Source organism: Prinia subflava, chromosome Z, assembly GCF_021018805.1.
Source record: "Prinia subflava isolate CZ2003 ecotype Zambia chromosome Z, Cam_Psub_1.2, whole genome shotgun sequence".
In the NCBI taxonomy this organism is placed as follows: domain Eukaryota; kingdom Metazoa; phylum Chordata; class Aves; order Passeriformes; family Cisticolidae; genus Prinia; species Prinia subflava.
Window position 1 is genome coordinate 91,902,032 of NC_086283.1, and position 1,153,433 is coordinate 93,055,464.

At 38.2% G+C, this 1,153,433-nt stretch overlaps 10 protein-coding genes and 1 long non-coding RNA gene across 21 annotated transcripts; 4 read left to right on the top strand and 7 right to left on the bottom strand.

The window, feature by feature from the left end:
- Positions 1-3,847: 3,847 nt before the first annotated feature.
- On the bottom strand, positions 3,848-9,763 carry PLK2 (polo like kinase 2). Its single transcript, XM_063423044.1, has 14 exons — positions 9,449-9,763; positions 8,942-9,049; positions 8,660-8,776; positions 8,340-8,469; positions 7,944-8,031; positions 7,573-7,668; positions 7,156-7,354; positions 6,921-7,068; positions 6,409-6,506; positions 5,644-5,767; positions 5,161-5,401; positions 4,931-5,060; positions 4,734-4,844; positions 3,848-4,613 (listed from the first exon to the last, which is right to left on the bottom strand). Exons 1-14 carry the CDS (start codon positions 9,659-9,661, stop codon positions 4,422-4,424), a joined length of 1,995 nt encoding a protein of 664 aa, XP_063279114.1. The 5' UTR covers positions 9,662-9,763; the 3' UTR covers positions 3,848-4,421.
- Positions 9,764-66,558: 56,795 nt separating this feature from the next.
- On the top strand, positions 66,559-188,450 carry RAB3C (RAB3C, member RAS oncogene family). Of its 2 annotated transcripts, none has more exons than XM_063422276.1 (5): positions 66,559-66,621; positions 76,535-76,762; positions 126,846-126,964; positions 176,945-177,069; positions 188,023-188,450. In XM_063422276.1, the coding sequence occupies exons 1-5, from the start codon at positions 66,559-66,561 to the stop codon at positions 188,208-188,210; spliced, it is 723 nt and encodes a 240-aa protein (XP_063278346.1). In that variant the 3' UTR covers positions 188,211-188,450. The 2 variants fall into 2 exon arrangements, with proteins under 2 accessions (XP_063278346.1, XP_063278347.1); XM_063422277.1 differs by having other exon boundaries at positions 66,559-66,582.
- A 34,051-nt stretch (positions 188,451-222,501) lies between these two features.
- On the bottom strand, positions 222,502-758,242 carry PDE4D (phosphodiesterase 4D). 4 transcript variants are annotated; one of them, XM_063421935.1, is made up of 17 exons: positions 758,002-758,242; positions 669,725-669,845; positions 601,914-602,149; positions 319,470-319,661; positions 305,625-305,661; positions 303,372-303,445; positions 302,551-302,600; positions 269,762-269,874; positions 239,750-239,843; positions 235,943-236,115; positions 234,861-234,959; positions 234,609-234,773; positions 232,851-232,950; positions 229,031-229,185; positions 228,386-228,508; positions 227,756-227,938; positions 222,502-227,200 (listed from the first exon to the last, which is right to left on the bottom strand). In XM_063421935.1, exons 2-17 carry the CDS (start codon positions 669,764-669,766, stop codon positions 226,787-226,789), a joined length of 2,250 nt encoding a protein of 749 aa, XP_063278005.1. In that variant the 5' UTR covers positions 669,767-669,845; positions 758,002-758,242; the 3' UTR covers positions 222,502-226,786. The 4 variants fall into 4 exon arrangements, with proteins under 4 accessions (XP_063278005.1, XP_063278004.1, XP_063278006.1 ...); XM_063421934.1 differs by lacking the exons at positions 601,914-602,149; positions 669,725-669,845; positions 758,002-758,242 and adding an exon at positions 573,700-574,096; XM_063421936.1 differs by lacking the exons at positions 601,914-602,149; positions 669,725-669,845; positions 758,002-758,242 and adding an exon at positions 532,202-532,582.
- Positions 758,243-788,259: 30,017 nt separating this feature from the next.
- On the bottom strand, positions 788,260-807,959 carry DEPDC1B (DEP domain containing 1B). Its single transcript, XM_063421939.1, has 11 exons — positions 807,861-807,959; positions 807,164-807,429; positions 803,220-803,355; positions 800,914-801,041; positions 798,025-798,155; positions 796,929-796,976; positions 796,373-796,513; positions 792,507-792,673; positions 790,867-791,043; positions 790,019-790,204; positions 788,260-789,701 (listed from the first exon to the last, which is right to left on the bottom strand). The coding sequence occupies exons 1-11, from the start codon at positions 807,906-807,908 to the stop codon at positions 789,540-789,542; spliced, it is 1,590 nt and encodes a 529-aa protein (XP_063278009.1). The 5' UTR covers positions 807,909-807,959; the 3' UTR covers positions 788,260-789,539.
- Positions 807,960-811,482: 3,523 nt separating this feature from the next.
- ELOVL7 (ELOVL fatty acid elongase 7) lies at positions 811,483-843,246 on the bottom strand. Of its 2 annotated transcripts, none has more exons than XM_063421943.1 (8): positions 843,084-843,246; positions 823,583-823,671; positions 821,441-821,631; positions 819,290-819,370; positions 818,707-818,763; positions 816,904-817,009; positions 813,887-814,023; positions 811,483-812,624 (listed from the first exon to the last, which is right to left on the bottom strand). In XM_063421943.1, exons 2-8 carry the CDS (start codon positions 823,644-823,646, stop codon positions 812,421-812,423), a joined length of 840 nt encoding a protein of 279 aa, XP_063278013.1. In that variant the 5' UTR covers positions 823,647-823,671; positions 843,084-843,246; the 3' UTR covers positions 811,483-812,420. The 2 variants fall into 2 exon arrangements, with proteins under 2 accessions (XP_063278013.1, XP_063278014.1); XM_063421944.1 differs by lacking the exon at positions 843,084-843,246 and adding an exon at positions 842,231-842,353.
- Positions 842,441-858,135, top strand: LOC134563723 (uncharacterized). 2 transcript variants are annotated; one of them, XR_010083411.1, is made up of 4 exons: positions 842,441-842,607; positions 846,452-846,557; positions 856,572-856,797; positions 857,911-858,135. It is a non-coding gene; the product is annotated as an uncharacterized LOC134563723 (long non-coding RNA). The 2 variants fall into 2 exon arrangements; XR_010083412.1 differs by having other exon boundaries at positions 856,711-856,797.
- Positions 858,136-867,263: 9,128 nt separating this feature from the next.
- Positions 867,264-896,920, bottom strand: ERCC8 (ERCC excision repair 8, CSA ubiquitin ligase complex subunit). 3 transcript variants are annotated; one of them, XM_063421940.1, is made up of 12 exons: positions 896,763-896,920; positions 894,818-894,913; positions 894,566-894,667; positions 886,305-886,428; positions 884,637-884,718; positions 883,928-883,996; positions 881,274-881,340; positions 879,911-880,014; positions 878,751-878,875; positions 876,891-877,088; positions 869,331-869,417; positions 867,264-867,629 (listed from the first exon to the last, which is right to left on the bottom strand). In XM_063421940.1, exons 1-12 carry the CDS (start codon positions 896,837-896,839, stop codon positions 867,561-867,563), a joined length of 1,200 nt encoding a protein of 399 aa, XP_063278010.1. In that variant the 5' UTR covers positions 896,840-896,920; the 3' UTR covers positions 867,264-867,560. The 3 variants fall into 3 exon arrangements, with proteins under 3 accessions (XP_063278010.1, XP_063278011.1, XP_063278012.1); XM_063421941.1 differs by lacking the exon at positions 883,928-883,996; XM_063421942.1 differs by lacking the exons at positions 894,818-894,913; positions 896,763-896,920 and having other exon boundaries at positions 886,270-886,428.
- A 16-nt stretch (positions 896,921-896,936) lies between these two features.
- On the top strand, positions 896,937-958,184 carry NDUFAF2 (NADH:ubiquinone oxidoreductase complex assembly factor 2). Its single transcript, XM_063421945.1, has 4 exons — positions 896,937-897,247; positions 933,684-933,773; positions 943,059-943,099; positions 957,828-958,184. The coding sequence occupies exons 1-4, from the start codon at positions 897,121-897,123 to the stop codon at positions 958,083-958,085; spliced, it is 516 nt and encodes a 171-aa protein (XP_063278015.1). The 5' UTR covers positions 896,937-897,120; the 3' UTR covers positions 958,086-958,184.
- A 2,010-nt stretch (positions 958,185-960,194) lies between these two features.
- Positions 960,195-961,698, bottom strand: SMIM15 (small integral membrane protein 15). 3 transcript variants are annotated; one of them, XM_063423033.1, is made up of 3 exons: positions 961,583-961,698; positions 961,416-961,471; positions 960,195-960,712 (listed from the first exon to the last, which is right to left on the bottom strand). In XM_063423033.1, exon 3 carries the CDS (start codon positions 960,683-960,685, stop codon positions 960,461-960,463), a length of 225 nt encoding a protein of 74 aa, XP_063279103.1. In that variant the 5' UTR covers positions 960,686-960,712; positions 961,416-961,471; positions 961,583-961,698; the 3' UTR covers positions 960,195-960,460. The 3 variants fall into 3 exon arrangements, with proteins under 3 accessions (XP_063279103.1, XP_063279104.1, XP_063279105.1); XM_063423034.1 differs by having other exon boundaries at positions 961,109-961,471; positions 961,583-961,675; XM_063423035.1 differs by lacking the exon at positions 961,416-961,471 and having other exon boundaries at positions 961,583-961,694.
- A 72,419-nt stretch (positions 961,699-1,034,117) lies between these two features.
- LOC134564555 (uncharacterized) lies at positions 1,034,118-1,039,313 on the bottom strand. Its single transcript, XM_063423447.1, has 4 exons — positions 1,039,251-1,039,313; positions 1,038,766-1,039,117; positions 1,038,518-1,038,672; positions 1,034,118-1,036,529 (listed from the first exon to the last, which is right to left on the bottom strand). The coding sequence occupies exons 1-4, from the start codon at positions 1,039,311-1,039,313 to the stop codon at positions 1,036,464-1,036,466; spliced, it is 636 nt and encodes a 211-aa protein (XP_063279517.1). The 3' UTR covers positions 1,034,118-1,036,463.
- ZSWIM6 (zinc finger SWIM-type containing 6) lies at positions 1,039,274-1,147,180 on the top strand. The gene is made up of 14 exons (XM_063422801.1): positions 1,039,274-1,039,822; positions 1,100,151-1,100,507; positions 1,109,207-1,109,355; positions 1,109,878-1,110,028; positions 1,125,161-1,125,340; positions 1,126,855-1,127,031; positions 1,127,326-1,127,472; positions 1,130,338-1,130,484; positions 1,132,671-1,132,931; positions 1,136,691-1,136,826; positions 1,140,011-1,140,168; positions 1,140,682-1,140,845; positions 1,142,644-1,142,725; positions 1,144,579-1,147,180. The coding sequence occupies exons 1-14, from the start codon at positions 1,039,312-1,039,314 to the stop codon at positions 1,145,439-1,145,441; spliced, it is 3,483 nt and encodes a 1,160-aa protein (XP_063278871.1). The 5' UTR covers positions 1,039,274-1,039,311; the 3' UTR covers positions 1,145,442-1,147,180.
- The last annotated feature ends 6,253 nt before the right edge of the window (positions 1,147,181-1,153,433 follow it).

A 1,153,433-nucleotide genomic window follows, 5' to 3' on the forward strand; every position in this document is an offset into this window, starting at 1 on the left:
GAATGAGACAAAACAAAAGTCCACCTCTGCCTAAGATTGTCAGTGTATGGAGAGGCACCCATGCACCCATCCACTCACTTGTGGATAATGCTTGATTCACCTTTTCCTTTATGTGACTTCTGAAACCATCAGCAGAAAATGGGCAGTCATTTTCATGATCATTCAATATATGTAAGGAAGGCAGAGCATGGATTAGTCTTCATTTCTGGCCTGCCACAAAAGACATCAGCCTACAAACTGCCAAAGTGCTGGGGGAGTTCATTTTAGGTCTTCCACTCAGAATCCTTAGTGGAGGTAACTGTAAAATACCTTTTTGCTTTTTTACTTCTGAAGAAGTGTTTAGTAACTTTCCCTGGGCCAGTTTGGTACTAATAGTGCCTCATGTCGATTTCATTAACCCTTTTATGTTTATATCAGGAAGATTAAGGCTTTTCTTCCAACAGTAAGCAGCAAAGGGCATCAAAAATGTCAATCAGGATAATATCTTACTCCTGTTCAGGTCACATCTATTTGTTATGGACAACAGAAAATATTTTTTTTTTTACCCATGATTTCACAAAAGAGAAGAAAAAGTGCAATGGTTTCAAGTGTAGCCAGTAAAAGAGAATCTTTCAAATCAATTGTGTTCTCATACCTAAACTAATTTATATGGATAAATCCCAGAGGCTAAATCTTTACTTTCTCTTATCCTAATTTCCAAACACCATGATGATCCATGATATTTGTTTCCAAATATACATATATATTTAAATGTATGTTTAAATGGAGTTTAACCTCTTAATTTGTATGTCCTAGTCTAACATTATGGCAATTCAATCAAAGATATTTCTGCCACTATTGATGTTCATAAGAGATAAAGATTATAAAACCAGACCAAACTGAAAAAAGAGATGGCCTATGCCATGCATTATTCTGGTTGATTTCTTTGGTACGTATCTAGTTGGGAGTTCATAATTATCTATAAAAACCTACATTTTTAAAAAATTCAAATTTGCATTTAGAATGCATTTAATCAGGCACAAAACTACCTGCTATTGATGGGCAGCTGAAGGATCATTCTCTGATTATGACTATTTTCATAAGTAATGAAATAGCTTTAAAGTAACAGAATATTTTTTCTAGCTTCCTAAGTAACCTGGAGAATGTTGGGAACTTTATTCAATATTGCAAAGCAACATATGCCCAAACTGTTTTCTTTTTTCTCATATGTGTTTTATATAGCAACCTAATTAAATGGAATAATTTCAGATCTCTGAAAAGGATTACAGAATGCCCTGGAATACTTGAGTTACTACTGGTGTGAGTGTGGGTAATACATTTTGTTAATGTGGAAACATGACCTGTTTGAGTCATTTTCTTAACTTGTTTGCTACCAGCATATTAGTGCACTCAATCATACAAGTAGGTATGTATACTTTCAAAAATATATTTTCAAGCTTCATAAAGATGTTTTGGTAAGAGTACAACAAGTTTTGTTTTCTTGTCAATATTATTCCATTGTGTCCAGCATTCATACCTGACAAACCTTTGTGCTTTCACCTAGTCTTTTCATCCTCTCATTTCCTTTTAAGTATATATAGTCCCAAAGTAGATTTTATGCTGTGTTTTCTCTTGGTTTCAATATAAGACAATAGATAATAGAACAATTGCTGAACCAGTATAAAAGGCAGACCACATCTTTCAAGAGAAGGTAAGACATTTGTTATAGTGCAGAATTACAAGAGGGAGTTATGTGTTTAAGTAAAGAAAGCCAAGATCCTGCAGTATCTTATTTAAGACAGGATCGAACCTGAGAAAGTATTTCAGAACCTTTGTTCCTGATGCAAGTTCTTATACTAAGAGTTTTCAAATAGTTTTCCCTCCTTAGGCTCATAGACTAGGACAAAGGTACCTTGAAAAGCATATTTCTCCTTAACCTGACCTAAACATCTCTCGTTTTGAAGTATGAAAATAAAAAGTGAGGTAATGATACAGAGCAGAAGCTGTACTGAGCAGACAGATACATAAGGATTTAGCAACCATTGAACATAAACACTGTATACAAATAGCTGATTCACTTAACTTATTTTAACGAGGTGTATTTCAACCATCCACAAACAACTAGCATCCTGGAGCCTTAACAGACACTTTAAAAAGCTGGTTTATTTGCTTACACAAGCCTGAATTACAGCCATACAAGCATGATTTTGGTACCCAAAGAAGTCATAGCAACTTAATAGACTCGCACTTCCTCTAGCACAGTTGAAAAATAAGGTTTTTTCTATGTGAAGTACTACAGCTCTAGTAAATTTTGTGTTTGAAATTCACAAACTGTATACTGGTATCAGAAACAAAAAGGGAGATTTTACTTTGTTAGGGAAAAGAACACAATAGTAGCTCTATGTGTGCAGCAGAATTGTGTAAGTCATGGCTTCTCAGGAATAAAATCAGCCGTTATCCCTTGAAAAAAAGTAGACAGCTGGGAAGCTGAATTCTGCTCACTATAGCAAGTATATATTTAACTTCACTTAACTGCCTAGAGTTACGTTAATGAATCCATCTGAAGAACTCAATTGGTTCTTCCTGTCTAGACTTGAGAAGTAAATAAATATTACCTAATGCATGGTATTCAATACAGCAAACCCAATCACATTCATACACAGCTGCTGCAAGATGAAGCAGGCCAGCGATAAGTACTCTGCTCACTATTTCAGATTGACATCTGTACTTTGTTTAGTCTGTGCTTTATTACTCTGCCTTTCCTTACATTCAGCCACTGTGATTGATACACTGACAGTAATTGATGTCTTTCAGAAAAGGCTTCATTCACTTATGGGAACAATAGGTCAAGTAATCACGTAATTGAAGCAAGTAATTGAACTGCTTGCTGTTGCATCAGAACAGTTGCTTGAAGACAGCTCTGTGTTTATACAAGTCCAGTCTATGCAATATCTAAGAGAAATAAGCCTAGTCCACAAGTGAGACAATTTCCCCTGCCTGGAGTCCTTGATTTCTCCATAATTGCACCTATTTGTATGGTTTCCACTGGCAAATGGTACTGCCTTCAGTTTTGGAAAGCCATTACTTATGTAAGTGGATGTTTACAAGCAGTAGGATTGCAGAAAGCAGCAGATCATCCCTATGTTAGTCTCAGCTGTTTTGAACTGCTTTACAGAAAACTTAGTGTTTTAACTTAGTGTCATAAATTGTAATTTAACTTTAAACAATCACCAGTGTTTAAACTACTACCTTATGTACATAATACGTAAGACATCAGTTGGGCAGAGCAAACCAAAGATTGACACTCAGTCACCCTTTAGTTTTTTCACCTTTTTGATTTTACTTTACGGGGCTAACCATTTAATCAAGGATAAAAAGTAACAAAATAAAGTGCAGTAGAGGGGAAGTGATAGGTATGGTCAATTAATTCTGCTGTTGAGGTATCAGGATACTCATGCTCTTGATAAGAACAAGGCTTCAGAGCAGGCAGAGGAACTTACACAGCTCCTTTCCTTATCCTTCAGTCCCCTACATACTATCCAGAGGAGTTCTTTTCAGTCAGTCTAAAATGTCAGGTTTGGGATGTATCTCAAAGTGATCCATACTTTTGTTTTAAGCCCTTAGTTACACATTGTTAGTCTGTAGGCTCCATCAGCAGTTGTTTTAGGATTGCAGCTATAGTTAACAATAGCCATGCTGGTGTTTGTGACTGCAAGTGGGCATAGCTATTACACAGACAAGCCTGCCTGCCCTTCATATCCAGACCTGTTGCAGACTTTTTAAAAATAGCATATAGAAAGCAAATCTGCAAGATTTTTTGTAATGCAAAGTAAAGCATGCTCAGTTATACTGGAGAAAGAGAATGATGTTTCAGATTTCCATTCTTTATTGCCAACAGATTTATATTTAAAATGCCAAAGTCCAAAAAAAAAAAGTAATAAATACTTCACTTTAGGCTGTAATAAATTAAAAAAATCAACAAGGAATGCACTTTGCCAGCCACAAGTGTGGGTATTTTTGAAAAATAAGGAAAAAAACAGTATGGCCATAGTTCACAGTTAAGCAACCAGAAGCTGCTTGTTACAATTATCCCCAACAACGGAGCTCTCCCTTCCCTCCCCTTCCAGATGTGTATTCACAGTTTAACTCCATCAGAGATGCTCTCTTACAGAGCAAACAGACACTCTCTGCTCCGAGTTCAAGTCAAATATATCTTTAACACACATGAAGCAAGGAAAACTATGATCCGAAGAACTCCTTGTCACAACATTTTAGTCCAGCAAGTAGGCTTAGGCTTCTAATAGATGTGTGCCCAGCACACTTGGACAGTCCAGTTTTCGTACCACCACACATCCATCATCAACATACTAGTTGCTCCACCATCTCCACTGTAGATTCACAGTGAACAAGAGAGTCCATTTGGTTTAACAGAGTCAGTTCCTTCAGTTACATCGCTGCAGCAGCATGTTCAGAGCATATTCCATTCTGTGTTTTAATTCCAATGAACATCCCGAAACCAGAAGAGTTGTCAGACGAAACGTTGTGGATATCCTGTCTTCATTTATGTAGGTAAGGAGATATTCCTCACTCTGATTGCAAATTATGACTTTTGTGTGATCATGGTAGAAGTTCACCTGTAAAAGAGAAGTCAATTGTTGTTTGTCTACTTTCTCCTCTCAGTTTCTGAGACTTAGCTAGTTTTATTGCAATGAAGTATTTCAAGACATTTTCTCTGGTGATGCTACCATACTTACTTGAAACGTGCCATCATTGAAGAGCATCATTAACGCTTTATCAGACTTGAGCCACTGTAAGAGGTAAAGCCTGGGCCTGCGTACATCTGTTAGGCTGGGCAAGTCTCCTCCCTGGGAAAGGGAACAGACTGTGTTAAGTACTTAGTTCACATTTAGTGTATTCTAACAGCTCAGGACCCTGAAGGTGTTGAACTTACATCCATGAGGTTCTCCTCCATATAGTGAGAGAAATACTTCAGTACAGTTACTTGGCTAATGAACTGTTCAGGAGCCTCTGTGGCTGCAAAGACAGAGCATTGGCCTAGCTCAGCATAGTAGTGCACTGTCCTGAAAGAGAAAAAAAGAAAATAAGAAGGTTAGTGATGAGAAACAAATATTTCATGTTAAAACTGCCTTAGTGAGTTGCTGGCTTTGTAATGGTTCTTACTTTTTGTCTGGCAGAAGGCTCATATGTGCCCCATTGTTGAAGAGGACACCAACAGTGTGATCTGACAGCTGGTACCCAAAGCCGTACTTGTTGGAATAGTCCACCCATTTTGTAACCCACTGGAAGGATGCTGTCAGCTGCTCTTTGGGATTGCCCTCTGCTTCTGGCATGTTCTCCAGACATCCTCTCAATACTCTTGCAACTGTATCAGCAACGCTTCCCATGGTACTGTCTTCCAAACCTGAAAAGGAAGGATTATTAGACTGTCAAGAGCAAATAGAAGATTTTCATTCTATACCTTTTAGCTACCTAGATTTTAAGAAATCTAGCCTTAATGACTTTCTAATTAAAATTTTTAAAAAATATTGGCTTTTACAGCATCAAAAGTAAGAGGATAAAAGCAGATATTTGTTTCAGTCTTTTAAGATATGACAAAAATAAAGGTGGGATTCAGACTCAGAGGTCACATTCTGCTGCACTTACATTCACTGCTACTGCTGCAGCTTCCCAAAGTTCCTCTGACTATCATCCTAATGGAGTCTCCAATCTGCTTAGTTTCTGGCAATGCTCCCGGCTTCACCACTGTCGTGATAAGAGGCTGAATCTCCTAGAAGAGATGTCAGACATGTAAACATCCAACATAACACAAGCCAAGGCTTATACACAAGTTTTGCATAGCTCTCCTGTTTCTCAACAAATGATAAATTCTAGGCAAACTGGTATTCATGTACAAAGATTACAAAGTACAAAGAGCTGCTGCTAGACTGAGCTTAGAGCAGCACACCAGGTCTTTCTATTCTTTAGATCTTCAATTTGCATCTCACAGACTATTAACCAGTTCTCTGCTCTCCTGCCCTAGCAAGGGAGCAGCTGTGTGCCCATCTGAACACCAAATAGTAAAAGATAGATTTCAGCAAATCATTTGAAGAAGCCCTAGTTAATCATGAACTGAAGCCCTGTATTTGGAATATTGAGAAATAGCACCTGGCAGACAAGTTAACGCACAGGCAACAATGGAGTCTAGGTAGATACTGTAATTACTCAAAAGCCAAAATTTATAGTCTCCCTACAAAGGCTACCATACCTTTGTGATGCTTGTTTAAACCCTCTTAAAGCAACTGTGCTAATCATTTAAGCTTGATTATGCTGTGTACAGCCCCAGTTCTGATATCCAAGTCAAATATAATTTAATTATAGCTACTCCACCCAACTGTTACTGGATTTGAATTGAACTGCACTTGCATATACCTCGTCTGTCTTGTGTTTAGGGGCCTGCTGGGTTATCGATGTCTTCTTCAAATCATGCCTGAGCTTGTAGATTTCTTCATCTTCTTTAGCTAGCCTGTCTGCAATACAGGAAAAAATATTTAACTCTGAATCTGGAAGTGCTACTGAATTATAGAAAGCACAACTTAGCTGCAGAAAACACAGTCTCTCTCTCCAGCAGCTTCTTCTAAGCCTGCCATAGTCTCCCACAGAAATAATGCCATTATACTCAAATCATTTAAGAGACTAAATTTCACTAGACATTACAAACTAACAGTTCACCAATACAGATATGGATGCTGTAAGAAGCATTCACATATGTAAGCTGGCATAGGTGGGCAGGCTATCATCTATTCTTATCAAGAAAAATGTCAAAACTAACCCAGGAAAGCTCTGAGACACAGATATGGTGTTCTGTTGCTATCTCACAGATGTACACTAATATCAAACTGATGCAATAGAGGTAAGTGGACTGTATCTAGGCTTGAACTTACTATGTGTGTCGAAGTATCTGGCCTTATCCTTTTTACCCCCAAAGAGTGCAGCAGCTGCTTTTTTGAAGAAATTTTTAGCAGGACTTGACAAATGGAAATCAGGGACGGTGTGACAACAGCTTGCAGAAAGTCTGTCAGGTGTAAAGCCCTGTGGAAATGCAACACAAAAGATTTTTAGACCATGAAGTGCATTTTTGTGTGCTTTTTCACCATACTGATAGCAGACAGTACAAACCTGTAAGAAGAACTCATGTCGAATTATTTCATCTAAACTGGGCCGATCTTCAGGGTTTTTTGACAACATGCTAGCTATTAAGTGTTTTGCAGGTGCCAGGAGAGATGAAGGCAGGCTGTATCTTGCTTCCCTTATACATCTGTATGTTTCTTTAAGATTTGTAGTCTCAAACGGGGGTCTTCCCAACAGCATTGTATACCTGTTTAAAGGCAAAGGCAAACTCTTATTATATACACCCACCGCACTTGTGCCTACAACTACAAAAAAAGAACTCCATCTCTGAAAAAAGGATCTCTGCATTTGAGCTACAGATGTACGAAAGGCTATAAATGGATGCAGTACTGCATTCCCTTTGAACTCTCAAAAGCCTAAGCCAGTGATAGATATATTCCATTTCAAAGGCAGGGAAGTACTTACATTACACAGCCTAAGGCCCATATATCAGATTCACAGCCGTGCCCTTGTTTGTTGAGGACTTCTGGAGAGAGGTAATTTGGTGTGCCACATATTGTTCTGAAAAATCAAAGACACCACAGAACTGGTTAGTATTTCAAAAAGAAAGAAGAAGGAGCTATTTTTCATAGGACAGGTTTTTCTCTCAAGTTCAAACAAGAATTTGAGACATCTAAAGAGGAGCTGTAGGAGCTTTGATAGCACAGATGTTTTATGATTTTGTCTTCATGATACTGGAGGGGCCGTAACCAGCTTTTGCCATGGAACACAACTTCTCATTTTCACATTAATTGAGTTTCATTTACTACTAGACTATAAATTTTTGATGCTCCTACCTCCTCCTGTGCTCCAGTGGTTCCAGCCGAGCTGCCAAGCCAAAGTCACCCAGCTTCAGTTCCATGTTCTCATTGATGAAGAAGTTACCTGGCAGACAAAGAAATTCCAGTTGGTCCATCTCTGCCAAGGTAGGAATGCATTTGCCACAGGTGCTGACTCATACTTTGTTCAGAGCCAGAAGCTAGGCAAGATTTTTTTTTTTTTTTTTTTTTTTTTTTTTTTTTTTTTTTTAGGTAGGAATGCTTAATGTCATCCCTTAAGCACTATGAGTTTCCACTGTAAAGACAGACTAAGCTGCTTCTACTAAACAAACTATCGCCATACAAGGATAAAGTGGTACAATGCTGACAGGACTGGAGGAGTGTGTTTTGAGGTCGGCAGTCTGGAGAACTTACCTAGTTTAAGATCCCTGTGTAAGATTTCCTGCTCATGGAGATACTTGAGCCCTGACACAATTTGCCTGAGGTAGTATCGTACTTCTGGTTCTGTCAATACCTTCCTCGCTTTTAAGATGTGAGCCATTGACTGCAGAGGAAAAACAAACGCGCAAGTGTCACTGGCAATTCGTGCAAAAGATTCACATTAAACAAAAGTAAATGAGTATGTAGAGAAACAACAACTAAAGCCACAAAAAATACCTTTTACGCATCACACACATAATTTAGTTGCAGATTCCAGGTAAGTAAATACTGGATTTCGCCCAGCTGATGCTCACCCTTCTACTGCAGTATTCCAGAAGAATGTAAATATTCTCTCTGTCTTCAAAGTAGTGGTAAAACTGCACAATATGTCTATGATTAAGCATTCTGTGCAGCTCAATCTCTTTATCAATCTGAAAAGACAAGATAGTGGGAAAAAAGAAAGCTGTTGTTAGCCTTACTTCCACAAGGTTGAGCAGACAGCTCTACCAGAACCATTTCAGGAAAAGGGGTAGGCAATCCAGCACACAAAGAATTAGAGAAGGAAAAAAAAATCAAAACCATTCATGCATACATACCTTCTCCCTTTGATGAGGTTTTGCTACTCTGCTGTGAGGAATGATTTTCGCAGCATAAACTTTATTTGTTGTCAAATCTGTCATCTCGTAACACTTGGCAAAACCACCCTAGAGAGACATAGGAGAAAAAGGCAATTAGAGCAGGTATAAATGCGGTCCCGCACTTAGTCATTCACCAGCTCATGTATTAGTCAAGAAGCGCAACTTCCTTGGCAAAGGGCAATTTTCTAAGGACAGTCCCGGGTTCATCGTCTGTCGGAAGGCTCGCACTCCCCACTCCCCGCATGAACACCTCAGTGATTCCCGCGGGCTCGCCCGAGCCCAAGGCACGATTCCGGGGCGCTGGGAGCCGCCGCGCCCGGCGCGGGCAGGTCGTGCGGGCAGCGCGGCGCACTCCGCGCTCCGCGGAACGCAGGGGCAGCGCCCGCCGGCCGCGCCGCGCTCCGCCGAGACGGGCGGCCAGCCGGGCGCACCGCGGGAGGGCACGGGGCTCGCCGCGGCCATTACCTTTCCGAGCACCTTGCCGCGGCAGTAGCGCTTCCCTGTCGTGGGGTCGGTTATAATCCGGGAGACCTCGGCCGCGGGGTGGCCGTGCTGGTGCGGCGGCTCCTCCGCCTTCTTCCTGCGCGACTCGCCGCCGGCCGCTCTGCCCGCCGCCGCCTCGCAGCATTTGGCACCGCCGCCGCCCGGTGGGTGGGCGATAGTCCGTAGCAGCTCCATCACCGCGCCCCGCCGGCTCCGTGCTGCCTGCCCTCCTCGCTCCTGCTTTCCCTGCTCTACCCCTTCCACCCGCTCTGCTCGCAACGCCGAGCAGCGCCCCGGCTCTCCCCTTATAGAGCGGGAGCGGCTCCGCCCCGACGCTGCGGGGCGGTCCCATCGGAACGCGCCCCGCCCGCCCGGCTCGGCCCGCCCCGGGAGGGCCCGAGCAGCGCCGGGCCGCGCAGCGCTGTGCCGTTCTGCCCTCCCTTGCCGGGCGGTGTGCGGGGAGGAGAGCGGAGCGGCGGGGCGAACGGGGGCTGAACCCGCTGGAGCGGCGGAGGGTGCTCCGGCCGCCACCGTCCCGTGTGGGCGCTCCGAGAGAGCTGCAGTGTAAGATGTGTTCTCCTCGCTCGGGGATTGCAGCGTGCGGGGCAGTGCCGGGTGGCGATGGACGAGCCGAGCTGTGGCCTGCAGGAGCAGCCCCTGGTGCTACACCTGAGGAGGGAAGGAGTTTGTCCCGCCTATGCCAAAGCCGCTGCACCACAGCAGGGAGACGGCGCCAGCACGGAGCTGAGGCCCATGGACTTGCTCAGATGGCACAAATCACTGGCGTGAATGCCCCACTCCGAGGGGCTCCCGTGTCCCTCCCTTCGTAAGGAGAGCCCGTGCCCAGGGACACCTCCCACAGCTGTCTGACAAAGTCAGGGCTAAAATCTATTCGTAAGCAGCAAATGTATCAAGAAGGCACCTGAAGGCAGTTGTGGTATAGGGCCTCTGTGCAGACAATTGCTAAAAAGAGAGGCATGGTCTGGGAGAAAAATACTGAAATGTGAAACAGTTTTGCATTTCTCCATTCTGAAGATGCAAAGATGCCAAAATTCATAATTTCTTAGTGTGTTACACACTTCTGAAGTAGTATTTTCTTGTTGGCAGACAAAATAATTCTATCTGCTTTCATTGCTGGTAAAAATCAAAGACTAATTGATTTACTAGGAGTGACTCTAAGAGCATGTAACTGTGCAAGTTATTTCAGTGTCAGTCCCTAAAAATATCTCATTTCACATCTTAACAGAATAAACTATTTTAGAGTGTCAACACCAGGATACGTGCCTTAACAGAATACACAAATGCCCCCCAGCCAAAACCAGAAAAACTGTAGAACAACAATATTTGTTTATTTGTTTCTCTTCTTAGGTATTTATTAGGGTAGCAGTGCTCAAGTGTTAAATATACTGGATTGTATACACACTTCTTCTGCCTATCTGCGTTTTTTTAATGGGCATGTGCTGCTGCATTCAGGTGCCTTCCTAATTCACCATGCAAAACCTAGTCAAGTCACATTAGTATTATTAGTCATTAACCATAAGGGTAGAGGTAAAAATAAAAAGAGAAAAAAAAATTTGTTCAGTCCTGTGCCACCTCAGCCCTTTGTGTTACAGGCATTGACTTCCTAGACAAATATTTTTACCCTCACATAACCTTACTTTTCTCCAAATTTCGCGTTTCTGCAAAATAAGTTACGAATAATTAACGTGATTTCTCTATGCTTTGTTTAGTGTCAGTGCATTGCTCTGGTCTGCTGGGCTGAAAGGCTTTTGGGGAAAGGGGAAATAGGCAGAATAGAAGTACACGCTTTCCCTCCTCTGGAAAGAAATGGTACTGCACATGGTAAAATGCAAACGTAAGAAAAACAAGCTTTGTCCGGTAAAGCTTTAGGGAAGATTATTAAGCTTGACTTTAAGAGGACACAAGCACATGGTTAAAAGCTAAGTACACGGAATGTTTGATAAGCAGAACTCGCACTATTTGTTCTCACCTACTTTACTGAAACGAAGTATTTAAGCCGTGTTCCCTCTAAGTTGCAAAAGGCCATGAGGCTGCCGGGCTGTCCCATGCAGCAGTTACTCAAAGACTCATTCTCCCACTTTTGCACAGGGAGCATTTACCTAACACTTATCTCACGGTGCCAAATTTACCATACATTTTATTGTGAGGTTTTACAAAGCAAACTTGCTTTCCTCTAAAGGGGATCTCTTGGATAAAATAACATTACAGTAAAATGTATGAAACCAACCTTTTTCTATCTTGCAAGGGAAAGCCATCCTAACCTTTGCTCTGTAATCTCCAACTCTTTCTTCCAAATTAAATTAGCAAAATGCTGAAATATACCTGCACCCTCACAAGGAGCTCATTTGCGAGCTGGCTGAGATAGCTGCAGCTCTGTAGCCAAATCAGTATACAGCATTAGTTTCCCTGCCAAGAAACAGGGCAAACCTAGCCCAAAATCAGGCCTCAGGCATTCCTTCTGTCTCTGTCTCTAGAAAAAAAATGCAATCACTTATTCCTACAGCTCCGTTTTGACACAAATATACAGCTGTTCATAAAAGCCATTATTACCGAGGATCTGGGAAGACTGGGTGTGCATAAATCCCTGGTTCAGATGAGGAATGGGAATTTGACAGAGTTAGAAGCTGTCTGATTAGAGGCTTGTGGGAAGAAAGCTTTGTCAGGAACTGCTTATTCTCACTCTAACATTATGAAAGTGAGGTGTTCAGAGACTTAAATTTCCAAAAAGAAGTACATTAAATCCTGGATGCCCAACTCCAGTTATGGAGCTTTGTCACTGTGTTCATGAGCATGAGTTTGCCAGGGAAACAAAAGCTTTATATGAAATCAGGACCAACACCATATACGTGGCTTCCAGACTGACTCTCAACTGAACTTTCTGAATACTTCGTGCCACTAATATGATTTTCCCTATCCAGTATGCCAGTCTAAGTCAATTCAGTAAACACACAATTCATACTGGACTCGGGTGGCAGCCCGCACTGGTTTGGCAGGCAGCCCCGACCTTTACCTGGCTGGCCCCATCATTTGATTCCTGCTGTTAGGTAGCTGATAGCTCTCCTGCCTCAGGTGAGCTTTGGTACAGCTGTGTTCTTCATTTAGCTGGTCATGGAGTGCCCTCAGGTGTTGAAGAGAGGTTATGGCAGTCTGTCCTTAAAGAAGTGTATTCTGCTTAAAGATGGGACAAACGAATGAGTTCCATGAATAGCGTCCTCACTGGAATACATATCAAGATATACAAATAACTTACTTCTCGAACATCACCCTGTAGCAAACGTGTTATTAAAATTGGGGCTTTTACATAAAGTTCTTCACGATGTTTGTGGCTTGTCTTGAGTCTATTGCTAACCTTACTTCACTTTAGTCTTTATTGATTGACTAAGTCTAATTTAGATTCTTGGTTTATTACTGTCTCAGTTTTGGGCAAAATTGAGAGAAAACTTCCCAACTGGTTTTTTTTAGAAAGCAGATTCAGACCCCTCTCTTCTGCTGGTTCAGGAAAGATTTCTTTGGAGAAAAGTGGAAAAAAATGTTCATCCAATAATAAAGTACTTACAAACATGAAAAAGTTAATAATATTAAACAATGGAACTTTTATTTGTTCTGAAGAGATGGCAAATTCAGACAGTCCTTGTCATGGGGTGCAGCTCAGCTCTCTCAATCTCTCCTCAGTCCCTCCTGCTCTGGAAAATGCCACGTGCCAGCCCTGGTGGCCCAGAGATGTGAGCTCCCGGTGTTTTTATGGGTTTTCAGCTCCAAAAAAAGCCACAGTCCAGGGAAGTTCTCTGTCTCAGCTAGCTAATAACTAACTAAAAGCAGAGGAGAGCCCTCTCCCCTCAGTCCGTGAGAGAGAACGCGGGGAGCGAGCGCAGGGCGTGCGCACAAACCGCGCGCTGCTTCTGCCCCCGCGCTCTCGGAACCAGCCTGGGAGGTGCAGAGCTCAATACCCAGCATAAACAGCACAGACAGCTGGGATACAGGAATCATAAAGTCTCCCTGGAACAGTTACCTAAATTATCCTTGAGTTTCAGTTTGACACCAGTCTTTTCTCACCACCCCATGTGGGTCTATATGTTCTCTGTTTTTGTTTCCCACACTTCTCCTGTTCTCCAGGGCACTAGCTTTTGTGTTTCCTGTAAAGTTTCATTTCTAGGGCTCTTAGTATAGGCATCCTTAACAAATAAATTATAAAACACACGAAAGCTGGACTAGGTATAGAATTAAGCATTTGCTCTGATGCTGCCATGCAGTTTCAGCATGTCACTTCCCTTGAAGGATTTTATTGTCACAGGTTGTTCTTACACACAGGTATGATGCTGCTTGCTCTCCTTAAATCATTGCAGAGCTAGTGCAAAGCACTTGCTTCTGCTATAATTCATGTATTTTAATTTTCTTTGTTTGAAGCTTGGCAATGTTTCCCAAGACCTGAATTCTTCTGCAGTTTTGTTGGAAGTGATCTACTAATTAAAAATCAGGCAGACTACCAAGAGCTTCAGGCAATCTTATGTTTTCCCAGAAAGATCTCCCAAGAAAAGAGGAGGGTGTTTAGGGCAGCAGTCACACAGGCTATGCTAGCTTTTAGTTCCTCCTGGGGTGGTGCCCACGTCTGTTCCCTCCCTGCCTGCTCAGTGTAAGTTCTCTGGGGCTGGCAGGAAGACAGGCTTGCAGTTGGGGTAGTTATAAGATCCTGTATTTGGTCCCCAAAGACACAAAACTCTATTTTTTTTAATTTAATGCATACTTACATGGTCAAGATTAATGGATGGCTCTGCAAGGTGTTCCCCCAGTATATATGAGAGAGTATGAAAACAATATAGCTCCGGCTAAGTTTCAATGTCAAAGGAAGACAATGTCAAAGACACTTATCTTCCTCCTCACCCTCACTACTCTCTCATTCTTCTCCTCTGCTGCCTGGGTTGAATAATGTCACACAGCTTTATTTCAGCCCCTGCCCTCATAAAGTGCATTAACACCTTCACACAGCCTCTGCTTCTAAAAGTGAAGTCAGACCACAGGTTTGCACATGGTGTTACTTTTCTCATTTTGTTTTTTTCACAGCTTGACTTGTTTTTCTTGCATATGCCAGATGAAACAAAGATTATACTAACCTCAAAGTTGAGTACTGCAAAAGTAAACATTTAAAAGCTTTTGCCTTTAAAGGTTTTAAAAGAGAATACTGTCAGACATCGTTTCTACAATGAAATCCTCCAGGGCCACTATTTGCCACCTTTAAATGAACAGAGGAGAAACAAGAGTGCAAACTGTATTAACTATCCATAAGAAACTGTTAAACCTAATGACCACAAACACATGCAAATATAGTTTCCTGTAGGAATCACAGTCATTCTGGCATTTTCTGCAATGTGAATGCTCCTAAGTGCTTACTTAGTTAAAGAGAATCTGTTTACAAGACATTCAGGGAGACATCCTGACACTGTGGCTACTTGGTCAGCTATCAGCGTCTCTTTTCAGAAGCTGCCACAGCTTCTGGTGAGTTTTGGTATCATTTAAGGTGCTTGAAACTTTGTGAGTCCAGGACTTGAGACACTGTATGGTGGTGATGGAGTTGTTATGGCCAGAGTTAGCCTGCCTCCTGTAAAAATGACTGCTAGGCCCATTATGCAACTGCATCGATCATGCAAAAGGAACAAAGATCTGTGTGATGGTAAAGCTTCATGCCCAGTATTAGAGACACTAAGCTTCAAACCTGATGAACAATTGGAGTAGTGTTTTGTGTCCTAAAGGAACTGTCTAGAATCTTTTGTGTTGGCTTTTTTTTTTTTTTTTTAATTTAGCCCTTCTCAATGCCCAAATATCTTACACATAAAACCTCCTTGTTAAAGGAAATAATGCCAAAGGGTAGTCAAAATCCTCTAAACAGTACAAAGAGGTCAGTACTTGTTTCCCTTCCTGATCTGCCTTCCTCTTTCCAGTTTCAGTCTTCAACTATTGCTGGATACAGTACAGGAGAGTTGCTTACCAATTAGGCTAAGTGTTTATTTTTTTTCTGTGTATAGAATAGCAGCTTCCTGAATCCTAAGGGCAGAATTCAGTGTTACTAGAGCTCAGGTGACACAGACAACACAGGAACAGGGCTATGAGATACATGATGTAAGAGTCTATGTCATAGGTTATCTGTCTTATGACACTCTCTTCTATCCAGAACAACCACACCTGGTTTTTATGCACATGCTGCCAGTAACTAGACATGTACAGGCCACTTCTGACTGTGTGTTATAAACATGAAGCACAAGAGAGGAGAACATTTATGAGATTGTAAATTTTGTTGTCTTATTTTCTGTAATTAACTGGGATTGTAGAACAAAACAGATACAAAGTATCAAATCTTCTGGCAAACAGAAATGCGTCATTATCCTAATCCTCAACAGTTGGACCTAATGTTCAAACAGAGCAAGACAGTGATGCATGTCTTAATAATGCTTGGATATAGAGAAACTGGGAAATTAGAGGTGAAGGTAGGAGTGTTGAGGGTCTACAGAAAAATCAGTTACTGTATAATTAGATATAATCCAGCTCTACCTATTAGCACTGCAGGTACAAGAGGAGCTCATTAAGCAATCCTGAATAGAGCAGAATAGAGTCTGCTCAGGAAGAAAAAGTGGCTGAAAGCTGCCCTTGTCAAAGGCAAGCGAAGCAACCAACTCATCTGTGAAAGAAGGGCATCCTGTCCTCTCTTTCTCATTTGGACTTTATTAAAATAAATTAACAATTATTATCTTTCATAGATTTCTTCTATACACTGTTCTAAGATAAAAACAATAAGATTTAAAAAGCATGTAGTAAGGAGACTTAACATCATATGTTACAAAGTTTTGACATGACAGAGGCATGCATTCAGAGATTCTGTGGAGATGAGAACCACACTTTTCAATAGGCTCTTTTCTGTCTTAGAAGCTTTTCTCTGTTTCTTACCTTGTGTTATATATTGATATCTTCATTTTTTTTCCAAGTAAAAGTACTTTTTGCGTTTATGTAAATATTTAAAAGAGGATGGTAGTAAATATACTTTATTGGAGTTACACTGCTCCTGATAGGTGATCTGAAGAACTGAAGCATGTTGTTCGTAAAGTCAGCATACCACGTGAAAATAGATCACACACTGATCAACAGCCTCTAAGGAAAGTTAAGACATCTAGGAAACAGAGACACACAAAGTCTGGTCTGCTGGCCTCTTTTAGAATAGAAATGAGAGCAGCTGATACTTAAGACAGAATGGATAAAAGAAAAGATGAACAAAAAGGATGCCCTAAATAGCTAGATGTGAAAGTGAATATCCCCACAAGATTTTTTCAGCAACTCACTTTGATCCTTTCATTCCAGCATGCTTTTCTGATTAAAGCTATTGTTAACATCAGCCACCCAGGGAAGGTAGGTAGGCCAATGCCATACTTTCCTTTTCCTGAGTTTAGCTGTATGGTCCACCACTGACTGAAGACCTCAGGCAGTTATTGGACATCTGCTTTTTAAACTAGGAAAGTCAGAACCTTGAATAAAGCTACTTATCAATGGAAGAAAACCCTACAGGTGATCATATTTGACAAAAGCAAACAAAGCCAGAACTATGAAAGAACCTGCTGGCAAATATTGCCCTCTGAGCATGGGGTATCTGTTTGAGTGTTGTCACTGTCCTGACAGAGTAGACACACACTGGGGAGTAAAAAAAATCTGTATACCTTCCAGCACCACAGCAGATGCTTTTCTGCACATCTGTGCCTGGAGGAGGCAGTTAGGATGGCCCAAGGGGAACACAGAAATTCAGTACCACAGCTACAGACTGACACAACCATTTTGTCCAACACAGGGAACATTTGGGGAAAATTATAGTGCTATCAGATCTTTAGTTCTGTTTCAAATTGACATTTTATGCTGGTTTGGGTTGTGGGTTCTCAGTTGGCCTTTATTGTTCTGTATGACTTGACATGGGGCAGGTTTTAAGTTTTGAAAGCAGTTATTATTGGCACAGATCAACCATAGCAAATTTATCGTGTAACACATACACCACACTTTCATGTCTGAAGTGCATAGTAATGCCCTAGAGGAAATGGAAAATAATGCAGAAAGATAAAAGTCAACAGAACTTACAACAAGGTAAAAACAAGAATACAAGTAGTTATTGCAGCTCTGCAATGCAAAGAGAAGCTTTGGCATCTGGCAAAGGATGAGCCTTTGGAAAGGAAGTAAAACATTGCAAATACAAGTTTAGAAACAGGATGTGATAGCTCAGCCTACAACATGGATTATTGGATTTTTGAGATGGGTCTGAGCTAATTTTAACTCTCATTTCAAGTAAAGCAGATCACTTCCTTCAGTGAATGTATAGCAGTGACCTTCACAGTGAACTGTGAGGTTTCTCCTATCAAAGTCTGCATTTAGCTTCAAAAGTTTCTGCTTCTATTTTTGACTTTCAGAAGGGCTGGTATGCTAAAAGAATATCTCTCTTTTTAGATATATCAGCTCAAGTTTATGAAAAATATTGCGTCTCCCTTGTCTGGTTTATATATTTAGATTCTCATGGCAGAGATTCTGCCACTAGAAGCTTCCTAATTTTTCTTAGTTATCTCATTACTGTTAGCATTACATGACAGATTTAAGACTCATAGAATCAGCCAACTCCTGACTTGAAGAGGCATGAACAGTTTTCACTTATTTGTCAAGTCGTGACAGAGAGTCATGGTTAGCATTCCAAATAATACATGATTGATAATTGAGATGTAAAAAGGAATTCGTCTAATACACTTGCATTAAACACACCTATTTTTAAAAAATCAGAATTTTGTTTTACTCCCCTTGGGCTCCTGGTGATGGTGCTTTTGATTAGATTTATGGTAGTTAAGGAAACGTGGCTGCTTCTAGAAGAGCAGTCCTGGTTTAGAGAGGCAGAGAAGGAGCAGTCGTAAGAAACTCTGGTTCCTTTTCTTTCAGTTCACACTTGTAAGTGCTTTGCAAGAAAGCAGGAAAAGGTCATCTAAGTGGAAAACAATGTGGTGAGTGTTGTTTTTTAAGTACCTTAGAGTGCTTTAAAAATTGCATTTGTGGTTGGAACAAATGTTTTCAAACCCCACGCAGCCCTGCAGGCTTGAGGAGGAGCGGCTTGGGAGTTCAGCAACAATGGACCTGGGGGTGCTGTGCCAGCAGCTGAACATGAGGCAGCAGTGCCCAGGGGGCCAAGAAGGCCAAGGGCATCCTGGCCTGGATCAGCAGTGGTGTGGCCAGCAGGGCCAGGGCAGGGATTGTCCCCTATGCTGGGTTGGCACTGGTGAGGCCACAGCTCGAGTGCTGTGTGCAGGGCTGGGCCCTCAAAAAGTGCTGGACTCTGTCCACAGGACAGCAAGGCTCATGAAGCATCTAGAGATCATGTGTTATGAGAAACACCGGAAGGAGCCGGGGGTGTTTATCCTGGAGAGGTGGAGGCTCAGAGGAATCCGCATTGCCCTCTACAAGTGCCTGAAAGAAGATTGCTAGTAAGGTGGAGTCCAGTCTCTTCACCTATGCCTGCAATGAGAGGACAAGAGCAAATGGCCTTAAACTGAGATAGAGGATATTTAGGTTAGATATTAGAAACAATATTTTCACTGTTAGGGTGGTCTGACAATTGGACTGAATGATCTTGAATGTCTCTTCCAACACTGATGACTCAATTCAGAGTTATCCCGATTTCAGTAAGACTAGTCCCCAAGCATGTCTTTGCACAGAAACAAACAAAGCAGTTAAACTACTTTGCAAGTTTCTCTGACCAGGAAGTGCAAATACCCCAATTTGTAAGAATTAAGAACTGCAGACTTTGTTGGACTTCATTAGACCAAGACTTGTCTCTCTCATGTAAATTCAATGCCCCTTCCCTTCCCTTCCCTTCCCTTCCCTTCCCTTCCCTTCCCTTCCCTTCCCTTCCCTTCCCTTCCCTTCCCTTCCCTTCCCTTCCCTTCCCTTCCCTTCCCTTCCCTTCCCTTCCCTTCCCTTCCCTTCCCTTCCCTTCCCTTCCCTTCCCTTCCCTTCCCTTCCCTGAACTTCCCTGAACTTCCCTGAACTTCCCTGAACTTCCCTTCCCTTCCCTGAACTTCCCTTCCCTTCCCTGAACTTCCCTTCCCTGAACTTCCCTGAACTTCCCTGAACTTCCCTGAACTTCCCTGAACTTCCCTGAACTTCCCTTCCCTGAACTTCCCTTCCCTGAACTTCCCTTCCCTTCCCTGAACTTCCCTGAACTTCCCTGAACTTCCCTTCCCTGAACTTCCCTTCCCTGAACTTCCCTGAACTTCCCTTCCCTGAACTTCCCTGAACTTCCCTGAACTTCCCTTCCCTGAACTTCCCTGAACTTCCCTGAACTTCCCTTCCCTGAACTTCCCTTCCCTGAACTTCCCTGAACTTCCCTTCCCTTCCCTGAACTTCCCTTCCCTTCCCTGAACTTCCCTGAACTTCCCTGAACTTCCCTTCCCTGAACTTCCCTTCCCTGAACTTCCCTTCCCTGAACTTCCCTGAACTTCCCTTCCCTGAACTTCCCTGAACTTCCCTGAACTTCCCTTCCCTGAACTTCCCTGAACTTCCCTGAACTTCCCTTCCCTGAACTTCCCTGAACTTCCCTGAACTTCCCTTCCCTGAACTTCCCTGAACTTCCCTTCCGTGAACTTCCCTTCCCTGAACTTCCCTTCCCTGAACTTCCCTGAACTTCCCTGAACTTCCCTGAACTTCCCTTCCCTGAACTTCCCTGAACTTCCCTTCCCTGAACTTCCCTTCCCTGAACTTCCCTGAACTTCCCTTCCCTGAACTTCCCTGAACTTCCCTGAACTTCCCTGAACTTCCCTTCCCTGAACTTCCCTGAACTTCCCTGAACTTCCCTTCCCTGAACTTCCCTTCCCTGAACTTCCCTGGACTGAACTTCCCTGGACTGAACTTCCCTGAACTTCCCTTGTCCTTTTCTTCTGTTTTATTTTCTCTTAGTCACTGCGTCTCTCTCATGATTTTTGGTTGGGTATCCTCTGCTTCGCTGATTTCTCAGGTTAAATGGCCTCCATGAGTCAGCCTCTCGGGCAGCTCTCAAATCATCCTCTACAGCCTAAACCTTTCCCAACAGCCTTGGGCTCTCTCCTTCTTACATTGATTCAATCTGTTCACTTTGCCCTCGGACAAAGTTTGAAAAGCACCACCATCTCTTACTGGAGATAAAGTAGCACTCAGAGAGTCTTGAGGAAAAGGTCAAAACTGACTTTTCAAACATCAGAAAACAGAACATGTGGAAGCAAACAGCAAATCAAGCTTATGGTCAGAGAAAGGGAGACTAACAAATAGTATAGCCAGTGGAAAGAACAAAATAATGCAATATATACAGAAGAGAGACTGTATCAGAAGCTGCTTTGCAAGAACATGATGCTAAAGACTAAGCTAGATGCATTTTAAGTTTGGGATCAAATTGGTGATCAGTCATCTTGCCTGAAGTAACTCCTAACTGCTTTCTCCCTCACTGCTTTTTGAGGAGCAATATTTTCAACAGTCCTACTGTTATACTGTATCAACCAGTGGATTTAGAAGACGAATATTATGATAAGAGAGGGGGCACACTTCAGTGAGCAGCAACAGGCTCAGGAACTGGCAAACCCTTTGTTGTGTGAACCCTAAATATGCAGCTGCTTTCTCTGTGGGCATCATCCTGTTCCTCATGAAACAGCCATTTTATCAAGGGAGCAGAGAAGTGCCTGTAAGGGAGTTGAGACTCTCCAGATACCAGTTATGACAATGCTCACCAGCTGCATTTTCTCTCAACATTTTTGATTTGTCAGTGTTTAAATTAGTTACAGGGATAATAAAATCTGTTACCTGCTTTATGATCCTAGGAGAAATTATGAACAGGTCCTTTCTGAGGGACTGCAAAAGACAGTTCCTTTCACAAGGGAAAATTCTAAGGTGCTTATCTATAGTTTCATTTTGTTGTATGTATGCTTTGTGACTTAAACCAGTATTTTCCTTTCAAACTATCGAAAAATCTTTGCACATTCAGAGTTGTGCTGACCAATCTGCTCAGGACATCTGAGTTACATTGCACCAGGGCCAGAGAGTGTGTGGAGTGCAACTGGGACACAGCTTCCCAGACATGGAGGCTATAAAATAATTAATCATGAAACTTCTCACTGTTTGGAGTTAACATTGGCTGAGTTCATTTGCTGAGCAGTGGAAGGATAGGACAGATCTTCTTGCTGGGTGCAAAATATTCTCTTTTTTTGCCACTAAATAGGACCCTGTTTCAAACAGTATGAGTCAGGAATAATGAATGATTTATGCTGTTTCCACAGCTGTGTTGAGCTCTAGACCAGGTAAACTTCTGGTCTTTTCTTCAGGCATTGCTTCTGCCAGGTCCCCAGGTATGACCCTTCCTGCAAATGAACTGATGTACACTGGCACCCTTGGGCTGGTGCCCCACAGCTCCATTCCCTCATCGTTCAACAGGCTGTGGTCAGCAACTCCCAAGAGCCTGCTTAAGACACACTAAAAAATGCTTTTGCCAAAAAAAAGATATGAAATGTGTAAGGAAACAGAAGAAATAAATAGTAGATTCTGCTTGTGGTTTTTAAAGGTAAATAGTTGTAATTTTTACTCCCATCCTTTTAGCATATGAAAATCTCCAAAAGAGTAATTCCCACTCCTCAAGATAGTGATTCATACTGATGTTTCTGCAGGTTCCCTCCTAACAATAAATAATCTCCCATGTTGGACTTAAGGGCTTTAAAATCAGCTGATCTGCCATATCTTTTAAGTGTTTCCTAAGAGGAATGTATGACACTTCACCTCCAGCTCTGTGTATGAAGCTTGGAAATTCTAATTCCCAAGAAGTCCTACATTCATCATAAATACATCCAGCTACCATTTAAAAGCTCAACATTAACATTACCCTTAACATGTAACAAAAAAGCCATTAAAGCGTGCCACAAAACTACATTTGCATAAACTCATCCAGGCACAAGAATTTAATCTACGCTGAGTCCCAAAGAACATACAAATTCTTTTGAAAGCCATAACTGCATATGTGAGCCAATATTTCCTCTCCCACCAACGTGATGAAAATACTACTTTATTTTTTTCCCTGGGAATAAGTACATGGGACAGAGCTACTAATAATTTTCTAAAAACTGTCTTGTTATTAATTCCAAAGACATGTTGAGTACCTCTGTTAGCCCGACCTCCCCTTCTCCAGCTCATTAGAAAGCAAGTTACTTTAAAGGTGAGAAGACTAGAAATCTCTCTTTTTCAGCACTTTCCTCTGAGCAAGAGAGCCAGACTTCATTCTCTCTCTCTGACTTCAAGAAGCAATATAGGAAGGTAGGAGACTTAAGCAAAGCTTAAGTATTTTCAGATGCCTATTTGCAAAATGGAGCCCAGTGTTTCTCCATGCTGTGAAGTACAGATACATGAACAGTCCAGGACTGGAGGAAGGCCTTACGGCATCCTCAAAATGAAAAAACATATTCATATGATAGTGTGGTGGTTCTTCTTCTCCCCCAGACCACTCTGTGATGTCAGGACTGCTTGTGAGGCCTTCCCTCACTAATAGCTCCTGGACAGGTAGCTCCCCTTGGGCTCATCAGAAGCTGTCTATTCCCAGGAACTTCTGTTGCCTAAGGAGCTCCTGTTTTCCAACAGATAGGCTTGGAATGTTATTTTTGTCTGAATGTTAGCCTGAGTGGGACACTTTTACTGTCATTTGACTTCTGAGCATAATTTTTGTCTTGGATTGCAGCCAGAACACAGATTGACTGATGATTAAAGCCTGCAATCTCACAACCTGGTAGGCAGTGGTACTGACTGAGGCACCTTGAACTCTCCTGGGCCACAGAGGACTGTAGCCAGAAACCTCGTCTTTCTGGGATGCCTCTCAGCTTACCAGCTCTCAGTGCTGTGACACTCAGAGGACTGTTGCCTGCTCTGACACCTCCCCAGTCCTCAAAGCTCAACCCTTGCCTGTTGAGAAATGCACAGGCATTTTAAGCATTTCACTAAACTCGATGGGAATTTTTGGTAGGTATCTTTGTACATATAGATATACACATACATATCTGTCTCTGTGTCCATGCATCTATGAATTGATTTAAATGCCAGATGGTAAGTCTAGTATGATTATCATGATCTAAGATTTTATCATTACTGTTATGCTTATAGTAAATCCTGTTGAATCTTTTCATAAATGTTAAATTAGTCAATGATTAAGTGCTGCTAAATCCCTAGTTCACCCTCAGCGTTTGCATCCCTAGTCTCTGTGAAAATTGTTATAAACTGATTCTGTTAATATTTTCCCTTGTGTTCATCATCTGTGAAGCAATACAGTGAACCTTTCTGTAGAACTTTGTCACAGTTCTTAAATATTTATTAAGCCTCCCTCTGCTGACACCTTTGCCAGTGATTCTTTAAGCTACTTAGATCACTCATTCGTGACTAACAGTAGTCAAACTATCATCTTGAACTCTCTGAATTCAGATCCATTTCAAGGCACCTTTTATTCTAACTTTTTCTCAGTTCTAGCCCTATACATTCATGTGAAAGATTGCACAGAGAGGCAGAACAAGTTGTGCTCCCCTCTAAAGCAGGTAGTTGCCTTACAGCTACTTGGTTGGCAGGTCTGAGGAATGAAGGTATATTCCTACTCTCAACAAGTGGCTCATTCTTGTGTAATTAATAGCCCCACTGCCCATGGGTCAGATACATCTCTAATTGTAGTGCTTCTAGAGAGTTACCATGTTATCATTTCTTTACATGAATTATGTAAACTGCAACTGACTATTGCCAAAGCAACATAATCATTTACTGTATTTTCTTAGTCAGTAATGATTATGTGGATGAGGGAATACTAAAGAAAGTTTTTACAATCATCAGTATTAAAAGGTGTAGCTTGGTGTTACAGCTGTCCTTTCAGCTCCTGATTGACCACACTTAAGTTTCTTAATACACAAAATATAGTAGCAGGGATAACTTCTGGTTCTGTTTGGAATATCTGTCTGTCTGAACATATTGGTGCTCCAATAGATCTCATGTGGTTTTAAGATATACCAGGAGAAAAAAATACATGCAAGATATAGAAGACCTGACATAATATTTGAATATTGGCATCAGGAAGATATTAAACAGATGGAGAGGGACAGTGGATTAAGAGACCCCATGTCTTAAGTCTCCATGTGAAACTGGAGTAAGTGGCATTAAAACTGATTACCTTTTAATCTGGCCCAAAACAATCACAGCATTCACAACAACTATTCCTACATTTAATGACCTTAACAGCTTTTTTTCACCTGTGCTCTCAAGCACTTTGGAAAACATTGACTAACATAAAGCTGCAATATTCATGCAACATCCCCTGTTTGTCCAAACAGAGCAGTTTTAATGCATATTATTAAACAGGTGTTATTTGCAAAGATAATCACAGTTTGACGTGTGCAGTCCTGTTTATTGAGGTGGATTATAAATGAGAATGAGGACTGGAGCATAACCATCTGCTTTTGGGTGTCCAGTTTTGGTGAGCTAGTGGATGCAATGTTTTGCCTCATACAAATATTAATCAAAGCTCCAGTACCCTGATGTGTTGTTGGTTTTTTCCTTGTTTCTTTGTGTTTTGATCAAAAACTTAGCAGCAAAAGCTATGTCATTTTAGAGAAAATTCTACTTATTGCAGCATGACAGACCAACTGAGAAGTACCTCTTTCCCTGAGAGGATGAGCTCAGTGATTCCCATTTGCTAGGACCTTCTGGGACATGCCACCATCATCTTTCCCTCCCTGAAGCAGCCAGCACAGAGGCAGTCGAGATAGCACAGCTGTGAAGGAAATTTTCTGCTACATCAGTGACAGGAGGGTAAAGTAAGGCTAAAGTAAACACCCTTTCTGTTATGAGAAAGCTAAGGTAGAAGGGAGACTATTTTTAGCAGGCAAACATTTGGACACTGAACCTGTTGTTAGGAGATATACACTAATATTCATAGTACAACGATCCTTATCAGGCTTCACATCGTTTAAGATCTGCATTTTAAAATAACATTTTCCAGCTCTTTTACTCAGCTCTTTCCTTCCCAATTTTACCTGTTATCAATTACAATTGGAAGTGATAAAATCCCAACAGGACAAAGAACACTTTCCAGTCAACCACCATCCTGGTCACAACATTCGCCCTGTATTGCATGGCTGTTAGTGATGTCCAGCAGATTGCTGCTCCACAGAAATAAGAAACAAAGCAGGCTCAGACATGATCAATGTCTTATCACTGAAGACTACAGCTTGCTTTGTTAAGAAAGAAGGAATATACATACCTTTCTGATGTAATTTGCAGTAAGAAAAGGCAGTTTAGGTGATGCTCCAGAAATACAGTACAACACAGTTCATATCTGTTCTCTCTGTACAGACTCACAGAAGGGGCAAGGTTGGCAGGGACTACTGCAGGTCATCTGGTCCAGCCTCCCTTCTCAAATGGGGTCCCCTAGAGAACATGGCTCAGAAATGTGTCCAGATGGCTTTTGAATATGTACAGGGAAGGAGACTCCACAGCCTCTTGGGGTAATCTGTCCCAGTGCTCAGTCAGCCTCACAGTAAAGAAGGGCTCCCTCAAGTTCACATTAACTATTCCTGACCACCTTCTTGTCTCACCTGTTTTTAGGGATGGCTGCTAGGATGAACAATTCCATCACTTTCCAGAGACTGAGGTGAGACTGACTGACCAGTAGTACCCTGGGTCCTCCATCTTGACATCTTCTAATATTGGGGTGATATTTTCTTTTTTGTAGTCTTCAGGCACCTCTCCTGACTGCTATGACCTTTCAATAATGATTGAGAGTGGTCTAGCAATGACACCCCTGAATGCATTCCATTAGGGCCCATGGACTTGTAAATGTCAAGACTAAATGCCTAACCCATCCTCATCAACCAAATGAGGTTTCCTCCTCTTGCTCCTAACTGTCTGCCTGGTCTCCTGAGGCATAGATTACCAAGGGCTGGCCTTGGCAATGAAGACTGAAAGAAGGAATTCAGTATCTCAGCCTTCTCTGCAACCTCTGTTGAGAGGGACCATGTTCCATTACATTTCCAGTCCACATTTTCCCTGGTATTCCTTCTGTCGTTGTTGGGTTGGTAAGGGAACCTGGAGCACCAATTATACTCTCCCACATTTCCATTTGAAGGCAACTACACAGAAAGAAACAGATGGGCTGAATATATTAATAAATGGCTCAGTGGTTGGTGTCACTGGAAAAAAATGGGGTTTTCAACAATGGTGTGGGCTATGCAACACCATGCATGGTGCTTTTCAGACTGAACTCACTTTCCTCACTAAGAGAGAATCTTTGCTCGGGAACTAGCAGGTGTCACTGGCAGAGCTTTAAACCAGGTGTGATGGGGGAGGGGGACAATATCAGACTTGATCCTGGCAATCTTTGGGATGATATGGAAAGGTTAGAGAGAAAGGGTGCTAGTGAGTTTCCTGTGTCAGTGACTGAAATGTTCTGGCCACACTGGAAGACACTTATGGACATGAGCCAAAGACTCCCAAGGGAACAGAAGCCAAAAGAGAAAGATCAGGGAAACATACCAAAGGGATTAAAAGATGTTCCTCTAGGGAGGTGACAAGGCTGTCAGCCCAGCTGAGGTTGAGAAGCCCAGCTGAGGTGCAGTTGCCAATGCAAGCTGGAAGACAGCATGTTGCTATAAAGCCATGATCTTCTTGCCATTACTGAAAACTGAGGGGATGTGTCGCATGACTAGAGTGACTATCAATGAGTTCAGGCTGTTCAGAATAAATAGGAGAGGAAAGAGAGTTTCAGAGACTGAATAGTTCATGCTTTAAGCACTGATACAAAGTTTTGCTCATTAAAACAAAAACTGTATAAAGAAATTACAACCAAAGAAGCCTCCCTGAAGATACCTGACTGGGACTTTGGACTGAAAGTCAAACTGCTGAGATTAGATAAAGGCAAAACTCATTCTTCAAACAAACAAATAAACAAGGAAAAGAATGTGACCCAAACTCAGCAGCCATGCTGAGAATCATCTTTGGCTTGCTTTGGGATGGGGAGGCCATGGCCTACAGACCCATTTGCTGGGAGCAGGTTTGCACAGATTTCCTGCTCCCCAAACCAAGGTGGGAGGAGGAAGTTTGGGTATGTTGTAACCTCTGCTCAGGGGCTGTGAGCACATCCTCCCTTTCACAAACTGGCTATGGAACCCCAGCCCTGGGTAGGCCATATCCACAGGACATTCACATGAGAGGCAGCTGAGGGGGTGCCTAATCCATACATGGTCCCCCAAAGTGCCCCCCAGAGTGATTTCTGAGGCCTTGCACCACAGGACTGCACACAATGCAACAAACCCAGAGTCTGTGGTAAGAGACAATGGCAAACTCCCTCATCCCCTAGGGAGGTGCCTGGATTTTCCTACCAGGCCTGAGCATATATTAACCCATCAGATTCTATGCTTTTTGAGGGAGACTTTCACCACCAAGACCACGTGGAGAGGATTAATGGGGCATCATTTGGATTCCTGGGGTCGTGATATTTTCCTTACTCTGTCTCTGTCAACCTCCTTCTGTTATCCCAACCCCCTGCCCCCCCTTTCCTATTTCTTTCTCTCTCTCGTATTTACTATCAAATAAAATCCATACTATTGTCCCTGGTGTATGGTCTCATTTGCACCTTAATTCTGGCAGAGGCATTTCTAAGAACTTTAATAACCAGATCCTGACAGGGAGGCAGAAGGGTTGCACTCTACAAGAGTGGGACTGAGCATGGAAAGTTGTGTCTGTAGAACAGCCATGAGCAGACTGAAAGCCTATGGTAAGGATCAGAGACAAAGATTAAAAAGGGAACCTTGTGGTCAGCCTCCACTAAGGGAGCATCTAGATGAAGCCTTCCTGCTTCAGGGACAGGAGTTATGTTCACAGGCCTTTGTGAACTGCTTCAACTACCTCTGGAAAAGAAGAAATGTGAGCTGTAGACAACCCAGGGGACTGCTGGAATGCCTGGAGCACAACTTCTTGACCCAGGTAATAAACAGCTCTACTAGAGGGGTTGCCTTTCTGGACCTGGTGATCACCAGTGCCAGTGAGCCCAACTGGGGACATCAAGATTGGAGGCAGCCTGGGCTGCAGCGATCATGAACTGGTGGAGTCTGCAGTCCTGAGAAATATGGGTCAGGTAAGGTGTAAAATTAGGTCCCTGAACCTTAGGAAAGCAGGCTTCGAGCTTTCCAGGGAGATAGTCACTGCGATCTGCTGGGAAACTGCCCTCAGACACGAGGGAGGTGAACAGTACTTAGAGGGCCCAGGCTTATATAGGGGAAAAGGGGGCGGAACTAACAGGAACAACCAATCACTGAGAGGTGTGGGTGGGAAAAAGGAGTACACTGACCAATAGAAAGACACAAAGGTAAACAGACAGGAGCACAAGCCAATGGGATTACAAAGAGCAGGGAAACTGCTGGAAACCTGACCATATGAGGTCAACCAGGGGTGTGATGGCCAACGGGCCAACAGGGGCGTGTGGGAGTGGGGTTGACTGGCAACCTGTCAATAAAACAGACGGTCCATAGGAGAGGTTAAGGTCTAGGGGATGTTCTTCCAAGGCATAGCCCCAGGAAGTCCCCTGCTGGACCCACAGGCCTCCACAGAAATGGGAAGGTATTGTAGCCATATTTAAAAAGAGTTCCATCAAAAGCAGGGTGTCCAGCAGGGCGAAGGAGGGAATTCTGCCCCTCTGCTGTGGTGAGACCCCACTAGTGCTGTGTCCAGTTCTGGGATCCCTAGCACAGGAAGGACATGGACCTGTTGGGGCGAGTCCAGAGGAGGGCCTGAAAGAAAATCAGAGGGATGGAACAACTCTCCTGTGAGGAAAGACTGAGAGCTGTAGCTGTTAGCCTGGAAAAGAGAAAGCTTCAGCATGATCCTATTGTAACATTCCAGTACTTAAAGGGAACCTACAAGGAAGATGAAGAATGGTGTTTTACAAGGGCATGTAGAGACAGGACAAGGGGGAACAACTTTAAACTGAAAGAGGTCAGCCTAGATTGGATATTAGAAAGATACTGTTTACTGCAAGGGTGGTGATGGACTGGAGCAGTTTGCTGACAGAAGTTGTGGATATCCCATCCTTGGGAGTGTTCAGACAAGGATGGATGGGATTTTCACCATCCGTCTAGTGGAAGATATCTCTGCCCATAGCAGGATTGTTGGAACTAGATGTTCTTTAAGGTTCCTTCTAACCCAAACTACTCTATAATTCTACTTAAAGAAACCTTACTTGTGATCCTTGATATTCTTCGCCAGATTTAATTCCAGATGGATCTTGGTCTTCTTCATTGCATTTTCTGCATCCTTGGTCAGTTGCTACACGACACTGGAGGTCTTAGGAGGCAGCTCAGGTAGGTGCTACTCCTGGGCTTGCTAAGCTCACCTGTGTTTTTCTACTGATTGCCTGCTGAAACATACAGACCTGTCTTTTGCAACTGCAGCTTTTAATAAAATAAGTTTATTTAGTAAGGGATAAATAGCTTTGATTAAATATAGAGCTGATATAATGTTTAACAATAGCATAGGCCTACCCACCTGCATGCCTCCAATATGATAATTCTATATCGTGCCTAATAAGAGCATCTTAATGTTTTGTCAATTAGCACAATTAATGATTTTCAATTAGCAACTTCGTAATTATTACATGTATGCAAAGTAGGGATATAGAGAAAGAGAGCTGGTGAGCAGTTAGTTGGAAGGTGGTGTATGCTATAGAAAGAGGGTAGGGTTTTTTTGGGGGGGAATTTTTTAGCAATGTACTAGCTAAAGGGAGATTGGGTTACAGCTATGATAAAAACTTTGAAGAAGAAAAGAAGGATTGTAACATTTTCCTCAGGCAAGTGAACCTTGGAGAAAAAAAGAAAAAGACTTCTGGTTACATCTAAATCCTAGTCTAACAATTGCTAAAGTGCTTTGTTTCTCAGAATGTGCTAATACATGGTTTTTTTCTTCTTTTGACGCAGAAGTGACTCATAATCTTGAAGACGAGATGATGTTTGTGTTCAAGGTATTAGTGTGTACCCTGCATGGGAATAAACATGGTAAAATAAGCTTTCTTTCAATTTGTCTTCCTTATAGACTATGTGTAATGAAGGAAGCACAGAGAGAAAGATACATGCTGTATCAGTGGCTGTTCCAGAATAACTTGATTGTTTTTACTGTTCCAGCCCAAGTACATAAGTTGATTATGCTGATAATACTAAGAAAAATCAAAGATACAATGAGATTGTATTTACCATATTTCTGGGTATAAGACTTTCTAGCATCTAAATGAGATTGTGGGAAGCCGACTTTTTTAACTACCAGCAGCACCTAGCAAGGAGGGTTATATGTCTCAAAACTGGTTTATCTGTTGCCTTCTTCCCAAGCCTAGTTGCCAGAAGCCAAAAACTTAGTAGCAGTCTGAATGGTATTTACAACCAACAACACTCTCTGTTCTCAAGGATGAGCCTAGAGGTTTGAAATTGATGAATTTTGCTGCGAGGGAAATACAAATATAGCTTTGAGCTTAAACAATTCTGGTTTTATACTTGCATCAATATTGCCATGTTGGCTGTTGCAGAATAGGTCTAGTGCAGGTGGGTCAGTGTGCAGCTGCAGTGTGGGCTGCAGATTGAGCTCTGGGTGTCAGGAGCCTGAGCAAAAGGTAGTGAGCTGACCTTTTGTACTGCAAAGGTACTGACCCTTTGCAGAACAAAGGGCACGAGGACTCGTGGCACCAGGCAGGTGACTGGACACTCAGAGGCACAGCAGGAGCCTATGACCCCACATTGTCACACACTTAGACTGTGAGGGCATAAAAGCTTAGGGTCTCCTTTGTTCTGGGCTCCTCCTGGAAATGCCAGCTTGGGATGTTATGTTGTTGTTGCACCATGGTTAAAATACTTTAAAGATCCAGACATATGAGACTCTGCTATGAGAAAGCTGGGGTTGAGTGACAGAACTTTGTCTGATGGTGTGAGAGCAGGGTGTGTAGGGAGCTAAAGTGGCTCCTGGATGGTCAGATAGGAAAGTTTCCTTAGCATGGCAATAGCATTCAGAGAGTTTTCTCAGACTGGCTGGGAGGTACAAAACCAGTGTCTCTTTTTCATACTGTGCAGTATCATGATTTATTGTCTCTGCATGATGATGTTGAATCCAAGAGTTTGGTTTTTTTTGTTTGGGTGGGGTTTTTTTGTTTGGTTGGTTTTTTTTAAGGGTATATTGTGGCAGGGGAGTAGTTGGGTACAGAATCATAAAGCAATTTGTGTTGGAAGGAACCTTTAAAGGTTGTCTAGTCCAACCCCCTTGGAATGAGCAGAGACATCTTCAAATAGATCATGTTGCTCAGAGCCTAGTCCGTCCTGATCCTTAACATTGCCAGGCATCTAACACCTTCCCGGGAAATGTACCATTGAGGGTGTTTCATCATCCTCATGATGAAAAATATCTTCCTAATATCCTAGTCTGAATCTACCTTCTTTAGTTCAAAACTATTACAGTCTGTCCTATCACAACAGGCTTTACTAGAAAGTGAGTCTTTCTTAGCAGCCAGCCCCCTGTAGGTGATGAGAGACTTTAAAGGGTTTCGCTCAAGCCTTTTCTTTTTCAAGATGAATAATCCCAACACTCCCAGCCTTTCCTACTAGGAGAAATGCTTCTTCCCTCTGATCATCTTTATGGCCTTCTCTGGACTTGCTGCAACAGGTCCACATCCTTCCTGTGCTGGGACCCCAGAGCTGATGCAGCCCTGCAGGTGGGATCTGAGCAGAGGGGAAGAATCCCATTCCGCCCCTGCTGCCCACACTGCTCTGGATGCAATCTAAGATATAGCTGACTTTCTGTGCTGTGAGCACACATTTCTGGGTCATATCCAGTTTTTCATCTACCCTTTTCTGCAGGGCTGCTCTCCATCCCTTCTTCTCCCAGTCTGTATTGATACCAGGGGTTGCCTTGACCCTGGTTCAGTGCCTTGCACTTGACCTTGCTCAATATAAATTAGTTCACATGGGCCTAGTTCTCAAGCTTGCTCATGTCTTTCTGGATGGCAGGAACAGCCAGTTTAACACAAATGACTTTGTTTAAGATAGCTTTCACTCATGTGAGGAGTCTTGGTTTGCTCGGTGCTTCAGAAGATATCTCCATGCTGCAGACATTGATTCACTGCCTTTGCACCAGCTCATCTTATCAGGGAAGAAACAGCATTGCATTGAGGTTTGTGTTTCAGTTGGAATGCTACATTCCTGCCTCTTACCCTGTTCAGGGCTCCTTCACTCTATTGTTGCAGGTTGTTTCTCTGAGATGGTAGTCATAGTGTGAATTTTCAGTGCTCTCATAGCATGGTAACAGAGGGAGATCGTATTTCTCCCATGTGAACAATTAATTAAAGCATGAATATTGATACTTCTAGGCTATAAACACTAAATTTATGTTTTGAACTGCATATTGTGCTGTCCTGAGCAGTTTGAGCATTTTGTGGTATTTTAATATTAAAAAACCGTCAAACTCAATCCTCAAACCCCAAAAACCAACACCAAAGATAGAGATACTCTGTTAATTCTTTGTTCTTTTTGATGCAAAGGCAAGACTAAATGTCACGTACCAAACTGTAGAAAGGAAGTGTGTAGCAAAATAAGAGCATAAATCTGTATCTCACAAGTGCCAGGCAAGGACTTTGTCTTTCTATTACTCCTTCTGTGAATTAGACAACTTACATTATAAATAATTAACAGAACAATGTATTTTATTAATTTATGTTGTAGTTGAAGCTAGGCAAGAAAGACATGGATATATTCAAAATTTTCCCTGATTTTCTGATACAAGTTCTCCTTCAGCAACTTACTCTTATTTTAATTAGACTTAGTGAAACCAGTCTCCAAACTGAGCAATTTCTTCTATCAAAGTATGTAATATACAATAGTTCAGGCATAACTAGAATGTCAGATGTTGCTGTTATTGTGCCAGTCTTAGATTGTGATACTTGTGGTATCTGCACAAGTTATGAAAGCAGCACATAACCTACAGCTGATTTTTTTTTTCAGTAAGCCTTAAATGATTTAAATGTATGGATCACAAGCTGGGAGAGGACTCACCACATGCAACTTTTAAGTGTCTTCACTGGCTGGAAATCTTACTCAGAACTCTCTCTTTTGCACAACTGAACATTTGGAGTACAGTCAGATCTGCTGTTCAGGTAGGGTATGGTGCCCTGTTTGTGTTACACATGGTGCATGGGGATGAAGAAAGTAAATGCTTTGGGGAATTGTCAGAGAATGCTGATTTTTAGTACAAAACTACCAGATGGAGGCAGAGAGGGGAGCACTTGCCTCACAGATCACTTGCTGAAAGTGGCCAACACCTGAAGCAGCAGTTAGCAGGAGAGCATAAGGAGAAGAGAGGTTTTGAAGCTGCATTACAGAGCAGAAATGTAATCAAAGAAGGTCAGTGTCTAGCAAAAGTAACACTTGTACCACTCAGTTGTGTAGAGGTTTTTGTTGTTGTTGTTGTTGTCATAATACAATGAATTCTCTCAATAGGATTTTAGAGCTTGTGAGCATTCAGGGTCCTGTGGATGTGAGTTTACACTCCCATTGTGTTATAGAGGAGTGTTTGGCATTGGTTTTTGCTGTTCTGAGCACTTCCTCAGAAAAACAACAGTTGTATGACTGAGGACCACTTGGACAGGTTTGAGAGTGAAATGGAAATTTGTGAAATAATGAATATTTTCTCAAGAGGAGAGAATGAATATGTGCAGAAACCATCAAGGATCCAGTGACAGAAGGTGGGCCCCTTCCCACTTGACCATGACAGGCTCTGTGCCACATCTGGCCAGCCTTGTCCATTTCATGGTTCTTCTGGGGGAGCTAATTGTAAAGAAGGTCTTCATGCCATTTCAGGCAGCTGATGTTCTAGATTGAAATGGGTTGAGGAGTAGCTTTCATACCTGGCAGCATTTGTCAGATATCTTATTTCCAGCTGACCTCTGAAAAAGTCACATATAAATAATCCACTGTTTCACACTGGATCCATACCTACACCATGATTTGGTATTTTTGCCCTGTGTAGGTGAAATTCACTCAATTTGGGGCTTTTAGGGTCAAATTCTGTGAGGTAGGCCAATGTTTACTTCAAAAAAGGCAGCTAAGCCTGAAGGAAAGGAAGAGGGATTATCCAAACAAACTTTGTATATAGTTAAAGCATGCTGTTTGCATGCAATAAACAAATCAAGGGTGAGAAGAAAGAACCAATAAATGAATCTGGAAACTTAGTTTTCACTATGATGCCATTATTTTGTTAGCTAGTTTAGTATTTTGCCAGACTTCTACAGTGCATGAAAATATAGGTCCCAGATCAAACGATGTTGAAACCTTGTGTCCATAGTGGTCCCACCTCCCCTGCCAGATATGGAACAGAAGACCTCCCAACACAGAGCTCTTTGGTTGGGAAAACCACACTACCTGGATGCTCATCATTAGGTAGGAAATAAAGGCTTTTTCATCTGATTGTTACAGAAGATGAGGTGTATGTTAGTCATGCATTGTTTCATTTAGCAGAATTAGTAGGTGCCTTACTTAAACTTGTATTAATTAAAGAAATAGGTAAATCATCAGGAAAGAGTTGCTAAAGATCTCGAAGTCTAATCTATTTCAAAATATGGTGTTAATTGGAAAATTAAAGAGTAGATTACATGAGCTTCTGGAACCCTTTCAAATGCTACAATTCTCCCGCATGCCCCTTTTTAGGAACTGCAACACTTGGTACTTTAGAAGCCCTTCAATAGCAACAGATCTCTTAAAAACACTGTAACCTTTCCTGGCCCTTGGGTCCCTCCCAGCTCCTGTTTCTAACATTTCTCAGCACACTTGCCAAATACCAGCCCTTCACAGGCATTTTCAGTGCCAGACTTGAAAAAGAAGGCTAGATCTTCTTTCATAATGCATGGTGAATCAGTTACCTCCCCACATCATACAGGTGCAATCATCAGTGGTATCTCTATTGTTAGTCCTTTTCTAATGGCTGGAATTCATTGTTTATCCTGCCCTTCCTCCTAAAACATCCTGGGTGCAAACACCAAATCTGCTTCCTGACATTACACACTTGGGCTATATACTTAGCAGGCTGATCTGCAGCTCTCAAGAAGGAAGTGTCTTATTTTCTCCTTAAAGATATTTTAGAATTGTTGCAAGTATTCATATCTGAGCTTGATTTGAAAGGAAAAGCTTTTTGAAAGGGAAACTCAGCCCAGAAGAATTGGTAGATTTGCTTCTGATGCAGAGCTCTGTGGCTAAGTTGTTTATTCACAAGCAGCTTCCAAGTCTCTGATTACTTTGAAATCATTGGCAACTATGAAACACAATTAGGATATATGAAATATTCAGGTCTTTTATTTCCATTGGGAAATTTTCTTTTTTAACTAAACCCAGCAATGACCCAGATTCCTCATCAGATTTATGTTTGCTTTTGTTGCCTGAGAGCTGGAATAACAACTACAACAGTTTGGTGCAGATCATGAGCCCTTTGCCCTGATTCTAGATGTTTAAAAAAATTCCAACCCCTTGCAGGAGCACTTTTATGAATAGTGGGCAGGACAACTGTGCCAATTACATTCTTTGGTTTTGCTTGGCATATGGAAAAGAGCCAGTGATATTAAAATGGGCTTCCATTAATTCACCCTGAATTAAACTTTGCATATTCCCCAGACTTCCCTACATTTACAACTGCAGATGGTAGGTGTTTGTTTGCTACTGAAAGACATAAATAAGATTTAATCTCCTCCTCTTGTGGAAACATTGGACCAAAGAATATTAGTTGCTTTTGTTGGATAGAAATTTCAATAGAGCATTTGAAGACAGTCCCAACTTTGTTTTTCTCAGTTTTTAATAAGGATACAAAGTGACTCAGATTTAAAATTATGACAAGGGCAGTTCTGTTCATATTCTATGTTAAAATGTGATGTACAGTTTGACCTCTATCTTGGATCATGTACTTCAGCTGTGTGGCTCCAATTGTTCCTTTTGTGTGTGCCTTCCTTTAAGGTAAGGGAAAAATGGAGTGAGTTTGTTAAAGCTTTAAAAATCTTGACAGCGATGAAGACCCACTTCAATAAGCAGATCTTTCCAAGCTTTCTGTTCATAGGCAAAAAAATGTAATTTTAGCTGAAAGTTATAATGCTAAAAAATAAAACAATAGAACAAAATGGGGTTAGGAAGGAAATAATAGAAAAAAAAAGTGTCTGACTTTTACCAAAAGCAAATATAAAATTATATTTTTTCCACCCTTGTCTACTAGTATGAGACAAATTAAATAGGCATCCACTATAACTTCATTTTCGGGTTCTAGAAAAATTATGTGTAGCATGGAAATCACAAAAAATAGGATTTTAGCCTAAAGGTGAGGGACTGAAAGGATGGCAAATTACTCTTGTCTTTCACAGCATCTTTCACTCCACGACAAGAGCAATCCTGGTTGAACACTGCACCCTGAGGGCCCTTCCCTTCCAGTCTCAACTGGCGAGTCACCCTTTGGAGGAATACAGACATCCTTTTGCATGGTCTGTCTAGGGTGAGAACACCATAAATATCTCCTAACGGTGGAAAGAAGGTTGAAAGGAGCAAGCTGTGGCGTGTTTTTAGTGTGAGTGTGTCCAGGGTGCCATCTGTAGGGCACATTTCAAACTTGTGCTTTATGGGACAGCTGCAGTGGGTAACCCTGAACTGGGATCTGTTGTGATGAGGAAGACAATGCCTGACACCAAGACTATTCTTTTCATGTTACTGTCCATCCTGTTCACAGACAGGTGTTGCTAATGCTTCATTAGCCTTTCTATTAGAGCTTTTCTTGTGGTCAGAAGTTTGCTGCACCTATCATCCCCAGTCCTGTTTCCAGTGAACGCAGAGAAGTATTTCTAATTTTAAAGCTTTTCAAATATTTTAAGAATTTTGTATTGTCTTCCACTCTCGTCTTGGTTAAATGAATCTATATTTTTTTGGTTTTCCTCACACGATTTCTATACCCCTGCCAGTATTTGCTGTCTGTACCCCTCTGGATCAATTTAAAGATGCAACGTCAATTTCCCTGTAACTAGACTCTTACAGGACATGATTTTCCTTGCATTTGCAATGAAAACCCAGAGTGACTGGCTGTAACAGTGCACTTAGCAACCATTAGCCATTTAAAATCCCAGAAATAGGTATAGGATTATTATATCCCCTATAGTCTGCCAATTACTGTCATTCCTTCTAAGAGCCATGCTAGTAATTTAGTTTCTATAAATGACGCTGCTAATTCAGCAGCCATCCAGAAAAAAAGGACAGAAAAATGTCTCTGCTGAAATGACAAAAGTGTCACAACAAGCAGCTACCAGATTAGAAAATGAGAATTTATTTAAATATGTATATACATGTAAAGTCCATCATGTCATTTTGATTGTGCTTTTTGGAAAGAAATTGCATTTATGAATAAGAGAATTTTACTGAAATGTTTGGGATTTAACATCATGGCTACCATAATACCTTATTCATCTGTTAAGCATATACTGATTTTTAACTAATACTGCATTCAAAGGGTTTCTTTCTCTTTTTAAGAAGAAAAGAGCAGTCCTGGACTAGGATGATGAAAGCATTTGATCAGAAACAAGTAATAATGGTTAAAATTCACTTGCCCTTTTGTAGTGGGTTGACCCTGGCTGGATGCCAGGCACCCACCAAAGCCTATCACTCCCCTCTGCAGCTGAGCAGGGGAGAGAAGATATAACAAAAGGTTCATCATTTGGGATAAGGTCGGGGAGAGATCACTCACCAAATACTGTCACAGGCAAAACAGGCTAGAATTTGAGATATTGATTTACCTTATTACTAACAAAATTGGACCAGGATAATTAGAATAAAATAAGACCTTAAAAACACTTCCTCCCACCCCTCCCTCCCTTCCAGCTCTATTCCCATCCAGTGGCTCAAGGAGACAAGGAATGGGGGTTGTGGTCAGTTCATCACACATTGTCCCTGTCTCTGCTCAGGGAAAAGGAGTCCTTACCCTGCTGCAACATGGGGTCCCTCCCACCAGAGACTTCTCCATGAATTTCTTCAGTGTGAATCCTTCCCATGGACAGCAGTTCTCCACAAACTGCTGCAATGTGGGTCATTCTTCCACAGGGTGCACACCTTCAGGCACAGCCTGCTCTGGCATGTGTCCCCTGTTAACAAGTTACCAAGTTCCTACTAGGAACTGTTGTCCAGTATGGGCTCCTCTCTCTGTGGGTCTGCCAGGACTCTTTCAGCACAGGCCTCCCACAGGGTCACAGCCCCCTCTCAGGCACCCACCTGCCCTGGCCTGGGTCTCTCCATGGCTGCAGGTGGATCTCTGCATCCCCAGGGACCTCCCTGGGCTGCAGGGCACAGCTGCCTCACCATGGGCTGCACCTCGGGCTGCAGGGGAACCCCAGCTCTGCCCTGGAGCTCCTCCTGTCCCTCCTTCTGCACTGGCCTGGGTGTCTGCAGGGCTGCTCCTCTCACATATTCTGAGTCTGCTCTTCTCTGGCCACAATTACGTCTGTGCAATAACATTTTTTTTTTAAATTCTTAAATATGTAATCACAGGGGCATTGCTACCATTTCTGATAGGCCCAGACTTGTCCTGGAGCCAGCTGGCTTTGAATCAGGAGGAAATGGAGGAACCTTCTCACAGAAGCCACCCCTGTAGCCCCCCACAACCAAAACCTCAACATACAAACTCAATACACCTTTCAATTAAAAAGGTTTTTGAAAATGAGGGAACATTTCAAACAAGGCTAGCAGAGCCAGTTGCTGTTTTCTTGTTGCTTATGGTTTCTTCATAAACTTTTTGGGTAACTTCTTCAAAGGCTGCCCCAGAGCAACTGTCAAGTAAGATTGTCATGTGTGAAAGGTTGAGCTTATGTCTTATCTTAATGTCAATAATAATGGCAAGAGATGAGTTCTATTTCTACACTTTGACCTACAAGACATTTACATCAGAGTTGTTGACTTTTGTATCTTAGAATGATGAGTCTTATGGCTGTCTCAAAGTGAAATAAATGCCCTTCACTTCATATGGCAGAGTCTACCATCTAGTAATGACATCCTGCAGCCTTTCTCAGACAGATGGTTTATCTGTTTTGTGTCCCCTCTGTTTTCATTTTCTTCCTCTCTTCCTACTGCTGATCTCACATCTCAAACAATACTAGCCATTTTCTTATGATTTTTTAGTCCAGAGGAAGTCATCTAGTCTCTTCAGTCCTAGAAATATGGATCAGAAAATTCTGCCTAGTGATGACAATTTAGCCCTAATTAACTTCTGCTTGACCTGCTGGGTGTAATGTGGAAAGTCAACCAGTGCTGATGCCTTTTTTCAGCCACTTGGAATTCTCTGTATCCTGTTAGCTCCTTAAATGTTTAATTGTTCTTTCTGTTAATCTTGCTGACTTCAGCTTCAAACTTCTCACATCTTGCTTTTCTCTGCTATACTGAAATAAAGTGCCACTATCAGCTGTCTTTAGCAATGTCTGCAGAGTGCAAGTAAAGCATTCTAACACTGTTTCTCGCAAGCTAACTCAATCAGGAATCTGTCAACTGTTAAAAGAAAAAAAACTTTTTTTTTTGACCTTTCTGAAAAGAAAAGTCTTCTAACTCTGTGTGACTGAGGGATGCTAAGGACACAGGAAGAATTTGTAAGAGAGATGCATGGACCTTCCATAGTGCTCTGTCATATGTGGAATAGCATCAATATCCTATGATTCAGTATGCTTTTACCGTTTTTTATTAAGGCAGCATAAGTGATGATAGACAAAGCATGATCTTAAAATGCCTGATGGTTTAATACCTTAAAAGTCTGAGTTGTGAGTTATAAGGAGAGCAGCAGCCACTAGAGGCCCTTCACGTCTAGGAGACTGGCTGAGGCAAGACACCATAAAGTATCCCTCTGGTTAGATTTAGTACACCTAGGGGGGAAATTATAAACCAATTAGTTGAGAGGGAACATACAGACTGTCAGTATTAGGTGCCTATGAGAGGATTTGTTCTGTTCTCAGCTGGTGTGTTACTCAAAAAACACCCTTGAAATCAAAGTCCCTTCACTCAGACATAGATTTTCATTCCCTTTTCTTCATCTGATTTTCTCAGCTGCTTGAATTGAAATACAGGAGCTGATCTTCTATACTGCTTCTGGGGTTAGTGCCGAAGGCACCTTGTCTAAAAAGCAGAAGGGCACCCTGGGACCCAGGTGGCAGAAGCATCAACAGGGCACATAGGCCACGCTGCTGTATGTATGTGTCTCCCCAGTTCAAACAGACAAAAGTAAATTAGGTTAGATCTGCCTCAAAAGAGGAATCAGAACTGCAAATATTTATTAGTGCTTAGATGGAAGTGTAACATTAATTTCATGGCTTTTTCTGATGTCTTCCCAGGAAAGAGGATTCACAGTGATTTACAATTATTTATGTTACTACTTTGCCAGAGCTCCAGTAGGAATTTGTAGATTTTTATGTGCTTGATGCTTTTCAAATAACAACTCATATTGTCAGCATATGACACTGGTCCAGCTCTCCACTCTAGAAAGCAGGTCTTGGGATACACTGATACATTGAGAAAAGTGGTTTCTAGAAGAAAAATGATCCTTTGCCTTGTAAAAAGTCTAATATATTCTGCAGATCTGCTTCCTGAAGGTCAGTAGTGATGCCTGGCCCATTGCCTCTTTCACAATACCACACAGGACAATTAGGAAAACCTGGTGCTGTCAACTGTGGGGTTTTTAAATGTGTTTGTCTCTATGGCAATTATTTATCACTACTGTTGTCTTTGGTGTTATAATAGCCACATAAAAATTAAAATAATAGGATCTCAATTGGAGGATTAATAACATTTCAAAGTTGTAGTTAAGTGAGAAGGGAGTTCTTTCAACCAACTCACACCTTGCTCAGGATCAAAATTACCCTTTGAAATGGTCTAGCAAAACTTTGAAAGGCTGATAAGATCAGAAGAGTTCTTGAGCTACTCAGACAAACAATAAGGAGCAGAAGAGTTATGTGTTGTTTGGAATGTTGTAACATATGAATGATAAAGTCAGTCCTCACTGTTCTAGCACCACAAAAGAAAGCAGATCTGTGTGAAAGAAGGACACTAAGTTTCAGAAGGACAAGAAACACATTATTCAGTAACACTCTAAGAAGTTGTAATGAATCAAGGATCCTGTCTGGGGTGTACAGACTGTGAGCTGTAAACAGAGTGATTAATATGGAGAGCCTCTTAGAGATTACCAGCTTTAGAGCTTTATAACAAACAAACTGTTCTGTGATCAGGATGTGCCAAACACTGTGTTTTTCATTAGCCTATATTCTTTGTTTACACTTTTCAAAAGAGTGTACTTTAAAGAAAGTGTTTTCTTGTATTTGCCTATTAATGTGATGCACCAGATGCTGGCTGATTAGAAGGAAGATAAAATGTTTACTACTTTTGCAGCCACAAAATGGACTATGACTTGCCGAGACGTACTGACTGAAGAGAAAGCAGAATGTCAGTGAAAATGTATAACTGTGGGGAGAAAAGAAAAGCAGAGAAAAGGCTTTTGATACTTTAAAAGTAATTGCACAAGAAAAAAACATGGTGGAGGATATCTATCAGTGTTTTGATTTCACTGCAATATACATTTATGCAGTGCAGTTCTACCCTAATTTTTTTTTTTCCCTTTATTATGCTTCTCTTTGCATATATAAATTTGCAAAAGGGGAGGGAAAACATTTGTGGAATATTTGAGCTGCTCTCCAGTTTTTTTCCCAGATTACCATGGCAGGGCATAGTTGGAGGGAGGGCAGGAAAGAGCTGCAGAGCTACCAGCACTCCCGCGTCAGCCTTGCCGGTCAGCACCAAGCCCCGGGCCACTCGTGGAGGAGCTGGGGTACGTCATTGTTAATGATCAGATCTGGCAAACTTGTCTGTGTGTGAAACTTGTTGTGAGCTGAGAAGTGTTGGTGCCTGGAGGGGAGTCAGCAGGTCCACACAGAGTTCCTGAGGTTCATACCTTAATGAAGGCGGGGGCAGCTCTTGTGTTTTTTCTTTGCTTTATCAGGCTGTGACCTTTTGAGGGACATTTTCCTGGAAAATCACGTCGATGTGGCCTGATGAAAATTCAAGCCCCTAGGTGATGGAGTGGACTATTCATTCTTTCTGTTTCATTATGAAATCCATTCGTGTCCTGTCTCTGCTGTGATTTTCCACTGCAGGCAGACATGGTGCTGTGAAAGAAAGACGGAGATAATTTTCTCCATCCCTTTCCATCTAGGTCCTTATCCCTGCCCTGAGTGTTTCTCTGTAAGTCCAAGCTATGGAAGAATAAGCACAGGATTAAGGATGTTTAAAGTCTTGGCCAAATTTCCGTTTTTCCTTTGGACTTTTTTCAACACAAGTTGAGGTGTGGCGTGTTAATGTTGGGCAGAATGTTGTTGACAAGGTCTCTTAGAAGAGAGGTGACAATATCTCATCTAACACTTGCACAAAATAATTTTTACCTGGTCATCATTGTGGACAAGAGAAAAGGATCAAGATTCACTTTCTGTAAATAAAAGTCTTTTGGAGGATCCAGTATATTAATAGATTTTGTTTTTCTAAATCAGTTTGTACAAATGTATATATTTAGGAATATTTGCAATACCAAATTGCAAGGAATGAGTATCAGAAAACATTATTAATAATACATGTTGTGTACCCCAAAAAAGGCAAAATTAAGGCTGTCTATACAATATCATTCAATATCTTTGTATAGCTCTATTTATGATAATCTTCTCTGTTTCAGATGGCATGTATATTTTCCACTTCTTTTGCATAAGATGGGTGTAGGCAGCACTCAGTCAATGATCTTCCAAGTAGTATTTATAGCCCACAGGTCAGTCTACCCTGAAGACAATATAATGAATTTTCTTCAGTAGTTCTTGTCAAATTACATGAACCTGATAAACTTACTAAAAAACAAAACAAAACAAAAACCAAACCAAACCAAATCAAACCAAAAAACACCACCACAAAAAAAATCCCACAAAACCACCAAAAAAAACCCTGGCAGAATTTAGCCATTCCATTCCCACTTCGCAGCTGGTAGGGCAAAGACTCAGATAAGAGAACAGTCACTTTTGGTTGAATGGTTGGTTGGGTAGTTGGTTGGATTTTGGGGTTTTTTAAATTACTAATCTCAGATCTCTTATATGTAGCCTTATATGTAGCCTTCTGTAAAGAAAAGTAGCACTGTTCAATTCCTGTGGCCTAGATGGTTTCCTTTAGTCAGTGCTGCTGAGCAGGTTCTGTACGCCTGAACTTAATGATAACTCTGTTATTAGATAACATTCATTTTTGACAACATCACAGTGTTACTGGAGTGTCATTATGGTTTTCAGACTGCATGGAATAACGACATGACTCTCGATATGATGGTGAAAATGAGAGCAATCTTTATTCTTCTAAACTCTTCTTTTATAGAGGAGTTTGGTACAATGAACATGATGGTCATTCAGAGCCTACACCCTTTTGTAAACATTTCACTTCCCAAGGTTTGTTTTTGGTTTCCTCCTTAAGATTTCCAAGGCCACTTTCTCAGGCCTGTGTGAAGGTAGTATGTGGATGATTTCACACAGACACTGCTGCTGCCTGATGCCTAATTTCAGACCACTGTCAGCACCCATACTGGGGGACACAAAATTTTTATGTATTTCAAAAAGAAAGTGTAACATTATTTTGAGATACTGTCTCCACACAGAAACTGAAAAATTTAGCAGAATTTCACAAAAATTAGAAGCTGCTGACAGCTGTCCTAAAATGTGGGTGTCTGGCAATACCAGCGTAAGCTGTCAGTCCATTTCCTGTAAGTGCAGAACTTGCTGTGAAGCAGTAAGAGTATCTTAACTTTGCATATTGCTCTTTTACTTTTTTTTTTTCTGTTTGAATATTTGTTGTAAATAAAATAAATACTAGAAAAGGAGAAAAAAATCAAGAGTGTGATCAAAAAATTGATCACTCTTTTAGCATAGTCTTGCTAGACCCTTTCTGGGTAAGTTATGCTAGAAATGTTATGTTAGAAAACATGCTGCCTGCTGTGAAATCCATGGTTGTTAAGAAGGAAAGAATAGAAAGGTTTTTATCTACAAGCTCCCAGTCCTTATCTCTTCAAATTCCTGCCACTGCTAGAACTGAACTTTGAGAACTCATGTCAGACTCTTCAAGTATGTTGACATCTGAACTTTAAGGTATTTCTTTTAAAAGCAATTTTCCCTAATATTCTTTCCCCAAGAGCTCAAATTTACATAAATTAACAATTACTGAGAATGGCTTCATACACAACTATATTCTTACATTCAGTAACAATATGATGCCTACTCTTTGTTGATAAAGCTATCATTTAACCAAGCAGTCTTTTGGGCAACATATTTAATGAACAGTTAAAACCCCCACCAAACCCCAGACCATTGTGCAAAGTCCCTAACGATTAACAATAGCTGTTAAATAAATGAAGGTCTGTTTGTTGTTGCCAGGATGCAAGCTGGAAAACAAAACCAGGCAGTGCTCTGAAAAACTGTAGGAAATGAGTTAGGTTTAAATTCTTTGTGATCAAATGAATATAAGAATCTTTTTAGACTATCTTTTAAATGTCTAAGTCTTTTGGCTCGCTAAAATGATAGACTCTGAAGTGTCCATGGTTTTCTATTGTAAAAAAAAAAAAATCCTTATTTTGTATTAAAATTATTGATCAGGAAAAAGAAAAAGAGATTAGCCATACAGAAAAGAGAAAAGAGCTGGTCATCTTTGCCTTTCAAATTTTTTATATTTCAGGACACTTCAGCATTGTTTAACAGACGGTCAAACTGACTTACAGGGAGTGAAAGTCTGCTGTTAATTAAACCTTTTTAAAGAGACTCTCTTTTCCAAGAATTGTTGAGATACACTTCAGGTTGAAAAACAGGCACTAAGTGTTTTCCTGGTAAGTATATTTTGAGCTAGAATGAGATTCATGTCCTGTTGCACAACGGTTGCATTGAGCTATTTTGGCTGAGTGTTTCCGAGAAAATGGTGTACATACTATTTTGCCTGTTCCTCTGTAATTGACTTCCTGGATTTTCTTGCAGTGAGAAATGATTCAGAAGTTTTACTGTGTTACACACCTTTGGATACTGTGGCTAATTCAGGCACAAGCCCAGGAGCCTGACAGTCTTACAAAGGGCACCAAGGAGAGGCAGAATCAAAGACTCAGATCTGAGGGTCAGCCAGGGGGGAACTGAAGTTGTGTCAGGCCTGTGGTCAGAGGAAAGTGAAGGGAAGAAAAGTGATAAATATGGAGAGTAGAGAACTGTCTGTGTAGAAGGGCGAACTGCAAGGGCAAGAATCAGTGTTTAAATTAGGAGAGTAGATCAGTAAGTGAAAAAGAATAAAGATAGCATGGACTAGGCAAGATTGGCATTTTTAAAGCTATTAAATGAATTGTGATGAGGAAATCAGAATGAAAAAAAAGTTTAATAAAAGGTGCACTAACCTTCTCTTAAGGCACAAAAGATGGTAGGAAGAGGAGTTCGTCAGAACTCAGCAGAACTAAAAAGAAAATAACAGGCATCAGTGTATGAAGAATGAGTGTATAAAGAACATATGAAGATACTGGATGAATGTGGTCAGCCATGAGAAATAAAGGACTGACAGCAGTCAGTGCAATGTCGATTGAATTAGTGATTTAATTCAGTGCTTTACAAAAACTTAACAGAAAACTTAATTAAAACACCTCAGAAAAGTGCAGTGTTAAATGAAAAGAAGTCATCTTCATATCTGTGAAGAAATGATGATGATGGGAAGGGGACCTGCTTGGATGAAAGCGTATGTGAATACGTGGGTGTGTGAAAAACACTCTCTTCCAAAAGACTGTTATGCCACGCCAAACTTCAGTTCTTTGTTAGTGATTGATCCAGGAGATTGAGTAACCTTTTAACAAGTATTGTACTGGCAAAACTCCCTGTGCACATTTAACTTCCAGTAAGATATTTATAAACCCAGAAAACATTTTCTAATGCATTTGAGAAAAATCAATTTCCTAACTGAGATTCACTAAAACAGTAATTACTCACAAAAGAGAAGTGAGACACCACATCAACTGCAAGAGGGAAATAGAAGGGTGCTTAGGTATTAGATTGCTGCTAAACTTGCCAGTTAAAACATATGAAGAAAAGCAGAAACCCAGCCAGTATAGCCTTGGATGATATGTTAATGTATTTTCCCAGTTTGGCGTTTAATGCCACTGATTTTCCATGACCATCAAATTTCTGTGTTGAGATTCTTTTTTGATCCCATTTAGCTACAGCAACATAACTGTTGGAAAGGAGAACTAATAAACACTCCCAAACTGGTCACAGGGCATAGACATGCACAAAACTCCAAGAACTCTTGAGAAAATATTATGTTGTGAAACATCTGTGAATAATAACTTCAGGTGAAATGTTAATGAGTCAAGGAGTTCAAAGATGCAAGAGGCACAGATGCCCACTCCCTTTTATTTCCACCTGGCTGCAAAGTGTGGGATGGAGGAAGGGTTGCTAGTTAGACCTTTTCATCACCAAACTTGGTAAAAACTGTAGTAGGAAAGTAAAGTTAGAAAGCTGCCTCAGTGTGTATTTAAAATGTGATATGGTGTCACAATACTAATATTGATCTTTTCATAAACTCGTAACAAAGAACTCTGAATAAAAAATAGGAAAATATTCTAAAGTAAATACTGGAGTATATTCTGAAGAAGAGAGCAACATGAGTATTTGAAAGTAACATATGGCAACAGAAGGGTGTAAATAACACTATGATCTTAATTGTCATGAGACCTGAGTATTTTGAGGGTATATTTTCAAGATAAAAACATCTGTTGTGTAGCTAAAATGCAGTGAATCCTAGCTGAGACATTAAAATTGTGATGGAGATTGGGCTTTGGTTTAGCCAGTGTTTAATTTGAAACAATGTAAACAAGTTGGATACTGAGATTGAGTCAAATATAATGAGAGTTTGTGAGAAGTGTTTATTTTCCTTTCTGTGCATTTGGGGATTTCTGTACAGAAGCTAACTCGTATAAAGCCACAGAATGAGTTAGATATGAATCCCTTGTGAAATAAATCTATGTGGTTTCAAAGAGAAAACAATATGAACAACATAAATTCTGTAAAATTATTCTGTAGTGCTGATTAGAAATAAAAGAAAACAAGCCCTGAGTCCATTTAAAAAGAGGTTGTTCAGCAGCAAAAACATGCAGAGCTCATGGAAACTAGTGGAAAAAATATTGACTTTTATAGGCCTGAGATTAGTTCAGCCACCTACCTGAAGTAATTCTTGAACCAGTTCAAAAGCAGAATGCCATATGCTTTTTAACTCTCCTTGTTAAGAGAATAATCTCTGCATAACAAGCAAACCAAGGGAACTGAGGCATATGAGAAGTCAAGGGACCAATTTATGCCAAAGGCATCTTATCTTCATAGCCATTGACACTGATGATTAAGATTCTCACAAATCTTGTCCAAAAAGTATTTCTAGCCTTCTGTCTAGAGTCTCTGACCAAAGAGAAGGATCAAGTGGCATGAGGAAGCAGTGCAAATTATTTTTAATGTCTAAAACAGCTTAGTTGAAAAGTGGAAAGTCATTTCCTCATTTAAGAATGTGACACTAGCTCAGGAGCTAGTGGTGCTCATGGACAGAGCTCTAAACTAGCTTGGAAGGGGAAAGGGACAAACCCAGGCTCACCAGTGATGAACAATGGGATGGTGTGCCAAAGCTTGAGGAAATGAGCAGTAATGGTAACCCTCAATTTGCTTCACTGTGTTTTGGCTACGAAGTACCACCTGTGGAAATGTTTCTACACTAATGCATGCAAGAGAGGAACAAAGAAGAGGAGCTTGAGGCTTTGGCCCACTCCCAAAGGTCTGACATAAGTGAAAGCTGGTGGGATGGGTCCTGTGACTGGAGTGCCCTGTTGGATGGTTGCAGGCTCTTCAGGAGGGACAGGGAGGGCAGAAGCACAGAGGTGGCACGGTGTGTAATGGAAGGGGTAGAATGTGTGGATCTCACAGGTGAGAGTGGCATTGTTGAGAACCTCTGGGGAGGAATCAAGGTGTAAACAATTAATCTGGGTGTCGTTGAGGGTGTCTACTATAGACTTCCTGGCCAGGACAATGGCACTGGTGAATTATTTTTTGAGGAAATAAGAGATGCTTTCATGTTAAAGGCCCTTGTCCTTTTGGGGGAATTCAACTTGCCAGAAATAAACTAGGAGTGTCACACAGCTGGTACAACCCGAGCCAACAGGTTCCAAAAAAATAGATGATAACTTTGTTTATGGAACAAGTTCTAGGGGAGCTGACTCAAAAAGATGCTGTCCTTGATCTGTTTCTTGTCAACAGGGTGGATTTGTGAACAAAGGGTTGATAGGGACCATCTTGTCCACAGCAACGACAAAGTGATTAAAATCTCTGTTGGCATGAGGAGAAGTGTCAGCAAAACCTCTGCTCTGGAGATGAGGAGAGCACACTTCAGGCTGTTCAGGGAATTAATAAGTAAAGTCCTCCTGGGAAGAGGAGTTTCTGCAGGCGCAGGGATCTGTCAGCTCTGCTCACTTTTTAAACATCACCTCCTTAGTGCAGAGGAGCAGGGAATTCCCAAATATCAGAAGTGAAGCAGGTGAGGCAGAAGGCCACCTTTGCTGAGCAGGGATGTTCTCCTGGAAGTAAAGCAATAAAGGAACGTGTCTGCCCCATGGAAGCAAGGTCAGGTGACATGGAAATAATACGGAGATGCTGCTCACCTCTATAGGGAGAAAATTCATGCAGCCAAAACTAGAGTTAAATGGCAAAAGGCAGTGTAAAAATCATTACAGGATGAGGATGGTCTCCTCACAAACAGGGGCATGGACAAGGCAGAGGTGTTTGACACATTCTTTGCCTCTTTCTTCAACGTGGATGAAAGAGCAATGGGGTCTCAGTGCCCTGAGCTGGAGGACCATATACTGTGAGAATGATCAGCTCTGAGCTGACCCTGAAATTGTGCAAGATCTGCTGCTCTGGCTGGATCTGTACAAATCTGTGGGGTCTGATGGCATTAATCCATGAATCCTTGAAGACCTAGCTGATATCATTGCTAAACCTCTCCTGGCAATTTTTGCATGGTTTTGGGATCCAGAGAGGGTCCAGCTGACTGAAAGCTCACAATGCGACCTTGTCCCAGTTTTCAAGAAGGGCAAGAAAGAAGGCCCTAGAAACTACAGTTCTGTCAGTCTCAGTTCAGTGCCCTGTAAAATCATGGAAAAAATCGTCCTGGGAGGTATTGAAAGACAAGTCACTGGTCACAGCCAGTATGGCTTCATGAGAGGAAAGTTCTGCTCACCAAATCTTATTTCCTTTTCTGACAATCCACTTAGTTGATGAAAAGAAGCCAGTTCATGTGATCTTTCTGCATTTCACTAAAGCTTTTAATACTGTCTCTCACAGTGTTCTGTTCTGCTCTGCATTGAGGTGGCCTCACCTGGATTACGGGGGGAAGTTTTGGATACCACAGTATGAGAAAGACATTAAACTGTTAGAGAATGCCCAAAGGAGAGGCAGACACTGATCTCTGTGTGACCAGAGACAGGACTGAGGGAATGGCCTGGAGTTGTGTCAGGGGAGGTTTAGGCTGGATTCAGGAAAAGGTTCTTCACCCAGAGGGTGGCTGGGCACTGGAACAGGCTCTCCAGGGCGGTGGTCACAGCAGCAGCCTGGCAGAGTTCAAGAGGCATTTGGACAATGCTCTCAAGCTTACTGAGTGTGAATGTTGGGGTGATCTGTGCAGGGCCAGGAGCTGGAATAGATTATTCTTGTGGGTCCGTTCCAACTCAGCTTATTCCGTGATGCTGTGATTCTAGGAGACATCCACCAGCTCTCTGGGCAACCTGTTCCACTGTTTCATCACTAGATAGCCAAGATGTTATGGTGTAGCCTATATAAACTAAACATTCACTCAGCCTATACAGGCAAGATTCTTTGGGTGAAAATGCGTAAACAAAGCAAACTGTCAAACTGGGTTCTGAAAGTTAGTGTTAATACAACATTTGAACATCACGTTCAGGGTTCTAGAAAGAAGAAACTGGAAGAGGTCATCATTGAAGAATAGTAAGATTAAAATACTCATGGGTTTTGTTTTTTTTTTTTTCTCCAGTTATCTCAGATTCTGGAGGAAAAATCTTCATCAGAGAACATTTTGTAGTGCCATAAATTATATTTGTTAACACAAGCCAAGAGCTTACTTAACTGCTTAATATTTTCTGGTTCACTGCTCCAACTCCTTTCCCTTGGGCCGTTATGAGAGAGTCTGCTAAAGGAGACTGCATTAGAGATTGAGTTCCAGCCATCCAAGGCACACAAGAGATAAATAGATTTGCTGGACATAATTACATATAAGATAAGTCAATTCTGATTGCATGGGGTGAATGATAGCTGGATATATTAATGACCATGTTTGCTAATTTGCTGGGAATCAAGGTAATGCATATAAAGAAAAATATTTACTAGTGTTCAAGAATACTAATATTAAGCTGTGTTTTCATTTCCTCTGGTTGAGAACATTTAAAGAAGCAGCAAACATGATCCAGCACGGTTTAATTCCATTTTTTATGAGATCTGTGCTGTTGATACTGTTTCCTCAGAGAAAGTCCTTGAGAAGGGACTTGCCAGCTTTTCCAGCATCCATTTGAAAGTATACACAAATATTTTCTGTTAGCAAATGCAGAAAGAGATAGTGGAGAAAAAGGAATAAGAAGAGCCTGTGAGCTATCTGAAAGAGCTGTATCATGATATTAGCCAGCTCAGATGTGACATCAGCCTTTACCACAGCTCTGGGAAGAAGCAGGCAGAAAGGAGATGTGGAGGGGAAAGACCATGTTTTAAAGTATCCTAAAGTAACTAAATTTTCCTGCAGTCTCCCCATGAGGCCTCAATAACCTCCTGTCTCTCTTTCCCCAAAACAACTAGGTTTTATGTGACTAAAACACACTGATACCACTCACATGTTTATCATAGTGTAATGGCTTAGTTTTGACCCAAAATGAGCATGTCTTTTTCTTAGTCACCTATAATTATAATCTTAGTCAAAGTAATTCTAGGAGAAAGGAAACAGACTTTTTTGTGTACCCAGTTGTCCTGTCTTTAAGTGAAGTCAGTTTAAATGATACATAGTTAATTGTATTATCCTTGTTTTACCAAAAATTTCAGAAAAAAAAAAACTGTACGATGCCTATATATATATTTTGGAATATATAGTTGGTCTTATGCTAATACTAATCAACATTTTACTAACCTAGCATAATCATTAATTCATTACCTTAAAACAGACATCTTCTATGTTTTTTTCTTATGTGTGCAAGGGAAGATTTCTAATATTCTCTATAGATTAATCTTCTTGTCTTCAAGCAGTTGAGATTGTACTAGATACACAATACACCTATATTATTATCATATAAGAAAATGAACTATAAACAGCTAAATGTTATGAATCCTCTTTTCTACCTCTGAATTTAGCACAGATATTACAACCTTTTGCACCCCAAACACAGCACAGCTACTAGTATTGTATAACACAGAGCTGCCAACTCTGACTTCTGTCACTTGAACTGCAGTAGTCAGCTACTGTCACAGTGCACACTCCTGGGATGCAGCGGGGGCCACGACACTTCCCCCTGGGCTCCTGAGTGTCCTCAGGGCTCACCAGGAAAATCAGGGCATAAAGAACAGGACAGGCTCCACTTGCCACTCTGAAGATCGATTTTATTAGCAGAAACACAAAACAAACTTAACTCAGAGGAAGGGCAAAGGCGAAGACCTGAAACACACAAGATGGGGGGTTTTAAGGGACTGCTTAGGGGTGGAGTTTAGGGCAGGGATCCAATAGTGAAAGAGGTTCATGGCAGGGATTATGATACAGAAACCAATAAGGAAACACAGAGAGGGGAGCAACCTAAACAACCAATAGGGCGTTGGGGATTAGGGGATTGATAGTGTTATAAATGCCAATACAGTAGTCCAATTAGAAATATAATTTTTGGTTTATTAAAAAGGATGAAATTACAGAATTTCGGCAAATCCCCCCCCAGTGGAGTTATGTTGACAATACACCCGGGATTGTGAACGGGTGAACTGGGACGCAGTATCTGGCACACTGCCGTCCCCCCTGAGTTCACAAATTGACCTTGTTCGGGGCTTAGATTCTATACACTTTATTCTGCCTCTGGCACAAAATTTCCCCATAGTCCTTTTGTTTTCAGGGCTGGTTATTCGAATTCATAGTCGTCTCCGGCTTAGCTGCAAAGAGTTTCCTCTTCTGTTGGAAGGTGTCAATTTCTGGTTTCCCGTGAGTGAATGGACACCAAAGTTTATAAATGGAAATAGTTCTTCTCCAGAGATTTGGACGATGATGGCGCTCTGATGATTCTGCCCATGCTCTGATGGCTGTGCCACCCATGGGGGAAGCACTGATTGCTTATCTTAATGTGTCCTTCTTTCTGATGCCAAAGAGAAGGCCAGGGTTTCCTGTAAATCCTTTTTCTCTTTTTCTAAATGGAAATTCCAGGGTGGTGCCTGCTTCTCTCTCAGTGAATTCCAAGGCAGACTGAAACTAAGGTTATTTTCTCATATAACATATATACAGTGGTTTTTATAATTTCTAACATACAATAACCCATAAGAACATGAATTAACATCCCATATTTTTCACAATAGGGAACAGTCTGGAATATGGGACAGGGCAGGGAGGGATTGACAAGTGAGTGACTGGGTACAATCTGGGCAGAACCAACAGTACAGAAAAGGGTGGGAGGGTGTCATAGGTTGACACAGTTTGGTTTTTAGTTGAAGTGGATGTAGTTTCCTGTTAGGACCTGGGGATTGTTTTCCTGACAAGCACCTAGAGTCCATTTTTTGAATATTGACATATTGTTGGACCATTGAGGAAGCTAGATGCGACTTTGAGGAATACCGATATAAAATTCTAGGTGAGCCCAAGTCGCTCTTTCCTTCTGGCCTCGAAGGAGGTAAGAGGGAGTCACGGTCTCTTCCTGAGGGGGTGCCGGGCCGGCCCGAGGCCTGCTGGGGCCTGGGCCCCTCACGGGAGGCTCCCTTGGCCCGGTGACTCCTGGGCCAGGGGAGGGGATGAGAATATGTCCCCGGCCAGATCGGGTTTCTGGCAGCTGTAAAAACATCTTGCTGCTTCCCCCTGCTGAGGAGGGAGCCGGCCGAGGCCTGCCCGTGGCCCTGGGCCCTTCCCCCAGCAGGGAGAGGGGAGCCTGTGCCCCCAGTGTCAGCTCCGGGCTGAAAGGACCCCCATGAAATCCCAGGGGTGGGCAAGAGACATCTATAGGCATTTATGAATCCTGACTGCCCGGCCGCCCGGAGCTCTGCTTACCCTTGAAATCTGACATCATAAGCCACAGCTGAGGGAGAGAGCACTTTAGCAATCTAAAGCCTCCAGAATTCCAACCCTTTCCCTAAGAGAGAGAAGAAAGAACACAGAAAGGGAGAGACTGCATTATAAAGTCAGTGAAAAGATTGATAAAGATTATTGGAAAGAGGGATTGAGGAGTTTGCCATTTTTGGCTGGACATTTCTTGTGAAAACCATGGAGAATGGACTATTCCCTGTAAAATGAATGCTGTTTGGGGGAATGCGTGGCTCTAGTGGAGAGTTGTGGATTGATAAGCCCTTTGCTCCTAGGGAAAAGGAGATCTCTAATTTTTGCGATGAAGCTGATGGTAGAGATGGAAAAAGAGAATCTTTACTTAATACTAGAAAAGGCATCCTTAAATGGTACCCTAAATAGGCAGGTGTAGCCCATATGCAGTGCTGGGAAAGCTGCTAATGGGAGGGACTTCACAAAGGCAAGGATGTCTGTCTTTGTGAGAGTTGAGACCTACAAGAAAACAGTGGGGAAAATTCATGGGATATCAAGAGACACTCCTCTCCCAAAGTGATAGAAGATTAGGTTTAAATGGTGAAACTGACTGAAAATCATAGTTTTGTCTCTCTGTGTTAGTTGTGGGAAAGTGAATAGTTTGTGGGGAAGGAGAAGCGTTTTGAAGGGTTCAAATTTCCTTTTTTTCCTTTTTTTGTCCCTTTTGTTAGTGTGTGTTAATGAAACTATCTTTGTAACCTTTAAGTTGGGCCTGTTTTGTCTTTTTCCTCCCAAAGTCTATCTTACAGAAAGGAAAGAGTAAATACAAAAAACTATAACAGATTTGGTGTTTCCGCCTGGTTCTGAATCAAACCAGGACAGGGGGGTACAGAGCAAACCATTTTGAAGGACTACAAAAACGTACATTAAGAAAAACACACACCACTACAACCTATGAAATATAAATATAATTTAAAACCTCTACTGTGTCTATTCAAAACAATGTATATGCGGCCTGTATGCCATTCTGGTTAGCACAGAGAAAAATCTCCCATACTGAATATGCCTTTAGAGCTTAATTGTGACTGTACTCAGTGCTTTAACCAAGTAATGACTGAAGGTGATTATCAAGGAGAGATGTCCTGGAAGATTAATGAGGAAAGCCTAGACACCAAGGCTGAAGTTTACCCTATAGACCAAAGCTGTTGAAGGAAAACAGTCACTCGTTCTTCCTTTGCCAACTGTGCTCTAGTACTAGATAAGTTTTATTGCTGAACACACTCAACAGGACTGCCTACACTGCCCGGAGCCTGAAATATTGGTATAGACTACATGGTAAAACCCTGGGGTGCAGAGCCAGGGACTTTGGGAAAGTGGACTACCTCAGGTAGCTGAACTAGTCTGAAGTGGTTTTGCAGGAGCAAAGAAAAGCATGTGCTGGGTAACTAGATTTGTTCTTTCATGGGAAAGTGTTATGAGGCATGGGGCACTAGTGTAAGCATTTGGATTTGAACCTGAGATGGTTTTACTTATGTTGTGCAACACTTATGAACTGTTTGTTGTCAGCTTCAACTGGTATTTTTTTGTTCCAGAAAGCATTCAAGATTCTTCTAAGGAATAATCCTGCAGTCATGAAAAGTTTGTAAGAGCTTTTCTCTCTTCTGAAAATATGTGTAAAGTGCTCACCAGTGTCTGAGAAAGAAAGTTGCTTTCCTTTTTTCCTTATTATTCCTCCCCCCTCTCACCCATATACACAAAGACAATCCACTTCTGCCTGAAGTCATTGCAGAAAATCAGTTTCCCCTGTTTGTCCACTTCTACATGAATTTCCAGTGCCTCAGTTGCTCATTATGTTGAAGTATGTGTTTTCTCAGTCTTGTTTTTATTCAGTCTGGGCCAGGGTACTGTCCTGAGCTGTGGAGGCAGCTCAGAAAGGTTTACTGAAATTCTTCCCTAGACCTCCCCCTCTTTTGGTAAATTTTGTTGCTGCAAATCAAATTTACTAAAGGATAGGAGTAGGTACCATCTCTGTGATAAATCTTGACTCTAAAACCAGAAAAGCCAGCTTATTGGATGCTTTTTGGCATGGCAGATCTGCCACATACATGCAGTGTTTTGAGCGATACACCTGCTTTTCCTCTGTATAATAGGAGCTCCTGTTGGCTCTAACCTCCCCTTACTGATGCATTGCTTTTAGAAAGCAACGTTATTTTTGCTCCCTGTGTAAAACCTACTGTTCATGCAGTGAAACTATTCCCATTTGAGAAGCACATACTGCAAAAATCATTAAGTACCCATGCCAGAATTCACATGGATGTAGGTCTCAGGCAGAATAATAGGCTCAGCCTTTTCATTATTTCCAGTAGAAAGGAAATCAGCAGCGGGTTTAAAGATACATGGAAAACCAGTTTTCTGCTTAGTAACACTCCAAGCTTTTTGATACTAGACTTTTAAAATAAAATGTAAGATACATGGCTTTTTTGGTCATATTTCTTTAGGTTAAAAAAAAAAAAAAAAATATATATATATATATATATATATATATATATATATATATATATATATAAAGGCCATCTGGGTTGAATAGATGACTTCTTTCTCCAGCTCTGTTCAGAGGAAGCCCTTGCACTGTCTTCTTGCATGCTATTAGAGCTCAGAGCAATGGTGTCAAAAGACCAGTGCATGAAAGCATGTGTTTTTCCCATGAATGCACTTTTCCTTCCTCTTTACTGATGTCTGGCACTGCACACTGACCATTCTAAAAATACATTTTTGAGCAGTAGAGCTCTGATGTAGCGCTTTGTCTGCCTGTCCATAACCAGAGTGTTTGTTGCTACTGTTGGTTAACTGACCTTGTCATATATTTAAGTAGTTGTCATAGGGCTAGAATGATCTGGTACACTGGATTGTTGCCGTGTGTTATATGATATGAGAGTTCATGCCTGTTAATTGTTTTTCCCTGCCCCCCTGAAAAGGTAAGTCCTCACTTTTCCCCAGACCCCCAGAACTTTCTCTGTCCCCTCCCCAGAGCGCTGTCCATCAGTGAAAAGGGTTTCTCCCCTCAGAGGAATTCCAGAAGAGAGCCTCGGGTGAATGGCAGATTTAAAAGACGGCCTTCACCTTTTGGTGGGTATTGGCTATCCAGGTGTCCTTCTTCCCTTGAGACACTCCCTCCCCTGCCTGGTTGGTGGGTTTCCTGCCCTTTCCCTTCTCCCCTCCCCCTGATAAAACCAACAGGAACGGCATGACCCGGGGTCTGTGGGGGCTGTTTGACTGGTTCAAAGCCTGTGCTGGGGCTCAAATAAAGTCTGGACTAAGAAAACCCCTCCACAGTCCAGCTTCTCCTTCGTCTTGTCCAGTTTCTCGGCAAGCAAACACCAGGGAGAGAGAGTGCTCTCCTTTTCCCGGCTCTGCCTCTACAGCCCCGTGCTGGGTCTGGACAAGTCAGGACCAACTCGTGGTCCAGGTGTAGCTGCCCTCAGCCACTGAGCCAAGAGAGGCATCTCTGCAGAGCAGCTGCAGCAGCTGTTCTCTGGGTATCAGCTGGGACTCGGCAGCACGAAGGAGTCCCGTTCTGTATTGCAGACCAGCAATTCTGCACTGGATGAGTACCAAGAAGTTGACATTACAACATTCCTTATGTTTTTGCTTTACAAGGTTGACGGGTCGGTAATTATGAAGGCAATCATAGTGGCAAAATAGTCTATCATGCACAAACCTGTATTTCATATTCCTGAAACTAGAGCCATATGACCTTGTTTTGTGTTTTTAACAAGATGAGAAGATACTGTACTAAAATCTGAGGAAGCAGGTACTGCCTAAAGTAAATCCTTCCTTCTGAGTGTACCTAAAACAAGAACATAAAGAGTGATTCTTAAGTTAGAGGAAATTGTAAACACAAACCATGAGACCCTGATAAAAGCTAACCACAATATCTCAGTGAAAATTTTTGAGCAGTGTATAGCATAGAGACTTGTGTTTTCCTTCTGCTTTGCAGAGCAAGTAGCTAAACTTTGATAAATATTAAAAAATATAATATTCTCTAGAACTTTGAATTTTCTTGAAGTAATGCTTTTACTTGTAGTTATTTGAACAGGCAAAATGCTGTCTGCAGAGCTATACCAGTGAATGCTAGAGAATCCAAAGCAAGATTAAAATCTATTGCCAGCACAGCATTAATTGTCATTTCTCTGCATTTCATTACAGTTACCAGAAATATGAGCAGAAGCTTCTCAGAGAATAGAGTTCCAAATGAATAATTAATTTCTCTTCTTCATCATATAGACATATGCTTCTTTAGGAGTAATTGTCCACTTATTTTTCTGTTCTTATTTGTACATATCTCACTTGATGGATCATGATATGCAGTTTTCAAAGAATACAATCTAATTAATTCTGTCATATTTTTTCTACCAACTTTTTCCTAACATTCCTGTCAGAGAAGCAACTATAGTGAGATAACAATATTATGTTATTTTATGAGAAAAGAAGCAGAGACCAAGGGACTTTCTTAAGCCAACAATGAGTGAGTGGGAAAGGCAGAATCCAAACCTACTTTCAAGCAAATTTCTGACTGTGCTTATACTTCCATAACAAGCAGTGTGGCATTTTGATTGCACTTGTGAGAATGTATGCAGATTAGACTTCAATTAGGCAGGTTAAAAATGAGAAACATGGAAGCTGACTGTAGTGAGAGCTTCTCTCTATTGTGGCAGGGTAAGAGATCCTTCCCTGAGGACTGTCTGTTACCCCTCCTTGCTAGAAAATGCTACTGCAGAGGAATAGCTAATGAAATTACTTGTGACCCACCATCGACTCTGGTTGGAAACTGGCCTGCTCCACGAAATGTCTTAAAATGACACAATGGTTTCTGCAGTGAATATCTTACTGTGCACGCCACGGCCAGAATTTGGCTCATTACCTTATGCAGAAGTCACGATGACAGAACTGGGTTCATTTGCAAACATCAATCCAACATATCCTGTCTTTATATACCTGCCTTTATGCTCTCATTTTCTGCTCGATTTGCAAGTTCCAGAGCACATGGGACAGGCTATGCAAACAGACTGATTAATTCCCTTCCTGATTAATTCCTCCGCACCCTCAGCCCTGCATACCAAATGAGCATGCCCATAGAAGTGCCAGGCATAGTGAGATAAACCAAGATACTCTGGCTGAACGTTCCCTTAGGTTCAGATGTTCATGTTCAATTCTCATTTTGCTGAGGTGTGTACAATTTTTCTATGAGTAAAAGCAAGAGAAGGAAACAGACATCCAAAATATGAACGTACCAAATAGATTAGGAGGCAGCTGCAGATATTTGAGTCAGGATGTGAAATGAAACAATGGAAATGCTTCTCTTTAATGGAAATAATGGTGACCTAATGCTAGAGGCTACTGCCAGCTCCCTAGAATGATAATGTACTGCATGTATAACAAGGAAGACAGGGAACTTGGAAGCATTTAACTTGGAAATAAGGAGTAAAATGCAGATAGACAATATGTCATTAATCATGTATGGAATCTGCCAACAACTCAACATCTCTACTCTGGTGAACAAATTACTACCTGCCTTTAAAGACTCCAAATGATTATGAAGTTGATCTGACATTAAAGGCTGAGTTGGAGCTCCTTCCTTGGTTTTGATTTTCAGCTTAAGCTATCAGATGTAAGAGGAGGTGGATGCCTCTAACTGAAAACTAATGAGATCTACAGGGGATCAGCATCTCACAGAATTACATCCTCACATTTGACCTTCAGAGGCTTATTCTTAATATCCCTGATGAAAGAGGACTGATGTCTGAGTAGGTCTGATGACTGGTGTTTTAAGTACCTATGCAGAATAGAAAATCAAGCCATGATTCTTTTTCTTGTTGAGTCATGCATAGCTAAGGGACCCAAAAATAGCTATTAGGTTGTTTCCTGCCACAACAGCCTCTTCTAACACAGCTGCAGAGTATTCATGGGAAGTACTTGATAAAATCACCATGATATCATTAGCAGCAACTGTGTTTCTGTCTTGAAATGCTTATCAGAGGAGCAAAAGCTAGAAAAAATAAATTATATTAGAGCTAGATGTGAATATATTTGTTTCTTCATTTTTATATTTCTGGCTGAAAAATATACAAGCTGACTATATATAGTTTATTCAACTGTTTTTTCTCTTCACCTTTTTTTTACTTAAGTCTATAGTTACTATAACAGAAACTTTCAAAATAAAATCTAATGGATTGTAGAATTCATGAACTGTTGCTATTTCTGTAAGTTTCATTAATTACTGGGAGCTTTATGCTAACATACTGAGGGAAGACAAGTCAGGTGCAAAGTAACATAGCATCCACACATCTCACAGACTGAGTATATCTGATAAAACTGGTCAGATTCTTTCTTTAACCAATCAAACTCTCATAAAGAGTAGAAAAACAAATCAGGCTGCTTGGTTTGAGAGCCTAAACCCCATTGCTTATAGCTGCTACTTCCCTTGACCATTCTGCAAAACCTTAAACATATTAATTCATTACACCGCATTTGCTACTATGCAGTTTTAACAACCCTTTTGGCAGTGCAGAAATTATTTGACAGGACAAACTGTGTGAAAATTCCTACAAGAGCAGTAGTCCCAGAACCCCTCTCTCTAAGTCATCTGATTGATTTATCTGTTGTTAGCACTGAGCCATCAATGCCACTCAGTGACAATTCAGATTGGTGATGTGGCATATCATAGACCTGACAATACTATTTTGTTGGCCATGTTTAAGATTTTCTCTGCTTTATAGAAATAGTTGTATGGTTTTTTCTGCTGTCAGAGCTTCCTCTTGTCTAGGCCAGATCTTGTGAATAATGGCATAGAAATGCATGCACAGTACAAGAACCATTCTTCTAACATATAGAAAGTTTATATTGATGACGTTTCAGCATGAATAGAAGTCCTGTGAAAACGTTACAGAAGCAATATATTTGGTATGTAATTTAAATGCATTTTTTAATTTGACTATGCATGCACTGCTAGTAAATATCTCTACAGGTATATGTACAATTCCAAGCATGGACTTTAGTTCCATAATTTCTGTAGTCTTTAACCATGATCTGCCCATCATGATGAATATACATTACTCTGAACTCCTCTTGAACGGTTTGCAGACTCAAAGTGTCAAGTCCCTTTTTCATTAAACACCTGAGCAGATATTTTTAAGATATTTGAAGCTGGAGTTGGTACCAAAATCTGTGCCAGAAGACATGTTACTGCCACTTTCAGCTCCAGGTGGCATTTTCTCCCTTGCCTGGACACTGGAAATGCAGAGGTGTAGTGGTGTGAAGGCTCACATTAGGTGGTGGTGAGTCAAGAGTTAGATATTTCTGTTCTTCAGCCCTGGGACACACAACTTAGGGAGTGGCCTTCAAAGGGAAGAGTCTGAAATGCCTGTTTGATCTCCACAGACCTGAGTGACCTTACTGCAGACAAAGTGCAAATCACAAATTCGTCCTTTTCTACACAGCAATTAAACCATTGCATGTAGACTACGAGGATGCATGAAATGTCATGGTGTATGTGGTGCTGTCACCCAGTAGCCATGGCAACAATAGTGCAAAGACAGATTAACCCAATGCTCTTTTCCATCAACAGCAAAACTGTGGTGATTTATGTTGGTCCTTTATCCACAAGATGAGAAGCTGCATTTCAGCTCTATGTTACAGTTCTAGTGGTTGCAAAGTTTAATAATGAATAGACCAACAGTATCTTCTGTTTGGAGAAACAGATGAAGAAGAAAAAAAAAATCCCTGACAGAACTGTTTGCATGTCTTTCATTGTAATGCAGGCCTGTCAAGTCTCATGTGATGAGCATCAGACTTGTTCTTTTAGGAACTGCTTTCTCATTCCCTACTGTGGCGTCTCCAGTTCATGCATCAGCAGTGTGCTGTCATGCGGCCTGACGTGTGAGTCTGGTCTGTTGGGATTTTAAGGATTTGCAGAATCTGCCAAGGTCACAAACCCAAGTATCTATACAGCAGTGAAGAATCTTCATCTGCTGCAAATACAACATGGTTTACCCCATGACAAGATTCTATTTGCTTCATCTGTCTTCTAGCCTGACAAGAGCTCCCCAAAGATTTTTTTTAATGGCTGTGTATTGGAGATCTGTGCTTGAGACAGATCTTGTCTCAGTGCCAAATCCACTATCAATTTCTGCCTTAATTTCAGAACTGCATTTTGTTAATTTATGTCTGCCTTCTTGATGAAATAATGTTTAAAACTGGAAGGAAAATTCCTGAGAACTCTAATCACCATTTGCTTGCTCTCAACATTTCCTGTTTACCTAGTCAAAAGGTTTCATACTTTTTTTTAAAGAAATATCTAAAGAAGACATACCTCAACATTAACATTTTACAATCATAAGTGAGATTTGAAAATGTGACACAGTGAGTGAGGGTGAATGACCTTTATTGCTTTGTGAAATTCTTGTGACTCCCTTTTTTTTTCTGTTCTTTGCATCCAAAGTCCAATCCGAGGATAAGTCAAATAGCATGCTGGAGTAAAAGAAATACTGTTTTCTAAAAGATCAGGGGAAAAAAGAAAGCTGTTTAACCTTATGGAAGAGAACATGATAGAAAACATTGTCAAGTGATACTGATCTTTCGTTATGGTTAGAAGTGTGTACCTAGTAAGAACCTTTATTTTCTTAAATGAGACATTTAAAGGATTTGTATGTTGATCTAAGAATTACAAGAAAGGAACTGTGATCATTAGTTAACTGTCTTTGCCTTATTATTCTACATAATAAGTCAGATTTCTTCTACTTCTGAATCTTACTTACTTGCTAATATTACAGCATGGCCTACACTTTAAAAGTTATGGAAGAACAGAGACTATTGGCTCCCAATATGTGCACTGAACTAGTGAAGTTAACACATTGCATCTGTGTTATCTTTACTTATGCAGACCTCTAGTGCAAAATTGTGAAACAGCTTTGTTAATGTCTCCAACATTTCAGAGTTCATGCATTCAAAACAACCCACTTGGTTACAAACCATCTCCCTCCTGGTGCCTTTATTATTACAAGTTTTCCCACATTTCATATGCAACTCTGAAAGTTATTGTTTATCTTCTGTGTTCTGTAGAATAGTGTCTCGGGCAAAACCCCAACTGTGTTACAAAGATTAAAACATGTCCTAAAATCACACTATTCTACGTCTACATAAGTCAGATTGACTGCATGAACTATCTTATATGCAGCATGTTCATTCTGGGTTAGCTTTTGTGATGAATTATGTCATTTGAATTACTTTTTGCCATAAGCTAAGGAAAACTAATACTTCTCTTACTTTCTTTAGTTTCTTTAGCAAATAATAACCAGCTTGTTCTGTGAATCCCATTTGGTATGGGGAAAAAAAGTAATTCCTGTGAGGGTAGGAAACACAAATGAAAAGGAGGTAGTATAATCAGTACACCTGAAAATCTCAGTTGATACTTGTGAGTACTCCTCTGGTGTTTCTACTATGCCTGGTTAAAAGAATAAGGTATTTTACTAAACTGGATCCCCTGGATGTTGGCACTTGGTGAAAATACCTAGTTCACAGAAATTGTATTTAAAAGGGAGCTTCATGTACACCGTGCTTCAAAAATGTTAATATATTGTGATGCAGTGATTACTAATCAACAGAAACTGTTGACCCATGAACACAGTACTCTGTGGACAAGAGTATTCAGGAGTATCACCACAGCAGGCCACTGGACTACCACGCTTCAGGTACAAAAGCTGGCTTGTGTCTAGCACTATACTGTTTCATTCTGATCCAATTCTCTCTGATACCATCTTCAAAAGCCTCTGACAAAGACAAAAAGATGAGCTTTCTGTCAGACAACAAAAAGGCAAAAATGGAGTAATAAAAATATACCCCAGTATCATCTCTTCAACCAACACAAAACACAAAATGTCAAGGCCAGGCTGGATGGAGCTCTGAACAGCCTGTTCTAGTGGGCAGGATCCCTGCTCAGTGCAGGGAAGTTAGAACCCTTCTGACACAAACCACTCTATGATTCTACAAAATTACTGTTATTTGTGTATTTTTATGCATTTCAAAATTAAAGAAAGAAAAAAAAGTATTGTTTTTGCATATATCTGTTTACTTTAACACTTACATTGAAGAAAATAAACACCATGCTTTACAAAAGGACATATGATAATGAAGCAGTAACACAGCTTTATGGTCTATTAGTAGTTGCCAGTGTGGAGTTTTTAGGTGAGAGACTGCTTCAAGACTTCAGTGCTAAGATAAATGCAAATAAATTTGAAAGCTGTGGAGGATCTTTGTCTTGGGATAAATTTGGGAATCTGCATCATTTAAGTCTTAGATTTCTAATGTATCTGCTGTAAATCTACTTTAGAAGTTTAATATAATAGTAAGCCCATAATATCTATTTTCTAAATTCCCTAATCAAAAACTTCTCTGAATACTTAAATCTACTGTTTTAAATATCTATTCAGCTAGGATTAAAAGTGACATTTCAGAATGAGAAATGTTTTATGAAAAACTGTAATTTAATATATATTCAGGATTATGAGATATATATATAATACTTTCTAAACCCAAGACCCCATGAAACCAAGCTTTCATAGGAGACAGAAGCTCTCAGATTTTTCCCTAACTGCAATTAATAATACATATAATGTGCCCTGTTTTCAGAGGGAAATGCATTGTTACTCATGATTTTTGGCAGGTATTAACCAAAAATCAATAGTAAGACTAAACTGCATGCATTAAGAAAACCCAAAAGTGACTCTTAGCAGGTGGATCTGAAATGCGGAGCAAATTCAAGATACCTACAATGGCAGAAAGAGCAACATTCTGTGTTTCATGCAGGAAAGAAAGGTGAGCTCCAAAAAATGCACAATGTCTTTGAAAAATACTTACTTCCTGTCTTTGTATTACAATGGAGTAGGTATAAACAGCAGCAAATGAAATTAAAAACTTGCAAAGCTGGAATGAAATTTCTTCTGGCATACACTTTGATCCATATTCATGTGTCTGTGACACAATTTGTTCATGTCACAGCTCCTATGGGTGCCTCACTTCATGCCATGTATACCACACATGTAAAATGGATGACCCACAGGGCAAACTGCTGTTTCTGTGCTGCCTCAGACACCACTGCTGCTTTCCCTTTTCTTTGCCTGGGGTTCGTTTAGCTCTCAGACTTTGGGAAGACATCCCCACAGTCACCCATGGCTCATCTTCACCCTTTCATTAGAACAGTACTTGCCAAATCTTAAATCGGGCTCCGACACCCTTTAAACATTTTTCTACCCTCTATGGATCTGTCTTTTGGGCCCAAGGTAAATATAGACTCTGCATTAGAGAATGGGGTAATACAGAGTGCTGAGACAGATTTTAAAACTTTTTGAATGATTAAGCACCACCTCATAATGACATCAGTACGGACATCAAAAAGGCTGCCACCATCCAGAAGCGATGTCCCCGTGTCTGGGCAAGATTAGGGTCATGGCACAAACGGAGCTGCCCAACCCTATCTGTCAGGGATGGAGCAAAAGCCAAGCAAGGGAAGACCAAGCAGGACAGCGGGATGGATGAGGAAACAGCCAGGGACTGTCACTCTGCACAGCAGGGACACTGACCAGCAGTCCTCAAGCTGAAGGGCGCTCGGCCCCCAGCCCCAACGACGGCTGTGGGCTACGGGGAGCGGCCGTGAGAGCAGGACCAGCCCCAATACTGGAGCCGGATAACGGGGCAGGAATGGGATAACGGGGCAGGAATGGGATAACGGGGCGGGAATGGGATAACGGGGCAGGAATGGGATAACGGGGCGGGAATGGGATAATGGGGTGGGAATGGGATAACGGGGTGGGAATGTGATAACGGGGCGGGAATGGGATAACGGGGCGGGAGCGGCATAACGGGGCAGGAGTGGGATAACGGGGTGAGAGCGGGATAAGGGGGCGGGAATGGGATAACGGGGCGGGAGCGGCATAACGGGGTAGGAATGGGATAACGGGGTAGGAATGGGATAACGGGGCGGGAGCGGGATGACGGGGCGGGAGCGGCCCCGCGGTGCAGAGCTGGCGGCGCGTCCCCCCCTGCCCGCAGAGGGCGCTGTGCAGCGCCGCGCCCGGCCCGGGTGAGCCGCTCCGCTCCACCGCGCGGCTCCGCAGCCCCCCGAGGGCCGCCCGCGCTCCTCGGACGGCGCAGCTCCTCCCGGCTGCGGGCGGCAGGGCCGGGCGGGCAGCGCATCTGCCGATCCCCGCTTTTCGCCTCAGCACGGGCACAGCGCGCCGCGCCCCCGCCCCACCACGGCGCCCCCTCTCCCCGGCCCCGCCGCCCGCTGCGGCCCCGAGCCGGGATCGCGGAGCTCCGCGCTCGCCCCGCCCCGCCCGCTCGCGGCCCGGCGCAGAGCATCCCGGGAGCTGTAGTCCCTTCTCCAGGCCGAGGGCGGGGGACACGGGCAGCAGGACTACGACTCCCGGGAGGGCACGGCAGCGAGGGCGGGGCGGCCCGGGGGCGGAGCGGGGACAGCTCCAGTGCTGATCTCGACGCGGGTTTGCCGGCAGAGCCCGGGCGGGCGGCGGCGGCTGTCGGCGTGCGGGAGCGAGCGGCAGCGGGCGGGCGGCGGGGCCGCGCCCGGCGATGAGGCACGAAGCGCCCATGCAGGTCTGTGCTCGGGCCGGAGCCGAGCCAGGGGTGCGGCGGGCGCGGTGCGGCTGAGAGCCGGGACGGGGCGGGAGCCCGTCCGCCCGGGCCGCCGGGCCGGCTCTGCTGCTGCGGCAGAGGGTGAGGACAGCCCTCGTGGAGGGGCCCGGGGCGTGTGCGAGGGGCCGTGTCCCCGCAGGGAGGGCCCGTCGCGGGGCAGCCGGGCCGCGGGTGGGTTTCGAGTCGCACTCGGGCACATCGAAGGGTGTTTTTCCGATGGTGCTCCTGGAGGGACGGTGGCAGCTCTCCTGGGAGTGGGTGGCTGCTGTCAGGTGTTGGATGCTGGGCTGTACCGAGGTCCCGCCGAGGTGCGCAGGAAGTTGGCAGGATGCCTCCAGCTGTGTGGGCATGGAGCACCCGGACCGGGCAGAGAGAGAGGTGAAAAGCACCCGGGGGCCCCTTTTCAGCAGTTTTTATGTAGGGAAAGAAACCCCCAGCGCTGGATCAGCAGATCCTAGACAGATACAAGTCACGTAATGCAGTTTTTAGCAGTTTCTGGCTTGTGGTCTCAAAGCATTTTTTTGCTGGTGAACTGTATTCAATTATTAATTGTGGCCTGTTTTGTAATCCCCCACAGGAGCTCTGGAGCCTCCAGACTATACATTTGAATATATGACTCTTTTTCAGTAGAAAAGTGGATTGGTAACAATCATTTTATGATCAAGTGCAAAGAGCACTTTGGCAGTCTATTGTGATTTAAGTTATGAACTGCAGCCCTGTTAGCTAATGTTTTTCATGCTGGATATCTACTCTGGCAGTAATAAAATTTCAGGCTATAGGAAGACCTGCCACCTTTTGCCTGCTACATGTATGTGTCAGAAATGTTTATGTGATATTTTCCATTTATTCACATGTTTATTGGTCTACTGAAGACACATTTAGTATGTATTGGTTTTGGAGAACATTAAAGGAAGTTTTGCTAGTAAAGGGTGACAACTGTAAATTAGTCTCTACTGTATTTGACATTTTTGACAGGTTGTTGAATTCACCAGCGTTCTTAAATAGTTGTGGAAACAAAATAGTTGTACAACATTAAAACAGAATCTAAAGAAAGGAGAGTTCAGATATTAAAAAAAAAAAGAGAATACTTTACACAACAAGCACAGAACAGCTTCTTGGGTTTTATCCAGATTGTCAGAACAAATGAAATTATTGTTGAACATGATTTAGTAAAAGTCAGCAGAAACGCAGCCTCAGAATAAAGAAAGACAGCAGAAAGCTATAAAATCCACCCAAAATCCGTTTTTCAAGTCTTCTGACATTGTCAAACTATCTATTTTTAAGCGTATCACATTCAAAATTATAATAATACACATTGGGATTTTTCCAAAATATGAAAATGCAGTCTGGCACACAGAGTTTGATTTTCAGTTGTAGTTTCTGCAGAGGTTTGTTTTTTTTTTTTTTCTTCTACTTACATTATTCCCAGCATACCCATATATTATTCCTATTACTGATTCCAGTAAAACAATTTTTCTGTTGTGGATTCTTCTTTTGAAGAACCCTTTGTTTTCCAACATTAGGCTTATATGTTGAACCTTATAGGTTGAACCTTGTTCAAACAGGATTTAGACTGGCTGAACTAATTGCTATATTTTTTTTTAGCTATGTGATTTTCTATTACATGAACCAAATGTAGTTCTTTGCACACAACAGTTTGTAGTAGTGTTACAGGGCTACCATCTCTGAACTGTAGAGCAGGAGAAAGAGTGATCAAGCGTATGTCTTTTGATCACATCAAAAACAACTCAGAGGAAAGTGTAAGCATTTTCTTTTTTTACACTTCCATCAAGCAATAATTTAAAAGAAAACTAAAATGTTAAAATAGTTTATCAGGATGAAAAAAAAGACCTGAGAACTGTTGCCAACTTTATATGTTTGTGAGTTCTTTGTTCCAATCTCAAGCCCATATCGTTTCTCTGAAGATAGGAAGGACCAATGCTTACCAGAAAAATAGTCCTTCCAGGAAAGAGTTGCCTAGTGTACAAATTTGCTGCTCTCATCTGCTGCATGTAACTGAATCTAGATCAGAGTTTGTGGCTCTTTTTCATTTTTCAGCCATTCTTCCAAAGAACAGATACAAGTCTTAGGAGTGCTTATGGCCATGGAGGGGTTTCTAGTTCAAAAGCAATGAACTTTCTTTTCTGTGAAACATTGAATTCCATATGGTTTCTGCATATTCTTTTAAGAATTGGTCTGAATAATTTGAGATATCTATGTATCATTCTCAGTAATGTCCCTAAGGCTTTCATGACACTTTCAAAAGTGCAGGTTCAGTGGGAAATTCTCAGGGATTCATGCACCAATTCACTCACTTTTAGTTTCACTCCTTGTCTGATTGTAGCACGCAGATCTTCCACATACCTGCAGTTTGCCAAAATACAAAAAGAACTGTTGTTTGGATAACCTGGTTTTAGTGTTTATTAGACCATATGGACATTAATGGTGGGAGATAGCAGAAAATGCTAGCTCTCCAGAGACACTCCCTTCAACTTGTCAGGACATCAGATCATTTCAGAGCTGGCTGAGGGGAGAAAAAATTAGGAAGTGGGAGATAATTTGTAAATTATCTCCTTTGCCAAGGAAAGAAATGAAAACAATTTTTCATTTCCATTTCCATTAGTTTTTCATATCCTGTTTTCACTGGCAATAGATATGTCTAGACAAGGTACGTTTATAGCAGATATATCCAAACACAATGGTGAAGGGCAATAGCAAGCCAAAATCCTGCTTACAAATATTTAAGAAGTTATTATAAAATTACGATGAAAAAAAGCCAATCAAAGCTTTTAGATATAGGATTTTGCATGAAAATCCAGCTCCTCTCACTGAGCAAAATTATTAGATATGTCAGTGTTAGTTCGTAGTAGAAGCACTGGAGTAGAAGAGCCTGCCAAGCCACCAAGTCCACAGAGAAACTTATACACACCTTTTAGTTAACTGATCTAGCTGCATCTGGAGTCTCTAGTCATCCTTCCAACACTCCCGGTTTTTGGAAGTGTACCGTGGAAGCTTGTTCCCTTGCTGGTTAGATACTTACTAACCTCCAGCTCAGAGGCACTCAGGGCTAGTTTATAATATTGATAACATCCAGTGTCTGCTCCAGAATACATCACTCTAAATAGTTCTCATTACATCATGACCAGATTACTATCCATAGAAACAAGCTCATGTTTTGTTTACTGTTTTTTCATTTGGTTTGATTTCTTTTTTATTTCTACTATAAAGTAAGCTGTTCTTTCTTCTAATCTGCCTGTTAACCTTTCTGGGTGTTTTCCCATTTGAACTTGGCTTTCATAAACACACTTGATCAGAATTGTCACTAATGCTGTCTCACCAGTGCCTTAACAGTGGCATTAGTATTTCACTTAGTCTCTTAGCCTGATGAAGCTTCTCTGGCAAATAAAAAGGTACACAGTCTTTCCTAGTCTCATGGCCCTGAGTGCTATACTAAATAGAGTAAATAGCAGAAGGCTTTAGCCATCTCATTTTCATTCTTTCATATTACCTGGTAAATCAAAATTTATTTCTTCTGAAGTACCTTGGCTAACACAGCCTTTTATTTATTTTTTTCCCTTTTCTTTTCATAGCTGCACTATTTTGGTGACTTCCTAACATCCTGTGTTATACTAACTCACTTAGGACTGTATCTCTGGTTTTGCCACTATTTGAAAAAGGGTTTTTTTTACATGCTACCTAGAGTGGGAATTAGAAATATGCTTCCTAAGCTACCCTTTTCATAGACAAAGTAAATTTATGTTAAAGAAAGAGAAGTGAGGGATAATTCGCTAGCTCAGCACAAGAATCCAGGAGTTAGAGCCTTGCCAAGGCTGTTTTTTACTGACTTTACGTTCTCCTGTCCTGGGCAGCTCCTGGCAGTGCGGCCACATTCACACGAGTTTTGCTGATATGAAGCAAGTGGAGCTTCTCTGAGGTGTTTTAGACCTAACATCTCAGTATCTTCTTGGTATTCCCCAACTTCACCTTTCAGTGTTCTGCTTAAAAAAACCTTTGCATTTCTAACTACATGTTTTTATTTGGGCTGTGGTACATTTACACATATACTTGATTCTGACCTCATAATACCTTGAAGCAGATAAGCTTTTCCTAAAGCTGCCAAGTACATTAGTTTGCAAGCTGTGCTCTGCAGATGGCTGACAATCAGTAAATTCCAAATAAGTGCCCAGTGCATTGTCTATTGAAGCCTGCTAATTCTTACTAATTGGTTTAAAAAATGATAAAGATTTATGAGAATTGGATGTGGTCTGCATCTGTGGATATCGATGTATTTGTTGCGATCACAGCAAAAATGCAAGAATGTAAGCAGCTTGCCCAAGAGGTAGAAAAAAAGAAACAAAAGTCATAAGACGCTTCAGAAAGAGCTAAGATTAAAATCCAGTCCCTAGATTAGTCTGATATTTCATCTCAAAAGTAATTAATTTCTTCATGACTGGGTTATTTTTCACAGTCTTCTTATACATAAGGATTTTGGTAACATTTTAACTAGTCTGATGATGTAAGTTGATCTATACATGAAAGACAACTTTGTGCAGTGAGTGTCATGTACTTATACATTCTACATACAGTTTGGTAAGTTACAGTCATTGAATTTTTCCATTGTATTCCATTGTTTCAATATCCATTGATTATGTTGGACTAATTGTATTTTACAAAAGATAGAATGGTCACCTCGCAAAAGGTTGTGTATGCAGAAATCTCTGTTTTTACTAAAATATCAACTAAAGTCAGCTGCTGTATTGAAAGAAATAGAAACATCTATATTTCTATCTTGTATACAGGGAAGAACCATTTTTCTTTCCACTGCAACTATATATGTACAAACACTGGTCTGTCTGTGCTGTTTGACTCTAACCTGACTGAAGTGACCTATTAAAAAGGACTTCTGTTACCCCACTGTCAGGGGCAGGCTGTAACAAAGCCTGTAGACAAAAAGAGAGTGTTGCATTTTGAAACAATTTTAAATTTGCTAATCATTCTCGATCCTCACTGTACATAGAAGAAAGACATTTTTTCTGGATTTGCTGTCCATTGTTTCCTTTAAAACATGACAGTTATTAGAGTTTTTAAAAGAAAACAACATTTTTGCTAAAGGTGTGAAAGAATGAATCTCAGTGTTTTCAATGTCAGGTTTTATTGCCTTTTGAACCATGTTTTCCAGGCAAATCACCCCACACTAAGCATGTGGAGTGGGGTGCATATATAAGTGCAAACTAAAGTTGTGTGCAGGCCAGGGAGGTCATAGCATCCTGTGCTGCTAAAGTAAGAAAGCTGTTCAAATTGATTCTGCCAAAGAATGAGGCCTGCCAGGGCATAAAGGGTAACATAGCAAACAAATCATGTTTTGTTATGATTGTGAAGGTGGCAGGTAAACATAGTTTTTCTGATACTTGTTCTCAACCCTGCTTTATTTTCACCTCTTCTTTTGGGATCAAGGAAACAGCTGAACATGAGATTTAGAAAGCACCAGAGTACGAACAGAAAACTCTGCTTAATGATTAAACTTGTCTCTGCCCTTAAATAATCCATGTTTAAGGAGTTTAGAGATGTGCTGTAAGCAGGTAAGCATACAAAGCTATCCTTTATTTGTCCTTTCATAATATTCAAACTGGCAACATAACTCCTGGCTTTGATAAGGATCAAGCATGTGAGATCTCCTGTCTGTAGGTTTTCTGTTTCTTGTCTTGAGCTTAAACTTCTGGGTCTACTCTCCAGTCTGTCCTAAGTCCTCTAGCAAATGTCTCGAGACTGCTTTTGGTGCTAATGAAAGTAGTCCTGTGCATTTTCTCTTCAATTTTACTAAATAAGGGCAAAATTGTACTGATGAGAAAACTCTGTGTGTTTTGTTGACAGTGATGCTCATTTAATATATCCATTTAACCTTTGAGAATAGAACTTTGTAAAAGTAAAGGTATGCATTTTACTTTCTTGGAAACAGAATATTATAATATCAGTAAGGTATATTTGGTTCACATCCATGTAGTGTTTAATTACAGGTGCCAACACAGCATTGCTAGTGATTGCTTCCAGCATAATTTCCAAAGGTGGAACATAGCATCATCACAATCTTCTTCATATTTTACAAATGCCTCCAATAGTAGGGACAAATATGTCAGGAGTGAACTGACATATTAATACTTTGGGAAGTGGATTCCATACTTAATTTTTAAGTCAGCAGTTTGCATTTAAGAAAGAGAAGCACTACAGACTTACTCAAAAAGTTCAAGAGGACCAAGCATCTATGTTTCCCATATAGTTGGCAGAAATACAGATATTCCTTTAGGGTATCATTTCGATTGTGAGCGTAATGTGGATTGTGCTTGGAATAATTTGTCTGTTTGCTTTCTACAGAAGGAGTAAGTTTGGGAAGTAATGGCAAAGTCTTAGCAACTGCAAAGAGTTTGATGTTTCTTTACACTGTTGGAGGCTCATTTGGATTTTGGATAGGAGAAAGGATCACTATCAGTAGTTTTGGGAGACTGCCTTGCTAGGATAATGTTAGTCTCTCCAAAGAGTTTCAATTATTACCTCACTAATCCTCTTGGAGAAATTAGTCCTTTCCTACGTCTTTCCTATGCCTTTTGCATCCTGTAATAAGCAAACAAACTCCTGCCCCTGAAATAAAACTAGCTTCAATTCTATGTTCAACATTCCTGTAATTCTGCCTATGATACTGCAAGTAATGACTCCATAAGTTTATGACACATTCAAGGTATTAGGGTTTTTTTTTTTTTTTAGAAATGTTAAGGAAACAGCTGCATGAGTAATGCATATAACCACACTAATTTAGAGGAGCACTGAAATTTTTGTGGGCAAAGTCTGTATTTAAAACTATCCACAGGAAACACATTATTACTCAGGAAGGCTACACAATGTACATGGTTTAGCAAGACTATTATTAGAATCCAGGTCTCCTGATTTCTCTGCTCACTGAATCATACTGTTTCTGAAGTGTTAGGCATTAAAGTACATGGGGATGAGTTGGAAGCTTCATAGGATTCAGGGCAGCAAATGGATGAAAGTTTAAACCTCTTTTTGTAAACCTTAAGCTGGTTGAAGAAGCTATGTGAAAGGCTTCCTAGGAGATAAAATCAGGAAAGCATATGATAGTTCTTTTTGCTACAGGGGGTAACGACTGCTTTCAGCTGCAGCACAACAGAGGGGAGCCAGAAGGGCCGTGGAACAGCTGTAGCAGCACATAGTGGTCCCACATATGGCACCCACAGGCACTGCAGTCTTTGGTCTGATAGACCTCACTGCCTTCTTGTTGCAAACTCCACACAACATCAGCATGTCCTGTGTTATACTGCTTTATAGTGACTTAAGAGTAGACTCCTTTAATCAAGATTTATTTTCCTTTTTCTTGTGTTCTAAGCAAAATATCCCCAAATAGTTATACAAGATGGGACAGTAATGGAAGTTTCTGTCTTTTCTGTAGAAATAATTAAGCTGAAAGATAAGTAATGTGTATGCTTGACAATATTCAAGTTTTTATTCTAAAACTTCTTTGTTGCATACCTGTGGAAGAAGTGAATAAATATTAAGGCAAATGCAAACACTCAAGTTGCAAGTGTGTGGGTACCCAATACTACATTTAATGGAGAAGGTAATTCTGAAATCGAATTCTGAAATCAAACACTCCCTACTATGTAATTTATGAAATATAAATCTAACACTGAATTTTCTATTAAAAACTTGCTACTTCCAATGTCTTCTTTTTGTCCCCACTCCTATATACTTCTTCAGTCGCCCAAGGAAGCTGGCATAATGTTTTTGATGCTATGAGATAGCAGAATTATCTAAAACAATTATACAGTAACTACAATTTTGCTGAGAGCGTGGGTTAGTGCACAGCTGCCACCCTTGTTCCAGTTTTCCTTTCTACTTGCCCAAATGCATTCTGAGATGCCTAAATGAGAAAGCTTTTACATGAGCTGCTTTTTTGTAAGCCCTTATGTTTGGTTATGGTGTCTGTCCATCTCAAATCAGCATGCAAAAGTGTTGTTCTTAGAATAATCATATTCAAAAAACTTCCATAAGCTCTCAAAATACTTGATAACTTTTCTAATTTTTCTTAAAAACTCAGCTAAAACACTGTAAGTTCTTCATTTTTGCCATTTGCTTTTGAGTAACCTAGGTAGAACTTTGGTCAGGCTTTCACTCCAACCTCTAAAATTTCATGAAATCCTAAGGTGTACTTCTTACAAATGGAATCCATGATCTTTGAAGTCCCTAGAGCAATATAGGTTGCTCTTTAACAGTGTTCAGTAATCTGTGCTTATTCAGGTGTTTTAAATGGATTAAAAGCTGTATTTTAGGGACTCAAATTTCAAAATGTTGATGTCATCCAGCACGACCTTGATACAGTTGGGAGACAGGGAACCGCAAACCTCAGCAAGGCCAAGGTCCTGCACCTGCACCGGGGCAATCCCAGACACAGCCCCAGGCTGGGCAGAGAAGGGATTGAGAGCAGCCCTGTGGGGAAGGGCTTGGGGGTGGTGGCTGATGAGAAACTCACCATGAGCACACAGTGAGTGCTCACAGCCCAGAAAGCCACGGGAATCCTGGGCTGCATCCAAAGCAGCAGCACTGGGCAGCAGTGAGAGAGGGGTTCTGCCCCTCTGCTCTGCTCTGCTCTGCTCTGCTCTGCTCTGCTCTGCTCTGCTGAGAGCCCTCCTGGGGCACTGCATCCAGCTCTGGGGTCCCCAGCACGATGCCAAGGAGTTGTTGGAGCAGTCCAGAGGAGGGCAGGAGGTTGATGAGAGGTCTGGAGCACCATCCCTGTGAGGACAGGCTGGGCAAGGTGGGCTGTGCAGCCTGGAGAGGAGAAGGTGGTGGGGGGACCTCTTGGACACCTTCTGGCATCTGAAGGGGCCTAGGGAAGCTGGAGAGGACAGGAACTGAACTGGAACTGTTCTCTGGTAGGAACTGGAGTGACAGGGCAAGGAGGAATGGGCACACACTGAAAGAGGGGAAATTTAGATTAGTTTTTAGGAAAAAAATGTTTAGTGTGAGGTGGTGAGACACTGGCACAGGCTGCCCAGAGACGCTGTAGATGCCCCAGCCATGGTGGTATTCAAAGCCAAGTTAGATAAGGCCTTAAGCAACCTGGTCTAGTAGGAGGTGTCCCTGGCAGCAGGATTGGGACTAGATGATCTTTAACATCACTTCCAAACCTTAATATTCTATTACTCTAATTTCCACTTATGTTGCATTAAGATTGCAAATTCAAAAAACTACAGAATATACCAGTACTGGGAAAAAAAATAAAGACTTTATTTCAGAGGTGTATATACTCACTATTTAATGGTATGAGAACTAAAAGCTGGAAAGGACAAATGCTTTGAGTAAGTTTATAGGCATGGCAAAGGATAGCAACTTATTTACAGTAAAATAAATGGATCAAGAACTTTATTAGATGTAAAACCTTCTAAGTTTCTGTTTGGAAATATATCTCCTGTGTCAAAATAAAGCACTGATCTCTTATTTCTCTTTTATACAAATGAAGTGTCATTGCATTTTCACCATCATCACATTTCCCGAAAACAACTATTTTTAGTATAGTTTAGTATAGTATAGATATATTCAAGATCTGGAGTTTTAGAATTATTATTTTTTGTTTTGGTACCAGTCACCAGTCACCAGTCACCAGTCATTTTTACATCCTCTATTGCTACCAGAACTACTACTAGATACAAAAATCACAAAACATAATTAGATCTCTGTGAGTTTCTTGAAGTTCACATTGAAGCGTACACATGACTAATCTTTCAAGAAGATATTCTTCTTGTGCTTCATGGATACCTGGTATGAAAAACGCCAATAAAATCTAAATGTTTCCATTTTTTATGATAAAAGAGACAATAAGATTTTTCTTTTTTATTTTGAATTACAGATGGCATCCGTTCAAGATTCCAGATATGGCCAGAAAGAAACATCTGACCAGAACTTTGATTACATGTTCAAACTGCTCATTATCGGCAACAGCAGTGTTGGAAAAACCTCCTTTTTGTTCCGATATGCTGATGATTCCTTTACATCTGCATTCGTAAGCACGGTTGGGATCGATTTCAAAGTAAAAACGGTTTTCAAAAATGAAAAAAGAATTAAGCTACAGATTTGGGTAAGCTAAAAAATAATTCTGTGAATTCAGCAAACTGTAGTAGTTTTGATAACATTTACAAAACTTCCGATTTTCAATGAGTGTCATAACTTTATATATTTAGAAAGAGAGCATAGGAATGAAATAGCAGTTAATTATTTCTTGCCTAGTTTATCTGCCTTGGCTATTAGAGTGTGAACAGTATTTTTAAGATATTGAAGTACAATTCTTTATCATTAATTTAATTCCTTTTGGAAATAATACAGCTTGACACATATCTGTGCAGTGAGCTATAAATGTCTGTGCAATAAGTAGACTATTGAAAGTGATACATAGTAATTCAAAGTACCTTGAAATACCAGTTTTAGGGTCTGGTGTCTTCCCTTTAAAAATTATGAATGCATATAGGTGCTATAATAGTGGATGCATAACAGAAGGCATAATTTTTTGCTCTGTCATCCTGATCACCTGAAACATCTTCCATTTTCTGCTGAGGAAGGAAACTTGTGCGAAGAGACAGTGTTGCCCAGGCTTGCAAATCCCCTCATTCCTTGCTTATACCTTAGAGACAGTAGAAAGATGCCTGGTGGAGAAAAATGAGATGCCAGGGAATAGGTTTCCTTTTCCACAAGCTCTCATCAAAAATAAATGATAGCTACAACTTATTCCAAATGATAGCCATAATTGATTTCTATGATATTAGAATCATAAAATCCTGGGTTTGGAAGGACCCCACTCCTGGCCCTGCACAGGACCAACACAATAATCACTCCACGTGTCTGACAGTCCTGTCAAAAACTTCCTGAATTCTGGCAGACTTGGTGCCATGACCACTTCCCTGGGGAGCCTTTTCCAACACCCAACCACCCTCTGGGTGGAAAACCTTTTCTTAATACTCAGCATAAAGCTCCTGTAGCACAGCTTCATGCCATTCCCTTGGGCCCTGTCACTGGTCCTGGAGAGGAGATCAGTGCCTGCCCCTCTTCCTCTCCCAAAGAAGTTGTAACTGCAGTGAGGTCTCTCCTCAGTCTCCTCCACTCTGAACAGACCAAGTGATCTCAGCTGCTCCTCATACAGTTCCCTCATGGCCTCTCACCACCCTTGTGTCCTTTCTTTGGATGCTTTATAATACCTTTGTGTCTTTTTTGTGTTATGGTGCCCAAAACCACACATGGGACCTCAGATGAAGCTGCCCAATGCATGATGCCTCGGAGTGGCTACCTAGAACAGAGGCCAGACATGATTAGGAGAGTAAAAGCAGGTATTTATTAAAGGTCTTCAATAGGTATGTACACCTTGGGTAAACAGAAACCTTTGAGAGGCTACATCCAAGCTGGACAATGGTCATGAGTTTTTCAGACAGATAGAAGTTTGGTCCATTTACATAGTAGGGGTTAATCCTCCAATTACAGCTTCAGGTAATGAAGTCATATAACTGCAGTTTGCTCCCCGTCCCCCGCTCACTTTTTGTTTATACTTTTGGGTCCTGATACAGTAAGGTGTCCTTGAGCTTCAGGCCTAGGGAAACTGTCTTGTCTGACCAAAATGTGAAGACAGTAACTAACACTCTGTTAGAGTTTTAGAGTTATGCACTAAAGCAGTACAGAATTGTAAAAGTATGAAAGCTAAAATCCTAAGGCACTATTCCCCCCAAATTCCTCTAGGCCAGAGGAACAGAGAGCAAAGCAGGACAATCCCTTCCCTTACCAGGCTGTGCCTGATAAACCCCAGGACACAGCTGGATTCAGGACAGATTCACTGATACTCACATACCCTCATTCTTGAGTGATAGGGTGATACTAAAAGGAGAGGGAAGAAGAGCAAGACCTTTACTAATGCAGAGCTAAAGCTTCAGGTCTTCCTGGAGTGCTTGAGGGCTTTGAGTAGTATTTTCTTTGTGAGACATTTGTAAGAGCCTAAACCCCAGGTTGTTGTTTTTTTTTTTTAATGAATGCAAATAATTTAAAATTTGTTTAATGATGGGCAGCCATTAAGTCTCAGAAAAGCTTGGTTCAAATCTGACCAGTTCATCTAACATGATTTAAACAGCACATAAATTGAATATTTTCTTAATATAGTACAATGGAGAATTTCCCAGGGTTCTCTACGCTCTCTATGTCATTAGGCTTCAGCCCTTGGTATCTGAATTTGTTGCTCTATCCCCTCTAGGAATGAGAACACAGGCTTTTTGCCCCTCAACCTTTTTAAGCTTAGGTTCTCACTATTGTCATTAGTACAACAGTTGTGCATATTAGGTAATGATATATCTCATGAATATAATGTGATATTTATATATATTTATATATATAACACTTCAATAATATGCTGGTTTGATTTTAGTAGTTTAATGCTGGAGATTGCATTGATGTAACCTAATTTTTTTATAATGGAACAATAAAATTGTGTTCATATTACAGTTTTCACTGTAATAAACACAATTCTTTTAATCACCAAGTAACCATTACAATAGCTTTGTCATGTGATTAGTTTGACACTAATTTATTTTTTGCCTCTCCATGTCACAAATATATGCTTAGCTCAAAGTTTTCCAGTGATCTAGATGTGTTCAGGTCTATCACTGGCACAGATGGGATGTAGCAGCTGTATTCTTCCCAGCTGTATTCTTCCCAGCTGTATTCTTCTAGCAAAATGTATTTTGCTTGTTGTTCTTTGCATGGCATTAACCTCAGAGTCCAAACAGGCTCTGATAATTCTTGCCTGAAAAAACTTGCAACCAAAGTGATTGAAACAAACCCAAGGGGTCTGTGTTCCTTAGGAAAGAGGAACCAGGCTCAGAGCATAGCAGAGACCTTCCTGCTTTGTGAAGAGTCATGTGCCAGGATGCAGGGTTAGAGACAAGGCTTCAGATCACATTTTCATAGGAAAGGGTTTTATCCCAGCCAGCACTGCATCTTTATGTGTTGGTGTTTTTTTTGTTGTTGTCTGTATGTTTGATTTTTTTCATTAGATTTCTAATGCCAGTTCTTAAAAGGCCCTGTCAATCCCAAATTAGCTCAAATTGCAACAGCTCACTTATAGCTGTCTGTGCTTTTTACATGGAATGTTCTGTGTTGGAGCACTGTGTTGCAGTTAATCTTGCTAGTAAATCCTTTGATTTTTGCATCTCTGAGGCCTTCAATAAAATCAGTAAGGGATCTCAGAAAGCTATTCTAATGCACAAAATCTGAAATAGAGTGCTATTACCCTGTCTTCTAAGTTATTTCCACCACAGAATTGTTCTTAATAGGCATTGGCTATATATCTAACTTGTGTTTATATTATATTATACTTTGTTATTTTTATTGGTTATGCAAATAACTTTCTAAAATGAATAGTGCTCTTGCAAAATCTATTTCCATTTAATTTATTAATTTATTCTTTTATTCATTTATTAAAGACAATTTATATTTGATAGAATATAAAATCAAATGAATCATAGTGAGTGTGATTTGATGATAAATCTGAATAGAAACATGAGGTTATAATACTTGCATGAAGTTGTAACACTTCCCTCAAAATCAGTGACAAACTATTTGGTGGCATCATGTGATAGCTGATCAGCATACATGAAATAAAATATTATTGAAAATCTCACAGTTTTGTAAACTCAGAATACTGGAAATGCAACTTTAAAATGTGTTTTGAATGACAAAAATCAGAACTGAATTACTTTACCATGTACTTAAATGAAGAAATACATGAAATGATGCTTCTCTGCTATTCTTGATTGACAACAAAATGCAGAAGTATGTAAATAGTAATGCTGCTGAGTCACTGAAGTTCCCTATCTAGACACACAATCAATCCAATCAAATTTTTCCTGCTACAATTTTGTACATATTCTTCTAGGGTAATGTTCCTGTTTAATAGTGCTTTCAACATACTTAGTGTTCAGCTTGAAGCCTGTTGGAGCTTGTAGATTCAGTCAGAATAAGATTCCCATGAGCTTACCAGTGAAGGTTACAAGTTGGTTTAAAGTCAGCATGGGCACTCAAGGAAGCAGAATCATTATTTAATAATAGAATTCACAGTGTATTATCACAGATGAGCTAGAAGGATTATCAGATTGAAGTAGGTACTGTTTACATACCGGGATGCCCTGCAACTCTTTTCTTTCTTTGAGGTTTTTTTCTTGCTTGGAGGCAATACTGTCTTATTCTTGAACTGTCCTCTTTCATTTTTCAAGTCAGGGAGGATGGGGTTCTATCTAGTCCTTGCTATAATATCATTTTCAAATGGCCAGAAGGAGTCTGCTGGGAGCACTGTAACATTTGCTTCTTTTCCTTCTGAGCCAGACATCTTTCCACAGTATTTACCACTGGAGTTGAAAAAAAGTTCAGAGTTCAAATGCTGCATTGGTTAGGGGTAAGCACATTATCACTGTCTAAATGCAATATCTTTCTGGACTTATGGGAATCTTTTGTTTCATTTTGAGATGCCCTTCAAAAGGTAAATGTTATCCAGTTGTAGTTGGATATAGTTTGCCTGAACTATTTCATTTCTCCTCTTTTGCTTATTTCTACACAATATAAATCATTGAAACTGAAAGTTTTGGGGTAGGATCCTATTATATAATTTCATATGGTGCTTCTTACACATTCATTGAGAGTACTTCCACTTATATGCAAATAATATTTGGAATACTTTATTTCTCAGAAATACTTGTGAAATTTATTAATCATTATTTTTGCTTCATTTTTTAATCTTTATTTTTCATAGCATCTGGAATTTTCAACATAAAAATTTGAAAATTTGTACAGTCAAATGAGAGTCTATTATAGTACAGAGAGAACTATTCAAATCTATCAGAGAAGCACCAGGAGTTTTTAATCTCTGTATAGCTTTAAAGGAGTTTTAGTTAATTTCAGAAGTTGTGTATTTCCTGAATTTAGGGGATTATTAGTGCTCTCTTTACCTTAACCTGTTCATTCTGTATTCTGTTTCCTGTACTTGTTTTTCTGTTTATATTAAAGTTGCACCCATGGATCCAATTCATTTACAATTTTCCATCATCTTAGGTAGGTAGCCAAGAAATAAATCGTTGAATTCACTTCCAACTATTCACGTGGTAACAGTAGGAAGGGGAGATACTACTTACCTAAGAGGAGACAAGACAGTTTGTCTTTTCTCTAAACTTTTCTACATACTGGTAATTTAAATAATCTATATGATATATAAAAATACAAATAACTAGTATAGTTTAATTGTTAAAGGCATCAGAGCAGAGGGGAAATATAAGCAGAGATTGGAAAGATAATATGTGTGCTGTTATTTGAAGTTTGACTGCCAATGCTTATACTATGAGGCAGGATGTGAGAGAAAGCACCAAGAATATGAGTGAAAATGGGCCCAAGAGTTTATGAATTGGGGCACCAAACACAGCATGGAAAATGAGATACTACATGTGATGATTGGTATTATTTCTTTGCACATCACAAAACACTACAAAGTCACACTTGAGAAGTGCTAAAAGATGTTATACTACAGCCCTTTGCTGGAAAACCCAGATCTTTACTCATGAAATTTTTTTTTGCAAGAAATTCTGCCTTGGCAAGTATTCAGTGTGTAAAAATATAGATGCATCCATCATAAACAATACACATCTTGTAAAACTAACTGCATTTCCACCTGTATGGAACCAGGGTTCAACCTTCAGTACCAAAGATCTTGGCAATGTAAAAGGTGTGTGCAGTTCAGATTTCAGTGCAAAGAGCACATGCTGTACACTTCCTAAGACAGGCCAAGTTGGCCAGTGATTGTATTTTTAGAATTCATATGCTATTTATTTAAAATGCAGCACTGGCTGTTCAAATATTTAGGAGATATTACAATTTTATCACTATTAAAAAGTGCCTGTCTTGTGGGTTTTAATTCCTGTCTTTAAAGCCTACTCAAAAAAGGATGGTGACAAAAAAGGATGGTTCATCACCCTGTCTAGGCAGCCCTGTGTCCTCAAGCTGCATGCTTGCTCTAAAATGCACACCAAAATGATTGCAAGTTCCTGGCTTCAAATAGTTTGTAGAGGAAATGTGAGGTAAATGTCAGTTCTGCAACTGCAACCAGCATTAAGTTCCACTGTTTTTCTCAATATCCCTGCAGTTTTTTGAAAGGCTTCTGTAGAGTCTTGGGTCAAGGATTTCACTGTTTTTGAAGTCCTGTGCTTTACAGAACCCTCCAATGTTTACTTCACATTTCTGGACACTAAATCTTCTTTGAAAAACACTCCATTTAGCAAAATGATACATCTGTATTCAAAGGCATATATTATTTGAAAAGTTGTCATTTAGCGTAATAGAGATTCCAAATAAGGCTTATCTCACTGTTTAAGTTGAAGCTTATGTGGGAATTTTTAAAGAGAAACTTAGCTAGTGTAAAATCCTTTCCAGAACACTTCTATATGGTGTGTCTTAGGCAGTTTTCTTCATTGGACTCTAGGGAAATGCATCCTGCCATGTTTTAGGCCAACAAATCATCAGACTGCCACACTTCAAGTAATTGCAGGTCCCCCTCACCTCTGACCAGACTGCCTTCTGGTATAACATTTTTTCAGCTGCCTTTGCCTTGCACATAATGATCTGCAAATCACCAGCTTTGACTGTCAGGAAGCATCTAACAGTAGAACTGTCACGAACCAGCACTTGCACACATGCAACTATTATATAAATGTTACATAGGCTCCCTAAAAGCTGGTGATGAGAAAACAAAAGAGAAGATAGGAGAGTATTTCATACATGTGTATCTGAATATCAAGATTTTTGTTTTTATTTTTTTTCAAGAGAGGAGTCAGGATGGGAAGGAAGTAATGAAAGAAATGACTTAGGTGTGACAAGGATCTGGATCAAAAGCAGTTACATTGGACTAAATTTGAAAAACAAGCTATTTTAATTGCTCAAGCTCAACAGAATTCATAGAAATTTGACAGTATACTTTAAACTGTCAATGTAACTTATACTTACTAAGTTATCTTTTTAATAAGCAAAACTAAACCTATTTCTAAAATGAAATTAATGTTGACAGCATTCCTAAAAGGGAAATCAGCTGTGCTGCAACGTCCCATGAACCACTTTAGCAGCAAATTTATAACATCTATAAAGTTGCATTCAGTCTACAAAGAAGAAAAAAAGAAACCCATACAGGCTCTTTGCTGAATTTTAATAAGGTTCATGTTGTAGATTAGAGCAAAATGTTGTACTCTTGCTGTGCAGTTGTTGCTTTGAAATCACAGGACCAGAGCCTTGGACAGGAGCCATAATGTAAATACCATGAAAATGGCAATGTAGAGATAATATTTAAAGCTCACTTTTGCCCTCTCCTGCTGCTCAGTGCAAGCTGTTTCCCTGTGCTATCTTAGAACATCTTGAAGTCGTTCTGAAATTATGCTGGGTTGAAAGGGACTCAAGTGACTGAGGGAGGATATGGGGGTCACACAAAAGGAACTAGTTTCTATTTAATGCTAGTCAATTATTTGCATTTTGCTAGTCAATTACTGCATTTTGTTCAGGAAGTAAGCTTAGGTGCATTTTGTAAGAGCACAAAGCCATGAGGGTCTCTGTGACACATGAGGATGTTTCAAATAGCTTACATATATAATCGGCAATGCATGCAGATTTTACATATGAAATTAAGATATCAAACAAACAGAGAATTTAGGTCTGTATTTACATTGCTATTTCTTGGTCAGATAAGAAAAAACAGTTAGTTTATTGGTTACACTTTTTTTTCTTTTAGAGAAACTACTTTTTCCACTTCTTTTCAGTGTAGTTGAAGGCTAATCTTCTTCAATCTTCCCTGAATAAACATATTGTTATTTTACAATCATCTTTGTATATTCTGGTTTAACCTACATTATTTCATTACTCAGTCTTCATAAAAAAATTCTTTCCCCAGTTTTTACCTGTTATAACTTTATTTATTCAATAATTGCAGTCTGAGAAATACAGAGTATTTTACGTCACTGAATTCAGTCAATTCAGACGGAAGTTGTCAATGGTGTAATTTGCTGACTTGTTTACTCTAAAATTAGTGTGGTATCTATCTATCTATGATGGTAGCTATAAATAGAGAGAAAGTTCTTACTTTTCTGGCATCAGCTTATTAGCTATGTGTATTTATAAAATGAAAAAGGAATTTAGGTCTGCCACAGGAAATCAATTTTTCTCTTGTGACAGCAAGAATGATACTCAGTGGGCATTGTTGCCCCTTATAAATTAGACACTATTTACTTTGATTTCTATAATGGTCCGTGGCTCTGTGGGGGTCCCTGAGCACCTTGGGGATCGACCCTTCCCCCGGATCTCTGCTGCTCTCAGCTGCTGCTTCTCAGGGTGCAGAGATGACACAGAGGCCAGACGGGTCTGGGTGAGGCTGAGGGAGTCATTGAAGGTGTGCCAGAGCCCAGGACCCTGAGCAGGGTCAGGCAGTGGGGTTATGAGGGGCTGGGGCAGAACAGACAACCCATGAGGGCACAGCTAGGGAGGGGTCCAAGGAGGGGTTTACATCTTACAAACTGATCAGGGGGAACAGGGGAGGGGAATGATACACAGGGACAAACAGGGCATGGAGTAACTAAAGACTGATAGGGAAGGTTCTGGGCAGAGGGGTAGGAATACAGGGGAGTGACATCTGGGAAAGGGGGAGGTTAGGGAGAAGACAGGCACCTGGGGGCCAATAGGAGAGTCTCTGAGGAGTGGCTGGCTAATAAGTGAGAGGGATTGACATAAAACTGATTGAATAGCAATTAGAGTATGAGTCAAAATATCATACAAGCTGAAACAAATAAAGACAGGCACCATTACAGGGAAGACATACAGCAAATCCTAAAGCATAATCATAATTTCAAGCAAACCCCTTATAATTGCTAAGTCACACATAAAACAGAAGGCTAGCAAAGAACCTAAAGCAAAAGCACAATGCAACAGATTTCTTTGGAATAATGCCCACTCTGAATTAATATGTAGAAAACTCTCATAGGGGTTTCTGGTTTTCCATTATAGATGGTTTGGTTTGTGACACTGACTACCAAGGCCTGTATTTGTTCATCTTAATGAAGCATTCCAGAATGAGCTGAGGTAAATAAAAAACATCTGGAAATGTAATGTCTCAGAATTCTATATTCACCTAAAATTAGGACACATACTTTCTGCAATGTCCTGAAATATTTTGGAACTGTTTATTTCTTATCTCTTCTCCAAAAGTTATTCAAATTCTGGTCATCTTACAAGACTTCCTAACAGCAATCAGTGCAATTATTCAGGTGCAATTTCTTTGGGGAATTCTGTGATTAGGATTTCTATATTTTAGTGGATATGATCACACAAGATACAGCATCGTGTATGCTAACAGTGATGCTATATCTAAAATACTAGGAACTGAAAAAGTGAGAGCTGGAGTGTGAGAGCATCTCAGCTGGCTAGGTGTAAATGTAAGATTTTTCAACTGTATGAATAAAAGGAATCAAGGTAATTTCCTGGAGAACAGTGACTTCAGTACTGGAAAGAAGAGTGGGTGAGGAACTAATGACAAGCTGTTTTGACAGGAGAGGACATCAAACTTAAAATGCATTGTATAAAGTTAGTAAACTTAATACATAGTAGGTATATGCTAATAATGATTGCAAATGTTGGGAAGCTGGAATGTGTTACCAGTATAGAAGAGGATCAGTATATCATACATTAAAAAAACCCCCAAAAACCAAAAACCAAAAACCTACTAGCTTTCAAGTGTCAGGTAAAAGAATTGGAATTTAATTCAATGATATCAAATTAGACTCTTCAAGAACAAGAAAGTACTTTTAAAAGTACAAGTTATTTAGTTAACAAACACTGAATAAAGATGTGATCTGGGTATATGAGAGAACAAAGGGATTCCTACAAACCATCCAATGAAAACCAGTTAATGTTGCTTTTATATGTGACTGTGAAGTATTTCCAGAGGAAATGGGACTATTTCATTATCTACTGCACTTGAGATACTTCATATGGAGAAAGAAGTTCAAACTGACAATAGGTAAAGAAAAATCCCTATTGTACTACATAGAGGAACTAAAGGAAACAGAAGGAGACAAATAATGTAATTTTTTTTTACTCCAGAAAACGAAGGCAAGGCTAGTACTTTAGTTTTTTATAAAGCTTATGGTTTGTTTTTTTTTTTTTTCCACAAACACAATTAATTTTGTCCAGAATCCAAAATCCTCCATTGAGAAACAGTTTAGATATGAAAAAAAATGTGTAGGCATGCTCATTATTTAATGACATGATGTCAGTGTGCTAAAGAAACCTGTAACAAGTGAACAGGACATGCACTGATCATCTGTATAACAGACAGAGGCATTCATGGTCCGACTTAGAAAGCTTTTGTGAATTTGGGCTGACAAGTGGCACTCGGACCTTTCTGAATGCTCACGATTGCTACTTCCCCAGTGGTATGCTTATATGATACTTTGAATATGGTGGTAGTCTTGTATAGAGTACCTAAAGGATTCTGGTATTTGTCTTGCTTCTCTTGCTTCATGAGACAACATTTTTCTGCTGTTATTTAGACCGGCTCCCTTTCAGAATGTCCATCTCTCTTCATTGCTTAAAGAAACTAGCAATGCATTCTTTTCATAGCACTCTGCTTCTGGCAGTTTAATTTACTGAGGGGTTCAGAATAGTGTCAGTAACTAGCTGCATCCAATAAGGTAGAGCTGGTGCCATGTAGCAGAATCACAAAAGAAGCAAAAGTGATTAGTAGGAAATCAGTCTGGTCTTTGGAAATGACGTGTCTGGTAGACAAAGAAGCTCACTAACCAGCTGCTTGTGAGTGTGAATATGTCTTTTGCTGTGATACAGGTGATATAGACTCTATCGAGGCAGAAAGACATTAAAATGATCATATAATGGCAAAGTGGGTTATGGTGGCTTTGGCTGGGAAATGGAAATGCTGGGATAGCCAGTATTGTGCTAATTAGAGAAGAGACAAAACAAAAACAAAGATGTGATGGAAGCATATATGAGGATTCCTGTGAAAATGAATGTCAAACCTGAAGCAAGATTATAATTAGCAGACTGAAGGATGAAAAGACCTTACAGAAAAGTCAGTTAGTCCAGGACAAATGCCTCTATGCTGAAGATTGTGTATGCCATTATGATTGTGCAGAAACAGGAACCTTAAAGCTAAGTGGAAGCAGCAGTGATAGAAGTCATTTGTACATAACACTCTTAATTGGACCTCAGCTCTGGAGATTAAATTTACATATATTTAGAGCTTTTTTTTTTCCTTGCCCTAATTGGAAGGCTAAGGCACTCTGAAGAAATACCCTGTTTTAAACCAGCCATCATAATATCCAGTCTGCATGAGAAGAATGAGCCCGTGATTTTAAATAAGTAGAAAGAAGAAAACCTGGAATTCTTCATAAATTTTGTCAGTCTCATACACACAGATAAGCAATGGCAGTTCTTGGTAAAATTTACGTGAATTAAGAGAATCTGGGCAAACTCATGTTAAGAGATTCTCACTGAGAGTATTTATAGATGCAGAAACTACTTCTAGCTCAGGAAACTTGAGAGCTGAGTGCTTGGAGATTGGAGGCATATTAAAAAGGACTATCCTATATGTCCACCTTGTTGCAATTTTCCCTAAATATTTAATAAACACTATTAGAGAGGATACCAACTAGCTATAATGTTTTACATTTGACCCAGCAAGATTGGCCATCCATACAGGTGTATTATCTACAAAACTAATCAGTTCTTTGCCTTCCCCCAGGAAAAGGTCCCCTGCTTTTTATGAAGTTGTATTTCCTAGCTAGACAAGTGCAAGATAATTCAGTTGTGGTCATTTTAGTGCTCAGGCCTCTGTTATATACAAATCAGTCTTAATCCTTTGAAAACGAGATCCAGGGAAATAGGAAATTTGCCTGCCTGTCCCTTACATAAGGATTTTAAGAGCTGTGTGGTAGTAGTTTTCACAAGTGATCAGAGAAGAGGTTGAAGGTAAGGCAAGACAGGACTGCAGTCTTATTTCACTGTGGTGAAGGATACAGAATCAGGAACTGGATGCATTCCAGGAAATCTTCTGGTTATCCTTGCGCTTTGATTCCCATTTTTAAATATTGCTGAGGTAGATTTTTTATTCTGTAGTGTCTGATAGGTTACATAGTAGCTTTCTTTTGCTAAATTATAATTTTTTTTCTTCTTTTGATGTGTCAGGAATCACAGACTATTCCTATCCGAATTCCTTTAGAAATTCCTTGCTCCAATGCAGGGATTCTAGCCATTCCTGTTTGGGCCAGTGGTGTCCTGTAGGACAATCAGACAGGGTCTGTGGAGGGAACGCAGATATGAAATACATTTTTGCACATGTGAGTAAGGAAGGAGAATGAGGGAAAAGTAGTGGTTTACGTAATTATTCCAGCTAGGACCCAAATAGCTGGTGTATTTCTAGCCTAGTGTATTTGGCTAGAAATAAAAACTCTTGTGGGGCATCTTGGAAAAATAAGTTGAGTACCTTTGACTTGGAAAGCCCTATTTTCCCTGTGCAAACATAGGAGGAGTACTGTCTCCCACCCGACTTACAATGACCACTCTCTCTTGAGCTCTTAATTTTTTTCTTCTTCTTCTTTTGTATAAACTGTGGGGTTCACTGTGACCACTACACAGCCCTAGGGGTTCACAGACCACTATCACAGGACCTAGTCCTGTGATATTTTTCATTTTGTGTTGCCAGTTAGGAAATGAAATAACATTGCATGAATTTCCTTCTCTGGGTATAAAATAATAAAATAATTTATACACCTTCTTTAAGAGTGGGAGATATTCAGGCAAGACTGAGTTCAGTGTGGATTAGGAGACTGTTGTACTTTAAATATATTCTGGCAAGATGCTAGGGGCTGTCCCTGTAGATAATGATGAACCTTCATACATTCATCTTAAACAATTTTGTCAGTTCAATCACTGTGTAAAGCACTGTTGCCAGCACATAGCATGCCACCACACTGTGGGTCTCAAACGTGAAGCAGTGACACGGGTACAGCATGACAGTCCTTGCATTTTTAAAGTTGAGGAGTTTACTTGGCCTTTGGTTTTTTACCTGATTTACTTACATGTAACACAGTGAGAGCATGCAGAGTACCCAGTGGTTTGCCCTCATTTACAGACCAGTGCAGATAAATTGCTGAATGCAAAAGTAAATTTGTTTTTTCCCCTTGTGTACGTAAGGTCTTAGAAAATGGGATTCTGTATGCCAGAAGAACTCACTTTCTTACAGATGCTTTTTTCTGATCATGTCGAAGAAAGACTGAGTTAGTGAGTTGCCCAAATGTAACTTTCAACAGACCAAAATTAGTATATGTCTCTTGGGAGAACTCAGGTTTTCAAAAGTAGCACTGACTTTCTACTATGGTATTTCTCTCGGAAGCATACAGTTAAATCCAGTGATACTGGAATATCTTCTTTAGTGTAGTTATACACATGGGCTGTTTAGAATGGAATTTTAAGCGCTGGAAGTTTCTTTTCTTTCACAAATTTTTATCCACATAAAATGTCCATTAGTGTATTTTCAATTGTTTTGTGTCAGTGAATATAACTACAAACCTAAGTAATACAGTGTATTCTTTTCTGAATGTCATATGGATTTTGTCAGTACAAAGGTTTTAAATGTAGTTGACTCTTTATAGTTTTTGATCACATATAGCCCTTAATAATAGATAAAATCTTCCTCTATGGCAGTCATTTCCAAGACTGAGAGAACTACTGTTGGATCACAGGATTCATCCCCTTGGTAACCCAAATTGTATCTCAAGGCTGCCAGACTTTTAGCATTTTGGAGATTAATAGGCTCTGTTTTCTGTTTCGGAAAGGGATTTTATAGTTGGCCTTTGAGTAGTATAGGGAGAAAAAAAATAGATTTAATAGCTTTTAATGTCCTTGGAAGTCTTAATTCAAGTGATTGACTATACTTCATTTAGAACCAAATCACCTGTAAATCTAACTTAGCTATTAGTGCTGTTACTATTGTGATTAAGTCAACAGCCTACTTATATCAAAGTCAGCTTCTCAGTATTACATCAGAAAAATTTTCTCTTATACAACTAAATTGTTTCCTTGACCTTTAATGAGACTTCCACTCAAATTTCTAAATCTGGTAAATTTATGGACAGAATTTCCAAACCTGATGATGTTCACATCTGAGTAATTCAACCAAAAAAGCCTTCAGGAAAGTATACAGTAGCAACTTCTCATTTAATCTGTGCTGAAGTTGTAAGTAACTCTTACTCAAAAGGACAGGTTTTCAGTTGGTGCACAGTTGGTTCTCAGTGTTCCCCAAAGTGAAAAGAGCCAAGCTGACAAACAGGCTTCATTAGATGGAGACACAGGTGTAAGATTAGAAAGCAGGGGAAAGAGAGGTAATGTAGAAGTGCAATCAGAAACTTAAGGTCTTAATAAGCTAAAATTTAGGTATCTGTCTGAAGTTACTAGTCTACCAAGGCTCTATGACTGGTAGCCAGAAATATCTATCTTCAGAAGAAGCTTTATTATGTGCTAAAATGCATCTCTAAAATAAAAGTTCCATCTAAAATTTCCCACTCTGGAAATAAATGTTCTATTAAACAGAGAAAGAAGAGGGCATATATATATATGCTTATATGTAAAAATAGGTGCTTATATTTTTGATGTCTGAATCACACCTTTATCACCTAAAAAAAAAAAAAAAAAAAAAAGGGAGGCCTTTGACAACAAGAACAGCCAATGGATGATAGATTAATCAGTTTAGTCATGGCTTTTCAGAATTTTTGTAAAAATCAGTGTGCTGTAAATTGATGACCACCAGAGCACTTTGGGCAGATTATGAATAACACAAATGATATTAAGGAGACAGACATGAACCAGTGAATTAGTGTTATGCATGTAGAAGCCTCCTTTAGCTGGATGCCATTGCTGAGATGATGCCAATAGTTAATAATATTCGGGCATTTACCAGGTGCCTTTATTCACATTCTAAATTTCACTGCCTGATGAAAAAACTTTTTTTCAGAAGTAATCCTAGGATGGATGGTAATAATTATCAGTCAGGAAAGTTTAGAGCTCGAGGATTTGAATATATTAATTTTGTTAGCTTTGTTAATTTTTCAGAAATTGTTCCAGAAAAAGCATTGCCTTCAAGGCAGAAATTTCAAGTGAAACGATAAATCCTAATCCCACTGTGTATGTATAGATGCTTGCATCCATTTTAGGGAAAAAAACAGAGGTATATTGATTATTTGATCTGATAGCTTTATGGAGACCAAATGATTGCATGGATTTTATTTTAGTCATGGATGTTTATTGGAAAACCTTTGCAGCAGAATCCAAAATATTGGCAGAAATCTATACTTTTTGGTCCAGGAAATGGTGCTGATGCTGTATTTCTACAAATACACATCAGTTTATTTTGGTGTGAAGTTATATTTTCCAGTCCTTTGAAGATAGGTCATAATGCCTGTTTCAAGCTGATAGGTTTAAAGTCTTCTGTAGACAACTTATTTTTTTCCAAAGGTGTTTATAGAGTCATGGGGTATTTTGGGTTGAGTGTTTGGGAAGAGACATTAAAGATCATCTACTTTCAACACCTCTGCTGTGGCAAGGGACACCTTCAACAAGGCCAGGTTGCTCAAAGCTCCATCCAGCCTGGTTTTGTTTTGAACACTTTCAGGGATGACACATCCACAGCTTTTCTGGGCAACCTGTTCCAGTACCTCACCTTCCTATTTCCAAAGTAAAGAATTTCTTTCATGTATCTAATCTAAATCTGCCCTTTTTCAGTTTAAAGCCATTCTGCCTAGTCCTGTCAGTACATGACCTTGTAAACACTTCCTTTCCAGCCTTCCTATAGACTCCCCTTTACATACTGGGAGGTGCAATATGGTCATCCCAAGGCCTTCTTTTCTCCAGGCTGAACAATCCCAGCTCTCTCAGCATTTCCTCAAGAACAGGTGCTCAAGATTCCTGATTATTTTCCCTCATCTATACTTGCTTCAACAGATCCAAATCCATGTGGGTGGCCCCAGATGGGACTTGCTGGTCACACTTTTTTAGATACAGTCCAGGACACGTTTGGCTCTCTGGGCTGTGAGTGCCCATGGCTGGGTCATGTTCAGCCTCCCATCCACCAGCACTCCCAAGTCCTTCTCCTCAGGGCTGCTCTTAATCCATTCACTGCCCAGCCTGTTTTGTTGGGATTGCCCTGGCCCATGTGCAGGACTTTGCACGTTGCCTTATTGAACTTCATGAGATTCCCATGGAACATCCTGCCAAGCCTGTCCAGGTGCCTCTGGATGGCATCCCATCCTTCAGGTGTGTCAAAAGCACACTCAGCTTGGTGTTCTCTGCAGAGAGTCCACTTCATCCCGATGCCCATGCCACCATTTGTGATTAATCCTTCCTTTGGAGAAAGAGGGTGTACTTCTTTAAACTGGATATTTTATAAGCATTTCTGGGCATGATTTTTCATAAGCAAAAGCTACTTTATAATTAGTGACACAATGCCTTATAAACAACTTGTTGAGGTGCTTGTATGATTTTTTAAGTCTCTTAGAATTTTTGGTTGGTAATTTTTTATAAAGCTTTTAAAAGTCGTCTTCTTTTCCCAAAATGTTCTACAAATGTGTATGTTTTCATGTTTGGAAAAGGACAACATAGACCCTAATGGGACATGGACCAGGCAGCAAAAGGTCTCCTGGGGCAATACATTAGATCAGGAAAGAACTTTAGAACAAACTGGCAAGAATTTCTTTGTTTTCTCTTGTTATTTATGGGGGCAGGAATCTGTGCTTCATAATCATAGCTTACGAAAAAGATATGTAATTAGTTTTCTCAGTAGCGAGTCCTGCTCACCAATCCATTTTCTCATTTGTTTATCTTTGTTAGAGAACACTGTGTAATGCTTGCTGCCATTCCTCTTACTGTTAATTATCTGGACTCTAATTTAATTGTCCTTTGTAGTGTTCTGCATTAGAAATCCTAAATAGTTTATTTCCTAAAAGCCAGGCATTTCCCTTGAACCCAAGCCAAGATTTTGCAGCATATGACTAAAGTAAATGAGCTGCATGTGATACTAATCATCTTGGTTTTGTCTCTTTCAGTCTCTTAACAGGCTTTGGCACAAATCTGTACTTTTCCATGTCTTTTCAAAATTATTTCTGGGTTCTTCAAAGAGGGGAATCATAAGTAATTTTTGTGATTTGGCTTCCATGCCAGTATGTTGCTTATGTGCATGAAAATAGCATGCTTGCCTCTACCATGCACAAGAACCTGTTCAGAAGAAACTCAGTTCTTTGTCTTTTTGCTCCTTCCTATTGTCAGGAGCTTCCAGAATTGAAATCACTTGCAAGTGAAAATGTTAATTTTCAGCTTAAGATCTCAGTTCTGCATCTTCTATGAGAGTGATTCCTGCTCACACAAATAAGACTATTGCAAAATAGTTAGCTTGGGCAAATAAAGAGTGAAAGACAGGACTATATTATTTACCCCCTAAAGAGGCGTCCACATTTAAAATCATTCAGCTTCAAATGCTACCATCAGTTTATCTCATGGCTAAATATATCTCTCTCTAGCAGCAACTAATTCCTACTGGCAGCTGCCTGTTCTCAAATCACATTTTGTACCCATGTGCCTGTAACACATGTAGTTAATTATGACAAAGGACTTGGAAATGTTATTAGAGTCCAACCACTCAGAAACCCTCATTAACTGTGTGCAGGGCTACCTGTGATTGGCTACATTGGACACTGAACATCATCTGTGTACTGTTGAGTCTGCATAGAGAAAAAATCATGATAATTAACTTGTAGAAAGGAAGCATCTACATTTTACTCTGATAAGGAGAATAATGCCTAAGGATCTTTAAAAATAGGAGAAAAATTCATATTGATATGAATGTCTAATTTGTGGTGGAATATCTGAAGCACTGATGTTAGATGAGTACATATGTTGCTTTCTTCTTGTTACAAAAAAATACCCTGTCATAAAAAAATAATATTATTTGTGAGGAATGTTAATATTCTTTGGGTTCCCTACAGAGTTTTTGAGGAAGGAAGGAGGAGGAATAACATTAAGTGAAGGGTGCACTTACAGGCTTAAGAAACCTCCTGCTTTTTACAGCTGAATGTCATGTCTTCAGGACTTGTTAGTCTTCTTGTTTGTATACACATCACCTACTCTTGTAGCGTAGGCTGAGGTGAGACCTTCTTTTCCACAAAAAGAGGTAAAAACACTGGAATAGCAGCTAGGGTAGGATTACTTAAGAGAGAGAAAATAAATTTAGGGTAAGAAGCTTATTATGAATTTTTTCCCCTCTTAAAATATCCTTAAATATTGAAGTGTCTCCTCTCTTGTTACTATTTCTGTCAATGAATGTAACTTCATGTTACACTGGATAAGGAGAGATTGTCCTTGTGGTTGCTGAGAATGTGCTTTTGGCAATAATGTGAACAGTGGTGTCTTCCCCACAACATTGACAAACAACAGAAGAGTGTCCAAAATTTGCATCAGGATTACAGAGCAAAGCTGTAATTCTTCAGTTTCCTCTTGCTTCTTGAGATTTCTTGTTTCTTACAGTAAGCTCTCAGAACATCTGTGAAGAAATCAGCATATATGGCTTCATACATGCTTGCAAATAAATTTATTAAAAGCTGCAGCACAAAATTACAGTTTTATCTGATTTTTGCCTTACTTTAAAATGGGCTTTTAATTGCAATATTCATAACTTAATAACTTTGCAGTGTTATTCTCTAATGTTATTTAAAAATAAGGAATTCAGTGGTCAGGGTGTACTTAGCTTAACAAAAAAGTTGGATAACTTTTACTTAAAGTAGCATTTCTCCCCAGATCTTTGCTGTAGAGAAGTGCTAAATGACAATCCTAACAGTAAAACTGGATTAAGTAGAAGTTAGGAGTAGAAAAACAGTGTGTAGGTTTTCTGCTAGCTTGTTGCATAGGGATAAATATAATTCTTGTCTCTTAAAATGACAGCTTGATATCACAGCATATTAAGGGACTATTTAAATAGTAAATATTTTCTAGTAAAATTCCCAAAGATTTCCCATAGAACAGAAGTCTCTTAACTTTCCATGCTTAAAAAAAAAAAAAGTGTGTGCCAGTTCTGAAAAAGGGCAGTTAGTAAACTGGAAAATCTCGTTCTTTCTAGAAAACAATAATTTTGCATTCATGTGTTTTGCCTTGTTTTCATTTGTTTCTTTCCCTTCTGGCTTTCAAGGCTTCTTAGTGTGTGATTCAATTTAGTTTGGCACTTCACTGTAAGCTAAGCATGATTGTTGTTCCTCATGTTTTTCCTTCTTAAAGGCCAAATTCCACAGTGGTAGGAATTAACTGGAACTAATCATCCCCCTTGGATGGATACTAGGAGTAGCTGATTTAGTGTGCTCCATTTTCACTAATTAGCTCGTTATGTTCTTCCTCCTATCATTGTTCATTGGATCTCTGCATTTGCAGTGACTGGATCTTAAATAGGAAACTCAACAAAGAAAAAATGGTCACAGCTAGTAATTTTATAATTATCTTAATTTTTAAGCGCAGCTTTGTTTGGTTTTTCTGTAAAGCTTCTCTGTCATTGGAGTATGGAATGATGGCTTGTGTAAGCTGTGTACAGCTTACACAATGTAAATGTAATGTACACAGGTACATTTTTGTGCTCACTGTCTTCAAGGAGGCAGCAAATGGAGCAAACCTGGTGTGCAGATGCTTCAGTGGTACTGGTGCCCCAGGACCATGGTGCACCATGGTGCTGGGGCATGGTTTCATGGTGTTTTGAGCTTGGGACAGCAATGTGCAGAGATTTGTGCAAGGCTGCTGACAGCTGGGAAATAGTTACTTTCATCATCTGAAATAGCAATATCAAGGGATAGTGTTTCTGAGTATGGTGCTGGATGAGCCTCATCTAGTATGGGTTGCCTTTCAGTGGTTAAGAAAGTCTTTTAGGTTCAAATGGAATTGTATTCCTTAGATATCTTCAAGTCATTATATATTTTTAACAGCTAAAATTAATTGTATCTGTTGGTTAACTTAAGTTAGTCTATACAAAGCACATATATACACATACGTGTTGTGTGATCGTTAATAATATACATACTATATTCACCCTTCATATTGCTGTGAAATTTATAGAATTCTGTAGCACTTGAGACTCTTAGCAGGAGCACAGGCCTCTTAATTAAACTGCACACATGATATTGTGTTTTCCCTGCCCTCTCATCTTCCCCATGGATTACATACTGGAGCAAGTTCAGTAGAGGGTCTCCAGACTGCCCAGGAAGCTGGAGCTCCTACACTGTAAGAAGAAACTGAATGATTTGATATAGCTGGAGTGTGGTGGGTTTCTGAAGGACCTCAGAGCATCCTTCCCATACCTGTAAGTAAGCGTCAGGCTGTATGTCACAGAATCATAGAATTGTTAAGGTTGGAAAAGACCTTTACAATCATTGAGTCCAGACAGGAGGAAATATATCTTTCTGTATAAGGAAAGGTGTTTCTCCACAACAGCAACAGTAAAGCAGTGAAAGAGATTGCTCTGAGAGCTTGTGCAATCCTATTTTTTGAGGTTTTTCAATATCCAGTTGAATACAGCTCTAAGCAACCTGATCTGTTCTTAGATATGACCCTGCATAGAGGTGCATAGAGGTGGGTAAAATGATCTTCCAAGGAGCCTTCCAATCTGAAATAGTTTATGGTCCTACAATTAACCACAGAAGAGAACTTAATAAATGATCAGTCTGCAGCTGTGATTTACTGCAAAATATTTGCTGCACTAGGAATTGAAATTCTTGTGGCCCTTGGAATTTTGTAATAAATTTGTGTAAAATTGGAAGGCTAATTACAGGTAGTATCTTTACACTTGACTGAAGATTTATAAGAACTACTTTATATAGTTCTGTTGATTGAGGAAGAAATTAATTATGTGTGATCATGATGCTAGGTAGTAACAATATCCCAAGAAATACCTTTGTCTTGGTTCTAGCTTTGCTATACAGACAGTTTTCCTGTGGATAAAATAGAGGTATGCCAGCAGATTGGTCTCTTGATTTCTTATGCACTGTGTCCTGTAAAGTCAAGGTATTTTTGTGCTGCTAGTCAAATCAAAATCAGTATGTGGAGAGGAGTAAGCTGTATTTCTTTTACTGTCTGATGGGTCCAATTAGGTTTGCAGTGACATGATACACAAAGAGAGATTAAATTTTGCTTTCTGTGGCTATGCTCCTGCATATACTTCTGACATCTGTGGAATACGTATGCTAGAGATGAGTCTTATGAATCTTTGGGGGTGTTATAAGTGAGATGTACTACACCTCTAAACAACTTTACAGTAAACTAAAATCTGTATTATCAACAGAGGCTTCATCAGTTGATTCTAAACTGCAGTAGAACACTAGTTTTTCAAAAGATTACATACAGCTAACAAAATAAAATTGATAAAATAAAACTAATATTATCAATGTGAGCTTCATCCATTGATTTACACTAACAAGACATTAGTACCACTTCCATTTCTTCTCTGCATATTAAGTGCATATTAAAAAGGAATAGTCTAATTTTCAGCTGTCATGGTTATGTGTACAGGGAGCAGTAATAACAGTGGTGTGCCTAATCATGTGAAAAACTGAAGTGTGTTCAGCAAAGTGTGGGTGCAAAGTGTTCAACAAAATGTGCCCTGAATTTAGCAAATTAAGCAGACTGAAAACCACAATTTGGCCATAACAGTACAGAATTTCTAGCTACTGTTTGAAGTGTGACTCAGCATATTGCAGGAATTCTTCTACATACCCACCAGTGTCTGAGGTTCCTGAGTGTAGATCACAGGTTTGTTGCCAAGCTGCCCGTATGAACAGTGTAATATCCAGAGTCAGCCCACTTAGTTACAGGTTGTCCTGGGAAAGGCTCTGCTGTGTGCTTCAGTACTGAAGAGCTTGTCTCCACCCACACTTCTTGTCTCACTCTTTTCCTTATGAGGTGAAAGGAGGATCCAGGAAGCACTTTCAGTGTTCAAAGAGGATAGAGTAATAATCTGAGGGGATGGCATGTGGTACTCTGCCAGCCGATAGAAGGAGAGAAAGGAGCTTGTGATAGGAGAACAGATAAAACAGAAGAGGGAAAGAGCTGTAGGAGCCAAAATTTATTGGCCAAATTTGTAATATTCAGAGGTGTGTTCTATATGATGTATGTCATACAGAGGCACTCAACTCCTCTTAGCAAGCAACTCAGTCTTATTTATTTGAAAATCAGATAAATATCTAAACACCTTCTCAGATCACCATGTCACTCACGCTGAGACACTTCGATTTCATTGTGTTGGTAAGCAATATCAGAATAAAATAACAGAAGGACACAAGCCTTAGACACAAGGATCTGTCAGATAAGGCTCATTAGCTGTCAAGTCAGAAAGCTTGGTTCTGTGTCCCACTTTTTCACTTCCTTTAGAGAAGTAGCTATGCACCTACTTGTTTGTCCTGTGTGTAAGACTTTCTTTAGCAATGATCCTCCAACTGTCTGCTTGATGCAAGTAGGTAGGTAGGTCTTTTAACCAAACCTTTTGAACCGACTTGTCCTTACAGAGTAGAGAAGGACATTTTTTGTTGTATTTTAATTAATCAAGTTTGGATTTGGGGTTTAATGCTTGGGAGAATCTTAGTGGAAGACAGCAAAAATTCATTCTCTACTCAAAGTGAAATATGGATGATATTTTATAAAGCTGGTAATGTTCTTTTGTACAGGAGCTAAAGAATTAAGAAAAATATCAACTGGGTGGTATATTGGTCCATTTCATCAAAATTTGAACCAGAAATGTTTTTATTTTCACATGGTTTCTGTCTGTAGGTTCCTTTCTAAATTCAACATTTCTGTAATGTGAGATGGAAAGCCTTCTAACATGTTTGGCACATACCTACAAATTTAATCATATGCTATTTATAGCATTTTTATTGCATCTAGAGTGCATATATGCACATTGCATACAGAGTGCAGGCAATGGCGGTTGCACAGAATCCGTGGGAACACTGTCCCCTGCATCTCTCCCCAGCAATAGTCCTGATGTTGCTTCTTCCATCACCTGACATAAACATGAGAATTGAAATAATTTTTCTCTTCTCATATTCATTTAAATTAAGAGGTTGAATCTATTTCACACATTTCAAAAATATTTTGAGAAGGTGCTTGTGCAACTGCATCAATCGTGATTGATATTTTAAAACCTAATTCCTCTTTACAGTACTTATGTTGGTTATGTGTTTAAAGGAAAAGGATTTGGTAAGATGAACAGTAGGATATTCAAATACTTCAGAAGTCAGGCATTCAACACAAGAGTTGTAAATGCGCAGGCAATAGCAGAGAATGTTAAAACCACCTGCCCTGGCTGATGAAGACCTCCTTCTCTGCTGACATTCCACTTACTTTCCTTTCTTGCTCCTTATTTAAAACATGGATTATCTGTAGACTTATTTCAGTTTAGGGTATTTTTTTTAAGGCATTCTTGTTGTCTTTTGTACTGGCCTATGTAGATGAAAGTGCCATTATTTAATATTTACAACCAAAAATATTCTTTCATATAAAATATCTTCCAAACCTCTCCGAGTGTGTCAGAAAACCTTTCTGAGGTAACATGTATAGAGCAAGGAGCAATTGGTGCAATCAGACAAAATTATATTCTAAATCTCTGATTGCATGATTGGCCCAGAAATAAAGAATGCTTTAATTCTTGAAAAAAATAGTAATTCTGATTAAAAGGCCATTTTTTTTCTTCACAATACCTGAATAATATTTGATTTGAAAGCAACTAAAAATGGGGTTTGTCTTCCCTTTCTTTCCACAGTATAAAGGATTATTTGGATTAAAAGTATTCAGCTTTCTTACCTCACTTTTTTTTTACTCTAGATGTTTTTCTATATTAACTTTATATTGGTGCAGAACCATTATTTTTTCTTTCAGTGAAAATTTTAAAATGTTTTCCCTTTACTAGTAGATGAAAAAAACGCTTTTCATCAAGGCAGCATTATTCATGCTGATTCATCTATGCGAGTCAATTTTGAGGCAGAGGTATTTACTAATGATAATGCTGCTAAAAAGGTCTTTTGGGGACAGAGGACAAATCCCCCATTTTATTGAATTGGTTCAGATACCAAACATTTCCATTCTGTACAAGCTCTGTTCGTAAATAGGTGGAATGCATTCTGGATACTTAGAGAAATTTATGTTCCTAATTCACCATGAGCAGAAATATGCCCTAGGCTACATTACATCTAACTCCTTGACAGATGCTATCTGCTTTTCAAACAGTGGAGGTATATTCTAAGTGACCTCCACCCTCTGACTGGCAAACATTATTCCATGAGGCATCACTGCTGAAAAAAATGACTCAAAAAATGATTTGAATTCTTAAATAATTGTCGGTGTAATTCTGGCCCCCACTCTTAGAATCACAGAGTCATAAAATCACTTAGGTTGGAAAAAATCATGGAGATAACTCCACTGCCAAGTCCACCATTTAACCCCATGGGCCACATCTATGTGTTCTTTAAATATCCTCAGATGTATTGATTCAACTTGCTCCACGGGCAATCTGTTCCAATTTTGACAACCCTTTTATGAAGATTTTTTTTTTCCTATTATCCAGTCTAAACCTCCACAGCACAACTTGAGGCCATTTTCTCTCCTGTAACTAGTTAATCTGGGAGAGTGACCCCCACCTGTCTACCACCTTCTTTCAGGCAGCTGTGGAGAGTCATATAGCCACCCCTGAGCCTCCTTTTCTCCAGGATGAACACCCCCAGCTCCCTCAGCTGCTGCTCCCAGCCCTGGTGCTGCAGACCCTTCCCCACTGCCCTGCCCTTCTCTGGACTCACTGCAGCCCCTCAGGGTCTGTCCTGCACTGAGGGCCCAGCCCTGCACACAGCACTCGAGCTGTGGCCTCACCAGTGCCAGCACAGGGGACAATCCCTGCCCTGGCCCTGCTGGCCACACCACTGCTGAGCCAGGCCAGGATGCCCTTGGCCTTCTTGGCCCCCTGGGCACTGCTGCCTCATGTTCAGCTGCTGGCACAGCACCCCCAGGTCCTTTCCAGCCCCTCTGCCCCAGCCTGTGGCCCTGCCTGGGGCTGTTGTGAGCCAAGGGCAGGACCTGGCACTGGGCCCTGTTGAACCTCACCCCATTGGCCTCAGCCATGGTCCAGCCTGTGCAGAGTAGTGCCTGAAATTATTAATCTTTTGCATCTCCTATTTCTGAGCTTGTTTGTTCTTTTTGGTCTGGTGGTGTTTTTTTTCCTTAGATTTTGGAATTTTCTTGGTGAGTTTTCTGTTCTTTGTTTTGATTTGGTATTTTTTGTTGGTTTTCGTTTTTGTGGTAGGAGGTTTCTTTTATGTGTTTGATTTTTGTTTGTTTAGTTTGGAGGGGTTCTTTTGCTTGGATTTGGGTTGTTGTTTTTGGTTTTTGTTTTGTGGTTTTATTGGTTTTGGGGTTTTTTTCCCAGAGGTAGTGATAAAGTTCTGCTTTCCTTAAGTAGTCATTTTGTAATTAGGATATAACTGAAGACACAAACATAGCTGAGAGAACCATGCCATTGTTCATATAGAAGCCATCTTTCCCCACATATATTCCATAATGCCTCATTTTTTTCAAAGCAATGACATTTCTTTCCCGCAAAAAAGCAGTTCAAGGGTATGTGTGGAAGGACTTAAAAGAGTACAGGAACAATTGCATTCCAACCAGATTAAATGTAATGTGTTTATGAGGAACTATTTTCACTATTGTTCAGATCTGCTCATCAGTAATTAAAAACTGAGGAAAATCCTAATCTTTTAATTAGTAAATGAATATATTACAGAACTGAATACTAACTTTGCATGTGCAGATGGCCATCTCGACTGTGAACTGATATGCTTTTGTTTAATGGAAAAATACAGAATAGCTCTACTAGAATATAAATGTCTCTGTGGACAGTGAGATTACAATAGTTATCTTTCTGGAATAGAGGAAGGTAAAACTAATTATTCATATCCTATGAGTGGCTGAGATGAACAGGAAGCAGCAGATCATGAAAATACTTCTGATACCCAGGACTGAAAATCTCAAAGATCTTTTGATGTTTTTGTTTGCCTTACACTGCAGACCCACAAAGTGAACAAGAGCCCAAGTTTGGATTTCCTGACTTGGTGTAGAGCCCAATAGGTCTCACACTGGTGGGTTTGACTCTGCTGACAGAAGTGCCAGGACCTTCTTCCTGGGCAGCAGAGAGAAGGAAGGGTTTTCTCTCACAGCCATGGCTTCCTGCAGGATGCCGTGGGAGGAGGATTGTATCAGCTGGGTTATAGCTAGAAGATTAGGAAGGAAAATATTTCAGGGGAAATAGCATCACTGTTCTTCTGAGACAGCAAATCTGATTCAAAACACAAAGTAACTACTGAGTTTTAGTGAATCATAGGTTCTTATTGACATATTTGTATCAGATTTTCCATATTCTGTTTTGTCTGTCATGTGTTCCCTTAGGTCCTAGGTGGAAAATACTTTGTCTTACTAAAGAACCCGCCAGTAGATACTTTCATTCCTATGTTAAATTTAGGTTTCTCTTCTTTAGAGCACATCAACTGATCTTAGACCAGTTCTTAAAAGCCTGCATTTTAGCAATGCAGTATTTATTATATTTCTTCACTTCTTACAGTCCTACAGGGCAGGAACAACGAGAATCTAGGTTTATAAAATACTTTTTATCTCTATACTTCTATAATTTCAGAATTATAATGTTGCAACTCCTAAGTGATACATGAAACAAGATCATAACTAAGGAGTGTAATTCTCACAATTAACTGTATTTAGTAGTTGAAGTAACAGAGTTTTTTAGCTGGGACAAATCACATGAGAGTCATGACAGAGGCTTTTCTTCATAATGAGGTCTTTACTGACTTAGCTGTTTTACATATTATGGACTGAAGTGTTGCTTCTCTATGCTACTTCCTGACTGCCATAGCTTTAACTTATTGTGAACCCATTATGTATAATACTATCTGGACATTTTCTGTCCACCAATTTTGCAATAACATCATGACACATGCAACTCATGCTGCATAGATGAGTTTATCAGCAAGACATATGCCTAAAGTCAGTGGAAATTTTGCCTTTATTTCTGTGGATCAAACTTCTCTGCAGACTTTCTGCTGCCAGCTGTCCCAACAAACCAGGAGCTTCTTTGCCTTTAATCTTTTGCATATGATAGTCCAGAGGTCCTTTTGTATGATTCGTTAATATGGGCATTCTTTTTCCATAAGGAAGCCAGTATTTGGACCTTAAGAGGAAACAGCATCATTCTTTGAAGTGAATGTAATAATAGGATATGGTGTTCTCTTTATAGAGCATCCTTGTTTTATTACAGTAATAAAAAGAAGCTCTCAGATGAATAATTTTTCAACAATTTGTGGAACATGAAAGCTGTATGCCATTTAAAGACTCTCCATCAGGCTTTAACTCAGCTGTAATGTTTTCAGATAGCTTCAGCTGGCATCCTAAGCAGCTGACAGTCTAGCAAATCCCTGGTCTGTACCCCTGATGTACCCCTGTACTCCTGATGATTTCCCTGCTAATGTATAAGGGAATCTCAGCTGCTTTCTATTGTCATTCAGTCACCTGATAGTCTTTTCAGATTTTGTTTTGTTGCCCCTGTCTTTGGCTCTCTCCTGATCTGTATATTGGCTTCCGCAGTGTGTTCTCTGGCTGACTTCATAGCCTTCCTTCTGTCATGCCTGGTTCAAGCTGGGGAACCTCCATTATTCTGTGGCATTCCACTTGTTTTATCTGTCTTCAAGCTGTATCTTGCCTTGGAGCATGTGTTTATTTCTTCTTGTGCACCTAGCCAGACCTTTCATAACTCTTTTGCTTGACCTCTAGGTTTTCTTTCTGATCTGGCTACACTTTTACTCCTGGTTTTTCTTCCTGCAACCTCTATTCAAATTGAAGGAAAATGCCACTCAAAGTTCCCCATCCTCAAGTGCTAGCTGAATTTGAGTTTTCAGCTAGCCTCCAAGTCCCAACTCAAACAGTAACTGAGTATGAAAATCAGAGGATGTTGGTGTTTAAAAGTTTATCAAATTCTTGTGAAGAAGGAGAGTTTACATTCATATATCTATGAATTGATTAGATATTTGTGAGATATTCTTCAGGCCTTTGTATTCTCATAGCAGCAAGCCCATAAGTGCTTAAAACTTCTTGTACAGCTTTGTTTTTCAGGCCCAGTAGGACCTGTGCAAAACAGTCTTTTAATATGGATAAGCTCTCCAGCATTTTCAGTACACTTCAGAGCTTATTTTAGACCAACTGCTAATGGAACATCTAATTCTGTTGCATTGGGGAAATGCTTCAGGCACTATGGATTTCTGAGAATACAATGCTCTGTGTACAGCACTGAGTATTGAATCACAGTCACGACCACACCACTGCATATAGAAAGCCCTGATCTTGTATAAACGTTCACGGCATCAAATTTGCTTGGTAAATGTTTGAGATCCTGTTGCAAGCAACAGCTTTGTATCGTAATTTACCCAAGTTACTCAAATCTTAAATTAAATCAATAATATCTATCATTCTGCAAGTTATGTACAATAATTTCTATAAAGGTACATTCCAGGTAATTGAGTAAATCCGATTTTATACTTCTCTGTGTTCTCTTATATTTGAGGAAGCATAAGTGTCATTAGCAAATAACTCAGAAGTTCCTAAAATATAGCCAAAAAAGACAAAATTTCTAGCAGTTCCTCTGATAAATTCATGTATTTTTCATGTATTTTTCTTTCGGTGTATTATAGCTTGATGTTTTTTAAACAACAACAAACACCCTGATAAACAAAAAAAACAAACAAATGAACAAAAATCCCAAAAATCTCAAAGCAAAAAAATAAAAAGCTTCACGTGCATATTATTATCTTAATATTCCTTATAAAAATGTTTCATTAATAAAAAGAAATACGGAACTTTGATATTTTAGTTAAATAGCCATACCATTAAAGCTGAAAATTGTGTTGATGCATTTTTCATGAAATTGAAACAATTTTCAGATTTTTACCTATGAGCTTTTGAGGAAGTGCTGAATTGGAATAAATCACCCATATTTAAAGGAGACTGTTTCCTTACGGGAGAGAGTAATTTCCTCTCCCTTAGCAGGAAGCTAAAGGTAGATACCTTGCAGCATGAAGAAATCAGTCCTTGTCTCTGCTCAGCCTATGAGCTCAGGATATAGAAATATTAATTTCTTCCTGGAAGGTGCTCTTTGTTTTTCTTGTCAGACGAATTTCTCAAGACAGATAATGTGGGAATATTGGTACAGATAGCTGTAATTTCTCTAATGTCTGTCCTATCATATATGCCTACTTTAATGGATATGAAAGGTTATTTCTTTAGATGTCTGGTGTTTAAATAATTTCGTTAGTGATTTACACAACACACAGTAAATAAGTGATACTTGACAATTACAAATATATAGTTGGACCTTGGTAATGCAAATGTTAATGCAAATGTTGTTATACAGGTCCCCCTTTACAAAAATTCATTAGGAAAGTAAAGAATTAAAATAAATGTGTGCATTTCTGCTAGAATTCACATTAATTTGATCTGTTCTTCGAGGAATTAAAATATCCCAAAGGAATAAAAGATGCAAAGGAGTTGATGTTGCTTCAGTCTGACATCATTAAAATTATTCTGGAGGTACTGTAAGCCTAATTCTACAGCCCTTACAAAACAATCCATCTGTTGCAGCAGGCTGGAGGAGAATCTTGCTATAAATCCATATAAATATAAAACCTTGCACTAACTCATGACAAGAAGTAAATTAAAAATGTAGAGAGAGAAAATTTTAAGTGAGATAGTCTGCCTGTGCCATGTTTATAAACATAAATAATTAAAATTCGCCACCTCTGAGTGCCTAGGGCCCCTACAAAGAGCAAAATAGTGAATTTGCAACTTAAAAAACAGAGGTAAGTATTCTTTTTTAATCCTGTTTGTTGTAGCAGACTTGGTCAGTGCTTCTTAGACGTATGTTGGCTGTATGGTTTAAATCACAGAATTTTCATTAAATGGGAAATAAATCTCTCAGTAACTGTTAGAAGAACTATAAAGACAAGGAACAAAATGCCCATTTAATGTAAGTGATCAAAACCTTCATGCTAAGAATTCAGAATGTCAGCCTTGAGGGTCATGAAAAAAACCAAGAACCAAGCTAATGTTAGCTACTTAGCTCTGGTTAGAAACATTTGCTCATTCTGTGGGTTTGAAGTGCAATTCCCATGTAAAGAGTGGAATTAAAATCACATCAATTAATATGTTACCATATTTAGTTTTTCACACAGTTCTCTTCCTCAAGGAACAGTGTGGATCTATTTGTAGTAGTTTAGAAAGAAATCTGTCGATCAAATGAATCATAATAGTTGTCTTATGGTAGTTTACATATATGTAGGAAAAAGTAACCTTCTTTATTTTAGTTCATTTATGGACACTACAAAATAGTGACTTACAGACCTCTTTAGCTCAGGCTAAACTTTCAATGCAACACATGGTGTATTAGTGAAGTAAATACCTACCACATGCCAGAAAACAATACAAATCCAACAAAAATAATAAGAAAAAGAACAGGTTTAAGAGTTTACCTTTCATATAGGTTTTGGATTTTTTTTATCCCTAGTGTTAAAAATCAAATAGGTATTTTATGAGCTACTCATATTTCTCTAAATCACAAAGAGGTTCAGCTCAGAAGTTAGTCTATTTAAAGAATAAATTGTGAATTTCAATGCTTATCCAGAACTGGCAGCTCAACTGTCCTGTTACAACACAGAAGTTCTGGTAAATGAAGTCCTTATAAACAATTAAAATATTGGTCTTCTTTAAGTTGTGGGGAGAGTGTTTTGTTTGTTGTTTGTTTTTGTTTGGGGATTTTTTGTAAGCTAGTGGCACTGTCAAATAGTCAAGATCTACTCTGCTTTTTTTTTTTCCTGATTAAATTAGGGACTGGCTCCTTCTGTTTTTATTCTAAATTTAAATAACCATGGTACAGTAGCACATGTCAGCTGCGGGGAAAACATTGAGAATTTAATAAAGTGATTATGAAAGAACTCTGTGCAAAGTTCAGTGGCTATTCACCAACATATAGGTGATGGGACATGCTATTGGGTTTTTGCTGTTGATCTGCAGCAGAGGTTTATCACTAGTTTAGTGTTTGTATTTATAAGACTTTATTGCACAACTCGTAACATAGAAACATAGAATCCTTGAAAAGTCATCTGGTCCAACCTTTCATGGAACCTTCCATCCTCTTCATGGAAAAGAGAGCCTAGATTTGGTAAAAAGAAAGTATTAATTTGTTAAAAATAAATTGAAGGATTGGAAGTGCAAAGGAATTTTATTATAGTTATTATTTTTAATTTTTCCCTAGATTCCCAGAATTCTCTGTAGTATATATAAAATAGTATCAGTATTGGCAACAGATGTTTTAAAAAGCAGGTGTCACCAAAATATAGCTCAGATATCTCTTTCTATAACTCAGTAAAATGCATTAAAACGTTGCTAGATTTAAGTAGCTTCTATGTTTTTTATCTGTCTCTTGAATAACCAGCTTATTCCTAATCTGTGGGAATCAAATTCAGTGCTCACTGCTGCCAGGAGTCAGAGCCACTGTTCTCTTCTACCTTCAAAAAGTCTGGCCTGTAGGTTCTGGAGATGAGCCTTGTGTTTATCTGCAGAAGATATAAGTCTTGTTCAATGTCTGTCTGCATTCCTAAGGCCAGGGACAAGAGAGGGCGTTCACTAGGTGAGGAGAGTTAGGAGATAAGAACAATTTCCTGAAATGTGGGAACAGTCTTCATCTGTTCCAGGCTTTGATCTCTTTTATGTCCTGCCTGGATCAGAGCTGTATCTGTGAGGTTACCATATAAAAATGGTACTGACACCATAACCACCACAGAACTGAGGATTTCGTGAGAAAAGTGGAGTAGCTGTAGTGTTTTGTGCTGAACTCAATACTTTCAGCACAAAAAGCTGTTAAGGGAAACTCCTTGGGGTTTAATTACCTGTGTTCCTAGTTTGGAATTTCCAGATATATTTACAGTAACAAGAGGGATGCTTGACCTAGGCAGTAGCTGCAAGTTTTACACAGGTGTAATTACAATACATAATAATGATGTATCATTTACATCATTAACAGAACTATTAAAAATGGCAAAGTGGGCACATACGTTGTTAGCCAAGCAAGAAAGGTGTGGATTGTATACATGACATTTGAATTCTCCATCATGCATGTCCACACAACAGTGGTACAACTGAAGAGATACTTGATAGTCCCTGGGTTTTAGGAGAGAGGTCACAGTCATGTATTTAGGTGATGCATCTAAAAAAATAAAAAAAGATAGTAGCAAATACTGAAGTATTAACAACTAAATTACCACAAAACACATGAACATCTATTTGAATATCCAAATAGATATTAGCTACACCCACAGGTCTTATTAATGTGGGGAATTTCTTCAAATAAGGCCATCTTTTTTGTGTTCAGCTTGTGTAGTTCAAATGACCTTATGTACATTAATGTAATTTATAGATTGCTTCTGGCAGCTTTCAGCGGGGGTTGTAAAGAGCCTGCAGCTCACAATTAGAGGACTTTCAGAGCACCACTTCATATGACTCATGTTGCACACCTTTTCACAGAAAATGTGAATGACAATTATAGAATTGCTCTGTATTGCAGTAATTGCCATCCTGTGCTTCCTGTTTTCCAGGGGCGTGCCCAGCTCTGGCTCTCAGCAGTTCAGTGTGATGCTGACCAGAGGTGGTGAGGGGGCACTTCACAGCAGGTGATTATGGGAGGTCAATGCCTAACCCTGAGCAATACAGCAGAAGGGCATAGCAAAAAACTGAGGTGGGGTAGGGCTAAAGGCAGACCTAAGGAAGCTGCCTCATGCACAGTGCACAGACACAGAGAGGAATGAGATGAAAATAGAGTTATGCATACGTGAGGGAGTGGGTGAAGTGCCACAGCTGGTAAACAGAGGCTGGTTGTGCTCTGGTGATGTGGAGTGCACGGCTCTTCCCTCTCAGTGCAGTGGTGTGTGGAGAACAGCCAGAGCAGAGCATCCAGCTGACAAATGTCACACGTGAGCAGTGGCTGCCAGCTGGGACAACAGCTACTGAAAATGAAGGGTAACTTCCAGCAGACCTGAAGGCCTGAGATGCTGCACTGGAGCTGAGCCAGAAAGCATCAACAGCAAGATGTTTACAGATTCCCCTTCTGCCAGTAGGTCTTGAATTCACTCTGCAACACATCCTCATTACTGTGGCTGGCAATTACTTTCTGAAAATACCAATTTTCATGCAAAATTTTCATATTTCAGCAACTTTGGTAAATAGTTCTTTTGATTTTAATTGAAACACATGAGAATCCCCCTAAAAATATGCAGCATTTATGATCCTTGTCCTTGCTTAAGAAAAGAGCTATTTGAATATGATAGAATTTTAATTGGAAAAGATGTTCATGATTTTATCAATCATGATTAATTCTTAAAAACATGGAACTGTAACATAATCTAATGTTGATCTAAATTTTTGGTAAAGTTATAGATTGAATTGATATAGAGTGCATTTTTATATACTCAGTGTTAGAGGACATTATCTATGCTGTTGTGTCCTGAGATCCAATTTATAAGTTTTTCTGTATGCTATGTAAAATACAAAACACAGGGTAATACAAGATACTTATTAGAAAAAGTTATCTATATTTGCAGAAATAAACACTTTAAACTGTATTTTTAATAAAATCCAGTCCTTAGCCCTATGTCAATTAATTTTTAATGATACTAGAAATTTTTTTTGTGTACTAATGAAATACCCCTTACAGATCTCTGAGGGTTAATGTAAGTACTACAATAGAGTGGGGCATCCTTTTTTTTTTTTTCTGCAGTCAGGCATTGTGTTGCAATTGCTTTCTTTATGAGGAATGATACTATACAGGAGATTTTACTGGTTTAGGGGCAAATGAATGCTACACTAAGGATATAGTCACTTCTCAGAAAGCAAGTTGGAAGGGAAGGGAAGGGAAGGGAAAAACTGGCACAGTTATAAGAGGTCTTGGATTTAATATTCTGTCTCACTCTACATGGATAATTCATTCAAGATATTCTGTGTTTCAAACACCCCACCTGGGAGGCATGCAGTTTGCCTATTTCTTTATTCTGTACAGATGCACAGGTTATAAATGCACAAAGGAGTTTTAAGAGTCAAAGAGAAGACAGGGGAAAACACATCATGCTTAAAATGCAAAGTATAGGAATTGTCTTGAGCACTGAGAAAGAAAAAATTGCAGCCTAAAGAGATTTTTCTAGCATTAGTCTTCATCATTTTGTTATACAAATTAGAGAATTAAAATATGAACAAACAAACCAAGCTCGAAATAGTTCTGTAATTTCTAAATTGAGTGGGGTTTTAATAAGAAACCTCAATGGAGTATGAATGATCCCAGGTCATCAGTCAGGACCCAAGTTCATTTGTGGTCACCAGTGCGTTGTTATCTCAGACTCTTGCTCACACTTCCTGCCACTCTTCAGTCAGTTCAGACTTCTCGAGTCCCAATCATGCTGCCTGGATCCTGGAGTGATGGTCAGCACAGAAGAGAAATATCTGTTTGGGTGTCATGGGTTGAAAGTATATCACCCATCTTAAACACTAATAGAAATCTGCCCTATATGCTTTCATTGGTAAGATCTAGTCTAAATTATCCTATAAAATCAAATTGACATTTTTGTGCGTGAATCTGTATACATTTGTTTTTGTATAATTATATATAAAAGATTTGTTAATAAATACATTTGTGGTACATATTATTGAAATGGATTTAATGGGTTATTTTCAGCAGTGTTTCCAAAGATTTGTTAATTCACAAGGTGTTCTGATAAAATATAGGGTGACTGATGTTCCAGTTTTTCTATTTTAGATATGCATGTGGCAAGTCTAATAAAAGATTTAGGACAGAGAGCCATTTTTGTGCTTGGTAATTTTGCTTCAAATTCTGTTAAATTGGTCTGTGAAGTCTTCACAGAACTTCACTTCATACACCCAAGATCTTTCTTGGGTGTATGAAGTTAGTAAATTGAGTGTATTTTGTTTGAATTTTTGATTTAAAATATTAATTAGTTATTGATTGAATCTACTATTTCTATATATTACATAATAAAATACATGATGTACTTTGTTCTGAAACATCCATGCTGGAACCACTTGACCTGTTCATTCTTCTTGAACATCTAATGATGTCTTATGAAGTTGTCCTCATTCACAATTTTGAGGACTAAGTAGTTAAGTACTCACGAACTCCTATACATTAGAGAACTTTGGTTTCATAATTTTGGAGAACATATACTTCCTGCAACGTCCAGTAATTTTGGTGGTACCTGGCATTCAAGAAAATGTAACATGAAACCAAAATATTGTAGTGTATCCATCTAAGACAAAATTATGTGCCATAAAGATCACATTTTCATCACACGGAAGATTAAAGGGGAAAAAATCAAATGCTCCTCATATTCATTTGTTGCCTCTGCTCATCAGTAAGTGTGACTGTGAAACCCAAAGCATTTAGGTTTAGGAAAATTAATAACTTCTGTTTGAGCTGTGTGCTGTGGGCTGAAACACAGACCCCTGGGATCCTATATGGAGTATGGAGCCCCCTAATAAACAACCCTGGCAAATTAACTTCAAAGGAGCAATCTCTGAGCATGCTTACATGTGAAATGAGCAGACTTTTATTCCCCGTTTCAGTGTAGTAGAAACTATGTATTAGGAAAAAGCCCTACCCTCCTTTCTGGGATCAGTTCTCACTTTGATCTTTATTCAAGTCTCTCCTTTGGCTGTCAGTCTGCCTTTTCAATCACAGAAGCATTTTGTCAGCTGATGGATTATAATTCAGTTATGTCTGCACAATGAAATAATATGTCCCACAATTTAATCAAATCAGGGTAGAAGAAATCTCCAGTTTTTATCTAGGATCAAAGAACACATGGTTTAATGTCTAATAATGCAATTTCCAGTTAATATGCTGGTCAGTGCTATATTCAGTGAACAGATTACTGGGCTGTCTATTCAAGTTGCAGCAAAGACTGAGTTTGCATCAAGGGAAAATACAAGCCCACCCAAAAAGGTGTCTTTTGCAGTGAAAGAAGCCTGGAGAGGCATTGTTAATGAACCTGGATTATGTTCTCTGCTGTGTACTTAAAAGCTGCTCTGTGAGGGGATTTATTGACATGCCTTTTCAAATAATTTAGTCTAATCTGTATTTGAAAAAGATTAATTTAATTTGCTATCATTTACATTTAACTTTATATTTGATCATCTTTGATAAATAATATATAAATCCAAAATAATCCATTGTCTTGGTATACTTGCAGTTCCGATTCACACTCCTGAATTTAGCTCACCTGTTAGGCAACTCCCCTCTTTGTTTATAATAAGTGAAATGTAAATGTATAAAGGAACATGTATAAAGAAATATAATTCAGATATATAAAGAAATATAATATACTTTATACAAATGTATAAAGTATATTTCCTTCTCCTCGCGCTTTGAGGAGATCAGTAAGAATTCTGGGACTATAGGCATAAATATATCATGCGAAAAATTTGCTTTCTTTTTCCCTAACATAAAAGCATAATACATACGGCAAGTTTATAAAAACCCCACACTTCTTTGTATCACTATAGGAATAGTGGAACATGTATGATTTGTATTCTATACCTATGATCATATTGTACACATATATACTTATGAATTGCTGTATGTACACAGGAACACTCACCTTTAGGGCTATATCGTTTACAAATTAGGAACTACTACTACTACTACTACTTTAAAGCCACTATTATGTGAGCATTATAAGAGTTATTCCTGGGAAGGAATGGGATGCAGATGTAGTAGAATAGGGTTGCTTTCAGGAAGCTGTCTCTTAATTTTACTGATTTTTTAAATTGTAGAACAAATATCACAGTATATAAATTAAAGCAGAATTCTTGTAATCAGACATTGACTACTGCAATGTAGTCAGTGGTGCACTGCAGGCAGCAAAGCCCTTTGAAAGTTATTTACAGTCAATTTGCTTTTAGACTGTTCTTTGACTGTATATAAGCCTAGTGTCTGGTTTTGAAGTAGCTAGTGCTTTAATGTAGCTCTGATTATAATTATACTTGATACAGATTTCACAGCTGGTCATTTTTCTGCTTCCATTAGACAGTAATTTCCTATTCCTTTATGGTGCATTAAGACAGAATAATTCTGATTTCTGAAAGAACACCTGTCGTTCAAGAATCACAGCTGAAGAATAACACTAATTATAGTTCATCATATATGATCTAAATCCTACCTCTAGAAATTATTTATACCAGCACATTTAGTTTATTGAAATATTTGCATTCAAAACCCCAAATAAACTATGGCAATAATTCTGCCTGATAATAAATATAAGAATTATAGAGTATTTAGGAAGGAATTGTGCATTTCACTCAGGCCTCCTATCCTGACAAGTCTAAATCTCTTCATTGTTTTGATTTGCTGTTTGATTTGAACTCTTGTGATGACATTGCAGTTTCAGGATCAATGAGATTCTACCCCTTTACTTACATAAGCATAAATGATATAAGGTTTTGGATTTCTCTAAAAGGTAAATTAATTTACCAGTAAGGACCCAGTTTTTCTGTCCTTAAATATGCCTTTTGTTACCAAAAATAATATTAAGAATGGATGTGATGTAACTATATATCCACAAAAACAAGGTGACTTTTTTCTCTGATTGTATTCTGCGTGAAAATTTCATGTAAATTGATCCCATAATTAACTGTTTCACTTGCTTAAAAGATAAGGCAAAGGAAGATAAAATTAACACTGTGAAATTAAAAACACTGTGAGTTCCTCAGAAAACTGAGATCTTTATCTGCTTGGATCTGTCATTTTTGGGTGACACATTAGAAGTGAGTCATCAAAATAATTACATAAATTCTCATGTGTAAAGTGGTGGGACATCTCAGGCCTTTGTGGTTGTTATGCTTTATAAGCCTGTAAATGTGAACCTGTAAATGTGAAATCAGACTGGGATAACTAGATTTTCCATATCCAACAATGTCTTTCAGGAAGTGTTTTTATGATTCTGCTACTCCCTGGATTTCTGCAGCCTATGACCTACTTCTAGAGGGAGTTATTGTAAGGTTTTGGCCAGTAATTCCTTGATGCACTTTGATCCAATTACCTGCTGTAATGAAATTTTTCACACAAACATAAATTTTAGCAAGAGTTGATTTGAGTAGTCCCGCAATTTCCAGTAAAATAACCTTACATCAAAATTCCCAAGTGCTCGTATTAGTTCTTCAGTTAATTTAGCAGTAAAATAACGAACCTTTTATATGATCTTTCTCTTTCTAAAGGGTCTTATTATTTACTGTCTGTGAGTCACAGCAAACTGTTATTCATATGTAAAAGATTAAAATGTTCATCAGTTATAAATGATAAAGAATTATCAGCTTCATAATTCTTTCTGAAATTCTAAATGAAAAATATTAGTGTTACAAATTTTGTTAAGCCTCAGCTCTGTTTCTTTACCTATATCTAAAAAATATGATTTTTTTAGAAGTCCAAGGAGTAATGTTTGCTCATCTAATATTTGATTCTAGAATGTAATTACTGTTCTAGTCATCATCCAGCAAAGCACCTGAATCTTGAATTCCTCATAAAAATTACTTCTCAATGATCATTAAGATTTCTGGAAATGTCTCTTTATCAAGTTCATCAGCCTACCTATGCATTTATAAAGTTTGTGACATAGTTGTTTGTTTAGAATCAGTCTATTCTCTTGCCAGGCTTCATGGACACTTCTAAAACTTCAAAGGCTGTTATTCTTTGAAGTGTAGAGGTCTTGCTGCTTGTTTGCCTGGTGCTTTTTGAAATATAAAGATAAGAGGAAAACTTCCTTGTTACTAACCTTTAGGTTATTAACCTTATTTACCTTTGATACCATTCCTTTTCTTCACTTATTGCTCTGTTTATTGAAAAAAAAAGCTTGAATAATACTTCTTTCTCTCCTAGAGATGAGGTCCATACCCTCAAACCTGTCAGTGTTTAAGAGTTATTTGGATCATGCTCAGAAAAACATGCTGTAGATTTTGGTGAGCCCTGAAGTTGTCGGACAGTTGGAGTCTCTTCCAACTGAAATTTTCATGGGACAATCCCTTCCAAATGAAATGCCCTTTGCCTTTGCCATTCCCATCACCATTGTTACTCTCTTTGCCATTGCCTTTGCCTTGCCTTCACCTTCACCTTCACCTTTGACTTTGTCCTTTCTCTTTCCATTTCCATGTTCTTCCCCCTTTCCCTTTCCTTTCCTTCCATTCCTAGGTTTGGCAGTTATGCCTTCTGGTAAGATTGTGTTTTTTTTTCAAAAGTTTGATTTTAAAATTACAGAGTTATTAAATTTCTAAATATACTTATGCATATGCTAGGCACACAGCTCTCAAATAGTCTGACCTAAAAGAAGAAGAGAGGCCAAGGGCCAAATTAAACAGCAATTTAGATGATATCTGATTTAATTATGCCACTTTATGCCAGAATTCCCTACAAAGAGAATGCAAATATAAGAGCACTCTACTTGAAATAATGCAAGATTTATAGGTTAATCACACCTGACATATTTAACTTTTTTTTTACAACTTGCTCTTTAATAATTTAGGATTTTAAACCTTAACAAAATAACAGACATGACTGGTGGGTGCACAATAAACAGTGTCAGCTGCTGACGTGTTTTCGTGCTAAATAACTGTGTTTTTTTTAGATTAACCTGTGCTCTCTTCAATTACATGTCTCTCATCAAATACTTGGACAACAGAGAAGTGTTCTAAGTATGACCTTTCAATATGCAGCCATAGTTTAGAGGTATTTATTGACAAGCCAGAGAACAAAATGTCCTTTTGTTTTGCATGAAAATAATAAATTTTTGGACAAAACACCACCCTCACATCATGCTGGTTCTATTTGGCATCTTAAAACTTCCTTTCCTTAGTGAAGAGATTTCAGGAGTGCTTATAGTGTATCTAAAAATTCCATCTTGCTTCAATTTTGGTGACTTCAATCCGATTTAGTGTTTCCCCAAACTAATAGATAAATCTTATCTGTAGATACTTCTAGCAGCATTTTTACAACAAAAGTATTTTTATGTCACCGGGAATGTGTCCTTGTAATTCTTCCACAAGGAAACTAAAATAATTAAGGGTAAGAAAAAGTGTTCTCCAACATCTTGCAGGATTTGGTAATTAAAGATTGGCTTTGAAAGAACTAGAGTAGTCATTCTAAGTCTAAAAGACTTGGAGCCAGATTCTTGGTCTTTTTTGAATCACCTTTGTGTCAGTATCTGTCTGAAAGCCATTGTTGGCTCCTGTGCAGTAAAAATGTATAACAAACTGTTGGAAAACAAAGGAGTTAAAGTGGAAGAGAGAGACTAGTGGAGAGTGTCCTGAAAACACACCTCTCAATAGTTCTGTGTCAGTGGAGGCAACAGTCCCAGGAAATCTATAAGGGGACTGTGTTGCTGGAGGAGAGAGAAGGGTACAGTCTGTGCTTTTGGTACATCACTGGTGAAACTGGTATTTTTCTCCAGAAAATACCAAGTGCTTTATCAGCTGAGCCTTAAAACATAAAATACCTGCCTAAGATGCGATAAACAAAGAACTTCCAGAATTTCTTTTGGTATTTTTTATGTCTTCCCTGGCAAACAAGGGTGCCACAGACATAGGAAGAGCGTACAGAAGTTACCTATAAATCCTCCTACAAGGAATCTTCCAGGCAGCTCTAAAGCAGCATTTTTTTGCCAAGGTAGAAAGAAACTGTTGCAGCACTGACCACACTGTAGCCCAGTACATTTTTTTCCGGCAAGTATTCTGAAGCACAAAGCTCTGCTTTTTAGCAGCCCTCATACAAGTTCTGGATGGGACTGGACTTCTGCCATGCCCGAACCCTTCCAGAAATATTGCATTTATAGTTTCTTACTTAAAGTAGGTAAAATGTAGGTTCTGTGTTGCAAGTTGTCTTCTTTCTTTTTTAGAGATTTTAAATTGTAAAAAATGTATGGGAAAGGTACATGTTCATAGTAATTCCAGTGAGCCTTTAAATATGTTTTTTAAACCTAATATTCTGACTAGAATTGCATTAATTTACTCCTGGGTAGGTTTGGGAAGTTATTAATATTTAATAAGAATGTTTCTGTAATTTGTTCCAAATGAGAGAAACTTAACTGCAGATGTCAACACAGAGGTTTATCACAAGAAAAGGTAAAGATAAGGAGAGAGTTTCTGGCAAAAGTGCTTGGTTTATGGTTTTAAAATGTTCTTTTTACTATGAGGTCATTTTTCTTTTAGAGTTGGAGTGTTATAAGACTGTGCTTCCAAAAAAGAGACATAACAAAATGTGCTAAGCTCACCGTTGAAAAGAGTTATTTTCATAGCTCTCAACAGCCAAGAGGTACTGTTAGCTAATCACTGGACAAAGATTTGCATAATATTGTAATATGATGACACTATTATGCAAATTTTTTCAGTGCAATGAGCCTCTAACATAGAACTGTTATCAAAATGTCTGGTCAAACTTTTTTCTACCATGGATCTCAATTCATCCTGAATAATAAGGGTAAGTTAATTAAATATGAGTAATGAATATTAATAGAGAAAGCTGTTAGAGATGCAGAATAAGAATGAATAACTAGGGGAAGAGAAAGATGAAAGGTTATTATTTAGTGAATGAAATGTTCTAGAGAGAAGCAGTTAATCAAAAAGATTTATAAGTGTATAATCAAAGTACAGAAATGGGAAGAGGAGTGTACTCTGGCATTCCAGTATCCCTCAGAATTGTTCTTTGTTTGTATGACAGTAGTCAACTTGACTCTCTGTTAACTTCTAACATAGATCAGTGGTTTTTTCCACTCACTGCTAAATGAAAGGCATCTGTGCCTCTGTATATTTCATCTGTGGATGAAACAGCTCTGCTTCTTCTTTTCCTAATGGGAATGGGCATAGGTCTCATTAGGAATGACCTTTCCAAACTATACCCGTGCCATTGTAAGTGGGATGGCCACTGTTTAGCGTCCAAATTACCAAGTACACTCCTGGAGCTTAAGGACACTTTCACTCAAGTCTGAAGGTTGTCTGTAGTTGAGTTTGAGATTTCTAAGGTTACTGTTCCTTCTAATGTTATCATAGATCTTATATTTCTTCCTCTTTTCATTGAAATCTAGGTTGTTCTGATCCTCTCAAGGTTTTCTGGAATTCAGTGCGATTTCAGCATTCTGAAATGATTTTGGTTTTAGTAAAAATTTTATTGATAATACATTAATTTTGGTTTATATTAAAAGGTTGGGGGTTTTTTTCATTATGCACCAGGACACTTTTTTGATCTCTGAATATAAAATTAAAAAGAAGAAGAAAACCCATTGCTGTTCTTGTACAGTCTCAGGACTGGGAGCAGGAACTCTGAAAAACAAAAAATAACAAAACTAAGAATACCAATTTTTTCCCATGTGCTGGTTTCCATATGGTAATAACTGCCTGTAAAACAAAGATACTTGTCACAGCTTTGCTGGTTTTGATTGTATAGAACTATTTTTTCAGAATGGGTCTCTGTTCATTTATTTTTGTGAAAAACGTGAGAAAATTTTTACAGGCTGATTTACAAGTATTTCAAAATAGTACAAATAGGAAGTTATTATCTCATTTTTTCTGTAGATGTAGTGACAAGCTGCACTCTAATATTCATTTACCTTTTAATGTGATTCCTAAAATATATTTGCAATACTACATGAAGTGAAAATCAGATATTATAAATTCATTATTTCGACTGTGACGTTTTGGTAGCACTATATAATCCTTGATTTTGTAACACTTTTCAAAAAACAGAAAAAAAAATCTTGAAACAAAACTTGAGCCTTTCCAGAAAAGTTATGTTTAAGACTTAACATGAAGTTTGGTTAAAGTATAAAGGAGCACTTTAATTTGTTTTACTTTTGAGAATAATGCCAAGTTCTACTGATCCCGAGATGGTGAAGAAGGACAAGAGGAACTGATCCTCACATCCAGCAAATATAGGACAGATAACAGTCAAACTGAAAGCAGGACCAGGAGAAAGCTGCAGCCTGTGGTGGGAAAAGAGGGGGGCAGGCACTGAAATAGCAGCAGGGCTCAAAAACTGAGGCCAGAACCGATGGCAACTGAGGTCAAGTTCCACTGGACTAGAAAGGAGACAGTGCTTTCCTAAATTTTGTGTTTTAGGAAAGTATGATATCTGAACTGCAGAGAGTGCATATACTGTTTGAGTCTTGAAAATATAGGAGAGAGAAGAAAGAACAGGAAAGGAGAAAGGCAGAATTTTTTAAATTGTATTAATTTCAGGCACAATGAGCAGCTCCACAGATGGAGTGAGAGAAAGTTAATCTGGTGGCAGTATACTTTTCCAGTGCCAGCCTGGACCTTTTTAGGAGCCAGTCTCTCAGTGCAGGCTCTGCTCTGCCTTTGTCCTGCCAGGACAGCCCACCCAGGCCCCTTTTTGCTGGCCACGTTTGGAATAGTGCCTCTCCTACATGCTGTGACCCCAGGTATTTCCAGCTAGCCCTACCATGTTCCTGCAATGCTCCTGTTTGAGGAAGGAGCCATCAGCTCTGATTTTGAAGTGAGTTCTAAGGACTAGCACATAAGGTTAGCGTGCATGTATTGGCAAGCTCCATTGCTGGCTTTTCAAGCTTCAAATGCCTATATATGTGTATATATACATACACAAACACATGTATGCATTCACAGATACACTCATATATTTATACACCTGTAAATATATATATATGTATATATAAATGAATATATAAATGAATATAAAAGACACTTCCAGGGAAACCAAAGCCATGAGAAAAGATCTGCTGACAGGAAATAGATACATAAGCAAAGACTGAATTGGCAATACTCTGTATTACATCTTTTGTGCATACATTAACTAAAATAAATGTTCTGAACTGTGTTATTCTTTCCTTGTTAGTGCTCAACTGTCAGTGCTTCTATGGACCTAACACTTTCTGTTGTAAGTGCTGTTTGTTGAGAAACAGTGCTCCCGGGATAATCAGCTCCTCCTGCTCTGGCAGCTTTTCTCCCTGTCCTCTTTCTCTGTGCCCTGCCCAGTTTCTTCTGATATAAACCCACAGCTGCTTTTCCTGGCTGGTTAGCAGTAGGCTTCCGGAAGATTTTCTCCTCATCTGGAGAGGATTTTTGCAGAGGTCATCTCTTGTCTCTCCTTGAATAACTTTTTTTAGTTTGTTTTTTGTTGTTGTTTGGTTGAGGGTTTTTTGTTTGTTTGTTTGTTTGTTTTCTTAGTTCTGAGAGGGGTGAATTTTTTTGGGGGGAGGATTTTTTTTTGCTAGTTGGGGTGGGGGGGTATGTTTTGTCCTACTTTTATTTTTATCCTTTTTTTCCTGAAATACCTGAGGAGAGATCCAAAAAATTAGAGAAATACTGAGTATCTTTGATTCAATATACAAGTAATCTTTGGATAGCAACAGCAGGAAAGGAAAATGAAGTCATGATGGAGCTGAGGTTCTTGATTGCTTGGCCAGGATTTTTTTACCTTAACGAAAACTTTGGCCTGCAGAATGAGGATTCACTCATCCCACATTTCTAATTTTATCTTTCTATTGGCCTGTGAGAGTCAGGGTCCAAGAGTTACCTCCAAGTGATGTGGATGTGAAGCAGAGGTATAAACACCATCCGAGAAATCCTCCTCTGCTCCTGCCAGGTTTATGGTACATAGAAGAAGCTGCATTATGATATGAGTAAAATTTGTAATGAGGAAATGGATCTAAAAAAGATATTTGTATGTTTGGCATACAGAGCAGAAATGCAGAGGTACAGAGTCACTCAAGCATGCTAAAAAATTGTGTTTTGCAGGCTGAACTCTCATGACAGGCTCATTAAAAGTTCTTGCTGCCAAATGCTGTTGTTTTCACCTTAAGAACTGTCTATGTTAATAATGAGCAACTCCACTTGCAAGTCATTTGGATAAAGTATTGTTCCTGTTCGTGGTGCAGTGCTAGGCGAGGATGAGAGGGAGGGCACCAGCAGATGAATTCAAGTGTCTGATTTAACCTATTGAGAAAATGCTGGTGTAGCTTAAGCTGGTGTGGCACATTCTTGATGAAGTCTAGCTTGGCAGGACTTGACAGCAGGAGAGGTTTATTTCTGTTGAGTTAGGTAACTGTGCTTTGCAAGTAAGATATGAAATAGTATCTCCAGGATTACTATCAGAACCTTGAATTGGATTTTGAGACTTTCCAGCCCACTAAACTCTTCATGTGAAACACATGATTCCTCTTGAGTCAGCTAGCTTCCTGTCCTCAAGTGTTTTTACTTTCACAAATGGCTATTACATGATATCTCTCCATTCCTCTGGGAACATTGTTGTCAGCAGCTGGTGCATTCCCCATACACTGAAGCCTCTAATGATATTGCAGTTCCACAGTAACAATTAGAATCTGTAGGTAATTTTCCATAACATTATTAAAGAGAGGAACACAGGACAAACGCCGATTCATGCAGTTACTATACAAACAACTAACATATCTTTGCTTAGTGTTTTATTGTATGTCCAATTTCACAGTTATATGTTTAACTCAAGTAAAGTGCCAAGGTAATATAGAATTATTTGTTTACCTACCATTTGATACATATATGATCAGGAAGAATGAGAATTGGCCAAAAACATACCAGATTGCTATCTTCATCAAGAGGTAGAACCAGATATTTTGCATTCAATCTACCCTGCCATACTTCTCTTGGTACCAATCAACCTCTACCATACTTCTTTCCATGTTTACAGATGTACGTGCCCTCTTCAAGACCTTTACTGATAAAAAAATTTTACCTCCTTTTAGCTATTGGATCACTTGCAAAAAGAAATTAATTTTTCTAATATGAAATCATACAAATCAGGATCTGGAGCATGAAAATATTTGCAGATGACTAATTTCTACTATCTGTGAAAAAAAATCAGTTAAGAAAAGAAGCCCAAGAAAGCATACTAGAGTCATCAAAACAGAACAAAGAAATCTCTGTGAGCATTAGAGTCTTCCAAATACTCAAGACTGTGGACTATTAGCTAGTGTGCTGTATACAATATTCAGAAAATGGACAATTTCTGAAGTACTGTGTCTACTAAACCTTACAATAATGTGATTTAAGAATTAACTTCTGATGCCTACTAAAAAAGATTCACAAGGATAGGATCAGCTAACCAGAAGGTGATGGGATAGTGTAGCTTTATTAAAAATTGAATTTATGAAACTGAATGTAATATTTGAAAATATTTCTTGTAGCTGCTGAGATTTGTGTGTATATATGTGTGTGTTTTCTAAGATTTGCTAGATACCTCTTTTTGTTCTTTATGTGTGGTAGTTTTCATGAAGTATTCCCTCACCTTCATTTATTACCTTCTGCATTTCCAGTCATTTAATGAACAATCATCTGTTCTTACCAGACAACATTAACGACATGAATGACAAAGTCCCCAACATGATCTATGTGCCTTATTTTCTGTTCATCAAAGATGAAAATGAACTACCTTGCTTAAAATGCCAGTCAATAATAGCCCAAATTTTATTTTTCCTTGGGCTTATTTTATTTATTTTGCTTAGAAGTAAACATCAGTCAGTGCAAATACAGCAATTATATTTTACAATTTAAATCTAAGAAGACAGTCATCAGATTAATCTGTGGTCTTGCCAAATAGACCAAGATAACATAGCAGCAGACAGTAGCCCTACCTGAATTGGAAAAGGCTTTCTTCAAGTACAAGTGTATAATAGTACCTGAGGATACAATCATAGTGGTGTATAACTATAAATATGATAAAATATGTAAATCGGTTCTTTTTTGCTTAGTTCTTCCATAAGAATAGAAGCTGATAAACAGAAAGACCATGTACATGGTTGTATTATCAGCTTCAAATAAACAAAATAAGTGTAATAAAATATAATATTTAATATTAAAGTAGATGATTTTTCTAGTGTGCTATCTCTCCTGTCAAATGGTATTTAAATTGCTTAATGGTTGTATGGAAGGACCTATCCTTAGGGCACTTATGAAGCCATTCTTGTCTGAATACGAAGAACATGCTTATGAATGTGTGGAACACAAAAGTTTTGACACATTGCTTATTTATATTTGGGTTCATTTCTTACATGATCATAAACTCTTTACTGCATAAATTTTGCATTAGGCCTATTAAAATTTTAATTGCTTCCTCACAGCGAGTATAAAATAATATCAAGAGGAATATGATTATCTATATTTGGAAATAATGTATTCTCCTTTATTAATGGTCATCCATCTATGTCATGTATACTGAAATATGGCTTTAGAAAATCTTTTTTAATCATCCTATTAGCATAGCATTAGCTGTGACTTTAGAATTATAAATCAGAATTTGAGAACAACTCCAAATACCTGGTTTCTTCCCAGACTGACACAAATCCAACGCTTGGGTCTAGACAAACATCTTCTGTCCCAAAGTCAGTCAGTGTTTGGATCTTTATCTGCAGCTGCCTAGCCCTTTGTATAAAATCATTTAAGAACTTTTATCTTGATTTTTTTGTGCATTAAACTAATTTATATTTTTCATTATTTATTTTATAATCAAGAGTTCCTAAGCCCACCCTACATGGCTTTACACTGCACAGAAGATAATTGGTTTATTGGACAGAAAGCATCATTGACTAGTGGTTTTATTGCTACGTTTTTTCACTCTTATCTGCTGGTGGGCTTCAGTGGAAACCACCCAGAACAGGATAAGATTGTCTTCAGTAGAAGTGACCTCCAGCTTGTCATACTGTCATGCACACTAATCAAACGTGTCTCTAACTAAAAACCAAGCAGATAGACACTGATAAAATTTTTTGAAAATCCTATCTCTTCTGTACAGGTTGAATGCTTGCTTTGGGCCATATTTTGCTTCTTTACCTCCCAAATATCTTTATTTGTCTAATAACAAACCAAATAAATGAAACCAACAACAACAAAAACCCCCACAAACCCAAAGACCAAATCAACAAAAAAAAAGTGGAAGTAAAGCTGTTTTCATAAATGAAATATGCACAGACTTAGTGCACATCTTAAAACCTTGATTTTCAGGAACATCAGAAAATCTGGGAGCAGCAATCCAAGCTCCAGGCCACAGCTGCTGGAGGCTCAGCCAATTCAAAGCATAGGCAAAAAAAGTTTAGCTCTGTCTGGCCTTTCCCACAAAGACATAACCTCATTTCATGTGAGACCTGCTAAAGTCTAACTATTACTTTAGCTTTCCATCTTGAATCACTGAAACTGTTTCAAAGCAGAAGCTACAGGATAATCCAGGATGAACAGGACTCATACATTCTACCTAATGTTGTTAGTTTCAGTAATGACAGTTGGATATTTTTTCAATCTAAAAATGTTTTCTGTGCATGTAGAATCTCCTTTTCTTATTTTATTAGTTTATGAAATGAATAATAAATATGTAGGAATGGAAGCTCACCTAATCTATTTTTCTTTTGTTCACAAGGGAGTGCTTCTAACCTAGAAATTTTTTCAGGAAACAGACCAAATATGTTTCTTACTGGTTAGTCGTCTTTTTTTGTAAGAAGGTAAATGACACAGATTTAGCTGGTTATTAAAGTAATCTATTTCCTAGCCGTTAAAAAATTGGAAATAATTATATTAATTTTCAAAATTTGTTAAAATTAAATATGCACAGATGATCCGTTAATTACAGAATTGCAGTGACATATGTCTCTTGTAATGCTATTAACATTAATGGCTTAAAAATATTAAATAGGTATGCTGGAACATGAAAATTTTACATTTCCTGTATTTCAGTTACTGCTGTTGTGTCTCAATTTTAGTCAGACATAGGTGGTTGTAGCATAGAGTCAGAGAATACGTAGTGCTGGAAAGGACCCCTGGAGATCATCCAAACTCCTGCCAGTGCGGGGTCACCCAGAGCAGGTGACACAGGAACACATCCAGGTGGGTGTTGAGGGTGTCCAGAGAGGGAGACTCCACAATCTTCCTGAGCAGCCTGCTCCAGTACTACTCTCAATGTAAAGAAGTTCTTCCTAAAGCTGAGGTGGAACTTTTTGTGTTGTAGTTTATGGCCATTGTTCCTTGCCCTGTCACTGGGCACCACTGAAAAGTGTCTGGTACCATCTCTTGGCACCTCTTGTGAAATATTTTTATTATATTTATAAAAGCATTAATGAGATCTGCCGTCAGCCTTCTTTTCCTAGACTAAACACTATGCTAGAAATTGAATTGAATATATATTAAAAGTTAATTTCTACTCTGAAAAGCTTTCAAAGGAAATAAGGAAAGCAAGGAGTAGGAGATACGGCTTACATTTCTACATTTTTTGCTTTAAAGACAGTTGATTAAGATAATGGAGAAAACTGGGTTAAGGTAAGGGACTGATAGTAAATTCTTTTTTGCCAGATATCCTTGTTTTAAGAGCACTGCCATACGGGGTTTTTTTGTTTGTTGGCTTTTTTTGTCAGCAAAAAGATGTACTGGTGCTAGTTGACATGAGCACCGGTGGATTAAAATTACAAGAACAGAACAATTAGAATTGCCCTTTTGTTCAAGATGTTTCCTGGCTTCAGGAACCATCTTGTTCTTGTAATGAAGGTCCTAAGGATGCTATTTTGTTCCAGCATTTTAACCAGATTTTACTCCTGTCATCCTGGGAAGGTACAAGGCAGGAGCAGAAGAGAAAGCTCTTACCCCGCTCTCAGAGTGAACAAAATGAATCACTAATGACTCAGGATATATGGGCTGACTGGGGGCCATGCCTTTCTGTTGCTCTGCACTCTTCCCTCATGACAAAATTGATATGTCCCTCCTGTTATGATCCAATGCAGAGTTCTCTTATTTGTGCTTACAATAACTCTTTTCAGAGATTTTTTAATACCAAAGAAAAAAGAAAAAAAAAAAAAAAAAAGGTTGTCAATATATATGCAATGTAAAAATTTTGTTTGTTATTGTTTCAGGACACAGCAGGCCAGGAGAGGTACAGAACAATTACCACAGCTTACTACCGGGGTGCAATGGGCTTCATTTTAATGTATGACATCACAAATGAAGACTCTTTCAATGCAGTGCAGGATTGGTAAGTAAAAACTGGAATTTATATTAAATGAATACTCAGAGAGTATGTGTGATATCACTTATCTGCTGTGACAGTGTAAATTGTTTTGGAAAACTTATTTCCAAATAAAATGTTAAAGTATTCCTATACTTGAATATATGGTAGTTTGTTTTAGTCAGGAAAGACAATGAATATTTAAAAATGTTTTACATATAATTAATTGTAACCATTGTGTTTTCTGTAATTTCAGTTCATGTACGTTATTCATACTACTAAAACCAGAAACATGCTAATGTGAAGACTTAACTGCTAAGATACCAGAAAGTGTTCCCATACTTTATAGAAAAAAATGAGATACCTCAAAAAATGTTTGAGGGTCATTTTTTAATTTAGTTTTTTTCTATAGCTGGATATACATTGTTCTGTCAGTCCTGAGAATCAAGTGTTAAAATGAGCAAACTTTATCAGAATAGCAGAACCCCTAGAATGGCTGGAATTTGTATTACCTGGTGTTATGTGAAGGTCCAGATGTCTCCATAAAAGTGATGATATCATTTTAATCACACATGGGTCAGTCAGCATCCAGATAATCCAAGGCTTTTTTAAGTAAAGCCAATATAAAAGGAAAGCCAGAGTTTTCCTCAGTGATTTTTTTCCCCTTTAAGAGTTATTTTAATATCCAAGAGGCCTCCAGCAGTTTGCTGGACAATATGAATAACATTTGTCATGTGTGCTCCACATGCTCTCTTGCATGTAATTCCCACGGGACAACTGAGTCTGAAAGAGGATTTTGTTCGGAGTTTGATTTGTTCAGTATATTTCTTTAAAATTTAAGATATGTTCTAGTGTGTACTTCTTTCAGGACAGACAAGGTCAAAAGCATTTTTGCTTAAAACTTAAAAAGTAGTGATGTTGTGATGCCTGTTTTTAACAGAAATTGTTACAAACCATTAAGCTATCCAAGAAAAAAAATTTTCTCTCTTTCATACTCTTCTACTTCTTACTGCGGTAGAAGGTGTCACAGAACCCGTGGAGTACTTTCCCTCTCAACACCTGGAGTTTTTCTCAGTCTGTATGAGATTGAAGAATAATTGAAAATAATTGAAAACCTTAGCTTTACTCTGCTGCAGTGAAATAGGATCTTGAGTTGCCTGACATTTCACATGTAAGCACCAGAGAAGTAGTCATTCACAGTACTCCAGGGGAAAGAGGCAACTCCAGGCTGTGTCCCATCAAGTTATATGCCTCTACACCAAACTGCTCTTATCAGCAACTTCTTCCATTTTTGAGAGAATCCATAAGCTTCCATGTGTAGTATAGACTGGATAACTATCTCTGGACAATTGAATATGTCTGAGTGGAGTCTCTGTTTCATAGTCCAAGAGGAAAGAACCTTTGCTCCCTGTGAGTTGTTATGACAAAGGGATGTTTTGCAGATGTTGTACAAGCTGGAAACATGGTGTAAGTACTTGCTGTTACACATTTGTGAGTACTGCTCTGCTCCACACCATGAGACAGAATCCCCTACCTAAGAGGAGGTAGCTGAAAGTGATAATTCATAGATGCTGCTGCAAAAGTTTAACAAAACCAGGGAATCAAGGAGTACACAAATCTCCCAGCTGAACCTGCAGATGTGACTGCCAATGGCACTGCTTCCTGCCCCTGCCAGATGAAGCACTTTCTTGCTTTCCCCTGCTTTTCATTGTCCATGGGCTGATACTATTCTAGCACTGGGTTGACAATGTCTTGTTTAGGACCAGCTGTGATCTGAAAATTTCATTGTCCCACCTCCAGGCAAACCAGATGGCACGCCATGTATTATCTCTCTTCCTCTAACACAACAACTTCTTTTATAGCAAGAGTAAATATGAGTACTTATTGTTAATTTTCCCACCTGTTTGTTTTCCAGTCTCCTAGACCTTTTATGTTTGTCACTCTTTGTCTCCTGGTAAAAAGTAACCAGGCTTCATGCTAATTAAAAAGAAAATTCACCTTAAAATGAAGCAAGAAAATATTTAAAAGCTATGGAGTTCTTAAATAGATTCATTATGAAATATGATTTTTCAAACGTTTTTATCTAGAAGTTTCACAAAGAGTTGACAGCTCTTATAGAAATTTGGTGGAAATAAGGGATTGCAGTATTATGTGTCGAGAGCTACTGAGAAGTCATCTGCATGATGAAAGGAATGACAGATATGCTGAGTGCCTCACTTGTCAGGATGAGACATAGATTTGCCTGTTATTTGTATTTTTAATGTTTTAAGCCCAGTTGCTGTTCTGCTGTTCTTCCTTTTTTTCATTACTGCCATTTCACAGCTCATAATTAATTTTGATCATCTCTGGCTTCAATTTTGATAGTAATTGCACAGCTTGCTTCTGAATGTGAGAAAAGTTAAAGAAAACTGGCAATTACCAATGCTGCAGAAAAGCACGCATGGCTATGTGCAGGTATCTGTGTCTTTCTGAAAGTTATGGGAGAATAGAGCAGGAGCTGTTAAGTCCTTTTGGGTCTGAAAGTGCTTTTCTCTGTGATATTTGTGCCTCTCAAAGCTATTTCATATACATACACAACAGGTCAAATACAAGTTCAAATCACATCACGTCAGCTTCAAGACTTGATCTAGAAACTGCACTGCAGTCAGGACAATGAATCTAAAGGTACCTTTGAGGTTGAGATAAAGGAATTTGGTATAAAATATTTGATGGGGTTTATATGAAAAGATATCTTTCCAGCCTGAATTATGACTGACATTTCTGCTTTTTAACTATAGATATAGATAAATAATAGTTACATCTCTAGATGTCATATCTAAGTCAGCATAAATCTATTCACTTGTAAAAAATTGTATAGCCAATGTTACTATAAACATTTTATATTAATAAAGCAATATCTATAATGTTATTTAAATATATTAGCACCTGTATATGTAATATGTAGCCAAGAATTCAGAGAGAGTGGATTTTTGCTGAGTCTATCTGCTAGCAAAAAACGCAAATCAAACATGCTTTGACTCAGCAGGTCTCCTATGGAACTCTCCCCAGGATCTGAAGCTGCCTTTACTAAGAGGCTTTTTCTTTCAGCAATGCAGTTAATGCTGCAAGATGTGTAACTTGAAATAGCTTGATGTGCTTTGGTCATGCCATCTTAAAAAGATGAAGATTTTGGGAATGTATCTATTTCCTTTAAAGAAAAATTTAAAGGGGCATCATTTTCTGCTTGCCTAAGTTTTAAAGTAGAAAAAGGGTATAACCAAATAACCAAAATTTCCCATGTAGCTAAATTCTTAAGACCACATCCACATGTTTCAAGAAAGTGGCCTAGTGGAATCTATTTTCTTTAGAAATCCATTCTAATTAAATTTGAAGGGGAAATAGGTGAATGTTGAGGGTTGCTCAATGCCACCTCAATGAGTATTTTTTAGTTCAGCTGTCACAGTGCTTGCATTATTTCCTGTTTTGTACTACCACCTGTAGCATCTACATTTGTTAACCTTTTCCTGCTATACGTTTAACTAGGAGGTGATATCACCTATCGCCTTTTTCATCTTAGTGTTTAGGTCTGCATAAGTTGGGGCCTTTTTGGCAGGGTCCCTTATGGTGGAAAGGAGAGGGTGAAGGCTTTGTACTGGTACCAACTCAATATGCTGAGTTCTATAGAAGTTCCAGGGAAATAAATGTCTCTGAGTTGAAGTTAAACCTGTTTTTACATATTTTTTTCTAGACATCTAATGACTGAATTGGAAGAAATTGAAATATCCTTATACTCAGCATGCTTCTAATGCAATATCTTATCTACCTCAGAAACAGCAGGTATCTAAAACATGATCTAAAAGGCTGAAGTTTTCTGTTCCAGGTTGTAACCCTAGATGTGAAACTTCTCTAGGTCTGAAGGATGGATAGGAATACAGCACATGTATTTACAGTTTTTTACACTCACTCTAAGTTGGTCCTCTACACCTGAAAATGTTGTCCCAACTACAAATGTTTGTCCAGCAATATCTTTATCATTTTATCACTGAAGACACTGTTGTAGAGGGCTCCCTTGTGCATGAGTTCAAAATTGGAGAATTTCACATTGCTGAAATCTCAGATTCAGGGATGCTTCCTCAGGAAACACATAAGGCTGAAGGAGTCTAAGAGGATTTAAGCTATTGATGATCTGTGCTTTGTAAACTTGTCAAGGTGTACAAAATCAGTTTTTTCCTGCATTTTTGTCTGAGGTCTGTGGGAGCAGGGATGAAAGTATGCTAGGAAACACTTTCATTACCCTCACCCTCTAAAAAATATAACATTTGTGAAAATTATAGGAAGGATATTTTTTAATCATCCTTTTGGAAAGATTATGGTTACACATCTTAAAAAATCCTGAGGGTCTTCTATGAAAGCTACTTCTCTTTCCTTTTCTTCTTTGCTTTTTCTAAGGTGTCATTTTAACTGCCTCCTCCTCCCTTGCTGCAGACTTCTCAAGCTCATGATTTTTGATAATAAATCAGCTGTCAGAAAATACCATTTCTTGAGGAGACAGAGCCTCAGTTCCCAGCAGACATTTTGTGATTTTAAGAACTTCATCACACTCTGTTTACTTCTGTATTTAGACAGAAATTATTTGCAGAATTTAGTGCCAACCAATATACTCAGAACAGCATGAAAACTAATTTAATTTCAAATTAAAAACAGAATTAAATACTGATTTTGCATTCTTCATCTGTGCCCATAAGACGTGGGAGGTAGTTATTGGAAAGTGGGTCTAGGCAATGACTAGACAACTAGAATCTCGTAATACCAGAGCACATCCTGAGCTGTGCAATATTACTTTAGCCATTACTAGAAATATATGAGGGGCATGGGGGGCTGGATGTTCTTGTCATTCTGCAACAACATAGTGGAAAAATTTTTTCCATATTTTTGAACTTTTTCTGTCCATTCAACACTTCAACTGACCTAAAAGCTGCCAGCTACAGCTACAGTGCACTAGAAATTGGGCATTTATTTATTCTATTATGTCTTGTAATGGGAGATATGATGGCATCTTTTTCATATTTGTAGAGGGAAAGGAAAAAAAGAAATTGGAAAGGACGAAAGCATATTATGGGCAACTGTAAGAAGTCCTCAAAGCAAACTAAGCCATTAAGTTAATGTCAGCAGTGCTGCACACATTTCTAAAGGGCATATGTTCATACCTTCGTGCTTCCATCTAAAATTTTAGTTCAATATTCATACTTAACACAGGTTTGATATACAGACATCTACTTTTCTTTTACCTCTTGATACTGATTCTATCATTTAAGAAAAACCCGTTATCTGCTGTATACCAGGGAACAAATCTGGAAAGTGCCTGTAGGCAAATGTAGCCTCCACCTCTCTGTGCCGAAGCGCGTGACCCGCCACGCAGCAGCCGACGGGCGCAGAGGGCAGACACGTGCCGTGTGTGTCACGCGTGTCCTCGGGAGCCCTGTCCCCGGGGACATGGCCTGGACACGGCAGCACTGTGCCCGCTGGTGACCTGCACACGGGCTGAGTGCCTGCCTGGGGCTGGCAGCAACCTCGGCACAGCCGCACAGCCGAGAGCCAGCTGGAGAAACGCTCGGATGGAGCGGACTGGTGTTACAGGCATGCACAGCTGATATTGTGTTACACAACCACACACGTATATATAAACACTTAATAACTCGTGCTTGATTTTAACATATATTTAGGCAAAGTCTCTTCATTTGCTTTTGACATATTCGTAGCTTTCAGCCACTGAGGAACAAGGAGTTGCATGCTAGTGGATAATTTCATGTCATTCTCCTACTTAAAACAAAAGGCATGCAAATTATATGCTGTGAAAAAACAAAGAGTGAAATTTATCACAGTTGGATGTTATCCTTTCATTTCTTTCTAAGCCTTTCATTTCTACAGTGGATAAGGGGAGAGTGAAATGGTGTTATTTGTGGACTTAAATATAAGGAATAAAAATGTGTTTTGCAATTTGAAGTACAGTAGTTGTAATTTGTCTTGGTCTGGAAAGACAGGTGTCTGACAGGGGAAACTGGAGTTTCCCTTGGAATGGAGAATGTAAAAACCCCCTCTCTCCAAATTATTAAAATTTTGCAATTAGGAGCATTCAGGGAAAAATATGGGAATAGGAATAACAGTTGTTTACTAGGAATATAAAAAAAAATACAAATGCAGTAGCACTAAAAACAAACAAGCAAACAAACAAAAGTCCTAGAAAACCCTGACAGAGTCAGAGATACGACCTGACACCCTGCTGTCAGGGTTGGAAGCAGTCCAGATGAGTCCTCCTGGAGTAACAGATGTTGTTCTGTGAAGTAGAGATGATCCTGTAGAAAAAAGGGTCCAGTGCTGGTGAGATGGGTCCAGTCTTCCTCCAAGGATTCAGTGGAAAAACAGCTGAATTAGTGTTTGGGATTGCAGGTTTTATGCCAGTGGAAAGGCTTTGGCTCCTCCCACTGGGTGGAGCATCTCACAATGGAATGAGGTGATGTTCTCAGTCATGTGAGAGGCCTTAAGTGGCCCATTCACAGGTGATGTCCCTTGGAGGAGGATGGGTGCAGGAAGAGGATGGGTGCAGGAGGAGAGAAGAACAACACCTCCCAACAGGTTTCAACAGATGAAAATAGAATACACATTATTGGTTACATTTTTCAACCCAAGATACAATTACATGAAATTTAAAATTTTCTTTTTTAATGCTTACTATTGAAAATTTACTTTTGTTATGCACAAAATAACTCTAAAATTCTTTTCACTTTTTATCTTCACTTGTACTATAAGAAGGATGAAGACCAGTGGCAAACTGGAAGTTTTTTCTGAAAAGGAAATTTTCCAATTTAAAAATATTATTTCAAAAATTGTGAAAAAGCTATTCTTCATGGAATAAATATGTTTTAAAACTCTGTATTCCAGATCAGTTTGCTTAGCCATTATTTAGCCATAGTTTGCTACAGAGCCCCTGTTGTAGGAAATTGCATACATGAAACAGTTCTCTGAGGTTACATCTTTTCCCTCAAAAGTCTGTATTCAAACTTTTTTTCACAAGTGCTAAATTGGTGCTAGCTCAAACTGCCTACATACTTTCCAGTTTTAAGACCCACTCCAATGTCTCCCACAGTGTTTCTCCCAACATATCAAAAAAATAGCATCCCCACATTTCAAACTGAAGTATAGTGCTATAACCCTGAATATTTGAGGAGCAATATACACTGCAACTGAATTTTTCCAAAAGAGAAAAGAAGCATATATTTAGTACGGAAAAGAGATAAAATCTTGCAAATAGATAATTTGGGGTTTTTTATGGTTCTGTAATTTTCAGAAGATCACTCATGATAGCCCAACAAAAAACATTGTGTCATCCAAAATATTTCATAAAGTCATAGAATCATAGAATATATTTAGTTGGAAGAGACCCCCTCGGGATCATCAAGTTCAGCTCCTGGCCTTGTGCAGGACACCCCAAAAATAAAACCCTGTGCCTGACAGCATATTCCAAACACTTAAATTCTGTCAGGCTTGATGCTGTGACCGCTTCCCTGGGGATCCTGTTCCAAAGCCTCTGCGTGAAGAACCCGTTCCTGATAAACTACACTTCCCCTGACTAAGTTTCATGATGTTTCCTTGGGTCCTGTTACAGGTGACAGTGGTGAAGAGATCAGTGTCTGCCCCTCTGCTTCCTCTCATGAGGCTGTTGTAGACCACAATGAGGTTGTCCCGCAGTCTCCTGCAGGCTGAACAGACCAAGTGACCTCAGCTGCTCCTCATACGGCTTCATTTCCAGACTTTCACCATCCTCTTGTCCCTCCTTTGGATGTTCTCTCATAGCTTAGTGTCTGTCTTGTATTGTGGCTCCCAGCCCTGGCGGTGAGGCCGCCCCAGCTCAGAGCAGAGGGGACAGTCCCCTCCCTTGCCCGCCTGGCCATGCTGTCCCTGCTGTCCCCAGGACATGCTTGGCCCTCCTGGCTGCCAGGGCACTGCTGGCCCAAAGTTTTGTACATGCCATAAAGTATTACCCTCTCTTATCACTGGCCTTGCCAATGCACGGCTGTAGGAGAACTCTCCACATAAAAGACACACGTATACCTGTTTTTCTAAAGGCTTTTCTTGATAACATTTCACGTTAAGAATAAACATCACTGTAGTCTGAACTACTTGCTTCAGCAAAAGATATTTATATTTTTCTTCCTACTAAACCCTGAATTTAAATATGCATGTTACAAACTGGAATTTCTGCAAATCTTTATCAAAATGTTTTTTGTTTGAAATTAGTAAACCTTTGACTTAAAAGTACAAACCTCATGAGAAAATGTTTTCTGTGAGTTTACTGTCCAAGAACTAATTCATGCATTATAACTGTTAATCAGGAAAGACAAATGTTAAAATTTCATGGCATTTTTCATTCTTTCCTATCTTTATGCCCTTAAACCATAGAATGAAATACATTGGTGGAATGGAAATTTTTTGTATGTGGTCCTTGGTCTTATTGGCTCTTACTCACACTTACTCCTTTCATTCTTTTTGTTGTGGGACTAAGAGCTTTGGTTTTACACCACTCCCTTGAACCTCCTTCACTGTAGATGTGACATTTTCTTAGATTCTAGGATGTCCATCCAGCTGTCCTCAGCTGCATCAAACACTACTACTGCTTCCAGTGGGAAGTCTAATAAGAAAGAGGAAACTGACAGAGTTAACTCACGGTGTACTGTATCTTTTTTTTCCCTCTAAAGTGAGCTCAGGCATTAAGTCAGTAAGTCACTAACAGCACACACCCAAATCCTTCTCAGTCACCAACTGGTGAGTGCAGCTCCTCAGTAGAGCTTGTCTCAACTACATGCTTCAGGATTAAGTCACTCTTGACTTCCACTGGACCTAATTGGCTTAAAAAGCTTCTTATATATCTGTACCTATATGTATCCCAGCTGACATCCTAGTTGGTTAGGGCAGCTGTTGGCCATAACTAGACATGAGCTATCACCACCACATTGCAGCCTCCTTGTTAGCACCAGCTGCAGACTGACAGCTACATCCTGAGTGGGGCTGCATCTTCTATCGTGAGCGTGGCTGCACCTTCTTTACAGCTGCCACTCCTGCAGATAAGGGCTGAAGTTCTGGGGATTGATCTCTTCTTGTTATACTTGGTCTGTGGTAAGGAAGGTTGCAGCACTGCTTTTCTAAGATCCTTTTCCTCAGCCACAGATACGTGGTGGTCTGTCTGATATGAAATGACCAGAATCTTTTATCTACAAAACAAACATATGTTATCTATGACAAACTAGCAAATTATGCCTCACTCCTACCTACATGTGGCAAGAGGAGAGCTCTGGTTTAACTATCCCCATGAACTTGCTTTGTTGGACTGGAAATTTCACAGTGGAGATTTATTGTGCAGTTCAGGAGGTAATGTAAATACTCAGCTACTCAGAGACCTGTTTAATAAAGGAGGTGTCTTCCAATCCGTAGCACATCCTGCTCTTTTTTGGTGAGGGTTACACTGAGGTGGATAAAAGCAAACCAGTTGATTAGATAAGTATCTGAATGCTACTGTGCTGAACTTCTATCCATTAATTAGGTTATGCCAAGGTACTTTTAATGAGATTTTCAGCTTTGTCTGGTTTTTCCTATGATAATGATTTTATTTTTTCAAAAGGTTAAAGCGGAAAATACCTCTGACAGGCTAGTTGGAGCTGCTGGAGTTTATCAGAAAAATAAACAAACTTAGGGATGGTAAAATATAACAGTATGCTAAATAAGTTATATGAAAAGCTAAGTCTAATATTTAACAAGTCTGTCCATTTTATAGTTACACATTGCCAGTAGTAAAAGAAACAAACCTTAGTATATTCTAATCAACTCACAATATTTATTTTTGTTAGTAATAAAAGCCCTACAATCTTGTGGCAATAATAGTTTTTATTGGCTGAGCAGTAACTTGTACACTTTTCTTATCTCCTTATAACTAACTGTATGTTGACAGAGTTACACAGTTGCTCAGCATTCCCAAATGAAAACTCTGTTTCCAGCCAACAACACGGGTCCAATCAGTGACTTAGTAATGTCACTGAGCAGTTTCCGCTCTCATCTGACGCTACAGATTATTCACTTTTCTCAGTACTCTGATATTCTGAATCTGTTACTCTTCAGAGGAATATCATGATCCCTGTACCACAGTCTCAGCAAAGCTTGAGATTTGCTGATGGAGCTGTTCCTTTGGGGTTTCAACTTTGCAGATATCTTCTGTGGGTTGGGACATCTCAGTAGCATTAAGAGTGCAGTTTCATTTGTGCAATCTGGATGATTTTTTGTTCAGAATCTCAAAAAAAAAACCCAAAAAACCAGAGTGTGTGAGTCAGTTGTAAAGCAGTGTACAACTTTGTGAGCAGTATGAAGTTTAACTGAGGCCTTCTCCCTCATGAACTTTCTCACCTCTGTTCCCCCCTCCCCTCCTTTCCTCTGCACATGATTTCAAGATGCCCACAAGCCTTAGCAGTTGTGCAAGTATATTAGCTATGTGAGATATAGTCTATATGTGGGGAAGTACAACAAGTTTTATTGACTTGATCTCCTTGGTCAAAAAGTGCCATTATTATTCTTGTATTGCAATGTAAACTGCAAAGTGACACAGCAATGCAACCTGCTGGTAGTGGTTGTTTTGAAAGCATGTCCAAATGCTAGTTAGGTGATTTAGGTTGTCTTTCATCAGAAGATTGCAAGGCATTGACCATTAAACTAAGGTATTTGTAGTGAATGCTTAAAAATTACTTGTTTTTAAGTCGAGTTTTTCCTAATCTCATTTGTTATGCTCTCTTATGCTAATCATGAAGTTCTTAATTAAGAAAATATTAAGAGAATACATTTTATTTATTGTAATAATTTTTAATTTTAACTACAGTTACAATTCTACGACTTTACAACTTTAATTTTAACTACAGTTTAGTGCCATCACCATTCTGCCAAGGATCCTTCTTTGTCCTCTTACTGTGAGGTGACAGCATGTTAAAGACAAAGAAACAATTCTGATTTGGTAGATTTATGAATATAAAGCCATTACAAAATAAGGAAAAGGAAGGGGAAACAAGATTTTCATAACAAATTAAAGTTTCTACTTCCACTTGATGCTTGCTCGTATTTTCCACAATAAAAGAGGCATTACATTCTCTTTAAGTAGGACAAAAAAACCTGCCTGCTATTTAGGCCAAGATATTGGATGTTTATTAAATCACAGAATCACAGAATTAGTAGGTTGGAAGAGACCTTCAAGATTATCAAGTCCAACCCGTGCCCCAACACCTCAACTAAAACCATGACACCAAGTGCCACATCCAATCTTTTTTTAAACACATCCAGGGATGGCAACCCCACCACCTCCCCAGGCAGGCCATTCCAGTATTTTATTACTCTCTCTGTGAAAAACTTCATAATATCCAACCTATATTTCCCCTGACGCAGCTTGAGACTGTGTCCTCTTGTTCTGTCAGTTGTTGCCTGGAGAAAGAGACCAACCCCATCTGACTACAACCACCTTTCAGGAGATTGTAGAGAGTGATAAGGTCACCTCTGAGTCTCCTTTTCTCCAGGCTAAACAACCCCAGCTCCCTCAGCCGTTCCTCACAGGGTTTGTGTTCCCAGCCCGTCATCAGCCTTGTTGCCTCCTCTGGATGCGCTCAAGCATCTCAATGTCCTTCCTAAACTGAGGGGACACAGCTGGACACAGCACTCCATGTTCTTCCTGAACTGAGGGGCCAGAGCTGGACACAGCACTCAAGGTGTGGCCTCAGCAGTGCCCAGTACAGGGGAAGAATGACCTCCCTGCTCCTGCTGGCCACACCATTCCTGATCCAGGCCAGGATGCTCTTGGCCTTCTTGGCCACAAGGCCCAGCCTGGCTCATGTTCAGCTGCTGTCACAGCACCCCCAGGTCCCTTTCTGCCTGGGCACTGTCCAGTCACACCATCCCCAGCCTGTAACACTGCAGGGGGTTTTGTGGCCAAAATGCAGGACTTGACACATGGACTTATTAAATTTCATGCCATTGTACTCTACCCATCCATCCAACCATTCCAGGTCTCTCTGCAGAGCCCTCCTCCCTTCCAACAGTTCAACACATGCTCCCAGCTCAGTGTCATCTGCAAATTTACTGATGAAAAACTCAATGCCCTCATCCATGTCACCAATAAAAATATTGAACAGAGCTGACCCCAGCACAGACCCCTGAGGGACACCCCTGGTGCCTGGCTGCCAGCTGGGTGCAGCACCATCCCCACCACTCTCTGTGCCCAGCCATGCAGCCAGTTCCTGACCCAGCACAGAGTGCTCCTGTCCAAGCCACGGGCTGCCAGCTTTTCCAGGAGTGTGCTGTGGGAGACAGTGTCAAAGGCCTTGCAGAAGTCCAAATAGAAAAAACATCCACAGCCTTCCCTGCATCCACCAGGCGGGTCACTTGGTCACTTGGTCATAAATATGTTTTAGCAGAAAACATCCTTTAAAAACACTAAGTTTATCCAGATATTGTGAGATATATTTGAAGAACAGCAATAAAAACTTCACCTTTAAGGTCACAAACTGGTGTTAAAACTCCCCACAGGGACCAGAGGAGGAACTATCTTTCTGCTTTAATCCCTCTCTGTTGCTTGTCACCAAGCAACTGAGGACCACTGAAAATGTTTTAGCTGCCTTTGGCAAATAATGCAGCACCACAGAAACCTGCGACCAAGCTGAGATGTCCCAGGGGGAGTCTGGGATAACAGTGTTTTCAATACATAAATTAAATTTCCTCACGGATACTTGGTTATCATGGTGCAATGCTCAGTTCTGCATACAAAGTATTCCTGCAAAGTTATGCAGTTGCCCCTGAGATTAGACCCAGCACATGTTGCTTCAGCAATTTAGGACTGACCATCTCAAGGAGTCAGGCACTGACAGCTCAGTGATAACTTGTTTGAAGTATTCAATCTCTACATCACTGTTTCAGCAGGAGAGTGACAGCTATAATTTTATTTGTGTTGGGGCTATGGTTTTATTTAAATTGGGGAGTGGGAAGTGGAAGGCAATGGTCTGTGCACAGCTGTGGGAAACAACAAGGAAACGTGGAAAAGCAGATACTACTGCAAGGCAAATTAGACTCTGCCAAAGACAGTAGTGAGTTTATCCTTTCTTCTTTCTTGATACCATTGTGATTTTAAATAATCAAACTAAAAGTTGGTTCCCACATGAAAATATGAGAGAAGTTGTACTTGTCCAGTGTTCACAGCAGGGAAGGCTTTCCTAAGCTTTTCCCTTCCCTCTGCTTATAGCAAACATGCTCTGCCATGAGTTCACATCATGAAGAACTCCAAGGAGAAGAATAAATCATTGTTTTGTATCTTCATTTGCCTTTTCCCACTCATATGATACATCTCTATTTACAGTGCTTTGTACTCAGCAAGTGAAAAAAAAAGTTATATCAATTAAAAAACAATCCATACAGAACAGCTCCCTTGGAAAACCATAGTACTGACAAAACTGATTTCCAGCCCAGTTTGGCAGACAAATCTGCATGATATCTTCAGTTTTTCTATATCTGCATGATATCTCCAGTTGTTTGTATTTTTTTTTTTTTTAATGAGCCATTTAGATGATGCCTGGAACAGGCTTACCTAGAGACAGAGGCCAAAGTTAAAAAAGATAAAAGGAGATATATTGAATGAAGGGCCTTCAGGTACATTAAGGGCAGACAAAGCCTTCCCAAGGGGCTACACCTGAACTGGACAGTAATCACTAGTTTTTCAGACAGATAAGTTTGGTCTATTTGCATACCAAGGGTTAATTCTCCAACTACAGCTTCAGGTAATGAAGTTGTTTACCCCCATTCGATTCCTCCCCCGCTACGATTCACTTTTGTTTATTTCTTCAGGGCCTGAGGCAGAGAGTGTCCTTGTTTCTCAGGCTTACAAGGGTTGTTTTGTCTGTCCAAAATGCGAAGAGTTCTTACTAACACTCTATATGGAGTTCAGAGTTGTACACTAATGCAGTACAGCATCTGAAAAACATAAAAGCTAAAATCTTAAGGCATGAAGAAGAACACTAAGCAAGAAAATGAATATCTGTCACCACCTCATCTGTCATGAGTGGTTGTTTTTTCCTATTGTTCCTGGAGGGGAAAAACTCTGTAACAAATCCATATTAAATTGAACACATTAAATTCTTACTTAGATGTATGTGTACATTAGCAGAGGTAAAGTGTACTAAAGAAAGCAAAAATAAATGAAAAGCATGAAGTAAATTCTGCTTCAAAACAATTCTGAAGAAAGAACAAGACTAGCAGTTTCTTTTGCTGGTCAGTGAGAGGAGCCTGTGTATTACAACTCACTTCTTACAAGCAAGGAAGTAGCAGAACTGACTGTTACAGCCTCTGGGAGAAAGGGAGAGAACAACATACGAGCAGAATGGATGGGAATGCAAACCTTCCATTGATGTAATATTTAGCATTAGTCCTTTCAGTATAACAGAGCTGAGTGCTACAGCCTCTGGGAGAAAGGGAGAGAACAAAATATGAACCAGACAGAATGGACAGCAATGCAAGCCTTTCTTTGATGTAATATTTAGTATCAGTCTTTTTGGTTTTGCTTGCTTGGAGACAATCAGCAAACACATCATTTAGACTCAATGACAAGAAAGTTGCACCTGCAATTAGAAAAAAAAAAAGAAATACATATATTAAAATTATTTATGTAAGCTGTGGTAAAGTTGAGAGAAATGATAAATATTTAACTTATTATATATATAACATATATATCTATGTTATGTAGACATATACAATATAGAGCTTTTGTATTATATTTTTAGATGCAAAATTTGCAATTAGCTGTTTTACCCTCTCTCCTTATTTAGTACATCCTTTTTGATCTACGTATTTTCTGAGCTTTTAAACTATAAATGCTCAATACTTTGCTTAGAAGTTAAAGTTGTAATTCCAAGCAGATTTAAAGATTTTCCTTCACAGATCAAGGAAAAACAGTATTGGTAGTTCATCTAAAATACAAATGCTTATTCAGTTTTTATAATCTTCTCAGAGTTGTGTTGTCTATGCATATTTGAGTGCGTAGATAGAGAAGTAACTAAGAATGATTACAAAACGTTGCCTCTAGCAACTCATACAATATCTGTTAAGAGAGATTTATATTCTGAAATTCACGGGTGTTTAAAATTACTTTCCAGTCTCCATGGAAACTCTGCTAAGTTAGTTACTGCAGTCACAGTTTAGGTATATAAACAAAAGCAAGGGTATGATGTCTGGAGGGAAAGTGTGCATTTATCTGAGGTTGTTAAAGGGCTTTTCATAGTGTCTACCATAGTAAACCAGCCTTTCAATCCAGTGGGTTATTAAAAATCCAAAACCTTATCTTTTTCTCACATTTAACTTAAGGCTTTATACTTTAAATGGTTAATTAGGTGTCTTCAATTTGCTTTCCCATAAGAGAGAACTCAAGACTCACTCATATTTTTAAGAAGTTTGGGTTATATTGCAAGCTGTTTTATGAGACTATCTAAACTTGCACTAAAGCTGAGTTTGTTTTAATTCCAGTTCCATTCTCTCTTTCCCAATAAAGTCATACAAGGAAATCTATTTAGAGCTTACAAGAGCTGTCCTCTCAGCTTTATTTGAAGTATCCCAGAAGGCAAAAGAGAAGTGTGGAAGAGAGTTACAAAACTGTGATTCTCTTTAAGATTCTAAAAAGTGATGCTGATCTACTCAGCAAACAGGGACTGCAGACAGAGAAAGTGAATGGTCTGAGGCCCTGTCTCCTTTTTGGAGAAGATGGAAAAATCCCAAATAAACAGAAGGGAAGTTTTTAAAGAAAGCATCTGAAAAAAGGAATAGGTCCTCTAGGTCAGCCAAGGAGAAGCAAAGACATTTTTCCAGAGTGGTAGTTATGTTGAAGAGTAAGGGTTTTTATGTAGAGAGGAACTGGAATGCAATCAGACATCCTTCTGAGCTTTTCTCAAGCCAGGTTCTGCAGCAGGTAAAGTGCAGAAACTCTTGCTGAGGGCCACAGTAATTGCAGTGGAATGAGGATCACACATCTGCGGGAAGTATTGCTGGGACCTGTGGGAAGCAGAAAATGCCATTAATCAGAGGGAGTTGAGTGAGAGCTGTGCGGAATGAGGCAGTTTGAGCCCCCACTGTGACTGGGATGAAGCAGGTGGGCTCACACACTAAAATCACTGAGGAATGGTTGCTGGAAGCATGTCTTTGGCATTTCAGTTATTGATCTTAATTTAATTCATACATCCCCTCATGCTGATTTCCCTCATTAGTCTCTACTGCATCAATTTAAAAATAATTTTTCACTGTTTTCTGGATATCTTCCAGATCCTCTGTTTTTGATGGTGTTAGTTTTTCACCTGAGTCCAGAACACCACCCTCTTCTTGAGAAGCATCTTCCAAAAAGGGGGTTTATCCCTTCCTTACTTAATTGGTGAACGACTTTATGGAAAGGGGCAAAGGAGGAAGGAAAAAGGCTTTTGCTAGGAAGAAGAATGCTGAAGACTGTGAACACTTACTTCGTAAAATAGATTTGTAAAATATATTTAAACAAGTCTTGAATTGTTCTGGTTTCACTTAGAGTCTGCCACAGCCTACTCGTGAGCACCCATATTGCTGGAAAGTTTCTGCCACAGATTTTTGGCATTTCAGTCTGGGGTTTTATAATAACAAATTGCTGAAGTTTAATTTTCTAACTGCAAAGCTGATCTTGAAAACAATGCAACAAAAGACCAAACTAGAGTATTTCAATATTGATCTGGTATAATCATATCACAAAGCAGAAGCAGATAATGACAGTCCTTTCTCCACAAAATTGTTTCCTGAGCTCTGACTACTAGTAGGCACTTTCAAAGCACTCTCAACTCCAAACAAAAGAGAGCTGCGTTATCCCAGAAGTGCAGGAATGGCTTGGAAAAGCATTCCTGCTATCCCCACCTGTATGGACAGCTGCCTGCTGTGAGAACACTGTTAGCTCTTCTTCCTGGGCAATAATAACCCACACTGCTCTGAAGGAACAGTTTCAAGTACAAGTGTTCATCCCATGAGTTACTGAAAGGTGGTGAACACAAAGGCTTGTCTTGAATAGTGTGTAGCTTAGTGCAGTTTATATTTCCATGAGGTGTGCAAAGTGAGGACAGATGGACACAATCTCAAACCAGTTGTCCTATACCAAGGAAATGTTTAAGTTTGCTTTTATGGCTTCCAGACTAAAGCTTCCTCATCTGGAGCTGCCTGATTCCCTAGGCACAGACAGAGATTGCTAGCTTCTCATGCAGTTCAGACAGACAGAAAGAACTGAGGCAGTGTTTTGAAGTGTAAAGTTGCACTGTATGCACATGTTGGATTAAGATGCTATTGTAGCACCCCATGGATTGCACAGATCCCCGTCACAACTTTATTTCCTGCAGGCAATTTTTGCCTTTATGAAACCAAAAATCTTCTGGTGTGCAGCATTCTCACCAATACACAGTATATTGAAACCAGTTTTTTATCCTGAAACCAGGATTTATTTAATAAATATTTTGTAGAAAATGAATAAAAATTAAGCTTTACAAGCTGTAAGATATGTCAAAGTGAACTAAATGTAGACTGATTCTTGTTCAGTAGAATACTCAGATGATTACCCTATTCTGTAATGTATATATGTGTATAGCATGTTTCTATATTTTCTATGCTTATTCACCTTTTTCATTGTCAAGCAGAGTGAACACTGATGTCTTCTAGAATTGGACTGACTTGGACTAAAATCTTGCTTTCAATTTTGCAAAAAAGAATAATTTTCTTGCAGTAAAAGCCATAAAGATATGAATGGCATGATAAAGTAACTATTTTGATATTTGGATATATCTAAGTTTTTTATTAGGGATTACTTATATTACAATTAACTAAAAACTCACAGAAAAGTGGCACTGCTTTCTTATGTGGTAATATTTCAACAGAAGAAAAAATTCAGTATGTTCTGCATGAGAATCCAGGGAAGGGAAAAACTTAATAACAAAAATGTTCAGATTAACTTTTCAGCATTATTAAGTCAATCATTCAATACAGATTTCATAACCTTCATTCTTTATTGTATTGGTTTTTGGAGTCTTTTGTTTATGCTGAAGGCATTGTTGCAATTTCAAAGCTGGCTTAATTGAAAACTATTCATTATATTGGTTGCTCTTCTTTGATTATTTTTTTGTTTCACAGTCTTGGCCAGTTCCATACACATAAAAACCTGGTGCAGGGAAAGCTAAAGTTCTCCACACTTAAAAATCAGGTCTTAAATATCTTTTGCCTTTACTTTTTCAGCTATATCTAAGGCCATCAATGATGGAATCAGCAAATCCTTTTTTAGCATTTCCTTTGATTGGCATTTCATGATTTATTATTTTAAATTTAATTCTGAATTCATAAAAAAATCCTCAGGAAACTAACAAAATGAAAGGAGAGAATTTCTGTAAAGAATGTGTACATACCTTACCATGAAGTATGTAATTTGCTTCTGAGCCCAAGCAATGAGGTCTATTGGCAATGTCCTCTGGTTTTGTTTAGCATCTAAAGCTGGGGGGGAAAGGGGTGAGGGCAAGCAAAAGAAATGAAAAAATTGAGATGGAATCTTTGCTGTTACATCAGTTGACTATTTTCTTGTGTGTTTGTTTTTGTTTTTGTTTTTGTGTTTTTCTGTTTTTCTGTTTTTTGGATTTTTTTATTTGGTGGTGGGGGTTTGTTTTGTTTTGGTTTGGTTTTGGTTTTTTGGGTTTTTTTAGTAATTTCTGTCCACATAAGGGTGTAAACCAGGATATTTGGTGGATGGAGATTGTTTGGTTGGGCTCTGGCTTTTGGGACGATGGCCATATAATAAAGAAGAAAAAAGCCTGACTGCAAAATAAGAGACCCAAATGAGTGGGGGATGGCATGTGCATTTAGAGTGAGAATAGTGAGAACTTTATTTAAGAAGGATGGGAAAAACATAGTAAAAATCACTCTTTTGAAGAAAGAAAATTAAGAAATAAAGTTGTTCTAGTGGGCTTTCATCAGGCCAGCGGCACTACCTGTTCTCATTCCAGACACTCCCCAGTTTGTGAAACTCTCATGTCCCCATGGATATCTGACAAGCAGTGCACATTTTGTGCATTTATGCACCTTTTGCTCACTGTGATGCAAAAGAGCAATGCTGCTCAGCCTGCAGGCCAGGGACAATTTAAAGCCAGAGCAAGCTGTCATATTTAGAAGCCACCAGAGTTTTTCTCCTCAGCCAGAGCAATGCCAGGATTGGCCAAGCTTTCTGGACTGGCAGCATCCTTGATGCCACCACTAGAAGCTTAGACCTCCGTGGAATGAGTCTTAATAAATCAAGATGTAGATGAAGTCCAGGAAAATTATAAAGAAAAATGTAATGTGTAATGTTCAGAGAAAAAAAAAAAAAGTCAAAATAAATGCCTCCCACAGATAGAAAACTGTAGACATGAAAAGGAAAGATAAAATGCAGGGGAGCTGAGCCTGTTTCTTTCTCCAGACATTTATTTTTTTGTTTCATGTATTAATTCATTGCAGCAGCAGCAAATATTCATTTATTTAACCACAATGTGTAATCCTGTGTCTGTAACTTAGCCAACAGGTAGTAAACATATTATAAACTGGTAGCACAACAAATACTGGAGATTGCATTGTGCAAAACACATCCAAGCATTTGGTGTCTTACACACATTAAAGAGAGAGATACTGGGTTTTAAAGCATCTAGAGAAACTGCACCCAGAATGTTACTTTTCATGGTAATCAAATGGCCGTATTCCTTTCACAAGCTTAAAACTTAGGTCATTTGTAGATCAGCATCAGTACTGTTCAGATTTTTTGGCTATACCTCACTGTTGTGAATGAGTGTGATGTGAATGATGCAAGAAATGCATCCAGAGTGCTTCACTGTTACTTTGAAATATGTATAACTGTTAAAGGAGTACTAGGCAAATTAGCAGTGGAACACCATTTTTTCACTATTCAGAAGTGAAGAAATAATTTGGTTTTGTTTCTTCCACTTAAGTAATTCTGCTTTTGATTCTGTGCAGTATCACTTTTCCCTAATATATTTCAACATAATTTTTGATGTTGCTGATCTGTACTAAGCTATGAGCAAAAGGAAAAGAAATACTCTAGGGGAGAATGGATTCAGAAGCACTAAAACAAATTCTGTTTTACATAAAATGTATACACCATTGACAGATGTTCTAGGAAAGAAAGTGTTAATCTTCAGTGAGACAGATTTAATTAGAGTAATAGAAGCATATGAGAATGAGAGCTCTAAAATATAATACTTGTGCTTATATGTCAATATATAAAAGGGAAAGCAAACAATTGAACTTTGGAACATTATGAACTGCAAGGAGATTGTAGCCTAATTGTTGACACTTTTTCCATATGAATGATTTTTATGATGGATTTTCAAACCCTTTTGTAAGAGTGTCAATAATTATCTGGTCTGAACCCAGGACACACTGAAGAAGGACAAAGAAAGAAATGCTTTGATAACAACCTTAAACTGTGCTCTGCCAGATATGTGCCCAGTGTTTTAAAGACAGGCAGGTCCTTGTACACGGATAGGGAGCACATGCTATTAGACCAGCAGCTGGATACATCACTGGGCTGGAAGAGTTCTAATTTTGCGGCCAAACTGAAAAAAAAATAAAAATTAGCCTGTCTGAGAATCTTTATACCTCCAAAAGAATATTTGTTACTCAAGTAAGGTCTGAAGGGAAGAGGGGGGAGGCATTGGTGTGAAATGTCAGAGTGAAATAAATATTTTGTTCTCTCTTAAAACTGGAAACATTTTTTGGTGAAAAGGATTGTGCAGCTTGCAAAGGACTCCATTTTGTTTTGTTTCCAGTGGCTGAGGTTCAGGAATACCTTTTTTGCATTTTAAATTTCAGACTTTTACCTTGACAACCAAAAATACCCCTTAAAAAAAAAGCATGTAATACCACAATCTCAAGAGAAAATATTTAGAAAAAATGCTGAAGTTCATGATCTTTTTAAAGAGACTGCGCAAAAATATAACTGGTAATATATTTCCTAGCAAGAAACATACCCCATCACAAACAAATCCATCTCTTCTCCCTGGAAATTATTGAAAAATGTATGGCTTCAGAAAATATGATACATACAATGACATTAACAATGACTCTTAAGATTATGTTATCATTAGATATGACGATATGAAGTAAATTTATGCAGTTTGCATTGTTTCCTTCACTCAACAGGTTGAGTTAAATTTAAATTGGTGAGTTCTTTTGCTTTGCTCTCTTTCTGCTCTTGGCCTTCCTTAGAAAACTTGGGCTTTCCATGATGCCAAGAAATATAGAATAAATACACCCAAAATAATTTGGACCAGACAATTGATATACACACCAGGCAGGCAATCTGACTGCTTCTGGGGTTCAGTGTCATGTCCCTGTGTGATGCTGCATTGCACTGTACTGTTTATACATCTAGATGATCTAGGAGGTTCCCTAAATTAGTAACCATGATTCTGTACACATGTGCTCCATCTGTATTTGTTAATTTATCAACCCTACAATAATAATCCTTTTCCTGTTTTCCTATATCCTGAAATTTAATAGAATATGATGAGAAAGGTAGATTGATTTAGTTACTGTTACCCCTCTGCTAATAATGCACTGCATTCAAGGGCTTCACAGATCTGACTGCCAGTTGTATTAGGCTTCATGCAAAAATGCCATGCAAAATGTCAGTTCTCACAAAAATAAAACAAACCTCTGGAGCTAAGATGGTGGAAGAAAAAATAAAGCTAAACATCTTAACTTATCTCAGGAACTCTATCTGTAGTTTAAAGTTTTGTAATGGGAAATAGCTGTTTCTGTAAACATTTATTTTACCTATATTGATTAAGCAGGTATTTGAAAGAAGATAATATATTGACCAAAATGTTTTTTAGTATTATATACATTAGAAACAAATTCCTGTTGAGATGATGCTATCCTTCTTCATTTTTGCTTCTCTGTTCTCAACTATTTTTCTCACTTCAAAGGCTTAAAGGTATAGAGGAAACAAAGTAATGTATTTAATCAGTAAATAAAGATTCAGTGTTGATAGGAAGACTTTTTTCTATAAACTTTGCATACATAGTTCCACCTTAAATCCATACAGCAGTTGGAAATAGGTCAACACTGAGCATCTTGTTGTTTGATGGAAGAATTCAAACCTGTTTCCAAGGTAACCAATCCCATCCTCTACAAATCTCTGTTGTGCTTCTACCTGTTTTGTGAAGCTGAATGCCTTTTTTGTTTCCAGAGGTATAGCCTGAACTTGAAAACACACATGTAGGCACACACCACATGCTGCTTTGTTTCCACTGTGATGAAGGAGACAACAAAAGTAAATAGAAGCTGGTTAATATTTAAACTGGTAATGCAGGTGTCTCAGTAGCACATTCACAGAGCTTTTGTAAGTGGTGCCAAGCAGCCCTTGAGCAAACAGCTTTTACAGGAATGGCAGATTAATTTTGGATGAATTTCTGGGTACCTGGGCTTCAGGTCATTATTGCTTCCTTTGTTCTCTGCTCTCTACACTGAGTAGGAGGGATGCTCTATTCTGTGGAGAGTAATGACACTGGGTTTTAAATCAATGGAGGTGTCAATAGAGGCAAATGATGTTCAGTAATACCATTTAATGGATAAACTGCCGTGTGTTGGCTAGTGCCTCCACACATCTGCATGTAAAGACAGGACACTTATTTTAGCAATTTTTCTTTGCACATTTCAAGTGCATCTACACACATTAAATCATTTTCTGCCGAAGTTCAGAAGGATCATTTTTTGTCTTAAAGTTATGTCTTCTTTTGAGACAGTAAGTCTTTGAGAGGGTTGGAACACAAAATACGTGGCAGTAGAACATAAAAGTGTACAGAATAAATGAGAAGTGTCAGACACTAAAAAGCTTCCTGCAAAAATGTCTTCTGGAAAACATTGTGAACATGATACATGACTGAGGACATTCTGAATATTCTCACTATTTTAAAAAAAATTCAACTTTAATTTTGATTGCCTTATTTATTTACATATTGACCACACAAGCAGTTTAGAGCTTCCTAAATGGATGACAGAGTAAGATGCAAGATAAAATCTGCTCCTGCTCTGATCAATAGGAGATGTATCAACTCTACAGCCGAGTTTTAGTGGAGGATTTAATAATGATATAGAATATTGTTGGTCTACTAATCTACTAATCATATCATGTACTAGTATTAATCAAAGAATGTCTGTCTTCAGTTATTGCTAATACCCTTCCCTGAAGCGATACACACTTTTGGTTTAGCTTTCGGAAATTTAATTTGTTATCTGAAATGTGACCAATTGTATCACCTAGATAAATAGGCTTAGACTCCCTATGACAGAGTGTCTCAAATGAAGGAAACAAGCAATTCACTAAATTCAATTCCACAACTACATGAGTGAATACACTATTCTTCTATGCCTTACATTGAGTTTGTAACACCAAGGATGATCTTTAGCTTCAGTTTGAGTGTCCTGGTTCCAGCTAGGACAAGGGTAAATTTTTTTGCAGTAGCCAGAAGGGATACAGCTGAGACATGGGATGTATTTGCTACAAGTTCAGGTCATTGCTGGGGGAGTCTTTTCCAAGGAGAATGTATTCCCTCTGGTCAAGAAAACACAGTGGAGGTAGCTGACCAGTATTGTTTATTAATGGTTGGGTTTTTTCCCAAGGGAATTTGTTTCTTTTCCTATACCCTCTGTCACTAGTATTGTTGTTCGTGTTCACTTTCTCATCTCATTTCTGTTTCCAGTAAATTGCTTTTATCTCACCCTGTAACCTTTGCCTTTCGTGTCCCCAGTCCCCAACTCCATCCCACTGCAACAGGAAGCAGGAGGTGAAGGGATGCAAGAGCCAGTGATGTGCAGCTCTGGAGAGTCTCACTGAGGGCACTGAACCTAAACCACAGCAGGGAGGAAGTTATGATTACTTTTCTATTAACAGAATTAGGAACAGAAAGCCACACCCATACGTTAACATCAAGACCTGATATTGCTCTGGGTCACGCTAATGAAGGTGGCCTTCAGAAGCATTTACCTCTGTAATGGAAGAGCAGAGTTTCACTGCAAGGTGCACAGTTCAAGGAGAAGCAGTAAAGTTAATTCATGTTCATTTTATAAAAAATCACATTTATCTGCCTCTTCTGCAAAATGTCTTTTACCAATCAGCATGAAACATAACTGCCTTTTTCATCAGGAATGCAAAATGTGACATTTTTCATAGGCATATTTATTTTAAATTATTTCTTTTGCAGTTTTATTTAATAAGAGTTGTTATACCCATATAACCAATGACTCTTTCCGTCGTGTATAATATCCTTACACATTCTAGCCACAGGACAGGTTGTGTTATTTTGAAAACTACTTATTATCTTGGTCAGACAGAAAAATGTATTTTATGTACAGTAAATTCCTCCTTTAGAGAATTTTTAAAGTTTACCAATAAACATTTCTGTTGGTAAGTAATCTGATCATTATTGGATATGGGTTTTTTTTTCACTTTTGATCTCTATTTATATTTCTAGTCCAAAGTTAATTTTTTCATTGCTCATATTTAGCATCTTCAAACTCTTAAAAGTCTATTTACTTCCTGTAGGTGTTGCATATTAGTCAACATTGACTGGGGTCTTTGACCCTTCAGATCTATGTAAATTTAGATGATTAAGCAATATAATGTGCTGGGTTTTTTAATAATAGAATCAATTTCTCTTAACTTTGAATCTTTCTTAATTTAGGTTTTAGTCCAAGACTGTCACCAAGTCTCGATGATAATCAGATAAGAGGAGTAAAAACCTGGGAGGGTTTATAGTGATTGTATAGTGGATTGAACTTCTGTCTTTGTTTTGACTGAGGATTGAACTGTGCCTTTGGTTTGACTGAGGAGGGCCCAAAGCACATGGATTACACTGGATGTCTAGGCTTTCAGAGGCTGAAGTTAAAAGTACTGAATACTAGCCTTGACATATTTTGTTTTGGATTTAGGTTTGCTCACAGCTCCACTTAAGAAAGCGGTAGACATTCAGGATGAAAATATCCATCTGAGGCTGCCTTTTTTTTTTAGGTTTTTTTTGGGGTTTTGGGTTTTATTTTGTGTGTCTCTATGTGCATGTATGTGTGTCTGTGTCTGACTGGAGTTTTTTTAAATGTCTTAGTGTATTCTCTACTGTTACTTCATCTACAATAATTTTTACATTCAGATTATAATCTAAGATTATAATCCTTTATTATTTTCCCAAAACTCTAATCCTTTGCTCTATCTTGTTTCTGTCCTCTATAATCTCCTAATTTGTCTCCAAATTTTGACATTAAAATGTAACAAAATGCTAAGTAGAATGAATAATCCATGTTTTTTATAATACCTTTTAATTCTGTCAGGCATCAGATTTGTTTTGTCACTTTGTAACCCACACTCAGGTTTTGGTCACTGCAACCCCAGTCTCCTTTTCTTTAGAAACAACATCTAATCAGTTACCTAAAGTTCATATTTATGCATTTTCTCTCTTTTCCAGAAGGTAGCACCTTGCACTCACTTGAATTAAATTCCACCTCACTGATTTCAAATTGCTCCATCAGTCTAACAAAACCCCTTAGAATTCTGATCCTGTCCACTGAAATTCTTGCAGGTACTTCCCTCCAGCATAGTCTCTACAGAATTAATCAGTGTATTTTCTATTTTGTCATCCAGATCATTAATACAAGAAATGGAACTGACACCCCATTTTCAGAGTACCTTTCTAGATTCAGTGAATCATTTCTGGCTAATCTAAGAGCAAGTTTTAAACTTTAAATTTAATCTACATTTTTTAAATTTTTTTTTTTCAGAATCTTCTCTGTATGTTTACTTTGCTGCTATGGAGAAAATTCATTTTACATATTAATCTCGCTAAAATCAAGAAGTATCTCAGTCATTTCCTCCCCTGTACCTTCCAGGTTATTTAGGCAATTAGAGAAGGCAACAAAATTGGCCTGGACAGTCTTTGTTATTGATACAGCAATGTCAGTAGCACTCTTCAGGTGTTTCATATTTCCAGGCATTAAATGGAATTATTTGCCTGTAATTCATCAGATTTTGCTTTTAACCATTTTTATTAATTTAATTATTATTTTAATTATTATTTTTATCATGATTGCTATGCATTCCTGTATTTAAATTCTTGGGTGCATACTCTAGGAGTGCTCAAAGGCAATAGCTAATAATTTAGAGATCACTTCAACAAGTTCCTTAATGCCTTAAAAAGAATCATGCTCTGTTACATGTCTGTAAATATCCTGGACATTCATTAATATCTTTGCTGTTTTGACATGCATTTCTCTCCTGTTATTGATCTTTTATTATGCATGGAAGCTAGTCTTTATTTTAAAGAATAAATAAAGTATCAACTGCAATATATGGAACATTTGGACTTCATCAGGCTATCAGTACAGATGAGTTTTTGCCTATTTCTTTTATATATATATATATATATATATATATATATATATATATATATATATTTAATATTTCCAAAGCTACTCATAAGTTTGTTCCATGAAAAACACCTTCCTGTTTATCACCAATCATTTGAGGGTAATTATTGTATGGATATATCCTACTTTTTGGCTATTCTGGAAAAAAAATTGAGGAGCTAAGCACTTTTATTATCGTATACTAAGATCCCCATGATGCGCTTTCTAAATTAGGGACAATTTTATGTCTTTAGAGACACAAATGCCAAATCTGTGCTGCACCTAATTTCCCAACTAACAACTGTTCACCTGAAAGACTAAGAATTGCATCATCTGGTATTTTGTGAAACAATGTGCAATTTTTACTTTAAAAATATTCCATACACTAAATCTTAGACTTATAGGATAGTTTGGGTTGGAAGAAACCTTCAAGATTATCTAGTTGACACCCTCCTCTGTGGACAGGAATGTCTTCCACTGGATCAGGTTGTTTAGAGCTCCATCCAGCCTGCCCATCCCTTTCCAGGGATGGAACATTCACAACTTCTCTGGGTGCCTCACCACCCTTCCAGTAAAAAACTTCTTCCTAATATCTTATATAAACCCTCTTTCTTTCTGTTTGAGGCCATTCCCCTGTGTCCTGTCCCCACATGCTCTTGGAACAAGTTCCTCTCCATCTTCTTTGTAAGCTCCTATTGGAAGGCCAGAATTAGAACATCCCGAAGCTGCCTCCTTTCTAGGCTGTACGAACTCATCTCTCAGTCCTTCCTCACAGGAGAGGTGATCTGTCTCTCTACAGCAATTTAGTGCCCTCCCCTGGATTTGATCCAGCATTTCCATGTCCTCCCTGTGTTGTGACCCCAGAGCTGGTGCAGCCCTGCAGATGGGGTCTGAGCAGAGCAGAGGGGCAGAATCCCCTCCCTGCCCTGCTGCCCACGGGGCTCTGGATGGAGCCCAGGACACGTTTGGCTCTCTGGGCTGTGAGTGCCATGGCCGGGGCATGTCCAGCCCCTCACCCAGCAGCACCCCCAAGTCCTCCTGGGCAGGGCTGCTCTGGGTCTGCTCATCCCCAGCCTGTGTTGATGGTGGGTGCAGTACTTTGTGTTTGATCTTGTTAAACTACATGGGCCCACTTCTTCACCTTGTCCAGGACCCTCTGGATGACATCCTATTCTTCAGATGTGTCAACAGCACTTCTCAGCTTGGGGTTAGCTGCAAATCTGCTGAGGGTGCACTTGATCCCTGTGTCTATGCCACTGATGAAGGTATTAAATAACTTTGGTCCGAATTCAGACCCCTGAGGGCACCACTTGTCACCGAAGTCCATTGACTCTGACCCTCTGGATGAGACCATCCTACCAATTTTTTATCCATCTAACAGTCTGCTCCTCAAATCCATCCAATTTACAGGGACATATTTTTTATTAGCAGATACTCTTCATAGGAAAATATGAATGGGTTAAAATGTATTGATAAAAATGAATCTTGACTGAGACTAGACAAAATAGTCATACTTTGTACCTGAATTCTTGGCACAATTTAAACCTTTGAGATTAGTGATTTCAAAGGCTCTTGCCAAGGTATATCATAAAACAATAATGTGTGATGGATTTGGGCAGGACACGCAGCAAAGCCTGGACTAGTTTGTATTGCTCACTTTTCTGAGCAATACTCTTTAGGTTTGCAAAAATTCACGATTTATCAAAGACAATTTGATCAAATTGCTAGAAGAATTTTACATAATAGTAATGACAGACTTGACATCGTTGCCACATCTCTCATCGTCCTACTATCAGTTTTGCCTTTACAAGTTTATCTGTCTAGCAATGTTATAATCTAAACAGAAATACCCTAAAAATTTTTGGAAAAGGCCTACAAATGTTATATCAAAATATCAATTTCAAAATATATTAGTCCTCCTACAGACGATCTCTTTTATTTATTCATTTGTCTGTTCCCTAAATCAAGTGAGGAAGGCAGGAAGCAGTCATGGCTGAGCAAGAACCTGCTCCTCAGACTGAGGAATGGGAAGGAAATGTACAGCCAGTGGAAGCAGGGACAGGTGACAAGGGCAGGGTACAGGGATATGGTTCAGATGTGTTGGGAGGGGACAGGGAAAGCTGAGCTGCAGCTGGAACAAAACTTGACAAAGAATGTGAGAATAACAAGAAGGGATTTTATGAGTATCTAGGTCAGAGGAGAAAAGCCAAAGAAACTGTACTTCTTCTGATAAACAAGAAGAGAACTGGTTACATATATGGAAGAGGCTGAGAGAGTCGGTGAGTTCTTCACAGCAGTCCTCACTGGCAGTCAGGCGTCCCATGTCTCTCCAGTCCCTGAACCGGGGAGTGAAGTCCCTCTCTTCTAAGAGGGACTCTGTCTTTTGCTTACTCTAAGCAAAAGACAGCTTTGGTTCCAGTTGATAAAACTGAATGACTGCAAGGACACAGGCCTCACATCCCGGAGTTCCGAGGCAACCCTGATGATCTTGCTGATGTTGTTGCAGAGCCACTCTCCCTCATACTTGAAAAGTCACAGCAATCAAGGAATGTCCCTGGGGACCAGAAAAGGGGGGAAAAAATAAAAAATGAAGAATAAAAAATCCAGGGAACTACAGAGCACTGAGCCTCAACTCTGTGCCTGGGAAGATCATAAAGCAGACCCTCATAAAAACAATTTTAAGGAACATACAGAACAGTGCAGAGATCTGAGACAGCCAACTTCACTTCACTGAAGGAAATTTGAGCCTGACAGATTTGGGGGCCCTCTATGATGCAGTGACTGCAATGATTAGCAGTGAAGACTGACAGATGTTATCCACCTAGCCTTCCATAAATCCTTTGACACAGGCACATACAACATCCTGATCTCCAAACTGAAAGGATAAGGATCTGAAGGGTGACTTATTTCACAGATAAGGAACTGGCTGGTTGGACAGAGCCAGAGAGTTGCAGCTTTGGCTCTGTGTGGTGGCCGGTTATGGGAGGTATCCCTCAGGGCTGTCTTGGGACCAGGACCCTTTAATGTCTTTATCAATGACACAGACAGCGGGATCAGTAAGTTTTCAGGTTACAGAAGCTGAACAGTGCAGGTAGCACAGAGGGACAGGCTGCCATCCAGACAAATGGGCCCACAGGGACCTCAAACACTTCAACAAGGCAAGTGCAAGCTGCTGCACCCAGGTTAGGGTGCAACCCCAGACATGAGTAGAGAGTGGAGAAGAACTGATTGACAGCAGCCCTGAGAAGGACTTTGGGATTCATGTGGCTAAAAAGCTGGACATATCAGAAATATCCATTTGCAGCCTAGAAACTAATTTTATCCTGGGCTGCATCTAGAGCAATGTGGCCGTCAGGACAAGGACCCCTCTGCTCTGCTCTGCTCTGGTGAGACTCCACTTTGAATGCTGAATCCACCTCTGGAGCCCTCAATATAGGAAAACCATGGATCTGTTGGAACAGCCCAGGGGAGGACCACAAAGATGTTCAGTGGCTGAAGCATCTCTTCTATGAGGATGGGCTGAGAGCTGGGCTTGGTGATCCTCAGGAAGAGAAGGCTTTAGTGAGACCTTTCAGCAACTTTCCAGTACATAAAGGAAGCTTATAAAAAAACAGGAGAGCAACTTTTTACATGGGCATGTAGTGACTAGACAAGGGGATATGAACCTAGAATAAAAGAGGCAAGATTTAGATATTAGGTGGAAATACTGTTCCATGAACATGGTGAGACATTGGAACTGGTTGTTCAGGGAGGTTGTGGATGTCCCATTCCTAGAAGTGCTGGATCAGGTTTTGAGCAACCTGATGTAGTGACAGGTGTTCCTGCCCATGGCAGAGCAGTTGCAACTAAAATATTTTTTAGGCCCCTTCCAACCCTTCCAACCATTCTATGATATCCTGGTTCTTTGCATAATTAGTAGAATAATTTGTATTATTCAAACTGAAAAACATGGAGATCTGACCATATTGGTCATTTTTATACAAAAATCAAATACTAAAATTGCCAGCATCCAAAGAGAATGATACAAGTGGTGTAATTGTGATTATCTAAAGACATAAGTAGAGAGACACTGATATACAAAGGTGTTAATTTTATTGAGTGAGTGTATTTAAAAAAAACAGAAATTTTGGATTGCCTTGAATAGCCTGAAGTCAAGCCTAGTAAGGTAGGGTACAAACTGGTATGTTTAAAATGCACAATATTTTTATAAATATTTATATAGGGAAAGGTTGTTGAGCTGAAAAAACCCAAAACATACTTTGTCTACTTACACAGCAATTAGATTCTAATCCAAGGGAGGACCTTCTCCCACTATATATTTGTTTTTGTTGTAAAGCACCCCAATAGAGCAAGTCCCTGCAGGATGTATTTTTCTATGTTTCTCTGGTCCCATAGTTACCTATGAAAAATGGCTAAAGAAGGCACTGACTAACCTTGTGAGTTGTTCAAACTCTCCTTCCTAACATCTTCAGAGAACAGCATGTTTCTGCCATGACTGGATTCAAAGGCTATTAAACATCCTTTTCTATTAATCTACAGTTATTGCCAAAATTGTCCCTTCCATGTTTTGGGTTTTTGTAAGTAGTTCTTACAAAACTATAGGAGAGACTATAGGCTATAGGAGAGTTGAAAACATCCCTGTAATCCATATTTGTCAGAAAATCTTGGTTTTCTTAATTAGGTACCCAAGTAGACATCCCCACTTTTTGTGTGGCAATTGGTATCAGATTTAATGGGGAAATTAACAGCTGAGCATGAATAAAAATACTCATTCCATGTAAAATGTGGAAGTCTAGAAAAAAAATTTAAATACTTTTTTTTTTTTTGAGGCCTACTAATTTCTAGGTCTTATATTCTTTTCTTGGATAAAATTATTGGGTTTTGGCTTCCATCTGCTAGATTTAAATATTATTTTTCGTTATTTCCATCCATCAGTTACAACAAGCTTAATTAAGAATTTTGGTTTGTGCTCATGTGCCCTAAACTGGACACAATTTTGGCTTGCAGCTAAGACACCTGAAACCCTAGAGCAGTCTTTCATCCTAGTAACAGGCAGCTGCATTCTATTCAGTCATTCATTACACTGTAAAGCAACAGAATAATTTTTTTGGTACATTTTGAAAACTTGAAACATAGCTTAACAGTTTTCAGAATGAATATGGCATGCTTCTGTCAGTGAAGCTGATAAATTCTGATAAAAAACGATAAACTTATTTTAACCAAAAGTAAATGCAAACCTAGCAATCATTTGTTATAGGTACATAGGACATTTACAGTTCACAGGACACAAAAATTCCAAGTTCCATGTCATACAATGTGCTTTTTCTCAAGCCTTGTTTGTATTTCAAGGGTGATTTTATTTATAATTTTTTGTGCCAGAGGGTCTGGAACTGACCATCTTGTTCCAAGCAAGTTTCTGCTTGCTTATGTATTATGTAAAAGTTTATGTATTGGAATTACTGTGCTTTTACAATGTAAATATCTCAGTTTTGGCAAGATGGAGCCTATTCTATGTATTTAAAGACAAAGAAACAGCCAAAACAAACACTACCCCACCTCCAAATATGAAGATTTGACCTCCAATAAAATGCAAGGAGTTCTTTGCATAAGGATTTCTTTTGGGAATAGGTTGAGTTTATGACATTTGGGAAATTTTAGAAAAAAATAATATCTCCTACTTAATTTCTATTGTCACCTCAGCTTTGAGCACATTTTTTGTGTGTAAAGAAACTGCATCAAAGATACATGAGGTACTCTCCTACAAAAATGAAAAAATAAATAAACCAATGGAAACATCTAAAAGGGCACTGCCAAAACCCCCATGAAATTGGCTAATGACCTTGGGCAAGAGGTTTTTTTAGTCTTCTCAACTGTGTGATGCAGGCAGCCAGCATCTTGCTTGGTTATTTAACTGTTGCAGCATATTGAACACATTTTTTTGTTAGGCACCTTGCAATGATACTTGAGGTTTTTCCTAAGTGATTGTAGTTCCTTTAGACTTCATTAGGGCAGATTAGGAGTATGGATTATCCTTTCTAATGTGCATGTTTTAAAATTATAGACATTAAATCTTAGTAACCATTATTCTGTCCATTTGTTTCTATTCCTTCACTCATGCAGAAATGTCTCAGTCATTTTCCATCCTGACTATCTAACAGGGATTTCTCATTTTACATAGTGTTCTCATTTTACATAGTTTTTCACAATGTTATTTTTACTCTTTCACAGTAAAATAGGAAACATTGCTGCTCTTTTTTCACCAAATTATATGTTGTTTTTCTTTTTGTCTTGTGTTTCCTATCCAGCTCTTATTCAGTAATGACATTTTAGGGCTTGTACTTCACTGATTTACTTGGGTTTACGTCACAAACATCTCCAATAGCCTGAGATGTTACTTACCTGCATCATCTATCTTTTGCTGCGCTTCCTTTATATTGTTGCTATATACAATTCAACAACACAGCAGTTCAACCAGCTCGTAGCCTACAATTCATCCTCAGTTAAATTTATATATTGCTGTGGGTGAAAATACCTGAGGAAATATGTATTGTATTTAGTCTCTCACACTAAACCTCTGGCAGTGAAAGGAGCTAGGTGATTGGGGCTTCATGTGCCCAAATCCTTGAACTTCTTTTAAAAGTTTCAGAATTTTAGCAGTTCAAAGAAACTGTGTCAACCATGTAGTTCGCAACTAATTGGAAAACAATTACTTAACTTGATTAATTTCTTTAGAGTACTTCAACTGCATATACATTTTCCATTATGATTTTCGTACAAAAGAAATTTTGTTCTACTTGCCCCTGTAGAACTGGACATAGCATCCATAAAAATACAGTAAATATCAAGAATTTACATCCTGCTTTTGTTTTATTACCAACACTTTAGAATGCTATAAATTGTGTATGTGTATGTGTATTTTATGATGACTACATAAGCACCCTACATAGCTTATATGCAGCCTTTAGCACAGCTGTTTCTCTGTGATGCAGAGATTTGTTCCCTGTTCAGGTGTAATAACTATTTCATTTACAAATACTCATGAAGTGTCCTGTTTCCATGAACACAATAGAAACAAACAAGAGCCAGACTTCCAGACTTCTTTGTGTGCATCACTATATGAAATTCTCCCATCTTCCTCCTGCATCTATATCTGGTTCTGTTACCTCTCGTTCCTATTTGCCCCCAAGAATGAAACAGCTACAAACCAATAGTACATTCTATCCCCATGTGCTTTGCTCTAACCTGCAGTCTGGCTTAGTCCTTGGCCTTTTCTTCCGTGTTTGCAGCTCTCTTTGTCATTGTCAACTCTGATGGAGTATGTGACACACCATTACGTTAATCACTGCACATTAGTACAAAAAAAACTTAGAAAAAAACTCCTGCCTAAAAGAGTCTGAGTGAAGCATGAGCACAAGCATACAGAAAAAACACAGGATGCCAGTGAAACAGTGAGAATTAGTGTAATAAATTCAGTTCTAGCATGCCAACTGGCTATTCATTGAAGAGGGACATGACTACACAGGTTATTTATCAGCATAGATTTAAAGGAGGATAATATAATGCTGCTTTTCCTACAAAAGACAGATTGGGAAAATATGTGGAGGTTACTATTAGAATAATGAAATGTGTTGCCAATCCAGGCTTCTGACTCATGTCAGAAGTGAGGTTTGGAGGCATCTTGAAATGTAAGAAATGTGAGGGGTTTTGTACAGAAATATTCCAACCAGTAGCAGTTATCTGGGGTTTCAGAGAAAGAACAAAATTTTTCTTCCGTGTGTTTTCTTTTTGTACTTAAAGATTGAAACAGATCATGTAAAGATTATTTCAAAGTCAAATATGTGGATGTTCAATGTCCAAATATCACACACTATGCTGAAGACCCTCAGGAAGCTGTGAAAATGAGAGGCTTTCAGTTCTTCTCATGGCTTGTGGGCAAGAGTAAACAGAGGGATGATTTACTGTTTGAATACATTTAATGTATATGTGAGAGGTCAAGCAGAGCATGGCTCTAATCATTATATGATATTCTAATTGATATCATAAGATATCAAAGATAGATTAGTAAATCCATATTGAGACAATTGAAGAACCAAGGTAGTTTAGCAGAACTCAACACCAAAGTATGCTCAGGATAGCATGGCTCCAAATTCTAGATGTCCTTTCTCTGAAAATGTCATCAGCTTTGAAGTATTGCAGCACAATATACATTGCAACGAAACCAAACCCTGTTAGGACACTACAGATAAAATCTGTCAGTGATTTACATAGTAATACTTCAGATTACCAACAGAAATACTTCCCCTTATCCCGAGACTGAAAATTTATGTTGTGTCTGCTTTTCTTTCTTTCTTTTGTTTCACAATGCCTCTCTGATCAAAGGTGTTAGACCTCCTGCCCCTCACAATGATGCCTAGGGACTACCTATGCCACTGTCCTCCCTGCCATGAATTTGCAGGAAGCAGTAAGACCCTGCTGCATACAGGTTTAGAGCCCGGGTATCCTGATGCTTTCACACTGACACTTTACAGGGCAAGAAACACTGACTGTTTTACCATTAGTATTTTAGCTAAAGATCTGCACACAAGGAATGAGTGTGCAGCATACCTAAGGTGTAATTTGGGATAAAAGCTGTTTGTACCATCTTTCAGGATCAGGATAGAGGGCATTGTCCTCAGTTTCCTTTTACTAGTGTAGTAGACAGTCTCTCTTCTCTCAGCCTTTTTGCCTTTATACCTGCATTACAAAGTATTACGTATTCTTTTTAAAACCCTGAACAAAGGTGAGGGATAGAGGCCTGTAGGGATCAATTGTGCATTACCTATTGTTTCTCTGCATGAGGTTTTTTTAACATAAGTCATTTATTTGATTGCTAGGTATGCTTAAAGTGGTTGGCTAGAAAGCTTTGAACTTCAGTGAAGTAAAAGAAGCAAGCTGTTCATTTAATCAGCACATTTAATTCATCCTGCTTTGCATGCTGTGCCACACTGTCTTCTTTCCATATAAGGATTCTGTGGTATCTTCCTGCAGCACCCCTGCCTCTCTTCTGCAAGCAGCCAAAGATGGCTTTGTGCATATTGCTTATACATATGCTATAGGCCCAACTCCTTTTTGGTGTGCAAGGTAGCACCTACCTCCTTCTTGTATATCTCTTCAGGTGAGTTGTTTATATTCAAGGTTGCTTCTTTTTTTCTTTTTTCTTCACACTGACTGGGAGCATTTATCTTGCTTTTAAATATTTATCTTTACACTGTGTGACTAAGTGGGAAGTGAATCAGCAAACTGAGTTTTGGTTATATTAAGAATTTATATAATTTTTAGGTGTCTTGTACCTTTAGAGATTTCATTTTGTACTGGTAATAATACTGGTAATTCATCTGATTTTTCTTTAAGCAGCCATTGTTTAGAGTGCAGTGAGGAATTTTGAATGCTTTGCAAAAATATTAGAAAAACCTTCAAAGAAAAACTGAGGGGAGGGAGGAAATATTTTCTAATTTAGCAATCATATTATATTACGAAAAAATAAAGCATTTTTGTTCCATGATGTAGTAAAATTAAGGCTATCAATTCTTTCTCTCAGACTCACTCATTCACACAATACATAAATATGTAACATGCAGTCTAAATAAATGAATAGAACCTTTTGTGTCACTTTCAGTAGTCTTTTGATTTTTTTTTCTTAATATGGTTTACCTTCATAGTCAAAATTGTTTAAGTGCAGTGAGGCGCTTCAGAGCCTTCGGAAATTATCTACCACAAATGTTAGAAAAGGTACTTGATTATCACTTAGTATCTCTTCATGCATAACCCTTTTTATTACTCAACTGAATGGCTTTCAGATAATTCATAATTTGCTTCAGTCACATCCTCTCTTCTCTTCTAAGTCCTTCCCCTGCCAGATGTCCAGAGAAAGAAGATAAAATTTGTTTATGGCATGACTGATCAATTCAGCACTGCTGTGACAAATAGGAAAGGAGGATACAGGTTTAAACCTTGTGCAAGTTGTCTTTTCTTTTTCCAGTCGGAAGACTGAAGCTATCAATGTTCACCTGGAGGTCAGGGGTCTGCCATGAGAAGCACTAGGTTCATGAGACCAGCTCTTTTTCTCTGAGTGTACTCTGCATGTCCCCCAGGGGGTCTGTGGCTCTCAAGAAAAGAGAGTAGTTCGATTGCATTGCAACTGAAGTAGTAGTTCAGTTGCATTCTGCTTGCCCTCCCAAACCTCCCACATCTGTGCTTCAGGTTGGCCTTGGGTTGCATCGATTCATTTATATGGACTGTCTGTCTGAAAGAGGTAGTCATCATTTGTGTCTTTGAACACAAGCCTTGACACGACTGTACTCTCTGCTTGAAATTTCTTCTCTTTTTTTATTGTGTTTTTAAAAATGTTTGTATTAAAAGAGCGCCACTGATCTTCTCTTCACCCCTTGATGTGTCCCACTGGCAATTCCCCAGTCTGTAAATCCACAATCCATTGTACAAAAGCCTACTCATGGAGGGTACCTTGTGTCTGTGAGCAGAGCTATCAACTAAGTCCTTATTTTAGAGGACAATCTGGAGGTGACCTTTCAGCTGCCTTGGTTAAATCTTGAAATCTACCCTCACACCTCAGTAAAATTTTGCAGAGCCAGGAACTAACCACTTCAACTTTCAACCCCATGGTTACAAGGTTAAATGAGCTCAGTGGCACACATTAAGAAGACAGTGAGGACTAGCGAAAGTTTCTGAGGTGTAAATATTTTATGCCCAATGATTTCTTCCTCTAATCCCAGCAGATGCTGTTTATACATAAAAAGGCATGTGTGAATGAGCCAGGTTTTCTGTAACCTCCCATTCATCTGTGAACAACAGAGACCTCACTTTCAAATGTTGCTATGCAGATTTTAGCTTCATTGAAATACAGGAATTTCTCTGGATTAGATCAGCCAAATCCTCTCTTTGTTGTGGGACCTGGTGGTTAATACCATCAGGCTTTTCAGATTTGTTGCTCTTCCCTTTCAATCTTTCTTAGCTCTGCTGGTCAGTGTAGAAAAACACAGGGTTATTCCCCCAGACACCCTCACTGTGGTTGAGGCACCATTTTGGGCAAAGGGACCGAGGGATGAGCAGAGGCTGGCTGGCAGGAGGTGCTAACCCTTCACAGCTCTGCCATGCACACAGAGGTGGACTCGGCTGACCTTGGAGTCTGCCACAAAACAAACCCTGAATTTTTCCTCCTTCCTCTTCTCCCTACCTTATAAAGACCTGGTGACCGACTCATTCATTCACAATCACCTATTTGAAATTTCAGACTTTCTTTTCTAACCATGCATAGAAAATATTTTATTCTTTTGATCATTACTTCACTCTGCTCCATAATACAGAGCAATTCTACTGAATGAACTTTTGATTTTCTGATGTTTGTCCTTATAATCTTTCCATATAAAGATTACCATCTACCCAAACACCTGTTCAATGAACATGGTGTGTCCTCAGACAGGGGTGTTTACCCAATGAAGTCAGTGACAAAGTCCCAATAAAACAACATTGAACTGTTCTTTCTTTTTTACCAGAAAGAAGCTGTAACCTTTGAAATATGTTAGTGAACATAGTTCAATCAGTATGCTTTAAAGACCTCATAGGCAAAGCAAGACAAACTTTAATTTTTGAAAGTTCAACATGAGCCCTAGGAGAGGGCTCTAGGTTTTTGAAATGCCACCGTGTTCAGTTTTCAAGAGTATTAAAAAGTTTTACATCTAATCTCTGTGTTTCACTAGAATGTTGTATTTATGCCTGCACGTGTTGCTGTTAACTTCTGCAATACTCAGGATTTGCTTTTAAATCTGATTTTTGGGGTCAAGGAAAAACACTATATTTTTGTTTACATAATTGTGATGGAGAAGAATATTCAAATATATACTAGCTAGGGCTTGAGAGGCAAAGAGATACATACATTTATACCCACATGTATCTATAACCACAGTCTTTTGATTTGTGAATCACATAGCAACACTACTGACATTCTGAATGAATACACAACCCTTTCCCCCCTTTAAAAAAAATCTTACTTTATTTTTAATCCTAGAAATAAGTGGGAAGTCTAATGCCTCCCTCCATCTTCTGTGAGTCAGCAGGAATAAACCTGCAGTTTACTTGCTGGCAGTGTGAGTCAGCAAGACAATCCTGCCACCCTGTGCCAGACGGGATGTAGACAGGCAAATGGGTTTTACTGTTGTCTTTGGCCACTGGCAGCCCTCACAGAATGAATGTTGAACAGCAGTACCCCAAAATCTAAATGTGGTCAAACAAATTAAAAATTTACATTCATGACCTCGAAGAAAATAAAAAAAAACCCTACCAACACGCCCCGAACACCAATACAATTGTGTAATTCAAACTCAAATAGTTAACCAGTTAGCATCAGTTAACAGGGATATTAAGATAGTTGCTATTTTGCCAATCTAGTTCCAGATCTCTGTGACAAAAGTCAGAAGCTCACATATTCAACTGAAAACGAGGCCACATTTCAAAGTTTCAGACCTTAAATCCCATGTGTTTGCAAGTCTATAGCCACACAGGGAAATTACTTCCAAAGAAGTATGGTTGCATGGAGACAGTGGGAGAATCAAAATTTAATACCTCAGTTTAGTTCTGAATGTTTCCATTGCTCTGCTTTCAGAGGATAACAGGTTAAACAACCTTAAAGACAAAATGCTGCTAGGATTTATATCAATTTTGTGTAAAATAATATTAACAGAAGGAAGAGATTCTTGATGTTTCAGTAAAACAATGCTGTCTCTCTCATCAAGAAGAAGTAAAATAATTCACATGATTGCCCTGATACTTGCAGCCTTCATGAATCCTTAACAAGGATAGGTGATGATAATTTACCACAGGAGACTTCAATAACCTGATAAGATTTTTCAGTGATTACAGTTAGGTATGATTTGTTTCAGCTCCATCTCTAATACTTAAACAAAAGCATTTCAGGACTCAATTTATGTGTGTATAAGACTGAGCTGTTCATGAAAGAATTCATGCAAAATACCAAATGACAAATATAACCCAAAATTATCTAAGACAACTGGACACAAGAGAAGTAATAACAGAGTTCATTTAAACTTGAAAAAATTTGAAAGCTAAAACAATAGAAGAAATGAAATCCAAAGAAGTAAATTTGATAAGTGAGAGAAACTCGGAAGTCATTCTTCATGAAACAGGTAGAAAGGGATTAAGAGCAACAAATGTGCAATGCATTTCATAATAAAAATGTGACAGTAAAATGTCAAGGTCAGCTCAGAGTTCCAGAGAGTTGTTTAATCAGAAGTTCTTTAAAATAGAGATGTCATGTTGGCAGATACTTACTTTCCATATATATTGTAAATATGAATCTGGATCTGCAATTTAAAAGAAAAAAAAAAAAAAACACAAAAAAAACCCCACCACAACCAAAAAACAAAAAACCACAACCCTTTGTGATCCAGCTCAATGATTGCTACAAAACTCTCAATATCAGTACAAAACAAAAGAACTTGACCATGCCTTTAAGAATTTCACTTCTCCTAAGATGCCACTGTTGGGCAGGTGCTCTTTGGGCTGGAGATGAAAGGCGAGTGGGTAATCCCAGGTACAAGAGCATCTTTGGCAGGCAGTGCAGTCCAGGGTTAGGGCACTCTTGTAGGAGCAGCAAAGAGGAAAATATTAGATATGAGAATCTAGGACCAGAAGAACTTGTTCAGCATCAGTATTTCTTGTTTAACTATATATTTTTTTTAATTATCAAAAGCACATCACTGTAAGAAAGAAAAACAGAGAATGAGAACACATCAGTATCTGTTTCCTTATATATGTATTCATACATATAAGAATACAAAATGGTAAGCAAAAAAATTTTTAAGTGACCACAAATTGCTCATTTACTTGAAAGTGCAATATACTCAAGCAGATGCTGTAGTTGTTTTAGTAAATCTCTTCATAACTCCCTTGTTTTATAGCTCTGTTTTTTAAACATGAGAGTTAGGATCAGCTGGATTGATTAGGGTCATTACTTGGAATTCCAGCGACAGCCTGGGCAATCAACATGAATCGGTGATAAACAGAATCATTTATGTGGAAGCATCTGGAACATGAAAACAAGGGGATAATCAAAAGATGTGCAAGTGCAGTCTGTATTTTGCCTTTTATTGTTTCCATGAATATTATTTTCCTATAAAGACTTTTTTCTATCTCTTTTCAAACCTCTGGTTTTTTTGGATTGTTTTCACTGTGCATGTGTGCTTGCAGCTTTGAAGGATGATAATTTAATGGTGGGTTTCTCAGTGGGGAGAAAATTAAAATGTACAGTCTTTTGTCTGTGTGGCGAGTTGTTAAATCACTTCCCACAATATGACACAGCTTGTGGCATTATACATGACATAAAAACTCTTCATTAACATGTGTCCTACTGTGAAAAATGTGTTATATTAGTTGGTCTGCCCATAAGTAAACCTTGTTGTAAGAGAGGATTTTGAACTCCTGTGAATAAGAATTATATATTTAGATGTACTTTATATGATTTTATCTTGACAAAAAATACAAGGAAGTTGCTTGGAAAATCTCTTTGCCCTTAGTGTCTAACACACTATTTTTATCTATTATTCACTGTTTTTGTAAATATCCATTCTATTTTTCTAAGCAATAAAGCCTGGAAAACCAGTATATACGACACACCAGAAAAGGAAGAAATGCTATTGACTCACAAGGAATTTACTTTTATGAATTCTGCACACCTTGAGCCAAAGCCCACAGTGCCTTGGATTAGGTCATGAACTCCCCCTCAAATTCTCAGTTATCTGTCTCCATGGGAAAAGAGTCTCCAGTGTGTGCAGTGTCAGGTGTGCTGTATGTGGTGACCTTACTCTGCCTAGGGCTGAGGTGTGCTAGTTGTGCAGGTACAGGAAAATACCCCACCTGGAGGGCTTTTTCTCTAAAGAAAGGACCATCAGAACTCAAGCACAGGAGGTACTGGTGATGAGGGATACAGAGTACAGTGCTAACATACAGCAAAGCCTTATTTATTTTTATTAATGCAGTAATTCCATACTGGGCCCTTGTTACACTGGTATTGGAAAGAAGGTTCAAGGTGTAATTGACAGCTGTGGCAAAAAATAGTTTGAAAAGGTTGTGACAAAGATGCAAAAACTGAGGACACCCACAATCTGATTAACACAAATTGAATATGCTCTGTAGGCTTCTGGTCCTTCATTGTAACTCCAACTAAAGAGATGTACATAACAATTAGAGTTTAAACTTAATGTCTTTTGCCAACAATATATTAATTTGATATCATAGACCATTATCCAATGGATTTACATTTTAATGTCAGAAAATAATTTTCAGACAGTAACAGACACTTGGTACTCTTATTTGAAATACGCTGTACAGAAAAGGCACCAGAGCTAATACACAGACTCTTCCAAAAACTATTTGTATATTACATGAAAATGGAAATATAACTCAATAAAGTACTCAGCAGAGAACTGTGTTTGGGAAGGCACTTCCATGGGCAGAGTAGGAATAGCTGGAGATGGTAGACTAGAAAGACAGTTCTGGTTGATGAACATCTAAAATGCCTTACCTCTCATCTAAATTAACACATAGAATTGTGTAATTATTAATGCTGTGTCAGTTCTTATTGCATTCTACTAAATGCAGACCCAGAGTGGACATCACTGTGTAAGCACACACTTCCTCATTACAATTATAGAATGGATAATGGAACAAAAGCATATCACCAAGAATAAGTAAGAAAAATATCATAAACGCACAAAGAATGTCAGCTTTTCAATCTTTAGCTGTTATCCCTGCTTTCTATATTATTTTTTGGTTTTAGGTAACTAAACTTTTTGCAAAATGTTGTGTTTCCTTTCACAAGGTTATAAAAATGCACATATTAAAGATCAGCTGAGTTTTATCTTCAAAAGTCCTGGATTAATTTTGAATATCTTTACAGCCTGTCAAAACTGGAAGTTAACACATGGTTTTCTAAAACGAAGTTATGGCCACAGAAGCTTGTAGCAAAGGGTTTTTTCATTAAAGCAGATGCAATTCTTACCAAAGAAACGCAAACATGTGATGCTCTGGGTAATGTGCATTTTGACTAGCTTTCTGCCTGATAATGAACCTGAAATTTGTTAGTGTCGCACCTGTCAGGCAGCTTCTGCATCATCCGTCTATCTTCCTCCAAGGAAAGGTTAAATGTGTAGCCTTTCTTTGCACAGTGTGTAGTCTTTGGATCTGCACAAGGAAGATAAAGCCTGTCAGAAAAAGTGGTGAATAATTGGCATTGTTCTGGTTTCTTCAGCATCAGTGTCTTTTTTCACAATCATAACACATTTTTCTTCATTTGACCTTCAGTCCAGACAGAAAGCACAGTAAACTGACACATCAAATACAGTCAGTCTTGGGCAATATTCATGTATCCTGCTCTGTTGCAAGCATGGAAGGGTTGGTGTATCCCATTTTTGCTATTATTTGTGTAAAGGAAACTCTCCTGTCCGGCCATCCAGGAGGCACACCTGCACTCCTGGGCTGGGACCAAAGCCTCTTCACAGAGGGTGGGTCCAGTGACCTGCAGTGCCCTGTTTGACTCCCTACACACCCCACACTCGCACAGTCAGACAAGGTTTCCTCCTTGGCTCTCCTACCTTTCCCATGACAGAGTCTCAGACATCCACAGCAGAGTCTCAGACATCTGTATTCTTCAAACAATTCATGGTGCAGTAACAAATTAACAGCTCTAGCTGGTGCCTTTGAGGGGGGACCTCTAATAAAGACATGCTGGGCTTTTATACCCTCAGAGTTTCTGGGGTCGTCAGTTCCTGCTGTATCTGGTTATTTGGTCACCTGTCTGACACCACAGGTGCCCAGGCCTTTTGTTATGCAAAGAGTTGCTCAGGTTTGCTTTTTTGGAGCTCCTGCCACCCAGAGAACATCCTGCAGCTCAAATTGCCCTGCTCACAGAGCTACCCACACTAAATGTATCCTTAGCACATCCATTCCCCCCAAACCCTTTTCCTCTTGCTGTTTTGTGATACTAAGGGTGGAGTAGACTTATCTTTCTCATTTTTGTCCCCCTTAAATTGCCCTTCTCCATTGTTTTTCAGTACTTCTGTGTTCCTGGGATGTCTCTGCCTATTATCTATCATATGCTTGTAAGCACTTGCAGTCAGTGGGTGCTAGTGCCATCACTGAAAATAAACATCACAAATTTATCATTCTGGATACAAGTGAAGATTCTAGAATGTCCCCTGGATTTTAAATTCTCCTTGAGAATGACTGAGTTTCAGTCTCACCATTCTGGTCACATGTTCATCTACATCAGCTTTTTATTTTGATAGCTATTTCCTTTATCCATTGCTTTCCATGGTTATCAGTAATGGCTTCAGTAATTATTAAGGGGTTCATAATTGCAGGAGATAAAACTATTTGTATTAGTCACAATCATGGAGATTTTATGGCCTTCAGGTAGAGCAAAAAGATGAAACAAATAGAAAAATTTCAAAAGTTGCAAATATCCAGATTTTCCTTGTCAGTAGAGGAGAAAAGATCCTGAGCTCTTTCTTAAAGATAATTCTATTTTTGTGTATGGCTCCATCTATTCATCAGTTCAATTAAAATCTGGCAAATGTTAGCATATTCTTTTTATGATTACTGACATTATCACTAATAATTTCTAGTATATTCCTGCAATGTCAATAACTGGCCACAAGAAGTCTAGTATTCAAGTACACCAGGACCCTTTGTTTTGTTTTTGTTAAGACTGCTTCAATTTTTTTACCTTAGTATTCTCTTCAAAATCCCAATTAGAAAGCTGAGTTGGGGTTTTGGTTGGTAGGTTTATATATTTTGAATGGCTTGTCTCCCACTAACACTAGATTATTTACTGGAGAACAGATGAAAATCCTGAGGCCACCTGTCTCCCTGCCCTGCCTGCAGCAAGGTCTAAGCACCCAGTGCAGAGCAGCTGGTACAGAGGCAGATTCCAAATGGCCATGAAGACTGAGCATTGCAGTCATTTATTGTGCGTACAGAATCACCCCACATATGCCTCATTTTCATCATATCCAAAATATAAGAGTGAGAGAGAGAAGCTATAGGTAAACTCCTATGATGCTGGGACATTCTTAAGGCCCACAACCTCTCAATATTTCTGGGAATAATAAGAGTTTAGGAGACACAGAGGGCATGGGAAGAAGAATGGAGCTTATGATGTACATTGAAATGTAGAAAATACTTGCTTGTATGAAGGAGACCTCAGACTCACTCTGTGGAAAAGCTGGCTTGAATGGGAAGTGTGTGAATGCTCCTCACAGACAAGCAGGTTGAGAAAGGATTTGTGGCATGGTCCCATCTTCTGAAAAGATGTGAATGACAGAGCTTCCCCTTACCATCCCAGTCTGTATAAGGGACTGGAGAGGGCAGCAGTGTGTCTTCCCACATCACAGGATGGACACTGGGGGAAAAGGAAAGAGACCCATCCTTGCCTCAGTTACAGAAGGAAAATGATGTCTCCTGACAAAGCTGGAGAGCAACCCTTCCTGCTCAGGGAGGCATGGGCACTTGACACACTCTTTAGCAAATAAAGGCAGGAAGTTCAACTGTGAACACTGAACACTTTTGGAAACTCCTCCAAACTCACAGTTGCTTCTCTGATACTGCCTCTCACCAAATAAATTAACTGAGAAAGAACAGATAACCTGGGCTCCACCTCAGATCCCACCACTACACTGTGATGTCTAATAATTCAGCTAAGGGACTTTGCAGTCACCATGCTGTAGACAAAGATAGGAGAGTTTTAGGATTAATCACTGGACTCAACATAACAGTAATTTGAAAAGAAAACAGTTTGCTAGAAATTTCTTTAATTTGCTTTTGGTTTGTGTGAAGTTTTTTGCCTAGGTTTGAGGGGTTTTTTCCCTTATTTTTCCTGGCAAGATAATGCAACTCAGTTCATTGAGTCCCTTTCATAAATCAAAGCTTTAGAACTGCAAGAAGTACATCTTTTGTGAATGTGCTGGAATAAACATTATACATATCTCTCTCTGGAGCATTTTCTTTAAGGTGTTTCTCTTGCTGTCTGTGCATTTGACTTACTACATAATTAAACTAAAAAGCCTGTAAAAACCACCCTCTCTATGGTAGGCAAACATCCTTGGAGGACTTGGTCCAACGAGTGGTAAATACATTGAGGCTATCTCTAAAAGCTCATATGCCTGGTATATTTACTCTGTGTTTTTACTGAATATATTTGCTTGCCTTCCATGTAGTCTGTGGGTGAAAATACACTAGAGACTATTCCAGGTTATATGAATATTTGTCCTGCACGTAGATGAGTTAGTAAAAAATGAACACCTGAAGAAATATTCAGGGTAAACTCAAGGTATGGCAGCAGTGGGTACAACCTGAAATACATTGAGTGCAGCAAACAGTAGGTTTGCCTTCTGTAGCAGTTTCTCCAGGAAGCAATGCTCTGTTACCCAAGCACAGCCAAGTTAAGCCTGAACTCAGGGGAAAATATATCCTGCTGGATCTGATTAAGAGGGGAGAGACTGCTGCAGCTCCAACGTCAGGTCCAACCAGGAGTGAGGCTGAAGTTCTATTCCCAGCAGGCCATATGCACATAACTCACAAAGGTACAACACATATGTATGCATATACATGCACATGGCAGACAAAAACACCCAGGACTACCCAGAGTGCTCCCACAAACACCAAGAGCATCATCATCCTCACACTGCTCCCCTCTGAAACAGCGCAGCGTCAAAGTCCACTCATGAGAATGTGTATCTGTGCAGATATACATATTGTGGCTCCCTCCATCAGCTGGGCTCGTAACCTCAATCTTCCCAGTAGCTGTCCCTGGATCCCAGCCTCCTCAGTTTCTGGCACCTGGGCATAAGCCTCCAGTGTTGACTTGCAGTGATGTGTTTCATGCTCGACACTGGGGCCGGGACTTTCTTGGAACAACCCTGGAAGTACCTGGATGTGGTTTCCAGCTCCTTTTCTGAGTCTTAATTCAGTAACCTGCTTTATTTAGTACACTTCTGTTCCACCAGGCTAGTGGACATAGCCTTTGGGTAATCTGATGTTTCCTGCAATAGGCCTGAGAGCAGCTAGGGCCAGGATATTATCTGGGCTCTCTCTCCTGCCATAATTTCTACTTTTGCATGCACAGGTAAGCTTTTATCTCCTAATCTAATTCGAACTGTCTAGTTTCCACTACATTAACATCAGAGCAGCTCCCCCATATTGCTCTGTGCTATCTACCACGGCTTCCAGCATCTCAGCTGCCTCAGCCAGATGGGGCTGTGTTCCTGAGTCCCACTCTGTCACCCTGTGCAGCATTTCTGCAGGCCCCGTGCTATTGCTGCCTGGGGGGTTATTTGGAGATCTCACTGCTTTAAGATAAGACAATAGCATTGCTTTTATTTGCATTCAGCAAGTGCTCTTGTCTGACAAGGGGTTGGTGGAACTGCAGTACAGGGAGAACAAGCGTCGTGTTGATCATAGAAAGTAATGGATCATTGCAGTCCTCCATTAATCTGCCCCTCTGGAGTCTATACATCACAAAAATTCAAGCATGATGCAGATTTCCTTCCTACCACAAAACTAGAAAGGGAAAGATTTACAGGGTAAATTACCATTGACATATACCAGTTCAATGAGACTGAACAAGAACTGTCCTTTTAGCTTACTGTAAACTTTATCTTTGCCTTGTCTTGTCTTCAGTCTTCCTGAGGCTCAAGTTCTTTCCAAGGACAACTGTTTGTGTTTTGGATTAATCAGAAGCCTCAGTCATTTGAAAGGTCATATATGCAAGGAACAGAAAAATCTCTTTTTATTCAAGAGACCTATGTGTTGGCTTTGGTGGAGAGTTGTGGGAATCAAAACCTACAGAAGCCGATAGTGAAACTATGTTTCTAAAAGAAAGCATAACAGTGATAAGCTTATTATATCCTTCGAATCAGGCTTCTTCTGGGGAGGTATTGGGTGTAAATACATTTGGATAATCTTCAGTCAGTTGTATTTTTGTGCTACAGTCTTTTTCAAAATGTAAGCCTTTGGGTTTGTTTGCAAGGTCAAGATCTATTCCTATTACTCAAAAAAATATAACTAGAGGATAAGAATGAAGCAAGACAGATTAAAAATGTCTATGAATAAAATAAGTTGCTTTGGTAATGAGAAGAATTTGAATGCACAGATTTGTAGTTGTAGAATAAAAAAATCACATCTGGCTGCAGTAAAATGATGGGACCTTACATTTTTAATGAAAGAAACTCTGTAAAGCTCTGGAGGCAGTCTGCAAAACATGGCTGAATGAATGCACTTTAGAGTTGTATGATGATATTTCTTCAGGCTATATTTCTTCACCAGTTTATTCTATTTCAGCTTTACAGATGACGCAATTAATTCTTTCTGTAAAGCTTAATATCTTTAATGTATATTTTGCTTTTGTATTGTATTTGATTTCCTGCTGACATAAAGGGAATAAATTGGTCCCAACTACTAATTGTTCAGAGCTAAGCTCTTTTAGAGTACCTAATGGACTAGTATTTGCAAAGTTGCTGTGGTGACAAATGTAGTTCTGGTTATAAAACACAATAATAATAATTTTACTTTGCTGAACCACTCAGCATGATTCCAAGAGGACATTTCTGCCAAAGTGAATACAGGTTGTCCTTTTATTCTGAGAAATGTTATCTTTAGTAAAATATAATTGTATGGGGAAGTAGGACTTCTCTTTGATCACAGTACCTTACACCTACTCAAATCATTATTAAAACAGATTTAAAGTAGCACAGTGTCCACTTGAAGAAAAGATCAGGTCAGGCCCAAGGGAACAATCCGTAGCATAAAATGTCTGGGACTTGCCTCAGCATCTTTTTGGTCATTGTGATAAAGTGAAACATTCCTAAAGGCAGTGATCCTTCCCTTTGCATTTCACTGCAAACCCATCAGATACAGCCTAGAGGTTCATTGACTCATTCAGGGAACCTGTAGGCAGTGGCATTGGACACAGGGTCACAAGGATAGCTGTAGCAGCTTTTGCCCCTGGCCATCCCTCTGGTTTTGCAGTAAGCAAAGCCAGCTGGGGAGATTTGATCCATTTTCTGTCCTTCACTAGAATCAGTTGTCAGACTAGATCATGATCTTTTTTTCTGAAGGTAAGAGTTTGCAGATGGGTCTCAATATGTAGATATGATGATTGTGTTATGAGAAGGGGTCTCTAATGAAACTACCCATGCAGTGCCCACGCAGAGTAGTTTCCAAGATATTTAGGTGACAGATTTTTGAAGCTATTTCATCTTTTGTCAAAGAGACTTTGAGAGAAACAGTCCATGATATGCCACAGGATCCCTTTCCAGGGCATCCTCACATATATGTGTAGTTATAGAAGTTAGTTTCTATTCTATTGCCATTTTCCTTAGCACCTGTATTGTCCAAGGAAGGAGGGAGGGAGGAAATGGTGTAGGACAGGCTGGCAGAAAGGGATAGGCTCTCTGTCTTTTCTGTCTCCATTGAACATATGGAGACAGAAGAGATATCCATATCCCACCAAAAACTTAGAGCCTAGAGCCAGACATAGTCACAAGTCCAAGAGAAACCATAAGTGCTTGAAATAAGTTTCCTGCATCCTGTGTTGCCTTCAAGGGCAGGTGTTGCTCCCTGTCAGAAGACAGTAACCAGCAGCATTACTCTTGGCTGAACCTGGAGCCGTGTGTGGAGCTTTGCTTCTACAGAGCAGAATGGTGGCAGGCAACAACTGAGAGGTGCCACAAGTATGGTTCTAAGTCACCCATTATCTGCTCACATTCAAAGAGAGCATTGTCAGCTCTTTCACCACCAGCACTCATGGTCCCTAAGGTGCTTCAAGGCCTCACATTCTTCCATTCAGCTGCAGTCATGGTTAAGGCTTATAATTTAAATGGAAGGTAAATCAGAGTTCGAACTCAGTCCCTGCCCTTGGCTTGATGCACAATGTAAGTGTTGCTGGGCCAAAGACTTGCAGAAAAATGTGCTGGAGAGAAACAACAGAAGGAAGACAGACTAGCTCTGAAATTTTTGAAGTTTTGCTGCTAAATTTACATCCTGATATTAAAAGTAAAAGATAAGAAATTAATACATTGCTGATTTTATTTCAGAGCTCTGTTTTCAGATTATAAGGTTTATATTAAAATGTGAAAATGGGAGAAAGTATCATTTCTTTCTAAAAGTGTAATAAGAATGTTGATGGCAGGAGAAAATATTATTTTAGCAAGCAAAAGTAAAACCTGTGTTGATACTATCTCTGTAATAGTAATGCCTGACAGAAAATCCTTAATTTATGTGAAATCTGTAATGAAACAGGATCATATTACCCTAGTTGTCAAAATCAGTATTGTCTCTTTCATCTTTTTGCAACTCTGTTTGAAATTGACTTAAGGGGAATTTGCTTTCCTTTGACTTCTGTCTTTCCCTTTCTCTTTTAAGGTCAACTCAAATCAAAACATACTCTTGGGATAATGCCCAGGTTATTTTGGTTGGCAACAAATGTGACATGGAGGATGAACGGGTGATCTTCACTGAGAGGGGAAAACATTTAGCAGAGCAACTTGGTAAGAAAAGACACTACAAAAACTTTCTGATTGCTTGTGAGAATGCACAAACTAATTTCATTAATTGCTGCAGCTTGTAAATTTGTATATACATGTTCATTGAAAGGGGATAGTCACACAATGCTTCCCTTTTATTTCTACATTTTTGATATGGATCAAGGAAACAAATCTAAAAACTCAAGCACTGTACCCTAAAAAATAATAATAATAAAAAAAAAAGATAAGAAAATTATAAAAGAAGGAGAAATTGCAGAAAAAGCTTACTAGGCCTTTGTGCAACTTGAGTAGATTTGGGTTATGATTAGCAATACCAATAATCTGAAACAGAAGTATGCTGCTGTCCAACTCAGCTCCCACTGCTAACAGTTCATCTGCTGATCTACTGTACATTCCCAGAACTGTAGGTATGAACTTGTCTCATGAACTCTTCCTCTGGGAAGCAAATTCTGTACACACAGAAAATTGCCAAGCTATGAGCACCTTTGTTGTTTTTATTTCTACACAACTGTGTCATCCTTTCATGCCATGAAATGTTTTTTGAAGTTACACAGGCCAAACTTAAATGGAGACTCTCCAGAGGATCATTGTAATACTACTATCCAGCCTCTTTTTTCCTTCAGATTTCTTATCTCTGGAGAGTAAGTTCAGCAGGTGTGTAAATCAAACTGTGGCATTGTTAGAGGTCAATTTATCTACAGGCAATCATAAATTATGGGCATGGATTTGTTATTATTTTTAAAATTATGTGTAGTAAAAGCTCAGCCTGCTCAAAATATGTGTAACCAAGATCTTCTTGTCACTAGTCCTATATAGGTAGGTAGATGAAAAGGTTTTTTAAGAGGGGATCTAATCTCATGCTGGTGGTTCTTAAGTTATGTATATTCATAGGTCAGTTATTTTATTTTTTTAAAAAAAAATTTTTTCTGCTTGTACAATTACTTTTCCTGGTAAACAATTTCATCAATATAACATAACTTCCTATTGCAGGTGTTGCAGATGTGTAAAAGTACTCCATGAAAGCATACATTAAAGATTACTATAAGTTAGTCTTTGAAAGATAACAGGAAATATTTAATAGAAGGTTAGAGCCAGAAAACTTTCCAATATTTGTGAAGAATTGAGTTTCTCAAACTGCAACAAAACCATTAACAGAGGATACTTATCTTTGCAGAAATAGCTGCCATATTTTTATATATATTTTTCTATATCTATTCTTCCCATTTCTCTTCTCTTCCCATTTACTCGTTATACTAAGAGACAGGAAATTGAATTAATTGGACAAATAGATCCCAAAAATCTACCTGTATTCTTTTACCACAAATTTCAACAGGGTGCTGAAACATTTAGCAACAACCATAAATTTTCACTAGAGAGTTTGAAGATTTTTTTTTAAGTCATATAAAAACCCTGAATTTTTATTCTTTGAACCATATTCCTATTAAAAATGCTGTGAATTGACAAGGCATTCACAAGGTCATGAATTTATCAAGACAAGAAGGAAGTTTACACGTTGTGCAGTCAAGAATCCTCAGATGTAATAACTAATGCTTGAAAAAAAGAAAAAAAGGATAATGAGATAGATATCAAAACTCATATTTCACGCTTTGAAGCAAATTCTAACTCCTGGGGTTTAAAATTCAATCTCTATGGAAGAAGATTATCCTCTATTTCCATATTTATCTACTCAGGGGGTTTCTTTTCTCATATATATACCCTGTGGCTATCTCAAGGGCAGATTATTGTGTTAGATAACTTGTGTCTCTGATCCAGTAATTTACTGTAGTCAGACTGCACTGCAAATACACACAAATATTTACATGTTTCCTGTACAGCTGCAATAATTTCTTAAATCTGCCCAGAGACTGATGAGGTGGTGTCAGGAGCAGTTTCCCTTAACTGCAGAAAGTGCACTGGCCTTGCTGGCTGGTTTGGAGGGTACCCATTGTCTTACACATGGGACTGTCTTTTGTTTTCCTGGCAGCAAGTTGATAACATCTCTTACAGACAAGTTTTAAAAATAACAATATAGATTTTTCTGTCCAGCCAGACATTTTAAAACTGTAGGCCCTTTGAACTCAGTGTTGATCAGACAAACACAAGCAAATACAATCATGAGTGCTGTACAAAAACTTCACTGTGACAACCTCTGTTCCCAAGTGTGGTTTTATTTTCAGGCCTTGTTTGTTTGAAGTCACTGAGAAAATGAACACATGACCTCTCTGGGGTGAATATCCAAAAGGTCAAAAGGAGCACTGGGCATTTAACCCTCTGGGAAGCACAGTGTTCTGTTGAGAACAGTGTTACTGGAAAAAGTTACTTCCTTTTGGCTCCTGACCTCTCTGAAATGTGTGGCCTTAAAGTTTACTAACAAGGTGTAATCATTAATTTCTTTAAATGTCTGTGCTGTCTTATTTCTCAAGGGGTTTAAATGAACCAGCAATAGGTCTCATTACTCTTGGAGGAGGTCTGCTGAACTGGTCAAGTATCCTGTGGTACCTCTGCATACCTTTCTTCTGGCACAACCCAAAGTTCACAAAAGAATGAAGGAATAGTTAGGAACCCAGACCAAACCTTGAAGGAAAATTGCAGAATGCTTATTAGGTCTTGTTTGAAGATTTTCTTAAAATAATTTTAATATTGTTAATAACACGACTGGCAATACCACCATGGATCACAGCTACAAGCAGTGTATAATAGGTGTTTTGTGGAAGATGTGAACTGACAAACATCCAGTGATACTTCCTCTGACCATAGTAAATTATACTTGTGGGTCTCATGAATTGAAGGCAATACATTTATATTCAATAAGCCTTTCATATTTTTCTTCTGTGGATTCATACAATGATATCTTTGAAGCCATATAGAATCGTACCACCCACAACATCTTTTAAATATGTACAGTTTATCTGATGTCTACTTCTTTGAATTGGCCCCCTGATAGTTTTATTTTATTTTTCTTCACTGTTATATTTTTACAAACAGTGTACAATTGTTACCTATTACTGCTTGTACCCCTCAGAGAGTTCTCTCATATTTCTTTTTTCTCCATATGGCAATTCCCAGAATATTTAATTGTTCCAGGCACAAAGACACAAAGACATACATTAGTCATTCCTGATCGTATTCAGTACTTTTTGAAAATGTTTTTTTTTCAGAAATCAGTTTAACAGAATGCTATTGTGTTAAATGACCAGAAATGGTCAAATTTGAGATCAAATACAGTCACATAACTTTTTCTCATATAAATATCCTTCCAAGAATGTGTAGAAAAGTGACAAACCAGCCAACAGAGAGACGTAATTAATGCAAGGTTAGTATTGATTTAGTAATCACACACAGCAAACACATTTAAAGAAGTTTATTCACTGATCATTACCAAAAAAAAGGGTATGGAATATAATTATGATATTTTTTGTCTACATGGATATTTGCTCTGGGCAGTACCTGGATTGGCTATGGAGTGAATAGAAATATAGTCAGCACTCACATACTTTAAAGCAATTTAGTAAAACAGAGTTGGAACTTCTTGCAAGAAAAATGCACTCTTGCCAGCTGAATTACTCACACAGTTTTCTGAGATATTGCTCTTGTGCCTTTCAAAAAAACTCACACATTCATAAAAGTTTGGTGTCAATTGTTAGAAGAGAAACAAAAGGAGTGACTCACAGGTAGCTTGGTTTTTCTATTCACAGTCTATATGATATATTGATATTGTTATCTACATTCCAGCTAATGATGAGCAGGTAGAGGTGTGCACAGACCCTTGAATAGAGTGAATAACTGCACAGGCAAATGGATACTTGCATATGCAGCTTGATATACAGCTTTCCCACTTATTTGGGACAATCTGCTGTGCCTGCTAATTAGATGCATCATTTTTTAATGTATTCTTTGGTTTCTCAGGTTCTTCTTATGCTTTGCCATATAGGATCAACCATGGCTTGGGGCATTCATCATGTCTAAGTCTGTCCTAGGTTGCACTCACTTGTTTTCTAAATTTATGCTGGCATGCTATTTGTCCTAGAGGCCAACATCCAATGTCAGAAAACAAAATGAAACTGGCCCTTTCTGGGTGAGGTCTCACATTCTCTTCTGCAAGGGGCAGCAGAAACCAGCCCTCACACTGTATTCAGAGAAGGCAAAGGCCTCTGAATATTATGTGTGCCACAGTCAGCAGTGCCTGTGACTTCAGTGCACCTCCACAGCCTCCACTCAGAGAGATAGTCATTTTACCCCTCAGATGTAACTACACACCTTATCTCCATATTTTCTCTTCATATTTGGGTGACCTCTTTCTTTCTTTTCTTTCAGTTTTCCTTCTTTTCTTTCACTTTTCCTTCCTTCCTTCCTTCCTTCCTTCCTTCCTTCCTTCCTTCCTTCCTTCCTTCCTTCCTTCCTTCCTTCCTTCCTTCCTTCCTTCTTCCTTTCTTCCTTTCTTTCTTTCTTTCTTTCTTTCTTTCTTTCTTTCTTTCTTTCTTTCTTTCTTTCTTTCTTTCTTTCTTTCTTTCTTTCTTTCTTTCTTTCTTTCTTTCTTTCTTTCTTTCTTTCTTTCTTTCTTTCTTTCTTTCTTTCTTTCTTTCTTTCTTTCTTTCTTTCTTTCTTTCTTTCTTTCTTTCTTTCTTTCTTTCTTTCTTTCTTTCTTTCTTTCTTTCTTTCTTTCTTTCTTTCTTTCTTTCTTTCTTTCTTTCTTTCTTTCTTTCTTTCTTTCTCCTTCTTTTCTTTCTTTCTCCTTTCTTCTTTCTTTCTCCTTCCTCTCTTTCTTTCTCCTCCTTCCCTCCCTCCCTCCTTTTCCTTCCCTTCCCTCCTTTTCCTTCCCCTTCCTTTTCCTTCCCCTTCCTCCTTTTCCTTTTCCTTTTCCCTTTCCTTTTCCCTTTTCCCTTTTCCTTTTTGTTCCCCTTCCTCAGTTTCCTTTTTTCTTTCTCTTTTCCTACTTATTTTTCTTTTTCCTACTCCTTTTTCTTTTCCTATTTCTTTTTCTTACTTCTTTTTCTTTTCCTACTTCTTTTTCTCTCTCCCTCTCTCGATTATCAGCGCTTTGAAAATAATTTCCACCAAAACCAAGAAGAAAAATTCTTACTTCAAATACAGTCATTCTTCCTTGACTATTTGCTTTTTATTTGGTTCTTGGCTCATATATTTTTGTAGATAATGACTTTGCCAGGGAGACAGCAGAGACACGATTGAGCTGTGATTGCATTTTGTCAAATTAAAGCATTTAGCATGCCAGTCAGGGTGAAAGTGGGGCATTTGTCAGTGTTGTTGCCAGGGCTCACAGAGGGCGCAATTGTTTGTGGTGTGACGCAGCCTGCGAGAGCAGAGCTGCTGCTCAGGTGGAGCAGGAACACGACTGTTTCTGGATCCTTCCAGGGCTGGGGCACTGGGCAGCAGGTCCCCAGCATCAGCACTGGGGTGCACCCTCACCTGCCTCTGGCTATGAGGCCTGGGGGTAACACACACATCAGGCACCTGTGGGCATGCAGGAGATACTAGGCAGCTGTGAGTTTAGGCACTGAACTGAAGAGGCATCTTTAGTGCTGTATTTTTGGCATGTAAATCAGGAACCCAGTGGGAACTGACACCTCAACACACAGTTTGCTAAAACAGCAAGTTCTGTTTTGCCTCTGTGGCTGACTGGAGGCTGTGGTGCCCAAGGCAGGGTCACCCACAGCTTAGAGAGCACAGACATATGGCTGCATCTAACTTTGCATTAAAAATGGAAATAATTGGGTTGTGCTGCAATATGCCTGTTCAAACTTCAATCCTTCACTGTTTTTTAGCTCTTTTTGATGGGCAAGTGTTAGTTCCAGGGGAAAGAAACAGACTGACAGCACTGACAAATACCAGTCTTCTGTTTAGTTAGAACTCAGACAGGGTATTGGCAGAGCAATTACAGGCTCCCCTCCCCAGGACGTTTTTTAATGGGGGGAAAGCCAACCTGCCATTGCTTTCACATACTGAGAGCTGCTTTACTGCAAAGTTATTTAAAACAATGAGGAGCAATGGTTTGCTCAACCCATGTCTTCTGTAAACACACAAAAAATCTTTGCCAGAAATATAATTTATTGCCCAAATGCACTCATTTGAAAGGTATCTGAAAGCCAGAAGAATCAAAATCAATACAACTGGAATTTATATAAAACCTTCTGTTATGAAAGACTGGAAAATGAGATGTTAGCTGGAGCATGACCAGTAACTGCTCCTTGGGTCTGTCCATTCTGCCACAGCTGATAGTCCCCCCTTCAGCTTTGTTTTGGTTAATAAATTCAGCCATCCTAAAGACTGGATAAATATCTTAGCATTTTTGTTAATAATTTTATCTTCATTTTAATTCTCAATCTTGAATGGTGATGAACCACAGCTCTTCACTGAAATAATATTAGCAGAGTCCTATTCTGAGGCTTGATGTAGTTTTAATAATTTTCTTATTGTAGTCCAGCACTTGGGGTTGTTAGTACAGCAGAGATCCCATCCTGCTGATCTAGGGAGCAAAGCCCAGTAAACCAGAACTGCTGCCATAACAGATAGTTGTTGATGCAGGAGATACTTTGAAGAACAGCAGTGGTCTCCATCTACTTTCAGCCCAGTTTCCTAGGAGAGATGACCTTTGCAGTCATGCCACGTGTGTCCTTTCTCTCTTTGACTAAAATATATTGACAGTTCTGAGGAAATGGACATCTGAGCAGAGGAGAAAGGTCTTGCAGTTTGCCTTGACTGACAGCCTGTAATGTGAATACAAAACTTATTAGATACTATTCATAGCAGGCAAGAAGGTAAGTGCCTGGCAGTGCCCCTTCAGAACTGCCCACAGGATGCAATTCCAATAGAATAAGGCCCTATTAACTCTTCTCTTTATATACAATGATACTGTTAAATTATTAATTCTCATGAGTCCCTGGAGTTTGCCTTTTACATCCCACTCTTAGGAAGGGAGCAGCTTCCTGCAGCCATTTCTTGCTTTGATGCTGCAGTCTCTCTTTACTCCTCACAGGTCTGGACTGAACAAGACGTGACAAAAGCAGCACTAAGGACCACAAGTTCAAGCTTGTTTCATGAAAGTTTAGAAGGATAGGTATTGAGGGAACATACCCTTGTGGACATCTGTATAATATAACATCAGGGGTGATAAATTAAATTGTCTTTTTTGTCAACAAACACTCTGAAACCAAAAATGCCTTCTTGATCAGCTGGTGAAAAATCAGCATACTTGTCTGTATTGGCTGTGGAAATGTGCTTAAAATTTGCTGTCTAGCCTGTGCTCTTGATATCACATTTTTTCAGGATGATGAGAGGGTGCAGAATATTCTCTTTGCATATGACTCTGCTTTCTGGACTTTTTTCCTTCCCAGTGTTTTGAAAGCAGACATAAATAAGTGTTAATGTGCTACAGAGACAGCACACATGTGAGGCAGAGAGGGTACAAAGGCACTAATTCTGTCTGATTGTATGAATGAGATTAGCCATCTAACTACTCTATGTGCATTGTAGATCACCAGGTGGACAACAGCACTGTGCTAGTAGCTCTGCTTCTGTAGGAGCTGGCAAAAGCTTGCCAGCTTTCTTTGAGTCACTAATAGGGAAAGAGGAAAAGAATCAGCAAAGGAAAACACAATTAAACACAAAATAAGCATTTAAAATATGGTGTTGCATGTTCAACACACTCTATACACATGTTCAGACAACACTTTGATGTTTTGGATTTTCTGGGTTTCAGCTCTGTTGTGCCTTACCTACCCACTCACCTCTTGGGCTTCTCATGTCTTTGCAGTAATCCCCTCTGCCTGGCCTCATCCACATCAGCAGTACAGATCATCACAGATGGTGGGAACAGGGTGTTCTTTGAGCTCTGCTTCCCTGGGCATCACCAGATAGCTGCCTTGCTTCTCTCTTACACCCTCATGGAAAATACTTTCCATTAATAATGAGCAGTGGGAAAAAACCCTGAAGAAAGTATTAAAAGTCATATAACTTGGGCTGTCATACACAGGGATTAATGAAGCTTAGGGTATCTAAGAGCCATTAGTAGAATAATTGGAAGATGAGTCAGGAGAGAAGGAGGTGACATGGGGAAAAAAGATCTGCAAAATATTCCATAACAGAATGAAAACAACAGAGTTCTAGTTGATTCCAGGCACAATTCTAGCTGATTCCAGGCACAATCTGCTAGGAAAATTTCTATATAGCTCCTTGAAACTGTTGCACAGACAGAGTTTTGGTTAAACAAACAAACCAGCCAAAAGAACGAATCTAATTTTTTGGGATATCTTGCACAAGGTAACACTCACATGAGAAATTGAATTCCTTGCCCAAGACAGTCAGTTTCTGTTTGGGTGGCTACAGGAGCGTCTTTTGCAAGGGTCTTTGTAATGGTGCATTTGGCTGCCTCTCATCTGATTCTGAACTCCTGCTGAATCTTTGTAATCCAGCTGGTCCTACTTCCTCAGAACATACCACGATGCTTTGATGCAGTGATTATCAGAACTGCACAAAGCTTTTCTAAACTGTCTTAATTGTCTCCACAAGGCCCTTCTGTGTTGCCATTTCTGCAGCTGTGACAACAGTTTCCACAGACCATCTACAAGTGTCTTACCTGTGTGCAACTGCATCTGTTTTATGGCAGGAACTGCCTGGAAGGAGCTCACATGTCTGCCCCATTCTCCTCTTGGGAAAATGGATGTTTACTTGCACATTTAAGCATATAAACAGCACCTGTCATAGGCCTATACACAGAAAGAGCTGTCTGGGCTAATTTCCAAGACTGTCCAAAATTCCCACCTGTACAGTTCTAGTAAAGAATAAAGCACTAGTTTTGTTGTGGAGGCAATTGGGTGCTCAGCCACTTTCTCTCAGATCTGTCCATTTTCTCATCTATGCAGCAAAGCCCAGCCTAGAAGGTCCAGGGAATTAATGTCTAAGGTGATATAATACCATCATAACCTGATATCCGAATACACCACTGCTATGACTGCAATTTCCTTCTTATAGCAAAATCACATCTGAAATTCCACAGAAATCACCACAGGTGAATTTTATTTGAATCAATTATTTTGTGCTTGAGACTCTGTAACCCTCCATTTGACACAAAGAATGGGTGCCTTGCAAGGTTTTCATTATGTTCTTATGCAAAACATCCATCAGAGTTTTGCTGCTTTTCAGCCAAATGTGGAATGAAAAAGTTTTCATGGCAATGTATTCTCCTACTGGTGAGCTTACCCTTAACACTTCTTCCTGATAGTGACAGAAGCTGTATGACCAAACAAATCCCCGCACAACATTTGTAGCTCTAATTATCTAAACTCTCTATGAACATTAGCTTTCGCTGGTGCTTAGCTCCTACACATTTAAACATTTTAGTGCTTCATGACACTTCAGTCCAGCACCTTACATAAATTAGGAATACGAAAAGAAAATCAGAGCAGAGCTGAGTTTGTACATTGCTTATTACTTCTTGCTGGGTTATCTTGGCAAGCTAAATATAATTACCTGCAGTAATTCTAGGGTAGAACTCAAATTGCAAAAGCTTCCTGGAAAACAGTTTTAGGACTGAATGTGGAGATTACATTCTGTTTGGATGGCGTACTGAATACATAATACTAATGTTACCAAAGTATTTGCATTTAACTTTCATGTGGCCTTTCAAAACAGAACAAAACACAACCTTAAAAAACCCCAAACCAAACCACCAGACCCACAAAGATCTGTTTTCTTTCCTTCTGCTTAGAGTTTCAAGTAATTGAAGTTTTCTGACAGGGAATTTTCTCATAATTAAAGACAGTGGTAATTGCACATTAATATTCAGATTTAATAAGAAGGAATCAAAATAATTATGCAAAGGCTAAGCCAGACTGCAAAGGCTTCTGTAAAACTACCAGTGAATCAGATGTGTGGTAATATTGAATGCATAGGTAGTGGAAAGACAGGAATGGAAGAAAATTGTGAATTATCAGGGACCAGGTGAGCAATGTCATAACTGGGGAACAATGTGGGAAAATGCCTCGAACACAATCAATTAAAGAACAGAAATGCTTTGCAAAGGAAACAAGCACGTGGGAATACCCAGCACTGGCAGAAGCCCTCTAGGTTGCAGGCTGACTGCCAAGCTGCAAACCTGGCCTAGATGAATGAGACACATGTGGGAGGTGAGATGTGATACAAATGGGGGCAGAGAATTTAAGAAAACTGTCTCTGGTGAGCTTAAAAGGCTGCCTCTGCTCCATAAAAACTTCCAGTGTCTCTTAAGGGACAAAGATAGCTCTGGTTTTTGCTTTCAGGGTAATCACTGGGAATGAGTAGATAAAAAGTTCTTCAATAAATTAATTGTTTTCTTCTTTATGTTATGTTTGGGTTTTTGTTTGTGGCTGGGTATTTTTTGGGGGGTGGGTGGGTTTGTTTGTTTTGTTTTGTTTCAATTAGTTCTGTTGAGATGTTGGGAATCCCTTTGGTCCCATGGACTCACATCTAACTTTAGTAAATATCAAATTGCAAAAATCTTTTTTTGTCTTGCTTGGTTTTTTACCTGTACTTTTCCATGCATTATTTTGTATTTTGGCACCACCTTAATAATACAATGGAAATGGCTGTTTCCAACTGAATAATGCTCAGAGGAATGTAATAGTTAGAGACAGAGCAGCAGATTACTAGTTCCCAATGGCTGGGGGCATTTAGGGCATTCCTAAAATAATATTCTGAAACAGGTATTAATTTTTAGATTAACTGTGTTAAAGTACAGTTTTTCTAAGGGATTATATCTGGAGTGGTCCTGACTTTATCCAGCATTGCATAAAGCCAGTAGCACTAGTGTACTTAATCTGATTGTGTTACAATTTTAACTGATCTCCTTTCATATGTGCTCTCACGTGTTTCTTTTCTAAGTGTCTCTTGCTCAAAAGAAGTTTGTGTATTTATAGGAGATACTGAAATACGCCTAGAATATAAACATGTTTTTTATTTTCTTAGGATTTGAATTTTTTGAAACAAGTGCCAAGGAAAACATTAACGTCAAGCAGACGTTTGAGCGACTTGTGGATATCATCTGTGACAAGATGTCAGAAAGTCTGGAGGCGAATCCCACCATTGCTGCCAGCAACCAGAACACACAGCTAAAGGACACCCCTCCTCCACAGCAGCCCAATTGCAGCTGCTAATGCAGCTAGCAGCAAAAGCAGCTCCAGTGTGTTCTATTGCCAACAGAGTATTTATGAATGGTCTATATGCCTTTATTTATACTGTGTTATTAATTTATTTGGGAGAAGTCTTGTTTTACATCATCAGCTGTTTGGATATGCATATGGGGATAGAGCAGTTTTTAATCTGGAAGGATGATCCATATTTTAGCACCTGGCTTTTGCATGCAGGGTGTATATTGATTTCTCTTTTCTTTTTACTGTTTTACGTCACACTTCAGCTGGTGCCATGTCCTCAGATCATGTTGGCCTATAATTATCTCTCACTTCATCAGTGTCAAGCTATATAGTTAAATCTTTAGGGTAGTGGTGAGGATGTTTTGAGTTAGCTTCCTGATGCCACTTGTATATTTTCCTGACTGAAAATAAATTTAGAAGTATTCCTGTAGTGAGCCAATCCCTCATTCTGCCCAGATCACTTGTACAAAGGACACTTCCTGCAGCACACTGCCTTGGCAAATCTACTCTCACTATGTTACATGTCCTGACTGACTGAAAACTGCAGAAATTAGAAGGAAGTTAGATCCTGGGCCCAAAGCCATCATAATTCCCTGTGAATTTCCAACTAGATGTGGATATTTAGTCAGACTCTCAGAGATGAGGTACTTCATCCTGTTTGGATAGCTAGTGTATTTACTTTTACATAGAAGTTGCATGTGTATCTAATAATTTCCTAAAACTGGACCTAATTTCTCATCCCATCGTTATGGAGATCCCAGTGTTACCTACCCTGTAGTAGAAGGCTCATTAGCCCTTTCCTTTTCTGCCTGCATGAGACATTAACCACACAGTCCTATGTTATGTCTGACAGAGCCAAATCCATTGTGTTTGGTTGTTCATAGCCAAAAGCTGCATTGCCACATTGCTGTCAAACCTGTGTCCTTCAGTTTTCAGGAATTTCACCTCCCATTCAGTCACTGAGACAGCTACACAGGGGCTTAAAATGTCTGTATTTTACTCAGACCTATTGTAGAAATGATGATGTGTCAGTGAACTGAAGTTTTACCTCATTTTTTCCCATTTATTTTGGCAAGAGAATTGGGATTTTTGAAACTTAAGGAGTAATAAAAATTGTCACCATTTCTAATCTTAGGCTGAGTACATTGAAAAGATCAGCAAAAAACTGTGGAGATAGCAAAATAAAGTACACAAATTCGTTTATGAGAAAGTGTTAAAAAAGTCATATTTTATAGTTTTTGCTTCTCATATAAATAAACACAAAATAGTTATATTTTTCAGTTTTATTGGTGGAAGTTTCTTGTATCTGTGTCCTGAAGTACTTTTTACAACTGCTTTACTTCCATCACAGTGACCTTTTTTTAAAGTAAACAGCATAATTGAAGAATCACCAATTATTTTATTTTTCCAATCAGACAGAACTTAAGACAAGGATGACATTTTTTAAACTGTCAGCAATGGGAAAAAAACTGAAAAATAAAAGGAAGTAACACTTAGTACACTGAATGACTCACAACTGCAAAGAAATCCTTCTTTACAGTTTATGGTTTTTGAAGGTAATTTATATAACTCATGATATACATTAAGAGATAATGGCCACTTAAAAAAATTGATTAAATAATCTCAATATACTTTGACAAAGTAAAAGTTACTTCCAAACAAGACATCTGTAAAATGGATAAGCCTGGAGGTTTTTACCTGGGCTGTCTAACTTAAATGAATCAATGCTGTCTTCAGTCTGGGTTTTTAAACCAAGTCTGTCCTTTTAGCTAGTTTACTTAAGCACTTTTTCCCCTAGCAAACCTGGAGGCTGATTTACCTCCATGAAGAGAAAGCACCCTCCTTTTTAGAGTGGAGGACCAACCAAGTGAAAGAGGTATGTGCTATCCACACCATGATCCTGTCTCTCTCCAGGTGCTTTTTTCCTCCCTCATTTAAGACAGCATGTTGCTACATGTGCTGAGACACTTTCACTAGTACATTTTCACCCACTAGGTGCCAGCTGGTTGGAAAAAACAGAAGCAGTGCAAAGTTGAGCAAGCTTCATTTGAGATGGCTGCTGAGCAGTTTTCCATGCTTCTCTTGTTATGTCAGTGATTCTGCTTCAGAGGGAGCAGGAAAGCCTTGAGACAGAATTCAGCTTCACCTCTCAACTTCTTTAGACAAATCTTAGGTTGTATTATTAGTCTGAACCATCTCAGGCAAGGAGGGGAGAGGCGTAATTACGTTGTCAAGGATCTTAGGAATGTCCTGAATTATGCAGCTTGGCTGTGCAAGGGCAAGTATTCTTCCAGATTTTCTCTGAGATGGTTGATGTGAAATGGTCATCTCCTGTGCACAGTGCAATAAGGAAAAATAGAGTTCAAGGTGTCCCTTACTGCAACCACATTTTGTATTCCATTGCAATGAATTTAAGACCCTCCCTGCCTGGCTATGACCATCTAGACTCTAATCAGTGGTAGAAATACATTGTTAGCATATATCTTTCTAATTGAGTGGCAGATAAATAGTTCTTTACATAAATGGGATTGATTAATTAATTGCTTTTCATTTTGCATCAAGAGTCTGGGCAGAAGAGTAACAGCAAAATGTAAGGAGAACTCCTGCTTCAAGTTTCTGAGGCAACTAACCTGCTAGGCCTCCACACATATTTGTCCTTCTGCATGAGATGGTGTGGCTGGAGGAGGCAGCTGTCATAGCAGTGTTGTTCCTTAGAGTTCTAAAAATGTGTTAAAAGGAAGAAGCTCATCTGAAATATAGCAGCAGAATGAGTCGGTGTCTAAAATCTCCTTGAAACTTTGTACTAGCACTCAGACATTGTCATGGAGTTCATAGTTAGATTAATTTTTAAAATGTTCAAATAAAACCCTTGGGGGTTTTCAAGATTAGACTGTCTAAAACCCTGGGAAAACTACTCAGCCATCTCAGTTGACACTGTTTTGAGCAGAAGGTTGGAAAGGAATGACCTGCTGTGGTCCCATCAAACCAAATTTATCCTATCATGACTTTCTCTGAAATTGAAAATGTATGGAAGTTCAAGCAGGCTTTTTCTTTTCAATCTGGATTACCTACTGTCAGAAAAGTAGGCTTTGATTTTCCATCACAGGTTGGCTTTGCAGTCCTATGCTTCATGGAAGTATTGAGTTTTCTGATATAAAGTTTGTCACATTTAGATCATGAGCATCAAGATCTCAGTACCTCTGTCAACTAGAACTTGCCTTTTGTAGAGAAACAGTAATGACAGAAAAGCTTTTGAGAAGTAACTTACTATGCCTTCCCCAAATATTCCAAGACTTCTGAAGGGATTAACAATGTTATAATTTTCATTCCATCTAAAATTATGCCTTGGCCTCCAATGGGATAGAATATCCAATAGCAGCCTTTGTCAATCTGGTTCATCTCCTCTTGACTTTATACAACTGCAATTTTCTTAAATTCAGGAGATCCTAGTATTAGATCCCAGTGTAGACTGAAGAACCTGTCACAACTTGATGATGGGCCTAAATTTAAACAATCAATGCCTTCTTCACATATATCCAGTAGTGACTGATTTTGAGTTCCTGGAGGAGACAAGTGGGTTGTGGTTATATCCCTGATCTATCCCTGTGTGTGGCACAATTCCTTCAAGTGCCAGGCTACAAAGCACCATATTTTGTGATGGAAGAGGCAAGGGCTCAGATGAAACCTGGGATAGCAGAAACAAAACTGCTTTCAGCCTCATCACAAATGTTAGTACAAAAGTTCTAGCACACCTTGCATTAATTGGGTGTCACTTAGAAAATGTCACAGCAAATCGTCAGTCCAGACATAGATACTGCCTTCAGCTGAGGTTTATCCACTTGATGAGATACAGAATTTGATACACAGAGTATGTTAAATTTCTGAGAGATGAGATGCCTTTGGGCAGAGTCCTGAGCTCCATAGTGCCAGCTGAAGCTGAACTAATACTACACAATCATTTTTCCAAGTTATGATCTAGAAAAAAGCTCATAGCAGCAGGCTAATTCTGTGCGTGGACAAAGCACCAGCCTTATCATGCTCTGACAATGTGTTGCTTGCTGCACCTTCAAGCTACTGGTCAGAAAATACCTGGGAGCACCCAGGAGCATGGGGATTGACCAGTTCCTGCGGTGCCTCTGGCACCAACCTGCCAAACAGCTACCAGCCCTGCTGGGTTCAACATTTAGATGCATGTTTTTGATTCCTTTAAGAGTTCATGTTCACAAGTTGCAAGTGCAACTGACTTAATACTGTGTCTGTTATTTTTGGTGGTGATAGTTTACTTAGACTTGTTCATTTGGTGTTTTAAACAAGTATGAGCTAGCCTAATTTTATGTCAAAAAATAGTCTTTCTCTCTCAACAGCTATGTAAGTGACTGTTACCTGGAATTGTTTGTTCCTTTGTGCTTATACTTAATGCAATGCCAAGAGAAATTACCTGAGCCACTACATCTATGTGGCCTTTTCCAGACCACCAGTCTGAAAGATTAAATTTTCTTCCCAGTCTGCTCAGCTCTCTATATTCAGCTGTGCCACCCGCATCTTCTTCATTTTAGAAATAAAGTGCTGTTTCATAATGTGCAAAATTTTCTGGAGTCTAATCCTAACTTTGAGAATGCTTTAAATTTGCCATTTTTAGGGGAAAAAATAGCAAAATTTCTAAATGTGGTGGTTATGCATTTGTTTCTTTGGAGTAGACGAATGATGTGGCAATTGCATTCCAAGAGAAACTCCCCTACAAACTCCACCCCTCCCAAGCTACTCTTTTCTATATTTGTTCTTTGAGAAGTAAGTTTTATTATTTACATTTTTACAGGCATCAACTGAATTTCAGTGCTGATCACAGACTGATTCCTCCTTGGCCTGTTTCACACAGAATCACAATGTATGAGCCTAGTTCTTCTTTAGTGTAACAGATTTATCAATGTGAGACCGTGAGTTTGAAACCTCATAGATACATCCTCAGGGGGTTTAGCAACATATCTTCACGTATGCCAACAGGTGCATAAATTGTGTCAATTTACACCATTTACCCACACGTTCTGATTCCAGATTCTCCAAGGCTGATCTCTTGTCCAGTCTCATTTAAAAAGGCAACATATTTCAATTATTTGAATGAAGTCTACCAGTTTTATTTAGGGGTAAATGTCATTCACCTTTGCAAATTAAGCTTTTTTATTATCTTTTGTTTATCCATGAGTGTTCAGTGAAGCAGAATTTGCGACTACACACATATTATATGCACATATATACAGTAGTACATCTTTAATACCCATTAATTTCCCATTGTTACATATATATATTCAGTGCCACCTTTCCCAAACCTATCCTTAGTTGTCATTACCACTGTAAATAAAATGTGTTACATTTGGAGACCATGGGTGTATTAACTGTGGTTCCAAGAGAGGAAGATAGCTTGTCATTTGTACAATAAGGCACTTGGAATCATGATCTGGGGGGAAGTAAAAGTTCTGATTTTCCCATAACTTCACGTTCACCAATAACACGCAAAAATGAAAGTTAGATAGAGATTGTTTACCACTTCTGATGATAAATTTCCTCGAGTAATTCTGACATGTACCTGCAACTAGTGATATATGAAATGTTTGTGCTGTAACTCCTGTTTGGTATTTTGTCAGTAATGTCAGATGTGTTGTGACTCAGTTGGACTGTCACAATGTGTAACCTATATACTAGCGTTCGTGTATTTCAAATGTCTTACATGTTGCATGAAAAAGATGTTATAAAAATAGATATTTTTTCTATTTTTGAATACCTCAAGACTGAGGAATCATGGGCCAATAAGTGCAATATTTAATTATTTACTCGGTGTATATAAATTTGTGTGAAAGGGAGAAGCATCATGTGTGTGTGATAAGCTGTTGATGATGCCTGTGTGGCTTAAGATTTCTAGAAAATGTACACGTCTTGTAGAAATATTCTATAGTAAACACTTTATCAGTGTAGTGTAAGAATATTCATAAGTAACTTAAACTATTTTTCATATATAAGACTATGGTTAAAGATATCTGTATGTTTATTGCAAGTGCATGTCAATTTTACTTTTAGAGTTCTGAGTGTCCTTTTTTGAGAATTTTCATGTTACACCAACACCAGTGGGACAGGCCTTCCATCAGAAAATGCTTAAAACCATTTATGAACTGTCTGCCTATATTTTTTAAAGCACGTTCTCTAGAAGCATTAAAACAACCTCTTAGAGCTCAGCATTTATGCTGAGTTAATGATGTATTTTCAAAGAGTCAATTACATGCTCTGCCTGTATTGCATAATATCATATAATATCATATTTTCTTTAATCTGATACAGTTAACTCATAATACTTGCTTGAAATAATAAATAGGGGTATTCTTGCAGATGACTTGTCAGTCTTCAGTGGGTTCCCTGGTTTAACATGTTTGCCAACAGCTCCAAGGTCACAGTCAGCAGCACAGCAGAGTGGAAGGTGACCTTAACTGGTCACTTTTGACAATTAAGTTTCTTGCCTTCTCTATATACTAAAGATGAAAGGTACCTCCTTAAAGATACTGATTCTTCACAATGTGTAAATGTGTAAAGATAAACATTCTTCACTCCATTTTTATGTGGCCTTCAAAGTTCAGCAATTCCAATATTAGGTGTAAAGTTGAGGTACAAATGGAAACAAAATGCAAGCCAGAATTCAACCATGAAATTAAGAGGAAACATCCAATAATTTATTTATTCCTGCTTCCTTGCATAGTTCTAATGGTTCTCTAAGAACATGAGCAGGGCCATCAGTACTCAGCAACACCCTTGGGTACATTTGGGAGCTTGGACCCTGAATCCCTGATCTGCTGTGGGTTCCCAGCTGTGCCCAGAGAGCCTGCAGAAAAACTCATTCTGTTACTTCTTGCTAAATCTCCGGTTTCAAAGGCATGTGTCCTCCACATTGAGAGTTTACTAAACAGAGACAGGCCACCCAGTCTGGGCCCTGGGGAGGAATTGGGGAATTGGTTTTGCCAGACAATTTTCCTAGAAAACTGTATTCATTAGTTCCATACTAAAAGGTACACAAGTAGATTTTTAGCTTGATCTGATGCATTTCTGTGACAATGTACAAGGCTGAATAAGTTATGGTTGTTTGTTGTGTTGTTTTTATTTCATTTGCTTGATCTGGAAAAGAATTAAATTCTAAGGCCTACTGGAAGCCAGTATCATGGGTTTCCTTCTTGATGTCATCAAGTACGTTCTCTGAGAAAGCAAAGTAGCCAAATTGCATTAAGTAGCACATGACAGTACTTGCAATGACCTCAAAAGTCCTTAAAATTTTTTTTTGTACCTAATGCCATTAAAAATTCTGCAAAATTATATAGACCAGAGCGAAATGAAAATGTATGTAGATAGAAATCTGGGATTGCTTAATATGAAAAGGAAATTTTTTGCATCATTGTTGCTGAGCAACAAAGTAAGAGTCAGAATATGAGGCACCACTACAATGGAAATATACAGCCTGTTCCAGGACTCCCTAAATTTTTATTGTTAAGTGACCTGACAGTTCAAGGGCTGGCAGATAATTCTACCTAGCTTTTTTAATAATTCCTCATAGGCATGTGATTACATGCATGAAAATAAATGCTTACCTTGATAACACACAGCTGTTCTGGTTCTCTCAAACCAACTTGTCTGCTGAACTGTTTGTGAAGAAAAATTGAAGTAGGTGTTTAGGATACCTTTGTGAGGGGGTGAGACTCAGTCTGTGCCTTCTCCCCTGACTCTTACTGCAATATAGCTACTGTGGTTTTAAAAATATATTAGCTAAAATGCTGCTGGGTAATAAATTTTGTGAATCTTCTCCATAAATCCGTGGAAGCTCTTGTCTGAATGGTCAGCACAAGTTTTATCCACATGGAGAGTTTTAATTCTGTGCAGACGTAGCGACCATGTGTATTCCATTGGATATTCTGTTTGTGTGTGACTTCTGTATTCCAAGTGGATTTTGTTTGTTTAATTTTTATGCCGAAAGTTCTTTTTTTTTCCTTTTGCAATTACAATAAATATTCAAGAGACTATATTCATGAATATCTCAGTTGTGGTGACATGATCTTACACCCCACCCCTCTCTCCTCATTTATTTCCTTTTACTTACTAAAACTGGAAAAAAATAACTTCATTTTGATTAAATGATCAACAGATACCACATCTGCAAAAATTAATTTCACTAATATCCTCTCAGTAGCACTGGTGACTGCAGCTCTGCATGAATTCCACAGAATTCACTGGAGACTTTGCCCTAAAAGTCTGAAGGAGAAAGATTTTTTAGATATTTTCCTAGCAAAAGCACACTGCCTCTAAGCTGACCCTTTAAAATAGGGCAAAGTTTTTTCTTTTGATTTTTCACTATCTAAACTGCTAAACAGTATATATGCTTTCTGGCTGCTGTTATTAGCTGATCATTTAATCTTTGTTCAAATGCACCATCTCAGTTGTGGTGGGTGGTTATTTCACACAAATTATGATGTATCACTGTCCAATTATTGCTTTTTCCAACACTTACACATACTTGTGCTACTCTGAACCCTACTGTGACTCCTGAATTTCTTTTCCCTCCACAAAAATCCTAATCTTCAATCAATCTGTTGACCAGGTTGCACCATCCCCTGTCCCCCCACCTCCTGCCACCAGGTGTCTACCTACAAACTCCTTTAGCACATCACTTATCACTGCTCTACTGTGCTCCAGCCAAGTCCCCCTATTTTTTTCTAGTATATTTACATCTCATCTGCAAAATATCTCATGATAATTGGTTAATTTTCTCTCAACACTGAGTACTTCCTTGCAAAATATCTCATGATAATTGGTTAATTTTCTCTCAACACTGAGTGCTTCCTTGCTTACTGTTTGTGATCCTATATCTCTAGAGAGGTTTTTGCTGAAAGGTCTATTTGTGCAGCCCTCACTCATGGAGCATCTCTTTGTAGCATGGGCTCTTGTCATCAAATCATATCTGAGAAGGAAACTCCTTCATTCCTTCCAGATACTGACAACTCTGTCTTTCCCATCTACTTCCCTCATTCCATTGCTCTCTGAGATTAACCCCAATGTACTTGCTCTGTGTATTAGGGAGAGTGGAAGACAAGAAAATGAGGTATAAGGGGAAGGATAGCAGGGAAAAAACAAATGATTCCTGATGGATACCTTGGAACAAGAAAATTTTCAAATTGATTTTATTTTGAACATGCTGAAACTTTTAAAGAATGAGACTAGGGAAAAATCACAGATGGGTATATGAGAACAATGATCTACCAGGATAAAACTTCTCTAGGCAATAAGTATTTATTGCTCAAGGAAAACAATTTTTACCCTATTTCCAGTCAGAAAGCTGAAGACAAAATCTTTCTAACCATTAAAAAAAGGAAAAGACATAGGAAAGGGGAAATGTGAAGGGACACAGAAAAGATTCCCAGCTTTGCATAAAAAGGTCAAACAGACAGAATATCCCAGTGAAGTAAGCTTGGGTGACTTAGCAATGTGAGCCACCAAAACTGAGAAAGACAAACTCACAAACTCAAGCTTACACCCAACTGAGGGGACTCAGCAAGGTAATGGAAAACTGAGGGTTAGCTGTTTTTTTGTATAGATCTGTGCAACTCTTGAGTTGCAAAGTGAAAAACAGAGGTGGCTTCAAAAATCTGAAGTGCTTTTCTACATCTGTGTATCTGTTGGCACTAATGCAAGATCCTGAAGAAATTAACTGTAAGACAGAAGATTTACAGCTTAACTGTCTCATGTAAGAAAGGGATGTGCTTTAAACCACGGTGAACACAGGTCATCAGTAGCAGTCACAGGCAGTAGGAGGCTGGCATGAGGTCCTGCTCTCCCTTATATCCCAGGCAGAGGGTCTTCCACTGGCTCTGGTCCTAATGCTCCTCTGGGGTTGCAGAAGCTGGAGGTGCTGAAGGAGTGGCAGGATGAAAAGGTACTCCAGCCCTGGCCAAGCTTTAGAGTGAATCCAGGCAGTTCTGCAACCCACCACAGTGTGGGGGAAAATGAGACCAGAGACCATTCTACCTGTGGGAAAATGGTGTGGAAGGTCCACAGCAATCCAAACCCTAACAACCTAACACAGTTGTCAGGAAGATGAAAAATATTACCCTCTTCCCTACAGCTGCCCCTGGGGAGGCTATCTGGGGCCCTCAAAAGCAGCGTAGTGGTTTCCTAAGGAGATACAGCCTTTTCCTCATGTTCAAGCACATGTGAAGAGTGACCTTGCACTGCCAAATTATCACCTCTGTTGAGGCACTGCAGCTAACCCAAAACAACTTGGCCAGGTGCAGACAATCAGCATGCCCACAGCAAAGCAGCCTCCCTCCGGGGTCCCTGCAGGCTCTTCTGAGGCCCCAGGAAATGCACACTGTCTTGTTTCAAACCAATGCCTGTGGCTAGAAAATAAGCTTATGAATAGCTGTAGAACATCTGGAGATGTCACACAGAATATCTGCCTCTAACCAGACTCCAGAGATTTTAAAGTTTAGATAAGGTTCTAGGAATAAAATCTCTGCCCTACTTTTCTTTCAAGATTTGCCCTAAGAGATATATCATCATTTTCACTGTTTTCTTTAATACTTATCCAAGCAGGAGAAGGCTTAGCCCCTGTGCAGGCCAGCAGCACAATGCACACAGCCCAGCCAGCCGTGCCCTGCAGCCATCAGCTCAGGCAGCCTCTGCTCAGGGCCTCAGGTGGAACCTGCCTTCGGGCCATCTCTTTTATTTCTGCTGGGGAACAACACCATCAGTCCTGTGGAAAATAAAACCCACTGCAAACTGAAGTGTTTCTCTTCAGTAATTAACAATAGGGAGATGAGTTTTCTGGTGTCTTTTCTGAATGAGAGCACATAACCATCCACATGCCACCTGGCACAGCAGAAAAACACCAAGGTTTTATTCTATACTGCCAACATGGAGCAAATGTTGCTTTGTGTCTGTGCAGGTTAAAAATATCTTCACTAACATTACTGAGAAGCTGGTTAAATATCTTCCTTTTATCTTGCAGGGAATGGGGATCATCTACCAGGATGGAGGTACTTGGTGTCCATGTCAAGTTTACAGGAGGTCATTCAACCTTGAGCACACACAGGATTTCAGATACAGTCATGCATTCATTTCACGAGTCCTTTGGTCAATAGTCTGGTTGCTATCTGCTTTTATTATATGAATGCTTTCTGTACCACTAGGGGACATAAGTATCTGGTCCTGGGATAAACATTTCTATCTGGAACTTGTCTAATTCCTCTTCTACATGTGACTCCCAGGTTTCTTCTACTAATTATTTTCCTGAAATGTAATGATAGAGATTCCCAAACCATAGGAGAAGGGATTTCTTCCTGTTTCCTTAGCAGATAATATTTTCATTATTACATTTCTGAGGAAGCCAGAAAGACATTTTATTAGTCTGTTAAATCTTCTCTCTTGCCTTACCAATTTTGGCTAAAGATAATCCATGTCTGCACAGTCCCATAACACACAAATCACTAACTTAGAGTGACAGTGCCTGGCAGCTGCTAACAAAGAAAAAGGGAGAAATCACAGAACTACATTTTGGAGATGTCTTGGCAACACACATCCCTCCTGCACTGGGCTCATTGGTGGATTGGTTAAGAAGCCTTAGTGTCTCAGTGCTAAGCAGACTCTTTCTTCTCCATTCACCACTTATACTCCAAAGAGAAACAGACTTTTTTGGCTGGGATTCTGGGCAGTGAGGTTTTGGTTTTGTTTTTGTTTGTTTTGGGTTTTTTGTTTTGTTTTTGGTTTTGTTTTGTTTGGTTGGTTTTTCTTTTCTTCTTTTTTTTTTTTTTTAAATGAGGTCACATAACCCGAAGAACAATTCATTGTACCAGGAGAGCTGTGGATGAGTGTTAAGCTCAAATAATGTGCCACAGCATATATGCATGATGATCATGACAGACAGAGAAAAGGAGCTGGGTCTGGATGGTTTTGGTGCCCACAGATATCATCCAAAGCTACTTTCAAGTATGAGGAATGGAAACCATGATTTTGTGGACAGCCACCCTTCTGGCTGTCTGTTTGCTTTCAGCCACCCTTCATGATCCAGGCATGAGGCTTCTGAATACTGCATTTTCTCAAAGTTGCTGCTTCAGTAAACAGTGGGGAATCACACAGCTAATGGTCTTACAGTGTTAAAAGGAGTTGTGGGGAAAGGGAAAAAGGAGGTTATGTCTGTAAGAGTTGCACAAAGTCTTGGTGTATGGCAATACTTTTCAAGAATAGGAATAAAGTTATTAAATGAACAAGGACCTAGTCCTTTTGTCCATTTCAGCAGTCCAAGGGTTTTTGGCTGGTCAGAGCCCTGATACAAGCACTTTGTAAATCTTACTGTGGGTCCTACTGCCATGCATACCTAGGTACAGAGATCCCAGGGGATAGTCAATAAAACTTGCTGCCGGAGCCTCACTCTGCTGTGATCCAGTCCAGTGATCCACTGCTGTGATCCATGGCCAGTTTTCAAACTAGCTGTGTTATTTCAGCATAACTTTGAACTGCCTGGTAATGACAGGCTCGTCTAAAAACCTTGTTTTTCTTCATTCTTTTCTCTTGTCTTTGCACTGAAATGAAAATCAAATGCCAGAAATATCTTTGAACTCACCACCTTTTCTGGTCTCCCAACAAGAACCTTCCTTTGTGTTATTCCAACACCCCATACAGATGCTACAGGCTAAAATCTCCCCCAGCTGCCTTCCAGTCCCCCTTCCCTCTGCCCCTTGGGAAGGAGCAGTGGGTGCCTCTCTGTGCACTCATGATTGCATTTGATAGCCCTCTAATGTGTGTGTGCTGCAACAGCAGCGTGCTGTGCAGTGCAGCTGCTCCCCACCACCTGGCAGAGCCCGTCCTCTCACCTGTCCCCTGCCCCACAGCAGAGAATTTGGCCTGGGGAGCAATCTTTTGTCATTTCAGCTTTCATGGGAAGCAGTTTCACTTTTTAAGCCTCAGGCTGCTGCTAGCCTGGTAAACAGATTGAGCCACCCCGTCTTGTGAATCCACTTTCACCATTGCCTTTATCTCTGTAGTTGAATGTCAAGCTTGAGAACTAAGCCTGGGTGCACTTTCTGGCTCTGCATTACCCCACTCGTTCCCCACTAAGCCCAGGACAGGCAGGATGCAAAACAGTCTTGGTACAAGAGGAACTGATCCCTAAGAGCTGCTCTCCTAATCAGGACAAGAGCTAAAGTGAGGGCTCAGAGAGCTTGCAATGCACACTGCTGCTCCAGTGGCTGTGTACTGTCACTTTGACTGCCCTGGTCACCCCTGGTGCCAGCAGCTGAACATGAGGCAGCAGTGCCCAGGTGGCCAAGAAGGCCAAGGGCATCCTGGCCTGGCTCAGCAGTGGTGTGGCCAGCAGGGCCAGGGCAGGGATTGTCCCCTGTGCTGGCACTGGTGAGGCCACAGCTCGAGTGCTGTGTGCAGGGCTGGGCCCTCAGTGCAGGACAGACCCTGAGGGGCTGCAGTGAGTCCAGAGAAGGGCAGGGCAGTGGGGAAGGGTCTGCAGCACCAGGGCTGGGAGCAGCAGCTGAGGGAGCTGGGGGTGTTCATCCTGGAGAAAAGGAGGTGACTCCATTGCTGTATATAAGTACATGAAAGGAGGTTTTAGCAAGGTGGGGGTCAATCTCTTCTCACAAGCAACATGCAACATGACAAGAGGAAACGGCCTCAGGTTGTGCTGGGAAGGTTTAAATTGAGCAGTAGGAAAGATTTCGTCACTGAAAGGATGGTTAGGCATTGGAACAGGCTGCTCAGGGAAGTGGTGGAAGCACCAGCTCTGGAAGTCTGCAAAGACATGTAGATATGGCACTTGAGGACATGGTTTAGTGGTGGACTTATCTTTCCCAGCCTAACTGATGCTCTGTGGTTCCTGTGCCATACCTCACCACAGCCGTGTGCTGGAGGACAGGCTGTACAGACAGCATCATCACGATAGCAGGGACAGCGCAACTCTGCAGACAGAAGGGGCCGTGCCTGATGCGTGAGCGGGTTCCGATCCCGGCGGGAGCGCTCCCGGCGCGGCGGCAGCAGAGGGAGCGCCGGAGCCGCGCACGCAGCCGGGCCGGGCTGCCCAGCCCCGTCTGGACTGGGAAAGCCTCTCCTTGGGTCGCTGCCTGCCGCTTGCCTTTCCCTACACGTGTGCCTAGCTTTTCCTGCTCAGAAAGAGAGGTGGGAGGGCTGTGTTAGCGACGCCAGAAATGAGTGGCCTCGCTTGGCCACGATGTGGCGACAAGGCTTTTTTCTTAGCTCGCTGCGGTCTGATGGATCCCTGGCAGCTATCCTTATCCACTTTCAACCTTCGCGGATCCAAGCGTGCAAAAGATTTCTGCTCCACTCCAGCCCTCTCGGTTTATTTTTTTTTTTCTTTTCCCCATGCGAACCCCATCCTGCTCCCCCTACACCACACATTTTGGCGGCAGCTGCTAACACTTTTCAACTCTGCATTTAATTAAAGACTTCAATACTGTCATTCTTGTAATTTCCCAAACGATGAGTCTGACTCCGGGAAAGCTGTGAAACAGGCGCCTAAAAACCATATAAGGTGTTGGCTTCATCCCTTCTATTGTCTGGTACACAGAGTTCCTTGTCTGTACTCCAAGGGTGTCTGAGATGTGTGTTTAGCGTGTTACGAGTTGCTGCTTAGGTGAAGCACAGAAGGAGCAAGAAGGAGAAATACTTCATACTGCTAGCTCTCAAGAGAAAGAAAAGAAACCTCTAAAAAATAAAAAATCAGAGGTGGTCTCCTTCTATCCTTTCTGGGCACTCTGGTCTGCATCTCCCTGTTTCAGCTCAGCACCACAGAGCTGCCTCTGCTCATGACAGCTCCCACATTGTCAGCCTTTCTGCAAGCACCAAGGGCTAGAAACTCCCTGGAGAAGGAGTGCCAGGAGATCTTTAATCAGTTCTTACCAGCTCTGAGGCAATAGATTATAGCTCCATTGCCAGAAACAACTTGGCACTGATAAGTTTGGAGGCTTACTCAAAATTCTGCATTTTTTCCTGCAAAAGGTTAATTGTGTGTTTGCCAGCACTTCCAGATGGGTTCAAAGGGCCAGCCTAACAGGCTTTCCTGTTCAGGGCCTGTAATTCAGCCAGCATTTGGCCACACACACCCTGTTGTGGCCTGGGCAGGAGGAGGAAGGCAGAAGGAGTTTCTCACCCACAGCAGCTACAGAGAGGAGGATACACACAGGTTTAATGTGGGCCCCACAATGCACATTTTACTGTCTGTGTGAGCACAGGTTTCAGGTCTCTCCCTAATCTCTTTTGTCCCCACCTTGTGATCCCCGGATAGGAGCAGGGCAGAGCTGGTTCCAGTGGTGAAACATGAAACACCTTTTGCCCCTTCCTTGCAACTTAGTGCATCTCATTTTCTAGTGGAAAAAGTATCCTGACATAACATGGGAAGAGGATTCAGCAAGATAGCGAGGCAAGGAAATTCTACTCAGTGTATAGGTTTAGCACACTATGAACTACCTTTGCTTTGCCATATGGCAGGCATGAGGTACACAAAGGTACAGTCTACTAAAATTATGTATTTTACTGCTAGTTCACGTGATGTTACTGCAGTTCACGGTTTCTGAAGTTTCTTTTAAAGCCCTCCGTGCCAGGGTTTTAAACTATAAACTATAACACTAGCCCCTCAAAATGCTCAAAAAAATGTTGACATTTTCCCAAACATCTATTATGCAGGTAAGTTCCTAAACCTCAATGTAAAGGCTACCACACAGACCCAGCAATGAAAGAGCAGGAACACCGAAAGTGTTTCTTATTAACTCATTGCCCAGGAGAAGTGGGCCTGCTGCTGATTTGTGCTCCTCCACCTGGGCAGTACCCTGCATGGGGATGTAGAGAGATTAGGGACAGGCTGGCCCTACTCTTCATTGAGCACAGACTGGGGACACACTGGGGACACTGGGGACACCATAAAAGGCCTCCTCACCCTTTTATGAACCCCAGATATGGAGGCCACCAGGTCTGGAGCATCTGGGCAGGCATTTACATTAAACAGAGGTTTACAGCTTTGAGATAGAGCAGAGCTGGCTGCAAAATCTCAACTCACCACCTTCTAAAATATTGGGTGCTCCTGCCCCATTCCTGTATGGGAGAAGTGCCTGATCCTCTGCTCTCATCCCCTGTACCTAAAATGTGATCTTGAGCAGCCAGAAGGCAAAGTGAGAAGACACTCAGTCCAGACAGATGATGCACAATTCTCCTGCCCTCACTGGCTGGCCATGCAGGTTTCCCAGCCCCAGTCTCATGGTGCCAGCAGGAAAGGGGGCTAAGAACACAAAGGCTCCCTTCCTGTGGTACCAGGTGCTGTACCCTGCTAACCTCTCTTGCATACAATGCAGAAATATCTCTTAACCGAGCCACATATGAACCATGAATCCTGGTGTTGCCTTCCCGAGCCACCCCCTCTGGAAAGATGCCAATCTGATTTCTGAGGGTTTTAAAGGAGGAATATGTGCTCTTGCCCTTTGTGACTAAGTGGAAGAGAACGGTGGCTGAGGGAAAGGCCACTGCCAATACTGCTACCCAAAAAATTGTTCATGGAATGGGGGTGGAGGGCAGAATTTATGTTCCATGCAAAACCTACTAAAGCTATGGGTTTCTCCCTCCAAGTCTTCCCCATCACTTCTCATTTAAAGGTGCAACTCCTTCTGTAATCCCTTTTTCCCAAGGGAGGCATCCTGGTGCAGCATACACCCCTCAGACAGCTCTGCTGTGCAGAGTCTGTGTTCTCAGATCACAGCATTCTGCCTTGATATGTCTCCAGAAAGCAATTAGGAGAAATACTTCATCTCTAATTTATATAGCAATGGCAGTGATCATTGCTCACAAGAGCATGAAGCACTAAAAACAGGAAAATAAAAACCCAGAAATGGAGGCAGAGCAACTAATTTGAGGCATGGGTTGGCTCTGCAGTGGCTTTTCTTGTGAAGGGTTGCTGTGACCTGCCAAGGGACTTGCCATGCCCACATTCCCTCTCTTATGCCCACATTCCCTCTCTTATGCCCCTACTTTGTCTTGGCTGCCATTTGCTCCCTCTACAAGGCTTTGTCTCCGAATATCTCTGAATGTCTCTGAATGGTGTGTCTGAGAGAGAAAGCACTGTTATTATAAAAATCACACTTTCCTAGCAGGCCAAGAGAACTAGTAGCCTGGAAGAACTCATCCCTTCGCCCAACAGACCCTGGCTCTTGCACCTCCTACAGGTTCCACCCTCTCACTTTGTCAGTTTGACCTGACTGGGGAGGCCCCAGAGCAGAGCAGGGTCCAGAATGTCAGACAGGGATAGGTGCTTGCAAATGTAAGAGCATGGCAGAGGCTGCAAATTCAGAGACATCTGGCATGGTGGTGGGATGGGGTGGTGGGTTTTTGATAAGTTGTTTGGTTATTCTCCCGATGTTTTGTCCCTGTTATCCCCTCAATGCTGGGTGTGTTTGATTTTACCCCAGGTTTTCCCCCTCCCCTGGCCTCTCGTCCATCACTCCCCAGATCCACTCGTTACCTCATTTACATGATGTCAATCCTCCCTCGTCCCTTCCCTTAGTTCTGGAGAAATCCCTATCAATCCCAAACCCCACCCTGGAACTCCTCCTCGGTGTCCCGTTGGTCCCTGACCCTTCCCAGGCCCCTTGCCTTCCCCACTGGGTGTCAGAGCGGGGTACCTCCTCTCCCCTCCCCGCTGTGTCCCTGGCTGGTTGGAAGCTGTGCCCACCCCTCTTATCACCCAGGGTAAAAGTTAGTGTGGGATGTTGTTCATCTCTGTTGCACCACCCTTCGGAGATTCAGGGTTTCTGGGAGAGCCTTCTGCAGTTCTTGGTTCAAAGCTCCACGCCGAGGATGCACAGGATGCAGAGAGCAGAGGGCAGCTCTGCTCTGCACCTTCCTCGCACTGCTGCGGGCCGAGAGCCGCCACTCCTCACCACGGGGCGGGGGCAGAGCTGGCTGCAGTTCCCCGGCCCATAGCATCAATCTGGAAGGGAATAAAGCTGTTTGTTAAGCAGCTGGGTGGAGGAAATGGCATATAAGATTTAGGAAGTACCAGTTTCAGGAGAGATTTTGAAAATTTGCAGATAATGAGTGAAAAGTAAAAACAGTAAGAAAAGCTGAAACAGAGAACACAGATACAATTTCAGACCATGAAAGCATCTTATCTTTCCTACCAAGAAGTTCTGCTATTCCTTCTTTATGAGCAAGAGAAGACGCTGCCCTGGTGCCCTTCTCCAGGGGAAGCAGAGCTTTGTAGGATGGGGAGACCAGGATGATCAGAGATAAATAAACATTGTGTGTCCTGTAGCCATTCACATCCATGTTCTGCAGCTGTATTTGGTGAGTTAAGCCTGCTGGTAGCCCCTGCAGCAGACCAGCCCCAGGGATAGCCCCAGTGCTCTGATGGGGTCAGTTGTTCTCCTGCTGCTTGCCCCAATGCTGGGTGAAGACCACTTTTGGTGCAGAAATGTAGAGGCCATTAGGGACTGCACAGAACACTGCAACATGGTCCAGTGGTCCCAGGAATATGGAGAGCCATAAAAATATGCTGGATTTGGTAACCAGATCTGCAATGGAATAGACAGGAATGCCTTTGTTGATAACCAGAGGGTACTGATACAGTCATAGAAAGTCCTCAGTCAGCAGTGCCTCGCAGCAAAATCCTGAATGGAGTGGAGCCTTACAGAGTGAGAGACATTTCTTGTCATATTAGTGGAAAATCTCTTCCCTGGACTCATGGGTTTTACTGTTAGCTCTCCCAAATTCTCTTAACATTAAATCACACACTGACATATGGAGGAAAAAGAAATGTTTTGGACTTTCCATAGAATGCAGAATCAGAATGGTTTGAGTTGGAAGGGACCTTAATGATTACCTAGTGTCAACCCCCCCACTAGACCAGGGTGCTTAAAACCCCATCCAATCTGGTCATGAGTATTTCCACAGATGGAGAAGCTAATGATAGTTCTTGTGCTGGATCCTCCTGGTTCCTTCTCTATGCCCAAGCCCCCCCTCCCCACTCTGCCCTCTCACCCCTGCCCTCTCCCCTTCCACTTCCAGCAGTTAGAATTTCAAGTGACAATTGTCTAATGAAAACAAGGCTATGAATCTCCAAATAAAAAGAATTTTAAGTATCTTCTTGCAATCTTATAAATATTCTACTGTCTTTCTTCAGTACCCAGGCTGAAGCTTCTTTCCCAATTTGTGTTTTAGGCTTTTGGAGATTAAAAATTTACCTGTATTATAGTCACTTAGTGGCTCAAAAATTCCACTGTTTTCAGGTCTGGAACAGGAGGAACTCCACAGTGAGAATATGTTTTCACTGTCAAGTTACTGTGATAACTATCTCTGGAGCAAGTTCACAATGTGTCACATTTTCACCCTTCAGCAATGCAGAGGAGCTTTCCAGAAGAGTCAGCTTTTGTTAAGATCTTCTCCTCTGGCCCATCAAAAACTTTTCATAGGGCCACAGTGGAAACAGAAAATTTATCATATAATTTAATAATAGAACTTAATATGATTTAATGAAATATTTGTTGAATGCCAAGCACTTCCCAATTTTTTACATTCCCACATGATTTTTTTTTCTCCAGCTGATTTTTTCTAAATAGTTTTGGATCAGCAGAGCAACAGAAATTAAAGTCTGCTGTTACAACATTCTATCAAAAGTTCCCCTATTCCTGCAAAAAGGTCAGAATTTACACAAAAAGGAGAGAAAAGCAGCAGCGTGTATAAATAGATGTGTTCAACAAGTAACAGCAATTAACAGAGTACAGCACACATGAGAGTGCTGAGTAAATGTGTGAAGCCTGATTCACCTTTTAAACAGTGTTAAACATGAGTATCTCAATAAAACATCAAAATTATCTACTGCAATGTTACCAGTTCACAGTGGGTTATTTTCAAAAAGGGCATTTTAGTGCTGCTGCATGAAGAATGAATCCAGCCTGTGCAGGCCAGTGGGTGAGAGGTGCTTGCTTCAGAACGTGGTGGTGACACAATGGAAACCACAAAATCCTCACTTATTTAAATTTGGAGAGGAGAGGAGAGGAGAGGAGAGGAGAGGAGAGGAGAGGAGAGGAGAGGAGAGGAGAGGAGAGGAGAGGAGAGGAGAGGAGAGGAGAGGAGAGGAGAGGAGAGGAGAGGAGAGGAGAGGAGAGGAGAGGAGAGGAGAGGAGAGGAGAGGAGAGGAGAGGAGAGGAGAGGAGAGGAGAGGAGAGGAGAGGAGAGGAGAGGAGAGGAGAGGAGAGGAGAGGAGAGGAGAGGAGAGGAGAGGAGAGGAGAGGAGAGGAGAGGAGAGGAGAGGAGAGGAGAGGAGAGGAGAGGAGAGGAGAGGAGAGGAGAGGAGAGGAGAGGAGAGGAGAGGAGAGGAGAGATCAGAAGCTGAGCTCTGAAGAAGCGCTGTCAAGTCTGTGCAAATCCAAAGAGGGACAGAGAGAGAAACAATTGCAAGTGTGTTTGTTGTAATCAGGTTCATTTTAGCTTGGTTTAAAGGGGGAGGAGGATTTCAGTAACAGTAAGGAATGACTGCAAGAAATAATTTGTTTACTTAATACTCCTGTACCTATTCACTCTTCAGCTGCTCTTGTGTTTACTAGGACATTAGTATCAAGTCAGCAGCTTTCCAGACAGGTGTCCATGTATGATAATTTCAGAAAAAGTTGGTGGACTCATATCATGTCTCTGGTCAACCAGAAGCAATGACATTGGTATTACTTTTCAAAGGTTTGTTTGCTGCATCAGTTATCCTCTATGCCATAGAGTATCCTTGCCCCATCCTTGCACTTCTTTCCCAAAGCATTACCTGTATATGCTTGTGGCCCTCTTGCACTCCAATAAGCCTTTCTAAGAGCCTGCACTGTCACTGTGCTGTTACTCAGTTCAAGGTCCTCAAAGATCCCTCTCTTTCCCACACAGAAATGCTCTGTCAGATTTAGGGGGAGCATTGACCATGCTCATATATTCTTTATACAAATAAAGCCAGCTCCAGTGGGCTGCTAAGCAGCACTGTGACAGCTGCACTGGCTGATTCCTCACTCAGCATGGAAACCTGGACAACCTCTAATGTAGAGACTTGAGGTGGCACTTCCTTGTTTTCTGCAGCACCCTCGTGCCCTTGCTCAGACACCCAGGGGCTTTCCAGTCCTACCAGCTCAGACAGAGGTGCTGCATATAAATGAATTTTACTTTTGAAGATGATGATTAGTAAAAGAATGAATTATATTGCAGCTGGGAAGCCTGTCAGTCCAGCTCTGACAAAAATTGCCCTCTTGAGAAAGATTTCTCTTCAGAAGAGGCAATTTCTCCAGAAGAGAGATAAAGCAGTTTGGAATAAAAGCTTGAAAGGAAAGTATCCAACTACTTGAGTATAATACTGGAAGATTTTCTATTTTTAGTCAAATTGCTTTGAGTAACTACATGTAAGTAATTGAGGGGGGAGTGGGGAATTTTGGCTCATCTTAGGTTAATGGCAACAAGCCTTCAAAGAACTCCTGCCTCCACATTCAGTATCTACAGTGCTTGCTGCACTAGGACTGACAGCTTTCTTCCCCACCAGATCACGTCACTGGCTCTCACCCATGGATTCACATGTTGCCTGGTTCATATGTGACATGCTAACTAGAGACCTTCTTTAAAACAGGCATTTGTGAGTCACTTGCTGTTCAGCTGTGCTATCAAAAAACCACAGTTTGAATGCATAAGGGCATGAAATAAACAATCTTAAAACACTGAATAATTTTCTCTGACATTATCATTCTCAAATTGAAATGCTGCTGTTCCTGGAGCAGTGCAACCTGATTTTATCACCACAAGCACATCCAAACACAGGTCAGGGCTATTTTATATTCCTCAGCATGACAACTTTGACCAGTACCTCTGGAAGCACGAATCACATCTCAAGACAACGTGTCCAGCTTACCACTGCTGACTGCCAGGCTGGAAAACCTCACGTTTTCCTACTTCAGGAGCTGCTGAAAGGTGGATATATCAACACAGAAAAAAAAGGGAAGAACAAAAATACCTCTCATGCCCAGAAATGTGCATATTTTTGGCTTTCAGCTTGTTTTCATGTTAAAGCATTCTCAGCACTTAGAGAAAACAATTTCTTTCATAAATGAATTTGTGGCCGTTAGCTTCCTGAAAGAAAACTTAAATCAGTAATCCATGGAAGGCATTTAAAACTCTCCACGTTTCTAAGCCTGCAAAGCTTCAGGTAGAAGAAAATAACATCCTTTAGGCATGTAAGTGCACATGCACCGTGACGTCTACACAGCAAGATTTTTACTTTCAATGGACTAAATTGCACTGTGACCAGGTGGCACTGCCATTCCTTAATGCAACATGTGATGCTGGCTGCGTTGGAGGTGACTCAATAGAGGCAATGAGCTGAAATTACAGCACGCACACCCTGGTTCCTGTTGTTCTCATTAGGAGCCTAAATTCTCAATGTACATTTGTGATTCCAGTTATAGGAGAGCTAGATGCAGTTCACACCTGCGTGGGAGATACAGGAAGAACACTGCTCTGATTACGTCTTGCTGTTAAGCAGGGTTTTGAACAGCTTACGAGTTTGTGCTGATTCTTGGAAAGAGTCATACTTATTTTTGAAGAGAGCAAAGCCACTGCACACACGGTGGTTTACAGTGGTCCTGCCAGGTGACAGGACAGATTCAGACCTAACCATGGCTCCTCTTGAGTGTGGCAAAGATGTCAGCTTCGTCTCCCTGTTCTGTTCCAAGCATCTTAAATTGATGAGTGGAGCACGGGGGTTGTGGCCAAGCCAGAGACTTCAAGCTTTTGCAAGTTATCTAGAAAAATGTACACGTCAAACCAAAATATCTTCTTGCTTATGCTTGTTCACAGCATCAAGTCATGAAAGAAGCAGGAACTTAAGGTTTTGTGTTAACCTCATCCCTTTGTGTATTCTCCATCTGTTCAGAGCTTTCAAGTGCTTTAAGAGAAAGCTGTGAAATAAATAGCCTCCGGCAGAGTTTTTGCTTTCATGCCAGGATACCTCCTGTGTGGCTGAATTAAAAGCCTGGATCAAGATGTAATACTGCTATGGGAAGTGAAGTCTGAGCCTGTTGTGAAAAAAGGGTTTGCAAAGTTGGTCAGTGGATATCAGTACTGAGGGGCTTGGGGAATAATCTTTTTTCCACAGCAGAAGGAAGCTGGGTCTGGCTAGCACCAAGTGGCCTGAACACGAACAACCCAAGGCAAAACTGTGCCATGATCAGATGATAGCCATATGCTGTGGAAAAATGGGGAAGGGAGGTGCTGCAATTCTGCTGGGACAGGCTGGTCCACACTGCTTTAGTGGGAATCACACACACTTACCTGAGAGCTGTGCATGATCTGTGCAGGAAAACGAGATTGTGCCTGTTTGCCTTGCCCTGCCACTGCTGCTTCTATGCAGATACCCATAACCATCAGATGTCACAATGAGAAAGCAGGAAACAGGGCTTTGTAGAAAAACACTACTTTGTTTTTCATACCTATAAAAAGACATGCGCTCATTACCTTTGTTTCATTTCCCCTTTTTTTTTTGCATGCTACATACACCTGTTCAGAAGCTGGAGGTGAGAGAAGAGGATGGGAGGTTTGGCATTAAGGTGTCACCAGCCTCTCAGGGGATTCATCAAAGTCAGGAGCAGCAGGTGACTCACAGGCAGTGTCTGTGCTGTTGTACACGCCTGGTTCAGGTAATGTTGGCAAATGCTCATTGGATTTTGTGTGTCTCATGCAAGTGATTTGGGGGATCTGTCAAGGCTGAATCTGGGTTTGGCTTGGTTGGAGTAGAGCCTGCACATGGTGCAGCTGCCTGAAATGTCCTAAAGCATGTGTCCTACTTGCACTTCTGAATGCTGCACCCAGGGCACTGAAGGGCACAGCGAGCATTGTCCTAGGAGGAACAGCCATGCTCACACAGCTGTGTCTCACAGATACACCCTCAAAGAGCTTGTTCAGTGGCTTGTGCTGCACAATTCCCATCCTAATACTTGGGCTCTGATCTAGGTCAGCCAGCTTGTTATGGTGGTAGCTGAATAAGACTGTGGCAAGAACCCTGTGCATTGCAGTCACTGCTTTTCTACATCTCTGAAAGACAATGGAATATCTTTTCTTTCCCCCACCCTCTATCTCTTCTGCTTTCTTCTCCAAAGTGGCAGACAGAATCCTCTCAGGAACAGACAGGACTCCCCAAGGAGTGCCTTTCTCTGTATCAGGTGTGAGTTATGAGTGTTGTGGGGACCTGGTGCAGTGATCTCTGCCAGCTCAGCAGCTGCCTGTTCATTTCAGAAGCAAAGAACAGCATGCTGTTTTCAATCTGTCTCTAATTAAATACTGGAAAGATGACCAGGACTTGCACTGAGGCACCCAGACACAATGGCTACTTCCACATTTCCCCATGTTCCAGGTACTACCCAGTCTGCAGAGGAAATTCCTTTGGTTGGGAGATCCCTCTATGGGATAGGGCAAAGCCCTGGGCTTTCTCCAGGAGCCAGGAGAAAGAAGACAGTTTACACAGCAGTACCCTTCAATTTTTAATTACTCTTCTATTGCCTTGCAGGACCCCTCCCCTTGGAACACAGACTAAAGCTCCTGTCAGAGCCTGATGCCCTGTGTCCAGGCCAGCCACTGCCCTCAGACGTTGTTCTGTGCTGGAAACATTCCTGTGAAGAGCTCTCTGAGCTATTCAGTGCCCTGCCTACATTTTGGTGCCAATGACCTGCGTTACCTGCTCAGACCCAGCCAATGGACCCCTTTGCCAGGCTGCCAGGTGAGCCTGGATTGATTTCCTGCAGACAAAACTTCCCTCTAGAAGAAGAACAAACCACTCACCTTAGTCACTCTTGCAGACCTGGTTCTGGGGACCCTGGCACAGCACTCCCACTTAGACAGCCCACAGTGAGGCATCCTGTGGGCATCAACACTTTTCCCACTCAGCCCCCTTCCGGTTTGGCTATCTCTCCAAGTGCAGTATGAGAAGAGGTAGAATCAAACAGGGCTTCATAACACAGTCCAAATCCTACAACCATAGATTTAACAGATGTCCTTGCAGTTAGTACTAACTTTCTGCCCTGTCTCTTCCAGCCAAATGCAAATAGCTTCATTGCAGGCAGATGTTCTTTACATAGATGCAGCTCAAAATATGAGCTTGAGGTCAAGTTGCATCCTTTTTCAGTTGTATCACCAGGCACTGAGAATGAGCTTTTAAATTTTTTTACACTTCTGGGCTTCCTTGATCCATCCCACAATTGTACCTGGGCACTTGAGTTTGTTTAACTTTTCTACTGTGCTGACATCTGCCAAGTCCAGCTTTTTACCTTCTTTTTTTGGTGGTTGTTTGTGTCACATTTCTCCCAGCAGAGAAAAAGTCTGCTGGGTGGTTCAGTGCAAGATGTCTTCCTTGGTCTGATGGACCACAGCCTCCTGCTCACTGAGCAGCAGAGAGCCTGTGTGCATGCACAGTGACCCTCCCACTCCACCCTGAGCAAAGATGTGGATGGAATCAGTGTGAATGCAGCTGCTCCTACCTAGCAGGGTGGCAGTATGTGATGACAGCACACCTTTCACACTGGGCTGGCTGGTAGTCTCTCTGATGAGCTTCATCTCCACTGTTTGTGAAGATGTGCAGAGACACAGGAAGGGAGCAGGCACCAAACATTGGTTGCTTCAGTGCAGATTTCTGTGTCTTTGCACAACTCCACTTTCAGCGTGATGCTGGGCTTTGTGTGCCAACGGCTGAGCCATGGGAAACATTCCCTGTGGGTGACTTTCCTCTGGGAGAAGTTCCTTCCCAAGGGGTACGGGAAGCAGGTCAGAGATCCCTCATGCTCTGTGTGCTTTGAGTCATAGGAAGGAACCAAGCACTTCCTGCCATCTGGAGTGGGACAGCGTATGCCTTGAAGAGAAAATGGGGCCAAAACCCTTTTGATTAAAAGCTGCAAGGGTTTATTTTTAATGCAGAATCAAAGATACTCTTTATGGCTGAAAAGACCTGTTGTTAAATGGTGTTCACCAGGAAGGAACATCTGAGGAGGTCCTCTCTGGAAACTCAGAGCCAAGAGAGGAATGTTTGTCTGTCACATACCAGTATCACTCACTTGAGGTAGCCATTCCAAATATGATATGGTAAAGGTGAGTTGTTCCATCCTGTCAATATCAAAGAGAGCAGAACAACAACCTTCACAGTGCTTAACCAAGTAAGCTGAAAGTGTGAGAGCATCGAGATGATTGCATATGAAGTACAAAGAAAGAAACCTCATGGGACCAGGGAAAAACAACAGTGAATGCTCCAGCCTAAGAGCAAAGGACCCATTCAGCAAAATTGTGTTCAGCAAAATTGTGAGAGCAGGGAGTTGCTGAGAGGAGAGATGTGAGAAGTGATAATGAAATGTGGTGAATATGATGAGCTGCACTTAAAATACAATTGAAAAGTGGCTTAATACTGTAAAGCTGTGAAAGAAGTGGATTTGGAGGGTGGTCAGACTGGGGCTGTAACCCCTCTGACTCTGCAACCTCTTCCAGCTCCTCTCCTCCTCTTGGAGGCTGAGAATCACTCTGGGAAATTTGTTTTGTTGCAGCCTAGCTACTGGAAGAGGAGGAGATTTTTAATCCATTTTTCAGTGCGTGGCAGGAAAAGGAGGTGACAGAGTTGTGGATGGTTGAGCTAGGAAGAGGAATATGCTGCTAAAACAGCCACAGTGGCAGCCCTTTGCCCTCTGTTCATAGCACAGGACTGACAGGACAAAAAAGGGACTCTGTTATTAAAAGTACCCCAGCTAATAGGTATTATTTGAGCCATAGTGGATTGGGGTAAACATGGCTTTGGGCAGCAATGCTGGCAGTAAGTCCCTGGAGAAGGGTAGGACAGGGGTGCCAGTCTCTTTACCACCATTGTTACTACAAGTTCCAGGCTTGGATGGGATTCCCACTGATCTTCCAAGAAAATTACTGAGTATTGCAGGTGTACAGAGTTGAACACAGGCAGATTTCATGTTTTGACTCAGAGTTTTTAAGATGGCCCTATCAAATTGTACTGCCAATAAATTTGTCGTTAAGAAAACCCACAGGTAAACAGTGACAGAATTCTGCACTTTTGTTCTGTTTTCATCAGAGAGACAGCTCTGCTTTCTCTCATCATTTAGATTTAAAAAAAAAAAAAAAAACAACGGAGAAAAGGAAAAAGAAAAAGAAAAAAAAGGAAAAAATAAATAAATAAAAAGAGGAGGCAGTATTTTATCATCCACTGTAGCCTACACAGCCAGCCTCTGTGACTACTTGGCCATCTCACTTTTTCTGTAGCTAGGGTGAACCCTGAACCAGTGGCAGTGTGAACTTCCTCTATTTTTCTAACTGAGAGTCAAATTTAAAGTCTATTTTAATAATTGAAATGCCACTACCTTTTTGATCACTGAGACTTTCCTGGCTACCCCAATGTGGAGTATGTGACACGCTTTTAAAGTGCAGGCAGGGTTTGCCCTCTTGCATGATTTCCCCACGGCTCTGTTACTGTGAGCCATCTTCAGGAATGCCTGAGCTGTGCTCCTCATGTGTCATACAGGATCCTCTGAGCTTGTACGTGCCTCTGTGAGTGTGTGTGCTTGTTACTAATCGTGCTTAGCTCATAACTGTCTTCAGTCTTGCTTCTAAGCCATGTGCATTTTGCTGCTCCACTCAGAGCTGGGGGATGGTGCCTCAGGGCTGTGCTCATCCCCCAGCCCTCTGCCCCGTGCAGCAGGGCTGGAGCTGTGGGACCAGCCACATCAGAGCACAGCTCCCCACTGCAGCCTCTTCTGCTGGCAAAGGTCAGGTCAGTCAGAGCCCGCAGGACTTGCATCGCATCTGTCAATAAACATTCACAGGTTCCCTCTTGCTGAGGTTTATGCAGGGGATGTCCCTTCTCATAGGCAGTCTGACCAGATGTTCACTCCTGATTACTGCTGGAATTGCTCTAGGGCAGACCCACTAATTGGCTATGGAGGGCTCCTGTTTTCTGCAGAGCATAACTGCTGCACTAGAGGAGCATATTCATCTATACATTCACAAAGAATTTCATCTTTTTAACCAGTTTCTATATCTATCTATATCCATATCTATCTATCTCTATCTCTCTCTCTCTCTATCTCTATCTCTGTCTCTCTCTATCTATCTCTATCTCTCTCTCTCTATCTATCTCTATCTCTATCTCTATCTCTATCTCTATCTCTATCTCTATCTCTATCTCTATCTCTATCTCTATCTCTATCTCTATCTCTATCTCTATCTCTATCTCTATCTCTATCTCTATCTCTATCTCTATCTCTATCTCTATCTATCTCTATCTCTATCTCTATCTCTATCTCTATCTCTATCTCTATCTCTATCTCTATCATCTGTATCTATATCTAGGTGCATATGTATCTATGTGCTTTTTCAGACCAGGCACAGATTAGAAACACAATAATCTTCCCTAAGGAACAAGTTTCAAAAGCTCACTTACCTATTAGTGATTTCTGTATTGTAAAAGCTTTCCAGAAAGCCCCAGCTTGCAGACATGCACAACCACCTCTACTGAACTAAAGCTTGTTAACTGATGTCAAACAACCAACCCACCATCTTGATGTGGATAATTGCCCAAAGTAATCGGACATTCATTTCCCTCAGTATTGAAGGAAGTTGCTACTTTGTCTTGTTGAAAAGAGATGATAAGTTGTAGAGCGACTAAAATAGGATCCTGATCTGCCATGCCAGTGTTCACCACAGCTGTTTTCCAGGGCCTGACTTACTCCTCACAACTATCCTGTAGAAGTTCCTCCAAGGACTCTTTTCCTCCTTGTGCCAGGAATGTGACAGCAAAAGGTTCCTCTCTCACCTGTAAGGATGCTGTGGCCCAAATCCCTCAACGCTTGCTGGATGTGTAGCTTCCCTGCTACCCTAAAGGTGTTCCCAGCATCCCTTTATCCACCATTTCCCTCTGTGCTCAGATACTCACTGTAACATAATTCCTCAGCCAGGTTTATGCCCTCGTGTACTCCCCTGCATCAGCCATTCCTGAGACATCTCTGAGAATAAGCAGCAGAGCCAGGTACCTTTGCAGAGTGAGGCCAGGACCTGGATAGTCCTTATTCTACTGCAACCTGCCTCATGAAAAACTCAGGCCTTTTCAGCTGTCACTTCAGAGATTCTCAGAAACCTCAAGCTTCCCTCTCCTCCAAAAAGCATGACTGTGCTGCTGTGCCAGCCGTGCTGCAGATGTCAGAGTTGTGTTCCCTGTTGTGTGTTTGTTCTCTCCTCCTGGAGAGCCTTCATGTCACCTTCCCTCCACCTTGTGTGGAGCCTTCACCTTCTGTCACCTGCTGCTGTCAGCTGCAGCGAGAGGCACAGATCTCTGTTCACTCCCCTTGTGCAGGGGGGTCCTTCCCAGGGCCCTGGGGCAGGAGCAGCTGTGGGGAGCTGCAGACATGCCCTTTGGCTGTGACAGCCCCGCTTCCCCACTGTATTAATTATTAATGAAGCTGAACATGAGAGCAGTTCATCTGAAGCGGCACAAAGAAGAAAGGAATGATTCATACCTGCCCTTGCTAATGCTTTCAGATTTGCTGGATTTCCAGTGGCCCAAAATTAAATCCCCATTCCCTCCCTTTTTCTTTCTAAATCAGGTATAAAGCTCTATCCAGCTAGAGGAAATTTCAATTTATCAAAGGCAGAGTGATTTCTATATGACACCATCAAGTCACATACAAAACAGTCCAATAGCGATACCTGGAAATGCAACATGGGGTTTTGGATAGGAAGCTTACTTCAAAGGGCTTTCTGATCTATTTTTCACAATAACATGCTGTTCTGCACTGAAATGAATGTGTAGAGATTAGCATGTGCCCAAAGCAGCGTTTTCCTCCCACTATGAGGGTAAAAAATCCCGTTGCATCAGTCAGTGGCCGGCTAAGCTGCTCCTCTGCAGTGCTGTGGCAGCAGCAGAGCAGCAGGACTGCAGCCCAGGGCTGTGGCACAGCCTGCAGCACCCCTGCATGGAGGGTCCCTGCATGGGGCACCACCTGCCCCAGAGAGCAGTGGGAATGCACTGCCTGCTGCCGGGTGAAAGGGGAGGGGGTCACTGGGAATTCCTCCTGAGTCCTGGGCAGCAGAGGAAAGTTTGGGTACCACTGTGAGGATACTGTTTACTAAAGGGAGCCAAATTCTAATGTCTGCTGCCCGGGGAAATAAACACCATTAGTGATGCCAGGGAGAGCTGCAGCTAAGGGAAAGCTGCAGGACTCTGCAGAAATCATCAGAAAAATGTTCAAATCTGTCTAAAAAGAGCCTCCAAGTTTTTAGGTTGGCTGTGGGGAACAACAGCATGGGTATTCCAAAACATTACCCTGGCTTCCATGCCACATCCCCCACACTCATCCTCACAAGAGAGTGCCATTGCTCTTGGCTGTGATCCCCACCACTCTCCAAGCACAAAGCCCTGAGGATTCTGCAGCACATCAAAACTGTGAGAGAAAAATCCCACACCAGCCCATAGAGTTTCTCCAGCCTGGAAGCTTGTGCGAGCTGGTCAGCAGCAGAGGAGCCCCAGGACTGCTGCAGCAGCCATCCCACAGGGAAGCAGTGCAGAGGGCTCCCACTCCTCCTGGCTGGTGCAGCACTGGAACCAGCAAACCTGGCAGACCAGAGGGTCTCAGACTTGTTGCCAACTTACTCAGACACAAAGGCTGAATGGTTCTGCAAAAATATATTTTTAAAGGGAGTTCCTACTAGTCTCTCTGGACAGCAGCAGGCCTGGGAGAAGCACCAGAATATGGTGCTTAATGTTTATGGAGGGAATTCTGGTGAGGAAAAAATGGACAATGATATGAAATATTTTTAATGAAGCATGAACTTGAGAGTTATTTTACTTAGCTGCAGGGAAAAGACACCAAACTATAACTAGTTCAGTTAGAAGTCATGCTGCTGAAGGCTTTTTCAGCTTGGACAGAATAATGAACAAGTTGAATACTAATGATGTTCATTATTACTAATTACTGACTGTGGAGGAGTGTGCTAGGAGACAGCCTGTGTCCCGCTGGGGACACTGTCTGTGGGTCACATCTGCCCTGACCTTGCAGTGCTGTTGAGGGCTGCAGATCTGAGGCTCCAAATGGTGCAGCACCCCATTCTCATTTGGGAAAACAAGATTTAAAGGCCTTTGGAATCTGCAGAGGGAGCCAGCTGCTGCTGGCTGGCCCAAGTGAGGAGGCAGCCATGGCAACCCACAGGAGCTCAGCAGGTTCTCTCTGGGGTGTCTGCTCTTGAGAGCACCTGTGAGAATTTTGGGAGTGCATTTCAGCCTCAGGGAGCTGGCAGTTTTCAGGGATACCCACTCCTCCAATGACTCCAGAGCAGCTGACACCTGCATGCTGCCCTGAGGGGCCAAGCTGTGGCCCTGGCTGCACCACTCCGTGGGCAAGGAGCAGCTGCTCAGCCCAGAACACCCGTGCTCAACCTTCCCCAGAGCAGCAGAGGCTGTGCCTGAGCCACTCCTTGAGCAAGGGCTTTTTTCTTGCTTTCCTCATGTTTCTCCTCTCTGCCCTCACTTCACCAGCCATCCACTGCTTCTCAGTGGCCTGTGTGCCACTGCACAGGAGAACTTCAGGGGACACAGCTGTGGGTTGTATCCCCTTTAAGAATGTCAAAACCCTGAACCAGGTTGCAATAATCTCTATTTCAAACATTTTTTTTGTCCTTTTCCCCCCATAGATTTCCTTAAATCATTTCCTCCTTCTCTCTCCTCACTTGGGTGTTTCCCTCGTACTCCACTTCAAGGCAGCCCCAGACAAATCACTTTTGTTAGGTGTCAGTGAGATCTTGTCTTGGTTTAACCCCGGCCATCAACCAAGCTCTACACAGCTGCTTCCCCACAAATGGGGCTGGGAGGGAACCAGAAGGGTAAAAGATGGAGAACTCATGGGTTGAGATGCAGACAGTTTAATAGGGAAAGCAAAAGCTGTGCATGCAAGGAAAGGAAAATAAGGAATTAATTCATTGCTTGCCATGGGCAGACAGGAATTCAGCCATCTCCAAGGAAGCAGGGCCCAAACACACACAACAGTGACTTGGGAAGACAAACTCCATCACTTCAAATATCCCCTTTTAGAAGATCCTGAGGATTTTAAGCTAACTTTAACTATCTCTGCCTATCCCCATGCAATGATGGCTTACTGGCATTTGCTACAAGCTGTGTCCTACACATGTATGAAACATGCCACTACATGCTGCAAAACCTCTATTTTGTTTTCAAGGGTTCTTCAGATAAACAAAAAATGGTCTCTGCTGCAAATAAGAGGTGCTGACATTGTAGGCATCTGAACTCAATGGATATTAGAGAATGATGGGGTTACAACTAGAAGTAACATGAATGATGAGTTTCTGATCTCAGTATTTGCTGTCTACCCAACCCATCAGCACTATATAATTAACACTATCCCATCCTGTCTTCTCCCTCTTGCTTTCACTAAGGGCTGTTTACTCAGGTGTGATATGTCCCATGCTAAGGGCTTGTTTATCTGAGATAGCCATCCCACAATTTTAGTCTTTAAAGCTGAGATTAACATTGTATTGAACAATTTTTAAATTTATATATACTCAACTAAACAAAGAGTTTTTACTATCACCGCAGTAAGGCAGTAAGTTCTTCAAAGAACTCAAAATATTTGCTTTGCAAAAAGACAAAATAGGTACAGCTTTGTACTCAGGGAACTGAGACAAAAATCAAACTCCATTCTCCTAATGCACATATTCAATGGAACATCTTTGATGAGATTAATTTAGTTGGAGAGTATTTCTCCCTGCTCGGGTTTTGCTCCCAATTTCTCACTCTAATTTCTGTTTAGACTTCCTATCCTCATGTATGACTTTTGTAGATTTCTCAACCAGTTTGACAGGAAGAAGCTAGAGATTTTCTTTATTCTTCAGACTAAACTAAATTAAACTAACTTTTATAGGCTTTTATAACATCTTTGAACTTTTTTTTTTTTTTTCCTGGAAAAACCTAAGCAAAATTAATCACAGCTGGAGACAAATTGGACTGATCATTCCAGTAAACACTACGTGTGCTAGTAGCTGTGACTTTCATTTTCCATGTTGCAGAGAGATTAAGCAAACAAAGCTGCAGCTATTCAGACTATTTGTCTCATTAGGAAATAGGAGAGTCATTTGTTCATAAATACCTTAAACAGCAGCAGCTGTCTGCCCTGAAACGGGGGACACATTTTGGTTTTGCTCTGAAACTTCTCTGTTCTGATGCATCATTTCCATGTGCTGAGGCTGATGAGGATGTGGCAGAGGATGCAGGAAGGAAGCCTTGAGCTGCTGCTGCCAGCCTCAGGCTACTGGTACCCGATCTGCTTACTGAAAAGGTTCTAGTACTGTCAACAATAACTTGGGACTCCTTCCTCCTTATAATAATAACCATGATGTATGCAAGCCATTTTCCTATTAGGGCTGCTGGAAACATGCAAGGAGGAGCCTGACAGGAGAGACAGACATCTAATTTATTCACCCACTGCAGCATCCTTCGTCTTCCCCACACAACACCTATCAGCATTTTCTGACACAAAGGTGTGAATAAAAAGGAGTCCTAAGAATTCATTCTCCTTGCAAACTAACCTCTAAACCCAAAGAAGGATCTAAGAGACTTAAGGAAAAAAATTCCCATAGACTTTTTTTTTTTTCCAACCAGGAACTATTTTCAGTTAAGCAGAGTCCCACAAAGCCTCACACTGGTCCTGAAAGCCAGGCACTTAAAAGGTGCCTAAAAACCACTTTAAGATTTGGATTCGAGCTAAGACTCGTATTTCTTCCTCAAGAAAACAATACAATTTATGAATTTTATTTTTAAGAGCAATTTCCTTTTATCATCTATTTGGAACAGAGATTTTGACAATGTTTAACTGTGATACACTTTTTAAATTTGGTTTGGTTGTTTCTTTCTGGTATCCCAGCATATTGCTCTTCCAGACAATCTCTAGACATCCAGTTTCTTTAAAGCCATTGAAGCCAGTGGTAAAATTTCCTTAAAACCAAGAGTGTATGTTTTTCCATTATAACCATACATCACACCTTTGTGGATAAGGTTCCTTAAGATATACCATATTTTTGATGGTCTTTTCTGGCTAACTTTTTTTATTATTATTATCTATGTGAAACAGTGTTCTGACAAAATACAGTAATCAAATTATTCTGGAAACATGTTTTCTCCTAATCTGTCAAAGCTATGGGATGCATGTGTAAAAAGCTAACTTAAAAAAAATCAAATACAGTAACTAGGCAGAATCAACACATGCTTTTATTTCCATTGCATATAAAATTTCATATGAAGGTATTGATGTACAGTACTAACCCATAGGCTGTAAGAGAGGCTAAGAAACCAGTGAAAGAATAGCCATGTGCAATGTTCACATAAGTTGTCACTCTCAAGACATCCCCAAAGAAAATACCGAATTAAAACAGTAACAAGAAATTGTTCAGGATTTCTGTGGTTGTAGTGTCCCTTTTAGACCATATAAAACAAAAGCATTCGAATTCCTTTGGGCCAGGGCTGCTAAAATCTACAGTTTGTGTCAAAAAGGAGATTCTGTTTTTTTCTTGGAAAAGAATCTCTCCTTTCACAAATAAGTTGCAAGGGCTGGGCATCACTGAAATGGAGAAGAGATATTTACCTCACTCTGCCAAATTCAGTGATACCAGCTCTGATTTATCTGGAGCAGTGTGACAAGCCAAGCAAGAGCTGCTCAGTCCAACCTGCAAACCTAATAGCAGTGTTATTGAAACATCTAACAGTTTACTGCTCCTCTGGAGAGCTAGTGCACTATGCTACACACACCTGCACAAAGCTTTAGCTACAACTATATAAAATAAACTTTGGCTACTTGTAACACTAATATTGGAAAGCATTTCCAAGACTGAAGTTGTATATCCTACTATGGATTCTGCTTATACAGTGATCATTTGTGCTACTAAAGAAGAGACATTACAGACAATTGTAAAAGTGTATGAGTTACACCCTCTTAATTCTGATCATTCCATTTCACAATATGCATTAAAATCAAATGTTTATTAGAGATGCTTTCCAAAGCTGTTTCAGTGCATTTCAGCACTGAAATGCAGCATCAATTATTTATCTTTTTTTTAGGAACAAAAAATGGCTGCAATAATCCCCAATTACAGGCTGTAAAAAGGTATTCAGAGACAATACAATTACATTACCAGAAGTCTGCAAATGCTTGAACTTCCAGCAGGGTCAAGAATGAAAATTTATTGTAGTATTACACATATTAGCTCGTAAGAGTATCCCCCATCAGTTAGCAACTAAAAATATGGTAGAAATGCTCAGCCCCAGCCCCAAGGCTACCTTACTTTGAAATGCAGCTAAACAAGAAAATATTGTTTAAAGTTAAGGCACAGCCCTGGGACCAAAGACCTGCAGCTTTTTAAATCGATATATCTTTATGTATTTTATACTTCTCTTGAATCTTCCATAAACGAGCTCTGTGGTGACACTGAATATATTACAGGAGAAGAAATGTACAAGGAATATGTATACACAATAGTCATTCTCTCACCAAGAGTTTCCAGATACAGCAACACCACCCTGACAAGGATGATGTTATAATAAGAACTGATAATTTACAATTAACATTACAGTATGTACATTACAATAAATACATGGTTGTAAACAGAGACAAACAAGACTGTATTACAGGTAAGGTCATTTGGTGAGAAAAATGCATGGCACAAAAAATAAATAATGCGTTTGAAAAGAACTGTCAAAGCTTTCTATAAAATCCATTTCATTCAAGTTTTTAAACTTCTGAATGCTATTTGTTCTATCTATATTCTTCCATTATCCTTTTTGAATGACACAAAACAATTTAAGAATTTAAATACAGCATTACTGCGTACAGCAACTTGCAAGCTAAAGTGAACTGTTATAAACAGGGTGATTTTTCTTTTTTCCTCCCACTCGATATCCACCACTGCATTTTTTTTATGGCAAAAATATTCACAACACATAAAGCCACTTGTAAATTGTATTTTTAAAAGCAGTGTACAATGCTAAAACACACTTTGGCAAAAGAGGAAAAAAAAAAGATTGTACAGTGCATTATATCCCCAACTCTAAGAAATGGTATTATTTTCTATGATTTGATTGTCCACATGTACAGGTGTATATCTCACAATATGGTTTTATGTTTTACTTTCAATTAGTGCAGAAACAAAACCTTCCAGGTCCTACTGGTTATTCTGGAATTTATATTGCTTTTCCACTACTGAGGTTCCAGGCACTCTTGGGGGCTGAAAGGACTTTTAGATGTATCAGGTTCAGCAAGAAATGATGAAAAATAAATTAAAAAAAAAAAAAAGTAAAAGCACAAAAACCCCATGAGTTATCTTCATTCTTTTACTCCTTCTGCATCTTCTATGCTAAGGCCCTGTGAGGGCTAATGGTAAAGAAACTCACGATCTTGATACAGAAGAATGCAAAAATTACTTAAAAGTTGAACCAAATAGTTTATTAGCCAAATAGTTTTAAACAGGTTTTTATTCTACATCTCTGGTAATTTAAAAGTACCTGCATTCATATCTGCCAATTTGCTAAAAAAAAAAAAAAACCAAAGGGAAAATAATGGCTTCTGCTATCACCTTTTGTTAAGAAGCTATCTTGATATTGTGATTTTAATGGAATTTTACAGCATGGGAGTCTGCTAGCCTCCCTAGGAAAATATTTCCCATCTTCTACACTCAAAACTACAAATCTAATGAAGCGGAGGAGATAAAATCTCTTCTTCCACATGACCAAATTACAAGACTGAAAAATGACAAATATGAACTCATACCTTCCTTTAGCTTGCCAGTTTACAGAAGCTTTCAGTACCAATCAAACTGAAAGGTAGGATTCCCTTAGCACACACTGGACAAAGGATGAAAAGATCAAAGATTGAAATAATATGGAGAAAATTACAACTCTGATGATGCACTGCTCACTTACATAACATAAAAATTACAAGACTGGCCTGGCTCTTCTTGCAACAAAGACATGAAAAAAAAATCATTATTTTTATGTTGTACACCTCTCAGATTAGCAAATGGTTTAACTAGATAGCTACCCAGATTAGAAGTTCCTGGGAGCCATAAATTGGAAATAATATACTAATCCTTTTTTGCACCAGAACAAATATTTCATACATTGTATTAATCTTTTCTGCTTTAGCAGTCTATAGCTCCCAGACAAAAGCAGTCTGGAAATCTGTTTTTCAGAGGAACAAATTTTATTTAGAATAGCAAAAGAGGTGCTTTTGTACTGATGACAATTCATTACTCATTTACAGGCTCTGGTCTTGCAAATCCTAGTGTTAGTGGTCCCAGCTGGTATCACAGGGCCCACTTCTTGTAGTAAGACAGAGTTGGCAGGATCAGGCCACTATGAGGGCAAAAAGCACTATATAAGTCCACTAACACGTCTAGGAAAACTGTGAAAAAAACCCCAAATAAACAAAAAAGCTATCATACTGAAAAAGTTTTATGTAACACAAGGAATATTCATGGAACTCGCTAATATATAAAATAATAGACATTTACAGCTCAGTATTACCATGACATTCTAAGGTGCCAAAAAAAGTGGAAAGAAAGAGAATTAAAGAAGAACCCCTAGAATTACTATCCAGTGTAGAACAGATTTGTAGTGAAAATTTGTAAGTTACTCTTTGGAAAAAAAATAACCAGTGGCAGATGAAAGTGGGGGGATTAAATATAATACCTCAATATATTTAATAAAAAGTAAGCTCTAAAAAAGATCTCTCTTTCACATATTATACAAAATGGAGAGGTTAGTGCAACCCATTGGGTCACTTTTTTTTCAGTAATGTCTCAGAAGATTAGAAATTAGAGAATTATGCAATTTTCACAGCTTATCTTCATGTTGGTAACAGAACCCATTTGTCCCATCATTTTTGTGAATTTGTTTTCCAGTAGGAACCTCAACGTTTTTTCTCTCTGTTTCCTCCACAGATGAACATTATGCAATGTCTTACAATAAATACAACACAATGAATTCAAGAGCTATCAAAGCACACCAACATTCGTTTGGCAGGTGATACTCTTCTGAAAGCATTTGCTTTATTTAATGGAATCTGCCAAATAGAGACCTTATTAAAATGTAATTTGTGGGTGTTCTCCCCCTGCTTTCTGATGCCATGGAGGTGAAAATTCTGGTTACAATATTCCTGAGTGCCAAACTGAGTCATCAACTTCAGTTTTGATCAACAATCATCCTGGCAGATAACACCAAGTTCTGACCACGGTTGTAGCATGAGACATATACTTTGGAAATCATTACCTACATTTAAAAAAAAAATAAAAATAACAAATCCAAAATAAAACTGAAATTTCCCCAGCCCGACCTCCCCCCTCAAAAAAAAAAAGATTTAAAAAAAAAAAAAAAAAAAAAAGAGAGAAAAAAGAGAAAGGGGAAAGAAAGGGAGAGAGGAGGGAGAGAGCAAGAGAGGAGACTGTTTTCATCGTTATGTGTCAGGAGAAGGTTCTTCTACCACACAAGGCTCTGCTGTTTGGTTCTCCTCCTCTTCCACTTCTTCCCCTACTTGTTCATCAAGAGGAATTTCAGTGGATTCTGAATCCTGGGTACAAAGAGTCTTGGAGTCACTGAAGCTGGTGTCTTCCTCTACTTGACTTCCACTGTCCTTTTCGGTGTCTGACTCACCGTCTTCCTCCAGTGTTAATTCAAACTGGAACTTTTCAGTTTGACCCTGCTTTCCCTCTTCCTTTTCTTCAGGTGCAGGAGAGGGACTCCGAGGGATTGTGCTCTGGTACCATTCTCGGTTGTCCTCCAGTGTATCCAGGATATCCTGGGCATCCGGGTGAACGAGATCCGCCCATGTCTCCCACAAAGGATGAACAATGTAATCTATAAAACCCACCTGTTTCAAATTATACAAGAGTATGGTTATCCACAGAGAAATGAATTAGTCATGCAGAGTATGAAAAATATAATGCTAGGAAGGGACACAAGGCACATTACCCTTAAAGGTGGCTGAACGGAAACCATACCAGTTTATATAATAGATAAAGTCTTTTACATTTCAAAAGTCTGATTCGGGATATTGGATAAGGGCAGGGAAACGATTTGTTTTCAGTTGAGCTGCTCATTCCAAACAACTCCACCACATCTAGTGAGCCAAGTACCTGCTTTATATTCTGTTTTTGATGGAAACCCAGATCAGCTGTACAATAATCTCTTTTGGCATGTATGCTGCTTTTCAGTCCAGGGCAGTGATGGAATCCCTTCAGCAAACACACTGCCATCCACTATGTTTTCACAGTAAAAGTCTCAGTTTGCCTCACTTACTACTGAAGAGCTGAATTAATTAACTCAGAGGAAGAAAAGGAAAAAGTGCATACAGAAATTATTCAAAATACGACTGTGTGTCATCCTTTTCTTCTAAAAGGTTCAACTCTCTTATCCAATCAATTACCTGTGATTTTTCTACAGATGCATTGTGCTTGTCACACATGGGACTGATCTCCATCCCCCTCTCTCTCTCCCGGTCTCCCTGGCGGAAGAACTCCTCCATTATTCTGTCTGTCCACTGGCGGTAGAGATGGAGCGGCTTGGTCGGGTTGCTCAGATCTGCACAGTGCACCATGTTCTGAAGAACCTGGAACACATTGGGCATCTGTGGTGTTATTACACTGAAGAAAAGCAGCTCCTTTTTTATTTACATTGCCAGTGACTGTAAAACAAAATCTTGCAAATACATGTAATGCAATATTCAATCCAAACAGCCAAACTTATGTGCTTCTGTGCTTTTCACCCTTGCAGTAATAGCCATGAATTATCTGGCTTTTGCTGCTTCTGCCACTATAAAGGTCACAAAATCCTTGTGAGAAAGGGAATCATTTTTTGATATTTTGAAGGGAATTTAGTCCCAAACTACCCTAGTACTTTGTTAGTCTTCCAGAGAGTCACTTAGACCAGGGAGGAAACAGAGGGAAGCAGCAAATCATTATTTGAGAGAGGCAGCTTTAATCCCTGCTGGAGAATGGGGAGGACATTGTTATTAAGTATATAATACAAGTGATCATTTTTAGATGCATTCCCTTACCTGAATCCTGTCTGAATAGTTATCAAGAAGCAGGACACCAGAACTGGTCACTTTTTTAGTTTCAACCATTGTTTTTAAATCAGCCAGTAGATTCATATGCTTAGACATATCTGTTGCAAGTACCTAGAAAAAAAATAAGACTATGTAAATGATTCTATGGAGTGGTTTTTTTGTTTGTTTTATTTTTAAATAAATGAATATATAAATCAACAGTTTTGGAAAGAAACCATAGTTTCTATGTCTGAATACATGATACAAGTATAAGTCCTGTAGGTTCATAATATTACTAGGTTCATATTAGTTATTTTAAGAATATGAAAAAATCATTGTTTAGCACTGTTCAGAATGAACTGATCAGCCCAAATTCATTATTAATTCAGTAGCAATTTTCTAACTGTGATGGTAGAATGGCATACATGTCAGTACAAAACCAGCTTGAAATACAATTGTATACCTTCAAGAAATGCATAGAAAGTTAAAAAAACTTAAAAGAACCCACTATTCATGTTTAGGTAAGACATGACAAAACTTCAAATTTTCACTTCATTGTTTGCAGGCCTGATGACATGCAATTTATCACAAAACGCTCCCGTGCTTTATTATTCAATGTGCTGGCTCTATGGAAGTCAGAGTCTCAAAACTCACAATGTCAATGACCATTTTCCTCAGTGATTGTCTCTGTTTTTTGGTCAAATTCTGGAAAATGTCACAATTTTCTTCTTGTAGCAGCTTGAAACCCACAGCTAAGTGATGATTCTCCAGTACTGATGAGTCATTGTACATCAAGGCGAGTTCAGAATCTGCAATAACAATTGCAGGGCAGAACGTTACTAAAGCCTGTGCTTCTATCAAATCCCTTAAGATCTTTTTCAAATTCACTACATGCATAAAAAGACTTACAGATAAACTTTTAGTAACAGCCCTGAAAGTTACAGAATTATTGACTGAATACCTTACTAGTCAAGCTAAAATTTGTTGAGCAAAACAAAGAAAAGGCAAACAAAGATGCAATGATGCATCTACACGTGCCTGGAGTGGCAAGCTAGAAAAAATACAAGAAAGGTAATTTTCAGAATAAATTTTCATATCTGCATGCGGTAGCTTAGAAAATATTACATGCGTAATATAGGCATCAACACACCTAAACTAAAACACACTGATGTGTTGTCTCCTCATGCCTCTCTCCATCACAACACCTAAAATTCTGTTGTTAGTCAAGTTTCAGCTTTCTGGCACTTTGACCTGGGAATACTCAGCTGAGGCTTTTCTGCAGGTCTGCTGCAGAGCACATGCTTCTTGGTTTTCAGATCATGTCTTCCTGCAGTTATCTAAGACGCTCAGATGCCTGGTGAAGCAGGCTCACAGGCATCAGTCAGTGACAGCAGAGGCTGGTTGGGTGTCACAGCTATGCCTCTGTCTTTCCCATGGAATGTCATGTGGTGGGAGGCTGCAGGCAGTGGCCTTGCCTGCTGCCTTGTGTTTGTGGTCAGCCTCTGATGCTGTCTGTAATGCTGCCCTGAGCAATGGAATTATTCTTACCCCAGTCACCCCCCATGGCTGTGAGAACAGCACACATTTTCCCAGCCATGCCTGAGCTAAGGCACACCTGTAGGGTCAGCTTAGACCTGCTGAACAGGCAGCTCTGAAAAATCAAAGCAGTTACAAAACTTTTTGCAGTGTTAGCTTTAACCCATGAATACTGCACAGTTAGTTTGCATATGCTTTAAGATACAACTTTTTAAATAAGTCTGTCACAAAAAAATCAAATACTTTTTATGCAATCATACTTTTCATGTATATTAACTTCCATTTATTACAGCTGTTCTAGCCTAAGTCTAAGCATACATTATTCTATTCCACTCTTTGTCCTCTTTTCTTCTTTTACAGCAGCTATGTTTTAAAATGCCTCTGGTTCAATGGGAGGCCTCTAAAAGCTTTGATCTTCAAATCTTCAGGTTTCATTAAGCTCATTATCTATTCTCCTGCTGTCTTCCTCTCCTGTCTTGAATAAATCGATCTGTTGAATCAGGAAAGTCTTCCTCTGCCTTTCCTTATCCCAAAGGCAGCAAAACCGTAACAGCAGAAGTAGAAAGAAAGCAAGTTTGTAAAATGATCTCTCTTTTGTCTTTCACAAAACATATACAAAGCTTGGATACTTGTTTTCCTTATGCAGAAAACAGGCACTAGTTTATTTGCCTTTCAAACAGCCTTCTGGTTTGCTGCAACAGCAAAACATTCCACATTGCCAAAATACTTTAGAAGAGAGCTGGAGCTACAGACACAGCTAAAACACACTCAACATCAAAATGGATGTAAAAATGGAAGAAAGTTCTCCTTGGTAACCTCCGTAACACATTATAAGATTCAAGGGTATTTTTCTGAAAGAACAGAGTTATAGTGGTAAAATAAGCATCTCCTCTGATGCTAACATACTTCATATTTGTTTGTTCTTTAATAGCATTCAAGAGGGATCAGTTTAGTTGACAACTCTGTAATAGACTTTAAATAGGAAAATAATAGCCAGAAAAATAACAAGATTAATGATAAAAAATAAGATGAAAATATGGCAAATATGTACATACTTTAAGTAACTGTCTTTTTTTTTTTTTATGCATTCTTATATTTAGTGAAATCTTAATAAAATGTTTGGTTCACTGGAAAAACAAAATTAGAAGGAAGTGAATTATCTTCTAGAGGTTAGGAAAAATTTGGATTTGAGAAACATTAGATGACCTCTTTCTGTCTCTGTCCCTGCAGTTTATTCTATGTACACAGAACAATTTAAAAGAAACAAAATCTTTCTTGCTTCCTTCAGCCTTGCAACAGGAGTTTCAATTAGTGTTTTTATTTGACTGACACATAAGCCTTCTTTATCAAAAGCTGAATTGGGAAAAACAACATATATTTTCTAAGCTGGTAATTATCAGCTTGAGTATGACTCTTACATTAGCTGAATTTCAATCTATCTTACTGGAAGTAAAAGCTTTATGCACCACTACTCATCCCTTCAACTAAGTCAACCCTCTTAAACCTAAACAATTCATTGATTTCCTCAGAGAACCTTGGAGCCACCAATACAACCTGGTACTCAATTTCTGACCCAACAAACAAACAAAAAAAAGCTTTACTTACATATGCACCCTCTTAAGAATTCTGGTATTATACACCCTTTTTTGCACAAAGCTTGTTCACTCTCTGCCTGTACTACACGTCTGAACTGTGCTGGTCCTCAGTAAAGCACAAAAAATCCAGAGTCAATCTTAATCCTCTTCCATACAGATGAGTCATCAAATTCAGTTTCATTATAGAGTGGCCTTTAGGCCATTGAGACAAACAAAACTAGATGCAGGCTACACTGAAGTGCATGTCTTATTTGAATATACAGCAGCAATGGGTCAGAGGGGGAGCTCCCTTCTTCAGACTCCACTGCTGATTTGGGGTCATTCTATTTTAACACTTGTGAAATAAATTCACCCATATGCAGAAGTGACAGTATCTATAAATGCAACCAGATGGGTCAAATACACCAACCCTAGGTGTGTTTCTGCTGCTTTTTCTTCTTTTGTGCTTGGATTATTAGTATTACTTAAACTTTGTACTCCTGGGTCAGTTATCATAAAAGGAGAAGTTGTGAGAGAGCAGAGGAAGCATAGTGTGATGGAATTTTTATTGATGTACAAAGTGCTACAGATTGATAATAGTGGCATAAGTCAATGAAATCCAAGCAGGTTGCCACTGGGTCATCAAACCACTGAGCAAATATGTCATGGTCAGGTTCAATAATGTTAACAGTGTTTTTCTTTCAGGAGATGAAGAAGGAAGGGAGAGAGGTTCAGCAAAGCTGCAGACAACAGCCTTGAGGAATGCAGAAGTACACTGGGTTTCAAATTTGGAGATGATATTAGGGTCAGGAAAAAACCAAACAGCTTTATCATAGCTGCAGAAACAGGGTGAGGAAATTCAGTCTACAAGGCATGCAAGATCAAAAGCCAAGTACAGGATCCAGGCAGAAATTGTCCTGACTCTGTTTGCTAAAAAAACACTTGCTTTTTTGCTTTCTGAATTTCTATCCTTGGTCATGTCACATGTTTCCAATACCAACACATAAATTCTTGTCTTGCCTGGTTTTTTTTTTTTTTCTTTTTTAATCTTCCTTCATTCTTTTCCTAAAATGTTATCTATTCAATGTAAATTAACTGTATTTCCAGGAGAGACAACGTTCAATACATTGAAACAATGGCAGGTTTATAGTTCAATACCTTCATAATTCTTGCTATGCAAATTACTTCTAAAGTACCATATAGTATGCAAATTATTTCTAAAGTTACAAAAAATGCAAAGTAAAATATAAACATCTATCTATTTACTGAGAAAAGTTAGAGACAGAAGCAAAGAAGGAATGAACTGTGTGTTTTTTAGGTGCTATGTGCAGACCTCACAGAAAAACGCTAAGCATCAAACTTACTTGTATTGATCAGAAACTGGTTTGAAACACCAGGATGATCTACATCGTGTATTGCACTGGCAAAAATTGCTGCAAGGATCTCCAAATCAGTGAACACTGCCTAGAATATAATGAAACAGAAATTACAATCACCAACAAGTGAAACAGTGTTTTCAGTAAAAAGGACTCAACTTTGAATGTAGATGTGAACAAGCAAAACACATTTGAAATATACCATGACCTCTAGAGACTTTACACACAAGCTATCAAACTCTTTGTAAAATTATCAATTATATAGAATTTCATAAACATTTCAAGTTTGGAAAGAGTAAAGTGATTTGTATTTCATACAGAGAGCATCACTAAATTCTGTCCCAACTGAAGTATTTTCAGCTTCCATCTGTAAATAAATCCACCTTTATTAGACAATTAAGTACAGGTTTCTAACTTATAGCACAAATTGAAGTTAAATATTTCAGCTTGACTCCTATGTGTTGTCCTGTACTTGAAAGATGCACATCTCCTATATACTGCTAAAGGAAATAGTGACAGACTACAAAACATCTCACTTAGCATTTACTGATTTTCCATTTGTATGACATTATTGGGAAGACAGGAAAAGAGCTCTGCAATGGACTTGGAATGTCACTGAGCCCGTAGTCCTGTTGTCAGCATGATGCACCCACATGATGCAAATGCTTTCAAAATTGATCAAGGACAGCTCAGAAGTGCAGAGACCAGCAGTGGCACTGGGCAGGTATTGCCATTTCACTGGCTAAAGCTGATCTGGAAAAAAACCCACAAATTTTACTGATGACTAGTTCAGCTGTGTGGTGAAGCCAGTGGTGTTTTAAGAGCATTATCTGATCTTTCTTCTTGAGAGCAAGAAAATCTTTCTCAGGAGTTTTCCAAGCCTTTGAGGATCCAAACCTGCCAACACTCTCAAAAGTCCACTTATAACCCTCTTTTCAAGAAGAAGGTAAAACATGAATTCAGTAACATGAAATGTTGACCATTACAGGAAAGAGTCAAACTGCAGCCCTTCTTAAAAATGAAGGTAAATCCTTTTGAACTAATAAAATTTCTACTGTTTCCTTTACCTGATTTTTTTCTAACCATTTTCTGGGATATATCAACACCAACATTTGCTATGTTGAGACCTGAACTGTGCTTAAAAGAGGGAAAATCTCCAACTTTCACATCTTTCTACTTCAGAGTTTTAAGAACTTTCAAGAAGATAATTACTACAAAAAGAACAGATTATATTTTTTCCCAAATAATTTTGAAATATTTATGGGAGGGGGAAGGGAGGGGGGCAAAAAAAGAGAGAGTCCAGTGAAAATTTAGTACATGGTCCAATCTGTCTTAGAAATAAATACAAAAGTAGTCTTCCCAGAGCAGAATAAATTTTCCTAAGAAATTTCACTTAGAGTAGTTAGGTAGAGTCCCACACAGGAAATTACTACAGAAAAGGATGTAGCATAAATAACAAGATGGTGGAAACAAGATAGGCATTGTGTTATAGTGAAAAAGATTATGACTGCAAAAATCTGGATGATTTAAGTTGAAAAGATGTGATATTTTCTGCACAGTATTTACATAACTTGTGTAACTTTGATCCTCACAAAATACCTTTAAAATAACAGAATTCATTAAAGAAATGCTAAAATTCCTTTTAAAAATATTGCAGAAACTAAGATCTTTAATATTTAGTTTAGAAGATTCTCAGTGCATCCCCTTCTCTCACAGCTACCACCTGTTTTCTTCAGTGTAATTTACCTCTAAGGCTGGGGTTGATAGCAGGACATGGGTTGACTGAACCACGTCTGCAGCATGTATGTTATTGTGGTATGCCACATCTGCATGGTAATGGTCTTCCAGGGTCATCAGGTAAGTTATTAAGGTATCTACTGGAATCTTAAAAGTTTTTAGCAAGTCCCGCTCCTGTAAAAGCAAAGGAAAAACTGTTAGATTTCAAAGCACAGAAGTCTCCAAGATAAGAAAAAAAGCAGCATGATTTCTTGTACTTGCCTGAAAAATAGTGTGCATGATGACAGTCAGAGGTCTGTTTCCAGATAACTCTGCTACTCTGAAAACCTGAAGGCCCCACTTGTTCAAATCCTCAAGTTCCTAGAGTAGAATCAAGCAACAAACAGGTTGAAAACTAACACAAAAAATCCTACAATTTTTGAGAGAAGCAATTATAAATAGAGGACTCACTTAAACCTGGTCACTGTGCAAGACACATGCTAAATTTTTCAAGAGCTAAACTCTACAAGGGCTAAACTCTAAACTCTGCAGCTGCTACTAATCTCGCAGTAACAGAATTTACATCTGATATTACCATTTCTCATATTTTACTTGTCTAAGCAGGAAAGACTGCCTCTTAAGTGGGTTGCTCCAGAGGGAAAAATTCTACAGTATCTTGAATGAGTTTAACTGACACACTTTGTCATCTCATTGTCCATTGACAACGAAGTTCAGTGAGGAGAAAACCTCCAGAGAGGCTGCAATTCTGCTGCTTTCTCCCTGGTTCTCAGAAACACTCTTCAATAAGATTCCTGAAAATGTTAGCATAGGCATATTTTAAAATGCAAAACTCGTTCAAATATCCCTTTATTCCAATTTTCTGTTATTACCAAGTAGTTAGCTGCTGGTGCAAAAAATAGTAAGAAATTTCATTAAAAATAAGAGAAAGGATGTACATAAAATTATACAGCTAAAATTAGGAAGCATAGCTCTAATGCTACATATCCTTGTGCATTTTTAAAAAATAAGTTTGCTATCTATACATTTTCATTCTTGTGACATTATAGAATATGTTTACACTTCAATCTTCAGATACTATTTATGAATAGGCAGCTTGTTTAGTGCATACACAAATGCTAATTTACATTTCATCTCCAGATGAAACTGTCCTCATGCTGAAATTAACCCTTATGGTCTGATTGTGATTTTACTTGCTATTCTTCCACTCCAACAAATTTGGATTATTTCAAGTGATAACAATGCTTGGTCCTGCAGCTTGAAATCAATGTGTATAAGCAGAGGATGGAATAATACTAAAAAGTCTCCACTCTGTTTATATAAATTCAAGGATATATATTCTCTACCTTAGCAAGGACATCTTCTTGGTCTGTTTTAACTCCAAACCTGGGAATACTGGAATTAGTTAGGCTGGAGCTGTGCATGAGTTTTTTGACTCCACTGATCTGGGACATTGGCCTCTTCTTTTTCTCTTTCTCTTTTTGTGTTGGAGAAGGGATTTCAACTTCATGTTGCTTGTCTTCAAAAGAATGAACAAAAAGAGAATAATTTATAAAAGAATTATAAATATTATAAAATTCATTGTTGAGTTCACCTTATGGACTTATAAACACTTAAAAAATCTTCTTTTAAGATTTTGCAATAGATTCTTTCCATCAAGATTACTAAACCCATGAAAAGATAAATATAGACCTATACTTCAGTACAAGCAGATCTCTTTTTCTCAAATTGCCTCATTATTTCTGAATTGGCTTTAAAAGCAACTTGTGACTGTCTGATTACCACTTCTGCCATATCCCTAGTGCTGTAGAAAGGGTCAATCATCTCAGTATAAAAACGTTATTACAACCGCACAAGAATACATTTTGCAAGAAAAAATAACTTTGTTTCTTTTATTCAGGAGAAATATACTCTGAAATTTTATTTCAAAAACCGTCCGTGTGTGTCCTCATGTAAACCTTTAGAAAACTTTTCCAGGACTAGAAGGATTTAATACTTGTGGTCCTGTCTCATAAGACTGTACAACTTGGAAAGTCTTTTTGCCAGCCACACCTAGCAGCACTTTGGATTGCTGGCAGTTCATGCCCCCAGTGCAGCGCTTCTGCTCCTCCCAACCAGAGTCAATAAAAATGATAAAACAAGTGTTTTGTTAACCTCTGAATTTTGCTGTGGGCTTTTGCCTCCCCAGCAGTATCAGCAGTATCACTTAATAAAATTTATCAACGTATGTGCCAGCGAAACTTTAGAAGATAATTAAACTGAGAGTAAAGTATATTTAGGCAACTGCCACATGACTGCTGCAAAAAAAGTATGGGGTTGTGGAGCACTGCAAACATCTGCCCCAAAGAAACCCAAGGAAGTGCAATGAAGGGCTTTTCTGACAAACTAGGACCATGAATTATTTTTTGTTCCTTTCATTCATACTGTATTTCAATCTAGAGTTTAATGACTCCCTTCAAATTATCTCTTTTTTTGTTGGAATGTACCTCTACCTTTTCTAGACTTCAAAGAATATATCAGGAAGACCACAAAAATCCAGAAAAGATGTTTTTAACACAGGAGATGAGGCAAAACAGCTAAAAAACCACCAGTTTAAAGAAAAAGTAAAGAAAGTAAAAAAATGTGGGATTTTTATATGTGTACTTTTTTCTTTCTGAAATATTCATTTCCAATACAGACACTGAAACCAGATGAGGTTAGCAAGTCCATTTCTAATTACCAGCTTGTTATAGGTTTGCTTGTTTACTTTATTTTCTCCTATTTTTAAATTACCCTTTAGCAGATACATTTAATGGACACCTCAAATTCCAAACAAATCACAATGAAGAAGAGACTTTGGAAATGTCACCAGGTTGTTGCCTGCAGCACCGAGTCCCTCGACTGCCCCATCATCCTTGACCACTCTCCTTGCAAGGAGAAAAAGGGGAGGCAGAGCAGGGCAGCCCGTGCCTGGTGCAAAGAGATGAGGAGCTGTGACTTGTGCTTTGATGTTTATGGTTTCAGTCATGTGCACAAAGTTTAGACCCATCAAACAGAGGTTCGTGAGCTGAGCTGTCAGACTAACTCAAGTGAAAGGAAGTGTCTGTCTGAATGACTTTAGATCTCCAGAGAAACTCCGTGGGACTGCCTCTGCTTTGGTAACACTGAGCACACAGGGCTGTGCCCATCTGAACACCCAGAAAAGACAGTTTGCCATTCTGACCCTGTTTATGCTATGCTCAATGACAGGTTCTCAGACATTTCCCATTCACAGAAAACAGGTTAATGACGCTGAAAAAGAAAAACATTTTATATCTTTGTACACAATATAAGAGCCTTATGTCTTATACACAGATTATATTTCTTGTCATTATAAATAACTTCAAACACTCATGCAGCCCTAAAGGAAAACAGTTTGGGTTTGGTTTGGTTTTTTTAAATAGGAAGAACAGAAAACCTTGTTTTCTCATAACACCTTTCTAACTTACAAATATGAGAAAGTTTGAAAATATTGAGGAGGTATGTATTAAAAAAATATATCAGATAATAAACTCATTAAGTATTTCTAGGGAGAGAAAGTTCTCTTTATATAGATGTTCAGAACCAATATATTTAGACTGCACAGTCTGAAAATATTTAAGCAGTGTATCTGTAGATGAGGTGTTTTCACTACTGTGCTGCTCTTATACCTACAATTTTAAGTATCTGTTTTTTCATGCAGACAGAAAACAATACCTATGGTTCAGTAAATTAACAGTGATTGCATTTCTAGCCCTCTTTCTGCTCGAGACTGAGATCTCATGCGAAAGGCTGACGGATGCATTTCTTTACCCTGTCAACGTAAGTTTTAAGCTTTCAAGAGAAAGCAGGCAGAAGCTAGCATCTCAGTCTCCACAGCCTAAGTGGGTCATCCTTTCAGGCAACTGCACACTGTGGTTTTCAGGGCATCTGAAGCTGGGCAGTGCCACTTGTCCATGACAGAGCCTTGTCTCTCTCACTGTCTGAATCCCTGCTGTGCTACAGCAGTTGGCACACTGCTGCAACCATGGGCCAGCTGAACAGACACATTTGGGATTGTTACATGGGCACTTTTATCCATTTCGGAGGGTGACAGGACAAACTGTGCATTACAGAAAACTCCCTTCTTTCAAAAAAGCCACAAAAAGCACCAGCTATGGTATCTCCCACAGAATAAGGTGGATCCTAACATGCATGACTGTCACTTTTTAAAGTACTTCTTATCCTAATTTAGATGTGTTTGTGCCTCTCATTACATTGTGTTCATGAATCAATGGTATTTTGCTCAAAATATGCTTTGAGATTTGTATAGTATCTTTATGTTCAAAATCAATAAATAATATGGAAGGAAGTTTTCTGCATTTTCAGGAACTTTAGGGAAAAAAAAAGCCACGGTGAAGGAACCTTCAAAGAATATTCTTTGTAATACAGTGTTGGGCTTTTGTTAATGCTCACAGCCCAGCATGCCAATATCTTGAGCTGTGAAAATCTTTGTGGAAAAAGGCAATTCAGATGTTTATTTAGTCACATGCACCTAACTGTGCATGTGCAGGCAGGGAACACCAGGATATGTTAACTGCATGCTGTGAGATTTTATGAGGTTATGTGTGCTTATGTGCTTCTAGCACACTGAAACCTCTGCAGTAATTCCAGTAGGAAAATATAGTGGCAGTATTCTCTTTAATATATAAAAATACATATAATTACCACTCTGAGATTAGCCCTGTTGGTTTGTGCATGGTACTAATAAAGCCAGGGTTGTAGGTTTGAGCCCTGTATGGGCTGTTCACTCAAGGGCTGGACTTGATGATCCTTGTGAGTCCCTTCCAACTCAGAATATTCTCTGAATCTCTGTGATTCTCTATAATTCATTATAATAATTTCTTAATATATTAGCAATATAGTAGTTGCATTACGTACATGAATATTTATCTGTAATTACACACACAGGGAAATCACACACACAAATTAATTGAGCTGTGAGGAAATGGATCTAACCCGATCTCTCAGTACAAATGCTGACAACAATATGCTAAATGCACAGTTTCTGAAAGAAGAAATTAACATGGAAAGCCACTTGCATTTAGGCTCTAACACAGCCCAGAGAGGTATAAAAAACCCCAAGATGCAAAAAAGTTAACTCTTCATAACCTTACCTAAGAAAGTGTTTGATATATATTCTGAGACCTGATTGCCTGACCTGCTCATTTCGGAGAGGTGGGTTAGCTCACGGTTGAGCATTCTTTTAAACTGGAAAAGAAAGTAGAAAAGTGTAAAGTGAGTTACAATACAGCAAGATATATTTAGTCAGAATAAGAAAATGCAGTCACTTTATAACTGGTGGAAGAACATGGCATTAAGAATATGTACTCAAGTAAGACAACTGTGAAATCACAGTACCTTGGATCACATGCATCAAGGATATACCCAACCAACTTTTTCATGGATTGGACAATGTAACTCTTAACCTTCCAAAATGCACCACAAAGACAATGACTAAGGTACAGTGTCCTACCAGTAACTGAAAACTCTAAGGCATTTGCACACACACAGGTTACAATACTGTCTTTCCAATTTTTCGATTTTAATTTGGAAAGTAAATACAAAAGTATTTATGTAGGAGCTGTTGTCTACTAGTTTTCTCACAAGATTTGTAAATTAATCTACTTTTGCATTTTTTGCAATTCATTACACATTTTTAAGTCTCTTACCTCGCATCATTAATCTATTCAAAATTATTTGATAACATTGCTCCAGACAATCTAAACATATTATTGATATCATAAAAACCAATATGAAAAGAGGTAGATTTTGTTGTCTCTGACCTAAAATTATTTTATCCAACCAGACTTGACCATTCCACTATTTCAGAAAACTGCAAGCCTACCCAAGAAACTTTGGGGTAGAAAATACCCATCTGTGGAAAAACCTTTTATTTCCCTTTTAGTTAGCAATTCACTCCAGGCACTCTAAAGGATAGAAGCAGATACTAATATTCCATGAAATGTATAATTAATTAGGTACACATCACTGAGTCTTTCTTGATTCCTTCCAGACTCCAGGGTGAAATGATATCCTGTGGTATTATGCTTGACAGGTTAATTGCATAATACAGCTCTCACTGTCTTAGACACATTTTCATTGACTATAGCTCTGCCTTGATATCACCAACAAACAGGAGGCATCAATACTTACTAACAATTCAAGCTACTCTTGCCAATGAAAATTAGCATGCATCTGTCACTGTTGAATTTTGCCTACTATTGTGCCATCCCTTTGTTTTGTTGTTAGATTTCTCAGTCATCTTTTCTCTTAACAAATGCAAATGATTTGTTCCACTTTCAGAATCACTTTTTACCTTGTTCACACATTCATGACTATCTATTATATCAAGGAATAGCTAGCCTTAGATTATATATACGTAAAGATTCCTTTATGTTGAAAACTGGTAATTTATAATTTATTCTTCTTCAAAGGAGATAAACCACTGTAGTAAATATTAACCATCCTATTTCCATTCCACTGGAATCATCAAAGCTATTTCTTCAAAATGGCCTTGCATAGTGAAAGGGGTTATTTTCTGCACAATATCTTTGTAAGCCACCAATTACCATATTACTCACAATGTGCCAAACAAAATTACCTTTAATAAAACAATCTAACCATTAGCCACTGCGTTCTCCTGCCATCTTGATGTGTGATCATCTCAGGAAGTTCCAGAGCTACAAAGACTGAATCTTACTTTAGTCACAAGCCAAAGGCTCAGCTTTGATCTCAGATATATCCATGTGCTAGGAAGTGCTCAACACATGTCTGAAAATTAGAACCATTCTGCAAACACAGCTACACATACTATGAGAACTACAGAGCTATGCATTCTAAACAAAACCAATCTCAATCTCTTCAGCAATGTCTAATGTTTGTCACAAATGTCAAATGTTGAAAAATCAAGTTCACCAAATAATAAAATGACTGGTCCAAAAATCCCAAGATCATTTAAAAAACTGTCTTTAAACTTTTATACACTTAACACACTTAAGTCATGCTTACACACTTTTTCTTCTGTTCCCACAAAAGGTGAGAAACTGTAAGATATAAGACAGAAACTGAAGATATCATGGAATAACTCAGCTCCAGATCCAGACACATCCAGAGACTGCAGCTTCAAATTAAATATTGTGTATAGGAATCTTAATAAAATGTCAGGAGTTGACAAAACCACATTAACTTCCATACATGTCATCAGTTTATCCATTACTACTTCAATTTTCCCTCTTCCTTAATTTAAATAGCTAGTGGATCCTAACTAACTTCAATAGATCCTCATCTGCCTGCTTTTTTCCTAGTAAACCCTTCTACATAATGCCCAACTTGGTGATGCTGGTTTTGCTGCAGAAAAACACTAATTGTGTCATGTTCCACAGTTAGGAAAAAAGGCCATCTAGCCAGCACTGGCACGTACCTTCAGGAAGTGTTCTTAAAAGTTTCCCAGCTTTGAAAGAGGAACATATCAGTGTTTGCAGCTACCTGGCACAAGAAGTAGGAAGGATTTCCGCCCCCCACCCCCCCATATAATAAATTTAACTGCAGGGTGTAAGTAGAGAGGTTTGTTATTGCATACTGGGAATCATATGGAACTCATGGAGCATATGTTCTCTAAGAATTTTCAGCTCAGTGTTTGTTGTATGAATATCTACAACAAATGGAAGGTACATAAGAGTCTTTTCTCATGCTATGTCCCTCACCAATCTGCTGCAAATCCTCATCTTCCCACCTCCAATCACCCCACAAGTGAGCAGAACATGAAAAGTCAACCATCTGCACGAGAACTGCAGAATAGCCTGTGTTACTGCCGAACAAGGGTGTAAAGTAAAACAAGTCCCTCAGCCTCTGCAAGGCCCTCCTGCTGAGAGCAAATTCAATTGGAGATGCCTTTGGCTTTGAAGAACTGTAGCTGCACGATTTCCTCATGCTCTTTCACATGTTGCTGACGCCACAGGACCAAGCCTTTAATTGACATTTATTTTGAAAACTTCTGGACTAAGCAGGAGTTTAGAGAACTGTTTTGATTTTCTAATTATCTGACAAAGCCTTACAAATGCCATTACCATTGAATCAGATGAAGCTGAAGACCATATGCAGACAGCAGTTTCTCATGCAGAACAATAATGCTCTTTGAGAACATTAAAGAAATAAAACATGAGAGACAAATAGCAATCAAGATATTCAGGCATTTTTTGTTGGTTATACTCTGTTTCACTGTATCTGTATGTTGCTCAAACACCTTATGTTTAATAACTTGCCTTTTAAGAAATAAAATCCTTTTTATAAGAAAAAAAATCAAAACAGCAAAAGCAAATTTAACCCCATTTCCCCCCCAATTTTACCTATTTCTCAAAGATTTAATTTGGGCCCAAGTGCATCCATACATAATTACTGTTTCAAAGATCCACATATTTATATAGCTCTGCACAATTACTTTATAACAAAATTTTACCCCTCACATGGCTCCACAAGCTCTTATTGCCAACCAGAGAAGCTGGTTACATCCATGAGCCAGCACTGTTTTACTTATCCAAGAAATACTAAGTGCTTGAGACTTGGCTAGAATCCACAATCTCATCATTTGGCCTTCTGGAAGTAACAAAACTTTGCATGTTATGTTCAAAACAAGTCAAACAGTACATAAATCCACCATGTTCCTAACAGCAGTAAATATTAAATATGATATTTTGATTAGGAACTTTAAAAATCTGAATGCCATATACTTTCCAAATTCAAGAAAATAAATCATAAAGATCAAAACTCTTGTTATTAATTAACATTTAAACCATACACTTTAATTATGATGTTGTGAGCTCAGCATGGGGAGGAAACAGAGGTTTTCGGCTGATCTGTGCATATATTGTATTCTTTCTCACAAAGAAAGATTTTCACACATCCCATTGTTAGATTGGAAAAATGACACATACATCCCTTTGGAATACCACAGTCCTTGACTATAGCCTTAGAAAATCCCCCTGGAAATGAACTGGCTATAAAATATCCATTAAGGCAATTACACAGTTCATCACTGCCACATACCGATGTCAGAGCAATGGAGCTTTTCTGAAGAAAATCCTGAAAATATTTCCTTATGCAGAATTTTTAAAATTGCATTTGTTTCTATTTATTTTAGATTTTAATCTCCGCTGCAGGAGAGAATGGGGGGCATAAGAAGATACAGAGTTCTCAACAGAAATACAAGCAGAGCATTCAAATAACATTAAAAATGTCCCTAAAGTGAAAAAAGTAGATGTGCACCTTTATCTCCCTTTATAAACCTAAGAAATCTACTGTAGCAAAAACTGCAATATGTGCGAATAAAGGTACATATGTTAATGATAATGAAATGAGAACCATTCCCTAAATTGTGCTAACTTCCCAAGAAGAGCCTCGTAGTTTACATCTTTCTGGGCTGAAGCCTAATGTGTGCACATCTCTATATTACTGCTGTCCACCTATGATAAACATACACGGAGGGGCATTTTTGAAAAATAAGATACTTTTCTGATGTCAGCAAAGATACACAGAAAAACACAGACAAAGCTTTGGAGCAATCATGTTTCCAGATGGCAACCAGAGTATTGATACATTTTTGGGGAAGAATTTGAAGGTATGTTAGAAACACCAACCTCAAGATTCAAATAGGGTTGATTCATGGCCATGAACAAGTTTGGGGCACATTGCTTTATATATAGGGGTTATTGTTTACACTTTAGAAGATTTTACAAATTTTGTGTGAAGTTCCTGACTCTAACTGGGAGTTTATGTAAAGAAGCAGCCAGCAGCTTGCTGTGTCAAGAGGAAGCACACAGAACCACTCTTGCTGTAGGCTCCCTGCAGCAGCAGGGTCTCTTCCATGCAGGCTTTCTCTTCCAGCACAGAAACCTGCTGCATCCCAGGGACTGTAAAGAGGCTGCCTCCACCACAGCCTTTGGCACTAAAACGGAAGGTCAGGCTAGAGACAGAAGGATGTCCATGGGCCAAAAAGCCCAGTCCTGCCTGGCCTTCAGTTCGAGCACTATCAAGTCCCAAGTCCAGTGGAGGGTGCAATAAAAATGCTCAGGAGTGACAGGGGACTCTTATCACACTGGCTCCCAAACCCGCATGGCAAAGATCCCAGTTTCAGCCTTTCTGAAAGGTAGTATTTTTTCTAGGTAATATTTCTAAGAGCTTACATGAATAGAATACATCCATCCACTCAATTAATACTTGGAACATTCAACTTATATAACTATATTTTGTTTCCAAAATATCTACCAATGTTATTTTAAAAATATGCTTGTATCTCAAAATGAATAAACTACGTTACATTACAACATTTGAAAAGCTTCTATTCTACAATAAAACAAAGAAGGAATTTGGAAGTCAGCCTTACAAATTAACATAAGGCTTCTGTCTATACTGCTTATCTATGCAAAGCTATCTTTGATTTTAGCAGCATTCTGGATACATAAACAGCATTCTTAATAGCTAAAGGTTTCGGTTGGAAGCCCATGGGTTTAATTAACATCAAGGCCAGGCACTGTTATTTATAATAAGCAACAGAAAGGCAGATATCTCTAAGGCTGTCATTGTGATAGTGGTGCTCATTTGTTTCAGGAAAAGGTACTCAACAAAAAACAGGGTAAACATTCCCATTTTCCAAAATATAATTCACAGGAGATAAAATACAGCCTGAAGCACACAGAAATATGTGTAGGGATAGAAACATATAGAATGATATATCTGATATTATATACAATGTAATATCTGATTATATCTGAAATATCTGAAGATATTTCAATCTTCAGAATTTCATGAGTACTCTACGTAATTGTTTTGAATGTCAGAAAAAACAGAACATCTTTTCTTCTTCTCAATTTTTTTCTCTCTGTAGTAAAAGCACTGTAATAAAATTGTGCTCAAGCATGACAGCTTCTTAACTAAAATCATTGTAGACAGTATAGGACACTCTCTATACAAAGGACATTTTTTCCCCATGTGTGCTCAATTACAGCTACCATTGTCTCTGCAAAACTTCAATTAGAAAAGTCTATCAATTCTAAAGGCGAAACAGTAAAAGTAAACTTCCCTGATTTTTTAATTGGTGATTGAATTTTTCTGTTTTAGCAAGGAGGAACATAGCAGCAGCTGCCTAGGAATGCAGGAAATACTTTCTAGTAAATTACAATAAATTACTTTTAGCTGAAATGCAAAGTAATTTCAGCTTCTTGTTTTGGTAAACAAGAAAGGAATCTACCTAGCTAGCATAATGGGATGAAATTTCTTCACAGATGGCTGATCAAAATCCTTGATAATATATTGCAACAATTCAGCATTAGCTGAGAATATTCTTAATAGGACATAATCAGGCTTTGCATTTCTATTTTAAAAGACATATCTATTGTAAAAGTAGATATTAATAAAAGAAAGCATAAGAGATTCAATTGTACAAATATAATGCTTGTATCATTTTTAGTCATTTAATTCAACATATGCATTATTTAGTTCAGGAGAAATCAGAATTTCTTTAAAGAAGGATGATTTGGTACACTTATATGTCAAGCACAGGATGAACTTCATTTTTTGCACACTCAATAACAATCACAAAATATAAAAGCAGTAGCATTTTTCATAAGCACAAATGTAATTTTTTAGGGATAAACCAAAGCTCAAATGTGATTTCCTATTGAGTGGATTTCAGTTCTATGTCCTGACAGGCATACTGATTTAACTCCTTGAAGCAAAACTTTTCCATAAAAGAGATAAAGCTTATTTAATTCCATTTTCTAGCAGTATTGCCATTTCAATCTAGTTCACACTTCACCACATAACAATATAGATCTGTACTAGAAGATAGCAGTTTCCATTGTTTTAATCAATACACACACAGAGGCTACCAAAAATGCTGTTGAAGCACAGTGTTCATAATTTCACCTTTCTTCAGCTATTAAACCCAGTATGAGTCATGAATTCACCCGTTATCCTCAGCTTCTTTACTCATGCTGTCTTCTATTGTATAGTATCTCTGTTTTGAGGTATTTGGAGTGCTTTAAATCTTTTAGTGGCTAGAAATACAGTTTTGTAGCAATCTTTTTCTGAAAGAACACAAAACTGTTCTGTATTTCTTTGGCTTTAGACTTAGTCTAATCATTCACTGAAGCAATATTATTTTAAAAGTCTCAGCACAGTTTCTAAGACTATACTGTGCAGTTCAGTCTTCTTGCTGAACAAAGGCTTGTTGTCTGATTTTTTACTTCAAATTATTCATAATCATATCACCCACAAATCCTCACATTATCAAGTGATCATGCAATCATGCACCATAAATCAAAGTTCTTAAAAGGTAAAAGAAAATCCTACCTTTATGTAGCCCCAAGAAACTGAGAGTAAATAGTTTGCCTCAGGCATTTTTGATTTTTTCTATACTACCAATCTAAGCTAATCAGTTCTTTGCTATCTGGCACTGCAAAAGACTAAAGATTCTTTCTTTCCTCTCCTAATTCTTTTTGCTGGTCTTCAGGTTCTCAGCAACTGTGTGCTCAGGAGGCATACTGAAACGAAATCCAACCGAGTGGTCTTCCGACTGTATACATGCCATTTGTGAGACTCCAAGCACTCAGAGGCAACGCTGAAGACACATATTGTACGAGCTGAAGAAATTTCTGAAGAGCTAGGGATATGCATATTTCCTGAACACCAGGATTTAATGAATAATGTATGTCAAGATGCTCAGCTGCTCAAAGATTTGCTCTATCAACAGCTACCAAATAAGGACCTGAGGAGGAAGACACAGACAGTGGCAGCGATCCCTCCCATAGAGCCATACTAGCAGCCAATAGTGTGTCACCCTAAAAGATATAAATCCGCAGGGCTGGTGTCATGATGTACTGTAATTTCCCATTGGCTGATGCTGGGGACTCTCCTGGGCATGGGTTATTTCTTTTTGTTTCTTCTTTTTTTTTTTCCCCTTTCCTCCCAACAGCAAATGCCCTTTACTAATGGCATCCCTGCCTGCAGCATTCACATGTCATTCAAAAATAATTGGGCTAAGGTCTTGTCACTCCTGCAGCATTTACCAGTTTTCAATGGACACACCATCCAAGCAGCAAAAATTAGTATTGTGTATATATATCTGTCTGGATTGCCTGGTGGGTTTAATTTTTCATGTGGAAGAAAAATATATTTTGAGGTGTTCCTTATGGGGAAAAGCCCCAGCATAAATAGATCTCATTTCTTGAGCAGTTTGTGATGTACTTTAACAAGGAAATTCTTTTGGCTTTTATGCCATCTACATTAAAAATCTGATCTACCTCAGACTATTGGGTCAGGCTGCTACTTTCTAATTTTTTTTTTATTTATTTAAAGAGATAAAACCATTACTATTAAGCTAATGCATGTCATGTGTCTTGCAATTCCCAGTAAATGTTAAGCTTCCATGGAGATGTAAGAAGTGAGATAATAAAAGTCCTCAAATTCTCACTGTATTTATTCAACTTTTGCTCTTTTTGCCTCAGCAGATTATTATAATCAATTACAGCTATACATCATTGAAAAAAAAGAAGGGATTAATTGAAAGTGGAGTGTGTCAGTGAGCTGACTCAAGCATTAAATAAAAGATCCCACCATCTGCCACTCAGAGACCCAAACTTGAAAGGAGGAATACATTATGGCCACGGCAGGGGGGTTGGAACTAGATGATCTTTAAAGTCCCTTCCAACCCAAGCCATTCTATGGTTCTGTGATTATCTTGTTGCACTACTTCAGCAAATTTCTTAAGTCCTTAAGACTTAAGAAATGAATAAAGTCCTTGTTTCATCAAAAGAAAGGGAGAGGTACCTTACAGGACGATGGGCAAATGCCTAAGGACAAGCTGAATGAGGTGCAGCATTCAGCCTCATCCTACAGTGCTGACTCACTGGAAAATGCTGACTGAGAACGGTCATAAGAGAGGTTTTGGCTGAAGGAGTCAGCAAAACTAAGTGCTTCAAAAAGAATTGAACCTGTAAAAATCAATAGGGCAAAATATGATATCAACAAATCTCTTCCTCACAGGAGAGAAATCTAAAGCAATGTGAAAACTGGATATAATCAACAGATCATCAGTAAAGTATTTTTCATGTGGAAGGCACACTGTTTGCCGTTAAACAGACAATATAAAACATTTCTGACACATTTTTAATATTCAGTTATACTTGGTTTGGATCTATGAAGCTAGATGTCTATAAAACAATTAAGTTTTGAAAACAGACCTGGGGTTACTAGACACTCAGCAAGACATCAAAGAATGCTTAAAAAAGGTACTTGTAGAAAATGTTTCTCCTGATTCTTCCAGCTCAGCTTCATAATGCTGAAAATAAAGCTTCTCTACATCTGTGTTTCATTGTCTTCTGATCACCCACAAGAGAGCACTGCTGCCACGTACCCAGCAGCAACACAGGGCTGGAAATATGATGCTTTTCTTCAGGAGGCAATTTCAAGCATGACTTAGAAAATGTTAAAATAAGTTTTGGCTACGTTAGGAATGAAGCATGTATATATGAAATTTTAGTTGCAATAGATAGTATGAGAAGATGTGAGAAAGTCAAGTTTTAAATCTTTTCTCTTACTTTGTTACCAAAGGCTGTTTCCTCATGAAATATTAACAAAAGAACTTGATTCAGATAAGGAATATTTAAAATGGCTAGTATGTAAATTACACCAGCTGTTTGGCATGTATTAAAAAAAGCCAATTTTTTTTCTTTTCCACTAATGTATGAGACAAAGATACATCCAAAAGAACTACAGTTGGTTGAATTTACTGAAGCATGGTTATTACTAGGACATTTTTATATAGAAACATAAAAAATATTTCCCTTCAATGTAAATATACGTTACATCAATTTACTCTAGCTGCATATTAACTATACTGGTATAGGAAATTACACTTGATACACACTGCTTGTTACTGACTTGCATTATTTTTTCAAGACTCATAGTCTCAACCTCATAAAATTAATGATTGCTGTACTAGAATTTAATTGTATGACATCATTTAGAAAGCATGCCCCCTGACTTTGGCTACATGTAGTATGACCTTAGATGTGGATAGTCAGGAAATTCACATCAGCTCTGATTAACAGGAATGGTTTTGGCTGATTTTCCTCCTGAATTCCCAGGCTGCAGTAAGTGAGTAACTAGCTTTAGAGGAGGTTAAGGTGGACAGACGAGTGCATGGCAAATAGCTGCCACAAAATGAACACCTAGAGGAATTCAAGATAAGAAAAACAAAATTTAGAGATTTTTGGTTTTACACAAATGTACATCCATGAAGATAAAACGTGGGGGAAGAAGAACATAATGACACATTCTACCATTGTTCCAATCAAGTAAAGCATATGGAAATGGGAAAAGTGTAATTTGAAATTTTAGTAAGTGAGTAATAAAATAATTTGGGGGAAAAAAAGGGAAGTTTTTAATGAGAACTGTTACCTGTTTTGAAAGAATCAAGACAACGACCTTGAAAGATAGAAAGACGATGAAGTCCCTTAATACCCTTAACAAATGTAAGCTATTATTTAATCAATGACTCTGGACAACTTTCTCTAAGGAAGTCATAAAAAGAGCTGGCAGAGATCCCAGTAGCTGCAATGTTCAGTTTTAGCACACTTTAATAGACTTTAAAAATGTTAATTTGTACTAATTAAAATTTGCAAGCAGGATGGACGGGTAAGTTCAGGCCACTTCATAAAACCCCAATCCTGGGTATAATGACAGTAAAGCTGATATATACATATTCATTCCATGGTTTTGCTTGATACAGAACCAGGACGTAAGAGTAATTAATGCTAGTCAGTATCATTTATGTATCTGAACATGTAATATGCTTGTACTGCCACAGCGCATTTGATTTATTACTGTAAAATATTCTGCAACACTACTCCCAATGTTGGGAGAAGGCATATTGGATGGGTTGAGAATCTGATTATAGACTCATTTCTAACCATCATAAACAGGCTGTCTTCATCTAACGGGACTGTTTTAAATAAAGTTTTGCAAGACTTGAAACTGTTTTATTGTACCAAATTTCTTTGTTGGTGATCTGAAATTAAGTCACTACCATGAAGACTGCCAGTGTGGAAACTTTCTGAGAACAGAAACAACTGGGGGGAGGAATGGTTCGTGAGATAAACTGTGAGGATGTGAAAGTCACCACCAGCAGCCTTACTTGTTTAGAATGTTGACATAATTCATGCAAACTACAGTTCAGGGAATTTAACTGCAAAGACACCAGCAACAAGGAACACAGTTCATGACTAGGCAAACTATACTGAAGAAAGCAGGAATCCTGAAAAGTTTGTGAAGTCACTACAGGGCATTTCACAGTGATACTGTCACCGCCAAAAATCCGTGTCTTCTGTGACTGAATAAAAAGAGAGGCTCCAAGCCTCTTATTCTGGCAACATTGGTAATGGAACAGTGTACACAGCTTTAGTGTGTCTTTTCCTTATTGCTATTAGGTACATTGTGTAGGAAAAAAACTTGCAAATATTATTCATGTGTCAGAGAAAATTTTCTGTAATAAAAAAAACCCTCATTCTATTTAACTTACGAGTCCACAGCTACTATGGAGAATCATGACATTAGGAAAACAAATACCTGATTCTGTAGCACCAAGGAAGCAACAAGAAGCAATGGAAGGCAGCTGAAACTGCTTCAAACCAACTGAGCTGAAGCCCACACACACTACAAACAAGACTTAGGGAAAGTCAGTGGTACCCTGGTGCAGCAGAAAGAACACTGCCAGCAGGTCACAGGGGGTGATCCTGCCCCTCTACTCAGGCCCTCATCTGGAGTGCTGTGACCAGTTCTGGGATTCCCAGGACAAGAGAGACATGGAGCTCCTGGAACAAGTCCAGGAAAGCAAACAAAGATGATTTGGGCACTGGAGCATCTCTTTTACAATGAAAGGCTGAGGGAGCTGAGCATGTTCAGCTTCAACAAGAAAAGACTGAGAGGGCACCTCATCAGTGTATACAATATCAGCAGGGAGGGTGCCAAGAGGATGGACCAGGCTCCCTGCAGTGCTTCCAAGAAATAGGGCAAGAGACAATGGGCAGAAACTGATGCACAGAGAGTTCCCCCTGAATATGCAGAAGAACCTATGTGGGTGACTGTGCACTGGAACAGATTGCCAGAGAGGCTATGTAATCTCCTCCACTGGACACATTCAAGCACCTTCTGGACCCAACCCCATGCAATGTGCTCCAGGGCAGTCCTGCTTGAGCAAGAAGGTGGGACCAGAGGACCCACTGGGGTCACTACCAACCTTATTCTCTAATTCTCTGATTCAGTTGCAGTACTTTCATGAACTGTCATATGGGAGACTTATCACCTTGGTCCTTCCTATTACAGATAAGTGATGGGTAATACAAAAATGTACCTAGCTTTGAGGGAAAAACAGGGCTCTCACATGCAACCTCTTGGATTGACTGGAAAATTGCACTAAGAATATTTTGAGAGATGCCTGAGCATCAATTCTGAGTACAAGTGTGCTGGATGTAGTTCATACTGTCTACTAAGGAGCAAAAAGTAAAGCTTAGAGGTAGACATCTAAGCATATCATCAATTTTAGTTTTAAAGGTTGTATGTATTACGAACAGGTAGCTTGAAGAAATCTCACAAGCCAAATGAAGACCCTGTGAAAACACAAAAAAAACAAGGCCTATGACAAGTGTTCAGAACTAGATAATCTTTAGGGTCCCTTCCAACCCAAATGTTTCTATGTTTCTATGAATTTTAGACCGACCTTCACACACCAGAGAAGAGCAATAATCACCCATGTCAAATCCAGCTCCTACTCATCACAAATGCAGCACTGTTTCCACAGCATTAGCCAGTTCCATCTATGAGTTGTGTTGATATGTACACCACCACAAAGCTTCCCCACAAACTGGAGAGTCTACTCAGCACTGGAAGACCACAGCAGAAAAAACCAATGGTCATTTCACCCAGCAAGCAAAAGCATGTGGGTGGACTCAGCCAAAACCCACAGCCAGACTAGAGGAAGCAGCAGGACAGCCAGAGACAAGAAAACTATGCTTTCTGAAGTTTTTCTTAAGAATTTTTAAAAGTTTTTCTTAAGTTTCTTCAGTTGCTTAAATCAATAATCCTCACCAAAATTCTATGGGCTCTGCATAGGACTCCCTGGCCAGGACAGAAACTGTAGGATTTAGGTAAAAAGTCACAAACAAACCATCAGTAATTCTACAAACGTGAGAAGTTGTTTCAACTGCAGCAGCCAGCTGCCACACACTAAGTGAGCTGCAGGGCCAGAGACAAAATTTGGTCTCATGCTAATATCAGAAAGAGATGAACTTCACTGGTGGCTGAGAACTGATGACCACAAGTGGAACATGTCTCCAGTTCTTTTAAAGGAGCCTCAGTTTTAACTGTGCTAACTGTAGCACGCCTATACTGCTTTAAAAAGGTTTTCTTGGAAGCCTTCTGCCTGTCAGAATTACATTTGTTAGAAATTATGGAATAGTCTACACTATATAATTTTATGGATATTTTCTATTTGGAATATATAATTCTTTTGCCTAAAATACAAGAATTTTATGTCACTGAACAGATTGAGATGGTGATGTTCTTCTGAACTATTTTAGGGGAAATATGTAGTAAAAATGAGGAGCTAAGGTGTTTAATAAAAAGTTAGGTTCCCTTATTATTTTAAATTAAAAAAGAAAAAAGATTAATACATTTGGCTAAAACACATAATTCAGTGTTTGTATTGACTGCCCTCTAGTGATAGTAAAAGCATTAGAGCATTAGCTATGAATATGTAGGAACATTAAGCTTTCTTCAGATCACAAATGTCACTATGTGATTCACTAATTTTCAGCCATACCTGAGGAAGGTCTTTACAGGTATTCTCTACAGCTTCACCATTTGCAATAGACACTCATAAGCAATTGCACAGGCAAAAGAAACTACACCCTATTTCAACTCTCATTTTTGTGGACCATTGTTCACCCTTTAAGACACAATATATATTAAACATTCTCTTGAAAGTTTTCCCCATAATGACAGGGTACATACGTATGTAATAGTCCCTAAAGAACACCCCATGGTAAATAGAGTTTAATTTCAACAAATATTAAGCTTTTTAAAATATTCTGCTATGTATTTATTTTCCCCTGAATCTGATCCTATCAAAACTATATAAATTACAAAGAAGTTACTGTTAAAAGCTGATTTAGATCAGACAAAAGTCGACCAGGGTGTGACAACAGCTGCAGTTATGATAACAGATTTGAGCAGGCAGAAAGCAGTAATGAATAGTTCAGGTGGTTGCTGCTCTGACAGAATATTGGCAACTGACAGATCAATGACGCTAAAACTGCAGAATCATATGAAAACCTTATTTCTATTCGTATATGTAGATGCACCCCACATGTAGATTAGCACCCCATAAGTACTTACCACAGCACACCCACAAAAGAAGTTTATACCCCCATTATGCATTTTTGCAGATAGCTATAGCTAGGAAATGTGCAAAGAGGTGTAGTGCTTAACTCTGAGAGTTGCCATGGTACACTTATCCTAAGACTGATACAGTTATACCAGCACAAACTAAGCTTTACAGGGATTCCTATTTCATACAGAAAGCTGGTTTGCTTTCTAAGAACAAACCTCAGATTTTAAAAAGTATTGCTGGATTAATCTTCTCCTGTAACATGGCTTACTTATTTTAATGATGTATTCCTACTGTAGACCTCGCCAAAGTCAAGCTTTAAGAATTCATCAGAAATACTGCTGGATGGTTGTGATTTCATGCTAAAAGAAAACTAGCTTTCCATACATCTTTGTACAGCTGTGAAAAAAAATCCACATACAAAAGCAGAGATTTGTGGAATAAGAAGTGATTACTAACACTGCAACAAGCTCAATATCAAGCTCTGATAAACATGCCTTAGCAAATGTCCATAAATCACACACTGCAGATACCAACATTTTGAAAGCAAACTGCAAGTTGTTTCATGCAATTTTGTTGGTTCACACTTGAGTTTTTATTAAACTATGGGTGTTCTACTTCTTATTAATGTGCATGTGATAGCATCATTGTTCTTTCAAGGAAGGTTATTCACTAACTAGTACTCATTTCAATGTGCCCTTAATATTTTTCATTTGATTATTTATTTAGGTGCTAGAAATATGCTCTATAGCTATAGAGATTCACAAAATAGTAAACATCTATTCATCTGAGAAACAGCTAGTCTCATCCATTACACCCTTGTCTCATGCATACAGGTAAACAAAAAAAAAAATCATGCTTGTTTTTCTGTGTAAGTGAGCATTTCACCTGAATACCTCTTGGTCAAATCAACCAAACAACCACAAAACCCAAGTGGTTTCCAGTCCCACAGTCAGGTTTGCTGTGAAGCTGGGCTTATGGGTCCACGTGAGGGAGATGGAGACATGATAACATAACCAGGCTAAAGGCAGCGCTGTAGTTTCCTGAATAGCACACTTATTGCCTGATTTAAATCCCTCTTACAAGAGGTCTCAGTACTTGCATGAGGCAGCTTGTGGTGTACCCATGTTTCCTGACTCCTCACCTTGATACCAATGATTTGCCTCTCATCCCACACACAGAAACCGAGTGCCTTTTGGGTCTCTGCCTCCTGGCGTGGCGGTGCCAGTGCACGCTGGGTGCTGCTGCCTTGAGGAACAGCTCCTCTGCTCCACGGCCTGGTGCTCACTTCACCATCAGCTGTGGGTGTCTGCACACACAGCCAGGGACTGGGGCTTCACACCAGGCTGTGCTGGGGGATGTTGAGCAAGGGCTGATAAGAGCAAGAGACAGTGAACACTCCTCACTATCCCAAGTCACCATGTCCCCTTCTGAGATTGTTCCGACCTGCAGCATCACTCCATCCCAAGAGCATTTTGCTCCTTCCTACTCCACAGCACAGATTTTTGTGAGACAGAGGTATTAAGTCATTCTGGTGCTACAAGGCTCACACCTCACCAGCTCAGAGTCCACAGGCTACAGGCAGAAGCCCTTCCAAATACAGGAGGATTTGCACCAGGTTTTAGCTAAGAGAGCTACGACTCACACAACCCCTACATCTGTCAGTTCCCAACACAGCCATTATAAAAGTAAAAACTGGTTTGCAGGAGCCCTCTCACCTGCATGAATTTCTCTTCTTTTTGTGAAACTACTCTAACACCAGAGCAAGCACCACGACTATCTCAAGTCACACATATTTATGGGTATAAACTTTTGCATTTCTCATTAACATTGTAGGAATGGATTTTAGGGGAGAGGCACCTTTTTAGTCATCCTCCAGGGGTCCTTTTTCAATATTTTTATATTATTCACAGGTGATTGTTCAAACTTACTGTAGAAAATGCTTTTATACTAATTTTTCTACAAGAACGTGTTGCTCCTGAGAAACCTCAGTTTGATAATGAATCCATATTTACAAGTAAACTGTTTGATATCAATATTTCCTTTTAAAATACTCAAATGTGGCTTGTATTTAGCAGCTTCCACTATGTACACCATACAGGAATCCCCTTTTGCAAACACTGCCTTTACGCATGAATTATAATCAGTTAATATTTTGTACTTAACAATCATTAAAATTACATTCATAAAAAAATTAATTAATATACTTTAGCTTTGATAATTTAGTTCACTTACGAACTTGCATAGCACAGAAAAGCATTAAAGAAAATTTCATTTAAAATGAAAAACCTCTGTTTAATCAATGAAAACCCATAAATGATCACTTCTTTTCTGAACACTAAACTAATGAATCTGGCCATTCACACGAAATTTGAAGTGAAAAGTAGATTAAGAAACATAAAAGTAACATCGCATACTGAAAACTGATTAGGCACCACTAACTGAAATACAACATTAGATTGAGGTATATTCTCTGACGGACTTGCAATATGGATACAAAGTACACAGACATTATTCAAGTAAAAGATTATCTATTAATCTTTCATTATTAATATGTATTTTAACAAGAAACTGTGCATTTTTAAGATTTCAGTCCTCTTAAATAGATACTCTTACATCTCTATAAAAATCATCCCTAATTTGAAAAGCATCCTAAAATCAAGCAAAACTACTAAGGGCTAAATAGGTATGGCATCATCATCTTTGGCTCACATTTTCATTTGTTAAAAAATACAACCTGGGAAGTTTTTTTGCTTCTTTGCCCATTTACAATATTTGGAGCAGCTCAAAAAGCTCCAAGCAGCACACAAAACACGAGAAAGACCTCGGCAGATACAGAAAGGCATCAGCCTGTCCAGTTACATGCAGAAGGCCACTTTTGCCCTGACAAGGATAGAAATGCTAAAAATGCTTGCAGTCTGCCTCAAAGATCTTTCTGCAGTCTTCTGAAGAAGCTACTGTGTAACAGCCGATTCTATCAAGTCTTTATCAAAGTGACAACAGTGACAAATAAAACCAGCTTTGGGCTCCATTCCCAGCCTGATGCAATAAATTTAAAGACTCTCACTAGCTTCAGCTAGTTGAATTCACACGAAGTGTTCCAATGTTCCAGGCAACAGGCAGGATGCCCTTGTACATGAATCCTGCCCACCTGTGTCCAATGCCATCTTTCGTTCAATCAATCTCCAAACCAGAGAATAAAAAGGGTGTAATGAGTGCAGTTCATCTGTGCAGGACTGTAAAGTTAGGAGGTTAGGTCTCATCTAAGCCAAATTCCATTCATAATGAGATGCAATATTTGATAACTTCAGTGAATATTTAATTCATTTTCATATGAATTTCACAAGATTGATGCACCTATACTGTTAATTACTGCTTAATTTATGGTTACACATGTAAGAATCATAATCCTAGCTTTAAAAAAGAAAACGTTTCTCATATTTAGATTGTTTTCCCTGTGCATTAGGTGGTGACAATTCACAATATTAACCAATCCAGTGTAGGCACAACACATACTTTTCATAACTAAAAGGAGGATTTGCCTTGGCTGTTGTCTAGTGAACATAGTCATAGTGAATATTAGTCACCTCCTATTAAAATATTACTATGAGTTACTAATACTAGTTAAAGTCCCAGGTCTTGATTAGAAAAATTTCTGGGAGAAAAAGGACTACAAAGCAAAGCAGAGCTATTTGTCTATGTCTAAAAACAGACTTCTAAAAGACACCTGGTAGTCAAGAAGTACACAGCAAAATGGATCTTAGCCCTTCCAGTGCTGCTACCTATGAGTCCATCAGCAACAATCAGCAGACACAGGACAGGTCAGTGTGACTTCCATCATTCTACAAAATTATCTGCAAATCCAAAGGTAAGACATCACTGCTGGGCAGGATGTGGGGGTGAAAAGCTGCAGGACAGACAGATTTGTAAACAGCATGCTATTTCACAACTGCCAAGACTCTGTAGAAGGAAACAAAGAAGGAAAACAAAAACAAACTCCACAAAACTCTTCCCTCAAGAGTAATTGAGGTACAGTTTCATACTTGGCCACACTGTTGAAATGACAGGCTGAAATAAGAAGTAAAACTCAACATTTGTCCTCTCATTCTGCCTCTGATCAGTGTGGCAGCTTTAGTTTTCTACAACTGAGACATTTTTCAAGCTCTGATAAGAATTTCAAGAACAAACCAAAACTGACTGTGTACATCAGCAAGCTTTTATTTGTACCACATCTATACAATCTAAAAGACACAAGAGCACAAGAATGGGATCTAGCTGAAAAGACAAAACACCACAACATAGTTATGAAACTCTTTTCCTTCCTGTAGATTTATTTTATCCCAACAGCACAGTTTCATTTTTTATTATCATTCCTACAACCTATCTATCTTTCAAAGGGCTGGGAAAAAAAATCAAATTAGATGTGTATTCCTGACCACAAAAGAATTGTTTTAGTCTCCAAATGCCAAGATTTGTTTATGCACAAAATTTTAGAGCACTTTATCATCTTGTATTTAAAATTTAGCTGTTGCATTTTTAAAATAGATCTATGTACTGAAAGCTGTGCTAGAAATGTTGAGCTCTGACTACATATCAAAACCCTCTTCATCCTGAAACCTTTTCAGCAAAAACCAAAAAGAGCTGCAGAAAATCCAGCCCAGCTAGAAAAAGCACATCAGTTTTTGCTTATGATAAGAAAGGAGGGGGGGAAAACTACCAAATTTTGAAATGCACTCTTACCAGGGTCCAATATTCAGGCACGCAAAACTTTGGCCATGCTTCAGAGTACAGGAAAAATAGTGATTTTACTGAAAAATCTGGGTGTTGGGCTTTAAAGTTTCTGTAGCCAAACAGATATTCAGTGATTTGTCAAAAAATTCATCACATTAACACTTCTAGGACTAAACATGCTTATAATTTTTCCAGCTAAGACTTCCATTGCAAGTAAATTTTTTTTCATTTAAAGGCACTCTTACAGATTTAATCTCATGTTTTGGTTTTTTAAAGCTGTTTTCTTGAAAGCAGTGTATAACAGAAAAACTCTGACATACACACAGAACAGCTCTGTAAAAGCACCAAGGATACTTTCTGGCTTCTTGCTGAGACCCAACAGCCTACACTGACTACAAAGTGCCGCCCTCATCTCTGCTTGTTGCTTTGGCTGCGGCACAGGTCAGGTTTACACTTTTTTCCCCCCTTTTCTGCTGGTTTAGGGCAGGCCCAGGCAGCTCCCACCACGGTGCCCGGGTCAGCAGGAGCAGGAGGCTGCTCCTCTGCCGAGGAGATCAGCAAGCAGCAGAGGGCAGAAGGGCAGAGGAGTCCCAGAGCTCTCCCTGCAACACCAAACACAAGGTCTGCTCCCACACACAGTGCAAGAAATGCATCTGGATTGCACTGCAGAAGTACTTTTAAGCTCCAGTTCTCACTAGCAGCAGAAGCTGAGCAGGGGTGAGCTAAGGCTAAGAAGGAGGAATCCCAGATAACTACAGGTTAAACACTGCATTTTGCAAGGTCTCAAGTACCTGTCTGTTCCCCTGGTTCTGAGATGCTGCTATTGAACGCCAAAGAACTGAGCAGTTTAATTCAAGTAACAAGAGCTCAGTGAAGAAACATCCTTACAAACATGCTCATAATTACCATACAAATATAATTATTTTATAGCATGTTTTGTTCATCTCAGCTACCAAACTGAAAACACTGTTTCATGTGTACTTGTAGAGGAGGTCCCTTTGTGCTTGGGGAAAGCACGGCCAAAACCAAAGTGTTGGAGACTCTCATGCTACCCATGCATCCTTTTTAACCTCTCAGGGTGTCTCCACTGTATAGGAGGTAACAAAGTCACCAATGTCACTGTTGTGGCCATAAAGCTGAGCAACAATAGCCAAGAATCACACCACTGCTGACATACTCAGCAACACCAACCACCTGTAAAGCCAGCAGTAGTACACCCACATAATCATTTGCAGAAGCTAAAAATACAAATTCAAATGTTCCTTGTATTTGTTGTTACTTATCAAGATGCCAGTAAAGTTTGGCAAACACATCAACTACCCAAAACATTATTACATATGTAAAAAAAAAATAAAAAAAATCTGTTTTCTAGTCTGTCTTGGCAATTTTTTCATTAAAACTTGAATACTCAAAGATGGTCAGGTCCACAACATCTATGCCGTAGCCTACTTTTTATTTATTCCTGTTCCATAGACTCTTGTCTACTCTGTTAGTGAAAGAGCTCTATCCTGCTATTTTTTTTTCTTACACTAAGCTCTACCGTGCCTTCTATTCATTGAAACTGCACTACTTTTTCCATGTGCCAGGGATGAAGTTCATAGAAATACTGCTAAAGAGCATCATAAACTAAATGAAACCTAGGATGTTTATCCTTCCTTTGTTGTTCAGCTCTGAAAATAATCAACTGCTTCCTTGTGTCAGCAAGCACACGTGAATCATATCCTCACTTATTAAAATTTGCTCTTCATTTTGATGACCCTTTGAAGTACCAAACTGGGGGGCAATATATAATGAAAATTGTTTCCACATAAAATGATTCTTCCATTAATATTTTACAATGCTCAATATAAACCACTACATTGGGAAAGAGTAGGACAAAATATCTGACAACTTCATATCTAGTCCTTACAACTGAAATAACTTTTAAAGTACCAATTGGTGCAGGGGTTCTGAATCTATTGATGGTTATCAATATAGAACAAGAGAACCGTATTTTATTATAGAATTCTACCTACACAGTTTGAAGTCCTCTTAGACTTTGATTTATGGTAACTAAAGCATCATTATTGCTATTAATTTTACTCTTGGGCATTAGAAAAAAGATATCTCTGCTATAACTGCTAATTCTGGATCACAAAAACTATGTTTATGAAAATACTAGTATCTCAGCTGGCAGTGTGAGGTTGTTTGTAATCCTGGGTAAAACTACTGCATTAAAGCTGTATGGTCAACCTTGAACACAAATCAGATAGCTTGGTTTAAACACAGTAATGCCTACTTTTACAGGTCCTCTAAATCATTTAAACAAATTCAATTAAAAACAACACATCTTTACATGCATCAAAAAATACTCCTGGACTTACACATCTGGGGAATATGATTGATGTAGTGGAATGGTTAGGAGGTTGCAGTTAACCATCTGTATTTCCTGTAAGGCTTGGCTGTTTATTCCAGAATAAAATTAACATTTACTTCATTTTGCATAAACAAGCAGCCTTTCTTATTGCAATTCTGAGTGGAAGGTTTAGTTGAAGGTATTGTCTTGCTGTGGGATCTTACATAAGTATTCAACCAGCTCATTTTCATCAGCTGGCCATATATTAGTGTGCTATAACTTAATAAAAGCAGCAAGCTGTTTAGATTTTGTTTCTAGAGAATCTTGGAAACAGGCCCGACACAACAGCTTGGTTCAGTGTTGCTCCACTGCTGGTGACTGGAGATGGTGCTATTGCCTGTGCAGCTCCTTTCCAACACCTGGAGCAGGCAGACAGAGAGAACAAGAGGCAGAACCTGAACTTGCCCTGGCACAGCAGTGTCTCCCTCACTGTAGATCCAGCAGCCCCCCTCGCAGCACATCGTGCCCACCAGGCACATAACAGGGCAGGCACAGGGCAGGTTCACCTCTGCCCTGCTCAGAGGTGAACAAGATCAAGAGGCAGGTGCTGGCCACTGCCCTGCTCGCATGGTTTCAAGGCAGGGTGAGTAGCATCACTTTCCATCACACCTTAGCTTGCCTAGATTCAGTTTTGCAGCTCATATGGAAATCAATTGTGAGTCAACTAGCACTGGGATAAATTTCTGCTGATATAAGTTTTATTAAAACAAACAAAAAATCACAGACCAGAAAATATCCATCTACAATATACTTAATCCTACAGTGAGTCTTCTAAACATGGAAAGTTTCAGCAGGTGATACCAACCCCCCTACTAATACAACTGAAACAGGAGAACAGTGTCTTAGCACAGAGTCTTTATAAGACAAAGTCTGAAGTGACATTTCCACAAATACCACATTTGCTGTACCAAAGCTTCATATAATAGTTGAAGCCGCCTCTCACTGGAAACACAAAATTGATTAAAAAAAGAAGAACGTCCACTTCTTTCCTAAATTCTTCATATGCTGCAGTCAAACATTGACTAAAGCAACACCCTACCAGAAATACAATGACAGCATTCTTGGCTCCAAATACTGTCACAAGGAGCCACAAGTATTTAGATATTTGTCATACCTTTCAGTTTTCATGAATACCACGTTATTACTAAAAAGGAAGTTATTAGATACTCATACCCATGAAGAACCTTTCCAAGTAAGAGTTTTGGAAAAAAATATTTTTTTGTAAATGCCAAAAAATTGCATAATGATGTCTGCATTTTAACTAAATAATTCAACTCCTGGTGAAATTTTATAATTTAAAAACCTGTTACTATGATGGTTGAAAATAATGTTTTTTTCCCACATTAAACCCTAATTATCTACTCCGTAACATGTCTATATTTTTCTGTCCCATTATGCTAAGGGAAAGAATCTTTCATAGTGCAGTATTTCTTATAATTAAAGAGGCTACAAAAAAGGTCTGTTTGTATATTGGCATGGACCGTTTGTTTATGTTTATGGAAAAAATTATCAAGTTACTAAGGACTGGGAAGCTCTGCAATCTCAGAAGCAGCTAAAAAGCTGAAAAGTTTTAAATAATAGCAACCCTCAGAGAGGCATAATGCCTCTTTTACACACCTCTTACATCCATGAGCTTTCAAAAAGCAGTGAATGAGAGATGTAAAACCCCATTTTCCCCCTAAAGTTAAACATGCAAACTGAATTTGTGAGATTAAGAGTTCCTACCTTGTTTTTGAGCCTTGAAATACCAATGTTCTTTCTATCAACTGCTATGTCTATGAACTCCAGGCTTCTTTCCACCGGTGCAGAACTGGATAGCCTGTGCTGGATAATTCTGTTGGAGAAGAGCTCCCAAAAAAGTGGAAGGAGCTGACCCCACCACAGATTTAAGATGTTCTGATATCACAGTTGCCTGCTTGTCATGGCCCAAGGTGGCCAGTCATTGTCATCATGTATGCACACAAACAGTAAGGACTGCTCACAGCTCAGTTGCCTTGTGCCTCATTCTCCACATTTACTTCACTATCCTAGCAGAAAAAACTATGTTTCGTAATTTTTCTCATTTGGCAGCAACCCCACAACCCCTATGGAGGCAGCAGGATTTGTACAGAAGAGATTCAGCCACAGCTGAAGTGGCACCACTACTCTGCCCACTTGTTTCTGAGAAGATAAATGATAAGGTGGGGCTGGTGCAAACATCTGCAGGAAAGCAAGTTTTACTTTTTATCTTGCTGCAGCACATCCTTGTACAATACAGCACGGGAAGCGCTATCTCCTTTTATTTTTTACATATACATATATCTACACCTCACTCATCACTCCAGTTACCTGAGAGCAAGTCTGCTGCTTTTCAGAAACACGAGAACAAGTAAAGTTGTGTACAGGCAACTGCACTCAAGCCCAGAGGTCTAAAAACCCTTTCAGACTGTCTTCAGTGAATGGAAAGTGAGCAGTCTTCCTAGAAAACAGGTCCTTCCTTAACTCCACAATACTCTTGCCCTTTTCTTTTGTTATGAAGTACAACAAAACTGGGGAAGACACAAGGGTATATATTAATTAAAATTCAGGCTTGCCACTTATCAATATACCTTTACTTTGTCGCTGTATAAACTGAAATCTTTCATGAGTAAAAAAATTTCTGACACTGCACTGAACAAGCAGTTTCTTGATAACAGCTGCCCCTTAACTATAATCTTTATCACAAGCAGTGCTCTAAAGAGCTAACCAAATCCTCAGAATTTCTTAGAGAGATTTGAGAATTTAAGACCCAATTAAACTATCATGTCAGCCAGCAAAATGCAATGGCATCGTCAGACATTATATAAGAGTACTGTTACACAACAAACCCTACATTTACTCATGAAGACAAAAAATTTCTTTTCTACTGCTATTTCCAGTACCAATTTTTTATGTGCAGTAGCTAAACCAAGTGAATGATGTTTAAATCCTAAGTGGATATGACATATTATCTTGTCTCTTAACTGCAAACAGGTCAATCTAACCAGTGGCAGAGACAGAGGAGACAATTTTACTCTGGCTGAGCTTCCACGTTTGGAAAAACCATTGCAAAAAAATTATGCTTTTACATACAAAAGGTAATTTCTGAAGACAGGCTCCTTACTGTGCCATGAACCTGACCCCAAAGCTGAAAGCAGGAACACAAAAAAGACAACGCTAAAATCTATTCTGTTAACAAAAGACTGAGTCACGCTGATTAGTTCTAGACACAGCCTATCTAGGAGAATATAAAAGTACTCACCACCACAGCACTTAAACTGTTTCACAGAACAAGACAAAGATAAAACAGATGGATTGACTAAACCAGAAGTCAGTCTCTCTGTCACCGGCTGCATTAATTCTGGGCCTGGGTAAACTCAGAGCGTTACTGTCGGCCTGGGGTAACACAATAATGCCTCTCCGTTCAGTGAGGGCTTTTGTCAAGAGCTGCCAAGGGGCTCTGGCCCTGCTTTTTTCACCCCGGCAAGGGTCATGCTGGAATGCTTTCCTGGGAAAACACACTGAAGGTAACACAGCACCTCTGTTTGAAGGATTTGAGGGTTCACACACGGTCCATTATTTGACCTAAGTAATAAATTTACCCTCACTCTTTCCCCAGATATTATGTTAGTTAGCTCCCCATTGCCTGTGTGAGCTTTTGAGTGCTGAAAAGATGAAAGGAAAAATACTTTTTAGCAGCAAGAAAATGCGATTACAAAGCAGCTCAAATTAGCAGAGGAGGAAATGTTAAAAAAAATAAGTAACTGAAAAGAGTTCAGGTTGCCTTCAAGTATCATTTTGGTTTACATTAAATATTTATACTTTTTTTTAATAAGGTCTTTAAAAATTACTCTATTTTAAAAATAAGATTACTGTTTGAATGTACAAGGTGGGTGACAAGTCCAGGACTATAAATATAAGCCCTGTGTTGCATTAGGGTAGTCTTGGGATGTTATCTGGTTGATAAAATAGATGATCTGGGTATTTTCAAATCACCGACCAAAAAATCTCAAAAAAAATTTTAAGAAGTAACTAGCACTAGTAACTGTCTGTAAATAGACTTCCACTCTAATCTGTAAGCATTTGCACATACTGGTATACAAGCTGGACAATTATAAGTCTATACTTAAAGAGTAGATTTGTATTTAACATGGTCCAGTTAAATGAAATCAAAACTTTCTCGGCTCTGTTACCTAAAGAGATGCCTGGAGAAGGGTATTCATTTGCATTTATAGTGGGAAAGAAGTACCCCATAAATGACATCTTCTAAACTCTTGCTCTTTACCATTATTAGCAAATTCTACAAAAAACATCATCTGCAGGAACACTAAAGCTGAAACCAAAATGACTCAGTTTGGAACTTTTCCCATGTCTAAGTTCAGATACTTAGACACATAAGAGCACCAAACAAGAGATTCTTGCAAAATCAGGATTACAGAAGTGAAAATACATTTTTGCAAACAAGTTTCAGTATACATACTCCTCCAGGTTTGACTAATCTACAAATAATGCTATCTAACAGAGAGCAGTTGCTACATCTTTATTACTGGAACTTTTAATTTGTGTATTGTCTATCACAGAATAACTCTCAAATCCATACACTAGGTAATGCCAAACTGCATTATTGGAAGAAGACAATTCTGCTCCCAGGAAATTTAGAATCTATTAAATTTTACTTTAACCTTATTTAGCAGGAAAAAAAAAAGAAAGTTATTAAAAAGAAAAAAAAGCAAAACCTCATCACTCTGCAACTTGGAAATTTTAAAGTATCATTTGCTTGTAGATGTGTATCAATGTGTAGCTTTATCTAAAGTTAGAAATCACAATCAACAAGCTAGTAGCCTCCTAAACCCCCTGTTTTTCAGGACATATTATTCACAATTCAGTTTAGCAAAAAGTGATATGGGTTAGGACCTGTGGAAATCTGAACAGTTAAATAGTGACATCTAATTATGCCTTGGGATCTTATCTTTAATGACCCAGAATTGTAAACTATTTCCTAAAATTATTTTTTATCTATTCAAGAAAACGTTACTCAGAAAAACACAACAATACCAGAGTCTGCCGACATTAGGTAATATTAAGAGTACATGATACAGAAAACGAGAAACAGTTCTCCAAAAATGATAGACATTTTAGTTAGTTTTCCAAATTTAAGGTGCTTTCTATATGTCTGCTTTGGAGCCTTTTCTTTAAAGGGTTTCCAGAGGAGAACGAAGATGACAAACTTCCCGCACTTTTAAAAAGCTGCGTTTCTCTTGCTAGTACCCAATTTCAGAAGTCAGCAATTTAAGTAAACACCAAGTCCTGTACGATTCATAACAACACAGCGACAGGTGACAATACAGCTGCATACCATGTCCTTTCAAAATCACATTCCTTTACAAACCATGCCTATGGGTGCATCAGAGATCTATCCACCAGTTACTTCTCATGCAATGGCTGCAGGCTTCTGCAAATCTTTGTACCACGGGGATGGCTGGGAAATGGGAAACCATCTGAATTTTACAGTCACACTGATGTAATGTGGGCAGCCAAGCATCACAGCAGGCTTCCTACAAAACACACCTACAGCCTGTTTTCAGAGTTTTGGAGTAACTCTTAGTCCCACAACCTGCTGGGGCTCATTCAGAGGTTGTGGATAGCACCCGGTCACTACTGCTTTTATCAATTTTAAGCAGGGAGAAGAAGGATCTTCTTATGTATCTGCATCATTCCACTTTCTGTCATCTCAAGCCATGAGCTGGCATGTCATAGACTACTGCTAATTGAACATGAGGGGTATCTAAACAAAATAAATACCTCTAGACTGGAATATGCTAATGCCAGTCCTACACAAGCATTAAAACAGTAAAGGGATTCCAAACTGATGAAGCCAACAGTTCAGGCTGTCAACTCACTGCTCAGAGAAGGACTGGAGCTAAGACTCACTTCCTGGATCACTCCAAGCATTCAGGGCATGAAATACTGCTCCCATCCTGTTTTTTACCTCTACTATGGCAGCCTACAATGGGCAAAAGTTCTTACCTAGTGCAGAGTTCAATTCTAATGCCACCCCTTATGTCTTGCATGTGTTCACATAAATAAGGAAAACTAATACTGATGAAAATGCTATTGCATACAAAATAAAGAGAAGAAAAATAAGTAAGGGAAGTAGCTAGAAGTCCAGGGGAAAAACCTACACCAACAATCAGTCAGTCTTGTGGATTGGTTCTTTAGAAAGCCAGGCGAAAGGAAAGAGATAAACACAGTGACAAACTATGTTCTTCCGTACCATCAAAATTCCTTTTCTTGACTTTCTCATCTGATTTTACAGGACCCGCTCTTCAGATAGAGGACAGAGTACTTTTTCATGTTCACTACTGTACTGAAGTCTGTGTTCTCAGCCTGGAGCAAAGCTTTTCTCCTTCAGTTTCTCAGTAAGCTAAAATAGTTTAATTTACCTATATGCCTCACTGAGAGGTCAAAGTTTGCAGTTATATTAAAATAGGAGGTAATGTATAAATGCTGGGTATGTTTCAATAATCAGAATTGAAAGTATGCTTTAGAACAACCTGCTGCACCCCTGAAATGAAAACCCTCCAGCACTAATTTTTCTCACACTCGTATGGGTTTGCTGGTTTATATTCAAGATTGTTCACATGCTGGTTAGCGGCACAGATTAAGCTTTGTTGCTGTTTTTGTTTGGGGTTTTTTAAAATATCTTACTAACCAAAACAAAAACCTCCCAAAGAAGCACTGAAAGACGAGACAAATTTGTATACAGGGAGTTAGATTTCCAAAAAGAGAGTGAAAATGCTTACTTATTCAAACAAATACAAATAAAACATAGTGTCAAACTCAGCAGGACTTCTGAGTTTACTTATCTGGCAAATCAGTTGTCAAATTTTATTTTTAAAATGTCCTCTTTTTGTAAAAATATGAAAATACTTGGCAAAACTTAAAAAAACATTTATTTACAATAATTTTACCTCATTCTGAAAACAGCTTACCCTCACTGTTCATCAAATACACTGCATATCTTACCTATTATAGAGAGTTAAGAAATAAATATTTGAAGAAAATGAAGCATTTTGTGAAAGAATGGTTACACAGACACCACAAATCAGGAAATCAACAGGTGTTCGAACTTGCTAGCAAGGAAAGACCAGGTTGCATGGGTCGGCCTGATCTCCCTGCCTTTGGAAACAAAGTCTCAGATTCATACAGTGCTGAACCAGCCTTGGAAACTCTTGACTTTAACTTACATATGCATACACAATAACAAGAGTTATTGTAACAAGATCTTTCAGCTGCAATAAAAGTTGAAAATGCAACTCTGAGAATAGCGTAATACCAGGCAGGTAAGTCTTCAAATAGAGATCCAATTGGTGCTAGGAGTCTCTTAAAGCCAAGAAAAGCACAGGGACTATTACACTGCAGGATTAAACAGCACAAGTGTAATAATATCTGACATGCAGGCACACTTCAACAGAAACTTAAAAACAGTCAATAACAAATAGCAGATACTTGGTAAAAGCAGTCAAAGCATGACTTACGAAGGCATAAGCTGAGTCAAAACAACTATTTTCCAAGTTAAAATATTAATTACAGCTGAAATGGGTAAAAGATGCTAAAATATCATCAGCTGGTTTTGCAGACATAAGAGTAGGAAAACTATCCTGTTTAATCAAAGTTTTCTTCTCATTTCTAATGGTACATGTTGCTGTTCAAGTAGGCAGTTGATGAAAAACACAAAAAATAAATTTTGAAGTAACACAGCATATTTACTAATTCACCTTAAAAAACAAAACAAAACAAAAAAACCCTCCAGAAATGTACCTGCATACTCCTTGCAAATCAAAATCAGGAAAGAAAGTTTACTTATGAATGAAGGATGCAGAAACTCAATTTCAAAATGCAAACCCAAAGCCCATACAGACCATAGCAGATCCCGGCAGAGTTCCCAGATAATGCAAATCCTCAGCTCCCAGGATGTGAAGGAAGTGCGCTCTCTGTTGCAGAAGCGCACCTCTGGAGGTAGGTGTCTGTTGTGATGGCACTTTGGTTGAGAGCGTGTTCTTTCATAACAACTAGCGTTATGAGAGCAGCCATCATCATTGTTTACAAACAGAATCCACCATACAGCTCCTCTGGGCTTAAGAACTATCTCTATCACCTGTCATGCTACTTTCTACACCGTTTCTAGGAAAGAGCCCTAATTCCGTATGGGATTCTGTGAAAAGAAGGAGAAACTGAGGAGATTATTGCGAGCAGCCCTGAACAATCTCGTTTTTGTTTTTAAACTGGCACGCACAAGAAAACAGCGTAGCTTTACAAGACCTGCATCACTTTCACAACTCGCGCTGAAATTTAAAAGAATGGTCTACAAAACCACAGCAGAAGCCGCTCCCGCTCCCAAACCCGCGTTTGAGCACTGCTTGCCCGCGCTAGACTTGTCCGCCCGGGGCCGCTCCAGCGCCCCGGCCCCTCCGGCTGCCCCCGCCCCTGCACAGCCGCGGCCGCCGCGACCCCCGCCCGGCGCACGGGGAGCGGGGCGGCGCGGCGGAGCCCGCGGGCCCCTACCTTGTTCGAGGCCATTTCACTGACGGAGTGCCTGGTCTGCAGGGTCTCCAGCTGGTCCAGGCACCAGTCCAGCTCCTCCATGGTCTCGCTAGCCAGCTTTTGGTAGGCCTCCTCTGCGAAAAGACAGGGAAAGGCGCGCTCAGTGGGCAAGAGTTTCACGGGGCTCACGGGGAGCGCCAGCGCGCCCATCCCCCGCCGCCCGGGGTGCCCGGTGAGCCCGCTGAGCCCGGTGAGCCCGCTGAGCCCGGGGTGCCCGCTGAGCCCGCTGAGCCCGGTGAGCCCGGGGTGCCCGCTGAGCCCGGTGAGCCCGGGGTGCCCGCTGAGCCCGGTGAGCCCGGGGTGCCCGCTGAGCCCGGGGTGCCCGGTGAGCCCGGGGTGCCCGCTGAGCCCGGGGTGCCCGCTGAGCCCGGGGTGCCCGCTGAGCCCGGGGTGCCCGCTGAGCCCGGGGTGCCCGCTGAGCCCGGGGTGCCCGCTGAGCCCGGTGGCCGGGCGCGGCTCCCTCATTCTGCCGGCGCGGCCAGCGGCTCTGCCCCTCCGCCGGGCAGCGCTCTGCCGAGACACCGGGGCAAGCACCCCCAGTCCCGCCGGCTGGCCCCTCGCCCGGGCTCGCCGCCCGCCCCGGGGCCGCTGCCGCCCGCAGCGCCGCCCCCTCGGGGGAGGCGTCCGGCTCCGCTCCGCTCCCGGCACCGCGGCGGGGCATGCACGGAGCGGGGCACGGCTGCGGAGGGCACCCACAGCCCGCCGAGCCGCCATTCCCGTCCTTCTCTCACCTACCCACCGCGGCACCATAGGGAATTAACGGGTCAGCCTTTATAGAGCCTGGGGAAAGGTGTAAGAGCACATGTGAGTGCTCCGAGCAGGGCTGGCCCGCCGCAGCGCCAGCTGTCAGAGGAGTGCTCAAATAACTGCAGTCGTGTTTGTTCTAAGCCAAAGCCTGTGCGTGGGGGTCTGTGTGTGCTAGAGCAGGCACAAAGTATTGCATGTTGGCTGAAAGCACAAAGGAACCGATGAAAAAGTTTTGGAGCTGGACATAGGAACACAAAATGGGAAATAAACCAAATAATGGTGTGGGAAAACCATGGTTTAACCAAAATTGCTACTCTGTGGGAACTAACTGTCTCACGGAAGTTTCAGTTACAAACAGGAAGACATATCTTTCTTCAATAACTCCTCAATAACAGGAAATCTGTCAGTATGCAAATAATTTAAGAAAAATAATCTTATACACAGAGTGCAAGCATCACCTACGAAGCCTGGCTATTTTTTATTCTAATATAGATCTGAAGGCAAGAATGCTTCTCCACATTGAACTCAGAACTGAGTGAGTTTCAGCCCAGGTATCCTGTCTTGCAAGCTGTGTATCTGAAACATCAAGTTTTGAAACTGCAGGCATGGACATACCCAGATTAGCTACATGCAAACATTATGCCAAGGTAGGGAAATGTTTCTTCGGTGGGCTTGTTATGGACATTTATAACATCTCCCTTGACTTGTTTCACATCAAATCAACCTTATTTTCAAAATATCAGACAAGAAAAAATCAGGAAAACAAATTAACTAAAATGACTTTTCAAAAAAAAAAACCCACCCCAGCATGGACTACAGCTCAGCAAACATCCCAGCAAATAGCTCAGTGCCTTACTGTATGATATCCTGGATACTAGATATGCATCTTTTTGTTTCTGAGCACATGCTCAGAAACTTCAAGTTCCCTCACAACTTTTAAACTTCACATACTTGTAGCTATTGCAGAAACACCCCCCAATTTTGAATAAAGTTCACTTTCATCTGAAAACATGTAACACAAGAAGAAGTTTGAGATTAATTGGCAGAACGATTTCATGAAAATTTTGCAGTGCTTGCCACTTCAGTAAACACATTAACCAACATTCAACAAAAAACATTCCCATTAAACTGTAAACCCTGTCATTCAGATGCGTATTTACTACAAATGCTGTCTCATTCAAAGGAATTCCCTGGCCAATAAAGTCAAGATTTCCAGCCTGTTTATCTATTGAAAGAGAATCCATGATGGTCTATAATACAACCCACATCAGAGATCACTAGTTCTTGAACACAGTAAAACAAATTTGTATGTTGTTACTTGCCTGCTAGCCTAAATCCTGCCCAACAGCAAGTCCTCAAAATCAGATACTGGGAACCACATTTTTCTTAACAAGATCTTCCTTCTTAACCTCCCCTCTAATATTTAAAAGAGTATGTGAATAAGGTTTTTTTCCAAGTATGAAAAAAACAAAATAAGCTCAAGGGATACAATATTCAGGTAAAATTAATAAAATTTTCAGGTTGCTATTTATTTAGCAAGAATATATACATTCCCAATGGCACCTTACATTCAGGGAACTTTATCTGCTGTTCACCCTCCCAGTACATCTCAGAAAGCAGAACCCATCACTCACAGGCACCTCGCCCTGGGGATGCTCCTCACAATCTCCTACTTCAGACTGCCGTGTTCAGGAGCTTGTGGCTGCCGTGGGGACCCGGCTGACCACTCAGACTAAACAAAATTCTGATGGCCAATGCTAGGCTTAGGACTTGCTGGACTTGGCACCTCCTGACGATTCTTAGAACTTAGAGCTGTCAGACCAATCTTAAATGGAAATAAAAGGTTTTCTAAATGATGGCAAAGTACCCATCAAACAAGCACACCTGCAGTTCTGAAGGGCAGAACAACCATAGGAAAGCTTTTTTCTGAACAGTACCAAAGCTCTAAATTTGGCCCACACTTTTGTTGTTATACAATGTGGTGGAAAATGTTGAGGTTAACAGCTTTTCAAGTATAACACGCCGGTGCCACTAAGCTAAGAATAAAAGAATAATTATCAGCTGTGCAGCCTTGAGAGCCTCACAACACTGTTTCTAATTTCTCTGTTACCTCTAAGATAGCACCCTGTAATTAGATCCAGGACTGATCTACTACCGGGTTTTTTGTTTTAGATACAAGATCAAGATTTCCCACCCCGATGATGAAGTCCTAAACCAGATTAATTTCTGTATAGGAGAGGTATCTTGAAATGTCAAAGGTTCTTTTTATGTCTCATTAGACTTTAATATGAGGAAGAGAACATTTTAACACCAGCTGCTTTGAGAATTTGCAAGTTATTTTGTATATGCTTTTAGAAAAAAAGGAAGTGACAGCAAGTGCTCTCTTTTCAGTTTACAGATTACAAGCAATTCCAATATATGTAGCTTTCAGTATAGTACATAGGAAAAAAAAACCAAAACCAACAAATGAAAGGCTAGCAGAAAGAAAAAGCTCTACCATAATCATTTGGCACTGCACAGTTATTTTTTTAAAGAGTGTTCTGTCTGTGTTTATAAAAGACTTGATTCTTAGCATGGTACCTAACACATCACCATAGATGGCTGCACTTTAATTCACATTGTTATTTGGGAACAATTTCCGTTCAGAAAATTTTGAAGGGAAAAAATTACTATATGGCAATGTAGAATGTCGACTTTATATAATGGTTTGTCATGATTTTCATACATGTTGTTCTGCTATTCCTGGAGAACAATAACAATATTACATTTTTCTACTCAACTAGAAAAGCTCTCAAGTGTATTTGTACTAATCCTTGCAGTATCTTCATTATTGGAATAAGTACAAGAGACTATCATCTAAGTGATGCAAGGAGGCTGGAAAAGAGTTGACTCAGCAAGTACACAGCAAAGGGCTTTGACCACTTGCCTTAAAATGGGAGTGTCTTGGAGGCAAGACAAGAACTCTGCTGAGCAGTGATGTGATCCAGATAGTCTTGGCATGTCTACTGTCTTTTGGAGCTGCAGGCTGCTGGAAGAAGCCCTGAAAACCTCCAAGCTGTTCTAAATGAACTGAAGATCTAACCAGGAAAGGAAGTCAAAGAAGGTCTACAACTCCTGATAAACAATGCTAAAACCAAACTGGTAACAACAGATGAAAAGAAAGCTGAGGTACTCAAGGAATTTTTGTCACAATCTTCATTTCTCTCTTTGCACACCTCTTGAGAGGATGGACAGATGGATGGGGACTGGGATAAAAAAGTTCATTGTAAGGGAAGATCAGGTTTGTGACCATCTAAGGAACCCTATCATAGATAAGTCTGTGGGACCCAAGGAGACACATCCCAGAGTCCTCAGCTAAATGGCTGGTGTAGTTACCAAGCCACTGTCCATGATATTTGAAAGGTCATGGCAGTCAGGTGAGAAGTCCTTTGTGACTGGAAAAGGGGAAACATTGTGCCCATCTTTAAACTAGAGAGAGGTGGATTTGAGGGCTGGACTCTAAGATGGAAGAGAAATTGGTTGGATGGTCATATCCAGAGGGTTGTGGTCAAGGACTCAGAGTCCCAATGGACATCAGTGACAAGTGATGCCCTCAGGGGTCTGTACTGGGACCAGAGTTATTTATTATCTTCATCAGTGACATAGACAGAGGAATCAAGTGCACCCTCAGCAGATTTGCAGGGCACCCCAAGCTGAGAGGTACTACTGACACATCTGAAGGATGGGATGCAGTCATTTTTATTCTGAAAGAGTTTTTTATTTCTCACATGTAACAATATCTCTATGTACTAAGACTCTAGGTCAAGGGCAAAGGCATGAAAGTATGTGTTTATACTGTTATGAAACCAGGTAACAGGAACACTGCAGATCTCTAGGAAGAAGCTATTGGGATCTTGAAACAGGCCTATAGTTAAGTGAATAAAACATTTCTGATTCCTTTAAGTAAACAACTGCATCATTAGGCTCTCACTATGTGGTTTGGTTTCTCTGTGTGGGACTGCTAAACTTGTGCTGGCTTTTTTTTCCAGTTCCATTTTATGTATTTCTTGGGAAAAAGAGTCTGGAACAAAGTTACTCAAACTGATATAATTTGCCCCACAGTCTAGAAGAATTTCTGTATGAAGTGTTTGCAAATTCATCTAAATAAACAGTCTTTAGATGACATAGTAAGGAAGAATATCAAAAAACTGTCTTCAGTTGAAGCCAAGCAGGAAGACATGCATTCAGTAGAGACAGTATATTTAAATTTACTGCCTCAGTGACAAAGCACACCAAAATTTTGCAGTGTGAATGTTTAAATCCACTCTTTGCTATTGTCAAATACTCAGCAAGGCCAAATGAATGTTCTTTTGTTTCCACTCATCCCTACCCAGTGCTTCTTTCCCCTCTGACCAATTTGGCAATATACTAACACATTCCTTACTCCACTGCTTGTAAGAATTTGCCAGAAGGACCACTGTCACTTACTCCCTGGTGAAAAGAGGTAAGCCTTTTCATCAAGCAATCAAATCTGCCCAAAATGAAGAAAAAGAAGGAAGCTCTTGATTTTCAAGAAGCTCAAGTAGCACAATGTCCTTGTAATGTATTTTTATTGCTTTCTTTTCATAAACAAACTGCATTTTGAAAAAAGGTCTGTTTATTTTTTTAATCTCTTTTTGTCCTAAGAGTTGTGAAAAAATTATGTCAATTCCATTCTCTGGTGGACAAGGTGTTCAATAATGGATTCACTGCTCAAGTTGCTTTCTTATGGTATTTTTTGTATCATAGAAAAAATATTTCTTCTAGTAGAGAGGATGTATACTCAAATCAGTTTCCTCTGTAGCTGTATGCAAGAAGGATGCTGCTGTTGGTTCAACATAATGAGAGACATGAAAGATTTTCAAAGTGGAACAAAATCAGAGGCAACAGGTATGAACTAAACTACACGATGTTCCCTCCAAACATTGCAAAAGTTTTACTGTGAGAGTGACTGAACACTGGCACAGGTTGTTCTGTGGAGTCTCTCTACTTGTAAATCTTCAAAAGCCATCAGGACAAATATAGGCAACCTGCTTTAGCTGGCGCTGGCTGAGCAGTGGGATTGGACTATGTGGCCTGCTGAAGTCCATTCCAGCTTCAGCCTCTCTGTGGTTAAATTAGCAATTGAAAAAAATAAAAGCCATTTTTGTAAAAAAGTGCGTGGCTCAAATGGCCATGCTGTCACGTTTGCAGTTCTGTAATAGTGTTTGTCTCTGATAGAAGGGATCAAAGGTTGTTACATTGTTCCCATCAGGGTTTTGTTGAAGAGCTCATTTCATATACATTATGGATGTTATGATGAAAACAAGAAATACAAATCACTAAATGTAAATGTGTAAAATTTCACTATTAAAAAGACCAAGCCACAGGGTTTTTTCCTGCTTTCTTAGGACATATAATCAGAACATGAAAGAACAGCTCAAGTCTTTGTTAAAAAGAGCCCATTAGAAATCACCAGCTTTGCTTTTAAGCAGATTACTATTATTTTTGCCTGACATGTCAATAGCTCTAAAACTTAGAAACTCTAAGTTTGTTCTGTAACAAAATGTTTATTATCAACTGGAACTTGCTTAGACCAAGCTGAGATGTGAAAATCAGGAGTTCCTTCTGGTAAAGAATTGTATTATATCTGTTTGGTTTTTTGAATGTCCTTCAGAAACTTTACAAATACATATTCAGATATCACTGTGGAATAAAATAAAACTAAAGTTATCTGTAACTACCAAACCAAAAAAAGTCTGTTTCCTTAAGCTTTTGTGTCGTTGACTTAACTGCTGAACTTCCTAACATGCAATGGTGCACACTGGCTCACAGTATATTAAAAAAAATGTAAATGCCAAAGTTTGAAAAAAAAGCTTAGTCTGTCTTTGCCAAAAAACCTGAGTAGAATTCCTGGTGTTTGATAAAGTGGGAAAACTGAATGAAAGAGTTAAGGCATTCACTTTAGCTGTTATTCATATAAATCCCCTGGTGTCTATAAGAAATGTGCTCAAACTGCATGTTGTGGGGGTTGGTTTGTTTGTTTGTTTGTTTGAAGACAGTGTTAATAGCCTCTTCTATAAATTCATAATTTTTGCATGGTTTATACTAAATAAATACAATAAATCACTGCCTTGCTATCAGATTTAGCTGGCAGTGGTCAGTGATTTCAAAGGGTAGCTGTTCGTAACACACCTATTTCCTAAGGGAAGCACTCTAAAATGTCCAGCTGTTTCTGGTGCTAATTCTAATTTGAAACAGAGATGCATGACTACTAAGACAAACTAACTTAACGTTGATGTTGAACTTAACACTCTTGATGGCAAGAGTGAGCAGATTGGAGAGAGGCTTTATCTCAGAACCTCAGATCTTGCAGGAGAGAGGAAAGTTCTCAGCCTTGTTCTAGCTCTGTAGCAGGAAGAATCCTTTCTTTCCAACAAAGCAAAAGGAGAAATGCAAAACACACAACTTTAATCATCTTCATTCCTGAAAGCAGAAGAGAGGGCAGTAGCATGAATAGAGTTTTCTTCTTTCCTTTTGTGAAACTACTCTTCCCTCCACACAAAATTAGCTGGGTTGTATTTACAGAGCACAGAGAGGTTATATTTTTGCACTTTTCCCTAAACTAAGAACAGAGGCTACTGGTAAACATCTCTTTTAGCTTCTATATTTATCTAGTTTTTAAAGCTTTGTTCCCAGGTCAAGTGGTGTCTGAATCAGCCTTTGGGTTAGCAGCACTCTCCTTATCACTGGACTCTCATGCCCTACTAAAGACAATGGAAAAATGTGAAATTCTTGTCTGAATGGATACTCTTGATGGAGTATCCAGTGGATATTCCCAGTGAATATGTGCTGAATCAGACCTTGCTGTACAAAATGTACCAGTCATCTCCTCCATCTCTTGTAAAATTACATACTTCTCCATGACAGTGCTGAAGAAGTGAATAATCCTTTTGTCTACAAGTTATAAGACTAAGATGGTGGATAAACTCTGGTTTTAGTTAGCTAATTCTAATGGAACTACTATCTAACTATTGTCATAAATATTTTTATAATCTCTGTTTTAACATAACTGCTTATAGATATATTCAAAATATTATTCTAGTACTACTTCAGAGATGTAGTCAAGATTAGATGGTAGAAATCCATCAAAACTCTGGGTAGGTTGCAATGAAGGGTTCAGCAAGTTTTCCCTGGAACTTCCATGTCCTGTTTTTTTTGGACATAGACTGCTGATCTATCTTATCATGACAAACTGAATAAGCTTCTTTTGTAATGGAAGGGATGCCATGAGTTTGGGTTGCCCTCACTGGAAGGATTTTGAATTTGCTTCTTTCAAGAAGAATGTCACTCATTCATCCCATTGTACATCTTCTTAATCTGTTCTTTCCCTGTCTTTATCAGTCCTATTTAAAATTATTTACAAGTTTATGCAATACCTGATTTCAAACTATCACTTTCCTCTTTCATGTTGTTCAGTCTCTCTTTCCTCAAAAAACCCTGGAAGTAGTGAATTTTTGCACAAGTTCAAAGATGAACTGCAGTCTGTAAAATATAAAAGACACATAATATAGTTTAAAAATTATATGTATCTTATTTTCCAGTACCTGCCTTTTAACTGATGACTGATGACATTTAAAATGCCTGTGCACGATGCCTGTGCATCTTGTAATGATGACATTAAAATGCCAGAAAATTTAGGGGGACCTGCTCAATTTGGTCAGACTCAAGAATGAGACACTGAATTTTCTAAAAGGGTAAATGTTGTAAACTGGAGAATAGACAGTATATTATATGTTGTAAACTGGAGAATAGACAGTATATTATAAAACTTTTCAACAGGAAAAAAATAGCAGCTTAAACATCAGCTCCAATGAATTTCTTATGCATAAGTCCCACAGACTGCAACAAACGAGGACTTCACTGAAGAATCACTCCACAGAGTTGTCAGGAGTGATAAAAGGAGTGATGAATAAAGATTGTAAAATGACAGAGGCGGTTGTGTTTTCTTTTTTGAGCTCTTAAGGTATGGCCTCACCAGGGCCCAGCACAGGGGACAATCCCTGCCCTGGCCCTGCTGGCCACACCACTGCTGAGCCAGGCCAGGATGCCCTTGGCCTTCTTGGCCCCCTGGGCACTGCTGCCTCATGTTCAGCTGCTGGCACAGCACCCCCAGGTCCTTTCCAGCCCCTCTGCCCCAGCCTGTGGCCCTGCCTGGGGCTGTTGTGAGCCAAGGGCAGGAGCCAGCCCTGGGCCTTGTTGAACCTCATACTGTCAGTGTCAGCCCACCTCCCCAAATCCCTCTGTAAAGTCTTCCAATACTACCACGCAACATGATGTGGCTCCCAAACTTACCAAGCATACACTCAATCCCCTAATTCAGATAATCAATAAAGATACTGAACAGGATTGGGCACAATTCTGAGTCCTGAGAAACACCACTAGTGACCAGAATTAATATAAAATTTGATTATTTTAAAAGAACTGTGTACTCATTAGAAACAAACACATAGAAAGCTAGAACAAGTAGCTGAACATTCTGTCATCAGAAACATTATATCAGGCTTTGATTATTAGGTAAACTCTCTTAACCTCTGTGACACAACTATTGTAGGACTCTAGATTGCTTCTTAATGGGTTTCACAACCTGTTTTAACCTTAAATACGGAAGTGTGTTCTGATTTAAATTCCATTTGGTCCAGTGTAAAGGTCACTCTTTCTTAAAGGCAAGGAGAGTTTTTGTACCTAGAAGTATAGTTTTAATGCCTTATCCTCTAAAACACAGTACATCCCTGCAAAGGAAATAATAGAAAAATAAACAGCTGCATCTTAGCCAACAGGTAGACATCAGATTTTAAAAGCAGCACACTGATTTACTGTAGGTGAGGATGTGGCATGTAGCTTACATTTGTTTATACAAATGAGTTCAAACTCAGAAGTAAGAAGATAAATCTGTAAAATTAGTCCAGCAAACAGGGAAAGCCATGTGTTCCAGTGAGTTTGGATAAGTGGTCAAGGTAATGAAATGTGAAAGGCAAAAATAAGTGTTTTACATAATCTACAAAGTTACCTCATCTTAAATGAGGCACAAATCTTAAAACAGTTCATTGTCAACACGGCATTTGTTTCTCAAAGAGAAATAACAGTCCCTGAGCTTGGTTGAGTGCTGGTGGCCCTGCTTTCCAGGCACAGGAGGCTGGTGAACTGCAGCTTGGGCAGCCCTGGTGTGTCTAGCATGAGACACATGGATGTCTCAGGATGAGACCATGCTGGTGTCCTGTGTTCTGGAGCTCATGGCAGGAAGGTATGTGCTGTGTACAAAAACAGACAGTCTGATGTCCTCCTCTGGGATGGTTCAGTGAAGTGAACCACATGCACCTTTCAATCATCAAAGGTGTATTTTTTCACCTCCTGCTAGAGATGCTTCCTAGAATCGTGGAGCAGTTCAAGTTGGAGGTGATCTTTTAAAGGTTGTCTGGTCCAAACCTCTTGCAATGAACACAGACATATTCAACTGGATCAGGTTGTTTAGAGCCCTGTCCATCCTGAATAATCCCCACAGAAATTCTGTCCTGTAAAATTCTGAGGACAACTCTTTACTTCTTCTGGGATTCAGATGGTCTTTGCTTTGACTGCAGATAGGTAAAGAACTAAGTGGTTTAAAGTCTTTGGATTTTTCCTTGAGGATGAGGAGAAATGCACCTTCAATCTCTTTCATCCCTTCTAGCTGAAGGAGAAAAATATCAGAGCACAGTCTAAAGGAGTATGTATAGATAAAGAGTAGGAGAAGCACATAAAAAGCGTTCGGAGAAAAGAAAACAGGACAGATTCAACCAAGCAAAGAGCTCTAATGTCTCTATATGTTACAGATGACAAATCTGAACTAGCAGAAACCTTCTTGTGAGAACACTGCTACAGTTTAATAAATAGCATGTATACAAGGATATAACAATTCTTTTACCAATCCACAGAGAGCTCCACAACTACTCTTGCCATCTATCTCCATGTGCCAAGAAAGAGGTTTTTAGATTTAATAGAAAGCCACAAGAATCACTGGCAGAATATGACAGTCATTAGAAAAAAAATGGAAAGAAAAAAAAATTCTTTATATTTCAAAGAGAACTGTGTCCATAGCTAGAAATGGCAATCCCTTTCTCAAGTGCTGCATGTAGCTTACTTAGTAAATATGTAAGGAGACAGCCCAAAAGCAGCTCAGCTTGACACTGCAGATTAATGAAATGCTTTGAACAACAGGCAATATGCACACCCAAATTACATACTGCAATAAAATATTGGAGCTGCTCCACACAGTAGAAGCCAATTATTCTTGGCAAGCTTCCTCATGCTTTCCAGCTCCCCATCCTTAACATGTGGAGTATTGTCACATGGAAAGGAATCAGCCAAAAATTCTATAATTCCTTACAGATTAAGATCAAGTGGAAGAAATACTTAGTGTTTTACAGTAAGATTTCACATAAGACTAGCATTCATCTGCTCACAGGTGTTATCAGTAAAGCTTTTTGTATGCAATAACTGAAAATTCAGTTTAATAAACTTATGATGTCTATCAGACTAATGACTCATCATTTTACTACAGAGAAATAAAGTGAGGTAGTGGGAAATATGAATTACATTAAATGAAAAAGCAAATCTAATTCTTTGTACATTTCTACAGAAGTTTGGTCACTAGTTGGTTTAAGACTGATTATTATGCATACTATGGTAGTGCTAAAGAAGTTAAAAAACTGAACTTCAAGTGTCTACTGATACTTACTGAAGAACATTGTATTAAGACACAGTCTTATGCAATCTAAAGTATTTGGATTCCACCAGAGAGACACAGAGGGGGAAAATAAATAATGAGATCTATACCATATACCTTGTTCATCCACAACTGTGACAAGAAGTCAGATCTCTGAAGTTCAGCTCAGGATTCCACCTAGGAATCACACTTATCTAGAAGTAATGTGATTAAGAATGGTTCTCAGGTACCCTGTTACCTCCAAAATCTTCTAATTTTTCTTCCTAAAACAAGAATAATTTTGGGGCACTATTTGAATTGCATCACCAGTTACACAAGAATAATTTTGGGGCAAAATATGACTTGCAGCTAAAGCTAATATAGAAGGGCTGTTAAGCTCCCAAAGAAAATAACAGGCATCTCTAACTTAAGCATTCCCTTACACTGCACCACCAAGGGCTGTGATACTTGAATGACAGTCTTCAGTGTACCCAAAAAAGCAAATAGATGGGGGTAAGAGCACACTACTCAACAGTGAAGGACAAGGCCAAAACAAAAGTGTTTTGTGGAACCAGGGATTGTATTTACCTGCTCCATCACAAATGTATCTCCTACCTACTGAAACTGGTCTAAATTATGTAACTGGAAATAGAAACTTTTATCATCCTTCAATGAATTCCCAAATGATTCAGTCCTAATACATAGCTAAAGCACATTCCATTCAATTAGTAGCTCATATTTGAAATGATTTGGGAAATTTACAGACAACTGTTACCCAAAAGGAAAAGGTTATCCTGGTGAGTCAGTACCACTGTATCTGACATAATTGTTCCCACAGATGAGTGCAGCAAGAGGGTATGTCCTTAGATCCCCACACTTGGTGATGTCCTGAAAAAGACTAAGGTTGATTTTCCCTTCACTCGTATTTTCTCTCCAACTTTGAGATAAATAAAAGCAGCTTTGTCTTATTCATGACTTAAAATAATTTGGATTACTTCTGTTTACTATTTCAGATGCAAATAATTCAGCTAGTATCTTTAACAGCTCTAAGTTGCTCCCAAAATTTGGTTTATGTTTCTTACTTTGTATTCTTTCTGCTTTTTAGATAGACATTGGTTTATGCTCCCTACATATAAACTACAAAAAATCTCACTGCACCACTCTACTTGAGAGATACCTATTGAGAAGCACTTCACAATCCGCCCAGATTAGCATTTTCAATCACTATAAATAGACTGGTGTGAGGACACTCTATTAAAGTCTCTAATATGCATAAACATTCAGAACCACTCACCCAAATTCATGACTTCTGCACCAACAAATGGCACAAAGATACTCAGTGGTAAGATGTTATGAAGAAAAACCCTGGGCTCCACATTATCATTTAAAGATTTGAGACCAGAAAGTTATTTATCACTGTGGATCTGCACACATAAATTCATTCTGCCCTGTCATGTCTTTCTGACTCGGGACCACAAAAGCACAGAATAAGCTCAGCTGGAAAGGACCCACAAGGATCATCAAGTCCCACTACTGACCCTGCACAGCACCATCCACATGCCCAAGAGCATTATCTGTATAAGCCTCCTTTACTTATACATTGATTACAAATCTCCATGGACATCCATGAATAGTGTGTAGACAAGTTTAACATTAATAGCCCCTTTGCCTCCATTATGAATATTCTTTAAAAGGATTTTAACTTCCATTACATAACCTTTTTTTTAATGAAATTCTGAAATATAAATTCTCACGGAGAAAGTATAAACTATTCTTCAAGTTCCCGAATTCCAGCCAGGTGATGCTCAAATAAAGGTTTTCACAGAAGGCTATTTTTATTTGTTAGTGATACTATAATTAACAGAGATAAAATATAAAGCAAATGTACTTTTCTGATTTCACATGGTACTTCCTTCATTGTGTGAAAGATTCCTAACAGAGCAGTGCATAGTGCAATATAATTAAAATTTAGAATCCCAGGACAACTATTACAACACTAATGAGGTAAATAATAATGTCAGCCAACGTCCTGTGGTAAGCAGGGTGAAACAGTATGGGAAAATAGATGTCAATAGACTTCAAAGAGAATGCCAGGTTCAAATGTAAACAAATCTAGAGCAGTAGTAATAAAATTAAAATCAGTGCAGTGATGTCATCTTGCAATGATGTCAGGCCTGAAGGAAACAAGGTACAGACAGAAAAGTGAGATGTTTTTATCCAAAGGCCACAAGAAAGGACTTTGTCTTTCCAATAAAATAAAATAAAATAAAATAAAATAAAATAAAATAAAATGCAGTACACAGGGCAGGATGCTTATTATTTTTTAAGCTATTATTCTATAAGCAGCAATGTATTAATTTTTTTCTTCCTCTTTGTCTGTTGGAACTCACTGACATGAAAGGGATGTTTTTGGTACAGTTAATGTAGCTCCATGCACATAATGTCAATGAAACAAAAGGATGTTATTGATTTTATTGTTTCTCTCCAGTTGTGTTTTTGATGTACAGATAAAGTACCTGGGAAAAGCAGTTTATTCTTTTATCACCAAGTTAAACGCAAGCATGACTTTTAAAAAACTCTCTATAGCAACCTTCATGAATGCCTAATGTTTTTTTATTGTTGAACATTTCCTGAACTATTTAATTATTTCACTGAATGTACTTATACAACCTGCATACTTTGCTTTCATTTCATACCCCATTTTGCTATTATTTCACTTATTGGAAATTATGAAAAACTCATAATGATTTACAAGGAATTCCTGTATTTAACTGTCAGAAGTCACAAATAAACATTAAACATGCAGTTTTATACTTAGAGTTTCCTTGAATTCAAAGCCAGAGCTATTTAATAACAGCACACCCCGATCCATTATTATCTTTAAACAAAGTCACCAAAGAACTTTAAATTGTGCACCTGGCTAACAATGAGGCATGGCCTTTCTAATTTTTCCCAAAATATTGCCCAAAAGTCCCTAGATTTTATTGTTTATATTGATTAAGTGTAACTTACTTTATGCTTTAAAGCCTATTGCTTTTTCTTTTCATGTTGTTAGCATCGATTTGCAGAACCTAATAGTTCAGGCTTGCACAGGCAAATCTAGAAAATAAATAGCTCCTCTTATGAGCTATTACATGTGTTAACCTGATCAGTGGGAGACCTGTAAAGATCAATGCAATTCCAGTAAAAGCAACAAAAGCATCATTAAGGTACAAAGAAACATGTTTATTAGATACTTCTTAGAAACAATTTCAGGGCTTGAGTAAGACTATACCCAGCAGGTGCCTCATGGCAGCAGGATCTGGCAACTGGCGTGACCCAAGTCATAACTTCCACCAAGAAAATAGATAACAAAATAGTTTTAAAACATTGTGAAAGCATGAATACAGACCTTATTTCCCTAACTTAATCAGTCTCTGTATGTTCACACAATTCATAACACCCCTCTTATGGCTACTTCTCTTCTAATATGCCAAAAAATAGCTGTTTGCGTTAGGGTTTAAATACTTTACAAGCTGTCTTCTGATCTCATTCCTGACTCAGCCCTGAGATATTACTTATCTGGTCCCTTCACCTTTCAACTGTGACATTTCCATTGGAGTTTCACACATGTAGGATCTTGTCTGTATGTCAGCAAAGCTACACCATTCCCATTGAAATTATGCCCCTATGTTCCAATTGCTGTGATGTACCTAAAACTGCTGAAATGAAATGAAATCTGCTGCTGTTTTGCGTCGACTGCCTCTCATGACAAATAATGCCATCAAACTGGGTTTTTCCCCTCATAACTCCATCATTTCTTTCTTCTGAATCTACCCATCTATAGCCTTCTTCCTTTACATTCTGATGATAATAGAAACCTCTTTAAGAAGCAGACCAGCAGCTATAGTCTGCTGGTACAAGCTCTTACCAAGGTCTGCAGCTCCTTACTGGTGCAGTGGTACTGACAATGAAAAAGAGACTTCTCTTGTTTTTAAATCACTGATGCCAACAATCAAGAACATCACAGTGTGGACTCAAATATCTTCGTAAATACTGAAAAAAATCCCATTTTAAAAAGTTGATTAGCAGCAACTAGTAAATTCTTCCAACATGACAATATTTTCTGTTTTTCAGACATTAGCTGGAACGAGTTGGTCCTGGCCCTGTAAAGTACAATTAGGTAACAAAAATATGTCAGCCTAATTCCTTAGTATTTTGACTTTTTCACACAGAAGGTCCAGCTAACTTCACTGCCTCTCTAACTGTCTTCCTACCTCTGATTGTGTAACAGAGGATAAATAGTCAATATCCAGATTTAAAATTAAATCTTCTAGGACACTCATGTTAAGTGTTAATCCTGTTCTAGATTTAAAAATCTGCACAGGACAGAAATGGTGGAGGGCAAAATGTACAGAAAATATATGTGTGTATTGCCCTGGTTTTTCTGAGTTTTTTTAAAGCCTTCTACTTGTTCATAAGATGGAGTCAGTTCTTTAGTTTCTCTGCAATATTAAGGGTCAGTTTTTCACTTTCTCACACTTTGGAGCATAAATAACCTTTCTTGTTTTTGTTCAGTGTCTTTTGTTTACATATTTCTAGCCTGAAAATAATGTTGGTTGACAGCTGGTCTGGCCAGTGGGGTGAAGGGGTAGTAACCCCAGCAGCCAATCCACAACCAGACCCACAAATGTATAAAAATGGAAGAAATAAACACGCTCTGGCTCTTTTTGGGGAGCAGCTTTTCACTGCAGACCTCTTCCCTCCATGCTGTTGTTTGTGTGCTGCTTTCACATATGCGCTCATTACCTTCCAAAGTTTACTATATCAACAACATTCTTTTAGTGTTTTGTTTTTGGTTTTTTGTTTTGTTTTGTGTTTTGTTTTTTGTTTTGTTTTGTTTTAACAAGTAAATCTATACGAGTTAATCCTTTTAGCAAAACTAAGAGTGTTTTCTAAGAATCTTATTCGGAAGGGTAGCAAAACACTATTGTGCTGTTGTCTTTCAAAACACCATTGATATCAGAGGTGTTGCAGCATGAGAATATCCAGGATGCTTGCGAGAGTCACCATTTGCAAGACATCTGCTGTGCCAACTTCCCTGAAGGCCACTGTGCCCTGGGCTCTGTGCAGAGGGGCAAACCCTTCACTGTGCAGCTTGGGCTGGAGACAGTGGGCTGGCAACGACTGCCAGAAAGGACTGATACATGGTAATATACACCAGTGCTGGGTGACTGCTCCTGGGAAACCATCAGACTTTCTGTGACTTTATTACAGTATGTGTTTTCTAGTTAAGTTGATAAGGCCGCACTATATGTACTAATTGTGTATTAATAATGTAAATTTTACTACGTTAAGTGAAGCAAACACAACCACTTCCATTCCTTGTAGATCTTACACCTTCATGATATCAATAAAAATTAAGTCCTTCATTATGATATTTTAACCAAATTTATCAGAAAGGTGAATGATTAAAAACTAATAATGAATATTTATAATAATGACAACTACTAGATAAATAATCTAACTAATGACAACAGCTAACTAATTCAATAACTTGCATGGTAAATGTTACAGTTCAAGGTAGAGTCAGTCAACTTTTTTCAAGGACAGCTCAATTACAATAAAGCTACTGTAACAATTAATATAGATTGAAATAGTTCTGATACAGTCTAAGGATTTTATATGGTAAATGAAATAAGGTAATTAATAAGAAAGAAATAAAGGACTACAGGTAATACCACTTGCATTGTCCTTAGCCAAGTTATTTCATGGAGCACAGCATTCTAAATGCAGATGAAGGGATTGGAAAATCACTTTGGAGAAATACCAAAGTATCACTGTAAATTCTCTTTCTCTTTTTAATGTAGAACTCTCTTATTTCCAAGATATTTTATGGATTACTGGGCAAATAGGTGTGATATTAATACACTGTATCAGATACATGATATAGAGGCTTAGGCCGAAGAAAGCTATAGAACTAACTAGGAAAATTACAAACTGAGAGTGTTTCAAAACGGTTGATGTGCACTCAGCAAACAGGGACATTCTCATTTCAGGGCAACCACTGCTCTCTGGGAAATTAGTTTAAAAGTGTTTCATTTAAGTGAATTCATGTCCACATCCATAAGGCTATAGAAAGCTGGCCAATTTAAGCATCATTCAGTTATAATCCAGTTATAGAGTGCCACAGCTAGACAGGCACAAACTGTCTCTTTCAGCTACATTTTCTAGACTATCTCATAAAGTATCTGCTTTTAAATCTGAGAATGGGAACAGTTTCACATTGCTAGCAGGGCCATTTTCAGAGATCACAGTGACATGTCCAAAGTCAACAGAGGGAAAGGTACACAGCGTTAGAAGATGCTCTAAGGTGATTGCCGACTTCTAGATGGAGGAGGAAATGAGGGTTTTTTTGATCACGTTATTGTTCTAGACAAGGGAAATTTGCCTCTTTCCTGGCACTATTTCTGTATAACACCATAATTAATGGCTCTACAGTGGTCTTGAAGAACAGAATTCTCTCTCATTGCACAGACTCCCAAGATCTTTAGAAATGTACACCTGTCCCCACATATGCTTTATGTGCAGTGTATAACTAAAGACTAAACCAGAAAAAATGTCATCCAACTGATGCTATCTTACTTGAAGCTGAATTTTTCAGCAATATTAAGGAGTAGGGACACTAGAAGTATCAAACATTGAAAAAGGAATAAAACCATAAGTAAGATTAAATGGGACAGATACAAATTTGATATGGTTGAATAAAAGATGCTGAGATTTACTTGCAAATTTAAAAGCACATCTGACATCTGATTTTGACTTGACGCTTTATAGAGTGTCATATCATCATTACTGATGATTTTTATGACTTTATATAGGCATATTGAAAAATTAGAGTAGTTAATTAGTTAATTCAGTAATTAATATTCAAGAAAATATAAAATTATTTCTACATTGTATGCAAGTGCATCAGTTACTACCATAGTGTATTTTGAAGGTGATTCCAATTAAGAGACTTTGTTTTCTTCTCCATCAGAAACATAAATTTACAGGAGTATCTAAATCTTCTCCCTCCAGATCTTACAGATCCAACTATGAAAGGCTAAGGGGATTGAGATTGTTCAGCCTGGAAAGAGAAGGCTTCAGAGTGATCCTATTGTGGTTGCTGTTTACATAAAGGCATCTTACAAGAGAGCTAGAGAGGTGCATTTTAAATGGGCAAGTATAGCTTTACACAGAAAGGAGAGAGGTTTGCATCAGACGTCAGAAAGAAACTTTACTGTGAGGGTGGTGGTGAACCACTGAAACAGGTTGCCCAGAAAAGTGGATGCCCCGTTCCTGAAAGAGTTCAGGGCCTGGCTGGATAAGGCTGTAAGCATCCTGGCCGAGCCGAGCTTTCTCTGCCTGTGGCAGAGGGATTGAAAGAAGACGGTCTTTAAGGTGCCTTCCACCAGATCATCCCGTGGTTCCACAGACAGGACCCCGCAGATCGGAAACACGTCGGAGCTGGGCTGTGTGACACAGCTCTGGCTGTGCTCTGCTGGGAATGTCACCGGGCACTGCCCGGGTCAGCCGGGGAGGAGAAGCGGGGCGGGCGCTCCGAGCGCCCCGTCCCCGCTGCGCAGCCCCCGCCGGAGCCATCGCCCGTGGCCCCGCAGCCCGGGACGCGCCCTCCGGCCCGCCCAGCCCTGTCCCAGCGCCGCGTTTTCCCCACACGGGTCACCCGGCCCGGGCCGGCTCTCATCCCCGCCACTGTGCCGGGGGAGCGCCGCCGAGAGCCAGGGAAAAGCGGTTTTCCTAAAGACATTGATGGTTTGAGCAAAGTGGCTTCCAGCCCAAGTGTCTAAAACATTCACCCCGAGGGACCGCGTCTTTCCCCTTCGACGGCAGCGTCGAGTCACAGCCAGCACCTCTGTTTTGGATGGCATCCCACCTAACTGCAGCAGCAGGAGGGGATGAGAAGCACCTGGCGTTGCAGGGGTGTTATGGCACCATGAGTGATTGATGGTGTTTGACAACTGACATTCCTTCGGTAGTATTTAAGCTATAGGGATGCAAAGCTTGAATGCTCAACATGATGCTGTGAAAACCGTGTGGCAAGAACAGGCATTGGAAGTGTGTGTGGCACCTGGGAGGTCAAGGCCACTGACACACAGGCAGGATGTTGCATCAAACGGCAGGCACTGTGTTGTAGAAAACAAAAGGGAAAAAGAACTTCTGAGAATTTATGAGATAAAACACATTCCAAACCTGAGCTGGTGTGAAAACCTCGTGGGAGAGGAGGACAGTTTGTCAGGATAGTTTGTCAGACTGGCTTGATGATATCAAGTCTTACAGGATTTACACTGAAATCTGCAGCATCCGTGTAGTGTGTGAGGCTGGTGTGCGCCTCATAATGTGACCCAGCTGATGGTCAGTTATCACCTGTTACTGTAAATGCCCCAAAATGTCCCTTCCTACAAGCTTTCCTGTCCTGCCCAAACCTTTACTATGTATCCATGCCCGCATGTGTGGTCCACATCTCCCCAACTTATTCTATATCTACAAAATCCAACAAACTCAATTTTATAAAATTACCTCAGTTCATGCTCTTGAATATAAAGCAAAAATACCCTTTGAATGAAATGTATTAGCATCATTTAAACCCCAGGTTTTTTTACATACTAATACCAATTCCTGGATTGTTTCTGATTTTACATTCAGATGCACTTTAACAAACAGTTTGCAACTGATGTACTGTGAACATAATGAATCATTAGCACTCCTACCCACCCAAAAGTGAGAGCCAAATGTTAAGTCCTAGCAAAAACACTTGAAACTCCATTACTTTTCAAAATAATTACAGCTGTTGGTCCTGTGTATGGCTTCAGCCCACAAAGTGGGAAGTGGCACTTTGATGGATTTGCAGAGGCAAAACTTAACAGACTGGCAGAGCTGTAGACACACCTGCTGCTTCTGAGGTTCTTGCATTGTTTCACTGTAATATCTGCACTTCAAAAATATTGTTGTTACTTCTGTTTTAAAAAGCTTTTCTTCAAGTGGTTGGTTATGCATGGACAATGAAATAGAAAAAGCATATAGAAATTATACATGTTCATTTTCTGCTAAGTAAGTACATCACTCAGATGCATTTTTTTTCAATCACAGGAAGTGAGTAATTTCCACGGAAAACAATAGGACTCAAAAAAGTTGAATTAGAAGAGAAAGGAGTGGCGATCTAGCAACATTTTCTTAATCTGATAGTCATGTATTATTCTTGGTTGGCAGCTGTCTCTTACAATAATGAAGACCATGTAAGGGAGGAAGTAGAAAAACAGAACCTGTCCTGTATCTACGCTCTTCAAAACAGTGATTCTTCTTCAGAAGGTCAGATGTGTTATAAAATTGTCCTGCTGCATCAACAGGATTAAGCTACAGCTGGCCTTTGCTTAAAAAAGACTGAAAAAACTGTCAAAAATGGTTTGAGGCAACCAGGCTTAATCCACTTACAGACAGCTCCCTAAGCCATGACTAAATTCCTTAATTTTTAAAATTGGGCTGTTATTGTCGTCACTCTTCCAGACACAACAATAAAGGTGCAAATACAGACCAGCCATCACCTTTTTCAATGAAAACAACTGCAATACTACCAAATGGTGAGAACTGCTATCATTTATACCACCAGTGTAGCAAGGTGAAAATTCAGAGAAAGAGAAGCGGAAAAAATTGCGTCAAGTCTTGGCCAGACCCTAAAAAACTTAATCAAATTCTACTCACTGAGGTTGTTACTTCAATTCCAGACTGGACAATCAAACCAAGAGCAGTAACTGAGAAATGTGTGAAATGAAACCCATATTTTCACTCATTAAAATATGATTTAAAAAATGGTTAAGATTCATGCATAATGGTCAATGACAGAACCTTAGAAAACAATTTTGCCTGAATTCTGTTTATGTTGAATGCAGTAGTTTTAAGTGAACTGTCAGCTGAACTGTCAACTTTGAATGTGGAGCCCATTCATACTGCCTGTGATGAACTCAAGACTCTGGCTCTGGGAACATAGTGTATTTGTCTTTGTTTGTGTGTAGGTGTCAAAAGAAATTCAGAAGTTATTGGGAGGTTTGAGTCTAAGCTTACAAAAAAAATCTGATTGTGTAACTCCTTCAAATGAGATAAGACTTTTATTTGTCTAGGTTGTTGAATCCATTTAAGATCCTCAGTATAGCAGCAAAGACTCAGAAAACAGTCCTTACACCATATGAAGTGCTTTGTCTGTGCACTTACAGGAGTAAATAAAATTTTAAAATGTACTCATCTTATTAGTATATTTAAAAAAATAAACTTGTAATGATGTTGAGTCCAATATGAAAGTAGTAGAACATTGAACTGGCAGGTAACTACCTTTACAAGGTAAATATGTACCGTGTTTCAGGATGGGATAACAATATATGGAAAATTGAAAGTAAAACAATTTTAAAATTAGAAGCCAGGTTATATTTTTTCCCCAGAATTGGTAGCCAGAGGATATTTATTTCTTCAAATGTAATTTTCAGCTGAATGTCTCTGATAAATCCACCTAACAGACTCATGCACAATGACAACCACTGATCCATGTTCTTTGCCTTAGGAGTAGCCTTGAAATTCCATTCCCATTTACAGCAGTGATGGACTACAGCCTGTTGTGCTAACGTTTCCACTTCATGGCAGAGCCTGACATTTATTCTCAGCTACACATTTCCAAAGTGTTAGTAACATTGAAGCCATGTTTTCATATTACAGGAGTTTCTGTAACGGTGAGAAGCAAAAATTGAAGCCTTGTAATATGGCCATATAGAAATAGTGGCCATGTTAGTACCATGAATAACCTTCTTTTCATGGAGAAACCCTTTACAGAAGAATACAATAACCAGAACCCCTTCCCCCCTCCCCTGCCCCTTTAAGGACAGTTTCTGCTTCCAGCCTCAGCTAACAGAACAGACTGTATGAAGAGAACAAAGTCAAGAACAACACTATTTTCTGAGTCCTGTTCTTCTGCTAAACAATTTCACAACTAAACATTAGATGTGGGGAACAATCTTTTCTATGAAATAGTTCATGCTTTAGTTTACTGTGCAGAGACTAAATCCTTAGTTAATGACTAGTAACAGTCCATCCTCCTGCAACACAACCAGCAACACAACACAGAGACGTCTGAGAACTTCTAGAAGCAACCTTGTGAAAAGGAAAGTGGCTAGTATGGAATTTATATATGTGATAACTTTTATTTAAAGCTAGGTTGCTACTGATGCTGGGGATTTGATCATAGGTAAACCAGCTTTAATGTGTTAGCCATGAATCTGTAAGGGTGTGGGTTCTAGCCTGGGGATTTACTAACACTGAGCATTTATTCTGATGGATGAAAGTCACACTGTACTTCTTTACTTCTGTTGGTGCCTGCTCACTAAATAAAATGAGCTGAGAGGTATTTGTATGTCTTGTAGTCCTCCTTGTTTGCAAGGCTACCTGAGAATGTACTAGAGAAGCTCTTTCCCTGCACTGAAATATTAATACTAGCTCCCAAATAAACTTGTCCAAGCACTGCCAGATAAGGAGCTAATCAGTAACTCAGACAGTAAAATGGTAATCTGCCTTTTCCATCAACTTGCTGAAAAAATGTAAAAAAATTACGTTAATTATATTTTATTAGGAGAAAGATGAATTTTTATGGTATATCGACTGATGGAGTTATTACTTTGAAAGAACTATATTTGTTAAGATAATTTTTATTATATTTTGAATAGAATAGAATTATAAAATTTATAGAATTTATAAAATTCTATGGAATTTTAGTCTTTAGAATACTTATGTAAAGCTTTTGTACATTTTGCAAAGGTAATGGGGCCTTAGTAGATGTTTTATAATCCAGCTCTGTTGGACTGAGCTGTGATTTGAAATAATGTTTTCAGAACTGACCTCTCACAGAAACCATCAAAGCATACAGTTTTCAAAAATAAATCCATATGAGTAAACTTATGTGTACTATGAAGTAGAATTATCTATTTATTTTAACAATCAATCTTCAAAGAAATTCTTGGAAAATATGTACAATTTTTATAACCCTTCTTTTATAAAGAAGACTAACATCTTTTTTGGAGAAAAGAGTTTTCAAAGTAGAACTGGCAAATATTTCAGCACAGCAGGCCTTACCACAAACATATTATTTGTTGAAGAAACACTTACTCCTTTGAGCATCAACTCTGTGTTTAGGTGGGTATGTTTAGACAATGGTGTTTGTGGAACAGAATTGTGCCCTTCTTTTTTTGGAGTGTGCTCTGAGGCTACAAGGAGCCTTTTTCTTCCTAACCTCTTCTCACACCATGGCTTGTCACTGCATGGTATCATACAGCCACCTCTGCCTCCTAAGGGAGAGATAACCCAAACAAAAAACCCAAGCCAAGGGAGCATAAATCTGCAAGGAGGGTGGAACTCCACTAGAACACGGAAAAGTGTTGTAGAAGACTAATGGTGTTGCAGTTTCAGATTTAACTCAGCAGAGCATAAACTCGCTGATTTCATCACGAGAATCGACAGAAGCAAAAAGATTTTGGTTTCATAATATAATACAGGGAATGTCTGTGGCTGATAGGTAACATGCTTACATACATTTCCAAGCAGCAGAAAGATGTGACAACTACATGGTTTAATCACTTGACTGTTGTTTTCCTGTGTGAAAGGAATATGTGTAGTAACTAAGACAGCTACTTGCTCTTTGAAAATGCCACCTCAAACTGCAAAAACATTTATTGCTGTAGGACTAGCACTTCTCTGCTCACCTCCTTTATGTGATAGGTTTTCAGAGTTGAAGACTGAATGAGGAATGACTGGATTCAAACAAATAGATGAGACTGTGATGAGATTCATGACATGAAATTTGATGAGATTTAAATTCTCTTTAGCTTATAACTGATATGCAAAAAATGTTTTGATATTCAGCCGCAAACCCAGGAAAAAAAAAAAAAAAAAAAGGAAGGGAGGAAGACACTACAGAAAATATGTATTTCTGTTGCTGAAATGCTGAAATAGATCATTCATACAGAACTCTTTCTGTTTAGGAAACAGAAAGGTCAGAGAAAGGGCAGGATACAAAACACAATTTGGGGGTCAGGTATCATTTGGTATTGCTGGTATTAGCTGAAATCCAGTTCAGAAGAATGAACCTACACAACATCCTGATTTTCTTTTTCCCTTTAAAAAGCAGAGTTCAAACCCAGTGATATGAATAATAAAACCAAACACATCTACAGTAATGATAAAAACAATATGAAAGACTCTTCCCCAAACAAATACTCTTTTCTTTCCCATTAGTTGCCCAGTGTTATCTGTTGGACCTTCCCAAACCTTGCTGATAACATTTAGTTAGCTCAGCTTTCCAGGTTTTCAGACTCTTGTTTGATTTTCTCCTTCATTTCTATGGCACAGTCTTCTTCCTAGGCTTTTTATTCTAGTCATCTTCGTACTTCTTAAATTAAAGACAAATTAATCAATAGCTCTTACACTATGTGCACTAAGCAAGCTATTAGCATACGACTTATTCGGTACAAGGGGAATTTGTAAATGCTTGTTAATCCAATAGTCACTTCTGTAATATGCTCCTGATTTAATTCACCTTTTTTTAGCATAGTAGTAAGTTACATTGGGGCAAAGTTCACTTGGCTATAATCCTACCTTACTCATTATAAATAAGAAAAGAAACTTTTTATTTCTACCATAATATGCTATGATTTAAGAGATAGATCCTAAATTTTTTGTATCTCATCTACATTTTTTATTTGACTTAATATTCATCCAAATTCAAATCTAATTTAAATGTTAAACATAAATATCATTGTAGAAATTAATTTAAAATACTGTGTGCAGTGAATAATTAATCAGGTTTACAATTTTATGCTAGCATTTTAATGCAAATATTTGGGAATAATTTTTAATATTTCATAATAACTAAAACTATATGCATGTGACCACAGCTACTTCATTAACTCAGAATATCATCATAATGGGAGTAAAATCAAGACTTTCCTAGCACAAAAAAAGTTTGCCTCTACTCAAAATAGATATGAATCTTCTTAAGGTGAACTGATTAAGGACTATGACAAAAGCACATACATTTTGCAATTCTATTAACAGAAAGCAAGGGTCACTGAGCTATGAAAACCTGTCTGGGAAGTATGGTTTGGGTTTGGTTAGGAAATTTTAAAGTCAGATCCTGGCACATTTAACATTTCAAGTGAAAGTTCTCCAATAAGAACTACTGGCTCTTTCACTGCCTCCCATCATTCCTCCCAAAGCCCCAAAGCCAAAATTGGTAAAATTTTCACTGCAGCTCCTCCCTGACAAGTTTCTGGTAGAGAATACTTTAGAATATTGTGGTACTATGCTAGGCTGCCCAGTACTGGTGTCTCTCATGGATAGTGACACCAAAGTAAAGTCCATTGGATAACGCAGGATTTTGCATAGGCAATGTGGGGGTTTAGGGCCTCTCCAGAGCACGTGGATCCCCTGAGACACCTGCCTGCCTCCCCTGACTATAAAGAATGCATGTGGCTGTTTGGAGGGATTTGTTACCAAGAGAGCCCAATGGAAGCATGGAGCACAGGGACATGTCTGAATACATGGCTGTATTCCAGTCAGATGCTTCCATTTGCTGACCAGTTCCCACCACCAAATATTTTCCGAGTTGAGTTACCTAGTAGTGAGAAAAGAGGGGGTTTTGCATGAATATATTGTGACTTCTGGCCTGAGAGCAGAAGAATGAATTGTAGGCGATGCTTATTCTTAAAATTTTTAATCCTAGTTCCTGAGAAAGTGCAGTAGGCACAAGTGGATGTTCCTACCACCAGACTTGAAATTACACCTTTCGGTTGAAGAGGAGTCATTCTGCAAAATATAAAGCAAAGTACATGAGGCCAGAGAGACAAAATACAGAAAAGGGTGGCATTTTTGTAGCTGGTCTCCACGGTTGTCTGACCATGGCTTCTGGTTGCTCTGACTCACTGCTGTGTTCAGGCTCCTTAATCAGGAATCTGCATATAATAAAAGCAGAACTTATGCACTTTAACCAGTGATTTAAATGTAGCCCTTAATTTTTAAATGGATACTCAGGAAAGTGAGGGATACTCAGGCTTAAATAGGCCAGATTCTCAGTAAGCTATTAAAGGAAAAAAATTATCTATCTTCAAATACTTATTTTAAACTGGACAGGTGATAATGTGTCCCTGATTAGAGATGTCAGATACTGGATGAAGATGTGAAAGGAAGGTGCATTCAGACTGCATCCAACAGTCATATCAGAAATGTCATCTGCTTCAGTTTTATTTTCTCTATTCATCAGACAAAGCACAGCATTTGTAAAAGTAATGAGAAAAATTACACAGGCAAGAGTCCTATTTTTCTTTCTGATTCTTCTCAAATCTATCCTGAGAACCAAACCAGAGAGAACAACTCTTTTCAGTTGTTCTGCTGCTGTTGTGATTTCAATAAATACAGCCTGGGGTCCTGTACAGTTCTACTCTACCAGTGCCTGTAAGTGACACAGGCTGAAAGGATAGGAAGCACGTGAAGCTTTTCACCGTGTCCCTCTTTCCAGTGAAGTGGATAATTTGGGTGAAATGATGATGTAAGGACTTTTACTGGTGCAGCAAAACATGAGACCAATTTGAAACTAAGAAGCAAAGATTTATGTAGGGTTGCATACCAGATCATTGGTGTGGAGCTTGATAATGCCTCTCATGTTTTCTTATTAAATGGATCTCTAGTCTAACTCCAAAATGTGTAAGTCTGTAACAAATCAAGGCTCTACTGCTCTTCAGTCTTATGAAAAAGTAATCTTAAGTGTTAAATGAAGATAACAAGCAGAGATCAGCCCTATGATGCATTCTAGTCTCTATACACTTTAATAACCACCACATATTTCTACTGAAACAGATTGCTGAAAAATTGAATTCATACACAAGAGCCAAGTGTTGTCATCTACACACTGCAAAACATCTACTTTTATTTTCCAATTTTTTGATTCAAGTGATTAGTTTTAATTACATGGGTATTCTTGCCAGGAATATTGTGAACTATGACTTATATTTCTTTGTTTAACTTTCTATTTTATGAAAGCTTACATATTTTCTTATCAGGTATCAGTGTTGAAGAGCGCTATTCAAATATAGAGAGTATTCTATTTTGTATGCTGGCTTTATTCACTTCCTTGGATGTGAGATGAGACATGAACAGGTTATCTGCTAAAAAAGCATGTTAGTCCTCTTCCTGCTGTTCTGCCTTAAGCAGGTTAATCACTGTTTTACAAACCCACTGACCCTAAAAGAGCCCTATGTATAGATTTCATTTGAAGTCTTTCTGTCTTGCAACATTAATTAAAACTCTACAAATCCAGATGAAAACACTCAGCAAGCCTTCCCAACTGTAGCCTGTTAATAACAACCTCTTCCCTAAACAAATGGGGCTGAACTGGAGACAATGCTTTTTGAAAAGGAAAACTAGTTTACTAAATGACTCCATTTAAGCAGGTTTGAGGTTTTTTTAAATGTAAGTGAAAGCACATGAAAATGCTGCGCCAGCTATGACATTGTGAATTTTTTCTGAATACAAGCAAATATGGCTTGCATTTATAATATCAAATGCTCATAAACTCTGCATGTACAAAGGGTAAAGCTGCTAATCCAGCCCCAAAGATGAGGACGTGACTGTGAAAGTCTGGGTTGGGAGTAGACTCCAGGCTGTCTGATGCCTTACCTGTTACCTGCATACCCTACCTCCTATGGGTCATGGGATGTATGAATGAATTTCAGTCTGAATGTAATTTGTGCCCTGTATCTCACAAAGCAATATAATTTTGTTTGTGTTGTGGCTAACAAGCCTGTAAGTGAGATAACTCTCTGTTTGGTTGTCATGACCTAGATAAGGCCTTTTAATGATTAACTGAAAAGAGCACCTGATGCAAACATGGCTGTTTTCCAAAACTGTCCTATTTACAAAAAATATTATTGACTGTTTAAGAAAACCATGTACAGGTCACTTTAAAGTGCTTTTCACAGTAATGATGGAGAACTGGTTCAACTCCACTAGAGTTGTTCAACTCCACTAAAGCTGACGATTATCAATCCTATATTCAAAACACTTGTTGGAAAAGATTGTGAGCTTGTTTTGCAAAAATGAGATGGCTGAAACTAGCTAAAACAATGGACATCTGCACTGCCACTTGGCTACTGAAATTGATGGATCAGATGGAGGGATTTCAATGGAAGCTAAATCTAAATATGCTCTGGACTGCAAAATACAAATATGTTTCTTTTTCTCTACCATTAGAATTCATAGGATCATTAAATGATTTGGGTTGGAAGAGACTTTAAAAATCATCTAGTTGCAACACCTTCCACTAGACCAGGTTGCTGAGAGCCCCTGCTCAAACACTTCCAGGGATGAGGCATTCAGAACTTCTCTGTTCCTAGGCCTCACCATCCTCCGAATTTCTCCCTATTGTCTACTGTAAATCTGCCATTCTTCAGCTTGAAGACATTTCCCCTTGTCCTATCCTGACAAACCCTTGTAAAGAGTCCCTCTTCAGCTTTCCTGTAGTCCCCTTTATGTACTTGAAGGCTACAATAAGATCACCCTGAACAGAACAAAGCAACTCTCCCAGCCTGTCTCCACAGGAGAGGAGCTCCAGCCCTCTCTGATCATCTCTGACCGTGGCTTCCCCTGCACTGGAGCAAGAGGGGGGTCCCAGATCTGGATGCAGTACTCCAGGTGAGGTTCCATGCAGTGACTTCAGACAGGCCTTGGACACTGTCCCTCACAACACCATCACAAACAAACTCTGGAAGTGTGGACTGGATGAGTGGACAGAGTTGTAGCATAAAACTGGCAAATTTAGTCCCTGAGTCACAGATAGTTTCATTTTTTTGAGAACAAAATATTTGTATTTCACCGGTTGTGTTAAGAGAATTATTGCCAATTTTAAATGAAACACCAAAAAATATGATTCATAGTGAGAGAAACCTTTCTTTTGGTTGAAGTACAGAACACCAAGCATGAGAGAACTATTCAGGAAACCCAGTTATCCAGGCTGGTCTCAGTAATGGGAGATGGCTCTTGTAGGAAATTCATATCCCTTTGAAGTAAGGAGTAAGTTTTCATCCCTGCTCATTCACACTGCCTATAGTTAAAACTGATATTTACATCCTAAAGTTTAAGTAAGTTTGAAAAGTGCCATCAAAAAAAATCTGTTGTTACATGAAAATCTCCCATGTCCTACCCCCTAATTTGTTTTCAAAAGGAACACTTAGCATGCTATAGCACAGTTGTCTGATAATGAACATGATATTGTTTGCCATTGATGTTCATTAGCTTCTTTCAACACAGTTTCTGAAAGGGATTCATGAGGATATACTGAATAGAAAAGACTTTATTTTGTTCACAACTTCTACATATTTACATTGAAAAATCACCATAAATTTTAAGGCCACTATGGTGGGTGCTGCTTCTAAGTATTTGAACATGTAATTCCTGTTCTGCTTCACTTTTCAATGTCATAGTTTCTTACTTTTTTCCTAAGGTATGCTGCCACAGATTTATGTCTTATGGTGAATTCTTAAAATAACAAATGAGAGAATTTTGCTCCTGTGTTTTTAGTTACCTGGCTTTATGAGATTGTTTTTCATGTTTCCCTTGTTGGTTCCCCATATCTTCTGCAGTAGTTCCCTTCTGTGATTGTCCCTTTCCTCACAGAGAATCTTCCCAGAGACACATCTTCCAGGAAGTTTAGCAACATAAAATATCTATCTTAAGAGTCTTTTTTCTGGTTTATCATCAGTATAGCTTATAGTGCCCTCCAGTCACTTAGCTTGCTACCTTGCCAATAAGATCTTGCTGAGATTGCAAGCCGAGCCATCTGGAGGACATGATGAGGCTCTGCCCTAGCTGGTCTATTGTTCTGGATACTCCATGACATGAATTCTGAGAACAGCAAAACCAGGAGGATTTCTCAGCAGGAAGGATCTGTATAAGCTACATTTTGAGCATTCCTCACAAGAATTCAAAAAACTTATTAGCATCTGAAAGGGGTTCAATTATTCTCTGAAATGCAGCAGAATTGTTTTTAACATATCTTCCTTCTTAACATACTGCTGTTAAGACATTTTACTAGGATTCTCTATGCCCCAAGAACAAACCTATGCATATTTCTGCACCTATGCCATGAAATTTGTTGCCATGGAAATATCAAAACCAGCTTATAACTAAGAACGGGCAAACCTTTTCATGCAAAATAGTATCCAGCCTCAATTTCCATTCAATAGTCAAAATGAATGGTAGCCATTTTTATGCTTTATAGTGGCTTAATATCTTTGTTATATCATTAAAGTCTTTCAACCACTTATATCCACTGCACACAGGCTCCAGATCATTCAGTTCAATGCATAATTTGGGCATAGTAATTCCAGCAGAATCTCTGAGAAACCAGACTAAAGTAAATTAGATTAAATTGTCCTTACTATTCTTTGCCTTTTCTTTCTGCCTTTGAATCTATTGGCAAAGAAGAATTTTCTAGATTAATTGGAGAGATGACTGCAGTACCTCCTTTCTAAACTTTAAAATTTCAGATGGTTTGTGGCTGACATGTAGAGTACACTCTGAGAATTAACTGAATGGAAAACTTCAGATCAGGGAGAATCTAAAAAGAGCAACAGCATCTTCCAATAGAGAATGTCTTGGGTCCTGCTGTCTGAGCATCTTCTCCTGCTGGAGGAAAGAAGTTGTCCCCAGGCAAATAGCTGCAGGACATCATGTAAGGTAGTATTCACAGGCACACACATCTTCTCTTCTGGATATCATATTTTCTTTTACTGTCAGGAATTTCATTGTGTTATAGGCTTTCTTTAGTTAGTCCCTTGCAGGTAAAGAAATAGTCCTATATTTGAGTATCTCTGTCTCCAGTTAGCATACTCCTGGATTATTCTGCTATGAGACAAATCACAAAATCAAAAATAGATATAATATCCATAACTTAAATGGTTCATAGGGTGCAATTTGAAACCAATGCCCCAAATTGCCTCTTCAATAAATGTATTAACAAAGGATCATGAATATAATTGGTCTACATATATAAATATATCTTCTTTCTATTATTTAATTAACATGATGCCTTTCTGCTTATAAAAGAGATTTAAGCTCTTAGCTTTCTGTCCCCTGATGACCCCTACACACAAATGTTCATATTGTATGAGTTCCTAGGAGAATAAAACTGTACAGAACTGCCAAGACTGGATCCCTTTAAGGTGAGATATTAGCTGAAAAAACCCATTGATTTTAACTTATTCCAGAGTCTAAAGGCAGAAACTATTGAACTTTGAAAAGCCACATTGCTCCTCAAAATTGCTGAAGTACCATTTTTTCTTAGAGATACAAATGTGTAATTCTATTTAAAAGATGAGGCATTTTGAAAATATGGAAAACTGCATTTCTGGTTGTGGTTTACATAATAATTGGCCTGTTTTGTAAGTATCAGTATGCTTTCATCAAAAAGAAAAACAAATGTTCTTTCATTCTGACAGAATACGATAGAGAAACTAACTACCTGGAAAAGTACACAGTGTAAGTTGAGAATTAACACAATATAGAAAATATGGGCTCCAATAAAGTGTATTTTCATAAAGATGTCCAAGGCTAAGTTGTCATCAAAATAACCAAAAGTAGTGTGGGCCAAAATTTTCCAAAATATTAATGTAAGTTACACTGCTAGACTTGTTTTTAAGTTGATGTTCCCTTAGAAATAACACTATCTATTAAAAGGATTTTTTTCTCATACAAATGTTATAAAAATAGGATTTACAATTGTAAATCAGACAATTCAGTTTTGAACATTTCTCCTCATAGCTTAAGCACATTTAAAATGAAGAATTTGTGTCTGTGTAGCTATAGAACTCTATGTCCCAAAACCAAAGATGAATGGATTCCTCATATCAGTTTCTTCTGCTAGATATCCTTGCAAAATGTTACTAATGAAAGTATTCACGACACAGTCACACACTGGTACATAAGGAAAGGGAATTGGGAAAGAACTTAAATTTAAACTGGAATAATAAAATAGAAAACAGAAGTTTACGGGATAGAACACTAAAAGTCACCAATCTGAGTCACTATCTGACTCAAAAACTCAAAACCTCTTTAATAAAACAGATATAAGTATATAGAGGGTATGTGTTTTTTATTATAACATGCATTTTTAAGTTTAGATGTTTTAAAAAAAAATTATTCTTACCTGTTATAGTTGCTTTGTTAATAGATGGCTGGCTACACATTGGTGATCTTCTATTAAAAAGGAAATGAAAAAAAAGTTTAAGCCTAATAAAGTCACTGATGACTGAATCCTTGAAAATGTAACAGAAAATGTATTACCTGGGAAGTTATTTGGGAACTCTAGGACAGGAATATTTTAGGAACTTACAGGTTTATTAAAAGCCTGCCTAATCACATCTAGAGCTTATACATAGTTTGAAATGTGAATTATAAACACATGCAAAGACATTATTTTATTTCGAATGCTAATTATCTCTGTGTCTCAAGATTCATGCTTTGGGTGAGGGAAATGACTTCACTACATTTGCAAGTGTAACTAACATTAACGTTAGCTGTGATGCTGTAGCATGACTGGAGTGAGATCATATTTATAATGCCTAATTTACAGTTATAGAAGGGTATCACTACTTTGGATGAGTGGGGTTATAGATTCAGATCATACAAGTGGATCTCAGTGAGTGCAGCTGTCTGCTCATTGTTTCATTTGCAAGACTCAGACTGTGCCTGAATTATCCTCTTTGAACAATCTTAGACATATGACTACTTTATCCAAAATCATATACGGTGTAAAAACCTACTCCAAGTTTATGCAAAGAGAATAATCTCAAGATCAACTAGAAGGCCAGGGGGCTGTTGTCTCAGATATCAACTACAATACCTTTAGGGCATTAATAAACTTATTCCTTGATCAGGTTTGGTGGCACAGACTGAAATCTACAATATCTATTTGTCTTCTTAGCTCACATTAAAAAAGTATCACTGTGGCCAAAAAATGACACTCACTTGCTGGGTGCCCGGTCTTGTAAATTGGTTAATGCAGCAAAGTTATTCCGGACAGTACGCAGGCTGGCCAGAACCTGGAACAAAAAAAGTGGTTTCAATATAAACTTCTGCACAAGTGAGACTGAGCTATATCTGCTCCACTGAGCTGAAAGAAATGCAAAGCACGTTTCAAAACCACTGTAAAAGGTTTCCTGGGCTGGTTAGTCTGGAACTATTTGGCTATTGTTTAACAATAATATGTCTGTAATACAAAGGCAGTAGTTTATATCTATTTTTTTTTGTTTCCCTCATAAATAACCCATTATCTGTTTGAAGGCAGGCTGACTTGCTGGGAAGGAAAGTTTTTTGCATATTTCTACTTATTTCTTTAAAACAACAGTAAAAGTATTTGAGTTTGGAAGATAACAGCCCGTTCAACCCTAATACTTCACGCATAAGAAATAATTGCAGAATCTTCATTTGCAGTTAAGTCCCCATAAACTCTAAAGGACAATGGGAATGAAATTGTCTAAACTGCCATTAAAAATAAAAAAGTAAAAATGTCTCCTCTAAGAAGCACAGATGATTTGGGGACTTAGAGCAGAATGCCAGAGGAAGAGGAAGTCATCCTCTGAGAATGTGGGAAAAGTCTGCAGGCTCTTGCAAGCTTTATGCATTTGGGAAGACAACACAGATGAAATAATTCCTTTCTGGGCTTAATTTCATGCAAGATAGCAGACAATGAATGTAGTGGAGAGGAGTGTCTTCTTGTTATCAGTACCATAGACACTCTCTTCTAAATCCAGTTGGGTAGCATGCAAAAAATTTTGTGCCATGTGAGGGTAAAAAGATGAACCTCTCTGTCAAGGGTAGTTCAGCTGATGTCAGAAAGGAACCACGAGTTTATTGGAGCTAGGCTGGAAATGGGAGAAAGCAGCAACACTGATCACTGGCATGTCTTTGTCTTTGAAAAGATGACCACTTTTCTTTTCAGCCCAAACTGGGCTGGGTTCCTGGTGAACCCATCTGAAGAATAACAAAAGCAGCGATGAGAAGCTGGGTTTCTGAGATTTGAGTTGAGGAGTGCACAACCCTCCTTTCATAGCACCTTAAATGTGTACAGGAGGTAGGAAGGAGTTAGGACACTGAAGAAAAAGCAATAAATTAATGAAAACTTGTAAAAGATAGTATTTAAGAGCTAGCAGAGACTAGCGATGTCCAAACTATTGGAGGTAATTTCCAAATAAGTTAAGATAGTGAAAAATACATTTGGTTAAGTAAACAGTATTAATTTAATTATGTTTTTCTTTCTAAAATCAGGAAGAAAACTGAATTATTTTTAACTCAGCATGGATTAAAACCAATTATATATGTCATCAAATTTGGAGATTTCAGAGTACTTTTATAAAAGGCTCTTGACTAATCTTTCCTCTGCTAGTAAAAGATGATAGTTTTATTCATATTAAGGATGTGGTTAAGTCTTATAAATACTGCATCTGTTTGCAATATAATTAAATATATAATAAACTATTAAATTAATATTCTTTTAACAGCTTATTATTTGACCAAAGCAACCTGCATAGTGTGGCTGAAGCTGCCACTTTATTCTTATTTGAGACTGCTGTGTGACTCAGCCTTTCTCTTGCCATTCACTCTCAATCACATATGACTTCATAATTATGGTAATTTGACTATAATTCCTATCTGTTTTGGAGTAAAACCCATCATCATGGATTCAAGGAATAGCAGTGTTAACTTTTCATGCTTTATAAGGCAGCTCTATTGTGAAAAATTGTGACTTTTTTTTCTGAATTATAAAGAATTTTGAGTTGGTGTTTTATAAAACAGAATCTGAATAGAAAATCACACCTGGTTTTGTAAAGGAATATAAGTGTCCTGGGTAAAATTTGCCTCATGTATAAAAATCTTATTGTATTTAATGCATACAAGATGTGCAAATGGAGAAATTGTAATTAGAAAAATAACAGAATAACAGGAATCAGGAATCAGGAATGTCTTAATCATGACTGCCTGCTATAGTATTTGAAAAAAGATCAAAGGTGTTTATCGTGCTGTTGCACTTCAACTTTTCAGATAAAAAGCATTAAGAAAAAGGGGTAGAATTAACAGAGTAGGAGGTTTATGACTTTCTGTTCAAACACTCTTTTTGTTTCAAGCAAACACACATAATATCAACAACAGAAAACAACTGGTTTGGTGATTTTGTCTTTAAATTACAAGGCCATGTGAGAAATACAGCAAAGCTGTGCCTACCTGAGCAAATGGTGTCACAATCAAGTCATCTCCGTGTCTGAAAAAAATAAGCAGGGTTGTGAGTTAGGCATCACCAAAATTTGCTGTTTTAACAGAAAGAAAATCGGGTTTTACAATGCAGTATAGGTAACTTCAGTTTTATTCTTCTTCAGTCACACTTTATTATTGCTCCACACATCTTTGAAAAGCAAGTATCAACTTAGTTATTGCCCAACTGCCTGACAAGTCTGTGGAAGGTTGACAGACCAGGCACTTTCTGTGCTGTGGGTTGGGCAGGTGACTGACCATCCAGGATTAATCTACAGATATGTCATCCCAAAGGATGGAGGTGAACGTCCCAAAAGTGGCTCCATTAAGGGTTGTCACCAGGCTTGTGAGGACAGAACAGGTGGATGGCTGGGCAGCACATCACAGATGAATAGAAACCTGCTAAAACTTCTAAACTGACTGAGACTTCTGTAGTTATGGGGCCTGTGACCAAGGGTGTGCTGTCACTGTGGCAACCTCACCTCCATGGGGGGATGCAGGGACAAGGTGCCCGGGTGACACACTGTAGGGCAAAAGGCAGAGAGAGAGGGCAGGATTCCTTTTCTTCAGCAGAAAAAACTGCTACTTGAAATGGTTGTCAAAAACTACAGTCCCGTAAAAAACAGTAGACTGAAGGGCATAAAAGTAGTATCTGCAGCTTTGAGGGTATAGAGTCAAAATATAGGGACAGGGAAAATTTGGCATTTTTAGTTATCCTATCGAGTATATGGCAGCAATCAAGGCGAAAGTAAATTTTCCAAAGACAAAAATAGATTATGTTTTCAATTCTCTTCTACTTCTCTGCAGTGAATTTGTCATGATAAGTTACAAGTTGCAACTTCTAATAGAAACTACCATTGATTTGGTGCTATTTTAATGTTATTTAAGTTTAAGCATAAAATACAAGTTTTGAACATTGTATTTTAAGTCCATGAAAATCTAATTAGGAAAAGACTGATAAATGGAGAAATGTGACTACTTGTGTTTTACTTGCTACAACATTATTCTTATAATCTATATACTGTCCACAAGAAAACTATGGTTTGCAGATATTGCAAAAACCTAATTAAAAAGCAGCATGTGCAACCTGTACCACTGTACAATCAGTCTGTAAGGATGAAACAAAACTCCCCAATATAAAAGATCATCAGAATGTCTAATAACTGTGTAACGAATTTTATTATCTTCTCTTTCATTCCTTTTGTAATAGAAGAATAGATTTTTAAACACCCTGTGGAAGAAATCTGCACTTTGAATAGTCTTTGCAGGAGTGGTTGGAACAGAGTGTTGCTTCAGGTGAAACCACAGGCCCAGACTGGATGGAAAGAACCTAAGGTTGACTCTTAGAACAAACCAGAAGAAAAGTACTCCATAAGAAGAACTTGGATGTTTTAATTTCTCAGGGAAGCCAAATCCAATTGAGTATAATAGACAACATTAATCAGTCCAGAGCATTAACAAGAGAGTTAATGATCAGCTGGGTTTAGTACCTCTTTATGTTTTCATTGGGTCAGGAAAACATAGGAAAATGCCCTACACTACAATTTTAGATAAGGGTTGCTTAATGAATTCCACAAAAGCTTTAGCAGAGGATAAGCCAGATCCTTTTTTTCCGTTTTTTTTTATCCTGTTCTCCACTGAAAGAGAGTGTGACTATGCTACTTCACTTCCAGGAAAATTATGCTCTTTGTCTTCGAGTTCTGAGAAATGGCATTATCTCATATGGGAGAGCTGGCTTAAATGTTTCTCAATAGTCCTTTAACTTCTTATCTTTTTTTAAAGGATATTTTTATTATTTGCATAGAGCTACTCCATTTTTTGCTTCTGTTTTAAGACCTAAAGGGGGCCCAGCTCAAAACACAAACCCATTTTTAGTGATTTAGTCAAATTTTCACATTTGGGAACTATGAAAGGGCAGAATTCTGAAGATGAAAGTGTTTACAGGTAGCAGCAGCCCTAGACAAAGAACAAAAATATTCAGTAATTTCTACAGGTTAATAGAAACAGTGTAGACATGGACATAGTTTTTTCTAGCAATGTCCGTGGCAAACACCCTGAATGCCCAATGTATGACACAAATGCACAAAATATTCACCAGTGCCTCAAAGTACCAGACAACTCCTGAAATATAGTCACTAACAGTTGCATTCAGACTGGCAAAAAATATGAAAATAAGGTTGTCCTCCTCAATATCTCCTGTGGGATTCTTTTCTGTAAATGGTGCTTCCTCTTCTTTCCATTTAGCCCCTGTTTGCCACTGCTTGGATGCTGAGGCACTCAGAAAAGGCAACAACTACAGGTTCTTGGCTTTCTGCCCTGGAGGATCTTTTTTCTTTTATGTAAAATAACATGATGCCACTTTTCTCATTTTCAAACTTGATTTTACTTGATTTGTTTCTGGACTGCATTTCACTGAAGAACACTGATATCATACTGTATCTAGTTTGTTATTCTTGAGAAGAGGCATGATTAAGTAACAATTTAATGTGCTGAAATCAAGCCAGGATCTAATCTTCACTTTTCAAATCTCCCTTGTGTCAAGAGCAACAATTCCAGATAGTATCATTATTTTGGTGAATTTGATACTGAAAGTACAGATATTCATAAGTTTCACAAAATAGTTTAGCACTCACCAGACCTCTTGAACTGCAATGCAGTCATAAAGGGGGTGAGCAATTTTTGTTACACATTGGGTCAGAAAAGCTGGACAAGGTGAGAGTGTTTAAAATGGAGCAGACATATCCAAAGAAGCTGTGGCAATTTTTGTGCAGAAGAGTAAGAATATATGGTTCAAAATGCCATTGATACACACTGTACTACAGTGAGACAAACACCACAATGTATGAGTGTCCTCCTGTTTCTAGATGACATCGAAGCTGGCATGATGACATGGGTGATTCTTTCTGGATTCTAGATACAGAAGCAGCAAGAGGGAATGTAAATACTGCAATAACTCACAAGCTTCTAAATATAGACAGAGGTATTAGCCTTTAAAGTTAGAAGAAATTCTTCATATCAGTGTTAGACTTTCCTCATTTGTATGCCTGGCATACTGCTTCACATCTTCATTTTTCAAAGGAAATACAGGTTTGAAAACAGAATATTTTTCATGTAGCCTCAAAATTTAAAATGATCAGCTTTCTACCACCAAAGAACATTGCTAAAACATGCACTTGCCTACATGAGATGAATGACTGCTACATAAAAAACAAGCTAAATTTTCTTTAGAAGAACAAAGACTACATACCACTTTGCAAGATAGTAGCCACAGTAAAGTGGTGAAGCCTAGACTGCAAATTTCTGTATTTTTCTCCCTAATGTTTCCTATATGACACTTGAACTCACACCACATAACTTATGCTGATCCCACCCTGAAGAAGAGATGAAAGTGCTGCATTAAGTCAGAAGTTAGTTGAACATCTTCAGTACAGAAGTTCTGCTTCCTTTCCTCAGGATTGGCATCAATTTGTCTCTTCTATCCCAATCACAGAACAGTAATTAACTTTTCCCCTATTAATAAGGAACTTAGAGATGCATGGACAGACAGAGAAGCAGGCAGGAAGATTAACAAAAGGATAAGACTGAGTAACAGGGTGACTGAGTAACCTTTACTTCATAATTAAACTGTCATAATTTAACATAACATCTAATAGGAGAAGTAACTAGAGATATATTCTGCAGACCTATCAGGATACAGTTAAGGAAGGGTGGATGTTTTTTATGGAGGTCAGAAAAAACTCACAATATCCATTAAGGAGAGGAAATCCCAGGCCTTGAAGACCACGAGGAGAGTGAAGGACTTGCCACTGTGGAGTTTCACAGGGAAGGTTCTCAAGGTTTGTTTTTCTAAAGGCCATAGTAAACACAGATTAAGACTTTCTAGGTCTTTCTAGACTGTCATGTGAATACGAACTGAGTGATCTTGAAGACATGCATTGAAGTTGTGAGATACAAACAGGATAAACAGGAGCTCTGCCTTATTTAAATACAGGGGAGAAAACATACAACACATATTTACACTGGTTTGACAAAAATATACCAGTTTAAAGTATGATCTCATTGGTTTGCAACACTCATCCACTTGAATCAAAACCTTACTTTTATCCTCAGAAGTACTGGCTGAGGATGCTGTCATTTAAGGATTTAAGGATGCCATCAATTTAAGGAGGCCTTAAATTCAGCTGGCATAATCCCTGTTGGATTCTCTGGCTAAAAATTTTGGACAAAGACCATTTTAAAGAATAAAGCTGCCAACTGAATTGAAAAGTCCAAGAGGACAGTGGCGGTCTGGAATCCCTGAATGAAGCTCCACATCAGGAGCTAAGGTTTTCATCATACTGTCATTTGAATTTATTTCATTTTTAAAGAATTGTATTTGGCCCTTTTTTTTTTTTTAAGAACATAACAAGCATGAAAGTATGGAAAAATCTGTCTATAATGTCTATATAAAAAGTAAAAAATAAGAAAGAAAATTAATACTAAGGTAGTCTTCTGCTTCTGTCAGAAAATGACAGTTGCCTTTTGCAGTGTAAACATCTAAATATGAATTAAATTTGGCATCCACTCATTTCTGTATACAAGGCTGAATCAGACTTACTGTCCAACTGAGTGTCTCAGCTTAGATGAGACATTTGTGTTTTGTTTCCATATACGCTGGAGCACAGTTATAACAATATACAAAACCACAAATTAAACACAGAGAATAAACTGTTAGAGTACCCTTACTGCCAGGATTTTCTTTTCTGTCCCAATAACATTTCATAGTTGAAGCCGAATATGCACACACAAAACATATGAATTAGGTATGCTGAAGTATTCACATTGCTCAGACTCACATTTTAGCAGAAATGAAAGGTGATCCTAGATTGCACCCTGATAGGGCAGTGGAAACACCATGTAATGGCACTAGCCAGCAGAAGCTGTGCCTTGAGCACAGTGAGCAGCAGTGGCTGCCTGCTCCATGCAGCTTGATCTTCATCATCCTCATCCTCATCCTCATCCTCTCATCCTCATCCTCATCCCCATCCTCATCCTCATCCTCATCCTCATCCTCATCCTCATCCTCATCCTCATCCTCATCCTCATCCTCATCCTCATCCTCATCCTCATCATTTGGAAAATACAAATGGGCTGGTTTGCAAAACTGATTTTGTGAAGTCAGAAGTCACAGTGCTCCAAGTCAGCTTATTCTTCAGGAATAGTGCTTAAGTCATGTCATCTCAATTTTTAAAGACTTTGAGAATAATTTTCCAGTCCTGTGATAGCTTAGGCCTTGCTCAAAAAGCCAAGACTAAATGAGTGTAAGTGGTAGCTCCTAATGTTTTGTCCACATTAAGAGATGGGGTTACAGGTTTCTCTAGATAGCCAGTGGGTTATTAGTGATTTGCATGTCTTTGAAAGGGTAAGCACAATCTGGGGGATGATCAGGCTTCTCAGACAGGGGATAGAGACTATGGCACTGTGAGCAGGCTGGGATTTAGGGCTGAGAGAACAAGCAATTAAAATTGGTATTGGAGCCATGAGCCATAGAGGAGGGGGTTGTTTTCCCCAGAGCATTTATTTATTTCTGCGAAAATGTACATAAGAGGACTGTTAAAAAGAGCTACTTGAAACCACAGAAATTAAGCCCTGAATGAAGCTGACTCTCATCAACTATTGTTGGAGTGTTTCAGAACACCACAATTTTCTATAACACTGTGCAGTTATGCCCTCCTGATACATCTGTCTAATTCAGCAACACAGCTAGCCCTAATTAGTAAAAAAGTATTGCTGTAATATTGGAGTTCAGTATAGTGAATTTAATTGAGTTTAACCAGATGAAGGATTGGCTCAGAAAAGCCACAGCATCTGAGAAGTCCATTATCCCAGCCAAAAGAAATGCTGGTTATAGTAATTCTCCTTGGGCTGTCTAACTAAGCAAGTGAGATGTAGCCAGACAGACTAAAGGGAGAAAAAAAAAATTCTCAACATAAATGTGACTAGTAAAACTTCAGATATAAGTTTTTCCGAAGACCCCAACTGACTTCATAGGGAACACAAATCAAGTTACTCCACTATGATGTTGATGAAGAAAATAATTCTTGTCTGCCTTACAATCAGAGATCCAAAAAAACCTCAAAACAAATGTGGATTATTATGTTTGACTAATACATATATGTTATGTACTAAAATACCTGGAGTTTTCTAGATAAAGCTTATATTTTATATAAGAAAATAGTTTAATTTTTCATTTCAGTTTCAGTATCTGAGGTACTGAAGACACACTTCATTATGCTTGAAAGAAGCCTTTGAATTCTGCCAGTCTACCCTATTGCAGTCATCAGGGTTAGGTTACCCAAACTGCAATCTTAATTCGAGCTGAAATGCAATAGCACCCCAAGTGAGAAGCTCTCTCAAGACTTGGAGAGACAAAAGGACCACATCTGTTACAGACTGGGGAACTAGAAAAGAACAGCATTAGCAATTCTAAATCAGTATTTTGAGGTTTAATCCAGGGACTATCAGGTACGTACTATCTGACTCTGTGTGCATCTCACAGTGCATCAATAGCTCCCTTTCACAATGCCTCTGCTTTTGGCCAGAAAATAAATTTTAAAAAAATTGCTAGGTGACAAGGGCTATTTTTGGTCTCGGTGACAGTGGTCTGAACCATGACCCATCAAATCCAGAAGCTTCATTCAGAATTGCTGGATGAGCTGGAATCAGAATTGGCCGATTGTCTCAAAAAACCAGGAAGTATAACTATTTTTTCCCATCCTACATAATGTGCTATAGGAACATTACTAGGCTTCTTCCATCAACCAAGAAAGTCTCCTAACACCTTTGGAAGAGCTTGAGGACCACCAGGACCTCTTATGTCAGTCCCAGCTGCTTTGCTCAGAAGCTGATACCTTTTCCAAAGACTGTATTCACACATCTGACTTGTGTAATCTGCCTGAGGAAATCATGTAGGTAGTGATGTAGTGAACCATCACAGTAGGATACCAGGATAATGATATGTAACATTAAAAAAACCAAAGACAACTCAAGAAAACATTTGTATCATATTGCTCTAGTCATTCACCAAGTTTCAATGCTTTAATCCTGTCATAACACAGCAGACCATTTATATTACAGGAGAATGGTGGGCAACTGAGCAATGGGCCTGTATGAAGTCTGACAATTGCTCAGTCCTGAAGGGAAACAGAGCATGGTCTTGCCAGAGTGTTTTGCTGCTGCAGGTGGTTTGCCTTCTAAAATCAGAAGGTAGTCTGCCTGGGAATCACTGAGGCAATGGCAAGGGAAAAGAAGCTACAGCAATGTGGGGCTTCTCTTTGAAGGAGAGGCTGGATTAAGCTGGAGGAGCTAGAACTTTGATTGAGAAAAATACTGGACTCAATCAGAGGCATCTAGGCCAACTCAGCAGTGCCACTGTTGGACTGTTCACACAAAATTATCATTTTGTCAAGGCTGGAAAACAAACAGACATCAGAGACTACTGAGTAGTCCTGTTTTCTTCTCAGGTTCAAGAAAATTAGTGACTGGGTTTGCATACATGACTGAAAGCAATCAAGTCAGTGCCACTCAATGAGATACTATTTGTGAGATTTGATTGCATTAACTGACACATATAAACTCTTATCTTGTTGCAAATTAAAATAAAATGTGTTGCCTGGAACTACTTTAAATCATCAGGTATTTGGTTTCTCGCTTGCCCCTGTCTCACATGCTTAAGTGTTTAAAACTGATATGGATGTGTTACTTCTGAGGAATAAGACTACGTGACTTTCCATGTGAGGTTCCTCCTGATGCAGGCTGAAAGATTCCCTCTTTAAAAGAAATAGCAGAGCTGCTGAGAACAAGACACTCATGGAGTGGAACCCAGCCTGAGAGTGCTGCCTATCAGCCAGCCACAGGTAGTTTGAAAGTTTATAAAAAAATGGTCCCTTAACCAAATTCAAGGGTCCCTAAATGTATGTAAGAAGAAACAAGCTGACCTTAAGAAAAGCACATCAGACTTTCAAACTGTACACTTCCAGGGATTGAACTCTACAGCTAACAGCATTAGTGCCATTAAAAGGATTCAGAACATTCGGTTTGTGGCCTGAAGGGTGGAATGACACCTAATGCTCTTCTGAGTTTTGGAATAAATTTGACCTGTGTACGTAGGTGACCACTGAGTCAGAGAAACAGTCCAAAAGGGATCTCCCCCCAAACATTCAAGTCCTTTTTACAAAGTTGCCTTTCTTCACACTGCTCCCCTCCTTCACTGTTGTAGGCACACAAAATGCACATGTCCACCCTCCCTTCTTCTGCAGGTTATTGTTGCATGCTCAGGGAGTAGTGGTGTTGTGATACATCTGAAATACCAGCAAAGAATTGGTTTTGATACCATATTTTTGAGAACATTTCACTTGTGACTGAAAAGGTATAGGAATTAAGTCTGTCTTGGTTGTAACTTCACTAGTAACTTATTATTTTCCTTCAAACATCCATTATTTTCAGAAGAGCTAGGAAAAGATGCCTAAAACATTACAAGGGTTTAAAGGGGAAGTGATTGTTTAAGAACTGAGAGCTATGTTTGGAAAACTGTAAGGTTTTAGCAATCTCACACAAAACCCATTATGATTCTGTATTGATTGAAATAAATAAAATACATTTCCATTTCATCAACAAAAATTCTTGCCTGAATAAAAAGCAGATAAAGTCTTCTCAATGCAAAATTGCTTTCTTTTTGTTTTCCAACATAACCAATTTCCTGATCTATAAAAAAAGTTAACACAAATTTATTATTCATCTTTAAGCTAGCTATACTCTAAGCTGAGTTCTTTGTTTTTAATTCTACCTGTAAAATGTGTCAAACAACCAGAAAGGACAGAATCTCTGTGGGGGTTTTGTTTATTTGTTCTTTGTTTTGTTTTGTTTATGACTAAAGAAATATTTTAAATTACTTTCAAATGACTTAGATTAATTTAAGCTGTAACCTGGAACTTCATTTAAGGATCTTAAAAACAAAAAAGCAAAACATAATGAAGCAAAATATCTGTCTGTTTTTCCTAAAGTGATATAGGTACACTTCTTCCTATGAACAAATAAATGTCTCAAGCAATTTAATGTATTTTTTAAATTAAAGATTGTTTCTAAACAGTATCACATATAGAAAATGTTTCTTAAAACATCTTTTTAAACTAGGCTGGACTTTTAAGTTTAACTGTCCATTTTCAGCCATTCTGTCCATAACTGTCCATTCAGTAATACCCATGATATAGTAGTATCAGAGATTCCTAGAAAATAATATGATACATCAAAAGGAATTTCAGCTGTAATTTTTCTGGAGCAAAGACAATTGTTTTTATTTTGTCAAACTGAAGTGCAGTTATTCCTCTCAGTAAATGCATGTCTTGTCTGCTGTCCTAGAATCCTGGGCAGCACCTTTCATGAAAAAGGTGGGTTTTTTCTCCATAACTTCAGATTGATAATCATAATATTGTATTAATAAAACCAGGCCTTACTGGCTCAGAAAAAAAAAGAATAAGCTTGTCTTAGAGGATGAGAAAATATATCTCTGTATATAACTGTATTTATAGGGAAACTGTCCTGGAGTAAACTTCATCCTCTTGATATTTCTTTTATCACAGACAGTAGCAGAAGGGTGCTGCTGTCTTCAGAAGTTACTGACAGAGTAGCCGTAGGTTTTCTAGCTCAGGAAATGGGTGTATGGTGGCCATTTAGGACCAGTGACCCTGCAGTTCCCCACAGTCAGTGTTCCATATCTGAGTTCTGCTCCTTTAACACATGCAAGTTTTAACAGAAATCAGCAAATTTTGTATAATAATACTAGTTGGAACTTATAGTGATAGGTTGATGGAGAAAACGATGCTAAGATTCTCTAAAGAAGGCTATAGAACTCCCCCAGCAGCTTTTTTGTGAGTGAGGTTCAGTTGGCCAAGTCCTGAGATCAGGATGCTGTGTCTGAGCTGCGTTCCGAGAGCTTGTGGAAAGGGGAGAACATGAGAGGTCAGAAGAGGCCTTACACTCAGAAGACACGAGCTTGGACAGACTTGTCTGCTAAGAATGTCTTGGTCCTCTGGTCTAGACTGCTACCTTCTGGTCTGATATTTCAGAACAGCAGGGGAATTACACATGTTTTCACCCTTCAGAGTGGCATAAAATGTGGGAAATGTGGGCTGTGATGCACCAGTGGGCAGTTCATTGGCTTTTTTTTTTTTTTTTTTTTTTTTTTTTTTTTTTTTTTTTTTTCGTTTTTCTAGGAACCTATTTTTTTAACCTGATTAGAGACCTGGACTTTGCTAAAACAGAAATTCTCTACTAATTTGATCTCCTGCTCCATTAACCAGGGCAGTGATCCCTTAACAAGAAGGGCATAAAAATTGTTATCTTTTCTACTTCTTCCTGCATTTCTAAGTTCTGGGCAGCCACAGCAGTTCAAACAAGTCAGCATTAAGCAATCAGGCCACCTCAGCAAGACATATACACATCTTTCTGCTTCACTAATGTCTTCAAATATAGACAGGCCTGACAATTTTCAAATAATGATTTTGCACATCTTTCATCTATATATTACTCCCTTTCTCCTCTGTGTTGCTGTTGGAATATGTTTTGGTTTTTGTTGTCCATTCTTTATTCTCCTTCCCTTTAAACTTTTTTTCCTGTCTTTCATGACAGATCCTGAAAGATAATTCTTTGTATTGCCTCACTGCCCCTCACTGCCTCACTCAGTTACTTGTTCTTCTCTTGCACATCCTTATCTCTGCTGGAGATCCCACAGAGAGGCTTCACAACACACCTGTGCTCATCCTCCTTGACCCTTGCATCTTCCTGTCTAAACTGTTCACCTTTCCAGTTCACAAACCTTAGCAGTTTTTCCTAATCTCTATATATAATCTCTATGTCCTGCTTTTGTTATTCTCAAAGACTGTGTTACTTCTTCCCAGGGAATAATTGAAATCCAAGGGATAATTGAAACAATGTTACTGACCCCCATTCCATTTTATGACCTTTTCCTTTCTCACACTCAGGTGCTTTTTCTGCCCAACTGCATCCCTAATTGTCCCACCAACCTTCTCTCATCAAAGCAGCCTTGCACTCATCCTACCTTTTCATTCTTTTCCATAACTAATTCATCAAAATATACTTTGGATTCTCTGATTTTAAAAACTTTCCACCTGTCCCTTTTCTGCTCTTGTTTCTTTACTTTCCATCTCAACTCCCTGAATGAAACTCCCTCTGCTTTCTCTGTGAGGTTTACTATTTTGAGCATAGTGACTTGCATTGCATCTTCTCCTGGGGATAGTATCTGACTGTATTAGTCTCTTGGCTATCATCCTATACTTCAGCTTTATAGGTTGTTTGTAGCAGAGCCCATCTTTTCATTTTGGGTTTGCAAACAACTGAGCACAACTCGTTCCCTTCCTTCTCTGGAGCTGCATACATAATAAATAATGACACAATGAATTCAGCACTTTAGCACTGCCATCCACTGGCTGTCTCAACATGAAATTCCACATTTGACTAAAATTTTCAAGTATTGCTTTGGTTGCTACTGACTGGAATGTATTATTGTAAGTTCAGTATTTCAGAGTAGTGGAAATGCCAGAATTCTTTATATTTTATCCCTTTCAAATACAAGACATATGTCTTTTGCTTTGTCTTTTTCTTTAAAAAGTGAAATATGGCGGACAGCTGAAGAATCAGGGGATTTATACTAAACTGCTATGTACAACTAATCGACTTCCATTAGCTGAATGATGTGCACATTTTGTAATGTAATTGCTCATTTTTTAAAAATAGACAATACTTAAGCATGTATAGATGCAAAAGGGAAGTTTGAGACTAACCTAAAATTTGTGTACTTCTCTTGTCAACCCTTTAATCTTCATCCTTATTTAGCAAGGTCCTGAATCAGAGTTGTTTCTTTGTTTTAATAATATTCAGTGTGTTTCCTTTCTGTAAGCACATTCAGTTTATGGTTGAACACATACATAAGGACTTTTGTGACTTTTAGTTTTTAATCCTTGCTACTTTATCTTTCCCCTCTTTTATTCCCTTTGTTTATTTTCACTTAATTTCGGTGATACAGCCGAGCTTATTTTAATCAGGCATATTGATAAATGATTAATATTCCATGGTGAGAACAACTTGCCTTTCCCATTTCCTAATGTGCTCCTGTCCTAAACAGTGGCAGGAATATTTACTTTCTTAGTACAAAAGTCCATCTCTGACAAGGACTGTGAAAATGTACCGAGATGTGAGGTCAAGCAAATTTTATATGCAAACGTACTTCTAGAAAAATTTGAAAAGAAGAATAGAGAGGGGAAAAAAGGGGAAAAACATGTGTTTTTTCAGTAATTATATTGTTTATCCAATTTACTGCTATGTGCTGAAATATTATCCAAAATTCTAGGAAATGAAGTGGATTATGAGTTCAAGGATGGAGCACTAATTGAATTTTTCATTGAAATGACTCATCCAAGCAATTCAGTCAGCTGGATTGTCCTCCTGAATGTAAAAATCTTTACAAATGTTATCCTGGTACAGGTACCATACTAAAAGCTTGAATCTTCTCCCTCTTAAAAAAAGGATATCTGTCAGATTTGCTGGGAGGGGGATACTATTCCCAAGAAAAATGCATTTTTTTATAACAAAGCAGCTGAATTGCTCTTTTTCTAACCCATTTTGTCTCAACAAAACTTGGTCACACTTGGCAAAAAGCTTACTGAGTGTTTCAATCTACAGATCTTAACTGAGTCATAGACCTTACACCAACCCTCTCTAAAGGCAGGATTTTTTTTACCTTGACTCTACATAGAAAAAGAGCTATAATTAAACAAAATAACAGTTATAAAAATTATATAAGGTGAAGAAAAAAAAAGAGTATTCATTTATGATTTCAAGTTAGATATCAGCTCTAATTTCACTCATTATTGTAAAAACCCTTATTCTTTTTTGTGCCTACTCTTAGTTTTTGAAGGCAATAGCTGTTGGTCTTTGCCTCATTAAAAAACACATTCTCTGTGGTATTCTGACAAGCCTGATCCTTTATTTTAGATATATATTTGAACAATAAATACCATCTGGCCATGAAATTTGGAGCCATTGTGGCAAAAATAAAACCCCAACCAAATAAAAAAGAGATAATAATTTCTCCTACTTAAAAGTGACTAAAAGATTGAACATTTAAATATTTTTATCCTCTTACAAATAAACGAGATTTGCATCTGACTTCCACTGCACATGGAACCTGGGGTCCACACATACTTGAAAAGCATGACTCACTAGCAGAAAATACACACTTCACATAATAGTGAGAGAGGGCAGAAGAAGCTTAAAAAGATCTTTTGTTAGAATTTTTTCTTCTAGTGAAGAGGGTATTTGAAATAACTTTTTCTCTCTCAAATATCTTATTTTCTACCAATCTTTTCTCTAAAACCCTAAACGACTCCAGTTGTAAATGAAAGGAATTTATTTCTTAAAACCGTGAAGAAGTATAAATTACATTTGTATTGTTTCTCTTAAAAATAACTTAAGAGCCAGAAAATAATTCTCCTTGGTGTTTTAGTACCCCATTATTAACTATCATTATTATTCTGTCAAAGCTAATAGAGTGCATAAACATGTCAAGCACACCCTCATGATATCCTTCAAAAAGCTGCAGGAACAAGTATGATCTTCATTAAAAAAATAAACAAACAATTTTCCATTACTTCACTACCGTAAGTGATTACAGTCTGATTTTTAAATTAAAAAAAAAATATTGTGGCTGCAAAAATCTTGATATTGGACAAATTTTGGACTAGAAGTATTTTATTAGGTACTTACATGTCACTGGCAATGGAGGAATTCCTGGACATGGACTTTGGAGACAGATCATAATCACTGTCTGACCGGTAAAGGAAAGACTCCCTACGTTGGCTGTGGACAAAATTTGCTTGAAGAATTAGCCCTGACCCCGGGCTTGTCATGGGGTCCAAGGGACTTCGTCCTGATGATGTACCATTGTCTACATCGAAACTGCAAAAAGAAAAGAAAATTCATGTTACTGACCTGAGAATTTTAAAATTCAATGAACACACTTCTGACAAATTATCATAGCTAATTTCTTCTTAATAGTAATGAAGAAATGGACCTGGTCACCTCCACTGCTACAAAAAACACGAGTCACACAAGGGAGATACTTCAAAATTACTGACAAACAAAAAAACCCCATACCCAAATCCAAAGGAAAAGAAAACTGGCAGAGAAAAATCCCATGCTATTAGAAATAAAGGAAGCTTTATGCTTCTCTGCATGTAGAGTATCCATGAGATCTACACCAGGGGAAACGTGATGTTTCATTATTTACTTTTCCAGGTCCCATCTCTCCTGAGCTGGACACCAATTATCCTGTCTCCCACTGTTAAGGTAGCCGAGGGCATTTTTTCTTACAGAGTACCCAATCCTAATACTTTGTTACTACAAAAAATATTTCCAGTTCATACTTTATCTTGTAAACAAGGTGCTGGGGTGGCATTAGGCACATGTGTGTGCTCCAGCACATCTGCCTGCATTAGATTTGCTGTTCTACAAAGAGCTTGAAGCAGTGAATCCTTTGTTAATGGCCAAGCAGCAGAACTTCTGTAGCCTTTTGTGTCTTTGAACCACACAGTTCAGCACTTTTGGTTGTTGCATTTGGTATGAAGAGTGGTAAAGAGGCTTGTCATTCCTAGAGAACACTTTTCTCAGAGAGGCTGAAGGATGAGTGAACAGAAAGAAAGAGAAGGAGAGAGTAGATGCTGTTTTACAGAGATGGTAATGTTTCCACAAAGGGCTTTAAAAATCAGTGCAGAAACCTCGAATGGGAGTCTGCAAACAAGTAAACACTGGTACAGGGTGGGTGGAGCTGAGAGGATGTGTTCATGGCAACCTGTGACGCCTGACAGACCAACAGCTGCATTTGTTACTGTATGGGAGCTTTTTGCAGCATGTGGCTTCCTGGTTAGATGTCTTGTGGTATGCAGTCTGAGAGGTTACAAATGTGTGGATTAGCAAGACAACGTGTCTAGGCTCATTTGCCATTCTAATGGGGAAAAAATAACACTGCTAAAGCATTTAAGAATGAGAGATGAACACAGGACCTTTCACATGATTTCTTAAACGTAGAAAAGTGCTAGCATCGTACTATGGATTTTTGGTGAACCCATATAAAGTACTAATTTTTAAATGGTGTTCATTTGAAGGACACCCACAGGTTTCCAGTTACAGCTAATGACAGCAGAAAAGATGCAGTGCAAGTCAGCTGTTGATTAGACTTCGGCCTAACAGCAGGGTGAGAGCTGGTACATGTTACTCTGTACCAGCTTGTTTTATCTCCCATTGACCTGAGGTTTCAATGAGGTTGCCACTTCAATACTTTGCTGAAATGACAGCATTCCAGTGACTCTTTTCCTTTGTTAAATGAGCTAATCAAAGAAACATATATTGCTTATTTTGACACAGCTGCACACTGCCTGGCAGAGGACAGATTTTTGCTTTGTGATTTATTTCATTGTTTATTTTTTCCTTTGCACGTATTTATGGAACTGCAAGCCTACTGCCACATTCAGACTATGCTATTTTCTTTGTATTCACCACTTACAGTTTGAAGGTAGAAAAGCAGAAGTAGATGGCTTGTTTATTTCTCTTTAAAAAAAATAAATGCAGAAAATATTTTAAAACTTCAGGAGAGCAGAGTAATTTACTTCTCTTTTCGCTGTACTTTTCGAAACAGTTACCTGTCAGTAAATCCGAGCACATACACTATTTATGTAGGAAAGCACCCCCCACATCCCAGTGGGCAGTTCTGTATAAGGAAAGATGTTTCAATTTACCTCTAGACATATTAGGAACTTCAGCTAGAACTTTTCTTTCTTCTCTCACAACAATTGGCTCAAGGACAAGACAGAAGCACGTGTTGGACTTTCTAGAAGCTCTTCAAAAGCTGTCCCTGTTACCATTGGCAGTGTGCCAATGAAGCCCTCCTCAGTCATTAAGTAGATAAGTGAAAGAATAAAGGTACTCAAGGCATTTTTGGGATGTGGTAACAGGGATATGGACTTTGCTCCTTATACTGTGCATGGGTGTTTTTGGTGGTTGTTTGTTTGTTTGTTTTGCTTTGTTTTGGTTTATTTTTTGTTTTTTGTGTTTTTTTGGTTTTTGTTTTTTTGTTGTTGTTGTTGTTGGGTTTGTTTTGTTTTTTGTATTATTTTCATTCTTTTATTACAACCTTTTTGCTGTTTCAAAACATATTTGACCATGCTGTCTTGCTATTACTGAGCCATTTCTCCACAAGGCTGGACCCTTGGAGGTATTGGGTACCCCCAATATTCTGCCCAGGACTAATTTAATTTGATTAAGGATGGATACTTTTCCTGTATCTTTAAATGTCCTGCTGCTCTATCAATCTCAAACTAAGAAAGTTTAAACCATGAGAGTTCAAATTAGACTCTACCACTGTTGCAGCCATGAGGCCTGGTAGGCCTCTCTGGCGGTCAGTCGCTTAAGGGCAGAAATGCCTGGTCATGGTGACTAGGCCAAAATAACCCTTCTCCCATGCTTGGACCCTCTCTTATCTCCCTGTAAGACAATAGGTCACTTTCTACCCCGACTCATACTATTGGACCCCTTCTCAAAACCTCGGTACCTATAAAAACCCCACTTTTCCCCCAGCTCAGTAGAAGAGCTGTCCCTGAAACCCTTCACGGAGGATGCCAATAAAGATTCATCTGTGGAACTTCATACTTCATAGCTTCTCCTCTCTCTCCCTGCGTCTGCCAAGGCGCTTAGCAAGCTTCTGAGCTGAGAATCACTGCAAAGAGCTGAATATCACTGATAACTTAGCTTGCTAAGTATTGCCTGTGCCTGGGAGCTTCTCCTGGGTTTCTTTGGGCAGGAGGTATTTAAGTGTACCCCCTATCCAGGAACAACCAAGGCAGCTGAGATCCGACTGAAGCTATCAGGAGAAAACAAAATACCACCAGCCTTCTAGGGGATCTCGGACTGTGCAGAGCTCCTCTTTGCCTTTCATTTTTATTATTTGCTGCATCTTTGTGATGACTGTGAGATCTGCCCACAAAGAATATTTGAGAATGTATGGGAAAGGTCAAGATACTCTGAAAGCTACAGTAAAATATCCTTTGTATCTTGTAGTGTCATTCATTCATAACCACAGTACCATTTTTACTAACATGACTACTATTACTTGTTGTCAATCAATATCTTTTTTGCTTGAATTCCTAAATATAGGAGCACAAAATAATCACAATACTAATGAAGGGTTTAGCTCAACATATCCAATTTTTCTAACATTTATATTTCATTGCCTGAATAACTTTTTTCCCCCTTTAAACAGCTTCAAGAAAACAAAGACTTCTAATCAATACATGGTCTGTATATTTTGTTTTTCTATTGAGGGCAGGAGGACAGATAATTCCTGAAATTTTAGGTAAAACAGAAGACTTTTCTCAGTAAGACTAATTTCTGCAATGGCAATATCATTTCAAATGTACATAAGCTTGCCTGAAAACCTTAAAACAAAAAAAGTTAAAATATGGATATAAATAAAGAAAGAAGAATGTAAGTCCCTCTCACAGGATGAGGATTTTGAATGAAGAGTTAATACTAAACTGTTTTCTTTAACAGCGGACTTAAATATTCAACCGAATCAAAAGTATTTAGATTAAATGAATATGGTTTTATTTGCAGTTTTGTTTTATTTTCTTCATCCCCCTTTTGTGAGCATCATATGACTGTTATATTACCAGTCTTATTTCTTCCAGTCAGAAACAAAGATAGGTTTCTACGAATGATTTCACTGTCAGATTGTAACATAACCGATTTTTAGAATTTAGAAGTCTATTAGGTAGAACTGCAGTTTCACCAGCTGAGAGAGGCCCTTTGGTTTGCATCACCAGGTAACCGCAAGCTTGTGCCAGACATTGCTGCCGCAACAGAAATTTTATCCTGTTGTACTGCGTGGTGACCACTAGATGGGTCTAAAAAGTAAAAAACAGGATCCAAATATATCAGCTGGATTTGCCTCGTGCTGTTCCAAGAAAAAGTCTTTTCTGAAAATATGCATCAAGAAAAGAATTGTTCAGTTCTACAGTCAAAGGGAAATGTGAATACAGAACAGTTTCTTCAGAAACCTGTGTTTATATTAAAAAGTTTCTGAAATGTTACAGTAAAGCGTCTTATTCAGATCTTTCTGAGACATTTGCCAACAATTTCAGATACAAAAGCTTGTAGAACTCTAAATCAAAAGAAGAGTTATTACAATGAAAGTCATATAAATTTTTGCTTTGTCTGAATCACAAGTCTTATTTTTAAGAATTTGTACTTCTGACTACACTGTATCAAAAGAAGAGAGAATCAGAATGAAGAATTTAACATTTTCACACCAGTTCTTTGCTCTTTGTTTTTGGATACACTGAAAAAGATCAAAAGTTTAAGACAAAAATAGGATAGGCTCTTTGATTTGCCTGAACAGAATTGCAAAAAAGTCTGCCATACTTGCTTCATATTTATCTTTTCACTCCAAATAGGTTTTAAGCAACAGCAAGAATATGCTGTGAATTAGAAAGAACAGAGAAACATGACAACATCTTCATGGAAGTTGTTCCTAAAGAGGACAGAAACTCTTTTGCCTTCATTTCACAGGCAGTAAGTGGCAATTTAAAGACAGCATTTTACAGCATTGCTCTGCAGCCAGCTCTGGGCACTTTGCATAATGCATGCAAACCGGACCTGCCTTTGGTGACAGGAGCATTTGGCACAGACATCACAGAATTTTATGTGCTCAAAGAGCTTTGCTGAAACTCTGGAGAAGCAAAAGCCCTGAAAAGTCAATACTAATTCAGCAACTTTTGTGTCTGCATTTTGACAAAATGCTTTAAGGCATTAGTGGACAGTGTTTGTCTTTAGAGCCTGCCTTATTCAGTGTCCAATGTTGACAAAGCTGACATGAGATGAAATTCAGAGGTTTTTTCCTTGTTTGGCTATTCATCTTTTCTGCACTTCTTGCCCACTTTCTGTCATCCAGGCTGTATACTAAGATGGGAACAAAACTGAGTGATTTGTAAACATTCGTGGCTGATCTTCCCTGTGCTCCTAATACAACAAATAACACCACTAAGCAAACTTTAGGAAGATTGTTGGAGACTTGCTTCAGACAATACTAGGACTCTGTGGCAAGAACAGGAGAGGTTCTGGATCCTGAATCTTAGGACCACTTCTTCATTATTAATGATTACACAGCTTCTTTGCATATTAAAAGAAAGTGTAGACTTCCTTTTGAGTTCCTAAAATATGGTTTCCTACTCTCTGCTAAAAGAAAAAATGTGGAGGCCTGTATATAAAACATAGACTTTAGTTACATAAGGAATAATGGCATCATAATCACTATATCCAAGAGTTTGTTATTAAGGCTGCAAGGAAAATCTTAGAGTTGGTTTTCCTTAGTACTGAAAATTCAGCACTAATCCTGCAACATTTGGTGGGGGTTATTTTCTTTAATTTTTGTGTGGTTTTTATTTTTAGAGAAATATGCAATAGTAGGAGAGAGAAAGAAATTAATTTCACCCTAAAATGAAGAACTTACTAGACTTTTTAAGAATGCAAATTGTGCTCCTGCTATTCCCCTTTAAGTGTCTTCCCACTTTCATCTTATCTTGGGAACTACAGGGCTGGAGAGCCAAATTAATTGAGCCTCTTGGGGACATCTTATCTTTTAAGGCCATCTTTAGCATTACAGAGGGACAGGCAAGTTCTAGAGGAGCATTTTTTTCCTCCATCAAAGGAGTCCATTGTCCTAGTGTCAAGCAATCTCTCCAGCCATCTGTGCTATGACCTATATACACATCTCGATGTCCTCACTTCCAAGAAGCCATGTCCTGTTTTTTCACCTGGTAGCACAATCCCAATATCACACAAAATAGATGCATTTGGTATAGCAGCTGTAATTCACAGAAATTATCACAGAAGACCTGCCCTGCAGCAACTCCCTTTGAGCAGGATCTAATTTAGAGTAAAAGCAAGGTAATGAAACTATAAGGTTCCAAGGAAAGAGTAAACTATTTATTGTTTGTGCCCTAGGACAGGAGCCTATCTCTGGTGAAGGAGGCTTTAGCAATTGGAGAAGGGAAGGATTAGATACTTCTGCCTTCAAAAGCAGAATCTGTATTTATTGCTTGGATTGCTTCAATTTAAATAAGCAATGGGTCACCACAGATGATGGCATGCATCATGAATATGGAGGATTGTAGAGAAAGGCCACAGTGTGCCTGTATCTAAGATTGCTTGGTAGGTCTTTGTGATTTCACTTGGGCCTTTTTATTGCTTATTAATAAACTAAGCTTTAAATTCTGACAACTGCTCTCTTGAGTGTCCATTTTCTTTAGTCATAGGCATAGTTATCCCTATGTGAGAGGTGAAACTTGAGAATTTTCTGTATCATAAAGAAATAAGTTGTCATTAATCTGCTCCTGCCACAGGTTCCCAGGATTTTAGATGTTGAATAGGCTAACCTGCAGCATCAGAAAAAAAAACCCAAGTAAAATTAAATCAATGCATTTATATAATTGAAGAGCAGGCTAATTCTTTTTTTGAGACCATTCAAAATGCTTCCTTACTGGCAGTGTCTACCCAGTGATGCAGAAGAGTCCACATTTAGTTTTGTCCTTTCTTTCTGCATTTTCTCCCAAGAGTAGTTAAAAAAAAAAAACAAACCCAACAACAACACCCCCCAAAAAACCCCACCCCCCCCCAAAAAAACCAAACCAAACCAAAAAAATCCTCTCCAAACACTCAGTAAAATGTGGTAAGAAAAAGAAATATTTATATTGATATTTTAGAAGGAATATAATACATACTCTCTCCATTTGAAGGAAAAGATGATTATATATAAACCAGTATTTTTATTTTCTGTCTAGCAAAGTTGAGAAAAATTTTTACCTTCCTTTACTTAAAATATTTCCTGTCGTTTGTAACAAAATGGTATTAAAAGGAACACGTGATCTAAATCTGAATTTTCATGTACCACTGTAGAATTCTGTATCTGGTTTTGGCTTTGAGTTTCCAGTTCAGCAATTCAGTAAGCAAACCCTATGATTAACTCCATATTTAGAAGTGGTGTGGATAGATTTTCCAGTATCAAAATTCCAAGCAAAAGAATAAAATGTGGCATTTTGTGATTGTTTTTTTAGCAATAGGACTTGGCTTTTGTTCTTGGCATAACTGTTTTTAGAAACATTTGAGTGTAGAAAGCTTAATATTAGGTTTAAAATGACTAGACTTAGTATTATAAGCCCAGGAAACAGACAAATAGAAGATGTGTAGCACAAGAAAAAACAATGAAGCAGACTGGTTTGTAAGAACGGGTGAACTCAAACATGTTAATAAGGGAACTCCGACTATCTATTTATCTTCTGTGTTAGGTTTTCTCTAGCAAGCATCTCAGGAAATACAATCTCTCAAAACAAATTGCTTCATGTTTTGGTATGAAGTTTCCAAGCGAGGAGTTTCCTGTGATGACTATTCACTTTCCTTGGTGCTTCAGCTTTGAACACTTTCCTGGTACTCAACTGAGGTTGTGCTTTCCACAATGTCACCTCATTATTCTTGATTATACCTCAGAGGTCTATCCCTTTGGCATGAAACACTTTTTTAAGGCACCTATTAAATCAAATTGCTTGTTGTGCTCAGCCATACTGGGATTTCCTTTGTTATTCCTTTTATTTTCTCCTCAGAGAGAATATCATCCCTCACCTGGCAAGTTTCATTCTCTAAACTTGGTCTTTGGAGTGAACTTCTTCCTACTAATGTGATGTTCAAGTAGAATTCCAGATTCCAGATCCTATCACATGGATTTGATGTTTTAATATCTTTTAGAAGCTGAAATAGTCTTATTTTAGTATAACAATTCAAACAAGAACCACAACAAAAATTAATGAAAAATAATTTTCAAAAAATTCATGTGTTTACTGGATTTACGTCACTTTGTATGGTTCTTCTGATCTAACAGACCTAATGGGACTGATACTCCTTCTTTTAGATAACAGAAAAAGCCAATAAGATTTTGATGTAACTCTTTTTTCCTATTGCTTCTGCTAAAATCTTCAGCAGCTTGAGACCTGAATGAGAAACTCTGAAGAAAGTGTTGAAGAATTAGAAGTATTTTGGACAATCTGAGAAAAAGAATGTTGAAAACCAGAACCACTTGATCCAGACATGAGAAAGACTAGGCACCTGGGGTGCTCCAAGTACCCCACAAGCCTGCTGCTCCCTGCCACCCCCATATGCCATTGCTCAAGTACACTTCAGCTGCATTTCTAGGAGTGCAGTCTCAGTTGGACTGATGGCTCTCCATTCTGTCACTGTCATTATTTGATAGCAGTCTCTCTGTCACCATTCATGTAAATCATACTATAATCCTATGGATTTATGATTCTATGATCCCCAGGGATGGAGCGTCCTCAACTTTCCTTGGCAACCTGTTCCAGCGCCTCACAACCCTCACAGTAAAGAATTTTTTTCCTAATGTCTAATCCAAACCTACCTTCTTTCACTTTGAAGCCATTTCCCTTTGTCCTGTCACTATATGCTCTTGTGAATGGTCTCTCTCCATCCTTCCTGTAAATCCCCTTAATTAAACAGGTCACCCCAAAGCCCTCTCTTTTCCAGGCTGTACAAGCCTAACTCTGTTAGTGTCTCCTCACAGGAGAGGTGCTCTATCCCTCTGAACACCTTTGTGTCCTCCTCTGGGCTCACTCCAGCAGGTCCCTGTCCTTCTGTGCTGGACCCCAGAGCTGGTGCAGCCCTGCAGGTGGGCTCTGAGCAGAGCAGAGCAGAGGGGCAGAATCCCCTCCCTGCCCTGCTGCCCACGGGGCTTTGGCTGCAGCCCAGGACACGTTTGGCTCTCTGGGCTGTGAGTGCCCATGGCTGGGGCAGGTCCAGCCTCCCAACTCCTGCTCCCTGGAGCTGCTGTTGATCTCTTCATCTCCTCGGGTATTGCCCTGATTCAAGTCCAGCACCTTGGTCTTACTAAACTTCATAAGATTCCCATGTACCCACTCGTGTGCCTGTTTAGGTTCCTCTGGATGGCATGAATACTGAGTTACCTTCAAATCTGTTTTAAAAATCACTTCACCTAATTTCTTCAAGAAGTCCAAGAAAAATTGGGTTTTTTTCCAGGGTGAGTTTTGATCTTAGTCCAACTTCTTTTTCTGCACCTCTGCTTTCTGAGCAGTATTTGGATGCTGGGATACTAAACCAACTTGCACTAAATGTGACAATATGGCATGAATTTACTGTAATAGACAATGCCATTAATTTTCTCTTATTTTAAATGTGGTAGAATAAAATTTCAAAGTATATCAAAATGTTTATTTATCAATTCATAAAAATATGGAAATCATCCACCAAGCATATTCTCTAATTCTAGTTAAAATGCAGTTTTCCTAAGATATTAGCAGAACATACCTGGGAACAAAAATTATGCCAGAGAAGGAAAATTCAAGACACTGAAAGAGCTCAGCCTCCTCTTTCTGTAAATGCAGTTGGATGCCATTATCAAAAGCAATAAATTGCTTATGTATTCTTTATGAATTTCTGATGTGATAAAGCAAACATATAGGAAATAGTGGTAGTTTCTCAGACCCATAACATTTAAATCAATACCCTACAGTACTGAAGAAAACACTGGGTCCATAAAATACATAAAAAAAAATCCAACGGATAACACTAATATGCATTATGAAGCTTCCATCATGTACAGACCCAGTGGTGATAAACTCTAGGTCACAGAAGATATGGTTACACTACCCTGTGATTAGTGGCAAAGACTTTTTGAAAAGAGTACCTGTGACAGAAAGTGGCAGGACTAATTCATGGTCACTCCATGCTACTCTCCCATACCAGAAAATACAACATAAAATGATACAGTCATAGACTGGTTTGGTTCGGAATGGGCCGATCTCGTTTCGAGTCACCTGTGACGAAAAGGAATGCACCTTTTGGTGAGTCAGGCTCTTAAATCTCCATCCAGCTGGCCTTGAACACCTCCAGGGATGGGGCATTTGCAACATTCCTGGGCAACCTGTTCCAGAGGCTCATCATCCTTACAATGAGGAATGTCTTTCTAACATGTAGTCTAAGCTTACCCTTCTTCATCTTAAAGCCATTACCTTGTCTCTTGTTAATACATTCTTGTATAAAATGTCTCTCTTCAGTGTTCTTGTGGGCCCCCTTCAGGTACTGGAAGGTGTTCCAATGTCTCCCTGGTGTTCTAAGTCTCCCTTCTCTTCTGGAGGCTGAACAAGCTCAGTTCTCTCAGCCTGTCCCCCCAGAAGAGGTGCTCCAGCCCTCTGATCATCCTTGTGGCCTCCCCTGGACTGCTTCAAACAGGCCCAGGTTCTTCTCAGAAGGAGATCCAGTGAGCCAGGAGGTGTGTTCATTATGACAAGGGAATCTGCAATCCTCAGCATCACTCAGCTCATAGTTATTAAATCTTTGCACAACTGGCCTTAAGCAACCTTTTCTTCAAAATTTATGCATTGAAGAAAATGGATGAGGGCTGTGGACAGAAAGCTCCAAAGAGAAGAAAGTGTAAAGCACAAACTATAGGGACCTTGCACATAGAAGATGATTTGTTCCTCCAGTGCAATGTGCACACATAAATATAAGCATGAAATCAAGGCCAGCTTCAGAGGATGGTGGACAGGAGACAGCTGGATAAGAAACTAAGTTGTTTCTTTAGGTACTGCTCTAGGTTCCCCACAACAATGAAAGCTCTAAGTAAAGAATATATAATTATATTTGACAGGAAACTTTTTTTTTCCCCCTTCACACGATTGTAGCATTCCTCTTATGGCAATAAGCAATTGCAGGCAATAAATTATATGTGAATTCTACTACCACAAGAATTTGTGTTGGGATGTGTTAACAGCAATTATAACTGAAAGCAAGCTATAGATTTTATATATATTATATAATAATATAAATTAGATAGATATAATATATAAATCCTTATTTATATATTATAAGGGGTGAAAACTCAAGGTATTAAGACCTTCAGAGTTCTAAAATTTTTCTACTTTAGCTTAGCAAAATTGTTTCATCCCTTCCACTTCAGTTCATTTCAGTTCTTTAAATTCTAATTACTTGAAATTTTTTAGATTTTCATTTTTGTGTGGTTTTTGTTTTAGTTTTGTTTTTGTTTAACTTCTATTTTTTAATCTTTAATTATTTTTATTTTATACTGTATTTTTGTATTTAGTTTATCACATGTGCTGATTTTTTTTTGTTGCTTCCCCTTTCCTAGACTTCTACTGTATGTCTCAAGGTGTATGTAGTGATTTGAGTTCTGGAAGTTCTTTGCCACATCCAAGCAACACCCTTTAAAGGGAAACAAGTTCAGGAGCTAACCTTGGAAGGTTGCTGGGATGAATTATTTTGTGTATTTGCACTCACACTTGTGTTAGACCCTGACCACATTCACTGAATGCATGTAATGTCAAAGATAATTCAAGTCACTTGTCCAAAGCAAATGATGATCTACAGTAATGAATCATTTGGGTCTTGTTTTTCCTGAATGTTAGGATATTATTTTAATGTTGAATATATTATTAAAATGCCTAATAACAGTACCTGGGAGGGCTGCCTGGTGTTCCCCATTATACAACTGTGTTTTCTTGTTAAATTACTAAATTCTGTGCTACAATTTTCTTTCCAAGTTTTTATAGGAGAAAGAAAGTCAACTGTTGATAGAGAGTGGCATGGAATATATCTTTTCATATTTAAGACATTCTGGAAATTGTTTTGTTATAATCTAGTGACTCATATTTTGATGCATGAAGTAGGGTTTAGCCAAGCATCTGCAAAATGCTGTGTCTTTTTACTGATTCTGTGAACCTCTTCATAAATTCCAACAAGTAATAAGTACAGGCCAAGACTAAGTCTGTCACCTCGTGTCAGCATTATCGAAAATACTGATGTGCTACTGTAATATTTTTTTTAATCTGTCTTTCTCAGAGCCTCAGAGAGCTTTGAGGAAGAAGCCCCTGTTAGTGGGGTATTTGTATCTTTCACTGTAGAAGATAGGTGCTGATCAAAAGGCTACCAAGAAGTGAGAGTGATTTTATTATCAGGAACTGGAAATAATATGTGCTCAAGCTGCAAAGCATCTGATAATGAACCTGTCACACCAACTTTATCATGCATCACTAGTTAAACGTTTTTCATTCTTGAGGTGTCCACATGCTCAAGCCATCAACACTCACAAACAAATTAACTCAGAACCTCTGAGGGCTACTGCCACGATGTATCAACGGTCCATCAGATCCACTATTCTCTCTCTAGCACTGTTAAAGTGAATGCCAATGGAAAAGAGTAAGAAGAAGCAAGTGGAAGTGCTACATCTCCCTAGTAATCCAGCCCCTCATCATTTGTTCACCGTTCCATTGAAACAATGCTCTGAATACAAGAGTCATCCCATGCCAAGGAGATCAGAAAACCAAAGTCCTAGACACTGCATTTTGAATGTTTGAGCCAGGTAATGCTTTTACTAAAATCTCTGTGGTTTAATACCTATTAAGTAAGGATGGTAACAATACCTTCTATCACAAGGGTGATATGAAAATTAATTTAATCATCTGTAAGAATAGTGGTAAGCAGCATAGAAAAGCTAATGAAAGTGTTAGAGTAGTTTTTATAATACATATGAACAGCAGATGGTCAATAAAGCATATGACCATATAATGAGAAGCAAGAAAATGATAAAATACCTCATGAATTGAGTTTCATTTGTTTTGGGTACTCAGTGAAGTAAAAATAACACAGAACCACATAGGTAAAGTATAAAATTGTTCATGCGTGGGACTAAACCAAAGTTCCAAAGCCAAATGCTTGACTTTTCAGTCATATTAACATGGATGTCAGGTTATTGTGTATATATTTGAGCACACGTTGAAGACCCTTGCACTTAGTGCTGCTTATCTCCAGTTTTCTATTTCAGCCTGCTGAATAGTCAATGGCAGACCATCAGAAATCTCAGGCTTCAAATGCAGTGTTGCAGGTCTGCCTTCTAAAAGTACACAGATGAAGAACAAGCTTCATTTTGGTTATAATGCATGTTTGATTAACTTCATCTTCTGCTCATCCTCAAGATCATTGGAACACCTCATTCACAACCTCATTTTTATTAAATACTGATATAATATAAGCATGTTTTTGTAACAATCTCCTGTGCTCCTATACTGTCTGTTTCTACCAGTCACTGTATGATTGAGCACATGACTGTTGGATTCTGAAAGCAAACATTACAAAGCAAGACCTACTGAGCTATAAACATAGTGCTTTAACTATTAGCAAAATAAAATAAATGTTTTGAGGTGTAAAGTTATCCATACATATTGTGCATCTCTCATTTGGTAAAATAGCTAAATGAACTGAACTCCAAGAATGCTCAAGGACTATTAAAAAATTAACATGAAATGAGAGAAAAACCTCTAACACTGGTTGCTTCAGTCTTCAGATGCCACACACAGTGCTAAGCTAAGCATGCCTCATCAAAGAAGTGAGTCTTTCTCTGTGCAGGAATGTAGTAACAGAAATGCCAGTTTACATTGCTTGTAGCAAGGCATTTTTTTCCAGTATTAAACAAACCTGCAAGCTGATTATATGTAATTAGCTGAAAGAGAAGCTGGAAAAAAAAACTTTTTTAATAAATGTGAATAACCTGGCAAGCCAGAGCTGTTACAAATCACTGCATATTGTGAAACAAAATCTTCTGTGGAATTCTTACAGAGCAAAACCAAATAATTTTATTAAAATTTACAAGTCAGCCTTGCCCCATGTAGAAATATATATCTGTAGATCTATCAAGGCCAGCTAAAAATTTCTCATGAGTTATAGAGTTATCTGTAAGCACAAACCAGTTCCATAGAATAAGATTTGTGCTCAAATTTGCACTAGAACTTTGGGAGGGGAGATGATTGCTTTCCACTGTTCTTGTCCATCAGCCATCCTCCCTGCTGTAACAGCTCATCTGCTGCCATTCTCCATTTGGCAAAATGTGCTGCCTTTTCTCATTCTTTCCACAAGCCCTTCCCCAAACACCAAAAGAGTACATATTTAAACTAATAAAATTATTGCAAAGTCTGGACAAATCATAACAACTGAACTATAGAGTTTCTTAGGACAAAATCATTAACGTGACATATCTTTACAATGGGAAAAAAACCCACAAATGCATAAGGGCATTTTTTGTATAAAGAAATTTCCTGTTACCAGGGAAAATTGTGCATGATTTACTTGATGTAGTGCAAAAAGGAGTTGTAGGGCAACTTGGTACCAAAAGCCTATTTTCTTGATCCTGATGTCATTACTAAAATTGGCATAGGACATGCCATAATTGCTGGCTCCAAGGAGTAGATTATATCACTCGGGAAACATTACAAAATGCACAATCCAAGAGAGCCAGGAGAAAGCCCACTATCTCTCATCAGTCCCTACAGATGAAAAAATGTCACTGTAACATTGTTGCTTTTGGAATAGTCTTCAGCTATTTTCCCCTGACGTCTTGTTATTTCATTCTCCGGAGTGTTCCCGGGAGAATGGACAATTTTGCCAAGTAAAAGCTGCTTTTGAGGCAGCGCTTTCCAGCAGAGCTCAGCGGTGTCCTCCCTGTAGGAGCTGTAGGTGCACCATCCACCACCGTGTCCAGCCCTTCACCTGGTGTAAAATTCTTTGGCTCTCTAGGGGAAACCTTGAGCAGAGTGGAGGAGGCGCCCAGGCAGCTGAAGGAGGGACAAACCATCAGGATATCCTTTGTTACATTTACTTCTTTTGTGGGAATAAAGTAGGATGAGAGGACAGAACACCTGTTGTCTCACCAGATGAGTCATCCTGACTGAATCATTTTATCCCCTTCTGTGCTTACATTTCCCTACCTGCAAAACGTGAACTTTGTAAAGTGCCAAGAGTTATGATCCTTAAAATCAACCAAAACAAAACAAAACAAATAAAAAGCTTTGTGCTACCTAAAATTAATACTAATTAATTTTAGTAGGAGGAGTTTAAATTTAGAAGTAGGAGTTTAGGAGTAGTAATAGGAGCAGTAGAAATATCATCAAAACTGTTTTTTAAGGGTGTATCAAAAGCAGACATAGCTGAGAAAATAAGAAATTTAAAAAATTTACTGGCTTTCATCATAGAAAACATGTGAAGGAATAGGAAGAATAGAAGACTAGCTTATTTATTTATTTTGGGATATGGGCTTTTCAAGGTCCTCTCCATAAAAAGGGAGTGGAAGAAGACTTTAAACCAAGTATTTCTGTAATATTTCCATGTAAAAGAAGGGAATAATGGAGAAAAAAATACAAGGGAAAAAAAAGACAGTGAAACAAATGACCAGCAAACAAACAAATAACATTCACCAAACATTTATTATAAAATTTTATGAAAAATGTTTCAAAAAAAAGAAGAAAATCTTTTTCATTTCAGGAGAGAAGCTGATTATATTTTTATAAAATGTGGTTTTATTTTTTTGCCCCCAACATGCTGTACTTCTATAAGCTACAGAAAACCACTTTGAATTCTCCTTTCACACAGAATTAAATGGCTTGTTTGGTTTTGATTTTGGTTTGGTGGGGTTTTTCTGTTGTTTTGGTTTTTTTGTTTTGTTTTGTTTTGTTTTTGATTTTTTTTTTCTTCAGAATAATAACAGAAAGGACTAAATAAATTAAGTTAAAGGGGAAAAAAAAGTTAAATCGACAATTAATGCACATGATGAAACATTACTGAGGTATAATGGAGAAAAACTTGTCAGTGGCTAAATATGTGCATAGAGTACCCTACTACACAGCCCTGCCAGGACATGGGCATCTCCTCCTGGGAATCTTGTAGTTCTGCATTAAGGAAGCCTCATCAGTACATATTTTCCCACAATATTCTTTTTTTTCCCATCCCAGCCATGGCTTTTTACCCACAAAGTAGAATCTGCCTATCCATGAGAAAAACAGGCTGCTAAAAAAGGTTGCCGGTTTGTGTATTTTTCTCTTTGAATTTTTTCTGTGATTGTTAAAAGGTACGGAAATGAAAACAGAAACTAATTTATATCTGACTTCTCTAATGCATGAATGAAGTAGCATTAAGTAAACACAGGTTTTGCTAATGAACTTCAGTGTCAACATAAAAGAGTAATTTAGTAAGCATAATTTTTCAGACTATTTATGGGTTTATACAATTTTAGGGATAACATGTATGAGAAATTAAATGTTCGATTGAAACAAAATAAATTCCTCAAGGAGTATTTAAAGTAGAGAGGGAAGGCAGAGAATTGTTGCTTATATTTCAAATATAAAAGTTCATATCATTCTATGGCACCTGAGAAAGTGAAATAAACAATTATGGGAGTATCTGTATCATTTAAATTGTCAAGAACTATTACATTATGCAGTAATGTTTGTGATTGTCCTTATATTCCATCCTTTATGGGAAGCTGGATTTAATTTATTTTCCAAGCACCTGCAATAAAAAAATATTAGAAGACCTGATTCTGCAAAGCTAAATTTCAGGAAATAGGCCCTTTAATTCACCATCAATGAATACAATGTCTCGGGCCAATTTAACATCAAATGAACTAGAAAGTGACTCTGAAACCAGATGCTGGTTCTGAGCCACACAGAGATAGCAAGGTCAAAGAGGTTCAGAAGTCTGCTCTAAAAGTCATTATTCACCAGGATTTTTAAGGCAAAATCCTTGACAAGATTCATACACTTGAAAAAGAGGAGCAGCAGGCGAAAGGGGAATGGACTGGACATGCGTATAGAAGGGAGAAGAAACAACAATGGATCCTTCCTCTGCAAGCCCATCCCTTTTAGGAAACATCCATCTGCAGAAAATGAAATTCTGCTCATCAATACTTCCTATTAAAGATTTTATTTCAAGAGTCTCTTTTGAGGATTTTTTGAAAATAACTGGAAAGTTCTTGAAAACTAACTCTTTCTTCATTCTGTGATTCTGGATTTCCAATTGCCAACAAGTTTTTAAACTAAAATAAAATCTTATTTTGAAGCAAAAGCCCAAATTTTACCATGCTCAATACCTCAAATAGAAAAAAGGAGAAATGGAGAAGGCAGAGAGAGCAGCTGGCCTATCTGAATGTTAAAAAAAGATGCAGTGTTTTGCTTTCAGTTACAATGAATCATACAGAACTATTTCTAGTACCAGGAACCAATAAGAATGTAACTACTGGTTAGGAAATCAATCACTTTTAGGTGATGAAGCAAAACATTCTAAAGAGCTACTTGAAACTGAAAAATGCAAGCTCCCCATCCATCTAGTGATACCTATCATGTAATGATACCTATATCATACTAATGGCATGAATACAAAGCAATATGTTACTTTTGAAACAAATAATTGTATGAAAGTTATAAATGCACAATATCAGTAACAAAGTCATATGGTCATCTTTCTAAGGTGGGGAGAAACCGTGGGGGAGGGAAGTGTTTCTGTGGTGGAAAAACTGTTTGGACAAGATGAAAAGCTGTGATGGCTTTACAAAATGTCATTTCCTAGTTATTCATTTCCAGCCTGTTTCAAGAATGGATATACCAAGGAGAAAAAATACATTGCTTCACAGCTGTGAACATCCTGCTTGCCAAAAATGCAAATGTAATTACTATCTGTGAATCAAAGAAAAACTGTGGCACTGCTGATAAATGTGAGTAAGGCCCAAACCCTGGCATGTTCACCTCATCCCTGGAAGTCTTCGGGGCTGTGCTGGATGGGGCTGCCAGTAACCTGACCTAGCTAAGGGAAGGTGTCTCTGCCCATGACAAGGACGTTGCTGATAGATGATCCTTAAGGTCTCCTACAACACAAACCATTCTAAGGTTCTATGGCTTTCTGGAAATGCTGTATCTCTATGGCTGAAATTCAGATTGACTGGGAAGGGCTCTCTGTGCATGTTTGTAACAGCAAGAATATCAGCTGTGAACTGACTGATACCAGGATCACTGTTGTAAGAGAAAAAATCCTTCTAATAGGCAATTGTGGTATTTGAGTTGTCACAAATGTTAAGAGTTTATGGAGGCTGATGCCACCACTGGGAGTTCAAAAAGTAGTTGCTGATGTTTTCCTCGCTCACGTCTCTGACCCTTACAGAATAGAAAACAGCAAGTCACTAATCATAGTGTTACCAAGCATAAAAACAGTGCCTGTGCCAATATCAACTGAGTCATTTAATGTTTTCTCAAATATCCTGGACTATACATGGCACAAAACCTAAACAGTCATTTTGGTCATACTGAAACCTAGGCAAGCATAGATCTTTCCTTAACAGCATGGAGCTCAGAGCAGATGGCACTGGGGTGACTATCATGTCTTGACTAATGTCAAAAGAGACATTAAAACAAAAACAAAACCAGAGATTAACTTGGCCAGTGTTCCCTAGAGGATAAATCAAAAAAAAGAGCATTTGCAGACTAGGCTGAAAAGGGCACAGCTTCAATATCACTGAGCCAGCCAGCATCATTTTCCAGCTCATTAAATGAAGGGCATCGGAACAGTTTGCTTGAGAACCGACACAGAATAGGTTGAATTTCTGAAAAGTAAGTAATTATGCAATGGTAGTGCCTATCACTGATGATCAGAAAACTTAAACTAAGGGATCCCATTGTCTTTGATTCATGTATTCTTTTCTCATGCCTTTCAAAAAAAATCTGACTTTTAAAAGACCCCTTATGCTGTGCATATTTTCCCTTGAATACTGTAATTTTCCCCACATGCACACCCTGTGTCAATTACTCCTTGATTCCTTACAGTTTTCCTCTGTGTGGGGGTAAAATTGAAAGATTACTATCACCAGGATTTCCTGTAATAACAGGTAACAGCCTGGTACAGTTTTACTGCCTTTGGGTTCCAAATCACAGATCTCTTTCTATTGTGAAATACATTTTGAACTGTCAGCAACTTAAGACAGATAATTCCATCAAATCAGGAATTCAGTATACTAAAGAGAGGGAGAAAGTAACAATCTAGCCACCTCTTTGGACATCGACTGTCTTCCAGAGCTAATAGAGTAGTTGTAGAAATGGGCACTGCAGATTGAGCAGTAATACTGAAACTTTGGAGGTGTTGGGATACTTAGAGTGCAGGTTTTGGTGTATCGTGAGCTGGATACAAGGAAACATTGCATTTCAAATTTTAGAAGTCTGTTTTCTAAAGCACAAGAAAAGAACTGAGAATTATGAAAGGATATAAAGACAGAGCCAAAATGTTGGTTCTCCAAGACACAAACCAAAGAATAGCCAGAGTGACTTGAGCAGAATGTTGTTTCCCTTATCACAGGAAAGGCACACATCTATTATCTCATTATCTTATTCATGCAGAGGTTTATACAGCAGAATAAAGGCAGAAAAGAAGCCGGGGAAACATCATTGTTGTTCAGTCTGGACAGAAACTAATGACAACAGTTCCTGACACACACCCAATTCTCTTTTCAGCTCTGATCTGTTGACAGAACACAATCAGGACTAGTTTGACTTTTTCAGAATCTCTGAAAAATTAAATTGTGAAACAGTAGGTATTAAAGGGTAAATAAACCTAAAGAAATTTAGAAAAGTTTGGAACAAGAAATAGAATATGAGCCAGGAATGAAAAGCTATCAAAACCCAATTGCCTAGCACTGAAATAAACATTTCCTTTATTTAGAGTGTAGATTTTTTTCCCATTTAAATAAATAGTTGTTCCCAAGTAAACAAGATTCCAGGATTGAGCAGAGTATATTTGAAACTGCAACCTGTATTACATGAATAGTTTCATGTCCGGGTGATTGAATGACTGGCAAGAGATAAATAAAGTAGTAGGAAATCAAATTATTTTAGTTTTTATATTTCAGTTTCAGAATTCACGACTATTTTAAGACTAAAGTAATGTAAAATTGAGGATGACATAAAGAAAACCTTAAACTCATTTGGAAGCATTAACAACATCTCTGTAAATGTTCCTTTTAACCTAGCTGCCCACTGCAAATTGGTTTCAAGCCACGCTTTACAGAATCATGCTCAAATGAAAAGGTGTTTGTACATTTAGTAGCTTTCACATCTGACATCCACATAATTCACATTTCACACTGAAAATGATTTGAAGAAAATTTGTGCCACAAAGAACGTGAGTGGGAAAAAGGTATTCAGTCTCCAGCTTCAGCAAAGGATCCCTTTCCAAAGGATCAGCAGGGTCTGAGTTCCAGTTACAGCCAATAAGAACATATGGTGGGTTCTTTCCCCTTTCTACCACTGAACTTCTCAGGTAACTCTGTGTGTTTGGTAGCCAAAACAAGTATGCAAGGAGTGCAACAAGGGACTAATATGGCCACTGCCACTAAAAACCTCTGCTGATGAGTATAACTAGATCATCTGCCAGCTGAGGGACCTATGTTACTGCTGTTCTTTCATGACCTGGCATTTTCATTTGTCATAGACAACTATGGTCCATCTTAACCTTACTGGTCTGTCAGAGGAAGTTTAAATACAAGTCTCACACTCTTACTGCAAGAGCAGGCCTGCTGACTTAAATGTTCATCTTTGCTTCATCATATTTCTAGCCACAAAACAGTGCTATACCTGCCAATAATTTATTTTAATGCAGTTTCAGATTTAACAGATGAAAAGTAATTAAACATTGCACACAGGAATTGGACAAAATCTATCCAGCACCTGTGAAATGGCATTTCAGTCTATCAAATGTCCTTCCTCTGTATTTCCTTTTTCCTGTGTACACCTCAACACCACCAGATAAAAGCATTATCACATCATCTTTATGCAAAGCAAGCAAAGTAAATATACATATGAAACAAGAATAGGAAGTAAATATACCCCCCAAAAAATCTCTTTTTTAAAAAAAGGTCCAAACATCACTTGGCAAAACTTGAAAAAACTTCTTTGTAGGTCACACAGGGAAAATTAACAGCACAGGTTTGTACAGATGTCTAAACTTGAATGTCAGACTCCTCAGAAGTCCCTGGGGAGAGAGCTCAGAGGAAATCTGGGAGCACCTGTCTGTATTAGGAAGTAATTTTTGATTTTAAGAAAAGCCTTCTGGATGTATACAAATTCACGTGCTGGCTATGCAAGCGTAGGTGAAAGGATTGTCTGAAAATGGTAAGATTTTAAAAACAACAGATCTTTTACTCACCTTTTAATTTTGTGAAATTTGCAATATTTTCTATAGCCTCTAAAACTTTAATTTTTAAATGTGAGAGCTGAGAATGTTGTGTGACTATTAGACTTGCAGATATAAAATTTCCTCAAGCTATGCCAAGGGAGAACACAATAAAGGATTGATTGAAAGAAAGATATTTATGAAAGGAAAATATTTGACTGGAACAGAAGTTAGAATTCGGAAAAGAAAAAAGATATTTATACAGAGTTTAATTCAGACACCTATATTCATTTCACTTATGGAAATGTGATGCATTTCACTTGGTCCTATAGAACATAAGTGCAGGCTTTATCACACTGTGTTTTCTCACATTAAATATGAAGATATACAACTTGTGAGAGGTAAATAAAATTTTTGTTCACTGGACACACCTGGAAAATACACAGATACAAGCAAGGAAACTGTAAGCTATACCGTATAATATAGATGATATATTTTAAATATATATGCACATATCCACAAAAGGACTTTTGACCAACTTTACGGACATCACACATCTAAATTGCAAATATACTGAAAGGATTAAACTGATTCAAACATATCTGTATTCATGATACAACAGTGAGGGTGTCAAACAGTATAGGAGATGTTGAACTAGGAAGGATGGAAACTGCAGTAAAGAAATTGCTCAGTTTTAGACATAAAAATACCTATTTCATAACTGGAAGTTTTGAAGGCTAAAATTGAAACCAATATTTTTTTCATTAAGTGTAGTTAACAATATGAAAGAAACAGTTTTCTGGTACTCTTGCAAAGTAAATTTTAATGGCATTCAAATGGCAAAGGCTATTTCTAACTCAGTTGGAAAAGAAACTGGGACAGAAAACGTGCAAATGGGAGGAGGTAAAGATAAACTAGTTACAGTGTCAGAACCCAATTACAAGGCATATGTAGAGGGCTAGGACAAGAGAAAAATATATGCTGGTTAAGTCAAGGAATGATGACATATCAAATCAAAGCACAGCTCACAATCCTAAAACTACTAAATGTGGAAACATCTGAGACAATAAAGATGATTATGGATATGAAGCTCTGAGAAGAAGATGATCTTATATAACTGATCTCATGTAGGAGATGCTTCAGGGCAGCAGCAGCGCCACCCAAGGAGCTTTCACAGTGACTGGCTGTTCACTTCTCAACATACACCTCTTGGAAAGAACTTCCTAGAAGCACTTGCTGCCATCTGCCCTGATGTGTGTGGGGTGGATGCTGGCAGCAGCTATGAGGAGTGGAATTAGTCACAGGGGTTCCACCAGCAGCCTGTCACGGTGCCACAGGGCTCACCAGCCCTGAGCTGCCTGGTGCAGCCCTGATTTCATGTATGAGATGTTTTGCTTGGTGAAATTTCTTTCCCAGGCAGTTTGCTGTACACAAAAAGAAATGTTTTGCTGTATCTATGTCATTCATTCTTTTTGAAGGAGGGACTTCTTGATGGCTCTCTGGCTTGACCAATGTGGTTGAAGAGGTGTTAACTTTGCCCATCCAATCATATTGGTCTCTGTAAATTGTATATAAAGAAGTCACATTCTGAATAAACCTCCTTTCTAGCCTTCTGAGAATTCACAGAGTCACCGTGGTTCATTTCATGTCCCACAGCAACAGTCTTGTACTGTAGGAATATAGCTTTGGTGTCCTTCTCTTGAAACTTGTGGGTACACACTATAGAGATATTTTTTCAGTAGGGTATTATATAATTACATATGGGAAGTTCTTCAAAATTTAGATAATAACTAATATGACCAGTTAAACTATATTTGAAAATCAAAAATTGAAACTTAAAACAAAAAAAGGACACAAGAATTCACAATTATTAAAAGAAATTTAAAGGATAAATTTCAAAACTACTGATAGGTTTTTTTATAAAAATAAATTCCCCTTTTTCGAGTCTAAGCTGATTTTTCATTCAAATAGTTTATTTTAATTGTGATTTTAAAATACTGAAGTAAAACAAAGCACAAGGAAGCTCACAAATGAAATTTTTTGATTGGTCTGTGCTGATTTATTTTGAGAAGCCTGACAAAGAAAAAGACAGTTATTAATGTTTCTGAAGCAATCTTTTTTTTTCTTTTTTTTCTTTTTTTTTTTTTTTTTTTTTTTTTTTTTTTTTTTTTTTGTGCTTAACACTTTGATAGAAGGAGAAAAGTATTTCTTAAATAACTATAGAGAAAACTTTTTAAATTAGTGTGTGAGGTTTTGAGTGTATTAGTATTTGAGTGTATTTATAAAGGCACAAAAAAAGTGCTGTTATAAAACTGGCAAATGAAATAAAGGAGCAAAAATTTTATACCATGAGTTCTTCTCTGTGCCTCTCAAATCCTTGAAAATGAGGTCAGATGAACAAATCTGTTTCTCCCATTTAGCTTCTGGAACTGTTTTGTCTTTTTATACAATATATATCTGAAAAGCTTTCATGATTTTTGATGAAAGAAAAAATATTTAAAAGATTATATAATGTCATACTGTGCACCTATCTAAGTCATGAATGTCCCCATCTCCACAGTGTCAGCAATGATATCAACTGAAGTGCAGAAATCTACTTCTAGTTGTGTAATGCAAGCTAAGAAACATGCTCTAGTGCATATTAGTCTGGATTAGAAACCACCACAGCTGAAGTCTGATGGGAATCACAATAATGAGATTAAGTCATTTGTGCTGTCATTGGAATGATGACATCACTGCTTAGTGATTTCATGGCTGTGCATTGACCTCACTTTGACTGCAAGGTTCATCCAATACTATATTTAGCCTAAGTAGTTGGTTCATTCTTGCTATTGTGTTCTAATACTTCCTATTCAATACTGGACTTCCCTTATTTTATGTGGCTATTCCCCTTATATTATAAGATAATAGTAAAACTACTAGATATTAAAGCATGTATTCAGCATGAGCTAAGTTAGTTCCATCAGCAAGAATTAATCTGGCTATATATGCACACTGCAGGTGTCCACATACAAGTTAGATTTCATGTATATTTTATGCTGAGTGGTGCTTAGGCTGATAAAATCAGTGACATCAAGAGTACCTTGTCTTCTGAGGCAGACATCTAAAATATGTCACAGACAAGTCATACCCTGAGAGCAAGTATTTCTCTCCACGAAGAGGTTACTAGATCAGGCAGAATAAAAACCTGTCTAGATGAGCTGAATCCCACCTGTTATGCCTCTGTAATTGTGCTTCTCAGAACACAAGGTAGGAAGAAAGACAACCTCTGAACAGGGAATTAAGTGCAAACAACTGCTTCTGACATGGTGTAATGGAAGGCAAGGGAGAAGACCTCCATCATGGTATCTCAGCATTGATTCAGGTTGGGACTACCTTCTATCCTCACTTGAACCAGCTCTAAATGGGCTTTTGGTCATTCAAGCTGAGCTGCCAAGTGAAATCCCACGAAACTTGCTGTTCTCTCCCTCATTTTACACTAGAGACAGACACTGGAATGCCATATCTTAGATTAGAACAGAGCTTTGTCCACAAGCTGATAACATACCAGATGTGCTCAGGGAGAAGGTGTGAGAAGTGAGCTGTAAAGACAAGGTTATATTTGCAGGAACACTGAAAGCACGTTGTTAATATCCTCAAGTGAGTGGCAGAGGACTAAATTGTGAGGTTGTGTGTGGTGAAAAAAGAATTTTACATGAGTTTATCTAGATGTAGCTTGAAAGAAAGTATCTCAGAGGAAGAGCCTTTCCTTGCTGGAATCACACGTTGCCATTTGTTCTTTGGCATAGTTTGCAATGTTTGTTTGTTTAAAAAACCCACACTTGTTATTTCAAGACAGGAGTTCTTATCACATTAATGTTAAAGTAACTGGATTTTATGTTGGCAAGCCTAATATTTCTTCTCTACAAAAATATAGAGATGAAAACATGCCAAAAAAATGACTAAAAAGCCCCAGCAAAAACTATTTAAAATCATTAGCTCAACTTGAAATGACAAAAAAAGCTAACAGAAACAAATGTTCTGAAAAAAAATTACCTCAGTGTGAGAACTTTGGTGTGCTCACAGTGTTGAACTCTGGTCTTTGTATTTCAAGGACATAGTGATTTTTGAAAAAATACAATTAATGGGAGCTAAAAGGATCAAGGGATTGGTCAGTAGCCTGTTAAGGAAAATATAAGAAAGCTACAACTTTTCCATTTCTACAAGAAAAGGCCGAGGAGGTTATATCTGAATATTACAGAATCATGAAGCTGTTGAATAAGTGAATGCAGACTCTTTCATTAAATGCTGCAATTACAGAACTAATTTTAGAGCCCAGTAAAGAAAGTGCCTTTCCTACTTAGGCAGAAAGGTTGTCAGAAGGCTACAGGGGAAGACAGTTTATTGCCAGATTCAGAAAAGAGATTAGTCAAATCTATAGGCAAACAGGTACACAGACAATCTGCAAGTGAGGCCAGGATGAACCCTGTAACATCCCTAATACAACCAGTAAATGCTGGGCAACATGATGGACTGCAGAAACTGGACAGGGACTCAGGTATTCCTGGTGCTACAGGTGATGACAAAACACTGGATTAGGAAAACTATTGGCCAGGCCCATTAGGACATGTCCTATTCTGTTAGAAAATAGACTACTTGATCATTTAAAAATCCACCACTACTTGGTTGACAAAACTGCATTTTCTCCCTTTCATTTTGTAAAAATGTCACTTTTTAACATATCACTCTGGAAAACAGTGTCATGCTGACCGTAAAGATTTCTTCATTAGCACTGAACAATAAATAATAGCATATACCACTCTGATTTTGTATGGTTGTCTAGATTTAAGGCCCATACTGCTTACAAAAGCCTACTTTTCTCAATGAAGTCACCTATGAAGCCCACTATCTATAGCCTGTAGGCTCTCCTCAACATTCAGAAATCCCACATTTTACATATGATAGTTGTACTTTGATCCTGCCTATGTGTTTTGATGGTGTGCACCTTGCATTGACCTTTCCCAGTGCACCCTATTCACTACCTGCAGCTACTGAAAGTGCAATTGGATACTACATGAAGTCCCAACTCTCTTTTATTTAAGAGCAGTTTTGTAAGATATGGCAACAAGGGACAAGTAATATCACCAACAATGCCTCACACAGATGGTTGTAATACTGCAGAGGAAAAGAAATTCACTCAACACAGAAAAATAAACAACCTTAACCCTTTAGCAACCAAGTGATACGAATGCTGTTGATATTGTTCACAGTTACATTTATCTATGTTTATGTTCTCTGCCCTGTAGACAATGATTCCTCCAAGGAATACCCTGGTTTTGGTGTTCTCACCAGCACATGGATTCCCATCCTGGAAGTCAGCAGCTAACTTTAAATACAGGTCTGCTAATAAAAACCTAGATGTATATGACTCATTGAGTGTTATTTATTGAATATATTCATCATCTTTGTAATGGCAGTAGGCTTGCTATCACCAAGGGATTAACCAAGGAACTGAATTGTTTTGGGGTGGCCAGTTCTTAAGAAGTGTGATGTAGCCACAGCTCCCTCCTGTCAGACAGGGCTACCAAAAGACTGGGTCACTCTTACTGCAGAGCTCCACTTCACTATCTTTAAGTCAGGAAACTGGTGCAGCTACCTGAGGTCAGCATAGCTGAGTGACAGGTCATTTGTTTGTTCTAGCTCTTCTGCCCCAGAAACAATGCTATTCACTGATGTCAAGCCACAAGAATTTTACTGACTCCATTCAATAAAATTTTATTTGGCATCCCTCTTGTGATCCGTATATAAAGTGTTAGAGAAAGTCCATACAAGGGATCAATTTTGTCACACTTATCTATAAATATGTCATGGACTGAGAAATCCATATTTGACAAAAACTTTCAGTAATTTCCAATATACTGAACTTCACTGTATTGCAGACAAGCAATATCACCCAATTCTAGAGCTAAGTAAGGACAGATGCATTGTTTCACATAATGCCACAGACTGAATTGTTGAAGATCTTTGCTCTCGGGGTCACCAGACAGGCTGTGCCCTTTTCAGATCAATCAGCCCTAAGTTCCAAAACCCAGAAAACCTGAAGTGATCAACGTTACAAAAACTAAATAAAACCCACTAATGCCAACTCACAAAATAAACAGGTAGCTATCTCTAGTCACATCATGCATAAAGGATGGTTGAAAAAAGCTGACAATACTCGAGAGGCTTGTAGCTCTTTTGGCTAGCTATGTATCTCATGAAAAACAAAGGCAATTCTAAAATCTTATCAGCTGCACCATTTCCAGCCAGTAGGTTCTGTCTAACAACCAAGGCTGCTTGACTGGTCATCAAGCAAGCATTCTCAGCTTCTCATTTAAACTTCAAAAATTTTAATTCAGTTCTTCTAAATAGACAGGGTTTTATGCATTCAAACTTTTCTTTCATTACAAAAGGAAAAAGTCAACAGAAATGTGATATTTTAAGTGGAACACTACTGCTTTACTGTTCAGAGGCAAATAGTCAAGAAAATGTAATCATATTCTCATTTGGCTCAGCCAAAGTTGCACTTACTGTGATTTCCTTAATTCCTTGTTATTTCTTCTCTGGAATGAAAAGACACATTAACTGTCTTACTTGAATACCATCATTTATCTAGATTATTCTAGATTATTCTCCAGAAGCTTTATGGTATAAAACCATACTTCACAATCACACCCTGAATTCAGGAATGAGTGGGAGAATTGAGCATCATTAATGTAACAGGTAATAACCCTTATATAAGTCCATTTCTTGTTCTGTATAAATACCAACCTTCTGCTTTTACTTCAGTCACCATAACATCAGGATAAATTTTCCAAGGCACAGTGGAAAGAGGTTTGCCTACAGACCCTACCATCACACTAAACAGCAGTTATCCTCAACCCAAGCAGCTTTAAAGGCTTAAAGCACAGCCCAGGATCACCTGCATCTGCTTAAAGTCAGCTGCACTACCCATAGTACCACCAGTGGAGATACCCTTTTATTTCTTTCTAATATTGTACTGAAAAGAATATCACACATGCAGTTACACTGAACTGACTGTACCTTTTGTACAAAGAAGGAGTCTGATTTCAGGGCACCAAGAGCAGAGGTTTCTCTGTCTTATCTTTATATCTCTTCCATACTGTCAATGATCTCTGTGTGTTGGGAGCCCAGTTTCTGATCTTCATGAGAAATGGCAGAGGAAATCCTGGGATAATTTTACTCAACCTTTGTTACAGGCATATCCATACTTTAAGACAGTCCTGTCACTCAAGTCCCTGTGTTCTTGAGACCCATCTTCTCCTTCCTCTGAGTTACCCCTGCTCCTCCTACATAGAGTGGGATCCCTATGTCAACAGATTCAGAATGGAGAAATATCCTCTTCCTTTCTTCTAGCCTGAATACAGTGCTTGTGATTTAATCCTGATTTAATTTGCCCCTAAGCATTAATATTGTGGCAAGACTATGGTGTTGCTATTCTCTCCTGGAGGAGTGCAGGAAGGTGCTGACCCAGGGACGGGTACATACCCACAGATTCAGGCAATAATGCTTGCAAAGTGAAGTCAAGCAGATGGTTTGGAAACTGGTCCTGCTCACTTTGAAGGCTGCAGTGTGGGTAGGGTGGGCTCCCTGGAGGCAGCCAGGAGCTGAGCGTGGTGTGGGCAGCCAGCAGCTCCCTGCCATTCCCTTTCATCTCCGCACTCCGTTTTCCCTCCGGTTGGGACAGGGCCTGCCTGGCTTTGCTCCACACCGCCAGAGAACAGCATGTACCCTCTCCAGTAGCCTTCAAGTGTCTCCCCAAGAGCCACCTCTCAGCTCAGGTCATGTTCCCAAACAGCAGGGTAGTGGAGGACTCCCAGTTTACAACCAGCAGAACAGGTATTCTCAGATATCAGATTAGTGCTATACCTAAAGGCAACAGCAACAAAAGAGAGGCAGGAAGATTTGAGACAGAATGCTTGGTGTTCAAATTAGCCTGCAACTATCAGTTACAAGGATTTTTACTTTTTCTTTTAAACTATTTCTTTTCCTCAGAGAATTAATGGAGGTAGTCAACAACCCCCCCCCAAAAAAAAAAAAAAAAAAAGGCATACTTAATCAGAGGTACTGATTTATTTGCTCAGTTGTACGTAATAGCTAAGGTATGTATGTTTTAGCTCACTTCCTTGGAGACACCCTGCAGAGTGTAGCACTTTAGCAGTATTTAGTATTTACCAACACAGTACTGCATTTTAATGAAGATATAGAGACACTACTTACTGCATTTATTTCAGCAAAACTCTGCCTTAGCACTTTCTGAGAACAACCAGGACTACTCTTTAGACTGAGTAGTGTACTTGTTTAATATTCTTTTACTACAAAATGGTTTCAGTAAAAGATAACTGGAAGAAATTACTAACTGCTTTAACAGTAATACTGATATGGCTTTAACTCAGAGCCAAAACGATTTGAAACACAAAGGTTTTATTGGGCTAATATTCAATTAATTGGATGTCTTTCCTCACAGAGAACTGTATTTACTTACTAGTCTATCCGCCAGTAGCACATCAGCCATTTATATATTAAAAAAGCTATATTTTAAAATACATCTTTTACACCTGTAAAATATAAATCTGAACAATTAGTCTATTATGTGTGTATTATAATTATGGTGGTTTGATTTAGAGAGAAGAAAAAAATGTGGGACACATTAAGAGAGCAAATGGAATTTATTTCTCATTCTTATTAGAAAGATGTCCTGTCAGTGCCTATAAAGTTTTAAAAAGCATAAAGTGATGTTTAAAAAGCATAAAGAAAAAGAATTATTCAAAAGAAAAGGCTTTGCTGACTAACAACTGCAAAAATCTACAAGAAAAACAAATCTCACAGACTACCTCTCCTCCTCCAAGCCTCAGGGAGAAGGGGAAATGCATGAAGCATAACACAGCACAGTTACACATGCTGCAACAAAGTCTGCTGCTTCCCAGGACACATCTCTACCAGTCAGTCTATTTATGAAGCAAAACTACATATAAGCATCCCAAAACAGCTCACACAAACAGTAACTTCATTTTACTCTTCAGCCTCCAGAAATGCAAGCTTTTTGTTATGACTTCTCTTACTGAAATAAGTCTACTGAAGATTTTTAGAACGTATGTCTAACAGTAAGGATTGAACCTGACTGCTGAATGGGTAAAATCTATGTAATCTGTCACAAAAAGTAGGAAAAGGATTCTCTTGTAAAAATTATACACACTGTATTTTACAACAAAAAGCTACATAATTTTGCTTCTTACTAATAATCGTGCAACTCAACAGCTGAACATTTTCAATAGCCATGCTAAATCTGTCAAATCAAAATTAATGCCTGTGACTTCGTTGGGACATATCTCAGTGTCACAATAGGAAGGAGAGCCTGAAAGAAACGAGCGAGCCACATTACCACATTGCGTCGGCAGTCCGTAAGGAGCTGGTAGATCGAGATCTTGGCTTCATAACAATGCTCATTTTGAAAAATTCCTTCAGTATTACCAGCAGTCAGACATCAGTTGTCCTTAAAAAGCTCATTCTCAAAGTACTCCATTTCAAAGCATTTTTAAAAATCCTCTGCTTTTTAACACCCTCCAAATCCGTTTTGTGTAAAAATCCAGGCTGTGGAGGAAGAATTCTAACGTGCTGCAACTCCTTCCTTTTTCATGCTGAGTTTACTCTAGCACTGTGCTGTTCGGAAATGACAGTGCTTTTCTCTTCTGTCTTGTATTGCCCTGGGAGGAACTAGTCTATTTTGAACCTATTCTCCCTTCAGGTCACATGAGAATGAAGGCAGCTGAAAAGAGTGCCTATCTCTTTCTTGCAGTTTGATAACAACAGGTTTAAAGGTCAATAACATTAAAAAAAAAAAAAAAAAGAAAAGAAAAAAAAAAAGCGAGAGAGAGAGAGAGAGAGAGAGAGAGAGAAAGAAACAATACTTCTGGATAATAAATGAAAGGAAACGATGAATGTAAGTTACAGGAACATTTCTGAGTTTGCACAGTAATTCCACTTACAGACATACTAGATAAATTAGTCTCTGTGGAGTAAAGAAAGGAACAAAGAATTTTTCATTCCAAATCAACTAAAACCCTTACCCAGGAATGTAATTCTTCCCTATCTATTTCTCCTAACACTTGTTTATATACTGTGAATAAGTGCTATTGTGTAACTTCACAAACCAGAAAGTATTCCCTCTCTGAAAGACATTCAGAACACTGTAGGGAAGTTAGGTAAAAATTAAATTCCTTGTTGACTGTTAAAGTCAAACACACATACAGATAGTGATTGTTATTAATCACTAAAGGACAAAATACCTTAACTGAAGAACTGTAACTACATCCTTTTTGTGGCACTGCATATATTTTTTCCTGTTATAATAATTACATTAACAGTTTATGCATTATAAAAAAAAAGCGTTTAAAATTTCTGGACCAAAAATTATCATAAAATCTTTGAGAATTAATTCCTATGTTGATATATTTGGCAATTTCAGCATTAAAACAGGGGAAATGCAGCAAACAAAATAGGAATTATAGTTTAATTTATAAATTTTTGAAACTACTCCGAACTCTCTTAGAATTGATTTTAAACTGAAAGAACAAATTTATTGCTAGACAAGTGCTTACATGCTTAATAGCCATTCCTTTACAGCCTCTTACAAGTGTTGCAGTACATTATTTTTAGTGGTAGTGCATCTAGGTTAATAATGAAAACAAGCACTGAAGATTGCATTTATATAATTTATTTAGACTTGGCAAATAGAAGGAAGATATGATAAATAGATTACACAACAAAAGATAAAAAAAATAATCAAATTGGAATGTGTGGAAGGCTCTCTACAATCTTTGCACCTTATTTTATAACAGTACAATAAAATGCATTACCAACTACTCTGTATATCACCAGGAAAGATCCTAACTGCCCTGGAGGCTTTTGCCAGTGATCTGCATATGAAGTGTTCCACAACAGCAGAAGGAATGTTAATAATGTTTCTCACTCTGCATTCTGTTCTTCACATTTTCCATGTTTTCTGGGACTTACCTCCCAAATATCACTTACTGACTTGCAAAGGAGCTTTTGTGGGGGTCCTATGGAATCACAAAAGTTATCTCCAATGAATAGAAAAGGCATCTGTGGTAAATTTAGCTCAAAAGGTCATACAGTCATAGGACCTTTAATAACAGTTGTGTCTGTCACTGTGCAGGTCACACATCTATAGAAGTGCACATAAATCAGGCACCATGTTGTGAAACTTTTTTATTCCTTTAACAGACAGACTAGGTCATGGGAAAAAAAATCAGATAAAATTGAGATCCTCAACAGTTGCAGAATACCTGGCCATTTTAAAGATGTGGGTTTTTTTTTAATTTTCCTTGATTATTTATTATTTATAAATATAAACATTATTTCAATTTTATGTAGGAAAACAAACTTAAGCAAAACAGGGCTTTTGACTAAGTTTTTTGTAATACCATACTGAAATGGAATATTCAAAGACTATTTCGGCTTTGTCACAAAGTAAATCTCTCAGGATGGCCTGTTTTTAATAGTTATCAGACAAGATGCTGCCTCTTATAGTTACTAGAAATATAACTAGAAATATTAACATATTTAGATACTAAGCAGTGCTTTACAATACAAATACACTCTAGTTGCAGGTACTCAAATATTTGAGTCACTCTTTTTCAATGGCAATTCAGAAAGAAGTTCTCATGGGGTTGTACTTCTCCATCTCATTAACCAAATACCAACACCCACTGCCAACCTGCTTTCTTTGTTAGTCTCCATCCTCAGCTCTTTAGAAGTAAACTCCTGTTCTCCAAGTACCTTCTACCTTCAACTATGATAAAATATATATTAAGCAACCATGCTTCAAGCAGCCAAATCAGGGACTGTCTTCAGGGAGCAACCTTGGAATCATAGGCTTCCCACAAAAAAAAAAGAGTCTACCAGTAGGAAGGAGAGCTTACTCCTCTAGGGAATGTTCCTTTTATCTGAAATTCATCAGCTGACTTTGTCAAAGTAAAACAAAGGAGCCTCTTCATATTTGTTATGATAAAGGTCAACTTTTTCTAGAGAGGTTTCTAGAGAACCCATTAGAACAACTTTGACAATTAACAATAGCTTCTAATCCGTTCATCAAATCTGTTGTGTTACAGTTAACATCAAAGGCAGATTTGTCTAAGTTTCACGTAAAGATAGGAACATGCTAATTCACTGTGCTCATAGAAGATGGTATAGCATTTGTTTTTGTATTTGGACTTATTTTTTTTTTGTATTTGTACATTTATTTTTGTATTTGGTATGAGGTCAAGTATAAAAACTCTCAATTTCTCATAATTTGAGGAATTAAAAGAAAAAACAATTAAGAAAAACTAAGAGGAGAAATAGAGATATGGCCATTTTTAAACAGCTGATTTGTGCATGTAATCTTGTAATTTAAAAAAATCAACCTAAAAAACTCATATTTTTTTCCTTTTTGGAATCTTTTTAGTTTTTGCAGTCCTTTTTAAGGTCTAAGGAAAAAGATGCAGAAATAAAACAGCATTAAATGAAAATGTGTTGGATTCAGCCCACTTTGAGCACACTTAACATCTTAGTTACTTATCTTCAAATTAGTAACTAATTGAATTAAAGAGTGCTACAGTGCAAAGAATTAATATTGAATATTAAAATGAATAATTTAACTATTAAAATAATTTGAATATTAAAATGATTTGCCAAAAGCATGGCTGAGGGAGTGAGGTACAGGACTGACTGTTCTGTTCCATGCTTGGGAACTTGTCTTTCATGAGGTTATGGAAAACTTGCTTAAACATCTCAAGTTTTGTCTTCCTAGATTGTAAACCAGGGACAACACACATAATGCTTTTGAAAAAAGCACTTGGACATCAAATTGATGAAAAAAGACATGTGGTAGGTGTTGGGTTATTATTGCTGCTCCATGAAAGCTGAAGAAATGGATTCACAACCTCAAGACTTCAGACATAAATAATGACTGGGCTCTTAAAAGTGTTGTTTGGAATACACACAACCAAATGAAAGATATAAAAAAAATCTGCTGCCTTTTGATATGCAATCTTAGTTTTCCTCTGAGTCTTTTTTTGAGCAATATAACTAAAATATCTTTAAAAACTGGGCTCATTCACTCAGTACTATTCCTGTTATTTCCTAGTTACTGTTGCATCTGGTCTTACAGCTTTCTTCACACATACTTTCCACATTTATATGAACATACTTTCCACATTTATATGAAATATAGTTTTCAATAAATAAAGAAAATGCATTTAAACTTGAAATCAACCTTTCCAATCTGCTGGAGCACACGTTCTACTGCAGGAAACATTTTTTCACAAACTAAGCACCACACCAATTAGTTTAGTAAAACTCTTGAGTTGCACAGTTCATTCTAGTTCATCCACAGAACTAGATTATCCTCTTATTGTTCTGTACTGCACAACAAGCTGAAGGACAGAAAAGATTAAAAAAATGTTCTTATATTAACTGCATGAGTGGGTCTGAGAACTAGTAATGCAGGTGTAGGTTCAGGAGACATATCTTTCAAAAACAAGTATTAAGTCAGAGAATTGGAGGAACAAATTTTTGTGACCCAGCTGCAGATTTAGCCACTGCTTAACATAGCAAGTTATTTTAGAAACATTTTTTGAAGGGTTAGAATTCCAGAAAACTAAACTTTGTCATTCATGCTTAGATAACAACATATTACCTTTTGACTGGAGTTCTTCAGCAAAGGAGAAAAAGTTACACATAACTGCTTAAGTAAGAGAACTAAACTGTGCGATGATAACTAGAACATAGAATTCATAAGAATGAAAAAAGGCAAACCAAAGGGCACAGCAGAAACGTGATGTGTGTCAGTGGTGTTTCCTCTGTGTATCCACTTACATCTAGCTGCCTGGATTGAGCTACCCAGCTTATAAATAAATATGGTTTATTAGCTAAGTGCTTGCAGTGTAAATAAAGTTACTATGTGCTCTGCAAAGGCCTCACACAGAATCAAATGTGCAGAACTCCTCACAGAATGCATGGCAGAGAGGGTTCTCTGTGAGAATACTCAATTCTAATATGATGCCTTGTCTGAAGGTGCTCAGTCTCAGTTTCCCCTGAAGCTGCCAGGAGCTGCTGCCTGAGCTGTGCCATGAGCAGCAAAGGAGGTGTGTGTCACAGAGAGGCCTTGCTCCCTTGCAAAGCAAGGTCAGATTATTGGTGCATGTCAGGCTGAAAATGTGTCTTTCTGCCTTTATTCCTGCCTACTTTTAATTTGATTTAATCAGTTACGCAATTAGAGGTTAGCAGCCTCAGTACTAACTGACCATTGCTGATCTGCAATCTGCATAGATTCCATTGCAGAAATTAAAATAGAATCTGAGCTAAGTTTCATTTCTAGACACTCAAAAGAGAAAAGAAATAGAGCTAATTTTTGGGAGTAGGAGGATACTTTTTTCTGATAAACTTTATAGTCTAGGCAAACAGTGTCATCATTATGCTGTGAACTATGGTTACATCTATCATTAAGACTGGAATATATTATGTCTGCTAATGTTGCATTAACATTGTACACCAGTGAATAGACTAAAATTAAATACTGCCTGATTGGGAGACTTTGGACTTCAGCTGAGCTAAGGCTGCCTAGTGTGTCAGGCTGTTTTTCTCTTTATTTTTTACACAAAATAATACCCCCAAATTGAACCATGAGTATATCTACATATATATATATATGAACACATAGACATATAAAAATATGGGTTATATTATAAAAACATAGTCTTTTTGTCAGATATAAATGGGCTTACTGCAGTAATACAGCACTAATTACACGGTTAAAGGAAAAATTTATCAGTGTTTCCATCAGACCTTCTGTTTTTGAACTATTTGCTCCACGCAAACTCAGACCACAATTTCTTAGCTAAATAGTTGTTTAAAAAATAAACATTGATGGCTCATACTAAACTCAGTAGGGAGTTAGCAGTAGCTATAGTTTCCAAGAGTAATTTGCCAGCTTTTTCAGGCTAAAAAAAAGTATACCAACTTTTTTTTTTTGTTGTTTTCTAATGAAGCAGTGGCTGCTGAGATGGGCAAGAGAGAACTGTATTTCTGTTACAAAAATTGCATAACTAGGGCTGATCCTGGACAAAATTACTCTCAAGTGTCAGGCTTTTTATCTGAGAATCATTATCTTTTTTAAGACATGTCCTCTTTCATCATCATCTTCTTCAGAAGAACAGAATAGTGTGAGATTAAAAACAGAAGATTGGAAGACTCTTAGGAATATGACCATTCCAACACTATGCATGTATTTCAAGAGTACACACAGACCACCATTTCAAGAAAACAAAACTTGTATGTGCAACCTGAAGATTTATACCTATATTTTAAGTGTATTAGCTGGTTTTATCCAGTAAAGCATGGGGTTTGTTTGTTTGTGTTTTTTTTTAAATACTGACTTGTCTAAAACAGAAATCAAACATTAATAGAGAAGCTGCCCAACACAAGCATGCACACTCTAAAGCACATTTTCTGTAATATTTGGTCTTTTTTAGAATCAAATTTTACTGTCAGAAAGTCATCCCGGGTGCAAATCTGAGGTGAGGTAACTACATTAATGAAACAGAAGAGTTCTCTACAAAACAATAGAGAGGATTTCTCCATGTCCTTCACTGGAAACCTGGCATCCAGAGGTATAGGACCATCACCTGAATGAGTCAGACATGGATAAGACTCTTGTTTGGTAGAATGACATCATTCATACTTCTAAGTCCTTCAGAAAAATGTCAGGAACTAAAATCAAATTTAAATTATTCATTATGTTACAAAGTCTTTCTTGAAGAGGAAATATGCCTTTGTGTTTCAAAAAATTTGTAGAAAATTTGCTACTCATGTTTCACATCTGTTTGTTTTTGAGGTATGGAAAACTGCAAAGATTTAATCTGGCTCTTAAGAGGTGAAAAAATTTAAAAAAAAAATTATATGAACACTCAAAAGTACAAAATGTATTCGATTTTTAGTAAAAGTTGCAAACCTAAAACTAATTGAAGGAAAAAAACTATGTAGTTTTAAAAGTTGCAAATTACTGGACAGTTTCTATGAGAACAAATGAAGGTTACATTGAGAGTACATTACTTGTCATGAATTATTCACTGAGTTAAACAAGGCACACTAAGAAAGGAGTTTTCTCACTAGCCTTGAGGATTGGTTGCTCATTTAAACTGGTCAGCTAGGCTCCTGCTAGAGACAGCTCTGATAGGCACTTCCTGGGGTAGTCTGTTTCCATGATTCAGACATCTATTTTAAGACAGACAGAACTGCTCCTCTCAGCCGCCTATCTTTGTGGACTATGGCTTCCTGCCTATTTTAGGTTAGAAACCCAGGTTCTGGGCAATTCAAGATGTCTTGATAAATCCCATGGTACCAGGATAAAACCTACAAGTTCATATAACGTGGGGGTTACAGACTTTTTGCCTCTCTACTCTGTCACTTGTAGTAGTTGACCTGAATGTAGATAGAATTTTTTTTTCCTTTTATAGAAATGTAAACTCGACATATTTCCACATTTGGCCTCACATCTTATTATATTTGGATTGTGTGAGAGTGAGATGAACAATGCCAAGACATCACTGCCCCAATCCATATTTAATGTAGTAAAAAAAAAAAAAAAAGCTGCACTTCTGACCTGTCCCCCCCTCTTTCTCAGAGGAGGAAAAGCAAAGTGATCAAAAGGAATACCTGTGTATATAGTACAACAGTTATGCCTACCACTGAAAATTTATGTATGATCTACTTGTCCTGAATATTCAGACATCTGGAGGGAGAGATACAGTATGATTTGATATTCGTTGATTCCAAATGTCTTCTCAGTTTAGGACTAATTTTTTAGTCCTAAATAAATATCTTTATTCTATATTTATATGTCTCAATTCCTCCTTATTAAACAACGTACCAGGCACAAGAAAACCGTGTTGCACTATAAATCCCAAAGAAACCCTCAGCAACACTGGCTGTAAATATCACCAGAGATGACAATAGCCAGAAACTTCATGTTCTTGTGGAAATATAGATTGCCTACATTGGATGCAAGCATTTCAGTATTGCCAGTGCATTGCCATGGACAATGTGCATCTTTCCCCTTTACCCCTCTACAAATAGAAAATACTTTGTGTGTCATCAAACATGTCATGGCTTTTATATGAATTTTTAAATCCATATATGAATATTACATATGGATTAATTATATGGATGTTATAGCCTATTATATCAGTATAATTAGCCTATTACATGGATATCTACAGAGGAATATTTGTAAGTAGACCTGAACATATTTCCTGTAGGACAGCAATCCAGAGACTAGTACATTTTTACTTGATACCTATCTAGTGTTTTACTTTTACATACTCTAATGGTAACCTTCTAATATAGAAAATCTATATACTTGATTTTCTTTATGGTATCCTTCTTCAGTATTTGATTAGCAAGGCTATGTCTATTTTTGACATTGAATTCAAACCAGCTAACTTCTAGATATATGCTGCTATGCTAAATGCAGAAAGAGAGAATTTCTAACTAAAATAAGACAAAAGACATCAAATCTTCCCCTTTCTTTATTTAGGGTGTCCTTTTTATAATTAAATGGTGTTCAACTTTACAGTATATTCCCTTTTAAAAAAAGAAAAAAATCATAGAAAGATAGAATGGCTTGGGTTAGAAGGGATCTTAAATATCACCTAGTTCAAACCCTTCTGCCGTTGGCAGGGACACCTTCCACTACTCAGAGCCCCACCAAACCTAGCCATCAACAAAGCCAGGAAAAGGGCATTTGAAACTTCTCTGAACAACCTGTTCCAGTGCCTCACTACCGTCTGAATAAATAATTTCTTTCTAATATTTAATCTATCTCCTTTTTTTTTTTAATCTTAAAACCATTCTTCCTTGTTCTAGCACTATCTGCCCCTGTAAAAAGCTTTTCTCCCTCTTTTTTCTAAGTCACTTTTAGTATTAGAAGGCTGAAATGTGGTCTTCCTGGAGTCTTCTCTCCAGGTTCAACAACCCCAACAATCTCCGCTCTCTTTATAGACAGAAACTCCAGTCTGCTCATTATCTCTGTGGCCTCCTCTGGACTTTCTCCAAGAGCAGGTCCTCCCTGTGCTGTGACCCCAGAGCTGATGCAGCCCGGCAGGTGGGGTCTGAGCAGAGCAGAGCAGAGGGGCAGAATCCCCTCCCTGCCCTGCTCCCCACGGGGCTTTGGCTGCAGCCCAGGACACGTTTGGCTCTCTGGGCTGCAAGGGTCCAGTGCTGGGTCCAGTCCATCTTTTCAGCCATGAGAACCTCCAAGTCCTTCTTGGCAGGGCTGCTCTCAATAACTTCTCCTCCCAGTTCTGTACTCACATCTGGGATTGCTTTGGGTGTGGTGCAGCACCTGTACTTGGATGTTTTTACCATCCCTAGCTTCTCATGGTCTCTGTTCTCTAGCTTGTCCTGGTGCCCCTGGATGGCATCCCATTTTCTGCAGTGTCACCTGCTCTGCTCAGCCTCCTGTCACCTGCAGATGCACTGGGGCTGCCCTCTCAGCACAGTGCCACTGCCTCTGTCACTGACAGGGACACTGAGGAGCCTCAGTGTGCAGACAGCCCTGAGGGACACTGAGGCACAGAGCCACTGACTGCAACTCTGTGGCTGCATCCATCTCCCCCTTTCCTTAGTTTACCCTTAAATCCAACTCCAAATCTCCAGTTTGGGGGTTATGATCCCATGCTGAGCTGTGTTTAAAGCTTTCAGAAGCCCAGGCAGATTACACCAGCTGGTCTTCCCTTTTTGAGCTCTGAGTCACTCCATCACAGGAGGGCCCAGATGTTGGTCAGGCCCTTTGTGTCCTTATTGAAGCCACGGCTATCGTGGTTCACCTCCTCGTCTTGCATATGTCTGAACATTGCTTTCATGAGGATCTGTTCCATAAATATAGAGAAAAGAAATCTAAATTGCAGCAGACCTTATTTGAAGAAATGTATATACATCATGTCTCACAGAATGTGTTCACTACTGCTTGAAACCATATGGACTATATTTCAGTGTGTTTGCACAAAACCTTCAAAACCTAGAGACAGGCTTTTTAAACTACTCTCAGCATTTTACATGTAATTTTGAAGGGTGGTTACATGTCCAAGAGGAGGTTAAAATATAAAACAGATGGGCAAAAAGACACTTCTGAATTTTTTTTTTAATTATCACTTGAGATTACCTATGAAAGCACTGAAAAAAAAATCTCTATGATTGTGTGAAAGCTTATATGAAGATTAGTTTATAGAAAAATTCAGAAAAAATCTACAAATGTTGTAACAGTGTTTTTTTATTTTATAATAACTTATTATATTAAAAATTCAGGAAACTGTTTTGTATTTTATATTACAAACATTGCTGAAGCAAACTACTGACATTAAATGTTGCCTGCAATAATATCTTTTAATTTACATGCTCATACCCACATATTTCATAACCTATAATTTAATTTGAACTAGCATTCCAAATACACTGGCATGTTTACAAATCACAGCAAGATGCACATTACTGTCTCTGGAACATGAAGCTGTAAAACACTGGAATTTATTTTTGCTGTTTAAGCAATTTTGTACTTGTAAATAAAGTCAGTCTTGCAAAGCCAATCCAGCTGATCATCATCCAGATAAAGTGACATTTAAGAAGAGAGAAGCTGGCAGAGACTTTTTTCCCCTTTTGCTTCTATCCATTGTGTTCTGTTATTCTGGACAAGAACACAAATAAATTATTCACTTTTGCCTTTTACAACTTAAAAAAAAAGTCTTGGCATCTAAAACCTTTCTCAGCTGGGATGCCATTTTTGCAAAGGCAAAGATGAGCTACTAGGCTGCTTTGCCTAAAAAGTTCTCCATCTAATACATATTGCACTGACTGAAGGAGAAAAACTAGGGTTTCTTCAATGTTTATTTTAAACTGTTTATAACAGCGTTGATAAATTTAATAATGTTATGAATATTTGGAGCTTAGTTATCCCATCTCTTTTCTCCAAAGTCCTCCAAACAGTGTGTTGGAAGTTCTCCTGGTTTGCATCTGCACTGTGTTTTCCTTCTAGCACAGCAGCTTTCCCCTCAAGCACTCTGTTGCTTACTTTCTTTATGATCCTTGGCCAGATGGTTTAAAAAAGTCTTAATTTTAGAGGAAATTCTGTGTGGAGATCTTTATTCGGAAAAAGCTTACACAGAACCACTTATAGCAACCACTAATTCTGGCAATATTCTTTCCCAGAAAGACATCTAAGGAAAATAAAGACTCAAAAACTTTCCTAATAATTAACAAATTTTCAACTACCTGGAGCAACAGAAAAGTATTATTTTAAGTCAAATAAATGAGAAAAGCCCATTTGAAAACCATGACTATTAGAACTATGATAGCATTTTTTGGCTTAGCAGTTCATGAAAGGTTCATGTCCTCTTGTCTGAGGATGTGCATGGATTTGGTTTTTTTTAGTATAGAAGCAGCAGGATCTGTGGCTGAGTTGCCTGACACAGACACGTGCCAGGCTGCACATCACTGGAGCTCAGAGGTCTCAGGGAAGAGGCTGAGCTCTCAGGAATGCAAGGTGCCTTCAGATCTATTCACTCACAGCCTTGATAGGGATGACCACAAATTTCTGAAGTATAGGCCAGTAGGTATTTGTGCTAAATATCAGTTCTTAACTCCTAAAATAATAAGGACGTTAGAGAAGGATTAGTTTTGTTTTCAAAATAAAACAGGCTGAGTTCTGTCCTTTTAGGATCTGAATGAAGGTTTTACAAATATGTAGATACTGGCAACTAAAACTGTTGTGCTAAAATAAGTGACAGTTCAAATATGTTAATGTTCTAAGTTCTTAATCAATGAAAGGCATTCATAGAGATGGCAGATTTGCAGAAAAACATGTCTCTCAAAAGGTGGTTTGACGGTGCTAGAATAAAACAAACCTACAGGAAAACAAAACAAAAGTGCACTCAAGAAGAAAGAGATGCTGAAAAGGGAACAAGTAAGAGATCTGTGGAGAGCAAAAAGAAAGAAATATCATCTATAGAAGAGAAGGTGGCCAGTGGGATGGTAAGGAAAATATAAGATTGAAAATAACAATGATTCTGTGATTCTATTAATTTTAGTGTCCAGCAAAATAACAACTTTCAATTCCCTGTCTTGTCCTTTGCATGTCAGACAGAGGGACGATATACAGCAAAGCTGCTCTTGTTTTTGACCTTCCTCCATTGCTTCAGAAAGATGATTCTAGGTTGTAGAACTTGTCTATTTTCATTCATGTGGTTTCTAGGATGATGTCCAGTGCAGGAAATAAAGTATACTACAGTAATGAGAATCCATGGATTTAAAAAAATAAATAAAAAAAAAAATTAAAATTGATTGAGGTAGCTTTGGAGATGAATTGCATTCTCAATAGATGAAAAAATTCTACATGAAAAACCTCATTTTGTGGGTCTAAGACTTTTCTCTTTAACCTCTGTCAAACCCTTCTGGCTTGGTTTTGCTTTGTTTTTTGGAGAATGCCATCTTCAATAGGCCTCCTTCAGCTCTGTAAACCCCTTATGGCTAAGGAGTTTTCAGAGCATTAGAGAAAAGAATAAAAAAGATGCATTGGCGTTTAGGAATAATATGAGTAATTTCCCTGACAAAAAGTCCACTTCAACTCTCATCAACAAACAAAACCTTAATCAAGACAAGCCACTGAACATCAGAATAGTTAAATCAATTTTCAAACCATCTTTAGGCCTCTCCAACAATAGTCATCCTTTCCTCCTTTATGTATCCCAGGTTTGGTCTATATTTAGTTTGAACATGAAACTTATTTAATCTTTTGTCTCTTGCAGTATGTAATGAAATTAATACCTTGAATCTTTCTCTCCTGTAGAGATATATCCACAGATATATGGAACTGATAAAACTTCAGTAATTCCAGTTTGTGGTGTAGACATGAATATCTGGTTTAAATATGAATATGCATGACAGCACCACACTCAAAGTTATCCCATTTCAACTCTTTTAAGAGAGGCCCTTTTGATAAGGTGGAGCAGGTACAGCCTGTTGCTCTTCCCTTGGTAGCTATATCAGTCAAAAAAGTAATAATTTGTCCCTAAAATGGAAAACATGACGGATGCTGCAAAAAAGTACTACTAATACTATCACTGCTACACAAAAGGTAATGTTAAAATAACAATTTCCAATAATTCTTGACTTGCTTTTCTTCAATTTAGACTTCAGATCCCACTTCTGCTCCTACGGTTTGTTTTCTTACTCATGTCTGAAATCAGTCTGGGATCTGCTTTAGGCTCAGCTGATGGGCCACTATTCCTCAACAACTAAGCTTTGCTACAGCAAACATGGCTATTAAGTACACAAAATGGTATTTAACTGCTCAATATATTTAGTTTACGTGACAGATTTTAGGTACACACACTGATTTTTACTCTGTTACAATTGATTTATAAATTGAAGTTGATGATTGCTAATAACACTTTCTTACCTCATTTTGCATTGTAACTTCAGCAAACACTAATTCTAACCACTCAGCAAGCTGATGGCTTATTTACACCATTAGAGAAAAAAAGCACAGCAGTAATATATCATGATACTCCTTTTTAAAGTCAGTTTGCAGAAAGACTAAGATAGAAGCCTCACAAAACAAACAGCCCCTTATGTTTAAAAAACAAAACATACAACTGTCAAGAACAAAATATAAAATAAATAATGGAGAATGAACCAAAGCATCTGCAGCTTTTATAAGCAGGTTTATATTTGAATGACCCTCTTCACAGCTGTATTTTTTCATGTGTTCCACTGTCACTTCTGTCTCTCAATATATAAAAGTTAGAAATGTAACTAGAGTGGATTATCTATGGTCAAGTATTATCCCTTTGAATTTTGTGCTAAATTATTCCATAAATCTCTTGCACATATTTCCTTAATATCAATCAATTTGAATTATTCACCCTCATATGTCACTTTCTTGACAATCATCTCAACAGGATAGGTTCGGTTCAGTTAACTTCATTTCCTGTGGCTACTGGAAAATATCTGTCCCTGTAATTTACTGGTGTAAGTAGCAAGAAGCTGAATTACTTCAGAAATTTTTTCCCTGACCACTATTTTAAGTTTTTTTACTATTTTATATATAAAAAATTCTCACAAAACATGCAAATCTCAAAGTTGAACCAAATTAAATAGACATCAAAGAAATTAAATTCTTTTTCCTATACTTTTGTATAACACACCAGTGGACCCTAACTGCAGTGTGCTACAGAGCATGCCTCATAAATTTGAGTGCATATCAAATTACAGGTGAAATGTATTCTTGTTTCTATAGTGCATGTGGCTTCTGTTTAATAAGTTCAGGAATATTCAACATTGATCAATATCTTAGAGTTTCACTGTATTGTCTATTTTAACTAGGCCTCCAAATATTTTTTGTTTGTTTATTTTTGAGGGGAAAAAAATACAGGTTTTGTTTTGAACAAAATACAGAAAGGAACAACAACAAAAATACTTGACCTCTTATCAGCAAATTCTAAATTTTATACCATTTCAAAATGATTGAAGATTAAATGTAAAATTTCAAGGTGATGTTTTACACAAACTAAATTTTACAGTATTGACTAATTCACTTTACAGCAGTTCCAAGAGGGAGGAGCTGAAGCAGTACTGGTTTACTCTCTATTACTCCAAAGTGTGCAGACCTATGGACATATGTGGAGCAGGAATGTTGTTTTGGTCCTGTGAGCTGATATTCTAGGAAGTTTCAGTGCCTGAAAGCCACTTGGGTGGCCTGGATAGTACAGCAAGTAAGTTTGTAAATTAAATTTCCAGCAGCATTGCTTAAATGGTATTCCCTTAATTATAAAATTCTTTAGAGAGCTTTTAAATTTTTGCAATATTTTTGGTTAAATTTACTTGACAGAGTATCAGGTATCTTGCAACGTCTGAATATTTGCCAACAAGAATCACAAACAAAATTTTTTAAAATGACAATAAATTCACCACAGTAGAGTAGGTTCCAAAATTAAGTAAAATAAATGCCTCTGAAAGTACAGTGGCTGTGAGAGATACAGAAAGGATAAAAAATTATGTAAAATTTTATGAGTATTGTTTGAGGCTGGAAACAGGAAATTTCTGTGTGCTGCCTGCCTAGCACTGGCCTGCCGTGTTTGTCTATGCTAGGGGTGTGCCATAACATTTTTCCCTGAAAAGTGTAATGAAGCTTTTATATGACTCTGACATCTGCATCCAGTTTCTACTGGTTACTGGCAACTTGAGATGGTTCTGACTTCTGCCTGGCCATTACACATATTACTAGCTATTTATTAGATAAATACTCACAATCAGTTAATCTATATTACTGGAAAGGGAACCCATATCATGTTCTCTAGATCTCAGTGAGGTGTAACCATGAAGGTAACTCACCAGGGCAGATTGTCACCTCCAGGAACTCCTGTTTCTAAAGAGCTCCAAATATTGTTTTGCTACAGATGGACATTACAGATCAAATGGCTCAAGGCAGCTGGGAAACAACTTCAGCCCTTCAATACAGAGAAATGAAACAAAATTGTGCTGCAGCAGTGTGATGTAGTTTTTGCTATCAAGTGAATAGACGGAGGTCTTTCTGTCATACCCTGTCTCTCTTATTGTATAATATTCCCCCCTTAATAGCTCTTTTCTCCTTTCCACTCTTTGCTCTGTAGTTTCCTGTCATGTTGCCAAATAAAACCTGTATATCAAATCTATAGAAGTCAATTCTGTAACTCCTCTGAATTTCCTGTTCTTAACCATTTCTTAATTTGCAACTCTGAGTTCACAAGTGTTACAATGCTATGGTAAAACCTGACATTTGTGGATGAAAAATAAAATCAGATTTTGATCAGATAAAATTAAAATTTAAGTTAAAGTTGTGCTGACAAAGCCTAAGGAAATCACCAGATTATTGGAAATACAGAAAATAAAGACAACAATTTCTCTATCTTCTTGTGAAGCATGAAAAGATTTTTTTTACAGATATCATATCAACCAAGTGTTAATCTACCTGCAAATTAAGTTATCTAATTTCTGTAAATGAAATCATTGTGTTAGTACATATTCTTACAGATACAAGAAACAGAAAGAAGGTGACTACAGCAAGCAATTCATTAGCCAGAAATAAATTCCCAAAACATGGCAGAAATTCTGCAATTACTTCAATTAATCAATAGGATAACAGCTATTACTAAAATAAATATTTAGATTATACACAAAAATATTAAATACAGATTAATTGAAGACGAAAAATATATTGAGAAAAATCCCCATTCCTTAAGGATGTAGAATCACAATGTCTTTCTAATATGACATTCACACTTTACTTTCCTAGAAGATACAGTATAAATGCAAAAATAATGCTGCCACCCAAAATTAGGATAAGCACTGTAGTACTTCAAGAGCAGATGCCCAAGAAAACTTTATATTGTTACCACAAAGAGTTTTATATTGTTTTACATTATTACCATAACTTGTAAAGCAGCTATTTTGAAGTGACTCTGTAAACCCAAAGACCTGGCATGAACAAGCTCATGTCTTACTGAAACAATATGTACTTGGAAGCAGTTTTATCCTTTTATAGTAACAGAATGTATGACATTTAATGGTGAATTAATTGTTCCAGGATTAAATAAATATATTGCACCAAAAGGAAATGTTATTTAAACCATTTAGAAGCATCATGTGAGAAAATATTTACAATAAATTGTTGATATAATCCATCTATTTCTCTTTATCAAAGTTAAGAACCTGGTCAACTGCAGCTCAATCAGATAGTTCTACATTGCAATAAATCATTTTCACTTCATCCTCTGACTGCTTTTTATCCTTCTTCATTTAAACTTACATTAGCTACTGTAAACTATAATCAGAACAACATATTAATTCAAAATAAATGGTCCAAATTATAAAATATCTTCTTGGCCAAAGACCAATTGTTTCTTCGAAATGATGAAGAGAATCCAAATCCATCAAATCTTTCTCTTGGTGGAAAGAGCAAGCACAGCTTTTCCAGGACTGTCTGCTCCTTTCCCTACTTCCCCAAGCAGTCGCATTTAGACAGCTGGGAAATCTGCATCTTGAAAGGATGTCAAGGAGAAGAGGCTGGAGAGTTCTGCATGACAACATTAGTCTGGGTGGATTCCTTAAACTGGTGTCTCTCTACTTTGAACCCCAGAAGAAAAGCAGGGAATCACAATGACCGCTCTGGGTCACACATCCACTCTGTGCAGTCAAAATTAGAGTTTTAGATAACTAAATTTTTCAGGGTGCAGATGTCAAAGTCACACTATTCTGCCTTGCTACCCTCTGAAATGATTTTTCCAGTCTCACAAAGTATTTTCCTTAAGGTTTATGGAGTCCACGTTTTAGATGAAAATCTCAACTGCATCTCAAGAAAGCTCCTGGCTTTGATATACCCTTTAGGGTTTATCAAACCCCAAAGGGTTTTGATATACCCTTTAAGATTCAGTTGTTTGAGGGAAAAGGAAAAAAGAGAGACTTTTTAAAAAACTCTTGTGGTTTTCCAAGATATAACTAAAACCTGTTGGAATTGCTTGTACTGTAGTATGTGCAAGCAGAAAACAATACAATCCTGTAGAAAACTGTGATCAATCTATTTCAACGAGTAGAAAGGCTGCAAACCCTTCTTAGTCTGAATGCCACCCTGGACCACCTGAGCCCTGAAGTGAGAACCTTTCCAGAAGAGTATTTTGGCCCCTCATAATCCGTCCCAGGGAGCAGGAGGGGTTAGCATTACTGATATGGCCCTGCCACAGAATCACAGAAGTCACAAGGTTGGAAAAGACCTTGGAGATCATCAGCTCCAGCCTATGATCTAAAACTGCCTTGCCAACTAAACCATGGCACTGAGTGCCACATCCAGTCTTATTTTAAACACCTCCAGGGGCGGTGACTCCACCCCTTCCCTGGGCAGCCCAGTCCAATGCCTCTCAACAACTCTTCCTATAAAGAATTTTTTTTCTAATGTCTAGCCTAAAATTCCCCTGGCACAGCTGAAGACTGTGTCCTCTGTCCTGTTTCTGGTGGCCAGGGAGAAGAGGCTGACCACCACCTGGCTGCAGCCTCCTTGCCATGCCATGCCATCTAGTCCCAGTTCACCAGCTGAAAACATTTCTGGGTTGTTTATTCACCCTGCAGTTCCAATCATGGAAAGATCAGGGCCCTCACATTGTACTCACTAAAATCAGAGCAGCTAGTAACTTTTTGTTAGCATGAGGCTACCTAAAAAAGAGGTTTTACACCAGATTTTTAGAAAAACATACAGTTTGTGACTTTCAGCATTTCTAAGGCAGTCATATCATTGTATGATTAGATGTTTAACAGGCACTACCTGTATTACTACATATTTATATTTAAATATTACTCGAATTTTTAGATTAATATATGGTGCATTTAGTAATCCAGACTGAAAATTACGTACAGTATAAATAAAACTTTATATTTTAATCGTAGTCTAATAGCAGTAGTCAAGCATGAAGAACTGTTACAGAAAAACTTAAATCTTTTGTGTATTATCTGTTCCTCTGTATGTGAGGACAAAATTTTGTAAGTAACATGAAACAAATTTTTAATGACATAATACTACATTATGTTATTAGCTGAACCTATAAATTAATATACCACCTGTGTTAAATACTTTTATTCTTATTTGTAAACAATAAACTCTATTTTGGCATTAATATGTGCTTCTATTTGTCTAGAATTCTGTCTAGAATTCCTTTTGTCTCTGTGGTGCCAAGCAGAGTTTATTGTAAAACAGAACCACATGTATTTTTATGCCAAAATGAGATAAGCCTCAAATATGTCATGTTCCATTTTCCAATTTACACTTTATTGTGTCATGTGGGAGAGAGCTTAAACGAAGACTGTGGCCAAGAGAAGACATGGAACAAACACCATTTGCCACTTACATGCTCATTAAGACTGCATGACTACCTCATTAAGGGAATCATCTGGATGCTAGGATCAATGTTAAGAAACAACATCCCGGTTTTTTTTTTTTCTCTCCTTTTTTCTCCCCTCTTTTTTCTTCACTCTCTTTGAAACATAAACATTTCTTCACAAATCAACATTTTCTTTCAGAAGGTTCACAAGATTAACTACATATGCTAGACTAGTGTAAATTTATTCCTGATTCTCAGGTGCCAACGGCACTTCTCCTGAGGAACCCATCACTTCTAGATATTGCATGGCAATTTCATTGGAGTGTTTTTCTTATATGATGCTTAAAAGATATTTCATTTTCTCCTTTGCCACCAGTAGAAACTTTAATCAGTGGATTTTACTTCCACTGTTTTAAATACATAACCCAGTTTCTAAATTATCGATTTTCTGATCATTCAGTCCCTGCTTTAACAGCATGCAAATGATGTTGAAACAGTTGACTTGGGCTCCAGTGCGTGATATAAACCAGTGAACTTTGTTGTTTAAAATAACCGGTTTCTCTGAGTTTCCAGGTTTATGCTTGCATGACCATATTTACATTTCTTTTTTATGTCACGAGGAAGAACAAGTAGTAAAGAAAAGTTATGCAATTGGGTGGTTACGTAGAAGTTTAAGTATACTTCACATACTTAGAAAAACCAACTAAAATTAAAAATGCATCCACACCTATTAGTACATAAGAAGTAAGGTAAAAAATGCATCTGTTTCGTAGTGCCACATGGTGTTTTTGTCTTCCACCAGGGCTGTCTGAGCAGCAGATTCTGCTCCATCTGCAATGATCACTTCCTTGCAGCTGCTGATTGAGTTGGATTCACAGAGTAACTCACAGCATCTATCAATTAATGCACATGGCTCTTCTGCTGGAGTTATACATTTATTTGTTTGTTATATTTGCCCCTTTGCTTCACCTATATCTGTTATAACAAAAAAAGTGAGGCCTCCCATCCTCCACCTGAAGACAATTATATCCCCTCTAAATAGTTTGGGGTTTTTTTTCCATTTCAAGTTTCTTTATTAGCTAAACAACTTCAAATAGTGTTAGCAGGAGTTTATCTGATCCCAGTGTTTGTTCAACTGTGTCATTTACTTTTACAACTGCAACAGAAATTTGTACCAAAGCCTGTGAACACTGTCTCTGAAGAGCCAAGTATTGACTGGAAATGATGCAAAGGTAAAACAAATAAAGGAAAACCAAGTTCACGTGGACAAACAATAAAGTAAGTGCTGTGTATTCACTTTCTTCCTGGAAAATTTCTGATAGTCTGTACACTTCAGTATAGGATACACCCACACATGTGTTTGTATGTGTACAGACTGTTTATATACTACACACGTATATAATTATCAAATGTATGGGTATGTTGATGGGAAACATCTGTCTCCTCCTACTGCTAAAACCCCCCATTACTTCAGCTGCATGCAATATTACATATTTCCTGAAGAACTTTCTAGCCTTTTAACAAGTCAGAAATCCTGAAGAAGAGATATTATTTAAAAAAAAAACCCAAAAAAACCCCAAGAAAACCCTGAATAACATTTTGTATTTCCTTATCTTAAAATACAAATGTTCTTCCCATAGAAAATTATGTAAAACTATTTTCTACAAGGTTGGGTTGGGTTTTTTTCTTTTAAAAATGCAAAATTTCCAGCGAGATTGAAATTCTACCTACTGAAATGATCCCTGTTGCCTTTACACAATACTGTATCCTTGTAAATGTCTCTGAGAAAAGAGAACAAGTAGAGATTAAGAAAAAAGTACACAGTAATGGAAGTAAGACTACCCAGGGTTAAGAACACAGAACATCTAGCCTGACCAGTACAGACATCACCAGGAATGGGAGGTTGTTGCTCACCACTTAAAACCAGTTAACCAGCAAGTCTGTTATCTACATCAGAAATGAGATAGAGGGGAATAAAAGAAGTTCCATAAGGGGTTTGTTTTTCCATGAAAATAGTAATATTATAATTTCACACCATTTGTCCTCATCAGAAGCTCTGCATTTGCTTCCAGTCATTCTGCATCAGAAAGAGCATTGTGATAGGAGGAGGTTTTAAGAGACTGACAACATGAATTATATGGCCACAAAATTTTCCCATGTGAAAAGTTTAGTTAGAAAGCTGATGAAAAAGAGTGGCCTACAAATGTACAAAACATCAAATCCTTGGGTCACAATACTTCTACTATAGGGAAAATTAGACACCAGGATGAAGAAAATTTTGTACTTTTCATAGGGTTCATCTGTGAAAGTGAGTGTAAAAATATACTGCAAAAGAGAATTTTTTAATTGTATAATGATCAACGTTTAGTGTGAATAAGCAAAATACTCTGACATTCTAGGCTAAGTAATACACACAGTAAGGAGAGCTCTGGCATACTCATACACAGGCAACTACTGAAGATGTTGAGGAGATTATCCCTCAAGGGAGATTATACTGTAACCACCAAGTTTCTTACTGTTCCTATTCAAATATTTGCTGCTGACTGCTGGCAGAGACCAAGAGCTGGATTAGCTTGTGAGGACCACCCATGTGCTGCAGTATAACTGCCCCTACTGCTAAGGGCATCAGACTGGTAGTTGTGCCAGACCCCTTCAGGTGGGCAGGAACCTCTTTTTTTCACTCTTATTTTCCTTTATTGCTCCATGAAGAAAGGTGCTTTAGCACGTTAAATTACCTTTCAACATATTAGAGGAGTTTTCAATTAACACTCAGAAATTCCTCTCGTAGAGAAAATTGAAACACAAAATGACCTGGAGATTATTAGGTTTCTAGGGCACAGAAATAAATTATATTTACTAGTTCTAACAGGAAATGTCAGTTTTCCATTAAAAAAAATCTATTCAGATGCACAATGGAAAAAACCTAATTCTAGAATGCCATAAAATAAAAATTAATATGTTACCTTTGTACTACTTTTCTTATTTAACGAGGTATCTAGAAATTAATTACAACATTTGGACATGGTACATGCAGAACTTGCGTCAGCTTGTTCCTGATGTATTCAGTATCAGATTGGATGATAGGTCTATTTATAGTGCTCCCAGAATTTGTGATACATCAGGGAATTACAAGCCAGTTACTTCTGACATTTGCATAAATATTCATGGGCATCTACAATTTGTAAATCAAACTGAATGTTTCCTGGTGTTTATGGTTAGTGCAATCTTTTTCTGCATCCCAAGAGATGCTAGAGTCTGTGCCTAGCCCCCTCTCAAAGTCTGCTTTGTGTGGGGACATTTTAGCCACAAATTGCAAAGCCCAGCCATATATTTATTGTAAACTGTAGCAACACTAGTCATCATAGTTTACCTCACTGTGTACAAAGAAATGTTTCCTGTGGTTATTCATAGATCTGGCTTTGGCTGTCAGAACATAATTAAGCATAAACACGAGAAAAATTGTTAACAAAATACCTATAGATATACTTCTGTTTCCTGTTTATTTCACACTAATTAAATCACTTCCAAGACTGCAGCAAGTACCACAAAATCACACAGAATAAGCACTCAGTTAACACTGGTCTGAAGCAGCAATAAGAAACACTGACAGATGCAACCTGTCCCACTGTGATAGATTCATTTAACCTATCTGTGTCGTGATCAGCTATGTCAAATAAATTTTAATCAAAAGCTGAAACTTATGAACATCTTACTTCTCTGCAGTTTCTTCTTGCTTTTGAGACCTAAGGACTTGGAGCTTGACTTTCTGATCTGTTAGGAGATAGTATTGAGACTCCACACTTATTCACTATCAGGGAGTCTGTAGGCGGTTTTGACAAGGAGGTAAGTCTGCAGCAACACAAAGAGCTAAGTGTGATTCACTTGCACCTGCTCTCTCATTGCTACTTAATCTGACTTGCAATGTGCCTTGCTATTTTGCCACTTTTCCCAAGACTTCAAGTAAACATTGCCAAATGTCTGAATTGAGTCGATATCTTGGCACGTAAATTTGTCTAAAATAAGTCTAAGTGAGGTTCAAAACATCCCTTTAGTGGTGACATGGCATTCTATGAATTACAGAATATGAACAGCTAAATATGAAATCAAATGTCTGATTCATCTGGTCCACTAGAAAAGTTCACACTTATGCATTCAAATATTTTATTTCCCAGAAAATGTTGAAAGGCTGGTCAAACAGAACCAAAATATTACCAGTGAGCTGGGACTGTAAAGCCTAATAAATAAAATAATAAACTTTAATCTTGTTTCTATTTCCATATCATCACAAAGCCTGTAATAACAAAAGGTTCTAATATTGCACTATTGTCACTAAGAGAGCTTTGACATAATTAACAAATCCACTTAGAGAAGGGATTCCTGAAAAGTGCTGTTTAAGAGAGATATACCACTTTCCAGTCCAGTTCCCAAGAGTTTAGTGTCTTGGAGTACAATTATCTGGCAGGAGGGAATCTGCCTCCTTATGTACGAATGCCGTGAGCAGCTGGCGGCAGAAGTGGTGTTGGCAGTAGCTTCAGCCACATGACTGCTCCTGAGTCCAGGGAAATATGCCAGATGGCAGCCAAAGAGGAAAAACAGAAAGAAAGCAGAACAAAAGAAAATCACATCACCCAACAAAGAACCTCTCTTTCTTTTCCAGATGAAGGTATAAGGGTCATGATTACTGTTTCAGGAAGTGTATCTCCCCAGCTAACTGAATGAAGATGTAGTTCTGATAATGCAATAACTGAGCAAACTTGCTAATCATTTGATTATTCAATTTAATGTATATTATTGACCATGCCATTTCTCTATGGCACCCATTTTCCTTTGGAGTTTACCATCTCTACAAAACTGTCTCCACAGAAAGGTTTTACTCGGCAGATAGTCTCTGTGCTTTTCACAAATGGTGAAATAACTCACAGTCAGGCAGATCCTGATGCCTCTGGAGAATCTTCTAAGTGGTCCTGAGGACCTGTCAGTGGGAGGTCAGTTTAGTGTCTAGCAGCATTGAGTGTCATATAACACGTTCTTATTCATACATCTCAGTTATGTGCAGGCAATTTTGATAGGTGCTTTACTTCCTCTTCATCTGTGTGTGACAGGATGTAAAAATCAAGAAAAAAGCTCCTAAAGCTTCTATCTCCATTCCTCAGAGGTTTCAGGAGTCTTTAAAGCATCACTGTGCTGCTGTTAGGACATAGTTTTCACAGTCACATCTAGTGCTATTTTCCTGAGCAAATATAAAAGCAACAGGAAAACCATATCCCTATTTGCATTTCAGTAAGGGAGTTGTGCTTCAATTTAGAGAGACTCAAGGCATTAAAATGAAAGAAAAAAAAAAAGCAGAGGGAAAACCAAAAGGAAAAGAGGTGAAGTTATCTTTGTGTTCTGGAAACAAAATAAATGTATACACTTTCTTTTGTATTGGAGTAGAAGAATGTTCATCTTCCTGAGAACAGAGTGGGTACACACCCTAACAAAACTAAACAACCCTCCTCCTCCAGCCTGCAAGAAGTTATATAAATTGTGAAATGTTTTGCTGCTCTCCTGAGTTTCCTCTCTGCAAAGTACCCACTCCTGGCCTTGGTTTTACATCTAATGCTGAATATTTGTATCTCTCATGTGGAGTGAATCAGAAGTATATCTACCAGCTCTTTTAGTCTACTTCTTTGTTTTTATTCTGTTTAATTTGCAGAAGTTTTAAGACTGTTTATTCGATGGGATGGGTGGAGTAAGAAGAGCTCTAAGTGACTGCATTGCATTCCAGATCTTCCTAGAAAAATTACATTGTTTAAAGGCATATTTTTCCCCTGCTCTGGGAAAACTTGCATCAGCCTGGGCCTTCTGTTATCTTCTGAAAGCACTTCCTCATGAATGCTCAAGAAGAAAGAAAGTTCACTATTTTGCTATAAGGGATTCTTAATTTGCCTGTAAGGGGGATCAATGTATCACAGAATCTCACAGAAATTAAGTATGTAAATTAAAATATGATGGTCTAATTAATCAATAGAGTAACTCACAAAAGAAACATTCTGGTTTTTTCCCAAAATATAAGAAAATAAAAATTTAAATTATGCCAAACTTTGCAGTTTAAGTGGTCTGTGGAGCAACGTTCATCACGGAATGCGCAGACAGCACTATCAGATACACAGTTTTAGTAACCGAAGTCCCTTGACATCAAATGGTGGAGTAACGTGAGCAGAACTGTCAGCTGACATAAACAAGGTTATTAAATTACATAGGCACTGAGTACTGTAAAATTTTGTAGTAGATTTCTAAATTTAACCTACAGTGTGAATGGAGCCATGGCAGTGACATGGCAATATATATATTAAGGATTTTTATTTCTCCTCTGGGACACCCACAGTTAAATTAAACAGTAGGAAAGAATATGGCTCAAATTCAGTAATACAACTGTGATGCTTTTAAGAAAAATATCTTCAACTTCATCCTAGCTCTTAAAAAGGCTCCTGAAAAACAAACATGTAAGACTATAGGGTAACAAAAAATTAATTCACACCTCTGGACTTTCAATAAAGGTCCCTTGTTTTTTTAGTTTAATTTACAATTTTAAGATTATTTTCACTTCACTATATTGAAAAAATAGAAAATGTGCAATATGTACATCATAATGATAATAATCAGATCCTATATTAATATGTTACATGAAATGTTTCTCTTTGCCTTTAAAGCATTTAGATAGAAATAGATACATTGACATAAGTTTGTAAAAGAAATATAAGCAGCTTACTTAAAGTAAAAAGTCCCTTACAATAAGATTTCTTAAGGGAATCTGAACTGAACTCTATGATCTAAATTTGAACAGATACTGTCTTTTTATTTTCTATTCTAATATCTTTAACTGTTATTATTCTTTTTGCCATAAGCCTAGCTCCCTCTGTACGAACAGATCAACTTTTACAAAAGAAAATACTGGGGGAAGTTGGACAGTTCTTTTTAACAATATTCACCTATACAGTGACCCTATCAGTAACCCTACATAAAGCATTTATCCACATTTTGTATTTTACATGTATACAAATCAATTTGAAAGTTGTATTGATTAATAAGGTATTATTAAGATGATATGTAGCAAGTTTTCCAATTATATGTAAATGGGAGGATTGTAAGAATTTTTACTTGAAAATATACATGAATCTGTTATAAATAAATTTAAGGAAGTTTAAGAACAAATATTGGTTCAATTGCCAAAAGCAATGTGCCAAATAGTAGAAATCAAGCATTGTTGCTGCTATTTTTAAACAATGATTTAGGAAAAAAAGACAATCTGTATGTTTTTCTCATTTGCTATACTTACCTTCAAAAATGTTTAACAAAAAATAATTAACAAATATGATTTTATGGCAAATGTGTCACAACTATAAATATTAATTCAGGTTTGATATTCTAGATCTGTGTGTTAAATTTTTAATTAAATATGCTAACTGGTAAGAATTACTGAGAATACTTAAAATTATTATTTTCATAAGAACACTGACACAAACATTAATCTACCTTTCCTCCCAACTTAGTGTGCCAAAAATATTCAAAGTTATTATTTACTTGAAAAGTGCAGTTTCATACAGTTCCATGATCACTTGTTCAGCTTTTTTTCTTATACAGAAACAATACCTGTTTTTCTGATATACCATGTTCATCAAAACCTTTACAAGCCCAAGAGAGTCACAGTTAATACAAGTAATTTTCAAATTTTTTATAGACTATAATCCTCTAGAAGAATAAAAAAGATCCACAGTTGCAACTATTACCACTGTCAATAGCACCGTAAGCCACCGGAAGAGGTACCTGTAGGACTTCAAAAAGCGAAATCTCATCTTATTTCTTGGAGATGGACGAGGCATATAGGCTCCAAAAGGATCCCACAGAAAGGCCATGGGAAAAGCTAATTCTAAAACTGCTTAATAAGTATATCCCTGAGGGGACACAGGACAGTAGTGCTGGAAGTGCCCCGCACTAATCATGAAACCCTCGTAACTGTGTGAGGGTACGTCCTTTTCCTACGGTATGCTTTGGCAGGGATGTGGCTGGCTGAGAGCACAGGCTAAAGGGATAACTGGGATTTCCTGCTGCGTGAGGCTTGCCCTTTGCATAAACATCTCCTATATTCAGGGCTCTTATCGCACTATTCAAGTGAGAACTCTCATGGTAAACCCTTAGATAGTTACAGCAGCCACTGAAGAGCACAGGACTATGGAGCTAAGGGAGACCAGAAATAGCCAATGCTCTGATTATTCACTGCTGCCCAGACAAACCCCTCAAATGTCTTAACAGTCTGTTGAAAGTATTTTAATATGGGTTATACTTGAACAATCTGCTCCAACTGGCATCAGGCAGCTAAGAGTATGGAGAGGAAAAAAAACCCAAATGAACAAAAAAACCTCCAAATTAAAATCTACTACATCTCTCAATGTGTGCCCCCAGAACAGCAAGGAGCTGGTAAACAGGGAGTAAAACTACTGCTGGAAACATGAGCACAAAACCCTCAACTGCCTCTTTGTTTAATTCTTAACTCTTTTCAAGTGTGTCTTCCGTCCTCACAGTTTCTTAAGAGAATCAATTTATAACATTAAGCAGCTTTCCTGAGAGGGCTTAATGATCTACAAGAGATCAGCCACTCTAAGAAAGTACGTCTCAGCCTGGTAGATAATTTTCAGGCCTCTTTGCAGCTTTTCTCCATGACATTACTCCTGCGCTGGAGTTGCCACCAGTGACGTTGAGAATTGAACTCAGCTCCTTCCCACCTGAGGTCATTCCAGTTCAGTGTCTTTTTGTTGTTTGTTTGGCTGGCTGGGTTTGCATTCCTTTTTGTTTTATTATTTTTTTTTTTTTCAAGCCTCAACTCTTGCCTGCCATTGTTTCAGCCTGCCTTTAGTAGTGCTAAAAGCAAGTGGCTCTCAGTGGCTATGACCTCTCAACACTGCTAGGCAGAGCATTCTACCCTTCCAGTGATCTTGAAACAAAATAAATTCGGATATTTTTATTCATAAGGAATGTGATCAAGAAGCAACTGAGTAACCAGAGCAAGGTTAAAGATAAAAATTTAGAATTACTCAGCGCTTTAGCAGAAAAGTTCAGAGGCTTAGAAAAACTGATTTCTAGGGATACATTATGACTATCCTTCCATTATCTGATAAAATGTACTGTTTTCATGGTAAAGTGTACTAGGACTAAGTACGCTCTTCAGAAAAATTGTAAATGTACTGGTTATATTTTTCTCCTCGAAGGAACCATTTTTCTCCTTTTACACTGACAAATGTGCTACAGCATCAACAGACAATATCTTCACATTGTAAGTTTTTTAATATGTGGGATTCACATGTGAAAGCCTCAAGAAGGCCAAAAGTAATATTTTATTTGAGCAGTTAAAAGTATAGACTATATAATTAAATTAAAATAACGTAGCAAGTAATTTTCAAAGGAATGGGATTGAAATCTTTCCAACAGTGGTTAGTAAGGTGCCTTTTAAGTATCATAAGCTATGGTCTTTCAAAATCATGATATCATTAAAGTCTGACTGATTAATAGATCACTTTAAGCATGCCTGAATAATACTGAATGGGAACACTGCCAAGATCAATATTTCTCTTCTGGCAAATAAAGCCAGGGTAGGCTGCATTTTTATAGTTGTATCCTGAGTATCTTAATATAGGCAGGCATTTTTCCTTTTCACATTCTGTTTCTAAGAGGGATTTTGTACAACACATTAATGCAGCAGCAACATTTGCCTTTTATTTCTTTTAATTAAGAAAACTGAACCAAATAATCTGAACACACATATTGTGAGCTCTCTTTCCTCCTTGGTGCCTTTCCTTCACTGTGGCACTAAATCTTCTAATGAAGGCAACCACAATAAGGTCATAGAAATAAGCTGCTTACAAGATTACTAAAGACTAAATTTATACCTTGATATCAAAACCACTTATTGTCACTGTGTAGTGGCATGCAGTAAATCACTGTACCAAAACATGTCACAGTGCTTACAGAAATTCAAAGAAATGAAGGAGCAAATAAGTCTGTAATACACTTTGACTTTTACAGAGAAATCGCTAGAGTCTTCCAGCCATTTCCCTTCTCTTTCAGACCAAAACATTTCAAGAAACGCTCAAATAACATAAAATGATTTAGCATCAAGGTGCTGCTTTTTAGAACTGTTGTTCTTTTTAAAAAAAAATAGCTCAATAGTATGGGTAAACAAATTCATAGCTTTATGTAGAAGAGGTACAATCAATCATCGCAATCAGTGATAATCCAGACTTCTTATAGAAATGAATGCTGTAATAAACATTATGGTGCCACATCTTTGACATTCTATGCAGTTTTGTCATTACCAATTTTGCTCTACATTTTGTGACAGATAGTGAGATATCAGCCCCACACTCCTAGCTGGCTAATGGTACCCCTGTAGCTTTAGGTTTACAGGATCCACAAAAGGTGAATTTTTAGAAACATTTTCACTATTTTCCCATATATGTCAACTACTACTTCATATAGCAAAGTTTCATATAAATAAATAGCAAAAGAATATTTAACATAATTAAAATTTGAAACTTAAAGTAATAATGAATGCATAAACCCACTAGACTTTGTTTTGGTCAGTTGAAGCTGGGAAATGTAAAACCTCCTGGAAGTAACTAGGTCTGGTCATAAGCATAAATACCCTCACAGATGTGGTATACTTTCCTATTTTGAGAGATGTAGATGTAGGAGCAGAAGAAAAAAACTATGAGGATACTTTCAAGCTGAGGGCTTTCCTACATCCACCCTTTGTGGCTCCTGCATGGTCCTGCTCCTTCTCTGGGCAGCCTTCCCAAAGCCTGTATCCTCTGTGTGGTTCTATTGCATGCAGTGTTGTCCTTTGAGAAAAAGGATATTACAGATCCTTTGAGAAAAAGGATATTACAGTTCCTACTGTGACAACAGCAATGACACAGCTGAGTTTGGATCTACTGGTCAAACTAAAGGAACTGCATGGACCGTTGAAGCTAGGATGGGTGACACAGGAAGAGTATAGAGAAATACGATTTTTTTAGGATGGGGTCAGAAAGACCATCACAAAGCTGGAGCAGAACTTGGCAAGGAACACAAAGAATACCGAGAAGGGCTTCTATGGATATATTCACCAGAAAAGGAAGGTCAAAGCAGGAGTAATGGCCCCTGTTGAGCAAGGCTGTAAAACTGGTAACAAGGATGAGGAAAAGGCCGAGGCACTCAGCAATATTTTTCCTTTGGGCTTCTGTGATAGCCTCTCTTCCCACACTTCTCAAGTGGATAGAGAGTAGTATGGGGACTGGGGGAACACAGTCCCTTCCACTGTAAGTAAAGATCAGATTTGTGACCACCTGAAGAACCTGGATGCACATAAGTCAAAGGGAACCAGTGAGATGCATCCCAAAGCCCTGAGGGAAATGGCTGAGAGGTGCCAGGACACTCTCCATGATGTTTGAAAAGTTATGGCAGTCAAGAGAAGTCCCAGGAGACTGCAAAAGGAGAAACACTGTACTCATATTCTAAAAGGGTAGAAAGGAGGTCTCTGAAAGTATAAACCTGTCAGCCAGCACAGGAAGGGCATGGACCTGTTGGAGCAAGTCCAGAGAAGGTCACAAGGATAAGAGAAATGGAACAAGTCTACTGTGAGGAAAGACTTGGATAACTGTCTTTGTTCAGCTTGGAAAAGAGAAGGCTTTGGAGTGACCTTAAATTACCTGAAGGGAAGACACCATTCACAAGAGCATGTAGTGGCAGGACAAGGGGGATTTTTTCAAACTGAAACAGAGTAGGTTTAGATTAGGTATTACAGAATGTGCTTTGCTGTGAGGGTGGTGAGGCACTGGCACAGGCTGCCCAGAGAAGCTGTGGGAGCCCCATCCCTGGAAGTGCTCAGAGACAGACTGGATGGAGTTCTGACTAACCTGGTCTAGTGGAACCTGGTCTAGTCTCCCTTGCCATGGCGGGGTAGTCTGAACTAGATGATATTTAAAGTGCCTTCCAATCCCAATCATTCTATGTTTCTATGGTTCTATGATATAAACTCTGTCACGTTGTTTAAAAAATTCTTATTCATCAGCAACTGGAAACTCGGAAAGAGTTCAAACTGAGGTCATTACAAAAGGCAGGATGGTTTACATTAGCATACAGCATTTTACAGATGCTTCTCTCAGAGTTATTCATCCTGTTTTCAAACACTGTCTTATGGTTTAGTTAGACACCTCCAAACAAAATGCCACTGAATTTTGTATAGCTACAATCAAATATTTACCCACTATTTCAAAGATATATCTTGCACAATTCAAATTATAAATAATTAAATAATAATCATGTAAATTTTGTTAAGGACTAGATATTTTCCCAGCTTTTATCCTTCCTGTCTTGCTATCAAGACAAATAAAACACAACCTTCAAAACCAGAATTAGGAGGGGAAAATTTGAATATAGGATAAACCTACATTCTGATTTTCCCCAGTAGAATGATAGTGTTTAGTTTCACATAGAGATACCTCAATAAAAGTTTATGCTGGAAAGCTAAAACTATGTAAGGACTAAAATTAAATAAAATTATTTTCTACATTTCATCTAGTTTCTTGACAACTTCAAGCTTATTTTAAAAAAACTTTTCTAACTTCCATTTTTTATTTTATTCTTGTTCAGGTTATTATAATTCATAACAGAGATATTTTCCCCTGTAATAAGTATTCTGAAATTCAAAGTATTCCTTTTTTAACTGACAAAAAGGGTTACACTAAACAAAAAAACCCCTACCCAAATCTAACTGAGCTGTAGACTGAAAACCTGAACTTTCAATCCCCTCAAAAGGCAAGCACATTTTATTCAGTCTTTTATTTTTTCCATCACTCTGATCTATTTTAACACTTCAAGGAGTCTGAATATATATTATTTTGGATACCAGCTTGGCCCTATTAAAGTGTGCAATGCAAAATAAATCACAAGTTATTTCATTCAGGATGAAGTATCAAGAAAAAGGCATGTTTTCTCTATATTTTGTTAAGTTTAATAGTTTATCCAAGACTAGTATCTCTTTGCACTGATTATGATTACTTTTCATCCTTTCTTAGCTTTAGTGCTTAATCCTGCAGTCCTTGGCTCAAATATTTCTGTAGGTCTTTTCTATTGAACAATGGTTTGTAGTTGTGACACTACTCTTGTGATTGGAGCATCCATAAGAATGCTCTGCTAAGAATTTTTTTGTGATTCATAGAGTCAGCATGTATAGTTTCTTACTTATCTAGCCTACTAAAATTGTGTACTTCTTACCGTTTTAAGTGTACTTCTAAACATCTCTCAGATTGCTATAAAACAATTGCACTAAAGGGTTAAAAATTATCTGGAATAACATACAAATATGCATACACAAGCACACTTGCACATACATACACTTGTATGCATACACACAACACACTGTTACCCATATTCATTTTTTAACTGGGAAACATATAATAATTCTGAAAACATGATAAAATATCTGAGCTTTGCTTTTTCAGTAACTTTTATAATAATGTATTTTTTGCCATTGCCAATTTTACACATATGATCTGATTTGAGATGCATGTTATAAAGGGTTTTTGTCTCATCAGTCATTAATTATTTGTGTTCTCTCATATATTTATTGTGTGAAAATCATTGTAAATAGTGATGATTAATTTAAAGTGAGAGGAAGTTTGATGCTTTTGTCATTGTCACCAGAGTAATTTGATAAAGCTTTTGCTCAGAAAGTAAAATGGCTGTGCCCGTGCTGGAAGCAAATCACATAAACAGATAAGTGTATGAAGTATTAAAACAGCGTGAAATTCTTTCCTACAGATTAAAGTACTAATATGAGAGAGCAAGATGAGAGATGTCAAAAATGCACCGGCCTAAACAGATAGCTCTTCCATTAGTCATGCATGCAGACACTACCTACCATCGGTGACAGATATCTTCAGGAAGGGAATATCAGAATGAAAACCAGGAGTGACCTAAGCTCAGAAAAAAAGTTAATAATGAAGGTGCTAAGCCATGCAGCAATGTTAAAACTATTGAATGTATAGCAGAGTTTTTATGAATTTGCACGAACAACTTTTACTGAACAAGGTTTTTGTCTGAGTTTCTCTGAAAACTCCTGCAGCCTGTGGGAACACGTTATCCTTGGTACACACTGTTAAAGCTATCTATGGACATTATGCACTGTGCACTGTGCACTGATATTCAGCTTATAGAGCTGTAAGCTACAGAATTCTGTAAAAACACAATTGAAAGTATTTTTTAAAAGCAGTAGGCAGATTAACTGTGTTATAGAAAGGCTGTTATTCCTGGTAACTTTCCAATACATTTTATTTTATTTATTAAATCTATATTTACCAAAATATATGTTTTATATAAGAAATGTGTGCTGCAGTCATTAAATCACTGCTGAAATCAAAGCTTTTCTATTTATCTGTTCTTTCAAAGGATGCTGATAAACTTCAAGGACAAATGGCGTCTCTGGAACTACTGAGGAACCTAATTTTAGTACAAATGAAATTGAAGAGCTTGTGCAAACGATTACCCGGCACCTTTGACTCATGTTTGGAGCTGGCTTATTGAAAGGGGATTTCACAGATAAACAAAATGTATATTCAGAAAATTACCTAGGAAGTCTTTCAGTTTTTCCTTTGATTCCTCGAAGATCTGGCAGAGAATTATAGTCATTCCTTGCCCTGAACACCTAAGATCTTATGCTTTTATTGGGATTTCAAAAAATCTTTGGCAGGAACGTATTCTACTTCTAGGTGACTGCAACAGAAGTGGCATCAGAGTCACTTAGATCAGAGCTAATTTGAGAAGTGCCTTAGGACAAGGGCAAAAAATGGGACAGCTCTGGACGGTGCTGAAATGCAAAAGAAATAAGCTTAGTTTATAGTCTACTTTTCAATTTACTGAATTTGCTGTTAGCACATATAAGAAATCCTGTTTGTATCATGTGTAATATTAAGTGATCTTTTTAAAAGGTAGAAATAAAGATCCTAGTTCAATGCCTGAGCAGCAGAAGATAGAATTAGCTGCCAGCAAGACTTGAGAAATCTGAGTCTCAAGTCTGTGCAACTCAGCCCTGTTTGTTTGTGTGACAGTGAAAAAGCATGGATCAACTCTCCTGCTGCTCAGATAGGTACATCCATCCCTCTTTTAAAGATGATGAACATTTATAAGTTCTTAAACAGGAATGTTTGTCTTACACTTCAAAGTCTTATTCAGAAGAAAGGAAGAATTAGAGGAAAGGCATTAGGGCTGCCCAGGATACACTGTTCAGAGAATCAGCAAACCATGGTGTACTTTTAGTCTCCAAGAAAATATGTCTTGTGAAAACCAGCAGAGTGAATTGGTAGTCAACAAGGCAGACAAAAATACAGGAAAATACCAGAAGTGGTGCCTTCAAGGAAAAGGTGGAGATAACTCCATACATATCTACATACCTAAATATTGATTCAAAATTCAAACTTCCCCAGTATTATTAAAGGTTTTAAGAAACAAATTGACTTAGCCAGCATTCTTAACCAACATATTTTATATTTAAAGAGAACTTTTAAATAAAGTGTTCAAGAGAACACTTTAGGTATCTATATTGTCTGTTTCAACAATTTATTAAAATGAAAATTATCCATCCATAAATAAGTGTTTTCTCATGCACTGAAAATGGAAGTTGAAGAAACTTACATGTTTTAGCTTAAAAGAATATCACTACCTGAACTAGGACCAGAATCTTACTGAACACATGATTCTAATGTATAATAATGTCATAATTTATAGTAATGTAAATGTAATAAACTTAATTTTGAAACAAGAAATTACACTGTAGGTAGGAAAAAATCTTACATTTAGTTTTTAATGATTTTTCATTATATTTATTCACATTCAATTTCTTCTTGAGTATATGTAAATTAAGATAACTATATTTATAACTCATTCCTTTAGCTCTACTGGCATTTAATTGCACAGTCCTAACACAAGAATTACTATATTAGATGATGGGAGCATCTTATTCAGATTTTATATTGAAAGTACTATCATAAAGTTCCTTGCATAAATTATGAGAATTAACTGAGGAAAAGGATGAAAGAGGTAATGTTTGGCATTGCAAGCTACCCTAAAACCTGAACAAATGTGAAAGTAATATTAGAACTTTCTTTCTGCAGGTGACTGAAGAAAATTCATTAGTAAGAATTTACTGAAATATTCTTGATAAAAATTAAAAAGAAAAAAATGCAAAACTATAGCGTAATAGTTTTGGCCAGTTCATGTTGAGAGCACATCAAAACTAGATAAAAGGCCATAAAGATAATGAGTGACTTGGTGTAGGATCACCTGCTCCAGGTGACCCTGCTTGAGCAGGGGGTTGGACTAAAGGATTTCCAGAGGTGCCTTCCAGCCTGAGAGATCCTGTGATGCTGTGAAGCCATCCCACTTTTGATAGGTTTTGACATCGTGAAAGCGATGGGATTTCAGAAGTGCTCTAACACGCTTGCAAAGCATTTCTCCCTCTGTGGAAACATGCTTTCATGCCCTCTGGTGTTCAATAAAATAAAAAACGTTACTCTCAGAAAGATTACTTCTAAAACAGTAGCACATCCATAACCAGGTAATTTTCCTCCTTTGGAGTGGTTTGTTCAGCCAGCTGCCAGCAGATGTGTCTGTGTGGTGAGCTCAGCTGATCTTTAGTCTGTGATGACTGCTCTCACCAGCTGCCTCTTGGCCGCAGTAGCTCCGACACCTCTCACACAGGCACAGATCACATCTTCAGAGAGTTGTCCCAAACTAGAGGAAGTTCCTTCCCTGGATTCTTAAGGGCTCAAAACCCTCAGAAAATGGGGGTTAGACAACATTTAGAAGGGAAGCATAATTCCTAGTACTTAAAAATGTTAGCTGTGTAAAATTCAAAGTGCTTAACATATTATTCAGTCTCACTACTATATGATTGTAAGGTAGGAACAGCAACAAATAAACCAATTTAAAGATGATTGCAGCAGCAAGGCTGACTTACGCCTCTTTTCTTAGTAGCTAGGGTTGAAATACATTTTTTTCTTAAAAATGAAAACACAGCAACCAGCTGTACTTTACTTACTTGAATATATATTCATATATATTAATATTTCAATATTTGAAATTGTGAGGAGTATTGCCACCATCTCCAATACACAACTCCCATACCGAAATGCACGCCCTGCATAAATCATAAATTAGAATTTAATTCATCATCTTGGGAATAAGTCCACCAGTAACAGTTTGTGCTCATTAAAAAAGGATCAAATCCTGGGTGCATGAAAAGCCAAAACCATACATTTTTGAGTTATGACATGGTGTTTGGTGGTGTCTTGGTCAGGGGCAGTTTTTTGTCACTGGCCACTTGATGTCCTCATGCATACAGCACCCCTGGCCCATGGGAAGGGGCACACTGCCACCTTCCAGCTCCACCAAGAAACTCCATTATTTCAACAAGAAAACCCCAACCAGCTCCTAAGAAATTCACTTACCATGAAAAAATGAATCTAAATCTCAAACCTGTTCACTACTAATAACCCTCCATCCTGTCTATTACTAAAGAGATGAATGGAAACTGAAGATTAATTCTAAACAACAACAAAAAAAATTTTAGACGCAGATTCTTAAATGGAGACAGTGAAAACTTCTTTTCTGCTCAGACCCTGACAGAACTGAAAGAAAATGCTGATTTCCTTCTATCCCAAAATTTTTTAAAATGATTCTTTTGATAATGAAAATAGGAAAGGAATTCTCACCATTTACCATGATATGAGATTGCAAGACACAGACTGCCTGTAGATAATTCAGATACAGCTGTTCATCCATGATTATTTTCTTTCACATGAACACGTCAATAATAGATTTATATAAAGTTTTCTACCCCAAAGAATGAGACCAGAAAGTTGGAACAGAAGTAGAACAAAGATTCAAACAGACTTTTTTATTCTTTTCGGAAAGAAAATATGAAAAACTATCAATGAGAACGCATGGGAAAAAAATTGCAGTAGACATTCCCCAAAGAGATAAATGTAGGGACAGTACCTTTGAATAATTTTTATAAAAAGATTATTTACCAAGTTTTTTTCTCACATTATATTTCAGGTTATAAACTCAGATTGGATTTTTTTGCACTATGCTGTCCTTTAATTATTTGTACAGCAAAATGTGACTTTTTAGTAAATATATTTGTTTCTTAGTTTCACACAGAAATTTATAGAAAATGTGTGTGTGTATGTGTAGAAGTAGAAAAAAGTCTTTGTTTAGAGGCAGAATAGCAATTTTTTTCATGAGAAGCCAAGGCCCAAGAGAAGAGTAAGGTACCAGTCCTGGAGTCAGGTGCATCTAGCTGAAAGTTTGAGTATGCAGAAGATTTAATTAAAGCCACAGGAAATGAGAAGAAAAAAGTTTCACACAGAATTATGTGGTACTCTGAGAAAATAAGGAAAGATGGAAAACTATTAGAAGGACTGTAATCAGGTTGGAGTTGGCAGACAAGGAAGGGACAGGAAGCACAGAGATGACAGAGGAAATATGACTGAAGAAACCTCTGGTTTCAAATTCAAATAAGTTTCTGGGGGAGCAAGGAGGTAATTTCTAGTCTAAAATATTTTTGCCTCTTTTTTCCTTTACGATTCATTATAGAAACTGTTTCTTTACTATATATGTGTTTTGGTGAGAGAAGAACTATGTATTTTAACCATTTTCAGCCAAAATTTTTTTACCCCTTATAACAAAGTTTTGGTGAAAGCCCATACAAAGATCTAAGCTTTTCCCTCAGACTTGAAATATTTTACGTGACTTCGGTTGCATACCTTGTGCTAGGCTTTTATATTTACATTAACTAGTACAGAAATTTTATTCATGCTTAAAATGGAAATTTGCAACAAAATTACTAGCACTTTTAAGAGCACAAGTACAAGGAAAATAGAGATCTGAAAGTTTCTAGCAGTGATTATCAACTTGGTTTCATAACAGGATCTTTTTCTCTGTTTTTTTTTTTTTTTCTCTATAGTATAAGGTATATACTATATATATCTTATATATATTTTCTCTAAAGTATAAGGTATAAGTCAGCACTTCTGTTGCTCAATATTCTCAAATTATGGAAGTTATGATTATATATTTTATTGCAAGGTTAGATTTGAAAAAAAAAAGAAGTTGAGTATTGTTCCGCTTTGCAAAATTGGTTGCCAGTACACTCAAACATTTTTATCAGCTTCACAGTTCTGGAGAACAGACAATATTTAGTTGAATGAATAAAGACATTTAGAAAATTAGTTCAGTGATATTTCTGTAAACTGACAGTTGACTGCAACAGATGAAGCTGAGTCAGCAGTCAATCATGGCTGAAACCAGGAAATGCAGCTGTGGAGTAAATTGATTTCATGTCTATTATGCTGGTAAGAAATCTTCAAGACATTTTACCATTTCTGATCAAATTTTAACTCAATATACTTCATTTAGTATCACTTAATATTTTATCTGCTTTACAATACAGACTTTGCTGATGACATTTCTCGTTTTCTTATTTTGTCAATATTTTTCCTCATTAGAAGTCCAGATATTTAAAATATTTTCAGCTGTAAACTTTTCTGAATGGATTTGCTTTAAGAACCGGTTAAAACATATCTGTTAAATTGGAGGTAAGTTAAAAATTTTCATAAAATATGAGTTTTTTGCTGTCTGTAGGGCTGCCTTTCCAAGACAGATTGATTTGATGTGTCTGTCCACACTGTGCATGCACTTTCTTTTTCTGGTAAAAATCCCAAACCTAACAATTTTTCATAATGTTAGTATTTTGGCAGTGTAATAGAATATCCTGCCCATCTGACATCAGATAGCCAGTGTCATCACCAGAATAGGTGTAGGCTGCCTGGCTCACCTCATATTATCATCATCTAGTCACTTGACAACTAAAGACACTACTGAATGCATTCAATCTCATGAACTCTCCTGAGATTTCCTCCCTAAAGTTCCATCTTGACTCAAAATTATTGCACAGCCATGTTGGTATAGCCATTATTTGACAAGAATAATGTTTTTCAGCTAACTTCAAAGTGAAATTCAAAATAGAACCCTGTTAATTAAGTCTTAATGCTGCAAAAAGTTTCTCTTACTGCATCCTGCCAAAAAGCAACATATTCTTCACAGGGAGGTTCATCTTGATTTGAGGGCAACAATAACTTTTGAAGTACATAATGTGTCTAGTATTTAAATAAGATAAACTAATTGTGTAATCACCTTTTAAAATTACCTTTTAAATAGGATCATTTGATTTAAAAGATAATTTATAATTTAGTGAAACTGTTTTCAAGAGCAGCTGTTAGGAGAGCAGAAAGAGTGCCCTGGATTTTCAAATTCAAAGTGTACTCGTGCTTTTCTATGTGATTCATTTGCTATGGTCTGATAACTATGACTATATTAAGCCTTCTATTTCAACAAAAATATTACAGTCCCTGTCAGCAAAGCTTTGTATGTAAATCCAATAATGCACATTATTTTTTTAACGTAATTGCCTCCACTCATGAATAATTACATTTAACAATTTAATTACATGTTCATGAAGACCCAGAATGTAAAACATTTAATTAAAAAAAATCAAACCAGGACAAGAAAAAAATTGCTTTGTTTTACCAGGATTCCAATTCAATAACATTTAGGAGTCAGGTTTGATACAGTATCTCAGAATGTTAGCAATTGGGTTCTGTGAAGGGAACAGAACATTAGAGACACTTGATGTTGGAAGTGTAATTTCAGTTTTTTTAATTCAAAATCTTTTGCATGGCTTTGTTTTAGAGCCTTGGGATTATGCAGCCTGCTGTGTAGTAGACCACTTTTCACTTAATAAGAGGAGCTATATAGCACTCACATATTACATTGGCCACTTAGTTTTAAATTATTGCTGTATTTGTTACAAAACTGCCCATCATATGACAGAATGAAGAAAGTGGTAATTCTCTACTCTTCTGGTGATTGTGTTGGGAAATTTAGTGGGCAAAATGGAGATTTCCTTTTTCCATGTCTACAATATACTCACACATCTTGGCACTGTCTCAGCAAGCCTGGATTCAAAAGTATTTAAGAGAATTGTATTAGCCAAACTCCTCCTTGTCCTTTAAGGTCTCTTATCCGTTACTGGGGATAAATACAAAGAACTCTTCTTTTCTACTAGCCTTTTTCTTTTAATCTAGTCCTGACTGTTTATTCAATTAATTTTATTAATCCAGTTAATATATGTTAAATTTTTCTGTTAGCTTATATTACTTAAAAAGCATTCACCTGTCTTTATTTCAAGCAGCTAGGATGCAGAGGATTTGTGTTAAAAGAGCACACTGAGAATTAGAATGTATATGTACACAATTATCAATATTTTCAATACCTACTCTTGAAGAAAAAACAGGCTAAATGAAAATATCTATGACTATGGAAAATACCTTTGTCTTCCTTCTACTTTGTACATTGTGCTACAATTTTTAAGGAAAATACCTCAGACACCTTTTACCCTCTGGAGTCAACCTCATCCACTAAGATGGAGCTGCAGAGGGGAAAGTAAGGATGGACAGATAAGACAAGAAGAGAGGAATGTCTCATAGCTATGTATTAAATAAAATGGGAAATTATATAAACTGAAGGTTGACCTAATTTTTAAGGAAATTGAAGAAATAAGAAGAAAAAGTCATAGCAGTTATATTTTCTTCCTATTATGGCTACCTGAGTTAGCTTTGCTAATGTGCTGAATCCATAAACACAGATGAAGGTAAAGAAAGCTTTTCTATGAACAAGTAAAGAAGCTTACTATAAGTCTTTAAGGCATTCAACCATGTACATAAAATAAGGGGTAAAATTTTGATCTTACTTTTTCTCTATTCAGTATCCATTTACAGAAAGAAAGCAATATGAGCCCCTCATCAATCAGTTCCCATTGTGAAGAAAAAAACCTGCTGTACAGTACTCAATATTGCAGCAATGAACCACAGTCACACACTAGGTGAAGGGATCTCAGATACTCATCTCTCACAGTCTCCTGTTGGAAAGAAGGTTACCACCAATACTGAAAATTACAGACATGACTTCATCTACTAGAGTCTGAGAAATTTCCACAGCTGAAGATCTTACAGCATCCCGAGGTATTAGATGGAACATTGCACTACCCTCAAAGCTGGAAAAAAAACCAAACCCCACTGTATTTCAAAACCAGATACAAAGCCCCAAAATCAATTTGTGACCATTGCCCTGCTTAGCACACTGTTCACTCTGAGGAACAGATTGCTGTGTCACTGTTTGCAATTATCCTTCACTAGCTGTTATTAGCTTGTTACTACTAGCTTCAGACTCTTAGATCCCTCCCTAGTTTCTCTTTTCTGCATGAATAAACTTGAACATCTCTTTAATCATCCTTGCAAGCTCCCTTACTGGATCTCTGATGGCTTCTCCAAATCCCTCTTAATTGGAGTCCCAGAACTACAGGAAGTATTTCAGTAACTCACAATTTATGATGAAAATAACTGCTTTCATTGATCTGCTGGCCACAGATCTCCTAATGCATCTCAGTATGCAGCTTGTTTTTCTCATGGTGAAAGTGTGCTATTAGCTCATATTCAACCACATGTCCATCAAAATCTCCAGGTGCTTTTCAGTAGAATTGCCAGCTAGCTATTTACTCCCTGCCTGGGTTATTGTGACCAGGCTTTTGTCCTTATTGAACTTCATAAGGTTAGGCCAATTCTCCTGTCACTCACATCACATGAATTGCTGACATTTTTCATGTTATTCACTTGCCTTTTGCCCCACAAATCAAAATGCCTCCTGGATGTGCTTTGCTTGTTTTGGAATACATATAGTCTTACCTTCATTTCATTCTTTAAGCCCTAAAAGCTATTTATCAAGCAAGTGGAGATAGAATTAAAATACTGAATATTTTAAAGTTATGAATTATTTAGTGCTGTATTTTGTGCTATTTCTAAATTATTTTGAATTTAAAAGACTGAATGAAAAAGCTCAAGTGAACATGAGACTAATAACCAAGTAGTTATTTGAACCAATTTTCCTGCATTGTTAAAGTCAGATAAAAAGCTGTTCAATTCTTCAAAAACATACACATGTATTGGCAGCAATTCATATTCCACATGTGCACTTAAACCAGCGACTCTTAAATATGGATAATTATTTTTCATTCTTAAAAATGGAACTTCTATCTTCAAGGATAATTCTGGGTTCTCCCAACTTTCCTCTTTTAGTAAATAGGATCTCAGGAGCTTGAATAGTCGCACAGCCTCATTTCAATCTCAAAATGGACCCTTTTTGCAGCAGTCGCTATGGACACACAGAGCAAATGCAGCAAGCCCTCATTTCATAAAACGGAAATTACGGGATATTTTTCAATAGAATTTAAAGAAATGTTGACTTCTCATCCGGTATTCTACATTGTTTCTGGTAACTCAAGAAACTATACTAGACAGCTTTACTTGTTCCTATTGCAAATGATGGAGGATGAAAAAAATATGTTGTTTCAACATGAAAAGAATTTGCCTCACTTACTTTCAGTCATTTAGAAGTTAGTTTAATGTGAAATATTTTCACTAGTCTCTGTATAGTAATGAATAAAGAAAGGCGTCTTGAAAATGTGATTAATTTCATTTACCTCAAAAGTCAGTTCTGGACAAAACTTTAGAAGTGCTCTTCTCTTTTCAATACACAAAAAAGAAATTTGCTTTGCTTTTAAATGACTGGCTTGGGAGTTGAATGACAATCCAGGTGATTATTGTTAGGATGTAGCTGTATTAATTTAATTTCCTTTGCTTGCTCAGTCCTTTTCTTCAAGCTTCTAATCTTAAAAATACTTTTTTTTTTTTTTTTAAAGAAATTACTTAAGGACTACACAAAAAGGATAGAAATTTAATTTGTAGTTATTACTATCAAAGCTTATTTTCATTCTTAACCCATACTTTCAAACTTTTTTGTTCATTGTGGAATATTGTATTGCTGAGTATGTATTGTACACTTGTCTTGCTACTCAGGAAATCAAACACATAGTGTACATTTCTTACTGTAAGCACCTTTTTCACACAATTAGTTACTCAGTGGTTGGAGGATAATCTTTCCCATTTTCCAAACAATCACCTTGTTGGCCAGTTTACCACCCATTTTTAAATTCTTGGTACACCTGGTTCTGTCATGCCTTGCAAATGAGGGAATAGGAGTGGGGAATTGGATTTTTTGGTTCTTTGCCAGGTGTGGGAAGAGAGGGGAATTGGCCTAGGAAGTGTCAGGCTTTGTCCAAGCTCTAAAATGCTACAGCATCATGGGAGAGACCAGTACAGTACTAGAGAATTATCATGGACCTATCTCAGGTGAACTGTCATAAAGTTTGCTTTTTCTCATAGAGACAGCATATTCTGCTGTGATAAATGAGCACACTATGTCCCATTACAGCTGTCATCTTGAGGAAAGCACATTTAGTGACAGTCTTGGCATTGCCTTGTGTTTGATATTTCCTTTGGGAGATTCTATTTTGTGATAAAGAATCCACATTCCTAATAATCTTATTTTGTGAAGCTGAATGCTTCTCCATACAACCTTGAAAATGCTCTTTTCAGCAGTTCAGATCCAGCTTCCCTTTGATAAGCAACATTTCTTCACCAGATGTTTTATTTCAGAGAGCTGCCATATCAGACGTTTCAGCAATAATCAGTACTAAGAATGCATTTACTTTCTCATCAGTAAAACAATAGCTTATCTCAAAGTTCAACAACGGTATTTCTTATCACTGCTTATTATGAGTCACTGTAATACCCAGGAACCTTCAAAGTGAGCTAGGGCTCAGGGTTATTAGCTGTGAACTGAGAACATTCCAGCCACACACAGGTTCCTACATTCAAATAATTCCAGCGGGCCAATCAATTAATCAATATCAGAAGGAAAGAATTATCTAAATGTATTAAAGTGGAAATTTGTTTTCACTCTTTTATTTTTTCCAGGAAAATACGGCCTTTTATAAAGCATTTTCATCTGCACCCTGACATTCAACAGAAAATCTTTGAGTTCCCAAATGTTTCTGATTAAACTGAGCATGATTCAAAATTGTCTATTTCTGCAATATCTCATAAGCAGAAAATAAAATTATATAAATATATAACTGATTGCTTTCCCGGGCCAAAAAGATGTATTAATGGTCCTCTCTAATAACAGCAACATTTTAAGAAACACTGTTAACATGTATCAGAATGGTAGTGTCATCTGAGTGATGTTTAAGTGACAAGAAAAAGCATTTAGTTAAAATGTTTGAAGAGACGCTGAAGTCATTATGCCATATTCTATCTTGAGATTGTTGTAGGGCTTAATCACAACAGCACTAGAGCAGATGCAAATGAAGGATGAGTGTGAGCTGTTGCTTAATACAGAGCACTATATTTGTTGTGTGGAAAAATCTTGGAGAAAATTTGGAGTTGTTTAATGAACCAGAAAAGCAAAAAGAACTCTCTTTCTTCAAATTATCACTGAACAGCCACCTGCAATAGTTTACTGATGAAAGAGAGAAAAAAAAAATCTACCAGCAGAAGAGAGCAAACTGATCAGAAGTGATTGCAAATACAAGTAATTATATGACTTGGGGTGGGGTTTTTTGGGGGGTTTTTGGGGGTTTTCTTGGAAGGCAACTTAGCAAAATCTTAGCTGTAAGGAGCAGCAAAGAAAATTAATTTCCATTTTAGGAATACTTTAGACTGTCAAAGCAACATAAAGCAGATTGCAAAGAACTCCAGCAAGAAACAAGTGAAACAAAACTCAAATTAGTGAACTTTATCTAGTTCCATACTGAGAAAGCCATGGCAGAATGAGCAAGTAGGAATGAAATAGCATGAAAGGTAGATCAATATCTTTCCTTAAAATATACTAATAAATAATAAGAATTTAGCAGCACTACTAGTCCTTAGCAGGCAGCAGTGAAAGATGAATTCCTCATACCTAGGTATCTAACCCAAACTAATTTTTTTCCTAAAACAGTAAATAACTGAAGTCTTCCTATTGTCTTAATATTTCTACCTAAGACACCAAGCACATTTGTCTCTGGAATCAGGCATTTGCAAACTCAAAGAAGGACAGGGGAAAAGCAAATATGTGTAGTGTCCAAACTTCTGTTTTGCATCTATGCAATTCCTCAAGGGTTAATGGCTGATATGCAGCACCACCAAGTCATGAACTTGCTCCAGAATGCAAGCATCTGCTTTAAATTTTCCTGATTTTGGTGATTTGTCTCAGTCATAAAGCTATTTAAATGTGGATTTCCATTACTAAATAATAATAATGATAATGATAATGATGATGATGATGATGATGATGATGATGATAAAAATAATAATAATAATAATATAACAATAATAATAATAATAATAATTTTTCCTCATCTATTTGCCAACAATTGTTACTGGTTCTCACTTACTTCTTAGAAGGTATTTGTCAGCTGATAAATCCAATAAGCTTTTCTAATAGGTATTTGATGTTGCTTTTTGAAACTTTAAGGAAAATATGCAATTTTACTACTTGTTTACATAAACCATACATCTTATAATTTATCAGGATGCATATAAAGTTGAGTGGACATCTTCCTAACATGTTTGATTCTTAGCAGGGAATATACATTATAAATGTATTATTTGAGATCAATGTTATGATGGATATTTGCCAGACAAATTATAACACAGACTAGGAGTATTAACAGTAGAAACAAAACAAAACAAACAAAGAAGGCACCATATCATACAAAGATCTTTTCCTCGTGAAGGAAGCTACAGCTATAAAACTCAGTATTGGAACATGTAAAAAAAAAATCTTTGCTGAGTTTTTGTTTAAGGGGAGGTAACGGGACAAATTCAAACCTACTGCCCAGCTGTCAACCAATTTTTGAAAGCTTGCATCACCTTTGGCCCAATTATTTCTCTAGAAAATTTAGATTTATACTATACTGGGCCAGTTACTGAAGCACCCTGATCTAATTAGTAGAAATATCTAGAAATTAACTTCTTTTGGAATTTCTTGAAAGTTTTTCAGTTACGTTAAAGTAACTTAATGCATCTGCACTACCTCCTTAAATGCCCATATGCCCAAAGGAATGTTTGTAGCTGAAAAACTACTACTATCTTTTATACAACACCAGGGTGAACTTCAGGGGTGTGTGAGCTTTGGGTCTGGCTGAGACAGAGCTAGTTCTCACCACAGCAGCCCTCAGAGTGCTGTGCTTTGCAGTGGTACCTAGGGAGGTGTTGATAGCACACCTGTGTTTTGGCAGTGCTGGCACTCCCAACGTGCCCTCCTGGCATCGGTGGGCTGGGGATGGACAAAATCAAGGAGGGGGCACAGCTGACCAAAGGGTTATTTTATATCATATAGGATTTGCATTGCAGTGAAAGCTAAGAGAAAGGACAAAGAAAAGGGACTATTTACTCTTCATATTTGTCTCCTGAAGAAACCTCTATGCTTACTGAAGCCCTGCATTCCAAGTGGCTGAATATTGTCTGCTGGTGGGAAATAGAGAGCAAAATACATTTTTTCCTTTGCTTCCACACAGCCTTTGCATTTACTTTATCAAACTGCTTTTATTTTGACCTACAAGGTTGTGCATCTTATTTTTGTCCCCACTGTCCTTCTGAGGTGGGTGCTTGGTGGGCACCTGGCATCGAGTTTCGGTCAGCTCATCACAACATGTTAGCAAAAGTTACAGGTGTTGCAGACCACAGGCAGAATCCCCACGGCTGGCACACAGCAGCTCTCCCATCAGGAAGAAGGCTCCATGTTGACTGATAACTGCTGTCACTCAATATGCTTAGTGTTGCCCATTGATCCCACATTTAAACTTCCCTTTGCACATTCCTACAGCCCATCTCAGTAAACAAAGCTCAGTCAGCAGCCCAGTGATAACTGTGATGGCTTGTTCATCCCATTCTCCCTCAAACACTTTCTGTACAACCCATTATCAGCCTGTTCTGCCTCACACATTTGAAAACAAAGAGGGGTGAGGGAATGAGGGGTTTTAATGGCTTTGTCTTAGTGTACACTGGCTAATTACCACACTGCTGTTAGGAGACCTGATTACAAGTATATTAGGAAATAGGTATGCTTCCATTGCTGCTTTTTGAATTATGGTTTTGCATTATTTTTGTAGATTATAAATAAAAGGCTAAACTTCCATGTTGTTCCTCTTTGTTAACCAACTTTTAATATTCTAGAATATTTCTTCATAGTAAGGGAATAGAAGTGACTAAATAGAATTTTTAAAAGTATTAAATTAATTCTGATGATTGTGACTTGTAAATAATTTGTAGTAATGTCCTCTTATGGCAAATAAATAAATAAACATGAAAATATAAATACATATTGCTTTTTTGACCCATGGAAATTCAATGAAAACATCCTTTGATGAAGATTTCCATACCTTAGCTACACATTAGATGGAAAGGTGTCTTCCTTGCTCTGTTATAGGACTGCTCCCTGATCCTGACCAGTGCTTTGTCATTGGTCTGAAGAAGATACTGAGCAGCTGTTGCCCAGCCATATTCTTCACAATCTTTCTCAAACTTTCCAGCTGTCCCTCTCTTCTAAGCTGAAAATCCCTAGTCTTTGTTCAGTTTCTTAGATGTTCTTGCTATTCATCATGTTTGCTATCTTTTTCTGTAGGTTTTTCAACTCCTTTTTTTCTTTTAAATCAAGAGAAATTAAAGCAGCTAGCATCAAAAACTTGGCCATAACACAGCTATAAATAATAGCATAAAGTTTCCCTTTCTGTTCCTTACATTTTTCATTATAACTACAGATATAATTTTCTTCTTTGGCTGCTAAACTATGCTGACAGAGTGTTTTCAGGGAGCTATTATTTTATTTTTTTTTTTTGCCACATATCTTAACGTCATATTTATCAGTTTTTATTTAAACCTGTTGTTCTGTTAAATATTCAGCACACTGAGCTCCTTTCCCAGCTTTTTTCTGTTGGTATATTTGAGATGGAGTATCACCACCACGTTTATTATTCACCACAATCTAAGAGTCCTCTCCTAATAACCCTCTGCAGCTCTGCCCACCTATTTACACAGTCTGTTTCTTCTTTCTAAACACTTTATGCATTTCCACACTTAAATTCATCTTGATTTGTTATCAGCCATGACATTAAGCCTTTTATCCTTCCTCAGATTGTCATCAAATTTATTCCTGTTTCAGCACTTAATTTAAGATCTCCACAAAAGTTCATTTAATTCACCCTACTTTACATTAAATGTTTGCTATTTTCTGAAAATACATTTAAATTTAAACATGGATACTCAGTTTACATAAATTTAATCCAAACCACCATAACTGCTTTGCTTACAAGACTCTCAGGGAATAGTAACCTAAACGTTCCCATAGTTTTCCTCAATACTATTCTAGTTATCCTACTGAAGAGCATTACATTGGTTGGTCATAATTTGCCCTGGTCCAAAAAGCCAATCAGGGCTTCTTTTCAATTTAATTTTCTGCTAGGTGATAAATCATTAACTAACTTTCTCATTAAGAACACTCAATAAGGCTCAAATACCCAACTACACTTAAAAAGTTTTCATGCTTCTTCAAAGCCAGACTATTGTGTAACTTTTTAGACTATGACAAGACACAGGCTAAATGTTTTAGCTTTAAATTCTGACAAATATATTATATCACCTAAAAGATAGAAATAGTAGTAGGTACTACTGCCTCACTAAACTGTGCAGTAAGTTAATACCCAGGGACAAATCCAGACATGGGTGGAGTTCAGAAATTGATTCACAAATAGATCAAAAATCTGTTTAATTGTTATAAGCAGAAGAGCTGGCCAAGAGCACTGACTGAGAGTTTATTTGATTTTACTTTCTGTACGTCTGTCCAAGCTGTCCATTTCTTGAGACTGTAAGTGAGCAACCTTATTCTTCTGACTGCAAAAGGCAAGAGTTTTTACCAAAGCTAAATGAAATGAGGTAGCACAGCCCTGTGCCTCAGCCATCAGGATGACTGCTGTACTTCAGAAAGGCCTTCCCTCAACCTTTAAGGATGGAGCTTTGTTTATCCTCATTATTTCTCTTGACCTATCTCACTGCATAACAATAAAGAATTGCCCGGTTATTTAGTAAATTTCTTAAATGTGTTCAGTTAAACCTACTAGGAAGTGGAGCTGTCAATAGTCTAAAACTGGTAGTGACAGAACTGCTTTTCTCTTAGGACAGAAACAGCATTTGACATTCTCACTGGTAGAATGACAGCACTCAGATTTCAGAACTTTTTCTGGAACATCTCCATGTGTCTAAACCCACCATCAAGATGTACTTGCCTGCAGTACAGTGTTACTTAAGCCAGATGATTTAGGAAATATTAGTACTTTGTTTCAGAACATTTCTTTCGGTGAAGAGAAAGTTTGAAATCAGACTCTACTTTCAAGCTAAATTAATATAAAGAAAATTTACTCCGTTGGTCTTACTCTGTTCCCCTCACCCTCAAGCACTGCTATTGACTATGAACTATTTAATTACTGATCAGCAAACTACATTCTAAATACAACGAGCCGTGCACTCTTCAATAATATCTCTCCAGTACTTATTACCACAACCAGAAAACCTAACTATTAATTTCTAAACTACTTTGATACTCTGGGAGTCATGGTAATTCCTGAAAACAAACACTGCCATCATTTCTTTGCTGGACTAATTCTACCTTTGTTCAGATTGCTCCCAAACCAGGTAAGCACCATCCAGGGCAATAGAGGATGAGGTAGAAAAAGAAATGAGAATTTTACCATAAGGAATTGTAAGTCAGTTGAGGATCTTTCTCAGTTTGCCACTATAGCTTTTTGATCACATGATAACCTATTAAAGCAGCATCTTCTTCAAATGCTCCAGAAGTTTCCTTTCAGAAATAATCTACCCGATGGAGAGTTACAACAGGGAAAACTGAAAGAATATGACACAGTCTTCATATGATGAAGCGACATACTTTAGAATTGCACCAAAATAAAAAGCAGTTTTCAGAGATCATTTCTGACAAAATAGAGTACTAAAATGTTGCAATGCAAGACCTCCTTATGAAATGAAGTCGCTCGCATCAAATGAGAACAGGACAGAAATAAATTAAACAGCAATTCAGCTCCCTGGTTTGTGTCTGCTTGCACCACAGATTAAGAAGCACTAATAATAGGGTTTAATACTCGAGTTTTGTATCAATATATGACTAGCCAAGTGCTCATTAAGTTGTCACTTCCAGCTCTACCAGGCCACCAAAGCACTGCATTAACCATGTGTATGATATATTGTATTCCAAAGAAAAATATTTTCTCTCTACCTGTCGGATATAATTGCACCCTGGGGTTTGTGGTTTTGGATTTTTTAAGTAGAAAAAACAGGTCTCTCTTCTTGGAACAGGATGAGATTTGCAACACAGTTCACCATACATTGTGACTCACTGTTTGTTTCATTCTGTTTCTATGGATATGAAGTTGTAACTAAAACTTTGCCATTAGTCTAAGTCCTAATCACTCTGTCACTGGAATTTAAACATTTAATGGATATCATCACAAAATGGCAACTGGGTTGGTGATTTAACAAAACCCCCTATTTGTACTCAGGGACAGAACAATATCAGAAACAATCTTTTTGCTTTAAGTGGCAGTAATGCAATTCTGAAATTTCATCCCATTCCAGACCATAATACTAATGCAGAAATTTCAAGGGACACAAAATTTTGAAAGGCTTGCATGTAGCATGTAGGTTAATTGAAATGTATTTGATAGTAGAAATCCAAAATGTTTCTCCTATTTGCTTGTTTTCGAATTTGTATAGAGAAGCCTGATGACATAAAAATCTAAAATCAAAATTCTCTTTTGAAGCAAACTTTTGACACGTGTCCTAAAGACAATATGGAATTATCAGTTTGAAAATCTTCAAGGAATTTGGTGTTATGATTTCTGTTAAAAAGTTTTAATTTTCAAGACACATTGGGAAACATTCAGCTAGCACTACTGAAATAGAGCCATGATGAAATGCTTGTCTTACTTTTGGTAACAGCCATGAAAACAAGCATTACATCATTTCAAAATGCATGTATTAGTGTGTATGCCTATGTAGAAGGATTACATGTGCACATATAAGCGATAGTTTATTTCTCTAAAAAGAGACCCAAACTTATCAAAATAATTCATAGTTCTAACTTCACAACCTCAATATATCTACCTCTCACTGCCTGAGTCCCTGGTTATGAAAGATACAATTATTTCCCCAAGCCTTGATGATATTTTGCACTGATGACAAAAACAAAGTCAGCTAGGAGATATCTTGCATTTCAAGCAACACAGAGTGTGATCTTTGAGAAAAACTCTTGTATCTCATATACTCACTGAAAGCAAGAATAAACAAATGCAACCTAATGGAAAACAATACCCATAAAAGTTCTATCCACACTCTGCACTTTTTTCTATTAGCCATAAAAAGTCTTGTTGAAAAATCCTCACTCGGATAGACTAATTTGGTATGTTTGGAGGTAGAAGCATTCTCAAGGACCCAGTCATCTTAGATGTTGCATGGTCTACTTCAAGTTCTGGCTCCAAAGCTACAATAAATATTTTCATTTCCAGTATATAAATATTCCCATTTGCCTTAATCCTTTTAAATTGTTTGAGTTCTACTCTCTTACAAGCTCCTTAATAGGACTTGGCATGACAAAACTAATAATTATATTTTGCTTAGAAATTCTTCACCTACAATCTTTACAAGTCCTGCCTCAAACTAAAGTACTGAAAAATGTGACCTATATAAGTTTTTTATATATTTTAAATTGATTGTACATAGAACCTCTTCTCCCAGAAAGAGTCAGAAAGTAGTCCCAACTGTAAAAAGTACAATACTGCATTGTTGTTTATGAGTTTTCTAAAGAAGGTGAAACAACAAGTAAAAAACAATGAAAGTGTGGAATATCTTCAATTACTAGTATTATTTTGTTTTTAAACTGATTTGGGTTTGAGCTGTCACAAAAGGAAGGAGAAGAATGGGTAGTTACCCAATGCATCAACCTCTTACAAAAAATGGAGACCAAAGTATTACATCAACTATAAAAAAAGGTTAAAATCTTAACTAGAACAGTTATTAAAAAAGAGACATCATCTTTCTGAAAGGCAGTAGTGCAGTAGCCTCCAGATTAGTGTGACACCTTAGAAAGGCCATGGAAATGGAGACTGACAGATTTATCATATATTCAGCAGATGCTGGCACCAGCCTCCATATTCTTCAAAGAAAGCTGAGACTGGAATATGTTTCCCACTCTCAATGTAATGTAACAGAAGAAATTTCTCTGGCTTACAGGCAAAATATGAATTACTGGTTGTAAAATCAAGTTATGCATTTGTACAAGTTCACCTGTATTTCACTGTTGGTTTGTTTGTTCTCCCCAGTATATCAGCAGCTCTGATGAAGGTATATTGATATGTACTCAGCAAACACAGAAGTCTACATGGTGGGGAATCCTCTACAGTCCAGAGAAATATACCCTTCTAATACCAAAATCAAAACTCAAGATTTAGCATAGCCTGTTACTATCTTAGGATAAGGAAATAAAATCTTATGAAAAATTATATATTATTGATTTTTCAAATCATAAACAATTAAGAAAAAAATAGATTTTGTAGCAAAATCATGGTGCTTTCGAAGTATTGCATTTAAACAGTACTCAAAATTTTCTTATTAGTTTGGTTACATTTTTAACAGTATTTTTTTAAATTAACATCAGAAATGTTGTGGAAAAGCACCTTTTTTTTTCCAACTGAAGAAAGGTTTTCATTGAGGTTTTCCAGTAGATTTTTCATGCTCCTAGTCAAAATTTGTATTTTTGTTTAAAATCTACATGTAACCTGGTAATTTCAATAAAATATACTATGAAATATATAAACACAAGAAGGATTTTGGAGTATTAACATTGATTTCAACTGAAATTACTTTTGGTAAGGCAGTTGGTATAAAAGTTCCTTTTTTTCTTAAGGAAACTTTTTCATTAGAATCTCACTTTTTTTTACTCAAAAAAGCCTCTACTAAAACACTAATCTGATATCACCATTTCTCTCATCTGACATGAAAGTTTACATCCTTTTTTTTTTTTTTTTCCAGTAGGACAAAATCAATGGAGATTCAAGCAATCACTTCTTTCACAAAAAAAAGTTTCAGTAACTTTTTCAATTCCATCAATAAACAAAGTTTCTCTTCATGTCACATTTTGATAAAATTGGATGGAAATTCTGCCACAATGAACAATGTGAAAAAGGCTGTTTCAGCGATTTTCACCATAATATGTAATGAATATATTCTAGAGAAAAATATAGAAAATAGCTAATGTCTTACATAATGCACATAATATCTGACAAATTGGATTAAAAAATAACTTGTCACTAGTCAAATTCCTAGTATAGGTTTTGCTTGAAAGACAAGAGCCTTAGTTACCCATATTTAAATATTAAGCTACCTTTCAGCCCTGAGAAACTTTCTAATTATTGGTAACTGCACATACCAACAGCACAAATATCACTTTCTGTTGCTACAGTTTTTTCTGTTACCTGGTATTGTACCTTTTCCTTTTGTCTTTATTCTTGTGTTCCATGATTCAATGCTGAACACACAAAACACAGTGGAATGGTTTTTATAACACAGCCCCTCTCCCCCTCTCTCCACACACAAGCACAGAAGGTTTAAAGGCAGCAAGCTGTAGACAATGCAAACACTTTGCTGAAGAATAACAAAGTCTCATACCGCCTGCTCTGCTGTTTAATATCAATTGGCTTGTTAATAGCATAAGGTGATCCATGAGTGCAAGCATTCTGGAATCTAGCCACTTTCCCTAGAGCCGGGTGATCACAGCTAGGTGGTAAACTCATTTTATCCCAACAGAAGCAGCACAAGACTCACAGCCCAAAGGATGCATTCCTGGGAAAACTGGAAACAAAATGTACATGAACATGAACATAACCAACGCCATGGAAGTATGCTGCTCCAAAGGAGCCAAGCAGCCCTGTGCCTGGAAAGCAAATGCTCCTCATCTCAGCTGCATCTGTCACCTCATGGATGCAGGAAGTTGGCTCTTTATTTCCACCCAGTCATACTCCAACCAATTACTGATTAAGCAGATAAAGCAGAAAGTCTCTCAAGAACAGATTCCCTCACCTGTTGGCACTAACCCTAATATTTTTTTGCTGTTGTTGGGTTTTTGGGTTTTGTTTTGTTTTTTTGGGGAGACAGACCGTAACATTGTTTAATCAGTTAAGACTATTATCTGAAAAAAGCCACAGACTGAATTCACTTTGAAGCGGCAGGTGGGCCAGAAGAGTTGTTTTTGCATATATCAGAAGATCAAAAAGGGAAAAGGAAGATCTACCCCCTGGTAGACTTGGAAAGGTCAAATAACTTTTAAAATCTACAATGTGAACTCAGACTGATTAGATTTGCTCTACAAATTATCTTATAATTTTATCTCTATGAATACAAAATGAATATGATAAAATGTATTATATATTTTATGACGTTTTATATTATGAGGTATGTTTCTTGTCAATTAGCGAAGCATTCTTCACTAATAGAAAGTAATAAAATGTAAATAACCCTGTCTAAGAACCTACTCTGTCTCTGAAAAACAGCAACATACAAAGTAGTTTTCTCATATCTATATTTTATATAATTAAACCACTCAAAATTATCTGCAGAATTGCCTTTATTTATTAAACTACATCTACTTGGCCTCCACTGTCTCAGTCTCTGTGCAATGCTCTTACAGGTCCCAACTAAAAAAAAAAAAGTAGTACTACAATGCTACTTTCACACACAATGAAATTATGAAGTGCATTTTATACTATAGCATGAAAATCCGAGGCATAGAAAGATATTTATGCTCAGCACAGAAAAAAAAACTATGATGGAAAATTGGAAAGCTGGGAGTATTTATTGTTACCATATATAAGTATTATAAGCACCTCAACCTATCTGTCTGGTATTAACCGTCTTGACTTCCCAGTATTAAATCAAAGAAGGCTGCAAAGGTGGAAACCTGACAGGAAATAAGATAGAAAGAAAGATAAGGCACCTTGAGAGAACAATGGACAGGGGACTGCTCCCAAAAGGGGAATACCCTATGCCGGGCTCCAGAGGGGGTGACAACATTTACCTTTCCCAGGCTGCAATTCACTAGAGAAGGAAAAAGAAGCAAGTGACAAGGATGTGCCCAGTGAAAGCAGACAAGTAGCAGAGGTGTCCAACAGAATGGGAAGCAGGGTGCCTTGCCTTGGAACCGCTAAAATGAAGTGGAATCAGGGGTTCAAAAGTTCAGACACGTCAGAGGGGTGCTCTGGTCTGCAACCACAACGCAGCTGCTCCCTGTGCTGCCACCCTCAGTGCCTTGCTGGAAACAGAAACAATTTGTCATGGACCCTTGGCAGTGTCAGAGGCCTCACAGGACTTTGCTAGATGATGAAAAAAACAGGCAAAAGGTGGAAAGTCATCTATACTGTGTGCCTTCCTTGTATCAAACAGATAAATGTAATGCATAAGACTTTCAACAGGTTGTTCTTAACTCTATTTATGTCCTGAAACTGTTTTGTCTGTATAACTGGAGTATAATTTTGAATGCAGAGCTATTACAAGATTGAATTCAATGTAGATAAACTTTCTATTGCATTAACACACACTCTAAGGAATGAGGAGTCCATCCTCTTGGAAAGATGAAAATATGACTGATGTGAGCTGAAAATCTGCACTAGTCTTTTAAATGTGGCATTAGTATAAGGCTAAATCTGATTCTACTTAGGATATAAAAATACAACAGTTAAAAACTCCTTCACAACCTACTCCAGCTTTGTACAACAGAATGCTAAAATAAAAAAATATATCTAACCTATGCCTCAAGTAGCCATTCCCCAAAATGCAAATATAGTTTTGATGAAGAAAAAAAACCACCCAAGCCAAAAAGCAAGCAACTTGAATATACTGCCTATTAGCTCTTTAGTTAAGAAAGAAAAAGGAGAAAAGGGTAAGGAAAGCAGGCAAATTTAAAAATTGTTTTTAAAAAATTATCAAGATCAAAGGAAAATCAGAGGGTTTTTCTTCAGTTGTGGTTTGTTTATTGGGTTCTTGTTTGGTAAGGTTTTTTGTTTGTTTGTTTATATTTGGGGTTTATTTAAGTGCAGCTAAAGGTGGTTGTAAACCAGCATTTTTATATATGGAACAGTTTCTTCCTTGTTAATGAAGTGGAATAGTTTCTTTTCAGCATGGGTACATAAGCACAACTAGAAATACTTCTTCTAGATACAAAATTGATTTAATTTGTGCATTGAAGATTCTTCACCAAAGAAGGAATTAAAGTGAGCACAACAGCACTTTAGGAGCCATGCAGTGTCAGGAAATTCTCCATTGCAATGCTGATTGCCTGCACCCTAGCCACCAGGCTGCCCTCAGCAGCACTGGACTGGAAGAACTGGGAGGTTCCAATCTTCTTCACAGTCATCTGTCTTTGGAGGCCATGCAAATTTACTGGGAAACTTACAGCAAACAATGTCTTCCCATCTCATGGTCTGTGGTCACATGTGGACTGGAATATTACATCAATTGCAAAACACTTTCTGCAAATCTGAACATTGGACATGACTATTTTTATTTTATTTCGGTAGATTCAAAATATGAAACTATTATAATTTTGAAGTCACACTAATACCAGGTATGCTCCATGGAACTTGTCTTGTACCTGAGAGCTCTTTTGTTCCTCAGTGAAGGATGAGTTTTTGAAAAGATATTGAACACATCTTCAGCTTTAACACCTTTGTAAAGTATGTAGCCAGAAAAAGTGAACTTACTTTGACATAATGTTTCCAATATAATGTGTGTGCTGGTAATTAGACCATATTCAAATTAGTCTCAAGGGAAATTGCAGTTGAACAGTTTAGCATTGGGTTATATCAAGGCATTGTGAGATTGCGACTTTTATAGAATTTTGGCAGAAAAATTAAAACCACTTAATATTGATATCTGAAGAGCAATCTAAATTTTCCCATGACAATGTGGTCTACAGTATGTTACAATACTCAAATATTCTCTAAAATCAACATTTATGTGAAAAAATCTTCAGTTTTTCAATCTGATATATTTAGGTTGATGTAAAAGAAATCCATCTGAGATTTTGCTGTGTGGATGGATATTAATATTTGGATTGCCACACAGTTTAATTCAAATATCTCAAAGCACTTGAAAAAAATTAAATTAAACTTAATCACAGTTTGTGTCCATAATATAATATGAAGATAAATATTACTCAAACATCTTCCTATTTACTTGCCTTATGAAAAGTTTGTTAACATATTTTTGAATTTTGATTTAACAACAGCTACATTTTCATTATTCTTTATTCATATGCCCAAGTCTCAGTGAAATTTGGAATACTAACCTTGTATCTTTTAAGAAATTACATTCATTTTGACATATGGTATATTTGTGTTACTATTTTATGTACCAAATATAAACAATGTTTGCAAAACTTTTAAAAGTTAGTTTAGTTTGTGTTTGACACCAGGAAATAGCTTGGTATTAAAAAATAATTAGCAAAACCTTACTTTGCTGTATGAGAGAAATTACATAAGATTTTGTCTTCTATTACTCCTATTACTACTGCTAAATTGCAGAGTTTTGACTAGAAGGCCTCAGCCAATGTCATGAGCTTCACTAGACTAGAGAATATTTTAAGGAAAAGTGAGGTGTTCCTCACATTCACAGACTAAATATATGAGAAGGTTTTTCTTCATCTGTATAGTGTCAGTTTCTATCTATTGGCTAGACCTCTTTCCTTGTGAAAAGAATTTTTTCTCTGAAATACGACTGGCAAAGAATTGACAGATTTCATGAAAATGGTTTGACAACATGTGACAAATTTTTCTGAGGAAGATGTTGTCTGTCCAGAATACAATTATAATTAAGAACCTTCCTTTATAGATTAACAGACTGGACAAAGGTCCTCTTCCTGTAACTGTTGTGACAATTTTCTCATCATATATGTTTATTTGTCTACATAACTATTTAAAATATTACTGTTGAACATTCTCTGACTGCTGAATATGTACAATTATTTAACTGTAAATGGAAGGGCAAAAGAAATATGGGAATAAAGGTGTTATTTCAACACTTATCTTCTTGATTGATGAATATTTGATTGTCTCTCCCATTTTTTAGAGAATGAATTTCCTAAAAAATGTACTGCTAATTTACTTAAAATGATGACTGTTGCTTGAATTGTCCAGAACTATTTGCATGGGTTTTTCATTAAGGGCTAATTGGTAGTAATCTGAGAAATTATGCAATATGTCCCACATAGTGCCAGCCAAAACAAATACACAAGCAAAAATTCATAACATATGGCCTATATAATAAAGTTGTGAATAAGACCCAGCTCTTGCTTACACCACTGCACAGACTGAATAGACATATTGTGAGTCTGTTACATATGGGGATAACAAAAATGGTTTTATATAGTCTATATCAAATACACAGTGGAAAACTTCAACTGAGTGAGGCAAATATTCAATAACAGCATATATTTGGCTTCAATTTTTAATGTTCAAATTTGTCTTACAAAGATGGATCTGGTTTTAAAATATGCTCTTTTAACTCTGCCAATACACTTTTGCTATTGAAATATAGGGCTATATGTTGCTGCCCTTGAAGACTCTTTTTTTTTTTTAATTGACTCCTACACACTTTTGCTTCCCTTCATCTCATGAAATAATGCACAGAATCTTAAATGAAGACCTTCTATTCTCTACCTCACATATCATTAAGCCATTAGAATAGCTGCAGGGGGTACATTCAGCCCGGCACCCCATGCAACACTGGCCCAGAAGCCTGCCCTTTACTTGGCTTGCATCTCAACAATAAAACCAAAAAGGTTTGAAAATTTGAATTTCAGTTATCTCATTGCAAGGAAATCATACTCTTTTCACACAAAAATTATTTAAGGACATAAAATAGCTGATGAATAGATGCAATTAAAAAATCAGGAGTCCTTATTAAATTCAGTCTGCAAGCATAGATAGTGTCACTGTATATAATGTTACTCATTAAAAGACATTAATGACATACTGCAGTAGTTACATAGCAGAAAAATTCTGTGTATTCATCTCACCAAATGAACACCTTCCTTGAACCTTGGCTGCTACGACTATATTTAGAATATCAAGTTAGTATTGCCAATGTTGTTTACTGAATAGGCAAAAAAGACATTTTTGAAATGGTAGGTGCTGTTAATATGCATTACTTCTATGGCATATTAACTACAAATTTGTCTATTTAGGATTAAATATTTCCTTAAAAACTGTCAGTTTATAAAGAAGTTTATGACATCTGTTTAGTTTTCAACTTTCTTCTTTTTTAATTAATAAGTTCATGAATAAAGTGAAGAACTGTGCTGTTGTACTTTACACTGACATTATGAAGGGTTTCAGATTCCCATAGAAAAACTGTAAGGTGTAGATATGTCTGCTTGATGTAAATTAACCCTCACATTCCATGACATTTTAAAATTTATGGTATAGATCTAATAGCATTCTTTATCTTTTCCCATAATGATATAATCAGACTGTCTAAAACCTTCCGATAGAACAAAACAAAATGAAACAAAACTCGCAGTGATATTGTCCACATGGCTGTCCCACCCCACAAAAATCACACATGAGAGAAAGAGCAGAAGAATGTGCCTTCAACTTAATGTAACTCCTGGAAAAAATCCCTTCCTGGAGGCAAAGGATTCTATATTGTGTAGGAAAAAGGAGAAAGTTTTGCCCTAAAAACAGGGTGATCAAGTATAATTATGGGATATGGCTTGATATACATTCTAACAAGCTGAGTTCTTGCTCTGAGAAATTTTCACAGTACCTTGTTTGCAGCACAGTTTAACAGGATCTATCACTCTAAATAGTTAAGGGTTTGTTTAGAAATCAAGACTTAAATATCTTTTCCTTGTGTTTGAAAATATAATAACTCTTAAGACTCTGAGTGTTAAGGGATCCTTTTTGCCCCTCTTGTGGAAATGCTGAACATTAATTTTTAAGTGTTTTTGGTGAGTGATGTGACCAAAAAGATGCCATGAAAAACCTCCACAAAATAAAACAATCAGATTGCTGGTTTGCAAATTTAATATCCAAAATAAAGAGCATATATTCTTTGCCATTGAGCTTCCTATGTCTGACAATAGAAGAGTTGCTACAATTTTAGATGTTCAGGTTACTGTAAAAATAAATGCAACAGACCCAGATATGATACTGTTAAACACTCCAGAAAAATTAACAAGGGAATAAACTTTTTTACTAGGCAGGACTCACAATGTTCTATAGTCTGTGGGACAGAGTTGCTTTTTAAAAGGGAAAAAAAAAAAAAGTAAGAGGATTCTCCACAAAAAACTGTGAAGATAAAATAAGAAACTGTCCTGTTAGTCTCATTGAATATATAAGGCTAAGATCCTTTGTAAAGCTCCCAATTAAACATCTGCAGACTATCAGTTCATGTGTGCAATCAAAATTACCTTTACTAAATAATCATAATTTAATCCTTTATAAAACTAGAATGTCAAAGTTTGCAACACATTAAGAAACTCAGTGCTTTTCTTTTGATACAGAATTTTAAATGTGTTGTAGTAGATGAAGCAAATTGAAAAGGTGAGAATATTTACAGGTATGAAAGTACTGCATAAACCAAAGTCTGTATACAAAAAAAATCCCCTTTTTCCCACAGAGATCTTATAAGTACTGCCTTCAGCTTAGTCACTATTATGATAGCTGTAACAGTACTTTGTGCTGCACCAACCATGTTGAGTATTGGAATTTTTCCTTGATACCACCATCCCAATTCCTGATCTCTGCTACAAAAAAACTTCAGGAACTGCAGAGAAAATTACATGCTGATTTGCAACTGAAATGAACAGAGAATCTCCTTTCACACACAGGGACACAGCTTCTGCATTGCTGCATAGGTATGCTATTATGATTTTCTTTTTTTATAATAAAAAGACAGTGTTATTTCTCTTTCAGGAAGTGCTGGGTAAGGTTTCCTTTCCCCTTTTCAAAGTGTTTTAAATAATTAGTATTTAGTCATCTTCTCTTCCAATAGAATGGATACATTTGTTTGTATTCTACGTCTATTATGGATAAGTTCTGATTTCTATCATGATAAAACGCAAGCCACAACCACCTCATAGAAAATATTTCTTTACAAAATGGTTTCATTGTATGAAATGAGTCATAATGCTTCCTGGGGTGGGATGCAGAGCAAGAGTTAAGGAGAACAACATAGTCACTAAATATCTGCAAATATTACTTTACACTACTTCCAAAACTGATGAGCATGTGTTGAAGATCAACATAAAAGTGAGAAGAAAAATTAAAACCAAGCCATTATCTCATTTATTGTAAATAAATGTTGGTGCATAATAATTTACAGCAAAGTAAATAACCATCATCACAAAGCTCTTGAAGCTTTGTACGAAAGGCTGGTTTTCCTTTCACGACCTTAAATTTGAAGTCCATTTAAACTTCTCATTTGAATTGCTAAAGATTACCAATTAAAGGCTGCCTACTCCTGTGTTAGCAGAGACTTAAACTAGTGGACAAAATGGAATAAATCTGCTCTGTAGTGTTGATGTTAATTAGTAAATTATAAATATAAATGCTAAGGTGACCCTTGTCAACACTTTAATGTTTTCTACGGCTTGAGGTTAAACCTGAGACCAGCACCAGATGACACATGATGATCTTAAGTATAACTGCAGCAGGTAAAATGTCAGGGAGAAAAATCAGGAACATTGCTTAGTAAGCCCTGAGAGAAAAGTAGGCAAGTTATTTTCAGAGCTGGAGTTGGGCAAGTTATAAAGATCACAATCCTTTTGTTTTATCTAAGTGTCACTGTAGATTCAATTGTGGATAACTGACAGATTTTACCCCCTCAGGATGGTGCCAGCATAATCAGTCAGACTCTAATGCCACTCTTAAAATTGTCATATGATCCCGTTAACTTTATATGTTTGACACAGCTGAACATTATGTTGCTTGTTAGAACATACTGAGAACTGCTCTGTCTTCAAGACTGACTCTGAATTTTACTTGAATGTGAATATGTGGATAGAACAAACCTTCATTCTGATGAAAGAGATACTCAGAGATATACTCTGTGGTCACAGCAGGACAGAACTCTCTTAGAGTATTTTTATCTAATCAGACAAACTTGGTCACCTTTTTTTTCCCCCCAGAAATCATAGAGAAGATTCTTTATATTTTTGTTCTTTCAATACAATAAAGCATGGATGAAATTAAAATTTTGCGGATGTTACTGGTTAATTAATACCTCAATTTCAATGGAGTTTTAAAAGCACTTTAGTAACTGATTTCAGTTGATGTTGCTGTGAACAGTCCTTTAGGGAGGTTTAGCCACTATTGTGCTCAAAGCCTTTGTGTGCTTCCAGTTGAGGAAGTAGCCATTTGGAAAAGAATTCTGCAGAAAGAAATAGTGTGAGCAGAGCAGTTTGAAAACACCAAAATGAGACTCATGAATCACAGGGAACTGATTTTAAGGCTGAGGAACACAGTACAGAGAGAATTCCTCTTTGTAACAAACCGTGTAACAGAGTCAGTTGCAATGGAGGCTTTTGGATGCCATAATAATGTTAAATGAGACCTCAGAATTGCATGAGCACAGAGTGAATTTGTACTCTGGGTGCAGTCACTGTACATCATAGTTCCATTTCAGAAGAAGACATGATCTCATCCAAATATAGTATCAGAATAGGACGGAATTTTCTGTTGAGAATCCCAGCAACTAAAAACTACCAGAGCCACAACAGTTTCTGTCTGACTGGAAAGTCATTTCCATGCCAAATTCTTGAAGAAAAGAAGGCTAATATATAGAAGAAAGAGTAAAATTTTGCAGGATGGCATCATGATATTGTGTAGTGGTGTACAATTTATGTGTACAACACATAAGTAGGATCTCAAAATATGTTTTTTCGCTTTTTAGAAAACTAAAAAAGTGTTTTTTCACTTTTTAGAAGGACAGTTTTTTGGTTTGTTTTCTGGAAGCCACCAGTGAATGACAAGACTGGGAACAACAAACAGAACCCAAAGGATATCTGGAATAGGGGAGAAAATGGAGAATAAAGGCATGCTGATAAAACAAGGCAGGTTGTGATGAGTTAAAGGGCACAGAGAAAGACAATAAAACCCATGTCCACCCAACAATGCTGAAAGTTTCCTGTGCATCTCTGATGACAGGGTGCAGACTGATATGCTGGACTGTGTTTATTTGTTCCAGGTCCAAAATGAAAGAAAGTAAAAGCACAAAACTTGTAGAAGAGTCAGGAAACAGGCTGCTTTTCAGGCCTCAAAAAAGTAAGTGACTTAGAAAAAATTACTGCAGGATTACTGCCCTCAGATCAGTCATAAATCCAAAACTAAATGGAAAAACACAGGTCCTGTAATTTCCCTCTAGATACCTTGCATTTTCTATATGCAAGAGGGTCACTGTACCAAAGTCATCTAGCTCTGTAGTGCAGACTTATTTGTATTAGGACTATGCAGGAGTCTGAGCAAACTATATGTTAGTAATATCAAATGCATTCCAAATATGGAAAGTATGCAATAATCTAATAGTTATCTGATGTTATCTTAAACATGTGAGAGTACTTGCCTCAAACTCAGATAAGAACAAAGATTCTGAGCTTATCTTAGCTGTAGCAACACAAACCAGGTACATTTCCATTTCTGCTGTCATCATGTGTAGCACACACTACCCGTGATTTCTACTCTTTTATTCACCCCTTGGTACCAAAATGACAATTTGCTATTCCTATCCTTATGACTTCACAGCTTTAATTCCTGTAACAGCCTGTTAGAAGATACATTATTTGGTCTTTTGAAGAACACATTCTTAGTGCTTAATTCTGTGTCTGTACTACAATGCAACAAGTATGGGGATGACTAAGAAAATGCACTCAAAACCCAATAAAAGCCCACTGTATGCTAGACAACAAAGATTTCATAAAAAAACCAAAATCCCTCAAGCTTTTAAGGCAATGAGATTCAGCTACTAAATACATGATTTACATACAGTTTTCCTCTAGCAGAAAGAACAGCTGCATATTAAATTGGTTTGACAAAACATGTTAGGAAAACATCAGCAGAAGTGGCTAGAATGTAAAACACCAATATTTAAACCCAAAAAGGATTAGTTTAAAAAAATTAAAAACTAGAAACAACTCCAAAGCAAGGCTGCATTCTATTTCAGCTTGCTGTGTTTATAAGAACACAATTATGTTTGCACCAATTGTCAGCACTGTCACTTGTACATGCATGAGGTACTATAAGATACTATGTGTATACCTAAGATATTACCTAAATAGTACAATTTGCACAGTTGAACAGTCCCTGCAGAAATTATTAAAAGATCTTGTTTGAAATATGTCTGTTTCTTTATTTTGCATCGTACAAAAGAAACTCATGCTACCTTCCAAACCCCAATTCCTTTTCTCTTAAGACACCCCTTCTGAGTGGTTCTATTATTTGTGCCTTGAGGATGGCAATACAGAGATCACAGTAGGCAGTTCTTAATGGGCTGCTTGTCAAAAAACTCACAAAAGTCAAATTCAACTTAATTTTCTGTCAGACAACTACAGTATTATGTAATCTGCTAGCACCAGAAAATAAGAGGTTGCCATGCCCATGTGTCATGGCTGATTTTTATCATATCACAGAATTTACTCCTCTCCCTCAAAGGGTGTTTTAAATTACAAGAATTTTAGAGTTGTGTGTAACACAAGTGTGTTTTATACATATTTATCTATATACAAAAATATATATTTACCCTCTCCCTTTACATACAATGCATTAGTCTGAAGGAAAATACTGTGGAACAAAGTGTTGGAAGCCTTACAGGATTTGTTTATTTAAGTGTTTGTTGGGGTCTTTTTTCTTGGCAGAATCACAGAGCAAGAGTTTAAAAAATTCCCTTTGAAAGATAGTTTCTATTCCATGACAACTCAGAACAAGATCTACTATTTTAGTGTTTTGAGCAGCAAAATCTAGAAACAATTTGCATGAATTTTTAAACTCCTTATAATGCAGCCTTAGTGAATGTTCTAATTTCCCTATTCAGCTAATCACTTGCTATGCTAAAACCCTCATATTGCACTCTACAGGTTGATTCAGTAACATAGTCCTAACCAAACCATTTTTTGCTTCAAGTGTCTTATCTCCTGTACATCTGAATGATAACATCTATTATGAAAAGTTTTAAAAATATGTCTTTATTGTAATATTAGCCATTTTTCTCCCTGATATTCTCAAAACAAATACAGAAGTTTTCAAGATCTCAGTATAGAGGTACAACGCAGACTCTCCAAGAAGTCACTAAATAACATGTGAAATGTGAAAAAACCCAGCATGTATGGCTTTTGATTTGTTGTTCTTGTTGTTCCTCTAAACTTATTTTATTTTATTTTAATTAGAGGAATATCTGATTTTTACAGCTAAATTAAATAATTTAATTACGTACAATAGACAGAAGTTTGCATTTAAAATATTCATTACAATCTCCTATTTTCAATAACCTGCAAACTTTTAAGTCAATATTTTTCTATGTCTAAATTTTAAGTGTTAAAAAGTTGAAATAAAGATTATTTAAAATGCGGGAAATGCTAAAGTACTGCTTCTATTCTTTTAACTTTTAATCAAGATGGAGGTCTTTACCCATCATTTCAAAAATTGCAGTAAGTACTGTTTAGTCTTTTGCCTTCTTAGCCTTTGAATCTTTCTTCAGGTAGATTTTTTGAGCTGTTTTAATTTTCGCTTTCCAAATTATCTAGCTCAAAAATAATTTATTTAACTATTCATTTAACTTTTTACCACATGTATATGTATGTGTGTTTGTATATCTGTATGGGTGTATGTATTCACAAACATAGTGAAATTTAATGTGGGCAGTGTATAATTAGCCAAACTAAATTCATACAAGATTAAAATTAATAATTATTTTTCAGATATGTCAGGAAAAGCTTTAGTGTGTGGCAAGCACAAGATCTTGAGTTTTACAGTGGAACATGCATAAATTCCTAAGCCAGTATGAGTCCTGGAGCATTCACCAGTTTGACACTGGTGCTACAAAGGTCAGGTGGATAGAGCAGACTCATCTCTGCTGGCATGTCAGCTTCCCATGGCCATGTCCAGGACCCCTGGAATCCCCTTAGCACCCCTAAAACTCTGATTTGGAGGATGAGTCCAGAGGACATCAGCACTTCAAATGTCTTTGGTTAGGCCCTGAAAAGCACTGGTGTGTGAGATTCATGTTTCTGCTGTAAAAACATACACTTGTGTCATTTTTCCTTGTAATTATACTCAGTCTCCTCCTCTGCTGTTTCTCCTTTTCCTCTCCTTGGCCTTCTAACTAAAAGTTATCAGCCCTAGCCTTTCTAAGGGTGCATCCTGCATTGCTGTAACTGTAACTACAAAGGAAGCTATCAGTAATGTCATAAATAGCTTCAATTCAGCACAGACAATCATATTTTGGAGAAGTTCAGAAGGCCATCCATTCTACTGCTTCACCAAATGGTTGTGAGACAAACTAAAATCACAGTTATAGGCATTTTCTCCGATTTTTCACTTTTTGTTATTGCCTTGTAATTGCCTTGTTTTCCTTCAAGGAAGCAAGATCAAATTGTGCTTCAGTAAGAGCCTCATTACTGCTTCAGGTGCCTTGTGTAACACCTTTTCCAAAAGGGCATTTTCTTCCATCTTTGATATGAGCCAAACAGCTTTCAAACATAGAGATTTCTGCCATGAAAAGTCTCCTGATATGAATCTGAGCCTTACAGGAAATAGAAAAGCCTTTACAGTAATAGTGTGATCCTGGATCCTGGAGAGGAGGGAGTGCTGCCTGCAGTTCACCTGGGCAGCCTGGCAGTGCCAGTATTTCGTGAACAGTTCCTCTAAATGGGTTCTCTCACTGTTCCATTCCACACAAACTAATCCTCTGTAATGGGTGCATTGCTTCAATTAAAAAAGAAAAAAATAGATAAGCATGTAAACCAAAGTAAATTCTTACCAAATAGACCTTCATTTTTGTTGTCTTGATTTTTACCTCTTTCACTGAACTTCGAGAAGGCAGAGAGGAATGTTAGGAAGGAAAAGACAGAGAGTACTTACCTAGAAAAAAGAACATTAAGAAAGAAAACATTAGAACATGGAAGCTTACAATTTTTACTTATATCAGTAGCATGTAAAAATATTTACAGAAGCCCTAGGAAAAAATATTGTTTCTCCTTAGAGAATAATGCCATTTTTCTATGTTATTGCACAAATAATGTGGAGCTGGCACATAAATATAAATATACAACACTATCTTTCTTTGGATGTTCAAAAATCTTTGGGAAACGTTTTAAGAATCTTTTTTAAAAAAATACTTAAAATTTAATACAGCACTTATTTTTGACAGCTTCTCTACGAAAATATTTATATCTTTCTGTGGACAATATAATAGAAAATTTTATTTCAATTACCAGCTTCATTAGCTACAATCATTAGCTTCCAGTATATATTTTCATGCAGTTGAATTTAAAATTAGTTGTACTTTAGTATTATTGAATATAACGGTATTTACTAATATCAAAACATGCAAGTAAACCTTGAGTTCTCATATCTTCATAGAAAAAGTAGTTTTTCAGTCACTTTACATACAGATAGATCAAACTTTAGATAGGTTAAAAGTGAAATATTGAAGGTATTTTAAGATCACTAAAGTTTCTTTGCTATTTAATTTCGTCAAAAATGCCACAAATTGGAAAAGAAAATATTATAAAAATTACTTCTTATAGGAAGAACTATGTGAGAGGATAAAAAAATGCTCTGCATTTCAAATACAACTAGGCCACCAGTATTTTTACCTCAGTGCTCAGTAGAGTGTTTCTCTCTAGAAATTATTGCAAATTGTGCTAATCATAATCAGTAAAGAATTAGTGTTTTGGACAATATCATCTTCAGTAGTCTAAAAACATGCATGCTGTCATCTCAGTTGCAGAGAAACTCCTGGCCAAGTAAAGCTCTCCACAAGTAAAAACTTAAGAACAAAGAAAAAAATTCCTATTATTCAGTACTACTGAATTTGTAACCTATCAGACTTTCAGCAGAAGTACTGTGAAAAGACAATTAATGGATGTCTGAAAGCTCAGTCCAGAAGTGACATTGAAGAGTCTCATGAGGAATACAAGGCTCTAAAAGTGAATTTGACACACCTTAGAAGCTGTTGCTACTGTAAAACACTGCTCTCTATCTTTTCCTAGTCATCATGTTCCTGCCGTGTTTTTGATTCTCTTTCTCTCAGCAAATACCACCTCACCCTAACACCTGGACTCTGCAGACCTCATGACTGACCTCCCCTGGGTATTGCCAACCAGACACAATTAATGAGACTCCAAGCACAATGCAATCTAGATGTCAATCAATGACTGGGGAAATGGGGAGACTATCAGAGGGGAAAAGTTATTTGTTAGAGAACCATGAAATTGTCATGACAGCAATTGTGTGTGTATGATACATTCCTACAAATGCTGATATTATATTTTATTAAAAACACTGGGGGTATTCCTATACTTAATAGTTTTGCTTAATGATTTAGAAATGGAAATTAATAACAAAATCCTGCAAGAAAAGTGTGACAAAAAGCCTTTTATTAGACTTAAATTACAACTATTACAAAACTGAAGTTTATGTTGGACATAACTCTTAGGGAAAAAAACCAGCAGTCAAAATATTTTCTGGAACGGGTACAGCATTCAGCAGAAACAGGCTGAAAAAGACCTTAAGCGGCTGAAGGGATTAATATTATTAATTAAATTTCTCAGTACATGAAGACTAAAAATATTTATAGTCAGGAGAACCTGATAACTGACACTTCCATATCTGACATCTGTAGGTTGTCTGACATTTTCAATGTTTGCCAAAACAGGTTTTAAGACAACCCTTTTGCTCTCATAACATCTATTCTTTTGCCCTTAGGGGACAGCAGAAACAAGAAGATTATAAGAAAATACCTGTGACAAATGCTGCAAGGAATATTTTCAAATTAAGGCCAAAAGAAAGATCAGCAGCAGGAGGAAAACAAAAACAAAACCAAAAACAAAACCAAAACCAAAAACAAAAACAAAAACAAACAAACAAAAAACCACACAAAAAATCTTCATTTTAAAGGTTTGGGGGTTTTGTTTGTTTGTTTGTTTGTTTGTTTGTTTGTTTGTTTAAACATTTTTGGACAGTATCTTGTACTGGTGTAGAGTACAGCTAACTTAGCCAAGCAGTGCAAATATATTTAGATACTTCTTCAGGCCCAGAGAATCAAAACATGATGCACACCCCTGTATGCTATCTTAAAACAGCATCATCTATCTCCCTCTTTCCTCATGCTTGTTTCAGTGATAAAAGAGCTGCAAGCAGTTCCTAAAAAAGGAAAGAAGATTTTATATGTCATACAACCAGCAAAGGGGTTAGAGTAACTGGTTTAGCTTTAATTTAGCTAAGGAGGCTATAACAGTTATGTATACACCTGGAACATTCACATTCGATTTTCAAATAGTCAGAACTTCAAAGGATAGCAGCTTCTGACAAAGAGATGTAGGTTTGCTTGTTGAACTACAGCAGCAACAATTCATGTCCTGCTGTGTGCTGGGCGGTATCAAAGCTTCTGCTAGCAGACCTAAGTGCAGGAAAGACCGGAAAGCTGTGTTGTGTAATTGTATTAGACAGAATCAAGCCCAAGTTAATGTGTTCCCTTTCTCAGTGGGGCTTATTAGCCCAAGTTAATGTGTTAACTTCCTCAGTGGGGCTTATTAGATTGTCTGCTAGCCTGGCTCTCATCTCAGGCACTTCAGACTATTAATGGAGCCATCACAGAACTTTTCCATTGGCAGTAGGAAACTGGTGAGAGTCGAATGGAGGAATGTCTTGTTGAATGGAGACAAGTGGTGAGCAATGGTAAGTGAACAGGGTCTGGATAGCAGGGATAAGGGGAGAGAGATATAATTACTGTACTCAACTACCCATGGGAAATATACAGAGAGGTAAAATTGAAGTCTTCTCAGCCATTTGTGGAGATTAAAGGAAAAACAGTCACAGTTTGCACCAAGTAGTATTTAGATTACTACAAGGAAACACAAGAAAGGAATAACCTTCACAGTTATGATGAGTAAGAACAGAAACCAGCTGCCCTAAACTTTCATGGAATCTCCATTCTCTTAAATGCTCAAAGCTTCAATGATGAAGCCCCTGGAAAATTTGATCAAACTTCAATGTTACCCCCGTGGACAGTAGAAGATTGGATGAAATAGCTAAGAGAGAACTTGCCAAATTAATTGGTTTTATGATTCAGTGATTTTAACTCTGTAGTTACAACTAATAATAACACAGTTTTATAAAAAAAGACTAGAAATGAGGAGGCCAAGGCATTCTTCATACCTTTGCCTTTCCTTGATGTGATGCTATGCATACATCAGCTGTAGGCATCACTCCATGCCCTCCACACAGCAGAACAGAATTTTATTTTCTGTATTTAAAACGAAGAGATTCCTTATTACCATCACTTTTGTGCAGCCCATATGCTCTGCAAACAATTCTATACAGTTAGGCTACAAATGCCTCCTTAGAACACATAAGTATTGGTAAAAATTTCCTGTTTCATAAAGTAACATGTTATAAAACAGTTTTGAAATGCAGGAAAATGAATTGGAGATCTCCTAAGAAGCAGACAGAGTTATCAGTGTCCTAGCGGTACCTCTTAGACGTGCAAATCGATACTTTTTGAGCTTTTTTAATCTAATCCATACGAGATTTGTTTTTTTAAACACCCAGGACAATTTTGAAATGTATGTAAACTTTTCTTTTTGTAGCTTGTACTTGTGGATTCTGGGCTAGATTCTTTCATAACAGGGACTCGTTGAAAGAATGTCATGGAAATGACATATAGGAACAAACGCAGAGTATAATATTAACAACAATGAAATGCTGTTACACTGAATTAGTTTTAAAAAATATTAAAAGTGTTATTTCATAATGTTTGTCTACCATTATTTATTTTGCCAGTCAGGCATGCCCCCTAATGCTATATGAGAAGGACACATCCAGGAAGTACTTGGCAGTCAGTATTTCTGTGTTGATATTGAATGTATCTGCAGATGGAGGATGGAAAGGATGAGTGTCTGTTATCATTTAGATGAAATTCTCTGATAGTTTAAATATTGCAGCTGAAATCATCGTAAAGCCCAAAATTATACACAACTTTAGGAAGATGTTCCATCTTTGTAAATCTATTTTCTTTACATGCAAAAGCATGTACATTTATAATGTTCAAATGTTGGCATTGAAGGATAGATTCTCAGTGGTGCTGTTGCAGAACTAATTAAAGCCACAGCTGGAGGAAGAATTACAAAGACAAGAAGAAATCTGGAGCAATTTTAGTTCCTCCCCCCAAATATATTCAAATCCTCTCAGCCTTTTTTGTAGAAACCAGATGAAGAAGTATAATTTGCTTCTCACTAGACTGCAGAATAAAAATGCTTGAATAATGAGTATTTGAAAACTGGCTGCTATATGGCACTGTTACAACACACAGAGCATTAGCTCTCCTTCTACTCTTTCATTTGTTCTTCTTAGTAAAGATCAAAGATGTCCACCCTGAAAAAAATGTTTCTCAAATGCTGATGGCAGACATTAGGCAGAGAAAGTCATCTTTGCATCCTTCTGCTTTTAGTTTATAATGGCATAACACTGACAGATAGAGGAACTGACAACAGAAGAGGCATGCACGAGTTAAAGTTGTATGAGTACTCATCAGGAAAAGAAATGTTATTTACTGTCTACAGCAGTATTTTTACCACACAATACTGTTTTCTTTCCTTCTCCCAAACACTTTCTGTCTTTTGCATACTTTTCTGCATTTAGTTTTGTGTAAAACCACTTCTTTCAGGTCCCTTCAGGTCCCGCAGGAATCCTGTGTGACTGTGTGGAGTGACTGAGAATTGCAGTTCTGGCTGCATCTGATAATCCTGCTTGCTGCAACACCTCTGATGCAAGGGACACTAGGCCTTCTAGGAAAGCCTGTTTCCCATGCCTACCAGATAAGATAAAGCAGTGATAAGGTTTCACCTATGAATACATAATATACACACTTATTTATTTGATCCTTAATTATGGTCATACTTTAATGTGCTCCCACTTCAGCATTATGTAGGCTTCTAAATCACATAATCGAAAATCATGATGGCTAGAGAAGAAAATGTTTCAAAGAGATTAATTAAATCATAGAGAATCATAAAGAATTAAATCATAGAGAATTTATAGCATTAAATTGCCTTCTATCTACTATTGCTCTGCCGCCTTCACCCCTGCAATTCCCTCCTTCACAACTTTCTGTATATTTAAAGAGTGGGTGTAGTAGTTGTAATTCCAATAGTCTTCAAACATTTCAATGAAAACATACCTCTGAAAATAAATACATGTAGCTGATAATCTAATCTCATAGTTATTTTTTTTTAAAGATTATCTATTACTTTGTGCACAACTATATGACTATTCTAGCAGTAAGATGCAACAAATATGAAATTTTTGATATATTTTTCAGGACTTCATTCCTAAGAAAAGAACATGTGGTACACTATATTTTAAGGTTTTCAAGAGTTGCCATGGCAACAACAATCCTGTGTTACTCTCAGAAGTTAGGAAAAATGGTCAATGATATCACCGACATACAATCAAGATAACAGAAACAGCATTGTATTTGTTAAAGGGAAAGAACACAAAAAGGTTCTATACATCAGAAGGTATGGAAGATTACGCTAGTACATCCTCATCCGTAGATGCCATATTTTCCAATTAGTAGTTAATTTGATCTTTTTCTCAATAATATTTACAGAGGCAGGATAAGGAAGTTTTGCATGAGAATCTGCTGTTGTATTGCCCATAACCAGTGAGACAGTCCTTCCCAGAAATATGTTAAGAAGGGCCAAGCAGGTGAATGCAATGCTGGAAACACTTCAGAAATAGAAGACGCTTACAGAACTGCTTCCCACACGTCCTAGCTGAACCAACAAGGATCCATGCTATCTAGGACCAGATCAAATCTAAGAGCTAGTAATTCAAAGTTGTCCTACAATACAGGGGAAACCAGTTCTCTGTTTAGCAAATGTTACACGGACAAACTCTCCAAAAGCTGTGGCCATAACATGTATTCTGGGTTCTAACATACCAGCTCTGCAGTAAGAATTCCTATCTGTGGCAGGTCAATTCCTCCACTGCCTGGAGGAGCCTTAAAAAAGCAGGGATAGTCTATAGTCAGATAGTGACAGGACGAGGGATAACAGTTTTAAATTGGAAAAAGGCAGGTTTAAATTAGATGTTAGCAAGAAATTCTCTACTCAGAGATTGCGGAAGCACTGGAGCACGCTGTCCAGGAAGGCTGTGGATGTCCTATCCCTGGAAGTGTTCAAGGTCAGTTTAGATGGGACCCGGAACAACTTTATCTAGTGGGTGACATTCCTAATCATGGCACAGAGTTTGGAACCAGATGATTTTTAAAGTCCCTTCCAACTGAAACCATTCTATGATTCTATGATTCTAATTCTCATTTATATGCACTCTAATTTCAAACTGCTAGAGACTCCAGAAACACTTACATATTGTAGGGTACTGTACTATGAAGAGTCATTAATATAAAAACTGATGAGCATTCTTTAGGATAATTATGAATATAATGAAGCACCATAAATTCTTCTTATAATCTTCATAGCATCATTATAATTTTTTTTCTGGGCAACTATAAAAAAATATAAGGAGAAAAGTACCTTAATTCCAGTGAAGTTTGTGACTGTAAGCCAGGAGATCTGGTTGCTTTTCTTTATAACCAGTGAGCTTGCATAATCTGGGGCAAATTGCTTCACTTTCTTGTCCTTTAATTTGTACGTTATATTTCTAGAAGCTGCCACTTCGTTATGTAAGAATGGGGATTCTGGCCATTTAAATAAAATCCTTTACTGAAAGTTACATACAGTTTTTTTCTATTAAGTGTCAATAATTAGGATACCAATACCAATCCATCTCATGTAATGTCTCATGTATCTTGATATTAAAGCACCCAGAAGACAAATACATTTAGGATCTACGATCTGTAATATCCTTCACTACATTTCAATAAAGTTTTTAACCTTTCTGCAGATCTACCCTCACTACCCACACATGTTAATTCCAGTCTAAAATGTGTTTTAAAGATTCAACAGATCACACATTTTCTTCATCCTAAATTTCTTAAGGAAAATCCAGGAGCTAGCAATCACCTGCATTCAATATGAGTTTTACTTAATCCTTTATATACTGTGTCTACTTTCAGTACACGTACAGAGAACTTAGAATAGTGGAATTGAAGGGAGCTCTGGAGATCCCTGCTACAAACAGGAAAAATCCAGTGATGCTTTTAAGAAAGAAATGTGGCAAGTTGTTGGAAAGCAGTCAAATTTTTAGTATTTCTTCACTCTCATTGGAGATTCCATAAAATTTCTATGGATTACTTGTCACAAATAGCAAATCAATCTATTTCTCCCTCAATGCTTCAAAAGATACTTCCAAACATCCAATGAAACACAGAGCTGTGCTCCTGCTGCTGCTTCCATCTTTTATACACCTATAAACTCCATTTAGCTCTCGCCCACATCCAGCAGAGCAAGTGGAAAGACGCAAAACTCCAAGAAGTCTAACCTTGAATTTTAGTGTTTGTTGGAAAAGCCATGATCCTGAAACTACAAGTTTTGGCTGGACCACCTCTGTCTGGATATACACCTGTATAGTAGAATCTTAGAATAGTGAGCAGAATGGTTCAGGTTGGAAGGGACCCTTGAAGGCCATCCAATGCAATCCCCTCAGCTGTGAGCAAGGACATCTTCTCAAGGTTACTCAGAGACCTGTCCAGCTTTATATTCCATGTTTCCAGGGAAAGGATATCCATCTCTCCAGGAAACCTGTCACATTGTTTCACTACCCTCATCTCCCAAAATTTGTTTTTTGCGTCTAGGTTGAATCATACCTCTTTCAGTGCTGTCTTTCCTTTCCAAGTTCTCAACTATAAACCAAATATGATTTGCTTCAGTCCTCTGCTTTTCTGAACACTTGGGAAAAAACAGTGCTTCCAAATTGCAAAATCAAGCAGGCTGTCCTTGAAAATACTTCATAATACAATTTTCTATGAAATGGACATTTATTTTATTTTCATTGGTATTATTGGTATTATTATATTTGGCAGTACATACACACTACCTACATCTACCACATCTGCCATGTGTTTTTCTGATATAACTGCTGCAATTCCAGACATAACTGAATACACACATTAAAAATAACTGAATTTACACATGAAAAATACAGTTTCATTTTAAAACTATTGTATCAAAACAACTAATTGGAGACAATTTTGTCTAAAAGTGAAGTTTCAGAGAAAAGGATGTTCAGCTTAATTTGCAAGAAGTTGTTGAGCATAAATTTCATTCCTCTGAATTGACGTCTAATGGAAGAATAGCAAAGTCAGAACAGAGTCTTAGCAGAGTTTTGTGAATCACTAATTGTGGAAATTCAGAACAGAATATAGATTCAAATTTACACGAGTTTATTATACATTCTTCTTTTTACATTGACTCTCAGGTTACCTTTACATTGCAGAAAATTAAAAGCATAATGTGGTCCTTACCAGAACACCCTCAGAAGATAACTTCCAAATTGCTTTCATCATTCCCAGTACCAGTGATGCCAGATTGCCTCAAAAGCTGTAATTTGTTTAGCTAGCTTTTGACATCTGTGAAGGTCACATTTCTCCACAATTATTTTCAACTTAAGGCTGACCATTATAAGTTTGCACTATCATGAGCAATGATTACTAAAATTGAGTCATTTCTAGGATATTTTTCCTGATTTTTTTTTTCCGAGTAATAAACATAAATGTTTATTTCCTATTAACTTTTATTCAAGTTCACAACCAAATCAGCTGAGACTTTTTGAAAGTGTTTGGAGTGATTTGGGATTGATTGAGAAAATCCTTCTCTTGCTACAGAAATTTTAGGCTTTTTTTTCTTATTTTCCTGCATGCTTTGCTAAACAATCTTTAAGACAGATGCCACCTGTGCCCCGAGCAGCAGAGTGCCTGTTGCCAAGGAAACAACACCATTCTCTTGCATTCTCTTCTTTTCCCTCCCCCTCTCCTCATTCACATGCCTCAGCATTAAGGACAAATATAAAAAGGCTTCCTGATTGCTAACATATGAAAAAATAACACCTTCAAATACTTGCATAAAAGAACACCATTCAAACAACATAAAAAAAATTCTGAAGTCCTGTTAGCAAAACTGCAACTTACAAAATTGTGATTTTCCATGAAAACTATACTTTGCCATAAATATATCCTATAGATATATCCTACAGATAATAGGGTATTTTTAAGTGTTGCACTCCTACTACCAGCTGTAGAATGCAGACTTTTGATCCTGCCCAGCCATACACACAGAAATAAAAATACTCTGAAGATGAGTTGCAGAGGATGCTCTGAAGAAAAATGTTCTTTAGTATAACTGCCTGTGGCCCCGCGGAACTCAAACTGATTACAATGGAATGCAACTACAGGTAGAAAGATTTTTCTTACCTGTCCAATCAAGATTTAGTAGTCAATTACTTGCAACAACAACAAATCTAAGTCCAAATCTAAACAGTAAAGTTGGATCAAAGTAAACTCTGTATTCTTATCATGATGGGTATGCCACAAGTTTTGTTTCCCAAAAGCCAACTCGTATTTCTCTGAGCACTAAACAAGAGGTGAAGCAACCTGATCTGCAGATGTCTAACTCCATTTTCCTAGAGCCAGAGGAATACACCTGCACACCATCATCTCACAGCATGTTTTTTAGGAAACAAAAACAGTTCCCAAACATTACAAAAAACAAAAACAGAAAAAAACATGATCCCAGGTTCCATTTAGTCATTAACACAAAGCCACAGAGTAAAAAAATAAATGCACAAAAGGACCCAGAAATGGATATCATTACTCGGCCTCTAGAGAAATCATAGCTGTACTATTCCCGACTGCAACAATAACTGCATCCATTTCTGGCTCCAGCAGATAGGGCAGGAATTGCAACCAGACAATAAATGTTGTTTTCAAACTTTTCAATGCCATTAGGAAATAGCAGACAGAGATGCTGCCAGGGCTGTGGGTGCACCAAGCAGCTATGCCTGTTCTTCCCAGGCTTGCTCCCTCTCCCTCTCAGGAACTGGTCCAGTCCTGTCACTCACAGCCCTTCCCACATGTGAAACCTCACAACCAAATGGCTTCAATGGCTGAAAGTGCAACCCAGAACAGCATCCTGCTCCTCACCACTGCTGATCAGGAACATGGAAGAGAACAGTCTTTTACTGTGAGGAAATCTCTCCCAAAACTGTCCTGCAAAACCTTTTCATTTTCTCAGTTTAAAAATGAACAAAAGCACTGCAACTATTATTAATAATTTAGTAGGAAACAGATCTCATTTATTGATGGGCCACATATTGTGCTCAGGTATTTTGTACCTGTAGGTGAGGATACCTTCACTAACAAAGGAGAGCATCCCAAATAAGAAAATGCTGCAGTCAGGAAGGGTCCTACACTAGTCCTCTGTTGCAACAGAGTCACAGTGCTTATACTTAATGCTTTAAAACCAGTATTATTTATTCTGATAATTTCAACTTTGGAAGAAGTTTGTAATGGCAAGTTAATTTAGGATTTCTTCCAGAAATCTAGAACAAAATTAGTTTCTCAAACAGAATTTAATCGAGATGATCTTCTTAACCATATTTTGCCTACTGGATCTCCTGGCATACTGTGTGATCTCCAGTGACAGCAGCAATAAATCCATTGGTGTGTTCAGATGGCCAATAGTACTTTAAAAAAAATGAGTCCTCTTTACACATGACTTTGTATGGTTAACTCCACCAATAAACCTGATAACGAATTATTTGGATACTCCTTGCATAAGTTTCGAAATATTTTTATACAAACTGAATATTGTGCAGATTGATTGTGTTTTGGGTTTATATATTTCATTCTAAAGCACCCTAGATGAGTTAAATACATTATAGTGTATTTAAAGTGCATTTACACTTAAGGTTTTGTAGGTCCTTCCATTATAAGGCCCTATATATACAATTAGAAAGGGATTTTAATCTCCTTTACTTTGAAACAAAATTAATTTACAGAGGGAAATAACCAAACTATAAGCTTAAGTTAGTTCTTAAAATCCTTAACAAAAGGCCAAAGAAACTATTATTTCTGTAAGTATATTCATATGAAAAATAATACTAATATTTTAAAGAACAGTAAAATCAGAAAGCATATCTGAGCCTATATTTTAGCATGCCTAACACAACAAAAACAACATATGCCAGTAAAATTAATAAGTACAATACCAGAGTATTTCCATTAAATAATTTTATCAGTTATATATCTAATTTATTCTATAGGGTGAAAATATCTATGACTAGAAGTAATATTTCCATATAGTTCCAAAACCATTAGCTTATAATCCTGTCAAAAGCATTTTTGGCTTTTCTGGCAATATTTTTCTCAGTCACAGAATATAAAAATAATGCGCTAATGACCAAATAACTATGCCCAAGCACAAATTTTATTTACTTGCTACTTTTTCTCTTCAATTAAAGGAAAATTTATTTTTTCTCCTTAATGTTAACAGTGTCAACAGCCTTTCATCACAAACCATAGATTGTCACAGCAGGAAATAATACAATCAGATCCAAGTAACAAAGCTATCTTCTCTTTTTCTTTCTTACATATTCCAGTCCTACCAGGAGGTGATGTCGAGAAGTTGAAAAGAATAAGAATAATTCTGAGTGTACTGTGAACTACGACATTGAGCCAAATTATCTGCTTCTAGATGAACGAAACTCCCACCGAAAACACATCAATAGATGATTTAGTCTTTTATGATAACAGAATTTATTCTTATAATGTAAAACTATGCCTGATTTCTAATGCAGTATATCACAAAATGTGTCAGAGTTAGAGAACAGTGACACGAGCATATTCTACAAAAGAACAACAGGGCTTCCGTAATGCAGCACATCTTGAAGCATTGAAAATTTTAGCTCTGCCACACTTCGGCTGATGGATTGATACAGCTCAGAGGGATGCACAGATAGGGTCCTAACACCTAATGTGACTCAAAGAGCCTTGGGGATGATTCCAGGGCATTCTAACATTTTCTTAAGGGGTTTTTTTGGGAAATGGTGGGAAAAGTAGTCATTTCCTTAGCACAAAAACTGCATACATATTGAAGAAAGTGTATCTTACTAGTATAGTAGCAACTTTTTGAATGTTTTCAGGTCATCAAATCTTTCAAGACTTTTTTTTCTTAGATTAATCAACAGCACTGTGTTGCTAGTACAGCTTTTACTTGTTGTTTTTATTTTTCAAAATAAGATCCTTAAAGTTTACCAATATACTGGAGACTATCAATACACAAGACAATCAGTACTTAAATTATTTAATGTATACTTAATGATGAATTGTGTTTTTCTACCTTGCCTTCACAATAGTTTTCACTCTTCATAATGAATGCATAGTCAGAGTAATGCCTGAATGAATTTTATTTTTTTTATCTTTAGACAGCTATTACAAGATCTCACACTTGCCTTGGCATTACTCATGTGTACCATAAGGTGTAAGGTGGAAAAAAAGATAGTGACTAACATACAGGTTGCACTTGAAGAAACACAAATTGCATTAGAAATTGTGATGCTAAAACTGACTACTGTGATCAAATTTTCTAATTTTGGTTTGGGTTTTTTTTCCAAAACAAGATGAATTCTGCTCTGCCTGCTAGACTAATGAAAGAACAACGCTATTAATTTAATCCATTTATTTTCTTAATATTGATAGGCTGACAGCTTTCATCTCATATGGTATAAAGTGGATTGCTAAGATGATTCACCTAACTATCTTGTAAAAACAGTCTTAATTCTCTTGGATCTTTACTCCTCTTTGCATTCTTTCACTTTATGAAGTTTCTACGCTGATTAGTTTCAAGCTTATATTCTCTATACTCAAATGTTCCTTGGCAGGATTCATGTACAATTGTTTGAAATAAGTATTTGTCTTCCTCAATCAAAATGTTTCAGCTTGAATGTAAGCTTTGTAATAAAGATGGGTGAGAGTTCTCAGGGCATGTGAAAACTTAAATGTTTTTGCATAAGGTGTCCCTTTGTTAATAGATATTAGACTCAAAAGTATTCAGTACCTTCTGCATATCTGAATACATTTCTTGAGTTCAGAGCACTGCTGTCTCCCTGTTCCAGACATTACATAACCCTAAAATTATAGAAAAATTCAGGGAATTCTCAAATAGTACTTAAAAAAGGATAAACTATTATTTCACAAATTAAAGGTGAATGACTTTATTTCAATATTTAATCCTTCCTTTTCCTTTATAAGAGCATAAATCTTTGCTCTTCTTCATCAGTTATGAAACCTGCAGGATTTACAAAATCCATACTGAAAAAGAGTCAGGATCAGAGTTTCAGCCTTTCAACTCCATGCATTACCAAGGATATAGCCTATTCCTTCCTTCAGAGATAAAACTTTTCACCTTAGCTTTCTTTTTTGCCTTGGTACAGTCCTTGATTTCTCAGTCTGATGGGTTAAAAAAATGTAAAGATACTTTTTTACAAAACAGGAAGTCTAATAATTCTGGCAAACTCTGAAGGGAAGAGACCTCATCAGGGCATTTAGCAATATCTATTATTCTAACAGTACCAGATAATGTCCACCAGCCAAATAAAGAATTTATTTTTCCATCAATATTCATCCTGGAAGGGCTGCTGGAAGAAGAGCATAAAATTAAATATCTTTGCTTCTTGATTGCCTCTCACAAATACATTATGGTATACATACTATGCATACTTATGCATAGCATCAACTCAAATACAAATATTTTCAGAAAATATATTATCAGGGAAAGAAAATAAATATTTAGCATATAAATCAGCGGGATTTTGAAACAGAAAATAATTGGAATTGACTTATGTCTTGATCTTCAGATATAAAATATTTTTTTTCTTTCTCAGAGATCATGTCCATTACCAGCTACCAAGGGTAGTTGGATGTCTCAAAATTTGTTTCTCAAAGAGAAATTTTCTGTTTAAAGTACAGACTTGACTAGGCATCATGACAAGACTAATATGAACCCATGTTGCTATGAAGTAATTTGCAAGGAGAAATTGTGTTGGTACTGTTTAACACTTGATTTTAAATTAGAAGCACACAACATTAACATATTGTAAAAAAAAAGAATTAATTCAGCCTAGTAAAAAAACTTCTTGAAATCTTCACTGAAATCTCCATTGAAATCTTGCAAAGACTACAAGTTCCACCTATATCTTTTAGACAATCATCCATGTCATTTATTCATTAGTTGTCTAGGAACAAATTGCTTGACCTGACTCAGCTTGCACGCCTGTAAAAGAGAGGTAAAATTTCATAGAAAAATCTGTTTGACCAGGCTGTATTGTCATCCGTAGTTAACCAGGCGGAACAGAGCGGCATCCCACAGCAGGGGGAGCTCCGAGACAGGCTGTGCCAGGGGAGAGGAAGGCGGGAGACAGCAATCCGATGGTGAAACAAAAGTCACAAAGCCTTTTCTAAACTTGTGTGAAAGAGAAACGGAAGAGAATTCACCGAGGGCATCTCAAAACACGATCCCAAACGCAAGACATCTTATGGATCAGAATTTTTAGCATATAGCATGAAACTATCAGATAGCTCTTAGAACTATGTCCTCAGGTGGGGAGGATGTGAAAGGAAAGTCAGTGACAAACATGAAAAGCATTTTGACACATTCTCTAAAAGAATAGTTTCAGAACAGCAAGCTCTGAATTTATCAGTGATTTCTTCTAACAACAACAAAAGCACATGAAGAACAAGTATCTTCACTTTCCCCACATGCTTAACAAATTCTTTATATCTCAGAAAGCTACACTAGATTTTGTCGGTATCTTCATGATGATTTCCCCCTTCTTTAATTTCAAATTTGAACATTTATTTTCAGGACTCTTCTACCTTTTTTTTCTTAACTATTTTTAAACTGGTTTTTGTTTAGGTTTTTTTCTCACAATTACTGTCTTACTCATTAACCTTAGCCTTAGGGACCACTAACTAACTAACTAACTGACTGACTGACTGACTGACTAACTCGCTCACTCACTCACTCACTCACTCACTCACTCAATCATTCACCAAACAAACAAACAAACAAATCTGCAGGTTTAGCTGTTTAAACAATTATGTTGATAAATTTGAAATGCAATAAGGTTCTCGGAATTTTTCTGCTGAAACCAAATATTTTATGAATTTCCTAAGTGAGAATGGTAATTTTTTTCAGAAGATTTCAGAAGAGGCCACAGGACTCTGTTTATCTGCAATATTAGTAACCTGATTGCAGAGCTAAAAGAAATATAGGGCAAATAAGAAACTGTATGCATCACAGTGCCCTAAGGGGGAAAAAAAAAAAAGTTCTGTATAGATGCAAACAAAAAAAGTAAAGATAATAAAAGGAAAAAATTAAAAGTCATATGCCTGAAATACTATCATTGTACCTTTTGAAATCAGCAAGTAGTCACTGGCAAAGATTCATCTGCATGAGTACTGGTTTTGTTTTCTTTTTTTAATAATGTATACTGCACACTATTTAATTACAGAGAGAAAAATATCCCAAACAGGGACATGAAAAATGAAGAAATTCAAAAAACTGTAGTAATAAAAGGCTTTTTGATTTATGAGTCAAAGCAAAAGAAAACCTGACACAATGAAATTCAATTATCAGTTGTTTCCCATGTTAACTAGGTAATCATTTACACATTTCAAGGAAATAAGTAAAATGTACAAAATTGATAAATATTTCAAGATAATTTTATGAACAGCAACAGCGATTATGACATTGTGAACACATGAGTAAGAGGGAAATGACACAGAGAATCTATTTATTAAACTTTCTTATCCTGGAAGTGTCATTTCCTTGCCTCAATAGCTGTGGAAACAGGGAAATGGCCACTAATTTTTAGGCTGTAAAGAGTACTCTGAGAAGTGAGGGAAGTCCTCACATGGACTCTGCAGTAAATCAGCTGGCATTTGGAAGCTTATCTAGCTATACCTCTCCTGGCAGTAAAATGCTAATGCTAAAATCTTAGTTCTAAAAATATTTAGCTTCTTTTGAAATACACTACTGCACCTGACTTTATATTAACCTCACAGCAGGAAAACACACAGACCAATTAAAACACTTCTTGACTATCTTTTATGATTGTATTGCATTAGAAGGTATATTATGGCCTTTGCTGTTGTTTCTCTAGGACAAAGTAAGACTCAGATTACAGCCACTGTACTTTCAATCATTCTGAAAATTTTATTTAACTTGTAATCAGAGACATTGAGTGGTCCCATAAGTCTAGTCCTGATGGTTTTTCCAACTTGAGAATGTACAGGACTTCCATACAAAAAATTACGGCTTTGCAGCTGATGCTTAAAAGCTTTATTTCATCACTGAAGATTCTCCTGCCTAAACGTCCAATGACTAAGCCAGGATGTCAGGTATCCTGCTAGGTCTTTCTTATATTCATCTTACTCACTTTGGGAAACTACAGCTGTGTTGAGCTGCTAAGAGCAGTTCTGCCACTGAGAGATAAGCTACCAATTTTAAAATAGAGTTTACAGAGCCTGAAAGAGACATGACACAAACCCTGGGCCTAATTTACATAACACATTTATTTCCTTCCTGAGAAATCATACTAAAAAGCTGTTGATAAAATTAACAAAATGCAGATCCTGCCTGTGCTGACCTGCAAAGTGTTGAAAAGAGTGAAAGGAAAAGAAAGTGGTTCTTTCCTTAACTCTGGTACAGAATTGTGATTAGAAACTAAATTTCCTTAGTATCTCCTCATCTTCCTTCCCGCATCCTATCCCATTTTCAAGATGTAAATTTCTTATTAGGAATAGAAAAGTAAATTTTCTTTAAACAGTAAAAATGAAACAAAACACAACAAAAATTATGAATCTATCACATGTAAAAAAAGACTGAACAAAAAAACCATTATGAATCAATGACATCAATTTTCTAAATTGTAATTTATATTCCAGTAATTTCTACAGGCCCCTGTGAGTTACTGTACTTAATACTCTCTACAAACATATAAGAATTATGTTCTATCAAAACTACTAAAATTTAAAGGGGAAAAACACAGAAGGCAACTGGACAGCTAGACAAGGGCATCAGTAATCAAAATCTGATTAGCTCATTTGTTTCATATTTTAGCTATTTAAATAATAAAAGATAATTAGAACCAATGAAATAACTTCTCATTTCAAGTTTTTCACATCAGAAAAAAAATACAAATAGTCACAAAGAGCTACTAAAACTCAAATACTTTATTTCTGTGCTGGAGATCAGAATATTCTGAAATTAAAACCTGGTAATGAAACGTGTTGAGGCTTGTCACAGAGGTCACAGAGGTAAAGATATCAGATGACTGGGTGAAATCTATTCCCCCTGTTACATATGGGTGAAAAAATCCTGGAAAACCAAGATAAATAAAACAGCATAAAAATGCCATGATATACAGAAGAGACAGCACACAAGCAAGAGAGAGAAATTGCCACTTTAAAGACTGCATGAACACCTTTTTAGAACATCAAAAGTAAACTTAAAAAGGAAAATACACAAGTAACACAAAGTATATCATCAGTTACTCAAGAAATTTATGCCTTTTTAACAGGTTTCAGAGTGCACTTGAAATAACTTCTTGATTTTATTGGTGTTGGTTTCAAGTTTTAGGCTATTTTTCATCAGCAATGCCCCACTTAGTTGGATTGCACCAGTGGTTTGGGGTCTTAAATAAAAGTAAGTGGACACTAGGATGAAAAACGTTTTAATTCATAAGGCAATCTATCACAAGGAAATAAAATGGGCAGACAAATTGCTACAAGTCTAAATCGAGAGCAAGAGACTGAATAATTGCATAATCTTTCAGCTCTGTCATTACAGATTCTGCAGAGTTGCTATAGTTAGGCTTGCACAAATATTTTTAAAACTTTTTTCACACCCAAACAATTTGGTACACCTTTGCACTAAAATAAAATCTAATGAATGTAAAGTCTTTGTTAATTGGTGCAGTACACAGCAGTAAGTGAATGCAGAGTTATATTATTTTTGATCCAAGATAAGTTCAAACATTCATCACTTTAGAACCTGGCTCTATGAGCTGACTAACATGAGGCGGTTCCAGATTTCCCTAGGTTTTCTTCTCACAGTTTATCTCACTCTTCTGGGATTTACTGTGTTCAAAATCGACAATAGTTTTCCATGTTTGGCCATGCAAGTATTTTTCTGTTTTGTTCAGTTCCAGTGAAGAGACTTGAAATATATTTTCATATACTTAGCCCAGAATCAAAGAGAGTACCTCTAATACAAGGGTTTGAATGTGACAGACAGGTAATTCTGAAGCTAGTTGCCCTTTCAGATCACAGCTACTGCATACCTGAGCCTGCCAGATGCTACTGTGTGCTGGAGACTGCTGCCCCGGGCACAGGGGATTGGTGGGAAGGGCAAGGATCCACGGATGCTGCGGGAGGAGCACATTTCAGTGGGGAAACTGACACTTGGCAGCCTAGTAACAGAAATGCCCGAGATACACTGCTGCTACCTTCTCACAGAACAGCATGGCTTTCAGATGAAGGCCAAACCTGGTCCACATTGTTTCATTACTTATCTCTGTTGTTTTAACAATACAAGGTTATAATTCTTTTCTGCAGAACTGAAACTGCAACAGAAGAACTGTTCAGAGTAAAACCTAAAATGTCTTCAACCTGACAGCTACATTTTCACAAATTGGTTTTGAGAAATGGTTTCAGTTCATAACAGTTCAGAGTAAATATGTATCACAGAGTGTAAACCAAATTTGGTAAATTTTTCTTGGTATCTTGAGAATATTTGTCAGCTATGTTGAATAACACTTAAATAGATCTGTCTTGCACATATTAGTATCATAAGAAGTTTAACAGTTTATTAGTAATATTTTGAAATTCTGCTTCAGTACACTGAAAAATATTAACTCTTTTCTGAGTAATTGACAAGTCTTCATAACTTTAAAATGCCATGCTCATTCTCTAGCCAAATGAAACAATGTTTTTTCTGGCTACACCTTCTTACAAAAGAAGTAGGTAAATACCTGCTGAGTTAACTATAAAATATATTGATCACATGGCTATCCCCAAACAAAAGAGCAAATTCACACACACATATAAAACCAGTATTTAGTGAACCTGTCCCTTTATTTTCATAATGAACAGTATCAACATCTGAAATCCTAGTTTAGAGAATATTTTATTGGCCATGTTATATAGCCTAGAAGTTGTTCATAACCTGCAGCACCCCGGGTACACATAAAATATGTACATGAAATCTCTTCATCACTGGCATTGAAAGTTTTATAGCTTGTCATTACTGATACTTTGAGGAAGCTATGCCCCAAAAGAAAACCAGACAAAAAATACAATTCATAATTTTTGTAGAAGCTTGTTAATAATTCTCCCAGCTGCAGTAACTACTTCAAAGTCTGTTGAAAAACTCTAAACCACTGTTTGACAGTTTTCAAAATAATAATAGGATATTCTCTTTTCCCATTTAATATAAATATAATAGAAATATTGTCCTATTTAGGTATCAAACCATTTAAAAATAGAGGCCAAATAATGAGAGTGGACATACTTGGTAGAGAATCACCAAAGTGAAATCTACCCCAATGTGTTTGTGTCTGTCACATCACATCCTGAAATAATATTTAGGTAAGTGATTTTTTTCATGAAGTGCAGAATACCAGTGAGAGCACAGGGTATTAGAGCTGGGAGACAATGCCAACATGGAAAAGGAGAGGGACTCAGCCTAACTCAAATACAAAAAGTAGATCACTAACCAAGACTCTAAAGGATAAGGTTTTAATAAGCAGCCAAAATAGCTTTAAATTTTGCCAAATAATTATAAGTTTCTCTGGCAAGACAATCAATCAGATAAAGGTTGAAATTGAAAGTTGTAGTTTTCATCTATCCTGAGTTTAGCAAAACTTTAGGTAGTGCCCTTTGTGACTTACACAGGAATGAAACAGATATGCCTGTGTTAGATTCGACTGATATTTGACAGAAGCAGATATCATGGACAAAAGTAAATAAGGAAAAAAGTGTCAAATAGTAACACCACATCTTGAATAAAGTCCTTTAGAGTGCGTCATGTTTCCATTACTGTCTTGAAGTAAAACATGAAGTGACTAAGCATTGATTTTATAAGTAGAAAAGGGATGAAAAACATTTAAGACAGGGAAATCAACAGGCAATTGATGTTGGTAACCTGGACACTGAGAACAGCACTGTGAAAAACACACTGATTGATTATTCACCTTGGTCTCTGAGTTGAGACAAGAAATTTACATAATTTGGAGCCAGGGTAATTTGGCCTAGATGCCATTTTAAAGATAATGATGCCCAAAACCTGAAACACATTTCCTGCTTATTGGATACCATACACTACAGGTCTATTAGGTTACTTAAAATCTTTGCCAAGTTTCTGGATGTATGTGATCCTGCATCAAACTGTTACATAATGATCTCTTCAGTTACCTTCCATTCTGATAGAAGTAATAACATCCATTCAATTCAATCTTCAAAATTATTTTTTGGGCAGTAAGTATGAAAACAAATTTCAGAATAATGGATGAATATATTAAATATTAAAGGAACACATGTAAATTGGGTGATAAATTCAGTAAATTATGGAGATAATCAGAAGTTATAAAAGAGTAAATATATGTGCTTTTTTCAAATTTCAAATGACAATTGTCAATATTTAGCAACCTGAAGGGCCTCCCACTGTTACTAGCATCTTTATTTTTCTGTATTAACACACACTTTAGCTGCTGAACAGAACAGCAAAAACAAACTTAGTCTCTATCTCCAAGTCCTTCGACTCCAAGGAAAAGAAACTGACATAGGCAGACCCCATTAAATTAATACAACCAAGAAAACAAATTAAGATAATGGCATGGTGTTGGTCAGCATGGCAGGGAGCAGGCATAACCCATCAAAAGCCACATAATAGTTTAGATTTTCTGTATGTTGTGGTACTGAGACAGGCATAAAGACTTACCTAAGAACCTGTGCAATATTTATCAACAGATTAGATAAGCTAGTTTATTGAACTTAAACAGGCTTGGTTTACATTCAGCAGTCATGGGATAGAGATGAAAAAAAAAAAAAAAAGAGAAGCAGATAGGCAAATTAATTTTTCATTTCCATTTGACTGCTTCTGAAAACTAATACCTTTTTTTGGACTCTCTTCAGACTGTTCTCATGGAAAATTAAAATACTGACTGCCAAGCAAGGCACTGGAGATTTTGATTCTCCCCTCCAGTTCAGGTACATAACTTCCTGTATCAAAATCAATAGGCATTAGACACTTAAATGCACAGCACTATGGCCAGAATAAATTATGCTGAGAAAAAGGTCACAGATCATAGGTTTGTTAGCAGGCTGGATATTGAGAGAGTTGTCCTTTTGCCACCTTCTTTTTGTCCTTTATTGCAGATATTCGTGATACATAAATTTTTCTTGTGTTTTAGTACTGCTTAATAAGTGATCTCGTGATAATTTTAGATTTGGCCTAAATTTTCAAAAGAGAATAGGCCGACAAGTATTACTGTGTGGATACCACTTCAAAATTCATGATTATACATTCAGACTGGAAAATAAAAAGTCGTATAGAGTGAGGAGGAATGTGAAATTGTGAGAAACTCAAATATACACAAAAAACAAGAATATGAAAAAAGCTTACTTTCATGTTCTCTTTTTCTGTAGAAATAATGAAATTAAAAATTATTTGAAATACTCATTTGACCTTTGCAATTCTTGCTAAAAAAATATTCTCAAAGAAGTTCTGGTGAAGCTGTAAGATAAAGTAATAGCCTAAAATGTAATGGAGCTGAAAAGTATCATAACAAACAGGTGAAGGACTAAATTTAAATTGAAATGTGCTTATGTGACTTCTTTGTAAATCACAGTGCCAGAAGTAATGTTTTTCTTTTTTCTTTCTTTTTCCCCTCCCAAATAGATGGATTCAAATGTAGATTAAATTACCTATAATTCTTTATGATTGCAATTGATTTGTAGACTATATATGCATAAACAAGATTAATATGTTATATTTATGTAATTTTTTAAAGATAGCAGAATCTGGAGGAAACAATAAAGAGGTTTTCTAAACTCACAATTTTGCTAGTAAAATACAAATACAAAGAAAGAGAAAAGTTTCATTCCTAATCCTTTTCCAGAAAATTTAAAAAGAAATACAAATTCATTTAAAAATAGAGAAGTCTGTAAAACATAACAGAACAATATGAGGAAACCCCCCTGGCACCAATTTACTCAGTCTAGGACTATAAAAGGTGCAGAGAACCCAAGCACACATCCGCATGTGGTTTCCCTTGGCATTATTTACTTCAGGAAATGTTCCTGCCTGCTTTATAAAGTCTGGCCAATGTTCATGCAGAGCACTGGGATGCAGGATTATGATGAAATTCTTAATGTGGTAAGAGGCACAAAAAGTACAAAAAAGGGATATTTGCTCTGCAGCCTTCATATTGTTCTCCAGACAGACAAAAAGAAGGAAAATTTAGTCCTGATAAACAGACTACGACAAAATATAGCATTTGCTCTGTAGAACCATTATGATGCCCATGTTTAAACAAGGACATCCAATTTAAGCATGTCACCAATGGGTTAAAAGTATGGAGTATTTTTAACAATTCTTTGTCTCTCCAAACACTTTATCTCAAACATTTTTTAAATCCTCGGCTGTAGGAGATCAATGAGAAAGTTGACATTTGCCTCAACAGGATATGATGTTTTACCTCAGATCTTCATAGAAAAATATAATTATTTATTACTATAAAATCACAATTTTAAATAACTAAAGCATTTTCCTGTAGAAGATCACCAATCATATACAGTTCCACCATATATATGTTTGAAAGCATAAGGGTTGTCAAGTTTCTGAGACAAAGCTTAAGACAGAGAACAGCAGAACTGAACTTCAGGGACATACAGCTCACAAACTCTATTTAAAAAGCCTCTATTCCATCAACGTAGCTCAAATTTCTTTTCAGGATTCATTTGAAATGTCAGCTGTTCCCAAGTAAGAAACAAACATTTCTACACAAACTATGAGAAACTAAAAGGGGCCTTTTCAAGCAACAGACTATGGATGCTTTCGACATTTTGCAGCTGTCATTTCAAGACCTCACATTCTTGGGTTATTAGGTAATTGCCTCCACATCAGCTATTTTCTCCTCCAGTGTAAAGGTGACTTCCATGCAAAACAGGTCATCTACTCCGATTATTTTAAAATCAGAAATGATTGCTCTCAGGGCTTTTCTTCTTTAACTAATGAAAAAGCACCATAACTTCACTTATCTTAAACAACATTTTATTGAAGCAAACTTCATCATTTATTGTCATTATAGTCTGAGGGACTTCTTGTTTTTCTTCTGATGCCTGAATTTTAGGATTTTCTCCATAAGCATATTTTCCTGTTATTAAAATTACTTCACAAAGAGGGCATCTTTACTTCCATTTCTTTCTTGTCTTAGAGACAGAATTTCAAAATTAATGCAATGTACTTTATATAATTTTCAAGATTTATGACCTTTAATGCTGTTTCTGAATTTTTTTGGGGAAAAAAAGCCATTTTCTCCAGAAAAAAATGGTATAATATATTGAAGTTCTGCAGGTACGATTAAAGTAATTACCTTAATAAAGATTAGTGTGTTCCCCTTCAGGCTTCTTATTTCTACTCACCAAGCTTGTCTCTTACCTCACATTACTTTGCAGATCTTTCATTTACTCTTGAATACCTAACCCCTTCTTTGTGCTGAGTTTCAGATATAATTTACTTTTAAAATTATTCCTTTCCAATTTAAAAAGTAATTTTCCTTGAAGAATGGTGGTTAGACAAGTACAAGAATTTCATAAGAAAATACCTTATCAACAGTAGTTCCAGTTTCTAACAGACCTAGATGTCAAAAATGCATCTTTATTGTTATCTTCAAGCTTCATAGAAAGGCAGAGTAGTATTAATCAGCACATTTTTCAACAAAGCTGCAGCATTTCTGCAAATTTGGTAAGAATTTCATTGTTCATCCTATCACTAAACAGTCTGACAAGACCTTGAATTTCTTTCTGAAATGTCAGCTAAAAAAATAACTGCCAGAATCTCAACTTTTAGTGACACAGCCCGTTCCCAGCTTCTCTAGGGACATTTGAAAATGCAATGCAGTGCTGAGCCCATTTCATGTCTGTAGCAGCCCATTGCAGCAGGCCGTCAATAGTTACAGTGGGGATCCAGGGAGGCAAGGGAGTTCCCCAGGCTGACAAGAAAAGAACCAGCTACTAGGGAAGCACAGACTTCATCCTTGAACAGACAGCACATCATCTCCTGAAGGCTGCATCCACTCATATGACAGTGGGGTGTTGAGACGGCTCTATAGGAACAGTGACCCTTTTAAACAGCAAATTTACTACTACTAGCTCCTCATGAGCAGCAGCAATTTCATCATTCTAGGGCACAAAGTGCTACTTACCAGCTAGAACATATTACAATTTTTGATCTGGAATGACTAACCTCATCTGCATTACTCAGGAGCCTCAAGCATCAACCCAAAAGAAAAGACAAGGATTTTTGGGGTTAAAATCTAGCAGTACTATAAAAAAACTTAGGAAATATATATATATATATATATATATATGATCCCTCAAGGCTAAAATACAGTTGATTAAAATTAGTGAGTGCCTGTTGTTTCTTTACAAAAAAAAAAAATTAAGGAACTGCTACACACTACAGAATTAACTAGAGAAGTTCCTCTTTCCTCGTCTCCTTCACTGCTCAACTTTTTACCACTGAAAGAAGAAGCCTGAAAAGGGAACACAGGAAACAAAGCAGCAACACAGTCTGTATAAACTTAGCATATGGTTTACCACTAACTCACTCTTCCCAGCTTCTCTCAGAAACTGAACACCCAATCTAATTTTTGCTACAAATATTTTTGCTCCCATACCAGACTGATAAAAATTATACTTTAGTTAACTAATACATTAAAATCAGTATTTTGCTAGAATCAGCAAGAAAGTTTTCACAGAGTACATTTTCTTCCAAAAATTAGAATATTTAGGCATGGCAAATTGGTAACATGTAGACACTGAGATCTCCTTCCCCTGTGAGACCAGAAAAAATGCTGCTGTATGAACCAATTACCTGGCTGTGATGCTAGCCCACTGCACAAGAACTTCTGCCAAGTCTTCAGCTCCAGCTACTGTGCAATCATTTTTCAAATGCCCAGGCTCAGTTATTTATTCAGGACAGCTCATTTAAACAGCTAAATAATTGGTGGAGTCAGACCACATTTGGCCTCCAGCATTCCTTGGATGTCTGACCTCTAGAAGTGTACAAAAAATTTATTACAAAATGTACAAGTCTGGAGTGGGACTGCAGTGGCTATTTGCCTTGACAAGTTCTCTGTCAATGCCAGTTCAGGGGTGCTGTCAAAGTCAGAAAGACATTTACCCCATTTTTTTTAACAGATGAGCAGTAACACAGCCACAACAGTTTGTAAAACATTCAATATGTCATAATAACATTTCCATAAAATGCTTACTCAAACTATTTAGTGGCATCTTAACACAATGAACTTTTTTTTAGATGTCTTTCCATTAAATAGTTTGTAGAGCCATTTTCTTACTAGTAATCTCCCATTGCAGTTATGAAACAATACTTAATTTACTTCTGCTGTGCTTTCCTACAAAATATTTTTATTTTTTAAGTACAGTTTTTCAACATCTCCCTTTCATGCACATTCTTCTTAATGTATGCTTTTAAAGAAGATTTATCACTTAGTGTATGCAAAACAACACAGAAATTGCTCAAAATGTCATTTTCAGAGTAACAGTAGAACCATACAGGTAATGTAATTAATTTTTACACACATTCACAGACACAGAGGAGTACAGAGCCATGATGGGAGAAGTAATATGCCAATAGACCAGTCACAGAAAGAGTCCCCACCTGCCCCCTCCCTGGGGAATTGATGGGAGAGGCTCCCCACTGCACCTTACAGACAGAAGGGTTACTGCCATGGGGCATGGGACAAGTCGTGGGGTATCAGAAAAGCGCACTTTGGGCCTGAATGAGACTTAGCCTGAGATGTCCTGGAGAGGAAGCAAAAGTAGGGGAAAAGGCAGATAAGGTGGTTTGCAGAGGAGCAAGTATGGTAAAATAGAGGGATAAAGGGTTAAAGCAGGTGGTTGGTTCCCTTGACTGACTATGCCCTGAGCCCAATCCGTAGAGTCTGTTCTGTCTGCTTATTAAACTGCACATTAAACTGCACTCTGTTCTTAGGAAAGGGGCTATCCATTCTATGCCAAAGCAACCGGGGCCAGACAGCTTACAGATATATACAGCAACTGGACAAGGTCCCTGTGCATTTGTCAGTGAGCATCAAGACAAGCTAGCCAGTGAGCAGTCTGAGTGGCCTGCCTCCGAGTGAGGCACCTGGAGAAGGCAGCTACCAGAGGGTCCAGGTTATGGCTGATCTGCATGTGTGAATGTCTGAGGGGAAGGCAGCAGGGCTGGATCGGGTTGGGTATCAAAGACTGATCTCTCATGAAGAGATCCAAAGTGTATATGGGTTCCACATGCACACTGGCAGAAATGAGGAAACAAGGGACCAGCTGCTGGGCACATAACTACTGGAACTTCAGCCCAGCTCCTGGAGGGGCTGTCAACGATTGTGTGCCCCAACAACAGACCTTCATCCTGATCAGCCAGACGAGGACATGAGATGCAAACAGAGCTGTTTGGGCTTGCCTTGAATGCCAAGTGGTTCTATCTCTGCTGATACGTGTGGCCATGACCATGATCATGTGCTTATCAGAGCTGCACCCCACTGAGTGTCCATGGGGAGGGCACGCTCACGTTGCCTTCAGACTGACAACACTGACCTGCACCTCACTTCTGCTAGGCCTGGATGAAGATACAAAATCCAAGATACTTTGCAAAATTGTATGCATTGTTACACTGTAAACCTTTAAAGAAAAAAACCAAAAAAAGTTACATCCCATATAGCTGGAAGGACAATTCAAAAGAGAAACTCTACATTGTTTCAAGAAGGAAAAACAGGACAAGTGGAGAATAGAAATCCTTGATGCAATCAACATTCATGTTGGAAACTTTCGTATCCATGACTAACAGTAAATAAGTATGAATTATTTACTCTTTCTTTGTTTTCAGTGCTATAGAAGAAAGAAGAAAAAGGATTCTGTTCAATCAGATCTTTGGTGGATGGTTTCATTTGAGCTGTGGAGGAGTTTTCAGTAATTAATAGCCAGCTGCACAGCCTGATATAATGCCAGATGGGTCCTGCGTCATTAAGCATTACTGAAACAAGTTGCTGTTTATCAGGTAATGGTCCAGGAAAATAAATCCTTGGAAAAGCAAAACAGTTTTCTTAAGAGCCAAAGATGTATTTAAGGTTTAACCTGGTGGTCATTATTTAATTCCATTTAGAAAAAAGTAAGCTCATAAAATGCTTCTTCTTGTGCAAATTGTCCACATACAGAATCTAGTACTAATCTGCATTTACGATTCAAAGTAAGTTCTTTTGACAAAATGATAACACTGTTGATCATTAGAATTCCCCAATATTTAAGATGTTACTTTCTAGTAACATCTTAAAAAATCCATTTATAGATTTGCCTAAAATTATTCACCCAGCCAGAAATTTTTATATTGGGTATAAATCCCAAGACTGTTCATTATTGACAACTTCATATTGTAGTTTTGTAAAATGAGATTTTTTAGCTCCTGTGAGATAATGGGGCACCTACTGTCAGTCATACCCACACCCCTCAAACATGATCTCCACAGGCACCTCCCTCAATTTTGGCAGTGCTTAGCTCTGAACTTTGAAGATAGACTAGTAGAAAGAGTAATCCCAACTGCAAAAAAGTTGATTTGAAAAGTATATGTATTATGTTTTCTACTATTGAAAGACTAGAAATGCTGGATAGTTAGTTTCTGAATACTGCAAATTACTTACTCCACGTTAATGGACAGTACTTCATATTCCAAATCCCTATCTCTAGAACAGATCTGACAATATTTTGTCAGTGTTGTTACAGCACAGGTTTAAATCTTTCTAAAGCACATCACTTCTACAATGGGAAGAGTTTATGAAGAAATAGGCCTTTTCAAATCTGGTGCAGATTTTAAATTGTTTATTTTGAACAAGAAGTGCTGGGTTGTCAACTGAACAAGAGATACTGGGTAACTGCCAAGGCAGTGAAGGGATAAGGTGTTCTGTACTGAAGCTACATTGTGCTTTTGTGCATTTGGATTGAGTAACTCACATGCATAGGAATGCCAACTTTCCAGTCACCATAAGGGGCAAATTACCAAAATTGTAACATTTTCTAACTTTTTTCTTTCAAATCCTCTTGTTTTTAACAAGATAAGGTTTGTTTTCATGGAAGCTCATAAACCACAGTTTCACTCTTTGCTACAAAGGTGACTTATATATGATGCTAAATTTATTCAAACAGCTGCATGTGGAATCTTGCCTTAGTACATTCTGTAAACTTCAATGAGAGGAAACAGGGAGTCTATTAAAAATCCTCTTTGCAACTTCTCAATTTGCATGTGCATAACAAGCTCATGAGAATGTAACTGGTGATTTCCACATTCCCCATCATTAAGTTTTTGAACGCTTGAGATTTACAAGGCACAGCTGGTTTGGTACAGCCAGGAAAAGTATTTTAAACACTTTTAAATAATTTTGTAAATGTAAATATTTCAGCTGAATCTGACTAGCAGCATTATGTCTCACTATACAGAGGTACATGGAGTAAGGACAGATAATTTTTCATAGACATTGTCTTCAAAAGTGGGTATAAAACTTCTGGCCTTGTATTTCTATTCCTGGCTCTAAAGAAAAATAAACCCAACAAAAAATGTTTTCTCTATAACATAAATGACAAGAGAGAAAAAAAATTAACTGTAAAAATAAAATTTCTACAGCAAGAACATTTAAAACAGTGAGAAAAATGTCCAAACCACTAATAGTCATCTTTGCTATCAGGTACTATATTTCCATCTGAACACAGATAAATAGAAGGCAAGGAATTGCATGACACTCAGAAATTGTTACAAGCTTAAAGGCTGACAAACAATTGCTATCAGCCTCAAAGGTGGTTTCTTTTTTACATATGATAAAACAACTTCTTTAAAAAAAAGAACATGAACAAGGTTTTCTTCACTGAGAAACTGATTATAACAGTACCCAGTATTTCCTGACTAAGTTTCATAAATCTAAATTTCAGTGAGTAACCAGTTCAGAACAAAATATTATACTACATTCCAAGTGAAAATGGAGGATGTTCTTCATACAACAGGTTGTTGTTACTTGAGGGATTTCCTGCCAAAGGAAGTTGAAGATGAAAAGGTTCTCAAAGTTTCCAGAGGACACTGGACAAAAGCTTAGGAAATTCTTGAGCTGAAAATAATTGGATGCTGGGAGAGTAGTTGTGGAAGTTGTGGAAAGTATCATATTGCACTTTCTCCTGTGAACATCAGCTCAAAAGCCTGAATGCCAACCTAGAGGTACCATGGGTTTCACCCATTACATCCATTCCTAGGTAGAGTTCACAGTATAACTGACCATAAACAATAGGCTTGAACTAAAACAGTTATATCTGGACAAGATGATGTAGTATGAGCTACAGAATTAGAAAGCAGAAGTTAACCTTCAGGACCCCACAAACATTTTGTCCTTGTTGTGCACTTCTCTCTACCTTTGAATTCTACCCCATTCATGACCCTGAATCTGGATTAAACTCGTTGAGGCAGAGGCTACTCTTACTGTGAATTCCAACAATGTCAGCTATCAAAACAAAAATCATAATCTTAATTATAATCTTTACACTCAACTGTAATAATAACAAATAACATATTTTATTAAAACAAATACTACATGTGAAACTGCTTCCTGTGCTTCAATTTATCCCCCTGTAAATTTGGTAAACAGAAAGGAATGTTACTAACTACCTTTCCAAAATAAACTTTGATTTTCTTATGGGAAACAAAATATTAAATTTAAAAAAACCATAAAAATTAAATATCCTAGAAGATACAGAAATAAAATAAATAGGGAAATAAAAAAACAAACTGCAGTTCTCTCATGCAAGAAGTATTTTTAATAATAAGATACCCATGCAAACATAAAAATATATTTAAAATATGATATTTCTTATTTCTTTCTAGAGTAGTGTTCATTATACAACCAGGCCACTATTACACAAAAGTGAGAGAAGAACCTTAGAATTGGAGATCCAAATTCTAGGCTTCTTAAGACAAGAGAAAACTGTTTTCCAGCTTCTGGGAAAAGGATTATGCATGTTACTTCCCACCTTTTCCCCTACTCCTGTCCCCCTGCTTCCTCCTCATCCCATCCTCCCCCTACAGGAGCAGCTTCTAACTCCTAGGTTAGAAAGGTAGAGAAAGGTATGCATTCTACCATTTTCAGGATTGGGGAAGATTTGAGGAGATGGGGGAGATGGAAAGTGACATTCCCATAGTTCAAATAGAAACTAAAACCTACTTTCGCCATTTAGGTTAGAAGCTATATTGTATCTTTCTAGCTCCAACCATGAGTCAGAGAAAATCACTGTGTTATCAAGGGAGATTTGGGAAATATTCAGAATTCACATTTATCTACATTCTTCTCACATGAACTGTCACAGAAGACACTTTGATAGCCTGGAACCTTCTGTGCTCCTTTTCAAGTCTAAGTCTAATGTGACTTGTGCAACAGCATCATATTCAAGAATTGGTGTCAAACATCATGCAAGCTGCCAAGACGAAGACAGAATTGAACAAAGCTGTGCTTTTCCAGTATTTGGAAGAGCTCTATTAACCTCTGACACATATTCCTTCCTGTAAAGCACCCTATAAAGTCCAGTACTTCACATCTGCAAATCCCATATTGCATATAGTGGTAGTCATACCTGCTATAAAAAATCATGAAAATTAAGATACTAGATTGTCATTACAGACGTTTTACTAGTTCCTCCAAAGGAAGGGACTGAAATAAAGATAGACCTTGATGATTCTGCAATTCTAAGTATAAAATAAACTTAAAACCAGACATGGCTTTAGTGTTCTTATGACTGAGAAACAAACAGGGTTCATAATGGAGCATGTAAAGATTAAAATTTCAAGTATTCTGTCATGGGGTTCTCTTAATCCTTTCAACAATCACACTTTGTATAGCTCTTATGTTCTAATTTAGTGGGACAATAAATAAGAATTAAGAGAAAATCACAGTAGATGAAATTGTGCCCTTTAGTATGTTGCAAAATATTGATACCCTTGAGATTTATAGGCCTTCTCATTCCCTTCAAATTTTACATTAATGTGTTTTTCTTGCTTATAAACTTAGCCTGTATCTTTTGAAGAAAACCATGATGCACAAAGGTACTTTACAGTGGAAAGAAGTAGACTGAAGATCAATGAGTCTCATCTCTTAATGGTAGTTACAAAAATTTGGGTGAGAAAGACTGTCTTTCCATTATATATAAAGTGGTAGGTAAAAAGACCTTAAAGTGAAAAATGAGGCATAGCACTTCTTTTCTCTAAAAGCTTTTCTGCTTTTCTGAAAATTTCAAGAAATCCATGTTTGACCAAAACAAATCTCAATAAAACCAAAACATCATTAATCCTTCTTTCTCTGTTTAACAATATCATATATCACCTCTTCTGGCTGAGCTGGAGGCAGAAGCATTCCTGCCATGTTAAGAAAAAGAGCTATACCATTTTCTCAGGAATAAAAATTCTAGCCATTAAATCCTACCTATATCCCCAAAATAGTTTCAGCCTTCCTAAAAGTGCCACAGAAAAATGAGGTGTTTCAATTTAGTTTATTTGGATGCATTTTTTTGTTTAACTGTTCTTTATTTCAAAGTGAGAATAAAAGGTGTTACTTCAAAATTAAGCAAAAGACCTTTGTCTCTCAAAACTGCTATATAATGCACTATTTAGAATGATCACCATCAAGCTTGATAGTCTACGGAGTTTGATTTAATTACTCCCTCAAATTAAATTCTGATCCATAAGAAACCTTGGTTTATTGCCTAATAATATGTCCCTTAAATTAAAATATAAACTTGGAGGATACCAAGGCTTCTTATCTATTGACTCCCATTTAAAAAAAAATGTGTTTCCAAAAAGAAGTCTGGGTGAAATGTGATATGACAACTTTTTAAATTATCTTAATAGATAAGGTTTAGTGAAAATTCAAATATTTTTGTTGGCATAAGACTCTAAGATTTGTGAAAAACTTCCCAAAGAACTTAAGCCACAGAGTGAGACTGGATATAAAATTTTGTTAAGAATAATTAGGATATGAAAACAGAGGCCACTGTCTAATTTATATATCTAGTTAAATATTTAATTTTTATGATTCATGTACAGGGCAGACTCAACAAAAAAAATTTAATATCAATATTTAATCTATTAGAATAATACCAGCTCTGAAATACTAATATTAGATTAATACCAGCTCTCTTCTTTTCTGAAAATAAGAAAATAACATACTTTAGGAACCCTGCTGAAACACTGATTCACAGAGAAATAGCCAGTAGTTTCAGAATGCTATCAAAAACTGTTACTGATACCATCTCTACACTTTTAATTGGTATTGTTAACAACATGTAATTTTAGGCTAGTTAATATCTCGTGAAAGCATAGCTTCAAAACTATTCAGAATGCTAAAAGCCAGAAAAGAGTTTGACCTCCAAGAGCTGCCATCCTTTTACAGAGGACATTATCATGAGTAATAAGCACACTGCAGCTTTGATGAGTGTGAGCCTCAGGTCTTCCACCATACACGGTTCACTGAGTGGAGTACTGGGCTGTGGGGAAATTTGGCTTTTTCCTTGCCACAGCATAACAGCTAAGGACTTTAGGGAATCCCTGAGAACAGAGCAGCTCAGTCAATATGCTATTTCTCATACACAGGGAGGGGGCCACTTCCAGGCAGAAACCCTAATGGGACTCAGTGTCCTGTTTAAGACAATAAAATGCTGTTTGACACAACACCTTTTGTTTCTTATTCCTAAAAGGCAAAATGTTTATCCTCAGGAATTTAGTTTCACATTGAAAAATATACAAACAATGAACTTGCTAATTTTGGTGATAGCTAAAAATAACATAGTTTTCGACTATAATATTAAATTTAAAGCTATCTAGACACAGTTTTCAAATTCACAACCTGGAGCTGGGAACACACACAATAATGCCTTGACTTTGACAAATATTTAGCAAGCTCAGCTTTCTTTGACTCAGGTCTATACACTCTAAAATTAGAATTATTTCACTGGTTCCAAAAATCAATCTCTTGTGCCAGCAAGTAATTTTTTTCAATGTTAGTTTAATTTAAAAAAAAATCCCTGAATTTTCAGGGATTATAATTATAATTGCATTTTGTGGGATAGGGATGTGGATTACTTTAAATGTCTGCTTTTTAACCAAAATTTTTTATTCAAGCATGTTGATTTCATTAGATCAGGATTCAGATACAAAAGAAATTGCAGTGAAAGGAAAAAGTGAGAGAACCCCACCCCACACATCAGAGTAAAAAGAGGATACTAATTTTAAAACTGAAACCATTCTTTTTCATTTTCCTCTACCTGTCTCAGTATGTTGTTCTGTGCTCAGCAGTGTGAGTGGTTTGAAAGCCATGACCATGGTATCCCAGGCTGAGAATAAGAGATGATTGGTCCTTCAATAGTAACACATACTAATTTAAAGAGAAAGAATTAAATGTCAAAGAAATATAAACATTTATTTAAACCTGGCGAACAATTGCTAGAGAAAAAGAGCAAAAGAAAGAGGAAGGAAACTGAGAACAATAACCCTACCTGATGTTTAATAATTTTGTAATTATAAAACAAAATTCACTCAAAAAATCTCAGTGTGAAGTCTTGGTCCTGTAGAATCAAGCCTTAAAAGAAAATCAGTTCACTAATTACTGTACAATTTTCAAAGATATTTAAGTAGGTCATTTGAGAACCATGTCACAAGTTTTCATTGCTGCTATTAGAATGGAAAGAACATTTTAAAATGTCGAATAATATCTTACAGAATAAAAATAAAAACAGGTATGCAGGGTGCTTTGCTCCTATAATCATGGCAATTTCTTATATATCTTTTGAAAATATTTTCCTGAACAGAAATCTATCAGACACAGCAACTACCTTGTAATACTTCTGCAAATTCACACTGGCACAATTTTCAAATTACCCACATTCTCTAGTTTTAAAGGCTATCTAGAGCATCACTATCTCACCTAATTCTTTTCATAACCTAATCAAGCTTTTCTCTAAGTGTACTCTGAGTTTTTGGGTTTCCACTTCAAATTTGAACTCTATTTAATATTCAGTCAGAATAGATTCACAACTACTAGAAAGCAGATAATCATTTTCTCTGAAAGATTTTACTTATCCTTACATTCCTAGTAGCAATGCATATTTTATCCTGTTAGCAGATCCATAAGATTATTCTGTAATAATATGATCAGTAATATTACATTACTTTGGTTTGAGTTTTTGTTTGTTCCGTCCTGACTGTGATGAGAACACAGGTGCTTTTTTACCAAAAATTTGGTAGAGAAATCTGCACATGATCTTTTTCCTAGTAAGATGTGAATGTCAAAATAAAAGTGCTTAATGATGGCACAGTAGAAGTAAAGTCCAATTACATTAAAACAGGTGTCTGATGTGTTGCAAACTGAAAGATATCATTATTACTAGAGAAAAAGGAGAAGAGCAGTCACATGCGTCCTTAAGAGTGATACCAGTAACATTGGTGAGAATAATAGCTGCTGACATCTCAATGAAATTAGCTACAGCAGAGCTGGATTATGAGGCACTGAAATAGTACTCTGAGAACTCAGAACTGACCTATTAATCACATACAGAGCTAAAAAGCCCTACTGGGTACTAAAAGCTCGCCAGTGAGAATACGATTCACTAGAAGCTTTCTGATATTTATAGTCACAGTCTATACAAAGAAGTAGGGTATGTGAGAGAAAAAAATCATGCAGTAAGTATTCTGAAACTTCTGCTGAAGATATTTCATCTTGACTGAGTGGGGGAAAAAAACACACCAAGAAAATAAGGTGAGATGTTTTCTCATTTACCATTTTTCAGAAAATGTTTCCTCAAGAATCTACTCCCTTAAAAAGATTAAGGAGAGAAAACGCTTTATTAGCAGCAGTCATGTTTTCCATCCTGTATGTTATTGGTATCAGTGTTCTATAATGCTTGCAGCAAGATGCACAGCAAGAACTATATAGAAAAACATATCATAGGTACTAATGTAAGGATTTAATAGGAACAAAAAGTAACTGACAATATAATCATAAAACTACTGCACATAATAGTGAAACGTGAAATGTAATGCATATAACCACCAAATGTACCAAGCATTACTGAAGAAATAAAAAGAATCCATTCTTACATATGACTCAAATTACATGCCTGAAATGTTATCTGAAGCTGTTGAACAAGCACCTTACAAACATCATCTTTTAAAACATCTATCCTTTCTGTCTAGTGAGAAAAAGCAAAAACAGTGTAACATATTGTCAAATACTCAAGCTAAATCAAAATAGAAATTATTTCTATAATTGAATGAGATAGAAAAAACATAGTATGCTTGTCACTTAATTTCAGATATTATGTTACAATAGAATATGCACAGAGGAACTAAAGTTATATAAAATTTCATCCAAATAATTCATGAATAATATACAAGAAAATTAAGTTGTCAATAAAAGATACACATTATTAGCAGTTTAGCTTGTTAGTAAAAAAACCTTTTAATATATTACTTTAGGTAACTTAGTTTATTAGAAAATATAAGAATTCAGAAATTATGGAAAAGTATGCATTTTTTCTGGGCATACAATATATACAGAAAATCTTCAGCAGAAATAATAGAATTATCAGATTTTGACACATGGATGATAGGTATACTGTATACTTTTTATTTAATAGATTTTTATCTTGAGACTTCTTTAGAGATATTTCATATCAGATCAGGTTGAAAATACTTGAATTACACAACATAGTGAAAGCCATCATCAAAGTTATGTTCAATTATAGAAAGCAGTTGTGCTCAGCCATGTTAGATTTTTTGATCCACATGAGGTGTGAGCCCTAAGTATTAAAGGATTGTAAAATAATCTAACAAGGAAAAAGAAAAAGAAGTTTGCAAATAATAGTGCTGAAGTAAGTAGATTTTTGATTTGGTTATCTCGTTAAAAACCCCTTAATAATCAATTTGGATTATTCATAAATTATTTTTAATCTGTTTTTCTCACTGAGATGAAAAACCTATTGAGATAAGAAGCTGCGCTAGGGGCATCGTAACTTATTAAACAGCTCTGCCATGAAACAATAGGATCTACATTTAATTGCTTCTGCTGTTTGCTGATTGCCCTATTCACCTTGATTCAGAATCACTATGGGAGCATTCTATGTAAAATGTAATGTCTCAGCAAAAAGAACTGCAATAAACACCCATAAGATTACTATGTGGTGTAATACTCAGAGCATTCTACAAGTCTCTGGAATGTGAGAAAACAAACTCTGCATTCTTGCTGTTATTTTTGGTGGATGAGGATACCATCAGAACCATAAACTCTCATTTGAGCTTGGCAGACTGCTCCAGCACAGAACCACCTTTATCCAATGAACTACCTTTTTACACATTGAAATTATTAATGCCATTTAAATCAAGAGCATTCTTGGTATTGAGGGAAACCAAAGACTGGTTTTCAAATAATACCTTGGTGACAAAGTTTCTACTGTTATAAATTCCAATTTTAAAGGTTTCAATTACTTTTAAATTTTCTTCATGGACCTATTGTTACACCAAGAATCTACTTTGTTCAGAGTTAGATCAATATTCTTCCTTTTCATAACTTTAAAAGAAGTAACTGATCACAAGCCTGTAGTAATTCATTTTTGAAAAGGTAAATAATTAATACATTACTTAAAAAATAGTTAAAATACAATGACAACCCAAATGCATATCAGATATAATTCAAACTACACTTAAATATTAAGTTTACACATTTTACATATCCCTTACACTTATTTATACGAGCAGTTGCAGCACTAAAGCAATTCTACCAGATCCCTGTTATTCCAAAAATTTAGTCTTCAAAAACAGTAGGTAAAAAAATGCAAACAAAGAAAGATAATGCAAACAAAATCCCCAACCAAACAACCAACCAATGAATTAAAAAAAAAAAACTTAAATTAATTCATTTACCAGAATGGATTTTCTAGCGGCCCTGCTGTCATAGGCTCCACATTGTAGAAACCTCTTCATGGTTATTTTTAACATGCAACAGTCAATTATTTTTGTGCCTTTCTCCAATATGCTATTGAAAGTCTGTTCCAGTGGCCAATTAAACCCCATTGACTTCTTCTATTTTGCCAACATAGCCCTAACAGAGAAGTATTAGAAAATCCAATGGTCTACAATTAAATCTGCCAAACCATGTTGGTTAAACCTGACCTTAAAACTCTGCAAGAGTAGAGGACCCATAGGAAAAACATTTCTTTTACCATCTCAAGAAAATCTTTATCAAGGGTTACTTTTCTAAAATTTTGTTGAGTTCTTCTTAATAAGAATTCTCTAAGATTCTGCCATCTCCTGTCACTGCAGACATGTATTTAGAATACAAAAATTATACAATATTTGTCATTCAATTTCACAGTGCTCGAAGAATTCTGATATTGAGTAGAAGAAAACCTACGTATAATAACTAGATATATCACTGAACATATTTGCACAACATTTTTTAATTTCCCTGTCCTGACGTCTAATGCAAAGAAAAGGAATTCATTAATATCATATATTGTTTTCTCCTGAAAAGGAAACTGTGTTGATTCATAACAGAAAGTCTTACTTGAAAATCCTTGACTGTAGCTACCTAAATGTCATGGCAGTCAGGTGAAATCCCAAGTGACTGGATAAAGGAAAGCACTGCATCCATTTTTTAAAAGGGTGAAAAGAGGACTCTAGAAACTGCTGACCTGTCAGCTTCACCTCAGTTCTTTGGACGATCATGGAGCAATCCTCCTAGGAACTGTGCTAACTATTCTTGGAGGACCTGGAGGTGATTCAAGACAGCCAGCATGGTTTCACCAAGGGTAACCTGCCTGAATAACCTGGTAGCCTTGCATGATGAAATGACTACATCAGTAACCAAAGGAAGGGGTACGGATGTCCTGGACTTCTGTAAAGTCTTTGACATCGTATCCCACGACATCTTTCCCTCCAAATTGGAGAGGGATAAATTTGATGGATAGATTGTAGTGGATGAGAAATTGGCTGGATTTTGCATGCAGAGAGTAGTAGTAACCAGTTCAATGTCTGGATGGAGATCAGTGATGAGTGATGTCCCCCATGGATCTATACTGGGACCAGGACTGATTATTATCTTCATCAATTACATAGTAGGTAATTACATCAATTACAAGTTTGCAGGTGACTCCAAGATGAGTCCAATGGGGCCATGGACACACCTGAAGGATTTAATACCAGCTAGAGGGACTTGGACAAGCTCAAGAAGTGAATTAATGTGTATTTTATGAGGTTGAACAAGGCCAGGTGCAAAGTGCTGAATCTAGGCTGGGGCAACAATCAACATCAACACAGGCTAGGGGATAGAGGGATTAAGAGAAGCCCTGCCAAGAAGGACTTGGGGGCGCTGGTGAGAGGCTGGACATGACCCAGCCATGGGCACTCACAGTCCAGAGAGCCAGACCTGTCCTGGGCTGCATCCAAAGCAGAATTTCCAGGGTGACTTTATCATGGTTTTCCAGTACTGAGAGGGAGATTATAAGAAAGATGGGGACAGACCTTTTAACAGAGTGGTAGAACAAGAGCTAATGGTTTTAAGCTGAAAGAAGGTAGAGTCAGTCTAGAACTAAGGGAGAAATTTTTTGCCATGAGCGTAGTGAAATATTGGAACAGGTTGCCTAGAGAGGTGGTGGATGTCTTTTTCCTGGCAGCATTTAAGGTCAGGCTGGAAAGGGGCTCTGAGTAACTTGATCTAGTTGAAGATGTCCCTGCTTATTGCAGAGGGGGTTGGACTAGATGACCTTCAAAGGTCCCCTCCAACCCAAACCACCCTCTGATTCTATGTGATCCCCCAAGAGATTCAGAACACTAAAAAAGGTCTTCCTTACTTTTTTAAGTCATCCAAGCACATTTGTGCTTTTTTCAAAGTATTGCCTAAATATTAACAATAGTGCAAAACTTATCCAGGATGCCAAAACCTCTTTTGACATCAGAAATCTGATACATCTTAAAGACTGTATTACTCACTGCTGGTACGACAAATCTCATTCCAAATGTATTGATGTCCTCAGCTTACATTCCTGAAATGTAAAACTGAGGCATCTTGTGTACTCAGCATTTTAGAGCACTTCAAGCACTGATGAACTGCTAGAGAAGAAGAGTAGGTTTTTATGAAATTTAGGAATGCTTCTATCTCATTCTGTGTTTTCTGTAACTGACAGTTAAAATTGAGCACCTTTTCAATAAGGAAAATATTACATTATTATTGTTCTGAGAGGTTCTGGTGGTTTCCCAATCCTGTCTCTTACCTACACTACTGATAATGTGGAAGGATAACACAACTGGACTAGCCTGCCATTCTGTAAGGCCATTCCTCTTCAATAGTTTTGAGCCAGCTAAAGCACTTAAGATCAGTATGAGGAGTCCTTGAAAACATACACATTATGATGTTAACATGTGTAGCTATCAGAGATATGGACTAATCATCACTGTAGACTCCATTCTGTCTGTGTTTCTGTCCTGAACATGTCTACATGGGTAATGCTTGGACCCTACTATTTGTCACCCATGTGTAATAAAAGACTTCACTGCATCACTGTCACAGTACACCTGAATTGCAAGAGTACATTGCTGCATGAAGAACATGAAGCTTAGTCCTCTCCCTCTCCAGTGATGCACCAACACAAGCTCAGTTTGAGGGTACAGGAGTCAGGACGCACTGAACTGACAGGCACTGAACATCTCTACAAGAGCTTTGCCTGGCCATTGCCAGGACTCTAAAGTCATTTCTGTAGGGATAGCACAAACAGAAGGTGTTTTCTGACCAAGACTCTTTTATAAAAAACCTTAAGTTTTAAAAATGTATCATCTAAGGTTTGGTTGAAATCAGGTGACAGGTTCCAAAGCTATAAAAGGGAAGAAACAGATATATATGATCATGTAGGCCTCATTTAAGAAATAAGGGGGAAAAAAACCCCATTTATAAATACTTACATATATCTAGAAATACTTATATATATATATATGAGAGTTTCAAAGCACTTCTTCCTGCCCAGCATTCTGTATCTGTTCATTTGACTAAAATCCAGTAAAATACCTGTGAATATATGGAAACTAAATGCCACTTCAGGAAAGCAGTGAACTTAAACTCACAGTCGTAAGTATGTTTGTGTATTTTACATTTTCCAAGTATCAAGATCTTCATTAAAAGTACTAGATAAATAGATAAGCATTTTGGGGGTGGGTTTTGGTTTGGTTTTTTTGTTGCTCTTTTGTTGTTGTTGCTGTTGTTGTTTTGTTTGTATCGGGGGATGGCAAAAAATGAAGCATTCCAATGAAAGCTGTAAAGACAGAGACTGAAAATTTGCAGGTATGCTTGTTTTCACTGGTGATTTTATTATTTATTTATTCTTAATACAGATGCCACCATCTGTATGATCAGATCTTTTCTATATACAAAACTAAAGGCAGATTCTGATACATTATACTGTATTCTGTTCCAGGAAGTATTTTCATTTTGCCTCTCAGAATTTTTTTCATTTTGCCTCTCAGAACAAATGAAACAACAGCCTGAGCATCTGATCTTCTAGTAGGATTGTGCACAGCCATGGCTCAAAAATATTCATTATGCAAAAACCCCTTAAAACTTTTGTTCATAGTCACTTTGCAGGGGATAAGCAATGCTCTAAATCATCTCTGAAATCCTTCTTCTACTTCATGGAACAAACAAGTGAGCCTCTATCTGGTACAATCCCTACCTTATTATGACTTAATCTCTGATTCCTGCTTGGTTGCCATAAATAGGCATATATTAGCTCAGCTGCAGCTCAGAATGCATACCTTTTTGTGACTGTGGCATTCCCAGTGGCAGTTACTTCACCACAAGCCACATCTCCTTGCAAAATGAAATCCTACAGAAAGAAATATGATTAGGCTTTGAGGATTATACAGTGTATAGAGATTCCACTCTTGCTGAAGATATGGTATAGTACATAGCTCATCAATGTGTTCTTCAACGATTTACCATAACAGCATTTAAAATTTGAAAATACTTATTATACATATAACCAACACAGCACCTTAACTCTATTTTTATACAGATGTAGTGTCTAACATCCCAAACTAAAGCCTCCAATAAAAATCTGCCAAATGTTGGAAAGGGTAATTTCAGTATTTGTGGGCTGGATATTCAAAATACTGTTGAATTAGAAAGGCGAACATGAAACCAAAAACACAGCAGTACTTCCCTTGTCTGGGCAATTTCTAGGATTGTACCTTCACAGAACAGGTTACTCTGCCACACACATTCCCTGAGGAAGACCACTGTCTATGCCAATTATGCAAAAAGATGGAAAATTCTGTGGAGGAACTGCATTCTGTCTGCTGTACTTTTATCCTGAAGAGCATTCCCAAGACATTTAAAGTGAAAAGTCCAAACAGTAACAAAGAAGAAGTTGATTTGTAACCTTCCCCAAATCTCCAAGATTTTGGTGTTAAAGACAAAAAAAAAAAAAAATACTCTCTCAGCTTTTGAGATAACCAGTAAGAAATATGGAAGGGCTGAAGTAAATAAATAAGTGGATGTAGAGCTGGGTATGTCTCAGCCTGTACATGAAATCATGCTTTTCTGTATGATACTATCCTAACATTCAAGCAATTTATCTCCTACACTTCTCCCAGGTGTTAATTTCTTCACACCTCAAAATTCTAAGTAACTTTTGGGGAAAATAATCATTTTTATTTCACCTTGTGTGTTGAATTTATTTGAAAACAAGAAGGTAAGATGCTACAAAGATGACATGATGTATGCCAGATGAAAAAGTTGTCACACATTAGAATACACACAGAAGCCAAATATAGAAAATGAAATTGTGTGGCTAATTTTGAATGTCTGTAAAAATTCAGACCCACTGTTTAAAAATCAAAAAATTGAGGAAAGGCAAAACACAGAAGCCAAATAGCAGTTAAAGGCCATGTTTGTTAGGACAGTTATGCCATGAATCTATTGCATGAAATGATACTTTATAATGGGCACGGAAAAAAGCAAGTGACAGATTTCAAGGGAGTTGCTGGGAACTTTCAGATCCCCCATAAATTGAAAAGCATTGGACAAAATACCTCTATCTGAGTCTAAGGATTAAATAAAGTATTTGAAGTTGAAAGATTAAGTTGTTCTTTAGATGCTTAGATATAAATAAGTTGATGACTGGATGCAATCAAATGCAAAGCTCAATATATTTACTTCTTACATTGCTACTATTGTAGTAAATAAACGTGGTAGTGGAAGATGGTATGATTTGTATGTTGTTATTTCACCAAATGCAACTTTCTAAAATTGCATTTTTTTTGTCCTGAATATATACATTTTACTTTAGTTGAGAGCTGATTTCCATACATTTCTGAATGTATCTAGATGCTGAATGTGACATGATATTTGTTCCTCTGAAGTTGAGAGTAGGTATGGATGACATGCCTCACTCCTTTTTTGATTATTACACTCTGCTAAAGACACATTAGCCCAAGAAGTAACAGTGGAAGATGACATTCTTAAATTCACAGACCTTGAAAACAAAATTTCAAAAATGGTCTAAGTTGCATAAAATCTCAGACCTGGTGAATGGATTGAGAGCAGCTTTGGGGAAAGAGGCTTTGGGGTATTTGTGAATGAAAAGTTCAGTGTGACTCAGCCATGGGCACTCCCAGCCCAGAGAGCCAAACGTGTCCTGAGCTGCATCCAGAGCCCCGTGGGCAGCAGGGGAGGGAGGGGATTCTGCCCCTCTGCTCTGCTCTGCTCAGACCCCACCTTCAGGGCTGCATTCAGTTTTGGGGTTCTGAGCATCAGAAGGACATGGACCTGTTGGAGTGGATCTAGAGGAGGGCCACAAAAATTATCAGATGGATAGAACACCCTTCCCACAAAGAAAGGCTGAGAAAGCTGGGGCTGTCCACCTTGGAGGAAAGAAGGCTCTGGGGAGATCTTATAGCACTTTCCAGTACCTGAAGGGGACGTACAGAAGAGCCAGAGAGTGACTTTTTACAAGGGCACAGGCAAGGAGGAATGGCTTTAAACTGAAAAGGAAGAGGTTTAGGTTAGTTAGCTATTAAGAAGAAATTTCTTACTGTGAGAGTGGTGAGGCACTGTAACAGGCTGCCCAGAGTTTGTGGACTCCCCATCCCTAGAGGAGTTCAAGACAAAACTAGATGAATCTTTGAGCAACCTGGTAAAGTTCCTGCCCATGGCATGAAGGTTGAAGCTAGATGAATCCTTAAGGTCCTTTCAACTCAAATCATTCTATGACTCTGTGATCTTTTGCAACAAGATAATTTTTTATTGGTCAATATTGAGTAAAACAAACAAACAAAAAACCAAAAAAAAACCAACAACAACAAAAAACCACCAGCAACTGAAGTCCAGATCCATCAAACTAAAGCTTCTTAAAATAGCAGTCAAAAATGCAGCCAACTTGCTATTTTTAATATATTTCAAGTATTTGTTTGTAGTCTAAATGAAAATCATTGCAATCAATCATATGATAACTAAAATCAACTCACTTCCCTGAGGGCATTCCTTGCTCCCTGAAGGCATCATTTGCCTACAAAGAACATGACTGGATACTGTAGAGGGATAGGCTGTCACAGATACAAAGGCAAACAAAACCAACTTTTGAAACATTTTTTCCCTAGTATCCATATGCACGTATCACTGGGCTTTATATGCCTCTAAGCTTGATGCTTCTTCTATTACCAGAAAGGTTATTTCACCATGAAGGGCTTGCTCTGTTCTAGATCTCCAAGGTATACACATTTGTTGGTGGCTAAAGCTAAGAATCTGGTCAGGGTTATACAAAAATCATTACATAAGGAGCTAGATTTCACTGCAAATGGAAAGAGTTAAAGTCATCTCTTTTCATCTCTTTAAGAATTATCTGTTTTCATGAAGGGAGCAAGCCATCATCTGTCATACCAAAGTAAACAAATTAAAATAAGACAGTACGAAATAATGCAATCTGAACTGATTGCTTCAGACAATTTAAAACATGAAGCCATGCCACTTCAGGAAAAAAAATTAAATCTACTACAATTCTTGCAATGTTACTGAGTAAAGTCATTCAGTAACATTAAAATTTGTGACATAAGTAGAATAGAGATCATCTTTTTGGGAGATTAACTAAGCCAAATAGAACTAAAAGAAACAGATTCCTTCACATAACTGAATTTGAGACTTGGGTATACTCAATTTCATTTTAGCTTTCCAGAGGTTGAATATCTTTAATATGGGAATTGTTTTATTCGGTTCACAATAGAAGAAGAGTTACTGCCTAAATAATGCAAAATACAAATTTTCATAACATTTTTCATTACACATTTTTAAAAGGAGTAATGAATTCTCTAGGTAATCTAGGAATATCAATTTAGGTAGTTGTAAAATTAGGAAAATAAATAGCCTTTCTTTCTCTTAATATTTTTACATTCTTCATAGTATAAATGTATCAGACACAAAACTTGTTTTTTAAGAAAAATTATTCATTCCTTTTTCAGATGCTGTGCTTGATGTTATCCAGTCCTTTGAAGTCTTTTATTTCATGCCTTCTATTTTGCTAATTCCATGGAGTGAGTCACAGAGGGAAAATTATTCTGTTTATTAACATCTACTGACAAGGAGCTTTTACTGGAAATATTGTTGTATTTTGTAATGGTTAAAATAACAATTATCTTAAATCATTCTGCTATGATCAAAGGGTTAAGTGAGTCACAAAAAATATCTATCATCATGTACTCAGTCTAGGTTTCAGCAGGAAATACTGAATTAATATTAGGAAAAAAATTGTCTTTAGGTATAGTGTGTCCCTGAAACCTAAATAATTCTGTTTTAATGAGATGAAAGTATGATAAGCTGTAAATTATAATTGTTGATCAACCTTCTGCATTTTTGTCAGCTTTCAATATTTTCTATTGTTATCTCCCCCTCTCTCTAGTCCTCTCCCTGCCCACAAATACTGTGTTGAAAATAGCAAACAAAATAGCCTGTCTTCACTCACAGACCTGGACAACTCTTTGGCTGTCTATGAATGTCAAATGCATGGACTTCAAGTAAACCTCCTAATTTACCACTTTATTTAACATTATTTCTTTTTCCAGTTCGAGATTAATTCCTTAAATGAACTACTTTGTGAATAAAGACCACACCCACTAAACTCAAGCCACAATGTTTAGAAACAATATAAGCACCCACTAACCTACTTACAAAATACTTTATAAATGAAAGAGCATAAATAAGTAATCAGTTGTACTTAATGTAATACTAATTGAAATGGGTTTAAAGTTTGTTCTTAATTATTAAATTATAACTAGTAGGCAGTGGTGCAGGGTAGATTTTGCTGCATGAAATTGCAGTATGGATTAACTCTTGCCAAAGAAAAGGCAACTGTAGGTAGTTTAGAGCGAAAAAACTGTGGAAGAACTTCATGAGCACTCAACAGGTGTTTCATGAGTAGAAGAAGGTTCAGTTTAGTTTCTACTATTGTGACTTGATTTTCCAAGAAGATATAAATCAGGATGATATTAAGTGACAGCAAAACTTTCTGCAAGTTTATAGGATGCTTCAAAAATAAACTTTAACTTAGCCTGAAAATGACTGGTTAAAATATTATATTTTCCTGCTTATAATGAGACACAGTGTGTCAAAGTGTGTTCAAACCAAACTGACAAAAAAATTAGTACCTCAAAAGGATCAAGCTAGGCAAAACAGCTTCATTTGCAGATTATATGCTGAGGACAGAAGATCAGAAAACACGGCTTGGCACGATTCACATTTCAAATATAAAAAAGTTTCGTTTGAGTCAGTTGTGGTAATATTAATATAACAGTAATCTGAAAATGCAGGTTATGTGATCTCATTATTCTTGAAAAATAGATTAGAATCCCAACAGCATACTCATTTATCTAGGACATCCAAAATGAGAAATCAGAGTTTATATTAGCTCATATGGTTAAATTATCTAGCCTGAGCTGAAATTTTGCGTGCAAAAGTGCCATAACTATTGCATGGAAGACTATAGAGCATTTCCGTGGTAAGGGGTGTAATTTACAATTTACATACACACATACAGATACATATCTGACCCATCAGGGGTGCTGGCAGGTTTAGCTGAGTATGGTATCTGGAGTACTTTCAACCTTTCACATGCAAACATTACAGTAAGTTAAATAACTGCTAATATTTAAAAAAAAACCAACAAAAACCAAAAAAACCAACAAAACAAACCCCAAAAAAACAAAAAAACCACAAACAAACAAACAAAAAACCCAGAAAACAAAAAACAAAAAAACACCACAACCCACCAAGAAATTAATCCTTGCCCTGCTTCCAAAGAGCAGAAACTATTTTATCTCTTATCTGATATTCAGCATGCTGAATGTCAGTTAGATGCTACTAGGCAGATAAGGTGTAATAAATACAAAGGAAAAGGCTTAAGATACCTTAAAATTAAACTATTGTTTCAGTCAGTAACCTACTACATCTCACTACTTTCCTTCTAAGTTCAGAAATAGACTTTGACTATGCCCAGAGAAAAATTACAACTGTGATTGAGTATAAGAAAACCAGGATTTAGGTGACCTTTCACATTTAGCAGTACTGTCAAAATCTACTGTTCAGAGACCAAAAATCTTTGCTTTTAAAAAGACTGCTTCTTAGTTTACAAAACCAGTATTTTTTTCCCAAATTCAGGTTCAAATCCAAATTTCCATAGGATGAACTGAGATATTCCTCCAGTGTTTTTATTTTAAACATAAAATATATGAAAGCTGATTAAATACTGTATTAAAATGCAGTTAGGAAAGAAGCCTTTTTCCTTTCCCCACTATAAAATATAAATAATAAAATTCTTCCAGAAAAAGCAGATGAATAAATACTGCATGAAACAGTTCAGTTAGGAGTGAAGAGTTATGCCACGAGAAGGGCATAGCACCACTCAGATTCAGTTCCCCATGATAACTTCATGAGCTGAGGTGACTCATCACATCCTAAGAACATAACAAAAAGTTGATTTCAGGAATTAGCATAATATCTTCATTTTCCATCAGTTCTCTTTACAGTTACCCATTTCACTTTTATAAAGTGGAATAACTTGCATAATAATGGAAAGCCAAACCAATTTTGGCTGGCTGAAAATCATGTGGCATTCCGTAAGAGGCAAAAATAAAAAAAATTGGCATCATTATTTTAGAATACTGGCAAAAACAGAAGGCTGAAGTTTATTAACAATTACGTTAGTTCAGGGATTTACTAATCACAGAATCATTTATCTTGGAAAAGACCTCGAAGATCATGGACTGCATTCTTAAGCTGACCACCTTGTCAACTAGACCATAGAACTAATTGTCATGTCCAATAATTTCTTGAACACCTCAGGGATGGTGGGTTCACCATCTCCCTATGCCCATTCTAAAGCTTAACAACACATTCAGTGAAGATATTCTTCCTGATGTCCCAGTTGAACCTCCTAAGGCTACATCTTTCCTCGGAGAAGAGGTCAATGCCCACCTGGCTGCAATCTCCTTTCGGTCAGTTGTGGAGAGTGACAAGGTCTCCCCTGAGCCTCCTTTTCTCCAGGATGAACACCCCCAGCTCCCTCAGCTGCTGCTCCCAGCCCTGGTGCTGCAGACCCTTCCCCACTGCCCTGCCCTTCTCTGGACTCACTGCAGCCCCTCAGGGTCTGTCCTGCACTGAGGGCCCAGCCCTGCACACAGCACTCAAGCTGTGGCCTCACCAGTGCCAGCACAGGGGACAATCCCTGCCCTGGCCCTGCTGGCCACACCACTGCTGAGCCAGGCCAGGATGCCCTTGGCCTTCTTGGCCCCCTGGGCACTGCTGCCTCATGTTCAGCTGCTGGCACAGCACCCCCAGGTCCTTTCCAGCCCCTCTGCCCCAGCCTGTGGCCCTGCCTGGGGCTGTTGTGAGCCAAGGGCAGGAGCCAGCCCTGGGCCTTGTTGAACCTCACCCCATTGGCCTCAGCCATGATCCAGCCTGTGCAGATCCCTCTGCAGAGCCTGCCTGCCCCACAGCACATCAACACTCCCATCCAAATTGGGATCATCTGTGAATTTACTGAGGTGCAGTCAACACCCACATTCAGATCATCAACAAAAAAACTGAACAGGACTGGTCCCAATCCTGAGCTCAGGGAAATGTCACTCGTGACTGTCACCAACCAGACGTAGCTCCATTCACAGCCTTTGGGTCCAGCCATCCCGACAGTTTTTAACCCAGAAATTTGTCCATTGAATGTCCTGCCATTTCCAGGAGAATGCTGTCGGAAACAGTGTTGCTGTGGGAAAGGCTTCCCTGTAGGCCAGGGAGGCCACATGCACAGCCTTCCCCTCATCAGCTGGGCCCATCACCTGCTCATAAAAGGCAATCAGATCGATCACGCAGAACCTGCCTTTCCAAACCCACGCTGGCTGGGCCTGATCCTCTGTCCTGCAAGTGCCACATAATGGCACTCCAGATGATCTGTTCCATGACCTTCCCCAGCACCAAGGTCAGGCTGACAGGCCCAGATCCTCCTTCCAGCTCTCCTTGTGCACAGCCATCGAATTGGCCAACCTGCAGCCATCCATGACCTCCCCTGTTAGATAGCTAATGATAAATCCTGCTAATCATGGATAAATGACGATTCTAAGAAGTTTTTAAAAAACAGATAATAATGAAATTAATATGAGGCAAAGGGTAACGTATTTGCACTGTTTTTCATTTAAGTATATAGAGCAATAATAATCAAGTAAATATAGGGGATTAAAAAGGAGCCGAGAGAGGGGTTCTTTTTCTTTTATTCACTGCCTTGATAAGCAAACTAAATTTTATTCAATTTTAATAGGCTGAAATTCAATAGAAAAGGATGAAAAGTTATAGGTTACATTTATGATTCTGAAGTTAAGGTATTAACCTGTGGATTAATGTCAAATCTTTGCCAGTTTAAAGGCAGACATTCTTTTTTCACTTCTTTTTCCTTACGGTAAAGCCAAAAGGCATACATATTAGTTGTTTATTCAATTAAGCAAGTTAAAATTGAATACCATCTTTATTTGGTTTGTCTTCACAAATGCAGATAGAATGCAATGGAAAGGAAAGGCATGTTACATAACTCAGCAGTAAATGTTTCCAAAATAATTTTCAGTGTGAATGGCTGTAGGCTGCATACTGTTGGTATATAATTAATGCTGTATAGTGTGTAAGGTGGTAAGTTGCTATAAAATGCTACTCCTCCAATTATCACCACAAATATGTCAGTATTTCCAGGCCTAACTGTATCCTCACCCAGGACATCACTTGCTCCAACCACTGCACCTCTTTAATGTATTTTATATTTGCTCCTCTGTAATCAAAACTCTTAAACCGTTTCAGACAAAAACCTTTTTAGCTTTCTCCAATCACAGTTTTGTAAGCTGTTTAGAGTCTACTCACATTATGCTACATTTATTTGTCTGATATAGTTGTGGTCCCAGTCATATTGCCCAGGAACATATACATTACATATAGCTGCTTTGTGCCAGTAGCTCATTCCTACCTATTGCTAACATTATCAGGAGTTTCAGATACTGGAATTTCCACTGCATTTACTAAAGGTTATTGCCTCCAGATCAAACCCTGCTCTATAGAACATCACTTTTTTGGCTGTTCTTTCCCTAAATCCAAATAGAAGGCCTAACACAAAAGACATATCCACTCCCTTGACTTGTTATACAAAGTTAAATCCTGGATATTTAAAACAACAAATTGTATTTCAGAAAGGTTCACATTTTTATTGCTCACAACTCTTCCTCCCCATATTCCATGCAAGACAAGCAGGAACTGGCACAAAGGCATAATGCATGTCTCTAAAGTACAGAAAATACCTTTAATATCAATTATCTAGTTCTAAAATATTTGGTTCTGCATGCTCATAGATGTTACAAACATCACAAAGCATATGACACAGGACACCTTTGATGTGTTGCATCAGCATTGAAGAAACATTATTAAAGATGATCAACCAGTATTTGTATTAATAAACACAAAACTATTTGTATCCCATGAAAGATATTCTTTATCTTCACTGTCATCCTTTAAAGGACATCTGAAAATAGCACGAGATACTATACATACATATATATATATATATATATGTACAGAACACTTCATCACAATTCCTATTCCCACTAGAAGAGGACAGCATACCTTACAGGCATGGTGTGGATTTTTGAAAGTTCAGAATGAAAAGAAAAGCAGTGACTGGCAACCTAATATCCTGACACTCAAAAATGCCCCTTACAGATCTACTGTAGCATGAATAAGCAAACTTGCCTATTCTTCGAGAGCTGAGATGAACAACAGAATGCTAAAAACATTTGCATTCTAAATTAAGGCCTGTGATTAGGTAATCAGAAATGCATGCAGAAACCATGGTATGGTTTCCATTCAGTTAAAATAGCAAATCTAGAACATACAATTATCTTCCTATGTCTTCCCATCAAATACTTCTGCTGGGCTTCCCCAGACAATGGGCTGACATGCTGTGACAGACAGCAAGGGCTGGCAAGGAGCAGACAGGGCAGCATTCAGAGAAGATATTTAAAAAACAGACAGTTCGTTCCAAATGTCTTTCAGCAGACTTCACTGTTCATGTTCGAAAAATGCTTAGTCAGGACACCAAAACATTTCTTCTAAAGGAATGCTTACAACATTTCTCCAAGTTAACAAAAACAGAAGCAAGCCATATTCTTAGAAGACGATGGAAGCGGTTTCCCCGCCAGGTGCGGGCACACCTGCAGTGTCCTTTCCACCACACTCTGCTAAAAAAAAAAGAGCCAACACCGCCAGAAAGGGAGCTGAAACACATCCGCGACCTCGCTGTTACTTTGGGGCGGGGGGTGCGGTTTGAAGCTGGCTCTCAGAGCGCTTCCCAGCCGCTGCCTCACGGCCGGGCGGCTCCCGGCGCACCCCAGCGCGCCAGCGGAGCCGCTACGGCAGCGGCGCGTGCCCGCTGCCCGCCCGCTCGGCGCGCGGGCGCCGCCCCCCCCCCGCGGTGACGCGCGGCGCGCGGGCGCTGCCATTGGCGGCGCGCGGGCGGTGACGGCGGCGCGGCCCCGCGCGGCCCCCGCGTGTCCCGGCCCGGCCCGCGGCCCCGGCTCGCCCGCCCGGCCCTCAGCGCCCGCAGCGCCCGTGCGCCCCGGCGGCTCCCCAAAGGCGCTCGCTTCCAGGGCTCTGAGAGACTTAGCGTGCGCCCAAAGGGCAAAAGTTTTATGGGGAAGTATTTTTGCCTTAGCTAATAATCTTCGTTAAGCGCTAACCAAGACACTAAATCCAGCATCAGGAGGAAGACATGACGCAACAGCCACTGGTAGAATTTATAAGCGAGTTGACTGCACTGTATTGCAAGGCAAGTAGAAAGATTTTTCAGTCAGGAAGAACTATAGATGCCTGTGATTCCAAGAGGAAACAGATGTTTTAATGATGATAAAGGGATTTTAATGCTATATGATTGTCTTTCAAACGGCCACGTTTGAGAACCTGCCAGACAAAAACGTTTAACAGCATTTACGCATATCTTTAATAAACGATTACTCAGTTACCAAACGAAGGAGCACTTTTTTTCGAGTCACTTGAAAGTATATAAATAAATAAGTTCCAGGGGAAAATATGAGAAACATAGGGGGAAAACATGCCTTCGTTATTTTCTTCAGGCTAAGAAAGAAATGTGAAGAACTGTTCCTTTGATACAGGAAGAAAATGTATCACCTTGCTCAGAATACTTATGTAAGAAAACATGACCATAACGATACAATTTCTGTGACTTGCCTATTTTGCAGATAGAAGAAGGGCTAAACTCACATCACTTCATCACTACTATCTCTGCCGGATTTTCATTTCTGAGGACTCATAGTCCTCACTTGACATTTATTTAGGTAAAAGCATAGCATCTGGTAGTTGTCACAGTATTTTGCAAACAAGCATTTTGAGTTTAACAGTCTATAATGTGTATTGATTACTCACCATATCCATGAATGCCTCCTAAAGGGGAAATTATTCACATGCATCATGTTCACAGGTCTTCCAACATTAGTATTTTCCTTGTCAGACTGACTTATCTGTTATGGTATTCATAGATGCATGCCAGAACAACTGCATGAGCAGTCAACAGCAGGGATTATTGCAAGAATTACTGTAATCCACAAAAATAAAAATTCCCAGGATCCAGTGAAAGACTTCTCACAGGGTTTTCTAGGTACACGTCCATCCATTTATGCATCACTTGCTATTTTAAAAAAAAATTAAACTAATCAGTATACAGAAACTGTTCTGACAATGCCAACAGTTTGCCTTGATAAAAATCCAAGTGCTTTGACTGTGAATTAAAGCATCTTCATATGCAGCATTTTGGACAGTTGGAAAAGGTTAGTTAAAAGATAGTTTCTTGCCATCTGTGCCAAATCAGTGTTTAGGGAGAGATGTGTAACTTCAGATTGCTTTGCCATGTTCAGAAATGAATACTGCTTTTTCTTCTTTCTTAGACACATATTCATCAATGATCAATTTAACGCAGTTTTCCTTTCTTACGAGCCTGGGGAACAGGAGGATGTTTAATAGCCTTGTACAACAACCCCAAACTTCTTTCTGAATTTGATACTGTGACTTTGTTTCTTCAGCTAAGAAAGAAGGAAGGAAGTATGTTTTTTCCACTCCATAGGACAGGACTACAGTTAGATACCATCAAGGGATATGATCATGTCATGATCAAATTCATTTTCGCTGTTTAACCCCGTAAGAAGGCTGCCTGCTCCCTTTAAGTGAAATGACTAAGCTATTGACTCTCACTGCAGAGTCTAGTTCTGTTTTGATATTATACTGTATATAAACCCACGTGCATCAATTTGTACGTTGCAAAACGAAAGCAAAGCTATAAGTCCCGTGTTACCTAAGCATTCTTTCTCTGCTGTCCTTTTTTCCCAATTCAGCTCCCAGACAGTAGTTATCACTCCTTACGCTCTGGCAAACATCCTCGGGAAGATCTTAAGCCCAGGCTACAGAGACGGCATCTATTTTGAAGCAATGCAGAGTCAACAGGCTCACACTTCCCTTTCCCGGACCAGAATTTCCAGCCTGCCCTCGGGCTGCTGGTGTCCTCGCCCAGCAGCAGCAGCAGCCGCGGCAGCCCCGGACAGTGTCGGGCTGCGTGGCACTGGTCCTGCAGCAGACTGGGCTCGGCTGCGGAGAGGGCTCTGCCTGGCAGAGGCTGTGCTGGCGTCAAGGGGGCCCTCTAGGTGGGTTCTCCCGGCACCGCGCAACCTGCCCTGCCGCTCCCAGCCGCCCGGGATGGAGGGCAAGGACGGGGCACTAGAGAAGAGCCTTCCTTAGGATGGCCCGTGCCTCCAGGGAGACAGAAAGCACTGAAAATTTTTTATGGAAGTGCAAAAATCTGCAGGAAAAGAGACGCGCAGGAAGCAGAGTTCACCATGCTGATCTGTACAGAGATGTAAAAGATTTCTGGACTTTTATACTTCAGCATACCCAGGGCATACATTGTTTGCTTGCCATTCTTCTAAATGGTTTACACTGTGCTAAGGCTTCTTAAACTTCTAACGGCCCCTTGCCCTTTTGGACAGGAAATCCTGCAGTATGGAAGCCAGCTGCAACTTCAATGACATTAAAATGTGTGATAAGCCTTTGTATTTGATTAGGGTGTGGGTGAACTTGGGAGTAACATGATAAGCTATTGCACGTCACATTTGTATAGATCCTATTTCCTTAAGATCAGTTCTGTTGCTTGTCACAACCCTATTCTACAATACCCCAAATTAGCCCTAGTAGAGTTGATGCCACTCTGAAGAAAGAATAAAATATTAAAGTACTTGAAATGTCACAGTGTATTGACAGTGAAATGGCATTTATTTCAATTCACTATTAAAAAGGGAGCCTATACTGCCACACACATTTTTATATTACTGAATATTTGTATATTACTGATATTACTACTTACTTCAAGACTTACAGCATAAAAGTACAACAGATTACAAAATTTAAAGGGGCTCTATCGTCACTTATGTTCTACTACTCTATAGGGAATTTTTTTTGTCATTTAAGTACGACCATGATAGAAAGCTTAATCTAAGAGTTAGAAATAACAAGGATGAAAATTAGCATTTTTCACTAATATGCTACAAAACAAAATAAAGATAAATATTTAGTATGACTTTAAAGGGACCGAGTAAGCTGTTACAACTATGTTATGTTTCATGCTTTATGTAAAAACACCCCTACACCACACCTCCCAATTAATTTGGCATTTCATACCAGAGACATTTGAAGAGAATATAAACAAAACTCTAAAAGCTGCAACATCATGTGATTAATCTGAATATGAAAGAAACTCATACCTATTCCAGTTGTCTACTGCTTTCTCTAAGCTGGATAAACTTATTATGAAATATTAACTGTAGCAAATGCTACACAAATCTGCACTATCATTACTATTTCATACTACACTTATCTCACTGCATACTTGCCCGATCACTCACAGGCACTGACATTTTCAACACTAGGCTTACATAATGACTTGTACTATCTTGAGAAATAGCTTCTCAGCACTGACCTGTCACTTACCACATTTAAAATCTGTAAATGAGTCTATCCTGCATATGTGTTACAGTTTCTCTGTTTTTCTTTAGTGTTAAGTTCAGCACAAAGCATAGGACCCATTGACTCAGCTAATTTCATTCAGAAGCAGAGTTGCAGAAGGAGTGTGGGCGTATATAAAGTTACTATACAGTACTACAAACCAGTTAACTCACCAGCAAAGCGGAATACACAATATATGGGCTTTCCAGAGCAGGGATAAACTAAAGCAGGAGAATTTACCCAGTAAATTAGGTTGTCTGGTGAAAGTCTTCCTGCTCAAACCCATAATAACTTACCAACCATTCTGCATTTAAAAACAAAACAAAGAAAAAAACAAAAACAAAAACAACAAGCAATAAAAACAAACAAAATCGGAAGCAGATTTTAATGGAAGCTGGTTTTAATGTGATTCCTTAGTGACACCAGAAGAGTGATCTAGAGTGAGGCTAGAATTTAGGCTGTACAACAGTGCAGTCCATCTTCCTCATTCAAGCAGAATCTCAACTAGGCATGGAGAAGTTGGAGGGAGAATGACATAGACAGAAACAGAAGTCTACAAGTGATTATGACTCTGCCCTGATTGGAGGAACCCTAGATTCCAGTCCTTACATAAAGTATTCTTGAGTATTTTCCACTAAAATTAATCAGGACAAAGAATGTTTGTAGCAAGAACCAGGTTATCTGGAAGCACTTCTCACTTCCAGTAATAGTTGCATTCGATTATAGAGTGAGAATCTCTCCTCTTTCTCTCTCTTAATAGACGTGGGAATCTTTCAGTTCTTGTTGCCCAATGAAATATCTAAAGAGAGTGGATTAAAGAATATGTCCTATAAACCTTATTTTTAATCAGCCTATTAACACTGCAAAATTGCAAACACCTTTCCATTCTGTTTTCTCAGGGAAGGAGAGCCAGAGAGGATTATTTGTATCTCCATTTCCATGTAGTCTTCCTCCCACAGCACTCAACTTTTCAATTACTAGCCATACCAGAAAATTCACTTAAAAATTGACTAAGGTCTACATCTGTTGAACTGAAGTCCTCTAGAATGTTTTCTTTGCTCCTCTCATAGATGCAAATGAACTAGCAGACACCAAAGGAAGAGTTCACCTTGTGACATTTCCTGCATTTCCATTATCCTGCATAGAATGGTTGGCTTGGAAGGCACCCTTAAAGGTCATTTAGTCCAAACCCCCTGCAATGACAGGGACATCTGCAACTAGATCAGGTTTTTTAGAGCCCTGTCCAACCTGACCCTGAATGTTTCCAGGGATGGGTCATCTACCAGCTCCCTGGGGAATCTGTTCCAGTATTTCACATTGCAAAAAATTTCTTTCCTACACCTATTCTGAATCAACTCTCTTTTATTTTAAAATCTTGTATCCCATGTCCTATCACTGCATATCTTTCTAAATGATCACAGTACTAGGAGAGATAAGAACTGTTCTACCAGTGTTAGATTTTTAATATAAAACTCAGCAAAACCAAGGAAAATATATAATACAGACATACATACCCTGAGAAGAAAACTGCACTAGGGGCATACAGGATTAACATTTGTATGCTTAGATTGAGTCCAAATTTTCCAAAGAGATCAGTTTAATTTACTGCATCTTTTGATTTTTACAAAATGGGTGCAAACAAAAGTAATTGGATCAAATATTTTGAATGAAATACAGTAGTACACAGGGCAATACATGTAACTGGAAAGATAATTTTTAAAGCAATGCTAAAAAGCAGTCTCCTTATATGAGTTTACAGGAATTTCATCAGTGTCATTATTAAATAATAACAGTCAACAATGGCAGATTTTTTAAGACTATGAAAGATGAGCTAGTGACTTAAACCAAGAGACTCTGGACAAGTATCAATAAAAAACCTTATCAAATCTTTAATTCCATAAAAAGTTTCAAAATGCTCTCCAAGTAATGAATGGTGGAGGAGCCTGAAATATGCTGCCACTAAAAAGGAAAGTTTCTGCAAATTAACTCCAGTGCATGCAAGAAATGCATTGTTAACACAAATGAGCGGTGCAGAAGGTAATTTCAAGCTCTGGCAAGAAGGCTGAAATAAAAATTCTTATTAAAAAAAGAAGAACCAGTTTTGCATCCATTTTTAAGGGAAAAAAAGGCAAAGAGATTATTTAAAATAGAAGGAAAGTACTGAAAAAAATTAGCTGTCACCTAAATCGTAATATGTACTCATCTGCAATATTATGGAAATATGACACATGGATGTGAAAAATCTTCACATTTGGGATTGATTTCTATATTTTGAGTGTTAGGATGCCATCATTATTTATAAACTTTCCATGAAGACCACCTAGATTGGTGGTAAAATATCAGTGTGGTTGATCAACTGGCAAGAAATGTATCCGACTGCACTTAGATGAAGGAAATCATCCAAATGATAGGCCTTTAGTCATATAACTTTTTAGGTCCCCCCAAGCTGTCTTTAGTAACAATAGCATAGAAAGTAAAGGCACAAATTCATCACATCAAAGTCATCATCAGAGTGATCAAATAAACCCAGTGAGCTCCTTAAAACGCTTTAGACTTCTTTGCTCACAAACAAATGTTATATTAGTGTATGTCAAGAAATGAACCAGGATTTTGTCCTGCGTTCTTCCTCTGCCATTTGCGCTGCAAGAAAATTAGCTTGTTATTGGAGAGCTCTCTATCCTTCTGGAGTGAGGAAACTAGGTCTTCAAAAAGAAAAACATGTGCAACTTAGAAGCACTTCCTACCAGAAGTCCAGATAATAGTAGTTTGTCTCTATTCTTCCTGTACAGTCGTTACATCCCTACAGACCTTCCACCCTCAGACATTTTCATGACAAATCACAAGACAAGCCACATGCATTTGGTGTCATGCTATAGAAACATCATCCCAGTGGGCTCTGACAGAGTCTCACATGATTTCAGACACTTTGAACTGGAAAATGACAGAAAATTTGCTTCCTGTACCCAGAGAGGTCTAAACGAGCATTATGCAGTGGGGAAATAACCCACACCACATAACTTGCCCCGAGGGCTTGAGAGCTTAGAGTCATAATTATCTCATTGAAATGACTACTAAAAGAGAAAACTTCAAAAAACATATCGTTCACTTTTGAACAACAATCATGAATTAGGTAATGTTGCTAAGAGCTCGCGGCTATCCCTAAAGAACAAAAAGAGCTTAGTTATCAAGTATATTTTTGTTCTGAAAATGATGTGCTGAACTATAAATGTAATTTGAGAAGAACATTCTCCATCCAAGCCCCAGCCCTTTTTGAAGTCCAAAGAATTTTCAGGTCAAAAACTTTGAAAAATGAATATTTTATGTGTCTTCTATTAAATTCCTAGCTTGTTCTGTGTCTCTTTCTTTTCCCTTCAATTAGAGCAAGAGATTTTTTTCAGGTAATCTCATTTTAAAATGTAAATTCTTCTTAGGTGTATAAAACCAGTTATTTTTCCTCGTCTCATTTGGTAAGCATCAGTTGTTGTTACACTTTTGTTGTGCCATTTATGTCTTATAACTGATATTAAAAGATCTTTAAGGCTCCATAAATTTAAACTGGCATAGAAGGAATGGTATGGAAAAGAATGCCAGGGCATCTCAGGAAGATTAAACTATCTTTTGATCTCATTTGAAGAGAAGTTATCTTGCTGTCCTGAATACCCCTGATTGGTGATACCTGAAGAAAAAGGAATGTCCTTCATAGCAACATACCTCCCTAGATTAAGCACCACTGTTTTTGCTCAAACTTGTATCTTATTATAGCATAAGAAAGGGCTCAGATGCCTTAAAGATCATTCCAGAAATATAATCAGAAACTTTACATCTATGCAAAAGAAATGTAAATAAGAGGTGCAGATTATAGTGCTCTCTTTTCTCATTGTACCCTTTTTCCTACCCACCAACTGAACAATGAATCTTCTTTGCCTTAAAAAAAGGAAGAAAAGTATTCTAGTTGGCTGGCAGAATACAGACTTAACACATAAAAATGAGTGACAGTTTAGACTTGTGTTTATCAAGTTATTTTGCCTCCTATGTCCTAGCTGTCTTATTTTTGGGCAGAAGCAGAGCTTGAGCTTGAGCTCTCTGTAAGAAGTCATGTAACTGCTGTGGAATATGGGCCTGGTAACACTCTCTCAGTTTGGATGTATGTCTGCTGAGAAACAGCAGGTGACTTCCAGTAACCACAAATTCTAAAATTTTATATCAGTGAAAGTATTAGATATGACTGAAATTCCCAAAGACAGTTTGGCAGCTGTTATTCAAGAAAGCAAACTGTTTTCACAACTGTAAAATGCAAACAATGAGAATATGGTGACAGTTTTTTAATTATATAGTATTAGCAAACTGAAGTCAGATTAAATACACTTACAGCAAATAGTCATGGAGAGATAATGTTCTATAATATGGAGATTATTTTTCTATAATATGGAGATTATTGTGCATTATGTTGGTCAACTGCATTTCCAACAGAACACAATTCAGAGTACTTGAATCTTAAATGACAAGGTAGGATGGAATTTTACTTGGTAGTACTTTTTGTTTGATTTTTTTACCGTATCTGTTAATGTTGGCATTACATTCACTACTCTGTTGCACATTAGCTTATTGAAGATGTCTTCTTCCTGTATTACCAAGCATCATATGTTGTTCTGAACACAAATATATTTTGTAAAAGGAATGATAACTACCTGAATTGAACAATTCAGTTATGATTTACCACAAGAAATGATAAAAAATTACTTTTCTTGACAATTCTTATGGTATCTTACTTGGACATACTTTTTTGACACTTTCCTATCTAGGTAGTTTTTTTTCTGGGATGGGGAAGGAAAAGCAGCAGAATGGGCACTTGTAAACCACAAGACAATGCTTTGAGATATTTTTTGCTGAAATGTCATTTCTTCCAATGTATCGTATATTTCTGTCAACTATGTTTTTCTGTGTCAAATGTTCAATCACCTAAATTTCAATTATGATTTATATTATGGTTTAGATATTTGAATAATCTTCTTAATAATCTCAAAAAAGCTTCTTGAAGATGTAACTTTTAGATGACCCATTAGAATCATTAATGACCCGTTAAAATAATTCTGTTTTGTCTAGAGCCATTTATTCATCACAATTTTGCTTGTTATTTTTCAGATGGAAATAGTTATACCCCAATTCTTTTCCTTTAAAGAAATGAAAATGATTATTTTTTATGTGAGGATTTCTAGAACTTCTTCAGATACCTTAATGAATTTTACATATTTTATTATTATTTTCATAATAAATAACCTAGATTTTTCAGCTTTCTATCAAGTTAGAACCTTTGATATAACCTTTCTGAGAAAAAACCAAAGATTACCCACATGACTATAATTTCTTTTTGAAGTTAGAATACGAAGTTGGATATTTGAGAGGTAATATACACTAATGAATGAAAATCTTTTTTATTTGATGTGATTTGCCTTCGTTTATTGCTCTTCATTTTATTTATAAGCAAATAATTTCTGCCTGTTTGTAACTTAGTCATCAATAAATGTATTATGTCAAAACCTTCAGGCCTTGCAAAATGAAACCATTTCAACACTGAGATTATGTCATAAAAACGGTTAGCAATTATGGAAGTAATATAAGTAGTGTTGAGTCACTGAACTTGCCTTTCAGTTGTGGTCAGCCTATGCTCATTGCCATCAATATGCTTTCTATTTTCTTTCATACTTTCAAAAGATTTCAGGACGTCAAACATGTAAGCTTTACATTCCCTCCTACTGCACTACTGCAAATTCCTGTAATCTGATTCTTCTCCATAGTGGTAGTTCTGTAACACTGAGTCATATGAAAATGTCACTGGTGCACTGCATGAATAAAAGTACTAAGTGAAATATTTGAACTCTAGTAGCATTTTACTTAGGAAATAACATTGCCTTCTTACAGTCCTTTCTTTTCTTCTGCTACTACCTCCTAATCTACCTTAAAATTCTTTACTTATACTCATGTTTTCTATTTTAAATAGCAATTTCTCAAGCACCATTATAACAAAGATCACCTCTATGAGTCTACCTACTATTTTGTCTGCAAAATAAGGTTTCTGAAAACAAATTAATTTCATAAACACATAACAATTGTATCAATGCAACAATTTTATATTTGTTTTAATGACTAGTAACTCTTCAAAAGTCTTCAAAACTTTTTCTTTTTCTTTCTTAAATGCAAAAGGCTGTGTACCTGTCTAGATCACTCCTGATATCTTAAAATATAAGTTACATGTTTAATATTTTCTGCTCCTGGTTTTATAATCTTATTAACAATCCCTACGACAAGAGTGAGATATCCTGTACCAGTTCTCTCAAAGTTCTTGAACAAAGATCATCCAGTCCCCTTAACTTAAGAGCATTATTGCCTGAGATTTGTTTCCAGATAAATTCTAGTAATTTAGATTTAAATACTTTTTTCCTAATGTCTTTCATGTCTGTCTTGATTATTAAAATAATTTTCCTTAATAACACTATGCACCTTCTGCTTTCTGTTCATTCATTGAATATTGATAAAGAAATGGATTACATTTATCTTGTCAGACTATTCAGCCCTCACCAATTTTAACAGATTTTTCGCGAAATCCTGGTACTGATTTCAGGAAATATATACCCAACGCACTTCTTTTTTTCCTATGTGGAACATCTTCCTTCTTATGTTCAGCATTATTTTCAGTTCATCAAACTGAAAATAATGCTGTGGATGTACAGATACCAGAGAGCTAATTTCTGCAAGCTGACACTTTTTATTTTATAATTGCCTTTCCCATATGTCTCTAGAACCAGTTCAACAGCCTCCAGAGGTCTGCAGGTCACTTTTCAAGCAGAAGTATATAATGCTGTCTACCCAACTTCACACACATGTACTAATAAGTAATTCTTTAGACAGGAATTATAATGATAATTACCTTTTGAACACAGGTACTTATTTTCCTTTTTGTCAAATGTAGCCAAAACATGAATTTGTGATTGTGTATTCTATCTCTGGCAATTTTTAGCATTAAGTGACAGCTTGTATTCTGACAAAGATACATATATTTGTAACTTGAATTAGAGTACAAGAGCTAAAACTCATAATTGAAAAGACATGGAAGCCAGAGTCTACTTCACAAGGAAAAACTGTTTAAGAATTACCACATAGTTTAAATTGCTGAGTGCCCAAAGGAAAGTTAATTCAGATAACAGTTTTGTTTCCCAGCTACATATAATACAAAAAAACCCTAGACTTTTTATAATATCAGGAGATTCTCACTGTCCCAGGAACAGTATACAGAGAAGTTGCTCTAATAGATATTGCTGAATGAAGAATTGTTTGTACATATGTAGCTGGGATGTAGCTATGACAAGTACTTAATCGTAGAATAGTAGCTAAATAGAACCACAGATGCTTAGAGTTATTAAGAAACATAGAAAATACAAGATCTTTATCTCAAACAGTTTACACCAGTCATAAAATAAGTGGAAAACAGAGGGAAATTATTAGTCATTACATAGAGAAGTGGACTAAAACATTCTTAACAGAAGCAGAATAATAAGCTGATTATAAAGTACTTAATGAGATTTATAAGATTAATATGGGCCAATATTCCCTGTATACAAAGCCATTCTTAGTTTCTTTTTAATTTATTATTTAAAGGAGTACAATAAAGAGCAAACATGTGACAATCTAAGTAGTAAACCTCTCTGATTTTCAGGATGAAGTACAAATTTGCATGAGATTATAGCAGCCTTTTCTAAAGTTTGAAGTCCAAGTCCAAGTCCTACAACATTTACATCACTAAAATGGATGCCATCCACGGTGTTAACCACTAACTGAGCCTTTGTGAACAAAGAGAGAAGTTCTGAAGCCTCGCCAATTATTTCCTCAAATATATTTGGGAGAAATGGAAGTCTTCCCTCACAATATACCTCAGCCTGTTAAAAGTATAAAGCTTAGAAACTGCTGCTTTAGGAAGCACACAAAAAATAAAAACAGGCCTTCTTTTTCCCATATGCTCCCAAAGTTTTTGAAGAACAGACTCCTAAACTGAGTATCTCTGAAACAGAAAACAACTTCAGCTGCTTTAGACAGCTCAGCTACAGACTCATCTCTTGTCAGTATACTGAAATATTCTTCAGAGAAATCTCTCAATTTTGCAAATTATTTAAGTCACATGAGATGGTGAAATGCGATAGGACCTATACACTTTAAGTCAGACGTGTATTTCATGTCTTTGCAGGATCAGTTGAATCTAGGCCTAGTTCCCCACTATCCTGAGAACCAATGGCAAGGCATTGCACTATATCCTATATTTATGTACTACATTTTAGATCTAGTCAAGGGAAGTTAAGAATTAAATTATTACTGCAAACATAAGACATCTATTTAACATTTGATTTTCTTTTACTTGCATTTGATGGCTGAAAAAAGGAACATACCACTGGTACAAAGGCAGACATTGAAAAGTCCAGTCAGAACATTAGGTCTCTAAAGTCATGCCCTCTGGTCAATAGCTAGTAACACTTGGGATATTTTGAAAGCTCTCATGCCATAGATTGGTTTTACAGTACTTTGCCAACATAACCCATGAGAAACATGGAAACCTTTTAGCATTATGGAAAGCTAAGGAGGCATTGGTTGAACTATAAACACTTGTCATGCTATGTTTGGGCTGTAGTAACCACACTGCTTTTGCTATTTATTCAAAAATACAGATATTAAAACGATGTCTTAGTAATAAATATCAAGTATGTCTACAATGTAGACAAAATCTAAGATATTAGAAGAAAAGATTCATCAAGAAAACAGATACATTTTAAAGGCTTTTTCCACGAAATATACATTTTCCAGGCTTACTTTTAATTAAAGTTACTAGAATGCTATTATTTCCTTTATATCCTATTATATCCTAGTCTGATAAGTAGCCATAATTCCTCTAAAATCAAGTACTAAAAGGTCTTACTTATGTGTACTTTCACATGAAATTCTCCAATAAAGTTGAATATTGGATAAATTCACTAAAACAGAGAAGAAAGAGACCATGTTTTCAAAGTCTGTTTTGCTGATGTTCCCTATTTTCAGAACTGGGTAGGTAATTTTTGGTAATTAAATGGAATAAAAAATACCATCTGAATAAAACTCAATTCCTGAGAAAATGATCCTCATAACATGTATTTTTTGGAGTGTTCTGAGAAGACTCTGGTTTTTCCTCTCTATAGCTTGAAAGCTTGTGTGTATAAAGAAACAGAACAGATGTTATTAGTCACACAGGCCACACGCTGATTTTTCTGAGTAAATGACACTGTCCTTAAAGTTGGATATGTTTACATTCTCAAATATTCTCCCTCAGTTAATGCAGGTAGCTGAGGACAGCACCATCTCACTACTCCCTACAAAATGATAGTGAAGTTATATATATAATTTCTTACTGCCCTCAGGATTTGCATGTTAAAATAACAAAACACTAGTCCACTAGTCCATGCCGAAGGTATTTATTTTGTGAATTAGGCAGATAACTCATTGTAGAAGGGATCTTTAGAACACAACATATCAGACAGAAGCATGATATGCTTCCTATTGCATATTCTAAGGTAAAACTGAGAAGCTACTGAATTACTTCTCCAAGAAACAGTGGTTTACATTACCAAGTAAATAAACCTGTGATCAAAATGTAATATATCATTACAACTAAAGCCTGACACCAGCATCTGATTATTTTATGTCTGCTCATAATGTTGTGTCAGGTACTAACTTTAAGCTTGTTCCAATACTGAAAAACAGAGAAAATTGTTGCTTTATTCTTTTCTTCAGTTTATTAATATACTACACTGACAGTTCATCCAGAAGACAATAACTCTCTAGAAAACATTCTGTGGAGAAAAGAATTCATTAATTTCTTATCTGGCACTTGACAGGGGTCAAACAGATCTTTTATATTATTTTATAGATCTCTGTTATTATGACCACAATTTTACTACTTGTAACATCAGAAAATGTTCAGTTTTCTCAAGCAAGATTGAGTGGCAAAATGTTTGGCAAAAATGGTTCTAAATACTCACTTAAATCCATGTTTAAACTCTAGAAATAAAACTCAAACTACTTGAAAAATGAAGAGGGTTTTTTTTCTGGCTGTTGTTTGATCATTTGAAAGGCCATGGTGCAATACTTTCTTACTAAAAAAATGAATAGAAGTTTTGATTTCCCAAAAGAAAAGGTGAAAGCCCAACTAATATTTTTCAAAATTAGGAGTAACAGAACTACCTAAATTAAGACTGAATATTTGAAACTATCCTCTAAAGGGCTGGACATAGAGCAGCTCCACTGAATGAATAGGAATTTGGAAAGTTCAGCTGTTGAAAAATCAGGCTAATTGACTATGCTAGTAACCCAGGTTTGATTTTACTATGAACCCCAGGTTTGATTTTTTTTCATTAGAACATACCACATTAAATTAGCACAGAAATCATACCCAACATAAAATTGCCCGTTGCTACTTCAAGAATGAGATATCTTTTGCAATGGTGACATCTGTATAGAAAGGAATATAACTAAACCCAAGATCATCTGCTCCTCTTCTCAGTCCCGTCCTTAGAAAGCTGTACAGAAATGGACATGAAATTCCCAATTCCATTATTTGAGCAGTAGGTACCTCTGTTTGCTTATGCTTTAGAAAGGTCACAACTGAACTTAGTTTTATATTATTTCTTATATGGAACAAAAATTTGAAAATGTCTAAAAATATCTTTAGATTCACAAGCAATAAACTTCACAGGAAATTTTCAAACTTATTTTACAATTACTCTTGTAGCAATGTCTATTTAAAATTAGTCATGTAGTCATTGTAGCATAAGCACATAGCATAAAATCCACTAATTTTTCCCTGATGCCAAGTAACAAAGTTATGTTGAACTGAAGAAGAAGATTTCTAAATGGAAAGCTGTAATAGACCCAGATGGAATTTCTGATGGTAAATCAAGTGACAAGACATCTTGGCATGTAGATTTTCTATAATTAATCCAGGATGTTTAGGATTTTTACTTGCAACCACTAGTGCAACTTATCTTGACACAAAAGCATGTTTCAAATAATTTTACATAAATTTATTAGAAGGTAAAAGACAGAAATTGAAATTCAATGAAACATCATTTCACAATTCATCCACTGGTTGAAACATCCTTATACATTCTGTTCTAGGATGTTTCATATGCTTATGGATATCTTCTGAATCCTTAATTTACAGTTCAATTTAATTTTCATTCTGTCTTTCTACATTTCTCTGTGCTAATATTTCAGCAGTACACTGATACCTTCTACACATTAGGAATCATGTGTATCATGCTCTTATACCATATAAGCCATTATTAAGGCTTTTATTAAAAGGCTTAATATTATTAAGGCTTTTATTAAAAGTTATGCAAATATGCTGTCAAAAAGTATGACAGTTTCAATATAATTTTATTTTAGTATTGTACAATACCCCATCTATTCTACACAAATAAATCACTCCCAGAGAGCACATTTTCAGTCTCATTTAGATCTCTTACATCATTTTGCGAAGATTAATTATTCTTCATAATGTGTTTTAAAGATGTAAGGCTATCTGTGACTGCCAAATATAATTAATCTAGTTAATACACCAACAGTGCATGTAATACTGTTCAATAATAAATTCCTTTGTGATATTTATATGAGTTTGATGGCCAATTGCAATTAGCCAGTAGAATGCACTATTTTTAAACTGTGACAAGCTTCCTGGAAGATCATTTCATCACCCTTCATGAATATTTTAAAGATTCTATATGTAATATGAGAAAATGGAAAATATCTGAACATGTTAGGAATCAGTATTTAAGTAGCATTTTACTAACTAAAGACTTACTACACAGTCAGCAAGATTTTCATGTAAAAAAAATTACTATTGAAAATATCTTTAAACCATCAGCTCCTAACACATTTCTTAACAGAGCTGAAGACTGTAGAGAAGAGCAATTCTTTATTTTCAGAAAGTAAACATGGAACTGGGATGGCACATGCATATACAAGGAAGATCCTATGACAGGTAGTGGTTTTTATTACCTGAGAAGTCAATATCATACACCTCAAATTATTTGATAAAAATTCAGGATCATTTGATAAAATATATTTGGGTTTGGACAAAGAAGTTTTGTGGAAACAAGCTTCTTTATCTGCTCTAAAGGTACTGGGATGTTTTAAACATTGGTTATGGAATCCTGTTACACTGACCCTGGTGAAGCATTTAGACGGGCTGGGCCCTCTTCTTTATAGCAATAAAAAGACAGCTGTCATAAGATGCAGCATGTCTTGTACACTCATGTCTAAGCTACAAAGATTGCAGCAGTATTGAAACAAGATGTATTCAGTCACATCTAAAATCATCATAATGCAAATATTCATTATAAAATATATCAATACGTAAGATTTTTTAAAAATCTAAAGACGTAAACAAATCTTGTAAAGTTTGAGGCATGTTCTTAAGGAAGGCTTAAGGATATGTTTTTCATGTGCATTCTAGATAAGCATATATTCATTTTTTCTAGGAAAGATACTTTTTACAGAGATTCTGTAATATTTTCATTATTCATAAAAAGCTTTTTTCCCACTCAATTCATTTTAATTCCAACACAAATGCAATAAAAATAAAAATACAGATAAATTTTAATTAATAGAATTATTAAATTGTCATATAAGAACTCTCCCTCCTCCCTCCAGCACTAAATCTCTATATTTTTCCTTAGAAAGTCTCAAAAGTTCTAGAAAAAAGACTTTTTATTTGAGTTTTGTGAGTGTTCGTACCACAAAAATTTCGCAAGTGTATAACATTTCTGTATGAATCTCAAGGCAAGATCTGGAGGACACAGATTAAGCATTCTCTATAGTCATAGTCCATCTGTATACATTCAGTAAAAGTTGTGCAACTTTCAGGTCTCTGGGGAATTTATAGGCACACACAAAGACAGGCCAAAATAGCTGAAAATACTATAGCACAACCATGTTCAAAACCACGCCTGGACTGTCTGGTAATTAGCTCACAAGCATATTGAAAAGAAAGCTCCTAAATAATCACACATTTATTCCAGAAAAGCAATGATCTGAAACAGCCAATATTTAAAATAAATAATAAACACAAAGACTTCCAAAAGTAGAAGCCCTTACCCACGATACAGAAAAGATTCTGGCACAATTGAGCAAAACATGTAAGAAGGTACTGTAAGCTGTATGCTGAAGCTTGTGGCATGTCTGTAAAAAATGGAAATATAAATTGGCTGTCCTTCTTTTGAAGAAAAGTAAATAAATTCTCAGGCAGATCAGTCAGTTCTGGTTTACTGTTGGTTTTTGTTTGTTTTGTCTAGGGTTTGTTTTGTGTGTGTGTGTGTGTGGTTTGTTTGGTTACTTTGTTTTCAATGTAGAGAGACAAGCAATGCTTCACTGATCAACATTTATACTGAGCTGAAGGTCAGACTGTCAGCATTTCTGCAAGCCCATATATCTGAATTAATAATTGTCTTTCAGGTACTGGTGAGCTACAAAATCATTGCAATGCCATTTAGAATCATGGAGGCATGAAACAGATCAGGTTGGAATGGACTTCTGAAGATCACCTTGTCCAAAATTTCCTGGGAAAGAGATCTTGTATTTGGTACAAAAAATAAAAAGAGTGTTACAAAGCACAGTGGAGGAGTTGGAAACACACACACAAAAAAATTCTTATTGTTATTATTATTGTCTTCTGGAACTGTCTGTTGGATATACAAAGTATTTCAGTTCTTACATTTTAAACCTGGGAGAGATCAGTATAGGCAGTTTTAGGAAGAAACTGAAGTCAGCAAGGTCTTGCTCACAATTTTTTTCAGTTATCTCAGTAAAATGTAGTTTAAACTTTTCAGTTGCTTGCTTGGCTTTTGGTTTTGAAGAGGGTTGCTTTTGTTTTGTGGGGCTTTTTGAGTGATTCATTTTAAAGTATCTTTATATAAGATATACTAACTTATATAACTGACTATCTATCTAACTTGGTACAGTGATGGAAGTTTGTCTTAGCTTTCCCTACCAGATTAGAAAGCATATAAATATCAAATATTTTAGTGCCATGTTTTCTCACGTAGCCTTTCAACATTTAATATCTAATAATTATTTTAAACATTATCCAATAATGTCTGTTATAGGACATGGTGTGGTTTTGTCCAGCGGTGTCTGCTCAAAGCTCTGGTGCAGGTAAATTGCAGTATTTGGGTAATAACTTCAGTTCCTTTCAACACCACCACCACTATCAACAACAACAATAACTTCTCAAGAACAAGAATAATTTCTGTCATAAAGGTTTACCAATAAAAATATTCTGGCAGGAGTACCTTACTAGCTTTAAATATAAAGCTGTTTGTCTTTAGCCCTTTGATAAGTCCTGTCAAATAGCCGTCCTGTAGATGGCATGAAAATATTCTCCATACTTCCAAATCATTCTTTGAAACATCTGTGGACTGCATTTTTTAAAGTAATGGTAGAACTGGTATCAAGAGCTGGTATCAAGAGCAATGTTCTGGTCACCAAGTAACCTCAGACACAAAGATTCAAACTGTGAGTTTGTCTAGCTCTGCTCTTTTCATCAATACAGACAGAGGAGGAAGATACACCTAGAGGAGCTTCCTTAGCTACCAACAGCGCTGTCACCTGCGGCACTGCTGGCCTCAGCATGGGCTGAGTTCACACTGCAAAAACAAGAACAGCCCATGAGCAGCCAGGCTCTGGAGCCACAGCCTCTCTGTGGCTCTCTTCCAGACCTCTCCAGCTAGTTCTCTCTAAGACAAAATCAGGATCACTGAAGTAGTTCATCTTGAAGATGAGTTCAAGCAGGTGATACAGACCAGAATGCATAAAGTTTGGTTTCCTTTGACCTGGACAATCCTCCACTGCTACCCTAGAATTTTTTATCCCCAAATACCACTAAAGGCCTTCATGCAAAAGCCCAAGCCACACAGGGTAAAAGCAGCACTTCAGTGGGCTGCAATTTTACCCTGTGTTACCATTTATTATTTACAACACTTTCAATTGAATGCATAAGATTAATTATTATCTTGCTGTCTTAACTCTATCATGTAGGATCCAGAGAGAATTCAGAGCCAAATGCTTTGTAAGGTGCTGAGCAGCATGGGCCACTCTGTGTTATTTAATTTATACATCATACCAAATAACTGATGCATTTTTCAGGATAAATAGAAGATTTCTTCAATGTTTGTCAAGTTAATCGTGTGAGGACAGTCTGACCAGACATCTGTGAAATGGCCTTAGGTCTCAATACAAAATGCACTCAGAATCTCAGGCAGAAGGTCTTGATAACTTGGGATAAAACTTTTTCAAACAAAGACAGAGAAAACTAACTCCCCTAATTTTGTTGGAGAGATTTCTCTCCAACAAAATTTTAATATAATAAAATTAGCAAATGGAAATAATTTCAATAATTTCAATATTTCAATCACTGATTTGATATTTTTTGTTTGTATTTTTCTATTTTTTCACATAAAGAAATGTTCATCTCCTTTAAAGTTCACAGCTATTTTTACTAATCAAGATACACTGTACTGGTGTATATTTGAAGTAATTCCACAGTTCGGTAGACATTTATTTTCACACTATTTTTATGATGCTAAAATATTAAATGCCACCATTTTTAAATATGATGCCATCTTTTGTCAAAGTTTCTGGAAAACCTCTTTTCCCTTGAAAGTAAAATTCTACTACAATACAATAATCAGCACTTTTGAGTGGTTTTTTAATTACAGTTGTTTTTTATATAAAATAATTACTATGCTATAGATACTTAAATATAATAAGTGGTGGATATGGATTTCAACTAGCATGCAAATAATTGAAAGTACAGCATGAGACTTCTTTGTATCTTTCAAGACTCTGTAACTGAGATTCAGCCTTGAGGGTGTTTAGAGGACTCTGAGTTTGGGGTTGATTTGGGTTTTTTGTTTAGTTTGTTCTTTTGAAATGATTAGGAGAAGGAGAAGAAGAAGGACAAGGAAAATCATAGCTGGCAAAGCAAAAAATTTAATCAAATTTCCTATTTCATTATTGACAAAACAATCTGACAAAATAAACATTTTTAATCATCTTTTTCCTTCAGCTGTGAAGAATAAGCTACTACTTCTTACAGCCAGTTTAACTTTTCAGCATACTGCTTTTAAATGCTTGGTCAGGAATTAGGAAAACTGTTTAACTTTCTACAAGTTTTGACAGCAGATGGAATAGTAATGAAAATACTCTTTTTAAATAATGTGGTTAGGTTTTTTGATTTGTTTTTGATTTGGGCCTTGGAGTGGTTTTTTTAAAATTTTTATTTCTTGTGGCATAGAAAGACTACTATAATCTTTAGTACTATGTCTTGCCACTTCAGGGGGGTTTTTTTGGCATTGCATCAGTCTACCGGGATGTCAATAACATGTTGCCAAAGCTTGAACAAGACTCTTAGTGTTACATCAGGTTTAGTAAGTGATATTTTTTTAAAAATGGCTCTTTGTACATTGTTTCATAAATAAGCCTGTTCTGGTTTTAAACTTGGGGAAAAGACAAACTTACTTGAAATGTCTGACAACAATGGTAATACTGTTTTCTGAAGCAAAAGTCCCCAGTACAACATTTTTAATCCAACTGCACCTAGGACATGTGTTGTAAAAATTTTTGCACTAACATTTCCTGGCATGAAATAGTTGATTTCTTGGACTATGTAAAAGACTCATTTTAGGTCCTAAGGTAAGCAGCTTTCAATAGTACTAACTTACACTGAGGGCTGAAAATCCATTTCCAGTTATGCTTACAGATTTCACCACATTTTATTCATTTTGCTGTCACTGCTTCATATTTTTCATCAACTGATACCCCAGACATAAAATTTTGCAAGTTTGGAAGTACTTTTTTCATGATGTACATTAGAGGGAATACTAATATTAAATCATATTATTTGAAATACTGCATTTTAATCCTTCTGATTCAGAGATTCTCTTTCTCATGCCTTCAGGCAATTGCTTATCTCTGTTTGCTGTCGCAGTAGAAGTAATAGTTACAAGATACATTAAATTCTGTAATGACATCCTTCATACTTCAATAAACAAATTAATACTAGATTTACAAAGACAGGGGTATGTATTCTTTCCTGTCTGAAAAGAACTAAGTATATTTCTTGCTGTTTTTTAATGTAAAGGTATATTACTAAAGTACGTACATTCCTAAAGTTTTCTGGGGCAAGAAGAGAGTAAAATAGACTAAAATTTATGAGAAATTGTTAAGATAATAATTAGAAAGCTATACAAAATGGCAAAATAAAGGTAATAGGAAAATTAAATATAAAACAAAAGGATTTCAACCACAGCCTATTACTGTACTAGCTTAGGAAAAACACTCAAGAGAAATTTGCCTCAAGCACATTATACAAATTCATTATCACTTCAGTGTTGTAGATTAACTGGTCTTCCTCTCATTGATGTCTGTAATGTTTTTCTGTCTTTACCCTCTGATGCCTTTTGCTGTAAAATTGTTTTAGCTGGTGCTGTTCTTCAGTGAACCTTGACTGTGCCTGCTAGCCAAACAGATTCCAAGTAAAAAATAAGATTAAATAATTAAAGGCTGCATAATTATAAATCTATACAGAGAGCAAGAACAAAAGTCAGCTGCCCGGTTATAAAGCTGAAGTTTTTTTGATTTTCCTATATTCCCATCTTGCTGATTAATATCTGTGCTGTGCAGAGGTGATATAACTCTGCTGGAGACAGCTTCTGTCTCTACTGTGGCCACTCTCTGGAGCTGGGGGCTAGGTGTGAGCACTGCTCAGGAAGTGTTAAATCATCATACCCCTGATTAAACTGATTAAACCTGTCTGCTATAGCTTGGTCAGATGATGAGTTGCCAGTGCTGTACCTGCTGTGACAACTCGCACATTGGCTTCCAGATTTGCCCACAAATTCTGCTGCTGTTGCCTTGTTGATGCACAAAAACCTTGGGTTTTAGAAAGTTTGAGAGTATGGTTATTTTGGGAGGCTGCCAAATGTTTCTGAGGAAGATAGTCAGCAGAAGGAAAATGGTACTTCAAGCAGTATAATTAAGCTAGCACTGAGCAGAAGTCATCAGAAAGAGGAACTTCTCTATCCAGAGCAGTTTCACACTGCTGAATTTTAAGAAATCTTGGGTGGTTTTTTTGCAAATATTGGAGACACGAGAAACTTATTTTGTTTTGTAACTCTTTGTATAACACTGTGGCTAATTCAGAAGCAAAAAAAAATTAAAACCAGAGAACAGAAAACGTTGACCTATAGGTTTTATAGAAAAACCTACTATAGAGAATTTACAGTTTTCAGCTGGAGAGTGGGAAGAAACAGCAAGATGCTGATTGCAATTTTTTGCTCATTTTAATACCTATGGTGTTTTGATTTTTACAATTCTACATTCTGAATTATAATCCAGACTAAGGTGATGAGAGCAGAAGGAAGGGGATAAAGAAAAAGTATGTTAAGCATTAAAGGAGATAGAAGAGGATATTTTGCTTTGATCTCATTATCTATAAAATGAAAATTGGACCTGTTGTCCTGCAGATCATGAAATGCTAAACAGACTGAGGAAGTGCTAAATCAGACTGCATGCTTAGGTTGTGTTTCCAGGAATCCTAGTTATCCCCTGTTAAAGGAATCAGCAGTGTTGTGGGAAATGCGTGTTGAATCTCAATACTGCAATAATGCAAGCAGAGGAAGAACTTGTACTTCATCTTCCTATATCACATTTTTAAACATTTCCATATTGGAAAGCATGGGGAAATGGCTGTGCACTGTCACTTTATAAATTTACAAAGTTTGGGTTTGTTCCAGATATACAAAGGAAATATTAAAATTCCTTCTCCCCAAGAGCCAATTCTCATTTTCCAGTCAGATCTGGCTATCCAGGGCACTACTTTTGCCCAGTGAAAGCACAGATTATTTTCTATTAGCTGTCCCTCAGAGATGCATATTGTTCTCATTTTCTTTTTCCCCTTATCTAGACAAACTTTTTCTCTCCTCATTGCTAAGGATATCAGGCACCCTTAGCAGGCATGTACAATACTTGCAATACTGTAGCATACTGTTTTCAAGGCAGTACAGTATTAAATATGCCCACCAACAATTTATTGTGTACATTATATTTCATATAAAGTATTTTGGAACATAATGTTGACTAGTTAATGACAGTTTCTTTAGGAAGAAATCTGTAGAAACTCCTTTGCTGCATTTTATGTCCCTGACAATGTCTAATGCTCCCCTTATTTCAGTAAGGTCTAGCACAGTATCACACCTGCTTCAGCATGGTCCCCAAACTGAAAAAACAAAGAGATCTTTGATATTAGTACATCTCACCACTGAACTGTACATTAGTGCTTGTCATCTTACTTGAGTGACCTCACTGTTAAATTCAGTATTGGATAACTGAGGATCTCAGAATCATTTAGGTTGGAAAAGACTTAAGATCATCAAGACTGATGGTTAACCCAGCGTTGTCAAATCCATCACTAAACCATGTCCCCAAGGGCCACATCCACACGGTTTTGAACACTTCCAGGGATACTTATTTCACCACTTTCCTGGGCAGCCTGGACCAACACCTGACCACATTTCAGTGAAGAAATTTTTCCCTAAAATCCAATTTAAGCCTTCCCTGGTGGAATTCAAGGCCATGTAGTCTTGTTTTATCTCTTGTTACCTGAGAGAGGAGGCTGGCTCCACCCGTCTACAAACTCCTTCCAGGCAGTTATAGAGACCCATAAGGCCTCATCTGAGCCTCCTTTAATCGGGGCTAAACACCCCCAGCTCCCTCAGCTGCTGCTCCCAGCCCTGGTGCTGCAGACCCTTCCCCACTGCCCTGCCCTTCTCTGGACTCACTGCAGCCCCTCAGGGTCTGTCCTGCACTGAGGGCCCAGCCCTGCACACAGCACTCGAGCTGTGGCCTCACCAGTGCCAGCACAGGGGACAATCCCTGCCCTGGCCCTGCTGGCCACACCACTGCTGAGCCAGGCCAGGATGCCCTTGGCCTTCTTGGCCCCCTGGGCACTGCTGCCTCATGTTCAGCTGCTGGCACAGCACCCCCAGGGCCTTTCCAGCCCCTTTGTTGTAAGTCTGTTGGTCAGTTGACCCTTGCTGGATGTCAGGTACCCACCTGTCACTCACTTGTGCCATTGGACAGGCATGTGAAATTATAACAAAAGGCTCATGGTTTGAGATAAGGACAGGGAGGCATCACCAACTATCACCACAGACAAAAGAATTCCAGCTTCAGGATATTAATTGAATTTATTAACATTCAAATTCAGAAAAGGATAATGAGAAGTAAAATTAATCTTCAAAATATCTTCCCCAGCCTTAACCTCCTTCCTGAGGTCTATCTACCTCCTCACCCCACAGCAGCACAGTGAGATGAGGAAAGAAGATTACTCTCAATTCATCACAGGTTATTTCTGCTGCTGCTCAGGGAGAGGAGTCCTTCCCTTGCTCCAATATGGGGTCATTCCCAAAGGAGAATTCTACCCAAACTTCTCCAGCATGATTCCTTCCCATGGGGTACAGTTCTTCATGGGTATCTACCTGCTCCAGTGTGGGTTTCCGTCCTTCATGGAGCACCTCCCGCCCTCCTTCTGCACTGACCTTGGTGTCTGCAGAGTTGTTCCTCTCACATATTCTCACTCTTCTCTGAGAGTGATTACAACTGCATAATAATTTTTTTTCTTCTTATATATGCTGTCACAGAGGTGCTTGCTACTACCATCTCTGATTAGTTTGGCCTTGGCTAGTGCTGGGTCTGTCTTGGAGCCAGCTGTCATCAGCTGGGGAATGGGGGAAGCCTCCCACAGCTTCTCACAGAACCCACTCCTGTAGATTCCCCACCACTCCTCCCACCCCCCTTCCAAAACCTGGCTATGCAAACCCAATGCAGCCTGTGGCCCTGCCTGGGGCTGTTGTAACCCATGGGCAGACCCAGCACTGGGCCCTGTTGAACCTCACCCCATTGGCCTCAGCCATGATCCAGCCTGTGCAGATCCCCCTGCAGAGCCTGCCTGCCCCACAGCAGATCAGCACTCCTGCTTAACTTGGTTTAGCCTGCAAATGGAATGAGGTGGTACAGATGCTCTTGCCCAGATGATCAATAAACAGAGCTGACCCTGATACTGAGCCCTTGGAAGCTGCACTGGGGATGGACTGCCAGCTGGATGCAGCTCCATTCCCCTCCACTCTCTGGGCTCAGCCATCCACAGAGGTTTCCAGCCTATGTGGATACACACAGCACACACATACAAGCCACGAGCTGCCATTTTCTCCTGGTGAATGCAATGGGAGACAGTGTTGAAGGCTTTACTGGAGTCCAGGCACAAAACATCCACAGCCTTTCCCTCACCAACGGAGTGGGTCACCCTGTCACAGAAGGTCAAACAGGACCTGTCTCTCACAAACCCCTTCCGGAGAAGCCTGGTCCCCTGGTGGCCCTTCACGTGATGAGATGAGCTGCTCTATGACCTTCCCTGGTACTGAGGTCAGAGAGGCACAGAGATGTGCAGAAGTCAAGACTCATTTTCTGTACTCCAACTTTTTCCAAAACACAGAAATTTCATTCTCTCCAAGCACTTGTGTGTTTGATTGTCATTATGCAAAGAAGACAGTGAAGATCATAACACTATTGTGGGAAGGATTTGCTAACAGAAACGTATGAGGGTTTGGAATTGCCTTTTAAAGGAAATGCAGGCTTAAGGAGAGGTCAGCAGTAGATGTATTCATTTTTTTTTCCATAAAAGGTAACTAAATGGTTGTCTTATGAAATATACACATACAGTCTAATTTTAATTTCAATAAATATAGATACTGAGAAAAAAACATAGCTGTTTCTAATTGTTTTGAAAGATATTGTTTTCAACTTCAGGTTCTAACAAGAAGAAAATTGCTAAATTGAAAAGGTTCCTACTGATAATTCATTTTCATGCTTATAATCCCTAAGAATTTAACTCCCTTTTTGTTTGTGCAGTGCCATGGGCTTTCATGGCTTAAAGCAATATAGCTTATAATTAGCTAAGCTATGTCAGATACATGAAAAACCTCCAAGGCTGGCCTGAATAGAATAACTATACTGATATGTTCCTCATTAATATGGCAACAAAGTGGTAGTTTTGACTTCATTTTTGAGTCTGCAGAGTTCCAGATTTCTTATTTATAGCAAGCACTGCAAGGAGGTATGATACATGCTGGAATGGATTTCAAGACAACAGCAAGCTAAGGTTTTGTCAAGGACATTAAAAAAGAAGGACACTCAAAAACCAAGGCAGCAATTTAAGAAAAGAAAATAAAAGCCATGGCTATATTCCAAACCCACTTTCTTATTACTGATAGGTTTGAAAGATGTTAATGGCAACTACCAGAGATTATTGAATGTGGCCTGTAACCCACAACTATAAAAAGCTAATTCCAAAGAGTGTTTCAAATACTTTTGGTCTCAGAAATAAGAACAATTAACATAAGGCAAGTAACAGAGGTGAGGAACTGTGAGTTTCTTACCACTATCTCTGGCACAGTGAATAATTGATTACAGAGCTGATAGCACTTTTCTTTGACACTACTGAGAAAATTAACTTCTGGCTAGTCAGGTCAAAGTCATGACCTGGGCCATGCAGTCCAGCATTAAGTCACACTCCCAACCCACACTTTTTTTTTCCATTCAATCTGTCATTGAAAATAGTCACACTAAGAAATTCACCAAGACCTGGAGGATAAGTTACAAAATTTAATCTTTTAGTTTGCAGTGATACGAATCAGTTTCACTATGAAAATTCACTCCAAGTTTCAGAAAGAAAATTCTACCTCTACTTTTTTTTTTTTCCATGATAGACTTGATATTAAAATTCACAGTCTACAATGAAATAAATAATACACACCGAAAATAAACATTAATTTCTACATTATATAAAATGAATGTGCATGTGTTTAAATTGAGATAAAATATATATCCAAGACAAGAGACATCTTAGAAGTGAAAATATATTTTTGTATTACATATAAAAAACAAAATCATAAATATATAAAATATTTTTTAAATTGCAGTACATCCTGCATAGAGAGATTTCTCCAAATAATTTGAAAACATGGCTGCCAAATATTTGAAGTGCTGCTAACTAACAAATGTAATGTAACCAGCACAACCTGTTGCTCACATTTTGTCTTGAAATCCATTCAGATATAAAGCTTCATAGAAACTTTAAAGTAGCAATATTTTCATTGGAAGAACTTAGGATATTTTTGTTTGATGTTCCTATTCAGTAGTTTTCTGATATACTATTTGCATTTGCCTGCTATGAAATAATTTTGAAAGTCACAGGGGTTTTTTCCATAGAATTTACAAGATAAAACTATTGTTATAGTATATAAAATCTCTAAGGTGGTTGTTTTAAAAGTAAGATCTTAAGATAAAAGTTACTCCATAATTTATGCACACATGGATTAGCCACCTAATTTCACAAAATTTCCATGAAAGGTTTATCTAGTAAAGGAATAAGAATTAATATACTGTATCTCACATAAGAAAGTGGAAAACAGAGTTAAAAGTTCTAAGAATTCACCTTTATAAGTAATCAAATTGCCCTCATTCAGAAAAGAATATCTAAGAATTTTTTACATGAACTATTGCTGTGAAAACTGCAAAAAGTTCCCTTTTTGTAGTAATATTGGGTAAATAATGTCTGTCTTTCAGAACCCACTTTTTCCTAATGAATTTAGTATACATCAAGCAAGAAAACAATATTAGTCTGTAATTACTTATATCTTTTATTGTCACACTGTAAGACACAAAGACTAAGGCATTCACATAGAATGTGATTAGGGGAAAAAAGAGAAGGAAAACAGAAAATAGAAAAGCTTAGCTCCAACAGTGAGTTAGGGATATTTGAAGCAGGTGATCTTTGCACACTCTCATGTCAAACAGCATAAGGTGGTAATGAGATTATCTCACGCAGCTCTGCTGCTGTTTATCTTTGAGACAGACACACAGAATACACCTGAATGACGCTTGATCAATAAAGATGAGTTTTCATCAATAAGGCTGACACAGACCACAGAGTGGGTTCTTCCCTTAGATTCACCCTCAATCCAAAAACAAATCTCCTACGCATCTGCCAAAAATGTATTCCAAGCCATGCCCCTGGGAAAAGATTTGTCTTCTCCCCTTGCTCTGGTATGGTCACTCATGTCACTCTTTGCTTTACTCAGAATTTTTTGTGTGGCTCTCTGCATGCTGTGGTCTCCCTGACTTTTTCTCTCAGGCTCTCCCCTGTGCCACTCATCTTTAGCTATTCTCTGCAATGGTACAGTCTGTTCTCCAGAGCTTCATCTATTCAGTGTGGAGTGGTTAGAGCAAGGTGAAGGGGCAGCCTTCATTCCTGCATCCTGTGTGCAGAACTTTACACAAAGAGGCAGGAAACCACAACCAACAAAACAAATTATGCAAGACATCACACTTCCCTTAAAGAACAAAACTCTCTTCTTTATAACCCATGTTATCGAATTATAAGTACTGAAATATTAGACAACTTTTCAAACGTCTACTAGCAATATTGTTGAGAAAAACAATGACATCTAGTGACAAGACAGAAAATCACAACTCTGTCTTCCCCACGCAGGGTAAAATGAATATACATTCACCCCTACACTTGTGGCCACAATGTACTCCCTGCAGCTTCAAGATGAACTCCTTTTTATGTTAAAGGTCAGCACAAAAGAAAAACCAAACAAGACTTAAATTGTTCTGCTTGCTTGAATCTGTATCCAATGGCATTTAAATATACATTTTAATTTTGCAGAGCCAATGTCCCCCAGACTCTAAGTTCTTACACTCTTGCATGTTCAGAAAACTGTACATTATAACTTGCACTTGACAAACTCTTTTGTAAAACTAGCAAAAGTTAATGTACTATTTATATTCTTCCATACTGTTCCCAATATGGATGCTACGCTAAGACAGTCAAGAATTTATATTATTCTGCCCACAACATAGAGAATAAGACAAAAACTTCATGGTAGCACTGTAGTTATAGATTGAAATACATGAGTTCAGCAACATTAGTCTCTGTAATTTTTTCTAAACAGTTGGGGTTTTCTTTCTCCAGAAGGCCTAACTTGCCTTGTAGTGTCCAAGACAGTGAATTAATTTCTGGGAAATAAAATTTGTACTCGCATTTCTGGATGTCTGTTCTTCATAACATCATTAGTATACAGTGGATTTTTTTCAGCTTTTACTTTACTAACTTGGCAACATAAAATTGCATAAAACAACATCTGTACTATTTAGCAGTTCACATTATGTTCTATTAATTATGTGTTACAAAAAGGTACCAAACATCACATCATTGTAATGCAGGTGTCTTGACTGTAGCATTCTGGACTCCTTTCTAAGTGTCCTTGATGAAATATTTGTTATAGAAACCTATAGTTCTTATTTTCACACTATCTACATTATACAGTGTGTTCTATAGTTCATATTTGGGTTCTTCCTTTTTTCCTAAAAAAATTTAAAATTAACTTAGGAGGCTGTTTCAATAATGATACAGTAATTTAACTATTTCCTTTTTAGAGAAAAAAATGCACATAATATACCAGGCCATTTCAGTTCAGGAAATACTGGAGCATACTTCTGTACTATGTCTTTTTTATCTCAATAGCTCATATAAAAATCTGAATTCCATTGCTTAATTATGAAATTTAGACATATTTGCGTGTTCTGAAGAGTAACACAAACGAAGATGTACTCAAATTTTGTGCTGACCTTAGATAATTTTTCTCCTGTTATTTATGTATGTAAAGAACACTGTTGGAAATTCCTAAAAACAGACATTCTGATATAAAATATTTATTTATATGAATGCTTTTTCCCATTAAAAGAAGTGGGCAAAGATGTTTTACTTTTTGAGTCTGCACCAAGTTTTAAATAGAGCACCTCTACAGGGATTAAAGAAATAGGTAAACACATTTCATTTTAATCTCATGCTGACTCTAAGAGAGGCACCAGAGAGCTCTGGAAAAAGCAATCAAGCCATCTACATCAGTAAATTCTTACTATTAATCATAATTGTCAAAATAAGAATTCTAGTTTAAAGACTTCTCCATCCACTCAAATTCCTTCTGCCTAAACAACCAACATTTAAGTATTAATAAATTAATAAATTATTAACAAAATAGATTGCATAATTTAGAAACAAAAAGTATTGCTTCTAATTACCCTGGAAAATCTGAACCACCAACTTAGCTGAAGTTTATGATCATGATAAAATAATATATTATTAAAACCAACTCTAGTTTGCCTAACAAGAAATAAATTTTATTAAAGCTGGGATATTTACAAGAAATTATACTATATGCTCCACCTCTTTTTCCACATTAGAAATACAGTGTGGAATCTGTAATTGTAGCTGCAGAGGATGAAAGGGCTTATTTAGTTAACTGGTCCATATGGTTGTTCAGGGTGACAACAGTTACATACAACCCATTTTGTATATTTGACCAAACTTTACATTTCAGAAAAAAGGCATAATTTTTCACTCATTTCAGAGTTCTTTCTCTATACGAGCCATGTTATGGTGCTGTTGTTTAAGGAACATAGGCATGTTCTCTTTCTGTAAAACACCTCATCAAAACCAACAAATCAGATAAAATGCCCAAAGTTCAAGGTTGTATCTATATTTGTGTTTCAGCGTGGCTCCAGAATGCATTGTGAAACTAGCCCACCTTTACCACTTGGTTATACATAGCAGACAAGTCCTGTAGTACACAAACAAAGAAAGTGAAAGCAGAAGGTAGGTACCAGGTCTGTGCACACAGTGCTCTGTGGTCAGTGGGACACAAATAGAAATAAACTCAAGTATGGGCAATGTAGGCACTGGTTTATCAGCACTGACCACTTGAAGCTGCAGTAACCTCCTTTATATAAATCACCTTATATATTCATAGATCCTATTTGCAGTTAAATTACAGCCTAAGAGGTCTTTACGATATTATAATCCCTCTGAGCAAACTCCTGAAAAACACTGTGGGTATCTAAAGCTGCACTGTAGAAATCATAAATTAATGTCTGTTTCACACTATCACTGAGACTAACTTCTTAGTAGAAGAGTCCCTAATACCTATGATGCACAAAGTGAATTTTCCAATCTTCGTCTACACTGCTCTAGGAACACCCAGAGGGATCTGGATATAGTCTTCTCCCAATCTCCAGGGAGAGCAGGTCATGATTTGAGGACACAGGCATGAAAAAGAAAAATTGACATATGATTCTAGACATGAATTTCTAACATGGAAGAACAGAAGTCCAGAAATCTTCTCCAGAGTAAATTTGGGAGGGTACAAAAAAAAGAAAAGTGAGCTTGCGCCACAGAAGAGCAGTAGAGGCCAGCTCAGTGATTCACATCTTCAACATATATAAAATATCTGTACAGTTAATGCAAGTTCCTGAACGTGTTGCTGCTTCCTAAGGCACCACATGTATAGACAGATATGTACCAGTTCCAAATAAAGATGAAAAATGTCATCTTCAGTCTTGCACCTTGCAAATTTTCTTATTTAGTTTCTCTATTTTTGATTATGAAGTAAAAACATAACTTCTAACAATACAGCAATTGTTTAGCATGATTTTTTAAGCAGCTGATGTACCTACATATAGTTCAGAAAATGGTTCATTAGAATTATTGGAATATAAAAATGCTCCTGCCCTGTGTGTTTCAGCTGTCGCTCATGACTGCTAGTACGATTGTTCATCAAGACCACAGAAATGTAATCATTATACAAGATTTTTGTGTATCATTTTGATCGTGAGGTATTTCATAATACAATTGTATCTTTGCTTAAGATCACAAATACTCATAGAAATTTTAAAACTACATATATTTATCAATTTGCAACTACCCAGGGATAAAATGGTTTATAGAATCTTTTATGCAAATGTATAACTTAACCATGCAAATTAAACATTAGTAGTCTTAAATGTTATATTTTTCTTTAAATGCTTACAATTTTCTTTAGATATAGAACTTTCTATAGTTTGCTGAATCACATCTCTAGAGCTCAGAATACCAATTTCTGCACAACCTGAACCCCAACTTTTTGCTGAACAACACATGACCATTGAGCAAATAGTTCGCATTCTCTCCCAGTTTTGTTCCTTAAAACTCTTTGTATATAAGCTTCAAGAAATTTAGAGGAAGTCCTTGTATATTTACTGATTTCTTGCTATATATCTTGATGCAGGTCTGCACTTTTGTTTTAAACAGCAGAATTCAAGGTAACTCATCCGACTTTAGATTCGCAGTAAAATAAGAGCAATCGGCCAATCTCATGGCTAGCTCAAAACACTGCAGCTAAATCACTCACAGGTTTTTGTGCTTGAGTTCTAAACGTGGAAAAGTACTATGAATATTGCCTTAGTTTGCACTCTTCTGAAACAGCGTGTGTCAGAGAAGAGGACAAGAGCATACTTGTTAATGTATTCCTACAGATCTCATGCAAAATCCAGGGAACACAGCAGAAAGATTTAATTAGACGTGACAGTAATTTCTGATGAGTTAAAAATCTCAAGGCATTCAAAGATTTTGTATGTCCTCACTGGACATATGAATTCACAGGAGGGCACAACGCAAACACCCACCAGACTATGTACTTCTTCAGAAATGGTACTGAACGTAAAAAGCAAATAAATAGAAAGAGACATTAAATATCTATGCATAGATGCATGTACGTATTGTCATCCTAAAAATGCCAGTGGATCACAATATTTTATTCACAAACTTTGCACTGGCAAAAGGCTCCAACCAAAACATATCCCTAGACTTGTGACTTATACTCCATTCTTCATGAATAGTCACAGATACTTTAAAAATATTATAATATCTGCTTTGTTTTCCATTTTTCCCCTCTTAATTTTGGAAAATCACAACTTTTAAGGTCTAAAAAGACCTGCAAAATTCTGCTGCTTACCCTGTATTCAATATTTTGGAATCACTTGCAACAGAAGAATATGTTGAAAAAGGCTTTAACCTCAGAATTAAACAGAATTAAATTCAATCAAAACAGCTGTATTTTTAAGCAGGTTATTAAAAAGATTAGGCGTTTATATTTTTTATGCAGTTTTATGTTCTAATTTCAGATAATTCTACCCTGATATTCTAACTCTTCATAGTATCTCAGGTCAAAAAATTGCAAATATTTAGCAATAAGTAACTCATATATTCATAGATCCAATTTTTCAATTCCATGTGTTGTCTGCCTTTAAGAGGGTAAGAAAACCGACAACACAGCACAAAATTTTCTTGACCAACTTTGCAAAAGATCAGTCAATAATCAAAGTAAAACAATACTTTGGTCCTCAAAGACACAGTCATATGACATATAACAGAGAGAGGGCAAACATGATTAATCTCACTCTTTAAAGTAGTTTCAAAACACTAAATCATGAGGCATTCTTTTGTTTTCAGTTCTTGCAGAGAGGAGGGGAAAAAACCCAAGAAGAGCACAGGAGAAATTTATTGATGTGCACAAATTTCTAAGCTGCGAATTTCTTGCTTGAGCTGAGGCACAGGTTACTGGAACAGATCCAGTTGTGTAAAACAGTCTCTAAACTGTTGTATGCTCAAGTATGAATAAAAAACCCCAAACCAACAAAAAACAAACAAACAAACAAACAGAAAATGCCCACCAAAAACCAACCAAACAAACAAATAAAAAAAATACCAAAACCAGAAACTGAAAAAACAAAACCCAAAAGCCCCCAAAACAAAACCCAAGTCAATCTTATGACCAAGTACTTCTACTTCTGCATGTGGTTGATCCATACTCTAGTAGAGCTGCTCTTAATTATTTTGTGTTGCTATATATAAATGTTTCAATTCCTTTGCATCTGCAGGCAAAATAAATCAGTACTGCACAGCAACAAAGATGCCTGAGCGCTTTTTAGGTACAGAAAGGTTTCAATTCCTGTTCACACTAGAGGTAAGAATGCAATTTGATACAAAATGTCTGTTATTGCACCAGGAAATGCAAGACATTAATTTGTTTCACTCTATGTTGTGTTTGTTGTGAGCTACTTCTGCACTGAAAAATGCAGTGTAAAGATCCAAATCCAACGGAGCTATATTACGTGTTTATGAAATAGCAGTGAAGCTGCTGCACTAGGTGTTGTAATGCTCTGCCCAGTAACCTGGTTACAATAGTAACTGGCTTTTCTTTTTTCTTATCTATAACACAAATGCTCCACTTTTGCCAACCTAGGAATTTTGTGGTTCCAGCAAACATGCCCATCTGTGCATGATGTGTATAACAAAGCTGGAAAGATGTGTGTGTGCTCTTTGTATTTTAGACTTCCCTTATCCCAGTCATGATATAGAGCTAGAACAGCCAAAACACAATCAGAAGAAGGTGGCAGCAAAGATTTTAGTCCATAGTAAAACTCCAAACAACAGACATATATATTTTGAGTTCAGTCAAAAAAAAAAAAAAAAAAAAAGAAAAGAAAAAAGAGAGAGAGAGAGAGAGAAGTAAAGAAAATGGAGGTTATACAGATCATGATTTGCTCTAATAATAGAAAAAAAATTTTTAAAAGCCAGAGCACTTAAGGATTCCTCATAAGATTATCTTCCAACATATCCTGTTTTCTGAGTCTTAGCAGACTGAATGTGTGCCTGCTACCTAATGCTGTGGAAACTTCCACCTATATGATGGAAGTCTAAAAGCTATTTCACAGGGAAATTATATGAAGTGCTTAGTACAGATTACTGAATACAGAAAACAAAAGTAGCATTACGATTTTTTAAAAAATACTAAAGAAGAGAGGAAAAAAGAAAGAAAAAGAACATGATAATTTCTTAGTCATCCTAGTTCTTGAGAATCTCAAAGTAAAATTGGAGGCTCTAGGCCTGCACAGAATTTTACATGAGCCTGGAATCACTATTGAGATGCTGACAGTATTCATATGCTCAGGAGCACTGAAACTTTATCATTGCTTCATTATTTTAAGTATAAAACAATTATAATTTTTAGTGCTGTGTAGTTACAGGATTTTTTGTTGGGTTAAGTTGGTTTGTGAGGTCACAGAAATAGTGTGTGTCAGCAGGGAGTGGCCACTCTACCTACACAAATATGCCAAGAAAATTCACTTCTAAGCCACAGGTTATCTCTCCTTCCACTTGTGTATCATTCTACAGAACAGAACAGAAATACCCCTAAAACGTGGTGTGGGTTTACAAGACAGTGTTGATAATATCAAATATCCTCAAATGTAAATTTTTGAAGTAGATTATTTGTTCCACTTTATGTTATAGTATCAAGTTGGCTAAGCATTCAAAACTATTAATAATTCAAGCTGTAAATAAACTTTTCTTGTGGCAGATACAAAGGAAAACATGAGAATACTACCCTGCTTTTGTACCAGCCCAAGTGTTGTGTTCTTTGTTGTTACCTGGTCAACAGACATCTTTGTGTGCTCTCCTTTTTTTTTTTTCTCCTTCTTGTTTTACAGCTTAAATTTTCTAATTTCAAAAAAAACTTGAGACTGTTTGCATTCTTCCTGTTATGAAGCAACATAAGAATAATCCAGAAATTGAATTGGAACATTAGGACCCTACAAGGATTACCAGAAAATAAGCTATTTTAGCCAAATGACTCATATTAATTTCATTACATCAAAAGGACTTCAAAATTCTTTCCAAAATACATCTTTTGTTTAATGTAATTCTATTCGGATGACAGAAATCATAGCAAAATTAACCAAAAAGCACAAGCACATATTTTCTGTATCAACTTCTGAAAGTTTAGTTGTTGGGGTTTTTGCTTTGAAACATTATAATTAATGCTTAAATATAAGAAAAAACAGAGTTTCACAAAGCACGCTGAGCTTTACAACACCAAGAGACACAATTGTGAAAGTCTGCCAACAAACTGACAACCTAACTGTGCAATGTATGAGATATTACACAACAAAAAAAGAACTATGAATTTAGTATAGCTAAAGAACTAATTCAAGATCATTAAACTTTCACTGCTTTCTTATGAGTTATAAAAACTAGAAAATATGCCATAAAAATAATGCAAATATTCAGATGGAAAATTATATATCCCAGGAGTTATTTTTCCTCAGTTTAATTTATCAAGGGCTTTATAGAGTATCCATTTATTTTTCTCCTTATTTATAAAATAAGGACTTCCAAGTAGCCTGAGGCTGGCTGCCTACCTACTAAATTTGCAGCACAATAAATAGGAGCTGAGAGAGTATGACCTATCCACAGACATGATCCTCCTATCACTCCTGCATTACATGTCCTCTTTTAAACACTAGGATCTCGTGCAGGACGTTGTCTCTCACTGTCCCTTTGGTTCTCCATATATGCAACTAAGGATGCAACAAACCAAAGCAAATTATAAGAGAATAATTGCTGAATATTTTATGGGCTGGATGAGCAGACAGTGAAGCAGACTGAAAACTGGTGGAATGACTGGATCCAAAGGGTGATGATCAGTAGTATGAAGCCTAGTTGAGGCCAACAGCTAGTTCTGTACCCTAGGCATCAGCACTGCATCCAACTTTGCTCAATATCTTCACTAATATTCTGGCTGATGAGGCAGAGCATAGCCTCAAGAAGTTTACCAATGACTCAAAACTGGAAGGTGTGCAGAGGCTTATTCTTCCATCTGAAAGAATCTCAAAAGGCTGGAGGAGTAGGCTGACAGGAAGTTGCACAAGGAATTGAGCAATACAGCAATAGCTGCTGGGGGCTATCCTGTTGGAAAGCAGCTTTCTTTCAAAGGCCCAGGGGGTCCAGGAGAACAGAAAGTTGAATGTAAGCCAGCACTGTGCCCTTATAACAAAGAGGGTTCACGGCCTTGATCTACACTAGGAAGAGAGCTGCCATCTGACTGAGAGATGTGATCCTTCCCCTCTGCTCAGCACTGATGAAGCCACGCTTGGAGTATTGTGTCCAGTACAAGAGAAATACATAACTCTTAAAAAGAGTTCATGAAAGGACCACTAATACATCTCTCACACGAAGGAAGACTGGCAAAGCTGAGACTGTTAAGCCTAAAGAAGCCAAGAGAAGGGTGTGAGCTGTCATATCAATCTAGGCAAATATCTGCAGGCACGTTACAAAGAAGATGGAGTCAGGCTCCTCCCAGCAGTACTGAGGGACAGGATCAGAGGCAAGGGGTACTAAAAGACGAGCGAATATCAGGAAACATTTTCTTCTTGCTGTGATGGGGAGTACAGGCACAGGTTGCCTTGAGAGGTTGTGGAGGCACCATCCTTGGACATCCTCCAGAGCGCTCTGGAGGTTGTGCTGGGCAACCTGTTCTAGGTGGCCCTGCTTGAGAGGAAGGCTGGATTAGATGACCTGCAGAGGTCCCTTGCAGCCTCAACAATTCTGTGGGGCTATATAAAAATATAATGAACAAATAAGTTTAATTTACATTTAATAGAGAATAATTCATCTTTCTTGTTTAAATATATCAATAAATTATTATATGATTTTAAATGCCTTTTTTACAAAACTTATATGTTTGTCAAAGAGATTCTCTTTTTGGACGTCTTTTTACTACTAAGTTTAAATAAGTGGCTCAAAAAACATTATTTGTTTAAAAAAATTAAAATTTTAAAAGTTGTCACATGAAATGATTATAAATCATGTATGTTCTCTTTAAATCCCACTAAAAAAAAAAGGTTGTTTTTCAACTCATTTGTGTCCTGTAAACTACTTTAAGCACTAATTGTATACTTTATTCATCTTTCTCTGCAATCATTTTTTTTCCTAGAATATAATTTCTCTGTGGTCCTTTTAGCATTTCTAGACTAACACAGTAACCCTTCTGGTATTTGTGTAACAGCTGAAAAATAGTCTCAAATTGGACAAGGGTAAATAAATTGCTTTTATTATTTTGCTTACTAATGATAGTTATTTCCATTCTCCAGAAAAAGCAAATACAATCTGTCTGTTATATACAGAAAGTGTTAATCTCTTTTTCTTTTTCAACTATGAAATACAGAATCAACAAATTTTCATTAGAAAGCATCTGCACTTAAAATTTTGAAAGGTTTTTAAAAAGTACTTCACTTATAAATCTTATCCATATACACACTTCTATTTGGCAAAAGTTGAGTCCTGTAACATCTAAAGAACAAGGGATGGACAGAAGAAGAAAGGTCACAGTGTCATTTCACAACTTATGGTATGTTTGCTACATTTAACTGTTCTGCCTCAGACAAATTACTGCCTAGACCAACAGGAAATTGCTTTATTTCAGCTTTAGCATTTCTGTATGAGCTGCTTTTTAGTATCTTCAAGACAAGTAGTTCAATGAATATTGTAAATTACCAAGGCACATTATCTTTCATTCAATATTACAGTAGAATGATTACTTTAATGACAATAAGGGACTAAAATATATATATACAGTAATGGATTTGTTTCAAGTCTTTGTTCTGCAAATAATAGGCACTAATTACCTTATGAAAAGAAATACAAGTCACAATTAAACTTTCTTTAAAGATTGTAATTATAATCTACATTATTTCATGACTCACTTTTTCTAACATAGTGGTGGAATACTGCTGCTCAGAAATTCTGAGATTACCTCTATATAATATTTTGTTTTCTTTTTGCTGCAGTGCTCATAGAAAGCCACATGAGTCAGCTTCATAGGTAAATCTATTTTGAGGAGGTAGGACTTCACAGGCAAGCTGAACTGGGCTCTTCCAAAACCTGAGAAGTTTCTCTTACTCACCTACATAATTACCTACCTAATTCTAATTGTCTAAAAGCAATGGATTACTTTTTCTCTCTCTAATTGGTCTTATAATATCATTGTCTTACACTGCTCCTAACACTGTGTTCTATTACTATTATTAATGCATTGTAATACTACTACTAGCAAACTACCACTCCAAACATTGCTCAATCTAACATCCTTTATAAATGAATTCTTTTACTCTTTAAAGTCACTATACTTGTCCTTTACAGCCCCAGAATAATTAGCAGAGAACATACTTATATTTATAACAGAGACTTGCACTCTCTGAAACATATGTTTCAATTCCTTGTTGCAGCTTCTTCCATATTTATATTGTAAATTTGACAACTTCATATTGGGAATTATTTGCACTGGTAGTCCAAATGACGAATTGAGCTTTGCCATAAGCTTCCATTCTCAATCACAGAACTCTAGGGTAAGTTTATGATGTTATATTTCAAGCTATCTGGCAAGCCAGAATGTATAATTGAAGTTGTAGCAATGCTAGGGCTCAGGCCAGGAAAGTAGAGGCAGCATAGTAATTCACAAAACTGAAACACTGACAAGTCTTCCTGGAGTTACAAGTTTTTATGAGTTTATTGCTCTGTGGTGTTTGCTCATATGCTCATTTTTACTATGCAATAGATAAGAAACAAGGCAATATGGCTTTTTCTTCTTAGTAAAATAAGTCAGTTCTCACATTAACCAAGGCTTTGCACTCAGTGCGAGTGATGAGTTTTAAAACACACAATACCTAGACTTTACCACCTTAAACCACTCTTTTTCCTTTTTTTTCCCTTTCTTTTGTTCTGCTTTACTGCTGGAAACACACTCTTCATGAGTGAAGTAATATAACTTGGGAAGACTTCAGGCCTCCTGTGTGAAGTGCAATGAGAATCATTGCAACCCTCATCTTCCTTCAGCTCTCATTAGAACTTTAGGAAAAAACTCCCATTTTGGCATTCTTACTTAGGACTCAGCAAACTTACAAAAAACCCTCCAAATCTGCTCTGTTCAAGCACATTTCTCAGCAGAGTAAAAAGGAGCAAGTGAGGCTGATCCCCATCACATTTTTATCCCTCAAACTGGTGTAGAGTGTCTGTGCAAGCAGCTACTGCCAGAGGGAGCCAGGGAAGAAACTGCAGAGGAGGACCAAACAGTAAATGCAGACCAGCTTCCAAAATGCTCCACAAAGCACAACAGTGGTTTTTCAGGTTTTTCACAGGTGCTGAGTTTGTGGCTAAATAGTGGTGTTTGTGGTGTATAGCTTTATTGTTTCATTATGTGTAAAAGAGACAATAGAGTACTGGAATGTGGGGCATCAACGACAAACACATGGAAAACAGGCAACATACTGTAAATTCACATGGTGATGTGCTCCACTATAACAAGAGCTGGAGTCGTAACAGCTCATCAATTGTTAATTTTTAATCAATTGTTAATTCAGACATTCTGAGTTTCCAATAAATTTTTCAGGATCTCTCAATCCAGAATATCCTAATTGACATAACCAATATAGATTAAAGAGGATATGCACCACCTATTGCTGCTTTATGTTGCTTTGTCTTAAAACTGATTTGCAGTAAACATATGCGTTTTATATACATATAAAGATAAAGCTCCATGAATCTATAAGTCAGCTAGATACATTTCAAACTCTTGTTTTAATTTTTTTGATTGATGTATTTAGCCCATACTCTAATCAAGCTATAGACAGTCAGATGAAGAGTGTTAATTCATTACAAAAAATGCAAAATATGCACAAAAGAAGATAAGAAGAAACATAATTGATAAAATTATATCATTTAATAAAGGGTAGATATAACTACATGAACATACAAAGCCGTCTGAAATATTTCCAGAGGAAAACAGAAAGTCAGTGAAGTCAGTTATAAAGTAAAATTTTAACCACATTTTATGCCTTCTGCAGTAATTAAATGTTGTATTATAGCACTGTCCCAAAATGTCCTCTATAGTGAAAAAACATGTGATAGCTTTTCAATAAAATGAATATAATAAACAAATAATCAATGATCACAAAAAATCTCTACTCTTCTTTAATCAGCTTAAATACTGAGAAATCTCTGGGAAATTATTTTTTACCTGACAGCAGGCCACTACCCCTCCGCTGATCGTTTGAATAAAAGAGCCATTTTTTCATCTTACACATTTCTGATGCATGTCACACACATGCCAATTTAACGCACCATGGGAAACAGCAGAAGATTTTACATTATTCCACAAAAAAAGGGAAAAAAGACAGCACAGTCCACACCTGAACCAATTACTTCTTAAACATTCTTACTTCAACTATTCAACAAAAACAATTTCTTTAACAAATGCAATATAATATGCCTATATCCTAAAAATACTGAAAATCTTCTGCTTTGTTATTATTTAATGACAATAAATCCACCTAGGCAAGAGGGACAGCATGGCATTTTCATTTACTTTCTACAAAACCAAAGAAGGCTAGTTTGAGCTAGCTAAAATATGCCCAAATCTCTACTAGTAAGCTTTACCAGTGTTGTATAGTCCCACCCAGCCCCAGCTCTTACTAAATTCTTGGTCTTAAACACAAAGAAATTTATATATACCCTTTTAGGATAGAAATCAATCCAAATAAAAGTAATAAATGAGACCAACCAAGTTATCGAAGAGTAAAGTATTTAAAGCAGAAGTTATCAAGCTGTTTGAGTTCTTGTTAAAGTTTGCTAGTGATTATTTTCCTCATCTCAGTTTGGCCAGTGTTGTTATAAGTAACAAAGAATGTTAAGATACTATGCTGCTTCTATTGAAATCAGGTGTAAAATCTTTAAAAAGATTTTCCCATGGGATGAGTAATGATAGTAATTCAACAGAATTTGAGGCTGATGAAATACTGTCTAGCACGCAGATAAACAATATTCAGGATATATGAAAATGACAGCCAATTCAGATGAGCAAGAGAAGTCTTCACAGGGACTGCTATTAATTACTGAAAAGCATTAAAAGGAAAGAAAGGGTTTCCTGCCTTTGATTCAGTCAATTTCCACACTCATTTACTGGGGAATAATTTCAGTCACACATGATACCGCTGAATTCATATTAACAGTTCTAAAAATATCTTTTCTATTTGGGAACCCTCCAGGTAGCATAGGCTGGATACAGACAAACAAACTCCCCAGTCACACTTACACATGGACACAACCTCGCTGGGCTGGATTATAAATTGACCTAGCTGAGTTTTTGACTCTCTGACATAGGCCACTGACAGGTGCTCACAGAAAATGTGAAAATAGAACTTCAAAACATAATGGCATTTCTCTCAATATTTCCTGTGAGAATATGGAAACCTGAATTTGTGGCTGAATACACATCATCATTGCATTGAATAACTCTCAACAGGCTTTTATCCTTGAATTTTACCTAAACATTTTTTATCTTGTGTATACTTTGACAGTCACATAAATACCTTTATTATGCTGAGAAAAAATAACTTATTTGAAACCTGCTCCCTGATGACTACTGAGTGACCTGTTTCTTACATGGCAAGTAGTGAGGGATTTTTCAAATTTCCTCATTGTCTCATATCTTTGTATATTTTCATAGGAACCCAAGCTCTTTTCCAAACTGAAGCACCTTAGTCTATCTGACCAATCTTCACTTTTTTTCACTATTTCTTTTTTAATAACACCTAACAAACTAAGGATCTCTTAAGACTCCTGCTTAGCCCCAAGTAGATACTTTCAGACAACTACCCACAATGATTGTTAGAACTCAGGTCTGTTATTTAAGATCCATTGTTAGCTATGCATAGCTAAAGTTGTTGTCTTCCCTCTTGTGTTCTTGTATTTATTGCCAATGAGCTTTCTTCAATGTGTTTCTTTGCATGGAATCACTATTGCTTGATAGTCTTGACTCTGGGAGCTTTAAAGTGTACATTAAAAAACCCCCTATTTTGAAATCCATATATATAAAAAGAACTAGATCATGTTACTTACATTTTCTAACTCATTAAACAAACAAACCACCCAAAACCAAAAGAAACTCCAAAGAAACAAAAGCATAAAATTCAACATACACCTTCTCCCCTACAAAAAAAAAAACCCCAAACCCATCACATCACCTGACTAGTTTTGAAGCATCCTTTTCTTCTATGATAGCCCACTGCTCTAAAAGGTTTGGTTTGTTTTGTTTTTATTCAAAAAAGTTTCTGGAGTTTGTTCAGTACAGAATTAAGGCATTCTTGCTAGAAATTCTCTAGATTCTCTCCACCCCCCCCCCAAAAAAATCTTCCTTCTCTCTCCAAAAACAATTCTATCAAAAATACAGCATCATGTTTGCCTCCATTTGATCTTTAGGTAATGTCACTGATGTCACTGATAGATGGAATTAATAGTTTTATGTATTTGAATTATTTTCGAAATAATGAATGGAAAAACATCTGGACACATAAACTTACTAATTTTACTTTTTTTTTTTTTAGAGCAGAGATTGTCTCTGTCTGAAGCAAACGTTAAATTCCTCACTGGCAAACAAAAGTTCTCCTGCAAAATACAGCCTATTATTTTTTAGTGCTCTGTAATAGAAGAAAAATTGGTTTGTTTTTTTGCTCTTGCTTTAACTTTTTTGAACACTCTTCCTATCTCTCAATCATTTATCAGGTTATATTTCAAATGTTTCGCACATAAACACTGAACTCATTTCAAAAGGAACTACAGAGTGGGCTAGAAAAAGTCCATTATCAACCTGAAACCAGAAAACCTGAAACAAGCTCTTATGAACTGAAGGTATATAACTTTTAAGTGTTACACAATACACTTGATTCCAACGTATGTCAGAATTTACACAACTTTAGAAATACTAATTCTGGCCTTATTACTTGGAATTGATCCAGTATAAAGTACAATGTAATTAATTTTTAGCTATGTAGAGACATATGCAGGGACCTAGACCTTAAGCCAGTCCTCTATTCTTTTCTACAGACTTTGATGGACTGACAAATGGCACTTGAGGAAAACTATTCTTTTTGTCCAGACAAATATTATTAAGAGTCTTTGACTACAAAAATAAAAGTTTACTTAGAAACTGCACATTATCAGACAACATTAGCTTCTATTCTACAACAGTTTAAACAGAAGGACCTAGTCTTTGAAAATAACTTGTGCAATAACAAAAAGTTTAAGTTTATTCTTTGCACCACAAATGTATTCATTTTTTTCTCTCTCTTTTTTTTTTTTCTTTCAGGGGGTGGGGGGAGGGGATACTTGGCATAAAAATAGCTAATTTTAATTAAATTCTATAGGATTCACTTGTCTTTCATTGAGACTATTCTATTATTTTCAATAAATATTTTAAATTATAGATATTGAAGAGTTAACAGACTAAGACTGTTAGTTCTTACTTTAGCAATGGGCATAATTTGCCAAAGTTTCCCAAGTATGAAACCTATCAGTTTTTCAAACATATTGATATTATGAATGTTGAAGTTCTCTTTTTCCTTGAAAAGACACTGCTGATTAACTGAACTGAAATAGTCCTATTTTACCTCCACCTTAATTTGCTTCTTATTTTTTTCTGTGACATTGTACTGAAATGTAGGAGAACTAATCACACTTTAAAAACCCCCACATAGTTAATGGGTTTACCAACGTTGTGTTCTGCTCAATACATATTCTGTTCTGAGCTATCAAACACTTCAGCAGGGGAGAGCTAGGGCAAGATGCAAATGAACAGGGATATTTCACGTCAGTTTCCAGGCAACACAGGAAAGTAATGGCTGTGCAGCATGCTGGTCTTTGTTCCAAAAGGTGCTAGAACTCATTATTTATTATGCAGTTTAAATATAAGCATTTGCTTCTTCCACCTCATGTATTCCAATCTTTCTCTTTTTTCTTTTTTTTGTTTCCTTTTTTTTTTTTTTTTTTTTTTTCTGTCTGTCCTCAGTAACCATTTACTACTAAAATAATACTGAAATCAAATGATAATCCAGAGAAGGGCCACAAGGATGGTCAGAGGCATGGGTCACCTCTCCTGGGAGGAAAGGCTGAGAGAACTGAGTTTGCTCACACGGGAAAAGAGAAGGCCTGGGCTGACCTAATTGCAGCCTCCCAGTACCTGCAGTGAGCTTACAAGGAAGGTGGAGAGAGACTTTTTACATTGGAGTGTAGTGAGAGGGCATGGGGCAATGGCTTCAAACTGAAAGTGAGAAAATTTAGATTAGTATTAGGAAGAAATTCTTCTCTGGGAAGGTGGTGAGGCACTGGAGCAGGCTGCCCAGAGAAGCTGTGGAGGTGTTCAGTGTGGTCCCGTGGAAGCTGTCCCTGCCCATGGCAGGGCATAGGAGCTTGGTGATCTTTAGAGACCCTTCCAGTGCAAGACATTCCACGGCTGTGATGGACACAGAACCTTGCCAGTTCTGAACTTGCTCCTCTTTTGATTCAAGTGGACTAAAAAATAGAGAGGAGGTAGACTTCTGGCAGAGGGCATTTAGTAGCTCAAACATCAGCTGTTTCAGAGAAGATTTAATTTAGAGGTGCTTACTTTAATCTTATTGAACAGTAATAGGGATACTCATCCTAAGTTAAAGTAGCCTGAATTTTTTTGTTGAAAATTACTTCCAAAAGAAGTAATAAAAGTAAATCCAAAGCATTTGTTATAAAGAAGTTTGTTTAAAAGGAATAATTTCATTACAGATCAGTTAAAATTAATCTTTTGTTTGTTTGTTTGTTTACTTTCTAGGGTGTTCCCGTTCACTCTTGTAGTTCCATTACTGGAAAACCAGAATTTTTTAAGTCTTTAACAAATCTCTACTGTTGCAACTCTTTTGCAAATTTACCTATGTTGCTATTCAAAATAGTAGCATATTTACTTTTAACCAATTGCAATGGTTTTCAGTAACTACACATCTGAAATGTGTATTTCTGTAGTGACATACGTTACTCAAGTACCTGAATGTAATAATGCAAAAAATTCTGCTAAAAGTAAACAAGTAGAGCTTCTATTTCCTCTCCCTAAATAGATCTGTGATGTAGATATAGCGTATATTTTAAATTTAGGGTTATAAGATAACAGTGATTACATGAGACAAATTACTCCTCAAGCAGCTATAACTCTGGTCTTAGCTGTGGAAGAAGATTTGCTCAGAGCCACAGACAAGGTATCAACCTTCTGGGCAGCGACTCTTCACTGCAAAGTGATCTCCAGCCCCAGTGGATCAAACTGGCAGCAGGCTGCCACTGACAACACCACCCACACCCTTCCCCTGCGTGTTCAGACCTGCTCCTCCACATCCACGGCCTCCTCCTACCAAAAGCAGTGCAGCTCAGAACAGTAAAGGCTCACAGCTCCAGTGGTTATGCTTTGTTCAGTGACTGAGAAGAATCAGCTTGCAAGGAGATCGATTACTTTGCCATCTTTCTGTTAATTCCATACATTCATTCTCCCACACAAGTAAAGCATAATTTCTACATTGGCCATCTAAGCTGGTCGGAAACAACAATAGATAGGTTTTGTTTTCTGAACTAAGTTGTTTTTATAACTGTTTGATCAGTTTTTAAATGGATGGGTTATTATGATGAACAAAAAAAAGAATCAAAGCTTTACTATATACTCATACAACTTTAATATGTAGCAAAATACTTGCAGGTTAAGACTCACTTCAACAAACTCAACAAGACAATTTCCTTTGATTACTCTTTGAGATGTAAATAAATGACTTGTGCTCTCTGTCTTTCCTTTTATGTATATAACTGTTATATTTTCCCTTGTCTTTCATTCCTGTTTTGACTTTTTTTTAAAAAAAAAAGTTTATTTTATGATTGCATGCCTGTCTTTCTGAATTGGCAGCAATAAATGTTCAAGCCTTTGGGTATTTTATTTAAGACTCAGAGAAATGTAATCTATATTTAAAAAAAAAATATTTACATTTCTGTTGGTCTTAGGTTCTGGACAAAGCTTATTTACAAAACAATAGTCTTGGTAAAAGTAATTTAATTTGATTTCTTTTGGCAAAACTATCATAGTATTTTACCCACTAGTTCTTCCACATATTTCACAGTAGGGAAATGGTCAGCATGACATTATTTTTCTATTTTTTTTCTAGCAAGTGCAACAGCAAAGAGAATTTCAATTACATTCAATTTCCAATAGCTAATTCAAGTTTGCTATGTTTAAATTGTTTTATAATGGATTTTTAATTCATTCTTTTTCTTCCATTTTTTTATCTCTGGAAAAAATCTCTGCAGTTATTAGTAGTAAATATTACAGTACAAACGGAACATTTGCATTGCTCCAGCTTGAATTTTATAATTAATAAAGATGGTTTTGCTACTAAACAAATTGTCCTAGTTTGCCCTGGAAGAAAAATATTTTATGCTCCTAATGTCAGTATAATTACTATTAGAATAGGAAGTTTTTCTTTTACCTTCTTCCCCAGTTTCTGTTTTTTTCAGAGTTGTATGAACTCTGTTGAATGATTTCTTTAAGCAATTTCAGTGAATGTTCTGCAAAATTCAAGTGCCTACAAGTGCAGAAATAGCACACATGAAGGTCTCAGGAAGTTTATAACCCTTACAATATTCAAGAGGCATCAGAATGCAAAGAAATTATTCATTTTGCCATAGGGCTTTCAAACTCTTATCTACAGAACAAATCACCACCTAGATAGACATTTCATGGAAAGCAAAGCCATGAATAAAAACTTTGGTTTAATTACCGGAGTTGCGAGTATGGAAATACATTCAAACAAGAGATAGAATGTAAAATTAAAATTAATTAAACCCCCAGAGAATATAAAAAGATACTTGGATGTTACATTTCTACATTATAACTCTTCATTATTTAATTTGTATGTCTATTTTCTGAAGGTATTTTTTTTTGGTATACCCTGTCTTTTTAAAATGCAAAACTCAAAAAAAGAAGAGTTTTAGATTTCAGCAAGGTCCCATAGCCTTTCTAGTTAAATCACTAATAGGTAACCTTTATAGAAATAAGACAAGATCAGCCAAGATCTTTTCTGGAAAAGATTCTCTTTTTGATGCCAAATGATTTAGATTACTTTCAAGTAAAAGAAGTTATACTGAAAATGAAATATTTAAACTTTCTGACTCAATAACCAGCTGAACTCCTAAAAATACAATCCCACAAATACAAAAAAAAAAAAATGGTGTAGTTTCTGCATTTTTGCATGTTCACCCATCTGGACTATATTGATACATGTCTAATGTACTTAGTCAGATATTATGTGGCTCCAGTATCCCAACATTGCCTTCTAAATCCCTCCTAATGTAAGTATGGGAGACATACACAGTTCAGCCAAGCCTACAGGAAAGTAATGAGGAAAACATAAAATTATGTATTTTTTATTATTATTTAAAAATTAACCAAAGACCAAACCTGCAATCAGAAAATGCCTACAGGAAAGCTTATAAAGATTTTAAGACAGGCTCTTAAGTGTTAAAAATGCTAAAACTGTTTGTCCAAGCAGTCATAATCAGCACACTTAATGACAGACATGCTCTTTAACCGTGATCACAACCATCTTTTCCATCAGAACAGTAGTACTTTGCTTGAGCAGAACAAATGTATTTTCTGAATAAAGAGGCAAAAAGGCCTCAAAATGAGGGTTTGCCCCTCAGTTTTTAAAGACATGGGAAACTGTAACGCAAAAGACATTGGAAACTCTAATGTACAAAAGGGAACATACACACTGTATTTAAGGAGCCACTATTTTGTAAATGTCTGACCTTTTCTCCTTCACGGAGGATGTCTGCACCTTTATCAAAGCAGGTAAACTTTTGCATTGACTGCTCTTCCTGTAAATCAGGCACAACTGAGCTTTGGACTGCATTGCCAAGGCTAGTGTGGCTCACATAAACTGCTAAGTCTGACGACAACCAAGATAAATTTGTTCCGATGTGTTTGTCACGCTCAACTACATTAATGTTTCAGATTTTTGCTACAGGTCACTGGGTACTCTAACAATTATATGTCAAGAACCCCTAAAGCTTGTATTGCTTTAGTTTCTGCTAAAGTTAAAAAGTTCAAAACTGTTTTCTTAGATTCCTACAATACCTGGAAAGTTGACACCATAAAAAACTATAAATGAGTATTTCATATTCAAAAGATGAAAACTGAACATTTTCTTAACCTGTAGTCAACTATAGCATTTCATACTTATCAATACTTTTTCCAATATTTTCCAAAACACTCCTGAGATAAATAATACAATATGTCAAGTATTTGGAAATTAAGGCAATATATTATAAACAACTTTGTTAATTCACAAGTATAACTGATGACACCATTAGGTTTGAAATCCTGGAATATTTTGACTCAGTCATACAAGATAATTAATAATTAATAATTAGGTGTTATGACTTAACACTCTATTGAAATAAATAAATGGAGAAGAAGTAGGTTTTACAGAAATGCTTCCTAATCCTCACCCAAAGATTTTACCCTGAAAAATGAGCTGTAAGTTACCAGCATAAGCCATGTTGTAATAGTCTTTTTATAGAAAAGCTGGACTTCTCTTCTTGTAGTGACAAGCAGTAAATTATTATCCTGAAATTGTTTTTGTGGTAGTATTTTTATTTTTAAAACAATTTAAATTAATTTTGAGCCATATTACATTTTGGTCTAAACATGATACTGATTATTTTTATTAGTCATTGCGTGAAAATGCAATGATATTCAAAGACCTTCATTTTAGGGACAACAAAACTCCTGAAAAGGTAAAATAACTTCAAATTAATAACAAAATCCATCATGTTACTTGCAATTTGGTAACTATATCACAATGAGTATGAAAGCAATTAAGATTTCTAGAGAACTGCTGATAAATTAGTTATTACAGCACACAGAACAGGGCCTTGCTACAGAAAGAGTCATCACTTCTTACTCATTTGACGGGATTATAATGGGCAAATAACAATTGGGTTTAACATCTTCACAGGAATTAAAATAGTCTGGAATGAGACAGTCATTGATACTACTGTATGTGGCCTGCATTGCAACCTGTTTGTCAACATACTGAGGCCTTCTTAGTCTTCTAGAATTCAAAAGTGAGTCAGACAATTTTATTGGCTTGCAATCAAATGACTTTCATACACACCCAAGCATTACAATTCTTGTTGTTCTCCAGTCTTCCTATGCTACAAATCTTAACGTTGCTGACAAGCCTCTACTGCTAGGTGTTAGAGTTTTGTGTCATACTCTCACTCAGGCTACTTCATCTGTACTCAAATGCCCCAAAACCAGCTACCTTTGTACCTCCAACTGTTCATCTTGAATTCCGTGTCTAAGACTACTGTTTCTCATGACGCCTTTATTTTACCATCTGCAAAATAGAATATTTTTAAACAGACTACTTTGCAAAAGTCACACTTAAACAGTAAGCATCTCTGTAAGTTATTACATAATTAGGTATGCAGAAGTATTAGTTACCTTTGCAAAATCTATATAAAGAGCTAAGCCTACTCCAAGGCTTAAACATCCCTAAGAGGATTAAATTACATTTCATGTAACTATTTTGTTTTACAAATGAAGACTGCATCCATTAGTAACTACATCATCTTTTTATTGAAGAGCTTCTTTCACATAATATACACAAAATTCTGGAAAAGCCGTATTCTTTTCTGTAGGCTTCCTGAACTTTCCAGCCAAGTTTTCTAAACTTCAGTTCTTGCATAAGCTAACGTATGACACCCTACAGGTTGTAAAGAAACAACTGCCTCTGTAATATTAGGTGATTTCCATTTTGAAGTAATTCTTTTTTGTCTTCTTTAAAATTCCTTTTGTGACAACTAAAGCATACCATCCTGCTACAGAAAGGGTGTGGATGGAAACAGCAGCTACTGAACAGCTGAAGTTCATAGCACAAGATTATATGAAGAAAACATTACCAAGCAATTTTTACAGGCCAAGGTCACTGCATGTTTTTACCTGCCCTTGCCTTTTTAACAATGATGTTTCATCATGTGCATTCAAATAATTGATAACATTTTTATATGGCTTTTAAATATGAATAAATTTCTTTTGTTTATTTTTGATCGGTGATGATCTTTGCACTTTGGACATGCAAGTAGCAGCTTGTAGCAAAGACACAACACACAAAATATTTTTTATTTTGTAAGGCATTTCTAGAATAGTTTTTTATTTAAATGTAGCATGCAGTATGGAGAACTATATAGATGAGAATATATGGAGAATGAAAGAGAGAGGCTTCCTTCCTTGGAATCAGCTAAGATTTTACTTTTGATCTCCTGCCTCATGTAAAAAAAAGGCCTCACCAGAAATGGAGCTACTCCTGCCCAGTATATCCACAAGATTTGCAACAGATGCTCCACAGTCTGAAGGGGTTGTGAAAACATCTTGTGATGCTACCTATTCATAATCTAGCTTAATTTACAAATTATTAGTTAATTATTACATATTCACATCTCTTAACAATTCGTTGGATATTAAGGTTATACTGTTTTTGTTTCACAGTTTGAAACAGATTTTATTAAAAAACAATTATACTTTTATTGATCTATTCACAAAAATCCATAAGGCATGTAGTTTAAATTCATCAACACAGAGTCCATCTTCTACCTTGTAATATAATCTTTGAAAGAAGCATACTGTCATCTTCTGGAAAGCCTTGTAATTAAAAAACCCCACAACTGTTATGTGAGCGGCAGGACAGTGTAATGGCTGATCATTTGAACTACAGAGAAAAATGGAGATACAACAACTTATCAAAAAACAATCTTGACAAAGATTCTGTAGAGAAGATTTATAACTCTGAAGGATAAACTTTCAATTTTCTGTGTTATATATGTTTTTGAATAAAAATACTGACAATGTGTGTTCTTACATTCATGTGTGAAGTACATTCATTCAGTGTTGATGGTTTACAAGCCAGATTAAAAGATTCCCACACCAGTCGTAAAAAAAAATTAACAATTGTCTGAACAAAATCAAGTTTAAAATTATTACCAAATAAATAACAAAAAGAATTACTTTTTTCTCACAGAAGGACTTCCATGTCATGAAATATTGGATATCGTGCTTCTGAATGGTTGATATGATGCTGACCTTCTTACTTGCACACTATTATGAGGAGACAGCTGTGCATGTGACAGTGTTCCAAGACAAGGCTTCCAAATTGGAGCAAAACCCCACAAAAGACTTCAGAAAGATATTTTGATAATGTAAATTAGAAGATTAGAAACTAATTGGCAGATATGGCCACTGAGTATACAGTGAATTTATTAAAAGACATTCTAAAAGACATTCTAAAAGACACTGAAATAAGACATTCCTTACTCAGCAATTTCTTGGAGGTCACGTGGATGAGAAATTCTGGAGTATTTGAAATTAAATATTTCAATTACAATAAGTTGGTATTTTCCAATTTTTGTAGTTTTGTATTTTATTAGAAAATTCCTCACAAACTCTATCTGGAATCTGTCTTTTTCTGTTGAAATGACTTTTCACACACTGAAGCACTCAGTCCAAACTCAACATGGTTCAGTGTTAGTGTTACATTTCAAATTGCTTACAGTGGTCACATTTAATGGGATTTAATCTTTCTCATCGTCCACTCCCCTCCGCACAACATGTGTTTTTTCTCCTGGCAAGTTATTGGTGGTGAAAGGCCAGAAGTTTGAAATTGTCACTGCTGCTATGGTATTGCTACAACCACCAGGTAGCACCACCAAAGAGCTGTGTGGCCCTGGCTGCAACAACTCCTTCTCTGATACATCTACATCTACCTCTACAACTACATCTACATCATCATCTAGATCATCATCTACGTCTACATCTACATCTACGTCTACACCTACATCCACATCATCTTCATCATCATCATCATCATCTACATCATCTACATCTACATTTACATCATCTGCATCACCTACATCATCTACATCTGCCTTGCACAGCCCCTGCAGACAGACATAGTCACTGCTGTGGCAGTGTGCTCCCCCCAGCACCAGCCCCAGCTGAAGCCACAATCCCCACTGGGGCTGTGGTGGCTGCACCCAGCTCACCCTGGGCTTTGGGGCCTGGACAAACCCTGCAGCCCAGGGCTGTCTGCCCCAGGGACCTGCACACCTTGCTGCTGGGCAGCCGTGGCTGTAAGCCAGAACCAGCGGGCAGCCCAGGGCTGTCCTGCAGGGCTGCACTCCAGGATCTCCTCCTGAGCAGGAATGTCTGTCCAGGGGACACCTCGAGGGGCAGGGATTCCTTGCAGCAGCACATTCCCAGTGAGTGATTAACTGCGTGCTAGGCTTTGGCACCTCAGCTGAGTGACACAAAGGCTTGATTGTGCACGTGTAATCCTTCAGACATAAACCACTGCCCAAGTCTGGGCTGCTGGGGTTGGATCCAGCCCCACCCAAACTCCTCACTGAGAAGTTTAGAAAGCAAGGGGGCCCTGTCTGAAACTCAATGAATGGCTCAGTGAATGAGCCTCCCTGACAGCTTTGTCCTACCCTGGCCTCTATGCTCTAAATAGTTGAGTGCACCTTGCCATCAAAAGGTGTTAAAACACAGCAACACCTACTGCTGAAATCTGCTGTATCAACAAAACATATTGCGTCTTCTCTCTTGCAAGTGAGGTGCATCACTCCATGCTTAACACACTCACGGGAGAACCACATGGAAGGATCCACACAGCAACTACTAGCCACAAAATGTGAAAAATATTTAAGTACACAATGATTCTTAAAATGGTCATCTTGTAGCTAGCATAGCTAACTTAGCTCTCTAATGTTGCATTCCTTGGAAACCAGTGAAACATACAGTTGTTTAGAAGTTTCAACTACTTCTGTTGTTGTCACAGTGCCTCTCAGGACAAAGTCCCAAGCCTGCCCGGGCTAGCTCAGACACCGCAGGCCGAGCCCATTCTGTGGGTCTTGGCTCCTACGAGCTGTCGCTGAAGGCAGCAACGACAGGTCCAGACAACAGCGGAGGAATGAAGGGAGGGGTCAGCAGAGTAAATTCAAGAAGGTTATTGGAGAACAGAGACAACCCAATTCACCATCTAGGGACTGCTCTGACTAAGCCCAAGCTGTCTGGGACAGCCCCTTTTATAAGGGGGGTACAGTGGGCGGTGAGAGGGCACCAACCAATTGGGTTCAGCCTGGGCGGGGTTAGACAGGTGACTGACACATGCAGGAACCAATCACAGCAGGGAGGGAGGAGCCTCCTCTGGGCCCAGCCTATCACTGGACACCTCTCATGGAACTTTCTAGTCCTGAGGCGGGGCCTCGAGGTGACAGACAGGCGTCAGAGAAGGAGGGGAAAGGATTGACAACTGTCACTTATGGGGTTTCTAGGAGCAAACCATCCAGGGGGTGAGGCAGGGGGTACACAGAACAAACCATTGAACAATAAACATACATAAAAGGCAACTAAACAAAACATGCGCCACTACAGCTGGTAAATTATTTCTTATGTAGGGAATATAGTTAATTGTACAATCATTTCTTAGGAATTTTAATGAATATTTTTAGTGATCTTACTGGATTTCTACATTTAATTATGTGGTCTATTCTATTCCCCATGACAGCATGCTTTTACACATCTAATTATTATTATTATTATTATTATTATTATTATTATTATATTCTGTAATTTACCACATTCTACGATTGTAATTAACACCTTTGGACAATTTAATCTCTATCGTGCAAATAAGCATAACAATGAGGAGGTCCAAGAGGCATATTTTAAAATAATTTATATTTTAATGTTTATGACTGCACTTACGAACATGCAGCAGATTTTAAGGATTTGTATTAAGACTGGACAGACAATAGCTAACTTGTCTGATTCAGTGAACCACCTTATCCCCAAAAGAAAATAAAAATGCTATCTGGGATTGTGTGTGTCCTGTGTAACACAAAATTATATTTATAATAAGGGTCAAATAAAATAATTATTAACATATATCTGGAGGACTTACAACATTAAAATTCACATCAGAAATGCATAATTTAATATGGAAATATATATTTTTCAGATGAAGATGAAAAATTACAGAATTTATTTTGAATAAAAGTTATTAGCTGCCTTATTCTATTTTAGGGAGGGAAAATTAATGTATAGACAAATATTCTTAAAACACTTCGTAGAGATCCATTATCTAGCACACTCTTGCTTATTCTGGAGACTGTCAGGTTCAGCAGATGCAGATTTATGACAGAAGCCCAGTAAAGCATAAACCACAAAAAAGCCCACACATGTATACAAAATCCATAGTTCATGCATTTAATCACTTTATTCACAATTATTTAGTTGTGCTTTTTAATTAGCCAAAAAGCTATCAAAGGATTATCTCGGAGGTAAATCAGTGCATTAAGGAACACCAAGAAAGTTCCTGGACATTCCAGCTAAAGTTAGTCTGGCCCATAATATATTTAACTATATGTCATTCATTTTTATATTTTATGACACTTTAAAGCATTCCAACTTTATTTGAACTATAAAAGTCTGTTAGTAGTAGCCTACAATAACTTTACTCCACTATCAGGGCTGAACACCTGTTAAGCACTTGTCACAGTGAGACTCTAACTGATAAGTTCTATATTATAAGAATATTTAAGGAGTGTTGATAAATTTGGTACATTGAAGAATACCAAAGAGATGTGATCACTAAGAAAAATACTATCAAAGAAGAAAAGGGGGTTATAATTAACATACCACAACATGACCATGAGTGTTTCTTTATTAAAAATTAAAAAAAATTAAACACAATATATATATCCTTCTTGTCTTACATTTCACCCTGTGCTTGTACATTTTACTTTTTTCCCATTAATTCTGTATGTATCCTTTTTTAAACAACAGAATGCAAAGGTTTAGTGAAACTAAACCATTGAAAATAACAGATAGGAGATACTGAGCATTTTACTAGAACAGGAATATACAACTATAAGAAGAAAAGTTTTCTGCTAATATGAAGTGTTAGCCACTAATACTCATGTCTTGTTTCATAAAAGAGAAAGAAGATAAGAGAACCTGCTGTATTTTGAGGGTTTGGGAGATGAAAACTCAAGATAAAACAGATTTACTAAGTTTCCTATATAGTACAATATAGTATTATACAATATATGGTATAATATAGTATACTACATAGGATAGCGACAGAAGTTTTACAAGATTATTCCCTAAAACTCTGCAATGAGAACAGACAACAATATTACCAAGATTCTCTAGTGACCAAGATCAAACATTAGGAGTGTATGAATGAAGGGACAGGTCTGGCAGCAACCCACCACAACTGAGGAGCCACTGCAGGTACAGCCTAAGGAACCTGACCTAGATAAAGAACAGTTCTAAGCCTGCACATTTCTCCTGGATTAGGACAGAAATCAGCCTCCTGCAAATGTTTCACTTCTCTGAATAAAGTGGAAGTCTGATAGTGCCTGCCCAATGACAGAGTAAAACCTGTTGGTTCCACTTAACAGTTGCTCCTCAAAGGACTAGTAGCTTGATAGGCAGAGACAATGAGACTCTTCTCCCAATCCTCCTTCTCACTTAAATGGAAATTTATCTATTGTTGGAATAACCACTTGCAAATTTTAAGTTCAGTTTTCTCCTGGATGACCAATGGAAAAAGTTATGTGCAGTACTAAATGAAACAGAAGAATAAAATACTAAAAAGGTCATGAGATACAGAAGAAATGTCACAAGATAAAAAAAATGGAGTAATGCCTACAGCTTCAAAAGAAGATGAAGCTTTTCAAGAATGTATGAAAGAAAAAGCTGGCTCATTGTTAGACTGTACTAAAAAAATTGTAATATCTATTCCCACAACAAACAAATCTAGAGATACGAATTACTACAAGAAAAAAAAAAGGAAATAAACTTCTGAATATTTTATAACACACTGGAAACCTTAAGGTTATGTGTATGGAACTCAAGAAATCTTAAAGACCAATGTACAGACGACTCGATACTCCAGATGGAGGGAATGGCTAACTTTGCAATACAAATTTGAGCTGTCATAAAATTTTGAAAATGTGTCAAGCTGCAGAAAAAATAGGCAGGATACTATTGTATGGGTCAAGGACAAATAATCTTCTAGGAAACCACAAATAAAATAGTAATTCACTCATGCAAAGTGAAAAATAAAACAGCAAGTTTGCAAAATGCAGTCAGAGTAATGCAATAAAGAGCAATGTGGAAGACTGCTTGAGTTTAACAGGCCTGTGTTACACAGTAAGCTAAAAAAACTTGTAGCAAAACCTACCGAAACCTTTTGCACATTTTCAAAAAACTTTCTGGAAAACAGATAATACCACATTGCAAGAGTACAATACTTAAAACCTTTACAGTCATGTATAATTGCTTACAATACAATTAGAGAAAGACATAATAAAAATTCTGGGGTGCAATAGCACCTTAGCAAAGCAGTTTTAGGTTTTTAGGTTGGTACTAAACAAGAGTAGAACATCAGAAACTCTGTTTCACCTCTGCTAATTTTTTCAGATTTTATCCCAAATTCTGTCTAACACAGGACATGCCATTAGTGAGAAAATAGAATGGTCCAGGCATAGTACTTCAGTAACTAAAACTTATGAAGAAATTCCAATTTTACAAAGCAAGCAGGTCATAAGCAAGGAAAAAAGCTCAATCAAAATTTTTGAGATACATTTTATTTTGAAAGAAAAAGAGAGATGCAACAAGTATTTTTATGACAGCTCCTGTACTACCAAATCTAGTCAGCCAAATCTGTCATTTTTTCTCTTTCACTCTGCCTTTCCTTGCTCAGTTATCTGTCCCTGTACAATAAAAACTTAGAATTTAGTCTTTGATTGCTCACTTTCTGATCTTTCTAAAGCGGTTTTCAATTTCCTTACCCAGTACCACGACCTCCCTTTAACACAGCTCTTATTTGAGAAAATAGCTCGTTGCCATTTCTTTCTTTATGGAAAGATTAACTTTTTCCTCATCTGTCTTTCTTCAGGTCTGAGCTGTGGAGAATTAGTATTATTTCTCTGTGGTAAATAAATTTGTCAGTAGTTAATACCATTGCTCATCGTTCTTAGCTTACCACAAACCATTCTGTAAAATATTAGAGAGCATCATGTTCTCAAAGCTTATTCTTTTCCTCTGCCCCACTAATCTAGGCATCCATACAAGAATGCACCTCCTTATGTGACAGAATTTCAAGAGTGGATATGTGGATTGAGTTACCTTATAAAAGATGGTATGTCTCTGTGAAAATATTGGGAATTAAATTATTTCCTGGGAAAGATTTATGCATTTTTATGATGTTAGGTCTTATAATGTTATGCATCCAGTCCACCTTTACATTCTAAGTGGTTCACATATTTTTCTAGAAAAGGAGTGTGATAACTCAGTCTAAAAATTCTGAAAAAGAACTGGATAGAGTCCATTCTAGTATGTCAGGTGTTACCTTGACTAAAATTTTATGGAATACTGGTGATCTGATTTAGAAAGTGTAAATAAAGAAAAAAAAGGAAGCAGTAGAAGAAACTGATATTTTTTTGAATTGAATAAGTAAGATTATATAGGCACATATGCACTTTATCATCATAGAATTAGAGAATATGCTGAGTTGGAATAGATCCAGCAGGAGCATCGAGTCCAATTCCTGGCCTTACACAGGACACCCCAGGAGTCACACCACGTGCCTGAGACTGTTTTCCAAACAGGGTTTTGACTCTGTCAGGCTTGGTGCTGTGACCACTGCACTGAGGAGCCTGTTCCAGTGCCCAATCACACTCAGAGTAAGAAATGCTTTCCTGATATCCAACCTACACATCCCCTGGCTCAGCTTCATGCCATTTCCCTGAGTTCCGTAACTGGTCACAAGGGTGAAGGGATCTTTACCTGCCCCTCCGTTTTCTCTCACAAGGAAGTTCTAAATTGCAATGAGATCTTCCCTTTGTCACCTCCAGACTGAACAAATCAAGTGACCTGAGCCACCATGATCATCACTTCCCCTCCAGACCCTTCAGCATTCTTCCTCTGGATGCTTTCTAATAGCTTATTGTCTTTTTCTTTTATTGTGGCACCCAAACCTGCCCCCAGCCCTGGCGGTGAGGCCGCCCCAGCTCAGAGCAGAGGGGACAGTCCCCTCCCTTGCCCGCCTGGCCATGCTGTCCCTGCTGTCCCCAGGACACGCTTGGCCCTCCTGGCTGCCAGGGCACTGCTGGCTCCTGTTCAACTTGCCATGGGCCAGGAGCCCAGGAGACCAGGAGTCCATGGCCCTGCTCTGCAGCCTCTCATTGCCCAGTCTACACACTGCCAGCATGGCCCTGCCTCAGGTGCAGAATCCAGCACTTGCCCTTGTTAAACTGCATCCTGTTTGATGCACCTCATTAACTTGATGGCAAACATCTTACTCAAGCAATCTCCTCTTCTTAAACTCCATATGAAGCCTCATCTCCATGCTGGACAACCCCAACTCTCCAAGCCGTGGCTCATACAAGTGTCCCATCCTTCTGATCACTTTTTTGCCCCTTCTCTGAACCTGCTTCAACAGGTCCATGCAATTCCTCTGCTGAGGACCCCAGAATTGTATGCAGTACTCCAGGTGGGGTCTCAGCAGCATGGAGTAAAGGGATAGAACCTTCTACAATCTGATGACCATGTTGCTTTGGATGCAGCCCAGTACACATTTGGTTTTGTGAACTAGTTATTCACTTACTATCTTGGCTAGTTATCTGCTATGATGTTTCTTCCTTTTGAAATTACTTCCATATGCCAAAGTGTAATTATTTTTGTTCCTGAAAAGCATCGGCTGAGTGAAGGACAGGAAAACACAGGTATTAAAAATCTTTTAGGAAAATTTATACTGAAAGTAGGAAGAATACAGTAGTGATAAAAAGTGCATTGATTTAGCGTGGTACAGCTTCATTCTGGTTTCATGGTTGAAATGCACTGAACCAGGTTGTGTAGAATCACATCAAATATGTTGCTCTTTTGCAATCTACCTATAGCTAACACTAGATGTTTTGTTGTTTTTTGTAATTAGCAGTAAAAGTGCATGAAAAGATATTGTGCAATAAAAATAAAGACAAACTTGGTTTTATGGGTACATTTATGACAGTTACATTCCTGAAACTTAATATGGCACGCCTTGTCCATATCTATCTAAACTATTTCTAAGGCATCTCTGATTTTCATATATGAATGCCAAAGTCATTGTAAAATATTTACAATGGGTGGGGACAAAGACTGGCTAAATTCAGCTGAAAGTACTCCGTTTAACTGAGAACTGTCATTTTTACTGTCAGTAATTGTATTAAATGCTTAGGTTTGGGGGTACATGTTTTAAAAAACATCTAAAGACATAAAGCCCAGAACATCAGGAAGTACTGAATGAACCCCACAAGAGCTGGAGAGGGAACAGTTATCAAAGGGGAACACTCACACCAGACCTGTGAATAACAAATCCACTTTATATGACTTAGAAGAGAGGCATATATGACTAGTTACTGTCTCTGAACACACACAGAAATCACAAAAGCAGCAAATACACTGTCCAAAGTTATATACAACACAGAAGAAAACAACTTGATTTGGCTGATCATTTTGTATTCACTGAGAAGTATTAAGACACCAAAGTCAAAAAAAACCAAGAACATGTGTTTCATGACTTCATCCTTTCAATTAAACAGATATAATTTAGTTGTTATGTTCCACTGACCTTACTATCCTGCTCCAAATATTTATGTTTCTTGCTTTTCCTCCCTTTACAGAAAGGATTTTTTCATAGAAAATGAAGGAAAGCTGACTTTACAAGCATATTAACTAAGAGTGTATGATATAAAGTATCTAAACATCCTTCCACAGATCTTTGGACTGTGTGTGAGAGAGATCACACACGCTGGATGTCCACACAGATGGGAACTGACAGTCTCCTTCCCAGATCTGAAGGCCCTCTCTCCTCACAAATCACAGCACGTGTGATTCCACGCTCCAGATCTGTCCTGCCAAAAGGCACTGAGGTAATCAGCACATTTAAAAAGCCTTAGGAAGAGCAAACCAAGACAACCCAGAAACTGGTTTTGTCAAGCACATACCAGAGGACTTAATTTACCTTGCCCATGTCCAGCTGTAATATGTGCTGCAGTGTCACTATGTTGGTGAGATCTTAAAGCATTATAAATACTTTTACAGTAATACAACATAAGACAGATTTGTGAGGAAATGGAATTTGGGTTTGGGTAGAGTTTGTTTGAAATCCTGGCCACAAAACTTTCAAACACTTGTAGCTGCTATGTTTTTTTCCTACAGACTGTAGACTGAAATTCTTTACAGACCGAGAGGAATCCAGGCTAAAAGTTCAAGATAACTAGTTTTAATTTCAGTTTTAGGCAGAACTAACATTCTCTGAAACTGTAAGATATTCAGAAATTTCTCCAACAAAAATGAAGACATTATGCACCTCTGCCACTTAAACCCTTCTATTTCCACTCTAAAGGCCGTACTTCCTCCTCTCTAAAATCCTAGAAGTAGCAATTTATCTTTCAAGTTCTTGAATGAATTCAGGGGTACAGCTAGAGAAGAATAATGAAAAGGAATTAGAGAAGGACTTGTAATATGGCTAAAAGTGATAACCCAGTTATTACTGTGAAAAGATAATGGTCACATGACTAAGAAAATGCATTTTGGTGTCAAAAGTTCTACAACCCAAGCCATTACAGAGGGCGAGCTTTATGATAAAAAAAGGGGAGAAATGCATTGCCAGAACGATTCATGAAACTCCCACTCACTTCCTGACTGTATGTGAATGCTGTTTCAGAACCTTGAAATCAGGGAGCTAAGTACAATCTAAATTAGGGGGTTTTGGCACTCTGGATCTGTGGAGGCTGTTTGGCATCACTACAACACACAGCAGTATCTTTAGTGTCATACACTGATTTCCTGTGCTACCTACATACACAACTTTCTAATCATCAGAAAAAATAGGAAAACTAACAAAAATAGTGACATTTTGCAAAGTCAGAATGGCTTACCAGCTTACTGGCAGATTGAATAAGGTCATGTTATTAAAATTTGTAATACCTGTATGAACAGTGCACTAAACAAAAAAGATTTATACATGAATTCAACATCTTTTCTTGAATTACAAAACTGATTACATTAGAAACACAAGAAAAATAAAGCAGAGGTGGTTATTACTACAGTGGGCCAAACTAACCCCAGAGTGGATCCTTCAGGATCATTTTGAATTGGGGTTACAACTATTTCATTTTCAGATGCACTGTTTTCCTACAAATTGTCTAAATTATATGCATATGGAGTTAAAACCACTCTAGTGCCTTTGTAGCCAAAGTGTACAGAAACCACAGGTCTGTCACATAGCATCTCAGTTTGCTGACTAGATAACCCAGTGAGGTCACAGTAACTACACCCTTGATGGTCTTTGGCAACAAAAATTTTTAAGCCCTTCATATGCCTGTAAGTCTGATCACTTAAGTGTGTTATTGATGTTGTCACTTCAGAAATACTGTTCTTTGTAGATTCTCAGGTAATTCAATGTAACTTGCTGCTTGACCCTGTACTTCGCTACTTGCTGGAAAAAACCATCATTACTCTGATCAGCCCATCTCATAAATCATAACAATGAAGTATTGATTTCAGGTCTAATGTTTCACATATTTGGGAAGGCCTCAAGTGTTTTATACACTCATCATAGTGAAAAAGGCATTTATACAAGCTTCTGAAGCTCACTAGATAAAATGTATTTAAACAAAATTTCACTTTTTAATATTATGCAAGCCTATGCCCTTTTATGTTGCCCAAACATGTTTGTTAACTTCATATCTGTCCCCTTTCCATGTCTGTCACATTGGACTGCTTACACATGCATAATCACACATGATAATTTCCCCCTCTAAACTTTCAGAATTTTTTCATCTTACATTGTGAGCCAGATCTGCCTGAATTACTTTTTTAACCAGCACATTCTTATGTATAGAATGTTTTATAAATAAATTAACAAAGAACAGCAGTTGGGATTTATGCATAATTGTTAAAGAAACATGAAATATCCTGATTTCATTCAGTTTTCTATTTTACACATGCAATATCTGAAAAGGTACATTGGTTTCAAAAAAGTATTCCTAAATTATAAAGGCACATGCTTTTTGTTATGCTTTTCAGGAGTAAAAATATTATGTTTATACAAGAAGTACTTTAACAACATAAATACATACATAGTAAAGATTTAAGCACAGCAGTGTACAATATGCAATGCACATACCAATCACATAGATATAGTGTAGATCTAATTTCAGATAAATGAAAATAAGCTTCTAGAGCATATTCATTTGCTGCTTAGAATGCATGACTTATTTTCTTTTGAAAACAGTTGACTTAGTTTCTTTGCACATATTCCATCGTCCTCCTTTCTTTATATTACATTTTTGTTAGAGGAATAATGAAGGAGGGGAGGGAAGAACCCACAAGCAAAAAACCCAGACATCTCAGGACCATCAAAGCAAACATGAATATGTTTTTGAGTTACAGTAATCTCATATACAACACCTTTTGAAAGAATAATTTTAAAAGTAATGAAATAATACTGCTGTTTTTACAGGAGATAGATGTAAAAAAATTAGTGTCTTTTTTAGATTTGATCACAAACAAATCTAAGTGATCAAGTTACCACAGAAATACTACTAGTGAATCATTTACCAAGGGCTTCCCTTACAACCTTTCCTGTTTATTCTAGCTACTGCTTTAATAAAAATCACTATTTCACATGAAATATCCATTCCTATCATTCTTCTTTATCATGCCCTCCTTAATTTGAGCACTGTTAAAAGACAAATAAACTTATATTATTCTGCTAGGTGGCTGAGGGGTCCAAAATTGTCCATAAAAAAATAAAATATTACCAACAGACACATTAAAGAAAATAATTGCCAAGTCACTCCAGCCAGAACAGCACAGAATGAAAGTACTTCTTTTATTTTGTAAGGAGAGGAAAGAATGGAGTTGTTACCTAAGAAATCAGAGGAAATTTGGCAGCCTTTGTACAAGACTGTCAAATATATTGTATATATTTTCTTGCTTCCTATGAATTACTGTTTTAAACTTCTGGACTGCAATTAAGTTTAGTTACAAATTAGAACTGTCTCTTTCAACCAGAGAGACTAATGCAGAGATCAATCCAAGAAATAGAAGCACAAACATGAAAGAGATAAATAGTCCATGAAAAAAATTAAATTATTATTTTATCTCAGTGCTTACCAGGTATGTGCCACAGTGAAACGACGCTGTTTTGGTATGTTGCTGTTTAAAAACATCCTTCTCAATAGCCTTGGAGAGTTTCGAGGAGAAATAACTGGACACAGCCGGGGAGAAGCAGGTGAAGATTTTCGAGTTGTCCTGGACTTTTCGTGTTGCAACAGGTTTTCCCTCAGGGTCTTCACAAGATCTTCATTTAGCCATGGATTTTGACTGTGTGTATTATCCACTTCAGGAACAGGCAAATTGTCTGGACTTGTCTGCTGAGCCATGCTTCTCAAGTAACTTTGTTATTAAGGTCTAATACAATCAAGCGTTTGCTTAGCTGCCTAAAATATTTCCGTTTTAAATCAGTTCCCAAGAACTGTTCAGAGACCTTGTACCAGTTCAGCCTATTCTGTTTTCAACATGGTGTTGCCTGCCCTTAACGTCTGTCTATAGATAATGATCTACAAAGGAAAAAGCAAGCTAACTCCTCCACAGAAACCGATTAAACATTACCACTCCTTTCACAGCCCTGCTGCCAAAGATCACTTCTGAGCTATCATAGCAAGTGAGCACAAGAGGAAGAAATTGCTTTAGCACAACCTTTATCAGCCCTGTAAAGCTGCCTGTTAAACTATCGTAACTAATGTGCTGCAGCTGCTTGAGTGACTTCTGGTTATGTACATAAAAAGTGCTGGAGGAGGGCTTAAACATCAGATGTGTGCTCCTTTTGTTTGATTATTCTTTCCTTTGCTTATTCCTGAAGCTTCAGGGAGGTGGAGAGGAAGGGGGACTGCCGAATAACTCTTCTGTTTTTTCAAGGATCTACCACATTCATCTTTCAAGGATATTCCATGTTCCAGGAAAAAAAATCAAGATTCCAAAAGATTACCTCTTAAGCTACAAAATGCTATCATTAGTGAAAAAGGGCTTAGTTTCTGCCTTCACCTCCCTGCCCTCGAGTCAGTTTATCACAACCAGTTTTCAAATTAGTTTAGGAAAGTCAGATACTTGCTACCTTATATTTTTCAGAAAAACAAACCTAATGTTTAAGAGATGCACATCAAATAAGACTATGACAGTTAGTAGTATGTGTACAATGACATATTCTTATTTTAGTATTTTCATCAGAATACTACCGCTGCTTGAATTAAGGAAATGCCTTTTTTCTATTCAGAGATGATGGGGGTATAAAATATCAAGCTATTCAAAGAGAACTTACAGAAGATAAAAAGGCAAAACTACTTACATTAACATGCTGCATTCATACAGCTAATAAATTTCCTATTTATTTTCATGTAATTATGCAAATAAGATATTAGTGCAATTTTATGATACAACAACACCTTTGTCAATCAAATCTGAGCCTTATACATTTTTCAGTTTTAATCAAATAACTAACTTCATTTCTTACAAAAGACAAAGATTTTATAAATATTGTAAACTGTGTTGATAATTCAGTAGTAGCAGATGAACTCTAATAACAGGAGGCAGGTGAAAATTTGCCTAAAGTTTTGTTTTACAGCAACAGTAACAACAACAGCCATACTTCCTGTTCATCCTAGAGGAACAAAGAAGCAACATTTTGTGTAGTGATTTCTGTGTGAGGGATTTCTTTTTAAAATCAGAACACTGGTTTCATATAGTTTTCATTGTTGCAGTATATTTTTCCTCTTACACTTTGCCTTAGAATCCAGCTATCCTTTGTGAATAAGCATTTCCTTTGAAGCACACACAGTGTCTTGGCTTTCGGTAAGATGAAGGGCGTTTACAATTGCATGGCCAGGTGTGAAAGGCAAATACTGCTCCCTGTTTTGCAGCAAAATCAGAAATCCTGCAAAAGCAGCTTTCTCTCACAATGGAGAGGAATCACCTTTGCACTTAGCACTGAAGCCACAGTTCCTGACGAGGATTATAAAGAGAACATCATGATGCTGACAGGAGTAGATCAGAACCACAGGGGAAAGGTTAGCTTACATTAAGAATGACATTGCTATCAGGTGTCAGCCCCATTATGTAGACAAGTTTTAACTGTACTGCGTCATAGTGAAATTTGATAACAATGTACTTGCAAATTTAACTCAGCATTGAACAGCACTACAGAATGCCGAAATCACCGTGCATTATGTTTTTGTATATTTCTGTAAGACTTTACAGAAAATTTAATCATTATGTAAAAATTAACACTGACCAAATATAGAATAAAGACCAGATATTATTAACACCACACACACACGCGCGCACACACACACACACACAAAAAAAAAAAAAAAAAAAAAAAAAAAAAAAAAAAAAAAAAGCAGCTGTTTCATTAAGAATAAAATTAAAACTGGAAATAAAGTGTTATTTCACTGAGAGAAAAAGAATTTGATTACATCATAACTAACACATTACCACAATAACTGCTTCTACACCTTCTTGATTGGAAGAGTAGCACACACAGAACTGGTATTCAACAAGTAGACAAAATAAAAGCATGATATATTAAAATGTTCGTAATTGTGAGGAACAAACATACCACCCTCTACTATTTTTTCTTATTTCGTACAAAACACTAATTGTAAGTACTTCTTTTAAATAATGCCGTCAGTATAACAAGAGTTATGTTCTTTTACGCTATGAAATACTGCCATCTGATGTCTATTCCAAAGAACAGTCTTCAGACAACTGCAGTGGCTTTAGAAAACTAGTCAAACTGAACCACTGAAGATCTACAATCAGTGACATCATTAAGACCCTTAACATTTATCATAGTGGGCCTAGGATCATATTTTAAGGTGTTCCATGTTTTACAGGTAATTTTGGAAGAGGAAAGCATTAGTCCACAGATCAGCAGTTTTATTACCCTTGTTCTTAAACTAAGTCAACAAGGGCTGTTGACACCTTGGATTACAGGTATTGAGTGGGTTTGTTACATTTTCAAAGAGGTAAGATATCATGTATATAGAACAACAGGATAAATCCTTTTAACAGAAAAAGTGAACTAAGTCACTATTTGCATGAATAGCTAATGAAAATGCTTTTCCTGACTGTGTTAGTAGGTTAAATTTATGAACATAGATGATCCCTCTTCCAGGTACCTCATTTTGGCATATGCCTGCCCATCTTCTACCTCCTTGTCCTCAAAAGAAAAAGAAAAGCTATGAAAAGTCCCAAGCATGCTCATAAATTTTAATTAAAACCCATGGACTGATTTTGTTATAGACTAGAAATATGAACAGTCTTCACTGTAATTAAAAGCAGAGATCTAACTTCCAGCAATATCAAATAAGCTGTATGTGACTTCAACAAAATGCTTAGCTTAAGAGTCAGGATTGGGGAAAGATAAAGCAGGAAAAAAAGGCAGTAGCATGAGGTGTTTATGCAAGTATTAGAATAAAGACTTAAAAGAAAACTGTTCCATAAAGAAAAAATGGCATTTCCAGTTTAATATGTTAAGAAAAAGACAACTAAGATCTTCTTTTTCTATAAAGATTAATTGAGGAACAGCCCTACTGTATTATACTGTATTATAATAAAACCCCCTCATTTTCTTACAAAGGTCACCAAAATTATTAGTAAAACTTTGAAAATCTTCCCCAAGTTAAAAACAGAGTATGTGTTTTTCACATACATTAAGAAAGCGTAGGGTGCAAAACTTCTCTAGAGGTTTTAATCAAGATTACAAGAGAAAAAAATATTTTTACACGCTTTCATTCTGGTGAGTTAATTTTCTGGGCTCTTTCCCATTGCAATGAAATCATAAAAATTTCTATTAAATTCAAAACAACAAAAAATTTCTAGTCCTTTTGAAATAAGAACATTTGAGAGCTGATACATAACTTATTTCCAAAATTTAATACTGACAGTGCTTTAAGCATGTTGTATGTCCTATTTAAAAGCACTGACAGTTAAATCAAATTTTGCAGATTTTGTATAGTCACATCTCATAAGAAAAAAGTTATATCAATAATTCAGTAATTCTGCCTGCTCTGCATTTAACTGAATAATTATAAAACTCAAGACAAAAGTATAGAACTAGAATCAGGGAAATTTGTTACAAAAAATATAGAAGTACCAGTAGCTTTTATTGTCTTCCAGTGGCCACCTAAAGATGCATAAAATGCATAATAAAAACCATAAAAATGCAATTAAAGTGTTCAGTTCTTGTACTTTTTACAAACTTTCTTAAGAAATATGTACTTTATGATCAATGTACTTTAAAAAAATACAGGCTTAAAGTGCTTATTTTTCTGTTAATTACAAAGACTTTCTGAGCTGCAGCATATAGAAAGAATAAGTTAATTGGTTCTGCAGAGTACTGTGCAAGATTAAACAAGTATTTGATCTCACATAAAAGACACTAAACTAGGATTTTAAAGTACTTTCTTTGTTACAGCTACTTTGAACACAAAGTGTGATAAACTTACTTTAATATTTTTAACTGCTAATCAATATATAAAATCTATTATGTGACCATGTCTATTTTAAACTACCTTGAACAGAGTTTTTCTTATTAGAGAATAAATGCAGTCACTTGGAAGAAACAGAATTGTTTTTACTTCTTACTTGGGACCAAGTAGAGAATTTCAGACACATAGGAATGCAAGCCAAAACCAGCCCTCCAATGGGTTACTTCTTTGAAAGCACACAGATCAGTATCACAGGATCGTAAAAGTTGATCATGACCTCCCCTGATCCAGCCCTCTCTCCTGCTCAGAGCAGGAGCAGCTGTAAGGCCAGACCACACTGGGGCACTAGAGCACCTGAGAGTGGTGCAGAAGTGGAGAAAAGAGAAGAAAAAGTCAGATGTGGTTGTGAAGCCTGGCTGGTATGCCACGGTTTAATTTCCCAGAGCAAATAACATCATACTGAAGGTATGAGGTGACTGAAGAGGATTGTTCCAGATGAAGTAGAAAATGAAAATCTTGGATGGCAATATGACTCTTATGTGGAAAGAGATGTTAATAAATAAATTTTGGAGCATAGTAGTGAGGAAGAAAAGGATAAAAGAAGAAATTACCAGGTGATAGAAGTCTGAATAAAATGTTATGTGTCAGCAAAGTTAAATACCTGCCAATTGTCACACTCTCAAAGAGCTGGGACAGTATTTATGGATTTGCCAAGTGAAGGATAATGTTTATCAGACTGTTTTCCTGGCAGTTACGTGCATGGCCTGCTGAGGAGACCACAGGCACCATGCAGCTGCCAACAGGTATGAAGGGGATTGGTTGCACTTGGCACAGAAATGGCAGGCATCCACCAAGAGATAAAACCTTTACTAGACCAAGGCACAGGAAACACATGCACCTCTTTCAAAGGTGAAAGGAAATTCAAAGGAAATTCTAGGCTGCTGTATTCACTTTCTGACTTTGATCTGAGTACATTTTTAACATCCTAATAGAACTACGTTATCTAAAATAGCATTAAACAACCTTTCAAAATAATAATCAGCTGCACATAAGTTTATATTTTCAGAAGAGGAGCAGAATACGCATGGAGCTGGGTATGCTATGTTTACCAGTATAATAAATACAATTTTCTATCAAAATTATAGAGCACTTCCATTCTTGAGAAGTTTCTAATTAAAAAATTCAGAATATCAGCTCAAATTCACTGTGCAAGTAAGTAAAATGTGATTTCATCAATAATTTCTTCTTTTTTTCCAGGTTTGCAACTATTGTCATGATTACACACAAAAAACCAAACAAATAAATAAACAAAACAAAAAAAACCCACCACATTTCATGGGGTAAGATTAAGGGAAATTAATGTACTTCTACACAACTACATCAAAGAACAGGCAGGAGTGTTAGGCAGCATTTCTGCCACTGCAGTGCACAAATATATCTGACAACTATTAGTTAATTCCAAGGAAAGGATTTGGCCCACATGAGCAGAAAACAACTACAAGCATAAATTGCTTTGAAGAGCAGTCCTGAGGAGAAGGGAAAAGAGAGGTCAGTGTAGAGGACACAGCACAGAAGGAACCACACTGAGTCAAATCCCCTAGTCTGTGTTTCATAGGGATATAGACTTCATTTAAAAGCACAGCAGCTAAACAAGTTGTTGGTTGTAATCCTAGATCTCTTAAGGGTAGACTCATGACAGATACTGTTAGAACCTTCAGAAAACTCTTTAGCTTAACCATGGAAGCATAATTTTGCCTATTGATAGCAGTGAATGCATCAGGGCTTTGTAAAAATCTAAGGATTATAAAGTATCATAAGTACTTGGCAAAAAGTACATTGACGTTCCAGATTCCTAAACTTTAGAGTTTATTTCTCAAGTTAACACAAGCAATATGTTTTACCAAACCAGACTTAACCCAGGCTTTCCAAGCATGGTGGTTAAGCCAGAATGTAATGCACAAATAAACAAGTACATTTCTCTGAGGTCAGACACATGCACAGAGAGTTTACTTTATAAGAAATCTACACCATCTGTTATATTTCAAATATTTTGTTATTTTGATAATGCACTAAAAGCTGAGAAGAATTCAAAGAAATATTTATAAAATTAGAGATTAGAAGAAAAGAAAATAACACAAAAAGTCTGTAGTAAGACTGCATAACCAATTCATTTGTCTGGAGATGAGCTACTACTTCATGGCAAAAAAATAAGTGCATTAAAAGAGGAATCATAGCTACTTAACAGGGTTTAATATCACAGAATACGTCAGAGTGTGGACATTGCTTTTTTAGACTGTTGAACTTATAAATACTTCAGTTCAAACCTGAATACTTCAGTTCAAACCATAAGATGGTTTTTAGAAGTCTGAAGTTTCTGAAATTTTGAGTAGAAAATAATATGAAACATTAAAAATAACTATTCATACAATTCACTTGGAGTTATTTCTGTATCTTTTCTATAGATGTTAAGCTGGTCACTTTGCAGATGTGAAAGAATTGGAACATAAACAACACAAAGGATGTTCTTCTACAATGTTATTCAGAATTGGCACATTGAAAGAGCTTCAAGGAGAACAAGTTCCTTCCCTACAAGGAAAAGCTTGAGATTGTGGTAGTTTAAATGCATAAGACTTATTCCTTTATAGAATTTCCCAGAAAGTATGATTCTCAGAAACCTCTCTGGGATCAACAGTAGGTATATGTGTGCTTGCCAATTCTATAATGTGTCTTTCTTAATCTTAAGTAGGACTTAAGTAGTCCTACCTTCATAAATCTGTTATTCAAAATGAATTCTATCTTGCAGACTTCTACTCTGCAGTTTTAAATACTGTTACTTTTTTCTAAATGTACCTGGGAAGAAACTTCCAAACTTCTTTTGGTTGCGTATGCTTTATAAATTTTTTGTATAGTAAGAAATCTGTTTTCTATGAGACTAGAGCATGATGCACAGTATAGAAAGTTAGTACATAAATAAAGTTTTAAAGAAAAATGGAAACAAAGTGGACATTTTAGTGTATCTATCTAGAGATATCTCAAATAATTTATTGACGTATATTATAGGGTAATCATAATTAAGGAAAAAGGTATAGGTAGATATAAAATATATTCATTTAAATCTGAAATATATAGAGAGAAAATATGTTTAAACCTGAAAATATATTTAAATCTTCAGATTTAATCTGCTATCAGATACTCCAAAGGGCTGCAGTAGTCTGTCAGGTAAAGAAAACTAGTATATTTAGGCAACAAATATAATTAACAGAGCTCTAACATCACCTGATAGACTGGCCAAAATTATTACTATAGAGAGTTTTTTATCTCTATTGACTTCAAATGGGGACAGGAACAATCTTTAAAATTAGAACAATGAAATAAGAAGTCATCTGTCCTCTGTCTATTCCTCTGTCACCCTCTACAGGAAAAATCCTAAACTGGAGTGAGTTCTTAAAGGCAGAATTAAACAAATCTCTACCACCACTTCACCACTGATTTAAAGGACACCTGTATTTTCAGAGAGGTTAAATGCTGCAAATATTCTTGTCAGATTTAACTGTAATCAAAATGTCTCTCTCTTCATTTATAAAACTCAAAGCGAGAACAATTGGCAGATCTTTACAGAATATGTTTAATATTTGTGTCACATTAACACTCCTGGATTACTGACTGAAACCAAATCATACTAACTTGACAAAAAGTAAATTAAAGAGTTAGTCGCAGAATCCAAAATTCTAAGCTGAATTTTAAGTTTTACTTTCTGTGCTTACATAGAATATTCTATTTAATGTTAGCAAAGAACATACATAAAGCTCACTAAAGTTCACATTTACCAGCAAGGTGAAAAGGAACTAAGGATTCAACGGATTTCTTTTCATATGAATGTAAAACATGAAACCTATTAACTGAAAGAGATGATCCAAAGGAGAAATCATAAAGCAGCTCAGTGTTTATTTAGTTTTACAATTAATTGCTGTTCATTTCTTATTTTCATGATGTATGGGGGTTTATTATATTTGAGATAATTAGATGTCATCCTAAGATAACCATTAAGAATAAATATTGAGTCTATTTATACCTTGACCCTCTGAGGCCCTGGAATCTGAGGAACAGGGAAATGAGGATGTGGAGGAAGGCTCTTCCGGGATGGAGGGATCAGCCAGGGCAGGGCAGATCCCAGGCCTACCCTTTGCATCACAACCTCCTCAAAAATCAAGAGAAGAGGGGTAGTAGTCCCTTTTTCAGAGGAATGGAGGGCCCGATATGTCAACCAGACCCAACCCACAGAGAGGTGCATTATCACTGAGGCCCAGGTAAGGCACATCACAAAAAAACTTCCTAGCCTGGTACATCCCATGGATTAATAAAAATAAAAACAGTACTACTGTTTCCTAGGTGAGCAGTGATGAGGTCCCAACAGAAAGGCTGTGGACAGTCAAGACAGAACATAGCCCAGACAGAACTGGTCAGGGGATGTGGAGCACATGCTGTATTCTGTCCTGACACTTGCTCTGAATGACAAGAATAATAAGAAACAGGATAATCATGCAGGTGATTATCTGGCTTTGAGGCAGGTGTTACCAGAAAAAAAAAAAGGGGGGGTTGCTCATGGTTAGTTTATATAATAGCAAGCCTGCTGGTAAAAAATGGGGCTGTCTCAAAGGTGGTAAAGGATCTTAGCTGACAAGCTAGCAGGGCTTTTTGAGAGAACCTTAAACCAGATTAGAATTTGGAATTAGAATGGAATATTAGATTAGAATTTGGAATTAGAATGGAATATTGCCAGTCTCAAAGAGATGAGGTGTGGGAAGGGGAGAGCTATAGTGACCACCTCAGCAGTAAAAGGAGGCTCAAGCAAGCACAAACAGTGAAAGACCTAATTACAAGGCAGGACTAATGAGCTATCCCTTTGCAACCCTACTGGGATATTGACATATCAAATATAAACCAACACTTGCAGTATGGGAAACAAACAGGATGAATTATAGATCTGTGTGCAGTCACAGGAGTTTGAGCTCATTGTGATCAAAGGTGATCCTGCTCATCTACTCAGCCCTGCTGAGGCCTCACCTGGAGCGCTGTGTCCAGTTCTGGGCTCCTCAGGACAAGAGAGACATGGAGCTCCTGGAGCTGCTCCAGCCAAGGGAAGGAAATATGATTAATGGACTGGAGCATCTCTCTTACAAGGAAAAGCTCAGAGAGCTTGGACATGTTCAACCTCAAGAAGAGATGACTGAGATGGAAACTTGTCAATGTATACAGTATGTGACAGGAGGGTGTGAAGAGGACGGACCAGGCTGTTCTTGGTGGTGCCCAACAACTGGACAAGATTCAACAGGCAGAAACTGATACACAGAAATTCCACCTAGACATGAGAAAAAAATTCTTTACTGTGCAGATGGCCTACTGAAACAGGTTGTCTGGAGAGATTGTGGAGTCTCCAGAGATATTCAAGAACTGTCTGAACACAATCCTGCACCACATGCTCTAGGATGGCCCTGCTTCAGTGGAGAGGTTGTATCAGATTGGCCATTTCCAACTTTTACTGTTTGTAATTCTGTCACTCTAAAATCAAAAGGAAAATAATCCACTGAGAAAAAGGTAAATTCTTCCTGAGGTTATATTATTTTCATTTCTAAGAGAATGGTATATATCAGAAAACAGGCAAAGTGATTAACTGGAAAGCGTGGAACCTGAACATTTTGTAAATGGTATTCAATAAGGGCTGAATATGGTCCTGGTTTTGGCTGGGATAGAGTTAATTTTCTTTCTAGTAGCTGTATGGTGCTCTGTTTTTGTATTCAATATGAGACTAATGTTGATAACACACTAATGGCTTTAATTGTTGCTAAGTAATGTTTATTCTAAGTCAAAGACTTCCCTACTTGTCATGCCCAGCCAACAAGAAAGCTGGAGACACACGAGAAGTGGTGAGGGGACACAGCCAGGTCAGCTGACCCTAACTGGCCAAGGGGTAATAGGATATGACATCATGCTTAATACATAAAAAAACCAGGAAATCTGGCTGGAGGCCACTGCTTAGAAAGTGTCTGGGCATCAGTCAGGGAGTGATGAGCAATTGCACTGGGCATCACTTGTTTTGTGTGTTCCAACTCTTTTATGATTATTATAAACATTATTATTCACTTCCTTTTCTGTGCCATCAAATTGTCTTTATCTCAATTCATGAATTTTCTCTCACCGTTACACTTCCAATTCTCTCCTCCATCCTGGAATGGAGTGAGCAAGAAGCTGTGGGATGCTCAGTTGCCAGCTGGCATTAAACCACAGCAGTGCTATTTCGATTTTCTGTGCTGCAGCTGCCATTTTCCCTCTTAATTTTTCTCTTCTTAGCTAGAAATCATAACCTGCAGTACAGATGAGGGGAGGCACAGCTGCAAGTCCCACAGTATGAAACAAGAGAAAGGCTGGACTTGATTAAAAATGTGATCCAGGTTTTAAAGTGGAGGAAGCAAAGCAGAAATTAAAAATAGCACGTTTTGTTCAATGTATCTTGAGTAAGAGTCAAAGAGTCAAGGGAAGAAAACACCTTGTTTACCAAATAAAATGAAATTATAGAAGAGAGTAGAATTACACACAAGAGTTGGCAAGATCATCCCAAACTCAAGGAAAGTGTAGATCCTTAATCAAATGTAATTAATTCAAGTAGCTCTGTAATATAACCAGTGAAACTTCGTCTCAGTTGGACCATATCTGCTTGTAATCACTGGTCAGCAGAAAAAGTCTGATTCACACTTTCCACCTGAAGGGGCAAAGTTTCAAGCAGAGTTAAACATGCTGCCCCTGTCATTCTACGTAATATTGGAAGCATGGGACATCTTCAGCCAGCAGTTATTTTTCTCTCAGGGTCTAATAATCAGTGCATAGAACTTAATTTTTTTAAAGTTATGTAACTGGAAGCATCAAGGGTATAATTTCTTGTGCACACTGTGACAGGAGGATGGGAGAAATGACAGGTCAGCTGTGTGAGAGGCAAAGTGGTGGGCACCAGGCTGAAAGTGTAAAATCTGCTTCTAGCTGAGTGCGCTGTAAATAAACACTGTATGGCAAACACGGTCACTGCAGAGGCAAGCTGAGCAAGTATGTAGGGCTCATAGGAACCCAGAGAGGAAGAAAAAACACAGTACCTGAAACCTCCCTAACACCCATTGGTAATGTTATCTTGACCTTTTTTTAAAATCTTGCTTTGCACTGGATTTAGCAAGAACGTACTCCTTTGCACTTTCCACAACAGTTTGACTGTTCTTTAGCAGTGAAATTACTAATAGTTTTTTAACCATTAATAAAAGTTTTCTTTCTTTGTTCAAACACATTTAGTCTTACACACTGACAAATCTGAATTTCTATTTTTAACCTACATCTCCAGGCTGCTGAAAAATCTGAGTTTTCTGCATCTGCAACAGAGAGCTGCAGCTGTGACAACACCAGACTGGGGGTGGTTGATAAATGGAAGGCAAGGCTGCTATTTGGGACACAAAAGTATTTTAATGTCAGGATTTTCAAGGAGTTCAACAATGATTAAGTGCAAAATATTGTAGCTGGGATGGGATAACCCCATGCAGTAGGTACAGGCACTTTTCTGTCTAGCCAAGGAGAAGCCACCCAGAAAAAAACAGAGGTTTCTGGTAGACAAGAACTTATTTAGTAAGCTAACAAGCTTCCACAATGTGTCCTTGCAGTAATGAAGGCGACATATTCATCTGTATTCACAAAATTCCTCTCAGCAGACTGAAGGAAGGGATTTTCACCATCTTAAGACGACATGGAGAATAGCATGCTAACTTTTGGGCTTCTAAGTACAAGAAAGACACTGACACAGTGAAACAAATCCAGAAAATTACTCAAAGCTGAGACTAAGAAAAGCAAGTTGGTTCATCTGTAAGAAAAGTGTACTAAGCTGGGACCTCAGGACTGTCTGCAACTGCTTAATAGGAAAGTGTAGAGAAGGAGTGAGACTTACAGCAGAAATGCACAGATATAGGATAAATGGCAGTAGATACAAGTTGGAATGTGATATATTCTGACTGAATGTTTAAAAAAGAATTCCCGTGAGGGTGGCTGAACATTGGAACAGGCTGTCCCAACAGGCTGTAGAAGCTCTACCCATGGAGATACTCAAAACCCAAGTAAGCAGTGCCAGAGCAGCATGCTCTAGCAGGAGGCTGGCTAGAGATTTCAGGAACAAATGAGACTCTCTCTGAGTCTACATGCTGCCTTATCACTATTATGGACCAGACAATTTTTAAAAATTAATACAGGTCTTCATAATTAGGTTTAGCCCACGATAATACACTGCAAATATATCAGAAAAACAGAATGCAAGCAAATATAGGAGATGCAAACTCATCTACAAGATTATATCTAAGGAAAGGGGATACACTAAATATTTTGTTCTGTTTCCTGATTTGGGGACTGGACATGACATGAAGTTCATGGGGATGAAATTCAGAGATGAACAATTCAGTTCTTTATGTAACAAACAGGTGATCTCTGGAAGCCTTTGTGAAGAGTGGCTATGGATAACAAAAGTTTGTATGAGCCAAAGCACATTAAACAAGTTCATGGAAGAGAAATCCATGTCATGATGTAAATTCAATAGGCTCCATGAAAATGTCTTAAGTAGGCTTATCATATGTCCTTGTCCTGTTCTTACAATTTTTCTTAAAAGACCTTTTCTTAGAAGCTTGCCTATGGAGTAAATCACAGTCAAAAAAGAAATCCCAGACTTGGTGAACCATTTCCCTGTCCACAAATAACTGTTCTAAGGAAGAAAGATACAGTGCTCACCTTTTAATAGTTAAAAGACATGGTAATACAGAAGAGGGAAAAGCTAGCAAAAAAGACTTTCTGAAATGGAAACTGCACAGATTTGAAGACAAGAAATTTGAGTTTTAAATTCTTGTGGAGTGGAAAAAAGAGGAGGAACAAATGTATTCCATAATATGTTTAGGAACAATAGAAAAAAGCTTGGTTGAACAATAAATACAGATGTTTTAAAATAATAGTGTTCTGCACATTACAGCAAAGGGAAAAAATGAGGTTACCAAAAGAAAACAAAAAATAACTAAAGACATCAAAATAAGCATAAGTTTTGCTTGTGGATCACAAAGTGAGAGTGAGGAACTTAGAAACATGCCTAAAGAAAGTGGAGAATTTGCAGAATGCAGGTTTCACAAAAAGTCTTTATTGTAAGCTTGAAAGATTAGATATGCTGAAGTATCAGGAGAGTAAAAGGAACATAAGAATGTAAGAATATGCAGATTTTTATATAAAATTATAAAGAATTGATGAAAATTTATAGTGATGACTCCCAACAGTTATTTTTGCAAATGCCATTTCTCACAAATTTGCTAGTTTTTAGTCATCTTTGATTGTGAATGGACTTGGAGTAGATTTATAAGTGAAACTGGATCTATATTTTATATGAAGTGAAGTTATTTCAGGGGAGAAAACAATTCTATCTCCACTTGCATAAAACATGATTGTTGGGCTAAAAAATAACAGTGAATGTAATCATTCTCAAGAAAACACAGAGACTTTTAGAGACTTCCAATGACAAAGATACAATCTTTTTAAAGTATCACTTCAAGATTAAACATTTTAAAAATCCATTTCCCTCCCAGAACTGCCGTATTAAGAACACTGCACAGCACAAAAGAATTTTCACCTTCAAAATATTCAAGAGGACTGCTTTAAGAATACAGAAACATTGTAATAAAGTCTCTCAAATACACTTCTTACAATGTTGTCTCAGATTCTTACGTACTTCTTATCTTCAACTGTTGTAAGTGTATGCTAATCCAAATCCTATTCTTCTGTCACAGGGGGAGTGAGTATTCAGTTAGTTTGTCTCAGACTACAATTATTAAAATTCCATTTCTTGCTTCTATTAATGGGGCACATACTACAGTAAAAACGTCTTTCCTAACCTTTTTCAACAAGTTCCAACGTTTTCATACTTAAAGGAGCCAATAAGTAGATAAAAGAAATAATTCTCTTTGCATATGACAAAGACTGCCTTTCATAAATACCCCTTTATATTTTAAAATAAAATTTTAATACTTCAAAGGACTTAAAATACATATAGTTAGGTTATCTTTACAGGATATGAAAACTCACACAGAGATAAGGAGACAGCCTTCACAGTGTTAAAACATGTCTTAAGAAGTCCTTTTATTAGTACTGATGAAAGAACTTTTAACACTCTCATTAACTGAAAGAAAAATAACAAGCAAGCTGCTATTCTTAAAACAACTATGAAACAATTCCACAGAAGGCAGGCTTCATAAGTGTAATTTCTGTATATTCTTTGTCAGTAATTAGGTAAGTAGCCTGTAGTTGATGCATCTCTTCTCTTTATCAGCACCAGGAAAAAAAAATATAAATTTTGTCAGGCACCAGTGTAAAAATATGGCTCTCCATAACTCTGTACTGCAATCATTTGTTTTTAAAAGGTTACTGTCATTGCAAAAGGAATAATAGTCAAATACGGAGTTACAAACACACAAAACAACAACAACCAAAACCAACAATGACGACAACAACAAAAGAAAAAGAAAAAGAAAAAGAAAAAAAAAAAGAAAAAAAAGAAAAAAAGAAAAAAAGAAAAAAAAAGAAACCCAACACACACCAGTTCCTGAGCTCCTGAAGCCCGAGAGAAGTCTCACAGATGGAAGGTACAGATGAAAAATAAGAGTGGCCTGAAGCTGTGCAGCCAAAACTTGGGAGTGACAGATCTGACAAGTCACCAAGTCCTGTACACAGTCTTGCATTTTTCCTGAGACTCTACAGACTGTGACCACCACATGCATAAAATGAAAATAGCATGCCTCATCTTTACATATAATCTTATGTTGCATTACGAAGAAAGAAAAAATACCAGAGATCTTGATTACTGCATTTTCCTCAGCCGTCTATGCTATCTTCGCATTCGCAATAACTTAAGGAAAAACCCCTGCGTGCAGCAGCATTTACTCCCGTCTAACAGCAGAGGGGGCCGCTTCCCTAGGAAAAGATCCGGGTTTGCCTCGGCAAAATCAAATTTAGCGTCTTTACTACTACTGCCAGTGAAATGGAAAACGTGGAAAAACACTTGCAAGCGTATTATCGAAGAAAGTTACTGTGTATTGAAAATAAAAAGTTAATTTAACTCCTCACAAGCTCTGATTTACTGAGAAAACCCATCCTAATCTTATCTAAATTGTTTGCATTTTATAAAAAACAGGTGAAGAACAAAAGTCACAGCAATAAAAAGAAGGAAAAAGATATTACAACACACAGTTACCACTATCTACCCAGGATAAACATGGATTTTCTTTCCAGAAAAAGGATTGATTCATTCACATTTGGGTCATGTTCTTAATTTGTTGCTTCAAGAAAATCAAAAATAAATAAGACCATGACCCCATATTTTTAAATTAGTTCAGTGGCACTTTAATGATTAAATCAGCTGACCATCTGATCCCACCAAGGAACCATAGAAAGCTTTCTTTCAAGTTCTTCCCACTGAAAATGTGACAGATTTTGTTCAAATAAAAAAGTATTTTGCTTCAATGATATCAAAAGCTGTTCTTGGGTATCTCTTTGATCTTTCTCATTTGATAACACAACCTCTTTCTGGACACTGCTTGAAGTTATAACTGTAGTTCCCTCTCCTAAGCTGGCATATAATTTTCTCTTCAATCCTCACAGAAGAATACAGTGTCTCCCACAATGGCAGTCAAAAGGCCACATTTCCAAACCAGCCCCAGCAGCCAGTTTTCAAAATCAAAACCAAATAAATTACACAGATACTTGTGATTTTGGCACACCACTAAAGACCAACCAGTCATCCATATTGTTAAAATTAGATAAACTATGATACTAATTTTAGAGGCAAAGCTCCATCAGTAAATATAAATGCATGTTTGCACAGGGTGGTTAGGCAGTTAAAAGGGGGCTAGGAAGGGATCTGTTCACACATCAAGCACATCCAGCTCTCAGGATATGAAGCAACAACTAGATCTTAGGAAAGCTATTAATTTTTTATATGGGCATCTCTTAGTCATTTCTTACATAAAATAATAAACATTTTCACAGAAATGGAAAAGCAAACAAACAAATAAACCCAAAACCAAACAACAGAAATCCAGGCAACCTAATGCATTTGGGTATCTAAAATATATGTTTTTGCTGTAGATATGAAATAAGGGCTAAACCAAATTAAGAAAAAAAGAGGAGGAGGAGAGGTTCAATGGCCAAATGACAGAATAATTGCTTTAAAATATATTTTTCAAGTACCAGAGAACTGAACCTTTCCTTATAGGTGTCAACTCTTCAGCAGAATATTATTTGTCATGGATGCTCAGAACAAATTTATTTTAAAGTTGCTACAATGTGGGAACCTGGATTGTTCTCTGCTAAAATTAGCTCCAGACAAAATTTTTTCCCTAGAACAAAGTAGTGAGAAAAGTATAGAGAAAAATTACACAAAACTCAGGTGTTCAAAATGTTACTCCATTGTAGATTAAGATGGTCACTTTTTGAAACGGGGTCTCCTTGCTTCTCAAGCCATGTAATTTTTACCTTTTCCTTTGAATCAGCCTTATAATAAATCAGGTGAGAAAGACATGTCAGTTGAAATTATTCCCACCAAATACTCTACAGAATCCCAATTAATTTCTACTGAATTAAATACAGAAAATAGTACATTCTATATCATCTGGAGCAAAGGAGGCAGCTGGAAGGTAGATTTATTAAACCTGCTCTGAAATAATAGGCAAGGATTCGAGATTCCACAGGAGTAATTAAACAGGTATCCCTCTCTTGAAACTTAACTTTATAAGACAAATTAGGCAGAGAGGATTAAACTTACATAACTACATATTTCTAAATAAGTCTCTACACTTTGTTTTGGCAATTATGGGAACCTGGGATTTTAGTTTTTTCTAGGAATATTTTACATAAATCAAATTTTCCACTTTGAGATGAAGAACAGTTTTATTAATAAAAATATAAACAAATAATTTAACTTAAAAAAAATCAATTAACATTATCTGAAACCATCAGCTAGAATGAAAAAGGTCTTAGGTTAAAATGTTAAATATCATGCTATCAAAAATACCTCAATATGTTTAGTCTGATTATGTTAATGTCCTAAGGAGAAAGTGAATTTTTTTCATAATGAGCTTGGAAGAAATTGACCAATTAGAAGAAGAAACTGTAAAGATTAAGAAAGTCAAAGCAACGGTATTTATTGATTGTAAATTCTGTAAGGCAGCCAGGTAAGGGAGAAAAATTGTATTTGCAGCTTCACTAAGTAGGCTTAGTGAGAACTTAGCAATCAAAAGACACACATGGAATAGAATATTTATGGATGATGCAACTTCATTTAAAAGATTCATTTTGAGAACATACTGCTTCAGACACCGAAACCAATCAACCGCGAGAGCCCAATCTGTACCTAAGCAGGCTCTCTTACGCCTGCTGCTCCTTGAGCTTCCTTTCCAGCCTAGAAAAGGGTAGTCTGGGTTATTAATAAGGTATGGAGTCAGGACTATAGACTTTCTACTCCTACCACTGGCTTACATTAGAATTATATTAGTACTTTTCTCTAATTCTTAAAAAACAAAATTTTGATAATGATGCACTCCTTAAACTTGCATATAGTCTGAACTAGCATGAATATCTGCAGAGCTATTGCAGACAGTTTAGACATGAGATCACAGACCTGATTTTTGCAAGTTAGATTTTAGTTTGAATTGTTATCTTGAAATGAGATACTAACTCTAACAAAATTCTTATGATGTAAAAAATGTACAATACAGCAGTTGCATTAACAAATGTTGATTAAGAACTTAGATCTTAAAATAACAGTTACATCTTGAAGAAATATTGAAATATTATCAAAGCTCGGTATAAAAAAGCATACAATTACTTATGCTGCAAATATTCTAAGAAAGTGATTGACTGCATCCTCTTTTACCAAGAACCAGCTTTCCTGGGTATTTTCTCTAGTTGGAACTTCAGGAATTGATCAAAAGTTATATTAAATGAAATAGTTTACTGGTTAAATATTCTATTCTAAGGATTTTCATTGTATGTCAATTATGACTTTCTGGAGTAATAGCATTATACTTCCTGAGCCAGTTTAAAAGTGTATTCTCCATTCTCTACTTTTACTTCTTCAGGAGAGCTGCTAACTCCTGTTTGCTGGAGCCTGCCTCTTTGCTGGCTTGAAATGAAATGGCACAAAGCATTCCACAGTCATATTTCTTCTTGAAGTGGCCTGCACAAACAAGAAAACAACTCCATGTACCTTGCTACTTAAAATTTCTTTAAACCCAAGGCAGAAAATCATATCAGTTTACTAGTAGGAGAAGATACAGATGCTGCCTTGCTGCTCATTTTCCTACAGTATGATAGTGAGTTTGGATCTGCTTCTGCTTATGACTGCAGAAAATATGTGTGTAATTGACTAGTATTTAACTAATTTTAGATAGGATATAGGGATATTTAATTCTTTTCAAGATTAAACACTTTTTTTAAAGGACTCTTAAATTCTTTCATTCACTTTGTTTTGTAGTTGATATTTAAATAAGAGTTTCCTTGAGGAAACTTGTGTTTACACCTATGATTACACAAGTATAGCTTTTTATGACAATTAATAACTATAAGAAATATTTTTAGAGTATTCAGGATAAAAGGTACTCAACTTACATATGCAAAATATTACTATGCCCAGTGTTCCCATTGTTCCCAAGGTAGTCCTGCAATGCTGAACAGATGCAAAAACAAATATTTCAATTGGATGCCTAAAGCAGACAAGATTTCTCTTGAAAAATCTGCCATCTGTCTTACACTACTGTGGCCATAATCTTCACCAGCTGTCTGATGATGAAATTTAAATTCAGAGTATATATTAATGCAAAAATAATACTTTAGAGTTTCGGATATACAGACATAAACAGAAATAAAGATATGTACAATGATTTGGATGTACAGACATATGTAAGTACCAAAAAAAATTCTAATATAGGGTGAACTTTAATTCAAAGATGAGATACTTTGCACATGTAAATATGGGTCAGCAATCTTTAAACTATTAAAATGTTAATAACAGAGGCAGGCATTCTTATTGCCCATATATGCCCCTGTCCACACCACAGGTTGTAAGCTACTGTTGCGGCAAAACTATCATTAAAATGTACAAAGACAATAAACAACAGAAAGTGAAACATACAAAATTAATGTAAGAGAATATTATTCTGTCTTTATCCCTGGCAACTGAAGCTCATATACTTTTTAATAATGTGAAAAGTTATCTAAAATTTGGCAGTACCTTCAAGTAATCATTTTCATGAAAAGCATTACAAACTTGTTTTTCATTGATCTGGAAGAATAATTACTGTCAACAAAAAATGAAAAAACACAGTCTGGGGAAATGTGATGGTGGTTTTGCTACAATATATCTGTGAGGGTTCTACTTATATATAGTAATGACAAATTATCATTTCAATTTGTTCTGTCAGGTTCCTTTCAAACAAATGGCAGGCTGAACACCAGGGATTACAATCAAAACTTTAGTAAAATTGATCGTACAAAGAAAAGTAGTAATGACCCACTTCTTTTTTCAGCCAGCTGTATTGTCCCAAAACCACAAAAGTTTCACCAGAAGAACAGCAAAAATTAGAAAATTGTACTGTTCCAACCATTTCAATATCTTTACCTCAATTCCACAAAAACAAGTAATCTGAGCCCACACTTTGAATTAAAAAATGTTTGGTTTTGGTAATGTGTCTTGATTATGTTTCTTCAATGATAAGACATTATATAGGCCTAACTAGATTACCATTATTATAATGCTGAAATATTATAGCTCTAAGTGAAGAAAACATGAAAATATTATATAGCCATTATAGAAAAAAATTGTAGCACAACAAATACTATTCACTACAATTCTGTCTTCCTCAAAGATTTCAGTCCCTTTTGTATAACTGTAGTCTTAACTTCTTGATATCTGACTTTGAATTTTATAATTTAAAACCTGGGTTTAATTTTACTGTGTTCTAGATCACCCTGTATGATTCTTCTGATATTTCATCTTCATCACTACTTCAGTGTTTTCTTAATCTCGTGTAAAAACTATTTGTCAGAGGTTTGTTTACTCTCCAAACCCTGTTTACTCAATAATAAAGTGATAGAGACACTACCAGAAATTAGCTGAAATTAGTTTTTTACATTGTCAGGTAGGTCTTACTCAGTGTTACACTGATTCTTCACTAGTTTAAATTTACTAAATCAGAATATTATATAGATATAAGTAAAACAGCTCAAGCAATGGGAAGAATAAAATGGGAGGAAATTGTTAGCCACCTTTATGGTCTCATTTTAAAATAATTTAAATATATAAATATGAAAAGAAAAACAAAGAGGGTGAGTATATAATCGAGTAAAAATCAAGATATGGTGAATACCCCACAGAAGACAGTTAAAGAAACAACTCACACATGAGCATTTCTTCAAAGAAATTAATCATCAACAAAGGTTTGCAAGGTAGTATTCTTCAATCCTTTGAATAATCCAGCATCACCTTCACTGTCCATTCTAAAGTATCTGATCCTCTGAGTACTAAGATTTCTAAATTGCACTACAATAAAAATATTATTTTAAATTAATCTGAACTACAATTTATAATTTGTATTATCATTCCTACCAGATAGTATTCTGTCTACCTTTCCCTTCTCTAGGGAAACACAAGATGTCGAGTGCTTAAGGAAAAATGAGTCATACTGTCTGTCTTCTACAGAGCTACACATATGAGTTTATTGTGAAAAATATTAGAATTCGGTGTTCTTTAGACTTCTACAATTACAAATACATTGTATCATCACTTTTCCACAGACCCTTAATATTAAATTCTGGAAATTTCCTACTACCTACATGATGGTACCTAAGGTACCAGACAAAGTAAAATTTTGGTGCAAACTATAGAAGGCCCAGGCAAAAACCACAGCTGTATCTGATTTCACTGTTCAGTATTTCACAGTTTTAGGTAATTGAGTGTTATGGGATGGCTAGATCGACATGTGAGTCACAGGGCTTTCATTAACCTTTCCATTTACAGAAGGTGCTAGAACAGAATTTAAGCTAACTGGCTAGTTAGAGAAGTAACCTCTGCCTCCATAGGCGTCTTCCTCTGCATTTGGAAACATAGAAATGTTTTCTCAGATTTACAGAATTTGGGTTTTCTTTAAATAGTAACGTGGTAGGTAAATTGATTTTATAAAAAAGCAAAGCAATGAAAGGTGTACTTCTAGGTTAGGTACTTCTTCTCCAGTCTTCAGACAGCAAACCTTCTCCCTGTACTAAACAGAACACCTCACAGTAGATATGACTGTATCATTTGGCAAAATGACCAGCAAAACAGGGTAAGTGTGGACTTCCCTGCAAACACACAACTGCAACTAGCTCGCAACATTTTATAAAAAACATATCTTAGAACCAAACAAAGCAAAAAAGTACACATTGGCTATCATAATATGTTTAGATTTTGGGAAAGGGCAACTCTTTTTAAAAACTGTTCATCATCTCAGAAACTTTATCCTTTAATTAAGAGCACTTCAAATAACACAGCTAGATGGGGAGGTTTTTGGTTAACTCTGTGTTAAGTAGCAAGGAAGTGAAGAGTGACCAGAGCTGACTATCAAAGAAAATAAAACACATTCATAGATTGCAAAACTATTCATTTACCTGCATTTTTAAAGGAGTTCTGTGTTTCTTGTGAAACTGGGAGAAAACACTGAGGAACAAATTATCATCACTGTATTCAAATGGGACTGGGACTTACAGTTTCATTTCTTATATGCAGAGCCATATATAAATCAAGTAACAGGTAACTTGGCACATAATAATATATAATAACTGAGTAATAGCTTGACAGAATTTGTGTTTGATAGCCATTCTCTGGGTAGATCTCTTTTATAGTCTCTAAGGTGAGGCTTAACACATAGACTTCACCCATATTTCTGTTTCCAGTTTCAGTTTCCAGTTCATTTGTAGGAATTATCACTGCAGCTTTAGAAAGTAAGAAAGATTTCCCTCTTTCTTGCTCGTCATATTGTATGCAAACTCAGAGCAGGAATAGAGAAAATCCCAATATATCCCAAATTTACAAGAAGTTAATTTTACAACTGTATTTATCAAACCTGTTATTTATACAGCAACAGCAAGAATAAATTATATATATGGAATTTGAGATTGATTCCCTAAGGAAAACTTTGGTTTCAGTAGACTGCTTATTTAGTGAAAGTGTAGAACATTTACATCTGTTAAACCCAATTCTCTATAAAGTGGTTACTGATTTATCGTATTTCAATTTCTTAATGATACATTTTCTCATGTGCATATATAATCTCCATTTTAATAAAGGTCTCACAGTCATAATGAATGTATATTTCTTGGTCTCAAGATATTTTATATTTAATCTATTATTACTAAGTCTGTAATTTTCATTATGTTCTATGCATAGAGTGTCCCTGCTTCATACATAGACAATGAAAGAAGTGCAATTACACTTAATATTAATACAGAATAACTGTTTGTACAGACATTTAACTTACATTTACAACTTCTCTGTTGCTGCTCTTTTTATATACTTTCAATAAATCACCAGAATCACATACACACATGACCGTTCAGATAACACGTATACATATACCAATATTAAATATTCACATAAATATAAGAACACATGAATAAGATATATTAAAAATATTCTTGCCAAGCCTATCTACCCAAATATTATATATTTCAAGATTCACTCTGCTGAAAATTATCTCAAGGATAAATACTTGTCCAACAGCCCAAATTTCTGATCTTTTAAATTTTTTTTTTATTTGGGAGAATGCAGTATTTCTAGTGGTTAAGCATATTTCATGTGCAGAACAAAGCCTATATGAACAGTACTATATAGAATTACCATTATATAAACGATGCCATTTATAGAAAGCCTAAATGTCTGTTATTTACCCATTGCATAGAAATATATTAACTAACAAGCTAATATATAAGGTTTTTATTGCCACTATCCCAGTTTTCAAATTGTTTTCAACCCTAGCCTGACAGAAAATATGGAGTATCTTATTCTTCAGTTTCAGTTTTTCCTCAACTATCATCTCCTCACATATCTAGTGAGAAATTATTTTGTGTTAACTCTAAAAGAAACTTTTGTAAAAATTCATCTACACAGAACTAGAATATTATTTTGCACATCCTTCCATTTTAGCTGGCAATCTTCATGCAAGTAATTTTTGAATCTTCAAAATGGGAGTTTTGTGAGGACTTTATGAATAATTGAAGTACTGTGCAGGCTATAGCCTCTGCACAGTGTGCTAGAAAAATCTAGGTTTGTAATCCTACTTCACTGTACATGAGTTACTTACAGTTCTTTCCCTAGTCAAGTGTAGGGAAATACCTTTTTCATATCACTGAATTAAAAGAAAAAAAATTGAAAGAAACAGAGAAAAAAATTAGGTCTAATTGTTGCACAAATATCCAATACTTCTCAAAGTACTCCTGATAAATCAAGTTCACAAACTTCCTCTGATTACAAGGATATTAATGTCAGCCAAGAAGGTCTAAAAGTGATGGTTTTGACAAAATAAGTAGAGAGTTTGCCACAATGTGATAAAATGTAGTAGTGTAGGAGTCTCATTCGCAAACAGTTGAGTGAGATAGTTGAGGACAATCATACCCACGTGTTAGTGAAACAACAGACCTCCCTGGCAAAATAAACGTAGAGTTTCACTGGAATATTGAATGGGCTATGAAAACATCTGGAGCTACATTTCTCTTTTATTGATAGACAAATTCTAGACATGCTGTGAGACATCCCTCAGGGGTTTTTTTCACATTTCACTTACAAATGGATAATAACATAAGCACCATTTCATATTTATCTAAAATCATGCTATAGAATTCCTACTGATATATGTCATAAATGAAAAATATTTTTAAAAATGTATAGTAAATAAAAGATATCAAGTACTAGAGCATAAATATGGTTTTGAGCCTATAGAATTCCCAAAATAAATTCATATGATGCACTCATCATTTAGCTTCTCTAAATATGGTTGAGGTTAGATGGTGCAAGGGTGATCCAGCCTGGAAGAGACTGAAGGGAGACCTCATTGCAGTCTGCAGCTTCCTCCTGAGGGGAAACAGATGGACAGGCACTGATCTCTTCTCTGTGGTGACCAGTGAAAGGATGGAAGGAATGGCCTGAAGCTGTGGCAGGGAGGTTTGGGTTGGATATCAGGAAAAGGTTCCTCACCCAGAGGGTGGCTCAGCACTGAACAGGCTCCTCAGGGCAGTGGTCACAGCATCAAGCTTGACACAGTTCAAGTGTTTGGACAATGCTCTCAAGCACATGGTGTCACTCCTGGCCCTGCTCAGGTGTCCTATGCAGGGCCGGGAGTTGAAGCAAAGGATCCTTTTGGGTCCCTTCCAAGTCAGGCTATTCTATTATTCTATGAACTAAAAAAACCTGAATGTAGGTGTATGAATACGTTCTATAACAAATACTTTTTCAGTACTTCTATGCAAGGCAATAGGTGCACACTGAAATGAAAAACCCTTTTTCCAGATCTCAGATGAAACTTTTCCTATTTATCTGCAAAGGTACTAGCATCCAGCCTCTTATTAATTTATATCTACTTTTTTCACACAGAACACTGCTGCAAAGAAAATTACCTAACCTCCTGTTCTGTCTTTTCCCCCTTTCTATAGCATCAAATAGAAGCAGCTCCTTTCAAGGCTGGTCATTAACTATTCCCTCCATATCTACATCTTACTCTGTTTTACATCTGTGAAAACTCCCACTTCCAAATCAACTCAGGATACCAACTCGCAATTAGCACTTGTCAAGTTTTCAAACAAGTTGAAAATGTTCTTTTCTTGCAGCTAGTGAGAAATCCACCAGAGAGTAATTTGCTCAACTAACCTATTACTCACCACTGGAGTGACTGCTTTTCCTTGATATTTGCAAAAATATTGATAATATTCTATATTAACATGGTTTAAACTTATTAAGCCTGGCCAGTCAAACAATTCAGCATGGGATCAATTTAATTTAATTGCAAACCATACATCTTGCCATACATTGAGCCTATTCAGTTGACAGGTAATATCCACTATTAGCACTTCATAGAAAATAATCCTTCAATATCAAAAGGAAGGGATGACATCTGAAACAGAAAAAATATTAAAGTATTTTGAAACAAAAGCTATTTAAAATTAGAATCTGCACCACTTACAGTACACTTAAATTTTATTGGTGTTAAATTTTAATATTCTCCCAGAGGTAGGTCCATTAAATTCCTTCTAAGTAATGAAAAAAAAAAAGGGGATTTTATCTGACTCCACCACCTTCCTCCCACTCAGATACCCTTCTGCTTTTCCCAAGAGGCCAAAGTGCTCACAGATCATACAGAAGTTCATAAAATTCAGAAGCATTTACACAATCACTGGAAGCAGAAATGGAAGTTCATATAATTTAAAAGCTGTACAGTGCAAGCACTGGAGAAATGCTTTCCTTCTGAGAATGAACATAATCAGAAGGTGATGCTTTTTTGGCATCATCAATATCAATATCATCAGTATCAATATATTGGTATTTTTCAATTACATTGATATATGTAAATACTAAAAAACTGGTTTTTTTATACTAAACCAATATTCCAAAACACTGCAGCTAAGATGTTTGTCTCCATATTTTTAAGACAAGAAGGTTTATCTATGGAAGGAAATCTTTTTGTGACACCTTGGAATTCTGATCTGAGCTGTTTCCTCTAAGTACTGTCTCTTTTCCTTGCATCTGCAATCTCCTTCCATATACCTAAATTCTAGAATCTTTTGACTTATTACAGGACAGTTTGATCTTTGGAATGACTCATCATTCCATCTGAGGTTTCAACACTACCAAAACTAAGGCAATAGTAGCCTAATAACAGAGGATATAAATAACCACTTTCTTTTATTGAGTCAGTTTTGAAAGTTATACACATTTTCTGGCTTCTAAAATTTTAATATTGTGTCTCAATAAAAAAATGCTTCATATCACTTTGAATAACCAGCTACATTCTATTCATGTAAAATTAAATTTATGCAATATATAAGGTGCCAGAAATTAGGATTTTTTTCTAAGACAATTGAGAAAAGTTTATGTTAGTTTCAAAATGTAACACCTAATAATGTAAAAGGCACAAAATAGATCTTACATATTTTAATTTCCACTTATGTAAAATTTTTATTAATCAAAACACAAATTTAAATGGTTTTCATCAACTATATGTTTATTATACTACCTGTCCTAATAGAGCAAATAAATTATATATTTAGACTATATAAATATTATTAATCTTAATTTAAGTAGGCTGAATATATTTTCTTATCCACCATAGTTTATCCTAGTTGCTGTGGCGTGAACTCTGGAACTAATGGCAAAAAAACAGAGTTCATGACCTTCAGAAGAAGAGATAGGCACTTCAAGAGGTGAAGTAGCCAATAACATCGTGAGCCAATATGGGGAGAAAGTTAGAAAGGCAAAAGCCCAACACCTAATCTGGCTACTGCAGTAAAAGACGACAAAAAATGTTTCTAAAAAAACATCAGCAGCAAGAAGATGACCAAGGAGAACTTCCAGCCTCGATTGGTGACAAAGGGTGAGGAAAAGGCTGAGGCACTTAATGCCCACTTTGCCTCAGTCTTTATAACTAAGAATTGGTTCTTTGGGTACCCACCCACCCTCTGAGCTGGAAGACAGGGAATGAAGCCCTTATAACCCAGGTGGAAATGGTCAGCCACCTCCTAGACCACTTTGACCTGCACAAGTCTGTGGGACAGATGGGATCCACCCTGGGGTCCTGAGGTCAGCAGGAGTGCTCACCAGGCCACATTCAGGCATTTACATCCTGCTCAGCTGGGCAGGTCACCGCTGAATGGATGTTGGCAAATCTGATGCCCCTCTACAAGAAGGGTCAGAAGGAGGACCCAGGGAACTACAGACTGATCTCAGTCCAGGGAAAGTCATGGACCAGATCATTCTGAATGTTACCCTATAGCAAGTACAATAGACAATCAAGGGGATCAGGAACAGCCAGCATGAGTTCCATGCCAGGAAAGGCAGGTGCTGCTTGACCAACCTGATCTCCTTCTACAACAAGGAGACCTGCTGAATGGATGAGGGAGGAGTTGTGGATGTTGTCTGCCAGGCTGTCAGCAAAGCCTTTGACACCATTTCCTGTAGTACCCTTCTTAAGAAACCAGCTGCTCAAAACTTGGATGGGTTACTCTTTCCTGGCCTAAAAACTACCTGAATGGCCAGGATCAGAGAGTGGAGGTGAACAGACCTATGCCCAGTTGGCAGCCAGCCACCATTGGTGCTCCAAAGGCGTCAGTATCAGGGACAGTCCTGTTTAATGTCTTTATTGATCATCTGAACAAGGGGGAACAAGTGCGCCCTCAGTCACTCTGCAGATGACACCAGGTTGGGCAGGATTGTTGATGCATATGACACCAGAGGGCAGGAGGATCTGCAGAAGGATCTGGACAGGCTGGATCAATGGGTCAAGGCAAATGGTGTCAGGTTCAACAAGGCCCAGTGTCAGTCCTGCTCTTGGGTCACAGCAATGCCACATGCAGCACTCCAGGTTTGGGGCAGCATAGCTGGAAACCTGCCTGGTGGAAAAGGACCTGGGGGTGCTGTGCCAGCAGCTGAACATGAGGCAGCAGTGCCCAGGGGGCCAAGAAGGCCAAGGGCATCCTGGCCTGGATCAGCAGTGGTGTGGCCAGCAGGGCCAGGGCAGGGATTGTCCCCTGTGCTGGCACTGGTGAGGCCACAGCTCGAGTGCTGTGTGCAGGGCTGGGCCCTCAGTGCAGGACAGACCCTGAGGGGCTGCAGTGAGTCCAGAGAAGGGCAAAGGAGCTGAGAAAAGGTCTCCACAGGAGACAAGGACAAAAGACACAAGTCCTGTGAGGATCAGCTGAAGGAGCTGGGTTTGTTTAGCCTGGATTAAAGGAGGCTCAGGGGTGACCTTATCACTCTCTACAACTGCATGAAAGGAGCTCATGGCCAGGTGGGGGTTGGCCTCTCCTCCTGGGTAGCAAGTGAAAGGACAAGAGAAAATGGTTTGGATATTAGTAGATAATTCTTCATCAAAAGGGTTGTCAAGCATTGTAACAGGCTCCCCAGGGATGTGGCTGAGTCACCATCTCTAGAGATTTTTAAAAGACATGTAGATGTGTCCCTTGGGAACATGGTTTAGTGGTAGACTTGGCAGTGCTGGATTAGGAGTTGGACTCAACAATCTTAAAGGCCTTTTCCAATCTAAACAAATCTATGATAAAGATGCAACACTAAAAATTCTCTGGACTTAATTCAGTTCCTTTCAAAATGACCAAAATAACATAATCACTGCAGCAGATTTTATTAATGTGGATTTTAGGAATTACTGAGAAAGCAGTTATTTAACTACAGTTTTCAGAAACACATTTTAAAGAACATTTAGAACAGTATTATAGAAATGAAATTATCTTCTTTACAATACATAAAATTAAACTTAGGGCAAACCAAATTTAATTATTTATAAATGAACAAAAGAGACACTAAGTATGTTGAGGAAGATATAATCACAAGTGAAATTAAAGTTGAAAGATCCATCTGGAAAAGTAAGTCTTTTGAAAGCAACTTATTTTTTAATCTCTGGTAACATCCTTGATGTTAATACAATCCATGTCATAAACTAAAATAGCTATGTAAGTCCTAGAACAAAGTACTTTCTTAGACACAAGGAAACTGGTATATGTTTAATACACAATTTGTTAATCATCATTATTCCCTAGAATAAAAGTTAGGAAAGCAAAATTTAACTTTTCCAAACTATTCAATATCAGTCAGTGTGTTTTGTATGTTTTAATTTCTGCAATTTTACACATATATCATTTTAAGAATTTTGAAAACAGAACATTAACAATAGCTTAGCCTGTCTTTAAGCATATTTTTTCATGCTGAGGCATGTACACTGACAAACACATTGGATATTTTTACAGAGTGTTCATATATGGGTTAAGATCAGCTGGACATATATCCTTTCTTACAGGCAAGAAACTACACAAGTGGAGATCAGATACTGAAGAACTTAGGTCTGTTTTATTGAACTTTTAGCATTTATGAAACCAGCAGAAAGCACAGGATGTCTTGGCATCTTTGTTTATTTTTTCCACTGAAAATAGAGTGTTCTACGCTAGAAGTCACCACTCACTTTAAACTTACTTTGGCAAACATATTCCAGGGGGTTTTAAATAATTGCTTGCTAAGTTTTTAATACATTCAACTCTTCAGAACATGAAATTCATATTGAGATATCCATTATGAATTTTCATTGATTATTTTAATTTAAATTTGTGGGATTTTTCTCCATCCAAAGTAATTTTTTTTTTTCTCTGAGCTGAAAATTAGGGTAAACCTAGAGAATTAAAAATGAGGGAATAAATTTAAATAATTTAATAAATTAAATAAAAATTCACACTTCAGTACATTTGAGCTAGAGTAAGAATGGGGGTAAATTGCTGCTAGAATTGGTACTTGATACCCTGAATTTAAAACGTGCTCAGTCCATCATATCATGTTGTTAATGACTGTAAACCCTGCTGTCAAAGAGCAGCATCTTGGAAAAGCATTCCATTTCTTACCTGAATAAAACCACACGGTTAAAAAATGTTAGAACCTTTTCAGTTGTATATAGCATAACACCCTTTTGATTCTCCTTTTTTTTTTTTTTTTTTTTTTTTTTTTTTTTTTTTTTCTGAGAAGGCCAAAGAAGTGATGAATGTCAAAGCTCATATTAAGCCAAAAGTCCTTTAGTTCTAACAGAAGCAGGTTTTTTTCTCAGAAATAAGCTTGTAAAGACAGCAATGCTGTGGGACATCTTCGCCTTATCATCTCCCTGTTGAAAAGTCTAAAGGAACAAAGTTTACTGAAATTCAGACTTCAAATAATTTATTGCACATAGCTCTTGGAAGGGAAAGAAGACATGGAAGCAGAAGGTTTCTTTTTCACTATCTTTTCTTTTTCACTATCTAATAATGAATTACCTTAAACTGAATGCAAAGTATATAAAGCAAGAATTAAAGTGATTAAGTTCTGTAATTTGAAATAAATTGACATCTATTTAAGTGTATTTTTTCAACTCATATCCAATTTATGCATCCTTAAAAATTTTTGAATATCATGTATTTTGAGGACAGAAAATGTATGTATGTTTGAATCTGCACATTTCTCTAATTTTCTGTACAAGTTTAATTTCCTAGTTCTTACAGTTTTGTTATCACCATCTCAAACTAAGTTTTTTCTCTTACTGTGCTTCAAATTACACATCATGTTTCCTTACTCTTACTGAAAGCAGCTATAAATTTAACAAAAGATGGGTTCTTTAAATAGAGATAGAATCAACTACTTTAATTTGCATTTTGGGCACCAAGGTTTTCTGAAACAGTACAAAAAATATTTGCCATATCTGAAAATTTTCTTATTCCTTGATCCAGTCATTAATTTTTCAACCACATTTATTCTCATTAAAAGTTAAATAGGTCTAAAAAGATTTAATGTACATTCTGGACAGGTGTATAGAGGACTTTTACAGTAAAAATTTTGCTGATATAATTTTTCTTCTCAGTGTGATCTATGTAAGGATTAGTCAGTTGTTTCCATTCATTGGATTATGCTATATTGCTGCATTATTTAATAGACATAAGGATTTCACAATGAATAATTTAATTATTTGCTTTATATTTCACCCCAAGAAAAGAGGCACTTCAAGTTACTTCCTTAGTTTGTTTCTTTTGAGTTTGCATTTCTCAATGAAAAATCAAGAAAAACCTGTATTGTATTTTTGTACTACTCTGCATTTATACTACAATAACACTTCTACCACTATAGCATCAATAGCCTGTTACTTCAATGGGACTATCAAATCCCAAGCTTTTCTTCTAGCTTTTTATAGACTAGCAAATGTTGTATCAAAAGTTTTAGCAATTTAATAGGGCTTCCTACAGACTCTATACTACATGTTACTTGATGTAAATAAAGCTGTTTTGATTATAGTAATTTTTCATGATTCACAGTCTCAAAGTATTTGATATCTATTCTGGAATTTGCAAGAACACACAACTGGTGGAAACTGTAGAACTTCAGCATTAGGTAGCAGTTTTGATGAAGAGCATCAAAACCCATTTATGATAAGACTACTTCCATGCTGTTGGAAAAAAAAATCAATCACCAAACTAGGATAAACATACAGAGGCACATCTTGCAAAACACTTTATATATGCTTCTGCTCTATGCACATCCAGCATAGTGCTGAAGGCTTGGAACAGTTTTGCATATGTTGTATAATGAAAGGTATGGATTAAAAATGGAAAGGGTGTAGAAGAAAGGAGCTACCAGATTAGACCACCAAAAATATGGGAAAAAGAAAGAAAGAGAGAAAAAGAGAAAGAGAGAGAGAGAGAAAGATAGAGAGCAAAAGAAAAAATAAGAGAGAGAAAGAAAGAAAGCGAGAAAGAAAGCAAGAAAGAAAGCAAAAAAGCAAGAAAGCAAGGAAGCAAAAAAGCAAGGAAGCAAGGAAGCAAGAAAGCAAGAAAGTAAATATCTGCAACAGGTACAGCTGATTCTGTGATCAGCTCTCTTTCAGCTATGAAATCTCTCTCATCTTTAGCATTCTAAGCCAATAAATTGCTGATATTTATGCCATCCAGTTTTAAAATTTCTATATAAAAGGTCTGCTACACCTTTAAAAAAATGTTACTTTGAAATATTGTATAACCTTTCCAAAAGAAAAATACAGTGTTCATATAAAATCCTCCTTAATTCAAGGAAATCTGATAGTCTTCAGATCAACATGGGAAGCTAGTTTATTTTTACTTTCCTAAGGACATGTAGAGTTTCTAATAGTATAAGCTTGGAGGAAAACTACTTTGCTCAGAACAATCTCCTGCCATACTCCATAACTGCTGTGTTGGCTATGCTAGGAAAATTTATATTTTCCAGCTGAACACCTTTCCCGTTACTGTTAGTAACTGTTAGTTACAGTCATTAAACATGACTATAAATTTATTTATCTCCTAAGGAAAGACAAGAAATCACTGCAGAGATAGATTGACGAAGCTAGTAAGAACACTGGCCAAAAAATAGTGAGACTTGCTAGGCAATTTTAGCGAAGATTTAGTGGTAGACTGTTTTCTCAAATCAATTTCTGCCTCTTCCAATATCTTTGTTTCTTAGTGTGCTCAGAGTGGTACTAGTGGTTAATAAGTTCCTTTAGCGTTTTTGTAAGTCGCACTAAAGGAAAATAGAAATTCAGGTAAGCACCTGAGTAATTTGTATTTTATGCTATTCAGTATTCCTTGCTCACTGATGAAAATAAAATAGATCTTCAGCGAAATTTTTGTAATGTTAAATATCCCGGTGACATTTCTCTGCTCACATATGGGAAATATATCAAAATACCTATCTTAACTGTAAGCTGTTTTTATTCTCAGCCAAGCACAGACTATGCCTAAAAATTCCTAGAACATTGCTGCATTGAGAAATGGATTTGCTGATAATCTAAGGTTTGTAAGTAGAAACAGGGAAATTAAAAGAACACCAGTTCCTGGAGCACATATGTACATCCAACTGCCCTTTATATCATTATCCTGTCATTGGATAGGACACTGCTAATGTTTTATTTTATGTTATCTCAAGTGTTTGAGAGAGACAGAGAGAGAAATAGAAGGAGCAAGTGCACACCCACAAGCGCATTCACAAAAAAGCACCTCAAATCTGTGGTATTTTTTATTTGATATTATAACAGTGAAAACTGTTCAATAGAATGTTTATCCTCATTCCATATACTTTCTCACTAGTAGCATGTTTTTTCACTTCTATAAAAAGTCCCTTCACTGTTTCTTGAGAATCTAACTTTGCCTTGTAATACTTGATGCTATTTCATTTCCTAAGTGGAGAGAAAAAATAAGTAAAAAAACAGAGGAAGTTTATGAGTTTAACCTGAAATTATGAGTTTAGAGGTAATAATTGAAAACATAGATAAACAACTTATTACCTTTCCAAAACAGTAAAGGTTATTTGAATGGCAGCTGCTCTGACTCTCACTACTTTTAATGATCATCTGATATAAACAAGCACATATGTGACCACATGCCAAACCACAGGTCTGAAAAACTGTACTGATAACTGTGATGTTCAGCCAATGGTTTCTCTGTTTCAGAATCAGACATGAGATTTTCATCCCTCTGCAATAACATATTTTAGAAGAGTAGAAATACACCTTTGCCTCATGAGCTCTGTATTTAATATTAAATTATTATTAATTAAACCCCTCTAAGTTTAAATTTACACAGCTGGACAATTCTCTGTGACTGAATGTGTTTTGGTTGTCTTTGCACATGTGCATTCAAATATACATCCAAATAATTCTTGGATGTTTGGAGGTTTTCATTACCTCCCCTCATACATGACCAAGCACTTATTTTACATTACTACTTCTTCATGTGACTGACACTCTAAAACTTTGGTTTAGGAGGAATAACTAAGCTGAGCTCTTATTACTTGTATTTTGAATTTTCTAGTGACTTTAAGGCCTCTAGTGACTTTAAGACCTTAAGTGCATTAATCGACCTTTAAGATGGTAGATTTATGCACTTCTTTTCCCTCTAGACTTTCCCTTGGTGTGTGAGATGAGAAATTTTCTACACTGTACAGTCCAGAACACTGTACTTTTTTCCCAGAGAGGCCAAATTTTGAAAGATCATTTGGAAGAGGTTATAATAGCAATGGTAAAAAGAAAGAAAGTAATTGGAGGTTTCAAGGAGCCGTTTGTAATCTCCAATTTTCATGGCATTGGGTCATGCAATAACTGAAACCTTAGAATATTGAAAGTAACAGAAAGTCAAGTGCAGCAGTCAGAGGCATACATTCAAGTATTGCACCAGGGATTTTTGAATGAGGTTTGCATTGTTTTAATTTCTGAAAACAGAAGGGTGGCCCAGAGAAAACCATTCCCATCATGCTTACTTTTCCTGTCTGGACCTGTATACGGCCTTAAATCATCCTGGCCAAGGCAGGAGGGGCAAGAGTGGAAATATTCATAAAATCTCTGAGAGATATTAAAGTCCTCAACAAAGTGTCTGACTGGAAATCATGGTGATATTTTCCTGTCTTTATTCCTCCTGAGTATTCTTGCAGCTGAACTCTCTCCCTGAAATCAGAGAGAAAATATGTTACAGATCCAGACCAGGAGAGAGTGAAGGCATAGTCTATGCAATCTCCCAAAGGAATCAGTCATTCCTAGAGTTGTGTATGTAATAAATGGCACTTGAAAACAACACTAAGAGCACTAGACTTCCCAGTAGACCTGTGAAATTGCTATTACGCATTTCTGAGACTGCACCGAGGGAATTATGCTATCTCCCTGATCAGAGAATGGATACAAAGAAGACGGAGCGAGTCTCTTGGAAGTGCACAGTGATATGATGTGAAGCAAAGGACCCAAGTCAGAATATAGCAAATTCTGACTAGATACTGGAAAAGTGTTTTACCATGAAGTGGCCAAATCCTGCAACAATTTGTCCAGAGAGACTGTAGTACCTTTTTTCCTGGGAGTGTTCAAGATGAACTGAACACATCACTGGATAATCTGTTCTGAACAGATCTTCTTTGAGCAATGGTTGGATCAAATGACTTACAGGGGTCCTTTCCACCATAAATCATTCCATGATTCCATTATTATATGGTGGTATATATCCACGTTTCCTCTCTGTCCTTTTCATTTATTTGCATGTACTAAGTTAACTGAGTGGGCACATTTGTCTTATTTATCATCAGTGTGGGGTTATTTTTATTTACTGGATACTGATACTAAACCATACTTTGCAACTTTGGCACAAATACTGTCATGTAACACTGTAATACAAACCTATTTAAAATAGCTGTAAGTAGCCAGGCACGTATGTGCAATGGCAGCCACATTACTAAGCTAAAGGTTTAGTTTGACATCTCCACAGGAGACACAGGAACACACATTAGGAACACACAGGAGACAGGACAGACACCTCTGGAAAGAATTTGGGGAATGAACTACAGTGAGACATGTCCTAGTTACTAATAACAGACAGCTATTGCTCCCTTCCTGTAACCCTTGCTGTATGAAACTTAAGGCCTTAAAGCATCAAGGAAGAGATCCAGGATCAAAATAAATATTAACAGAATTTAAAATCTTATCTATACATTTTCATTCCTATTAGCTAATGTTATTGTCACCTTGCCACATTTAAATATGCAATCTAAGCATGCATTACTAAATCTAATTTCTAATTGCTGAATCTAGTTTTTTTAGATTACCAGAAGAGCTTTGGATTTGATCCTGAAATAGTGGCAGAACCACTCTATTACCAAAAAACCCTTCTCATTCTAAGAAATAACCTGTGTTCTTGTTCATGAAAATAAACTCAAAGCTCATCTTTTCTAGATCTGCTGAATACCTTATACTGACAATGGCAAGGGAACATTGACATTCTTCACATTGGCAAGGACCAACCTACTTTCAAACCATCCTATCAATTGACATTGAGTCGTGTTTGTCCAACACGTTCTTCATGAAACGCTTGCCTTTCAGCACAAAAAACTCATTCTTGGAACTTGTCCATTGAGGCAAACTATTTAGCAGTCAAATGGTATTGCCTTGCTCTCCTGTATGTTCCCAGCTTCCTCTCACATTAATAGTTTTAACATTAATCTCACAGGTTTTCCTGCTAGTTCCAAAGCCTTCTATAAAGGAAGGCTACAATGTAGTTAAAATTATGTTACTCTGTCTAAGATGACTTTTAAAGAAACCTACTAAGGTTCTTTTAGTGTTTTACACAAAATTTCCATCTAAATTACTCTTTGGCTGTGCACCTGGTGTCTCCACATGTTTAGAGCACCAGCTGAGCACCACTGACCTGACACCATGACCTTGTGTGTTCAATAGACATCTTCACTAATACTCAAATAATATTGTTATATTAAAATCTATTTAAAATATGGTAATACATTAAATAGTTACGTTAATAATTTTAAGGTAGAACTTCATATGGCTACATCTTTAAGAAAAGGTGTTTAAATCCTGATTATTCTCGGTTTGATTATGTTTGATTGTCCTGTTAAATTATCAGGTGCATATTCACTAAATTTAGAAATCTGAACCATTCATTCTCAGCAGCAGTCATATTAAAATATATTTGAATATGTGAATTTTAAAAGCTCATATTTTTCCAAGTTCCAACAGCGTGAAAATTAATGCTACTCATATAGGTCACACAACTCTAACAATCAGAAAATGTAAGCCTTTCACAACATGAAAATAACACTCTTAATAATCACTTATTTAAAATATTGACAACATAGCTTTCTTATTTAATTTATGTCTATGGAAAATTATACAGAACAGTAATCCAACAATGTTTACTAAGCTGTAAAATTTATTTGTATCTTTGAGGAAGGGCTGCCATATGCCAATTATCTTAACATCTTGGGTGCCAGTACTACGTAGTAGTAAACAAAGCAGTAATACCCTGCCAGACAAGTAAACAACAAAATTCTAAATTGGAAACTGCTACTAAATTCTGAGAATGTTATTTATGGGCCTGTAAGTTGGAAAATACTCTTCTCCCTTTTTCTTGTGTGGAAAGAGCTAGGACATAAAACATCAAGAGGAGCTTTCCAAACCGAGCAGGAGGAAGGAATGTGGCTCATGATGGAAATAGGTGTCCATTTTATTGGAGAAACAAACAGATTTGCAAAGATTCCATTATTTTTCCAGGGGCTCTATATGCAGCTACAAAGCTCAAGAGTTTATTCATCTAAATTATTAGAGTGGTATACAATATCCCAGACTTCAGAAAGTTGAGAAATGAATGCATAAACCTCCTTTCTTCTCCTAATAGAGAATAAAGCCTCAAGGCAACTGAAATATTACATTCCATTCAATTTTGAGTGTTACTGTTGTTTATTAACTATTATTGAGTGGTATAAGGACAGGATTTACACTTCAAGAAAAATAATCTTCATATCTTCATATAGAAGCAACAGAGCAATCTTCATATGTAAGCAATGCAGTAATGAATGCTACTTGGTCAGACCAGGTCTCATTAATGAAATAGAAAGAGAGCATGTAGATTTTTTTGACAGTAGATAATTTTAATTGTCACTTATGAAAGTAGTTTTTTAAACAGACAGCAATAGGGAGCAAACACAAGGATTACTGGATTGTAAAACCTAGTGTTGTCTCACCATTGTGTAGATGTTTATGTTTAAACACTGATGAAAAGTTGTTTTTGTGAAAAAGCTCAGACCAAAAACAACACCTGAGATAAATTTACAGAAGACCTATTGTAAAATAATAATTGTCTGGAAAACCTGACAACAAGAAACTACGAGACTAAAGTTTATTTTAAGGATACCACATCCTGGGAAATTCCATGACGAGTGGTTAAGACTGATGGCACTTGTTCGCTAATTTTTCCAGCCTGAAATTTCAGCAATGAAAAACAGAATATAAAAAGATGATATGGCAAGATGATTTAATTGACATATGACTAATTGCCTTTAAAAATTCTAAGGTGGGTTTTTTTTTAAACAAGTAACCTGTGTATATAGACCATGCAATAGTGCTAGTTATGTGGGAAGAGGTACCTGAAATATTTGAAGATAACCAGGATAGCTTCATTTATTACACAGAATATTTTGTATTACTGACTGGAAAATTATTTCAGCTGAAGTATTTATTTTCCAAATCCAGTACTGTTATTTATTATTACATAGTAGTAGTACCTTTTACTCTATGATCTTAAAATCCACTTTAGTGTGAACCTGTAGTTACCCAAAAGAGAAAATATTATCAGAAAGAGATTAAATGACTTGCACAAGACACAGTAAACAACTGGTGAAACCCCCCCAATCACAGATAATCTCAGTTGTCTTCCTGACCATCTTTTGATTTTTATACAGCTCTTGTGTACAAAAGCACTTACCTTCTCATTTAAAAATGCAGAAATAATCTTGACTTTTAAGCAAAATACATTAGTCGATGATCCTGATACATCCTTCTGTGTAATGAAATGCTACTGTGTTCCTTGAAGGAACTACAGCACTGTTCCAAATAAGTTGAGTGCAAAGTTGGTGATGGTCAAGAAGAGAAAGAGAAAGCATTGGAATGATTACAAGCAGTGCCTAATATCACAAACTACGAGAACATAGTGATTTTTAACTAATTTGGTTTAGAATCTTTGCTAGTTGATTTTGCCTTTTAAATGTTAATTCACTTCAGTTTGAACAACAAAGCTGTACAAGTCAGTTCTATCTCAAATTTTAACATAAGTAATTTCTCCTTCTCATTTCTTTTGAAAAATGGAACAGTTACATGTTTTTAAGTCCTCTACCAAATTTATAAGAGAAAATACTTCAAAGTTGTATATTTGGCTTATTAAGTGTCCTTTATGGTTTTCATTGAGGTTTTCAGAATCATGGTGTGTTTCAAGTGAAACAAAATTAATTCTGAGAAAACAATTACATAGATTTAATTTTTTCACATTTGATACATCAGTGTATAATACTACCCCTCTCTTCTGATGCATTTTCCATACTTTTATACACAATTTTCTCCCGTTCTAGACAGTTTTATACACCACATTCAGAGTAATTTGAGGTCTTCTGAAATACAAGCTTGTCACCTTACACCATAAGAAATCCATAGGAATCCATTCAGAAATGTTCTTTTGAAAACATTTCAAAGAAGAGAGAAATAAAAAAAAAGTTTAATTACAAAAAGGGAACTGCAATACTTCTAAAAGAACAGGTGCCTTTCACAAAAATATTGGGGAGTTTTGCAAGTCACTGCTTTTACAAGAATACTAAGATACTTTTCTTTGATTGTTATGCAAAAAAGGGGAAAAAAAGGTAGCAGTTGATTGAAACCTTGGAATAAGAGTCCTGGAAAGACCATCCTTTTTCTGATATTTCTTGAATATATTTGTAAAACAATATGTCACAGTTCACTTTGTGTTTCCATACTACAGTTGTTTGCTTCATTCAAAATGTTTTACTGTGAGATTTTATTCTAAGAAAGTCATTTAATGGTGAATTATATTGAACTTCTTTACTCTGCTTTGCTTTACTACTTCCAAAAGGGAAGCTCATCTGAAACATTTTTACTAATTCCATAAATTTAAAATAAAATCCACTGCCCTCAGTTAAATAGCTTGTCTTGTCAAAACACCATTTTTGTGCTAATAAATAGAATGAAGATTTAACAAACAAAAATACTTTTCATATTGAATTTTAATTCCTGTTTAAATAGGTGTCATATGCATTGTAATTTAAAATAGTCCTGAAATCCTAATAAAATAAATAGTATGTGTACTCTCCCTTTCCACCTTGACTTAGTATCCCCTCAATAACTAATCACTTATAAAATAATGCTGAATATATTCAAGTAAACCCTTATGATTTTATAAAAATGAAACTTTTTTGCAATGAGAAAACAGAAATTCAGCACTCAGTCCTAAAGGTCAAAAATACTAGACCCCTGGAGGCTTTTTATATAAAAGAAACAGCAATGTATTGAAAAAAAGCTTAAAACTGAATATTTGTTAAATTTTGAAGCTTATTATTTTTTCTTTCAAATCTTACATGGTGAAAAATTTAACGTCATTAACTTCAGACAGGCATGAGTTCACACAAGTGATACAAATGTGTAGCAACAGAACGGCTGCATGAAAACTGAAGATATTAAAAGACATATTTAAAGATTACTTATGAAAATACAGTTCTAATTGACAATTGCGGAATCTCTTTTTATTTCTTAATTATATATGAAGTGGGAATGAAGTTACTGTTAGGTAGAAATAGAGCTAACACTGCCAGAGAATATTCAAGTATGTCTTTTCCAGATTTATGCCAAGGCTCCATAATAAAGAATGCGGTGTGCACCACAGAAACACACAAAGCAATCTTCGTTCAGAAAGGATTCTATTATTTATTCATCAAGCATATCACGTTATAAAAATCTGATTATCCAGGAAATCAAACATATACAGAGTACGTCAGTATCAAGTATCGTCCCTCTGCCCACCATTCTCTCCATAGATCCTTTATTCACAATGTCTGCTTAAAATTCAAGTGCAAGCGTGTCTTTCTACTAAAAGGAAGTGGTTCCAGCTACTAAAAATGAAGTCCGAATAATAAATTGATTCTTCAGATATAACATCTTTCTTGTTTTGACGGAGAATTTGATTTTAAAACAGATGCCTGTTACAGCCATCAAGGGTAAAATAGGCATTGGTGAGCTACACACTGAAAAATAAATCCACAGCTCATTTAAAGGGGAACAATAGACTAGTAGATGACGGAGTCCTCCCTCTGGCTAAGAAACCATTAGCCTATTTCTCAACTAAGCCCATTCAAACTAACAGGACCCTAACCCTGGAATTGCCAGGCTGTCTCCCACCCCCCCGAGCTCTCATTATTTTAACTTTGTGAGAACACCGCACGGATCCTTGCCGCTCGGCAGCAGCGCCGGAGGCTCCCCGGGCAGCCGGGGCGGCCGCGGAGGGCGCCGGGCGCGGGGGAAGCGCGGCCCCGCCGCCCGCCCCGCTCGGGGCTCCGCCGCCGTCCCGCTGCCGCCCACGTGTTCCGCGCCGCTCTCCCACCCACAGGCGGGCGGGCGCGGGACGGCGCTGGCCGTGCCCCGGTCACGCCCGCTTCAGGCGAGCCCCGACCGGGGGTTCCTTGCAGCGTCCCAGCCCGGGGTTCCCCGGCACGGCAGCGCAGCCCGAGCCCACCTCCCGCTCGCAGCCTCCGCGACTGCAGGGTGCCCCTTCCTCATCCTTGCCGCCGGGGAAAGGGAGGGCGGTGGGACGGGGTCCCGCGGTGCCCACCCCTCAGCGGCCGCCGCTGAACCCGCCCCGCGGCCGGGAGCGGCGCCCTCCGCCTCATCCCCCACTCGCGCGGCCGGAGCGCTGGGCCAAGCCCTCTCCTACCGTCTGAGCCCCTGGAAGGAGGAGGGCCACGACATCCGCGATTTTTTCAAGCCGGGCCGGTGGCCGGTCTCCACGGCGTAGGAGGCGCGGTCCACGGCTTGGCAGTAGAGGTATCGCTCCGTGTCGGAGTAGCCGCGGTGCCTGACGCGAGCCCCGGCCAGGCAGCGGCCCCGCGAGACGGGAGACGGCGGCGGCTGCCCGGGGTGCTGCTGGTGCTGGAGGAACTGGTGCTGCCGCAGCTGCGGTGGGTAGTGCTGATCTTGCCGCCACAGATGCTTGGGGGCTTTGAGACCCCCGCTGGCGTCGCTGCCGCCGTCGCCGCCGCTGCCGCCGGGCATCGCGGACAAGCTGCTGCTGCTCTCTGCCTCCATGCTGCCGGCGGTCGGGCCGCGCCGGGCGGGCGGGCGGGCAGGGGCGGTGGCTGCCGCCTCCCTGCGGGCAGCGGAGAGAAACTGTGCTGAAAAGTTGGACAGCTCCTGTCGCGCCACCCCTCGCCCGAGTGTGGGAGCGGCTGGGGCAGCCGCGCCGCCGGGTCTTGACTGCTCCGCGGGAGGGGAGGCGGGGAGAGGGGGAGGAGGAGGAGGAGGAGAGGAGGGGCTGGCATCCCGCTCGGAAATATTTAAAGCCAGGCTGGAGCCCGGGCCGGGCAGAGCGGACCCGACGGGGGGCTGTGGCCAGGGAGCGGGGAGGGCTGCGGTGTGCGGGGGATGCCGGCAGGGCGCGGGTGGGAGCGGGACCGGCAGCGGATGCGGAGCGGTTCGGTGCCGCTGGTGCTGCAGCCCGCCTCTCCCGAGGCGCGCCTCTCCCTTCCTGAGGCCGGGGCTGCTGGCCGGACAGACTCCCTCCAGAGGGACTCTCACTGCCGGGCGGCGGCAGGTGGCAAAGTTGCTCACGCCCCTGTTCACCGAGAACTTTGAGGTGGGTTAAAAATGGGTTCTCACTCCTTGAACTCCCCCTCCCGCCACCTCTTATTCCCTATATCATGTTTCCCGTCCACATCAGGTTCAGAAATTGTGTTTGCCAACTTGAAACCTTCCCCTGGTCTTGTCTTTGCCGATGAGTAAGCTCCCTCCCCTCCCCTCCCCACAAGGAGTAAGACTGGCTGCAAATCAAGGCGAGGAAGGTTTAATTATAGCGGTGCTGAGCTTACTGCTAGAGAGAAGCTTTTATATGACATACCACTAGCTTCAGGACTTTGTAACTGCCGCGGGAAAAAATATTTAAAGTTAAAATCTACGGAATAGGAACCTCATACTAAAGAATTTTTAATTAGTTTTAAAATTCAAATTCTTTTGGGCTCATGCACAAGCAATAAGTCACTGTAGAAGGGAATTGCATTTTATGAGGTTTTTTTTGGTTGGTTGGTCTGCTTTGTGGGTTTGGTTTTTGTGTGTGTGTGTGTGTGTTTTGTTTGGTTTTGGTTGCTGGTTTTTGGTTTGTTTTTTTTGGTTTTGGTTTTTGGGGTTTTTTTAAGCCTTGGTATTTGTCCTGTGTTGTAATAGTCTAAAATCTAGCAGTTGTTTTTCAGGACGAAATTATAATCTTCATCCTCCTGATACAATATGGAAAGGACAAATGCGAGTGTTTGTTTGAAAACCATTAATGTGAATTTGTTTTGTCCTTCTATTATGTTTGCCAGAGTATCAGTACTAAGCAAGAAAGCGTAGCAAAAATGTCTCTCCTACAATATCTTTACAAAAACATACGTTTTCCTCTAATCAGTGTTCATCTGCTCATTAGACTTTTCTGATTAGCTTCATGCTCAACTTCTACTTCCTCAGTCATAAAATTGGTCTTGCCAATCCTCCTCCCTTTCCATCACAGATCTGCAATCATTTTAATCCTCATAAAATTCTTTCTGAGCTTAATTTCTTACTAATGCACTTACACCAACTCTTTAATGTGTTGATGTATTTTTTCCATTCTCCATCTTGAAAGTCAGCCTTCCTTTCCAAACAGTGCTCCTAAAATTAAGAGTCACTGTCCAAACACATACATACAGGATTTTGCTGGACGAAATCCTAGTCTGTGTTTCTTTGAGCCGTGAGTTCCTAGATAATCCTGGCAATCATGCACCATCCTTTCAGATCTTCTCTCCTGCCCTAAAAACTGTTACTTGCAGCAAAAATCCCCCTGAAAATAATAAATTGAAATAAATATTATAAGTACTAGAAAAGAGCCAAAGTAGTACTTCCATTAAAGGAAACTGGAGCTCATATTTATGAAGTTCTGATTCTCCTGCTATTTATCCAGACATCTAAGACTACTTCCAAGCCAAACATCTTAGATGCTACCATTTTCCCAGCTGTGTCAGGCTGTGGCAATTTTGACAGCTTCTACAGGAAACAAAAATGGGACAAGGAAAAGAGGAAGACTCAAGTCAGACAACAGGAGAGAATTATATCCAAATGTAATAATGGGGATAATTGCATCATGGAATATAGGCATACAGGATGCAGTTCTGTGAAAAACTCAGAGAAATAACTTTTTATCCTTGTGAACCTCCAGTGGGATACTTCAAGGGGACTGTATTTCACAATTGCTAGTTCCCTCTGCCTTAAAATTACATGAAACTTCTGCGTCCAATTGCGCTACAATTGCACAGAATCACAGAACTGACATTTAGAAGGGCCTTCGTAAGACTGTCCAATCTAACCTCAAGATCACAAAGGGGTTATCATCAATACTCGATCACATCAGCCACAGCTTTCTCTGAATCTCAAAACCCTTCAACAGAAATTCACCACCCTCTGTGGATGACCTTCTATGGTGCTTCACCACATCCCTAATGAAGACAATTTTCCTGATGTTCAGTCTGAACCTCCCAATCAGGAGCCCTTGCCCTTCGTTAAACAGCATGCCACCACTGACAAGACCTTAAATTTGCTGTATTTTGCAACTAGTCTTCCCACAGCTGCAGGCTGCCTTTAGATTGCCTTTTACCTCCTCCACATCAGACTCAGCAATCTCTGTCCCCTCAAGCACTCATCACTGATCATGTGCCCTTGGCTGTCCTGGTAGCCTCTTCTGGATTCCCTGCATTCCCATTCATCCTCTACCTAGAGTCACTTTGGCACATAGCTTGCTTTATTTATGATGAATAGTGCAGAGTTCAGCTGTTACCCACCCTACTGTCCACTAGAGCTCCCAGATCCTTTCCAGTGGGGCCATGATCCAGTCAGTCACTTGCCAACCCATGCTTCAGGTTATTCTGTCTGGGTGCCAAATGCTGCAGTTCTACATGGGCTCTTGTATCAGCCCCTTCTGCTGATGTACTGTTTACCACCTGCCAGCCAGATGCTGAAAGACCATTCTCTACACTTCAGTCCTACCTAACACTCTGTTCATCCAGTTGAGACTCTCTCAGTTTCAAAATGAAAATGTTTTGAGGGATTATTTCAAAACCCTGACTAAACTGAAGGTGGGTTACACCCACTGTTCTGTGTCCCAACCCATATTTCATAATGGAACACAATCAGGTCAAACACATTATTTGCCCCTGGTAAATCTAAATGCTGAGTAGTCCTCACTACCTTCCTGCTTTTACAGGTCTTGAAATAGATTTAGCAGTGTGCTTGGAGCTTTCCAGCAACATGTGGGATCAGTAAGTCTATAGTACTTCCATTATTCATCTTGCCTTTCTTAAGAGTGGGTGTAACAGACCTTTTCCCGGCTGACAGGGACTTCCTTAACCACCATTCCTTTCTACAGATAAAAAACAGCAGACTCGTGGATGCCTTTTGGTTTGACACTGGCATTGCATTTTAGCAATGAACTTATATTTGAGTTCATAAGGCACTTTTGGTATTTCCCATTTAATCTCACATTTTCAGAGTTTGCATAAAGTTTTAGACATGAAGTTCGATTCAACAGATAATCAAAGAATATTAGCATTTAAGATATAAAAATATAGTCTCTGAGAAACACAGAAAATACAGCAAGAAGTACAACCTCCTGTACAATAAAATGCCAATACTTGCACAAGTGGAAATTGAAGTACTGCATTGGAATTAAATGTGAAATCTACATGAATTAATTCTTTTCTGACTATTTTTTGTTTGGTTTTTGTTGTTGTTTTGTTTTGTTGTTTGTTTTGTTGATTGGGGCTTTTTTCTTTTTCTTCTTCTATTTGTGGTAGATTGTGTCTGTATTTTTTTCTTGTGTAGAAATTTTACATGCCAATGAAACTTCATAAAAGTCTCTTTTTAATAACAGCATTGGTGTATTCCTTTTGAATACCCATTTTACAGTATTAAAAATAATGTAGTTTTGAATTTGCAAAGTGTTTTTCAAAAACTTATCTAAAAGATACAAATAGAATGTTACTAGTATTTCGCTCAAATAGAATCTGAACCATAGGGTACAAGATATGGCACAGTAAAAAGGCCATAGATAAAGTATATGTCTAAAAGTACAAAGATGTTCAGACACTCTTAAATATCTGACTTTCATTTCACCTACCATTTTTTTTAATTTAAATTTTTAAAATAACATTTATATGATCTGATTCTTATTACACCAGTGTGGTAAGACAACTCAAGAACATTTACACAAAATATTTATACTGCCCCACAAAATACAATATAAATGGAAGCTAGGAGCTTTATCTAAAAATCAAACAGACAAATAAAAAAGAAGTATATAATGCCATTTTTGTCAATATTTCCTATATGAAGTCAAGACAAATTTTTTCTTACCTGCCTAGCTTATTTCACAAAGAATCCTCAAAAGTACTAAGTATGGTGACAACTCAATAGCAATAGAACAGTCTACATTTGAGAGTTGTAACTGAAAATTATTTAGAAGAATACTTTTTTTCCATTTTCCTAGAACATGCCTGAGCCTCATCACAAGAAACTGGAAACTCTTTGGTGAGCTGAGGCTCAAATATAAGAAGTACTTCTCCAGCCACACCCAGCTTGAGAGCTTTGCCTTATCAGAACTTTCTGTGTGCATGATACCAAAATGCACAAAGACTCATAAAACGAGATGTAACATTTTACCTCATAAGAGAATGCCATTTTAAGTTATTCTTAACCTTTCAAATATTTTTTAGAAGCATGTCCTTGCTTTCAAGAAGTACTTAGAATAACGGAAAGAATTGCTCTCAAGAAATAACAATTCTGTTTGCTTTTGTAGCTTTGTTTACAAAGGTTTTGATAATATTTTCAAGGCTCTCTTCAGCTGATGGTGCTAGTATTCACAGTGCACTAGATAAACTGCTGTATCACTTACTCCTTCAGAACAGCACTGCAATTCTTAACAGACATTTGTGAAAGTGCTGCACTAAAGATAACTAGCTCTGACATACAGGAAACAATGGGGATCCCCCCTATTTTTTACCTTCATTTTCTAGCATAATATTGACATGAAGTCCTTACAAAACACTGTCTTGTATTTTTGGCCAGAATATAAGACAAATATATTACCTAGGTGCACTAGAAAAAAAATGAGATAAACACATATCATTGAAGGAGATAACAATATAATAAGGAGATAACCAGTGTAAGTGGATTAGAAAGGAAATTATTCAGCTCTTTAATTAAGAAAGTAACAATATCTACCCACTTCATGTCAAAGATGATTTTTTAATAGTTTACAGACCTTGTAAACAGTGGTAAAGTGAGAGGAAATAATTTGCATCATCTCTACAACAAAAGAAACAGTGATAACACCTGGACATAGATGACAATAAATTTTGTTCAGTAGAATTCACCACTGACTTCTGCATTGATATTAGTCCTGTTATAATTCAGTGCAATGGCACTTAAGAAACTGTGCCATATTTTACATATACAGATTCACTGAGGTCTTTTAAGTCCAATAAGATTGAATTTCAGATACGGTGAAGAGTCACTAGCTGTTCATATAAATTTTTGTATCACATCTGACTCATAAGACAGAAACATATTCCTGCTGCTAGCAATGTAAAAAGGAATTCAGCAGATCATCATTCTATAACTCAACAGAAAGCATGAATTATTAAAAGGGAAAAAAAATAACTGCTTTTGAAAGTAGAGGACTGAATAAATATAGAATATTTTATTAGTTTTGTGACTTCAAATTCTAGAAAAAGAAAATATTACAATAAAATACCCATATAGGTATCACACAAACTATTTGTAGAATGTTTTTTACATGACACAAACTTCTTTGCCATTGTGAACAAGGGGCATTTAGATTAAGACCACTGTACCTGTTTCAATGTGTATTCTGAAATCCTTTGCAGAATGAAATTAACAATCAATAGTCTTTTTTTGTTGAATGCCTTTTGTTCATAATGTAATGACTCCATAATCTAATTCTACTGAAATTACTGTTAATATGGTAAAAAGGATATTGATGTACAATTAATAAATATGTATCAATATGCAGGTGTGATTCTAATCACCTATTAGGAAGGCTGTTTTTCCAGTTTGTGAAAGATATTCCTGTAGGTAGCTCCATGGGGATTTATTTTTTATATAATTTTAAGTGAGTTTTGAAAAAAATCCCAAAACTGCAGTCTGATAAGCTATTTTATCTGGTGTCTTTTTTACATAAGGATAATTAAATTGCTTAATTTATTACCCTACAGATTACATTGTTGAGTGGTTTTTTTACTTTTCCTGTGTTCATTCACAACAGATTCAAAGATCAGCTTAGAATCAGTGATAGAGACACCAAGTTAATTTATAGTATAAAGCAAAACAGAAATCATATCCATTTAAGTATTTGTTACAATACAAAGTACTGGATAGCTTTCAAAATCTGAATATAAACCCAAAGCTAACAATTTCATGTGTGCACAAAATTTCTATTTCTTATGGAGTTTATGCATGCCAGGAGGATGTTTCCTTGAATTTATTGACATTTCAATTGTAAAAGCATAGCTTTTCTGTATAAAATGTATTCTTGCTTTGTATATTAAAGCAGTAAGATCAGATCTGTGGAATACATTCATCACAACACAGCCGCAGAGAAATATCCTGACATACTGTCTTGGGTTATGTAACCAAAAAATGTGTATTCTGTTTCATCTGTTGAAACCTGTTGGGGAGATGTTTTTTTTCCTTTATCTCTTGTAACTCCAGGGGTGGGGGGGTGGATGCCTTCTGTTAATGGGCCAACTGTTAAAACCAGGGGAGCAATGTTCCTTATCTCTTCCACGACCCATCCTCCCTCAAGGGGAATATCTACTGTTAATGGACCATGAAGGCTCACCACATGACTGATAAAATGAAATCATCCCATTGTGAGATGCTCCACCCAGTGGGAGGAGCCAAGCATTCCTACCTGGATAAAACCTGAGATCAGAACAGCAGAGCAGCCTGTTTTCCACTGGATTCTGAGAGGAAGACTGGACTCATCTCACTGCTACTTCAGGATCATCTCTATTCCAACAGAACCACATCTGTCACTCCAGGAGGACTTGTTTGGACTGCTTCCAACACCCTGAACAGGGTGTCAGGTTGTATTCCTGACTCCGTCAGGGTTTTCTAGGACTTTTGTTTGTTTCCTTGCTTGTTTGGTGGGGTTTTGTTGTTGTTGTTTGCTTGTGGGTTTTTTGTTTGTTTGTTTTTTGTTGTTGTTTTTTTTACTATTACTACATTTGCATTTTTAATATTCCTAGTAAAGAACTGTTACTCCTATTCCCATATTTTTGCCTGAAAGCTCCTAATTGCAAAATGGTAATAATTTGGAGGGAGGGGCTTTTTACATTCTCCATTCCAAGGGAAACACCAGTTTTCCCTGGCAGATAACTGTCTTTCCAAACCAAGACACATACAAAGCCCATCTTCTCCTTTTATCCATGTAGTTCAAAATATGACAAGTATGTAAGAACAGAGAACTCGATAGTGCAGCTACATGGACAGACAAAGCTAAAGCCTGGGCTTTGACACCCCCAGGCTGGTGCAGAACTCTAGTGATGGAAAGCTGAGCTGACTGAGATGAAAGGCATTTTGCACCCACTAAGTTCACAACGTCATGTAACCTCCCACTTGGAGCAGTGAGAAAAGGCTCACTCTATTTCAGAAGTGCGCTAAAAAACACAAGCTCAATTCTCCCTAGCACTATATAATTACTGAATGTAAAAGAGGACAGATCTTAACATTTACTTGACTGCCTTGATTTGCAGCTGGAGAAGGAAAAAACAGCAGCAGTTACTACTTTACCAGTTGGATAGCACGAGAGCGAGAGGAGGGATTTGGCACAGTTAGAGCTCTTCCCATTGCCTCTTCTCCACTGCACCACAGCAGCAGATTAAACAAAGCATAAACCCTGAGACAGCCTCTGTGGAGTTTCCTTTTTGTGTGGCAATAGTGGATGGTGCTACGTTGACTGAAACTTTTTTTCCAAAGTAGTTCCCAGATAATACAGCTACTCTTTTCCATCCATTGATCAGGAAAAACATCACTAATGGAGCGCTTAACCCGTGTTGAACAAGGTTTGAAGTATAAAGATACTTCTGGAGTTTCTTTTACATTCTATCAGTAGAATTACTGATCTGCTCACTTCAAACAGAGGACCACCGGTGGCATCCAAAATACTTTTTAAGTCTATTCTTGCATGGAACATAATGCTTTTGAACTGAAATATAGATTTCAGGGGCCCATGCGTATTTAGTTTCTGTAAGACATTACTGCACAGCTTGAAAACCTCTTGGTTTTACTCTGATTTCTGACAAACACAAAAGCCTATCAGTTTAAAAAAAAGATCTCTTCAATCTAGTTTCACTCATTTCTTGGCAAAAAACCCCCATAAAACCATGCTGAAATAACAAACACTAGGACAAAATTTTAAAAAACCCAAAAGCTGGAACGCTCCAGGCAAAATTCAAGGCAGGTGGGTTTAGTATAATTTAAAGTGTTAACCGATTGCTTTTTAAAGCTGCTAGAAAATTCAAATTCTAACTGGTAAAGACTGAGCTTTTGAATAAGCTATTTATTCAGGAGTAGGCAGTATATTTCTAAGGGTCCTTTATATTACCCAAGTCATATGTGAAGTTTACTACTCATTGTCTTAATTTTGTGTTTCACAATTTCTGATCAAAGTTTGGGTTACTATATATATTTAAATAGCAGACATAAGGAAGCTGTCCTTATATCTGCTATTCAAATTCGCTTAAAGATACTAAAAAACTAAACAAATAAAAAAAAATAGAGGCTACTACATGTTTCATCAATTCAACTGAACCAATATTTCTGGTAGGGTTAATGTTGAAACAATTATTTTTTAATTAGATACTTATCTCTCTTCACCTCTTTAATCTCATTCAGTTTCAACAGTTTAATAGTCTCCAGCTTTATCAAGCAAGATAGAAAGAGAAAGTAAAAATGTTTGTAAAATATCTTTAAAGTAGTCACCTTGCAGGAATACCAATACATGTATTTTGGCTGACTGTTCTCAGGTACTAAGAAGGCAAATCAGTGGAAAGGTTCCTGCAAATAGATTCCAGTTAATTACACTCAAGCCACCCTAAAAATATATATTATCTTATTTTGTTTCTATTTCTAAATAAAGCAGTATATCCTATAACCATCTCTAGAATAAATATTAGAGTTTACTTTCTTCTTGGAAACAGCATTCAGAATAAAATTACATTCAGATGTATTATATATTTCTGTTACTGGACTTACTTAATGTGTACCTAATCTTAACTTTGTCAGATATAGACCAAAATTTTAAAATACAATCCATTGAAACTAATTAAAGTGTAAAAATTTACAACAGAGGAGAAACTTCATATTTTTAATTATATATTCAAGAATAAGGACTGATCAGTTTTTAAAAATAAATTATTCTTACGCAAACAAGTCATATAGACATAATTTATCTTAACAAATTACATTTCCGTAAAAACATTTCTTATTACTTGCTTTTAGTGAATCAAAACTGTTAAGAGTTTGAATAAAAAAATGTAATTTTGAATACTGCTGGATTACTTGTTATTTAAATAAAGGGTAGAGGAGAAGTAGCATCCATTAATGTATGTGAGTGTAAAGATTGTCAGTTTTATTTCTCTTCTGTAATTTTCCAAAGTAAAGGTCTTTATTGAAGGATGCTAACCTCAAAACTAAAAAGAGGTTTAAAGCATTATTTATCAAAATTGTAATTTGTTACTTGTTCACCTTATACTTGCTGAAAATACTGATATTAATGGCTTTATTTTCTCAGCTTAGGTCATATTGGCTTGGTAGTCCTCCAGCTAAAACCACTAGGAGGTTTTTCTGCTGTCTTCATTGAAACTTGGATTGTTCAGCTCATATTTGAGCTACAAGTGAACATTATTTAAATTGCAGTACTTGCCTAAAGCCTATATAATATATCAGGTTTAGTTATGCTCTGAAAATATGAAATTCATTGGCTGAAAATTCTGTCACATTTGTCAAATTAATCACTTGCAGAAGAAGAGTACTGCCCTCCAGAGACAAATGTGAAAGATCTCATAGGCAACTGTTTGCACAGTAAAATGCCATGTTTTTCAAATTACTTCTTTTACGGAAGAGGTGGAATGCTTTTATCTGATCTTACCACTTCAGCTAGCACCCACCCATTCCCGTTCCCTTCACCTCCTTCTTTCCTCTCACCAGCATTTTCAAGTGGAGAGAAATAAAGATTGAATTAATAAAACATACTTTTCAGTCCAAAAAAAAAAAGAAAAACCAACCCAGACATTTAAGCTTCTACTTGATATTTGCAGAATTTATAAACCCTATAGGGATGCTAGCCAGGTTGTCACTATCCAAGGCAGCAATCACAGAAAGAGAAACTCTGAAACCATTCCCAGCTGTGACTCTCCTGGGTCAGTGTTAACTGAAGCACTGTTGCCCTGCTTCTCTTCTAGCTCATCATCAGCTTTACAGAGGCAATAGTAGCCTTAGAAATTATTGCCTCTTTTAGAGCACTGTGACTACACGCTGCTTGTACTGACATGGCCCAGTGCAATCAGAATGTGTTAATTTTGTACTCAAACAGGGATTAAGATGGGGTCAAGGATACTGGAAACTATCAGTGCCCAGCTGCTGTTGTTACAATGCGATTAACACCTCAGAATTAAAGGGGAACTCTCGGAAAATTTTATCTTTCCCTTTTTATTGCTCTTGGTTTGGAGATTATACATCTCAATGTATCTTTAATAGGGAACTCTTTAAAGAAAGAATGCTTACATATTCAGTATTGCAAGGGTATCCATGAGCAAAACAGCACCTTTCCATGCTCATAAGCTGTTGCTAATGAATACTTTCCCAAAAGTGTGTAATATATGTCCTTGTAGGAAGCAATGAATACTGCAATATTTACCTACAGAACAAATTAAGTACCGGTTTATTTTCTTGCAGTGTGAAATTACAAAAAATTATTTCATTAAGACTTGGTGTCAGATACAAGCAAACACCTCATACATCAGGGAATTAGAATTTTGAGTGCCACTGATCACTCAGGTGATGAAATCATCATTTTAAATCTTATTCATGATGAATAGCTAATATTCACTTAATGTTGAAGGAAAAACCACCACCAGCTCAACATTCATGATTTCTCTGACTGAGAGATAGTGCTCAGTAAGAAATTGTAATCCACTTACTGCTTTTATTACTGAAATAATTGCTGACAGTAAATGCTGTCATAGAACAGGTAGTGTTGGGCAATTTCAGTTGAAATGACTGAGAGAAAAAAAATCCAACTTTAACTTCTAAGTTAATTTTATATTCTTAGCTCATTCTCTTTCACCTCTCTATTGGTATTAAAAATATTCCCACTGTTTTCCAAAGCATTTCATACTCTTCAATGTGTTGTGGCATACCATCCTAATTCTTAGTTAAGCACATCGTATAATTGATACATTTGTTTTATGTAACTATGTAGCTATTAAATATCATACTGGTCTTGATCTTTCATATGGAAAATGCTACAGAAGGAGAAATTATATTAATTTAAACAATTTCAACAATATAATTTACTAATTCTCATCACAGTTCCCTGGTACTCCCCGTTACTTCAGTCATACACCATGCACATTTTATTAGCCATGATAAGATGTATGAGAATGGTAGCATAGCTTTTCCAGGAGATTTCTTTGCTTCTCTTCATCTTGCTTCTTGGCAAATGTCTTACTGCAGTCAAGCTTGGCATACAAATTTGATTTTCTGTGTTTTGTAGAGTAAGAAGTTTTCCCCAAATATCTTCAAATTTTTTTCTGGAGTACAGGCTATTTAACTAATAATCTTTCTAAGCTATCTATAGTATTTCAAGTAATTTTAATTTTTAATTAAACAGAGGAGGTAACAATTACTGAATTCCCTGTGCTAAAGCTGCTAGTCCTATCACCTGGAGTCAAATGAATGATCAATAAAAAGTTGTTTTGTTTTGGTTTGGTTTTTAATTGGATTTCTAAATAAGCTACAAACCAAAAGAGAGAACACTTTTTTTTCCCCCTCATTGTAATGCTAATAGCATCTAATGAATTGGTGAAAAAGAAGGTAACTATTACTATTGCTGTATTAGAGGACTGTATTACTTCTGTTATCCAGCACTATCATCAAGGCTCCTTGGAAAACATTCTTTGAGGCTTTGCAATTTTTTTATTTAAGTGACCATGCTGACACTGAGACTGAAGAGTGAAAATTTATTGTCAGTTGAAGTGTAGCTATTCAAAGGTCTAAATTAAGATTAAAAAGTTTGAGGCTGGGATGTCTCTGACTTCAATTACTTTTAGCTACACTACTATCAATGATATTTAAGCTTAAAAGCCGAAACCTCAAATCCTTTTTGAAAATTACAGCAACTACAATTTATTTCAGTTTTCTTTAATACATACTCTCTGACATTACAGTCCTTGTCATCTCAGGCTACTTCTGCTCTGTATTTAAATTTTCTGTACTTAAAATAACATGAACAATTTTGTCTTTATTTCCTGGATTTTTTCAACACAGTTCAAGATCTTTTTCTTGTCTTTACTTGGACTTTGACAGACTGCTCTCACTAATATTTTTAACATGTTTTTATTGCTGAAGATTTTTGTTTGGGGGTTTTATTTTCAAAATTCAAGGTGTATCAAAGCTAGGCAAAACAACACAACATTGAACTCACTGTCCTCAAATAAAGGGGAAACTTACACCTAGAAACTCCTAGAAATTCCTCACCTTTCTCGCAAATTGAAGATTTCATGTCTGTCAAGAGATGTTATGTAAGGGCAAGCACATATCAAAGGAAAAATGGTTCTTAAATTCAGACTGTAACTGAAATACTACTTACATTTGAATTGGGATTTGGGATGGTCAGATTCTATTCAGGACAGTAATGGAGATCCCGAAAACCGCAACAGACACGATTTGATTATGCACTAAGGCATTTGGCAAGAAGAAAAATCCTCTGAGATCAGGGCACAGAACTATAGAAAACTTTCTAATACAAATTCAATATTAACTAACATTGAAAGACATATAACTCTCAAGTGTATTAATCTGTAGGGATGAAGCTGTTTTTCAGGTTGGGAACTTCTATTTTATTTTGTGTAAATCTTCTCTCAAGTACATGTAACCTTTGTTTAACCAGGAAACAACAAGCAATCATCTAAAATGTAAGCATTTGAATGAAGAGCTTAATGATTTTTAAACTACAGAAAACCTAGCTTTTCTTGGTTTATGTTGTTATCTTAATATTAGGGATTTAAAGGCTTTTTTTAGTATCTCCTTGATTTTTTGTGTGATTTTCTCCTCTACTACATTAAAAATATCACAGTTCTATTGCATTTTTAAATGATTGCTACTCACTTTAAGGTAGCATGTATTTTTTGCTTAACAGACAAAATCTTAAGGTTCTTTTTTTCCCTCTATTTTCAATTAAGGCTAAATTTGCAGAACTATCTCCAGAGGAAACCCCAGATTACTGATGTCTTTACATTAATCTCCTACACAGGTTTTAGCACCTCTGTGTAGGCCGCATCCTGTCACCACTTCATTAAAAAGGATTTTGCCACCATCCCTTCATGCAGAAGAATCAGGCTTTGCAAGAATGTTCTAAATCAAGAAATTTTAGCATCAAACATAAACATGACAAAAGCATAGTTAATGCCAGAATTTACACCAATTAATCTGTGAATCAAAAAGCACAATTATATACTCACATTCAATGCAGAAGAGCAATTGCTACTGATTCATGCATACATAATAAATGAAGCATCTCAACAGCAATATTTTGGGCTAAGAATTTTTTTGTATGTTTTACTTTTGCAATTATAAAATATGATTAGGCTTTTGACTGTGGGAAATAACTAGCATGACATCAAACTTTACTACTGTTTTTTGAATATCTTGCTGCAGTTTTCTCTCTCTCTATGTATCAAGTGGTGCTATTCACATATGAAGTTATGTTACCTACGAAAAACCTGACAATTCATTTCCCACAATTGTACAAAGCATTAAATAATTTTGTTAACATAAAACATCTTAGAAACCATGGTACTCAAAATAGCATAAGTTACTGATACGCATTTTGTGAGTTACTGTATGCAGTCTACTCAAGGTACTCCATCACTCATGCCTGTGTCCAGTGGTAATAACTTCAAAACATATTGAACTCAGGTCTTCTGTCAAAGATAAGGAACAGGTAAAAATGGCACAGAACATGAATCTTGCATTGTGGCAGGCTAAGAAAAGCATAATATGTGTGATTAATAGATGTTTTGGGAGTTTATGGGGACTAAAATAAACATCTGTAGGAATGGAAACATCTGTAGGAGAAGGGAGATAGGTGCTGAAACAGATTAACAGAAAGAAACTAAGCAAGGAGGTACTGCAGTATGACTGCAGTCAGACACAACTCCCTCAAACTTTTCAGACAAAGTTGTCATAAAAATCTAATTGCTTGTATATAGAACTAGATAAAAGCAGATGAAAAGCCACACTTCTGATTTGTCTCAATTGAATGTCTCAAATTCTACTGTTCAATGAAATTCTGGTCTTACACAGCTATCAAAAATTATCTTTATTTTCTGTTAAGGATATGCAGAATGTCTGACATGTTTGATCTGATAAGGCCATACAGTAGCATAATGAAATCTTTTACTGTAAGGGCTGTGAGGTTCTATATCCATCTAATCACACTTTTCTCAACAATCAAGCTGTTGTATTTAACTGACCTGTCACCTATTTCAGAAAAAAGAAAAGAGTTACCTTTGAATTAAAGAAAATTATAGTTGAAAAAGGATGTGGCAAGAGAGAACAGAATAAAACTATTACCTATCCATTACCTGAGATTGCACAGAAACTTATTTTATTGAAAGTAATAGCAGTCAACCAACTCTATCACATTGAGTAGGCATTCTGTACTCAGAAGTTAAAGCAACAGACCAAAGAAAAGCATCCCATACAATTTATTCACTTCTTGGAAACAGTTAAAACCAGAATTATAGCCTTTTATTGCTTGCCTCTTCTATTTTCTTACCTATAACAACAGGAAAAAACTATCTGTCAATATATTTTTTCAAGATAGTTTTGAAATCCTTCCTTTTAATCTCCACTTTATAGACTCTATGTCTTTTAAAGGAAAGGATTTTATGGAAATATAAACTATAGTGATTTTCCTGAAGAGATCTGATTAATTTTCTTTTCAGAGACCTAATCTCCAGTCTTTATCTGAAGTGAAAGGGAAAGGAGAAGATAATATGGAGCCTTAGACTAGAAACAGAAAAATAAAGTTAGTAGCTGAACGAATTTAAAAACTATTCTCAGAGAGTACACCTAGTGTAAAATATGTATGTGGAAATCACTTTCTGTACTGGATGATTTCAATGTGTCATTTTGATTACAAATGTGAAGAAAACTTCTGTTTTCAGAAGATCCCATTTTATTCCCTTGTGTTCCAAACTGGAATATTATTCATTTTCTGCTCTATGAATTTTCCACTTAAATTTTTAATGGGAATCAAAGAATTTATAAATAAATTCAAGTAAGTTCAAATCTGACTTTCTCCGTTTAAGCTTTATACTTAATAAGAGATTATATTATTTAAATTGAAGGAAATGCTCGACAGTGAAAAGAAAATTAAATTTCATCGGTAAAAATACAAAATTATGTTTTTCTCTAAATAAAATTTTTCAAAAATTGTTATGTAATGAAATAACATTTTGGTAAAAAATTCTCATTATGCATATTATTTTTCCATTGCCACAATATGTAATCGTACAAGTGAAATGCCTTATCACACCATCTAAATTATTCCCTATATACTTGGATGTTATATTTTACACTATTTAAACATCAATCTTGAAAGCTGTTAGATGTTCAAATTCCAAAGTGACATTTGGAATCTGCTTTAACTGCATCGTTTGCTAGTAATGTGAACTGTTACTGGAAATATGTGAAAAATATATAAATCATAAAATGAATTAGGGCCTTGCTATGCACATGCCTGTGTTTTAGTTAAGCTATGCTTACCAATAGTCTGAACATGGGTGAAATTTCTGCAGAATCAAGCTGAAGGAATGCATATTGTTAACAGATGGACATGGTCTAGAAAAAGAAAAACTCTTACAATGCATTTTGTGAAAGGATGGCAACACAGACAGACCAAGAGATCTAGACAGCATCCTGTAACCTGCACTGGCCATAAGCAAATATCTGACAAAAGAAAGAACTGGACAGCCATAATTCATACACTTATAAAGGCACATAACCTCCTAAAACCAACCATTTTCATCTCAGTGATTTTTTTTAGCTGAGGATAGTCTAAGTAAAATAACATCCAATTTTATCATGAACTGTGTTTACTAATTACTATGTTATGTGATCAGATGCTTCTCTCCACACAATTGCACTGAAATCAGAAATGTAAGAAATGCTGACAAGCTCTTGATTCCCTACATAGCCCAGACTCTTTCTTTGCCTGTGCAACTCCTTGTCACTCATTAATTTAGAGAAGGAATCACAATTGACAATAAAACCTGTAAATCAGTCTTAACAGAGATCATACAGTAACAACTCTGCATGCAGATCTATAGAAAGATGTAAATGCTCATAATTAATGCTTCTGATTTGGTTTTCTCTCTCATGTGCTTTGGCTGCTCAGAGCCATTTCTCATACAATTACACCAGGGGCCTCTGAGCTGCTCTGTGCTCTCCCTCAACAATCAACCACATCCTTCTGGGCCAAGGCAGCTTGGATGAAATTGTCCTAAAGGCTGGATTCACGCATAACTGCAGGCTGGATCATCCTTTTGAAGTGATTTCTTTTTTTCCCTTAGCTTTATGTGCCTTTGACTGCCCAATTTCTTGTTTGTATTAAAACCTTGCTGCTGTGAAGGTGATTGAAATGTCAATCAAGACAGCCCAACACATCTTCACTAGTGAAACTAATCTAAAAGAATAATTTCCAAAATGAAAAAATCCTTGTGTAGAGGATTCCTCTGTCTGAATAAGCTTTCTGATTTCTTTTGTCATGTCTAAATTGATGTAAATATGACCTAGTGAAGAAATATATAGTAAGATATTATTGTGTTATGCATTAATTTTCACATTGCACTGTCATTGGTGAATCACTATGTTTAATTTCACACAATTTTGAACAGTGTGTGCATTTGGGTTTGATTGACTGCCTGAGGAAGTATTTTAACAAAATAACTACTTTGCTGATTAACTATCCAAAAAACCCAGACAATACCTGAAAATTACAAATCTTTTAAGAAATGTTAATAGAATGACCACTTAAGGTACAGAAAGTAAAGCTGTGTTAATGAGTCCCAGCCTTCCACTACCTCATTGAAACTTTAACCCCTTAGAAGAAGTCTTTTATTTTCCAGATATCCCTAGGAATTGTAGCTGTAGACCTTGGCAGTACTAACCACCTAAGCAGATGGTTTAAGTTCAATAGACTAAGAAGAATCATCAAGAGAAATCATTTAAAGGGGTCATTTAGTAAATGAACTGTCTCTTTAAAAAATTAAATAAACTATGAATCAAGAAAACGGCCTCTCCTGTTCTGTTCAATAGAAAGAAAATTATGCCAGAGAAAAAACAAAACTACAGAGTGTGGTCATATTAAAAATCCCACCTTTTATGGAATTCATACAGGAATTTAATAGAAATTGAATAATAAAATAACACTTTAATCTAAAAATACTATATAATCAGCCATTGACTCACTTTTCTCTAGTATGATGGATAAACTGTGATTAAGGGCTTAGAAACAATAGAAGGATGCCAAATTGGCTGAACAGACAACCTCTGACAGAGATAAAAAAGAAGTGCAGGTGGTAGAAAAAGAAACAAAGGTATCCCCTGGCTTTACAGGCATGGCACCAGTAAAGCCAAAGCTCATCTCAAGATGTACCTGGCAACTGAGATGAAGTGCAGCAAAAAGCTACATCAAAGACAAAAATAAGTAAAAGGTAAACATGGGTCTGCTGCTGAATGGAGCAGGAAAGCAAGTGACCAATGATGTGGAAAATGCTGAAGTACCCAAACCCTTCTTTTCCTTGTTTTACTGGCAAGGTCTGCTCTCAATCCTCCCAGGTAAACTTGTCCAAAAGCAAAGTTTTGAGAAGGAGAAGATACCACCCTCTGTGGGCAAAGATCAAAAGCAAAGTTCTGAGAAGAAGATACTACCCACTGTGGGGAAAGATCAAGTTAGGTTTAAGTTCCTGGAACCACATAGTATTGTTTTAGATTTTTTCAGATTATCTATTGTTTGAAAGGAACTGTTTCAAAGTACATATTTTAAATAATTATACTTTCTTTCCTAAACTAGAAAATACACACATGCACACATAGACTAATTATCCACAATTTACAGTAATATCTATTTCCATTCTATGCTATATAAATAATTCCATAAAACTGAAAAATTAGACATGTTGCCATTGTTGAATAAAAGAGCAAGAGTTGATCAAAATTCCCATTTTTAAAAAGGATTTCAGAATAATTAATGCTGGACTGTACACAGTATCTGTCCTCCATGTCATCCACCAGGGCATCAGACCTAAATAATTCATTTTATGCTAGACATAAGTTTTAAAAAATCCTTTTATTTGGAAGATGAGGGGCTGGAGGTAACCATGTCATCTGAAGTTATCCTCAACTACTAAGAAATACTATTATGCAAATGTTGCATATGCAGGATCTGCCATCTTCACAGCTTTCTTACACATCTTAAGCACCAGGTCAATGCAACTCTTGACCAACAGAATCATTTTTATATTATGTTTTCCAAAATTATTCCAGGATTCATATAGCACCACAGAAATTGTGGACACTGGTCACCAGAAGAGAAGTCTCTCTTAAAAGCCGAAGCTTAGATTCCATGAACATTAAAGCTTCTAGCATCCACTTAACCTCAAAAAACTTCCACTAATTTTTCCCACTGAGAAATGTGCACTTATATGCTGACTCAGTTTTGGTTTCTACAATAATTAAATATGGTTTTCTTCACAACAGACACTGCAGTCAGGGTTTCACGTGACTGAGTCAGTATGATAGAAAAACAGATTCAGTATAAATCTGGATGTATAACAAGAGTAATGTGCTTAATTCCTACTACTAACAATTTGAAACCTTCCAAGACCTGATCATTAAAATTCTCCTTGACATAGCAAGTTTAGTTTAAAGGTTGACATCAATAACAGAATCACAGAATTAGTAGGTTGGAAGAGACATCCAAGATCATCGAGTCCAACCCATGCCCTAACACCTCAACTAACCCATGGCACCGAATGCCACATCCAATCTTTTCTTAAAAACATCCAGGGATGGTGACTCCACCACCTCCCCAGGCACCGCATTCCAGTACTTTATCACCCTTTATGTAAAAAACATTTTCCTAATATCCAACCTATATTTCCCTGGCACAGCTTAAGAGTTTATCGTCTCATTCTGTCAGTTGCTGCCTGGAGAAAGAGACCAACCCCACCTGACTGCAGCCACCTTTCAGGAGATTGTAGAGAGTGATAAGGTCACCTCTGAGTCTCCTTTTCTCCAGACTAAACAACCCCAGCTCCCTCAGCCGTTCTTCACAGGGTTTGTGTTCCCAGCCCCTAATTAGCCTTGTTGCCTGCCCTGGACATGCTCCAGTCCCTCCATGTTCTTCCTGAACTGAGGGGCCAGAGCTGGACACAGCACTCAAGGTGTGGCCTCACCAGTGCTGACTGAGTACGAGGGAAGAATGACCTCCCTGCTCCTGCTGGCCACACCATTCCTGATCCAGGCCAGGAGCCCTTGGCCTTCTTGGCCACAAGGCCCAGCCTGGCTCATGTTCAGCTGCTGTCACAGCACCCCCAGGTCCCTTTCTGCCTGGGCACTGTCCAGTCACACCATCCCCAGCCTGTAACACTGCAGGGGGTTTTGTGGCCAAAATGCAGGACTTGACACATGGACTTATTAAATTTCATGCCATTGTACTCTACCCATCCATCCAACCATTCCAGGTCTCTCTGCAGAGCCCTCCTCCCTTCCAACAGATCAACACACGCTCCCAGCTCAGTGTCATCTGCAAATTTACTGATGAAAGACTCAATCCCCTCATCCATGTCACCAATAAAAATATTGAACAGAGCTGACCCCAGCACAGACCCCTGAGGGACACCCCTGGTGCCTGGCTGCCAGCTGGGTGCAGCACCATCACCACCCCTGTCTGTGCCCAGCCATGCAGCCAGTTCCTGACCCAGCACAGAGGGCTCCTGTCCAAGCCATGGGCTGCCAGCTTTTCCAGGAGTGTGCTGAGGGAGACAGTGTCAAAGGCCTTGCTGAAGGCCAAATAGAAAAAACATCCACAGCCTTCCCTGCATCCCCAGGGTCACCTGGTCATAAAAGGAGACCAGGCTGGTCAAACACCACCAACCCCTCCTAAACCCGTGCTGGCTGGGGCTGATACCCTGGCCATCCTGTAAGTGCTGTGTGGTGGCACTCAGTATAAACTGCTCCATCACCTTACTGGGTACTGAGGTCAGGCTAACTGGCCTGTAATTACCAGGATCCTCCTTCCCACCCTTATTGTGAATGGGGGTCACACTGGCCAGCTTCCAGTCCTCTGGAACCTCACCAGTGAGCCAGGATTGTTGGTAAATGATGGAGAGTGGCTTTGCAAGCTCATCTGCCAGCTCTCATCACCCTGGGACGGATCCCAGCTGGGCCCATAGATTTACAAACATACAAGCAGCTCAGCAGTTCTGACTGCCTCCTCCTGGATAACAGGGGCACCGTTCTGTTCCCTGACACTGCCTACCAGCCCAGGAAAGAGTTGTCCTGAGGACAAGCCATCCTCCCACTAAAGACTGAGGCCAAGAAGGTGTTAGGCACTTCTGCCTTCTCCTCATCTGCAGTTATTAAGTTCCTTCCTGCATCCAGTAGAGAACAAATGTTGGTCTTACCCTTCCTTTTGCCATTAATATATGTGTAAAAGCATTTTTTATTATTTTTTACAGAAGTTACCAATTTAAGTTCAAACTGAGCTTTGGCTTCCCTAATTTTTTCCTACATGCCCTAGCAGCCCCCTTAAATACTTCCTGCAAGACCTGACCCTTCTTCCAAAGATGATACATCCTCCATTTATTTCTAAGTTCCTTCAAAACCTCATTGCCCATCCAGGCTGGACGTTTGCCTCATGGACTCATCTTTGGGCACACAGGAACAGTTCCTGTGCCCTCAAGATCTCTGTTTTGAAGCACACCCACCTTTCCTGGACTCCTTTGTTTTTAAGGGCTGCTTCCCAAGGAACTCTCTGAATAAGTCTCCTAAATAGGCAAAGTCTGCCCTCTGGAAGTCCAATGTCAGAGTCTTATTGATGCTTCTCCTGGTTTCACCAAACATTGAGAACTCTATAACTGCATGATCACTGTGCCCCAAGCAGCCTCCAACCACCACACCTCCCACCAGCCCATCTCTATTGGCAAACAACAGATCTAACATAGTCCCTCCCCTGGTGGGCTCACCCACCAGCTGTGACAAGAACTTGTCCTCCACACACTCTAAGAACCTCCTGCGCTGCCTTTTTTCTGCTGTATTAAGTTCCCAGCAGATGTCTGGTAGGTTGAGATCACCTACAAGAACAAGGGCTGGTGATCCTGAACCATTCTCCAGCTGCTTACAGGATAAGTTGTCCAGCTCTTCTTCCTGGCTGGGTGGACAATAACAGACTCCCGGGAGGATGTCAGCCTTGTTGGCCTTCCCCTGAATTCTCACCCATGGGCATTCAACCCATCATCATTGGTTTCAATTGCCATGGTACCAAACCCCTCCCTAATTTAAAGAGCCACCCCTCCACCTCTTCTCTCCTCCCTGTCTCTCCTGAGGAGCTTGTAGCCACCCAGGGCAGTGCTCCAGCTGTGTGAGTCGTCCCACCACGTTTCCCTGATGGTGACTGCATCACAGCTTGGCTGTGGTACCACGGCCTCAGCTCTTGTTTGTTACCCATGCTGCCTACACTGGTACACATGCACCTGAGCTGGGCTGCTGATTTCACCCCTCACTCAGGCTTACCACCCTTGGGCCTGCTTCCAGACAGCCCAGCTGCATCCCCTTCCCCTTCCAAACCTAGTTTAAAGCCTTATTAATGAGTTCTGCCAGTTCATGAGCTAAAATCCTTCTGCCCTTAATAGGGAGATGGAGCCCACCCAGTTCCAGCAGGCCAGGTGCCAAAAAAGATCAAAGAACCCCAAATTCTACCAATGACACCAACCCTTGAGCCACTTGTTGATAATGGGGACTCTTCTGTTCTCCTATAATATGGAAGGCATTTTTTTTCCCAAGTTCTATCCTCAGCTAACAGGTAGAATAAAGCGGACACAAAAGCAGGAGTTAAAAACTCTCAGATTCTCTTCCCCGTTTCATTCCTGGCTAGTTCCTTAGCCTTGGCCAGTTGCACTCCTCCTACGTATGCAAGCTTTCTATGCACAAAATGAAAATAACACTATATTTTCACTAATTGGAAAGGTTATCCAAAGGAATCGTAAAGATTTTCTCATGTTTATAATGCTTTTAAAATAAAGAAATATGATATAAAAACATTAAGGATTATTGTGTTGCTCTATTATTCTTTACTAGCAGGTGACTCAGTAACACATTGTTGAAGAGAGCTTAGATTCATGAGAAGCTTTCTGAGAAAAGTTACTACTTGGCAGGCTCAAGGTCATAATTCTGAATTTAAAAATAAATGAAGTAACAGATTTTCCCTTTTTTCCTCTCTATTTTTCTTTCAGAAATATCTAAACCATAGTTCCCACTTATTTTCAGTACATACACTATTCTACTGAGTTGCAAATAAATAAACCTGAAGAGCAGCTTTACTCAGATTTTATTTTTGTTTTGTGTTACTCAGCTAAGGTCAAATCTTATTGTTTTTATGATCTTTCTCTAACACTTATTTCCTTAAAACAATAATAAAAAATTAGTAGCCTAACTGTTCTTTTACAAATAGCTTGCTGGTATAGTAAGTGAATAGCAGCAAAAATATGGCTCAGGATTCACATATTTCAGTTTCTAACATTTGAAAAAACTCTTCTTGCCCTGAATATAGAGGACAAAATCTGGTCTTTGAGATATTCCATGGGCATGAAAAAGACAATGAGCAAGCAAGTGGTAGACATGAAGATATATTTAGCTTCAAACCAGATTCTGATTCTGTATTACCGTATTATCAAACTAACAGTGATGATGCTAATAACAATTTGCTAATGTTTTTTTTCAAAAACAGATATTAAAAATTTCAGTTAATCTTTAAAGGGCCTGGGGATCATTTTAAATCAAGTTTTTATCTGATTTCCAATATAGAGAGTGTTGATTGCCTCTTTAGTGGATAATAAAACACAGAAGTTTTAAGCAGTATAGTGACTATCTAATCCACAGAACTTAAATTAAGGAAAAACATAAATTAGGATAGAAAGAACATTGCAAAAAAGATACTTCAGAAATTAGCTGTCATGTAAGTTGTTCTTGTAGCTCCCTAGAGTTTCATAAACACACTAATATGCACAGTCTGAGTTGTACATAAGCAATACGAAAGCAATTTAAAATAGATTTTGTGTTGTACAATTATAATAATCTCTCCCAAATGATGTTTGAACAAAGACTAAGATAAATAGTAAGAAGAGACAGTATCCATACCAAATCACAGATAACTAAATTAAACACCAGATTATTTTATATATATTTGTTAAGAAAGCCTTTCTAAGCACCTTTTGATTCCAAAACAACTTTTTGTTTTCAAATGCTGTTTTTAATGAAATCTTCACATGCTTGATGTACTCTTATTTCTGGGGTTTGCATGCAATGAACATGATGTTTTCAATCAGATTTTGCTAGTCATGTGTTACAAGGACACTAGTATCACAGCAACAGCTTGGGTAGTCCTTTTTCACTGAAAAAGATATTCTTTAAGGCAAAACAGAGAAATACTTCAGCCCCTGACACCTTGGATCTGTACCATGGAAAGGGAAGGTGCATGCGCCATGGCAATTCACAGTGTTCAGTAGGGGCCGTGTCCTATCCCACCTTCTCATAACCATCTCTTCTTCGGAGTAAGACAATGCAGAGATTGTTTCCAGACAAAGGTGAATGAATAGACTTTCATCATATTTCACAGAGCTTCAGACAAATCAATACCGTCACTACAGAGAGATTTGATCAATTATCCTAAATCATAAGCCCAAGTGTTTGAAAGAAGAAATCAAATACATGGTATCCCACATGCAACATGACATAAATATTTGCTGGGGTGTTGAATCAGGGTGGGGGCTGTGGCTATTGTTCAAATACAGAGGTAAGTAAACTCTTGAAATAGTTGTTATAAAGCAGGTAAGATAAAGACCTTAAATATCCTCAAATAAATAGCTTTTTATGCATAACAGTCCCGCAATATTTTAATACCAGCTACTTTGGAGAAAGCAAAAACATTCTACTGTCAATCATTTCTCATCTGTGCATCCCATATTAAATGCCATTATAGCTGCTGCTTACACCAAAGCCATTGGTAAATTTACTTAGAGTTATTTGAGGAAAACTGGCCAAAACATGCACCACACCCCAAACAGCCAAGCTATCCCAGCTTATGGCAAAATATCTCATTAAATATTCTATATATACAGGTTATTGCTTATAAAATAAAAATTAAAATTAAACTATAAATAAAAAATAAAAAATAAAAATAATAAAAATACAGTTAAAAATGAAATTTAAAATGAAAATAAAATTAAACAAAACCTTACAACTACAACTACAACTACAACTACAACTACAACTACAACTACAACTACAACTACAACTACAACTACAATTAAAAACAAAAATAAAAATAAAAATAAAAATAAAAATAAAAATAAAAATAAAAATAAAAATAAAAATAAAAATAAAAATAAAAATAAAAATAAAAATAAAAATAAAAATAAAAATAAAAATAAAAGAAGAAGTGACATATAAGACAATAAGCAATTGTCTGCCTGTTTCTAATCTTTCCTGTAGAAGGCCCGGCAATTATTACATTTAATAATTGTTAGGATGATACCAGGTGCAGGATCAGCCTTGTTTTTCAAGCACTTGTTCTCGTACCATAATAAGCATTTTTGCATGTGATACTTCAGTAGAGGACATAAATTCTTCATCTTAACAATGATCTTTATTAGGGTCTCAGACTAACTTGGATGAAAAAATAAGAATCTGGCTCCATGTATGTGTGGAACGAAATTAGAAGGGTGAAAGAAATGGCAGGGCATTGTGATGTCTCAGAGTCAGAAGGGTAGGAGTTTACAAAGTATGAAAGATTAAGTAAAACATCACTGAAAGTTTGCTTTCCAACTTTCAATCTATGCTGCAGTTTGGATTTTGTTTAGTTTTTTTAAATATAATCTTTGTTTTAATTCCTCTACAAAGCTAACACACAACCAGAAACAATCTCGGGACAGAATAAAGAGAGGGAAAAAGGAAGACAAAAGGAGAATGAAAATAAAAATGTATGTATACACATGTATACGTACATACATATGTTCATGTCCAGGAATAGAAGATATACTTTATGTTGAAAACTACACCCACTGTCATTGTTTTTAATTTTGTACATTCCAGTCATTTAAATCAAAACAAAAGGGCTTTATAATGCTATTTTTTGAAACTTCTAGTATATTCTCCCAAAAACATACATTTATAATTTAGAATGTTTTCAATGGAAGAATTATTCTGCTTTGGAATGAGTTTCTATGACCCAAATGCTCTTCTACCGTAATTTACCTACTGAAGACAGAGAATCCTCCCACCCACACTTTGATTCCCTTCCCTCAACTGCACATTTCAAAGGCAAGGGAGGTAAGCTGCATTTTCACAGACATAATAGGACCCCTAAGTTTATGTGCTTTCATGCAGATGAGAAGACAGATAAAAGGATAGCTTTCTCCAGCTGTTTCACTGGCATAATAAGCATGTAAATGGGAAATTCATAGCTGCTTGAGAGAGAGCTAACAACCAAAAAACAGCACTAAACATCTAGAGAAATTTAATTTCCTGAACAATATTCTTCCTGTATCACTGTAATTGCTCTTTAGCTAAGAAAAAATCATAAAACCTGAAGATTTTATATTACGAAGTAAGATCAAAATTACTATTGCTTTTGCTGTTGTGTTTAGATTTAGTTTATTTGTTTAAACAGCCTGGCAGTTCCACTCAAGAACCTGTCTGCTGTTTCCCTGTCACTCTCAGAATAAACCTTGTTTTGTCCAGCTTCAAAACACATTCCTACCAACCACAGGAATAAATGGTAGAGACAGGGCACAAAGCTATCTCTTACTGCTGAGGAGAGATGCATACCCACAGAGAAGGCTCTCAAAGAAGCAATTATTCTCTGAGTACAGCAGATAGCTATGCATAGTAACCACAATGTTTCAGATTTGTTGTTTGAGTAACCTTTGAACTGTCTTTCTCTGCTGTATTTGAATTCAGCCTAGAAAATAATGCAGTCACCAGAAATTTATAATCACTTAGCCACTTTCATCAGGCAATATTTTTCATTCTTCTTTCTGATCTTTCTGATTTATCAGATCAGGATCACACCTTTTTTTTTTTTTTTTTTTTTTTTTTTTTTTTTTTTTTTTTTTTTTTTCCAGTCAGTGTTACTAGAAGCATTACACTTATTTTCCTTCTGTATCTCAGACAATCTTCTCTCCAGACTCCACGGATAAAACAAAAAATCAAGACACCAATCTATCTTCAAAACTTCACTAAATTTCATTACACTCAACTCTCCAAATAATATTTTAATTTGTAAACAATCTAAATGTTTACAATGTTTTTATGGATGTAGTCAGTATTTCTATGAGCATATTTCAAGAATGGGTCTAACTTCTTAAAAAAATAAAGGTATCTAGGAGGAAATAAAATATAGGAAGTTGTTTTAAATTCAATGTTAATATTAGCTGGCTTTTTGACTAAGCACCTTAATACTTACAGGTTTACCCATGAACTACAAGTCCTACATTCTTTTCTTCAGAACGTTAGTCAGAATTCTCTCAGAAAATTCTGTATTCTCTCAGAACATACCTTCTGAAATTCTTACGAATTGCATTTTAGCTCTTGGTGTGCTTATGTTACCTTGTCCTCATATATTACATGTCACCAATCAGCTGTACCGCCTTCACCATTGCAAGCAAAACTTTCATACTAAACACTTTATATTTTGGAAAATAAGCACAGAATATAGTGTGTTATCAGAAAGTTTACTTTAGAAAACATTTATTATATAAAAAGTCACTGATGTAATGTAGAAAAACATTGTAGTGTAGAAATCACTAAACTCAAATAATTTCGAACCATTTATGGTACAAATAATGTAGATATACAAGAGCAGGCAAAATCCCTTCAGGATGTTTTGAAACTAGTTTTGAAATTGTATAATTGAAAAAAAATTCTGTGTATAAAAAACTCCTTTTATCTTCTACCTCCTCCTCCTCCCCTTCATCATCATAAATGGTTAATCAAGCTCCCAGAAACCTTCTTTCAGAATATGAAGTATTAATAATGTTCAGAAAACAATTTTTTTAAAGTTTGTTCAGAAAACAATTTTTTCAGAGTTTGTTTTACTAGCTATGACCAAAAGCTTTGCAAGCAGCATTAACAAGTGTCAGGCAGAAATTTGCAGACATTTTATTCAACTTTTTCATTTGGTGGCTTTAGAAAGGAAATAGACTTTTTTTCCTGGAAGCAGCATGTGCAGCACTGTAGCTGCCACGGGGAATGTTGAATAAATAACAAATTGCTGGATCTTACCTGCTGGACTCAGCAGCTGTAATGGCAATCAAAGGAGGTATCCTCAGGGGGAGAGTGGTGGGCCTTGGGATAGTCTCGGAATCATTCTTTCTATCCCAGTCTGCCTGCTCTAACTGCCTGAAAGCCAGGGGGGGCAGCTGGATGTTACGGGACGATAATCTCCGTACCAGGTAGGGCTCCATGCCCTGGGAAGGCTCCTCATCCTCAGCGCTGTGATGCAGAGCTTCTTCCGAGACCTGCGAGGAGGGCAAGAAAATATCCACCGTGTGAGAAAATACTCATAATGTTAACTTGATAACACTTTCATTTCCTTTCTGTAACTTAGTTTATAATAAATACTATTTATCAGAAACGTTACAGAGAAAGTTACATCAGTATAGAGAAAGTTAAAAGGAATGATGAAATATAGTAAAATTTTTCAAGGATTTAAACAATCTGTGGTTTTGAAAGTAAAGGTAAGGTATTTTTATCTTGAGATTAGCATAGTGCTATCTAAAATATTTATTCATACCTCTATAGGGAACAAAAGTTTTGCATTAGACTAATTTCTTTCCCACAATATGTATGCTTCCCTGGAAGTTATCTACCCTCTGAAAGAGTTGAGGATCCAAAGACTGATAATAAAATAAATAAATAAATAAATAAATAAATAAATAAATAAATAAATAAATAAATAAACAATCAGAGATTTTAAATTATGCACCTCTTGACTAAAAACGGGAGAAATTTCATTAAATATTTTCTCAGGTGTCCCAGCTCCCATCTTTCTTTCTTACTCACTGGAACTTCATGCTAATAGTAAGAGCTGAGCATTTAAAGCAACCACCATAGATCTTAGAAGCCTCTGAAGGTGAAGCCCTAATAAAATCTTCTGTTAAAACATTAATAAACATTATTTTTCAATTTAATAATCTAAAGCTATGGTAATATTATCTGGGTCAAAGAAGAATGGCAGATGATTCAATAAAAAGCCCTCCAGCTGTTAATGATTTAAAGGGGGAAAAAATTGGTCTGAAAGTTTCTGCAACTTTTAACAAACAGCTCATCATTGTGAGAGAACACTCTCAAAAAGTTTACTTAGTGGGGAGAGCTTGATAGAGGGTGGCTCCTGTGAGAAGAATCCAGAAGCTGTTGCCATGTCTGGCAGAGGCAATACCAACCAGCCACAAGATGGACACGCTGCCCAGCTCATCCATAGTGCTAGCACTGCTGAGATGACTTATTTCAGAAAGGGAAAAAGCCCTTGAGCAATGGCAGCCTGAGAGCAGAATGAGAACATGTGAGAGGAGCAGCCCTGCAGACACCCAGGTCAGTGCAGAAGGAGGGACAGGAGGAGCTCCAGGGCAGAGCTGGGGTTCCCCTGCAGCCCGAGGTGCAGCCCATGGTGAGGCAGCTGTGCCCTGCAGCCCAGGGAGGTCCCTGGGGATGCAGAGATCCACCTGCAGCCATGGAGAGACCCAGGACAGGGCAGGTGGATGCTTGAAGAGAAGCTGTGACTCCATTGGAAGCCCCTTCTGGAGCAGCTTTGCTGTCAGGAATTGTGACCCCCACGATGAACCTGTGCTGGAGCAGCCTGTTGATGAAGGACAGCTCCTTGTGGGAAGGACTTATCCTGGAGGAGAACTGTGGCCTGTGGGAAGGACTCAGGTTGTGGAGAACCTGTTCCAATGGGAGGCATCACAAGGTGGAGCAGCAGGGGAAGTGTGTGAGAAGTACTCCACTGGTAGTGGAGAAAGGAGCGGAAACAATATGAACTGCTTGCAGCCCCTATTCCCCATCCTCCTGCTCCATTTGGTGAGGAGCAGTTAGAGAATTCTGGAGTGAAGCTGAGGCCAGGAAAAAGGGAGGGGTGGTTGGAAGGTGTTTAAAGATTTAATTTTATTTTTCTCACTAACCGGTTCTGGTTTGACTGGTAATACATTGAACTTCCTTGGATCAAATCAGTCTTTTCTGTCATGGTAACTGGTGGGTGGCTTCTTCCTAGCCTTATCTCAGCCCCTAAGCTTCTCATCCGACTTTGTCTCCCCTGTCCAGCTGAGAAGGAGAGTGATAGAGTGGCTTTGTGAGCACTTGGCATCTCACCAAGGTCAACCCACCACAGTAGCTCTAATGACAGCTCCACTTGTACTTGCAGCTTTAGCAGTTGCTGTAAGCAAATGGTTTCCAATTTTTAATCATTAAATCTTAATTAATAATTTAGCTATTTTTCTTAATTCAGCTGCAATACAATTTAAGAAAACAAATATTATAAAGCGGTATGCATTAATGCAAATACTCTGAAGGAAGTCAACAGTAAAATCAATCACTGTAAAAAAATGACAAGAATTAATGTTTTATAGTCATCCAGGGAGAAGTTTAACTTCATGCTTGTATTTTCAGTGTGTGCATAGTGTATATTTAAGACAGCTGAATAAATTAAAAACAATAATTAAATTAATTATAGCTCTGCAAGAAATGAAAAATGCTGATATCAAAGCTAAAAATAGTCTATCACATGATGGGTTTTGATACATTTCACCAGTTGGGGTTTTTTGGGACAAGTCCAAACACCATAAAAATCCTTGAATTGGAGCCACATACAGTCAGAACTAGATGGCTGAATTGAGAAAGTGAGCTCACTGCACAGCTTCTTCAATTCCTATTCAAAAATTAGAGAGGTAGAGGAATATGATCTAAATAAAGCCAGAAAGAAATGGAAAAATTCCAACACAAATATGAAAGCCAAGGTTTGGAGAAATGAAATAATAGGCACGTGATGTTTATTTCAGTGACACTGAAAATTAAATCAGTTTGTGGAAAAACTGGCCACCTATTCAAGCACAAATACTCAGGCATCTAAACCAGGAAATGTTCATCATAATGATTTCATCTATCTCAGGAAACAGAAGACAAACTTGCTTTGGTAGATTTGCCTAAATTTTCAGCATAGTTTTAAGAAGCATTATATATATTAACAGAATTTTAGGCAATTTATACCAATATTCCATCATGAAATTATTGAGCCAGGATAGCAAAAGCCATTGCTGTCATTACCACAAATCCACTCACTAAGAATGAAAACCTAACTTTGGAATGGCAGGCGTGTCATCTGCTACATAAAATTTTCCAAGATCATGATTGCTGATAAAAAGAAAACAAGAAATAGTTCTGATCCTGATATTTTCTTATCTCTGAGAATGTTCCTGTAAAGTGTCTGTTCATGAAATCAGCTAAATGGAACATATTAGGCTTTCTTTTTTACCTTAAAGGTCTGGAAGACTCTCTGTTAATCCCTGCCCTGTAACCAATTAACTGAATTCTAGAACATGGCAATCTTTCAGATACCAATTAACTTCCTTCAACACTTTTTGTCCGGAGCAGACTCTGGGCTGGGACATTTAAAATGTCTGTTTCCTTTTTTTCATTTTTTTTTTCCTGGATGGTTAACTTAATGCTCAAGGGATCGTTTGCTAGCCTTCTAATTAGCAGGCATGTTTCTTAGTTCTTATCAGTAATTGCTCATTAGTAGGCATAGATTTTTGTGCAAAAATAAGCCACTGTAACCTAACGAACAAAAGTCAGCCACATATCACAAGTTTGCCAGAAAATAAAAAAAGCCTGAGAGAACTCAAAAAGTAAAGAGTCCTGACACTGAAATGCAGACTGGTTCTTTTGACACTTCTCTGCAGAGTGCTTGACACACTTAACAAGATTATCTATTTCTAACCTTCCCTAGTGTTTGGTTAAAAATATTTTTTAAAAGCATCACAGTATACATTTCTAACAAAGTGTGTAGTGGCAGTTCTTGAATCATCCCTAGCCAATCCATCCTAGCACAGCTTCCCATTCTTTCCAATTGAAGCTCAGTCTTGTGACATGGATCAAATTACTTCTGATATCCTAACGTTTTTCCTTTCTCTTCCAAGAACAAATAGGCAAATATAAAAGTGCTTAAAAAACCCAGTGGTGCAATCATTCTTCTAACAACTCTGACATACCAGCACAATGTTCTTTAAAAGAATACTAGTTTGGGGGTAAAAAGGACACAGCGCCTTGTGTTCCTGCATTTCAATGTCATGTCCAATAGCAGAATTGAATCATAAGTTATCTGAAAAACAGGCTAAAGTAATCACCTCAGTTTGTTTACCTGCAGCCCAGAGGCATGCTGAGTACCAAAGAGCCAGAGGCTCATTTTGGAGGTTTGACACCATTTCTCCTATTGAATAACAGGGTTGTTACATCCCACCTACAGAACAACTTCTTGACTCAGCTCTGTGACTCAAGTCTGGTTTGAGTCAGAAAATAACAATCTCTAATAATTCTACCTACATCTGCACAAAATAATTCTCTCATTTACAACAGAATGTTTTGATGAAAACACCTAAATATTAATTTTATATTTTTACTTAGAATAAGAAATAATTATTTTGTGCTTTATTACAAGATGACATAGCATTATTTACGATTATCTTAAGTGTTCAAACAGTATTCAAACAAAGAATAGTTGCTGGCTTGATAGTACTATCTGGACTTTCTTTCCTGCCGCCCTCTGACTGTTAATGGCACTGGTAATGCTTTCACCATTACCATGCCTTAGCTTCTATATCTGGAGAACTGATACAATTCCCATTGAGCTGTGTGTTTGTGATCCACAAACACTATTTGTAAGCATAGCTATTTTAGATCTAGACTAAATACACTACTCTTCTTTCAAGCAATGCTCTACTTTCCATTCCTACATTCTCTTCACTTTTTCCTCACCAATAACTATTTAAATACTTTGAAAACATAACTCACGGAAACTATCAAACCAGTAAATGTTCTTGCTCTTGGATTCCCTAATTTTTATTAAAAAGTAAATGAGAATATATTATTCACAGACCATTTCAATGATGCATTTCACTGTGACTAGATTTATTGCTATTCATTACTTGCAGTATGGAAAAGGAGAAAACAATGATGATTCATACTCCTAAAATCACAGTTAAATAAAATTAACTTTTATCCTGTCAGGCAATTTTTTCCCTTTTTTTTTTTTTTTTTGCATGATGCAAATATTTTTAGTGCTAAAAGCCTCTATGTGTGTTCAGAATAACTTTGCTATATCTTTCTTCCAGTTATTTTCAAATAATTACACCATTAAAAATGTGATTATGCATCTCAGCAAAAATAAGGTACTCATTTACATTTAAAAATTAAAAAAATGTTCGTAATAATATAGTTAATCAGATTGAAATAGTGCAATTGTTCATAGTACATGGAATATCCATGTTTATTCCTGTTAGTTGTTTAGAAAGATGAAAAATATATACCTGAGGCAAATAAAAAGGAAATACTTTGCAGGTCGTCAATATGTACAGTTTCCTAAGGAAAAAAATATTGTTTTAACTCAACATAATAAATTATTTTTGCAGAAAAATTCTAAAAAAGACAGTAAAGGGTCCTTTATCTCCTTTAAGAATGATGAATCCTGGAAGCACAGGAAGTCTGAAAGAACTGGAAAAACACCTGTTCTAAGAGAACAAATCAAAGGACTCAAATTCCAGTAGAAGAGTGGACCTACCAATACCACAAAATGAAATAAATCATATTACTATACAGATGCAAGAATAATCCAGTGAGATTTACTTTATAGGAAACATCTCCTCAAACAAACTACTGTCATTTTACTAGTATATACAACAGAACTTTGTAATGCACCAACATGAATTGATGACAAAAATAATACTGAACCTACAGGTCTGTCTCTGAGGCAGAGACCCTTGCAATTTCCTACCAGACTTTCAGGTTCCCAGACTCATCTGCATGAGGTTATTCTTAACTTAGCAGGAAAATGAAGTGTAACTCAGTAAATGCTCCTTGATCCTGAGATGCATTCTTAATAATCATAGAATCATTTAGTTTGGGAAAGATTTGTCAGATCGTTGAGTCCAGTTGCGAAACTAACATTACCAGGTCCAACAGTAAGCCATGTCTCTAAGCACCCCATCTGCACATCTACATCTTCTAAATACCTCCGGGGATTATGACTCAACCACTTTCCTGAGCAATCTGATCCAATGCTTGACAACACTTTCAGTAAAGAAATTTTTCCTAATGTCCAGTCTAAACCTCCTGTGGCTCATCTTGAGGCTGTTCCTCTTGTCCTGTCATTTGTTTTTTGGAACAGGGTAGGTCTGTCTCGGAGGTTAAGTAGGTCTAACCATCCCAAGGGTCTAAAATCCAAGGCTCCAGCCTCAGGACTTTGTGTACACTTCCAACATCTTCAGCCCAGGTGCTGATATATCAGACAGTTTTCTTAGTCTTGCACTTCTTTAATCAGAAAATTCCCCACAAGCTTTTCTCTTTTCTTTTTTATCTCCAGCTACTATTCTTCTGACAGCATATTTTTTGAAAATTGTCTGCAGATAGAGACATACTCAGCAATGAAAACATCATGCCAAAAGCAAGGAAAAAAATAACTGAAGAAAGTTATTCAAAGTCACGTCAATGATATAGTTTTGAATTTCAGATCTGTTTATATAGGAGATTATGCCAAGAGTACTGCATCCTCTGCTGCACGTATAATGAAAAACCTGCAGATATACAGACCTAGATTTTGTGGGCTTCAGTAAGGTAGAAATACTCTCACTTCAACTTCATAATGTGTTGTCAGTTGTGTAGGAGGATCTCATTCAGTAATAATCTCAAATCCTATGGAATTCATAACTAAGCGACATACTTGTCAGAATGTTCCAAAAATGCTAGTATAAGAATTAGCCTCTTAGTAGTACTTGAAAAATCAAGAAACAAAGGCTCACCCATACTTGCCTTAATTGTAATTGTTGTTATTGAAAAATGAGTTTGTTAGGTATTATCTGGAGTTCTGTGGAGTGTACTCAGGTATACTTGCCTCTGCACGGGAAGGAGGTTGAGCAGCACATGTGCAAAAAAGTAAAGTTCCTAACATGGAAAAAAGCTTCTTCCATCCCATTACCCAAAGAAAAGGGTTATAAGGCATCACATATGTCAAATCTTTCAGGATAAGTGAAAGCCTTGAAACAGATACTTTACTTATTGCTGTAAATGCATCTTTGTGACAGGAACATACAAGAAGAAGCTGACAAAATATTCATGTTAATATTTTTCTTTCAGATCCTGAAACAAGTGACAGATATATATTTTTTTCTGATATTGCCAGAAATACTGGGATGAAATCTTTCACTGATCTCATCCAACTTCTGGAAATGAAACCATTAGTTTGTAAATTTTTTCCAATAAATATGACCCAATAAAATAGGATAATAACATTACAAGCCCATTACAAAATGCTGGGACCCCCTGGTAGTAGAGCTTTATTTTAAGACATAGCCACAGCAAAGTAGTGTACAGAGGTCATTTATTTCCTTAAAGGGAAATCCATACTTTTTAATGTAAGTCCACTTGCAACTCTGAGTATAAAGCTTTGCCCAGGAATTTTACCTCCTATTTTTCCACTCTAAGAATCAGAGTTACCTAGAAGGTCATATGGTTACTTAGGCATACACACTAAAATACAGATTTGGCCTCTGTGTATTTCCAGTACATATTTTGAATTTTTTTATATTAGATATTGCCTCAACTGGCATTGCTGAACTGAGCTCCATGCATTTTAATCCAACCATTAATAAATACACCCTCTGCCTGCTCTGCCCTGCCTGTCCCTCCTGAACAGCCTGTAGCCATCCAGCAGGGCACTCCAGCCAAGGGACTCGTCCCACCAGCTTTCTCTTATGCCAGTTATGTCAGATATTTGGGACTGGGCCAAAGCTTATATTTACTCATGTATACAAAGCTTATGTCCTCAGAAATGAAATTAAAATGCATTGACCTCAATATCACTGAAGTAGGTTTTGTGGGGTTTTTTTCTACACACACTGCCCTTGTTAATTTTTATCATCCTTTGACCACACAAATACTGGGTGACTGAGTTTTTCACAACATTCATACATCTGGAAACTTTACAATTTCCCTGTTGCCATAACTAATGGATAACTTTTTGCAAAAATTTTGCATTACCAGCATAAGAAATTAGCATGTTCTAGGGAAGTCTAGATAAAGAAAAAATAGGTACAAAAATGTTCCTTCCAGCAAGAAAGTATAAATGAGGCTAGTTCCATGATTATTGATTACATGCAAGACAAGCTTAGGAAACCTAGCTGCTGGGACAAAATGAGCATTACATGAGGAAAAATACAGACTCATTGCTGTAAATGAGTTTTACCAAAATTTATTTTGCAACTTACCTGAGAAAATCTTTGTCAAGCCGAAGGAAAAAAAGCATGTAACTCACCAGTACCATGCATCCACAATGCTATTTTTTAATGTTCTGAGACTACAGGTTTTTCGAATGCTGTTTTCTGGATTAACCTGTCTCCTTATCCTCTCTTTGTGAGTGGAGCTGAATAGCAAAATAATCTTCCTAACTCGTAGGGAAAATAAATTTTGGAGAAATAGGAATGATATTAAAATATCTCATCCTAAAGAAGCTATAGAAAAGAGTAATATTTGAAAATTGCATAACAGAACAAATTACCACTTTGAATAGAAATCTCTAGCAGCACCAAGAGAGAAAAACAATAATTTCTGATTTAGATGTTATCCAGCTAAGCCATATCTACTCTTGCTTTTATGATGTTCTAGAAACTTGTAAATTTAAATACCTTTTCATAAAGTTTTAGAATTTTATAAAATTCACCAGATTTTAAAAACTAAGAAACAAAAAATTTTAGGCAAGCAGATGAATATCTAGCCTTAACTCACTTGAAAGGTTTCATTTTCTTAAAGAAAAAACTATCAGAGTTAGTTGAATAAAATAAAATAAAATAAGGCAAACAAAACAACAGAATATAATCCTCTTCTGGGATAACTCAATTATTCCTTGTTGTACTTAAACAAGTATTCCTGAAAGATGTTGTACTGCTCTTGGGTAGAGGTAATTTTCTCCCCAGTGGCTGGCATGGGGCTGTGTTTTGGATTTGTGCTGAACACAGGGTTGGTAATACAGAGATGTTTTTGTTATTGCTGAGCAGGGCTCACACAGAGCCAAGCTGCTCGTACTGCCACGGTGGTGAGGGGACAGGGGGTGCCTGGGGGGTTGGGAGGAGACACAGCCAGGACAGGAGACCACGCTGACCAAAGGGATATTCCAGACCATGGGACATCATGCTCAGCATATAAAGATGGGGGAAGAAGGAGGAAAGGGGGGATATTTGGAGAGATGGAGTTTGTCTTCCCAAGTCACTGCTGTGTGTGTTTGGGCCCTGCTCTGCTGGAGAATGGCTGAACTCCTGCCTGCCCATGGCAAGCAGTGAATTCATTCCTGGTTTTGCTTTGCTTGTGTGTGAGGCTTTGCTGTTCCCTATTAAGCTGTCTTTAATATCAACCCATGAGTTTTCCAGCTTTCACCCTTCCATTTCCTTTTCCATCCTGATGGTGAGGGAGTGAGCAAGAGGCTGCACTGTACTTGTTTGCTGGCTGGGGCTACACGGTGACAGACACTAAACCACAAGTAGAGACATTTGACCAAATCTTCTACCAAAATTTTATTTTTCAAGTTTTCCAAGGTATTATTTTAATATGATCTTTTTACAGTCAGGGATCAGAGCTGCCTTAAAGCATTTCCAGCTATGGTTTAAAGGGGAAAACAACTTCATGCTTCTTGTTGGGATAGACTTCTTGCATTTCAAGCTGTTTCTAAGCAACTTTATAAGCAGGGCAATACTGAACTTGACTATATACAATTTTGGAGGCATGACTGTTACTTTAATAGAATGTTAATGTGCAGTTCACTTTATAGGAAACAGTAAAATATAAAGGGGCTTGTATTTTACACTAAAAAGGAATACATTACAAAAGCTTCTGAAATCTTCATAATGTACTTTGAAATTGCAGCCCAAGGTGCAGAACTCATATCCTTTTAGTTCACCAAGATTAAACTACTTGAATGAATATGAATAAGACGTTATTATTTATTTGTTATTGTTGGCTTAAATGTTACTAGGGTGTCCTGTTTGCCCAATAGAAAGCAGTCCGCACCAGAAAGTTTATATTCAGAACAAATAAATATTTGCCTCTCTATTCAGAATAAATAAATATATCCAGTTTTAACTCTTTAACTAAAAAAAAAGAGCAGCACAGCTTCTTACCTTGGGAGAGATGGCCATATATTCCATATTAGTTCTACACTTACCCCAGTATCCTATCTGATGGCACTTTGAAAGAGATAGTTAGGGAAACTGTGGTAGGAAAAGACAAAGACTAAAAGTGATCCTCCTCCATTTTGCTAATATTCCTTCATTAAAATCAAGTTTAAGATATTCTTACATAGAGGTTTCATTTGGGCTGTTACATTCAGGATTAGAAAATCATAGTTAATTCCATTAATTTATGTATTTTTTCCAACCTATTTATACAACTTCCTCTTAACACTTTGCAATTTTTATTTCTACATTTACTGAAAATAATACTCCCCTTGGCTTTTAAATGCATGCCAGTTATTACTTTGTTCTCTATGCCTTTCTGGATAATTCCTAATATTCTATTTGACTTTTCACTTCTGGCTATTGAGGTGATTTTTGCAGATGAACACTCACAATGTCCAACTCTATTCTTAGTTGAAATAGGTCATTAAAAAAACTTCTACATACTTATGTAATTTCATATTCCCCATGTACATTTTTGTTACCTGTCAACAAAGGGGGTAAAGCATAGAGTGTGTTGAAGTGTCTTAAAATCATAGAACTACCAAATTATTTGGGTTGAAAGAAAACTTAAAGATCATCTCATTACAAACCCCCTGCCACGGGCAGGAGAACCACCATTAGACCAGGTTACTCAGATCCCATCATGCCTGATATTAAGATTCAAAATCATTGGAATTGTTAACTTCAGGAATTTAAAATTTTTTTCCAGAAAATTAAGAACTAGCTTTGATTTTCAAAGCCATGTTTTTGCCCATTACCTTGCAAACAGGTATCTGTTAAGTTCCCGAGTAAGGATAATTGAGAACAGTCCCTGAAAAAGAATCGTCATTTGCACCTATTGATTAAGACTAATTTTTAAAAGGAAGAAAACTACAAAGTGAGGAAGATGTTCTATTTTATTTCCTCAGGTCAATAGGGAAATAGAATTTCTATAGTTTTATATAGGGAATACTTTGAATAATATTGTTGCAGGAAGACAGGGAAATAAATTGCAATTAATGGTGATTTATGAAAAATATTGTCATTTCTTGCCATCAAAAGCTGTCAATTTGCTGAAACATGAACTAGTAAGACCATCCTGCTCAAGTCTGATGTTTATATTCTATTGAGTAGCAATAATCAGAAACTTCTTGTTGCACATAATTGTAAAAACATAACTTGACAAATGCAAGTAAAATAAAGTGCACACAACAGAAGTCACAATTTTAGGATGGTCCTTTTGTGTTTGTACATCATTATTTCATAGAAAAAAGGCCTACACAAACTACTGTGTCAATAAAAGTATATGGAGAGTTCTGCTAAAGACATATTTGATAATTAACAAGGCACTGCTGTATCTAAATACTCAAAACAAAGAACACAGGAAAATTAACAAGGAAAGAAGGAGAATGAATAAAAATCTTGAAGTAAATCACACTGAGAAGCAGAAAGCCAAACAACCATCCAAATATACTCTTTTGTGAATAAACACAACTATGAATTTATTACTATAACCTTCTTTTCTTCAAAAGGCTTATCTTCTTGAAAATCAAAACACAGTTTAAATACAGTTAAATTCTGGCACTTACATCTACACAGAAAAACCTCAATAGAAGAATTATTTAAACTCAGGTCACTTGAATTGCCGAGGTATGGGTAGAAATTGAAATGATATTAGCATTTCAGACTGTAATCTTGTAGAGGGGTCAGATAGGGCTGCTACCTCTCTGTGTTCATGTCTCACCAGGTCACTACTATTGCTTGAGTTAATTCAATCACAGTTCAAGGTAAAAACTTGATATAAACCAGTTCCATAACAAGGACATCATGCTGGCATTTTATGTAATATTACACAAGTACACTCTTTTCTAAGAACACTTTTGCCATCAGAGTTGAGTAGGAAAATTGTTTTGTATACTGTCTCACTGTTCCATCTCAGAAATCTTCTTATTCCATGACATATGAAAAGAAAGTTATTTCAACATTTTCATAAAAACCATGGTTCAAGATGTATGTTTTCTCTAACTTTTCTCCTCAGAGCCAAATAGTCCAGGACACCACAGTCTCCTGGAAATCAAATCAACCAAGCCACCTAATCTCTGATCTTCGAAGAATTCTGTGGTCATCGAGTTCAAGCTCTGCTCAAGCAAGGTCAGAGAGTAGTTTGTCAGGACAGTGTCAAGTCAGGTTCTGGACTTATCATAGGCTACTGCTCAGTCTTTCTGGACAACCTGGCCCAGTGTTTGACCATCTCTCAATAAGAAAATAATAATAAGAAGAAAATTATTATTATTAATAATATTTTAATATAATATAAATAATATTAACTATTATTTTAAAGTACATAGTCAATAAATAAATAAAATTTAAAACATTAAAAAGTTGTGTTGTTGTGTTCAGATAAAATTTCACGTGTTTTAATAGTTAATATATGCCCTTTGCTTTTTGCCTTGTCACTGAGCACTAAGAAGCTGGTTCCATTATGCCTCCCCAAGAGGCATTTATACACATTGATAACCCCACCCTTCTTTTCTCCAGGCTAAACAGTTCCAGCCCTCAGCCTTCTCCTGTATGTCACATGCTCAGTTTCTTTAATCATAGTCATGATTCTTTGCTGTGCTCATTTAATGATTCATGATTTTCTTGCAGGGGGGCACCCAGAACATAACACAGCACTCCAGATATGCTTCCAGTAGGGCTGAGTAGAGGAAAAGGGTAGCTCTGCTTGACAAATTAGACATACTTTTACTAATGCCGTCCAGAATCCTCTTAGCCTTTTTTGTTACAAAGTCATACTACAGCCTCGTGCTGAGCTCGTTCAGCAGGGTGCCCAAGTACTTTTCTGCCCATCTTCTTCCAGATGGCAATCTCCAGTGTGTACTTTGAGTAGTCTGGTGTTTTTCCTCTTGTTTGTGATCTGGTCCCATGACCCATTCAGCAGCAGACCCACATTTTCTCTAGTCTTCCTCTCTCTGCTGATGTACATCTAGAAACTTTTCCTGTTGCCCTTTATATCTTTCTCCAGATTCAACTGAACATGAATTTGGCTTTCGTAAACCCATCCTTGTATGCTCAAACTGTATTTCTGTATTTTACCTGAGTCACCTGCCCCTGCCTTCCTTTCTTGTATCCTTCCTTTTAATGTTTGAGGTTTATCAGGAGTTCAGGAGTTCATTATGTGCAGGCTTCCTCCAACAGCTACTTGGTTTTCCCTTTGTTGGCATGTACTGTTCTTGAGTTTAGAGAAGGTGATCCATGAAACTTAGCCAGGTCTCCTGGTCCCCTCCTCTCACCAGGGCTGTTTCCCATTTCTAGGAAATGCCTTAACAGGCCAAAGCCTACTGTCTAGGAGTTGTGACCTTGTTATTTCTCTTTTCTCTCCTCCCATGGTCCTGAACTCCACACATCCCACAGCCTTTGCAGCCAGAGTTGTTGCCCACATTCAACTCCTCTACAGGTCTCCTTGCTTAAGTATCAGGTCTACTTGAGAGCTTCTCCTTGTTGGTGCCTTGATTACTTGCATCAGAAGTTGTCATCAAAGCATTCCAGAAGTCTCCTATGTTGCATGTGCCTTGTTATAGGGTCCTTCCACAGGATCTTGGTCCTCTTAGTCCTTTTACAGGACTAAGACCTGGAAATATGAGTTCCAGTTCATCTTTGATTCACTACCTCTTCTTGACATCTGAAGAAGACTCCTGCCACAACACCACTGATATTGGTCTGACACTAAACCCATAAGTTTTCAGCTGGTTCATCACCTCACGATATGCAGAGCTCCTTTCCTTTTTTCCTGCTGCTCTCATAAATGAAAGGCAGCTTTCTTCCTCATTTTCTTTCTTAAAGAGCCACTATTGATCCATCACAGCACTCCAGTCATAAAACACAAGAGCTTCACTCTCCAGCTCAGAAGATTTCTCCAGCTCCTCTCAGAGGATTTCACTAAAGTATTGGCTGTACTGGGGTAGGTCTTTCTCAATTTCTCCTATTGAAACAGATCATTGCCTACAACTAATTACTTCTGAGGTGGGTGGGAAGAGACTTGCACTTCATCTACATAGATAAGTTACAGACTAGTTCTTGTTCGAATTAAATATAAATGAGAATAGCACAATGCATGTGGAGAGAAAAGCTAGGAATTGAATTATTCTAATGAGAAATCCAGTTTTGTATCCAGGGTAATCTTCAGTAAATGACTCATCAGGTCTCGTCTACATTTGTATGGGAAGTTTCAGTCTTCAAAAATTGTTTTCTTTTCTAACGATAAAAGTAAATTAAAAATCCCACCACACACATATTATGGGATGTTGAAGATGCAAGCTGATACTGTCAGTGTCTACAATAATGAAAGAGGGTGTCATAGTGCAGGACATGCTCTGATGCAGAGTGAGTTATTGAACTAGCCTGCAATGACCCAGAAAGAGAGAGGTAGTCTCCAAATTGTTGGATAAAGTAACAGCAACTACAGCAAGGCTCATTAAAGGTGATGTTTCAGCAGCTGTTCCCTGCAGTAGTAATTTCTACAAAGAAAAACATTACTTATTTCTTTTATTTTTTACTAGAATTCCACGATGAAGAAAGCTATACTGCTCTAAAGAATCAGTTTTCAAGGAGAAGAAAGCAACACTGATAATCTGCTTAATTTGTCCTAAAGTGGTGTAAAATGCTTTGAATATTTGACATACTGAGTTTCAGTATGAAGAAACCCACAACATTTAGCTCATATTAGAATGCACTGTAGGATCTGATCGTCCAGAATGTTTGCTAAGGGGGAGGTGTGATAGAGGAACACAGTGATACAGGAAGTGTTTCACTGAGTATTATTATGGTGAGCAAATCCAGACAGTTCCTTCTGCTATGGCAGCATAAAAAACATGGCATGGTCACAAAACTGCAACTTTCATTGCAGTCCAGACAAGACTGGATGGAATGAGTTGGACCAGTGTACCCATTTGTAGGCACCAATAAGCCCTGCCCCTGCCTTGATACAAAGCAGCTTTTAAGGGTCAAAACACGGAGGGGAAATAAAGAAGAAGAAGCAAATATGATACATAATAGCTTGAGTTTCATGCAGCTGGGGGATGGCAGTATGTTATGAAAGTTGTCTGACTCATGGTGGGGAATCTTTCATTTCCAGCACCTCTTTACTGCCTTCAAACCTGCACAGCCACTGAAAAACTGGGAAAGGTACGAGGTAGAAGAGAAGAAAAGGAATTTCTCAAAGTGACCCATAATCATGTATCAGAGCAGAACCTCAGAAATCCTCAAAAGAAAGAAAAGGTTCAGCTTTCACACATAAGACTAAGTAATTCAGCTCAATATGACACCAAGTAATACTGCTGCTGCACCACATATCAAGGTCCTAAATTTTATCACCATTTTAGGTTATAATACTTTAATATTTTATATTAGACTACAAAAATGCTTCTCTACCTCTTGGTATCCACTGGCAAAAGTATCGCACTTTTAAAAGATCAATTATAGTTATTTTCTTAATAATCTCATTCATTTCTTTGGGGTTGCATAAAAATTCTACTAGCTCATCTCCTTAGGCGCTCATGTGTATGTCATGCTTCTTTTTGTTTCTACTTCATATTTTCTTCTGAGAACCCTTAAAACTGAATCATCCTGTGCCTGCTGAAAATGTGCACAATTTTTCTTTACTACAAATCTCTTTCATCACATTATTTCTTGTTCTGGTGCTCTGAATTCTGAAAGCAATGTAACAGATGACTCACCAACAGCTATCAGTCATTGTCATCTATTCACTTATTGAGTTATGAGATTCTTAATTAAAAATTTACATTTTACCTTACATTTAATCTTAATTCATATTTTGAACTATTTCTAATTGGTTTTTTTCTGGTTTTGTTATTAACTGCAAAAGTTTAGTGACACGTAAAATCACTGATGTCAAAAGTTATTACTGTTTATGTACAAAAGCCAAATTATTCACCAGCACGCATATTTTGAATGCAGTCAGGATTCAGTACTCACAAAATACCGATATCACTAGGTGATCGTGCCATTTCTTCTGTATTTATGTTCATCTTTTGGCTTTTCTTATGGATAACTGTCCGTTTTCTTTTAAAAGAGCTGCACTGTACAAGCACTTATATTTTTGTTAATTTGTTGAATATTGCTCTTTATATGCAAATAAAACCCCCATAAACTTGAATTTCCCAGTCTTGATTTAATAGCATATAAAAGAATACACAAACATCTTCAGGCCCTTGTCCCTCTGTTCCTTATCTTGTGAAAAAATCAGACATTCCTTCTCCACCTGCACAGCTTTAGAGAAAGGCCAGATTTTTCTTTCCAGTTCCCATAGTAAATATTCTTGTGCGAGTAAGCCTTATACACCCAAAATTATTTTGTCTCATATCAGTGCATCCCTAAAATTAGCAAAATTACAGCTTATTGACTTTGTTTGAAATTTCTGACATTCTAGAAAATTATTTCTTTTCAATATTATCTTTTGTGAAAATTTTCTCTCTTTATCATTTCACTCCCTCAAGGTTATGCAATTTATGATTTATGAATTTACATACTTGCTCTTTGCTTGATTTCAAATGAACTACTGCAACATTATTTCTAGTAAGAGAATTAAATATCAAAATCTTTTTTTTCTTGTGCAATAATGTCAACACATTATGGACTTAATCTTTTCTGAAATACTTTTAATAATTATTTGATTTGTTTTAAGTAGCCAAATTAATTTTGTTTAACTATTTAAGTGTACCTTTTAGATCTTCACCTATTTTGCAACCTCTTATCATCAGACTGCTTCCATAAAAATGATGACAACATGGGAATTCACAAAGTATCTCCAAATGCTGAATTGATAATTGCAATTATAATAAACATTTCTTGTTCTATATTCAATAGCATTTTTATGTTACTGTGGATGTTTTCATGGAGAAGAGGTTGAAACTTGGGGATTTTTTAGTTTAAATCTTTCTTAAGAAGAAGACACAGCAAGGTTACTGATTTTTAATTTAAAACATTTATCCCTTAAATCTTTTCCAAACTCTGCCAGTTCTTATCATTAGTCTAACTGTGTGTACTTTCATCACTTTTGATGTACTTTAAAACACTAGCAGTAATAACTTATGGTAGAAAAATCTTTAAAAACAAATAATTTATTCCTGGCACTGCTGTTACTGGTTTTTCTATAAGACCCGTGTCTCACAGGAGAAAAGAAAATTGAGTTTTAAACGTACTAGCAAAAAAGATTTACCTTTAACAAGACATAATGCTGGATCCTGCTCTTGGGTCACAGCAATGCCACATGCAGCACTCCAGGTTTGGGGTAGCATAGCTGGAAACCTGCCTGGTGGAAAAGGTGGAAAAGGACCTGGGGGTGCTGTGACAGCAGCTGAACATGAGGCAGCAGTGCCCAGGGGGCCAAGAAGGCCAAGGGCATCCTGGCCTGGATCAGCAGTGGTGTGGCCAGCAGGGCCAGGGCAGGGACTGTCCCCTGTGCTGGCACTGGTGAGGCCACAGCTCGAGTGCTGTGTGCAGGGCTGGGCCCTCAGTGCAGGACAGACCCTGAGGGGCTGCAGTGAGTCCAGAGAAGGGCAGGGCAGTGGGGAAGGGTCTGCAGCACCAGGGCTGGGAGCAGCAGCTGAGAGAGCTGGGGGTGTTCATCCTGGAGAAAAGGAGGCTCAGGGGAGACCTTACCACTCTCCACAACTGCCTGAAAGGAGGCAGTGGCCAGATGGAGGTTGGTCTTTTCTCCAAAGTAAGAAGCAATAGGACAAGAGGAAATGGCCTCAAGTTGTACCAGAGAAGTTTTAGATTGGATATTAGGTAAAATTTCTTCATGAAAAGGGATTGTCAAGCATTAGAGCAGGCTGCTCAAGGAAGCAGTAGAGTCACAATCAATGGAGGTATTTAAAAGACATATAAATGTGGTACTTAGGGACATGGGTTAGAGCTGAACTTGGTAGTGTTTACAGTTTGACTTAATGATCTCAAAGAGCTTTTGCAACCACAATGATTTTATATTTGTCTCTTCTTTAATCATATCTTGAAGCATAACTCTGGCAGGTCTGTCATTTTTCATTCCTCACAGTAACAGTAGTACATTAAGAGTCAATTCAGTTAGAACAGAAAGAAACCAAGAGGAAGTTTATGCTCAAATAATAGCAAGGTATTTTTTCTCATCTCATCTGGGAATTGGTGAGGGAAATTATTTAAATTAAAGATCAGTTGAAAAACACTGAGACATAAAATATAATTTTCTATTGCATGGCCTAAGAGTTTGACTGTAACTGCTCATATATTTGTAAGTTCTCCCTCACTGGTGATTATGAATTGTATAGAATTCATATATTTACATATACACACAGAGAAACAAAAAAAGCAAAAGCAAAAGCAAACATGTTGCAAATGTCATCTATTTAAAGAAAAATCTATACTACATTTATCAAATATATAAATTATTGTAATTTGCACTTTAGACCAGAATTACAGCTAACTGATTCAGACTTGGTTAGTGGTCGGTAAAACAAAAACTGTCAGAAGCAGGTATTAAAAAAACCCTTGTAAAACTGAGAGCAGAGGAAACCTGATCCCTATAAAGTCTTACCTAACCCTATTAAAAAAATTGTTAAACACAGAAACATAAACCTTCTCAAGTTTTCTTTTGTTCTATTTCTTCAGCAATAATTGTTATATTTTCAGATATTAGTCCAGATACTATAAAATATATATCTATATTATCTAAAAATATGTCTATATAAAAATCAAAACAATAAAAATAATCCAAGTATGTAAAATTTGGGGTTACAACAGTATATTGTGGCAATTAATTATGGATTACGTTCATCTATTTAATACCAAATTCCTATTGTTTGTCGGTTTTTTTGATCCAGGCTGTGTTTGTTTTTCTTTTGTAATGCAAGTCTGAGTTCTCCAATAATGTTTAGGACATGAGGTAATCAACAGTTCGAATGTTAGATCCTGGTCAAGGTCTCAGCAAATCTCACCAGTTTGAATCACTGATTCACATAACAATAATATTTTTAAATAGGGGTGTATAGCCACAAGGGAATTACTAGCCCAAGATAAATCCTGTGTTTCTAACTACTTTTAAATTTAGACTGATTTCTAAAAGCTATGAATTCATTTTTAAAGTATTCTATTTTTACAGGGATCATGAGCAATGTTAAAGTTGTAGACTGGCTCACTGGATTGCCCTGGCATGGAACCCAAGCTGGAAACATTCCTGAAGGGTCTGCTGGCCTGCCAAATTTCCAGGAGGAGTTTTGACAGTTACCATGCTCTATATGTGTTTTTGTGATACTCTTGACACCTTTGCCAAACTATCTGGAGAACAAGTTTTATGAGGAGCACCTCAGGGAGCTGGGGTTGCTTAGCCAGGAGAAAAGGAAGCTCAGAGGAAATCTAATTGCTCTCTACAACTACCTGAAGGGAGGATGGTATACTGAGGTGTTGATCTGTATTTTATCCCAGGTAACAAGCAATAGAATGAGAGTAAATTGCCTGAATGTGCACCTAGGGAGGTTTAGATTGAATATTAGAAAAAAAATCTGCATTGAGAAGGTGGTGGAACAAGCTGACCAGGCAAGTGGGGGAATCATTGTCCCTGGCAGCATTCAGAAAATGTGTAGATGTAGTGCTTAGGGACATGGTTTAGCCTTAATGATTCTGTGATTCTATTTCACCAGAAAAAATTACCTTGCTGCACTCTGAGTGTAAAGCACCAAGTAGTGTTTTTGGGAAAGCTCATTCATGAATTAACACTCAATTTGTGGTGTCATCTACAATAAGAGAGAAATATGTTAATCAGTATTGCCCCAGTTGCTTTTCTTAGATGTTCCTGTAATTATACGAGCCCTCTAACTCTCTAAGTACTTCAGTAAACTTAAGATAATGAAATACTGGAGGAAAATAGACTTTAAAAGCAAGCATCACTTCAGAGGAAATAAAATGCCTTGGGAAAAAAATCAGATACTTCCACCTAAGGGGTCTCCTGTTGTGAAGATAGGACCACGGGAGTTAATAACTGTATAAAACCCCTTAATGCTAACTACATAATTTAGTAAGTATTCCAACATTAATGAACTGAAACAAAATGTCTTTTTATGGAATAACTATGTCAGTCTACTGATATATCACAGGTTTCTTATAAATTCCCATGAAGTTCATAAATAAAAAATAGAAATTCACACAGAAAATGATAGTCATGCTAAAACAATAACAATAGACTGTTGTCTAATCAAACACAAAACTCCCTGGGTGCTGAACATTTACTTTGTATCTGTGCATAAAAGTTTATTTGGCTTGTCAAATCAGTCTCTGCTGTGAGGGCTCCCATACAGAACTGTAGATCATTAGGAAAACTAACACCACAAGAAGTTAACATCTATGTTTTCATTTTCAGTCTCAAGATCTTCAATTTTGAGGCTTGAGACAGGTACACTATGTCTTACTGAAAATATTTGGCTCTGTGTAATCTGGTTTTGCTCATGTATGGGATAGTAAGCTTCCCGTACCTTCTCAATGTTAAACTATTTCTAAATGAATGATCAGTAATTTTATTACTTGCTATTTTTATGACAAGAACAAGATTTTCAGTGAGAATTTATAGATTACGATGACTGACAGAAGGTAACCTCTGCAAATAAAGGGGCTTTGGGGTGAAAAAAAATCACCATGCATAGAATACATATCTTAGCTCCATAAGAAAGCAATGTCTTAGCTCCATAAGAAAGCATTATAGAAAACATATCACTTTGGTCAAATTAATGGATGAATACAAATAAGAGTTTAATTTCTGCCCTGTGCATATTTTCCCTTATTGTTTAGTTCCATCATGCAAAGAACTTCATGGCATCAAGGGGGAATCAGAATTCACCTCAGTTCTTGCCTGCATAGTGTCTGTAGCACTTTCCATGTACCATGGGAACTACTGAATTGGTGCTGGAGGGTAGGCATAGATCACAACAAACAGACACATTTTGCACAGTAACTTTTCCCCTCCGTTCCTGCATGGGATAATAAGGTTCTCATATGTTCTTGATAACACAATTACCCGCCAAGCTGCTCAAAGCAGCACTAGGCTATCACAAACTGTATTGGTATCATCTTGGAGTCATATGATGCTGTTCAAATACTGCAGTCCAACAAAAAAGAAATTATTAAAAATGTCTGAGATCCAGAGAGAACAACTAAGGTAGTATATCAGTACTTGTACTCTTAAACAAAAGTTGCTCCTGCAAGCACCTCTTATTGCTAGCAAACTGAAGCAGGTGAAAGGGCTAGAAGGTCCTCCGAGGAGCAGTTCAGGTTTTGGAGTTTGTCTGCTTGGAGTGAAGCAGGCTGAGGGGTGACCTCATGGCTCTCTGCAGCTTCCTGTGAAGGAGAGGTAGAGAGGGAGGTGCTGATCTCCTCTCCCTGGTGTCCAGTGATGGGAAACACAGGAATGGTTCAAAGCTGAGGCAGGGGAGCATTAGACCAGACATTAGAAAGCATTTATTTACCAAGAGGGCATTATAACCCAGGAACAGGCTTCCTAGAGAGTATCTCAGCCTGTCAGTGTTTAAGAGGCGTTTGGACAAGTGCTAAGGGCATGTTGCCCTTGGCAACATGTTGTAGCTTTTGGCCAGCCCTGAAGGGATCAGACAATTGGACTGGATGATCATTGATCATTGTAAGTCATGCCCAATTGAACTATTCCTATTCTATGGTGTTCTAATACAGGGACCAGATCTAAGGGTCCGCCTTTGCTGCTTAAGTCTGTGTGCCACAAGGAATTGTGTCAAAGGTAAGTTTATATTGCCAGAGAATTTTTTTTTTTTGGTAAGTGAGTGAGTGAGTGAGTGGTTTTTTTTATGAAATGAAGAATAAATCCTTTTACTAATCAACAGGACATGTCGGTTTTTGATTAATTACCTTTTGGGGAAAAAAAAAAGTTTGTATGAAAAGCCTAAGAATGAGGGGACAAAAATCCAAAGCTGGGAACAGGGTTCTGCAACACCAAGATACAAAGTCCTTTTCTATGTAGATGAACAAAAAACCTGTGGAAAAAATAAACCAGCAATTTCTGCTGGCATAGCTTTGCTTCACATTTCCTCAAAAAGACCTGTTAAACATGAAGCAACTACTGATGAAACAAAGTGGTTTTATCTCCATTTTCTGGAACATACTAAAAGTTCAGGAAAAAAATTGAAGTAATTATAAAATTGATGCAAAAAACTCAAGTATTTTATAATGAAAATATGAAAGGGTTGTACTTAGCTTCTGTGCAAAACAAAAGTGTAGAAACAAGCAGCAGAAAAGATACTAATTTTTAGTTACTCCTGTTTTATCAGTATTGGCAAAACTAGACCCTTATTTACTAAATACTGCCACTCAGATATAATACACAAACCAGAAATAATCTACATGCCACTAGAAACTATATCATTGTCATTTTACAGGACATTGTGTCATCATGAAGTAAAATACTTATTTTCAGTGTATGTTTTCAGGTGAGAGGAAACTTTAGTTTTATGTCTTTCCTATCCTGTGGCACCCAAACCTGTCCCCAGCCCTGGCGGTGAGGCCACCCCAGCTCAGAGCAGAGGGGACAGTCCCCTCCCTTGCCCGCCTGGCCATGCTGTCCCTGCTGCCCCCAGGACACGCTTGGCCCTCCTGGCTGCCAGGGCACTGCTGGCTCCTGTTCAACTTGCCATGGGCCAGGAGCCCAGGGCCCTTTCCATGGCCCTGCTCTGCAGCCTCTCATTGCCCAGTCTGTCTGTGCAGATCCAGGGCTGCCTATCCCAGGTGCAGATCTAAGTATTTACCCTTAAGCTATGTATGAATGAGTCACTTGGGACCTCTTCTTTATATGAGCTATACCTTGTATGAATTCTTTTTGCTGAACTACCAGACTGCTACTGAATGTTGTGACAAGATTATGAAATGTATGATACATCCTTCTGGGTAATAACATAATTTGGCAACCACAAATGAATCATTAGTAGCTGTTTAAAACCACAGTCCTCCACCTGGCTCATGTTCTTTGGGGAGCAGTTCAATCCACACCCAATCCCAATTAAGTCTTGCAGAGATGGTAAGTGACTGCTCACTTCTTCATCTAAAATTTCAGCACTGGGCTATTTTAACCTCTCCTTCTATTCTTCATAACTACTCAAGTTATAACAAGAAGTAGACACTGTAGCTAAGTTTATTAGCCAGCATTTGTACAGCTTTAGGACATTGCTAGCATGTGAGTGTGAAGAATTCCTGAAAATAAGATTTCAGATAAGCTTGACATGGATTCCACACGATTTCAGCATTTTTCAGGATATAGCCCAGTAAAGAGGCAATGTATGTCTTAAGACTAGAGCAACCAAAATACCTGAACTCACCACTGACACCCAGTGATTTTTGTCAATCTTTACAGAACTTTTGTGCATCTTTAAAAATCTTCTGTCTTTCATCTACCTTTTCCTGCTTCCAAAGTTTTTACTAATTATCACTTGTATAATGTTGGATTTTTATCCTGAAGTTTTAACATTTGCAGCAAATATGTACATGCAAGTTAGATGCAAAAACGAAACCTTACATTTGTATTTTCCTATCCCAAAGTTTTATTTTAATTCCTGCAGGCAACATTACAGGTGAAAAGAGAACTCAAGTGGCACAACTTTTATAATGCGAGTTTCTTCAAAATATTATTTTCAAGGTCATTCATAAAATGGTACTGAACTTCAGCTTCCTAATAAAATCTGTCTGAGCAGGTGCAGTGACAGATTGATTCAATTTTTGTTTAGTATATCCTGCACAATTACTGTCAAACACAAAATTAAACACACTACACTTACAATTTTAATTAATTTATTTATTCATTCACTAAATAATTAAAAATGTGATCAGGTTTTTAATTAAAATATGACTATTCTGACTAAAACATTGCAAATTGCCACTTGAAGAATAAGAAAGTTGAAGGCCATGATTATTTTTCTAATGCTAGGAATGGCATAAATTAAAATAATATATCACACAGGAGGATTTGTATCTGTTTAAAAAGTTTAACAATCTAGAAAGTACAGCAATAAAAAAGAAAAAAAAAATCCCCAAATTAGTTTCATAATATGGGAAATAGAGACCCATTTTTAATTGTTCCATCAACTAATAGTAAACTATGTGTTTAATATCTCTCCAAAGAAATCTTTTAGAACCAGTGTGTCAAGTAACGCAATTTTCTTATAAGGTATGAATGGAGTGCTTTGGTCAGGAATTGTTCTGATTTTTTTCATTCTAACAAGACCACCATCTTCCACTCAAGAGCAGAAGGCATGCTGGCCTGTCTGAAGGCCAGGGGAAGTCACACTTGAATCCCTGCAAATAAGTTCCATGGACACCTACTTACAAGTTTAAGTCAACCTGATGCTCAAATTTCTATCAGGCTCTGAGTAATGCATTAAAAAGAAACAGCAGACAGCTGCCACAAAGCACAGATTGGGGACTAAGTTAGAAAGATTACCTACTTTCATTTCCACTGAGTACAGATTTTCTTTGCCAAATGCTAGTAAAATACAAAGCAAGGTGTATGTCCCTGGTTCTATAGAGTACGGACCGAAAATAATTGGTTTGTGTCTTCACAGAAAATGCATACCCTTTTTGGCTGCTCTGCCAAGTTAGTAGACATTTCTGCCAGTTCATTTTCTACGTATGTCTTTCTAATCCTTCTTTTCAACTGTACACACCAAAAATGAATGGTAAATACTTGAAGCAAAGCCCACTGTTCCTTATGCAGGGAACCCAGAGCAGAGGGAGATAAAACAATCTTATCAGGAGTGTAATGCTTATCAGGATGCCCTCAGACTCCATTGTTGTGAACACGTATTTTCTTCTTACACAAAGATCATGTACTCTACCCTCCCAAAAAATAGTAACATCCACAAAATAACACATCCGAGCATACATACTTACATCCTGTACACATAAGGCCGAATTCACACTGGTTTGAAGATTGATTTTAATTGCTCCTCTTGTTATGACTTAATTTACAAAAGTGTATTTACTGCCCTTTACCTTCCTATGCTTCCTCTATTTAAGATGACATAACACTGAAATTTTCTTCTCTTCCATTACAGAAGCTAGAAAGACAATAGCATTATATAAAGCAATCGTAAAAAAAAAAAAAAATCAAAAACCAACAATAAAACACAACATTTAAAAAAAAAAAATAAGCCAATGCTTTTGCAGTATGAGAAGTGCATAGCTGTACAAGGAAAAAAATATACTCACCTAACCCAAAGACTTCAGAAGCAATATTTACAGAACTTAGCCTTTGTTCTAGACTAGCTTTTAGACCAGTATACTTAGGACTGTGTGTATAATCAAGGGTAGATCAAAGTACTAGATGAAGCACTATGAAGAAAAGTAAAGTAGTTGAAAAGTGGAGCTCGTTCCACTATGTGGCATCAAATCCTGAAAGAACTAAGAGCAGTCCAAGGCAACTGGACTATCAGTGTAACAGAACCAAGTGGAAACTAGGTTTAATGGATACTTTAATGGATAAATCATGTCCAAGGTAGCAGTGAAACTTTAGGTAGACCAAATAAACATTAATTCAGGTAAAGAAAAATTCCATAGAAAGATAAAATAATTAAGCTAGAGGGACAAATTAATTTCTAGACCTATCCCCCTGAAATAAAGTGAGCTAAGAAAAATCTCAGTTTATTCTGTTATTTCAAAGATAATCAATACCAGCTGAAGCTGAAGCTACCCAAGAGCCCTCAGTTGGTCAGAAAATGTGCTAAGAATGCCATGGTTGTGTGTTTATTCCCTATTTGGGCCATTTACTTTCAAGGTGAATTGATGATTCCTGTGGGTCCATTCCAACTCAGAATATTCTGCTACTCTACAATGCCCATGACAAAACCTATAAGTTTATGCTCTCTTTCCAAATTATATCCATGTAGGAAGAACTCCCTTCAAAATTCCCATTCCCAATTCCTAACTGATGGAAAAGGTAGACAGATTTCACATCCCCCAATATTCATAACAATTCTTTAGACTTGGGGGACTCCTTTTTTTTATCCTTCCCCTGTTAAAATAAATCCAAAGAAGCATAACCTCTGCTTCTTCAGAGAACATGCTCTTTTCCAGCAGAAGGGTCTACAATATGTATTTTGTCACATTCCATGGCTATGAAAACAGTTGAATTTGGCTTCTGTACTCTCTTCAAACAAATGAGTATTAGAAATGGATGCAATTTAGATTCCAATCTATCTAATACAGTTTTATTATATGAATTTGCTTTTATTTTACTTACTGCAGAAAATGGGATGGGAGGAGGGGCAGTGCTGGGGAGGATATTGTTCATCTGAGTTTTAGAATTACTTTTTTATGTCTCTGTGAAACAATGTGGTGTGAGCTCACTACTGGCCCTCAGATAATACGCACTGATGCAACACCATACTGTAATGTAACAAGCTGTGGAAGATACTCTTTGTATTTCCTATTATGCAGAGGGGAAATTGGACCTCCAGTTTGTAGAACTGGAAAAAAGCATCTAACCAAAGTTATCACTCCTCCCCTTATGACATCCAATCCTCCTGCTGAAAATCCTCAATATCTTCTCTTCATTCTAAGGCTGTGAAATGCATTCTGTTGGAATCATAGCTAGCAAATTTTCTTTAGTAGCATCCATGCTAAGTAATTCCATCAAGTTTATGTTGTATTTATATGTATATATATCTCTGGGTATGTAACAACAATTCTAGTGGGAATGGCATCTGGGCAAAATGGTACGTGAATGTAGAATTTAGAACTTAGCTCATAACAATTTCTGTCATTGAACTAGCATCTGTACAGGAAATTCCTAGCAGAACATTCAGTTTTTATGTGATGAGCTCTAGTCTTCTATCTGTAGTGGCCAGCCAAAACTAACACCTTCAGCTGATGGATCACAAGCTTATGATTTTATAAAACATTTCATGTTCATAAAATTTTAATTTGGAAAGATCGTAGATCAACATACATGAACAACCTGTGCATACTTCATCTGTTTGATATACCTATTATATTAAATGAGGCAATCTGATTTGTAACACTTATTATATATTAGCTTTTCATTCCTGCTCCGACCAATTTATGTTCTCTTTGAAGTCACCTTTAACTTCTATATTCCCCTTTCCCTTCCCAACCTGTATAACCGACATAAACTAATTATGTATTTTCCTGATATTGTTATGTCTCAGTTTCATAGTTGAATATAATACTATTTAAAATCCCATTAAGTTGTATGGATCTCTGTCTATCATCATGGTAGAAACGAGCAACAAGGGAGCAAAAATTGCAACTATGCTCTTAAAAGAGTATATGTGTGGCAAAGGCTTCTGGAATTTGTAGAGAGACTTAGTGGAGTAGAATCATGTATTTATGAACAACTTCAATATGCAGATTTTTCTCCTTGCCTATGTAGTAAAAAAAATGTTTAGAAACATGAAAGCTAAGATCATAGTAATGATAGAAATAATGTTTTCAAGTACTGAAAATACTTCATTTCCAATACCAAACATTTTCAATATTAAATAAATCTTGCCTAATAGATCAATTTCTGAAACAGCCAAAGCAAGGACTCAAAATGAACCAACTCTTTTCCTTTCATGGAGCACTAGATTGATACAAATGAATACTGCTTCACAATTAACTCTCTTATCAAGAATTTAGGTCTTTAGATGGTAAATTTATGAAAATTACAGAATATACACTGATGGCCAAAGTTGTCAATGTCAATGAGGTCTTTTTCAAATACAATAATAACAAAACAAAACCAAAGGATAATATAGATCTGTTACTAAATGAGTGGGGAAGAGCCCTGGTAACAGAGGACACAGAGAAGGCAGAGTTACTGAATGTCTTATTTTCAACAGTCTTCATTGGCAACGAAGATGCCCTAAGATGTTGACCTGGGTCTCTTTGACTCACAAATCCAGGATAAAGGAATATTGGAAGGAAGGCTTTCCCTTGGTCAAGAATGATAGATTCTGAGAACATCTGGGCAAACCTGAGACTGTGAAGTCCATGGGCCCTGACAGGATGCATCCATGAGTGCCGAGAGAGCTGGCCCACACCACAGCGAGGCCAGTCACTATTTCACCTTTGAAAGGTTGTGGAGATCAGGAGAGGTTCCTGAGGCCTGGAAGAAAGCAATTATCACCCCAAAAGAACAAGAAGGAGGACAGAGGGGCCTAATTTCAGTCAGCCTCACTTCAGTCCCTGGAAGTTCCTGTAGATGACAAGGTGGTCAGGAATAGTCAGCATGCACTCACTGCAGATAAATCATGTTTGACCAACCTGATTATTTTTATGACATAACTCCCTGGATGGAGGAGAGGAGAGCAATGGAACCTCGACTTCAGCAAGGCTTTTGACACTGTCTTTTAGAACATTCTTGTAGGACAACTCAAGAGGTGTGGCCTGGATTGAGTGGACAGTGAGGTGGATTGAGAACTGGCTGAATGGCAGAACCCAGAGGGTTTTAATCACTGGCACAGGGTCTAGTTGGAGGCCTGTCCCTGGTGGTGCTCCTTAGGGTTCAGCACAGGGCCCAGTATTGTTTAACTTATTCACCAGTGACTTGGGTGAAGGGACAGCAAGTTTGCTGAGGATGAAGAGCTGGGAGCAATGGCTGGTAACCCGGAGAGCTGTGCAGCCCTTCAGAAGGACCTCAGGAGGCTGGAAAGGAACCACCTGAAATTCAGCAAAGGCAAGTTCAGCAAAGTTCCTGGCCCTGGGGAGGAACAACCCCAAGCACCAGCACAGCCTTGGGCTGACCTGCTGGGGAGCAGCTCTGAGGAGAAGGACCTGGGGGTCCTGGTGGACAGCAAGCTGTCCATGAGCCAGCAGTGTGTCCTGGGGGCCAAGAAGGCCAATGGGATCCTGGGGACATTAGGAAGAGCTGTAACAGCAGGGGGAGGGAGGTGATGCTGCCTCTCTCCTCAGTCCTGGTGAGGCCTCACCTGCAGTGCTGTGTCCAGTTCTGGGCTCCTCAGGACAAGAGAGACATGGAGCTCCTGGAGCAGATCCAGTGACAAACAACAAAGATGATCAGGGCACTTAAGCATCTCTTTTGCAGGGAAAGCCCGAGAGAGCTGGGCCTGTTTTGCCTTGGGAAGAGCCTGAGAGGGGAGGTGATCAATGTCTATCATTATCTGGTGGGAGAGTGTCAAGAGGATGGACCAGGCTCTTCTCAGTGGTGCTGAGCAACAGGAGAAGAAGCAATGCGCAGAAACTGAGACACAGAAGTTCCACCTGAATGTGAGGAAGAACTTCTTCACTGTGTAGATGACTAGGCACTGGAACAGATTTCCCAGAGAGGCTGTGGATTCTTCCCTACTGGAGTCACTCATGAACCATGTAGATGCAATCCTGTGCATGTGCTCTAGGATGGCCCTGCTTGACAAGGGAGACTGGCCCAGATGGTCAGTCAGTGTGTGGTACCCTCCAACCTTACCCATGCTGGGATTCTGTGATGTAGATGAATTCCTTACTCTGGACATGTCTATTTCAGCATAGCAGCACCACTGTATACAAAAATGTAGCAAAAATTACAAAATAACTTTCTACAGATAGAAATACATCAAAGACTATCTAAAATCCCAGATCATTTATCCCTGAGAATCACGCAAAACTTACATTTCTATTCTTTCCATCCAAATTTAAACACTTCACTGTATTTTATTACCTGATTTACAGAAAGAAATTGCTTCAAAATAGATTAGTTCATGTTTATCAAGTGAATGAGATGTCTACTTGTTGTTGTTTTGGTTTTTATTGCTGACAAATTAATTTTCATGAGAAATAAACATAATTCTATCATACCAATTAGTGTATCATTTGAGCAGGTGCACTGAGACCAGGATTTATGCCACATTTGCACACACAGAAAGAAGTCAGCAGTCTGCAAATCATTAATCTAACAAGCAAAACATTGATGCTAACTATGTACACTTTGCTTTTGCACAACTATCTGACCAAAAAAAGCTAAACATGAAAAATAATATAGCTTCCCTAAAATTAATATAATTTCCCTAAGTTCCCTGATGCAACCCAAACAATTTAGGCAGTCAAAAGTACTCTAACCGACAAGGAATAAACATATTTCAGTAAGGGTTCCTGGGTATTTAATATATACTTGATGCACTAAAAATATCCCTCATCGAAAACTTTCTTCTTATCCTATATGAATTACTTGAAAATTGTTTTTAAATATATTTAATATGTTTTTATTATACATTTACAATTAACTCTAAAAGATCTTTCCATGTTTAGCAAGAGACAAAATTTGGTCTCTTGCTGTCTGAGAACATGACAAAATGAAGATTAACAAAAAATACTTAATAATAAATTTTTAAGACAAACACAATGAACAACACAAAGGTTCATTACAGTGATGTATTTCAAAAGCCCTGTCATCACTTCCCCATATTAATTAATGAAAAATTATCAATTAAAAATACCCACAATTGTCTATTTCATATAATCTTTATTATATATAAATACTTTATATGTAGTCTTTTTATAAACATATTAATATAATCTTTATAAAAAGTTAATACCACAAAAGCTTTAGCATTGTTGGTTAGAATCAACAAGATTCATTGAGAAGCTTCTCTTTTCAGATAGCAAAGTTCACATATACCTGAAACAGAAAGGGGAAAAAAGGCATCCCAAAATCTGAAATGATGAAATGGACTCCTTCCTTGAGAAATTCTATGACAGACTATTTATGTTTGTTCAGCCTTCCTTCAATTGCAGAATATGTTGAGTTTATAGTAGTTGCTTTTAAGGTTCAGCCTAAGGCAGGTAGGCAGTTTAGTGACAAATTGGATGACAGAGCTGGCTACATATCTTAGAAATTTAAACACTTAGACAGGCATCCAAAGAAGAAATAGCTGCCAACAGTTAAAAGTATTATTTCTCTTTACATCCTGTTTGCTGAGTTTGCTACTCACAAGACTGACATATCAGCAGAAGGGAATTTGTGTTGGCACACAAGTTGCTTCAATGCAGAATTCAGGCTTTAAGCCATGGTTCATTATAAACTGATGGTCCTTGGAATTAATAATTTAACTTTTATAAAATTAATCCTTGTGCTGGGCATGAAGCTTGTCACAGAGATGTGCCAAGGGCTCCAAAGGTGATAGGAGCCAACAGGTGAACACAACTGAAATATTTCAATGGAGTTAAGGCATGTTCTTCTAAGAAGGTTACATAGCCAACAGCACAGCTGAAGTGCCTCTACACCAGTGGGCACAATGGACAACAAAGAGGAGGAGCTGGAAGCCACTGTGCTGCTGAAAGGATGAGAACTAGTTGTCATCTCTGAAAACTGGTGGGATGGATCCCATGATGAGTGTGGCTGTGGATGGCTACAGGCTGTTCAGAAGGGTCAGGCTCTCTGTGGATTGCCCTCTACATAAGAAATGAATGGAATGGGAAGGGCTCTGAGGAACAGCCACAAAGAGGGCAAAAGTTCGTGGGTGAGAATCAGAGACTGAGGTAACAAAGGGAACCTTGTGGATGTTTCTGTTAGAGGCTACCTGATCCAGGGGAGCCTGTTGGCAGCATCACCTTCTTGCTCAGCCACAGGAGGCACTGAGCTCACCAGATCCCATCCTGGGGGCACTTCCACCCCCAACAGCTGCTGGAAAAGGAACAGAGTGAGCTGTAGGCAGTCCAGGGGCTGCTGGAATGCACAGAGGAGAACTTCCTAAGCCAGGTAATGGACAGCCCTGGCACAGGGGATCTGTTACTGGACCTGATGGTCACCAGAGCAAGGGAGCTCATGGGTGATGTCAGGGATGGAGGCAGCCAGGGCTGCACTGAACATCACTGGTGGAAGTCTGCAGTCCTGAGGAATATGGCACGGGTGAAGAATACAGTCAGGACTCTGAATTTTAGGAAAACAAACTTCAGCTGCTCAAGGAATTAGTCAGTAGGATGACATGGGTAATAGCCTCAGGGACAAGGGAGCAGAACTAAGCTGGCAGATCTTTCAAGACATTTTCCAAAAAACACATCAGCTCTTGACTCACAGTAAGAAACCAGGAAAGGAAGGGAAGAAACTGGTATGCACGAGTCAGGACCTGCTGGTTAAACTAAGGGGCAGGAAATCACAAGACAGGACAGGTAACCTGGGAAGAGTATAGGAATGCTGCCTGGTTGTGTAGGGATGGGGTCAGCAAGACCAAGGCACAGCTGGGGCTGAGGTTAATGAGGGACAAGAGAACAAGGAAAGCTTCTACAAGTATGTCAGCAAGAAAAGGCAGGTCAAAAAAGCTCACCCTTCTAATGAACATGGCTGGCAAATTGGTAAAAATAAAGGATGAGAAAGCTGAGGTACTGACAATATCTCTTCCCACACCTCTTGAGTGGGTGAACCTCAAGGTGGGCATGGGCGAGGCAAGGTCTCTCCCAGCATAAGATCGGGTTCATGACTCCTGGGGAACCCAAATGTCTTTAGGGCCTGATGAGATGGACCACCGAGTCCTCAGGGAAATGTCTGATGTAGCTTCCAAGCCGTTCTCTGTGATATTTGTGAAATCATGGCAGTTAGGTGAAGTCCACAGGTGACTGGAAAAAGGGAAACATTTCACCCATCTTTAAAAAGAGTGAAAAGAATACCCTGAGAACCACTGACCTGTCAGCCTATCCTCTCTGCTTGGGAAGATCTGGGATCAGATCCTCCTAGAAGCTGTGACAAGGAGAACAAGGAGGTGATTTGAGACACCAGCACAGCTTCACCAAGGGGAAGTCCTACCTGACCAACCCAGATGTGTTCTGTGATGGACTGGCCAAATCAGGGGACAAGGGAAGGGTTACAAATGTCATTTACCTGGACTTCTGTAAACTCTTGGACACAGTCTACCCCGACATCCTTTTCTCTAAGTGAGAGAGAGAGGGACTTCATTAATTGGTGCTGTAAAATCCTATAACTAGGAATATGTTGGCAAGTGGCCTAGTTGAAATAATTTGGGGCAAAAAAAGCAGAGAGAGAAAACAGTAACAAGATTTTCATGAAATTCCATGCTTACAAATTTCCTTAGAATAGATCCTATTTTTCAAGTCACTCAGTAAACAAAATTACATGCTGAGTAATTGTGAAGATATATTGGATCAATGCTCAATCCAGACACAATTCACAGTCAAAATTTGTATTTGTAACCTGAACCGTGGGTATAGTGATGACAAAGCACAGTAAATCCCTTTTCGGAAATGTTAAAATTTTAATATCCTTAAAGATAATAGTTTTATTTGATTGTAAATAAATGTCCTAAGTATCTGTTGTTTCCTACTAACACAGACTTGGGGATCTGTCTCATTTTACATAGGCATAAAAATGACTATGTTCTTTCAGAACACAGAATGAATCCTTACAAGATAAGTTGTCTCATTCTGTACTGAAACCAGAACTCTGAAATGGAGGTAAATATTATTTTTCTTATAATTTTAATTTTCTCCATGAAGTACTTGAAAGAAATGAAAAATTAATTTGTACAGTGTGATAAGGCAATTCAAGTGTAAGATTCCAGTCAGGCCTTGCAGACCAGATGGCTATTAATTTTCTGGCAATGATGTTGATTGGAAGCCAGGATGTAAACTTCTTATTTTAATCAACTTTAGGCAACTGAGGGTGTTTTCTAATCACAGAAGCAGCTGCACACTGGAAGCACCTCAGTATCAATATTACCTTGTACAGTACATATTAGCCAGGACAAGTACACCTACAAATAATAATCTTAAATAAAGTTTTAAACCACTGGTCACTACTTTAAAGAGTCCAAAAATGAAAATTTTGGGTTTAATGAATGTGTTACTCTTCATTCTCCATTTCTGCAACAAAATTTTTAAAAAACACAAAAATAATCTTGACATTGGTTCAGCCCAACACAAGAAGAACAACTGAAATCTCATGTCATTCCTATAAAGCAAGTAAGTAAGAATTTAATAAGGTTCTCTTTTGGGTATATTTTTAACAGAGTATATACATAGAATATTATTTGTGTTAAAACTAAAATTTTGTTTATTTTTTTAAATTAATAAAAAGTAGAGGATTTTTCTTGCAATAAAAAATAATGTTATAGTAGCAAATTAGGAACTATTTATAGAATAAGAAAAACTAAGAGTGTGTTTCAAAAGCTCGAAATAGGTTTTTACATTTACTCAAATAGACATAATTCCAAAGGATATTAATTGAAAGAAATTAATTATTTGAACAACTTTGCTTACCCCTTATTTTTATCCTAGAAAGCCTGGAAAACCAGAAAGATTCTAGATTGCCTAGCTGGATTATCTTCTTTGGCAAATTTTGCAAATTACTATGGTAATTAATGTATTATGGGACAAATATTTATCATGCTTGCAAAAATGATCACTATTATTGGAAGATGTACTTAGTTTATCCTCATAATATTGTTGTCACAGGCCAAAGATTTTTTTTTCCTTCCTGGTCTGTTATTTTATATTTTTGTTACAATAGTACAAAGAATTCCTCATTCCTAACAGCTCTAAAGAAAAAAACCTGAATATCACAACATACAGAAGATAATGGTTTTGTAAGCATTACTGAATATATTCCATATTTACTCCACAAAGGGCATTTTTAATGCACATTATCTTATGAAAAACCTGATGTGTTGATGAGGTATTGATGCTTCTTGGACTAGACTTCAAACAAACACCAGGCTGCAAGAACAGAATGAAGTGACTATTTTTCTCTCCTTTCCTTTTCCTCTTCACATCCATGGACCTGGATATGAAATATGCTAGATCCAGCTTTAAGCCTACCCAGGTGCAAGAGGAATAAGGACAAAATGGAGAGGGTCCAACAGAGGGACGGCCACTGGTGTGGTCAGGAGCTGGAGCAAATGGCATTCAAAGGGGAGGCTGAGGCAGGTGGGCTGGTTTGGTCTGGAGAAGAGACGGCTCAGGCATGGGGAAACTCACTTCAGATTTCCACAACCTTGAGAGCGATTGCAGGAAGAGGTAAACTGTTTCTTCCCAGGAGTGCCCAGCAAAAGATCAGAGACACCAATAATAAATTGCACCAAGGGATAACTTTTTGGGCGAAAAAGGGAGAAACTTCCCTGCAGGATGTCCACCACTCGCTAGAGCTATGAATAGGGATTAAGGCATTTTTAAAGTTTTGAATTTCAAAACTCATAGGGAAATCCAGGAAGGTTAGAAATGCCTATAACTTCTGATTTCCTCTTCAAATAACTCATTATTTTTTAATCAATGAACTGCAACAAGTCCTCCTCCAAATCGTAATTTTGAAAGAAAAGCCTAGCTTTGACTTTTAAAGTGTTTCCCATTTGATTTCCTTGTCTTAAAGTTCTGCTTGTATTTTTTTCCCAATGTACATAGAAAAACCTGAGTTCAATGACCTGAATTATCAGAAAAAAATTTATCAGCTTATGGATATTTGGGACACTTTCATCACTATTATTTTATGCAATTCCTGAGATATTTTCTTTTTGAGCTATTTTAAACTGAAAGTCTCAGTGAAGTTTTTCTGTAATAAGCAATTACCTTTAGAAGAGAATTACATACTATTATTCTAGAAAAGAACATTTATGATTAACTACTGAACTGGTACTTACCATTTCTTTCATCTCACTGAATAGTGCAAGAGTCAAGATCATTAAATTAAACATTAGACCTTTTCGCTAAGGTTCGGGTATTATCACAGATACCAGCTACTAATAACTCTTGACCAGACTGATGAAAAATAATGTAAATAGCACACTGGAGCTGCTAAACTGTCTATCACAGCTCTTGGAACCAGCCGTTATTCAGATGTACTGAACTGAAGTCTGTCTGGCAATCATTTCTGACACTTTTAGTGTTACAGAAAAGAGGTAATATTGTGTCCACATGCTTCACATTAAAACATTAAGACTTTAATAGCTCTCTGTTCCATGACATATTAACTATATAATTGCCATTTTCCTTTCCCCATTTAATATTTTTCTGACACTCTCCTACATTCCTTATTATCAGAAAATAAGATACATGGCAACAGGATATTGAAATTTTGTCCTGATCATTGTCTAGAATCACTTTATTTCTGACTAGATGCTTCACTTACTGACTCTGTTAGGACTTTTTACTCTAATTGTTTGCAATTCACTTCATATTGCCCTTCTTCACTATCAGATTTTTTAAAACCTAACTTGAATACAGTTATTTGTTAACAAAGCTGCAGTAAGTGTTCATAAGACAACTAACTGCCAAATAATTATGTCAAATTTCCTTCTTTTTTGTTAACAAATGTCAGGTCTACTGTGGTGCAACATTTATAATTCTGTAATATCATTAGAATATTATTCTAACCAAGGGACAACATCAAAGATATTGATCGAAACGTACAAATTCATGTCTGTGATAATGGAATCATATTTTTGTGTGTTTACACAATTTTTATAGTTTAACAGTGACAGTTTAAAAAAGTAATATGCTTTGAAGACTTTTTTCCTATGTTAAGTTTTTATTTACCTTCTCCAGTGTTCTTCTGGTTTGTAGGTCAGATCAATTTTATTTCCTTTTTTAAACATGGCATTACAAAATATCTGGACTGCAGATTAATTAATGCATGTTCTATAAGAACAAGCATTAACATGAGTTTTTTTGTAGTATTATAAGGAGGACTACTTTTATTTTATAGAATTTGTTCATAGTGGATAACTAAAGAAAAAAGGCACTAACCAATCATCCTTTCAAAATAGTGACATAGGCTATGCACTGGAAAGAATACCAAACTAATTGAGGTGTGCTTGAGTAAAGAAGTTTTCTAGCAGTTAAAGTACTGAAGGTAAGAAAGATAAATGTTTAAAGGACTCGATTTTGGCAAGATATTCCTGCCCCTGTGGAAAGCCTATGTGAATGGATATCACATAGATGCTCATGTACACAAAAGCTGGACCACTGAAAAATGTTGAAATAACCAACAGGTGAATTAGACTGCCAGGATTAAAGCATCTCAGGTGGATCTGGACTGGCAACATAACACTGAATTATTTTTAGGCTGGTGAGCCCATGATACTTTGGGCCGTCAGGAAAGAGATGCAGCATGGGGGCTCGTGGCTGAGAGGTGAACTTAGCCATGGACACTGCTGCACAGGGTACTCATGAATGAAAAACACAGGCTGCAATTAAGCAAGTCAAGCAGCTCTTGCTTAAAGCCCCTCTTGTATGGAGAATGATGGCTGAAATGTAAATACAGGGATGACTTGCAGCATCCATCTAGCAAAATCAAACAATGCAGTGGACTGTTAAAAACTACATTGAGAGCAGTGGGAGGTGAGATCTCCAAATGCTGGGATACGCACTGAGTAAAAGCCACTGGGCTACTCAACTCTTGGGGACTGGTCAGAGAGCTGGCCCTGCCCAATCAAAACTTTCATGCACCATAGTAAGGGACAAAGTTCCCACAGTGCACTTACAAAGTAGTGTGAGAAAGCCACCATGGTTATTCCTGACTCAGACAGGCAAATCCGTTTGTGGAACTGCTTTTAGTCAAGGACATGGATGGATTTCATAGGTAGTGTAGAAGGATGAGGAAATCCATTGGGTACCACAAAGGGATTTGATTTTGGATGAGAATAGCAAACTGATTACATTGTATTCTGTTAATTACTATAAAATATTATATATTATCACTTCTCTTGGAGCTACAAGCATCCTTTTCCACCACTACGGATGGGGGCATCTGAGCTCACCTCACTTTTGGCCAACACAGGTATACTGTAAAAATCACCCAGATAAATGAAAGATGAACTTTGGTGAACTGGACTAGCACATGGTGATGGAAGCAGAATTGGCTTCTCCATGCAATAATCTAGCACTGTACACAATTTTTCCTGAAAGACAGCTAAAGCAGTTGGAACCCAAACTCACTCAATGAAAGGAACTCAATGGATATTTTATAGGGCCAAGCCATAGAAATACAGAGTGCCTTTTCATTGTAGTAGCTGATACTACTACTACTGAGTTTTGAGATTAATATGAGAATAGTGTTGATAATACTATTCTCATATTAATACAAGAAGCTGGGTGGCAGTGTGGCCAAGGAAGCTGACATGAACTGGCCAAGAGATATTCCATACCACAGGACATCATGCCTAGTATATTAACTGGGGGGAGTTGGCCAGGAGAAGCCAATCACTGCTGGTGGATGGGCTGGGCATCAGTCAGCAGGTGGTGAGGCCTTGTGTTGTATATCACATGTTTATCTGGGGTTTTATTCCTCTCTCTTTGCTACCCCCCTTTTCACTACTGCTAGTAGTATATACTAATTTATTTCAATTACTAACCTGTTCTTTTGCCAACCCACAGGTCCTATATTTTTCTAATTCTCCTCCCTGTGGTACTGGAGTATGGCAAGAAGAGAGCTAACAGCTGCGTGGCACATAGTTGTCAGCTAGAGTTAAAACATGAGGTCAACCATAAACAGTAAATAATCTTGTACAGGCCTGTCCAGTAACAAAAAATTATCCAGTGAGATATTTAAAATAGGTTTGTAAGAACTACCAATAAATACTCCTATGTTGCCTAACTGAAGAACAGAAAACAAATTATTTTAAAGTTATATTTTTCATATGTTTTTGAAATGTTTGGGTTTGTGTGTAATATTAAAAAAGAAAGTGAAAAAAATTCAGAAATTCTTAAAGCTTTTCAAAGATTTTTTTCATGCTTTCCCCTCTGAAATTCTCACATGGAGGAAGCAACAGAAGAATTAGCAGTCCACTAAAGCACTCAACATCAGTGAAGTATGTAGTGATGGATTTAGTCTCTATGGATGCTGCAGAAGATGGAAAAAGGACCAACAAAAAAGGAACATTTCTGAGACCTCCTGGTCATTTATTTTTCTTTGCTGAACTAAGAGAAACCTCTAGCATCATTTCAAGCTACTCCAGAAGAAATTATGCAAATTAAATCAGCTGTACTAGTCTACTGTTTTATTGACATCCTATATATGCAAGAAAGACAGATTTGGCAGAAAATACAGAAATGCAATCTCCCCTCCATTGCTATTAGCACCACTTCAAGAAAACAAATAGTTTTGTTCTGATAAAGAAGTCATCATACTAATCAGACTCTTGATAGCAGCAGGATTCCTCTAAAAGTACTACACAGGTTATTTGATGTGATGCAATTCACATCACATACACAATATTGATGGCATTATCCTACTTTTATTCCTTTACTAATAACATATGTAGCAATTTTTCATTTTTATATTTCTATGGTGACTAATCCAGGGAAAGACACAATAGGCACACTTGCAATATTCAGTACGCATATTCTGACGTCTAGTGTGCTATATAGTGTGTGCATTCCTCCAGTGTTTAGGGCATCTAAATGTTATTAATAAGGCTACTTGCATACACACACCTATGAAAAAGAGAAATGAAATAAGCATAAAAATTGCTTTTACAAGTATGTTAGCTGCTACAAGTAAAATTCCATTATTATAGCATATGTATTGTCCCTAATTTATGTTTTTCTTTTTATGGAAACCTGGTGTTCAAGAACACTGTGATACCATCCAGCATTTGATACCACTGCTCTTCTATTTTTTTTTTTTTCATTATACTTGACTCAATTAAAGATGCTCTCAAATTGCAAGGAAACAAAGAAAACACAAAACAAAAAAACATTCAAGTTTCCCAATATTACTTTTTGTTCTGGAGAAAAAAAATAGCATATTTCCATTGCTAGAGGAATTTGTATAAAACCTGTTATTGTTTATATAGATTCAGGGTAACTATGTTCAAGGAAGGGAAATTGAAGTGGGTAGTGTAATATATTCCAAACAGAATCTGGATTCATCTTCCCAGATGGCAACATGCTTCCAAAAAAAAATTATCTTCCAATTTCTTTGCAAAGTAGAAGACACATCATCTTCTCATCATAATTATGAATTCTGCTACACAGAAGTTATACAGCAGACACTTAATCCACAACAGTGAGTTCTGCTTGGTTTAGACACACACACGTTCATTTGAAGGCAACGCTGAAGCTCCACCCTGACTGGATTCATGCTAGTAAACTGGAGATGAAATCTCTATCCAGTAATGTTCCAAGAATATCAAATGTTATTAGACTTGTCTTAGCAATTTCTAGTCACATAGACTGTGCTTGTAAAAGAAATAAATTGCTCTCTGTGAAAACTATCTTTTCTAGTGGTGATACGGAAGAGAAACTTTATTCCCTCATCTCCTCACTCTGTTCCACGTATTAAGGGCTATATTGAACTGGTTTTCAGCACTTGACAAAAAGCTTAAGTTTTTCAGGCTTCATCAAGCATGAAAGCAGCATTCCAGTGCAAGCCTTGCCATTTTGTGCTCCCATTGAATAACATAACATAGTATTGAAATTTCTACAAAATGCTACTTACAAAGAGTTTGGGAGCTAAAAAATGTTAAAATGTAACTTCATTTTAAGAAAAATTCTTCTGTAATTTAAAATTTATTGTACTCTATCTAATGGCATACATTGACAATAATTTCTTTTCTTGTCCTGGAGAGGCTCAGTATACATAAATAACACACACACGCACATCACAGTCCATTAAATGCTGCAATTATCTTTCTGTCATTTCTATCAAAATCTCCTAGGACAAGGATTGACATTTTTATATAAGTTATGCAACCATTGAGGAACAGGGTTTTGTCATTGGTGGAACGTCCAGGAAGAATTCGGCTGCATTGGGAAAACTTATCCCGGAATATTTTTGGGCTCAAAGACTGGCTGTCTGCCTTTCCCTTCTTACTCCTTGCTGTGACAGGATCAGTGGATCCACCTGTAGCTTTCATTCTAACACACCAATTGGTCAAAACATTTTTGAAAAAATTTGCTGTATGCATCACTATCTTCTAATATGGGATTGGTTTTCTTCTTCTTCTTTGTCTTTGAGAACAAGTGGTAAACATCCTAGAACTAAATTGTGTTTTCATGATAAGCACATCGATATAGTCCATTCAGCCCTGTTTCCCTGTTATTATCCCACATAGCTATCCCAAATGCAGCTAAGAGCTAGCTGCATTTTCCCCCTGCTCAGTGCTGAGGCAGTGTGACCTGAAACAGCAACTGAGATATTTCAGGAATTTGCCATGCTCTGCTCTCCTCCTCTTTGTGCCCACTGGCACTTCACCTTCCAAGTGCTGTCCCAAGCAGTACCTACCTACCACTTACAGGGTGAAGCAGGGTAGGAATTATCACAAGTCTTAAGAGAAAAGAAAGATACTCAAGTACATCCTCCTATACAAAATTCTGCTTGGTGACTTCAGGCCATCTAAAGAGTATCAAGGGGTGAGGTACACACACACCCAGAGCCTCTTACCCACTCCACTGTTTTCTTAAACAAATGAATAGTTAAAGTCACACTTGTGATCCCTATGAAAAAAAAGGTTGGAGAGCACCTCTACAGGTTATCTATTATGATATCTTTATCCCATCATGGCTGGCATCAAAGCTAGGTCTGATGGTTCAAGTGGAACTGGGGCACACCCCCTCTCTGGATATCCTCCGGACTCTATGCACAGCTCTTGCAAATGGTGGACCACCCCCACAGCAAGAATTTCTCTCTTTTGCCCCAGAAGCTATCCCTTGGTGCAATTTACTATTGCTGCTTTTTAATGTTTCACTGGGCACCCCTGTGGAGAAACAGTCTACCTCACCTCTACAATAACCCTCTAGACTGTGGTAGTCTGATGGGTGTTTGTTCCATGCCTGAGCCTTTTCTCTATGCCAAGCCAGCCCATCTACCTCAGCCTCCCCTTTGAATGTCATTTACTCCAGCTCCTGGCCACACCAGTGGCCTTTCCTCTGCTGGACTCTATTTTGTCTTTATTCCTCTTGCACTGGGTAAGCTTAAAGCTGGATCCATATTAAATTCAGAAATTGTATTCAAGAACATAATTTCCTATTCTTACCGTACATTTATTCTAATGTCATAACAAAACACATTGTCACAATATTAAAACAGCTTTTTTAGACTAACATCAAATTAGCAAAGTTGCAGCAGCAGCTACTAACACTGATGCACTCTGATCTCAGTAATAGATACAAGAAACCAAACTGTAGTGACCCTGAATTATTGTATTCCATTAAACCTAAACCCCAAGTATTATATTATCCTGGGCAATAACTTTGAAATGCAATGGGCAAACAGTGGTTTGGTGAGTTTAGCACTATTCATTTCATTCTAACTGTGCTTAAAAAAGCCAGTGCCTATTCCCTATATAAGTGGTCATAAATAGAAGAAAAATACGAAAAAGAGATTTAGCTATCAGTTAGATACTAAACAAAAAGCAAAAGACCAGCATGTAAATAAAGAATTATAAAAGTATCTTTGAAAAACAAATCCCAAGAGTAATTATATTCAGGTCAAATTAAAACTAATGTTTTAAGAAATAAAACCTCACACATTCATCAAAAATTAGTTTTAGACTGCAGTCCATAAAATGCAAGATTTCACTGCAGTGTCTGTTTGTAAAGGGGGTTTACTGCTCTTATTTGGCTTCATATTTCTTGATGTATCACCTAAAAAATCTCAGGGTAAATGTGGCACTTGGTGGTCTAGTTGACAAGGTGGTGATTGGCTAAAGGTTGGACTTGATGACCTTAGAAGTCTTTTCCAGCTTGAATTATTTGGTTGATTCTGTGAAAGGGGTCCTCAAACTCTGGAACCTAATCATAAAATAATTTTATGTATATAATTCTTGTACACATTGTGTATCCTTTCCTCTTCCTATTTGTTACTCTTGTTCATTGTGTTATGCTAAATTACAAACTCTCTAAAACAGTGCTTGCCTGGTTACAGTTCTCCTACCTAAGTAGTGCATATGTCAGATTAAGTACAGAATATGTAAATAGTGGTTAATTGTGTCATGAATGTTTTTGAATATTAAGCCTGTGTTGGGCTGCTTGTTTTTAAAGATTTCTAGTCTAACAAATATCTATCAAATACTAAAAATGGCATGGAAGAAAATCACTAGGCGTTGAAATTACTGAATCTGGCTCAACCACCATGTCAATGTGTATGGAAAATCACCAAGTGTCACTATGCAGACTGCTGATTATTGAGCTGAAGTCAGAGAAGGGATAAGTACCAGACATCAGAACAAAGAGAACTCTAAAGTTGTAGAAAATCACACTGACATAAAACTGGGGAGTACAGAATCTATTTCTCTGAGTTTAGGCAAAGATTTGATAAAGGAACAAAATAAACTTAACATTCACAATCAAGAATGCTCCACAGTAGCATAAATGCTACGTTAAGCTTAAGGTGAAAAACTGGAGACTGATACCACACAGCTTTTTCAAGGACCATTAGGATGTACAACACATAGGAAAATATAAAACTGAGTTGCAAATTGTGCTGAATTAGGATACAGTGCCTGAAGAGTCAGATAATACACCATGTGTAAGGCTGCTACACTTTGATTTATTGCACATTTTTCTTTTTTTTAGCCTTTATCCAAAAATTGAATACATCTACTGAAATAGATGCTGTAGCCAGAACAATAGTACTGCTGTGCAAAGCAGTGCAGTGATCCAATGAACATCAGATGCTCCTGTCAAGCAGAAAATGTGCAGTTAGATGAGAAACTGCCACACTGCCCTTTTTGCTCTTCCTAGCAAAATGAGAAGGAAGAGCTTCATGACTGCCATAACACATCTTGGCATAGAGCTGTTAATGACAATTTGAGGGGGAAAAAATGGAAAAACAAACAACAAAAAAAAGAGTATGTCTCTTACGATAAACTATAAAAAGGAAGCACAGTAATTCCAATATAATGACATCAACTGCATTTTTATGTCTGTTTATAGAAAACAAAGTTTTCTTTGCTCGCTTTGTTCACCCATAAACTCTTGACCTGTGCATTTCTCCTCCTCAGAGATAGCTCCAAGCAATTCCGGTTTGAGCATGGAGAACCAGTTGCTCACCTCTCCTTTGCCTATCACTTCTGAATACTTTGTAGCCATTTACCTCAGCACCCCAATCATACAATTCCTCCGACTGAGTTGCTGTGGTAGTAATCAGCTCACAGTTTTTCACCTGAGCAGAATCTTCCAGCTCCTCCTGTTTGTTCCCCATGCTGCGTGCCCTGGTATAGATGCATTCGGCTGGACTGTTGGCCCCATGCCCTTTCTAGAGGAACTTACCTTAATTCCCTCAAGGGAGTTCACACTGGCTTCCCTGCTGCTTCCTAATACCTCAACAGCCTTTTGCTCTTCTTGAGCTCTTAGAACATTATTCTTTTTCCATATTAAATCTAGTTGAATTCTCTGTCCAGACAGTATATTGCGCAGGACATTCTTGCTCACAGTTCGACACTTGAGCTCTACCAGCTGTAAACAGGTCCAATTTCTCAAAAGTGTGCAAAGATCACAGAGGTCAAGACTTGGAGCATGACACCGGCTATTAAGACAGCCATTCACCTGTTCAATCCATCTCCTTTTTCTCAAATCCCCTTCTCTGGCTGGGAGGCTAGAGGAGGACAAGAGAAAAGGGATTGTTCTAAAGGACTTGATATTTCTGGTTAACTTCATTCCAGCATTGTTCAATCCTGCTTAGAAAAAAAGGAATGAGTCAGCAGGCTCAGCAGCCTTTCTGTTACACCATGGATGCAACCTCTTGGCAGGAAGCAAACCCCGAAAGATACTGTAGGGACAAATGGCCACTTCTTGCTGTGTCCCTCTCAGCAAGGAGTCTCCAGTTGCTAACATCTATGTGTGTTTCTGGTTCTGTGGGTGGGTGGTTGGCCTTTCCTGGGTCTTTCCCAGTACTCTCTCTTTGTTCTGCAGACTTGGGGGAAAAAGAATCTCACTCAGTTAGTTAGGAATTACATTAAACTTTACTTTTGCTAAATTCTAGTATTATTTACCACACCAGGGGTAAAACTTATCTCGAAAACTGAACTGTATATGACTTAGATAAATCATTCACACATTTGAAATCAATAACTAAAAAGTAAGACCAGTAAGATAATTAATAATCTCCCAATTCTCTGCATTGAGAAACAAATCTAAGATCCAGAACTCAAATATCTTGCCATACAGAATATGTCATTTCATATCCTCCCACTGGGGCCAATGAAAAGAGTTTCATCTCCTTTCAATCTAATCAGAATTTTAACCCAATACTCAAAACAAATTAATTGTCCATGTAAAACAAAAATTAACCAAACTCACTTAATATTTTGAAGACAGAAGGCCAAAGAGAAGAGAAACAAATTCCTAGGAGTTGGAAATTCCTTATTCCCCATATTTTTTTCAGGAAGAACAGTATACACAGGAGGTTTGACTAGCAAGTCCTTTTAAAACCTTGCTGCAATGGTTTACATGAGGGATATGTACATACAGGGCAAATGTGGGAAGGTGGGAAATGATATACAGAGTCAGTGTCTATGAATATTTCAGGAATTGTTTTAAAAAGAATTTTTGTTTCTAGCCATGCACTGCAGTGATGCAGGTATTGGATCTTCCAATATTAGGAATAGGATGTGGAGTGAGGCATATCACAATCACAAAAGAATCTCCCAAACAAAAAGATAGGACAAAAAAAAATCTATGCACATAAATGATTTCATCTTGTGAAGTAATCCTGTTTGGTTTTTTCTACACTGATTTGAAAGAATAATTTAAAAATTTGGAGGAATTTCACTATAATATTCCATGCTATGGGGATGTACAGTCCAACAGATTTCAGACCCAGACTTTGGCCTGCTGAAAGCACTTTAGCAAGGAATTTAACTTGCTATTTTATTTCATAATACTCAAGACAGATGGTTCTACTTCATGAGGAAGAACTCCACTTCCAATGAGCATGTCTTTTAGTCTATAACTTGATCTTGTCAAGTCTTGCTTAGCCTCCTTACCACTTCTCCACTGAAAAAAGAGCATTTTATATCCTTAGCACCTTGTAGAAAAAGCATATTGTAGTAACAATTCTAAACTTAATTTGACAAAAAAAATCTCTACATATGCATTCTGTATACTAACCTTATTTTAGAAATTAACATTTAAAGGTAAACAAAGACGTAGTACCAGCAGTAGTGTGCCAAGTGATACGAACCTGGTGGTCTGTATAGCAAAATCTGGAGCTATATTTATAATAAGGAAATAAAAATCACAAGTTTGTTTTTAAAGAATTTTTAAATAAACTTCTGCTAACACAGATTGTGTTGTTCTTATTTACAAGCAGGTCTTTTTGCATTACTCTAATCAACTTCTATGCCTCAGAAAATTTGTCTTGGTGAAAAGTTCCTGGTGCTGTCATGATTAACTGTAAAAATAATAAAAAACAAAACATGTATAAATCAGGAGCCAGGAATTACTTTAAGCAAAGGGTTACAGAGGCACTCAGAGCAAGGCCGAACAGAAGGCATTTGAAGACACACACTGAAACACCTTCTTTCCGGAATATACAGAATTATCTATTGAAATTGCTAGGGGGAAAGTGTCTGACAGAGTTTTAAATCTGAACTAAAGTTCTTATTTCAAAAATAAACAGAAATTGAATGAAAGAAATGTTTTTGCAGGGCATTATTTTCATACAAATTGTACAGGTTGCATTCTTAATGTAGTACTAGTTCCAAGCAAAGAAATTATTTATTTGACTTCTTACTGTGCAATCACACAGAACTTCATAGGTCTATCTGCATTACTGAACTCTGTAAACTAGGGACTTAATTTTTAAATGTTCATCTACATTTACTCCTTGATTTGTCAGACTGCAAGAAATAAAAGTAAATGTCAATTAATAGACATAGACATGGTTCCTTCATACCCAGTCAAAATCAGTGAAAGCCAATGAACTGGATCATATTTGACAGTATCTTTTGTATAAAAAGTAAATGTAAAAATTGTAGGGAGGAATCATCAAATGAAGATGGCATGAGTAAGATTCAAAGTAGACAAAGGAACAGAAGTCTCCCTACAGTTGGCTGAACCCTGGAACCCTGCTGACACTACTGCAGATTGTAAATTTTTATGTGTGTTCAAGAAGAGACTAAGAATATCACTCAAAAATGGATAATGCTGTGAAGCTTCCTAATGAAAGTTTAGGAGAGATGATATTGGCTAAACGACCCTATGTTCTCTCCTGACACAACTATTCTTACATCAACATGCTTTAAACCAACCAGGTTTTGGTAACACATGACCACAGTTGATAGTAATCTTTAGATTCTGGTCTTTTGAGATCACTTTTTTGTCTTTATTAACTCTATGCAATGATAACTCATCTCCCTCTCAGAACTTATTTATACAATTGGGTATCAAACACAATTCTTCACAGTTTTAAAAATCATTATTCTAAAATCTACCTCTGCAAAACTCACCTATTCTGGCCAAAGACCCAAAACAGCATCTCTTGCAGGCAAGTGAAGATTTGTCAAAAAACTATCAAGGCTGAAGGAGGCATTACACATAATGGTTCTGATGGGCAGGAAGCCCATTCAAGAGTGCTAGACCTCATGCTGAAATGAAAGCAGATCTCAGTCCTCTTGAACACTAGGGATTAATGCCACTTGTTACTTCAAAAGTGCTCCTAAAATCCTCACAAAGTGCCTCTTCCAGTGCACTTACTGAATGCCTTCAGCACTAAACACATTTGGTAATAAACTTCTCTTCAGTATATTTTGTTGATAATTTAAAAATTGTTCCAAATGTCCTGTCTTTTAAATTGTATCAACTGACTCCAGACTGCAAATTCATCAACGTGGAAAGGAGAGGGAAAAAGATAAACCCCTCATCCAAAAGCAGAAAAAAAATCAAACTTGAAGACCATAATTATCCATCTCAGAGATATTTTTCTCTGTGTGGCTTCCTAAAAAGAAGCAGATCTTGAAGTTAAAAGCTTTAACTTGAAATATTTTATCAAAAGTCAACAACAGAAATATGAACATACCATAAGTCTTTTAAAACTGACATGTCTGCTTTTATGAGGGATGCCATTAATAGTTATTTTATTTTAGACAAAAAATCCTGAAGAACTCTACAATTGTGACATATTAAGCAAGAAAATAGTGCACACACAGGGAAAGGCAATACTGGAGGAACATTTGTAGCTGGAGTGAAACCACTGTATGGTGCAGAGTCCATTAATGAAATATAATACACATACTAGTTATATACACTGAGCTAGGTGTTGATATTTTGAATATTTTGAGTATAAAAAGCTATTTTAATTTCACATTAAAATGTGAATAAACTTCCTATAAAGTTTTATTGTCGCTGAAAGTAATTTTAAGACTTTCTGGACCAAAAATTACTTCAAAGATGGAAAGATATAGGGACTGGGGACATTGTCATTATCATTTTCTGGGGGAGTTTTTTTGGTTGGTTGGTTGGTTGGTTGGTTGGTTGGTTTTGTGGGGATTTTTGTTTGTTTGTGGGTTTTTTCTGATTGGTTGATTGGTTGGTGGGTTGCTTTGAGGTTTTTTTGGGGAAATGAAGCTGAGATGGGGCTTTTATGTTCATTTTTATCCTAAGTGGCAGAAAAATGTTGAATAACTCAGCAGGCAGAAACATGAAAAATCTGGGAGAGAAAACACATTAGAAAATAAATCCCTTTTCCTAAAGAGAAAGATTTTATTACACTGTCCTGCTTTCACTTGAAACGTGTGCCAAATATATCTTTCTTGAAACAGAGACATATCTTCTAATTCTACCAAAGATATTTGAACTACCTTGAATGCTTCACACAATGCAGTCTAAGGCTGCATAAAATCTTTCATTGCATCATTTCATAACAAACACTACTGAAAGGAGCTGTCATATAAAAGCAAATACAAATCCCAGTAATCATGTATTAGATTTTCAAAAGTAAATCACCAAATTTCACTAAAAGCAAGAGTGAATAGCCTAAAAGCCAGAGGATGTGCATTTTTATCTCTTTCATAAACTAAATTCTTATTTTAAATTTATTAGATTAAGAATATTATTTTTTTCAGAATGAAGATACAAGATCACATTATTTTCCTAGTTTCAAGACACTTCCTCACCTAAGACTTGATTGTATTTGAACAGCTGCATTATACAAACGCAAACATATTTGGCTGCTGCATTTTTCTCCACATCTACAACCTGAATGTGCAGACTTTGCTAGTAAACCAAATGTTCAAGTAGGAAAAAAAAAAAAAAAAAAAAAAAAAAAAATTCTGATGCTGTCTTATTATCACTTATTTTCCTCTTCCTCCTGTCTTGATACACTTATTTTCCTCTTCTTTCCTCCATTCCCAGTAGCTTCTCAGTCACTTGAAAATAAAGGCCCAAGTGGAAAGAACATAAGTTTAAGGAAGTGGATAGGAAAGACAGGTTAACACAGATGTCAGGATCAAGTTGTTGGTATTCGTTGTCCGAATGATTAAATGGAACTTCAGTCTAGAAGCGAGGTTCTTTACCTATTTAACAGAGGAAGGAGCGCACTCCCATTTTAGAAATTCTGAATTGCCCTGGAAGTCTCCTAATCAGAGGAAAGCACAGTTCCCAGTCTGGGACCTGAGCAGAGTACACCTGGTATGATTGACAATGAACCTCTTCATATCCCAAAAGTGACAGTGTTCCGAGAAATTCTTTTTGGACACCTGAAAGTTCTTGTTATCTGGAAGCCACAAGAAAAATTCTATCATTTAGAAAATCTACTTCACCAGAAGGTGTAGCTAGCTTGTCGGGCTGGCAAATGGAACTTTATTAAGAAGCCTATCAGCTTCATGTTCTATATACCTGGAAGGCCTAACTGTCATCCACTAACCACAACCTATAAAATGTTCCTTCTTTTATCTTGCTGCTAAAAATTCTATTAATCTGATTCTGCCACTGAATTAAGCCTTCCACTACCACTGCAGCCACATAATGCCTCTTATGAAATAATCAATATTATTTGTTCCAACTCACCTAGTTAGAAGTCTGCTTTGAAATCTCACTTTCCTGATATCTTATAACTGAATATCTAAATTTCTTTATAGCAATTACTTTTATTTTAATTTTGGTACTGATATTCCCTTCAGTTTAAGCAAGATCTTCTTTCTTCCTGGCTCCCAGACTTTATTTATCCATTTCTATCCCTGCTAATGTCTTCACAAAGAGAATTCAGTGGCATGACATCATGTTACTAGTCCACATCATATTTCTCCCAATACGAACAAACCTTTAACTAACTCAAGTAATGAGAAATGTATAATTTATTCAGTTGGATTGTTTCCCATTATACAATACAACAGTATTCATTTCAGTAGTAGAAAGAGCTTGACTCATGTATTCTAGAATCCCATTTTATTTTTCACAGCAGCCTCATGTTGTTAACATTTAGTCAATCTGTACTCTGCTAAGAGACTGAGGTCTGTCTTTTCTTCTGTACTTTGAAGTTAGTAAGCCTTCAACTTATAGCAGAATATTTGTAATTATATCCCCTATGTGCATGACTTTTTTTTCAAGTTATTACATTTCTTTATATTTCAGCTAGACCAATAACCCAGTAACATCTTAACAGTAAATAGTCACAAACTTCCATTTATAGATGATGCCTCATGACTTAAAATAAATCAAGTTGACCAAAACACAAAGGAAATCTTTGTGTAACCTCCCAATAAAATTGTAGATATCACTTCAATAAAACCTGCTGCCTGCCCTTTAGACAATTCTTTGTCCAGCCTTCGGTTCCTATTGTGCCCTCTAAGCTAACTAATCAATACATTTGGGATGTTATATCAAATGTTCCAATAAAGTATGACTAAATTAAAGTTGTTGCATTTTCTTATCTAGAAAATAACATATAAATATAAAAAAGTAAAATAATTATCTTAAAATATCCTATTGCAAAACAGTGATGCATTTTAAAATTATTCCGGTTTAAACTCATACATTTTTAATTATACTTTAAAGCATGCTCTCTGAACTTTTGGACACCATAGTGACCCCACCCTAAATGACAGTAAGCAAGTAATAAAATTTTTAAAGCCATAATTCATAAGGGAAAAAACATTTCAGGAACAGCTGACAAAAATATCTCTTTCTAAAAAAGAAAAATACATTCATTTTGGGCGAAACTATTTCTCAGATATGACAAAAAGGAAGAACATGATAAGAAATTAGAGATATTATTCTGCATTTTTATACACTTCAAACTATCTTAAATTATTCTGTAGAGACTTTTCACTGCTTTTTGTATGGGTTCCAGTACATCACAACACTCTTTGCATGCTACTACTACGTATTTGCCTATTTGAACATGTTTGTATGCATAGTTAACTTGTAAATAGCTAGGTTTATCTCAGTGCTAGGGACTCATAGTTATCTAGCTGCTTAGGAATTTTACTTCAAGTCAGTAATGGATACCTTTAACACAAATTCAATTTAGACATTGCTTTATAGGAAGTTTTATGTTATCTGTATAATTTGATAATGGTACATTTCTAGAAAAATAAATTTCTTCTCCGATATGGATAAATTGTGTTTGAAATACAATTTGCTTTCAAGTTACAATATAAATTTACACATATATATATATGTGTAATATAAATCACACATATTTAGTTTCCATTTTTATCACACACAGGTGTTCCAAATGTTTTGTAAGCTCTTGATATTGTTTTAGAGAAGGCAGTCTAAGAGAACCAGTTATATTACCACACAAATTTCAAGCAGTCAGGTTTTAAACAGTGTCTTATATTTCAGGTAGATAGAAAGGTCACGGCTCTCTGACAGCTGTCAGGGAGATATTTAATTAAATTCCACTGGCCAGTCTGAGCCTTATACTGAGTTAGAGATTAATACACAATTTTAATTGGAGAATGGCCAGTTCTTCTTTTGATTGAAAGGTACTCCAGTGGACTTTTAAATTCAAAACGTGACCACATTAATAGATTTCCTAGAGAAGACTTCTTTAGACCTTTATAGAGTCACATTCATGAGAAGACAGAGTAAGACTCAAGAGTTAACCACGGCATATATATTAAATTATACTGTTTCACAGTAGTATTTGTTTAACAAAATTACAACAGCTAAATTATATAATCAACTGCAATACATGCAGTGCACACAGCAGGCTTAAATCCATGCTGTTTGATGCATGATTTAACATCAGTGAACAAAATGTCAGAATCAAACTACAAATTTAAATACTGTCTTTAGTAACCTTTTTCAAACTGCAAGAGGTTTAAGAGTTACAGACTGTCTCTTTCTTGCACAAGCAATAACATCCTCATACTTTTCACAGCAGTGAAAGGAGAGAGATTAATAGTTCCATCTACTCAGTTGAGCATAGGGTACACAAAAATCTAACTGTTGCTACAGTTTCTCAGACCACTATAAGTGTACCACTCTACTGATGAATAGTATTTGCTATCACTTCCAAACTCCACATTAACTTCATAACAAAATAAAGGTAAATATCAGTAGCTTTCATCTGCAAGACAGCTGAAATGCCCTCCTGTGTCAACATTAGGCCTTGATTGTTTTCAGACTGCATTACCTGTCACGTTTAATAACAGCTGGTCAAGCAGGAAAAGCTGCAACATGCTCAATTTAGCCCTGTCATATCAGCAGTTTATCCTAAGGTCTGAGCAAGTGTAGGACACAAGGGAGGACTGATCCAAAACCAAATTTCCAAATGGCTTCCACAAAAGGTTCCTTTCTGCAGATGTTAAAAACTGAAAAATGGAAAACTTGCTCTTAAGAGGACAGAATTAGGGCCATAACATTGCTACAATCATCCTATATTCTTCCTCTGATTAAAAATTAAAAAATAAAAAGAAACATGAGTTATGGCATCATAACCACTGATTTTGCATATTTTTAAACTTGATATCCCTTAGTTTCCAAGCAGTAAAAACATTTTACTCTAAGTATCTTCAACAAAACTCCCATAAGTTATGTCCTTAAAAAAAAAAAAAAAATATATATATATTTATTTTATTTGTTTTCCTCTGGAATAACCAGCGTAAAAATGGTGTTATGATGCTAAAATATAAGACCTCATCTGTACTGTGGAATCACTTCAAATCCTAGACTTTTCCCTTTCCCAGTTTCCATACTTCTTTATGCCATCAGTCTTACTGGTCATACACAGATCTTTGAACACAGAAGTGTTATATTTTAAAAATATAAGCTTCAACAGCATAAAGAAAAGATTGTAACTGTGGGCATGCGTGCAGAGGTTTCTGCTGTTGAGCAGCAATAAAATCCACACTGCTTGTGTCTACTTCTAAAGTTTTCTGCAGCTCGCTTAAAACACAGATTTACTGCTGGAGCTCTGAGTCTCCCAGAGCATGGGCGATCACACATACAGTGCTGTACAGACTGGAAAAGTGGATGTAACTCAACATGTTGGCTGGAAAATTTCCTAAGAATGTTGTTTTCACCTGAGAATCTGGCAATTAACAGCTAACATTCAATTCCTCACAGATAATAAATAAATGTGCTTACAAATATAATCTATTTTACACCCATTGTAGAGCCGTTTCATATGATAACATTACAAATTCATTTTTTATAGGCATTCACTATTTTCAAAAAATTATAAAAAATCCCTGTGTACTGTGGGGAGAGGAGGAGGAGGAAGAAAAAGTGGAGGAGGTTGATGGTTTACCATTTGGATAGGGGTGAGAGAAAAAAATGTACAAAATCTGGACGAATTTTGTAGTGCCATATTGCAGAGCTCAAGGTAGACAAATTTCTTATCTCTGTCCAGACAAGCACTCCATATACTGATAAAATTTTCACCTGTTCTGAAACTGGCACTGTACAAACTCAGTCACATAACTAAAAATATTGTTCTTTCACAAAATTTAAGACTTCTCTAGCAGTAGTATACATGCTTAAAAAAAAAAACTTCTTAGAAAATCTTATGTATCTATTTATGTATCCCTAAAAATGTCGAGGCATACTTCTCTAAAAAAATTACACAGCAAGAGAATCATGCCACATTTTTACTTCAGGAGAGAAATAAGATAAAATAGCCATAACTCCAGAAGTTCTGAGCTTGTAAAGGATTTTTTAAATATTATATATATAATATTAATATATAAATATATATTATATTATTATATATTCTTTTTCATATATTTAGACTATTTGTTTCATATTTATGTTCCAGTAAGAAATCCCTACTTTTAAACATTTTTTCCCACTCTTCTGCCTATCAAATGCTATACTATGTCATGTATCTTAACTTTTCTGGCTTCACTGAAGACACAGGTTCCTAGATTCTGTACTTTGAAAAACTTGCACACTTCAGTGCTTCACAAATAGAGAGAAAAGATTAGAAAGACAGTTTCTTGTTTGAGTCTTTCCATGCTCCTGTTTACTAATGCAGCCAACAAATTAAAGTCTTTCCTACACAATTATCCTGTTGGGCAGTCCTGTAACCTCTGAGCACCAACCAAAGAACAGGTGCCTTCAAATACATCTGCTACTGCTACTGTGATGTCCATAATTTCAGTTTATCCTCTAAAGAAAGCATGCTTTACAGTTCCTTGTTGATGTTATTAATTAACTTTACCACCTATAAAATAGATTCTTACATTAGAAATATATTTTAATAATGCTGGATATCTGTGATAGACTGCTGTAAGGGAAGATATCATTTTGATGAGATTTGTGTAAGCAGGTTTTGTTACACATAATTCTAACACCCCAACTTTTCACCTTCATGCCAACAAAGGTAAATTGAGCAATTTTTGCCCTTGATAATTTCTCCTCTGAAAACACCTCTGTAACACGAGTGGTTATTTCAAAGCTCCAGAAGGAGCCACTCAGAGCAGGGGCCCACGTGCTATCACGGACAGTAAAAGGCAGAATAGAGTGCTAATGTTTGATGCAGTTGCTGGTATCTTTGAAAAACGCAGTCTGAAGTATACACCACTGTATTGGAAATAAGAGTATCTTAGGAAATTGTTGTTCACTATTGGATAATTCAAGAGTTGCTACACTGCTATACCAGTACTCTTTTATTTTCCTTGGTTCTTGTTCCTGTAAGTAAGGAGAGAATATTGAACACTGAAACAACCACAGTAGCTTCTGTAGCTTTTATTTCTCTAGGTTCTCCAGACTGAAAAAGATCCAAAGACTGCAATGTAAATTCTCCATGTAAAGGAACAGTATTGGTTTTGGTTCATCAATTGTCCTCAAACTAGCTCATGTAAAACTCCACCTGCAGTGCTGCATCCAGCTCTGGGGTCCCCAGCACAGGAAGGTCACCAGCCTGCTGAAGAGAGTCTAGACGAGCAATACCAAGATGATCAAGGGGTGGAGCACCTCCATACAAGGTGTATGAGAGAATTGGGATTGTTCAGACTGGAAAAGAGAAAGCTTTGGAGCAACTTTAATGCAGCCTTACAGTACCAGAGCCTAGAAGGAAGATGGAGAGACATTTTTTACAAAGGCATTGACATGACAAGGGGGGATGATAAGAAGGGGGTAGATTTCAAGTAAATTTAGAGTAGATGTTAGAACGAAATTTGTTATTATGAGGCTGATGAGGCACTAGAACACAGCACCTAGAGAAGCTGTGGATGCCCCATCCACAGATCAAGGCCAGGCTGGATGGGGTTTTGAGCCCTGGTCTAGTGGCAGGTGTTCTGGCTTATGGCAGGAGACTGGAAGTAGAAGATACTTAAGGTCCTTTCCAACCCAAACAATTCTATGAAAATATTGTCAGTGTGTCATTAACAAATCTGTTATCCCCAGCTGAGAAGATAGTTTTACTTATGTCTCTGGTCTCAAATCTCCATTTAAAAATTTAACTTCCACCAACATTATCCCTTTCTTTTTGCCTCAGAGATGAGGCTGCTAGGGGAAAATACAATGTGTGCACAGCATTTATACATGGTTGTCTGTTCTGTATCTTCTTTTAGTGACTGAATGTTGTCCCACCACTCATTCTTTAACAGACACTGCTCTTGACTTAAAGCCAGTATGCAGGATCTCCTTATAGGTAAAGCATAATGAAAAAGCTAAGAAACCAAAGCTAAGTGTGAAAGGGACACCATCCTTATATCCTAAGGTAACACATATCATAAGGTACCTTACCAGACCCATGGTAAAACTAATAAATTGATTTTCAACATATTTTAAATTGCACTCTACCAAGCTCTGAGGATTCTTTTGCAAAGCTTCAAGGAATATTGCTAAGCAAATACATGTTTTTCTTGAGGGAATAGTTTTTGTTCCAGAGGAAAGAATATTGTTCAGCTCTGTGAAAGCAGTACTTTGATATGCTTAACCATAGGATACTTAACTGCACTATGGTTTTTCTTGTATTTTCCTTAGTGATGCAGTGACACATGAATTCCATCATATTAATTCTTTCAGTTTATGCACCACAGCTAGTTTGCAATATTTTGATAGACGGAATAATATTCTCTCCCAAATTCACTACTCTTATGCTGGTTTCTCCATTATACCTCTATTCATTGATTCAACCCTAGAACAATACAGTGGAATTATATATTTTTTTAAGTTACTTTGCATTTGTCATTTAGAAGGATTATTTATGGAGAAACATGGCCAGAAGAGACGTTAAAGTTTAAAATGGAATCACAAAGAGAAACTAGAAGAGTAGAAGGAATTGTTATGCATTGAGCAACAGAAAAAGAACATATGATTAAGTAAAGGAAAAAACGAACAGAGACCTAGTAACACTGTGAACACTGGAGGGAAGAAGGGGAAGGCATGATTAGGGTATAAACATCCAATATATTTATTTCTTAATTTGCATCTCATTTTATCTTGATTACTCTGGTGAGTCATGAAGTCCATTGGGCAGCAACTCAACAACTTACGGCACTATGGTCAGCACAAGCTAATTAATTAGTATATCTTTAATTCTAATTAGACATTTTTAGAGGAAAAGAAAGTCAATTTTTGTGGAGGCCTGTGGGTCCAGTAGGGGACTTCCTGGGGCTATGCCTGGGAAGAACATCCCCTAGACCTTAACCTCTCCTATGGACCGTCTGTTTTATTGACAGGTCATCAGTCAACCCCACTGCCACACGCCCCTGTTGGCCCGTTGGCCATCACACCCCTGATTGACCTCATATGGTCAGGTTTCCAGCAGTTTCCCTGCTCTTTGTAATCCCATTGGCTTGTACCCCTGTCCATTTACCTTTGTGTCTTCCTATTGGTCAGTGTACTTCTTTTTCCCAATCACCTCTTGGTGATTGGCTGTTCCTCTTGGCTCCGCCCCCTTGTGCCCCTATATAAGCTCAGGCCCTCTAACTACCTGTGTCTTTGCCTCTGGATCCCTTCTGTGTGTGGCTGCAGTAAACCCTACTGGAATTCTACACCAAGGCCCTTCCCATCCTCCGTTGTCACCAAATTAGCTCTGGTGTGTGTGAGTGTGTGATTGCTGTGTGTCTGCCCACACGCCTTCCTCTGGGAGACGCTTTTGGGAGGTTGCAGCGAGGCACCACTGGCTAGCACTGCAACAAATTTTTCTTTCTCGTTTCTATATGCAGACAATTTTCTTCAAATGTAAAATCCTATAGTTGAAGTAAGGAAGTGAGGGTTTGAGGCATATCCAGCCACAAGTGAATACCCAGCTTGCAATTGAAATCAAAAACAAAACACGGCTTTCCCAAGGAATTATGCAAGCCACACTCTATTCACTGTGCAGCACACAAGACTGATTATATTGCTGTGACAATATATAAGATTTAGATATTCCAATCTCTGCCTCTGCTGCTGCTACTAACTCACATAGGAACATAGTGTTGTGGATTACTTAATGTAAAAAAAAAAAAAACCAGGAAGTAAAGAAATAATAAGGTACAGTCTCATTAGGAAATCAGAAAAAAAGCAGGAATTTCCTTTCTCCAAAATGAATTCTGTGAAGACTGTAGGCAACTCTCAAGAATTCCCCATAATTAGCTGTTGGAAAGCAAGTTGCAAGACAACAGTGTTTAACTAAACTTGGGACAAGTTTCAGACAAAGTTATTGAAATAAATTACAGAATTTTAATTGTTTTAATTTCTGTTCATCCGCAGAGGACTCTCAAACTGCTGACTAGTAGTTGAGTAGATCACATCTGTTGTCTGTTATTTTAACTACTTTAATTAAATCTTTGTACTGAAGTGCAGATGAAGAGGAAGACACAATCATGAAAATAGCAGATGCTTGTAAAATAACAGCAGTTCTGATCAGATTTCTGATGCATTTCTGATTAAGAAAGTATAAATGGTTAACTGGGACTGCTTCACGACACACAGTACTGTGCAACCAAAGAAGCCAGAGAGTAGTTTGGAAAACATGAAGCATTTTCAATAGAGATATTTATGGCTTCTATAATGAGGCTCGAAAGTTTTTAAAGTGTTCCAATTTTTTTTTTTTAATCTGCTAGTATTGTGTTTACCAGTCCAGGTAGTAACATAGCAGTTTTTATTTGATCAAGATAAAGTACAAAGAGACTATAAAAGACTGCTATTTTTATATATTTTTATGAACTGAGATTTTTCACTCTGAGGTGACCAAAAAGGCACAGGATGGAGAAGAGCTATAAGAGTAATTAAATGGATAAGTGACAAGTATCCTTTTTGTCTCACCTTTATATAAGTTTACTTTTTCTAAGATGCAAGTGAGGATGCAAGAAAGAAAAAAAATGTTAGATAACATACTGAGAGAGATGCCAGAACAGCCTGCAAAGCAACATGGATGAAGGTCTGGGTACAGCTGTAAAACCACGCTGCTTTTGTGATCATGTATCTCCTCTCACAGGTTTTATATTAGAAAACCTTTTCCAAAACCTCGTTCAAAAATATTACTTTTCAATGCTGTATCTAATTTTATTTTTCAATGTAGTTTCTCATTTTTCTTTTTTAAAACAACCCCTTCCTGTAAAAAGAAGCTGCTGTTTCAAAAGAGGAACAGAGAAATTCTAATTTTCTCTCTCAAGAGAGGATCATTAAGTAGGAATATTTGCACTGAGGCAATTGTTTTATTTTGATAAGAGCATAGCAAAACCGTTGAGACTTGATTTTTTAATCTCTGAATTGTGACACTAAGCTGATTTCTAATGAAGAGAATAATAAGTGAAAATTATTTCTAGAGGAATTTTCAAAGGCATCAAGAAAAAGTCTAGCAGCTTATCTCTGAAGCAAAGACAACAAAAACAAGGCCAAAGTAGATACTTGTAGAGATATAATAATTTAATCTGAGTTTTCCTTCACTGTTTGTCTGAATTTCCCTTCCCATCCAAATTCAGTCATTCTTATTGTATTATTGAGAGACTGTTCTTACTAAGCAAAATCTAGGTCTTGACATGTGTCATGTAATGCAGATTTTGATTCCTGCTAAAATATCAGTGATATGCATTGTTCTGCTCCAGAAAGAGATGGAAGTTTGCTATTAATTGTCACTATTAATGAAGAACACTCAGAGAAAAGGATGTAGATAAGAGTGTCATAGCCTTTGTCTAGGTTTCAAATTACATAGAAAACTGTAGTTCATTTACCTAATGGAGGAATTGGACATTATTGCCTTTAAGTGTTTTCAAAAGTTCACTTATGTTTTGAAATCAATTTTCTCAAGGCATTGTAATTTAAAATGTATAAGAAGCATAATGTGTATTAAAAATATCCCCCTTCTCACACAAAATTGGATGATTTTTTTCAATCTTTTAACCAAAAATATTATGCTAATTCATTTTTTAAAATCATCTTGCAATCAGTTATAGTTTGTACTTATTTAAAGACCATGCAAATTACCTGTGTTTCTTTGATACTAAGTTGTTTCTTTGATATTGCTGCACTAGCTTTTTAAGATGACCCTTAATTTTTTATTATTACATTTTACAGCAAAATTTCCAGATGAGGTGTTGCAATGTCCTAATCTGTAATCTCTGGTAAAAGAGCTAACAGAATTTGGCTTAATTTGCACATTGTAACAGACTAATTATTTTGGACATTGCACCATAGCCTTCATTGTTTTCTGGATCTTAAATAGGAAAGGAAGATGGGTGGTAAGATCCTAACAGAGACCCAGAAAATGTTTCAAAAAAGCAAGAAAAAAACATGAAAAAGATAAGCATGTGTCAAAAACATAAATGAATGCTAACGTCTAGGAACCCAAAGCAAGAGAAAAGCCTGGAAGTTATACCAAAGAATTCCTTGTGTTCAGGAGGGCCACAAATCATGATGAAAATCTTTCAGATTCAAAGGTTTCCCTTCTTTTATATACTTATAAAGAAAAGATGAAGTAATAACTAATTAGGTATCTAGGCAAGTTATCCTGACTTTAAAAAAAAGGCAGGGGTGAGGGAGAGGGAATGAGAACAGAAGCACAGTAGCAGAATAAAAAATAAATCCGAAAAATCAAAATCAAATCATTTTCTAGAACACATGATCTGAGATATGAGATATGAGTAACTTGCCCTAGAGCAAGTTTGAGCCTCCTTTATTTTTCCAGCTTAGAACTGACAGAGCAGAGGCAGTAAATCATAGCCTTTTGGAGGTTTCAAAATACAAAATACAAAAATACATCTTTGTTAGGACTGCCTCAAAGTGTGGGACAATACTTATTGGTTCTATGAAGAGACAAAGAGAGGAGTCGGGAAATTTCTACTTATTTTTCATATTTAAATGTAAAAATTGTAAATAGCAGAAATTGAATATGGAAGGACAAACTGCAAATTTTTTTTCCTTTTACCCATCTCTTTACAGAGACATGAAACAAGTACCTAATAGGCATCATCTGGTCTTTTGGGAACATTGTTTAAGATCTATCCCCAAATATTCAGCTGCTGACCAAAAAGTTTAATCAAAAATCTGGAAACAGGTTTTTCTCCACTTTAAAAATCAAGATATTTACATGAATCCAGTTCCAGTTCTGAAGAAAGCACTTTATGGGGACTTTTGCTGCGCAGACTTGGCTAGAGATAGTGCTGCTTGTCTCTTTCTGTTAACTGTGTCCTCAAACTGTATTGATCATAGAATCAAAGGATTCAATGAAAAGCAGAAATTCCCCAGATCTTCAACATAGTCTTTGTTAGCTGAGTTTTAGGTACAAATTATAATCAAGTTTGAAAAGGAGAGAGAAAGAAAAGAAAACCTCAAGCCACCAGATGCATCTGCTAAGGGGCTACAGATTTTGCAGCTTCACTGTCCATAGGCAGTTTATAGTGTTCCTACTGAGGTCCTATGTAAGGTAACAGACTTCAAGGTCAGTGAGAGAAGCCTCATATTTCACTGAAAAGGAAGTTTGATATTAACTTTTCAGAACTGGATTTGATTTTTTTGGAACTTTTATTCATTTAAGGAAATCTAATCATGTTCTTTCTTCATTAAGGGCTTCCTAATGGACATATGCTTTCTGCCTTTCTAGGCTCGATATATATGTCTATTCATATGTACATACATGTATGCATATATGTCTCTACACATAAAAGATAAGATATACTGCTGTCACAAGGGAAAAAATGTACAACATGAAGGAAAAAAATCTCATTTTTTTATGTATAATCACAGCAGTTTCTGAAGCCATTGCTAAAGAAATTAAATAGAAATTGCAAAACTTCAATAGCAAGGCCACCATCTAAGGGTTGAAGGGCAGTGTTAATTCTGGAATATACTGCTCTTTTCAACCTACTCAAGTTTTAATACTACTCAGCTCTTCATTGTTTTTAATTGCTCATGACTTCTGTTGCTGTCAGTGGCCAAATCTGTTTTTTCATAACAACTAGTCTAAAGGCATTTCCAGTTTCAACAAAAAACATCTAGAAAATTATTCTGCCATTACCACAGTATTTGTTCCTCTGAAAACATCATCCATGTGACTCCTACTTACCACTCTTTAGAATTCGACATCTATCATACTTTCAAAGTCCTGAAATTTTATCTTTCTATTGAAAATATTTAATATTTATATTATAAATATCTCAAGGGCCTTGTCATGCAGGAGAACCTGAACATGCAATATCCATTGCACTCTGACAGATGCCTAGATATTGACAATAACTACCTGCAATTTAAAATGACAAGTGAAAGACAAATAAGAACAGAATTTACATTTAAAAAGTAATTACACAATATGGCATTTCCCTCCATATGTAGTGTGCATGTGCATCATTTACATGCTCATTCTTGTGTATCCCTTACACTGTCGCATCAGTCAGTCTTCTCCTAGGCACCATTTCAAAATTTAGTCTGAGAGAGGAAATCAAAAGATGCAGTGTTTGCAAACTGAAGAGCCAAAAAGACTATTTTCATATTTAAAGAGTGTCTAGAAACTCAGTCATGGATTAGTATATTGTAATTAAGTAAGTGGGAAGAAAAAGTAGGGAGATCATTAAATCTTTAATATCACTCTGTTTTAATTATATTATCCACCTCCTTCATGCCTTTCCTTTACTCCTCCCTGACCACCAGCTGCCTTCAGTGTGAAGTGCAGTGTATACAGTCCTGATCTTTATTGTCTTTTCCTCCTTATTTGGCTATTCCAGGACTCAGTAACCTACCCATATTTTCCTTTTCTAACCTTTTAACATCTATTTCATTTAAGTTTACACTCTTTAGGTTAAACATATTTTCTTATAGTAATAGAGCCAGATCTTCAGGAGTTTTCAATGTTATTTTCACCACTGTAGTAAATTATTCCAAAGGCAGGAGCAGTTTCCATCAAACAGTAAAAACAAAATGGTTGTATCCGGTGTTAGATTTGGGATAATTACTGTGAGTAAAGCACAGAAGTAGGTGTAATCCTGAAACAAACCGTTGACACTTCCCAGTCCTTCCCATGAAAAAGGGTCTGAACGATACACTGTGCCTCTTTGGGACAGCCTGAAATAAAGCACTGGGTGGAAAAATTGAGAGCACAAATGTATTACTGAGAAGGTATAACCTCCCAGCAGACAATCATTGTTGCAGATGGGCAGAACTGGGACAAGGGATGCCAATGACACATATGTGCAAGAACTCCAAAAAGTAGAGACCTAGGTGTAACTGAGGGGTTTGCTGGCATAGCTGAGCTATAAAGTTCTCTGTCAGACCCTCTGGAACCATCAAGAGATTTTTTTTCCTGTTGATGTAATTTGGATTAAATAAATATCATTGCCACAGAGATTATTTTTTAAATCTGCAGAACAGTGGATGACATTTGAGTTACAGATTACGATTTTTATGTCTGTTAGTACACGAGTGGGAGTCTTTTCATGTTCCAAGATGGTGCAGTTATGCCTCAAAATTCTAAGTACTGCCCAGGCCCCAGATAAGGAGGGTTTCTAAAAAAAGTCTATACCTTAATTAGGAATGTAGGCATGAGATGAACTTGGAGAAGAGTCAAGAGAAGAAAAGAGAGATTTATGACAAAAGCATGTCTATTAATCTGAGAAATATCAGAGTCAGAAAGAAGAAAAGTATGGAGAATAGAATGTGGGATCTGAACAGAACAGCACAGCTGGAAACATTAGTCAGAACTTCCATGTAGACTGTAGAGGGAAGACCAAAATTAAGAAATCCAGAATGACTGGGAGGAAATGAGCATGTGCAGTATCTTTAACAGGAATAAACTAGTGTGTTCCTGCCATAGTACCTTTCTTCTCTTTCCAAAAGATAATTCCACATGTAAAAGGATATTATCAAGTGCACACATGTGAATACAGTAAATTAACATAAAATAATAAATTTAATAGGGTTTAAATCCAGCTATTGTTTCTCAGACTGGACTCTCACAATAGGCATTAAGTACTAGCCCCTGTAGAATGAATGTTTGAAAAAAAACTATGAAAGCTGCTCCAGACATTGCTTACTTTCTCTTCAGAAATTCTCTGCACATAAGCTGCTGCTTTACATAAGGAGACATGCTCCCTAAAATGTCCAGTTTGCCAGTCAACTGGTGATATTAAGAGAGAAATAACAGCACTGTATGAATTTCAATTTGCCCTTTGGCAATATCCCACCTTTGCCTTTTCTTTGTCTTGTTTCATTTGCAAATGCTGTATCACAGATAGAGAGGTGGGGAAAGGCAAAGAATATGTAATGCAATTGCTTCCCATTAATTAAGAATGGTTAGTCCAAGCAATCTCCCTCCAAGTATCCTTCTATCAGATAACAAATGGACCTCACCATTGATGATGAGAGAAAAATCAATTTATTTGTAACTAATGCAATTTTATTATGAAAAATGCTTCTGGAACACTGCAAGATTGTCTGTTGACAAATTGCTTACTTAGAGTTATTGACCTAAAGCAAGAATTTCTGTCTGACGGAACTGCTCTGTTCCAGAAAAGGGACTGGAACTGAATTTGCAATTCCTTCACACTCTCAGTGGAGAACTACATCACTCTACTTTTTGGTATTGATTGTTTTACCCTATTGCTGACTAAATATTCTAGCTGGTGAGCAGAGGATTTGTCTGGGGTAGGTAGACAGGATGACATTCCCTCTCCCTGCAGGAGGAGTGGCAGACAAAAAGCCCTTGGCCCATGTCTTCTCTGAGATTTATAGTCTAAAGAGAAATTAACATAGAAATACAAGAAGTGTTTAACTTCTCTTTACTCCCCCCCCCCCCCCCTCCACGTCATAGGCAAAGGTTATGACATTCTAGCTCTAAGAACTTTGGATGAGAACAGGTCTGTGAGTCAGCTGTTTGCAAATAGCTCTCTGCCCTCCTTTGCACTTCTCTATGGGTGCCTGCTTTGCATTTGCATGATTTGTCACCACCACCACCTCCCCCCACTCACAATTTCTGCATGCAGCTAAACTCAGAATCTTTCCTGCAACCTGTCTTTGGAGAGCATTTTATTTTGAGGTCCACCATTTTTTGTCCGCAGTGGTCAAAACTTTCCTTTTAAAGTTTTGATCACAGAATGTCAGCCACTTTGTCTCCTATTAGTGATCTGTAGTTTATCCCAAAGCCATCATTGTTGAAAATATGCTTTTTATATTTATGAATTCAAAAGTCTTGCACTTCTAGGCTTTTACAGGTAATAATAAATTGAAAGGCAGACAAAATACCCTTAAAGTTCTAATTTTGCTTTCTGCCCCTGCTCCTTTTCGTTTGTTGTTGTTGAAGCTCTTGAAATGCCACAGTTTAAGCAGACCCAGTTGCTAAATATATCCTCTTTCTTGATTCATTTTCTTGCAATATAGCTACTTTCAGATTTCACAAGGATTGACTCACTTCTGACACAGTGTTCCAAGATAAAATCCCACACCGTGTGACAGTCAGCCTTCATTCTTGATACTAGCATGCCCATCACCTGAAAATACTCCTACTTCCTTTAGCTGATCAAATATGTTCCAACATAGTCCCACAGAAATCTAGTTATTACAATACTTTGTTGAAAAGTTATGTAATATAGATGGTGTACTATTTGTCAGTAAAGCTATGCCAGTTTCATTGAAGATGAGCTGGAAGTCTGATTTTGAAAGTATACCAATAAATATATTTCATCATGGTTTTTGATAAAGAAAATATTACATTCACATATGCAAAGCTGTAGAAATAGTATGTGGAAATACCTTGCCTTGCTTATGTGGTTATGAAAATAACATGAAGCCCTTCTGAAACACTAAAAATATCAAGTTCATTGTTTTTTTATAGTAAGTATTCAAGAAAAGATCTCATTCTATGGTTGATCAGTACTAACTAAAACTACTACTAACTTCCATTTTTACTAGAAGTAACTTCGTGGTGGGGAGGGGGTGGAAATGAAGGAGAAAAATAAATTACAGGGAGGGAGAGAGGGAAGGAGACAGGGAGAGACAAAGACTTTGCTGTCTTTTCAGAAGTACTAGATGGTAAGTCACAGAGTTATAAGCATTGGACCACCATTAGAATATTCTAAGTTGAAAGTGCTAGGAAAGGAGGAACAAGAAAGAAAGGAGGAAATTATTTAAGAGGAAAAGTTATAAAAGAAGTAAAGAGCTACATAAGGATACCTAAGGAAAAGTATTAGACAAATAGTACACATAGACTGAAAAGACACAGATGCTGACATTCTCACTGAATGCTGTGAGCAACACTGAAATAAAGAAATTACCATTATATAAACCTTTTTCACAAACACAGTTAAATACAATTCCATAGGCTACCAACAAAAGAATGAATAGAAATACTGTGCAAACCATCAGGGAGAGAGCAAAGGTCTAGCAGGATGAGACATATTGTGCCATTTGAGCATAGTTCAGGTAATGGAATTTAAAAATCTATTAGAAGAAGTACAGTTAATAAATATTAACCACATATTTTTAATTACAAGATTACTTGCAAATTATTTTAACAGTACTAAACATATAGTCAAAAAAGAATGGAAATTTTTAAATATTTTCTATCAGCAGTTTTTATTATGCTACACTGCTAAAGTTAGCTTCAGTTAGTTCATGATGCACAGTGAGTTCTATATTTGGTGAAAATTCCCAAATGTTCACACATATCTGCAGGTTCATCTTCTATATTAAGTAAATTATGTTCACTGACATCTGAAACCACTGAACCAACACCTTGATCCCCATGCTCCCTTAATGGATAAAAAGCTTTCTTGGCAGATATGTGACAACATCCCATTAAATAAAAATAAAAGTTATATTCCAGTCTTTCTTTTTAAGATTATTCGTTCAGTTAATGGCATTTTCACTTATTCACCAGTTGGTCTTTTCATGAAAGTACCTGGTCTGGCAGACCAGGGATGACTTTGACAATGAAAATTCAAATTGACAGGCATGTGGAACAATGGAAGATTTGATATGTGATATGAAATCTTCGGCTGTGCTCAAGAAGTTTAATGAGGCTTCTTGAAAATCACTTTTGTTCAACTAGTTCAAATAGCTTCACTATTCCCTTACAAGCAGTAGTCAAAAATTACTTATGTAACATAATACCACATAGCTTTAAAACAATTTCTCATAGATTATGTATTTTGTAATTTCAACATACAGTAGAAAATATTCTATGTACCCAGTTCAAAGAAAGAATAGTTGCAGGTGATTCTAATTGAGTTCACAGAGCAAGATATGCTGCTAGGATTACCACTAAAATAAGTTTATTTTGCAGGTTAAAAAATATCTTTCGTAGTCTGTAATGTCCAAACCTCTTTGTTTCAGAAGTACTCTTGGATACAGAGAGACATATATACATAGGACAAAACACATGACAAAGACCAAAAAATAAGCAAAATTCAGCCTTATCCAAATCTATGCTTATATAATTAGCTTATTTTCTCATTAATCTCCTGGAACATTTCACAGTCAATATTTTGTATCAAATCAAGTGCAGTCCCTGACATCAGTGCAGGGGTATACATTCACAACTGAGTACAATGTAGACATTACATACTCTTACATTTCAATGAATGCTCAAGAAAAACTAACTTCTAACAATTTTTTTAAACATGAACTGTGGAAACAAATATTTCAATAACAAAAGATACATGAAAAATGTCACTCAAACCATGCTACTATTCAGTAATCTTATATCTGGGTGTTGAAGACACACACATATGTATTTAGACTACAGATATAAAAACAGGGTACAAGTAACAATGGTTTTATCATTCCGTCTCAGAAAAGGGCATTTGAAAGGCTAATACAACACAGAACTAATGTTGAACAATATTAATATTAAATTAAAAAGCGTGAAAAAGAAAACCTTCTACTTACACTCTTGCTCTTCCCATGCAGACTACAGGTATTCTTATTCATGGTGATTAGTACTAAATCAGGAGTGTTTTGCAAATCAGAGGTGAGACTTTATCCCTCGATCATCCAAATAGCTTCTATACTGAAAGAAATTAATTTATATAATTAAAACTAAGGCCTTCCAATTTGTTTAACATTCAGGATAAGACACTTCATCAGTGTGTAAAAGCTGCACACATTCTAAGATCCACCAGAGCAAATGTTTCCTGTATCACTAGATCATTCAACACATAGTCACCCTGAACCATACAGCAAGCATATCTGTGAACAGATCATGCTTTCCAGTCAATAACAAATGCATATCAACTCAAAAAAACTGCAAAAGATTACAGGCTTCTGATTATGGGCTTTTTGCCACAATTATATTTAACTAGACATTGGCAGTATGGTTTGTATTAATGAAATAAGGCTTATTGGATAATTTTATCCAGTTTCTCAGTCTAGTGGCATCTTTTAACTTATATGCTATTCAGATCTCAACATATGCTAAAAATTCAGAGAAAGAAGGTCATCTAGAGTAATTTTCAAATCCAGGAGCCTAAGAATGCTTAAACCAGCAGTGGGATACTTTCATATAGTTGTCAGAATTTGACAAATTTGCCATTGTATTAAAACAATAACTAAGCAAAAACCCCTAGCAACTGATGATGGCATGCCATCACAGCTTTGAAAAGAAGCATTTGTCAGCCTCTGGCTATCTGCATTGCAATAATCACAGAAGAGTGGAATTAAAGGGAAATTCAGATGATCTGAGATCAGGCAGTTAAAAGATTTATATTCTCATTTGAGCCAGATACATCTCTGCACACATTTTTTTCCTTTGCTCAGCCGGCCAAAGAGGAGATAAAGTGTAATTTCTGACCAACAGAGATGCTACAGTAAAGTCTGCTAATATAACATCATTTATATCAGCAAAAATCAGTATCTGCAAGAGTATCCTCACAATATTTGATCAACAGACACAAAGGTAAATAAATCATTGTTCAGTCTATTCCAGCAATACACACAAGAGAGAGATACACTTAGCTAATTAAACTAGTTGATGCATTTGGCAAAATTCATAGAAGTTTAATAAAATACTTAGAACTATGTGTGAAATCAAGGTACAAGTTTATGGCTTTAACTGAAGAAAGCAGTACTTGCATATTAAATGGGGGTCTAATATTTCTTTTACATTTTATGAATTTCTGTCTCAAACACTTTCAAGTATGTTTCTATGTACAACCATAATACATCAGTCCATATCACAGCCAGAAAACAGGATAATAGAGCTCTTAAAGGAGAAAAATGCAAGTTATTCAGTAGTAGGCTGAAGTCTGGAGAGGTAACTTCTTGTTCTGAGTACATTTAATTGAAGAGACTGAAGAACATTCCCTAATTCCCATTTTTCTGTGGGTGCAGTACCTATATACTTACACAATTTCCACATAACACTGCAAGAAAAAAACTTCACTGAACTAGCCCAGAGGTACTTCCAGCAGCCAGACTGGTGCCATTTATTGGAACAGAGACATGAGTCATACAGACAGATGTCCGTCTTCCAGACCTTACAAGCTTTCCAAGTTTTCATTAAAGTATTATGGATTTTATTCCTGTTGAACATGAGATGTCCAAAATATTAGTCGAAGAAATAGTGCAAACAGAAGATATTAATTTTGGACTACAAGCAGAACAATACATATAAACTTTTATTTCATCACCTTAGTCATTAGACCTAAAGAATAACTTATATAAAAATCATAAGCACAACAAAGACTAACAAAAAAGCTATTGACTTCAAATTGAAGATTTTTCTGATATTGCTTATTTTCTAAACTATAGAGGACAATGAAAATTTAAATGCTTCTACCACGATGGTTCAATTTTGGTTTTTTCTGAGTAGGTGATTAAGAGATGACAAAATCAATATAAACAACTTGCCCTTATGATCTGTTTCTAGCTCTAGTTTTCACTACTCTTTCAAGATATTTTCAGGGTGCAAAGTTCCATTGAGTGAAGTGGCACATTCATACAGAGCAAAATATTATCACTTTGGGTTCTAAGAAGTTTAGGAAAAAAATACTAGAGAAATATCATAAGAGGAGGAATAAAAAGCAACAAAAAATTGTGACAGACTGCTTGAGCAGACTCCAGGGTAAATCAGGAGATTTATGTTCTTGTGACATCTGGGATTTTGTTGTTGTTGATTTGTTTGTATACATGTCTGTCTCTTTACTCAAAAACCATATTTTCTTTACAGAGAGTTATAGAACACTGCAAAATAGGAGCTGCTACACAGTTCTGTGGACTTATGCTCTTCCTTCTTGTTAGATAACCACCCACTGCTTTAATAGTATTTATTTTTTAAAAAAACTCCCTAAAATTTGCACAGGAACGCATTAAACTAGCTGGGAAATTCTTATGCCATTTTATCACACATAACCTTGAACAATCTGTCTTGTGTGCAACAACTGTCCATTCACCCTCTAATTGGAATTTAGCAACCAGAAACTAAGATGAAGACTTCCATCAGGAACTGGCACTCTGCATGCCTGTATCTTGTGTCTTCTCACTTGTACACGATGTTTAAGTTGGCTTATCTTAGGTATCTATCTAAAACCTGAGCAAAGGTGTTTCAATGCATCAGTGTAGAATGAAGTGATTTTGGGGAGCTGCTGGAAGCTGGCAAGATTGTGATTAGTAATACTACATCTGACTCTAGGGTCACCTGTGCCCACATTAGAGCTGTGTTTAACAAAATTCTACTCTAGACTTAAGAGTTTTCTCCTCCTTTCTGATTGACAACCATGAAAATGTTTTACTTAATCACTTGGAAATATCTATGATCTAGAAAGATTTTCAATGGTGATTTGGGTCGCCAATCACTGCCTAAAATCTTTCTATAAAAGTTGCGACAAAGATATGAGATAAAGCTTAGTAATCCCTGTTGCCACACGACATCCATTTACATGAGTGAGATGAAGAACTCATACTGATCATCTCCGACTTGTCTCTATTTCTGAGCAGTTCTGGGCTGGTAAGGCACCAAATTGCTTTCAGTTGAATAGATAGGAAAAAAAAATACATTATCATACAGGACAGAGAGCTCTTGAATGATCTTCTGTCTCTCCAATCTGCTGTAAGAAAACTGCCATTTCTCTGAAAAAATGTGTTGTTTACAGACTTTTATCTCAGAACCAAGAAAAGCATGCTCACTTTACAACTGAAGATAACGATCTAAAAGGCCCGAGCTTATATCAGCAGTGCATGACTCATTCAGTATCCAGGACCACTTTTGGAACACTTTAATTTGTCTTGTGTAATATTAGTTTGACTTCTCTCCCTACCACAAGCATATACAAAAGAAAATAAAAGGAATTTTAAAAAGCCAAAACAAAAGAGCAGAGACACTCCAGTGAATCTGCTAAGCTTCATTGGAGAAATTTTCCAAAACAACAGGCTGTGAAAGACCTAGACAACTGGAACAGATGTGAAAGAAAGGCAAAAGCTTCATCAGTACATGCTTTAGTCATGACTGAGTAGGAAAAAGCAGCTTCTATAGATAGGCTGAGAGATGAGAAATCTATTATTAAGAGAGAACTGTGCAAATAAATACTTGAATATTCAGAGCCAAATATATTCCTATTATCATGCCACTGGTCTCCTACTTCTTTAAATATCTTCTAAATCTTAACCCAGAAATCAGTCAAACTTGCTTAGAGTAGCTTTTGCCTCCTTTATGTCAACAATATATTTTATATAAAATTTGCTTCTCATTGTATTTTTCATTTATATGAAATGAAATTTCATATATTATTGTTCATTTTTCAAAACAATTCAATATTCAAAAAGCATCTACACTACCTTTAAAAAAAGCTATAATTGGTATGAGTGTGAACATTCCACTTTATACTTGGCTAAATGCAGAGCAAGCAAGACTATGAATGTCATACCAAAGAAGTAATTGCTATATGCTATATTTTAAATATATGCTATATTTTAAAAAATATAAAAACCTTGTTTGTATCATTTCTACTTTCCTTATATCCTCCAAATTTAAAAACACTACTATAAAAGCCAGAGTTTCAAAATTATATGGAAGCTACATGGAGAAATATACTACATACAATATTAACATCTCTGAAGAGTGCATAAAAATGGCCTTTAAACTTGTCAACTAGACTGAATTAAATCATAACTGTTTAGTATGTTAGTGGGGTTTTTCTAATTTCCTATTCTACAATAACCTCTTCTGTAGGCATGAATGATACATAAACAGTATCTCTTCACTGGAGAAAATGGTAATTTTGACATTGATCCACGTAACATCAACATTTAAATTCAGCAGAACAGACATAAACTCTACCACACTTGCAGGAGCATTTTTAATTTTTCAAAGCAAAAGAGTATTTGCCATTATCTGTTTTAAGAATAACACAAAATAATTTTACTGTTGGCCTTTGATTGTTAAGTACTATACTCTTTCAGTGATATGATGTAAATTCCCAATATATTGTTGAGCAAAATTGGGTTAACACTGGAGAATTACATTCCCATCACTTTTCTCCTACATTTGAAAAGACATATTGCTGTATGGATACAACACGAGTATCAATGCCAGACAATTTGGAGGACTTGTTACTAGAAATATCATTAATCACAGGTATGTATTAGATAATGTACTACCCAGCAGGATGCTGGATTTTTAATAAAAATGATGGAATAAAATTAATGTAGCAGGTTATAAAGCACTGAGGAATGTAAAGATACTGCTATATTTTCTATTTCTTTCCTTGAATAATATCATAAAGCCTCATTTTTTGGAGACAGGGAATATTATTTTAGCAGAATGACCTCTAAAGAGACACTTCAGTTCACTTAATGCATTTTGGTTTTATTTTTTTTAAAGTAACTTCCATTCATCTCAGAATAAGTGTGGAGCAGTTACAGCAAAGAATTACTTAGAACAGATAGTCCGTGACACAAAAGCTGGAGAAATTAGTTTCTGAATCTGGGCATGGGATATGAAAAAGCAATTTGGGATCAGAGTACTTCCACTAAATGTATTTTCCTTATAAGTGTATATTTGATAACTTTGTTTATAACCTTATAGACCAATTAATAGTATTTTATCCTTCACTTCTGTGTTAATACTGAGGACTCAGTTGCTGAGTTGGTCTGATTCAGTCCTAGAGATTGTATCAAGACTGAACAAAACAACAGATTTTGCCCAAAGTACATGCAGTCCTATTATATGTACAAGGTTAACTTCTCTCACAAACATTTTGACTGTAACACACGCAAGAGAACAGTCTGTGTGTCCTGACACTACACACGGCACAACAGCACTGACGAGGTCAGGCACTGCTAGTCCCAGGTTTATGCCTATTGGGTAATGACTATTCCAAGACATTGCATCCTTTTTAATGGAGGAATTGGCTTAAAATAGCCTCAAGTCCTCCAGTGTGCCTATTGTCCTAGCACTGAATGGATGATACATTTGTTCAACAAAAATGGGTATCCTACCAGACAACTGACCAGAACATCCTACACTGTTAAACATGCAGGCAGCCTTGGCACATGTGCACCAGCATACCAATCTCTGCTTCACATTCTGCTGGTTTCCACACACTTCCTTATATTTCAGTCTCTTCCTTGACCTCTGAGCATCAAACTAGCATATTCTGTTTGCTGTTGGTTAAAGACTGTTAACTGTTTGCTTTTGGTTAAAGACCCTTTTCTAGACAGTGATGTTCATTCCAAGTCCATCATGCAACTTCAAGCTTACAGGGCTCCTACCGAGTCCATCAATTCACATTTCATTTTAGATTTCATCTGCTATTTTATCACATTCTTCAGTTTTGCGATTTTGCACAGTTATATTCAAAGCCATGAATAGCTTGGTATTACCAATTTTTTTTTTCCCAAACCCTATTTAACATATAGAACAGCACAAAGCTCTGCTTCCTGGTAAACTCATATTTCAGAGTTAGTAATTAATCTGTTTAATGTGTGGGTTTCTGTAGAAGTGTTCTGTTGATAGTCCTTGCCCATTTTACCCGTTTATTTAACAATTTCTTCCACCATTACCTAAATCTGGGGCAAGTTTTGATGTCTCTTACAAGAAAAAAGCCTATCATAAAAGACTTTACAAATTCTCCTACTACATATTTGTTAAATTTTCCTTTTATTTTATGTATGTCCTTCCAACCTCTCTAGCTGACTTCATGATCTGGAGGAGGTTTCTTAAAAGATTACTATATCTTTATACCTTTCTTTCTATTGCCCTTTTTTGGTCTTTCACATTAGATTTTTATATGTAATATTTCAAATTTTATAATGTTTTGTATTTTCTTCCTTTGGGTAAAACTTCACATTTTTGAAGGATGCCTTTGCAGAGACTGTCTTTATGCTATTTTTTTCTCCATGACAGGTTTCTTTCACTTCCCCAAAAATTGCAAACTATATATTCATACCCTCTCAGGTTTTTTTCTTGGACTTCTACAGATTTTACATACACACAAAAAATATTTTATAGAACCATGTCATTTTTCTCCTTCTCTGTGTCTAATATTCCTGTCAGTGTTTTCTGTCCTTTCCAATTTCCTATTTGACAAAAATTTTCTAGCTGCACTTTTCTTTAGAGATACAAAAATTACCTAGGGAAATCCATCATTTTGAAATGTGCTGTTTCAGAATTATCTCCCTGTTCAAAATCTTGAATTTAAAACCTCAGGTAAAACTCCACCTCAAAGGGTTTAAAATCTTAGTACAATCTCTTGATTTGATATGTTGCCTACTTCCTTTGAGGTTCAGATAAAGCCTATTGCTCTAAGTAGAATTATTCTGTTCTAAAGACCTAGTTCTTGATTTTCTCATCCACAAGATGAAATGCTGTCCCTCTGCTTCTTCTTGCATTTTTTGCATGCAATATGGAAAGCACTTGAGAGAATACCACTGCAGAGTTGGAATATTACTTATACAAGGTTTGAAATCTTTTTCTGAAACTGTTCACGCTTTCCCCATATCTTCATATACTCATTTGAATAAAGGATAGCAATAACATCATTTCAGAATAATACAACCATCTTTTCCTTTCTTTCTATAACTACAACTCTTAAAATTTACTGTTTCAGTTCTAGCACACAAAATTCATATTTGATACCTTAAAAACCAAATATTTTTAAAAATCAACATGTGCTATCCAGTTTTAAAATGTTTTGACCACTATAAGGCACCAGTAATTGCTTTCTGCCTTCAGCCCATTCACATTATGATCTTACAGAGCAATTCAGTGGCTGTATAATGAATGAGTTTTGTTCCTTTTGTGGGCAGCACTTACTTTCACCTGTGCCTTGAAGCACTATAATTTCTTCACACTTTGTGCTTTTCTAAAACCCATCATAATTTTCCTCCTTCTGTTCACATTTGCTACTGCATATATTTCCTATTTTTCATAGTTTGAGTTTATTAAAAAATAATCCCTTTGCCCTAGGCTGCTCAAATTTATGCTATTATCTTTTCAGGGCATTTTCGGAGAAACTGGTTGAGACTGAAGTGGTAGCAAGCATTAGAACTCTGAATTTGGCTTTGTATCAAAACATATAACACACTGCATACAAATGACTGTTTAAAGAGAGCTGTGTGATCCAAGTGACAAACCCTTGAAACTTGCTATGCAAGGCTAACAGTTGTGCCATTTAAGACAGAGGTTTGCAAGTAAGATTCTTCATGCAGGTGAGGGCTGGGAACAGATGAAGAGATTTCTCAAAAGCTGGAAGTAAAACCTTTAAGTGTGATAATTTTCTATCTCATATTTGGATAGAACTTTGCTACAGAAGAGGTGGAGTAAAATCAGGGCTGACAAATCTAAGTTGAGGGAACAATGTCAGCTATGATTTTAATACTTTTTTGTCTAATAGTGAAGAAGATAGTTAGGAGATTTTGTAGACTAGAAAAATCTAGTCTACATGTTTGCTCCAAATAAACCTCCTGCTTTATATTCCTGTCACATACCAAAGACTGTCAAGGTCAAATTGTTAATCTCTGATTCCTGAACTCGAAACATAAATATATTAATAACAAGGATCGTGGCTTTCATAAAACAAGACACAGGTATATCTTTTGGTAATATTACATAATTTACTTAAATTACGATAAAAAAAGAGAAGCAAATTACTCTGAAATTACTTCAGGTAATTTCTGACTGAAATTGAGCTGTTCTTATGTCTGACAAACCTGAATTTGAAAGGTTATTAATATATGTTAGTAGACTGAGAAGGGATATAAAATACAATTTTGTCATTCTTCCTTTGGCTGGTTTTAATTGAAGAAGATTGGAGCTCAAAATCAATTTGTTGAAATATTGAACCTGTTGTTCAATATTTTTAAAAATCTACATTATTTTAATAGAAATACTAGATTTTTATTACAAAACAAGTTTAATTTTCTGCTTATCATATTTACAGTCTGTTAATGGAAGGCAACTTCCTTATGGAAAAGGAGGTAATGTGATCAAAACCAGAATAATCTTCACAGGGTAGCTAAAATACAGCTTTCTGAATACACAAGCAATTAATTTGTTGTTGCCGAAAATTTTTAAAGTATTCAGATTAAAAGTATTTGGATGAAGTACAGAAGAAAGGGAAAGAACTTTTAAAAACAAACAAACAAACAAACAAAAAACCCCCAAACACACCCCCAAACTAGTGCAAAAGAGAAATCCAAGTTTTCTCTATGTCCAAGGCCTAGTCTAGCATTTTCGATTTTCCTAGCTTTTTATCTCCAACTGCACAGCAGCTTTCAGAAATACAGCTGGTACTAGTTTCATAATGTCAGAACTTTTATCATCCCAGCAGTGTAGGTAAGATCTCTTTTATATCACAACAACTTTAGGACAAGAATTTGATTTTAGATACAGCAAAGATAAATATAAAACCTTATCTCTACACACTCAAGAAAGGCTAAGAAAACTTTTATTGATCAAATTTTTCTCCCTGTTCTGACAGAAGAAACAAAGCAATTGAGAAACTCCAAAAAAAAGTCCTCAAGAAGAGAGGACTGAGGTTTTCTTTTTCAAGATCTTCAGGAGGGAGAGGCAGGGTGGAAGAGGTGGAGGGGTGGCATTGTTTGTGATGGAAGTGTTAGAATGTCTGGCACACTTAGCAATAACATAGTTGGTAATGGGACTATTGAGAGCCTCTGGATAAGAATCAAGGGATATGGAGGTATGTTTTTCTCTATGCATATTTTTGTAAACCCTGTTGAATGGTTTGTTCCCATTTTTCCCTTCACATGTAAGGTTTTACCCCGGGTTTTCTCCTCCCTCTCCCGGGTGTCATTCATCCCTACACCCACCTGTTACATCATCTACATGATATCAATCCTCCCTAATTCCTACTCCTTCTTCTGGAGAATTCCCTGTCAGTCCTAAACCCCTCCCCTGGGATTCCCCCTACTCCACAAAGTCCCCTTGGTCCATGTGAACCTTTCCACCCCCTTTGTCTTTCCCATTGGTTGTTATATTTTGAGTCAGTCCTTAATCCCCTCCCCATTGTATGCCTGATTGGTTAAAGAATTGTGTCCGCTACCTGTTCCTCTCCTGTTTAAAAGACTGTGAAAATTTTTGGGGTTGTTTAGTCTCTGCTCGCCCTGGGCATGAACTCCTCTGAGGAGCCCTCAAGAGACCCTTCCCTGTTGACCCAGACGCTGAACCCCGGCTGCCGTGGGGAGCACAGAGAGAGCCCCGCTGTGCCCCGTGGGGAGCGCAGAGAGCCCCGCTGTGCCCCGTGGGGAGCGCAGAGAGCCCCGCTGTGCCCCGTGGGGAGCGCAGAGAGCCCCGCTGTGCCCCGTGGGGAGCAGAGAGAGCCCCGCTGTGCCCCGTGGGGAGCGCAGAGAGCCCCGCTGTGCCCCGTGGGGAGCAGAGAGAGCCCCGCTGTGCCCCGTGGGGAGCGCAGAGAGCCCCGCTGTGCTCCGTGGGGAGCACAGAGAGCCCCGCTGTGCCCCGTGGGGAGAGCAGAGAGCCCCGCTGTGCCCCGTGGGGAGCGCAGAGAACCCCGCTCAGCTCCGCCAGGTCAGAGCCGGGTCAGAGCCGCACCGGGGCTGCCACTCCTGGTGCGTGCTGGGGAGTGAGAGCTGGCTGGGTTTCTCTGGCGTGATGCGTCAAAGGGGCATACAATAATTCTGGATGTCATCACGGGAATCTACTATAGACCTGCTGGCCAGGACAGTGACACTGATGAATTATTCTTTGACGAAATAAGGGAGCCTTCCAGGTCAACCGCCTTGTCCTTATGAGGGATTTCAGCTTTCCAGAATTTTAACTGGGAGCATAACACAGCTGGTGCAGCCTGAGCTGGATGATTCCTAAGGACCTGGATGACAACTTTATGGAACAAGTTCTAACAAAAAGTGACCTGGAAAGACACTGTCCTTGATCTGCTGCGTGTCAACAAGGTGGATCTCATGAGCAAAGGAGAGACTGGGGCCATCTTGGCCACGGCAACCAACAAAAAGATTGGATTTAAAGTCTCTGTTGACAGAAGGAAAAGTGCCAGCAAAACCTCAGCTCTGGACATGAGGAAAGCAGACTTCGGGCTGCTCAGGAAATATTTAATAAGTCTTCCTGGAAAGAAGTTTCTGCAGGTCTGGGGATCTGTCAGTGCTGATCACTTTTTAAACATCACCTCCTTAGTGCAGAGGAGCAAGGAATTCCCAAATGTCAGAAGTGAAGCAGGTGAGGCAGAAGGCCACATTTGCTGAGCAGGGATGTTCTCCTGGAAATAAGGCAATAAAGGAACATGTCTGCTCAGTGGAAGCAAGGTCAGATGACATGGAAATAATACAGAGATTCTGCTTACCACTATAGGGAGAAAATGCATGCAGCCAAAGCTCAGCTGGAGTTGACCTGCCAGAACTGTGGACAACAATAAAACAGGGGTTTTTTTCAAATATATTAATGGCAAAAGGCAGTGTAAAAATAGCATCAACCTATTATAGGATAAGGATGCTCACCTCCCAAACAGGGGCATGGACGAGGCAGAGGTGTTTGACACATTCTTAGCCTCTTCTTCAACATTGATGGCATACCAAGGGGGTCTCAGTGCCCTGAGCTGGAGGACTGTGACTGTGAGAATGATCAACTCCCAGCTGACCCTGAAAGTGTGCAGTATTGGCTGCTCCAGCTGGATCCCTGCAAATCTATGGGCCCTCATGGGATTCCTCTGAGAATCCTCAAAAGAGCTGGGTGATGTGTTTGCAATGCCTCTCTCAATAGATTTTGGATGGACTTGAGACTCCTGAGAGGTCCCAACTGATTGGAAGCTGGCAAGCACTGTCCCAATTTTCAAGAAAGGCAGGAAGGAGGACCCCAGAAGCTACAGGCCTGACAGTGTCAGTTCAGTTCCTGGTAAATTGATAGAAAAAAATATTCTGGGAAGTTTTGAAAAAAAACCTGAAGGGCAATGCAGTCACTGGTAACAGCACAGCTTCATGAGAGGAAAGTCCTGCTTATTGAACCTAAGACAGAGTGCCTCATTTAGCCAATCAACAACACTAGTAGATGTGAACTTTTTGGACTTCAGCAAAGTTTTTGATACCGTCTCTTACAGTATCTGTCTCTTACTGTCTCTTACTGTCTCTTCCTGGACAAAATGCCCAGCCCGCAGCTGGATAGGGTTATGCAGTGGGCAAGCAACTGGCTCCCACGTGGGGCACAAAGGGTTACACGAGTGAGGTGACATCAGACTGGTGACCTGTCAGTAGGGGTGTTCCACAGGGCTCCGTCCTTGGCCCACTTCACTTCAGCATCTCCGTAAACTACTTTGACATGGAAGAATACTAAGTTCGATGATGACACCAAATTGAGAGAAGCTGTTGACTCCCTCAAGGGCAAAAAGGCCCTGCAGAGACACCTCAACAAATTAGAAGGCTGAACAATCATGAACCATATGAAGTTTAAAAAGGGCAGGCACTGGATTCTGCATCTGCAATGGCAACCCTGAGTGTATGGACAGACTGGGAAGGGAGATGCTGGAATGCAGCACTGCGGAAAGAGCCCTGGGGGTCAATGCAAAGTTAAACATGAGGCAGCCAGGAAGGACATACATGTCCTGGGGTCAGGGTGCATGCCTGGCATCAGGCACAGCATCTCCAGCCAGGCAAGGGAGGGGATTGTCCTGCTCTGCTCTGAGCTGGGGCAGCCTCATCTCAGTGCTAGGGGCAGGTTTGGGTGCCACAGTATATGAAGTAAGTTAAATTGCTAGAGAGTGTCCAAAGGAGGTCAAAAAAGATGGTGAAGGTCTGGAAGTGAAGCAGCTGAGGTCACTGGGTGTGTTCAGCCTGGACTAGAGGAGACTGAAGGGAGACCTCACTGTGTTCTTCAGTATCCTCACAAACAAAAGGAGAGGGGCAGGTACTTCATTCCCATGATCAGAGACAGGACTCAAGGAAATGGCATGAAGCTGAGTCAGGAGAGATTTAAGTTGGCTATCAGGAAAAGGTGGTTGAGCACTGGAACAGGCCCCTCGGGGGAGTGTTCACAGCACCCAGCTTGTCTGAGTTCAAACAGCGTTTGGACAATGCTCTCAGGCATATAGTGTGATTGTTGGGGTGTCTTGCACAGAGCTAAGAATTGGGATCAATGATCCTGATGGGTGCATTCCAACTCACCATGATCTATGATTCAATGACTCTAAGAATATGGTTTTTAATTTTTAGAAAGAAGCTGACATCCAGAACGTGTATATCCATTGGCTTACTGCACAAGAACCTGCTCACCAGTCCATAATCATAGGATGATTACTATATTGATCCCAGTAGGCAAGATACCAGTTAAATCCTCCTTACAGAAATTCAGACGTAAAAAGCATTAACTGCCAAATTCTTCACTGATGCCTGTGTATGGCAAAATGAGCCAGTGGCAATTTTACAAACAGAGGGAGACTTGTGAAATCTAGGTACTCCACAGGTACAAACAGGGAACATAAGATGGGGACCCACACTTCATATGGGCCTTTATATGGACCCTGTTACACAAGGAGCAAGACTGGCATTTACATATTGGGGGCTTAAAGTTCTTACTCAGACTTGACAGTAGAGATACTGCTAAGTTTTTTCAGTGTAACAATAAAGAAAATGTTAGGAAAAATTAAACAAAACAGAAAAAAATTGCATAATGTGGTCATAACAAACTCAGTAAAACTACTTTTAAGTGCACCTGGATGAGCTGTCAATATTTCTGTAAGTTTATTCTTTTGAACTGAATATGTTCCCATCTGAACTGTGGCTATAGCAATTACCATGATAATCATAAGGCCCACTGGGCCAGGACCTTACTGGTTGGTTAAACCTGCAGCACTACAGGTCTGGCAAACAAACAACCTGCCATTTATTGTGTCCTTGACATTTTAGAAGTGTGAGTTTTTACCAGATTAGAGAAATGGCATGAATTTATACTAGTAAATTCTTGAGGATTAGGACAAATCTGAAATACTGCAGAAATGTACATAAGAAGTGCAAGCATATTTGTGGTATAATTTCCAACTCTAATGTCATTTTATGTCTGAATAATTAAATAATAGGAAATTACATCATCAAGTCTACATCAGGCACAGAGCCACACTTGTTTTGCAATTCTAGTAATCTGTGTCTTTAGAAAGTAAACAAGTATAATTGTACATATTTGACATTCTTCATTAGATGTAATCTGCTCAGTGCTGGATGAAATCAGCCTGTTAAAATTGGAAAATTGAACTTTAAATCTGTACATTTAGGTTTTTTTATTAACGTCTACAATATACTTTAGTGCTCAAGAAATAGTATTTTGGGATTTAGTGAGGATTATTTTCATTCTTCCACCAATCAAAATAATAAGATTTTTTAAAATTTCTTTAGATTTCCCCTTAAACATCAAGCTTTTCTTCAAAGATTGTGTTACAAACCACTGTTATGGTAATCATTATATGAACAATGCACAAAAAATTCTACTTCTTTGAACTGTCTTCATGTCCAGAAATACATCACCATCTTACAAAACCAATTCTGATTGCCTATTCTTTTCATTATCTAGAATTATATTGCTAGTCCAGGCAGTGTAACAAAGATCTGCAGTTGTTTTATACTCAATTGGATTGCAAAGTTAAGCACTGAAAAACATAGTTTTAATCAAAACTAGTTTTCAATCCTACTGCTTTCTATTTTGAGAGCTCAGTCTGGGAACCAATCTGTGAGGTCTGTTATATTTTTACATGTTTTCATATATAGGAATACACACATATATTTGCCTGTGCAAAAATACACACATTTTGCTATATTTATGATGAGTGGGAGACAGAATTCTGAAATGCAAACACAGCTCTCATTCTATTTAATTAGATTATGACTAAGATAATTTGTGTGACGATGACTTCATGAAGCACTGAAAGAGAGGCCATAAAAATCAGCAGTACTTGCATCCAGAAGGGATTTAATTCACAGCTCAAGCAAAACACATGAAGGTGAGAAAGCATCTGATACCATCTCATCCAGAAGAAAATGTTTTCCCAGCTGGATAAGAGAATCTGAATTGATCAGAACTTCTGAATGGATAATTTTGCATACATAGATTCAAAATCCTTGGAACAAAGGATTGCTCAGAATCCATTCAGTATGCCACTTCTGTCACAAACTACACAGTTTAAGTGGCATACTGAATGGATTTTAACAAAATATGGACACAAAAATATTCATAATATATCCATTTCTTCCTAGGTCAAAGGTATAAAAATTATCAAAATGGCACTTCTCCAGTATAGGAACTGTTAAACAGGAACACTGGGGTACACTTTAACTCTAGCATGTACAATAAATGTAAAAAAAACCCTCAGCAGTCATACAAAGGAGAGGTTGCAACCAAAGATGAACATTCCCTAAATGCTGTAATTTATGGATGGATTTTAAAATATGGGCATACTTAAATTCAAGAAAAGTATTCTTTAAAAATATCATAAATATTTCTGACCTTTAAATCTGAAGTGTAAGAATATGTATATATTGGTATGGAAAAACCAAATTACACAGAAAATCTCACAATAAGTTGATTTCAGCATTGTCATGTATGTTTAAAATACAGATGATAACTTCTCCCATATATAAATATCATATGTCCATTCCTACTTAGTACTCTGTCTTTCTGCTCCCTGCAAAATCATTTTACACTGCAGCATACCTATGTTATGCTTGACATTTTGGGGACAATAAAAATAGCTTCATTTATTTTAATGTTAAAATTCAGTAAATCTACTGTTAGTATGTCCCTTTGCTGCTGTTCTCATATTGTTACTCTGCCACAGCTTAACTTTTCCTAAATTTGCATTATAAGAAATTTCATCTTTTAGCTTTCTAACTGCATTGAAGTCTGGAGACTAGCTTCTTCTAGTTCATTGGTTTTGTTTTGTTATTCTTTGGCTTTCTCTTCTTTTCATTAGCTTCAAGTAGCTATCCTCGATTTCCACATTCTCAACTAAATCCCACTACTTGGTGCTCATCTGAGCTGTGTTTTCACTTTCTATACAAAGAAACTGTAACAAAATTATCAAAAATCTGACAGACCATCTTGTAGTACACATCCCACAAAAGGTTCCTGGGAAATGCATCCTACTGCAGCATTCACTGCATTGATTTAGTCTGCTCACAGAAAGCACTGTCTACCTGTCCTTTCTAATCCGGGGGTGCACCATGCAACATCAACACAATAGTGACCCTGATTGTTTTTCCTTCTATTATTGTCCATGGGATTTCAGCAGATCCAATTCCCTCTGCACTCTGAATTCCATTTCAAGAATACATATATTTGAATAATACAGCAGCATAAGTCTTTCTTTTTATATAGTCTTTCTTTTATATGTTCTTTCTTTTATACTATTATTCTGGTCAAGCCATCCCACAAATCTCTGTTGTGTCAATTAAGTTGTAATGTTAATTGTGATTTAGTACTTTTGTCCCTCCTTCCTCATTTCTCATTTTTTCTATATTAGCATCCAGGCTGATCAAAATAAAAAAATTAATAGGCAAAGACAGACAATAATAGGATGTGTGAAAAAGACCTTAATGGTAAAGATTTCACAAATTTTCATTTAAGAACTGAATATTTTTAACATTTTTATCCACTGACTTGTTCAATTTCACTTTGTTCCATAGTAAACTTCTGTCTGGGACCTTTCAAAGCTTCCTTTTCACATCTAGAGTACATCTGTGTAACAGGATAAGCTCCTAGAACTGCTAAACTTTAAGGACACCTAACAGCTTCAAAATTCAAAATTAAACTTCTTCACTGTTCTTGTATAAGCACAACTGAATGACAGTAGAAACACCTATACTTGTACCTATGTGTGCCTGAAGAGCAATATGCTTTGAAGTCTGTTCTTTGAAGAGCAATATGGATTAATTGACTATTTTTGAGAAATTAGAAACAAACAGAGAAGAGGGTTGTTGAATCTTCTCTAGTATTCACAGGTTGGAGTCAGGTAGCCATAGCAATTCTCTGCTGGGACTAAAAATATACAAAAATTCCAAGACAGCTCTGCTGTGTACAGTGCATGATTAACAAAGAAAACAAAACAAAACCATTTTTTATTAATTTGTCCATGTCCTCTCTTACTGGATCTTCAGGGATTTTGTAGCATAGGAGTTAGAAATATCAGATAAAAAGTGCAGCAAATGCTACTACAGGTAGAACAATGGGTGGTGAAAAATTAGGAAAATAGCTTGTGATTTAGTACATCAGGGAAAAGCAGGAAAAAGGTATTTCCTTCTTGTCTCTCAAAAATTATTACAACATCTGGAATACAAACTGATATGCTTATGCAAAATTCCTATTCTCAGAAATGGTAATAACATTTTAATAACGGATTTGATGGTACATTTAGTGACAAAATGTGGGAAACTATTCTTATAAATATCCAATTTTCTATTTTCAAACTATGACTGTGGCATTTGCAAGGAGGATATAGCCAAAAATTCACAAATTATATCACTAGAGAAAGAAAAGCTTTATAATAGCATCAGGGTGGGTGAGATGAGAGATCCCTTTCATGTAGCTCACCAGAAAAAAGAAAAACTCAGTACCCTCCCTTAGAGATCTACCTTCCAACTACAAAACTATTTGCTACATCCATATCTTTTTCTAACCCTGTGCTTTGCTATTTTGTCCTGCCATTCCTTAAAAGCACCAGCCCTTTATTTATTTAGCAGTCAAAGTAATATGTCAGCTTCCAAACCCCATCTTTTACTTAGTCCACTCTGCAGGCAGACTTTAAGGGCAGTGGCCTCCACTGATTAAGTGCCTACAGAAAAAAAGTTGTTGGTTCTTTGTCCCCTTGCTGAGTAGAAAGGTAGCTGCTGTACCCATGGCACTAAGCAGTTACTGTTCAGCACAGAAATCCCAGTGGAGATGACTTAGATCCATTAATCCTCTATGTGTTTTCAGGCATCTCTAAATATTTTATTCATTTTTGTTTCTTCTCTCACACAAGATGGGCTCAGATGAGTTTCTCCCCAAGATGTTTGTGTTAAAGTTGAGAATATATGTCCTTTTTCCAAGTCCATATCCTACTCTTTAAATATCTGATGATAGCAGATCTGAAAATATTAAAAAGATGCATGATACATGATGTGAGAGTAAAAGTAAATATCAGATTTGTAAGTTTGAAAATCTGAAAAAATCCCCATTACAAACACAATCCAAAAACCCAAAACGGACTACACACATCCCTCTTCCCAAAATAAACAATGAGCTCAGGCCCTGCAGATGCTCCTTTAAACATGAAATGCAACTGAAATGTTTAGACTTGCTTCCTTTACTTCCTTTACTTCCTTTACTCCCTTTACTTCCTTTACTTCCTTTACTTCCTTTACTTCCTTTTTTTTTTTCCCCTTGCTCCTATGTTATACTTCCTTCGATTTATTTTACAAAAGATATTTGAGCTTCAAATCATAATTGTTGTCACCATACAGTTCATCTAATCAAGCTGTATCTTGCCCCATTGCATACAAAATTTTTCATTTGAGCATTGATAATTGATCTGGAAACAGTACTAACATCACAGACAGGGAGTTATGGCCAAAGTTCAGGCAAGGTGTAAAGCCAGAAATTATCCACAAATGGATGTTTAGGAATGTCAATCTCATTGAGAAAGGAAGACCAAACCATGAAAATGCAGATGTATATCTTCGGAGATTACTTTCTGGCTCATTGTACAGTACAGCTTAACCATCACTGCTCTGTCTTTATCCTAATTGAGAAAAACACAGGTTGTGTCCAATCCATAGCCAGCTGTGGTCCTCACATTGACTCTTTGAAGAAGATCAAAGTCATTAATTTAAATAGAAGTATTTAAAAACTGGTACTTCATCTGTTTTCAAATGATTAATAATAACTAAGCTTTTAAATCAAGATTTACAAATGTTATCTTGAAAAGGAGCTTAGCTAAGCTAAGGAATCAAAAGCATCAATACAGAAGTTGCTCAAAATGTCCAACTTGCTTTAATTAAATTAATTCACTTTTGTTTGTACACAAGGCCTTTGCCTGGCAAGCTATCTGTCACCACAAGAAGGAAATGCCAGCCAAAATTACTTTCTCAGGGACACACAGAGGCAGGGATTTTACTGATTGCCACCATCGTGAGGCTGGACAACCAACCATTTCACCCTACATGTGAGATGGCATTAAAGGTTCTTGGCATTAAGGGACCATGAGAAGAGAAAAGCAGAGAGAAAGCCAAGCTCTGGGAAGGGTGTTTATGGCAGGGACAGACATACACTCTTGGAGTATATGGAAACTGTTTTGCAAACCAGAGCTCTTAGTGCAGCAGACAGGAAGAATTCACAAAACCCTAGAAGAGGAAGTAGTGGCCATCTAAACTTTACTAATCTCAGACAAAGTAAAATAAATACCCATCAGTACTGTGAAAGCTGTGCCAGTTGCTTCATTTTTGCCTTGAAAGGAGGAGAGTGCTCTTAGGGTGGCATTGTGCCACAATTGTTACCAGCTAATGTGGTAACCATAAGGGTGGTAAGATTTCATTCTACCTCACTGAAACACAGAGTCTGATATTACCTGTATCCTGCATATTAGAGTAAAGGAAGGGACCAAAAATGACAATTAGAAATAGAGTTGGCATGAAAATTTTCCATAAGGGGACTTATCCACAATTTTTTTTTTTTTAATCGTGGCTATAACTAAACAAGCAGAAAAACTGGTCAAAATTATGAGATTAAAAGTCTATGTAACACAATCTATTTGTTTTTCACCGTTAAACACCAGAAGCCCATGAAGGAGCAATAAAATAGATGATGTTATCTGTGCATAATCTCCGAGACTCCAGCAACTTCCAGGTCAGGAACAACATAAGCCAGAGTAATGTCCTGGTATTCAAAACATCTCTGATACATTTGTTTATCCTAAATTAAGTCACCTGAAGTTTGAGTACACTATATCAGCTGTAAAACTACAGATATTTTCATGTTTTTCAAATAAATACATTTTCATTTCAAATAAGATAATAGATTAGGTCCCTTTTTACATTCCAAGGTATAAGTGGGTTTTTTTCTACAGTGTATGTAACTTTACAATGCTCAGAAGAACAAAACATAAATCCATTTCAATTTCTAGATAATAAAGATAACTGCTATATTTAATTTGCAAATGCTTTGTCTGTGTTGAAGAAGAAAATAAAATTATCCTGGCTTTATTTTAATACAGCAATGTATTGGCTATTTTTACAGCAGATTTTCCATTTATATCAGAAACTGCCTAGAAAACTGCCTAGGAAAAAAGTGCAAAAATAAACATGTAAGCCTATATCACCCTTATCAAAAATTTATTTCTTGAAGCAGAACTGAAATAATTTTTTTCTATTTCTTCTTAAGGGCTAAAATGAAATAGGATAAGAAGAGTAATTGAATATCTTGGTTAAAAAGGAAAAATAAGTGGTAAAATAAATGTTACATGATTTTTTTCCTTTGGATTCAAATAATCACTACTCTCTTCTATACAATTTAGATAAATAAGTGTCATGCTACATTGTAAGCTATTTGAATCTAAAGAGATTCAATCTAATCTAAATCTAAATTGCAAAAATGTTCTCTCTCTTGGTAAGACATGGTCTGGATAATATAGAAGAGGTAGTAAGAGAGGTAAAAATACTGGCAAGGGTAAGTTATTACATTTGTCTGGCAGAAATGCTCTTGGAATAAATCATGTATTTTTCTCCCTTGAAAAAGGTGTCTATTTGCTCAATGAAGAGTGAAGAGGAGAATGCACTGAGGATTTGATATTTGTCTTTAAGAAACTTAATATTCCTCATGAGACAGAATCCTCATGATTCTGTCTTTGATCTTCTTTCTTCACAAGAATTTTCTCATGATTGAAACAAAGAGATAAAATCAGCAATGTGCTACCTTGTGAATAGGAAAAGACCCAGACTCATTTACTGCAAAAGTCTTAACCAGATGTCTAACAATACGGAACAGGAAAGCCTATCTCTCAGCTTGGTGCATTTCAAATGACCATGACAAAAACAAGCCAGCAATTCAGGAATTAATACTCAAATTTTTAAACATGTTTTGTAACTCTAAAAACAGACAGATCAAAGCCAGAAAATAAAAGATGACAATACAGAGTTAACAAGTTTAAATGAAACCCTTATGCTGACAGAAACAGGCAAAACACACCTGAAAGATGATACAAAATAAACAGGTATTGATGTCTTAGAAGACCAACATTGTAGACAACGTGTAGATCACCTTGTGATCCAATTAAGACAACAGACAAAAGAAAAACGCAAACTACACAAAACATTGTAACTGCTGAAGCATAGAAGATAATCTTTCTAAAGTAGCATGTCACACAAAGTCTTCATTCTGCTCCACCTGTTTTGTTGACCAATTTAAGTATAAAGCAGTAAGATAAATACTTCGTTTGGATAATAAATGCCAAAAATCACATTTTTATTAAAAAAACGCCCAACAGTGTCTAAGTGTTAATATAAGACATGACCACTCGTGTCCCACAGAAGAAAAAGGCTAATAGGAGTGTCATGTATGGCTCATTATGTTTTTAGTTGATCTTCTCATGGCCTTACTAAATGTCAGCAAGCAAACAAGAACTTCCAAAGCAAACAGCTTTTTCTTTACCTCAAAGAGAGAAAATACAGCACAGCTGAAATCCTTACAAGCCTTAGAGGTTCTTTTATTAAAAGATGGTTTTATGCAATCTGTAAAAAAAAATTCAAAATTCTTTCAATTTCAGCCCTATGCACTTAATTGGAAAGTCTTTGAAGACTATAAAAATTTTATACACATGAAATTTTCTAAAAGCATCCCAATATATTCTCCCTTTCTGTATTTCTAATTTAAAACAGCTTACATCACTACAGAATTTAAAGTTATCATTTTGATCAAACTCAATTACCTGCATAATCAAAATGATTGCATAGATTTGTCATTTAAATGACAAGATTCACTCTTAAAATATCAAAGTTTGATTAAAATGTTACCACATTAAAGACTTCATGACAATCTTAACAACTAATACTGGTTTTACAGCACTCAAATTCTGTAAAAAGGCTATGTTTCTCAGTCATCCAAATTTGTTTTGCTTCTGTGTTTGGACCTTAAATGCTGTGCCACTTTCAGTCTTCTCTAATCCATTTGATTGACTCCTCGAGTCTTGTCATGTCAGGTCATTTTGCCCAAGTATTTTCTAATTTTTCATTATCCTTGAACTTAAGTCTCCATAATTCAAAACAGCACTCCACTAACTCACTTGCAAATTGAAAGACAAATTGAGTAGGAAGATTGGCCTTGTTACAAATACAATCTTAGAAGAATATAATATGGTCTGCATCTAGATCATTCTTCAAGTACTTTCACACAAAGCAACCCTGTATTACATGAGGCCTGGAAAGCAAGTATTTTCCACTTTGGAGTAAAGATAAATGCAAGACACCTAATCTGAAAGTTTAGGTCTCCTTGCTTCTGTGAACCAAACTATATGAAGTTATATAACAAATCCAGTTTAAGCAAAATAAATCCTTATGATATTTCGTAAGACAGAGCCCTAAATGATGAGGTATTTGTTATAAATACTTTTTTCAGATATTGGTCCAAACATGGAATTTTATACCGTTGTTTTATTTCAACAGACCTATGGCATTTTGAATGATGAAACATGAACAGGACCTCAGTTTCACACTTTTGCCATCTAAAACCAATAGTTGTTCAGATGCAATAAAAGATCCATATTCTTTTGTAACATTGTATTATGACAGGATTATAGGCTCTACTTGAAATGCAGTTAGATTCTCTACACAAGTCAGCAACTCCTTAAAAAAGCATAAAGTTCAGAAATTATATTATGGACCTTTGGATAAGCACAAAATCATTACTCTTCTATTCTAATCTCCTGTTTTGCCTGATTACATATCTGCTTAGTAAGTTTGCATGGTCTGTTTGATGTTGTAAGTAGTAAAACATGCTTGTGCAGAAAAGTAAATATGCAGCAATATTTTTCCTACCAGCAGAAAAGTTGAAGAGGGTTTGATGTTGAAATCGCTCATCTATATAAGCATCTGGAAAGATGTAGAAGCTCAAGAAGTGGGAAGGAACAGAAAAGGCTTCATGGGTGAAGTTAGAATGAGGAGAAAGTGACAGGGACTTCCACACATCCATACTGCAGAACAGGTGGCCTTTGGCTATGGAGTTTCCATTACAGACCAAGTAAAATAAAACCTCAGAGTCTGTGACCCAAACCAGGAGCAGTCATTCTTCTTGTTGTGAGTGTTGCGTCTTCTTTTTTCATTAATATGTTTTCCAATAAAAAACACTCAAGCCAGGATTGCAAATTATCTATAGGAGGACCATAAGGAAAATGTATTTCTGCAGCTCTGTGATTTAATTTAGCTTTGAGAGGTTCAAACTGAAAGCTTCAAACCGCACAAAAATATGATCTCATGTGGAAAAACAAAAAAACCAGGCAGCTTCTCACAACCCTTCTTGGCATTTTTACAGCCACTTTCAGCAGTAAGAACAGGACAGACAAGTGTACATACAGAAATACATCACGAATTGTCCTACTTTGTAAACCACAAGACATAGGGTATGTCACGAACAGTCTCACGGGGAATCTCAGAGAACAATGATGTGGTCACACAGAGAATAGCTACAGGTTATTTTTTAAAACCTCAGACCCAGACTGCCATTGCATCCTTTAAAGAATGTAATGTTTGCATTCATTTTTGTTCATCTGCTTCAAGAAACATGGAATACCAACTCTAAAATTGCCTAAGAGGCTACTGAGTTTTCAGCTGAGAAAACTAAGAATCAGTGTATTGACAAAGCATCAAGTAAAGAACAGCTTAAACTTAAACAGAACATGAATTTTTAAGGCATTGACAGATTTTTTTAAAACTATTTTTGGATATAAATATGTAATAGCAGCTGTGCAGGTGTTCATTCTCTGTATTTAAGTCGCTCTCCTGAGAAACTGACAAAGAAAGGCCTGCAACATTTTCAGATTAATACAGTTTCTAAAATGATAGGATGATTGCTTGCCACACTACAATAAAATAATGCACATGCAGTTCACCAGACATAGCCAAACCACTTAGATACCACCTCAGAGCTACAAAACTACTTTAAGACAGTTGTCCTTTATACAGGCTATAGCTCACAGTTATGAAATGTTGTGCCTATTTTCTTCCTTTCTTCAAAGATACTAATACGATAATTAAATTCAGAATGTTCACTAAGATAGATATAAAAAACTCTCACATTATTCAAATAAATTAGAAATCCTTCCTGAAATCATAGAGGGTCCCCCCAAAAAGATAAATCAGTAGGTTAATTATTAATAAACTCTGTTGTGCATTACCATGAATTCTTGAGACTAGAAAGACACTGCTTGTATTACTACCATTAAAGCCTGAGAAAAAAATAATATTTGAGAGATTCTGAATTAAAAAATAAATAAATATAACAAATCAACACCAGTAATATCAACTAAATTGATGGAAATACCTTAGTATATTTAGTATACAAATAACTCACAGACAGAATGTGGTTGGAATTAGCTGCTTTTCATTCTAGAGAACAGCCTATAGATGGGAAGCATATACAGCTACAGTTTTAAGTTTAAAAAAAAAAAAAAAAAAAGGAAATCCTTTGGCCTCCCTAATGTCTAATTTTACCCCCTTTAAGCTCCAGTCTGTACCCACAGATCTGAGCCCTTACTCATTATTGTGTTATCACTGATAATATGGTTCTTGTGCATGCAATTCCTCGATAAAGAAGCCAATTGTGTGGTTTGATATTGTAACATTAATGGTAGTTTCAGCTCAGAAAAATGAGTACTCATAGGCAAAATAGGAATATATGTACCACATTGGATTTTAAGTAAGTAAAATCATCAAATGCTCCACATACTAACAGAGTGAATCCATGCATTTTCAGGGAAACTAAGGGAATTTTGTATAATAAATAGATTTAATCTTAATGTTCCTACTACTTGAGTGAAATTTTTTCCAATAACAAATACTGCTTCAAAAAATTGAAAAGAAGATCTAAAACAGCAACACACAAAACAGGAAGGTGGAGGATAGACAACCTCTAATCTAATATAGACTAGAGCACTATTCCCAGGCCATATTTTATAACAATTCTAAAAGAAAAATTAAAAGTAAAATAACAAGCTTTTTTATTTGAAATATCTTCATCCATGATTACCCATACTTTGCAGGCAGCTTTACTTGCAGATTCAAAAGAAAAATACTGTATGAACTATTTAATTTTGTTTATGAATTAGGAATAACTAAATGCCTCACTGCTTTTCTATTAAAGCACATTTGTATTAGGCTGAAGCAGTTACCACAAAAATACCACCAGCTCTAATAAAAATAAAACAAATTTTAACGACTGCACCATGCATGTGAAAGAGTAAAGGAAATTAAGCTCAGTCTCTACTTCCTAAATACTGATTGTGTCATTTAAAGTTTTCATCATTTTTTAAGGCATATGTAGGAACAGTTTTCATAGAATCATAAGTTGGTTTGTGTTAGAAGAGACCATTAAAGGTCATTGAGCTCAATCCCCCTGCCATGGGCAGGGACATCTTCAATTAGATCAGGTTGCTCAGAGCCCAGTCCAATCTGATCATGAAGGAGCCCAAGGATGAGGTGTTCACCACCTCTTTGGACAAGCTGTTACAGAGTTTCACCATTCTCACTGTAAAATCTTCTTCTGATTTGCCTAAAGAAAACTGTTTTTTACAGTTGCTGGAGCTTGCATTTGGTGGTGAAAGGTGCAGAACTATAATAATTGCCCTCTTTATTTTCTGGTGTGCTACACAAGCTGGCAAATGTATCGTACTTAAATGTGAGTCAGTAAACAATATTCTAATTGGTGATAGTTGAGATTCTTCACAGTATATAACGCGTAAGTCACCAGACCTGTGGGAAGGTGAGATCACTTAACCTAAAAATCAATTAGTACTTGGACATATAAAAAAACACCACACAGTTTAGCACAATTTGTTCTTTCTGTTCAAGAGAGCCTCAGACTGGACCAGCAGGAATACTACAGATTTGAGGAATTTCACTCCTGTCTTGTATGAGAGTTTGCACAGACCTGCCTAATCAATCATTTCCAAGAGCACTAGCTGAAATCATCCACTACCTTGAGTATCAATTTCAACCCCAGAAAGGGTGAAAAGAAGGTTTATTCAGGTCAGTTATGCATAGACTATATAATTTAACTGTACTCACAACATTACAAACCGAATTTGCAATCCTCTGCTGTAGTATCTGTTGGGATACCTAAGTGGTACTTGAAGCAATCTTCTCATATTAGGGAGAATTGGAAAGAAGTGACTCCCTGAATCTAAATAGGTACTCATCAGCAAGTCACCATCCTTTTTAGGCAGAAAAATGTATTTAAATTTAAGCTGACCACTTAAGTGCAAAGCACTGATGTGATGAAGTGTGCCTGAGCTGACTACTAATTTCTTCCTTTGTCATTACTTATATTTTAACCTTACTAACATCTGCTCACCACACTTGAATAACATCAGGATGTTATTTATAAATTATTTAGAAATGTGTTGAGGAATCTAACCTCAACACAGAAGGATCCAACTGACATTAGATAGGTTCAACCTACAAGTGAAAAATACAATAATATTGAGTAACCACTGGGATATTTAAGGGGCATAATAGGTTAATCTTAGTTGAAGGTTTTATTTCAGGTTGGATGACTGGGTCCAGTGCAAGACTTACTGTGGACTACTAGAGCTTGTGTTGTGAGGGTGGGATTGTATGTCCTTAATGGTCCCTTCTAGCCTTTATAAGTATGTTGTTTATACACAATGCTATTGCAAATACATAATGTACATGCCTTTAGCTTCTAATCATTGTATAACTGCAGCTGTTTCTCAGTAAATGCAAATACTCAATTCCAGACCAACTCTTTGCAATAAATAACTGTATCTTCTGTAGCCTCATTAATCCAGTAAATGGGCTTAAAAAGGCAGTAAGGTTTGTAAGTTGCCAATGACTGTTATGAAATCCACTCACTTAGAGCTCTGAGCAAAATTTTTATTAAGAGACCAGCAGGAATGAACTAAAACATTCCTCTGGAAAGCTATACATACTGCCAAGGACAGTAACTTCACATGTTCTTATGTACAAACAGTGGAATTAGGGGAACCAGCTACCACCTAACACCTGAAGAGGTTCTCTTGGTGAGACAGAAGGCTATGGCTTGCATCAATTCTAGGACAACAGAAGGCAGTACTAGAAGAAAAGATGCAACTTTCAACAGATTGGAGATAACATCTCAAACAATTCTGTCTGGAATAGTCCAACCAAGCATCTCACTAGAATATTAGCACTTTTACTTACAGCCCCAGGTTCACTTCCTTTACTGAAGTATCTCTTGACCTTTCAGTCCATTATCTAGATATTGACTGAGGTCTGATTCAGGTCATGCAAACAAATAACATCTATGCAGGCAAGTTAGCTGAGCTAGGAAGGAGCACAGTGAAAGGAAGTACTCTTCTTAATTGTACCTTTCTAATGCAATTATGCTGCTTTAGAAGATTAACGATTGAGGAAGTTACAAAATGCTTATCATGTTAGTGCTGATTTTTCTTACATACCCAACTGCAGGCAGTATCTCATTAAAAGCAACAGAGCTGAATCAGATCTTGGCCATGAGTTCAGGATGGCTTAGCAACTACTACAACTGTAAAATTTGAAGGAAGCTTGTTTTGTTGCAGCTGGATTTTAGAAAACTTAATTAGGTCCCTGGTATTTTTGTGTTTTAGAGGGCATGCAACAGAAGGTCAGATTTTTCTCTGTATTTCAGTTTATGAGTGTGTAGCACAAACACAAACTTACTACCTTGTTAAGTTTGTAAATTGTCTCAGTTAAGTTATTTTGATGCAAGCTGCTTTAGGTTTCCTTTTCAGAACAACTGGTCCTTCACTAAAATATAACAATACAGGATATTTTACAATAATTAGTTATATATATTCGTCTGCTAAATGACATTAGTAGAACTATTATAATCAGCTGTGCTAATTTTCAAAATTACAGTAGAACTTAAGGCTTCTCATTTCCTTGGAATTACTGAACTAGACAGTTTCAGAAGTTGCAATGAAAATGTTAAAGTAGAACAACATAATTAAGCATACAGAACATACTAAAGTTTACATTAGTAAGGGGTTTACACATACAAGGTGTTAAATAAATAAATAAATCTATTTCCTATTTCCCCTCTGCGCTTCCTTTTGTCCTTTTATTTCACCTGTTGAATAGGGGTGCACAAACTACAACTAATGCCAAAAGTTCCTTGAACTATTTCTGACTCAACTGTCTGTGATCAAATAATTTAGTCATCACATGTAAGCAAAAGTACAGATAATTTAAATGGAAATGTTGTCAGAATGCAACTAGAAGTGCTTCACCTACAGACATATTCAGCATTCAGTCTGAGTCATAAATCCTATGAAAATAAAATACAATTTCTCTTACAAAAAATCTTGCTTTATATTAATTTCTTTTAACTGACATACAAAGCACTTCTTTACCAAAAGGTATCAATACAAACTGGTTATCTGCACAAACAAGATAATCAAAGATTTCATTATGTTCTTCAATAACAGAAACTTCTGTAGAACTATAAATTGAAAAATAGAACCTTAGTTTTCAGCAACCTAACAGAGTGCCATGAAGGAAAGAAAGGGAAAAGTTCTCTTTATGTAGCTCAAAGGTTGCTATTTTGCATGTATGGCAGTTATAACACTAAATGTCATAAAGAATAATGTAAATGAAATTTTAATCTTAGAAGGCAATTTAACTACTTCAACTACCTTTCCATTTGTAATTCAGCTGACTATGAAACAAGTATGGCCTGTAGATATACAGCTGGTACTAGTGATCTCTAATGAAGACAGTTATGGGAAATATCAATTTTACAATCTGGCTCCTATGATTCCTCTCGTGTAATTTGCTTCATGTCAAATTACTATCAAATTTTAATTTCTGTTCTATTGGCAATGTATTTTTCCTTATGGCTGAGTCTTCCATATTTAAAAGAAATCATAAAACGTGCTTTTCTATCCCCTGTTGAAAGGGTTGTGTAATCTCTTGGAATATCATCATCTGTAGAGAAGGTTTGAAACTCAATCAAAATTCAAATTAAGTCTAGACAATGCAGCTACAACTGCTACTCATGAAAAAAAGGCAAAGCCAAGTTCAGCCAGAAGTGAAAATATTTGAGTTTTAATTTAATTTGTAATTATTTTCATTGCATTCACAAATAGCATAGTAAACCAGTAGTGAATAAAGCCAAATGCAAATACACCTGTTCAGTTATCAGAACCAGTTTATAGTTCAAAGGAAAAAATGTGGGATTGGAAAAAATAGTATTATCTTTCCAATTCCTTGCATTCCCCATTACATTTCTAAAGTCTTAATAAACAATTACAAGGGAAGACAGAAATCTAAATCTCTTTGTGCTAGCAAGAGCAGAGATTGCTGCCACAGTACGTTACAATGACAGCTGGAAATAACAGGACTTTTCTATTACTAAAGGTTTATTTCCAGTTTTATGTCATTTTTACAGAGTCTCAACAATTTAACTTCATTCAAAGTTTGTAAGATTGCTAATAAATGCCAAAACCTTTTTTTCCCTTTTTTAAATAATGGGGAAAATTTAAATATGAACACCAGTGATAACATTAGTTTCTCACAAAAATTCATGCTATGATTACAGAAGGGTTCCATTTAATTTTTCATTCATGTTTTTAGGCAAGGGCAAGAATCTGTGAGCAGAATAGGTTTAGCATAATCATGCCTATGATATGTCTTATTCCTAAGGTGACTTGAAAAACATGAGCAGAGTTAGGCTAAGATATGCTGAAGAAAGAAAAGGCTTTTTGTTGACAAAATTATTCCCTTTTATTAGCAGATCTGACCCAACTCACTTGCTGTTGACAGTATTTGTAACCCCTTATTTTAGGTTTTCAAAATATCTGACTTTTTCAAAACCTTTCATTTTATAATATAGCACAATTACACCAAAATAGGGATGGGGGAAAAAAAACCAACAAAACAAAACCAACCTTTTAATGTTTAAACTGAGAAAAGCAAAAACACACATCACTATTATTTCCATGGAATGAACAACTTCATTTTTAAGGTGTTCTATAATATTCCTCACAAGGACTAGGAATTAATTGGCAATAAGTTTTACATTACAAATTTCTGATTTTCTATTTAATATGTATGGTTATACTTGTAATTTAAGAAGAATACAGGATTTCCACACCATCACGTTGCACATGTCCATCTGAGGGGTGTAACTGTGAAGTAAGGTGCTGATAGAGTCACGTAGCTCTTCCAGTGAGCCATAAAAAGTACCTGAGGGTGGAGGTGGCAGACACTTTGGTTCTCATAGCAGAGGAGCTTTAAAGACATCTTCTCCCTGCCCCTCCAGCTCTGTGTCACTGGGGTTTGTCTCATCACTGCAGTATCAACACAACACAACCATCATGACTACATGTCAAACCAGAGCCTTTCTCACCCCACAGGTGTTTTGTAGGGGTCTGTTTTACCCCAGTTCATTGCAGTACAGTGGCTTGCAGCCTGGTCTCCCGAGGCAGCTGACAGTAAATTTCTGCCTAGGGAAAAGCTGGCTGAGTTGGGATCTAGCCCTCACCTCACTTTATTGCTTCTGCCAGCATTAAGTAACTGTGGATGAGATTATTGTCTTAACCTTCTCCAGCTGCATAGGACTTGATGCCTAATTTGTGCTTCAGAGGCAGACATTTGAAAGGCAGTATGTTTTTTGACTGCCCAATGGGTTATGCTTACAAACAGAAGAGCTGAGTTATATTTAAAAACAGGGTCTAATCAACCCCTCCCTTGCAACATTGGTCCCATAAAACTGAGTATAGTTAGACAAGGATTTTGGTGGGTTTCCAATAAAATTGAATACATCAAAATTTTGCTTTATACCCTACATATTCTCTGTCTCATAAAATGAAACTTGAATACCATTCCCTTTCTTCAGTGTGGAGTAAAAATAAAGCTGCAAAGTTATATCTTCTGACAATTTTAAAATCCAACCACATTCCAGGTACGTCCTGGTCCAGAAGTAAAAACTGTATTTTTTAACCTACCTCCATTTATGTAAACAAAGTCTTTTTTCACACACCATTATTCAGGATGCTATTTTCAAGAGGCTATGAATCATGACACCACACTTGGAAATTACTGCAGTGACCTTAAAGAACACTAACATTTTAGAAAGTATTTTATTACAGCTGTGTAATAAATATTTACAAAAGACCAAGAGATCTTCTGATGGCTTTTTTTATACCACAATCTTAATGCTATTGAATGTTATTACATCTCTTAAATAAATTTCCCTTTTAGAAAAGTGTTACCTTGAAATTCCAATTTATCTGTCCATTGTTAAGTAAAGACTTCATCGGACCATGAGTCTTGTTAGCACAGATCAGGATAAAAGACTGAACCTTAACATCAAAGACATTCAAAGAATTGCTAGGTGCAAAAATTACATAGTGGGAGCTTTGAAAACTTCAAGGGCATCTGTATTTCATTGGTTTCTATGGGTTTTGCAGGAATAAGTACTTTTTGAAGTTCCAGGAACTGCCCAGCTCAGTCTCTATAGGTGTCTGTGGGACTTTTGATAAAGAAACTTGTCTCCTGGGGAAGTAGTTACTTCTAAAAAATGGGCATAGGGTATTTTCAGTTTTGAAGCAAATGTCCAGATGCATGAGATCCAGACTGTTTTGATATAACTCAGTAGTCATAGAATATCAGAGATCATTTATTGAGCTATTTATTGCTTGAGCTTTTCTATGCATCAAAAACAAAAACAGGCTGGCAATTAAATTAGTTTTCAAAAATGCTGATCCACATTTACCATTTGACAAATGCATAAAGAAGACATATAAGAGGAACATTTTCTTTTAAATCAAAGTCTATGTCTTACTGAAAACCAGAATGTACTGGACAATTTACTTGAACTACATTATGAAAAACTCCAATGTTATCAAAGTAGCACTTGTATAAAAATTTGGTAGACCATACTGGGGGAAACTGACCCATTTATCTTTTTTGGAGTTACTTTGCTTTTCCATGCCTTGTGTACTTAAAGAAAGATTAAATTGCTTGCGTGCAATAACCACAGAGAAGCAGAAAACATTTAATAAAACATAAAATAAATCTGAGAGTTATCTAGAAAACATGTTTTGGTTTTACCTTAACTTTGTGTTCTGGTTTACTTGAGTTAAATAATTTTTTTCTTTTAAATGTTAACATGATAAGCTATAGACATGATAGTGCTGATTTAATGATCTAATATTTTATCTGCTGACAGACTAAAAATGAAAGATGGTTTTCAGTATTTCTTGTTTACACAGTCTAGTAAAAATAATACAGTATTTGCTCTTTATGAGTCACTTCAGTGTTTAAAACATAATGAAATGCAGAGGTGCCAATGATGACCCTTCTGCAGCTTTCAAAGCGTTCGAATGAACAGCAGCAGAGACATACACCTCTTAAGACAGGTACCAATAAGACTAGAAACTGAAAAACATGTCTCAAAACTAGTGCTTGCATTACTTGTAACATGCGAAGTTGAAAATGCCAGCAACTTAGTGTTGGGGGTTAGATTTGGGTTTTTTTTACTTGTAGAATTTTTTTTTTTCCCGTAAGTTGCTAGTGAACTAACTACTGGGTCCTTATGAGTACTTAAGCAAAACAAAAGTGGCCAGAGGAGAGGAGGGTAGCACCTGGCTACACCTCTTTTGGTCTCTGTGAGTTTTCTCTGTAGGGGGAAGATACCGAGAGTTTTGGGGGCAGGAGATGGACGGGGTTGGGGGCAGCCGCGCTCTCTCGGCATCGGAGGGAGCACGGCCAAGCTGGTGCTGACTGTGGAGAGAATTCACTGCCATCACTGGAGCCCAGTCCTAGGAATTGCAATAAATATGGTATATTAATTCGTGTTTTGGTGCATGTAAACTGTAAATATGTTCTGTAAAATAAAAATTGAAGCAGGCCAGGCACGAAACCAGCTAATCTCAAGTCGGGCGACAGCCTGGAACTGCTATTCAGAGAAGGACAGTGCCTTGCTGGGAATTGGGACTCTGCTATTGACATCAGAATGAAAGGCAAGTCAAGATCGAAATCAGCCCTCCCGGGGCAGCAGAACTGTGAACTGCTCAGTTATCACCAGAGGTACTATCAGGGGACCCTCTCCATTCAGAAATTCGTGCCCTATTCATACAACGGAGGAAAGGAATTAACACCCATTGCTGTGCAGGGAAGCCCCATTCGGCTGGACTGACAGAGGAGATGAATTTGAAAAAGCTACCTTGAACACAAAGAACTGTGGAGAAATCCTCTGCCGCAGGCCAAAGAAAGTGTATAAAACCAGAACCCTGAAACACCAATTTGTGAACGAGGGGGTTACAGTGCACTAGGGGCTGTGACTGGTTCACCCAGCAATAATCCTGGGTATCGGCGCTGTACTGCCGATTGCTGCTTTTGCCTAAATTTCTGTCTTGTAATTCTTTAATTAATAAAATTATATTTTATTAGCTGGAATAAAATTGGCATTTATAACAGGACCTACCGCCATCTCCTCATGTGTCCGGGAATCCTGAGCTGGCCTTCTCCTGCGCTGCTGGAGCGGGGCCGGCCCTGTCCCTCGTTCGGCCCTGCTCTGGGTCTCTTTGCAATTCTGCAGCCCGGCACGCCCTGCTCTGCTGGGGTGTCCCGCAGTTCCACCTGCCACTGACAGAGCTCCCGGTACATCTCATCCCCCCGCCCGGCATTCCGGCTCATCCCTGCCCTTCCAGCTGGGTGCTCCTCGGAGTGCTGCAGGGGCACCGGGCTCAGGCTGCCCCGGGGTTCTGTGAGGCGAAGCCTCTCCTCCATCCCGCCCGTCTAGGCCGAGAAGGCCCTCACGGGTTCCTGGTTCTGTTTGCTGTTAATGCCATAGTTGTTGTTGCTTTTTGCCTTGTTACACATACTAGTAAAGAACTGTTATTCCTATGCTCATACCCTTGCCTGAGAGCCCCTTAATTTCAGAACTGTAATAATTCAGAGGGAAGGGGTTTGTATTCTCCATTCCAAGGGAGGCTCCTGCCCTCCCTGGCAGACACCTGTCTTTCCAAACCAAGACACTCGGTATTATTATTAAATTTGTACATTAATTTCGTGCTTTGTACCTGCCTCAAAGGCAAAAATACTACCCAGTTATTCTTAAAATACAATTGGTGCAAGAAGGAAATAAAATGTAATACAACTGTAGTGTAATATATTGAAAGACGGAAGTGCACAATTTACGAACAAAAAGAGAAGGAAACAAAGAGGCAAAATACAAAATTTAAAAAAAAAAAAGAAACCCACAAAACTCAAAAATTATGTAGGGACTTATTAGTGAAAAACTCAAACAATTTCTTCCCCTATTGCTAGCATGTTAACTCTTTTTTGTTTTAACAGTTTACCTTACAAACTTGCAGATCAAAAACCTCAAAAATTTTTGTTAATAATTCCATCAAATAATTACTAAACCATTCCAAGACTTTAACAATATTTGATAGTAAAGCAAATCCTGAATATCTGGCATTGCCAAATTGCAAATCTATGTAATTTAATTTAAAATAGTTTAATTAATTAATTAATATCTGAGGACTTTTCATAGTTCTTGAAGACAACCACTGGCAAAAATACCATTTTGTCTGCATAACTGTGACTCCTAAGTAAAATCATTATATTTAAATGCAAGTTAATTTTCACTGGATTTAGTGAATTGATTCACAAATGTGGCATTAGAAAGAGAATGGGAAAAAGGAAATTGAATTCCACAATGAGTGCACTGACATTACCATGATCATCTCAATAACCTACAATGTCTGGGGTATTTATCTCCGTGCAACAAGAATAGCAAGAGTGCCTTTTGTTCACATTTTTTTTCTCATGGCTTGTTTGGACCCTGAATTCCCATTACAGACAGCAAAGCTCCCAAGACTGATTTATGAATTAGAAATGTCTACACCTCAAAATTTGATAGACATTAAGAAAAAGTCTTTTTTAGTTTTGCATAATTCAGACCTGCAAAGAAATCACCAGCAACAACAGTGAATGGCCCACTGGTTTCTTCAAGACTATTCCCTCAATATTTAACATAAATAAGGTTTAAAATAAATGAAATATAAATAGTTGAACATCTTTTCAAGACTGCAGAAGGTTATGACAAACAAAATTGAATCCATCTATTTTAATTAGAAAGATAAAGAGCTGATATTGGGACACCTTTAAAAGCACAGGAGGCAGTGTAATTAAATACACTAAGTGAAAACACCATGGCCACCTTTGGAGGGCTCCTAGAAAACCTCTCTTTCAAATGGAAATATAGGTATATCTGCCTGTGCTGGGGGACAGCAGCAGAAGCTAACAAATTCTCTTCCAACTCAGCGACTGCAGCAGAATTCTGTGAGCCAGTGAGATCCTGGGCAGATAAGTGCTCACTGCAGTGGAAGTTCCCAACACATTAAGTACAGCCCAACAAATTCAGACAGCAAAATGAACAGTGTTCAACCTTAATACACAGGAGTTTTATTTTCACCTTCCTGTCACACACAATTGCAGAACCTCTCAAGAGAATAGTGCAAGCACTCAGTTATAGCAAGCAAAGGTCTGCTTCCAAGACTACCAAAGGAATCAAGGACAATACATTGAAGTTTATCCTGTTTCTCCCTTGTTCATGACATAACTGCAAAAAAATACAACATGCAATCTGAATTAATGTTTTTAGCATCTACAAGATAATATCAGTCACAGTACTATAGAATATGCTGAGTTAGAAGGGGCCTAAAAGGATCATCCCTGGTTCAACTCCTGACCCTGCACTATACCCCAAGAGTCACTTCTTGTGCCTGAGAGCATTGTCCAAAAACATCTTGAACTCTTTCAGGCTTGGTGCTGTGGCCACTTCCCTGGGGAGCCTCTTCCAGTGCCCAGTTCTTCCCCAAGAGGGTCTTGGGGAAGAACCTTTTTCTGATATCAAACCTAAACTTCCCCTGGCACAACTTCAGTCCATTCCCTTGGGTCCCATGACTGGTTACCCTAGAGAGGAGATCAGAGCCTGCCCCTCTGCTTCCTCTTGGGAGGACATTGAAGACAACAATGATGTCTCCCCTCAGTCTCCTCCAGGCTGAACAAATCAAACAACCTCAGCTGCTCCGCCTAAAACTTCCCTTCCTGACCCTTCACCATCTTTATCGACCTCCTTTGGATGCACTCTAACACTTTAACATCTTTCTTATAGTGTGCTGCCCAAAACTGCCCCCAGCACTTGAGGTAAGGTGTATACAAACAACCCATTCCAGTTCTTTAATCTATCTTTAAGGAAGGTGGCTTAGCTAGGCACAGGCATCCTTGTTGCAGTTTTCAGAGGTAAGAAGGAGTTTTCTTGCTCCTTGTAGGAGTTATTTTTAAAGTTCAGACTGATCCTCTGCACATACACTGATTTTGGCAACAGTCTTTAACTCTTGTGTTCTAATCATACATATATGGTACTTGTTCTTTGAGATTCGACAAGTGTAGATAGAAATTAGAGACCATACTTCTCCTTTCTATAAGTTCCAAATGATTCACCTTTTGGTGAAAAGGCAGATAAGTATGTTAATTGAGTAAAGATGTAATTGAATTATGCTGACATAATGATCTGGTACAATTCCATAATTTCTGAGCATTGCATATTCCAGTGCTTGTGTTTACTCACTTCCCACTCTGCTGCCTACACCTGACGGCACTTTCTAGTTCACATGCAACCAGCACTTAACCCTTAATTGCATGCAGCATTCCTTTTTCTTTTTTTAAATATCTCACTGCAATACTCACAGCAAAGGCCTGCCATGCAGGCTGCCAGCTGAGCAGGGCTGCACAGGAACAGGCTGGGTTTGCATGCTTAGTTAGAGCCTCCTTGTTACAGTCCAAGCATTATCCGTAACTCACAGACTGTTCAAACAGCCTTGGCTCTCATTCCAGCCCTCTGATGAGCAGGACATAGAAGTGAGTCAGCTGTCCTTTGGGAGGCTGAACGCCCTGGATATGCTGTTCTTTGGATGGTGATTCACATCATCTGACATTTAATCACTGAGACCAAGCTCTGACCCAGCTAGTTACTATGTCTCTTCCATTTCAGCACAAAATCCAAGAGTCTGATCTGTCTGGCCATGCAGCAAAGAGAGCAGAGCAGTGTAAGCACAAGAGGGAGCAGTTATAACTAAAATACCTTAAACACCATCTAAACCAGTCTAAAACTGTCTCAGAAAAGAGTGCAAGTGGTGATGAAGCAGAGTATCTAAGAGCATAAATAACACCTACCATAATTTTGAAGGTGGCAGCCAAAACTCCCCACTTACCTGCCACTGTTCTAAAAGGTTTGACCTTTCATTTCACCATTATTTTCTCAGCAGGAACTTCATGGCTTTATGCTTTGAAACACTTAGGACTGAAACAGCAACAGAATAGATAAATAAATTGCATCTAAATCAGAATGTACGAAGTCTTCCAGACATACTATAGTGCCCTGGATGGATAGGCTAAGAGGAATCCTGCATTCAGAGTCCAAAAATCTATTCAAGGCTAAATCTGAAGAACCACTTACACCACAGGCAAATGCTGTTGCTCCAGGGTTGCAAGAAATATAGCTAAGTAGGAGTAATCATTTTTAATGTCCATTATAAAAAAAAACTTGCAAGAAGTATGAGAGGAGTTCCCTGGTTTGGATCAACAAAAAGAACTATTTTTGAGGGTGATGCATTTGGTGATATTTGGTTATTTTTCATTTTAAGGATAAAAATAAATATGTACTATTAAGTACCTAGCTCAGTACAATCTGTCACTCTCCACAGAGCCTTTGTGGCCTTGCTGCACCAATCAATTACAGTTCCTACCACTGAGGATTTGCTCCTGGAAACCTGCATTATGTGGTCCTCCTGCTAAATGCTTTGAAAAAGAGGTGTAGGATATTTTGTGGGGATGTGTTGTTGTTGTTGTTTTGGGGGTTTTTGTTTTGTTGGTTTGGTTGGTTCATTGATTGGTTGGTTTTTTATGAAGTATGTGCTTGGCTGCTCTGATTTATCTGTGGTGTGACATTTGGGGAACAGCCGCAGTTCAGCTGTTAGCAGCTTTCTGCAACACTCACCACACTGTCCCCTTTGATGATACATGCTGCTAAATTTGACTGCAGATAAACCTAGAATGTTTAAAGAGCCTTTTTGGTGAGGGAAAGGCTCCATAGTTTTAAGCACAGGATGGATGGAGCTGCCAACAGCTCCATCAGTATTTATTTCATCTGAAGGAAAGCAGAGCTCCTTTTTTCTGACAGGTAAACTCCAGATTTCTTTGGCAAAATGCATACTCCATGCTTTTCCAGAGTATCCAGTGTTGTATATCTACATATATTTGTGGTTCTTTGAGGTGCCTCCAGAAGCCCTTTTGCCAAAAATTACAAAGCAAGATGAGTTTTCTTGTTCTGAGAATGCCAACTACACATAACAGATGCTCATTCTGTCCAAGGTCCTGCTCAGAGTCTATGCAAAACATGACATCAAAGATTCAGGTTGGCTGCAGTATTGTCCCATATACAAAATCAGTGAAAAGAAAGGTGCAGTTTTGCACACAGAGGATGCAAAAGCAATACTCCTTAGTTGTTCCTTAAATAGCTACAAAAAACTTAAAAAGAGACATTTATTAGACTTTCTTTCAGTACTGAGATTTGCAAAACAGAAATGTAAAACTATCAATTCATTTCAAGCCTGAAAGTAGTTCTGTGTTGGCAATTATATTTTGTAACCATTGAATTGTGTCACAGTAAAGTAACTAATACATTTTAATGCAACATCATATTGCATCATCTTTTCCTGAGCCGTTGCACTGACAAGAAACTTCTCTGAAATTTGTGGGTGATTACCCTTTCTATTTCTATGCAACAGGAAAATATGTGGAAGATTAGGTAGCCAGATGTGGTGAACCGAAAAGCGATGTATTTATTTAAGGGGAGCCAAAAGGAACACAGACACTTCACAGTTATGAAGCACAACCAGTACATTTCTGATGCCTTGTCCTGGACTTTGAGGACTCACATATGTACTTCTATCCTCTAGTACAAGTCTTTATAAGAACTGAATTTTAAACACACATATTCAATATCATGCAGATCACAACAGCTTCATTACATCTGTGGTAAGAGAATTGTCTGATTATCTCATATCAGTTCTCCTTTCACAGTTAAAAAACCACAATATGCTAATATAACCTACCTTTGCTTTCTGTACATTTAAGCTGTGTGATGCAAGGGAAAGTCCTGGAAGAAGAGCCTGCAATATCACAGAACACTCTACTTAGACATGGTTTGGGGATTTTTTGGTGGGAGTTTTTGATGGGATTTTTTTGATTACAATCCGCTGTAGCAAGGTACATTGCTCATTAAAAAGTGTTTCCAGATGTTCCCTTCATCCTTGCCCTTTAAGAAAGAATTCTATATTCTTTTTTGGATTAGGATGGTAGAGGATGTGTGCTCAGGGTCACTTCTGACATAACGAAGGCCACACAGCTGATTAGCACGCTTGCTGCACTACACCCACGCTCTGCCAGTGTCTGTCTGCTACATAACAGCCTGGAGTGCCTTGGAGCAGCAGGGAGCTGCCAGAGAAAAATCACCAGAGAGGCCTCATGGGTGGCCAAAAGGAAAAGATAACTTGAAAATAGACAACTGAGAAGTATAGAGTAGTTCAAGACTAGACTAAATTTCAATTTCCACCTAGCAGAAATGAAGGCTTATATGTAAAGGGGCACACGTCCTGCAGAGATAATTTCTGGAGTGTTTTAAAGCTTCCCAGTAAATACAAACACTGAAATCTGTAATCTTTTGTTATATTGCTACAGTTTCAATAGATCTGAAAATTGCAAATAGCAAAGACAACAAACTACACACTTTAGCTTCTGCTACATGAAGTTAAAGTGAATACATTGGAAATAATCCATGATCTTACAATCACACTCTCAGTTCACATGAGAGGCGTCTTTTCTGTCAAATGTGCATATTCTGAGCTGAATCATCACCATAGTAAAGTTTTTATATCCCATTCTGCCAAGATACAAGGTTGAATGACTCAAGGAAGAACATTTTGTTGTGGATTGCTCCACTAGCTGTAAGCGAGAAAAAAATGAACTGAATGCTATAGATTCTAGTGAAAAATCTAAAACTCATTCAGGGAATGGAATGTTTGTGGATATTTTTATAGCAAAACATCCAGTGGGTTTTGAATAAAATAAGCAAAAATTCCCACATAAAGTAGTTCAGTAGCTCTGCTATTGAACAAATGCATTAAAAATTACTTGATAAGACAAGGTATGTAGACACAAGCTGAAAGCATTTTTAACATTTGCTTTCCATTCATCCAGCATACAATACCATCTGTCAGACATGAACATTACACAGACTTTATACAGATACCTATAGAAGATGTGAGAGTCTGCCTCTAATGCGTCCCTACTTTTAACTCTTTCTTGAATCTACCAGTCAAGGAGTAGTGAAGTGACACATACACAACAACAAAACCCAAGACTAACATTAGTCATGGACGGAAAGTAGAAACTCATATCAGCTGACAAGAGACACTTGAACATTTTGAAGATTTTTCTGAACTCTGAAGAAAATGTCAATGTAAAGTAGAAAACACTTGCAAATGCAGTCTAAGGTTCCTGAATTTGAATGCTTTCAGATCTGAGTAACACAGTGACAGCCAAAGAGAAAAAATCCAGGCAGAAGAGAACCAGAAAGAACAAACAAGTCCATTTATAGAAAGACTTCAAATCTTCAAGGCACTGACATTAAGATGCATGGCCCTCACCACCATGATGAAGAGAAATCTTTCAGTAAACAGGAAGTTTTAGTGAACAGCAAGAATTTCAGTAGGATCAGTATTATCTGTGAATTCATACCAAATGCAGTCATTCAGGTTAAAGAAATGGGAGATATCCTTTGATACTATCTGAGACATGGATTTCAGTGGTAAAATACAAATACGTGAAGGTCCCATAGCATTTTAATAAACTAAACTACCTAGTGTTTTTTGGTGGTTTGTTTGCTTTTTTTAATTAGTCACTGTCATTGCTTCAGCTTCTCAGATAATGAGTTTTTCAGGGACTAGACAGGAATCATTATGTGTGATGTATCTCCTTGATGCTGAAGGCTTAGGGACATGATAAGACAGAGGCATCCTGGTGTTAGACATCTCACCTCTCTGTGACCACAGAGAGGATGAAGCAGGTCTAGTTGCCAGCTGCCTGTCTCCCCAGGTGTTAAACACTGCCTGCTTCTAATACTTCACTCACTTCCACCTTAAACTCATTAAAACATGATTTCTGACAACCTGAAAAAATTAGACTGCATCATGGTCTACTTACACTGAGGTGGCATACAAGTAAATCAGATAGCAGCTATTTACCTTTGTTTTCTTTAATTTTTTTAATGGTCCAACTACCTTGTTAATTGTTATTTTTAAAACTGGTATTTAAAAATTCAAATTTAAATAGTTTGCAAAAAATACTTTCAAAAGTACCATGAAATGAGACCTTGAGCCAGTAAAAAGACTCCTTAACAGTAAGTGTTATCTCTCCTTCCAGCTTCCTGGAGACACACAGAAGCAGAGCTAGCTTTCCTATCCAAACACAAAATACTGAGTTCATAACACAAATTTTTTTGTCTTCATGACAAGATAACAGCTGCAGCACTATTATAATGCTTTGTCACTTCAGTCACCAACTTCAGATTGCAAGGCCTTTCCCTTCTACCCTGCAGAAAATCTGTGTTTATTTCCACCCCCACTCTGTACTAAAAGCATGTAGAATGACAGCCAGAGTTTTCTAGATTCCTTTTCTTAAAGGAGGGAAAGGTGGAGGAGAGAAGTGGTTCTCCACTCCCCCCAAAAAAATCCCTGAACTGGCTTTGATTTAAAATGCCATTTATGTATGGTGCCATTTAAAACAATTCAGGAGGACTTTTTTTTTTCTTTTTTCTTTTTTTTTTTTTTTTTTCCCCATAATACTGCTACTCCCGTACAAAGCAAGTGGCTCTTAGATAGAGGCTGATAGAGCATTCCCAGAGGAAACCAAGTGCATCAGACAAGTTGGCACCTGACTTGGGGCCTGGGGGAAAGGAGTTCTGGTTGCTCCTTCATGCACCCGTAGACACAAGGGGTTGCATAACCGCAGCTCCATCTGGTGTTAAGAGACTGACTCATGCTGGCAGTGATTGTCAGAAATGGGTCCCCTCGAGCACTGGCTTTTTGTTTTTTTTTTTCTTTTTAACTTGTCACTTCGGAAGGGAGGAAATGTGGTTAACTAGTAATTTAGGCAGCATCAAGTACTTGAAAATGTGTCTCAAAAAACCTTGTAAAATTGTTACAGTTGTTAGTATTGTCAGACTGTCCCAAGAAGTCCTTACTAATAAGGTAGAGCATTACCAAACAAAACATATACCCCAAATCATCTGGTGAAAGACACTGTCCTGAGGGGTACATTTTATGTAATAAAAGCCTTTCTTGAAAATATGTCTCGTTCTCACACTCTTATTCCACAAGTCTCCATCACATTTTTAAGGCAAAGATGAAACAGTCAAGGACAGCTCTATACAAGCTGCTTGACTGAGTCTGAAAGGCACTGCTGAGCAGTAACAAACAACATTGCATCCCAGAATCCAGAGGGAATTGGCTGATGTAGTTGCCAAGCACTTTCCATGATATTTGACAAATCATGGCAGTCAGGTGAAGTCCCCGGAGACTGGGGAAATGGAAACATTGCATCCATCTTTTGAAAGCAGTACCCTGGGAACTACTGATCTGTCAGCCTCCCCTCTGTGCCTGAGCAGATCATGGAACAGAACAGCCTCTCAGAGGCTGTGCTAACAAGGACAGGGAGGAGATTTGGGACAGCCAGGATGGCTTCACCAGGGCAAGTCCTGGCCAGTCCAGTGGCCTTCTACGATGCAGTGTCTGCATGAGACAAGGGAAGGGCTACAGATATCATTTATCTTGACTTTTGTTAGGTCTTGGACATGATCCCCCATATCATCCTTCTCTCTAAGTTGGGGGGAGATGGTTTCAAAGAATGGACTATTCAGTGGATGAGAAATTGGCTGGATGGTCACACCCAGAGGGTAGAGGTAACCAGCCCAATGCCTGGGTGGATGTCAGTGACAAGTGGTGCCATCAGGGGCTTGTAACAGGGGTTGGGACCAGTGTTATTTAATTTCTTCATTAATGATGTAGAGCGGTTGAGTACACATTTTGCAAGTTTTCAGATGACCCCAAGCTGCTGACACCCCTGAAGGACAGGGTGCCATCCAGAAGGACCTTAACAAGCTCAAGAAGGAGGCCCATGTGAACCTCAGGAGCTTTAATGGGGCCAGGTGCAAGATGCTGCACCTAGGTCAGAGAAACTCTGATATCAGCACAGGCTGGGGGATGAACTGATCAAGAGCAGGCTTACCAAAAATGTATCAGGGTACTGGTGGATGAAAAACTGGACCTGGCCCATCAGTGTGCACTCACAGGGGACCAGTGGGAAAGATGGGGACATGGAGATAGACTTTTTAATGGGGTCTGTTGTGATATGACAAGGGGTAATGGACTTAAACTAAAAGAAGGTAGATTCTATAGATATATATAGAAGAAAATTTTTATAGTGAGGAAAGTGAAAGGGTGGAACAGGTTGTCCAGAAATATGGGGGTTGCCCCACCACAGGGTCAGGGAATTCAAAGTCAAGGGTCATTCAAGGTCAGGCTGAAAGGAGCTGTAAGCAACGTTACCTAGGTTAAGAAGTCCCTGTCCATTTCAGGAAAATTGGACAAGATGATCTTTAAAGTCTTTCTCAATCCAAAGCATTCTATGATTCTATGATCAGGAGAAGTAGGCCAGTCTCCCAAAATAGGCTGGTGTTTCAAAAACATAACACAGTAGGAGTGGTATGAAATTGAGGTGTTCATGTTGTAAAGAAACATGAACATGTCTGAATTCACAGGAAAAAGTGCTTAAAAATGTCAGTATCCTAGTTATAATGTTTAGTAATCTGAACAGGACCAACACAATAGCAGCAAAATAAAAAAACACATTTAAAAAAGCAAACCCACTATCAGATGGAGAGTTGGTAAGTATGAACTGTGAAACTTGTGCAAGGCCATTTGGTAAAAATTAGGGTCTGTGTGCTACTATTGCCTGTTGTCTCAACTTGTGGTGTGTATTTATTATTGTTGTACAATTTAAAATGGACCTTGAAGCAGACACCAAGAATGGCACTTGCTAGCATAAATTACACACTGCAACCTCTGGATGTACCTACCTGTCCCTGAGTTGGTTTTTACCATCTAACACAACTTCTCAATGGTTTTGTCAGTGGAAGAGATGGGTTATAGGGCACTCGCAATTCAGGCCAATAAAGGTAGCTCAGACCACCTTCGTCAAGTTTAATCTTGCCCGACTGACCGCCTAAAGAAATAAAAGACGGAGTTTTACAATCCCTTCATTCAGAGGCAGACTTTGTGAACAGTACAGGAAGCAAGATGACGAGCAACACTGCAGGAGTGTCTTCAGGTAGATCTAAAGGCCTGCATTTGTATTCCTGAAACCTCTCAGCGTACAGACATAGTCACTAGAACCCTAACTTTGACAGGACATAGGGCTGCATGGAGCAGCCTTTAATATTCTTGGTGGATTCTGCCATACTACATCACAGAAACAATTATAGATCTTTTCAGTATTTTCAAGGCTGGAGATAGCCCAGGAAAACAGATTCTGTGTTTCTGTGTTTCTGTGTTTCCTTCAACTCTCTCCCTACCCTTTTTCTTTTTTTTTTTTTTTTTTCTTTTTTTTTTTCTTTGAACAGGAATGGCAGGAGGGTGGAGGCAAAGGAGAGAGAGGGGGAAATCACAAATACCTTTCTGTCTGATTCAGTATTGATTATGAATATGCTTTATTCCGATTAAGTTTCTTAATGAAGAAATCATCTAAGAAGAGGTACCATTTGTTTCACCAAAGAAGACAAATTAAAATGCTGGGCACCTGGATGCAAAAGATCCACGCTACTTATTTTCCTTACAAGACGTTAAACTGTCACCATTAAAAATGATCAAAGATTAAAAGTATGCAGTTTTCCAATTGTTGTTTGTGGCTGCCCTGGGATAGCTTCTCATCTTCAATCTTTTAGGAAACCATTACTCATCTCAATGCCTGAATGTCTTTGAAGTTATAAAGAACAAGGTGCTTATAAAACCATGAGAAAAATTAAGACACAAAAGCACAATGCAATTGTGTAGTTCTGTCTCATTTTCAATTAATTTTGCATTATTTAATAATGTCTGTCTCAAAATACTGATTTGTTTCAATTGCTGTGATCATGAAAATCCATAAAGATATTTTCCTTGCTATTTTGGTCAGGAGACAGGCAACAATTCTTTTTTTTATTTTCCAATTCCAAAATTTGTTATTCTTTTCCAAGATGTTTTCTAACACAGGTATTTATTCTGCAGCCACACAGTGGAAAATTCTCACTCTGCAACCAACCAGTCAGTTTGAAAATAGCTTGCAAATAGTGTAGAACAAGGTAACAAGAAGGAATGCTCTTTAACAGTAACCTGTACAATTGTAGCTGTATATTCCTGATCAATTGGATTTCTTTTCAAAGTTGCAGCGTTTTCTAATTTCAGACACCTTAGTGCTTCCTCCATTTTCTTAGCAGAGACTGGCTGAATGATTACTTCCTTTCACTGAGGAAAAATGAGTCTGAATTGGTGCCATTCTCTTCTTCACTGGCATTTTCAAAAATTGAGATACTTCACCTTGACGTATTTAAAATCATTTCACAAGAAGGCTGAATTGCTAGAGCTAATTTTCGGAAGCCTATATGATATATTATGCATCTTGTCTGCAAAATTAATATTTATTCTGCTGATTACGTCAGTTCTTCAAATGTTAGCTGGCTGGAAACCAAGAGGATTTCTGCCCCCGTCCCCATCCCTGTGGTCACCTGCTTCCTCCCCTCCCCAACACCAGTACCTTTGGAAACAGGCACCATTTTTGGATGTGACAAGTCATTTCCAGATACATGCTATGGTTAATAAAAAGTTAGTTCCATTCTTCTTATTGTCCTGCTATGTAAGTTTTTTAAAGGAGTGCACACTTTGCAATTTTTATATCGTAACAGTTCGAAGTATTTATAGCCAAAATGATGCTGCATTGCAGTAGTTATAAAAAAGTGTCATCTTTCTTTTAATTTTGTAAATTTGTAAACAATACATTTTTCTGCATGCTTTGAAAATACGTAACCTAATATAGATATCAACCCAGAATGCTTACTTTGAATGTATTAAAATATACAAGTTAATCAAAAACAAAAAGCTGAAATAAGAGCAAGTGGCTGGTGTATTCATCATGGTGAATATTCAGAAACAGTAGCACTGATTTTATAGAAGTCAAGAGAGCACTTGACACAGCACATTTTCAATCAGTATTCATAGGAAATATTTAATACTCTTGATCTAATGGATACAGAAAGATTACCGTGCTTCAGCCCCACTGAGCAAGAAAATAAGGCTTGCAATCACCCAGCTAGCAAGTCCACATTTGAAGCATGAAAAAATTAATAAAGAGGCAGGGTAAAAAAAGGATGCCAGAAAAGATAGAAGCATTGATTTTAAACAAGTGTTGAAAGTCATCTCAATAATACTAAACACACATAAGCAGTGTTCCAGGCAAGTCCTGGATTGCTGAATCAACTCATTTTAAGTCAGTTATTTTATAATACAGCAGAAAAGTCACAATTTACATGAAATTATTAGTTAGCACATGTCAACTAAACTAGAGAGACAGAAATTTTCATATAAACTGTGAACTCTTTTAGGAAGAAAAGGAGCATTAACCTGCCTTTGTTATTTTACATTAACAAGGCTAATCTTGCTACTTCAGGCATCTCAATGAAGTGAGAAATGTTGGCCCCTTCTTCCCATCTTACGAGACTGACTTTAATACATTGTTGAATAAATATCATTACATTAAATATATATCAGTGCCATCTCCCACCACCACTTTGCTACCTTACCTACCTTGGTTTTATCCCATGTGCCTTATGGTCCATTGTGTAGAAGTACAACAGCCACTATTTTAACACTCTGTAATGTCTAATTTCTTGCATCTGTTACAGGCTGGCTGTTAAAAGAATGTCCAACAGGTTGCAGTAAGCTGACGTCAAGCTGAGGGCCCCACATGGTGAGCTTTGATTATGTTACCTAAGTAGTATCCCTCAGAGTTTTTACAGAATCACAAAATTATTTAAGTTGGAAAATACATCTACAATCAAGTCTAAACTTCCACTGATTGCCACCATGTCAATTAAACCATGGCACTAAGAGCCACATCCAGTCATTGCTTGAATACCTCCATGAATGGTCACTCCACCACCTTCCTGCGCAGCATCTTCCAATGCTTAACAACTCTTTCTGTGAAGAAATTCTTCTTCATGTCCAACCTGAACCTCCCCTGGTGCAGCTTGAGGTGATTTTCTCTTGTCCTGTCACTGGTTACCTGGGAGAAGAGAGCAACCCCACCTGGCCACAGCCTCCTTTCAGGCAGTTGTAGGGAGTGACAAGGTCTCCCCTGAGCCTCCTTTTCTCCAGGATGAACACCCCCAGCTGCCTCAGCTGCTGCTCCCAGCCCTGGTGCTGCAGACCCTTCCCCACTGCCCTGCCCTTCTCTGGACTCACTGCAGCCCCTCAGGGTCTGTCCTGCACTGAGGGCCCAGCCCTGCACACAGCACTCGAGCTGTGGCCTCACCAGTGCCAGCACAGGGGACAATCCCTGCCCTGGCCCTGCTGGCCACACCACTGCTGATCCAGGCCAGGATGCCCTTGGCCTTCTTGGCCCCCTGGGCACTGCTGCCTCATGTTCAGCTGCTGGCACAGCACCCCCAGGTCCTTTCCAGCCCCTCCCGTGGCCCTGCCTGGGGCTGTTGTAACTGAAGTGATGGACCCAACACTGGCTTGTTGAACTTCATACCCTTGATCTCAGGCTGAGTGATTCAGCAGATGAATAGACTACCAGAATTTCCTTCTTAAGCTTTGGTTAAAGCATTCAGTCAAAACTGAAAGTGCATGAAGATACATAATGATTAATCCTATGTTCTCCCCCTTTTACCACTTTTGCCTACTTTTAGGTCCTCTAGAGGAAGAAAAAAAAGATTAATCTGCAGGCACTAGAAATCATTAGAAGACTTCTTGTTTCTCTGCTACCAATTTCTATGGAAAAAAAAAAGCATGGTCTTTATTCTTAAAGTCAGGTAAGTATTACCAGCACAAAATCTCATGAATGTTGACTTAGAGTATGTGTTAAGTAAGTAACTTCACTTAAGTAGCTTCTCTACAGCAAGGCATACATATAGTTACAAAATAGAGTCAGTAAACAGCAGTAATTATTGTCACATCTTAAGGAGAAAAGAATTTGATGCTACTTATGAAGTGTTGCTTCACAGTACAGTAAAACTACTACTTTAGATTAGAAATGCATGCTTAAAATTTGTCTCCTTCTATTTGAGTGGTTCTCAGACAAATAGACTTGCTAGTCATTTGTAAGGTTTCCTCCTGGTTTCAGCAGTTACCAAGCCTGCTGGCACAGAAACCCTTACTCCAGCTAGGAGCAAACTGGGGCAGAGCCTGCATCTGCAGCAGAAAGTCATCATCACAAACCACAGCCACATGCAAGCTCCTTATTCTCCCCTGGGAAATCTATGGCCTAGAGCTGACTTGTTTGTTTGACATATGTCAGGTTAGATAAGAGGAACATCAGTAGACTTAACCCTCCAGTGCTGAGGACTGGACTAAAAATTCAGGGCTGCTTTACCATGACATTAGCTAGCAGCTGCCTGAAGAAAATTGTCATATTCATATGCAGGAGAAATTAAAAACGAAAATAATCCGTGATTTTCATTTAGCTTAACCATCCTTAGAAGTACAATAACAAGTATTTCCTTTAAATAACAATTTAGTTAAAGTATGTAAATATCATAAATATTAAACCTGTTTAGACATAAAAAGTGATAGCAAGACAGCTAAAAAAATTAATGATAAATGTTACTCTGTATAAATAAACAAGTTGTACTCCTACATCTTTATTCCTCGTGCTATTATATTGTCATTCTGTTTTGGGGAGAAGTGGGGTGTTAGGGGTTTTGCAGAAGTAGGTGGATAAATGGTCATATAATAAAAAAATTGTTATATGTCACTTGGCTTCAGGTTGTAATTCTGCATAGTTTTTCACATCTCTTATGCTATCAAATAAAAGCTGTTTGGTGGCCTTTGGGAAATGTGTGGAATACCTTCATCCAGTTCATCATCCTCTGGTTTTATAGTTGACACAAATTAGCTAGCAGGCAAAAAGGCCAACTTGTTTTCATTCAAGACCACTGAAGGCAAAGGACTGAACAGAATCATAAATCTCTTTAAAATCTGTTATTTGTCAAAGACTGGGGATGGAGGGTGGGGATGAGGGAGACAGGTTGTGTTTTTGTGTGTGTGTGGTAAGATTTAGAAGCGATGTAAAAAAAGGAGAGCTTGGAAACCAGTCCCTGAATTTACATTTCCTTCCTTATGAGTTTAGCCATCTGAATTCTTTGAGCTAAAGGTGATCATCAAAATCCCCAAAGCTTAGATATTCCATGCTACTTGTCCAGACAAACCTCAAAGCTACAAAGAGAAAGAAGGTTAGATGAAAAATGAGAGCGTACACAGGTTACTACATGCATGGATTTTGAAACCAATTTTTAAGCTAGCTACTAACAAATTCATAAGGAATAAAACAGACCTGTAGGTATTCATTACAAGGACTTCTGCCCTTAGCAAGAATTTTATTGATTTTCAAGTAAATATTCCCATAAAGCTGATATTATAGGAACTATTTTAGGACACATGGAAAACAATTACACAGTGCCACGGATGATATGCTGCAGGCATACTGCTATGGCAGCATATCTCAGAAATTGCTGTTATCATACCTGTTTGGAACACAAATATTTTCTTCAAGCTGTTAACCCAAGTGTATCTTAGCTGTTTTCTTGCAAGTTTTGGGAAGAAATATGTAATTCTAATTACATGAAGCAACTGGGAAGTCATTCTGCAACCCACAAAACACATTTTACTCTTAAAAATATATATATTTGTTGTTTATTTTATTGGAAAACCCTCTATTCTCCTGAAGATAGTACCTTACTGAAACATATTGTGAAGTGAAAGGATATTCACAACATATTAAGGACTAGTTAATAGTGCCTGCAAAACAACAGTCCTTTACTCGTCAAGAGGTGGAGACAGCTTTATATTTAGAATTGGAAAAATTGACTCATTTATGATTTTCCTTGTTTGGCCTTTTCTGGAATGAACCCAAAACAAATCAGTTATTTAGAATACAAACTCGTAGCTTAATTTGCAATGCATATCTCTCTCTATATCTAAGCTGGGAGTCAATGTCAGAGAAAGCATTGTTCTGTACATGTCCTCTTGTACTCCTCTGTAAACATCTGCTTCAGGCCACTGTCAATTATAGGGTACAGCAGTCAGCAGGGTTTTAGGGTGACTGAGGCTTTCATGGTTAACAGGTAGCACCACTGACACAGGAGAAAAGAAGGAAAGGACAAATGAGCAAAAAGCAATATAAGAGAGAAACAGCAGGAAAAAAATAATATTGATTGTTTTTATTCCTGGAGTTCTTCACAGATTCCACAAAATCACCTTTCATAATCCATTGAACTACTAAAAACTGAACGTACACTTGCACCACTAAAACTGGAGAACATTTAAGAAAGATTTTTCCTTCTCCAGAAGCTGACATTATCATTACCTAGGTGAAACTTCATAAAATATTTACAATTTAAAGCTGAAATTTTTTTACCCTGTCACAAATAAATTCTATAATTTCAAACTAAGAGGATAAACAGAGAGTTTAAAAATATAACTTCACTATCTTCATCTGGATTAGCTTCCCTTATATTACATTCATGCAACAGCAAACAAGGTACCTTATACAGAATTATGTTTGTTTTTTTGCTTACACCTTTGTCAGCTATGAAATTATGCTATCAAATGTCATTTGTAACATCAAGTTACATCATTCTTCATCAAATGGAAGAATGATGAAAGAGAGGTCCAAAAAATGCATGTCCAAGTGCAGATACATCTAGGAATAGTTAATTAGCCTGTATTAGCCCACAGTGCTTGTATCCATATGTGCACATCTCGTGGCTCTTACATGTAAAGCCTCGATCCTTCACAACCATTCACACTAGAACAGAAGTATTTGATGTCATCTTTAATGACTGAGAAGCACCTAACAGAGGATTTTCACATGTCCTAGGTACTCATGTTCCTCTGACCACTGACCTTCAGGACCATGCCAGGAAGAATGAGAACCACAAGAGCATTGGGGCAAGGCAGAAAGATTGAAGAAAATCAGATGCCCAGCAAGTAGTTTAGGAGCCATTCAGTATTGCACCATGCTTATGTCAAATCTGAAGTAATTGTGAAGAAAACACAAGAAGGTAGCCACCCCAACTGAGAGAGTCCTTACCCTACGGTTTGTGTTCTGCCTAATGTTTTGTTGCAACCTGATAGTGCTGATTTTTGATTGATTAACAACTTTTTAGCTTATTTCTCCTCTACTTATTAAACAGAGTTCCCTGGACCTATTACCACTCTAATGTTTCAAAGCAAAACAATATTTCTTAAAGAAGAAGTTACAGGAACAAACTGTTCCATGCAAATAAGATTACATGTGTGAAAACAGTGTAGTAAAAAACCTACCTCCACAATTTCTTCAGTTGGACTGAGTTTTAAAAACAGTAATAATTCAACATCAGAAAAAAAAAGCTTTTCCTGCTAATCTAGTAATCTTAAGAGTGACAATTCAAATCAATTTCACCAAGAGTTCAGCATGAAATGTAGCAGAGTCCTGTGCTGATAGGTCCTGGTTAGTATCTTCAATGTAATATAGAGGTGACAGCTAGAAACCCAGTACTAAAGATAAAGAGTTGTTCTATTTAAAAAGTTTATTTATTCGTTTAAACTTTTTACTGCAATGACTCTGAATCTGTGTCTGATTTTGTCAAGTTGAGCAGCTGAAGATAACCTGTGTGGGACAGACTTGCCCCAGACCATCTTCCGTGTTCTTTTCTCAAAATCCAATATACACCAGCACCTTAGAAGCTCAAATATTTAATGAAATCTGAGCCAAGACTTCAGGGAAATAAATAAGTTAATTCCTCTGGCAGTTCAATAGCTTCTATCTTCTCTTATAGAAAAGACATAAGCCTTCCCTACACACATGATCTGGTTAAGATATCCCTTGTGCACCTACTTTTCAGTGTGAGCTGGTACTGATATCCATTTCTATGAAGAGTGTATTGAGAGTAGAACAGTTTAAAATCATCCATCCAACTAAAATATTTTTAATAAAATAAGTAGGGATTAATAAATTCATCTTTCCAGCAAAAAAAATTCAGGAGTTTTTGCACTTAAAACGCAGTCTGATTTTAGAAAAGTATCTGAATAACTTTACTTTAAAAATAAAATAAAATAAAATAAAATAAAATAAAATAAAATAAAATAAAATAAAATAAAATAAAATAAAATACTAAATAGATAAATAAATAATTTATTATTTTTAAAATTCCCAGAAATAGACAATGGGATGTACTTGAAGTTTCTCTGCTCTCATTCAAAATACAGCCTTTATGACATCTTAAGTGATAAAAGTCCTCAATGAAAGGCAGCAACTAAAGACTATTCATGAAACACAGTGAAAATCCACTAATGTCTGTGTTGACATATTTCATGGCGCATTTCAGACCTCACAGTGATTTTACCTAGAAATACATGTTGTTCTACTGAATGAAAACAAGTACCAGATATAAGGATAAAAATGCAGTCCTTTCCAAGATAAACTCAAAAGTAAACAGCTTTCTGTATATTTTCTGAATAAATATATCTATATATATGTCAAAGCCATGGTACATCAACCAGCAGAACTGAGTACAGCTATGCTTTCACTGTTCTATGATTTCTTTTATATTTTTAAAACAAATTAATCTGAACATTATTTGACTCTTCTAATTCAACATTCTTAATGGATGATGTTTTCAATTTATAAATTAAATTCTTTAAGCTTCAGATCTGTAATGAAGCCACACTCTGAAGTGTCTCTCTGGCCTCACATTACAAAGATTTTCCACAAAAGAGCATCACCTTGGAAAGAAATATCACAAACTTTTATCCTTCCCATACTTGCACTGAGCTGAACAGTAATTTCTCCAAAAGCCTGTATTGTCATATGAAACTGCTGATATTTCATACTCGAATAATGAGCACAGGATTTTGATATTCAACCCAAATGGTACTTCAGTGGGCAAAGGTCTTAGTCCTAACTAGTGCAAGTTGAACATTAACTTCAGTTCAAGCAGTTGTATCTAGCACATAGAATTCATGAGTAATCCAGCAAAAATGTGTGAGTGAAATTTCTATTAATCCATTTGCTTCCTGAGTATTACAAATATTCTCTCCTCCTTGCTACAAAATCATCACAGTGCTATGTCCAGACAGGAGGTAGGGAGAAAAGAGACAGATACAGGTTTTAAAATAACTTTTGTCTCTAGAATTCCTTTGGAAAAACTCTTTTCTATATATATTATTGGTTGGTTTTTATCCACTTCCTCTTCCATCAGTGACAATTCTTACAATAGTTCCTTCTTGCACAAATTTAAACAAAAAAACAATCCAGCGTGTCTCTGTCTTTGCATGTTAATAATGTGAAGACAATAGCCATAGATGACACTGAAGTGAAAAACATAATTATCTGAAAGTTAACTAATACAGCAGTGGAGGTTATGCAAGACAACATGTCATATATTAAGTAGTGGCAATGCTCAGTATTCATTGTTGAATGCAAATTAGTGTATTTCAATAAGATTCCCTAGAAGAGATACAAACAAGTGGAGACTGACATATTACCATATGTGTTACAGTTAACAATAGTCTTAAATATTTATTGCCTCTGCAGTCCTAAGTTCAACTTCCAACTTCCAGAGAGTCTTAGCTCGCTGAGCCATTCAAAGCACACAGCTTGTGCATACAGCAGAAATTGTAGGTAGAGGATTTGAGGGAAAAAATGTCCTATCCCAAGTCATCATGGTAATTTAAAAAGCAAAGAATAAAGCTATGCCTAGAATTGTTTGAGAAATGGGACTATTCCCAATGTCTCTAATGTAACAAAGTAATTTTTATTGAAATGAAATGTAAGTGTTTTTCACTCTTCCTGTGGAAAATAAAAGGGGAAAATCATAAAAAAGAGCAAGGGAAGAAGGCACTGTCATCTAAACACACAATATAAGGGGATGGGAAGATATTCTATTTAATATTAGTTATACTCTCAGCAGCACGTCCAACTTTTTCCTTTCAGTAGATGAGTCTCAACACTAACCTTTGCTGCTGCCACTGTTGTACCAGCTTTATAGAGGATAAGGGGGAAGATTGATTTCTGTGCTATCCACAGGCAGGGTACATGGAGGTTAGATCAAAGCCAAATTTAAGAAAGCAGCACAGGTATCCAAGAAAATGGGTGAAGGGTTGAAGTGATAAACAAGTTTCTAACAGTTAAAAAATAATCTAAAATTACAGCTCAGATTTGAGAAACTTCTTTAAAGTCATCCACAGTAAATAGCCACAGATTTTAGTCCAGGGTATCTCAGAGCACTTCTAGCCCTGCATTATGGAAAAGGCCAAATTAACTTACTGTCAGCATGACTCCCACACAGAGAAAAATACTTAGAAGCAGAAGTAAGGCAGCAGTAAATATTTAAGAGAATATCAAAATAATTATTTGTTCTAAGCATGGATATGAAATCAAAAGTCTTTTATTTTTGATTTCTATAGCACCTCCAGAATGATTGTGAAATTTATCTTACAAAAGTCTATTAATTCTGGTTGATTTAAGGAAGTTATTGCAATACTGAATACCAATCACATGATATACACAATTTTTATATCTAGGGTTAGATAGCAAAAACTGCAAAATTTCTGTAAGATGGAGACATGAGATATTTATTCCTAACGGCCCCTCGGATGGCCCCAACACAGAAATCCAAAAACCTGTGATCTATGGAACCAGGTTTGTTCTGTCTTGCCTATAAGGATAGAGAGAGAGAGAAAGAGGAATGCAGTAGAATTTTCCTGAAGGGATTGAAGTCCATTCATTAAAAAAATAGAAAATGGACCCAGGAAAATGGAGCAGGAGAAAGGAAATTCCAGAGACTGGGGAGGTCAAAGAAGAATGTTGTATTTTAGAAATGTTCCACACACCATGAAAGACCTGAAAATTTGAAAGGATCCAATTCAAAGTCCAAAGGGTACGCAGAAATTCAAACCAGATTTCTATAGCTATAAGGAAAGGCAGACATATATGTCATTGATTTATCAAGTTTTAAATGAACCTAAAATATCTTAAATGAATCACTCTTCTTCAGTGCAAAGTCTTTATTTCATTTAACAGTCTACTGCGCCTGAAAAACACAAAACAGAACAATCTCAGTGGGATCAGCTATCCTCACAGAGGAATATTTCAGGAATAGCACAATTCTCACAGCCACTGGTCCCACTTCAGTAAGGGGTATAGCAGACTCCACTTATAGAGGACAAGGTGTAAGTGGCCAGTGTAGATTTCATAGCTATAGGGCTGATCCAAAATCCAAGGCAGTTTAAAACTCCAGGCATGCAGCTGGCAGACCTACTGGCACCCTGTCAAAGTACCACTGGGAGATTTTGAGCAAAACAGCAAGAGAGCACAAACACTGTTTTAATTTGAACATGGTCTAACTGACAGCACATGGGCCAACCCATCCTGCTGAAAAAAACATCCTTCAGCTCAGACTTTTCTCTGATCAGTAAGGAGGAAGTGGTGCCCAGTAATGTGTGTTACCACCAGTGTTAACCACTCCCAAACCTACACATGGCTACCTGCTCAGAAGCCAAACAGCCTGACACAGAGTAGTGGAAGGAGAAAGTTAAAGGATCTCCCTATCACTGTGGCAATGTGAAACTGGAGAGCAGAAAACCAGTGACTCCATTGCTTTGACTTGTCAGTCCTGCACAAGACACTGGAAGGTGAAATTAATCCCAATAAAATACTTTGGAAATGGGAAGGGATTTTTTTCCTTTGTTTTACTTTATAAATGACTTGGGAAACAGTACCAGCACTGTGAAGTGTCACTGAACACTTTTTTGGAAAAAAATTAAGAGGAAAATAAGAACAGATGAAATGCAAGGAAATCATGCTCATTCTGCTTTGACAAATTAGAGATGTGATGGCAAGGGCTTGACAAAATCACCATTACTTATCAAGCTGGTATCAGGCTTGCACTGGAAATTGCAGTATTTCTCCTACAGAAAGAAAACTTGGATGAGATCTGGTTTAATGCTTCCTGAGCTCAAACAGACTTTTCTACTGCTGAAAACCCCTTGTAATGCCTGGGAAATAGACTCTATTTGTCATATAGCCTGAGAACAAGCATATGGGAGTGAATAAATTGTGCTAACATTCCCTTTCTGCCCAAAATGTAATAGGAAAATGACCTTGAGTCATAAAAAATAGCTATGAAGATCACAGACGTAAACCTATCTGGTTGAATTACCTGGACCACTGCTAATGCTGTTGCATCTTACCAAGGGCTTATCATGTGCAAAACAGGTTTTGTATTAGATTTGGAACTTTCTGCAAGAAAGCTTCCATATAGAATGAAATAGGCAAATAGGCATCTGAAAGCTTCCAAACTTGGTGGTGTTATTATCCACCCACCAAGTAAAATTGCTAACAAAAGAAAAGAAAATATATAATACTTAGCAACATCCTAGACAGTTTCCATAATTTTACATATCATGGGATGAATCTGGCTTTGTGAATTACTGTTGTCATGGCAGCAATGTCACAGTCCCAAAGGGAAATAAATCCTCCTAACAAGTTGTGACAAACCAGCATAACAAAGAACAAAATTACTTCAATCTTGCTCAAGGATTATTGATTTATTATTTGAAACTCAGAACTGGTTACTGAAAAATCACTGCTCTCTCTTTTTTTGGGAGTGTCTTCAAGAGCAAGCTAGCAGATAACTAAGATTTTCTTTACTGGATATTTTCTTCTCTATTTCCACACAGCATAAAATTCAATCTTAAAAAGAAGAAAAAGAAAAAAAGCTAAAAATAGGCATTTAGTTTATTTATCTCTGGCTGATCTGAACAAACACAGCATATTCTGGAAGAACTGGAAAGGAGCAAAACATTTCTTTTAAAACTGTCCAATATTAAATTGAATTTCTCATCACTGCCAGTGGAAGATCTGCTTGCAGAAGGAGATGGGTAAGACAAAGCTTATAACAGATGTGTTTTTACATGAAAAATTGATCTGTATGGTTCTGACCCAAAGAGAAAACATGTCTGATTCAGGAAATTCTACATCTGTTTCAGCATAGAGACATCTTGGAGTGCGTTGGAAGTTAGAAGAACATTATCAGGAAGTATTATCTATGCTTGTTTTAGCTCTGCATCCATCTCAGACACCCTTCCACCAAAACAGACATGGGAAACTAAGATTCAGATTTCAGGAATTTTCCTTTTCCCAGCAATTACCTCCATATGCACAGCCACAAAAATGCAAGACATAGTCCAAAGGTGATCGAAAGAGACTTCAAGGCACGGGGACAGTTTCTGAGGGAATCAGAACCTCAGGTTATTCCTATTTCTGTTCTTCCAAGTGCAGGTGACAACATAGATAGAAAACAGGTGGACTCAGTCTACTAATGAATGACCTTGTGACCAGTGTAACCACCAAAATTTGGTGTTCTTTGATAATGGGATGGCCTAGGTGGCACCAGACTTGCTGAGTTCAGAAAGGATTCACCTGTCTCAAAAACGAAAAATCATCTTTGGCCAAGACTTGTTTCTAGGGCTTTAAATGAGATATGATGGGAGAGGAGGAGATCATTGGGTTTAGAAGTGATAAGTCATGGTATGACAGGCCATCCACTCATACCAGTGAGCTGGAGACAGCAAGAGATGCCCTGAGTCTGGAGAGGCTATGCACGTCCAGAGGAAAACACCTGAAACACAGCACCAAGGAATTCCAGACACTCCAGACAGAAAGTCATGATGCACTCAGTTAGGGGAATAACCAGGAGGAACTAGAGACTTGCCAGCAGCGTTCTGATCTTATTGACATCACAGAGACTCATGGAGTGTCAGAATGGAAAGGTATGAGCTCTTTAGGAGGGACAGGCAGGGGAGATGAGAAGGTGGTGATGCCCTCTATAGTAACAGAGTGCATAAATGCAACTGGGGATAGATGAGGAGCTGAATGAGAGCTTTTGGGTGACGATTAAAGGGAGAGCAGGGACAAGGGATTCTACAGTAGGTCTCTAGGGCTGTCTGAACAGAAGGGTTAAGCTGATGAGGTCATCTACACAGAGAGGAGTGGCTCATATTCACATGTCCTGGTTCTCATGGAGAACTTCAATCACTCCAATATCTGTTGGAGGGACAACGCAGCTGGGCATAGACAATCCAAGGAGTTCTTGGAACATGGTGATAACAATTTCCTCTGCAAAGTGATAGAGGAGCCAGTGAGGAGAGGTGTTGGGATGGACCCTTTTTAACCAACAAGGAGGGGCTGGTGGGGAATGTGAAGCTCAAGCACAGCCTGAACTGGGGTGACCATGAAATGGTGGTGTTTGAGATCCTTAGGGCAGTGAGGAGGACACACAGCTCATTACCCTGGACTCCAGGAGAGCAGACTTTGGTCTCTTCAAGGGTCTCCCTGGTAGAGTGCCATGGGATAGTGTCCTGGAAGAAAGAGGAATCCAAGAGAGCTGGATAATATTCAAGGATTTTCTCCTCCAGGCTCAGAAGCAATGCATCTCTACAAAGAAGAAATCAGGGAAGAAGTCCAGGAAGCATGCATGGATGAACAAGGAGCTCCTGGACAAACAGGAGGGAAAAGTTGGGACCTTTCCTGAAAGAAGGGACAGGTATCCTGGGACAAATACAGAAAAATAGCCCAAATATCAGAAAGATTGTTAGAAAAGCTAAAGCTCTGGCAGAAGTAAACCTGGCCAAGGATATCAAGAGGAACAAAAATAGTTTCTTTTTCTTTGGGTGTATTAATGATAGAAGAAAGACTTGGGAAAATGTGTTCCTCTCAGAAAGGGTGTAGGAGGCCTGGGTACACAGGACATGGAGAATGCCAAGGTAGTCCATAATTTTTTGCCTCAGTGTTTTACTAGCAAGTGTTCCAGCCACACTGCTCAAGCTGCAGAAGTTGAAACCAGGGATTGGGAGATGAAGAACGTCTAAGGAACCTGAAAGTAAAAAAGTGCAAGGAGATACATCTGTGGGTCCTGAGGGAACTGGCCAAAGAGGAGGCTAAGCCACTCCGTCATACTTTAGAAGTCATGGGAGCTTGGTGAAGTTCCCATGGACTGGAAAAGGGGAAACATAACCCCCATTTTTACTAGGGAGATAGGGAAGAGTCAGGGCCAGTCAGTCTCACCTCAGTGCCTGGCAGGATCTAGGATCAGATCTTTCTGGATACTATTCTAAGGTGCATGGGAAATACTAAGGTGGTTGGCGACAACCAACATGATTTAAGTGAAGGCAAGTCATGCATGACAAAATTGGCTTTCTGTGATGGGGTTACAGCAGTAATGGAAGAGGGAAGTGCAACAAATGTCATCTACCTGGACTTGTGAAAGGATTTGACAGAGTTCTGCATGACATTATTGCCTTTAAATTAAAGAAACACAGATTTGATGGGTGGATGAAAATTTGGGTGGATGGTCACACTCAAAGAGTTGCAGTCAACAGCTCTCTGTCCAGCTGGAGGCCAGTGACATGTATCACTCCCCAGGGGTCAGTATTAGGACCAGCTCTTTTCATCATCTTTGCCAGCAATTTGGACAGTAGGATTAAGTTCAACTTCAGCAAATTGGCAATGACAGCAGGCTGTGAGGTGCAGTTGACACACTGGAGGGAAGGGATCCCACTGACAGGCTTGAGGGATGAGACTGTGCAAACCTCATAAAGTTTAACAAGAGCAAGGGTAAGATCCTGCACCTGGGTTGGGGCAATCCTGAGCATACATATGGTCTGGGCAGAGAATGGGTAGACACTAAGCCTGGCAGACTTGGTGTTTGAGGATGAAAAGCTCAGGATGAGTTGACAATGTGCACTTGCAGCCCAGGAACCAACTGCATCCTGGGCTGCATCAAAAACAGCACAGCCAGCAGGGCAAGGCAGGGGATTCTCCCCCTCTCTTCTGCTCTGGTGAGACCCTACCCAAAGTGCTGTGTCCAGCACTGGGGTCCCCCACAAAAGAAAGGCATAGACCTGTTGGAATGACTAAAGAGAAGAGCCACTAAGTTGATCATAGGGCTGGAGCACATTCCTAAGACTGAGAGGCTTGGGTTGTTCACACTGAGGAAGAGAAGGCTTCAGGTGCTTTATGGCACCTTCCAGTGTTTCAACAGGGCTTACAGAAAGGCTGGAGAAGGGCATGTAGGGATAAGACATGGGAGAAGCTGAAGGAGGGTAGGACTGGATTAGGTTAGATATCAGGAAGAAATTCTTAGCTATAAGGATGTTGAAGTACAGGAACAGGCTGTCCAGAAAGGCAGGGGATTCCTTATCCCTGGAGGTGTTCAGGACTGGGCTGAATGGGGCTCTAAGTAACCTGACCTCATGAAAGGTTCCCAGCCCATGGCAGGGATTTTGGAGCTAGATGATCTTAAGGTCTCTTCCAACCCCAAAATATTTTATGATCCTATGATACAAGGAAAGATGGGCCTTTGACCTTTGCCCCTGCTGATATTTCAACAAGGTTCCAGTTTGAATTCCTTGCTGAAGTTATACTTTATTTCTCTAGATTAGCCCATCTGGGGTGAATCATACTTCTCTTCTAAATGGCCTTCTGTGGTGCAATATAATCCTCTCTGACACTGACATGCTAAATTAAGGAATGGTCATCTCAAGGTAGAGGTCATGTAAAGATGTAATCTAATAACTAAAAGCACAATAATTCAAACATCCAGGAAAACATGGTTTAATATGGAATTGATTCAATATTAAAGACTTAGATTATTCTGAAGCTGAAACAGAATATCCTCAAATAATAAACATGTTGAATATTGAAATTACCTGTATAGTGAAAAGCCTTTATTTTCCCAATTGCACTCCTAATTTAATTTACTTTGATGATCTCTCATTCCCCTCAAAAGCCATGCTGACTACCAAAATTTTATTTCTTTTGGCAATTAAGAAATGTTAATTCCATTATAGCTGAGGCCAAATATAATTATTTTAAAATTAATTGCTTATTATTCCAAATTGAAAAAGTAATTAGCAGTGGTAAAATAATAATATTATGCTTGTAAAGATATCAAAACAATTTTTTTTTCTAATTCATTGATTCACAACTATACAGGAACCTTTTATTCACTGCCCTTGGGTAATGCCTAACAATATCTAAGATAATTCTTGTAGCATCATGCCACTAGTCTGGCAGGTCTTCTGGCTAAGGTCAATAAAAGTCTATCTACATCAGATAGGGATGTCCTGTGATGATCTCTTCCTGCTCAAGCCCAGCTCTGCCACAGCTCCTTCTTCCTTGGGTGACTCATTTGCCCCAGGCTTGGAGTGCTTCTGGTTCAAAGATGAAATGGAGCCCAGCAACTATTCTATCAGATATACCTGCCCCACATTAGCAGAATAGCTGTTTTGAAAGGCTAAATCAGAGATACAACCTCAGCTGATGTTTTAGGCTTCTCTTCAATACTGCCAAAAAGGGAGACTCCTCAGAGTTTAGCTACAAGACTTAGCAAACCATGTGCTCAGCTGACACTGAGTAAGACTCAGCCATTTAAGTCCCTATTTAAGCCTCCATTTCACTCAAATTCCTGTTCTGACCACACAGGATTGCTAACAGAGGAAGGGACTTCTTTATTCCTTCCCCAGCCCGTGGACTGTAACTGAACAGTCTCTCTCTGAGTCCCCCTAGGCTACAGCAGACAGAAAGTCCCAGTGCCTTTTCTTCCTGACTTCCTCATCAAGTCGCTGGACTGCCCAAATCTTCAGAATTTTACCATGACTTGTCACACCCTCCAGGTGACATAGCAAGCAGCTATGATGAAGCAAGCAGACTTTTAAAAGCAATCATTTTGAGAGATATCTCAGCTTTGGTCCCATTCATCTGTGGCAGGTTTTTTTATTGATACATGAGTCAGAGACTCGAATGTGCAACAGAGAAAGCAAACAGCTGTTGAGCGTATTTGGAGGAGGGAGGAAGCAGGGAGAAGAAAGGATGGCAGAGACAGGAGCCATCTTAATTGCAGAATGAGACAAAAAGCATGAAATCTATGAAACGAAGAAAATTAGAGCAGATGATTAGAGCACTCAGCAGAGTGAACATTCTGGGAAAAAGGGACTGATGCCTCATGAGCAATTGATAGCAATGGACTGAGAGATAAGACTGAAGTAAAAGGAAAGGGTCTATTGTGTGCAAAAAAAGGTCCAAGTGATAATCCTCAGCTATTAATTTATGTGAAGTTTTACATTCCTCATTTAGTGATGAGCATGATTTTCTTTAACACAGAAACAAGGAAATGAACCCTATAGAATTCTATATGATCTTTGTCTCTCGGAACTTAATCTTGCTTGTGCACTCCCACTTTTGTTGTTTTCTAAGTGCTCTATGAGCTATCATACATTTAAATTCAATATTTTATCCTGTTTCGGTCCAAAAGCAACAGATCCCAAGTCTCATAGGAAGGATCTGAGGATGCTGGCAGCAGTGATGTGGCACACATTACTAAAAATTCAGGAAGTTTGGGCGGAGATTAGAAAAGGGCCTAAAAGATTTCCTCCCTGGAGAACAGGAGGGGACAGGCAACAGCATAGATAAATTTTTTAACTTAATGAAGAATAAATGTGTAAAAGAACTCAAGCTAACAAGAAAGAAAGAGCAGGAAGGAGAAGGATATTAAAATAACCAATCTGCACAAGTACAGCTGAAGTGTCAGTACTTTTCATTTGATTTCCAATCTCTTTGTGACAAAGTTTAACTTTGAGAATACTAAAATATGATAGTGGTGCCAGCCTAGACAACACATCAGCCTGACATCTCTATGTTTGTTTTTATCAATATCATGTTTCTATAACTCAGTCTCTGGGGTACTATTCCTGATTACCTCCAAATTGTTAAAATCTGAAAAGGTTATTGAACTGTACCCTGCATATAACAGCAGAAGCTATACTTCACTGAGTATTCTGAGGCTTAATGAGTGTTCTTAATGAGCTTTCAAAGATCAAAACAAAGTAACTACCTCATCAGCACACAGGAAAAGTGAAATTAAAGTAGGGAATCAGTACGTGTGTGGGTGATTGTTCATATGCAACAATTTCGTCTGCCGTTTCTCTACATGTTCTTTACTGTTCTATAATGAAACAATTTCAGACCAGACATTTAAGGTTACTTCTGCAGCTACATTTTAAAACTACCGGTTTAAAACTCTAAAGAGCCATGTCCATCATTTCCAATTTCAATTAAATATAAAAAATATTTATAGAAACAGTTACTGCTTCTACCATTACACTATGGCAAATTGAATCATCTGCTAGATATACTCCAGTTGATCAAAAGAATTAGTCAATCACTTGGAAATAAGGGAGTGAGAGACTCACAGGCCTGGCAGTCCGGCTTAACAATATTATCCTAATTTTGCATAATTTTCTTCTGGAAAGAAAGAGTGCTAATTATTTTCTGGAATTTTTAAATGTGACAACTACTCTAAAATATCATGTCTAAAGGGTTTTTTTTTCCTTTCAGAATCTTGCATAGGAGTGGTTCCATATTTACTTCTTCACCATTGATTTCCCTGCATTTGTTGCATACTGCCACCAAGATACTTCAATATCAAGAACCACCATACTTTTCCAAACTGGATACTGTCATGCCTCAATTTCCTTGCTTCTTTAGAATGCACCTCGAATCTTCAGCCGAAGATGATGAATTTCACTACAAAACCCTCTTACTAGTTACAAATTAACTCTACCCTTTTCTTTTGTGCATGCGGCTAAGCCTTTTCCTGCTTTGGAACCAGGCTTAACAGCCATTTTTGACTTTCTTCTGCTCTTCATCAAAATGCTTTAAAACTGCTGCCAACCCAGGTTCTAAATGTCTGGATGTGTTTGCTGCTGTACATAAAATTTCCTGGTTATCCATGTGGCCTTTGGTAGTGCTTGTCTGACACAGATGCTTGGTTGCTTTGCACAGAGGACGTCCCACCTGGGGTCCTTGTAAGTTTTAATCCAGACTGGTTGAAATTGCTGGCAGTACATCACACAACTGTATCAAAAAAAAAGAACCTGAAGGAAAAAATACTTTTTTATTGTCATCACTGAAACAACCAGGAATGCACACCTGTGCAGAATAGAGACAAAAACAGCTTCCACCCAGAGGCCTAAGAAGTATGAGCTGTTAGAGGGAAATTTCTCTAGGTATTAACTAAACTTGTTAAAAAATTTTTCAAGGAGGTATTTCATCAAGGAAAAATGACTGTGTGGAAATTTCTTCATTTCAAAGTAGGTTTGCTTCAGAAAGGCATTTTCAGAGCTAAAATACATTTTGATGTAGCTGAAGAATTGCTTTGACCTTTTTAGAAAATGAACATTTTTATCTGCCATTCAATAGAACTCATATTGTTATAGTTTTAGAGAACATAGAATTATCATTAAAATGGAAACAAAACATTTCATGTCACCTGAAAGGAGTTTCCAGAGTTTGTTTCACTGAGAACACTGAAACACATTGTTTTCATTAGATTTGGTGACAGACATGACCTTTTCCTGACTGTGGATTTGCAGATAAAAATGAAGATCCCACAAAGTTCAAGTCTTTATTGTGCCAAAATACACCAAAGAGGGAAGCTGCAAATATTATGCCCAATACCAGTACTGCAAGCATTAAGGATTCCCCCTTGCTTTCCAGAGGATGCAGAAAGAAACAGAATCTAATGGTGGTTTATCAAGCCCCGGCATATGTGAGAAGGGGGATCCTAAGTACGTGCTTCTCACTTGCCTTAATTGCCACAGAGGGGTGGCCACAGGTCAAACTGGAGACAGGAGAGTAACTCTGGCTCAGAATTCATGAAACAACTATGATTCACATGAATTATTGAAGTAAAATGCCGTAACATTTGCTTACCCATATACAAGACTATTGTTTAAGTTACATTTCTCTTACAGGACCTCACTTTTGCACTATTTAAGGTTTCTGGAAAATAATGGTTAACTTGAGTTTAACTCCTTCAGCAGTAAACGTGCAAAAAGCATGGGAATATGTAAACTGAGTCTGAAACAGTGTGATTTAATATATGAGTTTGCAGTAGTTTCTAGGTATTTGTTTTCAAGACTTTGTTTTGCCAGAAACATTCCTGGAATTTAAGAGACAAGGATGCTAGCCTATGCATACCTACTCCAAATAAGGAAATTTAGTGACAGAGAGAGAAGGATTTTTAGTGTACAAAGAACCTTGGCCTAAAATAAAATGTAAGTTAAATCCTGGTGAAATCCATTCTTCCCTATTTTGCTGGTAGAAAGAAAACAGGCAGGTTAAAGGAATGGAAAATTCCTAAACATAAAATAAAGTATCCAGCCAATAAAAGTATTTTATAAAGGTGAAGATTGTAAGAAAATTAGGAAGGTATAGATGAATCTTGGTAAGCAGGAGCTTTAATTCTCAGCAAAGCCAAAAGGAAGCTAGCACTCAAGAAGGAGCCAAAGCAACAAGGAATAAAGCCACCAGGAAAAACCTTTGTGGAAAAAAAGACAACTTGCAAGAAAGCCCACGGAGCCAAACCCCGGGACCTGTTGAACACTCAGAGATAACTGTGACCAGAAATGGCCAGGAGATTATTCCATGGGCTGCTCAAATCCTGTAGTCAAACTGAGCTTGTGTACCTGGTTTCAAAGCAATACTCCAAACAGCCTTAATAATAACTGCACTGATTCCAGCAGCACAAAACAGAGTCATACTGGACTTCTATACCTACACAAAGTACTGCCTATTCCCCTTGCACTTTCTGAAGAAAAGGGCATTTGATTTACAGATATACCAGGATAAAATATAGTTACTTGCTTCCTTTGATGTGTTCTCAAAAGGATAAAAAGAATACAAATGCAGAGTAGGAGAGAAAGGAAACAAGGTGTATATGTTTAAATCACTGGAAGGTTTGGGTGATGTTTAATATTTACAGCCAAGCAGATTGCAGTATCACACTACTTACTGCTTATGGACTCTCATAAATACTTCTGGTTTGATTACACAGCCTTTGATTCTGAATGCTTTTTCAACTCCTGGGCAGCTAGATGATCGCTTTTCTTCCTGCATCAGATTGGAAAAATGATGGGCATCTGGACACCTTTACAAGGCAGTAAAAGATGTTCAGTGTTAAGTTGTCCTAGGATAGAGGCTGTGCCAGAGCTTTGACAACAGGTAGCTGCTGCACATGCTTGCAGAACAGAGCCTAAGTTAGTAAAATTCACCTGACGTTTGCCAACAGGGACATGTTACTGTGCTCCAGTGTTTCAGGTGCTCTCAAAGGGTCAGCTCCTCTCCTGTTAGGGTGGAACACATGGAGCACATTCCTGTAATGGAACACTTTAAACACATCATTAAGCTTTGGAGAACTACAGCTTGTGTTCCACGTTTATCATGGGTCTGGTCTCATCACAGAAAAGAAAGGAAACTGCCTTGCTTGTCTGTTCTGAAATAAGGCATCAACTAATGTTTTTGCCAGAAAATAAATAAACAGTAAAAACCAATCCTTAGAAGAGAGGAACTGCAGGTCAGGATGATACTGAGCACTGAAGTGTGGGAATATAGCAATGAGAATACTGTACTCCCAGAACTGCACAGTGAGGGGGAAGGAGGAAGTTGAACAGCTGCTTTGCTTTAAGACATATATTTATCCAGTTTGTTGAATTTTGCAGCTCCTTACTACCCTGTAGACCCTGAGGGGGTGGATGGAAGAATGTCATGACCAGTTTCACGAAATTCATAACCTTTCTGAGAGATAGACAATGATGTTCTGAGAAATGGTCTGCATCTCTGCTGAACTCTGACTAATGGGACAAGAGCTAATATCAGCTCATGCGAAGGGGTCAAGCAATACAGATCCAGGCAAAATTTACCCGACAACCAGGGGAACAAAAAGCTCAGAAAGTGACTGTTATGAAATCAAACTGCAATTCTGCATTGATAAGGACAGCAAAATGCCTTTTTTTCAGCCCCTGTAGAAAATCAAATTCGGTATCTGCAGCTTTGACTGCAGAACTCTGCATTAGGCCATTCCAGGCCAAGAGAACTCTGAACCTGAAGCCTCAAAACCACAAGCACATTAAAGTAGGAATTTTCATTATTTCATTCTTATACATATAGGGAATGTCATTTCACATACATCGTCCAAATTAAAACAGAATCTTGTTTTTATCCACCAAAATTGGGTGGTGTTATACCAATAACAAACCTGTTCACAGTGATACCTTTAAGTGTTACTACTAAACATTAGCTTTTGAGAAGACACTGTTTAAATTTAAAAAAAAAGAAAGGGGTGTTTATGCAAGTTCTTAAATGGGGAATGTGAGAGACCATAATTTAAAATGATGTTTTGATGTCTTTATGTACACACGTATATTATCAAGGTCTGTGTTTTTTTTAAAATGAACTAATGTTTACTTTTACAAATCTTGCAACTAAGATTACTCCAACTAAGCAACTTTCTTTGGGCATTTGCTTTTACATACACTTCTAAATAAAGCAGTCCTCTGCCCTGCATCTCCCTTGATTCTTATCACATGCCTGAAAATGCCATATACAGTCTGCACTGGACTTTCCAGACAGGAAAGTACAAAATCCCTAATTATGACATGTCTTAAAGGATCCAAACTAGTCTTTAGCAAAGTAGAAAAAAAATAAACATCAGATAATATCAGACTGACAAAACGTCTAAAATCTGTTTCTGGCCCATTTTACAATGAAAAAAGGACTACTGACAAAAGCAAGAATGACACGAGACTATAAACTTCGTAATATCTAAGATTAGAAGTTAAGATTTCTTCTTTTCTACATTTCTACATTGCACCAAAAGGTATTCGTTCTTATTTCTTTCATTAAACTCTGTGGTCCCCCTGTGAGTATCAAGTTTTGTCAGGAATTTATCTCTACCATTGAATTTCAAAATGGAAAATCACCTTTACTCCACCTTTACCATAGAGCAGTAGGGAACATTTTGGGTGCAATAGCGGTTTCATGCCCTGCAATACCTGGGACAAATTGAGGACCTTCACTCTTGGTGTGAAGGAAAGGGGAGAAATCAGTCTGAGCTCTAATGCCATATGGTGTTCTTGCTTATTTTCCCAAGTACTGGCCTATGATGCCCATACAAAAATACAAAGGCACCCAAATACTTTCACTGGACAGCCTCAAAAGGCCTGCAATATACAATCAGTGATTATTATATAAATGAAAATTTGTTTTTCTTATTTCAGGCAAATTTAACTATGATGTACTCAATTTGGCTTCTTAACTAGCACTAATAAAATATTTATAGGGACAGGACACCTAAAGAAGATTAGTTGCTTTCAAATCATAAAACAACCTTAAAGGAAGCAAACCTTATAAGTAAACAACCTTATTTTTGTTGATTATTTCATTTATTGTAGAACTCTTCCATTCAGAAAGATAAAATATTTCCTCGATTCATTTTTACTCTAAATAGTGGTTTAATTTTTAATTTTCTACTGAAATATAAGATTATGCTTTATTGGCTGGAAGATATGGTCTATCAATATGTGAAATTTGTCATATTTGGCCATAAACAGCCTGAGCATATTCTCTGAAGAAAATACCAATTTAAAGTTACTTTGAGGAAAAAAAAGATTAGGTGTAATTTTGCCAGCCTTTTGTTATAAATGATTTTGTTATTGGTATTTTCACTCCATCTTAACATATGGTAATGCATGTGAAGGATAGCATATGGAAGTAAATTAATATTTTCAAATTTTCTCTGCAGAATGCCAAGTTTACTTGAACTATTCTTATTCATATCTGATATATTAAAAATCAGTGAGCAATGCTAGCTAAGCCAGACACACTTGAAGATGAATTATTAATAAACTTCAGGGATTTTTCTGTGAAAGATGCATAACAAAAACTTTGGACTGTCAGGAAGAGAAATATCTTCAATTTAAGGGCACTTGTCCTATTTAGCTTCTTGCATGTCTTTTCCCAACATACATAATGACTGTCATAATAAAAACACATTTGAAATTTAGCTAGGCACTTACTTGTGTAAATACACAACTAATAAGTTTTTCAAAGGAAACAGGAGCATAAATCCCCTGGGTGGTTTTAGTCTTCAGATACCTTGAAGTGTACAAAAGATGGCCTAAAACTTTCTTCTGTGGGTCCCCATGTTTAAACATATGAAATCATCCTTCAGTACTTAGCTAAAGCCAAATTTAGGAAACTTGCCCCATTAAGAAAATAAATCAGCATGAAACATTAGTGTACTTGAACAGCTTTATATATCAGGCTGTCTTGTTTAGCCCTAAATGGCACCATCTTGGCAGGCATGCCCACTCACAATAAAATTTTCTGGATGAAGCATAGCTAAACCAAGAAATGCAAAGTCAGGGAACACAGACTGTAAACAGTAAGTTGCAAGTTCCCACTGCTCAAACATCCTTATCTTCATTTTTGGTCAACAAAATCCACAGCTATGTTTTAGTGCAAATGTCACCTTTTCTTTGAAAGTGTTGAAACTGACAACTGAGTCATCTTTACTAGCTTATGAGTCATATTTGATTTCTACTGTGCAATTAATTTGAGACAATTTTTGTTTTCATTTTCTGCTTCCTTTAATTTTCTCATACCGGAAGTCAAAAACAGGGGGGAAAGGGGATTTTTTTTTATTTTAGAGGTATATTTAAAGGAGTTACTGTCTCTCAGCTTCATTACAATTATGCATGCGGCTTGACATCCGAATTGCATTTCCAATGTCCTTTTGGCCTCTTGGAAAGGCATACTCAGTTTCTTACTTACTGACTGTTTTCTGAAGCTTTTCTCTGTAATCAGCTACTGCTCAGAGGCTAAAAATCCCTGATTCTTTGTACTGTGTCTTTCATCTTCTTAAATACTCTCACTAAGTTCAAATTTACTGGTTTGGATATTCTCTACTACTAGTTTTACATTGCTTTTTCAAAGCTTATTTGGACCATTACTGACATATTCTCATGGCTCTCTCTGCAGCACTGCCTTGATTTCTCACTTTTGGCTATTTACCACAATTACTTGTACATGGCCTTTAAGGACAGCATCAGAAGAAGCCCTGCATACATATCTATAACATGTTTACAATATGTGTTAAACATACAGTTTAGTATGTGTGTATACTCACACTATTGCACTCCCTTCTCAGAAAGAGCCTATTGCTCACCTTCCTGGACTTACTGTCATTTTCACTGCATTTTACAGAAGCCCAAAACCCCCATTCAGTTCTCAGTCAACAGAAGAATCACCTCGAAATCCAGATTTCCAACTGAAATATATCTGTCTCTTTTTCCATATGAAACAGCATTAGCTTTGTCCAGCTTTAACCCCACTCTTCAGGCTGTCATACAGGAGCTGCCTTCAAGGCCAGGTTGCAGGATGAAAATAGGACATTTACCAAAGAAGTATTTTAGACATGCTCTTTCAAAGAACACATTATTAAAGTGTAAGTTTAAATATGTAGGCAGTTCTTGTAAAGAAGGGGAAAATACGAATTATTCTATCAAACAACTTATTTGAGCGTTTTTCCTTCTCAGTGCATTTTAGCAGAAGGCAGTAGTGGCAAAAAATAATTAATCCTGAGACCACTTGAGTGACTTTGGAAGCTACTTCATAAGAAGTGAGGTGATCATGCATAGATGAATAAATATCTAGAATTCCCAGAGTAGCACAGTTCATGGCTTCACCAGATGACCCCGTTCAACCCCACTCAATGTATTTATCAGGGCCTGCAAGGCTTGCCTCTATAGGCAAAGCCTACTTTTGACAATTTTGAGGACAAGCTCTCAAAAGAGGTATCCACCATCCCATCTTAACCTTAAGTTTAGCTCATTTAAATGTTATAAAATTTTCTTACAAATAGTGTCACTTTTGTTGTAGTGATTAATACCAAGTAATCTGAAAAAACAGAAATATTCTTCTTTAACAAGTTTCTCCTAAGCCAACAGTTCCTTTGTTTTTCAGAAATATCCCACTAATAGAAAAAGACAAATATGATCTTCTTTCTCTGTGGCATATCTGTTTTACCCAAAGCATCAAGCATAGGTGGTGAGCGGGAGTCTTATCTGGACCCTGGAGAAAATTCTGACTCACATTCTTTATTGAAACCAACACAAATAAAATGGCAAAAACTCCAAAAGAATACAGTCAGATTCAACACTGTTGCCTATAGCAAAAGATATTTAAGATACATTTATGTATATTTAAAAGAATATAATACTGAGAATCAGTTCTCAAGAACACTCTGTATACAAACCTAAAATTAATTTCAGCCTTGATGGAATCTGTCATCCATAGGCAAACATTTCCATAATTCTCAGTTCTGCTAGATCCTGGTTTCATTTCTACAGGTGGTTTTGTTGCTAAATAAATACTAGCCAAGATAGCTTCACACTGCAAGAGGACTCACAGAAAGCTGTAAGAGTTGCAGTGCAGCACAATATTACACAGCTCTTTATTGCATCCTGTAGGTTGTGACCCTTCAAAGAATTTAATAAATATAGTTTGAGACCTACTGCTGGCACAGGTGAAAGAAACATACTTTCCTGAATATTTAAAGGGGAGGGCTGGAAGGGGTTATGAAAGAAGAGGAAGAACTAATGATTCAAATTATAATCACAGCCTGAAACATTACTGCTTGTTAATAGTGTTATCCTAGTCGTATCGTTCAGCAAATTTACTTCATTACTCCAATCCTATCAAATATCTTATTAGGTCATGGGGACTAAATTTTATTTCCTTTGCTGCTATTTGAGACTTGACAAAAACTTCAAATATCTTTGAAAGGACAATTTGAAAACATTCAACAAAAATTGCAAGGAAATACTCAGAGAGTCAATAAGATGGCCTGGTTGAGCTCCAGGGAATGGACTACCCACATAGGAAGAAAAGCTGAGGGAATGGTCAGCCAATGTTACCCAGTAACAAAAGAAGTGGCAAGGGATAAGAACTGAAATACAGATGGCTGCCTCTGAACATTAGATGGGTGACAGAGCGCAGGCACAAGTTGCCCAGAGAATCTTTGGAGTTCCTTCCTTGCACATACTTGGTTAAATGCCATTTCATGGTCCTTTGGACTGGCTCTAGGAGGCCCTGCCTGAGCCTGTGGTTGCACACGGTGACCTCCAGAGAACCCTCCCAGACTCAGTCACTCCCTGTGTGCTACGGGGCATCCCCAGTGCACATCACAGGTGTGTCCTTCTCCCATGACAGCCCTCAGAGAAGCTGAGTCAAGGCTCTTCTTGGCACCAAGGGAGTCAGCTGGATTCCCCACTGCACAGTCCCACTGCCCTGTGCCAGGCCCTTGTGTTCACAGTCACTGGCCTCTCACCATGGTTCTAACCTGAGGTTAAACCATCCCCACCAGGCCTCAAAAAGAGGACAAGGTCCTCTGAATCAAGGTCTTTCCAGCTTTGTAGTATCTGCTGTTCTGAACAGAGCCTGAACCCTGTAACATCTCTGGGAATTGTCTACCATGGCACTGCCCTCTCTGCTTTTACCGTGGATTTTAGTCCAGAGCCCTGGTGGACACGCACAAGGCAAGGATGTGGTCCTAAACCAGGAGTGCTGGGTTTGGGGAGAGCATTGGTTGGGTAGAGCTGTAGTTCCTCACAGCAGCTGTCCCAAAACTCTGAGCACCAGTGGCACCTCTGCCTTCCTTAACCCCTCATGGAGGTACCCTGTGCTCTCCCAAGTCATGCTGGCTCTTCAGGGGTGTGGAACAGTAGAGGAGGTGGAGACAGCCCTCAGGGCTGGTTGATGACTTTTCAGCTTTCAAGGATACCCTTGAGAGGCCTTTACCTCCCATCTCCCACTGCCCTCGTGGGCTTTCTTTGCATTTTGCATCTGGTGCCAGAAAAGATCAGGCAGGCACTTTGCATCTTTTGGCAGGACGTGGAGGGGGTGGCAGGGGGGCTCCGGGGCAGAGCAGCCCGGTTGCCACAGCCAGTCCCAGCAGCAGCACCCTGTAAGGGGGGCTGTTCACCAGCACAGACCTTCCAGAGAAATCATGGGTACTACTCTACTGAGGGTAAAGTCAGCCCAAATACATCTAAGCACAAAAACTATCCTACCTATTATTGTGATAGCAGTACAGCAAGCTCTCTGAGACTCTTTGGCAGCAAGAGAAGTGGACTAACATAAAAGAAATAAATCCTGCAAAACTTTCTGGCAAAACACAGCTAGGGCACAGACAGTTCCAAACCTTTATAGATTAACTCATAAACTTTAGGAGAGACTACCTGATGATACGAGGCATCCTTGAAGAACATTGATTTCCTCCCAGCTATTGAGTTATTTTCATGACAAAGACGTCTGGAAAGATCATGGTGCTCAGTTTCTGTTTGATTTTCTATTTTACACTATAGCAGATTCCAAATGCCTGTAACATTTAATGTAAATACATAAAAAATACTCTATTTACATTATCTGCTACTGTACAAGAGATTTATCCCATGTGTTTCTACATCTAGATCCCCATTCCATTGCATTGACAAAGAGTTAGACAAAGGGCACATTGAGATTAACCTGAAAGTTAGAAATGCCAGCATCTGTGCAATACACAAATATTCAGTAAAGGAAGAACGTAAGTAAAGAGCAAACTAGGATAGGCAGTGCTTACACTCCACCATAGGTAAATATCCAAGTATTTACTGCTCCAGTCTTCTCAATTTGTCAATGTGTATTTTTACTATGGAAATACATACGAAGACCTGAAGGGCTTTTATCTTTTTGTCAACAAATAGCAAGTCTGCTCCTTCCACAAGTACATGCCTTAATGAAAATAACATTTAATCTACAAACTGTTTGGGGACAAACTTGGATACAGGTTCTTTTTCTTTCCTGTTTTCCCCGGTTTCTGCTGCCTTAATCAAGATCCCCTGTTATTTGTTGTAGACTACCTTGATTATTTTGTAGATATAGTTCTGTATTTGTGATAACTGAGTGAGCCTCAAGACAATTCTCTCATTCCAAATTTTCTTTTAGAAGAATTTCCAAACTTTCTTGTTTTCACAGTTTGAGAGCTTTTTGTGTTCCTGATGTGAAAGAAGGACCTATTTTTTAGAGAAAAATCTCCTGAAATAAGTCATTTTCCCTCCAAAGAAAGTCTGGTCTAAGCAAACAGACTATGACAGACACTTTCACATGCTGAACTTAATTTGGAAAAATATCTTGATAATAAAAAAAAAATATACCAAAAGAAACTAAGGTACTCAGAGATGTTAAGGGAGGTATCTGACTGGACATAGAGCTGGCCAGCCCAGTCTAGGTAACCAAAGGGATTGGGCTAATGACCTCCAGAAAAGCCACTCAGCTATGACTACTCTGTGGTTCTCTCTATTGTAATTAAAAGCAAACAGGAGATTGTTAGGTACAAAATATAATAGTAAGAATGTATAATTTTGGGTTTTATATGCAATTTAAAGTGTCATAAGCACTAGTCAGTTGTTCAACAAAACATAAATTCTCTTAAGGAGCTGAAAGAACCCTATGCATTTTATATATTTCAGTAGCTTTGACATTTATTTCAACAGAAAGATTCGTTCCTGACTTTGTTTTGGAAAGGAAAAGTTTGATCTAGGGAACTGTCTTCATAAATCTATCTTCATTTAACCAGACTATCTATACAGTTTCCTTTCATCATTCACACAGTATTGAACCAGGAAAAAGAAAATATAGTTTTGTATTTTTCTCAGTGTTTTAAAACAAAACTAATGCAAGTATCATAATAGTGGTATTTAATATTTCAAGCATTTATATGTAATCATTTACAAATAAAAGAATGGCTACGAGCAATTAAACCCATAAACTTCAATTTAAAACTTCCATTTCCTCTGAAAACCTTGTGTAAAGCTTTTTAAAATTCTTTTCAATTCACAGCTACATTTTTATTGGTGTTTGTCTAAAAAATCCTTTAAAAAATCTGCAAATATTTACATTTAAAATTATAATTTACTCTTTAAAATATGAAGGTGAAAAATTTCTGCTGTACAGGATCTGCCTAGTATGTATCAGCAACATATTTCCCAAGAAACAGAATCAAAACCAGATGAATATGGAGCAGAGGGGAATGCTAAGCCTGATTTGGAAAGAATCCTTTAGAAATTCCGGGTCCAGATGGTCAGCTGCATCTCAAGCCAGGCTAATGCTGGTACACAGATCTGCTTTGTCAGACAACAGCAAACACATGCCTGTCCTGGTTCAGGGGTGAGCTCCCACTACAGAAGGCAGCAAGACAGCAAACACTGCCACAGCCACAGCTGTATTGCAGCTCACTGTGAAGCTGCTGCCAGCTTCCCCAGCCCCGCTGTGACCATGAGGCTCCCCCTCCCCACTGCTCTTTGAAGAGACTGACGCCTTGTCGTCCTTGTGGGTACAACCACACAAGGCTCGTGCCATAAGGACCCTCCAGCTGCACTTCTTAGACAAAAATTCCTTTGCTCTTCTTCTCATGCAAATATTTTCAGCCACTGGTAAATTTTGCCAAGCTTCACTTGCTTGGAGTAAAATTTCCCTTAACAGATGTGTACTTCAAACTGAATATGTGGGATACAGGTTAGCTGAAGAATTCAGTTAATATGAAGAAAGGAATAAAAAAAATCATAAGTGAAGCATGTAGGAATATGTTTTAACTACCTCTGCCAATATTCCTAAATAATAAAAGGTTCTCCCCAGAGACTTCACCATGCTGAACAATAATACACCAGAAAATCTGCAAATAAACTCAGAATTCCAGTGTCCATAGATGGGACTGTACCAAACCAGCAAATGCAGATGAAACTGCTGATCATATCTGCTTTTTTTTTCCCTTCATGAATCATCTGCACAGGAGTAACTGGCAGTAGGAGTCCTAAGATTTTGCTACAGTCTCATGCTTTACCTGCATTTTGCTTTCAAAGATTTAAATTGAAATTGGCATGGACCGGCTGCACAATATGTCAAAATCCAATGCTAGTATATATTTCTTCAAATCTAGTTCCATGTAAAATCTTGTCACGTAACTGGTTCAATTTAAACATTTAGAATTATCAAGTTAATTTCATGAATGGATTAATATTACAAATTACTTTAGCATTATGCTACTTTTAAAATAGACTATTTGCAATTTGATTATTTATATGGTTTTATATAAGTTCTTTCACTGAATTTTATTAGTAAAAGTGTAATTGAATTCCAAAATTAGTTTGACAGTGCATGACTTAGAAATCTGAATGATGAGAAAATGAGTTTAAGTAGCAACTTGGCAAAAAAGAAGAAGAAGAAAACCTATAAATTACTATAAATTGTCATTCTGCCATAATTACGTAGTATGGCTTCCAAATGGGTTGTCCTTAAATTCAGTCACTAGTGAATATCTGATCATCACAGAGCACAGCTTACTTTAAAACATTTTCAGTGAATGTCAGCAAGAATTTGCACATAAATTGGTACCTGTAATATCTGGTTCTTCAATAGTAGGGTTCTGATTTGGGTTAAGATTTTTCTTGCCCAGTGATATATATGTGTGTTGTATGTTTGTGTGTATGTATTTATATTTTTAGAGTCTGTCTGGTCATGGATTAACTCTCTCAAACAACATAATTTCAGATCTCCTAAGGAATCACCAATCTGAATTTTTAGATTTTTATTTAATGCACATAACAAACAATTCTCTGAAGCAGAATGATAATATTTTTTCCCACATGAGAGAACAACTTTATCAAAACTAAAGTAACTATTTAATATTGAACAGTTAGACATATAATGGTGTAAATCAAATCAACAACAGACTAAGAAAATACAAAGTGCTGAAAAAATTCCTGAACATTAGGTTATCATGGGTTATTCCTGTGATGAATGGAAAAAAAACATGCAGACTTTGACATAAACATACTGCAACGTAGAAAAGCAAAAAAAGCATTCTTCAAACTTCACTGTGAGTATCCGAAATGCATTACTAACCCAAAACAGCAAAGAACTACATTAGTACCTAATTCAAAATAGGCAACTCTACTGAAAGCCATTTGCTTAACTTCTTGTTTAAAATATTTTGTTTCCTTTTTTGCTATCTTTATATGTTGTAAACACAAACAGCATGTGAGTTCATATTCAGCTCCCCGTGCAAAGTCTCAATCCAGCATTTAACTCAGTTTTCTCAAGTCTTTTTACCCAAAACTCCCAAAGCAAACTTGCAGCAAGGCAGCTGAAGCAGAGAGGGGGTTGTTCTGGGACCACACCTCCGGGAACTCTCAGGCTAGCTGCAGCCCATGCCCAAAGCCCTGACATACCAATTTTGTACAATGCATGCCGTGGGTTCCTCTGGTAGTGTGCATCCTGCACACGCCACCCCTGCTCTGGAGAGAGCATTTCCTCTTACCTGTGGGGTTTTCTTCACAGACATGCCCTTGGTTGGACAACTAGAGGGCTCTTGGCTGGGGAGGACCTGCCTTTCCAAGCAAGAAAAGAGCAGCTGACCAGGAAGCAGGCTGAGAAGTTACCCAGACAAAAGATAATAAACAAGCTGAGAGTAAACACACTGGACAGACCTGAACTCCCAAAAGCTAAATAAAGTGTGGCTGGACTACTGATCCACTACAGGAGCTACAAACGTGTTTCCTGGCACTGTGCTAGCTCTGCCAGCTAGCGTGGTCTGGAAGGTAAGACATGGTGGAACCTGTTGCCAGTAGGAAGAGCAGACAAGTTTTCACTGTGTCTGTCTCCTCCAGCTCTTAATGTCCTAGGCTGTTGATTGACCTTTAAGTACCCTCATCACCAGAATCTAGAGCATCCTGGATGTATCAGATTTCATACTACTCAAATTTCGCATGCAAGAGATTTTCTGCATGGAAGCATAATTTCAACATCATTTTACATACTTTTCACAAGGGAGGTGGGTATGAGGAGTGGAGAGAGAGATAAATAAACAAATGAAGCCTGAACTGGTTTAGGACCACAAGACACGGAGCTGCATAACATGGATGAGTGCATGGTCCTAAGTTCATAGGGAAATTCATACCTGAGTTGTTAAGGATTCTAACCTTGCAGTCCTGCCAACAGATCTCAGTTTAAAAAAGAAAAAAAGTCACAAGAGCAGAACAGACTTTGCTTTCTATCAGCAAAATACAGTTATAACTCTTAGTGGTCCACTTGCATCAAACGATGACCATGAAAGAGCAAATTCCAGAAAGAGTAAGTATGGGTTTTTTCCCAGAACAGGCCGACCTAACACTAATCCAACTGACATGCTATATTGCTCAGTGTCTCTGAAAGCAGGAACTGCAATGAGCCATGAAACCCTCCTAAGTTTGAAAAGCATCCTTAATGAAGACAGGAATTTTTAAAGTAATGTTCGAAATAGTTTAGACAGATCGAGAGTATTTAAACCTAGGGATTACATCAAAAATCTTAGAATATTAGGGAAGTACTTAGAATGATTTTATCACATGTTAATAACAGAGTTTGAAGGTGATATTTTGCTCTTAGTTTCAATGAGACTCACTAAGAGACAGAATTAAGAATCAGTAGCTGGAGCTAGAGGAAATAATATCCAAAAGTAATCAATTCTTCCTTTGTTGAAAGAGCACATTCAGAAAGAAGATAATGTAAGAAAAATCAGGTCTTTTATCCATAAACATCATCTTCAAATTTCTCACTCTCAACCATTGCAAAAGTAGATATTTCTTGGATTATTTTCTACCTTTTACCCTATTCATTTCCTACCCTACCAAGTATGCCAACAAATGTTGCTAACCTATAGGAGACTCTTTTTTTCCCTTTCTAATCTTGTTGAATTTTCGTTGCACTCCAAACCTGGACATAGGAAGTTGTATTCATCCTATTGCAGTGATGTAACTCTTTTCTAGTGCTACATTTTCCCTGGATTTTAAAAGTAATATTTCATTATTTCTCTTGCACAGAAAAATTACTGGACTGCTGATCAGCCTTTTTTGGGAACACCAGTATTATGACTATCTCTTCCCATAGGTTACCATACATATTAGTATTCCTACAGTTATGCACACAAAAGCAATTCAATCTGAATATCTGAATAAAGGGCCTTAGTGTTATTTCTATGAGAAGGCCTCAGGAAATTACTGTAATGACCACAATTTGTGTTTTCAGACTTTGTTTTGTCATTGGGAGTAGCTGTCTTCATGCAAAATAAACTTGAACAGATTATTCAGAGCAACAGATGTTTTTTCAAAGGAGAGATTTATGTTTAAATAAAAATACCCTGCAATGTCAATTAACAGGGCATTAGGTACATATTCCTATAACTTTTAATTTTAATTAAACTCAAAGCATACTGATATCTGGTGTTTTCAGGTCTCAGCTAATTGTTTCATTTACTGTGTACACACACGCTGTGCTATATCCACTAACTGGGAATCTATTATAAAAAAAGGTTAGTGATTAACAATTTCCCCTCTCTTAGTAATTAAATATCTTGATAGGAACCATCCATATGGAGATAACAGAGGCAAATAGCAGACTGTATGTTCCTGCAGATCAAGAGCTGCACACTTCTAGAAATTTCATATACAAGAAGGCTGGAGCAAGGCCAGTCATTTTAATGGTCAAAAAGAGGTGGATGTACAAATACATTTCTGTCGAACACTGCGTTTCACCACAAGTGCCTGGGACATCACAGATCTCACCATCTGTTTACATGGATGAACCACAGATGTTCAAACCTCCACATGAGCTGAGTCCAGAAGCTGCATACAGTGTTCAGATTCTGAAAAGTGCAGATATTAAAAAACTCAGCCCTTGATTTAATTTTTAAGAGATTTTTCAAATATAATTTGTATTTTATAGATTTTCTTTGTGTAAGTAATGTAAGTCTAATTACCACACTAATTTTATATCAATGTATGTGTGCACTGAGTGTAAAGAAAGTAGGAAATATATTCTCATACAAATATATCTTCTTTTCTGTATCAATTTACTCATGAAGCCAGAAAGAAGACATGGAAGGATAGGAATCAGTGCAGACTCCCTGGCTATAAATTAATGAAACCACAAACCTTGACATCAGTGTTCAGAGCTCAAAGGGTTAGGGAGAAAATCCCTAGATAATAAGATAAGGAATAGACAAACTACATTTGAACAGCTTTACTGTTAGATATTGATTTTAGAGAAAAATTTAAAAAATTTTTATGCAGGTTGAATGAAATTTTATATTCAAGGTTTTAAAACATATAAAGCAGGCAAGCAAAATCAGCATTAAAAAAATCCACTTTTAATCATGCATGTAAATTGTTGTACATGTATCACCACACACTATCTCTTGTTTGGGGGTAAATCATCATGAATTATCACATGTAGTACTTTAAATGGTGTAAAAAGAAATATATTAAGGCACTTTAAAAAGAGGCCTATGTGTTCAAATATTTCTAAGATAAAATAAAAAAAAACACTGACATTTTTAATTGCATTTGCAAAATGTGGCACCTTAGGGGAAATATAGTTATCATTGAATATTCATTGAGTCACATATAGAGAATCTTCATAGCAAGATCAGCTGTATTGCTTTCCTCTGCTGTGTCAGACATTTACTGCAGTCAAATGCAATTTTTCTTAACTAACCAGAAGAGATTTGGGAGACCTGTTGAGGATAACTACAACCTCAGACAAACATAGATTCGATTAATCACACTTCACAGCATGCACATCCCTTATGTTCTCAAAATTCTGATTTACCAGTGAAACAGAGTATAAAACAGCTTTCAAGCTTTGTCAGGTCAATTTATACAGCAGAGTCCCTTTATTCCATCTATATCCTTTTCTGTCACAGGCCATAAAACCAGCTTCCACCTTCTTCCACTTCAGTTCCTATCTTACCCTCAGACACATCAAATACAATTTTTGTTATCCACACTATAATAAAAAAATTTATACACAGCTGATTTCATACATATAATATACATAATACACAAAAAGCTACTTTTCTCCCTTTAGTTTTTCAAATCCATTACTAAACTAAAATAATTTCATTTTATATTTTGGCAAACTACAAAATATATACTTACAGTCCTTTCTGAAAACCCTATGACCATGACAATTCAAGAAGAATTTTGTTTGTTTTGTCAGAACTGGAGACATAAATGATATCGTATTTAGAATATGATACATCAAGAAAGTTAAAAGACTGTCTACAGGCTGAAAATCAGATGCCAGGCTACAGCAAGGTTGAGCTTTGGTAGCTCTCTGAATCATCATGACAGGTAAAACTTGCTAGCAAATTATTTAATGCAAAAGACACTGTCATTTTTCATGCAGAGAACAGCAAGTTCCAGCGGGCCCTGGGTGAACAGCATGTTCTCTGCACACAAGCCAGGAGCTATGCTGCTTGGGCAGAATGTTTGTGTTACTGCCTGAAAATGTAAATACGTCTGTATTCTACTTTGGGTAACAATACTTCCATTCAAGCAGAGCAAGCGGGGACACAGGAGCAGAGAATTACTTTTTCAGATGCACAGAACTCAAATCTTGACACAACAAAACCAAAGCAATTCTGTCCTTGATCCTGAGAATTCAAATACCTGCAAATAATAAGGGTTTTCCACATCAATACAAATGTAAATTCTCACCTACTATGAACATCCACACATTCATCTTTGAGGTGTATTTTATTATCAGTAAGTTCACTGCATAACTATTATACAGAAAGTGATTACAAAGACAAAACTAGAGAAGCAAGCAAAGAGCTGGTTCATTAATATGACTAAGAGACTTTTTATTTTTCCCTCTGGACCAAATTGCATGACCTACTTTATTTAGTACTATAAACTAACATTTTTAAGATACTGGTTGGAGTAGCTAATTTTCATTTCAGTATTCCCATTGGTTTCTTCCAAGTGTGATAGGAACTCTCTTGTTTTTCCTTCTAGTTTTCTTTCTTTCCTCTCTCTCTCTGCCCTCCACATTCCTCACTTTTCAGTCTGTGGTATGATCTATCAGAACATACAGACATCAAAGACGAATGTTTATGCTGTTTTAAGAGGATACAAGGCATTATTGTACTGACATGATTACACTTTCTTGTTTGTTTCCAAGACCGTTTAAATGCTAAATGATCATCCAAGGAAGAGGGCAAAACATTTTCCAGTAGAAAAAGAAAAGAAAAAAAAATATATCTTTTTAAACCTTATTTATTTATTTTTCAAGCTCTGGAATAATCTTTATAGAGGGCATAGTTAATTTAGAAATTCTAAGAGACCACTGTAAATGAGAGAAGAAAAAGTTCAGTATACATTTGGCTAGCTAAAATTCTTTATCTTTTCCTGTGAATGCAAAATTTCTATTTATAAATTCTATAATGTTTTGTATAACATATTGTAACATAGAACCATGTCAATTCAGTCGTATAAATTCATTCTTTTTTAAACAAAAAGTATTTTATATCTGTAAAATTGAGTTGTGCAGAAATATTTGTTTCAAAGACAAGCAGTGCCACACACAAAGTCACTTAATATTTTTAAACAAAATTACATAGCTATAGCAATAGCAACAGAAGGATCTGTCTGATTCTCTCATAACTTTGACCAGTGCTTAATTCCCAAGGCTGCCATGAATTATTGAATATGGGCTAACTGTTGCTCACATGGACACCTGCATTCACAATGAAAACACTGGATCTTCAAGGTTAAGGGGGTTTTTCTTTATTTTTATGAGTTCTTTCAAATTAGATAAAGTATTTCCTCACATCAGCCTTAACTTCAAGGAGACTAAGACACATGAATTTCACTTGCTTCAGCCAAACACTAATGCAAACAACAAAGAAGGACACAAGGCAGGTAATATGTAAAAGCTATAACTTCTGCTCTCTTCCTTTTGAAGTTGAGCTCCCTTGCGTTTATAAAGAAGAGCCTCTGGCATGTTTTAAGGAAGGCTGCAATTCTGAGACTCTCTTCTAAACACTTGAGAAAACCTTTCCAAAGAGTTCTAAAATTCTATCTAACCTTCCTAAAGTAGACATAAAATATTGCAAGAATTATTTAACTTAAGAGAAGACAAAAAAGTGTCTTTTAAGTAGCATCAGGGGCCCTGAGCTATGAATTATTGGAGTCTCTAGACAAGAAGCAGTAAAATGTTCAGTGCAAGTTAATTCTGGCCTAATTAGCTTTGGCACAGTGCAGCTATGCTTCTTGTATCAAACAGGTGTCCTAATGTGGACCTTCACTGCCTCAGGCCTTTGCTACAGATACATATAATACAACATCATATTGCAAATATATTGCAGAATTTCATTCCTTCTTTAGCTGTCAGCCTGCTCTGACTTGCCCAAGGTTATGTTTAAGTTGTGCACATACCCATGCAGTGCCTACCACCCTGTTTAGCTTATAATCTCATAAGAGCAAGGACTTCCTTTCACTACTTGTTTGAACAGCATCCAGCACAATAGGACTTTGATCCAGCCTGAAGGCACTTCTTGTGATATGTTAGATCACATATAGAATATCACATATAGAATTCTGTCGCAATGCAGTTTCAGCAGGAAACACAGTATTAACAGAATTGTTAGCAGTCCGTGTGCTCAGCTACAGCATGTTGCTCAGGATCACAGCAAACATAGCATCATAAGAAACTCACTTAAACTGGTAAAGTTTTTTCCACAGTCTCTCCTTTTTTGTTGAGAATGGAAGTAAAATAGCAAAGTTCAGAGCTAAATAACCTGACTATATAAAAAAATTATCCTGGCACAAATAACTTTTATTCATATGAGACAGGACAAGTCACGTGGCCGTTCAGACCACAATATCACATTCTACAAGTTTAATGTCTCACCAGCTTAATTCCTTGTGCTTCACATACATCAGAGGAACTCTGCTGAGACCCAGTTACATGTTAAGATAAAGTTAAGATAACTTTGGATTCTTATTTCTTATTTCATAAATATCATAGCAACTTATAATTTATAATATAGTTTGTTATCTCATTTAATGCATATTATCTCAGTCAAACTGATTTCACTGTTCTTTAGGTTTAAATTTACCAAAAGGAATCTACTTGCTTTATCTCACTATTATGGTAAAGCTGGCAAAAGTTACCTCAAATAATATCTGTGCAAGCCAACACCTTGTTAAACTTCATAAAGCTATTTAGAGGAGCTAAGCTATTCACTTTGTTGATCCACATCTAACAAAAATATTTGAGACAGAATCACCAGAGTGTTCACTTTCAATTTGTGATAGTCACTTTAATCTTGCCAGAATCTGGGCATTACAATGCAAGACATGCAAGCAGCAATATTGTTAAAATTACTTTTCTATTTTCTATTTCAGGGTCAAAAAATAATTTCTTTGTTAGCAAAAAAAAAGCTTAGATCTAGAGAAGTTTTACAAGGACATTTTATATACCCCTGAGCAATAATATGTATTAGAAAGAAAAAGGTAGCTGTCTGAAGAATATTTACTATTTCAAATTATTTAGACATACAATTCCATTTGAAAAGCTAAGATGTCAAAGAATGAAAACCAATAAGAAAGAGCATAGGCTTATATCTTGCTAGCAGAACATCTGTGCTTCTTGGTATAACCCAAGCTATTAACCAGCAAACACTAGCTTTATTACACCACACAGCAAAGTGTGGTGACATTTCCAGGGGGAAAAATAGCAACCTGTAAAGTCCTTTACATGTACATGTGTTTACAGCAATGAATATGGTCTTATAGCATTTATGAGAGAAGTGTAGAGTGTTATCTTTGCAGCTTTCTAATTTCTGATTTCAATCTGTTGCTCCATTGTTTTAAACCTGAGTTGTGTAGAGGTAACACTTGGCAGTCTCAGGAAACCAATAAGGGTGTTACTGTGATAACTCCATCTGATTAAACCACACAACCTCTACAGCATTTCCCAGAGGTTTCTAGTTCACTGTGGGTAGAATTTGTTTTTAAAAGTCTCAACTCTAACATTTTTCTTGTCATGAAAATATGTCTCTACAAATTTAGGAAAACATCAAAGCACTTAAAAATTGGGGGGGGTGAGGGCAGGATGTAGGGAATGGAACAGGGGAGGGTATTAAACCTTGCAGTTGTATAACAAACTAGTTGTTAACACTATCCTGCCTTTTACTGAAGTCTGTTCTTGTTTAGAGGAGATGTCGGGGGAGGATATGAAAGGAGCGGGGTTTCTTTATCATATTACAAGCTCAGAATTGTGTGAATTTCTTCATTAGTTCTGCCACAATTGCTAGTATACAGTACACTTGAAAATGTGAGACATGCCACGTCCTAATTAGGCACAAATGAGGTGTAGTGCAACACCACTATATTTTATTATAGAATAACTATATTTTATTATAGAATAACTATATTTTATTATAGAATAACAAAGGCTGTGGAACCAAACACTCTATTTCAGAACGTGCATGAACCCCAAATGCACTGACCACATGTAACTGAAGCTGTTTCAAACCTAGCAAGAGAAGAGCTGCAAAGTTTGCTTACCTGATCTTAAACAGCACAGAATCTCAAACGTTAGCTGCCAGTGAACCACTTCCTAAACACAAGCATTCTTGTTTACGGTACGTAATTAACAGAGTAGAAAAAGTCAAAATTACTCACAGAGTCCTGGCGATGCAATAGCAAACTATCTAAGACAGGAAATTCCAGTGCAATATTATAAAACAAGTAGAAATAAACATGCATAAAGTCAGGAACTGACAGGCCTCTGGATTACTGCAACTGTAGTAATCATGCTCATGCATGCTGGGCTATAATTTATGAAATGGAGCCCAGGAAACAACCAATCGCTCAGCGTCTCCTAACAAGTCAAACTGGCTATGGAAAGCTGGAAGTGCTGCACAGAACAATGAAGATGAGCTATCCCACATATTAATCTGCTTATCTAGGATTGCCTTCTGTGTAGAGAGAGGGAAGCATGTAAAAAAAAGAGGAAAAAAAAAAAGAAAAAAATCACAGTATCATTGTTAAAAGAGCAGAATAAATTCCAGTCAACATGAAAATCCTCCATTGCATTCAGATGGCTAGTACTGTAGTCAAACATATGCTGCATCTGCTAAAACATTTCAGAAGACCACGATCCTTTCACAATACTGACAGAAAGCTATAAAAATTGGATTTATATTTCTTATGCAATTGTTTCACTGTTCTGCTGCTCTTAATTTAATGTTACATCTAAATGTGAAACATCCTTCCCTACAATCTGATTAGAGTAAGATTATTCTTTTTACAGATGGCAGGTGGCTTCAGTGCATTAACAATCCATCCTTCCATCTGCATGGTCCTAGGATTTAAGATTTAAAAGACCATCATTTACAAGAAAGAGACACAATAGAATGTGTCTTCAATTAATAAGCAAGAAAAAACCCAACATTTTAAACAATACGAACAGACCAGAAATTGCATATGGATTCAAAGTTGCTCTCCCTGAGAAATTCTACAGTTTTAAAATCTGGGTTTGACCAATTTGAAACTGTCATTACTTTGATTTTTTTCTGGTAAATTACTGTAATGAAGTGCTTTAAGTCAAGAGAAAATAATTCCATTTTTAAATTAATATTAAATATTTAATATTTAATAAACATTGAACTATTTATTATTATAGTTTATTTTATAAACTAGTGTATAATGAAATGTATACTTTCATCTAATGAAAAATACAGAGAAATCTGCCACGATAAAAATTTGGACCTTACTGGATTAGTGTAGTGGTTTTGGTTCACTAATTATCTTTTTATAAATATGTCCACTGAATTCTCTGTGTTGATAAAATGTCCATTACTGAAAAAAAGTAAGAAATCATCCTTAATACATAAAAAGGTACAGTTTTTGAAATGAATTGTTGGCCTGTTTATACAGAAATCCCAGTGATACTGTATGAAAACATGGATAACCTGGGGTGAGTTAGCATGAATTTGACAAGAAGGAAATCATGTAAGTTTGGTTTGTCCATCCTTAAATCCTTTTTACATAGAGCTATTCTTCATATTCCTTTCTTTTTCTTCTTCCTCTTGCAATTCATGCCATAGTAATTTCTGAAATCTCCTGGGCAAAATGCATCTCATAAAACAGACTCCTGTGTTTGCTGTCATGGTACCATATTTGACAGAATCTACAGATATTTTGCAGTTTTAGATTCTTTCCCAGAAGACAGCTGGTAGCTGCAGATGACCATCTGAACCACTTTGCCCTGCTGGGCACCGTAACTTGAATTAGAGAGACAAAAGCTTTTAGTCTCATGAATCATGTCTTTTTGTATACCTAGGCAAGATCCTCCCCAGGTTTACAGTCTACTGTAGTAATCATGAAGTTTTTCAACATTGCATCATTTTAAATATGACTTGATGAACACTTACAATGCAAAAAGAAAAAAAAAACAGTATGCTGAAAGTGAACAATTTGTAACAGACATTGAAAGTGCTATTCAGTTGTGTTGTTTCTACTAATTAGAAAAAATTCTCGGTGTTCCACAAATTCTTAAGCAACACATAAAAGGAATAACTGTGTTCCAAGATTCTACAATTCCACCAGGACTAAGGAGCAGCCACCTCCAAACAACATCTGTAAACCAAAGGGCAAAGTTGAATTAATAGCATACAAATAATAATAAATAAAAATGTTTTAAAGGGATAATCTTATACAATTTAACCTACCAATTCGAAAATATTCTAGTCACATCTATGGGATGCATACAAAATCTTCAGTTATCTATATTCGTAGGAAACCTTGCCACCAGCTCATATTCTATTTGACAAACAAAACTATTTCACAGATTTGGAACCTGAGTTAGTTATCTTTGCAAATCCTGTCTCTGATCTGAAAAAGAAAACCCTACAATTTTAAATTTCAGATCCCTGTTTTCCAAACATAAGGAAAATAAAGCAAATAACAACTGGTTTCTTTCAATGATGACTGAGGAATAACCTCCTCCAAAGACAACGTTTGCTAATGATAGAGGTAAGCAAATATACATACACACATGCTAAATGCTTTTTCTCAGATTAGTTCAAGTAATGGTCTGCCTTTCCCCTGAAACAGGCTTCAGAATTGTCCCTTCTATCCCACCTTACATTGACTTCATAAAAGACTTTGGTCAGGAGGAAAATGCCTCCCCTATATCCGTGTCAAAAACATCCTTTTTGCACCTTCTGTTTCTATTAGTAACTTTCCCAAATAAACCACAAATGTGTTAGCTGTAAGTCTTTCAGCAAAGAAACCTACCACAACTCCCAGATATATCTTCTTCAAAGAGTGACAGTCTCTCATTTTGCTTCCCAAGGTCACAAAAAATACCATCCACTTCCACCATTTTCACCAGTGCAGGATTTTACATGTAACCTGACAGCCACATTCAGTGTTCTGAAAACAAAATCCACTGAGTAGCACAAGAAATTGGTACCATTCCCTTATTTGCTGTATAACTGTGGACTGTATCACACTGCCAGTTTACTGTAGTTCAATTTAAAATCAAATGACTTAACTGAAATAATATCTGCACTTGAGAAAAGTCTTCACTGAGTAACTGGATTGTCTGAGGTAAAGTAATACAGTTAATCCTTCAGTACTTAAGATAACATATCCTTTTTTTCTTGTTAAATTATTCATCTCCATAATAGGAGTTTTCTGCATGTAATTCATTCTTTCTGTTCTTGGCTGCCTTTCAGAACTCCCTGATTTATTGTGTTTCTGAGTCTGCCACACTGATATCAACTTCACATCAACTAATAAAGTCAGCACCCTTAAAAGTAATGCATTCCTCTGCCAGTTACAGTTTTATTAAAATGGTTCATCCACAAATGATTTTTCTTTGCCAATGTTTGAAATTATTTTGTTAGCTGAAAACTTCTTTAAACACTATAGCTCACAGCTTAAAAGGAAAACATCGAGCAGGAACTTCAGCACTTATCTGCCTGGAGGTTAATCTTTCTGGCAAACTGAAGGGGAATCCCATTTTCACATTAAAGAGTCTGGGCACAGTAGACTGATCTGGCTAGAGGAGGAAAGCACAGCCTAGATATGAGTGAGGCAGCTTGGTAGCTACAGCTGTCTATATGGAAAAATGCTGATGGGAGGCCCTTCATTCCTCATCTCTCCCTAGCTAGCTTGGGACATGTGAAAAAGGGCTACTTTTGTCAGTGGCAATTTGGTTGTCCAAAAAAAAGAACGCACGATTAATTTAAAATGCTGTGTTTGACTGGGTTTAACTTTTTCCGTAATAACTGGCATGTGTTTACATGTGGGATTTTTTCTGGCAAAAGTGATGATAAGACAGACATTCATCAGCTATTGCTGAGCAGGGCCCACACAGCATCAAAATGTTTCTGCTTCACCCACTGCACCAGCCAGGAGCCTGGGGGCCCCCAGGAGGGACAGCTGGGAGGGCTGACCTCCACTGACCCACGGGATATCCCATTCCATATGGCATTGTGCTCAGCATATAAAGCTGGGGAAAGAAGGAGGAAGGGGAAGGATGATTGGAGTGATGGTGTTTGTTTTCCCAAATCTCTTCTTCAGGTGATGGGGCCCCACTCCTCTGGAGATGGCTGAATGCCTGTCTGCCCTTGGGAAGTATCTTTCCCTGTTACACTGCCTTTATGTCAATCCACAAGTTTTCTCACTTTTCTCTTCTGATTTTCTGCCCCATCCTAGAGAGGGGTGAGTGACCAAGCTTAGTTGCCAGATGCTGCTAAACCATAACAATTACATTCCCACATATATAAATTTTCTTAACTCACTTTTGACCCCATTGTGGATTTTGCTGATCATCCTTTAGATTTCACACACATTTTTTCCTGAAGTTCCAAAAGTGTCTTGTTGATGACAAGGTATTTGCAAGCTTAAACAACTGCAGATTTACTTGCTCTCACAAAATGCATTTGTGCTTGGCTTTCCTAGGGTTACCTGCAATCCATGAAGTCCATATGGAAGTAATTGTTACCAGTTTCTCTCTGTGGGCTAACTGTATAAGCTACAAAATCACCTCTTGCAATGCACACATAAAAGATATGGACAGACAGGCATATTGCTATCACATCCTGCTCTAGAAACAGCAAAATTCTACATGCTAGAGCATATTAATAACTGCAGATATGAACAATGGAAGTAGAGAACTACAGGCAGGCTACAGGAGAAATTGTGACTGTTTATTCATCTGATTAATCAGCAGGTATAATCTGCTAGTGAATATTACATGAAGAATAAGTTTGGTCTGATACTGTTTGGGAACAAACACTGCATTTTCAATGAGTTCAGGTATAAGCAAGCATACAGTAGTTTACTAAACAAGTTGTTCATGTCTCCAGATGATTTTATTTGATACAGCAGCAATGCCAACAAGCACCAGATCGTAAAATAATTTTGTACTCTTTATGGTAGTTTTGTGAAGGAAATCATTTGAACTGCACACAAAGAAACATGGAAAATATGCAAGGAATGGAACATATGATCCATGAATACACATCCTACGTCAGAAACAGAAGGACTTCATCCAGCATGTAACTCTATAAAGATTTAGTAAGACACTGTGTAAAAGAATGTGGAACTCCTGCTTACAGTAAACAAGAACAGCATTTAGTTCAGGTTACTTTATGTGTCTACAAAAAACAAGCTGAAGAAGCACTGCACACATAACAGAGTTTTTTGGGAAAATAAATAAATTAATTAATGAAAATATACATAAATTCATTTAGGAACCCAGGTGTTCATCTGTCCTTCTGGTTCACATGCACATGAAAAAGCTCAACCAGTGCTAAAGTTCCCACTAGATGCACATTTAATTGGCAAACTCAACATGAAAACAATATAAGCAATTTTGAGTTCTGCATAAAGTGAGAACAGAGTTATACAGTTTATCTGTATTATTAGCACACCTTAAGCCTGCATAAAATATTGCATTTTGCTCAGAATGGAGAAACTTTAAGACCCCAAAGAACTTCTAAGTCAACTTGGTATTTAGTAAATATTCTTATTTCAGTAATAGTGATCTTGTTAATAGAACAGTTGCACCAAGTCAGACTGACTAATTCAGCTCAGTGTCCCTGATTTGAAAGTGAGCTACACATGGAGTACTTAATGGAAGACAGATAAAAAAGAAAACAAATAAGTTTTATTGAAAAAATCCTTTTTCTTTTAATAAAGCCTAGATATAGAACAAATTTCACATACAAACACACACACTCTATACCACACCTATTAAAAAATATAGGAATGTGGAAATCCTCTCAGTTTAACATATGTTGAGGGAGACACAATATTAAGCAACTTTTCCCATGATCACTGACTCTGGAATTGAATTCCATCTTCTAACTCTTACTCCAAAATTTAAGCCACAAGATACCCATCTCCATCCCTAAGTACTGCAGCAAGTTACAGCTTAAAAACTACCTATGAGGCCGTGAGGTTGTATAAACTGCTTCTGTAGGACTGAGCATCCTGCATGTGTGGATCAGCTTCATGCTTTCAAAGTTGTATTATCCATATCCCAGAGCAGCAATGATGAAAGACTGTTAAATCTCATTTGTCTGCTGGAAAGCAGTCACATTTAGACAAATGAAAGGCTGGAGGCAAGGGAAATCAGTTCACTCACAAAGGCTGGTACATGAAGGGAGAAAAGTAATAAAATTATTCCAGAAAGAGAAGAAGGTATGGGGACAACATTGGAAGTCTCATTAGCTACAGACATGCAGACTTGTACAGATCTTGTACAGAAGCTTGATTCAAGGGACAGGCTCACAGAAGCCTAATATTTTCACTTAAGACATATTCTTGCTCCCACAAAAGTAAGAAATAAAGAGATGGAAGAGAAACTCCATAATCCAGAGAATTAATTTTCTCCATAGTAACTAGTAACATCTGGTCAGGAATGAAGAAACTGTCTCCAAGAGACTAAGAGAGCAGGTTCTTTAAAAGAATGATAAACCTTATGCTCAGACATATGCCAGATAAGCTAAGAAAGCAGCTAACTGAAGTTCAGAACAAAGCAGAACAAATCTGTTTGCCACCCTGTTGACAAACGTTGTGAACGTTTGTGGGTTCTTCTGGGTGGGGAAGCCCTACAAGCTTCTATTTTATTACTCCCAGAAAAATAGAATTGTTCTAGAACTTGTTTGCAGTGACAACCAATCCAGGCACTAGAAAGTTTAAAAATGATAGCTGCACAGTTACACACAAATGGATGCATTCGAGTCCCAGAAGGAAGGAAGTTTGAAGTCCTTTGAGTAGGGATTGCAACGGTGTTAGAAACTAGCTAGAAAACTGTAAAATTTGGCCTTTCCAGCTTTTGAGACTAGATTTCAGAAGCTGTAGTATTTTGTACAGGATTTTTGGAGGATGCTTTTCCTGATAGGAGGAAAGTGATTTGTATGCAGGTTTTTTTATACTTAAAAAAAACCCCACTGTGCATTACATCTGCCACTCTAAAACTTCCCTGATGGTTAGGAAGATCTGATAGTTGCTGGGCTATACAGCAGAGTAAGCACTGAAGAAGCACCGTTACCATTTAAAGATACTACTGACAAGGTTAGGAACTTGGTAGCCTGTTGGCATGGGTGGATCACTGAGGCCAGGCACTGGCACCCAAGAAGTGAGAATGAATACTGAAGAATGAACCCTGCCATTATCTCTCTCCTTATCTTAAGCTGGGAATATCAGGTTTTTCTTTCATTACTTCCAGCTGGGTGAAGTAGGAATATTTGAACTACTTGTTGTGTGCTGATCTCCTATAAATAGAGCCAGGTACAAAAATTGGGGAAGATTAAACCAGCATGTTTTCTGCCTAGTGCAATTCCCAGAGGTGGTGTGAGTCAGAAGAAGCATGCAGAGTGATATTAGCAGCAGAGAAAAAAATAAATACTTTCTGAGACCCCCACCAAATCACTGGGAGAGAGAAGGGAGAAGTGCAAGGCTGTCAGGAAGAAAGTAAAGTTACAAGTCAAGAGAGAAGAGAAGGGGTAAAAAAACAGTCTACACTTTACCTTTTTTGGGAGCCTCACAAGTTCAATGGTAGCGACAAATTTGTAAGGGGCTGGACTATTGCCCCAGTCCTTCTTTTCACCCCCTCTGGCACTCTCAGATATGCTCAGTAAAGCAGCAGCTGTCACTCTGGCAGCAGCAATGTGAACCCAGCTCACTGAGTTCATACATGCAGTTATTTTAGCACATTGTCTTTTTCTTTCTTCTCTAAAAAACCCCTGGCAATTAAATCCTTCGGATAGCTCAGCTAGATCTGAATAAGAGTTGAGTGAGTAGAGAAAAAAAGCCCTAAACAAAACAGTTCTCTCAGTCCTGGTATTCTTTTTCTAAAACAAATGTTATGAGCAAGGATGTAAGAGATTTAAGAGGAAGGATTTTCTCTCTGGTGAGAAATTATTAGGCAATCAAGTTGTAAGCAGAGAAAGTCACAACACTGGTTGCAAAACACTAACTGAAAATAATTGTCTTAAGAACATGAAATAGTTTTTAAGAACTACCAGTGTCATCTTTAAACCACAACCAAATTTTATAAGCCTGTGACAGGCAAAACTATGCTGGCTCTTCCCTTCAACATTTCTTCTCTCTTGCTCTGCTCATAAAAAGAAATAGCCTGCAAGCTGAGTTATGGTTTAAAGCGTAACTCAGTTCTGCTCAATTCATCCTTCTTTAAAGTTATCACAGAATATTCCCTGTCCAGACATAGATCATGCACAGCCTTTTCTGGAGGTTTTTAACTCATGTAGAGTTGAAAAGATTGCAGAGAACACTTGAACATTCTGTGTCCTCTTATCCTTATCCCAAAGAGTGGCAATGTCTTTCTGTCTTCATAAGTTTCAGTAAATTTGTAAATATTATCACCTTGAGTGCTGTGTGTGGTTCTGGGTCCTACAATTTAAGGACATTAAAGTACTCAAATGCATCCTGAGGAGAGCAAGAAGACTGGTGAAAGGGCTGGAAAAAATGTCTTAAAAGAAGAAGTCCTGAAGTCTTTGGGCTTGCCTAGTTTAGATTCAAGGAGACTGAGGGATGACCTCATGCTGTCTACTCTTCCTGAGAAGAGGAACCTGAGACACAGGTGATGGTCTCTTCTCCCTGGTGCCCTGGGAGAGAGTGTGAGGTCTCCCACTTTGGAGATATTCAAAAATATCTGTATACCCTCCTGAGTGGTTTTCTGGGGTGATCCTGGGCTGTACTAGTTGATCTCCAGTCTTCTCTTTGTACCTTGCTGATTCTGTGATGTGTGAGAATGCTTCAAAGTTGAGCCAGGACAGGTTTAGCCTGAAATTCTAGCAAGAATTTCATTAGCAAGAGATTGATCAAATCCTGGAATAGGCTTCTTGAAGAGTTAGCTGATGCCCCCAGCCTGTCAGTGTTTAAGAGGCATTTAGATACCCTTAAAAATATGCTGCAACTTTTGGTCAACCCTGAAGTGGTCAGACAGTGGGACTGGATGATTGTTCACAAAATGACAGAGTCATTTATATTGAAAAAGGCCTCTGCAATCATCCAGTCCCACTGAACACCACCACACTGTCAACTAGACCATGCCACTGAGTGTCCCACACAGTCTTTCTTTAAACACCTCTAGGGGCAGTGACTCCACCACCTTCCTGGGCAGTGCATTCCAATGCTTAACCACCCTTTCCGTGAAGACATTCTTCCTCATGTCCAACCTGAACATTCCCTGGCACAGCTTATAGCTATGTCCTCTCTTCCTGTCATTGGTGGCCTGGGAGAAGAGAGTAACCCCCATATGGCCACAATCTCCTTTCAGGCAGTTGTAGAGAGTCGTAAAGTCTCCCCTGAGCCTCCTTTTCTCCAGGATGAACACCCCCAGCTCCCTCAGCTGCTCCTCACAGGACTCTCTGCAGATCCTTCCACAGCTCTCTTGCCCTTCTCTAGACTCACTCCAGTATCTCACTGTCCTTCCTGAACTGAGGGGCCCAGAACAGGGCTCAAAGTGTGGCTTGACCAGTGTCAACTGGCCATTTTACAACTACAGCAGTAAAATTTCTTCCCTAGTCCTGTTTGTCACACTATTGCTGATCCAAGCCAGGACACCACTGGCCTTCTTGGCCACTTGGACACACACTGGCTCATGTTCAGCTGTCAGAAAGGATCTCCAGGCCATTCTGCTGGGCAGTTTTCCTGCCACTCTTCCTCCTGCCTGTAGTGCTGCCTGGCATTGCTGTGGCTAAAGAATTGAACTTGTCACTTGGTCTTGTTGAACCTCACACTGTACATCTTGCCCTATTGATCCCACTTCTCCAACCCCTGTGTACAGAGCCTTCCTACTCTTCAGCCGATCGATACTCTGCCGTATTTGGTGCTGTGCATGAAGTTACTCATTTACTCAATCCTTTCACCATCCAGATCATCAATAAAGACATTGAACAGGGCTGGGAACAACACTAAACCCTAGGGGACATCACTAGTCACTCTAGAGCTGTAGGTTCCTTCCAACTGAAACAACTGAAATTGGGTCTGTTATATTCTGCGGAAGGTAAAGGCTTTGAAATTGCTTCGGACTGAAACTTCATTGGTTTCCCTAGCAGTGGACAGCTATGGGTAAGGATGGCCACACATGTCAAATTAAGGTTCAAAGAATTTGGGATGCTGTCTCATACGGGCAAGTAGAAAATACAAATAAAATAGCGAACAGGTGAAAAACATCTCTCCAGAATGCATTTGAGCACTTCAGCAAGTGGTGGATCAGCAATGCACCAAGACAAAACATCATGGATTGTAATAACTCCCAATTAATTATTTTCTTCCATTATGTTGTTGTTACATTTTAAATCCACCTAAGCCTTCTGCAGTTACCAGAACTTGCTAGAAAGAAGTCCACAGCCTAACTAGAGCCTATTAAAACCCACGTCTTTTAGCTCCAAATGCAATACCTCACCCAAAGGGCAGTTGATGATTCCCAGTTTTTCTATTTGAAGATATACCAAATAATTGTTTCTTATTCTTATTCTTATTCTTATTCTTATTCTTATTCTTATTCTTATTCTTATTCTTATTCTTATTCTCTCTATTACATCATAGACATCAATTCTACTCCTCCACCATCTATTTTCCTGACGACTGCTGGTCTCTTTATTCATTTCTCATGTGGAAGCCCTCCCAGTAGTCTCTATATGACTACACTACCAACTTCTATACTGGCATAACAATATTCTTTTCATAGTAAATTGCTGTATATCTTATACTGAAGAGAAAATGCCCTATCAAACATTTCTCTACTTGTACTCTTTGTAGAACTGAAAGAGATTCTCATCCACCCTCCCCTTATATCAGAATGGGATGGCCAAAACCAGGACATATCTTCTTCTATAGTAATAAATAGCAGAAAAGCCTCTTACCATACAGTATCTGTCAGAATTTTTGATTTACCAAAGAACCAGCAATTTGAATCACAGACAGAAGGACTTTTATTTCTAACTGAAGGTCACTTGCAGAAATTCCTTGTATTTCTCTTTTTAAGCTTGGAATAAGTAATTTACAAACTACATCATTACTGTTAAGGTTGCTGAGTCTGATCTTCTTGGTAGATGGTTTTCAGCACTTTTATTATTTTTCCCTCTTAGTGTAAGTTGCTCTGGCAGGCAAGGCAGCAGTCTTAATAGTTGTCTTCCTTGTGCTATCAGTTTCTCAACCATCCTTGTGATAAACTTCTTTTTTAGACATTATTAAATTCATCAAAGGTTGTTAAGTTCATGGACTCAGTGCTGTTCATTTTTAGAGAGAGTGTACTAGCTAATCCTGAAAAACTATTCTATTCTCTGATATTCTCTCTGTCACTGTTGGAACTGAAATCTGTTCTTCCCACTTGAGAGACAGAATAATGACTAGTTTTGTTTTATTGTCACATACAATGAAAACTTGACCTTTGCATTTGAGCACAGGTTGAGTGGGAGAAATTAGTCTTCAGGGCATCTGTGTAATCAGCTCCTAAATGAAATATGAAGCTTTAGCAGTAAGGAAGACCATTGTTTAAGTCTGGTACTAAACCTTTAACCCTGTTTCTCATAGCACAATAAGCTATTTGACAACAGACACTGAAAGTATCTGACCAGTCTGACCTTTATAGAGTTGGATGAGTGCAAAAATTACTCGTTCAGACTGTAATTTGAACTTGAAGAGCAAACAAGTTGAGGGATGTGATGAAAACCCTTTCAAATTCACATAACTAGCACAAGGCATTCAATTCAATTTAAGAGCATAAATTCATATATAATAATTAAAAAATTCTAAGCTGTTTGTAACAATCAACTGCCACTTAAAACAGTCATTTGGCCTTTAAGGCCATATAGCTGGCTGACCTGTTTAAGTGGTGTCTCTCCATTGCAAATTCTCTCTTCTTGGTATATATATGTAATCAATTTCTCTTCCTTAAAAAAAATTATGACAGATTTGGAATAGCAACCATTTTCTTTGGTACATCTTTTAGCTTCATGTGATAGAAGTTCTTAAGAAAAATTCCCATGACATTATTGCTCATTATCTTCTACCAGATCTCTGAAACAAAGATCAAACATCCTAGAAGACAAAGTGTTCCAATTTAGTGTTTCCCTGCAGTGGTTACTTGGACCTGGAGAATAGGAAAAAAATCTCAATTTTCATAAGTTATCACAATACAAAGAGTATTCTGAACTTTTAAAAAATTTTCCATTCTGGGACAATTCCTCTCAACACACAACTCATCTAAAGATTTGAGAACAAGGTAAATGATAAATTTGTGTTAGCAAAGTAAAATCAGTTGACTACCAGGCTAAAATATATTTCAGGGCCAAATCGAGTGCTCAGTATTTAAAAGCAGTTCTTCAGTGTCCTGCAGATGTCATTCACACACAGATATTTAGTCAGGGAACAGGGAAACACAACAGATTACAAATTAAACCCTGTGTGAAGTTGCAAACAAGACAAAGATTTAAAGTAGTCTTTTAGGAGATCCAAAGTTTCTGGATGTACTGCTTTGCAGGTACAGATTGTAGTAATGGACTACAGGGCTGGTTTCCATAAGAAGATGCCAGAAATTTTCACGGTGTCCCAGAAATTCGATGCCCAGCAGCTCCAAGACAGAACAGCTGCTGGCCAAGGCTCAGTACATGAGCAATGGTGGCAGCACCTCTGTGATAACATAACTACAAAGGGGGAAAAAAACTGCACAAGAGCAGCTGGGAGAGAGGAGCAGGACGTGATGGAGAAAGAGCCCTGCAGACATGAAGGTCAGTGGAGAGGGAGGGGGAGGAAGTGCTCCAGGTGCCAGAGCGAAGATTCCCGCATAACCCATGGAGATCCGTGGTGGAGCTGAGATCCACCCTGCAGCCCCTGGAGGAGCCCACACCAGAGCAGGTGTATGCCCAAAGGAGGCAGTGACTCCATGGAAAGCCCTTTCTGGAACAGGCTCCCAGCAGCACCTGTGATCCTGTGGAGAGAGGAGCCTATGCTGGAACAGACCTCCTGTCACAACTAGTGACTCTGCAGGGAACCCACCCTGGAGCAGGCTGTTTAATGATAGACAGTGCCCAGCAGGAGGAACGCATGCTGGAACTGTAAAGGAGGAACTGCAGCCCCATAGGGATGCACATGGGATGCAGCAGGGAGAGTGTGAGGATGAAGGAGCTGCAGAGCTCTTGAGCATAATTCCTATTGCCCATTCCTGGTGCATCGCTGCGAGGGAGGAGGTAGAGTGCTCTGGAGTAAAGTCAAACACAGCTAGAAGTGAGGGGTGGGGGGAAGGTATTATAATTTTTTGTTTGTTTGTTTTTCATTACACTATTTTGGTAATAAATGAAATTAATTTCCTCGAGTTCAGCCTCTTTTGTCTGCAAGGGTAATTGCTAAGTTATCTCTCCCTGATCTTATCTCAATACATGAAATTTTAGTAGTATTTCCTCTCCCTCGTACAGGTGAGGAGGGGTGTGACAGAGAGGCTTTGATGGGCACCTGGCATCCAACCAGGGTCAACCCACTGCACTGGAAAACTACATAAAGCAAGAGAAAGTAACTTATTGTGAAGATTATGCACATAAGATGAGCAGAAGCCATATGGTCTTGACTTGATCCTTATTTATCCTCCTAATAGAGGAAATATTTGGGACATACACACAGACACAGAAATAATGTAAGATATTATATTTCTAGTCAGTATTAGCAGAAATTTTCATACAAGTCCATGAATGTCAATTATCTTGTAACTAAAAAACACCAATTTCTGTAATCACTGAAAATTTCAAACATTTCTCTGGCCTGTTTTTTATAGCAGAAAGGGAAAACAGAAGACTGTTGCTATAGGCTCCTTAAAAATAAATACTACACTATGCAGAATGCTACTCAATTACCCTTAGGCTTTGCTTTAAGCATCTCAGCTACAATACCCAGGGTGAGGAGAAAGGGTCGAGATATTAAAAAAAAAAACACCACACACACACAAACCCAGAAATCTGTAGAAAATAAAGCTGTAGATATCACACAGAAAAACTGTATAACCCTGATTTTTTAAACAAATTCACATAGATTTGTCTGACAAGGCAAGAAGTGACAAGTGGGTAGTCTTAGGCAGCCATTGTCCATCCTCTGAGCCAACAGGAAAAACAACTGAAATATACAGATATTTTAAAAAAGAAATTGAATTCACTGTCCTATGTTCCTAAGAAAGCTACATTTACAGAGAAACACTGACAAATACTGCTGAACCAAATTAAGTTTTATGATAATTTGAGTAAAGTATATAAGTTGATAATAATGATGAATTTCATATTGCAGTTCAAAGTGGTTGATGGTTCACTGGAGATCACATTGCCCATAAAATATATTGCAAGCCACAAGTAAGGGCTTGCAAAGCATCCACAAGAACCTCTTTGCATATTCACCCAGCAACAAAAGTAAGAAAATCATCTTATTCAAACGGAGAGCAGTGTGTTGTGCCAACTGCACTCCATAGGCTCAGCCAGTCATGATTCAAAACCAGTTTGTGGTCACATCTGTGTATCCTACAAAGCTAGCAATGTGACAACATAATGAAACAATTGGCAGAAAATGTGCAGGCTGCCAAATGTCAGAAAGAACATTAAATTGCTTTTGGGAGAGAACAGTGTAAGAACTGAGAGTTAGAGTGCCACTTTATTTTCTCATCTCTTCAGTTCTGACCACTCAGTAATCAAGAAGATACATCATAAATGGGAAATAGAAGAGGGCTACCATAGAGTTTAGAGGTGCTGAGAACCCTGTATATAAAAAGTGATTTAGGAAAACCATGATATGACCTCCCTTTGGATAACAGAAAATATATTTTCTAAAAAAAAAAACACCTCAGAACCAGAGGACATGTACTAAAATTAAAAGGCAACAAACTCAAAAACTTGGTTTGTGAAGTGCTGAGAATCACAGAAGCTGGTAGGGCACTCGTTGGGATTTGGAAGGGACACGGAGAATCACCAAGTCCAACTTCTGGACCTGCACAGGACAACCCAAGAGTCACATCGTGTGCCTGAGAGCATTGTTCAAACACCTCTTGAACTCTGTCAGGCCTGGTGCTGTGACCACTTTTCTGGGGAGCTGTTCCAGTGCCCAGCCCCCTCTGGCTGAAGAACATTTTCCTTATATCCAACCCAAACCTCCCTTGACATTCGTCCCTCATTCCCTTGAGTCTTGTCACTGGTCACCAGAGAAGAGATAAGTGCCTGCACTTCTTTGGACGCTCTCTAATGGTTTAATATCCTTCTTACACTCTGATACCCAGAACTGTCCCCAGCACTCGAGGTGAGGCCATCCCTGTTGCCTGCCTGGCCATGCTGTCCCCTGATGCCCCCAGGACATGGGTGACCCTCCTGGCTGCCAGGGCACTGCTGGCTCATTTTCAACCCCCAGGTCCCTTTCCACAGCTCTTCTTTCCAGCTTCTTGTTCCCCAATCTAAACATACTTAAAGATGTATAGATACCAATAAAGTTATTCTATGTCCAATGTAAAAGTTTAAATAATGTTCCATTTTTCATATTCAAGAAAATGGCTCTTCAAGAAATACACCAGGGAGGAAAATATTTTTTTTTACAGATAAACTACAATTTAATGAATAGAATTACAAGTTCTTTTAGAAATATCTTTCATTACTGGTACAAAATACAAGTTTTTTTCATTGTTATCACTTGTTCTTTAAAAAAAAAGAGGAAAAATCTTCAGTGTTGAAATGTGTCTGGATATTTATATGTAATTTATACTGTAACCTTTCTAGGTGTCACAATGCAAGAGCACTGTATCTTTTTCTCTTTAAAAAATATTGTTCCAGTTACTTGGCAATAAAAATGTTAGACAGCGTATTCTAGCCAACTGACCTTTAGAGCATATTTACTTGACTATCAGGCACTTTTCAATATGTATGGATTTGGCACTAGACACATTCTTGCATAATTCCTGTTTCTATAATTCATATAGTGAATTTCAGGAGCTACTGAAGGGAAAAAAAAAAGAAAAAAAACCACACACACACAAAAAAAACCCAAACCAAACCAAACCAAAACAAAACAAAAAAAACCCACAATGCCAAAACACAGCCTTACAAAAGTAGCCTTTGTCAATGGCCAAACCATAGCTTTTCATTTACTGAGTTTCCTGTGTCTCACCTTAATGCCAGCACAAAGGAGTTCTTCATTCTCCCAGGCTAACTGGAGTTAATGGGGAGAAGGTACTACTTTTCTGAATCTACTGCCTTTTTCCTCAAAAGGACTTAACAGCTGGAACTTGTCTTGCCCTGGTAAGCCACTGTAAGCATGCATTTGAGATAGGGTTTTTAGATCAAACATGATAACTTCTACATGATTCATTCTGTAGGGAGTCTAAATAAGGAGATACTTATTCATACTTAATTTTATTTATGAGTTAAGAAATTGCTGTATGAAAATTATCTCCAAACTTTAGGGACAAACTCTTAAATGCTTTTAGTGAGTGTGTTTGTCAATATCTTAATTGCTGAAGGATTTATCCAATGTGAGAGACATTTGAAATCTAATCTTACTAATGAGCCATGCAATAGGAGAGGAGAAAGGCTTATGTTTCATTAAAGTAAGGAACCTAGGTAGTCCAGTATAGAAGGCAAAACTTAGACTAGGTAAAACAATTCTTGTTTTAATTAAGAATAATGGCTGGCTGACTCAGAACACGAAAAAGTTGAGCTTTGGGAAAAAATGGCTAAAACTTTATATACTTTTAAAGTACTACTTCATACTGATTTTAAGATTCTGACTGAAAAGTCCACTACAACACCTGTGTAAGCATTTTTAGTAGTAATCTTTTTCCACTAGTATAAAAAATAATTGGATCCTGAACTCTCATCCAGATTTGTCTGGGTTGGATTTCTAATTGACTTAGTTTGCTATGCTTCATCTCTTAGACAATGAGACCTTGTTACTAAAATTTCTCTCTTCATAATGATGCAGTTGTCTCTTGAAGTACTCTGAATGTTATGCAGATCTTTCAGGAACATCACTACAAACCATACAATAAATTAAAAGGACATATCCAGAAGGAAATAATGACATTTAGGCATACTAGATGAAAATTCTCAACTTTATATAGTACAGGAAATAAGCCCTTCTTTTTGAAACTTCAGTTCAAAGAACACACACTTAAATCTTTAAATCAAGCTACCCAGATTGAAGTCAAAGAATTTGTAACTGTGTAAACATTACAGCCCTTACCCAGGACATCGTTAGGATTCCTAAATTTACTTGTGAAGAAAGGAGTTAACCACGGCAGCAATTAGGAAACAGTTATAAAGAAATACAGTCACTAAAACCAGAAGTGTTCACAAGAAAGAGGAAGAGTGAAATAATTCAAGAGTCAGAGAAGCAAAGTCAGTTTGTTTTTTTAAGACTGGGGAGGCAAGGAATCCTTGGAGTGGCAGGGGAGCAAAAGATTTGTTGTGAAGAGAGAGATGTACCCCACTGGGGTTAATGCTGAGCAGCTGTAGCTGATGTAAGTTTTGATGCTTGGACATGAGCCTGGAAGAAGTATGACTCTCACTGGTGTGAGGCTCTGGATAAAAGCTTGCCTATTAACTGAAAGAAATGCAGTTGGAAACAGAACTTGGAAATATGTTCTTGTGCTTTTCAAAGGTGTGGCACAAGCTTGGCACATACTGGAGGGCTGGCAGCCCTGCAAAAGCAATTGCATGGTGCCAGTTCAGTGAGATTCACAGGCAACTGCTCCAAGCAAAGGAAAACCCATGTCTCAGTAAAAATCCAAAGGATGATCAATGTGAGGCATTTCAAACACTACTTGCAGTGTGTGTGTGTGTGTGTAAGATTTTTTTAAAAAAGAAAACAACATTTTGCTTCTTTACCATCTAAGGCAATGCCTCAGAACTTCCTGTAAAATCAGGACAGCCTGCAGCAAAGTGATTGTTTTCCCAGAGCAATACTCCCATTGCCTGGCCCCCAAAGATACAGTGACCATCCAGAAAAGGCACAGTATCTTCAGAACTCCCATGGAAAAAGAAGAACAGAATTCCAAGCATAGGATGTTTTAGCAGCATTGAAAAGACTAGAATTGTACAAAATATCAGAAGCTTTCTAAGACCCTCCCAAATTGCAGGCATTGACATAGGCTCATTGAAAGAAGCACTGAGGTCTAAGAGAGAAAGAAAAGGTGGAATAGAATGCATAAAAAAGAAAATCCACAATACTCAAAGATTGCATGACCTACGGTAATAATAGAGTATAAAGAAATAAAACATATGAACAAATCCTGTGCAGTTTCTTATTCATATACAGATCATCCCATTGATACTTCCTTGATAAAAAATGAAACAAAAATTGCTGTTATTGTCATATAGTTTGAAATTCTACCTGTAATAAAACATCATTCTCATACATTCCCTGCAAAAGAATGGCAGTTAGAACCTGAACTGATTTTTGGTTTTGTACAAGAATTTTTAACCATCAGTTACAATTATAATTATGACTGTCAGAATCCTTAGACCTTTTAAGCAAAGATAATACCCTGATCAAGGCCCCAGGAACACAAAACCTGCTATGTATTACCTACATGATAGCAGACCTATTCTCCGTACATTTTTGAGGCAGCTATAGAGTAACAGGAAAATGTTCCCCACAGACACCAATAGATGACTATGAAAAATAAGTGGTGAAAAAGTTCCTAATTTAACCTGTCAGTTTGTATCTCCTGAAAAAGACTTCACAAAAACAAGATAACAATTAGCACCTGTTAAGCTTTTAAGGCAATCTAAGGAAATAGCAATCCTGCTGCTATGAGAATTTCTAAAAAGGGATCTGAAAGAGAAAGGTATCTCTGCTCATGGAGGCATTGCAGATGCAGACTACCCATCAATCTCTTTCTTGAAACCCACAGCAGTTAAACACAAATTAAATTACAACACAGTATTGCAAAGCAAACATCCTTACAGAAAACATTCTCTGCAATATATAGAAAGGCAAATACTTACAAGGCTAAAAGCACTCTTGATAGCATATTATTTCAACTTCTCTCATATTTTTTAGATAGGGAAATATATGTGATACTGGAAAGGTTGAAACAGAGGAGATATGCCTCTAATCCTGACAGGTAACACAGAACCATTCATAGGTTCAGCTTTGTTCCTGATAATGCTTAGTAGTTTTTCTATTTCTCTCTTCAAGTATACTTGCAAGGGTTTTTCTGGTAACAGAACACCACTTGGTTCTATTATTGTTTATTGCAAATTAACAATCCTTTTCAAAGTTGCATGAAAGATGCCTCCTGAGCACATGTTAGCTTTCAGCAGTTCTTCACAAAGAACTGTTGGACACCTTTTGCCTCCCACAGTTTTGTATTTCATTTTGGCAAAGACAGAAACATGTTCCCAGTAGAAAACAACCCAGCCAACTGCTGGCCTTCAAACAGACCTATGAAAAGAAGTAAAAGATAATGGGCTTTCCTCTTCCCTGATAAATCCCTAGCTACCCACAAATATACATTTCTGTTTTGCATCTTTTCTCTTAGTTTAATATTCATTAAGAGACTATCAAATTCAGCTAGTCTCATTACTGAATCTTTTTGATGATTCTTTTGTGTATTATTTTAATTTCTGTTGTTCATATGTTCATGTATAAAGCTGAATGAAACCATATGAAATATTAACAGTGCCAGAGAATTCCCACATAATTATAACAGACATCTTGACACCTAAAAAGGCTCTGCTCCTTCCAGTAATATTCCATTGATTTGGTCCAAATGGTATCTACTCTCATGCCTCATCTTTCTACATGCACCTGATTTCCCCCATCCCCTATTTGCATTAATCTCAACAATTTCACTTATTCTTCCAAACTTGCAAAACCACAGAATAATTAATGATGGAAAAGATCTCCAAAACCATTGAGTGCAACCTTTGGCCAAACACCACACTGTCAGCTAGAACACAGCACTAAGTGCCATGTCCAATCATTTCTTGAACATTTTCAGGGATGGTGACTCCATTACCTCCCTGGGCAACTTATTCAAATGCTTGCTTCTTCCAAGGAAGAAGTTCTTCCAGTCTAAACATCTCTTAGCACAGCTTGAGGCTTTGCCCTCCCATTCTGGCAGTTGTTGCCCAGGAAAAGAGCCTGACCTTCACCTGGCCACAAACCCCTTTCAGGTAGTTATAGAGAGCCATAAGGTCTGCCCTAGACCTCCTTTTCTCTGGGATGAACACCCCCAGCTCCCTCAGCTGCTGCTCACAGGTCTCACTTCCTAGAGCCTTCTCCAGCTGTTGACCTATGGTCTTGTGCAGTGTTTCAAGCTAACACTCACAAGGTCTTGCTATTTTTGTAGACAATCAAATGCAGCTACAGAATCATACTTAAGAGAACTTGATCATGAGAAACAAGGAGCTGGAATTATTGAGGTCATACACAGAGTTTGGTCTTTGTTCTGATAACAGAGCATGTCTAAGTGTTCAATATATTAGCATCAGGAAAAAAGTGAATGCTATGCAATTAAAGTCTGCAATACTATGGTTAGGCAAGTTCCAATTTCTTAAATCCTGCAGTGACAGAAGTTTTTTGGCAGAAGTTTGTGGTTATAAACAAAAAGGCTTTGTTCCCCAAGCAAAGACAGTTACAAATGTTGAAAAACCCTTCCCACCAAAAATATATACCTTGGTGTATATATGCTCAAAAAATCATCCAAAGCTCTTCCCAAAGTTCATAAAAAGGGATGATTCCTAGTTTGTGTCTTTGTCCTGTATCTGGAACATCTGGAGAGCCTTCAGCTTCCTTTGGTCAATACTAGTCTCAAGACAGCTCCTGTTCTGTGTAAGCCTTTAGATTGGGTCTTGGGTTGCAATGCAAGATGTAACCAAAAGTATCTATTCTGCTACCATCTGTTGAAAGGGATTGGGAAGGTGTTTCCTTTATCTCTTCTGTGACCCATTCCTCTCACTCTGGTGAGGGAGGAGGGCGCGAGTGTCTTCTGTTAGTGGGCCAGCTGTTAAAACCAAGGCAGTGGGGCAGTGTTCTTTATTTCTTCCACAACCCATCCTCCCTCCAGGGGGTATCTGCTGTTAAAGGGCCATTGAGGCTCACTGCATGACTGATAAAATTACATCATCCCATTGAGAGATGAGATCCCCAAGGGGAGGAGCCAGCATTCCTACCTGGATAAAAGCTGAGATTCAGAACACCAGGACAGCCTGTTTTTCCACTGGATTCCCAGAGGAAGACTGGACCCATCTCACCACCACTGAACTTTCAGAGGAACACTACACCCTTCTACAGGATCATCTCTGCTCCAAAAGAACCACATATGTCACTTCAGGAGGACTTAATTGGACTGCTGCCAATATCCTGAGCAACAGGGTGTCGGATTGTCTTCTGATTCTGTTAGTGCTTTCTTTTTTTTTGTTTGGGTGTTTTTTTGGTTTTCTTTTTTTGTACTGTTACATTTGTATTTTTAATAATTCTAGTTAAGAACTGTTATTCCTATCCCCGTATCTTTGCCTGAAATCCTCTTAATTTCAAAACTATAATAATTTGGGGGGAGGGGGTTTACATTCTCCATTCCAAGGGAAGCTCTGGCTTTCCTGGCAGACACCTGTCATTTCCAAACCTAGACCAAACCTGGTATCAGTACTGTTGGTCTGCTTCTGTCTTGCTGCTGAGACAATGTGCCAGTCCCAACGTGGTGGCCACTGCTCCCTGAGGAACCCACTGCAGGCTGCAGTAACACTTTCCAGACATCTCACACACACAAGCATTAGGGCAACTCCTTTGTCTGGACTGGATGGCAGCAGACAATATCCTTCTCTACTTTCAAAACAAAAATAAATACAAAGAATGGTCAATTTTGTCAAGTAACACAACAGACACAATGCAAAGCAGAGAAATCCACATGACCTGTCTCTCCTATGTAAACACTGGAGTCCCTTCAAGCAGCATCACACTACTTTTGGCTGCTCTTACATGTCAGTGAAGTATTCCAAGAGACAAGGCTCCAAGAGAAAAATTTTAGTTGTATACTTTGAACCACTATCAATATAGTTTTCACTTTGTTATTGATCCATGTTCATGGAGGGCAAAAAAATCTAAATTCTTACTATGCCACTGTCCACTCAGGGTAATTACCCTTGTCTTTGCTTTGACCTTCAGTTTATCAGAAATAATAAAAGAGAAAAAAATTTCTGCTGCATGTTAGAAATCAATCAAAACTTTTGAGGCCAATGTCTCTCCTGCCTTCATGTCTTCTACTTAAAGACCTTGAGGTTTTATATAAATATGTATCCAAAGTTTGTTTGGGCTTTGGCGTTTTTTTAACTTCCCTTCAATTATCTAATGGCTGGCTACCCCTCTTATGTTTTCTGTGTCAAGTTGATTTTTCCCTAACTGGAACAAAATCTTTTTCTGCACGTTTCACTTCTTGAATAGATAAATACTGAGAATCAGAGAGAATTTCAGAATACAAAATTTATTTTCAGATCTTTCATTTTTTTATTCTGAGTATATTTCTAAGTTTGCAACTCATCATAATACTCTTTCAGGGATGGCTGAATTTTATTTATCTCATAAGTCATGTACAACTATCACTTCCTTTATTAAATATGTGTTTACAAGTAATTTTTACTAAGCTTTTTGCAAGTTAAATATACAAGTAAGATCATCCAAATTATACCCAAGACAATAATCTGTAAATTTATCTACAAATTACTGTGTTCATCCAAAATTTCTGGTCAGATACCCTCTCTGAAATTTCCTTTTTCCTAAACACATATTTCATACTTATGATGAGGAGACAGTTCCATATTGGCATACTGTGATTCCAAGCTTCAGTAAGAATAGTAAGCCTGCCAAGCTTTCTCAATAATCCCAACACATACATTTCCTTTTAATGGTTTCAGACAATGGTTTTCCCATTAAGAGAAATCTGAAAAAAATTAACAAAGTCAGGTGAAAGTACAAAAGAAGATTGCAATACTTTGCCCTTAGAGTGTAATCTTAACTACCAACTGAATTTAAAGGTAGCAAGGGAAAAATAATATTTTACACCAATATTAAAAACTGATATTATATATAAGAATATTTTATTTCAACATGAAATCAAGTGTCTAAAAAGAGATGTTTTCTTGATGAAAGCCAGGTAACTAACAATAGTCTTTCAATACTGTAGTCTTTTTCAAAACAAAATCAGAATAAATTTGAATTTCATTAAATAAAGCTTTATGGAAAGAAAACCTCTACTGATGTTATAAATCAAATCTATTCTGGTCTTCCCTTACACATTTGACACTGACATACACTAAAAGTCTTTTCTCCTTTGGTTCAATTTCCTGACATGAAAGGAGCTAAAACCTGCTAAATTTTTTATTTATGCTCCTAAATACCTGTAAAACAAGAATACAGATAGTCTAGAATAAATCATTACTTGCTTTATAACACTTAATATTTTGCAAATATTATGAGTATAATCAAACACAAGGAAGTATGCCAGAATAATTTGGGAAATCAGGCAGCAAAACAGGATGCCTGGCTCAAACCTTGACTTACTCATTTTTCTTTCCTAAGAAAGTGAGAGCACTGTAAGAAAGCGAGCACTACCGTGGTAAGCAGCTGCACATCATCACAAATTAGCTGGCTACAGAAAAAACATAACCCAGTATGAACCTGCAGCTCCTGGAGGACCCCACTCCAGAGCAGGTGGATCCCTAAAGGAGGGTGTGAATGGGAAACCCAAACTGGAGTAGGCTCCTGGCAGGACCTGTGTCCTCAGGAGAAGCCCACACTGCAGCCGGTCCCCTGGCAGGACCTGTGGAGCAGCCACGCTGAAGCAGGCTGTTCCTGCAGAACTGGACCCTGTGGGAGGGACAGACACTAGAGCACCTTGTGGAGTACTGTATCCCCACTGGGTAAGTTCATGGAGGACTGTTTTCCACAGGTGGAATCCCATGATGGAGCAGGAGAAGAGTGAGAAGAGGAAGGAGTGCCAGAGATAACATGATGAACTGAGTGCAGCTCCCACTGCCCATCCCCTGGCACCACTTGGAAAGAGTAGGTAGAAAATTTAGGAGTAAGGTTGAGTCTGGAAGAAAGGGAGGGATAGGACCAAGGTGTTTTAAGATTTGAGTTTTATTTTTCTCATTATCCTACTTTGATTTGCTTGGTAATAAAATAAATTAATTTTCTTGACTCAAGACTCTTTTGCCCATGGCAGAAATTTGTGAGTTGTCTGTCCCTAGCCTTATCTTGATCTATGAGTCTTTTGTTATATGTTCTCTGCCCTGCTCAGTAGAGAAGACAGAGACAGAGCAGCTGTGGTGGGCACCTGCAACCAGGCAGGGTCAACCAGCCTCACGCTCCTCTTGCCTCAAAGTGGGAAACAATAAACTGGATTTTGCCAGAAAAATAGCTGTTTTGTTTATCTGCTTCACAATCTACCATGCTCTGTTGCTAAGAATAGAAATGGGTTGATGTTTTCTCTATTTAATTCTATGTGTGGAAATCTAGAAACACATACTGAGGGAAGGCATTTAGATCTTTTGAAGATTTAGGATGTGCTTGGTTGACAGCACCCCAAAAGAACCTAAGAATAGCTGTGTATTTTCATTCACACTAATTTCTTATTTGAAATAAGTGTATGTAAGTGTTTGCACAGCCTTTCTGGATGCAGATTGAAGAAGTTGTTAGCTGAGGCTTAAACACTGGTGTGACACCCTGAGAAGCAGGGCCCTCACTCCAACACACATCAGGCATTTCTGCAGGGGGTTCTGCACAGTTGTAGAGGGCAGCACGGTGCAAATGTCTTGGTGCTTTTCTGCTTAGACAGTCTAAGTTCAATTGTGTTAATTTTAGTTCACCTGGACCCAAGCTAAGGCAGTTCAGAGCACCTGCTCCTGTTCTTATTTGTGTTTCTTTTTGCTAAAGGAAGGTTTATTAAATTGAAGTTTCTCACAAACCTGAGGGTTCCATGTAGCAACAAAAATCCTGGGCAAGACTCATTGTGATATGGACAAACACAAGAGCCAAGAGTTATTCTACAAGAGCCAAGAGCGAGGAAGCACATAAAATTATAGTTATTCATGCAGAATTATTTCACAATATCCTTTCTTTTGCACACCCATTATGGAAGGGCTTAATTACAAAAGCATATACTCCTAAGTGCACAGGCTGCTCAAAGCATTCAACTTTATTTTCATTTCAGTAGGGTGGACAGGCACAAGAACAACATTACTGTTGCTGATTAACATTAAATAGGATTCTTTGTCTTAATACTTTGATTTTCTGATCTCTAGCAAGTAGCACATTCAAAAAAGAATGTATTCCAGTATTGTGGTCACAGCAGATTTATAAAGTCTTTTGTTTGAAAATTCTTATTTTTTTCTCTCTAATTGGAGTAGATTTTTGTAAGATAATAATCTGACTGACAGTTTTTGGGTGTTTTGTGACCAGCTTTTGCAGAAGATAAACACAGTAGCTAATCTTGCTCCAAGCTGACCTTGACTCCCTGATGGCAAAAAAAACCCAAAACAAAACCAAAAAAACAACCAAAAAAGCCAACCAAACAACAACAACAACAAACCCAAAACAAATTAAAAACCCCAAACAAATAAACAACCCACAACAAACCACCAGAAGAGTGGAAGAGGTTTTTAAAGAAAAGCAAGCATGAAAAAGCAGAGTGATTATTCCTGAGACTGATTTTCACATACCAGCTAGCTGCTGCAACAGACACAGGATCTGTTATTAGCCACTCCAAAGCCTCACAATATTGTTCTCATCACAGGGTCTTTAATACCTGGAAACCAGCTTCAGAGTACACAAAAAATGTAGTAACAATAGAGGAGTAAAACATCTTTGAGCAGTTCAGAAAGTGAACAAAAGGCAACAACGTTTTCCCACTTCCCAATGTCATGCTCAAGTCATTTAATCATCTATTGCAGAAGGCTCAGCTGCAGCCTTGACAATGGTGTTATGGCACGTTCAGTTCTGCTGTTTACCTGGATAACACTACTTTGGTGTGAGTTCAAGGTGCAGAGATTATGCTCAAGCAGAGCAAAGAGCAATTAAATCAGGCACTCCTGAGATTGCCAATTGAAACTGAACTTACAAAGCAGTAATCTAATTTAAGACAGGACAGCCACTCTTCTTGAGTAGGATTATGATCTGAATCATCAAGTTTATAAAAATTTTGACTCTTATTAGTATTAAAGAAACCACCACTGATCAGTGAGATACCAAATGGGAACAGCAGTTTACAATGTAAACAAATCATTGGTGCTTTTTGAACTGGAATAGGGTATGGACACTGTTTTCCTTCAGCTCCTTAACTTTTCATTTTTTAAGCATCACAAAAGAAAAAATGCTGTGTTTGTAGGTATTTCAGAATACCAAAAAAGGCAAGCATTTGAAACTATTTGTAACAATTTTATAAAACTATTAACATCTCTATTACATAAATAGAAGTTTGACTGAGATATTTAAGTCATATATCTAGCTACAACATGGGAATGTTACATCTACTCTAATTAGTAGGAATGTATTTTATAAAACAAAATTTCAAAGACTTAATATAATAAGAACTTTGGCTCTACTTCATTTCTTTGAGCATATGTTTCAAAAAATGCCACAAGGCTGACCTCTGCTGGGTCATAAATTATCAAGCGTCTGAAGTGGCACACAAAAATTAAAAATTTATTGAGCATAAGAAAAAGCAGGAATTTTTTAGTATCATGAAATATTTTTCATAGATCTCAATATTAAAAGGACAGAATATTCTTCACAGTCTCTCACATGAAGTTAATATGCTGTAAGTCATTATAATAAACAGGAAACTAATGATCCCACCACTTATTCACTCATCAGTGTTTGAATATAAAGTCTACTAAAGGACTCAGAACTACTGCTTTTTATGAAAATAAGTTTAAAATTTAGCACTGCAAATATCCCTTGAAATCATGCAATAAGTCTTAGTTATTCACAAGGCCAGATCCCAACATGAACAAATTCTTGAGTAGAAAAAGTAGGAAAAAAAGACTTGCAGACATATAAATACATTACATTGTGCCTTTTATTCACCTTTGGAGTCTGTCTGGACTTGTCAAGGTCAGCTCTTCCTCTGTTCATCAGGAAAGCTCACAAATGATTGCCAGAATCTTCTCTCTCAGTCACCAATAAAGTTTCAGAGAACCTTGAAGTGATTTCAAATCACAATTATAAAGTGTAAAAAAATCACAGAAGGGAGCAGCAGTACACAGCCTTAGACAGCCTTAAATTAGCATCTGTGTTGCTATAATTCATACCAGCCACCAGATCACACTTCTGTGTATCTTACTCTCTGCCTCAACCCCAGGCAAAGCAACTGCAGCATACCAGAGACATACCTCACCCTCCTTGACTACTAGGCAGAGCAGAGGTGATTTCCATTATCCTCAGAAGCAGTCATGCCATGGCAACTCAAAATGTGAACCCTATTTGCCATAAACACTGGGATTTGATTGAAGAACAAAAAGTAACTAATGTTGTTTTCTTTAGCTGCCTCAAAAATCAACAGAGGAATGAAAAATCACCCCCTGCATATCAAGCCTGACTGAAGCTAATGAACTTAAATAGAAGTGTGACTCACATATGAAAATCCATAACATGCAGACTGAGGAGCCGTGAGATTTTGTCCAGTCTTCTACAGGTGATGAGTCATTATGCTTACCCTTTTCTCACTATGCCTTGAGCTCAGTGACTTGGGATCAGTAAATATCTACCAAAAATGCCTTCTGAAAACACAAGGAAGAGTTAAAACTTACTATATTCCCTCATTGAGTAGCCTGAACATTAAAAAAAAAAAAAACCCAAACCACATCCAGCTCCATCTTCTACATAAAGAGTTTTATATTCCCTTCTCAACTTAAATCTGCTCTTTATCAGGTACTGCTTTATTGTAATGCACCCCACGAGATAATCAAATGAACTCCTGAGCAAGCTTGACAGAGTTCAAGAAATATTCTGCTATTCTGTTCTTTTTCTGATTAATGGGAAAGACTGATGTAATGCAAATTCTCAGCTGAGGGAAATAATTCCAAATACTCACCTTGCATAATCTACAGTCTACATAAAAGATGCAAAAAATGCCATTCTCTAATGTCAGACAGTACTGAGTGTAGAGGTCACATGAGATGAGTCATCTGATTTTATGTAACAATCTCCAATTTAGACTGTCAAAAACCACATTAGCCCCTTTGCCTCAGCATTATGTTAGGAAGCCTTGTTGACTCTAAAAGAAACTTTTTACAGACGTGTGATTTTCCAGAACACAGTATTTTCCTCCCTTTTTTCTTCTTTTTTTACATGACCTACATATCTTTTTGTCAGATATTTAAGTTAGAAGTGACCATGCTAAAATTTATTTTCAACCTGCACTGTTCCATATTAATGCCTCTGTTGTTACTAAACAGTCTGAGAACACTGATAAGATTAGCTAACAATGCCAACAGATTTTTATTTTCACATCGCCAAAGAGAATCAACTGACAGAAAATATATTGATTTGATGCAAAAACCCAAAGGGCATCTCTCCAACATGACCCCTTATCTGTGCAGTTAGGCAGTTCTTAATCATTAAACACTTATTGACATTACCCAGGGATAATTTTATCAGATGCTACTAAATGAAATGATATCATGAGCTTATTGTAGCCACAATATTTGGCCATGTCCTTGGCTCTATCAGTTCTTCCAAGGAACCCCTAAAAAGCAGATAAAAGCTAAGTCTATTGTTAATTTACCTAAATCTTCTATATAAATAATTCACCTCCGTTAATTTTTCAGGAAAACCCAACAAAAACTATAAAATAAATGTGTAAGCTCCATCACTAAGGAAAGCAGGTTTATCATACAAGACTATATTCTCTATAAAGAACTAAAACATTGCATTCTACATGCTTTAGCTCTACTACTGTGCTTTAGGTTTTCCCACTAAAATTCTGAATCTTTTTTTTTCCATTTTGCCCGCTTTGCATCAGACTTATTACCATTTGCTATTTGGATAATTCTCAATTATCCTCTTGAAAAATGGTGCATTTGACACTGTTCTGCTATTATTCGGCCTTTGTCAGGACAATCAAGAGATTTTTTTCAGCTTTAGATGCCAGTAGTTCAAAAAAAGCAATGAAATTGAAAATTACTTTCTAGAACCAACACTGTTCAAATATCCTGCCTCTTTCGATTACTTTTAAAAGGGATTTCACAAACATGTACCAGCTTCCTTCTATTTAAACACACACTAAATCTTCTCCTTGTTATTTAATTAGCTTCACAACATTAAATGTGAGTTAAAAACACAAACAAGAATTCATTAAAAGGAATTTATGTCACATAATTTTATATAATTATATTTAGTAAATTTGTCAATTCCTTTTATTTAGTAGAATGCAATACTCACTTCTAAAATATGATTTGTGTAGAAAGAGATGTCCTAGATGCACAACTATTCTATACTCTGAGATTCTGCAGAAAAAAAATCAACCCCCAAAACTGACATCTAATGCAGGAGGAGATGCTGATTAAAAAATATCATACTGCAATTCTTTGCAAATAGATTTGAACTAAAGCCCATTTTATAGGTTTTCTTCTTCTGAAAAGCTTCTCTCCTCCCACTTCTGCTTCAAGACTAATTTATGAAAATAGTAGTGTTAATACATGACAGCTATTATAAACTGCACCAGAAGTCCAAAGTAATAAGATACCTACAGAGCTGTATCTGTGAGTTTATGGATTTTAAATCTAAGACATATGAGGTTAACTAGAGGTGGAATCCTAGGTTCTCAGGCAACAGGAAACTTTAAAAACTGTGATCAAGAAACAAAGCTGGTTATTCGAGTTAGCAGAGTCTCTGTGCTAGAAAGAGAAGCTCTTACAATGTAAAACATCTTAGAGAAGAGGGCAAAAAAAGCTATGACATATCACCACAGTAAATTAAAAAGTGTGGTATATTAACATACTATCTTCTTCACTTTAGGTCCTATTTCCATTTAGTAGAATACAAAGGCAAGATCACATAGATTTTGCCTAAACTTCCTCTGATATGAAGTAAAATCCGAAAGTTATTTCAGAAAATAACATTAGTCATCAATCATTCTCTGTAATCATGACTGTAAACAGCTGATATCACAATCCTGGCAAATCAAACAGGTGTTAAAGAGAAAAAATATTTTTCTCACAAAATAATCCTTCTGTATTAGCAAATAAGAATGGCAGCCATTACTCAATTAAAAGCACTGGACTACACTCTAATGGGTTTTGCAGATGGCTGATTGTTAATTTAGGACCTGGAACAAGCTGTGTTTGTGTAAGGAAAAAGAGCAATGTTAAGCAAAGGCTCGGCTCCCCTCTCAAGAAAGGAAGATAAATACCATTGTTTCCTCTTTGAGGAAGTGTGGGAGCAAAACTGTCACAGATGTGTCATCAATAACCACTAGGTCAGGAGAGATGTTATGCTCAAAATGGAGCAGAGGGTGAGGGAAAGTAGATTGCTCTGCAGGGGGCAAAGAACATAGAAGAAAAAAAAGAAAACAACAAAAAAAAAACAACCAAAAAAAGCAGACCAAACCAAACAACCAACAAAACCCTCCAAAACCAAACCAAAACAAACAAAACAACAACAAAACAAACAAACAAACCCTCACTTTCCACACAATGTTTCTCCTCAAAGATCTTGCTCAAGATGTCTAATACTACCTTGACAGCTAATGGTGTTACACTAGAAGCTTCAATACTATGAAGTTAAATATTATCCAACTTTAACAAGAATTAGCTCCTACTTACATGCGAGATGACACCCAAGGCCCCACTCAGATGACAAACATAGGTTTAATAACCAGACAAAAAACCAGCAACATCTTCTGCCTTTATTGAGTTTTCCTCCTGATGTGCTTTAAAAGAACGTCAGCAAGTCCTCCCTTTAGTGAGGGTCTTCAGAAGAGTCTCTAGGATAAGCAAAACAAAGTTTGGTTGTGGGCCTGATGGTTCAAGGGAAATAAACCCAGGGGAGGCCATCGTGTTCAGCCTTGGCAATATCACCAGATCACAGGGCTTTGACACAGAAGTAAATGTTAAGTTCTTGAGAAAATAAATATCAAAAATGAAGTTTCTATTCCTACAGTTTAGGGTTAGAGAATCATTTTCTTCTAAGATATTTTATCAAGCTTACAGTCTTCTCTGAATTAGCTTTCAAGCTTACTTTTCCTTACCTGCACCCTGAAAGGAATAGGCAAATTTACCTAGCTAACCTTATTTTTGTGTTCCTACCCTATTCATCTTGCATATTTGCACTTGGTTCAGCTGTAAGAAGCCATACTGTCATTGAACTTCTGTCATTGAAATAATCTTCTCTAAAGTGTCTCCCAAGACAGGAGCAGAATGAAATTCAATCTGTGAGATTATGGTCTCAAATAAAATTCCCTCCTATGGTTCCTTCAAGCTTTTCAAAGATATTTTGTATTTTCCACACCCTTGGGAATTGTGAGCAAATGGACTTTTGGGGGGGGCTGGGTTTACCACAGTCATGGAACTAGATCTCTCAAACAAAAGGATGATAAATTCATAGAAACATATGCCTTATCTGCAACTTCTCATCAAGAGAACTAATTAGTCAACTTTAACTGCTGTTTAAAATACTCAGGAAGGCTACATATTTTTTAAAAGTAAAAATAGGTAAAAATTCAGCAGGGCAGCAGAAGGCTTATTGGCAGGCAGTAAGATTATTTCAAGGGGCAGATAGATTGGCTTCAACTTCTACTCTGCAGTTCAGAAAGTGATGGCAGAGATGTCTTAGGATGGGCTTCCACTTTTATGCAAGACTTGCTTCCAACCAGCCTTACTCATTATTATACTTCATGGACTAGTAAAGTAACAAAATATATGAGTAGTCTAGTTATAGTCGAAGTCTGACAGCAGTAAAAATACACAGAATACTATGGCATATAGACGATGTTCTAACCCTCGAAGACCTAACACAAAAGGTTAGAAATGGCCTCAGACCGTTTTTAAAAGTATTTTTTGTATTTTCTTAATATTTGAAAAGTGTACCTTTCTGTATTAAATTTGCTTAAGGAAAAGATTATTGATATGAAGTCCAAATATCTCTGTGAGAACAGATCATGAAAACACGTACTGTTCAATATCAAGCTGCTCAAGAAATAACCCAATCTATTAAAGCAACCACCTTGTAATGTACATAATGAAGCTTATTGACTGGTTAGGAAGTTAGAAAGGTACAAATGCTGTCAATATTGCATTACATTTTCTACTAAAATGTCAGAAATTTGTTGAGATGTCAGCTGTCTTCTCTCCGGCATAGACTCCCCTGACATTCAATATGCTATGAAATGCTGTTCCTTGAATCTCTAATGGATGGCATGAAATCACGACTCCAGGTATATGCAGGAAAAGGGCAACGCTTTAATAGATAAAAAAGTGCTCTCAGAATCAGCTATGTAATATGTACAATCAGGTTATAGGTACACTAGATTTCATAACACAAAACTAATCAAATCAATAAATGCATGTATGCTACAATGTCACTTCAATACTTGAATTCCATTTTTAGAGGAACCTCAAGGCTTTAAAATTGTCATATTAAGTATAATCTATTGTCAAGCACCCAGCTTTGCACAACAATATGCAATAAGAAAATAGGGGGAGAAGGCTACGTTGACAATCAGAATAGGTCAGCATTATACAAATTTAATGGAATTTCAGAGGAAGTTCACTCAAGCTGTAATGCACCATATGAATCAGAAAACTGAGAATTAGTTTTCAAAATAAATCTGCCATGTTAGGATCAGCAATGTTATAACTTGCCCTGAGGCAGGTTTACTGAGGTTCTTGTTAGTAGTTCCCTCAGGGCAGACTAGAGTGACACAACACTGAATGAATGGTGGGTTTTTTTAAAAAAAAGATAGATAGATAGATAGATAACAGGTTGAGTTTGTAATAATTTGGTTAAAAGGGAAAGGAAGCATGTAGCAGACTTGGTTATTATCTGTAGAAATATAGAATCATAATGATTACACTTGAGAAAATAGATAAGGAAAATAAAAAGAAAGGATAAGAGTAGATAGTGAAGAGGAAAGATATCGCCACCCTATGAGACCTGATTGTTGCAATTCAGATGTCCAGTGGTTGAAGTGACAATCACAATTTTGATCCATCACGGGTAGGGGAAATCTTTGAAACCCAAAGTTCAATGGGTTCAACACGTTCAGGTGGAAATGCCCAGGTACTTCTCCTCAGGGAGGAGTTTTACAACGTTTCTTGTGACACTGTGGATCAGGTGCGGTCCTCTGGTGGCAGGCTCAAGAAATGAGTCTGGGAACAAAGACACGAGCCCTGTTGTCATGCCAGTGTAGTTTACCCACATCTGCCTTAGCAGAAGGGATGAATACATCAGGCCTAGGTGTGAATGTGTCTGTAGCTCTCTCAGGATGGGAGAGAATTTTCTACTTGAGCCAGTTGTGTAATGGAGGAAATTGGCATGATATAAACCAGCATCCCACATAGCAGAGTCTGCTCCTTGGAGGTGTTTTCCCTTACCTGTCTCAAACCCCAGCTTGCTGCTACACAAAGGTGGGTTTGTCATGGTCATCCCTCTGGTGATGGGTGCTGATCCTGTCTGCACCTGGGCCACTCCCTATGCAGGTTAGAGGTTTCCACATACCCAAAAACACTCCCCTACCCCTGTGGTTGAGGGCTGCAAACAAAGCACCTGCTGCTTTTGCAAACAGCCAATTAGTTGCATCATTAACTTTTAATATTACAGTCTCTCACAGAAAGGAAAGCAAAATCCAGTGGTTCATACTTACTCAAGCATGTACAGTAAGTTAATGCCTCACACTATATGTGCACAAATACAGTCTAGTTTATGCAAGACACTCTTTTTCAGGGAGGAAAAAAAGCTATTGACTAGTTAGAAAGAATACATTACATACAAATACATTTAGACCTTAAAATGATAGTCAAACCAAACCACGGCAAGTATACATTATCACTCATATATAGAATAATCCCCTTGAGTGTGTGGTTTTTTGTTATTGTTTTTTGTTGCTTGTTCTAACATAAAAAACATTTAAAAAAATAATACTTTACAAAAATACTGATAATGGTTCACATTACTACAGCCTCAATACTCTCCTCTTCTTTCAACATTTTCTATGATCTTAGCAGTATCCCCAGTAGTTTTTTTGAGTAACCATGTGCTGCTCAGGCTCTTTTTGCACAAAATCCATTGACAATACAGTGTCTCTGTTCGTTTGCTGATACATTTCAAACTATTTACATCCGAAAGCTTCTGGTTCTGTGAAATGGTTGAAAAGGCTTTTTTAAGGCCCACATCAGTATTGGTGGTTTCTGTTTCGTTTTTTCGGGAAATAGCGTTGCTTCAGTTTCAGGGGTAGGAAATCGTACTCTGTACACTTCAGGGTAAGATTTCTGAAACTAGAAAAGTACATTAATTCAAATTAAGAATTTGTTCAAACATGTTACAATAAACTATTAAAGTGAAACTTGCATTTCTGGAGTGGGGGATATTAATTGTCTAATGGATTTTCTACACCTCTATAGAGAAAATTAGGCAATATTTCTGATTTGTATTGATTCATCACAGCATACTTGTTCTAAATTATTAAATATCTTGAAATCCCCAAGCATAGCCACTATTTTCCATTTTAATATTTCTCTAGAAGAATACATGTCTAAGACTTGATAAATCTTTTTGAGTTGAAATTAGAAACTGTGGAGAAATTTTTATTTACTTGCTTGAGCTTCTTCTTTTTATCTTTCACAGATATTTCTTTATTCATTACAATTTCTTCCAACAAAGCTGCCAGTGGTTCTTGAGAGCCAGTTGCCCTTTGATATTCAAATTCACCTGTACTGATTTGATGACAAAATGATGGAGGAGGAGGTGCTGCATCACTATCAGCCCCAGCATATTTTATCTGAAGATACAGTAAAAAAAAAAAAGAGAGTGGCTATGTTTTCTGCAAAACACTTGCATAAACTGGCTTAATCAACTAACCACCCCAAGACATTAAGTAGAGGAAATACAGAATAGACACTTAAATTCTAATTTTTATCTCCAGCCCTAAATGAGTTCCCATAAGTCAAAAAACATGACACAAATCAAGCCTGTTCAGCTCTTGAAATAAGTTTAAAGTTAATTCCCAGTAGAAAATAGACAAAAGAACTAAAAATCATCTTAGAATAAAAACAACATATGGTATCAGGACACAGAAAGATTAGAAAACTGAGCAAGTAAGGATGGTTATGAAGAAAAAAAAGTCAGAACATTAATGGAAACAATTTATAATCATTCCATTTCCTTCACTACCACAAACATAGTTTGTCCATTCTATACGAAGATAGTGCTGACAACAGGAAAACATATTTGAGAGTTCTTGTCTCTAAACAAATTCAAGATTTGTTTCATTTCATTTAAACACATATTTATGGTTGAATATCAGTAGTCAAAATTAATTAGCTCTTCAAAAGCTAACAGAGACAGAACAAAATCTTTTAAGAACTGTTATCTTCAGAGAACAAAGGATAAGTTCAGTTTAGAAACAGAGAGACATAAGAGGTTTTTTCACTAAATACTTACTTGGGCTCTCTGGAGATGTACAACATGATCCTCTATGGAAGACTTTAAAGCAGAAGGAACATTTAAGATCTCTTGATAATTATCCATGAGGAAAGATACTAGTTTAGCAGCAAGAAGTTCATCCAAGTCTATTTCATCCTTTGAGCAGAGAATACAACGGGAAAATGCCTGAACCATCTGAGGAAAAAAGCCCACATCATTATAATGTATTTTTCTGTTTGGGAGTGAGGAGTAGAGAATCAGGCTGCATTTAAAAAGTGATCTTTTAGAACAAATATTTTAACATCAAAATATTTACTGTACTTCAAACATATCAATATTTTTAAAAAAATGTAGTATGTTTCAGTGACATTATGGGAGTGCACTGAAGATTGCTCCTGCCTCATACAGATAATCCAGTCCTGACATAACATATAGAACAGATGAAATCCATTTAATTCTCAAGACTTTGTCAAATAGCCACTTCACATGGCTATTTAACGAGAGCATGTGTATTTAGAGATTTTTTAAAATAACACAGAAATTTAATAGAAATTAGGAACCAGAGGCAAAACTTAATAACACTATTCTGAAATCATCATCAAGTTTCAGGTGTAGACTAGTGCTCAAGCACTCAGTTACAAGTTTGTGCATCAGACACTTGCAACATTAAAATCACAGAAGGCAATAAAGTTTTCTGTCATGTACCATAGACTGCAATCCTGAATTAAATTTAGTACAAAATACTAAGACTGTAAGGATTCACTTCTAAAAACATTTCAATTACAACAATAATTTTAATGAAAGACCACTTATAGTTAATGAAGTTATAACCTTGGCAGCAAAAATTTTAATTATTTTAATCAAATACTATTCAGAGTTCACTAAAAACTTAATTGCTGTGGAGTGTGTTTAGATTTGTTCATGCCACTGTAGGATTTTACAGAATGGCTTTACAGCTTAGTTTTCCATTGCACTTAATTTTCAAAGATTTTTAAATTAACCAAAATAAATACATGTTGTTAGCAAGTTGGAATTAAGTTATGCCTAATAACTTTGTAATAAGGTGTTGTTGCAAACATCAGTGTAGTGATATCACTACATATGGTTGTACAGAAGGAGCATTAGCAAAAACTAATGCTTACTTTATGACACTTCTGTGTGTAATGAAAAGAAAACAACTACTGAAATAAATGGTTGGGATTTTAATTTTTTTGAATGGCTGAAAACAGGTCAATCAGAACATTCAGCTCCATATTTCTAGCTATGACTGAAACAGCCAGTCTTTTTCATTCATATTGTCTGCAGTGATAACACCAGAGACCTCATCTGCTTTTTTGTTGCTCATTTTGCTTGCTTGTTTTGGGGGGTTGCTTATTCTTTTGTGCTTTTTTTTTTCCTCTACTCAATAGTGAAATAGGTGGTGATTTAACTTTGAAAGGTAAGGAACGTCTAAATTCTGAGCAAGTTCTTTGTGTGCTCACAAATTATCATGAAATCCCACTTTATTCAAATTCAGATTAGCTTTCCACAGAGCTGAAACTGACAAACCAGTTCCTTAAACAAGCAAACTGTATTTTGTTCATACTCTCCAGTAAGACTCTTTAACCTGTGCTGCTCCAAAAGCCTGTCCAGACCTTTTACCTTACACTTATACGTACCAAAGTTCTGGTCCTCACTGATTCAGAAAGAGGTGGCAAATCCTGGTTTAGACTAATTCTTGCCATCATTCTCACCAACAGCTGTAGTCTTCTTCTGTTCTCTGGTGGCAGTAGGAGACATGATATCTGAAGAGCTTCTACAGCCTTGCTGGGTTTTTGCAGTAGTCCTGGTTTATATGAGATCAGAAGGTTGGGGAACATTTTTCAGTTATATATTTCTGTAACGTTTAACATAATAGTTCTAATTCTCACTCCAAGAATTCCTTTCTTACTCATTCAAGATTGCCTTAGAGCTCCACTCCCCAAGGAGACTAGAAAGATATGGCTAGAATTGGACTACTAGGACTTGTTTAAGTTTTTAGAATATTTTCTTCTGATGCACTGGAAGACACTGATAGCCATAACAAACAAGATATTAGAATACATGAAAAATTACAGTGTTTCGTTTCATCCTTTGCTCTTTTATTACCTCAGCACTAAACTCAAGTGAATGGTATGCACAGATATAGCAATCACATTAAATAAAATGTTAAGTCTGAGGCAACATTCAGAGGGAAAGAAAATGTGCTTATGCATCAGAGGCAGCAATGACAATACCAACATGTGCCTCACACCTAGAGACATGGACTCTATGCCTAACCCTGCTTACAGATTCTTGAGAAAACACTCCAGTGAGCATGGTAGAGATACTGGAAGACTGGACAGGCACAGTAGAAAGTGACAGTAGTTTAGGTACCTATAGAAAATCACCAAAATATCATCTTACTTTAGGTTAAGGCTCAGCCAAGGAAGCATCTATTATGGTTTTGTCTAAACAGCACTAGTATCAGAACAAAAGTCAGGAAACAAAATATCTGCATGACTGAAATCTAGCAGTAATTTCTATTAGAAAAGAAACAAGAAAGAAAATGAAGACTTTTTTCCCATAGGACTATAGGAGTTGGAAGAGATCTCTGGAGATTATATATACCTCTTCACATGCTTAAAGCAGGTTAATCTACAGGAAGGTGCCCAGGACTATGTCCTCTCAGATTTTGAATAGCTCCAAAGACAGCTATCTCTCTGCTCAACTACTTCCACTGTTTGATCACCTTCAAATTAAAATGCTATTCTTCATGAAAATGAGGTTTCCTGTACTTCTGTTCCTGCCCATTGACTCCTGCCCTGTCATTGGGTATCACTGATAGAAGTCTGGCTCCTTCTTCTTTACTCCTCCCGTATCAATCTTTTATACAGACTACTTAGATTCTCCCTGAGCCTTCTCCTCTCCAGACTAAACAGTCCCTGTTATCAGTTTCTTCTCACATGACACACATTCGAAGACTTTAGTAATTTTTGATTTGTTTCACTGGATTCACTGACTAGTACTGACAAAACATCTCTCTTGACCTACCAGCAATGCTCTTTATGCAGTTGTGGATGCTACTGATAATCTTTGATAGTCAAGGACACTGCTGGCTCATGGTAACATTAGTGCCCACCAGGACTTTCAAGTCCTTCTCAGCAAAGCTGCTTTTAAACCAGTCACCCCTAGCATTTACTGGTGCATGGGATTATTCCTCCCCAGGACAGGAGTTGACATTTGCCCTTTTCTGAACTTTATAATATTCCTGTTTACCCATTTCTGCAGCCAGTCGAGGTCACCCTGTATAGTACTACAGTGCTCTGCTGCATAAGCTACTCTTCCCCACTTAGTTATCTGCATGCCTCTTTAGAGCACTGTGCCCTTATTTAGGACAGAATGTGCCTCCATACTGGCCATTAACAAAGTGTCAATCATTACTGGCCACACTATCAGCCCTGGCATGCTCCTCATTGTTGTGGTGTGTTTTATGATGTGAGACTTCATTCCTGTTAATGGTTTTTCCCTGGGCCCTTCCCCCAGGTTTGGGTCAGTCCTCCCTTTCCCCAGACCCCCAGAACCTTTTACATCCCTCTCCCCAGAGACACGTCCATCAACAAAAGGGATTTTTTACCTTGGGGGGGGATTCCAGAGAGGGGCGTCGAGTGATAGGAGAAAAGCAAAGGAAGTTACCCCTCTAGAAGAACACCGGCTCACCTGAATGCCCCTCTACCTACGTTGTCTCCTCCCCTGCCTCCTCGTTGGTGGTTCCTTGCCCCTTGCTCCCACTCCTACCCCAAATAAAAGGGACCATAGACCCTGTGGGCGAGGTCTGTGGGGGCTGTTTGACTGTTTCAAAGCCTGTGCTGGGGCTCAAATAAATTCTGGACTAAGAAAACCCCTCCACAGTCCAGCTTCTCCTTCGTCTCATCCAGTTTCTCGGCAAGCAAACACCAGGGAGAGAGAGCGCTCTCCTTTTCCCGGCTCCGCCTCTACAGCCCCGTGCTGGGTCTGGACAAGTCAGGACCAACTCGTGGTCCAGGTGTAGCTGCCCTCAGCCACTGAGCCAAGAGAGGCATCTCTGCAGAGCAGCTGCAGCAGCTGTTCTCTGGGTATCAGCTGGGACTCGGCAGCACAAACGAGTCCTGTCCCTCTGAGCCTCGCCGTTGCACCAATTTCTGACTTTACCTCACTACCCACCTATCCAAACCGTACTACCTCAGGCTGCCTAATGGAAGACAATGTTGAAAGCTTTGCTGCTCTCTACATAAACAGTATCCACCATTTTGGTCAACTCCATAGTGTTAAACATGGAAACTTTCTTCACGAAAAAGAAGTGTGGGGTAGGTAAGACATTCATTCCAAAAAGAGGGGTAAAGCGCTGAAGAAAATTTTCATAGTAAAGTTTTTTCTAATTTCAAAGATTTGGCAAGCATATTAATGCATATCTTTAGACGAGTAAGGAATGATCCCATATCAACACTTCACTTTTTTTTAAAGAAACCACAAAACTAATGTTTGGCTTCTTGAAGCATTGCACAACTTTCATTGATTTCCACATACACACTGGCAGGAACTCTCTTCTAGTTTTACATTTACAAAATACTGTGAAATAAAACTAGTATAAACTGAAATACATGAAAAACAAAGGAAAAACAAACAGAAACAGAGTATGAAAGCAGAGGAATGAGTTTTAAAGATATCAGTAAAAGTTGTCTAAGATAAAGAAGTCAGAAACTGACCTATATTCAGTATGAAGCAAGACTGACAACTCACAAAGTATAAAATACTAAATTCCAGAAACAGAAGTGTTATTCTGGATTCCTTTCTTATCTCAATAGTTTACAAAAAACTATATTGTTCATACAGAAGGAAGCTCAAAAAACTAACATGATACAAAGCGGGCTTACTTTTCAACTCAATTGTTCTTTCTGAAATTTGATTATGTAATAAAATATTTTCCACTTACTATCTTTCAATAAGCCATCTGTAGGATCAGAATTGTCAATTTTAATATAGTGTGAAGCCCTGAAAAGTTCTAGTTAATAACTAAACCACTGCTTCTTTAAGCACTACATTACTTAATGTCATTTCTAAATTTAAGAATGAAGTGTTTCAATTCCCTTTAAATGTCATGTTTCCAGGGTTAAAAACAGTGCTTAAAGCCCTAATCCTTTCTAATCTAGACTTCAGTCAAGCAATCTCTAAAAGCTTATGGGTGTATTTAAGACATGTAAGCATTTGTAAAAAAAGAAAAATCTGTTAAAATCCATCTGTTGGATGTTGAGCAATGAACAGAGGCCTTTAATATTATAAAGACAAGCAATGAAAGACTTTTGAACTAATGTGATCAAAAAGATACAAAAAGAAAACCACTGTATAATATGAAATAAATTGAAACTGTCTTTTATGTAGAATGGAAAGGATGGGTCTTAAAGAATTCATCTGTGATAGTATTCAAGTAAGGTAAAATAACTCCAGGAAATTAAATAATATTTTGTTCATTAGATCCCAAACAACTTACCTAACACACAAACAAAAATATCAAAAAAATGAAATGTGAGAAGAGGTTCTTTCATCTGGCCAAAGTAGTCCACTATAGTTTTGAAGACATCTCTTTCAAAGCCTGAGTATGTAGGCTGCTTCAGATCTGAACAGCTGGGCCCTACAAAGAACAAAAAAATCAAAACAAAAAGGAGCAAAAAAGAGAGAGAACATTGACTTTCAGGCACCAAGCAGATAAGTGTTTTCTAATCCAGTCCATTAAAATGGATTATTAGAGAAAAAAGTATTTATTCTTCAAAATAAGTGAAATTTTACTGATCTACTGCTGCACTGATCTATTCCCAATAGGTCTAGTGAAGATACACAGTAGAGAAAAAACACTAATGGAATAGCTAAACCTTTATATAATTAATTTAAATAAGTTGCACTGGAAGAAGAATACATGCTGACAGGTTTTTCCAACTTTCTTTTAGAAAATCATCATAAAAAAGCCTGAAAGTGAAGACACAGTCAGTTCAAATTATTTGGGGGTTGGGTTCTTTGTGGGATCTTTTTCCCCTTCTGAATTTACTTACAATTTGCTAGACATTTCATTGCAGATAATATCCAATGAGGTAGTTCCTCTGCACAGGGAAGAAAAAGTAATTAAAAGGAGAAAAAAGAAAAAAAAAAAGAAAAATATTCAACTGTTAGACAAGAGCAAAACTGAAAACACTTTAATATGTTCCTCCTGTGCAGCAAACCAAGTGACTCCATAGTCAGTCTAGACCTTAATGTAGGGTCTAGCTTGAATTACATCTATACTTCAGTACCTCCACTACTATCAAACAGTTATGCATTCTGCCCTTGTAGCTCAATCAGCAAAACAGATCATATCACAAACCTTTAACCTATTCTAAAAATAAAAAAAATCAGACTAAACTAATTCTAGATACAGCCTTCCTCTGCTCTGTACAGTGAAGTGTTTACTTTGTACCAAAGATGATGGAAAGCAGTCATACATTCAGTTTTGCCACTTCTGAAAAGAGAAAGTTAATATTTTGAAATGGTCCAACTGCCTTTGAAACAAACATAGATATGCTCTGAAGGCAGTTTTATTCACAACTTAACCAGGTTTCAATGTCATATTTAATTTTTCTACAAATCTTATGAAAAACATGGTGCCAATAATATTGTGACATATCAGAGCAGTAAAGATGCTTTATTTTTTCCCTGATGTGCAAAACAGTTTTAAACATGGTATTATCTTCAAAACACATTGACTGAAAACCCAAAACTATTTCAATGTACATTTTGTCTCTCTCATAATTTTTAATACTTTTTTTCTTCATGTAAACACTTCAGTTCAGGTAGTTAAAAGGGTAGGGCTGAGAATGTTACCTTGAAGTGATTTATATCTATATATCTACAAATGGAAAAATTTGCTACTGTTTCATATTCATTTTTCAACCCTACTAAAGCCAGAATATATTTAAGAGAGTCACTATGGAATAAACCCTGACTCTTACTGTTGGAGTATCAGAGGACAATAACAGCATTTTACTTTGTAAAAACTCTAGGTTTACAGATGTGGTCACACAAGTATAAAGGTGCAACAGGTTAGTGTAGATTAGAAGTAATTCTTAAATCCCAGTAGATTACAATATAAAAGAAAACTTCTCAAATACTCACTTGATTTGTCTTCTAAAGTGACAATGCCTTGCTTATTGACATTATATACATTTTGAACTATATGTTTTGAATTCACAAGTTTTGTGTCTAACACTTCATCCAGAGAATCCAAACCCAAGACTTTTTGTAGTCTGCAAAAATACATAAACATACAGTTCATACACCATCTGATCTGGAAAAGGCAAATACTAAGTATTAGGATACAATTCAGAAAAAAAAGAGACCTTCATTTCATAGAGAATATCTCCAGTTGGATGACAGCCATAAGGATCATTCAGTGCAACTCCTGCTCTTGACAGAAGTGCCTAGATTTATAGAATATCCTAAGATGGAAGGGATCCACAGAGATCAACTCCTGGATCTGCACAGCACAACCACTAAAATTATACCACGTGCCTGAGAGCATTGTCCAAATGCCTCTTGAACAGTCAGGCTTAGGTGCTGTGAGCAGTTCCTGGGGAGCCTGTTCCAGTGCCCAGACATGCTCTGCATGAGGACCCTTTTCCTAATATCCAACCAAAACCTCCCCTGACAACTTCAGGCCATTCCTTCAGTGCTGTCACTGGCCACAGAGAAGAGATCAGTGTATTCTCCTCCACTTCACATCACAGACTGCACTGTAATGTCCCCTCAAGCCTCCTCTTCTCTAGGTTAAAGAAGCCAGGAGACCTCAACCACTCCTCAGGTCTTCCTCTCCAGACCTTTCACGATCCTCATAGTCCTAAAAAAGTTTTGTTTTAGTACCTAGAAAAGGTTTAGTAATTTTAGTACCTAAAACTATACCGTATAACTAAGCTGCCAACATGCTCCCTGAACTCTGTCAGGTTGGTACTGTGACCACATCCCCAGGGAGGCAGTTCCAGTGCCCACTCTCTGAGTGAAGAGCCTTTTCCTAAAGGGAGTCTGACCTTCGCCAGACACCCCTTGATTCCATCTCCTTGTGCCCTATTGCTGGTCACCAGAGATCTTCCACATCTCCCCCCACTGCCTCTCTGGAAGTTGTAGACTGCAGTAACATCACCCCTCAGCTTTCTCAAAGCTTTTGTGACTGTACAGCTCTTCTATCCAGATCTCACTTGTCTAACCTAATCTCACTGTCTAACCTTGAACGAGTCCAAAGTTCCTTCTAACCTGGTATCATGGACAAACTTAATGTACGTTTAATTCCTACATCCTACATATAACAATTCCTACATCCTTACATTCCTACATATAATTTATGAAAACATGAAAAAGAACTAATCCTAGAACAGAGCCATGCAGAACTCCACAGATGACTGCTCACCAGAGATAACTGCATTTACTACAATCCCTTAAGCCTGACCCATGAGCCAGCTGCTCACCCAACAATACTATGGACTCATCAAGCTGCGTGCTGGACAGTTTATCTAGACGGATATTGTGAGAGACAGTATCAAAAGCTTTGCCTAAATACAAAGCAACCACATTAACTGACTTCCATTGGTCAGCTAGATGGGTGATCTTGTCATAAAAGAAAATTAAATTGGTTAAGCAGTATTTTCCCCTGATGAAACTGTACTGGCTATGACCAATGACCGTGTGTCTCTCAAGTATTTTTTTATTAACTCAAATAACCTTTTCCACAATATTAAGGGCTCTGAAGTGATACTGACAGGCCTGATATTACCAAGGCCTTTGTTCTTTGCTTTCTTAAAATTGAGAAAATATTTGCCAGCTTCCAGACAACAGGGGCCTCTCCAGATTCCCAAGATAAATGAAAAAAAGGAGAGAGATCCTGCAATAACATCATCCAGCTCTTTCAGTATCCTGGGATCAATCCCATTGGGCTTCATAGATTTAAGCACATCCAGCTGGAGCAGAAAGTTTCAAACAAATTTAGGGTCAGCTGTGAGTCTCTCCATTCCCACTCTCATACTCTTCTAACACAGAGCTATGGGACTCTCAGTGTAAATTATTAAACTTAAAGAGGCCAGTACTTTCTGTCAGGTGAATGCTATTGTTCCCTGATCAAGCTGTCAGGGTTTCAGCATCCTTCCACACAATCTGCTGTGCCAACTGTGTTTGCCCACCCTGGTCTTTTGGTTGCTAGAGCTCTATAGGGGCCTTTATGCAAAGGAAGGGCTTGGCCACCACTGCCCCTAGTCTCACTTGCCCAGGTCCTGTCAGCTGCTACCAGGTGAGCTCCAGGCTACCAGAGGGTCTCTCCACTCCCCTGAAGATTCCTTGGTTCAGGAAACCCAGGAGTAGACATGCACTAAAGATCTCTGCTGCCCAACATGCTGTCACCAAAAGTGCTCACCTCAGCACTGAGTGCATTACATGCAGATAATGTGCTAGGTTTACACTAAACTGATCATTAGTAAGACCTCAACTAGGCTTAATATCAGCTAGTATATGTTGTTTCCTCTGCAGAAATAGCCAAAGCAATCACTTCAACTTTGCATAGGATATTCCTTTTGAATGTAGTAAGGAATATCTGAATCTCAAAGCTTCAGCACTCAATGAGCTACTCCGTTTATCTCATACAAAGTATAGTACTTGCCGTTGAAAGGTTTCATAGTACTTCTACATAAGTGCTTTTATTTCCTAGCAACAAGAAAAAGCAACAGAGAAAAAAAAGTAATTAAACAAGACAAAGCCCACACAACAAATACTTGTATAACACAACATACAGAAGTCAAATGGTACTAAACACAGCAAAGTTTGTTGATTTTTTTTTTTCAGACTTTATTTGCTGAATTTGTTAGCCAAATAACAAGTGGTAGAGTTAGTCTAGACACTGTGGCTTTGAAGGCAGTGATGAAAAGTGAGTGGGTGAAATTACAAGTGTTACCAGAGAAGACAGACAAGACTATTACCTACTACATAGTTTTACTATAACAGCAAATGACTCATAAGTATACTCACCGTGATAAAGTCATGGATTTCCATATTTCCTCTATATTTGTTTGTGTTAGCTCTCTGCGGAACACGAGTTTGCATGCTGGTACTTCCCCGATAGCTATGCTGTGTCGCTTGTACCACATCTCAGAGTTCTGAAATCACAACAAACTCTCCTCATTAACAGATGACTTTTCAAGTGTTAAACAGTATAAAACATTTATAGCACAGAATTGCAAGCCTTCCTAAATTCCAGTAAAGTCTTCAGGATGAAAGTAAGTGTTTGTGTTTCAGAGAAATGAAACATTTTCTCTATCTTGCACACACATCATTTCTCAATTCCATAACTTGTCCAAAGCTGAAAATTTTTGTGTGTCAGAATAGCCATTAAAGTTTAGGAGTCAGTGACTTATAATCCTATGTTCAGGTCTTATCCATGAGTAAAATCTGTTCATCTACCATTTTAAGATTAAACATTTGTTTATGTAAAAGTTATTGGAGAATTATAGGAAGAGATACAAAAGAATTAGAAAACATTAATCCTTGCTCGGCATATACTGAAAATAACTAAACATTAAGTTCAATGACAGGTTCTATACATAAAGAAAGTAAAAGCAAATCCCTACATCTGAAGGCACTCATCAGATCTAGTCCAGCACCATAACAGTGTAAAATTGAGAACACAGAATGCACTATCCTCTATGCAACCTTCACATACACGCTTGATTCTTGAAGATTGTCATCAAGACATCAATGGGTGGACATATATTGCAGCTTGTATCAACAGCATCTTTTTCAAGGCAAAACTCCTAATCACTGCAGTTCTTTGATTTACACTACAGACCAGTGCTAAAGCACATTAAAATATTCCTTGTGATCACAACCAAACCACAAAATGCACTCCAGGAATGCACTTAAATACTCCAAGGACTAATTGTCATTCCATGGCAGGCTAGACTAGAGCTAGCTGGAAGCAAATAGCACCCTCTGAAATTAAGGGTCTGGTCTTCCACATCAGTATTTCATGACACAGACCCATGCTCATCACACAGCCACTAAGTGCTCAGGTGGATGCTCAAGCAATTCAAGGTACCACCATTTTCAGCTGCCTACTTCAGCATTCCAGTGGAAGCTAGACCCAATTATAAAAGAGCCAGCAGAAAGAAGCTTATACCTTTGCCTCACTTACAGTCCACTGTATTAATCCAAACTGCCAATGGAAGAGATTTTGAGCTATGCTGTTGCATCTGAGTCAGATGCAGAGACAGACTTTTGCTAATTCTTATCAGGCCAGGATGCTTGGATGGATATTTAGAACCTCCTCAGTTGGAGGTTGTAACATATTACACCTTCAGCAGATACTTGCTCAGTAACTCCATTCTCTTTTCTTGTCTTTGGCTCTATCTTGATCTTCCACCTACTACTGAAGTTCTAAGGACCATGTTTTCCTCTTCAGAAACTTGTTGTATATGAAGAGTGCACTTGATTTGCACATAATTTGACTGTAAATATGGAATAACCATTCATTCAGAACATTTAGATGTCCAGGAACATGGTAGGAGCTACTTTTCCAAATAGACTATGGTTCATCAAGAAATCTAAGGCCAGATTCCCGCTCTGAGGTACAGTAATAAAAAGGCAAAAATCATCAAAGAAATCCCAAGTTCACAAATTGTGAGAACACATGCATGTAAGTCACACTGAAGGAAGAGCTTAGAATATACATAACTCCAGAAGTCTAGTCTTTTAATATGTCTGGGTGAACAGAGTTGAAACACTTTTGGTTTACTAAAAAAAGCAAGTTTTTTCAAAAACTTTACAAAGACTGGATCAATCCAGATAAGTATGAGGCAGGATGATTTTCCACACTTACGAAGGATAACTGAAAAATCAGGGCCACTTCTTCTTAGACAAAACATATTCTTTATGAAAAAGGAAATTGAGTCAGTAACAGACTTATAGCAGCTAAAAAATGTTGTAATACTCTATATACTCCAATACAAGAAGTGTCCAAATAAGAGTTACAGTGTGACTATTTTGTCTTGTAATATAATAAATGCCCTATTGGAATTTGAGCAAACTGGAATGAAATATGGGAAAATACACCCACGCTGAACTGAAATTGCTCAGGACATTGCAATGTGTAGCACAAAGAACACTAAAAGCTCACTTCTCAGGCAAATTGTAAGAAAAACTTTACTCCACAAAAGTTTAAAATAAATCTATTTAGCATTTAATTTTATAAGTATTTTGTGACTGAGTGTAGAGGTCATGAGTTCAGTTTTGCTTTCCAAATATGTTTTTGTCTGGGGAGTTAAAACTGGTTGTCTTACCATTGTGACGGATTTCACTGGGATGTGTTCTTGAGAAGGGCCAGCCTTTGGTTCATTCCAGTCTGGAAATTTAATTATTTCCTTTCCACATGAAGGTTTCTTTGGATATGACTTCAGTGGTGAGGAAGGAGGAAATCTACAATTAGAGAACATTTTTAAAGTCTCTGAATGCCAACCTAATCCCTATTTACCAATGCAAAACTGTGATCAGCCTGCACATGCAAAAATACAACAAATGCTTGGACATTCACAGCCCAACTTAGTTCCCTGTAGACTGGTGTGACATGGTATGTAAAACATTGTGGACTGCCTTGTTTGCCCTACAGCTGCTGCTCCAGAACATTCCAGGTCCTTTGTTCCTCCCATGACATAGCTGAGCCTTGGGTGAAGTTCTGACATCCCAGTGCATCTCATACAGCACTAGCTGTCTTTGCACAGACAGTGACATAGGTCTTCACCAGAAGATGTTGATTCTGCTGAAAAAGCTGTGGGTGTGCTTTCCCCCGTGCCAAGTGCGCTGTTAACATGCATTTCCTAAAGCAAAGCTACGTAGCTAGGTCGCACGACTAACACTCGGATTCAGTTAGAGTGCATGCAAGTGTCCACACAAAGTTTTGCCCACATTACCAGGTTCTTCTGCGTTTACATGCTTTCTGTGTGAAGATCATATCCTGCAGTTCTTTTCTGGAGCCTTTTTCCAGCTGGTTTTGCAGGTAACTATTTGACTTCTTAAGGCATTTCAAGAAGTGACTTGAAGAAATTAGCAGAAATAAGCCCTAAACCAGCCCTCGTAGAAAAGAAGAACAAACTATCCAGCTTGACCAGCATCAAATTATTGCTAAGCTTAGGTCAGAGCATGTACAAAGGAACTAATAACAGCATATCAGAAAGACAAATCAGTTAGATGGCAACACCTCTTCAGACTGGCCCAAATCCAATCTTGTCCATTTTCACTTTCAAGTTTTAGAGATTTGCTGAGATTCCTGATGTGTTAAGAAACTGCTTAAGCCTCACTCACTCTTTTAAATCAGAATGTAAAACACAGATATGCCCATGACATTGCAACAAGAGCTTGTACACTGCTGGATAGCATGCATATGTATTCCACCAGAAAAAAATGCTTGAGAAATCCTCAAGCTTCTCCAGAATGTCATCCCATCCTCTAAAGGCACTTCAAACATTTAATAAGTTTTTAATTTGAATTTTAATTGCAGTTTGGTTAGTCCAGTACTGTTATACTGAATGTTTAAACACATTGATTGTTTTGAGCACTGAGCACATTCCAGTGTTCAAACACCACATGTGCAACACAGAGATATCACTTCCATCAGGCAAACCCTCAGAACCAGCAGCAAGCACCTCACTCTAATCCTGCAAGACTTATTCTGTTTTCTAATGGTAAGCCAGAGTAGATGGCAGATGTTCAGCTGTTCAGTGTTCTCAACCAGTTTTTAGATATTCATTATTTCTTAGGAGTTTAATGTTAAAATAAAACATGCCCACATATCTGCACACTTTTTCTTTGCCTTACACTATTCTCAGTAGTTTCCTGTTTCTTCGCCACAATTTTTAGCTTTGCGTCATTTGCTGCCCTGATTTGCAGCCAATCAGTAAAAGAATAATTTTTTACAGGTAGAAAAAGGAGGTGCATTTCCCTTTCTCAGGTAGCATTACAGCAAGATCTAGATGGAGAAGGATTAAAGTCACTCCAAACAAAGGACTGAGGAGCATTCCAAGGCTGGCATATCAAGATCAGTATTGGTTATAGCCAGCAACACTAGTTTGGGGAGTTTATAAAAAGAGGAACTAGAGATACCTGTTTGTGTACACAACAAAGGACATAGAACAAGGTCAGCTAACAGTGAGGTCCATGATATAACAAGTATTACTGCTGAATTCCCAAAAGATTGCTATCATTGCAAGAGTGCTAACTCTTTTGCTTTTAGTAGAATGGCTTCGATTCCCCAAAAAATGTGTAAAGCCCAGCAGCTTCCAAAACAGTAACTTTTCATTCATTATTGTAGACTCAACTGAGCCAATAAGTCAGGACAGCCTGATAAGTCTTTGCTACTTTTAGAAATCACATCTCATCTTCCCATATTATACTTGTCAAATTTCTTCATGCAAACCAACTTTTGGCAGTATTTCTTTTGCATACTCTGTGGACGAACAAGAGCAGACAGCTACACTTACATGTGAGGTTATTGAACTTGACTGTGTACCACAGTGTGCAGTTACAGAATGTTAACACATAAATTTATACAGAAGGTATGAAGCCTGTAAGCATTTCCAAAGTAAGCATTGTCAGTAGAATTGACTCATACCACTACCTCCATCAGCAGTGAGGAGAAAAAACCCCTTATTTTACATGTAGCATTAGGAAAGTCCACCAGAGGGAGCTGCCAGGACATTGCATACAAGACTAAAACAGGCTGGAAAAACAATGCTTAGCTCCTTAAATAGGAGAGAAGCATGTTTTGATACTTAAAGCCATGAGTAATGTGTGTAGATTATTTATGCACCAAGCCAAGTGAGAAAAAAGCTGGCTTCAGTTCAAGATGCATGAAAGGTATGCATATTTAACTGAAAAAAGCTCAATTAGTTGTTCTTTCAGTGGGAGGGGGAGAAAGAACATCACAACAAAATATATAACAAAAGAGCTCTGTTGTCCAATAGCAGATCAGTATGCAGAGCATGCAGAAAATCAAAAGAACAGAAATATTTCACCCAGCCAACTTCCACAGTCTGCAGCTCAGTAAAGTCATGACTGAAAATACAAAGAAATAAAAGAACAACATAATTTAAATATATACTCATGCTAATGCAAAATAAAAAAAAACCCCACAGCCACACAAATAAGGCAAAACCAAACCAGCAGTTATCAAACCCTATATTAAGTCTCTTGATGATAATTAATGCCCAGAAATAAAAACAAAAGATAAATACAGCAAAATGAAAAACGAACTTATTACATATCAAGTGGGAATTCAGTACTATTTCCCAAAGAGATTATTAAGAAATCATTACCTAAAAATTAATATGCAAAATTTGAGTATATAATAGTAGCTATAATAAATACAAGCATAAACTTATCGCTAACCTTTTTTCCCTAATATTTTGCATGACGAGAACTTCATCTCCTCAAAAGAAGGCTCACCATGATAAAAGTTACAAATCCATACATGAAGTAATGGTCATCTTTATAATACTTCTGCACCAAATAGGACACCACAAGATGGTACAAATTCAGAACCTGCAACTTTTGTCCACCCAAACCTTAACTGACGTCACAAGAGGTCAAAGAATCCAGCCCAGTAATGCTAAGCTTTTCTAACAAAGAAATTTTTTCTCTGTTAACAAGCCATCAGCTGAGATGCTCAACAGGGATAAGTGAACAACCATCCTTGAGGATAAGCAAATAAAACTTTGTCCCTTGTCCATCTACAAACCAAGGAGCATAAAAAAAGGTTACATCATAAATGTCTTAGATTCAGAAGGCCTTTCTCTTTTCTCACAAAAGTGGAGACAGCAATCAAAATAGTCAGGGGGTTGTGGTGAAGGAGGACAATTGGAGCAGGATGACCAATGACATTCTCACTTCCACCTAGTGTCTTAATATGTGCTCTTCCAGGACCAACAAACCTGATGTCATCAGCAATCAGAGCTTGATACCATGTGAAAGCTGCAAAAGCTTTTGTAGATATTCAAAGAATGTAACCAAATAGAAGTGACCTTCAAAAATATTTCGAAACAGAGAAGAAAACTGAACTCAAACATTAAATCATGGTAGTTACCTGCTACCAAGAAAATCAAAGTATTTCAAGGAAAACGGGTCAACAGCTTTTGAGAGACATTCTACAAAAATACTTCTAAGACATGAGCAAGAGTTATCATACCCTGTTTCAAAAAAACAGATTTTTTTCTATTACCATATACAGGCTTACCGATATAAATGGCCATTATCTTCAAAGTCCTCTTTGCCCCACCTTCCTTTAATATCCTCGATGACATGATTTTTCAGGAATTTTTTAAGCAACTTAACCGTTTGATCGCGAGTCACTTCTGGGCCAAAGTTTTGGTTGGAGCCAAGCAGCTCATGCAGACAGTCCACTGCCTCCGAGGCTTTGAAGCAACGCTCGTAGCTCTTGAAACGACAGCGGTGCTTCCGTAAGGGCATCCCAGCACGGAAGAGCTCGATTATCTCGTTCCACTGGGAAGGAGCAAAGCAAATCGTTAGGGGAGCTCTTCTCCCAGGTTTTCCTGAGGCCAGAACGCAGCCAGTTCTGCAAGAACTGCACACCTTTTTGACCATCCGCGTTCACAAGAACATCGAAACTAAAGCCCAGGATTTAAACTGTCGAGACCTGAGAACAAACATCAGGTTTAGGAGGCTGAAATATTTAGAGCCTCACACTATCTGAGGAACTAAGGATACGGCTCTAGCCTCCCTTAGGTTATACCGGGACAAAAAGCTGAATCTGCCGCTCCTCCCGGCCGGGCTCTGCCCCGCGCCAGCCCCGGGCGCCCCCGTCCCAAAGAGACGCGGCCTGGGAGCACCGGCCGGCACCAAGGAGGCCCGAGAGCGAGTGGCGGCCGGGGAGAGAGGCGCGGCTGGCGGCGGGGTGCGGCGGGGGCACTCACCAGGCGGGTGGCGCGGTACGGCCCGGGCCCCACCAGCCGCGGCTCCATGGGGGCAGCCGGCCCGCTCCGCGCCGCGTTTGAATCCGGCCGGGCCCAGCCGCCCTCGCCCATTGGGTGGCGGGCGCCGCACGTGACGGGCCCGTGTCGCTCTTGATTGGCGAGAAGGGGCGGGGGCGTGGCGGGGCCGAGCGCGAGGGGGACGCTGTGGGCGGGGCTTGGGCGGGGATATGGGCGGGGCTGTGAGAGGTGCGGTGGGCGGGGCCGTGAGGTGCGGTGGGGGGGCCGTGGGTGGGGCTGTGGTTATTGCTGTGGGCGGGGCTGTGAGCAGGGGCGTGGGCGGGGCTGTGGGCAGTATTGTGGGCGGGGCTGTGGGCAGTATTGTGGGCGGGGTTGTGGGCGGGGCTGTGGGCAGTGCTGTGGGCGGGGCTATGGGTAGTGCTGTGGGCGGGGCTATGGGCAGTATTGTGGGCGGGGCTGTGGGCAGTGTTGTGGGCGGGGCTGTGGGCGGGGCTGTGGGCAGTGTTGTGGGCGGGGCTGTGGGCGGGGTTGTGGGCAGTGCTGTGGGCGGGGCTATGGGCAGTATTGTGGGCGGGGTTGTGGGCAGTGCTGTGGGCGGGGCTATGGGCGGGGTTGTATGCAGAGTTGTGGGCAGTATTGTGGGCAGTATTGTGGGCGGGGCTGTGGGTTATGTGATGGGCGGGGTTATGTGTGGGCGGCACCGAGGGCGGGGCTGAGGGCGGGCCCGCCGCAGGCCCCGCCGCAGCCTGAGGCCTCAGCGTCAGGGTGGGCAAATGTCCCACGGGACCGTGCCGGCGCCGTGCGGCCGGGCTTTTCGTGGTGCTGTAGGACAAGAGTAAATGGGCAGAAAACTGATGTAGCGGAAGTTCCCCATGAACATGAGGAGAACTTCTTTGCTGTGTGGGTACTGTGTAGTGGCAGAGATTTCCCAGAGGCGTCCTGGAGCCTCCCTCCTGGGGATATTCCAGAATCATCTGGACTCAGCGCTGTGCCATTGCTCTGGGATGGCCCTGTTTGAGCAGGTTCGTTGGACCAGGTGACATGCTGTAGTTCTCTCCAACCTGGCCCATTTGGCAATTCTGTGTGTGGCAACAAATTAAATCATGTCAGGCAAACGTTGGCCGGTGAACTGCTGCCCTTATAAATCGAACACAACCTTGGCATTAATTACACTACCAAAACAAAAAAAATCAAACTTTAAAAAAAACCTCCAAACCCTCAATTTTCAATGTTTTTAAATTTTTTGCAATCAATTTTTTTAAAAGAATTTTGTTTTGAATTCAGGCAGTGTGTGGGATGATAATTACTTGCAATTACATTTGATGTTATTCCTACAGAAGACAGGGGTTGATGCTGCTGTCACAGAACTCACTGAGTTGTTGTACATTAGCTTTTTACGGACATTTTAAAGAAAGGGTGGTTTGGAAAGTAAACAGTAACCTCCATTTTGAGACAGGGGATTTTGATACCTGGTCACCTGTCCTGCATGGACAGGGCTGTAACTGAAACTCCTGTGATACCTATTACAGATGAGCTGTCTCTGTCAATTTTTAGGACTCTCACAGGAGAAGAGTGGCTGGTAACACCAGTGTTTCTTCTCCACCAGCTCTATGGAACAAAATTTTAGCCCCATTCCCCTCACTGTCAGTCAACATTCACTGTAACATGGATGACTTAGCTGACTGCTGAGACTCCTCTTTCTAGCCTAGCTCACAAGCATACACTTAAGTATGAGATGCACAGTTTTTAGGTTCAGATAACGAATGTGTGATTCTCACACTGTGTGTAGGAAGAAAGGATTTGTTTTGAACTGATGTCATTGGCACAGTTACAATATATGCAGCCTCTTAGGCTGCATCCGTACAACTCACTGTGGAACACTGCATTCTCTTTCTAAAAGCTTTATAACTCACAGAAGACTAAACCACTGTGCAAGATATTATGCAGCGGGAATCTGACACAGCACTTGCTGACAGCCCACAGAATGATTAGCATCTCCAGTTTCTGCTCCTGCTTATTAGTTCTTAATCTCAAACAACTGACTCTGGAAGCCTTTGGCTAGTGTACAGCTGCTGGAGTTGGAAGTTTTCCTGGCCCCTTTCTGTTCAGCACCTGTCCACATGCAGCACTCCTTAGTTTTGACTGTGTGCAGTCTCAGCTCCTCTTTAAGCCCATGTGAGTTTGAAAAATCAGCTGCAGATCTAGCTCCCAAACCAACAAACAAGTACCTGTCCCTTCACACCCAGCTGCAGGATGCATTCCTCCATCCATACTTATAGGGCAGGGAAGGAGGTATAATTGCAAAATCAGAGGCCAGAACTAGGACATCCCCAGCCAGAGCAGAAATCATCTGCAAGGCTTCAGAGTACTGCCTGCTTACTTGCACAAGAAGCAGAGGGTATTATTACCCAGTTTTCACTACAGACTACTTATTGCAGCCTTTCCCTCATAAGGCCTGCATTTCCCAAACACATTTGAATGTGCAGGCTCAAGAAGGCCTAAAATAATCAAACTGTCCCACTTCCTTCATCAGTACTTATGTAATAAATAATTATATGTATATACATAAAGAAATAAAACTGGTAAGTCCTTTAACTCTATTTGAAAAACCAGCAATAGGTCTCTGTCCCTAAGGAAAGCCCTAGCACTGGAAGCCGGGGGCATATATAAGGCCAGAGCTGGCTGGACTTGAGACTCTCAGTCAGTGACAGCATTTCCCACCAAAAAAAAGGTGTAATCCCTGATCAGCACTGCAGCTGTTTAGGATCCTGTGATAAAGCACCTCTCCACGAGTACTGCCAGGGAGCTGGGAACTGAACACTGATGATTCTGGGATCAACCATCTAAAATTCAGGGGTTGCAATTTAAATCTCAAGTCATCCCAATATTTTCTGAGATCTACTGTCAAGCTGTCCTGAGAGCTAGAGGGATTAAATAATGAATAGATAAAATACAAATTATTTTTTATTTGCTTTAAAAAACTTGAGATGTAATCTCAAAAGAAAATTTGCAACTCACGTCCAACCTAAAGTTTACATTCCTTTAGTGTTTACAATGCACCATAAATGTCAGTAAAATAAAAGCGTTCCAGTAACAGAGCTTAGTCTCTTGGAATTGTGCAACAGGGAGACTATTAAAATCTGCCTCAGAGTTGTGAGTATTTGAAAATCCCACAGATAATATCAAGTAAAAAGCAAATATTACAAGTTTCGTTGTTTTTTTTTATGTTGTAGGAAACAGTACCTTTAATGGTAGCATTAATCTAAACACATTTAACTCCTCATATCCAGGTCTGTTGAATGTACCAATTCCATAATAAACTCATGCAGTACAAATGCAACTTACAAATAGCAGGTTCCTTTGATTTCTACACCAATGTGACCCTAACAATCTGCCTAACTTGGAAAGCAACTTAGTGGGTAATTCTACACAGAGTGGAGCCATGCCCAGTCACCCAGGCCCAGTGCCTGTCCCACTTTCAGAAGCTCAAAGAATGTTACATATTTTTCTGCCTGGTTCCACACAAGATAACTGGATTAACTTCAACCTTGAGCTGATAAAAACAAGCCATAATAATAATAAAGAAAACCAAGATGACACAAACTTTTTCTAGACATGTATTTCAATAGACAATGGAAATGGAAGAAAGTAGAGCATAGTACAATCATGGTAGGCAACATTCAAGCTTAAATCATTAAATCAATTTTTTTTACATTTTATTTGAGTCCTAAGATTTCAGCTATTGAATTAAAAGATTCGATAATCCTTCTAGCCCCACTTCAAAAACAGCACAGGGTACCAATATAAAGTATATCCATAGACACGTTGAATAATAAGTATAACTTGGCTACTACAGTGAACAAATCAGTAAGATGTTTTGATCACTATGCTACAAGACAACTCAGATAATCCCCATATTAGTAGCTTTCCAACATTTACGATAATGTTCAACTGAGTACAACATGAAATGAATTCAGTTCTCTTAGTAAAAGACAGTATATCCAAAAACCTGTGATCTTCAAATGGAACTCTGTCTTGACAGATTAACATACAATCTTTCCTTTAAAGTAATATAGTTTATAAACAGATGTAACAAGGTTTATGTATTAACTATATTAATGTGCCTTAGATTCTATAAACAGTACTTACTGAAGAATCACTCTCATAATAAAATGAAGCTGACAGTCTAGGCAACTTAGAACATTTAAAGTGAAGTAATTTTTATCCCCCTCAAAGTGTGTTCAAAGTACTCAGTACTTGTCATACACATTTTAGTTCTTCTAATTATCTTTATTTTTGTGCATTTTCTAGATAGAGATCATCTACCTTTTTATTTTTTTTTAATCAGAGGTCCACAGTTCTTCCCCGCTCCCATGTTCTGAATCCCAAATAACTTACGGTAAAAATACAAATTCTGTTTTGGAAGAAAACGTACAAAATATACACCATGTAGTGTGCGCACCTAAACATCTTGATTGTCAAGTAGTGCAAGTTTCCCCTTTGATGTATACACTTCTTTGGTTTCAGAGACAATAATTTGTTTCACTGATCTTTGCTGATGCCATTTCTTGCCATTTTTGGCAGTCTTTGTCCCTTTGTGTAGGCGTGGTACCAGAAGTGCAGAAACAAGACTAAAAACATAGAGCCATAAAGCCAAATAATAAACATGAAAATTGGATACTGGTACGGACAATCATCCATGATGTAGATTTGTCCTATATGGACTGTAATCATAATAAACTGGACCTGGAGGAAAAAGGTGAAGAAAATAAGTACTTTTAAAATTAATTACAACCTTACTACAGAAGCTTAAAAAATTTTAGCATAGCTTGTTTGCTGAAAAACAAATAGTAGGGGTGGAGTGGGGCAAAAGCAAGGAGCAACAGGGACAACAATACAACTTCCTAATATGACACAGATGCATCTTTATAGCCAATCTGCCCAAAATATTACTCCACTGAAAAACAAGTTTACATAATAAAGGAAGAGAAGTTCTGGGACAAACTGAGAAACTCACAGTAGGAGAACAGGGTTCTACCCTGGCCACTTCAGATAAAAAGGAAAGAGGCAGACAGTGTTTGTCCAGTGAAAAGTGGGGGGCTCCGTTAGAAAAATTAGCCAGGGGAAAAAAAAGAAAAAAGGCAAGCAACCATTAAAGGGTTAGGGAACAAGAATTCCCACCTTCCCTGCACACAAGCATGTGACAAAAAGACACTACATGAACTCCAAGTTAATAGTCCACTGGTAGTGCCTCCAGGTCAAAAAGACCAAGTTATAAATATTCAGGCTACACTGTTTGGAGTTGTACATGGTTACACGAACTATTCTACTAAAACCAGCCCTGGTGCAAGCAGACAGGGAGCTCCTTTACCTCCTCCGTCAGCATCCTTGCTCATTCTAAGCCAGTTGTCTAGCCAGAAACTGAATTTTGAAAATCCATCTATTAAATGAGGTGGGCATGAAAAAGCACTCAGAAGAGCAACCTCTTGAAAGTGACCCAGAGCTGATAAAACATTTAATATAATTACTGCTAGAGTGGGTTTTAATGCTTTGGGTTGGAGAGAGGTAAATCTTGTAAACACAAACATTTTCTATGAAAGAACATCAAGTTCTAAGAAAATACTTTTCCCTTTTCCTTACTACATGTTACATGTAGTTACTAGTTACATGTGTATTCTGTACATGATTTATGTTTTCTTGGTGTAAATTTTAATAATTTTTATACAAGCAACGAGTCTTGTAAATATAGTTACCAAGTACTGCATAACTGTAAAAAAAGTTATTTGACTAAATCTCTGATTACAGTGAATGCTGAAGTCAGCAGATTTAAATATATTACTGTGGAGAGCTCACACCTTTTGTTATCTTCAATTAAAACGTTAGTAAATCTTTTACCAACTGTAAGTTCCACACATGGGCAAAACTAAAAGCACAAATTTATTGCATTAAATCTGTGTTAGCTACAATCAGGGTTTTGGGAGGTGCGTGCATTAAGTTAAGTTACTCACAAGTTGTATAGTTGTCATGTACTTTTTCCACCACAAGTATTTATGATAGGCTGGTCCCAAAGAACAGATTCCGTAGTAAGTGTACATGACAACATGCACAATACAGTTCAGCAAAGCATGAAATGTTCCTAATCCACCTGTAGAAAAACAACAGATAGTTGCAATATTACAGCAGGTATTTAAGAAGCCACTGAGGTCCTAGCAGATTGTTTTGAGCCAGGGTATGAAAAAACAGGTACTACAAAACCTAGATTTGACTAACCCTCAAGGTATTTTACCTGAATAGGGTTGATACCAGTTCTGATGGATCATATCAGTTGCTTGTCTCAGAAAAGGTTTATCTAAGCATTCCCAAAAAAGCAGATTTTTGGGAATGAAAAAACTGATGTTTTGATTCCCAGCTGATCTAATTACCTGTAAAAATTTTGAGTGGATTTTTTTGTTCTTTGGGTTCATTTTGTTATTATTTATTATTAAAACACACACTCAATAAAGACACAGAAAACTTAGCAGAGAGCATTCCTCCTGGTTTTTGCCTCCTTTCTAGACATCATGATGAACTTCAAAAAGTTGTAGAGGATAAGTAACAAGTCTCTTCTCAGTACAGATTTCCAGATTCCCAGGGAATAAAATACAGTTTCAGACAGTAAGTTTTTGTAACAAGGGTCTCACAAATCCATTGTCAAACTCAAAACATACTTACAGTGAAAGGAACACTTAAGTAGGTCTCATTTTGGGAAAAAATTATGACTGAAACTGGTAACACATGAGCATTTCAAAGAACTAGTAAGGAAACACTTCCTTTTCCATTGGAATAACCATGGAGCTACGTGATCCTGCTCAAAGTAGCTTTATTTTAATGAACGCAAGAAATTAGAGGTAAAAGTGATCCAAGAAGCAGCAGACAGCACAGTATTTTTAAAAGAAATATGAACATGAAAACAATGATCATGAAAAAGAAAACAAGATGATATGAAAGGAGACATTTAGTGAGAAAAAGACTGCCATTTTCCCATTTAGAATCATTCCAGTTAAAAATAAAATCTATTTTGTGTTTTTAGTAGCTCACACTAATCTTCCAGCTTGAGAAGGCATATCTCCTCCAGCTGTGATTGCAAACTTTCTTTGACACTTAGCTATTTGTATTTTTTAAAATAATTTGAATGTTCTTACAGTTCAAATATACATACTTTTTTTGGCTTGTGCAGTGAACATTCAAAAGAAAAAATAAACAACTAAAGCAGAGAAAAAAGGAACTTACACAACAGTACAAAAATATGTTCCAAAAAGCAATACTATACTAAGCATCATTTTATAATTCTCTATTTATATCAGAGAAAAAACAGTATCTTGATCCAAAACTTGGGTTTTTTACAAACAGGTTGAAAATTTGACAGATGCTGCTGTTTAGAAGGACAAGCAGTGATGAAACTGAATACAAGGTAAGCATCAGCAGGACTGAAATTCTTGGAAAAAAAATTAAACTTATCAAACAACAGTATTTGGAAAGATAAGTGTAAAGATAAGCAATAGAGTTTTTGGAATAAGCACAGCTCTGCATAAATGTGAGGGACTATTACTAGCAGAGAGCAAAACAATCCTTGCACACTTTGCTGAAAGTATTTGTCAAATTGTCACATGGGAAATTTGAATCTGATGCAAAATCAGAAGCCTGTAGCTGGTATACTGATCCAACATCCAGATAAAAAGGAGAAGGTTAATCACATATAAGTGGAAAATTTTCAAGGTTGAAGAGGAGGGACAGCTATTTGCTGCAGGTTTCCGTTTGCAGACTGATAAACACACTGGGGTGTATAAAGTAAAACTATTCAGTTTTATTATTAATTTAATGTCTGTCACTCAGCAAGATCTGACAAATACATAATCAATCCACCACTTTCCTAACAACAGAAACTCAGCAAATACCATGGAAGTATATCCATTTATACAGAAGGAAAAGCTGCACACTGGAAAGCTTCAAAATATCTACAATTTTTCTGGAGTTCTTTCTGGACCACTCCGGAAAAAAACAGACCAAGTAGACACAGATCAGACTGAAAAGCAATGGAACAACTGCTTCATCAATTCATCACCAATTTTCTGGGACAAAAAAAGAAAAATCACAAAACATGTTTCCAGGTAAACATGTATGAAACTCCGCTATTTCTCAGTAGAAACACCTAAAAAAACCTAAGCTGTCACAGAAATGGATTAATAAATGACTGTGCATTTCTCCACTCTGTGTTTTTCAGACTGTTCTTATGGCCAGTTTTATTTATTAGTGGTGCACACTGATAATGCAGCATAGGAAAATGCATGCAAAGACACACCAAGCAGGAAAGGAGAAAATGAAGGTAAGCTGATAGTGGTCAAAGAATTTAAATTTGAAACGATTCAAATATGTTTCTTTAATACTGAAGGTCCAGAAAAATATTTTTTAATTTTGTGAAAGCTGAAGTATCAGGTGTAAATAAATCCCACAATGCTACCTAAAGCCAGTAAAATTAACTGGAAAAAAGACTGAAAAAATTCTCAAACAGGAAAAAAAATGGACACAGTCCCCTCCACCTCAGTTCTAACAATGTAGGGGGGAAATGGTTATGAAGTAGTTTCAACAGAGTTATTTGCTGTATCTCCTCTAACACTTGCGATTTTTCAATGACTTCTCTTTTTCCTCTAATAATGTTTTTTGCTTGTACTCCACTCTCTTCTCTGCACCTCTTCCCCCATAAGAAATCAACGCTGAACAAAATGCTGTCAAATAGGAAAAATGAGTAATCCCCACCCATTTAAATAATTATGGTGATCTCAGTTGTTCCATAAAATACTGCAAATGTCTAAATTTAAAAACAGTGATGTTTCCAAGGTGTTTAATTCTGGTGTTTTTTTTTTGGGGGGGGGGGGGGGGGGGGTGTTTTTGGTTTTGTTTGTTTGTTTGTTTGCTTGATTTTGTCTACCACAGGCAACTTTCACTACCAGAAGATATTTTCAACTTAAACTCCACTCTTGCTCCATACCTGCAGCAAATTTGACTCCAAACCACCAGGTCCATGGCATGATGGAATGATGAAAGACATGCAGGAATGTAACTTGGTTGTTTTTCTTCCGCAGCACAAAAAATATCTGAAACAGATTTTAATGAACAGAATGTTATAGAAGATAATCAAGCCAAACATATCTAAAGAAAAATGTGTACATCAGTGCTGATTGCTCGCTACTATACATTTAAGCGTTCTTCACAATTACAGTGTTGGGAGATGAAGGAAAACTGAGGGAATGTCCAGCTGAGCAAACTAGTTTTCAAAAAAACTTAAAACCAATAAGTAAAACCCACCTGTGAAATCTCAAAAGCCAAGGCAAGCCTTGAAACGAAATGTCAAAGGTTGAGCCATCAGCTATATGTGCAACAAACTGTAAGATGGACTTGCTTGGATTAAGAAGTCTCTACAAACATCAAATTTTAAGTCCCCTGAACTAATGAAAGGCCATTTGAGAAAACTAACTGAAGAACTAACAGTAGAAAATACTATGTTAGACAAATAGCACTTTATTATGAGCTCTGACTTAGCTACCATTGGAAAACATCAAAATGGTACAGAATATATGTAGATATTCTCAATTGATACTGACAGGCCCCCTTTTGAAGGGCAGGCATCAAGGGAAATGTTAAGGAAAGGCAGCAGAAAAACTGTAAGGTGAAGTTGGATCATGGAAAGGGTAGTATCAGATGGCATGCAAATAAACACAGAAGAAAAGAAGTCTGGTGTGCCAGAGAAAACATTTGGAATCAGCGGATTTAAATACAGCTAAGAAATTACTTTTGCAGCAAAACAAAAAAGCTGATGAGAAACAGGTACCTAATTGTCTGTATTCAAACAAACCAAATTTTTTAAAAAATCAGTCTCAGGACTAATTATAATTAGCACTACATCCTGTAGAGAATAAAGGCAAATAGAGCAATTTACTTGTCAGGATTTTCCAGTTTTAGCATACACTTCCATTACCATTCCATTTGGTTTAGTCAGTAAGATCTTCCAGTGTTGAATCATGAACATTTGCAGATGAAAAGTCAGACAGCCAGCTTTACTCAGAGGATGTAGAACATCCTCACTGCTCATGAGTCAGCTCCTGAACCACCACTATTTTGCCCCAGACAACAGGGCAAATAGAACTGGAGCTAATTCCAACACTCAGAAGCTGGTTTGGAAATATCTCAGTCAGTCCTATCTGGTGCCAGTCTTGGGAAGATGGCTGCTGGTGGTGAACAAGGTCTGCATTCTGCTTCAATGCATTGCTGCTCAGACTTTCTTTGAAACAGGTTAGAGTGCCAGCCTGACATCAAACATCTCTATAGTAACAACACTCAAGACAATCTCAGGAACTGAGAGCAAGTAGGTATGGCAATTTTGTCCTACATTCAGAGCTGCTGATGATATGAATGGGGAAGATAAAATCTGAAAATGATGTGAAAAAAAAATTCAGCATGATCAACTGTTTTTTATCTGCAGTGTTGAGACAAGCATTGCCATACTGTAGCAGACTAGGGTAGTCAGCTGTTAAACAGACAAGTTATCCAGACTTCCTAAACATTTAAAGGTGTGTTCCCTTCCTTAACATTTTTCCTGACAATGAAGGAAGAACAGTGTAAAAAGACAGTAAGATACAAAGAGATAATAGTGGTAAACATTGTGATGGTATTCTAATTGAAGACTGGAGGATTAAATAAAAAGCAACTTATTTCCTCAGCCCTGAACAGCACCAGTTCTTCTGCTGTGAAAAGGAAACAGAACCACTTCTTTTATTAGGCTACAAATACTTACAGTGTCTAATAATTCAATGAACTTGGAAAAGAAGTAAAGCCAACAAGTTCGCACCATCTGCAAGAGTAAAAATCAAACTGTCAAATCTTAAAAGTCATAAACAAAACTGAGCAGGACAAATAAGTATCTATATAAAGGAAAGTACTGGGTCAAGTGATATTCTAAAGTTGACAGAAATATTTAAATGTATAGTTTGATGGGTTTTTCTTTAAAAACACAAAACAATTTTTAAACTTAAAGGAATTTTAAAACCAACTAAAACAAGCCAATGACCTCCTTGCCTCTTTCTCCCAACCAACCAACCCGTCACTCAAGTTAACTCATGTGCTCTACATTATGCAAGAGGGCATTTCCATTTAGTGCATTCCACACTATAACAGTGCATTCAAAAAGCAGGCTGTTCAAAAAGCATTTCCAAAAAAAAAGTAAATGTGTAACACACTACTTTGAACAACCTGGTTTAGTGGAAGGTGTCCTTGCTCATATCAGGGGCGTTGGAACTAGATGATCTCCAAGGTCACTTCCAACCCAAACCATTCTATTGTCCTAAGATAACAATTTGCCTTTGTCTTTGGCAACTTACTCTTAGGGCTGTTGGTGACCTTGAGTAGTCAACAATATCACACCGGAATGAGTATCCTGTGGCCCAGCCTGACATCAGAAACTGGAGGAAAGAAAAGGGCAAAGATTAACTTTATATCTTTTGAAAAATTCATTAGTTTTGGATTACTTTTGCAATCACTAAGCAGGAGGGGAAAAATGATATTAAAAACACCTTAAATCAGCAACTTTGTCAATCATCTACCTGTGTGTGGGATAGCTACCACAAAAATCCTTTGCTGTTGCAGATTAATGAATTTCTAATTCCAGGACCACACCCAGAGACAAGAATTTTCTTCCTACACCCATTCTTTCAGCATTAGTAACTGAAGAGAAGAAAGAGATGCATCTCAAAACCAGTGTTAAAAAACAACTTACCGTGTAAAGACAAGGAACAAATTAATAAGCATGATGTACATTTAATATCATAGTTTCTAAAATTCGGTTTAGTTAAACTTTATAGTTCAATTCATTTTCCACTCATATGAGTGATGAGAAGCTACAACTGAGAGCACACGTGTGACCAAAGAACTGGATGTACCAAATATAATATTTTCTCTTGGAATATATTACATTTTGGACAAGAGCAACAATATTAGTATTATACTTGGCTTATTCTACTGCCGGCCACTATAACAACTGTATTTTAAATCTTTATGATGCTTCTCATTATCACCATCCACTCATGCATGGTAAGAGCTTCATCTCTCCTAACAGAAGCAGGCCTTCATCCTTTTAACTTCCTGAAGGAACTGATTGCTTAAAAAAAACCCCGTTTTTGGAACACTGGCAAAATTGCACAGTACTAAAACACACATCAAATGACTTGGTTTCAAAAAGGGAAAGAATCAGCTTCTTGCTGACCACCAGAAAACAGCAGAAATTCAATCAATTCCACTCTGTCCATGCACTCTTTCATGAAATTGTAACATGGAAGTCTTGACAGCAGACTTACTGAATACCTTGCCAGTGTCAGACACTTACAAAAGTTTAATTTTTTTCTTTTATTGTTTCTTTGTGGGTTTTTGTTTGTTTGTTTCTGAGGTTTATAACCAAAACCAAACTTGGAACCAAATTCCAAAACGAAATTCGAAAATTTTTTTAAAAAAATGTCTTAGCAAAAGCATTTGTCTTGCCCACCACTTTCCATACCACAGTCATGACACAAAGTAGCTGCTGCTGCAGTGCCTTTACAGATGTTAGGAGAAATGCCAGGTAGTTCACTGTAACTCGTGATACGATTCATGCAAATTAAGCTAACAGGAACGTATCCTGCCAATTTGGCACAATGATCTGACAACTTTTATTACTACTTTGCCAAACCTGAAACAGGCACACAGCCTGAGAGTCACGCACAGGGTCAGTACTAGCTTCACCAAGCAAACGTGTAAGGCTGTCACTCACACAATACCATCAACAAATAGCTACGCTTCAAAAACCCCACCAAAGCCCACCAAATCCTAACAAACAAGTAAAGCCCAACAGCAGCAAAATCTCAACATTGCTTTTGAAGAAAGAGAATTTGCTATTTTGGGGTTGTGAGGAAATCAGTGTTAAAGATATTCATAATTTGGGTTTGGTGGGGTAGGCAGGGGGCGGAGGTTGGAGGTTTTTTGTTTAGATGGGTTTCATTTGTCCATTTCAAGGACAAAAATGCCTTGAATTAGATTTTTTTATCCTCTTTATTTATGTCAATGATTTCTGTCATTTAAAAGGCAGATCTAACTGAAGATTACTTCATACTCTATACAGTGTTTGAAACATCAGTTGTTCCTTTCCCTTAAGGGCCGGTTGCCACATTATCACCTAGTAGGACAGAAACAATTATAAAATACTAAGAAAAGCATATTGTAGCTTTTCCTGTTGCAGTACACTGAATTTAAATGATGAAAACTTTAAACATTTTAAATGATGTATAATGACACAAAATGTTTCATGTTCTCTCTTTCTGGATATGACTTACTCCCTTTTTCCAAGAATTACAAGTTTACCATACAGCTTGGAGGAATATAATTACTGCCATGACAATAATATCTTTTGAGAAATGCAGTGGGAGAATTATATTAATAAATTTATTGAAAGTTAGTTGTTAAAGACATGAAATATATAAATACATTACAAACAGAGTACTTACTTCATAAGTCATATATAAAGAGAGGGCTACCACACTAAAATTATAAAATGTCATGATCTGCCTGAGTTCAAAAGGTTTTTTATTTTCCATGAGTTTGGGTCCCAAGGAGGTGACAAAATAAACGTAGGTTCCAATGATAAAAGTTGTTGGAAAAGGTGAAGACATGAGTGGCCAGCCTTCCAGTCTTGGATCTAGAGGGGGTGGCGGGAGAAAAAAAAAAGAAATCAGATGTCTACAGTACTTACTAAAACAGCAACAGGAAAGTATTTTATCCTTGACAGTCTCAGTTTTTCTGTCACCAGTCATGTTTTAGACTCCATTCACTCAAATCCATACTGACTGGATAACATGATTTAAACCATGTCAGATTCAGTGCTGCTTTCTTCACATATAATGAAAAGGAGACACAGAATCACAAGTGACATGACTTTTTATCTTTACAGCACGACAAAGCACACATTTTCATGCAACAAGAGAGTTATAATACAACAAGCAAATGTTGCAAGTTACCCCACAGTTATGCCAGAGAGCTGTACTGCAGAGACACTTCTAAGCACATCCCTCTCCCAGCAGATGAGGCTGACAGGTGTTTCATCTGAGCATCACTGTGATTCCACTGCTCCCTTTTGTGGTTCATCACAGAGTCCCAGATCACAAAGACTGCCACATTTTTCCATAAGCACGTGAACTGATACTCCTTTAATTTTTATTTTCTTTTAATTCTTTTATTCTGACTTTTGGAAGATTTGGTTCAGAATGATCTAAACTTAACTACCAGCTCAGTAAACTGTTGCTTTCATGGTTTGCTGCTATATTTTAAGGGTAAAATTATACTACTGTTATTTTTGTCAAATGTTTAATTCATAGCCGAATGTTTCAAGTCAGCGAATTTTCAACCCACAGCATTCAAGCAACCTTTCACCCATGAGACCCTCTCATGTTGTTAACAGCCACTGGAAGTGTAAAAACAGATTGAGGAGGAGAGCACATTACAATGCTGCTCACAGCTTGTAATGTGCCAGTGCTACTGCCCACAGACCAAGGAGGAGGACTGTGACCCACAGCATGAGGAATCTGCTCGTGTGCACTGCAAGAGAAACACCATCTCTTCACAACTGACTCTTTTTGTTGTATCCACCTTTGCCCTGCTCCTACCAAACCCTTCCCTCTGTTCTTCTGAGCCTGATCCTTAGAATACCATGTTCCACCACTAACACTATGATATAAAAAGCCATATACTGTTGGGCATGGAGACAACTCAGGTTCTGGAGTCATGGATACTGCAGCAGAAATGCTTACTCCGTCCCAATCCACTTCACCCCACAAGGCATACTCATTAATCTCCCCGCTCACTTGCAGGCTGTGCTTCAACAGAACAAGAAAAATGGTACTCAGCTATGCTGAAAAAGATAAATCAGTAATCTTATCTATCAAACCTTAACCACTTCCCAATTTTTTTCCAGGAATTAGCTAATCCCTGTCACTATCTGTCAATCACAGTGAGAAACACTGAGACTGATGGGTCTTAACCCCAAAATTGAGGTCTTCTGTATTAGCTTTTGATAAGCATACAGAATAACAAGAGTGGCAACATAAAAGCAGAGTGTGATTAATATCCTTTACTAACTGCAACAAGAGACTAACATCCCTTTTCAAAGTACCACTGTGACAGAGTTAATTACTCTGAGGATTAATTTCAAAATACTGAAACTTATCTGGGCTTGGGTTTGTTTGGTTTTTTTTCATTTTGCAAAAGCAAAATGCAGTAAAGCTGTATGACTGCAGTAATTAACTGATAAAATGCAAGCATTTGGTAATGAAAAAGAGTTAAAACTATGCATTTAGCACCATAGGAAAAACTCAAACTATATATTCAAGGCAACCAGAGACACTGACAGGAGAATCACTGTCTGCACTTTATTTACTCTGAGTTTATATCCATAAACTACCTGAGTTTTGTTTACTTTCTACTTAAAAATGCAGAATCTAGGCTGTCATGTTAATTGGTAACCTGGCAAGTCTTATAGATATTCACAGGATGACAAAGCTGCTTCTAAGTTGATAAACAGCACATCTAGCATAGCTGCACAATGCTATTCAAAATTATTGGGAGTTAGTAAGTTTTAGATTTAAATGACTCACCAGCATCTTTAATCCATTCATCATACAGCAGTATAGCCTTTGATGTCAGATTGCTAAAGGCCATTTTCACTTGATTTTTATGATGCTGCCTGCAGAAAACAAACCAAAACAGACATACAGATTTTTGTCAATAAAGAAAGATTAATAGAGCTTTTTGGGAAAAAGTTTCAGGAAACAAAGTGTTAAAAAAAGAGAAAAGGCTGACAGAGCACCATATGTGAAATACAGATCAGGAAGCATTTAGCTGGCCACATCCCACTATCCTTAGGTCTAATTTATAGCAGAGCTGTTATGCATAACAGTATGATTTTGCAATCTCTAAATACAAACCAGGTGCTTCCGTGCCATAAAGTGTTATCTCAAGAAACTGTGCTGTGGTTAACCATTACAGTTAAGAAGTAAATATGAATAAACAACAGATGCTTAAATTATTTTTATCACCATCTCCACTTAAAGTCCGAGCTGCTGATATATGAAGAAGTTCAGCTTTGCAACATTTATTATTGAAAAACTAATTTCTAAATAAGAAGCATTTCTAAGGTATGTGGGAAGGAGAAAAGGTACCAACATGTCACCATAGTCCTTTTAAATACAATAATTAGTATGTTATAATTAGTATGCAAATCACACTCCGATGAATCAACTGTTTCCACACCAGAATCATGGAATGTCATAGTACCAATGGCAAGACCATTAACCCACAAAAATTATCCAGCACATCCACTTTGCATGCAGTACCTCCTACTTATGTAAAACTTTTCAGAGAAGTATGCTTATATGAATACTGATTTTTTTCTCTACAGTCAAGCACTCATCAGCCCTTCCCTTGCCTCATTCCTCCTAGAAAATACCTTTTTAAAAACCCCAGAACATTTGACAGTGTTTTCCCCCTACCCACTCAGTGTCTCACTTTACCACATGAATTCTCTCAATACCCCTGTGCAATCTTCACACGGTATTCACCTTTATTAGTAATATTTATTTATTATTTCGGGCTGCAGCACACCTTGATAACCAGCTCCCTTCCTCTGGCAGCCCTTGTGCATCTCACCCAGGCTAAGCCAGTTCTTCCCTCATGATGGTAATGCATCTCTCTCCTCAGATCTCCCCACTATCATCTTCTCATTTATCTTCACCTTACTTAACAGTCCAGAAAAACAATTTCACCCTTGTTTTCACTTCTACAGGTACATCCTGTTCACTGCCATTTTGCGGGAATTTTTAGCCACTCCACTCACCCTTCATTGCAAGATGCAACACAGAGAAGCCTGCCTCCATTAGAGTTCATATGATCTACCTCATCTCCATTCTCATTTTGCTGCCCACTTGTTTTCCTGGTTGCACTTCTGTCCTGTGTCTCTGAATATCTGAAACCATCACCAATTTCATGTTTGGAAATACTCCCTCTGCAAGTCTCTTTTAAGTTCACATTTTCTAGAAATACCATCCTCCAGCATCAGCATTTCCCAACTCAATGTCACTGCCTTCACGCTGACCATTTTCATGCGTCCTGTATTCATATTACAACATTTGCTTCAGCTCTCTATGCTGATAAAGGTGCTGACAAAACAAGAAGTAGGGGGCATCTTCTTTCTTTACTAATGGAAACATGAGGAGCAGTCTTGCGTTTGACACTAGCCATCACATGAGAGAAAGGATTTTACGGTTCGAGGCAAATTATAAATATTATTGTCACCTTGCTCCATAAGCCAACTATGGAGGATATCAAACACACGTAAATCCAACCCTGTCCTGAACACCAGGTACTTCAGAGTGCTCAACTGTGACAGCCAAACAATTCAGCCATAACTGGTGCTGGGGAAGAACCACTGAAAATGTTTACTTTATAAACAACTATTGTATTAAATTGTTAGACAGATTACAATAAATTATCCTTTTAATCCAGTATTCTTTCAGTTTCAGACACATGAGAACAGTCTGTCAAGAGAAAAGGCATAGCAAACAAAGTACTTCATGCCATGGTTTAACAGAATTCTGCCAAAGCCCACAGAAACCTTGTGCAGAGTATGGCTCAATTTTTCAACAAATATATTCACTCAGTACAAATAATCATATTATATTTAACTGGTTCTTTGGTAAGAAAAGTAGCTTACTGATTTCACTGCCACTCAGTATTCCCACCCTTGCATTACTGGAACTCAGACTGGCTAACTCAACATGCTGACCAAACTAAAGTTAAACAAGAAATCTGCTTCAAAAGATGCTCTTAAAAATTCAGAAAATTCAGTGTAGATTCTGGCACTAAATCAATTGCCATTTAATAACTACGTATTTGATTTGCATAACCAGGCTGTGGTAGTGGTGGGGCTACAGGGTGGGTTCTGCAAGAGGCTGTGAGAAGCTTCCTCAGTGTCCAGCAGAGCCAGTCCCTGGTGGCTCCAAAGATGGATGTGCTGCTGGCCAAGGCTGGGCCAGTTAGAAACAGTGGTAATGCCTCTGTGATAACAGATTTAAGAAGAAAAAACACCTAATGTTTGTGCAGTTTTAATTGCCACCAGAGAAGATCAGATTCAGAACATGTGAGAGGAGCAGCCCTGCAGACACCCAGGCCAGTGCAGAAGGAGGGACAGGAGGAGCTCCAGGGCAGAGCTGGGGTTCCCCTGCAGCCCGAGGTGCAGCCCATGGTGAGGCAGCTGTGCCCTGCAGCCCAGGGAGGTCCCTGGGGATGCAGAGATCCACCTGCAGCCATGGAGAGACCCAGGCCAGGGCAGGTGGGTGCCTGAGAGGGGACTGTGAACCCATGGAAAGAGAAGGCCACACTGGAGCCAGCTGTGCCTGAAGGATGCACCCCATGGAAGGGTGACCCACACTGCAGCAGCTCATGGAGAGCTGCTGTTTATGGGATGGGCTCACACTGGAGGAGTTCATGGAGAACTGTCTCCCATGGGGGAGATCCCACACTGGAGCAGGGGAAGGACTCCTCTCCCTGAGCAGCAGCAGGAACGATGTGATAAACTGACCACAACTGCCATTCCCCATCTCTCCACCACTCTGAATGGCAGAGGCAGAGCTGGGAAGGAGAGAAGGGTGGGGGGAAGGTGTTTTGAGTTTCATTTTACTTATTACTATCACGCTCTGATTTAGTTAGCAATAAATTCAATTATTACCTTTAACTCAAGTCTCTTTTGCTTGTGATGGTATTTGGTGAGTGACCTTTCCCAATCCTTACCTTAACCCATGAACCCTTTGTTGTGTTTTCTCTCCCCTGTCCAGCTGTGAAGGGGAGCAAGAGAGAGGCTTTGGTGGGCATCTGGCACCCAGACAGGGTCAACCCACTACAATGGGTTTGTGGTGCTAATTTTTACACCCCCTCAACAACTGCAAACTCACAAACAGACAATTCTTTACATTTACCCACTTGACTTCTCAACTTCACTTTAATTTCTGCATCAGAAGGCAAACATGCTGTCAGTGTTTAAACAGCAGCTCTTATATATGCTAGGCATTGAGGCCAAGTGCAAGACTTTTTTCTGGAATCAGACTATTTCCAATAGACTTCTGCTAGTTGTAGTAGAAAGGCAGACGATGAAAATCTGAGAGTGGCCTTTGCCATACTGATGGTGAGGGATTTGTCCCCCTCTCCTGACCCCAGTACTCACAGCTCTTCTTCCTTTAAAACAGACCTCAAACATTTAGAGAGCAGAAGCTCTCAGCCCTCAAGATTTCTTTTCTGTTCATAAGCAAGATACAACACCACAGTTACCGAACTTCTGAAAGTTTCTGGAGTTGAGTAACTTGAGAGAGAGTCCAGTAACTTGAGAGAAGGATTCACACAAAAAGTAGCCCCAGCCTCACCATTCAATAGTGACTGACCCATTAAACTCACTCTAAAGGTAAGCAAAATAGAGTAAGTTAAATCCAGTTACTTTAAGAAATAATGTCTGCAAGAAAGACAGTGCTGTTCAGAACTTTCCTACAGTTAAAAGGTTTATTTAAAACCAACTTTTATATATGACTATTACTATTTCACTTTCTATGTGCTTTACAATTCTACCTATTTTCTTAACCAGCTGCCCAGTTTTCCTTCATATATTCACTTCTGTGAACAATAGTTTACATTAATGTTATGGTCTCAGGATGATTTTTTTGTTAACCACCTACACAAAGAGAGTTAATGGCAGCATGGAAAATATTTTTTCTTACTTTTTTACACTTATTTCACACACATTCATACACACTGGAAAATAATATGATCAAGGCCTGCTTTTTTTAATAGAAGAGTGAAAAAAAGGTAATCACATGCCTACACACAAGATAAACAAGTAGTTTGTGCTTCATCAAAAAAAAAAAACCCGTATCATTTTTTTGAGATTTTTTTTTATAGTACAAGTGTTTTGTTAAGAAGTAAACTGATAATGCTTTGACCATAATGCAATCTTCCAAAATGTTTGGCAGTTTTGTAGGCTACAGAAGTTATCTCCTAAATGTGAGAATGGAAAGAGTTCACCTGAAGGGTCAAAGACTGGGGGCCATAGAAGGCCATTTATTAAGTACAGTTTTAGTTCTTCATGCTATAAATTCAGCTGCCCATTATGCATTTGTATAGTCATAGTTCAGTCAGGAAAACATACATTTGGTTTACCTACCTGCTAATGTACTTACAGGATCAGTACATCAGCACTTTTATTTCCAATCTTCCCCTTTCTGCTCATATCAAAATCTAAAAATGCCACTGAAATGCACAATAGGTTGTCCAGTTTGTAGCAAACTCTCTCAAAATTAGGTAACACTAGCATTTTCAAAATTGGGTTATTTTAAACAACATATTGCAAACAATTTACATAAACTCAGAAATGTAGTCATACAAGTAGTCTGCCTAGCTTGAAGAGTTCTAAATAAGAGGCAGTCCTTTCAAACATATGCAATTGGAAAACAAGCGTCAAAATCATCTCAAAAACATATGCAAGATATTCAGTTCTTCAAAAGAAATAAGTGCTACTTTTCTTTTTGTCAATGGAAATAATACTGTGCACCTAAGTTCAAGTCAATGTAGCAGCATAATTTCTGAAGACATCTTTAAACAAATATGCCTCCACCACCATAAAAAAAGGAGATGTAAGTGAGACTAAGAAAGAAAAGATTTGTGTTAAAGAGCCAAGTAATCTGCTGTGCTGTGGTTGCCTGCAGCTCAGCAGGCAGCTGGGAGAGCCCACTAACTGCAGCTGAGCTAAGACATACAGCTTGGCAGAACCAGTTCCAAGCTGGACCATTACCTTTACTGGAGAGGCAAGGGCAGATAAGATTGCTTACACCAACAAAAATGCCACAAACACTACAGCAAAACATATGAGAATGTCTGACCGTGAGAAGTGGTAAGGAAACAAGCTGTTGGAAGTGCTCAAGCTCACTTAGCTCACAAACCTATGAGTGACTTTTGTAATGGGAATTACTGGTATGCCTCAACTATTCCTAATTTTTAAATGAGAACAAGGAGTTTCTCACATTCCTTTGCTTAACCCACATGAAAGATATTTGCCATTCTTTATGCTCATTTATTCCCCCTACATAGTTTTTAAATAATAAAACAGATAACCAAGATTTGCTTTTTAATAGTAATTTTACAACAATTGTTTTATGTTAATGGCTACTAAACACAATGAGCACACAAAAGAACTTCACCTCCCCCAAAAAACCCAAACAGACGAACAAACAAAAGAAAATTAAACAATCTAACGTAAGCTCTATCACTCCAAAAACCAATTTTAAATTCAGTGTGAACTTAAAACACTTAACATTAAAATTTTACATTAGAAAAAAAAGCTTATTATTAAAACGACAGACAAGATACTTTTACAGTGATCCTTCAGAAAATGCCTAGAGATTATGACCACCCAGTGCAGAATTCAGTGGTCTAATTTCCACCCAGGATGGGTCCCAGGAACAAAATTTCTGGAGTATCACACCTAGCCCACACACACCAACCAGTGATGACTGCAGGAGGATCATCAACCCTGCAGACCCCACTGGAAGAGGGGGAGAGCCTTCAGAAAGCATTGACCCATGCAGGTCTGATTTCAAAATTATAGCTTAAGAAATGGCAGTAATACTGGCTTACATTCAGGCACAATTATGAAACTTTCAAGTTTCAGAATCGCTTTGTATACTGTTGTTAATTCTGCTCTTGAAGTTCAGAAGGTAATTAACTTAGGACGTTTCACAGATGGTATCTTAAGATTTACCTGGGAAATACCAGCTCTGCCCTTCCTATTTCCCAAGGCTGTGTGTTACATAATTGCAGTTATTTTAACTACATTACTCCCTTATGTCACATGGCAAGCAACTACAAACTGCCTATTATATTACACAGATTACTCACCCATATTCTGCAACAAAGTTTTAAACTCTACCCAGGTGTCACCTGTTGTTATGGATTTTGCTGAGAGAAGTTTCTGTCACCTTTTGCATTTTTATGCCTTCTCACAACTATCCAGACCAGTTTTTAAGAGATTCATCTCACATGCAGGTTTGCTATATCCTGCTCAAAATTAGATGGCTCTTTCCTTTTTGTTAATATTGCTTATAAACACTGCCCCTGATAGATGCAGTGGACACCCTAAAAACAGATTACTGAGGCTTAGAAACTTTATTAGAACACCTGCTTACAAAATTCCTCATTAGAACTATTCAATAAGATATCTAACACTTATCTTTGCGTAGTCGCCCTTACTGAATTTTTACATAGCACCTCTTTATTTTTAAACTGGCATCAAATCTGTTATTTACCTATCTGAATAAAGTACTCTAAGTAGGAGAACTTGGTAAAACAGGTTTCATTCCAACCACACTTCACGCTGGTCTTCTGTCTAATGGATTTCCCACTCTGGTGCTGTGTAAAATAAAGACCAGTTTGTATTTGCTTCCACACCTCTCTATAAATTGTTAAAAGAACAGATACTGAAGACTTCACAGCAAAGCTGAACAGTAACAGGCATGGAAAATCCCCTTCTTATGGGGACAGTTTGAGGAGTTCAGCCCTGCTCTGTGCCCAGCTCCCAGCCAGAATCACATGGGATCTCCTGGATCACACACACTGAGCCCATCACCAGTGTCTGAACGAGGAAGGCCCCCTGTGCAGTCCAGTCCCAGAGCATCACTGCCAGCAGGTCTGCTCCAGGCAGCTGCAGGACAACCCACAGCAGTTCACCAATCCAATGAAAGCTTAGCCTTTGAGAAAGAAAAAAGAAAATATTATTTCTCAGTCAACTCAGACTTGAGAAGCTGAACTGGCTTGTGCAAAGGAAACATTAAAACTCATAAACTGAAATGCCACAGGAAGGGAGAAAAGTGGGAATAACAGCCCTGTCATAGATCCCTTTAAGCTGATAATGAAGTCATTTAGGGAGGCCACATCATTATCCAATCCTGCCTACTCATAGACAATCCTGTACTAGACCCCTAATCAAGAACTTCACATGCTCCACCTCAAAAAGTCATCATTCTGTCCACCAGGGACACTCTACAAGATGAGATGTGAAGCCACAAAAATTACATTGTGCTACATACAGTAAGGCAGGAAAAGACCTGTCATCACCAGTATCTTAAATTATCTTCTTAAATATATCACCTGAGGTTGCAGGGATGCATGTGAAATGATCCTAGGGACTAATCTTCTACATCACATAGAAAGACTTATCAAGTCTAAATAGTTCTTGCAACCATAGCCTCGAAGGAAGTTTCTTTACAAGTCTGAATCCAGTTATCAGCTTAAATCAAGTATGAGACTCTAGGCATGCCTCTGAAAATGTTCTCAGTTTCACTCAGGACTGGACCACTATGGACATCAGTGTATCTTCACCAATTTTCTCTCCCCATACTTCCAATGTTTTAAAAGAAAACCAAAAACATTTGCAGGGGAAAAGTTCCTAAGATATTAACTTGTTTTCAGTGCTCCCCTGCCTTTAACAAAAGCTCTTTATTGAGCATTTAAATGTCAGCCATTCTTCAGCCAACTAGTCTCACCTACCTACTCTTCTGCAGAGAGTGGCTCCTCGCAGTTTAGATCAGAAGCTCTTCTCCCTGGTGCCCCAGTGCACAACTTACACTTGGCTCCTTCGGGTCTGATTCCAGCTCAGCGACACCGGCTCACCGTGTCACCTAGACCTGTGTACACAGTGACTCCTGGGGCACACACAGCATGACAACTTTCACTTAGATGTGAAAATAAGGTTGTTAATGCAACCTCACTTCCATTAGATAATGGTATGTCATTACCTTTATCAAAGGCCTTTGGTAATGCATTGATTTAATAACTGGGCCATATCTGACCCAGGTTAATATCCTCCTTCCACAAAGGATTTAGACTCTCCTTTTTCCTCCTTACCCCATTGTGCAACCAGGAAAGCAGCATTTCAGATTGTCTTTAAAGACCAGATCAACTAAGCTTTAGTTCCTTAAAAAGACTTTCACAAAACAGGAACTAAGGGCTAGAAAACAGTAACACAATCTAGTATTTTCAGCCGTGCTGCACAATCATGCTAACTCACACCCCCTGTGCTCCCTGCTTGTTCATCTACAAGCTAATATCTTGGTAAGACACAGCTTTTACCCATTCTGTTTGTTTTTCCTCTACAAACAGCTATGGTAGAGACAGTTCTGATAAGGATATGTAAGAATTATTTACAGCTGTGGTGTTTCTGAAGTGTATACACATCATTAGTAACCTAGCAAAAGAGAATACAGAGCTCTGAACTAGAGGGGTAAGGATGGCTATTTACCCACTCTGCAAAAGATAACACAGACTGGGTTTTTTAAGCTGCCTAGTAAGCACATTTTCAATACTCAGTTTCTAGGTAAGCTCTAAAGAGAGAGAGTGCAAGCACCAGCTAAATACTTTGAATAAAACGGATCAAAGATGTCTAATATCTGAGACTGTCCCCTTCCTTTAGCAGCAAGCTGAGTCACTGAGTTGGCTCCACCATATCGTCTATCCTAATTTACAGCTGAGAGTTAATGCATTTGAGTTAAATGAATGTAAGGCTCTCATACGTTGAATTAATCACAATAGAAGCAGTTTGCTACCAAGGACTTGGTCTGTGTTTACCCACCTCTTAGTAGAACAACAACATAAATTGTCATTAAATAGTCACAGTGGGGGTCACTCCATGGAAGCTAAACAGAAACAGAAAAGCAGAGCTAGACTTCAGCTTCCAGAAAAGACTCCTTAAAATAAAAGGGAACAGGACTTGTTACATAGGTAGCATCTTGCTAACCTAGCAAAGGCCAACAGAAAAAAAAAAAACAGAGAAGCCTTTTTATTTCCAAAGACAAGCCATAACCAAGTAATCAATGGCGATGTTGCTATTCAGCACAAGGAAAAAAAGATTAGACCATAATTTTCACCTGCAGTAGACAAAGACAGGTAGATAGGGCTGTCTTTGTAACACAAAAATACATCAGGAAGGAGTTTTATAGGAAGAGAAGATGGAAAAAATGTAAATAATTACCTTAAAAACACAATATTCACCTTAAGAAAGAAGAGGTAACCAACTAAAGTGAAAAATATTCATAATTATTAAAGGAAAAGGTGTTTTTCCAGTTACATCTTGTGTATAGCATACGCTCAGCTCTTGTCACTGTAGTTGCCATGGCAAAACAACATTGCAAAATCAATGCCATTTTATGGAATTTTTATTGCACCAGCTCCAACCTTGCTGGGTGCAGAATATTAGTAACTAGTAACACTGATAACACCCGTGCAGAGTTGCAACATACTGTTGTGTTCATCCTCTAACACAGCAATTTACAAGAGTTGAACTGCTCCCACACCACTCTCCCATGCTGACGTGAGCTAATTTGCTTTACCATTGTTTCCCACTGCCTTGCACTTGCTCAACCTACCCACCCTCTGGGTCCTGGGCCGATATCCTAGGCAGCAAAATAATGCATTCCTTCTGATCCTATTTTGCTTGCATTGCAGTAGGCAGGCATAAATTTTAAAGGCAGCTGACCTAGAACTGACACTGTCCCTTCCCTCCCCCCTCTTTTTAAGCTACCATGCAGCATAGTGGACATGCTGCTGAGCACTGTAAACATCAGCAGCTGCACCCTCGCTGGGAGGCTCTTCCCAGAGAGCAGGAACCAGCTGTGCTGGCACCTTTGGCAGTGACCCGCACAGTGCAACATGAACTCTGGGCAGTGGCAGCACAGGCACAGGTGAAGGCAGAACTTTAGGGTGACAAAAGCCACTTTAAAGGAAACGCGCTAAGAGCTTTTTAAACTGAAGTCTCAGAACACTCCTACCCAAGAAAGCATACTGACACTAAAAAAACCTGCTGCTCCCAAGTCCAGTCTTGGCACATGTACTTCTTGGAGCACTCCAGGAAGCAACTACACTGACACATCCTAAATCTTTCCAGTCCAGGGCTGGTAATTTATACAGCTGCAGCTGGAAGTTTCAAATCACTGAGGGATATTCAGGGAGGTATACGGAACTTAGGTTGTTGTTGTTTAGATTAACATTCTTCAGCATGATGAAAGGTTTGGTTAATCACTATGAAACACACTCATGAGTATCAGCACCAGGCAACCCACGAAGGCATGTTATACCATTGTTTGGAGACTCAGGCCTCTCCGTCAGAACAACTAAGCAGAGCAGGGAAGCCAATTTCTCCTGGCACTCCATTTTTTATTTCTGCATCCCATAGATGCCACTTAAAAAAAAAAAAAAGTAATTTGCTTATACTTACATCTGACCAATATTACTGTGGAAGAGAAAAAGTGAAATACAGTTTCTGAAATGGAAAATCAAGATGTTTCTATTATACTCCATACTCAATGGAGTAGTCAAAGGGGTGGAGCACGGAAATGGACAGAAAAAGGCATCTGAAGTTTAGGGATAACTAAAAGAAAAGACCCCACAGGCTCATCCTGATGCCAAAGCCACTTGCATTATGCTTCTATGTTGAATCCAGAGATGAATGCATGGGAATTAGTACATTATAACCCCCCATTTGATTCTGCTCAAAATTTGAACAAGCTATTTTGCATGTTGCTTACACTACTTGCCTGATTACTTTCCCCAGTACCTTTTCCTTTTGAGGTGACTCACCCACTGGAGGCAGATCCAGTTTGACAGCTTGGGCACATGGGGTGAACACAAGAATGGGAGCACCTCTGCTTTCATACAGTGCTGGTGGCAGTTCCAAAAATACTCTTTTCCACTTGCTGTGAAGATACCCTGCTAAGGACTACGTGCCGGAAGTGCCGGACTTTCAAAGGGTTCTTGCAACAGACTTGGAGGTCAGAACTCAACAAATAGTATGGAATAGGAGTATTGATGGCTGCCTAGAAGCATTAGAGTGAGGAAACATCCAGACACAATGACCCAGAGCAGTCAAAGTTCTATGGAGACTAAAGAAGAAGGTTGCATGCACAACACAATGTTGAATGAACAATATTCAGAAGACAGCCTAACCTCAACACCTTGCATGAAAGCAGAACTATTCATCACCTAAAAACATTAACTGCCTTGATCAGCAAAAGTATATACCAAGATTTTTTAAACCAGATCTTGTTATAAAAATCCAATTTAAAAAAATATACCAATTTTTCTTTCAAATTCCAAGAAATCAATATGCAGGGGCTTGCACAACAAAATGCAAAATAGAGGTTGATATTATGGGCAAAGATACATTAATGACAATACACAGCTGTGAAGGCATACTCCTGCTCCAGATCTAGTTATCTAGACCTTAGTTCCTTTGCTAATAGGGATTTCTAAAAGTGTTCGTTATTTTGCACTTTCTGGAAGCTCAAGAACAGCACAAAAAGCAGCACTACGCAGGCCACGAGTTTGTAGCAGCAGAGCTTTCTTATATCAGCTGAGAACACCAAATAGTAATTTCACAGAGAAGCAGAATCAAACAACACATGCATGCACAAGTTTAATCACAGCTATGTCGTAAGGATTTTTCATCTTTTATCAATATTTTCCACTACCACACTAGAATGTACTTTTTACCATCTTTCTGAGCATTTGGAGACCCTCAGGACCACAAGACATATCTGCAGTTTAAAATACAACAGTTTATCCTGACAGCATGTAGGGATGAACCAGCTATGTCTGGCCAAGGCAACTGCACTTCTTTTCTCCTCATTTCGATCCTGAAAGATTGCCAAACATAAATAGCTTCCAAAAAAAAAAAAAAAAAAAAAAAAAAAAGGAGAGAGATCCCATCAACAAAGTGCATTAGGCAATAGATGTGCAACATCAGAATAACACAGGAGACAATAATACTTCCAACAAAGAAGCTTGGCAAGCAGCAGAGTACTCAGCCTAATACTAATGTTCCTTTAGAACACCAGTATACTATAAACAGACAAGTGTCTAACAGTCTACTCAGCATGCCACAGCAGTAAAAAAGAAGAAAACTGCAATGTCCCCAATACAAAAGAAAATTAGACTTACGTATACCTATGCAATTAACTTACAAAAAAGGCCTTAGTATTTCTGACATACAGGTATCAATGCCTTGCAGAAGAGCTCAGCCAGTGGGTTTGGTTCACTCTCTGTTTGGAGTTCTCATTCCCCAGAGAAAATGGGGCATGTCTTCAACCAGTTAACAGCAAAGCTGTAAGCAAAACCAAAGTGTCTTGTGCTGGTTCAATATTCCAGTAAATACACGAAACAAACAGGCCACGCCTCTCTGTCTGAACCTAAAGCAACACTGTAGCCCTCTATATGAAGCAAACATGGTTTGCTTCTACTCTTCTCCTTCTGCCTCACTTCAGTATGACTCTACTTCTTACACTTAAACCAAACAATTTCCTTTCACACATTCTTTGTCTTATATATACATTATTCAGGTGCAGGTTCATCCAGCTGACCATATCCAAAAATGATGATGCTATCCCACTGACTGGAAAGGAAGACTGGATCTCTTCCCACTGCAGTCATCTCAAAGAATGAGCCAAGTTCATATAATTTCAAGGTCTGTAAAAGTGACTCCCTCACTTATCACAAAAGTCTTTCTAGATTCAATCAAGTTTTGTCTGTTGCTTCAGCACCTTGGATGAAAGCAGCTGATGAAATATCACACTTTACAACAGTATGCATAGAGTCTCTACAGGATAAAAGCAAGAACACCAGATTGCACAATTTCCACACCTCCAGAGGCAATTTTCCATTCCATACTTTTAGATGTAGTTCAAATGGGGCATATGAGATGTTCAGTTTTAAAATAGAGTAGCAACCTCATTTCAAAACTGGAGAAAATTCCAGAGCAAACCAGAACTCAGCATGGTCCAGTCCGTGTTCAGGAACATTTTCTCCACAACTTTCTGATAAGCTTCCCTAACTGATTACGTGGATCATTTCAGTTTAAGAAAAGCAGTTTCAGGATAACCTGAAATTCAGATGGAGAATACGTCACCCCGTAAGATTTCAGTCATTAAAGCACTAGTAGAAAAGAGGCACAGAGAATTCTAATGGCACCTGTATTTTACATTCCCTCCTCTCTTTCTAAAATCTGCCATGTTCCTAGTTACAAGTTAAGCTGAGTCAACTTCCTGAACATCAGAGCTATGGCATGAGGCTATTTACAGCCTTGTCTTATAGCTTTTTTCCTTTTTCATGTAAAAACAAACTTAAGCAAACTCCTTAACAACCCTTACAGAACAACAGGTGCTAGAGAAACAATGTTGTCAGCACAACAGAAATAATGACAGCAATTGTAACAGGACTTTTGAGAAACACACCTTACAAGCAGTTTTATGAAAGGTTTCATTTCAAAGTTGACAGTGAACATTTGAGTTTACTTCATTATCCTCCTCGACAGCCTTGGGTCGATTGTATATTCTACAATTCTCATTCACTAGAGACAAAGGGGGACAGGACACTTCCAAAGTAATAGTAATAGTAGTAATAATAATGTCATTAAGTTTGTCACACCCCTTCAGTACAGTTAAAGACTAAAAAGTGAATTTTTTCCTTCAGCACTGAACAAACAATCTAGAACTCTGACTACAAAATGAAAAAGAATGTATTTAATCTAGATTTTTCCAACTACATCTAAACAATTACAAAAGGGATTGTTGTGGATGTTAAGAATGCAAATACTGTAAAACACACAATTCTCTTGCAATATACTTGAATCCAAGTAATTTTCACCTGTACAAAAGGAAATGTTGCCAGCTACTACTTCTCTGAACTGACTACAGACATTTCCACATGCCCATTCCCATCTATTCATAATGTCACATGGTAAACAAATACTGCAGTATTACTTAACAAAATAAATGAGCACATCTGACCAACAACCCTGATAATCTTAAAACTTCAGCCAGTATCTTTTAATGAAAAACAACAGAAAAAATTTTGCACTTAATTTCCTAACAGGTGAAAACAAAACCAAAACAAATCTACTGTCATCTCAACTAACTTTCCTGAAAGAAAGAGCACAGCACCAATGTGAACCATTCCCATACTCTAAAAGCATACAGAGAACCACTGAATCAGGTTTTTGTGACTTTGCTTTAAGTCATTTCAGGACTGATGATACAATGCAAATTATTTCCAAATCAACAAACTGATCTTTGTGAGTCAGACTCCAGCAAGAGTCGTCCCCTTCTTTTGTTAGAAAACAAAGAATAAAAGGAATAGAGTAAGCTATATTTTTATCTCAGGCATAGCCATAAACCCTGAATGCCACCACTGGGGTAGGAGCATTCTCTTGAATTCCAGCCCATGAGATGCTTGTTGAAACTTAGCAGCTTTTTGCACAGTACATCCTATTTCTTTACACAGGGTTTTGCAGTGCACTAGACAAAGTTTCGCTCACATTCACATGCATTCAGTGAGGCATTGCTTTAAAAAAAAAAACAAGTCTTTGAATAGAGGCTCCAGGCACAGAGCCCAATGTGCAAGGCCCATATCAATATAAAACATAATCCAAACTACAAAGAATTCACAATACAATTAAACACAGGCAGGCAGCATGTAGGAATTCATAAAGCTGCTGCAAGCAGCTTCTCTTGAGCACAGCCTGCTCAAGCGGAGCAAGTCCGGCTGTTTACGGGCGAAGTTTGCAATTATAAGAGCACTTTTAATAGTAGCAATATAATTTTAATCAACCTCTCTCCCCATTACTCATACCTGCTCGTGTGTCACCCTTGACTTCTGCTGGAGTTTTTCTGGCTGCATAATAAAACAGATTGGGAAACAGACCCAGCGCAGAAGAGAAAGCCTCACAGAAAAAGAAAGCATATTTTTTAACCCAGACTGTTTCCTCAGTGCCTCTTAGTACTAGCTTTCACCAAGAAATACTCCAGCACAAAACAAAAGTGACACAAGAAGCACATGCAAAGAAAGGCGCGTGGAATAATAGCAATGTTGGTGAAACTGCAACGTCAGCCTAAGTAGGTATCACAAGTGGAGTGGAGCTGATGTTTGCTGTTTTTACCCTGGCAGAGTAAAAAGGGGCAATCTGAATACCATGGCTCCTAGCAAATATGATAGAGTTTACTGACACCTGTGTTTGTCCTCCTTGTGACATCTGTGTCTCTCTGCAGGTGGAAGCCAGAGTTTGCTTTGGGCCAGATAGGCTTTACAAGTAGTTTTTAAGAGATTTGTGAGCTATCTCAGGATTTTGAAATTAAATGCTACTGAAATTCAATTCCTCATACTCTCATCAAGAACCAAGGTAACACTCACAAACACTTAAATCTGTGGTTCTGTAAGCTGTGTATTCATCTCACATTACTCTATTCATGAACCACTTACAGGTGTTTTCTAGTCAACATCTTCAGTGATAAATTGCTGTGTACTCATAAGTAGACAGAAAAAAAATAACAAAATACACGCAGAAGAAAAAAAGACATATTGACAGACACATTGAAAGCATTTTACTTTGTGAATTCAGCAAAAACAGATTAAAAAACCAAACAAACTGACCAAAAAAAACCCACCACAACCAACTATTCAATATTTCCATGTCAATGGTCAGCATTAAACCAAAACCAAAGACAAGTAAAGATGAGAGACACTTGAGTTATTCTGGTGTCTTTCATTGGTGTAAACTCATGTATTTATTTTATTACTTTTTACTTTTTGGATCACAACTAAATGTTACACACATAGAAAAAAAATTAAGTGCTATGTCATTGGCAACTTTGCCAAGCTTTTGGCAAACTGGAAATGTGATAACAGGCACTAAAACTACTGCATGGCCCTCTAGCTTTAGAGGTACCCTTTAAAAGGAACTGTTTAAAAAAAAGTAAGTCAGGTTTACAAAATTAACTACTTTTTTGTTAATTCTTTTGTTCTAATAATCTCATATTTTTGTGGAGTAAAAGGTTTCATTTCCTCCATTTAGGCTGCATTTGCCCTTTACCTGCAGCACTGAGCCTCAGTACTGGGTGAGGTCCCTGGGCAAGCACATGGGACTTGCTCCCCAGCACTGTGCAACAGTGCAGAGTAACCACTCAGCTTTCACACACCAAATTCTCTTTAAGTACTCAGAAAGGCCTACCAAAACTGAAGTTAACAGTCCATAAACTGCAGTAGAGAAAAACATAAGTAAGTCTGCCATTTCTTGAATTTAATACATTTTCGGCAACAAGAAACTGATAAAACACTGCCTGTGTGTGCCACATGCTGTGACTTCATGAAAGAAAACCAGAATAGTGAAGAGCTGCAGTGAGTGACAGAGGAATAGTGAGGGGAACAAGTATTTCTTCCTTCACAGGTAGCCAGGCTTTGAGAAGCAGCTTAAAATTTCAGACATCCATTAGCCTGAAGTGAATATGAGTGTTAGGCTACAACATTATTTGTACAGAATATGCTGTGCCACTGAAGATGTCAACATCCCTATTCATATCTGCCTAGATACTATAGCTCTACTACCCATATTTTACAAGTTGTCCTTGATCCATTTGAAACAAAACAACACAGTTGGTCTAAACCCATGACTGATAGCTAAACTGTCTTATTTCAGCTGGAGCAGATGAGCGATCTCATACCAGCCTTCACCAGGAAAATTACAGGGCAGCAGGCTCTGACTGCCATGCTGAGGCAGTCATCAGGCAGGAAGAAATGCCACATGAAGTCTGTCAAGTTAGATCCAGAATACAGTAAACATGATTTCACAAGCAGCTAACGAAGATCCAGAAAGGGATCCTGTCTCCCTTCCGCCTCCTGCCCTTGAACATGGCACAGAGTGATGTCCTCCCACTTTCCTCACCCCACACATGGCTCCCATGCCCATCCCATGCACTGCTTGTGCCTCTGCCTCGCTCTGCATCTGCCCACACCTCCAGAAATCTGTGAGTTAGGCAACCAGATATGGCAGGCCAGGGGAAGAGATAAGACAAGCATTAAGCCAGACAGACTGGGCAGAAGCAGCTTCAAGCGGAAGATCAAAAGTCCACAATAGGGGAAAAAAAAAGATTCCCAGTTTATTGCAGCAGAGAGAAACAAAGCCAGGGAGGACACAGAGAGGCAAGGGGTGCACATTCAGCAAAAGCCATCAAGTCATGTCAGGGTACAGAAACATCCCTGATCAGTTCTTTTACTGATATGCAACTAATTGATACATATTTCATGGTATTTGGTGAGCTTCATAATGAGTTAAATCCTATTTGGCTTGTATTACTTGACTAATGCTGTGGCATCTTTCCCAACACATTCCATGAATATTGCTTCCTGTACCAGAACCTGTCTTGTTCTACCAATAAATACTTAATAGAAAGATCACACGTTATACTGAAATACCATTTAGTTTGCATTATTCCCTGTATTTTCAGCAGAGCTGCTGCCTAGGAAGAATTTCAAAGAATCATAGAATGGCCTGGGTTGGAAAGATCACCTAGTTCCAAACTCCTGCCATGGCCAGGGACAACTTTCACTAGACCAAGCTGTTCAGAGCTTCATCCAGCCTGCCCTTTCAGGGGTGGGGCACCCACAGCTTCTCTGGGCAACCTCTCCCAGTGCCCCACTTTAAGCCTATGCTTCTCTGGGTTTCCCTAGGTCCTTGTACATTTTCTTCAGGTAAACATGAGTACCAGTGCTCCCACTGCTCATGGCAGTGTTTCCAGAGTACATCCACACTGCCTAACACCATGTCAATACACCACAGTTCTGCCTCTACCTGAGGAAGCTCCAAGGCAGCCCAAGTGCATCCCGGGCAGCACCCCAAGTGTTGAGCAGCAGAATAAATCAGGCAGCATGCTGTTCCCAGGCTGCTCCCAAAAACCAGAAAAACTTGTTGAAACTTCTCCCACATGGCACTGTTCAGTACAGACCTACACGTGGGTCTGGGAAGAACTGAATTACAATGAACTAAGGAAGAGAGTATCCATACATGACTGGAAGTTTTCTGGTTTGTCTGAACAGCTTTTATTAACATACCTTGATCTCCTATGCAAGCACACACACACAAAAAAAAAAAAAAAATCGGTAAGAGCTGGTTTGCAGCCTCTCTATGACTTTTCAAGCATCACACTATTCTGTCCTGGTGACAGCAACACTCAACATCAACCAAAGTTTCAATTCAAAATGTATTGACAAATTCAGTATCCACAAACTGACAATTCCATAACAATACACATGACATCTACAGTTGCAAAGGACAAGTCTAAGAGGCTGCTCCAGTGTAGCCTCATCAACCCCCTCACCCCTGAGCTGGCACTGACCTGCTCCTTGGCTCTTGGCCTCACTGCCAATGTGGCCAGTCCTGAAGGAGGGACCTGCCCCCCATGGCGGCAAAGGTGACCCGTCTCCAAAGAGGAGGAAAGCAGCAAGCCAGACAGCCACCCTTCCAGCATGCCAGACAACCCCTGCCTAGACATCACCCCTCCAAGCCCTGTATTTTAATACCACCATCTTAAGCACATGGGCCACACCTCTTCCCTGTCTCCAACCTTCAGCCTTGAAGAAAAAAACACCTCAGTTTCCTGATGCCGAGGACCACGCTTTGGGAGCAAAAGGTGTGGGAAGAAAAAGTATTTCTCAACGATCAGGTCCCTGATGCCGTGGCGCCACGATGTAACTCGCTCTTCATGACAGGCAGGTGAGCTCTACTCGTGTGAGGCACAGCCAGAGATCCTTGAGACAGACACCCAGCGTGAGATGTGGGAAACAGCCAGAGGGTTTAGAGGAACAAGTACTGCTTAGAGCAAGACGCAGTCAAAGGGTTTAGGGGCACAGACACGGTGCGGTTTAGGGCACAGACAGAAAGCTTGGAGGCCAAGCACTGCAGGGTGAAGTACACTCAGTGGGACTGGAGGAAGCACCACAGGGCACTGCCTGAGAATCTGGATGCACGGCACAGAAGGGTGCAGACAGGGAGAAAGACCAGGGACGCAGGTGCAGCCAGAGGACGAAGGTGGGGAGGAGAAAAAGCTCAGCGCGGCACAGCTGGGGGTTTGCAGAAGAGAGAAGGGGTACGGGAGCAGCTGGGGAGTTTGAAAGGAGGGTGGACAGGAGGCAGGCAGCCCGATACCATCCCGTCCCGCCCAGCCCTGCCCGCCCCAGCGCGGGACAGACCCTGCGGAAGAACGCGGAGGGCTCCTCTTCCCCAGACCGCGGCGGTGCCCCGGTGTGCCGCTGCCGCCGATCACGCACGTGGCAGCGCCGCGCCCCACCTGTCCCCGCACGGCCGGGCGGCAACTGCGCCGCGCCACCGCCGGCCCGCGGGAAGGCGCGGAGCGGGCGGGACCGGGAGGGACGGGGCGGGACCGGGCGGGCCACGGAGGGCCACCCCGCCCCGCACTGCCCTGCGCCCCGCCCCGCCCTGCCGCACGGCTCTCTCGAGCGGGGGTCACGGCTTAGGGTGTGCAACCTTGGTGAGCGAGTCCAGGGGAGGCCGCAAGGGCGGCCCGAGGGTTGGAGCACCTCCGCTGCGAGAAAAGCAGAGGGTGCTGGGGCTGTTTAACCTGAAAAGGAGTCTTCAGGGAGATCTTGTTAGTACCTTTTAGTGCCTCAAGGGGGCTGTAGGAAAGATGGGGATGGACTTTTAACAAGGGCATGTAGTGATATGACAAGGGGGAACGGCGTTAAACCGAAAGAGGGTATGTTTAGGTTGGATATTAGGAATGAGTTCTCCATTGTGAGGGTGATGAGGCACTGGCACAGGTTGCCTAGAGAAGTTGTGGATGTCCTGTCCCTGGCAGTGTTCAAGGCCAGGCTGGAGAGGCCTTTGGAACAGCCTGGCCTAGTGAAAGGTGTCCTTGTCCATGGCAAGATGGTTGGAAATAGGTGTTCTTCAGGGTCCCTTCCAAGCTAAACTGTTTGATGGTCCCTTGATGACTGCTTTTCCAACTGTTGTGATACCCACTGCTGTGGTGTTGAGGCATTCTCCAGATGCCCCTAGATCTCAATCTCACTAGCACTTTTTGTCAGCATGAAGGAAGGAAAACTGCAATGTGACTTCTTGGTGCTGCTTTGGGATCCGTGGTAGCCAAGTGTCACCCAAAGCATTGCCAGGAAAATGTAATTTAAAAAAAAAAAAAACACCAAAAAAACCCCCAAAAAAACCCCAAAAAACCCCCAAACAAACAAACAAACAAACAAAAAAACCCCAATAAACAAAACACAGCTGGTCAGCTTTGGCTCACTGCTTTAGCGAACACTCCCACCCCCAAAAATGCAATATTCCTCTCCTAGAGTATGTTCAGGATGACAGTAACTGTCCCCCCACCTAGAGAAGTACGGGGCACAAAGAAAGGTAGCCAGGGATTTCTAGTGTGTAGGTGCTCCATTCTAGTTGGTCTATCACTTTAGTCCACAAAAGGCTAGAAATTACAGCGTTTTGAGATGGTTAGCATGGAGAGGATTGCTTGAGTCAGAAGACTCTGCAAAAACAAGGAGCAGGGAGAAGATATGTAGGCAAATTGAACAAAAGAGGCAAACTCATTTGATGATGTACAGAAATGTACAAGATGAAGGATCTGTGAGGTAATGCTGTGAAATGAATATATGGTCAGTGCCAATGCAGAGATGCATAAGGAATCCCTGAGTTGGAGGACAGTAAGAAGCTCAAAGCTCAAACCTGAAGTTTGTGATAACAAGAGGCAAAACAAGCATAGAAAGCTTGTAAAAAGTGTGGAAACATTATGAGAGGCTGACAAACAGATGGTGGGATGTGAAAAACATAGCTCGTAACAGAGATTCCATAGAATCTCCATAACACTGGGTGATTGATTAGGGTGGGGATTAGAAGAAGGATCTTGTCCTTTAGGATTTGCTTAATGCTTCTGTTTGAATTGTTAGGATTATGACAGATGATGAAATCCCTCGGCTTTTGAAAGAACATCTTAATAAGATCACTGGGTTTGGCCAAAAGGGATATGTCAAAATATGATAAACCATTGAGCAATACTGTATGTCTCACCTAGGAGGGGAAAATCACATAACAAAATTAAATCATTCACTTTTCCCTTCAGCATTCAGAAGTCAGAACCTTTGTTTTTTTTTATTTCTTGGTTCAAACCCATTTTTTTTTCCTAAAATATTGGGCAAGAAAAACCACAAACAAACCTTAGGAACTATCACATCCCTGCTCAGACAGAGTCCTTGGGAGCCTCAATAGTAAGTCTTTACTTTGTCCCACAGGGATGTGGCTTACGTAGTAACTAATATTCTCCCTGTGCTGCAAAAACTGTTTTGCCATGCCTGATAGGGCTGCCTTAGGTAAGACAAAATGTGACACTGGGGTGCATAGAAATAAAAAGTAGGTCACCTGTAGGCTTCAAAAATACACAGATGTTGTCATTTATGCAGAAAAGAAAAGCAAGCCTAAAAACAATAACCAGATGCAAGCTAACAGCTCTAACACATTTGATGCCAACAGTGTTAGCATCAACAGCTTTTCTTTCTTTGGAGTCCACAAAGAGAGTAAGAGTCCTTGCTTTCCATGCACTTCAGGAGTCAAGGTAATTTGAACCATCAAGCAAGTCTGTGAGGGTTGGGAGAGGACAGAAATAATGGTTGACCTGTTCAGGGCAGGTAAATCATTAACCTGCATCAGGAAAAAGGCAGTATAAGGGAGACAGCTGTGCCCTACACAAAAAGAAAACCGAGACACACAGCAAGTCAGAGACATTTACATTGTAAAAGAGGGAGCTAGCAGCAGACAGGTTTTCTCAGTTCTTGGCTTGTGCAAGCTACACATGATATTTACTGTAAATTTAAGTAATCTTTTAAGTTACCTACATGCCCCATCAAAGAACAGGACAAGAGATAAACATAGACTCTGGAGATAGTCCAGTGGACTTTACAAGATGCTAAACTACTGGTGTATGATGAATGAAGAACTGTGCTTGCCATGAATAGTGATTGCCAGTGCTTTACCTTATTTTTCTATCTTACTAGAATCCAAGTAGCTCATATGCTTTGAGAGTCTTTCAGAGATAAGTGCTCTCTAGGACTGTATTTGAAGCTTTGAATAACTGATCAGCAGGAGAACCACAGGAACACTCCCTAGTCCAGCAGCAGTGTTAGGTGCTTTTGCTGACACATTACAAGGTAGTCATCCCAAGAACACCAACAGATATCTGCACACCAATCTTGAAGAGAGGCAAGCGTAACCCAAAATTTGTTTGCAAGCTTTGCTTTTCTGGAAAACACCTGGTTTGCCCGTGCACTTGTACTGGTGTTCTGAGTCACAACTGCCAAACCTGTCTGAGGCAGGTTCTGCTGCAGGTGGCCAGTCTCCCACAGCCATCACGGGCCTGTGTTGGGCAGCTGGATTGCCAAAAAAAGGGCCCTTGATGCCCCTTCTCATTTTCCAGCTGGAGCTACTTTCAGACTTTTCTTACTCCTTGTTGCAAAAAATATTGCTGCTTCTTCTAATCCTCTGAGCCTAAACAGTGCCTTCCATTTAGCTGAGGCTTTCTGATAATTTTTGTGCCTAGGTGTCTTCCACAACACCACGGATGGCAGTGACTTTCCAGGAGCAGTTTCCACACCACAAAGGAATTCTTCTTCAGACATGTATCATCAGTTTTGATGTGGGACAAGGTGAGAAGATGACTCAGTCCTGCTCATATCTCTCTGGATGAGCTGAGTTTTGCAGGGAGGTTTCCCTCTCTGTCTGGGACATACACTGCAGGTGACTGTACAGAAGTGAGTAGTCACTGCTGGGTTTGCATGGCTTCTTGGCACCACAAACGCACCACAGTGTACTCCACTATTGTCAAGTCAACCTGTTTCAATATTTACATGTTGACCTACGTGCTAGGTTCCAGCTTTGACATTTGAACAATAGTGAATTTGATGAACTCTCACAAATATAATAAAGCTATTCACATAGAGAAATTTCCATGTAAACCCAGGTATCTCAATTAACAGTATTAAAACCATTAGGTTAATAGAAAATTGTTTTGCAATTGATTGATACTAGGCAGGAGTGAAGGGAGAAGGTGCCCCAAAAATAGGGTGAAAAATGACTATTATAAAAGTATAAGAAATAATCTTAAGTGTATGAAAAATTTCATTAAAGGGGATGTTTAATAGAAGCAGTGTCATGGTGTCATACATATATAATATACATATGTAATATGTATATTCTACTACATATGTATGTATTTTAAACTTTCTGCATAATGTATATAGTACAACACATGGAATATACTGTATATACAAGTAAACTTAGAATGCATACATACACACATTGTATGATGCTCTATACTGTATACACACTGGGCTTCTCAAATGAAAACTGGTAGTGACTCACCTCCTCAGAGCATATTGCTTGAATGCATGCTGATTGCAACTCAATATGTACCAGGAAGGAAAATTAAATCACCCGCAAAAAGTGCATTGCAGTCAGCCAAAGAAGCCTGACTGAACATAATGAGAAAACCAAAGCACACCTGGCCAGCCTGTTCCCAAAAATCATAACCTTGCATCAGAAGATTTTTCATTTCAGTCTGCCCCATGTCTGAAAATTGTATATGGAAAAAAGAGTCGGACAGTGGCTGTCCTGGAGCCTACATCCTACAGCTTTTCACAGCTGAGAATTCTAATTCAGATGCTATTTAGCATTTTAAATCTTTCATAAGTCAAATTTTACCTGTATGTGTTACTGACAGTGATTGGAGAAAAAATTTTATCCTGCAGGAACTCACACAGACAAAGCTAAAGGAAGCAGCAATGTTTCTAGGATGCCAGAGGGTTATGGGACCTGTTTGTTGTTCCTGGGCCAGAGCAGCATGTTGTAATCACAGCCTTATCCATGAACTGGGTGCAGTAACATGTCTGGAAATAGAAGTTTCTTTTGGAGAGTAGAGTTCTATGACTCCAAAAGGATTCTAACATGTATCATTAAAAAAACCAAACAAACTCCAAAGCCTAAGGTCAACAAAGAAGTGAATGCTAACTTTGCAGAACACCTGCACTGTCCTGGTTAGGCTATAGTTGGCCAACCTGACAGGTGCATGCCGTGGTGCAATCCAGCAGAAGGGCTTAGAGCTGTAGAAATATCAATAACAATAAGCTACTAGTACACATTACACCATCTCTGAATCAGAATAATCACAAGGATTTACCTGATTATAGGTTTGTTTCAGGCTTTCAGAATCAAGTGAGTTAATGAGGCAAGCAAAGATAAATCAATATAGCCTATGGTAACTCTTTGATGCTAATGTAGATGTAGGTGTCTACGTCATCCCCACATGCCATGTAGTGCACAACATCTGCAAGGGTAAGAAAAAATAAGATCCTCAGTATACGCTTGAGTAGCTGCTGGTTTGTAGCTGCTGGTTTGCACTTTGAACATGAGACAGATTCTTTATCCAAGCAGCATGTGGTGACACAGAGATGTATAAATAGCTCTCTCTCTCATATAATTTTCCTATTTCTTCAGTAGTGAATCATCACATTCTAGGAGTTCATGGGCTGCCATGTTCCTTGAAATGGAGGGAAAGGGATGCTGTCAAAGAGTTCTCCCTCTGCTGTGTTCAGTGTCCATGCAAAAGCTTCAACTAATTTTGACAGATTGTAGACATTTTTATGTGAGAATGCATTAGAAAGATGGTACACCTGGGTGAAGGAATGAGAACTGACCTTCAAATCAAAGCCCTTGAGTTATTTTGTTTGTTTCACGTTCAGACCAACAAGGCTCAGGACATAACTTGTAAGGCAACTGAGTGTCACAGTAAGAAACAGAAATCTAAAAAACTTCTGAGGAAGCCATTGAAAGCTCACGTCTTCCTATTCAAAACCCAACCATCTACTTCTTCTCCTGCCCCTTCTCGAATTTCTTATGTCAGTCTCCACAAGGACTCCCATAAAAGCCACTAAATTGCAAAACCTTGCTAACAGTGAAGCGGTTTCTCTTCCCTTTCTCTGCCAGTCTCTGAGATATGAAGAAAAATGAACGACCAGGAAAGGGAGCTTTATGATTAGTTGTAACAAATCCACAGTCCATTCTGCCTTAACAGATATTACATTACTCAAGGAATGCAAAAGTACAGTAAAATCATACCAAGAAGTTACTTTCTAAAATTGATTCTTGATCACATTACATGCACCTAACAATACATTGTGGAAACCTAATCCTTTAATGGATTTTCATTTATTTATTTATTTACTCATTTTTATAAAAACATTCTGCAGATGAGACTGGGGGAAAAGGCAGGAAAATGAAGGAATGGATAATCAAGGGAAAGAGGTATTCAACACATTTCTGGGAATATGTTACAGTTATGCCTGGTTGGAGTCCCCATCTGATTTTAGACAAGTAAGATTGTATTTGTACCCATTCTCCCCATGACAATTATGTCAGCTGTGCTTAGTAAACAGGCAGGAGACTAGAAAGTTACTTTGAAACTGAAGATGTAGTTACTAATGCTCAAGGAAAGTAAACCATGGGAAAATATTTGTGAGACAGACATGCTGTTCAAGACACTCAGAAAAGGAGCCATAGGCAAAATATGTTTCAAATGGATTAAAATAAGTACTGCCTCTTTCTAAATTATGGTTCCAATAAATTTAGAAATGACCAGATTATTAAATGTAAGAACTTGCTAATTTAGATTGGGTTTTGGAGAAAATGCTAAGAAGAATAGACTGGGAATTTCAATAAATTTTTAATTGTATGGCATGTACTTTGTACTGTCTTGTCATAGCTGGGTTCCACACAGAAACATGTTAGTATTGAAACTGAGGATTTTCATTGGCAATATGCCTGTGAGGCAATTCCTGAAAAAGAAAATGCATAAGCTAATTGCTAATCAATCAAACAGAATTTTTTGTTATATTTCATAGCTAATGACACTTCTGTGGTTTCCCATATGTGTAAGACTACCAAGATCAGGCATTTTAAATTAGGCTTTTGAAATTAAGCAGAAAGAATAAACAACAAAATAAAGCCAACAAATAAGCCCCAACCAAAACAAAATAAAAATTGTGCCCAAACAAACAAGAACAAAATTCTTCACTCATGTATTTGTTTTTCTAGCAGTGTTGCAAAAGGCATAATGGATATCTTTTCTTATGTCGTAGAAATGTGGACATCCAATGGCTTTCCTTTATGAAAGGATGCACAGCACAACCCTGCAGTTATATTCACAACTTATTAGCATCAGAAACACTAAAAAGTCACAAAACCTCACCATCTTCCAGTGCATGTTCAAATGGCAGGTGTGCTGCAAAGTAGCAGTGGCAGTCATGAAGAAACTTCTGGAGGAGTCATAGATCTGTTTTAATCTGGAGAGTGAGAGAGCACCATATGCCACCCTCAATGGGAAGGGCATTCATGTTCCTCCTTGGAATGAGGAAGACACTGACCAGAACAGTTCGATAAACTGCATGGTAAGATCTTTTAAGGACTAACCTGAAGCATCTTGGAGAGATTTTTTGGTAGGACAAGTGACAGTCTTCAGTTCCTTCAAATAAGGAGCTAAAGTTGTGCAGGAAAAACAGCAAATACAGAAAATGTGTACAACAAAACTTTGTACGCAGGTGATGACAAAGATTTCACTTCACAGTGTTGTTACCCAAACAAAAACTCTTCTACGCTCAGTTCTGCCCGTGGCCTTCTCCTTCCTCTCCAGCCAGAAGCTCATGCCTTGGAAATAGGCATCAAGAATGTAGTCCTTTCTTGCATCTTCTCTCTTTGGTGCCTTTTGAACATTCTCCTAAGGGTAGCAGGGAGTTTTAAGACCTCAACAAAACAAAGGGAAAATAAAACCCCGTGTTCAAATAGCTAAGATGCACTCAATATTCATTTACACAGAACTATCTCTAGCCTTCTCCAAACAAAAGATTCTGACCCTGTCTACACACTCCTGAACATGCATACACCTCACTATCTTTTCCTCCATGGGGTAGAAGGCAGTGTCACAGAAACTTTTATTCCTCCATTTCTTGTTGTATCCCTCATTTCTTTAACCTTTACAAGCAAATCTGACATTTTCACAGGAAACAACTGATCCATCACAATGCACCCACCAAATCAACACATGCCTTCCTATTGTGATTAAAGTTCTCCTTCTAAAGGATATGCATTGACATATGCATGTCATAAGAGTTCACACAAACATACCTGAACTCCTTTTACTCTTCCCAGCTCAAGTGTCTGTAACCACAGCAACAATAAATCCAGCGCAAGGAACTAAAGCCTTCCTCAAGGACTGAATAAACTCTCTTCAGTCTGCCTAGCCTGACAAAGCTGAGCTGTACTTAATAAGGATGTCAGGACCAGAGGTGACAGGAGAGGAGCTGACCCCATGAGGTTATCAAACAGTTGCCCAGGCTGTTATTTGTCTGTGCATCAATCCACTTCACGGATTTTTCTGGCCTGACTTTATCATCGACTCAAGTAAAAAACCCTGCATATTCCTTTGCAGGCCAACACGGATTCATTTACATTGCCATGATTATCCTTGATCTTCCAGACAGTCATGGGAATATCTTTTAAGCAGACACTACTAGCAGGCAGCACTACTGCTGATACAGATGGGGCATGCTTGCAGAGATGGGCTAAGTAATCTGATTTTTTTACAAAGCGCTTGAAATTCCTTTATTCCATTCCTCTCAACAAAAATGGAACATTTCAGAACAATGAATTTTACAGATAAACATGCTACTTAATCTGTTTAAATGAGGGAAGTTTATGTGGGCTCCAGGCTTAAATTTATGCATATTTACATGACTGGAAAAAAGCATTCTGCTTTGGAGAATCTGGAGGCTAAATCCAGTATTGAAGAAAGAAAATCCAGCAAACAAACTAGTGAAACATATAGTCTTAGAAACCAAATGGTTTCTTTAAAAAGTTTAAAATTAAAAATAATTAAAAAAAAAAAGACCACTATCTCTCAATTCTAGCTGAGCAACTGGACTTCTCAGCAAGAGACTTAAAATGCATCAGGGCATATTTTTGTTACAGGATATATCCCAGGCCTATATTGATGCTAAGAACCTTTTCCCTGGCAGACTTCTGGCATGTTTCACAGCTGCATCTGGGGACATGTTAAGCACCTGCATGAAGCACCATTATGTCTTACAGTATGCTTCAGTGTTGTATTTATTTCTCTCCTCCTACTCCTTCTTTAGTGTTGCTAAATAGATCCAGAATAAAATGTAAAAGTGGGAATGTGGCTTCATATCAAATGGCAGAGAATTATCTCACTTTTAGATGTAGGTGGGAGCTGAGAAAAAAAACTTACGGGGTTGTTTGGGTTGGAAGAGACCATAAAGATCATCTAGCTCCAACCCCCCTGCCATGTGCAGGACACCTCCCACTAGACCAGGTTTCTCAGAGCTCCACCCAACATATCCTTGACTGTTGCATTGTGCTTTTGCTTTAGGTTCTTTGCTAGCCTTCTGTTTCATGTGTGACTTAGCAATTATAAGGGGTTTGCTTGAAATTATGGTTACGCTTTAGGATTTGCTGTATGTCTTCCCTAAGCATGTCCTCCCCCATTCCCTGTAATGGTGCCTATCTTTATTTGTATCAGCTTGTATGATATTTTGACTCATACTCTAATTGCTATTCAATCAGTTTTATGTCAATCCCTCTCACTTATTAGCCAGCCACTCCTCAGAGACTCTCCCATTGGCCCCCAGGTCTTCTCCCTAACCTCCTCCTTTCCCAGATGTCACTCCCCTGTATTCCTACCCCTCTGCCCAGAACCTTCCCTATCAGTCTTTAGTTACTCCATGCCCTGTTTGTCCCTGTGTTTCATTCCCCTCCCCTGTTCCCCCTGATCAGTTTGTAAGATGTAAACCCCTCCTTGGACCCCTCCCTAGCTGTGCCCTCATGGGTTGTCTGTTCTGCCCCAGCCCCTCATAAACCCCCTGCCTGACCCTGCTCAGGGTCCTGGGCTCTGGCACACCTTCAATGACCCCCTCAGCCTCACCCAGACCCGTCTGGCCTCTGTGTCATCTCTGCACCCTGAGAAGCAGCAGCTGAGAGCAGCAGAGATCCGGGGGAAGGGTCGATCCCAAGGCACTGCGTGCTCAGGGACCCCCCCAGAGCCACGGATACTTTACACTGTCAGGGATAGGGCCTTTTGAACATCCTTACCTTCTCTGGACAACCTGTTCTAGTGCCTCAGCAGCCTCACAGCAAAGAATTTCTTCTGGAGAAGTCCTTTGAAGGATGCTTATTGTCATACCTCAACCCATTTTGACGTGCCTTTACACTCACTCTAGAGTAGCCACAGGCAAAGCAATGGGCTATAAGAATACTTCAAACAGCAATTGGCTGAGATTGATGCAACTGTTTGCAATTGAATCTCATTTTAAAATCTCAACGTTTCCAAAAAAAGGTGCACTTCCTTGATTTTTACCTCTGCATCAGTCTATGGACAGTTACAGAATAACATATAGCCTGATGTTTTTCACATGGAGACATTTTGGGGGCTGAATTTTCAGGGAAGTTTGCAAGTCCTACATTTATAGACCAGTTCTGCACCTGAGATACTGTTTTCTCTGTGCATGTGACACCCACAAACTCAAAAACTATGATTTCTAGACAGAGCATAGGAAAAACTTCTAGAAGTTAAAAATTTCTCTTAAACCGGATAGCAGAAAACTAATAACTGATGCTACTCATCATTTCTGTAATTCTGACATGGCTTCTTAAGTATTTCTAAAGAAGATTCTGAAGCTTCCTCTTTAATTTTTTCCCTTCCCTCTTATTTTATAGAGAGACTTACTGCAGTTGAGGTATTATATTTATTCTATCTGTTGTCCTCACCTTTTCTATTGAGAGATGCAATAAGAGAACAAAATGGAAATTCTAAACTTAGACCAAGATTTTTCAGAGACGTTTCATGTTCTTGAATGCAGCTGAAATGCTTCTTGGTAGATATAATGTAATTGTAACCAAAAGAAAAGTACTATTACTTACTGTTGCTTTCTAGCCACTCTTTCCATTCTTGAGGCAGTTTGTCTCTTTGTCAGACACTGAAGATGAGAAGAAGAATTTACCTCCAAGCACTTTGGGTTTTTTCTGGTGGCAATACTTTCATGTATGAAGCCATATAGGAATTAATGCTCTTTTTCAGGACATGCCCCTAATCCTCTGGTCTACAATTCTACAAATTGCAGAGAATACTAAAGAAAGTTATGATACATACATATAGAAGTTAATGTAACAACAACAGAAAATTAAAAATACATAAATGAGAAAACCCAACAACATTTCCTTTCTTCCACTCTCTTCTTGATTATCAGTTGGGTTCCTTCTTGTTCTTGGATATGTGGTCTTTGTCTCTGCTAGGGGATCCATAAGCTTCCGGGTCACAAATTAATATACAATAAAAAGAATTACTTCTATTTTTAAGGCAAAAATTGAATAGCCACTGGAAATTTCACTGAAATTCCTAAACCCCCCTAGATATTTAGCAGTCTGGTCTAATTCAATCTAAATTGTGAAACGGTTTCTATCATGATTTTCTTATGAGATATAAATAAATATTTTAATATCACTAAAAGAGGAGTATGCAAAATGCCAAGTGGAAATTTCTCAATGACATCGGAAACTGCTTTTCACCAACTTGTATACAGGAAAGATCAAAATATCTGTTAATTTGGGTAAATTCAGATAAAGTTGTAAAGTTTTAAAAATTTAAGCACATTTGGCCCCCAAATTCAACATGTGTAAATACCTTTTGGAAAACACCTATCAATTCCAGGGCACTGAGGGTTTTTTTCCGAAGTTATATTGCGTGATCTAAAATATTAAGTCCAAAGCTTTGCTTTTCCAGCTGCACATGTGTGTCATCATATAGGGTTATATGTCTGGGTTCTGGTAGTGGGAGTGGCTTCTGTGAGAAGCTGCCAGACACTTCCCACATGTCAGACGGATCCAATCCCAGCTGGCTCCAGGATGGATCCACTGTTGGCCACGGCCAAATCAAGAAGGAAAAAGAAGCTGTTGCAGAGATGTCAATGCCCTCAGCAAAGAGCAAAGTGAGAATAGGAGAGAGGAACAGCTCTACAGAAACCAAAGTCAATGCAGGAGGTGCTCCAGGCACCAGAGCTGGGGTTCCCTTGCAGCCTGAGGTGCAGCCCATGGTGAGGCAGCTGTGCCCTGCAGTCCATAGAGGTCCCTGGGGATGCAGAGATCCACCTGCAGCCATGGAGAGACCCAGGACAGAGCAGGTGGATGCCTGAGATGAAGCTGTGATCCTGTGGAAGGCCTGTGCTGGAGCAGGGTCTTGGCAGGGACCTGTTCACCCATGGAGAGAGGAGTCCATGCTGGAGCAGGTTTCCTGGTAGGACTTGTGACCCTGTGGGGGACCCTGTATAGACTTGTGACCCTGTGTCCACACTGCAGCTCTTCTTGAAGGACTGCACCCTATGGAAAGGGACTCACATTGGAGCAGTTTGTGAAGAACTGTAGCCTGTGTGAGGAACTCGTGATGGAGAACTGTCTCCCATGGGGAACAACCCATGGTGGAGCCAGGGAAGGACTTTTTCCCTGAGCAATGACAGGAACAACTGACCATAACCTCCATTCTCTGTTATGGGGGAATTGTTAAGGGGGCAGTGTTATGGGGGAAGGAGACAGAGTTGGGAAGAAGGGAGGAGTGGGGGAAGGTGTTTTTAATTTTCTAATTATACAGCCCTGATGTTTTTAATGTAATAAATATGGTATATTGATTTGTGTTTTAGTGCATGTAACTGTAAATCAGTTCTGTAAAATAAAATGCTAGCAGGACAGGCACAAAACCAGCTAATCTCAGGTCGGACAACATCCTGGAACTGCTATTCAAAAAAGGACAATGCCTTGCCGAGGACTGGGACTCCGCTATTGGCATCAGAATTAAAGGGAAATGAAGGTTGAAATCAGCCCTCCCGGGGCAGCAGAACTGTGAAATGCTCAGCTATCACCAAAGGTACTATCAGGGGACCCTCTCCATTCAGAAATTCATGACCCTTCATACAATGGAGGGAAGAAGTTAACATCCATCCTTTCGTGAGGAAGCCCCCATTCATACAATGGAGGGAAGATATTAATGCCCATCCTTTCGAGGAGAAACCCCATTCAGCCTGATGGATGGAGGAGATGAATTTGAAAAAAACCACCTCAAACACAAAGAACTGTGGAGAAATCTTCTGCTGTGAGCCAAAGAAAGTGTATAAAACAAGGACCCTGAAACAGACCAATTCATGAATGAGGGGGTTACAGCGCGCTAGGGGCTGTGACTGGTTCCCGGGTATCGGCACTGTACTGCCGATTGCTAGTTTTGCCTAAATTTTTGTCTTGTAATTCTTTAATTAATAACATTATATTTTATTAATTGGAATAAAATTGGCATTTATAACATTAGTAACAGATTCAAATAATATCCCCAAATTCAGTCTGTTTTGTGCTCTGTGAGTGATCCCTTCCCCATCCTTATCTCAACCAATCAGCCTTTCATTTTCTCTCCCATCCAGTTGTGGAGGGTAGTGACATAGCAGCTTTGGTGGGCACCTGACATCCAGCCAGGTCAACCAACCACCTACTAAAAAGCCCTTTTTATGTCCCTGCCTAGGCCTGATGTGCTGTATTCATCTCTTTTCCTCTGTGCACAGGCATTCATGCAACCCTTCTCTGTTCCACTCTGAAAGTGCACAAGCCATTCTCAGCAAAGTCAGCAGAAAACTTCATTACAATCAAAATCGCCAAAAAATTGTGCCTCTGACAGGTGCCTCTGACTTGTACCTCTGACAGGTCCAACACCCGTTCATGACCGGGGCATTTGAGGCTCCCTACATTATGTGGCACATTAGCCTGCTTTTGAGCCTTCATGTCAATCTGGTAAGTGTGAACAAGCTATTGAAGCATTACAAATTGTGGAGTTTCTCATTGTGGCAGGATGGTATCGAATGTCAGGGAATGTGTGCTTTTTCACAGATGCTTTACTGGTTAATCTTTAACATTTAAAAGGTTTTTAGGTTAGAGTTTCTAAGAAAATACCTTATATTTTCAAACAGGCTACACAGAAAAGTGGGGAGGAGAATAGTCTAAGTAATATAAAAATGGAAATAGATAAAGCAGAAAAAAAAAAATCACCAGAGCAGATGTAGTGGAAGAGTTTCCCTACAAATTCCTTTCATTATGCTGCATTTAATTTTTAAAAATCTACCACGACATAAGAGGATTTTCATTCGTGGAGAGCAAAGAAGCAATCCAATTTTGCACCAGAGCTCGCTTTCTTGCCACTTGAGGAGAGGTGGCGCAAAGTAAATTTTAATCATTTTGAACTCTTATCACCCAGTTGCCAAGGACATCCCTGTACCCAACTGTAATGTCTTTAACAGCCCTGAGAGGTTCAAAACCTGTAGACACTGTGGTTCAAAAACTGTAGGCAGGCAGAGATGGCAGAGTGGTAAACACAGCTGACTGTCCCTGATTTTGCCATCTCTTGTAATACCTTTGTCTTCTTGAATAGGTGACAGCTCTGTCTGGAATAACATTTAGTGGATTTGGAATAATACAGATCATCTACTTACTGGCAGATTTCTGCAAAGTCTAGTCAAGGAAATCTTCTCTGGTTTGTGTAGCATCAGCTCAGATTTTATAAGATTTGGGAGAATTCTGACTTTCCTCAAGACATTTTTGACAGTAGTGTAATAAATACTGTTGAATAATTTGAGTTCTGGTGTATATAAAATGTAAATCTGTTTTGTAAAATGAAATGCACAAGCAGGTCGGGCAACACCCAGAGGCTGCGATTCTGGGAAAGACAATACTCCTGACTGGAAATTGGGAAGCCCACTATGAGCACCAGAATAAAGGGTAAATCAAGATTGGAATCAGTCCTCCGGGGGCGGTGGAACAGAGACACGCATCCGGAGAATGCCTCCCATTCAGGATTTCACCTCCCATTTATATACCAGAGGAATGAACTTAACATTCATCTTTCTGCAGGGAACCCCATTCAGCAGACCAGATGGCAGAAATGAAGAAACCGACCCAAAGACAACTGTGGGGAAACACGCTGCTGCCAGCAAAATAAACTGTATAAAAAGGGGATCCCGAAAAGGGCCAATTCGTGAACAAGGGGAGTTGCAGTGCAATAGATGCTGTAGCTGAGGTTCACCCAGTGTCGATCCCAGGCATCGACACTGTGCTTCCTATTGCTGGTTTGCCCAAATTTTTGTCCTGTAATTCTTTAATTAATAAAGTTTTATTTTATTAATTGGAATTGGCTCAGCATTTATAACAATAGCTTTTAACAATGCCAGGTGTGTCTCTCAAGGCATTGTAAAGCAATACTACTTAGACCCATTATGTCTTGGCTAATTATCCCATAACAATTTATAATAATTTATAATACAACTTAGAATCTGTGAATGCAATAAAATACACTTTTGCTTTTCTGTTAGTGTTAGATTAAGGTTTTCATCCTTTATGAAATGATTCATATGTTTCATGTACCTCTGCTAATAGCATTCAGTGGTATGAGAACTGAAGGGGTTAAAGCTTTAGGAGAGCAGAAAGGAGGAGGAGTGGATGACACGATCATGCAAAAGAAGCAAGGTCTAATGTTTGTCAGCTATAGTCAGTTGTCCATTTTCTGGGTTAACACTGGCCTAGGACATCACAACAATGAGATGGCATGGGATACTGCTGAAAGCACAATGCAGAATCATCTTATAAATGGTATAATGGAATTGGTAAAATCTCAGTCCTGCATGGAGCAGAGCTTGCAGCTCAGTACCATGGAATCTTCTGTGCTGGACAAGAGACAAGGCAATGAGAACATTTTAAGAGAAATTAATTCAGTTTGGACTAGTGAAACTGATTTGAATTTAACAGATTGCATTTGCATTTAACAAACTCTGATGTTAAAGGCAGCAATATTAATTTGGGTAAAGAAAGAAAGATCATCTATGAATGAGCATAAACAAATCTGACAGTCGGTTTACATTGCAAAAATTATTACAAAACTGAGAAATACTTAAATATAGCAGTTAGTAGTAGAAGTAGTGATGATTCACAAAGATTTCTGTAATACATCAGCTATACTTTTATTTAACTAAGTCTCTTCAGATAAACTAGACCAAGATTTATAGAATCACTTTTGTATATGACTGCAAGATTTAAAGAAGCTACAGGTGACTGAGGAAAATAATGAACACAGATCAATTATAAAAGGAAAAAAAAAAATTTAAATGCCAAGCTTTCAAGACAACATTTTTGACAGACTTTATGAATAAATGCTCCAAGTGTGAAAACCAATGACCTGCTAGTTCATAGAAACATATTGTACCAGGTCCAAGAGAGTTAACAAGCAGCCAGTGATTCCAGAAACTGCATGTATATGTTAATACTGGGTTATAAAAAGCTAATGAAATCTCTCTCCAATTTTCCTTACTCTGTGGTACATTTCTGATCTAACAGAGTCACATGTCTTTCAGAGGAAAGTTTTCATGTTCTTCTGCTCAAAACACTACTTGAATTAGCAAACCTCTATATGCACCTAAGCACGTAACCAAATGGAAATTGAGAAGAAAGGGGAGCACATGCCTAAGGACTGCCCAGAGAGGATGGGTGATACTTCAAAAGCAAACAGAACTACTAATTTTAATACGAACTTGAAGAATTATATATTGAATATATATACATTGAATGTATAAAGGATTGTTGAGTTTGGTGCACAGACAGGCCAGGATGATGTCCTGGCTTCGGCATGTGTGGGCTTGGCTGTGTGCAGCAGAGAAAGGAGGTGCAAATTAATGGTAAAGATTATGAACAGCCTGCTGGGGAGAGACGAGACAGGAACTGGGGACAATGAAGGACCTGTATTTAATTTACCCTAGATAAAGCAATGGAGATAGAGAGAAGATGAGCAGTGTGAAAAGCTTTGCTTTCACAGCTCCCATGACCTGATCCACAGGGAGCTGGACTTCCACCTCCAAGTTTGGAAGACCAGGGCAACACAAAAGTGAGCACTAGCCCTGGTAATGCACCTCTGTAGCGTGGAGGATGGTTGAACTTGCACACCCAGTGTATCTTGTGGCACAAGTAGGATTCTACCTTTTAATCTGTAAACTAGAATGGCTCCTTTGTTTCTTCTTTGTGCTTGTTTTGTCTGGGGTAGAATTAATTTTCTCCACAGTATCTATCATGAGGCTATGTTTTGGATTTGCACTGGAAACAGTGTTGATAACACAGGGATGTTTTAGTTGCTGCTGAGCAGTGCTCACACAGTGTCAAGGCCTGTCCCGTTCCTCACCCTAACCCATCAGCAAGTAGGCTGGGGGCACACAAATAGCTGGGAGGGGACACAACCAGGACAGCTGCCCACAGGGATATTCCATCTCTTATGGCATCATGCTCAGCATATAAAGCTGAGGGAAAGTGAAGAGTGGGGAGGGGCATTGGTCAGGAGTGAGCAATTGTTTTTATTTGTATTAATTGTCTTTTTTAAGTTTTATTTCTGTCTCTTTGTGGTTTGGTGTTTTCTTTGTTTTCATAGTTGTGGGGTGTTTTTTGGTGTGTGGTTTTTTTTTTTTCTTTTTCCTTTTAAATACAATTTACAATTATAATAGTAATTATATTTTATTTCAACTATTAAACCATTCTTATCTCAGCACAGGAATTTTTTCACTTTTACCCTTCCATTATCTGCCCCCCTCCACCCCTCTGGGGTGGAGGGGAGTGAGCAACCAGTGTGGTGCTTAGTTGCTCTGTGAGATTAAGCCATAACACTCTTCTTTTCCTTGTGCTTGTCACATTTAGTGCTTGGGCAGTTTTGTGAAGTACTACTTTTTGACTTGCATAATTTTTCCTCTTTCTGGCAGGGAAAAAACTTTGCTGGCACAGTTTTCAAAGCCACTAGAATATATAATCAACCTTCTTACTGAGACGAAATGTACTGGTAAGACCTTTTACACATTTAGGGCACACAAGGCAAGCCTCCTTAAGTAGTGAACCTACAGTCAGTGAACTTACATGAGAATTCTGCTAAGCAGGAATATAATTCTTATACTACAAGATTTAGCAATTATTGCTGGTATCTACATTTAATATAGTAGCTCATTGCTGAGTGTTATTTAAATTACTTTGATATACTTCATTAGTCAACCTAAACTTCAATAGTTAACCAGAGTGGCAGAACAGGATGAAGCAGCTATTTCAAACATTCATTTAGGCCCTCAGGTGTATTAGCTGTCTGCAACACAATTAAGTGTTCTGGAAACTTACTTTATAAATAATGATGAATAATATTCAGATGTCAAAGTTCCATGCAACTCTAGACTAGACTACTTTTTTCTTGGGAAACAATTTGTGTACTGCCCTGAGAACATGCAATACATTCCAAGCACATGCCAAATGTGACCATTTCCCACAGAAGTATACAAGAACTGCTCCGTTTAGGGCTCCTGTTGCAGTAGTGACAGTTCAAAACCACTGAACAGCATGAGACTGTTTGAATACTTAGCTTAATTTCAACTCTCATAGGCCATAATGCATGATTCAGAAGCAAAAATATATTCTCTGGGCCATATACTCCACTATAAGAACTAGTGATGGGGAAAATGTTTTATTTTATAAAGTCCCAAAACATTTTTTTTCATCTTTTCTAGCATGAGAATAATCCTCAACTGATTTCCTGTGGTGTTACAGAACAGTGTGGGAGGTGATAGCAACAGTAATTAACTGTTGAGCAACCCAAGACACTCCCTTCTAACTGCCACAAAACATGAGAACTTGATATTCTTAACATACACCTACTCTCTGGTGTATCTTTTATCACAGCAAACAGGGGCTCCCCAAACAGCTACATTCATTGTGTCCTTTGACACAGTGTACCTACAGAAAATAGGAAAGGAGCCTATCAACAAAGCTCCATCCATGCAGGTGAACCAAAGCAGTGCCCCCAGGCAGGCGGATCAGTGTGTGGTGGGGTGCTCACATCCGCTGAACTTAACAGCTCTGTGTCACGCTGCTGCCTGCGGAATAGACGTGCCCCAAGTCTGACACAACCATTATATTTTTTTCTCGTCTCTCTGTTTTCTTCCCAGGCTCCCCCCCTCTCTTAAAATGGCAATGACACGTTAAAGATCCATCATACAGACCAAGATATATTTGTGTGGATGAAATTACTGCAGGCAGGCATTAATAGCTATATTTCTTTCAGAGGCCATCCTGGACTACTAACAGAGAGGATTAAGAATCAGCTTTAAATGTTACATACAAATAGAACTGTCTGGCTACCAAATTTAGGTTTCATTCTTAATTAGTGATCTAATCAAAAGTCAGTGATCTCCATCAAAATCATAACGTATTTCTTAACTTATAATGAATATGTATTTTGAGATAACTTTTCCAAAAATATGATCCAAAATTTTCTTAGAAGGTTTCAATAATACTATAGGGAACTGAGACCTTTAGTTAATGAAAAGTAGCCCATTCAATGAATGCCTTGCAATTAAAACAAAAGAAAGGGACAATGTTCAGTATTTTCCAAATGTGAAGAAAACAGAAAAAAATCTTTTAATAAGCCCCTTTTCTCTGCCTCCCATTTTAATCCATTTTGTATTAAACAAAAACATATACATATAATTTTTATTGCTGAATACATTACCTGGTTCTTGCCTAAACACGTTACTTTACATTACAAACGTACAGCTGTAAAATTAACTGGTTGGACTGATTTAAACTGCTGATTATAATCTCCATTTTGGCATGAGGAAGTTCATTACAAAACCTGTTTAGGACTGCAGATGTATCTATCTTACAGCTGTTGGAAAAGGGTGGATTTGCCACCTTCCCAGTGTACAGATCTCAGTGAGTGTCTGGAAGACTCCTCAGCACAAAGCTAAAATGTGTCACTAAAAAGATATTGGTTTTTTTCTAACTTAATTTGAAGGCAGATGGTGATAAAATGAAAATTAGGACCAATGTTGTATGCACATGCAATTAAAATATTCTTTCTTTCATATGTAAATAAAATGCTTCCTTAATAGCTCCATATATTTCTTGTTCAGTCTTTTGGGCTCAATGGAATTTGGCAGGACTGGGCATGGCTAAGGGTTGCCGGCATGTTGAATGACATTGGTCAGTTGTCATCTGGGCAGAGCCTGTGGGCTGGTGGATAAGGCTGACTACACACACAGACATGATTAGAAGGGATGAAGACGTGAGGAGTAGTTATGCACCTACCTGAATTCCTGGCCACTCAGTCATCTCTTTTTATCCTCCATTCCCATTATTTTTATAAAACAGAGTAAAAGAAAACAAAAACAGTGGAGGACGGAAGAAGGCATGTCCATTTCATAATTCAGTCTTAAACACACAAAAGAACTTTATTGGTATGTTTTACATACTTTTGTTTAGTTGGGTATTATAATGACTAACCGCCAACCACTGAAACTAATATACTGCTTTCAAGAACATCTCTCAGGTGCCCAAACCTCAGCACACATCTTGGTGGCAAAGTATGCAGCCAATACCTAAGTTCTTTCTTCAAGGACTACTTTAACCACTTTAAAAAAAGCCTATTTTCACAGATGTTGTTGTTTAACTGATATGCTCATAACGTGACTAGGTATTGCAAACTTTAAGCGTACTAAGCTAGCAGTAAGCTTACCATTCACTATAGCAGATGCTAGGCCAGTGTGTACTAAAGAGCTTACAATTCTCAACTACATGAACCAGACCCTTGCCTCCACGTAAAAATGGGGTAGGAACAAAACCAAGGACTACCCTCCAGTGGTGCCAAAGCAGTGGTATTTCAAATACTTTTATATCTTATGATATAAAATATAGATATATGTATACGTACACATTCAAGGTAGGATAAGAACTGTAATGCAAATATTTAAAAAAAGAGAAGAAAAACATAACAACCAATCCTATTGATGCTGGCAAATACGAGATTTTTTCCCAGGTTTATGAATGGGATTCTTGAATTTTGGGTCCTAAGCTAACTGAGGAAATCGTTCCTGATTAAAAAAAAAAACAAAACCAAAAAACCTCAGATGTCTTGTGAGAAGCCTGGTCTGACTACAAACCCAAACAATGCAAAAAAAGGTGGCAAACAAATTCTAAATTTTAAGCTTTGTCAGTCTATATGCAAGAGCTAGTACACCAGGCACAGAAAAAAGGGAAAAGGGGGGTAAGCATATGGTGTTAACTTGTTATTCCTAGTACTTGTGAGATAGCTATATAGAAATTCTCATGTGTTAATGCTTTCCTCCAGATCTGTGTACAGGAAGAAAAAAAGCCCAAGGTTTTTCTTGGCTGTCTTAATATCAGATACTTACTGAGCATCATAACCTAGGCATAAGTAATCAAAGTTCTATCTTACTGCCTCCCCAGAATTCAACTTCCACTTAAGCTGAAGGATACTTGTCTTAGGCTCCTTGTATTTCTTCAGCTGGACTAGCTCAGTGTGACTCCACCTTCATTGTTTCCTTAGGCTAGAAGCAAAAGAAAACTCTTTAATCTTTCAAAGGAACAAATAAATTCTTCTCCATCTTTTGACACTTTCTGTATCAAGCTCAAATAAAAAAATCTCTGCTTTGGCAGAGAAGGTCTTCTAAGCAACATTCAATTCCCAGAACAGCCTGAAAAGATTAAATTCTCTAGAATCTAAGATTAGATTCTCTACGTTCTCTGATACAGTATGACTACTAAATCCCAGTACCACTAGTGAGATAAAAATGCAGTTCATTGCAGCCTAAGCTCTCTCCTTAAACTCTTAACTTTCACTGTTCCTAACAGCAAGAATTCAGCTATGAGCTAGTTGACTCTTGAGTGAATAATTTTACTTCAGTATGAACAGAGCACTCATTTTGACATCTGACTGGATTTTTAGATGTGTCTTTTTCTGACTGATGGGTAAGGATGGGAAGTGTGATTAAGTCTATACCACTCTATTCGCTCCATTTCAGGTTCAGGAAAGAGTTTTGATACTACAAAAATACATGCCATAAGCATATAAGCAGAAAGGAATAAACAAAGGGGAAAACTTATATTTAATGATAAGATTTAACTAATACACAAGAAAGAGATTGCAGTTGCAACTGATATCGTTGGCTTAGTACCTAGTTCTTGGCAGTGAGAAATCACATGCAGTATACCTTCACTGCTCTTTGAATGTTTTCATTTTGAAGACATCACCACTTCGTAATTAGGTATAGCCACCATAACAATGCAGAAGATTTAAATACAATATTTTTTCTAGCAAAAGCTTAAATAAAAGATTTAACATAACGGCAGAAAGAAGTAGTGAAGGAAGTAAGAGCAAAAATGCCATTCTTCAAAGTAGAATTTCCACAGAAATTTGAGATGGTATTTGAGATGCTGGCTAGTACCAAGAGGTTTTCAACCTCACAAACTAAGCACCACATATCAGGAACTGCCATTATGTGGAAGGCTTGCAGGTGCTGGGTTGTGCAATGTATCTGGATTCTTGCCCACATAAGAGACAGGTGTTTCTCATTCCCCTCATCAGAAACACCTCTCCTTCCAGCAGAGGACAACAGTCAAGAGGGAGAATAGTATCACCAACAACTGATATCAGAAGAGGATTTGGAAGGACTCCTATGAAGAAGGTATTAGCTGCCAGTAGATGCACAAGCCCCCAAGGCAACTAATTTCTATTTTCAGCTGTTTTAGACACTAAATCCAAAGACATCTGGGTAAAAAAATACTTGGTCAAGTAATTCACAGCCCACCCCTTCTTGAGCTGAATCCCACAATGCTTTCATTCATGGTGCAACTTAGGCAAAACCTGACATGTAAAAGGTTATTTGGCAATAGTGCATCAAATCCCTCTCCTGATGTGATATGAGAAATGCTCCTCAAGAACAGCACCCAGGCTGAGCCTCTCTTGAGTTACCGGCAAAAACACTGTCTGCTCCCAGCAACTTGTGATGTCTAATGAGCTCCTGTGTTTTAATGCCTGCATAAGAACCCAAATGGAATAATATGTTTTATTCTCACACTTCCAAAGAAAGTTTCCAGCCCGAGGTGTGGCCAGGATGGAACACTGCTATGACCAAAGCCCCCTCTCTTGCAGCCCTACAAACAGTGCTCCAAAGCGAGACCCTCGGAGCTCTCCTGGAGCAGTGGCTGTGACCAGCAAAGCCCCTCTGAGCGGGGCCTCTCAGAGCAGGGAACTCCAACTTTGCTGTACTCAGAGGATCCCTGAACAGTGATAACCCCGACTCCTTCAGGCTCCACCCTTCTCAAAGGCATCTGAAGTGGGCATTTCATTGCCTTCGAGGGGAATTTTTCACCTTGTACAGGCTCTTTGTGTCTGTGTGCATATCCTGTACCAAGGGCACAAGAAATGCTGCTCTCCTTGTTTCTCTAAGTACTTCAGGTTTGTATGTTAGGTCTATAAGATACTGTTGTGGTGTAGTATACCCTATATGAATTCCTTGCTAAATCATTTAACTCAGTTATAAGTTATGTGGCATGGTTTTTGGTTTATTTTGGATTGGATTCACTGACTTTGGATTTTTGCTTGCTTTTCCTCAGTGCTCCCTTAAGAGTGAACCCTGCCAACAAAACTTGTCATGCTGTCGCTTTTATACTGGACCTGTTTTTACTGATACCTTTGCTGGTGATGCTTTAAGAAATCTGAAAACATTCTTTAGTGACAGAAACTACATTGTGTCTGAAGCACAAACTAGTGACTGAGATGAGACAATAACTTCACAAAACTCCTCCCTTTCAAAACAGACCAGGCATTAGGACCACAAAATATTTTAGATGAAAACCGGTTGGAAGGATTACATTCAGTATTTTTAACTTGAAATGTGATCTACTCTCTGCCTTGTACTGTACCTCAACCCTGTTTCTGTCCAGGAATCCTTCATGTTTTCTAAGGATGTGTGATTCATACACAGAAGACTGATCTTAAAAAGATCCTGTTAACAGGACCACCAAAACCTCTAAACTAGTTTCTATTATTAGCTTTCTGGGGCAGATTCAGATATTAGATGATAGGGTCACCATATAAATACTTGAACAGAGGATTCCAGCTATACCTCTTTCTGAAGCGAATACCACATTTATGGAAAAACATGCAAAACTGAAAATACAAAAAGAAAAGGCACAAAAATCGGTTGACTCCCACAGCTAATAAGCACTTGAAAATGGATACAATCTGCTCCACCACAACATTGATAGAGGTAAGCCGGAAGTATTTCTGAGCTTGCCCACTTTCACGGAAAATCCTCTGTATTATGTCTTGGAAATCAATGGGTTCTAGTATACTAATAATGATACTAATGTTACTAATGATAACAGAAACAATGTAACTTTGACTGGTCCCAGGGCTTTTATTTTTTGTTTATCAGCTGGTCAGTACTGAATAAAGTATACAAATGTATAAGTACAAAAGTCAGCAAGTATGAAAAAGTAATTCTTTGGATTTAACTTTACAGTGACAAAGAAACACAGAGAACAGTGGAATCTCATTTCTGAAAGACCTTATTCTAACAGAACTGTACCTAAAATCCAGCAGTGACAAATCCAACAATGTCCAATTCTGTAGATGAAGTCTGTGAACGCAGTGCCTGAATGTCAATTTTATATCAGCTCATAATTTAAATTCAGCCTTCATCATCACTGCTGCTCCATGCGTCTTCATATGCTGGATTTAAATGTTGTTGAGGCAGAGACTAGAAAAAATAAAACTTCTCAGTGTTTTGCTTAATTAAAAATACTATAATCAAATAAGGACATAGTTAAATGAACTTTTTAAATGACTACACAAAGACAAACTATTCTATCTCTCATGGGTACTGGATTATTTTTAATTACTTTTGTAGACATTTTGCTGATTAGAAACATGACAAATTATGAAAAGAAATGGTACTGTATTTAATTCTGATTTCAGCATAAAATATCTGGAGGACTGACTGGAAGTATTACAAATGTTTGGTACAAAATGTAACAAATGTTACGACTGTGTTTATTGTGTGCCACTGTTTTAATTTAGGTCATAATATCCTCGGCCCATCATAACTTAGCACTACAGTGTCAGGAAGCAGTCCTGGCCTCTATCCACATCCAAGAAGTATTTCTCACCGCAGCCCCACTAGGGTCCAACTAAAGGATTTGTGTATCTATGCAGTGCACTGAATCACAATGACTTAGGGTAATTTTTTTTTCTTGTTCACTTTAATTCTGGATTCAGATTCTGGTCCTACAAGCATTCAAATGCCTATTCAAGCACTGAGATGTAGCAGGAATTGGTGGCCTGTGGACAGCAGAACAGCTTCTTACAGAGACAGGGCTCATCTACAGCATTTGCAAACTGCAGCTGTAGCTTAAGATTTCAAAACAATGGCATATATGACACACTGCCACTGTGTCAAATTTAAAGGAGCAGTTCGTATCAGAGCTAAGTAAATAATCTTGTTACTGTGAGTTCATTTCTGTTTTTCAGAATATGCAAAATATAAGTCATTCACATCAAAATTTTCATAGCAAAGATGTTAGTTTCAGGTAAACGTATTTTGGGTTTAGGGTATCAAACCTTTGGAATTACATTTTTCTTTTCTGCTTAAGCGTAGGACAGTTATGAAATACAAAAACTTACAAAAGGCAAATATTGCAACAATTATGCTTCTTATTTCCTTATCTAAAATGGAACATTGCTGAAATTTTAGAAAGTGGAATTTTCATATCCTTTTGGCCAAAACATTAATATACCCTCATTTTCCAACATTAGGTCAGTTCACCAGACTCTGATTCTGTGAATGGTTTCAGTTCCTTATAGACTTTTTCCCACTCAGGTATCCCACTGAAATATATCTTGCCCAAGAGGAAGACGAAGTATTCTACCGGAAAACAGTCTTACATATGGTCTTCCCTACAATCATCCTGAATGTCTTGTCTGGGGTAAAGAAATAAACTTATTTAGAAACTCCTTTATTATATTTTCACATAAAAAATATTTGTGTATGAAGTGTGGTACTCCTAATCTTACTGCTGGATACACAGTATATTCTTAAACAATTTAAAATACAATCTAGCATCTCTACAATTCTTCCAAAACAGGACAAATTGCAGAAAGCAGTTTGGAAGTTAAAGAAGCAGAATTTGAAAGACCCATTGTCAAATGACATGAACTACTCTTAAATAAGTAGGAAGCTAGCAGCTGGTGAAAGATCTGACTAGATTATAACAGAAAGCAATCTACTCAAAACCCTACAAGAATCAAAAGATTACACAGAAATAATAGGTGATTCTCCTCTTAATGAGGAATTATAAAAAATGTTGATGGTGAATCACATACTTCATACTGAATTTCCATACAACCTGCCCAAGTGTAACAGCTATAAAAAAAATACAGTTCAAACTCAAAAATTCACTACCTTTTCAGAAGTATCATCAGGAACATGCTCTCGTGGAGCTGGTATCCATGCAAGGATATTGCAGTCTTTGCTGCCACTATAAAGATCCTGTAAAAAAACAAGCAAAAGTTACTTTCACACAAATTTACTGAATAGTGACATAGATACCATATTGGGCAGGAAAAAAAGGTAAAGAATATTATTTAAAATAAAGGCAAATAGTCAATTTCTAATTTATATTATAATCTGGATAATTTTAGAATATATTATAGTCTGGAGTATTTTAAATACTATGCCAAAACAAAATAAATATGTTTTTACATTTTTTCCCAGATTGTTCACCAAAACACCACAACCCACATTGAAATGAACTTTATTGTTTAAATCAATTTTTCTTCTTCCCTCTCTCTTGTCTACTGAAAAGACACCTATTTTAACAGTTAGGAACCTCAAGAGACTGTTTCTGGAGAAATAATAATAATAAAAACCCCTTTAAAAAAACACATAAACCAAAAAAAGAGGAAATATTTTATTATAATTAAAAACCAGGAATGAACTCAGAAGAACCAAGAATCTAGTAACACACGTCAGAAAAAAGCGTATATATGGAACAAAGAAGTATTAAGCAAATGTAGTTTCAGTATGCCTAGGGAAGGAAAAGAACAGAGTACAGTGTGAGGCTTGTACCCTGTTGGGAAGGCATAGACCAGAAAGACCAATTTATTACTTTTAACATAAATAACTCTATTTATTATGGTAATGACTAAAGACTGAGATCCCATTGCACAATGCACCCTGCAATACATGGCAACAAACAGTCCTTACACCAAATAGCTGTAAGTCAAATATATCTTAATTTTCTTAGTAATGTACTAAAGGAAATACTTCCTTTAGTATTTCCTTTAGTATTTAGACAGGGAAAGATTTCCCTGTCACTTAGGAATGAGGAAATTTTGCTGGTAAGAAATACCAACACCATCTTTGCAGTAAATTTTGAACTATTACACCTGCATTTTCTGAAGTGCTACTTAAATGAACATGAAGATATTCTCATATGCCTTCAATATTGAATTATATTCCTGCCTATTATATGCGATGTCTGACAACACTTGAGTATTGTATTGAGTATTTAAACTGCCTGAGTAAGACATATAAAGTTTTTTTGTGATATTCAGGCTGACACTATGAAAGCCTTGCTTAAAGTATGCTGGCTTTCATACTTAAACAAGCAACTCTCTGCATTCAACTCCCTTGATTCAGTGTAAGCTCAATACATTATCACAGGTCTGTCTTTTCTGTAAGTTTCCTATATAAGTTATAAGTAATTAGAACCACAGGAATTATGTTGACATTTGGTACAAAAACTTAATGTTCAATTCCTATAAACCTTTATGTGGGTAATTTTATTCAAGCAAGCTGACATACTTTTCAAAAACTGGTCCGAGGCATGAAGCTGTTCATGTATAAAAACCACTAATGATTAGAGTTTACAATACTAAGAGAGATAACCATCCTACTTACCTTGCTTAAAAGAAGATATATTACACCAAAGTATAGAATACACCAAATTCTACTTTATTCTATCAAGAGTACCCTACTTGGGCCTTCTGTCTTTGATAGAATACAGAATATCACAAAAAACTTTAAAAGATCTTTCCATGGGGAAATATCTTATGTGCAATGTCAGAGTGACATCAGCATACTTCCATTTAATCCTTCTTACCAGTTGTCTCCCTTTCTGATCCAGGTATGTAGTTAAGACCCACCACGTTAAGCAATACTTACAATTAGCTATTACTATCTAAACTGGTGACTCACACCATAAGTCAGTCCAAAGAAGAGCTAGTGACCTCTATGAAGAATTATGATACAAGACAGACACATATATTGCACTACAAACATGTTTTATGCATGTTTATAGTACAATATGTGAAAGACTGCAAATAAAACCTGATTTAACTTTCAGTTAAACATAATACCCTACAACTGGATTTGCCAGACACTTTTGTAAACGTCACTAGCATTTCTTGAACAGTATGAGCAGCTATAGTTTAAATCAAAATTGCTTTCTGTTGCATACCTACTATTTTATGACATGTTATTCATGCATGATGATATACGCAACTTCTTTTTCTGGAAGGGAAACGTAGGTCTTGCTTGTTTACTTAAATCATTCTAAGCAGATAACATGGCACACTGGCATCCAGTGTGTTAGATCCAACTGTAAACATCATCTAAGATATTGCACAATAAAGATTTTCTCTTCCACGCCACCCCTGAAATTACTAACCTCCTATTAAATTAATGCTTCCTATTAAAGGGCCAAATTCTGCAGTTCTTATTACTCAAGCAGTCTAACATCTTATTAACTTTACTGAGACATTTATGTAAGAACAGTATAGGTAAACAATAATATAGAGGATTTTATGGCTCTGTTTCTAGGATCAGAAAAGGCATACATACACACATTAACTAAAGCTCATACCATTCTCTGAAGACAGCTCCACACCGTACCTCAAACATAAAACATATATTTCACACAAACACGCTAATTAATTTGGATAAGAACAGATAAAGACTAGTATAATTGAATTTCACATAGCTAGCTGCTTGGTTATCAGTGATCACATTTGATTATATGGTTCCAAGCAAACAGAAGACACTTCTCATCTCAAATACGTAATTGGTGCAAAGTTTAAGTTCCTTCTTAGAGCCTATTCTGGTCATGAGGTGAAACAAAGACAGCAATTAAAATACAGTTAATGAACAGAATGAACATGAGGGACAAGCAGGAATCAACATCAGGAAGAAATTCTGAACACAGTCAAAATAGTGAGAAAAATCTAAGGACCAGATTTGAGGACAGGTAGGAGACCAACCAGTGTTAAAGACAGCAGAAAAAGATTAAAAGACTGTTAACATGAAGAACACTCTTAACAATGACAGAGAATACTAGATGGAAATGGCCAAAACTACAGAAAAAGTGTAGACCTTGTTTCCCATGAACACAGTATACTGAAGTCCGATAAGTGCTAACAAGTAACAAACAAGTCACAAAGCCATCTGCTACACATTTCACCTGTGTATACATAGCTTACAGCAGAGAGACTTAAAAGAACCATGAAGTAAAACTTCTGGCTTGCTTAAGTAAATTATATTTTGATATATATTTAAAAATTCCAAAGCTTCAAGTGAGCTAATATGCCATTCAGAAAAAAAAAAAAGGAAAGAAAAAAAAAGCAGCAGAATAATATAGACAAGAATGAACTGACTTTTTTTTAATCCTAAATATGACAATGGAAAAGATTATTAAATGAATCAGTTACTATAGAGTTACAATATTGGTATATAAATATCACTCAACAGAGTTTGCAATAGAGCAGGTTTTGTTAAGCAAAATTGATTTTACTTGCAACTAGTAACAAAATACAAATGTGCAGCTGTGAATAACTTTGTGGCATGTTGATTTAATAATGCTTGAGTGAGTAAAATAGAAGAGGTGACTATAAATTTTACAAACAACACTACATTCTCAGGAAAGGAATTTTACTGGCAAAATTGTAATTTCTATTGAAATTACATGAAGGCTGATGAATGCACTTAATTGTCTCCAGATAGGATAAGATATTTGAAAGTACATGTGTGAACACAGTGAAAATAGCAGTACCACTTATTTTGGTGTTGACATTCTGGTAATGGCGCGTTGATTTGGCACGGCCTGGTTTCTGGTAGCAGGGGAGGGCCACAGGGGTAGTTTCTGTGAGAAGCTGCTAGAAGCTTCAACCATGTCCAACAGAGCCAATCTCTAACTGCTTTGAGGATGGACATGCTGCTGGCCCAATTAGAGAGGGTGGTAACCTCTCTGTTCTGACGTATTTAAGCAGAAAATCAGAACAGCCGCAGGTGGTCTTCTCGTGGGTGAGGTGCCACGGACAGCCCCATCTCGGTGCAGCCTGCAGCCCCTCTGTGCCTGCCTGGCCAGCCCTGGCAGCCCTGCAGCACAGAACCCAGGGGAAAACAATCCTCGGCACTGCGGGACGCTGCCCGAGTCCTTGAATCACTGGAACTTGTTGGCAGTGGCACCTACGAGCAGCGATTTCTCTTCTGGATAGAGAAGAGGAGGAAGCGAGGACAGTGAGGGAAAGCAGCACGGCAGCACCGAGGCCAGTGGAGAGGGAGGGGGAGGAGGTGCTCCAGGTGCTGGAGCCAAGATCGCTCTGCAGGCCACGGTGAGACCCACGGTGGAACAGGCTGGCCCCTGTAATGCACCAAGTCTGGGGGGATGCAGAGATCCGCTCGCAGCCCGTGGGGAAAGTGCTCCCGCCAGAGCGGGGGGAGGCCGGGGGGACTGGGACCCAGGGGGAGCCCGAATGGAAAGGGGCCCTGCTCCCAGAGACAGAGCCCTGCTTCCAAAGACAGAGCCCCTGCTTCCAGAGACAGAGCCCCTGCTTCCAGAGACAGAGCCCCTGCTTCCAGAGACAGAGACAGAGACAGGGCCCTGCTTCCAGAGACAGAGACAGAGACAGGGCCCTGCTTCCAGAGACAGAGACAGGGCCCTGCTCCCAGAGACAGAGACAGAGACAGGGCCCTGCTTCCAGAGACAGAGACAGGGCCCCTGCTTCCAGAGACAGAGACAGGGCCCTGCTCCCAGAGACAGAGACAGAGCCCTGCTCCCAGAGACAGAGACAGAGACAGGGCCCTGCTCCCAGAGACAGAGACAGGGCCCTGCTCCCAGAGACAGAGACAGGGCCCCTGCTTCCAGAGACAGAGACAGGGCCCTGCTCCCAGAGACAGAGACAGGGCCCTGCTTCCAGAGACAGAGACAGAGACAGGGCCCTGCTCCCAGAGACAGAGACAGGGCCCTGCTCCCAGAGCCAGAGACAGAGCCCTGCTCCCAGAGACAGAGACAGAGACAGGGCCCTGCTCCCAGAGACAGAGACAGGGCCCTGCTCCCAGAGACAGAGACAGGGCCCCTGCTTCCAGAGACAGAGACAGGGCCCTGCTCCCAGAGACAGAGACAGAGCCCTGCTCCCAGAGACAGAGACAGGGCCCTGCTTCCAGAGACAGAGACAGAGACAGGGCCCTGCTCCCAGAGACAGAGACAGAGACAGGGCCCTGCTTCCAGAGACAGAGACAGAGACAGGGCCCTGCTTCCAGAGACAGAGACAGGGCCCTGCTCCCAGAGACAGAGACAGAGCCCTGCTCCCAGAGACAGAGACAGAGACAGAGCCCTGCTCCCAGAGACAGAGACAAGGCCCTGCTCCCAGAGACAGAGACAGAGACAGGGCCCCTGCTCCCAGAGACAGAGACAGAGACAGGGCCCTGCTCCCAGAGACAGAGACAGAGACAGAGCCCTGCTCCCAGAGACAGAGACAAGGCCCTGCTCCCAGAGACAGAGACAGAGACAGAGCCCTGCTCCCAGAGACAGAGACAGAGACAGAGCCCTGCTTCCAGAGACAGAGACAGGGCCCTGCTCCCAGAGACAGAGACAGGGCCCCTGCTCCCAGAGACAGAGACAGAGACAGGGCCCTGCTTCCAGAGACAGAGACAGGGCCCTTGTTTCCAGAGACAGGGCCCTGCTTCCAAAGAGAGCAGCCTGCCTATCCTTAGGGGCTGCACCCCGTGCATGAGTGACCCTGCCACACCAGATTTTGAGAAGGCTACGTGCCCGTGGGAGGGACCCCACGGCAGGGCAGAGAAAAGCCTCCTCTCCCTGAACACACAGAGGATGGTCTCGGGTGGAACTGACCAAACCCCCAGCCCTGTCTCCCCGCACTGTCGGTGGGAAGGAGAGAAAGCTAGGGAGAAAAAGGTGTTTCAAAGGCTTGTTTTACTCCCCATTATCTTCCGCTTACTCTGTTAATAATAAATTTACTTTATACCTTTAAATTTGAACCTGTTTTGCCCTTAGAGTGTTTTTCTCCCAATCCTTATCTCAACTCCTGAGCCCTTTGTTAATTCTTTTTTTCCCTCTCCTCTGCCCAACTGTAGCAGGAGAGGGTAAACAAATGACTCTTGTGGGTGCCTGGTGTTTGGCTAGTGTCAAACCATGACATATAGCAATGTTGTTTCTCAGACCAACTCTTTAATACCAGTGAAAGCAAAGCATTTACAAAAAAAGTCACACTTCTACAGTATAGAACTGGAAACTCTGAAAATGGGTGCTTCTGAAAAAGAACCAGGAGTCACATCAGATAAGCAAATGAAGTTCTTGACACCACAAACTTCTAGAAACAGTGACTGATGTAGTCCTTATGTGCATATGCACACATGAGTGATCCTTCACCATGGATCTTAAATGCCAAGGTAGAGACAATCTATGTAAAACATGTTTTACAGAGAGACCTAATTAGCCTCACCTCTTCAGTTTATCAAATAGAAGTTATCAAAGATAACTTTATATAAACACACCAGAAGTTTTGTTGGGAAACTATTCTCTAAAAAGATAAAAAGCTTTTCAAGAATATTCTGGAATAGATATGCTTTAGCCATAATGTGAATATTGCAATTGATGTATCTCATTGACTATTCATATCAGAACTGTCTTCCAGGTCTTGCAAGGCTTATTAGCTTGGGGCCTACCATGTGTCCATAATGTGTCCATAATCTTCAGTGAAGTCTGAGTCAGTGATACAGTCTCAGGGATTCAGTCAAAGCTACTGGACCCAAAGCAGCAGCTACCAGAGTCACTTCTGTGATGCATTGCATGAGAAGTCATGAAAAGGTATCTCTAAATGCCCCTTCTGCCTCAAGTATTTCTGCCTGATACTCAGAAACAACAGGCAAGGAAGAAGGAGCTGGAACATGAAGTATGATCCTTAACACATGAGAACAACTATGTAATGGCCTGAAAATCCATACTATCATCCAGTCTGCTCTTGGCACAACACATGCCATATGAATAATCTGTTCTAAAGTATCTCACAACAAATTAACCTTTGTTATCCTTAACTCTTTTATTACAAGAGAAAAATATACCAGAGGGGGTAGGAAAAGAAAAAAAGGCAGAGAAGAAAAAAAAAAATCTGTCAGTACCACGAGTCCCTGTAATACTACGGTATTTCTCAGCTGAAATGTTCTCTGATTAATTTAAGAATCTCATGATGTTGTGAACACCTTATCCAAAGTGTAACTACAAGCATTTGAGCAAGGTCACCTTAGTAAAGTACTCGAGCGCCTTCTCAGTACTCACAGCAGTACTAATGCACTTCACATTCTTTCTTACTGTGATTAGTCTCAGGTATCTCTGAGAAAGACAACGCCTCTTCAGTTTTACAGAAAACAAAAGCTTTCACACATATGCTTTATTAATGACTACACAAGCCAAAAAATTACTGGAAGTATACTTAGAAGCTACGTATGTGAGACAAAACAAGCAGTGTAAGGAAACCTAATCCAGAACATGTCATCCCCAAAACTTGACTAAACTTTTCCTGGATGACACGTAAGCCACAGTACTCCCTCTTATGATCTTTGATTGAAGCATACACCTGAAAAGTGAATGCTTTTATAGTGCAAATGCTATGTCAATCTGCATAAATATTCTTGTTTGTCTAGAATATTTGCTTCTATTTTACTTACCTGAAAATGAGGTTGAAATACACAGCAGTTGACAGTACTATAATGACCTCTAAGCATAGTTATCAGTTCTCCTGTGAAAACTGTATAAACAGCAATGGTGCTTCCATATGGAACAAAGGCAAACTCTGGATTACAGCCACAAGAGACAGCAAATTTGAGTCCTTTCCTACTTTCATTACAGACTTTCCCATAGTTCACCTGCAAAATGAAAGATCATATAGATTACAGAGTTAGCTATTAAACCCACTGGAAATTATATGAAAAGGTTGATTTTACTTCATGTTTAATACTCAATAAAATTAATTTTGGGTTATGTAAATATCTCCTGATATTTCAAACTAGAGATGTCTATCATGAGAATTGTTTTTATGTTCAATAAAGTCTACCTTTCTTTATATCATTTGTAAGTAAGGAAAAGAAAGAAATGCCTAAAAATTAGCAATTCCACACTAAGAAATAGGATTTGCACAGATCTTCATCAAGCACCTAAACCCTCACGGAAATTAGGCATCATTCAGGAATTAACACCTGTTGTGGTTTGGGAATGGCATTTCCCAATTCAGTAGTCCTGCTATAACCACTTGCTCGCCTGCCTCAGATTCAAAGCACAAAAGGCAGAGAACATGGGTTGAGATAATTTACTAGAAATAGCAATAAAAGAGCAAACAGTAAGAGCAACAATATTGGCAACAAAAGGTATGAGACAGGGAAATAATTTACAAGTTCAACAAAAGAATACTGAACTGTTTTCAAAGGGTAGCTTTGATATAAAAAATTCTAAGACCTTATAGATGAGGTGTAAGGGAAGCCTTGCAAATTAAAATAGTATAAAACCACTTTATTAAGATCGGTACTAATGTCTCAAGCTACAGAAAAACCAAAAAATCAGTGATCCAGCTGGTAACAGGAAAGTGAACAAACTGTATTATCTACTTTGGTGGTGATGATTTGAAGACAGAAAGCTGTTTGTCTATGAGATGCTGAGAACAAGCTGGCAAATACGGGTAGCATGGAGAGTGGAGAGTAGTCTTTTTATTCAAATATCTATAAAGAATTCTTTTTGCTCTGTTCTGAAACTAAGCAGCAGAATTAAAAGATTTCTGAAGTACAGCAAAATTTCTTTCTTTCCTGATAGTAATGACAGACCATAATTACAGCTGACTAAAATCCCATGGACACTAACTTACCTAGTCCTGTTCTTCTTTCAAAATAAACAAAGAAAACAATTTTCTTTACTAAACAGAAAATTAAAACAAGAAACTTCAGCACAAAAAATCCACAAGTCATTGAAAGGACTGGAACAGCCATAGAGGTTTAAAACATTTCCCACCCCTCATTCCTGCTGCTGTGTGATTACAACACAAATCTGGAAGGATGGATGAATAGATACTTCTAACACTGCTGTGCAACTCCACAGGAGATATTCTACAAAAACAGAGAGAGTTGCAAGAAAGACAGGTAGCCAGTGAAACTCTCAGGTATGGCCAACTGCTTTATGGATAGTACACTGGCAACTAATAATTTGAAAAAACCTAAAACTTTCTACCAACAGTCACTGCTTATTGAAGTTTTGATTACTGTATGAAATGTTTATAGTTACACTCTCAAAGTCATGAACTTAGAGTTACCATATTCAATCTTTAAGTAGATCCAGGCTTCTTCATACTCTTTTTCTTTATACTAAGTAGAAGAAAACAAATCTGGAAGAAAAAGATTTTCACCAAATCTTCTAGTGATGAAATCGAGCAGCTACATCCTTCACAAAAATGAATTCCAAGTTCTACTGACAACTGCAGAAACCATAAATCTCTTAAAATTAAGTGGAAGTAAAAAGGCAACTGAAGTTCCTTGAAAACTTACTAAGGTGTTTTCTCCAGTGGAGCTGTTCCAGAGTCGCATCCGATCATCTGTACCAATGGTTAGCAGGTGAAGTCCATCATTTGTGTAGCATAAACCATTAACTCTCCCATTGTGAGCAGTGTTTGCTGCCGGCAAAAAGAGCTGTCTCAGGTTTCTAGAGAAGAATTACCACTTGTATACATTTTTACTTCAATGTGGAGCTCTGGAAGTGCTGTTTAAATGGTAACATTCAGTTAAAAGTAATTAAATTTTTTTGTTTATAAAAGCATCTGGCCAGCTAATAGCTACCAGCAGTGCTCCTCAGGGTGCAGTTCAAGGGCCAGTTTTGTTCAATCTATCATCTAGTGGCTGATGCCCCCAGCCTGTCAGTGTTCAAGAGGCATTTGGACAATGCCCTCAACAACATGCTGTAGCTTGTGGTCAGCTCTGAAGCAGTCAGGATAAGGTCTCTCTGTATTATACTGCAGTACCTAACTCAGACATACCTTTTAGGTAGAAGTGTGAACTGCTTTTTGGAGATTTTATTAGGAAATAATTATTACCTGCTATTGGTTTAGTTCATACACATTTCAGTAAATTAAATACCCTAGTCTATACGATTGATATTAGATAACCAAAAAATCATCTTGAACCTGTCAGACACAAATAAAGTTGAAAAGAAAGATGTTATGATTGAACAAGTCAACATGTTACTTAAAGTAATTTATAAAATGGCACTAGTTATCTTTAGAGTTACATCAAATTTTTTCATTAAACAATATTTTTCTTTATTTAACCAAGTACTGGCTTTCTTTAGTACATTTTCCTCTCAATAATTTCTTGAATTGCAATCAGTATTATATTTATATAAAGGCTAATCTACACCATAAATGAATTCTTCCACTCACAAAAAAGATAACAGAATTTTCCTTTTTAGGGGAAAGCCATTTAGAATAGATATACAGCTGTTGTTAAGGCAAACCCTCTGAACAAGGTCCCAGACAACAAACTCTGACTCTATAACAGAAGTAACTGAACAAAGCCAAATGACCGCTGTTATGTACTAGGTAACAACTGGATTACCACTACTGTCCTTGTTGGTGTTAGTATTCAAAATATTAATGAAATATAAGAATGATCCTTGTTATATATGAATTACCATCAGTTACATTTTTTATTACCTGCCTCAGAAGATGCTTTGGACTTTTCCCCATTGTGCTGATCAAGTGTACTCAGACATCCAGAAGCTCTCCTCACATCCCATAATTTTACTCTACCATCAGCACTAAGAAAGACAGAATTGCGTAAATGAGGGAAATTGAGTGCACCACAGCTCAGGAACTGTCTTTGGTCAACCTACCTGGCAGTCACCCTGGTCCAGCATGGACTATTCTGAACCACTCATCATGTGGGCGTGCTCAAGTCAACAGAATTCCATTGAAAATATTTCAAGACAAATTTCAGACTTTCATTCACATGTACTAATAACTTTTGCTGGTATTCTATCAGGACCTAACAGTGTATCTTTAGGACCTTAAGAGTGAACTTGTCTCTTTGATTACAACATAACATCCTTGCATAGATACATAGCCTGGGAATAAACTTGCTAATTCTGTTGTTTAAACTGTAGCTACAGACTCCAGCATTGTCTGTAATAGTGGTCTGAAATCTGGGCTTTTGTTATCACAGATCTATTGTATGACTGGTACAGAAATTGTCTACAAGCTAACAATTTTTCACCTGCTACAATAAGACAAACAACAACAAAAAAACCACAAACAAACAAACAATCAAATCTCTAAACAACACACTGTTAAAACATTTTCCAACTCTGATGAGCCTTTCAGAAGCCTGACTTCAGAAACCAAATGTTTGCAAATCTGCTAACTTTACTAAACTGTATATAATAGCAATTCCACTAAACTTATGAAATAGCTATTCTTCTCTGCAAAATAAAAAAGACACTGCATCTAAAAAGCAAGAAATGTCACACTATAATAAAAAGCAAACATACATATAAGTTATTGAAAAGCCAAGAGGATTTTTTACATGAAAAATATCTGGACAGAAAACAAAAAAGGCCCAGGAATATCAACATACAATCAATATTCACTGAATTACTGTAGCTTGGAAAGTTAGATCAGCTAAGCTACCCAAGTTGTTCTCTTTGACATAAGTATGATTACCAGAACGGTATTTTGAGCTAGACATGTTTTACTTTATTACAATATGGATTAGCAGGGCACACACTAATAAAGAGTAAGAAGTGAGTATCTCCTTAATATTCTACCATTTTTCTATACCAGTAGTTATAGTTAGTGTTTCAAAACTTTGCACAAACTTGCTATAAAATAAGCATGACTTGTACAGCTCTTCAGGTTTAGGTTTTCTAGGGAAAGGCTATAAAAATGTGAATAGGTAAAAGTCAATTAAGAAAATTAACTCCAGAAGTGCATTTGAATTGAAATAGGTCTGCATAAAGAATATATAAAATTTTTACTGACCAACATTCCAGTGCATTTAACAATTCAGCAATATCCCTACCTTCCTGTTGCCAAAATATATTCATGACGTGGGGACCAAGACACTGCCAATACTTCTTGTCTGTGACCTAAGAATTACATGAAAAAGCTTATTATACATGCCATTTAATGTAAACAACTGAAAGTAAAAGCAAGTATTTAATTGTGTAGGATTTACCAAGCCAGAATAATAATTTGAATTGTAGTATCAATTTAAATTTTGTGAAACTATATTATTTTGGGACAGAAGTTATTTCTCTTTCTTCTTCTTCCTTGAGTGGGACTGCAGTGTGCAGAAAGTGATACACACAGAGTTACATGTCTGTAATTTCTGATAATAAAGATAGGTTTATCTTTAAAAAATACATTACAGCTCAGCCACAGCTTTTTGTGCAACACTGGTATTCTCATACACAATGGGAAGGAACTTCCCACTTATTTTTCTTCAAATACTTCAATAGTGTTCAACATAAACTACCTCTACCTTATACGCTTACACTTACAATTAAAACTTTACTCATTTTATCTTCTAAGAATTTTGTCCTGAGTTTGTCATTTTTTTTTTCCCCTTAAGGGAAAGGTACCAATGAAGCTAGTGAAGGGTGTTGAGCACAAGTACTGTGAGTGGCAGCTGAGGGAGCTAGGGGTGTTTAGTCTGGAGGTTTGAGGGGACCTTACTGCTCTCTAAAACTACATGAAAAAAGCTGTAATTAGGTGGGTCAGTTACCTGGGTCAGTCTCCCAGGAAACATACAACAGGAGAGGAAGTGGCCTCAAGTTGCACCAATGGAGGTTTTGATTGGCTATTACGAATAATTCTCATACTTCCCATACCCCCAGGGCAGTGGTTGAGTTATTACTCATGGGAATATGCAAAAGATGTAGAGATGTGGCACTTAGAAACATAATTCAGTGGTGGATTTGGCAGTGCTGGGTTACACAGGTGGATTCAATGATCTGAAAGGTTCTTAGATATATATAGATATATATAGATATATATAGATATATATAGATATATATAGATATATATAGATATATATAGATATATATAGATATATATAGATATGTATAGTTTTTTGGGGTTTTGTTTGTTTTTTCTTAATACACATATGCATGCACACACTTTAAAAACTTGGAAAGTTATGTTAAATAAATACAGACAATGGGAAGGATAAGATTTTCTAAATCGAAAGGCTGCAACCATGCTTCATGTCATAACATACTGCTGAAAAATAAACTAAATCATATAATACATTTTTGCTAACGCTGTTTAGAGGTGGTGTGAACCACCTTGTTCCTGGTGCATATTTTACTAGGTGCTTTCCCATTACCTTAATTAATCAAAGCACTGCAATGATCAGGATAATAGGAAAAACCTCCAAGATACAGGTACTACAGGATACACTTAGAAGGCTCAGAGCAGATAGATTTATTGGGATCCATTAGTTAAAATACAGCCATACATATATCTCCATTTCAGCTGCTAGAGTTAGCCTATGTGAAAACATTCATACATACGGCCAAGACACTACCCATTGCTTCAGTTCTGCAAAGAATTACTAAATTATGCTAAATCAATAACATATTCTCCTTCCACTTATTCCTCCAATATTGCACTTGAAGTAACGAGCTATTAGACTTTGTAAAGACTGTGTACAAAGACACAATAGAGCTTGTGCCTGAAAAGCATTAAATCTTGTGTCAAAATTAAGAAGCTCTGATGAAACTAAGCAGGGTCTTTAGAGAACTGTTTTTGTCACTGCCCTCTCTGGAGCTCTTGGTTCTAGAAACAGAACATGAGATGCCTCTTGTAGCCAATTCAGTTCGTGGAAGTTTAACAGCTTAAGCTCCGCATTACAAAAAAATTACCTAGGCTTCTTTTAGACTTAGATGGCCAGTGAAGAAATAAAGATGCATTTGCAAACACATTGCTGTGTTTGACTTAATGTTTTTCTGCAGTTTGAAGCATGAAGATTTGCCTCATAATTGCGTTCTCTTCAGCATGTGTATACATACTAACACTCTAAAAAGTACACATTAGAAAAGGGCCACCAAAGGCAAATTCTCATTCAGTGCCCAAAGTAATGGATTATGGAAATTATGGAACAGTAAAATCTTCCATTTAACTGAATTAGGCAAACACAAAGGATTTGATAACATCCTTTTATAGAAACCTTGTTCTATGTAAATCAGAAACTTCTAAACAAATCCATTCTGACACTTCCATGGGTTATTTTGTTAAAATCAGTGAAGTTCTCTTTTTGTTTTGGTGGGGGATTTCTTTTCTGGGGTCGTGGGGAGTTTCTGTTGTTTTACTTGGTCTTTTTTTTTTTAAAGACCAAGTAAAACACCACTTATTAACCACTCCATAATGACCAAAACCAATGACTACATTTAAGCATGTAATAAATAGTAATCAGTATTGATTAGACCATGAAAATGGCCAAACATCTGTAGTAACTGCTCATTGATTAAGGTTTGTATTCTGCAATTCGTTAGCGTTAGAAAAACACCCAGAAAAATCTTTTGCCACTGTGTAACTTTCACAAACAGCTATAAAGAAATTAGTCATGTTAGTTACTGACAAAGACTACATTGTATACAGTGTTTCTTTACAGGACTTGTTTTTACTCAAAGTAGTTATTGTTTAACATTTATGTTTCAGACTAAAAAGTACCCTGCAGAATGTGAGAACTGGATCCAGACTTCAAGTCACAGAGCTGTACTTTGGGGCTTTTGGTACCAACTGTAACAAGAGAAACAAAGACAGCTAAAAAACCCCCCAGCATTTGAGAGAACAACAACAAAAAAATCTTAGTAATGACAAAAAAATAGAAGAAAATGCTAGCTGCATAACTGCTCATTCAGTCAGAGCAATGCTTCTATTAATAGATTTACATTTTTAGTCCAAACAAATTTACCATGTAACAAACAAAATTTAGAAACTGGAGGTAAACAGGGCAGTACTTGAGAAACCTAAAAATACCTCCTCCAATATTTTTTTGCTGAACATAGTTAAATTGCGTACATGTAAGCAATACACAGATCTATTTACAAAATTTACTATATTTGGATCTAATAGCTTTTAAATGATAACTTATGTAATGAAAAAATCTAATTATAACTAAGAATTTTATCAGTCAGGAGAACTGATTGATGCATTATTTCAGAAGAACAAATACGATACTCTCATTGACATTAGCCAGCTAATGGATAGTATTTTACTGTACCGGTAAACTTACGTCTTATGAAGACTTGATTTATGTAAAAATAAGACAGAGTAGGGGAAAAAACACAACTGAAATATTACTTGCTTATTATTATAAACCTTATCTATTTATACATATGTATCTCTATATATCTGTTTCTTAAAAATAGATACATACCTGCTATTAAACAATGCTTTGTAGCAATTGGAGACATGTGATGGCTATAGACTGTTCCCTCAAAGTGAAATACATCTGCAGGCTGATAATAAACACATTATTGTTTAGCAAAAAAAATGATTACAATGCAATATATTAGCAGAATGTAAACGCTCACCATTATTTTTCAAGTAACAGCTACAAGTAAGACTAATACAAATATTACTATTCACATAGTAATGATAAGTCTCGTGGTTAGAAGCCAGATCACACAAACATCACAGAGTAAGCCTGTTGCCAACAGTAGGACAACACCAGAGATGACCCAAAACACAGACCAAGAAAACTGACAAATGAGAAGCATAAATGGCAATGATTACAGTTTATCAAAAATTAATAAAGCTAGTAAGTAAACAAATAGGTTATCACATGGAAATAGAATCAACAGGAAGAAGGCACTTAAGGCAAAGCTAAAAGCCCCTTTTCATTCACGAATACTATACTATTTTCAGGTCCTAAAAAAAAAATAAAACACTCCCATATAAAACTATTATCTGCCTTGTAAGTGTTTAAAACTAATGGAACATATTCATTTTAATAAACATTAATATTTACTTGATTAAGTATAATGTCTTCCAGATAAACCGCTTTTGTTGTCTCATTCTAAAATACTGTATATGAAAACTCTCTTAAAACTGAGCTGTCTGTACTTTCAAAAACACCAATTAGAGGCAGAACAGGTCATTCAATAAACTTTACATGTAGACTGTGTCTTTTAAGAGATGGTCACAGAACTAACTATTTGGAAACTTCATTGTTTATGAGAAGATTTATATTTTAAAAAATATATTTATATATTAAAAAAACCCAACAACCCAAAATGCTTAAAATTTGTTCCCTATTATGTCCCTAGGTTGACAGACCTCTTTTCTGAAAAAAATCTTTCACTATCTGTGAAACAGCAGTCAAATAGTATTAATGTAAATTCCTGTTCCCTATGACTATTTACATATCAATGATACTATGATTCAATGTAAATGTTCATAGGGAACACGACAAACTGAAGTCATGAATTTACAGTTCAACACAAGATAGGAGGATTAGTGAGTCAAAGCAACAAAAATCCTAAATAATCTGTGTACCTTATTAATGTCAGTTACATTGGTTAGAGTATTTTTAATTGTTTCTCTCATTCTCTACTGATTTTTAGAAATGGTGTCTATAGTGCTTACAACAGCAGAATTTTGGACCTGGATCCTGCATGTCAAGACCACCAGTCCTTCAAAAGGGCTGGTTATTAGATGCTGGTTATTAAAAATAAGTTGCCCCACTGTAGCCCCATTAAACTCAACAATCTCCAAGAATGAACTGCAGACTAGACCTTGCTGGGCAAGTTCACCCACCAAAAATTCAACTAGCTGTATTCCTGTTCACAGCAAAAGCAGCAAGGAACTGTCCCATGGGTTCCAAGCTCTCCTACAGTTTAGACATTCAGGTCTTCAGAAATGGGCAGGTACACACCAAGGTGTACACAAATGCCAGATCACCCTGCTGCTGCACCCACAGTTCTAACAGGTGGCTGGCTTTCATCTTCAAAATGCATAGTCCTGTTCACCTCTGCAAGAACTTCAGATATGCAATAAATAACATGTACACAAAGAAGGTTGCAATCTGTAGATACTCTCTTACTTGTAAAGTATTTGTATCCCATATTTTCAAGGTTTTATCAAATGAGCTGGATGTAAACATGCCAGTGTCATGAGGATACCACTGGACTGTCTCCACACTGAATTTATGTACATCAGGATGACTCCTAAAATCAAGGAAAATATTCCAACTGGTTAGAGTTTTGATAATCATCTTGTAGTCGTCTTGGTATTTGATAAGTTGAAAATATAAACATTTTTCTTAATTTGTCCTGAGGTGTTCAAGAACTGTATTTTTGTTGGCTTGATTTTCATTCAACCAACACCTTGAAGAATTACTTTGAAGAGTCTTCATTTCAAGAAATTACAGATCATTACCTTTTCAAAATACGGTAACTGTAGCATATCTCAAGACACTCATTAGGCATAGAAAAAAAGTCTTTTGAAATGTCTAAGTTGCAATGTTTACAAATCTCATATTAAATGTGATGGTCTAACACTAGAAATCACTTAAAAATGGTTCTTTAAAATGGATCCACTGAAAAATACAATCACACATACAGTTACAAAAATTCATTACAATTAGTGGATAATTACAGCTACAGAGTTATTGGCAATCCCTGTCTGACAAAGCAGACTGAGCAGACTGCTCTCTGTCAGTAGGCTGTTACTGAGTGTAATTTGTATTTGCATTCAGAAATGAAAGAAGAAGAACAACAGGAAACTTTCAACTAAACTGGATATTTAAAGACTGTAATATAATGAATAATTATCTCTGGCAGAAAGAACTGACAGCAGAGCCAAACTTGACAGCTCCAGGATATGGACTCAACTGACCACGCTCTGACTAATATAGTCATTCAAATACCTGGTAGATGACTCATATCTGAGCTGGATTCACATGGATCCAGCTTCAGGGACCCAAAGGCAGCTGCTTGCTCACTCTACCCTCTCCAACAGGATGAGGGAGAGCATTCAAATGGCTAAAGTGTGAAAGGTTGTGGATTGAGATTAACACATTTTAGTAAATGAACAGGAACAGATCAAAACAAACTCTACATCCCCAGGGAAAAAACAAACAAACCAACCAAACCCCCAACCAGTGAAGTGATGCAACCTCACCATAGGCTTAGACTGCTGCACATGACATTTTATGGTATGGAATATCAGTATGTCTCTGGTCAACATGGGTCAAGTGTTCCAACAGTTCCTTCATAGCGTCCACCCCCTGAAGGGGCAGTGGGGAATGGTGAATGCCTTGACACCACCAAGCACTGTTCAGCACTCACTAAAACATCAGTCTGTTATCAAGACTGGTTACAAGTCCAAAACATACTACTATACAAACTACCATGAAGAAAATATCTCAGCTAAATGCAGTACTTAAAACAAAACAGTTCAAGTGGCTGCAACTGCAGTTGGAAAACAGCTCATGAGATTTCCTTGCTTCAGCTCTTATCCTTGCATTGTGCTATCAAATGTCCTGGCCTGCACAAGCACTCAGTATTGCAGGGGTATCATTACGCAAACAGAGACGTAGATCTTGAGTACTGCCGTGGATAGAAGAGTGTGCACTTCTGGGTGTACCGATGCCTGGCCTAAATTTGTCTACAGCAGCATTGTATAACACTATCTTTTAAAGGCAGGAGTGGATCACCACAAAGGAAAATGAAAATCAACACCTTTCACCTTTTGAAGGGAATTAAAAGAGACATCATCTCAATGGGATGCTGAATTCAAAATAACTAAATGCATGACAGCAGTCTTGCACAGTGTTGTAAGCTATGCCAAAGTGAATTACGCTGAAGGGAAAAATCATACATACTTTTCTCCTAAACAGGAGTGTTGGCATACCTTTAAAATATCACATCCAACACCTCTGATTTGTCTTTGAATAGACCCAAATTCTGGGCTGAATGTGGGCCTTCAATTCAAAATTGCTGAAGTGCCATTTTTAACAACTTAGCCTCAGCCTTCTATCGAACTGCCTCCTCACACCTACAGCATTGTTCCCTCCTTAGTCAAGAATACGGGTCAACAGTAAATGTTATTTAACCCAACACGGTTTCTCAAATAAGCTGAACTGTTGATGCAGAATAATGTTTCCACAATCCAATCAGCTTGCTCACTGCTCCTGAAAACCTCTTATGCAGGATAGAGAGCATGGCTGCATAAACAAACCCTCACTTCCTCCAGGCAAACCAGGAAGGATGCAACTGGCATCCTGGGAACAGGATGGGGAGTTCTAAATGGCATAGACTCTGACTTACTAAGAAACAAAACTAGCCACAATAAATAGTGACTTAAACCAGAACACCCTCTATGATCTCCCCTTTCGGCTTTGGGACCTAATCAATGGTTTCAAATAGATATATTACCTCAGGGGGAGGGAATTAATGAAAAAGACTATCAATTGATCACATATGTACTTAGCATAGTCCAAACCAATGTTTCTTTAGCTCTTACTTCTATTCAAGCTCAACTGTGGATGCACTGATGACAGCTGCAATCACAAAGGAAGGCAAAGAAACCATTACTCATTGAAATTTGAGAGGTAATTTGGGATACTACAATTGAATTTCAAAGAAATTCCAGTTCTGCTGGTACTTAGTCAATTTCACCTATGAGCCCACCAGCAGCAGAGCCAAGCTTTTGTGTTAACAATATACTGTGCTTCACTATATGATTTATACCCAGTCATTGCATTAGGATTAAACCACAACAGAATTATCCTCTTGAGTGTAGAGTATGGGCCTGAAAAAATGCAAATAAATGGGAGACTACTGATGCCAACATGTACATTGCATGAGAGCAACAAGGATACATTTGTGAATGTAACACCATCAAAACCCAAGGCATTTGTTATGACACCAAGCAAAATATTTCTCATTTTGAGATTCACCCTAATGAAAACTTGGAAACTACAACGTATATTGGTAAATGATGTGCTTTTATGAGACCCTCCTGTAATTTTGTATTTGTGGATAACATTATTGTAGACACAAGTAATAACTCTCATATTTGTGCTATAACTTTGTCAATATTATGAAATATAATTTTAGTTATTCAGCTCCTATTGTATCCTATTAAAATATTAAAATCTAATTATATTCTGATTCAAGACTGCAGCCACTCCCATAGGTAAGAACCTTATGCTGGTAAAGAACTTGTTACAGGACGAAGACCTGAGCTGCTTGTTCAAAACAAACCCCCCAAAAATGGACAACAGACTTTGTTTACTATCTATCATGATGTGGAAGAAATAAATCACATGATGGAGTACGTGAAGAAAGTGGTGGGACACCCTTTTTGGATGGTCACTAAAAGCTACTAGAATTCTCAACAGAGTGCTTCACCCTGTCGTCATTTTGTTGATGGTAACTCTTTTGCTTTTTGTTCTAATAATTATATTGTATGTTAAGGTTTGGATAATTATGTAACAATTAGCCTACTGGCTACCATCACTAATACCAGATAACCACACACTACAAATGTATTAGATCATCTGCACTGTATGAAAGTGTGAAACATTCTGGAATTCTATTTGGATATTGTGAAGCTTGAGTGACTAGTCATGGGTGGATTATGTGGAATGATGGCTGGGGGTAAAATTACAGGAAAATTGAGAAGTTATATTCACATCCTAACAGAAGCTGTAATGATATGGAATTATAAGGTGAAGTGCAGTTGTTTCTTCTGGATGGAATGTGGTGAGCACGATTGAAAGCTATTCCACAATGACTCCCCCTACAAAGAGCCTGCAACCTCAAGCACCTGCTAAGGCAGATGAAATGGGAGGTGGAGCCGAGACACCGTGGTCAGGCACTGTTGAAATCCAGGCAGGGAGGGGTATTTTCTGTCTGATAAACCACATTGCACCTGTCCACCAAAGGAGACAGAAGAAGATATCTTGCTGTTCAACCTGCAGCTGTGGTGAAATCGCTGTCCTTGGATGAACTCGGTTCATCCAAGGACATTATCATCTAATTCATTATCATCTAGCTGTAACACTAACACAGACCTCCATCCCGAAATTCAGAATCACAGAATATTCTCAGTTGGAAGGCAGACACAAGGATCATCAAGCCCAACTCTTAAGTGAATGGCCCATATAGGAATCAAACCCTGAACCCTGGCATTATTAGCACCATGCTCTAACCAACTGAGCTAACCTCAATTTACCACCTCCAATGGAAGATTGCCCCTCATCAAGCATGTGCTCTGCATTTTATTGAGTCTATCTTTAAGAGCAAAGGGAGAGAATTTTACAACATTTAGTAACAAGAGTATAGTACCTCAAGCTTCAACTAAACATAATGGAATAATATAAGTCAAGAAGGGTGAAGTTAGGAAAGATTCCATCATAACTTCTGGGATCAGCCAACAAGGTGATCAGTCTTCTTTCCCAGAGGAATCCGTGTTACTAAGAACCTTACTCTATGTGTGCTTTATTAGGGATTAAATCTTGTCTATATATTGGTCTGAACATATTTTTGCAGTCAGAAACAATCACTGGCAGGTCTTGAAACTTAACCTGTCATAGGTTTCTCTTATTAATAAAGAATGTTATCCCACAGCTCATGGACACTGGCACTCACTGGCAGTGGGTAATATACCGGAATAAAGTGGGAAACCCCACTGAGGGGGTCTCTCTTATGCTGTTGGTGTGTGTCCCTGAACAAGTCAGTCAAACCACCCTCTGATCCAGCAGGACTATTCAGTGAAGGGACCCTGTAACAGGGAGCTTAGGGGCTAGCTGGACACAAAGGTCTCAGCTTTCCCGGGGCACTGACAGACTAACACCAGGGGTCGAGGAAATCTTCCCTTCTCACCAGACATCTATAGATCTGATTTCATCTGAGCTAATAAACCTTTCAGCTCACTTGGGTTGCTACAAAGCAAAAAAGACAGGAGAGTTAGCCTGACAATACTAAGCAAGAGGTATGGAGCAACTTCTGAGCTTACTTTAATGACTTCTGCATTGCTCCTCTGTCTCTGAGGCATGTCCTAGAATGACCTGTTACTCTGGCACAGTGCTAAATGTCAACAAATTTCATGCATCTCTTCTTCAGGAAGGTGTGTTGGTTTTGGCTGGAGTAGAATCAATTTTCTTCACAGTGCCTGGCATGGGATTTGTGCTGAACAGAGCTGGTAACATAGAGATGCTTTTGTTATTGCTGAGCAGGGCATACAGAGACCCAAAGCCTTTTCTGCTTTTCATACTGACATCCTGGTGAGGGGGCTGGGAGTGCCTGGGAGGTTGGGAAGAAACACAGCCATGACAGGTGACTCCAGCTGACCAAAGGGGTATTCCAGACCATGTAACATCAAGTGCAGTATATAAAGATGGAGGCAAGAAGGAAAGAGGAGGAGACACATTTGGAATTATGGCATTTTTCTTCCCAAGTAACCATTATGTGTGATGGGGCCCTGCTCTCCTGGAGACGGCTGAAGCAGTGAATTAATTCCTTGGTTTGCTTGCATTTGCAGCTTGTGCTTTCCCTATTAAACTATCTTAACCTAGGGGTTTTCTAGCTTTGACCCTTCCACTTCTCTCCCTGATCCCACTGGTAGAGGAGTAAGCAAGCACCTGTGCAGAACTTGATTGCTGGCTGGAGTTAAACCATGGGAAGCTAAAAATCTTTAGTACCTGCAGAGCCAGGAAATCAAGCTTGAATCAGAGTGAGGTTACTCCTGGAAAGGCATTTCTAAGCACTGTGCAGAAAAATCTAAACCCATGGAACTATTCGGGTACAGTAACTATAAGTGCACAACACTGGACTGTAATCAACTCTGTACAAGAACAATTATTTCTCCCATAACCCACAGAGCTGAGGAATGAACTAGCAAACTCTTGAGTAGCTCTGCAGGAAATCATCTTTGATCTAACTAAGCTTAGTAGTGGCTACATGCCATTCAGCCTAGTCTTATGTCTCAGGATGTACATTATTCCCAGTTCATTCCATATGAAGTATTTTCATTCATTATTCAAAATATCCCAGCCTTTTCTCCAAACAAAAATAAAGAATTTATTCTATGGATAGTAGAATGGATATACTATTCTATGGATAGTACTGTCATTCATTCTTCCTAGACATGTTTTGAGTAGCAGAGACTACCTTAAAGGTAAGTATTATCTGCATATTATCTAGAAACTGGTACTCTTGGTACCAGTAACTTTGGTTACTCTTTAGTGGCAGGTTTTGTCACAGGACAGCATTAATCATACGAAACCAGGTAAAGCTCTTTGTGCTGACTCTCAGAAAAGCAGGGAAAGCTTTATTTTTGTATTTGTAATAGTAGCCCTATATTGTAGATGAGAAACACGAGAATCACAGCCTACCACCAGGAATTCTCTTTTGTTGTTCTATACTACTGGATCATCAGCAAGCCCAGTTCAGGGTCTATTTAGAAACAGCTTTAAAGGGCCTGTAGCAGGAGCTTATTTCTTAAGCAACTTAGACCAGACCTGCATTCTGCCCTGCCAACTTGGAAGACAGGCAAACTTTCACAACATGTCTGCACTACATTTTTCAATGACAGGAGCTAGACAGAGGGAAGTGTTTCTGAAGTATAAATTAATTTATTAAGTCAGGCACTCTGAATAATATTCCAAGCATCTGAAGATATATACAAACTGTAGCTAATTAGGCACAGTAAGTATTTAAAACATACTAGGAAAGCTTCATGAATGCTATGAATAATTGAGTCAAGAACCTATTAAGTGTATTTAAGCAATAATAATCATAAACCTGTCATTTAGAACAGTGCCACACAAAATCCAATTCTACTAACAAAATTTATGCCTTGAGTGGTGAGAAATAAAAGACTCATCTATGCAAATTAATAGCTACCCAAGAAACAGACAACCAACTGACCATCCTCCTAAACAGAACCTTCAAGGATGGAATAGTTCTACTGACCTAACTGAAGTTAACAATGACCTGATTTTAGCACAGATTTGACAGCTTTCTTATTTTGTTGTGCCTTCTTAGCTTGAATTTCTTCAATTTGCTGCATCTGTTTCAGAATTCATCTCAACTTTGAGATATGAGGATGCATAGTCATTTTATCTTCTTAACTACAATTTAAAATAATCTTTTGCAAGAAGTCCAGCCATCAACACGTCTTCTTTGCTATGTTGCTAGCTATTTGCCTTTTTCTTTTTTATGATCCAAGATATTGCTAAGGCCTTTCATTGTTACAAATCTGTTCTGTTCTTGTATACCTGACTCATGAAGATTCTGACTTTTAGACCTCAAATAATTTGTATACTGGGAAAAAATAAGGGGAAAATGCAGCTACCTTATAAAGTAGAATATCTCTTACTGTGAATCTTAGGCGAAGTTCTAACCTACTAGACAAGCCTATTATCCAAATAAAGGAAAAAAAAACAGCTTCTGCAAGAAGACTTAGTGTCTGTAATGGAAAAAATTGTATTGCCTGCAGGGACAGCCTGACAAATCAATAAAGGCTTTAACTCTTTATAAAGATTACACACAGCATGGCAGCTCTTTAGAAAAATACATCCCATGTTTGCAGTAACACATCTGTCTTCATTCAAACTTGTTCTTAAGAAGTTTTGTCTCAATCACTTCTGTACCTGCTGAACACCCGATGAACTAAAAATAGCTACTAGTAAAGGTGGAAAGAGGGGAAATAAAACAAACAACTGAAAATAGGTATTAGATTTTTTTCCAAACAGATAAAAAGGATCATGCAAATAATTGAATAATAATCCCGTTTAAAAGTATATTTACTCAAATATATGTACTATATATGTTTGTGGAATACAGGGAATATTTCTACAGCAGTACCAAAACCTCTTTCTCAGTTACTGCCATAGAGGCACCAAAGTTCAACATGAAACAATAAGAAAAGTCACAGGTGAGAAATTACGAGTTAGGGGATGGTTTGGTGAGTTTTTTCCCTGTTTTCTTTTTCTATTGTTAAAATATGGGGTTAGTGTACTAGGTCTAACTTCTTTTTGTGGCGTCTACAGCAACGTAGGACTGTCTAATTTTAGTTTCCATATGAGTACAATTGATATCCTTCATTTTAATTTTCAAAACTGCTACAGTTTCATTCAAACAATACCAGAGTCACTGTACATATATTTTAATTATTAGAGCAGCCAAATAAAGAAGTAGCAATTAGCACCTGCTACTACCCTTCAAAGATTTCTGGCAGTATTTTCTACAGTCTTTTTATCCTAGAAATAAGAACAGACATTAATTTGCAAGTTTAATTCTAGCCACACAAGAGCTACATCATGTACTTTTAAAAGCCTTTTGGAGTACTTACCTTCCAACAGAAAAAAGTGCTTTGCATGTGTAACTTGGTTTCCTGCTCAAGTTTTCAAGGTCATAAAGTACAATAACACCATCCGATCCACCAGATAACATGCTGAAAGTGTTAATAAAGCACAAAAGTTAAAACACTCATAATCTCAATATGCTCAGTATAGTAGAGTGTTCAACAAGACAGCAAATCCATAGTACCAAAACACAGTGAATTACTTAATGTATATTTTTATCAACCAAAGTATATACTTACTATCTTCCCTCAATAGGCTCAATATCAAGGGTGTTGATACCACTTCCATGTATTCTTTCCACATCTCTATCTCTATTTAAATCCAAACTTAGAACCCTACCCAGAAAAAAAGGAAGAGAGATGAACAAGAACAGAATTATTAAATGTTATTATGTAGCTCTGAACAGCTGAAACCTAGTTGCATACTTCTTCAATGCATTGCACTCATCCTTGCCTTTTTTTGCAAAACTACACAACAGAGAGATAGTAATAAGTTTTGTGAAGTTGGCAAAAAAACCCCACTTTGTTATTTGGAAGGCAAGAGAGAAATACATATATAAAACGGGCTCAAAGGAAAATCAAAACTGCATTTGGGGTCAACATATTAAACAAAACCTGGAATGTAATTAGAAAACACTAAGGAAAATGTAATTAAGAAGGCTGTAATCACCACAAATATTGGCTATTTTAAGGCTTCATCATGTAGTTTAATTTCAGGCTTCATCCTGCTTGGAACTACGGACACCTAGTGGATAAAGTAATTTAGTTTATCAAGTTTGCAGTATTTCCTTTAATGAAAGGAAGTCTGTATGCTACATTTTCTGCAACACTAAACAAAAGCTAAGCTACTCCAATGATGAAGCTTCCAAAACAATCTTTTCTGACCTGCAATTCTTAACTTGTACTTTTAAATACCACAAGACCACAACAAAAACATAACGAAGTAGGTAACTGAAAAGCTGTGAGGCATAGTGCCCCTACTCAGCTTCACCTAAAGTAGCAAAAAATCCTGATGTGAGAACCTTAGGCAGATATAGGCAACATTAGGTCTGTAGACATGCTATAAAAGCAGCAAATCATTTAAGCTCTCTTAAATATGTGAAACATATTTATGCAAGAATTCACGCAGAATAAGAATTCTACATATACAAGATACCAAATTTAAAACCTTTGCGCTCCAGATGGAATTTTAGGAAGCAAGAAATCCCCCTGTGGAAATGTATTAAAACATATGACTTCAAAATGTAGCTATAAATAAAATCCACTTAAGACTACAGATTTTTTTTTCTTTTTTAAGTCAAAATTAAAAAGTTTAGGAAAGCAAATGCTAAGCAGACAATTGTCCAAGGAATGTCAAGTCCACCTGGTGTATTACCGTTCTTAACACTGAATGCTATGTGAAGGCTGAGGGCACAGAGGGACGTAACTTGTCAAAATGCAGCCAGAAAGAAGCCTCCTGAACTACTAAAATTCTTTTTTACTTTTACTAAAATTTTAAATATTTGTTTTACAATGATACAGCGTCATAAAGCCATAAATCACCAACACAGATCCAGAAGTTGTGAGAGGAACTGAATTAAGGTAGGCTTTATTGGATTTATCTTGAAATACATCTGCAAAGTAGATTCTCTGATACTGAACAAATATCACATTATAAGCTTTAGCAGGAGCATTAACAATCCGCCTATGCTGCCACCACTTCCCAAAAAACCGCTACGAAAACCCCCGCATCTAACCCTTCTTTAGTCTGCCAAAAGGCCGAGTTTGGGAAAAGGAAGGACGAGCAGCTGAGGGCACACTAGCATTCCAAACACCCTTTTCCTCACAAGCGGAGCACAGCCGCACGCAGATCGAACCCCTGCAGGAACCGCGCCGACAGCAGGGGCACTGACTCCGAGGTGCAGGGAGGGGGGCAAAGCGTATTGCGCCGTGCACAGGGCTGAGCACACCGTACACGAACACCAGGGCTGCCGACCCACCCACAGCCCCGCGGCGCACTCCGGGGCCAGGCGGGTGGGCGCGCAGCACCCCCGCCCCGGCCCCCGCGCACAAGGGGCCTGCGGCAGCGCAGCTCCTCACCCCGCCCCACTGCGGGCCGGGCAAGCGAGGGCCCGCGGCAGGGCGGAGCCAGGGGCCGCTGCTCCCGGGCCTGCCCGCGCAGGGTCCCCAGCCCCGGCCCCGGTACCTCCGGGTGCGCTCGACCCGGCGCAGCCGCGCGGGGTCATCCAGCCCGGCCTGGCGAGCAGCCATGAGCCCCAACATGGCGGGAGCGCTCGGCCCGCGCCGCGCCGCGCCGCCATCTTGTGGCGGGCGGCGCCAATGGGCAGCGGCGTTGCTGGCGCGCCCGGCGCCCATAGGCGGGGCCGGGCCGGGCCGGGCGGGCGGCGCCGCGCTGCGCTCCGGCGGGCGGGAGGTGGCGGGGCCGGGAGCGGGACGCGGTGCGCGCTCTGTGTGCTCTGTGTGCTCTGTGTCCCCGTGTCCCCGTGTCCCCGTCCCGGTGTCCGTGGGCGGCGGCGCCGCGGCCTTGCCGTCGGGATCCCGGCATGAGCCGCGCCTGGCAGGCGCTCCGCGCTCTGCGGCTGCGGTTCGTGGGGCCTGCCAAGGAGCTGGTGGGCACCGACCAGTTTGGCAACAAGTACTACCGGGTGCCCAAGCACGAGAACCGCGCAGGTACGCACCGGGGCCGCGCCGGCGGCTGCGGGCGGGCGCGGCCGGAGCCCTGCCCTGCGCCCCTGCGTGGCCCCTCTCCCGCCCGCCGCCGTCCGCAGCCGGGGGCCGGCTGGACGGCGGGTGATAAAAAATTATAGTGGCTGAACAGTGACTGGAAGGAAAGTGTGGCGCATCGGGAAACGTGCGAGTTTCTGGTGCTCTGATGCCAGAAGAACCGTAAAGCCACTCACTGGAGGGTTTCAGAGCGCAGGCTGTACTAGATAGGTAGGCAGCAAATTCCTGCTCTTCTTGGTAATTTGGAGCGCTTCTGCATAAGCTTTTGAAAGCTGGAGTCCAGAGAAGGGCAGTGGAGTTGGGGAAGGATCTGCAGCACCAGGGCTGTGAGGAGCAGCTGAGGCAGCTGGGGGTGTTTGTCCTGGAGAAAAGGAGGCTCAGGGGAGACCTTATCACTCCCCACACCTGCCTGACAGAGGGGTGTAGCCAGGGGTCAGCCTCCTGCCGCAGGCAACCAGTGGCACAACTGGAGGAAATGGCCTCAAATTGCACCAGGGGAGGTTCAGGTTAGATGTCGGGATGAATTTCTTCACAGAAGGGGCTGTTAATGACTGGAACAGCCTCCCCAGGGAAGTGGTGGAGTCACCATCCCTGAAACTGTCCACAAAACAACTTAGTGGCACTTACTGCTGTGGTTTAGTTGACATGGTGTCAAAGGTTGGTTGCACTTGATGATCTCAGAGTTTTTTTCCAACCTAACTGCTTATGTCATTCTGTGAAATTAATTCTTACATGTACATTTATTGCACTCCAGTAGAAAATACTTTTCCAGGTTTCTGCCCATGTTCCGGGAATCCAGATGCCCTTATTCTCTGTGAATGCCCTTATTCTCTGTGGATATACTGCATTATAAATAATTCATGGAAGGTGTGTTCCCTGAAGATGGCCAGGTGCATATGCTGAAATGTTCTATAGTCCTCTTTCCTCTCCCTGCACAGGCTGGTTTATCTGCTTGCTGGACTTCACATCTTTTGTATGACTGCATCAGATAGAGCATCCTGAGGCTGTGGATGCTCTTTACTTGTTATTCATCAGACTCCAAAAAGAAGCAGAAAGTCTGAGACTGCACTTACTAAGTCAGTATGCCTTCTCTTTAGAAACACATAGTGTCTTCTAGAGTAATTTTCCTGTTAGAACAGTTCCCCTGACATGTTTTGCTGTTTAACTTCCTGAACAACTGGCAGTGACTTAAAGCAAGTGTCAGACAAGAATCTGGGAAGAAATTGTGAACACCCTTTTCTCAGTAGTGTGTTTTTCCTCAGGGTTGATATGCTGCTGTAGTTAATATGCTTCCAGACCTTCTTGATCTTGCTTTCAACTTTTCGTCTTCTCACTGCTGGGATTCATGCTGGCTTTGAGGAGTGTACAAAAGGCTTTGTCTTTTAGCAACAAGAAACAGTGAAAACTATAGTTCAATTTCTTCTGTGTGATTGCTGCAATGTCAGTCCCTATTAAGCAGTTAAAAATTACTTTTCTATCAGAACTACTGGTAGTTTTTTTCTTGATATCAGAACTTATGCTGGCATGCCTGTCACAGGGAGAGTCAACTGCTGCAACTTCCAGGTTTACCACTCTGTTTGGACCTGTGGTCCTAGTGCCAATAGGAGGACAGGAAAGGTGGAACATAGCCTGTAGCCTGCAGGAGCACGGTATGAGAGGCTTTTGCAGTTAGTAAAGAATTGAAATAGTTCTATCTAAGACCACATGGTCAGACCATGTGTTTCCTAATTTTTCTTCAGATGGACTGTAATAATACTGAGACTTACACTCCAGAGTTGAAGTTGCTCTGATTTTTCTTTGAGCAGGAAGGACTAGCTCTTAAATGCTCTGCAACTGTAGCTGTGAAATCTGTGAGAAACTTACGTGACCTTAAGGCTCTTGCAACTGAAGTCTGTTGTAGTGATACAGATGACACAATGTAGATCTGCTGAATTATTAGTATTCCTCTGTTGCTAGGTTTTTGTTTCTTATTCTCCTTGTTTAACTTTCACTTGATAGCTTGAAAATTCTGCACCACCAGCTTACAGTGACACAATGTTTTACTGCCACCAAAAAAGAGAGGTCTTCTCTTTCCTCTATTTTCTTTCTCACTGCTGGTAATTTTTCAGTCATTTAGTTGATATTGAAAATAATTTTCTACTTCCTGTAGAAAACACTAATAAAACAATAAAATGACTGATGAAGAATAAATTGCAAGCTAGAAATGGCACAGAAGTGGGAATGAAGAGGAGAAACTGTTATATGGCATAAGGCTCTGCAAGATGTCTTGAAACAAAGTGAAAGGGTAGAATTTTACAAAGTGTCTACTAATTCCTAACCATACTGACCTCAGTTTTTCTAGTAGTTTACCATTAAGCTTTTTAATTCCTCTAGTTTGACCCAATCAAATGCATATTATTTGGGAAAAATTGTGTATTAAAAAGCAGAATAGGAAATCTGGCAAAGGCCTAATGTTTAATTCACTTTTCCCATTCTTCTCTTTCATCTGTGGCGTCAAATTAAGAGAAGGCTTTTTACAATTCAGCTATACAAAAAGTGAAACTTGACATGTTGAGGAATAAGACCATATCTTCCATGTGATCATTCACAGTCAGTAAATTCTCTCTTTTTCTTTCTCTATGTAAATAGAGAATAGGAGAGGTCATATGAGAAGTACTGCTGCTATGATTTTGTGAGAATACTATTTGTCACTGTTCTTTATCTTGATCTAAAGGCACCTTAATCATTCATCTTCAGCAGAATGACAAATCTCTGAAAGAAGTAAGCATGCCTTCTACTAACAAAAAAGAAATGGATTTTTTAAATGAAAGTGTTCAAACATTGCTTTTTATTCTGTTGATTTATCCTATGTTACAGTAGTTGACAGTACTCACTGTTAGGCATACTTGACCATGAGGTGTGGGTTTTAGCATTAGCCATTAAGGAGAAAGAGAAATAAGTAGAATGAAAGCAGCATGAGGCTTCACAAAAATTTTGAAAACAGATAGGAAATATCCTGTGAATGTCTTACGAAGAAGCTGTGAAAACTCACAAAGGGCATATCATAACTGTACCTCTTCCACTGGTTAAAAGAAGCAGTGCAAATCACCACAATGTGGATGAAGACCAGGAAGTATAGCAATTAATTAACTGGGTTAAATAATAAGTTTTTAGTGACCATAAAAGAAAAAACGGACCCTCTGTGAATCATGTTAACTGGTATGAGTGCTGGAAAAATGGAGGAACAAGTAATATCTCCTAAGTATACTCACAAGATAGTGAGGGAAAACTGATGTGAAGTTGTTGGTTTGAGAGATAGGTTTGTGTCAAATTTTTTTCTGCTTAGGCAATACTTCAGTGTTTTTTAGACCTTTTTGTGTGCTAAATTTAAGACTATGGGTTATGAATTTGCTATGCAGGTGCATAGCAGGCTAGCAACTGTTCTTGGAATAGTCTCAAATGCTACCCTGTCAGTTGCAGGGAATCCACCCTCTGCCTGTCGAAGGCAGAACTACTCTTCTCATATGTTTTTATGAGGCATTTGGATGAAGAACAATAAAGTATTTTTATTACATTTGAAGGTCAAACTGTGCAGGAGGAAATGGGAAGTAGCTGTGAGCATCTCATGGCAAATCACTGTCACAGCAGTCACTGTCAAACTGTCATAAAATTCAACTAGGGGATCCCAGGCAGGCTGGGATCAAGACCTACCTGTTTATAGGGAAAACATAATTTACTGGTTAAAGGGTTCTGAGTGCATGGATCTACACAACTGACAAATTTTCTGTAGTACAGCCATGTATCAAAGTATTGTGCTGTTACAAATTTAATTTCTGTGACCTCTTAATTTGGATACCCATTTTCTTCCTCTATTTCTAGCTGACAGACTTTCATCGACTTTCCTTACAAAATAGACTTCCTTGTGAATGTTCATTATTATTTTAAGACACAGTTCTCCCCAATCTTTGTTGTTTGGGGTTATTTGGATGTAGGAGATTCTATTTCCCCACACACTGGTGACTCATTTCCACTGTAATTTATGCCTTTACTTCTATGAATGGCCATCCTTGCGGTGTCAGTATAGAAAAGATACAAGGTTTCATCTATTCCAGAGGAGGAGAGCATGCCAGTTCTCCCTCAGGCTTGTGGCTGAGGAGAAAAATTGTTCTGACTCTAGTGAAGTGATTAGAAACGTGATTACCCACTGCTGTGGGTGATGGTAACTAACTGCTTCTCACAACATTATTGAACAGTATCCTGTGCTGTACAAACAGGGCCACACCTGGCATCTGTGGGCTTTAATAACTTTGTGAAGAAGTTTAAGGATATGGATGGCAAAGGTAATAGAAATTGAGAAAAGTCTGTAGAAGTTAAAATGTACACAGAAAATTTCTGACATTTAGTTTTTAAAAGAAACTAGGGATTTAAAAGTGCTGAGAAAGCAATGCTCTCTTTTCAAGTGATGGACAGCATTATTTGTTGTACATTAGGAAAATCTGCTGCATATATAATTCATAGCTCACCCAATGTCCTAACCACATAGAGACCAGTGCAGGATTGGAGCAACTCTGGAAGAAAAATGAATTGTAGAGGAAACCAGTGAGATGTTGTGTGCAGGTTTCACTGCAAGGTCGCTGCAATGTCTGCACCGTGCTTTGTTGTCTCCCCTATGGATTTAGGGAGGCCTGAGTAGCTCTATCACAGTGCTGGGCCTGATGTGCATGATCCCTTTGTACTGTACTGGATCAAATATTGCAGAGAGTGCAGAATAGACAGGTCTTGCTTTCTCTGTCTTCACTTCGACAGGGTAGGTCTATCAGGCTGGGCTTTGTTTCAGACCAACATCCAACCTTAAGGTGGAGGTGATAGTAAATAGTGTGGGTAGTGTCTATGCCACCTTCTGCTTCAGTCAAAAGCATCTAACACCTTTCTTTTGGCCTGCCCTGGTCTTTGGCAGGGAATTGAAACAGAAATAGTGGAGCATGTGATGCAAAGAATTAATGTTTTCTTTCTGTCAGTTGTGAATTGTGCTCTTCTACTGTGAGTTCAGTGTCCAAAACATTTTTGGAACTGGAGGTCTTGACTGTAGTAAGGAGTAGGAGCAGGTCAATGTATACAAGTGGTTGATGTTAAGTTTCCTTATACTTCATCATCTGTGATGCAGAGAGTTTGTTTCTTAAATTTAGTCTGTTCTCCAGGAGAGAGTATCTGCAATATAGACTTTGGAGAGCTTAAAGGGGTACAAGATTTTTAGATATATGCTGCAGCTATGGCTTTTACATTGCCACAACACCTAATATGCTGGTTTTTTTTTTTTAAATGTTTTATAAATGAGGATTTCTTCTTAAAAAAAGCAAATTGTGCACTCAAAACATACTTTGAGATCCAAATCAGCACACGGTAAATAAAGGCAACACAGGATTAACTACAACACCACATTTGCTTTGATTCAAGTCACTGCAGTAGATGTAGTCTTACCACTATCCTAATGTCTTGACTGTCCAGGTCAAACTCAAGGTGTAGTTTATCCTGAGAAGTAATTTACCCTAACTTTACCCTGAGACCACCTTTACCTCTGTCATCATAGGAAAGTTACTTTGCTTTCCTGATTTTGCCTCTTTCTGAGTAATTAGGCTCTTAGGAGAAGAGCCAGCAATTTGAATAAGTTTTGTTGGGATGAAGGGAATAATTGTGGAGATTAAAGCCAGCAATTTGAATAAGTTTTGTTGGGATGAAGGGAATAATTGTGGAGATTAAAGAAGTGTCAGTGATGTGCAAGTGCTGATTTTAATGTGTTTTGCCTTCATTCAAAGTGTTCTAATGAGTAATAGTAAAAAGATACGAGTTTGCAAGAGTATTGTACTTCTCTGGGATGAATATAGAAGAGACTGGCCTTTTGAAGTGGAGGGGAAGACAGATGTAAAATAATGCTGTTTCAGTCAAATTGTCTTATTTCTCTTGCAAGAGTGAAAGTGAATTCTTAAAGTCCCTAGACTGTAAGAATAAGAAGTCGTTAGATTCAGTAAAGAAAGTAATGACTAGAAATAGAAAAAGAGATAAGAAAAATTTGAATGCCAGTATATAGAGAGAAGATCCTAAAGAACTAACTGTATTGTCAACAAGAATATGGGAGAATTCAAAATTAGAGTAGTTAATTTCCTGAAAATATGAAACTTGAGACAAGGTACACTGTTTAATGTTTATCAAGAACTTTTATTTTCAAGTGGGGAAAATATTTTGAAAGTCAGATCACACATTCAACCAAGTAGTATGATGTTGATATGTTGTATATAACAATGTAGTATGTAGCTCATTTGAATGTAAAGATGGTTCTGTATTTAATGACATTCTGTAAGTGGTGGGTTTACAAAATCACCTTAAAGTGATGGCAGTGATAAAATACAACTACACGAAGCTTGTCATGAGAGGAACGTCCAGCACAACTCAACTCTGAGATAACTCTTCAGTTGGTTGTGATAAAAGATGGGAATAGACAACTGAGTAGTAGAGATTGAGGACTCATTTCAGTATCTTGGAAACGTATTTCACTAAACCCACTTGATTTATCAATGTAAATAATTTATTTTTATTATTAAATAACATACTACCAGGGCATCGCCATAGTTTTGGTACATGATTAATTGTTCTTACAGTAGAACATGGAGTGACACTTAATGTGTCCATATATTTTTAATTGAAAAACAAATTCCTCATACAGTTTATGCATTTATTACAACCAAATATATCTTGCTGGAAGTAGCTGGTTCCACTTTCCCTTGAAAATAATTTATAAAGACTCTTAATAACCATTTTAGTTAAAAAATGCAAGAAGGGGCCCTAAATACTTCATATCTGGTATATAATTTTTTTTTCAAAAGTCTGATTAATGAGTAGGTTGTATTTAAAATTTTTTAATATCTTTATTTGCACTCATATGTATTGTAATGATTAAGAGTTAAAATGAGCACTGTAAAGTACCATCATATGCAAATTTTTATAAGAACAGTAGGTCATCATGAACGGGTCAGTTTATTTCAAAGATTATGTAGTAGTATTAAAAGCATGGCCTGAGTTTTAAAGTTTTCTTTATGGGAACAGCAGACTAAGTTTTGATTTGATTTGGACCTTCAGCTTACCAGGAATTGCAGGAAAAAGCATGAAGCATTCTGTGTTCCGTAGGTTTTTATATGTTACAAGCTCTGCATTAGGGGCTATTTGTGGGCTAAGCTTCTGATGCTATGAGCTTTAAGAAGGAAAGTGGTAAGCTCAAGTTTCTCAGTACTCTTATGAAATGCCATTGAGAAGTACATGTGGCATTACTAAGTTATTACCAATTTGTTGCTAATAATTGAATGCAAGCATTGACTTCTGTGAGAAACATATTCTTCATGTGTAATGCCTGCTCACATTTGCGTAAACCTGTATCTTGTGCACAAAATTCTCAACAAACAAGAAATGCATAAATAAAGAAGAATCTTATAAGGAAAAGTACTAAGTATTCAGTTACATTATATATATAAATTGTCCTATATCTGATTGAATCCAGTCTTCAGTTGAAGTATGTATATTTGAATGAAAGTTTTTTTAGAAAAGTTTATGGTTCTTCTGAGACTAAAGGACTCCTCCATGATAGTTTCAGTTGCTCCTTGTTCCCTGTTTTAGGTAGTGGCCTGTCACCTTCCTGTTCATCAGAAGCTTAGAGTAGAATTTCTACTTTCCTTCAAAATCTTTTATAAAACACAGCTTTTTCTTGAAGACTAGACTGAAAAATTCCTGTAATGCTCTATTATGAATGGCAGAGAAGTGGAAGAAGCAACAAATCTCCAAAGCATATCTTCAGAGGTAAAAGCTGTGGTTTTCTCCTGAGTCTGAATGTTAGTTTCCTCGCTAACAGGAATGAAGTCTGAGGAAGAGACAGAAACTGGTTGTGATTGTATGAAGCATTTGTAAGCTGGTTATTGAGAATTGCAGATAATTGTACATCATATTACAACATAAAAAGTAGTTTTTTGAGTTAGTTTTTCAAATGTGGATGGAAAGCTAATAAATTTTAGTTTTATGTGTTAAATGTTAAGATACTAATGAAACACGGAACACAGAATTTGAATGTTGATTAATGAATAGTAAACCAAATTTTTGAAGATCTCATTATCTTGGTTGTGGAAATAATTATATTGAGAAAGTATGGGTTTGTTCTTTTTCCTGATTCAGACACTGACACCACAGCAATACCCGACAATTAGAGGATTGTCCAGGTGGTGGCAACGTTGTTTCAAAAACAGAAGAACAGTCTATACTGACAGCGCTCTGAGTATTCCTTCATGGAGAGATTACAGAATACAGGAACATAGTTCTAAAATAGTAGCGTGTATGTTTGTACAGAAATAAAATTTGCACTGCATATTGCTAGTTTCTAGGACTGTAATTCTGGAATGACAAATCAGCTTTTCAATCTGGGTGATACTTTACGTAGCAAAGCAAGTACACTTTGAGGAGCTCATTGCAGTTATAAAAGCATTAATATCTGAAAAACTTGTGTTTGTTTGCAGTGATATAGAATCATAAAGGTATGAAAAGGACTTCTGAGTTCATTTAGTATAACCTTTGACCAAACACCATGTCAACTAAACCACAGCAGTAAGTGCCACTAAGTTGTTTTGTGGACAGTTTCAGGGATGGTGACTCCACCACTTCCCTGGGGAGGCTGTTGCAGTCATTAACAGCCCCTTCTGTGAAGAAATTCATCCCGACATCTAACCTGAACCTCCCCTGGTGCAGCTTGAGGCCATTTCCTCCAGTTGTGCCACTGGTTGCCTGAGGCAGGAGGCTGACCCCTGGCTACACCCCTCTGTCAGGCAGGTGCGGGGAGTGATAAGGTCTCCCCTGAGCCTCCTTTTCTCCAGGATAAACACCCCCAGCTCCCTCAGCTGCTGCTCCCAGCCCTGGTGCTGCAGACCCTTCCCCACTGCCCTGCCCTTCTCTGGACTCACTGCAGCCCCTCAGGGTCTGTCCTGCACTGGGGCCCAGCCCTGCACACAGCACTCGAGCTGTGGCCTCACCAGTGCCAGCACAGGGGACAATCCCTGCCCTGGCCCTGCTGGCCACACCACTGCTGATCCAGGCCAGGATGCCCTTGGCCTTCTTGGCCCCCTGGGCACTGCTGCCTCATGTTCAGCTGCTGGCACAGCACCCCCAGGGCCTTTCCAGCCCCTCTGCCCCAGCCTGTGGCCCTGCCTGGGGCTGTTGTGAGCCAAGGGCAGGACCCGGCACTGGGCCTTGTTGAACCTCACACCATTGGTCTTAGCCATGATCCAGCCTGCCCAGATCCCTCCAGGAGATAACACTCCCACCCAGCTTGGTGTCATCTGCTAATTCACTGACAGTGTACTCAATCCCCTCATAGAGATCATCAGTAAGGAAACTGAACTGGGCTGGCCCCAGTATGGAGCCCTGGGGAACCCCACCCATGACCAGCCACCAGCTGGATGTAGCTCCCTTCACCACCACTCCCTTGGCTCAGCTGTCCAGACAGTTTTTAGTGAGATAAGTGCATCTGTCTAAGTGACAGTGCCAGCGTTTCCAGGAGATTGCCATGGGACACAGTGTCGAAGGCTTTACTGAAGTCTGAGTAGATAACATCCACAACCTTTCTCTCATCCACTAAGCGGCTCACCTGGTCATAAAAGGAGACCAGGTTGGTCAAGCAGGACCTGCCTTTCCTAAACTCATGCTAGCTGGACCTGATCCCCTCATGCTCCTGGATGTGCCACATGAGAGCACTCATGATGATCTGTTCCACATGTTTTTCTTTTAGCTGCCAGAAGCAAACTGGCAAGAGGCATGGTATGTTAATCTCTGACTTGAAAAACCAGGAATAGCAATAAGTAGTCATGTGGACAAGTAGTAACTTGTGTATTATCTGGCCATTGCTACAGTGTGTATATTGGTATTAAACTGAGATGCTGATCTTGTTGAATTCTGCCTGCTACTATTAACATTCATATGCTGTACATTTGTAAGTTAATTATTGTGCAATTGGCTTGAAAAGCTGTTTTGATTCTTTTAGCAGAGGTGTGTGAAGAGGTAATCATTTGAGTGGGTATCTTTTTTGTAGGTTTCTTCAATTACCAAAAAAACAGATAGCAACAAAAAATTAAAAAACAACAAAAAAAATTTAAATATTTTCCTTTTATTAATAACTCCATTCTGCAGTGTATAGAGAGAAAAAGGTAGTATAGTACTAGAAAGATAGGTGTTTTTAATGGGTGGAAAAATCTTAGTAGTGTTTTAGTTGTGGTAATTTGAAGAGCTGACACCTGTAGAGCTGAGATTAATAGGGCTAAGTGTGTTGCAAACATAATCATTATATCAATCGGGATTGTTGGTATATCATCATGCTTGCTTTATGACTAAATTCCATACCTTTTAGTTTTGTTATTCTGAAATAAAGGAGAATTCGACTTACTTTTCCAGTTTCCAAGGAGGAAAAAAAAAATCTATTATTAATATGCATAAAAAGAGCAAATCACCTACTGTCTGCAAAGTTATAGGGTTTGAAATCATGTTGGGAAATGAAAGAACAGATTTTACAGAGGAGAGTGCAAGTATGTCACTAGCAGATACTGGGAACTTTTTTTCTAATATATGTGTATAATTAGTTTCAGTGCACATGAATTTGGGTAAACAAGATTATAAATACTGTATACATGCTTTGTTACTTTTGCAGTTTGTCCATTTTTTGCTGGTACCTAATTTGGTGTATCTTTTTTTAGGAATTGTTTGTTACTGTAAGATAAGAGTCCAAATACAATTAAGCTTTTAAATAAAAGTGGTGGAGCTACCCACCAGTGGTGTCATTTTAAAAAATAATAACAAAAAAGTGCAGTTGAGAAACCATGAGATTAAAAATAGCTGAGTAATGTTGGCATGCTGCCCTATGGGCCACTGTAACTTTTTAAAGTTCTCCTGAAGAATAGAGAACGTGGTAAAGAATTAGGTCCTGCATCTGCTTTGTGCTAGAAGTTTATTGTGTTCTTTATAAATCTTTAACAACATTTCTGTCACCAGAGGCTTTATAGTGTTAGGGTCAGGTTGGCCAATACAAGAACTGCTTTGCTTTGAGGAGAGGGAAGAATCTGTTTCATACTCATGCCCTGGGCACAGGAGTTGCACAGAGAGGAAGAACATCAAGAAATGAATGTGACAGGTTGAGGGAGTGGAAATGATGAAATAGGGAGGAAAGATCTGAAATTCTAAATGTCCCTTGTTTATGGCTGTGTGTGTATGAAAAGCAGTATGTTATTTCATCCTTCTTGAAGGGAAGGAGTGATTTGACTAGCCTCCTTCAACTAGATGATCTAGAAACACCATCAGGAGGAATTGCAGTCAGTATGAAATTTAGAAGAGATCAAAAAAGGTGGATTCTGACAGACTTCTGCAGGCAGTGCTCAGTGCTATAGGAACTGAAAATGTCACTAGCCTTGGAATTATTAAGCAGATGATTGATATTTTGTGTCTGTAAGAGAGGGATATCAAACTCCAGGATAGGGAAAAGTTAGTGCAGACAACTACGAACAGGAAGCTAGAATGGAAAGATACATAGTAATATGCAGCAGGTTGTCCACTGAACATAACATCTGCTGCAGATGAACTAGTAATACTTCTTCAAGTAGAAGTCTATGCAGCAGTGGGGGAAGATGATGGAAAACTCTTTTAACTTTAGCACAGTAGTGTATAACCTCTATATTCGTGGTTAGTGCTTAATTTTGTACCACATAGTGCTTAGTACAAATACCAGGCGTCAGTATGGCCTTGTGCTAACTCCCTGTTGTGACGAATAAGTCTTGTGACACCTAATGCTTTATTGTTACTTTATATTAGTGATAAGTATGTACTAGTTGATGTCTTAGTTTTGAGAACAGAGATAGAGTGCCAGAGTAAAGAATAATAAGAGAAGTGCGTCATGACCTGACCAAATATTTGAGATACTCTTCAGGAAAGAAGACTCTTCAGAAGATCCAAGACCATAAAAGGGAATTTTGAGGAATAAGATGTTCCCAAATGACCACAAGAAGACCCTCAAGAGACTCATTGCCAGATAAATTTGGGCTACAGGGGAATCTCTGTTTTGGCGTCTGGAACATGTCCTTACCCTTGTTCTTTGCTTATTATGGTGTTTGCAGAGTTTTACCTCTCACACATTCTCACTCTGCCCTGGTTGCAATTTCATCTGCACAGTAACTATTTTACCTTCTTAAGTTTGTTAAATCAGAGGTGCCAGCAGTGTTGCTGGTAGGCTTGGCCTTGGCCAGTGGTGGGTCCGTCCTGGAGCTGTCCGGTGTTGCATCGGTCAGACATGGGGGGGCTTCTCACAGCTTCTCAGGGAGGAGAAGCTCCCTGTAGCCATCCCCTCCACTAACAGAACCTGGCCACACAAACTCTATGTATACATATATATATATAGCAGTAACTTGTTGTTATGGTCAAGAATATCCCAATTTGACAGTTCTAACAGGAATATATATAATGTAATGGATAAATTCAGATAAGCAATTTGAGCTCTTTCGTATCATGTTTTGCTCTCTGGATTATAATGTGTTACCCAAAGACTGATAGCAGTCAAGGTGAAGGTTCTGCCTGAATCAGGGGAGGAATTAATCCAGGAGTATAGTTCATGTTTGAATTGGTTAGCATAAAGGTTAGTCATGAAGATTGATAAATAAATTTACTACTGCATTGTTAACCTTAAGTTAGCTGAATATTGATATTGTTTCTCTGAATGTACAGTGCATAAGAGAGGAATTCAAAGCCTTGTCTTCATTCAGTGTCTTCAGTACAATAAATTGATACTCAGGGGAGACTGCTGACTGCTTCTGCTCTTTCTCCTATAAAGCAGACCTACTGATAAAGAATTGAGGAAGGGGGAAATAAAGTTCCCAGGCACTCAGAATGTCAAGATCTCTGTTTTCGAGTAGCACTGCTGGCAATTATCTGGAGCAGATTCATCCAGTAACAGGGTGCTAAAGAAACATTTGCTACCACGACCAAACATCACAAATTTTTAAAGAAAAACAGTTGCTAACAGTAGCAATTATGGGGGAGGAGGTGAGGAGACACCCACAAAACCACAGGCAATTTTAAAAGACCTTGCAATCAAGGATAGTAGCTGTTGTCTGCTTGATGGTCCTGCACTCTCACTCCAAGTGGTCCTTGCTACTACTTTTTCAGACTAGCACAAGGCCACCAGGCACAGCAAGTTCAGTGTTAGCCTAATTTGTTTGTAACTAGCAGCTTCCTTGTTCTGTCAACAAGCCTTCATTTTGTGTTGAAAGATAGTTCAAAGCAGATAAGCCTGCTTCATGCATGAGACCTTCAGAGGTCTGTGAGAGTTGTGAAAGGTTCAGCAGAGCAAGAGAGAACCCTCAGAGCTGGTTATTACCAGGAGACTGCAAAGACTGTTTAAATATGCCTGAAAAGTGCTAGAGTTATGTTTAGCCATGAGACATTACATATTTGTACTTTAGAAGTGGTGGCTTTTCCCTGTATGTTAGCTACAGTGCTGGTTAGTGTAGTCATCACAATATTAAAACAACTAAGGCTTCAGATGGACTGATCTTCCAGAAACATTAAAAAAATTGGTATGGTGACAACAACTTCTAATTGTGGAACTATGAAGGTTTAAGATATACTGACAGAACTCTCGTAAGCAGCTGTAATGTATCTTCCTATATTTAGTCAGTTAGAAAATGTTTGTTAATAAATGATGGGTTGATTATTGTCAGAATCATCTTTGTTTTCTCTTTTATTGTGTAAGGTTTTTTAAATGCAGACTTTAAATGGTTTTCTGTAAGAAATGAGACAAAACTTACTCTTTTGAAACCAATGACAGAATATTGGTTGTCTTCCAGAATTTCACTTTTTGCCATTTTTGCAAAATACCTTTTGAGAGAGTTCTTTATTTAAATGGCTAATTTAATGCATGTGGTGTGTTCTAGTGTTTAAACAAATGTATAAACACAAACTGTAAATACTTGATCTAGGCAATATGATAGAAACACTGAACTCTAAAATTTCCGAAAATTAAACTGCTAGTGGTTCTGTTTTCTGCAAAACTACTTGGCTGTAGTAAAATTATCATCTGTATTTATTTGTGTGATAAAGTAACTCTTTGATCTGAGAGTTAGTAGAGTCTCGTATTTCTGCCAAATAGGAATTTCTGCCAGTAGGACCAGTGCTCCTCTTCCTTCCTCTGGCTGCTCATGTCTGCCTTCAATATTCATTACAAGTGTTTGTGCAGCCTTGTGCTTTTTATTTCTAAGTTCCTTCAAAACCTCGTTGCCCATCCAGGTTGAACATTTGCCTCGTTGACTCATCTTTCTGCACACAGGGACAGTCTGTTCCTGTGCCCTCAAGATCTCTGTTTTGAAGCACACCCACCTTTCCTGGACTCCGTTGTTTTTAAGGGCTGCTTCCCAAGGAACTCTCTGAATAAGTCTCCTAAATAGGCAAAGTCTGCCCTCTGGAAGTCCAATGTCAGAGTCTTATTGATGCTTCTCCTGGTTTCACCAAACACTGAGAACTCTATAACTGCATGATCACTGTGCCCCAAGCAGCCTCCAACCACCATACCTCCCACCAGCCCATCTCTATTGGCAAACAACAGATCTAACATAGTCCCTCCCCTGGTGGGCTCACCCACCAGCTGTGACAAGAACTTGTCCTCCACACACTCTAAGAACCTCATGCACTGCCTTTTTTCTGCTGTATTAAGTTCCCAGCAGGTGTCTGCTAGGTTGAAGTCACCTACAAGAACAAGGGCTGGTGATCCTGAACCATTCTCCAGCTGCTTACAGGATAAGTTGTCCAGCTCTTCTTCCTGGCTGGGTGGACAATAACAGACTCCCAGGAGGATGTCAGCCTTGTTGGCCTTCCCCTGAATTCTCACCCATGGGCATTCAACCCATCGTCATTGGTTTCAATTGCCATGGTACCAAACCCTCCCTAATATAAAGAGCCACCCCTCCACCTCTTCTCCCCTCCCTGTCTCTCCTGAGGAGCTTGTAGCCACCCAGGGCAGTGCTCCAGCTGTGTGAGTTGTCCCACCACGTTTCCCTGATGGTGACTGCATCACAGCTTGGCTGTGGTACCATGGCCTCCAGCTCTTGTTTGTTACCCATGCTGCCTGCATTGGTGTACGTGCACCTGAGCTGGGCTGCTGATTTCACCCCTCACTCAGGCTTACCACCCTTGGGCCTGCTTCCAGACAGCCCAGCTGCATCCCCTTCCCCTTCCAAACCTAGTTTAAAGCCCTCTTAACGAGTTCTGCCAGTTCATGAGCTAAAATCCTTCTGCCCTTAATAGGGAGATGGAGCCCATCCAGTTCCAGCAGGCCAGGTGGCAAAAAAGTTGTCCCATGGTCAAAGAACTCAAAATTCTACCAATGACACCAGCCCTTGAGCCACTTGTTGATAATGGGGGCTCTCCTATTCCTGTCACCATTTTTTCCTGCCACCAAAGGGACTTAGAAAAAGACTACCTGTGCTCCTGCCCTATGAACCACTTGACCCAGTGCCCTAAAGTCCCTTTTAATTGCCCTGACACCTCTGTTTTCAGTCTCGTTACTGCCAGCCTGGAGTGTCAGCAGTGGGTAATAATCTGAGGGCTGAATCAGCCCAGGAAGTCTCCCAGGGAAATCCCAGACCTTGGGATCCCCAGCTCCCTGTGGGGTGGGTTTGGTTGACAAATAGGGCCCTCTGTTCCTCAGAAGGGAGTCACCCACCACAACTACCCTTCTTTTCTTTTTGGTGTTAGAGGTGGTGATCTGTCCTACAGATGAAGTGTAATTGGGAGGCTCACTGGGCAGATCATTTTCTTCTGAACAATCTGTCTGACTCTCTAGATCCAGGGGCTCATACCTATTCTGAAGTGGTACCTTGGGACAATGGGGGTCAAGAGGAATTTTTATTATTACCTTCCCAAGCAGGGACCCATTTCCACTCCCCTTCATCACCAGGTGTCCTCCTATTGCCTGACAGTGGGAGGCATGGGAGTCCTCGGACTCCTGGCGGGCCTCAGTGATGGAAGGGTGGGACTCCACCAATCTCTTTCCCTTTCACTTTCCCTAATACTCCTTAGTCTTTCAACTTCCTCCCTAAGCTCGGCCAGCAGCACAAGCAGATGATTCATTTGTTCACACCATAGATGGGCTTCTTCTGCAATGGCCCCTGGAACCACTGATAAGCTCAAACATTCCACACAGGAATGGGTCTGTATAGACACATCATTTTTGGAGGGTTCTATTTGGTTATGCACACTTGTACTAACTAAAATTTTTGGTTGTGTAGAAACTATTACTAACAAAAGAACCCAAAACCAATCAACCAACAGAAATACAGCAAACACCAAACTAACCTTACTAGCAGGAAGAACCTGCAACCCTGCCTGCTTGCCCTGCCTGTTCAAACTGCCTCCCAAGGTGCTGTGCCACGCCCTCAGGGACATGCCACACCCGTTTCCCTCCTCTGGGTCACCAAACACCCTCCCAAGGTGCTGTGCCACGCCCTTGGGGATATGCCACACCCGTTTGCCTGCTCTGGGTCACCGCGCTCCCTCGAGACCTCTTCAAATCAGCCCGCTGCTCACAGCAGAGGAGCCCTGCCCTGCCTGCGTGACTCACAGAGTGAGTCCCTGATTTGAGAACCAAGAATCAGCATCCATAAGCATTGACATCAGTTTAGTCTAATTTACCAAAACTTCCTAGGTTGTTCTTGAAATAATTAAGTGGGAGATGACAGGTAGTTTATGAAATCAGCTGGTTCTGTGACATTTTCATCATCTCAGATTGAAAAGACATGCTATGTAAGCAGTTTCTGAGCCAGAGTTGGAAAATAGGCAGCTCTGGATTTGTTTCTGACCCAGATATGTAATGGCATGGGAGAAAGTTCAAAAAACGAGCCAGAGTCTGTTGTGAACCTGAAGGTGAAATGAGGTTGACTCTCTTGATTAACTTGAGTTTGTCATTGATGAAAGGGAGAGATCTTATTCATCCATTGCCTTCTCTTCTGCAAGCTGACAGCATTCATGAGAACTATTGCTGAGTTAATTTAATTCAGTTGAAAAAGTTGAACATGTGGTTCCATGAGTTAAGGAGATGGGACAAAGGAAGAGGGTGGAACCTTTGAGTAGAAGGTGTGGGAGACTGGTGACTCTGGGTGGAGGTACCTTGAAGACTGCCAAGGAAACACATGCTTCCTTATGTAGCTTATTCCTTAGTGTTTCTATGGGATTACTGATGAGATTCTGATTTTTCTTCTGTCTTAGATGAAAACAGATTGTATGAGAAAAAATTGTTAATATTTGCTGAAATAAGAAGCCTACTATGATTTGCTATGATTTGCTATGATTTGCTATGATCACAGGGTTTTGGCAGGTATATTAAACTGTTTTTCAGTTCTGGAAGAAGCCATTTAACCCTGTCACAAAAAGAGAAGATTATCAATTTGTGTATTTTAACAAGCTTTGTAGAAACTTTTTGCCAATGTGATGTCTGCTAAAAGGTCTGTGTGGTCTGTGCAGATCATGTACAATAGTAAGGTAATGCTTCTGAGGAGGTCCTTGTCCATTACAGACCAGGACTTTCTTCTGATAGCAGGAGGAGTTAGGAATGCCCAGTCTCTTGAAAGGCATAATTAGATTTTGGGCTTTTGCAACAGACCCAGTATTCCCAAATGTGACTAAGTCTATTCTCTGAAACAGACTGTAGGTATTTTCAAAGAGGTGTAAATAATTAGTTTCTGGAGTAATTAATTGGTTAACTGATTTCTGTTGCTCTGTTGCTTCTGTGCAACAAGACAGTTCAGTACAGTCTGTAAGCCTGATCCTTCCATGTCCTTTGCTTGTTCACATTTTCCCCTTAGTAAAAGAAAGTCAGCCAATCCAAATCAGAGTTGAGGCCTTGAATGCCTAACCATACCGGCCTACAAAAATAGTTTCAATGTACCAGAAAACCAAGAAAAAATATGCTTGTTCTGTAAGTCACAAGTTAGTTGTTGTAAATTAGATTTGCTTTAATAATATTGAGGTAGCTTGTGAGCAGACTGTCAAAGTAAAGAAGTGTGTGTCATCCATGCACCTTGGAGCCATTTACAGTTGCGTCTAAAGGAAGGAAAGAGAGCTTCAACCAGTTACATGTGCTGACCTGCCTCCCGAGGGACAGCTTGGCACTGTCTCTTATAATGTTTTTTACAAATTATGACTGTATCTCTGAACTTGTACCTTTAGCATGAAGGTAGTCATCAAACTGTCTTGTAGTAATACCTTTGTAAGTTATTGAAGTACCTAAGACATCAAGTCATTTAATATGAATTACTATCTCATGACCCAAAAGAGACTGCATTGAATTGAATTGATTAATTAGGGTATAAGTATTGTAAGGGTATGAGTTGACCATGAAGGGGAATCACCTTATTGCCACCAGTGTGTTCTGGGGGAGTGATAGGGGCACCTCATGTTGTTCCACCCAAGGGAAAATGGAGATCTCTCATGTTCTATTGTGCTGTCTGTCCAATGGGGACCTATTGCTATGAAAATATTACTGCTATTGCTCCTGGACTTTGCCATGAAGAGCTGTAGTAAAATAGGGGTGTGCTTTCTTGAGTTTCCCACCTTGCCTCTCTTTTGGATAAGAAGAAGGGATCAGTTGATGGGTGAAGATCGAAACTGGTTTTCAAGCATTTGTATTAGCTATTCCTTGCTAAAATTTATGAGTGTGTTCTGATGGAAAAACTGTTATGTTGAATGCTTTTTTTGCCTTAAAATGTTTCCAAAGACTTTCTGAAGAAGTTGATTTGAATTGGCCTCAAAAGTCTAAATTAGCAAGAAGTTTAGATACAAACTTAGCTTCAGACTGTTTACCAACATCCATTTATTTAGCATGCAAACTGAATGCATTCAATAATCTGGTTTGTGGTAAATGTTTATAGCATGGCTGATACTCTTTAAAAGGGGTTGTAATGGAAATGCCAGTACAAAGTTACATTACCTCTGTTAATCAAGACAAAGGAACTGGGGATTAAAATACAATACAAAGCTTGCAGACTCTGTCCTCTTTTGAGCTGAAAGGGATTGTGTTCCTTCTCAAGGGTTCTTGAATCCCTATAGCTGTATTATCCTGGCATAGAACACACGAAGGAAATCTCTCTCTAGTAGCAAGGTATGGCATAACATGAGGCAGGACTACAACTACCTAAATGTAAATGGGCAATTAAGTGGAAATAAACTGCATGAGCTAGAAGAGATGAAATTTATAATCTGTTATAGTAGCACAGTGGAAACCAAAGACAAATTGTTATGCCAGGTCCTGTTCAAATGTGTGAAGTGCAAATGCAGGACTTCTTTATAGATGGGTGAGGGAAGGAAATAAATTTTAGCGGCTGTTCTGTAAAATTTGTTTTGTTTCTTTTTTCTTCTGTTGGCAAACATGTTGTGAGATCAGGTCTGACTTCAGTGTCTAGCTTCTTGGCTCTTTAGGTGTAATAGGTATGTTAGATATAATAGTTAGGCATTACTTAATGATAAAGTTAGTGCTGCTAGATCATGTGTTCTGGATGTTATCAAGTCTGAATTTATAGAGGCTTTTGGTTTAACCCCAGCCAGCCACCAAGTCCCATGCATCTGCTCCCTTCCTCCCCCGGCAGCAGGATCAGGGTAAGAACTGAAAGGGTAAAAGCTGTAAAACTTGAGAGGTGACAGGCAGTTCAGTAGGGAAAGTGAAAGCCACATATAGAAGAAAATCAGCCATCTCAGGATAGCAGCATAATGGTTACTGAGGAAGATAAATACCGTCACTCCAAATGTCTTCCCTTACTCCTTTTTACCCCCGCTTTGTATACCGAGCATGATGTCAGGATGGTCTGAAATATCCCTTTGGTCAGCTGGGGTCACTTGTCCTGGCTGTGTCTCCTCCCAACCTCCCAGACAACCCCAGTCCCCTCACCAGTGTGGCAGTAGGAGAAGCAGAACAGGCATTGGCTCTGTGTGAGCCCTGCTCAGCAATAACAAAAACGTCACCACATTACCAGCACAAATCTGAAACACAGCCCCATACCAGGCACTGTGAAGAAAATTACCTCTACTCCAGCCAAAACCAGCACAAGGCTACTTGTGCTTGCTATTTGTGCTACTTGTGCTACTTGTGCTACTTGTGCTACTTGTGCTTGCCTACAAGTTGATTATAGGCATCTTGACTCATACACTGACATTGCTCAATGTAATGCCCTAGCAGTGATGTTTCCGTGTTATTTTTCTGTCAGCCTCCCTTACTATATCTTTCTCCCTATGGGTGTTTAAAAAAAAATCAAAAAAGTAAGTTAGGAAATCTCAAATATTTAACTTACCTCCTTACTGCAAATTCGTTCTCTATCAGTACCTGATTTCTATATTCCATATTCTACCAAACAAAAAAACAAATACCTTGAAAAAAAGCACCTTCCTCTGAAACTAGAATAAAAATGATTAAATTTGGAGAATAGTGAAGTTCTGTTGCTGCTGGTGAAATGTATTTGTTTATATACAGTTATTCCAAATTTTTGATTGTATAGTAGGAAACACCTGCTGTGGAACTACTTCAAAATTTTCTATGCTGCTGAGGAAAGAACAAGAGCCATATCTACTTTTATCTTCCTGGATATTGTGGCAAGATTTTGCCATCTGTGTTGTTTAAATTTATTTTCAGATTTTTATTATGCCTATGAGCTATGGCAATGTCTTGCTTGGTCATTGAGATGGAAGGATAGCCTATATCCAGTGTGTTTAAAATTGATGCCTAAAAAGAGGTGCTGTAGATAAATGTGGATAGTAATTGCCATCGTTATTAGCAAAAAAAAGCAACCCACTCATGGTAGAAATTTTACACTTCACATCAAATAGAAAGTAAAAGAAAAATTTAAAATTACTTTGTGTATTCATGGAGTTCTTCCAAATTGTGCTTGATTGATACAGACCCATTTGTGATAGAAGTCTACCTGTCTCAGGGGGTACAGAGGAGACTCCTCCTCACATAGGAGCTTGAAAACAAAGTACCCTGTAGTACAATTGAAAAATAAAAACTTTGTGTAGGGTCTAAAGACACAATGTCATTCCCACAGTTCCTGACTAGATAACCAATTGTTGCAGCTGTGCTGTAAGTTCATGAGAGGAGTGGGATGCATTTGCCGTGTCAAGGGAAAATTTTGTTATTATGGTTGTGCCTGAATGGCAGATTTAGCAGTGTGGAAAATCAGGAAAGTCTTACTGAAAATATCTTATGCACAAAGAACCTAAACGTTGGAGAGAAATCCTGAATACCAGAAAGAAAAGAGAATGATGGCATTCATCATGAATATGTGGTAAGGGAGGATAATAAGACCTGTTTTAGACATGCTAATTTTTATATGAAAATTATACATGTTTTTGGGGGAGCCAGACAGAAAAAACTAAGACAGAAGGTGGCAGGACTAAACTCCTAGTAGGGAATAATTTGTTTCTGTGTATATGATGGGTGGACATTGATAGGAAACTCAGCAGAACTGTGGAGGATGCTTAGCAGTAATTTGAATAAAAAGAAATAGTAAAAGTCATTGGAGTTATGTTGTGGTATCTGTATCACAAATACTTGTCCAAAGGGTGTTTGTGTTGCAAAGATTATAGTGTCTCCAGAGGTGAAACACAGGAAGACAAGCAGGGATGAAGGACAGGCAGTGCCATGAGGCACTTGCCTTATAAGTACTGCAAGATCATAATTAGTTACATATTTCTGAGAGCAGCTGTTGGAACAATTGCTGTAAATGTGGTAGTGCACTTTTTTCATCTGCTGTCTTGGTTTGAAACTAAAGGTGAACACTCCAGCATGAGTTGCCTGCCCTTATAGGTTCAACTAATTCCACTAATAAGGAATGAATATGAGGGATACAAATGCAACAAGTAATAATTTACAAACAAGCAGGGCAGCAATAAGCAAGAAATAAGAGCAAATAACCATCAGATAAAAAAATTGCTAAATCTCACAGACTAGTCCTAAACAGACATGCAAAATACTGTTTACCCATGACAGCTACCAATATAAAATATGGGTGTTTTCTCTCAAATTAAACCACTAAATATTAATCTTTAACATTTAGTTTAAGTGTTGCATAAATGTATAATGTGATATAATGATGTCAGCTCAACCTCTACAGCACTCATTATTTTTGGGATGGTGCACCTTTTCTTAGAAGGCAATATCTTTCAGTTTAATTCGAACTATATTTTAAGTATTGATCTAGTTAACAAACAATAAGGAATTCCATCTGTTCAATTGTGTAGAAGAACATTTAATCTCTGAAGCACATTATAATTTCTAAAACTGACAACATAATCTGTTGGGGTTTGGGTTTTTAAAGTTTTATTTGTACCAAGATGATTCTTGATACAGTTTTGATCCAGAAGGAAGTGATTTTCTATTTAAAACTGACCTATCTCAAATTATGAGGGTTTTTTTTTTGTCACTTTTGTGGCCCTGTAATGGCCACGCAAATGATGATATGTATCCAGTATTCACCAAACTTTTCATGTACCTCCCCTCATACCCTCAAGCTGTGAAAAGTATAGTAACCACTGCGCATAATTTTAGTAACAATTCACAAGTAGCAATAGCATTTTACCCTTTTTGACTACCCAGCTCGTGTAGCCAGCATATCTCTGAATAACTGAACACGCCTCTTTTTCTCAGGGTTGTTTCCCAACGCGTGTTCTGTAGTTTGCCTTCTGTCATGCTGAAAGAGCTTGCAGATGATGAAGGCAATAGTTCTGCGAATTTACAAAATTTTGTGCTCTTAGATGGCAGTTTGTCACTTACTCATTATTGCTTTGTTTTGAGTCTTTTTGAAAGGCATTCAGATTTATTTTCAAAGAGCAGACTGAAATTTTTATATTACTGTAAAGTTCACACAGTAGGTTAAATCATCACTATTTAATACTTTAAAATGTTAGTATTTTAAAATAATGATGTCATGAAATCATGTGTAATGTAGCTCATAACTGCTAGTAAAATTGAAACAGTTTGTAGGAGGTAATTTCTAGGCAGGAGTGCATAGTCTGCATGAATAAAATGGCAAAGTCTTGGACTGACATTGGCGTAATGGGGTTCTGATGCATTTCGTAACTGAACAAGTGCTGATGCAGAGATTCTGAGGTGTTTCTGTAGAATACTGAGCCATTTCTGTGCAATGAGGTTCAAGAATGGGTTGGCTCTTGATTTGAATCTGTAAGTGTATATGTCTACCTGTTTTATCCAGTTGGACTAAATGAAATTACTTCACTTAGATAACTGAATTAGGTAGAAAAGGGGGGACTGGAAGGGAAATTGAGCTGACTAAAAAAAATTGTGACCCTGCTCATTAGGAAAAGATACAGCATAAGGAAGTTGGCCAAAACTATAAAAAGTGACTTAGAGTTGGCTCAAAAGAAAAGATGCTATTGGATGCATCTGAAGATTTGTATAAATGTGATAAGTAAAAAATAGCTGAAGATGAATGAGGACTGAAACACAGTATTTAACTCTATGTAGAGAAAAAGAACCTGCAACTTGTAAAATGAAAGACAGGATGCAAAATATATTTAGTGTGGAATAGAATTATTACTCATTAGAATATTTTTGAAGTATGGCAAACACCTAACACGTAGTATGTCTGCATGTGAAAAACAACAAAATAGTGGACTGAAAGAACAGTGATTGGTAGTTCCTTCAGTATAGAATTAGTAAGTGTTCAGATAGTATGCCTAATAGATGTTTCACAGGTGCTAAGAAAATAAAATGGTGAGAAAAATTGTTAGAAGACAACTGGCCTGATGGATGTATAGGATATGATGTTGGGTAGTCTGATGGCTACTACCCTTTATCATAGGCAAGACTTCCACTGTTTGCACTCAGAAAAAAAGGTGCATCTCCTATGCTTGCCTCTTTTTTATTCCGAAGGTGTAGAAACCCTTGGATGGAAGAATCCATACAAGGAAGTCCACACTCCTGTTTTCCATTTCAGTGTGCTCCTTTTGATACTTTCTCTGTAGGGCAGTACTCTCAACCTGCTATTTGTGATGCAGATTACAAGAGGAATTAAATTTAGGGGGACTTTAACATCTCTGTCTGTGTTGTTGATTGCTAATTTCTGTAAGATTCATGCCCTTCAGGGAGAGAAGTTTATGTAGAGAAGATGCAATGTCATACAAAACAATTGTGAAACAGTTTTTTGATTATAGTTGGTTAATAGGGTTTTTTCCCTTTGTCAAGAGAAAATAGGTGAATAACTAAGCAGTTTGAGCTAATCTTTGAATAAGTGAAAGACATGCATTGAAAGTTGTGATAGTTTTAGTGGGAACTAGGAATGCAGCTGTAAGTATTAATGAACATGGAAGGCTAGGATTTTATGTCAGATACCTAGAAATTGTTTAGTGATTATCTTTTTCCTTTTGCATCAAGCTTTAGACAAGTCTTATATTGTGCATACAACCTCTTTAGGATCCTTTCCTTAGATTCTAAATACTTTTTGTTGATCATCTCATTGATGGAAAATATTTGAAAATTACACTTTATGTGTAGAATAACAGAAAAAGGATAATGTTTGCTTGGTATTGTATTAATTAGCATGGCATCAATCCAGATGAGGCTTTCCAGGCTATCATAAATAGTGATACTGGAGATCACTGAGCAACATGATTATTCTTACAGTTTTGCTAATGGTTCAAAGATCTGGAACACAAGCACTTCTGGGAACCTGCACACAGATTTCTGTTATACTGAGAAATATTTTTTGGGAGGCTGGATATTAACCATGTTTCCTTTTAAAAGACAAACCTTGTGTATATTAGGGGTGATGCAGTGTTATTATAGATGCCATTATCTAAGCAATGCTTATAGAATTCTAGAAATGAATCAGGCCTTGCCTGAGGGATAAACTGACATTTCCATTCACTTTTTAATTTCCCTGGGACTTTACTGGATTAATATGACAATTTTTCTCTAGGAATCCATCAGCTGATGGAAGGAAGTACTGTGATTCTGTTTCCTTCTCCCTCAGTGGTAACAACTGATATTGTTGTTACCAATATTTCTTTTTTTTGTAATATTTCTTTTTCTCTTCTTGCTGGTGCCCAAGTGCTTTTCCACAGGCTTTTCCTGAGAGAATTTAGGTACAAGGTTATGGCACTGGACAACTGGCCACTGTTAAGTGCCATAAACTGTGGAGGCATATACATAGAATGTATAGGAGTTCATACTCCCAGAGAGGATGTGTATTTTATTCCTATGGTGAATCAACTGACCTCTAAATAATACCATTTTAACCACTGCCTCTGCCTGCTTTGGAAACTACTGTTTGTGTTATAAGACTTGGTTAAACTTCACATCAATTTTCAACAAGTTATATTTCAAATTTTTTGAATGGAAGATTAGATTACATAGGGACTGCCTTGCAACAGAATGCCTTGGATGAGAAAGTAATGGATCTTTTTTTTTTTTTATTATGATTCACTTCACTTTTCCCTTCTTCCAGTATTAGTAATGATTATACTGTATTTTAAAAATCAGCTTCATAAGGTAGTAGTGCTTGCAACCTTTTTAAGCAGTCTTGCCATTTAAAAACTTTTCTAGTCTTAGGAAGGTGAGAAAAAGGAAATCTTCATGAACTTCTATGCATGTGTATGTGTAGGAGGTGTTATTAAATTAAGAGCAAAGGTTTTATGTGGGAAGAAAATAATGCAATCTGCAGGTCATGTACCTTAATGCCATAAAAGTTACAATTTTTGTTTATTTGTGGTACTTCCGATACTTTGCCAAAATGTAAGTTTAGTGTTATCCTAGGTTATATTGGAAGGAAAAAAGGAATGACACTTCTTCAGTGGCTTTACAGTGCAGAAGATTGCATTGGAGAGATACATAGATCATACTAGGTTTTAAAGGATCACAGTTGGGTTTTTACTACTGTGGGTTTTCTTTTATGCAGCTTTGTGTAGCTTATTAACACTGTTTTCAGTTTTCATTTAGATTTTAGATTGTAATTACTTCGGTGTTTTCAGTTTTGGTAGGATGCCTAGAGATTAGCAAGCCCAACTCCACACATAAATCGGAGAATTCTGTAGTTTAATGTATTTGATGGAAGTTTAATCAGCTTGCTTTGGAAGTGCTTCAACACCCTGCACTTTAGTAAAGCGTCATGGCCTAGAACTTGGAAGATATGGATAAAATAGAAGTAATGTTTTTGAGAAATGGTGAGGTTTTGAAATAATGCAAAATAAAGTTAAATCCCAAAGAGGCCAGTTATTATACAATGATTAATACAATTAGGGAGGACTCTTTATTCCTGTGTTTTGCTATTATTACAAACTCTTGTCAGCAGTACTCTCAATATTTTGAGAAATGGAACTAACTTGTCTTGTTATACCTATCTTCCTTTCTGGTAGGCTCCACAGATAAAAATGACCAAATAATATTCAAAAATCTGTTATAATGAAAGCTATTATAATACATTCAGTAATAACCACTCTTACTATCTACCTGAGCAGACTTTATAGCTGAAACCCGTGACTGGAAACCATGTGTGACAGAACATCTGCTTCACTGTATAAAATTGTATTAGAGGAGAGATTGGTGTGCGTCTTTATTTTGCTGTTAAAGTTTATAAGTATATGGCAGTGTAAAAGTGAAAGTATCAAGATTATTTGATCTGGATGTTGTAACTAAATCAGATTTCTGTTGAAATAACATTTTCAGCAAAGTTTAGGGGTGTTTTTATCACGCTGAGCAGGGAACATTCTAAGAATAGCAAGTTTATAAGGGTCAGTTTAATAAGTGTAGGAAGCCCAGTAATTTTCCTCTGAGTGACATGCCCCTCTGACCTGACTGTTTGCCAGAGCATAAGAGTTCTCCTAACTAGTGCAAGTCCTTCTCCAGCTGCATACCAGCATTCTTTCCTTGGATGTTTTTTGGAGACTAATCTTATTTTTGACGTAGATCAGTGGTCTTGCATATTCATTGGTTTTTAAACCATTGAATTATACTTCAGTTTAAGAAACCAGTCAGAGAAAGTGTATAGATCAGTTCTGATGGTTTGGAATTGCGATCAACTCTGGTCATTCCAGTTCACATAAACCAGAATGCAGGGCAGGTAACTGAGGGAGGGGACAGGGAATGGGGAATGACTCAGCTGAAGAAATGATGTAGTGATAAAATAAATAGAAATTATAAACCAATAGAACCTTAGTACGTTGAAAGTCTTTTGAAATGGAATTACTCTGGGGTTCACTTTTAGGTTTCTTTCCTCATTCTGATGAAACTTTGAACTCGAAATTTGGTGTATACAAAAAGAAGATGGCCACTTGAATTGTCTCCAAACTGAAAGAGAGTATTGTGTTTTAGAACGTGATGTTTGTACTGAAACACCCAATACAGTGTCATTCTTTTCAGTTATGGTGAAGTGCAGTTCAGTAAACCCTTCACCCATCCCACCACTATATTTATCCTCAGAGAGAAGAAAACAAACAGTCAGTTAGTTCTCAACTACATGAACAGATAAATTATCATTAATAGTGAATTTCTCTGTGTGAATTTTTTCTTACTTCCTTTTTATATAATAAACAGACTAATTAGTTTGCTTACAAATTGGTAAAGTGGTATTGTTTTATATATTTCATGTCAATGCCTACAGAAGAGAGAAATAAATATTTCTTTAAAGGAAATTATTTGAACTGCTATAATATACTTGGTAAGCTAGTGTGCCTCCTAAACTACTACAGTAGAAACAGTAATTGAATGAGAAGCTTTATTGTATTCGGAAAACAGTAAACAGTTCAAAACTAATAAAATTTTGATTTTTGTAATTTATGCATCTATTTTCTGTTTTCCATCAACATTTAATGTAAGTTGGAACTCAGAAGAAACAAATTATCTCTATGAACTATTTTGGCACCACAGGAAATTCTTTAAGTTCTATTGTGACTAATTTCTGGGGGTTTATCACTGCAAAATACTGTAAAATGAATAGCAGGTTAAAAAAACTGTTTGGTGAGTATTTGAAGTATTTTGAAGGCCTTTCTATTTTTCTTCTAAAAAGAACAAATGGGATTTAACTTTTTAATATAAAATAAAAAAGAAACAGATGATTTTTTGTGGGTTATTTTTAACCCTTTCAATGTCAGTGTTGAGGTAATGAGGGGGAAAATTACTTGTCTCAATCTGGCAGGCACTATATCTGGACTGGCTCTATTTTAGTGCAGCTCAAATTCTAGCATGAGAAAATTGCAGAAATTTACAATTCAAAGTGTGTTTCATCAGGGAGAAATCCACAGATTGTTTTGACACTCAGTTAGAAATTCAGCATGAAGATGGACGTCTCATGAAATTTGCAGCTGCTGATTGAATTTATATTTCCATAAAGGCCATCAACAATAGCAGCCTGCAGGGGAAGAGGGGGGAAAAATGACAAAACTTGTGAGGCTAGCATTTTTTCCTCAGCCCTATAGTAACAAATTATTTGTAATAAGGTCCATACTGACCATGATTAAAGAGAAGTATAGGCAGCCAGAAAGGAAAGATTTTTCAGTTTAACTGATTTGAACTAAAAATGTCTGAATTTTGATATTTAAATATATATGCAGTCATCTGTATGTAAAATGCAACTGTAAATCAGAAGTGTGTCCTTAAACTGAAAAATAAGATTCTTACTTCTTACTGATAATTACAGAAGATTTATCATACATGTAAGTTGATTACATAATAAATCTCAGGATAGAAAATGAATGGTATTGAAATATACTAAAACGGGTTATTTTTATTAGGGGTTAAAATCTCATCTTATCTGTGGCATGCTCCCTCTCATTCATACACATACACAGATAAGAGAGAATGTGTAAGATTTGAATTTATTTCTCTGAGTAATAAGTCTCATTATGTTGGTCATTTAAAAAAATAAATATGCATTCACTTATACCAAATTCATGTTATCAGAACAATTAGTAAGAAATGCCATTGAGACAAATGCTATAATTGAATATAACAGATGCTATCCTTTTTGGTTACAATATTCTGTATTTTTCAGTCTCTTTCTGTTTTTATGGAAGAAAGAGGGCAGGAGAAGGAAAAGGTAAAATATTTCTGAAGTATGTTCTTTTTTGAGAGAAGCAGTAAAGCAATATCATTGTTGTCAATCCATTTCCAACTTTGTTTCAGAATATCTGTGCATCTTGACTGTGGAGAAGTTCAGTGTTGAGGTCTTTTGTATTAACTTGGTATTAGAGATTTCTCCCTGCAGCTCTCGGTGCACCACAAGGCAGCTACACACACCAAGCTGTGTCCAGAATTCTTTTCCTCACAGTTTGAACTCTGCATTGGTGTCATCCTCTACTGCAGTTAAGGAAGGTCAACAAATAGGAGTTTTGAGGTCAGTAGGCACTCAAGTGTTGCAGAAACTAAAAAGAGAGTTCTCCACAGCTGTACAAAGCAGAGTTGTAGTTTAGTATGGTGAGACGCAAGTCATGTGGTTTTGATATTTAACAATTGAAGTGCTTGTGAGACATCTTAATATAAAGGCATGGGGATCACATATCTTAGCTGCTCACACTAGAGAGGAGTGAGTTACAATGCTAATTAGGTTAACTGAGCAACTTTACAATAATGAAAATCTCTGTGTCTTTTGTTTCCGAGAGTTTGCATTTTAGAGATTAAACTGATAAAGCATAATAGAGTAACTGTTTTTAATTTTATTACCAGTAGGTTTAGGAACCTACTAGTCTTTGATGTACAAAGAAATGAAATTGTTTGGTTATAGAGTTTCTAAGTATCACAACTTGTGGTTTTGGTGTCTATAAACTCTGTGTATCAAACACTTGTATTGCAGTTATTACAAGCTATAAAATTCTAAAGATTGCCATCCAACTGTGGTCTTTCTTATTTCTCTGCCATCGGGGTAAATGCTTTCACATAGAAGTTTTTGTATAAAGTTATTGACAGCTATTACAATAGTTCCATCTGGTGCAATACTGTTAAATCAATGAGCACTCAAGTAGGTATTTAAGTACTTGATGATTAGGTCTACATACTGTGAAAGCACATAGACCTCAGTTTTTTAAATTTAATCTAGAATTTGTTTAAGCCAGGACTGTGGAACTAGAACAGGGAAAACTGTCAAGTTTGGACTCTATGTTGCTTTTTGTGTAACCATTTTTCTAACTTGAAAAGAGACCACACCAAGTCTGGATGTTGAGTAGAAAAATAAAATAAAATAATGGGTTGACTCAGATGTAAAAAGCTTTGACTTATGGTTAGTCCTTGTTATCAGCTGTTGTACTTTAGGTCTTTTTCTGCTCAAATTAGCTTTGAATGCAGATCAGATATTGCTGCAACTCCTTGGGTATGTGAAGGGGTTTTTTTATTTCTTCACCACCTATACCACTCTTGAGCACACTAAAATCAGCTAAATTATGAGATTTTTTTCTCCAGATCAGTTTTACTGGAAAGTACCTTAATAAACGGGTGCATACACACAGGCCAGCTTAGAGAACCAAAACTTTGAAGAGAGCTTTAAAAGTAACTTAACAAAACAGATGGGCGTTCTTCCCTAAACTCCGCAATGAAAAGCAAACACAATAAAATAGTAGTACTAGTATTCTTTAATCCTTCAAGTGCAGTACAGTATTAGCTGTAATTGTGCTCAGACCTTGTATAAGATTGAATTTTCTTTGCAAATCTCATACCTTCAATCCTTTTGTAAAATTAATTAAAATATACTAAACCCCAAAAGTAGCATTAGTACCCTGAGAATGTATGTGCAGCTAGTTGTAATAATTCTATTTATTGTGGAAAAAGTGGAGATGGTAAATGAGTTTTTGCAAAAGATTTCTAATTGAAATGTAATGAATCATCCAAACCAGTCTGTAACACTGCTGTGTTGGGTCATATTGCAGAATGAGTGGTCTTCACAGCTGCAACTTTCTTTTAATTTTCTTTACAATTCATACCCTTGCTGTCATTTACCTGTTTCTTTTCCCTGTATCACTGCTTTATTATTTATCTGCCTGCATTGTGTTTTTATTTATAAGAGCATAAGTTATTGTGCACTTTCTATCTGCTTGCTAAATTCCCTTTATACATGCTAAGTTCCCATTTTACGCCATTTTCCATATATTTACAGAATAAATGCAGCACCTCATTCTTAGATTTATTCACATTTTGACAGTAATTGGTAGAAGAGCGTTTCCTGAATCTGATAGACCAAAAGAAACCAAAAGAACTGTTGGGAGAAGACATCTCTGTGACAGACCACTGAGCTTCCATCAGCTCTCCAAGGAGCTGTCATTTGTTCTAGTATCATTTGCACTTGTGTTCCCAAAAGAGTGTAGTGTTGCATAATTCTAGTAGGCTTATTGTAGACTCATTTACAAAACAGTGCTTCTTTTTAAAGGCATGGTGTGTATTTGGCTTCACAGATGAGGAGGAAGACATAAGGCTTTCTTTCCAGTGAGCAGGGAATGGGAACTAGTGCTGCTGCATCCTGCTGCCAGATTAAGAGAGCTCAGGGGCTACAATGGCAGTGGATATTTAGCAGAGGGATTTGCCTGTCCCTTGAAGGAAATTGTTTCTCGAACGACTGTTACTTAATTTAACTGCCACGGTCTAAGATACTGCAGTTTTTTCAAAACATAAGATTTGAGTGAACATATATAAACTCCATGGGCACTGATCCCAGAGGAAGCTACTAACTTTGTCAGCTGGCAATTCTTTTGGGAAGTGAAAGGGGGCTGTGATGTTTGTAGTGTATGTGAGTCTTTTTATTTGATGGTACATGTTCCCCAAAATGGAAGCGATTTCCCTGGCTTCAAACTTTCAGTAGAAGTCTGAAGAAACATGGGAAGAAATTAGTACTTGCAGACAACTCTGGAAAGCCAGATGTATTGGTGTTTCAATTTAAATATAAATAGCAAAATTGAAACACAATTTTTGACTGTGAGTGCTTAGTGCCTTGTACTTAAAGCTTTTTTGGACTTAGTGAGTCAGCACTTAACAAATTTAATATTGCTTGATCTTGCATTGTTGTAAAACTGGAAATCACTGATCTAGTTAATTTCAGGTTAATGGAAATCAGAATCATTGAACATCTGTGGCCTTGCTGCTCTTAAAAGTTGAAATGTGTTTCTGTTATGATTTTATAAAGCATAAAACTTTTTAGATGATTTTAAGTGTGTTGATTATTGGAGAAAATAAAACAATATCTGTCAGTGATAGATGTTAGGTGCAAATACTTCTTAATATTTCAGAGTACTGTATTTGTTGTATGAATACAATGAACTGTTGGAAGTTAGTAATTTGTCACTAAGCAAAAGTTAACCTCATAGAAATCTAAATTTGGAAAAAGAAATGTTACTCTTTCAGAAAAAGATATTATTTTAAAATATTTATGTCTTTCCTAAGATGAAGGTAATTAGTGCAGAAACACTGGAATTATGATCATGAGGTAACATGAAGACAGTCATCAGTGAACAGACCCCCTCCGCTAAAAATCTATGCAAAGGAAAGACAGGGGCTTTCACAAATTAATACTCATCTTTAAAATGGTTGTCCTTTATAACAAACTTCTTTCCCTTCTTCAGTCCAGATGAAAACCCTTCATCTTGTTCTGACAGTGAGGGGCTGCTCCTGTAGCCTATAGATATGTAAATCTACATTTGTTACTTCTAGAGAAGTAGTTCTTCCTCTGCTTTGTATGAAGACCTGCTCACAGTTTAGTTGCTTTGGTAATTTAAGTACTGCTTCACATTTAGCAAAAACTAGAGTTTATTTGGTTACCAAACAGGAAAGAAATGGATGACCCATTCCTTGAGTGTTGTAAGATGCTGATGAAAAAAATTTTAGAAACCATTGTTTTGAGTATGTGAAGTTTGTGTTGGGTTGCTGACAGTGAAATAATAGTCTGTTAATGAATGAAGTACAATTTAATCTCTTCAAATTACATAGCACTTCAGTAAAAAGGTATGCTTTTAAAATTGCTTCTTTCATCATGAAGTTTAGAGCACTGCTGTGCTAACTGGAATTTAGGCCATTTGCCTTAAATTCACAAAGGCTGCATGCTCAGTCTGTGCATTAAAAAAAAAAACAAACCCTTAGTGTTTCTTCCATAGACTCTTAGCATGCAGACGTTGCAAATCAGCAAGCCAAAAGAGTGCTGGTCCTGAGTTCTCATGAATATCTGATATTCATTCCGTTTGAATGGGAATTGTTACTTCCACATAGTAGTGTGTAAGAGGGAGAGCCCATTTGCATCTACTGTTAACCATGGGTTTCGTTGTGAAAATATAACCTGGTTTCTAGGCTCCTTAGTCTATAGATAAGGATGTAGAAATTTAGAAACTGATTCCTTATGCCACTGGCTACCCCTTTATGTTTCACTGAGTGTTTTCTTTGCTGGCTTTGACTATCCCCTTCTTATGCCAGCAGGCCACAAAACTTCTGCTAAACTGTTTTGATTTGGGGCTTTTATACAAATTTGCTTCAGTCATGAGGCATTGGTTTTTAGATAGACTGGGACTGAAAGGTTTAGAGAAAATATGTGAAGAAAGTATATAAATGTAACATATGTAAATACTGTATCATGTAATGTATACTTTGCTGAAGGATCTGTTAGGTACTTGGACTTCTTGGCCCTTTTGCCAGCTTGAAAACTCCTGCAAACTGCAAATCTTGGCTACTTTGGTGTTCAGGGTAAAGGATGTTGTATCTGATACTCTGTATGAATATTCTGTACATCTGCTAAATTCTTTCGGAAGTGATCTGCGTTTTTGTTTTAAGGCACAATTGGATATATTGTGCTGTTGCTTTGGTTTTTCTGAGTTTTTCTAAGCCTTCTGCATTGCACATAAGATGGAGTCAGTCTCTTAGTTTCTGCACAGTATTAGGAATCAGTTTTTCAGTTTCTCATGCCTTGGAACATAAACAAACCTTCTTGGTTTTGTTCAGTGTCTTTTGTTTACGTATTTTCTAACCTGAAAATAACGTTGGTTGACAGCTGGTCTGGCCAGTGGGGTGAAGGGGTAGTAACCCCAGCAGCCAATCCACAACTAGACCCACAAATGTATAAAAATTAAGACATAAAAAGGCTCGCCCTCTTTTTGGTGAGCAGCTCTTGCACTGCAGACCTTTTGCCTCTACCTTGTTATTTCGCGTGTTGGTTCCACATTGTGCTCTGTATATAATCCCAACCTGATGCATTAATGGGTCTTCAGTGTTTCTAACACCCAGTGGTCACATGAGAATGAGGTTAATTTTAAAGTTAACACTGCTCTTATGCTGTTTTTAATTGCTCCATATGTATGCTCTTACAAGTGAAATTTCTTGCATTGCTGTAGCAAACACCCAGGTTTTTTGTTTGAAAATATGGCAATGAATTAATAGGAAGCAAAACAGTCAATAAAGTGAAAAAACATTTTCCTAAACTGTAAAACGTTTTAATTACATCTAAAGAGGCCTCCGTGTGATCTTCCCTACAAAAGCCTATGTAAATTATTTGTCAGTGGTGGTCTGCCAAAAAAAACCTAGGGGATAAGGCAAATCAGACAGTTGAAGTTAATTAGTGTCATGTGTGCATCACAAATGCAGAGAGGCTTAAAAGCCACCAGCAGTACTTAAAATAACACATTTGGGAAATAATTTCTGAGTTTGTCTGTACAGTGTGATTTGACTGTGGGATCTGGAGGATGAATTTTTATGTGACTTTTATGAAAGCTTGCAGCAGAATAAGAAGAGGATTATTTTGTTAAATAGTACCAGTCACAAGTTGTGGTGGCAGTTAGAAAAAAACAGTTCTTCACTACTCTTTCTAATGGTGATTTATTCAGATGGTGTAATACACAAATTATGGACAGTTTTTTAAAAGGTGCTGTTCTAACAGTAAAGTCTATTAACTTTATAAGATTGGAGAAGAGTGGTTTTTTCTGAGACTTTTGTAGGATCAGACCTAATTAGATACCTCTTCAGCTTTTCTGAAAATCTTCTGTATGGGAAGAAAGTGATTCTGTAGTTTTGTTTTGCTTTGTAGATGAACAGTGTAAGAAATTAACTCATCCATGGTATTATTGAAAAAAAATTATGTTACAGCAAGGTACGAACTATAATTTCATCAGCATATAGGAATTATATATTTATAAAACAAATAAGTATCAATCATATAACTTCCAACACTGATTAAAAATACCTGATTTTGAAGATGAAGGCATTCTGCACAATACTCTGCCTGATGGCATATCTTGAAAGAATAAAAATGTTGGATTGCTTAAAAATAAAATATAAAGCTAAAGAAGAATCTTGGAGAAGGAATTTTAGATTATATACAGGTTCTTATTTTACTGTACTGAATACTTAATAATGAATAATAATGTGAAGTTTAGCTACTAATTGTTCCAAGTCCCAACTGGTATCAGTTTTTAAATAACTTCAGCTGAAATACTTGTTGAAAGCATACTGAAGGAATGAACTGCATTAATAACGTCATTATGAAATAAAATGTTTTATGCAGATATACTTCATGTTTCCTCAAAATGTCAAATTTCTCTATATCAGCACCCCAGGAAGAGAAAAAGCTGGTAGAAAGAGCCTAGGGAATATTGTTATTGTTGTTTTTCCCTATGAGGGATGGGAATCTTGCATATATTTCCAGTATCTGCTAATTTTTAAAACAAATTAAAATATTCTTTCTCCATATAGTAGTATAATATCTGACAGTCAATCTGTTGTGTACTACCTTACTCTTCAAACTTTTTAATTCTTCTTTGGCAGTAAGAGAATCAGAGTGTGAGTTGCAGATTTACACTCCCCACAGTCTCCCCTTTCAATATACTGAATCCCTATCAGATTCTACCTAATGTTTTTTGGTTTTTAACAAGTCAAATATTTAGTTTGTTGGCAGTTGAAAAATCTCACAAGTATGAGGCAGTTGCCAGTGATTGGAGATGATATGGCCTGACTGCTTTGCAAACCTAACCAGTGAGCTTTGAGTGCTGTTTTTCATCATCAATAATACAAGTCAACTTGGAAATAAAACATGGAAACTTTTCTTGAAGTTACTGAAATATAATGTTTCAATTTGACATCTAGATGGTAATAATTTTCTCAGTATTTTAATCTTTTGTCTTCATCCTGTATGTCATTGCACTCACATGAATAATACAGTTCTTTCAAAATACTAAGGTGATCATCAATTATAAATGTATATGGAAATACATAATATATAATACATATATAACTATATAAGTATAATTATATACTATATATTTTATATATAACTACATAAAATTTATATATAAGATTTATAATATGAATATATGCATTTTTCTTTCCTTTTTCCTGCTATAGGGCAGATTATACCAGAAAGAAGATTTGTAGAAGCAGTAAATCGTGAAGCATATCAATATCAAATTGGTGACTTTCCAGCAGAATGGGAAGGTAAATATTTTGGCTTTATTTCAAGATTGTTTTGCCATTGAATATAGGCTCTGTATTTCCAATGGAAAGCTTGACAGTGTAAACAAGTAATTTATCATCTTGCATTTTAGGTAAGGCAGGCTTTTATTTAACTGCATAACAATTATGAATTCTAAAAGTAACCTCTTTAAAAATAGGATAAATTTTGTTTGAGAAGTTAGTACTTAGTAAAGCCTATGTGGAGATGACTTGTTCCTGTTCAATGTGACAATATTTGTGCCAGTGGAGGATCTGATTGAATAAACAGCATGAAATGCATTAAATAACACAAAACTTCTTTATTTTTCCTTCACTGCAGTGGTAATCTGTAGGTCAGTTGACCTACCTATTGGTGGCATAGTGATGGGGCTGCTTTTTTATGGTGTATTGAGTTTCCTATACTCTTACTTGTGCAGTCTAGGAGAGAGTTAGAGAACCTGTTAATAGTTAACCGTTTTGTCCAACTGCTGCTGATTAAATTCTTGTCTGAAAATTTAGGATATAATAAAATTTCCAGGAAGTTAGCACATTTCCTTAGGATTAGCAGATCAGCTCTTGGAGAAAGGGAGAAACAAGAGAAGGAGTATATGTTGGTCTTTGAGATTGGTAGATGCTTGAGCCAAGTGTGGAGTTAAATCCCGGACTCTGCAGCATAAGCAAGGAATCCCTGAAATAGTACATAGAGGCTATCCGTCACTCAACATGCTTTTTGAAGAGAAAAATACCTAGGCATCCCCCAGAAGTTGGTAGGTTTAAAGCACACAGATTTTAAGCAGTATGTGTTTAAGCTCTGGAATTCCTCATTGTTGAATATTGCTGGAAGTTTGCATAAGTTCAGTAAGAGATTAAAAGTATGCTACTGTGGTTTAATTTGTCAATGAGCTGCAAATGAACTGAGTCTACAACATGTTTTGAGGAAATGTCTTACTATACTTGCTTTACCTCATTCCCTTTCCTTTATGCTTGATGCTCCTCTCTGAGGGAGATGATACTGAGCAAAGTGAAAACTTCAGGCCCGTTATATCCCTTCATGGAGTCAGTAGAGAAATAGAAAATGTTTTTACCTTATCATTGTCATTACACTAATTCCTAGGATTTTTGGTGTGATCAACTGAGGCTAGTACTAAGAGCTAAAAGCTTCTGAAAGGTGTTTCAACACTGTTGGTGAAACCACAGTATCAACATTCAGTCTTCTACTGCTGCAGTACCCACATTGGGTTACAAGTCTTGCTCTAGTTGTTTCTGGTTCTTTGTCAGTCCAAGATAGCAGTCTCCTGAAGAAGAGCAGCAACCTGTAGGCTTGTCCTAACTAAATCATCTGGTGCTTGAATGGATGGATGCTATTTATCCAGCCTTCTGAAGGTCTTTTTCCTCATCCAAAAGTTCCCTAGCCATCAGTACTCATCTTAGTTCTCTGTGACTGTCATGCAAACTCTGCACCACAGACATTGAGAAGCGTATATGAAGCTTCAGGTAACTCAGCTCTCCTGTGAATTCTCATTCAGGACAATCTCATTCAGTCTCTGTCTGCACTTGGCTGGAATTAACAGGAACACAGTCAGACTGTCTCAGATGGGTATGGGCTAACCATCCTTTCACAAATGATCTTAGACTGCAATGTTCAACCAAATTGCCATACAAAACCCATTGCTTCATGCTATTGGTTTGTAGCCTCTGCTATATCTCTCTTGAGAAATTAAGCACAAATCTGTGTGATTTGACAGTGTGGTGCCTGGAAGGTTGCAGATTTTTGGGAGGTGGTGTGTGACAAATCTTGAAGTCAAGTATCATGTACTTTTCATGGGCATATGGACTTGCTTAAAAAGCTGCAGCTGCCAGATCTGAAACACGGTTTTCAAATCAAGGCATCCTGTTCAGATTTGTTTAGAGAAGAAACAATTAACTGGGCAGTCTTGTTTTTATGAGATATATTTACAGTTTTATTTCTTAACTTCATCATCTTCGTAACTGTGAAGTTTGCTCTATGTGATATTGTCAACAAATACAAGGAATTCACAAAGGAGAATTTGCACTTTGCAGATTGAGTAATAGTCTTTTCCTCTTAAGTACTTGTCCTGATTTTCGCTAAGGACGGAGTTAATTTTTTGCAATCACCAGGAGAGGGTGTGGTTGATGGGGTGTGGCCAGATCCCCATCCAGATGTTATACAATGCCACCCCAGGTTATTGTTGGGAGTAGGGAAGGGGGACTCTGGCTTCTGAGAAAAAAGGGTGCAGCTTCAGATTGGGAAAAAACATGGCTGTGGTCATCTCACACCATCCTCCTTGGGCATTTTGCATGTAAATTACCCTCTCTCTTGTATGTTTTATTAGTAGTATTAATATATGTTTGTTTTCTTATCTCATTGCTGTTTGCAGTAAATTGTTACCTCACCCTGTGATCTTTGCCTTCTGTGCCTCCCATCCTCCTCCCTGGTGACCCTCAGTGGGAAGAGTGGAAGAGGAGGGGAGAGGGAGCAAGCGGGCAGCAGTCTGGTTTGGGGAGCTGCTGTGGAAGAAGTGAATTGTGGAGTACAATTCCTCAACCACAACAGTACTGAATTTCTCTAGAAAGAAGAGATGCATGCATGCTTTTCCCCCCCAGTGTATTTATGAGAGCAGAATGGGTGTGTAGTATATGCTTCTGAGAGATAAAGATGGAAATTCTGGAGAAGAGGCTAACCTGTACTTTTTCGTCCAATGCTAGTCTAACCTCTGCAAATGGTTTTGCGGATGTGGAATTTTAAAAAGCCAAAACTGGTACCTCTGCTGTGGGTATAGAAGCTGTTCAAAGATATATTATGTCTTTGCTACATATTGTGGAGTGTGAGAGATGCAGGATGCTTTGAATTCCAGTTCATCACTAGTTATTTTTTTGCTTCCTGTAAAAAAAAATAAATCTGAATTATTAAAAAAAAAAGAATGGAAAGTGTGGATAGTTCAAATATTACTATAGAAGCCAGTTATCTGAGCAAGAACAATTTAATTCAAGATTTTTAGACACTCTTTGCTGAAATGCTCATTTCATTTCTGTCCCTATTTTTTCCTCTTTAAGATTGGTCTAGAAGTTTCCCAGGCCCACAGGACCTGTGCTGAACTTTCACTGTGTGTCTTTTGTCCAGATGCTTGAAAATTTCCCAGTACATTCTTTCTGTGGGTGTTCTCATTATAATTCATGCTATTATGGATGCTGATCATTCCAGCAAGTGTCCTGAGACTTTGCAGAAGTAGTTCTAAGATACTTGCTGTTTCCTCTGAACAGTAAAAGATAAGGTTAGAATTCTATTTAATATTTCTTTACTTAGTTTTCTCTTTGCTCTTGGGCTCTGCTGGGCACACGCATCTCCAGGGGCCTCCTGTCCAAACTGTGTGTATGTACTTTGACTTCCATGGCCTCTGCTTAAGTTTTGGCTGGCTCTGCTTCCTATCCTTCTCAGGCTTTTCACTTTTAGGACTGTCCTGAAGAGTCTGCTGCCTTATCTCCTACTTTTCTTGGGACCTGTAGAGAGCTGCTTGTACCTGTACTGGCTTTGTTCTGCCAGGACTCAGGGTTTTTTAACCTGTGGACAATTCTTAGTGGCTACCTCATTTAAAAGCAATCATCCCAGCACCCTTTCCCTTTCTTTGTTACCCTGCACCACTGTATGACTGACTGTATGATTAGGAAAACAAACCTCTTGTGACCAAAATTAATAAAATACCATCCCTAGAAATACCTATAGATATCACTCGTCTAAGAAGAATTTAGACAAAACTAGGGACAAAGGATAGCATAAGGAGTGGGAACAGACTGTAGAGAAATTGGAAGAGAGACCAAATTAAATCTCATTCTGTACCTAAGACATTCAACTTGGACAGCTGGTAACCTAAGGAACTGATTCTAGTGCTGTGTTTGCCCAGTTTTAAATATGTAATAAGGTAAAGGAGACAAAGTAGAAAGCTGTGAAGCATCACAGACTCAATCTGTGCAAGATTGTTTCTTGTGCAAAGATGTTTCTTTGACTCTTTGAGAGGGTGTTTGTGTACTGGTCCTGGGAGCTTACTGAATACAAGGCCAAGGGTTTACTCCTGAAGGACTTGTCTGAAAATTTTATCCTAAAGATGTTAGTTTTAAGTGCTCTGCAGGATTGAATTATCTACATTCTCAGAGCTGTGAATTTTATTAAAAGTTCTGAAATGTCCATTAAGGCTTTTGTAAAACTAAAACAGAATCCCTTGTGTTATCCTTAGTTTTAGCTCTTTGTACACATAAAATTCAATTAATTTTAATTTTGAAAATCCAAAAGTGTATTTACTATTGTACTATAGTTTTAAATTTAGAATGCAATCCATATGTATAATACAAATATTACCTGTTTCTGTTCAGGTGAAGTCTCTTTTATTTTACTTCAAAGTGTGAGTGCCTACTTTTCCGTAGGAGATATGGATGCGCACAACAGATAACGTTTCTGTATTTTAGTTCTAAATGTTCAACTACTTAAGAATGTGCAAGTTACCTCCTCAAGACATGTCATTAGTGCTCAGGAGAGAAAATCTGTAGTTTTACATACGACAGAGATTCAGGAGATGGCATGCTTCATGCAGCATTTTATTGACATCTACTCCTAATCTCTCTTTTCTTTTTCTTGGTAACATTTAGTGATTAATGGGAGTCTTAGTTTGCATGTTCACTTTTATGGTCATTGCAGTGTGTTATCTGCCAGTAGGAGCCTTAAAGTTCAATGAAAATTTCATGCATGCTAATAAGAATGCAAATGAGTGCTGATGAAAGAATGCAAATATCTGAAGGTTAGAAATGTCCAGCTTACTTGCAAAATTCTTTTTAGACAAAGGTGGAATAAAAATGAGTGCATCCAGATAAAATTAGAAGCAGCATTTTTACATGGAGGTGGTGATTCTTTTTGCCAAAGCTTTGTGGGTCACGGAGAATGTTTTGGCTGTACTCAGTACATATATGGTACCTTCTCTGCCAGATTTAAAACGTCTTGGCTGACAATGGTGAAGGCATTTTATTTTGTTAGCTTGGGGAATGGGAATGTCACGTAAAAGTTTTTCCCAGCTATAACTGTGAACTGTAAGGCGAGGGTCGTGGGTTGGAGACAGATGCACTATACAGTAACTCCTGAGTTCTGAGCAACAGGTAACCAATTTATTGTTCCAAGCTTCTTTTTATAGCCAGTTTGAATTTCCCAGGCTTGGAAAGTCAATTGATGGGGATCTCTGCACCACCCAGATCTCTGGCCAGTGGTGTGTCTGCATCCATGGCTTAGATGGGATTGACTGAGGTCTTTGTTCCCCTAGGGAGTTCTAGAACAAGCCAGGTCAGCTGAATCGGGTCTATTATGATCAGACTCATTACGTCCAGCTGTAAACCAGCTGGACATTGCTATAGTCAACTTCTAATTAAGTATATATGTATGTGTGCATATGCTGTTCAAATAAAATGTAATAAAGCACCTACCTACCTTGTTTTCATCAACAAATATTTGACTATGAATTTAATTTAATTAAATTACTGAACAGTATAAAGCTGTTCAGTAATTTAAAAGTGCACTCACCAAAGGTGTAATGCAGATCTTAAATAAAGGTGCAAGACCTTTTTCTTTTTTCATCTGTATATACAGATATATTTTCCAAAGAGAATGCAAAATATATAAACTTCAACATATTGTTTACTTGAATTTTGTTAAACTTAGTGCTGACTCACTAGGAAATTGGTTATATTTTTGTGCACCTTCATTCTCGCTTTGCTACCATGAATTTCTCTTACACTTGAGTTATGAGGTGTTGGTGCTTTTTTTGAACAGTGTATTGGGTGCTCAAAATTTTATTGATAACTTAAAAATCAAAGACTTGAAAGGATTTTAAAAATCTTCCTGTCTCAAAGAGAACCAGATAAAAACTGTGAGAGTTTAAATACATTAGAATCTTCCCATTCTTATCCCCAAAGATTAAGGAGTGTTTAAGTGAATTATTAGTAAAATGTATATCTTTTGTAAGACTGATAAAACTATTACTAAACTATTACTGCTATTAATTATATATATTAATTATAACTATTACTGCTAAACTGCAGTGTGCTAAAATATATTGAAATCAGATGTTGTTTTCTTTGCTTTTAAACTTGTATTGCATCTTGAGCAAATGAAGAATATTTGAGAAGTGGATTTGCACAGAGGAATATGATAATGTTTAACTAACTTCATCATATGGTTGTAAAAAGACTTTAGTTGATTTTCAAACTATATTCCTCCTATATTAATTTACTTGTTGTAATTCAGAAAATGGTATTGGTCTTTGTGCCAACAAGTTTTATGTACTGTTAAGCTGAAAAAGATTTGTACTCCTGACATTTATTAGAAAAAAGGATGATTAATAGCTCCAATAAAGCCATGTATTCAAGTGTTGTTATAACTGGAAAGAAAAAGATCACAGTGTTAAAACTGTGTGCATTGTTATGTATTTAAATGGATATGGTTCTGTTATGGAAAGTTTGATATCAAAAATATGCCTAAATTAAGGTTTAAGGTTTGCTTTTGAGTGTTGGTAGTGAGTTCAGTTAATGAATGAAAATGTATTATTTAGTGGTCCTTACTTCACAGCCTCTGTTCACAGGACAGATGTGATTGTGTTACCCTTCATTATTTTGTTTACAGCTTCGTAAACAAAGTAGATCATTAAATGATAAAATTGTTTACTAGAAGTATTCCATTAATCTGAAAATCATTAGTCAAATAACTGCTAAAAGTCACAGGTGCTCTTGAAAGAAAATCTATTATAGTGTTTATATTTCAGTAATACTGTCTAACTGCAGCTTAAGTTTTGGAGTATTTTTTTTTTCTTTAGGGTATCAGTTATTACAATCATCTGAAACTAAAATGCAGCTGGTGTTTTAAGAAAATACTGGCAATTTCAAAAGAAGTAAATCAGTTTTTGCAAGCTGGGAGCTGTGGGATTGAAAACAGTGGTACTATCCTTCCACAGGTCAGAAGCAAGGCATGGCAAGGTAGAAGATGATATTTTGTTAAATTTTGATGGTTTAAAGCTTTACTTTTTATGAGACATTTTGAACAAGTATTTTTGCCTTTTTCTTCTCCAGCTGTATCTTTTATTGATTAGTGTCTAGTATTCAATACTTTGCTATATCTGAAATCTCTGCCACTTTTTGGTTTTTTCTGAATGATATTGCCAAGTATTGCAGTATTCTGAAACTGTTGCTAAGTATGGACAAAGGTAACTTCTGTCAGGAGGAAAGGCCTGTGTGGTAAGATTTTCTTCAATGGCATGGTTGGTGTTTTTACAGCATGTATGCAAGGCTACCAGCTGAGAAGTGACAGTCTCAGTTTAGTCTTTCATTTTGCCAGATTTTAGAGTTTGAGATCCTTGAAAAATTTAAGTGTTTGTAAGTGCTACAGGTATATGCAAAAAGTTCTGTAGTTCTGTAGATTTAATAGAAAGTTACTTAGTTGTATTTGAATTACCTTAATGGACTTCTTTTCTTTCTACTGGTATGAAACCTGCAGAAAGGGTGATGTTGACTATTTGTAGCTCTGTCACTTCTCCACAATGACAGATTTGGATCAATTTTTCTTAGGACCGCTGAGAAGAGATGACAGGGACTGCTTTTAAGAAAAGTAGTTTGAGAAAGACATTTAAAAGTACATATCTTCAGGAAGTGGCATCTGATAGACAAGAACCAAAAGTATTACCTTGCTTCATAACTTTACAGGTATTTTACCATTAAACTTTACTGTTAACCAAAGCTATTTGCCTTGCCATCCTGACTAAATTCCAAGCTGTTCTACCATATAGTCTTCCTTTGTTCATATGTTAAATGGAAGCTATTCTCCCTGAAACCAGTTGCATACTGCTGCTGAAGCCATGTTATTAGTGTTTCATCTTCTGTGTAATTGCATTTTCAGAAGTGAAATGAAGTTATGACTCTGTGCAGGTTTTAGTGTCTTAGGCTTGTCTAAATCATTCCCTGGTTCCCCCTGAAATACAGCACAGATGGCATTAGAAAATTAAAGTATGGAATAATTACTTCTCAAAGCATTCTTGAAACTTTATAGATGGCAACAGGTGAGGTCAGGAATTTGAGTGGATTATAGCAAAATGTTATTTTGCTATAATTTTCAAGCATAGTAACAAAAATCTTAATTATCAAAACAAACATACGAAATAACATTTTGCAGCATCTCAGCATTTGGAAGTGGCTTTCCTTATTTTTGTCATTCTGTTTCTTACTGGCTGCTTGCATTCTGCTGCTAATTAATTTGAAAAATATGGGCAGAAAAAACAAATGTCTTTGAAGTATCCAAGCAAGAACCTACCAATTGTGCAGATTAAAAAGGCATGTAAAAATGCAACAGTAGTGGTATTTCTAAAAAATGGTGTTAGGTCATTCCTCTGAACAATGGCTGTAATAGTTGGAGCTCTCTCTCTTCACTCATTGACTGTGCAAAGTGAGACCTGTGTCTGTGATGGGGTGTCTGGATTGCTGCCTCCTGACAGTCCCAGCTGGCAGCAGTGGGAGTGGGCAAATGTCCATGGATCTTGTTCAGAAGTCCTGAGCCACAGGACAACTGTCATCACTGTCACTGCTTTTATTCCTCCATTCCTCTGCTGTCTTTTCCAGCATGGATTGACTGAGATGGAGGGACCCTTCCCCAGTCTCAGTACCCACCCCTCCTGGGGGTGGGTAAAATCCCACAGAGCTACACGATGAGCTTCAGTCCAGGCTCTGTAGTGCCTCAGTCAGGTCTGGGGCTGTACCTTTCATGCCCATAAAGGAATTCTACCTGGTAGTAACATGAAAAGGTTTTCAGCTTTAAGAATGTCTGAAGGATGTACAGGAATCCTTTTTCTCCAGAGTGGTCTAGGACTGTTCTTAATTTCCATCAGTCAGCTTGTCATTTTCTTAGGGTGTATCTCAACTCTATTGCAAGCTCAGCAATAAGTCTGTGCCATAACCCTGCATTTTAAGCCCTGTTTTGACAGCCAAGGTGATACATAAATTGTGCCCAAGGTCTCCACACAGAGGTGACACCATCCCCCATCCCTCCCTTCTCTGAAGACTTGAGTATTGAAACAGAAAACATCATCTTGTGCCTACCTTTTGGGAAATGGCAGGTTTGCCTGGTTGTGGTGAATTCTATTGTAATTTTTTCATAAATACCTGCTTTCTGTAACAAATTCATAATAATTTTGAGTTTTAATACTGTTTGTGGTCTTTGAAATAATCCATGTGATTTTTATTTTTTTTCAGCATGGATAAGAAAAAAGAGAGAAGATCCACCCACCATTGAGGTGAGATGAAATGTCTTTAAATTTGCAGTTGATGTAATGAAACTACCATAATTTATTTATAGTGGACTCATCTGTGGAGTAATCTGTCACTTGTGAGGGAGAATTTAGTATGTTCCTTGCTTAACTGATGAAAATACACTGACTAGATATCTAACACTTACAAAAAAGTAAAGTAAGTGGAAATAGAAACTCCATTATTCTTTAGTCTTTCTTTCACACACTTTCTTTGTGTGAATTCTTTAAGATGATATACATAGGTTCTTTGAGATAACCATAACTATTGAAAAGCCTCTTCAATTAAACAAATTCTTAAACTACTGCTATGGATTTTTAATTAACATAAGGGGTTTTTTTCATGGTAATTGATAGTAAAATGTGAGTTTTAAATCCAGCTGCCAGTGGATTCATCAAAACAGGAAAATCAATTTTACAGTGCTAATGTTACAGGGTGTTGCAGCTATGTCTTTTTCCATAAGAGAAAGCAGAGAAATGTCTCACAGTGTCTTTCATGCTGAAGAGTTTGTAAAGAGTTTAGAAACAAGTTTGACTACTGATCTGTATATGCAGATGCATGCACACACATACGTGACTTGTCCAGCATTTCTATTAGTAGTTGCTGATTATCAGCTAGGAATGAGAGGAGACATTGTTGCAGAAGATTCAAAATTACACCCATAGAGGCAGATACTTGACTTGCATCAGGAGTGACTGTGTCAAGTTCAGATCTGTGAAGATACGTTGGCATCTCCAGCCATTTGGTCACTGAGATCTTCTGGAACGTCCTGGCCTGTGAACAGTTGTTCTGACTGGCTGTGTGTTGAGATGACCTAGGGAAGCTTGTCAGCTGATGCTGACTTTCAGTGTAAGTCACTGAAACAAGCTCCTACACAACACACAGCTTTTCAACTAATTTTCTCCACCCCTCTTTCACACTTGCCACTGAGACTATAGAGATTGTAAGGGCTATAATACACCCATGAAAGAAAGAAGTTTAGTTAAATTTATCATTAAACCTATTCAGGGAAGTACGAATGTAAACCCACATGGTAAATGTGGGTTTGTTTTTTCATTTTTTAAATTTTTCCTTTCCCTCCCAAATCTAGCTACTTATGTAGAGCCATGGAACTGATACTACAACAGTTGTTCCATCTAAGTTTGGACTAACCTCATTTTAATTGCTTCTGACTTATACCAACTGTATGCAAACAACTTTTATTGTTGAAATTACCACTTATTGTGATACTTGAAGATGGGAGGGGTTGTGTCTTTTGTTCTATCATTTTTGTAAGCCAGACTGCTGTGATAGCTGCTCTGAGTTAAACCTGCTCCAAGGCAGGCAGCCTTGGGTCTGGAATTGGTGCAGTAATACTCCTTCTGGTGTTAGAGATGTTGGTTCATTTTTGAAATAGGGAGCAAGGAGTCTCCACAGGTGAGAGAACTGTGGAACAATAGTGTTCTAAATATTTTACCTTCCAAAAAAAGAAATTTCTGGAGAGTGAAACATCGCTGTGACTAATGGTGCATTCATAGTTACAGGACTTCTTATATTTTTAGTTTCATGAGGTAATAGATCTGAGAAATAGTTTAGCAGCTAGGTACTTTAGCTGCAGGGCTGTGCATTGACCGTATCACGAAGCAGAAATTATAAACTAGGAATTTGAACATAGTTACCTTTTCAAGTAATTTCTAAATGGTTTTTTCCTGTGTAAGAAAAAGTAGTTCAAATATATCTGTTAAAAATTCTTGCTAATATTTTGAAAACAATGCTTCTGTCATATTTTTAATATGTGATAGGAAAGCCTAGGTTTTTTCTCTGTATTACTGAGAATAGTTTGGGGCACTATATATGGTCTGCTTTTCTCCTAATTTGAAACTGGCACAAACCCTTACATCACAATATCATAATAAATACAGTTATAGTAGTGAAATACATATAGCATATTGTTTGGTCCCTATTTGTAGTGCTGATTTGCTTTAGTGTTTTAGCTACATAAACTTTACTGGCTGCTATTCCATATTATATTCCCCTTTTGATGGCAAAGATGGTATCGTAAACTGCTGTTTGACAACTATGAAATAAGAGAATATTTGTGGCATATTCTGTGTTGAAACCCTGTTTAACAAATCTCCTTGTTTTGTGTATTTCTCATGAGAGCAGACTATTTCTGAAAAAGAATGTAAAGCCCACAAATTTTGCATTTTTGCTTTAATGATATTTTGCTGTCAACATCTTATTGTAACAACCCTAAAGTTCCTAAAGCAAAAGTTTCTGGAGCTGTGACTATGTTCCTACTACTGCAGTCTGTAAAAATACTTTTTTAGAGATAGTTTTCCTCTCTTTTCTGTACTTTGCCCTTTATTTTTTTTTCTTTCTAATATCAAATTACATATGTTAAACTTTATTACAATTTCTGTTCCACTTCTGTTAGCCTACCATCCCCCTTTTAAATCTTGTTTATGAGGCTTTTTATATTTGTCTATCTTTCCATTTATTAACTCTTGGCTGTTTATGATAGAGGTTGCCCAAGTGCTTACATTACCAGGTTTCATGATGAGGTCTGTGATGAATTTTTAATTGAAAATATTGCAGAGATACAGCTTCACAAAGCAGTTGGATCTTACTGTTCACACTGATGACCACATGTTGGGAACCAATGGTTCGATAAATACTGTAGGCTAACAAAATGTCATTTGTAATTGTCTTGGGTTGCAATGCAAGATATAACCAAAAGCAGGTATTCTATTCCCAATCTGTTGAAAGGGGTTGAAGAGGTGTTTTTCTTTATCTCATTACTCCAGGGGGGAGGGGGCAGGTGTCTTTCTGTTAATGTGCCAGCTGTTAAAACCAAGGGGAACAAAGTTCCTTATCTCTTCCACAACCCATCCTCCCTCCAGGGAGGTATCTTCTGTTAATGGGCCATGGAGGCTCACTACATGACTGATAAAATTATATCATCCCATTGTGAGATGCTCCACCCAGTGGGAGGAGCCAAGCATTCCTACCTGGATAAAACCTGAGATCAGAACAGCAGAGCAGCCTGTTTTCCACTGGATTCTCAGAGGAAGACTGGACTCATCTCACTGCCACTGGACCCCTCTACAGGATCATCTCTATTCCAACAGAACCACATCTGTTACTCCAGGAGGATTTATTTGGACTGCTTCCAACACCCTGGGTGTCAGGCTGTATTCTGACTAAGGGTTTCTAGGATTTTTGTTTGTTTTCTTGGGGTTGTTTTGTACTACTGCACTTGTATTTTTAATATTCCTAGTAAAGAACTGTTATTCCTATTCCCATATGTTTGCTTGAAAGCCCTTAAGTGCAAAATTATAATAATTTGGTAAGAGGGGGTTTACGTTCTCCATTCCAAGAGAAGCTGCAGCTTTCCCTGGTAGATACCTGTCTTTCCAAACCAAGACAATAATTATCAGGACATGGCAGTCATTTAAGTGAGAACAAATATGAGTTGTTCCTCCCTGACAGTGGTCAGAGTTGGGTCATGACATCAAGCTAGGTCCATTGATGATTTTCTTGAGACTTGATCATGTTTTAAATTCAGGCCATTCCTTCTTCCACAAACACCTAACTGACCTTTTTTTATTTGTTTGCTTGTTTCCATTATAAAGCTCTCACTTTCACTCAGAGGAAGTTGCTTTACTTATCTTTCTTTAGTTTATCTTTTTTTTTTTTTTTTTAATGAAAGAATACTCCAAGAAGCTTGTGCAGTGTTAAATGTACCACATCTCTAGTGGTTTCTTTCCTCCTTGTGCACTCATCCCCTTTTCCCCATTTTAGAAGGAGGTCACTTGGCCTTCTGTGTCTGGCTAGACATGACTCATGAATGCTGCTCATCACCTTAGTTATTTCTAACCTGGCCAGTTACACAAGGAATGTTAATGCTGGAAGCCTTAGGATATGAATGAAATAAAAATATTTCTTTCTGGGATACTGGTTAACAGTTGGTTACCTTTTGATTTTTTTACAGCTTGAAATATGCCAAGTCTCAACTTAGTAATGATGAAGGAGATAACTTGACAAATTAGTGCAGATCCTATTGTTTCTTATGTTCTTCTTAAACATACTCTGTTCCTATGGTAATCAGGGAATCTGTCTTGGTATAGAGTTCTGGATCATGCCTTTGCCCTGTCTGAGCATGTGTACAGTATGTACAGTACATATACTCCTTAATAACAATGAGAATCTGACCTTAAATATGTAAATTTTTGCAGTACTGTAGCATCCTGTCATCTGTCCCCTTATATGTATATTGAGTATGATCATATATGGTTGGCTGAAGAAAATCATTACCTTTATTCCTGTGCTGCTCAAAATTACATTTTAACCAGTTTAACTAGGGATTAATAACTAAGTTGACTAATAGGTTTCTTTATTATGTATATAGGGAACTAGATGTATGTAGCAAGTGTTTTTACAAATAGGAAATATGTCATTGTCTCGTGACCTTACAATTTTTAATAATTGAAAATGTTTTAAAGGCTACTAATATTAAAATACATTTGATCAAATGCTATTTTGTAGAAGCAGATTTAATAATTTATCACTTTACATGCATATTAGTTCACCTGCTAAGCTTTAATGCTGTCAAAATTTATTGAGAAAAGTTGTCTTGATATATAGCAGTTGTTTTATAGAAAGGATGTTCCATCCATGCAAATTATTTTTTTAAAAGACTATTCCTTTCCATTCTCTGAGCCACAGTCCACCTTCTGTATCGCTCATCTAAAAATTTCTAAGGTAAATGTAAATATGCTGTCTTGCATATGCTCCTACCTCCCAGATTTCCTTCTGGCTTCAGATTTTTCTAATGACTTTAAAGATGGCATCTTTATATTTTGGATAACAAAATATTATTTTGTTATTATCTATAACACAAGATATGTGAATGTATTTAGAAATCTAACTCTTATTTTCTCCCTACTGACAATATCCTGAGGTTCAAGGATATCTGAGATACCTGGCATTGTTTAAAGCCATGTCTGTAGAATGGAGACAGAAATAAAGTTACAGACTTTCTTGGGGTGTCAGAAAACTAATGAGGAAACTTGCAATTATGGCAAAGCTGAAAGAAACTGGTATGGAGAGAAATGTTTTATCTCTGAACCCACGGAAGTGGTATCCTGAAAGTGGTAGATGCAAACCCATCGTGACACCTCTGTGTACACAGGTCTTTGCACTAGATGGCACCTCCCTGTTGGTACAGGTGCTGCTTCCTCTATAGCACACACAGGGCTGCACAGCCACGAATCTCAGTTTGAATTGAAACTTCTCTGTGGTTCTCTATGCATGTGTATCTTATATTAATATCTGATGGGAAGTAAAGTAGAATTGCATGTTCCTTTAATTAGCATCAAGATCCTGAAAATAGTTTGAAATTGAAAACCACAGTAAATCATTGCTTTTCTCATGCAGTATGTACTTGTTATTATACACAGAATTATTACTGTGTACAGTAATAAAATTCAGTGAGTTCTGGATTGCATAGTTGGATAGAAGGTGAAATGCTAAAAAAAACTTCTGTGATGACACTTCTATTCTTTTAAACTATGTCTAGTTTAAGCTAAACTATGTCTATCCATAATTATCTGTTTGGGCAAACTCCTTGTCAAGTAAGGGAAAAACATACTTCAGTGAATTGTAATAAGCATAAGGTTTCTTCCTCTCAACCCCCAAATAACTACATTGAAATTAAATTCTATTTAGTTCCCACAATGTATATTCACTCTTCCCATTTGTTTGATCATAAGTATTGTTTATTTGAGAGATGGTATGATCAAAAGTAGGTTCATTCATGTAGATTAGTTTACAGAGAATTTGCATTGCTTTAAGGAGAATGAAATGCAGTTTAGAAAAATGCTTTGTTTGACACTGTTGAGATTGCATGTTACAGTTTTGCCTCTGTCTGCTTTCAGATGCTTCAGCTGAGAAGTTGTAAAATGAGAACACTGACATGGAGATGGTACATTCTTATATAGAGACTAGGGCTTAGCACATGAGTAATTTACTCCTGAAGCCACCAAAAGCTACACAGTATGATTCAGTTCAAGGAAAGAATATTTAAAAAGCACAGGGACAAATGTGTCTCTGAGCAAAATATTTCCCACCATTGTTGTTCAGAATCACAGCCAGGATTTGGGCCAAATTCAGTAACTTAGGTTGCACTAAATAGCATTTTGCATAGTAAATTATGCATGATTCCAGATAGAGTTATTATTCAATGCAAACGGGCAGTAAAATTTGACAATATAAAGAACTGAGCTATGAAGACCTTAAATAGAAGGGAGTAGTCATAGAATTCAATTAAAAAAAACCAAACTGAGCATTTGCAGAAGCCATCATCTTTTAGATTCTTTTCCTCTTGCTCATTTTAACTTTCTCTTCAAGTTTGAACTATAACTGCTTGTCATCCTCCACAGAGGAGTATTGGGACCAGTTTCCCCCATTGCTTCCAGATTGCCCGTGCTGCAGATTCCAAGGCTGCCAAGGAAAGAGCTGCTGCTGCTCTTCTGCTCCCATCCTTGGGGGAAGGAGTCCATGGAGCCCTGGCTCTGTCCTGATTCACTGACAGCACAGCTGAGCGGGGGTGGAGGGCAGAGTGAAGCGTACCAGGAAAAGGGCTGGTACAGATTACATCATGTGTAAGGGAAAGCAAGGACCAAACTGCGACTGAGTCACAGCTACAGTTCCTTGTTTGCTCTGTGGGGATCAGGGCTATGCATCGCCCTTTATTCAGGGCAGAGTGCAGTGGTTGGTGTTTTTTCCTGCTTCTACACAGTTTTGTCTGTAATCTTGAATATATGTGTAGTTTTGGACAAATATCTTTGCCGAATTGTAAAAATAATTCAGGCACAAACTCCTACCATCTCCATGTGTTGGTCATATACTTTACACTCCAGTGTATCTTCCTTTTGCCTCTTGCTACATTTTCTTGCCAAACATGTGTGTTACACTGTGGTGCCCTAGAAACTATGTCAGCTCATGCCAAAGATTCTGTAGTTCATAACTAGCACCATAATACTTCAGTAATAGTAAACGCTGCTTGTCTGCAGATTTAATTTAAACAAAAATTACTGTGAGTTATGATTAATATTTAGCTGGTTTAGCATGGTAGTAAATGTGGTATTAGCACTGCATGTTAAACTAAATATTGTAACTGATCAGGAATTTGCTCAAAAACTGAACCTGTGTAAAGCAAACCTTACACTGATTTGACTAATGTTGTTTGTTGATGGACCAAGGATATTTAGTGTATGTTCTTTACCAAATTAGCAGTCAGTGTGTGATTGAAATAACTATTTTGTCTAATCCAGATAAACCTTTCTGTTTCAAACTGCTTCTCTGTTTTTGCCATGCAGTGACAGCTTTTCATTTACCACATTATTTCTCATTCTCAAGCTGGTACTGCTGAGCTCATATTCAGTTGCTGAGTTATCAAGACCTGCCCTGCATCAGAACATTCAGTGCTTCCCAAAGATGAGGTCCTCTCTCTGCCTCCTACTCTTAAAATATGATGTAATAGCCAATTATTTCATCTTGCCTATTTAACTTGTCAAACTGGAAAATGGAGTTTAGTTTAGTTGTTTAGTGATATTCTAAAAAATGGTGATTCGGCTTAAGATCTAGCATTTTGCCTGAGTTTCAGTTAATTTGATAATGAAGAAAGATTCTGACATGTTGAATTGTCTTACATCATTTTTAACTACTCTGCCAAAACAATTTTTTCATTCCATTTGTTATTTTTCAAATTTTTGTCAATGTACGAGTAGGAATTTTTAATAGGCAGGGTTCTAAGTTCAAGTTAATTCATGATTAAACACAAAATACTCACGCCAGACATAAAATGTAAGTATTCTATGAATTACACTGTCTACAGTTCAAAAATCATCAATCTGTCCAGCTGTTTCTCAGTTCTGGCATCAAACGGTAAGTAGCTAACAAGATTCAAATCAAGAGAAATCGTGAGTATTTCAACTTATGATAAGTTGGGAAGTGAAATAGTTTCTAAGACATTGTAAATTATTTCTATTTTAATCAAAATACAAACCCATCTGAAAAGAAATGTAGCATTTTCCCAAAAATATTAATAAATAAAGCCCTTGTAATTAAAGGGTTAGGTCTAGTGTCTTTAGAAAACATTCTGGAAAATGACAATCTGTTAAAATAATCTTTAACCTTGCCCCTTAGACACTGTACACTGGTACTGCATATCTGCATGTACCTGCATCCTTGGAGCTCTGTTCACAACTTTGTGCTGAGGAGTTTGAAAATATTTTGTGAGAGGCAGGTGCTGGTGTGCCTGTGGCTGGCTCGAGGGCTGAGGGGGATACAGAGAGGGGAGGACTGGTTCCTCAGGGTGTGAGGTTCAGCTGGGGCTGCAGGGTAGAGAGGGCTCAGTACTGCCATTTGCCTGGGGAGAAGAAGAGCAAGAAGTGTTCAGCAAAGGCTGATCACTGCTGAGCCAGACTCCACTTGAAGAAGTGAGTGTGTCTAGAGAACCCTCTTTTGTATTCGTGACACCTTCCTTCCATGAGGAGCTAATTTTATTCATTCTGTAAAGCTACTAGTTTATTCAGGAAGGGGAAAGAAGTGACAGTGTGGGAGTCTGTAAGAGAAAAAGAACACTGCATTCCAAATATTGACCCTACAAAGCAGGTCTTGCTACAGTCAGGTAAGCATCTAAAATTCTTTTCCAAGATTTTTCTCCTTGTGTGGAGTGGAGGTGAAGGTGGTTTCCAAGCCACAAAGGATACTTTGTGATACAACTCAGCTGCCTGAGTTACTGAGAGCTTTGAAAAATACATAGTTTGCAACAAAAGTGAAAATTTCATGCTGGTGGCAGGATATAGAGCCCGATGTCTTTTGCAGAAGCACTCTTGGAAGACAGCAACGTGTCTTGAGCTGTGTTGCTCCTAGGAGCAGGCCATCTTTCATTCTTTGATCATGCAGCTGTTACCAATACTAAGATGTCAGATTATGCAGAAGTCAGCAGTTTTGTGGATGAAAAACAGCTGCCTCAAACTCCACACAGGGCTACTTTGGTATTTCCTGAATAATAGTGTTCTTCAAGAAAACCTTAGACATCACTTTCTTAAACTCTGCCTTCCTAGGGAGGGAAGACATGCAGCTTCAAACATTAGAAGTGTTAAAAATCTCATGCAACTTATAATAATCACCAAAGCTGAACAACCCGCAGTGATAAAATGTCTTATTTTACTTTCCACCTAAAAATAAACTGCAGAACACATAGTTGGACCTAGCTCTTGGCATATCCTTTTGTGTATCCTATTCCGTATGCTGGGAGCTGATACATTTCAAAGTGAACATCTGCATGGAGGGATTACAACTGCCTTAAAATGTGGCTGGATATCCTAAGGCATTTTTTGTTTTTTATTTTGCAGCATAGCCCCAGTTCTTAGAGTTTTCTTTTAATAAAAATGTTGAAGGACATTTCTGATACTCTTGTGATGCCATGTGCTTCCCAAGAATTGCTGGTTCAAAGAGCTTATGTAATCTATTTGTGCAAAAAGAGAGTGTTGGAAGAACAAGCTAATCCTTGAAAAACTGCAGCTATCTGATAGGTAATATGTTCTCTGGTTGGATAGAAAGATTTTGCGTTTCCCTTAATGGTCAGAACACATTACATTCATGTACTTATATTTTAGCAGAAAACTTAATGGGGGCAGTTATAGTAAAGATAGCCGTCTTATAAAGTACTGTGATTCGTCTTTGAAGAGAGAAAATAATGTTCTGAACCTGACAATGTAACTTAAACAAACAAAGAAAAAAAGCCACAAACTAACTTTCACCCCTCAGTTACTTTTTGTAGCAAATCAGACAGTAAAAGATTGGTTAGCAGTGGAGTCTCAAAGTGAGAATGTATTTGACCCAGTTTTTCTAACATGCCAATTGACCCCATATTTCCAATTCATATTTTCTTTAGTTTGAGTGCAGGAACACAGTGATTTCAGTGTACGTGTTAGTGGCATGATTTTAGTGCCAAAAATGAATGTGTACATTTTTTAGTTGAAAAATTTTTGTCCAGGTAGGTTGTATAGAAAATTCTAAATAAGTCACTTCAGTTTGGGGTGTTTTTTTTTGCATTTGCTAATAAGAAAAATTTCTCATGTTTTGGGGTTTTTTTTTTAAAGATCCACTGTTTCATTTTACTGTATCACAATTATACTTTGTCCACAGAAAGCTGATTAAAAGAGCCTTATTTGAGTCTGAAAACCAGAGAACAATTATATAGCAACATTTGAAATGGACTTGGAGTATTTGGTGTTTAGTTACAGCTGCTCTTACCTTACTAAGATAATGTTATGTTGAAGTAATCACTTGAAGAGATTTTAAATCCATAATAGCTGTTCACAGTAAGTAGGTTGTGTTTGTATTTTAATAAATCACTTCCCATTGTTTTAGCAGAGGCAATGATGCAGTCTTCAGTTATCACAAAGGTGTTTGCTTTTCTTGTTTCTTAGTAGTGGTTTAATACAAGCACCATAGGAGTAATCCCCTTGAAATCAGTAAGGTTGTGGTGGATTTTCACAGGCGTGCGGTAAACAAGCGTAGAATTGAGAGATACCACTAGGAGGTTTTGCTATACTCACTGTTGAAAATTTGATCTTGTTATGCTTGGCAGTATTCCTGTTTGAGCATGTGAGAATTTTCACCCCTCTTCAGTTTGCAAAGTCATTTGTGTATTTCTTGTGTATTTCCATTCAGTTTCCATTTGTATGCAAAGGGTTCTGCCTCTGCTCCATTTATCTGTGAATTTAGGTACAGAGGCAACTAAGAACCAAGAAAAGGGGTTACTTTCCATGGTACTTCTAAGACAAGGTCTGTTGGGTTTGTATGGCCAGGTTTTGGTAGCAGGACAGCTGCAGGGGTGGCTTTTGTGAGAACCTGCCAGAAGTTTCCTCCATGTCTGGCAGAGACAGTCCCAGCCAGTTCCAAGATGGACTTGCCTCTGGTCACAACTGGGCCCATCAGAAATGATGGTAATGCTTCTCTGGTGACATATTTAAGGAGACTTTAAAAATTTTTGCTGAGTTGTAATTGTGCTCAGAGAAGAACAGAGTGACAATATGTGAGAGGAGCAGCCCTGCAGACACCCAGGTCAGTGCAGAAGGAGGGACAGGAGGAGCTCCAGGGCAGAGCTGGGGTTCCCCTGCAGCCCGAGGTGCAGCCCATGGTGAGGCAGCTGTGCCCTGCAGCCCAGGGAGGTCCCTGGGGATGCAGAGATCCACCTGCAGCCATGGAGAGACCCAGGCCAGGGCAGGTGGGTGCCTGAGAGGGGGCTGTGACCCTGATGGAGGCCCGTGTTGAGACAGGGTCCTTGCAGAGACTTGTCCACCCATGGAGAGAGGAGCCCATGCTGGAGCAGGTTTCCTGGTAGGACTTGTGACCCTGTGGGAGATCCACACTGGAGCAGGCTGTGCCTGAAGTACTGCACCCAATGGAAACGACCTACATTGCAGCAGTTTGGGGAGGACTATTGCTCATGAGAGGGACTCATGTTGGAGAAGTTCATGGAGAACTGTCTCCCATGGGTGGGATTCCATGTTGCTATAGGGAAAGGACTCCTCTCCCTGAGCAGAGGCAGGAGTGTGTGATGAACTGGCCATAACTCCCACTCCCTGTCTCCCTGCACTTGCTAGGGGGAGGAGACAGAGCTGAGAAGGAGGAAGATGTAAGGGGGAGGTAATTTTAAGATCTTATTTTACTTCTCATCATCCTGTGATAGGATTAAGTCTGTTTTGCTTGTGATGGTATTTAGTGCATGATCTCTCATAGTCCTTAGCTTGTGAACTCTTAATTATATTTTCTCTCCTCTGTCCAGCTGTAGAGGGGAGTGAAAAGCTCTGGTAAACATCTGGCATCCAGCCATGGTCAATCCTACATAAGGTTTTCTTTAATTACTGTCTTTTAAAGTAGTCTTAGGTGTTCATAGTTGCTATTTCAACTCTTGGCAGTATCGCATGTATTTTAACACTTAAATTCCTAAAATAATGTCATGGTCTCTTGCTCACAGAGGAATGTACTGGTATAGTTTCTCCTTAACTCCTCCACATACTTGTAATCTGGAGAAAAGAGCTCAGCCTTTTTCTTAATTCTGGAAGCCATGTCTATCCACATGGATGACTGGATGGGGATCAGGAATAGGCAGCATGGACTCACTGCAGATAAATCATGTTTGACCAACCTGATTGATTTTTATGATGACATAACTCCCTGGATGGAGGAGAGGAGAGCAATGGAACCTTGACTTCAGCAAGGCTTTTGACACTGTCTTTTAGAACATTCTTGTAGGACAACTCAAGAGGTGTGGCCTGGATTGAGTGGACAGTGAAGTGGATTGAGAACTGGCTGAATGGCAGAACCCAGAGGGTTTTAATCACTGGCACAGGGTCTAGTTGGAGGCCTGTCCCTGGTGGTGCTCCTCAGGTTTCAGTACAGGGCCCAGTATTGTTTAACTTATTCACCAGTGACTTGGTTTGAAAGACAGGTGTCTGCTAGGGAGGGGCAGGGCCTCCCTAGGAATGGAGAATTCAGACCCCGTCCATCCAAATTATTATAATTTAGAAAATTAAAGGGGCTTTCAGGGACAGGTAAGGGCATAGGAATAACAGTTCTTTACTAGTATGTTTAACAAGATAAACAAACAACAACTACAACATTAATAATAAACAGAACCAGGAACCTCGAGGGGCTTTGTTTCACAAAGCCCGGGGCATTTTGATCTCTTGGGACTCCGAGAGCCCCAGGCTGGAGTGGTGGACACTCCCAGGCTGGTGGATGGGATCAGAAGCTCTGCAGTGGTGTCTGGAGCAGCAGGGATGTCCCAGCAGGGCAGGGCAGTCCAGGGACACAGAGCAGCAGAAAAACCTCAGAGCAGCGCCAAAGGAGCTGCAGTGGGACAGGGTTGGCTCAGCAGGGCAGGAGGAGGTGAATCAGAGTTCCTGGGCACACGAGCAGATGGTGGTAGATTTACCAGGATGGACGTGATGGTGACAGTGACTCCTCCCACAGCAAGCAGCAGCCTGGCCATCCTCTCTCTGATGCTGAGAGCAAGAGAGGGAAACTCCCTAGCTCTGTCCTTTACCTGCCCCAAAACTGGAGTTATCTCCCCCTCTTGAGAGAAGCTCCCCGAGACCCAAAGAAGTGTAGCCAGGTGCTGCAACTCCTCTCCTTCCACGCCTTTGTTCTGCTTGAGTACCTATAAGAACCCAGTACTTAGGTTCCTAGCAACTTACGGGAAAAAATTTGGTAAGTAAAAAAGAAACAAATCTAACCCCCAACAACCAGTGAAGGGACAGGTGCGTCCTCAGCAAGTTTGCTGAGGACCCAGAGCTGGGAGCAATGGCTGGTAACCCCGAGGGCTGTGCAGCCCTTCAGAAGGACCTCGACAGGCTGGGGAGATGGGCAGAGAGGACTGAAATCCAGCAAAGGGAAGGGCACGGTCCTGCCCCTGGGGAGGAACAACCCCAGGGACCAGCACAGCCTGGGACTGACCTGCTCTGAGGAGAGCTCTGGGGAGCAGCTCTGAGGAGAAGGACCTGGGGGTCCTGGTGGACAGCAAGCTGTCCATGAGCCAGCAGCGTGTCCTGGGGGCCAAGAAATCCCGTGGGATCCTGGGGACATTAGGAAGAGCTCTGACAGCAGGGGGAGGGAGGTGATCCTGCCTCTCTCCTCAGTCCTGGTGAGCCTTCACCTGCAGTGCTGTGTCCAGTTCTGGGCTCCTCAGGACAAGAGAGACATGGAGCTCCTGGAGCAGTGTATCTACATTGCCATCTAGCAGAGGGCAATGAATTTAATTAGAGGACTGGAGCATCCCTCCTACAAGGAAAAGCTGGGGAGAGATGACTGAGAGGGGACCTGATCAATGTCTATCAGTATCTGATGGGAGGGTGTCAAGAGGATGGAGCCAGGCTCTTCTCAGTGGTGCCGACCAATAGGACAAGAGGCAATGGGCAGAAACTGATGCAGAGGATGAACTTCCTGATAAACAGGAAGTTCCACCTGAATGTGAGGAAGAACTTCTTTACTGTGGGGTTGACCGAGCACTGTAAGAGACTGACCAGAGGATGAGGAGTCTCCCTCACTGGAAACAATCAAATACCATCCGGACACAATCCTGCACTGTGTGCTCTGGGATGACCCTGCTGGAACAATGAATGAAGTTGGACCAAAGGACCCACTGCGCTATCTTCCAACCTGACCAATCTGTGATTTTGTGATTTTCTTTATTTTGTAGTCTTGCACTAGCAAGGCCCCAAAGGTTGCACACCTGTTTCTCCCAAAACTGTGCCCTGAGGCACCACAGGCATAGTGAATTACAGGAAGAGATAAATAGCTCTAAGTATCAACTCCAACATAGGAAACAATGCAAATATAGCCTTATTTTTAATGTACTTTCACATTTGTTGATGACTGAATTTAATTTCTTAATTTCTTCTTTTTGCTCCAATAGAATAGTGAAATGGACACCACAATGCAGTTTTTCTTCAACAAGATGATTCAAACATTAAGAACCTTCTAAGATAGGGTTGTGGAAAACCAATTAACTTTGCCATATTTTATTTTACTTAAATACCTGAAAATTTGGGTTATAAAATTAAGAAAAGAAATGACTGTTTAAAATGTTTATTGCAACACTGTGTATTGCATTTGCTCCTGACTTACCTAATCATCTTTCTACTGTGTTTGTAGGAGATTCTTAGGAATGAAAATAACAGAGAAGAAATGAAACAGAAAGTCAAGGATGTATCTGAAAAGGATAAGCTGCTTCAGGCCAAGGAGTATGAGGAAGGACTTGTTGCTGAACCAAGTCATACTCAGGTTAAAGGCCACGCATCTGCCCCTTACTATGGAAAGAAGGAACCCTCACAAGACCCCACAAGTACTGCAAATACCTTCCAGCCAGGGGCCTGGATGCCACCAGGCAGTGGTAATAGTCAAAAGAAATAAGCAATTTAATGGACAGATACTGTTAATGGATAAATATTTTAACAGATGACATACACAGTTGTTATATACAAGAGTGCAATAAAGTAGTATTAAAGCAGTTTCAGTTGCTTTTGCTGAACTATTCAAATAGGCTTAATCATGACAAAGTATTGTGAAGTGTTTGGGTTTAGTGAAAAATAGGCTGTGTTACTAGGTTTGGTTTTGACAGTTGCTGTTCATCAGTTACTCTTGAATTCATAGCTAAAAGACTATCTGAATTTTCTTAAAGTTTAAATTGATTTTTTTCCTTGAAGACTAATTTAGCTTCAAAACTGTTCTTGATATAAGAATCGTAGTCAATACACTTACATTTTCCCAAACCTTGGCAAGGTGTCTCTTCAGAATAAATCCCTTGGCAGTGCCAGCATGCTTTTCACTGGCAAGCAGACAGAACAGTTGATTTCATGAACAGGAATCACCGTGACACTACACTGATTATGCTCTGTACTCATCATAGGGACATTCTTGTAACTTAAAAACAGTCAACATATTTGAATGTTTGATTTGCAATTTGCACAGGGTAAAATCAGTTAAACTACATATAACTGCTACAACAGAAGCTAGAAGTACTTGATAAAGCTGCTGGAAAATTACACTAGGTCTGGGACAAAGGACTGTCATGAATATTTTAAAAAATTAGTTTTTATTCCTGGTGTATCTGTGGACTTCCCCAGATGATAAGATAATTTTGGCCATAGTTTAGATACATAAAATGTGCAGATTATTTGCTTAGAGATGATGTTTGAGAACCTCAAACAAAAATAATGACCACACAATTTTTTTTTTAAAAGTATCAAATTTATTTATAGAGTATATCCCTCAGCAGTTCTCCTCCCTGTGTTTCAAGCGATGTAGGTATCAAAGGTCAAACACATACATATTTGACAACACTTCATACAAAACATGGAGACTTAATCTCACATATTTATAAAATGCCCAAATGTCATATTCTAATAATGCTTGCTTTCACCAACAAAATTGAAAGGGGATCAACTTCACATTTACTTAAAAGTAATTTCAGTTAGACTCCCCACTTCTGATCCCCCTTGGTGTCAGCCAGCTCTATAGGTCTCTTCATTTGAACAATGGTATTATTTTAAGGTTTTATTTTTAAACTTGATCAAAGAGTAGCTGCTAGAATGCACAACTCCGTGCTGCTGGTTAGAAATACGCAAAATGTAAAATCTTAATGACTGCTACAAGCTCTTTTGAACTAGACTATGTAGAGGCCACCACAGACTGTTATTAAAAAATCAGGCTTTGAAAAATCAATCAATTCTGTTAAGAAGAGATTAACTGGAAATAAGGTTAAATAATTTTGATCTATTTACAACACAAACCTGACTTCTTTGACTATGTCAGCATCCTGCAGCCTCTAAGGCAGCAGAGTTTCAAGGGCCATGAGAACAAAAGTACTACCTAAATTTAAGTTTTAGATCAAAGGTAGCCAGCAGGTTAGCAAGCAGAACCACTGCCACCAGCTTGTGCATCATCCTTGCACAGCTATCTGCTACAGGTCTCTGGGACTCAGAACACTGGGTCTTTGGTCTCACCCCATTTATGGCTATTCTTTGAGGCATAAAGAGTTTATGAAGGCAAAAACAAATTAGTTACAGGTGGAGCATTCAGGTGATTGTTAGGGAAGACCAGACAACAGTACTGTATTTTATAGAACATGAGTACCATAAGAGAAATGAAGCTAGTAAGAACAAGCAATCAGTTTCCTAGAACTTGGGCTGAAGTTAAAGGCTGTTGATGGCTTGTAGTTCAGGAAACAGGAAAAGCTAAGGTAGGATATTTCTGCAGACAAGCACCACCATCAAAGACACTGCAGCAGCCACAATGGGCACACACAGCCATATGCAGTGACCTTAAAGGAAATCAGTTGTGTCTGCTATCTAATGCTACAGCTAGCTTGTCTCTACAGCCCTGCTCAGCGTATGCCAAAGCTTGCATTTCTGTAATCCAGTTTATTATTCACATTTTCCCCTAAACTTGACAATTTTAAGACACTTGTTAAGTCATAGCTCAGCTAAGAGAAAAAAAATAATCTACCTCCAGAGCCACCCAAGAGGTTAATTTTTTAATTTAACACGCAAATTTAGAAAAGCAACCTGCACTAGGATACAAGTAGTGAATTTAATTACTCTGACAACTGTCACTTGGGCAAATTTTAACACAAATCAGCAGGAAAAAAAATACACTGGAAGTATTAAATTTCATACTTCAAGAAATAACAGGATCAAGTATCAAAGGACAGTTACAACACAAAACGTACAAGTATTTCATTTTGAAAGTGGATTCTTAGCCAGTGGATTCTGGCTGTTTTTGCCAATTTAATCCTTCTTTGTTCGTTTGGCTTTTGCAATGTTCTCCTGGCGTTTCTGTTTCTTCTTTTGCTCTCGTTCCCGGGCCTCAATCATTTTTGCCAGCTTCCACGACAGCGCCGCGCTGATGACAAAGAGCGGCGTGAGAGCCAAGATCACGGTGGTGAGAAAGCCATAGGGGTCCTTGGCAGCCCACTCCACGACGTACTCAGCCCACGCCTTAATATCGAACATCTTTTCTGTCTTCCTGTTGGGAAAACCCTGTAGAATATTAAAAAACAAACAATCTGAATACTCAGCAAAATGAAAGCACACATACACAGGAACAAAACACGGGAAGCTCCACCTTCACATGGGGAAGAGCAACTTTACACTGAGGGTGGCTGAGCACTGGAACGGGCTGCCCAGGGAGGTCACGGAGTCTCCTTCTGGAGATGTGCAAAGCTCACGGTGACAGGTTCTTGTGCCACCTGCTCTAGGTGACACCCTGCCTTGGACTGGGTGATCCCCAGGGGTCCCTTCCAACCCTAACGATTCTGTGACACCAAGTACCACTTTCATGTAAGTCGTCATTGTTCACTATCTAAGGGCAAGACCAGTTTTGCTAGAAGTTAAAAGCAGGGCGTAGTATGTCAAAGCGTAATAGAAAGCACTGACCCTATGTTAAAGTTCCGTGCTTACAGAACAATTAGACATTTAATCCAACAGAGCTGCAAATGCTACCAGCAATACATTGCTAAATGGAAAAAGAGGTCTGTGGTACTCTGGAAGTGCAGGAAAGCCAGCCCGGTCGGTTTCTCTCTGCAGGTTCAGCAGGAGGCGGGGGAGCCCGGCAGTGCTTTGGGAACCGAAGCGGCGCCGGCCTGGCACCAAACGCAGCGGTGCCGGCCCGGAGCGCGTCCCGGCGAAAGGCTCGGCCGCCTCCCTCCGAGCCCCGCGCCCGCCGCGCCCGGCACTGCCTCACCTGCGGCCCGGGCACCCTCCGGGCCTGCCGAGCGGCGGAAGGGCGAGCCGAGCTCCCTGCGGAGAGAACACACGGGCCGTGAGGGGACGGCGATGTCCCCCCGCCGCCGGCGCCCCCCGCCCGGGCCGCGCTCCCGCGGCTGACCCCCGCCCACCGCCCCTCGGTACCGCGGCCCTGGAGGGCTCCGGGACTCCGAGCGGAAACAGGAAGGAGGCGCCTGCCCCGCCCAGCCCGGCCGGGAGCGGGAGCGGGAGCGGGAGCAGGGCCCGCCCGCCGCGGGGCTGGAGCGGCCGCGCCCCGCCCGCGCTGCCCCTGCCCGGGCCCCGCCCGGAGCCGCCGGGGGCGGGCGCTGCTGCCCCGGGGAGGCGCTCGGCGGGGAACGGGGAGGTTCGTCAGTCCATTGAGAAAAAACGCTGTGCGCCGGGAGGATACGAGGTGCCCGGATGGGTAGTGCTCGTTACGGAAGCTCTGGAAGCTGGAATGCCGCTCGCCCAGAGCCGGCAGCCCCGGGTGACTCCGTGCGCTCGCCCGTGCTGGCGCCGTGCGAGGAGCGAGCAGGAGCAGACCGCGGGTGCCTCGCCAGCGCCTCGGCAGGATGTGTGTCCTGTGTGTCCTGATCCTGTGTCCTGTGTGTCCTGTGTGTCCTGATCCTTTGTCCTGTGTGTCCTGTGTGTCCTGTGTGTCCTGTGTGTCCTGTGTGTCCTGATCCTGTGGGACCGCTGGCTCTGCTCGGGCCGCACGGCCGTGCAGGAGCCGCTGGCTGTGGCACTGCTCCCCACCAGAGCGACATCAGCAAAAATACTCAGCTGATCTCTGTTCATTCTGAGCCTTTAATATGCTCATACTGAAAAATCAGTTAAAAAAGAAACAAATCATGTTTTGCCTTTGTATGTTGCATCAAGCCTTCTCACCTTGCACAGGCACGCAGATGTGAATAACATCTCAGTCATGTTTCCAATGCAAGGAAAAGTGTAATTAGAATATTCCGATAACACATGAAAGAATCTTGCAATTACTCAGATTGTATTCAGCAGTTCAAGGTCAGTTCTCTGTACTCTACCAGCAAATGCTCCCACGGCAATCTGCTTTCATATTATCTTTTCTTTATGTGAGTATTTACATTATTTCAAGGGCAGAAAACAGGCAAATAGAAATACCTTTTCCTAAAGAGTTATTGACAGGGCATCCATTAATAATCTAGATTGCTTTCATTTCAGTATGTCAAATGGAATTTTTTGGAAATTTGTGGAAAATTATTTGCGCATTTTTATTAAAAACCTGACAGTTTTGTTCAAGGAGAGAGGAGAGGAGAGGAGAGGAGAGGAGAGGAGAGGAGAGGAGAGGAGAGGAGAGGAGAGGAGAGGAGAGGAGAGGAGAGGAGAGGAGAGGAGAGGAGAGGAGAGGAGAGGAGAGGAGAGGAGAGGAGAGGAGAGGAGAGGAGAGGAGAGGAGAGGAGAGGAGAGGAGAGGAGAGGAGAGGAGAGGAGAGGAGAGGAGAGGAGAGGAGAGGAGAGGAGAGGAGAGGAGAGGAGAGGAGAGTTCTTTTGAAAGGTACGTCCAGCTGTTACCTGTTACAACTGCCTGGCCACTTCAGAGCTGACCAGAAGCTGCAGCATGTTGTTGAAAGCTGCACCCTGAGGAGCAGCGCTGGTGGCTGCCACCAGCCAGATGCAGCCCAGTCCCTGCACCCTGCTGAGGTCTGCCCCTCAGCCAGGCACCACCCAGCACACTGGGAACCCCTGTTTGACAACAAGTTCAGAAGGGTGCTGTTATATCAAAATATAATCCATTAAGAATCCTTAATCCTTCCTAAATCCAGGAAAACCACATCCTTCCCTTCACCCACTAGACAGTTGACCTTGTTATAGAAGGATATCAAATCAGTCAAACAGGGCTTTCCTTTTGTGAAACTTTGTTGATTCTGCCTCATGATTGCATTATTCTTTAAGAACCTTTCAACTGCAACCAGTATGATCTTCACCATAATTTTTCCAGGTACTGAGATTGAACCAACAGGTCTTCCTGGATCTTCCCTCATGCCCTTTTTGTAAATTGGAATAATTTTGGCTAGCTTCCAGTCCAGAACCTCCAAAGACTCCAAGATCTTTGGGAGCTATCTGTGTCTACGTGTGTCTCTGTACCTGTGTTACTCAGCTGTTTATATGAGCATTAAAACTCTTAAGAGAAGTTATGCGTCCCAGTTTGGCCTGTAGTCTGTAAATCTTGGAGAAATATAACAATATCAATTTACTGGATCTTAGATATTGTTTCTGAGATGTATCGAATGCTATCCTGATAAGAAGTTTCTGCGTGCTGTGTAGCTAAGTTAAGAGTAGGTGGGCTTTTATGTAAGTATAACCTATTTCTGGTAAAATTGCATATTCAACTAGAGGGGACACAGTTACATTTCTGATGCCTGAATGTCAGATTCATCTGACAAATACAGATACACCTTCCAAAATAAGCACTGACTTAGTCAGCAGCTACATACAAGCTTTTTAATATAACCACTGCAAAATTAATTTCCCGTTCCAGTCTTTCACATAGTAGAAAATGTCTCATCTGTCTGTCTTTCAGTGTTTTCTCTGCCTTATTGTTTTAAAGAGGAAAAGTACCTAATTCATTGTGGCAGGGAAGAAAAAAAGGCAGGGATTTTAAATTCACTTTTCCTAGAAAACAGATCTCACGTAATTACTTCTCCTGCTGTCCTTCTCCCCCTAACAGCTTGTGAAGCTATTCTCTGGTTATATTGGCAAAATAGTAGAAGCCTTGTACATAAAAATTTTGCTTCTTTTAAGATCTGTGAAAACACATGGCTAGGCAGAGAAGACAGGCCCAGACTACTACCCTGACTGAAAGCTGCAGTGCATCTTTAATAGGAATGAAGAGGTTTATGGGAATACTACCACATGAGGAGGCTTCATTTGTGGCTTGCACTTTACCAAATTCAGATTAATTCAACCATGAGGCTATGGTAGGATACTTGTTTTGGTTTTCTGAATTTATCAGCTGTTGTACTATTGGTAGTCAGAGAGAACAGAAATTTCAGAATTAACTACAACTTTCACAAAACATCACAACCCTTAGTACACCATCAGAATACTTTAAAAGACCACATTAAACATGTGTTCATGTATACCATAGTTTTGTCACTGAATTGCTACTTTGCAAATCTGCACTTTCTTTTACGTCTAATCTGGAATTCCTTTAAATGACCCTGTTCTGTTATTTATAGTCATGTATGTGCCTTTGTGTATTTTAAGACAGTCATTAATTTTGTATATGTCAGGGAAGGATCCACTGATCAAAGATCATAATGAAGGAGTGGGCAGGGAAATGGAAACAGCACTCCAAAAATCCAGAAGTAATAAAATAAGATACAATGCTGGGAATGCAATACAGGCATGGAAAATGGGAGATTTACTTGCATGAAAGCAAAGCCCTTCTCACACCAACAGTGACTAAAGGGTCTGTGAAGTGTTTGGTTGTGTGTGGTGAGGACAAGCTTTGAGTAAATCTATTCATTTCACTCAGATGTGTTGACATGTATCAGTAGTCCTGAATCTTTCTGTATAAGGAAGCTGCTAAATATTTCCCTCAGTGTAATCTCTAGCTACCCTTCTCTCATTTGTACAGTCTGAGAATAAGTTAGTTCCTTGAAGATTTATATATATATATATATATGTACAGCATGAATTCTCCAGTAATCCTTATGTATATTTATTAATGTCCTGGGCATGGTGTAGTCCAGTTGCTGAATATCTCTGTTTCTAGAAGAGCTAGGTGGAATTCCTGTGCCATTGCACAAGAATTTTTAGGAGGTTTTTTTAGGAGTTTTAAATATGTGGTTAAATAGTAAAAAGTCTATATTTTTCTCCAGCCTGTTGAATAGCTAAGATGTAAAAGATTAATTGGCAGGTTTTTGATCATGTATGATACATTCATGGTATGTGCCAGCCAGTAAATATTCTGGGTTTTTTTCTGGATCCTTTTTCTGCTACAAATCGTTAAGAACTTTGGTGTTTCATGTTGAGGTGGTTTTGCAGTCTGTCTTTATTCTGTAAATTGCATGATCAATTCCAAATATTTTTAGTTTGAGTGTCACTCCCAACAGTTAGGTCTGAGTATCCAAAATGAAAGTAGTGAAAATCATGATTAATGCTGCTGCTATACTAAATTCACTCCAAACAATCCCTATAAATTGTTCTACTCCTGTAGATATTCAAGGACAGGACAGGTTGGGACAGTGCATGACCCAAAGGTTAACATGCTGCATGCTTTTGTATCTTAAGAAGGTAATAGAATATAGAAGTACATTTGTCTAATATTTGATTAAAGAATGATCAAATGCTTCTGTGCTCTAGGTGGACTCATTGATGTCCACCTAGACATCAGCATTTTTACTATATTTTTTTTAACTACAGTTTAATGAATAATATAACTGAAGAACTAAAGTGTATCTTGCCTTACTCTAGCCTTCATTTGTTCCTATTGCAGGTCTTACTGCAGTTCAAAAGGGAAAAAACATTGTCCAAGTTAGAAAAAGAAGCTATTCTAATGATAGGGATCTTTTGATCTCCTTGATCATTACTGCCTTCTGTTATGGTCATGACTGATGCAGGCATTAAGTAACTTCTAGAATTCTGGATTATATTAAAGGGAAGGAGAGAAAAAATCATTATCAATACAGCTTTATGAATCCTCAGACCTTTTCCCAGAGGTAGTTTAGTGTAGCAGGTCAGATAAGAAATGGGAATCACAGGACAATATGCCAGCTGTGACATTAGGCCTGGGCTGATCTGGAAAATTTTAGCCATCTCCACAAAAGCCTCATCTCCATTTCAACGAAGTTGAAAAGCACTGGAGAAAGATTGGTACCTCTGAACAGTAATTCAGGCCCTCCACAATGCAAGTCATCCTCTGAAGCTGCCTGCTTATGCTCACAGGTCATGGAGGGCCCTAAGGACTGAGGATTAAACACTTCAGTGAAATGCCAAATTGAAGTGCAAGGAATACAAACCAGTGTATCTTCCAGTGAATCAACTCCATATATTGTAGGTGCTAATATTTATTCACCTTCTTAAAATACTTCTTGAATAAAATAAAGCAATGTTAGCATGACTATTAATTGAACTGGAATTCAGGTTTTCCTTGATTTTGTAGAAGCTTGGGTTTAACAAGGAATTTGTGCCTGTTATAAAGCTATGTGCAAGTATGGGTTTTAAATACAAGTTCAAATTTTCAAGTTCAAGGAGTAGGGTTTCATTTCTAAAACTTCTATTTATGTTCTAACCCTATTCCTGTTTGTAGATGTTGGTATTTCTAGTGTGCAGCTAGACATCTTAAAACTGTGCACAACTGAGTTAATTTTTGTGGCTTCTTCAGCCAACAAGACAAAATTGAGAAGAGTAGTTGACATTTAAGTCTTGAAGGACATCCTTTTTTAACCTGACTGACATACATTCTAAGGTGAGACACCTAGAGAGTATGTAAGTCCTTTGTATGTTCTGAGAACTAGAGAAAAAGAAGCCACAATTCTGTCTAACTACCACATTTCATGGGAGAGCTGAGCACAGTTATTGTTTTCAGAGTTTCTTTCCAAGAGCAGTAAGAAGTAACAATATTGTTTCATTGAGTGTTAGAGCTGCTTTCTGCAGGTCACACTGTCCCTAACTGGAGTTGAGAAAATGTCCCAGGGCAGCATCTGCAACAATCTATTTTCTTGAATCATCATGATCTGCATATTTCGTAAGAATGAGTTCCTGATACTTCAGTAATGATAATAATTGTACTGTTTATTGTTTCAGTACTCTGAGGTGTTCATTACGTAGTCAGAATACATCTCACAGCTCTTCCAACGTCTTTGCTAGATTCAAGTTCAAATAATACGTTTTCCTCAATGAAATTTCTTTTCACACCTCTAGTGATTTTGATTTCCTTTTTTCAGGGCACCAGGTAATCCAGGGTAAAATTGAAGCTGAAAACTGTCATGATAGGATACACTTTAATGAGTCAGGACTGCTGTAATAGCAAGGCACCCTAATTTGACTAATTTTTATGTTTTGGTCAACTAGACCTTATGGTACATTTTTCCTGTGTGTTTCATAGCTGTCATTTACCATCTGAACATGGCAGAATCTTTTTGTTCTTTAAGCGTGTGTATAAAGTTTACACTTTTTTATAAAGTACTGAGATGTCTTTGATGCTGCAAGATGCTGTGTAAGACCTCAGTATTGATAATGAGGGCCCATTTCAGAGTTAAGTTAATTTAGAAAAGTAGTATATGCATGAGTCACTGAGATCTGAAAGACAGCCAGCATTGTGGGCTGCTTCCTGTTCTATCTTATATGGCAAGAAACTGTTGTCAGGGGACGTGGGAGTCTGTACCTTATATGAATTCTTAGCTCTATGAAATGGAACACTTTAGCAATCTGTAGCATTATCTGTATATCCCTCTCGCCTTCTGCTTGTAAGCAAAGGAGTCTTTAGCAAAACAAAAAGAAAATCCTCATACGTTCCCTTACTTAGTTTTCGTGCTAGAATTAGAACACCTAAAGCTAAAAGCTTTTCAGCTCATTCTTAACAAAGAAGAATGATTAAACATAAAGAAACATCACCACAATTAAAATATCTAATCATCAGCCAGTCTTGATGCTGATTTTGTTGTCTGAAGTGCCTCAGCCTCAGGATCACATGCTTAAATTGTACTACATGCTCAAAAGATAATCAGAAAAGTAATTGCACTGCTATGGAATTTGTAGTCATTTATTTCTTCTTCAGATTATAGGAAATAATGTTCTTACAAGAGCCTTCACAGCTGAGAAATCTCACAGACATAAATTTACCTTCATCTTAACAGTGGGGATCAGTTTTGCAAATGTGAAAATGTATGTCCTTGAAACTGAATTGTTCATGACACACTTACCAGTTTGGGTAGGTGTCAGCTTCTCTGTCCTTGCCAATGCCAGGTCCACTCTTAAGTTTCAAACATATGGAGTGTACTTTTAGAATAGCATCACTAAGATAAAACAACCAACTAAAGTTGTATAACTTAGATTGTCACCAAATACATAGCATATATATGATTTGTTTAGAACCAGCTCGACCGAGTAGCCTACAAAGTTGAGACAGCTGAAAGCTGCTGAAAGGACATTTCACACTGCAAAAAATCAGGTGCTTGTCCCTCATTTACTTCTCCATTCTAAGGCATAGAAGAGCAGTAGATTCAAATGCTCATCTGACTCTCTTGGTAGCAGAAGTTCTATGTAAGAGGCCAGGTATGCTTTTAAAGATGGAGGTATTCCTTGCTGTACTCATCTTTTTTAAGAGCTCTACCCACAGGACTAGCATAGGGATTTATTCTGTATCCTCATTCATTTCACAAAATTCAGATCCCTGCAGAACTGAGCAGAAAGCAGCAAGGGCCAGACACTCTGAGAGCAGGCAGGCCAGGGGTGAAGGCAGGCAGGACTGGCAAGGGTGCAGTCCCACAGTGCCTGAGCACGAAGAGCAGAGCAGGTCTAGGGATGGCATCGGGGCTCAGCTCGCAGACCTGACCACCAGGCAAGCCTGTGGTGAGACAGTCCAAGATCAAGACAGAATGTCAAGTGATCAGATCAGCATCAGAGCTAAGAGGCTAGAAGGTGGAAGACTGTGGCGGTGCATTATTTTAGGTTTATTATGATTTTATATTTGTTGTAATAACTCAGTTTTGTGTACCCCATTTCCCAGTTTTATGTGCCCTAAACCCAGTTCTATGTACTCCTACCCCCTTCATTAATATTCCTTTGTCTCCCTCAGCTTATGTTAATTTATGCAGGCACTTGTTCTGTTATGAAACTTTCAGTTATCTGTCCATCACCTTTCCTGCCTTGTGTAAACCCATCCCACATATCCTGGATTGGTCTCTGCTATCTTTACCCGCTAATGTATAGACCCTAATTGATTGCTGTAGCTTTACCTCTCCCTTTATCCCTCCCCTAAGCTTGCTGTATAAAACCCACTGCCTGAGCCCTGCTTGGGGTCTTGGGGTCTTGCTTTTCAGTTGCCAACATCCTTAATAAACCTCCTTAGTTTCACCCCAAGACCCGTCTCGTCTCCACTCCGTCCCTGCACCCAAGGCAGACACTGCCGAGAACATCGGAGTCCCTGGGTGGGGAGGTGAGAGCTCCCCAGGGGGAAGGTGTTGCACCCCTGGCCGCTGTGTGCCCTGGGACAGAGAAAAAGCACACACTGCGACAGAAGACCAAGCAAAAGCAAGGACTGAGGGCAAGAGCCTGAGCTTAGAAGCAGCTCTACAGTAAAAGTGGACAGACCCCCACCACCTACAGCTTTTTCTCATACCACTCTTTCTAGGCACACCTCTGACTCAAGGTCACAGAGCTGCATGAAGCCAGTGGTGAGCTTGAGCCTTAGGCAGATAAATCATAGAGTCACAGAAACAAGAACATCTCCAGCTGGAAGAAAGCTTGCAGAATCATCAAGCCCAACTCCCTGCTCCTTGCAGGACTGCTTAAAACTAAACCTAATGATGACTAAAAGCATCATCCATATGCTCCTTGAACTCTGGTAGGCTCTTTGTCATGACCATTTCTCTAGGGAATTTGTTGCAATGACTGACCACCCTCTCAGATGAGAACCATTTCCTAATGTCCAATCTGAACTCTTCCATAATGCAGCTTGGTTCCAATTTCTTGTGTCCTGTCACTGGGACCAGAGAGAGGAGATCAGGACTGCCCCCTCCACTGCTCTCCTGGAGGAAGCTGTGTGCTTCCAGGAGGTCACCCCTCACCTTTGTCTTCTCCAAGCCAAAGAAGCCAAGTAAACATAGCTGCTTCTCCTAAATTTTATCCTCAGGATTTTTCACCGTCATAGTCACTCTCCTCTGGACATACTCTAATGGTTTGATGTTTTTCAAATATTGAGGTGTGCAAAATTTTGAATGGTACTTGAGGTAAGACCACAGTTCCTGGAGATGAACTTGGGGCCCTAATAAAGTTTGGTATTCCAACTAGATCTCTATTTAATCTCAATTGCCTTCTTTTGATGTCTAAAGAAAGAACTTAAGATCCACACCTGTAATTTTGGCCATGGTAAGGTGAACTCTTCTGCCTGTAGCTCATGCACATCAATAAGCTGGTCCCCAGAATTACTAACCAAAGCTTTTGTGTGAGGGACCACCACCCATCTGGACTTATGTTTGTAATTGCTCTCTGACAGCTCTGTTAAAATTACCTGGTTTAGAAACTTGCTTGACATAACCTCTTCAGGATCTTTTTAAGATTAACTGTATAATTTAACAGAACTGGGCGAGGGAACAATTACATATGCATTAATGCTGGTAGGTCTTTAGGGGAGGCAAACAATTCAAACTGACTGTGGCTAGACAAGGATGTATGAAATATCTGTATATTCTTCATGCTCTAAAAATCCTAGTTTTGAAAATTACAACTAGGAATTATCTTCTGAGTGGATTAGTTTTACTACAAGCAAATGTGTGAAACTGTCTTCCAATACTTTTGATAACTCAGCAAATTCAACCTCTAAACTAGGAGGAAAATTCTGTTTCTGCAGAATTCCTTTATTTTGAAGGTTTTTGACATTCAAATTTCTGATTGAATATATTTATAGCTAATTTATAAGGGTTGGTTGGTTTCTATGCCAACATCATCCTCAGGTTCTCAGAATCACAGAATGGTTGAGGTTGTAAGGGACCTCAAGATCATCTAGTCCACTTTGAGAAGAGTCACCTCAAGCAAGATGCTCAAGACCATATCCAGCAAAGTTCTGAGCATTCCAAGGGTGCAGACTCCACAACGTCCCTGGGTAATCTGTTCCAGTGTTTGTTTGCCCTCGCAGTAAGAAAGTGTTTTCTTACATTAGATTGGAATTTCCTGGTTCATGTTCATTGCTGCTGGTCCATTCTTTGGGCCCCATGGGAAGAGTCTGGCTGCACCTTCTCTTCACCCTCCTGTTCCTCCCTGGTCAGGTATCTGTACAGGCTGGTGAGATCCCTCGGGGCATTCTCCTCCCCAGGCTGATCTGTGCTGGCTTGTGCATCCTTGCTTCACGTGACAAATGCTCCAAGCCCTGAATGATCTTTGTATACATTTGCTGGGCTTGCTTTGATCTCCTTATCTCACTTGGACAAGGGAGTGTAGAACTGAACACAATACACCAGATACCTAATTTTGTCATCAAGATTTTATTTTTGTGCCAGACTTAGTAACAAAAAAAATTTTAAAACCCAGATTATCAAGGCTAATCTGTTCAACTAGGAAAATTTTAACTTTATTTTTAATGTTGCCACCTACCATTTCTTTACCTCTAATGAGCCCTATTTTAAGCAATTTCTTTTGCTTACAGAATTTCTTTTGTTTAAAAAAAAAGTGTTGTGCAATATGTATATTTCCTAAATTGTGTTTCATATCTTCTTCTCTCATTAAAAATGTTCTAACTAACTAAAAAATAAACAACTTATTAAAAGTAACAGGGAAAGTATGAATAATTTTAGAAATTTTTAAAGAAGTTTTACTAGATATCCTGAAATCAAAAATTAAATGATGCAAACTTAAAAAAACCCATATAGAGAAAAAATAAAGTCACTTTTTTGGAAATAATATATATCAAGAATGGGAAAAGCATTAATTCTTATTCTATATCAGAAGGTAAGAATTACAGAAAGGTGGTAATACAAGAAAGCAGATGAGCTTATAGCCAGCAGAGTTAAAAATAACTAAGAGGTTTGATTATATTTTCTTCTAATGAAAGAATTTGTCCAGGATGGGTTGAAATATTTAGTAAATATTTATTATTTACTGGTGAAGAGCCTTGTTTATGGCCTAATATATGTGAACACTTATTTATTAAAGGGTAGGACAGGTTTACATATCTCAAAAGGACCCTTTCATGGGGAAACAATGATTCCATAAAAAGCTGGTTCAAAGAAATCTCATAGCCAGAATCAAACAGCATGTACAGTAGGTGGCCACAGGGGACGTCACCTATTTAGGGAATATTCTGTTAAACTGAAACCAGTGCTCCTCCTGGCAGCAATGCCTGTTGATTGTGGCAACAAAAGAAAATTTTTGTCTCCGATACGTAGTTTTTATTTTCAATTAAAAAACCTAATTTTATCACTATTGCTTTTGAAACAGCCTTAGTCAATAATGTGTTACACTGTGTACTGATCCTCCAGATTAAGGACTTTTTTGTCTGTTTCACCTTATTTCCCAACAAGGATATCTTTCATCTAGCTTGGATGATGAGGTAGGTGTTCATGCTCTGTGTCACACCTCTCCAAGTTGATTGTTCTGGTATTGTACACATTATATAATGTTTGCTGGAGAAAGCCAAGGGCTATGACATCCTTTTTGTGTGGAAGTGTTTCATAATGTGTTTGAAGACTATGATTCAGCGCAGCCTTTTATGTCATGTGGATACTGAATAACCTGCTCTCACATTTCAAGACTCCCTCAGCCTAATATGACACAATGTCCTTGATTCTGAGACTTGCCAGTAAACTGTGATTAACAAAGAAACACCTGCGTGACTAGGACTATTTTTGTATTCAAAGTTTTGCCTCATTTCTGTCCTTAAATTTTATGGTTTTTCCTCCAGTTTGCTTTTGAAAGGGAAGCATTTTCTTCCCTGCTGCCATCAGACATGGATTATGGGAGTCAATGTGTTTTCTCCAAGGAGAGCTTTCACTTCAAATATACTAAGGAAATGTTCAAAAAACCAGAAGACAGAACTTCTCCTGCTCTGATTTCAAAGCATTTTTCACATTAGTCACAGTCGTTTTCAAGGCAGGGAGAGGCATCACCCCTAGTTTTCATTCTTAAAATATTTTGAACCAATCAAGTATGTTTATACTCAGTCCTGAAATTTAACTTCTCTGTGCTTGTGTTTATTTAATTGCTCACATTTCTATAGGAAATTCTGCTCTCTCTGTTTTGTAGCAGAGAAGAGTGAGGTATGTGAATTCTGGTGGTTGCCACAAACTCCTCCCAGCAGTGGAAAGATCAGTCCTTGGTCAGACGAAGGATACTCAAGATTCCTAGTCTAATTCTGCCTGGCCATGTTGGTATTAAATTTCCTATTGACTTGATTGGACCAAGTGTCAAACTCACAAAAATTACATTGAGGACCGTGATGCAAAATATATACTCACAAAGTCATTGTTTCCATCAGTTTAGAGAGGCAGGTATTGAATTGTTGGGCTATTTTAGAAGCTGCATTTTCATTTTACACTACTGGACAACCTGCAGGAAAAAAGCGTTGAAGGCAGAGGAGAGGGCTGTGTGAATTGCTTAGAGATGATTGCTGAATTTCATGTTGGGCAAGTGCTTTACAAAATGCCTGCGCCTCAGGGAGAAGATAAATTAAAGCAGATGCGCATAATCAAGACAGGTAAAACATGTAGGAGGACTTATTCCTTGCACTGCACTTTCCTCAAAAAGTACAAAATAGTTGTGTCCCAATCCCCTGTATCAGGGATTCAGATAAGATCCCTTAATGCTGGCAGGGGCCGACCAGTGAGGAGATATTCTCAGATAATATTTTTTCTCTTTAACATTCTGGTGTTGCCAGAGAAGTATAAAACATCTTGGAACTGAGGATTGGAATGCCACAATGGTGGGTTTGTTGTTTCCTTCATAGGAAATGCCTATATGAATAATAGTCCCATATGTCACTGGTAGAAAAACTTGTGTAAATTAAATATCACCACTTTGCTGCCATGTGTCAGAATTGGGGTCTTACTTGATATTGGTCCTTTGGAGAGAAATCAGCAATCCTTCTTCAGAGGTGTGGATAAGCCACACAAAATCAATTCTGATTGCTTTTCAGAAATCTTCAGTCCTGATTCCAGTATATTCTCTGGAAACAACTTTTAAAAGACTATGACTGTCAATTAACTATAGGCTGTGCAAAAGTCTATTGGAAAAAAATCTATTGAAAACAAAAAAATATATTCAATGCAATGCAGTAAATGCAAAATGTAACCAGGTAGTGATTTCATGAAATGGTGTAAGTTCAGTCTTCACTTAAAACTAATTTTTTATTATCTGTCCTTTTGTTTTTTGAAATGTTGGCCAGTTCAGTGGTCAGTAACTATGGAAAAGCACACAAGGTTTTGACATTTACCTTCTGCATTAGAGTGCATCACTTCATTCACCATCTCTGAGATGTTTTCTTGAAGGCAGGTTGCACTTTGACCTTGGTTGCTGTTCTCACATAATTCATGTTCAATACAGAAATTTATTTGACTGCTTCTTAGTCAGTTCTCCCATGGCCCCACTTCTTTTTTAGCTGGGGAAGTCTGTAGTGAGAATGCTATAAAATGGCATGTGCTGGTGTGTTATTAAAGCTCTAATTTTAGTAATGTTCAAGGTAGGAAATGTCAAATTTATTTTCAGAGATGTCTCTTCTGTCATTTTTCACTTTTACAGCCTAATAGGGTATTGAATTGCATAATCCCAAAACTTCAGATACCAAGGTGTATAACTCAGTCAAGACTGAACTGCACTGTTGTCTGTGATGAGCCATGCAAATATATAATTCATATACATATGTTCATATACAATATACACATATATATATCTAAACATATATAAAAACAGAACAGTGTTCTATCATGCTGTATTTGAGGATGTGTATTTTATGATTATGCAATATAAAAGAACAATTAATAATAATGTCTACCACTGCTGTTTTAAAGGCACTTGGAATTATCCTATGTGAATACCAGAGGGAATTCATTTAATGTCTCTGCAGAAAGTAGTAAAATAAGAGGAAATTTAATTCTGTTAGTACAATTCACAGTTAGACCAAAGCTTATTTAGGAGGGATATAGTCCTATCTACATTTATATCTTCTTTAATGTCGTGTTATTTTTTTTGCATTATGTAAAGGAGCCAAAATGTGGATATATCTGTCTTTGCAGTTAGTACTACTGCACTTATGTTAAACGTTTTTATTGTTTTGATTTTGATTTGGAGGGGAAAACTGTATATAATTGTTTATTACTTGTTTGGTCACCATTTAGAGTACAAATATAGAGCACTAATTTACCTCACAGACTGCTGAGATACAGCTGAGACCACTTCAGCTTCCAGACCACTTAAGTATTATTTTAGCATTATTGTCAGAATCTTTCTCTGTTATTATTTGTGATATTTGAGAATGTTATTCTGATTGACCACAATTCCCTCAAACATTGCATGTGACTTTTTCTCATTAAAAAAACAAAAAGGACAACATAGTGGACTGCTTTCTTTCTACAGCCTACATTCATTTTTATTGATTGATTTGCTTTCTGCAGCACCAATTTGATTTTGTAGTGTATAAGGATATACTAGCGTCTAAATCACTGGGGCACCTTTTAGTTACACAGCTTAGTGCTTATAGTGCAAATAGTTTAGAGAAGCTGCCAGAAATCAGCCAGAGAAGCAGCATGCCTCTAGCTATATCTTGTATATTTGTGTATTATTTAGCAAGTGTATTTATTTGGTTTATTTGGTTCAATTATACTGTGTGGTTCCTTCATACTATTTTCACTGTGGAAGAAGTAAAAGACAAACAGTGACCCTCAGCTCTGAGCATCTGTCAGCATCTAGCCTGGTGAAAGCTTTTGAGATTTCAGTGCATACTTCAGTTCATCAGAATTTCCCATTCTTGATGCTACTATTTACATATTCTCCCACAAAAAAATCCCAAAGAAAATCTGGAGACAAGTGTTACGAAACCCCACCAACCTTGGTCTTCATTGTTTCCAGCCCTTCCATGTCTCAGGCCTCATCCTCTTTGAACGTCAAGACAAGAGGAATTATGTGACGTGCCTGGAATGTTTCTAAATCCAGGAACTAACAGACCGAAGAGAAAATCATATCCCAGAGCTTAGGGCCTCGACTGAGGAGTAGTACTGTCTTATTCCTGAGCTCTGTAAGCAGTTTGGGGAGTGTCAGCTTTGTGGCTCTGCTTTTGGGCCACAACAATCTAACACATATCTAGTGATAACATACAAGAAATATAAAGAAGGAAACAAGGGACATGTGCTTCCTTTTCCTCAGTATGTGCTTAGCATTCCTAACTCTGAAGGCCAGAAAACTTTTCAAGCAGAACTACATCTTCACAAAGAATGTATATATAATAAAATGTTTCCTGCTTATTAAATACAGCTCTCATTGTCTAGCAATTGAAAGAGGAGAATTCTTAATGAAATAGGAGTAAGAATATGAAGTGTCCCTCTGAGAGAAACCATGATTTTTCCTATGATTTGACTGAGATTTATTGTTCCTAGTACACATAATGCAGTGATAAGGGCCTAGTGTTTGCCCTGTACTTTGGTCCAATATTGAAGATGTGTGCAGAGACTGTAGAAGACACAGTCTTCTTTGTGGACTTGATTGAAATATCTAATTTCTTACACCTTGCAGCCTTTCTTAAGAGTTATAATCAGAACCCAGAATTTCCATTTTTTTCAGAAACTTTTTCTGAAACAAAGAATTACATAAGTTCAGGGCAGTTACACTTTTCCTAAAGCAGGAATTCAGATCAGTGTATTTTAGGACAGTTTTTATTTAGATTAATTTTAAGGAAGCATATGGAATTTTATTTTTTATGTTTATATTAGCTGTGTATTCTTCCATATGAAAGGCCCTGTATAACTACAAACAGAGTATCAAAGTATATTTTACAAATTCCTTGGTGCTATCTAAAAGATCACCTTTCCTAGATTAGATTGCTAGCAGATTTTTACCAACAGAATAGCTGGATAGTTGGATATCATCTGTCTGTGACCGTTAGTATAAAATAAATTGGGACAAGCATTATAGAATTAGTCTTTTTGCAGACAATCATATTGTGCAGATTTCTCTTTACATTTTCTGCTTCCAAAGTGAATTAAAGGCAACAAAGTTCAGTTTCGTGTTGGATGCTAAGAACTTTGAAACTGCCATAGTTTTTCAGTCCTCTGCCAAATGTTCAAATAATCTTATTTTTTATAACAGGGTAGCATTTTGTTGCTATGTTGACAAATGCTGCCCCAAGTGAAGGGCAGGACCCCTGTGCTAGCATTACTCCATGCACACACCATAGTTTCTCCCTTCCTGAGTCAGAGAGGTTTTTCCAACACCTTTTCCATGTGCCAGGGCATGAAAAGCAAGTAGAGGGAGGGAAAAATTGCTGCTATTGGTAGCAGCTGACTGTTAAATTTGTTTGGCAGTAATGTCAAACTACACTATCAGTAACCTAGCCATGGAATTAATCTGTCATATGACAGAAACACATCAGGTCTTCTGTATCCAGGTCCTTTAGGGGATGAGATAGGATATGAGTCTATTAAATAGTAAGAATAATAATTTACTTACTATTAAATAGTAAGAATAATAATTGTACTGTAAAGCAAGATTTTCAGATGGTGGTCCATGGGACATGTCTAGACTTTAGGGCGCATCAGCAAAATCTGACACCAACAGTTTCCAACCCTTAGAACAGATCTAGGTTGTAATGTAACCCAATAAGTGTTTTGTGTAACCCAGCCTGAAAAGCTTCAGGGGCTCCCATTTGAATTAGCTCTGCTAGACATCACAGTATCTACCACCTGCTTTTTCATCTCTTCTGAGCAAATGGGTGATGCTGCCAGTGACACTGAGGAGGCCAGAGAAGGCTGCTGAAGTGGAAGTTCACACCATCTTCTCCTTCAGCATCACAGGGTGAAGAAGAGTCACTTGCATTCTGGTGCTATGCCAGAAAACAGTTGTCCTCTGCAAGATCACTTTTGTCTATATGGACTCCTTTCCCAACCTTCAGCTAAGGGTCTCTGGGCCTTCCAGAGACTCTGTCCCTAATGCTGTTCCATCCCATCCCCATCCTGAGTCACATTCCATTCACACAGATAACTTTTCCCCTGCTTCATACACTGAATTTTTCTTCTGTACTTCTAATTCAGCTGTGCCGCTAACAAGGACTGGTGTAGGAATTCATTTTACCTACCTGCTACAGCTGATGCCCAGTTCCTCATTACAGCTGCTAGAAAGAAATGAGGGTTTAAGGGTGAAATTTGTTTGGCTAAACTGAAACATTCGGTTTGGGGAAGAATTTACTGTAACCCTGGAAGTACCTTTCTGTTTGTGTAGTGCTAAAGGGATGTCATATGGGTTGATCATTCATAAACAACTTCTTATGAATTTACAAGTCAGATAAACCCAAGTGTATGTACTGCTCCTATCCTCCTTCTTCTCATGATGCAATGTAACAGTCTTCCCACACAAAAATTTGTGACTCTCCCTCATTACTCCAGAAGCACATGTAGGTGCTTCAGCTGGGTGCTTCATATTCTTAAACCTGACACCTTAAAAACCTTAAAAATCTAATATAGCAGTCCTCACAACAAAGAAAATGGCATTCAGCAGATGCTTTTCCTCCAATGTAAAATGAATTTGCACTATATTCATTACTAGAGCAGGCTTGCTTCTCACACAGCATAAACATTTAGTAAAAAAAGATTCTCTCCTTGTCTCCAGAATTAAACACAACTTTATGTTTCTATGTTTTGTGTTTCAGTATCGATTTTTATATTTTCTTTGCCTGCCTCTTTCCAGAGTGATGCTCTGCTTATCTCTGTTCATTTATCATAAACTACTTGGTATTGACTGCACTTCTTTGAAAGAAATTTGTAAACCAGAAAGAAACATGCAGGAGAACCTTTATAAATACACACGAAGCTCTTTACATTGCTTCTGGAAATTAAAAGTGTATTGAGATCTTATAGCAGAAATTAGGGAATCCGTTTTTAACATGCATACTTGGTTAACCTGTTTGTCCATAGGGAAAAAATACCAATAAGGAAAGAAAACTCTGTCTCATATATATATATATATAAGTCTTAATTATAATACAACCAGTTTTATTAATACCAACATTGTGTGTATAAATCTTTATATAAATATGAATTATTGCACATCACATAAAGGAGAATAGTCTGGTCTCTCAAGTGAGTGCTATCCCAAATAACAATAATAGGGAAAAAATGCTGCAGCACCTTGGCTACAGAATCTCCTTGGAGTCACACGATGTGAAGGTGGGATTTTGTGCTCTCATGCATACTCATAAAGAAAAGAACGTCACTAGTAAAGGAGCATCAGGCTGCCTGCCCAGTTCCTTATTATTCTTTCTCTGTCAGTATGATACCTTTCCAAGTCCCTCAGCAGTTACTCAGTCCTCTCACAGCCTCACTCCTCAGGGCAGGGTATGGGTGCTGTTGTGAGCTGCAGAACAGTTCAAAAGCACTGCCTGACCCCGTGCTGCAGACTGGGGTGCATGGGGTCATCTTTCTTAGGCTTGCTCTCACTTTTTCCATGTTTATTTCACAAGAACTATGTGTGGGTTTTGTGAAACTTTATGCTAGCTGTAAGCACCGTACCACCCAAAGGTACCTTTGTGTGTAAACTGGCAAAGTTTTTGAGACTCTCTCTGAATTCTTGTGCCCTGTACCTTCTCACTCAGCCTCTGGTCCAATACCATGGGAACACAGGTCCAGAACCTGGCCATGCAAGCTGCTATGCCCCACACAAAGAAAGTATTTCCAGATAAAGTTATACTATTTAAATATTCCTGTAGGGGCCTAAGTCCTCTTCTTGGAAGTCAGCAGCTTGCCTTAGAATATCCTTGAGGTAGCCTAGGGAGATGTTGCTATAAGTTATTCCTGTTCCTAGTATATGAAATGCTTGCATAACAAGAGCACATATTTTCTTTTGGCTTTAGACGGAATTCTTCTCTTCTTCACTTTATTTGGTATTCGCATGGATAAGTACTTAAAGTGCAGTGGATGTTGCCTTGGAAGGGGTACCCTTGGATTTCATGAACAGCTCTCACCTTTGTTAGTGAACAATGATCAATTTTTGTTTTGTCGTCATACGTACTTTACTATTCATAAGAAAAAAATTGACTTTCCTTCTATTCTTCTGTACCAGAATAAAACCAGCATTTCAGCCATTAAACTTGATTGCAGTCCTCTTTTCTAACATGGAAGTAGAAAGCTAGGAAATAAATATATGACAACCCTTTAAAAGTAACCTTTTTATGCATACAAAAACTTTTCTAATTTAGCTATTTTTGGACATGAAAAATGTTTTCTTTAAAAAGATGAATCCCTATTTTCCATTGAGCATAAGGAAAAACTTGTAAAAGGACTCCACAATAGTGACTAAAGTATGAGCATATATATTTATAAGAAGAAACTACCCATCTACGGGTAGATTTAAACTCATGCAATAGTGACTAACTGCATGATTCAGTGCACTTAGGAGTCAGTGGAAGGACTTATATTAATTTCTGCCTGGATGAATTGGCACTATGGACCTCCTTTTTGGGACCTAATCTGGTTTAAACTTGGATATATCAATGGATATAGATGCCTTCCTGTGTTCACAAGAGTAGTACTTCTTCATTTTACAGAAAATAAAGCAATGGAAGTGGACATTCTCTCTTGCATCAAAGAGAGGTTCTGTCAATATTTGCTTTTAATGGCTGTTTGCTAAGTGCAGGTAACATGGAGCATAGCCTACTTTGTCCACAGAATGACATCTCCAAGTGTTGAGTAAATGGCTAAGGAATTATAAAATTAGTTGTTTGAAATTTAGCCAAAAGGATTATACCAATGTCTACAGACAGCATGTATCTTACATATAGTAAATAGTTTTTATTTCATTGCTGAAGTGTAACAAACCATCTGCAAACAAAACTGTTGGAAGATTTTGTTCCCCTGTTTTTAAGAGAAATAGTATATCATACCCTTTTTCTATGGCTTTTACTTTTAAGTCATACTGAACAAGAAGTATAAAAAAAGCCTCACTGAGATTGTTTATACTTTTTATACAGTATTTTCCACACACAAAAATATAATTGTGAATTCAACAGTGAGCACAAAAGAAAACAGCCTGTTAGAGCTTTTTTCTTTCCCCCCCTCCATGTTTATTTTATAAAATACTGCAATTCTATTTGTAGGATAACGTTTCACAGCTCAGGCTGCCCTGTTTCTGTGCCTATAGGAAATTGCTTATTGCTTCTTCTGTTTCCACAGTCCTTGTACTTTATCAATTTAATGCCTCAGCTTTTTTTTTTTTTTAATTTTTTTTTTAATTTTTTTTTTTTTTTTTTTTTTTTTTTTTTTTTAGATGTGTGTTACTGATCCAGGCCACTTGCAGGCCACTTGCACGTGATGAAAATTCATTCTTACTGAATGTACTGTACTCAGTACACAAATAATTGCTGTAGTTTCAGCTAGATGGTCCTAAGGAAGCCCCAGTGTGGCTGTACCTAACATTGTCAAACTTCAGAATAATATTTAGACATTAATCTTTATAAATAGCCATGTATCATCAGTTATATATAAAGCATAATTTTGTGGATAATGGTATACGTTTTGGAGTAGGCAGCAAATTTTTCCTATATTAACAGGTTATAGGGACATTATGAGAATATAATCACATATCACTGACTTTTAATTATTGGTCCTACTTTGTGTTTCAGTCAATAAATCAGTTTACAAAATAGCTGCAACAGGAATCAAAATGAATATGACTGAACTGGTTACTGCTATTGCTGTTATCACTGAGCTGCATAATGAGACTACCTGCTCATGTGGAAAGTAAAAGCTAAGTTCATGTGGACTTTTTTATGATTAATTGCTGACAAATCCAGCTTGGTGCTTCCTGTGCTCTTCTTCAGGTACTCTTCAGTCTGAAATTCATGGGAAACCCCCTCCATCATACCTTTTAATACCACTTAGCTCTAAGTATGATTTCATGTTCAACATCTACGCTCCTTTTCTCATAGCCATGCTGACATACCTACCTCTGTGGCGGCTGTCATAATGAAATAAGGTGTGGTCCATGACTGCAAACTCCTGAGTTAACCTAGAAGCAGGGAATAACCTTTTATGGGTGAGCCTGAAAGTCCTGAGCCTGTGTGTACTGCAACTGCATGCAGAGTAGATGAAATCTTGGCTTCACTATGTGCAAGTGGCAAAGATCCCACTGCCTTCCCCAGCAGAGCCAAGACTTCTCTAATTGAGTATTTGAAGCAGTGATGCCTCCCACGGGTGGCTTGTGCAGAGGATTGGCAGACCAGTGGTGATCCTGCTGCAAGCCCTCTTCTCCCAGCTGATGAATTGGAAGCAGAACCCCCTGTCAGGCCCTGATAACAGGCACTGATTAAAGAGTTTCAGGGTACAATGAAACAGCAGCACAGGTGAAGTGAAACTGAAAGTGATAGGATAAAATAGAGAGGATCAGTTTTAACATGCAGGCTGATTGAAACTGCTATATAGCCAACATATTTCAACTAGATTTGATTCTAAGCAAACACATGTGTTTAAGAGCATTAATAAGGAGAGAGGTGAGAATGACTTGGGGATCTTAGAGATCTTTTCCAACTTAATGATTCTATGAAAGGAATACAGCAGATGCAGTTGTGAAGAAATATGAGAGTAAGAACATTGTACTTAAGATTTGTATTCCTATGAAGCTGCTCTTAGCCTTTGTACTTCCTCATTTTTACTCCCTTTAGTCTGGTTTTACAATAACCTGTATTCATCTCAGTTTTACAGATGGGGAGATTGAAATAAATGAATGATGAGGATAAGATATATCTGTTTAAATTAGCCATGACATGTGACTTCCTCAGAGAGAATTCCTACTTCTCCTTACTGCCTCTGTGCTTCCCTGTACCCCTCTAATGCTTGTGAGGCTACATAGGAGGATGACTCAAGGAGCTAATCCAGAAGATATGTAAACACCCACAAGTGAGTATTTCTGCCAATTTAGCCTCTGGCTGTCTGAGGTCAGACCATCCCAAGAAAAGCAAAGGAAGCTGATGGAAGAATCAGGTGGGAGCAGGGCAGCTCTTACACCAGCAGTTTGCTGGCTGAACATTTGTGCCATAACATGAAACCTCATTCTTAGCTGTTCAGAACTTGGCTTGAGATATTTCTCTTCATCCAGAGAAGATCTCATCTGATTATAGGGAGATATGCAGGAGTCCAGAGTTTTTGAAAAGAGACTCTATCTAAAGCAAAGCATCTGGAATTAGAATCTGCTTTTGAGTATTTGAGTCTTTGTGATTCACCCAGAAACAAGCCAGTGGCACAGTCTGAAATAGATCTGCTGCCTCCTGCCTCTCAGCCACGTTCCCTGTGCAGTAATGCTCATGCCAGGTCCTGCCATCTCCCACATTGTGACTCATTCTGCCCTTAAAACTATTTGCACCTGTTGTTTTATTAACAGTGCAATGGTTAAAAATATGGCCTTCAGAGGAATTTAATTAAACCACAGTAATTTTTGTATTGTAAATCTCCATGCTCTTATCCATTGTATGTTCTCCAGTACCTGCAGTCTTCCAGGATAGTTTGCCCTTGACTCTGGTTAGCAGCAGCTAGGCTCAAATGAACACATATGGCAAGAGAAATGTAACTTTCATCTTTCTTACCTCTGTTTTCTACTTGTTCTATCCAGTGTATTCTTTATTACAATTAAATCCATCTCTAAAATTTTATTCTTCCATGAAGCTCTCATCTTATGCTCCTCACCAAAGATGAGAGCTTTTAAAATGTCTTAATTTTATTTAACTACTTAATGTATTTATTTAATTTCTTAATTTTTAAAAAATTCTTAATTTTAATTTCTTTTTTTAAATTTCTGTTCTGTATTGCAAAATCAGAGCAAATATCTTTAGAGCTGGCACAGTGTCTATATGCTTTCCTAGAACAAACAACAAAGGCATCTGCAGCCCTCATTTTTACTGTTGCCATGATCTCCTTTAACTCTTACCCCCTTTTACAACATAATGGATTCCTTGTTTCTGTATATCTTCTGGCATGAAATTAGGCAGAGTTGTGTTTGTGCATGTGACACACATATCCCAGAAACTGAAAGGAGAACTTAGCCAGCTAGCTAGAAATTCTCTGGTACAGAAGGCATTTAGAATGCTTTGGTGATAAAGGCATAATATATATGAAGAAACATAGTGAGAATATTGTGAGTATTGTGGGCCTTCAAATTAACAAGTGTGTGTGCTTGTTTCACTCTTTCCTCTCCAAATGTGTTTGGAGTTTGTAGATGGAGCTGAAGCACAAGGTAGATTCTGGGTTTTTTCCCAGGAGGAGACCTGAGACCCACTGCAGAATCATGCCCTGTACTTGCTACTCTGCTGTCCACTAAAACTTGCTTTTTTTGCCTCGTAACCTGTGTCCTGGGCATTTATACTGCCTTCTGTGAGGGCAGATTTGTGGACTCACTGCGGCTAAAGAAGTATCTGAACTTTTTTTTTTTTTATTTAAGGTAAGTGCTGTAGGCCTGAGACTGGGTAGGTGAGTTACCTGTGCCACTAGAAGGAGCATCTGAAAAGGATTAGCAGAGCAGTCTGAAAAGGATAACAAATGCAATTGCATTTAGTGAAGGATCTCATTCTGTCATCCTCAGTTAGGTGTGCTTGGAGAACATTGACTGAGCAAGGCTTACATGTCACTCCATGAGTTTCTAGGTCTCCTGGTGACACTGCAGGCTGATCTGATGGGATTTAGGTAGTGCTTATGGGATTCTAAAGCCCAGAGGCTGTGAGACTAACTTATAAAATTAACACTGTGTGGATGAAGGGTGGCATCAACAAAAGGGACTTAAAACACCTCAGTCATGCCTGTATCTCATTCTGATTGCTCAAATTCATCTAACCAAGGCTGCAAGAGATAGCAGGTAGAATAGATGAGAGCAGAATCCAGGCTGTTCTCTGGATCAAATTCTTCTGCTTAAAACTCTGCTTCATCAAATCTTGTGTCTCAGTGCTTAAATTTTCCCAGTTATTTCAACAGCCTGTTTGGCTAATATTATATTGGTCTCAAATTAATTCTTTCTTTAAAGACATTTGCTGTTTCTGATTTTGGTTCCCAAGGACATCAAAGAAAAAAATATCAGTAGGTCCAGGCTGTCCACTGAGCTGGTTGAATGAGGGGAAACCCCAGGTATGACCCAAACAGAACATAATTTAACCCTTGCATTTCAACATTTCACAATTTAAAGGGGAGAGTAAACAAGTTTTTAGAAGGAAATATTTGCCTTTCCTGTAAATTTTTGGTTGCAAAGTATGACATATGATTTCATTAAAAATAATCAATTCACTGTCAAGTGGAGTACATGAATAACAAGCCTCAGGTGAAAAGTTTTTGGAGTGACATTTCACATACTAGAGTGGCATACTTTTACTAATATGCTAAGAAGTCTTTGTTTGGTGATCTAAAAATAGCATTGAGGAAAAAGATTGGGTTTTAAATGAGGCTTCAAAGTACGCACATAGCTGACTAAATTATACTTCATAGAGCAACATTTTTTAAAATGAAGTCAAATTTAGTGCTCTTCTATCTGCAACCAGTGAATTCAAATCCTTCCTGTCAGCGATAAGTGATGAGGGGTTTCATTCTCTTTGCAATTTTATTGGCCACAGTTAGTGTATTCACAGCTCTGCGGGGCCTTGAATCCTACCACCAAAGAAATAGTTCCTTTCTGTGAAAATGCCTGACCTAAACCCTGCAGATTCAACTGGAAATGCAGACGAAATCTTTGCTGATCACAGCTGGACTGGAAGATCATCTTTATTCTGAGTTACAGTTATCTCCTAAGTTTTTACTGGTTTTGTGTTTTATTTTTAATTTTGGGGGAAACACACACCACATTGTGATGAAGAGCAAAGAATAAAAATTGTTTTGTATTCCTAAATAATTAAGCCAGTCCTGGTAATGGCAAACACATTAATGACCAAGGAGGGCCAAGAGAGGAGAACCACCACGTTCTTTCCCTTGCATTTCTTGGGTTACTGGCTGTGTGTCCATTTCACTAGGACAAAGGCATACTGTATTTTACAGGTTTAAAATGAATTATTACAATGTGGGATTTTACTGGTCTGGAGACAATGATTAATGATATGCTCCTCTGAGAATGAAAGCATTAAATTGTTAACAAGTTGTAAAGAGTGTGCTTGTAGAGTTCACAATAAGATATTGAGTGTCTGCCATGAAGGGTTTAGGAGTGACTGAGCAAAATCCTGGCAATTCAAGTCAGAGTAGCTTTGCTACTCACTGCAGCAGGTTGGGGTTTCAAGCCCTGGGGAGGGCTACTGGAATAACTGTGAGCAAAACTTTCAGCCTGGTTTTCTCTCATTCATGATCTTAACCTAAAAGGCTTAGTAGTGACTTTGTGATAGATGTTCATAAATCTTGTGAACACTGAAAAAGGGAGGTATTTAAACTTAATGAAAAATCTTAATTAAAACATGTAGGAAAATATTATCTCCTTTCTGAGGGACAAAACTGCCCACCACCATACATTCCAGTCCAGTTACTTATTTTGGACAATTTAAATCTTTTGAATTTTCCCTCCTGCATGGAAAGTATTTAACAAAAAATCCAAACCAAAATGAAACAATGACACAAACAAACAAACAAACAAACAAACAAACAAACAAACCCCAAACACATTAAAAGGCCACAAAAGAACCCTCTTCAATAGAAAATTTCTAAGATACTTTATGTTTTCAGTAGCCAACCCGATATGTCCAACCAGTGTGCTACAGAGTTTGTGGGACTCAGATGTCAAACAGCAGAACTGACTATTTTGCTTTGACTTCCTCTGTTTTTAGCTGTCACAATTATCCTCTATTCTCATTTCAGTCTTAGTGATTTTATATTTTTAAATCCCTTTGGACATTTAAATCCATTTGGATCAGAACCCTTTTTTTAATGCCAGTTTTCTGTTTTCTATGAATAGAAAACAAGCTGACAAATTCTGTCCTCTACCCAGTCTTTGCTCATGCAATGAAAGAGTGTCTGTCTGCTCCAGTTCCTAACACACTTGTATTTTTGTGTCAGAAGCCAGTGCCACTTCTTGACCAGCTATGCAGAATGGCTGGATTTGAGACAAGCCAATCTTCTCATCTTCACATACAGCTTATGGCAGACCCCTGTGCTTTGAAAGTGATTTTAAAATAGAGAAACACATTCTGTAAACTACATACTCAAAGAGAAATTGTTTGTTCTTTCCCCTGTAAATCAAAAAAACTGGGACAGTGCTGTAGAAGAGCGCAGCCCTAAGGAAAGCTGTATTTCTTTAATCTCAGGGAATTGCTAGGGAGAAATCCCCCTTTCTAATCAAATGGTTTTGCAGGCAGCAGTTAGAGATCATGCAGTACTTTTCTACTGGGGTTAATCCTGGATGTTCTTCATAGCTCAGTACATACCTGTGAACAGAGGGGTAAAGGTGCATCTCAACAAGGTGCCTAAATACCTGATGGGAGGGAATGAGGAATGAGATCATATAAGAGCACAGGAGGCAGTGGGCACAAACTGAAACACATGGAAATCTATCTGAATACAAGAAAAGGCTTTTTACTGTCAAACACTGAATCAGGTTTCTCAGAAATGTTGTGAAATTTCCATCTGTGGAGATACTCAAAACCCAGCTGGACATGGTCCTGGGCAAGCTGCTGCAGCTGACCCTCACTGAGCATGGGACATGGCTGTGCTTTCACTTTGCAAGTGGCTGTTAGTGAAAAAACACTTGTTATACTTAAGAGGGACAGGTATGTAATACTGAAATTTTCATGTAAGAAGTATGAAACATCCTATACAAGCTGAGACCATGTAATTCAGAGAGAGACTTAAGGACCAAATGGTAAGATTGTGTTTTTTCTTAATTCTTCCCATATCCCTAGTGGTTTTAGATATTTGTGGAGTCTAGGTAGAAATGTTAGCCTTTAGCACTCATGTTGACATTTGCTCCATGCCTCATATATCTAATTGATAAAAATGATTTTAAGGGGCATTCCATTATTTGAATGAAAAACCCCATGTCTGAATAGTCAATGTGACAAACAAACCCAAGTTAATTTCAATTTTTCTGGTATTACTGTAAACAAGGAATTAAAAATAAATACTCTAATAGTAAGATTCACTTTGTAAGAATAACAAAAAGAATAATAAGAATAACAAAAAGACCAAGGACTAACAAATGCCAAGTGCAACTTTAACATTCTTGTCAAATATCTGTTTGCCATATTTGCTTTTTAAAAATTCAAATTTATTTGGCTAATTGGACAATACATGGATCAGATTCTGGCTCTGTTAAAGCCTTGTCCCTTTACAACACCAGCAGCCAGTACAACAGCAATTCTGGAAAATTTCCAGGACAAAGCCTCCATGGGCTAAGTTTAAAACATTTTCTGCTTCAGGAAGCAGGATTGAAGTGGAGAAGTCAAAGTAGTCTCAGGAGACTGGGCCACGAGCAGTCTGTGGGCAGTCGTGCAAGGTGATCCCTTGCTGATTCCTCATATAAACTACAAAGCTGTGGGAAGATTCTTAGCAGATATATACCATATACCCGTTTCAACTCACATGGTGTAACAATGGCCTTTCTTCAGGATGAGATCAACTCCTGTTGTACCTCTTCTGCCTCATAGCTAACTTGGCAGGCATTGCAGTTCCCTTCTCACGTGCAATGGACAGTTTATTATTAATTGGCAGTGTAATTCGTGATTTGTCAGGTATTACAGTTCTTGGATGCAATGGAAAGAGTGACTCCATGGTATACCAATCTCACTGGATCACAGGGAGAGGTAATATTTGCCTCTTCAATTTCCCTGCTCAGGAAACTGCAGAGAGGAATCAGGGCACCCCCAGTTCCTTCCCTACAAAGTAGAGAAGCCCAAAGTGCTCAGCAGTTCCTCATGGACATGCCCTCCAGCTCTCACCAGCTTTGTTGCCCTCTTCTGGATGCACTTCAGGACCTTCACAAGGTTAAACTGTGGGGCTCAGAACTGCAGTGAGCACTCCAGGTGAGGCTGCCCAGCCCTGGATCAGGGACAGTCCCCTCCTGTGGCTGGCACTGCCCTGCTCCAGGCTCCTGGGCTGCCCTCTGCCCTCTGGGCTGCCAGGGCACGCCGCGGGCTCACCCTGAGCTGCTGCCCACCAGCAGCCCCAGGTCCCTTCCTGCAGGGCTGCTCCTTTCCTGCTTTTTGGGTGTTACTAAAGGGCATGCCATTGAGGATTGCCAGTGTTCTAGGCTAGCAGAGGGCTAGAGCTCTCTGAGGGCCTCTGGTCCCTCCAGAGTCAACAGCACTGCCCAGTCTGGAGTGCTCAGCCAGGCTGCTCACGGGGCTGTCCAATCCCTCATCCAGATCACTGCAGACACAGGGAGCAGAGCCAGCCCGGAGCTGCACCCTGAGGAGCAGCGCTGGAGCTGCCCCAGCCAGGTCAGCCCAGTCCCTGCACCCTGCTGAGCTCTGCCCCTCAGCCAGCCCCACCCAGCACGCCGGGAACCCGCTCATCCACAGCTGCACACACCTCCACAGGGATGCTGTGAGGGGCAGTATCAGGGGCCTTAATCCAAGATTAATCCATCAGAAATCCTGGATTCTCCCTAAATCCAGGAAAACTACATCCACCTCCTTCCTTCACCCACTAGGCAGGTGGCCTTGTTATAGAAGGGTAGCAAATCAGTTAAACAGGACTTTCCTTTTGTGAAACTGTGTTGAGTCTTCCTGATGATTGCATTATTCTTTAAGTGTCTTTAAGTCTCTCAACTGCAGCCAGTGTTATCTTCTCCATAATTTTTCCAGATAGTGCCCTTAGACTAACAAAATCATAGTTTCCTTCCCTCTCACCTTTCTTATCAAATGGAATAACGTTGGTTAGCCTCGAGTCAGCTGGGAGTTCCAAAGGCTCCAGTGTCTTTGGTAGATGATCTAGAGGGATTCTGACATAATATCCTGTGTCTCCATCAATACTGTTGGGCCAAAGCCCTCAGGTGCCATGGACTGTGAATGTGCAGCTGATCCAGCTGGTCACTCACAGTATCAGTCTCCAGAAACAGAAAATCACTGTCCCCACCACCTGGTCCTCTGACTCAGGGCACCATGTAGCCCAATCAGTATTATTAAGGACTGAGGAAAAAAATGCATTGAATATCTCTGCTGGTTTTTTCATCCTGTTAGTCAGATAACCACCTTTAACAAGGATCAGTCCAATGTTTTCTTTAGACCTCCTTTTGCTGTTAACGTACATAAAAACACTCTCTTTGTTGCCTGGCATAAAAAGGCCAGTTTAATCTCTGAGCTTTTCTGTCTTCTGCCTGTGTATACAAAGCACAGGCCTGTGGCCTTCCTGTGAGGCCTGACCTTGCTTCCAGAGATCACAGAGTTTTCTTCTCCTCTTGAGATCCAGCAGAACTTGTTCAGCTAAGCTGGTCTTCTGCCACACTTGCTGGAGTTATCACACAGTGACTTTCCTGCTCCTGTGTCTAAAAGGTGGTTCTTAAAAACTCAGCAGCATTCACGAACTCCTAAGGCCTCAAGAGCAGGTTCCCAGGGTACTCTGTTAAACAGCTCCTTGAACAGCTTGAAATTCTCTCTCCTAAATTCCAGGGTAGCAAACTATGTTGTCCTTTTCTCTCATTACTCTGAAAATTTTAAACTCAACCTTTTCATGATCATTGTGGCCAGAGTGCTTTGCTACCACCACCACTGCTACCATCACATCTCCCATGACTCCTTCTCTGTTCACAAAAAACAAAATACCTGAAAAATTGTCTTAAATGCATGTTGAAATATATAGGAACAAACTGTTGTCCTGGTAGATTAACAAAAGGTCCTAGGTTAGTTCAATGGTTTTAGTATTTTTTCTCTTTTTAAAGTGATCAGAAAAATCTTATGCTATTCTGCTGTACAGACAGTTTAACAAAGAATAATGACAATAAATAAAATGGAAAAGATGTGTCTGAAGAAGGGAAGGATAAGAAACATCCTGATCTAAAAACATCTTCCTGTGTTTTATGGAAGAATATCACACATACCTACAAAATACAAAGTTTAGAAAAATCATAACAAGGAGAGGAGATGAGTGTAAGCACAGAAGAACATGGTGGCAGCAGAAGCACAGGCTGTGAAAACAGCTGTTGCTTTGCTTTGAAGGCTTATCAGCTGGATCTTCTTTGAAAGGTCACAGCCTACCTCCTGTGCTATCTGATTTCTGCAGCAAGGCTCATATTCAGAGGTTCACCAGAAAGGCCATTTGTGTATTTGCACCAGGGGAACTCTTTCACCTGAGCTGGCATAAAAAATACCCCTGACATGGGCTCAGGTTAGTGACTGAGCCCCCTCTGGTCCATATAAAGTCATAGTGTAGAGATTTGCTCTGTATTTAGGCAATAATTCTGCCTTTGACTCTATCATGAGCGTCTTGGACAAGCTGGGGTTAAACCTTTCATGCCTTTGTGGCTTCCTTTCCCACTCTGGTGAATGGGGTGGAATGGAACACAGAGACTAGCTCCAAATAAATAATAAAAAAATACTAACTTGAGTCTGAAGTCCTGAAATTATTATTATTTAAGGTTTTATTATTAATTTTACTCTTACTCAACAAAACCACCGAATAATAACCACGAATGCTGACCATGAATTGATTGAGTGCACAGATATTTCATATAGCCATCTGTTCATAAATACCTAAAAATTGCATTTTGCAATCACATTTAAAAGCAAATTTGAGACCTTTGTAATTAATGTTTCTTATGAATACTCATAGAAAATATTTCCAAAATGTGTCAGTGTCTACACTGAGTATGTTTATAAAAACTGTATGAGTACATTGTCAATGTACACACCCAGGCGCAGTTGCTAGTTCTAATCATTGTATTTGAAAAAGGTTATTTTCTGCTTTAGTGCAATGTGCTCTTTTCTTTACTTTAAGTGAAACTTCTACCAACATCACAATTTCATATTAGTAACCACTAGACAAAAAATGATTGTATATAGGTTTCTAATGTATACAAAGCACAGTTTGGATGTGTAGCATATATGACATCAGAAGCAATACCTAATCATCTAGGTTCTTTATTGTTATTTTTGGGGGGTTTTCTTGGTTGGTTGGTTTGTTGTTGTTGTTGTTAAAGAAAACAAGGCAATGCCTTTCTTTGTTTTGAAGCTCTACAGCAAACCTGTCATTGACTATTTTTTCCCATGTGCTTCTTTGAAGTGTATATATATATATATATATAAAATATATATTAAATATATATGGTAGGCTAAAAGTGACTCCCAAACATGTCACCAGCTTCAAAGTTATTTTTCCTTGAAATAGCATAGATAGTGAAGAATTCCCCTGAAGCATTTCAAACTTAAATCTGATTTTTTTCAGCTTCAGTGAAATAGCTGCTAATTCTAAGGTACCATTTTCATTTTTCTACATCAGGAATACACATTTTCCCCAACCATAAAATTTTCTCATAATAGAAATGAGCCATTCCCCAAGGGCGTGGTTATCAAAAGATAATCTCACCCAATCTGATTAGAGGCATGAGGCTCATGCCTCAAAATGCTCCAGGGTATGATTATCTTATGGAAACAATACCCTGTATCATGTCTTATTGATTAACTAATAAAGCTTCAGTATTATTATTTGGGTGAGGAATTAAGATATCAGCAAGAGGTCTGATTCTGGAATGGGAAAGGCTCTTTGAAGCTCTCCAAATAACCACTCTTGTTCTGATTATAGCACCACTGAAATTATGGGGTCACCAGATGCCAGTTTTTCTTTCTTATTTGTGATTATATCAACAGTAAGTTAAGACTCAACCACACCCAGGTATATACCTATGTAAAGACACAATTGCACTCAGCTGCTCACTTTGCATTTATATTGTAGTTAAGGTTACACAGCAGAACAGAATTCTGCTCTGGAGAGGATTTTGTAGTCCAGACACTAACAGTGTTCTTCATTCAGGGTCACTCTGACTCTGTGAACAGTTATATTGTGGAGGGTTCTCTGTTCTCACAGGGAACTGCTCCCTCCTTTGCTACACACTTCATAAGAAAAGGGGAAATAAAGCCAACCCTTGGGCTACTGAGCCTCTCAGTCCAAGTCATCCAGAGCTGCAGGCCTAGTATAGCTGTTTATCCCTTATATCACCTAAACAATAGTACAAAGAGGCCTTAAACCAGTGCTGCAGCTTTAACTGCATAGCCACCTCCACCCTCTCTGTAGTGCAGTTTGTTGTGTAAAAAAAACCTGCTTAATGGTGTGGGACTTGCTTGAACAGGCAATCTGAAGGCTAATGTTGCAGCCAGCACACGCTGTACTCCTCTGTGCCAGTAAAAAGCTGGAATTATTTCACTGACTTCAATGGAGCAAACCTAGGTTAATAGACATATCTAAAAAAATATGGCTGGTGTATGCAACAATGACCTCATGGGAAATTCTCTTACAATGCATCTTCTATATGTACTCAGGTCAGAGGAGGCAATATGCCTCTGCTGCTAAGAGTTAGATGATTTTTCAGAAACAGGAGGGAATATTTACATCTGCATGCAATTTCATTCTTAGATGAAAATTTAAAACAATTAAATATTTGATCACACCTCTCATATAGGGGTGTGCAGCTTAAACCTAACAAAGGGATCTGTGTGGCAGTGCAATCCACACCACAGTAATCCACTCTAATGAATTTCTGGGCAAATCTGCTGTGTCTGTTTTATTGTCATCCACTCTGTTACTGGACAATGTTAGTTTCTGAAACTAGCTGGAGAAGTATCGTCCCACCCTTTCATGCTGCATGGCAAAAATGGCTTGCTTTTCCTGCTAGCCGGCACTGCTCCCATTTGGCTAGTTATAGAGGGAATGTGGGCTCTGAAAAAATCTGGCATTTGCACAAACATGAGCCAGCAGTGCCCTGGCAGCCAGGATGGCCAGCTGTGTCTTGGGGGCATCAGGCACAACATCACCAGCTGGGCAAAGAAGATGGTTGTTCCACTCTGGTCTGTACTGGGGTGGCCTCATCTTGAATTTTGTGTGCGGTTTTGGATACCACTGTAAGGATATGAAGCTATTCAAGAGCATCCGAAGGAGGGCCATGGAGATGGCAGAAGATCTGGAAGACAAGGTGTGTGAGGAGTGGCTGAGATCACTCAATTTGTTCAACCTGGAGAGGAGGAGTCTGAGGGGAGACCTCATGGCAGGTACAACTTCCTCATGAGGTAAAGCAGAGGGACAGACACCGATGCATTTACTCTTAGGACCAGAGGAAATGGCCTGAAGATGTTTAGGTTGGAAACATCCAATTTGGGATGGGAAAATTTAGGTTGGAAATGGTCACAGCACCAAGCTCGCCAGAGTTTAAGAAGTGTTTGGACAATACTCTCAGGCACATAATAAAATTTTTAGGTTGGTTCTGGGCAGAGCCAGGAGTTGGATTTGATGATCCTTATGCGTCCCTTCCAACTCACTTCCTTCTGTGGGTCTGTGATTCATTATTATTACATTATCTATGAATCTGTTGTATTCCATGACTTGCAGTATCCTGAGGCAGGTTCACATTATGTAGGTTCAGCAGCCAAAAAAGTTGTTTTCCTTCAGCATTTTCACAAATGCTTCCACCATTGTGACAGTGCTGCTATTTTTAATTGGGAGCTGCTAAAATCTCTGAAAGAGACAAGGTGTTAAGACTGTAACCTGTCTCAATTCAAGACTTATTTTAGAATGAATGATGTTATCCTAAGGCATATACCTATAAGAGGAAGGATGAATTACTTTTCAGAGTGTCTGTTTCTCACTATTGACAAGATGGAAAGAATCAAGATGACTAGTTTGGATAATAGGCCTGTATTATAGCAGAGTCTCAGCTGAAACTTGGGTTATTAGTATACAGCCTCAGCTGTTGCCCTCCTTTCCTGATCTACACAGCAAGTACTGCTCTGGCAGGCTGCACACCACAGAGCTCTGTGCAGCAGATCTTCCTGTCTTCTGCACTGAAAATTTAGTGCCAGATGCCAACCTTGCTCTCAAGTCTTATCTTTCCCTTTACAAAGGTTCTCCTGAAAAGAAATGTACTGTTCCTGCTAGAGACAAATCTTGCTAAGGAACTCTTTTCCTCTGGTGGTACCTTTCTGATTAATTGTTGATTTGTAGGAATAGAGCTCATCCTGAGTCATAATACGTATTTTTCTTGTCTTGAATTTGTTACAGTCCAGGTGGCAGAAAAAGAGGAGGCAGGGCAGATTTAAAATCTAGAAAGTAGAAAGTGTGCATGAAGTTCTCTTTTTTAAAATGTCACCATATTTGATTGCTGTCTTTTCACTCCCTATGACAATTACATTTTTTCTATGATCTCTGTGAAATGCTTTTGCAAAAGTGCTTCTGTTTTTGTCTGTCCTTTTGTAGTGAAATACGTCATGTTCTCTACTTATGTACAACAAAATTAATCTAGTTCGAAGACAGAAAAAGCCCCCACATAACCATCCTGAACATCAAAAATGAGTCAATATCTTTCTTTTCCCTGAAACATCTTTGAATGAAAGCACGCCTTCAAGACTGAACAAATGGTTGACTACTAAAACAAAGGAATCCCATGATCCCCATTGTACAACACACTTTCTACTCATATTCAGCAAGACCCCACTGCCTGAAATATAGGATGCACTTAGCAGTTCTGCGCCCTTCAATTCAAATGGACAAGAAACCTCACTTGCACTTGAAGAAGAGCTTTTTAATAGTGCCAGAGCCCTTTTGAAGTTTAAGAACTGATCATCTGCTTTCTACAGAATTACTTAATATGCAGAAAAGATTTTAGTGTTATATAACATCCCTACTTCAAAACCTGAGACATACAGTTATGAATGAATAGAAGTCTTGTGATACCCCCTATCAATTTCAGGTGTGTATTTAATGACTGTTTTTTCCATGCTGCTCATGGATATACAAGCCAACAGCAGGTGCTGTGAGAATGTCCATTTGCCTTCCTTTCCTTCTGTATGACTTCTCTCCCTCTGTTCCTGTTATTTATCTATCCCGGCCCACACTGTGTGTTCCTATGTGGAATCAGCCACAGCAAGGCCCTCAAGGAGTGAACAGCAAGGAGCTGAGAGTCCTGCACAGCCCGCAGAGTGTTTCTGGGACTACATGAGATTACTGACCTTCCAGCCCCTTTCATTGCCAGCACAGATCACCAGCAACAAAACTGTTGTTTCAACAAGACACAGATAGTACATCTGAACCATGGTGATGGCCTAGAACAAGATATGCTACATTGTCATGAGTCTAAATATTTGTTTGTGTGTGCTCATACAAAGTGATGCCCTGGAACAAGATATTCCACATTATCATGAGTCCAAATGTTTCTGTGTCTGTGTGTACAAAATGATGCCTTAGAACAAGGCATACTACATTATCATGAATCCAAATGTGTGTGTATGTAACCTTCAGAAAGATTAGATTAAGCTGGTAGTACCTCAGCTTAAACTTCACATTCCCCTGATTTCTGAACCCATTTTCCACTATACACAATATTTTAAGCATCTTGGAAGAGCAGAGCATATCAACAGACTTTCATTTCTGCATAGTGTTTTAAATTAAGTATTTAATTAATTATTTCTATAGAATAAAGACATAAGAGATGCTGTATCTGAAAAATACTAATCCAAGAATTCATATGTAGTTTGTTGTTCATTTAAATGTAAGAGCATGCAGGTCCCCATGAGGGAGGATTTACTCTTTGTTTGTTAATTTGAAACCACAATCCTAGGCAATGTATTTGGTACATGGCAGCAGTTCTAGAGACACTACTGTAATGAAGGGTTAAATATCAGGATCTTTACTATTCTCAAATGGTGCCTTACTCCCCAGATACTTTCACTGATTCAATAGAAGTGGTTTTGCCCAATAGAAGTTTGAGAATATTTTTAAAAAATGTGTGGGTTACTGTCACCCCTGCAACAGGAAATGCAACTGCTAAAGACAACATATTAAAAGGCATGCTACGGAGTTGAGGATAATGCCTAAAAGTAGTAATGCAAAAGAAATTACACATTAAATGCTCCACAGGGCTATTTTTAGCAGAGGCTTTTGACAGGTCTTAGTTCTTTGTAAAGACCACAAAAATGTTATTTTTACTGGAGAAAAATAAGCTGTAAGGGAGACTGAAATTCTTTTGGAGATAACAAAGAACAAAGGAAAGACTTTGCATCAGGATTTTGTCATCTTTAACAGCTAAATTGTGCTCTCAGCTCATTGGGCAGGATTGCCACTGAAAGCATTGTGGGAGCAGGCTAGAGGGAGGGAGCATACCCAGAGGGAGAATTTGGCCCAAATGGATGACCAAATCCAGGGCTGAGGGCCAGCAGCCAGTGAATGAATTGTCCTTTCATTGAAACCCTCCAGAAAGTGAAGAGGCTCATCCCTAAATCTGTGTGCTCTGACAGAAATTGGAGCAAGAGGGATTTAAGCCATGTCAGTCCTCTGCCCTGGCTGACAGTGCAGCCCAGAAAACTCCACTGCAGCACAAATGAGGAGGGAGTACACAGCAGCACAGGACGGAGTAGCTACACTTCAGAAGAAGTGGAGCACAGCTGAATGCCATATTTAGAGTGCAGGTCGGTTTTACTACTGCTCAGAAAATGAGTAATATTCCTAATTCAAATAGTTTGTTTTCAGGTCTAGAACCAAAGAAAAGCCAATTCAGTCCCTAAATCCCTAGGCCTTTGTGTATGATGTGTATCAATCTCTAAGGTTTATTCTGTGCAAACCAAAGAACAACAGGATAGAGAAGAGTTTGTTGATTCATTAATAAGTTAGTATATGGGCCATGATAATGTTTTCATCTTGCAGTCTTTAGTCTACCAGTTTTTTGGTCAATGGCTCTGCTTTTCTAAGACGTTAACATAATTTTTTAACACCTGGGCTGGTTCTGAACATTTTGGCACTGCAATATGGAATGAAATACATGAATGCTCTAAGAATTTATTTTTTAATTATTAGAATAGATATTTCATTTCATTGCAAAGACGAAAGACAGAAGGGACTAGAAATGTAGATTTCCCTCAGAGGTTGAAGTTAAGAAGCTTCACATTCTGCCCTTGAATGGTGGCCCTGGGTCATGCTGTTGTGGATGCTGAGTTAGATCAGGCACCACCTTTATGGTAGGCTGAGACAGAAGGATGAAACTCCCATCAGGCACAGTCAGTGCCAGCAGATACTCACAGGTCACCAAAGACTATACCAACTATTTGGATGACTTACAAGTTATATTTTCAGCATAACCTCATCTTTTCCTGGCTTTTTCCTTGACTTGGGCAACAATGGGCCCCTGTGAGATGCAAATCTAAGCATGTAAATATATAAATCAATCCAGCACAGATAAATGTTACTGCTAAGAAATACACACCTAAAAACAGAGCAAAGGTAATAAGTAGATGTACAAGTATTTGTTTAAATATGAAAGAGATGTTTGCGGCCTTTTTGTTTGCTTCTGACAAATATTACCATGCTCTCTGTTTACTGCAAAGATTTAATACTAAGCAAGATATGAAGCAAATAAGCCCTTGCACTGAATCTGTAAAAAAAGCAAAGAGCCCTTCATGAGCCACTAGCATCTTTTTCCCACTCCTCTAGTCTGAGCCACCATGGAAGAGGCCATGAAGCACAGGAAATGAACAGGTAGGGCTGATGAGGAGGGGTAATGAGCTAAAATTTCTTCCCAACATGCAAGTATGGGACAGTGGAAAACAGCCAGGATAGTTCCTGTGCCTTTCCTCTACATAGCTAAGCCTCCCTGTTTGGCAATGGTCTCCTGATCAAGGGAGCCCTCCTGGGCCCATTGCATCAGCAGTTTGGATTGTCTGAATTCTGCGTGCCTTTGATCCTTAATCTTAACGTACCACATGCTCTATGGATATTGTTCTAAAACTGGAGTCTTTATTTCTTTAGAAAGAGCTGTACTGAACAACAAGCACACTGCAGGCTGGAAACTGACAACCAAGAAAGAGATGTGCTGTTGCTGGCTAAAACATGTGAACAGCCTCTCTGTTTCTCTTTCTGTGAGGCCTTTCAGCACCTTTGGTCCATAGCCAAAGACACTTGGACACTATACTGCTGAAGGTCATAGTTCCTGAGTTGTAGACACCCAGCGGATATTTCTAATATCCAAACCTGATCCATGGGTATGCTGGAAATTTGGTCTTGGGGTGGGATTGGGGAAGGCAGCTGAGTGAGGAGCTGCCAAAGCTGAGCAATAACACTGCCAAGGGGATAAGGATATGTTTTAAATTGCATCCTTTGCTGAGAATTGACATGTTTACTCTGGGCAAAAGATGCCATTTTCTGATCACTCTGCTGAGCATTACCTTTTCAGAGAAGGAGTAGAGAACCTCATGCTTGGGGTCCAGAAATGCCACATTGCCTTGGTTCTCTGGAGCCCACTACAAGTCTCTGTAGAATGCCAGCTTGTCTCTATCAAGCTCTTTTCTTCCATGAGATGGCTGAATTAGCCAGGCTGCTGAAGCCCAACATGTACTGACTGATAACTTGTCTGTTACTGACATTATTCCTGCATTCCTCTGTGCTTGCTTGTTGTTTTGGGGTGTTTGTTTGTTTGCTTTTTTTAAAAAATATTGGGACTGTAGGTCATTTAGGGAAGGATAGGTCATTCTGTTCTTGGTTTTTCGTTTTTATCTTGCATGACATTATTTCACTGTGCTCCTAGACCAGGAAAGAAGTGCAGATCTCGCTCCACGTGTGTTCCTGCATCTGTTCAGGAAATAGATGCAGTGTCAGCTGATGTGTAACCAGGAGAGCAGAAATTAGCACTGTTGGTAGTGAGCTTTTTACAAACAGTTTCTTGGCAAGGCAACATTTGCTGACGACCATCTCTGGTAAGTAATTTGGAAATCTGGAGTGGTGTGTAAATTCAAAGAGTCTATACACTACATACTGCATATTTATAATACTGAATACTCTATGTTTGTATGTGGCTAGCCACATTAATGTCTGAGCAATTCTTTGTTGTCTCCTTAAACAGCAGGGAATGTAATAGAAAAATCTTTGTGTCTTCCCCTGGGATGTGATGAGCTATGATATCTGGCATAGACTTTGATTAAAAGGCTATCATGGCACAGGATGGAAATGGTGCATAAGTTGTCTTATGTGGTAACAAAAACTCCTGCTAATCAAGAGAGAGGTCTATAATAGCTGGTTTGACCTGTTTCATTACTAAATAATTGTTTGGCTCCAGATAACAGTAAACATTAGAAAAGAAAAAAAAAATCAACATTAGAAGAACACTTGGGGGACAGTATTGTTATTTTTATCTATATTCAACTCCTCTGACTTAATTTTTGCTACCTGAAGGTTTTCCCTCTCTAGTCTGTGGAGAAAGTGCTAGATGGATGAATCACGTGCCAGGGCTGGCCTCTTTAGAAATCTGTCTCAGATGGCATGAATGTGTCTCAGGAAGTGTCTATTTCTTTTCTGTCTATTAGTGGAGGCTTGTGACTACCTCAGCTAAAAGCCCAACTTTTAAACACACAGTAAGGGCAGCCCCACTCTCCCATGTGGGCCCTCCTCATTTTTCCATCTTTTCTCTTTCACAGGAAGTGGAAAAGTTTCTTAGGTCTCCTGTGCTGAAGTGGTGGGGTAGCATTACACTGTTCCTCACTTGTCAGCTCATTGGAATCATCGAGTCTGGGCAGGGAAAAGACACTTCCTCTCCCCTGAGAATTCATGGGATGTGTCAGGGCTCCTAGCTGTGCTCATGCACATGGTGAGGCCAGCAGGGCTGTCCCAGGTTACCTGTGGCTATTGTGCCAAGTATGTGTGCATGTGCCACACGAGTTAAACGAGCTAGGGAAGCACAAGCCAGATTTGCCTAGGGAGTAGGAAATAGATTTTCATGTGTGAACAGTGACACAGAATTGGAAAAGCATGTTTTTTTCATGGGAAAGAGAGACTGGCAGAACTGCAGCTACATTCCCTCTTGGAGAGCTCCTTCTTTACACTAATTCCACCTGCATTGGCCTCCTAACTTGGTTCCTTTTAGGAGGTGTGGAAAGGAATCAGGCTGTGACTGCCTCTCACTTCTGCCAATAAAGCAGGAGTCATTCAAGTCCTTAGCTGTTGTGTTCAATGAAGGAACAATTAGTTCTGGCCAACTGTGACAATTGCCAAATTTCAATTTTCTTAGCAAATAATTTAATAGACAGCATTGTGAAGCTCATGTAGAGCTAGCCAGCTTAGCCAGTTGTCAAACCCAGCTAGAGAAAGAAAGCAGATTAAATCCAAACATATTATCACTCCACCTTAGCTACCCTGTACTGCAAACTTCTTTCTCTCCACTTGTCTGCCACTCAGACATTTAGACAGGCTGTCATTATAAGCCATCCGCTGCCCCAGCTTCGCCCCAATTTTTTTAAGCCCTACAGCATTGTCATTTGATGTGTCTGGTGAGAGAATTAAAGTGGATGAAGACTGAGGATACCACTCCCTTAGGTAATGATATATTCTGATTCCCTGCAGCTATCTTCCTGACAACCCAGTCCTCCTCATCCTGGCCTTACTTTCCACTTCCACACTGAAGAATAATTAAAACTCCTCTACATAAAGCATGGCTTCATTCAACATTCAGCTTAGACTCTGTTAAAAAATGCTTCTGACACATGGGGTATATTCTGTGCCATAGCAGTAAGTTAGTTGGCATGCAACAGCCAGCAGGAAAAGAAGACAAAAATATCTGGCATGGAAAAGCCGAAAAGGAAGGGAGACAAAAACACTGAAATGTTGCTTGAAATGAGGCCTCATCAGTTTAAACAAAAAATTGCCAGACGTTGAAATTATTCTAGAGGTATGCATTCAGCAGAGATAAAATCACTGAAATATATCTCATGATCCATCAGGTATTCAAGAGATTTTAGAATAAGGTAGGAACATACAGTTATTTAGGAGATACATCAGTACACATCATGAGAGTTGCAGCTTGGAGGTCATCACAAATAGATCAAATTTCCTTGCTCTGAATTGTTCTGGAAAGCAAGGAGTAGACCTTTAATCAAAGGAAGCACAATCACTTCAAGTCACCTAATGAGGAACCTTGGAAGGAAAGTTTCTAAAACAAGTAGTTTTAAACATCAGACCACCAAAAGGTGCATGCTGGGGTGATCCTGGAAATGATCATTCTCATAACTGCTCTTCCAACCAACACTGGCACTGGTTGTCTCTGGTATAATTAGTCACATTTAGATGCTGCATTTAGCACTAGGAAGCATCCTTCCAATCTTAAAAACACAGTCAGGGGAATCAAAAGTTGTGCCCGAAAAAACCTACAAAACTAATTGTTAACCCAAAGGCATCCACACCCAGTCATTCTGGCAAAATGACACTCTCCAAAAGAAAAGCTCTCATGACTTGTGATGTTATCACGGCCTTGGAATGTGTGCACAGTCTTACTTGCAGTGTTACTGGGTTTTTTTCTCTTAATTGCAATGAATAGTTGATATATCACATGCTATTATAACAAGAAAAACAGGTTTGAGAAAACAAAACAAATATGCCAGTGTGGTTATAATTGCATTTAAGAGATAAAATAGGCAAACATGAGATGTAGGACCAGAATAAGACTCAATGTGCCATGTTTCCCCAATTATGTGAACATAGCTTCATGTTTCTCAAAGGTAATTGACACAAAGGATACACACTGGCTGCCAGATAATTGTTCTCCGTGCAGCTTTTCTTTGCTGCATATTGGGTGAGGCAACACCTCTAACCCAGGCTGCAAAGGTAGCCAGGGCTGCGGGGAGCCAGGGAATCCTGCAGTGTGCATTCATCCCCCTCTACAAACTCCCCATCACTTCCAGTGCAGCCTGAATTGTCCACTTAATGCCAGCAAAATGAGACAGAGAAATGGAGATATTCCCATGAGAGTAACAGGCAGTGAAGTAGTCCTGCCTGGGTAATGATAGCTGAAAGCTACTAGCAAGTATAGGTGAGCAAGTTTAAGAGAGGCAGGAGAATGGCAACACCCAGTAAGGGGGAAGAGGTTCTTCACCACATCCTAGAAGAGTAGGCACAGATACAGAGGAAGCAGTACTGCCCAGAGGTACTGAGGATCACAATTTTTTGTTCAGGTCTAAACTCTCTTAGGGGTTGTTTTTGTTGTTGTTGTTTTGTTAGTTTTGTTTGTTTGTTTGGGGGTTTTGTTTGGGGTTTTTTTGTGTGTGTTTTTGTTTGTTTGTTCTGTTTTGTTTTCGTTTTTTCCTTGCTGACTGCTTAATAGAAAGTTTGTTTGGTAGGGTTTAAACACTCTACCCATCACGTAGTTCCCAGACAATTAAACTGGGAGCTGAACAGCCACGTTATTCACTGCATAATTCCCAGAGATTGTACCTGCTCCTTAGTGAGGTCCATGAAGACAATGAAGGCTTAGACACTCTGTTGGTGCAACTCCAACTGAGCTGGCTTGAAAGCAAATACAATCCAAAAGGCAGATCCAGTAAATCAGTCCTGTGACTACTCACAGAGAGGAGCTCAACTGGGACTGTGACAACACTCCCTGTTGGTAAGACACTATGGCTGATGGTGTCAGAGGTCCCCAAATGTAAAGCAGTTAAATCTCTGTGGTTTTTCTTTCTTGTTTCATTAGCCTTAATAGATTAAAATTTTTGGAGGTGTAGTTTAGGTATCAGAGGCAAATAAATTAATATTTATTTGCCTATAATTTTTTTTTCACCACATAATTTAATGAGCTGTCAGATATTGATTTTCTCCTCTTTGGTTGTTGGTGGGAACTGCAGCTTTGGGCTGCATGGTGCAGGAACTGGAGGCTGGGTAGAAGTTTTATCACCACACACACGGAATTCACTCTGCATAGAGTTATATCTGTGACTAGCCAGTTACAGAAGAAAGCAGACTGTTCCTGGCTTCCTTGTCTTGCTTTAGTGGCTAATCAGAGAGTTTTTCTGCTAAACTCATGAAAAGGAGAGTATATTTACCTCTTACCTGGGAAGATATACAGAAAGTGGCTTCCAAGAACAGGATCTGTTCAGGATTGCTAAGGAGGGTGGTCAGAGCTTGTGGATATGCCTCCTAAAGACTGTTGTGCTGGCTGGATTGGGAAACTGAATTTCTCTCATGTGTAGACTTTGTTTTAATATTTTCTGGTTCACAGTTGCCCTTCTTGCCTGAGACTGGGAGGTTTTGTGGGAATGGCTCTGCTGAAAGTATAGGGTTTGATATGGAAGACTCTGGGTTTCCTTGCTTGCATCTACATCTAATAAAGAAAGAGAAGTCACTTTGCACCTTATGAACTTCATATTCTCTTGCCCACTATTCATGGAGAAACATGGGATAACAAATAACACACTGAGTAGAGAGAAATAGACTATTTGGGAAAATATTCACAGCAGGAAAAGCAGGGGGATTGCAGGAGACCATGGAATGGAAGAGCAGCCTCATTCCTCAGCATGGCTTTTGTAGAAAATCCTGCTAGATGTAGGTGGCCCTGATGGTTTTGTTTCTGCTTAAGGAAAATAAGCTACCGCAGAGCACACTGTCTGTTTATTAATGATTGCCAAATATGCCAGTTGAAACAAATCTGAGAGGGTATGATTAAAAGAACTTAAAAACAGATCACATTTTGTATTTTCATGTGAGCACATCATTCTGGGCTTGTTCTTTAAAAGAAATACCACATCTAATCAAGTTTGAATGCATTTTAACACATTTCTAGTTTTCTGAGCAAGTCAGAAAACTTTAGCATGGCACTCTGATGACAACCTGAGAGTATGACTTTTCAGTAAATTATAGTGGTTTTGCTTAGCCTTCCTGACTTGTATTTGAACCTATGGTTCAAACTATATATATATATGAATTAAAAGTAATACTAGGATTAAGAAACCAAATATGAAAAGTCACAACATTCTACAAATTCAGGGATCAATATTATTTTTTTGGTGCGTGTCTTGTATGTTTTGTGCAGGCGAGCTGGTAACAACCTGCCCTAGGCTTTTGTTAGGACTGTGTGTACCCTGTGGTGAGAAAACTTTGCTGCTCCTAGGCACTGTCAGCCACCTGAACATTCTGCTTATCCTGGACAGGGTGTCAGAGCACATTTGAGACCAAATGGTTTCTAATCTGCCTTGCTGATGTTACGCCTCCTTCTCCACGTCATTACTGCCCCCCCATCTCCCTGGCTATGGTTTCCCTGCTGGAGTTTTTCTCATTGCTCCTTCTGGAGATGATCCACTGTCTCCCACAGCTGTCCAGCCTCCCTCACCTGTCTACCTGCTCCAGTCACTTCCCAGTTCCTGTGACAACCTCATAGCTCCTGTGAGCCATACATTTCCACCTTTAAGTTTCATTGCTGAATACAACAATAAAGTGAGAGCTGAGAAAAACTTCAGGCAGAGTTGTGAATGTTTTGATGCTGTTTGTGTAAAATGTCTCAGTGTTAGCCCAGATGCATAAGCTGCCTTCTGCAGTGTGACTGTGAGTGTGTGAATCTACTAATCCTAATTCTACCTGGATCAAAGCCTGAGTTTATTTTCATTACAGAGCCATTTTTTTCCTCCCCTTAGTCTCCTTTTCATCTATCCTTGCACAGTGTAGTAGCATGTACACTATAAGCCTTCTAACAACAGTGTCAAGAGTAACAGAGATTAATGCTGGCTGGAATGAGAGTGAACAAGTGAAAAGAGTGAACATAAGTTCACTATTTGTGGGTTTAGGGTTTTTTTAAAATATCTGAGAGGCATTTGGAGACATAGAACTTTATGTCTTCGCTGATGCAGCTCTAAAGAGATGTAAAACAGTAAATACCTCGAACAGCTAAATATTGCTGTAAATAATTTGATAACATTGTATGAGGAAATACTAAATCATCATTAAGGCCTCTTTATTGGGATATGAACACTGATGCCACTATTGGTGGCACTAAGCTTGGATTGGACAAGATGGCTTAGAGTGGCATCAATTTTGAGGCTAAAATTAGTGGGAAGTCTCTTTAGAGGTACCACATTGACTGTAGTTTTCCTCTGGGATTGTTACACACATTACACCTGTAACCTTTGTTACTGCTACAAAGCTCAGCAATGACCAAGTGGCAGTGAAATAATTGAAGTATTCTGCCTAGCTCAAATCTCCCTTCCCTACCCTTCTGTTCTTTGCCCCATAACAGAGGTGATCTGAAGACCATCTGATTTTTATGTAGGACACCTTCCCAACTCTGCTTGAAAAATCGCAATCACAGTGGTTTCTTTACCTCTGTGCTCCCCAGTATGAAATGCTGGGAGGTGAAAGCTGTGAATTCACCCAGTGCAGATTGAGATGAATGCAAAGATGAAAACAGAAGGAGCTGGTGCTTCCAGTCATGGAGATATTCAGCTGCTTCTTGACTTCCATATAGCCAGTGATGTGGCTTCTATGTAACCAGTGATGTGGGTACCTCAGCAAAATGATTGCACCAAATAATGTGATGTTGTGCTCTTGGGTCGAGAGGCATTCTAAGGCAAACACAGGGATAAAAATGTGTTATGCAGGTAATAGAAAACTTTAATTCTCAAAAAGAAAACTGTAACTCCTCAATCCCAGTGAGGATTCCTCTTTCTATTCCCCTTCTGCTTACTCAGGCACTGTAATCAGCTTAGCCAATTACTGCACAAATATAAATCAGTGATGCAACATGTATGGCACCTGATATCTATTTATGCAAAGAAATGTGTCACTAAGAAAAAAATGTAACTGCTTAGTCTAATTGCATATTATGCAGATTTCAGGAGCCTAAAACAACAATGGGGTTTGAATTCCCTGCAAAATACTGAACGATCCCTGTTTCCTGTTCCCCTAACGATGACAGTGCTGGGATGCAGCCTGACACCCTTCACACCCTGGCTGATCAGCTGAGCTGGTGAACTCAGTCCCGAGGTTTGCCACCACAAAGAGGTGTTTTCTGTTTCTCCAGAATGAACTGCTTGACTTCTTGGTCTAGGAGATGATGATTCCTCAGTGGAATCCCCACTGAGGTTTTGGCAAAGCAGGACTATGGAAGGGTAACACGAAGTGGTGCAGTGAGGGATGCAGTATTAAAATACTTCAGTTTGAGGCAACAGAATACGCACTTGTTTCACATCTACACCAAACAGATCGATCTCACTTGTTAATTCAGTGACTGCACCGGTTGGTGGATGCCAGTGATCTTCAAGTTTGAAAGAAGGACCAAATAACTGCTTTTAAAATGCATTTATCTAGGCAAGAAAGACAAAAGACACTGAGACATTCTGACACTGTAAGGTATTGAGCAGTCTCCATGGCTTGATATCCAGATTGTTTCAATATTCCAAAGGTGAAGTGGGCTTGGATTCTAGCACAAACCAGCCACCATCTGTCTATTAAATAGGAAAACTTCCCAATGACAGTGTGTGGTGGAAAGGATACTGAAAGTTTTTCCAACACTACCAGTTTGTGCATGAGTTCAACTAGGTTTTTATTCACAATCATCTTGTGGATCTTCCTTATTAATTTTACTTTCTTCTATTTATTAAATTCCAGTTTTCTTACCAACAAATATGGAGTTGAACAAGAAAGAAAAGGGGAATTATTTTGATTCCTCTTCTTTGTTCCTGTCAGGAGAAAAAGGAAGTGACAAAAACCCAAACCTTAGTAGAATAATTCTAGACTGTTGGATCTTTTCGCAGGACTTACCATATCCCATTCCAAATCAAGAATTCTGTCTTTCTCTCTCTCTGTCTCTCTCTGTCTCTGTGTCTCTAAAAAACACCCCAAAACTGTATATCTGTATATCTATAGCTGTATATATCTATCTATAACTTTAAGAAGACTTTCCATACATTAAGTATCATGAAACTGGTTGATGATTCTCAAATGGAAATTTTTTGGTGACTTAGGTCAAAACTTGCAGCTTAAATGCTGGTAAGACGATGCACTAAAACAGAATCTCTGTATATAAAAGTGATCAGAACATCTATATTTAAACATTTACTAAAGGAGTATTTAGACTGGGTCTTATAGATCAGTGATGCAGATATAAGCAAACAATTTTTTCCACTTGAAACACAGTATATTAACTTTTCTAATTAATTTACAATACTGTTTGAAGATGGTCCTTATTATACGTAAACCAAATAAACGCTCCTGCTCAGTAAAATTTGGGAGCACTGAAATTGTGAAGAATTTAAATTCTGGGATTTCTGTTATTGTTGTTGTTATTTTTAAGTCCTAAATAAACACTTTTCTCATTTATAGCACTAGTTTTACACTATTTATAATTCCATCTTTTTCTATGAAAAATGTTGTTCTAAAAACATCTAACCAAAAGGAGAAGAAACATACTTACATCACATAAGGATGATTATCTTGAACTAGTTTGCGGATATTTTTATACCTGAAGACCACAGCAAAAGTAAAAAGGCCAGGCTTGAATTGCAACTACATCCTGCAGCCCCCAGACAAGTCAAACTCCTACCCATCATGTCACTGCAGTGTTTTGTACTATAACAGAACCTGTGGGTCAAAATCAGAATTGAATGTCACTGACTGCACAAAACAAAAAGTAAAATGCATTCTCCTATCCTACCCCGTAGATATTTTACCTTTATGATTGTTCATTCTTTTCTCTCCCTGCATGCTTGTTTCTCCTCAGTGCCCACCCTGCTGCAGAAACAGGAACAGGTTATCTTGCAGTTGACACTTTTCCCTCTAAACAATGTTTAGCCTATTTTTACTTGGGCCTTCAACTAGTGCTGGACTTTCTTCCAGCTAAACCTGAACAGACTCTAAATAATAACACTGTGCTTTGGGTTTTCCATGTTTTGAAAGAAAAACTGAAATGCTGATTTGCTGTGCTGCTGTTCCAAAATGCACAGTTCTGTCCCATCTTTGTCTGTCTGACTGGAGTAGCAAGAGCACACAGGTTTCACTCACAGGTTTTCACTGATAAGTACATCATTATTATTCTTGCCAGAACGGCAGTATTTTTTTCATCATTATAACTGTTAGATTCACCTCATCATCCTTTCACCCTTTCCACCATTAAAAATAATGGTTTCTCCATTGTATCACCAGAGAACTGGGATGCTGTGTAGTCCAAAAGTAAGGAAATAAAGTGATTGATTTGATGCTTTTAATGATCTCCTTCTGGTAGTTTTTAAAATTTATCTCTGTTTCTCATGTGAAAGTCACAGATTTTTAGCATCTCTTCCCACACATTTATGTATTTCCTAAGTCTAAAGAGTATTGTTTTATTAGTAAGAGAGACAACTGAACAAGCATAAATGTGAAATTTGTGCAAGGTATGTAATAGGATGCAAAACTGGCATAGATATAGTATATATTTATATAGTGATTTTTTGTTTTGATTCTAATAGCCTTGTAAAAATGCAGTTCTTATAAAATTTTCCACAAATTATCTTGAGGCAAGTATGGAGTAATCATGTGCTGGAAAAATGTGCTGTAGAAACAGCTCTGGACAAGTACAGTCAGTATTACTCTGGAAGTTGTAACATGTAAATCCTTAAAGTGCGTCTTTGAAATATAATGATACATAAATTCCTAATCTAAGCATCATCAATACAAAGATGTTTATTGGCACGGGTAGAAACATATTGGAGATAGGGAATTTCTTTCTTTTCTTCTTTGTTTGGTTAAACAAATATAGTACTAAAAATGCTGTGGGGGATCCAACTTTGAGAATTCCAGAAGGCTTTTAGTCATGACAACAGCCTGTCAATTTTTTGTCATGTTGGAGTCTGGCTACAAAACAAGAATTTCATCTATGAAACCATTCACAATATCTTTTATTTCTATATTCATCAGATAGCTTATCTCACATTTAAATGTAAAATTGCACATTCCAGTAAGAGCAGGAAAGAGCAGGGAATGATCCCACAATAACCAGCTCTTCAGAAGAGCTGGTGTTTCCAGGCATGGGGGTGAAGCTGGATGGGCTGCCTCACGGGGCTTGGCTCCAGCACCTCCTGCAAGCCCAGCCCAGACAACTTGTGATTATTTCTCTAAAGGGGAGTATCTCCACAAGAAATGTGAAGACAGCGAATGGCTCCACAGTCAGACATGGTCCAGGGCAGTGGGAAAACCCTTTTGTTCCCAAAGAATCTGACTGGTGTGGGTATACTTCTTTCTCATCTCACAAAATTGCCCTGGCCCAGGTTCTCCACATCTGTGTTCTTGTTGCTGTTGTCAAAACCATGCCATTCCTGGAAAATATTTGGTTTTTAACCAACTGTCATTTTTAGATGGAAAAAACCTTTCCTCAAAAATGCTTCAACTTGCTGTACTGAACACATACTGACTCATGTACACAACCTTGTTGGTTCAGAAGCATTTTTCATAACAGTGGGTTTTTGTGAAACCCTCATCCTGGCCTGATGCTCTGTGATTTTAATTGGGGAAAACAGTAGCACAAATCTGAGGGCGACTGTTATGAATTCTTTGAGACATTTAAGCTGCCACTTAGAAATTAGAAATCATACCCTACAAACACAAACCTCCTACAGATATCAAGGTGATTAGCTAACAAAAAACCAAAAACAAACCAACCAACCCCCAAAAAACCAATCAAACAACCCCCCCACCCCCAACCACCCCCCCAAAAAAACCCCAAAAAACCCCCCCAAAACCCGCCACACAACAACAACCAAAAAACAAACAAAAAAACACAAACAAACAAACAAAACCCCACCCCAAACACAAACAAACAAACAAACCCAACAAAAAAACCCAAAAAACCCCCGCACCAAACCACCAACCAACCAACCAAACAACAAAACCCCCTGGCATTTTTATATGCCATTTATTTGGCATTTTTTCTTCTGATTTCTCTGGATTAGTAGTGCGTCATCAGCATTACGCTGATCAGCCAGCTTTGCAGAAACAGGAAATTTCTAACACTTGCCCATGGAAATTTTTATAGATTTTTTTTAAAAAAATTGAAATAGAAGCATATGACAAATGACTATCATAATTTAAAATATTGCTGTCTTTGTGCAAATACAAAGCAAAGCTTTCTGATGCCTTGACTGACCTGACAGAAGCATATCTAGCTAGGAGAGGCCTTCAAATGAAAAAAAGAGGATAGGAGAGGTGTCCATTTCCATTAGACACTGTCCTGTCAGGAATCCTTTCTCCCTTTGGAGCAGCACTAGGGCTGTGTGGAGCACAGCTGTCTGCAAACCAGCCCAAAATGGGGAGCTCTGCAGATGCAGGCTGATCCCCTGCTCCCTGCCAAGCACACCACTGCTTCAGAAAGGTACCCCTGGGGAGGCAGGAAGGGCTGGCAGGTAAGAAGAGGCAATTCAGCCTACTTTAATAGTCTTTTCACAGGATTGCTTGGTAATTACAGAAATGTGTTCTGATTCAGTTTTTATATTTTAATTGGATTTATCCAATTTATCCAGGAAAATAATTTTGGATTTGGTTTGACAAGGTTTGAATTGCAAAATAAGCTTTGCAACTATATTAATCAAGTCAGCCTTCTACGAGAATGACAGCCTATTTTGCCACAGTAGGACTTTTTTTTTGGTAGATTTAAGTGCCAAAATAAGCAGAAGTTATGTGTTTATTCTCTAGGGGAAAGTACAGAGAAATGTGTTTTCAATTCACTCTTTGAAGGCCTACTCACAAAATCATATGGGTGTAAGTTTTGTCAGAAGCTCCTTGCAGCTGAGAGGTCAGCACTGGACCTCTCCATGCGTGAGTCCGTGGAGCAGGCAGTCATTCTCTTCAGATGCAGCTCATCTATGCGGGAAAGCCTAGTTTAGGGAAAGCATCTTCCTCCACTAGGTGCTTGGGAATTCAGGTATCCATTCCCATGATGACCTGTGGGAAGGGTGTGTGATGCTCTCACTTCTGAACACATTATTATGCTGGGGCAGAGGGGCTGGAAAGGACCTGGGGGTGCTGTGACAGCAGCTGAACATGAGGCAGCAGTGCCCAGGGGGCCAAGAAGGCCAAGGGCATCCTGGCCTGGATCAGCAGTGGTGTGGCCAGCAGGGCCAGGGCAGGGATTGTCCCCTGTGCTGGCACTGGTGAGGCCACAGCTCGAGTGCTGTGTGCAGGGCTGGGCCCTCAGTGCAGGACAGACCCTGAGGGGCTGCAGTGAGTCCAGAGAAGGGCAGGGCAGTGGGGAAGGGTCTGCAGCACCAGGGCTGGGAGCAGCAGCTGAGGGAGCTGGGGGTGTTCATCCTGGAGAAGAGGAGGCTCAGAGAGGGCCTTATGACTCCCTACACCTGCCTGAAAAGAGGCTGTGGCCAGGTGGGGTCAGGCTCCTCCCAGGTAAGCAGTGACAGGTCAAGAGTCTCAAACTGTACCAGGGGACATTTAGGTTGAACATCAGGAAAAATTTCTTCATGGAAGAAATTGCCTGAGCTGCCAGGGAAGTGGTGGTCACCACACCCCATAGTGTTCATGAAATGACTCGACATGCCACTCAGTGCTATGGTTTACTTTGAAGGGTGGTGTTTGGTCAAAGGTTTGACTCAATTATCTTGGAAGTCTTTTCCAACATTAATGGATCTACGAAAGCTCTGGATCAAGAGTCTGTGAGTGCCCCAACAGGAAGTAATGCTGCCCATGACCACTAAAGATTAGATAATTATTGTTGCTCTACCATAATGAGACCTTATGTAAGCACTCATAATGGGAACCTTCACAGATTAAAAAAAGGTCTTTGCCAAGGTCCCAACCTTAACTGAAGGAGTAGTCCTGTTAACTTCACAAATTTACTTGCTAAATACATACCACTCTTGTGAAGAAAGTGATGTATTATTTAGACCAAAGCAAATTAGAATATACTTAGTAGATTAATAAGTAAGGAGACCATTAAAAGATGAAAAGGGGTCACAGAGTTTGTTTTGTTTTGAAAACTTGATTATTCTTTACAAGGGTACACAATGGAAGATATTCACGTTTTATTTTTGTTAAAAGTAGTACAACCCTTTCCTAACTTTCATTTCAGCAGGCAGAATAAGCCAACTTATGAAAATGTCTTTGATTAGCCATTTCCCTTCTGAAGAGTGGCTACTGTACAACCCTGGAACACACTGCCTCTGGAGCACAACCCCACAGTCTGCTTGCTTTGCTGAGACACTCCTGTGGTGCAGATACATCTGAGATCATCTGGAAAGCTTCTTCCACTAAACCTGACAGCCTTTTGGAGACATCTGTGCTCCTTCAGCCCAAACTGGACAAGCAGCAGCTAGCAAACAAAAGAACCTCTTCAGAAGTTTAGGTGCACTGGTGGTAATGCAAAATGAAAATAAGAGAGGGAGCATGATGATTTCTGTTTAAATCATAGTTGCAACGCCTCATAACTCTCTGTCTAAAGGGATGTTCAAAAAAAGTTTCAGCAATATTTTTTTACTATACAATAAGTTATAGGCCCTCAACACAGAGAGAGAAATAGAGAGAAATAGAGAAGTTAGCACTCAGCCCAACAGCAGAATGCCTTTGGCATGTCCCATGAATTTTGTAGTTACTTTGGTTGAATGTTCAGTCTTTGAAACCTGGATTTATGTATATTCAGTAACAGTTGTTCATAAAAGCCCAACTGCTAAAGGCCCTGAAGTCTGCTTTTTACTGTGTTTATCTGCAGTCAACTGTTTAGCACTTTCAAGCCAGAGCAGTGCTATATCCAGATACTTCTGCCAAAAACATGCCCTAGAGAAAAAAATTTTGTTGAGGGTTTTTTCCTTTATGAAATTTTCTCTTTCAGTTCAGTAAAAAGCAGGGATATTACTTGCTGGTGTTAGTGTATTCCATTCCTTTGGCATTGCTGGCTGCTCACAGGCTATCACCTTCTACTCATGTTGAAGTGGTTTTTGATGAAAGGGGCTTTATAAAGATATTTATTAGTTTATTCTAATTCAGTGAGAAACAGTATATCAGATCACTTATTTCACTAAGGTATGAGCCATGAGCCAAATTAATCAATGATACAGGAAAAGAATATAAACTAAGGTTTCTAAAGAAGCTGATAAATCAAGTTGAAATTAATAGGAACAAAAGAGATATAATCTAATTTTCTTTTGGCACAATTCCTTTACATAATTTCTGGGGCTTTGTTTAAGGCCCACTTTCTATTGTAGTGAATATTGTCAAAGATGCAATAATAACAAGAAGCTCTTCCACAATATATACTAGTGGTGCTTTTTTACATGTAGGCATGCAATTTACTACATGTAGGTTTTTAGATTAAAATATTAATTTGAACATTTAAGGCAATATAAGTAAAAAGCCCTTCAAGGTAACTAAGACTTCATTTTAATTGAAGATTTAGTTTACTATCACAGGTTTATTAAAATAATTCTCAGAAAAATTAATTTCCTTCCAGGAAACAAAACACTGAATGAAAAGAAAAGAAATTCTGAATCATGTGCTAAGATACCCAGTAGTGGTTTATTCAGTCAGTAAGCATTGCATCTAATGAGCCCAGTTGTAGAGCTACCCAATTAATGTATCCTTGTTATGGTGGAGTTAGTCTGAATTAAATGCAAACTACCACAAAGGAACTAGCCATTTAATCAGCTCTGTTAAGAGTCTAGTTTCTTTTAACCTAATACTAATTAAAGTTGCGACATCATGATGAAAATATATCTGCTAGTAAAGACACAAACTTTATGCAAAAGACTGAGAAACCTGTTTTACTACACATGTCCAAACAGCAGGTAAATTTTCTTCAGTATGGCTTAGCCTAACCAATTTGTATAAAAAACAAAACAAACAAAAGGATGGAGCCATCGCTTCAGTGAGTGGCTCTGCCAAACTAACACTGAAGAAATCTTATTAATTTAACATTGTTGACATGAGCTGAGTGACAAAGCAGCTTGCAAAATAGAGTAAGTGAAACAGAAAATTTAAAAATGCTGTAAGCTTTAAATAAAACATAAAACCATTTTGTGTGTATGTGTGTGTGGGGAGGACCATTACACACAAGTCGGTGTTTGATATATGGCATATAATTACAGGAAGTAAGTAGAAGGTTCCATGATACCTGTCAATTATCAGCAGGCAGAAAATGAAGATAACATACATAATTCATCAGCATATTGCCTTTTGTTGTTAAGCCAACTGATTTGGCTCCATATCATAACTGCTTATTTAAAATAAGACATTTAAATTCAAATGGAATACTGTTACCTTTTCAAAATGTGTTGTTGTTGTTATTATTAGTAGTATTAGTATTAGTATTTCAGAATCAGTTATTATACTGATCCAGGTGCATGTATATGCATTTCTAAATACTGGCAAAGAAGACTACAACTTCTTTAAAACTGAGTTTAAAAAGGTATATAGAACAATTCAGATTGAGTTCTGTAGCATTTAATTCTGCTTGCTTAAACTCAGATGGATCTTTAGAAAAAAGCAATCTAGATAAGGGCTACAAATATGTACTGATCAGATATTATGTGGAGGGTTTTCATGCTTTTTTTCTTCAAGGAATGCCTTCAATTAAGATTAAAAAGGAAAAAAAAATAAAAACCCAATAGCTATCAAAAAATTGCCTGGGTATGAAGAGACAACAGACAACATTTGGAGGGGGACAGATCTGAGAGATTACATAAATTTGTGTATGGTGCAGAAAACATAAAAAGGAAACTTATGGATTTTAATTTTTATTTCAGAATACAAGAAGGAAAAGACTTGTCAAATCAAGAGAATATCAAAGAGATATGAGAAAAATCATCAAGGGAAATAGCTTCCATATAAAAGCAGGATGTTCACAGTTGGAGTTTACCTCCACAAGATGAATGGGAGCAAAAAGCTCGCTTGCATTGGTGCCTTAAGTTTTAGCTTCCATGTTTTCCAGATTTTGTACTGTAGTAGTATTAAACTCTGAACTTCATATAAAGTGTTAGTTAGCAAGTTCTCTTCACAGTGTACTTAGACAAAACAATCCTTTTTCAGCCTGAGAACCAAGGACACCATTGCAGCCTCAGGAAGCCAAAAGTATAAACAATGGCAAACTGAGGATAGCAGTCAGGGAGGATGGGACTTCATAACCAAGCTGCAATTGGACAATTAACCCAAACAATGGGCCAAAACTTATAGAAGTGTGAAAACTCATGACCTGTTGGCCATCCTGGGTGTAGCCTCGGCCAGGCTCTTCTATTGCCCAAGGTGTATCCTTTGAAGGCCTTTTTAATAAACACCTGCTTTACTTCTTTAACTCTGTCTAGCCTCTGTTCTAGGGAGCCTCTTTAAGCATTAGCATTAGCAGGATTTCTACAAAGGTTAAATTTTAGGAGTGATGAATGTATTTACACTCATATATAAAGGAGGCCATGGATGTTCTCCCTCTGTATAAAGTTCCAAAGTTCCATTACGTGACAAAGCTGGTACAGCTCACAAACGCATTTCACTTAGAGGACATTATCAGCACTTATCTGTGCTGGGTCTTATTCTAGACAGGTAGATGTTTTGTGCAGCTAAAATGCAGTACACCCTGTGTTATTACTATAAGAGCATAAACATTTTCCAAGAGGCAAATCGTTTTCATACAGAAAATTATTTTTCAAGGTAGAATAACAAGATCTAGTAAATCAGACGACATGAAGAAACACATGACATGAAAATAATCTGAAAAGGGGAAGAAAGGTAGTAAAATGGGCATGGAATATGTCCTTTCTGTGTAGGCAGCAGTTATCTAAAGACCCTCACTGGGTGGACCTGGTCTTGGCCTGGAACCCTTCCTGAGTTTTTGCATTTCCATTAGTGGCTTGAATGAAGCCTTGAACAAGAATGGTCTCTCTCACAGCTGAAAGGGAAATTCTATCAGTTCAGCTTGGGGAAATGTTTTGAGCTAACTTTTCAAAAGACTGTTGATGGGATTAGCAACACAAGAACCAATTGATTATATAGGAAACAAGAAGCAATTAATTACATAAAAAACCAGAGCAATAGTGTGCAAAACTAGCTTTCTGGGGGAGGCTGATTCCCATCCCCATCTCTGAAGATTCCCCTGCAGCCCAGGTACTTTCTCCTCAGCTACTGAGGTGTTTATCCTTGCTGTGTGGGTTGTGGAGCCCACTGATTACTCTGTGGCTGGGGTATCCTTTGTGCAAACTTGAGGAGGACTCACCTCTGACATAAGATGTGGTCTGTTTGTTCTAGTAAATGCAAAACTGAAAATCCATATTTAAGGTAAGGTTTTGGATATGGTGCTTTGGTTAGCTGGAAAGAAATGAAAATCAATTTGTCACCATGTAAAACAATCCAAAGTGTTGCCATAGTTGTGTTCAACACACAACATATATTATTTATCTATCCATAGCAGCATTGCAAAATGCAGTATATTTTGAAGCACATATGAAATAGTCATTTCTCATGAGCAGGTAAAACTGTATTCAAACACATGTGCTGAATAAACAAAATATTTATTATACTCACAAATTATCTGTACACTTTAAATATAAAAAATGACTATGCTGCTGATTATTTCCCCTGAGTACACATAAAATAGTGCCAAAGGGTAGAACAGTACCAGACTAGTTCAACCACACCTCAGGCTTCCTGCAGGGGCAGCGAAACTATGATCTTAATAAATTTATTTTTCTTTGTTGCACTTTCTCTCACCCTCGGTGATTATTTTACACACTTGGTCATCACAGGGGAACAAGATGGCAGAGCTGGAAAGCAGCTGCAATTCTGGAAGGGCAGAGGACCTCGTCTCTCTGTGGTAAGAGAGTCACCCAAATGTGGACAGTGATCAAATAGCAGTGACAGTAAGAATATGGGGAGGGTGAGGAAGGAAAGGACAGGAGAAGTTTGGGAACATTCTTGCTGAAGTTTTGCCAGCGAAACAGAGACACTCTGGATGCACTTCATGGAGTTTTTTCACCTTGGCTCAGCTGGATAATTTTCAACATGCTTCTGTTTGTACATTCAAAAGCCTTCTGAAGGGAGAATTATTCTTTTCACATGTATCTGTTTCGGCTGGGTGATGCAGCTACAACTCTTCTCCAAAACAATCAACCAAGGATCCCCTCAACAAATCCCATGACTGTAGCAGAACTTGATGCACATTGCCATAGTATCTGTCCCAATCTGGATTTTGAGCACCTAGTTTCCTTTGACTGGAAGGTCACAACTACTCATTCTTGTTTACACATTTCTAGGAAAATTTGAGAATGGAGAAAAAAGCCAAAATGCTTCTTCTGATCTCCACCCAGCATCAGCACCATTATTAGAGAGATTGGGTTTTAGTACCGGCTAGAAACAAAGTACCTGGTAGTGCATTAAACACAGGGGATGATGCAGAGCAAACACAAAACAACCAGCCCTCTAGGCATAAAAGATGACCTTTGGGTAGCAGGAAAAAAATAATCTCCTTAATTTCAGCATTCTGTCATTTATCAGTGCTTCTAACTCACGCTTAATAGGAAAAGATACTTCAAGGTCTAGATGAGTGTAAAATCCTTGCAAGACAAAAAGACAATCAGACAAGTGATTTCTGGGGAACAAGCTGGAATAATTTTTTTCTTTTCTTGCTGACCTGTTAGGAATGAATTTAGAGCAGGGACAGAAACTTCTGCTGTTCAGTGAAAGTATCCCTTGTGGTATCAGTCATGGAGTATGCCTGAGCCAGAACCAAATGTGATTTACAGTAAAAATCATGTTTTTTGCTATCAAAAGAAAAAACTATAACTGCATATGAATTTAAAGTGGGGGGAAATTTGATACTTTTTGGCACAAAGAGTTCTTTACAGGCAATACTGCATAACATACTCTAGATGTATAAAAATGGCAATTTGTTCTGTGTGGACAGTTAAAATGGTAAATAAAAGGGCACCTTCTCTTCAAACTTTATTTACAGTGTCTCTTTATGAAACGGAATCACAGAATGATAGAGTGGATTGGGTTGGAAGGGGCATTAAAGATCATTTAGTCCCAACCCCCTGCCATGGGCAGGGATGTGGTCCACTAGATCATGTTGCTCTGAGTCTCATCCAACCCAGACCTGAACATTTCCAGGAATGAGGCATTCACAGTAGGTGGTGAGGCAACTTGTTTAATGCCTCATCACCCTCAGTGTGAAGAATCTCTTTGTAGCATTTAATACAAACCTGTGCAGTTTTGTATGAGGAACAGTTAATTTTCTTCACACTCAGTGGTGTGGGGCTGTGTTTTGGAATTGTGCTGAACACAGAGTTCATAACATAGAGATTTTTTTGTTATTGCTGAGCAGAGCTTGCACAGAACCAAGGACTTTTCTGCTTCTTGTGCTGCCACATTGATGAAGGTGCCTGGGAGTTTGTGAGGAGACACAGCCAGGACAGGTGACCCCAAGTGACCAAAGGGACATTCCAGACCATGGGACATCATGCTCAGTATAAAAAGTGGGGGGAAGCAGGAGGAAGTGAGGGGGACATTTGGAGTGATGGAGTTTGTCTTCCCAAGTCACTGCTGTGTGTATTTGGGCTCTGCTCTCCTGGAGATGGCTGAACAGCTGCCTGCCCACAGGAAGCAGTGAATTCATTCCTTGTTTTGTTTTGATTTGCTTTGCTTGCATGTGTGGCTTTTACTTGCCCTGTTAAATGGTCTGAACCTCAACCCACAAGTTTTCCAGCTTTTGCCCTCATGATTCTCTCCCTGATCTCACTGGTGGGGCAGTGAGAAAGCAGCATGGTTGCTGGCTGGGGTTAAACCACAACAAAACTTTCCTAATTGTAGCTTAAACCTATTCCCCCTTTCCCAATCACTGTCTGCCGTTGTAAAAAGAACCTCTCTGCCCCTTTGGGCACTAAAAGGTGCTATAAGGTCTTTCTGGAGCCTTTGCTCCTCTATGCTGAACAACACCAACTTTCTCAGCTTTTCCTCGTAGGAGAGGTGCCCCATCCTTCAGATCATCTTTGTGGCCCTCCTCAGGACCCAAATCAACAGGTCACAGAATGACAGGCTAAAATGAGTGTGAAGTGTCTCACAAAGATTGAAGCCCTGCACAGCACCAAACTGAGAGCTGCATCCCGTGCCTGAGAGCATTGTCCAAATGCTTATTGAACTCTGCCAGGCTGCTGCTGGGACCACTTCCCTGGGGAGCCTGTTCCAGTGCCCAGGCACTCTCTGGATAAAGAACATTTTCCTAATATCTAGCCTAAAATTCCCCTGACAAACTTCAGGCCATTCCCTCAGTCCTGTCTCTAGTTACCATAGAGAAGAGATCAGTGCCTGCCCCTCCTCTTACCCTGTAGAGGAAGTTTCTGAGGTTTCCCCTCAGCCTCCTCTTTTCCAGGCTGAACAGACCAAGTGACCTCAGCTGCTCCTCAAAAGGCTTCCCCTCAAGGCTCTTCACTGTCTTAGTTGCTTTCCTTTGGACTCTCTAATAGTTTAATATCCTATATTGTGGCACCCAGAACCGCCCCCAGCACTGGAGGTGAGGCCGCCCCAGCTCATAGCAGAGGGGACAATCCCCTCCCTTGCCCAGCTGGCCATGCTGTCCCTGCTGCCACCAGGACACGCTTGGCCCTCCTGGCTGCCAGGGCACTGCTGGCTCCTGTTCAACTTGCCACAAGCCAGGACCCCCAGGTCCTTTCCATGGCACTGCTCTCCAGCCTCTCATTCCCCAGCCTGTCTGTACATCCAGGCCTGTCCCCTCCCAGGTGCAGAACCTGGCAGTTTCCCTTACCTGTGAACTTCATAGGTTGGTGACTGCCCAGCCCTGTGATTTGTCAAGGTCTCTCTGCAGGGCCTTCCAGCCCTTGAGGGAGTCAACAGCTCCTCACAGTTTTGTATCATCTGCAAACTTGCTTAGCATCCCCTACAGTTCTGCATCCAAGTCATTATGAGGCTGTTGAAGAGCTTGGGGTCAAGTCCCACAGTCTGACCCCAGTCAGTGTAACCCTTTCTGCTCAGCTCATGAGCCAGCTGTTCACCTGTCATGTGATGTGTTTGTCCAGCTGTGGGCTGGATATTTTGTCCAGAAGAATATAATGCTAAGGACTCCAGGGCTGGATGCAGCACTCCAGCTGGGATGTCACCAGGGCAGAGGGGCCCCTCCCTCCCCTGCTGCCCACGGGGCTCTGGATCCAGCCCAGGACACGTTTGGCTCTCTGGGCTGGCAGTGCCCATGGCTGGGTCATGTCCAGCCTCTCATCCATGACACCCCCCAAGTTCTTGCCAGCAGGGCTGCCCTCAAGCCCATTATCCACAGCCTGTGCTGATATTGGGAATTGCCCCAACCCAGGTGCAGCACCTTCCACTTGGCTTTGTTGGACATTATGATATTCACATGGGCTCACTTTCCAAGCTTGTCCAGGTCTGTCTGGATGACATCCCTTCCTTAAGTTGAATAAATCGAGATCTATTCCTCTGAATAGATCCCAGATCATGTTTTCTATGAAACTCTACAAACTGTTTTCATAGTCTTAATGGAAATACCTTATGTCCATGCCATCTCATATTCTTTACAAATCCAAAATTATACTAAACTTTGAGTAATGTTCATATGGCTTGAAGATGAACATAGAAAGCAAAACTAAAAGACATTACAATGAAAAACTCAGCTGTCTAGAAATTGCATCTATGTGATATATGTAATGTTCATGGCAGTATAAAGGTACATGTAGGTTCTAGCAGAGCTAAACTCATGCTTTGCTGATAGAGTGTGGGCTTTTGGGTCTTCCCGAAAAAGTTGCTGTCAAAGACTATGGCAGTCTCTGTTCAACTTTCATTTTTGTCAGAATAATGGACATAATCCCACTCATCCAGATGCAAGGCAAAGGACTTTAAATCTCCTGTATGTAGGTGTGTGCTGGCAGTTGAATGACATGTATTAACATAGCTAGACTCAGATGGTTACTTATCATTTTTCAAATTAGTTAAAAGTAGCCGGTGCTTTTTGTTACAGAGTTTTCAGATGCAGAACCTCAGATGGCATAAATCATCAAATCTATTGAAGTCCACTGAAACGATGATAATTTACATCCAATGAGACTCTAAATTATCTTTGGAGATACAGACTCACTACAGGAAAATTAAATGAGAAATGCTGCCTAGTGGATATAGCAAAAAGTCTGGAAAAGCATTTGATCCGATTGCGTCAGTCAGTCCATATGTTAAAAGAAAGGTGTGATAGTCTGGGGAATGCCTGACAACTTGTGGATATGATTTAATTGCAATTTAAAGTGCAGATTAGACTCATCAGTTTGTAGTGGGAACAAGATTATATCTATGGAGTAGAAACAGACTTCAAGAGCACCTCAGCCAGGAATACTTTCAGCCTGGAAGAGCACTTTAGCCTTCTGCTACAAACAACGGTTATCACAGCATTTTGATATGTCTGGTGTGTACCCCAGGAAAATCTCATCTCAAGTCAAAGAGACTTGAGCTCTTTCAGAAGAGAAACCTCCTTTTCAGAAGAGAAACCTCAGTCTAAAGGCAGAAAGTAAAACTGGAGAAAGGAGGATGGAAGAGGCTTTGCATTCTTTCCCCAAAACCACATATGAAACGTTTTTTCTTCTGATGCCCATAAAAAATGAGGATATGATGGTCAAGTGCAGTTGAGAATAGACCAGCAAATGCTGTGCTGCTTTGCAAGGTTTCTCCTTGTAACTTTGGTGCAACACAAAGAATAGCATCTGGGATGCAAGACTATAGTAGGAGAAGGCAAATTCAGCCCGGAGATATGAGATACTAACACCTCATAATGTTGTACTTTGGAACTTCCTGTGTCAGTGAGAGTTGTCTGGCAGAGTTTTTTCCAGGGAGGAGACACACAGATTCAAAGTTAAATGTGATTCTTAGAAGCATGTCAATCTTAAAAGCATTTCAATACAGCAATGGAGTCCCCAGGGTAGGGAAACCTGCAACCACCCACCCCAGAGTTTCAGACATAAGACATCAGGAACAGTTAACAGTCTGATGATTTGTTTACTGTGCTGGTTTTGACTGGGTTAGAGTTAATTTTCTTCATAGTGGCTGGTGTGGGGCTGTGTTTTGGAATTGTGCTGAACACAGAATTCATAACATAGAGATTTTTTTTGTTATTGTTGAACAGGGCTCACACAGAGCCAAGGCCTTTTCTCCTTTTCATACTGCCACACTGGCAGGGGAGATGGGAGTGCCTGGGAGGCTGGGAGGAAACACAGCCAGGGCAGGTGACCCCAAGTGACCAAAGGGATATTCCAGATCATCTGGCATCATGCTCAATATACAAAGTGAGGGGAAGAAGGAGGAAGGGGAAACATTTGAAATGATGGAGTTTGTCTTCCCAAGTCACTGCTGTGTGTGTTTGGGCCCTGCTTTCCTGGAGAATGGCTGAACTCCTGCCTGCTCATGGCAAGCAGTGAATTAATTCCTTGTTTTGCTTTGCTTGCATGTGCAGCTTTTGCTTTCCCTATTAAACAGTCTGTACCTCAGTCCATGAGTTCTCTCTTTATCCTTCTGATTCTCTCCCTGGTCCTGCTGGTGGAGAAGTGAGTGAGCAGCTGCCTGGGGCTTGGTGGCTGGCTGGGGTTAAACCACAACACTTACTATGGATTCCCAGAGTAGTTTAGGTACAAACAGCTACTCTGATGTGAAGATGATTAGGAAGGAGTTAGACATCACAGGTACCTTTCAAAGAGTGTCAACCAGAGAAACTACTAAGGACATGCAAGGCAATCTGATTAGAAAAAACTACTGCTAGAAGAGAAAAAAGAATCTCTTCAAAAGTAAAGTGATGTTTAGGAGGTCAGTGAGAAATTGGCTTCATCTGAATAGAGGCTAAGCTCTGGAGCTAGGGATGTCAATGGCAGCAAACAGTCCAGCTCTCTCCTGGTCAATGCTGCAGTGAGGAGGTGACCAGTGTTATCTATATGGCAGTGTTACTAGTGACACTACTGTGGTTCTTCCTTCTCTTGCCTTCTTCAGATTATGCAATTTATTAACTTCTTCAATATGGGACAAGAAAACATCCTTTGCAATGTCTTTTTAGAAATTAAAAAAAAATTAAATAAATTAAACACCGCCCTTTTTTACCAGTATCAAAGTAGTTAAAGAAGTCAGGAGATTTCTGTGGGATACCAAGGCCAACTTTGTACCAATGGTCTGTTGACAGGAATTGCTATCAGGTATAAGGTTTCAGCCTGGAGAAAAATTAACACAAAAATTCAGATGATCAGTCATAAAGAAAAACTAGTGACAACAGAGAAACAAACATTCAATTCTTTTTAGGGACTACTTGGAATGCTGATCTCATTGAAACATGCTCCCGAACTTATTTTAAATTTCTTATGTAATTATACCCTGTTTTCAAGTTCTTGTCACTGCACAGAGATCCCTTTTGTATAAGTTCATATTCAGGTCAGTTCAGAGAAGCTTCACAGACATCAGAGACAAGACATTGTCCTTCTGCCAATGTGGTTTTGCCCCAAGCTGCAAGAAAGCTGAACTAGCCACTGTAAGGGATATTTGCATCTTTTATTGCTTGCAGAAAGGAAATTTTCAGCCAAGGAAGGATATAATTTTAGTTTTCTGTGCACAAAGAGGGAATCGACTTGCTGTGCACAGTGACAAGGTAATGTTGCTAATTACTTCTGCACTCTTTATTCAAAGTATGAAATACCACTTTAGAAACAAAAGGCAAAACACAAGTTGGAAGTTTTGGATAAGCTAAAAAACAAGGGCCAATATTGACATATCCTTGGTGCATTTAAAATCACACAGGCATACAAGACTTAATAAAAGATCTTAAACTGTTAATCTAGAATGATATTCCATTTTCTGTATATAACCACAGACATACAGTGGTGCAGAATCACCAGATAAACTATTAATGCAGAAGACTATTGCTGAGAAACTGGAATAAACAGAGCAAAGGAGTGTTAAAATTCCATGTGTGGCTGGCTCTCTACCATGGACATCTTTAGAATAGATTCTTATGCAGTCTGGATCCCTTGCCACACTACACAATTTACAAGTGATTATGTCCTTTGTTACACAGCTGTAGCTGCCCTGAAGTTCCAGTATAAATGGTCGTGTCCACAGGCAAAAAAAAAAAATGGATCATGAAGTAAAGCCATAGAAGAGCTGAAGGAAGAACCAAAACAACTGTGCTCCTCATCAAAGATAAGGTTAGAACATCCACTTTGACCATCCACTGGGCTGATCTGTTTAGTCACAGAAGTCTCTGTGCTGTCCTGAACTATTTCTGAGTTGAGCTACAATACCATTTCAGAACAGAGATCTCTTGAGGTTAAAACTAGAGATGCAAAGCCCATTATAATTTACTTTAAACTGTTTCAATAGTTAACTGATCTGTATTTGGGGAAAATTGTACCAGTCTTTTCCAGTCTGATTTTGTTCAGCTTCCAACATTCAGTAATCAGATCTCTTTTATGTCTGTTAACTAGATGGAGAACCAGGTATCAAGTTTCTATTTTATTGCAGATACTTTTGGACTGTGGTCAATACATGGTTTTGTCTGATAAAGAGGAAAAACTTCCTTGTATCATGCCACATGAATCAATGACTTTTCTGGCTTTTCTCTCAGCCTTTCCTTTCTAAGTATTCTTGAATTCTCAACTGCAAATAGCAAATTAAAAAAAAAAATTCAGTGCAAACATATAACTAGTATTGTCTATGCAATCCTCAGGGATTTCTTTTAGTATAGCCAAGAATTACAGAAGGCATTTCAACCAAAGCACCATATTTAAGAGTTCATTCACCGCTATCTGTCTTGACAAATCTCTCTGCATCTCTTCATTCCTCCTCCAAATCCCTAAATAATAACTCATGAACAGAAAAAAAACCGAAGAAAACCAGCATTTTCAGTTCATCTTAGGTCCTGCAAAATACAAATTTCTGAAGATGAGGAAGGCAACAGCAGCATTAGCTTTGAAATAACATGACTGATGATTAGACTAAAGGAATTGTCTGCAGATGTGGTTTTATTCCCTTTTTTGTTACAGCTGTTCCAATACATGCAGAAAGGTTATGCTAGGCAGGGAAAGGGTAACAGAAGTAGTGGTGAATCTAAAGTATAGGGCCTATTTAAAAATACTGGCTCAAATTTCAAAAGTGGAGTCAATGTATAGAATTGGGATGTTTTAGCACTACTCTGAAATGCCAAAATAAAATTGCGTAAACATGTAATATAACAGAACACTCCAGAGATCATAGGAGCCAAAATATACAAGGAAACCCAGGACAACAAATTGGAGGCTAAGACTCACCTAAAACAAAAGGATGTTTACTGGAGTTGTTTTAGAACAGCTTGTTCAACTGGCCTTCAATGGCTTCATATGTGGGTGTCTTCTCTGTTCTGAAGATCTAGAATTTGATGGGTAGACTAAATGTAAAGGTCATAAATACAGGAGTCAAAAGGACATGGCGGTTTCTCTGTTCACAAATGTTTTACTTTAATAGTTATCTACAAACACTTATCTGTTTGCCCCTAATTTATTAAAGCCCTCTGGTCTGTATCAATGACTTATCTTTGTTGTTTGTTATATCTCCAGTATTTTGAGTCAACTGTATCATTAATAATTTTGTACAATGTTAATGTAATTAAAAACATGCATGAAATAACACATAGCAAAAATTTATTCCTAAAATAACCCCAATATGAATATACTTGCTCAGTTGGGATCTAGGCTCTGTTTTTGGCTGCCAGTTACTCAATATTCTACTAATTAGCAGGTCACATTGATCCAATTAGTATGACATACAAAAAGTGTCATGTAGCAGCTAGTCAGAAGGTTTTCAAGAAATCGAAACATTACATATTACAGTATTGTCATATAAACACTATACTTTTTGGTTAGTGTGTTAATAAAATTGTAGTCAGATCTGGTTTTCCTATACCCATATTTACAAATACTAGTTCTACTGATTCCCTTTAAGAGCTTATATATAAGTTGTATTTTTTTTGCCTACATGGATGTTACCCAATAATCATCTAGATTATCCTCTTTACCCTTTTTTCTGTTAATACTTTAAACAAGTCTTCTGGGTTATCTTTCCCAGTTTCAAATTTTTGAAAACAGACAGTAGCAATACAGACAGCTGTTTGTTGCATTTTAGTATACACACTGAATTTAAGTTATCTGAATGTGTTATTTTAAAATTAGTTTTGATGGCTAACATACTCCTGAGTTGTTGCTGGAATAGATGTGTTTTCTCATTTTGTGATGTGATAAAATTTTGGGATTTCCCCACATGTTTCAAACACACCAGGGCATTCACAAGCCCTAGTCTTTATGGGGGACTTCAAACACCCCAATATTGGTTGGATGAACAACAAAGCTGGGCTCAGGCAATCCAGGAGGTTCCTGTGATTGATCATAACCTCCTTCTCCAAACAATAGAGGAACCAATGGCAGAGGTGCTATGCTGGACCATGTTCCTACTGACAAGAAGGGACTAGAGGGGAATGTGAAGCTCAAGCACAGCTTGGAAAGTAGGGACCGTGAAATGGTGGAGTTTGAGCAGGAAGGACACAAAAGAAGCTCACCCTGGATTCCAGGAGAGCAGACTTTGGCACTTTGGCCTCTTCAGGGGTCTGCTTGATAGAGTACTAGGGCATAGAATCCTAGAGGGAAGAAGAGCCCAAGAAAGCTGCTTAATCTTCAAGGGTCACGGTCCTCCAAGTGAGCAGCAATGTATTCCAACAAAAAGGAAGTCAGGCAAAAGCACTGGGAGACCTGCATGGATGAACCACTTGCTCCTGGACAAACACGAAAGGAAGCCTATTGAGGGTGAAATAAAGACAGGTACCCTCAGAAAAATATGAAGGTATTGATCCATGATTCCGAAGATGAACTTAACTCTTCCTAAATGTATCATATTTAGGGAAGGCATGGGGACATGAATGATGCCGTATTCTTTGCAGACATAACTGTCATCAGCACTGTCTTACATGAAGTAGAAACTTCACATAGAATATTTCAAATTGCCAGACTAGCTGTGGAAGTCTGTGGAAGAACACTAGATGTGTTATCCCAAGATGGTGTGTCCTAGCAATAAAGAGCCATCACTATTCTCAGCACCTATTGAGAGTCAGCTTAAAATCTAGCCAACTTTCAGAATTTAGGTCTGCAGTTCTGCATTTTCCTACACATGTCCTAAATGATTTGTGAAACTTATTTATATAAACACATCTGTCCTGCGAAGTGACAGATGCACACAAAAGAAGATATAGACTTCAACAAAAACAGTGATATTAACCACTAACAAAAGCACAGGCAGAGTAACCAGAGAATCATTTTTTGTTCAGCATTACTTGCAAGAGCTGGCATGAGTCAATGACAAAGGTGTAGTTATGTTGGCTCTGCTTCTTCCAGAAAACAGTGACTTGTGGAGAGACATGAACAAGCAAGCTGTAATTCAATCAACCTTCATTCTTCCAGACAATAACTTTCTCTATAAAGAAGTTCTGCAAGAACACCACAACACACAACAATGAAAAGTATTTTTTAGAAAAAGTTTAACTGGGATAGTAGGGACTAACTCAGATCAAGAACTTCCTTTTATATTCCTCTCCTTATTTCCCATTCACACCACAAATTTCTTCTTTATATGCAGAAAGAAGAACTTTCAACTTGTCTAAGAATTGTCATTCTTTTTTCCACAAGTAAACTTGGAAAAAGATTTTAACTATCTTGGCACTATTGTTGATCATAAAAAGCTAGTAGTATTTGTAATTTTTACGTATACTTCACACAAAATTATAGCTGTAATGTGGTTTGAATATCACTGGATATTAGTATTTATGCTTTTACACTCATCAAAGTAAGATCTATATAAATGATAACACATATACTCTTGCTGAGATCAGCATAAACTGAACTGGTAAATTTTGCATAATTTTCATGCTGCAGATACTGAAGTGTATTCCCATATGGCCTGTAGTCTGAAACATTATTTTTCAGTTCTCAAGCTACTTTTAAACAGTTGCCTTCTGAATGCTTATTTCAGAACTGTGTTGGCAGATCCTTAGAGATCATGTCCTGGATGTTGTCATGGTTATACTCTTCATTTACTAAATAGTATGAAATAAACCCTCATTCACTGGAATGATGCAACTTAGAGTGATCCCCAGGTACTCTTAAAGTGGTTCCTCTTCATTTACACTTCTTAAACTCTTGAGTAAGCAGATATTGGAGGTTTCATTTCCAAATTTTCAGGGGGCCACCATGCCTTCTAAGAAATGCTCAAACTCAGGAGCAATTTTTCTCTCTTAGGAGCACCATCTCAGACAACACATTCTGAGCAAAAAGAAAAAGTTGCCTTCTTCCCCTTACCAGATGTGGTGACTGTCACTCATGAGTAGCAGGTGGAAGCTGTCAGCACAGTATCAGTTATTGGAAGAGAAAACTGCAGCTATTCCAAGGCTCAGAGCTGTTTATGAAAGATTTTCTTGATGCTACAGTCTGTCCAGGGTGGATCCAATCTCCCTGGTGGTAAATACCATTTAGGGGGCAGAGCTGGCAAGAAGTTGTGTTTTTACATTTTTCCCTCAAATCTTACTCATTCTAGTTCTGCCATCCTCTTCCTCATTTATTCCACTTCTCATATCCTAGTGATTTCTTTTTTTCTTTTTCAAGAAAAGACTTCTAGCTTTTCTAGTGAGTTTCAAAAGCAGCCATTTAACTGCAGCAAGCAAATTTTTGTTTTAAAAAATCAAAGACTTCATGCTTGCAGAGATAAGTTGAAAATCAGAGCAGGATGCAAACCTGGTCATCCAAATGTACACAAGGGGAGCTTTGGTGCTGGGCTGTTGTCTTGAACACGGTGAAAACCCTGTTCAGGCGCCTTCTCATCACCATTGAAACCATAAAAACAAAATAATTTTTTGTGCTGTCTTTAACAATGTTCTCAGCATCACATATTAGAATTACTGATTGGGAAGCAATTCTGAGTTAGGAGAGTATTTTTCCTAGAGATAGTCTTCTGTCTTCTTAGGCTGGGGGAACAGTAATGTGACACTGGACCTTTACTACAACTGTAGGAACTCAGAGGCTTTGTATACCTCTCCTTACCCAGAGGCTTCACTTCCAGAACCACTAGAAAACATATTTTACATACCACCAGAAGTGATTTCTACCCCTCCTGCTCATGGATCAGTCTTCTGCAGGATGACTGATGGTGACATCTAAGCTTGCAGTCACTGACTCAGTGTGTCCTGCAGTGTTTGAACCACACCACACACAGAGCCTGCACCTATTCCCACTGAAGGACCCCAACACTGCCCAGAAGAGGACAGTGTCTAGCAATAGGACAGGTGTCCCATGAGTCCTGCATAATTTATTAAACCAAAGAAGCATGGGGTCCTTTCCTTTTCAGTGGTAAACTCTCAGAACTCCTAATACTCCTCTGGAGGAGGCTCAAAACACTAAGTTTCTGGAAATGTAAGACCACATTGTGCCACTATTATTCCAAGTGTCGAAGTGCAGCAGAGGTGTATCTCTCAGCTCATCTTAATCCCTGGAGCAGAAAAGAAAAAAAAGGTTGTTCACCCTTTCTATTCAAAGCAACTTCAAAAACTAGATGTTGTTATTCAGAGCAACTTCAAAAGTTAGATGTTGTCTAGTCACAGACCAGTAGAAAAAAAATAAATCCCTGCTCCAAGAAAGGGATTTCAGTGAAGCCTTTGAAGGTAGTGAAGTAAAAGGAAGTACTGGTTTCTCTGATAAAATTTTACTGCAGGCTCTAACCATAGCTTATCTCTATCTTCTGAATTTGATTACAAGGCTTAGCTTGACATATTTGCTCTGGTACAATTTCCAAGACTGCAGGACAGGAAGAACAGGAAGAAGGAAGGTAAGTAGTTGGAAAATTTACCCATTTTGTCTCTTTAATAGGGACAGAGTGTACAATGGACTGGCAACAGCAAAGTACAGTCAAAGGAAGATGGGGAAAAAAAGAAGGGATAAAAACAGGCAACCAGACAATGAAAATATTTTCACCTATGATACAAAATAAAAGTGAAAGTATATCAATGTCACCCAAGATAAATGTTAGTAAGTTGTGTTTAACCTTGAAATTTGACTGCTCTGAATAGATGCAGTATTCCACAGCTCAGTCAGTGTTGCAGGGATAGACTGGCAAAGCAAGTACACACCACTCTAATTAGCACTTGAGCTACAAAATTTCAAATACTTTCCAAAGTTTTGGGACAAATGCCCAGGTTTTACAAATAGAAGATAAAATCTGGTTTGGGAAAAGTAAATTGGGAAAACAACCCTTCAAAATGTTATACCCTTGGTTTGGTGTTTATTAACTGTTCCTCAGCGTACAGTCCTCTTTGACCAAATAAATGACAAGACAGCAGTGTGATTATTTTGTGGGACAGAAAAACCTTGGTCTCTTAATTTCAAAGAATGTCTTAACTACGCAGAAGCCTTAGAGCACTACCCTGTAAGTTTGTCTCTGGTACGACCTAAGGAAAGAGTTGTCTGTAAATCTTGACTGGGTGTTTCAGTCCCAGCAAAGCTAGACACATTTGCAGTATTATTCAAATATCTGTAAACTAAAAATTTAAGTATCAGTTGGAACCAAATTTTACAGAGATATCAGTAAGAAAAACATCTAGTCCAGCTCATTTTTCCCAGCTTGCTGAATGCAATCTCTGGGGAAACAAGTGAGAGGAAGCAGGTATTGTATCTGAGCTTTTTAAAAGAATGACAGTTATTACAACATTATGGTGTTGGTTAGCTATCTCAACCTTGTCTTTGCCTCCATATTTTCTGAATACTTTCCTCTTCCTAGGACTGCTGCCTTGGCTGTGCTGCTGGAGACAAGGGTACACCAACACAGCAAGGATCCCACTGAAAGGCACTCAATCTCTGTAGCACACAGCAGGAGCTTCAGGTTTTGGCATACTTAAGCTTTTCCTTTATAAGTTCAGCTCTCTTGCCATCACACATTAATCTGGACTCAGACTTCTTAGTCAGTCCTGGCTAATCAGGGAAGTCTGGAGATGTCAGAGATGACTGGAGGTTGGCCACAACCTTCCATCCACAAGAAGGGCTGGAAGTCAGATCCAGGCAACTACACCCTGTCAGCCTGATCTCAGCACCCAGCAAGAGTATGGAATAGATCATCTTAGATATGACCACATGGCACACACAGAATAACCAAGGGATCAGGCCCACCCAGAATAGGTTTAGGAAAGGCAGGTCCTGCCTGACCAAACTGATCTCGTTTTATTACCAGGTCACCTGCCTAGTGGATGAAGGAAAGGCTGTGGCTGTAACCTACCTGGACTTTAGCAATTTGATATTGTCTCCCACAGCATTCTCCTGGAAAAGCTGTCAGCCCACAGAGTGGGCAGGTGCATCCCTTGCTAGATTGAGAGTGGTGAGAAATGGTGCCAGTAATGGAGCCAGTTCTGTTTATGTTTTTTGATGATCTGGATGAGGAGGTTGAGTGCATTCTCAGTAAATTCATGAAGAACAAGTTGTGAGTTAAGCACTGATGTCCTGGAGGGCAGGCAGGCTCTGCAGAGGGATCTGCACACGCTGGATCATGGCTGAGGCCAATGGGGTGAGGTTCAACAAGGCCCAGGGCTGGCTCCTGCCCTTGGCTCACAACAGCCCCAGGCAGGGCCACAGGCTGGGGCAGAGGGGCTGGAAAGGACCTGGGGGTGCTGTGCCAGCAGCTGAACATGAGGCAGCAGTGCCCAGGGGGCCAAGAAGGCCAAGGGCATCCTGGCCTGGCTCAGCAGTGGTGTGGCCAGCAGGGCCAGGGCAGGGATTGTCCCGTGCTGGCACTGGTGGGACTGCACCTCAAATCCTATTCTGGGCCCCCTCCAATTCAGGAAGGGCATTGAGGTGCTGGAGCAGGTGCAGAGAAGGGCAACAGAGCTGAGGAAGGATCTGCAGCACAAGTCGTGAGGGAGCTAGGGGTGTTTACTGGAGAAAAGGAGGCTCAGGGGTGGCCTTATCGCTCTCTAGAATTGCCTGAACGGAAGCTGCAGCCAGGTGGAGTCAGGCTCTTCTCCCAGGCCATCTCTCACAGGATAAGAGCGCAGAGTCTCAGGCTGGACCAGGGGAGGTTTAAGTTGGACACTAGAAATGGTTTCATCAGTGAAGGGCTGTCAAATATTGGGATGGACTGCCCAGGAAAGTGATGGACTCAACATCCATGGAAGTGTTCAAGAAATGACTGGACCTGGCACTTAGTGCTATGGCCTAGTTCACAAGGTGGTGATCATTCAAAAGGGTGGACTTGATGACCTTGGAAATCTTTTCCAAACTAAATGATTCTGTGATCTTTGAAATGGGAGAAGGAAGAGTTTTGACTTGTTTAGGTTTGTTCTTTTTTTTTATTTAAAGCCATTTTAAAAATCATTCTACCAGCACTTAGCATGTGGAAATGCTCTTCAGAAATTTTTAATTTATGTAATTTCTCTTTCTTTGCCATGGGTTAAAATTTTGATAAGCAATGTTTTTTACTTTGTGGCAATATCAGATTGAGGGTTACATGTCCTTTATGCAGAGCTTCTACCCAAGAATTATTGGCCCTGACACCGCAAGGTATTTACTTGGTCCAATGCAAGGAAGTCTGAAGTGCAGTTCAAAGAGAGAAAGCCCAACAAGATGAAAAGGGGAAGTTATTCATGTTGGATGCTTATGCACCAGAAGGCAGTGCCCTAATGCTTCCTTTTAAACCACCAGACCATTTCACTTTCTGGTTTTGTGTATTCCTACACATGCTGGTAGACCAAGCAGTGGCATTTTGCACCTGCTAACTTCTAGACCAGCATATCCCCATTTTGGTGGAAAATGCCTGACCAGAAGAACATAAAGTTTTGAGTATTTTTTTAAACCACTTAATCACAATTAAGTGTATATATTTGGCCTAAAAAGAGAGAATAAATGAAGAAAGATGTTTTAATAGCCAGTATTTTCATCAAAATCTTTTATTTCAATATTAGGAAAATACAATGCTTTCAAAATAACATTTACAAGGACTTGTGAGGGGAATGAATATATTGCTTTTACTTTGAGTATTCATAAATTTTGCCACTCAGATTGAAACAAGGTTACAACAAACCCAGAGTGACATTAAATCTGGAGTTCTCTCAGAGACAAGACTTTCTCCTTCTGACTTTTTTCCAAATGCAAAGAAAGGTGAGACATTCTTAATCCTCTAGTCTTATAACACTTCAAATTTCTGAACCATCTAAATGACTGCAACACATTTATTTTTAACAACTTACTTGCACATTATCATTTTACTTGTAACAGTGAAGTTTTTATCCCTAGTAACTTAGTAGTGAGCTAAACTGTCCCAACAGAAATCCCAACACAAGGCTCCTTATAAGGAAGAAATAATTCATTCCCAGGGTCTGTTCTCAATGAATGTAAACTGAATGTGCCCATTCCTTGAGGAAGTACAGGGCAGCATTAATTCACACAGCTCTGGAACTATGGCAAAAACAATGCCTTCCCCTTCAGTCCATCTGAGAATGATTTCATACATCAAGTATCAGGCCACAGAAAGGCAGAAGACACAGAAATGAATGTCAAGAGGATTTAGTTCAGTTTTAGATGTTTGTTTCTTTTAATTATTCTAGAATACTGGTAAAGTATGCTTAGTATTTTAAGTCAATTTTCCTGAATGCTTTTAGATTCTAGTGTCTGACTCCAGTTTTAGAACCATCATGGAATTTAATCAAAATAAAAAGCTGCACTTTGAAAGGGCTCATTCAGTGCTGCCAGTTTATTTCCACTTTAACAGAGAAACACTAAAGAGCTGGTAATATTTATCCCAGCGTATTTGATGTAAAAGGCTAGTAAAAGGTAAAAGTTTCTTTTTTAGCCCGTAAATTAAAAATAGCTTCTGAACATAATGATATGTTTTATGAAAACATTGTAAAACTGAAGACAGTGACCAACTACAGTTTTCTTCACCAACCAATCTCAAGATGGTCATTTCATCAACACTCACCACTTCTGTTTGCTTTTCCTGCATTTAAATTCCCTGTTTCTCTTCACTGCAAAGTACAGTGATATTCACTACATTTATATCCAGCAATGTTTTTCAACTTTCATATGAAGTTAGAATACATTTGGCATCTGTAAAACCTATAGCTTTCTTCCAAGAAATGAAACTCCTTGTTGTCTAAAAAGGCACACAGAAACAGATTAAAAAAAATTGGTTTAGCATTGTAAATCCAGTTATTCCAGTAAACCTATCAGTCTTTCCTGTTTTGATTATTTTAATCCTGTCTCAATTTCTCTTGCTTTTTTTCCCCGTATAGCTTTAGCTCCAAGAACCCTCCAGCCTCCATTCCCAAGTCTCTTTCTCTGTCTTTGACCCCCTACCCTCGGAGAGTTTAGAAATATTTTATGCAGTGCATGAATCCAGACGCTTGTTCAGCCTCAATGCAGGAATGCCAAGTCTCATCTTTCCTGATAAGATTTAACCACTGGGGTGACTTATCTTGGTCAGCATTATGTTGTCTGCCATAATTTTTCTGCATTTCGACCTTTCTTTGTTTCACACAAAGACAACTGTGCAGCTGCGAGTGACCTTACTTTTCAATTGGCACAACTGGTAGAATGCTAAAGCCTTGCATACTTTACTGTAATGAGCAAAACTGACTGCAACTGGCCTAATGCTCTGAAAAGATTATTAGGAAGGAATTTCACTGCATGGTGGCCAAGGGTGTTTTTCCAAGCAGCTCACAGAATGGCCTTTGATTACATGCAGGAAGTTAGCCAAGTTAGGCTTGCTGTTTTGCAGCCATTCTTTCCTCTCTGTATAGCTCTGGAATAGAGAATTCCCAAAACAGTGAGACAGAAAAAGAGGAAAGAAATGCTCAGCTTGGTAAGGTCTTTCATTGAGAACATCCACTGAAAGAAAAACTAGCTAGCAATTAAAATGCAGTTTAAATATGGCTTTAACACATTATGATTTCTTCTCCGCAGTTAATACATCTTCCCACTTGGTTTCAGAAAGTGGAGGGATCTCAGGGAGCAAACCTGGCAGGACAGAAGAAGTTTACCCTCAGATGAAGATTTTCAAGTTGTTCAAGTGCTACACCAATGCAGCTGGAGCCCAAAGTGGAGCACATTTGGTGCCTGTGGCAGCATGACAAGAGCAAAGATGCCTCTTGCTTCCTTGTCTGCTCCCTAGCCCAGAAACTAAAATGATTCACGAGTATCCTACATATCAGTTAATATACACAGGCTCAGTGGGAAGTAGGTACTCCTGACGAGTGGTAGACAGATGAAAGAGGTGGATCTATGAGCTCTTCCACCTGCTTTTCTCTGGTATCTCTTTAGTGAATTTAAAAATTTCTGCCCAGATCTGTAAAGAAAGAAAAAAGACTAAGTTGAGATAACTAACACATAGACTAATCTGCTTACTATGGATGATTTGTTGTTCACCATCATTCTCACTCTTGGTTTTTAATGTAAAGCTTCTCAACTATGATGCGAAGAATTCTTCCAGTGGCATTATTATTATTTTTATTGCAGCAGGTGGCTAAGACCTGGTAAAGAACAGCCATTGCCCAATTTGGAAGAGTATTTTCACTGACTTTCTAGATGCTTCCTTAAAGCAGAAATAGTGGTAGAACAGATAAGAAAAAATGCTTTGACATGTGAACAATCATTACTCATGAGTAAGTGATGAAGTGAAAAATAATTTTCCTCTCCTCTCATACACATTTTTATTTTTCTACTGTCTACATATTTAATATCTCTGCTCTCAGAAATGCTGAGATGAAAATCATATTAATAGTAAAAGAAAGTACTACAAGCTCATCTCTGGTCTGCAGCATTCAGGCTCCCTAATGCTTCCAAAATTCTGTTGGAGCTAAGTTTATAAATCCAGCAGAACATTTATAAAATATACCTAAAATGAGAGACAAGACAGTTAACATTCCAGCAAGCTATTTATGAATTTATGAAACTGGTGTCTCAAGAGTAACTATTTTGTAAAGTCCATAGCCAGAAACACAAGCATCAGTTTAAACTAATTTCTTACACAGAGGGTACATTTCATGATCCCAAAGGAAAATCCCCTAAACCTATAGTATATACAACCCCCCACCCCCAAAACTGTACAGAAATTAATTCTGGCCCTGTCTGCGGTTTAAGCTACTTGGTTAAAAAGCAACTGTCACTTTCTTAGTATGAGCAACTGGCAGCAGAAAAAGGGAAAAAACCCACCCCAAAACCAGTAAAACAAACAAACACAAAAGCAAAAAAAACAACCCCAAAAAGCCCAAAGTACCCCCCCAAAACACAGCTCTATATGTAGATGTAAAAAAATTTTCTACCCGTGAAACTTCCAAATAGTGCTACCGTTTAGAAGCTTAAACGCAGACACTCCCACCCTTTCCCAACACGTGCCAATTCCCAAGCATTTCAGATTTCTGCCAATCTGTAAAAATCAGTCAGCGAGTCTGTTAAGTTTCATTCAATTTCCCACCCACTTTTAATGGAAAAAAATGCAGTTTCTGCAAAGCTTTTCAGTCTCTTGACTACAAAACATGCTCCTGTTCCAGTCGGGGGTGGGGGGGAGGAGTTGGTAGAAACAAAAAGGAGAGGACCAAGTTTCGAGCCAAGGCGATGTTGTTTGCACCTCTTAAGTCTTATGCCTGGCACGCTTGACATTCTTCCGCCGCATTCCCCGACGGAACCGCCTCCCGGCCGAGGGCGGCTTGCGCTGCATCATGGAAAATGTAGTCTGTCTGGGAAAACCAGCCTGCCAGAGGGAAGCCTCTCCAATTACGGCTTTTGCAGGACACGGCATGCGAGCAAAGGGCTGCTCGCCGGGCGACTAAGAGCTGCTTTCAACTGCACGCCGCCAAAAAATGCCGCCTACGAGCTACAGCTCCGAAAGAGTTAATTAGCAAAAAACATCTGGTTTTAAAATTGGTTAACAAAAAATGGTGACTGCTCTACCGTGACGCATGAAGGCGTAATCCCATTTCCGAGATAAAACCCCATAATATCAAAAATATTTGTTTTTAAGTTTAATTCGTGAGTGTCAGCTGCCCTGCAGCGAGCAGAGCCCCTCCGCGCAGGGAGGCGCCGTGGCTGCGCTCGCTCGGTGCCCGCCGTGCGGCACTTCCATGCGGTCAGTGCTCCTGGAGCAGCGCTCCGGGCAGCCGTGGCGCCACGCAGCACCTCGGGACCCTCAGCATATATATATAAACATATATATATATTTAGTTTTATTTTTCATAGGAAGGACTCTTAGTTTGAGGGGCCAGCAGGGACCCGAACGGCATGGTTTTTAAAGATCACCCTGACCCTCCGCTGTGTCACGACATCCTCAGGACCCACCTGGGCAAACGCGGCGCCTCCATCGCCTCCAGTTGACTCACTGCGGATCCACGCTGCCCAGCCCGTGCCTGGGCTCTCCCGGAGCGCTTCCAAGCCCTGACATCCGCAGAGCCAACCGGGGGCTGGCACCGGCATGACGACCTGTACCGTACTACCTATAATAGAAGGAAGACAAAACTCCCCACAAAGCATACCACCAACACATCTTGGGGCGCGCCTCACTCGTACAGCTCGTTAAATGCACGCACCTTGGCTCCAGCTCCACAGGCGGATGCTGAGGGCTTCGCCCGCTGCGGCAGGAGCGTAGGAGTTCCACCCCGGGGCGGCCGCAGCCGGTACCGTGCTTCCCGTCGGCGAGGCGCGGCGCACCCCGCCCCTCCGGCTTTCCCGGCAGAGGTGACCGGGTTCAGGCCGCGGCGGCGGCCCCGCCCCCGCATTCCATTCCCTATATGGCGGCCGAGAGGGGGGCGCCGCCGGCCACGCCCCCCTTTTCCCACCACGCGCGCGAGGGCGCGCCCGGGCTTCGCGCGTGACATCAACGGGAAAAGAGGCTGGGAAGGCGGCGGGGAGGGCGCGCCCCACCCTCCGCCCCCCGCCGTTCTATTTACGTTTGTGACGCTGATTTGCATAAGGCCCCGCCCCCCCGCGGCCAGCCGCTGCCGGCGGCCCCGCCCTCTTCGCCACATAAGGACAGAGGGGGGCGTGTCCCTGGGGGCTCGCGGGCGCTCGCTGCCTTCCTGGAGCCGTTTATAGGGTACAGCCACTTCCGCTGTCGGCTTAGAAGCGGCGCGATCATGGCGGAGCGCGGTCAGCTCCCCCACCCCGCCAAGCGCCTCTGCTGCAGACCCGGCTATGGCTCGGGCTGCAGGCCGGGGCTGCGGGCGGGCGGCTCTGGGCCCGGCGGCGGCGCGCTCTGCGCCGGACCTTCCTCCGCGGCTGCCGCCGCCGCCCTGGGGCTGCTGCCGCTCGGCAAGACCCAGAGCCCTGAGTCCCTGCTGGACATCGCGGCTCGCAAGGTGGCGGAGAAGTGGCCCTTCCAGCGGGTGGAGGAGCGGTTCGAACGAATCCCGGAGCCGGTGCAGCGCAGAATCGTCTACTGGTCCTTCCCCCGCAGCGAGAGGGAGATCTGTATGTACTCCTCGTTCAACACCGGCGCCGAGGATCCCGCCGCCGGCCCCGGGGGCGCCGCCGCGCCTGGCGGGGCCATGGACACCGCCACCGCTGCCGCCGACGAGAACCGGCTGCCCTTCCGCAGGGGCATCGCTCTGCTCGACGGCGGCTGCGTCGATAACGTCCTGCAAGTCGGTGAGTCACCAGCCGGTTCCGCTCCCGGGCCAGGCCGCCGCCGCTCGGGGCCGCGGGTCTCCCCCTGCGTGTCACCCCTTTGCCGTCCCTCTCTCGCCGTTGCGGCTCCCCGCCTGCGGCCCGGCCCGTGCGAACCCTTCACTCCCTGGCTGTACCGTGGGCCGGGCAACTTCCTCCGCCGGTCTCCTCCCCCTCGTGCCCGGGACGCACAGTGGCTCCGTGACACGGACATGGCTCCCGCCTGTCCCTTTAACTCACAGCGCTGCACCGCGCCGTGCCCGCTCCCGGTAATCCAGCCTGTGTTAATCCCGTTTGGCTCTGCCCCTCTTCCAGCGTCCACCCCCGGTAATCCGGGTCATCGTTTTTCCCCGAACCACAATAGCGAGGAGATGCCGCCCCCCCATCCCGAGGGGGACCGCCGGTGGAAATGAATCAGCAGAAGGGCGGCCGGCGGGGGAAGGAGGGGGAGCGGGTTGCGCCGCCGTCCAAAATAAAGACGTTAAAGCGGTGCGAGACCCCGGCAGCGGGAGTGCGGGGGGGATCCGCTAACAAAGGCATTTCTAGGGCAGCGGCGACGAGCCGGAGGAAAGGGGCGCGATTCGCCCTGCCGGGGCTGGGGGTTGCTTTAGGATGAGCGGCTTGTGACAAGGGGGGGAAAGCGAAAAAGCTCTTCCTCCTACTGGAACAATACCCCCTTCCTCTTCCTCACCCCCAGCCCAGCCGCCTGCCGCTGTTCCTCACCCGCTGCGGGCTCCCTTGGTTAACTCCTCCCTGCCAGTGTTTAAAGGGCTGCAGAGGTGGGTATTCCCCCACTTTCGGGGGGCTGTGTGCCGGGGGCGGCTCCTCTTTCATTCAGGGAATGGAAGGGGAGCCGCCCCCGGCACACAGTCCCCTCCGCCGGTGGTGATGCTCTTTGTGCGACCCGGCCACTTTGTTCTCATTTTCGTGTTTATTCGCGTATGTTTTTTTTTTTTTTTCTTTTTTCCCCTCTCTCTCAGTTTTCTGTCGTTTCCCCTCCTCCTCCCCTGAAAAGGGGACGACAGACAAAAGAGGCTGCTGCTCGCCTTTTGTTGACGGCGGCGGCTTCGGTGTGTGTGTATGTTTGCGTGAGGCGCCGGGATTCCCCCCTTCATGCTCCCCCAAAACCTCGGTGTTGTCTGCTGCGGGTTTGGCTTGGCGGGCACCTTGCAAATGTGCCATCAGGTTTTTTTCCCCGAAGGGAAGATGCGTCCCTGCTCTTAGGCTCAGTGCCCTTCTCTTCTGCCTAGGGGGACTTTTTTCTTTTTCTTTTTTTCTTTTTTAATCTAATTACCTTTCTTATAAATTTCGTCTTTTGACTTTCTCTTTCCAAGGGGTCTGAGGTGCATCTGTGGTTCCTCAGGACTGGTAAAACAAGAAGCAGGGCTTTTTTAGTTTAGTTGCAGTGCTGAGATTTTTTCCCCGTTTTGCTTGCACTTGATTCTGTTTGCAAGCGATTAGGAATGACAGGAGTGCACATAGGGAGGGTTTCTTGGCTGATTGCATTTAAGCCAGGAATTCACTGTGAAAATAAAGCCAAGGGGCAATAAATAAAAACTGCAGTCTTCTCTAGGAGGCAGACACCCTCATGGACTTTGCTTTGCTTGCTTTCAGCTGTGGAATAGGCCTCAGTGAGTAGTTGTGAAAGAAAAAAAGTAACTTTTTGTGTGTCTTCAAAGGGGAGGGCATTGAGTAATGTTGTCAGGGGTCAATATGAAGAAAGAAAATATGCATAAATACGACCGAAGTGTTGACAGCTTCTTCTAGAACCCTTAAATGCATTTCAGACAAATACTGTACCTATTGCTGGAAATACATTTGCTTTGTTGTAATTTTCCCCTCAACCTTATGTGAGCCTCCTTTGAAATTCTGTGCAAAAATAGTAGTGGAAAGTGGCGATATGAAAGATGTCAGTTGTTTTGACAGAGGCCTTTGGTGAGGGAGTTGTGGAGGACTTGGGTAGGCTGGGTCCTGCTGTAGGAAAGTTCTTGTGTAATTTGGGTAGGTAGCTATGTCATTAAGACCGGATCTTGCTGACAAGATATTCCTTGTGAAGCAGAAAGGTGCAACTGTTAAAGGCAATTCAGCGCTAGAGTGAGTTATTGGGCAGAGAATGGAACTGGTTCCATATAATACAGCTGAATATGTAGCATTGATGAAAACTTAGAATTAAGTTTATGTAAGTGCATGTTTAGTGACCGTAAAAATGTGAACTTATGTTCTTTGCAGTATGAGTAATGGAAACTCTAAATGTTTACTAGTGAACTATGGAAAAGTGCAGTTATTGGACAAAATACGTTTTATTGCATGCCAGTTCTAACAGTCTTACTTGTTACCTGAAGTATTACTATAAACAGAGACTTGATTTGAGAGACGCATAAATTTCAGTTCAGCGGTAGTTAAATGACGCCATTTGCTTCTGAATTTTGCATTTTAAATTTTTGGCCTAGCACTGAATAAACATTCTGACAATTTTATCATGGTAAATTGTTTTAAGCAGGAAGATTTCACAAACCTTGTATCTAAGGTTTGCTAAAAATCTTCATGTGATCCTGCGTCATGCCTACCAACTTAGTCTCGTGTGCTGTCTTGTAAAGAAAATCTGAAATAAAATTAAGATGATGTATTAATGACACACACAATGTTCTTGGTAATCAGTCAGTAAGGTCGTCTGCTAGCCTATTCTGTAGTTTATTGGTGCTGTCCTAGCATAATAATTAGCATCACTTAATTTTGAAAGATTTTTCTCCAAAGAAAATACCTTCAGAATTCAATTTGCATCTAATTTATTTATACCTTTTTGATATGCTTCAACTGGACGTGAACGTTTTTCCTTTTTAGTTTATTTTAAGAAAGCCAGAGAATGCAAGCTCCTAAAGCAAGCCTTCCCAACTGCATAAAACAACTCTTTTACCATGCATGTGTTTAACTTATTTCAAACCAAGTATTTTTAGTAAAAATTACAGTCTAAATGAGAAAGCACTTTGTGAGTAAATACAACAATCTGGAAGGAAAATTAGGCTGTGTTTCATTTGGCCAAATTTGTGAAGATGCCAGGAGCAAGCAGACAGTTTTAGATGGCGAAGTATATATTTGGTTTCTGAGGTTAGTCCTGAATTAGTACACAGTACTGTATTGTCGTCACAGCTGTGGCTGTCAAGGTTAGGAAGAGGTGTGATCCCTCAATAGCGCAGCTGACCTGGCGAGAGCCCTTAATGCAGCTATTCTAGGAGAAGAAATAAACCCCTGTGCCTCTGCTGGTATGACTCTTGCTTGGGGAGAGACAGAGGCTGCCTTGGCTTTAGTGCTGTAAAACTCAGCTTCACTGCTGCAGCTGCAGCTGCATTAGAAGTACTTGAAAATTTTTTGATATGTCATAGAAATACTCCTACATTATCCCTGTCTGTTGGTAATTTGGGGTAGGTTTGTCTGTGTTCCATAGACCCTGCTTGCTCATGAGCCCTTTCCATGGTGACATAAGGCTCTGTGACTGTGGTCATACTTTGTAGGTATGAATGGCAAGCAAACGAGTTGGAGGGAAATGACTCCTAGGGAAGGAAGACAGAATTTGGTGACTGCCACTTCCCACATCTCTAGAATATGATGTTAATATTACAAGATAGAAAGCTGCCTTGTCTGTGGAAGTAGGTTCAGCTAAAGAGCATCATTAGCTTGGAGCTGCAGGCTTCTGATTTGGAAGCCCCTCAGGTATACTTGGTTGAGGGGTGTAACCAAAATGCTTCTTAGAGAAAAGCAAACTAAAATTTCTCCTTTGTTAAATAGTAGGTGAAGGTCACTGATGTTTCTTTCATTTGTTCTTAAGTTAAAGACTGGAGATTTTTTTTGCTTTGAAAACCAGGAGAAGCCATTTTTTTCCAGCAGGAACAAGAGAAGGCTTTAGAAGACCGTATTGGTGGCTGCATGTAATTGTGGTGGAATGTGTAATATAGTCAGCAGAGTTCAGATCCTTTTAGTGGACACTGATTTGAGTTAAATTTTGATTCCTCTAGCCATCTTTACTGAAAAAGAAATCCCAAAACTTTCTGAAATTGCAGAGCAAGTGAAACAAAAGTAATTTCTCTTCTTTCAGGACTCAGTTGTTTGAATGCCAGTGGTATAAGATAAAACACTGTTTTTCCTGTTAATAAAACCATACCAAGTATTTTATTAGCAAAGGTGGTACAAATGTTGTGCTGTGAGTTGAACTACGACTTTTAGCAGGTCCGATGATCCTCACTGATGCATGCAATAAATACGCAATTGATGATGAAACCTGTGGGACAGATATATTTAGTAAAATTATTTACTTAATGAAAGTAATACTGAGTGGTGTGAAAAACTAAGGCTGTCATTAGTGGCAATGCAGGCACTGTGTTTAGCGTTAAACTTTTTTTGACCTGTGATACTAAGTTGTTCTGGTATGTGTAGTGACCTTCTTCCAAGGGGAAAAGGTTGTGTTAAACTCTGCCTGTTTGAAGAGGAGAATTTTGTGTGCTGACATGGTGAAAGAACAATTGTGTTCTTCCACAGTCAGCTTAAGTTGGGGTTTGGTTAGAAATGTAAGAGTAAAATAAGTAATCCAGAATTTGTTAATACAATATTGTGGTATGGGCATAAACAAATGATGTCTGACTTTTTGCTGGTCTTCTTTTGACTTAGTTCCAAGACTAGTAGAGTCTTGTGAAAATGCCTTCATCAATTCCAGTTTCAGTTTGCTCTAAGAAATAAGTACTGATACTTCCAAATTCCAGAACAGAAACTTGTAAGCTGATTTTTAAATGTTTCCTCCTGAAAGGGAGACATCTAATGCTTTCCAGTTTCCTTGTTAGATTTGGAATGCAATGCATTAATTGGGGAATATGCAAGCTGTTTTCTGTGTCTGTGCTCTAATACACTGTCCTTGACCTTGAATAATTTCTTTGGAAACCCTGAAAAGAAGATAGAGCTAAAGAAGTAAAAAAGCTGTCTTTCAAGACCAGATTGCTGAAGGTGGAAAAGCTTTCTAAATCAGCTCTTGCCTTTAATTCAGGCTTTCTAAAAATATCTAATCTGGATTTCAAGAGAATGAAAGTATTTTAGAGTGATTTCAAGATACGAAAATAAAACCTGTATATACTGTCTTCCTATGTAATTTGGAATGGTAGGATAAATGTAATTGGACAATGTCAGTACTGCTGCAGAATTAATTTATTTTTTAAGGAAAATAGTTGCTAATCACTTGCCATCAAATTTTTAAAATGAGAAGTCTTCTTTTATGCAGGAGTGTTGTATTTGGTTCATGTAACAAAATATTTCATTGTTTGCTTTAGGTCAGTTTTCGTATTTCTTATGTTCCATTTTCCTCTTAATTTCAAGATTTTCCTCATTTCCAAGAAGAAAAAAATAATTTTCAAAGCTGCCATTCCTTTTAGAAAGTGAGTCCATCTTTGTATATGATCCGATGTTTTGGTATGTAGCAATGTTTGAATTTGAGCCACTTGTCATGCCAGCAGTTGATGTGCCTGCATTTGCTCTCTCTCCCTGTATGCTAACCTCCAGAAGTGAGCTATTAATGAAATGCCAAACCTGTGTGTGAGGGTAGGCTGGGGCTACATAAAAGTCATCATCAGACAAACTGGTTTCTTTTAAAATCATTAGCTAGTTGCTGCATTTTGCTGTATCATTTGCTTTTATAGATGAACCTGTTAAAATCAAACCATTACTTAAGACTCTGGTCAAGTTCTAGTTTAAAAAAATCAGGTGAAAATATTTGCTAGACTGTCACATGCAGTTCTTACTGTTGAAGGATGAACTAAAGTAGGTGGCATGTGCTAAGATATGTCTGCATGAGTTCAATTTAAGTGTCACCTGCTATCTAGGTAATCTAGTGATGTCAAGATAAAGTATGAAGTTTTGTGGTAGTGTAAATATGAGTGCAAAGTTACAGTAGTATAGGAAAGCAGCTGACATTCCTTAACTTTTCTCTTTACCTTGTTTTCTTGAGGGGTTAGGTAGTAGAATTCACTGCATCTCAAAAAAAACCCAAAAGCCAAGTCAAAAAAGGACCACACTATTTTAACTGGCAAAAGCTATCCTAATTTATGAATATGCTGTGACATGAACTAATTTGAAATCTTAAAAAGCTTTCATGTGCAGCAAGGATGCAGATTTAATGTGAATTCTGATTGCCTGGAATGCAGTCACCCTGACAGCACATGAATACTTGAGTGCTGTCCAACAACTGCACTTATTCTGAGAGATCTGTCTCCTTGAACTTCCAGTTTTTCCTCTTGGTTTACTGTCCAAGACGACATATGTAAAAAGTTCTCAGCTGGGTATGTGTGCAGCCCTTGATGTGGCTTCATAACCTTCTGTGACCTGGATCACTAGCGATGTTGGCTGGTGCTGTACACTGGTTTGCATTCTCCTTCCAGCTACATGCCAATTACCATGATTTATGTGATGGCCCTACGGCACATTACCCTGCTGTCCTCTGAAGCAGCAACATGCATCCAGCCTTTGTTGCCTTGGCCCTGCTGTGGAGGGCTAGAAAGTCTGGAAAAGCTGAGATATAAATCAACATCTTAAAATAGTGTTTTCTGACTGAATTCTGCAAATGTGCAAACAGACTGAAGGAGCCTTCTTATAGTGACTACAATGTGTACTTCTTTTGCGGTTAAGTCAGAACTGATAAAAGGCCTGCTGTAAGAGCTGAGTGGGCATACAAAAGAGTTTTTCTTATGTGACACAATTCAGTATAGACTAAAGAGTCTCCTAATGTGGAGTTTTTACCAACACTTTAATAAACATCTCTGAAAAGTGAAAACAAACTGTCAAAGAGGGCAGATTTCAGCAAGGTTTAAAATACGTTTTAAAGTAATTGTGATGCACACCAAACCATGCTTTAAAAAGGAGTGTGTGTTTTTATGTGACTTTAAAGTTTATTTATTTATTATTATTTTTTACTCTAAGCCTCCATTTCTCTGTGCAAGTGAGTGTATTTGACAGTCTTGAAATACCTGGAAATTTTGCATTGGAAATGCAAGAGCAATGGCTGAGAAAGTGACGCTAATTGGAAGGATGCAGTAAAAACTGTCAGTAAGTTTAAATTTGCACTAGTAGATCTAACTGATCAGATAAATAGGAAGCTCATTTACTGAATTAATGTTCTAAAAATTCAGGTGATTTACCTTTTACTGGAGTTTATTTAACAATCTGCTTGTTTACATAAATCACCCTTCATTGTTAATTTGCGTCAGACCTTTAATACGTTTTGGAATAGTTGGAAAAATAATGGGGGAAACGGCATAGTAAGATATTTCACAGAAGTACATGCTAATATGTATTTTTTATTGTGTCTTTCTTTATTTTTTACTCAGAAATTAAATGCATTCAAATGATTGCTTTAAAGGTCTGAAAAATTGACTGTTGCATAGCTATATGACTTCTAAGAAATGAGACACTTTATTGTATGTGTGCCAAGTTTAGCTGCTAACTGGTTACTGACAGCTAGTAGGAATGCAATGACAGTGCGGGAACTATGCAGGAATGGTGCAGCTGACTACAATACTTAATTTACACTGACTAATGAAATAAAAAACATTAGACCATAAATGCACTTAAAATTGGATAAAGCCTTATAGAGCGTGAGACAAATCTACAGCCTGTAACCAAGCAGAGGATCAAGTTTGCCTGTATTCTTATTATTTAAGTGTTTTTAAGCTTGTGTTAAGAGCTTGGCTTTGGGTTAAAACTTCAGTAGTGGCTCTCATTTGTTTCATGTTTCATTTGTTTCTGTATGCTGAGAGTTTGACTCTTTTTCCTTTTATGCTGTGGCCTGCCTTTTTGCTGCACAGCAATGTTCCATTATGTGCGCAAGGCCTAGTAGCAACACAAACTTTCGTCTTCTGAGCTTTATTATTAGTTTTTAATTTCTACATTCAGCTTTGATATTTTGACTAGGCTGAAGTGCATGGAGCAGCGATCTATGTTCAATGAATGATGATGGGATTGATCATATTTTTGTCAGTAGTATAAATAAATACAGGTGGCGTGGTCTTCAGAGTTTCATATGCTTGATTGTTGGTCCTTCCTCTTATGTGCAGCTGTGGCTATGAAAGGATAGCAGAGAAAATCTGTGTTAATAATTCATTACCAAATACACTTACAAATAATCTTCTTGGGATCTTCTGGAAAATGTGAGAAAATCAGTTGAGTGGAGAACTGTACTGTAAGTTGTTGGTTGTTTCCACACCAGTTCCATCAGACACTGCTTCTGCTGTTGGTGGAATACAATGCAGTGTTTTGGGAGGGTAGAAAGCCTTAGTAAAACACTAATTTGCATATTTGAGTCCACTCTCCACACTCCAAAGGTGGATTTGGTGACCGTGCTTACTGGATTAACCATGGCTTGTTCTTCTTTAGGACAATTCTGCAGAGTCTACTGATTCTGAAAGTTCAGGAATGGGGGAAAAAAAATCAATAATCGTCTAAATGAATTGCGTAATATATTAGCTCAAGAAAAAAGAAAAAAACAGAACACTTTTCTTCTGAAATACTGTTATTACCAATGACAGCTGGGACAGCTGGCTGTGCTGCTGTTGTGGTACATGCAAAATGAGTCTCAGTTCTTCCATTGATTTAGATTGTAAACTGAAACCTTGCAAACTGTCTACAGTTAGTGTCTGGGGGATAAAATGTCAAGTGCATTATATTCTGTTTCTGCATTTAGTGTAACTATGTTTTACAGAAGCTCCGAACTTCTATTTTGCTTCCTCCACAGCAGGAGGATGAGGATGACATAAAATGCACAGCTGTTTTTTATCTTTTTGTTACTATAAGCCATGATATATGAGAGCACCATCATGCAGCTTTCCTGGTCAAATACGAATGCATGAATTAATAGAAGTGACTTCAGCCCAACGTCCTAATGCATGAATGGTAGGCAGTGACTAGGATTCGGACATGATGTAACAGATGCTGTGAAAGTCTGATGGGATAAGGAAGCTGAGAATAAATTTATTAGTTGTATGTATAAATTTTAGAAGCAGCATACCACTTAGTTTTACTGACACTTTCGAGTGATGAGTTTTAAAATTGTTGTGTATCCTGGCATGACAGGATTGGTTTGATTTCTAGGTAATTTTTGTAGATGATAAATGTGACTGTTTGGCAGCGGGGAGCAAAGATGTGTTTAGGAGTAAACAAGAGTTTGTCTTACTGAATAATATATTGAAGAGAAGAAAGGTGGTGAAATTCTAAGTAAAATGTACTTTATAGATGAGAGGCCAAGAAGAGAAGTCGGGAAGTGGTACTTCCAGAGACAAGACAGAGGTCAAAGACCTCATTAGATACCTGATGAGGTACATTTAAGGAGGACGTAGCCTAAACAACTCTTCCCTCTGTATGCTCTCTTTTTAATGGGTATGAGTGAAAGCATGGAAGCTGGTAGACTTTCTCCTACAAAATGAAACACAGCTCTCAAGGTGGAAGATAGGTTAGCAAGCAGTAACTTAGCTGTTCGGTAGCTTTTGAAATTGTAAAATAGTTTTAAGTTATGCAATGGGTGTCCTGTCACTGTTTCCAACCTTTTGTTCCAATTTCAATTTTATAAATAAGATGTATTTGATATACAATGGTAATGCTCTGATTTTTCAGATGATGTGACTTTCTGTGTATTTGAAGGGTGTTTGTCAGATTTTACTTTAGGAGAAGCTATTTCTGTTATGTAATGATGGAAGCTTGACTGGTGGTATTAGAAAACCATTGACTTCATCTTGTACAACTGTTTAAAAGAGATTTTTTCATAGCATTAGTTATTCATTGATAAAATTGTAGACTCTAACTGAATTTCATTCTCTGTAAGCCGTTTTCAATAGTTTAATTCTCCTGAACAGACATTAAATAGCCTAGTTTTAAAGCACTGTATATTGCAAAAAGAGACGTGTTTTCTTATTTTGGTCCCCTCCTCCCAGTAGGGAGTACCAGAATCTTTATGGTACACAGACTTGTGAACAACAGATTTTTTTCCCCCTAGAACTTATATATTGTCCTGACCTGGGATGGGGAGTGCAGAAAAGAATCTGATGAAGAGTGATACACAGCTTCATTGGACAGTACTTCAGACGAAGGGGAAAGAGGAAGTCAGCTGCAGTGGTGATCAGAAGGACTAGAGAAGTTTCTCCTGTTGATAAGAGGCCATGTGGAAGACAAACTTAACATTGGTAGGCGTATAAGTGGTGACTAAAAACGTAGGACAGCTGTGAGCATTGTAATTTCAGTACTGAAGAGATCCAAAGTTGTCTTGTACGTAAAAGGGAAGACTTGTGTCTGCTCAACAGGATAAGGAAGAGTGCTGCTGTTGTCAGAAAGCTGAATATTCCTAAGTATGTAGAATATGTTTAACGGAGCAAGATGTCAGTAAGATCAAAGCTGCTCCGTCCTGATACTCAGAGGGTGAAATGATAGCTAATGAAATGTTAGAATGGATGAGTGGAAGAGGTGTGAATCATGGGCATGTGCTTCAGTGAATCCTGCCTGTTATGAGGTCCATCTTCCCCTCCCTCACTGAATAACCAAAGGAAGTTAAGAAGTAGAGATCAAGTGTTGAGAAACATCGGAAAGGCAGAAGCAGAGGAAGATGACTGAGGAGTGAGAAACTAAGTTGTGATTTTAGGAAGTAAAAGGAGAAACACTAAAATCTGTAAAAGTTCAAAGTTCTGGTAGGGGAATCAACATTTTCTGGAGGTGCTGATAGTACAGGAACCTGAATCCAGAAGACATCACCACTGGAGACCATGGTGAGATGCACTGCACTGAAGCCAGCAAGGGCCCAATGGCAGAACCACATTCCAGGCAAGGACCCTGGTGTACTCACTGTCTTGGTTGTGGGAGTGAGGGTGATGTGGGACACGATTGTGGTGTGATACAATGAAAGCACCTCAGGAAAAAGTTAATGGGTGAGTGAGGTGGGAGAATTAGCAGAATTAGAGTGCAAGGAGTGTCTGCATATTAGCCTGGCATACATGTAGCTTGATTGGTAGGCATTGAGAGTTTTGTATAGCTTTGTTTTGCTCCAGGAGCCCAGGAGGTATATGTGGCATGTTGTGCAGCCTTGGTGAGACAGTAAGTGTTATGAGCCTGGGGACTGGGGTGTATGGTGTTTGTATAGGACAAATCTAGAGCAGATCCACCTGTATTGCAGTTGATGCTGGTTTGAAGTATCAGAAGCAGAGTGGGAATTGCCGTATTTGTACGGTGGGCTGGATGTGGGACTTCTGCAGAAGGAGCCTGCAATTTAATCTTCCATCAGTATCTGGGTACAAATAATGTGAGTCAGCAGCAGCATGTTCAGTGCAGGCTGGAGGGAGATTTGCTGGGCTTATTCCCTGCAGAGCACACTCCCCTCACACCATACTCTCTGCATTGACCAGCTCCTTTTGCACATGTAAAAGCAACTTTGGTCAGCTGCTTTCTGTCAGGAATGGGTATATTTGCAAACAGGGGGCTTTTGCAATGTTTGTGGGCAGTACATACTGTAGGTGTCTAATAGTGGTGTCCAGTGTGGTGGTGACAGCTCGCAGGCTCTGGTGTGGTGCAGCAACACTGGGCCTTCACTAACCTGAGTGCTGCATGTCACTGTTTGGAGGCTCTTGTACCACCCTACAAAACCTGTGTGTTTTATGTGGTGTGCTGTACGAGGTCTCTAATCCGTAGTTTCTCATATTTGTAAATATGGATTTCAAGTGTAGCTACAGGCCAAATGTCTGTCTTAAGGCTGGTAACCTTACATTGTCTGACAAAGATAGTAAGTGACAAGAGCCTTAAACTCTGAGAGAAGTTGTTAACTACATTTCCAGTTACTCCTTTTCTTAGGGAGGGGGCACAATCTTGGCTAACCAAGCCTGCTGCCCTAAGGAAAGCTGCTGATATGGAAGCACAGTGTGGCTGTGAGCATGGGAATTCTCCAAGAGCCTGTTTCAGCAGGCTTGCAATCTCTTGTCAGTGAACTCCTCCAAGGACAGACTACAAAACAGGCCTATCAAAATAATTGTTTTCCGTGGTGAAATACTTGTCATGAATATGGTAAATGAAAGAACTGACTCATTTGCTGAGCCATGACTCATTTACTTCTTTGTGCCTCATTGTGTAACTCTTAGAACAGAAAATGCACATTGCTGTGCTTATAAACTTGCATTTTGGGTAAGTTTTCTGTAATTGCCATTTGTGAACTTCACCCACTGTGATGGCCACTATGTCATTCACCCTGAAGTTACGTGATTGCTTTAGGCTAGCTTAAATGCAGGCTGCTGTCAAAGGAACACTGCAGTTCTCAAGCTTTCAGCTTGTGTTAGGGCTTGTGGAGCTGCATGGTGAGCCAGACGGCCGGCCTGCTTACGAATTCAGATCTTGCCTGGTGAGTTTTACCTGGTTTATTTGCCAAGAGAGTGCTACTCTTGATGTAAGGCTGAGAAGATTGCACGAGGGGGCACTGGGAAGGGCAGGGTTGCTTTCTGTGTCAGTCACACTTAGACTGGCCTAAAGCAGACATGAAGCCCTAACTGCTGCCTGGGGAAAGGAGATAGCTCCTGTGTTCAGGAGTTCACCTGTGGCAAAAAGCAACCTGTTTGTTTCAGAGCCATCAGGACAGGTCTTTTCTGAGCTCAAGTTCTGTGTTAGGCATATATAAGTGAGCCATTTGCCATATCACTTCATCCACAGTGGTTTGTTGTTGTTTTTTTTGTTTTGTTTGTTTGTGGTTTTTTTGGGTTTTTTTGGGTTTTTTTTGTTTTGTTGTTTTTTTTTTTTTTTTTTTTTTGTGGCACAAAACCTTGGCTAAGTGATGAGTACCCCTCCCACACTCCATCAGTGGTTAAAAGAAAGCCAGACAAATGTTTACTTTAAGAGTACAGGAAAGGGGAAGGAAATACCTAACCATTTAGTCCAATTGTGCAAATTCATATCAGTTTATATTTGCATAGCTGTTGCAAAAGATACTTTCTGCCTTCAAAGTTCATACATTTCTTTTTCTTTTGTGACAGTGCTGAACTTCAGCATACTTACAATACAGACTTTTGAAGTAGTTTTTCTCCTTGTTATGCAGTTGTTTGGTGTGCACATTGCGTGTTTCGTGTTTATTTTCCTCATAGCTGTTGACCTGTTTATTTTCCTCATAGATGTTGCTAAGGTAAGTGTTCACAGCTTTTTGTGTGATTAGGCCTGCTGAGCCAACGTAACTAAGTATGAGAAGTCTCTTCTTTGCTTCTTGAGCTTTGATCTGTTGCCACTCAAGAGTCACTGGAGGCTGCAGGGTTGTAGTAGTGTAGCAGAGCTTTAGGTGTCTGGCATGGTCTTTTTTTACTGGTAGTAATACTTGAGAAAGAACTGATGGAGCACAGTGTGGAGGTTTCAAGCTGAGTTTGCGGGGCTGGTTTGTAAGTGAGAAAACACCTTACTGCTTGTAAAATTAAGTATTTTTGATATGGATTTACTGAGAATCTGAAATAGCTTTGTGGTGTTCCAGTATCATTACTGGTTCCCCACGTACAATAGTACTTGAGCAGAATGGTGCTTTTGTATAACTTCTGTAGTGTGGAAGCTAAATGACAGACAGCTGCTTTGGTAAATGAGATGTGTTTACTGAAATGATCTGTTTTCAGTACTCAAAGTCAATGAGTGATCTATTCCAGATGGAACTAACTAATGCAGAGCTTCGTTTGCCCGTAACTGGTGGAGTGAAGAAGTGCATGATAACCTTGCTGGACACTTCACAGTGCAGATGAGACCATTTTTAGGGCAGAAATCGTTTACTTTACCATAAACAGAGTTTTTGTGGGTCTTGCCTGTCTGGGGGAGGTGCTTTGGCTTTCTCAAGTGCTTGCATGGTGGGAGATCAAAGCTTATTACTGTCTTACTTTTAACAGTAACCTGCTTCAGTGAGGAAGTATTCATCTGGTCTGCTCACTTCTAGAGGCTTCCTACAGTTCTGACTGGACAGTTGTGCCTGTTGGACTGTTACAGGTGTTCATGAGCACGACACGGGCTCCTGAAGTTGTGCAAAGCTTAAGCAGTGTTCTTCACCTCGCTGGGTTGTCTCCTGGTAGAACAGAGCCTGCATGACCTCCAACCCTAACAAAAGTGTCTAGATCCTTCCAAACCTCTGCAGGTCGTGTTTATTGTACATGTTTGTCTAGGCTCCAAAACTAAGCATTTCTTAGTTGAGGAAAGTGAAGTTATGTAGTCTGGTATTTTTCCTGCTCTGTAGTACCACTGCTAATGGTATAAAATGATTTGGTTGTAAAATTAGATGTCTACTTTCTGTCATATCTTGTTTTAGGTTCATCGGAGATGTTTAATGTGATACTTTGGAAACTGACTATGACTTCTGCAGGCCAGGTTTGTTAAAGAAGTACCAGGTTGAACTCTTGTCTGCTTAGGAGAATGGAAAGCGCTCAGGTGTATTCGTTTTTCAGTTTCTGTACCAATTAGTGTGTTTTCATGGTACTCTTGTTTTTGACTCCTCCATATCTATTCCTACTTTTGCTTTGCTATTTTGAACATAATCACAATCAGGGGAAATTGGCTGTTGAGAACAGGGTTTTGAGCTATACACAGTGCTGTTGTTCACATAAAACTTAACAAATAGGAAAAAGAACAATCCCCATGAGTAATGCAGGAGGTTCTTTAAACACACTAAAATACAAAAAAAGTGTTCAGTTTTGAAACTTGAGTAAATTATATTCAACACAATCCCAGGGAGGATGGGACCTGGGTGAGGGAAGAGGAGAGGAGCAGAGCTTGTAGACATCCTTCATCTTCATAAAATTCTAAAGTTAGTTCCTGTACATTAATTTCTATATTTGCACAAATCCAAGATTGTAAATCATGTAATTCTAGAAGAAGTATTTAGTTCATTTTAATTGAGTATGTTTAATCTGGGGAAAACTTTTTTGCATTTGTTTTACTGGAAACTCAAAATAGGGTTAAAAACCTGCAATTTTTATATGCTGCAGTTGAGTGAGCTCTGTAACACTGCTAAGTGTAAAACTTATTTGGATTAATGTTTCTTGATGGAACAGGTCCAAGTGGATGTTCTCATCATGGCTCCTGGGTTGAATGAAAAGGAGTCTACTGCTAACTACGATGCACTTACGTCTTTGCATACAGGTTTGCTCGCAAGTTCAGAATTTTGTGGAATTGATTCAGATATCTTGACTTGCACTTGCCATCCTCGCCAAAGCCCTCCGGAAGCAATATGTAAATACCCTCTCAGCAGCTGTAGGTGAGAATGCTGCCTGTGGGTGCATGGCCAGAAGCTGCTGTGTTTCAGCTGCTCACTGTAGTTTTTTCTCTTCAGACCTTTATCTTTCACCTTCCTGAAGGACACCTAACCACTTTCCACCAAGGGCCAAAGTTGGGTTGGGAGACTATCCACAGGGCAATTTCCACGGAACAATGAATGTGCCATCAGGTGTGCTTGTGCATAGTTTCTTCTGTTGCCCCAATGGGTGTGGAGTTATGCATGATGGTTTGATCCAGTAGAGAAGTTTAAGATAAGTCTTGGATTTTAAATTTGAACATATGAGGAGGGGCTCGTACTGGTTTCAGATTACTACCATTTCTAAAATTGTTTGTGTCGTTTTGTCCTCTTAGATGCTGTTCGAATTCAGACTAAAGTTTCTGCAGGTTGTCCTGTGCAGATCGTAGGTGTAGTTCATCTAGTAGTCTCCCTAAATATATTCATCGTTGAAGACAAAATTGTGTGCAAACTAGAACTCATGAAACTACTTTCAGCATGGAATTTCTGCAAAATGCATCCCAGAAAAATTTAGTGTGCACAGTGATTTGATAAGCTTCCATCAAGATGAATCTATCACAGAGTCAGGATGCAAGTACTGGATCTGTTCTAGCTCACAGTACTTGGGCAGAAACAACAGGCACAAAATTAATTAGTCTGGAAGGTGTCCTTTAGTATTCCTTTAGTATTATCTTCCTAGGAACAGTGCAGCTCTGGGTAATAAAGAAAATAGAAGATGTTTTGTGCATGATCATGGAAACATTTGCTGTTGGGAGGCCTCAAAACATAGTCATTCAGATTACATGTATGAAACCTGCTTTTAGGTAGTAGTGTCTGTTCTTGATTTAGACTGTTGTGAATACTTAGTAAATTGAGACGCTAAAAGCAGAGTGTCAGTTTTAGAAATATTGAAACCCCTCAGTGAAGGAAAAATATATATATATTGAACGATGAATGATGGTGAATATATAGGTTCACACTGTGTTTCTTACTGAGCTTCATGATAGTTTCAGTTCATTTCTGTGTCGTCATTCCCCTTCCAGGTAATTGTGGGAGATGGAAAGACAAAGATAAACCCAGACCCAAAGCAGTTTATTATGAAAAGACAGCTGCAATTTAAGCCACCTATTTGTGACACTGATCTCCAGAGATGAAGTGGTTGTGAATATTTTGAAATCCTTCCATTCCTAATTGCTAAAATCTTGAAATATATTCCTGATTACTGCAAGCTTTTTTATCTCTTTGCATTCTGGTTATTATGAATACAATTTGACACATCTTTATTAAGCCTATTTTAGTTTGATTCATACAGAGAGAGTGAATGCAAAGGAGGAACCTCTGCTGAAGACTGGAGTAGCTTCATTCAGCCTGGTCACTGAGCAAAAAAAGTGTTTCCTCAGAAGAACAGATAAAGTATGTGTGCTGTATCTTGGTCATAATTTGAAGTTACACCTGAAATAATACTTCACACTGGGAACTGTACCGTAATTGGGAGGTTATTCAAGAGAGAAAAAACATAGCAGGTGAATGGAATCTGTGACTTTCAACAAGTTCACTGAAAGTTACTAAGTTCTTGAGCATGCCTGAAAAGTAGAATAACTTATTTCTTCTCTTGACAGTGTTAGAGTTGATATACATCTACCCTGTTAGATTTAGATCAGTTCAACTAGTCCACTTAAAGCAGGAGCAGGACCTCTAGGAAAACCCTCATTAACCTTATGTGCTGATGAAGACTGTGCTGCTCTTCTCATTTCATGTTAAGCAGTTAGCAGGGAGAGTCCTTTTAATTTGGCATTCTGAAGTTAATTACATTTATTGTGCTGTCTGCACAGGCTAGTTTTGAAGGCTTATAAGATTGGGTGTGAGAGGAAGGGGAAAAAGACCTTCCTGAAATGTGTTTTGGAGACTTTTGTGCATTGTAAATACAGAAACTACTTGCCAGCTTTTGTTTTTTGCCAGTAGTAATAGGTTTTCATACATCCACAGCTGTTTATTGTATGAACAGCTGACAAAAACTCACACTTTCAGAGGTAAGGTGAGCTGGCTTCTGAGTGGAACAAAGACCTTTGTCAGAGTGGGAAAGACCTTCCCCCCCACTCTCAGAACGCAAATGTAAGGGCAGCTGGCAGCATGAGTGCAGATTGGAAACATATCTGGAAACTTAATTCCCCCAGTTGTGGTGTTACTGAAGTGCAAGGATTTATTTTTGTTTTACTGTTTTACTGTCTGGATTTTAATATTTAGCAAATAAAACTGTATGCTTTTGTATTCTGCTTTTTGGGTTGCATAAAGAGCTTTAATGCACAAGAATCATTGTTAAAAAGGAAGAAGGGACATGCTTGCACACGTGGTGTGATTTGTCTTCTGGTGAGGAATGGCAGAGTCATTGGGGTTAAACTAGATTAAATAAATAAACCCTGTAGGTCCTACAGCTCTTGGCTTTCCCTGAATTCAGCATTATGTGGGAGTGTTATGGAAATACTCATTCAAAATAAGCAACCCCTGATGTTTGTAAACTGGTATCTGATGTGCTTGCTTTTGTAATCTCCTTCCATAGACATGATACCACTTATTTTGCATATGTGTTACTACTTAGATAACCTTAAAGGAATGCTACTTGCTCCTTATTTTTTCTGTGTGCCTAAGCCATTACCACAAAGTCTTGATCTAGCAGTGTGACTACTTTAGCTCTGGTCTTTCCATCCTCTAACTTGGCAACAGTGTTTGGAGACAGTTTTGTTAGGGAGAAATGCTCCTTCTGCTTTAAAGGGTGCCCACCACTAAATCAAATCAGGTTCTCCATGCACAAAGAAAAGGAATTTGAATGCAACAGCATAATAGCAAAAAGGCTGTCCAATTGCACGGTACAGGATAAATGACGTGTAGAAAGTGGTGTCTTCCACAGATGAACCCAAGGTAGTGTTGTACTTTCAGCTTATTTGTTTGCTGAGAGTAAATTGCTTTCCCTTGAGGAACAAAATGAAAGCCTTTATCACAATCTTCAAAATTTCTTGAAGAACAAAACAATGTTTTTATCACAACCTTCATAATTGGCAAACAGTTGTTTTTGTACTTTGGTTTATAAACTGTTATGAATTTACCAATCTTAAAAATAATAGAAACTAGAGTCTTTAATTTGAAGAGCATTTCTAACATGCCATGCTACTACTTTTAAAATATGTGTGACTGAATACTTTGGGAGTCTTCCTTGAGAAAAAGGGTTTGAACTCACCTGAATTGTGATCTCAAAATAACTGATATTTAATATTAAAACCAAAACAACTCAAATTCACTAATTAGAATAAGTTATTATACTGTATTAATTAAGCTGCATTTTTTATCTTGTTCCATTCTGTCTCAGTCATGAAATCTTAAAAATGGTATTGTTCTCAGTTCTGTTTTAGTATCTAGAAGACACTGAGCTTAGTTACAGCAGACTTGACTGTTTAGGTTGCTTTTTTACAGAGGACAAGTGTGTTCACTGAAAATAGAAAACAATTTAAAACTGGTTACACCCACTATTTTCTAAGCTTCTTACACTGTTTTTAAATCACTTTGCTTTGTAATTATTCAACTACATTGTCTGTAAGGTGCAAAAGCTAGTAAGAATTTAGGATTCTGAAAGGGCATAGTAATGCATTTTTGAAAACTGTTTAGAACAGTTCACTGACATGTCAGGGTTATCAGAGCACAGCAGGCTCAACACTAAATGATACAGTGATTTGTACTATTCAAAATGTTCTGTCTTAGTGAGAAACCCAAGCTGACTTTCGACATAGGAAAATAATGGATAGCAATCACTGATCACCCAACTAAGTCAAAATCACCTATCTCTAATTGTAGACTTAACACTTTTTTGTTTCCTTTTTTTTTTGATCTTGCTTGTGACAAAATATGTCAGCTACTTAAGGCACTTTTTGGTTTGTGTAGAGCAGCATCTCTGGAACTCAGGGATCATTCTGGATTCTCTTTGGCTAGATATTGGGATCATGATGTTCCCTTTCCTGATTTTCTAGCCCTCTCTCCAGATTGGTTTGTACTGTTCTTCATCTGCTGCAGATAGATAATGGGATGAAGTTTCTTGTCCATGACCCTCACTGTTAACAGTTTTTCATAACTCATGTAATTTGAAAGCTTCATGGGGTTCCTATTTAGTTTGATGCTTACATCAGTTCTTTTTCTTACTGCATTTATTATGGTTGGTTGTGAAACTTTGTATAGAAGGGGGAATCCACTATCTTGAATCTTGAAGTGTGGTTCATTCAGTGAAGATTTGTATGCAGTAAGGCTTACTAAAAGCTATAGTTTGTTTTTGCAGTTTGATTCTCTCTGTAGAAAGACCGGGGCTTGGTTGACCTACACTGTGTCTGTGTAGTATGCCTCTGGACATTCCTGCTACTAACACAGCTTTGGCTGCAAATGCAGTTGAAAAACATGAAACCTTGCTGTGTTGATGAGTCTTAAATTGAGTTTGCAAGAATTCCATGTGCTGTAAGGTATATGCTACTAATATGGAACATACTGAAAGATGATTAAGTGCTTGCAAAACTTTTAATCTAATTTTCAAAATGAGTGAAGTCAAAATCGTAGATTGTTTTGTACCTAAGTTTGTGCACAAGAGTATAGAACACCAACAGTTATGCAGCTGATAACTTTGTGCATGTTTGCATTCATTGGCACTAAAATGTCTTTTAAAAAACACGACAAAAACAGGTCCTCACTGGTTTCTTTTAAGAAATTACTGCTCCATGAAGGATAAGATTCCTAAAGAAAAACACTGCCTCTTTTCTCTTGAGCTTTTCAGTCTTGGTCATTAACCACTTGACATTGTGTTTGTTGGCAGTTGAAATTAAGCTTTAGAATTTTTGGACCATTATCAATAGAGCTTAATCCTGTTGTCTCTTTGTGTTGTGTTTTGGTGTGATTTTTTGTGGGTGTGTTTTTGTTTGGTTTTTTGTCTTTTTTCTCTTTTTAAGTGACTAGGTGAGAATTGAAACTCTTTAGTCTATTTTTTTTGGCAGAATTAATTCAGGAAGAAAGTTCTGTTTCTGGGATTTTGAACTCTCAGTCAAGGCTGAGAATATTTACTAGAATGCTTATGAAACTGTTAGGGCAATAAATGCAAGGTCTTAAGAAGTCAGTAGTTTTATCTGACTCCTTCCCAAGATTTCTGTCTAGTTTAAAGATATGGCAGACTGGTAAAGAAGTCACTATGACAGTAAAAAGTATTTCTTTCTGCTTAGGAGAAACTTCCTGTGTTTTGCTTTATCTTGCCCCTGGGCACCACGGACAAGAGGGTGGCTCAGTTTTCTTTATGCTTTCCCTTTAGGTATTTGTACAAACTGTTGAGACCTCCCTGAGCCTTCTCTCCTTCAGGCTGACCAGATCGAGCAGTCACAGCCTTTTTTTTCTGTGTCAGGTGCTTCCCCTCCCACACCACCTTTGTGGCCCTGTGCTAGACTCATTTGAGTAGGTCCATGTCTGTCTTGTGATGGGGAGCCCAGCCCTGGACACAGCACTTCAGGTGTGGCCTCAGTGGTGCTAAGCAGAGGGGAAGGATCACATTCCTTTGCCAGCTGGCAACACTCCTTTTCTTGCAGCCCAGGATACCACAAACTGCCTTTGCTTCAAATACAATCAAAAAGAGAGCATTTTAAGTGATTCTGGTTTCAGACTAGCCTTAAACCCAAACAAATGTGAAATAAAAACACTTAAAAAGCAATCACAACTCAGCATTTACTCTGCCAGTGTAACTAGGGCAATTTCCTTCTTAACAGGAGCTAGTTTTCAAGCTTGAATTTTTAATATCAGCATTAGCACTATTCTCTTAGTGGATAGAGATCAGAATTGGTGCTGCTTTTAGTTGTGATGAGCTACAAAATTAATTAATGAATTGCATATTCTCTGTTAGCATAATGTTTTCTTGCCACCAGTTATAGCTGTTTCTGTGATTTGCTTCAATTTCTGCTTACTAGAACTTGGTTGCTTTAGTTCACACAGATAAGACTCTTGAGGCATGAGGGTACTCATGTAAGATTTGCCTGGATTGCCTCTTTTCCCCACCTCTCTGGTTCCCTTCAGATTATCTTGAATGGAGCAAAGTGTGGGTAAAGAGGAATTGAGGCTATCTCTTGGAGAAATTTTGGCTATTTATATCTTCTCTGCAATGAAAAAACTTGCTTTGCTTTTCATTACGTGCTTTTAATAGAACAAGAGGAAAGTTCTATAGCTGTTTACCTTCTGGTTTCATTACTGGCCTCAGCTGAAATGGAAACAGTGGTGTAGGTGGAGAAAGCTATCTGTCAGGATCTGTTCCTTGCCCTTTCTTTTCTCTCCTCATCTCCTTTCACCAACAAATGTCAAGATAGCTCTGGCTATTCCAGAATGTAAATTAAGGTTACAAAGAATCTCCTCCAACTATGTATTACCTAAACTCAAAAATTATAGTTGCAAAATACATGAGTGTCTTCTTTCTGGCCAAATGCCGAAAAATGTGTCAGTGTAGAACAGAGAATGCTGTGTAAGTAAAGCAGTTTGCAAGTCAATGATTATTTAATTTAATCAATATAAGTATTGTTTTTATGGGTGCAGTTTATCACAGTTAGAGAAAGTTGACAAGCTAGGAAAATAGCTGCAAAGTTACATTTGAAAAGTGAAATTATTTAGTTTCCTTTCTTAACAGCAAATCTTTTCCTGAAAGTGGCCCAGAGGCTCTCAGTTTTCAGTCTATGTGACTTCCATGTACAGCAAGACCTGTAGCACAAGCAATTTCATGCAGGTGAAGGGATAACTATATACCAACTGCGTACCGATGACTTTTCTCCCCTTTTATAGTGAAAACTTGGGTTTTCAGTTTGCAGTTCAACCTAGAAGCTTGTTTTCAAATGGAGCAGCAGACAACTGATCTGTGCTCCCATCTGCTCTTCCTTCCTGCTGTCTGAGAAGTCATTTATGTTTACAGAAAATAAATAGTGCAATAGAGTTTTTAAAAAAATTAAAATATGTTTGTTTTCTAAAGTTCAGGTTTAGGGTGTGCTATTGTTTCTGTTGTTCTTATAATAAACAGCTTTGTTCTTTCTGTTTTTTCGCTATTCTTAAGAAATTCAGGTTGTGTTTCAGAAGTGTGTGGTTGAAGGTCCAGAAAGTAGGGATAAAACAGATACAGATACCACCTTACAATCAAAGTTTTAGTCCATGCTCTCAGAAGAAAATCTTCTGAGGAAGTGCAGTAATGATAGAGCCCCATAGGTTTACAGATAATGCCTCCTAAATAAAACAAAAAGAAGGAAGCTAGAACAACTTCTGGAAATAAATAAGCAGTGGACTTACTCCACTTTATGTGGTTGCCCCTGTCTCAGAATTCTAATATAAGCAAATCCTCATGTTTTAAAGTGGTATTCCTTTAGGGGAACATAGGCTTTATTTTCTACTCCCTGCCCCAACAATGAAGATGTCTTTGAATGTTCAATGGAAAGCCTCAAGCGTGTTAAGCCATTACTTCTGGATGTGTAAGGATGAAATCATGGTCACAACCTACTTGTCAAGTACTTGTTACTTGTTGGGTATATTCATTTAGGTGGACTTAAACTGACTTGGAGCCTGTAAAGCTGTAGTCTTCCTACAGACTCCAGAAGACATATTGAGCAGGTTCTGGAGATAAGGTCACAGTGAGTGATGGCATGGCTGACTCTTAAGTGCTTTGTTCAGAATACACTGCAGAAATACTAATAGAAACATATGCTGGTTTGATCTTGAATGTAATACAAAGAATTCATGATATTTAAAGATAAGTTCATATATATGTGTAATAAATCATTGAAGATGTGAGACTAGGTAAAAATGTAAAATGCTTAATATAATGCCAGATGCACGAAAGTATCTCAGGTTCAGCAGAGAACTTAGTACATTAGTGACAAGTAAGCTTTCTTCATTCATGTTCCCTTCATGCTGTGAACATATTTAACAAAGTATTTATTTCACTAATTCCATCAATATAAAATTTTGCCTGGCATTTTCCTTAAAATTACTTTAATCCAGTCATCAAAATTGTTAAGAAAATATCTGAGTTACAAGGCAGCTAGAGAAAACTAGATTCTTTCAAGTAAGAATTGATTGGAGAGTGTTTGGAGTTCTACAAATCCACACTGAAATTAAATAGTAATGGAATTTAAGGATTGGAGAGCATGCTAATGGGTTTGAATTTAAATATCCAACTGGAGGAGGCAAATGGATATTTTCAGTCCAAAAGGCAAAGTTATTTTGATCTAAGAGACTTAGTTTGACACAGCTATTTGCGCAAGTAAGTCTGTAGAGTTTTTGTTTTGTTGTCATTTTTTTTTCCACAACTAATGAGGAAATTACCAACTAATAAAATTAATCTTGGCTGCTTCTACAGGACACTGTCTTTGTCACTAGAGAACAGTATGATGGAGTGTTTTATGTCGTCTTTAGAAGTTCTGTACACTTTATACAGTATTATGTATAAAGGTCTCTTTTGTCAAGGTGACAGAAGGGTTATCATCAAAAGATGTAAGCAGGCAAATCAGTCTATTGCTCTGGTGGTACATGTTTCAGATAATTTTCTCTAGGTAAGAGTGGCAGGATGGGCTAACTTCTTGGTTTCCCCTAAGTTTTTGGAAGTTAACATGTAGCTTGGTGAGGTTCAGGCTTTGTTGAGCAGTTTTGTTTCTGTTCAGCCAGAGCAGATTCCCTGTCTTTACTTAAGTGTCTCTAGGTTAAGAAGTTGTTATTTTGTCCATAGATTAGACCATGTCTCATGAGGTAGCTAGGATGAAGACATATTTCTTTCCCAATTCTATCATTCTGTGCCAGGCAGGGAAAGAGTAGGAGAAACTGGTTTGTGTGCGTCAGTAGATTCTACCTGGTTCTACCTAGATTCCATTTCATTTGACAGGGAAGTGACACTCTTGTTCTAGTCAACATCCTCCTGGAGAGAGAAGATAAAATAACTTACAGAAATATTTTCCACCTTAGAAGCAGATATTACTGCAGCCAAATCTATTATTGTCACTGCAACCAAATCTGTCACAGCAGTTCGTTAAATATTTTGGTTTCACCTGTAAACCATTCATGTCTTCACCTTCTACAGTACTTTACTAAGCGTGTCCATTCAATCAGAAGCTTGGAACATGAGACACGGAGTGGATTCTCAGTAGGAGTTTTGGCATAGCTTTGACTAAAATGTTATAATTTATGTCCTTACATACTGACTTAAGTATGATACCAGATAAAATTTGAGGTCACTGCCACTTCATAATAAGAATTGAAAAGCTGCTCTTTGAAAAACACTTCTAAAAAGTTGCATTCTCTGAAGTAACAGCGGTAAATGTTTGAAGTAGAGAATTTTGATTATGATGGAATCCTTGAGATATATGGTAGTTTAGGAACAGCAAGAAGTGAATTCTGTGTAAATATTGTTCATATTTCATTATTGCTAAATCCTTTGTATTAAAATGTAGGATACTTTTCTCCAAGGAAGCTTACTGTTCTGAGAAAACAGGCACTGCCTGAGCACCATTTTTTTCCCTAAAGATCTTTGGAGAAGGTGAGTTATACAAGGATGGGTTGGTTTCTAGGTCTCAATTTTGCATGCCCAGTTTCTGATGTTTTGCCTATTGAGACGCTTCAAGAAGCTCCCCAAGAGTTGCTATTTTGGGTGGGTGGCTGCTAGTGTGCTTTGAACTTCACCCTCATTTTCTCAGTGAGACTGCCCCTTAACAAAGGCAGTCTGGATCCAACTTCCTGAGACCTCGGTACTGTTGTCATTAGCTTTGATGATCCTTTCTGTTTTTAACATCCTGTTCTTAATTTGGGACAAAATTCTTCAGTATGCCATAATGGTAGTGACCCTTTTCCCCACACTCTACCCCAGCATTCTGTAAATGGAAATGGAATTTGATGCTTGGTTATTAGTTGAACATTACCACTGTAGGTGGTGGTGTTGCTGTGATGACATTCTGCAAGTTTTGGAATTTTTGTGTCTCTTTTTCTGTAACAGTAGCTTTTCTTGGACAGTGAATATGTTATCCAAATTTTTTTGGCCTTTGTTGGATGAGCTTTGAGTTCCTAATGGCTCCTAGTTTTGTCATATGAAAGTTACCCTTCTGTGTTTCAATGCACTTGAATCAATGTTTGTTAATTTTATTTTATGTTTTATCTCAGCAATACCGTTGTTTCAAAAACTGGCTTTTCGATGTTGGGGCAAGGCAGGAATATTTCAATTTTTTTGTGAACCATTAAATTGTCATTAAGAAGGGGTAATTGCTCAGAAAGGTCTGTATTAAACAGGTCGATGTCTAGTAGCTTATGAACTGTGCTTATTTTAAGGAGCTTAAATTCTTTTTTTGCGTAACGATTTTTGTTGTTTGATAGGCAATTTTAGGACTGTACTGCTGGAGCATAATATACTGTTACTGTATTTTTGCATTTCTTTTTTAACCTGGTGATGATGACACTCTTTTAGTTGCAAGACTTACAGTTCTGAGTAGACAATGATGCTTCCTTACATTATATTGCTTGTTATCATGAGCACTATATTATAGGCAGAAAATACAGCAAAGTTTCTAGTTTGAACTAGGACAGCTTTTTGTAGAGGGACAGAAGATAGAACAGGAAACTCCAGCAGGTTGCATAAGGGGGATTTGTGACTCTTGTGGGTGCTTAATGTTTCAAGAAGACAGGTTTCACTCTTGTTAGATATTTACAAAACTGTTCTGAAAGAGAGTAACTAGCAGTATATACCCTAACCTTATCATAATGAAAGGCAGAGGTTGAAACTTGGTGTTTTTCACTTGAAATTGCAAGGAATAGAGTTGTGTACTCAGAATATCTGTAGTCTGTAGAAGTGTTCCTGATTAGTACATGGTGGTGTCTTGTTAGCTGAAGGTAGTCATGAGAGTAAAAACTATTCAGGGACAGATATTTTCTTGTCAGGTGAGTAATTTAACTAACATGTATGTTCTGGGCTTTTTACTTCGAAATGCAGTAAGTAGAGAATGAATGTTAGTGGGGTGTGTGTTTTCACCTACTGTCTCTGTTCGGAAGCTGTTACAATTTTAGTTTAGCCAGTTTTACTTTGAAATCTACATTTTAAACTAGTGAAGACCTTTTAAATGGGCCAAGATGTGGTAAATATTTGCAAGTACACTTTACCATGGGCTGTGGGACTCTGTATTTTATGATTCAGACTGTGGTTTCACTTAGGTTTTTCTCAATGTCAGTATAAGCTGGAGTTGCTCTCAGCTGCTTTCTTCTGTTTTTGTGCTGTTCCTTTACTTATACAGGAGTGGTTTGGTTTAGTTTTTTTCAGTGTATCCTATATGGTGATGTGGATCAGGGAATATAATTAGTGAAACATGGTAAGGTTTGTGGTTTTGTTGTTGTTGTTTTTTAATTTGGGTGTGCTTTTTTTTCCCCTGCTCAGCTGGGTCCATTCGTTGATCAGATGAGTGACTACATGAAACCACAGAGAGGAGTTCTGGTAAAACTTGATGAGACAGAATAGAAAGAAAAATAAGTGTCAGTGGCTGGTACCATCTTCTGCCTTTTCCCTAATGCTGAAAGTAATGCATGAGGTCACAGTGGCAGGTGTGTTAGCCTGAGGTGCTGTGGATTTCCCAGTACTAATCATAAACTGTTAATAAAACATTCTATTACTTTATTTCTTTTAACCTGTGCTTATGCTAAATCTTTGTCCAGGGAGAAACTGGATGTCCCCTTTGTGTCTGGCTTATCTAGTTTCTCCTAGCCAGCTCTTAAATCAGATTAGGCCTGACGAATGAAGCTTTTCTCAAAGACAAAATGAAAGGAGGAAAAACTAACAATCTCCTGCCACCCAGGACCAAGAGGAAGAATAGAATACCTGATAGCCAAGTGTCTCTTTCCTTCAGATGTTTCCTTCAGGGTTTTGATTTAGCTGATGTAGTTCTGTATGTGAAAAAGACCATGTAAAAGCCTTACAAGCTGGACAAGCTTCTTCCTCTTCCTGTCTTTTGCTGGTAGGACAAAAAAAAAAAAGAAAAAAAGCGGCATGTATCCTGCATTACTTCCTGAAGTATATTCAAGCTGGCTGGAAAATTTTCCCTCTGTAGTATGTCACTCCTTAGCAGAGTTCATTAAATAGCCTGATGCTTAAAGCTTTGATATGCCACAATGCAACCTGGTAACATTGGATTGAAATCACTCAGTGTTTGCATACTGGACTATTCATTGCAGGATACCTATGAAGGTAGGAAAGGGACAAATTAAGGTTTTTTGAAACTCGCTTTTTTAGACCACTTATGAATGAACATTGGTTTTGTAGATATGATCAAGATGGAGATCTTTTGAAAGTGCAGAGCTCACAGGAGAAAACCATGTTTTAGTCTGGAAAAATGAAATGCAAGACTTCACTTTGTTATTAAATAGAACTCACAGTTCCTAGCTTCAAAAAGGGTGCAGTTTAGCAGTGGCATTTGTCTTCAAAAATATCAGCATGGCTAGTGGTTTATATTTAATGGCAAAAAAAATAAAAGCTATTTCCTGATTATGAGAGCTGTTTTAGTGTTTCTCTTTGGAGATGAGAATAAAGCTTCTAAATTGGGAGTTTTGGAGACTTTAGTATTTTTATACGATCTTTAAGCTAAATTGTCCTTTTGCTTCCCTTCACTTCCTTGTTCATATGTTGAGTTTTTCTCTCTGGATTTCCTTTTCCATTAGAAGCTTTTTATAATCATCCTTATCTGTCTTAAAAGAATAATTTGTTTAGACTTTAGTCATCGTCTTTGGGTGATAGTAGAGACGTCAGTAGATGACTAAAGGGTTTTTTCAGTGCTTGAGTATACTGTCACTCCAGTATTTCTCATTCATCTCTGCCATTACCCACCTGTTCTGCAGTCTACAGTATTTATTATTTTGTCTGTTTTGTGCAGGATCCTGTGTAAGCTCAATCAGCCCTAGCTCTGAAAAGTTTATTCTTAAATTATGATGCAAAAAGGTGCAGGGAAAAAAAAGTGAATGAGAACAAAGATGTGAACACATCATTTCTTTCAGACTCTAAATAGGTACATAATTACAGTAATGTGTAACTGGCAACTAAAGTGTTCAAAAATCATGATTAACATCTTCTGAAATCAAAAAGGCTTAAAAACTAATTGGAAAAAGCTTTAGAAGATAATTTTGAAATTTTGGAGTTACTTGCTTCTTGTAATGCTTTAGGGGTTTGCAGTTCTCAAACTCTCCTCTACAGCTAAAAATAGAAGCTTAAAACAATCCAAGGGGTAAAAAGCAGACTGAAATAAGTTTGTTTTAAATGAGAGAAATGGCAAATTAAAAACCATGATATATTTAAGAATGTTATTATTTTAAGGAGACTTCTGAAGATAGTAGCAGTTGCTTACGTTAATATCAAGATGTTCAGCTTTTTCAAATGGTAAGCTAGTAGTGAGAATTTAATACCACAAACCGGCTGATAGTAAATGCTGCTAGAATCAGTCATTTTCCTGCTTTCAAATCTCAGACAGCAGCCAGAAACAGCACATGATGTGGTTGGCTTCTCTGCTGATGACCTTTTCTGAGGGCTACTGAGATAATTAAAATGGTGGTACAGTAAAAAACTACCCAAAGGACATAGTTTTCTGTGACAGCACTACCTGGACTCACCATGAGGAGGAAATGTTATAAACAAGGTGAAAAGTTAAACCTAAAGGTATGATATCTGTCCACTACTACATCAAAAAGTAATTGTTACTTCAATTTTGTAACACTCTGTAATGTCTCAGGCTGTATTTTATCAGCAAAGATGATTTAGGGGTATTATGATAACAGAAGAAATAGGAGAGGTTCATGAGGAGATATTGTTCATGCAAGTGTCATAAATGAAAACTTTAAACTAGGAAGATGGAAGCTCCTTTCAATGCTGTTGTCAGTTTTTGGAGTTGGCATTGTTAGGACAATTTTGGGGAGACTTATGTCTCAGCAAATCCGTGAATTGTATACTGCAATGATAGAATAGATCAGATACAGATCCTGTCCAACTCTGTTATTTATTAAATGTAAAAGAAGTACATGTTTAAAGCAGAGACCAAATTTGTGATCATCAAAAAACCTAAAACTCATGGCCCCAACAGCAAGTATTAAGTCATCCCCTAGTGTGCCAGAGTTTTGTGTTGTTGCATATGCTAGTAAAATCTTTACTTAAAATATATATGTTGTAGCAGTTATAATAGCTATGGGGAACTTTTTATTCATATAAGTGTCCTGGTGCTTTGGAGGCATTGAACTGATACATTCCATGCATTTAGACACTGGTGTCTGTTATGCATTCAGATAAAATACTTCTAGTTGTTGTAGTTAACTCCTCAATTTGTCCAGTTTGCCACCACATGCAATCTGGGCAAGATTTATAAAACTTAATGTAAAAGGAGTTGCAGAAGAGATAGGTATTTGTTGATATTTGAAATTCTTCATGCCACCTGTTAAAATTGTGTATGCCACATGTATTGCAGTCTAATAACATTGCAAAGTTTATGCTCTCTTTTGATGGCTGGAGTTTCTACACTTCCTAAAAGTGATGGTTACAGAAGCCTGTGAAAGGGACTCTTCTTGAAATCATGCTTTAGACTATGTACATGACATGGAGGGAGCGTGAGGAAGAGATTTCTTTTCTTTTCACCCTTCCTACCTGCTCATTCAGTTTGGAAGCTGAGGTTGATACTACAGTCTTTCAAATTAAAATGTAGCATGAAAGTACTATGGCACAGATGTCTAAGCTTTTTTGTTTTGCTTTTAACTGTCCCTGAGCAATCTTGATCTGAGGAATGCTAGATGAGATAGCCATCTTCCTGTTCTGTTTTCCTAATGTGAGGAACTTTAAAAATCAGAACTTTTTTCTGATTAAGAACATGAACATCTATTTTAGGAAATCTAGTTTGTAATTTAAAAAAAAATTACCTGTAAGCTTAGGAGTCCTTATGAGTGCTGTTCTTGCCCTTCTTCAGGAAATAGATTTTTTTTCTTTTTCCTAGGGAAATCTAGGACATAGTTACAGGAATACAATTACTTAGGTTGTAAATTACTCTGAAGAGCTGGAAACAGCTGATGACAACATCTGTAAAAAGGTGTCTTGTTTTTGTAAAGAATTTTTGTGATAGTTGTATATTGTTAGCAATCTATTTGCTAACCAAATTAAAAACTGTAGTTTTACTATCAGATTAGTTGATTTAGGTGTGCAGTATCCGTAATGCTGTGGTACTTAGGTCATGCTGACAGAAGAAAGACTTCTATACGGCATTTCTTAGGGTGATGACTACACTGAAAGGAGTGCCCCTTATTGGGTAAGGCTGTGTGTGCTGGATAGATGTTCACCTAAAAGGGCAAAACCTCTGTCTGTTCTAGGAAAGTGTTTTTCCACAGTCTCTGAAAACCAGAGCTTAACTTGATCAGGTGGTATACGAATCTGAATAGGAGAACACAACAGGATAGTACATTCTGAGCTCTTTCTTTGGGAATTGTTGCATGCTGTTGGTGATGCTTGCACTTGTCAGTGTTAAACTAGCTTGAACCCTTGTGCTTAACTTCCTTCTTAAAATGTCTTTCGAAAAAGAGGTTCAGGGATAGCGAAACTTTCTTTTATGCTCGTCATTATTCTTGGTCTTACCTGCAAAACACATGCTGTGTGTTTGTTGGGGGTGAGTTTGGGCAGCAATAGTTCATGGATATAATGGAGCTACAGTCTGGGACCAGAAGTCTAAAAATGGGATGCTGTCTTCAGAGAGTCCCCAAACTGTGAGAGCGGAGTGGTGGGAAGGAATTTACTGCCTTCACAGCTCTAGAATAGTAGCACTCGCAAAAGTAGCAGGGCTGTTTGAATGGAAGGTGAAAACTACAGTGTCGTGACCTTCAGAAAGCTTCCTTAATGTTCTTCAGAATTGCAGAAGTAATTGGAAGACATCTGCACAGCAGATACAGCAGCTGTAATAATCACAGCTATTCTTAGCCTCCTTTCCACCTAATGTTTAAACATGCTTATTCCGAGCCTTCCCTCAGGCCGCCTCCTTGTGACTTGGGTGCCTCTTTCCACGTTCGCCCTGTGCCCAGCTGCAGTGCAGACAGAGCCAGTGGTGCTCTGCCCGTTCTGCGCCCGTGTGGATCAACCTGCGCCACCGGCGTCACCTTCAGGCTTCGCACATGTCATGTATGAGAACCCGATTAAAGCCAGAGCTGCTGTAAACACCATGCCGTGCTTGGCTATCAGCATGCGGACTTGGGTAGAACCTGAGGAAATTCGGGCTGTGAGCGTTCCTTCCCAGTCTGCATGTGCTGGGCGGTGCCGGGCCTGGCTCCTCGCTTTCCAGCCCGCAGTCACGGGCGGCCGGCGCGGCGATTCCCCGTTCCTGTCCTGGCGTGCCCGCGGAGCGCGGCCGCGACCCCAGTGCCGCGGGGGTTAAGGGCGGCGGGGCCGCGGCATTATGCAAAGCCGTGAAGCAAAAAGGAAGTGCATTGCAAAATGCTGAGCTCAGTAGCCTGGCTCCCGGCCAAGCCCTCGGCTGCCCCGGCACAGCTGAGCGCTCGCTGTGCGCTCGCTGGCGGCCGGGCCCGCGGCGCTGTTGAGGAATGCCGCCGTGACGTCAGGCGGTTCAGCCGGGGGACAGGCGGGCGGGCCGGCCGCGGGCGGGCCGGAGAGCTGGGAGAGCTGAGAGAGAGCTGGGAGAGCTGAGAGAGAGCTGGGAGAGCTGAGAGAGAGCTGGGAGAGCTGAGAGAGAGCTGGGAGAGCTGAGAGAGAGCTGGGAGAGCTGAGAGAGAGCTGGGAGAGCTGAGAGAGAGCTGGGAGAGCTGAGAGAGAGCTGGGAGAGCTGAGAGAGAGCTGGGAGAGCTGAGAGAGAGCTGGGAGAGCTGAGAGAGAGCTGGGAGAGCTGAGAGAGAGCTGGGAGAGCTGAGAGAGAGCTGGGAGAGCTGAGAGAGAGCTGGGAGAGCTGAGAGAGAGCTGGGAGAGCTGGGAGAGCTGAGAGAGAGCTGAGAGAGAGCTGGGAGAGCTGGGAGAGCTGAGAGAGAGCTGAGAGAGCTGGGAGAGCTGAGAGAGCTGGGAGAGCTGAGGGAGAGCTGGGAGAGCTGAGAGAGCTGGGAGAGCTGAGAGAGCTGGGAGAGCTGGGAGAGCTGAGAGAGAGCTGGAAAGCTGGGAGAGCTGGGAGAGCTGGGAGAGCTGAGAGAGCTGAGAGAGCTGAGAGAGAGCTGAGAGAGAGCTGAGAGAGAGCTGGGAGAGCTGGGAGAGCTGGGAGAGCTGAGAGAGCTGGGAGAGCTGAGAGAGCTGGGAGAGCTGGGAGAGCTGAGAGAACTGGGGTCACACTCGCTGTGTCTGGTGTTCAGGGCTGCACGGCAGCCCGGGAAGAGCTCTGAGCTCTCGGCGTTCCAGGGCTTTGGGGGGCACGATTGGCGCTGCTGCCCTGCCTCTGCTGTCCGGGTGAGAGAAGTAGTGCAGTAGTAAAGCACAGTGGTGCTTCACAGCCTTATTTCATAAACTAGAGGAGAGCTTATGTTGGAAGGTATTTTAAGGGTGGCAAGGTGTTAAAACTTTTCAGTTAAAAATGAATAAAGTTACCCAGCTTTTTTATTTGATTGGGTGATGCATCTTCTGGGTGATACTCCCTTCAGCTCTATAATCAGATTTCAGGCTAGCTCTATGCTTTTGGATTATTATTATGGAACAAATGCAAAAAAAAAAAAAAAAAAAAAATAGAAATCATACCTGGGCAATATCCAGGCATGTGCAAGAGTGACAGAAAACGTTTCACTATCAGCCTTACTGGCAGTATAGGTAAGTGGAACATTACTTAAATGTTTCTCTTACTAAAAGGTTTTGGGAGACTTGCTGATTGCAGAAACTTCAGGGCCACTTGGATACTTGCTTAGCTGGTCCAGGCAGCTTTTTTGAAACTGCTCTCTCACTAATTCTTTTCAATTCAGTATTTTGGGGTCTACCTTTCTCTCCTATAACCAGTCTTGCTGCTTGTAGTCTTCATTGTTAAATCTGCATGACATCTGGGGCAGTGCTTCTCGTCACAGGTCTCTGGTCAGCATGCACTTGCCACAGCAGTATAATGCTTTATATAAATTAGAGCTATAGATTGCAGGACTCTCTTCAGAGTTTAAGAATAAATACATGATGGAATTTTTAAACTAATAGCTCTGTGAAGGAGAGGTGAGGTGGGAAAAAAACTTCAGGAGAAGTCCATTTCTCTTTCCTCTCCCATTCTTCCTGTCCTGTTAATGATATTGCAGGTATTGGTGGCATTGGTGTAGGCCTGTCCCCAACAGAGCAACTTGTTTTTGCAAGGCAGGTCTAGTTCATGAAATTCGCAGTCAAATGGTATTGAGGCCAAGTCTTACCTAGAGCCAAAAAACAGCAGAAGTACTAGTATGGAAAACATCTTTTAAAATTTGATACGTCATCTAGTGGTTGGTGTTTTAGGAGTCAGAAGTAGCAAATTTCATCTGTACCAATGTGGTGCTGCATGTCTCTGTGTGAGTCACTGTGCTTTGTGTGTGCTGCTTTCTCCACTGTCTTGTCTGTTGCAGATTATTATTAAATTTTATGACTGCTGCTGGACAGTGCATACCACGGTGGTGTCTCATGTTCTGTCTGGACCATGAGGGCAGTAGTGACACTATGTGACTATGAGGGAGCCTCTGGGTTGTCTCTGTGAATCACACCAGTTTGTACCTCCCATTTCAGTGAGCACAATCTGGGATTTCCTCTTGAGCTATAAAATGACTAAGTCTAGTTACAAGCAGCATAACCCATAAAAAACAGGAGTTTGAATCTTTCAAGCTTTCTAAATATTGCAAGCTATTTAATAGTAATTGCCTATGCTGAGTTTGAGCCCTGAGAGATTTATTGTGGTTCTGCATTTCTGAAAAAATAGGCACCAGATAAAGCCTAACATATTACTTCTGAAATTCACTGTCAAAGGTTTAATTTGATCTGTGGAGATGAATTTTGCTAGAATGCCTATATAAGTTTTTTTAAATTAAATCTATGAATTAACATGGCAGAGACAAAGTTGTTGTGTAGCTGGTTTTCACTGGTGTTATGGTATATAAGTTCCTCATATTTGATGTTTCACTTCTCTTCAGAGTGTTTTTATGTTCAGTATGCATGTTCCGCGAAGCGTCTTGTCATCATGACTCATAATGAAAGAAACTTAGAAGCAGTTCTGAGGGAGAGGCCCTTTTCCTGTAAAGGGAAGTGAACCCATTGCTGTATCCACTGAGAAATCCTGTGTATTTACTACAGTTTTGAAAAAGACCCAAGACCAAATGCCTACGCCCCCAACAGAAAATAAACAAACAACCCCCCCACAAACAAGCACCAAATAAACCAATAACACCAACCAACTAAACCCCAGAACTATAGACTAATGCTGCAGCACTGGTGCCCAAGTGGCACACTTTTCCCTTTCTGCTCTACTGGCTGATGGTCCTGTCCTGCATAGTTTTTTTCCATCCATACTGGAGCAGTATTACTAGTTCAGTAAAATGTGAGTGTAAGTGTGCAGGAAGAAACCAGCGAAAGGCATCTAGAATATCTAAAATCATATAGTAGCAACCCCTTTGCAATTATAGACGTTGCGTCACTCTGGTAATGGGCAGAGAGTAATAATCAAAAGAGACCAAATGTCCAGTAAGTGCCATGTGTACTAACTGATTTCCCAGGATCCTTATTTCCCTGACAGTGTGTTAAGTGCCATGATGGATTTTTTCCCCTGTATCAGTTATTTTGACAAAGGGGTGCTTGGGGTGAATTTGCATTATCATAAGTTTTAATACCTAAAGAAATTTGAAACGCAGCATGTTCTTGCCTCACTTCTTTTCTAGAGTCATTAACCAAAACGTAACTTCACATACATACAGCTTCTACAGAAACTAGTTTTACGAGGGCTGTGATTAAGACACCACATCTTGTTCCTGTATTCTTCCCCCACTATATCAGGTTTTTGGGGATGTCCCATCTGGTGAACTCCTGGACCCAGAGGGCTGACAGTAGAAAACTCTCACAGCTGGCAGATAAATTAAGAATAATAAATTAGCTATTTGTTTAAGTAAGAAAATAACACCTAACAGAAACAGTTTCCTGAGTATTATGAGTAGTTTTCCAAGTGTCTCCTACCCATTGTCCCTCCCCCTTTTTTTTTTTTTCACGTGCCATAATACAAAACTAGCTTTTGTTCTTCAGCTGTTTTTTAGTTTGCATGGAGTGGGGATGAAAATACCTCTCTAGCTTTCAAATATCAGAATGTGTTGGTTGGCTGGTGACATTTGTTTTTTTCCCCCTCTCTCCTTTCTGGTTTGGTGAATCAGGAGAATGAAAATCTGTCTTGATGATTGCCTGGATAGGATTTGGGTATAGGAAAGGTGACAAATAAGCAACTTTTCTTTCTCATCCCATTTGCTGTGTATCATTTCCTTTTTCATTTCTCCTTCCCCAGGGGCTTGGCAGGTTTCTCTTCAGGTCTGTTTGCCCAGCATCCCATATTGTCCCTGTACCAGGATGTAAACCATTGTGTGGGACGGAATTATTGGTGCCCTTTGCCAGGACATTCTAGGGGATTGAAGGAGTCTCAACTGAGCAGCAACAATGAGAAACTGAATGTTAATGTCTCTATAATGTCTTATATTTGTCTATACAAAATGTAACTTGTGGTTCAGAGAACTCTGTTGCACAATGTAGACTTGATGTAAGTAACTGGTTTGTCTATCATAAATTATGAACATTTTTCTCTAATTATTTGAGTAACAGTAAAATAACTATCCCCAGGGATCTGTGGCTAAATGTGTAAAAGGAGCATTTTCTCAAACTTTTGTTGAAATGTCTTTTCAATGGCCCTAGAAAATTTATTAACTTTGAACTCTTATCTTTTTGATTCAAACCTTGTTGTGAATCTTGTATCTTTGTAGTTAAATTTTGATTTGACTATATTCCACTATTTTACCTTCCTCTGTACAATATGAACTGCATTTTATTACCTTTGGTATGTAAATGGCACAGGTCAATGTGCTGGCTGTGTCTTTTGTGTGCCTACAAAAGCAAGACACCAGTTGGTGTGGTTTGGATGTGGCTGGCCTGTGCTAGTAGGAGGCCTGAAGCAGAAAAAGCTGAATCCTGTTCAGTTAGAAAGAATTTGGTTATACTGATGCCTTAGGTTTTGGGTTTTTCTGTCTTGTTTTGGTGGGTTGGTGTTGCCTTTGTATTAAGCGGTGCTGGGATCTTGTCACAGGGTGATGGGGGCAGGGCAGTTTGGTCCCAGCGGGAACTCACTCTGCTCAAGGACTCTCTTCGAGCTCCAGGCCCAGAGGATAAACAACGTGGAAGAAAGAATGCAAGCAGGAAGGATGAAACGTCGTGGTGTGGAGTTGTTGATTGGACAGTGGACTGTTGTATGCAAGTGGACTGAAACTTATAAAAGTGGGGAGATCTCATGACTAGCCCTCCTTTGCTTCCATCTTGGAGCCATCCGGGCATACGTAGCCCCTGCTGTGGCTCTGGTGCTGCAAGGCTGTGGCCTTGAAGGCCTTTAATAAATATTCACTTCATTCTTATAACTCTGTCTAGCCTCTGCTTCAGCCCTTAAGGCAACAATACCATGAAATATAACCTTGTTCTAGCCTTGAAGCATATCACAGGGCTGTTTGGTGGTAGCTGGCAAATTCTTGTAATACAGTGTGGTACTTGTGTCACAAGGATACTGTAGTACATAGAGGTACAGCGGCATCTGCATTTGTCTAGTGCTTTGAGATTTGTTGTATCTCTAGGAGAAGACTGGAAAAGACCTGGTTTTAACTGGCTTCATGACATTTTGGAAACTTTCTCTTGAGGCTAGTTGAAAGTACACTCTTTGAAGTGACAGTTGCTGCACAGCAACTGCACAGCAATCCTTATAATTGACATGTTGTAAAGTTAAGTGAAATTAAAAATATTCACAGGTTTTGATGTAGTTGCTCCTGCCTGTCTGATATTACATTTTTTTTAATAAGATTCTGTTAAAAACCTATTAGCTGCAAATTGAGTAATGTAGAAATATGGTATGTATTTTTTATGCTGATAATGGCACAAAAAGAATTTCTCTCTGTTCAGAACCAACTTCTGTAGGTAACTGTGTGATCATACTCTTTTCTGTGTATTGATGTTTCAACAAATAACACAAAAAACAAAGAAAAGTGACAAAGCATTTTATAAGCAGCTTTATGCAGGCTGACTTTTCTTCTTTGATTGCTGCTCTTTTTCCTTGTTTGGCAAAAAGCAGTGGCACATACTCTTCACACTGACAGGTGGGAACATGAAGAAAATTCTGTGTTCACCTGCCTGTGTAAGGAGCTATTGTCTGAATTTTTTCATTGCCTTCAAAACAACAGCTGTGTTTTGTATTACCAATTTACATTTTTTAATATGAGCTAGTGCCTAGCAGCATTCATCTTTTGCTCCTACAGGTTACTCTATCACAGAGTGTTTACTATCTGGTTGTTATGTGAAGCAGGATTGTTAAAGATACTGTGGAGTATCCGGGTTTTTCTGAGTCTTACCCTAGCTGGCAGTGAATTGTTACATTTGGTAATGGATATTTGAGCTGTTCCTTGGTCTGAAAAAGTTCAGTGGATGGTTCTTTTTTGGCTGCAAGGTTTGGACAATGCTGAATGGTGAATGTTGGCTTGCTCTCCTTGAATAAAAATTACCCATTGAAGGAAGCATTAGAACCCAATTCCCAGTGAATTCTGGGTGATATTTTTTTCTGAGCAGGGAAGTATCTGAGAGATATTGCCAATATAAACACTGTGTGTGTGCTACCATTAGCTTCTTCTGTTTCCCCACCTCTTCCGTACAACTACGTTGGCACTGACCTTGTCAGGCACTATTGTTCGAGCTGCTGGAGTTGAACTGGTGCTGCTAATTGTTTGGGAATTGCCTTCTAAAATTAATGTTAGTAAGACCTCCATGTGGCAGGGAACATTATCTGCGGGTTGTTGTCCTGCTTCCATCTGCTGGGAGGATGACATGAATGCAAGACAGCCAGATAGGTTTTGGACAGCTGGAGAAAGCAAATGATGAGGTATGAGCTTTTGCTCAAACTGTATCCGATGGGTATAATTTGAATTCAGCATGATTTTTTTATGAAGAGTATTTGTGGCTTTGTGAATGGCTTTTTAGCTTGTAAGGTTTTCATAGAAATGCAGTTCTTATTTAGTCGATGCTAGTCAAGAAGAGCTGATGAAAACCATAGGTGCTTTCAGAGGTGGAAAGCCTAGAGTTAGAGAACCTGGTCCCGAATTATCTAGTTATTCCAGTTACGAGTTTAAAAGCACATCAGGTTTGTTTATTTGTTTTTAAACTCCCAATACTTACATAAATAATTGTTTTTGTGTTATGAGTTATGATGTGGTTTATTAAAATCATGACTAGCAAGATGAGCAGTATTGTGTCAGTGCAAAACGTGCTCAAAAGCTGTTTCTGCTGCTGGTGACTTCACATTATGAATATTGGAGCTTGTCTCTGTGGACAGGAGAAAAAGTTGTATATGATATGCCAAAATTATTCAGTAGTTAAAAATCAGTTTTGTTAGACACAGTTTAACTATCTGCTTGATTTCTGAGGTGTAATTAAAATACAGTCACCATGTACTGTTATGGATGTAAAGTCAGTGCTTAATTTGCCTGAGGAGAAGATTCTTTTTCGTTTGGAAGTCTGGCTGTATGTTTCCCCTTTCCCCTTCTTGCCCATGTAATTTAGAGAGGAGAAGCAAATAGCCATTTTTAAAATTCATGTCCTCAAATGTTAATTTGCTGCTTTGAGGCATAAATGACCTTTTTAACCTGCCCAAACAAAGCAACTATAGAAATGAGCTGCTTTGTTCTAATACAACAGGCTGCTTCTCAGGGAGAATTTCAAAACAATTCTGCTTCCCTCTTCGCAACTACATTAAATTAAATTTTGTGCCTTGCTAAATTTTAATTCAGATGTGTATGCGTTGCTGGAGTGATAGTGAGGGAATCTAGACAACCTGTGCAAATTTGCCTTTGGATTTCACCTCATGAAACCCAGGGCAAATGAATAATGCTTTCATGCACAGCTACCCCAGCTGGTTTTACTTAACACTGCAAAAGTAGTTAAGTGTGTATCAGAAGCTGAGGGAGGGATTAAAAGAGGATTTCTGCTTGTTTCAGAACTAAGGAGAGAGGAGGAAAGCAGGAGGAGAAGAGAAATAAAACAACCACTATTTCTTGAAACCTTTACACTTTGGAGGTCAGATTTAAAAACTAAATATAAAGGTTTCTTAACTTCTAGGGATTTAATTGAGACTGGAACTGTGATTAAGTGTATACTGTACAAATAGGAAAACCACTTGGTGCATCAATGACAATTCTCTGTCATTATCAGTTTTACCAGATAAAAGAAATACAGAAAAGGTCAACGTGGAAGATATAAGGCAATATAAAAAACCCCAGATGTCTTTATACAAATGTTTCCTCTTTTCTACCTCTGTCTGAAAAGAAGACAAATGAAATTTGGTACTTGAATAACAGTCTTCTCTGCCAGCTGTATTTGTAACAACTGAAAGTAATGTCTTGGAAGAGTGACATGTTTCTGAAGCAAGCATCATACTACAAGCTTTTTGTCTAGGACATAATTAGAGTAGTAGTCTGGTTTTGCAGTTCTTGCAGCTTGTCTCTTTTTGCTTATCCATATTTTTTGCCTTTGCAAACAGTGATCTGTATCCAAAAAAAAAAAAAAAAAAAAAAAAAAAAAAAGGAGGTGTATCTATGTATCTAATGATTGAATTTGTTCTGACTTCAGAAATCGAAATATGTCCTTTAATTGTTCACTGTTTTCTCCCATTACTTACCTGTTCAGAGATTTGCTTGGCATGCTCTGCTGTATAACCTGTATTGGCCGTGTTTATCTACAGCACAAGCCTGCTGTAAGAGTCACAGACAGATGTGAGAGTGCAGCACTGGTCATTTTCAAATTGTCACTAGGTGAGCAGTATCAAAACCAATGTGATCTCAGGATCACATTGGTACTGTTCATTAATATTTGGTTGCTTGAATCTTTTATGTTAGGTGTTATTTTATCTTAGGGATGAAAAACATGTTATGAAAGTTACTGTGGTTCCTTCACTTTTTAAGACCTTTTGAAAGCTGTTTTGTATAAGATGAGAAAAAACTACCTTTTTGCTCTCTCTCTTTGGCCTAGTAGATAGTTCATATATAATGATAACCTAATGATAACTTTTCTGACACTTCAGAATCCATTCACAAAGATATTTAACTTAAGTAGACTCACTGATATCCATGCATATTGTGTGATCTTACCATAAAATGGTGTGATACCAGGTTTTTTGGTTGCTTGCAGTTCATAGCTCTTTTTGGTTTGATCCCTAGCAAGAAGAGTCTGTACTTCTGGCCTGAAATCTTTTATAAAGTACTCAAATCAATCAAGCTACAACTTGTCCAGATGCTGTACTTGTTTCAGTCAAATTGGACCATGTCACTTCCCAGATAACCTCAGTGCCTGTGATTTTATACAGAGGAGAAAAAAGGTAAAAGTCTAGCTATTGCTTCCAAAAATACTGGGTTTTTTTCTAAAATATCAACATGTAAACAACTTATAGGTCAAGAAATACTGCTCTCTGGAAGGGAACAAAGAGACTCTTTGACTACACTGTCAGCAAGATCAGCCTTCAGAGCTGTTCTGGGCTGTAAAGTGCTTGATCAATCTGCTGTGTTCATTCAAATGTAGGAACAAGCTGTTACTGCCACAAGGAATGTGTATGCATGTACCAAACTGTACAGAGTTCCTGGTGGAACATTTGGGACAAAACCACAAAGCTCAACTTATTGACATATGTATGAACAACTTTTCCTAATGATCCTATAGCTTATTAAGTTTGCAGTTGATCCAGATTGCTGTCAGACACTATTTTCTTGCAAACAAACACAATTTTAAATTGGTGCAACTGTTTCATTTCTAGTTATGCATACTTTAAGCAACTGCTAGATCTCTTATATTTGGGTACTGAAGTGAATAACTACGTGGATGCAGCTTTAGGTGATGTTTTGAGCATGGCAGAATTTGGGAAAAAAAACCTTACTGTAGTTACACCGTCATTGTCACTGTCATTTTCATCAGCCAAAGCTTATCTGCTCTCTGAGGCCACAGCCTTTATTTAAAAATTGAATTCTGCCATACATCTATAAGATATCCACAAAGTAAACTGCTGGAAATGCTTCTTCACCTGTTTGGCCTTGAATGTGTTTTGTGCACCTTTGACATCTCAGTCACAAAGAACTTTGGGTTTGTGGCTTCCAGGCCTCATTAATATAATTTACTGTAATTAAAAAAGCCCACAGGCTCTTTTCTGATTTAAATATTCTCACTGCTCCCAGGACTTCCCCAGCTTTCATTGTGCATTGTTTCAGATTAGTCATAATTTAAATACTTGTTTTATTGACTGTGGCCTGGACACTGGGAAGAGCCCCTGGAATAAAATCAGAGCCTTCAGCATGGTTTTGGGGTTTCTTTGAGAAGGCTCTGATTTGCTATGTAGCCTAAGACCAACCAGAGGTACTACTATGACATCATTTCCATGCTGTATTTCTGTAGCACTGGTACTTATCCCGAATGGAATTACAGATAATAAAAGATACACTACTTCACATGTTTTTCAGTCACTGTTACATCTGGACTTTGAGAATGCCAGTGGGAGGTGAGTTGGTAAAGAACATTAAAGCACTGAAATGGAAAATACAGCAAAACACAAAGCTACCTATATTTATTTTTTTGGGTGCAATGGTAACTGGCTTGATAAAATAGTTTTAGAGTTTTCCTTTTTTAATGTGAATTACCAAATAGCATTGCTTAATTTTTTTGACTACAGCTGCTGTAGAAATGTCTGCACAGCTACTGTTTGTGTAAACAAAGCCTAGTAGCCAGATGGCAGTAATATTTAAAAAGTTGAGTGATATGGTTTGGGAAGCGTCCAGCTGGAATATGCTGTGTTTTGCTAGGTAGCTTAGATTTAGTACACAGTGGAAGACTTTAAATGTGTTATCACTGCAATGGCTTGAAGAACACAGACTATTACGCAGGATACAAATAATGCTTATTAAACTTGTAGTTGATTCATTCTGATAGGTGATCCAAACTGCTGTCAGACTGTATTTACTTAAAGAAATGTATTTCTGCTCTAAATGAGTAGAACTATTATAAACCCAGTTATATTTTAAACAACTGTTAAATACTATGTTGCAAATAATTTCTGGGTTTGTGAAGATTTAAATTTTTTAGTATGTCCTTTCCTCACCCTCTGTTCCATTTTCCTGCCTGAAAGGTTGAGATTTGGTACATATGGCTAGCTGTTGTATGACTGGAGAACTGCTACAGAGAGAAGATGATATGCAAGGTATATATATATGCTTAGGGTAGCTTGCTGTTATTTTGTATCTTTAATCTGTTGGGTAGTTGTTTACCATGACGCATTAAAGCAGTCAACTTAGTGGTTTTATCTTGTTTCTAAAAGTAAGTTATAGACTGGAAGATTCTTGGCATCAACGTAGACACAGTCAGAATTACTGGGAGATAATGAATTGAATTCAGTTCTTGGTGACCCATGTAGGGAAAAATCCAGTCCTTGAGTTATTAAGTTGTAAATCAGTTTTTCTAAGACATGCAGCAAGTATCATGAACAAATGGTGGCAGACTTCTTTCTGTCCTTTTAAAAATGGGATAGGTCTTCCTGCAAGGCAGCCTGTCTGTTTCCCCTCCCTTCCCCTCCTTTTGATGTGGGAAAAGTCTGCATTGTGGGACAGTTGAAGCAAACAAGCTGCACATCCCCTGCCCCCATCCTGTCTAGACTGCCTGTTCCTCATGCACTGCTCCTCCTTGGGGCAGAGGTTGTGCTGCTCTCTCCTCCGTGAGTGGCAGTGTGGGCTCTTTTCCTCTCTTTGTCAGCTAGTTCACCTTCTGCTGTGCTAGACATCTTTCATCTGAGGTGGGTCAGTCTGCCCTGCAAGCTATTTCCATACAGACTTCTGCTTCAGAGTGCACCAGATAGGAGGTAGATTTTTGGCAGCTGCAGCCTGATGCCTGTTTGGGCCTAGGGGCACAGGCATTCCCTTCAGTATAGCTGTCAGCCTGGCTGTGGCTTAGCCCACTCTGCTGTCGAGCCTTCTCGCCCTCATTTCTCAGTGGGATGCTGTGTGATCCATGATAGAGGAAGAAATAGATCCCTCTGCCCGCCCTCTGCAGACGATTTGTGTGGATTATGAGTAGAAATAATACTCTGTTGCTGCAAACATTAGCAAACTGCCTCTGGTGTGTTAGGAGCTTTTTCTCTGCCCTTTGAAGTGGTAGTGACTAGTGGTGTGCACCATCCAAATGTTGAAATGAGAGGCTTCCTTCCAGCAAAGCCTGTCGAATTCTGAGGAAAAGAGAGCAAAAGAAACTTCATAATGTCATTGAAGGCACAGGTGTTTAGTGATACTGCAGTGATTTTCTGTTTCTTCTTTACCCTTAAAATACAGTAGGAAGGAAGGCTGTTTCAAGGAAGATGTTTTCTTGCTGGAGAACTTCAGTCAGGAGCTCTGAATTCAAAGTAATGTCCTCTCTTTATTAAGACTTTTTAAATTGCTTAAAGTAATTACACTAGGGAAAAAAATTGGTGAAGTAGTTTATTTTCAGGTTAGTGTACTGCTGATTTCAATATTTTCTCTGAGAGAATAACTACAATGGAATAATATAGCAGTATTTGTTTCAGCCTGTTCAGATTGTTGAGCATTTTAAAAATATTAATTTCTGTACTCAATTAAACCACTATTTCATTACAGCAATAGATCCTTTGAATGCCCTCAGAAATATTTTGTTTGACTGTGACAATGAGGTCCTACAAAAATTCCTTATCTAAACAATTAGGTTGCAGGGACAGCTAGATGAGAAATAAAATCCCTGAAACTCGCCTGAAAACAGAAATAATGCTGTGGCTTTTCTACTATTCATTTATTTGGAGGACAGACTGAAAGGAAAATACAAAGGTTACTTCTCTTTATGTCCTGGGCAGCTGGACAAGTTATTTTTTTTTGTTCAGCATATATTTCCAGAAATTTAAAAGGTGGTTCCTTTAGTTGTCTTGTTTTCCATGGTCTTGAAGGTTTGTAATTTGCATTGGCCTCTCATGTAAAAAGTAAACATCACCTTTCAAAACAAAATGTTCAGACAGTGACATGCTTACTCTTAAAAAGAAAATTAATTCTTTTCTAACCAGTTTTGTCACTGACAGGAATATTTTAAAATCCTAGTAAATTTCCCATCCAAAATATAACAGGTCCATTTTTTCTGCTTTATGAATTCTGGGTCGATGAATTTTAAAAAAATAAATTCTATCTATATATTTTTTTAGAAGTATTTTGGTTCTGCTTCATTATTTTGGTATTCAAATTGTTTTTCTTTGTGTGGACTACATGGGGGTTGTCATTGTTAAAAATGCCTGTGGTGGAAGAAATAGATTTTGTTGGTTTTTTTTATTCTGAATCTGGCATAATTTGAGAAATTACTCCACTCACCTTCATATGCTTTATAAATGTCAAGCTGTGATGGTCCTTCCTCATTGAAAGGAGAACCATTGCCTCATCTTGTGAGGTATTAATGGGTTGTTTGAATAGCTTACTGCTTTAGAAAGAGAAACTTTGTATGTTCCAGTAGCAGTGTGTGCGCGCGCACACACACATAAAATGAAAATATTCTTACTAGTTTATATAATGTCTGAAGCAGACCCCAAATGTGGAAGATTAACTGAATTATCCTGTTCTGGTTGCATACAAACTCTGCATGTGTGCATATGTGTGTAAGGAGTATATGTTGGTCTTCCCTTGTGGAGTTCCTTCCAGGTGCAGTCTTCTCTGCTGTCCTTATTCTCATCAGCAGTGCATCACAGGCAGCAGCCCTTATCAGCCTCCTGATACACGTATGCTCTCAAGAGCTGGGGTGATGCTTAGTTCTGCAAAATTCTAAGGGCAGAGTCTGAGCTGCCCATCAGAGCAGCCTTCGTGTGTGTTGGGTGAGTAGAAAGGCCCAGTCCACTGGGGTCCTTTTTGTCATTAGGAATGAAACTTATCTCCTTTAAAATAAAGGAGTGTTAGGAAAGGCTTGGGTATACTTTCATATTGAAACAATAGGCTATTTGACTATTGAATGCTCATAGAAGAAAAGACATGACTAGATGGAGGCTCTGCCTGGCCAGTAAGGACTGTCTCTGCCACTCCTTACTCATGTATAGATTTATTTGTAGCTTAGAACAAGGAGAATTGACTGGTTAGCGTTTTGTTCCTAAAAGTATCCTGTGGGTACACTTAAGTGTTGTTACAGCTCCCAAATCTTTCTAACACCAAAATAGTCTGAAGAAAATTCTAGAGCAAGTGTCTACCTGCATAACCTTAAACACCTAGTTGAACTTGCTTTATCTCAGAATAATCTCCTTTGCTTGGAATTTATGTTTGCCTTCCAACAGATAGCAGACAATTGCTTCCTCAAAATCAGATTTAAAGTAGTGTTTCTGTGAGAGCATCACTTCAGTTATGCAGAGTGGATTCATTTCCTGTGCTTAGGTTGCTTTGGAGATAGGTAATTCAAGTTGAAATCTGAGCTGGCAGCCAAAGATGCTACTGCCTTCTATACCATATGGACAATCATTTTGCCACCTAGAATAACCACCTTCATAATAGTTTTCGCTGAATTAGGTGTAGGGGAGGATTGATGAGATTGGCTTAAGAGGATGTTTGGCCTAGGAGCAAATTGAAGTTTTTCCTGTAGGGCATGGAACACCTGACATGTTGGTCCCACATTTGACTCCTAAACCCTCTAGTTTAAAACTTTGTTTTGCTTTTCCCCCCTTCTGAGGTAGTTTGCTCTGTGAACAAAATGATGAATAACTGCATGTGATGCAACTTAATATTACTTTGAGTGTCTTACAGTTAAAGAACAAAATCTGTTGCAAAGGCCAGTGTTCTGAGTATTCATATTCCCAGTGGCAAGATGAATGTGGGGTATGTATCTGACCAGTTGTCAAGATACAATTCCCTTTCCAGATCCCTTCATATTAGAAAAATGTAAAACTATAGCCTGGGGAGTGAGGCCCAGGAAATAAACAAAGTTATATTAGTAGTGTGGGCCAGAAGCTTGTCCCACCCCAAGTCATGGGGATTTTTGGTCTAGAGTAGCTCATGAGCAGCTTGTTTGGGGCTCTGTTAGAAGGAACACCAGGGAGAAGACCTAATAAAAAAGTACTATGTTTTTCAAAGGTAATAGTGCTGTTTACGAGCATGTAGTATGTGAACAAACAGTCAGTGAACAGTATATGTTGTATATGTAATGTGCAGTATAATTCTGCACATTATGCAGTGGCATTAAATATACATATTAGTAAGGTAGCAGATGCTATAGTTGCAAAATAGCCATGTAAAATAGCAGTCTTTAGCAGCAGGGTGCTGCTCTGTGTGAGCCTCCTTCACATGTAATGAATAGCTAATTTCAGCTCAATAGTCCATGAGAGACCAGAGGGGATTGGGGAGGGGTAGCATGCTCCAGCAGCCCTAACCAGCAGCATGTGTTGGGATGTGCTTTTAATGGAGCAGCATTTCTGAGCTCTTGGGGTTGAATTCATAAAGAGGAATGCTGTCATGGTTTATCCTTGGCTGGCAGCTAAGCCCCACACAGCCACCAGCTCACTTGCTCCCTGTGGGATAGGGGAGAGAATCAGAAGAGTGATAGTGAGGAAACTTGTGAACTGAGGCACAGTCATTTTAGGTAAAGCAAAAGCCAAACACCAGCAAAACAAAACAAGGAATTCATTCGCCACTTCCCTTGGGCAGGCACATGTTCAGCTATCTCTGGGAAAGCAAAACTAAATCACATGAAACTGTGACTTGGGCAGACAAACACCATCACTCCACAAGTGGCTCCTCCGTCCTTCTTCCCATCTCTTTATATGCTGAGCATCATGTCATATGGGGTGGGATATCCTTACACTCAGTGGGGGTCAGCTGTCCTGGCTGTGTCCCTTCACAGCTCCTGTGTCCCTCAGCATCCTTGCTGGTGGGGTGGGGTGACGAGCAGAAAAGGCCTTGACCCTCTGTGAGCACTGCTCAGCAACAGCTAAAACATCCCTTTGTTATCAACACTGTTTCCAGTACAAATCCAAAATAATCGCCCATGTTAGCACAGTTCTCTTAGGAAAATTATCTCTGCCAAAACCAGCACAGATGCTCAGCTGTTTGTATTTAGACTGAGGAATTGTTGTGGCAGAGGGACAAGGGGGCATGTGAAGTACCTATCACAGGGATGAGATGATGATTGGTTTAGGTGTGCCTCATCAGGGATGGTAGATCTCTTCTTGTCTTCTGCTTCTTTTTAAGTCTGCAACTAGAAAAGCAGATCAACTAAAACCAAGCAAACACATACAGGAGAATTTACAGTGAAAAGGTGAGGAATTAATTCCCTCACCCCTCTTATAGACCATATGAGAATGTTTTTTGGTCTGATTAAAGCAGGTCACAGATTGAAAGATTCAGCTGGCACTTGGCACAGCTCATGAGCTTTGTCTTGTGAGAGGTAAGAACTAGGAGGTTTTTTTCTGAGAAACAGGATTTTCTTGCTGAGTGAGCAGAGACCAACAGGCTGGGTATTCCAGGTTCATTGCTGATGTTGCTGCATGTTGTCAAAGTATTTTAAAAATAGTCAGTCTAATGTTTAAATATTTAGGTAGGAAACTGACCCCATTTAACCTCAAAATATCCACATTGCTTGTTAGGACCAAGCTAAATCTGTTCATCTTAAGTTTAGCTCTTAAGACTTGCTTGAAGAATTTAAGAAGGGAGGAGATACCGTGTAGGTCATATGGCACACTCTCATCCAGAGATTTGGACCACAGAGAGAAAGGACAGATTTCTAAGGAAGTTGCTGATAATGCTTATAGTTCATGATACCAGTCTCACTCCTTATCAGAGGGAGAAGCCTCCTGTTTGACTAAGTAAACAGGAAAAGCCAGATAGAGGAAATAGTAATCCCTGCCACACAGTCTGTCATGGTATAGTGAATGATTTATTTTAACCATTTCGCAGCAAGTAAAATAACCTAAATCATAGCTGTCTTTCTGGAAGGATAGTGCTAGTTAAACAGTTCTTTCTTGCTCATTTGTCTGAAGAGATGGACATGTTTTGGGCATCATTACAGTTTTATAATCTGGACAATTCTGGAACAGTACCCAGTTGCCTTCCTTCAAATTACTCTGCTCAGAGAAAGCCGGGGACATTTGCAGAAAGGGATGAGGGTGCTCTTGTAGGGGACAAGATGAGAGCATTCTTTCTAGATGCTTGAAAGTTCTCCTGAATAATTTCAAATATGAAGAAAATAAGTCTGTGTGCTTTTATATAAGGAGTCTGACTTCTGAGGTATTTGAGTTTATTTTGCTAAGACTGGGATACTGACACTCTTAAGCCAAGTTTTCAGGTTATAGTTCCTTGTCATGGTAAGAGAGGCCAGATACTGAATTTAACTATTCTATTTTTGTCTCTCTTATTGTGACACAGAACTACTTCAAATAGTAGTAAGTCTCTCAATCCAAGTATATTGAGGAACACTGAAAACTAATTCATAAGTAAACTTGTCAGTGTCTTTAATATAAATGCACTGTGACAATATAACCTTAGGTGACAGTGGTGTTATGTAATAATCCAGTACCTCACTGAATTTAATCTTACTGTAGTCTAAAATAGAAAACAATCTTTTATTTAGTAATAATATCAACAACTGATGTTAGAGGTGCAATTCCTGTTTAGCTTCTCTGACACTCTGTCTTTACTTGCATCTGTTTCACAGTCCAAATAGACATGATTTTCTTGAAGAATTTGGAGGTCTTACCTTTTTTTTTTTTCCCCCTCCCAATTATATTTAGGTAGGTTATAATAAAAGTTAAGAGCATAGACAGAGTGGCCCTGTAGGCATGCAACTTGCATCTAAAAGGACATTTAGTACCCCGACAAGAGCAGTGTCTGGTTTGAGATAAGTAAAATCAACACACAACATTGAGTCACAAAATTATTCAGCAGTATTCTTAGTCTTGTGGTTTGGGTTTCATGTTCATCAGCAAGTCCTGCTCTTCACTACTTCAGTAGGCAACCAAAGCTAACAAAATGAGGCATTAACCACACGTCCACAAGTGCACCACGGCGGCTTATCACAAATGCAAATACTTGTAGTCTAGATAGGTTATCGGAACCTGAGGCCCAGGAAAAAATTAACACCAGGAAAATGTAGAGGTCTCATGAAAGCAGCTTGATACTTGGCTTACTGGTAGAGACATTTGCCATCCTTTCTGTCACTTGGTTCTTATGTCTCCCTGGATTGCACTAAAAAAATGAAATAATTCATAATAGTGGTGTAATTTTTTCATTTTTTTCTGTCAGAAGGTAGTTCTAAGGTGTTCCTTGGCTTGTCAGTTAAAGTTAGAAATGTTACATTACCAGACATGCTTTTTTGTTTGTTTGTCAATTGGATAGTTTACGTACTATTAAAACCTGGTCTTTAGGCTGAAATACAATATGCAGAATTCCAGTAAGTTGTGTAATAAATGACAAATTAAATTGTATTTTGCCATATAGATTTATCATCCTTTCTTAGATTGTTTTCTTTACTTTATCTAGTAAAGTAAAAGCTCTGCTTTCTTGTTTGTTCAGTTCTGGTTTTGTTCTCCATCCCCCTTCTTTTCCAAACTTTTCACTACCACATTTTTGGTGTCTAGAAAGTTTTATGGTTTTGTGGATGTGGGGCATGAATTAGGAAAAAGAAGTCTTATGTTGCATTTTATTGTTCAACTCTGTGCATGTTAATGAAGGCTTAAATAGCATGCATGTTACATGCTGATGTACTATCTAGAACTATGTGATTAGCAGTCAGAATAAGTGTAACTTGTTAAACTTCTCGGAGCTACAGGTTAGATTTAAATGCTACTAAAAACTTCTTGACTTTTGAAAAGAAGAATGGTATGCCTTGCTGATTGAGGAAGTAGTGTGTGGTTTTAGAGGAAGGGGTAGGCTTCTCAATTTTCTTTTAAGAAAATTGCATACTAGTCTTGTATTGTTTGAGGAGCAGCCACATACTCTGAATGTGCTCATGTTCACTTAGAATATATGAAGGGCTTCCCCATCCACACACACCCACCCCTACTTGTTCCAAGTCCTTGCTGTGCACACAGCTTCCAGAAATCAGAAATGCTAAGTAAGGAGTTATGGCCTGGGAATATACTTCTGTTTTTTTCCCTTTGAGCTAGTACACATTTCCATTTTATAAATACAAACAGATATGTGAGCAACTTACATTCAAAATCTTTCTTGCCTTTGGAAATCTATTTTTCTTACGTGAAGCCTATTCATTCTTTGTCCGATGTCTGGAGGAAAGTGGTGGATGTCAGTATGGAGGAATACTGCTATGGCAAGCCTTGCCAGACAGTTTTGGCAATGAGGTGCACTTGCCATGGCTACTGTATATTGATTTGATTTTATTGAATAATAATTGAAATGGATTCAATGGAGAGAAATAGTTTAGGATCTAACTTAGCAACAGTATGGAAAAACTGTGAACCACAAGAACCTGATTTCAGACAGGATGTTGGCTTGTGTGGGTTTAGGCTGTGTGCCAGTGTTATCAAGGATGTTCTGGTTTGTAATACATGTGACCTTTTCTGACCTTTTCCTTAAAACACTTTTATTGTTACTACAGTAGTATTTTTGGAATTCCAGTCCTCATTTGTGACTCTACTGCAGTTGGCCCTTGAGAGCTAAAAAAAAATGCTTCCCCCAGCGTTGGCTTCAGACGTGGAAGGGTGACTCACTTGTGATATTGATGGGATTTTTAGACTTCATTTCTGGAACTCTTTCAACACTGTGGTTTTCATGGCTTTTTCTCTCTTGCTTTGTCAGGAAATACTATGTTGTACTTAATTATTTTTGCTGGAATCCTTTGTAATGCTCTGGTGACCTGAGGAAGCTGCTGAAAACATTTCTCTTGTGAAATACATAGTCCAAAATGAACTGAGCCCTTCCAAAAGTTCTGCATAGTGACTTTTGTTTCCAAACTGAAAAACCTATTTTTCTGTTTTCACCTCTGCTTTGATTACAGGTAAAATAGTAGTTCAGTGAACAACCTGACTCCTCCAGTAATCATAAGCATTTGTTAAAAGAAATAATAAAACATTGTAAATGTTTGTCATTGTGAACATTTAGTATACAATTGCAAGAATAGAATCATGGTCATGAAGAATGGGTTTCCCTTACATTCTGTGACTTTTAGTGCCATTTTTCATCTGGCATAAGTGCAGCATTGAGCTCTTTTTTTCCCCTTCCCTTTTTAAACAAAAGAAAATTATTTATTCCACAATTAGTAATGGAAATGGGAGTGGCAGTTTCCTCTTTTAGGCAAAGTATAACATTTCCTGGTGGAATGTTAGTTTAGATTCAAAATTACATTGGCTTGTGCTTTTGCATATCCTAGATTTGAACTGTTTGAATGCAGTCTTAAGTTACTCAATTAGTTAAATGTTTTCTGTTGTTGGAACAACCTAAGTACCTTTTACTGCAGGATGCCTGTGTTTCAGACATCCTGGGCTGGGTTTTTCAAACTCTTAAGTATGGCTGTGGAAATCCAGACACACTCTTTCCACAAACGAGTAATTTTCTAATATTTCAAAAATTTCTTCCTAAGTTTATATTGGTGATTGCTGTCCTCTCCCTTTTTAGGATTTTATCTACTTCCAATTAAAAAATACAAATTTGATTAAGTCCTTACCAAGTGCATAAGAAAAAAAGCAGTTTTTCCTGATGATAAAACAATGAGTCAAACAGAAGGTAATTTTCATGATTTTTCTGTCTTGCTTTCCCACACCTTCTGTTGAGTTTTATTCTGTTCCGTGGCCTGTGTTAGTCAAATTCATTTGTCCTTTAAAAGCCATGTACACAACTACTGCTAATGCTTTACTTATATATGGATGAACCCTGACTTCAGACAGTAAAGCAAAGCTGATATAGTCTTTTTAACATAAGCAAAGAACATGTGGTAGCAGCAATAAAGAATGTGGATAGGGCAGAGATGTGATTGAATTGGCAGAGGGGAATTTTAAAAAAAAAAAAGGTTGTTAGGTTTGTCATCTTCCTCCACTTTTTAAATGAGTAGATGTGAAGGTTCTGAAGTAGTAGCTGAAGGTTTTCTAAAGTCTCAAGTAATTTCTGTTATTTTCTTTTGGCGGGGACAGGCAATTCCTGAAGATAAACTTTAACTGTTGACATACAATACTAAAAACCTCTGCTCTTAGCAATAAACAGTAAATAGTAACTTTAAAAAACAATCACATTCTATCTATTTGACAGGCAAGGCATCCTCTGAGTTGTTCAAAATAACTGATAGTCTCTGGATATTACCTTTCTGAATACAGGAGCAGTCTATTTCTTGAATGACTTTAAGGATATTTAATGAGAGGCTTAGTCTGCTTTGTTTTGTTCCTCTTACTCATTTGCAGTCACTTTCTCATATATGATATTTTACTTGGGCCCAAGCAAGTAATAATAGCTTTCCCTACAAGTGTGATTAAGATCCAAAATTGTAGTAAAAGCTGAAGTGGTATCACCTTGGCAGATGGATACCTTGGGCTGTGGGAAGAATCTCTGCTGCCTGGTGGTTGCAGGAAAGATGTCAGCTTCTCCCCATCACAGCAGGAGTGAATTCCTCCTTGAAAGCTAGTTACAAAGCTTTGTGCTTATCCTGTGAGGACTGGTTGTAATCAGTCCTTGTTCTTAGGCACTCTCAGTGTATTCTCAAGGTGCAGCTCCCTGTAGACAGCTGGCACATCCTCCTGTCTCAAGCATTTCCCTTTGTAATAAACACAGGGCTGTGAGGTTTGCCAGCAGAGTGAAGGTTTGTTTATCAAAATTTAAATGTAGATTGGTAATCCCTCTAAACTTTTGTTTCTAGCCGTCGTTCTGGATAAATGTAAACTTGAGTGTGATGCTGGCTGACATTTATATTCAATTAAAATGTATTGACAAACATTTAAGTGTACATTAGCTAAATGATCTGGACATCATGGTGTGTTAAAAACTGACACTTCTTGCAACTTTCTTGCGTGTTAGTTACCCTTTTGTTCCTCTCGCCTTAATTTTAAATTTATTTCCAGTTTTTGCTCAGCATCAGAGTAGTTTTATGACTGTGATTTCACAATTTTGCTGTAGGAAGCTGCTGTGTGGCAGATCCAGGCAGTTTATCTCAGTTAGCCTATAAAGTCTCGCTCAAAAAGTTGAGGTTTACAATATTCCATGCATTGTAAATCACAAAATGTTAATTTGTCCACATTGTACAAGGATTATGATTTCTTCACATTCTTGTTTTTGTAAATTGCTGTCACATGATCTATATGGGCTATAGTATTACAGAAAATGTCACGTGTATAAAAAAATCTCCTATCTGCTGGTTTCTCACAGTAAACTGTACTTCACTATCCATCAGCTTCGAGGTTTCAGGCTAACACTGAGATTTTTTTGCTTTTTTTGCTGGTGCTCTCAGAATATGTGATATAGAGTGGGGAGCTGGTAAACTTGGAGCATAGAGGAGCATAATTTGCTTCAATCTGATGCCCTTTGAAAACAAAAGAACACGGCAAAACTGGAAAACAGAACTAAAACAAAAAACCAAACAACAAACCAATGAAAAGGTTTTTGTATACCTGAGAAAGATGACATGCAGCCATGGATTGCTAGCCTTGTGACTTCACAAGACTATCAGCATTCACAGTTTCAGTGATTCTTGTCACTGTGCTTAGCCTTCAGTGGAAGAGGCTTGTCTGCTTCATCTCTGCTTCCACTCTGTGAGCCATAAGCGTCATTTGCCGCAACACTCGAGATCACAGTTTGAGCATCACTGTGCTAGAGGAAAGCTTGGCTACTGCTGTCTGGAAAGCACCACTCTAAATAAATCTCTTTCTTATACCAAGATTTTGCTGCTTTCCCTTTGTCTACAAAGTCTAATGCTGCAAACACCTCAAATGGGCTTGACTATTTCTGTATTAAATGAGTTGAAATGCAGACAACTTCCAGGTTTTGCAGAGACATGATCTGAGACTGGGAGTAGTGCTGATGAGAATGCAATTTTATAGTTTGTATGGTGTTCCTGTGGAGTGACTTGCAAGTTGTTTAACTACAGCGGTAGCAGTGAAACCTTGAGGGACCTTTCAGGCCATGTTCGTTTGGTGCGTGTTTTGTTCCAGACAGTGTGAGCTGCTGCAGTCTGCATCTGTCTTAAACCAGTCCAAATCTGAGATACCTGTTGGGCAGTGGAAGGCATTTTCCTGTGTTATTTGCTGTTTGCACAGCGTTTCCTTCTTTGTAGAGAAGAGTGATCTGGATGGATTTATCCACAGTCACCCATGACTGTTGCTTGGGCTGCAGTGCTGTGTGGCTGCTTTTGAGCAGCAGAGATATGATCTAACTTGGCTTGAAGGGGAATTGGAGGCTCTTGTCTAACAGACAGTTATTTGACCAGTTGTCGAACTTGGAGATTTGAGCTGGAAAACCTGGAAGATTGGTGTTTTTAAATGCAACTGTTGAATTCAGTATTGGGACAAATAAATTGTTTTGTTCAAGTCACTCTGGCTGCATCTGTTGCAGTGTGCATGCACTTGAAGTGTGCCAGTGCTAGTGAACGTTCAGGTTGTTAGTGTCCTGTGTGCATGGACTTAATGTTACTCTCACTGTCTTGCTTGCAAAAGTACTGAAATACCAAATCCTGATACTATCTTTATGAAGGGCAGTTGTGGAATCCAGGTGATTAGTTGAGACAGGTCCTCTGTTAGTGTTTGGGTGCAGAGGTAATGCTAATTTTATTATAGATGCCAATGATGTCAAAATATAAGTTTGTGTATACTCTATGCATTGATCAGAAACAGTAAACATCTTATGTACTGCTCTTAACTTCTTTTCCAACTCCTTAATATCTCTGTATTGGTATGTTTAGGATACGATGGATGAATCTTCTTCATTTTAAATTAATGTTTTCTCTGTTTTATGAAGAGGTGGTTAAAATTAGCTTCAGGCTAAGGTGGCATGCAAAGTTTTGACTTCATAATAATTTCAAAGTGTGTTGTTGATTTGTTCTTAGAGTGTTCCAAAGTTCAGATGCAATTGAATGTAGAGTGCTACTTTATCATTGCAAAAGAAAACCACTTCTAAAAAGACAAACTTTGAACGAGCTAAACATGGTTTAGACTTTTGCTTGTCTTGGGAAAAAAATGTAACCACTGATATAAGCATGAAAAAATAGTAATGGGCATGCTTGGAAACAGCTTTCAAGAAGCATTTTTGTCTGTTGTTGTTAGGTAGGCAAGATGAAACAAAGGTGTTTACACTTTACACAGTGATTGTGTTTGCCAAGTAATACAGTAGTCTGAATAAATGCTAGCTAGTAGGCTTGCAAGTTGTTTTAAAGGTTGTTAAAGACAGAGAGTACAATTCTGATAACCAATGTAAAGTTATACGTGAGGGAGATACCTGCATACGTCTTGCATGCTGAATTACCCAGTGTCCAGAAAAACCTCTTCTATTTTTTTCTCAGTAAGTAACTTAATCTGCTGGGCTCTTCTGTGAAAGTAAACCAGCTCTTGTGTGTTCCTGATTAGCAAGCAGTATGTATACATGGGAAAAGAGTCAGTGGATCAATATTAAGGAGAACATTCATTTCCCAATACATCCGGTAGCATACTTCCTGATTTTAGGAGAATGTGTACATAGTGGATGGCATGGACAGTGTTCTCAAAAGGCACATGACAGAAAGCTAATCAAGAGCACCATTTTTTAAGCTTTGAGGTACTACTGTAATCCAGTTCTGACATTTTTGTATTTTCTGTTAAACAATACCCAGTGTGATCCATGGATGCGTTTCAATCAAATGCTGCAATTGCAAGTTTGAACTTAAAAGATTCTTTTGGTGTTTTTTGGTTTTGATGGTTTGGGTTTTTTTTAGCCACTGGAGTTGTTGACTGAACACACAGAGCCATAGATCACACCACCCCCAGCAATTTTACATGCCTACTTCTGATAGTTCTTGTTAGTTTTGGTTTGTATGTTTTAAAAATGCCTCTTTGGATTTGGGCATATTGAGGATGATGCTTTTTAACACTGACATTAGAGATTAATTAAGCTCATGAGATGTAATTTTTGATGCTTATTTGGTGCAGTAACTGTGCTACTTATCCTATTAGGTAGTGAAACTGTTTCAAAATTTGCTGCTGACTTGAGTAACCAAAAGCCTACCTGCTGCTGCTTCTCCACATGCCACTGGGTTTTTTTCCTACTCCTTAATGTGTTACAGTTTGAACTTGCTTTTGTTTTACTCTAAAGTGTTTTGTGTGGGTTGGTGGTGGTGGTGTTGGTGTTGTGACAGGCATATATCCTTGCGCTGGGAAATACTACATTGTAATAGTGTGAATTTCCAGTTATCATGCAGCTTTAAAGTTCCAGAATATTTTTAGTCCACGGATTGAACGCTGTCTATCAGATTTTGGCAAAAGTTGCTTTGTAAAATCACAACTTTTAAATGCTTTCTTCCTGATGGCACTTTGGCACAGTTCCCTTCCAAAAGTATGACAGCTGAGAACACCATTTTATTGGCTGTTAAATAACATTTGAGGTGTGTTTGAAATGAGTATCCAACAGAAGCAAAGTAATTTTGTAAAAAAGCTTTGTTTTATACATTGTCTTAGTGCTTCAACTGCTTTTCTAAACACGTTTTTGCAGAATGCAAAGCCTCTGTGCATTGGATATGTCAGCCAGGCTTGAGTTACTGACCACATGCTGGTTTGAGAACAGTAAAACATTTCCAACTTTTAACCACTTAGGACCACTGAAGGAAAAGGTGAAACATGCCTGTGGTATAAATAGTTTACTAATTCTGTGGTGAACACACTTTTCTGCCTGCAACTCTTGTGTTGTCTTTAGCTAATAGTGAATGAGCTCTTTAACTAAAAAGTGAAATTCCGTTGTTTTTGGAGTTGTTTAGAATGGGCGAGTATTTCTAGCAAAGGTTCTGTAACTTTGGGTAAAAGAGAAATTTTTCCTTTGAAGGGAAGTACTTTTTTAGGGTGAGGGCTTGCAGGATTTAGCTGAAGAGATGTTTTCTGCTCCTTTGGACATGCTAGGGAAATATAATTTTCTTCAAGTCCCCACACAGGTGATTCCTTTTGTCTTTTTCCAGGATTGTGTAACATCTTTCTTCTTGACAGGCTTGTAAGTTAATGCTGGTGAACATTTTCTATCAAAGCAGAGTTCGCCAGCTTCTTACCTGCTACAAACTTTCCATAATCGTAGGAGAGTATTAGATGGTTAGGTTAACAAAAAATTAAAGCTATGTGTTCAGTACTCTGCAGTGTTGAGGGTCAGTAGTGAAGGTGTCATTTTTCTTGTGGGTAAAATTACAACAACTTTACCAGTGCTTCTGATCTGAAATTTCCTGAATTTTTTTTTCTGATATCATTAAAACTTTTAAAGGTCATGTTTACTATCAACTATTTCTTTCTTTAAAAATGCAAACAGATAAAGAGGAGGAAAGCAGTGTTTCAGAATTAGGATACATATGCTGGTACAATAGTTAATATACAGAGCTGTGTCTTTAGCCTGCAAGAGCAGCAGATGTTTTTGTTTAAACTCCAGGTAAGTTTAGAAGGGTAGGTTAAGTAAGGTGATTGTATTAGTGCTGTCATTGTTTAGATCACTATCTGTTTCTAAATGTTTCTAAATTTTGGTGCTTGTAACATTAATTCTTAATAAAAGGCCCTCAGTGGAGAGGAAGTCATGACCTGTATTTGTCTCTGAGCAGTGCAGGGATTTAAGGGCATGTCTGCTCTTTTGAGTACTTCTGGAGACCTTCATGTTTCTGGGAGGGTTGAAACTTTTTGGAATGGTTGAACCATGTACTGACAAATTGAAAGTGATAAAATTGTTGGAGTAGCTGGTTGGTCTGTTTTATTATTACTTTCCATCAGTTTAATAGAAGAGCTTTCATTGGGCGTTTTTCTACTGTAATTAATAGGTATTCAGGTATTTATAAAGAATAGGAAGGAGTAGGCCCAGGGTCTGTGTTTAAGTGTTAGACTTTTCCTCAACTCATGGATTATAGATTTTTTTTTTTTAATGTATGCTTCACAGGAAAGTGGAATTTAAATAATGTTGCATGCCATTTCTTTGGGACCAGCACTCCAACTTTCATTTACTGGGAACGAACCAGAAATACACAGAGCTGGTTAAACTTAAACAAGGCCTTTCTTTTTGAGAGAGGGCACTTAAAGAAACATGGTGTGACTGCTTAAAAACCAAAAGGGAAAGATAGGTGAAGGAGCTCATGATGTGAGGGGCACTTCCACTGCCTTTTTCTCAACAAGGGGTGAGTGGGAGCAAGAATACTGCTTGAGTTTGGTCTTGGTCATCCACTGCCTTTCCTCTCTGTGCACTTTACACTGACTGCCTCTTCAGCCTTGGCTCCTAACTACCTGGGAAAGATCCCATTGCAAGGTCAGTGTTGGTGTGTGCATGTGACCTTCAGTGTAGAGTATGAGAGTATTGCAGTGGTGCTGACTGCATAGCTTGCTCTGAAACACAGCGTAAACAAATGGGAAAAAAAGAGGGATTTTCCTTTTTGTTTCCTGTAAGACGAAGAGCTTTTAAAAAATCACTTTGGATACAGTGCTTTGGATTAGAACTATGGGTATATTGCTTTCCCCTCTCCCCCCATGTCTCATCTTCATGTGATAATGCTTCCTGCAGAACACTTCTTTGGTATTTCAAGAATATTAGATCAATTTTTGACATTGGCGAGTGTGGGTTTGTATTGTTTCCGTTGTAAGTATTTGTTTTATAACACCTTACTTGTATCTATCTCACATTTTGTGTGTCCTCTCTAAATCTAATGCTGGTATGGCATATGAAATTCAGTTTCATTGCCCTATATCTGTATCTCAAATTCAATTCTTTAGCTGAAATCAGTATCATGCTTATGCAAAATTGAAAAGAAACTTCCTTATTCCACTATTCAGTGGTAAAGCATTGAGAGCCAAACCTGGTCTTCATGTTGGACAGATAGGTGGTTTTAGATTGAATCATCAGCACTTGAGATCTTGTGCTGTGCTGACATGTGGTATATTTGCTGAAGGAAACATCTTGCTTAGGGTATGCAACATCTTACAGTACATACAGACCTAGCTCTTTTGCCTTCTGCTTTACTATGCTGGTTGAAAAATAGGACCATAATGCAGACTGAATAAGCTTCTGGAACAGTGCATATGTGTCTCATTCAGTGTTACAAGTCTTACACACTGCCTATTGGTAGCTGCAGCAGTTTCCATGTCCAAAATGCTGCACAAACTCAGCTGTTCTACTGGATCACTTGGGTAATGGTGAGCTTCAGCGTGAGTTCAGTGGTGGGAGAAGTGAAACCAGAGAGGGTATGTGACTTGTCAGTGAGTCAGTTGAGACTAGGACCTGAGTTCGTGCCACTAGAGTGCACTACTTGCTTCTCACTTGTGGGAGAATGCTTAAATTTGCTGGTAGGTGCTGCAGGCTGCCTGGTGGGGGGTTTGGAAAATTGCAATGCTGCCAGTTGACTGAGTAGTTTCATGTTGGTCTTGACGGTGTGCTGCTCTGCTTCTGCAGCTGTCGTTTACCAAATAAATGGTTCTCTTGCTGTCAAACTTACATGAATGTTGTGATGGAATAGCAGAGGGCTTGTAAACTAACTTTTTACTCCCCTTTTGATTTTATTGGAGATGAAAGAGGTAATGTATGGAAGAAAGGATTAATTGTATTTGTAATTAAAGCGAGTTCTTTGAGATGTATAATTTTTCATTTACAAAACTTTCTTGATAATGAGATACAGTATTTTACACATATCATTGAGTTCTCTTTTTCCCTGCACAGGTTTCCACTTGAGTGGCACAGTAACAGAGCCTGCAATGCAATCGGAGCCAGAAACTGTTTGCAATGTAGCTATCAGCTTTGATCGTTGCAAGATTACCTCAGTGACCTGTAGCTGTGGAAACAAGGACATATTTTATTGTGCCCATGTTGTGGCACTCTCTTTGTACCGGATCCGCAAGCCAGATCAGGTCAAACTGCATCTTCCCATTTCAGAGACACTCTTTCAAATGAACAGAGACCAACTACAGAAATTTGTGCAGTATTTGATCACAGTACACCATACAGAAGTTTTGCCAACTGCTCAAAAATTAGCAGATGAAATTCTTTCTCAGAATTCAGAAATCAATCAAGTCCATGGTGAGTTTGATATTTGTCCTTTCTTTTGCTTCATTTCCTCATAGATTTTGAGCTTTTTTTGTACATTCAGGAGAGTGACCTGCCTAGTTGTCTTCCATGCTGAATTACTCTGTGATTCAATGGTGTTTAAAGAGGATTCTTCTATTGAACCTTCATTTTAAGATATTTAGAAAACAGTACTCTTTGGAATAGAGGAAAGAACTCATAAGCAATGAGCTTGATGTCTTCAGCAGCTCAGTTAATAAACAACCTACTCTGCTTCATGCTTGTATTTTCCAGCTGGTAGAAACTTAGTAGTGATGTTCTTTGTATAGCCATATTGCTTAAAGGAACTCTTTTGTCAATTTACCAGTGGTGTCTTGTTATTTTGTTCTTTGTACTACTATTCTGACACTTTGATTGTGGAATTTTGTTTTAATGGCAAAGAATAAAAGCAAGTAGATGTTACTGTTTTTTCATTCATTAAATACAGTTCTATTAAGCTTTGGGATTTGGTTTATATATGATGTCATAAGAAACATAAAAACTGTATTTCAATGCTTTTTTCCTGTTGGTGCTGCAGCAGTTAAAGTATAGCAAAGGTCTTGATCTTTCGTGCTCTCTCAGCTGCAGGATTTTAATGGCTGTTTCTTGCTGTGAACAACCTGTGTTTGTTAAAGGGTGCTGGGTTTGACTTGAGGCTTCTGACATTGGTTTTTTTATAGACCCTGCTGAACTAAGAGCAAGTAGTTGTGAGTTTGTGGTGACCCAGCTAGTTTGTTAGAGTTCTGTGTTCCTGTAAGGCCACTTTATAGAAATGTTCTCTCAGGTGGCCAGAGCTATAAGGGCAGCTTAGGGTGGAAGAATAAGTTACCCAATATCTAAAACCATCTTCTTGGTTTTTTTTCATTGACAGGGGCAGGTCTTGTGTTAAATATCTGAGGCATGACCTTTAGTCAAAGAACTTGCAATGCAAACAGAACCAAGATGCTTAATATTAGGATAAAGAAAACCATGTGTCTGTTAGTTACAGTGTAGGCTGAAAAAACTCAAGTCTTTTTAATAACAGGATTCATCTGCAGCTCAAACTTCCTCCTTGTGCTTCTGTGACCCTAACAAGCCCAGCCAGGTGATGCTGCAAGAAAGTGAATTTCAGGAGCAGGGGTCGTCTTTGGCACTAGGAGCTGTGAGGATGTGGCCAGAGGCAGGGCAGTTGCTGTAGCTGTTGAATGTGATGGTGATAGTGGAAAGGAAGTGAAACTAAAGGAGAGGCAGGAGATTAAGCAATGGAAGAACATGCTAAGATGCTATGAGCTGAAAGCATGTATCATATGAGTGATGTTAACAAATTGAACATCAGTGAGCAAATGGGTAAGGAAGAATTAGGGTAAGAGAGGTACTGAAGATTCAGTAGAGGGTGATTAGAAAAGGGGAAGGCAGGGGTGGGACACGAAGGACAGATGTTAGAAATGTCTGTATTAGCTATACTATGGCTAATATAAAATAAATTACAAGCTATTTAGAGACTTGATAAATGTGAAGGCTGTAAATTAGACTAATCATAGGCATGTTAGTCTATTTTCTTACTGTCAGAATATGTCATTACTCATTATTTTATTGAGTAGTTTTGGAGAAAGATTTGAGATGTGTATCACTGAAAATAGCAAAATGTTTTTTATTTCCTATTCTAAGTTGATGATCAGTTACAACATTTCACAATGGATTTCAGTAGGTTAGTTTAAAATTATCCACAAAACTGAAATGTTTTTTACATATGTTGCTGTCTTCCTAGTAAATGATATTTCAGCATGTCTTTATTGACTGTCACTATTCTCTACTAAAATGCCAAAATCCAAAATAGAAAATCCAGGCAGCATAAGAAAGTGAACTGCTATTACCAGAGGAGACTGGTCATAACAGACTTTATATAGTTTCCTGCTTTTCCTCTCAGATTCACATAAAACCATGGTCTGAATTTCTTTTCATGTTCACAATACTAAAAAATTACATCATTCTTTTAAGGAAGAAGTGAGTTCTTCTGCAGAGAAGTGTTCTTCTGGGATTCGTACCATAATTCTGTTCTTTTGATCTTTAATCAAATTCCTTAGATTAAAAATAATAAAGTTAACAAAAAACCTCCTATGAAAAATAACCAAAAGAAGTGTTTATCATTCTAATATCTCAGGGTGGTGATCACCATTTACTCTATCATATTTCCAGCGCTGCAGATGTGGAGTTTGTAGTGCAAAACTGTCCTGTAGATCTGTCTTGCTTTGAACAGTTTTTCACACCCTTTATTTTTGAGAAGTTACTGTGTTCCAGTTTTCTGGTGTGACACTGCTGCAGCTGTTCATGCTCCTTGTGATCTCAAAACAGGAGTTTTATCGTGTGTAACCATACTGAACACAACTGCATGTATTAATACTGATACCTTCTCTGGTGTTTTTACTACAGAACTGCTGGCCTCACAATGGATTTTGATTTGGGTATGCTCTCACTGGGTATAGCTAGATACAGGCTTGGGTCCTGTTTAGTTGAAACTTTTTTCCTCCCTGCTAATTTTTGTACCATTGTAGCAGAGAAGGTATAGTCTAGGAAGAGAACAGTCATGATGATAACTGCCTTTTCATAGGTATGAAACTTTCACTTCTCTAAGTTGGTTGGAAGGCCAAACTATATTCATGAGAATTTGAGAAGAAATAGCAAAGTAACTGCGGAATGGGTAGAGGGAGAGAGAGGTCTGCTTTTGTATTAAACTAGTATTAGCATTGCTTTTTTATTATGTGCATAGTTAAAATGGCTCTGCTGTTATTATACAAGGACAGCCTGGCAAACCTACTTAATTTTTACCTTTTAAGCTGTACTGTTTCTTTTCCTGAGTCTTTACTCCTGCTGTTGCAATCTCTGTTCTTGGAGGAACTATATGGATTTCACTAGACTTTTTGCCATTCTCTGATTCTCCAACTCACAATAAAAGTCACTTGCCAGTACAGACCCTCATACAGATGAAGTCAAATTTAAGAGGGAGGATTTGGGAGGAAGCAGCTGAAGTACATTCATCTTCTGAGATGAATGGACTGGCACCTTGTTTCTCTACTTTTTTCTGCATTTGTCCAGGCAAGTGTGGGTACATCCTCAGCAGACATTAATTTGTAATGTATATTAGCGGTGCTGGAGGAGGCATTCAAGAAGAAAATATCTACAAAAAATAACTTTCAAAGAAAATTTTAGAATATCTAATATTGTTCCTATAACTGAGAAGTTCAGAGGGGCAGTCTGGAGGTACAGATTAATATGTGTTTAGATGTACTTAATGTATTTAACTGGAATGATGGGGTTTAGTGGAAAATTGTGGGGTAGGGTAGGGCTGTACACCTGAATACAGTGTATTGCTGATCAGCTAGTAAAAAGGACGCTTAATATTAAAGGAGATAAATTATTTTTAAAGTTATGGAATCTTTCACGTGGCCCTGCCTGAAGTGCATCTAGTTGCAGAAGAGGAATACAGGAAATGGCAGGTGAATTTCCTTTCAAGAAGAGTAAAAATGAAGTGCTTCAGTGCTTAGTGTGAGAATTGTTTGGTGAGCCAGGTCTGGGAAGGAAGTAAAAGTAAGTGTACCAAAACTAGAGAAACTTAAGAAACCCAAGTAAAAGTAAATAAGTAGTATAAAGTTAAAAGAAGAAAAAATTAAAAGAAAAAACTGATAGCTGCTAAGTAACATGTAACATGAACAAATAATTTATGGAACTAATATTTTAGGAAAGGTTTTTTCAGACACACTAAACATAAATATAAAACTTGTTACATAGAAAATAATGAGATTTTGTTAAAAGACATGGAAGATAAATAATTAAAATAAAGCATGCTTATCTATACTGATAAAGTTCCTCTATTTGCCATGCACATATAAGTTTTGACACTTACTGCTATATAATGTGAATTTTTGTGAGATGCAGATTTTAGCATCTCCGGTTATATATTGTTAGTAGATAATACAGCATTTTTGGCTGTATGTACAGAGGGAATGCAAAATTTTTTGAAGCTAAAAAACTTGTTGGGATTTTAATAAACTTCAGCAGCAGCTTAGCATAGCCTGTCCTGCTTTCATGTTTTTTGTTGTTATCACTGGTAGCTTCATAGCATTTGCTGTTTTCCTTTGGTGCTGTGAGCTGCTGAACAGGTGTTAAATAGTTCACCCAAAAGTCCTGAAGTTACATGACTTGCGTCTTAACTTGGAATCATTTGGGGAATCAAAAGCATAATAATACTTTTGAATCATTATTTTAATGATCTTGGGTTTTATGTAATTATTGTTTAGAATATTTCAAGCATACTAAGTTTATAAAATCAATCACTATCCTGTTGTGAATCATCATATAGTAGATTGGTTTTTAGCTGAGTTTCTTTCATTCTATCTTCACATAGTACTCATTAAGTCATGCTTTTTATTTGTAATAATTTTTTCCATATCTTCTCCTTAATGCTGCCATGGGATAGCATTTAACAAAGTGTAACTGATTTAAAGTTCATTTGTATACTTAAATTAATGACATTTTTATTAGAAAGTTCAAGAAAATACCAGTGCGGATGGCTACCAGTGAAAAATTTGGCATGGTTTTGTTTGAAGTCAGCTCTGTGATACTTCAGAAATATGGATCAAGGAAACAATTTGCCTTGTTTTATCCAAATTTCACTGTTGGTCTGCACCTGAGTAGTTGGCAGTACAAGAACTTCCTAGTCCAGCTGTAGTCGTTGCTCCCTCTTGCTTCTGTTTCGTGAGGTCAAGTTCTCCATGTACAGCACCATTTCTTGAATGTGGTTGCTCATTTTGAAAGCAGTTGCTTTTAATATGCTATGTAAATGAACAAAGTGTTTGTTTTTTAAATGCTTCTGCTTCTTAGAACTTGGGACTTGATTATGGTTAACATGCAACCTACTATGACCTGAAATATAAAAGGTTGCTACCCTGTTTTCAAATAGTAGTAGGTGTTCAGTGTCACAAACAATTGCGCACAATATTCCTGCTTTAACTGCTAAGATTGCAATTTAGTAATTATAGTAAAAGAGCATGAGTAAATATATATGCTGTGTCTGTATACTGGTTATAAATACTTTATTTATTGTATTTAACTGTATGTACATGATGTGAAGTATATTTCAAACACCAGTCATGGCAGAAGTTTAACAAGACAGAGACTGGAGAGAAGGAGATTAATATATTTAGTGTCTATAAACTGACACAGTTTAATTACAGGTTTTAATATTAGTATAATTATACAGTACTTTTCACTTTCATAGTTGAAATGTGAACTCATTTATCCTCATGACATCTCTCTAAAGCACGTGAGTAACACTTTCCCAGGTTAGAATGGGAAACAGGATTTGCCTTGGTACCAAACTGCCCCTAGAGAGTTTAAGTTCAGGGCTGCCCATATTCCTCTTCCATCTCTGTAGCCAAGCTGTCCTTTAGCCAGTCCTTCTGCCAAAGCCTTGGTGTGCCCTGAGCCAAGCTGCTGCCTTTGGGTTGAACCTTTGGCTCTGCCTGTTCAGCGCTGAGCCAGAGCCCCCCTGACAGCTACTGCTAAGGCTTCTCACAGCCCCTAAGGCAGCTTCTTCTTCTTGCTTGTTCAGATAGTTCCTTACCTATTTACCCTGTCCTGTGTTTCCAGAAGAGAAGTGCCAGTGTAGAAATCCCATCCATGATCTGTTTGAATGGGAAACAGGCTAGATCAGTCACTTGGCTGTAGATGAACCTAGTGACCTTGAAAAGTGCCTAGGTGAGAGACATGGAAGATGGTCATGTCTTGATCCTAAAACAAGAATGATGGGCAGCAGAAGCTGAGGCTTCTCCAGCAGCATCAGTAGAATGCCTGGCTGTTGCCTTGGAGGGAAGATGGCTGGACTTGTGCCTGATCAGACAGTGTCCCCATGCCATGGCATTGCTGAAGACTGCCAACAGGGTTGAAAGATGATTAAATTGCAACTGTACCAGGTGCTGGTTATGTGTACACTGAGATGTCTATAGAATTAAAAATTTTGATCATATTAAATGTTGCATATATAAGTTCTTGCAAGAGAAGAATCATTCTGAGTCAGTGTCTGAGCTCTACAGTGCTGAAGACACTGGTGCAAGTATATCAGTTCTGTGCTCCTAGTTAAGATATATTTGGCAAGAGTACTGGCAAGAGTAGCCTTGGTGGAGGCAATGCTGCTGGCCCTGGGTGGCAGGCACACTTATTTCTGTAAAGGAAACCTGTTGTTAAAGAATCCGTGGTAGCTGTATTGCTTTTCTAACCTTGTAACACAAAATGACAGGTGAACTTTTGATAAAGTGTAAACAGTTGCAGAAGGATTTTTTTTCAATCCCCTAAATGCTGAGGAATACTAGGCTATTTTTAATTCAGTTTGAAAGTAACCACGTCAAGATTATTTAAAGCTAAATCTCTACTGAACTAAGGAACAAATATAAGTGTATTTTGTATACTGTTGATTTTATAGTTCCTCTTCACCCTCTTTGTGTTTTAAAGCAATGAAATATTTAAACTGTTTGCAAAGTGATACTGAAAACCTGGGTCTGTGTAACAGCTGCACTGCTTATTCTTGTGTGGCTTGATTTTTCTTTTTATCTTGTTCTTTGCAGCCTCTTACCAGTATGTGTTTCATGGAGCTGACAGAATTGAAAGCCCTTTAAAGCTAATACATTAGAGGTGGAAGCATTTGCAGAAGGCCAAGTTTGACATTCCTTGTTTTTTATGTTTTGAGCTTGATTCCTGTCTTCTGAGACACTGTTGTGTTCCTGTGGAAGGCAAGGGAGTTTATTCACACCTGCAAAGACACATGTTCTTATTAATTAAACATATATGTGTGTATATACAGCAATGCAGTGTTCCCAGCTTTAGGCTCTGAAATTGGAGGCAGTTTAGGAAGTTGCTGAGCTGGAACATATTTTTGTTTACTGTCTCAGCAGTTTGTAGATAAGACATCCCTCTGACCCTCTGAATCTTCTATTTTCATTGATAAAGAGTTCAGCATTTCCTGTGACCACTTAAAAGCTTCACCTTCATGGCAGAGCTGCCACTGTGAAACAAAGGCTTGAATCAATAGAGTCAATGGGGTTTTTCCTATACATGGTAAAGTTGTAGCTATTTTGTTTTCCTTCCCTGGTGATGCCTTGAGAGTCTCCCTAGAACAGAGGCTAGACAGAGTTAAAGAAGTAAAGCAGGTGTTTATTAAAAAGGCCTTCAAAGGATACACCTTGGGCAATACAAGAGCCTGGCCGAGGCTACACCCAGGATGGCCAACAGGTCATGAGTTTTCACACTTTTATAAGTTTTGGCCCATTGTTGGGGTTAATTGTCCAATTGCAGCTTGGTTATGAAGTCCCATCCTCCCAGACTGCTTTCCTCAGTTTGCCATTGTTTATAATTTTAGGGCCTGAGGCTGCAATGGTGTCCTTGGTTCTCAGGCTGAAAAAGGATTGTTTTGTCTAAGTACACTGTGAAGAGAACTTGCTAACTAACACTTTATATGAAGTTCAGAGTTGTATATCAATGCGGTACAGAATCTGGAAAACATGAAAGCTAAAACTTAAGGCATCACTGGCAGTATTCTCTTTTTTTCTCCAGAGGTAACATGGACACAGATTTCAAAGTGAGAGATTGTGTAATGTGATTCAATTTCTAGAACATGTTTGCAAAACATAATAGAGATTTTGCAGTTGTCATAAGTGTAAAATAAAAATGTTAAGTCAACTTGAGTCTCAGCCATGCTTAAAATAACTTATATCTGGTATGGTGATGCCCTACCTTGAACTGAGTCCAACACTCTAGGTAAGTACTTTTCAGCCTGTTCAGTTTGAAGACCTGTTAAAAAATGTCCAGTGGAGGTGCAGGGTTCTTCAGAAAAATAAAGTTTACTTGATGGTGCAAGAGCTTGTTTTGGTTAATCTTGTCATTCTTTAAGAGAAGGGAAGTCACTGGTCTTATCTGCAAAAGCTGTGTTACAGCAATCTGTGGCCAAAGCACTGCCAGATGTGAATCTAGTAATTTCAGTTGACACTGGGCTATTTCAAGTAGAGTTGCTCTGAATTAACTCTGTGCAGATGACATTGCCTATGTAAAAATGCTTCCTTTGAAAGCAACATGGTCTTAAGTATCTGTAGCTCTTACTTATGGTGGAAGTACCTTTAGTGCTTTAAGACTTTGGATTTGTTTGGGATTTTTTTACTCTTTGTTTAGCTTTGCAGAGCCATCACAGCTCAGAGACACCAAGGTGATGATTCTCCTCATGTTCGTCAATAGCAGCGCTCACTAGCAGTCACTTAAACCTGAGCAAGATTGCTGAAGGTACAGGAATTACCCAGGTGTTTTGGGGAGAGTGGTTTTAACATCACAGTGGTAGAAATACAATTCAAAGTCTTAATTTTTCCTTGTAAAATCATTCTAGTGTAGCTGCTGAGATGGGAAGAAAAACTCTCACCTTGATTCTAATGTCTTGTTAGAGCAATTTATTTAAATGCCTTTTCATAGGTATAATTTCTAAGCGCTTAGGACTGCTGAGGAGAAATTTAAGTTTATTTTAAGGACTGTTTAGATTAAAATCAAGGCATCCAAAACAGGAGAAGACACAAATCCAAAAGCTTCTGCAGGAGTCCTCTCCCCTGGACTCAAGAACCTCTCTTCATATAGAACATAATGATTTCTTTTCTTGCTGTTTGCAGGTGCTCCTGACCCAACAGCAGGTGCTAGCATAGATGATGAAAATTGCTGGCATTTGGATGAGGAACAAGTCCAAGAACAGGTTAAACTCTTCCTTTCCCAGGGTGGATACCATGGATCAGGGAAGCAGCTCAATTTGCTTTTTGCAAAGGTGTGTTGAGTACTCTGAACGTTTTTTCCCCTCCCCTGTTCTCCAAGCCAGTGTGTACTTGCTTACATCTTACTCAAAGTTCTAGATTCTGCTGTTCTAAAATAACACAAACACAAAGCATGGGAATACAATGGCAACTTGATAATGAGTTGTACAGCAGTGGACTACAATCTGATGTGTCTTGATCAGTATAAGGATATCAACATTTCAAGCACCTACAGCTTTGCTGTTATCTTCTTCCTTCCCACCCAAAAAATGTTGGAAAACCTTACAGCAGTTTCTATAGTACACCTGTGGATTGCTTGTGGAAAAATTCTCTGAAGAACTGCAATTGGATACTGAACCCAAAATCATGTTAAAAATTGGGAAGGCAGACTGTTTTTTCTACTTAAAAATCTCCCATCGCACATATAAATTGCATTTCTAGATGAACAGGAGAGGAATATTTAACACTGCAGCATATTGTATGTACTGCAATTTCTTTGCTTTTTTCAACTTTCTATTAAAAGACTCGTTTCCTAGGTGCGAGAGATGCTAAAAATGAGAGATTCAAATGGAGCTCGCATGTTGACGTTGATAACAGAACAGTTCATGGCTGACCCTCGCCTGTCGCTTTGGAGACAACAAGGAACTACAATGACTGACAAGTATAGGCAGCTCTGGGATGAACTGGGTAAATTCACAGACTCATTTAGGTGTTCATATGTATAATAAATAAACTACTACATATTTGGAGTTGAGAAACTTCTATTGTGGTTCTAGGCTAAGCAGGTTAGAGTTTCCTGCAGTTTTCTTTATTCAGTTAAGTTTGAGTGAAGTAGAATTTCTGATCTACAGCATGAGACAGTTGCAGTTGAAAGAGAGGGGAACATGGTGTAAAATAAGTGCAATTCCAACATTTTTTAAGTACTACAGCATCTAGAAAGAATAAAGCAAAAAATGGAAAGGTAGCTACACAACTGAGGTGAAATATATAAGCCTCTAGTGCTAAGCTGGAAAGGTTGAGGAAGAAACCAATTCACAATTACAGAAGCAAGAATTACTAAGCAAGAAAGGAGATGAAATACAGAGAACTAACAATTAACATTGCTTTACAAGAAAGGTTACCTGATACATGACTTTGTTGTACAATTAAGAGAATAATACTGAAAGGCTGAAATGGGAAAGGAATATTTGAACTGATAAGGTCTGAGGACACTTGTCTATAAAATGTTCGAGAACTCATTAATACAATTTTGAACTTCTACTTCAGAAATTTTCAAAATCTGTAAGAATTTCATCATGGAATCATAAAATGATTTGGATTGGAAAGGACCTTAAGAGATCATCTAGTTCCAAATCCCCTGCCATGAGCAGGTACAATTTTCACTAGACTAGTTTGCTCAGAGCTTCATCCAGTCTAGCTTTGAAACACTTCAAAGGATGGGGCATCCACAGCTGCTCTGGGCAGACAGTTCCAGTGCCTCACCATCTTCACAGTTAAAGAATTCTTCACCTAACAACTAATCTAAACCTTCCAGCTTTCAGTGTAAATCCATTTCCCTTTGTCTGATCACTACATGCCTTGTAAAAGGTCCCTCTCCATCCTTCTTGTGGGTCCCCTTTAGGTACTGGAAGGTGCTCTAAGGTCACCCCAGAGCTTTCTCTTCTTCAGGCTGAGTAAACCTGAACTCTCTCAGCCTCTTCTTATACAGCTGGTGCTTCATCCCTCTGGTGATCTCTGTGTCCTCCTCTGGGCTCACTCCAGCAGATCCCTGTCCTTCCTGTGCTGTGACCCCAGAGCTGATGCAGCCCTGCAGGTGGGCTCTGAGCAGAGGGGCAGAATTCCCTCCCTGCCCTGCTGCCCACGGGGCTGTGGCTGCAGCCCAGGACACGTTTGGCTCTCTGGGCTGGCAGTGCCCATGGCTGGGGCATGTCCAGCTTCTTATCCACTAGTACCACCAAGTACTTCACTGCAGGGCTGCTCTAAATCCCTCCCAGCTCCAGCCTGTATAGATACAGGGTGTCACCTGAAGGGAAAATCAATACAACTTGAATGTGAATATCAACAGTATTTAAACATGGTGTGGTGGAGGAAAGAGATAAAGTAACCACAAACATTGCTTTCCTAATATAAAGTACTGTAACAAACTAATAACTAGTAGATATGCAAGTGTGTGGAAGATTAAAGACAGCCTGGATTATTTAAAATATAGTGGTAAATCTAATTTATTCCTCTGGAAGGTAATTCACTGACTGTATGAGTGAAGAGATGAATGTGTCTGTCTTAGCATTCCAAACCTTACTACAGGTGTCCTGTAGGCTTTCCTAAAGCAAGCTGAAGACACACATGGCCTAAAAGGAATTGCCTTGTGATTCATGGAACTTTGAGTAGAAACTTGTGTTCTCATTCTGGGAAGACATTGCAAGTCTAGACTTAAAGAAGTCTGTTTTGATGTATTCTGGTCAATATGGCTGTGCCTGACTTATGTGGCGGAAAACATATAAACATTTAATAACAAGCAAGCAAAAGTTTACAGACAATGTCCTATGAGACATTCTGTAAGTAATGTAAAGAAGAGAGCAAACATTATAATGCTCTTAATGTAATTCAAAGGTCCAAAATCAAGCTAAAAGAAATAAAATTCAAGTAAAGGTGACACACTTCATTTAGAAAAGAAAAGTCAAATGCAAAACTTAACTTTTGCACTCTTAGAGGTCAAAAATTACCATGATTGAATCACATACTAACTGGTGGCATAAGATTGGATATAACCTGTATAACAGAAAATTTTGTTCAGTCTAATTGAAGCACCAGGCTAATAAACTGCTAACTGTTTAATTGAGATTACAGACTTCTGTGATCAAAATCCCTAATACCATAGCAGGCAAAGCTCTGTTGGAGTCTAGAAGCAACTGCAAATTCAACAACCATTTTTATGATCCTTTGTTTTGTTTTTGTGAAAAAATAACTTTTTGCCTAGCAAGGTATGTTCTTAGTTGGACATACATCGAACAAGATTGTATCCCACCATACTGAAAAGTGGAGGGTCTCATGCTTTGTTGCTTATGTGGGTTGAGTTGGTAGATGGTGGGAGGGGCAGAAATGTGATCTTAATCTGTTATCTGTAGCAGTCTTGCCACATGCTGTCAATAAACAAAAAAGATTTTTTCACATTTCTGTAGCGGCTTCTCTTGATTCATCAGTCTTGTATTAAAATCATCTTCTTGACAGCACCTGTCTGAAGGTAGAGGATGTGGAATCTGCCTGCAGCATCAAATAACAAATACTTCTGGATTAATTGAATTTAGTTTACCTCTATTTAATCAGAATTCTAGATGTCACTCGCAAAAAGCAGGCTTACCAATACCTGAGCTGCTGTATTTGCAGGCCACATTGTTTCAGTCCTGAACTGCTCTGACACCTATTAAGAGTATGAAAATATGTTCATCTTCTACCATGGTTTCAGTTGCAAATACATTTCAGTCACACCACGTGGGCAGTAGGCAAAGGATAGAACTTGGTTCTTCCATCTCCGGGTAGTGTTTATCTTTCTAAACTGTTTATTTCTTCTCCCCACTGATAGGATTCCTTGGTTCCTTCTACTGGTGCATATCAAGTTCCTTCCCAAATGCTGTTAATTGTGTGATTCTCTCCAGATTAACTTCTGCCTGATGTGAAGGCTACAAGCTTCTGCACTGTCTTTGCTAGGATCTTCCTTTGCTTGCGTTTCCCTGTTTTCATATTAAACATCGCTTTTTCCATGTGAAACTTGCATCTCAAAAATACCAACCAACCAAACAAACAAACAAAAAAGAAAACCAAAAGCAAAACGTGAATGTAGAAAAAGTTTAAGTAGATTTTAAGGGAGACCAGAGTTAAAATAGCAGACTGCAGAGGTGGAAATGAAGGGTGGCTCCAGCAACATATGATCTGTTCTGGTAGAAGAAGTAACTCAGACACTGAGTTTAAAGGAGTCATGTTATCACTATGCTACAAAGTAATGTTGGCTTGTTATCTTCTAGGATGTCAGAGAACCATAATATCAACAGAGGGAGTGAGACACAGGCTTCTGCATTTTCAATGTTTTTTATTACCTGTTCAGAATAATCTGGGAGAGGCATATATGTATGTCTTTTAAAAAAATCTTTTAGTTATACTCTTCATTTGTGTCACAGTTAAAGTAGCAATTTGTTGTAATTAGGGAGAATTTTAGGGCATAAAAAGTAAGTAAATATAGACTCTGCTAAATAAAGGCTCTCTTGCTTGCCTTGGTATGCTGTCTGCCAACTGCTAGGCATATGGCCATTTTGTCAGTTCCATCTTGGCATGGACTTTTAAGCATACTTAAATAACTTCAGCTTTGCTCCCTGCCTGGGTCATTTGAGCCTTTCATTAGAATTTAAGTGAAGCTTCCTGCCTGGCACTGGGTATTGGCAAGGGTACTGGAAGGACGCACTGAGCTTTGATAACAGTTCTTCTTCAAGTTTGTGGTAAATTGCTGATTTCAGTAGAAGTCAGATTGGGTTTGAATACTTGAAAGTGCTGATTTAACAAGAACAACAATAGCAAAACCCCACACACCTAAAATAAAAATGAAAACTCCTCTAAAAATAAAACCACCAAAACCTCCATTCAAGGCCCCCAAATCAAACACTTTAGGTCTGAGTATGCATCCGACAATTTTTAGTACAAAGTCCTAATTTCTCAAGCAACTTATAATTCAAAAGCATCGTGTTAACAAAAAAACCCCTTCCACATAACTAGGCAGTTGTTTTTTAAAACCTCCAAATAGGGACTAAGAATGTAGTAACTGCCTAGCAGATTCCCTGTTCTACATCAAAGAATGGGATAAGCTATATGCTGCCTACAGAATGTCAGAGGTATCCTGTTGGAAAGGTTACAGGTTAGCTCTAAGGTTTGCTCAGATGCTTCTCAAACTAGGAGAATTTAGATGTAATTTCAGTGATGCACTGGGGGTCACTTCCAACCTGTCACAGTAATACATAAATTCCTCTTTGTGGAGTTTAAAGCAGAGTTGGAATTCTTCACGTTGCTGTTTAAATGGTAGCTCAATAAATAAATTTCACATGCTGATCTTTAGATATTTGACTTGTGGTGGCCATGGTTGAGGAGTTTGGGATGTCATAGTGATTAATTATCTGAAGCCTCTTGGTTTACCTTTTAATTAGATTGCATTGATAAAATGGGGTATGAAGATGGAAATGCACAGTAAATACCTGCTGATGCCTGTTGAGCTGAGATCTCGTGATTTGAAGGAAATGTCAGTTAGCTTTCTTTGCAGTCTAGAGCAAAATAAAATGGACTGTGTAATCTTAGTAGATGAGTAAGTCATTAATAGTCATCCATGAAAAATGAAGTAAAAGTTGCTTGTTCTCATGAAAAATGAAAAGATTTCCCTTAAAAAAGGGGGGAAATTCACTCTGTACCCCAGCACAGGAATCGTCATAGCTGTGAGGTGCTGCTTTGGAATTAAATGTTGAGCACTGCCAGATGCCAGACACTGGGAAGAGACTGTTTTGTGGGCAAATGGGATCTGCAAGTTAATTGGTGTTTTCTGCAGGCTTCTGGCTGTGAAATGAAATTGGAAGCCCTTTAGCCACATGGATAATACCAGACCTGAATACAAATGTCACATGTCACCATCAGGGCCTACTGTGAAACAATAGTGTTCCCACTCTAACACTGTGCCATTACAGATAATTTAAATATGGGGATTGTATTTAAACTAAAAGCCCCATTTGCCTCTTACTGCAATTTAACAGTCCTCTTAGCAAAAGCTAAGTGACAAATTAAATGAAAAAAGTGCCCACATTTTTAAAGCTGTGATGCAAAACAACTTTTTATTCCTTCTCATATGCCATGAATGAATCATTACACTTGTCAACCCTAAACCAGGCCATAATTGGAGCAGCTACTGTTATTAAGTAGGGCTGCTCTTGTGACAGCTTAATAAAGCTGAAACTTTTAAATTAAATCCCAGTGCTTAATCTGATGAAAGCAGTCAAGTAGAATCTAAGACAAGTATCTACTGCTTGATGGAGTGATGGAGCCCAACACCTTGTCAACATGTAGATTGCAGAATCAGATTTTTTTTCCTGTGAACTATCATTTTCAGTGTCTTCATATCCTGTTGCTTGTGTTCATGGTGAAGAAACTTTGCATAGTTTGCATGTTGCAAAACAAACATTTCTGGTCAATTTCCTCAATTTCGATATTTAAGAACTCCTAAAGGGGCAGGAGAGCTGTTTTTCTTTAAGTCAGGGATTAGTTTCTTGTGAAGTAGAAATATGTTTGCTTTGTGACGGGGACGAGGTTGTGTCCAAAGAGGTCCTTGGCAAGGCAGAACAGTAAATAGAGTTGGTGAATGTGTTCTGGTTTTGCTTCATGCTGATCTGGGTCTCTCTTAGTCATCTCATTTTATGATGTTGAGAACTTAAATGGTACTCTCTACGTTCTCCTCTCTACCTCAGCTAGCTGTGGGAATCTAAAGTTTTTAAGTGTAGGAACTTCTTATGGTTTTGAAATGAGCCTTGTTCTTGTGATAAAGCAGTTCCCAGTGACATTTGTACAATCCTTTATGTTAATATATTAAATATATACTAGTGTATTAAATGGACTGTTGCTATAAAGGAATTTCTGGAGTGGATAAGATGACTTTGCTGCAGTAGATCTGAAAGTCTTAGTGGGCTTTCAGTAGTACTTTGCTTGGTTATATACCACTTTTTAATGTTGGGTCAGGCTGGTAGTCTGTTTTTATTTCATGCTTACTGGTATTTTGGCCATTTTCTGGATTAGAATGATACAGTTTTATGTTAAAAGTTACACTAAAATACCATTTTACAAGGTCATGTGATACAGAGAAATAGTACAATGTATTTCCTGATGGATCATGCCTGGGCCTTTATTAGTAACACTTCTCATCTAATGCTTAATTCTAAATGTTGAGGTTAGGAAAGGAATCATTATAGACTAATTAAGAGAGATTTAACTACCATTTTGCCATGAGCAAACTAATGCTCAAGTGTTAAGTAATACCTTTTTTTTTTAAATTTGGAAACCACTCTGAATTTTTCCTGATAAAAATTTATAGTCATCTCTAGAAAACAGCAAGTTTGATTCTTTTAACCTTAACTGAATGAAGCTATATTCTGTCTATATTTCTGTCTCAGGCATTCCTTCCCTTTGCATTTAGAGACAAACTTGTATGAGTGGGACATGCCAGCTGTTCTGAACAGATTATCTGTGCTTAGTGCTTAAGTGGAGGGGGGAAAAGGACAAAAGCAGCTACAGTTGTTGCCAGGGTGCCCCTAGAGAAATTCCTTCCTGGTGCCAGATTTGGTGATTACTCCAGGCCTGCCATGAAAAAGAACGAATAAAGTTAAGCATTCATTACAGTTTTGGGGCTCTAGTACCATTTTTCTGGACCTGCATACTTCCTGCAATCCCTTTTTAGGGTCAACCACGTAGTAGAGACATTCACTTTTCCCCATATTTTATGGTTTTTATAAAACAGTACAGCAAGACTCTAACTTTGAAATTTGACTGCCAAGTTTATATGCATATTATCTTTGCATTGTTGAATATCCCCACTTATAATTGCATCATATATTGCCTTAAAACTAAAGAAAGTACCCATGCCCTGCACTTACAAAAAATAAAGTTAACTTCAAATTTCTAGGTATAGATTAGTCATTTAGGGCATGAGGGCATTTCTGGCCTTGAAATGAAAGCTGTAGGAAGTGTTTGAAAGGAGGTTGGATGCACCATTTCCCTTGGTCTTCCATCATGGGACTTTCTAGGTAGAGTGGTATCTTATGCATATTTGTGTTTTAAACTGTATCATATCCAGCAGGCTGTCTTTGCTTAGGTGGTGGTTACATTAATATTGTTTAGTCTCAGCTGTCCTGGTCTTATGAAACACATGTACCCTCAGGTCATGAACTTAAGGTTACACCTGCTTTTTCACAGAACAAGCTGTTAATTTATGTCAGTATCTTTGAATGATTTCTGTTGTTGGAGGTGTTAACAGTAGGTCAGAATTTGCATCACAAGACAGTTTTGCTGTTCTAAGACCTGAGTTATGGATGACAACTTAAATTGCTGTCATGACCCTACAGTGTCTTGGTTAATGCTGTCACCTTCATTTCCTCAGTGAATGAAGCCAGACTGCTGTTCTCAAAGACAGATTTCATCCACCTTTTCTGGAGATCATTTCCTTTTTCCTCCTTTACTGACATTGCTGTAGTAGTATTTGAAATGAGGAGGGTGTGTGTGAGACTGGAGTCTGACAGTAGAAGTGTTTTTTTAGGTAATTTCACAGAATATTCTGAGTTGGAAGGGACCCAGAAGTATCACTGAATCCAGCTCATAAGTGAATGGCCCATATAGGGATCAAACTCACAACCTGGTGTTACTAGCACCATGCTCTAACCAACTGAGCTAATCTTGTGGCATTTATCAGATTTCAGAAACAATGGTCACAGTAATTACGTTTATGTGTGTAAGCATAGGTTGAGGGGTTTATTTTTAATGCCATACAGAAAGTTGCATTTCCATTCTGATCAGTTGGAAAATACTTCAGATTTTTTTATGTACTCACATAAAAGCAGTTGTTGTTTTTATTCCTGTGTTGTTGAACTGATTTACTTATAAATGTCCTAAAAATGTTATGGGTTGAAGCTGGTGCACAACTCATTACTGTAACTGTGGAATCATGTCTGCAAAGATTATGGACAGAGTTTTACTATTAGCCAAGCTGATACTTAGTGTTATTTTTTGCTTCCTCACACTCTTTATTTTTCATACTTCAGTAACATTGGGCTGCCATTCAATTTTCCAGTGCCCCTTCTAGTAAATACCAGAGCTAGAGAGAAGTGATAGATTCATGGGGAGGAATTACTGAGTCTTCACTAATTTCTGAGCTTTACCTGTGATTCAGCCATCTAGCCTTGTGCTGTTTTCCGTTTTGTTTTGTTTGTTTGTTTGTTTGTTTTGTCTGTGAATAAGTATCGGAAAAAACCCTCAAAAGTTGGAAGTGAGAGGTGCAAGAATATCAGTCTGCTTGGGTGTGTCAAATCAAGACAAAAGAAATCCTTTATAATTTATCTATTACATAGACTAAAAATTTTGTAAAGAATGTTTTTTTCTAAACCCACAAAAGGTAGCTGAAAATTGTAATTGGAGCTGGCAAATGTAACTAAAAAACTAGAAATAGCCTTAGAATTTTTAATTCTGGTAGGCAGTCAATGAACTGTCTAGCCAGGTGCTCTGCTAGATTCTTGTATTAGAAATTATAATTGAAGTAATGCTGTTTTTGTGAAAACTCAGCAATCATGTTTGGACTGGAAGATAGAAGTGACTTGGGAAACAAAAATGTTGAAAGCCATTCAAAGTAGACAATTGGAATGTATTCCTTTGGTCAGTTACAGAGCATTATTTACATTCTGTGAGAATAGTTGTGGCAGTTGTGATTCCCAGTGTGCAAGGGAGTGCTCTGTTTTTAGGGTTTGTTTTTTGTAAAGGAGAGGTACTTTCATCCCTCATAAGGGAGAGGTATTTCCATTTCTCTGTTTTATTAATAGCTTGTTTTGTTGGACAAACATTTCCCATTCCGCCTCTCCCTAAAAAATTAACTCTGAGAGGAATTCATTCATCTCCAGGATAATTTTTATGGAAGTAGCTTAATACATTTAAAGTTATAGTCACATCAACTTTTCTACTAAAAATTCTTGAAGTCTCTGAAGATAGCCTGTGACTACTGAGAGTATATTGCTAGATAAAGTAATTGGTAAAATATTTGATGCATATTTTGGTCAGGGGCATACTTTTTGTTCACCACCTAGCTGTAAATATTGGCAACTAGTTAAAATGATGAAGAATTATATTGAGATAAAGAACTGGTTTTGTACTATATATGTTAGTATTAGCAGTGATTTTGCCTTCAGTTGATTGATTATAAACAAATTATTAAATAGTTTTCTAAATATGAGGAAGTTAATCGGGTTCATTTGCAGGTTCTTTATACTTCCCTTTAGCTTTGTAGACTAATAGCCCTAGTCTTGCTACAGTGGTTAGGTTATAGAGGACTATAGATGCATGGAGGGGTATCTAATGAACACGTGACTGATCTTTAATATCCTCTTGGGGAGATCTAGTCGACTGACACATTGTAAACTGTGCCTTTCAAGCAAATTGCTGTTCTTTGAAAACCTTTGAAACCCTTTGGTCGAATGGCAATGTCTGCAAAGATGCAGGAATTTTTAAAACGTACTTGAAAGGTCATAACCCAGAACAACAGGCTCATGCAAAATGTCAGATGTATGTGGTCAGTTCCTTATTCCATTGTGCTAAAAGTCAAAAACATAGAAAACAAAGGTTTGTAGTCACTTGACACAGAAATCAGTGGGTGCTGATAGCTTAGAATAGAATCTCAATATGTATATACCTGTTTCAGCCAAATGCACATGTGCCTTTAACCCTTATAGCAGCAGCAAGAAAGGGAATCTTAAGGAATTAGGTGTTTTATTTTGTCTCCTTTACACTTCCCCTCTCTGAAGTGTGTGCTTGCAGGTTAGCCTGCAGAAGGGCAGTGATTCCCTCATGCCATTGGTGTTGCAGGTAATCTATTGCATTAATCAGCCAGCTCGTGTGAAATGCATGCGTGGTGATTGTGCTATCATACACAATGCAATCAGTGTGAAGCGCTTGTCAAGACCAATACATCACAGTTTAATTCAGTAACAGAATGAATTAGAGCAAAATGAAGTACTCGGTTCTCCAAGAAACACAGCACCCATAGAAAGCCGTTTTTTCTGAAGGCAGAACATTGAAACCAGAAAGCATTAAGGAATTTTTGTGAATAAAATTGCAACTTGGGTGCAACTGAGTACGAGTAGTTTTCCTTGGTGCTCTAATTGAAGAGGGAACAGTCCTGAAGCATTTTGTCTATCTTTACCGTTCTGTAAAAGCAACTGTTTAATTGGAGCAGTCTCCAGTGGGACTTGTGATTATGCTTTGTTCTGGTGGAGATCTCTCCATGCCTGGAGAAGGGCAGTGGCTTTGCCAGTTATTCTGAAGGCACTTGTCATTCTCATTCAGAAGCAATAAACACCACACAGTACCTTCTTTGAGGTAGTGGCTGTCCCAGTGAAAGTGGGTATGTGTTTAAAATACAGATGTAAACACTTCAAACTCCTTTGCTGACACTTGTACCTCAAAGTGTTCACAGGTTCTGTCTGCTAGTTTTGTTTTTCTTCTGGCACTTACAATGCTGGAAGATTATGCTTTTGTAATAGAATTGATTAGTCTCAAGTGGGACACAGTGGCAAGTGTGCAGCAGGTGCTGGAGCTGTTTTGTGGGTTGGGCAAAGGGAATGATCTTGGTTACCTGGCTCCATATTCTTTGAAATGGTCAAATGCTACTTCTGTAGCTTATTTTTTAAGATAAAATTGCACATTAATGGAAAGGGCAAAGAAATGTTACAGCACCTGTTTCTTGCATATTTTAATTTCGGAAATGCAGTGCTTGTTCTAAAGTATATGAAGTGTAGAATTGCAAAGCAAAGGCCAAGTCTCAGCCATTAATTACATATGGTGTTGTGAATGAGGAAGTGCTGACCCAAGGTCAGCTGTACAGCAGCCCTGACATGATAGCATGGTGTTTTTAGGAAAGCAGAGTGTAATCAAACAGATTTCAAACAGAGTGTAATCAAACTGTATGCTGGGTCCTCAGTAATGATCAGTGTCCTAGGACCCCCCTAAAATTGTTTCCATCACCACCTTCCCATTTACTGGGGCAACAGTAAAATATAATGGGGTTTATGAAAAGTGAGCTATGCTTAATCTCTTGGGAGAGACCATACACATCCCTTGCACTTCCTTTAACTTCATGGATACATGTGTACACAGGTTGTGTAATTACCCTGTTCTATACTACATCTACTTTACAGCAACTTAATGCTTTTAATGTTTCTCAGTTTGCATATTTAAATCCTGATCAATGTAAATGCATGCTGTCCCTCTCTAGCCCATAAATTCAAAGGTATGGATGTGTCCAGAGAAACATAAAAGTACTGATATTCCCTTGTATGTACAAGGAAGGCTTGCATGTGAATGTTTCCTTTTGTTGGTTTTTGTTGTGGTGGTTTTTTGTTTTGTTTTGTTTTGTGGTTTGTTTGTTTTTTGGGTTTTTTTTGGTGGCATGACAAACCTAAAGAGGAATGATAGCTATGCATTTTCAAAAGGAGGTCTATCTGAAGCAAAGGTCTGTTTTGGCAAAGCTACCTTTTTTCAGGTCAAGAGATTAGTGTTGAATCAAATTAGGCAATTCCTTACTATAAGGAATGTGACAGCTCTAATACCCTTTCCCTTGTGAAATTAGTATCAAATTGCAATTGCAACATGTCATATTTTCCAATCATTTTCTGGTGAAAATTCCTTGTATATTGAATTGTGGTTGTTTTGCCACTGTGCTGTGAGTAGTTTTGTATTGAAAAGACATAGGTTAGAGTCCAGGGATTTAAACAAGAGCTTCAATTGTGTTTCAATAGCATGCAGTTTGGGGTGGGGGAAAGATGTGTGTGTCTGCTGAGAACCAGTATGGAAAAAAATCTGGGGAAAAGGAGATAGGAAGGAGAGAGAGCTGTATTAGAGAGAAAAGCAGTTTGTAAACACAAATACTTTCTCTGTGTTTTGGTGTCTCTTTTACTTGATGAGACTTTTGTTCATACTGTAGTTTGTATTGGTGACATCATTAAATGTAATCAAACATGTAAACATAAGAATGCTAGGAATGTATCTTAGAATGTGTTCTGATTTCTTTGGAGCATAAACTGTTGCCAATAGCAGTTTCTAGGCTGAAGTCACTGGAAATTGATTCTGATACCTTTATTGCAAATTGTGAGTAGCTCATGTTCGTTTTTTCCATGGGCTGTATCTGTTGTAAAGGGTAAACACGATCAGCAGTTTCCCCAGGTGGGAGCCACCAGGCAGAAATAGAGACTGTCTTGTTTGAGACTAGAGTAGGCCTTCAGGTTGGTGGTGACATTTAAGGGCTGGCTTGGGGGGGCTCCCACTGAGCAGCATCAGAGTGGAGTAAGGATATCCTCCAGGCTCCTGCCACTTGGCATGGTATAAAATCTGGGCACAAGTGAACGTTTTCCTCAGAATTTTCAGCATGAGGAACAGGGCAGGAATCAGTGAATTGAAATGGCCAGAATGAAGCAGATGTCAGGGGAAGGTGTTTAGGGAGCAGAAGTAAGAAGAAATATGAATAGAGGTAAATGCACACACTTGGGGCAGGGAGGGAGAGAGGGGAGATGGAAAAAAAATCACACCAAAAAAAACCCTCCACTACAAACCAAACTAACCAAAAAGACCTAGAAATCCAAATAGGTTGAAGAGTGTGGAGTCACTGGCATTATGCATCCTTCTTCCAGGTGGTAGGCTTTGTAGCACTGCAGGAGCTCTTTCTATTCCCTTTTCATCTTCTGGTGGAGGAGTTTTGTTTCACACTCCTCTTCCTGCAGGGAATCAGCCATCAAAGCTGTTTGAGATCTCAGATATGCATGCAGCTTTCTCTGAAGTCAGAGCGAGCAGGGTGCAGTTGAGGGTTCTGTTGAAATTTTAAGTGGTTTGTGAGGGAGTTATTGGAAATACAGAAGTTCTTTACATGAAAATTGCCTGAGTTTGAGAGACAACTACTATTTCAGAGACTGTGTACAATGTAGTTAGCCTTGGCATAGTTTCCCACGTGAAACTACAGATGTTTTTAAAGAATTTTGGTACTTTGGGTTATCTTTGCCCTCTCCTGCCTCATAGATGTACCCATGTATGATGGGGCTTCCTTAGGAGGCTGGTGAATTCTCTTGCCTCTAGTGGTGTTTCTCTGATGTGGAGAACAAAAAAAGGCCACTTATTCTTTAGGGGCATGGTGCAACACAGTAGTGTGTGTTCTGCTTTCATGAATGATTGGAATACTTACCAAATGGGTTTAAGATCTTCCACTTTGCCTTTGCTTCAGTCTGAAAACACTGGGAATCTGGTTACAAAGTATCATACTGGTGAGTTGTTGGCGTTTTGGGGTGGGGGAGTTCGGTAGGTTGGTTATTTGGTGTGTGGTTTCTTTGATGGTGTTCTTTGTTTGTTTGTGGGGTTTTTGCTGTGATTTTGTTGTTGTTGTTAGATACTGAGAAGTACAGTGCAATGTCTTCAAGTAATACTTGATTTTGAAAATAAATGAGCAAGTCCACAACTGTTCTCCAAGGCTTTCCAATGTACTGCATCTTGTATTTTGTTTTGCACATTGCAAGAAATGTAGTCCTTCTGTCTTGGGCAGTACTGGATCATTGATGCTTAATAAAGAAACAGTTGTAATTTGACTCATTTTGGAGAGTGAAGTGTGCTGGCAAGTGTGCCTATAGAAAATAATAGGATTTGGTTTTAAGAGAAATTTTTAAAAATGGTGTTAGCTTTATTCACCCCCACTATGGCAAGTTTCAGACACTTCCCTAAACCCAGAACAATTGCTGTCCTTCTGTGTAGTAATAAACTGCAGTAGTTCAGTGTCTCTCTGGTGTTCTGAATAGTAACATAACAGATTTTGTTTTGGTTTTCAGATTTTTTTGATATTGCTTTCCCTAACATGTCTTGAATAGCAGGAAATCTAATCTTAAGAATCATGGTGTGTTTCCATTGGCTCCTGTGCTGTGACCTGAGTTATTTTAGGAATGAATGTGATGTGATTCCCTCTGCCCTGGGTATCAATTTTGATTTTTAGTTAGCAAAAGAATCCCAGAATGTGAGACTTTTGTTATCCTAGAAGAACCAGCTGCATTTGTATTGGTTTTTTCCAGCCTGTCATGAATATTGTGTAGTCTAAACATAGTCTCTGAATCTCTTTTAGTGTATAAGGAACATTCTTAATGAGCAAATTAAACTGTTGCTAAACAGTACTTTGAGATGTCTTCATGCTTTTGTCAAAGTTCAGGCTGGTGAAGGGACAGTTGATTTAGAGAAAAACCTTTCCACTTGAAAATTGCTGCTAGACACCCAGATGCATTTATCCCTGCTGTGCTGTATAATCTTAGGGAGCAGTGTCTGAAGTGGTGCTGTGTGTGATATGTCAGCACAAATTAACCTTCCCTTGGAACACCTGAACAGAAAATGTGAAACAAATTTTCTAGAGTAACCAAATTACCAAAGTAATTGCCGTAAAAATGTCTTACTCCTATCACATTGCTAAACTAGTGTTTACTGGTTGTCTGAGACCCAGATGCATTTGGGAATGAGTTACATGGGTACTTCTGATGGTTTCTGAGTGTGAAAGTATATGTTTACAAAATTCATGTCTTAATAATGTACTTCTTTGGTTCCCATAATGTGAATCTGAAAGATGCATAGTTTTCATTAATATAAAATAACTTTGACTTCTAATACAAGAATTAGAAGACAAATTTGGTTAACGTAACTTCTGTTATTTTATGTAAATTTTTTTTTTGCCTTTGACTTATATTCCTTTCTGATGATACACTGGGAACTCTGGATTTCTAATAGAAAAGACCTGCTAATGCCTTTTAATTGAGAAGGCTGGCTTGGTACCATCTTTTAGCTGCTTCAGATTGGCCACGCCAGCCCCAAGTGCCTGTGTCAAGATTTCAATCTGTGTGGTGTTAAGCGTAGCTAGGAAACAAGCAGTGTAGCCTTTGAGTGGAGAAAAAGTATATACTGGCCTTTGTTTGCAATTAGTTGTTGGCTGCTGCATTTTTAATAGAAAACATAATTTAGCAATTTTTTTAAAATCAGGTGCTCTGTGGATGTGTATCGTCTTAAATCCTCACTGCAAGTTGGAGCAGAAGTCCAGTTGGCTAAAACAGCTGAAAAAATGGAACAGTGTGGATGTTTGTCCCTGGGAAGATGGAAACCATGGGAATGAGCTGCCCAATTTAACCAATGCTTTGCCTCAGGGTGCAAATGCTAACCAAGGTGAGCCTAAATATATACACTGACTGCACCATGTAATATAGCTTCTACCTGATATGCTCTAGCCTTGCAGAATTCAGCACTCTTTCCTGGGACAAATAACTTTCCCATTGAGGACTGACCAGGCCAAATCGGTTGTACCAATACTGTCTTTGCAGAAGAACAGATGGGGTTTTTTTTGTTATACCGGGGCTGTAACATTTTTAGAGCAGGTATTTGTGCTTTTTTAGGTCTTCCAACTCTTCACTTGGTGTTTCTAACTGTTGTTGCATGAAAATTTGATGTCCTTGAAGTATGCTGTGTAAAAGCCTGTTGTTTCACTGCTTGACTATAATCTAGTGTTTTGTTATTGTGATTTTTATTTTGTTGGCAGTTACAAAGCCTAGATAGCAGCTTAAAGAGGGATCTGTTTAAACCATATTAAACTTGTATGTGAGAAACTAAAGCATCTGTCTGTGGGATGTGCTCTGTATGTGCTGTCTGCATTACTAGGTGTGTGGAGGGTGCAGCTGCAATGCTGCCGTCTTGGAAGAGGTGTCGTTTTGTACTCGATATCATGCTTTCTGACCTAAAATGTGATCAGATCTGACAGAAGATTTTTACAGTCCTCTTTAAACAAAGATGACTTTTATTAACTAGGCAAAGTGCAGGCTGGTTTTGCAGGTAAAACTGCTCATAATCCACAAACCATCAGTAATGATACATATTGCATACAATTGCAATAAAGTTTAAATTTCTTGATAGGTGTCAGATCTCCTCTTAGTTTTTTGTTGTTTCTTTTTCTGGCAAGATCACCTGTGAAGGAAAAATCTTGGCTCATTATTAAATTTTACAACTAGCCAGGAAGATAAGTTCTTTCAGCAGATGACCCTTACAGAGATATTTTGCTTGCTCATCATGTTCAGACCAAGCTGCGCAAGCTGTTCATAACTGTGACATGGTTTCTGAACACTGATAAATGTAGTGTCATGTCACTAGAGAAATTTTGCCACAGGAAGATATCCAGTGAGGATTATGTCTTCCCCATGGCTTCAGGACTTCACTTTATTAATAGTATTTGTATATGTTCATGGCCAACAAAGTTATGCAAGTGCTCAAAGTTAGTGTCACTTCTCGGAAAAAAAAACTACAAATCTTTTATGCAGTTTATCCCTCCTTCATTCTGACAGCTGTGGATCTGAGGAGAGACACTGAGGATGCTTGAGTGCCATATACTTCTTGTTTACACATGCTGTTGAATATACTTCACCTTTAGCAGTTCTCTGTGCAAAGTCGTGTCTGCCATCAGCCATGCTAGATCTCTCTCTGAATGCAAGATGATTGGCACACGGTCTGAGCTCTCGGGTTATAATGGGATGTGAAATGTCATCTCCAGGCTGCTTGGTGGAGAGGGGCAAGGCAGACTGCCATCGGCTGGGGGTTGGTGAATAGGCACGAGACAGGAATACTGTGAATGACTGACTCGTGTGCGAGTGAGTAAAAGCTGATGCAGCTTTCTAAACCTGTGAAAATGACAGATTCATCGAACAGGCCACACCGGACAGTGTTTACTCGAGCCATTGAGGCGTGCGATCTGCACTGGCAGGACAGCCACTTACAGCACATTATCAGCAGTGACCTATACACCAACTACTGTTACCATGACGACACTGAAAACTTGCTCTTTGACTCTCAGGGGTGGCCCCTCTGGCACGGTAAGTGGCTAAACCGGAAAGATGTTTCCATGACTTGATGCTTTGTTCATTTTCTGTGGCATTATTTTGAGGGGGGAGGTGGTGGGGAGAGGGATGAAAAGCCTGGCAAAAAGAACAGAGGCTCCCTTGAAACGTTGGCTCAGAAGTAGTGCTTTAAGTCTCTCTTGCATAGCTTTAAAAACAAAACAAAACAGAAGAAAATTGAAACAAAAAGGCCCTTTTGAGTAACCTAGCAAAACAGGCCATTGCGTTTATGGAGGCACTGCTATTCTTCAGTTATTCTTTCTGTTTTAGAACATGTTCCTACAGCCTGCGCGAGGGTGGATGCGTTACGATCTCATGGATACCCACGAGAAGCACTGAGGCTAGCAATAGCTATTGTTAACACACTAAGGAGGCAGCAGCAGAAACAGCTGGAAATGTTCCGGGCTCAGAAGAAAGGTAAATGTGGGGAAGAGGAGGGCAAAGGGCATGCAAGTTTACAGTAACACCAGGAAGTTCACATGAGGAGACTGGTTTTGAAACTGAAGTGAAAAAGATGACTTTTAACTCTTCAGTTTGGATAGTGGTAATGTCACATTCTGGATGTGAGGTTTTCTGTAAACTGTGTTGTGAGCTGTGCAGGGCTCTTATCACCCTTTTCCAATATATATGCCATGATAGAGCCTTTATTCCAGTCAGAGGTCTTGGTTATACAATGAAAACCCTGTTTACAAGTTTTTGAACAGAACTTTGCATTTGCCATGTCAAGTGTTTGATTCATTTCTCTGATCTATAATTTTGCTGAGCTTATATTCTGAGGTGTAAGCCTGAAGTGGAGGGTAACACTGTACAAAATTCATCAAATTTGGCAGTGTGTTCCAAGAGGATCTCTTAGAATGCTTAAAATTTTAGTTTCTCTGAATAGAGGAGGACTGAGTTTTTGTGGGGGGGTTTTTTTGGTTGTTTTATTGTCTGGGGTTTTTTTGGTTTTGTTTGGTTTTCTTTAACACTGTTTTTTATAAAATACTTTGTGGTATTCCACTGAGCACTACGATTGGTTTTTTGGGTTTTTTTTGGGGGAGGAATGTTCTCCTTCAGATAAAGTTATATAGTTTCTGTGGCACATGATCCTTGCAACCCAAAATAGTGCTGCTCTGAACCTTTGTAGTTCGAAGAGGCAGTGGAAGAAGAGGATGTCTTTGTGTAGAAGAGTGCATGTGGAAAAACTGGAATTACTTTCTCAGCTGCTACATTAATCCTTTCATTCAAATTTTTAGATCTTCTCTGTTATTCTAAACTGTGCGTATCCTTCAAAAATACCAGTATGAAATCATACATGTAAATTTTTCAAGTCTGTGTTCAGATGCTTTCCCAGAAATAAGCGTTTAGAAGACAAGACATGTACCTAGCTGAAAGACATTTAGCTGGAGTTCCCATATGGCTCTGTATTTTTTTCCCACGGAACCAAGAGTAAGGGTTTTTTTGAACACTGTTGTTGAGAAGGGAGGTGCCTGTGTGCCTGTGTGACTTTGTGTGTTGGTACCACTGGCAGGTGTGAGGAGTCTGTTGCAAGTTTGCTGCTCGTAATAGTGCTCCTTTTCATTCCCAGTTGCTAGTGCAGCATGTAGACATTCAGTACCTCTGTTAAATTCCTTTCCTTGTGAGCAGTTTGTGTAGCTATCATCTAATATTCTATTATCATTTTAAAAGAGTACATGAAATGTGATCCATCCTGTCCTGAAACAAAGTAGTTTGTTGTTTCTCTGTTGTCACTCATTTTTTTTTTTATTTTTTAATCTCATGGGGAATTTTAAAAAGACTCTTTTCATATTCTAAAGTGTGCTGGTCTCTATGAGCAGAGGCAAACTGCAGCTACAACCCAGCTTTCGATCAGCAAATAAACACCACATGCTTCTGCTTAGCTTTTATTCATGAGACTGATCTGATGTCCATGGAGCCACTTGTGTGATTTTAAGTTAAATGTCTCTGACTAGACAATAGAAGCCTTTGGTTGTCATGACACAAGAGAAGCTCACAAGTAGGTACAACAGAATAAATAGAACAAAGTGAATCAGTAAGAAGTCACCCTGCTGAATCCTTCTTGGTATTATTCCTTACTTCTGCTATTGTCTTTAGTATGTGCTATTTGTTAGAAATGCAGTGCTTTACTTGGTTTTTTTTCATATTATGTACCAATGGATTCTTTAAAAAAACCTCCACCATTCTAACAGTGTGTCTGTGTTTCATTTTGTAGCTCCACGCATTTAAATAGGAGGAAGCAGGACTTAAAAGTGTAATGCGTATGGTTCACTTTGTGAACAAGAGAGTGTGAAGGGATGTACAAGTTAATGTGTGACAGAGAGACAAGCAGAGCAGCCATAAGGGCTTGTATACAGTTTTTAAAGGATAGTTAATAATGCATCTGGTCTCTCATAGTTTACCTGTGTCTATATGTCTAGGAGGAAACAAGCTGGGCTTTTTTTTGACAGTTCCCCATGTCAAAGTGGGGTTGTTGTCATATGATGTGGATCTGGGGAATTGCTAATACCTGTTACCACAATCACACTTCCTCCAGATCATTACACTTAATTTTTTTGTGTGTTCTAATCAAGTAATGGGTAAGGGCTACAGAAGAATATTGATGAAGGTATTTGTGGACTAAAATCCTAAAATTACCAAAAATACACTTGATCCTATTAAAAGACAATTTTTTCTTGTATACCTCATTTAAACGTTTGATTATTTTATTTTTTTAAGTAACTGAGTTACTGAGTTCGTTTAGTCCTGAGTTTAGTGCAGAGAGAGAGAGAGAGAGAGAGAGCGGCCAGATAAGTTCATAGTTTATGAAATCAGAACACATTTTAGAATATTATCCTTTATTTCAATTCTGTCAGATTAACTTGCAAATGTAAAAAGGGTATTGTGTCTTTTTGAGTGAGGAAATTGTTGTAAATGTTGTACCAAAAAAGTCTTTGTTGTAATTCTTCAAGCAGACATTGTCAGAAGAGTTCTAGTAATATCAAGAAAGAGATTTCAAAAGAGTTTACCATTGAAATTTTTGACCCATAATACACACTGCTAGTGCTCAAAAAGTTTGGCTTCCATTCTTTCTCTTTACTTATTCCTCATTTACATATTCACCAAGGGCAGTTTATTCACTCTGAAAGATACAATTTTCTCTTTCTATGCAGAAGCTACTGGAAATACTTTGAATTCTGTACTGAGGGCATTTTAAGCAGTTTTATTTGTGTAATTGTTTTGGTGGACTAACATGAGTTCTCTGTCCCTCCTTCCCTCCTCTGTGTGTATTTTTTTTTGCCACAGAACTTCTCCACAGGGGAGTAACCTCAATAACAAATCTTGAAGGCTGGGTGGGACACCCTTTGGACCCCATTGGCACCCTCTTTGGTAGCCTGATGGAAGCCTGCAGGGTGGATGATGACAGCTTCCATGGATTCTCTGATTTCACGGGTAAGACGAAGCAAATGCAGCGGTCTGGTACATTCACTTACTGGAGGTATTTTTCTGTCTTGCCTTTTTGAATCAGTTTCAAAGTCACTGTTTCTATAGTACAACAACTCACATTTGCATACCTTAGGAAAACACAAGAGGGAGAAAACATCTAAACTAAGAAAGCAATTAAAAGTTACCACTTAGTCATTCCTGAAGAAAATTCCATATTTCACTTGAAATAAAACCCAATATGACTTCATAGCAGCAGTATTCTGCACATACATTGCACTGTCCTCTTTCTGAGAAATTGCAGGAAATCACAGGATCACAGATTTGTTGAGTTTGGAAGGCACCTCTGGGGATCATCTAGTCCACCTGGTCTGCTTGTAGCAGGGTCACCTAGAGCTCATTGCTCAGGTCTGTGCCCAAATGGGTTTTGAGTAACTTGAAGAGTGAAGACTGTACAACCTTCTAGGGCAACTTCCTGCAGTGTTCAACCACCCTCATAGTTAAAAAGTGTTTTCTTATGCTCAGATGGAATTTCCTGTATTTCAGTTTGTGCCCATTGCCTCTTGTCCTGTCACAGGATACCACTGAGAAGAGTCTGCCACTGTCTTCTTTACATTCTCCCATCAGATATTTATACATTTTGGTAAGATCCTCCTGAGCCCTCTCTTTTCCAGGCTAAATAATCCCACCTCTCTCACTTTCATTATATGAGAGATGCTGCAGTCCCTTAATCATCTTTGTATTCCCACACTGTATCTCCTACAGCATGTCCATATGCTGGGGAGCCCACAGCTGGACACAGCACTCCAGATGTGGGCTCATGAGTGCTGAGCAGATGGGCAAGATCACCTCCCTCGACCTGCTGGCAACACTCCTAAGTACAGCCCTGGATATTATCAGATTTCTTAGCTACAGTGTACATAGCACTTCAAAACAGTGACAAAACACTTAAAACTGGTAACATACATAGTCTATAAATGGTAGGAGTTGGAAAGTAGTGTTGCTATATCAATACATGATTTAGGATAGGGATAGGATATGTACAGCCATTTCAGTTTCTGTATTTGCTCCCCAGGATTTTAACTGATTAATTCCTTATTCTCAGTTTCTTTCCACCTTTGGGGTAGCTTCTTACCACCACTAGTGTGGACAGAAACTGCACTCATTACTTTACCTGAAGCTCTTTTATGTACACATCCACAATCTTCTTGGGGCTTTGCCTCAAAACTCCTTTTATTCAATTAGATTTTCTTCAGTAAATTTCTGCCCTCTTAACCACCAGTTCTGGAAAAACTTTTAATTGAACAATTTGGAAATCAGATTCTCTGCTGTTACTAAAAAAACAAAACAACCCCATGAAATAAAAACACCGTGTAGTGAAAAGTAACTGCTTTTTGCACATGCATATGCAATCTTCCAAGTGCATTCAGCCTTTCCATTTGTTGCAGTTGCCCATCTCCCTACATCTGACAATTACAACTTTTTGTTCCCAAATTAGACTGTAAAATGCGACAAGCTGGAATAGCATTTTGTCATATGTTATATCTATGAAGTGCCAGATGAATTGGTAGCACTCTTAAAAGCAGTTTATCGCTTGGCCTATGTGTAATTTGCTTGTAATTGTTACTAAAAGTAAGATTTCTAATGTTAACAATATGCATTTTTATCATAAACACAAGTGTAAGAAAATAAAAGCCTGAAAAGAGTGCTTGCAGACAGAGCATATATTAAAAGTGTGGAGTTCCAAGGCCTATTGTATTTGCACAATTCTAATAGCTTCAACTGACATCTACGTAGGTGTAGAAGCACTTTTCCCATCCTCTTGCACTTCAGGGCTTTAAGGAAATACAGAAATGGGTAGGGAAAGAAATTGGAATGGATTTTGCAATTTTGGCCTTATTAACTCAAAGCTGGAGTAACTGCCTTTCTTTTAAGTTGTGCAGTTTAAAAATGAAAACTTCTATTTTCACTTGAGTGGGTTGTTTAAAACCAAATTCTTTTTGTATATTTCTGGCATGTTAAATCAGATGACGTATTTTAGATTGGAATGTTGTATTTTGAGACTAGCTAATAATTTAAATAATTTAAATAAATTAATACTAACAGTGGAAGCTTTTGTCTGTGTGGCATTGTAGGCAGATTATGGGTTAAAATGGTTTGCTGATGTGTTTTCCTTTCTGTGTCACCCCTTACAGAGAACCTGGGGCAATGCAAATCTCTGGAGTACCAGCACCTACCTGCACACAAGTTCCTGGAGGAAGGGGAGTCTTACCTAACGCTGGCTGTGGAAGTAGCACTGATAGGGCTGGGGCAGCAGCGAATAATGCCAGATGGCTTGTATGCACAAGAGAAGGTTTGTCGAAATGAGGAGCAGCTCATTTCTAAGCTACAAGAAATTGAATTGGATGATACTCTGGTGAAGATTTTTCGAAAACAAGCAGTCTTCCTATTAGAAGGTAGCTGAATACAGATGCTAAGTGCTTCTCTAAACTGTCTCCACTTACACAAGCACACAGAACCAGTGTTCCTGTAGAAACTGCCTTACATGCTTCAGATGGTTTTTTTGCTTAGAACTCCTTGAAAGTTTTTGTCAACTTTAGATATCATGTGACTGTAGAGATAAGGCATATACTGACCTACAAACCTTTTGTTTTAATTTTGAATACACTTCATTCTTTACATTTGTTGCATGTCATAATCTCAATAACCTGACTGTGCACTCCAGACTAACTATTATGTAATACACACATCAGTTACCAACAGTTCCCAGATATCAGAATTCTAAGTGTTCCTTGTATTCTGCAAAAGGAACTACACAGGCAGCTTTATAAATGTGTGAAGATTTTGACCACTGTGCCCAAGTGAATTGCTCAGAAAATTCACATATAATTGCTGAGGTAGAAATGCAACATTTTATTTGTGAAAACAGAAAAAACTTCTTGCTTTGGAAGTTTATGTCATTGATGGAAATTAAAATATTTGGTCAAATATTGTGGCTTCAGGTCTGGTCTTGTGTCTAAGTTATGACGATGACACACAGTTTGTGTTTTGGAATTAGGTAGTGTTGAAATAAAATCTGTGCATAGAAGTGCATACTTCTGCCTTAACTTTTAAAAAGGCTTAACAGGTAACACTTAAGCATTATGTTCAGAGAGGGATGTCACAGATTCCAAGATTGTCTTTCTGGTTTTTGTACTACTTGAGTAGCAGAAAAAATCTTTTGGGGAACAAATTAGCCAAAGGCATAGACCACGTTTTGAGTGCATGGACATGGCTTGAAGGGGAGTGTGGTACTGTCCTAGGTAAGCTGTGAAATTGTTACAGATCAGTCAGGTTTTGCTCTATTTTTGTGATGCATTCATCTTTTAAAACTTTGTCTTTTATGGAAGAGGCACAATATGTTGCTTAGGGTTCCAAGCTTTATGTCACTGTTTTTGCCTAGATTTGAAACTGCAGAGAAGCTGCAACACAGGGAAGGTTTCCATCATGGTGTGTCTGTACTGCTGGTTTATGGCCTTTGCATAAGAAAAGCTACTGTCTAGATCTAGCTACTAACATGCAGGATTCTTCTGCAGTAGAAAATCAATTTGCTGCATCTGTGTACTAGCAAGGATGCTTTATGAGGAAAAGGCAGGATTTCTCCGACCTACTCTCTCATAATTTAGTTTACGACTTCGATCACTGAAATTCTTTTAATGTTTTCTTAAGTTGTAAAGAATTGATCATGGCAGGAAGTCTGCTAATAAAACTGCCAAAAAAATTGCCATTGTGAGCAATGTGCAGCAGTTGTCTTGCATTATTGTGTGTGATGAGAAATCTGACTTTCCCTGCAGCAGTTTCGGTTTACTCCACGTTAGACAGAAACTGCAAGTTTACATGGAGCTGTCCAGTGATTTAAGATGCTAATCATACCAACTGTAAATTTTTAGTTAAAATTCAGTGGATACAATAAAGAAAACGTAATCGAATATTAGGCTGATTTCTGTGCTGTTAATGCAGATTAATGCGTGCTGTGTGTAGCTACCATTTGAGCATGTGGGAAAGCAGAACATAAGACTGTTTTGCAAGGACTGTTCTGATTTTTTGCTTGACTGCTAAGTCAATGGCAGAATATATTTTCATATTAATGCTTTGTCATGTATTCTTTGTGTCCTAACTGAGTTTCTGACTGGGCCACCAACTGCCAAATATACGAACAAATGGCTGCTTTCATTCAAGCAATGCCAGCTAGATTTGAATGGCTTTCAACTTCATTTCAAATGATTATGAGACACATTGTCACCTACTAAATCTTCATTGACATTTCCTGTGCAACCAGCCCTGATCTTTAGAAATGCCCACCTATGGAGCTCAGAATTTTTTCATGCTTAGTGATTTCTATCCTTGCATGTTGTGCTAAGGCATCAGTCAGAAACGTTGCTGAAACAGAAGTGAACTCACACAGCCATTTATCCATCCATCCATCCGTTTGTCTGTCCATCCATCCATCCATCTGTCCATCCTTTCAGGCTGGATGGGTTGGAGTCTTAGTACAAGTAGTAGTAGCTTCTGGGACTGCTGGGTGCTATCTATGCAATAATTGTCAGTAATATTTAATACAAGATTCATATTCTGTATCTTGCAGCATTTAATGCTGGAACCTCTTGTCACTGAAGTCAGAAAACTGACACAGTTTTCCTATTAACAGGAATAATAGTCTCAAGTGTACAGGAGAAATGTAGGAATAGGATTCATATGCACTGTGAACATTTGAAACTCAGCAAGTAAATAGTTGCATTTTACATTGTTGTTGTCTATCGTGATGTGCTGTTATCATGTTGAAATTTACACCTTACTGAGAGAGAAAAATCTATTGCCCCAGTAATAGGGATAGTTCTCACATAAATAAAACAGATTTTTTAAAATCATGTGGATATCCTGGATTAGCAGTCAGCTTTGATGCACAATCTGACCTTGTGTCCATAGAATTGTTAGGTTGGACAAGAGTAGTGATATCACTGAGTCCAGCCATTAAGCCAGCCACCACTGTGTTCACCAGTAAACCATGTCCTTAAATGACACATCCACTCTTGATTTGAACACTTTAAATGGCGGCGATTCCACCACTGCCCTGGGCAGCCTGTTCCAATGCCTGAACACCCTTTCAGTTAAGAAGTTTTTCCTTATATCCAGTCTAAACCTTGCCTGGCACAATCTGAAGCCATTTCCTTTCATTCTGTCTGTTCTTGTGTGGGGCTTTTCAGGTAGGGGTAGAGAATCATAAGGTCTCCTCTGAGCCTCCTTTTCTCCAGGATAAACTCCTGCTCCTCACAGGACTTGTGCTCCTTCCCCAGCTCTGTTGGCCGTCTCTGGACTCACTCCAGCCACCTCAATGTCTTTTGTGGAGTGATAGACCAGCCCTGCACACAGCACTCGAGCTGTGGCCTCACCAGTGCCCAGCACAGGGGACAATCCCTGCCCTGGCCCTGCTGATCCAGGCCAGGATGCCCTTGGCCTTCTTGACCGCCTGGGCACAGCCTGGCCTGTGTCACCAGCACCCTGAGCTCCTTTTCCACTGAGCAGCTTTCCAGTTTCTCTGTCCTCAGCCTGTGGAGCTGCATGGGGTTATTGTGACCCAAGGGCAGGACCTGGAACTTGAGTCATTACTACATCCAGACCAAAAGATTATTTAAATGCCAATGTAAGATGAGACATTTGAGTGCTGCCATGGTGATTGTTCCATGTAGTTTCAATTAAAGATACGCATTCTTCCACTGTCATCATTCTTTTTTTCCTGGTGGATCTGTGATAAGACAGTGCCACACTGAGAGGGCACATGGGTATTGATGTGCATAGTATAACTATGTGGAGGCAGAGCTTGGATTATTACTTTCTGCTTTTGCATACCAGGATTGCTGAATGAGCCTCATGGAGTATTTTAACTATTCTGTCATTTGTATAAGCACTGGGAGTGTGCTTAGTGTTACACAATTTCCAGCCTATCCTGTTTTCCTAAATAATACATGGTATTTAATATAGCTGTAACATACTGTGTGTATGTGATGGTGATATGTTACCTCTTTCATTGAAAATAACAACGTAACTTCACCTTTTGTGCAGCAGGCTCTGTCTTTGAATACCACTTCTAGCTGAAGGTGTACTGAATGCTTTTAAAGGCTCATAAGTTGGGGTTTAGCAGTTTGTAAGGACTGACATTCTGTTTCTCTTTCCTGCAGGTGGACCATATAGTGGCTTAGGTGAAGTCGTCCATCGAGAGAGTGTTCCAATGCACACATTTGCCAAGTATCTCTTCACCTCTCTCCTACCTCATGATGCTGAATTGGCATACAAAACTGCACTGAGAGCCATGCGGTACGTATTCGTGAGTTGTCTAAAAAGAGCACGAGTAGTGGATGTGGAAAGGGGGAAAAGTTTGGTAATCAAGACCTAATCTCTTTTTCTAAAATACACATTCTTCTATTCAAGCAGTCAAGGAGGTACTGTTTTGGTTCTGTCATCTATAAAAGTAAATGGTATCCATAGTAACTATATTATGATAAATGTCCAATTTGTGTTTATTTAGACTTGTAAAACAGTATTTTCTATTTCAAATACTTCTAGAATCCCATACCTGGGGCACAAGATTTTGCATTTTTACCCCTTAAACTAAACTATTGAAATGATCCTCCAAGGCTGGAGTAGTCATCCATCAGCAGCTTTCCTCACTGCCTCAGTGAACATGGAGTCAATGTGCAGTTTTGTTTGAATAAGGATTTGCCCAGAAAGCAGTCATAACTGAAAACTTCTTTTTTGGAAGTGTCCTTTCTTAACTAGAAAAACAAGCAAGACACTGAAAGATCCAAATGGTGAAATCTCGAGTTAGTCTTGGGTTGCTCCAGCCCTCATTTGCTATAAAGCTGTCATCTCAGCCAAAGAAATTACTTCTTAAATAGACCAATATAAGAAAGAATTGTCTTTTTGTTCCCATCTGGTAAAATCACAGGAGACATCACTGCAATCAGGGCTGTTTTCCCTCCATTTTTTCATCACTGTATAAGACAGATGAAAGTTCAGCCCAAGACAGTAATCCTTTTTGTAATTTGATATTTGGCACTCAGAAATGTGGACTGCTGTCTTGAACTGTGGTGATGGCAGATTTAGACACTTTCTATTCCATGTCTGTCTGCATTCTTTTGCACTTCTTAAATTCTCCTGAAGAAAGATGATTATTTTTTTCCATTCACACCAAAATGTTAGTTGAGTGAATAAAGAACTCCCAATACAAACCAAATGAAAAAATAATGTAATACTGCCTTGAGGGGACAAGACAATAAAGCATGCATGAAGATTGAATGTCTGTCTCATGGCTGAGAGGTTGAATAGGTCAGAAGATGAAAAGTTGAACATCTTGTCTTCCATGGGAGGAAGGAAGTGGCTGTGGAAAGGACAGAAATCCCATGTGGAAGTTAGTAAAGGTGCTGCATGGAAATCTCTACAGCTGCCTACGTTTTTAGAAGTGAAGTTTCTTTTCTCACGCCAACATTTATTAAAGAAGGCAATTTTCCAAGATCCCACCTAGTTGCTCTTCAGACCGAAGTATTTAGTATCAGTCGGCATACAAGTCTACACAGGTCAACTACCAGCAGCTCAGGAGTATTTAACCTCTCTGTATTCAAACACACCTGTTGCTGGGTAATTTTTTGAGTCCTATTTTAGTGTATGGAATACTTAATAGGAAATAAGTGAAAACTGAGACCACAAAGCCTTTTGTGTATGCACCTCAGGTCTGCAAGGACAAGGTTGTGCAGTCCTTCGTGGTCACTTCTAGCTACAGTTTTCTGCTTGCAGCACTGAAACATATGGAGCATAGCCTTGGAGCATGTGGATCTGCAGTTGACCTAATTGACTGCTCACTTGGAATCTGAACTTGAATATTTGGCTTAGTTTGGCTTGATCCCTTGTTAAGCCTGAATTTCAGCCAGGCTTTGGGAGCCAGACTTTGTTGGTGATGTTTAATCACAAGGTAGCTTTGCTAAAACCTAACTAAATAATTGATGTTTCAAAGGGGGAAAAAAAGTTAGGAATGCCAAATCTACTTGTGCCTGTCTGGTGTTCCCTAACCTTGCCAAAATTGTATGAAAGCCACCAATTCACAACAGCATTTCTTTTCACAGCAAAAGGGCACAGAAGCTGGCAGTGAAAATCGAAGTGACAAAAGATTTCTCCAAAACAGCCTTTCTTTCATGCTTTTTGTCTATTTACTGTTACTCATAACCTACTAATCCCTTTCTTCATTTAATAGTTAGGATCTTTTTAGTTTGTTGAAACTGTCTTATAATGCACCTCTGCAACATCACTCTGTGCTTGTAAAATATCAGCTTTAGAGTAGGTTTATAAGTAGGTGTCTTAGTGCTGCTAGAGAATACATTTGACTTGATTCAGAGGGGTTGTTCATATTTTCATGCACTTATGTGTGTGAGGTAGTTATTTAGATGGTGTGTTGTGTTTTTGTGTGCCTACTGTATGCCTTCCCATATATTCAGAATTACTTTTCTCAGTGAATTCTTAAATGTATTGCTATACTATATTATTATTATACTAATATATCACATGCTTCAGGAATCTAAAAAAACCCTGATGGAATCTAAGTCCATCTTAATGCAAAAAAAACCCCAAACCTACATACTCCACAGCTGGTCACAGAACTTAGGTATTTATTTAAGCATAAGAAAATGTAACTTACATTTAAATGGGCTTATTCGATAAGAAAAAGTCTATCACTGAAAAAGTCTATCAATGCATTGGATTTTCAATGTTTAGTAGTTGCAGTTTTGTTGAGAAAAGAGATGCAACCTCCTTGATCCTCACGGATCACTTCTTTCTAGAAAATCTCATGCACCTGAAAGCTGGTAGAAGCAGACCTCACATACTAAGAGACATCAAGAAGCTGAGCTCTGTAAAAGCTTTTCTTCTGGACATTGCCTTATTTACTATTTCTTTAGTCTGCTGAAACTATGCTTAAGTGTACTGAAATAAAAGCCTATTTTTGTTCATTCCTACTTTTTTGTACTGACATTTATAGAGTAGCTGGTGTACTCTCTGTATGTAGTGTATTGCAAGGGCAATAATGTTAAGTCTTTGCTGTGGGCTGTCATTTAGGTTGTAGTAGTCAACAACACAGTAATTTGAATTTTTTAAATATGAATGCTCCTTATTGGATAAGATTGTTGTTGATTAATAAATATATGATGAGAAAATGGAATCTGAAAACAATTTTAAAGGAAATTTCTCTGTCACTGCTGTTTGAGACCCCAACATTGGATTATGGTACATTATAAAATACTGGTAGGTCAAAAATGCCTATTGACATAGGAAAGTTTGACAAATTGACTTTGAGATTCCCCAGGAAGATAAGTAGTTTTCCAATATATGTTTTTCTGAAATTGAAAAAGCATATTTCATAGACAATACCAAGTATTCTTGCAGCTTTAGTTTAGCTTGTGAGCAACCAAATGTGATAGTGGTTTAGTGAAAGAGGATTTCTTTGCTATTTCAGGTTGCTGGTACTGGAATCCACAGCTCCTTCAGGGGATCTGTCCCGCCCTCACCACATAGCATCCGTTGTTCCAAACCGGTATCCGCGCTGGTTCACCCTGAGTCATATCGAATCCCAGCAGTGTGAGCTGGCATCAACCATGCTGACAGCAGCCAAAGGTACACTGCTGTCAGTTATGTACTCAGCTAATGTGTGCTTTGAATATTGCATGGGTTAAACTGGTCATTAAATTTGTGTTTAGGAGTCCAGATCACAGTCTGGCAGCAGTAGTAGTTTGAAATGGGAACAACAAACTGAACTGGCTTAAATCTGTCATGTAATTCTCTAGCAAAGTAGTTAATTTAGTTAGCTGGTAGCTAGATGAGCTTGCTGTGAGGCTGATGGGACAGCTTTTTGTTCTCCTGACACATGATACTGACTATGAAACACAGAAGGGGTCAAGTCAGTTTAAAATTAACAAATCAGAGTGACTTTTGGCCCTGCACTGCATGAACACCTTCAGACAGAGATCTCATATCTTTCATTCATTTAATTATAGAACATTTCTGAAAACAGAGTGTGTATAATTGAAACATCATACTATTGCATAGCAATGCCAGGGTCAGTTATAATGGATCTCTAGGTGTTTTAGGAGCTTGTTCCATTTTGGTAATTCTCTCTACACCTTGCAGGGGATGTTCGGAGACTGGAAACAGTGTTAGAATCCATCCAGAAAAATATCCACTCCTCCTCACACATCTTCAAACTTGCCCAGGATGCATTTAAAATAGCAACACTCATGGACAGCTTGCCAGACATAACTCTTCTGAAAGTTTCCCTGGAGTTGGGCCTTCAGGTATTTCCCTCATTTGTTGTTATTATAATAGAAGAAAGAAATTTGATGCAGTGTTGGTGCATGTAGCTTTTAAGTATAGGAAAGGATACCGTCTTTGGGTTCTGTCTAGACTTGTTTTTAAGTTCTGTTTTCTAATACAAGGCTTGATGTACTGGTAAACACAGACCAAGAATATGCACAGCCCCTTTGTGCCATTCAGGTGGAAGGCAGAGCTGACATTTGCTGACTGCACTCTTCTGTTCAGGGGGGAGAGAGGACCAGTGTGGTGGGTTCAGGATTATATGTAGGACTGGGTAGAAACTAAAATTACTCTGCTTGACAGAAATGCACTGTATTTTCTGCATGGTCTTCAGGGAGGTTTCTTCCTTTTCTTTCTCTTCGTTTCCCCTAAATGAGAACTTGGCTTGTTGGAAGCCAAGGGCAACCATAATGACTGCTTGCTAAAGCAGAGGATGTTGACAACAGCCCTCTCCCTTCCATCAAAATCCTATACTCCACAAGCTGTGGTATAGTCAGATGCATCTGAGTGTGCTTGAGGTGTGCAAGTACTTCAGATTAGTTTTCAGGCTCTGAGGAGTGACTTTGCAAGCTAAAAGGAGACAGCCAAGTAGTAATATTACCTGACACTTTTGAATCTTAGTGGTTATGCAGTTCATTTCAACAAAACTAAATACCTCCATCCCTCTTCAGGGAATTCTGAAAAAAACATGCAGAGATCAGAAAATCATTTATTACTTTGCTTCAGTAAATAAAGCTCCAAAGAATTCTTTGGGAATTGATATTCTTTGGGAAAGGATATTTTCCCAATTGTTTCTAATGCTGGAGAAAGGTACTAAAATCTTTAATAAAAAATCTGAGAGTTTTGTGTGCTTTGTTAGGCTTTCATATATCTGTGGTCACTGTGGAAATCTGTTTCATTTGCCTTAAATGTTTATGTGAGAGAGAGAAAAATTCTTACAATTGATCTGTGTGTCACCTCAAGCTTTCACCAGATATCATTCTATGGAAACAGCACACTCTGGATATTAGTGTATTTATTCATGGATACTCTTTTGTGGTTGACAGTGTCATCAGAATATCTTCAGCGAGTTCTAGTGAAAGTAGTGTCACAAACCAAACAAACACGAACTGTTGTAGAATTTGCCCTCTGTTCTGTTCCAGGCTTACCAAAGGTGTTTTAAGAGTCCTAAAGATTTGTTTTCCAGAAGGAAGATGCATGCAGTTTTCTGGTAGTGATTCCCAGCTGTGTAGTTTCTTACATTAATGCTTTTCCTGCTAGAAGCAATCTCAGCACTGTCTCTAGTAGCCTACAGATGATACCCCCTTCTTTTCTCCTCAGCTTAATTGTAATTAGGTTGTCTGTATTCAGTAGCTCATACCTGACTACTTAAAACAGTTATATGCCCTGGAATATCACACAGTGATGACCGATATACTTGTGCATAGAGGGAGGAGATGTTATGTAATTTGATTTCAATAATTAATTGCTGCTTTTTCTTGTTTGGGAGAAGGCTTTTTTATGGGACAATGTTTTTTCTTGTTCCCGGAAGAACAATCTCTGTCCTCTATCCTTGAAGGATCTGCAGTTGGAATTACTCTCTGCATGCTTTACAAAAGTATCTGAACAGGTTTTTTTAAATTGTTTGACATATCAGCTGAAAAAGAGGAGATGGAGTGGAGAGGGCAAAAGGCTGCCATTTTTAACTCCAGTGTGTTTGAGTATCTTAAAATTCCTATCTGTTTTTCTATAGCCTTGGTTTTCAATTTAATTTTTATTTTGTTTGTGTTCTTTTAAAAGGTGATGCGGATGACGCTGTCAACACTGAATTGGCGACGGCGGGAAATGGTGAGGTGGTTGGTAACGTGTGCAACAGAAGTAGGTATGTTCTGAAATGTTTCTCTTGTCAGCTACTCTTATGGGGCTTGATCTTCCTTGTCAACACCCAAGTTCTGCATATGCCTCCCACTTCATATTCATCTCTAAAATTCCTTTGGTGAGAACACATTATGGTAGTGATTAGTAGGTGTTTTTAGGCACAAAGCAAATGAGACAATAGTTGAGTAATGCAGTGTGACTTTTTCCCCCATAAGGTGTAGGTGTGCATAACGTATGGGAAGTATCCGTATGCAAAAACTGAATACTCAAAATATTCAATACAGATGCGGGAGAACAGTTCTCTCTCAAGTAGCATGTTCAGATCATTTTTGGGCTTTGCCTTAGATTTCAACTACGTCTTCATAAGGCATCCCATAAACCTTCTGTGTTAAGGTTAACCATCTTCAAAATGAGGATACAGGGTCTAAAAATGAAGATGAGTGCATTAAAAGACGTATAGCTGTTAAAAAAAAAATTGAAAATCAGCAGGAATGCTAATGGGAACAATCTAAGTACTTATGATAATGGAACCATTTTAATTATCAGTAAAGGTATTTCTGGAGAACTTGTTTTTCAGTTTTATTTCTTGCTTCTTCATATATCTGAGTTGGATTGTATTGAACAGATGCTTCGTGAATTTCAGAACTTTGGAGGATTGCTGCTGCTTATTCTTTATATTAATTTATTCTTGCTTTATGCTTAGCTGGCCATATTTTGTTGTCAGTAGCATGGGGAAATAGAATTTGCCTTTGTATGCCCTTAGTCAGAAAGTGGTTTGTGTCTGCAAATTTTCATGCAATGCTCTTTTTGTATTGCTTTTATATCTTTGCCAAGATAATTTTTGCTGAGGTTATCTCACACATATTAGTGCCTGAATATTATTTTGTGAAGTTGCATCTCAGCAAATAAAATACTGGGTTTAAAATTGCTTTAAGTTGTTTTACGTATTTTAATAGAAGTGTTCTGTAAAGAACCTATACTGTCGTGCAGGGTACTTTTGAGGTTTAACCAACATAGTAAAGAATCAGTACGGTAATACTAGGAATCTGTTTATTGAAATGAAGATACTGTATTCTCTGGCTATGATGGTTTGCTGCAAATGAATGAAGGCATGCATGGAAAGCATCAGAGTCCTGCAGAGAAAATGAAGACCTCAGTGTATGGTTTAGGTGGGCTCACAAGTGTGTGTAAACTGCCCATAGCAATAAGGCACTCCAGTTAACTCTAGGTTCAATTTATGGAACCCATCAGTGTTTCCTCTGCCTGCCAAACACACTGGTAATACAGTGGGACTGAGAAATACAATATCCAGTAGTTTGTATTTCTCATTGTATTTCCCTAATTAGGGTCTTGATGATCATGTACTTAGGAATTTGATTGCTTATTTGATTGCTTTAAGGTATGCTTAATAAGTTTTGCTAAGGTATGCCATGGTGTTCTCTTAAGACAGCCATCTACATTTCATGTGTGCTGTGCCTTGAGATTTACAGTGAGAAAAGAGGTTGCAATTGCCGTGGTGTGCAAGATGGGGGCTGCTTTTGAGTGAATTGATGAGACAAAATGAGCCTGAATGTTTTACCCAAATTGTCTTAAGTAAAACAGCTCAGCTGTCACAACAGGAGATTAAAGCTTATCTTGCAGGCTATTTTTTGTTATTTTCTGGGTTTGTATGATTGCTGCAGAATTTGCACGGTAGTCTTGGTTTTAATAATATTTCCTAGCCATGCTGTCCGTGAGCCCTTCTTGCTGGGATGAACTGGTAACCTCTTAGACTTTGTGGGAGGTATAATCTCTTGCTGAACATCTCTATCTGCTGGGTTTTATCAGTTGTGGCTAATCCTTTCTTTCTCTCCCCAGGTGTTTATGCACTGGATAGTATAATGCAAAACTGGTTTACACTTTTCACTCCAACAGAAGCCACTAGTATTGTTGCTACAACAGTGATGTCCAACAGCACCATCGTCCGTCTGCATCTGGACTGCCATCAGCAGGAGAAGCTGGCCGGCAGTGCTAGGACGCTTGCTCTACAGTGTGCCATGAAGGATCCTCAGAACTGTGCCCTTTCTGCACTGACCCTATGTGAAAAGGATCACATAGCTTTTGAGACCGCTTACCAAATCGTTCTAGATGCTGCTACAGCTGGCATGAGCTACTCGCAGCTTTTTACCATAGCACGATACATGGAGCACCGTGGGTACCCCATGCGGGCCTACAAGCTGGCCACTCTGGCCATGACACATCTCAACCTGAGTTACAATCAGGACACACACCCTGCCATTAATGACGTTCTGTGGGCATGTGCGCTCAGCCACTCCCTTGGGAAAAATGAGCTAGCAGCTATAATACCTCTGGTGGTCAAAAGTGTCAAGTGTGCAACAGTACTGTCGGACATTTTGCGTAGGTGTACTTTGACCACTCCTGGCATGGTGGGACTTCATGGAAGGAGGAACTCTGGTAAGCTCATGTCACTGGACAAAGCCCCTTTACGGCAACTCTTGGATGCCACGATCGGAGCCTACATCAATACGACTCATTCACGTCTCACTCACATCAGCCCACGACACTATAGTGAGTTTATAGAGTTCCTCAGCAAGGCACGAGAGACCTTCCTAATGGCTCATGATGGTCACATCCAGTTTACACAGTTTATTGACAACCTAAAACAAATCTACAAAGGCAAAAAGAAACTGATGATGCTGGTTCGTGAACGGTTTGGTTGAAAATGCAAAATGCGTGAATGGGGATCTCGGGGGGAGGGGTGGTTTATTTTTACTTGAGCCTGCCTTTGTAATCCTTTTTAACTTAAAGAAACAGAGCCACACCGGTATTATATGTGTATAGTTATATTGAGTTTGCAAACTAAACTGTCATGTTGTGAAAGTTTGTGTGTTTAATTTTCTTTTCTTTTTTCTGTTTTGTATGAGAGAGAGGTTTAAAAAGGTTTGGTTTACACTGAGTATATGTTGTCAAGTGGCAAAAGCCCACATCGCTCTCCTGTTCTTTCTGTATACGTTCACAGCCTCGAAAACAAACATATATTGCAATGGCTTTAAAAACCAAACAAAACACCTCCATCCTGTGATAAGTACCTCGAATGGATTCAGCTTTACTCCTTTGTAACTCATCCTTACATTTCAGCATATTTAAACAAACCAACAAATGAAATACTAATAGTTAAAAGGCTGACCACGTGGCTTTGCAGTGCTGTTCATCCAGAAGCATGGCACACAATGCTTGTGCATGTGGAAACTTAGCAACTGTCAACATACATTCTCAGGGATTTATCAAAAAAATTAAAAAATGAATGAGAGCATTTATTGTACTGTATATATATTATAGTATATGTCTGAATATTGAAAAATATAACATTAACTAATTTATAAAAAAATCTATGTAATGCAAAATACTTGAAGCTGCAGTAGCTTGGTTTTAAACAAAAAAAACCTATCAGAAGGACTAAAGTGCGCCTTGCTTCAGGGTTGGCTCAGGTGGTGAACTATATGCTGGGCATCTATGCAGAGCCACCTTTTGGATTGCATGGTTGGACTGATACCTATTGGGGAAAATTTTATATATATATATTTATACAACCTGTGTATACATATATATGTATACACACATACACACATGCTTGTAACAGGCACTATAGTAAAGAGGGACAACAAAAAATACACAGCCAGAGCAGCAAGCCTTAGCATTAAGAATACAGTATGCCAGAATTGGGGTTTGTGCCTCCTAGCCTAGAAGACTTAAAGAATATCCTTTTTGACACAAAAACACAAAATGTTTTCCAAAATTATTGACATGATATGTTACGCCTTTGCAGTGAGCTAATAATAAGCTAACCTTTGTGCACAAATAACATATATATATATTATATATATATATTCTGCATAGGTATTTTGACTTTGTGCAGGACAGAAAGTTGTGTAGGTATGACTGTTCTACTTTTCAGTTTGTTTTTTTAATATATTTTATTTTCTCTAGAATTACTCAAACAAAAGCAGCCTTCTATCTTGCCTTGTCTTAATGCTTTAAAATAACCAAACTGGAGATCTAACTACCAAACTGTTCATTATATTAAGTACCAACTTTGGTTACAGTATAGTGTCTTTACTTTAGCTGATGGTTCTGTATCCTTGTGCTTTTTAAAGCAGTTTTTATGTTTTGGTGCAAAAGTTGTCCAGTGTCTCTTGTTCCCTTCATTAGAGAACATGCTAGAGGTATGTTTGTAGGTATTTTTGTTTAGAAAAACTATTTCATGCTCTCCATTTTATTTATTATAATAGGTAAAAAGGTTGTACTTCATCACCCATGTAAACATGCTCATGAAGTTGAAAGTAATTAAGATTTGATACACTGATATCAATTTATTTATGTAACTAAATCACTGTTTTATAAACTTGTTAATGATCAACAATTTTTTTGTTTTGATTAAAATTAGTTTTTTGAAGGTTGATTCTGCGTCCTTTAATGGTGTCTGTTACTGGAACTGAATTGCGTTCATAGATCATGAATGCCCATCTAATTATTTCACTGCAGTGTGGTGGTATGCAATACAACCACCAAGTCCAGGAAATAAATGTTGTGTTCCTCAAAAATCTGCTGAGGGATGGTAGTGTTCACAGCTGCTGGTGGAAGAAGACCTGGTACTTCAGAGGAGGGCCCAAGTACTGCCTGTGTCCAAAGAGTTGTGTTCTGTACATCAAACAGTAAAGCCTTGATGTACCATCCTGGTCAAATTCTGGGGGTGTGTGGTTGTGTTTCCACTCTGGAAATTTGGGTGACCATGAAAGTTGAGATGAGCTGCAGATGTATTCAAGGATGGATTCTTCCTGTTCATTGATTAGCTTTTCTAAAGTGTTTTATGTATTTTGAATCACGTAGCTCATTCAACTCAGCGTGACATTACTGCTCATCAGCTGATAGCTGATATTTCTGGCTTTTGGAGCCCTTACTCCATAGGAATTGTGTGAATTTTCTAAGCCCTCAGAGAATAATGCAGTATGACATGGTTGCAAATTGAAGAGGAGCTTTCTGCTTTACCACCGTTTAATCATCTTGGGAATGTTACTTGATGTCATATTTGATCTGATCACCTTCAATTCCTTTTTTTTTTTTTTAGTATCTTCAGCTGAAAAGAGAATTAGTATGCAGCAAGCAACTGACAGAGATAGCAGTGTAACCATAAGAATTCTGACAGTGAGGCTTGCGTCACTGAGGATTAAGAAGGAAAAGGTCTGAATCTTTGTACAACTTGTCATGTAAAATATGAGCCTTTTACCAAGTCTTGCTAACAGCTGAGATGTCCTGACCTAATAGTGCTAACATTCCTGTGACATTCTGAGACTTCTATTCCTTCCAAGTATTGAATTCTCATTACATTTTTGGTTCATTACTTGTCCTAGATGAATTATCTGTCACGGGCAGTAGCCCACAAAGGAAAAGAAGTATCACCCCATTCTGTAATAATACAGTCATACAGTCTGCATGGTTGCTTCTTATTTTTTTTTTTTTTTTTTGGTTGGATGGTTTAGTTGGATTTTTTTCTAATTTTACAAATAATGCCACAGTTAGGGTAGTTCTGGATTATGTAGATTGCAAAACGGAAGCCTCTTTGAAGACCAGGCATTAGAATTAAATGCAGTCGTGATAGTTGTCACCTGGTTAGAACAAGCGTCTGGCTGCTTCTTGCAGAACTGATGGAATTCTATTTAGCTTTATTTTCATGACTGAGTAAAATCTCTCCTGTGGCTGCACTGGTGCTGTGCAGTGCTGTTTACACCCCATTACAAGCCCTTAAGAACTAATAGAGGCTTGACCATTCTCTCCAGTAAATGTCTCAGGATGTCCTGCCCTTGGTTTGTGAAGGTAGGAAGAATCCACCAGAAAAGGAAAAGCCTGAGGGCTCTTGTTAGAAGCTTTCAAAAGTCTGAAAGTAATTCTTTAGTATTTCTTTAGTGTTGTGTCAAATTAGTTTGAGCTTTTACTTTCAGTTTTGGTGGTTTTTTTAGCAATTCCTGTAAGTGGATGTAAGTAACAAGTGCAGCAAAATTGGGGTGCAGCTTACAAGGAAATTTTGTCTTCTGAGGTGTAGTTTGAATGAATTTGCAGTAATATTTTTTTTCACTGAGATGCCTACAATTTCATAAAAATGAGAATTTTTTACTGAAAAATCATACAACCTTCCATTTCTGCTTTAAAAACAAAAGTTCTAGGAGTTAATCTAATTTTAATGGAGGATATGATTTGGAAAAATAGCAGTATAGCTGATACCTTTACCTGAATTCAGAAGTATGATACCCTCAGGTATCCTTGCTCTGCAGTTTTGGCTAGAGATAAAGTATTTTCCACTATTTTAAATGCTTGTCCCATTTAAAGTATGTACTCAGTGCAAGGATAAGTGGGGAAATAAGGTACATAAATCACAGAGTGTTTTGCCAGACTCTTGCATTACATCAGGCAAGGCTATACTGAATGTGAAACAAAAAGCTTTGTAAGAATTTTAATTGGAGAGACAGCAAAGTGTCAGATACAGCTTTACTTGAGTGAGAAGAGGGGTCTGCCTCCTCTGGAGAAGTGTACACTCCTTACTGCACATGGGGGGGTAAGTCTTGCCTCTGCTAACACCCTGGGCAGTCAGCTGAAATGTCTGCAATCCATCTTTATGGTGCTATCTGTATCCCTGCTTTTACTGAAAATAGAGAATTGTGTGATCTAGAAAAAGAATCTGTCTTAAAAAGAAAATTTCATCAGCTGCTGTATTTGCAGACATCTCCAGGGTCATAGGATCTAAGATTTCTATTAACATATACTGACTACAAAGCACAAGTTACTTCTAAAGCCAGCCTTGACTAATTTCTGTAGCTCTTTAGGTAGAGAGTAATAATGTCTAGGAAGTACCACAATCATGAAGCCACCCAGTGAGTAATCTTTTGCTGAGTTTTGTGACAAATGCATTTCAATGTCGAGATTTTTTTTCTTCCTCTTTAGCCTTTGTCCTTTTGCATACGTAATTTAAAGAGCTTTGTGTTGGGAAAAATGTTTACATGAACGGTGATGTACTTGTGGTTTGATGATGTAAAATAAGCAACAGGGCTATTGCTTGGTGACCATGGTCCGTGGTGTTGGAAGAATGTGTGGAGCAGTGAATGGGAAGGGCGAGCTGGTGCAGAGGCTGGTGAGCTCACTGAGGCCTAAGGGAGCAGCCACAGCTGGCGTGCAAAACCAGCACTGTCTGCCTTCCCACCACTCTGACCTTGAAATTGTTTGTCGGACCACAGGGAAGTCTTGGTTTGGTGTCTCAGGCATCAAAGGCACATCACTGTTCACGGAAGGATTCTGGAAAGTCAAAAAATGGATGAGGAGTGATTAAGGACAGAGCTAAATATTCTTCTGGTGAAGCTGCTGGAATTACATCAAGGCTAATGTTGGCAGACACTTTTTGGGAAAAAGTTAGTTATAGGAAAAAAAGTAGCAAGAGAAATAGTGCCGAATTCTGCCTGGTCATTGGGCAGGAAACATCATTTGGTGTTTGTGGCCTTCATTTCCAGATGGTCTATATTGTGTTAAGCAGCATAATGTCTAGTTGTAACACTGTATTTCCTGGCTTTTCCAATGCTCAGGCAAAAATCAGCGAGGTGTCAGCTCATCTCTCACCAAGTGGTGTCCCTGAAGCCTTCTGTCACCCCTGACAAAGCAGGGTGTGGGAAAGAGGCTGGCCTTGCTAGGGCCATCTTACCAGTATCTTGAGGAACCCTGAGCAACACAACCAAACCAATTCAGGAGGCCAAGGCTGCAACAGGGAAAATTACATTAAATGCTTTCCCAGAAAGATCTCATTTGTAAAACCCTCAACAGCAGTTGGTCACTTAAATTAATGGAAATTCTGAAGAAAACATGTCTTTTGTGACTCTAATTGACACTTTAAACATGTTTAGTGGATCAGTAGATCAATTAAAAATATCCTAAATAAACACCAAAGTGGAAGACATGTTAACTTGTTCCTGAAATGAACGAATGTACTTGAAGAGGAATTTTGTCACACTCAAACTTTGCCTGTTGCACTATGAACATGCAGGTGTGAAAGGCAGCTGTCACTACCATTGTGACAACCATCACCCCTCTCCAGCTGGTCTTGGTGGGAGAGAGGTGAGGAGGTATTTTTGGGTGGTGTTTTCTTTTCTTAGTTTAAAACCTTTTTCTCTTTAGCCACCTGATGACTGATTCCAGGTATGCTATAGATGCACCATGGGAAGACTCCACCTGGTTACTCAGGATGTGTTTGCTCCCCCAATCCTCTGTGTTAATACAAATGTCTGACCCAGTGCGTACTTTTTTCTCCTGCAATTTTTACTTCTTTCAGGAGGTTGTCTCCACTTCTGTCATGCTGCAAGTTCTGGGGAGTTTTAAGTTTTGAAAAACCATTCTTGAAAATCTGGAGTCTAATTTAAAACCACTATGTGCTACAAGGCCCTTATCTTGGCTGCTGCTTAGTAATTTAGCAGGTCTTTCATATTCCTTGTCTAAATCACATAACAAGAAACTAAGAAGCCTAATGGAGATGTTTGGAAATTTTAATGTGAGATGATACCAAAATACTGTAAAAGAAACTTAAGCATTGCCTTATGGAGTGGTGATTGCAGAGGGAGCCTGTACTCAAGAGCTTTCATCTGCTCTGAACCTCTTAGTATTTTATGTAAACGAAAGTCCATGTGAGAAAGACTTAACTTGCATGGTGGCTTTGGTTTCACAGCTTGCATTTTCCCAGCTATCACTGTGTTCTTAAGCTGAAATGATCCAGGACTTTTTCCTTATCTCAGCAATTCCCTTTTTTTTATCTCACCAGTCATGTGGTGTATACAATATTATACCATGTTCCCCTTGTAACTGCTGGACTGCATCTACGGTAGTGTAGCAAGTATAGTTTGTCCAGGTTGGGTCCAGTTTGACTTTGTATGGAAACCTTGAGCCTAACACTGCTGAGTTCCTGCACTCAGAGGTAATTAGGGGCTGTACATGCTATTCTCATTTGTGGAGGAAGTGGCCACTGCTCATGACAAAGCAGTATGGCACCAGTCAGAGTTTGATGTCATTCATTTTGTGAGCATTTGGACTTCCTGGTACAGCAAATGCAGGCAATAAAAGCCAGAAGCTAAAAAGCAATTTTTTTAAGGCAATAATTTACAACAATTGGTCTTCCATCAAAAAGAATAAAGTCAAGAAAACAGTAATTACTGGCTAGGGCTAGAAGTGCATCCATCACTAAGCGTGTGACTGCCAAGGCACAAATTCTCCACTCCTAGAAAAGTTCAGGCAAACCAGACAGGATGATTTTGTCTTTTAGCTGCTAGTTGTTTAGCACTTGAATAGTCTGTATGTAGTTTTTGAGTGTGTGTGGGAGACCTAATTGGATGAACTGAAATGGCACTGTCTCTGTTGAGCCCAGTATGAAAATGCTAGTTTATGCACCTGTTTGTGCTGCTGAAGTGGAGAACAATGTGTTCCTGGCACACTTGGCCACATTGGCCATCACACTGGGCTATCTCACTGCTCATCCTGCATTATCTGCAATACATCTAGGTCATCTATTGCCAGCAGCAATCCCAAATCTCTGTTTTCTGGTGATAGGAAATAAAATGGAAGATGTTTCTAGCATCTGGACAGGTGCTTGGGAAGTGCAGCAACACTGAGAGTTCTGAGCAGAAGCCTGAGCTTTAGTATCTGCTGAGTTCAGGACCTGAATTTGCAACTAATCTTACAGTGCTTTTGTTTTTGCTGCCACTCAGGTGTGCACTTACAGGTGAGTGTGTTCAGCAGAGACAAATGTAGAGAACCTCATGGTGTGGGGACGACGTGTGTATGTTGGTGTTCAAGCCCAAACATGGCTGTTATCCATGGGCCAAAGCTTTTTTTCAGATGTTGCAGTTGGGTGAAGCATTTGTGGAAAAGCGTGTGGGCCGTCTGAGCTGGCTCCCTGATACCCATATCCATGAACATCCTGCAAGGATGTGTCAGGCCAGAGGGAAGCAAGGGGAAAAAACAATGAGTCAGCATGTTTGTTTCTGTCCTTAAGTCCATGGTTGATAAGCCATGAGCACAGATAGCCCTGAAGAAACTGTTTCTTCCTTCTTTTTACTAGTACGAATTGCTTCTGTGCTGTACAAGTGGTGGTAAGGATTCAGGCAGCAGGGTGAGCCCTGTGCGTGGCATGTGACTGAGAGAGATCAGAGATCTTCCTCACAGCCTCCCTGTGCTGGGTGCTCCCGTCCCTTCCATGAGCCTGGCTGACTGCTGCCTTTGTTTGGAGTGAATGCTCGTCTGTGCAGCTCTTGGCCTTCTGCAGACGCTGCAACTTGCCAGCAGTTCTGGCAATTTTCTGTATGCAAGAATTGGGAGCAATTAAAATATTTACTGAATTGCAACACTGTGGATTTGTGCTTAAATTCAGAAATTACAGAGTTTTGGAGTTCTGCCGTAAAGAATATTCCTTGCCTAGTGCAGTGCATCCTTGATGTCTAGCTTTTCCTAACAGTGGTGGTTTTCAGCTTGCTACATTTTTTTAATGTTCAGCAGCATAACTGCAGAGCCCTCTTCATGTTACAGAAAGCATATACAAGACGCAGATCTCTGGGAGCTGTAATTTGAGAAGACTAAATACATCTGGGTTTGGGAGTTTTTTCCACAATTTTTTACCCTATATACTAGATGAG

Coding starts and splice junctions, on each gene's coding strand:
- ELOVL7 (XM_063421943.1), bottom strand. CDS start 823,646: ATGGCCTTTAGCAATCTGACATCAAAGGCTATACTGCTGTATGATGAA. Junction 819,371..821,440: donor CTTTATATATGACTTATGAA/GTAAGTACTCTG, acceptor TCTTTCCTCCAG/TTTCTGATGTCAGGCTGGGC. Junction 818,764..819,289: donor GGTCACCAACAGCCCTAAGA/GTAAGTTGCCAA, acceptor TTACTCTTGCAG/ATGGTGCGAACTTGTTGGCT.
- ERCC8 (XM_063421940.1), bottom strand. CDS start 896,839: ATGTTGGGGCTCATGGCTGCTCGCCAGGCCGGGCTGGATGACCCCGCG. Junction 886,429..894,565: donor GCACTTTTTTCTGTTGGAAG/GTAAGTACTCCA, acceptor CCTTGATTTTAG/GAGTCATCCTGATGTACATA. Junction 867,630..869,330: donor CTGATGATACTTCTGAAAAG/GTAGTGAATTTT, acceptor TATTTTTTCTAG/TCTCTGCCTCAACAACATTT.
- SMIM15 (XM_063423033.1), bottom strand. CDS start 960,685: ATGTTCGATATTAAGGCGTGGGCTGAGTACGTCGTGGAGTGGGCTGCC.
- PDE4D (XM_063421934.1), bottom strand. CDS start 574,070: ATGGAGGCAGAGAGCAGCAGCAGCTTGTCCGCGATGCCCGGCGGCAGC. Junction 269,875..302,550: donor TAACAAAGCAACTATAACAG/GTAAGAATAATT, acceptor GTCTTTTCGCAG/AGGAGGCCTACCAAAAGCTG. Junction 229,186..232,850: donor CCAGTTTCTGATCAATACAA/GTAAGTTTGATG, acceptor TTGTTATTGCAG/ATTCTGAACTCGCCTTGATG.
- ZSWIM6 (XM_063422801.1), top strand. CDS start 1,039,312: ATGGCGGAGCGCGGTCAGCTCCCCCACCCCGCCAAGCGCCTCTGCTGC. Junction 1,039,823..1,100,150: donor CGATAACGTCCTGCAAGTCG/GTGAGTCACCAG, acceptor TTCCCTGCACAG/GTTTCCACTTGAGTGGCACA. Junction 1,140,169..1,140,681: donor CATGCTGACAGCAGCCAAAG/GTACACTGCTGT, acceptor TACACCTTGCAG/GGGATGTTCGGAGACTGGAA.
- NDUFAF2 (XM_063421945.1), top strand. CDS start 897,121: ATGAGCCGCGCCTGGCAGGCGCTCCGCGCTCTGCGGCTGCGGTTCGTG. Junction 933,774..943,058: donor CTTTCCAGCAGAATGGGAAG/GTAAATATTTTG, acceptor ATTTTTTTTCAG/CATGGATAAGAAAAAAGAGA. Junction 943,100..957,827: donor AAGATCCACCCACCATTGAG/GTGAGATGAAAT, acceptor CTGTGTTTGTAG/GAGATTCTTAGGAATGAAAA.
- LOC134564555 (XM_063423447.1), bottom strand. CDS start 1,039,313: ATGATCGCGCCGCTTCTAAGCCGACAGCGGAAGTGGCTGTACCCTATA. Junction 1,038,673..1,038,765: donor CCTGTGGAGCTGGAGCCAAG/GTGCGTGCATTT, acceptor CTTCTATTATAG/GTAGTACGGTACAGGTCGTC. Junction 1,036,530..1,038,517: donor GAGGCGCCGCGTTTGCCCAG/GTGGGTCCTGAG, acceptor CTTTCTTTACAG/ATCTGGGCAGAAATTTTTAA.
- DEPDC1B (XM_063421939.1), bottom strand. CDS start 807,908: ATGGAGCCGCGGCTGGTGGGGCCCGGGCCGTACCGCGCCACCCGCCTG. Junction 798,156..800,913: donor AAATCCATGACTTTATCACG/GTGAGTATACTT, acceptor GTATTTTTGCAG/ACTACAAAAAGTCTTGGGTT. Junction 792,674..796,372: donor TATTTTTGTTTGTGTGTTAG/GTAAGTTGTTTG, acceptor CATATAAACCAG/GACTACTGCAAAAACCCAGC.
- RAB3C (XM_063422276.1), top strand. CDS start 66,559: ATGAGGCACGAAGCGCCCATGCAGGTCTGTGCTCGGGCCGGAGCCGAG. Junction 76,763..126,845: donor GAATTAAGCTACAGATTTGG/GTAAGCTAAAAA, acceptor TTATTGTTTCAG/GACACAGCAGGCCAGGAGAG. Junction 126,965..176,944: donor TTCAATGCAGTGCAGGATTG/GTAAGTAAAAAC, acceptor TTCTCTTTTAAG/GTCAACTCAAATCAAAACAT.
- PLK2 (XM_063423044.1), bottom strand. CDS start 9,661: ATGGAGCTGCTACGGACTATCGCCCACCCACCGGGCGGCGGCGGTGCC. Junction 7,069..7,155: donor GACATGAGTTCTTCTTACAG/GTTTGTACTGTC, acceptor GCATTTCCACAG/GGCTTTACACCTGACAGACT. Junction 4,845..4,930: donor TGGAGGAGAACCTCATGGAT/GTAAGTTCAACA, acceptor TCCCTTTCCCAG/GGAGGAGACTTGCCCAGCCT.